Here is a 1,153,433-nt window from a genome sequence, read left to right as displayed (position 1 = left end):
TTTGCTGGACAACTGGTGGGAGTTATTGAAGAATGTACCGCTGGTGACTACAGAACCACTGATTTACAACACTACGTTCTCACTACAGAGTTGACCTTAGGGATCATTTGTATGATGTTTGCCTCACTCTTTGAATTTGTAAGGGGAGTCTAATACCTTTGTCGCCATGCTATACTTAACAAACGATTACGATGTCTTTTTCCTGCAAATGTGAATTGATAAGCTAGTGATCCCGTTATGGAAGCTGTAACGATTATTCGTGGAGCGTGAGGTTACTTTGAGCAAGTTAGCTGGGCAGTGCTGTCAATTCTGTTACGTTATTAAACTATGTTTTGTACAAATTGTACGCGTGACTGCTTTTCAAAGTTTCATGTTTTCCCACCCTACGTTGGTGGCTGGGACAGCCTGGTGACGTGTGCTCATACTCGCCAGCTACCTCTTGAAACAGCTTAACAGCTGAAATTGGCCAATAGTGGGAAATTTATGGGCAAACTATCTTGGAAAGAGGAGGATGTGAGGACTATGGGGTCATTATGGGCTTACGAAATAATTTTCGATTCCACATTCGAGAGTCATTGATGTAGAGCTTTGGACAGCATAATATTTAAAATAACGAGCAGAAACAGTTATAAATTACTTGAGTGTTGCAAAACTAAATAATTATAAAATAATGTTTAAAGTACTTTTGTAACCTCCCCACAAAAATGTAAAACAATGATAATGAGCCAAATGTTAACTCCCCACAAAATTATGATAAATAATAATGCAAAATGGAGCCAAGCGTAACCTCGCCACAAAAATATTGTAAATGTTAATGACCCAAATGTAAACTCCCCACAAAAATTAAAGAATGAAGATTGTTGAGCATAAACCCACACAATAATATTGATTAAATAATGAACCATGAACCGTATGTAACGTCTCAACGCAACGCAACGCAACGCAAATAATAATATCTGGTAAATTCGGCCCTGTATTCTGAATAAAAAAGCAAAAACTCTTACCTCAATAAAAACTGCATCTTTATCTGCTCTTATTTATCGACACAGCTTCGTGCAATGCTGGTGTATATTTAATTTTGATTCTTGGAGGAAATGCATAGGAAATATGCTTTAAATTGAAATGATTGTTTTTCTTTAAATGAGTTACTTTATAAAAGAAATTATTATTGGGGCATTTTTGAACATATTAATTACAATTAACACTACATTATTAGATGTGCGCTATGCTGCTTCATTACCTTCTACAACAAAACTCATCGTCCAACACAATCCTGACCAGACTCACAGGAAGAGCACGCCGTCGACGCATGCCGACCCCCGCTCAGTACAACCGTCCACTCGCTACTACTGTCGTCTGACTGCTACTACTATCGAACTGTCGACTCGCGCGGTCAAGCGCAAACTAGCAACGATAAATAACTCTCTGGTCAGAGATTCTGTCATGCCTCGCCATCGCTGGTAATGAAAACATACGTGTTTCACTTTGCAGTGCACAAACTCAATATTAAAGCGCAATAATATAAGTGAGCACGTAGTATATCCGATATAATCGTATGTAAAATCTATGAGTACGTCATGGCCATGAGGTAGGAGGGTGAAGAGGGGTAGGGGGTAAAGAGATAAATATTAACTGTTAATGCCACGTAATTAATGAAGTAATAGCACATTAAACTACCGTATATCTGCAAAAACCACGAAGTTGCAAAAAAAACCTCTAGTTCCTCGTCCAGGTCTTGAAGGCCTAAGAGATGTCGACCAGCCACCGTATCATCCTCTTCCTTGCAGCGTCAGGTGGGAGAGGTGTGAAGGAACGTGTAATCAGCACACCGCTCTTCCTGCAGCTTTGCCCACTTTCCAGGCCATGGAGTGCCGCTATTTCTCAATCACGTAGCTCCTCTTTTGACGTCACGAGGCTGAATGGACACCATTCCAGCCCTCCCACCCAGGAAAAACCCTTGGTAGTACCAGGAATCGAACCCGGGTCCTTCGAAAAGCAGCCATCTACACTTACCACTTTTAGCTACGAAATACTCCACATTAATTACCGTACCAAAGTGTTTCAGCTCCAACATAGTACACATTATGGACCGTATCCTCTCAGCTGCGGTGGTGGACATCATCAGTTAAACACAAAAAAAATATTAGTCATTTATCAAGACCATAAAGTAGCAACGAGGGAATAATGATATTTTTCAGGTCTTATGAGAGACAGTCTATTCTGTCAGCCGAGAGATAGTCCTAAACAATGTATGCCCTTGATGGTGGTAAACGTAAAAAGGACCGGGGGGAGGGGGGGGGGGAGAGGAGGAGGGTAATGAATAGGGGAACTGTGTATGAGTAAGTAGATGTGGCCAAGGGAAGGAGTCAGAGAATGTGCCTTACCTCTGATTTTCAAGTATTCCTTAAAAAGTACGCTTTTCACCCTAGTAATGGACGCTGTTACGTCATGGACGCTGTTACGTCACTGCACTTGTTTTAATGGTCGAGCTGGTTAATATTATGTGATTCAACATTTCATGCGTGGTTCCAGCAGCGGTACAACGCCAAGTTGTGATAACTTTTCTTGTTAAGGTGGGTCGCTGGCAATTGAGCAACGATGTCAGTAGAGTTGCCCCTTGACATGATAGTTTCCATCAAGATTGTTTCCGGTGTGTAACTTAGGTTGCCTAAGAATCTGAGTTGACTTGAACTTACTGCGTGATCTCTGTGACAACTTTAATATTTGACTGATATTCCAACGATGGGTCCGCAGCTTATGGTGGTGCGGTAGAGTTCTCGCTTTCCGCGCACGGGGTCCCGGGTTCGATTCCCGGCGGCGTCGGGGATTTTCCCTGCCTCGATATGACTGGGTGTTGTTGTGCCTCGTCTTCATCATCATCATTCATCCCCATTACGGTCGGAAGAAGGCAAGGGAAAACCACCTCCGCTAAGACCTTGCCTAGCCGGCGCTGCGGGTCTCCCGCATCATCCCCTACGCTCCTCGGAGTATGGGACCTCATCACCATCATCATTCCAATGATGGTCCAAGCCCAAAACGAATCAGCTAAAGATGAATCTTTTGTGTTAGCAGAAGAGCCAGCACTGTTTTACGAGTGGAGGCCGAAATGCACGCGTTTTAGCTCACGCAGGCTGGCGTGAGGAGGGAAGAAGTATACTGACATGAGGTCTGGAACATGACAAGGAATGAGAATTCAGAAAGCGGACGTAATTAGTTTGATACTTAACTTTAATCCATTAATGATGAACTTCGCTCATGACGGTACATGATTCACAATATTATCTGTTCAGAATACATTCTTGAAGATAGTAATTATAGTAACTGAATATGGCGCCTTGCTAGGTCGTAGAAAATGACGTACCTGAAGGCTATGCTAAACTGTCGCCTCTGCAATTGAGAGCGTATGTAGACAGTGAACCATCACTAGCAAAGTCAACTGTACAACTGGGGCGAGTGCTAGGGAGTCTCTCTAGACTAGGCCTGCCGTGTGGCGGCGCTCGGTCTGCAATCACTGATAGTGGTGACACACGGGTCCGACGTATACTAACGGACCGCGGCCGATTTAAAGGCTACCACCTATCAAGTGTGGTGTCTGACGGTGACACCGCAGAATTCTCGTTATTTAGCGACCTGACCCAGTATTAATGGCATGTTCAGTTAAGAACGCGCACATAGACTCTACAGCACTGTAAAATATCTGCGCGATTCTGTGCTCTTGGCTGTAGTTTTCAAAGGGAATCTTTGGATCATTTTTAGTTATCCAGAACCAGCCCACGTAGTGATCACGGTGATAAGACGATATTAATCAAACCACGCACGGAGCTATTTAATGTGTCTTTCTTCTCACGTTCCATCCGAGAGTGGGACAACGAGAATACTTAACACAGGTGCAATAACTACCCACGCTGCGCGCTGTGAATTACAAAGTACGACACGGATAGTCATTCTACACACTATTAATCATTGTTTCGCTTGCATAATCCGACATACAACAGATCAGTCAAAGGAGAAGCAAATCTGTCACCCATACTTAATAACAGCATACAGACATTCGGCCAAAGCTGCATCAGTGTTGATAATTCGCTGTGGCCGAGCAGTTCTAGACGCTCCAATCTGGAACCGCGCGACCGCTACGTTTGCAGGTTCAAATCCTGCTTCGGGCATGGATGTGTATGATGTCCTTAGGTTTGTCAGGTTTAAGTAGATCTAAGTTCTAGGAACTGATAAACTCAGATGTTAAGTCCCGTAGCGCTTAGAGCCATTTGAACCATTTTTTTGTTGATAATTATCTGACACCGCTAAGTGAACAGGAGGTACACAATGCTACAAACTGTACTACATTACAGCCGTAAGCTCTAAGAAATGACGCTCATACTTTTGAAAATCATCACTCACGTTTGTACGCTACTGGCCATTAAAATTGCTACACCACGAAGTTCACGTGCTAGAGACGCGAAATTTAACCGACAGAAAGAAGATGCTGTGATATGCAAATTATTAGCTTTTCAGAGCATTCACACAAGGTTGGCGCCGGTGGCGACACTTACAACGTGCTGACATGAGGAAAGTTTTCAATCGATTTCTCATACACAAACAGCAGTTGACCGGCGTTGCCTGGTTAAACGTTGTTGTGATGCCTCGTCTAAGGAGGAGAAATGCGTACCATGACGTTTCCAACTTTGATAAAGGTCGAATTGTAGTATTTCACGATTGCGGTTTATCGTATCGTGACATTGCTGCTCGCATTGGTCGAGATCCAATGACTGTTGGAAGAATATGGAATCGGTGGGTTCAGGAGGGTAATACGCAACACCGTGCTGGAACCCAACAGCCTCGGATCACTAGCAGTTGAGATGACAGGCAAGTTATCCGCGTGGCTGTAACAGATCGTGCAGCTACGTCTCGATCCCTGAGTCAACAGATGGGGACGTTTGCAAGACAACAACCATCTGCACGAACAGTCCGACGACGTTTGCAGCAGCATGGACTATCAGCTCGGAGACCATGGCTGCGGTTACCCTTGCTGCATCACAGTAAGGAGCGCCTGCGATGGTGTACTCAACGAGAACCTGGGTGCATGAATGGCAAAAAGTCATTTTCTCGGATGAATCCAGGTTCTGTTTACAGCAGCATCCCGATCGCATTCGTGTTTGGCGACATCGCGGTGAACGCACATTGGAAGCGTGTATTCGTCATCTACATACTGGCGTATCACGCGGCGTGATGGTATGGGGTGCCATTGGTTAACGTCTCGGTCACCTCTTGTACGCAATGACGGCACTTTGACGGTGGACGCTACATTTCAGATGTGTTATGATCCGTGGCTCTACACTTTATTCGATCCCTGCGAAACCCTACATTTCAGCAGGATAATGCACGACCGCATGTTGCAGGTCCTGTACGGGTCTTTCTGGATACCGAAAATGTTCGACTGCTGCCCTGGCCAGCACATTCTCCAGATCTCTCACCAACTGAAAACGTCTGGTCAATGGCTCGTCACAAAACGCCAGTCACTATTCTTGATGAACTGTGGTATCGTGTTGAAGCTGCATGGGCAGCTGTACCTGTACACGCCATCCAAGCTCTGTTTGACTCAAAGGCCAGGCGTATCGAGGCCGTTATTACGGCCATAGGTGGTTGTTGTGGGTACTGATTTCTCAGGATCTATGCACCCAAGTTGCGTGAAAATGTAATCACATGTCAATTCTAGTATAATATATTTGTCCAATGAATACCTGTTTATCATCTGCATTTCTTCTTGGTGTAGCAGTTTTAATGGCCAGTAGTGTGCTTTAGGTAAGTCTCCAAATGAGCCCGGATTTATGTGATTTTATCGTCGTGATCATTTGAGAGATATATTTGGTGGAAATGATACCTTGTTCGAAACTTCTTGGAATGTATGTCTCCATAATATTAAGAATATACCTGCCCGTGCTACACGAAGCATCTCTTGCAGCATCTGCTTTTGGAACTGGATAAGCATATAAATGTCCCTCTCGCTTATTACGTGAAACGGTACGAAACGCGTTGTTCATTCTTCTAATCAAGACTGACGACCATTACTGAGGTATCGGTATAACCGATGTTTCGTAAGCTACCTCTTTTACAAGTGGATATAACGTACTCGGGATTCTTTCAATGAATTTGTCTTCTAATATCTACCTAACCCTGAATTAGTTTCATACAGCCAGTAGATTACAAATAACTCCAAACGAATAATCCCAGGTAATTAAAGATTGTCATTGTTTCCAGTTCCAGTTTCAACTATTTTTTTCTATTCCATAGTTCTTTACAACCAAGCATGACTAAAGTGGCGGCTGAGCACACAATCATCACCAAACGACGGGCGCAAGAGATCTTTCACGCGTCACGTGTCTAGCAATACTTTGTTTTCTTTGGTTCTAATAAAACCCCATGTCATTCCAAGCATGTGTGTAAATTTTTACCTCTCTATCTACTAAGTTTTCAAATTTATACTGACTTTTTGATTATATATATATATATATATATATATATATATATATATATATATATATATATATACGCAGTTTACAAAGTCTATAAAACTAGTGTCCAAAATGACACTGGACACTATTTCTAGAGAGACAGAGAGAGAGAGATTGAGTGAGTGAGTGAGTGAGAGAGAGAGAGAGTGAAATAGTGAGTGAGAGAGTGAGTGACTGAGTGAGTGAGAGAGAGAGAGAGAGAGAGAGAGAGAGAGATAGAGATGTGGAAAGTAGGCAGGCAACTGACGGGATGTGGTCACGGGGGGTCTTATTTTTGTGTGTATGTGTGTGGGGTGGGAGAGGGGGGAGGGGGAGGGGTGTTCCCTAAATCGATTTAGACGAATACCAGAGGGGTTCTTTTAAAAGGCCTACGTTGGGTATCTTCCCAGTCCTTATCCCACGCCTCTAATCCTATTTCCATCAGGAGTTAAGTCAGGTCGAATACTGTGGATTTACTCCTCTGTCAGTGGCTTTCGGTTCAACCAGGGCGAAAATTTCACGTTCCGCATTTCTGGTGGCCGCTGGCCTTTCATTCCGACACTTGGCAGTTGCGCAAGCTGTACAGCGGTGAAACTGAGACTCGTGGCCTGTCACGAGGCACCTGTTTGCTACCGGTGAAATAGAGCGCGTAGTGTTTTCGTTGAGATGCGTCCAACAGGCGCTGCCTGCCTGGCACCATAATAAAACACGTCGCGCCGGCACACCTAGCTTCCCTGCAGTTTTTACTCTCAGTCTATGTCCGTCGGTACATATAAACCACCACAGAAGTTGTGTCAGTATTACGATACGACGTTGTTCCTATCGTGGAAAGTTGGAACTTTCGTTAATTAGTTGTTGTTGTTGTTGTTGTGGTCTTCAGTCCTGAGACTGGTTTGATGCAGATCTCCATGCTACTCTATCTTGTGCAAGCTTCTTCATCTCCCAGTACCTACTGCAACCTACATCCTTCTGAATCTGTTTAGTGTATTCATCTCTTGGTCTCCCTCTACGATTTTTACCCTCCACGCTGCCCTCCAATACTAAATTGGTGATCCCTTGATGCCTCAAAACATGTCCTACCAACCGATCCCTTCTTCTAGTCAAGTTGTGTCACAAACGTCTCTTCTCCCCAATCCTATCCAATACCTCCTCATTAGTTATGTGATCTACCCATCTAATCTTCAGCATTCTTCTGTAGCACCACATTTCGAAAGCTTCTACTCTCTTCCTGTCCAAAATAGTTATCGTCCATGTTTCACTTCCATACATGGCTACACTCCATACAAATACTTTCAGAAACGACTTCATGACACTTAAATCTATACTCGATGTTAACAAATTTCTCTTCTTCAGAAACGCTTTCCTTGCCTTTGCCAGTCTACATTTGATATCATCTCTACTTCGGCCACCATCAGTTATTTTGCTCCCCAAATAGCAAAACTCCTTTACTACTTTAAGTGTCTCATTTCCTAATCTAATTCCCTCAGCATCACCCGACTTAATTCGACTATATTCCATTATCCTCGTTTTGCTTTTGTTGATGTTCATCTTATACCCTCCTTTCATGACACTGTCCATTCCGTTCAACTGCTCTTCCAAGTCCTTTGCTGTCTCTGACAGAATTACAATGTCATCGGCAAACCTCAAAGTTTTTATTTCTTCTCCATGGATTTTAATACCTACTCCGAATTTTCTTTTGTTTCCTTCACTGCCTGCTCAGTATACAGATTGAATAACATCGGGGATAGGCTACAACCCTGTCTTACTCCCTTCCCAACCACTGCTTCTCTTTCATGCCCCTCGACTCTTATAACTGCCATCTGGTTTCTGTACAAATTGTAAATAGCCTTTCGCTCCCTGTATTTTACCCCTGTCACCTTCAGAATTTGAAAGATTGTATTCCAGTCAACATTTTCAAAAGCTTTCTCTAAGTTCACAAATGCTAGAAACGTAGGTTTGCCTTTCCTTAATCTAGCTTCTAAGATAGGTCTGAGGGTCAGTATTGACTCACGTGTTCCAACATTTCTACGGAATCCAAACTGATCTTCCCCGAGGTCCGCTTCTACCAGTTTTTCCATTCGTCTGTAAAGAATTCGCGTTAGTATTTTGCAGCTGTGACTTATTAAACTGATAGTTCGGTAATTTTCACATCTGTCAGCACCTGCTTTCTTTGGGATTGGAATTATTATATTCTTCTTGAAGTCTGCCGGTATTTCGCCTGTCTCAAACATCTTGCTCACCAGATGGTAGAGTTTTGTCATGACTGGCTCTCCCAAGGCCATCAGTAGTTCTAATGGAATGTTGTTTACTCCCGGGGCCTCGTTTAGACTCAAGTATCAACTCCAAAATGGAAGAACCTGGCAACTACATAGCCTGAAAATCTTTCACCACATCAGAGTTTCGTTGATGTACGGAAGTGTCGACATTGGAGTTGACCTGTGCTTAGTGAACGTGCTTCCTGTCATTGAGAAATATAATGAGGTGACAAAAGTCGTGGGACAGTGATATGCACATACACGGATTACGGTATCATCGCGTACACAAGGTGTAGAAGGGCCATGCATTGGCGAAGCTGTCATTTGTATTCAGGCGATTCATGTGAAAAGGTGTCCGACGTGATTGTGGTCTCAGGATGGGAATTAACAGACTTTGAACACAGAATGGTAATTGTAGCTAGACGCATGGGAAATTTTATTTTGGGAATCATTACAGGGTTCCGTATCCTGCGATCCACAGTGTCAAGAGTGTGCCGAGAATACCACATGTCAGATGTTACCTCTCACCACGGACACCTCTTTTGCTCACGGCCTTCACTTAACGAACGAGAGCAATGACGCTTGCCTAGAGGTGTCAGTGCTAACAGACAAGCAGCAGTGCGTGAAATAACCGCGGAAATCGATGTGGAACAGGAACCTCGCAAATGTGTGTAAAATGAGAGCAAACTTCTGTACCTCTTATGGCCTCAAATGATTCATTGATTGTCTGCAGGCATCTCGCAATCTTCGAACAAATTTTTCTTGTGAACTCTATGAAGACAATATAACACAGTATCGGTTACAAACGAGATTAAACTAGATTTTTCTGCATGATGTACGACGAGCCTGATCGGAAGCTTTCTTTTTATTACAAAGCTATATGGTTCAATATTTCATCACGACGGCGCAACGATGTAGTGCTCATCATATAAGAGCTGCGTCAGTTATTTCCATGTCGCTTAGCTGAAAGTTACGCAGGCATCCCAAGCTTAACACATACCCTCTTTGAGTATACCACCTGTTTCTTCGCTCCTCAGATTACTGAAGCGGAGAAGGATTTATCTGACGCTGAGAAGTTCTTACAGTGGCATCCATGGAGCAATAAACAAGTTTTGAACAACGGCAGATCTCGTAACACTCGATGATAGCCGCAACTGCTTTATACAACGGCATGTTTCGTTAGGTACGAGGGCAGTTCAATAAGTAATGCAACACATTTTTTTTCTCGGCCAATTTTGGTTGAAAAAACCGGAAATTTCTTGTGGAATATTTTCAAACATTCCCGCTTCGTCTCGTATAGTTTCATTGACTTCCGACAGGTGGCAGCGCTGCGCGGAGCTGTTAAAATGGCGTCTGTAACGGATGTGCGTTGCAAACAACGGGCAGTGATCGAGTTTCTTTTGGCGGAAAACCAGGGCATCTCAGATATTCATAGGCGCTTGCAGAATGTCTACGGTGATCTGGCAGTGGACAAAAGCACGGTGAGTCGTTGGGCAAAGCGTGTGTCATCATCGCCACAAGGTCAAGCAAGACTGTCTGATCTCCCGCGTGCGGGCCGGCCGTGCACAGCTGTGACTCCTGCAATGGCGGAGCGTGCGAACACACTCGTTCGAGATGATCGACGGATCACCATCAAACAACTCATTGCTCAACTTGACATCTCTGTTGGTAGTGCTGTCACAATTGTTCACCAGTTGGGATATTCAAAGGTTTGTTCCCGCTGGGTCCCTCGTTGTCTAACCGAACACCATAAAGAGCAAAGGAGAACCATCTGTGCGGAATTGCTTGCTCGTCATGTGGCTGAGGGTGACAATTTCTTGTCAAAGATTGTTACAGGCGATGAAACATGGGTTCATCACTTCGAATCTGAAACAAAACGGCAATCAATGGAGTGGCGCCACATCCACTCCCCTACCAAGAAAAAGTTTAAAGCCATACCCTCAGCCGGTAAAGTCATGGTTACAGTCTTCTGGGACGCTGAAGGGGTTATTCTGTTAGATGTCCTTCCCCATGGTCAAACGATCAACTCTGAAGTGTATTGTGCTACTCTTCAGAAATTGAAGAAACGACTTCAGTGTGTTCGTAGGCACAAAAATCAGAACGAACTTCTCCTTCTTCATGACAACGCAAGGCCTCACACAAGTCTTCGCACCCGAGAGGAGCTCACAAAACTTCAGTGGACTGTTCTTCCTCATGCACCCTACAGCCCCGATCTCGCACCGTCGGATTTCCATATGTTTGGCCCAATGAAGGACGCAATCCGTGGGACGCACTACGCGGATGATGAAGAAGTTATTGATGCAGTACGACGTTGGCTCCGACATCGGCCAGTGGAATGGTACCGTGCAGGCATACAGGCCCTCATTTCAAGGTGGCGTAAGGCCGTAGCATTGAATGGAGATTACGTTGAAAAATAGTGTTGTGTAGCTAAAAGATTGGGGAATAACCTGGTGTATTTCAATGCTGAATAAAACAACCCCAGTTTCAGAAAAAAAAGTGTTGCATTACTTATTGAACTGCCCTCGTACATATAAAGGACATACATTCAAATAGCGACTACGCGTTTAAACTCTTCCTTGCACTCCCTTGATCATAGCGCCCTTCATCGGGAACTCCTTTTTAATTTGTTGACACATCTCTTGCTACGGCGAAGAGCTTGTAGCATAGAGGTCACTTGTGTGAGCGGTGTTCAATAAGTAATGCAACACTTTTTTCTGAAAGAAAATTGATTTTATTCACGATTCCAGTACACCATAGTATTCTCCACTCTTTTGGTTACAAAACCCTAATTTTCAACATAATCTCTGTTCAATGCGACGTTACATGGAGGGCCTGTATGCACGCATGGTACCACTCTACTCGTCGACGTCGGAGCCAATGCCTTGCAGCATCAGTGACCTCCCCATCACCCACCTACTGCTTACCACAGAGTGCTTCTTCATTGGGCCAAACAGGTGGAAGTCAGAAGGTGCGAGATCCGGGCTGTAGGGTGGATGGGAGAAAACAGCCCTGTGAAGTTTTGTGAGCTCCTGACGGTTATGTAGAGTTTTCTGAGTCCTTGTTTTGTCAGGGAAGAGAGAAGTTCGTTTGCATTTATTGTGGCTATGAACACACTGAAGTCGATTCTTCAATTTCCTGAGGGTAGCACAACACACTTCAGAGTTGATGATTGCGTCGTGAGGGAGGACATCCAACAGAATAACCTTCCAGACGTCTCGCCCAACGACTCACCGTGCTTTTGTTCATTGCCACGTCTCCGTCGGTATTCTGCAAGCAACTGTGAATATCTGCGAAGCTCTGGTTTCCCGCGGAAAGAAACTCATTGACAGCTTTCTGCTTGGAGCACACCTCCGTTACAGAGGCCATTTTGCAGGTCACGTGTACCGCCGCTACAAACCCGCATTTTTTCAACAGAAAATGACCGAGGAAAAAAGTGTGTTGCATTACTTCCTGGACGCCCCGCTTAGTTATTGTCTGGTCTGATACACTGGTACCATCTCTTACGCCAGGAGGTGGACTTGATGGGAACTGTTTGATGGGATCAATCAGATATGTGGAGGATGAGCTGGGTGGTAATGAAGGAGGTGTCGTCAGCATAATGGGGTCGAAACGCGGCAGAAAAAGAAGCTTTTCGGACGTTGACTGCGTACGACATATGTTTGAGGCAGGGAGAAAAAATGAAATTACCTGGGTTTAATGGAATGGAAACACGTACAAAAGAAGTTTCTACAGGAAGACGAAACTCATTTCGTGGCCGTAGACTTCTTCATTCTCTAGGAGAAAAAAGGACGAAGGTGGCGTTTATTGACGAACATTAGGAGCAAAATTTGATAGTCGGTAGATGCATTAAGGCGAAATGCACACTAGGTGAATGTAAGAGACATGTTTTACTTTGAGGGGTTTGTGGATGAGTTTTGATAGAACTTTACTGAAGACCTGAGGCAACGCTGATTGGTGTGTAGTAAGAGATCTCACGTTAAGTTTTGATAAGTTTCAGAGACAATCGGTTATCTGAAGTCTCCCATCGCTCAGAGTAGAAACCGGTGTAAATGGTCATAATCTACCGTTTCGTTTTAGGATTTCTATTACGTAGAAATTGCAGTCTTTAAGGTGATAGTACGTGATGTAATAACTAATAGAAATTATATTGCATGTTTCCGCGATGGAGGCTTTTACGTCAAACGTTGTGGTTTGTGCGTTTGAATGTGTTTCTGGTGCAAAAATTTTGCAGGTGGGAGCTAGGTGGGAGTGTGGTGACACTAAGTTATGACTGGAATTGCTTAAAACAATAAATATATTTTGCGGAAAGTAACTTTTAAGACCTAAGACAGATATAAGTGGTACAGTTATGGAATTGAGATAACGCTGTAAATATGTTTATGTGAGGTGCCTCCACATTAGACTGTGTACCGAAAATAAATTCGTTAAATTTATATATGTTGAAAAATTCATAAACACTGAAATATAAGACTAGAAACGAAATTAAAATGGAAATTTACGAGATAATAGCAACGTCAGAATGAATATACGATAAAGTGACATAGATATTTTTAAAGAAGTCTAGAAGAAAAGCACAGCTCTAATATTTGCGGACGAGCAGACAGAGCAATAAAGGGCCATATAAGACAATGAGTATGAACATTTTATTTGGAAGAAAAGATAATAATCGTTAAAAGGTTTGCTCGAGCCATCCAGAAGGAAGCTAGCAACTTTGTGACCCTCTAATAGCCATGTATTACAAGACCGGAGATCATCGCAGTGTTGGGCGACGTAAAAAAATGGTTTCCGTGACAGTCTGTGAAGTGTAGTTCTTGAAATTAAAATGGTGATAAGAGCTTAGCGTACATTTCATATAGGATTCTTGAAGTGATCCACAGTAATTTATCCTTTCTGGTGACAGAAACAATGGGACGGCGTAGAACACAAGATCTTTGTCTCCCTTGCGCAATCTTCTTCAACCCTGGAAGCTCGTAGTATAAGAACCCACCCGGCCTACATAACTATAGAACGTACTTGAATTGCGTGACGGCTTCTTTGTGTCAGTAGATAAAAATAAGTAGAAATTAGTCGTCTGTGCTTTCCCAAAGTACTTGTGTCTCAAGGGGACTCGAGCCAGACAGTGCAAAATGTTATTTACATTCCTCTGAACGCAGTACTTTGCACAGCGGTGTGTTCCAACTAACGAAATTAGAAGAGGGACGCCCAGAAAAGACAATGCAGACACTCAAATTTCGAAGTGAACATTGTTGTGACATGATAATACAAAAAGAGCTCGTAGATGTTAAGCGCGAAGATTTACACTGTAGAGGAAATGAATACCTGGCCGGAAGTTTATATCTTGTTTGGCTTTCCATCGCACGTGACGAAAAGGCCGGAAACATTCTGCTGCTACATTTTTCTATGTAGATCAAAGGAGAAGATAAAAAAGCAATGTGTTTCACAGAATACAGGAAATATATTTCGTGTGGTCTTGCCAACCTCTGTGTTACCAAAACAAAAAGCACCAATACACTTCAAACATAAAAAATTGTTAAAACTAAAAATTGCTAAAAATAATCATGTAGTACTGGCAAATAATAATCGTTTTTTTATAAATGATTTAATAAATATTTACAAGCGTTACTTTTCCAGAATGCTTCTCGTAACTCAAAAGGAGACATTGGTTACTCGTCATCATCTATTTTGTCCACATTTATGACACGTTTAGGTTGGTTCAAATGGCTCTGAGCACTATGGGACTTAACATCTATGGTCATCAGTCCCCTAGAACTTAGAACTACTTAAACCTAACTAACCTAAGGACAGCACACAACACCCAGTCATCACGAGGCAGAGAAAATCTCTGACCCCGCCGGGAATCGAACCCGGGACCCCGGGCGTGGGAAGCGAGAACGCTACCGCACGACCACGAGCTGCGGACACACGTTTAGGGCTAGGCCAGATATGACAGTGGTAGAAGTGAGAGCTCCACTCTCCTAAGCGTTTAGACAAAAAAAAAAAAAAAAAAAGCATTTTTGACGGGGGTCGCGTGCATCATAAGCCATGTATGTACCGTTGATCGCAAGCAGCGGGTGGCGCGTCGGGGAGAGTACACAATTGTAATCCATGGCTCGTGGGATAGGGTCCCAAGGCGGAAACTCTTTCAATTTTCTGTTCTTGCGTTACTCACGCTGCAAATAAACCGAAGTAGTGCTCGGTATACTGTGCTTATTTTCATAAAAAGTTTGAAAAGGAGAGGCAAAGAAAAATCTGCGTTACAGTATCCACGAGTGCTCTGGAAATAAATTAAATTTTCAGGAAAGGATTGTAAGGCGTACATGACAAGTTTTTATATATTTATTATTCTACAGTTGATGATTTACACATCCTATGATTATACTGTTCGTAAAACAGGAGAGGCAATAATTTTTTCGGCATTTTTACGGTTATGTGGTTGCTCTAAAGTTTCTATAGAAAAACAAACATGGTGTACATTCGTCAAAGATTCTCTCTCATCGCAAATTTTGCAGCGTACCACGAGTAACGCTGCTCGAAGGTCAAAATTAAACTAATGGAATACGAAGTCGCGTAAGTCTTAATTACAATCAGTTCTTGTAAAGTTATCTGCAGAGTCATCGTGCACACTGCAAGTACAATCACGTTTTGAAAATTTATTTGCCATCCCAAATTCCCCTTCGCCTTCATTTTCTAGCATTTTAGGACAATATTAAGAAATTCAGTATATCGAACATTTCAATTTATTTGCAGTAAGAAACATAGAAATTGAAAATGAAAAAAAAAATCCGTATAGGGAATCGACCCTCGACGCCTGAATCAACGTAGTATACTCTATCTTCTGCGCCAGGCACTGCCTGAAAGCCTACGTCAACACAAATGGCTACTGCTTCGCCCGACCGACGCCAAAAATGCTATTTCTTTTTTCTAGTCGCTTGGCCATCTGGTGCTCCCACTTCCGTCAGATTCATTTCTGGCCAATCCCTGCATAAACCATCAATCTGGACGCAGTCGATGGTGACGAGTAGGTGGGTACCATAGATTGTGGGTACTGTAACGGAACAGGCCGCACGTCGTATGCCACAATACAGATTTGTACTCTCCAAGGTCACCAAATAATACCCGCAGGTGAAAAAATGCATATTAGATTATTATCTTCGATATTTACGCTCACAGAATTTCAAAGTCTCCTCTGCTGGGAAAAGAAAGAAAGTTTCTGAAACGTAGTAAAACAACCATATTTACGACCATGTACATACCTGAAGACAATACCTTGAGGAGCAATTTAAATGTTACTAATACTTTTACTTTGACAGTGACCACGTCTTGTATAAAAAAGTCGAAAATTCAATATAATTAATAAGAAATATAAATTGATACATAATCTGCTGGAACATTTAGCTTCAAAACGTACGTATTTATAAAAAGTTATTATCATTCGGTAATTCATATCTCAGTCAGGAGCTTAGGGGGCAGGGCAAACACAACACATTTTACACTATTAAATTTGAATAGTCGTGTTCAGGAAAATAGACAACATTAAATTGTATTGTTATCTTTAAGGCTGTCAACAAAACCTACTGTCATCAAATTTCTTGGGCTATAGAAAAACGGGATACTAAAATTTATGTAGAGTGTGATCATATGGAGATATGAGTTCAAAGTTACCATATCTGTTTGATATTTAATGTTTTGGAAAAACCTCGCAGCAATGAAAAACGGTTTTTTTTAATGAATGATTGTCACCCAAACTCATTTTTCATATTCTTCACAGTCTCTTACTTTTTCTGTGATCGTACAACAAAGCTGCTCTTCTTTGGACTTTTTTGATAGCCTGCGTCGATTCTAACTGTTAAGGATCCCATACAGCGCAGCAGTACTCCAGAAGAAGGCGGAGAAGAGTGGCGTAGCCAATCTCTTAAGCAGATCTGTGGCACCCTCTAAGTGTACTGCCAGTAAAACGCAGTCTTTAGTTCGTGCTCCCCACAACATTTTCTAGGTGATTGTTCCAATTTAAATTCTTCGTATTTAGTTGGAACTACAATGTTTAATTTTGTGTGATTTATCGTCTAACCGAAATTTAGCGAAATATTTTTTCAGTCGTTCCAGTTTTCGTTTTTCAGTGTCAATTGTAACTTTTCGCACAATTCAGGTACCTCGTCTGCATCATTTTCTGTTTTTGTCATCTCATAATTAGACGTTCAACGACAGTGTCATCTTCAAACTACATAATGGTACGGCTAAAATTTTCCCATAAATCGTTTATATAGATTGCGAAGATTTCCTTGGTCTGTAAATAAAGAAATACGGAATCAGCTTGAAATCATATGTCAACAGTACCAATTATGTACCAGGTGATCAAAAATTCAGTATAAATTTGAAAAATGAATAAATCACGGAATAATGTAGATAGAGAGGTACAAATTGACACACATGCTTGGAATGACATGGGGTTTTATTAGAACAAAAAAAAGTACAAAAGTTCAAAAACTGTCCTTCGGGGTAATTCATAATGTTCGAACACAATATATGTTCTAAAAACCTGCTGCATATCGACGTTAACGATATGGGCCGGTAATTTAGTGGATTTCTCCTACTACCTTTCTTGAATACTGGTGTGACCTGTGCAACTTTGCAGTCTTGGGGTACGGATCTTTCGTCGAGCGAACGGTTGTATATGATTGTTAAGTATGGAGCTAATGCATCAGCATACTCGGAAAGAAACCTAATTGGTATACAGTCTGGGCCAGAAGACGTGCTTTTATTAAGTGATTTGACTTGCCTCACTACTCCGAGGATATTTACTTCTACGTTACTTATGTTGCCAGCTGTTCTCGATTCGAATTCTGGAATATTTACTTCTTCTTTTGTGAAGGCATTTCGCAAGGCTGTGTTTAGTAACTCTGCTTTGACAGCACTGTCTTCGATAGTATCTCCATTGTTATCGCCCAGAGAAGGCATTGACTGTTTCTTGCCGCTAACATACTTCACATACGACCAGAATCTCTTTAGATTTTCTGCCAGGTTTCGAGACCAAGGTTCCTTGTGTAAACTGTTATAGGCGTCTCGCATTGAACTCGGCCATAAATTTCGAGCTTCTGTAAAGCATTGTCCATCTTGGGGATTTTGCGTCTGTTTAAATTTGGCATGTTTGTTTCGTTGTTTCTGCAACCGTGTTCTAACCCGTATTGTGTACCAAGGAGGATCAGCTCCGTCGTTTGTTAGTTTATTTGGTATAAATCTCTCAATTGCTGCCGATACTATTTCTTTGAATTTAAGCCACAACTGGTCTACACTTATATCATTAATTTGGAATGAGTGGAGGTTGTCTCTCAGGAAGGCGTCAAGTGAATTTTTATCTGTTTTTTTGACTGGGTATATTTTTCGCTTATTTTTCGAGGATTTAGGGATGACAATATTCAGTCTCGCTACGACAACCCTGTGTTCACTAATCCCTATATCGGTTTTGATACTCGTTATTAAGTCAGGATTATTTGTTGCTAATAGGTCAAGTGTGTTTTCACAACCCTTTACTATTCGCGTGGGCTCATTAACTAACTGCTCGAAAAAATTTTCAGAGAATGCGTTTAGCACAATTTCGGACGATATTTTATGCGGACCTCCGGAATTAAACATGTATTTTCGCCAAAATATCGAGGGTACTATTATCGTATGAGTCGGGTACATGTTTGAGATCAGACTCAAGTTTTCTTTGAACCTTTCAGCAACGTATCACCTGAACTGGGAGGTCGGTAAAAGGATCGAATTATTATTTTATTCCGGTTGCCAACAATGACCTCTGCCCATACTAACTCACAGGAAGTATCTACTTCAATTTCGCGACAAGTTAAACTACTTCTGACAGCAACAAACACGCCACCGCCAACCGTGCTTAGCCTATCTTTCGGAACACCGTTAGGTTCTTCGCAAAAATTTCGGCTGAGCTTATCTCCGGCTTTAGCCAGCTTTCAGTGCCTATAACGATTTGAGCATCAGTGCTTTCTATTAGCGCTTGGAGCTCTGGTAGTTTCCCAACACAACTACAACAATTAATATATCAATGGTTCCTGGATCTGCGTTCTTCCTGTGTTCTGCCTGCGCCCTTTGTGGCTGTGGCCCTTCTTGTGTTTCCCCGAGAACCTCTAACCTAAAAAAACTACGTGAAGAGGTCGAGCACGTGTGGAATAACATACCCCAGGATAGTATTTGCCATCTGCACCGTCGACTGGGTCATCGCCTGCACTGCAGCCCGTGGATGTGGACGCTACACCACGTACTAATATGGGTGTTTCAGCACGGATCGATACCTGGTGCCTTAGAAACGACTGTGCTATTGATCTGTAAATGCAATCATTTCATGATATCCGTACGAGGGGCGTTTGAAAATTCCGTGCAAAAATAAGAACTACTTACGTGTTTGGGGTAATCCTTTTTTTTATTTTTCGACGTAGTCTCCTTTTAGACTTATACACTTCGTCCAACGCTGTTCTAATTTGTTGATCCCTTCGGAATAATAGGAATTGTCCAAGTCTCCAAAATAGGCATTAGTTACTGCAATCATCTTCTCGTTTGAATAAAATCTTTGTCCCGCCAGCTATTTCTTCAAATTGGGGAAAAAAAAGTAGTTCGAGGTAGCAAAGTCTGGGGAATAGGGGGGATGTGAAACGAGTTGGAATCCTATTTCCATTAATTTTGCGGCCACAGGTGCTGGTGCTGAGGTGTGTGCTTGTGAACTGTCCTGATTTAAAAGGAGTTTCTTGCGGTCCAATCGCCGTCGTTTTCCTTGCAGCTCGATTTTCAAACGGTCCAATCACGATAAATAATATGCACCTGTAATAGTTTTACCCTTTTCCAGATAGTCGATGAGGATTATCCCTTGCGAATCCCAAAAGACAGTCGCCATAACCTTTCCGGCCGAAGGACTGGTCTTCGCCTTTTTTGGTGCAGATTCTCTCTTGGTAACCCATCAGTTAGATTGTTGTTTGGTCTCAGGAGTATAGTAATGTATCCATGTTTCATCCACAGTGACGAAACCATGCTTAAAGTCCTGCGGATTCTTCCTGAACAGCTGCAAACCATCCTTGCAGCACTTCACACTATTCCGTTTTTGGTCAGTCGTGAGCAATCGCGGAAACGATCTTGCGGATAGCTTTCTCATGTCCAAATGTTTATGCAAAATATTATGTACCCGTTCATTCGAGATGCCCACAGCACTGGCAATCACCTTACCTCTTCTGTCATCCATCACCATATGATGGATTTTATCAATGATTTCTGGAGCCGTAACCTGCACAGGGCGTCCAGAACTTTAAGCAACACTTGTGTCCATATGGCTTCTCCGAAAATTTTAAAACTACTTATAAACTGTTCTAATCGGATGTGCAGAGTCACCATAATGTTTATCAAGCTTCTCTTTAGCCTCCTGAAGCGTTTTGCAATTCATAAAGTAAGGTTTAATTCTATATATCGCTTGCGCCTGTGTCCCGCATTTTTCGCGGGGTTGGCGTGGTTAAATCGGATTTGGCATGTTAATGTGAAGGGGTGGCCGGATGCCCTTCCTGCCGCCACCCTGTACCTCCCGGAACGGAATCAGAGTACCCCATCTGTCAGCGTCTAGTGCAAATCATGGAAAAGTGCGGATGTGTTTCAAATGTCTGTGAGTCGTGTGACTGAGGAGGGACGTGGGGACTGGCCCGGTATTCACTTAGAGGAATGTGGAAAATCGCCTGAAAACCACATCCAGGCTGGCCGGCACACCGGCCCTCGTCACTAATCCGGCGGGCGGGTTCGATCCGGGGGCGGCGCGCCTACGCGAGTCCAGGAAGTAGCGCATTAGCGCTCTCAGCTAACCTGACGGGTCATAAAGCAATGTTTAATAACAACACGAAATTGTTCTTCGTTCATTTTTTGACAATCACTCGACTTCCTTGATTCACACGAATGCCAAACACAAAGAAATAGACCAATAATGCCGAAACTTGGTGTGCGTTCTTTCCAAAGATGCTACGAACTAAACGTGACCTCGATACGCGCCGGTGGTGCCATCTCTCGGACTTCGCACGGACTTTTCAAACGCCCCTCGTATGCACCGTTGTAACAATAAATATTGAGTGAAAAGGGTGTACTAATTTTTTCCCGACAGGGTATTTTCAGGGCCAGTTTCCATTAGCCAGCCTGTGTAATCGTGACTCCCGCTACCTCGCCGCGCGCCCAGAGGCCACCTGGAGCAGAGGGCAGCGGCTGCTGGCTGCTGGCTCGGCCTGGGTGTCCGCGACAGGTGCGGCGCGTGTGCGAGTGTAAATATAGCGGCCAGCTGCGAGGCGACGCCGAATTGTCCGGCGCTGTGCATTCCGCAGGCCGGCCGCGACGCGCCTCGCCGCGTCTGATTTAGGAGCCAACAGAAACCGGGACGACTTCATAACAGCCCGTGTGAGAGATTGTCCTGCCGCGAAAATATAACCCTCGCCTATATTTTCGTGTTAAATTTAAACGCCGCCTCTTTGTTTTTTGAGGACTGAAATACCTGCACCTTGACTTCAGGTGAATGGTTGTTCTCCAGCCTGCTCGCTTCTTGGACAGACACAACTTTCCAATGTGGCTCGTATCCAAGTTCGCCTTTGAATCGCGCCTGTGGTTAGTTCTAAAGCAGGCGGTCAGTATCAGTGGACATTTTCTGTGTGAATGTAAGTAGATGTTTATTTCATTCATCTGCGTTTACATTTGCAAAACCTGGCGTCACCGGCTGAAGGAAACACAGCAGCTTGTATTATCTATAAATATTTAATCATACTATAAAATAAAGTGCCCATCGTGTTTTTCTGTTTGTATGTTTTGGTTAAACTGAGGAACTACTGTAGGGATTTTGATATGGTTATTTTTAAAAGACAGCAAGATTCACGAAGGAAGTTTGTGCATACAATTTATTGGTTCTATCAATGTTAAGTGTGTAATGCACGTAGTGATAAACATGCAACAGCATGCTTACTTAATATGTTCTAAAACGCCGCACATGAAAACGAAATTTTCTGGTGCTCACACCTCAGTGATAAAAAGGTAACGTCAAGTGTTTGGGCTAGGGACAATTTACATACCCAACAATAGGAGCGTCTTAGTGTCGCTACCCTGCAGTACAGGTCAAAGTATGACTATTACATATTCCCTCCTGCTTAGGCAAATGGAGTAAATCAGTTGGGTCTTTTTGCATCTGATGTAGTCTACGGTGGGCTTGATACGACTTATGGAGGGACCATAGTTCAAGGGCTGTTCCTGGGAAAACCTCACAAATCATTTTAAGTATACTTTCATCATCATCAACTGACCAAAACTCAGCCGAAGATCCCAAGACAGCTATGAGTAGCAAATGACTGAAATTTTTACGATATGTTCCTAAGATCCTGCTGTCGAACAAACCTGAAAATTGTCTTAGTATCTTCATCCGTATCCGAGATATAGTGGTTCAAAGTTACCCTTCCTGTAAAATCCAGTGTGACCCGAAAACGAAGTTTATAAAGTGATGCAGCACATAGAAATATGCTTAAAGTGTCTCCGTTATCATCTGGAAACACCATGCTGTAGCACTGCAGCACATGTAAATATTTATTTTTCACCCGTAATGTCCGGTCGGTGGTATAAAATTATTTTTGCTTTATTTCCGTTTCACATAAGTAAAGTACCTAAATTTTACTAACCGATACATTTCTCTTTATATGGAACCAACAGAGAAACGGTCCTATCGGAACACAAAATTTGTGAATACGTTCCTGTTTATTTAAAAGACTCTAACTGAAAAGGGGGGAACCAGCTACCTCATTCTACCTTTCATAGCATCTTTAAAAATTTTCCCCAAAATTTGGCATATTTGCGCTTTTTTATGCTGTGAGAGAAGAAGACAGTGGCAGTGGCTAAGAGACGGAAAATTAATAATTACTGGAAGGCGGCAGACAGAGGTTGTGCTATAGAAATAGCGGAGGAGATAATGGCAGTGTGAGAGAAAGATATGGACACACTGTAGGTGACAGTGACGGAGCACTGCTAGGAAAAGAGTGAAGGAGTTTGAGAGGAAGAATAAAGAGAAAGAATAAGTGTAAGTGAGTGAGAACCAGTGATAATGAGAGACAGAGGATATGACAGTGACAAAAAGGAAGAGAGAGACAGTGACAGTGAGAAGAGACGGCAGAAACAGGAAGGCACGGATGAGATATTAGCAGTAAGAGGAAGATGGAGACAGTGACACTGAAAGGAGACCGTAGTAGTAGGACAGACTTGATTGTGGCAGAGGAAATAGCGACAGAGAGACACAAAGAGATAAAGATAATGAGCTGGACTGAAAGAGTGAATGATAAGGGGCAAGTGGCAGTGAATGAGTATGAGCGACTTTCGGCGATAGACTAGTGGGTGTAAGTGAGTTACAGTTAAGGAAGCCTGTGCAAGTTTGAAGTGAGTTGCACCTTAAAAACGGCGCGAATATGTTCGCATGCCATAGTTTTTGGAACATTTTTTAAAGGTGCTGAGGAAGGCGGGACAAGGCAGCTCGTGCCTATTTTTTTGTCACAGCTCTTTAAATAAACGGGAACATTCAGTATTTGCATTTTTTGTGGTCAGTTAGGAACGTTTTTCCACTGGTTGTTATTTGCTCCACATTTAAGTGACATCTGGAGTGACACTTCGTGGCAATGATGGACGCTACGAGCTGTCAGCTAGAGAGCTGGCGATATCTGGTGGGAATAGTAGTAAACAGCCGCCGCAACTGCAGACTGCAGCGAAGCTCGACCAGGATCTATACATGTTATACAGTTCCCCGCCACGTTTTTCTGTTTATAGATGAAGGCTAACCCCAGAAAATACTGTAGCGCTTTTGATACGGTTTTCTGTAACAGATAGGATCATTCATAAGGAAAATTTACTTATTCACTATGCGATCAAAAGTATCCGGACACATGGCTGAAAATGACTAACAAGTTCGTGTCGCCCACCGTTGGTAATGCTGGACGTCAATATGGTGTTGGCCCACCCTTGCCCTTGATGAAAGTTTCCACTCTTGCACGCATACGTTCAGTCAGTTGCTGGAAGGTTTCTTGGGGAACGGCAGCAAATTCTTCACGGAGTGCTGCACTTAGGTGAGTTATCGATGTCGGTCGGTGAGGCCTGGCATGAAGTCGGCGTTCCAAAACATCCCAAAGGTGTTCTATAGGACTCATATCAGGAATCTGTGCAGACCAGTCCATTACAGGAATGTTATTGTCGTGTAACCGCTCCACCATAGGCCGTGCATTATGAACAGGTGCTCGATCATGTTGAAAGATGCAGTCGCCGCCGGCCGAAGTGGCCGAGCGGTTCTAGCCGATACAGTCTGGAACCGCGCGACCGCTACGGTCGCAGGTTCGAATCCTGCCTCGGGCATGGATGTGTGTGATGTCCTTAGGTTAGTTAGGTTTAAGTAGTTCTAAGTTCTAGGGGACTGAGGACCACAGCAGTTAAGTCCCATAGTGCTCAGAGCCATTTTTTGATGCAGTCGCCATCCGCGAATTGTTCTTCAACAGTGGGTTGCAAGAAGGTGCTTAAAACATCAATATAGGCCTATGCTGTGATAGCGCAATGCAAAACAGCAAGGGGTGCAATCCCCTCCATGAAAAACACAACCACACAATAACACCACAGCCTCCGAATTTTGCTGTTGGCACTACACACGCTGGCAGATGACGTTCACCGGGCATTCACCATACCCACACCCTGCCATCTGATCGCTACATTGTGTAACGTGATTCCTCACTCCACACAACGTTTTTACACTGTTCAATCGTCCATTGTTTACGCTCCTTACACCTTGTGAGGCATCTTTTGGCATTTACCGGCGTAATGTGTGGCTTATGAGCGGCCGGTCGACCATGAAATCCTAGTTTTCTCACCTCCCGCCTGACTGTAATAGTGCTTGCAGTGGATCCTGATGCAGTTTGGAGTTCCAGTGAGATGGTCTGAATAGATGTCTGCCTATTACACATTACGACCGTCTTCAACTGTCGGCGGTCTCTGTCAGTCAACAGACGAAGTCGGCCTGTACGCTTTTGTGCTGTACGTGTCCCTTCACGTTTCCACAGTGGACCTAGGGATGTTTAGTAATGTGGAAATCTCGCATAGAGACTTACGACGCAGGTGACACCCAGTCGCCTGACCACGTTCGCAGTCCGTGAGTACCGCGGAGTGCCCCATTCTGCTCTCTCACGATGTCTAATGACTACAGAGGTCACTGGTATGGAGACCTGTCAGTAGGTGGCAGCACAATGCACCTAATATGAAAAACGTATGTTTTTGGGGGTGTCCGGATACTTTTGATCATATAGCGTATAATTTATACCGGTACGCCTGACATTTCGCCCAGTCATAAGATACGCAGTACTACCAGTGCAAAACCGGAGCAGACTGCTACTTTATTATAAATTTTAAAGGTCTTGACCGAATAAAATGTTATAGCAATTAGATGATAACCGGTTTCGGTTGACTAACAACAATCCACAGATCTATGAAAATAAAAACAAAAATTGCTCTTCAGCTACTATGAAGATCTCCTTACAGTATTTCAAAAACATATTTTTATGAAAGGATTAAAACATTAAAAATGTTTAAAAATCTTACCAAGGTTAACTATAATTGGTACGTACATATAGCGTTAATCACAACAACATCGTAAGTAAGCGTGGCTTGTCAATATCCAAAGCCTCGTCAAACATGACTGTTAGCTTATAAAAACGGTAGGAGACTAAACTTTGCCCCCGATCACTGTGATCGTCCTGTTATAGCCGATATGTAGCGCATAAGGATACGCAGTAACAATTTTTAGAAACAAATAGAAAAAAATGAAGGAACGTTATAACGATATTCATGGGGGCAAATACAAAAACGTATATTACATTGGCAGTCCCAGTCTAAGTATAAAATCGACAAAAACTGTGTCTAGATTACATTAGTTTCTATATTCTGGAAAAACGATAATAGATAAAGACAGTGCCTGTATCTAACATCACAACTGTTGTTATTCGCCAGAGGTTGTCCACTGTGGCTGAGTCCCCACCTTCTTCAATTTGGCCGTAAAGCAGACTCGATGCCAAAGCACGAACACAATAGGCCATAGCGAAAACGGCGAGTCGGTGTTGGCAGTTTCTCCGTGTGGAACGAATTTAGGATTTGGACTTTTTCTCCTGTCAGCACATTAATGACGTTAAAACACTAAATTTTCTGGGTTTAAAGTGGATCCTGAAAAATATACCTGTGTGGTTACATCAGTACTCCACAGCCCATCTCATGGTGTGTTTTGGAGGGTTGTAGTCATTTCACGAGACATATGTGAGAAAAAGTAATATGTTGCCCGACTTCTTAGAAGATACTCTCTCGAAATTTCGACAGTAAATCGCTCTGTGATACACAGTGCCTCTACATCTACATCTACATCTATACTCCGCGAGCCACCTTACGGTGTGTGGCGGAGGGTACTTATTGTACCACTATCTGATCCCCCCTTCCCTGTTCCATTCACGAATTGTGCGTGGGAAGAACGACTGCTTGTAAGTCTCCGTATTTGCTCTAATTTCTCGGATCTTTTCGTTGTGATCATTACGCGAGATATATGTGGGCGGTAGTAATATGTTGCCCATCTCTTCCCGGAATGTGCTCTCTCGTAATTTCGATAATAAACCTCTCCGTATTGCGTAACGCCTTTCTTGAAGTGTCCGCCACTGGAGCTTGTTCAGCATCTCCGTAACGCTCTCGCGCTGACTAAATGTCCCCATGACGAATCGCGCTGCTTTTCGCTGGATCATGTCTATCTCTTCTATTAATCCAACCTGGTAAGGGTCCCATACTGATGAGCAATACTCAAGAATCGGACGAACAAGCGTTTTGTAAGCTACTTCTTTCGTCGATGAGTCACATTTTCTTAGAATTCTTCCTATGAATCTCAACCTGGCGCCTGCTTTTCCCACTATTTGTTTTATGTGATCATTCCACTTCAGATCGCTCCGGATAGTAACTCCTAAGTATTTTACGGTCGTTACCGCTTCCAATGATTTACCACCTATGGCATAATCGTACTGGAATGGATTTCTGCCCCTATGTATGCGCATTATATTACATTTATCTACGTTTAGGGAAAGCTGCCAGCTGTCGCACCATTCATTAATCCTCTGCAGGTCTTCCTGGAGTACGTACGAGTCTTCTGATGTTGCTACTTTCTTGTAGACAACCGTGTCATCTGCAAATAGCCTCACGGAGCTACCGATGTTGTCAACTAAGTCATTTATGTATATTGTAAACAATAAAGGTCCTATCACGCTTCCTTGCGGTACTCCCGAAATTACCTCTACATCTGCAGATTTTGAACCGTTAAGAATGACATGTTGTGTTCTTTCTTCTAGGAAATCCTGAATCCAATCACAAACCTGGTCCGATATTCCGTAAGCTCGTATTTTTTTCACTAAACGTAAGTGCGGAACCGTATCAAATGCCTTCCTGAAGTCCAGGAATACGGCATCAATCTGCTCGCCAGTGTCTACGGCACTGTGAATTTCTTGGGCAAATAGGGCGAGCTGAGTTTCACATGATCTCTGTTTGCGGAATCCATGTTGGTTATGATGAAGGAGATTTGTATTATCTAAGAACGTCATAATACGAGAACACAAAACATGTTCCATTATTCTACAACAGATTGACGTAAGCGAAATAGGCCTATAATTATTCGCATCTGATTTATGACCCTTCTTGAAAATGGGAACGACCTGCGCTTTCTTCCAGTCGCTAGGTACTTTACGTTCTTCCAGAGATCTACGATAAATTGCTGATAGAAAGGGGGCAAGTTCTTTAGCATAATCACTGTAGAATCTTAAGGGTATCTCGTCTGGTCCGGATGCTTTTCCGCTACTAAGTGATAGCAGTTGTTTTTCAATTCCGATATCGTTTATTTCAAAAAAATGGTTCAAATGGCTCTGAGCACTATGGGACTCAACTGCTGAGGTCATTAGTCCCCTAGAACTTAGAACTAGTTAAACCTAACTAACCTAAGGACATCACAAACATCCATGCCCGAGGCAGGATTCGAACCTGCGACCGTAGCGGTCTTGCGGTTCCAGACTGCAGCGCCTTTAACCGCACGGCCACTTCGGCCGGCCGTTTGTTTCAATATTTTCCATTTTGGCGTCCGTGCGACGGCTGAAGTCAGGGACCGTGTTACGATTTTCCGCAGTGAAACAGTTTCGGAACACTGAATTCAGTATTTCTGCCTTTCTTCGGTCGTCCTCTGTTTCGGTGCCATCGTGGTCAACGAGTGACTGAATAGGGGATTTAGATCCGCTTACCGATTTTACATATGACCAAAACTTTTTAGGGTTCTTGTTTAGATTGTTTGCCAATGTTTTATGTTCGAATTCGTTGAATGCTTTTCTCATTGCTCTCTTTACGCTCTTTTTCGCTTCGTTCAGCTTTCCCTTATCAGCTATGATTCGACTACTCTTAAACCTATGATGAAGCTTTCTTTGTTTCCGTAGTACCTTTCGTACATGATTGTTATACCACGGTGGATCTTTCCCCTCGCTTTGGACCTTAGTCGGTACGAACTTATCTAAGGCGTACTGGACGATGTTTCTGAATTTTTTCCATTTTTTGTTCCACATCCTCTTCCTCTCTTGTAGTGTCTGCCGCTGGGGTTTGTTGAGCGTCTCCATGACACACTCCTGTCGAGTAAACAATCCTGTGACGAAACGTACTGCTCTCGTTGAATCTTCCCAATTTATTCCATTAGTTCTACTTGATAAAGATCCCAGGGTGATGAACAATACCTAATAATTGGTCGAACGGGTATTTTTAAGACAATTTTTTCGTGTATGAATTACATTTTCTTAAGATTCTCCCAATGAATCTCAGCCTATCGTCTGTTTTTCCTTGTGTTTGTTTTACGAGGTCATACCACTTACGGTCGCTCCAATGCTTACTCACAGGTATTTTACGATTATGTTTCCTTCTACACTGAAACGCCAAAGAAACTGGTATAGGCAAGCGTAAATACAGGGATATCCAAACAGGCAGAATGTGACGCTGCGATCGGCAACGCCTATATTGGGCAACAAGTGTCTGGCGTAGTTCAAAAAATGGTTCAAAGCACTATGGAACTTAACTACTGAGGTCATCAGTCCCCTAGAACTTTGAACTACTTAAACCTAACTAACCTAAGGACATCACACACATCCATGCCCGAGGCAGGATTCGAACCTGCGACCGTAGCGGTCTCGCGGTTCCAGACTGTAGCGCCTAAAACCGCACGGCCACTCCGGCCGGCTGGCGTAGTTGTTACATCGGTTACTGCTGCTGCAGTGGAAGGTTATCAAGATTTATGTGAGTTTGGACGTGGTGTTATGGCGCCGCATGAGCGATAGGACATAACATCTCTGAGGTAGCAATGAAGGGAGGATTTTCCCGCACGACCATTTCATGAGTGTACCGTGGATATCAGGAATCCGGTAAAACATCAAATCTCCGACTCTCTTAGGCCGGAAAAGGATCCTGCAAGAACGGAACCAACGACGACTGAAGAGAATCGTTCAACATGGCAGAAGTGCAACCCTTCCGCAAACAGCTGCAGATTTCTATGCTGGGCCTTCAGCAAGCCTCAGCGTGTGAACTGTTCGACAAAACATCATCGATATAGGCTTTCGGAGCCGATGGCCCACTCGTCTACCCTTGATGACTGCACGACACAAAGCTTTACGCCTCGCCTGGGCCCGTCAACACCGACATTGGACTGTTGATGACTGGACAGATGTTGCGTGGTCGGACGAGTCTCGCTTCAAATTGTATCGAGTGGCTGCACGTGTACGGATATGGAGACATCCTCATGATACCATTGACCATGCATATCAGCAGGGGACTGTTCAAGCTGGTGGAGGCTCTGTAATGGTGTGGGGCATGCGCAGTTAGAGTGATATGTGACGCCTGATTCGTCCAGATACGACTGCCTGATCACCTGCATCAATTCATGTCCATTGTGCATTCCGACGGACTTCGGCAATTGCAGCATGACAATCCGACACCCCATACGTCCAAATTTTTACAGAGTGGCACCAGGAACACTCTTCTGATATTAAACACCTCACTGGCCGCCAAACGCCCCTGAAATGAACATTATTGAGCAACGTGCTGTTCAGAAGAGATCTCCAGACGCTCGTACTCTTACTGATTTATGGGCAAACCTGCAGGATTCATGGTGTCGGTTCCCTCCAGCACTACCTCAGACGTTAGTCGAGTCCATGACACGTCGTGCTGCGGCACTTCTGCGTGCTTGTGGGGGCCCTACACGGTTTTATGCAGGTGTACCAGTTATCTGGCTCTTCAGTGTATTTGTTTTACGTGGTGATTCCACTTTAGACCGCTGTGACTGGTTATTCCTTCCAGTTTTACCAGTGTTACTGTGTCCAGCGATTTCTCGTGAACAGTGTAAACGAACTGCATGCCTGTCTATGTGCAAAAGTTACATTTTTTCATGTTCAGAATCACCTGGCAGTTACTACACCAGTCGGCAATCACCTTCCAGGCCCTTCAGTATTTCACTATAGCCAGGGCGTTGCAAGCTTCCACAGACAACAGCATCATTCGCATATAGCCTCCCGGAGCCTCCAACTTTATCCACGACATCATTAATCTTAGCAGTAGCTGCCCTATAACACAGCCCTAGAACGCCCTCTAAACTGTTGAATAAAATTTATCGCACTAGCTGTTAAAATACTTGTATTAAAAAGTATTTTCGCGTCAGTAGAGATGCATTTTCAGTTGATCAGTAGAAGAAATTAAAAAACACTACAGAATTAGAATCGTTTGAGAGTAGATGTGTACTATCATAAAGCGCCAAATATCAATGAGAGCTATGTACTCACAGGTTTTGTAAACAGTCGCGACGCGACAACGTGATTGCTTGGAGCAAAGTCCCAGCGCTCTTCGTCAAGATAGAAACAAATAGCACGCTAAAAGCGGTTGTCCATGATCAAACTGTCTGAGGCCGCGGAGCACCTATAAGTGATAGGAAGCAAAATATATTTATTTAAATTTATGACTCCCGTATAATTATGGAAAATCGCTGTAAACACCATATTATCATGTCTTAACTTCGGCAGGTAGGTGTAGTAGACCCTTGAATGTCTTACCATTCAGAAGACAGCATGGAAGCGCGCACCGCGCCAGCGTAAAGTGTGTTGATGGTTCGTATTGCGAGCCACGAGTGCGAAGTGGTATTAGCTCGAGTTTCGGACTTAACTGATGCCATCTTTGTGAGGTAAGATGGACATTGGCTTTACAGTGCGTCTAACGAAGGTAATATTAAGTGTTGTATGTTCAATAGAAATTTATCTTTTTTAAGACATTCGTTGTTAAAACAACTGGAAACGTTAAAATACAAGATAATCTAATCCATAAAAAACCTGCCTAATAACATGAATTTTCTTGAATGCTCTATTGCACTATTTTTGCAACCATAAAGCGCATAGCGTATCCCTAGCATTGCAGGTTACATAAATAAGTTTTTTTTAAAGTCCAGTTACGTTAACCAAGAACGAAATTACATAAGACCCAAGTCTTAGGAAAACAAGAAACACAACAAAGAATAACAGTGTCCGGTAGGCTGGTTCAAATGGCTCTGAGCACTATGGGACTTAACTTCTGAGGTCATCAGTCCCCTAGAACTTAGAAATACTTAAACCTAACTAACCTAAGGACATCACACACATCAATGGCCGAGGCAGGATTCGAACCTGCGGCCGTAGCGGTCGCGCGGTTCCAGACTGTAGCGCCTAGAACCGTTCGGCCACATCGTCCGGCTGTCCGGTAGGGATGCAGCAGTTAGGTGTGGGAAGGCTAAATACTACCCACCTAGACAATCAAGTCTGCTATCCAATTTCGATTATCTAGGTAGAAAATATAAGACTTTGTTTTATTTATAGTTCTTATCTAACATAATTGGACATTATTAAAAAAATTCTTTATGTTCGCTGCAATACTATGGGTATGATATACGCTTGCTAGTTCTAATAATAGTGCAATATAGCATTTAAAAAATTCTTGTTACTAGGGAGGTTTTTTCACGTTTATATTATCTTGTATTTTATCGTTGTAAATGTCTTAAAAAATTCCTAATGACCGTATAACAAGTAATACTACCTAAGTTAGACTCACTGTGAAGTTAAACCCCACCTTTTTTGTCATAAATGGCATCACTTTGGTCCGATACTCGCTCTAGGGCCACCTCGCACACGTGTCTCGTAATACCGACCCTTAAGTAGAGTTTACACTGGCGCGGTACACATTTCTTTGCTGTCCACGGCGTATTAACACATTCAAGGCTTTACTGTACCTATATGTTAAGACATGGTAATGTGGTTTTTCTCAGTTAGTTCCCATAATTATACAGAAGTCAGAAATTTAAATAGGTTTATCCTTCTTCCTTCCTAATGACATGAATTTTCTTAAATGCTCTACTGCACTATTTTTGGAATAGGAGGACCCCTTAAGTTTAACCATAGACAACCGCTTCTAGCGTGCTATTTGTTTCTGTCTGACTGTGAACGGTGGGACTTAGCTGTAAGCAGTGCCTTGCGGTTGCATGACTGCTAGAAAACATTTTCAACAGCTCTAATTCTGTAATGTTTTTATTTCATGCGCAGATCACCTGAAGATGCATCTCGACTGATGCGAAAACGGTAGTGAATTTTTTATTAAAAGTATTTTAACTAACCGGCCTGTGTGGCCGTGCGGTTCTAGGCGCTTCAGTCTGGAACCCCGTGACCGCTACGGTCGCAGGTTCGAATCCTGCCTCGGGCATGGATGTGTGTGATGTCCTTAGGTTAGGTTTAAGTAGTTCTAAGTTCTAGGGGACTGATGACCACAGATGTTAAGTCCCGTAGGGCTCAGAGCCATTTGAACCATATTTTAACAGCCAATGAGGAAAATTTTAGTTACCATGTGGAATTTTGGCTTCGGTTGTCCGACCTCCAAAATAATACCCGTCGATTCGTTCCGTTGTGAACGACGATTCTTTCCATTGTGAACGACGTGTTGAGTTTCGTCTGCGTGAAAGTTCTGAATTCCATCACAGATCTGGTCCCAACTCAATAAGTTCGTATTTTGTTCAATAAACGACTACGCAGAACCGTATGGGACGCCTTCAGGAAGCCAAGGAACACAAAATCGACCTGTTCATCTTTGCCTGAGGCACCCTGGATGTAATAAAACACGAACAGAGCGAGCTCAGTTTCGCAAGATCTGTGCTATCCATCGGCTCGTCGTTTCCAATGAAAGGAAAACATGATAACATAAAAACTAACATGTTTGTTTGTGTGGCCATCCTACGCAGCAAGCATATAAATACTTGTTTTTTCAACAAAACTGCCTTTTCCTGCTGCTAGTTATTTTATTTATCCCATACGCGTTTCGCCTTCTCCTGTTATAAGGCATCAATAGTGGGATCTGTAACGATGCAGTTTTGTTATTTTTAGATTATTAAACTGTTCACTTCACGATTTTTGTGTAAAAAAATAATTACTTACTATTTGCTGATCTGCGTTTCCTCACATGTGGTCTGGAGGTCGCACTACCACTTTTATCACTGCCATACAATCGCATCTTTGTGTTCTCGCCTTCCACACACGTTTCACCATGTTTCTCAATCTTTTTTGTGTTGGATTATTGTTCTTTTGTCACTCGTTACAACTATTTCGTCGTTCCCTGTTTCTCACAACGTAAATATTGCGCCTCCATTACTTTTTTTTTTTTTTTTTTTTTTTTTTGACAGCTGATTTGACTTTTCGTTTCAGTATGCTGTGGAGGGGTTCATGGATGAGTGAGTGTAAAGATGTTGGATTCTGTTATTATTATTGTATTGGACAGTATTATTATATTAATACTTTTTGCGAAAGTTATTCTATTATTTTATCTATTAGTGCAAATAATGAATTTATTGGCATGTGTACGTGGTCATTCAACAGGATTTTCCCCTCTGCTTCGGTTTTCTGTGTGTGGTAATTTTCTTGCATGGTTAGGAGGAGTTTTTTTTTTTCGTTACGATGGCAACAAATAGGTAAACATACCAAAGAAGATGAAACACGTGACAAAAGAACAATAGTCCACCACAAAAAAGAGTGAGAAACATGGTGAACAGTGTGTGGAAGGCGAGAACACAAAGATGTAATTATATGGCAGTAGTAAAAGTGGTAGTGCGACCTCCAGACCAGATGTGAGGAAACGCAGATCAGCAAATCGGAAGTAATAGTTTTTTTACAAAAAAATCGCAAAGTGAACTGTTTAATAATCTAAAACTAACAAAATTGTATCGTTACACATCCCACTGATGATGCCTTATAACAGGTGAAGGAGAAACGTGTATCGGATAAATAAAGTAACTAGCAGCAGGAAAAGGCAGTTTTATTTACAAAACAAGTACATAAAAACTATTTCCGTTTACTTTTAAGACTCAGCTCCTATAACTAACAAGGTATAGATGAAATATACACTAATACAAATATTTGAGCCCGCATCTCGTGGTCGTGCGGTAGCGTTCTCGCTTCCCACGCCCGGGTTCCCGGGTTCGATTCCCGGCGGGGTCAGGGATTTTCTCTGCCTCGTGATGGCTGGGTGTTGTGTGCTGTCCTTAGGTTAGTTAGGTTTAAGTAGTTCTAAGTTCTAGGGGACTGATGACCATAGATGTTAAGTCCCATAGTGCTCAGAGCCATTTTGACAAATATTTGAGCACCTATGTATCGTATGTATATTCTTGCTCGCACCTTGCAAAGAACCATCGCGTCATAACTGATAGTATGAAACGTTTCTTTCGTCTCGGCCTCGGAGTTTGCGCACTGTTACGCGAAGTCTCATCCGCTGTGTGGCTATATTAAGAGTCACCAACGATGGAGGTCCAGTTTAGGCTTCTTCTGCGCTCCTACGTCACATACTCTCCGACAGCCAGTGTGCGTTCAGTAGTGTTCTGAGCGCTTTACTGTGAATATCGTACCCAATGCGAGCGTTAAAACAGTAGGGCGAATGACTACATCCGTATCTCACACCCTTTTTATGGTTCAGATAGCTCTAAGCACTATGGACTTAACTTCTGAGGTCATCAGTCCTCTAGAACTTAGAACTACTTAAACCTAACTAACCTAAGGACATCACACACATCCATGCCCGAGGCAGGATTCGAACCTGCGACCGTAGGGTCGCGCGGTTCCAGACTGAAGCGGCTAGAACCGCTTGGCCACACTGGCCGGCAATGCGAGCGTTAAACGCTGTCATTGCGATTTATTTGGTGTTATTCCATTTGTTACGTGTTGTCATCGCTGACGGTGGTGGTGGTAAGCGACAAATTCTGCGTAAGCAATCGAGAGACATAATTCGCGGGATGCACGCTTTCTTGAAGAGCAAAGCATGAGCATCCGCGTAGCGCAACTGTCGCTTGGAGCTGCGTCTGCGTCTGCGCGAATCGCCATCGTTCGTGAATCGGTATGTAGAATGCACGCACCCTTTGCGATATGCGCCATGCTTGACATACTACTTGATCTGTTGCTCCGCGTAATTCCTCGCAAATATTTACTGGCGGAACGGAATTATTTAAATATCTGTACGAGGTGTGGCTAGAAAAAAACCGGACTAGTACTGGTGAAACAATAAAACGAATGCAATAAGGCTGAAAGTCGCGTGGCCTGTCACGTGACTCTCGCTCCGCCTACTGCTCGAGTTTCATCTGCCTCCTGCACTCAGTCTGCCCGTGGCGTCTGTTTTAAGTAGTTGACGTTTTGTCTGTGCGTCGGAAAATGTCGAGTGTACAGAAAGAACAGCGTGTTAACATCAAATTGTGTTTCAAACTAGGAAAATCTGCAAGTGAAACGTTTGTAATGTTACAACAAGTGTACGGCGATGATTGTTTATCGCGAACACAAGTGTTTGAGTGGTTTAAACGATTTAAAGATGGCCGCGAAGACACCAGTGATGACACTCGCACTGGCAGACCATTGTCAGCAAAAACTGATGCAAACATTGAAAAAATCGGTAAACTTGTTCGACAAGATCGCCCCTTAACAATCAGAGCAGTGTCTGAGTTAACAGGAGTTGACAAGGAAGGTGTTAGGCAGATTCTTCATGAAAGTTTCAACATGAACAAAGTGTGTTCAAAAATGGTTCCAAAGTGTCTCACAATTGAACAGAAGGAACGCCGAAGAATGATTTGTTCTGACATCCTGGAAAACATTGAAAGTGATCCCACCTTCTTACAAAATGTTATTACTTGCGATGAATCGTGGTTTTTTACTTACGATCCCGAAACTAAACGCCAATCGATGCACTGGAAAACTCCTGGTTCTCCACGACAAAAAAAAGCACGAATGTCAAAATCGAAATTCAAGGCAATGATGATTGTTTTTTTTTTTTGACATCAAAGGGATTGTGCACATTGATTGGGTACCAGAGGGACAAACAGTGAATCAGCATTACTACATTAGCGTCCTGGCTACCCTACGTGAGCGAGTACGGAGAAAGCGGAACGATTTGTGGAGAAAAAAGTCATGGGTCCTTCACCAAGACAATGCCCCAGCTCACAGTGCGTTGTCAGTGAAGACGTTTTTGGCAAAACACAACATTCCCATCTTAGATCATCCACCCTACTCACCTGATTTGGGCCCCTGTGACTTTCTTCTTTTCCCTAAAGTCAAGTCAGCTTTGGAAGTTACTAGATTTGAGACTGTTGAAGCAGTAAAAGAAAAAGCGACGGAAGTAATGTATGGACTTACCGAAAATGATCTGCAGCATTGCTATGAACAGTGGAAAATTCGTATGGAGCGGTGTAGAGACCGAGGAGGAGAGTACATTGAAGGAGATAACATGAAATTGTAAATAATTGTAAATAAATGTTTTTTCCAGCATCAGTCCGGTTTTTTTCCAGCCGCACCTCGTACTGCTACAATTCAGCAGAACCGTCTTCAGTTGAATCGCTAGCATCGTTTTGATTCGTGGGGCAAGGCTAAACTACGAGTTACTGCCCTTAACGTAATGATCAATTCGTTGTAGTTATCTTTCTATATTCAGAAAGATTCCAAGATTCGACTACTGAACCGGATTTACTCTCCCAAATAAATCGCATCCAACTGTTTCCTTACAGTAAAAACAAAACAGTTTAACAGTTTAAAGTCAGTATGGAGGAAAACCTCACAAAAGCACCAAAAGCACAATCCTCTCCAAGTCCGTTACTTTTATCAAACGCCACCTCCAGCTAGCTACTGACTCCTAGATCTGATTACTCTCTTTCTATCCAGTACGTGCACCCACTAAACGGCAACACTCTCCTAGATAACTGGAATACGTTTCATGAGAACTGTACACCCGCGCAGGTGTATGCACTTGCAAACTATGTCATGCTCTATGTATTGAATAATAACTTCACCTTTCACAAAGCATCAATCATTCCTAATTGGAATCACACAGCATTCTTGTAACCACCTCCTTGCCACGACTCCTCCTACAACCCGTTAATGCCGCAGCCAACTACTTCCCCGACGTCCCAGCCGCTCCGCGAAAATGTACTCGTATTGATGTTCGCAGATTCCATGGAATCAACCTCAGGAACAGAATGCGGGAATTTTTAATGGATATTTTCTGCTATTACTAATAGCACTGCTCTGCAAAGTGTTGATACCTGCAACGTCTTTTGGAAAGGTTGTTTACAATAGTTCGTGAGAGGTACATGACTAAGGAATTTATTCAAATGGTTCAAATGGCTCTGAGCACTATGGGACTCAACTGCTGAGGTCATTAGTCCCCTAGAACTTAGAACTAGTTAAACCTAACTAACCTAAGGACATCACAAACATCCATGCCCGAGGCAGGATTCGAACCTGCGACCGTAGCGGTCTTGCGGTTCCAGACTGCAGCGCCTTTAACCGCACGGCCACTTCGGCCGGCAAGGAATTTATTGCTAGCGCCCTCGAGCAGATGTAATTTCGATGGACTGCTCACGCGCTGCCTGCGATATGTAAGCTATAAGAGAATCTAAACCAGAGAGCAGTGTTGACTGCAGTAGGAACTGTGTAGCAGTAGTAGTGGTAGTAGCTAGCAGTCTGGTGTATGGAGTTGACTGGGCCGGTCGTGGGGAGCGATGGCGGTGCCTGAGCGATGTAGTATAAGGTAAAAGCAGCCACGCGCATTGTAATATCAAGTCCCATGTAAATGTTTTTAAAAAAATCTCTTAATAATAATCTTTCTTATAAAAAGTAGCTTTTGACAATCATTCATCTCAATTTAAAAAATTTACTAATTTCGCCAATCCATGGTCATCCCGATTTTTGTAAAGAAAAATCAGTTCTTTCTGTTTATACATGACAAATCTAGTGGCCAGCATTGCACTGGGCTGTGCCAGAAAAATTTCATTTCCAGTAACTGTTTTTGAAGAATGCTGATGTGACGAAATAACACACTCGTTGCGTTGAAAATTGTTTTCTAACGCAATTGGTGTGCCATTTATTGACATTGGAAATCTTGTTATTCCATTCATACCGCCAACCCTCAGTGTAGTCGGACTACATATACTTGTTTCACAAAGTCAAAGAGGAAGACTGGACGTGATGTAAAGTCAAAAAGTAGTGAGACTCCTTCACACAGTGAAATTAAAATTGTGTTCTGCTGCAATTCAAAGGAACAACGTCAAATATTTAACGAAAATTGTGAAAAAATAAATAATGACATAAAATATCGGCATTCGATATTGCCCATTTTGATATCGATAAACGCTATAACGAGGAAAAAATATCTCCAATACACATAGATATTTGTTGAGAAAAATATCGATACACCTTTTTTTAACAACAGGCAAGAATTTAAGGAGTGAGGCCTGGATAAGCTCAAAGAACCAGAGGTTGTACGGAGTTCCAGAGGCAGCATTAAGGAACGATTGAAAAGAACAGTGGAAACGGATCCAGTAGATGAAGAATGGGTAGCTTTGAGAGACGAAATAGGCAGCAGAGGATCAAGTAGCTAAAAATACCAGGGCTTGTAGAAATCCTGAGGTAACACAAGAGATATTAAATTTAACTGATGAAAGGAGGAATCATAAAAATGCGATAAATGAATCAGGCAAAATGGAATAAAAACGTCAACAAAAAAATCGATAGGAAGTGCAAAATGGCTAAGGGCTAAGCAGGAATAGCTAGAGGGCAAATGTAACGATGTAGAAGCATATACCACTAGGGATAAGACATGCTGCAGGCAGGAAAATTAAAGAGACCTTTGGAGAAAAGAGAATCATATGTATGAATATCAAGAGCTCAGATGGAAAATCAGTTCTTTTTTTGGTGGTAAGTTCCGATGGGACCAAATTACTGAGGTCATCGGTCCCTAGGCTTACAAACTACCTAATCTAACTTAAACTAATTTACGCTAAGGACAACACACACACACCCACGACCGAGGGGAGGACTCGAACCTCCGACGGGCGGAGCCGCTCGAACCGTGGCAGGGCGCCTTTGACAAAGCGGCTACCCCGCGAGACTAAAACCAGTGCTAAGCAAAGAAGGGAAAGTAGAAACGTGGAAGGAGTATGTAGAGAGTCTATACAAGAGAGATATAATTGAGGGAAATATTATGGAAATGGATGAGGTCGCAGATGAAGATGAGAAGGGAGGTATGATACTGCATGAAGATTTGAAAAAAAATCACTGAAAGACTTAAGTCGAAGAAAGGTCCCGGGAGTAGACAACGTTCAGTTAGAGCTACTGATAGCCTTGTAAGAGCCAGCCATGGCAAAACTCTTCCATCTGGTGAGCAAGATGTATGAGAGAGGCGAAATACCCCCAGACTTGAAGAAGAACATAATAACTTCAACTCCAAAGAAAGCGGATGTGGAAATTATCGGACTATCAGTTTAGTAAGTCACGGCTGCAAAACATTAGCACGAGTACTTTACAGAACAATGGAGAAATTGGTAGAAGATCAGTTTGAATTTCGGAGAAACGTGGGAACACGCGAGGCGATACAGGCCCTACGAAGTCTCATAGATGATAGGTTAAGGAAAGACAAACCCACGTTTACAGCATTTGTAGACTTAGAGAAAGCTTTCGATAATGTTGACTGGAATACTCTCTTTCAAATTCTGAAAGTGGCAGGAGTAAAATACACGAAATGAAAGGCTATTTACAATCTGTACAGAAACCAGATGGCAGTTATAAGAGTCGAGGGGCAGGAAAGGGAAGCAGTGGTTGGGAAGAGACAGCGTTGGAGCCTATCCCCGATGTTATATTGAGCAAGTAGTAAGGGAAACAAAAGAAAAATCTAGAGTAGTAATTAAAATCCAGGGAAAAGAAATGAAAGCCTTGAGGTCTGCAGATGACTTTGTAATTCTGTCAGAGACAGCAAAGGACCTGGAAGAGTAGCTGAACGGAATGGACAGTATCTTGAAAGGAAGATGTAAGATGAACATCAACAAAAGCAAACCGAGGGTAATGGAATGTACCTGAACTAAATCAGGTGATGCTGAGGGAATTCGATTAGGAAATGAGACACTTAAAATAGTACATGAGTTTTGTTATTTGGGAAATAAAGTAACTGATGACGGTCGAAGTAGGGAGGATATAAAATGTAGACTGTCAACGGCATGAAAGGCGTCACTGAAGAAGAGAAATTTGTTAACTTAGAGTATTGATTTAAATGTTAGGAAGTCGTTTCTGAAAGTATTTGTATGGAGTGTAGCCAAGTATGGAAGTGAAACACGGACGATGAACAGTTTAGACAAGAAGAGAATAGAAGCTTTTGAAATGTGGTGCTACAGAAGAATGCTGAAGATTAGATGGGTAGATCACGTAACCAATGTGGAGGTACTGAATAGAACTGGGGAGAAGAGACATTTGTGGTACTACTGACTAAAAGAAGAGAACGGTTGGTGGAACACATTCTAAGACATCAAGGGATCACCAGTTCAGTATTGGAGGGAAGCGTGGGGGGTAAAAATCGTAGAGGGAGACCGAGAGAGGAAGACAGTAAGCAGATTTAGAAGGATATAGGCTGCAGTAGTTACTCTGAGATGAAGACGCCTGCTCAGAATAAAGTAGCACGGAGAGCTGCTCAAACCAGTGTTTGGACTGAAGACGACAACAACAACCAACAGGCCTAGTGTGTGCCACGAAGGGTCGAGGTGGTTGGTTGCATGACGCATCACTATGTCACGTCAGACAGCCTCAACAACTGACCCTGCTGGTTTGGTCAGTACAGTACAGCACGAGTCCGGCGCTGGGCCAGCTATGAGTGTAACACCTGGCTGTGGCAGTGCGTCAGCGACCACCCCACTCGGCACGCCGGCGCGCGCCCGTTTAGTTGCAAATCGTCCGCCCTAAGTGGACGCAGCGTGGCACGGAACGCTCGCGTCCTGTTGGCACGGCGTCAACTCGCCGTCATTAATATGTAACACGCCCCTTAGAGCGTTTACATGCCACGGAATCGCCCGCGGTAATAATTTGCAATCAGCGCTTAAGCTAAGTGCTCGCTCGTTCCGTAGCCCATCGTTTCCTTTTTACATTCACTCGATAGCGTTCGCTTCGTGGACAAGTGAGAAAAGCAGTTCAGTTCTCGCTTTTCTAAACGGTTTTTTGTTTAACACTGTACGCGCTATACTACTTGTTAAATGAGTATTGCTATAACAGGTGGATTTTAATGTGGCAGATTTTATCTCGTTTCGTATCCTCTTACACGGTCCTGTACAACTCAGAAATTACTGCAATTGTGGTTGGCTTAGCACATGAATAGGAAAATAAGCGACTTATATGGTCGCAGTAGTTTCTCGAGCGTCACGAAGTGGTAGCCATCCTTAAATAGTGTGAGAAAAGTTAAAAAAAGAAAAGAAGTTTCGAATGAGTCAGCCGCCAGCAGCAGCCTGTTGCCGTCTTGGTCTTAAAACAGTTTCAAAAGATAAAAATTATTTTTCTATTAGAGTAGCTCTTACCTCCACGAATAGGCCATTTACCAAATGTACACACATCAAAAAAAGTTTTGCATCACTCCGGTTCCCTGAGCTCCTGAAGATAGACGTTGACTGTGGATATTGTATCAGAGACGCAGTCCCTTTGACTGTACAGAGATGTCACTAAACACGCCCAAAGATGTAAACAACCATGCATGAGCAGCGCCTATTACACGGAGGTTGTCCGACAGCGAATCAGTTCCAGTCATTCCACCGGGAAGGAGATACACGGCTCGTGTTGTCTGTAGTTCAACCATGCCTACACAGTCAATACCGCGGTTTGATTGCGTTCGCATTGTTACTATGTGCAAGAAAGGGCTCTTAACAAGGGAAATGTCCAGTCGTCTCGGAGTGAACCAAAGCGATGTTGTTCGGACATGGAGGACATACAGAGAGACAGGAACTGTCGATGACATGCCTCGCTCAGGCCGCCCAAGGGCTACTACTGCAGTGGATGACCGCTGCCTGCGGGTTATGGCTCGGAGGAACACTGACAGCAACGCCATCATGCTGAATAATGATTTTCGTGCAGCCCCAGGACGTCGTGTTACGACTCAAACTGCGTGAACGGCTGCATGATGCGCAACTTCACTCCCGACGTCCATGGAGAGGTCCATCTTTGCAACCACGACACCATGCAGTGCGGTACAGATTGGCATGACGTTCTCTTAACCGATGAGTGTCGCATGTGCCTCCAACCGGACAATCGTCGGAGACGTGTTTGGAGGCAACTCGGTCAGGCTGAACACCGTAGACACACTGTCCAGTGAGTGCAGCAAGGTGGAGGTTCCCTGCTGTTTTGTGCTGGCATTATGTGGGGCCGACGTACGCCGCTGGTGGTCATCGAAGGCGCTGTAACGTCTGTACGATACGTGAATGCCGTCCTGCGACCGATAGTGCAACCATATCGGCAGCACATTGGCGAGGCATTCGTCTTCATGGACGACAATTCGCGTCCCCATCGTGCACATCTTGTGAATAACTTCCTTCAAGATAACGGCATCGCTGTACTAGAGACACGTACCATATCGAACATGCCTGGGGGAGATTGAAAAGGGCTCTTTATGGACGACGTGACCCACCAACCACTCTCAGGGAACTACGCCGAATCACCATTGACGAGTGGACAATCTGGACCAACAGTGCCTTGATGAACTTGTAGATAGTATGCCACGACGAATACAGAGATGCATCAATGGAAAAGGACGTGCTACTGAGTATTGGAGGTATTGGTGTGTACAGCAATCTGGACAACCACGGTCTGAAGGTCTCGCTGTGTGGTGGTAGCTACAACATGCAATATGTGGTTTTCATGAGCAATAAAAATGGCGGAAATGATGTTTATGTTGATCTCTATTCCAGTTTTCTGTACAGGTTCCGGGACTCTCGGAACTGAGGTGATGCAAAACTTTTCTTGATGTGTGTGTTTGCCGTATCTTTCATCAGAGAACTTTAAAATATTACGAGTGTTTCTTCTGTAGGTCTATGTATATAATTAGGTGTTATATTAAAAATTGTGAATTTAGTGTAATAGCGCAGTCAGACTGATACACATCTCGACTTTATTATGTCACATAATTGTCTGCTATTTTTTGGAATTTTTTTTTTGTGTAATACAATGTGTTATATATTGTGTAGATGAGACCCATAATGTCCCGTTTGCACTATTACGTCAAAAAATGTATCTGATCATCGCCCTGCACAGAAAACTTTCCTGCTTGTATCATTATGTCACACAGTAGTCTATTCAAAAACATAAGTATGTAGTTTGTATGGCTGGGGGCCAGGAGAGGGGGGGGGGGTTAGGGGTTGTATGATTAAAAACGAATGCACCTCTTCAACCGCATGACTCCCAGCTCGTGTACCCCCACCACCACGTCTGCAGCCATGAACGTCACTACAGCAAGGTCTAAAATTGTGATTCATCTGCCGCTAGGTATAGTTTTCATGCGACCCACATCACCGTCAAAAATCTTGGCCTTACTGAAAAGAATGATCTTTCCTGCAGGAAATTTAACACAGTTAAACTTTTACGGTGATACATTTTATCTGTAGGCTATGATTTTCGAGTTATTCCAAAAAAACATACAAAAGTAACCTTGAAATGCGTTTTTCTTGAATAACTCGAAAATCATGTCCTCCAACGAAAACGTATCACAGTCCAAAACTGAACTATATTAAATTTCCTAGAAAAAGGTCCTGTTCATTTTTTTTTCTGTACGACTAATATTTTGCGCGAAGCTAGCAAAACAACATGGAGCTTTTCTGTGGAAACTAAAGGCGTTGTGGGTTGCTTAAAACTCTAGGCAGGGGTAGTTGAATCACAGTGTACACACACACACACACACACACACACACACACACACACACACACACACACACATAACATACAATGACCCAAAGATCATCGACAAGCTTTAGTCCTTGCAGCAAAATAAGAACAACATATCAAGTGAACATGAGGTCTGAACTACATACGTCAAGATCTATGAACACTTATTCACCTTCGCTAATGAAGCTCTTAAGGTATGCTTTTTAGAGCCCCTGTTTACTGGACTTTTTTTCTTGTTTCGTCCATACTACCTCCCCACAAAATATGAAAAGCAAAGGGCTTTCAGTAGTGTGTTTGATACACTACTGGCCATTAAAATTGCTACACCACGAAGATGACGTGCTACAGACGCGAAATTTAACCGAAAGGAAGAAGATGCAGTGGTACGCAAATGATTACCTTTACAGAGCATTCGCACAAGGTTGGCGCCGGTGGCGACACCTACAACGTGCTCACACGAGGAAAGTTTCCAACTGATTTCTCACACACAAACAGCAGTTGCCGGCGTTACTTGGTGAAACGTTGTGGTGATGCCTCGTGTAGGGAGGAGAAATGCGTACCATCACGTTTCCGACTTTGATAAAGGTCTGATTGTAGCCTACCGCGATTGGAGTTTATCCTATAGCGACATTGCTGCTCGCGTTGGTCGAGATCCAATGACTGTTAGCAGAATATGGAATCGGTGGGTTCATGAGGGTAATACGGAACGTCGTGCTGGATCCCAACGGCCTCGTATCACTAGCAGTCGAGATCACAGGTATCTTATCCGCATGGCTGTAACGGATCGTGCAGCTACGTCTCGATCCCTGAGCCAACAGACGGGGACGTTTGCAAGACAACAACCATCTGCACGAACAGTTCGACGACGTTTGCAGCAGCATGGACTATCAGCTGGGGGACCGTGGCTGTGGTTACGCCTGACGCTGCATCACAGATGGGAGCGCCTGCGATGGTGTACTCAACGACGAATCTCGGTGCACGAATGGCAAAAACGTCATTTTCTCTGACGAATCCAGGTCCTGTTTACAGCATCATGATGGTCGCATCCGTTTTTGGCGCCATCGCGGTGAACGCACATTGGAAGCGTGTATTCGTCATCGCCATACTGACGTATCACCCGCCGTAATAGTATTGGGTGCCATTGGTCCCACGTCTCGGTCACCTCTTGTTCCCATTGACTGCACTTTGAACAGTAGACGTTACATTTCAAATGTGTTACGGCCCGTGGATCTACCCCTCATTCGATCCCTGCGAAACCCTACATTTCGGCAGGATAATGCAGGACTGCATGTTGCAGGTTCTGTACGGGCTTTCTGGATACAGAAAATGTTCGACTGCTGCCCTGGCCAGCACATTCTCCAGATCTCCCACCAATTGAAAACGTCTGGTCAATGGTGGCCAAGCAACTGGCTCGTCACAATACGCCAGTCACTACTCTTGATGAACTGTGGTATCGTGTTGAAGCTGCGTGGGCAGCTGTACCTGTACACGCCATCCAAGCTCTGTTTGACTCAATGCCCAGGCGTATCAAGGCCGTTATTACGGCCAGAGGTGGTTGTTCTGGGTACTGATTTCTCAGGATCTATGCACCCAAATTGCGTGAAAATGTCATCACATGTCAGTTCTAGCATATTTGTCCAATGAATAACCGTTTATTATCTGCATTTCTTCTTGGTGTAGCAATTTTAATGGCCAGTAGTGTAGTATCGAAGATGAGCAAGTGCTCGTAGCTCTTGAGGAATGGATTTTAGAGCCTATGTTTAGTAGACACTTTTTTCTTGTTTTCGTGTAAGGAACGTGCCCCTAAAGCTTGTCAGTGTTTCTTCGGGACACCATATATGCTCTAACAACTCACGGAGACCAGATTCGTGCAAGATTGTGTGCAATAGAAATATTCTCACGAAATATTTCATTTTGAAAGCAACGAGTCTTGGGGGTATAATGTCCGCACCTGCTACTCGGCAAGTGCTCTCGCGCCGAATGAAATGCGCGTGATTGCTGCCTAATGCGATAAGCGGCAGTTCCGGCGGCGGCGCGTTAATGACGGCGACTGGGAGGGAGCGCGACGGCGGTTTTGGGGCCCGTCCGGCGTCCGCGGCTGGCGAGAACAATGGCCGGCGTGCCCCTGCCGCGGCCCTCTGGGAGACAGCCGCTGCGCGCCTCGCCGCACGCCACGCCCGCATTAATGAGGCGAGCCGCCGCGGCGCACAAACCTGTTCCCGCTTTGTCCCGACACCTCGCCCTGCGCCGAGACGAGCCGGGCCGGGCAGAGCTGCGTGTGTGGTGCACCGGCTCCCGGCATGCGTGCGCCCTGGGCTGACCGCACGAAATCTCGCCGAAATCTACTCTCCGATAGTTACGGAGATCGCAGACCCGTACTTCAGATTTGGAAAGTTGCGCAGTTCATCCCACTACTGAAGGAAGGAAAAGTCGCAGTAAACCGATGACTTACAGACTCTACTCACCCTGCCGTCGATTTGCAGTAGGACTTTGGAACATTTACCGTGTTTGAACGTTCTGATTTATATCTAAGAAAACGATCTGTTGGGATATAGTCACTACGGATTCAGAAAACATTGCTCTTCTGAAATATAAGTGGTTGTTTATTCGCACGAAGGTTTTTTTGACTCCATTCCTCGCAATCTACTTCCAACAATATTGTGTACCTGTTGGAGTATCGTCTCAGTTGACCACTGGATTCGTCATTTCCTGTCAGAAAGGCCTCAGTTCGTACCAATCGATAGAAAGTCATCGACGAAAACAAAAGGTACACTACTGGCCATTGCTTCACCAAGAAGAAATGCAGATGATAAACGAGTATTCATTGGACAAATATATTCTACTAGAATTGACATGTGATTACATTTTCACGCAATTTGGGTGCATAGGTCCTGAGAAATCAGTACCCAGAACAACCACCTCTGGCCGTAATAACGGCCTTGATACGCCTGGGCATTGAGTCAAACAGAGCTTCGATGGCGTGTACAGGTACAGCTGCCCATGCAGCTTCAACACGATACCACAGTTCAGCAAGAGTAGTGACTGGCCTATTGTGACGAGCCAGTTGCTCGGCCACCATTGACCAGACGTTTCCAATTGGTGAGAGATCTGGAGAACGTGCTGGCCAGGGAAGCAGTCGAACATTTTCTGTATCCCGAGAGGCTCGTACAGGACCTGCAACATGCGGTCGTGCATTATCCTGCTGAAATGTAGCGTTTCGCAGGGATCGAATGAGGGGTAGAGCCACGGGTCGTAACACATCTGAAATGTAACGTCCACTGTTCAAAGTGCCGTCAATGGGAACAAGAGATGACCGAGACGTGTAACCAATGGCACCCCATACCACCACGCCGGGCGATACGCCAGTATGGCGATGACGAATACACGCTTCCAATGTGCGTTCACCGCGATGTCGCCAAACACGAATGCGATCATCATGATGCTGTAAACAGAACCTGGATTCTCCTAAAAAATGGCTTTTTGCCATTCGTGCACCCAGGTTCGTCGTTGAGTACACCATCGCAGGCTCTCCTGTCTGTGATGCAGCGTCAAGAGTAACCGCAGCCGTGGTCTCCGAGCTGATAGTCCATGCTGCTGCAAACGTCGTTGAACTGTTCGTGGAGATGGTTGTTGTCTTGCAAACGTCCCCATCTGTTGACTCAGGGATCGAGACGTGGCTGCACGATCCGATACAGCCATGCGGATAAGATGCCTGTCATCTCGACTGCTAGTAATACGAGGCCGTTGGGATCTGGCACGGCGTTCCGTATTACTCTCCTAAACGCACCGGTTCCATATTCTGCTAAACAGTCATTGGATCTCGACCAACGCGAGCAGCAATGTTGCGATACGATAAACCGCAATCGCCATAGGCTACAATCCGACATTTATCAAAGTCAGAAACGTGGTGATACGCATTTATCCTCCTTACACGAGGCATCACAACAACGTTTCACCAGGCGACGCCGGTCAACTGCTGTTTGTGTATGAGAAATCGGTTGGAAAATTTTCCTCATGTCAGCATGTTGTATGTGTCGCCACCGGCGCCTAGCTTGTGTGAATGCTCTGAATAGCTAATCATTAGCATATCACAGCATCTTCTTCCTGTCGGTTAAATTTCGCGTCTGTAGCACGTTATCTTCGTCGTGTAGCAATTTTGAAGTCCAGTAGTGTATATACATGATTTAGAGGACTATCTGAGCAGTCGCCTTTAAATTGTTTTCAAATGATACTGTTGTTTACCACCTAGTAAAAACATTATAAGATCAAAAACAATTGCAAAATGAATTTCGAGGGTAATCCCAAAAGTAAGGTCTCGTATTGTTTTATAATTACATAGACCTGCTTATTTCCAGAATGGTTTGCACCAGTTTACAGCTTGCACATTTAGATATTTTTCGACTTAATCACCATTTCTGTCGATGCCTTTTTTTAGACGCTGTGGCAGTTTTTGTATGCCCATGTCATACCAGCTCACCACCATGCTGTTCAGAAAGTTACGAACCTGTTCTTTCACCTCGTCGTCGGAGCTGAATCGCTTTCCGCCCAAACGTTCTTTTAATCAACGGAACAGGCGATAGTCACTGGGCGCTGAGGACTATAGTTTTGGTGGGTGATTATGTTCCACTGAAAGTGTTGCAGGAGAGCAACGGTTTGCCGAGAGATGTGTGGGCCAGCGTTGTCATGGAGAATGTGTACGCCCTTGCTCAACATTCCTCTCCTCCGGTCCTGGATTGCCCGTTTTAGTTTTTCAGAGTCTCACAGTACCTGTCTGCGTTAATTGTGGTCCCAGTGGGTATTAAGTTGACCAACGATACCCCTTTCCGATCCCAAATATCGGTTGTCATGACTTTACCGGCAGACCGTGTTTGTTTGAATTGCCGCTGCTTTGTCGAAGGAGGATGCCGCCACTGACGTGATTGTTGCTTGGTCTCAGGTGTAAAGTGGTATGCCCAGGTTTCGTCATCCGTGACTATTGAGACCAGAAAGTTGTCCTGTTCGGCTGCAAGGCGGTGAAGAAACGCGCGGGAAGCATCAACTCGTTGCCGCATGTGGTCCTCACTCAGGATGCGTGGCACCCATTTGTGCACACCTTCCGGTAGTCCAATGTTTACGTTAAAATTCTGTGAGCGGTGCTTCGGGAAACCTCAGGAACCAACGTGCAGAGATCATCCATGGTGATCCGCCGATCTTCACGCATGCTTTTGTCAACCTTCGACACTGTCTCCTCAGAAATTGACGGTCTCCAGCTCATTTGTTCGTCGTGAATTTCGGTCCGACCAGTTGCAAACTCTCTACACCACTTACGAACATTTTTGACATCCATGAACGACTCGCCATACACTTCCGTCAATTGGCGATGGACTTCAATCGGCGCAGTGCCCTTTGCGTTCAGAAACCGAATAACTGCGAGCAATTCGCAATTGGGGGTAACATCCAACGGGAGCTCCATTCTCAACGGCTGCCAAGCCAAGACAGAGCGCCTCAGTGCGGCGTGCACATGTTTACGCACAGCGCGTGAAGCACTCTTCATAACAGTGTGACCAATTGCCACACAAACAGAGTTCTGTACTTATAAACAAACAGGAGACCTCACTTTTGGATTACCCTCGTAGCTGTCCAGTCGAGATACGGTAGCATACTTCTACGTTCGTCAAACCAGCAACGTATGTGTGCTGTGCTGTGAAAACGGCAAGTGTAAGAAAAGTTATATATGCAGACTAAAGCGACAAATGAAAATTTGTACCCGCTACGGTCGCAGGTTCGAATCCTGCCTCGGACATGGGTGTTTGTGATGTCCTTAGGTTAGTTAGGTTTAACTAGTTCTAAGTTCTAGAGGACTAATGACCTCAGAAGTTGAGTCCCATAGTGCTCAGAGCCATTTGAACCATTTTTGAAAATTTGTACCAAAGGTGGGATTCGAACATCGATCTTCTGCTCACTTGGCAGATTCGCTAACCACTACTCCACCCTGGCACAGTGCCTTTGGACGGATTACCCTAGCATTCCGCCAGGGTAGCGTAGTGGTTACCGCATCAGCCTAGTGAGCAGATGACCTGGTTGCGAATCGCGGGCTTAGTATAAATTTTCATTCGTCGTTTCAGTCTGCATATATACGTCACAGATGTTTGAGACTTGAAAAAGTCTCTTGAACCGTACAGTTTCATTTGCTATAAGAAAAGACCATCGAGGATATCGAAAGAAACGTCCTGGTTCACATTCACGGTAACCTGAATGAATGGGCCCAAGTCATAGTACAAAATCGCCCTCAAAACCGCAAAGTAGAACCTCTAGTATGAAAGCAAGCTTAAACGCCTCGTTGGACGTTGGTGTTGTCGGTGCCTTGGGTTGTTTGTAATGAGGAAAAGTCATTCCTTTTCGGGCGACAGCAACCACACCTTGTCAATGGTCCGCATCTCGTGGTCTAGTGGATAGCTTTGCTGCCTCTGGATGACGGGATCCCAGGTTCGATTCCCGGCCGGTTTGGGGATTTTCTCTGCCCAAGGACTGGGTGTTTGTGTTGTTCTCATCATTTCATCATCAATATCATTCGTGACAGTGGATAGTTTCAATTGTGTAAAAACTAGACTGTGTAATAATTGGGATGTCGTGCGGGTGCTGATGACCACGCAGTTGAGCACCCTACAAAACGAGCATTTGAAATCGACTGTCATTAACAAAGAACTCTCCATGCCTTGCATAATCTGAAATGCAAAAAATCGTGTCTCGCCGACGCACACTACACACCTCCAAGCCGACCGCTATGGCCGAGCGGTTCTAGGCGCTTCAGTCCAGAATCGTGATGCTGCTACGGTCGCAGATTCGAATCACGCCTCGGGCATGGATGTGTGTGGTGTCCTTAGGTTAGTTAGGTTTAAGTAGCTCTAATTCTAGGGGACTGATGACCTCAGATGTTAAGTCCCATAATGCTCAGACCCATTTGAACCATTTGAACACACCTCCAATCAAGCACTGTCGATTTCCTGGATGTCTGACCCACTGAAGAGGTGCAAAGTCATGTGCTGCTGTGAGAAATGAACTTTTTCTAGGCACTGGAACCCTAACGTCCATAGTACGCAGTTCTCTCAGCAATATTTGCTCGGAATGTTGTCGAAACATACCGCAAATCTCTGATAGCAGCAATTCCTAACGAGTTTGAAACCGAATGTCATTGACAAGGTGAAGCATTCGTCTCCGGTCCGTGTCGGTTAGTATAATTTTACACCCACAGTTTTTATCCCGTGTAACGTGGCTGACAATGGTATTACTGTTCCTTGCCGACACTTTTGACAGCTCGCTCTAAAACACCAACAAAATGTGCAACTTTATTCACAGCGTGGTCTTGAGAACATCCAAACGGAATAATTCCTTTTCGCCATTCGGTCACGTTTCCACGTCGACCCAACTCATTGCACTGATACCATACAACCGATCGATACGGTCGCATCTCTTCACTGCGACGATTTATGTCAGCGGTGAAGGGTCACAAAAACCACACGGGACCACATCTGCACTATCTTCAGCGTTCCAATGCGACCATTGTGCGCTTTCAAGCGGGTGATGAACATTTTGTCTTGCGGGCTTATGTACCCGTCAACATGTTTCCCTCATTCTTATCAATTTCGGCGTTTAAAAAAATAAAACTCCTTGTAAACGAATAGGTAACTTTCGTAACTACCAAACCTCAGCCTCCATCGAAATTTATGTTATTCATATTTCCTCAACAACTTACTGGAAAAGGTGACAAGGATCTGGTAAATCTAAGCAAACAGTACCTATTTTACAACTACGCATAGTAATGGACCTTCCTTAGTGTGCGAATGAACCGTCGGGGGAATTTCAGTATGCAAGCTGAGCATAATTCGTATATGAAACTACACCTTCTATTTTCTTGTTAACCTTGGAGATTGCATTAATCTCACTTCGATGTGATTGAAACGACACGCAGCAAACAAGAAACTTCGTAAACTCGTTATGCGGATACTGGAAACAGATTAGCAGAGTCTGGAAGGTGACTCAACTTCTTACTTTCTTCTAAAACTCTTTTATTCAGTTTCTTTTTTTTTTAACTTTCGCCACTTTAATGGATTTGTATAAGAAGTGATGTCATGTATGTACCAGGAAAATAAGAGGCATATTTGTACAAGTCCATCGCGAAATACACTCCACAGGCTGGGCGGAAGGTATTTCCTGTAATATAAGCAACATTGTATTGAGCTAGGGAAAAATATATTCTTCCTTGTTGCGCACTCTAATTGATGTTATCTTTCTCCCTATACGAGATACACGATGGGGGCAGGAGGGCTGCCTAAATATTTACCCAGCAGTGTTCCGTGAGAACAACATTGATTTTCTTCCGAAGATCAGAAGTTCCCCCTGCATCTCTGTTGCTTTCGTGTCGGCTATACCGACCTGTCATATATCCAGCAGAGCGATGTACGACATGTAGAGGGTGGGGCAGGCCACACCAAGTATATGCAGAATGAATACATATATAGAAGTGCGGTTTTCACCAAGCTGTAGCTGATAATATGTGCGAATTTCCTGACATTTGCAAAAATATCTGACTTCAATAGTCGCCAAATTACGACACAGGCTTTGTTGTTTATTTTTAATGGATCTATATACTTTTTTATGTGTCGTTTGAAAGAAGCTTCTAACAGAACTTCAGTTACATAACATGTATGGTACTCGATCAAACAGTATCAAGATAACAAAACCGCAAACCACTGACCCTCCGTTAGGAGAGGCGACTTCTTGCTTTAATTTCCGCCACAGATAAATGTATAAAAGTTGTAGATTTGGTGAGTGTACAGATCATTTTGCGTTTCCTGAAAGATCGTTCCTGGGCTCTGCAAATTTTCCGTTGGGAAGGTCTGAAATTAGAGCGGAATGGGAGGGACATCCGTCGTGATTGCCTTACGTACATTGGGATGCCTTCCAATAACTTCGGCAGTAGTATCTCTCAGGAATTCGAGATACTTAAGAGTATTTAGATTCTCTTCAATAAAACAGGGACCAATAATGAAGATCTTGGAAAACACGCACCAAAAGTTGGTAGACAAAGAGCGTTGTTCCTGCCCAGTTCTCAGCGTGGATTTTCAACTGACTGTTAGTGCATATCGCGAAGATTGGTTTGCCCATGGTTTGCAAGCGATGCTTCTTCCATAAACAAAATTTTGCATAGATATACCTCATTACTTTGCCCTTTTCGTAGATAATATTTGGAGAACTGTAACCAATTTTGGAGGTCCTTCCACGAAGCTGTAGATGCAGCGAAACGTTAAGAGGGTGAAATGCGATGGAGTGTTGTGCTCGCGGAACACTCGTTTGGTTGATGCCTCTCGTACTTCCGAGACGCCTCTTAGTGACATTTGACATTTGCGTTGTTTGTTACTGCTGCTAAAATATTAGTTTAATTTCTTTTATCAGTTGCTCTTCTTTTTTCCTTGGTATATTTTATTCACCACGCTTCCCACAACTTTTTTTTATGTTTGTAAAGACAGATTGCGAATGCTTGGCATGATCGAGACACTCTTCACCACACACCCGTATCACTCCTCCAATAGTTTGGTGATATTCGTTATAAACGATATTCACTTTTTCGATTGTCGTATACATTTTGAATGTCTCAATAGCATTATGAGCAAGTCATGTGATTACTGCAACGGTAGAAGACAGATTGATGAGCTTCAAACGCGTAGGTAAACGGAAGAACCATACATAAGTTACATGTTAGCTTACATTTTGTGAGAGAGTGCAGACGTTTGTGGAACCTCGTCTCCTGGCTGCGGGACAGTGCCTTGCTGCGCTGCTACCTTGACAGTATTTGATCAAGTCCCATACATGTTATATCGTTGAAGTTATCTTAGAAACTTCTTTCTAATGCCTCAAAAGAAAGTACAGAGGTGGGAAAATCAAAGCAGCTCTTGCCAGTAGACACGGTTGGAGTGAATGTACCGTACGCACACAACCACACTGCGTGACGCGCACATCAAGTTTACACCCGCCACATGATCCACAACGGTTCAGAGAGTAGTGTGGGCTGTGTCAGTGTGAGTGGAGCAGTGCAAAGGGGACGACGGTACTCACAGTGGAGCAGCGGGTGTTCGTTGTAGAAAGTTACGTGACAAAGAAGTAGTGGAAACGGTGTGGTCACTTGTTTGCTGAGAAGTTTGATGGTGGCAAAGTGCCAGCAAAGAGTGCGGTGCAACACTTAACCCGAAAATAGCGTCAGACAGGATCTGTTTGAAAAAGTCAAGAGACGTTCCAAAACGTGCCCGAACACCAGAAAATGTAGCTGCAGTTCACCAGAAAATGATTCCAGATTCTACCAAATCAACGCGACGCCTGACTCAAATGGTTCAAATGGCTCTAAGCACTATGGGACTTAACATCTATGGTCATCAGTCCCCTAGAACTTAGAACTACTTAAACCTAACTAACCTAAGGACATCACACAACACCCAGTCATCACGAGGCAGAGAAAATCCCTGACCCCGCCGGGAATCGAACCCGGGAACCCGGGCGCGGGAACGCCTGACTCATGAGACCGGCATATCACGTCGATCATAAGGACGAATACTCCACCTGGACCTGCACATGCATCCTTATCGAGTGTCTGTTGTTCACACATTAAATCCAGCAGCGCCTCCAGTTTTGTTGATGGCTGTTCAATGAGATAACAATGAATAGCCTGGACACGGGTCTGTTTCTTACGTTTGATGAAGCCTGGTTTCACCTGAGGGGTTATGTCATTTCACAGCATCACAGATTCTGGGCGGCGGAGAAGCAGTATAGCTCCCACGAAACACCATTGCATGATCAGAAGGTTGGTGCTTGGTATGCAACGTCTGCACGCCGCATTATTGGTCCCATCTTGTTTCATCAGCAACTGACTTCGGTGCCTTACATTACGAACGTTTTGAAACCATTTGTGGCAGCATTAACGGAGGAGGCAAACACCCACAGTTATTTTCGGAAGATGGAGCAACTGCCCATACAGCCGGTCGAATTTTAGAGCACATTTACATATCTTCACCTCTGACAGAGTTGTTAGGATAGGTCAGTCTTGTGGCGGCCCTAGTTGGTCATCCAGGTCACCTGATCTGACAGTGTGCGGTTACTTTGTGTAGGGAGCCTTCAGGTCTAAGGTACATCGCAACAACCCTCATAGTGTTCAAGAACTGCAGCGTTCCGCTAATCCAGCTTCGATTCGCCTTCAGCAGCTAACTTACCAGGGCCTAAAAGTGCCGAGAGATGAACGGCGGTCACTTTCAACAGTTGCTATAGTACTGTATTTCCTTTCCTCTGTTGTGTTTCTTTACAGTCTTGAACTCTGGTCTTCGGATCATTTTTATTTGCCCTGTCGTCAAAAAAAAAAAAAAAAAAATGAAATGACTGCGTAGCATTGACGGCCGGGAGGCCCCATCCATGGAAGTTCGGCCGCTGGATTGCAAGTCTTATTTTAGGTAACGCCACACTGGGCGACTTGCGTGTCGGTGATGATAAGGACAACGCAACACCCAGTCCACGAGTGGAGAAAACCTCCAACCCAATCGGGAATAGAACCCGGACCCGCTACATGGTAGGCAAACTACGTTACCACCTTTTTTTGTTGACCTCATTTTTGTTCGTTGCGGCTTGTTCGGAGCGGACGTGCATTGACTCAGGTTCAAGTTCATTGTTGTTGCAGTCACTCAGTATTCTTAGTACAGAGGGCAGTGAACCCTCTGACCGAACACGCTGAGGTACCGTACAGGCTACTCAGCTGAGCAGGCGATTCGGCGACTATAAAAGATAAAAATTGAAGTTTTCTGGCAGATTAAAACAGTCTTAATGTGCCAGGAAGTTTCATATCAGCTCGCACTCCGCTGCAGAGTGAAAATCTCATTCTGGCTGTGGCTAAGCCATCTCTCCGCAATTTCCTTCCTTTCAGGAGTGCTAGTCCTGCAAGGTTCACGGAAGAGCTTCTGTAAAGGTTGGAAGGTAGGAGACGAGGTTCTGGCTGAAGTAAAGCTGTGAGGACGGGGCTTGAGTCGTGCTTGGGTAGCTCAGAAGATGGCACGTTGGGAGATGAAACGTTACCCAAATTTCAGGACGATGTTTGGTAACATGTTAGACACAATTTTTGAAAGACAAGGCGTAGGATAAATCTCGACGCCGGTAAGGACACAAATCACATGCACGACGATGTAGCGGACAAGATAAACAACGAATAAGGGGTTACACCTGTTCCCAGGACTGCTCCCGACTTCTCAACGGTGTTATTAACTTCATTTGACGTTTTCCTTAATTTATGTGGCCTGTGCATGTCTTTGTTATGCGTTTGTATGCTCCAAGTGACTTTCTGTGAAGAATTTTGACTCTTTTGAATCAATTGACAGAACTGCACTACTAGTTAAGACAGTTCAACATAATGCCATATAGTGCCATTTTTAAGCTTACAAAACATAACAAAAATTTTAAACTGACAATAGCATCTTCAGTCCAGACAGAGACATAGAACCAAAACACAAACATATTAAAGAGAATTATATATATATAATTGACTGTCTTAACTAGAAGTATATATATATATATATATATATATATATATATATATATAGTAATTCTCTTTAATATATATATATATATATAATTGACTGTCTTAACTAGAAGTGTATATATATATATATATATATATATATATATATATATATATATATATATATTGTAATTCTCTTTAATATGTTTGTGTTTTGGTTCTATGTCTCTGTCTGGACTGAAGACGCTATTGTCAGTTTAAAATTTTTGTTACGTTTTGTAAGCTTAAAAATGGCACTATATAAAATACACTCCTGGAAATGGAAAAAAGAACACATTGACACCGGTGTGTCAGACCCACCATACTTGCTCCGGACACAGCGAGAGGGCTGTACAAGCAATGATCACACGCACGGCACAGCGGACACACCAGGAACCGCGGTGTTGGCCGTCGAATGGCGCTAGCTGCGCAGCATTTGTGCACCGCCGCCGTCAGTGTCAGCCAGTTTGCCGTGGCATACGGAGCTCCATCGCAGTCTTTAACACTGGTAGCATGCCGCGACAGCGTGGACGTGAACCGTATGTGCAGTTGACGGACTTTGAGCGAGGGCGTATAGTGGGCATGCGGGAGGCCGGGTGGACGTACTGCCGAATTGCTCAACACGTGGGGCGTGAGGTCTCCACAGTACATCGATGTTGTCGCCAGTGGTCGGCGGAAGGTGCACGTGCCCGTCGACCTGGGACCGGACCGCAGCGACGCACGGATGCACGCCAAGACCGTAGGATCCTACGCAGTGCCGTAGGGGACCGCACCGCCACTTCCCAGCAAATTAGGGACACTGTTGCTCCTGGGGTATCGGCGAGGACCATTCGCAACCGTCTCCATGAAGCTGGGCTACGGTCCCGCACACCGTTACGCCGTCTTCCGCTCACGCCCCAACATCGTGCAGCCCGCCTCCAGTGGTGTCGCGACAGGCGTGAATGGAGGGACGAATGGAGACGTGTCGTCTTCAGCGATGAGAGTCGCTTCTGCCTTGGTGCCAATGATGGTCGTATGCGTGTTTGGCGACGTGCAGGTGAGCGCCACAATCAGGACTGCATACGACCGAGGCACACAGGGCCAACACCCGGCATCATGGTGTGGGGAGCGATCTCCTACACTGGCCGTACACCACTGGTGATCGTCGAGGGGACACTGAATAGTGCACGGTACATCCAAACCGTCATCGAACCCATCGTTCTACCATTCCTAGACCGGCAAGGGAACTTGCTGTTCCAACAGGACAATGCACGTCCGCATGTATCCCGTGCCACCCAACGTGCTCTAGAAGGTGTAAGTCAACTACCCTGGCCAGCAAGATCTCCGGATCTGTCCCCCATTGAGCATGTTTGGGACTGGATGAAGCGTCGTCTCACGCGGTCTGCACGTCCAGCACGAACGCCGGTCCAACTGAGGCGCCAGGTGGAAATGGCATGGCAAGCCGTTCCACAGGACTACATCCAGCATCTCTACGATCGTCTCCATGGGAGAATAGCAGCCTGCATTGCTGCGAAAGGTGGATATACACTGTACTAGTGCCGACATTGTGCATGCTCTGTTGCCTGTGTCTATGTGCCTGTGGTTCTGTCAGTGTGATCATGTGATGTATCTGACCCCAGGAATGTGTCAATAAAGTTTCCCCTTCCTGGGACAATGAATTCACGGTGTTCTTATTTCAATTTCCAGGAGTGTAGACTGTCTTAACTAGAAGTGCAGTGCATGGCACTATATGGCATTATATTGAAATGTGTTCTTCAGTCTATTGTATAATTCGTGTTGAAATAGTTCCAGTACTTCATTATTTTGTTTTTGTGCTTATGGGCTTCTATGATTGTTTAATAAAGCAACCAAAAAAAAAGAGAGAAAAGGTGGTAGAGTATTTGACCGCGAAAGGCAAAGATCCCGAGTTCGAGTCTCGGTCCGGCACACAGTTTTTATCTGCCGGGAAGTTTCATATCAGCGCACACTCAGCTGCAGAGTGAAAACTCATTCTGGAAAGATAAAAATTACTTGCGGGAGTCAGAGAATTCGCCATATTACTCGCTATAGCTTTCGAAAACCGCAGCTCGAGACAGTTATTCATTATGGATGTATTTGGGGTGGCCTGACTTACGTACCTCACAGTTTATATGTAAGAAATCTTGCATGTAAAGGAATGTGATTGACAATTTCGTTGGAAACATGTAGTGCTTCATTTGTCCAAAATGCCGCTAGACGCACTGAAGACAAATTTAGACGACATAAAAGGCTGTGTCCGCCTCCGACTTCAAAGCCTGCGACTAATTTGCGACTGCGGCGAACTGACTGTGATGTTATGTATGCGCAGGATACCCGGCTCACAATATCAGCACGCTTGTATTTGTCCGATTCGCCCATTAACGGAACTCAGAAGAAACCGCCTATAGTCGCGAACCAGATGCCTGCACGAGAAAACTGGAACACGCGGCATTTATTATGCAGATTTACAACTGGCGATGGGTTTATTAGTTGTACGACGAGAGCATTAGGAGGCGGTGGGGAGTCCTTTTATTTATAGTGGGGAGAGCGACCGGCCGCATGCTGTACACGGGTATTAAAGCACGGTAGCATATTGATCAGGAATCCAGGCGCGCGGCGGCTGCGCTCGTTATGTCACCGGGGAATGCCTCGAGCGGTCCTTGGGAGCGGTTAAACGGTCCCGGCGCAGCGGCCAAAACCGCGGGCCATTGTTCGCGAGCCGCGCGCATAGCTGGCGCGTGTTCTGCAAGTGTCGCGAGTTGCGAGCGCGCGGCACTGCAAAAAGAAGCCCCGGTCGACTCAACTGGCGCGTATAAGGCTGCGGCCAGCCGGCAGTCGGCAAATCGCTCCACATGCCGAGCACACTTCGCCATTAGCTTACACGACGAGACTGTTTCATCAGTGCTACGGGACTTTCTTACTTCGCCTCATTGGACGGAAAAACGCTGGGAGAAGGAGGAGTTGCACATCTCCTCCGTAGGATCCCGAACGCGACAAGGGAAACTTGAGAATCTCAGCTCGCTCTGTTCGACCGTGAGACCAAGAGCTCTGTAGGCAAAAGAGCCAAGTTCATTACGTGTTCCCTGACTTCCGGAACGCATTCGACATATATGATATTGCAGTGCCTGTGTTATTCCGTAAAATCGATGTAATGTTCTTTTGGACATGCTGTGCCATCTCCTGATGTATTTTTCCCTGTGAATATATTTGAAAAAAACATGATATAATATTTTTCTGTAATCAGTGAAAAACATTGATAACTTACAATGTGAAATTCATCGATTGAAAAGGACGAAGGCAATCAGTACGATTTATTATCTGTGTAGACAGTGATTAAAGAAAACAATATATATTCTTTCAAGTAATTTTCATTTGTCTGAAGAGAAGAAATTGTACTTTCTCGATCTGGCAAGACGCACTCTTCCTATGCTCCATATTAAGAGTTCTGTAAATTGATAATTTATCTAGATAGTATTCAGTGTACAAGATATCGTTTGTTACAATTAAAATCATCTTTTATTTATAGAAGAATTATGTCCTTTCCTACAGTTACCAAAACTTTTATTTCACTACTGGCCATTAAAGTTGCTACACCAAGAAGAAGACGTGCTACAGACGCGAAATGTAACCGACAGGAAGAAGATGCTGTGATATGCAAATGATTAGCTTTTCACAGCATTGACACAAGATTGGCGCCGGTGGCAACACCTACAACGTGCCGACAAGAGAAAAGTGTCCAACCGATTTCTCATACACAAACAGCAGTTGACCGGCGTTGCCTGGTGAAACGTTGTTACGATGCCTCGTGTAAGGAGGAGTAATGCGTACCATCACGTTTGCAACTTTGATAAAGGTCGGATTGTACCCTATCGTGATTGCGGTTTATCGTATCGCGAAATTGCTGCTCGCGTTGGTCGAGATCCAATGACTGTTAGCAGAATATGGAATCGTTGGGTTCAGGAGAGTAATACGGAACGCCATGCCAGATCCCAACGGCCTCGTATTACTAGCAGTCGAGATGACAGGCATCTTATCCGCATGGCTGTAACAGATCGTATAGCCACGTCTCGATCCCTGAGTCAACAGATGGTGACGTTTGCAAGACAACAACCATCTGCACGAACAGTTCGACGACGTTTGCAGCAGCATGGACTATCAGCTCGGAGACCATGGCTGCAGTAACCCGTGACGCTGCATCACAGACAGCAGCGCCTGCGACGGTGTACTCAACGACGAACCTGAGAGCACGAATGACGAAACGTCATATTTTCGGATGAATCCAAGTTCTGTTTACAGCATCATGACGGTCGCATCCGTGTTTGGCGACATCGCGGTGAACGCACATTGGAAGCGTGTATTCGTCATCGTCATACTGGCGTATCACCTGGCGCGATGGTATGGGGTGCCATTGATTACACGTCTCGGACAGCTCTTGTTCGCATTGACGGCACTTTGAACAGTGGACGTAACATTTCAGATGTGTTACGACCCGTGGCTCTACCCTTTATTCGATCCCTGCGAAACCCTACATTTCAGCAGTATAGTGCACGACCGCATGTTGCAGGTCCTGTACGGGTCTTTCTAGATACAGAAAATTTTCGACTGCTGCCCTGGCCAGCACATTCTCCAGATCTATCACCAATTGAAAACTTCTGGTCAATGTTGGCCGAGCAACTGGCTTGTCACAATACGCCAGTCACTACTCTTGATGAACTGTGGTATCATGTTGAAGCTGCATGGGCAGCTGTACCTGTACACGCCATCCAAGGTCTGTTTGACTCAATGCCCAGGCGTATCAAGGCCGTTATTATGGTCAGAGGTGGTTGTTCTGGGTACTGATTTCTCAGGATCTATGCACCCAAACTGCGTAAAAATGTAATCCCATGTCAGTTCTAGTATAATATATCCGTCCAATGAATACCCGTTTATCATCTGCATTTCTTCTTGGTGTAGCAGTTTTAATGTTGCTTTAAAATTTTAAAACAGAGTAACTGAGACTCGGATTGAAGTTAACGAAACCCAACTCATAAATGTGTATTATGCTGACGCTTAACACTCTTGCATTGCACATGGAAAGATTTATGTAACTAATATTATTTCAACTTGCGCCAGTGGAATGCGATTCCAAAACTCAGCTCAGCTATTTGTTGTATAAAAGTTATTCTGAACATTGGACTTGAAAATTTACATACGTTTCTCTTTAAGGGACATCCACAACTGTTATTCACTGTTAATGCTAAAATCCACCACTTTTGTTAAAGTTATCAGTTTCTAAATAGGAAAGCAGTTCCTGGTGTCAGTACATACGTCCCATCTTTATGTGCATGTCAAAATTTTTAAATGAATAATAATGCGTATCTACATGATTAAGATAATGAATTAATGATAAACAGAACCTACAGAAATTCCAAAAAAAAAAAAACACCGTATACGTACACTGAAAAAAAATTAGACTTAGACATTAACTCAGATAGGAAAGTTAAAGTAAAAAATTTACATATTTAGTGGAAAATGCAAGCTTGCAAAGTACTGGGCCTAATTTGTGAGTGGTTCTGGACTGCCTTGCAGACAGAACTCGTCCATTCGTTTTAACTCACTAGGAACAATTGTTGTGATTACTAGACTGCTGGGGCCGGACGTTGTGGCCGAGCGGTTCTAGGCGCTTCAGTCCGAAACCGCGCTGCTGCTACGGTCGAAGGTTCGAATCCTGCCTCGGGCATGGATGTGTGTGCTGTCCTTAGGTTAGTTAGTTTTAAGTAGTTGTACGTTCTAGGGGACTGATGACCTCAAATGTTAAGTCCCATAGTGCTCAGAGTCATTTTTAGACTGCTGGGAGCACTTTGGACTCACGAGTGATTCTTTCCGCTGATTTCATGCGGCTTTTTAGAGTCACCCTCCGCATAGCTCGACAGTTTATTTTTTTTATTTTTTAGCACTATGGGACTTAACTTCTGAGGTCATCAGTCCCCTAGAACTTAGAACTACTTAAACCTAACTAACCTTTAGGACAGCACACACATCCATGCCCTAGGCAAGATTCGATCTTGCGACCGTAGCAGTGGCGCGGTTCCAGACTGGAGCGACTAGAACCGCTCTGCCATCCCGCCGGCAGCTCGACAGTCAGTACACGATATGTACCTGGTCTTGGTTTCGCTGCCGTTGTTTCTTCGCGTTTGTACCTCACAGTCATATCAACAACAGTCGACTTGGGCAGATTTAGAAGTACTGAAATGTTCCTGATGGACATATTACTCGGGCAACATCCAATGACTAATCCACGTTCGAAGACACAGCATTGTGCTGTTACTGCTGTACATACTACTCTCCGCCTCCTTTTATACTGGTGGAGCCGCCTGTCCTGACATCTAGTTGTCAATTCCGTGTTACATAGGGGAGTAAGGTTACTTCTGATCAGATAGTGTGCACCCACAACAAGTAACAAGTGATTCGAGATATCGGGAACGAGCCTCCGACGAACGGCACCACGCAAAGGGCCATGTGCGATGATCGTTCCAAAAACAATGCCTCTTATTTTTATTCCTGGAAACTGCACAAATCACAACAGCAAAGCTGAATAGACCAATAGTTCAGCTACAGACTGTCATTTTTCCACAGACTCACTATTATTCGTTATGCACTTTTTCCAACGATGAACCAGAGCCTGCTTGTAAAAATCGTAACAAGCTGAGGCTAACCTCTTCGTTACAGCTTTGACAACAGCGTCCGAGTTTTGTAAATGTTCGCCATGTAGTTCATCTTTCAGAGGCCAATAGAAGTCTGAAGTCACTAAATCGGGACTGTGCGGCGTATCCAGTCGAATTTTGCAATGAATTACGTGGCCGCAAAACTGGTGTGGTGCCGGGCGTTATCATGTAGCAGGTGAGAGGTGGTCTTCTTTTCTGGCCTTACCCTGGAAATTCGGGCTTTCAGCTTAGTCTGTGTCGTCTTGTAGCGTGCTGTACTGAGAGTTTCTCCAGGCTCCAGGACATCCGAAAGAACCACACCCTGGCTACCCCAGAAGACCGTGCATATCATTTTGCTTGCAGACGACTGTGTCTTGAATTCCTTTTTGGCGGAGAATTCGCATATCGCCATTCCATGGACTTTCTTTTGCATTCTGGCTCGTAATGATAGCACCACTTTTCATCTCTGGTGACGATGCTATTCAGAAAAGTTTCACCTTCAGCTTCATATTGGTCCAGCAGGTCCCGAGAAATTCCCATTCGATGAGTTTTTTGTTCTTGTGTAAGGATCCGCCGGACCCACCTTGCACAGACTTTGCGATATCCGAGACGTTCCAACATTGTTTGCAATGCATTACAGCCGGCATTCAGCTTTGCACACAATTCTCTGGCCGTTATCTGCCGGTCAGCATGGATGAGTTGATCAAGACGCTCTTCATTGCAAGGGAAGACAGCTGTGCAGGGTCGACAAGGGCCGTGGCTTGTAATGCACACTCTTTGACCACCTTGAAAATGCCCTACTCATTGCCTCACATTGCTCAAAAAATGTTCAAATGTGTGTGAAATCTTATGGGACTTAACTGATAAGGTCATCAGTCCCTAAGCTTACACACTACTAAACGTAAATTATCCTAAGGACAAACACACACACCCATGCCCGAGGGAGGACTCGAACCTCTGCCTCACATTGCTCACGTCTATTGTATCGTCTCCGTACACCTTTAGCAAGCGTTGATGGATTTCAATCGGCTCAGTTTCTTCAGCAGCGAAGAATTCAATCACACATCGCCGTTTTATACGCGCGTCCATTTCATTCTCCATTTTGGAACACTTCTCTGCTGGTGCTAACTACCGCAGAACAGCAGAATCATCCGCAAATGTAAGAGGAAGGTGCAAGAATTAGTACTACACCAGTGACATCTGGCGCGGACATCCAAAGTCGCCACAAAAAGTAGGAGGTATTACTTTCGAAACGACCCCCGTATATTGGAGGGCTGTTAACTGCCATACTTTTTAAGAGACGTTTATAGCAACTTAATGCTCGTGGAGGTATGCAGGGAAACTGTTCGCAATAAGAGACGGGGAACGTGCTAAGTATGAAGGACAAAACTGCCTGACGCAGGTGCGCACCAGACTGTTTCTTACTGCCGATGCGCAGTAGCAGGTCGGTTGGCGAGTGACCATGACTAACATGTTTCCAGCAGATGAGATATACATAAAGGCCAAGGAAGAGGCGTTTCCTGCACTGCTGTCTAGAAGATGTGGAACTTTCAAGGAGCACTTGGTTGGGCGTTGTCACAGTTTCACCTGCGGTGCGAGGTGTCGCATCTGTAAAGCCAGAGAACAGGTATTCCGAAACACCGAGGCTTATGTGTCCGCCCATTCAGCCTGGTTTAGGTTTTCATACAAATTCACTTAAGGTTAATACTGAGATAGCCCGCATCTCGTGGTCGTGCGGTAGCGTTCTCGCTTCCCACGCCCGGGTTCCCGGGTTCGATTCCCGGCGGGGTCAGGGATTTTCTCTGCCTCGTGATGGCTGGGTGTTGTGTGCTGTCCTTAGGTTAGTTAGGTTTAAGTAGTTCTAAGTTCTAGGGGACTTATGACCACAGCAGTTGAGTCCCATAGTGCTCAGAGCCATTTGAACCATTTTTGAATACTGAGATAATAAGATACATTTCACGGTAGGTAATTACACTGAGGAGCCAAAGAAACTGGTACAGCTGCCTAATATCGTATAGGTCCCCGTAAGCACGCAGAAGTGCTGCAACACGACGTGGCATAGATTCCACTAATGTCTGAAGTAGTGCCGGAGGGAACTGACACCATGAATCCTGCAGTGCTGTCCATAAACCCGTAAGAGTATGAGGGGGTGCAGGTCTCTTCTGAACAGCACGTTCCAAGCCATCCCAGATACGCAAAATAATGTTCATGTCTGGGGATTTCGGTGGCAAGCGGAAGTGTTTAAACTCATAAGAGTGTTCCTGGAGCCACTCTATAGCAATTCTGGACGTGTGGAGTCTCGCATGGTCCTGCAGGAATTGCCCAAGTCCGTCGGAATGCACAATGGACATCAATGAATGCAGGCGATCAGACAGGATGCTTACGTATGGGTCAGCTGTCAGAGTAATATATGTAAACGTAACAGGAGACCCACATCACTCTAAATGCACACGCCCCACACTATTACAAGGCCTCTACCAGCTTGAACAGTCCCTGCTGACGTGCAGGGTCCATGAATTGATGAGGTTGTCTCCATACCCGTACACATCCATCTGCTCGATATAGTTTGAAACTAGACTCGTCCGACCAGGCAACGTGTTTCCAGTCATCAACAGTCCAGCGTCGGAACTGACCCTCTAAACCTCCCTCCGCCACTCGCGTTAAGGTGGCCTCCCGTATCCTAGTAACGGGCCAGAGACAGACACAAGGCAGAGAGGATCGATACTAGATCGCCAAGGATGCCGCGCGCGCTAGGTACACATCTGCATATCTTGTGAGACTCTCACTCCTCGAAGAAAAAATAATGTGGAAAGTGGTTTAGCCACAACCGAGGGTATTGTTTCGAAAATGAAATTTCAATTTGCAGAGAATTGTGCGCTGATCTGAAACGTCCTGTCAGATTAAAACGGCGTGTTGGACCGGGACTCGACCTTAGAAAAGTTCCTTTTGTTCTCTTGTCGTCTTCAAAAAATGGCTCTGAGCACTATGGGACTTAACATCTGAGGTCATCAGTCGTCTAGAACTGAGAACTACTTAAACCTAACTAACCAAAGGACATTACACACATCCATGCCCGAAGCAGGATTCAAACCTGCGACCGTAGCGGTCAAGCGGTTCCAGACTGAAGTGCCTAGAACCGCTCAGCCACAACGGCCGGCTTGGCGTCTTCAAAATGAACTGCAATGCGTTTCAGTACACTTTTAAGCTACACGGTAACTCTATGTTTGCCTGTCTATCCACAGAATAAGGTGTGCGAGGCAGCAAGCGTTCTCGCCTCGGTTAATAATTCCGCGGGCGTGCGGCGTTGTGCAGCGGCGGTTGCGGCAACAGCGTCCTGCTCAGGGATTCGGTAAACACGGGGCGGTGTGGGGCGGAGCGAGGCGGTGCTTATCAAGACGGCGAGGCAGCCAGCGGCAGCGGCGGCAGAGCGCCGGCTTGCGACAGATGCGCGCTGGCCGCAAATGCAGAGAGGAGACGCCAGCTGTGCGCCGCTAAAGGAAACCCGCCCTCGCCGGAACACGGCCCGCTGTCTGCCCGCCACGCTGCTTGAGATGTCCCCCCACACCTCCCAATCGCCGTCCCAGCTCGCGCTTATATGGGGGCCTGCATGCCGTTGCGGTGCCGGAGAGGTCAGCGGCGCACTTTGTCCTCCGATTAACTGGTGTGTGTCTGTACCGTGTCTCCGTACCGTGTTCGGGGCGACAAGAAAATGTACTGTGGTCTCGGACAGCATAGAAAGACAAGTGAAAACAAAGAATTTAATATGGAAACACACTATGTTTTCACAGACCGTGATAATACTTCCGACAGGGTCAGCCGATAAACAATGAGGTGACTATAAAGTCATGGGATACCACCTAAAGCCGTGCCGGACCGCCTTTTGCCCGGCATACTGCAGCTTCTCGACTTGTCATGGAATGAACAAGTCGTTCAAAGTCCACTGCAGAAATACTGAACCAGGCTGCCTCTATAGCCATCCATAATGGCGAAAGTGTTGCCGGCGTAGGATTTCGTGCACGAACAGACCTCTCGATTATGTCCCATAAATGTTCGATACATCTACATCTACATCTACATTTATACTCCGCAAGCCACCCAACGGTGTGTGGCGGAGGGCACTTTACGTGCCACTGTCATTACCTCCCTTTCCTGTTCCAGTCGCGTATGGTTCACGGGACGAACGACTGTCTGAAAGCCTCCGTGCGCGCTCTAATCTCTCTAATTTTACATTGGTGATCTCCTCGGGAGGTATAAGTAGGGGGAAGCAATATATTCGATACCTCATCCAGAAACGCACCCTCTCGAAACCTGCCGAGCAAGCTACACCGCGATGCAGAGCGCCTCTCTTGCAGAGTCTGCCACTTGAGTTTATTAAACACCTCCGTAACGCTATCACGGTTACCAAATAACACTGTGACGAAACGCGCCGCTCTTCTTTGGATCTTCTCTATCTCCTCCGTCAAGCCAATCTGGTACGGATCCCACACTGATGAGCAATACTCAAATATAGGTCGAACGAGTGTTTTGTAAGCCACCTCCTTTGTTGATGGACTACATTTTCTAAGCACTCTCCCAGTGAATCTCAACCTGGTACCCGCCTTACCAACAATTAATTTTATATGATCATTCCACTTCAAATCGTTCCGCACGCATACTCCCAGATATTTTACAGATGTAACTGCTACCAGTGTTTGTTCCGCTATCATATAATCATACAATAAAGGATCCTTCTTTCTATGTATTCGCAATACATTACATTTGTCTATGTTAAGGGACAGTTGCCACTCCCTGCACCAAGTGCCTATCCGCTGCAGATCTTCCTGCATTTCGCTACAATTTTCTACTGCTGCAACTTCTCTGTATACTACAGCATCATCCGCGAAAAGCCGCATGGAACTTCCGACACTATAGATAGATCGATAGATTTCATATCGGGCGATCTGGGTTGCCAAATCATTTGCTCGAACTGTGCACAATGTTCTTCAAACCAATTGCTAACAATTGTGACCCAGCGACATGGTGCATTGTGATCCACAAGAATTCCGTCATTGTTTGACACCATGAAGTCCATGAACGGCTGCAAATGGTCCCTAGGTAGCCGAACGTAGCCGAGGACCAATTCCATTCCAGGTAAATACAAGCCACATCATTATGGAGCCACCACTAGCTAGCACAGTGTCTTGTTGGTAACTTAAGTCCATGGCTTTGTGGGGTCAACACCACACTCGAACCCTGCCATCAGCAGCTGAAATTAGGACTCATGTAATCAGGCCACTGTCTTCCGGTCACCTAGGCTCCAATCTAAGCGGTCACGAGCGCAGAAGAGGCGCCGCAGGCGATATCGAGCGTCCCGTCGTGTGGCCATATTCACCTCGGAAACCTTTTCACGTGAATCACCTGAGTGCAAATGACAGCTCCGCCAGGGCACCACCCTTTTATACCTTCAATACGCGATACTACTACCGTCTGGTATATGTCCATATCGCTATCCCACGACTTTTGTCACCTCGATGTATTTTACGGATTATACAAGAAGAAAGGAGAGGAATGTGCGTTGGTACTCAGTAAACAAAGTGTATAGTAATCGGCACAGAAAATGAGACTGACAAATGTTAGGTATGAGGATGTGACTTGCTAGGACCTCTAGTGACAATTGACGTTAACTCAACAATGGGCGGCGCAAATTTATACTACATTCAGTGCAGAAAGTATAAACGTTCAAATGACTCTGAGCACTATGGGACTTAACATCTGAAATCATCAGTCCCCTAGAACTTAGAACTACTTAAACCTAACTAGCCTAAGGACATCACATATATCCATGCCCGAGGCAGGATTCGAACCTGCGACCGTAGCAGTAGCGCGGTTCCGGACTCAAGCCCCTAGAACCGCTCAGCCACCGCGGGCGGCAAAGGATGAAGATGATGTTTATACGACGCCCTAGTCTCCGTGCTCGCCTGATTGTGCTCAACTGACCACGCAACTGGACGGACAGAGTTAAGTATCTCGATATCATCTTGGAGAAGAAGCCCATGTTCGAGAGAAACGAATTAGCCTGTTATGATTTCTTCACCGGATCTATCTTATACCAGCCAGCACAGAACTATGAACCAGAACCAGGCTGTGCAACAGTCCTCCAGGCGCTGCTTTATGGATGCTCGACACGCTGCACTGTTTACCCCTCGTCCTTACACGTCCTCCAGGCAGTCCAAGATCGATGCTTCCGAGCCATTCTCCGTGCACCTCGTTGGGCCAGGATCCAGGACCTCACCGTGAACTTGACATGCCCCTCATCAGGCAACAGATTCTGATATCCACTACGAAACTCCCAATCAAGACTGAAGCATTACGACCGACTCCCAGACATCTTGAGTATGTTGGCTCCACAGCACCTGTAGGGCGGCACACCGTCAAGATACCCCAAGCCATAGTGAAAGATCTTCCATAATGACGTCGACTTGAAGCCAAGTGAAGCCAAGATAAAAAAAATAGAATGTGAAAATAAACAAATAAGGAACCACGACTTCAGTAGGGTCTACGGGCCCAGAGCCCAAGACACTGTTTAAGACATTAAAACGAACTTGAACCATTCACCTTCACCCAGAAGCCCAACCACATGGATGGAAGTACAATAAAAAATAAAATAAAATAAAAAGACTTGATGATAGCGGCGTTGGTGGGACGGGTTTACGGAAGACGTGTGAGCGCTCTGTTGGAACGAACGCAGCGGGAAAACTGCGGCCTGGTCTGTGAAGTTTTATAGGAGCCATCACGCTGGTTGCAGTTTAACTGTCAGCTATGCGACTGTTGGAGGAAGCGGGCCTGCTTGGGGAACCGTTGTGTGCCAATATTTCGGACTGTATGCTGAGGCCTTCTTGTAACGGACGTAATTGTGTTCTCAAGCGATTTGTGAGCCACTATATCCTGCTTCCTTTCGGGTCTACCTGGTATTTGTGGGCGTTCCTCAGATTCGCAAAAATTTGTGTTTTGCTACTAGACTATGTTCAGCCTGTTTTGTTGGCAGGTGTTCGCGATTTGTGGCAAATGTATATCAGATTTTGATTTTGTTGTCTACTCCCCACGTTACTGCGTAGCGTGGCTGGGGTTTCGTGAGGGCAAGCTGTGTTCTCTGTCAAATCATTCTGAAAGTTACCTGTCTAGCGAATTACTTATTCAGTGCTTGCCAGCTTTCTTAAATTCATTAGCATGTTGTATTTTATTAAAATGGTGTTTAACGCATTTACTACTAAGGTTAACAGCAAGCTACCTGTCTGGCATATTAACTATTCAGTGCTCGCCAGCCTTGTTTAGTTCGCTAATGTCTTGTATTTTATTAAAATAGTGTTTAACACACTTCATATTAAAGTTAACTCTAAGCTACCTTTATGACATATTATCTAGTCATTGTGGTTTTGGTATATTACTGGAATACTTTTGAACGCTTTCCGTGCTTGACAAATTGGATTAATTCATTGGCGTTCTGTTTGTAATTAGAATTTTGTTTAAGGGGCTCCGGAACGCCCTATACTTGCAATGTTAAAATAACGCGTATAAATTACATCTTTCCTCACAAAGTATTTGAGGTAGGAAGTTGAACTTTTTACAGATTATTTATTGGAATATGGGCTACAACTTGACACAGGGATTTTACAAAATTTTAGTTCACTTATTAAAGATGATTTTTTTTCAATTGTACTGAAAATTCACAACATTTTTTTGCAATTTTTTATTTATATATTCGAAAATATACAGTTTTTTGGAAAAAGGCTGTGTTAAATTATGCAGAAGGTACTGTGTAACATTTACTGAAAGTTTGAAACAAATATGTTTGGAAGATCCTTAGAAAACATGTAATTAGTATGAGAAAATAAAAGTTTTGGGAATCGAGCGACAAAGATTGGATTAACTTTTTAGTGCATTCCAGGTCCATAGGATGGATTATCTTCATCCTCTGCAAACTCCTCCTCCAGCTTCCTCTTGTTCCTCCTCCTGTTTACTCTTGCTTGTATTTCTAGGCTCTTTACAGCCCTGTCTGCAGCCCGAAGGCGTTCCTTGTCTAAAGCAAGCATCGCTCGTACCATGTTAGAACCTATCTTCATTCCCATATTTCTAAATACCTTGCACCTTACAATGTTGCCATCATTGAAAGTCGCAACAGCATCATACACATCAAAGTGAAGTGTTTCTATTCCAACAAATACAGTCTTGGGGATTCTCGACCATATCAAATGGTTCAAATGATTCTGAGCACTATGGAACTCAACTGCTGAGGTCATTAGTCCCCTAGAACTTAGAACTAGTTAAACCTAACTAACCTAATGACATCACAAACATCCATGCCCGAGGCAGGATTCGAACCTGCGACCGTAGCGGTCTCGCGGTTCCAGACTGCAGCGCCTTTAACCGCACGGCCACTTCGGCCGGCTCTCGACCATATAACACTATTTACACTTTCATTGGGGTTTTGAGTTTTTCCGTGAATACACTTTTTCAACAGTTCAGGTGCTGCTGAGTCTCTCAAAATAGGTTTTATACTTTATCTCACATCACTAAAAAGTACCTGATGAACACGGACGTTAATAATAACACCATTTGACAGCAGTTTAACAGCGCCACAGTGGGTCACGCCCATGTAGAACACATTTCAAAAAAAAATTTAAAAATAGTTGTAGTCTTCGGAATTGAATAAATTATATATCTATTAAAAGGTAATAATCTGCAGATTCAGAAAACGCAAAAAAGTAAAAATTGAACTTTTCATGATTTTGAGCCTTTCCGGAGCCCCTTAATGCTTTCAGTGCTCCTCAGACTTATTTTACGCATTGGTGTTCTGTATTTTGTTAGAACAGAGTTTAATTCTCCTTATACGTGCATGTTACATGACACATTAGCCATTAGTTAATGCCTTATTTTTCAGGGGCAAACCCAGATAGGGGCTTCATTGTATGCTCTCGTAGGTCTGGTGGCATTCAACAAACTATTTTGTAAATTCTTCGTACATACGTGTAAAATGAATATGTTTAGATAAAACAGTTAGGCAGCTGATTACAGCCTGTGTGATAATTATCTCGTGGTTTGTTCACTTACCGTTTCTGCCCACCGGGAATAGCTGATTCTGTCTGTATATTTGGTTGGCTATTGCCGCTATTTGCTTACCGATAACCCTTAAATTCAAGCGTCTGCTGTGCTTTGGTGTTTTATATTTCAGTTTTACATGATTTAATGCAGCTGATTTCTTTCAAATCTCACTTAACCCTTTGTTGCCTGACGGTACTTAAAAGTACCAGTAAGTTTATTTTCTCGTGGTGCACTTTCGTGATCTGAGAGCCTGTCGGTACGTAACAGTAACTCTGCTCTACTGTTTCATAGATGTTATTGTGCAATACATAGACCTCTCTGGCGGTCAGAGCTTGAAATTGTTTTTCGCGCGCTGCTGTGAAAACAGAAGATTGTATGTGCTTGTTTCCATGGTGTTGCCTGAATTTGTGCGCAATTTATTGAAACTTCCGTTGAGTTTTCCATTGTACGTACTTACCTTCTTTGTTTTTTTATAATAGTTTGAAGCATTACGTTACAAGTGAATGAGATTAAGTGGAAAATATAAGGCGGACTTATTAGTACCGTCAGGTTGTGCGAACACTTTATTGTAGCAGTAATGCGTTACCTCTCACTAGTTGTTCTGTCCACTTTTTCTCACACAGAAATCCGTAAATACATTTGCCTGTGGAACAATTAGAACAAACAGGAAAGGTTTGCCAGGGAATTTACCTAAAGAAAAATGTCTAAATCAAATCACAGAGAGTTATCTTTAGACCTAACAGTATTTCAATGGAAGGAAAATAAAGTAGTGTATTTTGCGTCAAACTTCCATAGCACTGAACAGAGCGTAGTGACAAGAAAACAGAAAGATGGAACTAGTATGACTATTCCATGTCCAGTTATTGTATGTGATTACAATAAAAACATGGGCGGTGTGGATCATGCAAACGGATTACGTTCAACTTATGGTCTTGACAAGGGATCAAAGAAATGGTGGCACCGTCTCTTCTGGGGAGCAATAGAAATTGCTTTTGTCAATGCTTACGTCATTTTCAGTGATCTACATGGGGCACTGCCACTGCTGGAATTCAGGCGTGCTGTGGCACTTGGGATAATGATTGAACAGCAAGTTCCAAATCTCAAAAAGAGAAACTCCGGTAAAGATGAAATAACTCTCCCAAAGAGAAGGAAGGATAGCTTTTCTGTTCCGAAGGATGTACGTCTTGACAACCGAGGGAACCATTTTGTAGTGTTCAGTTGTAAAAGAGGACGATGCGAAATGTGTGCGAAAAATAAAATTCAGTCGAGACCACATTCTCAATGTAGTACATGTAAAGTGTATTTGTGCTGCAATGAGAAAAAGAACTGTTTCCTACAATTTCATGAGTATCACTAAATATGTGATATGTATATACTGTCAAAAATGTATAGCTAAGTTACTATGTATTGTGAAGTTGCTCTAGAATAAATTTATGCGAAATTTTAAAAAAAATTCAGAAATATCATATTTCTGTTAATTAATTTTCTAATGTAAAAATATTTAATATTTATGTGGCATAAAGTACAAGTTATAAAAATTGGAGCATTTTTCTGCGCATGTTGTGATTCTGTCCATGGAGTCTGACGGTACTTCTGAGCACCAGGAGAGAAAAAAGTTGTGAAAAATAAAATAAAATTTTACAAAAAATCCTACCATCATTTGAGGCCACAATAGCATAAATTCTGCAAAGCAAATGTTAAAAAGTAAATTTTATCGTATGTCAGGAAACAAAGGGTTAAGTAAATCAAAGTAATAACGTATAGAGACGGCCTTTAGTATAAATTGAACCTGGTATGTTCGTCGGCCGTTGCGCCGTAAGTGATCTTAAGCTTAAAGGATGTTAAGCTTAAACAATAGACCTGCTTAAGCTTAAGATCCACCAAAATAGGGACAAATATCAGCTAATTCCTGTAAATCTTGGAGCTCCTTCACCAATTTTAAAGTCATTGTGTGGGCGCCGGCCGTTAATCCAGTTACTCCGTACCTCTCGTAAATGCCGTTAAATTTCCTTGTAGTGTAATTCTGTCCACTTCAGTTTCGTCAGTTTTGCCGTATACTGGTCTTTACGCCAGAGGCATCCTGTTCCTCAATAAAAATTGTGTGTAAAATTGTATTATTCGGAATAGCTTCATCATTGCCGCTTCAGCCATTTGGGCAGTTGATAAGATTTGACTCTGGCTCTGAGCACTATGGGACTTAACATCTATGGTCATCAGTCCCCTAGAACTTAGAACTACTTAAACCTAACTAACCTAAGGACATCACACAACACCCAGCCATCACGAGGCAGAGAAAATCCCTGACCCCGCTGGGAATCGAACCCGGGAACCCGGGCGTGGGAAGCGAGAACGCTACCGCACGACCACGAGATGCGGGGCTGATAAGAATAATTATTTGCTTGAGGTTGACTAACAATTCTATGTTAACCATTTCTCTTGCAATGGTTAGTGCTTCAGTTATTTTGGAAATTTCATTTTGACCAGCTAATGTAAGGTGGTCTTTGATATTTTTCAGTTATCATCTTATTCCAATGCCATTCAAGGATTGTAATTAATTGTGTACTTTCTGACTGAACTATTTTAGTGTGGTTTTATGGTGAAAGTAGTTTCCCACTCCGCAACCAGCTCCCGACTGTTTCAAGAAGCAAAAGTAAAGTGACGGTCTGTCGTGAGCAGAGTTGTAAAACTACAGTAGGCTATCGTAGACTGTCAAAAGTAAGCATACACTACGATAGTTTTCCGATCGTAACAGCATTACCTGTATTTTGCGTGTGTTGCATACCTATCAGGAATTGCCTCATTTAGATCACTTTGTTTGCCTATGAGCTCAGGGTCTTATTACTCACACTAAAAAAAGGTTTGATGCCAGAACTCCCGAAGATAGACGTTGACTGTGGATATTGCATCAGAGACACAGTCCCTTTGACTGTTCAGAGATGTCACTAAACCCGCCTAAAGATGTAAACAACCGTGCATGAGCAGCGCCTATTAGACGGAGGGTGTCCGACAGCGAATCAGTTCCAGTCAGTACACCAGGAAGGAGATACACGGTTCGTGTTGTCTGTAGTTCAACCATGCCTAGACGGTCAATACCGCGGTTCGATCGCGTCCGCATTGTCCCTTTGTGCCAGGAAGAGCTTTCAACAAGAGAAGTGTCCATGCGTCTCGGAGTGAACCAAAGCGATGTTGTTCGGACATGGAGGAGATACAGAGACACAGGAACTGTCGATGGCACGCATCGATCAGGCCGCCCAAGCGCTGCTACTGCAGTAGATGACCTCTACCTACGGATTATGGCTCGGAGGAATTCTGACAGCAACGCCACCATGTTGAATATTGCTTTTCGTGCAGCCAGAGGAAGTAGTGTTACGACTCAAACTTTGCGCAATAGGCTGCATGATGCGCAACTTCACTCCCGACGTCCATGGAGAGGTCCATCTTTGCAACCACGACAAGATGCAGTGCGGTACAGATGGGCCCAACAACGTGCCGAATGGACCGCTCAGGATTGGCATCACGTTCTCTTCATCGATGAGTATCACATATGCCTTCAACCAGACAATCGTCGGAGACGTGTTTGGAGGCAACTCGGTCAGACTGAACGCCTTAGACACACTGTCCAGCGAGTGCAGCAAGGTGGAGGTTCCCTGCTGTAATGGTGTGGCATTGTGTGGAGCCTACGCATGCCGCTGGTGGTCATGGAAGGCGCCGTAACGGCTGTACGATACGTGAATGCCATCCACCGACCGCTAGTGCAACCATATCGGCAGCATATTGGCGAGGCATTCGTCTTCGTGGACGACAATTCGCGGCCTAATCGGGCACATCTTATGCATGATTTCCTTCAGCATAACGACATCGCTCGATTAGAGTGGCCAGCATGTTCTCCAGACATGAAACCTATCGATTATGCCTAGGTTAGATTGAAAAGGGCTGTTTATGGACGACGTTACCCACCAACCACTCTGATGGATCTACGCCGAATCGCCGTTGAGGAGTGGGACAATCTGGACCAACAGTGCCTTGATGAACTTGAAGATAGTATGCCACGACGAATACAGGCGTGCATCAATGCAAGAGGACGTGCTACTGGGTATTAGGGGTACCTGGTGTGTACAGCAGTCTGGACCACCACTTCTGAAGGTCTCGCTGTATGGTGGTACAACATGCAATGTGTGGTTTTGATGAGCAGTAGAAAGGACGGAAATGATGTTTATATTGATCTCTATTCCAATTTTCTTTACAGGTTCCGGAACACTCGGAACCGAGGTGATGAAAGTATTTTTTGATATGTGTGCATTCCATTAGAAACTGGGAGTGATAAACTGCCTAGAAACTGATTAAGGGTGAATACGTAAAAGGCCACATAACCTCCTGACCGTTACTTAAAGATGAACAGTATTTACAGCAAAATTGAAACTGTCGATATTTAATTTAGATTTTATTTGAAAACTGTTGATTTGTAACGTGAAAGAGAAGGATGTGTTAGCAAGAATAAAAAAAAAAAACTTTGCAGATTTATTATATAGTGGATGCTTCTAAGAAAGCTGAAGGTAAAAAAACGCAAAATAAAAACATAGCAAACATCGCTTAGTATCTCGCCCAGATTATTCGAATATAAGTCATGTTTCTGTTACTCATAAGTAACTTACTCCCTTATAAATAATGGCACGAAACTCTTGCCGTTCATGATGATGAAGAACGTTCTGTTGAGTGCAAACAACGATAGTAATAACATAATTTTTATATCTGTGTACGTAAACTGTAGTTGCATAAAAAGTAATTGCCTAGGTTACATAAAGGTGCAGAAGCTACGCGTTCAACTAATTCCTATTACTTATAAAATGCAATTAATATTTTCAAGGATATAAAATACGCAGTGGACAGCCACTGAACGACAGGCTGCTCTAATAATGTGCCAAACAAAGAAACAAACGAAAACAAAAAGAAGTCGTTGGCTCCCAGTTCCTCTCTCACGCACTCGTTTATGTCTCTTTCCCTAACAGTGCTACCAGTACAACTATTTACTACGTGTTTTATGTAGTTTTGGTAGAGCATAACTCTATTCGTAAGTCGTTCCTGCATAGCTTAGTCAGCAGAGCACTGCCCACAAAAGTCAAAATTCCTGGTCTGGCCTACAGTTTTAATCTGCCAGGATGTTTCAAAAGTAACAACCTCTTTGTTACAAATGTCTGGCACCAGCGCCGTAGGACGTACTACGGCGAGCACAGAGTCAAGACTGTCTACTCAACAACAACATTCTTTATCACTCGAAGCTTCTGTGCAGGAGGTCGGGAGCTGCGGCCCAGTAGCCGATCGTGCCAGGTGAATAAAACGTTTTCGGGTTTTCATCCGCGTCAGGTTATTAAATTTACACTTACACGAACTTTCGGCCAAATACTCCTTGGCCATTGTTAAGCGCTATGACTGCAGTAGGTTTCTTATATACACTAGCTGCCGCGAGGCCCACGTGAAAGACAGGCCGCGGCGCGTACGTCACGAAGGTAGTCCTGAACTCGCTCGCTCGCTCAGCTCAGCAGACAATATGCGTTTCTAAACCTGTTAACTCGCAGCTGGGCGTGTAAGTACTAACGAGAATTGCTTCTTCCACTGAAATCTGCTATTATGAAGTCTTACTGATCAACAGCACTACAACAAAATTTAATTTCAGATCAATACTCGATATAAATGGTATAATGATTTTATAGCATTTAGTCTCTTCTGCTTAACAGTACTCATTACATGCTGGAAGTGGTGCATTATGCAACTGATAATCATTTTAGCATTTTTTTTTTTTTTTTACGCCAGTACAGCCGTAACAAATTATAAGTAGGCCCATGGACTACCCATCGTATAGGACTAATAACAGTGAGATTCCAGCAGAAGATTCAGTTTTCGTTTGTACGGACACGCCTAGTTACGAATTAACAGGTGTAGAAACGTAGTTTGTCTGCTGATTTGAGTGAGCTAGCGAGCGCAGGACTACCTTCGTGACGTACGCGCCGCGGCCTGTCTTTCTCGTGGGCCTCGAGCTGCCGGCTGTGACGTCACTGGTGCCTGCACCATCGCCATATACAGGTACATGTTGACTCGGTGTTCAGTGCGCAGGTACCAGTGACGTCACAGCCGGTAACTAGTGTATATAAGAGGCCTACCACCAGCCCACGGGCAGTCATACAACTTGACAATGGCCAAGGACTACTTGGCCGAAAGCTCGTGTAATTTTAATTACTTGAAGTGGTTGGGAACCCCCCAAAAAATTGTTTTGTTTCAGTGTTACCGCCGGGAGACTGCATTCTTCCGATCGTACCAAGTGGTCAAAATTAAAGCGCAGTCACTCACAGAAGTCCACTGTGGGATGTGATTATCGTAAGGCGCCGAAATTTCGTAGATTTTCTAATGCGTTAATGTGGATCTGATTTACGCTGGAAAAAAATTAGTTTCAATTTTGGTCACCTTGCGCAAATCTGGCGCAGTATAGCATCTTTCGACGTCTCCAGTGCTCATATTAAACGAATGGCGTACATAGCAGTTGATAATAATATCAACATTAGTCCTTTCTCACTATTTGGCCTTTTCTGCTCATGTCCCATTACTAACCTATTACATATGGAACCGTTCCTGAACGTCTTTCTTACGTTCATAGCGCCAGATTTGCATCTGTGGTGGCTAAAATTGGATCATATTTGTTTCCAGTGCAAAGCGGTTCCGCGTTAACTCATTAGACTATGTGTCAAGTTTCGCTGGCATACGATAATTACAGCCCACACTGGACGACTGTGAGTGGCCGTTCAAAAATCAATGTTAAAATGTGTGTGACATCTTATGGGACTCAACTGCTAAGGTCATCAGTCCCTAAGCTTACAGACTACTTAACCTAAATTATCCTAAGGACAAACACACACACCCATGCCCGAGGTAGGACTCGAACCTCCGCCGGGACCAGCTGCACAGTCCATGACTGCAGCGCCTCAGACCGCTCGGCTAATCCTGCGAGGCTGAGTGGCCGTACTTTATTTATAACCATCCGGTAGCTAGCGGGAGTATGCTGAGACAGCAGAATACTGTGACAGAGTAACAGCAGCTGTCATCGACGACGCCCTCGCTCACAGAAGTCAGGTGTCAGCTCTGCGGCAAGACTTTGAAGATAGGCCATCGTCCACTGCATGCAGCCCAAGGTGGCTGGCGGGGAAGTGCGGACGTCCCAAGTAGAAACCAGAACCCTTGGAAACTGGCTAGAGAATCAGACGGCGACATTCACTGGGTGGCAGCGCCTCGGCCAACAAGTTCGAAGCCTGGAACCGTCAGGGCCAGCTGAGTGTTTGTTGGGCAGCGGCTTCACCTAATTGATGATGCTGATCTATGAGACTGCATCAGCTTGGACACTCATGCGCGGCGCCGATAGAATACCGCTATGGCTGGGTGGCGAACGTGTACGAGGGTTCTCCAGAGAGTAAGTTTCGATCAGTCGCGAAATGGAAACGACTTCTCTACATACGATACTGCAGTGCCCGTGTTCTTAAGAATAATGATGCAATCTTTCCTCGGACATGCACGCATGTCCGAAGGAACTGGCACTTTTAGACTGCAGCCGGTAAGAAATACTACATGAAATTTAGTTTGATTTTCACTTCGTAAGAGGCAGATGTGGATTGTGGCATTCATTATACCAAAATTCAGTATGTGTTGCCACTTTCATGTTTATTACTAAGATAAGGTACTGTCAGTGCAAACTCAGTAGGACAGGCTTGAAAATAAACCTGTAAGGTTCTAAACTAGTCGCCTAATACAGTACTGGCACTCCTGACAGGATCGTTAATAAACGCTTAAAAATATAAAATACAAGATAACGATACTTTCACTGACGTAGTAGCTTTGAGGCATAAGAGACGATGAAGCCATAATTCCTTTCACAAAATAGGAATGTATGAGTGTCAAGTGTGATTTATAGCAGTTACCTCCACTACGTCGAAGTCGCATTTTGCTTGAGGTACATGTTGTAACTTACGACCTATTAAAAGACATAATATCCTCACCTCTTCCATGGTTATTAAAGTATGCTCACACATCTACCGCCTTTTCAAACGCGGAGCATATTAGCGACAAGCAAGTAATAATAGAGGAAATGAAATATGGAAGGATCGTTTTTATCTTCCGTCGTAAAGAGGAGGAACGTATCATTAGGTGCTCATCAAGTCACAGCAGAATCTCCAAGGCTGTCGATGTCGTATACTTTACTGCTGGTTCACATATCTTTCCAGCGAACAGCAAGAAAACGTTCGTATACTTCAAAGATTTATCCTACAAAAACATATTACAGAAATATGTCTCTCGGTCGTTTTGATGAACCATGGACAGTACGGGCCAGAAAAATTTGTTTTCACAGTTATTCATTAAATATGTGTTTCCAGTTACACAGTGCACTTTAAAAGTCTGTGGTCTCTTCACCCTTCATTTTAGCAGTTACTAATGAGTCTGACGGGAATGAAAGGGGACGTGTAGACTGGTTTCTTAGTCTTACCAGGTAAGACTAGTATTTTGTTTTAATTTGTGTCTTACCTGTGTAGTGAAATCGGTGTAGTTTGTGGTGAATTTTTGAAAACAAAATATGTTAATGCCAATGCTCAGCATCCAAATTTCTGAGGAATTCCTGGAACTGACGATAATTCAATTTCATAGGAAGCTATTCCATGAGCTGCCGAATGAAGAAATCGAATTGAATTAAAGCTTTTCTCTGCCTCGTGATGGCTGGGTGTTGTGTGCTGTCCTTAGGTTAGTTAGGTTTAAGTAGTTCTAAGTTCTAGGGGACTTATGATCACAGCAGTTGAGTCCCATAGTGCTCAGAGCCATTTTTGAATTAAAGCTCATCTCTTTGTATTGATCAAATGCTGTAGTAGAAATTGCACGCGAAAGTAAAACGATTTCGTGAAATCCCATTATAGAGGTGTTCATGTTCAAATGTGAGATGATATCAATGTACATGATATTAAGTTACAAGTAACATAATTACGTGCAGTGATTAAAACTGCAGCGGAAAACGTTCTTTATCGTAAATTCACAGATGTATCACATAATTTCCTTGTATTTCCATAAATTAGTTTCATTATTCGTCTCTAAATCTCTTGTTTCGCAGTTGCAAATGAAGTAACCGTAAGATAAGAGACCAGCGCGTCTGACGGATTATCCGGTAATAAGAACGAAGCTCTGATGGATATACAGGACTGGCGGCTATGTTAAGAACGAGGTGGACCAATGAGAGAATAGCGTCGTGTGGCGGGAGTTTCATATTGAAAATATTCAGTTTATCCTAACTTTACATAAACGGAAAGTAATGAACATTATTTCCTCGCTGACACATCCTATAGGCCGCAGGTTCGGTACCCTTGCTCTAGACCCATACTTCTACAACTCCTGCAATAATAGTGTAAAGGGTTATTCGATATGACAACAGGACTGCTTTACTAATTGTTGACGGGAAGCTGGATGCTCGCCATTATGTGGCAAGAATGGTAAACCCATCACCAACCAGTCCATTTTTCTGGAAAAATGGTGCCGCTACTCAAAAAGAAGATGTTATTCCAGCAACTTCAACAATCTCAACATAGCCTCCGATCTAAACTCATCATTTCTAGACAACTTCTTGTTTTTTATCTACATGTTTGATAAGGTTTGAACTGAGTGAAAGGAGGCCCTGCCATCCTAGTGAACTGCAGTGTAGCAATTACCCATACAAGCATAGATAACCTACATGAACTAACTATTGAGAGATACCCTTGTCACAAGTCCCTGAAAGACATTTCAATTGTGCCTAAAGTGTGTTTCAGAGGAAAAACTATATCTGGAATTAATTTTTTTGAAGATATTCGAGATACTGATTCTCTTTCATTTAAGCGAAATTTGCGAACTTTCTTCCTAATTTCATCTTCACCAAATAGATGCTTTCCCGGATTTTCTGCCAATACTTGGAATCTAAAATCTGGGTGCATTCAGGCAAAGCAACATCATCTCCTTGAAGCAGACGCTTTCCAACAACTTTCTGAATTGCAAAAATCAGATGAACTAATTTCAGGACTGTGCCTTCCATTTTTCGTGTTTAATCATTTCGAACTTCACGGTGTCCTTGCCTTGAGAGGGGATACTGTAGTATTGGCCAGGATTTTCAATTCTTCCTTCACAAATTAGGATCGTGTTCAGTATTCGCCTATGTGCTTTGTACAGGTCAATATTTCTCTCTTGTAGACCTCAGTTCGCTAAGTTCTTGGAGAGCGGGACACATAAGGCCCAAATCAATTCGTGTAAATTTTTTTCTCAGTGATAAACTGTTGTTTCTGGCCTTCTCCACAATGACTGATCTTTCCGCTTGCCAACTCAACAGAAATTTCTGTCCACTTATCGACGGCTGGACTTCCGACTGTACGCCACAATTTGCAGAGCAACATTTTCATTTTGACGTACAGCCTGTCGTTTCTTTAGGAAAAGTCTTTTTTTTGCAACAATGTGCTACACTGGCGTCAGTCATAAATAGATTCCTCCTTGTCTTTACCATGTGCAGATTCTGCAATTTCTTCCTCTCCGACCTTCCTCTTTTGAGTAACTGGCGTAAAGAAAGTACGTATTTTACTCATTTTGAAGCACGAATGCACTGATTTATGCTTGGATGATTGAAAACTGACGTGGTAAGCTCCCAAGCACTTGCTTGTAACAGTGAAAACATGACAGTACAATAGACAGTGAATTGGCAAGCGCCGGCCGCGGTGGTCTCGCTGTTCTAGGCGCGCAGTCCGGAACCGTGCGACCGCTTCGGTCGCAGGTTCGAATCCCGCCTCGGGCATGGATGTGTGTGATGTCCTTAGGTTAGTTAGGTTTAAGTAGTTCTAAGTTCTAGGGGACTGCTGACCACAGCAGTTGAGTCCCACAGTGCTCAGAGCCATTTGAACCAATTGGCAAGCGCAACTTTCTGTATCCGATATCAGCATATGAAACAAAGAAATGCGGTGCCAACCTATAAAGATTAAAACTAGGAATTTCATACTGAGAGGACAGCACCATCTACCGGAATATTTATCATAAATTTTCCTCTAGATAATCAAACATATTTTAAAACGTAGGAAAAAGGTGTCTTTAATGCGTATCGTTGCGTACCCCCGGAGAAAAACACTGCCACTAGTAATGGAGGGCATATACTTGACAATGAAGCCAGTCTTTCTGTTGAATCGTCAGAAAAGCCACTCAATCAACGACGGCTGAAGATGCCAAGACGAGTGCCAATAGATAACTTAATGAATTTGCTTTATTACAATAAAAGTCTTGGATCACAATGTTTATTTGTAATGAGCTTATTAATGTCGGTCGGTAATGACCGTCTTCAGATCTGAGTAGAAACGTGGTGCATTGCACATATCACACCTTCGCATGTGGCAGTGCAATGAAAATCATTAGCCGTTTCGGCTTAGTCAAACACGTTTCGGCTTAGTCAAACAATGAAGGTTGACGATTTTGATTGCACCATTACATGTAATGGCGCGATACGCGTAATGCAACACTTTCTGTCCAGATCTGAAGATGGTCATTACCGACCGAAATTACGAGGGTCACTCCAAAAGAAATGCACATTATTTTTGTAAAAATACAGTTTTCATTCTGCATGTGTGAAAGTTTTACAGTGTGTAGATACATCCTTCCCGCTTGTTTTCAAACGTAGTTCAACCTGTTCCCGTGAGTGGCGCCGTCACAGCATGTCTTCAAGATGGCTGCTACACTTGACGTTCGTCAGCAGCAATGAGCTGTCATAGAATTCCTGTGCTGTGAAAACGAGACAGTGGGAAACATCCACAAAAGGTTGGAAAAGGTGTATGGAGATGCTGCTGTCAATCGCAGTACAGTTAGTCGGTAGGCAAGCATGTCACGTGATGAAAGCGGAAAAGGCAATATTGAGGATTGTCCTCGTAGTGGCAGGCCTCGTACTGCACACACTCCAGACAATGTGGAGAGATACTAAAATGTAGACTTTCACGGGCGGAAATATCATGTCCATTATAATTATCCGGGCTGTTATGCCGTGGTCGGTTGATGAATTCTGTGTCGATTCCCAACGTTTCGTCTCCGACTGCGGGAGACATCTTCAAGGGGGTCCGTAGCTCGATGGAAGGTCCAACACACCCACTGGCTTGCTACTGACTGCCGCTGAATTCCGTGTCTGCGCGCTCCCACGCCGCGGCGTGACATCACGTGTTTTGAAAACGTCAGTGCAATTGGCCGCTGTCCGTCGCCGTCGATCGCCGTTGTTATCACCCAGTAGTGGACGGGTGGTACACATCTTCTTAGCACCGGCATCCATATACCGTTTAATTTCACGCCCTCCTCCTTTCGGTTGAAATTACTTGGGTGTTTAGCGATTTCGATTGCCACCCTGTAGAGCCTTTCGTAATATCCGCTTGTGGCCGCTAGTACTTGCGTCTCCTCGAAACGAATATTGTGGTTCCCTGGCTGGAAAGCGTGCTCCGCAACAGCTGATCGTTCCGTTTCTCCTCTTCTACAATTTCCCTTGTGCTCTTCCAAACGTTTAGAAACAGTTCTTTTAGTGGTACCCACATAAACATCACCACAGCTGCATGGGATCCTATACACTCCAGCTTTTTCCAATGGTTTGCGAGCGTCCTTGGCAGGCTTAAGGTATTCCTGTATCTTCCTGCTGGGCTTGTAAATAACGGTAATATTCCGCTTCGTCAAGATCCTCCCTATTCTTTCCGTTACATTTTTAACAAACGGCAGGAAAACCTTAGATTTTGCAGTAGCCTGTACGTCAGTATGATTTCTGCGTGGCTGCCTCAACGCACGTTTTATTTCGGCGGACGAATATCCGTTCTTCATTAGTGCATTGTGGAGATGTTCCATCTCAGCTTCGAGCAACTCAGGTTCACAAATATTTCTAGCTCTGTCCGCTAACGTCTTGATAACACCCCGCTTCTGTTGTGGGTGGTGGTTCGAATCCCGGTGCAAATAACGGTTCGTGTGCATGGGTTTGCGGTATAAATTTCCTCGATGTGTTTGTTTTTAGAAACGTAAATGATAGTTTGGGCCACTCAGTATACCGATCAGCTGTTGCGGAGCATGCTTTCCAGCCAGGGAACCACAATATTCGTTTCGAGGAGACGCAAGTACTAGCGGCCACAAGCGGATATTACGAAAGGCTCAACAGGGAGGCAATCGAAATCGCTAAACACCCAAATAATTTCAACCGAAAGGAGGAGGGCGTGAAATTAAACGGTATATGGATGCCGGTGCTAAGAAGATGTGTACCACCCGTCCACTACTGGGTGATGACAACGGCGATCGACGGCGACGGACAGCGGCCAATTGCACTGACGTTTTCAAAACACGTGATGTCACGCCGCGGCGTGGGAGCGCGCAGACACGGAATTCAGCGGCAGTCAGTAGCAAGCCAGTGGGTGTGTTGGACCTTCCATCGAGCTACGGACCCCCTTGAAGATGTCTCCCGCAGTCGAAGACGAAACGTTGGGAATCGACACAGAATTCATCAACCGACCACGGCATAACAGCCCAGATAATTATAATGGAAATGTGGAGAGAGTTTACGAATTGGTGACTGCTGACAGACGCATCACAGTGAACGAATCGTCACGCTACGTTGGGATAGGGGAAGGAAGTGTTTGCAGAATACTGAAAGTGTTGGCGTTAAAAACGGTTTGTGCCAGGTGAGTTCCCAGGATGTTACTAGTGGCTCACAAACAAACATCAAAAACGGTATGCAGCGAAATCTTGGAACAATACGAGAATGGTGGAGATGAATTTCTTGGAAGAATTGCGACAGGTGATGAAACGGCTCCATCATTTATCACCAGACACGAAGAGGCAATCAATGGAGTGGCATCATGCAAATTAACCCAAGAAAAAAAAATCAAAACCACACCTTCTGCTGTAAAAGTTATGGCTACGGTGTTTTTCGATTCCGAAGGACTCTTGCTTGTGGACATCATACCAAGTGGAACCACCATAAATTCTGATGCATATGTGACGACACTGAAGAAACTTCAAGCTAAACTGAGTCGTGTTCGACCACATCGGCAAAAGCAGGAAGTTTTGCTGTTGCACGCCAATGCACGGATACATGTCAGTCAAAAAACTATGGAAGCTATCACAAAACTCGGATGGACAACACTGAAACATCCGCCTTACAGTCCTGACCTGGCTCAATGTGACTATCACTCTTTGGGAAACTGAAAGACTCTCTTCGTGGAACAAGGTTTGAAGATGATGACTTCCTTGTGCGCGCTGCCAAACAGTGGCTCCAACGGGTTGGTCCAGAATTTTATCGTGCGGGTATACAGGCGATGGCGCAAGGCAGTTGAGAGGGATGGAAATTATGTGGAGAAACGAAAATATTGTTCCTAAAGGATGTATCTACACACTGTGAAACTTTTTCATACATGTAGAATAAAAGATGGATTTAAAAAATAATAATGTACATTTCTTTTGGAGTGACCTTTGTAATAACCTGGTCTAAAATGAAAATTATGATCTAAATTTGGAATTAAAATAAAGCAAATATTTTCCTTGATCACTGAAAACTTTTTCGTGACTATGTCACAACTTGTGAACTTCAAAAATTGTCCGCGATATGTCAACAACTTCAAACGATAGTGCTCTCCAGCGTCACCGTGCGTGAGAGCGGATGGCCCTTTAATCGCCGTCCTCAAATTCTGCCACGAGGCACGAGGTCTCAGCGGGTGACCCACGACACGAGCCGCCGGTCGGCCAGCGTTAATGATGAAATGTAAACGGGAGTCATAACCGGGGGCCGGGTCATGCGCTGGCCCCACCGTTTGACTCCGAGACCGCGCTGCTCCAGGCGGTCGCCCGCCGGGGCACAGCTCAACCACCGACCACTCCCTGCAGCCGCGCAAGCGCCTCTCACACGATGCTCGTTATTTTACGAGGGTCACTCCAAAGGAATGCATACTATTTTTTTAAAAATCCATCTTTTATTCTACATGTTCGACAGTATTACAGAGTGTAGATACACTACTGGCCATTAAAGTTGCTACAGAGCGAAATTTAACAGACAGGAAGAATATACTATGATATGTAAATGATTAGCTTTTCCGAGCATTCACATAATCTTAGCACAGGTGGCGACACCTACAACGTGCTGACATCAGGAAAGTTTCCAACCGATTTCTCATAGCCGGCCGCAGTGGTCTCGCGGTTCTAGGCACGCAATCTGGAACCGTGCGACCGCTACGGTCGCGGGTTCGAATCCTGCCTCGGGCATGGATGTGTGTGATGTCCTTAGGTTAGTTAGGTTTAAGTAGTTCTAAGTTCTAGGGGACTGATGACCACAGCAGTTGAGTCCCATAGTGCTCAGAGCCATTTGAACCTTTTCTCATACACAAACAGCAGTTGACCGGCGTTGCCTGGTGAAACGTTGTTATGATGCCTCGTGTAAGGAGGAGTAATGCGTACCATCACGTTTCCAGCTTTGATAAAGGTCGGATTGTACCCTATCGCGATTGCGGTTTATCGTATCGCGACATTGCTGCTCGCGTTGGTCGAGATCCAATGACTGTTAGCAGAATATGGAATCGGTGGGTTCAGGAGGGTAATACGGAACGCCGTGCTGGATCCCAACGGCCTCGTATCACTAGCAGTCGAGATGACAGGCATCTTATCGGCATGGATGAAACGGATCGTATAGCCACGTCTCGATCCCTGAGTCAACAGATGGAGACGTTTGCAAGACAAAAACCATCTGCACGAACAGTTCGACGACGTTTGCAGCATCATTGACTATCAGCTCGGAGACCATGTCTGCGGTTACCCTAGACTCTGCATCACAGAACGGAGCGCCTGCGATTGTGTACCAAACGACGAACCTGGTTGCACGAATGGCAAAAAGTCATTTTTTCGGATGAATCCAGGTTCTGTTTACAGCGTCATGATGGTCGCATCCGTGTTTGGCGACATCGCGGTGAACGCACGTTGGGAGCGTGTATTCGCGATCGCCATACTGGCGTATCACTCAGCGTGATGGTATGGGGTGCCATTGGTTACACCTCTCGGTCAACTCTTGTTCGCATTGACGGCACTTTGAACAGTGGACGTTACATTTCAGATGTGTTACGACCCGTGGCACTACCCTTCATTCGATCCCTGCGAAACCGTACATTTCAGTAGGATAATTCACGACCGCTAGTTGCAGGTACTGTACGGGCCTTTCTGGATACAGAAAATGTTCGACCGCTTCCCTGGCCAGCACATTATCCAGATGTCTGACCAATTGAAAACGTCTGATCAATGGTGGTGGCTCGTCACAACACGTCAGTCACTACTCTTGATATGGTATCATGTTGAAGCTGCATGGGCAGCTGTGCCTGAACACGCCATCCAAGCTCTGTTTGACTCAATGCCCAGGCGTATCAAGGCCGTTATTACGGCCAGAGGTGGTCGTTCTGGGTACTGATTTCTCAGGATCTATGCACCCAAATTGCGTGAAAATGTAATCACATGGCAGCTCTAGTATAATACACTCCTGGAAATGGAAAAAAGAACACATTGACACCGGTGTGTCAGACCCACCATACTTGCTCCGGACACTGCGAGAGGGCTGTACAAGCAATGATCACACGCACGGCACAGCGGACACACCAGGAACCGCGGTGTTGGCCGTCGAATGGCGCTAGCTGCGCAGCATTTGTGCACCGCCGCCGTCAGTGTCAGCCAGTTTGCCGTGGCATACGGAGCTCCATCGCAGTCTTTAACACTGGTAGCATGCCGCGACAGCGTGGATGTGAACCGTATGTGCAGTTGACGGACTTTGAGCGAGGGCGTATAGTGGGCATGCGGGAGGCCGGGTGGACGTACTGCCGAATTGCTCAACACGTGGGGCGTGAGGTCTCCACAGTACATCGATGTTGTCACCAGTGGTCGGCGGAAGGTGCACGTGCCCGTCGACCTGGGACCGGACCGCAGCGACGCACGGATGCACGCCAAGACCGTAGGATCCTACGCAGTGCCGTAGGGGACCGCACCGCCACTTCCCAGCAAATTAGGGACACTGTTACTCCTGGGGTATCGGCGAGGACCATTCGCAACCGTCTCCATGAAGCTGGGCTACGGTCCCGCACACCGTTAGGCCGTCTTCCGCTCACGCCCCAACATCGTGCAGCCCGCCTCCAGTGGTGTCGCGACAGGCGTGAATGGAGGGACGAATGGAGACGTGTCGTCTTCAGCGATGAGAGTCGCTTCTGCCTTGGTGCCAATGATGATCGTATGCGTGTTTGGCGCCGTGCAGGTGAGCGCCACAATCAGGACTGCATACGACCGAGGCACACAGGACCAACACCCGGCATCATGGTGTGGGGAGCGATCTCCTACACTGGCCGTACACCACTGGTGATCGTCGAGGGGACACTGAATAGTGCACGGTACATCCAAACCGTCATCGAACCCATCGTTCTACCATTCCTAGACCGGCAAGGGAACTTGCTGTTCCAACAGGACAATGCACGTCCGCATGTATCCCGTGCCACCCAACGTGCTCTAGAAGGTGTAAGTCAACTAACCTGGCCAGCAAGATCTCCGGATCTGTCCCCCATTGAGCATGTTTGGGACTGGATGAAGCGTCGTCTCACGCGGTCTGCACGTCCAGCACGAACGCTGGTCCAACTGAGGCGCCAGGTGGAAATGGCATGGCAAGCCGTTCCACAGGACTACATCCAGCATCTCTACGATCGTCTCCATGGGAGAATAGCAGCCTGCATTGCTGCGAAAGGTGGATATACACTGTACTAGTGCCGACATTGTGCATGCTCTGTTGCCTGTGTCTATGTGCCTGTGGTTCTGTCAGTGTGATCATGTGATGTATCTGACCCCAGGAATGTGTCAATAAAGTTTCCCCTTCCTGGGACAATGAATTCACGGTGTTCTTATTTCAATTTCCAGGAGTGTATATTTGTCCAATGAATACCCGTTTATCATCTGCATTTCTTCTTGGTGTAGCAATTTTGATGGCCAGTAGTGTACGTCCTTTAGGAACAATATTTTCATTTCTCCACATAATTTACGTCCGTCTCAACTGCCTTACGCCATGTTGGAACCAGCGCCTGTATACCCGCACGGTAAAATGCTGGACCAACCTGTTGGAGCCACTGTTTGGCAGCGTGCACAAGGGAGTCATCATCTTCAAACCTTCTTCCACGAAGAGAGTCTTTCAGTTTCCCAAAGAGTGATAGTCACATGGGGCCAGGTCAGGACTGTAAGGCGGGTGTTTCAGTGTTGTCCATTCGAGTTTTGTGATCGCTTCCATGGTGTTTTGACTGACATGTAGACGTGCATTGTCGTGCAACAGCAAAACATCCTGCTTTAGCCGATGTGATCAAACACGGCTCACCAGGAAAGTACTTGGGCTCGAACCAACAGATCTGTATGAAAGTTTGGTTACAGGTCCATTATTTACCTCTGAATGTGCTGGTGGGTGTCGTTGTTTTGCAAAACTCTGCAGTCATGCTCTAGATATCACTGTAGATGTAATTGTAGACGCCAAACGCAATGCGGCAATCTTAACTGTAAATGTAAATGCGGAATGTCAATAAAATTTTCCGAGCAATACGAATGACTGCAAAACGCACAGTGATGAAATGCAAGTTGATCGCATGGCGTATTTGCACATTCTATAATATCAATGTTGAACGCCACGTCAATGACACTTTCGAAGTTGTTCACTGGTTCACCAATATCGTAGCCAGCGTTCTGCCACGCGTAACGATGCATTGGTCTGTTTACTCCCGCAGATAACTGATTGTAAATGACAGAATGCATATTCATGATAAAGAATCTGTCGTGCAATTTCGGATGCATATTACTGGAATGTAGTTTAATGAAGTCTGTTATTCTCTTGGCATATATTTTATATTGCCTGAAGAAATACACATCCAGAGGTTGTGCATATTTTGTAGTTTTAGGCGGAATGATTTTTAAATCTTCATGTTTTCTGCCAGATGCCTCCAGTAGTACTCGTTCGTCCTTATGTCCAGACCAGGAGTCACCAAGTACTAATGACTTTCTCGACAAATGTGGATTCAAAACTGACAGAAAAAACGTCTTCAGATGTTGTTTCGTCATCTTCCCACTCACACTTGCATCGACGACGACATTTGGAGGGCACCGCGTTTCTATTTCCCTTGACACGCGGGGTCCAAACTTTCCCCTGGATTCGTGGAAGCAAATATAGAGTTTTTCGGCCAGTCGACCGTCCATTGATATAGCAACTTCGATCGTGTAACTATGTGTTGCACAGTTAACTGATTGCAACATCGCGACAGTGATTCTCTCCCCTTTCATGGATATTGTTCTGTCACAAGAAAGTTCGTAGTTGAACTGACTCTGATCACAGTTCCATACAGAACTAATATCGATGTTTTCTCTCGTGATAAGCTCATTGACGTCAGCAACAAACGTTTGAGCTCTTTCAATCAGCTCTTCTTCGTCATCCTTATCTTTTCGTGCTTGGAGCATAGTGATACGGCGTGATGTTGTCCTAAACTCCTTTTTCAAATTAGTAATAAATCCTAGTGAAGCTGTAAAGTTTGTACACCCGAGATTTCTGGCTACGTCCAATGCCCAATGTTGTAAATGCCAATAATGAACGGCGGAACCGCATTCTTGCACTTCATCGAATTTCGCCATTACACGCTCCTTGGTGGTCTTGAACAGCAGTGTACGATTTCCTTAGAAAACTGTATTTCCTTCTCTTTTCGTTGCCACGTAATCTAGCATGTTTTTAATATTACTTTTAGACTTCAGTTTAGGGTTCTTTTCAGAAGCTTGTCGTATGTGTCGAAACCTCTTACGTAATAACCATCGTACATGTTCTCCAGTGTGCTGTCATCAAACGCCGTGATGACACTTGCAACTTTAACCTTCTTCTTGGGAGACGGTTGGTATTCACTGTCACTGCTTCCATCGTCTCTTCCTGCACTTGCCGTAGCACTACCGTTTGCAATGAGTTGTTCGTCATTATCATCCCTATCACCATCATTATGTGTTGGTGTTACAATAGTATCTGTTTCTAACTTATGCTCATATTTCTGCACTATAATAGATACCAGAAAACATGCGAATGATTCGTCTTCTACACCAATACCAAGTTCTTCGTAACTTCATCTCAACCAATCGCAATACGTTAGCAGGATTGATTACCAATCGCCGAGCCATCTGACGCTTCAATACACAAATAATGTCACAAAACGCAACTTCAGAGGCACACTGCACCGTCCCTACTGGTCCCGACTGGCGTGCCGGCAGGTCAGTGTGCAATGCGGCATGGCATACGCAGAGGCCTCTAACGGACGACTGCAGAGTTTTGCAGATGCGGCAGTATCACTAGTGCAATAAGAGACCTTTACATTATTTCTCACACGATTTTGATGTATTTGTGTTTGTTCGAGCCCAAGTACTTTCCTGGTCAGTCGAGCTTGAAGTTTCTTCAGTGTCGTCACATATGCATCAGAATTTATGGTGGTTCCACTTGGCATGATGTCCACAAGCAAGAGTCCTTCGGAATACCGTAGCCATAACTTTTACAGCAGAATGTGTGGTTTTGAATTTTTTTTTCTTGGGTGAATTTGCACGATGCCACTCCATTGATTGCCTCTTCGTTTCTGGTGAAAAATGATGGAGCCATGTTTCATCACCTGTCACAATTCTTCCAAGAAATTCATCTCCACCATTCTCATACTGTTCCAAAAGTTCGTTGCATACCGCTTTTCTTGTTTCTTTGTGAGCCACTGTCAACATCCTGGGAACCCACCTGGCACAAACCTTTTTTAACTCCAACACTTTCAGTTTTCTGCAAACACTTCCTTCCCCTATCCCAACGTAGCTCGACAATTCGTTCACTATGATGCATCTATCAGCAGTCACCAATTCGTTAACTCTCTGCGCATTGTCTGGAGTATGTGCAGTACGAGGCGAGAACAATCCTCAATATTGCCGTGCCCGCTTTCATCACGTATCCTGCTTGCGGACCAACTCACTGTACTGCGATCGACAGCAGCATCTCCATCTACCTATTCAAACCCCTTGTGGATGTTTCCCACCGTCTCGTTTTCATAGTACACGAATTCTATGACAGCACGTTGCTTCTGACGAACTTTAAGTGTAGCTGCTATCTTGAAGACATGCTGTGACGGCGCCACTCACGGGGACAGGTTGAACTAGGTTTGAAAACAAGCGGGAAGGATGTATCTACACACTGTAAAACTTTCACACATGCAGAATGAAAACTGTATTTTTACAAAAATAGTGTGCATTTCTTTTGGAGTGATCCTCGTATATCTTCTTGTGGAATCACTCAGCTCTCGTACTCAAGCGTTAGTACAGCTTGAAAATTAATTACATGAAATCAAATCGTCATAACTTCTGAACGATTTGCGATAGGTAGCTCAAACTGCACGACTGGCCGCGGGGCATGATGGGAATTAGTATGCGATGTATGATTTGGTTTAGTGACGAAGTCCCCTTTCATTTGGATTGGTTCGTCTATAAGCAAAATTGGGTACTGAGAATCCCTCAACGGGTGACTGTGTGGTGTGCAATGTACAGTCACGGAATAATCAGTGACAAGTGAACGGTACGTGAAGGTTTTGGGAGATGATTTCATCCCCGTTATTCAAAGTGACCCTGATTTCGACAGGATGTGGTTCATGCAAGACGAAGCTCGACCTCATCGAAGCAGGAGTGTGTCTGATGTCCTGTAGGAGCACTTTGGGGTCCGCATTCTGGCTCTGGCGTACCCAGAGGCCACTGGCATGGGCCTCGTTTGGCCACCATATTCTCCGGATCTGAACACATGTGGCTCCTTTTTATGGGGCTCTATTAAAGACAAGATGTACAGCAATAAAACCAAAGCCGTTGCTGAGCTGAAAACAGCCATTCAGGAGGTCATCGACAGCATCGATGTTTCGACACTTCAGCGGGGCATGCAGAATTTCGCTATTCGTCTGGACCACATCATCGCCAATGATCGCAGGCATACCGTACCTGTCATAACCTAAATCCGAATACGTGTAGTGACATTTACATGTGGAATAAAGAGAGTGCACTTCTGAATATGTAACTAATATACGTTTCTTTGCATATAGTACAATAATTGTTAGCTTGTGTGTCATTGTGGAAAAGTGAGCTGTGGTAAAATTTATTTGTTTATCGTATGGCAATACATATACAGAGATTACAGAACTCCTACAATATTGAAATACAGCTCTCCAGCATTCAGTAACATAAATAGCTACAGTTGTATACTGATAGTAAGATCTTTTGTGTATTCTATCACATCACTCGTCACTGCCAGGAAGTCTTCGAAAGGACCCTTGTAGGTACGTGCGAGACATGTTGGTACAACGTGGACAACAGTCTGTCGTTCCTCACCACAGTCACACGATGGTCATGAAGATTCGCCCCACTTGTAAAGAGTGTCTGTGCATCTTCCATGGTTCATTAGGGTGCGGTTCAGGGTAGTCCAAAGTACCCATGACCAGTTGAATTCAAGGAGTTTCTTCTGGATTCATGACAGGTTCAGGCAACGTGGAGGACAGTGTTTTTCCAGTAGTGTTTCCATTCATCGATGCTACTGAATTCAGTTTCCGTGAGAGTCCTGGCTGTGAGTGGGATGTCTTGATCTCCGTCTTTTTCGCTCCAAAGGGAATACATCGTTCAGTATTGGTGTTATCAGCAATGTTCTGTTATTGAAGCAGTAGCGCGCTGTTCTGTCTGATATCAGGAAGTGGAATGTGGCTCAAGATAGGTATCCAGTATGTGTGAGTAGACCGTATTGCATCTACTAACGATGCGCATGGCTTCGTTAAGTTATACGTCTATCAGTTTTACCTGTGTACTATTAAGCCAGACAGGCCCACAGTGCTCCCCTGACGATTATACCAACCCGAGTGCTGTTAACTAAAGTGTGTCTGGTGACGATCCGCAACGAGTGCCACAGAGTTCATGGAGAATATTGTTTCTGCTTTTGAGTTTAGCAGATCTTCATGTCAAGGGCTCCTTAAAAGAAAGTGTCCTATCTAACGTGATCCCAAGGTATTTTGGATGCATGTTATCATGAAATAGTGTCGCTCAAAATAGTCATCTAGGGCTCTGTGTTTTGCCGCGCGGGATTAGCCGAGCGGTCTCAGGCGCTGCAGTCATGAACTGTGCGGCTGGTCCCGGCGGAGGTTCGAGTCCTCCCTCGGACATGAGTGTGTGTGTTTGTCCTTAGGATAATTTAGGTTAAGTAGTGTGTAAGCTTAGGGACTGATGACCTTAGCAGTTAAGTCCCATAATATTTCACACACATTTGAACACACTTGGCTGTGTGTTGTTTGCGCAGGGTGCTCAAACTTTTAGGTTCAAAATCAAACGGATGTTCAACTGACTGCTTTAAAATGGGGAACCAGTATTCAGAAACTTATAATTAGTTTTTATTGGCAAATAGCTTACAGCCGACACCAGCAACGGAACCTCATAGCATTACTCAGAGTTATGACCGCTAATTTGAGTATACGCTTACAACAACACAGAAATATTTGACCTACTTTCCCAGATAGTCACTTTGTCTGTTGTACAAGGGGACTAGCAGCTGAGGTCCTACTCATCAGTTTATCCTCGGTTTCTGCTGGCATTCCATATACCAGTGACTTCATTTAATTTCAAGCCTATAAGAGACAGCTGCAATAATAACAAAGGTCATTGGATAGGAACTCCCATTCAAATCCAGCGATGACACTAGCTATTGCATGTTAGACTAACTGCTTGCAAAATGTTAGGAACCACGGGATATCGAATCTCATGCTTTGCAGTTGTGATGAACTGCGAGGTCACAAAACTATCTAGAGAATAAATTATATCGGTTAGCATATTAAAGACATATTCGGGACAGCACCGATTCAAATCCCCGCCCACCCATCCAGATTTAGGTTTTTCCTTGTTTCCCTAAATCGATCCAAACAAATGCTGAGATGGTTCCTTCCATATCCCAAGCTTCGTGCTCTGTCTATAAATGACCTCGTAGTCGATGAGACGTTATATTCCACATCTTCCTTCCCAGAAATTACATACATTAGAGGAAAACAGAAAACTGTTTTCTGTAGGTAATTCACTGCGGTGGAATTCTGGCAACATTTCGATGCTAATCTACAAGAACGACAAAGGTAGTAGTGTACGTTTTCTTAAACTTACGTATGAATATTTTCCTTTCAGAGACTAGGAGGTCATTACTGTTCATTGGTAGTCACCCAGTGAACATGACAAAGATCCTAAAATGTGCTGGTAATTCCTTAACCATTTTCGAACAGCCTTGTGATGGCTTTTACTTCATTGTAGCTACAACTACAAATTAACAAACGTCAGTGAAAAACAGTTTAGAGCATGAAATAATATCAAAGACCTACAGCACTTAAAAAAATGTTAAAAACTGCTACCACTTAGATTGAATGTAAGTAAATTCTGTAGATTTCAAATTGGAAATAACCGGATAAATACGTTAATGTTTTGTGGTTATATTAGCTTTAAAGAAACTAGCAAGACACGTAGTACGAACTGCTCCCTCGGAATGTCACAGAAAAAGTAAAAATAAAATAAACAAGCAAAATACTTAACGAAATTAAGAAGTTTATCACATCAACTAAAGAGTGAAAATTTCCTGGACGGTGCACCAGGATGGATATCTCACAGAAAACAACAATGCAAATCTTTCTTGGTTATGACATTATTGAGAGTTTTCACAGCATTAGTACGATGAAACAGGATAAGGTCACACATAACATTGTCAGTTCATAGAAATAACAATGAGCTAAATTATTCGTAATACTGTGGTATAGTGATAGCGTATCTAGAGCTGTTAGGAGCGATAATAATTCAGATTCATTAATATATCTGAAAATATATGACAAAACCAACTCTCATTTCCTACAGCATTTGATTCACAGTTCTGCGGTAAATTATTCGACTAATTTATAAAGAAGATTGTTTCCAGCTAACTCATTCTGTGGAGTGCAACACCTCGAACACATCCATGAGTGATACTGTATTAGCGAGAGACATATGGATTATGAACGCCGAAAATCTGAGCGTATACCTAGGTTTTTGGGAGCAGTTTCTAACGCTGTCAGGCATTTGGAGGGCTGCAGCTGAGTGCCTTACCCATTCTCATCTAACAATCTGGTCCTTTTTCTCCAACCACATCGATATCGACATGAACTTACCCTAACCAGATCATTTCCATGTCAAACTTTGACCTCAGATCAGTGGATTTGGAAAAAGAATTTAATTCGTTGGGAGAAAAAAATTATAGCATTTACCTGTTGCAAACGCATTCGATGAACAATACTTGAAACATCACTTAAACTCCATTTACATACAGCGTTTGTCAGTCACGAAGCAAGAGCTATATCCGGTATTGCGCGGGCTCTAATGCCGCTGTAGGAAGACCGCGATTGTTGCATGCTCTTCCGTCCATTGCTTGGACACTATGCCAGACGGCGTATCGACTTTAGCTGAGAAAAACTAGACGTGTTAGAAGCAGTCTTGGAAAGAGGTCAGAGAAAATCTTTGCGACATTTAGCACTTCGGAATGGTGTGTCAGTAGGATCTAGAGACAGGCACAGACTCAAACCGAAAGCGTAATAAGTAACGATAAATGTGCAGCACGGAGAGATGGCCTATTGAAATTCCGAGAGAGTACGTTTCTGGAAGAGTCGGACAACGTACGAGGTGTGTGAGAAAAATAAAGAGACTGATAGCACTGCGAGCGATCTGGCAACGTTGTCTTGTTCCACTTGTGAAGACCAGTTTCAGCTCCGTACAGCCATCAAGTGACTTTTGAGACCGACAACAGTGAAGAGTGAAGTTATGTTTTTAGTGCGTGTTACGAAAATATAACTGTAGAATTTAGAGCAACGTTATGCCATCACGTTTTGTGTTAAACATGTGAAATCCGCGAGTGTGACCATTCAAAAGTTAGAACAAGCCTATGGGCAACATTCCTTATCAAGAGCACAAGTTTTTCGCAGGCATAAATAATTTTTGGAAGGCCAGGATCACGTTGCAGATGCAGCTGGCTCAGTGAGGGTTTCAGTTTCAAAAACTGACTAAAACATCGTGTGCGTGCTCTTGTGAGATCAAAACGATGTTTAACAATAAGGATGATGCGCGATCCATTAAACTTAAAACAGTTTCACCGACCATCGAATTTCGACCGACGTTAGGCACAAGCGAAGGTTTCTACAAAAATGATCCCGAAAAACCTCACAACTGAGCCGAAGGACAATAGAAGAAACGATGCTTTGATGACCTTAGAGGACTACCGATGACCACGAACGGTTCCATGGTGTGATCACAGCTGATGAATCCTATATTTTTGAGTATGATACTGACACAAAGCCACAAAGTGAGGAATGGCACCCCCTCGATCGAAAAAAACTCGAAATACACTCATGCTCAAAAATAAAGGATAATTGCAGAATGTGGTGCCACACAACGTGGCACTGCACAAAACAGGCGCTAACAGGATAGGTACATAGGGAACACACACTACACAGATCTGTAAGTCCACAGTATTGGTGATACGTTGAGAAACCGTCCCGAAACGCATGTGCTACAAAATGCCACTGTTTCCTGCGCATGTACCCCGACATCAATATGGGGTATGATCACCATGCACACGTACACAGGCCGCACAACGGGTTGGTATACTCTGGATCAGGTGGTCGAGCAGCTGCTGGGGTATAACCTCCCATTCTTGCACCAGTGCCTGTCGGAGCTCCTGAAGTGCCCTAGGGGTTTGAACACGTGCAGTGATACGTCGACCGAGAGCATCTCAGACGTGCTCGATGGGGTTTAGGTCTGGAGAACAGGCAGGCCACTCCATTCTCCTGATATCTTCTGTCTCAAGGTACTCCTCCACGATGGCAGCTCGGTGGGGCCGTGCGTTATCATCCATCATGAGTAAGGTGGGACCCACTGCACCCCTGAAGCCGGCCGGTGTGGCCGTGCGGTTCTAGGCACTTCAATCTGGAACCGCGTGACCGCTACGGTCGCAGGTTCCAATCCTGCCTCGGGCATGGATGTGTGTGATGTACTTAAGTTAGTTAGGTTTAAGTAGTTCTAAGTTCTAGGGGACTGATGACCTCAGAAGTTAAGTCCCATAGTGCTCAGAGTCATTTGAACCATTATATGCAATTTCCGCCTTTGCGATGAAGTAGAATATCGACTTCGCACTAGATCCTAGCCTCCAACGTCACTACCTTCTCTCGTTTCGACTCTTGAGAGAGAATTGGCTGCCATTCCTCCACAGACATTCAGATACCTTACTGAAAGTGTCCTCAGAAGAGTTCAAGAAGCAATAAAGGTGAAGTTTGATACACCTCGTCCGCCAATAGGTGTTCGGATATTTATGATCTGACAGTATACATCGTAAGACGATTTGCGGAGCTTAGATGCACAGGTTGACGTAGAGCACTTGCAGACCGGTCCATGCTATAATCGGATGGCAGTTAATCAACAGTCGTTGCAGTTTGTGCAAGTCTGAAATATTGATAGTAAATGCACCTTTCTGGGCGAAAGCATGGTTGGATTCATCGGGAACCACGATCACGTAGAACTACCGAAGATGGGGTTCTGAAAATCATCATCAGCTGCCTCATGGTGTGCAGGAGAAAGGTGCACCATTAATGGATATTCTTTTTCTAGTGAACCATAACTCTTGATAGGTATGGAAACAACGCGTTACAGTTTTTACAGAGAGCTAACAACCAACAAAGAGACAGCCAGTTATTTCATGTAGGATAATGCGAGAGCACACACCACCGGTGATTTCGATGCTAGGTTGCATAACTCCAACGTCGAAGTTCTGCTTGTTCACTGACCATTCCAAATATAGCCATGCTTTACTAGGAAAAAGAGCATCATGCAGAAACTGCAATGGGCAGTTGGAAGTAGTGACGTAGAGTTAGAATTTGTCTGTCCGTGCTCTACCGTTATCTTGAAATCTTTCAGTCTGAGTTCGTACGAAGCACTGTGAGCAGATGGTGCTGACAGTCTCAAGTGCTCAACGACGCAGCGACTTTCTAGGACTTGTTTTCAAAGCCGCTTCCAGCTATCCGGTTTCTCGGCTGAAAATGATACGCCACCTGCCATAATGTCCGAGCAAAGCGACGGAGCGTATGCGTCGATCGGAGACTTGCTACGGGTGTATTGGCTCCTGTGTTACGTCGGACATAGCGCCCCTGACGTAAGCGGAACATCGTGCATATTTCTCTATTCACATACTCTAATTAAGACAACCTTCAGAGTTTCGCGTCACATTTAAGGAAGACACAGTGCGCGAGTTCTCGAGGTAATAGCGCAATGGCGATTATTACTTGCCTGCATCCGCAGTTACGAGACGGGATCGGCCGCACAGGATAAAGCGCTACGCCAACAACTTTCTACCGAGATTGGAATGTGAGTCTGGGACGCGGCTGAATAAATTCGCCCGTTACACGGGCCGCGGCGGTGTGGAAACCCCTGGTAGTGGCCTCCAACAGCCGCTGCTTTCGACAGTTATTTCCTGGCCAGTCGGCTCCGTGAAATGTTTTCATTGCCCGCACAGGCCGTTAGCAGGACGGCTCCGATGGGGCCGATTTGTTCAGCTTACCAATAATGTTAGCTCAGCGCGAGAGCGTCTAACAGCTCCGTAAGGGAGAGAGGTAGTTGCCGTCCAAGGACTCAGAATATCCACACTTATATTTCTTCATTTCACGTACCTGTATTGCACACCACATCCTCGTTTCCACGATGTTATAATTCAAATTTATTTTTCGTGCGTTATTTTGTTTTAATAAGCACACACTTGTCAAACTAATGTCATTGAGATCAAACGAAACACGCTAATCCAGGAAAGATATTTTAATTGTCATTTTGTTTGTTTCGTGTGACTAGTCTCGCTGAGAAATGGTGTATATCTCCTTCTTTATTTCTACGCTTATTAGAGTTGAAGGCTTGGGAATGAAACTGAGAAATCAAGATTACGTCTCTGAAGTGAAACTTAATTAAATCCGTTGTTTACTTCTATTTCTCCTTTGATTCCCTAACGTTTCCGAAGGCAACCTCAAGCAGTTCAAGATTACGGTTCTGTCATGAAATTTAATGAGATCGGTTATTCACTTCTGATTCCCTAATGTTTCTGTAGGCAGCCTCAAGGCGTTCTGCCTAAAGTATCATAAAGTTCTCAAGTCAACATCCCTTTCTCTCAACACGAGCTAATCGTACAGGGATGAAGGAGGTATCGTTAAGAAGGCTTTTTAACCGCCTTCTGACATTGCATACCGATTTTGCGATAAAACGTACTATTTGTGTAAAATTTTAACTTGAAAGAGGCTTTTAATTATCAATAGGCAAAAAAGGCATCATGCTTGCACAGCTTTACTCCTGTATCTTACGAGAATAACTTATTAATGACGAATAAGAAGCTCCGTTTTCATACTATCTTATTAAAAATACTGTTTTATTTGTTTGTAAGTACTTAATAACACTATCTAATCTGTAGAGAGTTTTGTCAAACATAATAACCGTGACGACTGTGATAGTCCATTATCTCTGCGCCTATCCCTTAAAGAAAACAAAAAATAAAGAATTACACGAAGATTACATTCTGATGTCAAATACCGTTTATATCAACGTGTTGTAATTCTCTGTAGAGGATTTTATTCTAAATTACGTTCATGGAAATATCTGTACATCATAAATTCCTGATTATTATTTAACATCGTTAGATTAATTTTTAAAGACTTTTCTCCTCATTCCAGCAACAACCCTTATCCCAACGACTACACGTATTCCAAATACTACCATTTATTTAAACTATAAAAGTGCGAATGTTTCGCACTAGTCCTCTGGTCTCTTCAAAATTTTTTAACTGTTCAAAGCTCACTATTCATTATATACAGTTAATGACTAGCAGATTGATGCTTGAATCCTATAAAGTGTTTGTATCACAGTCGCATAGCTATTTTAATATGTGTTGACAATAATGAAGCCATGAGGGAAAGGAAACTGATCTTCAAATTTAAGACCCCAGACTATTCGGGGGCTTTATGCACAATACAGTAACTCGGACGTGCTAGAAGAATATCAATCACAGTATCGGAAACTTATTTCATTTTCATGGCGCGGTCAGGAAACGAAACAACCTAGTACGTAGGAGTACAAGCAACTACGTTGAGAAATGGAACTATAATTGTTCTTTCTCCGGGCGGTAATCTTGAAAGCAACCAAAACACACTGTCCGTCCAAAAAGGTTTGAGACTAATTTTATTACTGGCGTATAAGCGACGTCAGCCCAGTAACTATGGTGGCAACTAGAACTAACAACTGTAAAAAACAGATGTGCAATGGAGCAATCAATTTTGAGAGGGCGGTGTTGAGTAGTGGTCTTACCGCTATAGTCGTCAACGTAGTAGGGTCAAAAATTGAAATGGAACAACGAACTGAACCTCTGATCAACTGTTGATGACGTTCTCCAATACGTTTATAAGAAAAGACCGTTTGTCCGAGGCACCTCCACTCCCGAAAAAAAAAAAAAAAAAAAAAAAAAGGACGGGTGGGCGTCTGCCGTGACTTTCTGAAATGCAAGATGCGGACAGTTCTTTTTTGGAAAAAATCTTCATGGGTCATGAGACTTTATATCAATACGAACTTACGACAAAGTACAGAAACGCACATAAAGAGTCAACTCCTAGACGACATGGCCTACATAATCGACATTCAAGCCAACATAAGCCTGAGTTAAACAGCATCCTAAAGAAGGACTTTCTGACAGTTTCACGTGGCTATATGAACATTCTGTGCGTTGTACCCAAGTTGGGAAGACTACGTAAAACACGCGAAGCATTAAAGCTACCAACTTAACTTTTATCTCGTTTTTATTAATCCAATCTCAAAACTTTTCGGACTGTCGGGGTCAAGGCTAGCCAATCCAATGAACAATTTATCGAACGAGGAAGTTCTTTGTTTGGTAGAGAGAGGTAATAAAAGACTTAGCTAAGAATTTTGTTAAGATTTTATAGGTATACATGATGGTGGACTTTCAATTCACATACATAGACGATAATTGTGGCATGTAAGTAAAGATGTGGTCAAGCGCCAAATATCGGATACAGATAATCAACAAAATGCATATAGCATTTATGCGAAAGCAGTATAATAGTTGGGGATCACGACACAAACTTAAAAGTTGTACAGATTTCATGTCAGCGTTTTTATTCTACGTCACTAGGTTTAAAAACGATATTACACAAAATTTGATGAAAGTGAAATGTTCTGTATTTAATGGCTTCAACATAAACATCGATACAAGTGTCATTGTACCCATTTTCACTAATTTCGAAAGGTTTTCGTAAAACCAATTATTTTCCTCTTTTACAAAGGGAATCATTTTAGCTAAATAGCTTCTCTTTCTTTCAGACCACATAGGTTCAAAGTGTAGTATTTCCAGTTGCATCTGTTGGACGTCATAGGGTTTCACGTTCCACTTAAACATGTAATGTTCCTTGAACTCATCAACTGCTTTGACAGTTGACCGAGCTTATGCAGTTCCCATAACCGTTCACAGTCAATCTGATGCAATGTGCTTTTTAAATGTGCACCTTGATGAAATTCTTATTTTTCAACAGCTAATTTAAAGTCTCATTCTAGCCTAAGAGTCACTGTAAATGGTTTTATGCACTTAGATCCAGTGATGAGGCTAATTAAATCTTTCGAAACTTTACGCACTATTAGCCTCTTTCGTTTCCCAGTGTGAGCGAAATCACGACATAAGAGTGTGTCCTTTCAACAAAAACTTATGCTCTGTTTCCATAAAGTATCCCTTTTCTGTTCGTCATCATCGTTAGTGTTCTGCCAAATGGCAGGTTTTCACCTGCTAGTTCTCCAGGCTGTCCAGTCTTCCGCCATCCTCTTAAGATCCGCATAGTTTCCTCTTCCCTTTATGTCGTCTATCATCTTGTATCTCCTTCTCCCACTAACCAGTCCTTCCAAAGCATCTGCTAGCAAGCACTCCCTTCTCAAAGAATGGCCCAACCAGTTCTTTTTCCTTTCTCTTATAACCTTCAGCAGACATCTTCTCTCACCAACCCTTTCCAATACTCTTTCATTACTCACTCTTTTCATCCAGCTTATCCTCTCCATTCTCATCCACATCCACATCTCAGATGCTTCTAACATTTCTTCATCCTCTCGTCTCAGCGTCCATGTTTCTGCCCCTTATAGTGCCACACTCTAGACAAAACATATGCCAAGCTTTTTCCTTAGACCTTTATCTATTTTGCCTTTTCTGTTGGGTAAGTAAATACTTCCGTGCAACTAGTTAACTATAACCCCATAATCTGAGTGACGATTTTTGTCGATACGAAATTAGTTACAGTAATAAATGAAATGCATTAAAATACTTTAACATTGATTCAAAGACTTATAATAAAATCTAAAATGACAGTCAAGTCTACCTGGTGCTTGGCAGCCTCTTTAGCTGCAACCACAATATTGTCTTCTCGAGTATATTCCTTCCCTTCTCTGCCTAGTTACTTCCTTTCACTTTGAGCTCTACCTTCACCTCTCTTCCTCCGTTTTGGTGCAGTTTTCCTTTCCAATTTGAAATGTTCCGTATTTTTTACAAGTAATAACTACTCCAGCTATGCCTCACTGCTGCAAACAAACTACAGAGTTATTTCAGTTGTCAGCAATTCATACAAGTGCCCTCTAAGACACTAACAGAGAGGTGGCGCGTGGCTCATTCTCTGAACACCGATGTTGGTTTTAGATATGAGTGCCATTACACAACTGTAAACACTGTTTCCCGCTGTTCTAGTGCTTGTGTTAGCGTAAATGTTATTAGCATTGGTGTTTACAACGGAATTTTACCAATAAATCAGGGTTTCCTCTTTGGCGCTTGACCCGTAATTTGCTTAAATGTCATAATCGGTTTTGACAATTATAATCGTTTAGGTTTGCAATAAGCTTCTTCTTAGACAGTTACTGAGTAAAGTATTAAGGTTAAATTAGAGCCAAGGGACAGTCAAATGGTTCAAATGGCTCTGAGCACTATGGGACTTAACATCTGAGGTCATCAGTCCCCCAGGACTTAGAACTGCCTTAACCTAACTAACCTAAGGACATCATACACATCCATGCCCGTGGCAGGATTGGAACCTGCGACCGTAGCGGTCGCGCGGTTCCAGACTGTAGCGCCTAGAACTGCTCGGCCACCCCAGACGGCAAAGGATAGTCCATCCTATTTTAGTGTATTAGTGAATGGGAAATGGCAATAACAAATGACAAGATAGAAGTCAGGACGGAAGAAATAGATAGTGGATTTTGTAATTGTAATGAGTTCAGTGTGAGAAATTACTGGTAGTACCGGCCGTTAGCCGGCCGCAGTGGCCGTGCGGTTAAAGGCGCTGCAGTCTGGAACCGCAAGACCGCTACGGTCGCAGGTTCGAATCCTGCCTCGGGCATGGATGTTTGTGATGTCCTTAGGTTAGTTAGGTTTACCTAGTTCTAAGTTCTAGGGGACTAATAACCTCAGCAGTTGAGTCCCATAGTGCTCAGAGCCATTTGAGCCGGCCGTTAACTGGCTGCGAAGAAACGGGAAGGATCTCTGGGTTGTTGGACACAGACAAGAAATATGGATTCGTCAACGTTTTAAGAGAAATGGCTGCGAGGTGCCGCATTAGATGTATATTCTATGTACACTGGAACCTCTGGGCGGTGGCAGTCAGTACGGAAAGTGTACGAAGAAAGAACAGTAATGTTACTAACGTGAACAATTTGAAGAGATGTAAACGGTACTGCAGGAAACATCACAGAAGTTAGGTCTGAAAATGTTCCCATGGTCTTCTCTGCATTGGCAGATACTGTAACAAGGCGCTAATACATGTTCTTCGGCCACGGGGATGGATTTGTACACACGGAGAAAGTGGCAGAGATAACCTAGAGCAGACGTTTGTAGCGACACGTTCAGAAAACTAAAACTCATTCTGGAGGACAAAAGTATCCGGATGGCTCTCAAGAGAAACACATTCATTGCACGTATACCGCGAGTCGGCACTTAGGTCAGGAAACGGTCGCGCTGACTTGGGACAACGCCAAAGGACTGCAACTCGCGCAACGGCCCATTGGAGGGGCACGTGCCTCGAATCTCCCGCGGGGCTAAGACGCTCAGTCGTGCTATTAGAATCTGTTCGGGTGCTATCAATTCCACTCCAACAAATGTGCTAGAGGTGGAAGCCATAGCAGTACCGTGGGAAATTCGCAGGGCAGCAGTGACGTCACATCCATTTCTTCAGCGAAATTGATAGAGCTTTGGACGTCGTGCGGAGGAAACTATGTCGTTATTTTCCTCGAAGTTATCTACAACTTGTCAGTGTGGTCGTACTGAGTTATTGACACCACTGGTGTTCAGACAGCATCGCAGAGGAAATATCGCAGACACTACACGCGGTTCTAGGCGCTCAGTCCGGAGCCGCGCGACTGCTACGGTCGCAGGTTCGAATCCTGCCTCGGGCATGGATGTGTGTGATGTCCTTAGGTTAGATAGGTTTAAGTAGTTCTAAGTTCTAGGGGACTGATGACCATAGATGTTAAGTCCCATAGTGCTCAGAGCCATTTGAACCATGTTGAACTACATGCGGCATACAAACAGGAGAGACTATACGCTAGAATAAGACAGGCTCCACATCAGACAGATCAGCAGTAGACAGTAAAAGACACAGATGCAAAAGCAGACAGTGGCTCGGATGCTGTGTCTACATATCTACATACATATTCCGCAATCCACCATATGGTGCGTGGCGGAGGGTACCTCGTACGACAACTAGCATCTTCTCTCCCTGTTCCACTCCCAAACAGAACGATGGAAAAATGACTGCCTATATGCCTCTGTACGAGCCCTAATCTCTCTTATCTTTGTGGTCTTTCCGCGAAATGTAAGTTGGCGGCAGTAAAACTGTACTGCAGTCAGCCTCAAATACTGGTTCTCTAATTTTCTCAGTAGCGATTCACGAAAAGAACGCCTCCTTTCCTCTAAAGATTCCCACCCGAGGTCTTGAAGCATTTCCGTAACACTCGCGTGATGACCAAACTTACCAGTAACAAATCTAGTAGCCTGCCTCTGAATTGCTTCTATGTCCTCCCTCAATCCGACCTGATAGGGATCCCAAACGCTCGAGCAGTACTCAAGAATAGGTCGTATTAGTGTTTTATAAGCGGTCTCCTTTACAGATGAACCACATCTTCCCAAAATTCTACCAATGAACCGAAGACGACTATCCGCCTTCCCCACAACTGCCATTACATGCTTGTCCCACTTCATATCGCTCTGCAATATTACTCCCAAATATTTAATGGACGTGACTCCGTCAAGCGCTACACTACTAATGGAGTATTCAAACATTACAGGATTCTTTTTCCTATTCATCTGCATTAATTTACATTTATCTATATTTAGAGTTAGCTGCCAATCCTTACACCAATCACAAATCCTGTCCAAGTCATCTTGTATCCTCCTACAGTCACTCAACGACGACACCTTCCCGTACACCACAGCATCATCAGCAAACAGCCGCACATTGCTATCCACCCTATCCAAAAGATCATTTATGTAGATAGAAAACAACAGCGGACCTACCACACTTCCCTGGGGCACTCCAGATGATACCCTCACCTGCGATGAACAATCAGCATCGAAGACAACGTACTGGGTTCTGTTTCACATACAGGAAGTGAAGACGAGGTACACATACAAACATAATAAAAGTAAGTTAAGATTTTCCAACCCTAAATGTAATCGACCTAAAAATGTAACTCTGTATGTAGTTTGTTGTTATATCATTTCACAAAATGTAACACTATCTGAAGATATGACGCTTCTTCTTCTTTCATTCCATCATGCGTGACTGACTAGAAGCTTTACTGAGCTTTCTCACATGATGCAGCTGACTGTGTCATATTACATCAACTCTAAATCTCCACTCTTACCTTAAATTCGGAAACACATTGTAACCTAATTAATCGATACATTATTAATTATTACCACAGTCAAGGGAACATACACTCCTGGAAATGGAAAAAAGAACACATTGACACCGGTGTGTCAGACCCACCATACTTGCTCCGGACACTGCGAGAGGGCTGTACAAGCAATGATCACACGCACGGCACAGCGGACACACCAGGAACCGCGGTGTTGGCCGTCGAATGGCGCTAGCTGCGCAGCATTTGTGCACCGCCGCCGTCAGTGTCAGCCAGTTTGCCGTGGCATACGGAGCTCCATCGCAGTCTTTAACACTGGTAGCATGCCGCGACAGCATGGACGTGAACCGTATGTGCAGTTGACGGACTTTGAGCGAGGGCGTATAGTGGGCATGCGGGAGGCCGGGTGGACGTACCGCCGAATTGCTCAACACGTGGGGCGTGAGGTCTCCACAGTACATCGATGTTGTCGCCAGTGGTCGGCGGAAGGTGCACGTGCCCGTCGACCTGGGACCGGACCGCAGCGACGCACGGATGCACGCCAAGACCGTAGGATCCTACGCAGTGCCGTAGGGGACCGCACCGCCACTTCCCAGCAAATTAGGGACACTGTTGCTCCTGGGGTATCGGCGAGGACCATTCGCAACCGTCTCCATGAAGATGGGCTACGGTCCCGCACACCGTTAGGCCGTCTTCCGCTCACGCCCCAACATCGTGCAGCCCGCCTCCAGTGGTGTTGCGACAGGCGTGAATGGAGGGATGAATGGAGACGTGTCGTCTTCAGCGATGAGAGTCGCTTCTGCCTTGGTGCCAATGATGGTCGTATGCGTGTTTGGCGCCGTGCAGGTGAGCGCCACAATCAGGACTGCATACGACCGAGGCACACAGGGCCAACACCCGGCATCATGGTGTGGGGAGCGATCTCCTACACTGGCCGTACACCACTGGTGATCGTCGAGGGGACACTGAATAGTGCACGGTACATCCAAACCGTCATCGAACCCATCGTTCTACCATTCCTAGACCGGAAAGGGAACTTGCTGTTCCAACAGGACAATGCACGTCCGCATGTATCCCGTGCCACCCAACGTGCTCTAGAAGGTGTAAGTCAACTACCCTGGCCAGCAAGATCTCCGGATCTGTCCCCCATTGAGCATGTTTGGGACTGGATGAAGCGTCGTCTCACGCGGTCTGCACGTCCAGCACGAACGCTGGTCCAACTGAGGCGCCAGGTGGAATGGCCGTTCCACAGGACTACATCCAGCATCTCTACGATCGTCTCCATGGGAGAATAGCAGCCTGCATTGCTGCGAAAGGTGGATATACACTGTACTAGTGCCGACATTGTGCATGCTCTGTTGCCTGTGTCTATGTGCCTGTGGTTCTGTCAGTGTGATCATGTGATGTATCTGACCCCAGGAATGTGTCAATAAAGTTTCCCCTTCCTGGGACAATGAATTCACGGTGTTCTTATTTCAATTTCCAGCAGTGTATATAACAGACGTATAACAAACACATAGATGGTATAAATCGGAGTACTGTCACATTATATCTGTGTCAAATTTATTGTGATTTCGTGTTTCTTCCATCAAATACAATTTAAATTTTAACTTAAAATACATCCACAACCTAATAGGTACCTTATTTATTACCATTATCTAAGTTAGCAACAAATTTAAACAATATTGTATACAGGGTGTCCCTTTTATCTCAACCACCCTAAATAACTGTTTGTCCAGATGCAAAATACAAAATATTTCAAGCAAATGTTCTTTAGCCGTCAGGGGGACATCAATCATCACGATTCTGTTGGTTGTAGCTTTGTTTTTTACAAAGATATGAACAGCGGTATGGTTTTTTATATGGCACCCTGTGTTTTTTATTCGGTAAATCATTTCCTCTCCTAAAGACCAATTCAAAAATGTATCACAGTGTACCATTCACCGAAACAAAACGTTATTAATTACATAACACAACAGTTTGCAGTTCACTTCTGGACCGTATTAGAGTTTACAGACTACAAAAAAAAAAAAAAAAAAAAAGTTTTGTCTGTACCAGCCATTGATACTTTAACAGAATTGACAGTTTGCACCCTCCCGCCTAGGAAAAGTAAACATATCGGCAAGGTGTAGGGATACTTTTGATTAGATAGTGGAATGTTCTACACGAGCAAAAACAAAAACTTGGGATGTACACTGATCAGCCAGGATATTATCTCCACCGATCCTATGGCCGGTACGTCAACCTTTGGCACGGATAACAGCGGCGACGCGTAGTGTCATGGAAGAAATGAGGTCACGATAGGCCACTTGAGGGAGGTGGCACTACATCGGCACACACAAGTCACCTACTTCCCGTCAATTCCGGGGGAGGGGGGAGGGAGATGAGCTCTGACGCCACGATCTGTCACATTCCAGGTTCAAATCTGGCAAGTTGGGGCGGGGGGTGCAGGGGGCAGTACATCAATTGAACTCGTCACGGTGTTCCTCGAACCACTACATCAGACTCCTGGGCCTTGTGACATGGCTCATTATCTTGCTGAAAAATGCCACTGCCGTCTGGAAACATTGTCATCGTGAAGGAGTGTACATGGTCTGCAACCAGTGTACGGTACTCCCTGGTCGTCATGGTGGCTCAACGTAGTTTCTATAATTCTGATCTGTGGTATAAGGTGTCATATAATGGAACATCACAGCCAGGTAAAAAAAAAAAGGCATTGCTTATACGGAGGTCATCATGTTCTGTTGATCCGATCAGGAAGGAGAATATTCAAGGACGTAAAAGTGATCAAGATAGTCATTAACAAAAGAGGAGTAAATCACTGAAACTTGATCTTTGTACTTTGTTAAATATGAACTATCATTACACTACTGTCCGGGGCTCGTGGTCCTGCGATAGCGTTCTCGCTCCCCGCGCACGGGGTCCCGGGTTAGATTCCCGGCGGGGTCAGGGATTTTCTCTGCCTCGAGATGACTGGGTGTTGTGTGTCTTTCATCATCATTTCATCCTCATTCACTCGCAAGTCGCCGTAGTGGCGTTAAAGAACTTGTGGAGCGGCGGCCGAACCGCCCCGCGAGGGGTCTCCCGGCCACCAATGCCATACGCTCATTTATTACACTGCTCTGTTTTATTCACGCTTGTGCCAATTTAGTTTAATCGGGTAGATTAGAAAGAAAGTTTGTAGATGGTAAAACCTGCTGTTCCCTTATTTATACTAAATAGCTACTGCTCATAGGCAACTTAATATTTAGTTGATTGCATTAGTACTTTTCACCAGGTCGCCGTAGTTAAGCAACATCGGGCTTGGTTAGGACTTGAATGGGGTTACCTCCTAGGTACGCCACGTGTCGATTCCCATTGGCTATACGGAGAAGGGGAGGAAAAGAGTTGGCGAAAAGCTGCTGATAATCGGACAGTGCGGCCATGTCCTGGGCTGGTTTCCAGACGCCTCCGCCGTGTCTCGTAAAGTGGGGGCGTGTGACACTGTTGAAGGTGACCCGTCCGTCGGATGGGACATTAAGCTCGGCCGTCTCCTTGGTGCTATTCGACGGGAGAAATCTATGTGCTGGCACCAGATTTCAACCTCTCCATTCCGTTATAGTCATCCAACACAAACCCGATACCAAATTATACACACCCGTTGCATTCACCTGCATTTAACCGTCAAACTTAAACATATAACTCTCATACTTGCTGAAGGAAAGGTGCCACTGAGTACGAGGGACAGATAAACCTTTCCAATTAGGCAGGTGAGCTTGCCCTCCGGGATCTCGTAGCCAGTCATGTCACACGATTTCCCTTCCTTTAATGGACATCTAATGCTGTTCATCTGGTTTCTGTACAAATTGTAAATAGCCTTTCGCTCCCTGTATTTTACCCCTGCCACCTTCAGAATTTGAAAGAGAGTATTCCAGTCAACATTGTCAAAAGCTTTCTCTAAGTCTACAAATGCTAGAAACGTAGGTTTGCCTTTTCTTAATCTTTCTTCTAAGATAAGTCGTAAGGTTAGTATTGCCTCACGTGTTCCAACATTTCTACGGAATCCAAACTGATCCTCCCCGAGGTCCGCTTCTACCAGTTTTTCCATTCGTGGTTGGGAAAGGAGTGAGACAGGGTTGTAGCCTCTCCCCGATGTTATTCAATCTGTATATTGAGCAAGCAGTAAAGGAAACAAAAGAAAAATTCGGAGTAGGTATTAAAATTCATGGAGAAGAAGTAAAAACTTTGAGGTTCGCCGATGACATTGTAATTCTGTCAGAGACAGCAAAGGACTTGGAAGAGCAGTTGAACGCAATGGACAGTGTCTTGAAAGGAGGATATAAGATGAACATCAACAAAAACAAAACGAGGATAATGGAATGTAGTCGAATTAAGTCGGGTCATGCTGAGGGAATTAGATTAGGAAATGAGACACTTAAAGTAGTAAAGGAGTTTTGCTATTTAGGGAGTAAAATAACTGATGATGGTCGAAGTAGAGAGGATATAAAATGTAGACTGGCAATGGCAAGGAAAGCGTTTCTGAAGAAGAGAAATTTGTTAACATCGAGTATAGATTTAAGTGTCAGGAAGTCGTTTCTAAAAGTATTTGTATGGAAGTGAAACATGGACGATAACCAGTTTGGACAAGAAGAGAATAGAAGCTTTCGAAATGTGGTGCTACAGAAGAATGCTGAAGATAAGGTGGGTAGATCATGTAACTAATGAGGAGGTATTGAATAGGATTGGGGAGAAGAGAAGTTTGTGGCACAACTTGACTAGAAGAAGGGATCGGTTGGTAGGACATGTTTTGAGGCATCAAGCCATCACCCATTTAGTATTGGAGGGCAGCGTGGAGGGTAAAAATCGTAGAGGGAGACCAAGAGATCAATTCACTAAGCAGATTCAGAAGGATGTAGGTTGCAGTAGGTACTGGGAGATGAAGAAGCTTGCACAGGATAGAGTAGCATGGAGAGCTGCATCAAACCAGTCTCAGGACTGAAGACCACAACAACAACAACAATGCTGTTCATACATCGCAACATCACTTTACACAAATAACACTAATGCACTCTGGTGGCTAGTTCACCATTCACACAGAATTTCAGCTCTGATCATTTACATACTCACCGATACTGCATACATATAAAAAAAATTCCGTTGATATCTGACCATGTCCTCTGAGCGATTCACTTTTTTGCCAAGTAGTATGTACAGAGTGTTTCAGAATTGTTCAGACAGACTTGGAGGGGCTGTAGAAGGTGTCTTGAGGAACAAAATAAGGACAGGAGCCATTTTCAGGAAACGTCATCTAACGACGCTGCAGAGCATCCAAATAACAGGCGCCGACGAATCCCGCTAGGCCTCCGCTCGGGCAGCAGGCGTGACTGTGTACGCGAACAGAGGACGAGCAGTATGTCTTGCGATGTACCTTTCAGAAGTGTGGATGTCACATGGGGCTGAACGAGGCCACGCTTGTGACGCCAACACCGTAGGGACAGCTAATACAGGGTGTTTCAAAAATGACCGGTATATTTGAAACGGCAATACAAACTAAACGAGCAGCGATAGAAATACACCGTTTGTTGCAATATGCTTGGGACAACAGTACATTTTCAGGCGGACAAACTTTCGAAATTACAGTAGTTACAATTTTCAACAACAGATGGCGCTGCAAGTGATGTGAAAGATATAGACGACAACGCAGTCTGTGCGTGCGCCATTCTGTACGTCGTCTTTCTGCTGTAAGCGTGTGCTGTTCACAACGTGCAAGTGTGCTGTGGACAACATGGTTTATTCCTGAGAACAGAGGATTTTTCTGGTGTTGGAATTCCACCGCCTAGAACACAGTGTTGTTGCAACAAGACGAAGTTTTCAACGGAGGTTTAATGTAACCAAAGGACCGAAAAGCGATACAATAAAGGATCTGTTTGAAACATTTCAACGGACTGGGAACGTGACGGATGAACGTGCTGGGAAGGTAGGGCGACCGCGTACGGCAACCACAGAGGGCAACGCGCAGCTAGTGCAGCAGGTGATCCAACAGCGGCTTTCCGTTCGCCGTGTTGCAGCTGCGGTCCAAATGACGCCAACGTCCACGTATCGTCTTATGTGCCAGAGTTTACACCTCTATCCATACAAAATTCAAACGCGGCAACCCCTCAGCGCCGCTACCATTGCTGCACGAGAGACATTCGCTAACGATATAGTGCACAGGATTGATGACGGCGATATGCATGTGGGCAGCATTTGGTTTACTGACGAAGCTTATTTTTACCTGGACGGCTTCGTCAATAAACAGAACTGGCGCATATGGGGAACCGAAAAGCCCCATGTTGCAGTCCCATCGTCCCTGCACCCTCAAAAAGTACTGGTCTGGGCCGCCATTTCTTCCAAAGGAATCATTGGCCCATTTTTCAGATCCGAAACGATTACTGCATCACGCTATCTGGACATTCTTCGTGAATTTGTGGCGGTACAAACTGCCTTAGACGACACTGCGAACACCTCGTGGTTTATGCAAGATGGTGCCCGGCCACATCGCACGGCCGACGTCTTTAATTTCCTGAATGAATATTTCGATGATCGTGTGATTGCTTTGGGCTATCCGAAACATACAGGAGGCGGCGTGGATTGGCCTCCCTATTCGCCAGACATGAACCCCTGTGACTACTTTCTGTGGGGACACTTGAAAGACCAGGTGTACCGCCAGAATCCAGAAACAATTGAACAGCTGAAGCAGTACATCTCATCTGCATGTGAAGCCATTCCGCCAGACACGTTGTCAAAGGTTTCGGGTAATTTCATTCAGAGACTACGCCATATTATTGCTACGCATGGTGGATATGTGGAAAATATCGTACTATAGAGTTTCCCAGACCGCAGCGCCATCTGTTGTTGACAATTGTAACTACTGTAATTTCGAAAGTTTGTCTGCCTGAAAATGTACTGTTGTCCCAAGCATATTGCTACAAACGGTGTATTTCTATCGCTGCTCGTTTAGTTTGTATTGCCGTTTCAAATATACCGGTCATTTTTGAAACACCCTGTAGCAGCAGCGGCATAGGGGAACGATGAACATATGCAGTAGAACTACAGCTCTCTGCCGTAGTTTCTCTCGTCCTGGTGTGCCGCGTCGTTGAAACGATCACCTGGGCTGAGCAGCGCGACTTGTATTTTGCGTGTGGTGATGCGAGAGGCAATGGGAGTATGCATTACACATCTACGGGCAACGATATCCCAATTAGCGTCAGCCATGCGAGAGGCAATGGGAGTATGCATTACACATCTACGGGCAACGATATCCCAATTAGCGTCAGCCGCACCACTCCAAATATGGTCATCCATCGGCATCTGGCTGAAACGGATGATATCACGAGGCACTGGTCGCGAGCGAAGCGTACGCACGCCACGGTCTGCAGAGGGCTTATGCCGTCGGCACACGGACCATGCTGTCGAACGTTAACGCTGAGAGTGCCAAGTTCAACGTGCTGCTGAACGCTCAGGAACGATGCGACTTGTGCATACGGTACGTGGACCCCAACGTGGTATACGCGATCGCAACGCATTCCAGCGACAGTTGAGGGATGTTTCTAGTTTGTTAATCACACTGTTTACTCAACGGGCGCGGGTAAAATTCCCACGTTAGCTCTATTAAAACTCACATTTCTTCCATCGTCCACGAAAAGGAAACTACCATGTCCAATCAATAAGGTCACAGGGTTATAAAAGTTCCATTACAAACAGTGCGTTACAAATTTCGAATACTTTTCCGCATAAGATAAACATTATTTCGTCATTCCCGCATTTTAGTAAAACCCCAAGGTCAGTCTTATTTGATCACTGTTCCTACCCAGGAGCATAATCTTTGCAACATGTGAATTACGAAGCGTAAAAGAGGAAGGAGCAAAATATCTTTATACAAGATGCGTAAGCTGTCCTTTAGATTAAGCCAATCGAACAAAGTCACCCCTCAAAAAAAGGTGAACTTGTATTTACATAATGTCAAATATTAGTCTATACTTATATTAAACTAATAATAAAGTATCAGAACTTCATAAAAACGCGAATGTTAGGGGAAAAAATATTGGTTGTATCAGGACGCGAACTAACCCCCCCCCCACCCATCCACCCACCCACCCACCCACCCACCCACCCAACCACCCAACAAAAGGACTCACTATCAAAGAGTGACGCTATTCATTACGCTAAACCAACATCGCCCCTCGCGTCCCTATTCGTAGTGTCATACCTATCTTACCTCTCGCTAAAAACCTTAATCGTAGATATGTTACTTACTGAAATTTAATTATAACACATTGTACCAAGAACAATGCGTTTTGCGTGAATCTTCAGTGTGTCGCTGCCTTCAAATAGCCTACTCTCATAATACGCAATTTACAGTAATTCATTTGCCACGAATATGATGTTTGTCTTTATTTTATCAGAACGAATCACACAGTTACCAACGGGTTTTGCAGTGATTCTCAATTCGCTGGTGCTCGGAACGGCATATATACATATAGGCTTGAAATGAATGCCAATACGGCGCCTCACAACTCTGTGCTGAAAGGAGACGGTGTGCTTGTGACGTAGGTGGCGTTGTGCCACCTCATTGGTCAACGCTCAGACGTACGCTCAGAATATCCGACATGCCAGATATTGCTCTGCACGTTCGGAAAGACTCCCGAGCGTGCTGTTCCACGCTAAGACGTCAGAAACTCGGCACGCTCAACGCTCAACGTTCGGATGCACGGTCCGTGTGCCAACGGCTTTAGTAGAGAGGTTTAACACAGACCCATCTTGAAGTACCCGCTCCGTGGCATATGCAATGCAAAGCACGCACTCAGCGATTTGGTGGGTGTTGCAAGAGGAGCGAATGCATCCATTCTGTCTTCAGAAGACACAGGCACTGTTGCTTCCCGAGTTTGCTCCGCGTTTGGAGTTCGCGCAGTGGTTTCTGCAGCGTTGCGCCGGGCGGTCGTATTACGCCGCGTATGTGTTGTTGACCGACGGGGCGTCTTTCATCCATGAGGCTGTGTTCATCGCCCAGCGAGAGGCGAATCCCCACGCCACCCGCAGACGAGGTCATCAAGAAAATTCCATTACCAGTGTATGGGTTGGCATGGCCCACAATTAGTTGTTTGGCCCCTACACGCTTTACTCTCGAATCAGAGGCAGTCTGTCGACGAACGTAGTTCCAAAATGATCCAGCACGATGGGGAATTTTGTTTATTTCTTTATTCATTTATTTCCAAGTTGTAGATGTATTACCAGATGTTTAAAACAGGTCGTACTTGTTACAGTTTTCGTTTTTCATCTTTTTTGTAGTTTTTTTCTTTTGTTTTTGTCTACAACATTTTAAGAACAATAAACCTTTTTAAAATAAAAATAATTTAAGGTTCAAATATAAATAAAATTTTGTTGTTTTAAGAAGGATATAAAAAGACGACAGGATAGAGGAGAGATTTGTTAGTGTCATCAACGACTGTGTCTGACGGTGAATACCTCGGAATGGTTTCTTCGAGTTGTTGACCGCCAGTCACAACAAAAAAGTTTGGTTAGTAGTACAGAAATAATATTGCTAATCCTATGTATTAATTTTAGGTGCTAATCCGTGTACAACATTTGGTGCTTTCTTGGCAAGATCGCCAGCGCCTTACGCTTATTTACTGTTACATCTCGTCTTCCTCCCCCTGTTCCTCATCAGTGTCACTGTTTTTGCTGTCGCTGTGAGTGCCACTTTCCACTCTCTGTAGAGTGTTGTTATGTTTCACACAGGCATGTCTGTTATGTCGTGTCTGCAGGTACTCTTCATTTGTTGTTTCTGAAATATTGCTTGTCAATGCTTTTAGTTGTGCCTATTGTTTTATGTCTCTTATTGAAGTGTATATTTGTATGTCTGTTTCTGTGTACCGTAAGTGTCGTGTATGTCTGTTGTTCGCATATTGCCCGCAGAAAAGACAGCGTATTCTGGGGAATCTTCTTCCCCGCATATGCATGTTGGTGTCTGCCTCAGACTCACGAGGCTTAAGTGCGTGGGATAAGGTCTGCGTCCGGTTACGAAATGTACCATACCGCGGCTGGGATCGACATGTTTATTTCTCAACCGCTCCCTTATGTGAGGGAGGAATTCGTACAGTCTACAACCCTTGTCACTTACGTCCCACTCACCTTGCCAGTAGCCAAACGCCAACTTTTAAGGTGACTTGTTGTGTGTATCGGTACACCAGTTGCTGTGTGTACCTTATTAGTCTCCCCATCTTTAACCATTACCTTTCGATTCAGTACTTGATTGTGGCATCTACGGTGCATTTTCAGAGACCATACACAATGCATCCACTAAGGTGCTGCCGAAGGCTCCACATAGCCTAAGCAGGACACTTCTCTGCCCTGTTCTGACTGATGCTTTGTTGGTGACCAGGTTCAGTCTCTGTGCCCACGTCCTAGCTGCGAAGCTGAGTACTGATTCGAAGAGCGCACAGTGGTATATATCTATGACTGGTAGAGGTAGTCTGTACAGTTTTGAATTTAGCCTCACTAGTTTATTTAGTATGTCTTTCTGCTTTGTCAGTTGTTAGCCTTCCCCTTCGTGGGAATTCAATTTCCCATTTACCTCTACCCCAAGATAGCGCGTAACACGTGCTCGTTTGATGTTTGTGTCTTCAATTTTAACTGTAGGGTTTCTTTTGAATGATTCTTTCAGAAATGTGTATGTTGTTTTGTTTTCCGCTATCTTGAGATTGTTGTTGTGACACCATTGCGTAATTGTTTGTAATATTCCACTGGCTTTCTCCTCTAGATGTTCTCTGTTGTTTGCGACGACTACAACTAATAGGTCATCTGCGTAGTCGACAATTCCTCTGACCTGTCATTCCCGTCTAGAAATTATAGAGATAATTCTTTTAATTACCTGCCGACTGTCCATTTGCCATTCGACCACTCGGTCCTTACAGTAGTCTTGGAAACTGTTGTACAATGATTGCCGTACCTCCAGATGTCTTATAACCTTTGAAACATTGCGGGCCACCAGCGGTTATCGAATGCCCCGGCAATGTCAATCATTATTGTCATGGCGTATTTGTGTGTTGTAGTATTAACTACGTACAGGGCATCCATACACTTCAGTCGAGCTACCAGGACCCAGTTCGAACACCTGTTTGAGGATCGGCGTACTGGTCGAGGTGGCTCTGTAACGTGGCCGCCTTGGTCGCCTGACCTCAACCCACTAGACTTCTTCCTGTGGGACCATCTGAATGTGGTGTACGAAACCCCGGTGGAGTCAGCTACAGACCTAGCGGCGAGGCTACGTGCAGCATGTGGGGTTGTTTGAACCAGGTCTGGTATCCATGAGCGAGTGCGGCAGTCAGTGATACGTAGATGTCAGAGATGCTGCGACGCTGGAGGCAGGCGTTTTGATCACCTACTACAACTGTACTTAATTCGTTTCGAAATACTCCTAATTCGTAACTACGGGGTGTTTGAAACATACTTCTACAAACTTTGGGGGCAGGTTATTTACATCGAAACAAGAAAATAGCGTCTAGTATACATTGAGATATGAGAACATGTTCATAGAAAAGGTGCCTTTCATTGTAGTGAAGATGAACAGTTGCTCATATCTCTTAAGAAACGCGTTTTAGAGACAATATTTACTGGACTTTTTTTCTTGTTTTGGTCCATACTACCTATTCCCAAAATATGGAAAGCAAAGAACTTGCATTAGAAGAAATGTGTTTCCCAGAACCGAAGAGGAACAAGTGCTCTCAGCTCTTAAGTCATGCATTTTAGAGTCCTTGTTTACGAGAATTTTTTTCTTGTTTTGGTGTAGATACATATCCCCGAAGTTTGTAAATTTTTAATAACCTTGTATAATCGTAACTGTTTATCGCAGTCTCCACTTGATTATATTGTAAAACTAAACATTGTGATGACTTCGCCTCGAGTCGACAAGTAGGAAACTTGTTGAAACGTTGTCGCAGACCGACGCGTTGGCTCGGCTGATAACCCGAGAAGACTTCATCATCGAGATTCGCTGAGAAAGTCTAAATTCGCATAAAAATTTTGTGACATTTACTTTCTTTTCCCTGTGACATTTTCTTATATTTGTTTTTTGTGTTTAGATCGTTTAGAGTGTCATAGTGTCCATTGTTTCACGATACTGGACTCTTTACTTTTGCCACAGACGTTCTGTATAGCAATAAATTCAGAAGGAACAACAACCCTGAGATATAAACTGGTATGCTAAATTATTTAAACATTTAAAGAATATGAAAAATATAAAAAACTTTTACATGACAGTGCGTATTAAAATGTTAGTACTCACACAACTAAAACATTAGAGCTGGAAAGATCGTAACTTTGTACCCGACATTGGTTGTTCGTCAGAACAAAACACCGCTAAAAGTCGGTATGCCATAGAATAAAAGAGCCGGATTCCAATACAGTGGATGGGTTCTAAACAAATGATACGACAGTGATCGATTGGATCATAGCTATGGTTGTCCCAACTACAATGTTGTCTGTAATATCAGTAAGGTCTACATCGAGACAAATGGCAAATGTAATCGAATTCTGACCACCATGGACACCCACACTGTTTAAGGCAAACTCGAGCGAGGCCGGATATCGCGACGTGTTGTTTACTTGCCTGACGCACGTTCACTCTACGTCCCTGGAAAATGCCGGTGGTTAGCATCACGATTCGGAGTCAATTCTAGTGTCAGATACCACCCGTCGGCGTTGACCAATGACGTAATGTGTGATGTTATTTTGTCTGTGCCGCAGATTGCTGTCGATGAACGTTAAATGATTTCTCTGGGTTTCCTCGTTACGCGCGTATATTAAAAATTCGATGTAGATTGTTTTGTTTTCATTTCGCAATTTGTTTTCTGCATCTTTTGTTAATGAAAGTAGTCGTGATTTATAAGTAGTCGTGATTTATAAGGTCTTGATTTCTCACGTTGTTCGTTATGGATGAGTCAGTTGTTTTTACGGCGAAAATTCTGCTTCAGAAAATGAGTGACAGTAAATCAACTATAAAATTTTTGCAATCATTGGGCGTCATTGCTGAATATTGCAAGTGCAGTGTCTGTGGAAATTATATTGTTTTGACGAAGGTTGCTTTATCACGAATTTCCGACGAATACATGTGGAGGTGCAGAAAAAATAACATATGGAGATCCATACGCAGGGGGACGTGTTTCGAAAGATCAGGGTTGAATTTAGAAGTAATTGTCATGCTAACCTACTATTTTTGCGATGATTATTCTTGCAAATCTGTCATGCATGAAGCAGGGATTCGTGTGGCACTGTAGTCGACTGGGTCTCGTTTTGTAGAGAAGTCTGCGGGGAATTTATAAAGTATAGGGGGTCATTGGGGGGGGGGGGGAGGGGGCAGGAGTTATAGTTGAAGTAGATGAGCCACATTTTGAAAAGAGAAAGTACTAAAGAAGACACGAGGTTGCTGGACTCTGGGTTTTTGGAGTAGTAGTTTCTGGAGGAGACTGTGCTGATGTTGTATTTAGGGTTGTACTAAATCGGACAAAGGGCGTCTGGACATCTTTAATAGAAGATTATTTGGAAGAAGGTTCTGCAGTCATGTCGGATGGGTTTGCTTCTTACAAGGGGTTGGGTGAAAGGGGTTATCATCATTTGGTCGTGAATCACAATATTCAGTTTAAAGATTATAAGACGGGGGCATGTACTAATACTATGGAGGGGTATTGGGAGGGGGGCTGTAAAATCTGTTGTCGGGCGGGGAAAGAGAAGGATTTCAGTGTTGTAATGCCATTTAGATGAATACTATTGGAGGAAGAGTACTCCTAAAGGTTATTGTTTATTTCTTGCATTTATGAAAGTAGTCAGCAAAATGTACAAGCCTCGTTTTGTTAGGTGTTGGTAGGTCTGAAACTTTTTTCTTGTTACTGTATCGTTCGAGTGCACAAGTGGTTTCTCTGGAGATAGGTTTCTCTGTCATTTTAATATTTTCTGGTTACAATGGTGGGTCGAGGGGTATTGCTGTGTCTTTGCCGGAGGGTTTATGTGATTGACTCGTGGTTTCATTTTTTTTATTATTTTGAAATTTTGGGTCCGATTGAGGGTAGGTGGTAGGGAAGAACTGATTTGAATGGTACCTCATTCGTACCTGGCAGTTCGTGGTTCTTATTATTTTTTTCACTAGTTATTCTGGATTTTGCCTCTTTCGTTACAGTTTGACGTTCAAACATTATTATTTCTTGGTATGCCCTTATTTCGCTCTATCAGTCTCGATCTTTGACTCCATTGGAAGTTCATATGCGGCAAGTTTCTTTTTATCTAGCCACTTTTATGTTTTCGTTTTCGATGTTTCTGCTACACTTGTCTTATTTTTACTGTAATTCCTGGTATATCGATTTTACTGAGTGTTATTGTAGATAGTGTGACTTTCGTGTAGTATAATTATTGGTTGCAAGGTTTGGTCTTTTTTGCGTTTTATTTCTTTGCGTGTGCAGTAATGTGTGTAAAGGTTTTTGTTTTTTGAGAGGCTAGTCGTATTCTGTAGTTCACTACCAAGATCATTTTTAAGCTCGTTTCTGATATGTTATAAGACTTTTGCGCAACAAACAGTAATATTGGAATCAGTAACTAGAAATGACCTCCTACATAGGTCGCTTCTAGTCACCGATTCCAACTATTCGACGGTTCATTATTTACATCGTTTTTGCAGTGGAAAATATAATATAATATATGCACTCGTAATTGCTCTCGTGTTCCGATTTATTTCAGTCATCTTGAACTCGATTAAATGAAATTCGCGCGTTAATAGTAGTCGCGTTAAACGTATTATTTTATGGCATGCTACATTCGTTTGTTTACTAGTATAATCCGTTCCATTCATAGATAGTCCATTGCAGCATCTTTGCCTTACGTATGACGTCATTGGTCAAAGCCGATGGGTGGTATCGGACACTAGAATTTATCCACGATTCGCGCTCGATCCGGTGCTGCAGTGCCTCCTGCGGGCCGCCGGCGGCTGCCCGTGGGCCCCTGGCGTGAATCACGCCGCGGCGTGGCCAGCTGCGGCTGCGGCGGCGGAGGCGCACGCCTTGTTTTTCGTCGGCGGAGGCGCAGGCTGGCCGCGCGGCTAATAACAATTTCGAGCACGCGCCGCACCGGCCAAACAAAAGAAAGCGCCGGAGCGTGTCGCCGGGCAACGCAGCCGGCGGCCGGCCGGAATGGCTAACGCCGGCCGCCTCTGCCGGAAGGCCGAGGTGCGAAGCGCGGTGTCCCAGCCACCGGCGCCACGCTACCGTCCCACACACCACACTGTCGTCCTCCCAACCCACAAAACTGGCGTTCCACGGGTCGAAGCCGTTCGGGCGGGTAGATTAGAAAATTTAAAAAGGTAAATGAATAGGTTAAAGCTAGATATAGTGGGAATTAGTGAAGATTGGTGTCGGGAGGAACAGGATTTCTGGTTAGGTGAATACAGGGTTATAAATACAAAATCAAATAGGAGTAATGTAGGAGTAGGTTTAACAATGAATAACAAAATAGGAACCGAGTTAGCTACTATGAACAGCGTCTCGAAGCATTATTGTAGCCAAGATAGACACGAAACCCACACCCACCACAGTAGTACAAGTTTTTATGCCAACTAGCTCCGTGGATGAGGAGGAGATTGAGAGAATGTATGATGAGATAAAAGAAATTATTCAGAAAGTTAAGAGAGACGAAAATTTAATAGTCATGGGAGACTGGAATTCCATAGTAGGAAAAGGAAGAGAGGGATCAGTAGTAGGTGAATATGGACTGGGGGAAAGGAACGAAAGAGGAAGCCGCCTGGTAGAATTTTGCACAGAGCATAATTTAATCATAACTATCACTTGGTTTACGAATCATGAGAGAAGAATGTGTACATGAAATAGACCAAAAGACACCGAAAGTTTTCAGATTGATTGCACTATGGTTAAAAAGAGATTCAGGAACCAAATTTTGAATTAATATATTTACAGGGGCAGAAGTGGCCTCTGGTCACAATTTATTGCTTATGAACTGCAGATTAAAACTGAAGAAATTGCAAAAAGATAGGAATTTAAGGAGATGGAACCTGGATAAACTGAAGGAACCACGGGTTTCAGAGGGAGCATTTGGGAGCGACTGACAAGAACAGGGGAAAGGAATACAATAGAAGAGGAATTAGTAGTTTTGAGAGACGAAATAGTGAACGCATCAACCAAGTAGGTAAAAAGACGAGGGCTAGAAGAAATCCTCGGGTAACACAAAAGATATTGAATTTAATCGACGAAAGGAAAAAATATAAAAGTGAAATAAATGAGGCTGGCTAAAGGGAATACAAACGTCTAAATAATTAGATCGATACGAAGTGCAAAATAACTAAGCAGGAATGGCTAGAGGACAAATGGAAGGATGCAGAAGCATATATCACTAGGGGTAAGATAGATGCCCGCCTAGAGGAAAATTAGAGACCCCATGAGGCAAGAGTGTATGAATATCGAGAGCTCAGATGGAAAACTAGTCCTAAGTAAAGAAGGGAAGGCAGAAAGATGGATGGGGTATATAAAGGGTCTATACAAGGGAGATGTACTTGCGGGCAATATTATGGAAATGGAAGAGAACGTAGATGAAGATGAGAATGGAGATATACTGCGTGAAGAATCTGATAGAGCACTGAAAGACTTAAGTCGAAAGAAGTCTCCAGGAGTAGACAACATTCCGTTACAGCTATTAATAACCTTGAGAGAGCGCGTCATGACAAAACTCTTCCACCTGGTGACCAAGATGTATGCGACGGGTGAAATAACGGCAGGCTTCAAGAAGAATATAGTAATTCCAGTTCCAAGGAAAGCAGGTGCTGACAGGTGTGAAAATTATAGAACTATCAGTTTAACTAGTTACGGTTGCAAAATACTAACACGAATCTTTTCAGAAGGATGGAAAAACTGGTGGAAGGCAACGTCAGGGAAGATCAGTTTGGATTCCGAAGAAATGTAGGAACACGCGAGGCAGTACTGACCCTACGACTTCTCATAGAAGATAGGTTAAAGACAGATAAACCTAATTTTATAGCTTTTGTAGACTTTAGAGAAGAACCTTTTGACAATGTTGACTAGAATACTCTCTTTCAAATTCTAAAGGTTGCAGGGGTAAAACAGAGGGAGCGAAAGGCTATTTACAATTTATACAGAAACCAGATGGCAGTTATGAGAATCGAGGGACACGAAAGAGAAGCAATGATTGAGAAGGCAGTGAGACAGGGTTGTAGCCTATCCACGAAGTTAGTCAGTTTGTATATTGAGCAAGCAGTAAAGGAAACAAAAGAAAAATTTGTAGTAGGTACTGAAGTCCAGGGAGAAGAAGTAAAAACTTTGAGGTTTGCCACCTGTCACAGACAGCAGAGGACTTGAAGAGCAGCTGAATGGAATGAACAGCGTCTTGAAAGGAGGATGTAAGATGAACATCAACAAAAGCAAAACGAGGATAATGGAATGTAATCGAATTAAAACAGGTGATGCTGAGGGAATTAGATTAGCAAATGACACTCTTAAAGTAGTAGACGAGTTTTACTATTTGGGAAGCAAAATAACTGATGATGATAGAAGTAGAGAGGATATAAAATCTAGACTGGCAATGGCAAGAAAAGCGTTTCTGCAGAAGAGAAATTTGTTAACATTGACTGTAGATTAAAGTGTCAGGAAGTCGTTTCTGAAAGTATTTGTATGGAAGTGAAACATGGGCGATAAGCAGTTTAGAAAGAAGAGAATAGAAACTTTTGAGATGTCGTGCTACAGAAGAATGCTGATGATTAGATGGGTAGATCACGTAACTAAAGAGGACGTACTGAACAGAACTGGAGAAAAGAGAAATTTGTGGCACAACTTCGCTATAAGAAGGGATTGGTTGGTAGGACACATTCTCAGGCATCAACGGGCCACCAGTTAGGTATTTGGAGGGCGCGAAAATCGTAGATGCAGACCAAGAGATGAGCACAATAGGCAGATTCTGAAGGATGTAGGTTGCAGTAGTTACTCGGAGGTGAAGAGATTTGCAGGAATAGAGTAACATGGAGAGATGCATCAAATCAGTCTTTGTACTGAAGACCACAACAACAACATTTCTATTTCATTTTCCCTTTGTTGTATTACATTTTAGTTTCTCCCCGCCTGAAACCTCCACTTTTTTTCACGGTAGTCCCGTCCTGTTTAGCAATTATTATATAAATTTACGCTATTTTATTATATTAAGACTTTACCAGGCGCTATACTGTAATGGAATTTAAAGGTTCCATTACAGTATGGCGCGTGGTAAAGTCTTAATATTATAAAATCTTTTCTTACTCCCATAATTTACGACAGTAATTTCTTTAACAGATATATACATCTCTTTTGCTTTGTTCTCATTGATTTCCGTTATCTTCGATTCGTTTCGCTGTTTGCAGATGGCACTGTTGCTTGTAGGAAGGGCGAAACGTCAAAAACCTATAGCGAAATGCTGGAAGGCACTCAGAGGCTCGATTATCACTACATGGTAGTAGACTCCTATCTTAAATAGATGTAACGTATTAGCATGAATAGTTGAAGAGATCCGTTTCCATCCGTTTACACTGTTGACGGCGAATCACTGGAAACAATACCAACTGTCAAACGGCTGCAAGTATTCGACCATAGCGACATAAAGTGAATCGACCAAAAAACAAACTAACTGTAGGAAGGGGTAAACGTAACGACATGCAATTCATCCACGAAAAGAAGTGGCTTGCAAAACGCTCGATTGTGCCATTCTTGAGTACAATCATCAGTATGGGACCCTCATCAGACTGGTTTACTATAAAAGTTAGGGACGATCCAACGAAGAACACGTTTCGTCACAGGACTGATTAGGAAACTCTAGTCATAGACATGCAGCATCACGGAGAGGTCTACTGTTGAAATTCCGATAGCTTACAATCAAAGACGAGTACGGAAACACATTACTTCTCTCATATAAGTCTCTCGAAATGCCCACAACGAGAAAATTAGTGCAAGTACAGTTTATACGGAGAATTATTGGCAGCCGTCCTTTCCAAGCACCATTCGCGAATGGAAGATAGAATAGCAAAGATGATAAGGGTACCAAAACTACCTCCGCCAAGTACGCTATCTACCAAACGGAAAATGATGACAAGAAAACCATATATAACCATTTTTCATTTGTGTCTTTATCCAACACTTGTTGTCAAATCGCTTGTGACACTGTATTATCATGGCTCTATGTATGTGTAACCAAGCGCCAAAATTTAATATGAAAAAAGGAAGGGGAACGAAAATTCGAGTTTCTAGAAGAGTCAAAATACACTGCTGGCCACCGTAAATGCAACACCCTGAAGGAAGCATCCGAATCAAGTGAAATTTACACCATGAGTTTGCAGCGATGAGATATACAACTGATTAGAATTTCAGCGCAGACGCACATCCGCGCGCCTGTGGCGCCACCTCATAGCGCCATTTAAGGCTTGGCGATTTCGACGAGTGTACGTTCGGCACGTGTGTTTACCTTGTGGTTGTTTCACAAGACGATCAGTTATGCCTCGTAGACAACAGCGAACATCTTTTGATCAAGTATCCGAGTTCGACAGAGGAAGGATAGTGGCTTACCGAGATTGTGGATTATCATACAGAGAAATCACTAGTCGTGTTGGACGAAACCAAACAACTGTAATGCGGATATGTGACCGTTGGATGCAGGAGGGTACGACGGACCGACGTGGTCGATCGCATTCACCTCGGTGCACCACTGCACGTGCTGATAGGCAAATTGTGCGCATGGCAGTGACGGATCGCTCAGTGACATCCCGAACCATAGCACAGCACATTGCGTCTGTAACGCATCATCCAGTGTCTGCGCGTACCATTCGACGCCGTTTACAGCAGAGTGACTGTTCGCAAGACGTCCATTGCTTCGTCTACCATTGACGCAGAACCACAGACGTCTCCGTCGCCATTGGTGTGATGGCAGACGGATGTGGACGGCAGAATGGAATGACGTTGTCTTTACTGACGAGGCACGCTTCTGTCTGCAGCACCACGATGGTCGCATTCGAGTGTGGAGACACCGTGGAGAGAGGATGCTGGACAGCTGCATTATGCACCGCCACACTGGTCTTGCACCGGGTATTATGGTATGGGGCGCTATTGGATATTACTCTCGCACGCCTCTAGTACGCATTGCCGGTACTTTAAATAGCCGGCGCTACATATCCGAGGTGCTGGAGCCAGTTGTCCTTCCTTACCATCAGGGCTCTGCCACAGCCATATTTCAACAGGATAATGCGCGACCACACGTGGCACGCATTGTCCAAAGGTTCTTCGTCAATAACCAGATTGAACTGCTTCCCTGGCCGGCTCGCTCTCCGGATCTTTCGCCGATAGAAAACATGTGGTCCATGGTTGCTCAACGAGTGACCCAGATTACATCCCCAGCTGCCACACCAGATGATCTTTGGCAACGTGTGGAAGCTGCTTGGGCTGCTGTACCCCAGGAACACACCCAACGTCTCTTTGACTCAATGCCGAGACGTGTGGCAGCGGTGATCTCCAACAATGGCGGCTACTCTGGCTACTGATTCTGGAGGAACCACATGTCACAGACGTCTGTAAACGTAATCATTTGATACTTGGTCAACATGTTATCTACAAAATAAATTTAGTTGTGCTATCTCTTGTCTTTCTTGGTGTTGCATTTACGGTGGCCAGCAGTGTACTTACTGGTCCCTCGGCATACAGCGCACATCCATGTAGGCAAAAACAGTAAATCAAAAGAACCTCAGGATCTTGGTGCAGTCAGCAATACACTTCGATTATTTAGATGCATAAAGAGCTAGCGGTTCATAACCTTATATACTTCAGGAAGAAGTAAAATGATACTGGTATGTCGTCTGTCCGACAGACGCCGTACAAGGGCTCCTGAACTGCAGAAGGAAATAGAGGTGTAGCTGTGTCCACAAGCTTAAGAAAAATTCATACTTGCGAACTTACGTTTTTATATAGTCTCCTGAACGGGGAACACATTTTTCCACGGACGTGGCTGAGACAGCAGCCAATTGCACACGAACACTTCGACAGCGCCATCGTCATCAAATCTGTATCCTCCGACGTCTCCCTGTAGTGGTCCAACAAAACGAAAATTGGAGAACAATAAGTTCGGACTGCTGGGAGGATGTTCTAGTGTGATCCTGAACAATTCCTGAAATTTTTGTTGAATTCGTGCAGCTGTTTTGGCACGAATGTTGCCATGAAACACGAACACATCCCGTATTGGAAATGCACGGCTTTTCTGACGACAAACACATATTGTTTTGTTCAAATTTGGCAGCCTTATGCAGTGTTCAGAATTCAACGTCTGTGGAGAAAATCAATGAGAAGAACTCGTTTAAAATCAAAAAAGACAATTGCAAGAACCTTGCATGCGGAGAGCAGATTTATGGCTATGGCTGGTGCAGATTCACCCGTTTTGCGCTATTCCATACTGTTTTTTTTCGATTCAAGGTTGCAATGGTGCAGCCACGTTTTTCGCAGGTCACAGTCCGGTGCAAAAAATGTTCCCCCGCAGTTTGGTGACGTGTAGGTAGCCGTCTGCACTCCTCTAAACTATGAAATTCGTGCTCTGCGGTGAGAAGACGAGGCATCCCTTCTGCAGACACTTTGCGAACTCCAAGGTTGTCAGTAATGATCGCCTGAGCACTAGCCTAGCTCATGCCAACCTCATTAGCAATCTGAGTAACTGTTATTCGACGATCGTCTTCGGTAAGCTGTTTCCCACCCTCGTAAAAACTGTTTGTGCTATGCTTGCTTCTCAGGGTGTTTCCTCCGAACTTTGCCACAAGCCCTTTCACAATTTCGGCCTGATGTGAGAACCTCGATTATACCGCGTTGCGCAACAGTTGGAGGTACCTCTTGCTATGACATTGCGGTTCTGATTACAGAAACACTACGACAGCCTTCTAGCTGTGGAGAAGATTAACTAGAAACGAAAACAACAATGGTCAGAGGTCACACACCTCTCCGTGTACAAAAAGGCACGTAAAACAAAAAAATTCAGATTATATTTGATTCACCTTCGTAGACGAGGACATTCTTATCCCTGGCGTATTTCATGATATACAGTTATAAGTTATCCGGGTTTCAAAGACAAGGAGTGTCTTACACTGTACATGATGTAATGGCTACAGTCTGGAGCCACGCGACCGCTACGGTCGCCGGTTCGAATCCTGCCTCTGGCATGGACGTGTGTGATGCCCTTAGGTTAGTTAGGTTTAAGTAGTTTTATTCTAGGGGACTGATGACCTCAGAAGTTAAGTCCCATAGTGCTCAGAGCCATTTGAACCATTTTTTTGATGTAATGGCTACTTATTGGCTTCAGCTGGATTTGACGTACCGGAAGAAACTTGCGAGGCCGTTATCAACGCTACCGGTGGTGTTGGTACTAACGCGATGGCTCCTCCAGCGTGACTAAATTTTTGTCCAGTGTTCTTATTTAGTCGTAACATTGTATGAGGTCGTAGCTAGTCCTTCAGTGGTTGTTATGTTACTCTGGAACACGCGGGACTCTCAGCAGTAGGAAGTCTGACCGAATTGCTGTCGCGCTCAGCGTGACGAGTGCGCAGAGGGGAAGCGTCGCTTGGCGTCGGGGCGCCGGTGCGCTGCCGGGCAGACGCCACCCTGTTTACGGCCGGCGTCGCCGCGTGTGAGTCAGGCGGACCGGCGTACCTCTCAGTCGCTGCCGGCGTTTATTTCTGGAATGACGTCCACGTTGACGCAAGCCCTCCGTTGCGACAGGAGACGACGGTAAGCACACGAATTCTGCCCGCCGTGCCCAGTTTCGCGGCCGTTACACAACGGCTAATCGATCTGGACAGACGCGCCGCCGTACGCCACGCACCGGGGCCGGATCGCATGTGGTTGTCGCCGTCACAGGCGCCGCGGAAAACCCACTCCGGCCACGCGGAACGTATGCGGGGTCGTCCGGTTGCGCAACCGCAGAAGCTGATATAAATCTGCGTCCAGTCACGTACAAGTGCGGTATCTGAAATAACCGTTTATTTTGGCTAATTCATGAGCGACGTTCCGCAGTAGTTACGACACTGAATACGTATTCGGCATGAACTGCATTCAAAGCCAAATCCCGTTTTTCTGATATGCTAGAGGCAGTCAGCGATCCGATCCTTGCGGATGTCTCCGGTGCTACCTTAGCGAGCGAAGAGCCAATCGGAGGCCGACCGGAGCGCATGGAGCAATTGCTTCTTTTGGACGCGGCAGAGCCGTCAAGTGCTCAGTAACTTAGCAGTGCGCTCCGAATCGGTGTTAAAAAATAAAAGTTAAAATGGTCGAGCATATTTCACGAAACAGAGCCAGTTGACGCCCACTATGCTTTGTGGTAATGGACTGAGACCACCGCTGCCAGACTCGGTGCCACCTGGGGGTACTGCGTGCACTTGATGCGGTAAGGAAACTACACATTGTTTGACCAAAAGTATAAGGACAGCTCTGTGTAGTGCGAAATTGACCACTAGATGTCAAGAGAGGTGGACCCAGTAGTAGTAAACCATTGAACTACAGTGTCTGACAGAAAAAAAAAGGTGTATCACCCATATGCGGAGGAGGAAACGAAACAAAACTTCGCCAGTTGAGAAGATACGTGACGTCATTACAGTGATTGCGAAATCGAGTCAAATTTATAATGAAGTTGGCAGTATGAGCCCCCGCCGATTGCGTGCACTTGTGCGATGTTACACTCACATCGCCGGCCGAAGTGGCCGTGCGGTTAAAGGCGCTGCAGTCTGGAACCGCAAGACCGCTACGGTCGCAGGTTCGAATCCTGCCTCGGGCATGGATGTGTGTGATGTCCTTAGGTTAGTTAGGTTTAAGTAGTTCTAAGTTCTAGGGGACTAATGACCTCAGCAGTTGCGTCCCATAGTGCTCAGAGCCATTTGAACCATTTTTTGAACACTCACATCCGACAGTGTCTTCTGGGTGCTTCACTTGTTTTGTCAGGTAGTGCAGATATTTATCGCTCATGGATAGGACGTTTTCAGTAGAGTTTAAAGAAATACAGTGTATTCTCATAATTCACCATTATTATGAAGAAAAACTTGTCCTCATACACTTAAAAACGTCTTGAAATCGGCATTCGTATTTTCATGAATTAGAATGAGTCTGTATTCAGCTATTGTTAATTTATATCACACTCTATTTATATATGACATATTGTGCGACTATTTGGACTAATAGCGTCTGCGCGCTGGATGTTACCGATAGCTATTGCATTGCGTGATGGACCGTTTCAGCTTCTTGCATCAGCCAGTCGCCGACCTCCTGCCTAACATCATTAGCGTGATACACGACAAACTGGCCTCTTCTAAAATCTAGCAGCGTGTACCGTTGCCCTCTCCATGTGGCTCTAGCAGTGTTCTCACACACTCCCCATATAGCGAAAGTAAATTGTTGTAAGCAGATAAACAGTGTCAGCAGAATGGGTCAGTCAGGACAGCTCGGTGACTCCGAACTTGGACTTAGGTATTGGATGTCATCTGAGTGACAAATCCGTGAGGGACGTCTCAGCACTTCTAAAGTTGACCAAGTCGACTGTTGGTGATGTGATAACGAATGTCATTGCGGAGGAACAAACCCAGCTAAAACATAAACAGATGTCACTTATTGACTGACAAGGAGCATCGAGCATTGTCGGCGTTGTTGGTAAATCACATGACATCAGTGGAAGATGCTACTTGTGAGCCGTTCTGCGGCTCGCGCTGGTGCTGTTTGTAGGTTTCCGTCCCCTGTTCGAGGCCAGACCATATCCTTTAGCTGGCATGGTTGCGTTTATTTGTCTTCTTCTCGTCTTGACTGGCGCCACTCGTTTCGCAAGCGTTGCCTGTCCGCTAGTGGCAGCAGCGGCGGTTATCGATATGTAGTAACTGTTGCCCTATCTTTGGGGCGACGTCGTTGTTTTTCCGTTTCGTGTGAGTGCGGCAGTTTGGTTGGGGTCTCAGGAGGAGCCAGGTCCGCGCAGTGCGTGGACACGCCGGGACTGCTGGCGGCACGCATGGACTGCCGGATGGAAGGGCTGTGGTCACGAAGGTGCACGACCTTGTCGTAAACCAGATCCTGTAGGCTTAAGATGAGTGCATTTCAATTCAAGTAGAGAAACCTCCAACATTGTGACATCTCTAGATTCTCCAGTGTCTTGGGTGCGTGTTACTGCTCGTAGTGTCGCCGAGGCAAAGAGCAGCGAGTGGACTGCTTGGGGAAAGCGGATCTGATTAGCTTTCCTCCACTTCTTGTTACTATTTACTGCGTTCAGCATGTTACAATTTGTTAAGTTCAACCAGCGGTATTTTTCCTTCCTGGTGGCTGCTAACGCCCCAGTTACCTGCCCTGGGGGTTTGTGTATGTAACGGCAGTGTACGTTTCCTCGCCTTGCCCTCGGCCGTTGAGAGCTCGTGAAGAGGTTTTCTGTGCTGTGGGCGCCGCGGAGAGCAGATTGTCGTGCGTTGTTCTTACAACGCGTGCAAATTGTCGTGTTCCGCGCCTCGCAGCATGGGAAAGAAGGGTGCGCAGAGGAAACCTGCCGCTACGAAGGGTCCTTTGGTTGTGCAACTCACTGAGTCTGCCGACCGTGCAAGGAACTCCCGAGAAGACGAGTCGCGGCCTGTCCCCCCTTTGTACGTCAAGTGCAAAGGCGGGTGGACAGCGCTGTTCGACACCATGACGAATTGCGCTCGGAACGAGGTGGTCTACGAGTCTGTCGATACAGACTCGCTGATCTGCGTTCGAGCCGCAAACGTGGCCGACCACAGGGCGATCAAGGTCGCAGTGGCCGACCACATCGTCGACGCGCCGCCGGCGCGTGAGAAGGCACCTTCCGTAGGAAGGATGAAGACGACTAAGGCACTCCTCAGGGGGTTGCCTTGGTGCTGTGATGAGGCAGCGGTCCGGGAAGGGCTGCTGCGAGCCAGGTTTGGTAATGCAGCCGCAAGGTTGCACAACCGGACCAACAGGAAGGGGGCGCCGCTCTATGCCGTGACCGTGCAAACGGTCGACGGCGGGAGCGACATCTTCGACTTGCGGAAGTTGCTGGGCTTCCCGGTTACGACGGAGGCTCTCCCGACCGGCACGGACCCTCAGCCCCAGTGCTTCAGGTGCCAGGGCGAGGGCCATGTTGCGAAGTATTGCCGCAACGCGGCGCGGTGCGTCAAGTGCTCAGGTGAGCACGACAGCCGCGCCTGCGACCGCGGCAGCAACGCTCTGCCGACTTGTGTCCTGTGTGGCGGCCCGCACGTCGCCAGTTGGCGCGGTTGTGCGGCTTTCTCAAGCCGCAACCGAGCCGGGGGCGGCGAAGCGGCCGCACCGACGCAGCAGCAGAAGAGAAGACGACGTCGGAAACGGCGTAGGGCGCAGAACAGCCCGGTGCAGCTGAGGGACGGCGCAGCAGCAGATCCACCTGCCAGGGGCGGGGACGGCCGCTCGGAAACGGGCAGCCAGGACGCAGCTCGCCCTCCCGCGAAGAGATGTGACCTCGAACTCGGCAACGCCGTGAAGGAGGCCACAGCAGCCCTCAAAGCCGTCATGGTGGCGGAGAGGGCTGCCTTCGCAGCCGCCGTGGCTGCAGAGAAGGAAGAGGCCTTGAGGCAACTGCGAGCAGTCTTCGCCCAAGGCCTCAGTGCAGTCGTACCTGCGAACACTCCTGCGACCTCGCAGAAGGACGTTCGCGCGCCTGTCCCAGCGGTTGCCCCAGCAGCACCGCATGTGAAAGGTGCAAAGAAGAAAACCGCCGCCCCAGCGGAACCGGTGGCAACGCCGACTGCTGCGGGACCGGGCCCCGCAAGGGACCGAGAAACCAATAGGGCAGTCTTCATCGCGCAAGCGTCGCCGCGCTGCGCGCCGAACTTTTATGTTACAGGGAGTAAGCCACTGCGGCCGGCCCAGGAGACTACGAGCGAGCCCAGCCGCAGCACCGGACTGACCCAGCTAACGACCACGCAGTACATAGGTAACGTTGCACGATACCTCACGCTAACCCCACTACCTTGCATGCTCTCTCGCAGCTAGCAAGCCGCTACTGCCCTTACTACCCGTCCTACTGTCGCAGAGGTTTTTTTCCCTTGGCGCTGGCCTTGGCACTTTTTTTCCTCTGCTCTTGCAACCGCTACCCTTCGATCGTTTTCGACCACTTCTATCTCCTGATGGACCATGTTAATGAGTAGTCTTACCCAGACGCATGGATAACATCACAGCCTGCATCCTGTGACGCCTGATTCAAAACTAACATGCTTACGGAGGTGACAGTAGAACTTTTGTGTTGGTCACCACGTTGGTGCGGGCGTGGAGGGGCCCCGTCCTTAGTAGTCCTCGCCTTGCCGCTGCTGTCTGGTAAAGCGTGTAATTTTGACAGCTTTCTTGATTGCAGGCCGTTTGTGATTCTTCTGCTCTGGTGGTAGTGATTCTTTTCTCGTTCTGGGTGCTCTAAGCACAGTATTCTGGAGGCATAGTGCAGACAGTGCAGTCCGCCAGTTCCAGCTTTGGCGTGTTTTTCCAATCTTGCATTTGGTTTATTGCACGTCAGGTAGCCTCGGCAAGATTATCATTAATCATTAGTTAGACTGCCACTAGCCTGAGTTACCATCTTGCGAAGTGAATGCAACTCTTGGCTGCCTACCTCATCGCTCACGGATCTTCTCAGAGGTCGATTCCTGGAGCACCGTCTGTGACTGGTCCTTGTGTTTTATTATTGTATTATTTATTACCATACCTTGTAATGCCTACATTAAATGTTATGTACGTCTAGTTGATAGTTCCAGTCGCCTTCTGGAAGAAATCTAGCAGTGTAAGGGTTGTGTTACAACGTTCCCATCATCTTATTTCACACATTAGGTGGTCAGTTGCTCGTTTCTTTTAATTAACCTTTCCTTGTATTTGCTGTTTTACAGCAGGTTTCAAATTTTTTTTATATAATTGCCGTTCCTGCTGTGTAAGGTCTTCAGTCGTGATTGTGGTCATTTGCTTAAAAAATAATACGATATTTGTATTTTAACAGTGAGCCTTAGATCCACATTTACTGCCATTCCTGGCGACTGATAGCTTCTGCTGTGTTTGTGGCCACTTACTTTTAATATTTCAGTACCTGTAAAGTTGTAATTGCAGCGAGTTCTTAAATGTTCTTAATTTATTGCCATTCGTGGCGTGTAAGGTCTTCAGCAGTGATCATAGTGGCTTTTTTTTAACATTATCTGTATCTGTATTTGATGGTGATTTGCTAAATTGTAACGTACTGAAAACACTATTATATACACAGTTGTTTATTCCTTAATTAATAACGTGTGGTATTTTTTAATATATTGTTGAGTCTGGAATTATTGTTTTAAAAATAAATGTGTGTAACTGTAAAAGGCAGCCACTAGTAACTGATTACGGCCCCGTCCACAATCCTGCCTTCCTTTGACTATCAGGTTTCAACCTGGAGCCCAGTTAGCACAATGACTGTCCACAGGGAGTTAATAAGAGTGTATTCGAATGACGGTCGAACCTTCACATAAGCTACACATTGCTGTAGCCAGTTATAAGTGGTGTAAAGAGCGACGCTACTGGATAGTGGATAAATGGAAACGAGTGATTTGGTGTGACAAACCATGGGACAACCATATGGAAGGACTCTGCTTTGGCGACTGCTTGGAGACTGTTAACCGCCATCATGTGTAGTATCAAAAGTGAAATTCGGGGAGGTGGTGTGAACGGGACTGTAATCCCACAGTCTGGCTGATGCCAACCAGCAATGAAACGAAGTGTTGCAGGGAGGTCATTACTTGTCCTCAGACGGCAGGTACAGATGTCAACCGGTTGCAGTAAGCTTGGTACACAATACAGGTGTTTTACCAGAACCTCGAAAACGATTATGCCTTCCTTTACAGTCCCATGCAGTCAAAGATTGGGCCGCAATCACATCCGAATGCCCCGTAACTATTCAACTATTCAACTATTCAACCAACTATTCAACCAGCCGGCCTAATGGAGACCCACCGAGGCCCCTTTGAAACTGCCAGGTGCTGATAAAGCTGTTTCACACGAGTGTGCTCCATCTCCATCTCTTTCACAGTGAGCACTCAACATCTAACGCTGTTCACACTCCTCTTACACACTACGATACCTGGTAAAAATATGAAACATGAGCAACACTAATGCCCCCTGGCAGCCATTCAATCTGTCTGAGGGAATGATAACTCTAATCATCTACGTATCCGCTGACGGTGTGTGCATTGAAGTAGGTAGGTAGTGGGTGTTCTGGAGGAATGTATGTCACTGATGATATAACCGATGACGTCATCGATGACCTGATGTGATTTCTGTCACTCCTCTGACAAAGCTCAATTCCCTTATGAATATAATCGCGGGAAGTTAAAGTTCTGGCGGCAAATAAAAAATGGTGCGAAATTAAAAAATAGCTGGGTAGAGTTAATGTGTTTCCCCCATCCCCATTCTTGTGATGTACTGTGTATAAATTGGCGGGAAATGCAAGATGGCTATCGAATATGGCGACCAGACATGCTGGCACAGCTCTACGACATCAGAATCCAAGACCTGGGATTAGCATGACGTCTAATCCAAGACAGCTGACCTGAAACACATCTTGACCATCATGGCGAACAGGGCATACTGCAGCATCAGAAACCTAGATAGTGAGTCTGGGATTCTGGCACAAATTTATATGCTGCCATAATCCAAGACCTGAAATACTGACGCAGCTCTATTCTGACGCCATGGAGCTGCAGCAGTGTAGCCAGGTCGCTATGTTGGATCGTCATATTGTATTCTAGATCAGCCATCTCGGATCCTGACGTTATATGAAGGCTGTGCCAGTATCTCAGGTCTCAGATTCTGACGTCATAGAGCTGTGGAAGTATGCCCTGGTCGCCATGATCGACTTCCTGCCAATTTATACTTAGGACAACAACAGCACCTCATAAGAGTGGGGGTGGTAGAAAACACTAACGCTACTCAGCTATTTTTGAAATTTCCGCCATGTTTGAATTTCATGCCGGGATTTTAATTTTCCGCCATTTCATACATAGGCCAGTTGTCTTTTTCTAGAGGAGGGAGAGGAAGGAAAATTCCAGATGTCATCGATGACGTCATCGGTGGCGTCATCAATAACATACTTTACGTCAGATCACCTACTACTGAAACGTCCCCTTATAGCAATTATACAGGACTGTGCTTAAGCTGACACACAATATTTTTTTTTAGCGCAACGCAATCTGACTTTCAATAATCCCTACAAAAGAATGGGCCCTGACTAACATTAAACTATACCTTTCACAAATCACTTACCTCACAAAAATCTTCGCTACTCAAGCTACTGCAATACAGCAAGCGCCACTACTGCCAGCTAAATAAAAGATTCAAACTATGGAAGGCACTAACTACTGATAGGGATAGTTAGCAAATGAAAGATATTAATAGAGAACAAACACTGTATTTACCTTAATAGTCATAATATATATAGCAGTTCATGACAAATTACAAAACTCCGCACATCTCTCTCCCCACATCCACCACTGCTGGCGGCTCACCTCCAACTGCGCAACGCTACGCGCTGTTCACAGCCAGCTGCCTAACACTACAATGGCGAGTATTACAACAATGCAAAGCAGCCACAGACTGCACACAGCACAGCCAGTGATTTTTATACAGAGGTAGCGTTACCAATAAAAAAACCTAAACAGCCTACTTACACTACCTATCTGTTCACGGATACGAGGGTTCCAGAAAGTAAGTTCTGATAGGTCTCGAAATGGAAACCACTCGGAAAATCCGGTAAAGCTTTGCACAGATGTGTTGGACAGTGTCTCTAGTATGCCCATCGATCGTGTCGCGTCGCCATTTTCAGTTTTGGGTGAACAGTGAGCACGTAAAGATGGGTAGGGAATAGTGTCTCCCGCCAAGTATGAGGGCGTGGTTAGAGACTTCGCCTGTGTCATGCAGCCCACATAACACAACTGTCGAGCAGTTCCTTCTTCATGCCAAATCTCGGCCGCACACTGCAGGGGTAATGAAGACGCTCCTGAAGCGTTTCCGATGAGAAGTGTTTGATCACCCACAGTACAGTCCGTAATTGGATCCCCCTGAGTCTCATCTCTGCTCAAAAGAACCTCTGGCAATGAAGACAAATTTTTTTTCCACAGACAACGAGCTGCAAACCAGTGCAGATAACTGGCCGAAAGCACAGGCGGCTGCTTTCTATGACGAGGATATTGGAAAGTTCATACAACACTATGACAAAGTTCGAAGTTGGAGCGGCGACTATGTAGAGAAGTAGGTGGAAGGTCTACCTTACTGTTGCAAATAAAACGTTTCCGGTTTTCATTGTGGTTTCCACTTCGCGACCGATCGGAACTTATTTTCTGGAGAAGCCTCTTATACAACCATATCTTCTGGTGCTTCACATTTTTGTCCAACAGCGTACGTCAATACTAAGTTCAGAAGTGTGGCAGTAGTTTAAAAAAGTGTGGATATAATCAGTATTAATGGATCAATGTAGGTTAAAGCTAACAATATTCCTTTTTCCTTAAATACAGTCGCTATCTTTATAACTTTTCATACCCTTCTAACAGCAGCTATCTACTTTCTATGAAACGCGTCTTCAAGAATAAATACAAACTACTTTCTGTACTCTGAATTCCACGTTTTAAAAGTGATTAAATATATATAGTTGTAACGCAGTTTGTAACCGGATAGTACCATCATTCTGTACACGTTTTGTTTACCACTGAACTACAGTGTCTGACATAAGAAAAGTGAATCACCCAGATGCGGAAGAGGAAACGAAACAAAACTTCGTCAGTTGAGAAGATATGTGACGTCATTTCAGTGATTGCGAAACTGAGTCAAATTTATTATGAACTTGACAGTGTGAGCCCCCGCCGATGGCGTGCACATGTATCGGTTTAATTGACATCCGACCTGTTTTCTCAGGTACTGCAGACATTTATCACTCATGGATAGGAAGTTTTCAGTAGAGTTGAAAGAAATACAGTGTATTCTCATAATTCATCATTATTATGAACAAAAACTTGTCCTCATACACTGAAAAAGTCTTGAAATCGGAATTTTATGAATTAGACTGAGTCGGTATTGTGTACTTACCATGCATACATTTTTAGAATTCTCCAGCTAGTTTTAGTTTACATCACCTTCTATTTATGTATGGCATATTCTGCGACTATTAGAACTACTAGCGTCTGCGTGCTCGATGTTATCGATAGCGATTGCAATTGCATGATGGGCCGTTTCAGTTTCTTGCATGAGCCAGTCGCCGGCCTCCTGCCTAACATCATTAGAGTGACAGACGGCAAACTGGCCAGTTCTAAAATCTAGCAGAGTGTACCGTCGCCCACTCCATCTGGCCCTTACAGTGTTCTTACAGTCCCCATACAGCGAAAGTAAATTGTTGAGCCTACTCATTTTTTCTGAAATATTCCGAAGCACCTGTTCAGTTATTTCCGAATATACTCAAAACGAAAAGTTGAATGAGTGAATCTTCTTTCTTCAAAGACCTTGTATCAAATTATACTTATGTGCAGAACAACAGATTCAACAATGGTTCAAATGGCTCTGAGCACTATGGGACTGAACATCTATGACAGGGCCGGCCAGAAATTCTGCACGCGTGCGGTGCTCCTGCTCATGTGCAACTTCCGGGTCACAGCGTGCACACCGCAGCCGTCAGCGTTCATGTAGTGCATGTTTCTACGCACAGATGTCGCTTTATCCACTTGCTGGGATACTCTGTACCGGCGCATTCTAGTGCTCTTTCCACAGCTTGCAAGCCAACCATGGGAAGGTATTTCGCGTATTAAACATTTAAAATACTGTCACAGTCTACTCATTGAGACATTTACTTTTATGTTAACATTTTAACCCATTAAGACACGTAATACAGTTAACAACCGTGGGTTTTTATTAATGCAGCTTGACTGACGGCACGTAAATACGCGTAATGTTTTTGAGCTAGTATTTAAGAAAGAGAGCACTTAGCGACTTCTAACGAACCTTATTCACGATTTCGAATAACATTAAACTAATGCAAGGTTTTCTATAACTAATTCTCGGTGCTCTCAGTTACACCCACGTAATTTCTGTCTCACTGACCTCTGAACAGAATGATAACCGCAGACCTCCCGATGATCACCTGTTATTTCAATACCATTATTGCTATATCTTTCATCCGTTCCGTCTCAAATCTGCATAATAACCGACAGTTAGATGAATGTTACGTTTTATCGACTTCAGCTGAGCGTAGCCCTTCACACATTAAAAAAAACCCTAAATGTAAGTATACATTGAAAGAATCGGTTTAATGACCAATTTTCCTCTTGCTTGTACCACATAAACAGGGAAGTGGAGCCGCCGCCGTTCATTTAGGACACATGTCTAATAACAGATGTCGCTGTCGCTCGCTGTCGCACACGTGCGCACATGTGCAGCACTTCCGCACGTCTGCACACTGCGCAGCGTTTGGCCGGCCCTGCTCTATGGTCATCAGTCCACTAGAACTTAAAACTACTTAAACCTAAATAACCTAAGGACATCACACACATCCATGCCCGAGGCAGGATTCGAACCTGCGACCGTAGCAGTCGCGCGGTTTCGGACTGAAGCGCCTAGAACCGCTCGGCTACCACGGTCGGCGCAGAACAACAGAACACATTGAAGGACTAGAGACAGTACATTCATATTCCCAGGACATATAAATTAGTACGTTCTGCAGAAATGATTAGCATTTGCACCATGTCGGTCCGCAGGTTCAGGATCAATATCGATTTCACGGTACAACGCTACCTACCGGTAAAATGTGCCCGGGGCTGTGGTTGTCGCTATAAACGGGAGGGGGCGGGTCAATGTGACTTGAGCAGACGTGCAGGATGGCTCGCAGACGTATGCACGAGCCGCACCGCCAGATCAGTGACTTGAGAGAGGTCGCACTATTGGCATGCGAGAGTCTGATGCTTCCATCCGGGAAACTGCTGCTCGTGTGGGACGAAGTGTTTCGGCTGTACAACGGGGTGTGTGCAGAATGGTTTGCGGAAGATCGTAGAACACTACGAAATGGATCAGGTCGCATCACCCACACCACCCCCCGAGAAGATCGACATTTCATCCGAATGGCATTGCAGGACAGATCTGCGTCCTCCTAGGGGCTGGCGGAACAGTGGAATAGGATTAAGACATCGTACACTATCAAGGGTGACAGTCCGTCACCGTTTGTTAAGGCGTGGGTGCGTGAGTGTCTTCTACTTCTCCACCTGCCTTTGACGAAAGTGCAGAAACGTACTAGACGGCAATTGTGTATGGAACGACTTCACTGGAGACAGGAATGGCAACAGATAGTTTTTTCAGACGAATCCATGTTCTGCTTATTTGAAAACGAAGGCTTCATTTTGGTTGTCCTCAGACAGGGGTAGCGGCATCACAGTGACTGCATTAGTGCAAGACATACAGCGTCAACTCACTATCTTGTGGCAGGGGCGGGCAAACGTTGCACGCGGCTCATGAGCGCACAGCGCTGCACGTGTGCTGCTCGCGTCCAATCGTCCACTGGGGCAGTGGCGACAGCCAGCAGGTTGCGGCTGTGTAATTCCAGGCTATAAGCTGCGGACGTTGATGCGTAGCGACCACTACGTAGTGAACGTTGTAATTCAAGAACCGGAAAATGCAGAGTGAAACAAGGAAACGGAGAAGTGGAGATTTGCTATCTTTTAAAAAGTAATGGGAGAATCATTTTTTCTTTGTGCAAAAACGTGAAAATTCGAAATGTTTAATATGTGGCAGTATTCTCGCTGGTCAGCGGAAGTTTAGTATTGAAGGCCATTATAACAAGGACGAGTACAATTTATTGTCGGATTCTAGCGGATGGGGAAATTGACTGAGCTTAAGAAGAGCGATCTGACGATACTAGATGAATCTGTCGTAGTTGCTGTGGTCACAAGAGATCTGCGACTTCCTTTCGTCATGTCTCTCACCGAACTGATTTAACATTTTATGGAGCACTGTTTTCAATTTTTCAGGACGACAACAATAATAGCTCAGCGGTACGTGCAAGTTATAAGATTGCGCTTAATATAGCGATAGCTAGAAAACCATTTGCTAAATTAGTAAGTGTCGGTTAAGAGCAAACATCAGTGATGAAAATTTAAGTAACTGTTTGTGTTTGTCTGTATGTAGAAATTTTGTTCCACTCCACCTGTGATAATTAAATAAAACGTATCGTAGGTAATAGGTACTCTTTCAAATCACGATATCTTTCAAGCACTCCTACTAATCTCATTCCTTCATTCAATACAGCAAGCTAGGAAACAAAAGGCATTGCAGAGGAAGGAGCGGACAGAAGGTATGGTGGGAAGGGGAGATAAGCGGGTGGCCAACTTGCCCCTGTGTGCACTCAGAACACCTGTTAACTGCACGCGTGCAAGTGCACCGCACACGTGCAGGATTCCTGCCCGCCCCTGTCTTATGGTATTAGATGCTATTGAGTACAACCACATATCACAGTTGGTCCTCGTCCAGGATACTGTGGCCAGTGTGACCTACGTGAATCAAATCCTGCGACCCGTAGTCATACCCTTTCTGCACAACACCCCAGACGCGATTTTTCAGCAAGATAATGCGCGATCAGATATCACAGGATGTTCAGCCTTTTGCCCTGGCCCGCCAGATCATCAGACTTGTCGCCAATCTAAAATGTGTGGGATTTGGTGAAGCGACGTGTTCAGTGCTGTGGCCCAATCCCAGTCACCACAGATGAACTTTGGAACCAGGTGAGTGCAGCATGGATGGCTCCACCACAGGACGCCATTCGCGCTTTATAAGCGTCGATGCCATCACGCGTGGAACAAGTTGTCAGGACCCATGCCGGACCCAGTGCCTACTTGGCAACAGGATATGTGCTGAACCAAAGTGACTGAATGATCCTGCTTTGGCATGAATTCCAACTGCGATGAGAAACACTATATTCAGATCGATACTATACCGCACCTCCTTCTAAAAAGTTCGCGCCCACAGGTATGCAACCACATGAACAGATTCGCAAAGTGGACTGTCGTCGCGCATTCCCGCACAGTTCCTGTCATAAACGGTCTCCATACTGAGTACCTGTAACGTGAGTTCAGAACATCCAGAGATGCTCTATCAGCTTGTAACCTCCCCGCAAGAAATTTTGAAAGTCAATGATTATAAAAAAATGTGAATGGAAATGTAGCCATATATCGTTAAATTTAAATGAAGCCAAGCGTAAACTCCCCACAAAATTAAAGAATAATAATGACCCAAATGTAAACTCCCCACAAAATTAACGTTAAGATGATTTCTCATTAAACCCACAATAATATTAATTAAATAATGAACCATGAACTGAATGTAACATCTCAACAGAAATAATTAAACCTGATAAATCTTATAAGGGCAGCAACGCTGACCTTCGGCCCTGTACTCCGAATAGAGAAACCAAAATTCTTACCTCAGTAAAACTGCATCTATATCTGCTCTTATTTTTCGGCACAGCTCCGTGCAATGCTGGCCTATATTTAAGTTTGATTCTTGGAGCAAATGCATAGGAAATATTCTTTAAATTGAAATGAATCTTTTTCTTTAAAAAAGTTACTTTATAGAAAAATTATTATTGGGGCATTTTTTGAACAAATTAATTACAATTAACATACGTTATTAGCTGAGCAGAATGCTGCTTCATTACCTTCTACAATAATACACATCGACCACCACAATCCTGACCAAATTCGGAAGAACAGCACGCCGTCGACGCATGCCGACTCCCGCAGACTAGCACCGACTACTACACCAGACTGCTACTACTATCCAACTGTCTACTCTCTCTGCCCACTCGCCACACACTACTGAACTCTCGCGCGGTCAAGCGCAGACTAGCAACGATAAATAACTCTCTGGTCAGAGATTCTGTCATGCCTCGCCTTCACTGGTAATGAATACATACGTGTTTCAAGCTGATGTGCGTCTGTTTTCTGAACGCCTTGTAGTTTTTTTGGAGTTGTCTTCTGAAACCCTGGAAGTAATTGTGAGTAATCCTGTATGTCCACTTCTCCCCACACTGGGAAACATATCACCACTTCTGGCTAAGACAGCAATTAAAATAACTGCACATTAATGACCTCTATTCTGGAAAAAAAGACCTCCGATCTGTTGTGAAACTAAAATCACAGTGAAAATCGAATGAAGCTTTGTGCAGATGTGTTGTGCAGTGTCTCTAGTATACCTGTCAGCTGCATCACGTTGGACTTTCCAGTTCTGAGAGCACAGTGAACACGTAAAGATGCTTGGAACAGTAATCTCCTGTTAAGTTTGAAGCGCCTGCCGAGGGGTTCCACCCGATTTCATGCACCCCCTATGCGTTTCTTTCCTCGTGACTTAGCTCAGCCGCATACTGCAGTTGTAACAACGGCGCTCTTGCAGCGTTTTCGTTACAGCCCGGACTGGGCTTCCTCCGATATTCAGCCCTGCACTCACTCGAACTGCTGGCTGTGGAGGCAGCATTTTGGTACAGACAGCGAGCTGCAGATCAGCGTAGGAAATCAGCAGAAAGCACAGGCGGGCCTTCGATGGCGATGGTGTCGGAAAATTGGTACCACACTATGACAAATATCTAAATCGGAGTAGAGACTATGTAGAGAAGTAGCTGTAAGGTGTAGCTAAATATTGCGAGTAAAATACTTCAAACTGTATTGAAAACAATCATGACTGCAGTAAAATATTTATTTACAATCATTACCCGTTTGGGTCAGAACGTGATCATCTTCAGACCGTTTGTACCGTGACAGCAGTTGACGTTCGTTGAGTCACAACTGTTGCGTTCACAGCCACCGCCAACTATCTTGGTATAAAATGGTCTACAGATGTTCATATTCTGACCGAAACCGGTAACCATTGTAAAGACATATTTTACTCCGTAAAGATTGATTTTAATCCATTTTAAAATACTTTGAGCCAGTCTGCTGTTTCTCCACGGTGTATGTTCTCAAAAATTATTCAGAATAAAACATTTTTGATTTTCACTGTGACTTCCATTTCGCAACCAATCGGAGTTTGAAAAGAATTATCCCCTTATCACGAATGGTAACTAGCACTTTAATTATACTAGTAATTTACATACCATTAAGAACGGTAGTACATTGCGTGAGTTTGCTCGAATCGTCCTGTGTTTGTCATTTTGCTCTCTGTAAACACTTCGAAATTTCTTTTTTTTTTTTTAAGTTGAAATCGTTTGTGTAATTACGAAGACGTACTAATACCTGTCACGGTCTATGTGCAAAATTTATGCCTCCGTTCAACAATTCTATGGCTGTAGTGCCAATTATAGCGAAGATGTTAGGTGTTAGACACTAAATAAGTTTTCGCAACTCTCTTACGAGAATCATCGCAAATTATTCAGAACCCTTAAGAGCTATAATATTAAAATACAGAGTTGAACTCAGAGTGCCTTTCTACATTGGTGCAATACATAATCCTCTCACAGTGCTGCAAATAAAAATAAAATGGCGTGCAAAGTAATTGTTTCTTTTCGTGCCAGGAGTAAAAGAAATTAAAATCACTAATTTCTTCGACTGAGTCGATCTGCTAGTATATCTTCAACACCGGATCATTTTATTTAACTTATTTACATAGTTTCAATGTACTGAGCCACTTTCGTGCAGGTGCTGGACAGTACGTTGAAATAAATAACATAAAAACCTGGTGTTGAGACATACAAGTAGACCTACTCAGCGTCTAGCGACAGCCATGACGTGAGTACGAGCGGTACTCACCCCTGGGCAGACACCGGGCTCTGCAGGAACCCCCGGCGCGCTACTGCCCTACCACCTCGATCTGGAGGCAACAGTCTGCAACGGAAGAGTTCACAAAGCGGTGGTCACACAAATGGAGAGCAAGCGTTCCGTTTCGGTATGAGTCTCAAGCACGACGCAGAATCAACAAAACACTGTAATGTTCCGAGAGCATACCATACCCTGACACCTTACTTGTACCACAGTGCAACCGGACAGATCCACATCTGCAATACAACATACACTACAGGCCATTAAAATTGCCACACCACGAAGATGAAGTGCGACAGACGCGAAATTTAACCGACAGGAAGAAGATGCTGCGATATGCAAATGATTAGCTTTTCAGAGCATTCACACAAGGTTGGCGCCGGTGGCGACACCTACAACGTGCTGACATGAGGAAAGTTTCCAACCGATTTCTCATACCCAAACAGCAGTTGACCGGCGTTGCCTGATGAAACGTTGTTGTGATGCCTCGTGTAAGGAGGAGAAACGCGTACCATCACGTTTCCGACTTTGCTAAATGTCTGATTGTAGGCTATCGTGATTGCGGTTTGTCGTATCGCGACATTGCTGCTCGCGTTGGTCGAGATCCATTGAATGTTAGCAGAATATGGAATCGGTAGGTTCAGGAGGGTAATACGGAACGCCGTGCTGGATCCCAACGGCCTCGTATCACTAGCAGTCGAGATGACAGGCATGTTATCCGCATGGCTGTAACGGATCGTGCAGCCACGTCTCGATCCCTGAGTCAACACATGGGGACGTTTGCAAGATAACAACCATCTGCATGAACAGTTCGACACGTTTGCAGCAGCATGGACTATGAGCTCGGAGACCATAGCTGCGGTTACCCTTGACGCTGCATCACAGTCAGGAGCGCCTGGGTGCACGAATGACAAAACGTCATTTTCTCGGATGAATCCAGGTTCTGTTTACGGCATGATGATGGTCGCATCCGTGCTGCCGACATGGCGGTGAACGCACATTGGAAACGTGTATTCGTCATCTCCATACTGGCGTATCACCCGGCGTGATGGTACAGGGTGCCATTTCGCATTGACGGCACTTTGAACAGTGGTGTTACATTTCAGACGTGTTACGACCCGTGGCTCTACCCTTCATTCGATCCCTGCGAAACCGCACATTTCAGCAGGATAATGCACGACCGCATGTTGCAGGTCCTGTACGGGCCTTTCTGGATACAGAAAATGTTCGATTGCTGCCCTGGCCAGCACATTCTCCAGATCTCTCACCAATCGAAAACGTGTGGTCAATGGTGGCTGAGCAACTGGCTCGTCACAATACGCCAGTCACTACACTCGATGAAGTGTGGTATCGTGCTGAAGCTGCGTGGGCTGCGGTACCTGTTCACGCCATCCAAGCTCTGTTTGACTCAATGCCCAGGCGTATCAAGGCCGTTATTACGGCCAGAGGTGGTTGTTCTGGGTACTGATTTGTCAGGACCTATGCACCCAAATTGCGTGAAAATGTAATCACATGTCAGTTTTAGCATAATATATTTGTCCAATGAATACCCGTTTATCATCTGCATTTCTTCTTGGTGTAGCAGTTTTAATGGTCAGTAGTGTATGTAAATGGAAGGGTCGGTTCAGTAAACGGTAGACAACTTGATGCAGTGCACATACACCTGGCGAAAAGAAGCGCGTCCGCTGGCGATTTCCTAGACGTCTCAAATGAAAAATACAGCGACGATAACAGAAACTCTTACACCATAAAGCACCCGTCCGATATTTATCCTACTTTGTGGGATCATACGATTGGTATTAAATGACTAAGCTTACATGCCATTCGGAATTGCTGTCCACCATCAACATCAGTATGAGCTGTTACGACTGACACCTACTGGCACAAATACACTATTGTATTCACTGTAGCTTGAATCAAAGAGTCTGTGAATGTCATGTCGCGGAGTTTTTTACCACACCTGAAACACAAGCTTCTACATTTCGTGAAGAATGCTGGCTGGATACAGGTTTGATAGTACGCGTCCTCCTACTGCATCACAGAACTGCACTAAGGGCTACAAATCAGGGAACTCAGTAAGGATCCATAGATTCTCCAGTTGCGTTTGTGATGTGAACTGCAGTGTGGGCTCTCCTTTATCCTGCTACATTTGCATCTACCCCAAACCGTCGTATGGTGTGTGGTGGAGGGTACTTGTACCACTACCAGATGTTTCTTTTTTTGTTCCATTCGCAAACAGAGAGAGGGAGAAACGGCTATCTGTATGCCTCCGAACGAGCGCTAATCTCTCTGATCATATCGTCATGGCCCAAAAGCGGAATGCACACTGGCGGCTGTAGAATCGCCCTGCAGTCAGCCTCAAACGCCGGTTCTCTAAATTTTCTCAGTATTGGTCCTCCAAAATAACGTCGCCTTCCCTTCTGCAGTGATTCCTATTTGAGTTCCCGAAACATATCCGCAATAGTTGCGTGTCGTTCGAACCCATCGGTATCAAATCTAGCAGCTCGTCTCTGAATTGCTTCGATGTCTTTCTTTAATTTGACCTATGCGGATCCCAAACACTCCAACAGTACTCAACAATAGTTCGCTCTGGTGTCTTATATACGGCCTATTTTACAGATGAACTACATTTTCCGAAACTTCTCCCAATAAACCGAAGTCGACCTTTCACCTTCCGTACTACAGTCTTATACGCTCCTTCCACTTCATCTTGCTTTGTAGCGTTGCGCCCAGGTATTTAATCGACGTAACCCGTTTCTCCCGCTGCCGTTAGACCCCCTCGTCACCACCTAATTTAGCACCTAACTAAACTTCGGAATGAAACAGAATTTTCTTTGAACACTTTTATTTTTAAAATGATGAAAGTTAATGACATTCAGTTTCTGGGGGTGTTTTATAGGCCACGAAGTAAAGTCAATGAGACAGTTGGTACTGTTTACATGTAATAACCCTTTCTGTATGTGAGTTGTTCTCAGTGAATGCATATCATTAATTATCCTCCAAATCCATTCAGTTCCTTGTTTTCATTTTCATTCCTAAGTCTTGAATTTCACATTCTTTTCTCGTTCAATTTCGGTTGAGAAAATGCGGGATTTCTTTCGAGACATCGTGGAATGTTCACCATTGAGCCCTTGTGGTTTCAGCAAGTTCCGATAGGCAGTGGCGCTATATATAACTTCCACAAAATGGCGTCTGTACGGAGGTGTGTTCCGAGCGGAGAGCTGTCATTGAGTTTCGTTCGGCGGAAAACCACAGCATCGCAGATATTCATAGGCGCTTGCAGAATGTCTACGGAGAACTGGCAGTTAACAAAAGCACGGTGAGTCGTTGTGCGAGGCGTCTGCCATCATCGCAAGAAGGTCGCGCAAACCTCTCAAATCTCCTGCGTGCCGGCCGGCCGAATACACCCGTATCAGCGTGTTCATCTTGAGGCAGAGAAAATCCCTGACCCCGCCGGGAATCGAACCCGGGACCCAGTGCGCGGGAAGCGAGAACGCTACCGCAAGACCACGAGCTGCGGACATTGAACGGAGATTGTACTGAAAAAAGAGTTTTGCAACCAAAAGACCGGGAAATACTTTGGTGTATCGGAATCGTGAATAAAAACGTCCTCCTTTCAGAAAAAAAATGTGTCGCATTATTTATTGAACGCCCCTTGTACAATTTATATGGCAGAGGAACAACGACGATTGTACGAATACCGTCCGTTTTTGTCGAACTTCTAAGGGCGACTCGCTCTGGCGAGCTCATGCATTGCGTAGGCAGACAGTCTTGGATCAGTGTTAGCAGAGGTAGTCTGTGCACCAGAGCACCAGAGTGTCTGAATTACTAACATGAGGGTACAGTACTCTCAGTGTTAAACAGGAACAATTACAATAGGATCTTTCTACTTGGCGCTTTACCCCACTTTGATCGTTACAGGCTGTTTGTTGCATTGTGATCTGGTTCCTTTGATGTACTGTATCTCTTCGTATGAAATTTTGAGCTGGATCTTTGCTTCCATTTCGTGATATTTATTTACTGACTGCCCTGGTTTTTGATCATTACTGGAGAAACTTGCAACACTATCAGAAAATGCTGGGTAATGAAAGCCTTGCAAACACAATGTTTATACGACGGTAATCTCAAAAGTAAGGACTCCTATTTTTTTATAAGTACATAGACCTGTTTATTTCTACAATGGTTTACATCAGTTTACAGCTTGAACATTTAGCTATTTTTCGACATAATCACCTTTTCTGTCGATGCATTTTTGTAGACACTGTGGCAGTTTTTGTATGCCCATGTCATACCAACTCGTCGCCATGCTGTTCAGAAAGTTATGAACCTCTTCTTTCACCTCGTCGTTGGTACTGAATCGCTGGGACGACAATTAATGCTGACAGGTACTGTGAGACTGAAAAATCTCAAACGGGCAATTCAGAACCGTAGAAGAGGAACGTTGAGCAAGGGCGTGCAAATTCTCCACGATAACGCTCGCCCACACATCGCTCGGCAAACCGTTGCTCTCCTGCAACAGTTTCAGTGGAACATAATCACCCTCCCACTCTATAGTTCTGACTTGGCGCCCAATGACGATCACTTGTTCCCTAGGTTAAAAGAACATTTGGCCAGAAAGCGATTCAGCTCCGACGACGAGGTGAAAGAAGAGGTTGATAACTTTCTGAACAGCATGGCGGCGAGCTGGTATGACATGGGCATACAAGAACTGCCACAGCGTCTACAAAAATGCGTCGATAGAAATAGTGATTATGTCGAAAAATAGCTGAATGTACAAGCTGGAAACTGATGTAAACCACTGTAGTAATAAACAGGTCTATGTACTTATAAAAAAAATAGATCTTACTTTTGGGATTACCCTCGTATTCTTAATTTTCTTTCCCATAGGGTAATCAAATTTTTCAGAATAAAGTCATTCAAATTAAAAATTATTTGTGATGGTACATTTGCAAGGACAGAATTTGTGTCAAGTTTAAGAAATTCCACAATAGTTCTTCGTGATCTGCTTGTTTTCGGTTTAGATTTGCTGTGCTGACACTTATGTTACAGATAGGTGATATGCGAGTGTATAATTTAATTTTTGGAGATAACATTGATGGTTTAGGCTTATTTCTTTAAAATAGTGGCACACATAACGGACTAGTATACATGCTACCGAAACGAAGAGTACTAACGCTCACTGCTGAATCTACATCTACATACTAATTGAACAACCATTGGAAAGTGTATGGTGTAAGATCTTCCACAGCAGCATTGGTGACTTTACGTCTTGTTCCATTCACGTATTAAGCAATGGAAAAGTTATTTCCTGTATGCGTCTGTGTGCATCCTAACCTGTCTTATCCTATTCCTATGTATCTGCACGAGATCTACAGTAGTGACGTCAGGATGATCATGCAGTTTTCTTGGAATACAGTTTCTCTAAACTTCTATCGCAAGATAAATCTCCCTTTTTTCCCTAGTATTCCCATTCCAACTCACCGACCATCTCTGTTACACTTCCATAGGGACGATACCGATTTATTATGATTCTACTATCGCATTTGTGAATTCGTTCATATTTGTTGTCATGTCCAGTTAACAATTATCCAAACACTGGAGCAGCACTGCAGACTTGGTCACACTGTCGGCTTGCGAACGGTTACCTTTACAGATGCACTGTAAGTTCCCAGAACCCTTCCTTGGAAGCGAAGTCTTCCATTAGTCTCCCATAATACTGCTGCATGGTAACTGACCCTGAGGTGGGCGGATTCAATCCTGGTTGTGCCTGAAGTGTTCCCTCTTGGCGAGGAGAGTATACTCCTACCAAACCCTAGGCGTTGGTAAAGTTCCCATCGTGTGTGGTCGTGGTCACGAAACTTTTCCTACGTTTCGTCGAGAACTGCGTTGGATATCTTCAGAGGTTTTCTCCGCCAGTCACATGTAAAATTTTACCATGCTCCTTTTCCACGTTATTTATGTCACTCTCCGACTTTCGACCAGCCAGTTCTAATGGCTCTGAGCACTATGCGACTTAACTTCTGAGGTCATAAGTCGCCTAGAACTTAGAACTAATTAAACCTAAGGACATTACACACATCCATGCCCGAGGCAGGATTCGAACCTGCGACCGTAGCGGTCGCTCGGCTCCAGACTGTAGCGCCTAGAACCGCACGGCCACTCCGGCCGGCGACCAGCCAGTGAACAAGACTCAGTCGAACTGCGATCACTTCTGAATATGCCCAATGTAGCTCTGAACGAAACGTAGGATGCGAAAAAAGTTTTTTGGCCCAATCCAATCCGGCAGCGTCAGCAGCAGCTAAGACAACGGTAGTAAAAGCCTTCATTGTATTATCAAACCTTGTCTTTCAGATGAAAACCAAACGGAAGCAACGAATACATCTACATCAACATACATACTCCGCAATCCACCATACGGTGCGTGGCGGAGGGTACCTCTTACCACAACTAGCATCTTCTCTCCTTATTCCACTCCCAATCAGAACGAGGGAAAAATTACTGCCTATATGCCTCTGTACCAGCCCTAATCTCTCTTATCTTATCTTTGTGGTCTTTCCGCGAAATATAAGTTGGCGACAGTAAAATTGTACTTCAGTCAGCCTCAAATGCTGGTTCTCTAAATTTCCTCAGTAGCGATTCACGAAAAGAACGCCTTCTTTCCTCTAGAGCCTCCCACCCGAGTTCCTTAAGCATTTCCGTAACACTCGCGTGATGATCAAACCTACCAGTAACAAATCCAACAGCCCGCCTCTGAATTGCTTCTATGTCAATCCGACCTGATAGGGATCCAAAACGCTCGAGCAGTACTCAAGAATAGGTCGTATTAGTGTTTTATAAGCGGTCTCCTTTACAGATGAAGCACATCTTCAGAAGTGTGAATGACCTCTTCCTTCTTCAATTATTATCAGCACTGTGGACAATGAAAAACTGAGGAAACAGGTGTCGCTGCGAGACAGAAACCTCGTAAAGGTGAGAGGCCCGAGTGTGGTGATGACGTAGCCCCTGGAAGTGGATGACCCTCTGCTGCGGTGGATGGATGCGCACACGTGGGTAAGCGAGCCTGGCCGGGAAGCGCCCGGAGCGCTAGGCCGGTGCTGGGTGCGTTCCCACAGCAACACAGGCTGGCCCCCTCGGCACACACGAATAAATCAGAGGCGCATCGCCGCCCGTCGTTAGTCCACGCGCCGAACACCGTAATGTTAAATAATTAGGCCCGGGCATTAGCAGCGCGCCCGCCGGCGCGGGGCTGCGCCATCAAGCACTCGCGTACACCGACACGACACTCACACACGTTAAACGAAACAGCTGAAATAACACACGTGGTGCTTCAAACAATTTATAAGCACTTTGAGCGTGTAACGCCGGAAATGCATATCCTTCTACTTCCATCTATTGTACTATAATTTTTTTCCTTATTTTGTCACCTGAAGATATGATATTTCTGTCTCTTTATTGTAATTGTTTTACTATTTGTACACTCCTGGAAATGGAAAAAAGAACACATTGACACCGGTGTGTCAGACCCACCATACTTGCTCCGGACACTGCGAGAGGGCTGTACAAGCAATGATCACACGCACGGCACAGCGGACACACCAGGAACCGCGGTGTTGGCCGTCGAATGGCGCTAGCTGCGCAGCATTTGTGCACCGCCGCCGTCAGTGTCAGCCAGTTTGCCGTGGCATACGGAGCTCCATCGCAGTCTTTAACACTGGTAGCATGCCGCGACAGCGTGGACGTGAACCGTATGTGCAAGTTGACGGACTTTGAGCGAGGGCGTATAGTGGGCATGCGGGAGGCCGGGTGGACGTACCGCCGAATTGCTCAACACGTGGGGCGTGAGGTCTCCACAGTACATCGATGTTGTCGCCAGTGGTCGGCGGAAGGTGCACGTGCCCGTCGACCTGGGACCGGACCGCAGCGACGCACGGATGCACGCCAAGACCGTAGGATCCTACGCAGTGCCGTAGGGGACCGCACCGCCACTTCCCAGCAAATTAGGGACACTGTTGCTCCTGGGGTATCGGCGAGGACCATTCGCAACCGTCTCCATGAAGCTGGGCTACGGTCCCGCACACCGTTAGGCCGTCTTCCGCTCACGCCCCAACATCGTGCAGCCCGCCTCCAGTGGTGTCGCGACAGGTGTGAATGGAGGGATGAATGGAGACGTATCGTCTTCAGCGATGAGAGTCGCTTCTGCCTTGGTGCCAATGATGGTCGTATGCGTGTTTGGCGCCGTGCAGGTGAGCGCCACAATCAGGACTGCATACGACCGAGGCACACAGGGCCAACACCCGGCATCATGGTGTGGGGAGCGATCTCCTACACTGGCCGTACACCACTGGTGATCGTCGAGGGGACACTGAATAGTGCACGGTACATCCAAACCGTCATCGAACCCATCGTTCTACCATTCCTAGACCGGCAAGGGAACTTGCTGTTCCAACAGGACAATGCACGTCCGCATGTATCCCGTGCCACCCAACGTGCTCTAGAAGGTGTAAGTCAACTACCCTGGCCAGCAAGATCTCCGGATCTGTCCCCCATTGAGCATGTTTGGGACTGGATGAAGCGTCGTCTCACGCGGTCTGCACGTCCAGCACGAACGCTGGTCCAACTGAGGCGCCAGGTGGAAATGGCATGGCAAGCCGTTCCACAGGACTACATCCAGCATCTCTACGATCGTCTCCATGGGAGAATAGCAGCCTGCATTGCTGCGAAAGGTGGATATACACTGTACTAGTGCCGACATTGTGCATGCTCTGTTGCCTGTGTCTATGTGCCTGTGGTTCTGTCAGTGTGATGATGTGATGTATCTGACCCCAGGAATGTGTCAATAAAGTTTCCCCTTCCTGGGACAATGAATTCACGGTGTTCTTATTTCAATTTCCAGGAGTGTATATATATGCATTTATGTCGATGTGTAATTGGTTTGTTTTGTGAATATTATTTGTATTTATACACTGGGTCTGGCCTAGGGAAAACTATGCTGTCGAACGAACAAATCGATAGGTCGTGTGGAGAACCAAAGTGTTTAGGATCTTTGGTAGTGGTAACTCCGCCGCGTGGAGCGCGGGCAGGGCAGAGAGAGTCTGGCCGGGGAGTGCAGTGGAGCAGGTGTGTTGTGTGACGCTCCCGCGAGTTGCCGTGCTTTCGGGGTTTGGCAGCATGTAATTGCGCTCTACTTGCTGTGATAGTTTCTGACACGGTGTCGCGGACGGGAAGCACTAGCTGGCGCACATCAAGAGCCCGTTTCGCCTGGTGACCGTGTCGAGAAGAAGGCGCGCCAACATCCAGCTTCTGCAACAGCGACAGCCGACGATGAGTGACTGTCGCCACCTACTCGATCGACGGCTTCAAACCTTCAATCAACCAACAAGGAAGACTGGAAGCACGTAAAGTTTTAGAACTGTATGGCAGACCTCAGCTTTTCAATTTGTTCCATTTTCGTAACTATAATTACAGCAACTTAGCATGAACATTTGTTGCTGATTGTCCCAATTGCATTACCAAGCAGGGTCCCTTCCTTTTCCGGAATGAACCCGAGTGTCGTTGAAATTCAAATGCCAGCATTAAAATAATATTATTCCATTTCACTGCTTTAATTTAAAAGTTCAGTAAGGTATTCATAGCTGGCTACAATATTTAGATTACACAAGCACAAATTAAGAGTGCGAGTTTTGTTACCATATTTTAGCTTACCTGTGACTGCAGCTCAGCTTGGTACGTACTAAATTTAACTATTTTTAATTGTTCAGAATCATTTAATTCAAGTTCAAAGTTAAATCTCTTATTTCTAAATTGCGTAGATTCAAGTAGCTTTTGAAATGATTGTTGAGGTAGCCCCAGGACTAACCTTATTTTATTGAATTTCGTAGTGCTTCAGAAACAAATCTCACTATTAATTTCAGTCACTAAATTAACTTTCGATTTTCCGGTTTTATTAATTCTTTTGCTAAATTAAGTCAGAGTGTAGCGAAATTTATTACTTCTGACAAACTTTCAGTTTTCACACTACACGTGTCAACCTTCAGTTGCCACGCTTCTAGTGCTAATTATATGTGAAATAACCTTTCTTTTTCAGTTACTATAGTAATTGTCCTTAGGACTGGCGACTGTAATTTCCCCCAAATCTCAAATATCTAATTACCGCTAGTTAATTGTTAACGTAACGACCGCAAATTTACTTTCTTTATTAACTTTACCCCTTTTCAAAATTAATTTCCACCCGTTTCATTTGCATTCTTCCTTTCATTTAGATGTAACCCTTTCCTCCCTCTTTACCGACAGATTAACTTCGGTGACGATTGCTTTTCCCAAATTTCCATTAGGTACACGTGGTTTAATTTTTCACTGCCATTAAGGTCGATAAGTGAGGGGGAGGTTACAAGCGGTCATAGAAAATTTAGTTTCGTACCTGGAATTTCTTTGATAAATGCTTCTAAAATATCTTATGGCATCAGATTTGTTGTTAAGCTTTCGACTTAGTTTGTCGTCATCACCGGCAGCTATCTCGTGTGGTACTGTATTTGGTTGCCGAATTATGACGTGGAGGTGTCACGAAGTCACTAAACATCGATATGCCACCACAGGTTATGTCGATGTCTACAGAGTGGTCGGTAAGTGTGGACCCATCTTTCTAAAGCAAATACAGCAGATTAAAAGAAACTGAAGTCAATTACTTACAAGGGAACCTCCCCATCGCACCCCCCTCAGATTTAGTTATAAGTTGGCACAGTGGATAGGCCTTGAAAAACTGAACACAGGTCAATCGAGAAAGCAGGAAGAAGTTGTGTGGAACTAGGAAAAAAAAAGCAAAATATACAAACTGAGTAGTCCATGTACAAGATATGCAATATCAAGGAGAGGTATAACTCAGGAGTGCCGTGGTCTCGTGGTTAGCGTCAGCACCTTCGGAACGGGAGGTCCTTGGTTCAAGCCTTCCCTCAAGTGAAAATTTTAATTTCTTTATTTTCGCAAAGTTATGATCTGTCCGTTCGTTCATTGACGTCTCTGTTCACTGTAATAAGTTTAGCGTTTGTGTTTTGCGACCACACCGCTAAACCGTGCGATTAGTAGACGAAAGGACGTGCCTCTCCAATGGGAACGGAAAACATTTGATCACAAGGTCATAAATCAACAGATTCCTCCACAGGAAAACACGTCTGATATATTCTATACGACACTGGTGACGGCATGTGCTTCACATGACAGGAATATGTTGTCGACCCACCTAACTTGTACACTTGGCGAATGGCTAAAAAGATTCTTCTACCTTGCCCGATTTAGGTTTTCTTGTGGATGTGATAATCACTCCCAAAAGAGTGATGAAAACATAAGAGTTTGTCACATAAACTGCAACAAATGAATGCAACAGTTTCACAGTCGTATAGTTTTCCCTGTGCTCTGTCAAAACATATGTTTTTAACGTTTTCAAATTTTTCCGTGTGTAGACCGTCAAATCCTGCATATGTCCAAGCAAATCTGAACATGTCCTGGAATTTTGGAGAGCGAAGTTAATTATGTGTGAGTGCCTGAACTTTGATAATTGTCTGAAAACAAAAAATTAAACTTCTCACCCGAGGGTAGACTTAAACCAAGGACCTCTCGTTCCGCACGTGCTCACGCTAACCACGGGACCACGGCGCTCCTGAGCTATGTTTGTCCTTGATGTTGCCTATCTTGCACATGGACTACAGTTTGTATATTTTGCTTTTTTTTTCATAGTTCCACACAACTTCTTCCTGCTTTCTCGATTGACCTGTGTTCAGTTTTTCAAGGCCTATCCACTGTGCCAACTTATAACTAAATCTGAGGGGGGTGCGATGGGGAGGTTCCCTTGTTAGAGGTAGGAGAAGCGGTAAACCTTGTAAGACGTGTGTATTTCTATTGTCGTCAAACCACAATTTATGAAAGATGTTTATTAATAGGATTAAGTAGGAATAATTAATATTTGTCATGTTGGAAATAATTGTGGTAGCAGGGAATGTCTGCATCAAAGTATTGTTGGCAAGAGAGACCGCACATTGATATAATTTTAAAAAGGGCGGGAGAGACAGCGTACGGATACATTTTAAGACAAGAGCGGGAAAGACCGCGCATTGATACATTTTGTATTGGTAGCAGGGATTGTCTGCACCAGAAAGCATTGTTGGCAGGAGAGTCCGCACTTTAGCGTCCGTAGGAAGTCAGTAGTAAGCGAGAAGTGAAGCGAGACGGTAGCAGGTCTGAAGCGAGAGGTTGAGAGGAGCGTTGTGCCTGCCAGCCACCAGCTATGATTTACAAGAGATTATAAACGGATGTGCGGAGACATCAGCTAACTATTATCATAAGAGGAACTAATATTATTCAATTATTTTTTTGAGAAACTCAAGACTACTGAAGGTATGATTGCGCAATGCTAGTTGTAAGATTATTGTAAAAAGTAAGTCCCATTTGAACGTTTGTAAAATCATTTCATTCAGAATATAATTAATTTTTGCCAGCAATATTGCATTACTGATTATAATCAATCCCAAAAACCATCAACGTAAAACTTTGCAAAATTTTATTGTTGACAAGGAAAACTTTAACTATGAATTAAGTAACGTCAGCCAAAGAAATTAAAGAATAACGTCAGCTATGCTATTAAAGAATAACGTCAGCTTTGGTAATAAATACAGCCGCTTGTTATGACAGCCCACCAGCAGTTAATAAAGTATAGTAAAACAGAGTATGCATATTCATGTCGCAGTTCGATGTAGCAGTCAGATGGCGATCCAGTAACAGTAAAAAAAGGTAAGGAACAAAAAAAATGGCTCTGAGCACTATGGGACTCAACTGCTGAGGTCATTAGTCCCCTAGAACTTAGAACTAGTTAAACCTAACTAACCTAAGGACATCACAAACATCCATGCCCGAGGCAGGATTCGAACCTGCTACCGTAGCGGTTTTGCGGTTCCAGACTGCAGCGCCTTTAACCGCACGGCCACTTCGGCCGGCAGGTAAGGAACAGTTTTGGGTTATTGCAGATAACGACTGAGGGCCACGACGACGACACATTCTATGTTTCGTCGAAATAATCAGAAAATCACTTTTAATAAGCAGCAATTAAATTTGTATGCAAACATTGAGAAAGAGAATTAATTTCAAAAGGAAGATTTCATTTGTTATTACTAAGCAAGAGGTAGAAATCCTAAGGGAAGGTTTCATAGGTTATTGTAAAAGGAAAGGTTGCGTAACAAAAGAGATATAAAGGAGACGGGAAGGTTTCAACCTGTGAGATATGGTTCCTACACGGTGGTTATTTCGAAGTCCGTCGTCTTGGATACAATTCTTAATTGTCGTTTGGAAAGGATGTCAAGTGACGTATGGGACAGATAGACAATTACATGAGAAAAACAATGGTAGCTCATTGTCAAGCTTTGACTGATGTTTTTTCTACATCTACGCTTACATCTACACCAATACTCAACAAGCTGTATGAAGGTGTGTGGTCGAGGATACTTCTGGTCCCCTGTGCCGTGTTCCACTCGCGAATGTCGTCTGGGAAGAAATGATCTAGAGAGAATTTCCGTATGGTGCGAACAGTGGCAATTAGCAATAAACAAAGAAAAGTGCGAGGTTATCCACACGGGTACTAAAAGAAATCCGATAAATTTTGGGTATACGATAAATCGCACATATCTAAGGGCTGTCAATTCGACTAAGTACCTACGAATTACAATTACGATCAACTTACATTGGAAAGACCACAAAGATAATATTGTGGGGAAGGCGAAACAAAGACTGCGCTTTGTTGGCAGAACACTTAGAAGATGCGACAAACCCACTAAAGAGACAGCCTACATTACACTTGTCCGTCTTCTGGTGGAATATTGCTGCGCGGTATGGGATCCTTACCAGGTAGGACTGATGGAGGACATCGAAAATGTGCAAAGAAGGGCAGCTCGTTTCGTGTTATCGCGCAGTAGGGGTGAGAGTGTCACTGATATGATACGCGAGATGGGGTGGCAGTCACTGAAACAAAGGCGGTTTTATTTGCGGCTAGATCTACACTCCTGGAAATTGAAATAAGAACACCGTGAATTCATTGTCCCAGGAAGGGGAAACTTTATTGACACATTCCTGGGGTCAGATACATCACATGATCACACTGACAGAACCACAGGCACATAGACACAGGCAACAGAGCATGCACAATGTCGGCACTAGTACAGTGTATATCCACCTTTCGCAGCAATGCAGGCTGCTATTCTCCCATGGAGACGATCGTAGAGATGCTGGATGTAGTCCTGTGGAACGGCTTGCCATGCCATTTCCACCTGGCGCCTCAGTTGGACCAGCGTTCGTGCTGGACGTGCAGACCGCGTGAGACGATGCTTCATCCAGTTCCAAACATGCTCAATGGGGGACAGATCCGGAGATCTCGCTGGCCAGGGTAGTTGACTTACACCTTCTAGAGCACGTTGGGTGGCACGGGATACATGCGGACGTGCATTGTCCTGTTGGAACAGCAAGTTCCCTTGCCGGTCTAGGAATGGTAGAACGATGGGTTCGATGACGGTTTGGATGTACCGTGCACTATTCAGTGTCCCCTCGACGATCACCAGTGGTGTACGGCCAGTGTAGGAGATCGCTCCCCACACCATGATGCCGGGTGTTGGCCCTGTGTGCCTCGGTCGTATGCAGTCCTGATTGTGGCGCTCACCTGCACGGCGCCAAACACGCATACGACCATCATTGGCACCAAGGCAGAAGCGACTCTCATCGCTGAAGACGACACGTCTCCATTCGTCCCTCCATTCACGCCTGTCGCGACACCACTGGAGGCGGGCTGCACGATGTTGGGGCGTGAGCGGAAGACGGCCTAACGGTGTGCGGGACCGTAGCCCAGCTTCATGGAGACGGTTGCGAATGGTCCTCGCCGATACCCCAGGAGCAACAGTGTCCCTAATTTGCTGGGAAGTGGCGGTGCGGTCCCCTACGGCACTGCGTAGGATCCTACGGTGTTGGCGTGCATCCGTGCGTCGCTGCGGTCCGGTCCCAGGTCGACGGGCACGTGCACCTTCCGCCGACCACTGGCGACAACATCGATGTACTGTGGAGACCTCACGCCCCACGTGTTGAGCAATTCGGCGGTACGTCCACCCGGCCTCCCGCATGCCCACTATACGCCCTCGCTCAAAGTCCGTCAACTGCACATACGGTTCACGTCCACGCTGTCGCGGCATGCTACCAGTGTTAAAGACTGCGATGGAGCTCCGTATGCCACGGCAAACTGGCTGACACTGACGGCGGCGGTGCACAAATGCTGCGCAGCTAGCGCCATTCGACGGCCAACACCGCGGTTCCTGGTGTGTCCGCTGTGCCGTGCGTGTGATCATTGCTTGTACAGCCCTCTCGCAGTGTCCGGAGGAAGTATGGTGGGTCTGACACACCGGTGTCAATGTGTTCTTTTTTCCATTTCCAGGAGTGTATTTACGAAATTTCAGTCACCGACTTTCTCTCCCGAATGCGAAAATATTTTGTTGACACCCACGTACGTAGGGAGAAATGATCATCATAATAAAATAAGAGAAATCAGAGCTCGAACGGAAAGATTTAGGTGTTCCTTTTCCCCACGCTCCATTCGAGAATGGAATGTTAGAGAAATAATATGAAAATGGTTCGATGAACCCTCTGCCAGGCACTTGAGTGTGAATTGCAGAGTAACCATGTAGATGTAGATGTCGATGTTGATTGTCGGGAAGCCTCTGTATTAGTCCCAATCCGTCGAGTTTTCTCGTAGCAGTCATTTCGTCAATTGTATATGGGGGGGGGGGGGGGGGGAGGATAATAAGTTCTCCGACTCTTCCCGGAATGTACCGTCTCGAAATTTCAATAGTAAACCTCTCCATGATACACAGTGTCTCTCTCGTACCGTCTGCCACTGGAATTTGTTGATCACTTCGGTAACACTCTAACGCCGAGTACACGAACCCGTGCTGAGAGGCGGCGCTGTTCGCTGGATCTCTTCAATCACTCTTATCTGGTAACGGCTCTGGATTGATGAACGCTAATCAAGAATCGGTCGAACAACTGTCTTGCAAGTCACTTATTTTGTGGCTGAGTTACATTTCCTTAAGACTCTTCCTGTAAATCTCAGTCGGGCACCTGCTTTTCCTGCTATTCGTTTTATGTGGCCATTCCACTTAAGGTCGCTCTGGATACTTACTCGTAGATATTTTGCGGTAGATTCTGTTTCCATCAATTTTTCATCAATAGTGTAGTTGTACAGTAGTGGATTTCTTTTCTCGCGTATGAGCAATATGTTACATTTAGTGAAGTTCAGTGTCAACTGCCAGAGCCTGCACCATTCATCAGTCCTCTGAAGGTCATTATGAAAATCTATACTGTTTTCTGGCGTTGATACTTTCTTAAAGATAACAGCATCGTCTGCGAACAGTCTTAAAGAGTTTTCGACTCTATCTGCTAGTTCATTTACGTAGACTGTAAATAGTAACGGTCGTATCGCACTCCCCTGAAACACTCCGGAAATTATCTTTACATCTCTTAATTTTCTTCCTTACAGGTGACGCTGAAGCTGAGGGCGTTAAAATAATGACGCTATTGGCAGATTATCTCATCAGGGCCAGTAATTGGAGCTTTGCTATTTTGCTTTGCTCTCTCCAGCTACGATACCTACAAAACGAAAAGGCACAATGAATCCCTTAAAGAAACTGTACCTCACATTCATATCCAAAAAAATTCACAGCCTTATCAGCAGTACTCTAGGGACTATTTTTAGTCGAGTACATTATGGTAACAGATACTTCCATTAACACTGAATTTGCTTTGTCCGACGAAACAGTGTGACTTAAAAATCCCGTTCGCGAGTAACAATCCTTTGAACTTGTTCAAAAAAAGTAATCTTATGTACTTACATCACTGTCATGTGACCCCTGAATTGATAATCTTTTTGTTGAATGGTGAAACAGCACCACATCTGAGGATTAGTCACTTGTAGCCGTGTGAGGTCAAATTTCTGCACAGCACACGCGGTTCCATAGACCTCGCATTCATTGTAGGTGGATGAGTATCACCTTCGTATACGCACTGTTTCCGGTCCGCAGTAACATCCTGAGACTTCCACATCCACGTGATAGCTTTCGTCTGTTCTTTAAAACTCTAGCGAACGTCCGATACCTGACGTCAGTTTCTGCCACCGCCTGGGTTTCGAGTGTAGATCGATGATCCTACTGCCGTCTGCCGAGGAAATAAAAAATTACTTTTTTCTCAGAAACATGACCCTGTAGGAAGAGAAACATAGTTTGAAGTATAGTTCAAAGTGAGTATACAATTTTTACTCGCCATTTATATGGCGTCTCATCTAAATATTATTTCTGGAATCTCAGCAGCTATGGAAATAATGTTTTCGACAAGTAATATAACGAAAAGCGCCGTTACTTTTCTATGTGAAGCACTTTTCTAAAACCATATTTTGTAGCAAAATGATCATCTGAAGCCGGACTATATGCTTCTGACGTTATTCGAAATAGAGCGCAACATTTTGCTACATAAAAACCTCAGATTTTCTCAGTAACCATTACGAAAACAATTTTTTCTAGCAGTCCATCCATTCTTGACGGTTAAATCGTAGGTATTCTATATAGTGCAAAAGAGGATCAACGAGAGGAAATTGCCGGCCGCTGTGGCCGACCGGTTCTAGGTGCTTCAGTCCGGTGCCATGCTGCTGCTACGGTCGCAGGTTCGAATCCTGCCTCGGGCAGGGATGTGTGTGATGTCCTTAGGTTAATTACATTTAAGTAGTTCTAAGCCTAGGAGACTGATTACCTCAGGCGTAAAGTCCCATAGTGCTTAGAGCCATTTGAACCATTTTTGTGGAAACCTATGCTGCAGACTAATGTATAATTTTCTGTGCGGTAGAGAAGGACGTTGTCTCTGGGCAGAGACCGCTTCTGTGTCAGTTGTTCATTAAACTGAATTTTATGAGAGGTTAGATTTACTGCTACGTGAGGGTAACATTTCTACATTATAAGGCTTGCATTGGCTCTTACCGTGTACAAAAATTTAAGAAGTGAACAACTAGCATAAATTTCCAATTGACGCCGGGTTGGAAAATTTTAATAGATTTTTGGTTTCAATGCGGCAGAAAAAATGACAAACTAAGAGTTGATGCGTCGTATGTTAGCGTATAGAAAAATAAGTGTACCATTGCGATAGTTTGCGTCTGACTGCGTCATGGCAGCAAAAAAATAATATCTGAAGGAAGAGACAGGCTTTCAGATGTCACATGACAGAAACTATTCTCGGCAGCTCTATAGATGTTTATTCATCTCTTCAAAATGGGAAAACGAAGAAAGAACGTGTGTTAATGGAATATACCTGAAGCAGCTTCACTTTGCTGATGACGTTATACCGTTTGTCGCAACTGCAAATAAACTTATCGATGAGTGGAAGAGCTTAATATTGCAAGTTTGAATCTAGGGCTGAGAATCAGTTATACTGATAATTAACAATGCTCAAGCAACACGTTCAAACATAATATAAATTAATAATGAAGTCATAGAACCGTTTCGCTATGTTTTGGATTTAGGTAATTGAAGACAGGGACTGGTTTACAAGAGAAAGAAATAAAAACAGAACTAAAAGTGACCAGGAAAACATCTTTTAAATTAAATGATACCAGATAATATGCAGGAATAATATTGATGTTCATAACCGAAGATAGTATGTAAGATTGGGTATGAATCTGCGTTAGTCAATAAAATACGTTATAAGAAAAGTCGTTTATTACTCTTAAGATGTGTGAGAAAAATGACGTTAGAAGAAATTACACCCTTTAAAATCGAAAAGAAGTACGCCAGAAAGCGTGAAGAAGTCTGCTTGTGGCCTTTACCTGACAGTGAACACCGACTGGCTGATGGTGATGATGATGATGATGATGATGATGATGATGTTTGTGGTGGTGGTGATCGTGGTGATAATGATGAAATAGTGGTCTGCACAACGTTCATAAATTGACGTAATGTATGGCCCTATGGTCCAATGTACACCTGTCGACTAAAATTCCTTAAGTTAGAGCTTTCGCAAAATATCATCTCCTGCCCAGAAATGCATTCTCATGCTGAGCACTGAACAAACCCATCCATTTTTCCGAAGGAACGGCCACTCCAATTGACGGTCACTTCACGACTTACGCTCTTCGAGCGTTCTTGTTACTATCTCTTTACTATATGTGGAAACATAAGTGTGAATTCAGATGTTCATGCAAATATCATGGCACTACAGTCTTTACGCCTCGTAGGCGCAAAAAAAAAAAAAAAATTCTTCATAATCAAGCCCGTGTGATTACATGCAAAGCCGTTAAATTTGTAGCGGAAGACGAGAACGAGGAACCAAAATTCTCATTAAAAAGTTTGTTTGAGGGAGTTACACAGGAAGCACTAACTACTCCAATAGCACTATAAAAGTACTAAAGGACGAGGGGAGAAATATAATGTCAGTTACTTCCCAAGCTTCATTACTTGAGGAAAGACGTTGAGGAAGGAGTAGGTAATTTTATATTAGGCAGTAACGATGAGAAAGTTGTCAGGGGACTGACAAATAATATCCGCGAGACACATGGTCTTTATTTTATTTTTCCAGTACGGAAACAGTCACATACCATTTACTGAGGCCAGACAGAAGATTGCGCTACTACGTGAATATCAGAAGGTTGTCGACAACCCTGACCTTCCAATACTGAACGATGTATTCTTTGTGGAATGAAAAATATTAATATCGAGAGATACCGCTCTTATCACAACCAGGATTTTTACTGAAAATGAATGATGACACTGTTGGCAACAAGATTGTCCCCCTGGATTTGACGAGCCAGAGGTAACTTGGACTATCAAAACTGGTTCAAATGGCTCTGAGCACTATGGGACTTAACATCGGAGGTCATCAGTCCCCTTGAACTTAGATCTACCTAAACCTAACTAACCTAAGGACATCACACACTTCCATGCCCCAGGCAGGATTCGAACCTGCGACCGTAGCGCCTAGAAACGCTTGGCCACCCCGGCCGGCGAAGTGCCTAGAACCGCTCGGCTACAGCGGCCGGCACTTGTACTATCCTGAACCGCGTCCTACCAAGCCTCTGAGGATGTACAGACGCCCTCCACAAGTGGGACAAAACTTAATCCCATCTTGTGACTGTGGAGCAGAAAGATAGACAGGTACTAATGTTGTATCGATGTCCTTTCAAAAATTTCGTGATAGTGACGATTGGCAGCGTGTGGTTCAAAAATGGTTCAAATGGCTCTGAGCACTATGGGACTTAACATCTGAGGTCATCAGTCCCCTAGAACTTAGAACTACTTAAACCTAACTAACCTAAGGACATCACACACATCCATGCCCGAGGCAGGATTCGAACCTGCGACCGTAGCGGTCGCGCGGTTCCAGACTAAAGCGCCTTTAACCGCGTGGCCACACTGGCCGGCGGCAGCGTGTGGTAGCGAAACCTGGTAGATATGCTAATCCATCAATGAGGAACCGATTTGCGTTGCAAAAATAATAGTTCCAATATTGACCACCAGGTAGAAATCTGGCGCTGTACAGCATCTTGTCGGCGTGGCCGGTGCTCACGTGAACAAACTACGTTAGCGGCGATAAATAATAAAATCAATATTATACCTTTCTCACTTGTTTGACTTTTCCGCCCATGTCCCGTTCTTAATCCATTGCATATGGAAACGTTTCTATACATCTATTTTGCATTCATAACGTCAGATTTGCACCTGGGGGACAAACAGGAACTAACTTCCTTGCGGCATAAATCGGTTCCGCAGTAGCGTATTACAATATATATCAAGTTTCGCTAATGTACCATAGTCACAGGCCACCCTGAACCTGTGTAAGTAGCTGCACTTTAATTACAACCACCCGTTGTGTAAAAGACCTTGATATTCGCCTATAGCTATTGTTATTTGTGTTATGTTATGCTGGTGAGCTTTGTTGGAATGTTGATGTGTAGCAGTTTAGTAATATAGATAGTTTTTATTCAAGAAGTTTTAATGTAATCAATACGATAAATAATCGAATCGTTATCATAGTAAAAGGGTTCGGGACTTAACTTCTGAGGTCATAAGTCCCCTAGACTTAAGCCGTCGGCACACGGACCGTGCTGTCGAACGTTAACGTTGAGCGTGCCAAGTTCAACGTGCTGCTGAACGCTCAGGAACGATGCGACTCGTGCATACGGTACGTGGGCCCCAACGTTCCTAGTTCGTAAATCACACTGTTCACTCAACGGGCGCGCGTAAAATTCCCACGTTAGCTCTATTAAAACGCACATTTCTTCCATCGTCCAGGAAAAGGAGAGTACCATGTCCAATCAATAAGTTCCATTACAAACAGTGCCTTACAAATTTGGAATACTTCTCCGCATAAGATAAACATTATTTCATCATTTCCACATTTTAGTAAAACCCGAAGGTCAGTCTTCACTGTTCCAACCCAGTAGCAGAATCTTTGCAACATGTGAGTTACGATGCGTAAAAGAAGAAGGAGCAAAATATCTTTATACAAGTAGCGCAAGCTGTCCTTTAGATTAAGCCAATCGAACAAAGGCACCCCTCAAAAAAAGGTGAAATTGTATTTACATAACATCAAATATTGTAGTCTATACTTATATTAAACTAATAATAAAGTATCAGAGCCTATTAAAAACGCGAATGTTAGGAAAACAAAATTGGTTGTGTCGGGACGCGAACCACCGCCCCAACAAAAAAACTTGCAATGGATATTTTTTTTCCCCTGTCTCCATTTTGTTCGTTGTTGAGCGTTGTGTTTCTTCGTTTCGGACGTCACATGACATCCGGTTAAGTTCGTTTGTTGATCGTTTCAATCAGTTTTTTTATTACAGAGGCCAACCAGCTCTCTGACCGAACACGCTGAGCTACCGTGCCGGCGGTAATTGAACAGGGACGCTATTCATTACGCTAAACCAACATGACACCTTTCGTCTCTAATCATAGTATCTTACCGCTTGCTAAGAACCTTAATCGTAGATATGTTGCTAACTGAAATTTAATTATAAGAAATTATACCAAGAACAATGCGTTTTGGGTGGATATTCAGTGTGTAGCTGCCTTCAAATAGCCTACTCTCATTATACGCAAGTTACAATAATTCTTTTGCCACGAATATGATGTTTCTGATTATTTTATTGGAACGAATCACACAGTTAACAACGGGTTTTGCAGTGATTCTCAATTTTCTGGTACTCGGAACGGCATATATACATATAGGCTTGAAATGAATGCCAATATGGCGCCTCACAACTCTGTACTGAAGGGAGACTGCGTGCTTGTGACGTAGGCGGCCTTGTGCCATCTCATTGGTCAACGCTCAGACGTACGCTCAGAATATCCGACATGCCAGATATCGCTCTGCACGTTCGGAAAGACTCCCGAGCGTGCGATTCCATGCTGTCACGTCAGAAACTCGGCACGCTCAACGCTCAACGTTCGAATGCACGGTCCGTGTGCCGACGGCTTTAGAACTACTTAAACCTAAGGACATCACACATATCCAAGCCTGAGGCAGGATTCGAACCTGCGACCGTGGCAGCAGCGTGGTTCCGGACTGAAGCGCCTATAGCCGCTCGGTCACAGCGGCCGGCTATCATAGTAAGTGACGTTGTATGTTACCCTGCATTTTTAACCCTTTTTATGAGATGTTCTCCCAGCAACGCTTAATGGGATTTTGTGTTGATTGATCTTTTTTATGGGACTATTTGTTTTTTTTTGTTTTTTTTTTTTGGTACTCTAGTGAGGAACTGCTAACTTCGAACGTCTACTATTTTTCGAATTACTGGTCATACTGATATAAACTGTTAATACCATCGTTTGAGACTCGATAGCTGTCGCTCGCAAGTCACGCAAATACTTGTTTGTGCGTAGGCTTCAACTGCAGAACTGTACGTCCTCCCACCCTCCCCCCGTTCGCAACGGAGCGCCCATCACTACCATATCACTACCATTCTCCCTTCCCATACCGCACTTCATGTACGTACACAGGCCATATTGCTCTCCATTCCAAAATACACAGCAAATATCTGACTTAACCTCAACAGCTCTGGCTCTGAGCACTATGGAACTAAACGTCTGAGGTCATCAGTCCCCTAGGACTTAGAATTATTTAAACCTAACTAACCTATGACATCACACATATCCATGCCCGAGGCAGGATTCGAACCTGCGACCGTAGCGGTCGCGCGGATCCAGACTGTAGCGCCTAGAACCGCGCGGCCACCCTGGCCGGCAGCCGTGCACCTTTGTACCGTGTAGCACAGTCAGAGAAACATGCATCCAGCGAAGTTATCAAAACGACGCCACTTCATACCATTTACACGGCAGAATCCAGGCTATGAGTACGAATTCCGGTGAATTCATTATTTCGAGCGTGGGATAGCTATCTTTCTAATGACACTGGGCGCGCTGTGTTCACGTGTCGGGTGACTGTTGCTCGCCTGGGGGCGCCGTAGACGAAAATTGCTGTCTACGAGCCCGCACTCCCCCAGTCGCGGCCTTTAATCGCGGCGCGCGCCCTCGCATTCGACGAACGCCGCTCGGAAGACACCCACCGTGACGGCCCTCGCGGCCCTTCGAGGCGGCGATAGATTCTCCCGCTGAACGGTTCGTGCGCGGGCTACCGAAAATAACAGGCCGTGAAACGGCGCGCCAAATAGCTGGCGAGCGGGCCCGCTTATTTCCTTATTACGGACACTATGCGCCGGCCATTACGCGGCCATGCCGCGGCCGCCCGATACACCAGCCCGCGCTTGCAGCTAATCGCAAAGTAATGATGCGCCGCCAGCGCCGCGTTCTTCTCGCTGGTGCACGGTAATACCCGCACCTTGCGAGGCTCTGACTCCGCCTAACGGTTCCTGCCTCTGGCGCGCCTGTGCGTTACTGCAAACACGACTGATGTTACCGAATGGGAATCTCTGGGCCGCTCTGTCGACAACCGTAGATCTGTTGTGTACAGATTACTGAGCCAGCTCTGTATCGGGCTCATCATATGCAGCAAACTGGTAACACCAAATAAAGGTCCGCAGCTCCTGGTCGTGCGGTAGCGTTCTCGCTTCCCACGCCCGGGTTCCCGGGTTCGATTCCCGGCGGGGTCAGGGATTTTCTCTGCCTCGTGATGACTGGGTGTTGTGTGATGTCCTTAGGTTAGGTAGGTTTAAGTAGTTCTAAGTTCTAGGGGACTGATGACCATAAATGTTAAGTCCCATAGTGCTCAGAGCCATTTGAACCAAATAAAGGGTTCCTTCAAATTACGAAAGGAAGAACAATCGCCCATCCAGTCAAACTTGTTAGTTCTTGATGGTGTTACGAGAGCAACCAGCCACAAATTTACTTTCAGTTCCTCTATTCAAAGGAAACCGTTACCGGTTTCGAATCGTTGTGATTCATCCTCAGACGGTTTACACGCTTTCTTTGTGACATTTGGCGTGTTTTTACAGATTAACTGTCGTGAAACGTCGGTTTCGAGTGTTTGTTTTCATAACATTCGTCCAACAGATTCCCACTGCATCCTCGTTGTTGCACACGTAAATAGTTCTCACTGTACACTTTAGATTTGTCGCTGAGATCATTTCAACCACGCACCACATGTGTGTCGTTGAAATGATCTCAGCGACAAATCTAAAGTGTACAGTGAGAACTATTTACGTGTGCAACAACGAGGATGCAGTTGCAAAAAATTAGTGTAACGAGCTACGGAAAGGTTCAAAATCATGAAATGTCCAATTTTTATTTTTTTTCAGTATAAAAATCTACATATTTCCCCCTCTCAATTGATACATAATTTATTCAGTTCAGAAGACTACAACTTTTTTAAAGATTGTTTGCAAGCGATGAAAGTCCCCATCATTACTTGTGTCCCAAAGGAGAAAAAGTTGGTGTAAGTACAACAAGGGATTGCTGATTGGTGAAGTGTACACTTATAAACATAGTCTGCCTGATGGGCCGGCCGCGGTGGCCATGCGGTTCTAGGCACTTCAGCCCGGAACCGCGTGACTGCTACGGTCGCAGGTTCGAATCCTGCCTCGGGCATCGATGTGTGTGGTGTCCTTAGGTTTAAGTAGTTCTAAGTTCTAGGGGACTGATGACCTCAGATGTTGAGTCCCATAGGGCTCAGAGCCATTTGAACCATTTAAATCTGCCTCATGCGGTAATGTAGGTGATAAAACCTATTTTCAGAGTCTTAGCAGCACCTAAACCGTTGAAAAAAACGTGTTCGTCAAAAACCCGAATGAACGTGTAAATAGTGTTACATGGTCAAGAATCCCCAAGACTGTGTTTGTTAGAATAGAAACACTTTACTTTGGTGTGTAAGATGCTGTTGCTGCTTTCAATGATGACGACGTTGTAAGGTGCAAATTATTCCGAAATATGGGAAGGAAGATAGGTTTCAAGATGGTACCAACGATGTTTGCTTTAGACAAACTGGTTCAAATGACTCTGAGCACTATGGGACTTAACTAATTAGGTCATCAGTCCCACAGAACTTAGAACTACTTAAACCTAACTAACCTAAGGACATCACACATATCCATGCCCGAGGCAGGATTCGAACCTGCGACCGTAGCGGTCGCGTGGCTCCAGACTGTAGCGCCTAGAACCGCTCGGCCACACCGGCCGGCTGCTTTAGACAAGGAACGTCTTCAGGCCGCTAACAGGACTGTAAATAGTCTAGAAATACAACCAGAGTAAACCGAAGGAGGACAAAGAGGAAGCTGGAGGAATTTGCAGAAGGTGAAGATAATGCATCGTATGGAACTGGAATGCACTGAAAAGGTAATCCAACCTTTGTCGGTCTATTCCCAAAAGTATTATTTTTTCACACACATTACATGTTTTCTCAGGACCTACCTGCGTAACTTAACACAGCCTTTTCCCGAAAACCTCTATATTGTTGAATTTAGAAACGAAAAATGGCGCATAAAGTAGTAAATTTTCATTACAACAGAAAAAATAAATCTCTAACAACTGAATTCAAATTTTTTAAAATCTCTGTGTTAAATTGTATCCAATAGTCCAATAAATAATCTATAAAGATTTCAACTTCCTAGCTCAAATACTTTCTGAGAAAACATGTAATTTATAAGCGCTATTGTAACGTTGGAAAGATAGGGCTTTCCGGAGCCCCTTAAATTAAAGTTCATTTAATTAAAATCCATTTTCTAAGACAGAAGTGTGCTGACTTTCTTGTAGTTAAAGTACTTCTAGAATTGCTTGTCACGTCTCCACAAAATATACCGAAAAATATTACGCGAATATCGGAAAACTAGAAGAATGACGAAATGTGACGAGTCCGACCTAAGGATTTGATCTTGTTCACAGCTTTCTTTCACGTGCATAGGGACGTTCAGAAACACAGAAACCACGTCACAGGATAAGGAATGTATGGTAATCGTACAGCGTACCCTCCGCCACACACCATACGGTGGCTTGCCTAGTATCTACGTAGATGTAGATGGAGAGGAAAGGCACAAAAGTAAGCGGACTGATTGTGTAGAGTTTACAGAACGAATGAGTGCCCGCTCCAACTCATCGGACGCTGCCCGTGACTTCGGTGCCGCTAGCGAGCCAGAGTTGGCAGCTCGCAGTGACCCCTGAGTTCCATTCCTAACGGTGCCAATTAAGAGCCGCTCGTAATTCCTGCTTATTTTTAGCGTAACTGTCCCTCAGAAGTGGGTGTCGGTTCAACCTTACGAAACCCAGCTCAGCAGATAATTTGGCCGGCCGCTGATTACTGAAACGTGAGAGATCTTCATTACTGAGGGTTAGCACTACACCATTCAGCTATTTCTATCGTATGCAGTTTCGGTGGGCGCTGTTTCAGAAATAGCTGAAGCAAACTAGTTCAGTGATTCCGTAATACGGGAATTTGCGGGCTGGAACCGAATTTGGCACAGGATGGAGGGTTGGGTGAAATATGGGAGCGCCAAGCATACAGTGAACTGAAACTTCCTAAATAAATCAACCTACAGGCTGGACTATGACTCTAATCGTTGGTTTTTCTTACAGAAACATTAGTCGAATATGAAATGCTCAGACAATGACTTAGGATCCACTAAGGCCACCAGGTATAATGTGTAACGCTTGTTTATAACATACGAGGTGAAGCTAGAGAAAAACCGGACTAGTACTGGTGAAACAATAAAACGAATGCAATAAGGCTGAAAGTCGCGTGGCCTGTCACGTGACTCTCGCTCCGCCTACTGCTCGAGTTTCATCTGCCTCCTGCACTCAGTATGCCCGTGGCGTCTGTTTTAAGTAGTTGACATTTTGTCTGTGCGTCGGAAAATGTTGAGTGTACAGAAAGAACAGCGTGTTAACATCAAATTTTGTTTCAAACTAGGAAAATCTGCAAGTGAAACGTTTGTAATGTTACAACAAGTGTACGGTGATGATTGTTTATCGCGAACACAAGTGTTTGAGTGGTTTAAACGATTTAAAGATGGCCGCGAAGACACCAGTGATGACACTCGCACTGGCAGACCATTGTCAGCAAAAACTGATGCAAACATTGAAAAAATCGGTAAACTTGTTCGACAAGATCGACGTTTAACAATCAGAGCAGTGTCTGAGTTAACAGGAGTTGACAAGGAAAGTGTTAGGCAGATTCTTCATGAAAGTTTCAACATGAACAAAGTGTGTTCAAAAATGGTTCCAAAGTGTCTCACAATTGAACAGAAGGAACGCCGAAGAATGATTTGTTCTGACATCCTGGAAAACATTGAAAGTGATCCCACCTTCTTACAAAATGTTATTACTTGCGATGAATCGTGGTTTTTTACTTACGATCCCGAAACTAAACGCCAATCGATGCATTGGTTCTCCACGACAAAAAAAAGCACGAATGTCAAAATCGAAATTCAAGGCAATGATGATTGTTTTTTTTTTTTACATCAAAGGGATTGTGCACATTGATTGGGTACCAGAGGGACAAACAGTGAATCAGCATTACTACATTAGCGTCCTGGCTACCCTACGTGAGCGAGTACGGAGAAAACGGAACGATTTGTGGAGAAAAAAGTCATGGATCCTTCACCAAGACAATGCCCCAGCTCACAGTGCGTTGTCAGTGAAGACGTTTTTGGCAAAACACAACATTCCCATCTTAGATCATGCACCCTACTCACCTGATTTGGCCCCCTGTGACTTTTTTCTTTTCCCTAAAGTCAAGTCAGCTTTGAAAGGAACTAGGTTTGAGACTGCTAACTAACCTAAGGACATCACACACATCCATGCCCGAGGCTGGATTCGAACCTGCGACCGTAGCAGTCGCGCGGTTCCGGACTGAGCGCCTAGAACCGCTCGACCACCGCGGACGGCCACCACGCATGCGTCATTGATTTAATTAGTAAAGTGTTGCCGCATAAAGGCGAAGATCGGAGTTCGTTTAACAGTCTAGCTGCCACGTTTAGTCAGCCTGGAAGTTCATTGTATCGTTCAGAGTGCTGCAGAGCGAAAATTTGTGTCTGTCGCACAGTGGATTCTCGCTTTATGTCACTGGAGCAACTGAGCCATACAGAAAGAAGTTATTTTTGCACTATGATGCCTCATTGAAACTCACATCAATCGCTAATGACAAGGAGCAGAAAGTAATTTCTTTAGGCGAGTTTTTGACACGCAGCCGTACCACTGTTCTCAAAAGAATGTGTTGGGTTTTCGGAACAAAGCTCCTGAAAACTCTTATTGGTGTCTAGCAACTAGTCTTCCACTCGTCTTGAAGAATGATAGCTTGCAGTTTGAAGCTTTCGGTGTTTCTGTCACTAGGTCTGCATGCGCAGTAACCTCAGATTGAAAAACATTTCAGTGAATTTTTTATTTGAATACATATTTCTACTTTTTTATGTATAGTTAGAGACAAATATCTGCTGGTTCAACAAAGCATTTTACTGTCCTCCTAGAGTTTACATGGAGAAACTGCTTGAAAGCTTTAATAGTCTCTAAGTTTTAACTAGCAAATGGTTCAAATGGCTCTGAGCACTATGGGACTCAACTGCTGAGGTCATTAGTCCCCTAGAACTTAGAACTAGTTAAACCTAACTAACCTAAGGACATCACAAACATCCATGCCCGAGGCAGGATTCGAACCTGCGACCGTAGCGGTCTTGCGGTTCCAGACTGCAGCGCCTTTAACCGCACGGCCACTTCGGCCGGCATTTAACTAGCAGATCTTGACTTTCGAGACTTGGTACTACAACGCAACTGTGTTGGCAACGAGGAGTGTAGCTTTTTTCTCAGTAAATATTTGATCCAGCGTACTGTTATGTTTAATTTACTTAGTTTATCCCCTAGATAACTGTTAGTGGCTGAGGCGTTTGTTTATAACTTAAGTTCTCACTAACATTCTAGGCCTCTACCAAGTATGCCAGTTTTAAAGTACACTGAAATAAATATTTACGTTGATTTCACTGAATGACACGCTCAAAAAATACTATTAGATGCTCCACAATTGTCAAGAAATGTAATATGAAAATGCGACCCACAGTTAAACTAACACGCTTATAATGAAACTCTCGTCTTCATTAAAAAATATTTTTCTTATTTCTTCCTGATGTGTTTCGTCATAATACCATTTCCATAGGTACCGACCACTGTTGATACAAAGTGTCTTGTTCCACTTACGAGTGCTTAGCACAAGCGCAAACATATTATGCTCAGTAATATTAAGTTGAACGCGTTGTTTAATATCAACCGTGCTCTGTTCTGTCGACCATGGCGTATGGTGAAAAGTATCAGGAAGATATACACTGAAGCGCCAAGGAAACTGGTATATGCATGCATTTTCAAATACAGAGATACATAAACAGGCATAATAAGGCGCTGTGGTCGGCAACGCCAATATAAGACGACAAGCGTCTGGCGCAGTTGTTAGATCGGTTACTGCTGCTACAATGGCTGGTTATCAAGATTTAAGTGAGTCTGAACGTGGTGTCATAGTCGGCGCACGAGCGGTGGGACACAGCATCCCCGAGAGAGCGATGAAGGGCGGAATTTCCTGTACAATAATTTCACGAATGTACTGTGAATATCAGGAATCCGGTGGAACATCAAATCGCCGACATCGCTGCGGCCGGAAAAAGATCCTGAAAGAACGGAACCAACGACGACTGAAGAGAATCGTTCAACGAGACAGAACTGCGCGCAGAACCTCCTCATTTTTTACCTTATCAGTCCACCTAATTTTCAACATTCATTTGTAGCACCACTTCTCAAATGCTTCGATTCTCTTCTGTTCCGGTCTTCCCACAGTTCATGTTTCACTACCACACAGTGCTGTGCTCCAAACGTACATTCTCAGAAATTTCTTCCTCAAATTAAAGCCTATTTTTTATATTAGTAAACATTTCTTCAACAGGAATGCCCTTTCTGCTAGTGCTAGTCAGATTTTGATGTCCTCTTTGCTCAGGTTATTTTGCTGCCTAGGTAGCGGAATTCATTAACTTCATCTACTTCTGACCATCAAACTTGATGTTAAGTTTCTGGCTGTTTTCATGTCTTCTACTTTTCATTACTTTCGTCTTTCTTCGATTTACTCTCAGTCCTTATTCTGTACTCATTAGATTGTTCATTCCATTCAGCAGATCATGTAATTCTTCTTAACTTTCACTCAGGATTGCTATGTCATCAGCGAAATTTATTATTGATATCCTCCCACCTTGCATTTTAATACCACTCCTGAACCTTTCTTTTATTTCCATCATTGCTTCTTCAGTGTACAGAGTGAACAGTAAGGGCGTAAGACTACATCCCTTTCCTACACCCTTTTAAATCCGAGCACTTCGTTCGTGGTCGTCCACTCTTATTATTCCCTCTTGGCCTTTGTGCATATTGCGTATTACCCGTCTCTTCCTATAGCTTACCCCTATTTTTCTCAAAATTTCCAGCAACTTACACCATCTTACACTGTCAAACGCTTTTTCCAGGTCGGCAAATCGTATGAACTTATCTTGCGTCTCGAAGCAATATTCAGACATTCCCTTTTGAAATTCCTTTCATAATCCGAAACAGTTAAATGTACTGAACAAACACGAGCAATTTCAATTCAAAAACAAATCTGCCTATTTACAAGCATTTTTACATTTTCGTTTCGTGTCATTGTTAAAAATATATATCTACGAAACTTAAATCCCGATTTACTTAGTTGTCTGTTGCGTTTAGTGCAACTGGCGATCGCGCACAAAAACATTAGTTTTGACTTAAAAACTTACTCTAAAAATCCCTAAATACACTGATGATTTCTGCGTAAGTCTTAAGTCAATCGCCAGTCAATAATAAAAATTAACACTGCCGTAAACAAGCTTGGTTTCGTCTCGTAGCCGGCCGAAGTGGCCGTGCGGTTAAAGGCGCTGCAGTCTGGAACCGCAAGACCGCTACGGTCGCAGGTTCGAATCCTGCCTCGGGCATGGATGTTTGTGATGTCCTTAGGTTAGTTAGGTTTAACTAGTTCTAAGTTCTAGGGGACTAATGACCTCAGCAGTTGAGTCCCATAGTGCTCAGAGCCATTTGAACCATTCTTTTTTCGTCTCGTAAACGCTATTACAACACTATAATCTATGGCGACTGAGACCAACTGATCGCTGATCGCGTTCACCATGACGTCAGTGGCGCAGCTCGCTACTGCGAGTACACTTCATGACCGCTACCGTGTATTCTAATATTCGTGGTTTTGTCTGTCTAAGACTCCTAACTCCATATGCTGCTGTGGACAATGACCTTTATGACGTACCAGACTCCAAAAATTCATTGCATGCAGTTTCCTCCGCAATGTACGGTTGCAAACTGGTTGAGATAGATACGTATTCACTGGCTCCAGCAATTCCTGTTGGGTTTGTAACCCTCATTCAAAATGTGTGACACTCGTCTTCGTTCTCTGTCGGCTAGGATATGTTTACGACAACAGTTCTTACGCTACATGGCTGCGAATGATAAACCATTTCTTGCAGACACGGGCCGGCCGGTGTGGCCGAGCGCTTCTAGGCGCTTCAGTCTGGAACTGCGCGACCGCTACGGTCGCAGGTTCGAATCCTGCCTCGGGCATGGATCTGTGTGATGTCCTTGGGTTATTTAGGTTTAAGTAGTTCTAAGTTCTAGGGGACTGTTGACCTCAGATGTTAAGTCCCATAGTGCTCAGAGCCATTTGAACCATTTGCAGACACGTTGGACAGTTTGCGTTGGTTTGGCAATAAATCCAGCAGCTTCACGTCCAAACACATAACTCCTTTCTGCCGTTGCCTCATATATCATTGTCGACCATCTTACAGCATGATACCACTCAGCCGAGTGGCACATTCGCACCACCTCACTGCCAACATTTATCTCAGCAGTCGAGGGTCAGACGACCGCCTAGTACCAACCCTATACCGTCCACTGAGCTCAGAAGGGAGCAGTGTGCTATTTTAACAGGGTGATCAAGATTTGGTCCTGTGGCGTAATGAAGTACAGTGGAAATTTGGTACTGTTTTGAATCATCAAACTGTAGTTTCTTAGTGAGTTCTTCAGTAGTACGGAAAATACGGATAACTTAAAAAAATGGTTTGGGTATCCTTATACACGGTCAAGTGACATTAATATGACCACTACCTGCGTTCGACGTCACTTTGCAATGACCACTCAGAGACATGTGGCACCACTAACAGTGGTTGGTATATAAACTTTGTCGGGAGGACGCGGAAAACAGTGCAGTCATTGTGATTCTTCAATTTCTCCAGGCGTATTATATGACGAAATAAATCTCGGGCAGACCCAGCTGAACGAGAAGACCTAGGACGCAGCAGCCAGACGGCGGGAGAACGGATGCTGTACCTGGACCGCGCGCGGGGCGCGGAGCGCACCGACTCATAGGAAGCGCCTGAGGGAGGAGCGGGAGGGAGATTGTCCTATATACAGGGTGTTACAAAAAGGTACGACCAAACTTTCAGGAAACATTCCTCACACACAAAGAAAGAAAATATGTTATGTGGACATGCGTCCGGAAACGCTTACTTTCCATGTTAGAGCTCATTTTATTACTTCTCTTCAAATCACATTAATCATGGAATGGAAACACACAGCAACAGAACGTACCAGCGTGACTTCAAACACTTTGTTACAGGAAATGTTCAAAATGTCCTCCGTTAGCGAGGATACACGCATCCACCCTCCGTCGCATGGAATCCCTGATGCGCTGATGCAGCCCTGGAGAATGGCGTATTGTATCACAGCCGTCCACAATACGAGCACGAAGAGTGTCTACATTTGGTAACGGGGTTGCGTAGACAAGATCTTTCAAATGCCCCCATAAATGAAAGTCAAGAGGGTTGAGGTCAGAGGTCAGGAGAGCGTGGAGGCCATGGAACTGGTCCGCCTCTACCAATGCATCGGTCACCGAATCTGTTGTTGAGAAGCGTACGAACACTTCGACTGAAATGTGCAGGAGCTCCATCGCGCATGAACCACATGTTGTGTCGTACTTGTAAAGGCACATGTTCTAGCAGCACAGGTAGAGTATCCCGTATGAAATCATGACAACGTGCTCCATTGAGCGTAGGTGGAAGAACATGGGGCCCAATCAAGACATCCCCAACAATGTCTGCCCAAACGTTCACAGAAAATCTGTGTTGATGACGTGATTGCCCAATTGCGTACGGATTCTCGTCAGCCCACACATGTTGATTGTGAAAATTTACAATTTGATCACGTTGGAATGAAGCCTCATCCGTAAAGAGAACATTTGCACTGAAATGAGGATTGACACATTGTTGGATGAACCATTCGCAGAAGTGTACCCGTGGAGGCCAATCAGCTGCTGATAGTGCCTGCACACGCTGTACATGGTACGGAAAGAACTGGTTCTCCCGTAGCACTCTCCATACAGTGACGTGGTCAACGTTACCTTGTACAGCAGCAACTTCTCTGACGCTGACATTAGGGTTATCGTCAACTGCACGAAGAATTGCCTCGTCCATTGCTGGTGTCCTCGTCGTTCTAGCTATTTCCCAGTCGCGAGTTATAGGCTGGAATGTTCCGTGCTCCCTAAGACGCCGATCAATTGCTTCGAACGTCTTCCTGTCGGGACACCTTCGTTCTGGAAATCTGTCTCGATACAAACGTACCGCGCCACGGCTATTGTCCCGTGCTAATCCATACATCAAATGGGCATCTGCCAACTCCGCATTTGTAAACATTGCACTGACTGCAAAACCACGTTCGTGATGAACACTAACCTATTGATGCTACGTACTGATGTGCTTGATGCTAGTACTGTAGGGCAATGAGTCGCATGTCAACACAAGCAGCGAAGTCAACATTACCTTCCTTCGATTGGGCCAACTGGCGGTGAATCGAGGAAGTACAGTACATACTGACGAAACTAAAATGAGCTCTAACATGGAAAGTAAGCGTTTCCTGACGCATGTCCACATAACATCTTTTCTTTATTTGTGTGTGAGGAATGATTCCTGAAAGTTTGGCCCTACCTTTTCGTAACACCCTGTATGCATGGCGCCGGCCCACCGTCGATTAGGACATCAGCGCACCTGATGATGGCAACGTGGTCGATTGCCGAAATATTGTGACCTATGCACACTCATACCAGGCTGTTCTTCCGAGATTTATTTCGTCAGTGCAGTCATTGTCGCAGTAAGGGCGATTTATCTGACGTACAAAAAGCCATGATCAGAGACTTCCGGGCCAAAGGGTGGAAGCATTTTCAAAACTGCAAAGTTTTTAAACTGTTTGCTTGCCGCCGTGGTTAAATTAAACCGCGCAAGGCGAAATGGCGCCATCCAGAAGTGGTACGAGGCAGCCGTGGTGCAGCACGGGCCATAGATGACAGGAGTCAGGTTCCAGGCGCTTCAGCCCGGAACGGCGGTGCTGCTACGGTCGCAGGTGTGATTCCTGCCTCGGGCATGGATATGTATGATGTAATTAGGTTAGTTAGGTTTAAGTAGTTCTAAGTCTAGGGGACTGATGACGTCATATGTTGAGTGCTTAGAGCCATTTGAACCATTTGACAGGAGTCAACGACGACTGCCTAAATGTGTACGGGCCAATAAACAAGCAATCGACCGTCCAGATGAACCAAGGGAGTGCCGGCAGTGTCTCCTCAACGACCGTTCAGCGATCGTCCCTGCATGTGGACCTCCGATGAGGCGCCTGGTTCCTGCAGTGACTGCCGGCGATGAAGGCTGGAAACCGCACTGTCGTGCCGCAGCTAGACATCCACAGAGTGGCGACAGGTGCTGTATTCAGAATGGCTCAAATGGTTCTAAGCACTACAGGATTTAACATCAGTCTCCTACGCTTAGAACTACACTACATGCCATTAAAATTGTTACACCACGAAGACGACGTGCTACAGACACGAAATTTAACCGACAGTAATAAGATGCTGTGACATGCAAATATTAGCCTTTCAGAGCATTCACACAAGGTTGGCGCCGGTTTCGACACCTACAACGTGCTGACATGAGGAAAGTTTCTAACCGATTTCTCATACACAAACAGCTGTTGACCGGCGTTGCCTGCTGAAACGTTGTTGTGATGCCTCGTCTAAGGAGGAGAAATGCGCACCATGACGTTTCCGATTTTGATAAAGGTCGGATTGTAGCCTATCGCGATTGCGGTTTATCGTATCGCGACATTGCTGCTCGCGTTGGTCGCTATCCAATGAATGTTAGCAGAATATGGAATCCGTGGGTTCAGGAGGGTAATAAGGAACGCCGTGCTGGATCCCAATGGCTTCGTATCATTAGCAGTCGAGATGACAGGCATCTTATCTGCATGGTTGTAACGGATCGTGCAGCCACGTCTCGATCCCTGAGTCAACAGATGGGGACGTTTGCAAGACAACAACCATCTGCACGAACAGTTCGACGACGTCTGCAGCAGCATGGACTATCAGCTCGGAGACCATGGCTGCGGTTACCCTTGACGCTGCATCACAGACAGGAGAGCCTGCGATGGTGTATTCAACGACGAAACTCAGTGCACGTATGGCAAAACGTCATTTTTTCGGATGAATCCAGGTTCCGTTTACAGCATCCCGATGGTAGCATCCGTGTTTGGTGACATCGCGTTGAACGCACATTGGAAGCGTGTATTCTTCATCGCCATACGGGCGTGGTGGTATGGGGTGCCATTGGTTACACGTCTCGGTCACCTCTTGTTCGCATTGACGGCACTTTGAACAGTGGACGTTACATTTCAGATGTGTTGCAACCCGTGGCTCTACCCTTCAGTCGATCCCTGCGAAACCCTACAATTCAGCAGGATAATGCACGACCTCATGTTTCAGGTCCTGTATGGCCTTTCTGGATACAGAAAATGTTCTACTGTTGCCCTGGCCAGCACATTCTCCAGATCTCTCACCAATTGAAAACGTCTGGTCAATGGTGGCAGAGCAACTGGCTCGTCACAGTACGTCAGTCACTACTCTTGATGAACTGTGGTATCGAGTTGAAGCTGAATGGGCAGCTGTACCTGTACACGCCATCCAAGCTCTTTTTGACTCAGTGCCCAGGCGTGTCAAGGCGGTTATTACGGCCAGAGGTGGCTGTTGTGGGTACTGATGTCTCAGGATCTATGCACCCAAATTGCTTGAAAATGTAATCACATGTCAGTTGTAGTATAATATAATTGTCCAATGAATACCCGTTTATCATCTGCGCATATTCTTGGTGTAGCAATTTTTATGGCCAGTAGTGTACTTAAACCTAATTAATCTAAGGACATCACGCACATCGCTGCCCGACGCAGGATTCGAACTTGCGACAGTAGCAGCGGCTCGGTTCCGGACTGAAGCGCCTAGAACCGCTCGGCCACAACGGCCGGCTGCTGTTTTCAGATGGTTCAAATGGCTCTGAGCACTATGGGACTTAACTTCTGACGTCATCAGTCCCCTAGAACTTAGAACTACTTAAACCTAACTAACCTAAGGACATCACACACATCCATGTCCGAGGCAGGATTGGAGCCTGCGACCGTAGCGATCGTGCGGTTCCAGACTGAAGCGCCTAGAACAGCTCGGCCACCCCGGCCGGCCTGTTTTCAGATGAATCACATTTTACACTCCATCGGACAGATGGCCATTAGCATGTATGGCGTGAAACGTCTAAAAGTAAACACGCTGCAATAATCGTCGGAACGATCCAGGTCGGGGGAGGGAGCGTTACGGTCTGGGGAAAGTTATCGTGGCATTCCCTGAGTGATAGCGTCGCTCTGGAAAGAACAGTGGATCTTAAGGGACCATCTCCACCTTTACATGCGGTTTGTTTTTCCTCAGCACTATGGCACCTACATATGCAGACACAATAGCGCCTTTCTTAGCAGTCACGTACAACCGCTCACTTGACGAAAGGTCTCTTCCTAAAGACTCGAAAGTAGAACAGGTCACAGCAATATTCAAGAAAGGAAATAGGAGTAACCCATTGAGTTACAGACCCATACCACTGACCTCAATTTGCAGTAGGATTTTGGAGCATATACTGTACTCGAACATTATGAAACAATTTGAAGAAAATGACTTATTGATACATAACCAACACGGATTCAGAAATTCATAAAATATCGTTCTTGTGCAACACAGCTCTTTATTCCCATGAAGTAATGAGTGCTGTCGACAAGGGATCTCAGATCGATTCCATATTTCTAGATTTCCTGAAGGCTTTTGATACCGTTTCTCACAAGGGACTATTAATCAAATTGCATGCATATGGAGTATCGTCTCAGTTGTGTGATTAGATTCGTGATTTCCTCTGATAGACGGTAAATCATCGAGAAGAACAGAAGTGATATCTGGCGTTCCGCAAGGTAGTGTCATAGCCCCTCTGCTGTCCCTAATTTACATAAATGATTTAGGTGATAATCTGAGCAGCCCCCTTAAACTGTTTGCAGATGACGCTGTTATTTACTGTCTAGCAAAATCATCAGACGATCAATTCCAATTACAAAATGATCTAGAGAGAATTTCTGTATGGTGTTAAAAGCGGCAATTAGCACTATACAAAGAAAAGTGCGAGGTCATCCACATGGGTACTAATAGAATTCCGATAAATTTTGGGTATACGATAAATCGCACAAAACTAGGGGCTGTCAATTCCATTAAATACCTAGGAATTACAGTTACGAGCAACTTAAATTGGAAAGACCACACCTTTTAATTCCTAAGGTTTTTAACATGGCTGTCAATCAGCAACTGTTGTATAATACAAAATTTTGAACAACACAGACCTCATTCGCAAACACAATTAATTTGTAACCTATGTTTCGGTGTCACAAGGGACACCTTCTTCGCACAAAATTGAAACTAAATATTACAGCATAACGTACCAAAAAATACGAAAGCTGCAATCATATCTGACAGCGTCAGATAATCAGAATTAAAATAAAATGCAACAGAGGTGCAAGCTACTAAGGGCTGCCATGTGTCCTCTGCTACAGTCAACACTATCTGAAGCTGTCAGGTATCACCGCAGCTTTCGTATTTTTTGGTACGTTATGCTGCAATATTTAGTTTTAATTTTGTCCGAAGAAGGTGTCCCTTGTGACACCGAAATCTAGGTTACAAATTAATTGTGTTCGCGACTGAGGGCTGTGTTTTTCAAAATTTTGCTTTTAATTCCACCAGTAGCTCTGAGGACGGGGCGTTAGTCGTGCTTGGGTAGGTCAGTTGGTAGAGCACTTGCCCGCGAAAGGCATAGGTCCCGAGTTCGAGGCTCGGTCCGGCACACAGTTTGAATCTGCCAGGAAGTTTCATATCAGCGCACACTCCGCTGTAGAGTGAAAATTTCATTCTACATTACACTTGTCCGTCCTCTGCTGGAATATTGCTGTGCGGTGTGGGATCCTTACTAGACAGGATTGACGGAGGACATCGAAAAAGAGCAAAGTAGGGCAACTCGTTTCGTGTTATGGCGCAAGAGGGGTGAGAATGTCACTGATACGATACGCGAGTTTGGGTGGTAGTAACTGAAACAAAGTCGGTTTTCTTTGCGGCGAAATTTCAGTCTCCAACTTTCTCTTCCGAATGCGAAAACATTTTGTTGACACCCACCTACGTAGGGAGAAATGATCATCATAATAAAATAATAGAAATCAGATCTCGAACGGAAAGGTTTAGGTGTTCCTTTTTCCCACGCGCCATTCGAGAGTGGAATGGTCGAGAAGTAGTATGAAAATGGTACGATGAACCATCTGCCAGGCACTTAAGTGTGAATTGCAGAGTAACCACTTAGATGTAGATGTAGAAATAGATCTACCAGCAGGACAATGCAACGTGTCACAAAGCTCACAGTGTACATGCGTGTTTCTAGGAGCTCCCGGATGAGTTAACCGTACTCCCATGGCTACCAGACTCCCCAGATTTACACCCAATCGAGAATCGACCGCCGGCCGCGGTGGTCTAGCGGTTCTGGCGCTGCAGTCCGGAACCGCGGGACTGCTACGGTCGCAGGTTCGAATCCTGCCTCGGGCATGGGTGTGTGTGATGTCCTTAGGTTAGTTAGGTTTAAGTAGTTCTAAGTTCTAGGGGACTTATGACCTAAGATGTTGAGTCCCATAGTGCTCAGAGCCATTTGAACCATTTTTTTGAGAATCGACCGGGCTGTTCACGCCGTGTGTCCTCAACCGAGGAACCTAGTGCAGCTCGCCACAGCGCTAGAGTCGGCATGCCTTCACACCCCTGTTGTTATACTCCAGAAGCTCACTAGCTCTGTTTCTGCACATCTCGCAACGGTACGCTCTGCAAAAGAGGATTATTCACGCTTTCGACAGGTGATCACATTAATCTGACTGGACATAGTATTCAATGGGGTAAGCGTTGTTGTCGCTAAGGGAATGCATCTTCCAAGACGACAATGCCCCACAGACCGCCTGATTTGAATATTAAGGTGATATTATCCTTCTAATGAAAAAAACAGTTAACTAGTCATTAATGTTTTGCAATCCAAAAAATTGTACCATATTCGTAGTGAAAAAGGGTATAAAATCCCATTGACTGTGAGATGCATCGGTTTCCTCTAGTGTCCATGCTATTTTGGACGACGTGTTGGATGTGAGTTGACGTTATTTGGTCCAGCGCCAATGGGAAGGCTGTTACAGTAGCGAGATGGCACGTAGTAGGCGGTGGCCGCAACATTACGCCGGCGTGCTGTTCTGGTCGCTGACACACGGCCCCTGAGGCCCTTCCCTGCGGCCCTGACCCCGGCGCCTCGGCAGTCTTCGCAGAACCGTGAGCTCTGTTTCCGACCTCTTGTCTCGCGCACACTGGAATGAGCCGTCCGCTCACCTCCTTCCTGGAACTCCGGCTGCACGGTGTGCGCCCGCCAGCCTCGATCACCGGCTATTTCGGAACGCCGCCGGTCTTTGATCCTCGCTTGTTTATACAACCGCTTGTGACTGTATTAATCTAAAGCTATTAGCAGAACTCGAGGTGTTTTTGGAGACCGAGAAGAATCTCAGCGCAGGAATTTCACGAACTGAGCCTTATTGCGCGCAGGACACTGTAACTCTTTACTGTGGGTAGCTTCATTTTAGGACAAAAAAAAAGTATCTGACAAGGGGAACTTTCCACAGGTCGCTCTCTGGTAGAGTGAAAGAAGGGTGAAAATAAAGGGACACCTACTCGTATTTTGGATTAGTTGGCAACACTCAATATTTTTGAAGCAAATTATGGTCAAAGTTTCGACTCTTTGTCATCAGTCCACTCGCGCAGCGTGCTTCCACGTGAGATGATGCTGCAGTTGTTGGGCAAATACCTGGTCACGGGATATCACCTGTGAATAATATTGAACGATCTTGAACCCCGAGTTCGAACCCACCCGCTATGTAACTTTTGGGAGGGTGGAGGCCTACGGGAAAAAAAAAATTGTGGCTGGAAGCACAGATTCGAATCTTTGTCCTCCCGTGTTTAAATCCACTCTTATGTTGCTTTTGTAGCGGAATTATGTGATCATTACTTTCTGTGGCCCTGAAATACAATGTAATTATTGACAAAAGTAAGGACCGTTCCAAATCACATTAAAAGCAGATTTCATCATCACAAATTGTATAAGATTCATTTAAAGTAACTGAAAATAAAAATTGTTTATATTTTAGTACTTCATTTTTTCCTTTGATTTTTACTTTTATGTTCCACGAGAAGCACTGCATACCCCATTGTCATATTTAATATAAAAAACATTCAACGCATAAAAATTCGGAACACCACAAGCAATCTGTTAACTTACATATGCCACGGTCACATTTCTTAAGTTAATATAATAGGAAAATATCCTCTTTAACGTAACAAAATACCTCGTGATCTGGCGATAACGTTGCGGCAAACTATGCATTTTGAAGCACTTTCTCGAGATTCGCTGCCTGCTGTTGATAATAGATGAAACCGCTTATTTTAACTGTATCACTTGTATCTGCAATTTCCCTTTATTGTGCGATGGAAATGGGCACTTCTTTAATCGGTGAATGCTGTTCTCCAGCTATCAGTAAGAGAATGCGTCGCAGGGGTAAAGTAAAGGTATACACTTCGGCGGCACTACTTTTGATGTAAACGTAGGTATTCCGATTTCATCGTCAAACAGCCCGTCGTAGAAGTAATTATGGATTTGCCCAGTTCACCAGTCAATAATGTAGAGAAACGGGGCTAGTTTTTGTAATGTCCCAAAATTTTGTCCAAAAACTGATGATGGGTTCTTTTGGAAGGTCCCCCGGTTTTGTGACTCTTGTGTATTTGCCACTGTCTTATTATAAATGTTGGTAATAGTTTTCTGGGAAACGTTAATCCGTGTCATATGCAATGATAAAAGCTATTTTTAATAATATTTGCAATGCTTACTTCTTTTGTCAGTAATACCATTGGTGGTGGTGGTTAGTGTTTAACGTCCCGTCGACAACGAGGTCATTAGAGACGGAGCGCAAGCTCGGGTTAGGGAAGGATTGGGAAGGAAATCGGCCGTGCCCTTTCAAAGGAACCATCCCGGCATGTGCCTGAAACGATTTAGGGAAATCACGGAAAACCTAAATCAGGATGGCCGGAGACGGGATGAACCGTCGTCCTCCCGAATGCGAGTCCAGTGTGCTAACCACTGCGCCACCTCGCTCGGTAATACCATTGTATTTCATGATGTCATACAAATATTGACGTCACACAATTCCGCGACGGCAAAAGAGAGAGAAAAAAACAACAACGTAAATCTGGATTTGAACACGGAGCGCAGAAAATCTATTCCGTGCTCCTAGTCGCTGCTCCACAAATACTCTCGCACACACGCCGCGTGAGAGGACTCATGAAGTGGCATCAAATTTTTGAGTGTTGGTACCTAAACCAAAATAGGTGTCCCTTTATTTCACCCTTCTTTCGTTCTGCCAAGTTTGGACTGTCTCAGAGAGCGACCTATGGCTGATTCTCGTTGTGAGAGAATATTCGGTATGGCCTCGCCTGGAAAGAGGCTGTGTGCTGTCTTTTACAGGACGGTGGAGAAGTATGTTTCGGAAGCAGATTCAGTTTTAACAAGCCTGTGAGATTATGATTTGCAATAATATTTTCATATATGTAGTATATTTTGTATTATTCTTCCAGTTGCCACTTTCAAACGCTATAACATACAACACCTCTTCGACAGTATTCGGTACATCCAATACAACAAAATTGTTTACGGTTTAGTGAAGAAACCCTAGAGACCTGCTACAGCTATTCCAAGCAAAACAAAGTCGTGAGTTTGGCTCCTCGTTGATCTTGTGGTCATTACAGATAGAGCGCTAGCTGAGATTGGGCAAGGACGGCGAAGCAAATCGGCCATAATTTTGTCTGAGGAGATATACCAACATTCGCTGTGACTGATGGTAAATCACAGAAATCATAAATCAGGAAGGTTAAGCAGGAATTTCAGCCTCTCGTCTGCTTAATACTGCCAACGGGGCTTGCCACAGTGGTAACACAGGTTCCCATCAGATAACCGAAGTTAAGCGCTGTCTGGCTTGGCTAATACTTGGATGGGTTACCGTCCGGGTCTGTCGCATGCTTTTGGCAAATGGGCTGCGCTCAACCCTTGTGAGACCAATTGAGGAGCTACTTGATTGAGAAGTAGCGGCAGCGGTCACGAAAACTGACGACGGCCGGGAGAGCGCTGTGATTTCCAATGCCCCTCCCTATCCGCATCCGGTGACGCCTAAGGACTGAGGATGACACGGGTGGCCGGCAGGTAGCGTTGGACCTTCAAGCCCTAATTGGACCATAGTGTCTTCTCGATACGAGTTCTCTACCAAAACCTCTGCGATACAGCACTCAGTTTATGAGCACAAGTGTGTTCCAAGTGTTTTGACATTTTATATCGATAAAGGATTGAATGCCGACTGCCACTGACGGTTAAGATGCTGACTGATACGTTAAGCTTTTTGTCAAGTCCAGTAGCTAAAATGAATGCCTCAGACTCCTGTAGCTGTGTCAGTCGTCAACCATCCAATTAAAATGAGTGGCACAGAACTCTTGAAGACCTGTCCATACGCACGCTGAAGGCGAATGCGTTCCTCCATTCTTAAAAACTAGTTCACGCAGCTTGTTATGGGTTATCTATAAGGAGCGATCAAAAATTTTAGTTCTTTGCCGTATAGTCAACAACTGGTACGCAACTTAAGCATAATTGCCGTGAACATTGTGGCAATCATACCACCGTCGCACCAGGTTGAAGATGCCCGATTGGTAAAAAAAGAACGTGTTCTGCTGCTTCAAGAAATCCGTAACTGCCTGCTGCACATCCTCGGCCGATAGGAATCGCCGACCCTTCAAGGCCTTTTTTAAGGTACCAAAGGCACGATAATCGCTTCGGGAGAGATCAGGATTATAGGAAAGGTGCTCGAGTGTCTTCGACTTGAGTTGAAGTAATTTCTACATCGCAACATATGTGACATCGGGCTTTCGTTATCATGATACAGCAACACCCCGTGGCGCACCATTCCACAACGACTGTTTACGACAAAGTTGGTGCCCCATATACATTCTTCATGTTAATCATATTTAACTTGACCGACAAAGTGCAACAGGCATGAAACTCCATTTCATAAACTGACAACCCGCACCTCTACAACAATGCATCTACGTTTGCATGCTTGCATTTAACATTCTGGTGGTTACACCACTTATTAATGTACCAGCATTTCACATTTACAGTGGCTTATCTCGTGCTTACAATAACGTATGGTCTTGCAATGTTAACCACTTAAATATGTTTCCTAGTCAGAGGTATTCCAGAAATTTCATTACTCTTCATTAATTATTTTTTGGTGTTGCGGTTTTTTCCGGTCAGCTGCTTTCCAGTCCATTCACGTAAGGAACTAGCAAAGAATGGTTGCTTGAACTCTGTGCGAGCGTTAATAAGTTTAATCTAAAACCTTTCTAACCGATTAAAATTATGTGCTAGAGCGAGTCTCCAGCTCCGACTTTTGCATCTCGCGAGCAAGTGCTGTACCAGTTGAGTTACCCAAGCACGATTCACGACGCGTCCTCACAGCTTTAATTACGCCAGTACCTTATCTCCCACGTTCCAAACTTAACTGAAGTACTCCCGCCCCACTTGCAGGACTAGCAGTCCAGGAAGAAAGGACATGACTTACCCATACCCAAGCCTGTCGTTAACACATGTCTCCGCAATATATTTTCTTCCAGCGGTGCTAGTCCTGCAAGTTAGGCACAAAAACATGTGTGAAGTTTGTTACGTGGGAGACAAAGTATTGACGTAATTAGAACTGTGAGGACGGATCGTGAGTGATATTTGTGGAGATGAGTCGATACAACACTTGCTGACGAAAGGCAAAGGCTCCAGGTTCGGATCCTGGTCCGGCTTACAGTTTCAGTCTTCTAGGAAGTTCCATATCAGTGCACACTCCACTGCGAAGTGAAAATTCACGGAAGTCTAATCGTGTCTTGGGGGCCTCTACAGGAACGACGCGTAGAGGGTTGTGGTATATTCCTCGATTCATCAATTGGTTCTTGAAACTTTATAAGTAGGCTTCCACGGTATAGATTCTGTCTATCTTCTAGCACATGACAGTTCAGTTTTTTCAGAAAATGGTTCAAATGGTTCTGAGCACTATGGGACTTAACAAATGGTTCAAATGGCCCTGAGCGCTATGGGACTTAACAGCTGTGGTCATCAGTCCCCTACAGGGTGAGAAGTATTCAAACCGACAAACTTTGCGAGGTTGTAGGGGACATCAAAACAAATATTTTTCCCTAATGTCATTTTTTCCTATGGTGATTATTTGAACCGGTCCAGGCCGTATTACGCTCTTCAGTTGATAGAGGCCGTATTACGATCTTCAACTATTAGAGAGCGTATTACGCTCTTCAGTTGTAGGAAACTGCTATCCACCAGTGTAGTAGTGTATTGTCTCTGTTTACTAATGGAGCGATACACTTGGAGTGAGTACACTGATATGGTTGGTGCGTACTACGTAGCGCACCACAACAGACGAGCTGCACAGCGGGTTTATCGACGACAATATCCTAATCGCCGTATCCCGCATCATACGATCTTCTCTGCTGTGTACCAATGTCTGCGTGAGACCGGATCATTTAGCAGATTACCTGGACAGGGACGCCGTCGCACGGTAAGAACACTGCAATTTGAGGAAGCTGTCTTGCAGCATGTGGAGCGGGATCCTTCAATCATCACTCGTGCAATTGCACGTAAAATGGGGACGAATCAGACCAGTGTAAGAACAGTCCTTCGAGAGCAATTGTTACGTCCATTTCACTTACAACTCCCAGGTTGTGGAACCTAGAACCAGTTGATTATCCAGCCACAGCACAATTCAGTGGTACCTGGAACAGTGTGAAATGCATCCTACATTTCCATCTTCTGAGTTGTTATCGATGAAGTAACGTTCGGGCTTGATGGATTCTTCAACTTGCACAATTCGCATTTATGGAGTGAGGATAACCCGCATTCCACAGTTACTAGCGCTCATCAAGTGCGGTTCTTCGTTAATGTATAGGTCGGTGTTGTTGGGGACTGTTTAATTGGGCTGTATCTGCTACCGAGGCCATTAAATGGCAGGCACTATTACAATTTTCTCGCTAGAGCATTGCCAGAATTGCTGGAAAACATCCCGCTCCATACAAGACAACGCATGTGGTTCCAACATGACGGGGCGCCGGCACATTTCAGCCGTCGTGTACGTCGATTCCTGGACCGACGGTTCCTAGACACGTGGATTGGCAGAGGTGGTCCTGTACCATGGCCTGCTCGATCCCCACTTTTTTGTGTGGGGAACAATTCAGGACACTCCTGATGTTTTTGCCCGTGTCAGACAGAACATGATCCGACAGTGTAGCCTTCGTTTACGTGTCAATGGAGACATTTTTGAAAATCAACTGTAATTGAAATTGGGTTGTGTTAATGTGTTGTCTCTTGGTCATAAAAAAATGAAAAAGTGTTTGTTGGTTTAATTAATTTGCCGCCAGACAAGTCTTCCTCTACCGGTTTAAATACTCCTCATAGGAAAAAATGACCTTGGGGAAAAAAAAATTGATTTGATGTTCCCTACAACCTCCCAGAGTTTCTCGGTTTAAATACTTTTCACATGTAGAGCTTAGAACTACTTAAACCTAACTAACCTAAGGACATCACACACATCCATGCCCGAGGCAGGATTCGAACCTGCGACCGTAGCAGCAGCGCGGTTCCGGACTGAAGCGCCTAGAACCGACGGCCACCGCGGCCGGTAGTTTTTTCAGCATCTCCTTGACATTCTCCCAAGATTCAACAATATCTATGTTGCCCTTCTCTGTAAACGTTCAATATCGCTTGTTAGCTCTGTTTGCTACGGGTCCCGCAAACGTGTGCAATATTCTGCGATGACTCTCGCGAATGTTTTGTAGGCAAACTGCTTTGTACACTGACTGCGCTTCCGTAGTGTTTTACCAATGAAACGAAGTCTGCCACTTGCTTTACCTAGGTCTGTAAGGTCGTTGATAAACAGCATGACAGCAGCGGTCTCGACGCACTTCTCTGGGGAACACTGAAGGTGCTTCTGCATCTCTAGGTCACTTTCCATCCGAAATAACATGCTGCGGATTTTCTACCAATAAATCCTCAATCCAGTCGCAAATATCGCTTGATGCTCCCTATGATGATACTTTAACTACTAAAAGTACGTATTGCACTGGAGAAATTGCTTTTCTGAATTCAATATACACTACATCTACCTGTTTTGACCAACGACTTTCAGGATGTCGTGTGAGTTGGTTTCAATATGATCGATATTTTCGGAATCCTTGCTGATCTGAATGCGTACATTCCGTTCGAGATATTTCATCACATTTGAGCACAAAATGTGTTCTAAGAATCTGCAACAGGTGGATATCTTTATCTACAGAGTCGATGCAAGTCTATAAATAGGAAACAGATCAACTAATGACTAATATAGAACTGGGTTCCTTTTAATCTGTCATCCGTCGGCACTTCGTCTCAGATGGTTGTCCACAAGGGATGGAATGTTAATGGTAGAGTTTTGCATCGTTCCTAACCGTTTCTAACGTGCATGACGCATTCCGGAGTAATTTTAATTACCGTCCGGCCACTTTAGTTTATGTTTTCAAGAGTTGCCACTAACTCATTTCACATGAATAACAGACTGGTACTTTCGAAATAACATTTATTGGTATCGATCCACTGAACTCTTCCACTACGTGTTTCGTGTCTAATGACCGGAACGAAACGCCAGACACAAGGGGTACCATTCGACATAAAGTAACGCAATTAACTCCACATCAATGATGAAGAAAGATGTCAGAGCGTGAATGATGTTGAAGTCACTTTGTCGGATTCAGCGAGTCACACCGCACACCTCTTACGCTACGCAGCTGAGGACACAGGCCCTGCCGCGCACGCTGCACCACGTGGAGGTCCCGCCTCGTGAGGATTACGAGTAACATGTTTAAGTTGGCGCCCGGTAAAATAGCAGATCACGATTATATGATAACTTATGTCTCTCTGGTTTGATCCATGTTTAATGATCCTATATTTGGGTGTGTACATGTTCGTCTTCCGCTGTGGCCGAGCAGGTCTAGGCGCTTAAGTCCGGAACTGCGTGACTGCTACGGTCGCAGGTTCGAATCCTGCCTCGGGCATGGATGTGTGTGACGTCCTTAGGTTATTTAGGTTTAAGTAGTTCTAAGTCTAAGGGACTGATGTCCTCAGATGTTAAGTCCCATAGTGCTTAGAGCCATTTGAACCATTTTGTTCGTCTTCGTGGGCTATGTCCTCTGTGTCGGTGTTGGAGGAGTCTGTTGAAGTGGAATCCTCTTCTGAACTGATCCAGCCGTCTCTCTGACGTATACATTAACTCTGAATGATGGGTCCCTTGCTAGAAAACGAAATGCTTACGTCCGCTTATCTGAGATAGCTCCGCAACCCATGGCGGTAGTTCGTCCTTGGAAATTCACAACAGGACCAACGGAAACAAATACAAGACCTGTCCTTGGGACGAAAGTGAGGCCCATTTCAATCGGCATATACACTGAGGAGATACAAGTCATGGGATACCTCTTAATATCGTGTCGCACCAATTTTTCCCAGCGTAGTGCAGCAAGTCGACATGGTATGGACTCAACAAGTCATTGGAAGTCCCCTGCAGAAATACTGAGACATGCTGCCTCTACAGCGATACAAAATTGTGAAAGTGTTGCCAGCACGAACTAACATTTCGATTATGTCCCATAAATGTTCGATGGGTGGCCAAACAACTCGCTCGAGTTGTCCGGAATGTTCTACAAACCAATTCTGGCCCGGTGACATGGCACATTGTTATCCATAACAATAACATAGTTGTTTGGGAACATGAAGACAATGAATGGTTGCAAATGTTCTCCAAGTAACTGAACATAGCCATTTCCAGTCAATGATAGGTTCAGTTGAACCAGAGCACCAATTCCATTCCATGTGAATACATCCCACACCATTAAGGAGACATCAATAGCTTCAACAGTGCCTTCTACATCTACATCTACATCCATACTCCGAAAGCCACCTGACGGTGTGTGGCGGAGGGTACTTTGAGTACCTCTATCGGTTCTCCCTTCTATTCCAGTATCGTATTGTTCGTGGAAAGAAAGATTGTCGGTATGCCTGTGTGTGGGCTCTAATCGCTCTGGTTTTATCCTCACGGTCTCTTCGCGAGATATACGTAGGAGGTAGCTATATACTGCTTGACTCGTCGGTGAAGATATGTTCTTGAAACTTCAACAAAAGCCGGTATCGAGCTACTGAGCGTCTCTCCTGCAGAGTCTTCCACTGGAGTTTATCTATCATCTCCGTAACGCTTTCGCGATTACTAAATGATCCTGTAGCGAGCGCGCTGCTCTCCGTTCGATCTTCTCTATATCTTCTACCAACCCAATCTGGTACGGATCCCACACTGGTGAGCAATATTCAAGCAGTGGGCGAACAAGTGTACTGTAACGTACTTCCTTTGTTTTCGGATTGCTTTACCTTAGGATTCTTCCAATGAATCTCAGTCTGGCATCTGCTTTAGCGACGATCAACTTTATATGATCCTTCCATTTTAAATCAATCCTAATGTCTACTCCCAGATAATTTATGGAATTAACTGCTTCCAGTTGCTGACCTGCTATATTGTAGCTAAATGATAAAGGATCTTTCTTTCTATGTATTCGCAGCACATTACACTTGTCTACATTGAGATTCAATTGCCATTCCCTGCACCATGCGTCAATTCGTTGCAGATCCTCCTGCATTTCAGTACAATTTTCCATTGTTACAACCTCTCGATATACTTCAGCATCATCCGCAAAAAGCCTCAGTGAACTTCCGATGTTATCCACATGGTCATTTATGTATATTGTGAATAGCAACGGTCCTACGACACTCCCCTGCTGCACACCTGAAATCACTCTTACTTCGGAAGACTTCTCCCCATTGAGAATGTCATGCTGCGTTATGTTATCTAGAAAATCTTCAATCCAATCACGCAATTGGTCTGATAGTCCATATGCTCTTACTTTGTTCATTAAGCGACTGTGGGGAACTGTATCGAACGCCTTGCGGATGTCAAGAAACACGGTATCTACCTGGGAACGCGTGTCTATGGCCCTCTGAGTCTCGTGGACGAATAGCGCGATCTGGGTTTCACACAATCGTCTTTTTCGAAACACATGCTGATTCCTACAGAGTAGATTTCTAGTCTCCAGAAAAGTCATTATACTCGAACATAATACGTGTTCCAAAATTCCACAACTGATCGACGTTAGAGATATAGGTCTATAGTTCTGCACATCTGTTCGACGTCCCTTCTTGAAAATTGGGATGACCTGTGCCATTTTTCAGTCCTTTGGAACGCTACGCTCTTCTAGAGGCCTACGGTACACTGCTGCAAGAAGGGGGGCAAGTTGTTGACAGCTTGGGTCAGTGGCTTCGTGGGGTCTTCGACACGTTCGGACCCTATTATCAGCTATAAACAACTGAAATCGGTACTCAATTGACCAGGCCTCGGTTTTCCAGTCGTCTGAAATCTAACCGATATGGTCTCGAGCCCAGGAGAGGCACTGCGGGCGATGTCGCGCCGTTAGCATAGGCACTCGCGTCGATCCTCTATTGCCATAGCCCATTAACACCAAATTTCATAGCACTGTATTAACGGATACGTAGGCCGTACGTCCCACATTGATTTCTGCAGATATTTCACGCAGTCTTACTTGTCCGTTGACATTGACAGCTCTACGCAAACGCCACTGCCCTCGATTGTTAAGTGAAGGCCACCGGTCAATAAATTGTCCGTGGGATGGATATTTATTTTACCGTGTTTCTTTTTTTTTCATCGAAAACATGGTCAGTCCAATTTCAGCATCCATCTGGAGGTGCTGTCTGCATGCACATTTCCCAGGTACTTCTGTGTTTGGCACTCATGCTCTTGCCCCGAGGTCACACTGACTTGCAATACTGCACGTCTCTGGACGTAAAACACAACAATATTTTGCATCACTTGTGGTACAACATTTTCTCACTTCAGGAAGCAAATGTGTAGTGCTGTACGAAAAACGCTGATGGTGTATAATTTTTTATCGTCTTTTACATCAAGAAATATGCAGTCTGCAAGCCAACTTGACGATGGGCCAAAAACTTCCATGCCAAACAGTATACCTAGAAAATGCGCGTCCAGACGACACTTCCAGCTCTACGCAGAAATCAGACAAATATGCTACCATTGACGATGTTTACACCTTTTATAAAACTAAACAGGCATTCCTTAGTAATTGCAAATACGAATTTCCAGTAACTGTAATACGTATATGTAAGGAAGGAAGGACAGCATTTGTAACTGATTTTAAAGATGGTATACAGGCACTTCGGCATTAAACGGTTTTATCTGAGGTGCAGTTAGTGAAATTTTTTGTCTGTCATGGAGAGCAGCAGGTGTGTTTCATAGTTCCATGCTGCGCAAAGTGCCCTTCTCTTTTCGCAGAGTTAAATGACAAGCTGTTTGTATGTCCCGCCCTAGTGGTCTCGCGTATCAACGGAGCCGCTCTACTTGATGGACAGTCGGAGACGCCAATGACCATCAGTGGGGCGCAAAGTCCTCTTTCCAGAAAACTGTGAATGAATTTCTGGGAATCAACTCACTGCAAACTAAACACAGAGTCGCATTACATAAAGTTGGTCAACTCAGTAATGGAGGTTTTCCTACAGTTAGTACAGCACCTAGACCTTTATGCGCGCTAAACAAAATCAACTCGCAGTCATAACGCATGTTAATGCTTATAAAAACTCACTTTCACGCCAAATACGTGTATGGTTCGCTATAAATAATAACACCGTTGAACACTAAACGATTTATTGTAGTTAAATAGCAGAATAACGTTGGACTCTAAATGACTCATAGCAAATAGAAGAACGTTCAAATGATCAGTAGATGTTTTCTTGCCGTTTGGTAATTTGAGGCTGATACGTACATGTTTACGCAACAAGCCAACAAATTCTAAGTGGAGATGACTAAATGACCCACTGCAATTTAGTAGCTTAAGAGAAGAACGTTGAAATGATCAGTAGATGTTTTCTTGCAGTTTGGTAACTTGAGGCTGATACGTACGTGTTTACATAACAAACCAACAAATTTTAAGTAGAGATGAAAACATCCTGCAACTGGTCAACGAGGAATAGAGAATTCCTAACAAAGTACATAATGGATCGAAGACAAAGAATGGTTGGACATACACATTAAGAGATTAGTTGCAGTCGCTGGGATGGTGGATCGTACTCGTCTAAACGACATGCAATCGCACGACTTCCCAGCGACAATGTCGGCTATATCTGACGTGGACCTGTGTAAAGCAACTACGTTAGCTCTATTGCCGATAGCCGAAGGTCAGCAAAGAGCCGTCACTTTATACTATCCGAATATTCCAGAGAATATTTCTATAAAATTAATACGAAAGCCTCAGACAATTGTAGACAACATTTAAACGAATAAAAATATATATGCTGAAAGAAGGACGCGAAACAGCGAAGTTTCAGTTCAGAGTTCGCTCCTCCACTCACTACATTTACATGTCTTTGTTACTGTAATGTCCTAAAAGCTTCATCCGCCCATGTCATTACCAGGTATTCATCGATACGATGGTCAACTGTGGTCCTGAAAAGGACCAAGATGATGTTTCTGGGGACACATTGGGGATCACATCCACAAACTATTCGCTGTTCTGCAATGGCACTGTGCTTTTCTACTGCTGAATATGCTTCTCCAGTCTGGTACAGGTCATCTCATTCCAGACAAGTAGACGTTGCTCTCAACGAAACCTGCAGGTTGATCGCAGGTTGCTTAAGACCTACCCCAACTGATAAGCTCTACTGCCTGGCTGGAATAGCACCACCATGGGTACGCAGAACAGTGGCTGCCAACAAGGAGAGACTGAAAGTGGAACTGGACAGTGCCCGTCCACTGCATGGACATAATCCACCACAGCAACGGCTGAGATCGCGAAAGAGCTTCCTGAAAACATCCGAGAAGCTCACCATTTCACCAGAGAAGGCAAGGCTGGAGTTATGGAGGAAGTCGACGCCTCACCTGCAGACGCCAGAAGCTGAAGAACTACCACCTGGACACAACGAAAGCTGGCTGGTGTGGAAATCTTTAAACAGATTACGATCAGGAGTTGGAAGATCCAGAGACAACCTGAAGAGATGGTGCTTCATAACAGAAGATACGTCCTGTGATTGTGGACAAGAACAAACGCAAGCCACATGCTCCAGTGCCTTTTGTGCCCTACATCCTGCTTGAAGATTGATCTCCTGCAAGCCACTCCAAGCGCCTTGGAGGTTACAAAGTGCTGGGCACATGTAACATAAATACAATTTGTATATATATATATATATATATATATATATATATATATATATATATATATATATATGGTGTTTCAAAAATGACCGGTATATTTGAAATGGCAATAAAAACTAAACGAGCAGCGATAGAAATACACCGTTTGTTGCAATATGCTTGGGACACCAGTACATTTTCAGGCGGACAAACTTTCGAAATCACAGTAGTTACAATTTTCAACAACAGATGGCGCTGCAAGTGATGTGAAAGATATAGAAGACAACGCAGTCTGTGGGTGCGCCATTCTGTACGTCGTCTTTCTGCTGTAAGCGTGTGCTGTTCACAACGTGCAAGTGTGCTGTAGACAAATGGTATATTCCTTAGAACAGAGGATTTTTCTGGTGTTGGAATTCCACCGCCTAGAACACAGTGTTATTGCAACAAGACCACAGAGGGCAACGCGCAGCTAGTGCAGCAGGTGATCCAACAGCGGCCTCGGGTTTCCGTTCGCCGTGTTGCAGCTGCGGTCCAAATGACGCCAAAGTCCACGTATCGTCTCATGCGCCAGAGTTTACACCTCTATCCATACAAAATTCAAACGCGGCAACCCCTCAGCGCCGCTACCATTGTTGCACGAGAGACATTCGCTAACGATATAGTGCACAGGATTGATGACGGCGATATGCATGTGGGCAGCATTTGGTTTACTGACGAAGCTTATTTTTACCTGGACGGCTTCGTCAATAAACAGAACTGGCGCATATGGGGAACCGAAAAGCCCCATGTTGCAGTCCCATCGTCCCTGCATCCTCAAAAAGTACTGGTCTGGGCCGCCATGTCTTCCAAAGGAATCATTGGCCCATTTTTCAGATCCGAAACGATTACTGCATCACGCTATCTGGACATTCTTCGTGAATTTGTGGCGGTCCAAACTGCCTTAGACGACACTGCGAACACCTCGTGGTTTATGTAAGATGGTGCCCGGCCACATCGTACGGCCGACGTCTTTAATTTCCTGAATGAATATTTCGATGATCGTGTGATTGCTTTGGGCTATCCGAAACATACAGGAGGCGGCGTGGATTGGCCTCCCTATTCGCCAGACATGAACCCCTGTGACTTCTTTCTGTGGGGACGAAAGACCAGGTGTACCGCCAGAATCCAGAAACAATTGAACAGCTGAAGCAGTACATCTCATCTGCATGTGAAGCCATTCCGCCAGACACGTTGTCAAAGGTTTCGGGTAATTTCATTCAGAGACTACGCCATATTATTGCTACGCATGGTGGATATGTGGAAAATATCGTACTATAGAGTTTCCCAGACCGCAGCGCCATCTGTTGTTGACAATTGTAACTACTGTAATTTCGAAAGTTTGTCTGCCTGAAAATGTACTGGTGTCCCAAGCATATTGCAACAAACGGTGTATTTCTATCGCTGCTCGTTTAGTTTTTATTACCGTTTCAAATATACCGGTCATTTTTGAAGCACCCTGTATATATATATATATATATTCATTTGTATGGCTACTGTAAATCTGTATGATTCTGACTCGAGAATAATTACCAGGTAACTACAACTAATCGTACCAAAAACGACGAGTTTCAAAGCGTTCTCAGTGCGTCAGTGCTTTGTAACAGCGTTCTTCAGCACAGCTTCGTAGCATGTAATGAATTTTGATATAAACACTACCACGCACAAGCTTCGCAAGCAAAGAGTGTAATCTATCGGGATTTCTGCTTGTGGAGTAGAAAGTGATCATACATCTTTTGTGTAAGTTCCTTTACACGCTGCAAAAATCTGACACGTCTAATTCTGTCGTCCATGCTTGGGAATGCTCAGCAACAAAAAGTCCGCCGTGGCCTACGAGAAATACAGGCCCTGCAACGACTTGTGACGTCACGCTAGTCTACTTGTCCGCCACTCTTCGCGAACGCTCGATTCCTTGCAGGGCCCACGGGAAATCAATATGTAATTGAATATGTTCGCGCCAAAGATCTTAACTTTGCCGTGTGCTATGGAGAGCTTGCAAGCATTTGAACGTGTTGACACTCGTAGGACCTGCAATGTCAAGTGCCGTGTCGCACGCACCGCGGCATGCCTTTCTCATGGGCGTCGAATTCGACTTTGTGATGTCACAAATCTCGTCAAGCTTCACGTACACGTTCGCTTTCTCGTACTGTAAGTAGAGAGCTTAAGAGTTAAACCCGGCCGGGGTGGCCGAGCGGTTCTAGGCGCTACAGTCTGGAATCGCGCGACCGCTACGGTGGCAGGTTCTAATCCTGTCTCGGGCATGGATGTGTGTGATGTCCTTAGGTTAGTTAGTTTAAGTAGTTCTAAGTTCTGGGGAACTGATGACCTCAGAAATTAAGTCCCATCGTGCTCAGAGCCATTTGAACCATTTTTTTAAGGGTTAAATGCCGAAATCATAACAGGGCCAGTAGCTAGAGCGGTGTTAAGTTCAAACAATACTGTCATACGAGCATCATATCTACTACACTGACCTAATGGAGATTCTTGCTGCACCGCAGCAGGGTGCGCTGGATATGAAGTCTGAGAATAAATCGACTTTGACGAAATGCAGAGACTCAATTAGAAATGGCATTCAGATTGAGCATTTAGAGGGTTGTTGCAGCGGCTGACTCTTATGAAATTCAGTATTAAGTTTAGTAAGCCTATCAAGGGATAGTAGTGGTATAAAATGTAGGGACATCTCAGGTATACATAAGCAGTCTGAAAAATGTCGTATTCTGGAGTTTAGAAAAACGTTGCGCTTAGAACGTGAACCAGAGGCATCGCAGCAAATTTGGCAGTCTGAGGAAGTCATCGCACGTGCATTGAAAAAACAGAAGAATACGATCATGACCTCAATGCATATTATCGGTTGCGCGTGTTTCTTCAAACTGGAAGTGAGTGGAATCTAAGTTTTTGCAAGTAGGGACGCTAAATTTTAGACGGTCTAAGGACAAGAAATTGAGTTCGCCGCAAAGAACGTGAAGAAGGCGCCCGAAACCAGTATGAAAATTGCGAAGGAGTGTTTAGCAGTGTTATTAAATACATAAACAAATTAAATAAACATATATCAAAGGGGTAGAACCGAAGGTAGGCCAGTAGACTAACGTCTCTGTGCTTTCAAAAATACAGTAAATAATTGACCAGTTTCTTCATGAATAGCATATATCGGATATAAACAGACATTGATGAATAAATATATTTATAAGCACTCTGCTACAGGTTTTTCTTGTAACTGTGGAGTACTTATGGCCTGACGCGATCGATAGTATTGGCCAGTTTGACCTTCAATAACTCATGTACTATTCAAGTTAGTTGCCTGTAATTTATACCAATTTAGGTTTACACTAATAGATTTCTAAAGACATGTCAATCGACAAAATCGGATGAAACGTTTAGATCTCGGAAATTATTTGCCTGGTGTTACTTGTATAATTTACAGTCAGATACTAAACATAAAACTAATAAAGATATTGAAAATCTAATTACACCATCAGAATCATCGTGCAAATCTGGTAATGTACATGTTTCTTTTTGAGGTATCATAGTTCATGTGGCTACTATTAATTTCTATACAAACTGTGAAAAGTCTGCCATGATGGTTGCACAAAGTCCGCCATCTTTAACACTCTCCGCATACAAGTATCTTTCATCGACACAGCGTCACTGTGGAATTCGCAGCCCCACGGTTCCTGGACCCCAGCGAACGTTCGGCACCACGTGGCCGTCGACGAGCCACGGCCCACCGGAGTCCCCAGTACGGCCACGCCAACTCCGAACTTAGAATATTTCCACGGCGCCACAACTCCCCCGTTACCTCACAATCCTTTGCAGGAGATACAGGAGCATTTCCTTTCGGCTGCTCTCTTTTTCTAAAACTATGTTGTTCTTCAGTTCAGCATGGTTCCTTTCGAATAAAATGTTACGTATTTCTTTCTGGAATTAAGAAATTAAACGCCACAAAATAACTGTAACAAATGAAGTGCTCGGTTTTCTTTATAATATGCACGTAATTAAGTGACGTGTACCATGCGGAAACACGCCCCACGTTGTCACATGTTCATACAAAATTTACGTCTGGCCTCTCGTAGAAACAAGAAAGCTAATAATGTCGTGTCATATTTCGCTGTCAGTGTGATGGCATTACCCGTCCACTGCGTCATTCTGTTAGTTCACTCTGAAATAAATTGTGCCGTGGCGTTATTGTTTTATATTACGTACCAATCCTCTTGTCATCTATCAGAAACAATAAATGCATGTATCTAGCTAATAAAACATGACTTGTTCAGATTCTTCGTTCGTACATATACTACGAATTGTTGCTAAATTAGCCGCCACAACCATTTCATTTACTATCATTTTGCGAAAACCATCTTCAGATATCCGCAACCTTTGCTGAAACTTAAGATTCTCAACCTGTGGTGGACCAATCAGCATAAACAATGCACCTGAAGCTAAAGTACTGAACCTCACAAAGCTTTGTATAATACAGGGTGGGGCAAATAAGAGTGGCCTGGAGAACAGAGTTCCAATGTACAAAGAAATACAATGGAGCAAAGAAAATACAGTATTAACCTGAATGTAGCAGATGCTGAAATGACCGTCAGTCATTTATTGGCACTTCTGGGCTCCAGTCAGCAAGTTTCTGAATGATGATTGGTTTGTGGGGCACCCAAGTGTGTGGTCATCAGCGCCTGTACGAAGTCCCAATTCTCACAGCGTCCATTTTTTTCACAGTCCAGTCTAGACGCTGTCACAAATGATGAAGATGATGATGATGAAATGATGAGAACACAAGCACCCTGTCCATGGGCAGAGAAAATCCCCAACCCGGCCGGTAATCGAACCCGGGACTCCATGATCCAGAGGCAGCAACGCTAGCCACTGGACCACCAGCTGCGGGCAGCAGGCTGCTGAAGGCAGATCGAAGCTGGACTGCAAGATTTGCTCCAATTTCATCCGAAATGTTCTGCTGTAGTTGTTGAAGACTGTGAGGGTTGTTGCGATACACGTTAGACTTGGGAACTCCCCACACAAAGTAATCGCATACTGACAAGTCAGGTGACCTGGCTGGGCAGCTTGGGCTGCGATCAGACTGGCCTCTGCTAACAACTCTGTCAGGGGTGTAGAATGTGTAAATATGCTCCAAGGCCCCGGCAGCTGTATGGGCAGTTGCTGCATCCTGTTGGAAATAGCTCTAGGTCTCTTCATCCTCCGTTAGTACATATAATACGAGTGTCACTCCAAAAGAAATGCACACTATTTTCCTAAAAATACAGTTTTCATTCCGCATGTGGGAAAGTTTTACAGTATGTAGAAATATCCTTCCCGTTTGTTTTCAAACTTAATTCAACCTGTTCCCGTGAGTGGCTCCGTCACAGCATGTCTTCATGATGGCTGCTACACTTGACGTTCGTCAGAAACAACGTGCTGTCATAGAATTGCTCTGCTGTGAAAACGAGACACTGGGAAACATCAACAAGAGGTTGGAAAAGGTGTATGAAGATGCTGCTGTCTATCGCAGTACAGTTACTCGGTGGGCAAGCAGGTTACATGATGAAAGTGGACACGGCAATATTGAGGATTGTCCTCGCAGCGGCAGGCCTCGTACTGCACACACTCCAGTGTGCAGAGAGTGAACGAATTGGTGACTGCTGACAGACGTGTCACAGTGAACGAATTGTCATGCTACGTTTGGATAGGGGAAGAAAGTGTTTCCAGAATACTGAAAGTATTGGCGTTAAAAACGGTTTGTGCCAGGTGGGTTCCCAGGGTGTTTACAGTGGCTTACTAAGAAACAAGAAAAACGGTATGCAGCGAACTTTTGGAACAGCACGAGAATGGTGGAGATGAATTTCATGGAAGAATTGTGACAGGTTATGAAACATGGGTCCGTCATTATTCACCAGAGACGAAGAGACAATCAATGGTGTGGCATCATGCAAATTCACCCAAGAAAAAAAAATCAAAACCACACGTTCTGCTGGAAAAGTTATGGCTACGCTGTTTTTCGATTCCGAAGGACTCTTGCTTGTGGACATCATGCCAAGTGGAACCACCATACATTCTGGTGCATATGTGACGACACTGAAGAAACTTCAAGCTCGACTGAGTCGTGTTCAACCACATCGGCAAAAGCAGGATGTTTTGCTGTTGCACGACAATGCACGGCCACACGTCAGTCAAAAAAACATGGAAGCGATCACAGAACTCGGATGGACAACACTCAAACACCCACCTTACAGTCCTGACCTGGCTCCACGTGACTATCAACTCTTTGGGAAACTGAAAGACTCTCTTCGTGGAACAAGGTTTGAAAATGATGACTCCCTTGTGCATGCTGCCAAACAGTGGCTCCAACAGGTTGGTCCAGAATTTTACCGTGCGGGTATACAGGCGCTGGTTCCAAGATGACGTAAGGCATTTGAGAGGATGGAAATTATGTGGAGAAGTGAAAAGGTTGTTCCTAAAGGATGTATCTACACACTGTAAAGTTTTCAGACATGTAGAATAAAAGATGGATTTTAAAAAAATAGTGTGCATTTCTTTTAGAGTGTCCCTCGTACATATATAGATTCACGTCCAATCGTATCCACTCGACCAGGCCACTTTTATCTGCCCCACCCTGTATTACTAAATGCAGTGTCGAATGGTTAGGTGTTTCCGTTTGGTTTTATACTGCTCTTTACACAGCTGTGCTACCTCAGGCCTCAAATATGCCTGCTTCCAATATAGACAATATTTCTGGACAAGTGACTCTTGGGTTCAAGAGTGTTGGGGTGGATAATTCCAGTGGTATAGGCAAGGTGCTTCACGTTCCGTTTAGTCATCGGATAGGCGCCACCTGCTGCTAGCGAAGCGTTCAAACCACACACGTGGCGCCTTCTCGGAATGGAGGATGTGCACTGAATGTGCAAGCGGCCGGCGCCGAAGGAGGAGCGCGATTAGAACAACCCGTACCAGGAAACAGACAGCCTGTCTTCCCAGAAACGGCATTTGTTGGTTCTCCTTCTCACAAGCACTAAGCGCAACTCCGTACGGTGACCACCGCAAATCTGTATCCTGCAAAACCTACGACACGATCTGTGCTATTTTAGTGCTGCGGTCCCGTGTGATACGTTACGCATTTTGCTTGATACTTTTGATGAACAGTCCAACTGTTTCGCTGTAATTTGAATTATTATGTATTTATGCATGGTCGTTTGTGACAAGTTTTCAATCTTGGCGTGTTTACGTGAAAGTTTCGCAGGTAGCGTTTCTTTAAACATCACTGTGTCAGTTATTTCATCTTAGAGGTAACGTTTGTAGCTACCTCTTCATAAAGCTATGTAGTTTCTCTTGGGCCATAGATCGCAACTTTTTATTGATCCATGTTTTGGTATAGACGTAATATTAATAAAAATTTGGACCTACTCTGATACTGTTATGACAAATTCAGCGATATATTTAATCACAAGTTCTAAGATGCCCGCCTCAGAATTAATAGTTGACCTTTCGAGAGTGCAGAGCGAAATTTTTAGTGAGTACTGCGTGAGCTTGCGTTGTGGGCCTGCAAAACGCCAACTGTTGTGTTCCAGAAACCGGATAAAACTCTTACAGCAGAAGTTTTATGTTCTGTATGAGTGTTCATCAGCAAAATATTTGTAAATTGTTACGAAAAGAATACTATCCGCATTCATTTGTCGTATCTTTGAGGCAACCATCAGACGCGCTGCGAAACGGTTACGCGTACGCTTGTTAAAGTGATCGATAGCATTGCCAGGGTGAACTAACGCTAATTACAAGAAACCGTGTCTGCTATGAAAAGCAGTAATAATAATGCGAAGAGGGGTTTTCAAGTAATCGAGGTAATCCCAAAAGTAAGGTCTCCTATTTTTCCACAAGTACATAGACCTGTTTATTTCTACAATGGTTTACATCAGTTTACAGTTTGAACATTTAGCTATTTTTCGACATAGTCACCATTTCTGTCGATGCATTTTTGTAGACGCTGTGGCAATTTTTGTATGCTCATATCACACCAGCTCGCCGCCATGCTGTTCACAAAGCTATGAACCTTCTTTCACCTCGTCGTCGGAGCTGAATCGTTTACCGACCAAATGTTCTTTTAACTTAGGGAACGGTTGATAGTCACTGGGCGCCAAGTCACGACTATAGCGTGGGTGGGTGATTATGTTCCACTGAAACTGTGGCAGGAGAGCAACAGCTTGCCGAGCGATGTGTGGGCGAGCGTCGTCATGGAGAATGTGTACGCCCTTGCTCAACATTCTTCTTCTCCGGTTCTGAATTGCCCGTTTGAGTTTCTTGAGAGTCTCACAGCGCCTCTCAGCGTTAATTGTGGTCCCAGAAATTCAACTCCGACGACGAGGTGAAAGAAGAAGTTCATAACTTTCTAAACGGCATGGCGGCAAGCTGGAATGACATGGGCATACATAAACTGCCACAGCGTCTACAAAAATGCATCGACAGAAATGGTGATTCTGTCGAAAATAGATAAATATTCAAGCTGTAAACAGATGTTAACCATTGTTGAAATAAACAGGCCTATGTATTTATAAAAAAAAGACAGGAGACCTTACTTTTGCGATTACCCTCGTAGAAAACAGGGTAGTTGACCAGCACGAATGTGTATGCAAATAGACCACTGCTACCGAACTGGTAATTACAGCTTACGTCCATTGTGTGACCAAACAGAGTGTGAAAGGTGGAGCCCGCAATAATATGTTATACTGACAGAATAGGGTAAGGCCGGGAGAGTTGGACCACATTATTTCTGCAGCACAAAATTTATTTGCTTTTCAACATTGTTCGACTTCTGGCAGCCTGTTCGTATAGAGCATCAAGTGAAATCGCGTACAGCATATTATTGAGACACTAGCACATAAAATTGAAGAGATATGAGGACATGAAAATATACATCAGTGATGCATCTCACACACAGGGCCAATCTACTGGAAGAGATTGTCCATATAAAAGGGGCTGCTACATGAAGAACAGAGTTGATTAAATTTTTATATTTTTGTCTGGAATATGTTGTGATGAGTACAAAATTATGCTATTAAATATTTTGTCAACAGGAAGATTATTGTAAATCTTAACTGAACATTGGCTATTCTACTGAGTTCCTGGTTTTGTTCTAGCATTAGCCCGTTGTAATATCCCCACGGAAAATTACCCTCTACCACGCACTAATTAATAGTGATCAATCAAATCATCCACATTTATTTACGTTTGAAAAATATCTGATCAGATTTTTTAGTAAGATATGCGCCGACGGTATTTTTCTAATACGTTTATTCTTTGGAACAACAGAGGTACAGATATGTATGCTCCATGGTTATTATAGCTGAGAGAGAGAGAGAGTAAGGAACAGTTTCGGAAATATCGGTGGGAGGATTTTTGGATTTCTAAAGAAGTTTAGGTACTCTTCTTTGCACTAAAGCGAACAAGGGAAATTTGTGCCGATAGCGGGATAGATAAAGAAATGATAAACCTGTAAAAAAAAAGTAAATTTCCTGAGACTTAAAATACACGGAAACGGAACCTGTAATTAAAAAGGATTCAATATACGTCTTTCATCAGAAATAAGGTTTGTGACCATTTTATTATCGAGTGAATGAAGAATGAGTTCTCTGTCTGAATCATTGATGATTGTCTAGGCCCTGTAATTAATTGGGAAGTTTCAGCTGTGACGAAGAGAACCTGCAATCTATGAGTTTTATAAATCGTCCAAAAAGGCTTCGTCAACATCTGAAATATTAGATCTGTCGTAAACTGAACGAATTGTTCAAACGATTGATTTTCCCAACTGAATGCAGCGCTTAATAATAATAACAAATGTAAAGATTTTTTCTAGCAAGACAGCCGCTGAATATTAAGACGAAGGGTGCTACCAGAGATTCGACCAGGCTGATCTCAAGTAATTTATATTTGCATTGTACACATATAAATTAGAGAGAGAGAGAGAGAGAGTGAATGTAATTCTAGAAATTACTTAGAATCCTCCAGTAGTATAATTGTTTGTCTGTCCTTTTACGGATCAGCCAATCATAATATACGAAGCCCTGACTTTACTGTACTGATTCAGGTGTGAAAGTGAAGGAACGATAAAGACGACAGATACACTTCTGTACAGACAAACATTACACCAAGTTAGCGGCAAGCTGCATTCACATACAAAGACTTTCATCAGAACAAAACCACACAATAAAGAAGTAATCAGAGAAGTCATTAGACCGTCTTTCTCTCACCTCAGCAGTTACACTTAATACCAATAGCTGACCATCGTGAACAGGAAACACGCTGACTCCAATCGTCATTTTTATTAATCTCGTAATAGATTTCGCCACAGCAAACATTCATAACCATCTCATTTATCAAAGTTATTTTCGTAATATTCTACAATGTCTGCATCTGATGAAGACGGTGAGCTGTGTGCAGTATTTGTCTTATTGAGATTCTTCAGTCTGTTTTCCGCTTCACTACCACTTCCGTTTGGTGATCTTTTTTGTGCCTTTTTCTTTTTCCTTTCTTTTTTTTTATCCCACTTTTTCTTTACGGTTTCAATATTTTCAGCAGAGTTTCGCCCTTCGGATACAAGTGCTGCCTTCCTCCTCAATTTCATTGTTTCACCAACAAAACGAACAGGTGATATTTCTTCCAAACGTTTTGTCTGTGTTGGCTTAGGAGTAGTCGGTTTTGAGGTGGTAATCTTGAAACTTGTCAGTGAAGGCATTTGATAACTCTGCACTTTTGATGTACTTGGGATTAGCAGATCTTTTGGTGAGCTTTGAAGTGGTTTGTTGGCCTGTGTGTGAGAATATGCTCTTCCATTTGATAGTACAGACCTATCTTTCGACTCATAAGTATAGTCTGAGACTGCAGCCATGTTCAGTGGGATTATTGTAGATGCCTTGAAGCTAAATTTAATTGCGCTCTTCCATTTGATAGTACAGACCTATCTTTCGACTCATAAGTATAGTCTGAGACTGCAGCCATGTTCAGTGGGATTATTGTAGATGCCTTGAAGCTAAATTTAATTGCGCTCCATCTCTCTCACATTAAAAGAAGTAGTCCATCTCTCCCAGGTAACATTGGTTCATTTCACCCGACATTGGCTCTTGAGCACTATGGGACTTAACTTCTAAGGTCATCAGTCCTCTAGAACTTAGAACTACTTAAACCTAACTAACCTAAGGACATCACACACATCCATGCCCGAGGCAGGATTCGAACCTGCGACCGTAGCGGTCGCGCGGTGCGAGACTGTAGGCCCTAGAACCGCTCGGCCACCCCGGCCGGCGAAATGGGTCTCACTTGCATCCCAAGGACAGGTCTTGTATTTGTTTCCGTTGGTCGTATTGTGAATTTCCATGGACGAACTACCGCCTTGGGTTGCGCGTAGCCATCTCAGAAAAGCGGACGTAAGCATTTCGTTCTCTAGCAAGGGACTCATCATTCAAAGTTAATGTCATACGTCAGGGAGACGACTGGGTCAGTTCAGAAGAGGATTCCACTTGAACGGACTCCTCCAACACCGACACAGAGGACATAGCTCACGAAGGCGAACATGTAGACATCCAAATGTAGGAACTCTGGGTAAGATGAACGACTCTGATTTCCATCTGTAGGCAGCGAACCCGGTGGCCACTTCTCTGATTTCTATCTGTAGGCAGCGACCCTGGTCGCCATTTTAGGGTAGTTTCATGCCTGCACATTTGTCAGTGTCTCAGGAAAACATCTGAAATAATACTGCGCAAACTAAGACTTAATACTAAAATTATGTAGCTACACGATGAACCTTTTCGGTTACCAGAACAGGGAGCGTGATTTTTCTCCAGAACTAACACGAAAATGGCAGAAACAGTTACATGCTACGTTTGTTTACAAAAGAGCTTTTTCGCAAGTAGCGGAAGCTGCTCTCCAGCGGCGCATTTGTGAACTATGCCACTGGTCCGTTTCATCCAATGGTCCAACTCTCGCGGACTTTCCCTATACGGGGATCTCGACCAGACATTTGTGGTCTTCATTACGTAGAGCAGCTAATTAAATACAGCAGTAACAGCCGTCTATTTGCGGTTGGTGGTTGCAGCAAAGAGAAGATAAGCGCCGAGTGGCAGATGGTCATTAAATATTCCGATCCACATGAGTGTAGTGTGTAAAAGTAACAGTGTGTGAGTAATCGCAATCTTTAACAGCCCCCCGCCGTTTACAAACTGACACTTCAGATTGCAAGTAGAAGAGAATTACTGGTGATGACTGTTTTAATGGCTCGGCTTGTTACAAAGAAGAAAGGCAGACTGATATATGTGAGATGTATGTGACGTGTTACTTGCCTGCAGCAGAAAACCATGCCGCCGGAGGCGCGGACACCCAGGAGCCAGCATTCAGGGGCCGCCAACCTGCAACACATGACGTCACACGTGTCAGCCAGTCGTCCTGCGACAGTACATTTTACTCTCACAGGCGAATCACCGGTATCTTCTTCAAGGAAATTATCAGTGGTATATATAGAGGGTCTATACAGGGGCGATGTTCTTGAGGACAATATCATGGAAATGGAAGAGGATGTAGATGATGATGAAATGGGAGATATGATACTGCGTGAAGAGTTTGACAGAGCACTGAAAGATCTAAGTCGAAATAAGGCCCCGGGAGTAGACAACATTCCATTAGAACTACTGAAAGCCTTGGGAGAGCCAGTCCTGACAAAACTCTACCATCTGGTGCGCAAGATGTATGAGACAGACGAAATTCCCTGAGACTTCAAGGAGAATATAATAATTCCAATCCCAAAGAAAGCAGGTGTTGACAGATGTGAAAATTACCGAACTATCAGTTTAATAAGTCACAGCTGCAAAATACTAACGCGAATTCTTTACAGACGAATGGAAAAACTGGTAGAAGCCGACCTCGGGGAAGATCAATTTGGATTCCGTAGAAATGTTGGAACACTTGAGGCAATACTGACCTTACGCCTTATCTTAGAAGAAAGATTAAGGAAAGGCGAACCTACGTTTCTAGCATTTGTAGACTTAGAGAAAGCTTTTGACAATGTTGACTGGAATACTCTCTTTCAAATTCTGAAGGTGGCAGGGGTAAAATACAGGGAGCGAAAGGCTATTTACAATTTGTTCAGAAACCAGATGGCAGTTATAAGAGTCGAGGGACATGAAAGGGAAGCAGTGGATGGGAAGGGAGTGAGACAGGGTTGTAGCCTCTCCCCGATGCTATTCAATATGTATATTGAACAAGCAGTAAAGGAAACAAAAGAAAAATTCGGAGTAGGTATTAAAATCCATGGAGAAGAAATAAAAACTTTGAGGTTCGCCGATGACATTATAATTCTGTCAGAGACAGCAAAGGACTTGGAAGAGCAGTTGAAAGGGAATGGACAGTGTCTTGAAAGGAGTATAAAAAATGAACATCAACAAAAGCAAAACAAGGATAATGGAGTGTAGTCGAATTAAGTCTGGTGATGGTGAGGGAATTAGATTAGGAAATGAGACACTTAAAGTAGTAAAGGAGTTTTGCTATTTGGGGAGCAAATTAACTGATGATGGTCGAAGTAGAGAGGATACAAAATGTAGACTGGCAATGGCAAGGAAAGCGTTTCTGAAGAAGAGAAATTTGTTAACATCGAGTATTGATTTAAGTGCTAGGAAGTCGTTTCTGAAAGTATTTGTATGGAGTGTAGCCATGTATCGAAGTGAAATGTGGACGATAAATAGTTTAGACAAGAAGAGAATAGAAGCTTTCGAAATGTGGTGCTACAGAAGAATGCTGAAGATTAGATGGGTAGATCACATAACTAATGAGGAGGTATTGAATAGAATTGGGGAGAAGTTTGTGGCACAACTTGACTAGAAGAAGGGATCGGTTGGTAAGACATGTTCTGAGGCATCGAGGGATCACCAATTTAGTACTGGAGAGCAGCGTGGAGGGTAAAAATCGTAGAGGGAGACCAAGAGATGAGTACACTAAGGAGATTCAGGAGGATGTAGTCTGCAGTAGGTACTGGGAGATGAAGAAGCTTACACAGGATAGAGTAGCATGGGGAGCTGCATCAAACCAGTCTCAGGACTGAAAACCACAACAACAATCTTATTTTCCTGTTCCCTTTTCCCACTTCGATCTCGTTATTAATTGGTAACTTACATAAATTTCTATATCATCTGCCCCCCCCCCCCCCCCAGTATACTAGCTATAATAAGAAGACCGTCGGTCACCAGGTACTGATTATCAGAAGTCGCTACCATTCGCAAAACATCGTATCGACTGCTCTCTGTTTCACATTGCTGCCACCCATGGCGGCGCGAAACCTGTGGCGCCCGAATTACCTGACAAAATGTTATTGTGTTATCTCTGTGGGCGGATATCAATAGTAGGGGGTGTTCGAAAAGTCTCTCCGCAGTGCCGTATGATTGTTAGCAGCGCGTGCCCTATCATTGTTCGCCTGCCTGTGTTACTTCCCTTCAAGTGGACCCTCCCAGCATTTGTTTCGTTTATCTCAGCCAGCGTTAGTAGTATCGTTGGTGTGTGTCGTTACGTGTCGACCTGAACGTTGAAGTTTAGTTCCTTTGTTCGTTTGTTTCGTTTTTGTCACTGTTAAAATGCTAACCATTGAAGAACGTGTGTTTTCAGTCGAACACCGGCCGCGGTGGCCGAGCAGTTCTAGGCGCTAAAGTCTGGAACCACACCAACGCTACGGCCGCAGGTTCGAATCCTGCCTCGGGCATGGATGTGTGTGATGTCCTTAGGTTAGTTAGGTTCAAGTAGTTCTGAGTTCTAGGGGACTGATGACCACAGAAGTTAAGTCCCATAGTGCTCAGAGCCATTTGAACCATTTTTTAGTCGAACAAGTGTTCAAAGCTGCCGGTAAACACACAGTTTCAGTTCGTCAAACATTTGATTCAGTTTTCCTGTAGACAACATTCCCACATCGCGATACTGTGCGAGATTTGATTAACAAATTTCGAATTACGGGTTCAGTGACAGATGCACCGAAAAGTGGTCGTCCTAGCGTTTTGTCTGAGGATAAACTACCCGATATTTCCGATAAAATGTCCATGAGTCCGAACAAGTCAGTAAGAAAACTCGCCCAGGAAATCGATGTTAGTGTCGGAACGGCCCACACCGCTGCAAGGAAAAAATTAGAACTTTTCCCATTCGAAGTGACAGTCGAGCAAGAACTGAAAAATAATGACAATCGCAAGAGACAGCATTATTGTCAATGGTTCAAAAATTTCGTTCAACAAAATGGAATCGATATTCTTAATGAAACGTTTTCCACTGATGAGGTGTGGTTTCATTTATCCGGGTACAAGAACTGGCAAAATTCTGGTATGGGGAGTACTGCAAATCCATTGTTTATTCATGAGGAATCACTTCATTATGTGAAAATAGGGGTTTGGATTGTAATTTCTAGACGTCGGATTGTGGGTCCCATATTTTTCAATGAAACAAAAAAAGCACAACGTTTCTGCAGTGATATTCTGTACCTATCCATAGGAGAACTAGTGTTAAGTGAAATACTGAACGGCTATTTCCAGCAAGATGGTGCTACCGCGCATACAGCTCGCCTTTCAATGTCACTGCTTGCTGATGTTTTTGGTGATCGCATAATTTCAAAAAATGTTCAAATGTGTGTGAAATCTTATGGGACTTAACTGCTAAGGTCAGCAGCCCTAAGCATACACACTACTTAACCTAAATTATCCTAAGGACAAACACACACACCTATGCCCGAATCGCTTCTGAGGAAATTTAGAGAACCAGCATTTGAGGCTGACTGCAGTACAATTTTACTGCCGCCAACTTATATTTCGCGGAAAGACCACAAAGAAGAGAGATTAGGGCTAGTACAGAGGCATATAGGCAGTCATTATTCGCTCGTTCTGTTTGGGAGTGGAACAGGGAGAGAAGATGCTGGTTGTGGTACGAGGTACCCTCCGCTACGCAACGTATGGTGGACTGCGCAGTATGTAGATGTAGATGTAGATGTAGATTATGAGAACCTCCGCCGGGACCAGCCCCACAGTCCATGACCGCAGCGCCTGAGACCGCTCGGCTAATCCCACGCGGCTCACATAATTTCACAGGGACTTTGGCCTGCACCATCGCCTGACCTAACACCACTTAACTTTTTCTTCTGGGTGCAGCGAAAGCAACTGTCTCTTAAAACCGTCCAAAATCATCGATGAATTGAAAACTACAATATCCACTCTCACTGCTTCTGTTACAGAAGAAATGTTACAGCTTGTGTTTGGAAACATGATTAGACGAATTGAATTCAACAGCAGGGGGGGGGGGGCTTTCAACATTTAATGCAAAAATTTGTAAGTAAAAAATCAATATTCAATAAATTAATAACTTGTATTTCACTGAGTTTCATTTCGGTATATTCACTGCTGCATACGGCACGCGAGGCAAACAATCATACGGCACTGCGGGGAGACTTTCGAACACCCCGTAGTAATTGTATTTATATTTAAATGCATAATGCAATGTGAGACACAATCACAAATGTTTCCAACTGTTTTGAATGTCATTTCTTTCTGCTCGTTGAATTGTATTACAAGAGCATTGGTTTAATTTGCAATTCCTTGCTACAAATATATGTACTGCCTTCGAAGATGCCCTGTAATGAGCGTTCACGAATCCACGTTAATTTCGTGTCAAAATTTATGCCGCAGCTACTCATCGGTATGAGTCGCGAACGTCCGTGAGTTGTCAATAATGGAAGTAAACAATAAAACATCCCACCATTTCCGCATCCTTTAACCCCGCAGTGACGCCGCTGCTTACCGCTAAGCCCCTGAGCGCTAGACGGCCAACTTAACTTAGGAGCAGAACCCGGCAAGTGCCATAACCCGATTCACCAGTAACTGCGCTCAGTGGAAGGAGGGGTGGGAGGGGGACATAATAAGTGGACACACGTCTCGGCTTATCAGCAGATATTCGACCGTTTCCGAGAAAACGACGACCAAAGTTTTCGAGGTACTTCATGTTTCCTTTAGTGAGAAAATTATACGAACGAAAAGGTTGAACAGCTGTTAGCGTCGCGACTTCGCAATTCTGCGCCCCGTGTTCGACCCCAGGTTATTACTTTTATTTTTGTTTTTCATTTAGCAATCCATGTCCGTAGGAGATTATACATGAATGTTCTCCATTGTACACTGAAACAACTTTGTCCTTAATCGTCTATTAGTTGTATGTCTGCTTAATGAATTTAAAAAAAATTAATTAATGGAGAAAATACACTACTGGCCATTAAAATTGCTACAGCACGAAGATGACGTGCTACTGACGCGAAATTTAACCGACAGGAAGAAGATGCTGTGATATGCAAATGATTAGCTTTTCAGGGCATTCACACAAGGTTGGCGCCGGTGGCGACACCTACAACGTGCTGACATGAGGAAAGTTTCCAACCGATTTCTCATACACAAACAGCAGTTGACCGGCGTTGCCTGGTGATACGTTGTTGTGATGCCTCGTGGAAGGAGGAGGAATGCGTACCATCACGCTTCCGACTTTGATAAAGGTCGGATTGTAGCTTATCGCGATTGCGGTTTATCGTATCGCGACATTGCTGCTGGCGTTGGTCGAGATCCAATGACTGTTAGCACAATATGGAATCGGTGGGTTCAGGAGGGTAATGCGGAACGCAGGGCTGGATCCAAACGGCCTCGTATCACTAGCAGTCGAGATGACAGGCATCTTATCCGCATGGTTGTGGCGGATCGTGCAGCCACGTCTCGATCACTGAGTCAACAGATGGGCACGTTTGCAAGACAACAGTTCGACGACGTTTGCAGCAGCATGGACTATCAGCTCGGAGACCATGGCTGCGGTTACCCTTGACGCTGCATCACAGACAGGAGCGTCTGCGATGGTGTACTCAACGACGAACCTGAGTGCACGAATGGCGAAACGTCATTTTTTCGGATGAATCCAGGTTCTTTTTACAGCATCATGATGGTCGCATCCGTGTTTGGCGACATTGCGGTGAACGCACATTGGAAGCGTGTATTCGTCATCGCCATACTGGCGTATCACCCGGCGTGATGGTACGGGGTACCATTGGTTACACGTCTAGGTCACCTCTTGTTCGCATTGACGGCACTTTGAACAGTGGACGTTACATTTCAGATGTGTTACGACCCGTGGCTCTACCCTTCATTTGAACCATGCGAAACCCTTCATTTCAGCAGGATAATGCACGACCGCATGTTGCAGGTCCTGCACGGGCCTTTCTGGATACAGAAAATGTTCGACTGCTGCCCTGGCCACCACATTCTCCAGATCTCTCACCAATTGAAAACGCCTGGTCAGTGGTGGCCAGGCAACTGGCTCGTCACCATACGCCAGTCACTACTCTTGATGAACTGTGTTATCGTGTTGAAGCTGCATGAGCAGCTGTACCTGCACACGCCATCCAATCTCTGTTTGACTCAATGCCCAGGCGTATAAGGTGGTTGTTCTGGGTACTGATTTCTCAGGATCTATGCACCGAAATTGCGTGAAAATGTAATCACATGTCAGTTGTAGTATAATATATTTGTCCAATGAATACCCGTTTATCATCTGCATTTCTTCTTAATGTAGCAATTTTAATGGCCAGTAGTGTATTTCAAATTGTTTACTTAAAAGTCCTGTAGTGTATTTTGATTCATAATCTGTTGCAAGAGCCAGTTTTCGGCAGAGTGATCAGTTATGCGTGATTTGCCTCGAAATTAATGCCAGGGTGTGAAAGCTTCAAAACTGTTAACGACGTTCACTTCCTGTGCGAGATGCATATGAAGAAATGTCGCTTTCGCAAACCTTTCTCCGCATTATGTTGGTGTTCGGAATGTGTATGTTTCGAATGTTTCTACGACCGGTATCATCCAAGGGAATACGCCAAATCTTCACGAAGAATAACCATAAGAATTAAGAACAGATGTAAGAAAGAAATATGTAATATATAATAAATGTATGACACTTTATGAAACCCAGTTTTAATTTTACAAAGAATATTGTGCCCTTGTATCCTCTAACTTGATAAGAAACGGACGTGCAGAACCTTTTATGGACACAGGTACATAAATTATAAAAGTAAAACAAAATAAATAAAAAGAATAGTCGGATTTCGAACACTGGTCCCAAAATTGAGAGACCGTGACGATAGCTACTATGCCACCGTTCGGCTGAGCTGACCGCGCGCTGAAAAACATCTAAATTTCGGCGGAAACTTTGACTCTCCTTTTCTAAGAAACGGTCGCGTAAATACGGATAAGCTGAGACACGTGTTTGCTTGTTTTAGCTCCTCTTCCACAAAGAGAAGTTTCTGGTATATCGGATTATACCACTTATCGAGTTTGCCCGCATCTCGTGGTCGTGCGGTAGCGTTCTCGCTTCCCACCACGCCCGGGTTCCCGGGTTCGATTCCCGGCGGGGTCAGGGATTTTCTCTGCCTCGTGATGGCTGGGTGTTGTGTGCTGTCCTTAGTTAGGTTTAAGTACGAGGGCGGTTCAGAAAGTAACCTCCGATTGGTCACAGTGCGGATTGTGGGGGGAGTAGCGACACCATCTGTGCGTTCACGCACTCAACAGGTCAGTCGGCATCAAGCCGTGGTCGAGTGAACGTCGTACCTGCGCTAGTTTAGTTTTTGTGGCAGTTTGAAATGTGTGCTGCAATAGAAAACCCCGCCAAATGTGAAGTGCGTGCTGTCATAAGGTTTTTTACAGCCAAAGGATATTCTGCAGCAGCTATTCATCGTGAGCTTTGTGCCGTGTACGGACCAAGAGTTATGAGTGAAGGAGTTGTCCGTGAATGGGTACGTTTATTTAAAAGTGGACGAGAAAACGTTCATGATGAAGAGAGGAGTGGTAGACCATCATTGGTGACTGACGAACTCGTTCAGACAGTTGATGCAAAAGTTCGTGAAAATCGACGTTTCTCAATGTCGGAGTTGTCTACTGGTTTTCCACAGGTTTCTAAGACTCTCTTGTACGAGATAGTGACAGCAAGATTGGGTTACCGTAAGTTCTGTGCACGATGGGTGCCCAAAATTCTTACCGACCACCACAAAACTCAAAGAATGGCCTCTGCATTAGACTTTCTGTCACGTTATGAGGACGAAGGAGAACCATTGTTAAACAGAATCGTGACCGGTGACGAAACCTGGATTAAGTACGTGAACCCTGAGACAAAAGAACAATCAAAGATGTGGGCACATTCAAATTCGCCTACCAAACCAAGAAAAGCCTCGCAAGATTTTTCTGCCAGAAAACTGATGGCAACGGTGTTTTGGGATGCCAAAGGGGTGTTGTTGGTTGAATTCGTGGAACGTGGTACGACCATTAATCAAGACGTGTACTGTGAAACAATAAAAAAGTTACGACGGGCTATACAGAACAAACGCCGTGGTATGCTGACTTCCGGTATCGTTTTTTTGCACGATAACGCCCGTCCTCACTCTGCTCGCAGAACAACGGCCCTTCTTGAGTCCTTCAAGTGGGACGTTATCAACCATCCACCTTACAGCCCAGACCTGGCGCCAAGTGATTATCACCTCTTCATGCATTTGAAGAAATGGCTCGGGTCACAGCGGTTTGATGACGACGAAGAGCTCAAAGATGCGGTCACAGGCTGGCTCCAGGCACAAGCGGGTGATTTTTATGCAGAAGGAATTTCAAAGCTTGTGAAGAGATACGATAAGTGCCTCAATCGCTATGGAGACTATGTAGAAAAATAGTGCAAAGATGTAGTTGTAAGATGTATATATTAAAATATTTTTATTTAACTTGGTGTATTTTTTTAAATCAACCGGAGGTTACTTTCTGAACGGCCCTCGTAGTTCTAAGTTCTAGGGGACTGATGACCATAGATGTTAAGTCCCATAGTGCTCAGAGCCATTGGAACCATTTTTGAACTTATCGAGTTCTCCTCGTTAGCTCACGGCCGAATTCATCAACGTCCACTAAAACTGAGTACACCTTAAAATACTGTCTCTGTGCAGATTTTTGTTCGTTATTGAGCAGGAAAACTACGCTCATAAGAAACTCTCATATTAGTTACCACTTTTGGATTCAGCTGTTAGCTGCTAGATGCATATTGTTACAAAATAAGGCTGAGAAACGCGGGCCGCTCGAACTCTTGATAAGGGACGATTGAGACACACAGGCCATAGTTGACAAATGCTCTACGCATTTGACATCGCTGCATATCGGTTTTGGCAGTGTTAGTGGCATTTACAGGTCGGATACCATTTCCCCATCAAAGAATCTCTGTAACCCATCCTTTCCGTGTAGTGTAGACCGCATGTTCAAATGCGACAACGTTTTCCAAGTGTTTGCGTATTATTCGTCTGAAGCGAGAAGTGGGCACCAACCCGACATTCGCCTATTTGGCTGTGGAAAATCGTGTCAAAAACGCAGCCAGGCCGTTGGCTTCACCAGCCCGCGTCGTTAATGCGCGAGGGATATTCTATCTGGGGCAGGATCGATTTCCCGGGTCCCAGAAGTGGGAGCGTTAGCGTTTTCGCGTATCCGGGCCTTTAATAACTTAATGGTACAATTAATATTATTAATGATTTGCGATTCGATAAAGCCGTGCTTCAGAAACTCGTTTAGTCGATACGCAGTATATACCTGCGATTTCGCACGTAGCATTTCTGTAACCCTTTAACCCGCGATTTAAATTCTAACAGCCTGGGTCCAAAATGTAAACACGATCGCCTGAACTTCAGACCATTCGACTGTTGGGCAAATTGGTCCGACATTGCACCAATCGCGCACGACTTACGGATGTGTAAGATCCAACTGGTTTACCTTTTTGAAGTACCTGGTAAGTAATTACAACCTCATGTAATAATAGTGTTAGAAATACCACAAAACATTTAATACCGATCTTGGCAATATAATATAAATCAATACAGTTTATCTCCAATTCATGAACATGTTCACAATTCATATAATTTGCACTCTTATATAAAGCGACAACTCAAATAAATTATCTTAAGGGTGTGATATCATTCGAAACATACGAGTGCATGTAACGGATCTGCGCGTCTCTTGCGTTTCCACGTTGTTTCAATACGTTTTTTAGTTTTCGTGCGAACCTTCCAGAGTACTGACGGACTTGATTTGATGCTGTTCGATTCAAGGTATGTTTTTTACCGTTATTTTTTAGTTCAACAAAATGAAGGAACTGGAAAAACCAATATCTAACAAATAAAAGAATATTTTTCAATATCATTTCATGTATTTTTTTATGATTGGAAGCATGCTGTTATTTTGTCTTGCCGACCAGTTGCAATCATTCTCTTTTTTTACCCTATAATACGACTCGGGTTCGAAGTACGATTGGATCCTCGTGTAATCATTTCTACTGTTTCGTGTTTTGTCTCCATAATACAGCCGGCCGCAGTGGCCGAGCGGTTCTAGGCGCTTCATACTGGAACCGCGCGACCGCTCCGTTCGCAGGTTCGATTCCTGCCTCGGGGATGGATGCGCGTGATGTCCTTAGGTTAGTTAGGTTTAGGTAGTTCTAAGTTCTAGGGGACTGATGACCTCAAATGTTAAGTCCCATAGTGCTCAGAGCCATTTGAACCATTTGTCGCCATACGAACATCTCGCTTATGTTTCCATTTTACAGTGAGTATTTTATTGCAGCTCCTCATTCGGTATTCCTCCCCCCCCCCCCCCACACACACACCTTTAATTTTATTTTATAGAAATCTTTTGGTATATTCTTCCTACTGTCGTGCTATATTCTCTTTTTATAACTGTGCTATTGTGTCATAAATTTTGTGAATAGTACCGATTATCTAGGTATGAAGTATGTCCTCTGTAACACCGACAGTAGTACTCTTTGAAAGCAATTTCGGAGGCGCTATCGTTACAAATTGTCTTTTCACGGTCCGTATATATTTTAAAGTTGTAGCAATAACCTGAATTTGAGTCATATAATTTCTAAAATTTAATACCGCGTGCCATAGATTTCTGAGAGATTCATCGATAGTAATGTCCGAGTTCATTGTATACACTTCTTTACGTTTTTGGTTCAAATACTTGGTCAATACTATTATTTTGCTCGAAGTCTCTGCATTGGCAACCGGACCATTATTTGCGAAGTTCAAACATCTTGTAATTTGCAGATATCTTTTCAGCAGCCTTGTTGTTCTAGATATGAGCGTTTCTGTAATAACCCTCTTCGACCAGTTCAGTTGAATTCTTTGTTCTTGTGGGCAATGCAGACTATCTATTTAATTTCATTAAATCCACACGATTATATATGTAGTTCTCTTTTATTTACTCCTACCTGACGTCAGGTTGCCTCTTTTATGCCAGACGTCACTGTATAGTTCTGGAATTAGTACTACACTACTGGCCATTAAAATTGCTACACGAAGAAGAAATGCACATGATAAAAGGGTATTCGTTGGACAAATATATCATACCAGAACTGACATGTGATTACATTTTCACGCAGTTTGGGTGCATAGATCCTGAGAAATCAGTACCCAGAACAACCACCTCTGGAGGTAATAACGGCCTTGATACGGCTGAGCATTGAGTCAAACAGACCTTGCATGGCGTGTACAGGTACAGCTGCCCATGCAGCTTCGACACGATACCACAGTTCATCAAGAGTAGTGACTGGTGTATTGTGACGAGCCAGTTGCTCGGCCACCATTGACCAGACATTTTCAATTGGTGACAGATCTGGAGAATGTGCTGGCCAGGGCAGCATTCGAACATTTTCTGTATCCAGAAAGGCCCGTATAGGACCTGCAACATGCGGTCGTGCATTATCCTGCTGAAATGTAGGGTTCCAATGTGCGTTCACCGCGATGTCGCCAAACACGGATGCGACCATCATGGTGCTGTAAACAGAACCTGGATTCATCGGAAAAAAATGACGTTTTGCCATTCGTGCACCCAGGTTCGTCGTTGAGTACGCCATCGCAGGCGCTCCTGTCTGTCATGCAGCGTCAAGGGTAACCGCAGCCATGGTCTCCGAGCTGATAGTCCATGCTGCTACAAACGTCGTCGAACTGTTCGTGCAGATGGTTGTTGTCTTGCAAACGTCCCCATCAGGGATCGAGACGTGGCTGCACGATCCGTTACAGCCATGCGGATAAGATGTCTCTGATGCGAGGCTGTTGGGATCGAGCACGGCGTTCCGTATTACCCACCTCAACCCACCGATTCCATATTCTGGAAACAGTCATTGGATCTCGACCAACGCGAGCAGCAATGTCGCGATACGATAAACCGCAATCGCGATAGGCTACAATCCGACCTTTATCAAAGTCGGAAACGTGATGGTACGCATTTCTCCTCCTTACACGAGGCGTCACAACAACGTTTCACCAGGCAACGCCGGTCAACTGCTGTTTGTGTATGAGAAATCGGTTGCAAACTTTCCTCATGTCAGCACGTTGTTGGTGTCGCCACTGGCGCCAAATTTGTGTGAATGCTCTGAAAAGCTAATCATTTGCATATCACTTCTACATCCAAGCAGGTAGTTCATCTTCGTTAGCCGTATAATCCCGAAAAACGAATCGCCTGCATTTTTGTCGTACAGGACGCATGACGTCACTATTGTCACTGTCGGTGACAGAAGTATCAGCATTCTAATCATAACATTTACATTTTGTAAACATTATGTTCGGATACCTCCATAACATTTAAGAACATGTGTGTTGACATGCAAACGTGACTAAGAACAACTGTGTGCGATCCAAAGAGTTAATAAGAATCCATGACGAGGCTGGCCTGTCTTCTGTGTGGTAAGGCACATCACAAGTGGCGACCGTCGTACCACGCACCAGGCCCGTGCAGGTTACATTTCGCCCGACCGACGTCTCACGGGCCAGGGCCGGGATAGTCACATCTGGCCCGAATACCGGACCACGGGTTTCACACGTGGTTGTAGATTAAGGAGTTAAACGACGCTGTATTAGCTTTTTCAGATCACAGTGTGAGGCATCTCCACATCTACGTCTGTACTCTGTAACCGCCTTACGCAGAGGATGTTTTGGTACAACATCTTTCCCCCCCCCCCCCTTTCTGTTTCATTCACGAATGGCACATTGCAAGAATAATTGTCGCTAAAGTTCCGTATGATCCTCCAATTTCTGCGGTTCTTCGTCGTTTTAATTTGGCATGACATACTCGGGAAGAAGTAACACGTTGACCAACTGTTTCCGGAACTTACTCTCTCGCTATTACACTAGGCAACCTCTCCGCGACGCAGAACGCGTCTCCTGAAGCGGTTGGAGTCGGTTGAGCATTCGCATAACGCTCTCGCGCGAAGTAAACGAACTGGCCACGGAACGCGTCACTCTTCGTTGGATCTTCTCTACCTCTTCTATTAATCCTACTTGGTATGAGAATCAGACTGATGAACAATACTCAAGAGTCGTTCGACAAATGTTTCGCAGGTCACTTTCTTCGTGGATGAATTACATTTTCTTAAGATTCATCCACTGAATCTCAGTCCGGCATACGTTTTTCCTAAAAGTTGTTTCATGCAGTAATTTCACTTCGGGTCGTTTTGGATTGTTACTGTTATCCTGTGCTAATTATTATTTCGGGAGATTTGTCACTGATAGTGTAATCGAACAGTAGCGGATATCTTCTCCTATTTCTGAGCAGCGTGTTACGTTTACTTACGTTCAGGGTCAACTAACAGCCACAGTATCAGTCGTCGATCCGTTCCATGCATTCCTGCATTTCGCCACAGTCTTCCACCTTTGTAACCTTCCTATACCAAACAGCATCGCTTCCAACGTTATCCACTAGATCATTCATGTAAACTGTAAACAGAAACATCTCTATATCACTTCCTTATAGAATTTCTAAAATTATTTTTACATCCGTCGATTTTGCTCAGTTAGTAACGACGTTTTGAGTTTTGTCTGCAGGAATGACCTGAATCTAGTCACAAATCGCGTCTGATACTCGCTATACTCGTATTTTATTCACTTAACAACACAGTGGAATTGTATAAGGTATTCCGTACAATTCTGCAATGTCGTTAAGTGCATAAAATACGAGTATAGAGAGCATCAGTATCGAATACCTGAAAGATTCGCCTTTACGTTAAAGAGATCAGCAAAAGAGAGTCGTAGAATAACCGCTATTGTTTCGTAAGCTAGCAAACTAGTGAATTAAAGTAAAGCTTAAAAGGCTCCTAGACGACGAGGTCATTAGAGTCGGAAAACTAACTCGGATTAAGGAAGGACGGGGAAGGAAATCAGTCGCTTTCTTCTTAATGGATCCATCCCGGCATCTGCCTTAAGCTACGGGAAAACTAAATCCAGTAACGACCGTCCTCACGAATACGAGTCTAGTACCTGAACAATGCCGCACCTCGCTGGGTACAAGATAAAGACATCCTTGTTTTTTCTTCTTCTACAAATACAGCCATTCATTCTGAAGCTCTACAACAGTATTTGTCGATGTGACGTATTCAAAAATATCACGATTATATTTGCGTTACTGGTTACTAATGCATTAAAACTGGGATTCTTTTATTCTTGGGATTGATTCAATGCTGAGGACGCTCAACAGAAGGCTATATGGAAAGCTGAATTGCGTAATAGGAGATGAACAATTTGGTTTCAGGCGAGGAGTGGGAACCATAGATGCCATAGGACTACTGAGAGTGACAGGGGAGAGGCACATGGAAAAGAAAAGGAAGGTGTATGTTGTGTTCATTGATCTTGAGAAGGGACAAATTGATGGAAATCCTATGGAAACATGGAGATGACTGGAGGGACAGACAGCTAATTAGACATTTATATCTGCACCAGAAGCAAAAGTAAGAATAGGAGGTGTGATGAGTGAAGAAATTGAAGTGCGAAGAGGTGTAAGACAAAGTTGTTGTTTATCACCAACACTGTTCAGTATATACCTGGAGGAAATTATTACTGAAAGTTTTGAGGGAAGGAGAGGAGTTTATATAGGGAGTCGGAGAGTGGAGTGTATAAGATTTTCAGATGATATGGTTGTGATGGTAGAGAGTGCAAGAGAGATGGAACAAATGTTAGATGGTCTGAACACAAAATCAGAAGAATACGGGATGAAGATTAAAAAGAAGAAAACGAAAAGCATGGTAATTGGAGGAAAGGGCAGAAAATACCGTATGAAAATATGGGTGAGGAAATAGAGCAAGTGAGTAACTTCAATTACTTGGTGAGTGTAATAATGAATGATATGTATTGCTCAACAGAAATTAAAAAAAGAATTGCAATGGCAAAAGAAGGATTCAAGAGGAAACAGAAATTACTTTGTGGACCACTAAACAAAGATCTGAGGAAAAGTCTTGCCAAATGTTACATCTGGAGCGTTGAACTATATGGTGCGGAGACCTGGACATTGAGGAAGGAAGATGAAAGAAGATTGGAGGCACTAGAGATGTGGATATGGAGAAGAATGGTAAAAGTGAAATGGGAAGACCGGGTAAGGAATAAAGAAATGTTAAGAGGAGTTGGAGAAGAAAGAAACATGCTGAAAGTCATCAGAAAGAGAAAAGGGATCTGGATTGGACATTGTTTGAGGAGACAACTGTTTATTGAAGGGAGAAATAGAAGGAATGGTGGAGGTGAAAAGGGGAAGCGGAAAAAAAAGATATTAAATGCTGGACAATATCGAAGGAGACAAATATTCAGAAATGAAAAGACTGGCTATGGACAGACAAAAGTAGAAGAGGCTTAATCCATGACAAGACTTGCCGTAAGGCAGAATACCGTACTACTACTACATAGAGACGTTTATGGCAATCTCATCGGATATACGTGTAACCGATATAAAAGCCATTTAATCAGTTGTTCGAAACGGTTTAAAAGTTTGAGCGAGGTGCGGTGGTATAAGATAAGCCAAGATTAATGTACTGTACATACATTCTTTAGAAAACATTTCCTTAACCGATCTAATATTATAAATTTGTAAATATTGGTATACAAGTGAAAAGAAAAAGAAGTTGTGAAAGCGAGCCTTGAACAAACTGGATTCCGTTCTGTTATTTCCAGATTCAGAACAGCGTAATGGGATTCTATCAATATAGAGATCGATATGTTTGCTTCTCTGTCGACTGTATATCCTTTAAGAAAGGCCTTATTAAACGTCATAAAATGCTAGTAAATGTGAAATGTAAACAATGGGACTTCGTTGGGGAATTGAATGTAATAGAAATAATTCTTACAGATTTCTGGACGTTGGACTTCCTTGTTAGGTACCTGACAATTTATGAACGTAATTTCATATTCAGCGTATATATCTTCTTTCACAGCGAATTCCCCAGGTAACTAACCATATCTGTGATGCACTATCTTTGCATTATATGAGATATAATAGGCTCAAAAGTAACCAATGTGCTTTAAGATGTGGCACATACCAAAAGTACAAGGGCGTGCCAAAAATCAGTGCCTCCGAACTTTTTGGGAAACCTCTTAAAGCTTTTTAAATAAAATAAAACTTCATTAACATGCCACGAGTACATCTTTAGTCTTCATGTTGTCCTATTTATTTCTAAACTAAGCACCTTGGCTACAAACACATTTCACCACAACGAGAAACCAGTTCGTTTATACTATCACTGTAGAGCATTTGACTTTGTTGACGGAGCCATAACCTCACCCCTGCGTGCTCCACTTCATCTTGTGGTATTTCTTTTTTCTTTTCTTTTTTTTAAGAAATACTTAAATTTTGATTAAATTATTATTCTCTTTTGAAGATTCAGAAATCTGTTGTGAGTTTTGCACCACGTCTTGGCGGGAAGAGCAACGACTTTAAAAAAAAAAAAAACTTAAGTACTCTATGTGATAGTTTCCTGAAATCGTTTCCAGAAGGCGTACCGTTCTCAAGATCAAGAACAGAGTTCGCATTGCCACTTAATTTATTTGTGTCGTGGTCACGTTAGATCACGACCGGATATGAGACATAGCAACTACGAACAGAGAAACCTAAGGGATCAGACAGAGCTGGAAATTTTCTTTGCTATACTACACCACACATTAAAAGAAGTTGGATTTAAATCACAAACAAGGTAAATAGCACTGCGCCTTCTGCCTTAACTACGACGTTTGCCGACATGCAGTCGGTCCCTGGTAGCTGATGAAAACTATAAAAACACCATTATTTCAATTGCCATTAATAGGAGATGGATAGCACAGAAATACTTTAAGTAATAAGCAGGAACTACAGCATTTGAGAGCACAACAACCAATTTAATTACCTTAGTCAGTATTGCTAACAATAGTCTCCGTACATTTTAATTTTACATCTCGCTGGCTGTTTCTTTAAATAAAGTCCTTTAACATTTTCGACAGTTCATCTTGGCTGCACACATAAATTCTTACATAGCACTGCACAATAGCAATGTTTTATAATAACTAATTAGTGATTGCGGACCACGCCATATACGCGTCCGCCGTCTTTAAAAACTATCACGACTGTGGTAACAGAAGAGGATTTCAATTCTTCAGCTGTCAAAAAATAAGAAACACAAAATATCGCTATCGATACAGTTTATCAACAATTCGTATTCCGCGCTGTGGCGAGTAAGGTATTCTTTGAAATATCAGGGGGTCGCTGCTCAGCGACGATCTAAGAAATTTTTATACAAATTGTATGGCTTTTATGAGCCTGCATGGTTAGATTATCGAATTTAAGTTTATTTAAGCTATCGAAACAGATACTAATACTACAATCTCTATCAAAGTGTAATCCTCTAATATGTCCTGTAAGTGTTGGAAACAGATCAAGATGTGATGGGGCCAAGTCGGGATTGTACTGAGCATGATCAATGACGGTGGATGAAAGGCGGCAGGTGGTTTCTTTAGGCACGAATTCCAAGTGCAGCATACCTTGAACATCGCAGAGGTTCAAAAATGGCTCTGAGCACTATGGGACTTAACTGCTGTGGTCATCAGTCCCCTAGAACTTTAGAACTACTTAAACCTAACTAACCTAAGGACATCACACGCATCCAAGCCCGAAGCAGGATTCGAACCTGCGACCGTAGCGGTCGCACGGTTCCAGACTGTAGCGACTAGAACCGCTCGGCCACCGCGGCCGGCGAACACCACAGAGGATTGTGAGCATTACTTTGCCTGCTGATGGCATGGTCTTGAACGTTTTTGGCGTAGGTGGTCCTTTCTGGCAGAATTTCACTGATGCTGCCCTGTTTTCGTTGTTAAAAATGATGAACCTAGTTTTCATCACCTGTCACAGTTCTGTTAAGGAATCAATCATATACAAGCTCAAAACGCAAAAGAAATTGTTGACAGATGTCCAGTCTCCTCTGCTACATGTCGGGAGTGAGCATTCGAGGCATTCACCGTGCACACAGTTTTCTGTATCGTAGCTTTGCAATGGTGGACTGCGCAAACTCACGTGATATGCCATACTTACCTGAGAGCTCTGTCTGTGTTATCCCTCGATTTTCTCTGATGAGTTCATCAACCCGAGTCCGACGAGTCTCGCGTTTGTCCACTCCGAGTGCTTCCACACAGGTTGAGGTTGACACCATCGTTTCCTTCATTACGAGCACGAACAACATTGCGTCTCACAGTACAGATATCGCTACAGTCTTCACCGCACACGTTCTTCTATGGAAGTCAATTGGAGGCACGTTTTGTGCGGTTAGTAACTCGACTGCAGCACGCTCTTTGTCACGCACGTACCGGGTGATCAAAAAGTCAGTATAAATTTGAAAACTTAATAAACCACGGAATAATGTAGATAGAGAGGTAAAAATTGACACACATGCTTGGAATGACATGGGGTTTTATTAGAACAACCAAAGACGCGTGAAAGATCTCTTGCCCGCGTCGTTTGGTGATGATCGTGTGCTCAACCGCCACTTTCGTCATGCTTGGCCTCCCAGGTACCCAGACCTCAGTCTGTGCGAATTATTGGCTTTGGGGTTACCTGAAGTCGCAAGTGTATCGTGATCGACAGACATCTCTAGGGATGCTGAAAGACAACATCCGACGCCAATGCCTCACCATAACTCCGGACATGCTTTACAGTGCTGTTCACAACATTATTGTTGTGTCTTGTTCATACAGCATAGACACAATGAGGTAGCTAGGTGCACGCTAAACTAACGCAGACGGGCTTGAAGTTCTGGAACATGAGACTTATTAATGAATAAGAAGAAAAGTACGTATCGTTTTAATACTTATCTTTAATTCTCTTGTTGGAATACATCTCTCTTGAATATTAGTACGCTATAAGCACTGATACAAATGGCGCCTTGCTAGGTAGTAGCTATGGACTAAGCTGAAGGCTATTCTATCTGTCTCTCGGCAAATCAGAGGAAAGCTTCGTACGTCTGGTCGCAAGCTATGTCGTCCGTACAACTGGGGCGAGGTCATGTCCGTGTCTTGTGACCTGCCATGTGGTGGCGCTAGGTTTGCGATTACACAGTGGCAACACGCGGGTCCGACATGTACTACAGGACCGCGGCCGATTTAAGTTACCACCTAGCAAGTGTGGTGTCTAGCGGTGACACCACAATTATTCCTCCACTACAGCTTTTGTTGAGGAATGATGGTGGACATATTGAGCATTTCCTGTAAAGAATATCATCTTTGCTTTGTCTTACTTTGTTACGCTAATTATTGCTATTTTGATCAGATGAAGCGCCATCTGTCGGACATTGTTTGAACTTTTGTATTTGTTTGGTTCTAATAAAACCCCATGCCATTCCAAGCATGTGAGTCAATTTGTAACTCTCTATCTACATTATTCCGTGATTTATTCAGTTTTCAAATTTATACTGACTTTTTGATCACCCGGTACATAGATACCTTACACATTCGGGGCCCTCTGATGGCAGAGGGTGCAACTTGTGACAACGAAGGGTGAAAGTCGACCGTGGTTCAACAACGAAGTTAGGAAACTACTGCGAAAGCAAAGAGAGCTTCACTCCAAGTGTAAACGCAGCCAAAACCTCTCAGACAAACAGCGTTCAGTGATTCGAAAGTAAAATTCTATGTACCGACTTGACAGAAAATCCTAGGAAGTTCTGGTCTTACGTTAAATCAGTAAGTGGCTCGAAACAGCATATCCAGACACTCCGGGATGATGATGGCATTGAAACAGAGGATGACACGCGTAAAGCTGAAATACTAAACACCTTTTTCCAAAGCTGTTTCACAGAGGAAGACCGCACTGCAGTTCCTTATCTAAATCCCTTCCAACAGCCGTGTACCGCAAGTCTCTAGAGGAACGGAAGGTTCCAAATGATTGGAAAAGAGCACAGGTAGTCCCAGTCTTCAAGAAGGGTCGTCGAGCAGATGCGCAAAACTATAGACCTATATCTCTGACGTCGATCTGTTGTAGAATTTTAGAACATGTTTTTTGCTCGAGTATCATGTCGTTTTTGGAAACCCAGAATCTACTCTGTAGGAATCAACATGGATTCCGGAAACAGCGATCGTGTGAGACCCAACTCGCTTTATTTGTTCATGAGACCCAGAAAATATTTGATACAGGCTCCCATGTAGATGCTATTTTCCTTGACTTCCGGAAGGCGTTCGATACAGTTCCGCACTGTCGCCTGATAAACAAAGTAAGAGCCTACGGAATACCAGACCAGCTGTGTGGCTGGATTGAAGAGTTTTTAGCAAACAGAACACAGCATGTTGTTATCAATGGGGAGACGTCTACAGACGTTAAAGTAACCTCTGGCGTGCCACAGGGGAGTGTTATGGGACCATTGCTTTTCACAATATATATAAATGACCTAGTAGATAGTGTCGGAAGTTCCATGCGGCTTTTTGCGGATGATGCTATAGTATACACAGAAGTTGCAGCATTAGAAAATTGTAGCGAAATGCAGGAAGATCTGCAGCGGATAGGCACTTGGTGCAGGGAGTGGCAACTAACCCTCAACATACACAAATGTAATGTATTGCGAATACATAGAAAGAAGGATCCTTTATTGTATGATTATATGATAGCGGAACAAACACTGGTAGCAGTTACTTCTGTAAAATATCTGGGAGTATGCGTGCGGAACGATTTGAAGTGGAATGATCATATAAAATTAATTGTTGGTAAGGCGGGTGCCAGGTTGAGATTCATTGGGAGAGTCCTTAGAAAATGTAGTCCATCAACAAAACAGGTGGCTTACAAAACACTCGTTCGACCTATACTTGAGTATTGCTCATCAGTGTGGGATCCGTACCAGATCGGGTTGACGGAGGAGATAGAGAAGATCCAAAGAAGAGCGGCGCGTTTCGTCACAGGGTTATTTAGTAACCGTGAGAGCGTTACGGAGATGTTTAGCAAACTCAAGTGGCAGACTCTGAAAGAGAGGCGCTCTGCATCGCGGTGTAGCTTGCTCGCCAGGTTTCGAGTGGGTGCGTTTCTGGATGAGGTATCGAATATAATGCTTCCCCCTACTTATACCTCCCGAGGAGATCACGAATGTCAATTTAGAGAGATTAGAGCGCGTACGGAGGCTTTCAGACAGTCGTTCTTCCCGCGAACCATACGCGACTGGAACAGAAAAGGGAGGTAATGACAGTGGCACGTAAAGTGCCCTCCGCCACACACCGCCAGGTGGCTTGCGGAGTATTGATGTAGATGTAGATGTAGAGTAGTACGCATGAGATGTAATTCAACCGGTATTGAAATCGGAATAAAAAATTCGGATGTATCACTTTTCAGCACGCCCTCAGACATAGACTTGATTTTGAACACTAGGTCTACACATTTTCCTTCAGCATGTTGATTTACAACTGGGCCAGCTAACCTAACTTTTGCAAATTACATTTCCCGGTATCTTAAAATGGTAGTAAAATGTAACGTGTTATTGATAAGTTCATGCATGTAATTAGATTATTTTGATAGTGTACTACTATAATTTCAGTTAATTTTGAAAATGATGATGCTTCTTAAATAATCTGAACACAAACACTCAAGGACTAACTGCGGTGCCAAAAAGAGAAATTGACACTGATAGACATCAGTATATTAAGAATCTTCGGAGCACCCTCAGTCACTGGCCGGCTATCTTACGCTGTCATGTCTGTAAACAAACCATTCTACAGTGCGTGAAGTACAAGCAGGTATGTCAGCGGAAATATTATTTACATTCAAAAATCCCCATACGTTGAGAAGGGAGAAGAGCAGACAGGAAAAGCAGAGCCTAACATACACTCCTGGAAATTGAAATAAGAACACCGTGAATTCATTGTCCCAGGAAGGGGAAACTTTATTGACACATTCCTGGGGTCAGATACATCACATGATCACACTGACAGAACCACAGGCACATAGACACAGGCAACAGAGCATGCACAATGTCGGCACTAGTACAGTGTATATCCACCTTTCGCAGCAATGCAGGCTGCTATTCTCCCATGGAGACGATCGTAGAGATGCTGGATGTAGTCCTGTGGAACGGCTTGCCATGCCATTTCCACCTGGCGCCTCAGTTGGACCAGCGTTCGTGCTGGACGTGCAGACCGCGTGAGACGACGCTTCATCCAGTCCCAAACATGCTCAATGGGGGACAGATCCGGAGATCTTGCTGGCCAGGGTAGTTGACTTACACCTTCTAGAGCACGTTGGGTGGCACGGGATACATGCGGACGTGCATTGTCCTGTTGGAACAGCAAGTTCCCTTGCCGGTCTAGGAATGGTAGAACGATGGGTTCGATGACGGTTTGGATGTACCGTGCACTATTCAGTGTCCCCTCGACGATCACCAGTGGTGTACGGCCAGTGTAGGAGATCGCTCCCCACACCATGATGCCGGGTGTTGGCCCTGTGTGCCTCGGTCGTATGCAGTCCTGATTGTGGCGCTCACCTGCACGGCGCCAAACACGCATACGACCATCATTGGCACCAAGGCAGAAGCGACTCTCATCGCTGAAGACGACACGTCTCCATTCGTCCCTCCATTCACGCCTGTCGCGACACCACTGGAGACGGGCTGCACGATGTTGGGGCGTGAGCGGAAGACGGCCTAACGGTGTGCGGGACCGTAGCCCAGCTTCATGGAGACGGTTGCGAATGGTCCTCGCCGATACCCCAGGAGCAACAGTGTCCCTAATTTGCTGGGAAGTGGCGGTGCGGTCCCCTACGGCACTGCGTAGGATCCTACGGTCTTGGCGTGCATCCGTGCGTCGCTGCGGTCCGGTCCTAGGTCGACGGGCACGTGCACCTTCCGCCGACCACTGGCGACAACATCGATGTACTGTGGAGACCTCACGCCCCACGTGTTGAGCAATTCGGCGGTACGTCCACCCGGCCTCCCGCATGCCCACTATACGTCCTCGCTCAAAGTCCGTCAACTGCACATACGGTTCACGTCCACGCTGTCGCGGCATGCTACCAGTGTTAAAGACTGCGATGGAGCTCCGTATGCCACGGCAAACTGGCTGCCACTGACGGCGGCGGTGCACAAATGCTGCGCAGCTAGCGCCATTCGACGGCCAACACCGCGGTTCCTGGTGTGTCCACTGTGCCGTGCGTGTGATCATTGCTTGTACAGCCCTCTCGCAGTGTCCGGAGCAAGTATGGTGGGTCTGACACACCGGTGTCAATGTGTTCTTTTTTCCATTTCCAGGAGTGTATTTTATCATAGGGTTTAGCTGTAATTGACATGCTTCTCAGAATTTCTTGACAATTACGAGTTACAGTTGTTTGGATTATAGCCAGACACCTTTCAACCTGGTAAGAACAAATGAAATCTGTACTTTTATCGACCAATATCACTTGAGCTGTTTGTGAAGACCCTTGGGACACGTGTTACTAGGATCCACCTCACTCTTCAGGCAGAGGCAGAGGCCAACTGCAGTTTTGCATTTGCCTATGGTGGGTCTTGCGACATTTGAGGAAGTAGAAATTAGTTTACGGGTTTTAGACAGTGAACCCAGTTCAGCACGAATTTCGGAAATGCAAAGTTCTATAGGTCAATAGATGAATCAAGACTATCTGGCTTTTTTCAGAATAAATTTAGACAGTTCCTTAATATGCTCTCTGATAAGCCGCACAGGAGAGGGTGTAGGGGTACCCTACATAATATCTTGGTGCGACGAACTGCTAGCAAATTCTGTCACTGTCATTTCTATCTCCTTTCCAGAACAGTGTTAAACAGATACCTAATTAGCGCTCTCATACCGTACGCAAGAGACTAACTACAAACAATAGCGGAACCGGTGAATATTCCGGTGAATTGTGACAAAACTTAGACCACCAAGGTCGTATAAAAACTCTGCTAGGAACGATTTACTGGGAGCAGAAACTGTCGAAATGTAGTCAGTATATCGGGAAGATCTCGTCTAACTGACAGACTGACAGCTTCAGAGGCTACAGACTCAGCAGCGGAAGTTACGGGAGCGAACTGGATTGCTGTGTCGTGTAGGCAAACACTCCTAAGCAACTGGCGCTAAGAGCACCAGGAGCCAACAGCAAATAACCAGCTTCGCTATGGTCAGATGGAATTCTTGTCTACTGACGTCACTTCCGCGACTACTTAGCGTTTTTTCTTACTATCTGTAAACATCACCGGCCTCGTGTGGCAGGAACATTTTTTTCTCTTTAATCCTGGGGAGTAATTTTACTAGACGCCCGTCACAGGCACGCTGAATACGTCGACTCTGACACGTAAGGAGTGATCGCCATTCTTAAAAGAAACATAATCGTATTATAATAGTGCACCAGCAGTATTGCAACACTTAAACCATTCATTAGTGTTCACTGCTGTTCACACTTGCAACATTGGAATCACCTCGGGCTAAATTGACCATTACATGGCATCTACTAGCATATTTGAACTGAACACATTCTGTCTTTTCTAGCATGCAAAATTAACTCATTAAGTCGTTAGGATTGAAAAATAGCAGCCAATCAGTTGCATAATTAAATATATACTAACCATTTACTATTGTTTTGACAAATGTAAATTTGTGATCTTCAGAAGGAAAATAGATCTATTGAACAAATTATTACAAAAGAGTTACAAATGTTGATCAGAAATGAACCACATTCGATAAACAATAATTGCAAAAATTTTAGATAAGCATATTCACTAGTAAAATCACGTATTGACATAAAGGAGTGTTGAAGCCATAGATTCTTGTCTAGTAGAATGTGCATGTCATCCACAAGTATCAACAGTTAAAATGCAATGTTGTAGGGCATTGTCGTAATACTGTAAAATAAAACACATCTGACATTTGCTCCAGCAGACATTTACGAGGACTATTCCGAAAGTAAGGTACAATCGGTCGCTCAATGGAAACCACTGTGACAATCAGAAATGTTTTATGTGATACAATTAGCTTCACATTCCAGTTACTTCTCTACATAGGCCGGCCGGAGTGGCCGAGCGTTTCTAGGTGCTAGAATCTGGAGCCGCGCGACCGCTACGGTGGCAGGTTCGAATCCTGCCTCGGGCTTGGATGTTTGTGATGTCCTTAGGTTAGTTAGGCATAAGTAGTTCTACGTTCTAGGGGACTGATGACCTGAGATGTTAAGTCCCATAGTGCTCAGAGCCATTTGAACTAATCTCTACTTAGTCGTCGCTCAAACTTACACATTTATCCTAGTGTTGTACCACCTTTCCATTACTCTCGTCATAGAAGGCAACCCGCCTGTCTTTTCCACCAGCTCTCTACGCTTGTCTGCAGCTCATTGACTGTGCCAAAAAAAAAGTTGTCTTCAAAGCCTGTGGTTCGTGTGAGCAAAGATGAAACTCAGGGACATCCAGTTACGGGCTGTATTGTAGGTGATCAAAGACTTCCCATCGTAAATGCTGCAGGAGCATCTTCCTTGCCCCTGCAGAGTGTGGCCGAGAATTGTCATGAAGAAGGAACCACATGACTGTTGTGTTATGTGGGCTGCATGACATCAGGCGAAATCTCTCACTTGGCCCTCATACTTTATGGGGGACACTGTTCAGCTAGGCTTTTTTATGCGCTCACTGTGCGCTCAGAACTGAAAAGAGCGACGTGATGCGATCGACAGGCACACTGGAGACATTGCCCAACACATCTGTGCAAAGCTTCAGCGGATTTTCACTCTGGTTTCCATTTCGCACCCTATCGCACCTTACTTTCTGAATAGTCCTCATAGTATGGCACGTACAAGGTTAGTAAGTAGAGTACACTAACAAGGGGAGGCCGCCAATTGTGAAATTCAGATTCAATTCATACTGCGCATAATAAAAGCACATGGCCAGAGGTGTAATGTGGCAAAGCACCAAGATGCACTTCTCAGCCGTTGTCGAGAAAATCGACAGTTAAAATAAACCGTTGCTGTGAAATACTCTCTACGATCAATAGTTTTCTACAGCGTCGTGGCGCAGCGGTACGCGCTCGGGTTCGTAATCCGAAGGTCGCCGGATCGAATCTCGCGCCATGCAACATTTTTTTTATTATTAGTTTATTGTAATTCAAATATATATATACATAAACTGTTAATGAATTGCTTATGCATGTTGGTGAAGGCGGATCGCTCTCCAATTGTACCGCCTCCATTTTTCCGTTTGTTTAACAGGGTATACCAAAGCTCTCACGTCCGCTCTGATTTTCGAAGATGTTAAAAGTTGCGCTAGGGACCGCATCTACCTTCTTTCGAAGTTAGCAGGCAACTACGCTGTCATGCGGCAGCTGGTTTCGGCCCATTCAACGTCTGTCCTTCAAGTGTAACGAGCGAGTAACGAAGTTTATATTTCATACCTGCCACAGCAAATTTGTGTTCGTGGGGTTTCTATTCTAATTCGAACGTTTGACTTACGCTATACGTATTCGTTTCGGAATACCGTTTCTACGTCTTCCGTTAACTATACGTGGTTAACATTATGAAGACAATTAATAACATTTGTGAAATACAACTTTGTTTGCGGAAAACATAATGATGTTCGAAGTCGCCAGTTTTTCCACGACAAACGACTTTCAACAACTTATTATATGCATAATTATTGCAACTGATTGCCGGAAATTATATATATATATATATATATATATATATATATATATATATATATGTGTGTGTGTGTGTGTGTGTGTGTGTATACATACACATTTGAATTACAAAAAAATACTAAAAAAAAGGTTGCATGGCGCGAGATTCGATCCGGCGACCTTCGGATTACGAACCCGAGCGCTTATCGCTGCGCCACGACGCTGTAGGAAAGTGTTAATCGTAGAGAGTATTTCACAGCAACGGTTTATTTTAACTGTCGATTTTCTCGACAACGGCTGAGAAGTGCATCTTGGTGCTTTGCCACATTACACCTCTGGTCATGAGCTTTTATTATGCGCAGTATGAATCGAATCTGAATTTCACAATTGGCGGCCTCCCCTTGTAAGACGTGCAGGTACTGCCAGTCGCTAACTATGGCAGGTGGCGCTTACTGCGCGAACAAGGGAGCGCATAGCCGCACTGGACGGCCAATGCCTGCTTCACAAATAAAACGGTTAATAGCTAAAACGAAAACAGAATAAAACTAATGAAACTAGAAAAAAGGGTGAGAAGGAGGAAGGAGGAAAGGGGGGGGGGGAGGACACGTTAAAGTCACATGGCACATAAAAAGTAAGCAGCCTCGGGTAAACATTGCTAATTATTTGTATATGTGTGCATAAAGCGGTTGGAGAAGAATTTGTGAATAAATACGGGAATGTGCTAAGTAACGGTATATTAAACCTATGCACTTCGTAATATGTGTTAACATAATGTAAAGAAGACACTAATACCTATAGGCGTATTAATCAGCGCGTAACTAACATGAAACAATAGATACTTATAGGCCGCACGGTTTGAAGCGTCGTGTCACGGACTGCACGGCCCCTCCTGCCGAAGGTTCGAGACCTCTCTCGGGCATGGGTGTGTGTGGTGTTCTTAGCATAAGTTAGTTTAAGTAGTGTGTAAGTCTAAGGACCGATGACCTAAGCAGTTTGGTCTCTTAGGACTTCACATACATGTGAACATTTTTAGATACTTACACGAGGGACTGTAATACATTAAAATACAAGCAAAATGGAGGGGCTTTGTCAGTGTACTCGAAACGACAATAATGACTGAGAAATTTGTACGATATTTATTGCATTTACCCCGTTAGGAGCAAACCGATACTTATTATTGTCAGCTATATAGTGGCCTTCCAAAATAATTTCCATTATTTTTATGCATTTATTTGTTTATCTTCGCATAAATAATTCATATGTTTCATGTACTTCTGTCTTCACCTTTCATTCATCCACATACATTGTCCCACTTCAACAATACACCTCCCTTTTACTATATTACACAAAGAAAAATAGGCGAATAGGAAGTAAACAATGGCACGTAGAAAATATGTCTCCACAATCATAATATCAGTGTTGTGAATTTAATGACTTACACTGACGGGATAAAATCGGAACAGCAAAACATTATTACTATAGAGTAATGAAATTTTAAAAATATATTTGTCTACGTAACATATTGAAGTGATTAACTTGAAATACCACTGGTTAATGTAAGCAAATGAAATGCTGGTACAGTAATAACCGGTATAACGGCCAGACAGTTGAAGGCACGGATGCAAACGTGCATGCATTGTGCTGTACAGGTGCTGCGTGTCAGTTTGTGGGATGGTGTCCTATGCCTGTTGTACTTGGTCAGTCAATACAGGAGCGGTTAATGTTCTTTGCGAATGACGCTGGAGCTGTCGTTTGATGATGTCTGATATGTGCTCGATTGGAGACATATCTGGTGATGGAGCAGGCCAAGCCAACATCTCGACAGCCTGTAGAGCACGTTGGGCTACAACAACGGTATGCGGGAGAGCGTTGTTCTGTTGGAAAACACCACTGGAATGCTGTTTATGAACGGCAGCGTAACAGGTCGAATAACTAGATTGACATACAGTGAAAGGTGGCTACACTGAGCCACAGCGCCAGAGATCGCTAGAGAGCATTGTTCCGCCGCCTCCACGGGCTGTCATTATTGAGATGTGCTAGAGGTCACTGCTTGGGGAGAGCTCGTAGTAGTCAGTTGGTGTTCAGATGTGCTAGTAGGGAGTGCTTGCTGAGATGTGATACTGAAAGGTTCTTGTTCAGATGTGGTAATAGCGAGGCGGTGTGGAGATATATTGTAATTATGAGAGTGATTTTGGTCAATATATGAAGGTAACGAAACTTGATTTATTTTTCATTATTTCCATGTTTTAAATAATGTGTCATTACAGGTTCAGTCAACAAAGCATCTGGCTTGGGTTCTTGGATTAGAGTGTAATTGTGGTTCTCTTGAGTAATTATGGTGTTTGTATTTTCTTTAATTAATTCAGTATAATGTTATTTAAAAATTGTTGTGTTGTTGAAGAAGAACCGTGCCAGATGCGTACGTTGAGTCACACTCCCACACACAGAACAGTTACTCTTGTGCTTGTTGTTGCGTTGGTTTTATAGTTGCTGGGGGCTTAATTAATTAACTGTGTTAATGAAAATTTCCATTTCATTCTTTGTTATTGTTCTAAGCAGTCAGATTGCGTAATAATAATAGTCAGGGCCAACCGTTACGAGACTTCGTAATCGGACAGACAGCTACTAAAGCAAAAAAAAATTAAAATTATTTGCATTAATATTTTTATTAAGCCCCCATGCACGTGGCGTCCACTGCTTCGGATCGTCCCTTGGAATTCTTCTGATTGTAGAAATAGTAGACAGTAGGATTGTTGTAGTAATTTGTAGTTAGTAATTGTAGTCTATATTGCATGTGTAGATTTGGTAATTAGCATTCTTCTAATGGTATTTTTCAAAATTTAATTTTTATTGCCTTGTATACGCGTTTGACAATTTAATGCAATTATTTCAATTGTTCGTTAATCGTGTTTGAGGGAAGCATTTCGTGTGAAGGGTATTGTTGGAGATAAAGAGTCATTGTGTGTAATTTTCATATAGTGACGAGTTTTGTATATTTTGTAAATGATTACGCGATCAATGAAAAAGGCAAAAATGATGAATAGTGAGAATGACGAAATTGTTGACATGGCGAACTCGCCAACACAGGAGAACAGTATGTTGAATAATGAAGTGGAAATCAATTTAATAAGTCGGGAAAGTAGTCCGGAACCATTTCAAAATTTTTCTCAATCAGAAAATTCACAGAATACGAGATTAACGATAGAAAATTCTGGAATAGCATCAAACACAGATAGCTTTACACCTATGACGAATGAAACTGGTTTTGCGGGAAATGTTAGGGGCGAAAGGAATTGCGAACAAGCTAATATGGAGCAGTTGATGGGTGCAATATTAAATTTGGGATCACAAATAGGAACAATTAAAACACAGATGGGAACAATGGAAACACGGTTAGACTCACTGGGATCACAGTTACGATCTGAATTAAAAACAGATAGGGGAACAATGGAAACACGGTTAGACTCACTGGGATCACAGTTGGGATCACAAATAGGCACAATTAAAACAGAGATGGAAACAATGGAAACACGGTTAGATTCACGAATAGGGACATTTTTCAAAAATATGAAAGATGAATTAAAGAAAGAAATCAGAGAAGAAGTACAACCGATTTTGAATGCTCACAATAATAGATTAATTGCAGTAGAGATTAGACAAAGGGAACAGGATAGAGAACAGGAGGAGAGAGATCGCGTGATAGTACAGAAATTTTCAGAGTTAAATTTACAACGTGCACACGATAAGGAAGAAATATTTGAGAGAATCGAGGAATCCGTACCAAATGACAGAATAAATAAACTAACACAACAATATGAACAGTTAACTACCAAATGTGTTAATACTGAAACCCGAGTCGCGACACTTACGGAAGACGTAAATAGACAGAAAGAACAAATAGGTGATTTATCGGAAAGAGTTGAGGAGATTTCAGATAAATTGACAAGTCTTAGTTTAAATGGGGATAGAGATTCAGATGATACAGCTCCATTACCATTTGCAGAAACCGAAGAGTACCAGAACATAAATAAGCATGTTGAAAATCAGGGAAAATTTAATGAACGCGTTAAAAGGGAAGTTGAGGCATTACGAAAGCAAGTCAAACAAATTGAAGGCGAAATCGTAGGAAAAGACAGCAGAAGAAATTTAGAATCACAGATAGCAGAGGGGTTTGAAGAAAGTAATTTATTTCATTTACGGGACACAACAAGAGAGCGCCAGGCGCGCGAACTTGACAATAATCGACATTCAAACTGGGACAGACGCGGTAGGTCTTTGTCGCCACGAGGCGAAAACTTTGACTATAAACACTTTTTGACTGTTCGGAAATTTAAGATCTTCCGCAATTCTAAAAATGACATACATCCATGTGCATGGTTAGATCAATTTATGTATGCACTCCCACCAAATTGGCCACTAAGTCACAAACTGGAATTTATGTGTGGATATTTAGAAAACGAACCGGCGACGCGGATGCGTGCACTCATTAGAGATTGTAATAATCTGAATGATTTTTATCATGCATTTCTATCGGCATATTGATCCGAAAACACGCAAGACAGAGTCAAACACAGTCTTATTATGCAGCGTAATTTCAAACAGTCTGAATTCCGCACGCCAGCAGAATATTTTGAAGACATGATTCGAAAGAATCAGTTCCTTTCCAACCCTTACAGTCCGACTGAATTAATTCGCATTTGTTTAACTAAGCTGCCACAATCCATAAGACAAATTGCTTTAGCCGGAAGATGTAAAGACGACATTGAGACTTATAAGACTTTGCTACAAGAACTTGAGTATGACAACGACGACGGGACTTCTTGTAATTTTTCAAGTAGCAGTAATTACAATACATTTTCAGAGAAAAGGGATAGTGATCGGAACGGACGTTATTTGGGTAACTTTGAGAATGACAGACGTAACAGACAGGACAATAGATACCAGCCTTATGACAATAACAGACGTTCTAACAGAAATTACACAGACAATTATAATAACGGTAATTCCTACCGGAATGATCAACCATACGGAAACAGTAATCGGTATCATCAAGATAGAAATTATTCATACAGTAACAGAAATTCTTACTACAGAAATAACCAGGGTAGTAGATACAACAATAATTTCAGAAGTGACAGTCGAAATTACACAAGAAGTAGTTATGCAGACAGACAGGAAAACAGAAATTTTAATAACAGACACAACCAAGAATTTGCATCTAACAGACAGGAAGGACCTAATTGGCATCCTCCACGTGACAGAACTTCAGAGAGACAAGTGCAATTAGTAGAAATTGATCCGCGAAATGACGCGAATAATCAAAGACGTGACGCAAACAATCGACAATGACTAGCAGCTTCGGCTTCTGGCAGCAATATAGACGGTTCAGAAAGTAATGACACTTCGACTTTACACTACGTACGACTGGAAGACATGAGAGACATTTTGTTAGACGAAAAGGAAACTAATGTAGACGCATTTTTACATCCTGTTATTGAAGTATGTGTGGGTAAGAATAAGTTCACTGCAGTTTTAGATTCTGGGAGCCCATTGAACGTCATTAGTGAATCAGTTTTTCGTATATGTGAAAGAACTATTGCCTGTCCCGTGTTACCTATTTCTAAAACTACAATTCGAGGAGCGATTTCTGGAAAAGGTGTGGAAGTTAAACAACAGACCAACCTAAATTTCATTTGTCAAGGATACGAATTTTCTGCTAATTTTATTATTGTTCCATTACTCAGTACACAGATTATTTTAGGTATGGAGTTTCTTAACGCACATAAGGCAATTTTGAACTTTAAAGAAGGAAGTGTGAATTTGACTGTTGCCGGAATGCTGAAATGTTTGAAATTTTTCGAGTGTTTAGCAAGATCTGAATCAGATACAAAATGTTTAAGGTTTCTTACTTCTGATGCTTTTGTTGAGCATTATGACGACAGTGTGTTTATTCATGACAATGACAATAGATACAGGGACGCGATGGATGATGTAATTAATAGCGAAGAATTAATTAATGAAAAGGTTAAGAAAGCTGAAGTGCCAGATGACGTTGGAAGAGAAGAGCTGCACCATATTTTGACTTCACATGCTACAGTGTTTAGTCATCACACAGGAACTATACAAGGCTTACAATATTTATTTAAAGTAAAAGAACACACACCATTTCGCGGAAAAACGTACGCTATTCCTTTGGCTTACAGAGACAAGGTTAAGAATGAACTTCAATACATGTTAGATCAGGGCATTGTTGAGCCAGCAGTCAGTCCTTATACCAGCCCATTACACGTTGTTCTTAAAAAGGATGGGTCAATTCGTTTGGTTCTGGATTCCAGACAGATAAATAATATTATTATTCCTGAAACTGACCGTCCACAAAATTTAGATGAACTTCTTCAACATTTCCATGGAATTAAAGTTTTATCCACGATTGATATGCGCGCAAGTTTTTGGCAAATAGAACTCCACCCTGATTGTAGAAAATATACTGCTTTTTTAGCCTTTGGTAACTGTTACCAGTTTCGGAAATTACCGTTTGGACTTACTGTATCTTCAGCAGCATTCATTCGTAGCTTAAATGAAATTTTACCTGTTTATCTTCGTGACAATATTACTTCTTATGTTGACGACATTCTTATTGCTAAACGTTCTTGGAGTGAGCATAACAAAATTTTGGATTCATTATTACGTATTTTTGCACGAGTTGGCATGACAGTGAACTTGGAAAAATCTGAATTTGGTCGTTCTCAGGTGAAATTTCTCGGTCACATTATTTCTACAGAAGGTATTCTCCCTGATCCAGAGAAACTAGACGCTATTCATAATTATGCTGTTCCTACCACAAAACGTGATGTTCGTAGTTTCCTTGGTGTCTGTAATTTTCTTAGACGCTTTGTTAGATTGGACAATTTGGCCACACCTCGTTTATGTGAACTATCTGGAAAGAATTCTAATTGGTGTTGGGATGAGGAAGCTCAATCAGAATTTGAACAACTTCGTGACGCTTTAGTTGCTGCCCCACTTCTTTCACATCCGGATTTATCTAAAGATTTTTGTTTGGCGACGGACTCATCATACAAAGGCCTAGGTGCACATTTATTTCAAGAGATAGAAGAAAACGGCGTTGTAGTACAGAAGACTATTGCATTTGGAAGTCGTGTTCTCTCTAAATCCGAAAAGAATTATTCGATTACGGAACTTGAAGCTTTGGCTGTTGTTTGGGCTTTCACAAAATTTCGCACATTTTTGTTTGGCAGACATACTAAGGTTTACACCGATCATCGAGCTCTGGAATTTCTTATGTCGACAAAATTAACTCATGGCAGATTGTCACGATGGGCGTTGTACCTAAAGGAATTTGATTTTAGTATTGTTTACATACAGGGATCTTCAAATATTGTTGCTGATGCTTTATCACGTGCACCTATGGGTTTGAAACAAAGTGCCGAAGAGGACGGCAAAGAAAACCATTATTGTTTGATGTACATTCAAGGTGTTGCGTTTGAGAACTTTATTTCGTCTTCGCTCCAGGACATCGCTAAGGAGCAAAATAAGGATCCAATCTGGAAGGACATTAAGGAGAAGTGGAGGAGAAAGGAAAGCGTAGCGATTAGACAGCATTATTTAGTTCGCAATGACATTCTTTTCAAACGAAAATCGGTCGACAACTCTGTTTGGCTAGTTTGTATTCCTGATGAGTGGGTCAATAAATTGATTTGGTACACACATTTCAGTTATGCGCATTTTGGTCCCAGAAAATGCTTTCATAAATTACGAGAAAATTGTTACTTCAGTAATATGGAAAAACGTATTCGATCTGTTCTTGCCAAATGCAAATTATGTCAAAAGGCTAAGCCGCCAACGGTTTCTCACAGAGCACCGTTGTTTCCTATCATTCCAGCGAAATTAAAGGAGATGGCTGCAGTCGATTTGTTCGGTCCAGTGGTTCATTCTACTAATGGTTTTGCGTACATTTTCGTAGCAGTGGAATTGACATCAAAATATGTGTGTTTTACACCTTTACGCAAAGCAACAGCTCGTTCAGTATCTAATGCTTTCATCAAACATTTTCTTAAGGAAGTTGGTCATGTTGATAAGGTTATATCAGATAATGGATCACAGTTTCGCTCTAAAATTTGGCTTCGTACTCTACGGCGTCGTAAGATTAAACCAATTTTTATTTCACTTTTTCACCCTCAATCTAACGCTTCAGAGAGATGGATGAAGGAAATCAATAAATTGTGTCGTCTTTATTGTCATCAGAATCACAGAACGTGGGATCAGTATCTTCATCTTTTTCAAAACATTCTGAATGAACTTCCTAATGATTCAACTTCTTTACCGCCTACACTGATATTAAAGAATAAAGCACCGACAAATCGCATTTCTGAAATCGTTCCTTTTCCGCCTTCACGGAAACTGCGGCATACTGAAGTTGTCAACCTGGCTCTACAAAATATTGCATCGGCGGCTGCTAGAAGAGAGAAATCAGCGAAACGTCCTGGTCGTTTAAAAATCTTGTCAGTTGGCCAGAAGGTGTTAATTAAGTCCCACCGTTTGTCTCATAAAGGAAAAGACTTGTGTCGCAAATTTTTTCTGCTTTATAACGGTCCATATAGAGTTCGCAAAATTATACATGATAACACTGTTGAAGTAGAAACTCTTAAATCTCGACGCTCTAAGGGAATACATCACATATCTAACGTAAAAATTTTTGTGGAATGACATACTTGTGAGAAACCAACAGTTTACGTAAACATGGAGAGAGTACAAGGATACCGCGCTGTGTTTGGCGGCGGCACATACTCAAAGCAACAGTCAGTCTGCGCGCCGCACAAGGCAGTCGTTGACCGCAAACAATTACCTTCCTACGTCACGCGCCTACAGCTGATCGAGCGCTCAGTGCGAATGCACTGACAGCCGTAAACAAATACACAGTCTAATTTCTCGGATTAAATTCAGTATAAAACTATAGTGATTTGGTAAATTATGTTATTAACGTTCAGTATTTTTCAGGATACGGTTGTGTAAAATATTTAAGACCTTCAGGTAAATTCTGTGCGTGTCCGACGTTAAGACGACTTGCTTTGGAGAAAATTTTCAGGAAGAATGTCATTTCGAAGAAGAAAGTAATAGACAAAAAAAGGTAACGGTTAATTGAGTTTATTTTTCAGGTAACATAATTCCACTTAGGTACGTACTTTAGACGTAATTTGCTGCTCGCGATTACGTGACTCATACTTTGTGCTAAATTTTATGTTCTATGAAATTACTTGTGAAGCGACGTGCTTGTGTACATTTACTGATTTTGACAATTATTGATTAATGAACAGTGTTATTACTTGCGTATATTATGCATCGCTTGGCTGCTATGCTTTTTCACTGACGTCATATTTTTTTTATTATGTGCCTGCTGTGCTTATTTATTTAAATTATAATTGTCACCTGATTAATTGTGCTGATGTGGTTAGATATGTAAGTTATACTTTGTGATTTATCTGCTTGCGCCTTCATGTTTACTTATTAAGATTACATATAAACATTTATTTGCTTATGCTGATATGATGCTAATGACCTGTTTATTATGATAGATAACATATTTGCTGCCTTGCTTATGGATTGCATATTTACACATTTCTGTTTTGTTGTCATAACTACCCTTCAATTTAGTATATAGAAATGCTGATATACTGTGTACAAACATAGAGACTAGGTTACACTATGGTATTAATTGTAGATTGTTCGCTTGGCAGAGCCTTGTTATAGGGATTGTGCTGCATCCACTTGTTGACATTCTGTTCTCTACTGGTATATTTACTCGCTATTGCATGTTTTGCTTACGCTCAGTGCCTTATATTTTTAAGATAAGAAAATGAACTGCTATAATTCGACGAACGACATTAGTAAAAGAAAGTCATAGAAGTCACATGAGCTGAGGTTTTATGGAAGCTGTATAAATTTATGCTAATAGGAAGGAAGCTAACGACATGACATACCAACACTAGGGTTAGACCATTGACAGTTATTACACGGCATTCTTCGTGAGCAATTGAAATAGTAAGTGACACTTGACACAAGAAATACTCCACATGTTTGCTTCTGTTTGCCATGATTCTTGAAGTGGTGTACACACTGTGAAATATTATGATCATTCACACTCCGTAATCGTACTTAATTACTGAGAGTTATTCGAACTAAGTCTGTTAGAGGTCATGTATGCATTTCTTTTATTTAATGATGGACAAGGAACCAAAATGTATATTATAATTTATAATGAGTAGAAAATTTGGGTCAGATGGATTACACAGAGGTTGTGTGTGGACACTGTGTCTTCGGATTGCATGGGATGCTGAATTGAAGTTGCACTAGGATTTTGTCTGTACTTGTTCGAGGAGACTGACTAGAGGAAAGAGTTGTTATGGAAGTGAAATGATATTGGTGCTGAGGTTTATATGTATAGACGTATTATTGAGGTATTGAGATTATGTGAAGTTGATGATTATTCGAGTTTCGTGGACAAGAGGTAAGGTAAATGAGGTATTATTGAAGTTAAGTGATGATTATTGGAATTTTGGTGGATAAGAGGTAAAGTAAGTGAGGAGCATATTTTTTTTTTGTTGGTCCATATGGAACAAGGAGGATGAAGATGGCAGACTAGAACACTCAAGTAGAAAGAAGATTGCCTACACACACACTTTGTTAAATCAATAAGCAGTATACATTTTTTTTTGAAGAGAGGAAGTATTTGCATATCTTGGCTCACTGACAGTTGTTCAGCAACAGTACAATTTGATCTGGCTTGGCAAACATTGGTCTTGACATGATGACTATGACGTTGACTAACTATTATTGACTGTTATACATTGCTGCCACTACTACTTGGTACACATGATGAACATCAAATCTTGGACAGAGTTACATTTACACAGTTAACACTATTCAATTACACAGTAGCACTTAATGAGGATGAAAGATGAGTGGATGTGTTTTGTGTGTTTTCCTTTCCTAATCCTACCCACCTATCTCCTAAATATTATTTTATTTGTTGGTAGTGGCTTGCACTGACACCCATAAATATTATAGGTTAACTGTTATTGTGTACTGTAATAGTTAATATGACAATTAACTGATATCATTTGTGTGTTTATTATGATTTGTATGTTTAGTGTAAGAGCATTGATAATAATTTGTTAAAGAAATTGTATGTGCATTCAAACTATTGTTCATGACTGAACTGTCTCAGTAGTTATGGTGAATAGTATGGACTGTTACTTGTACTTTTTCTACATGATTGGTGCCACAAGGACATGTTTAATTTCTGCTGATGAACTGTGTGATCAGTGATTGTAAAAAATTATGGACTGTTACTTGTACCTTTTCTACATGATTGGTGCCACTAGGACATGTTTAATTTCTGCTTATAAACTCTGATGAACAGTGTGATCAGTGCTAGTGAATTTTATGGAACTGCTTCTGCTGAGAAATGTGACTTGTTGCTGTGTGTACCTACTCAACATTGCTGGGTGCCACTGATGGATTGCTTCTACTGAAATGAAGTCACCTGTTGCTGTGTGCACCTGATCAACATTGCTGGTGCCACTAATGGACTGCTTCTACTGAAATGGTGTTACTTGTTGGTGTCTGCACCTACTCAACATTGCTGGGTGCCACAAATGGACTGCTTCTACTGAAATGGTGTTACTTGTTGCTGTCTGCACCTGCTCAACATTGCTGGGTGCCACTGATGGATTGCTTCCACTGAAATGAAGTCACCTGTTGCTGTGTGCACCTGATCAACATTTCTGGTGCCACTAATGGACTGCTTCTACTGAAATGGTGTTACTTGTTGGTGTCTGCACCTACTCAACATTGCTGGGTGCCACTGATGGATTGCTTCTACTGAAATGAAGTCACCTGTTGCTGTGTGCACCTGATCAACATTTCTGGTGCCACTAATGGACTGCTTCTACTGAAATGGTGTTACTTGTTGGTGTCTGCACCTACTCAACATTGCTGGGTGCCACTGATGGATTGCTTCTACTGAAATGAAGTCACCTGTTGCTGTGTGCACCTGATCAACATTTCTGGTGCCACTAATGGACTGCTTCTACTGAAATGGTGTTACTTGTTGGTGTCTGCACCTGCTCAACATTGCTGGGTGCCACTGATGGACTGCTTCTATTGAAAAAATGTTACTTATTGGTATTTGCACCTGTTGACCATTGCTGGGTGCTATTGCTGGAACTGTCAACTGCTTATTCATGGGCTATGGAAAGCGTTTATGTGAATATTTGTATAAACTGATTTTTTTGTGTATTACTGTTTGTGGAAAGTTATGAGACTCTTACCTGCACATATTCGTCATTGCTGACGCTATTGATTGAACTGTTTAACCACATAATACTTGTGTAAACTATTATGTAAAGTCACATGTATGAAAGAATTTGTATTGCTTACTGTATTCTATATAATAGGTTATTGAAAGGTCAGTGCAAAGCCAAAATTTTATCTAGTTATATGATATTTACGTATTAATATTATCTTTTATTTTTGTCTGTATTTTTTTGACGAATTTGGTGGTATTTTCACCACCAATGCTGGCAAAAATACCATCAAATTCTAGCCGTGGAGGAAGGGCATATGAAAGGTGGCTACACTGAGCCACAGCGCCAGAGATCGCTAGAGAGCATTGTTCCGCCGCCTCCACGGGCTGTCATTATTGAGATGTGCTAGAGGTCACTGCTTGGGGAGAGCTCGTAGTAGTCAGTTGGTGTTCAGATGTGCTAGTAGGGAGTGCTTGCTGAGATGTGATACTGAAAGGTTCTTGTTCAGATGTGGTAATAGCGAGGCGGTGTGGAGATATATTGTAATTATGAGAGTGATTTTGGTCAATATATGAAGGTAACGAAACTTGATTTATTTTTCATTATTTCCATGTTTTAAATAATGTGTCATTACAGGTTCAGTCAACAAAGCATCTGGCTTGGGTTCTTGGATTAGAGTGTAATTGTGGTTCTCTTGAGTAATTATGGTATTTGTATTTTCTTTAATTAATTCAGTATAATGTTATTTAAAAATTGTTGTGTTGTTGAAGAAGAACCGTGCCAGATGCGTACGTTGAGTCACACTCCCACACACAGAACAGTTACTCTTGTGCTTGTTGTTGCGTTGGTTTTATAGTTGCTGGGGGCTTAATTAATTAACTGTGTTAATGAAAATTTCCATTTCATTCTTTGTTATTGTTCTAAGCAGTCAGATTGCGTAATAATAATAGTCAGGGCCAACCGTTACGAGACTTCGTAATCGGACAGACAGCTACTAAAGCAAAAAAAAAAAATTAAAATTATTTGCATTAATATTTTTATTAAGCCCCCATGCAACAGTTTAGCAGTCAGGGTGTGTGCGATAACCACGAGAGTGCTTCTGCTGTCATACTAAATCGCACCTCAGACGGTAACTCCTGGTGTAGGTCCAGTGCGTCTAGCACGGAGACAGAAGGGTGCAGTTCGTCAACTGGCCTCCTTCTAACCACCACACTGCCATCACTGGCACCAATGCAGAATCAGCGTTCACCAGGAAATGTAAAACCCACTTCCACCCTGCCCTCCAATGCAACTGAAGTCGCAAATGATGCTGGTTTTGGGGTGATTGTAGGCGTCTGGCTCGAAGCTGCCCTTAAGGGGCTCCGGAACGCCCTATACTTGCAATGTTAAAATAACGCTTATAAATTACATCTTTCCTCACAAAGTGTTTTAGGTAGGAAGTTGAACATTTTACAGATTATGTATTGGAATATGGGCTACAACTTAACACAGGGAGTTTACAAAATTTTAGTTCAGTTATTAAAGATGATTTTTTTCAATTGTAATGAAAATTCACAACATTTTTTGCAATTTTTTATTTCTATATTCAGAAATATACCGTTTTTTGGAAAAAGGCTGTGTTCAATTATGAAGGTACTGTGTAACATTTACTGAAAGTTTGAAACAAATATGTTTGGAAGATCCTTAGAATACATGTAATTAGTGTGAGAAAATAAAAGTTTTCGGAATCGAGCGACAACGATTGGATTAACTTTTTAGTGCATTCCAGGTCTATAGGATGGATTATCTTCATCCTCTGCAAACTCCTCCTCCAGCTTCCTCTTGTTCCTCCTCCTGTTTACTCTTGCTTGTATTTCTAGACTCTTTACAGCCCTGTCTGCAGCCCGAAGGCGTTCCTTGTCTAAAGCAAGCATCGCTCGTACCATGTTAGAACCTATCTTCATTCCCATATTTCTAAATACCTTTGGCTTTCCAACATTTCTCCTTTTCTTAAAAGCCTTCAGAGGATTTCTAATAACTTTACTTTTACTCATTATTATACTTCAGCAAAACAGAGACTCAAGAAACAGAATTAATTACGAATATTTTCGAGATAACGACAGAGTAAATAAACATGAAACAATCGACAATCACACCAGCGATATATATTGAACCATCACAGGTTAGCCACAACACATACTTTATCTCACATCACTAAAATGTACCTGATGAACACGGACGTTAATAATAACACCATTTGACAGCAGTTTAACAGCGCCACAGTGGGTCACGCCCATGTAGAACACATTTCAAAAAAAATTTAAAAATAGTTGTAGTCTTCGGAATTGAATAAATTATATATCTATTAAAAGGTAATAGTCTGCAGATTCAGAAAACGCAAAAAAGTAAAAATTGAACTTTTCATGATTTTGAGCCTTTCCGGAGCCCCTTAAAGCAAACATTTTGTAACAGTTCATTGTGTCACTGTGGTGCGAACTTCTGTTGAAATATTGATGCTGTAGATGCAGTACGATGCGCCAGAGCCGTACGCCGAACACGATGGTATTTAATCTCGGTTGTGCCAGGTGGACTGTAAGTGGGCTGCTTCTGTGTTGGCAGCTCTGTGTAGCCCTTTGCATCGCATCTCTGACTGCGTTTTCTTTGTAAGAGACTCTGTGGCTGGTTCGTTGTTGGAAGTTAATCGTTAGTAGTGTTTGGCAGTTGGAAGTTGGTCGCCAGCAGTGATGGAAGTACTGTTGGGCAGTTGGAGGTGAACAGCCAGCAGTGATGGATGTTAGATGTGAGAACTTAGCATTGATGGAGGGTAGAGGTCTGAAGTGTTAGCGCAGGCTAACGATCTGTACACATCCGTCTAGGAGATTGAAAATTATTCATGATTATATATCTTTGCACTGGACGTCAATGACGATTTATATTCGTGTTTGAACTGGATATCACATTATTAAGGTAAAAAATACAGTATTTGATTTGCAACAAAATCTTTCCTTTGCTAACCACATGCCTATTAGTAGTTAGTGGCTTTAGTAGTTAGAATCTTTTATTTAGCTGCCAGTATTGACGCTCGCTGTATTGCAGTAGTTCGCATAACGAAGATTTTTGTGAGGTAGTTGCTTAATGAAATGTATAGGTTATTGTCGGGATTGTTTCTTATTCAGGGCCATTCTTTTGTATTAATTATTTGAAGACAGGTTGTAATTTTTTTTTAAGCAGACAGATTTCGTTGCGCTAGAATATTGTGGGTCAGTGTTGACATGATAAGAAAAAGTAAAGAGAAAGTAGGCTCAGTACGTTCAGTTTTACTCAGCTGTTTCAGAATCAAATAACGTAGAAGTTTGATCTTCTCAGTCATTCAGCAATTTAAGTACAGATTCACACATTGAAATAAAGAAGTTTCAGGACGTCCAGAGCCCGGTTTTCTTCCGACCGCGCATTCTCGTGACCACCGCATGTCTTTCTGCAATGTCGAAGAAGGAACATCCAGCTACTTCTAGCCCTATTACACGAGCCCGTTCAAACTCGTTGAGGTGTTGCGCGTTAAAAGCATTCTCGATGAACGTCAACTCACCACGTCCGATCTTAAAGGTAAGTAATGCTCACGACTGTTATAGAGTGTATTTAAAGCAAACCTGATTTCCATCCTCATACTGACGCTATAAGCGCCACTCTTATGCTACTGGTGGGAATTTTAAATATATATCATCTTTCAAATGTATAAACATGTCTACCAACTTTCGTTTATGTCGTATAACTCCTTCTTGGAGCTGCAATTTTTTTCCGTCAGTACATAAGTCGAATTTTCAATCCTGTCGTTCAGATAGTACCATTTTACCTCAGTGTCAATATTTTTCCATTGAGGACGTGACCATGTTTTCCCTTGCTTAAGTAAGTATAACTGTACACCTTGTTTCTTGCCCTGTAGCCCAATAGTTATTATTTTTACAGTTGCGCTACACCTACAAGCCAGCGAGTGGCCTTCAACACATCCTTCTATAAGCTACAGAAATGTCAGTAATAACAGAGAAATTGAGTTCTGTAAAACGTGCCTCGCTCAACATAATAGTTCTCAGATAAATTAAAATTCGACAAAGGTAAACAGCCCACGGCACAAAATGTGCATAAAGCGCCTGTTAATACTGTTAACACTCTTACAGTTATTGAAATATCTCCTCACTTTCTCGATATAATATGTATTGACATTTTATGGGGAACACTGGACAGTAAAACAAATCGGAAGCCAGTTTCATCGGAAGATACCTGAGATGAGTTTGAGAAAAAAAATCGATCAGTCTTCAGGCAAGAAGCTTGCAGATAAGTGTAAAAGAAATATAAACAATATCACAGACATTCAAAAGTATTTTTATTGGTACAGGGTAGCATTTTTATTCGTTTATAGCAAAATGACCAAATGTTAAAGTTGGATGATTCATTTTCATTTTGCCCTATTCTGTTTATTCTGCCATGTTGCTTTTTTTATTTTGTAATTTTATGCTCCGAAACCTGGGAGTGATAATATAGACTGGAAGTTGGGTAAAAGCTAATCATGTTGACGATAAATGTAGATGTAATTTAACTTTTTAACGAAGTCTACACTGCGTGACTTCAGAATATTTACGGTTGCATATAGTTGCAGCAAGCAGGAGGCTTGCTATTTACGCGTCAAAAGGAAACCATTTCCGGAGTCTTGCTTCGAAATAGTGTGTGAATGCAATGTGGCTGCAGATTCGTCTCCATTTTGTACACACTAGAGTGACGAAAAGCTTACAAGACATGATATTGTCTGCATGCTTTTAAGTTGTTTCATATTTGTGGAAGATCAGTATGTTAAATAGCATTAATGATTACCTCGATATGCTGCAATATTATCATATTAAGTTGTTTGTCCCGGTAGCTAAAGATTATTAGTCAAATGGACTATTGTAATTTACTGGCAATACAGTCAAATGTTCCAATGGAGCTAGCAGTCCGTCATTACTTCAACAACAGAATTCAGTCACTCTTGTTAAAACTGTTACTTCTGCCCCTCACTTTTGTTGTGAAGCTCCGTTGTCTCACGTTTAGCAGCTCAGCAGTTATAGTGGGAGAGCGTGGGTGTGATTTCGTGTTGTACACGCAAGATCCTCATTATTTGCGCCAGTTAAGTTAATTGTGTAAACATTTCAAACGTAAAAACGCTAGAGAGACATTTGTACATTATTTAATGACAATCACAGAGTCTATGACTTCACGTAGTTTTTTTTATGTGAACGTAGAATATCATTCTTTTCTCATTGATCACAGAGAACAGTCAGTCACAATATGGTACAAGTAAGCGCATTTGTTCGGTTGCTACGTAAGTTCGTAGCGTTTTTGTTTCGCATGTTAATATTCCGCTTTCTATGGGTTAATTTATCGAAAGTCATTTTTTATTTGTAGTTCACTGTTGCAAATTGAGTTTACGTTGTGTAATTTTGTCATCTAAAGATAACGACTGGAACTGTGGATGCTAGAAAATGTAGTGCCAAGTGGATAAATCGGAACATTTCCGAAGTATTATTTGAGGTCAGTAGGCCTCCCTATAAATGGCTGACTAAATCTGTTAAAAGGTGGGACGAAGGCAACGGCATACCAACCAACAAACAATGCTTACAAGAGAACCTCCCCATCGCACCCCCCTCAGATTTAGTTATAAGTTGGCACAGTGGATAGGCCTTGAAAAATTGAACACAGATCAATTGAGAAAACAGGAAGAAGTTATGTGGAACTATGAAAAAATAAGCAAAATATAGAAACTGAGTAGTCCATGCGCAGGATAGGCAACATAATGGCTAGTGAGAAAACAGGAGCGCCGTGGTGTCGTGGTTGGCGTGAGCAGCTGCGGAATGAGAGATCCTTGGTTCAAGTCTTCCCTCGAGTGAAAAGTTTATTTTTTTATTTTCAGACAATTATCAAAGTTCAGGCACTCACACATAATCAAATTCGCTCTCCAATATTCCAGGACATGTTCAGATTTCCTTGGACCTATGCAGGATTTGATGGTCTACACACGGAAAAATTTGAAAACGTTAAAAACATATGTTTTGACAGAGCACAGGGAAAACTGTGCGACTGTGAAACTGTTGTATTCATTTGTTGCTGTTTATGTGACAAACTCTTATGTTTTCATCACTTTTTTGGAAGTGATTATCACATCCACAAGAAATCCTAAATCGGGCAAGGTAGAAGAATCTTTTTACCCATTCGCCAAGCGTACAAGTTAGGTGGGTCGAAAACATATTGCTGTCATGTGACGCACATGCCGTCACCATTGTCGTATAGAATATACCAGACGTGTTTTCCTGTGGAGGAATCGGTTGACGTATGACCTTGCGATCAAATGTTTTCGGCTGCCATTGGAAAGGCACGTCCTTTCGTCTACTAATCGCACGGTTTTGCGGTGCGGTCGCAAAACAGAGACGCTAAACTTATTACAGTGAATAGAGACGTCAATGAACGAACGGACAGATCATAACTTAAAAAAAAGTAAATTTTTCCCCCGATGGAAGACTTGAACCAAGGACCTCTCGTTCCGCAGCTGCTCACGCTAACCAAGGGACCACGGCGCTCCTGTGCAGACACTACCCACGATGTTGCCTACGTTGCGCATGGACTACTCGGTTTGTATATTTTGCTTATTTTTTCATAGTTCCACACAACTTTTTCCTGTTTTCTCGATTGATCTGTGTTCAGCTTTTCAAGGTCTATCCACTGTGCCAACTTATAACTAAATCTGAGGGGGGTGCGATGGGGAGGTTCCCTTGTTAGTGGAACTGTACTGTTGCAGACGGCTTTAATTTCTTTTCTTTTTTTTTTTTTTAGTTCTTAAATTGGATTGGTTAATTTTAGGTTATAGCAGGAGAAGCTAGCAAAGGAGGGATTGAACTGTGTTCTTCAGTTTCTTTAGACATACTCTCCCGACTTCGTGTATCCGTTGTGATCCCTATTATAAATCATTGGACATATCTGTTATCTTAAAATGTGAACTTTACTTCCAGGGTGGCTATCATTAACGACAAAAAGTGCTCAATTTTCATTGTGTTGGTTCAAATGGTTCAAATGGCCCTAAGCACTATGGGACTTAACATCCTGAGGTCATCAGTCCCCTAGAACTTAGAACTACTTACACCTAACTAACCTAAGGACATCACACACATCCATGCCAGAGGCAGGATTCGATCCTGCGACCGTAACGGTCGCGCGGTTCCAGACTGAAGCGCCTAGAACCGCTCGGCCACCATGGCCGGCCATTGTGCTGGTCCATCGAAATTTATGGCTCAGATACTTATAGTAAACTACGTACAAATGTTTACCAGCACCAGGTTTTCAGGTAAATATTTTTTCATACGAAAGAACGCTTACTGCTTTATATTTTTTGTTGGTTGGTAATAAGATGAATAGTTTCATTGAGACGTGGAGAGTATGGAATGCACAACTCACACTTACGAATATGCCACGTACTCGTAATATCCGTCGCCTAGTGAGGTCAGCTGTAGACACGATAACTGTCCTTATCAAGACTTGTATCGACAGAAGTTTTCTATTAGCCATTAACTAATAATGAAGTTTGCTCTTGCCCACTGATTAATAAAGTCCCTGGGATTTCTTACATTGTTATCAGTTTCGTTTGTCTGGCCCATTTCCAGCAGTATAGACTACTTCACATTTTTTGCATCACGATTGCTTGCTTATTTGTGAATAAGAGTTATTTTGCTAAGCTCTTTACACTCCCTTATAGTTATCAGAGATATGGTTTACTAATGTAGTAGCCTCAACATTGCCCTAGTTTACCCACACAGTCACACCAGCGTCTGAACAAAATGGGAAGTTCTAAAATATGCTGAAACTTCATCCTGGTGCGGGTTCCTGCCTACACCTTTCCAAGCTGAATATTTGCCACTTTTCGCACCATACAGATATCTTTTTTAAATCGTTTTACAATTTATTTCGATCTTCTTCTGACATTATTAGTCGATAAACGACAGCGTTATCTGCAAACAACCTAAGACGGCTACTCATATTGTCTCCCAAATCGTTTATATAGATAAGGAACAGCAAAGGGCATATAACACTACCTTGGGGAACGCCTGAAATCACTTCTGTTTTACTCGATGACTTTCCGTCAGTTACTACGAACTGTGCTCTCTGCTAGAAAATCACAAATCCAGTCACATAGCCGGCCGCGGTGGTCTCGCGGTTCTAGGCGCGCAGTCCGGAACCATGCGACTGCTACGGTCGCAGGTTCGAATCCTGCCTCGGGCATGGCTGTGTGTGATGTCCTTAGGTTAGTTAGGTTTAACTAGTTCTAAGTTCTAGGGGACTGATGACCACAGCAGTTGAGTCCCATAGTGCTCAGAGCCATTTGAACCATTTGAACCAGTCACATAACAGACGATATTTCATAAGCATGTAATTTCACTAGAAACAGCTTGTGTGGTACTGTGTCTAAAGCCTTCCGGAAATCCAGAAATACGGAATCGATCTGAAATGCCCTTGTCAATAGCACTCAGAACTTCATGTGAATAAAGAGCTAGTTGTGTTTCTCAAGAACGATGTTTTCGAAACCCGTGTTGACTGTGTGTTAATAGACCGTTTTCTTCGAGGCAGTTCATAATCCTGCTGCATATTGACGTTAACAATATGGGCCTGTAATTAAGTGGATTACTCCTACTACCTTTCTTGAATATTGGTGTGACCTGTGCAACTTTCCAGTCTTTGAGTGCGGATCTTTCGTCGAGCGAATGGTTGTATATGATTGTTGAGTATGGAGCTAATGCAGCAGCATACTCTGAAAGCAACCGAATTGGTATACAGTCTGGACCAGAAAACTTGCTTTTATTAAGTGATTCAAGTTGCTTCACTACTCCGAGGATATTTACTTGTACGTTACTCATGTTGACAGCTGTTCTTGATTCGAATTCTGGAATATTTACTTCGTCTTCTTTTGTGAAGGCATTTCGGAAGGTTGTGTTTAGTAACTCTGCTTTGGCAGCACGGTCTTCGACAGTATCTCCATTATACCATGTTCTGTTTCTGTATAAGGAAAGAGTATGAATGATGGTTTGCGTGTGTGTGTGAATTTCCGCGCAAGAAGAAGACACAATAACTGTTAGTAAATACACAAAAAATACTGCATTCTAACATTAGCGCCTAGGAAAAGATCTATGATTTTATTTTCCGACTGCAGTAAAGCAACGAACAGATGACTGCAGGGAAAGGGAAGTAGAGTAACACCCACACAGACGTCACTAGCAGTACCAATGGACATGGTAACTCTTCAAAATTGGAATATATTCCTAAAGTACGTGGTGATAATAATCGAAAAAAGGTAACAGGTGCAGTATTTTACTATTTAAATCATTATTGAGTCAATTAAAAACTTTCGAAAACATCGATTATGATAAATTAAAATTAATGATGTACGCTGGAGCAACGCCAGAAAAAAACACGTTCTTTCTCAGTATTTGGGGATCTCAACTGAATCACGAGTGATAATTAATTTAGGGAGATCGGCTTCAGTTACACTAATGTTTATTTAAACCACGATCGTTTCAGAGATTTTAAAATCCCATCTTCAAGTGTACGAAATTATAGTGTTTCGTAATGCAAACGATACGTAGGGCCAATCAGTGCGTGAGTTCCAACCACTGCATGTACCAAAAGTTGTGATACATGCGTGTTATTAAGGCACTGAAAATACGACTACCAAGCTTCGAAGTCGATAGCGTGTAAAACTAACACAAATAAGTACAGGTGAAGCAATAGAAAAAAAAAATCTTTCGTTATTTATGAATCCCGTACCTGGGTACATACGGCGGGGGAATATCTACTGTGGCTAGGGATCAAGAACTGATTGCATGTGGAACATTCCCAAGTCTAGTGGTCCGCCATTGTATGAAGGCGAGAGACCTCAGGCTGCGGTACAACTGCAGAAAAGGAAGAAGCAAGTGGGACTATTGAATTCGGGGGTGGGGTTAACTAATTGCCGTCGTATCTACGGCCACCTACGTCGCTTCTTGTGTGTGTCCGGCGGGTGACTCGGCAGTATCAAAAGGAAAGGCGCTCCATTGTGCTCTACAACGAGACGTTTCCGCTGATTCAGAGCGCACAGATAAGGCAGCGTATATTGTTTCATGCGATTGAGAGCACTGTGTGCCAGAAAGGCTGGAACGAAACACTCTATCAGTAGTTGAATGTGTGTGTGTGTGTTCATACTGCTAGAAGTGTCTAGGTTTTTATCTTGGTATTAATCTCTTTTACTAACTTTATTTGAATGGACTCATAATTAATCTGAGGTGACATGAGCCATGGGATAATGATATGCTTATATAGAGATGGCAGCAGTATCGTGTACACAAGGTATAAAATGGCAGTGCATTGGCGTAGCTGTCATTTGTACTCAGGTGATTCGTGCGAAAAGGTTTCCGAATCGATTATGGCCGCACGATGGATGTTAACAAATCTGAACGCGGAATGGCAGTTGGAACTAGATGCATGGTACATTCCACTTCAGAAATCGTTAGGGAAGTCAGTATTCCGAGATCAACAGTGTCAAGGGTGTGCTGAGAATACCAAATTTCTGGCATTACCTCTCACCACGGAGGATGCAGTGGCCGACGACCTTCGCTTAACGACCGTATACGGAGAGTTGTTAGTGATGACAGACAAGCAACATTGCTTGAAAAATATAGGACGTACGACGAAGTGTCCGTTAGGACAGTGCGACGAAATTAGTGGGCTTTGGCAGCAGACGACCGACGCGAGTGCCTTTGCTAGCAGCACGACGTCGCCTGCTGGGCCTCCATGGGCTCGTGACCACATCAGTTGGACCCTACACTACCGGAAAACCATGACCTGGTCAAATGAGTCCCCATTTCAGCTGGCAAGAGCTGGCGGTGATCTTCGAGCGTGGCGCAGACCCACGAAGCTATAGACCCAAATCATCAACACGGCACTTTGAAAGCTGGTGGCGGATCTATAGAGGTGTGGGCTGTGTTTATATAGAATGTACTGGGTCCTCTGCTCCAACTAAACCGATCATTGACTGGAAATAGTTATGCTGGGCTACTTGGAGATCATCTGCAGCCATTCATGGTCTTCATTTTTATGGACGACAATGCACCATGTCACCGGGCCACAATTGTTCGCGAATGGTTTGAAGAGCATTCTGGACAATTCGAGAGAATGATTTGGCCATTAGTATCGTTCGACATAAATTGAGAGGTCAGCTTGTGCACAAAATCCTGCGTCGGAAATAGGAGGGGCGTTTGAAAAGTCTGTGCAAAGTCCGAGACATGGCACCACCGGCGCGTATCGAGGTCATGTTTAGTTAGTAGCATCTTTGGAAAGAACGCTCACCAAGTTTCAACCATATTGGTCTATTTCTTTGTGTTCGGTATTCGTGTGAATCAAGGAAGTCGAGTGATTGTCAAAAAATGGACGAAAAAGAATTTCGTGTGGTGATTAAACATTACTTTATGAGAGGCAAAACGTCTCAGGAGACTGAAGAGAAGTTTGATAAATATTACGGTGACTCTGCACCTTCGATTAGAACAGTTTATAAGTGGTTTCAAAATTTTCCGAGTGGCCATATGGGCACAAGTGATGCTGAACGCTCTGGACGCCCTGTGGAGATTACGACCCCAGAAATCATTGATAAAATCCATTATATGGTGATGGGGGACAGAAGAGTTAAGGTGCGTGAGATTGCTGGTGCTGTGGGCATCTCGAATGAACAGATACATAATATTGTGCATAAACATTTGGACATGAGGAAGCTATCCGCAAGATGGTTTCCGCGATTGCTAACGATTGACCACAAACGGAATCGTGTAAACTGCTGCAAGAATGGTTTGCAGCTGTTCAGGAAGAATCCGCAGGACTTTAAAATAAGCGTCGTCGTTTCGTCACTGTGGATGATACATGGATACATTACTATACTCCACAGACCAAACAACTATCTAACCAATGGGTTATCAAGGGAGAATCTGCACCAAAAAAGACGAAGACCGTTCCTTGGCCTTAAAGGTTATGGGGATTGTCTTTTGGGATTGGTTCAAATGGCTCTGAGCACTATGGGACTCAACTGCTGAGGTTATTAGTCCCCTAGAACTTAGAACTAGTTAAACCTAACTAACCTAAGGACATCACAAACATCCATGCCCGAGGCAGGATTCGAACCTGCGACCGTAGCGGTCTTGCGGTTCCAGACTGCAGCGCCTTTAACCGCACGGCCACTTCGGCCGGCTGTCTTTTGGGATTCGCAAGTGATAATCCTGATCGACTATCTAGCAAAGAGTGAAACTATTATAGGTGCATATTATTCATCGTAATTGGACCGTTTGAAAACCTAGCTGCCAGAAAAACGCCGGCGATTGGACAGAAAAAAATCCTTTTCCATCACGACAATGTACCAGTACACAGCTCAGCAGTTGTGGTGTCAAAATTAATGGAAATAGGATTCCAACTCGTTTCACATCCCCCCTATTCTCCAGACTTGGCTCCCTCGGACTACTATTTGTTCCCCAATTTGAAGAAATGGCTGGCGGGACAAATATTTTATTCAAACGAGGAGGTGATTGCAGCAACTAATAGCTATTTTGCAAACTTGAACAATTCCTATTATTCGGAAGGGATCAACAAATTAGAACAGCGTTGGACGAAGTGTATAAGTCTAAAAGGAGACTGTCGAAAAATAAAAAAGGTTTACCGCAAACACGTAAGTAGTTTTTATTTTTGCACGGACTTTTCAAACGCCCCTGGTACTGCCGCAATTATGGACAACTGTAGAAGCAGCATGACACAGTAGTTACGCAGGGGACTTCAACAACTTGTTGAGTCCATGCCAGATTGAGGTGCTGTACGAAGCCGGGCAAAAATAGGTACGACACGATATTAGGAGTTATCCCATGATTTTTGTTACCTCAATGTATTTCAAAAGTGGCAACTCGTTCAACAATCTTCGAAGGTCTCTCCACATATTGCTGTATTTCTTTCATTGCACTGTATCTACATCTACATCTGCATCCATACTCCGCAAGCCACCTGACGTTGTGTGGCGGAGGGTACCTTGAGTACCTCTGTCGGTTCTCCCTTCTATTCCAGTCTCGTATTGTTCGTGGAAAGAAGGATTGTCGGTATGCCTCTGTGTGGGCTCTAATCTCTCTGATTTTATCCTCATGGTCTCTTCGCGAAATATACGTAGGAGGGAGCAATATACTGCTTGACTCCTCGATGAAGGTATGTTCTCGAAACTTCAACAAAAGCCCGTACCGAGCTACTGAGCGTCTCTCTTGCATGGAGTTTATCTATCATCTCCGTAACGCTTTCGCGATTACTAAATGATCCTGTAACGAAGCGCGCTGCTCTCCGTTGGATCTTCTCTACCTCTTCTATCAACCCTATCTGGTGCGGATCCCACACTGCTGAGCAGTATTAGAGCAGTGGGCGAACAAGCGTACTGTAACCTACTTCCTTTGTTTTCGGTAAAATGTGGTTAACTACACACATCCCTCCTCCATCCATGTCCTCTCGTGATATCTCGTGGGCAATTCGGCGTAACATAGAGATGCCAGGATCCTTTGATCAGATAGTGTAACTGGGGACGAATGTTCGAAGTCGTTCAGAAAATTATGACTTGGATTTATAAATTCTGTGTTACTGTTCAGACAAAATGCTTAAAAAATGTAGAATCATTATTGTCTTTCGTGGAAGAAGTATGTTCGAGGAGCGCAACAGAAAATAAAGCAAGTCCACATAAGCTTCGGAGGCTGTACTGTGGACATCTTGGCAGAGAGACGGCAGGATGTCACGGGCAGCTGTAAATGCGAATTTAGAGTCAGCGACCTGCGTGTGTGAGAACACCGGTTTCCACGCGACTACCGAATGCAGGCAGCAAGCAGTGGGTGCGACCGACGGCTGCTGGGTTCGGCCCGACCCATCTATGGTAGCTCCTCCGTACGGAGGCTGGGGTCAACGTCCGGACCACGTCAACGCCTCAGGGCGAGAAGGCGCTCGCCGGCTTAAAATTAAAGGCGCCCTGTGTAGATCAGTCTGAAATGCAATTATCACCATCCGCAGGTTGCTATGTCTCTTGGCTCCAGGTAAAAAGGCATTACAAAAACAAATTGGATAAAAGTCACCGTAGCTGAGCAGCAAACGTGCCCGACTGCCACATTAAATATGCAGTTTCGAAATGTTTGTTTGTATGGTTCACAGGCCAGTGCAACACCCTCTAGTTGCCAGTATTTCAACAGCTTGCGTGACAAATGTCTTGACAGTAACTGGCTGTGATGAATGTACTTCAAGGGCAGTGCCGTATTTGTGTTGGTATGGGTGATAAGATAAGATATAAGACAGGTGGAAGAGCCTTGTGGGGATACTTAGCAACTTCCTTTTCGCGAATGCCTCCAAGGTAACCCCCCCCCCCCTCAGTCCTCACACCTCCAACCACCTCCCCCCCACCACCACCAATTAGCAATTAAATGGTAGAGCATTTGTTGACCAGGAATTTTATAATTTTATGCCACCAACTGATATCTTGCTGACCAAATACTGGTGATAGAATTTTTTTGTCATAATTTATTTTTGATATCTTTGCTTCGTTCGACCTGTACATATACGTCAAAGAGCCTCTAGTCAAGAACGGTCTTTGCCCTGTCAGTCTCCTGGTATACAAGTTTGGCAGCATCCACTAAGAAAGTTAGGCGTTTATGATTCTGCTGTGTGCATATACAAACTCTGTGTCTGAGATATTATTATCGCGAACACTGCCCGCCCCTGGCAGCTGAGTGGTCAGCGCGAGGGAATGTCATACCTAACGGTCCGGGTTCGATTCCCGGCTGGGTCGGAGATTTTCACCGCTCAGGGACTGGGTGTTGTGTTGTCCTTATCATCATCATTTCATCCCCATCGACATGCAAGTCGCCGAAGTGGCGTCAACTCGAAAGACTTGCACCAGGCGAACGGTCTACCCGACGGGAGGCCATAGCGACACGGCATTTCCATTTTCCATCGCGAGCAGTAGCGAGGAGCAGTTATCGAGGGGAGTCGGATGTGGTGGGACGCAGGGCGTGGTGGATAGAAAACGCTCGACATGAGAGGTCGCAGCCTGCCGTAATAGTGCTAGTAGCGCCGGAGGAGACTTTGGTATTAATTGGGAGTTTTTTGGTAATAGGCCTTTTGCTGTACGCAGTTGTTTGTTTGCGCGCTGGAGGGATTTTGTCAGATTTATGTATGTCTCGAGTATACTTCAGAAACAAAGTTCACTATTAATTTCAGTCACTAAATTAACTTTCAATTTTCCGGTTTTATTAATTCTTTTGCTAAATTAAGTCAGAGTGTAGCGAAATTCATTACTTCTGACAAACATTCAGTTTTCACACAACACGTGTCAACCTTCAGTTGCCACGCTTTTAGTGCTAAATATATGTGCATTAATCTTTCATTTTCAGTTATTATAGTAGTTGTCCATAGGACTGGCGACCCTAATTTTCCCCAAATCTCAAATATCTAATTAACGCCAATTAATTGTTAACGTAACGACCGCACATTTACTTTTTCAAAATTAATTACCACCAATTTTATTTGCATTTTCCTTTCATTTAGATGTAACCCTTTCCTCCCTCTTTACCGACAAATTAACTTCGGTGACGATTGCTTTTCCCAAATTTCCATTAGGTGCACGCGGTTTAATTTTTCACTGTCATTCAGGTCGATAAGTGAGGTGGAGGTAACAACTTGCTCGTCCGAGTGCTACAACTGGAGCACGTTTAAAACTGTCGATATCTCGACTCTTGGAGCCACAATAACAACGTGCACGGTATCATTCAATATGTATCGTACCACTGAATTACACCGCCGAAATCACAACACTACAGGGAACACAGGGCAGAATGGAACAGACATTCACTCGCCACACAGGTGAAAAAAGAACACCAGTTCAGGTAACCATTTTGTATGTACTTAAAAACAAACGCACAAACCTGACATGTTTTCCAATACTGTATTATTCCTTCTCTTACTCAATCGTATTTGTAGTATTACATGCCATTCACAGGGCATCAGATGTCAGTTATTATGTTTATTGACATTAATGAGCGATAGTGTGAAAGGGTCTGAGCATCCAGACAGGAGCACCTTTCTCCACCGGCCAGCTGGTGGAACCGCCGACGGTGGTATCCTGAATCATTCAACCATTGACATTGTATCCAAGAGACGTACCCACCGACAGTACCAGCTTACTGCAGGTTCTTAGCCAGCCCACATGAAATCGACAACAGACATTTGTAGGGCTAAGCGCCTTGCAGTCTGCCCATGGCCTTCGTCCCCGACCGATGGAAATTCACCTGCAAGTGCGGACGCCTCGAACGATGCGCAAGCTCTGAAAATTTTGCGTTAAGGTTAACAACAAATACTGGAGAAGAAAATGTCTGCAACAATCATTATTGGCGATTATTAATACTGTGTATAACCAAGAATGAAACATGCCACCGATGGCTACGCCAGTAAAGTAAGACTATCTGTTTCTTTTCTTGACAATGACGGCATTATTCAGTCATTCACTGTTTCTCCTCGGTTCTTCGTCTACTGGTTAGCGTTGCTACTTCTAGATCGTGGGGACCCGCCTTTGATTCCAGGATCACATACTTTTTTCGGGTGGGAACTGATTGTTTGCGTTGTCCGAATCATTTCATCTCATCTTCCCCGTAAAGACGCACAAATCAGCGAAGTGGCGTCAAGTAGGACTTGTACCATGATGCCTAACATTACACATATGGAGGGCTCCGAGCCGATAATGCCATATGATCATTGGTACAGAGTGGCTCCAGGAACACTCTTCTGAGTTTAAACACTTCTGCTGGCCACCAAACTCCCTGTACATGAACATTACTCAGCATATCTGGGAAGTACTGCGACGTGCTGTTCAGAAGAGATCTTCACCCTCTCGTACTCTTATGGATTTATGGATAGCCCTACAGGATTCATGGTGTCAGTTCCCTCCAGCACTACTTCAGACATTAGTCCGGTCCATGCCACATCGTGTTGCAGCACTTCTGCGTGCTCGTTGAGGCCCTACACGATATTAGGCAGGTGTGCCCTTTTCTGTGGCTCTTCAGTGTAGAACCCTACAGTATGCTATATGATAGCTTCATATTCGTAGTGTCTGTTCCTATTTGACTGACGCGAAAGTGATACAGTCCGCCTTCCGTATTCCAGTAACTGGCTTCGTATAATTTTCTTTCATATTCTATTGTCTAAAGAGTTTTTGAGTGCAGCTGTACATGTTTATTTCATTTTAGTCATGAGTAATAATTTGAACTATTTGATCCATTTCCATCCGTATTGAGTGGCCATACTGAAATATATTGTGACCTCTTGTTTCTTTGACTGTTCCTACGAAGTATACTGATATCTTCCGGAAAGTTTATGACGAATGGTCGTACAGTGTTATGTTATGTTTGTGTGATCGTGAATGATTTTCGAAAGGAAGGAGAAAAGTAAAAAGCAGTGTCAGCTCATTCCTATTTCTGATGGACAGCAACCAGGAGATCTGTTGGGTTAATGTCCCTATACTCCGTGTATATTCCAAAGAGATTTCGGGTTTTTGACACAGTAAACTGGCACCCACACTTATGATCATGAATTGTCCACCATCATCTAACATCACACACTTTAGAATCGCTAACACGTCTAGCAGCTGTGCATCGGTAATGGAAACTTGCAGACACACTTTGCCGACGGACACCTAGTGGCGAAAATTTCTTTCACTACCACGATTCGAAACTACTACCTCCAACTATAACACGCAAGCACTAATGTGTGTCAGTGACATAAACAACGGAGAGTATGTCTCTGCTCTTCGTACCGGATAAATAAATCTATAAATCCAAACACATTACAAAAATGTATGCATTTATATACGTGTGTGTGTGTGTGTGTGTGTGTGTGTGTGTTCCACATCCTCACCTAAACCACTCGACTGATTTCAACGACATTAAACACATCGCTTTCTGTCAATCAACAATCGATGTCAGGGTTAACAACCACCAATGTATCATAGTTCAGGAGTTATGACGTCATAAACAATGATATGCGTACAAAAACTGCCGCGCTATGCACGATGTTTAAATTTATTATTTCTTTCTACCTGATCTATTCACAACCCATTTTGCAAACAGGTAGACATACACTACTGGCCATTAAAATTGCTACACCACGAAGATGACGTGCTACAGACGCGAAATTTAACCGGCAGAAAGTAGATGCTGTGATACGCAAATAATTAGCTTTTCAGAGCATTCACACATGGTTGGCACCGGTGGCGAAACCTACAACGTGCTGACATGACGAAAGTTTCCAACCGATTTCTCATACACAAACAACAGTTGACCGGCGTTGACTGGTGAAACGTTGTTGTGATGCCTCGTGTAAGGAGGAGAAATGCGTACCATCTCGTTTCCGACTTTGATAAAGGTCGGATTGTAGCCTATCGGGATTGCAGTGTGTCGTATCGCGACATTACTGCTCGCGTTGGTCGAGATCCAATGACTGTTAGCAGAATATGCAATCGGTGGGTTCAGGAGGGTAATACGGAACTCCTTGCTCGATCCCAACGGCCTCGTATCACTAGCAGACGAGATGACAGGCATCTTATCTGCATGGCTGTAACGGATCGCGCAGCCACGTCTCGATCCCTGAGTCAACAGATGGGGACGTTTGCAAGACAACAACCATCTGCACGAACAGTTCAACGACGTCTGCAGCAGCATGGACTATCAGCTCGCAAACCCTGGTTGCGGTTACCGTTGACGCTGCATGACAGACAGGAGCGCCTGCGATACTGTACTCAACGACAAACCTGGGTGCACGAATGGCAAAACGTCATTTTTTCGGATGAATCCAGGTTCTGTTTACAGCATCATGATGGTCGCATCCGTGTTTGGCGACATCGCGGTGAACGCACATTGGAAGCGTGTATTCGTCATCGCCATTCTGGCGTATCACCCGGCGTGATGGTATGGGGTGCCATTGGTTACACGTCTCGGTCACCTCTTGTTCACATTGACGGCACTTTGAACAGTGGACGTTACATTTCAGATTTGTTACGACCCGTGACTCTACCCTTCAAATGGTTGAAATGGCTCTGAGCACTATTGGACTTAACTTCTGAGGTCTTCAGTCCCCTAGAACTTAGAACTGCTTAAACCTAACTAACCTAAAGACATCACACACATTCATGCGCTAGTCAGGATTCGAACCTACGACCGTAACGGTCGCGCGGTTCCAGACTGTAGCGCCTAGAACCGCTCGGCCACTCCGGCCGGCAGGAAGGACGTACACGACTCGTGTTTTTTGTATTTCAACCTTGTCTTTACGGTCAATATTGCTGTTCAATCGCGTCCACATTGCTACTTTGTGTCAGGAAGGGCCTTCAATAAGGGAAGTGTCCAGGCGTCTTGGAGTGAACCTAAGCAATGTTATTCGGACATGAAGGATATACAGAGAGACAGGAACTGTCGATGACATGCCTCGCTCACGCCGTCCAAGGGCTACTACTGCAGTATATGACCGCATCCTGTGGATTATGGCTCGGAGGAACCCTGACAGCAACGCCTTCATGTTGAATAATGCTTTTCGTGCAGCCACATTACGTCGTGTTACGACTCAAACTGCGCAATAAGCTGCATGAAGGTCAACTTCATTCCTGACATCCATGGCGATGTCCATCTTTGCAACCACGACACCATGCAGCGCCGTACAGATTGGCCGAACAACATTCCGAATTGACCGCTCAGCATTGGCATCACGTTCTCTTCACCGATGAGTGTCGCATATGTCTTCAACCAGACAATCGACGGAGGCAACCCGGTCAGGTTAAACGACTGAGACGCACTACGCAGCGAGTGGATCAAGATGCAGGGACCCTCCTATTTTGGGGTGGCATTATGTGGGGCCGACGTACGTCGCTGGTGGTCATGGAAGGCGCCGTAACGGCTGTGCGATACGTGAATGCCGTCTTCCGTCGTACCAATCACATCGGTAGCATATTGGCGAGGCAATTGTCTTCGTGGACGACTATTCGCGCCCTATCGTGCACATCTTGTGAATGACTTCCCTCAGGAAAACGATGTCGCTCTACTAGAGTGGCCAGCTCGTTCTCCACACTTGAACCCTAACGAACATGCCTTGGATAGATTGAAAAGGGCTGTTTATAGACGACGTGACCCACCAACCACTCTGAAGAATCTACGCCGAATCGCTGTTGAGGTGTGGGACAATTTGGACCAACATTGCCTTGATGAACTTATGGATAGTATGCCACGACGAATACAGGTATGCATCAATGCAAGAGGACGCGTTACTGGGTATTAGAGGTACCGCTGTGTACAGCTATCTGGACCACCACCTCCGAAGGTCTCGCTGTATGAAGGTACAACAGGCAATGCGTGGTTTTCATGAGCAATAAAAAGGACGGAAATGATGTTTATAAAGATCTCTATTCCAATTTTCTGTACAGTTTCCAAAAGTCTCGGAACAGAGGTGACGCAAAACATTTTTTGATGTGTGTATATAATCTTTAGTACTAATACGCTCCTACAGTGGAGTCAAACTAAGGAAATCTCTGACTCCTGGCAGCGCTTTTGATTACTATCACCTCTGTAGCCCAACCGACTGTAGGCGAAACCAGTCGCCATCTACATACGAGGCGTATTCGGAAATTTCGATTAGGTGCGAAATGGAAACCTCTGCGAAAATCCGATGGAGCTTTGCACAGATGTATTGGGCAGTGTCTTTAGTAAGCCTTTCAATCGGTTCACGTCCCTCTTTTCAGTTCAGAGTGCGAAGTGATCACATATAAATTCCTAAAAGAACTGTGTCTCCCGCCAAGTATGTGGATCTGGTGAGAAAATACGGAGCCCACATAACATAAGCGTTATGCGTTTCTTTCTTCAAGACAATTCTCAGCCGCATTGTGCAGGGACAGTGAAGACTCTGCAGCGTTTTCGATGGGAAGTGTTTCATCACCCACAACACCGCCCTTAATTGGCTCCCTCCGTAGTTCATATCTGCTCACATGTACCGCTGCCTACGAAGACAACATTTTGGCACAAACAACGAAAGACAGACCAGCGTAGAGAATTGGCAAAAGTACACGCAGCTACTTTCTGTGACGAGGGTACTGGAAAGTTTGTAGTACTCCACGACAAATGTCTAAGTCGGAACGGCGATTATTTAGAGGTAGCAGGAAGGTGTGGCTAACTGTTACGAATAAAAACTTTTTGATTTTCACTGTGGTTTGCATTTCCCGATCGATTGGACCTTATTTTCAGCCCTTGTAGCTAAGAAGAGATGTCGCCTTAAAGATGTTTACAACATGGCGTTGCAGACACGGGAAGCAGTTGCGCCCAGCGTACAGAAACTCTCTGGGGGATTACACTAAAAACACAGTCAATTTTTTGTTTTCGTTTCTAATAGAAAAATGGCAAAATGAATACCCGGGCAATGCCGGGTTCGTCAACTAGTAGGTAAATAAAAGAAAGGTATCAACGACGCGTCCTTTTTGCCCGACAGGATGGAATGCTCACGAGAGCACGTACGCCCACGGGCCTTCCGAGTAGTTTGGAGGCGACTACTTCAGCACGTTGGCACAGCTGTGGTGAAAATTAGCCGCGTTAACAGTGAGCCCGGCGGCAGATGGATAGAGATTTCTTGAGGCCCAGACGCAGACGCCATTAGTCGTAATTAGAAGAACACGCGGCCGCAGCATTATAATACGGGATGCGAGTATTTTACGCTACTTCTGCTTAATTGCCATATCCGGAGTTGTGGCGCTTGAGTCAATCCTTACGTAGAAAGTGTACCGCACTAATTCACCCTAATTGCCGCTGCCGACACCACGTCACACCATTTTCGTTACACGCGCAGCGTTCCCTCACGTACAGATTTTTTTTAGCTCGTCCGGCGTCGGCCTAACGTGCCGACAGCGGCACGAGTGCATTTCGCGCTTCGGAATTAAGCTGGCCTCACCCACCGCCGACGCGACCAAGGTGCACTTCCGACCATTCGTCTTAATTAAACGACGGCTGCTACCAATGCGTAAATTGTTATTCGGAGACGCCTAAAACGAGCCGTGAAATTCCTTCACTCCCCAGGACTAATTCTCCGCTGTTATTTACGATCGTCTGCCCTGACAAATGTACCGAACGACTGGCGTGAAGAACACCAGCAGTGATGCAGCACCTGAGACTGTCTGAGCACAACAGAGGCGTGCTGATGAAACGTTGCTAACCGAACATTTATTCTTATTCTTTGACTCAACCTTACGCTTGATTGGCAGCATGATAGTTTAATTGCAATCTTACTCGAGCCACTCGCTTCATTATTTCATATGATCTCCGTCTTCTGACATCATCCAAGAATTCTACTCTTGACCTTTCTCATCAAAGTTTCCTTTCTAGTTCCTCTTCTATTAGACCACTGCACCAAGGAGAGTGGCATATTAATGACCGCGTATCTCTTTTCAGTTACTTCCTTTAAAGCAGTTACGTCTTCTGCGGTTCTCAATACTTCTTCAATCGGCCTTGTGCTTTTCCAGACTGTGCTCAGCATTCCGCACCAGCAGCACTATAGTTGATGACTGGAGAGACAGCATATCGGTTACAGGTAGTCTGCGAAACCAGTTATAGATATTGGCCACTAATACATCATGTATAAGAACATTAACCACCTACGCATCTGCTAAGGCCTGAATATGCTGTATGGTAGCACCGAAACTGGTAGCCATATAATAAATGACATCATAAGGACGGCTGTAGGTGTTTCAAATTATTATAGATCTGTAAGCTGACATATTTTGCATACTTCCATTCAATAATGTCAAATGGAATAATGCTCTGGGATAAATCATCTTTAAGAAAAGAAGTCCTCATTACGAATGAAATGTGCAGCAAGAAGAATATGTGGTGCTCACCCATGATTATCTTGTAGAAATTTGTTTAAAGAGTTAGGTATTCTGACTACTGCTTCACAGTATAGTTATTCTCTTATGAAGTTTGTTGTAAGTAATCCACTACATTTCAAAAGGAGCCATGCTGTACGTAATCAAAATATCCGAAGAAAAAATGACACTCATTACTCTACACTAAGGTTGTAGCATAAAAAGGGGTGCGCAATGCTGCAAAAACAATTTTTGACCACTGCCGGCCGCGGTGGTCGTGCGGTTCTGGCGCTGCAGTTCGGAACCGCGGGACTGCTACGGTCGCAGGTTCGAATCCTGCCTCGGGCATGGGTGTGTGTGATGTCCTTAGGTTAGTTAGGTTTAAGTAGTTCTAAGTTCTAGGGGACTTATGACCTAAGATGTTGAGTCCCATAGTGCTCAGAGCCATTTGAACCATTTTTTTTTGACCACTTACACAGTGATATAATATATCTGACAGACACCAAACTAGAATCTGAAAAGAAACTGAGGACGTTCCTTCTTGACAACGCCTTCTATCCCGTATAAGAATTGCTATTACAATAACGTGTCGAAGGTGGTGGGCAGGCACTACTAACTCACATCTGTATATCTTTTTCCTTTAAAAAAATTGACATAGACATGTTATGAATGTGAAGACATGTGCAAATTAATTTGCGATGTGAATCTAAAATGACTCGTTCCACATTTTTACGATTTATAGTGCAAAATAATCCATGGAACATATAACAAACAGACTAACTACCTTGTTTATATGGATCACTTCTGGCGCTCTTTCTTCCCATAAATATCAGACAAAATAGGCGAGACGTACACTCCTGTGTCACACCTTGGTTTATTAAAATGTATTCCTCTATGAAACAGGAAACGTCAAGTATAATACTAGTTCTATTATAAGAACTTTTGGTGCAGTTTATTAAGGGATTTGGGTTTCCACGTTTGTCGTAGCCTCTTTCTATCTACCCCTTCAAATGTTTTTTTTTTTTTCAAAATCTATGGTGTATTGGTAATTGCAGTTCTCTCAATGTGTTCAGTCACGTGCTAATACTCACGTCATTTCAGGACAGAAGACTAACCTTGGGGCATTTTCAAGAAGGAATGTAGCTATCTTGTACATCTTGAGGGTTTGTAATGGTTAGAACAAATATTGGTTGGGGCCTGGTCGACTATCTCACATACAATAAATAGCTGTAAACGTGCACGCGTGCCGAAACTCTTGGCGCGTTGTTTGCAGAGGCGCGCCACGCAGGCGGCAAGGGTGTTGTCCATTGAGGCGCCTCGGTGTTAATCACCATATCCGTGGCGAAGACAATTGAGCCGGCTCCTGGCGTAACTCTCTTGAATTGGCTTTTCCGTCGTGTCTCCACGTACGGCCGACGCCACTTGCCAGCCGAAAATGATGCTCTCTATCCCTCTCCCTCTCCTCTTCCCTCCCCCCTGCCGCCCCTCCGACCTTAAACGGTGCAGTTCTCCTAAATGACCGCTCCGTCCAGTCCAGCTGGGCGGACTTGCTGCCAGAAATGGCTGCGCATTCCAGGTTCGTTCAGCAACTATTGAAAAACAAACACAACACAATTTAGCCAAAAGAAAGGTAGCCACTTGGAAACAGTAGCTAGCTAAATTAAGTTTCTTCTTCCGATACATTTTAATATCGTAGCAATGTTATTAAAAATACACAGTTCTGCTAAACATAAATTCGATAACGGGATTCGAAAATATCTGATTTTCAAAAAACATTAATTCTTTTAGTTATGGCAAAAACTTTTGTCGTATAAATAAATTACAGTGGATGTCATGTTTTATGTATTGTTGCAAAGCCTTCAATTAATTGAAGTGACTCTCGCGCCATCAATGATGTTGTCGGTCAGCAACGCGATTTTAGAGAGTAAAGATGTCGAACATCCAAAAAAAAAAAGCTTGCGCTGAAGTTTCGTCAGCTACAGCTGGTAAGCAGTAGGAAACAACGAAAAGAGGAAATGAATTCGAGAATGGCTGAAACAAGGAGCGACTTGTCGTACGTTGATTTACTGACTAAAATCGTAATCACGGATCCAAAAGATATCACAGAATATTTTCTGATAGTACTCGTCCTCAATCGGATAATATATTGACGGTTTCAAAATATTATTGAACATATGAGGACCCCTTAAATGTAGCGTATACGCTTACACAAGCCGAGGAGGTTTACTCTTTCTTCCACCGGTGGTTATCATTGAACTGCCACACAACTGGCGCTATTTTGGGTACTATCGCAACGCGGAACTACAATGTGGATTTGTAGTATGTTGCGTGTTGTCGAATCGAAGTGATTTAGTAACAGTCGATATACATCGGAGATGCCGAAAAAAGTCGCTAGTATTTTCGTGATTATTACAATTCGATGAATGTTTATATTTCAGACAACGTTACGTGTGTCAGGAATGGAGATACCGCAAATTATTTCAAATGAGTCTAGCTCCTCCAGACTCAAATGAAATTCTTTTCTATTGGTGCACGCTTGAAAAGAACCTATCATGATTTTTCAGAAACTTAGGATATTAACTATAGAGTCTTGAGACAGCGTGTGGATAGGACAGGAGACCGAATTCACGTTAACCTTCCGTTGGATGCGGTGATCTCTGTAACGAGATGAGGCGCAGTGTATTAGGTTTGATTTATTAAACATACACACATCAAAAAAAGTTTTGCGTCACCCCGGTTCCCAGAACTCCTGAAGATAGACGTTGACTGTGGTTATTGTATCACAGCCACAGTCCCTCTGACTGTTCAGAGAAGTCACTAAAACTACCAAAAGATGTAAACAACCATGCATGAGCAGCGCCTATTAGACGGAGGGGGTCCGACAGCCGATCAGTTCCAGTCATTTCAACAGAAAGGAGGTACACAGCTTGTGTTGTCTGAAGTTCAACCATGGCTAGACGGTCAATATCGCGGTTCGATTGTGTCCGCATTGTTACTTTGTGCCAGGAAGGGCTCTCAACAAGGGAAGTGTCCAGGCATCTCGGAGTGAACCAAAGCGATGTTATTCGGACACGGTGGAGATACAGAGAGACCGGAACTGTCGATTACATGCCTCGCTCAGGCCGCCCAAGGGATACTACGGCAGTGGATGACCGCTAACTACGGATTATGACTCGGAGGAACCATGACAGCAACACCACCATGTTGAATAACCCTTTTCGTGCAGCCACAGGACGTAGTGTTACGACTCAAACTGCGCACTAGGCTGCATGATGCACAACTTCACTCCCGATGTCCATGGCAAGGTCCATCTTTACAACCACGACACCATGCAGCGCGGTACAGATGGGCCCAACAACATGCCGAATGGACGGCTCAGGATTGGCATGACGTTCTCTTCACCGATGAGTGTCGCTTATTCTTTCAACCACACAATCGGCGGAGACGTGTTTGGAGGCAACCCGGTCAGTCTGAACGCCTTAGACACACTGTCCAGCGAGCGCTGCAAGGTGGAGGTTCCCTGCTGTTTTGGTGTGGCATTATGTGGGGCCCACGTACGCCGCTAGTGGTAATGGAAGGCGCCGTAACGGCTGTACGATACGTGAATACCATCCTCCGAGAGATAGTGCAACCATATCGGCAGCATATTGGCGAGGCATTTGCGTTCCCATCGTGCACAATTTGTGTATGACAACCTTCAGCCGGCCGAAGTGGCCGAGCGGTTCTTGGCGCTACAGTCTGGAACCGCGTGACCGCTACGGTCGCAGGTTCGAATCCTGACTAGGGCATGGATGTTGGTGATGTCCTTAGGTTAGTTAGGTTTAAGTAGTTCTAAGTTCTAGGGGACTGATGACCTCAGAAGTTAAGTTCCATAGTGCTCAGAGCCATTTGAACCATTTGAACATCTTTCAGGATAACGACATCGCTCGATTAGAGTGGCCAGCATGTTCTCCAGACATGAACCCTATCGAACATGCCTGGCACAGACTGAAAAGGGATGTTGGTGGACGACGTGTCCCACCAACCACTCTGGGGGATCTACGCCGCATTGCCATTGAGGAGTGGGACAATCTGGACCAACAGTGCCTTGATGAACTTGTGGATAGTATGCCATGACGAATACAGGCATGCATCAATGCAAGAGGACGTGCTATGGTTATTATAGTACCGATGTGTACGCAATCTGGATCACCACCCGTGAATGTTTCGCTGTATGGTGGTACAACACGCAATGTATGGTTTTCATGAGTAATAGAAAGGGCGAAAATGATATTTATATTGATCCCTATTCCAATTTTCTGTAGAGGTTCTGGAACTCTCGGAACCGAGGTGGTGCAATTTTTTTTGTGTGTGTATTACAAATGGCATGCGTCTTTACAATAAAATGAAGATGACATTGGAACATCGAAATAACAGAAATATTCATGTTGTGGTTGAAGCTCACTTTTTCTTCATATTTTCGCTTCTTAATGTATGTTTATGGAAGTACAGTTGTGCCTTGAGGAAACACAAACTATTCTTTTTTAATACCCAAATATGTTTCGATGAAGTTTTACGGCTGGCGCTGAGTTCATTTATTTTCTTATCATCACTTACTGATGTTTATATGGCAGTCTTACATTTGTACTACAGTTTATATTTTGCTCCAGTACGTGATTTTCTGTTTATTTTGCGTTTTCATGCCTGTGTAAGGTTTGCAAAGCATGCCTTCTAACACAGTGACATTCATACTCCTTTTGGTATCTGCGTCTAAATCTACGTCTGCACTTCGCAGGTAATTACGATTTATGGAGGAAAGTGCCTATTGCACCACTGATTTCCCCCCCCCCCCCCCTCCCCTGTTGCATTCGAGAGTGACATGTATTACTTTCAATTTTACGAATTTTCTCGGAATTTGTGTAGGCAACCTGTTCATGGTGCACGACACTTCACTTACAGTGTCTACTAGTGGAATTTGTTGGGCATCTTTGTAACGTTCTCGCAAACAACTATACGGTCCCGTAACGAAACGCTCCGCTCTTCGTTGCATCTTCTCTGTTTTTCCTATTAATACTACCTGGTAACGGTACCACACGGATGAGCAGTACAAGAGATTCGGTCGAACTAATGGTTCATTAGTGATTTCTTTCGTGTATGAATTACGTTTCCTTAAGATTTTTCCTCTGAATCTGGCGTCTGCCGTTTGTTTTCTGTTGTCATTCTACTTAAAGGCGCTCCGAATGGTTACTCCTAACTATTTTACACTGCAGCTTCCAGCAGTTTCTCAGAAACAATGTTCTGTACACTAGTGGATTTCTTCTCCTACGTATGCAAAATATGTTACATTTTTTTAATGCTTAGGGTCAAATGCCACTTCCTACACCGTTCATCGATCCTCTACACGTCTTGCTGCCATTCGCTACAGTCTCTTGACGTTGCTATATTATTACAGACAGACACATCACATGCAATCAGCTTCCGACGGTATCCTCTAAATCATTCATGTATGTTGCAAACAGTAACGGTCATATCACACTTCCTTGTGGTACTTCTGAAATTACTCTTACATCTGTCGATTTTGGTCCATTAAGTGTTGTCTACAGAAAAAGTCTTCAGTCTAGTCACAAATCTGGTCCGATACTCGGTAAGCTCTGAACTACAGTACGGGACTGTATCAGATGCCTCCTGAAGTAAAGGAACGCGGCGTCAACTTTAGCGCCGATGTCTGCAGCGCTGTGGATCTCATGGAACAACAGAGTGAGCTAAACGTCATATTACGTTCTATAATTCCACAGCAGATTGTAGTAATGAACCCAACGCAGGCACGAGGCGTCGCCCATTCACGTGAACAGTAGAGTTGTGTGACGGGCTGGCACTGGCTCAGTTCTCCAGCATTCCGAGGAGCGGGGACAGAGGATTCGCCCAGCGCAGCCGGGCCAGTCGCCGGCCGGAAGGGCAGCTGGAGGGGAAGGTGTGGCCTAACTAGCTATGGTGATGTCGGTAATGCGCCGCATCCTCCTCCGTCCTGCGCTGATCTCAGCGAGCCCACACACGCCCATCCCGGCATGCCTCGCCGCCGCAACAATTGACACCACAAACACCTGTTTCCTTTCTGCGACGAAAGAATTACTTCCTACTTTGCGCGTTGCCCGGCTATCGCATTATAAAATCTGGCCGGCCGGCTGCGACCGAGTCGCCGCTGACGTAAGCGGAGCCAGCCGGGGGCAATTGCGGAGGACTGCGAGTCGCGTGCTCAAGGCTCGACGGGCGCCGGCTAGGCCGCGGCTGCCGCAGGGGTCTCTCTACCCAGTTGTAATGTTGTTGCTTTAATTTGGTATGAAAGCGGTGCTGATAGTCAAGACCATTGTCTGGCGAAGTTAACCTCGCATTACTGAGCAACTGTTTCACCAGGTATCCAGTGTAGCTTACCAAATCCCCAACCAGACTAACATTAATTATAATCTTTTAATAGTCATGCGACAACCGGTGATATGTATATAAAAAAGAGCATTTAAATAAAAAGAAATAAATCAGTTTATATTTGGAAATTTATTTTAACATTGATCATTGAAATTTCAGCATATTAAACTCGATTCATAACTAAGCTGGTGCCTTATTTAGGATTGTGAAAATGTGAGATTGTAATCTTACACAACACATCAAATATGGAGCCAAGATTGGGAGACTGCATACAACACGCATTCATAAAATAACACACGAAGAACGTTGAAACATATGCAAGAGGAAATTAACCACAACCAACCGATTCAATTTTCACCCAAAGAAGTTACGTTGGTAGCACAATCCTGTCCGTCATGTAATTACCACACACTGGTATACTAAATTCATACTAACTCTGTGTGAAATCTTACCGAAAAGAATAGCTGAGGGCTACTTTGATGAATACACCTCATGCTTCACGTGGTCAACTTGGTTTATACAAAGAGTGTAACTCCACAATAATTTTGATAATTAAAATAAATTAGATCAAAAAGCAATTTACAAAAGAAAAACCTCGAACTGGTTACTATCGTCTTACTATTAACCTGATGGGTCAGATAATTGTATAAGCACGTGGTACTGGTCTCACAAAGTACACCCCATGCAGGTTGAACATAAAGAAAAGTTGCTATATTGAAAAATATTGTCAAGACGAGACGTTATAATCTCACGCACCTTCGCATTTAAGGTTGATGACCTTAGTTAGAGTTACTGATAAACAAGTGGTTCCACTTTACTCACAAAGTAGTGACAAAGCAACTACCGGAATATATTCTGAACTGTACACTCGAATCACACTGCGTTGCAATTTAAGATAACATTAGATATTTTAGAGCTAAACCTGAAATAAGTGATTAAATTTTCAGTTAGGCTGAACTTAAGAAATCCATTGTCCTACGGACTTAGCAGAAACGCGCTTAGCCGGAGATCTTACCACTTCAGACGCTCGCCGCTGACAGACTGTCCTGCGCTCCTACCGAGCGTGCTTCCCAAATACAAACGGAAGTGACCTGAGAGGCAGATTCCTATACCAACATGACAAGGGACGGACAGGATCATACTAAGCATAGAAACCTCTTTGCTTTTAGAAAGCGTAGCTACCTGTTCCGACGTTGGTCCTACTGTTCTCTATCAGACAGGCTTGTCTGCTACCATCCAGCATGCAACTACAAATACATTTGCTCATTCATCCTCTCACACAGAAGGGAAGGGGGATGACAGTATTTTATCATATACAGTATATAAAAGAAAGCGGATGTAGGTTCCGTATGAGACAGTGTGACATGAATTACATATAAACTGTGTTTTAAAGTGTAGTAGTGTGACAGATCGTTCTTGTTTATGTGTAAAAGTAACACGTTTCACTGCTCAGTCTCCTCCCAGATAGTCAGAAACACCACAGTAAATTTAGAAGAGGAATTTATGCCGTAAATGACAACATATTTAAGAAATTAACATGAAAGGAATCCAACAGAGACGTTTTACACTCTGGTTCCGGTGGGAGCCTACTGACACGCTGTGCGGACAACTCTCGACAGACATGAACTTCGCAGTTTAGAAAGCTCCACCAAGGGTCCACTACTCGTTCAACTATACAATGAGGAGACAAAAGTCATAGGATTGCGATTAGCATATACATATGGCGGTAGTATAGCGTACACAAGGTACACTACTGGCCATTAAAATTGCTACACCACGAAGATGACGTGCTACAGACGCGAAATTTAACCGACAGGAAGAAGATGCTGTGATATGCAAATGATTAGCTTTTCAGAGCATACACACAAGGTTGGCGCCGGTGGCGACACCTACAACGTGCTGATATGAGGAAATTTTCCAACCGATTTCCCATACACAAACAGCAGTTGACCGGCGTTGCCTGGTGAAACGTTGTTGTGATGCCTCGTGTAAGGAGGAGAAATGCGTACCATCACGTTTCCGACTTTGATAAAGGTCGGATTGTAGCCTATCGCGATTGCGCTATATTGTATTGCGACATTGCTGCTCGCGTTTGTTGAGATCCAATGACTGTCAGCAGCAAATGGAATCGCTGGGTTCAGGAGGGTAATACGGAACGCCGTGCTCGATCCCAACGGCCTCGTATCACTAGCAGTCGAGATGACAGGCATCTTATCCGCATGGCCGTAACGGATCGTGCAGCCACGTCTCGATCCCTGAGTCAACAGATGGAGACATTTGCAAGAAAACAACCATCTGCATGAACAAAAAAATGGTTCAAATGGCTCTGAGCACTATGGGACTTAACTTCTGAGGTCATTAGTCCCCTAGAACTTAGATCTACTTAAACCTAACTAACCTAAGGACATCACACACATCCATGCCCGAGGCAGGATTCGAACCTCCGACCATAGCGGTCGCGCGGTTCCAGACTGTAGCGCCTAGAACCGCTCGGCCACCACGGCCGGCTCTGCACGAACAGTTCGACGAAGTTTGCAGCAGCATGGACTATCAGCTCGGAGACCATGGCTGCGGTTGCCCTTGATGCTGCATCACAGACAGGAGCGCCTGCGATGGTGTACTCAACAACGAACCTGGGTGCACGAATGGCAAAACATTTTTTCGAATGGGTTCTGTTTACAGCATCTTGATGGTCGGATCCGTGTTTGGCGACATCGCGGTGAACGCTCATTGGAAGCGTGTAATCGTTATCGACATACTGGCGTATCACCCGGTGTGAGGGTATGGGGTATGGGTTGGTTATACGTCTTGGTCACCTTTTGTTCGCATTGACGGCACTTTGAACAGTGGACGTTACATTTCAGATGTGTTACGACCCGTGGCTCTACCCTTCATTCGATCCCTGCGAAACCCTACATTGCAGCAGGATGATGCACGACTACATGTTGCAGGTCCTGTAAGGGCCTTTCTGGATACAGAAAATGTTCGACTGCTTCCCTGGCCAGCACATTCTCCAGATCTCTCACCAGCTGAAAACGTCTGGACAATGGTAGCCGAGCAACTGGCTCGTCACAATACGTCAGTCACTACTCTTGATGAACTGTGGTGTCGTGTTGAAACTACATGGGCAGCTGTACCTGTACACGTCATTCAAGCTCTGTTTGACTCAATGCCCAGACGTATCAAGGCCGTTATTACGGCCAGAGGTGATTGTTCTGGGTACTGATTTCTCAGGCTTTATTCACCCAAGTTGCGTGAAAATGTAATCAAATGTCAGTTCTAGTATAATATATTTGTCCAATGAATGAATACCCGTTCATCATCTGTATTTCTTTTTGGTGTAGCAATTTTAATGAGCAGTAGTGTACATTGGCGGAGCTGTCATTTCTACTCAGGTGATTCATGTAAAAATGTTTCCCACGTGATTATGACCGCACGACGGGAACGCAGATTGGTAGTTGAAGATAGACGTACGGGACATTCACTTTCGGAAATCATTACGTAATTCAGTATCTCGAGATCCACAGTGTGAAGAGTGTGCCATGAGTACCACATTTCAGGCATTATCTCTCATCACGGGCAACGCAGTGGCCGATGCCTTTCACATAACGACCGGCAGCAGAGGCGTTTGCGTACAGTTTTCATTGCTAACAGACAAGCAACTCACATTAATTTCTGCGGTTATTTCCCGCAGAAATTAATGTGGAGCGTACGAAGAACGCATCCGTTAGGACAGTGCGGTGAAATGTGGCGTTAACTGGCTATAGCAGCAGACGACCGACACGAGTGCCTTTGCTGAGAGCTCGACATCGCCTGCAGCGCCTCTCGTGGGCTCGTGACCATATCGGTTGGACCTCATGCGACTGGAAATTCGTGGCCTGGTCAGGTGACTCCCGATTTCAGTTGAAATGAGCCGATGGTAGGGTTACGACGTGGCGCAGGCTCGACTAAGCCATGGTCCGAACTAGTCAACAAGACTGGTGGTGGCTCCTCAATGGAATGGACTGTCTCCTCTGATGCAACTAAACTGATCATTGATTGGAAGTTGTTATTTTCGGCTACTTGGAGACCATTGTCAGCCATGCATGCACGTCATGTTCCCAAACAACGATGCAATTTTTACGAAGCCCCGTGCGCCATGTCACCAGGCCACAATCGTTTGCGACTGGTTGGAAGAACATTGTGGACAATTCGAGCGAATGAATTGGCTACACAGATGACAGACATAAATCCCATCAAAAATTTATGGGACATAGTCAAGAGGTCAGTTCGAGCACAAAACCCTGCACCGGCAATGGTTTCGCAATTATGGACGGCTATAGAGGCAGCATGGCTCAAAATTTCTGCAGAAGCCTCCAACGACTTGTTGAGTCTATGCCATGTCGAGCTGCTACGCTACGCCGGGCGAAAGGAGGTCCTACTCGGTATTATGGAGTAGCCCATGACTTGTGGCTCATCAATGTGAATATAATAATTGGCAACCAATGCTGTGCAATCGCAATAAAGTCATGAGATGTTCAATTGACTCTTTTATTAGAACATGTTACGCGTTTCGGGATTGCACCCATCTTCAGACATCACAAACTTCAACTCCTTCCTAACCAACCAGACGTACAGCCTTGACAACTCAAAGTATACGCTCTGCTTCAAGACTGCTTGTGTCACATCATATGCTATTCGCCACTTTCTTTGAATGCTAAATACGGGTCGCCAGCTTCGATTTGACCCACGAGACTGCCTTACGCTTCTCAAAACTCCAAGGCAATAATTAAATAGCTCCAGTTATCTGACTATTTTCAGAAATATTCCGAGATCCAACCACTCAACTTGAAAATGCGACCGCTAATAACACAAGTCAACAGTGAACGCGTAACTGGGATGAAATAAATGTTTCTTTGATTATATCGACCACGCGGATAACGATAACGACAATGAAAAACTGGAATTAACTCTCGTTTCTTAGATAAAGCGGTCTTTTTAATTATAATTGTATTTTATTAGCATTTATTGTCAATCTCTTTCCATATAATCTTCGAAATCCCACTGACTGCAGGCAGAGTGAGGAAGTTTCAGGCAACATAGCTGTGTGTATTTTGTCGTTATTCTGAACCCGGGCTTGCAGCAACAAGGGGAAGGGAAAGAAGAAGGAAGGAGCGGAGAATGTTTCATTTAAGCGTAGTTTCAGTCTCCTCCGAGGTGTGTTCTGTTCTTGAGCTGGAAGAAAGTGTTATTAAAGTGTAGCTAGTGCGTGTGGCCGTTGTAATTCCTGTGATACAATATGCCTCGCAAATACATAAACAGTGCCGACAGTTTTTGCTACTTCTGCGGACAGGCTACATTGAAACAGCAAAGGAGGCCAATAATGTGATATATTAGGAAGGAGTACAGACTGTACTTTGGCTGTAAAAACAGGTACCAGGACAAACCCTGGGCTTGTCTTGTGCTTCGAGTCTTCATTCGAGGTGCCATCGTAAAAAGTCTTCCACGACCTTTGTTATACCCGTGATCTGGCGAGAACTAGCAGCCCATGCGAATGACTGTTACTTTTGTCTGACAACTCCATTAACACATGGTATTTCCAAGGAGAAAACTTTTCTTCGACATATCCTAACATACCACAGTCTTGTTAACAGTGCCTCACGAAGACGGTCTGCCTGTTCCTCTCCCATTCCTCTCCCACCTCATTGTGGTAGTGACGACGGCGGTAGTGAAGCTAGTGCTGCACTATCACCTTCAAAACCCAGTTCTTCGCAAGGTCCTGATCTTTTGTGTGTGTGTGTGTGTGTGTGTGTGTGTGTGTGTGTGTGTGTGTGTGTGTGTGTGTGTGAGTGTGTGAGTAACAATAAGTGAAATGAGATTCACAAAATAACACAGCGTGACTTTAATGATCTACTGAGAGACCTGGAATTGCCGAAAGGTAATGCTGAACTGTTGGCTTGAAGAATACAACTGTGCAATCGTCTTGAAAGACGGTAAACATGAATACGTTCCTCAACCGCGATATGCTATTCCTTCCATTTTTCGAAAGTTAAAATAACTTGGTATTATTGTTGATGTACAGAGACTAATGGCAGCTATGAGCATTGACCATAAAGGTGATCATTGGAGGTTGTTCATAGACTCCTGCAAAGCAAGTCTCTACTGTGTGTGCCACGCGAGGTAGCCGCCACGGTTCGCGCGGCTTCCCCCGTCGGAGGTTCGAGCCCTCCCTCGGGCATGGGTGTGTGTTGTCCTCAGCGTAACTTAGTTTGAGTTAGAAGTGTTGAAGCCTAGGGACCGATGACCTCATCAGTTTGATCCCATGGATACTTACCACAAAAATGGCTCTAAGCACTATGGGACTTAACATCTGAGGTCATCAGTGTCCTAGACTTAGAACTAGTTAAGCGTAACTAACCTAAGGACATCACACACATCCATGCCCGAGGCAGGATTCGAACCAGCTAGCGTAGCAGCAGCGCGGTTCCGGACTGAAGCGCCTAGAACCGTTCGGCCACAACGGCCGGCACTTACCACAAATTTCCAAATTATTCAAGTGCGTGCTACTGCATAATGGCAACGTGTTTCCATGGATTCCTATCGAGCGTGCATCTTACGTGTAGGAAACACATGGTACATCGAACAATTGCGATTGCGATTGAACTATGACGAGCTGGAGTGTTAGATTTCCTGTGATATGAAAGTCACAGGCATGTTAGTTGTGCTGTCAGTCTTTCCGACTTATTGTTATACCAAATCGAGCTATGCAGGATGCCTCAGGTGCCTGCCTATGGGATTTATGGAACTCACAACGTATTCTGGTACACTGGCACGATTTTCATCTTTTGTTACTTGCTACACTCAAACTATTAATCCTACAGAAAAATGAACAGGACTTTTTTGTAGGAAATTCTTTAGTGAGATACATTTTCACTACAAGCAGTGGTATTCCAAATATTCAAGAAAAATGTACAAAAATGACCTTCAAATTGTTTTTTCTTGAATAACTCGAAAATCATAGCAACCAGCGGAAACGTATGCCAGTACAAATAAGTACATTAATTTTCCTGCTTAAAGTTCCTGTTCATTTTTTCTGTAGAACTAATAGTTTGCACATGGCGAGCGAGAGTATATTAACATCTCGCACGTAGTTTTTGAAGGTGTTGTGGGTTGCATAAAATCCATACGTAGGGGCAGCTGAATCACCTTGTACAGCGGTGGAAATTGGCTGTAGCAGGGCAACCCTTTGTGAAATGTAGGGTTTCTGTGGTCCTAGGGTACTGTGCATCACAAGATAACAGTCAGCTCCAGCGGAAGGGCTGGATACGGAACCTAGCGCTGCAGTGCCACTCCCGACTTGCGTCTCGGGCTCATTATTCCTGAGGTGTTACTGCTTTCGTTCCATGATAATACAGTAGAGCTCCGCAAATGGGCACTTCTACCCAAGCGTACCTAATGGAGCCTATGTCTCTAGGGCCAGTGACCACCGCAAAGCTACGGAATGTTGGACTAGCAATGGGACTGCGAGATGGCAGGTGTGAGGTCAGCGCACTGCCGGGAGCATTAATTTCACAACCGAAGGTAGTCGTCGCTCAAAGAGACGCGCGGCTCCATAATTAAGGTCCATTCCTGGGACAGAGACTGGACTGTCCGCTAGGTGTTGCGGCTGCCTGGTTTACTTTCCTCGCCGCAGGGCATAAATTTCGCGTCCGCTGTAATTCGCGAGCCGGCCGACTATTAGGGGGGCACGACGCCCGCACTGGACTGCAGATTTACGATCTTATGGTAATGTTCAGCGCCGCCGCGTCCATTCCGTGCGCCCGTTAGTCGCAGCGCACTCGCGCTGTCGTGGATCTTCCCCGTTCCGTTACGTCAGCCGTTCTCCAGTGTCCTCCCAGGGTGAAGATGCTTGATTTCTTAACATCTGTGACACCTTAGGCAAGGAAGCTGAAGCGAGATGACTGCAGGAACTCTGTGAAGGTATCGAAAGGAAATGGTCTTCGGAAGGACAGATTCGGCGTGTAGTAAAGTTAAAGTAACTATTGAGAAAAGTTAAAGTGAAAGCATCGACATTAAGAGGGCACTAGGAATATCGCTGTTAAACACAGAATAAAGAAACAATATATGAAAATAGTACACTGAGAGTTTGTACTATGGGAGGACCTAACTGCTGAAGAAAAAGAAAGATCTGCCGGTCTGGCCCCAGACAATAGGGACCGACCGACCACCGTGTAATCCTCAGATTTAGCGTCATTTAAATGCGTTATGGAAGACCGAGGGGACAGCATACCGTTCACCCGGTCACTGTTTGCTTTGCAAACGTTGGAGTCACTACTTGTCATTCAAGTAGTCCCGCCTTAGCCAACAAGAGGTTGAGGGGAGGCCGCCCTAGTCTTCACACCTAGGAAAAGTTTCTGGCAGTACTGAGAATTGAACTCGGGTACTCCGCGTTACTGTCACTCACGCTGTCCACTCAGCTAGGAGGCGGACAACTATATGATAACGTGACAGATAATATAATGAGAGTCTATTTGAAAGACAAAGTGGAAATTTGGAGGACTTACTATTAACAGATTCCTGTTGAATTTTCAAAATCAATAGGTGAGATGACAACCATACGATTCTTCAAATCATTGTGTAGTCTATATCACACTGGAGACATACAAATACAACTGCACTTTTGGAAGTATACCATGGACACAATGCTGTAATTGCAATAAATAAATAAATAAATAAATAAATAAAAATAAAATAAAAAATAAACAAATGCGGGAACTTTCGCGCAGTGAGTTCGGCAGGTCAAATACCCACATTACTGACTGGAGTATTATAAAGAAGATTGCAAAAGAAAATACAGGGTCTTATAGTAGACGATCAGTGTGGGTTCAAGAAAGATAAAGGCATCAGAGAGGGAAGTCTAGCATGATGCTTGAGAACTGGAACAATGTTGTTGTTGTTGTGGTCTTCAGTCCTGAGACTGGTTTGATGCAGCTCTCCATGCTACTATATCCTGTGCAAGCTTCTTCATCTCCCAGTACTTACTGCAACCTACATCCTTCTGAATCTGCTTAGTGTATTCATCTCTTGGTCTCCCTCTACGATTTTTACCCTCCACGCTGCCCTCCAATGCTAAATTTGTGATCCCCTGATGCCTCAGAATATGTCCTACCAACCGGTCTCTTCTTCTTGTCAAGTTGTGCCACAAACTGCTATTCTCCCAAATTCTATTCAATACCTCCTCAATAGTTATGTGATCTACCCATCTAATCTTCAGCATTCTTCTGTAGCGCCACATTTCGAAAGCTTCTATTCTTTTCTTGTCCAAACTATTTATCGCCCATGTTTCACTTCCATACATGGCTACACTCCATACAAATACTTTCAGAAACGACTTCCTGATACTTAAATCTATACTCGATGTTAACAAATTTCTCTTCTTCAGAAACGCTTTCCTTGCCATTGCCAGTCTACATTTTATATCCTCTCTACTTTGACCCTCATCAGTTATTTTGCTCCCCAAATAGCAAAACTCCTTTACTACTTTAAATGTCTCATTTCCTAATCTAATTCCCTCAGTATCACCCGACTTAATTCGACTACATTCCATTATCCTCGTTGTGCTTTTGTTGATGTTCATCTTATATCCTCCTTTCAAGACACTGTGCATTCCGTTCAACTGCTTTTCCAAGTCCTTTGCTGTCTCTGACAGGATTACAATGTCATCGGCGAACCTCGAAGTTTTTATTTCTTCTCCATGGATTTTAATTCCTACTCCGACTTTTTCTTTTGTTTCCTTTCCTGCTTGCTCAGAGGGGCTACAACACTGTCTCACTCCCTTCCCCACCACTGCTTCCCTTTCATGTCCCTCGACTTTTATAACTGCCATCTGGTTTCTGTACAAATTGTAAATAGCCTTTCGCTCCCTGTATTTTATCCCTGCCACCTTTAGAATTTGAAAGAGATTATTCCAGTCAACATTGTCAAAAGCTTTCTCTAAGTCTACAAATGCTAGAAACGTAGGTTTGCCTTTCCTTAATCTTTCTTCTAAGATAAGTCGTAACGTCAGTATTGCCTCAAATGTTCGAACATTTCTACGGAATCCAAACTGATCTTCCCCGTGGTCGGCTTCTACCAGTACTGGAACAATACTAAAGAAAAATCAAGATACTTTTATGAGATTTGTCGACCTAGGAAAGACGTTCGACGAATTAAGTGTTACCAGATGGAGAATTACGTATACTCTGAAGAGAAATATGGGTAATATAAAATATGTGCAAGAAACAAATGACAATAATGAACGTGGAAGATCAACAGAGATCTGCTCGAATTAAAAAGTACCCAAGGTAAGGATGCAGTAATTCTCCTCTCCTCATCTCTGATGACAAGGCAGAGATATTAGTCCTTTGAGGGACTATGCTTCGACACCTTCCGCGCAAAGTGCACTAGGCGAGTGAGGTGTTCACGTCCTATGATAAACACCGATCAATACTCGGTCAAATCTCACCGAGAGTCTCTACAATGCGCGGAGTGAAGCTTCCAGTAACACAATATTTGGAGTGATGGAGATATGTGTGTCATTTTTCTGAATGTTTTATATTTTTGACGCATTTGTTTTCTCAAAGCTCAGAGGAACTTATGGATAATCTCATAAATTAAGTGTAAGGAAATCCTTTCTGAAAGCATTTGTCTGTAATGTAGCCTTCTGCGGAAGTGAATTGTTGGCGATATAAAATTCAGGAAAGAAGTGAGTAAAACATAATGAAATGTGGTACAATGGAATAATGTTGAAGCTTAGATTATTAGACTGGATAATAAATGAAGAGCTACCGTGGAATAATGTTGAAGCTTAGATTATTAGACTGGATAATAAATGAAGAGCTACCGAATCGTAATGAGAAAAAACAAAATTTATGGCACAGTTTGACGAAAAGAATTGATCCGTTGATGGGATACAGCCTGAGATGGCCACGAACCTTCAGTTTGCTGATGGAGAGACATTTGAGTGTCAGCAATATGCAGAGAAAAACCAATGCTGACTATTGTGAGCAGATCCAAAGAGCAAAACACCACCATTCATGAAAAAAGGAATAGGAAGGGCGAAATGTGATACTGACGTACTTCGTAACCTTCATTAGAGATTGTAGTTAGTTTGCAGAGCAGATATACAGATGTGAATTAAATGAAGTACTTTTTAAAACTTATTTGTAACTTAAACTTCCACAGTCAGTTTTCCAGTTTTTAAATCATGTAGGTAACAACGTGAAACGTCTGATGACAAAACATAGACATTAGCTGGATCTGAGTCTGCATTTCGATCGTGTTCAAGCACAGTGAACAAGGTGGCTTGGATGATCAAGTCCTGTGCCAAACAGCGCAAACGTCTGAAGACGACTTCCTTGTACTTGTATAACGATCCCTCTCTCGTTGCCTGATTACGATCACGGCATTTCGCATTGGTTCAACGAGAGAACTTCAGCTTCATCACGCTTTCTCTCTCGCCTTCGAATCTTTACCCTTGTTTAATGACGCCCGTATCGATCGGACTTTCAACAGGGGTCCAGCTTCAGCAACTAGTGTCCCACTCACTTCCGCTACTACCAACAATGGCCACCCACTACGCAACCTCCCCCCCCCCTACCCCCCGTCACGGTGCTCTGCTCTTGGACCACATTCTAACTATTGTGTAACGATATTGTAATGCCCATTATCTTTCAGTACTTGATCAGAAGTATCGATACACCACTACGTAATGCGAAATTGACCACTAGATGTCACGAGAGCAGAATACCCAGGACAGAACGAGGCTTCAGTAGAGAAGCAGTGGCAGCACAATGTGTGGTGTCACCGCCAGACACCACACTTGATAGGTGGTAGCCTTTAAATCGGCCGCAGTCCGTCAGTATACGTCGGACCCGCGTGTCGCCACTGTCAGTGATTGCAGACCGAGCGCCGCCACACGGCAGGTCTAGAGAGACGTCCTAGCACTCGCCCCAGTTGTACAGCAGACTTTGCTAGCGATGATATACTGACAAATACGCTCTCATTTGCCGAGACGATAGTTAGCATAGCCTTCAGCTACGTCATTTGCTACGACCTAGCAAGGCGCCATTACCAGTTTATATTGAGATTGTAATTATGTATCATCAAGAGCGATGTTCTCCAATTATGGATTAAAGTTAAGTATTCCAGAAGCTATGTACTATTTTTGGCTACTATAATTACTTTACCTTGTTCCAGACCTCACGCCAGTCTGCGTGAGCTTAAACGCGTGCCTTTCGGCTTCCTCTAGCAACACGGTGTTGGCTCTTCTGCCAACACATCACAATGGATATATCAAGAAAGTTCGCTGATATTGAACGGAGAGTAGTCAATGGATATCACCTGAGTAACAAATGTATCAAGGCCTTTTAAAGCCATCTAAAGTTGTGCAAGTCGACTGTTGACGATGTGACTGTAAAGTCGGAACACAAGGGAACTAACACAGCTAATCGGAGACCAGGCAGACATAATGAACTGACAAGGAGGGACCACCGAACATTGAGGAGGGTCGACAAAAACAATCACGTGAAATCGGAGGAAGGAATCACCCACAAATTGTAAAGAGCTGCCAGAAGTTCAGCTAGCACAATAACTATGCTTAGAGAATTAAAGAATTGGGTTGCAATGGACTAGCAGCTACACATATGCCACACATTTCTGTATTCGACGCTAAGCGACGCTTGAGTTGGAATAAAGAACTACGCCACTGGAGGAATGGAAACTAGTGGTTTCGAGTTATCAATGACGCTAAGCTCTGTGCCAGTCCGCTGGAATGGTTCCCGTTTGGCGAATACCAGGAGAACGTTACCTGCCATCTTGTGTAGAGCCAGCAGTGAAGTAAGGAGGAGGTCTTGTTACGTTATGTGGGTATCTTTCCCGATTAGGTTGTGGACTCATTGTGGTTAAGAAATCACTACATCCGGAATCATATGAACACATTGTACAGCAGACCAGGGACACTCTAGCGGTCGATCGCGGTCGACCGTTCGATCGCCGCGACCTTACACGTCGATATTTCAATACCTTCATCCGAATACTGTTTAAACCAACTGTTTTTGCAAAATACGAGTTTGTTGACAATGAGTGTTTTTCACGGTATTTGTTGGCGATAAATCTGACACCAATGTCTCCGCCTCTTTCGTCTCCATCTGCATTTCACCGCTTTTAATGCTCGCGCTCAGCAACAGTCTTCCCCTCTTCGTGGTGGGTAACTAATCACGAAGTATAACTTGGCGTCTTATAAGTAGGGTTTGCGGGAAGAGTGTTCAGGGTTGGATGCAGGGGAGGGGGGGGGGGGGAGGGGGGGAAGGGAGACGGGAAAAAGCTCCGCCTCCAGTAGGCAACACTTTTCACGAAACCATAATGTGCTTGACTGAGGTAATGATCAGTTAAATATTTTGTGTTATCGAAACCAAAGTTGCTGTTCGTACTGACATGGCAAATAAGCACCTCATCTTCCAGACCGTGGAGGTTGATTTTGACAAATTATTCACCAGATGAGCAGATTCTAATGACCTGCCAATTATGTACAAAGCCAAGAATGCCATTAAACTTTTTTCAACAGTTTAATGCTATTTCCCTTTTTTTACAGAGCTGTAATATCTTAAAAACTGAGTCGTAGGCCTACAACTTTTGATATAGAGCAAATTACCTGTTATGTACTTTGTGTAACTGAAATTCTTACTTTTGGCTACGGTGTTGCTTAGTGCTAAAACATTCATGACATTTTAAGTCACTAGATCTCTAAATGGACTCAATTGCTCGTCTTAGATGTCAAGTCCAAAAAGGTTGTGCGCCCCCGAAGAACAGTTCGCCGACAATGATTGTACCAGCATTACAATGCCGTCTGTCATGAAGCAGCATGTGTGAGACAATGGTATGTAGGCAGTAACATCACTGAAATGGACTGGCCTTCCAGAGACTTGAATCCAGTGGTGCATCTAAAGAGTTTGAACGCCGACTTCGCTCCAGATCGCACCATCCAACGTCATTATCTTCTCTGGCTTCGTCTGTTGAGGAAGGATGGGCTGCCATTCCTTCACAGACAGACATCTCATTGAAAGTGTCCCCAGTCGTCATAAAGGTGAAGGGTGGGAATACCCAATAGTAATGTCTACTACACTACTGGCAATATATAAAATTGCTACACCAAGAATAAATGCAGATGATAAACGGGTATTCATTGGACAAATATATTGTACTAGAACTGACATGTGATTACATTTTCACACAATTTGCGTGCATAGATCCTGAGAAATCAGAACCCAGAACAACCACCTCTGGCCGCTAAAACGGCCCTTGTACGCTTGGGCATTGATGGCGTGTACAGGTACAGCTGTCCATGCAGCTTCAACACGATATCACAGTTCATCGAGAGTAGTGACAGGCATATTGTGACGAGCCAATTGCTCGGCCACCATTGACCAGACGTTTTCAGTTGGTGAGAGATCTGGAGAATGTGCGGGCCAGGGCAGCAGTCGAACATTTTCTGTATCCAGAAAGGCCCGTACAGGACCTGCAACATCCGGTCGTGCATTATCCTGCTGAAATGTAGGGTTTTGCAGGGATCGAATGAAGGATAGAGCCACGGGTCGTAACACATCTGAAATGTAACTTCCACTATTCAAATTGCCGTCAATGCGAACAAGAGGTGACCGAGACTAGTAACCAATGGGAAACCATACCATCACGCCTGGTGATACGCCAGAATGGCGATGACTAATACATGCTTCCAATGTGCGTTCACCGCGGTGTCGCCAAACACGGATGCGACCATCATGATGCTGTAAACAGAACCTGGATTCATCCGAAAAAATGACGTTTTGCCATTCGTGCACCCAGATTCGTCGTTGAGTACACCATCGCAGGCGCTCCTGTCTGTGACACTGCGTCTAGGGTAACCGCTGCCACGGTCTCCGAGCTGATAGTCCATGCTGCTGCAAACGTCGTCGAACTGTTGGTGCAAATGGTTGTTGTCTTGCAAACGTCCCCATCTGTTGATGTGGCTGCACGGTCCGTTACAGCCATGCGGATAAGATGCCTGTCATCGAGACTGCTAGTGATACGATGCCATTGGGATCCAGCACGGCGTCCAGTATTACCCTCCTGAACCCATCGATTCCATATTCTGGTGACAGTCATTGGATGTCGACCAACGCGAGGAGCAATGTGGCGATACGATAAACCGCAATCGCGATAGGCTACAATCCGACCTTTATCAAAGTCGGAAACGTGATGGTACGCATTTCTCCTCCTTACACGAGGCATCACAGCAACGTTTCAGCAGGCAACGCCGGTCAACTGCTGTTTGTGTATGAGAAATGGCTTGGAAACTTTCGTCATGTCAGCACGTTGTAGGTGTCCCCACCGGCGCCAACCTTGTGTGAATGCTCTGAAAAGCTAATCATTTGCATATCACAAAATCTTCTTCCTGTACGCTAAATTTTGCGTCTGTAGCACGTCATCTTCGTGGAGTAGCAGTTTTAATGGCCGTTTGTGTATTAGGTGTCCGAATACTTTTGCTCAGATAGTGTAGGTACGACCTAGTTATAGAGAGATGTAGCGTCTTCAAGTGCCCTGTTCGCAAGCACGTCCCTTCTGGTGGAGTCTTGTCCAGCGGACGGCACGCCGCCAAGTGCCGGAAGAGCGCCGGTGGCAGGTGGTTGTCGGGAGCGGCTGATCCTTTCCTCCCCGGAGGCTGCAGCGGGTCATCGGACGGGCCCGGCTGGAGCAGTTAGCGCGCCGGCAGCTGGCCGGAAGAGCGCCACGCGCCTCGGCGGGCCAGCACGCGCCCGCCAGGAAGACGGCACTCTGCCACTTGCCGCCGGCGCCCACACGCAGCCTCCGCACGCACCCCCCGGTCCACACGCACCTCTCTCTGCAGCTCGCTGCCTACAGTGAGAGGATACAGGCCGCCGTCTCCCCCGCCTTTAACCGTACCCACACTCATCCCTGCAAATACACTACTGGCCATTAAAATTGGTACACCACGAAGATGACGTGCTACAGACGCAAAATTTAACCGACAGGAAGAAGATGCTGTTATATGCAAATGATTAGCTTTTCAGAGCATTCACACAAGGTTGGCGACGGTGGCGACACCTACAACGTGCTGACATGAGGAAAGTTTCCAACCGATTTCTTATACACAAACAGTATTTGACCGGCGTTGCCTGGTGAAACGTTGTTCTGATGCCTCGTGTAAGGAGAAGAAATGTGTACCATCACGTTTCCGACTTTGATAAAGGTCGGGTTGTAGCCTATCGCGATTGCGGTTTATCGTATCGCGACATTGCTGCTCGCGTTGGTCGAGATCCAATGACCGTTAGCAGAATATAGAATCGGTGGGTTCAGGAGGGTAATACGGAACGCCGTTCTGGATCCCAATGGCCCCGTATCACTAGCAGTCGAGATGACATGCATCTTATCCGCATGGCTGTAACGGATCGTGCAGCCACGTCTCGATCCCTGAGTCAACAGACAAGACAACAACCATCTGCACGAACAGTTCGAAGACGTTTGCAGCAGCATGACCTATCAGTTCGTATACCATGACTGCGGTTACACTTGACACTGCATCACAGACAGGAGCGCCTGCGATGGTGTACTCAACGATGAACCTGGGTGCACGAACGGCAAAACGTCATTTTTTCCGTTGAATCTAGGTTCTGTTTACAGTATCATGATGGTCGCATCCGTGTTTGGCGACAATTCGGTGAACGCACCTTGGAAGCGTGTATTCGTCATCGTCATACTGGCGTGATGGTATGGTGTGCCGTCGGTTACACGTCTCGATCACCTCTTTTTCGCATTGACGGCACTCTGAACAGTGGACGTTACATTTCAGATGTGTTACGATCCGTGGGTCTACCCTTCATTCGATCCATGCGAAACCCTACATTTCAGCAGGATAATGGACGACCGCATGTTGCAGGTCCTGTACGGGCCTTTCTGGATACAGAAAATGTTTGACTTCTGCCCTGGCCAGCGCATTCTCCAGATCTCTGACCAATTGAATCTTCTGGTCTATGGTGGCCGAGCAACTCGCTCGTCACAATAAGCCAGTCACTACTCTTGATGAACTGTGGTATCGTGTTGAAGCTGCATGGGCAGTTTTACCTGTACACGCCATCCAAGCTCAATGCCCAGGCGTATCAAGGCCGTTATTACCTCCAGAGGTGGTTGTTCTGGGTACTGATTTCTCAGGATCTATGCACCTAAATTGTGTGAAAATGTAACCACATGTCAGTTCTTGTATAATATATTTGTCCATTGAATACCCGCATATACTCTGCATTTCTTCTTGGTGTAGCAATTTTAATAGCCAGTAGTTTATGTCAGAGCTGAAGAGAACATACACTGATCAGCCAGAACAATATGGCCACCGACCTACTATCGACATAAACCCATCCAGGCGATAGGAGCGTCGCCTGGCGAGGAATGACTGCTAGTCAGACACACGCCCGGTGCATGTTGTGTCAGTGAGCATTCTGTTCGCGTCTAGTATGGCGAAGAGCGCTATAAGAGCGCTATCTATCTGAGTTTGACCGAGGGAAGATTGTTATAGGCCATAGGCTCGAGCATTTCGGAAACTGCATGACTTATCGGGTGTTCGAGGAGTGCTGTGGTGAGTGTCTTCAACACGTGCGGAAACCACATCTACATCTACATTCACATGGTTACTCTGCAATTCACACTTAAGTGCCTGGCAGAGGAATTATCGAACCTTTTTCATACTACTTCTCTACCATTCCATTCTCGAATGGCGCGTGGGAAAAAGGAACCCCTAAATCTTTCCCTTCAGGTTCTGATTTCTCTTATTTTATTATAATGATCATTTCTCCCTACGTAGGTGGGTGTCAACAAAATATTTTCGCATTCGGAATAGAAAGTTGGTGATTGAAATTTCGTAAATAGGTCTCGCCGCAAAGAAAACCGTGTTTGTTTCAGTGACTGCCACCGCAGCTCGCGTAACATATCAGTGACACTCTCACCCCTATTGCGCGATGACACGAAACGGGATGCCCTTCTTTGCACATTTTCGATGTCCTCCGTCAATCCTACCTGGTAAGGGTCCCACAACGCGCCGCAATATTCTCTTTAGTGGGTTTGTCCCATCTTCTAAATGTTCTGACAACAAACCGCAGTCTTTGTTTCGCCCTCCCCACAATATTGTCTATGTGGTCTTACAAATTTAAGTTGCTCGTAATTGTAATTCCTAGGTATTTAGTCGAATTAACAGCCCTTAGATATGTGCGATTTAACGTATACCCAAATTTATCGGATTTCTTTTAGTACCCATGTGGATGACCTCGCACTTTTCTTTGTTATTGCTAATTGCCACTTTTCTTACCATACAGAAATTCTCTTTAGATCATTTTGTAATTGGAATTGATCGTCTGATGATTTTACTAGACGTTAAATTACAGCGTCATCTGCAAACAATCTAAGGGGGCTGCCCAGATTATCACCTAGATCATTTATATAAATCAGGAACAGCAGAGAGCCTATGACACTACCTTGCAGAGCGCCATATATAACTTCTGTTCTACTCGATGATTTACCGTCTGTCACTACGAACTGTGACCTCGCTGAGAGGAAATCACGAATCCAGTCACACAACTGTGACGATACTGCATATGTACGCAATTTGATTAATAGTCTCTTGTGAGGAACGGTATCAAAAGCCTTCTGGAAATCAAGGAATATGCAATCGATCTGAGATCCCTTGTCGACAGCACTCACTACTTCATGGGAATAAAGAGCTAGCTGTGTTGCACAAGAACGATATTTTCAAGGTGATTCATAATGTTCTAGTACAGTATAAGCTCCAAACCCCTACTGCAGATTGAGGTCAGTGATATGGGTCTGTTATTAAATGGATTACTCCTATTTCCTTTCTTGAAGGAAACCACGTCCGGACGTCGTGGGGTCGGGTGGCCACACTTCACTGCAGATGTCGAACGTCGTAGGCTGGGCGGACTGCTAAAACAGGACAGGTGGCGAACTGTAGCGGAACTAACACAAGACTTTAATGCTAGGCAGAGTACAAGTGTGTCTGAACACACAGTGCACTGAACATTCCTAACAATGGGTCTCTGCAGCCGACGACCCATGCATGTGCCAATGTTAACATCGCGACATCGGCAGCAACGGCTGAAATGGCACGTGACTATCGGCACTGGACGTCACGCAGTGCAGAGCGTTGCATGGTCTGATTAATTCCGATAACTTCTTTATCATGCCAGTGGAAGGGCGCGCATCCGTCTTCTTCCGGGGCAACAGCTCCTCGACACTTGTACTACGGGACGGAGGCAGGCTGGCGGCGACTCCGTTATGCTCTGAGGAAAATTCGGATGAGGATCGATGGGCTCAGTGGAGCTCCTGAAAGACACCATGGCGGCCAAGAAGTTTCGTGCAGTGGTTTCAGACCACGCACACCTCTTCATGACGATCATTTTTCCCAATGGCAATGGCATTTTTCAACAAGATAATGCGCGATGTCGCAATGTGTGATGGAGTGGTTCGAGGAACACAGTGGCGGGTTCCAATTGATGTGCTGCACTCCTCAACTCGTCAGATCTGAAACCGACCCAACACATCTGGGATGTGATTGAGCGTGGCGTCAGAGCTCATCACCCCCCCCCCCTCACCCCCACCCGGAATTTACGGAAATTTGTGTGTGCAAATGTGTGGCGAACTCCCTCCAGAGACCTACCAAGCCTTATTTCTTGCAGGCCACGACGCGTCACCGCTATTACCCGTGCCAAAGATGGACATACCGGCTGTTGGATAGGTGGTCATAATGTTGTGGCTCGGCAGTGTATTGTGGGTATACAATGGAAAAGGAAGCTGAGCTTCGATGACAGATACGGGAACCTCATTCCATACTGCTTCAACTCTACCGCAGCGACTGGCGATTGGTAGTAAGACAGTCTTTCGGCAGCTCAAAACAAGATGTTTTATTGGGTGAGAGGTATGGAGAATGTGTTGGCCAGGGGCAATCCAACATTTTCTGTATCGATATACACTCCTGGAAATGGAAAAAAGAACACATTGACACCGGTGTGTTAGACCCACCATACTTGCTCCGGACACTGCGAGAGGGCTGTACAAGCAATGATCACACGCACGGCACAGCGGACACACCAGCAACCGCGGTGTTGGCCGTCGAATGGCGCTAGCTGCGCAGCATTTGTGCACCGCCGCCGTCAGTGTCAGCCAGTTTGCCGTGGCATACGGAGCTCCATCGCAGTCTTTAACACTGGTAGCATGCCGTGACAGCGTGGACGTGAACCGTATGTGCAGTTGACGGACTTTGAGCGAGGGCGTATAGTGGGCATGCGGGAGGCCGGGTGGACGTACCGCCGAATTGCTCAACACGTGGGGCGTGAGGTCTCCACAGTACATCGATGTTGTCGCCAGTGGTCGGCGGAAGGTGCACGTGCCCGTCGACCTGGGACCGGACCGCAGCGACGCACGGATGCACGCCAAGACCGTAGGATCCTACGCAGTGCCGTAGGGGACCGCACCGCCACTTCCCAGCAAATTAGCGACACTGTTGCTACTGGGGTATCGGCGAGGACCATTCACAACCGTCTCCATGAAGCTGGGCTACGGTCCCGCACACCGTTAGGCCGTCTTCTGCTCACGCCCCAACATCGTGCAGCCCGCCTCCAGTGGTGTCGCGACAGGCGTGAATGGAGGGACGAATGGAGACGTGTCGTCTTCAGCGATGAGAGTCGCTTCTGCCTTGGTGCCAATGATGGTCGTATTCGTGTTTGGCGCCGTGCAGGTGAGCGCCACAATCAGGACTGCATACGACCGAGGCACACAGGGCCAACACCCGGCATCATGGTGTGGGGAGCGATCTCCTACACTGGCCGTACACCACTAGTGATCGTCGAGGGGACACTGAATAGTGCACGGTACATCCAAACCGTCATCGAACCCATCGATCTACCATTCCTAGACCGGCAAGGGAACTTGCTGTTCCAACAGGACAATGCACGTCCGCATGTATCCCGTGCCACCCAACGTGCTCTAGAAGGTGTAAGTCAACAACCCTGGCCAGCAAGATCTCCGGATCTGTCCCCCATTGAGCATGTTTGGGACTGGATGAAGCGTCGTCTCACGCGGTCTGCACGTCCAGCACGAACGCTGGTCCAACTGAGGCGCCAGGTGGAAATGGCATGGCAAGCCGTTCCACAGGACTACATCCAGCATCTCTACGATCGTCTCCATGGGAGAATAGCAGCCTGCATTGCTGCGAAAGGTGGATATACACTGTACTAGTGCCGACATTGTGCATGCTCTGTTGCCTTTGTCTATGTGCCTGTGGTTCTGTCAGTGTGATCATGTGATGTATCTGACCCCAGGAATGTGTCAATAAAGTTTCCCCTTCCTGGGACAATGAATTCACGGTGTTCTTGTTTCAATTTCCAGGAGTGTAGATCAGAACGGCAAGACAGTATGCGGTCTTTCTTTATCTTCACGAAACATAACGCACAGGAGACCTGAAAGATACAACACTTACGTCGTCCGTAACAGGTCAGAAATGTAACGGGTGTTGCCCAAATCACTGACTAGCAGTGTAGATGTTATCTTATGCGCAGTGGTACTCCGTTCGATCTCGTCGCGCGCTGGGCCGGTATGACGCTCTACATCTACATCCACATGACGGCACTGCAATTCACAATTAAGTGCCTGGAAAAGGGTTCATCGAGCCACCTTTAAGCTGCTTCTCTACCACTCCGCTCCCGAACAGCACGAGCTCTGACTTCTGTTATCTTATTATGATCATCATTTCTCCCTATTTTGGTGGGCGCTAACAAACAATTCTCACACCGTGAGGAGAAAGTTTGTGATTGAAATTTCGCGAGAATTTTACTGCAGCAGCGGAAAACGCCTTTGTTTTGACGACTGCCACCCCACTTCGCGTGTCGTATGCAGGTCTCTCTCTCCGCTGTTTCTCGATAGCAGTAAAAGAGCTGCGCTTCTTTGAAGTATTTCGATCTCCTCCGTCAATCCTATCTGATGCGGATCCTACACCGCACAACAATAAGCGTACTACAGAAGAGGGCGGACAGGCAATTTCTAAGTGTTCTGCCAATAAGTCGCAGTCTTTGGTTTGCTTTCCCCACAACATTATCTGTTTGATCGTTCCAATCTATGTTATTGGTATTTGATATCCCTAAGTATTTAGTTGAGCTAACAGCCTTTGTATTTGTGTGACTTACCGAGTAACTGAATCTTTGCGGATTCTTTTTAGTGCTCATGTTTGTGACTTAACACTTTTCATGATATACAGCCAGTTGCCACTTTCTGCAACATAGTGATATGTTCTTTAAATCATTTTGCAATTCGTTTTGATCATCTGGTGACCTTACATGACGGTGAATGACAGCATAATCTGCAAACAGTCTAAGAGGACTGTTCAGATTGTCTCTTAAATCGTTTATGTAGATCAGGAACAACAGAGGGCCCATAACGCTTCATTAGGGAACGCCAGATATTATTTCTGTTTTACTCGATGACCTTCCGTTAATTATTCTGTAACGTTTCTGTCAAGAAATAACGCACCTAGTCACATAACTGAGACTGTAGTCCATAGGCACGCAATTTACTTAGAAGTCGCTTGTCAGGAGTGGTGTCAAAAGCCTTCTGGAAATCTAAAAATGTGGAATCAATTTGACGTCCACTGTCGAGAGTTCCCATAACGACAGCGAATGAAATCTTGCCACGTACGTTCTCCTAGGTTGCTTCACGCACGGATACATCCAACGTGGTGCTAAACGCTGAACCGAGACGCGTCTGAGAAGACGACGTGGTGAGACTTCTGTGTTCTACATTGTCGTTGGGCGCACCCGCTGTCGCAGTGCCTCGGTCTGCTGGCTGTCAAGGCTCTGAGCACTATGGGACTTAACTTCTGAGGTCATCAGTCCCCTAGAACTTAGAACTACTTAAACCTAACTAACCTAAGGACGTCACACACATCCATGCCCGAGTCAGGATTCGAACCTGCGACCGCAGCGGTCGCGCAGTTCCAGACTGTAGCGCCTAGAACCGCTCGGCCACTGCGGCCGGATGACTGTCAAGGGAAGCAGCAGCAATGGTTAGCGTGCGACGGCCCGATGTGCTAGAAACGTCTACGTATTGTCCGTCTGAATACTTGTCATGCTACAAACAAGTGTACTTCCTGCTTTAAGGTTTGTGAAGTGGCTGTAGACCCTGCAAGGACAAATATCGTTCACTAACTCCTTTGTTATTTTCTCTCTGATGTGATTTATAACACTAGTATCGTCTGCAAAAGGACCTATTATGTTTATTGAAAAGTGGAAGTAATTCACATGTATGAGGAACAGAGACGCACTCACTGTGTTATTTCACCCCAGTCACTAAAGTTCTCTACCTGTCTGACGTTGTCTGAATGATTCAGCACAACCTTTTGCATTCGGTTTGTCAAATATCATTCAAGAGCCATCAGTTACATAAAACTTGAGTTTTGTCTAAGAGAGTATCATGATCAATACGATCGAAGACCTTGGACAGATCACACGAAATACCGACTGGCAATGTATTATTATTTAAGGCTTGTGCTGTTTCATGTGTGATTGTATAAATAGCATTCCCAGCCGAGCAACCCTTCTGGAATCCAAACTGTTATATGTTAGCTCAATTGTTTCCACTTAAGTGTGCGACTACTCTTGAAAAACGTTGTCAATAAGGAAAATGGACAATAATTGTTTAAGTCTGTCTTGTCAACTTTTCTTATGGCGTGGATTAATAACTGCATATTTTAACCTGTCTGGAAAAATTCTCTGTGTCACTGATGCATTGCATATATCACTAAGGACATTACTTATTAAGTTGGAACAACTTTTCAGAATTCTATTTGAAATTCCATCAACCCCACAAGATCTTACGTTTTTCAGAATTTTTATAATAACATTACTTTCAGGGAAGGATGTTGGTGCTGCTTCTAGTTGATTTAAGTTTTGTGAAAGGACATTTTAACATATTCTTCTGTTTCTTCAGCTGAACGATGTAATCCTATATTTGCTACACAGTTTAAATTTTCTAATTGGTACACAATTATAAAATTTTCTTAGCAGGTTGAATCTAAAATATTTTATAGAGACAGAAAAAGCATGCGTATACATACTATATATAGTTACGTATGCTCTTTCTGTCTCTAAAAATATTTTATTTTCTACCTGCTACAAAAATTTTACGGTTGTGTACCAGTTACCATATTTTATTAAAATCACATATTTACATCTGCAGTTGACGAAGACATGAATGCTCAAGCGACCTCTAGCGGTACTAAATGCCAAGATGTGTTCTGATAACTTGTGTCAGGCCAGTGATTTACTCTGTGACTTTTTATATGGAACGGATGCATTTGGCGAAACATTTTGTAAATAATGGTTTTTACTTTGACATGCCAATGCATCTTACGTCAGCTTCCCAGCTAGTTAAGAAATGGAGTACTTTTATAGACCTGTTTGCAATAACCTTTACCGAGGTGCCTACAGTAATAACTCTCCCTATGTATTATACTTATGCCAATGTACGCTGGTTTTCATAATTTAATTTTCACACTCTATGTGTAGTGTTCATGGATGAGATGATGGTAACTCTGTTTTACCGAAACCTGTCATCCTAAATAAACATTTTGCAAATGCGATCTTAGCTGAAAAGTTGTTCTCATTCAGGCTGAATATTTACAGATCACCCTTTCTATTCAATATGAGCAAGATAATATTTGTACTAGTGTATACGATTCTCTCGGTGATCGCTGGTTTTCTCTACGCTCACCTCTGAGATATCTGAAGTCCAACTCATCACACTACCAGCTAGTTCGCTGTCGATACTGTTCTGTACAGCAAGTATGGAACGTTCTTTCGTCTCGTCCTCGGAGCTGGCGTCACGCACAGTCTCAGACGCTCCCGCGGCCGGAACCCACGCGCTATTGGCAGGCGAGACAAATTGCGCGATTTATTACTCCGAAGATTATCTTGTAATCGTTTATTGGCCAACCTGGATCAATTTTCTGCACTACTACCCATACAAAATAATCTTAATAAGGATCGCCAGCCTTATTTTGACCTGCCAGACAATGTAGAACTTGTCAATGTTCCAAAACCGTTGAATAACGCCCTGCGGCTGCCTAACACGAGTTCAGAAACACCCTGAGATCCGACCACTGGAATGGAAAACGCATAATACTAGCAATAAATAGACCAGCTCTGCCTGTTTCCTAACAGATTAATAAACTTCATGAAGAAAAAACAGCATAACATTTTAATGATAATCTAAATAAAGATGAATATTAACGTATTTTACACGAAAGTATACAGTGCTCCATAGAGGGACCATTCAGAGACGATTGTATCAGCATGACAGTGTAGCGTGTCTTAAGGGAGCAGCTATGAGGCAATGGTTTGTGCACGGTAAAATTCCTGAAATGTACTCGCCTGGCCAGAGTCCCAACCTGAACCCAACATCCCTAAGGCCTTTGGGGTGAGTTAGAACGTCAAGTTTGCTCCAGATCTTAGTGTTCGACATCACTACCTACTCTGGTGTGGGGTCTTGAGGATTAACGGGCAATCATTCTTGCAGACAAAATCAGACACCTCACTGAAAATGTCCCTTTTCGAGTTCATGCCGCCGAAAAGGCGGTAAAGGGACACACATCATATTAATTTCTACTAATAGGTGTCCGGATGATTTGTTTTTTGTTTTTATTTTATTTTTTATCTGGCAGTGTATATTACAAACTAGTTCAAATGGCTCTGAGCACAATGGGACTTAATATCTGAAGTCATCAGTCCCCTAGAACTTAGAACTAGATAAACCTAACTAACCTAAGGACATCACACACATCCATGCCCGAGGCAAGATTCGAACCTGCGACCGTAGCGGTCACGTGGTTCCAGACTGAAGTGCCTAGAACTGCTCGTCCACAGTGGCCGGCGTGTATATTACAGATATAGTCTTTGAAAAACAATAAGGAAATTCAGAAATACTTGTACATCATTTTCAGTTGATGTAATGAATGGTAGCTTTCTTCACTTGTGAAAAAAACCAGGATGATACAAAAAAAGACCTACAGTATGCGATCATAAGATTAGCGGCTAGTGGCGAAGACCTTGTTTAAATATTATTCGATAATACTGAGAAGGCATAAGAAATGAAACGAATGCATGAAATCAGTTCTGAGGACCTCCACTAGAAGAGTTTTGTCGAAGGGCTCTGGGAAACTGCTGTGTACTGTAAAGAAATAGGCATACAGCTCGCTAGTAGGACACATTCTGGAGTATTGTTCCACTGTTTACAGGCCGCGTATTACAGCAGGTGTTGAATAACGCTCCGTGTAAGATCGATACGGCCTATGCAGACCTCTAAAACAGATACTCCGGGAACTTAAAAGTGAATATTTGGAACGATGGCGCCCTTGTTTAGCGAAACACTGTTGTTTAACAATACTAGTGGCCACCATCGGATATTACGCATAGAGTGGTATTCACGCAGTGAGATTAGGTTGCTTACAGAGCAATAAAGACAGTAGTTTTTCCCTCGATCTGTGCGCGATTGGAAATGGACAGAAAATCGCTAATAGTGGTACAAAACATCCTCCGCCATATACGGAACAGTGACTTCCTGGATCAAGAAATCATAATTTACTCGGTCGCCACTGCTGGACAGATGTCTCCCCTATACTTTTCCACGCATGGTAGTCGTAATCTGTACACATACAGGTTGCTCTTGCTTGTTTTCTAATGTCTCCCACCCACCTACCATTACCGCGTCGTCACAGACTTTTCTCAGCTGTTGTAATCCAGGAAAGCACTACTTGGTCCATCAGTCATTTACTACAGGGTATCAATTTCTGTCGTTTCGATACCTCACGCCACTGACAGGTGGAGGCTCCATTAAAAGCAGACAGAAAATTTCCGTTATCTGACCGGGATTCGATCCCGCGACTTCTCGGTTTCCAGGTAAATGTTTTACCACTAGACTTCCAGGCTCGACGCAAAGTATCATCTAATAGTGATTTATTCGGTTTCTTATCCCAGCTACCTTTGCTTCTATGAAAATACTTTCACTGTTAAGAGGAAGCCTGTAATATGAAATCAAAAAAACTTACGACACAAAACACAGACAGATAGAAAAGTACTGTGACATGGTCGCCGTCGCTTCGGGAACAGCTCAGCTATAGTCGTCGAACTGCTTTCCCATTGCGTTCAGTGAATCTGTACATGAGCTGCATATCGTCTTTCCATCAGTAAGCTTATCAAATGGCTCTAAGCACTATGGGACTTAACATCTGAGGTCATCAGTCGACGTAGAACTACTTAAACGTAACTAACCTAAGGACATCACACACATTCATGCCCGAGGCAGGATTCGAACCTGCGACCGTAGCAGCAAGTAAGCTTATCCATGCTGCTGTGTAGCACTGTTAACATACAACTAACACTCCCGATAACACAAACTCGAGACAAAACCCGGCAGTTCTGAGGGCAAGCTTGAGTGCGAAGAATAAAGTGAGCGCTCTGTGCCTAAAAAACACTAGTTCTTAGGCAAGCCTGTTAATCTTACAGATATTTCCCTTCGAGTTGAAGAGATATCTCTATCAAAAGATTTAAACTAAAATCCGAAACCGACATTAGGACAGAAAAACGATAAGAGAATTTTAGCAGAGGTCAAATGCTCTAGTGATGTAGCAGAGCGTGCCGCTCATAAATAGAATGATCTTCCCGTCAAACTCACCGGCGCGTTAAAAACCCAGTTGCAGTAAGAAAGTAACCATAATATTGGAAGTTTGATTATAGATAACTACAAAAGAAGTTAAAGAGACATAAAGCGTTAATCACAAAAGCGGCTCTTGATGTGCGCCAGCTAATGCTTCGCGTCCGCGACACCGTGTCAGAAACTATCATAGCAAGTCGATCGCAATTACATGCTGCCAAAGCCCGAAAGCGCGGCAACTCGCGGGAGCGTCACACAACACACCTGCTCAACCGCACTACTCCAGCCAGACTACCCGTCTCTGCCCGCGCTCCACGCGGTAGAGTTCACTACCAAAGATCCTCAACACTTTGGTTCTCCACACGACCTATCGATGTATTCGTTCGACAGCATAGTTTACCCCAGGCAAGACCCAGTGTAAATATACAAATAATATTCACAAAACAAACCAATTATACATCGACATAAATGCCTCGTATATACAAATAGTAAAACAATTACAATATACAAAGACACAGAAATGTTATATCTTCAGGTAACAAAATAAAGAAAAGAAATTGCAGTGGAATAGATGGAAATAGGAGGATATGGATTTCCGGCGTTACAAGGTGGCCAAACAGTAGATTCAGTACACAGCTTACCCCTCTCTGGCGGCAACGCAAGTGTATATTCTCGAATGGAAACGATGATAAATGTGCCGAATGGCATCCTGCTATAGACTGTCCCAAGCCTGTTGCACCCTTTGCTACAATTTGCCAACGGTTCTTGCAGGTACTGGAGGACGAAAAAGTTCCCACTTCACCATATCCCGCGTGTGTTCAATTGGCTACCGATCTGGTGCTCTAGTTAGTCAGGGCAGTTGTTGTAAATTACGAAGAGCACGTTGCATTGTGGACGTGCGCTGTACTGCTGAAAATGTACATCACGTTCCTGTCGAAGATATGGTGGTAGCAAGGTTATACCAGTCTGTTCAGTGCAGCGGATCACAGGAATTGCGATGGGACCTGTATGTTGTAGGCACACGCACTCCGGAATAGGCTGCTCCCCAGGTCTACGGCCATACACGTGGCTTCCTGCCCAGATGCACCTGTTGTCTTAGTCCCGCTCTGGGCAACCGCTTCCCAATGGTCTTCATTGACACAGTATGTGTAGCATGTTTCCGAATTTCCTACCTGGGACGATGCGTCGGTCTTGACGTGGATCTGCACTACGCGGACGTCTATAAACCGGTCTACAGATGTGGGAAATGTTTCACCAACTACTGCTGTAAACAGTGACGCACCAACGATGCACTCTGCCCAACGTAATCTATATCTTCACGGATACTGTGCAAATCACATTAAAGTGCCTGGCACAGGACTCATGAACCACCTTCACAATTTTCTATTATTACAATCTCATATAGCGCGCGGAAAGAAAGAACACCTATATCTTCCAGTACGAGCACTGATTTCCCTTATTTTATCGTGGTGATCGTTTCTCCCTAAGTAGGTCGGTGTCAACAAAATATTTTCGCATTCGGAGGAGAAAGCTGGTGATTGGAATTTCGCAAGAAGTTTCCGATGCAACGAAAAACGCATTTCTTTTAGCGATGTCCAGCCCAGATCGTGTATCATTTCTGTGACACACTTTCCCATATTTCGCGATAATACAAAACGTTCTGCCCTTGTTTGAATTTTTCCGGTGTAATCCGTCAGTTCCATCTGGTAAGGATCCCACAATGCGCAATAGTATTCGAAAAGAAGACGGACAAGCGTCAAGTAGGCAGTTTCCTTAGTTTAAGTTGATCGTAATTGTAATACCTAGTTACTTAGTTGAATTTACGGCTTTTAGATTTATCGTGTAACCGAATTTTAACGAATTCCGTTTAGCACTCTTGTGAATGACCTCACACTTTTCGTTTTTTAGGGTCAACTGCCAATTTTCACATCATGCAGATGTATTTTCTAAACCGTTTTGCAGTTTGTTTCATCTTCTGATGACTTCATATGTCGATGAACAACAGCGTCATCTGCAAACAACCTAAGACGGCTCCTCAAATTGTCTCCCAAATCGTCTATATAGATAAGGAACAGCAAAGGGGCTGTAACACTACCTTGGGGAACGCCAGAAATCACTTATGTTTTACTCGATAACTTTCCGTCAATTGCTAGGAACTGTGACCTCTCTGATAAGAAATCACAACTCCAGTCACATAACTGAGACGATATTCCGTAAGCACGCAATTTCATTACCTCCGTTTGTGTGGTACAGTGACAAAAGCCTTTCGAAAATCTAAAAATACGGAATACATCTCAAATTCCTGTCAATAGCACTCAACACTTCATGTGAATAAAGAGCTAGTTGTGTTTCACAGGAACGATGTCTTCTAAACTTATGTTGACTGTGTGTCAATGGACAGTTTTCTTCGCCGGCAGCGGTGGTCTAGCGATTCTAGGCGCTCAGTCCGTAACCGCGCGACTGCTACGGTCGCAGGTTCGAATCCTGCCTCGGGCATGGATGTGTGTGATGTCCTTAGGTTAGTTAGGTTTAAGTAGTTCTAAGTTCTAGGGGACTGATGACCTCAGATGTTAAGTCCCATAGTGCTCAGAGCCATTTGAACCATTTGACAGTTTTCTTCGAGGTAATTCATAATGTTTGAAGACAATATATGTTCCAAAATCCTGCTGCATATCGAAGTTAACGATATGGGCCTGTAATTTAGTGGATAACTTGTGTAGCAGTCTGTCGAAATGCCCTTCCAGCTTGCCACAGGTCCACAATGCTACCTCGTTCAAATTCCCGCAAACTGCTGGTGTTCTTTGACTGGAGTACATACTTGTAGATGGGGCATGGCTGTACCCTGGAATGGATGTAGCATTCTGTGTTCACCTCCAAGATAAGCACTGTTACTATCTGCAGATTTTTTTAATGAAGTAAGTGTACTCACAGACAAGCCTCCAGGATGCCATTTGATTGCTGATGACTGTGACAGATAAATCACAACATTGTAATCCCTCAGTATGCAGATTCTATAATTTGGTGCCACTGGACACAGCCTTTGAGGATTTTGCCTCTTTCCATTCCTTTTTTTCCTTTTTTTTCGGTGTATCACCCAAAAACCTCTGGGGCTTGACTTCTCAGGCAAAAGGCTTTACACTTCAACATGCCAGATGCGCATATTCTTTGCACAAATGGGGTAAGCAACCATCCGCACTTCGTGAGTCCAGATAACCACAGACCATCAGGCACATCACACAAGAATTCCAGATAAAATCACACCGTGGTAGACCAGAAGACGCACTGTTGGCGACTCTTAGAGTCGATAAATTACGCAAATGCTCTAAATGTTTGTTTCTAAGATTTCATGTTGATTATACCGGGTGATCAAAAAGTCAGTATAAATTTGAAAACTGAATAAATTACGGAATAATGTAGATAGAGAGGTTCAAATTGACACACATGCTTGGAATGACATGGGGTTTTATTAGAATCAAAAAAATACAAAATAAAAAAAAAAATGTCCGACAGATGGCGCTTCATCTGATCAGAATAGCAATAATTAGCATAACAAAGTAAGACAAAGCAATGATGATGTTCTTTACAGGAAATGCTCAATATGTCCACCATCATTCCTCAATAATATCTGTAGTTGAGGAATAATGTTGTGAACAGCACTGTAAAGCATGTCCGGAGTTATGGTGAGGCATTGGCGTCGGATGGTGTCTTTCAGCATCCCTAGAGAAGTCGGTCGATCACGATACACTTGCGACTTCAGGTAACCCCAAAGTCAATAATTGCACGAAGTGAGGTCTGGGGACCTGGGAGGCCAAGCATGACGAAAGTGGCGGTTGAGTACACGATCATCACCAAACAACGCGCGCTAGAGATCTTTCTCGCGTCTAGCAATATGGGGTGGAGCGCCATCCTGCATAAACATCGTACGTTCGAGCAGGTGTTTATCAGCCAGGCTGGGGATGATGCGATGCTGTAACATATCGGCGTACCTATCACCCGTCACGGTAGCAGTTACAAAACCAGAATCACGCATTTCCTCGAAGAAAACAGACCCGATAACGGTAGATGTGGTAAATCCAACCCATACCGTGACTTTCTCGTCGTGCAATGGAGTTTCCACGACAATTCTAGGATTTTCGGTAGCCGAAATTCTGCAGTTGTGGGAGTTGACAGACCCTCGGAGCGTGAAATTAGCTTCGTAGGTCCACAACACGTCACTCAACCAATCGTCATCTTCCGCCATCTTTTGAAACGCCCACACCGCAAATGCCCTCCGCTTCACTAAATGGCCAGGTAACAGTTCATGATGCCGATGTATTTTGTACGGATAGCATCAGAGGGTACGCCTAAGTGCCTACCAAGCAGTAGTGCATGGAATGCCAGTGCGACGTGCGACTGCACGAGCGCTGACTTCAGTCTCCATTTCTTCCTGCACTATCTCAGCAGCATTACGCCTTGTGCTCGGTCGACCACTACGGGGTCTATCGTCTAAACAACCCGCGGCTTCGAACTTCGAAATCATTCTTGCCGCAGCTGCATTCGTCAACGGACCTTTACCCGTTCGAATCCCCTTCCTATGGCGATAGGATAGTAACGCTGAATTAACACATTCCCCATTCTGATAATACAGCTTCACTAAAAGTGCCTTTTCAGGTAACGTCAACATGCTGCGACTGCTGGCGCATCTGATTCTCTCTCTCATTACAGCTCCTTTTATACACGATTGTCATGCGCAGTCACTGTCATTTTGCTGTCCAGCGCCATCTGTCGGACATTTTGTGAACTTTGTTTTTCTTTTTTTTCGGTTCTAATAAAACCCCATGTCATTCCAAGCATGTGCGTCAATTTTTACCTCTCTATCTACATTATTACGTGGTTTATTAAGTTTTCAAATCTATACTGACTTTTTGATCACCCGGTAGTTCTAAGTTCTAGGGTACTGATGACGTCAGATGTTAAGTCCCATAGTGCTCAGAGCAATTTGAACCACTGGAGCATTTTTTCAGTCTATTTGCAGGGTAACTAATGTAAAAACTGAAAATAAAAAAGGTTTTCGCGCATAATCGATGCACATCCTTGGATTAGCGTTCTGTGCCCTTTCCGCTTCGTCAAGCGAAACAAGTTGCTCATATCTCTCCCAACCCGGGTCGAAAATGCTATTTTTTCTAAGCGCTTCGCCACCTGAAGCTTCCACTTATGTTACTTTCATTTCTGGCTAAGCCCTCCATATATCATAAATCAGTACGAAATCGGTGATGACAAGTAGGAGCTGTCTTCTTGTCATCCCGGACAAAATCTCGCCTCAACTACTAAACGGAACATCATCTTTGCTTTGTCTTACTTTGTTATGGTAGTTAATTTTTACCTCTCTATCTACATTATTCCGTGGTTTATTAAGTTTTCAAATTTATACTGACTTTTTGATCACCCGGTATTACGCTTTACATTCTATGTATTTTTTTTCACTGTGTCAAAAATACACACGATAAATTAAATAAATAGATCGCGAAAAACCCGTTTTGGAAAGAAAAGTGCAGTTTCATTCGTTGCTCCGCTTGTTTGGTGTCTCCGTGTCTGGCGCAGACCTGGGTTTGGGTACAAGACGAATGTCCTTCTACGGGCGGCAGGCGCAGCGCAGGACAGGGCGTTACCCAAGATGCGAGTAGCAGCAGCAGCAGGAGTAGGAGGAGGAGGAGGAGGGGAAGGAGGACGGTGCTACAGAAAAAGGAGCGGCCGGTGTGTCGCGGCTTCTTTTTGCTCTGCCGGCCGGACATCGGGCGAGGCATCTGCCGGCGGCAGACGGAGAGGGGCGGTGCCCGGCTGCCCGCAGCGCGAGCCGCCACCCGCCGCCCAAAGGTCAAGGCGACACCCGACACCCGAAACCGCCCGCCGCGTTACGCTCCACCAGCCACGGGCCCAGAAAACGCCGCCTCAGCTGTCCCGCGCGTCACGGCCGGTTCACCGTTCTTTGACGTGTGTGCCATTGATAGGAGTCGCGACGTCCCGTCGTTGCTGTTGTGGTCTTCAGCCCGGAGACTGGTCTGATGCACCTCTCCACGTTACCCTATCCTGTGCAACCCTCTTCATGTCGTAATAGCTACTGCCACCTACATCAACCTCCTTAATCTACACTACTGACCATTAAAATTGCTACACCACGAACATGACGTGCTACAGACGCGAAATTTAACCGACCGAAAGAAGATGCTGTGATATGCAAATGATTAGCTTTTCAGAGCATTCACACAAGGTTGGCGCCGATGGCGACACCTACAACATGCTGACATGAGCAAAGTTTCCAACTGATTTCTCATACACAAACAGCATTTGACAGGCGTTGCCTGGTGAAAGATTGTTGTGATGCCGCGTGTAAGGAGGAGAAATGCGTACCATCACGCTCCCGACTTTAATACAGGTCGGTTTGTAGCCTATCGCATTTGCGGTTTATCGTGTCGCGACATTGCTGCTCGCATTGGTCGACATCCAATGACTGTTAGCAGAATATGGAATCGGTGGGTTCAGGAGGGTAATAGGGAACGCCGTGCTGGATCCCAACGGCCTCGTATCACTAGCAGTCGAGATGACAGGCATCTTATCTGCATGGCTGTAACGGATCGGGCAGCCACGTCTCGATCCCTGAGTCAACATATGGGGACGTATGCAAGACACCAACGATCTGCACGAACAGTTCGACGACGTTTGCAGCAGCATGGACTATCAGCTCGGAGACCATGGCTGCGGTTACCCTTGACGCTGCATCACACAGGAGCGCCTGCGATGGTGTACTCAACGACGAACGCGGGTGCACGAATGGCAAAACATCATTTCTTCGGATGAATCCAGGTTCTGTTTACCGCACCATGATGGTCGCATCCGTGTTTGGCGACATTGCGTTGAACGCACATTGGAAGCGTGTATTCGTCATCGCCGTAATGGCGTATCACCCGACGTGATGGTATGGGGTGCCATTGTTATCTCGGTCACCTCTCGTTCGCATTGACGGCACTTTGAACAGTGGACGTTACATTTCAGATGTGTTACGACCCGTGGCTCTACCCTTCATTCGATCCCTCCGAAACCCTACATTTCAGCAGGACAATGCACGACAGCATGGTGCAGGTCATGTACGGGTCTTTCTGGATACAGAAAATCTTCGACTGCTGCCCTTGCCAGCACATTCTCCAGTTCTCTCACCAATGGAAAACGTCTGGTAAATGGTGGCCGTGCAACTGGCTCATCACAATACGCCAGTCACTACTCTTGATGAACTGTGGTATCGTGTTGAAGCTGCATGGGCAGCTGTACCTGTACGCGCCATCGAAGCTCTGTTTACTCAATGGCCAGGCGTATCAAGGCCGTTATTACGGTCAGAGGTGGTTGTTCTGGATACTGATTTCTCAGGATCTATGCACCCAAACTGCGTGAAAATGTAATCACATGTCAGTTCTAGTATATTTGTCCAATGAATACCCGTGTATCATCTGCATTTCTTCTTGGTGTAGCAATTTTAATGGCCAGTAGTGTATTCGTCCTTCTGGCTCCATCTACAATTTTAGAATATTACCCCCCCCCCCCCCCTTGCTCATCCCGCACTTCTCACCAGTACTAAAATGGTGATCGCTTGATTGCCCAGAGCATATCGTAACAGATGAAACTTCAATCGTCCGGTCATAACTATGGATTATATGCTTTCTCATAATGGCTCATCTGAACTAAAACAAATTAATTGATAACTTATTTTATTACGTGAATGATACAAAGATTTTCTTTATACGATCCTTTGCCATAGGAGTGCGCGATAATTTACAACTATAATTGACTACTAAAACATCACCTGAAGCATAAAATTACAACCTTTCTCTAGAAGTACAATGTTCAACGTTTGCGAAAGTACATTTCCATTTCATTCCTGAATGACTCTTTACCCTGCTCGATGATGTTGACTACTTGTACCGAAATTACGAACTGGGGCAGAGCACTTCCAAGCTTGGTTCTATACCGACCTTTGTGCGAGGACGCTGCTATGCTGAGAGAGAGTCCGTGGTCTTCTTCAGCCTCTCCAATTCGTCGTTGTGGATTGCGGGGAGACCTCACTCACTTCTGTGGCAGTGATGAGTGTTAACGAGTTTGGTGTACCACTGCGGTGTCTAGACGATACCATACTAAAAACTGATTCCTTCTTTTAATTAAGTTAGGCCACATATTTCTTTTCTCCCCATTGCTATTCAGTACCTCATCGTTATTTATACACTCATGTTCAGAAAAAAAAAACAGAACGCTTTGAACGACTGGAGATGGGATGTTCCTATTCTGAGAACATGTACATCATTATATTCTCCAAAAATGATTAGTATTTGGACGGCCGTTGTGGCCGAGCGGTTCTAGGCGCTTCAGTCCGGAACCGCGCTGCTGCTACTGTCGCAGGTTAGAATCCTGCCTCGGGCATGGATGTGTGTGATGTCCTTAGGTTAGTTAGGCTTAAGTAGTTCTAAGTCTAGGGGAGTGATGACCTCAGATGTTAAGTCCCATAGTGCCTAGAGCCATTTGCATTTGATTAGCATTTGAACCATGTCGGCCGACGAGTTCGGGTCAACATCGATATCGCGGTGCAACACCACCTACCGGTAAAATGTGCCTATGGCTCTCGTTGCCGCTATAAAGCGAAGGTAATGGGACATTGTCACCTGAGCAGACGTGCAGGATGCTTCGCAGACGTATGCGCGAACCGTACCGTCAAATCAAAAAAATGGTTCAAATGGCTCTGAGCACTATGGGACTCAACTGCTACAGGCCCATATCGTTAACTTCGATATGCAGCAGGATTTTGGAACATATATTGTCTTCAAACATTATGAATTACCTCGAAGAAAAGTGTCAAATGGTTCAAATGGCTCTGAGCACTATGGGACTTAACATCTGAGGTCATCAGTCCCCTAGAACTTAGAACTACTTAAACCTAACCAACCTAAGGACATCACACACATCCATGCCCGAGGCAGGATTCGAACCTGCGACCGTAGCAGTCGCACGGTTCCGGACTGCGCGCCTAGAACCGCGAGACCACCGCGGCCGGTACCGTCAAATCAGTGTGTTTGAAAGACAGCGCATTATTGGCATGAGTGAAGCTGATGCACCCATCCGGGTAATTGCTGCTCATGTGGGCCAAAGTGTTTCGGCAATGCATTGTGTGCAACGGTTCACGGAAGCTGTTGAACACGACAAGATGGGTCAGGTCGTATCACCCATACCACCCGCAGGAAAGATCGACACCTCATCCGAATGGCATTGTAGGACAAATCTGTGTCCTCTGATGCGCTAGTGAAACACTGTAACACATCGTTCAATATCAGGCGTGACTGTATGGGTTACATATCCGTCGTCCACTTCTATGCCCGCCTTTGACGAATGTGCAGAAACATACTGGGCGGCAGCGGTGCACAGAACGACATCACTGGGAATAGGAATGCCATCAGTGTTTTCGGCCGAATCCACGTTCTATTTGCTTGAAAATGATGGCCAGATTATGGTACACCGTGAACAAGGTGAGCGGCGTCACAATGCCCGCATTCGCACAAGACATGCAGCGCCAACTTTAGGCCTTATGATGTGAGTTGCTATTGGGTACAACCACAAATCACGGTTAGTGATCGTCCAGGGCACTGTGACCAGTGTGACGTATGTGAATGACATCCTGCAACCCGTAGCCATATTCTTTGTGCACATCACCCCAGACGCCATTTCTCAGCAAGACAATGCACGACCAGATGTTGCTGCACGAACGCGTGCCTAGTTGGTGTCATAGGATGTCAGCCTTTTTCCCTGATCCATCATGTCATCAGACTTGTCGCCAATTGAAAATATGTGGGATATGGTGAAACGACGGGTGCAGCGCTGTGACCCAGTGCCAACCACCATAGATGAATCTTGGAGCCACGTGAATGCAGCATGGATGGCTGTACTACGGGACGGCATTCGCGCCTTAGACGGTTCGATGCCATCACGCATGGAACAAGTTACCAGGGGCCACAGCGGACCCTGCGCCTACTAGGCAACAGCACACATTCTGAACCGAGGTGACTGAAATGATAGTCATTTCTGCAGAACATACTAATGGAGATGTACTGTGAATTTGAATGTCCTGTCTCTAGTCGTTCAAGGCGTTCTGTTTTTTTTACGAACATGAGTGTATAATCTTGCCACAGCTCTTCAGCTAAATTCCTCTGTAGCATCAAATTTCAAAAGTTTCTATTCTCTACTCGTCTGGGCCGTTTATCGTCCTCGTTTCACTTCCGTACAAGGCTATACTCCAGAAAAATACCTTCAGGAAAGGCTTCTTGACACTTAACACTTTATTCGAAATTACTCTTCTTCAAATTTCTTTTCTTCAAAACCGCTTTTCTTGCTATTGCCAGTGAGCCGTGGCGGACTGGCGCCAGCACTGGGTACGCTCATTATATCGTTGCGATCGAGTTTGGAGGTTATATGTGATCTTTGGATATCGTGTGGCTTTCTTCCGGGTTGTCGGGCTTCGAAATTCGGCCGTCAGCTTTCGAAAGAAAAACATTGAGAGATCCAAGTTTCCTGATTTCTATCAAGGGAAAGGTCCCTGAAGTACAGTGGTTAAGCTGCATGAGCCGCTGAGTTGTGCTGTGTGCAAACATCAAGTAAGCTGGCCGTTAGTGTATGTGGCTGAGCGACGTGTTAGGAGGCGTTTCGCTCGCTGGGTGATTGTGTGTTAATCGAAAAGTATGTGGATGAGCTCCGTGTTAGCTGGTTAAATGTTGGCTTCACAGTGAAGTCATAGTTATAACTCTACTGGTTGATCTCTCTCTGATGTTACTATTACCGGTGAACCGTCCTTAAATCGTTTAGATTTAAAGGTCAGTGATTGCTGTGGACGGAACATTTGGTAGACTGATGCACGTATGTCTGGTGCAAGGATATTCTGCCCTGTATTTTTGTGTGTGTTTCAGAGAGTTGCAATTGCCCTGTGTTTGACAAAAGCTGCTGTTAAGTGCCAACGCCTTGGCGGGGAGTGAGGTGTAACCCGCAGCCTAGTCCTACTGTGTTTACGTAACCCTGCCAGTGCTGGATTGCTTTGGGCAAAGACCCCATACCAAAAATTTAGTATATATTTCCTTTCCGCCAAGGCGGGTAAAACGCGTTTTGTAATTTAATTGTGATTTTGTGATGTTTAAGCAAATGTTTTTTGGGTTACATAAAGATAGACCTGCAACTAACTAAACGTTTAGCAAATAGATTCTCTCTATCGATTGTCAAGTAATTTTGGGCTAATTGCAGTGATTGTCTCTGTAGTAATAGACAGTCCACAGTACATGTTGAATCTGTGTCACATCTCTATTGACGTTACAGTATGTAGTCACGTAAAGTGTAATCTGTGTTTATTTCATGGCAATCTTTCTTGCTTCTGTTACATATCCATGTTCTAGTGAATTATCGTCAACCACATGAGTTCTAAGTGTTGTTTGGGCCGTGTTGGGCCGTGTAGTAATCAAATGCAATTACGTGGCTGGCCCACTCTGATAGGAACTGTACTGTCAGTTGTAGGCTTTTGTTAAGTGTGGCGAAGCCACGGCAATACTGCGTTTGCTAGTTGTTTCTTAACTGATTTCATATGCATTTTATGGTTATACTTGTTGGCTTCTTTTAACTGTCTTGTTGCAATAAGAACTTATGCTAAGTAACTGCTGCATTGTACTGAAGATTGTGGAGAATCATCTGAAGTAACCTTATGTTAATAAATTAAGTTTGTGTAAATCAAAGTATGACTACCAGCCATGATTCGCCATCCCGTTTCCCGTCCTGATAATACACTCCTGGAAATTGAAATAAGAACACCGTGAATTCATTGTCCCAGGAAGGGGAAACTTTATTGACACATTCCTGGGGTCAGATACATCACATGATCACACTGACAGAACCACAGGCACATAGACACAGGCAACAGAGCATGCACAATGTCGGCACTAGTACAGTGTATATCCACCTTTCGCAGCAATGCAGGCTGCTATTCTCCCATGGAGACGATCGTAGAGATGCTGGATGTAGTCCTGTGGAACGGCTTGCCATGCCATTTCCACCTGGCGCCTCAGTTGGACCAGCGTTCGTGCTGGACGTGCAGACCGCGTGAGACGACGCTTCATCCAGTCCCAAACATGCTCAATGGGGGACAGATCCGGAGATCTTGCTGGCCAGGGTAGTTGACTTACACCTTCTAGAGCACGTTGGGTGGCACGGGATACATGCGGACGTGCATTGTCCTGTTGGAACAGCAAGTTCCCTTGCCGGTCTAGGAATGGTAGAACGATGGGTTCGATGACGGTTTGGATGTACCGTGCACTATTCAGTGTCCCCTCGACGATCACCAGTGGTGTACGGCCAGTGTAGGAGATCGCTCCCCACACCATGATGCCGGGTGTTGGCCCTGTGTGCCTCGGTCGTATGCAGTCCTGATTGTGGCGCTCACCTGCACGGCGCCAAACACGCATACGACCATCATTGGCACCAAGGCAGAAGCGACTCTCATCGCTGAAGACGACACGTCTGCATTGGTCCCTCCATTCACGCCTGTCGCGACACCACTGGAGGCGGGCTGCACGATGTTGGGGCGTGAGCGGAAGACGGCCTAACGGTGTGCGGGACCGTAGCCCAGCTTCATGGAGACGGTTGCGAATGGTCCTCGCCGATACCCCAGGAGCAACAGTGTCCCTAATTTGCTGGGAAGTGGCGGTGCGGTCCCCTACGGCACTGCGTAGGATCCTACGGTCTTGGCGTGCATCCGTGCGTCGCTGCGGTCCGGTCCGGTCCCAGATCGACGGGCACGTGCACCTTCCGCCGACCACTGGCGACAACATCGATGTACTGTGGAGACCTCACGCCCCACGTGTTGAGCAATTCGGCGGTACGTCCACCCGGCCTCCCGCATGCCCACTATACGCCCTCGCTCAAAGTCCGTCAACTGCACATACGGTTCACGTCCACGCTGTCGCGGCATGCTACCAGTGTTAAAGACTGCGATGGAGCTCCGTATGCCACGGCAAACTGGCTGACACTGACGGCGGCGGCGCACAAATGCTGCGCAGCTAGCGCCATTCGACGGCCAACACCGCGGTTCCTGGTGTGTCCGCTGTGCCGTGCGTGTGATCATTGCTTGTACAGCCCTCTCGCAGTGTCCGGAGCAAGTATGATGGGTCTGACACACCGGTGTCAATCTGTTCTTTTTTCCATTTCCAGGAGTGTAGTTGTAGTATGGATTGAGCATGGTCGTATTAAGGGGGCCACGTACCAGCCAATATACATTTTAGACAGTCAAGTCACTTCAACGTGACCACCTGTCAAAAGCCTGAATAATCCCCCTTTGCAGTACGGAGTCCTGCGAGATAGGCAGGAAGAGAGTCAATGCGGTTATGGAAGATACCGACAGGAATGTGGAGCCATGATGACTACAGTGTCATGGCCAGCTCCATAATGTTTCTCTATTGAGGATTCATGGTGTGAACAGAACAATCGAGGTTGTGCCACAGATTCTCGATTGGGTTTAAATGGGGGGGGGGGGGGATTTCGACGTCCAGGGGAATGGGGCAAACTCATCCTGCTGCTCTTTCAACCACGCATGTACACTGTGAGCTGTGTGACACATTGCATTGTCTTGCTGCCAGATGCCATCGTACCGAGGGAAATCAAACTACTAGTAGGGCTTGACATGGTCCACAAGGATAGGTGTTATTTGTGTTTACACATTGTGCCTTCATTAAGACGAAATCACGCAGAGGATGCCGTGAAAACATCCCACAGACCATAACGCGCCGCCCTTCGCATTGGACCACTCCGACGATTGTTGCAGAGTGTTTACAAATCAGCTTCACGCAAGAAAATGAGACAGCTGATAGGACTTTAGACTATCTCGATCTGACTCTACACAATAGATTTCAACATTTTTCGAAAAACAACCTATTCCGACAACATCATCCCAGCTGATTCCACGCATCCTCAGGCCCATAAAATGGCCTTCTTTCACTCGAGTATCCGTCGAGCCCTTTCCATTCCGCTTTCGCCAGTCAATTTACAGAACGAATTAAAGGTCCTCGAAAACATAGGTCAGAATAATGGATATAATCCCAGTTTAGTGAGACAGTTGTTTAAAAAAAAAAAAAAAAAAAAAAAAACATGAAAGAAGTCTACCGCCCTTTTCAGTTCAGGTACCCACAATCAAGACCAGGCTACGAAATACATATCAATACCCTTTACAGGTAACGTATCCTATAAGGCAGGCCGTTTATTAAAAAATCTAGGGTGTTAAGTTTCATACTCTATCACCAACAACCGTAAAAAGAATTTCGTCCATTCACTTGATAAAGGTACTGATAAATCATCTCTGTCAGGTGTGTGTAAGATAACTTGTGCTGAGTGTCCCTGTAATTACATTGGCCAGACAGGAAGGGCCCTGTCTTTTAGGTTTAAAGAGCATCTGCTGGCTAAAAGCGTTGATGGAACACGAGGATCTGCATTTGCTGAACATCTTGTCCAAAAGGCCCATGCTCCCAAGCCTCTAAAAGATGCAGAACTTTTGCATAATTAAGTCAAAGTTTGTAAATTAGACACCCTTGAAAAATTGAAAATTTTTAAACATCTTATTATTGATAGAGAAAATTTACTCAATGATCAGGTGCAACTAAAAATAGAAATTATTTCGAAGGATTTCAACCTTTACTCCAGTGGAATTGACCCACAGTATGTTTCGAATGGCCCATGCTGTTTCCTATCTGCTTTGTGTCTTTATTGTAGTGCGAATGTATATCGTGTCTCTATGAATTTTATATTATACTGGTAATGTGACCTAGTTGCTAAGGTGTTTCTTAATTTGCCTGTTTTATGTTCAAGATATTTTATGCTTCGCACGCTTGTGTTTCCCATACTACTTTATTAGTTACGGTAGTGGGGCTTCGGCCCCTTAGTATGATATTTGAATGTAAATTTTCATCTTTTTAGCTAGTTCTCATGTAAACAGTTTAATGTACTGTACCTTAGGTAGGTTTGTCCATTTGTAGGGCTGCTTCCCATCACAATTTGTTTACAATTTACGTTTGCTCTAAGTAATTTTGAGACAGCTTGTCTCTAGCGCTTGCTGGCCGAGCTTCGCCGCGGAGCTGCTCGCGACACCTAGTTCCCTTGTTGCTTACGTGTGACTGTTATTCCTGGCCGATGTAGCTCCGCCTACGTTTGTCCTAATGTTTTTAGTTTTGACAGGCATAATCTTATGACTATGCGTCTTTATTCTGTTCTAATTTTATTCTGTGACATGTCCAACGTTTAGCCCTCAAAATAATTTAATTTTTGTTAAGTACCACGATTTTCTTTAGTCTGTTATGAAATCGTTAGATTGATGAGGTATTTCAGTGTGTAACATATGTCCGTATGGGTTAATTTATAGGTTCTGAAGAAGATACCATTATTGGCATCGAAACCTAGGTAAACTAATAAAATTTTACCTGCAACTGAAGGCTGATTTTCTTAATTTCTGTGCAGGGTGTTCACTTTCAGACGATCTTCACCTTTTCGACGCCACTCACTCAACGTCCAGTTGTGGCAGTAGCGCGCAAATTCCAGCCTTTGTCGCCCACGAACAGCAGTTTGCATGGGTGCATGAGCCAGGCGCCTGCTGAGGAGCCCCCTACGCAGCTTCTTTCGCTGAATGGTCGTTGAAAAGACGCTGTTGGTAGCAACCAATTGCGCAGGAGGGCTTCTGTAAAGTTTGGAAGGTAGGAGACGAGATACTGGCAGAAGTAAAGCTGTGAGGACCGGGCGTGAGTCGTGCTTCGGTAGTTCAGATGGTAGAGCACTTGCCCGCGAAAGGCAAAGGTCCCGAGTTCGAGTCTCGGTCGGGCGCACAGTTTTAATCTGCCAGGAAGTTTGAGTTGCGCAACAGTTGCGCGTCTATTCGCCACTTCACATCTCTGCAGTCGTTGTTCGTCCCTGTCATCTATAGCCCTTGGTATACCAGAGTTGCCTGGACGCCAGTTTTGGATAGCAACAGTTGCTCGTGCATGGTATACTTCAACTATGACAGCACGCGAACAGTTTAAAAACTTACCAGTTCATCCACTCTTGGCCCGAAAGCCAACGATCTTCACCTTTTCATCATCAGATAAATCGCTTCATTTCCGCATTACAACGACTGCATTGTTTTCCACGTCCCAACAAAACGCTTTCCACTGCTAGCACTTCCACCTGTCGTCTGCGAGCAGTTACTGCACGTTGACATCGAACATAGACGGCGATGACATTATTGCGACTGGACCGTGTGCATCCTGTCTACTTGCGGCATCACCAGTTATTTTACTCCCCAAAAACCAAAACTCATCTACTATTTCAAGTGTCTCGTTTCCTAACCTGATTCCCTTATCATCACCTGATTTGCCTACATTCCACTACCCTCGATTTGCTTTTGTTAATCTTCATCTAATATCCTCCTCTCAAACACTGTCCATTCCGTTAACTTCTCTTCCACTTCCTTTGCCGTCTCTGACGGAGTTACAATGTCATCGGCAAACGCCAAAGTTTTTATGTCTTCTCCTTGAAACTCAGTTCCTTCTCCAAATTTTGTCTATGCTTTCTTTTACTGCTTGCTCAGCTTAGTCCGGAGTTGTGTTGCCCGCAGTGGTGAGAAAGGCTTCCTTGTCGGCAAGGGGGTAGATTGGCTGGGCGAGACTGAGAGATGCCCTCGTGTTTCGCTTCCTCCAAACCAGCCGCTGGGGTGGCCACAGTGTCCAGAGAGGCCGTCTCAGCTGACTCTTGTGTCAACATTAGGTTCCTGCTCTCGTCTTGTTCAGACTTCTTTGGTGTATGTACAATTGATAACAGTCCCAATCTCCCAATATTTCTGCAAATCTTGACGACTGAAGAAAAAAAAATCAAATGTGTGTGAATTCCTAAGAGACCAAACTGCTGAGGTCATCGGTCCCTAGACTTGCACACTATGTAAACTAACTTATACTAAAAACAACAAAGACACTCATGCCCGAGGGACGACTCGAATCTCCGGCGGTAGGGGCAGCGCAATCCGTGACATGGCGCCTCAAGCCGGCGGCCACTCCGCGTGGTCTTGACAATTGACGTTAAGCATTCACAGGGTTCCGATTGTAATAGTTTCCTTTCTGGTCCCACCCTTCCAGGGCTTCATGTCCAACAGGGGCAAGTAGGAAAACTCCGAGTCAAATCGCATAGTCTCTGCTTCCGCAAAGTCCGCTCCGTGATCAGCAGATGGAGTAACGAGGGTATCCGCTGGCCACGCCGTAGTTCTGCTTCGTTTCCCTCCTCGTCCCTCCTTCGCCCCCTCCCACTCCCTGTTTCACCACGCTTTTTTTTTTAATCCTCATCGCTGCTCAACCTGTATACTTGTGTATTGATACCAACATTGTTTTCGATTAAATGAAAAGGTACACATTTCAATAGTCCCTTGTTCCGTAATACAAATCAAAACTTGGAACACAAGCATCTCCACAGTAGGAAGACGTAAATCTTATGGAGCTGTTGCTCAGTGCTGTCCAAACCACATCTCTTCGTGATTTCCTATCATATATCTCCGTCCCCTTCCAGCTTTAGTACTCTCCAATCTTTATTTGTCCTTCTTCTTCCTCTACGTCTTCTTTCTCCGCATGTACTTTGTACTTTCTCTCTAACTTCTCTTCGACCTTCCTCAGTTTTCCCCTGTCATAAAGCTACGTCCCTACGAAAACGGGCCCAGGTAACGCAAATCGACTGTCATATTCTAATTACGTTACTGGCGACTAGCAACAATCAGGATTATTTTCCTAAGCTGCCGGTGTGTCATGAAAAGCATTCCACAATGTAAGATTGCCGTCATCAGGGTGGAAGAGGAGGCGATACGTTACGGGTTGCGTCTGTCTCATTCAATTGCTCATGCGAGTGAATATGTAAAACAACGTCCTACCAATACTTGAAAACAGATAGAAATAATAATTAAGCTGGCAAACTCGCTTATTTTCATTCCTCCGTGTCATATGGGACCCTTTTTTGGGATAACTTAACAATCCATGCAAGGGACATTAGCTTATTTCTTTTTTTGTAGTTGTATATCTATGCATACATCCACATTCTGCAACCCGTCTTACGGCGTGTGGCCGTGCAGATAATTCCACGAAAAGAACAATTGATGAAAAATATCCGTGTGGTCTCAAATCTCTCTAATATCACCTCCGTTATCATTTTTCGAGATACGGTAGGAGAAGTATATTCACTGAGAAGAAAAACTAATATCGTGTCAGACCACCCGTTGCCGGGCTTAGTGCAGTAACTCGATGTGGCGTGCACTCATCGTTAGAAGTCCCCAGCCTCTATAGCCGTCCACAACTGCGAAAGTGTTGCCGGTGCAGAATTTCGTGCGCGAGGTCACCTCTCGATTACATCTCATAAGTGTTCGATGGGTTTCATGTCAGTGAACTGGGTGGGTAATTCATTCGCCCGAATAGTCCAGGATGTCCTCAAAACCAATTACGAACAATTGTGGCCCGGTGACATCGCGCATTGTCATCAATAAAAATTTCATCGCTGTTTGGGAACATGAATTCCATAAATGACTGCAAATCGTCTCCAAGTAGCCGGTCAGTAATAGGTTCAGTTGGACCAGACGACGTAGTCCATTCCTCTGAAATCTGGAGTCATTTGACCAGGCCACGGTTTTCCAGTCTCCTAGGGTCCAAACTACATGGTCACGAGCCCAGAGAGACGTTGCAGGCGATGTCGTAGTGTCAGCAGAGTCACTTGCACCAGTCACCTGCTGTCATAGCCCTTTAACGCCGAATTTCACCGCATAGCTCTAACGGTTACTTCATCGTACGCCCCGTGTTGATTTCTGACTTTATTTCAAGCAGTGTTGCTTGTCTGTAAGCACTGACTACTCTATGCAAACGCTGTTGCTCTCGGTCGTTAACTGAAGTCCATCGACCACTGCATTGTCCGTGGTGACAAGTAATGTCTGAAATTTCGTATTCTCGGCACATCTTGAGACTGTGGATCGTGGTATATTGACTTCTCTAAGACTTCCGAATTGGAGTGTTCCATGCGTCTAAATTTCTCCAACTATCATTCCGCTTCAGAGTCGGTACCGCCAAACCCACGTCGGAAACTGTTTCATACGGACCAAATGAGTACAAATGACGGCTCCACCAGAGCACTGCCCTTTTATAGTTGTGCACCCAGTACTGCCACTATTTAAGTCTTCCAGAAAACTTTTGGTAGCCGCGTTCGCTGTTAGCAGTTCCTTCTTAACAGGATTATTTTTTAATATTTCTACCATGTATCTAAGTTGTGGATGCCCAACCGTAAAATCATATCTTCTAGGAACGTACGGTCTTGGAATTTTAACAGTAAACCGCACCGTGACGCACGACATCTCTTTTGCAGTGTCTTGAGCTGGATGAGGCTCTTCGTGATGAAAGGCGTTTCTTCTTTCCATCTGCTGTATTTCTTCCATCAATCCTGTTTGGTAAGGTTGCCAGACGAGCAATATTCAGCTATTGTGCGCCATTTATTCTTGATAATGGATTAAGGATGGTTCAGCCTTTTTTCAGGTAGACAGATTATTGTTTTGTGTCTTATCGCCCAAACGTGTTTCACCACAGTTGTGGCATCCTCAAAGGTGTTTTCTTATTTCATTTTCCAGCAATACACACAAACAGATTATTTTTAGGTTAGTGAATATGCTGCATCAGATTTGGTTGCTATTTAAATTATATATGCACTTTACCTTTTATTTTACATTGTGCGTTTCCCGCGGCTGCGAACCAGAATTAGTCACAGGTCTAAATTAGTACACCATGTCATCTGCAAACATGAGGGATGTTAGGAAATCGTCTGCAGTACATTATTGTTTATTACCCAAACTTTAAAAGGTATGTTCTGGTAAAATTCGTGGCATAGGCACATTTTTGGCCTTACCATTGAAATATTTGACTAGTTCTGACCTGTGCATATGCCACGAATTTTGCCAGAACATACATTTTAAAGATTGAATAATAAACAGAAATTCATTGCAGATGTTTTTTGGCATCCCTTATGTTTGCGGAAGACGTGGTGTACAAATTTGGACCAATGGTTGATTTTGGTTGGCGCCTCCAAAACACACACAATGGAAAGTAAAATGGAAAGTCCATATATAATTAAAAGGCAAATCTGATGTGTCATATTCCCTGTGCTAAAAGTAAACTGTATGTATGTAGGTACTTCAGCAAAACAAAATTAAAAAAAAAAGTTTCTGAGGATGCCACAAATGTGGCGAAACGTGTTTGGATGATAAAACAGAACGATAATTTGTGTACCTGCTGAAAGGCGGACCCAACCTTAAATCATTCTTATTTTTTTGAACAAATGCTACCTCGTTGAGGCTCTCCCCGCTATGGTTCAACGTACCGTAAAGAACACCTAATTTAATTTTAAAAAAGACAAAAAAAATGAAAACTACATCGCACAGGTGAGGCAGAGATGTTTCTGCGAGTCACGAACAAGGGAAGCCGCTGGGCAGCTCATAATGGTGTTTCTGGCTTATGAGAGACGTCGGCGTAAATAAGGCGGGTGGAGTCATTACCGCAACAAAGATTCGACCGGCGAGTCGGACTGCGGGAGTTGGAAGCTGCCGCTGCGGCGATCTCTGACGGGCAAGGTCGACTACTCGCTCAGTTTCGCTTCTTCAGAAAAAAAATGAAAAAAATAGAAAGAGCGAAAGTGAGTAGTCGCGGGAAAGGGCGCAACGTAAATTTCCTTCCCGGGCCGTAAATGTGCCACAAGGCGCACAAAACGCTGTATAAAAATATCAGTAGTGTGACATAAAGCGGCGAGACGTATTCATAGGGTATGGGTGCGGGGGAGGCGGAGAGGGGTGGGGAAGTCTCCGATACCGCACTGGCCCCAGCCGCGCTGCAGTAAATCAGCTGGGGGAACGCCCCACTGCCAGGACGCCGTTACCGCCGCCATTTGCTGCACACGCCGACAAACGAGCGCCCTGATGGATGAGTGCAGCGAGCAGGCGTCGAACTGGTGTTTATGTTCCTGCGGAGTGCGACAGCGGTCGAGCACAGGGACCGCGTGTAAGCAACGCAATAAAATAGCCTGGAAGCTGTTTCCAGAAACTATGGGCAAACCGTCAAGGCGGGCGAACTGGTCTCACATCGGTAAAGCATTAAAAGCTGTCGCTGTGTTTCGCAACTCCTGCCGCTGCGTTGCCACAACTTCGAAGTCGTAATGACCCAGAACCGCTGAATCGAGGTGCATCCACTCTGCTGTTACACAATACGAAGATTAAGTTCTCGCAAAGGCCTTTTGACCCACAGGCTACTGCCGAGAAGGTAAGTTCCCAAGAGGCACCAGCTGCAATAGGACACAGCCGGAGAGAACGAGAAACAATCTGAGGCTGGAAAATTACAGCCAACCAGCAGCAGAATTAAAAGTCTATTAACCCTTTAGCTTGGTTTCCACAAACACAGATTTGTCTTCTTCAGAAGGAAAGTGGACTCGTAGAATCATATTGACATAAAGGGATGTTGGATCGAAAAGGTTCTTATCTAGTACAGTCTGCATATCAATCACAAATATCAACAGCTAAAATCCATAATTGAAGGCAACAGCCCAACACTATACGGCTTTGTCGTAAAACTTTCTTCTACGAGTCCATTTTCCTTCTGAAGAAGTCAAATTTGTATTCGTCCAAAACAAGGTAAAAGGCTAATAAAACTTTAATTCTGCATACGGTTGGCTGATATTTTCAAACCCTATCGAGTTGCTACGTGCACCATTGCTGAAGCGCAGCTATGTTCTTTTTTAAAAATAAGAGATTATCTGTGGAGGGATAAGAAGGGGGTGGCGAGGTGCACGAAGGCCAAATAATATTAGATGAATACAAGGAGATCTCAAGAGAATTCACCAATAAGGCGTAGCTACATCTACATGGATATTTTTCAAATCACATTTAAGTGCCTGGAAGAGGGTTCAACGAATCACATTCACAATAACTGTCTATTATTCCAATGGCGTACAGCACGCTGAAAAACGAACATGCATATCTTTCCTTGCGAGCTCTGACTTCCCTTAATTTATTATGATGATCGTTTCTCCCTACATAGGTCGGCGGCTACAAAATATTTTCACATTCGGAGGAGAAAATTGGTGACTGAAATTGATTTAATGATGTCCGCCCCAGATCCTGAATCAGTGACGCTCTCTGCCCTATTTCGCGATTATACAAAACGTTCCGCCCTTCTTTGAACTTTCTCGATGGACTCCGTGAATCCTGCCTGGTAAGGATCCTACACCGCGCAGCAGTATTCTAAAAGAGGACGGGCAAGCGTAGTGTAGGCAGTCTCCTTAGTAGGTCCTGCCAATAAAACGCAGTCTTTGGTTAGCCTTCCCCACAACATTTTCTATGTGTTCCTTCCAATTTCAGTTGTTCGTAATTGTAATACCCAGGTATTTAGTTACATTTACGGCTTTTAGATTAGACTGATTTGTCGTGTAACCGAAGTTTAACGAGTTCCTTTTAGCACTCATGTGGATGACCTCATACTTTTCGTTATTTAGGTCAACTGCCACTTTTCGCACCATTCAGATATCTTTTTTAAATCGTTTCTCAGTTTGTTTTGATCTTCTGATGACTTTATTAGTCGATAAACGACAGCGTCATCTGCAAACAATCGAAGACGGCTGCTCAGATTGTCTCCAAAATCGTTTATGTAGATGAGGAACAGCAAAGGGCCTATAACACTACCTTGGGTAACGCCAAAGATCACTTCTGTTTTTGTAAATAAATTATACACAACTGCAACCAGTCACTTCTTTCATTAATAATGCTTTATTACATTAACCGGTTTTCGAACCCTTTCAGGTTCATCTTCAGATGATTTCGGGAGAATCCGGGAAGCTACATCATTATTGTTAGTAGCATAATGCTGGGTGCTGGTTCTATGGCAGAAAGATGGGTCACACTTTAATGTATCGCCATGACTATAGATTATCTGTCGATAAAAAAAAAAAACTAAATTCACATCCATATCGACAGATAATCTATAGTCATGGCGATACATTAAAGTGTGACCCATCTTTCTGCCATAGAACCAGCACCCAGCATTATGCTACTAACAATAATGATGTAGCTTCCCGGATTCTCCCGAAATCATCTGAAGATGAACCTGAAAGGGTTCGAAAACCGGTTAATGTAATAAAGCATTATTAATGAAAAAAGTGACTGGTTGCAGTTGTGTATAATTTATTTACATTAATATACAGTCACGGTTCTAAAATATCCGTAATGGATAAGCATAATCACTTCTGTTTTACTCGATGACTTTCCGTCAATTACTACGAACTGTGACCTCTCTGACAGGAAATTACAAATCCAATCACATAACTGAGACGATAATCCATAAGCACGGGATTTCACTACAAGCCGCTTACGTGGTACAGTGTCAAAAGCCTTCTGGAAATCTAGAAATACTAAATCAATTTGAAATCCCTTGTGAGTGGCATTCAATACATCATGTGAGTAAAGAGCTAGTTGTGCTTCACAAGAATGATGTTTTCTAAATCCGTGTTGAATGAGTGTCAATAGACTGTTCTCTTCGAGGTAATTCATAAAGTTAGAACACAATATATGTTGGAAAATCCTGCTGCATATCGATGTTAACGATATGGGCCTGCTGTTACTACCTTGCTTTCTGTAGATGGCGAAGACACTGTTGGAGGAAAATGGAAAAGGTAGATAACTTGACGAAACGAGGTTATTGGTCTCCAGGTTAAACACAGTATAGAGACTATGTCATCGTTCTTCCTTTTACCGTCACTCACACCCTTCCCTCTGTACATTCTGTCATTTTCGTACGAGGGGACTTCAGAAAGTGAGCTACACATATCGTCCCACGCTAAGACCATTGCGGAACAGGAGTGTGGCGTTGTCAGAATAGAGTACGAGTTCTGAGTTCCACGCAGACACCGTTCTGCGGTGCGAAAACACGTGCATCACAGGGTGAGAGCGAAATGGCACGAAAACTGGAAACGTACTTCAGTGGTGAAGTACGCTGGACTGTACAATTCTTGAGGGCAAAATTTCTAAACTGCAAACGGACTTACCGAGAAATTCTGGGGGTGTGAGAACTAAATGCAGTGTCGAGTCCAGTGGTAGTGAAATGGTGTCATCAGTTTGACAAAGGCTGTACAGTCGTGGGTGACGCTCATAGGGAATGTCAACCACAGGCGACACACGCAATAGAAGAACTGATACGTAGCAATCGCTGAGTTTCAGAAGGTGAGGGTGTTCGTACAGCACTTCTCGCATGGCTCGGGTTGGAGGAGCGGATTTCTATGGTCGAGATATTCAGCGATTGGCGGAAAGTACCGGCCGATGTTTTGAGAGACTTGGTGACTATGTTGTAAAGCAGTGTCATGTATCTGCGCAATCTGAAGCTTACTGCAGCTTTTTAATAAAACTTGTACTGCAATAATTATATGTAACTTACGTTTTGACGTGCTGTCGTATGTTAAAGATACATCTACAAGGTTTACAACTTTGCTTCCGCCGTTTGCCAATAGGTGGCGAGCCGGCCGCGGTGGTCTAGCGGTTCTAGGCGCTCAGTCCGGAACCGCGGGACTGCTACGGTCGCAGGTTCGAATCCTGCCTCGGGCATGGATGTGTGTGATGTTCTTAGGTTAGTTAGGTTTAAGTAGTTCTAAGTTCTAGGGGACTGATAACCACAGATGTTAAGTCCCATAGTGCTCAGAGCCATTTGAACCAATAGGTGGCGACAACGGTAAGTAGCGGTCGAAAGGAACAGATCGCAGATGTCAGGCAGTTAGCTTGGACCTCAGTCAATAGAACCTCATTCTAACATTAGTCGATTTGTGTCTGCATCATAAAGTTGTTCTTCATTGAAAATGTCAGTTTACGAGCCTAATTCTCGTCATTTGCAGGAAGTGTTACTATTTTGCTTCAATATGAAGAAAACAGCGTCTGAGTCTCGTCAAATGCTCTCAGGTACGTATGGTAACGACGCTATTAGTTAAAAAACGTGTCGTGAATGGTTTCAACGCTTCAAGAACGGTGATTCTAAGATGGTAGACCGGCGTAGTGGTGGAAGAGAGAATGTTTTCGGAGATGCGGAATTGGAGACATTGCTGAGTGAAGATTCGTGTCAAACTCAAGAATAATTGGCACGATTAGTGGGAGTGACACAGCAAACCATTTCAAAACGTCTCAAGGCTATGGGCATGATTCAGAAAGAAGGAACTTGTGTCCTGTGTGAGCTGAAACCAAGAGACGTTGAACGGCGATTGTGTGTTTGTCAGCAGTTACTTCAGAGGCAAAAACGGAAGGGATTTCTGCATCGCATTGTGACCAGGGACGAAAAATGGGTCCATTACGATAACCCTAAACGCAAAAAAACATTGAGTTATCCCGGCCATGCTTCCACGTCGACGGCCAAACAGAATATTCACGGCCCCAAGATCATGCTCTGCATTTGGTGGGACCTGCTCGGCGTCGTGTACTATGAGGTGTTAACAACAATCACATGTGTTCGTTATCGAAAGCAACTAATGCGTTTGAGCAGAGCATTAACAAACAAACGGCCGCAGTACAGCGAGAGGCACGATAAAGTGATTTTGTAGCACAACAACGCTCGACCCCACGTTGCAAAAGTGGTGAAAATGGACCTGGAAACGTCTTAATTGGAAGTCCTACCCCAACTGCTGTATTCTCCAGACATTGCTCCCTTTGACTATCACCTGTTTAGATCAATGGCACATGGCTTGGACGACCAACACTTCCGATCTCACGAAGATGTCACAAACTGGTTCGATTCGCGGATCGCTTCAAAAGACGAACAATTTATTCGACGCGGGATTCGTACAGTGCCCGAAAGATGGGAGAAAGCAGTGACCAGCGATGGAAAATACTTTGAATGATACATGTGTAACCAATTTGTTTCATTAAAGCCTCAAATGTTGGGGAAAAAGCTGCGGGAGCAAAGTTGTACACCTTGTAATAACACGAAATGCGGCAGTAGTTTCTGAATAGCAACTGATAAGAATCTCAGCTAACAGACGTTACAGAAAGAAAAATGGTTCAAATGGCCCCAAGCACTATGGGACTTAACATCTGAGGTCATCAGTCCCCTAGAATTAGAACTACTTAAATCTAACTAACTGAAGGACATCACACATATCCATGCCCGAGGCATGATTCGAAACTGCGACCGTAGCGGTCACACGGTTCCAGACTGAAGCGCCTAGAACCTCTCGGCCACAACGGCCGGCAATTAGTTTTCATTCACCTATGATTTTGAACTGGGACTAGTATGCGGACAACCATATGTAATGCCGAATTGACTGTTAGATGTCATGAGCGGCCAGTGTAAAAAGGGGCGGGGAGTATTGAATTGCTAGTAGAGAATCAGTAACAGTAGATCAGTCGGTTAGAAGAGCTCAGTGACTTTGAACATGAACAAGTCCCTGGATGTCACCTGAGTAACAAATCCATCAGAGACGTTTCAACAAGCCTGTGATAGACTATGATATTGCCGTGACTGTGTATTTATTCCTCGATACCGGGCAGCGACACTCAACTAAAATCTCCTCTCCCGTACGGGAATTATGTAAAGTGTGTACTAGTTCACACGATTGCCAGACGAACGACGACATATACACTGAAGCGCCAAAGAAACTGGTACAAGCATGCGTATTCAAATACAGATATAAGTAAACAGGCAAAATACGGTGCTGCGGTCGGCAATGCCTGTATCAGACAACAAGTGTCTGGAGTAGTTGTTAGACCGGTTACTTGTGTTACAATGGCAGGTTATCGAGATTTGAGTGAGTTTGAAAGTAGTGTTACAGTCGGCACACGGACGATGGCACACAGCCTCTCCGAGGTAGGAATGAAGTGGGGGTTTACCCGTACGACCATTTAACGAGTGTACCATGAATATCAGGAAGCTGGTAAAACATCGACATCGCTGCGGCCGGAAAAAGATCCTCCACGAATAGACCAACGACGACTGAAGAGAATAGTTCAACGTGACAGACGTGCAACCCTTCCGCAAATTGCGGCAGATTTCAATGCTGAGCAATGAAAAAGTGCCACCGTGCGAACCATTCAACTTAAGACCATCGATATGGACTTTCCGAGCCGAAGACCAACTTGTGTACCCTTGATGACTGCACGACGTAAAGCTTTACGCCTAGTTTGGGCCTGTCAACACCGACATTGGACTGGAAACTTGTTGCCTGGTCGGACGAATCTCGTTTCAAATTGTATTGAGCTGATGTACGAGTACGGGTGTGGAGAGAACCTCATGAATCCATGGACCCTGCATGTTAGCAAGGGACTGTTCAAGCTGGTGGAGGCTCTGTAATGGTGTGGGGCATGTGCAGTTTGAGTGATATTGGACCCCTGATGCATCTAGATACGACTCTGACAGGTGACACATGTGTAAGCATCCTGTCTGATCCCCCGCATCCATTTCTGTCCATTGTGCATTACGACGGACTTGGGCAATTCCAGCAGGACACTGCGACATCCCACACGTCCTAAATTGCTAGAGAGTGGCTTCAAAAACGCTCTTCTGAGTTTAAACGCTTCCGCTGGCCACCAGATTCCCTCGACATGAAGATTATTGAGTATATCTGGGATGCCATGCAACGTGCTGTTTAGAAAAGATCTCCACCCCTTCGTACTCTTACGGATTTATGGACAGCCCTGCAGCCTTCAAGGTATCAATTCTCTCCAGCACTACTTCAGACATTAGTCGAGTCCATGCCACGTCGTGTTGCGGCACTTGTGACTGGGCACTACACGATAATAGGCAACTGTATCAGCTTCTCTGATTCTTCAGTGTAATTTACAGCATTGTGCGCAATAAGTTAACTGAAATGAACTGGCCTGCACGAAGTCCCGACCAGAGCCCATAGGCATCGGTAAGAAGGTCGACTTCACTCCAGATTCCAGCGCCGAACATCACTACCTAGTCTTGCTTCCGTTTTTGACGAAGAATGGGCTGCCATTCCTCCACAGATATTCAGATATTGAAAGTGTCCCCAGCAGAGTTCAACCAGTCACAAAGCGAAGGGTGGAGAAAACCACATTAATGTCCATTAATAGGTGTCCAGATACTTTTGATGGGATAGCGTAATTTTAATTCTGTTACGTTCGACTCCAAAGGAAACAAAATATGTGTGTTTTATACAATTTTTTTGTTTTGCAATTGAAAGAACTACACCACTAAGTGAACTATCCCTGTCAATATAGACTAAGTCTTTTGCGTCGACGTATGTGCAGTTCAACACGTGAGCTGGTGCCCAGGGGAAAGTAAGCATTAATGGTTCAAATGGCTCTGAGCACTATGGGACTTAACTTCTGAGGTCATCAGTCCCCTAGAACTTAGAACTACTTAACCCTAACTAACCTAAGGACTTCACACACGTCCATGCCCGAGGCAGAATTCGAACCTTCGACCGTGGTGGTCACGCGGTTCCAGACTGTAGCGCCTAGAACCGCTCGGTCACTCCGGCCGGCAAGCATTAATGGCTTGCTCTTGTTTCGTGGGCTTGGCTGTACTAGCCAACCTAGAAACGTACTACTCACAATTGTTTCAATTATTAGTCTGCAAATGAAGTAAATACTAACTGTTGATCAGTAAAGTATCTTCAGTCACCAACAATAATTCCTGCATTTATACCCCTAACATCCTGTATAATTTAAGAAGACATGAAGTCACAGTAGCCGGCCGGGGTGGCCGAGCGGTTCTAGGCGCTGCAGTCTGGAACCGCGCGACCGCTACGGTTACTGTATGTTGACATTGAGAGGCTGCTACTCAATCAAGAAGCTCCTCAATTTGCCTCACAAGGGCTGAATGCACCCTGCTTGCCAACAGCGCTCAGTAAACCCGGACGGTGACCCATCCAAGCACTAGCCAAACCAGACAGCGCTTAACTTTCGTGATCTGATAGCAACCGGTATTACCAGTGCGACAGCCGGCCGGAGTGGTCGAGCGGTTAAAGGCGCTACAGTCTGGAACCGCACGACCGCTACGGTCGCAGGTTCGAATCCTGCCTCGGGCATGGATGTGTGTGATGTCCTTAGGTTAGTTACGTTTAAGTAGTTCTAAGTTCTAGGGGACTTATGACCACAGCAGTTGAGTCCCATAGTGCTCAGAGCCAGCCATTACCAGTGCGACAAGGACGTACTGAAATATACACAGGAGTTGAAATTTCAGTAGCATTCGAAATCAGGCACAAACACGGTTTATCCCAGCTGCATTCCGTTTTCTCACGTACTGCGTATTGTGACTGCTACTTGCACCTCGAGCTGCCGTACATTTCAGCAGCCTCCTCCGAGAGCGGCGCAGTTGGGTGTCTTTGTTTCACTCAGGCGTTTCCTTGTCAGCAGTTAAGATCGGCGCGTCAGGGAGTTTATATGAAGGCGGGCGGTGATCGGCGCGACCCAGTCTCGGCGGCGGCGGCCGCCGTGTGAAATACAGCGACGCAGCGCCGGCTACACCCAAGCCGTTAACCGCGGCGAGACGGGCGAGGCGCGGTCTGCCACCGCCACCACTCTACGCTCTGCACAGAGAGGGCGCGCCGGCCCCCTCTCCTCCAGAGTCCCGTTGCCAGTGCCACGCCGTCCGTCAGCACTCGTTACCTCGCGTGTGGCCACCAGCGTTACTCATTACTTTAAACAGCTAAGCAGTAAGCTAATGACCAAAAATGGCAAAGGTGGCCTTTATTCGAACCTCAAACATAAGAATAGGACTCCGTGACATCAGAACATGTTGTAGTGATGCTTTTATTGTTGGCATACACCGTGTGCTGGGAAGCTATTTTTTATTTTTTTTATTTTATTTATTTATTTATTTTTGTTATCGTTTCGGCCTGCTATGGACCACAAAGATTTTTATCTCTTGCCTGATCGTGTTTTCCTCTTTTGCCAGAACATTTTCATTTTGGCTGATTGTGCTTCTTTTCTCTGCTTTGACATCTGAGGTCATCAGTCCGCTAGACTTTGAACTACTTAAACCTAACTAACGTAAGGACATCACACACATCCATGCCCGAGGCAGGTTTCGAACCTGCGACCTTAACAACCGTGTGCTTCCGGACTGAAGCGCCTAGAACCGCTCGACCACAGTGGCCGGCTTCCCCATACAAAGTGACAGTCGTGCAAGAACTGAAAAATACTGATCATGGCAAGAGACTGCATAATTGTCAATGGTTCAAAAATTTCTTTCAACAGAATGGAAGGAATATTCTTAATGAAACTTCTTTCTCTGATGAGGCGTGGTTTCATTTATCGTGGTACATGAACTTGTAACCTCCCCACGATAAGAATACGTAACCTACCAACAGATAAGTTCCGTAACTTACCAATAATAAAATGTGACTAATCTGTCAATAAAATTGTGGCTCACCTATAACCTTTCAATAACTGACTGTGAATTTAAACTGGTAAATTTTGGACGTCTGCAGTGCTGCGTCATGGCCCTGAAAGATCATTCTGAATAAATAGAAAATTCTGACCTCGATGAGGTCGCCGGATAACGCATGTACAGGGTGAGTCACCTAACGTTACCGCTGGATATACACTCCTGGAAATTGAAATAAGAACACCGTAAATTCATTGTTCCAGGAAGGGGAAACTTTATTGACACATTCCTGGGGTCAGATACATCACATGATCACACTGACAGAACCACAGGCACATAGACACAGGCTACAGAGCATGCACAATGTCGGCACTAGTACAGTGTATATCCACCTTTCGCAGCAATACAGGCTGCTATTCTCCCATGGAGACGATCGTAGAGATGCTGGGTGTAGTCCTGTGGAACGGCTTGCCATGCCATTTCCACCTGGCGCCTCAGTTGGACCAGCGTTCGTGCTGGACGTGCAGACCGCGTGAGACGACGCTTCATCCAGTCCCAAACATGCTCAATGGGGGACAGATCCGGAGATCTTGCTGGCCAGGGTAGTTGACTTACACCTTCTAGAGCACGTTGGGTGGCACGGGATACATGCGGACGTGCATTGTCCTGTTGGAACAGCAAGTTCCCTTGCCGGTCTAGGAATGGTAGAACGATGGGTTCGATGACGGTTTGGATGTACCGTGCACTATTCAGTGTCCCCTCGACGATCACCAGTGGTGTACGGCCAGTGTAGGGGATCGCTCCCCACACCATGATGCCAGGTGTTGGCCCTGTGTGCCTCGGTCGTATGCAGTCCTGATTGTGGCGCTCACCTGCACGGCGCCAAACACTCATACGACCATCATTGGCACCAAGGCAGAAGCGACTCTCATCGCTGAAGACGACACGTCTCCATTCGTCCCTCCATTCACGCCTGTCGCGACACCACTGGAGGCGGGCTGCACGATGTTGGGGCGTGAGCGGAAGACGGCCTAACGGTGTGCGGGACCGTAGCCCAGCTTCATGCAGACGGTTGCGAATGGTCCTCGCCGATACCCCAGGAGCAACAGTGTCCCTAATTTGCTGGGAAGTGGCGGTGCGGTCCCCTACGGCACTGCGTAGGATCCTACGGTCTTGGCGTGCATCCGTGCGTCGCTGCGGTCCGGTCCCAGGTCGATGGGCACGTGCACCTTCCGCCGACCACTGGCGACAACATCGATGTACTGTGGAGACCTCACGCCCCACGTGTTGAGCAATTCGGCGGTACGTCCACCCGGCCTCCCGCATGCCCACTATACGCCCTCGCTCAAAGTCCGTCAACTGCACATACGGTTCACGTCCACGCTGTCGCGGCATGCTACCAGTGTTAAAGACTGCGATGGAGCTCCGTATGCCACGGCAAACTGGCTGACACTGACGGCGGCGGTGCACAAATGCTGCGCAGCTAGCGCCATTCGACGGCCAACACCGCGGTTCCTGGTGTGTCCGCTGTGCCGTGCGTGTGATCATTGCTTGTACAGCCCTCTCGCAGTGTCCGGAGCAAGTATGGTGGGTCTGACACACCGGTGTCAATGTGTTCTTTTTTCCATTTCCAGGAGTGTATTTCGTAAACCACATCAAATACTGACGAACCTATTCCACAGACCGAACGTGAGGAGAGGGGCTAGTGTAATTGGTTAATACAAATCATAAAAAATGCACCGAAGTATGTTTTTTAACACAAACCTACGTTTTTTAAATGGAACCACGTTAGTTGTGTTAGCACATCTGAGCATATAAACAAATAAGTAATCAGTGCCGTTTGTTGCATTGTAAAATGTGAATTACATCCGGAGATCTTGTAACATAAATTTGACGCTTGAGTACCACTCCTCCGCTGTTCGATCGTGTGTATCGGAGAGCACCGAATTACTTAGGGATCCAAAGGGAACGGTGATGGACCTTAGGTACAGAAGAGACTGGAACAGCACATTACGTCCACATGCTAACACCTTTTTATTGGTCTTTTTCACTGACGCACATGTACATTACCATGAGGGGTGAGGTACACGTACACACGTGGTTTCCGTTTTCAATTACGGAGTGGAATATAGTGTGTCCCGACATGTAAGGCCAATAGATGTTCAATGTGGTGGCCATCATTTGCTCCACACAATTGCAATCTCTGGCGTAATGAATGTCGTACACGCCGCAGTACATCTGGTGACTTATTTGTGACTTATTAAACTGATAGTTCGGTAATTTTCACATCTCTCAACACCTGCTTTCTTTGGGATTGGAATTATTATATTTTTCTTGAAGTCTGAGGGTATTTTGCCTGTCTCATACATCTTGCTCACCAGATGGTAGAGTTTTGTCAGGACTGGCTCACCCAAGGCTGTCAGTAGTTATAATGGAATTGTTGTCTACTCCCGGGGCCTTGTTTCGACTTAGGTCTTTCAGTGCTCTGTCAAACTCTTCACGTAGTATCATATCTCCCATTTCCTCTTCCTCTATATCCTCTTCCATTTCCATACTTTTGTCCTCAAGTACATCGCCTTGTATAGACCCTCTATATACTCCTTCCACCTTTCTACTTTCCCTTCTTTGCTTTGAAGTGGGTTTCCATCTGAGCTCTTGATATTCATACAAGTGGTTCTCTTTTCTCCAAAGGTCTCTTTAATTATCCTGTAGACAGTATCTATCTTACCCCTAGTGAGATAGCCTCTACATCCTTACATTTGTCCTCTAGCCATCCCTGCTTAGCCATTTTGCACTTCCTGTCGATCTCATTTTTTAGACGTTTGTATTCCTTTTTGCCTGCTTCATTTACTGAATTTTTATATTTTCTCCTTTCATCAATTAAATTCAATATTTCTTCTGCTACCCAAGAAGTTCTACTAGCCCTCGTCTTTTTACCTACTTGATCCTCTGCTGCCTTCACTACTTCATCCCTCAGAGCTACCCAATCTTCTTCTACTGTATTTCTTTCTTCCATTCCTGTCAATTGTTCCCTTATGCTCTCCCTGAAACTCTGTACAGCCTCTGGTTTAGTCAGTTTATCCAGGTCCCATGTCCTTAAATTCCCACCTTTTTGCGGTTTCTTCAGTTTTAATCTACAAGACAACCTAGCAGATGTCAACTGTGCGGGTGGAGAATGGAGTGGCCACCCACGAGAACTCCTTACCCAGCTTGTCGCCAGCATGGGAGTACACTGCAGAGCATGCTTTGCCTTCCGTGGTGATCACACTGGCTACTTGCAAACAGAATGTCATCAGCATATTATGTCCTTAGAATCCTATCATCAGTGTGTAACATGCAGTGTCTTTTAGTTACATATCATTCATATGTACACTCAGTTCTTAGCTATGGCATTCTTTTTTGGGGAGCAAACGCAGAAAATACACTCCTGGAAATGGAAAAAAGAACACATTGACACCGGTGTGTCAGACCCACCATACTTGCTCCGGACACTGCGAGAGGGCTGTACAAGCAATGATCACACGCACGGCACAGCGGACACACCAGGAACCGCGGTGTTGGCCGTCGAATGGCGCTAGCTGCGCAGCATTTGTGCACCGCCGCCGTCAGTGTCAGCCAGTTTGCCGTGGCATACGGAGCTCCATCGCAGTCTTTAACACTGGTAGCATGCCGCGACAGCGTGGACGTGAACCGTATGTGCAGTTGACGGACTTTGAGCGAGGGCGTATAGTGGGCATGCGGGAGGCCGGGTGGACGTACCGCCGAATTGCTCAACACGTGGGGCGTGAGGTCTCCACAGTACATCGATGTTGTCGCCAGTGGTCGGCGGAAGGTGCACGTGCCCGTCGACCTGGGACCGGACCGCAGCGACGCACGGATGCACGCCACGACCGTAGGATCCTACGCAGTGCCGTAGGGGACCGCACCGCCACTTCCCCGCAAATTAGGGACACTGTTGCTCCTGGGGTATCGGCGAGGACCATTCGCAACCGTCTCCATGAAGCTGGGCTACGGTCCCGCACACCGTTAGGCCGTCTTCCGCTCACGCCCCAACATCGTGCAGCCCGCCTCCAGTGGTGTCGCGACAGGCGTGAATGGAGGGACGAATGGAGACGTGTCGTCTTCAGCGATGAGAGTCGCTTCTGCCTTGGTGCCAATGATGGTCGTATGCGTGTTTGGCGCCGTGCAGGTGAGCGCCACAATCAGGACTGCATACGACCGAGGCACACAGGGCCAACACCCGGCATCATGGTGTGGGGAGCGATCTCCTACACTGGCCGTACACCACTGGTGATCGTCGAGGGGACACTGAATAGTGCACGCTACATCCAAACCGTCATCGAACCCATCGTTCTACCATTCCTAGACCGGCAAGGGAACTTGCTGTTCCAACAGGACAATGCACGTCCGCATGTATCCCGTGCCACCCAACGTGCTCTAGAAGGTGTAAGTCAACTACCCTGGGCAGCAAGATCTCCGGATCTGTCCCCCATTGAGCATGTTTGGGACTGGATGAAGCGTCGTCTCACGCGGTCTGCACGTCCAGCACGAACGCTGGTCCAACTGAGGCGCCAGGTGGAAATGGCATGGCAAGCCGTTCCACAGGACTACATCCAGCATCTCTACGATCGTCTCCATGGGAGAATAGCAGCCTGCATTGCTGCGAAAGGTGGATATACACTGTACTAGTGCCGACATTGTGCATGCTCTGTTGCCTGTGTCATTGTGCCTGTGGTTCTGTCAGTGTGATCATGTGATGTATCTGACCCCAGGAATGTGTCAATAAAGTTTCCCCTTCCTGGGACAATGAATTCACGGTGTTCTTATTTCAATTTCCAGGAGTGTATGAACACAATTTTCACACTCCAGAAAGGAGCCATAAGAATAATAGCCAAAAATACTAGTCGAGCTCACTGTAAAGATCTGTTCAAAAATCTGGGGATTTTAACTGCTCCGTGTGAATGCAATTACCAGTCAGTTGTACACATCAAAAATACCTTTGGTAATTACTGCACAAGCAGCTCTATCCATGACCACGCAACAAGGTATAGGCTTAACTTACATTTACGAAGAAAAAATAAACGTAAAACTCGAAACAGCATTTTTTTACCAAGGAATAATACTGTACAATAAATTACCAAAAGAGATTATAGAATTGCAAAAATACACTTATTTAAAAAGGCAGTTAAAATGTAGCTGTTATGCAATACATTTTATACATTGAAGGATTACTTAGACAAAACAGAGAAGGGGTTTGATAAAAAAATGTTATACAGATAAATAACAATAATGATTATAAAACATCCAACATTCCACATAACACTTTCACTTTGTTTTTCTTCCTTCTTTTTTACTTTCTAGAAATATTTACCCCCGAGCTATGAACAGCGCAATACTAACGCCTCTACCTCTTTCTGAGCTCAACATCTCACCCATTATGGAGGGATGCTAACTCAGTTTTTCAGAATAGCAAATGGGAAGTTGCGGTACAGAAAATGGCCCAGAGATCACCAGTGTGTGTGTGTGTGTATGTGTGTGTGTGTGTGTGTGTGTAGTGAGTGAAATGTTATGAAACAATGTGTGTATAGTGTGTGCAGTGGCTGATAGTGATATATGAGTGAACAGTTTAATAAGTTATTTGTAAAAAAAGTATTGTATACCAGGAGTAAAATATAATGATTGTCTCTAACTAGAAGTCCGTAAATACATGTGTATACGAATTAGCTTATTTTAAATTGGTCTGAAGTTGTAAATACTTTTACATGTCCTATATCTGCGAGTGCAGGCTTTCTCGGCGAATTTCATATATGAAGTCTTCACCGGTTGTCAGCCGAGTAGCAGACTTCGCCTGAATATGATAGAGAGGCATTCCATCGAGACGTTGCTACGAGACGGCTATGCTACTCGGCTGACAAACCGTGAAGACTTCATATATGTCCTATATCCTTGTAAATAGAGACCTACGGATGAATAAAGCTACTACTACTACTATTGCTGAAAACCATATCCCGCCTTTAGAACGTGCAGGGCACCATCATAAATCACGGTGACTTCTTTGTAATTATTGACTTTGAATAAAAGTGTCATTTCTGTTCGTCTCATTGGGTGTTTCTATCAGTCAGTTATCTTCTGCACAACAGCTGTTCTTTCTACGTATTGTCCAAGTTTCAGCGAGCTATGTTACTTAGCACTGACACACGATGCGGTAGTTACTTTCGTCCATAAGTTTTGTACATCAGTGTGTTAAACCCATGGCGTCTTTCAGGTTCGTCGAGAAGTTCTCCTGCCATCTTTTCACTGATCGACCTAGTGATCTTACACCACTAACGAGGTAGCATAACATGGCTTTCAGGATCATCTTTGAGCCCATTCGTTCTAAAGCGTTCTTCAGTCGTTTTGATTGTTCTGAATATTATATCTGACGGGTTAAACTTCAAGTTCCTTCAACTCATCTTCGTTCCTTTTGTGGTCCCGCTTGGTGTAGACAGCTACAAATGGTTCAAATGGCTCTGAGCACTATGGGACATAACATCTGAAGTCATCAGTCCCCTAGAACTTAGAACTACTTAAACCTAGCTAACCTAAGGACATCACCCACAGCCATGCCCGAGGCTGGATTCGAACCTGCGACCGTAGCAGCAGCGCGGTTTCGGACTGAAGCGCCTAGAACAGCTCGGCCACAGAATTTCATTTCACAGTCTGTCAGTACTTTCGTTTCGTCCAAGCGACACTGCCATAGCACAACAGGTCTGGCTAAGACCTTACTAGTTTAACGTCTGTTCTGGCGTACTTCTGGACTAGGGAAGGTTTCATTACATTATTAATGATCCCACTGTTGTGTGCGAGGACTGTCCAGAAAGTAAGTTCCGATTGATCGCGAAATGGAAACCACAGTGAAAATGAGAAATGTTTTATTTGTAGCAGTTAGCTACTCCTTCCAGCTATTTCTCTACGTAGTTGCTGTTCTGACTTAGACATTTGTCGTAGCGTTGTACCAGCTTTCTAATACCCTCATCATACACTCCTGGAAATGGAAAAAAGAACACATTGACACCGGTGTGTCAGACCCACCATACATGCTCCGGACACTGCGAGAGGGCTGTACAAGCAATGATCACACGCACGGCACAGCGGACACACCAGGAACCGCGGTGTTGGCCGTCGAATGGCGCTAGCTGCGCAGCATTTGTGCACCGCCGCCGTCAGTGTCAGCCAGTTTGCCGTGGCATACGGAGCTCCATCGCAGTCTTTAACACTGGTAGCATGCCGCGACAGCGTGGACGTGAACCGTATGTGCAGTTGACGGACTTTGAGCGAGGGCGTATAGTGGGCATGCGGGAGGCCGGGTGGACGTACCGCCGAATTGCTCAACACGTGGGGCGTGAGGTCTCCACAGTACATCGATGTTGTCGCCAGTGGTCGGCGGAAGGTGCACGTGCCCGTCGACCTGGGACCGGACCGCAGCGACGCACGGATGCACGCCACGACCGTAGGATCCTACGCAGTGCCGTAGGGTACCGCACCGCCACTTCCCAGCAAATTAGGGACACTGTTGCTCCTGGGGTATCGGCGAGGACCATTCGCAACCGTCTCCATGAAGCTGGGCTACGGTCCCGCACACCGTTAGGCCGTCTTCCGCTCACGCCCCAACATCGTGCAGCCCGCCTCCAGTGGTGTCGCGACAGGCGTGAATGGAGGGACGAATGGAGACGTGTCGTCTTCAGCGATGAGAGTCGCTTCTGCCTTGGTGCCAATGATGGTCGTATGAATGTTTGGCGCCGTGCAGGTGAGCGCCACAATCAGGACTGCATACGACCGAGGCACACAGGGCCAACACCCGGCATCATGGTGTGGGGAGCGATCTCCTACACTGGCCGTACACCACTGGTGATCGTCGAGGGGACACTGAATAGTGCACGGTACATCCAAACCGTCATCGAACCCATCGTTCTACCATTCCTAGACCGGCAAGGGAACTTGCTGTTCCAACAGGACAATGCACGTCCGCATGTATCCCGTGCCACCCAACGTGCTCTAGAAGGTGTAAGTCAACTACCCTGGGCAGCAAGATCTCCGGATCTGTCCCCCATTGAGCATGTTTGGGACTGGATGAAGCGTCGTCTCACGCGGTCTGCACGTCCAGCACGAACGCTGGTCCAACTGAGGCGCCAGGTGGAAATGGCATGGGAAGCCGTTCCACAGGACTACATCCAGCACCTCTACGATCGTCTCCATGGGAGAATAGCAGCCTGCATTGCTGCGAAAGGTGGATATACACTGTACTAGTGCCGACATTGTGCATGCTCTGTTGCCTGTGTCTATGTGCCTGTGGTTCTGTCAGTGTGATCATGTGATGTATCTGACCCCAGGAATGTGTCAATAAAGTTTCCCCTTCCTGGGACAATGAATTCACGGTGTTCTTATTTCAATTTCCAGGAGTGTAGAAAGCAGCCGGCAGTGCTTTCTGCCAATTCTCTACGCTGGCCTACAGCTCGTTGTCTGTGCCAAAATGTTGTCTTCATAGCCAGCAGTTCATGTGAGCAGAGATGAGGCAGACAATTACGGGCTGTATTGTGGGTAATCAAACATTTCCAACTGAAAACGATGCAGAAGCATCTTCATTGTCTCTGCAGAATGCGGCTGAGAATTGTCTTGGCTACATAGCTTCAGGCGGAATTTCTCACCAGGCTCTCGTACTTGGCGGGAGACAATATTTTCCAGACATCATTACGCGTCACTGTGAACTCAGACATGAGAAGAACGACGTGATGCTATCTATGGTCATATTAGAGACACTGCTCAACACATCTGTGCAAAGCTTTGTTGGATTTTCATAGTCTTTTCCTTTTCGCGACCGATCGGAACTTACTTTCTGGACACCCCCTCTATATCTGTTGTCCTTTTCAGCTTGGACTGTTTGTACCAGAAAGGACAGTTTTCAGCCTAAATATGTGATTGTGTTCACTCTTTCTAGAATCTTATTTTCCGAACATATCTTATTTTGCACTGGGTATTTATTCCTGCAGAAGACCACATTTTTGTTATTCGGTGTTTAAGTCCACTCTGTGTTTCTCTCATGTAAGCTGTAAATTGTATACACATTCACTGCTTGAGCTTGGTGAATCTACTGTGTCCGCACTGTCTGCCCCATTTATGCCTTGCCTCAGCAACAAATTTATTGTGATGATGGAAGAAAATGGCTAACTCCCCTTTTTGAAAGTCCCAGTCAGAGGTCAAGAGGTCTGCATTGTGGGACACAGTGTATACCCTCACTAATTTGTATTTCCACGCTCCATCCGTCATCTTCATTCACAGCAAGAGCGTGTGCTACGTATACTGGTCCACGGGGTCCGTGCGATATCCGATGAAGAAAGCCGACCAAGGGATCTTTACCACTCTAAGTATTTATTCAAGAGGAACAGATACGGCGGGAGTCCAATCTGACGCGCTTTCTGACGGAAGATACATGGCCAGCAAATGCAACATGACAGGGAGTAGGCCGGCCGGTGTGGCCGAGCTATTATAGGCGCTTCAGTCTGTAACCGCGCGACCGCTACGGTCGCAGGTTGGAATCCTGCCTCGGGCATGGATGTGTGTGATGTCCTTAGGTTAGTTAGGTTTAAGTAGTTCGAAGTTCTGGGGGACTGATGACCTCAGATGTTAAGTCCCATAGTGCTCAGAGCCATTTGAACCATTTTGACAAGGAGTATAAGACAACGACGCATCAGCCGTATCGCGGCAAAGTATTTAACAAAATCGGCAGAATCTTCCCTCAACCTAGTATTAACCCACTTACCGTCCATCTTTGAAAACGCCTGCAGTATTGGCTATGGCGAGGGATTACGTGGGACTTCGTAAACTTGATGTCTACCGTATTCCGTGCAAATGTGATTGAGCTGTGCCAGGAATGTTTCTGCCTATAATATCACAGATGCTTGGCTTGACTGCCAAGGGAGAAATGTTAGTGGTTGGCTGGTGCAGAGAGGAATGAGACCGCCTGTGTGTGAACAAACTGTCGGCTGCAGTGCCTTGTGGAGCAGCCATATGTGTCCTGCGGTCACTAAAGCGCGGTCACTGAGCGATGAGGACAGTGCCGAACTGTAGGCAACCAGTGCAGCTGTTTGCCCGCCACTTCTCGCTGCCATGTACGAGTTTGGCTCCTGGATGGATGTTGTACAGTCGCAAGCTGTTTGCTAGCCATTTCTCGCTGCCCTGTATGGAGTACGACCCCCAGACAGATGCTGCGAAGCTACGGTCTATGAATGCAGACTGTCTGCCTGCTGTTAACACAGTGCGGCTCCCCGATGGATGTTGTGGAGTCGCAAGCTGTTTGCCAGCCATTTCTCACCGCCGTGTATGGATGCGGAAAAATAAACCCGTAACAGCCTCAGCAGTGTCCCGCTTGACCAGTTACATCGTTTAAATATCTGGGAGTTATGTTGCAAAGCGATTTGAAATGGAAGTTGAAAAACGATGTGAAATGGAACGATTATATGATATTATTACAGGGAAGGCGAATAGTCGACCTCGGTTTATTGGGAGAATTTTGGGAAAGTGTGGTTCAACTGTAAAGGAGAACGCTTATAGGAACCCAGTGCAACCTTTTCTGAGAACACTGCTAGAGTGTCTGGGATCCATACCAGGTCGGATTAAAAGGAAGACACGGTAACAATTCAAAGACGGGCTGGAGATTTGTGACTGATAGGCTCGAACAACAAGCAAGTGTTACGGAAATCATAGGGGAATTCCTGGAGAGGAGGTGATGTCCGAGGAACGCTAATGGCATTTGAAGCTGACTGCAGAACGATTCTACTGCAGCCAGCACACATTTCGCGTAAGGACCACGAACATAAGATACGAGAAATTAGGGCTCATACGCAGGCATACTGACAGTCGTTTTTCCATTCATCTGTTTGCGAGTGGAATAGGAAAGGAGGCGACTGATAGTGTTACAGGGTACCCTCCGCCACGCACCGTACGCTGGCTTACGGAGTATGTAGATGTAGATATAGATGTACTTCTCGCTGCTGTGTACGGTGGGCGGCACCGGTATTGATGCTATGCTTGTCATTTTCCGATTGGCGTGGATGCGGAAGTGACGGATCATACTAGCAACGTGCTCTTCTGTGGCTGCAAGAACGTAGATAGCCATCATGCCATTAATCGCTGACTTGAAGTCATTACGCGCTTGTTGTGCTTCACCACACATTCTGTGTTGGTAGAGGCTAATTAGTCTGTTTTTCTCTTTACTGCTGGAGGATGCTAGAACAGAGTGACGGGCATGTAATGTGTGGTTCGTCAATGTTTCAGTGACGTTGTTTGGCAGATACTGTCGTGGATTAGTATTTCAGTGACCGTCCTGGCAGACATTGTGGTTGATAAATTGTTGTCTGTGTGTCGTGTTTCACTGCGAATTTTGTTCAAATGCCTCTAAGCACTATGAGACGCTCTGCCGTAAGTGAAACAAACTAGCAACCTTCATTTTGCCCTATTTTGCGTTTGTTCAGTGTCCCGAGTTAGTTCTGTTTGGTGTACGCTTTGCGTCGTATCAGTTAACTAGTCTCTCACATGCTTTACCGTCCTTTGAATTACGAAATACCCGAATTTTGTCAATTTTCGTTTTCGCCAGAGTCGTTAGTTACCTAAGGGGTGATTGGGGGGGGGGGGGGGGGAGTCGTGTGTGCCACCTGTCTGCAGATTCTCTGTCTGATTGCATTTTATCTGTTTGTGAACCGTAATTTCTGAGGCAGAATGTGGGGACCAGCCCAGTATTTGCCTAAACGAGTGTGGGAAACCTCCCAAAAACCACACTGAGGTTGGGCGGTGCACCAGCCACGGTCGTTTATCCTCCGGGCTCATAACTTGAACCAAGTATTTGCACTGCTTTGAAATCTTATCAATATTTGATTGTGTGTTTGTGCAGCCTTTTCCAGATATTACTTCATTACAGATAACTGCGCGAGCTGCAAAAGTCTTATGTTATTATTAACATCGTCTGCTAGGTCATCAATAATCATCGTGACCAGCGAAGGTCCCAGAACACTTCCTTGATGTAAGCCTGAAGTTTCTATCACATCTGTCGTTCTCTCTCCATAGAAGAGAACGAGCGGCGTTCGCCTTGCCAAGAAATTCTCAATCTCGTCACAAATTTTGTTTGATTCTTACGTGTGAACGTACTTCTTTTCAAAACGGTTCAAATGGTTCTGAGCACTATGGGACTTAACATCTGAGGTCATCAGTCCCTTAGACTTAGAACTACTTAAACCTAACTAACATAAGGACATCACATCCTGACCGAGGCAGGATTCGAACCTGCGACCGCAGCAGTAGCGCGGTTCCGAACTGAAGCGCCTAGAACCACTCGGCCACAGCGGCCGCCTTGAGTTTCGTTCGGGAAGAATCTGTTTAGTTTGTTTTCCTCTTATCCGCTGCAGCAGTGTGATGTGTACTTGTAAGTAGGGTTTAAGTGGTCAAGGGACTTCGTTTTGCATTCCTTCTCGTTGATGTTGTTTGGCAGTGAGGTTGATCGGCATACGAGCGGCGTTGTTTTAAGCCGTCATTGTGTTTTATTACGGCGTCTTTCGCCGTGTTTGCATCGCTTTAACGTTGCGTTCTAGCATGATCTCGTGTTTGTTAAACAGTATATGTTAATGTGTTTGTCTCTAGTATAGGTAATGGAAATGAGCGTTTGGCGTCATTGGTCGGGCCGCCTTGGTGCATATCTTATTACATTCTACGCCACATTGGGCGACCTGCGAGCCGGATGGGGATGAAATGATGATTAAGACAGCTCAACACCCAGTCCCTGAGCGGAGAAAATGCCCGACCCAGTCGGGAATCGAACCCGGGCCCGTAGGACGGCAATCCGTCACGCTGACCACTCAGCTATCGGGGCGTACTCTAGTATAGGTGAGGCGCTTCTTTTGAATGACAACATTCTGCCTCGTTCGTCCCCTGTATAAAGTCAGTAGCGAATTTTGCATTCCTTATTTATCACATATGTCGTAGGTGTGTGTCTTTTAAATGATAGAAAACAATTTATTGTTTGAGTGAGAGCTATTTTATGAAGGCAACTACCATTGACATGACTTTAAATGTTTACTGTACTGTCAGAGACGGATTGTATGACAGATGATGGAATATATGTCATAGTTATTGAGGGAAGGTAGCCACCATTTATCGGTGTTTAGTGCGTTAGTTGCTGTAAGGCTACGTGAAAAGTAAATGTATTCGTGAGTGTGTGTGTGTGTGTGTGTGTGTGGAATTGTTATATTTTTTCGAAAAATTATGTTGTTTCGAAGAAATGAGATTATTAGATTTTAAACGTTTTTATTGACTTGCAAACAAGATTTTGTTTGGAACTTCTTGGTAGATTAAACCTGTGTGCCGGACCGAGACTCGAACTTGGGATCTTTGCCTTTCGCGGGCAAGTGCTCAACCATCTGAGCTACCCAAGCACGACTCCCGATCCGCAATATCCTTTCTTCCAGGAGTGCTAGTTCTGAAAGTTTCGCAGAAGAGCTTCTGTGAAGTTTGGAAGGTAGGAGACGAGATACTGGCAGAACTGAAGCTGTGAGGACAGGTCGTGAGGCGTGCTTGGGTAGTTCAGATGGTAGAACACTTGCGCGCGATAGGTAAAGGTCCCGAGGTCGAGTCTCGGTCCTGCACACAGTTTTAATCTGCCAGGAAGTTTCATATCAGCGCTTATTCCGCTGCAGAGTGAAAATCTCATTCTGGAAGATTTTCTTTGTTTTTCTAGTGGCAAACGTGATGAAATTCAGGTGGATATTAGACACTGTTATGATCAATGACTGCTAAATTGTTCTAATTACCATGTGTAATCTGCTAATTTTCTGCTTATTAAGAAATGACGTGAAATTTAGGTCCAATATTACCACCAGCACGCTCCTCTACCCCAACCACGCTCCTACCATTCCAGCGGTAAAACATACACTAGGTATGCTGTGTGGGCAGGAGCAGAGGAGACACATCGAACGCAAGCAACTAACAAAAGCTGCAGTTGCAGAACGCTGCGTAGCTACAGGGGATTCAATGAAATATGAACGGCTGTGGAACACCTCGTCATTTTGGAACTTTGTTGTAAAGCAAGCTGTTGAAATACGAATGGTCGACTACCTAATCACTAGAGATAGTTGCTTCACTCTCAGTAGGCGTAGGGCCAAGTGCTCAGCTGACTGAAGTCACAACGTCGGTCGAGTGTGACTTGCGCTTCCGACCTTGGCAGCACGAAACTGAGGGGCCAAAGTTGGTTTCCGTCCACCTCAGCAGCTGCCACGCAAAATGGCTCGGCTTCAACTCCCGGCCGTGTCAGAGGTTTTTCTCCGATCGAAGACTGGGTGTTGTGTTGTCCTTACGTTCGTATCGTGCTAACTGTCATCACACTATTGATATGGTTGGTTGGTCACGTCCCGAAAGCCAGTTTTAAAAAAAATGTTGCTACCCAGCATGCAGCTATCGCGTGTGGCCCCCAATTCACCCGGTGAGGTTTTTGGGCTGGTAGTGATGGAAGAGGTACAGCGGCGATAAGATATAAAGGAGGTTCAAAATGGCTCAGAACACTATGGCACTTAACATGTAAGATCATCAGTCCCCTAGAACTTGGAACTACTTAAACCTAACTAACCTAAGGACATCACACACACCCATGCCCGAGGCAGGATTCGAACCTGCGACCGTAGCGGTCGCGCGGCTCCAAACTGAAGCGCCTAGAACCGCTCGGCCACAGCGGCCGGCTATAAAGGAGGCATGATATACCTAAGACTCTAATTCCCCAGGTATCAGAGGTGACGGCAAGGTACGCCGTCAAAATATCGTGTTACGTAAAGAACTGTATCCGGCTGGACATCCAGGAGGAATACAAACAACTACGAAATGCTTATAGCATTTGCGAATTAGGTTGAGAAAAACCGATTGACGGTGTCGACTGGACTATGCTCTTTGAAGTTCTGGAGGTAGCAAATATAAAATACAGAGAGTGAAAGGTTATCCACAACTTGTACAGGAAGCAAGGTGTAGTTATTACTCGAAGACCATAAAAGGCAAGCTGTAATTCAGAAGGGAATGAGACACAGTCGTAACGTATTCTCGATGTTATTAAGCCTGTACACTGAAAAAGCTGTGAAGGAAACCAAGGCGATATTTACAAAGGGCATAAATTTCATGGAGAAAAAATACAAAATTTGAGATTTATGATGACGTAATTCCATTAGAGAAGCAAAGTACGAGGTAGAGCAGGTGATCGGAATGTAGAGCGTCCTGAGAAGAGGTCATGAGATGAACATCAAGAAAATTATAACAAGTGAAATGGAATGTAGGCGATATTGAGAGAGTTAAATTAGGAAATGAGATAATGAAAGTAGCAGAAAATTTCTTTTGGCGAAATTACCGATGTTGGCAGAAATGGAGAGGATATAAAAAGTAGACTAGCAAGAGGAAGAGCATAATTTCTGATAAAGATGAAATCATCGTAAGTAAATTTAAATGTTAGAAAATATTTTCTGAAGGTGATTGGGTGGAATTTAGCCTTGTACTGAAGGGAAACGTGGGGAATAATTAGCTCAGACAAAAGAATCAGAGCTTTAGAAATGTGTTACTACATATGCATGCTGAAGATCAGACAGGTAGATGGAATAACTTGTGAGGAGGTATTGAATGTGATTGTGGAGAAATGAAATTTACCTTCCGCATCAGATTCAGATTCCCAGCTCGAACCCTCAACCAGCTCATTAGACAGGGTGAATCAGCTGCCCCTACTGAGGGATTTTATGCAGCCCACAACACCTTTAAATAGCACTGCAAAGTTTTCGCATTCTCTCACTCGCCGAGCGAAAACTATTAGTCCTACAGAAAAAAAATGAACAGGACCTTTTTGTAGGAAGTTTAATTTAGTTAAATTTTGTACTGGAATTAGTTATTGCTGAAGCCCACAGTTTTCGAGCAGTTCAAAGAGAACGCGTATTGAAGGTCACTTTTACATTTTTTTCTTGAATAATTCGAATACTAAGGCCTCTAACGAAAACGAATCCCAAAAGAAAATTTAACCACATTAAATTTCTTACAAAAGGGTCCTGTTCATTTTTTTTTTCATAGGACTAACAGGTTGCACGTGGCGAGCGAGAGAACATGAAAATATTGCGCCTGATACCTGAAGGCGTCAGAGGTTGTGTAAGACCAAGCGGAAGGAGCAGCTCATTCACTCTGTACGTCTTTCGCTCCTTGCTTTATACTGATCACCCATGAACACTTTTGCGCCCTGTAAATGAAGTATCTGAACCAAGTTTTAGTCTCTTATTGCTAATCCTGGTTTTCTGGTGTTTTCCAGTCACCGCATTCCGTCGCCTCTATACCAACACGCTATCAAAATCCTCCGCCGACAGAATTTTCATGGACTCCCACGTCTAGATCACGAATAATCTTCGCTCTTTGCTGTCTCCTCCTTCTTTGGCACACCAGAGCCCCTCCCTATATTTTCTTCATTTTTAAGTACAGCCTCGTCCTGATATTATTCACCATCAAACTCCTACGATCGTGTCAATAAACTTTTCACATCAGCACCACCTCTAAATTCCAAACCACCCGCTTCATTAATATCCTACAGCACACACCTGCGAACGACCACTCAGTCTTTCTCCTCCAGTAGTACAGAGGACTGACTACAGGAAAAGTGAAACAGAAATGATACAAAATTTGAACTGACAGATGCGTGAGGACGCACGAGACTGTTGTCTTACAAAAATTTGGCTATACACTTTCAAGATTTTTCTTACACACAACTTTTCTACATATCGTTACTGCTTTTGTAATAGCCGTGAAGACAATTTTAGACTAAGTAGCTCGTATAGATGCATAAAAGGTGTCATTTTTACTACGCTCCGCCAGTACACTGGAGGAAACGTTAACTTATTGTACAGAGACCACATACACACATACAGTGAGAAAATGCGAGAACCTGGGTTATAGTCATCAACTGGGTTGCATTAATAGCAGACGTGGTAGAATGTTAATTGGACAGCTCCGGAAAACGGGTTCTATAGCGGCTTCTGTCAAGTTGCTACGATGACAAATGAAGCATTAGTTCGTGGTCTACACGTCCTCTTACAGCGTCAACACTACAAGGACAGCTAACCGATTCCTAGGCTAAGACGGTGGCTTTTGTCCTTGGCGCGATGTTTTTGCCCGCAGCTGACACAGTGCCACGCCCAATAGTCAGACCCACTTACCTCAAACGATCCTCTGGTCTCTGTTTCAGCCATTATACAAGGAATTCACATACCAGATAGCACAAACAATGAAAACTTCAAATTTCATGATGGTTGTATGCAGTAAGTGAAATGCACGTATCCACACTCACTGCTTCCAAGGCGAAATGTAAAGAACTCGTTCACAGTACGTTTATCGTAACTTCATGAACCTTTCGACTTCTAAGACTAAACTCCACCCGAACACGCCACACCACGGAAGACCCTAACGGTATTGACCTACCGCCGGGTCATCCTCAGTCTATAGGCGTCACTGGGTGCTAATATGGAGGGCCGTGTGGTCAGCACTCCGCTCTTTCCCGTTGTCAGTTTCCGTGACCGGAGCCGCTACTTCCCACTCAAGTAGCTCCCCAATTTGTCTCACAACGGCTGAGTGCATCCCGCTTGCCAATATCGCTCGTCGGATCGAACGGTCACCCGTCCAAGAGCTAGCCAAGCCCGACAGCTCTTAATTTCGTATACCATGGATGACAAACATGCAGCAGACAGCCGGCATCTCGTGGTCGTGCGGTAGCGTTCTCGCTTCCCACGTCCGGGTTCCCGGGTTCGATTCCCGGCGGGGTCAGGGATTTTCTCTGCCTCGTGATGGCTGGGTGTTGTGTGCTGTCCTTAGGTTAGTTAGGTTTAAGTAGTTCTAAGTTCTAGGGGACTTATGACCACAGCAGTTGAGTCCCATAGTGCTCAGAGCCATTTGAACCAATTTTTTTTTTTTTTTTTTTTTTTTTTTTTTTTTTTTTTTTTTTGTTGCAGCAGACATACTTGGGTATCAATTTAACTTTGGACATACACACGCCATAGTCGGGTATGTAAATGAATACAGCTGCAATTCTCTGTGACAGGTAGAACAGCCACGAAAGTGTATCTATATTGTTCGTATGTATTATTGTCAGAAGCAAGAAAGGTTCAAGAGAGCGATTAAAATTCATGGTGAAAGGATGTGTTAAGATTCACTGATGACATTGCTATCCTCAGTGAAATTCAAGAATTACAGGATCTGTTGAATGGAATGGACAGTCTAATGAGTACATAATAAGGATTGAAAGTAAATCGAAGAAAGACGACGGTAGTGAGATGTAGCAGAAAAGAAGGCAGCGAGAAACTTAACATCAGATTTGGGATCTAGAAGTGTATGACGTTAAAGAATTCTGTTACTCACCCAGCAAAATAATCCACGATGGACGTAGCATGGTGGTCATAAAAAGCGGACTAGTATTGACAAAAAGGACATTCCTGGCCAAGAGAAATGTACTAGTATCAAACGCAGACATTAATTCGAGGAAGAAATTTCTGAGAATATACATTTGAAGCACAGCATTGTATTGTAGTGAAACATGGACTGTGGGAAAACCGGAACAGAGGTGAATCGAAGCATTTGAGATGTGGTGCTACAAAAAAATATTGAAAATTATGTGGCCTGATAAGAAATGAGAAGATTCTCCGCAGAAACGGAGAAGAAAGGAATATACGGAACATAGTGACAAAAAGAAGGAACAGGACGGTAGTATATGTGTTAAGACATCTGGGAATAACTTCTATGGTGCTAGAGGGAAGTGTAGAGAGTAAAACCTGTAGGGGAAGATAGAGACTGGAATACACTCAATAAATAATTGAGGACGTAGGTTGCAAGTGCAACTCTAAGATGAAGAATTTGGCACAGGAGAGGAATTGGTGACGGGCGGCATCAAACCAGTAAACCAGTCAGAAGACTACCTCAAAAAAAAATTTGAAAAAATACTGTCGGCACCACAGCTGGTAAGGTATATAAGGGGTTTGAACAGCATCAGATGTTGAGCGATCACTGTGAACGACACGGAGATGCCATGCACTCGTGTGAGAAAGCGTCGTGAGCACCTGACACAATCTGAAAGAGGTCTCATTGTAAGTCTCCATTTTCCCTTTAGTTCAAATCGACCAATATCCATAGTTGTGGGGGATATTAAACTGTATGGGAACGTGTGGGCAGGCATACTAGGCGTTATCATTACAGTAGACCACATCTCAACCTCTACAAGGACCGTTAGGACATCGAAATCCTCCACATATGCTCCTGCCACCTGATAACATGTAAGACACCCCCTGTAACAGTCTGTGTCATCCCACACTACGCTCGTATTGGTCTATGGCAAGCACCAGCCGAAGTAGGCGACTACTGACCCGTGCGTTGACTACCGTTGACACTACTACCCAAACGGCTGCGTTTTGAATTATTCCATGACTGGGCAGCATGGGATGCTAATGAATGGCGTCACGTTGTGTTCAGCGATGAATCGTGGTTCTGCACTACCCTGGATGACCGTTGCCGGCGAGTTTGGCGGCTGCCTTGGGAGAGATCCCGTTCTTTCACTGTTCTGGAAAAGCAAAACAGAGCTACTCCTGTCGTCATTGTGTGGGGAACCATCGGGTATCACTTGACATCAGGCTGTTAGTGACTGAGGTACACTGACCTCACAACAATACTTCAAGGACATCCTGCGTCCACAGGTGTCACCTGTCATGCGACAGTACTGTGGTGGGTTTCTCAACACGGCAATGCTCGTCCACCCATGGCACGTCTCTATATGAACTGTCTGCATGATATTGAGGTATGCTACCCCTGTGGCCAGCTAGATCCCCAGATCTACAGATCATGTTGTTGTTGTGGTCTTCAGTCCTGAGACTGGTTTCATGCAGCTCTCCATGCTACTCTATCCTGTGCAAGCTGCTTTATATCCCAGTACGTACTGCAGCCTACATCCTTCTGAATCTGCTTAGTGTATTCATCTCTTGGTCTCCCTCTAAGATTTTTACCCTCCACGCTGCCCTCCAATATTAAATTGGTGATCCCTTGATGCCTCAGAACATGTCCTACCAACCGATCCCTTCTTCTAGTCAAGTTGTGCCACAAACTCCTCTTCTCCCCAAATCTATTCGATACCTCCTCATTAGTTATGTGATTTACCCATTCAATCTTCAGCATTCTACTGTAGCACCACACTTTGAAAGCTTCTATTCTCTTCTTGTCCGTGTGTGGGACTAATTCCAATGCCAATTTCATCCGAGTGCCAAGGACCGCTTACAACAGCTGTGGGCCAGCTGGCATTAGGAGAGGATACGATAGCTCTATGATACATTTCACAACGGTGTCAGTGCATTCATTCAGGCCATAGGGGGTGTAACTTCGTAGTGATAAGTGTGTTCATCATGTTAAGTCCTGTGTAAATTTGAATCGATTTTGTAATCACTCAAATAACATGACGTACCGTCTCAACTCATGAGTACAATAAAAAATCTAGCTTTGTACATCGAACGCTCGAGTTTTGTTCGATGATCAACAGTGCGGAACTATATCCAGTGTCTTCCGGAAATCATGGAACATGGAATCTACCTGGTCGCTGTTGCCTACGGCACTGTAGATCTCATGTGCGAACAGAGTGAATTGTTTTCTCCAAGACCTCAGTTTGCGGAAGGCAAATTGATGTTTAAACAGAAAATTTTCCTTCTGCATCTACATCTACATCTACATCCATACTCCGCAAGCCACCTGACGGTGTGTGGAGGACGGTACCCTGAGTACCTCTATCGGTTCTCCGCTCTATTCCACTCTCGTATTGTTCGTGGAAAGGATTGTCGGTATGCCTCTGTGTTGGCTCTAATCTCTCTGATTTTATCATCATGGTCTCTTCGCGAGATATACGTAGGAGGGAGCAATATACTGCTTGACTCCTCGGTGAAGGTATGTTCTCGAAACTTCAACAAAAGCCCGTACCGAGCTACTGAGCGTCTCTCCTGCAGAGTCTTCCACTGGAGTTTATCTATCATCTCCGTAACGCTTTCGCGATTACTAAATGATCCTGTAACGAACCGCGCTGCTCTCCGTTGGATCTTCTCTATCTCTTCTATCAACCCTATCTGATACGGATCCCACACTGCTGAGCAGTATTCAAGCAGTGGTCGAACAAGTGTACTGTAACGTACTTCCTTTGTTTTCCGATTGCATTTCCTTAGGATTCTTCCAATGATCTCAGTCTGGTATCTGCTTTACCGACGATCAACTTTATATGATCATTCCATTTTAAATCACTCCTAATGCCCACTCCCAGATAATTTATGGAATTAACTGCTTCAGTTGCTGACCTGCTATATTGTAGCTAAATGATAAGGGATCTTTCTTTCTATGTTTTCGCAGCACATTACACCTGTCTACATTGAGATTCAATTGCCATTGCCTTCACCATGCGACAATTCGCTGCAGATCTTCCTGCATTTCAGTACAATTTTCCATTGTTACAACCTCTCGATATAACACAGCATCATCCGCAAAAAGCCTCAGTGAAGTTCCGATGTTATCCACAAGGTCATTTATATATATTGTGAATAGCAACGGCCCTACGACACTCCCCTGCAGTACACCTGAAATCACTCTTACTTCGGAAGACTTCTCTCCATTGAGAATGACATACTGCGTTCTGTTATCTAGGAAATCTTCAATCCAATCACGCAATTGGTCTGATAGTCCATATGCTCTTACTTTGTTCATTAAACGACTGTGGGGAAGTGTATCGAACGCCTTGCGGAAGGCAAGAAACACTGCATCTACATGGGAACCCGTGTCTATGGGTCTCTGAGTCTCATGGACGGCCGGCCGAAGTGGCCGTGCGGTTAAAGGCGCTGCAGTCTGGAACCGCAAGACCGCTACGGTCGCAGGTTCGAATCCTGCCTCGGGCATGGACGTTTGTGATGTCCTTAGGTTAGTTAGGTTTAACTAGTTCTAAGTTCTAGGGGACTAATGACCTCAGCAGTTGAGTCCCATAGTGCTCAGAGCCATTTGAACCATTTTGATCTCATGGACGAATAGCGCGAACTGGGTTTCACACGATCGTCTTTTTCGAAACCCATGCTGATTCCTACAGAGTAGATTTCTAGTCCCCGAGAGGTTATAAAGTATGGGCGTGTAATTATGTCCATCTATCCGATAAGCCCCCATGGAAACGCGAATAACTTACGCTTTTTTCACGATAGGTTGGTACACTTCGCTGCTACATGGACGTACAATAAATTTCTGGTTGAAGGGAAGCAAGTTCTTGGGCATAATCTATGTAGAAAATAGGAATCTCATCCAGTCGAGCTACCTCTCTACTGCTGAATGACAGCAGGTCTGTTTTGACCTCGCGGAGGAAAGGAGCATTTCAAGCAACGTCAGGGACTCGGGCCTGCCGTATTGTTTATACAGGCTGCCTGGAGGACAAGGGCGAGAGGGCTCTCGTCAGGAGGGAGTTGGAGAGTACCCTGGCGTGGGCGCGGCGCGGCGCGGTGGGCGCAGGGAGGACGCTGCGGTATCGGGGCCACGGCCGACCACTTTCCCGGCGGCCGGTGGCTGGCGGCTGCGCGCATCTTGCGTAAAGACGCGCGCCTCGCCTCGCCTCGCCTCGCCTCACCGCTCCATTCATGTTCCCCCCTAATGGCCGCCGTTTGGCTCCTGGTGAATGGAGCGCTGGAAGGTGCCGGCCGTGTCGCAATGTCGCGCTCCCTGCTGCCTTTCATTCAGAAAACAGCGCCGCCTGCCGACGTAATCACTTGTACGGTCACTCCGAGCTTCAACATTTATAACAACCTGACATCAAAAGGCAAACGCCCAAACGTGCAGGAGGAAACGAAATGCAACTTCACCGGTTGAGAGAGTACTTCAACTTACTGCAGTTGCTACAAAATCGGGTCGAATTTACAATGAACTTGACAGTATCTGTCCTCTTATCACTAAGACGTTGACCCACTGTAGCCCGGATGCATACCCTGATTCGTTTGGGAAGATTGCCCAAAAGCCGTTTTACCCTCTCCTCAGGCAAGATGGCCCACAACTATCCTACAATGAAGAGTCAAAGAAACTGGTACTCCCACCTAATATAGTGTAGAGCCCCTGCAAGCACGCAGAAGTGCCTCAACACGACGTGGCATGGACTCGACTAATGTCTGAAATAGTGCTGGAGGGAACCGACGCTATTAATCCTACAAGGCTGTCCATAAATCCGTAAGAGAGAGAGGGAGTGGAGATCTCTTCTGAACAGCACGTTGCAAGGCATCCCAAATATGCGCAATAGTGTTCATGTCTGGGGAGTTTGATGGCCATGACAAGTTCCTGGAGCCCTCTGTAGCAATAATCAACTGGTGGGTTCTCGCATTTTCCTCCTGGAATTGTCCAATTTTATCGGAATGCACAATGGACATGATATTGATGCAGGGGATCAGACAGGATGCTTACGTACGTGTCACCTGTCCGAGACATATCTAGACATATCAGGGGTCCCATATCACTCCAACTGCCCACACCCCACGCCATTTCAGAGCCTCCACCAGCTTCAACGGTCCCCTGCTGACATGCAGGGTCCATGGATTCATGATATTGTCTCCATACTCTACTCGTCCATCCGCTCGACACATTTTGAAACATGACTCCTCCGACAAGGCAATATGTTTCCAATCATCAACGATCCATCATCGGTGTTGACAGGCCTAGGTGAGGAGTAAGGCTTTGTGTCGTGCAGTCGTCAAGGGTACAGGAGCTAGGCTTCGGCTCCGAAAGCCCATATCGATAATGTTTCCTGGAATGGTTCGCACGCTGACACTTGTTGATGGCCCAGCACTGAAATATGCAGCATTCTGCGGAAGTGTTGCACTACTGTCACGTTGAATGATTCGCTTCAGTCGTCGTTGTCCCGTTCTTGCATTATCTCTTTCCGACTTCAGCGATGTCGGTGGTTTGATATTTCACCGGTTCTCTTATATTGGCGGTACATTCGTGAAATGATCGCTACCCCTGAGGTGCTCTGTCCCATCGCTCGTGCGCCGACTATGACACCACGTCAAACTCACTTAAATGTTGATAACCTGCTATTGTAGCAGCGGTAACCGATCAAACAACTACGTAAGACACTTGTTCTTTCATATAGCGTTGCCGACTGCAGCGCCGCATTCTGCCTGTTTGCATATCTCTGTATTTCAATGCGTATGCTTACACCAATTTCTTTGGCGCTTCAGTGCAATTGGTCCTACATTTCTTGGATACTGGCACCCGGATGGAGTTACGCCCTACCTAGTCCCACACATTTACTACTGAGGACAGATATGGAGATCTCACAGGTGATAGCAGTTACCCAACACCACGAAGACAGTTCGTAGGGACACATACTGTGTGTCAAAGAAAAATGGCGCCACGGAGCTGTCGCATGAGAGGTAACAAATGTGGGCACAGGCCCTTCTTAAGGCATCACTGTACTTTCAGGGTACCCTCAGTCACTAACAACCAGGACGTCAAGTCATATCTGATGGCTCCAGACCCCCTTGACGACAGCACTAACATCGCTTTTCCTTTCTAAAATTTTGGAATAATGGGAAATCTTCTCAGGTCGCCGTCATACTCGCTGACGACAGACATCTGGGGTAGTGCAGAACCGCGACTCATCGCTGAACACGAAGCGCCGCCATTCAGCAGCACTTCATGCTTACCCATCACGGCAGCAGTCCAAAAGCAGCTGCTTGTGCTGTGGTGTTAACTGCAGCCTGTACGTGGCTGTAGTTAGTCTCCGACCATGACTAGAATGTTGCAGGTAGTCCTCGGACGGCAGGCGCAGATGTGAATGGGTTACGAAGTGCACAATACGGTGACTTCCTAGGGTTGATCAGACATGGTCGAACAGCGTGTGCCTGCCGTCGTGTATCCATGCAATCCAACATCGGGGAACTGTTCGAATGCCTCACAAATCTGAGTATTACACGATTAGAGCAGCCGGTCATATGGTGACCTACAGCGACATCCCTTTCAAACTTTTTCTGGTGCTGATAATACCCTCTTACACGAGTAGGCGGCCTCCATACACCCTCCACAGGGACTATTCAGTATCTCACACTGCTCAAGAGCGTTATACAGGGTGTAGAAAAAAAATATGGCCAAACTTGCAGCTAACGTTCCTGTCACATAGAGGAATAAAAAGTGTTTTGTGGATGGGTCCGGAAACGCTTTATTTCCATGTTAGAGCTCATTTTCTACTTCTCTTCATACCCACATTAATCACGGATAACATTACGTCAAACATTTAGATACGTGAAATGTTTAAAATACCCTCTTGGTTACGTTTGGTTAGGGTGTACAGTGAGTTGTAATTATTAGATGTACCGGCAGTGTTTTTTCACTCCAGTGGAACTAAGGTGACGTCACATGTGACTCTGTTCACTGCTTGTGTCAGCATAGGACTAATTTCAGATGATACAGTTGCTCAAAGGTTCAAAGAAAAGTTCAGTTTGATTTCAAACACGTACCCGACTCATACGATAATCGTTGGAGGTGACTTTAATTTACCCTCGGTATCTTGGCCAAAATACATGTTTAATTCCGGAGGTACGCAAAAAATATCATCCGAAATTGTGCTATATGCATTCTCTGAAAATTATTTCGGGCAGTTAGTTCATGAGCCCACGCGAATAGTAAACGGTTGTGAAAACACACTTGACCTCTTAGCAACAAATAATCCTGAGTTAATAACGAGCATCAAAACCGATTCAGGGATTAGTAAACACAGGGTTGTCGTACCGATATTGAATATTGTAATCCCCAAATACTCTAAAAATAAGCGACTATATACCTATTCAAAAAAGCAGATAAAAATTCACTTGACGCCTTCCTGAGACAGAATCTCCACTCATTCCAAATTAATAATGTAAGTGTAGACCAGATGTGTCTTAAATTCAAAGAAATAGTATCTGCAGAAATTGAGAGATTTATACAAAATAAATTAACAAACGACGGAGCTGATCCTCCTTGATACACAAAACGGGTTACAACACTGTTGCAGAAACAATGACACAAACATGCCAAATTAAAACAGACGCAAAATCCCCAAGATTGGCGATGTTTTACAGAAGCTCTAAATTGAGCGCGGACTTCAGTGCGAGATGCTTATAACAGTTTCCACAACGAAACTTTGTCTCGAAACCTGGCAGAAAGTTCAAAGAGATTCTGGTCGTATGTGAAATATGTTAGCGGCAGAAACAATCAGTGCCTTCTCTGCGCGATAGCAATGGATGTACTATCGGAGACAGTGTTGCCAAAGCAGAGTTACAAAACACAGCCTTCCGAAATGCCTTCACAAAAGAAGATGAAGTAAATATTCCAGAATTCGATTCGACAACAACTGCCAACATGAGTAACGTAGAAGTAAATATCCTCGGAGTAGTGAAGCGACTTAAATCACTTAATAAAAGCAACTCTTCTGGTCCAGACTGTATACCAATCAAGTTCCTTTCGGAGTATGCTGATGCATTAGCCCCATTCTTAACAATCATATGCAACCGTTCGCTCGACGAAAGATCCGTACCCGTAGACTGGAAAGTTGCACAGGTCACACCAATATTCAAGAAAGGTAGTAGGAGTAATCCACTAAATCACAGGCCCATATCGTAAACGTCGATATGCAGCAGGATTTTGGAACATATATTGTGTTCGAACATTAATACACAGTCAAAATGGGCTTAGGAAACATCGTTCCTGTGAAACACAAGTATCTCTCTATTCACATGAAGTGTCGAGTGCTATTGACAAGGGATTTCAGATCGATTCCGTATTTCTGGATTTCCGGAAGACTTTTGACACTGTACCACACAAGTAACTCGTAGTTAAATTGCGTGATTATGGAATATCATCACAGTTATGTGACTGGATTTATGATTTCCTGTCAGAGAGGTCACAGTTCGTAGTAACTGACGGAAAGTAATCGAGTAAAACAGAAGTGATTTCTGGCGTTCCACAAGGTAGTGTTATAGGCCCTTTGCTGTTCTTTATCTATATTTGGGAGACAATTTGATTAGCCATCTTAGATTTTTGCAGATGACGCTGTTGTTTATCGATTAAAAAAGCCATCAGAAGATCAAAACAAATTGAAAAACGATTTAGAAAAGATATCTGAATGGTGCGAAATTGGTAATTGACCCTAAATAACGGGAAGTGTGAGGTCATCCACATGAGTGCTAAAAGGAATTCGTTAAACTTCGGTTACGTTACATGATAAATCTAAAAGCCGTAAATTCAACTAAATAACTAGGTATTACAATTACGAACAACTTAAATTGAAAGGGCTCTGAGCACTATGTGACTTAACATCTATGGTCACCTGTCCCCTAGAACCTAGAACTACTTAAACCTAACTAACCTAAAGACACCACACACATCCATGCCCGAGGCAGGATTCGAACCTGCGACCGTAGCGGTCACGCGATTCCAGACTGAAGCGCCTAGAACCACACGGCCACACCAGCCGGCTAAATTGAAAGGAACAAATATAAAATGTTGTGGGTAAGGCTAACCAAAGACTGCGTTTTATTGGCAGGATATTTAGAAAATGTAACAGATCTACTAAGGAAACTGCCTACACTACGATTGTCCGTCCTCTTTTAGAATACTGCTGCGCGGTGTGGGATCCTTACCAGATAGGACTGACGGAATACATCGAAAAAGTTCAAAGAAAGGCAGCACGTTTTGTATTATTGCGAAATATGGGAGAGAGTGTCACAGAAATGATACAGGATTTGGGCTGGACATCATTAAAAGAAAGGCGTTGTTCGTTGCGACGGAATCTTCTCACGAATTTCCCATCACCAACTTTCTCCTCCGAATGCGAAAATATTTTGTTGACACCGACCTACGTAGGGAGGAACGATCACCACGATAAAATAAGGGAAATCAGAGCTCGTACGGAAATATATAAGTGTTCATTCTTTCCTGATCGAACACATCCGGGATGTGTTTGAATGTGGAGTCAGAGCTTATCGCCCCCCGCCCCGGAATTCACAGGAATTAGGTGAATAGTGTGTGCTCGTGTGGTGCCAACTCCGTCTGTCAACCTACCAAGGTGGAATTGCTTCCTACCCAATATGCTTCGCCGCTCTTAGCCCTGCGGAAGGTAGACTTACCGGCTATTAGGTAGTCGGTCATAATGTTCTGGCTGATCAGTGTAACTACTGCACGATTCGACCTGCCAGCCAAATGGGGACCCTCAGTGACGCCCTTTTCAAACACTCTCAGTTGCTGATAACGCTTTGGCACACGAATACGTTGCATCTTGGTGTCCTCCATAGTGATTGATCATTAGATATCTTACGCTGCTTGCGCCATTTATGTACCAACGAGACCTGGGTATAGTGATATACCTGAATAACACTAAAGCATTATTGTAGCCGTTCTACCAGACACAGCGCTAATCATTTACACCTCCGCCGCTGGAGTGTGTGCCTGTACGAAGTTACATTGACACAGGACCCTGTCGCCGGAGCTTCATTTTATTTTTCAGGGGGTGTAAATGAGCTAATGGATAACGAGTCTTCTCAAGTATTACGCTGTTGTACAATGTGAAGCTGCAATGCTTGAAGATTGTAGCGAAATGCAGTAAGACGTAGAGAGGGTGGATGCTTGGTGCAGGGATTGTTTGATTACATGATTGAAGAGCAATCAGTGCAACCAGTCACACGCTTAAAATATCTAGGAGCATCTTTACGGAGAAATTTGAAGTGGAAAGAACCCATCAAATTAATCATTGAGTAAGGTTGATGCCGCCCCGCCCGATTAAATGGTTCAAAATGGCTCTGAGCACTATGGGACTTAACATCTGAGGTCATCAGTCCCCTAGAACATAGAACTACTTAAACCTAACTAACCTAAGGACAGCACACAACACCCAGTCATCACGAGGCAGAGAAAATCCCCCGCGCGATTAGCCGTGCGGTCTAACGCACGGCTTTCTGGATTGGGAAGGAGCTCCCGGTCCCGGGCACGAATCCGCCCGGCGTACTTGTGTCGAGGTCCCGTGTGCCGGCCAGTCTGCACATGGTTTTTAGGTGGTTTTCCATCTGCCTCTGCGAAAGCGGGCTGGTTCCCCTTATTCCGCCTCAGCTACGCTATGTCGGCGATTGCTGCTCAAACAAGTTCACCACGTACGCGTGCACCACCATTACTCTACCACGCAAACATAGAGGTTACACTCGTCTGGTGTGAGACGTTCACGGGGGGGGGGGGGGGGGGGTCCACCGGGGGCCGAACCACACAATAACCCTGAAACAGTGGTTCGGTGTGGGGTGGCGGAGGGGTGAAGTGGACTGCGGTAGTCGTTGTGGGGTTGTGAACCACTGCGCCTGCAGCGGGGTCGGAACCTCTCCGTCGTTTCCAGGCCCCCGGTTATCATAGAATACATACAATACAATACAAAGTTGATGCCAGACAGATTCCTTACAAGAGTCCTAAGGAAATCCACCACAAAGGAGGTAGCTTGGCAAACCCACGTTCGACGGTAACTTGAATGACACTCGTTAGTCTGGATCCCATAGCGAACAGTATTGATAGAAGTGATAGATAAGATTCAAAGAAGGGCAGCGCGTTTCGTTACAGGTTCAGTTAGTAAGTGCGTAAGCGTCACGAAGATACCCAGCCAACTCCTGTGGCACATGCTACAAAAGGGGCATTCTGCACTACAGGTGGTCGTGCGGTAGCGTTCTCGCTTCCCACGCCCGGGTTCCCGGGTTCGATTCCCGGCGGGGTCAGGGATTTTCTCTGCCTCGTGATGGCTGGGTGTTGTGTGCTGTCCTTAGGTTAGTTAGGTTTAAGTAGTTCTGAGTTCTAGGGGACTTATGACCACAGCAGTTGAGTCCCATAGTGCTCAGAGCCATTTTTTTGCACTACAGTGTGCTTTACTGCTAATGTTCCGTGAGCTTACGTTCCGAGAAGAGTCAACCAATATATTGCTTCTTACTTCGTACATCTCGCGAAAGGACCATGAAGGTAAAAAGAGAGAGAGTAGAGCTCACACGGAGGCTTAGCGGCAATCGCTCATCTTGCGTACCATTCGCGTCTGAACATCAAAATGAGGATGTGACGGCCGTACACAAAGCACCCTCTGCCACACACGGTAAGGTTGCTCGTAGAGTATAGATGTACGAGGTCTGTGAGAAAAGTAATGAGAATGACAATACTGTGAGCAATCTGACAACGCTGTGTTGTTCTACTAGACTGGTGTTTTCATCCCTTATAGATGCTCAGTTCCAGTTTCAGCTCCGTACAGCCATCGCGTGATTTTTGAGAGCGCTATCAGTGAAACTGAGTTTTGTTGTATGTTCCGCAAATGGAACAGCAGAATTTAGAGCAACGTCATCCCATCAAACTTTACGGTAAACCTGGGGAATTCGCAAATATGACCTGTAAAAAGTTGAAACTGGCCTGTGAGGAACATTCGTTATCAAGGCCGAGAACACATTGAAGATGTATCACGTTCAGGGTGCTCCTCCAAATTCAAAAACTGATGAAAGCGTCAACTTGTGCGTGTTCTTAGATCACACGGGTTCCCTACTTATCTTGCATTTATCGCGAATCTCTTGCCCAACGTAAGGTCCCGAGCGACTGCAATAAAGCGCAGGTGACGCCTGTATATAAGAAGGGTAGAAGGATTTGTCCTTTTAGGACAATTATCTGAGCAAGCACCCACGCCAGCAAAAGGTTGGCGCGTGTAAAAGTTGTCTTTTTGGAGTGACAGACATGTAAGTATTGATAACTGAAATTGCTTAACAACCAATCTAGTATATAAGGGGCATAAAATTGTTGTCTTCACAGTATGTCCTCTGACTACACGTCGAAAACGTCTATTGTCTGTGACGAGCTGCCAGAAACAGTAAGTACATTTCTGTATAATGGACAGTTTGTACAAACTTGCACGAATTGCTGTTTGTGGAAGACTTACAAATGCTTTAGATGTGTATGAATTAGAAGTACCACAAACCATACGAGAAGATATTTTACTGCAATTCAGATATTCAAAATTCAATTTCATGCTAAATTCATATAGACTGCCAGAATTCTATATTTTTGATAGAAGTGAAAATGTCCCGATGATTAACGAAATTGTAAATGATGCAATAGAAGCAGCTTCCAAAATAAGAGCTGGAATTCGAGTTCCATGGGAAACACTCGCTTTAACCACAATGTCTTTCTTCGATACTACTACATTCTGGCAAAGTCGATTTAAAATTAAAATGTTTTTTTATGAAATTACTTATAAGCAATTCGTATTTACCATTTGTGAAAATTGCTTATATAAATTATCAGATTCCTGGCAAAATCCGCTACTACAACCACTTCTCATTGGTATGAAAATTAATATGGTTACCAAGCCACCATATTTTTCAAATGGTGTAATTTGTCCTTCACAAATTAAGCAATATAGCCATTGGTGCATGTTCTGTGCCAATAGTCCTTTATTCAGAAGTGTACGTTGTGGTGGCTCATTAAGCCAAGTATTTGATTCCGAAGACGACGATGATGATTTACCTGGTTTATTACTTGCAGAGTTCCATTTGGCCTTCAGAATTATGAAATTCCACCGTGGGAACGGTCTAATTGGGAGTTTATGCATGAAGGCCGGAAACGGTATGCCTATGAACAATGGCTAATGTCTCGTGTTCGCCGTGGTTTGCCTATAGATCACGATCGCCCATCAACATCTGGTTCAGCCACTGGAACAAGTTCTGTAGACGAACATCACGTCGACGACGAAGTATCAGATAGCGAAGAAGACGAAGACGAAGAAGGACCAGAAGAACCACAAAAACATTCTGAACCACAACGTTTAGTACCATATTCTGACAGTGACGAAGGTATGAGTTCGCCAATGCAGGTAGATTCAGGTAAACGACAGGCTGCAGCAGGTCAATCTGGTGGATCTAAGAAAAAAAAAAAAAAACGTTACCAGGCACTGCAGCACCATCTGCTAATGTACTGGGTGATTCACCTAATACTCGTGTTGATCCATTACCTGCTCCTTCTATATTAGATACTGGTAATATTACAAGATATCGCAAAGTTCATAGATTTTTCACATACGGTTTAGCATACAAAGTGATTGAACATGAAAAAGCAGTATGTATGATTACTCCTTTAGCAGAAATTCCCGTTGATCGGCCATTTTTGTATATGACGCCGTCTGAATTCGATTTATTACCTGATGGTAGTAGAATTGTTCATTGTTCTGTAAAAGTAATTGCACGTAATCCTAGAATTGCTTTTCCGACTAATTCAAGTGATACAGAACTTGCAACATTAAATCAAAATAAGAATATGATTACAAGTGTTGGTATTAATTTGAAAATACCTGGTATTAATGTAAAGCCTACAGCATTTACTGCAAATGCACCTATGGAAACAACTACCATAGATCATAAACGACAGTTTGATTCCATTTGGAAGTCATGGTATGGTTATAGAAATGACGAAGCAGACTTTCTTACTAAAGTGCCTGCACATCAATTTGGACAACCAGTTAATTTGAAATATTATTATGCGTGTGTTTCTAGCTCAAAAGATAAGGGTTTACATAATTGGGGTTGGAAATGTGTACAGTCTTGTATTTCTGAAGTAGATGCAGATGCACGAACAGGAAGTGTTATTGTTGACTATACGTATACACCAACATTAGGTTTTCTGAAAATTCCAAAAGTAGCTAACGTTGATATGTTTCCTATTACAACTACTTCTCAAAATGTAAATCAAAGGTATAACATTAATGCTGATAAGCACTGTAATCCTTTTATGTCATGTGATAGTTTTTCTTTAACACCCTTTGAACCGGCAAGAATGGAAGAACAATTAGTGGGAGCTGTTACTCCCGTCACAAATGCAGAAGTATCAGGATATAATAATTTAATAGAAAAAGCTGATATTGCTTCTGCTGGATATAATATTAGACTTCACGATACAAATGTTCAACCGAGCCTACATGTAGGCATTAATCCTACATATGCTTTAAGCACAAGCAGTTTAAATAGTGATGTTACAAAATATACTGATACTCAAATGTTGTTTGAAGTTATTGCAGAATGTTCAGTTTATGCAGATGGTCTAGAGACACATTATCCTAGAGCAACTGTATCAAATGTTTAAGTATCTGATATGATTTATATGTCTAATGTAAAAAGGAATGAGGAATCATCTGTTTATAAGGGTCAATACGAAATTAAACAAGTGTAATTTGAAATGTAGCAATTATACTTTATTTTTATTTGTTGTAATAATTGACAATAAAATATACATTGTACAAATTCTTGTCTTTTATTTAATAATCAATATTATACGTTTGAAGTAATTGAAAGAAAGCCAGAGGATACGGCTTTTTACAAGCATTTTTTAACTCATCAAACTTTCTCCACCTAATTGTACGTACACGAATATCTTTAAAATCTGGGTGAGAACAAATAACTGGTTCAGAATTTGAAATTAACAATAACGGAGTACGTCTTAATATAGCGTCTCCTTTGTACTTTACTCTAATATTACAAGCAATACCTTCACACACTTTTTTAAAATCTTCAATTGCACCCTCCTCTAAAGAAATTTCATTACCAACAATAACACGTCTATTAACAGCATCTTGTAATGCAAACTGATTTGTTTTATTATTACAACGTCCAATGTGGCCAACATTTAAACCAAGTGAAATTATACAATCAAAAAACCAATTTTTGCCACTATTTGGTGGACCAACAATACATAATGTGTTTAGTTTTTTATTTGGTACATATACACTTTTACCTTCAAATTCTTGCCATTGATACAATCCTTTTTTATTGAACCAAGATACAAGATTTGTTAAAAATTTTGTAACATCGTCAGTATCATCTGCACATTGAAACAATAAAAGTTTATTTAGCCAAGCAAGAGAATCCTGAAGAGTATAATAGTACTCCCAAACATTTGTGGAATGAGAATAAAAAATATCATCTTCTGAACCAGAACACAATAAATTCTCTAAACCATGTAAATCCAAATCATTTATGGTTTTTTTATACAGTTCTAAACCCATATCGAAAAATCGTTTGAATTTAGGGTCAATCAAATTAATGAAATATGGATGACCAGATGGTATTACATTCACTAAATTTTCTGGTGGTATGCAATTGTATGACATTAATATGGAAAGTAGCTTTTTTGCCGTCGTTTCAGGGTTGCACCTTTGGTAGTCAGAGATTGGCTTGCGCTTTGTATGAGGCCATTTACGTGAGCCATCTCTGGTGAGTTCTTGTTGCAACTGATCATTAATTCGAGGGTTTTCCCTTTCCAATACTGAGAGGGATCCCTCGATGAAACTGACCCATTGTACAATTTCAAATTCACCAGGCACTCTCTTATGGGTTCCTCTAATCCATACTTGTCCCCGACTTGGCCTTTTTTGCAAGAAGAAATATATGAGTATATTGAACCAGTCGAGGTCGGACATGGCTGTGATTGCTCTCCTTCGTCGTGGACATTTCTTAATTCTGGTGGCAATAAATGGGTCAATCCTAAATCGGCATCTACATCGTCTAGAGGAGTACGTGCAATCGTGGACGAGGTGGATGTGGTCGTCATCATGTTTCCATATGATAATTTCTCCAGGGTAGACTGATGCGATAGAAGCAATTCGTCTACTGAATTCATCAATATTGTTCGGTCCTCTGATGACAATGACATCAGTGTAATACCATCGTTCTGAGATTTCAGATATTCGCAAAAGTTCTGGCAACCAAACGATAATTGTAAACAGGAATTTTCGAACTTCGTCAAACAATTCAAAATGGTGAATACGTATGTCCCTAAGGGTCCATCGGTTGCTCCCAACTGGCAGTGTAATCTCGTAGCAATCCAAATGAAGATTTTCAGGGTTGGGTTCGTCAGGTGAGCTTGAACCAGCGTTGTAGGCTTCCAGAACATATTCTCAGTTCGAATATAATGAATTTCCTTGAGACAGAGAAGTTGCTGTCCATGCATCAGCACGGCTTTAGAAAGCATCGCTCCTGCGAAACGCAAACTCGCCCTTTTTTCACATGATATCTTGCGAACCATGGATGAAGGGTATCAGACGGATGCCGTATTCCTTGACTTCCGGAAAGTGTTTGACTCGGTACCCCACTGCAGACTCCTAACTAAGGTACGAGCATATGGGATTGGTTCCCAAATATGTGAGTGGCTCGAAGACGTCTTAAGTAATAGAACCCGATACGTTGTTCTCGATGGTGGGTGTTCATCGGAGGTGAGGGTATCATCTGGAGTGCCCAGGGAAGTGTGGTAGGTCCGCTGTTGTTTTCTATCTACATAAATGATCTTTTGGATAGGGTGGATAGCAATGTGCGGCTGTTTGCTGATGATGTTGTGGTGTACGGGAAGGTGTCGTCGTTGATTGACTGTAGGAGGATACAATATGACTTGGACAGGATTTGTGATTGGTGTAAAGAATGGCAGCTAACTCTAAATACAGATAGATGTAAATTAATGCAGATGTATAGGAAAAAGAATACCGTAATGTTTGAATACTCCACTAGTAGTGTAGCGCTTGACATAGTCACGTCGATTAAATATTTGGGCGTAACATTGCAGAGCGATATGAAGTGGGACAAGCATGTAATGGCAGTTGTGGGGAAGACGGATAGTCGTCTTCGGTTCATTGGTAGAATTTTGGGAAGATGTGGTTCATCTGTAAAGGAGACCGCTTATAAAACACTAATACGACCTATTCTTGAGTACTGCTCTAGCGTTTGGAATCCCTATCAGGTCGGATTGAGAGAGGACATAGAAGCAATTCAGAGGCGAGCTGCTAGATTTGTTACTGGTAGGTTTGCTCATCACGCGAGTGTTACGGAAATGCTTCAGGAACTCGGGTGGGAGTCTCTGGAGGAAAGGAGGCGTTCTTTTCGCGAATCGCTGCTGAGGAAATTTAGAGAACCAGCATTTGAAGCTGACTGCAGTACAATTTTACTGCCGCCAACTTATATTTCGCGGAAAGACAACAAAGATAAAATAAGAGACATTAGGGCTCGTACAGAGGCTTATAGGCAGTCATTTTTCCCTCGTTCTGTTTGAGAGTGGAACAGGGAGAGAAGATGCTAGTTGTGGTACGAGGTACCCTCCGCGACGCACCGTATGGTGGATAGCGGAGCATGTATGTAGATGTGAGACCTGAGTTTCTCCTGGCGTATACAACTTTCAAATATATTCTGGGAATTCAGCCAGGTAACACTTTCGGTCGCTGAAAGTGTTACCTGGCTGAATTCCCGGAAGATATTTGAAATATGTATGTAGATGTAGATGTAGACCGACTGTAGGGAAGCAGCCTACTCACGCTGCAGCAAATTCACATCAGTTTCCATTGTGTGTTAGTCAGTCTGCTAGCTCTGACGTCATAGATGTTGCGCAATACTTTAAAAAGCAAGCAAATGACATAAAACTGTCCTAGTATGTCTGGAATAATGATAAACTAATGTGTGTTAAATATCAGCTTGATAACTTCAGCCGTTTCCTTTATTTGGACGTTTTTCTATAAAAATAATTGGCGGCACAGAAAAGAGCTAGAGACTGCAAAATTTGTATTTAGATTCAGCTTTCATAATGATTTAATAAAAATAGTACTTTGGATTTCACAAATTAAGATGTTAGTGTAAATTCATGATTTTGTGGTTTTCATCTCAAAACTAGAGGAAGCAAGATAGATTAAGTGAGCTTATAAATCATACTAGGATGTTTAGATTTTAATAGGTTGGAGGTCCGCTATGATGATGAAGCTGTAAAAAGTTTCTTTCAAATATCTGTTAAATTATAGCGATAGCGGATCTCAAAAGGGACAGTTCAGAGCCCATCTGCTGCGTGCAGTGCAATTAAATTAATTCTCTCGCCTATGTTATTAAAGTTAGCCACGTCAAAAATTTATTATCAATACTTCCCTGCGTGCTGAATGCACTGTTAAATTAGGAGCTTCATCGGCCTTCAGCAAGAGAAGCTAAAATTTATTATGCAACTTGAAGTGGTGCGTTACTAGCACAGCGGCTAGTCGAGACAGCCGATTTGATCGAGCGTTTTCTCAGCGGTCCGCACCCCGGCTTTATATATAAGAGCACTGTGCGAGGAAAAAAAAGGCCCCAGTTCTCTCCAGACGCTGAATGACACGCCATCTGTGTCGGGAATCGCGCCGCGCCAGTATCAGTGCTACTAACAGCCTCGGGTGCCGTATTCTGTTACTCGAGATGCGCGTAACCAGTAAAGCGTTTCAAGTAAAGTGTTAATTCGGGAATGATTTCATTATCTAGCCTCAGTGTGCGTATTGTCGTATTTTCACGTGCCGTCGCGGGACAGACATTCTACTACTAATATAGCGTGGCGTTTGATGAGATATTTCATCAAATTATGGCGAGCATTCATTTCAACAATTATTTCGGACATTTATAGTTGCATTGGCGCAATAGACTCTGAACTGTTCTGTTAGTTAGGTTGGAGGGATATTTGTGTGTATATTTGTGATTTTGAGAATATACTCAACTATTTTGGAAAGTCGTCTTTGATTAGAAATCCCGAACAACTTCCTGACTCCACAGAGCTACAAGCTGCAGCTATAATTGTAATCTCAAGGAAGTGGGCACTAGGAACTCTATTTACAGGCTTCAGGTTTTGTCAAATCGCTTTCTGGGGGTCTACAAAGTAAATAGAGAGCCAGTGTTGAGAACGGCGAAAGACAGCATAACAACATTCTAAAGCTAGAAACTGACAGCAAGCAAACATTAATGCAGCAGTAATATATTTAACAACCAACACTAAAAATATTTCTACCCCTCCGCCGCCCCACATATGGTGCATCGGCCAGGAAAATAAACTAAGTGAAAGTGATTTTTAACTATTCGAATTCGCGAGTGGAATGCGACACGCAGCTGAGTAACAGAACAGTGAAAGTGTTACGTGTGCATGTGGACGACGCAATTGGATTAACAACGCATCTGGATTCACGGAGCTGGCACTGAGTCTAGCGGTGCTGCCGGTATCGAGAGAAGCCAGTTTCACCCCACCGCAGTCGTCAGCCGCAGCAGCCGGAGCCGAGCCTGTAGTTACGGGCCACGCAAACACACATCAGCCGTCGGAGTGCCGTCTGCAGTTCAACGTGCCGCGTCGCCTCAGTAATCCTGGTACGCCGTGCCGACAACGTCGTGCAGAAGGAACTAAGTTAAGTGAAAAACTGTTAAAAATTTTACTAACCTGCACTAAAAGACTGTCGGCGATGGAAACGCCAAAAGAAACTGAGTTTAAATTTAAATTAGAACCCATGTCTGTTGAGGGAACTGTAAATTCAGACTACGTTTCAAGTGTAAATATGCATGAAAATAATAATGTTCAAGTAAAATATGAAGTATTGTCTCCTAACAGTAGTGTGGGAAGAGGTAATGATTCTGTAATAGAGACCCCTGTAGTAAAGCCGAAAATTGAAATTGTAAATTTATTGGATGATAGTTTCTCTGATGAATTAAAAATGAAACAGTCATCAGAGATAGTAGAATTTAAACAGAAAAAGTTAGACATGTCTGATCAATCAGATGTTTCATTTAGTTTTGATGATTCTGGTATTGGAGCTAGTTTTTCGTCACCTGAGAGTAATAAAAAGCCAGCTATTGAGCAACGCAAAGATACTGGGGCTGTTGATTTAAATGTTATATTACAAGCAATAGCAGCCTGTAATGCAAAAATGTCAGCCAGTAATGCTCAAATGACAGCTGATTTAAAAGCTGAAATAACTGAGGTCAAAAGTAGTCATGCAGAAATGTCAGCTAGAATGAATGCTGAATTAAAGTCTGAAATAATTGAGGTAAATAACAGGATTGTGGCCAGTCAAACTAATTTTAATAAACGATTGGAGGTAATGGACGATACCTTCAAGGCTGGTTGCAATAAGTTGAAAGAGGATCTAGACAGTTTAAATAATAAAATAGATTGCAACCATGAGGATATTAAGAAAAAGGTTGCTCAACAGTTTTCTGAGATGTATAAAACAGTTAAATCCGAAGTTGCTGAGGTCCGCAAAGACTTCCAAATGGAAGATGCGAAGCTGGAGCACAAGTTAACAGAAAAGATCGAGACGGAATCTGAACTGTGCTCAGATAGGTTTAAAGATGTTAATATTAAAGTCAACATATGTCAAGCTGACATAGATGCAATCAAAACTGATACTACTCATATTGTACAAAGAGTAGATAATGTAGAAATGAAAGTAGAAAATATCAGTACTAACATTGCTAACCTTGAGAGTAAAGTAGCTTCTGGTAATGGTAGTGTACAACAAGTTGTAGCTGCATACGCCGCTTTTATCGGGTGTCGGCAGTTCTTGAGGTTCGATCCAGATAAAAATATTCACCCGCTAGATTTCTGGAACGATTTTGAAGATGTGATTCCATCAACCGGGTCTGAACGAGAGAAAATCTCATTTGTTAGAAGCCATCTAGCAGGGGACGCCATGCGTTGGTCAGCTGATGTTATGTTAAAGTGTAAAACATTAGCGGAGTTTAAAACTGCTTTCATTAATGAGTATTGGTCTAGCCATAAGCAAAATGAAGTGTTAAGAGAATTTTGGAGTGGGAAACGCTTCAATGCAGGCAAAGAGTCTATTAAAGAATTTGCTAGGTCATGGATTTCACGGTTGTCACATTTGGACGAAAAGCTAAAACCAGAAATGATTATACTAGGTCTTGAAGCCAAATTGCCATGGTATTGGCAAACTAGAATTATATCTGCCCCTAGAGACAATCTAGATCGTTTCATTGAGTATTTGGAACGTGTAGAACGTGTTGCTGCCAATGAGGAGCAAGCACGTAATAACAGAAATGGCAATAACAATAATAGCAATGTTAGGAACGAGCAAAATGGCAATGTAAACATCAGAACAGTAGGTGTTCGCCAGCCTAGGAGAGGTAGGAATTGGGGGAATAATTATCAGAATCAACAATGGCATCCAAGGGATAATAATTTTGTTTCAAAAGGAAATATGCATGTAAACCACAGTACGGAAAGTAATGCTATGCCAGTTAACTATAATGAAAACAAAGGAAACAGTAGTGGGCCGAGGCAGGAAAACTAGTTCCCGTCTATGAGGACACTGGCGCTCACCAGGCGGTTACTTTTCCTAGGCCAGTAGTTAAAGGAATTGGTAAGACCGATCAAAATACTCAAACTGAACGTGTGGATGAAGAGTCGGTAGCACCTAAGGATACAACAGAAATATTAGATCACTCACAGTATTTAATAGATACCGTGTTAGAGACGCTTTCTAAGTGGGAAGAAAAAGAGAAGGCGCAACAGTGTAATGATAGGGAAGAGCTACAAAGTACGGAATTGTCAGGTGAGGAAGCAAAAGAAATTCATGCCTATATTTACGATGAAGATGATGTGCTCTTATCTAAAGTGCCTGTGCAGGATGTTGATAATGTACTAATAGATTTAGGACAGGAAGTAAGTGAGAATGTAGAGGGTAGGTTGTTGGGGGTCGATGAACCCGGTAGCTGTGACCAGTTGTCACTTGAGAAGGAAACCGACGAAGATAGTAAAAGTGGTTTAGCTGTAACTAGTGTTATGCCCGGTCTGGAGGCGCAGAATCGCTCAGACTATAGTAATTTGGGTCACGTTCAGCAAACTAAATGTAATGAAGTCGTGCAGTGTTTCGATTTAAAATTAATAGACAGACTGGAAAAGGCAGCTGAAAATGTAATTCAGGAAACCCCTACACACTGTAACCTAAATGTAATGAAGACAGATGTCGATCACTTTAGTTGGAGACAAATCCAAAAGGAACTAATAGATGAATTTGAGAAACCACCTGTACAACCTAGAATAAGCCACCCTATAATAATAGTGAATATGTTGGGTATCAATGTACGTTGTCTCTTAGACAGTGGAAGTGAGGTGAGTGCAATATCACAGTCCTTCTTTGATGCATTACCAGGTAAAGACAAGCTTACAGTAATGAGGGTATCAGGACTGAGAATAATTGGTGCTACTGGCAAAGTGTCAAAAACAGTAAAGCAAGAAGCTTTGCTGCCCTTTAACATTAATGGTAATTTAATTGATCATCCATGTTTAATTGTAAACAATCTGAGTATTGAGGTTTTAATTGGCATAGATTTCTTATCGAAATATCAGAGTGTTGTTGACTTTGAAAGAAGCCAGTTAAAAATGGTCTTGCCAATAACCGGAGTAATTACAGTCCCTTTTAGTGATAAACATGTAGTAACTGATGATGAAACTTGGGAGCTGCCTATACGAGTTCTGAGAAATAGGAGCTATTGGGACGAAGATGTTAACCTTAGTGGAAGTAAGCTAAACACAGAAGAAGAAGAAGCAATTATTTTAGACAAACTAGAAGCTAAATTGCAAGAAATCAGTAAAATTTCCGCCAATCAGAAGGAAGAACTGATACAGATTCTAAAAAGGTATCATAAAGTATTTTCAGATCGACGTGGCGTGTTCATAGGCAACCAATGAAGGATGTAGGGAGGAGGTTGTTCTGTAACCTCTACACAGTGTGGCAGTTGTGCGGTCCCAGCTGTGTGAGATCTTCTTTCCTTTTCAGGTCTCACTCATTCTTCATCTTTCATATCCACAAAAAAAAAAAAAAAAAAAAAAAAAAATTCAACTTCTTCTTTCCACCACATTAAATTTTCCGATATGACTATTAAGCCAGCATTCAACTAATGAATGCTGTAGGGAGGAGGTTGTTCTGTAACCTCTACACAGTGTGGCAGCTGTGCAGTCCCAGCTGTGTGAGATCTTCTTTCCTTTTCAGGTCTCACTCGTTCTTCATCTTTCCTATCCACAAAAATTTCGGCTTTTTCTTTTTCAAATATTAAATTTTCTGTTATGGCTATCAAGCCGTGCGTTATGTAACCATTCTATCTACCGATTAGTGAAGAAAAACACCTGATATGACAACCCTAATAGTGACAAACAATAGAGAAGTATGACGTAATTAAGATAAAATGTATTTGAGTAACAATTATGTATAGAACCCTGGTAATATTATAAGTACAAGTGTTGTTTTATTGAAAATGGTCCCACAATAATATTTTAAAAAAGATGTACAAATTCATGTACAAGCAGGATCTGAAGTGGTAGTGAAACCTAGTGTATGCATTAAAGCTAACTAAGAAATAGTAAAAGAGATTGCTTAGTGTTAGGAAAAATATGCAGATAATTTGTAAGAATAAACTCACCTTATGTAGCAAGGAATAGCAGTGTAATAGAATTGAGCAGTGTTTGTGGTTGAGACGTGAAGGACACGTCCCTGAAGTATTTATAAGGTTGGAGCTGGCCGTTATTTTAGTGTAGTGTGTGACAGGATACACCTACACATATTGAGGTTATAAGTTGGAGGCGTGAATGCGACCATAGGTACCCTTATGTTAAATGAGACAGAGTAGCTCATGGTGTCCTATAGGTTTAAGGAAATTAGCATTACGCTCGTCCATAATTATTTGATGCATTTTAGTGGTAGGTCTGAGAGAGACTACCTGTGGTTTTAGCGTCCGATCGAGTGGAAATGGATTGCCACGTGAGCAAACTGATCAGCTGCAATACACTAAGGATATGAAATAAAATGTGCTATCCTATGCTTTAAAAATTAATAGAGTGAGTGTTAAATAAGTATATACGCTAAGCAAAGTAAATAAGTAACGGAATGGCAGACGTAAAACATTATTTTAGCTCAGCATAAATACACGCCAAAGTAAATAAGTACCTAATTGCAGATATGGAACTGACAACAGCAGAGGACCAATAAGTGAATTTAGTAAACAACTAAACGTAGTGTGTTTTGAACACTCGCAACTGTACTATTACCAAAAGTTACTCACATGTATAAAGAAGCTGAGGAACAACTACTAATCAAATATACTCATACTATCTCTAAGAATGAAGTAATAAAAAAATGAGTCAGTTAAGTGAATAAAAGACAAATGTATCAGAAATGTACTGAGCATTGGTTCAGTGTTCTGGCCCTGAAATAATAAATTCAGACTAAATATGATTTATGATTGTATGTCTTGAGCATAAATTTTATCTAGTACATGACTAAAGGCGTTTTGAGCCATTTGTTTACCAATTTATGACAATTAAGTAACCTCGAGAGTATTATTGAAAAAGATTCTGTTAACTTTGTTCCAGCAACATATTGAAGGCTAAGATGTATATATCCCCATTTCATTGTGACCCACCCTTAGATGTTAAGTGAACAGAGTCTGAGGCACTCTTTTTGTTTGTTCTACAGGACAAACCAGATAATGGCAGCCTGGTAGCTGCGTGAAAGCGTGGAGTGATTTGGACACAACTCACAGTGACCCCTCCCCTTTCCCCTTGTAATTTAGAGAGATCGAGAAGGACGCACATCATAGCAACTTCCCCTCCTCTACCCTTGTGAATGGAAGTGTAGGACGCCAGCCAAAGCGGCTACAACCACATGTGTAAAAATTTAGTTGTGAACTTTTCTTTCAGGTTTATAAAAGACTGATAAGGAATAATCAACTGTTTATGTATCATGTTATCTTCCTTGAATTTGTGTGTGTAAAAATGTATTTGATGTATTTAATGTAACTAAGATTTTCACAGTTTTTCAATTTCTATGTGTTTGTTAGTCTAAGGCAATATGTATGCCAAAAATATTTCATTGACTTTGCTTAAAATTTGAGTAATGACATTTCTAAAGAGGCAGTGAAAATGCCCGCAATTTAAATGATTAATGTAGGAAATCAGTTTCTTTTAATATTTATATATGTTTATAATTCAATTTTGATTTTTCATAGGGAGTTTAAATTGTACTCTTGCTTCCCTTTTTGTAATTAATTTTTTTTTCTCCATTCATTAACATTCATAAACAAAAAAAAATTTAAGTAGAGGGTGATGTAGGGAAGCAGCCTACTCACGCTGCAGCAAATTCACATCAGTTTCCATTGTGTGTTAGTCAGTCTGCTAGCTCTGACGTCATAGATGTTGCGCAATACTTTAAAAAGCAAGCAAATGACATAAAACTGTCCTAGTATGTCTGGAATAATGATAAACTAATGTGTGTTAAATATCAGCTTGATAACTTCAGCCGTTTCCTTTATTTGGACGTTTTTCTATAAAAATAATTGGCGGCACAGAAAAGAGCTAGAGACTGCAAAATTTGTATTTAGATTCAGCTTTCATAATGATTTAATAAAAATAGTACTTTGGATTTCACAAATTAAGATGTTAGTGTAAATTCATGATTTTGTGGTTTTCATCTCAAAACTAGAGGAAGCAAGATAGATTAAGTGAGCTTATAAATCATACTAGGATGTTTAGATTTTAATAGGTTGGAGGTCCGCTATGATGATGAAGCTGTAAAAAGTTTCTTTCAAATATCTGTTAAATTATAGCGATAGCGGATCTCAAAAGGGACAGTTCAGAGCCCATCTGCTGCGTGCAGTGCAATTAAATTAATTCTCTCGCCTATGTTATTAAAGTTAGCCACGTCAAAAATTTATTATCAATACTTCCCTGCGTGCTGAATGCACTGTTAAATTAAGAGCTTCATCGGCCTTCAGCAAGAGAAGCTAAAATTTATTATGCAACTTGAAGTGGTGCGTTACTAGCACAGCGGCTAGTCGAGACAGCCGATTTGATCGAGCGTTTTCTCAGCGGTCCGCACCCCGGCTTTATATATAAGAGCACTGTGCGAGGAAAAAAAAGGCCCCAGTTCTCTCCAGACGCTGAATGACACGCCATCTGTGTCGGGAATCGCGCTGCGCCAGTATCAGTGCTACTAACAGCCTCGGGTGCCGTATTCTGTTACTCGAGATGCGCGTAACCAGTAAAGCGTTTCAAGTAAAGTGTTAATTCGGGAATGATTTCATTATCTAGCCTCAGTGTGCGTATTGTCGTATTTTCACGTGCCGTCGCGGGACAGACATTCTACTACTAATATAGCGTGGCGTTTGATGAGATATTTCATCAAATTATGGCGAGCATTCATTTCAACAATTATTTCGGACATTTATAGTTGCATTGGCGCAATAGACTCTGAACTGTTCTGTTAGTTAGGTTGGAGGGATATTTGTGTGTATATTTGTGATTTTGAGAATATACTCAACTATTTTGGAAAGTCGTCTTTGATTAGAAATCCCGAACAACTTCCTGACTCTACAGAGCTACAAGCTGCAGCTATAATTGTAATCTCAAGGAAGTGGGCACTAGGAACTCTATTTACAGGCTTCAGGTTTTGTCAAATCGCTTTCTGGGGGTCTACTAAGTAAATAGAGAGCCAGTGTTGAGAACGGCGAATGACAGCATAACAACATTCTAAAGCTAGAAACTGACAGCAAGCAAACATTAATGCAGCAGTAATATATTTAACAACCAACACTAAAAATATTTCTACCCCTCCGCCGCCCCACACGACGTTTAACAATAAGAATGATGAATGACCTGTTAAACACTATCACCATACATCAAATTTTGACTGAAGTTTTGCACATTGCAGACAAGTGGATGCAGCACCATGACAACGCCCCATGTCACACAGCCAGTTCCATCATAGAATTTTTGACCTCAACTGATCTGAGTCCCTATGACTTTTTTATTTTCCAAAAATTGAAAAAAATGTTTAAATTAATGTCATTTTGGGACGCTGGAGAACATTCAGGAGAATGTGACCGACATGTTAAAAGCCCTAACAGCTGAAGCCTTTCAGCGCTGCTACCAAGACAGGGAACAACGTCTCCACAAGCGTATAGCTGTCGAAGGGTTGGTTGCGTTGCGTTGTTTGGGGGAAGAGACCAAGCTGCGAGGTCATCGGTCTCATTGGATTAGGGAAGGATGGGGAAGGAAGTCGGCCATGCCCTTTCAAAGGAACCATCCCGGCATTTGCCTGGAGCGATTTAGGGAAATCACGGAAAACCTAAATCAGGATGGTGGGACGTGGGATTGAACCGTCGTCCTCCCGAATGCCGAAGGAAATGCACGGAAGAGGACAATACTGTTGCTTGAAAAAAATTCGAACTTTGGTGGATAAAAAAAATCTATGTCTACATCTACATCTACATGATTACTCTGCAATTCACATTTAAGTGCTTGGCAGAGGGTTCATCGAACCACAATCATACTATCTCCCTACCATTCCACTCCCGAATAGCGCGCGGGAAAAACGAACACCTAAACCTTTCTGTTCGAGCTCTGATTTCTCTTATTTCATTTTGATGATCATTCCTACCTATGTAGGTTGGGCTCAACAAAATATTTTCGCATTCGGAAGAGGAAGTTGGTGACTGAAATTTCGTAAATAGATCTCGCCGCGACGAAAAAACGTCTTTGCTTTAATGACTTCCATCCCAACTCGCGTATCATATCTGCCACACTCTCTCCCCTATTACGTGATAATACAAAACGAGCTGCCCTTTTTTGCACCCTTTCGACGTCCTCCGTCAATCCCATCTGGTAAGGATCCCACACAGCGCAGCAATATTCAACAGAGGACGAACGAGTGTAGTGTAAGCTGTCTCTTTAGTGGACTTGTTGCATCTTCTAAGTGTCCTGCCAATGAAACGCAACCTTTGGCTCGCCTTCCCCACAATATTATCTATGTGGTCTTTCCAACTGAAGTTGTTCGTAATTTTTACACCCAGGTACTTAGTTGAATTGACAGCCTAGAGAATTGTACTATTTACCGAGTACTCGAATTCCAACGGATTTCTTTTGGAACTCATGTGTATCACCTCACACTTTTCGTTATTTAGCGTCAACTGCCACCTGCCACACCATACAGCAATCTTTTCTGAATCGCTTTGCAACTGATACTGGTCTTCGGATGACCTTACTAGACGGTAAATTACAGCATCATCTGCGAACAACCTAAGAGAACTGCTCAGATTGTCACCCAGGTCATTTATATAGATCAGGAACAGCAGTGGTCCCAAATCACGAATCCATTCGCACAACTGAGACGATACCCCATAGGCTCGCAGCTTGATTAGAAGTCGCTTGTGAGGAACGGTGTCAAAAGCTTTCCAGAACTCTAGAAATACGGAATCAACTTGAGATCCCCTGTCGATAGCGGCCATTACTTCGTGCGAATAAAGAGCTAGCTGCGTTGCACAAGAACGATATTTTCTGAAACCATGCTGATTGCGTATCAATAGATCGTTCCCTTCGAGGTGATTCATAATGTTTGAATACAGCATATGCTCCGAAACCCTACTGCATATGGTTCAAATGGCTCTGAGCCCCATGGGACTTAACTTCTGAGGTCATCAGTCCCGTAGAACTTAGAACTACTTAAACCTGACTAACCTAAGGACATCACACACATCCATGCCCGAGGCAGGATTCGAACCTGCGACCGTAGCGGTCACGTGGTTCCAGACTGTAGCGCCTAGAACCGCTCGGCCACTCCGGCCGGCAAACCCTACTGCAAACCGACGTCAATGATATAGGTCTGTAGTTCGATGGATTACTCCTACTACACTTCTTAAACACTGGTGCGACCTGCGCAATTTTCCAATCTGCAGGTACAGATCTGTCGGTGAGCTATTGTATCAGCGTAATCTGAAAGGAACCTAATCGGTTTACAATCTGGACCTGAAGACTTTATTTTTCTCGCGCACCTCGTAGATCTAGTAGAGGTAAAACGCGAGCTCACGTGATTATGTTGTGTGTGTGTGTGTGTGTGTGTGTGTGTCAGGGAAGCACGAAGTGAGTGGAAGAGTTGAGGTGAAGAGGCCAGTATGCTCGGTATGCTTTAGAAGAGGAGGCACTCATTCAGTGACTGGTGCAGGCGAGGCGTGGGCGCCAGCGGACAGAAAAGTAGCAGTGGCGGCCAGCAGCCAGCAGCGCGGCCTTTGTCAGCCGGCAGCGGAATGTGTGTGTCTGGTGTGTGGCTACTGAATGGCTCGCGGCCGGCGGTCGCTGCTCCGGCCCGCCGTTCCGCTGCTCTGCCGCGGCCCACTCGTCCACCGTGGGCCGTGGGCCGTGGGCCGGTGGCTCGTGCCACACCGGTAGCCGCGCCTCTCCAAACACCGCCGCCGACGCGCATTTGCATCCACAAATCGAGGCGCCCGCTCCTTTCACGCTAGTGATTTATATGGCGATTCGTTCCCCCGGGCCCGACGCCCATCCACTCCACAAATCGGTCGTCCTTTTTTTTAACTTTTTTTTATTTCTCTGAGTGTGCGCCTGCCTCGACTGACCACAGGGGTACGGCGCGTGTTTTGCCCGGATTTTTATAGACCTAAGCGGCTTTGATGAACTACTTCGCACGAAATCGTCGAGATTTCGATCTGCTCAGTCATTCGACATCTTTAAGACTCTCAATTGCAGTCTCTGCTTTTCTTTCGCACTCAGTCGTCTTATCCAAAGAACTATCTGTTTGAAAATGTGTAATGGGCTAGAAATTTATCAAAACTCTTTCCTCTACCGACACTGTTGTAAGTTTCAGGACATTTACCCTTGCAATTTTATTACCAATGGAACGTAATGTTGCAACTCTCAGAATCAGATACACAGTTTCGCAATGACCAACAAAATACAGAGCATTACATGTAAATTGGAGAGGGGAGTAAAGAAAAGGAAAGAGAGGGGATCACTGCTGTCAGCTGCATTCAGAAATTACGCGGAATCAGCGGCAACGAGTTGAAGTGTACACTGCACCGGGATTCGAACCTGGTACCTCCTGGTTAAAAGGCAGGTGCGGTAACCACTGCGTCATCCGGGACACAGCGTTACGGCAACTGCACGGACAATCTCAGCATTCCAATCAAGCGCCACTTGACCACAGCCGCTGTCCATTTCTGAGATTCCCACAGGAGGTGGGACGTATCGGTGCATCCGCACTGAGATGGTGGATCCATTGCTCACCTAGGCCTATCAAATTATATGATTGCGTGGTGTGTGTTTTTTTGTACACTCATATTGTTACGGCGTAAAGTCAAGAGCCGGCACGCCACTCGGGAAGGCTGTGAAAAGACGTCAGCCAATCGCACTCTGACCGACCCCTCTCCAGGATGACAACGTGACAGCAGAGGCGCTTATGTGAGGAGGACATAAGCGCCGCCACCACTGGTGACGGACAGTTCTACAAAAGCATCAAGATTACCTAGATCACTTCTTTTATACTCTCTATGTAGCATAGACTTGGAATTGTTTATACTGAAGAAGATTCCTTATTTTGTATGTCGCCCTTTGCTTGCGAACATCTGTGTAATTGTCAAAGTTACGTATTGTTATTTTCATTTTATAATAAAACTCATTAATACGATTTGTCTGAATGTTGTCTAGAGATCCGAGTAAGCAGTCTTCCTAGACACCACACATACTGCTTCCGTAAAATCATGGTGCACCTATGACCGCTTGTTGTGGCTAACACAAACAATACGAAAGGTTGAAACTTGCTCTACACTGGACGGTATCACAATGGGTTTCTGTAGAGCGGGTGCAGGTGATGACACAACGTACCGCCATGTCAGTCGAGATATAGAAACAAGCGCGCTAGCGCATTGGTTAACACAGTGGACTCGGTTTCGGGAGGACGACGGTTCAAACTCGCGTCCGGCCATCCTGACTTGGGTTTCCCTAAATCTCTTAAGGCAAATGCCGAAATGGTTCGTTCGAAAGGACACGGCCGCTTTCCTTCACCATACTTCCATAATCCGAGCTTGTGCTCCGACTCTAATGAACTCGTTGTCACCAGGACGTTAAACACTAACGCGAGATGTCGACTGTACAGAGAAAAGTCCAGTGTGTTCTGTGGCTTACTAAATTCGAGTCCGTGACCAATGTTCAACTTGAATATCGCCACGTATACAACGAAGAGCCACCACATAGAAATAACATTACTCGGTGAGATAATGTTAATGGATACCGGCAGTTTGTTGGACAAACCCCGTTTTTATAGTCTTCGGTAAGTGACGAGTATGTAGAAGCTATGCGGGATAGCTATCTAAGGAGCCCCAAAAAATCTGTGCTTGCATGTGCTGCAGAATTAGGCCTGAAAGAGACTACAGTTCATAAGGTTTTAAGGAAACGTCTCCGTTTAGCAGGTTACAAATAGCACTCGTTGCACGCTAACAAACCGACTAATAGACCCTAACGATTGAAGTTTGTTTCTGATACGTTTAATGAGATCGACTATGATGAACATCAACAAGACGGCGCTCCTCCATACTATGCCAAAAATGTTTGCGAATTTCTGTACACAAAATTTCCGCAGCGGTAGATATGACAGGATGGTTTTAAGTCAAGGTCACCACAAACCCCAGACCTAACGCCATTAGAACTACAGTAACCCATCAATGACGTTACTCATTTACCACAGAGAATCACAACCGCTATTCATTCTCTTACACCAGATGTCCTTATACGTGCGTGTGAAGAACTAGAATATCGTTTAGATACGTGTAGGACAACAAATAGAACCCACATCCTACTGCGCTGAAGAGGCATACGCACTAGGAAAGTCTCTCCTACATTTCCATCTCGTTTCACATTTCTGTCTTGTTTCACTGCTTTTATGTGACTGATTAAAACTGCACCATTACTTTACGGACACTTTGTATATATCTACACCATATTTAGAGATCACGTTAGACAAAAAATCGAAGGTGTTTAAAAGCAGAGATATCAGAACCACTTTTCCCATCACCAACATCAGGAAGAAACTGGTGTGAAGCATCTCACGACCAGCTGAGGAACGAACAAATCATGAATTTATAAAGTGATATGCCGTCACTGCAACAAAGACTACAATGTGTAATGTTGTTGCTTTAATTTGTTCTGAAAGCGGTACTGATAGACAATAAAAGCGGGTTAAAAGCTGTGAGCTGTCTGCGGAAGTTAACCTTGCATTACTGCGCAACTGTTTCACCAGGTATCCAGTCTAGCTTACCAAATTCCCAACCAGACTAACATTAATTATAATCTTTTAATAGTCATACGACAACCGGTGATATATATATATATATATATATATATATATATATATATATATATATAAGAAGAAAATTTAAATAAAAAAAATCAGTTTATATTTGGAAATTTATTTTAACATTGATCATTGAAATTTCAACATATTAAACTCGATTCATAACTTAACTGGTGCCTTACTTAGGATTGTGAAAATGTGAGTTTTTAATCTTATGGAACACATCAAATATGGAGCCAAGATTGGGAGACTGCATACAACACTGCATTCATAAAATAACACACAAAGAACGTTGAAACATATGCAAGAGGAAATTAACCACAACCAACCGATTTAATTTTCACCCAAAGAAGTTACGTTCGTAGCGAAATCCTGTCCGTCATGAAATTACCACACACTGGTATACTAAATTCATACTAACTCTCTGTGAAACCTTCCCGAAAAGAATAGCTGAGGGCTACTTTGATGCTTACACCACATGCTTCACGTGGTCAACTTGGTTTACACAAAGAGTGTAACTCCACAATAATTTTGATAATTAAAATAAATTACATCGAAACGCAATTTACTAAAGAAAAACCTCGAACTGGTTACTATCGTCTTACTATTAACCTGATGGGTCAAACAATTGTATAAGCACGTGGTACTGGTCTCACAAAGTACACCCCACGTGGGTTGAACATAGAGAAAAGTTGCTATATTGAAAAATATTGTCAGGACGAGACATAATCTCACGCACATTCGCATTTAAGATTGATGATCTTAGAGTTACTGATCAACACGTGGTTCCATTTTACTCACAAAGTAGTGACAAAGAACTACCGGAAGATATTCTGAACTTCACACGCGAATTACACTGCGTTGCAATTTGAGATAACATTAGATATTTTAGAGCTAAACCTGAAATAAGTGATTAAATTTTCAGTTAGGCTGAACTTAAGAAATCCATTGTCCTACGGACTTAGCAGACACGCGGTTAGCCGGAGATCTTACCACTTCTGACGCTCGCCGCGGACAGACAGACCTGGGCTCCTAACAAGGGTGCTTCCGTATACAAAACGGAAGTGACCAGAGAGGCAGCTTCCTATACCAACATGACAAGGGACGGACAGGACCATACTAAGAACAGAAACCTCTCTGCTCTTAGAAAGCGTAGCTACCTGTACCGACGTTGGTCCTACTGTTCTCTAGCAGACAGGCTTGTCTGCTACCCTCAAGCATGCAACTAGAAATACATTTGCTCATTAATCCTCTCACACAGAAGGGGGATGACAGTATCTTATCATATACAGTATATAAAAGAAAGCGGATGTAGGTTCCGTATGAGACTGTATGACATGAATTACATATAAACTGTGTTTTAAAGTGTAGTAGTGTGACAGATCGTTCTTGTTTATGTGTAAAAGTAACACGTTCCACTACTCAGTCTCCTCCCAGATAGTCAGAAACGCCACAGTAAATTTAGAAGAGGAATTTTTGCCGTAAATGACAACAGATTTAAGAAATTAACATGAAAGGAATCCAACAGAGACCTTTCAAATGGTCAAAAGGGTATAAATTTTAAAACCTGTTTTAAAGAAAATACTGATTGTTCCAGATTTCATAAAGCTAACAATACAGTTATTATGAAGCAAAAATAAGTGTCAAGACACAGCATCGCAATAGACAACGATCTTAAAATACTGCATAAATTTGAGAAGAGCTGTAAATTGGACATCCTGGAAGAAATGGAAATATCTATCCATGGCCAAAGGTGGGAAAACGAAATCCTGAAATTAATTACGGATTTCAAGAACTCACAGTTTTCACCAACTTCAATTCAATAATGTTAAAATAGAAAGTAAGTAGCTTGAAGAATGTATATCGATCTATGTTGCAAAAGCAATTTATTGTCGCAGTCTCTCTTACTATAATATACTTCGTACATGTGCAAAGACATGGCAAAACGAGGAGCAATACGTCGACAGTGAAACAGAAATAAGCCTTGTTTTGACTGTTGCCTTGTTTCTAGGGCACAACAGATTTGACTCGGATGACGTGTCATTAGCAACTGTATGATCATGCAACTGAGGTAACTCAAGACACGACAAGAAAATAGCCACGGCAGGTGGTACTTCCAGTTTACCAGTTATTATGGCTTCTTCCCTTAGTATTCGCGTATGCAGCGCTGGTAGAACAATTGCTGAAACAGGACTGTACGAACTGTGATTATCTTGTCTTCGCGATCCGTACAGCAACAACACGTAGGGCGTTTTTATATATTTCTAAATTCCTCACTTGGATCTTTAAATTTTGTAATTAGGCTTCCACGGGATAGTTTGTGCCTGTCCTCAACTGTCTTTCAGAAAAGTTCTTGCTTCATTGCCGTGAGAGACAGAAACCTGGGACCATTCGTACTGCCCTTCCTGTATCCTTTAATATCGCTTTAAATCTTTTTCGCTACGGGTTCCACGCACTTGAGCAATACCTTAGGATGGAAGTACAAGGGTTTTATAAGTATCTCTTTTGTAGACTGCATTTCCAGTTTTCCAACAGTGATTCGAAGCCACCTGCCTTATGTACTACTGAACCAATGTAATCGTTCCACTCCATGTACCTACAAATTGTTATACCCAGGTATTTCTATGAACTGACTCACCCAGTTTATGTCTCACTGACTTAATAGTCATAGAGTACTACGTTTACTTTGTTTTCTTAAGTGCACAGTTTTACATTTCTGAATATTTAATGCAATATGCCAGTCTTTGCGGCACTGAAATCTTATCAAGATCTGACTGGATAATTCTGCAGCTTTTTTCAAGTAACAGTTCTTTATAGCATCCCATTTTAAAAAAAAACAAAGTTGACCTTAATATGTCTGAAGTGACCCCACCTAACAACAAAAAACCAACGTCATATTATGGCCCCCGTTGTCCCATGAAACTTTCGTCCCACAAACTTTTCAGCCCCCTATCATACTTTCGGAGTTATTCTTGGTGGAAATAGTTAGTGACTCACCTTGTATAACCACAGATATTATTGGCATTCAACGAAAACAGTAAGTACTCGTAATGATTATGTTTTCATAATATAGAGGGACAATTACGGAGTCCCAGCAAACGGGAAATTATCCACGTTAAGAGTCAAATCACAATGGTGGGGTATCACAATAAAATTTAGTACACTCAAAAGATATTCGTCAAAAGTGTTTATAACATGAAAACTGAATGAAACAGGACCATAAAAAAGTGGAGGAAAAGCAAATAATGAATGGGACAGTAATGTGAAAGGGAATAAAATGACTAAAAATAAACTAACGTCTAGAGTAAGCACTGTATGTACATGGAAATATACCATCCAAAAATCAGCAAAGAAGTCCTCGGCAAGAAATGGTCCGCCCGAGCTCTCAATTCGGCGAGCACTGTTGGTTCGGCCATAACGCTGTTTCCGTCAGATCAAAGTACTCTCTGGCCGAGCTATACAGATTACCTTATTTCGGTAGTTTATCGAAATACGGGGGAAAGTTAAAAAAGAAAAATGTACATCCTGCAGCCTTTATTCCAAGGAATTTTGGTAGCAGATAAAGGCACAATGAAAAAAAAGTGCTTCAAATAAGTGCTTTGTGTGTTCCATAAAATTTGGGGCGTGCAGCCGCATAAATTCAACCTGTTAATAGAAAATTAAAGATAAAACACAATGCACACCCGAAATTTTTAGGAACAGTCTTTATGCCGCGAATCATGAAGATGCTCAAGGGCATTGGGGTTTATGAGATTGCCTGCCATGACTGCCCACAGAATATACAGGTCAGACTGGTTTTAGTTTTAATTTACGATTCAAAAAACGCGTAAACCTCGCCTGCCTCAAATCAGGTACCTCAGTTCATCTAAGAGGAACAGAAGAGAATATTTCCAGTACTATAAAAATTGGAGTGTTATATTTAAGGAAACAAAAGGAATGTTTTAAATGTTTTGGAAGAAATACATATCATGAAAGCATTAAAGCGAGATCAAGGTTTAACTATGAATATCCAGACTGAATTGAGACACAACAATATCTCATCGAATTTTGAGTATCTGACTTCTCGCTGGTAGCGAATAGGATGATTTTCGCTTAGTCTAGTGCTCCGACGAAGAAGAAGTTTTGTTATGTTGGCCACCTTGGGTTTGTTGTAGACTACGGGTAGCATTTTCATACTCTCTTCTTGTGAATCCCAGAGCGGGACGCATGTTGTACGCCATCCTGGAATGTCCAATACATAATAAAGCCTAGCCAAAGATTGCCCTCTAAAGTGCAAACAATAGTCATACTCGCATGTACATTGCCACCTTTCTTTCTCTTTATCCAACTCGTGCACAAGCCTATACTTCTTTTTACCCTGAGTAGGAGACCTCACTGGACGTGAGGCCATTTTCTAGGATGGCCTACGGCTGTGTGTCTGAGAAGGACTCTGAGAATATTATTGAGGTTCTAATATGTGTACCACAGAGGTCTGTATCTACCCTGTCTAAAATCGTAATATCTGTTTGCACATCTTATACCGTTTGGCATAAATACATATTCCCTATAAGCGTCCCTAAACTGTTGTATTAATTGATTAAGGTTTGGCTTGTAAAACCACAGTTCTTCTAAAACAATCACTGCAGCAGAATAGTTTATCTTGTTGCCGTAAAATGTAATAGCAAGTTCGTCGATTCTCTGTTGACTCGTGGGTACAAGGAATGCCAATCGTAGGTCGTCTGGATAGGTCCTTATGTGTTCCCAGTTTTGATAAAAGAATTCCAACGCAGACATTAGCTGTAACAATAACCTTTATTTAGAACGTTACTGTTCCTTTCCTTTTACAAAACGTCATATATACACGATTACGAACAACAAAAGTAACATATTTCACCTCGCTCTGTACAACATCATTCTTTGCAGGTTCATCACCAGCGATTTCTAAACCAATATAAAATGGGTTGACACCCTGAAACAGTTTGTTTTTACATTTACACATATTTTCTAAATGAGGCCATCCCTTTACCTTATTAATATCGGCACTAGTTTCTGGCTTACAATAAGTAACAAATTTAAATCGGTTCTTTCTACTGTATTTTCTCCAAGGAACGCCGGATGAACGTTCCGGCCTCAGACTAAATGGACCTAATTTATTGGTACATGCTATACGAATCTTTTCCAATTCCCCTTGGTCATCAAATATTTTTTTGTTAGCTCTATCATCAAGTGTTAGTCTTTCAATCCTTACATTAACTCTATACACATACGTTACAATCTTGTTAATAATAACAGAATCATATTTATTAGCAAAAAACTTGAATTCATCAGCGATGTCGTAGTGTTTTAGTGTGGTAAAGTTATGTGCATTTTCATCGTATTTCTCGTTTGTACCCATCTTCCCGTATTCGAAACGAACTCCGTCTGACTGTGTATACTCGGTGCGCCACTTATATAATGTTCAAATACTGCGTCAGTGCTAGTTATATAATATGGAGGTACTAATGACATGTCGATTATGTTTTAACTTTAATTTTCCATCAACAATAAACGATTGAGTTTCTAAAGTTATGTAGTGCTATTCCCAGCCTTCGTTTGATTTCCTGGGTATGAGTTCCTCCTTGCATTTGACCGTGTGTGTACTTTACTTTCCTCTTCGGCACCGTGGCCTTCTGCCTGACATTGTACTGCTAGCCTCCACGGGCTGCTTTCAGCACATCAGCCTGTTAGTAATACGGTGGATTTACGCACATCATATAGGATTTTAAGTCTTACTTACACGGCTATATACAGCTGATGTCTACTGATTCATGTAATGTATCCTATGGGGTGTTATCCGGTAAGCTATTTTTGATGGTTCTTCCATTCTCGACGTTTAGGTTCCATACTGCAGTATTAATTCTTGGATATTTTCTCGTGAGATACAGTTCTTTCTCTAAACGTTACTTAACTTTTAGGCGTTTTATACCCGTTTTCCAGATGCTGGGACACCGAAACTATCCCTCCACATTATGAAAATATAACCATTGTGAGTACTACTCATTGTTTTTATTGAGTGCCACCACTGTCTATAGTTCAGTACTTCTACCCTTTCATAATATTTCACAGAGTAATTTTTATTCTAGCTGAATAACATGAAGATATGCCTGTACATATGTGAAACCTGTAGTTGCGAATAAAGCATCATCATACGTCTATGCAGCTATTGGAAACATCTAATTATTCTTGAAGTTTTTAATTATTATAATTTTAATTTTAATTATTATAATTTTTGATTGTTATTCATTGTGTCTGTGAGCTGTGTTTGCCCTCCTCAGAAAGTTATTTGTACTAATATACATGGTGATTCACGAAGATATGCAAATATTTTAATATGTTATTCTGCAAGTATAACTAAAGAAAAAGTTCATATAAACGTAGGTCCGCAAATGTTTAGTTACGAAGTTACGGCTAATAAATGATTTGGCCTGAAATTTAGCAATTTCGCTAATATGAAGCCATCGCAAAACTGTAGTAAAGCACGATTTTCATTTATTTTGTTGTTATTTATCAGATGAATCTAATAAAACATGTTTCAAAAGTGTATCTGCAGTAATTTTCCAGAACATCCACAGAAGCAAAGTCGTAATTTAGTAAAATTTTAAATTTATTAACTACTTGGCCCAATTTGTTCTTTAAATTCCAGACAAGTGCACAATGTGTTATACAGAAGTTGAAGAGAATTTAATTTTGGAAAACTGATAGTAATAACGTTAACTGAAACTGTATGAATGTGTCAGACAATCTACTTTTATTAGTACAATAGCACGCGTGAATTCACATTAAACCGGAAAAAACAAAGCTTACAGTTAAGAAAGTTATACAGTGTACATACAATTTCACAATAAATTCACAATAAATATTCAAAAATGTCTCCACTGAGTTCAATACATTTACCTGCACGTGTATGAACAGATTTTGTTGCTCGTTTCAGTTTCACAGGGTTGTTCTTAATTTCGTCCATTGCTTCTCTGGATGTTCTGGAAAACTACTGCAGATACACGGCTGGGACATGTTTTATTAGATTCACCAGACTAATAACAACAAAATAAACGGAAATCTTGCTTTATTTAAACCTCGTACTGTCTGTCGACGGCTTCATATTAGTAAAGTTGCTAAATTTCAGGCCAAATCTTTGATTAGCCGTAACTCCGTAACTAAACATTTGCGGACCTATGTTTATATGAACTTTTTTCTTTAGTTTTACTTGTAGAATAACATATTAAAATATATGAATATCTGCGTGAATCACCCTTCCCTCTGGCACGCCTGAAATTACTTCTACATCGGCCGATAAATCTCCACCCCAGCTAACAGGCTTGCCGAGGCAAATGCTATTCGGAAGTCAAGAAATACTCCAGCTATTTGACTACGTTCAGTAATAAAATTGTTCGTTGTTTAATTTCGTTCATACTCCTGCTTTTACGGTACAGTGTGTTGCACTTATCTTGACCACCACAAACAGTTTATTTCTCCAGTAGCAAAATGAAAAGAGCTATCAAGCAAAAGTTGTTTGGCTACCAGTGGCACGTTAACCAGCATGACTGCCTATCTTGTGCCATTGTTCGTTACGAAGAGATGAACAGCAGCACGTCTATTTAAATACATCCTATTCAGAATGCCATGGTTGACAATTCGCAAATAGAAACACACTATTCCGTTACATTACATTCTCCAAAGACAAGTGGCATTTCTACCTTCTTTTCGTTGGTATACACTGTAGTTACACAACTCTCCAACTGAAGACATTTTGGTGAATGATCAGTGTGCATTTTCCTTGTGTTTCCATTTGTTTTCTCGGCAACTCGAGCTAATGGACGAATTACTTCATCCCGCGTACCTGCGCTGTGCACTAGTAAAGCAAAGTTAGTTTTATGTTACTTTTACATCTACGTCTATACTCTGCAAGCCACTTTGTTTGTGTTTGGGGGAGGAAACTTTTTCTACCACTGTGACTTCCTCCATTTCTATTCCTCGCGAACAGTTCGTTGCAAGAACGATCGCCGGCAAACCACTGTGTTGACTCGAAGCTTTCTAATTTTATCTTCAAGATTTTTTTTTGCGGGATACACGATGAAGGAAGCAGTATATTGGTTGACTGTTCTAGGAGTGTACGCTCTAAAAAATGTAACAGTAAACTACACTGTGATGCAGCGTCTGCCACTGGTGTTGGCTGATCATCTCAGTGACGCTTTCGCATTTATTAAATGAACGTGCAACGAAACGTGCTGCTCTTCTTTGCATCGTCTCTGTTTCCTCTATCACTCCTATCTGGTACAGATCCCGTACTGACGAGCAATATTCAAGTATTTGTGGAATGATCGTTTTTTGTAAAATATCTTCCTCTTTGATTGATTACATTTCCTGAGTATTCTTCCAATAGATCTGTCTTGTACATGTCTGACTGTTGTCTGATCACATTTCTCAAAAAAAGAAAAAAAGAGAGGCGGAATGCTGATCGACTTTTGTTTCAATGCGAATGCACAAATATCGTCCGATCTCCTAAGGGAATCAGAATTTCCGAGTAGTGAATTTCATGGACGACGGTCGCTGGAAATTTGTGTCGATCAGGAACCGTATCCGGATAGCTTAAGCGGTTAAGGCAACCGCTCTTGAGAAGCGGTAAATCCAGGTTCTAGTCTCGATCCGGCGCAAATATTCTTCTTTCGCCATTGCATTAACACAATACCTTGTGCTGCTGGCCGTCATGATTTCCCAACCACCCTGTCCCTTTCCTGCATTACATTTTTCCATGGATCTGAGTCTGGCATCTGTCTTTCCTGCAAGCAGTTTTATGTGGTCGCTCCACTGTAAATCGCTCTGTAGGAATACTCCTGGATATTTTAGGGATACGTCTGCTTCCAGAGATATTTCTGCACTCGTGTAATCATACAGTGATGGGTCTTTTTGTCTATGTACACGCAGCAAGTTATATTTATTTACGTTAAGGGTTAATTGCCACTTCCTGCACGAAGGGCCGACCCCCTTCAGGTCTTCCTGCATTTCGCTACCATGTTATACCGTTGCGACTTCTCTGTATACAACAGCATCATCTGTGAAAATACCGTTGGAACTTCCGATGTTGTCTACTATGCCATGTACGTTTTTAACAATGGTATGATATGTGTCTGTTGAGGTCTTGGGAAGTGGAAGTGGAACACAGAATAAACATACAGAGTACTGCTTAAAAAAGACTGTTATTGTCTTCGTAACGAACATATTTGCGAGAAAGGCAACCACACTGGTAGCTAAATAACACTTCTTCAACTCCATTAGGCCGTATGGTACAGCAACAATTTAGCCGAGCAGTGTAGGGCGCTGCAGTCATGGACTGTGCGACTGATCCCGGCGGAGGTTCGAGTCCTCCCTCGGGCATGGGTGTGTGTCTTTGTCCTTAGGATAATTTAGGTTAAGTAGTGTGTAAGCTTAGGGACTGATGACCTAAGCAGTTAAGTCCCATAAGATTCCACACACATTTGAACATTTTTGAACAGCAACAATGTGTAGAATACTTCAGTAAAAAATCTTGTTTGCAACTTATTCCTTTATGAACTCCGCGTTTCGCCTTCGTGGGCCATCTTCAGATTATCTGAAAATATTATCTTAAAATGAGACTTAAATTGAAAATTTTAAAGTAATCTGAAGATGTCCCAGGAAGGCGAAACGCGTTGTTAATAAACGAGCCAATTGCAAGCAATTCTGTTTTTAATTAGAACAACACTTGCTTGATGTATTTTTTATTTTGCTTCTGAGCAATAAGTTATTTGGAGTATTCGAGGTAAGTGGGACAGCCTACATACGGCTTCAGATCCTTTGCCAGTGTTGGAAGCGTACGTTAAGCCTTCGACTAAACCCACATCGTCCGTTTGACCTGCAGGCCGGCGGGCGGAGTACTGGTGTATAGGAGTGGCAGCGAAGAGAGGCTGGTGAACCTTGGAGGGCGAGGTGGCCGTACATCGCTGCCGCCCGCGGCGACCACCGCCCACCCGCAACGCCGCACACACACACACACACACACACACACACACACACACACACACACACACACACATTCCTTATTAATTGCGCTTACTAATTACGCCGTCATTTTTCACCTGCTAATGAAGTTTATCGTTCGAGTCCACATCGATCTCGGTCCCACGCTCCCGCGGCGGAGTCATCAGTTGAACGTGATGGCCCTCCAGCCAACCCACGGACTTGAGTAGCGTAACAAGTTAGTGGGTGGTTCCACAGCACCAAATATACATGCAGCGCGCTGCCTCTTAACTGTCTGGACTAACTGTGTGAAGCATTATTCCACCTTCCACCGTTACGTTCGTACTAATTTACGGAAAGTCGTCTAGACCAGATGATATATCTGCTCATATATTAGGGTCCCCAGCGAAATCTTAGATGTCTTCCGCAGTTCTTAACCCGTATAAACGATTTATAAGACAATCGGAGCAGCTTTCTTAGGCTGTTTGCGGATAATGCTATCCTTTGCCATCTAGTAAAATCAGCAGAAGATCAAAACGAGTTATGAAACGATTTAGACATTATATATGTGTGGCGAAGAAAGTGTCAGTTTGACCCTATAGAATAAAAAAAGTGTGAATTCCTCCACATGAGTACTAAGATAATCAGTTAAAAAATAAAACTGTATGCATGACTGGCTTGGAGACCCAGAGGCGTATAATTGGAAAGCTTTCTCTTGTCTGTGTGCAGTGCGTTTCTATTTGCGAATTGTCAGACACAGCATTAGGACGAGTTGCTAGCATATTAAAAGTAGTCTCCCCTTTTTTTGTTTTGTGTTATGACTCTCTTTCGCCTTATATCAAAGACTGCGTAAATCTGAGAGCTATTGTTGCACAAATACTGTGCTTACCATTATCTGCCAGGCCGGAAAATTAACCACTAGCCCTAGTTCCTATCGTAAAGAGAAAACTGTTTGGAACAGGTGGTTATAGGTACATGTGCTATCAGTTGTGCTTACAATGAGAATAAACATACTCAGTTTTGCTGTTTAAGACGTTCCCGACGTGGTCACTGCTTCACTGGTTCAGAGGCGTCGCATCGGGTAATGTTTTTATGGAAGACTTCAAGAGAAAAGCACTTCAATCAGTGGTTTTGAAACCCGAATGTTTCTGGAAATATGTGGACTTTTGTAGTTTGCCCACACGGAGCAGCAAGGCTTCCTGGATTTCTGGAACACCTTAACCCCTTCCGTCACAGCATTTGATTCACCATGGAAGTAGAAAAAAATGGATACCACCCGTTTCTTGATATCTTGAACCGCAGAAAAGAAGGTGGTTCCTTGGGTCACAGTGTGTTTCGCAAACCGACTCACACTGACCTATATCTACGAGCTAAGAGCTGCCATCACCCATCTCAACGCAGTAGCGTGTTGCGGACTCTCGTTCATAGGGCTAGAGTTATATGTACAAAGTATTGGAAAATGAACAGTGTAAACTTACCACGTCATCCAAGGAAAGCATTTTTAACTGTTTCGTACCGGCAAACATTCTTTCCTACGTCGTTTTAGGACACCTCGAAAAGTCATGTGCGTCTCTTTTTGGGACAGAAAAGGCATTTTGCCGATTGATTACTTACCACGAGGCCCAACAATCAATGCACATGGTTAGTGCGAGACCATTAAAAAATTGCGCCGAGCAATACAGAACAAGCGGCGAGGATTACTGTCAAAAGGTCTTGTTTCTTTCCACGATAATGCCCGACCTCACACGGTGAATGTGACCAAACAACTCTTATGGGAATTTCACTGGGACGCGTTTGATCATCCTCCGTACAACCCGGACCTCGCTCCTAGCGACTTTCATCTCTTCTTACGCGTAAAATCTGTCCTTGGTGGTCAACTCTTCAACGACGACTACATGGTTGAATACACAGGCGGCAACCATTTTGAAGACCGTTAGGTACTTCGCAAACATATCGGCTGAACATATCCATCCGGCTTTAGCCAGCTTTCAGTGCCTATAATGATTTGAGCATCAGTGCTTTCTATTAGCGCTTGGAGCTCTGGTAATTTCCCAACACGGCTATGACAATTTACAAGTTATACCTATGGTTCCTGCATCTACGTTCTTCCTGTGTTTGGCCTGCACCCTTTGTGACTGAAGCCCTCCTTGTGTTTTTTCCGAGACCCTCTAACCTAAAAAACCGCTCAGTACACCCCACACAGCCCCTGCTATCCGTGCAGCCGCCTCCTGCGTATAGTGGACACCTGACCAATTCAGCGAAACCCGAAACCCAACCACCCTTTGGCGCAAGTCGAGTCATCTGCAGCCTACACGGTCGCAGAACTGTCTGAGCCTCTGATTGAGACCCTCCACTCGACTCTGTACCAGAGGTCCGCAATCGGTCCTGTCGACTATGCTGCAAATGGTCAGCTCTGCTTTCATCTTGCAAGCAAGACTGGCGGCCTTTACCACTTCTGTTAGCCGCTCGAAACCAGAGAGTTGCAAAGTGACACACATCATTGGTATCGACGTGAGCAACCTCCTGCAGTTGGCTGCATCCTGCGCTCTTCGCGGCATCCGGGAAGACCCGCTACACATCTGGAATGACACCACCTGGTATGCACACGGAGTGCACATTGGTTTTCTTTCCCTTCTTGGCAGCCATGTCCCTAAGGGGTTCCATAACGCGCTAAGCGTTGGAGCTCCCAATTACCAATAATCCCACCGTCTGTGAGTGCCCGGATCTTGCAGGCTGAGATATTTCCTCTGAAACAGGACAGGTAACAGCATCTGGCTCAGTGGCAGTGTCAGACACAGACAGCTCCTGGAACCTGTTTGTCAGACAAACCATGGGGGGGGGGGGGGGGGGAGGGCTTACGTGTTGCCGCCTGGGAAGTCTTTCGCCGCCTGCTACCTCCCGGGGCGACCTGGCGACATCCCACCCGACCACAGGTGAGGGGTCAACCTCTGTCCGAGCAGCAACTGGGCTGGCCACCGGTGAGGACCGATCGGAGGACTAGGCCGTGCTGGACGTCCTTTGGATCTGCACGGCCGGCCTACAACAGTGGTGCCTATCCACTGCAGCCTCAAGCCATCACAGCCTGAAGCTGAGAGCGAAGTGTCACCAACTCGGCTCGCATCCGCACACAGCAATCGCAGTCCCTGTCCATACTAAAGACCGTGGAAAACTAAACTATGCAGATAAACGGACTATCGGCACGTACTGCGCAACTCAGCTGTAGACCCTGACGAAAACGTAGGAACTGTGTCTAATAAATTAGATTAATACGCAAGGATTCAAAACCATGACTGCCGAAGCACTCAGATGAAACTAAATAATTCACCCCTGATTGGTAACTTGTAATGATGTGCTGGCAGAAGAGCCAACACCGTGTTGCTAGAGGAGGCCGAAATGCACGCGTTTAAGCTCACGCAGACTGGCGTGAGTTCTGGAACAGTTAAAGGAGTTGAGTCTACTAAATAAAGTACGGAGCTCTTGGAATACTTAACTTTAATCCATAATTGGAGAACATCGCTCTTGATGATACATAATTATAATCTCAATATAAACTGGTAATGGCACTTTGCTAGGTCGTAGCAAATGACGTAGCTGAAGGCTATGCTAACTATCGTCTCGGCAAATGAGAGCGTATTTGTCAGTGATCCCTTCCTAGCAAAGTCGGCTGTACAACTGGGGCGAGTGCTAGGAAGTCTCTCTAGACCTGCCGTGTGGCGGCGCTCTGTCTGCAATCACTGACAGTGGCGACACGCGGGTCCGACGTATACTAATGGACCGCGGCCGATTTGAAGGCTACCACCTAGCAAGTGTGGTGTCTGGCGGTGACACCACATGTAAGATGTCACAAAATCGGTTTACTTTCCGACTCAAACGGAAACGCGAGAACTGTGGCTATTAGATATTAAACGAATACGCAGAAACTCAAGAAACTAAACTATTAAAGCACACAGATGTAATTATAAAATTCGCTCCTGGTTAGGAACTCGTGAAAGTCACTCAATCGGCTACTTCCCCGTTGCTGCTTGTGTCTCGGCCGGCTGCTACTGCATGACTGGAATGGCGTTATGGCTGAACAGATGGGAACCTTGTGAATCCTCGAAAACTAGATGTGATTAATTCCTTCCGCTGATGAATGAATTTAAACACTATTACGAGAATGGTGTTATGGCTGAATAGATGGGAACCTCGTTAATCCTCGAAAACAAGATGCGATTAATTCCTTCCGCTGATGAATGAACGCCTGCTCATCCACTCGCCGGCCTGGAAGGGCCCAGCATTCTTCCGACATAGCTTCAGACAGAAGCGTAAATCAACAATACATGTAAACGACGATGTACTCACACGCGAAGGAGCCGAGCGAAGGGGCGAGTTATCTTTACGACTGCACTTCCCGTCGATGTTTCTTTTTTGCTTTCACGAATAATGGCAGGAAACGCCGATCGCCGTAATTGATTTCGTCAATTATGCGGCATCGGCGAGGAGCCACGGAGCATGCCCGGGCCCTGTTTATAGGCCCGTTATGGCGTACGCGTGCGGTTAGCCCGCGCTCGTATTAAGCCATTCCGATCCCCGGGAACACTCGGCTACCGACGTGTGCGGCGAGGACGCGGCTACACCCTGGCCAGCTGCAGGTCGGCTAGCGAGCCACGGCGATGTCGTCAGCGCGGACTCCTTCGTCAGGCGGCGCACGTATCGCGACTTCCTCGCACGGGCGCGCAGACACCTTGCAGAACCGGTACGCCGCGGGACCGCAGCTGCGACGCGCCGACACCCCGAGCGGATAATTAGGCGAGACATTCCCGGCGCGGCAACAGGTTGAGGGACAGCTGGCCGGGCGCGGAGCTGCGCTGTCGCCGCTCTGTCGACGTACCTTTTTCTGCAAGTATTAACTCGTTCCACTGCATTCTTTTCAACTATTAACTGTGCTGCCAACATCAAATTACTCCGAAACGATCCGCTACAATCTACAAGACCCCTGTATTAAATCACTCAACAAACATCGCTGAACAACCTCCGCAAGTGTGTCGGTAGCGTTTTTTTTTTCCCCTCCTCACACACTACGCTAAAATCGGCAGAAGACGCTGGGAACCAACACTGAAGCAGCTGCAGCAAAAAAAATTCGAAGGAATCTGATATGGCGCGCGCCGCTATCCTGTGATCTTGTTCAGAGCGCGCACTGTAATCGATTTAGTTCGCTGTCCTGGTGCCGGTGACGCTCCGGTGGCGATTTGCTAAGACGTCGCTGGCGTGTGTTTGCGGTGCCCGGCGGAAAGCGAGAGGGTAGTTGGTTTTCGGGTATTGCACGGAACGTGAAGTTCGCTCTGCCTGACCTGCTAGTGACTAGCGCTAAGGCTGTTGTGCCTCGCAATATGAGCAGAGTGGCCTGGGGCGCAGGCGACTCGCCGCTGTGCTGGCCATGCGGTGGTGATTAATTGGAGTCGGCGTACTTGTTCTGCCTGCCTGTCTGATGTGAAGGTCCGGTGGGGTCCTGTGATACTGTGGCTCGGTGACAACTAGTCGCTGAATTTTGGAGTCGTCTGCCAGGGTAGGGTGTGGGCTCGGTTGGCTCGTCAGATTTTCCGCTGGAAGCTCCAGCAGTAGTTTCTGAACGTCATTCTGATGTGGGACGGCATTGTTGGAACTTTTTGCTATGTGTGTGTGGCTCGTTACGATATTTGGTGATACTAATTTATTTGCTTAACTGGAGTCCTGCCCGGAGTTGCGTTCATGTGTGGTATATTTGGCATTTGATGTGTTAGGTAAAGTCTGCCTAAGAAGGGCGGTTTTGTACAGTATACAGTTAGTGAATTACTGCTGCTTGGCCCGCATCTCGTGGTCGTGCGGGAGCGTTCTCGCTTCCCACGCCCGGGTTCCCGGGTTCGATTCCCGGCGGGGTCAGGCATTTTCTCTGCCTCGTGATGGCTGGGTGTTGTGCGCTGTCCTTAGGTTAGTTAGGTTTAAGTAGTTCTAAGTTCTAGGGGACTTATGACCACAGCAGTTGAGTCCCATAGTGCTCAGAGCCATTTGAACCATTTTGAACTGCTGCTTGGTATATGTGGTTTTCTGGAACCTGAACAACACGATCTCGTCAATTTGGTTGTCTAACAGCTTTTAGTGGTATGTTCTGAATTTTTCTTACTGTGTTATTATTAAGTTGGTGAAATAGTCGCGTTTGGTGTCGTTACGGCACTTCTAAGACTGTGGTTTGACTATTCATGTGCGCTTCACTTTTGTTGTTTAGTTTTAAGAAGCGAGAATTGTTTATTGAGATTTGTGTGTGTTGGCTTCCGGCGCTTATTAAGAGCGCCCGAGTTAACGCCGCCGAGGTTATCATATGCTGTCGAGATGTTATATTGTATTTTTGAATTTTATCTTGTGTTGATATTACCTGTCGTGTGTTACAGAACATAACCAAGGTGCGTACGTGATGCGCAGTTGTGGGAAGCATGTCGGGGAGCTCTCAGCGGTTTATTTTGGGGACCGTTTCTACTGGGAAGGCTCCGAAGTGTTGAGAGCTCGCTCGTCTGTGATTGCGTTGGGAGTTGCCCTCGTCCTTTGGTTGTATCAAGTTATTATTTTGTTATTATATTTATTGGTTGCGTGTTGCGCTTCTTTCAATTTATGGTGCCAAGCGCCATTATCTTTCCTAAAGTTTTTCTATATAAATCATTTTAAATTGTAATTTCAAGTTAACTTTTTATTGGATTTGTCTTTTGGGTAAACTCTAAAAGCACTATTGTGAAAGGTTCTTTGATTTTATGGTGGCATGCCGCCGTTATTGTTTTTAAAGTTCACTCTTTTAACCCTTTGTTAAGTTCTGTAAGTTATATGAATTTGTTGTTGTTTAGAAGAGTTTAGTATTGGCAATTTAATAAATTGTGTACAGAATCTGCTGTTGGGATATTATTGGGTGGAACTCCTTGGATAGTTGTCCTACAAGAACACACATTTCAGAATCACTATAAGTAAGAGTACCAAAGGAAACCTACCGTTAAACGCAGAGAGGACGAATCGAAATACACTGAGGTGGGATACCTCCTAATTTGGTGTCGGATCTCCTTTAGCTCGGCATAGTGCGACTGCTTGACGTGGCAAGGAATCAACAAGTCGTTGGATGTCCCCTGCAGACACACTGATCCATACTGGCTCTATAGTCCTCCATAATCGCGAAGCTGTTGCCGTGCAGGATTTTGTGCACGAACTGACCTCTCAATTATGCCCCATAAATGTTCAATGGGGCTTAAGTCAGGCCATCTGGGTGGCCAAATCATTCACTAGAAATTTCCAGAATGTTCTTCAAACAAATAGCAAACAGTTGCGGCCCGTAGACATTGCGTATTGTCATCCATAAAAATTCCATCATTGTTTGGGGGCACGAAGTCCACGAATGGCTGAATATAGTCTCAAAGTGGCCAAACATAACCATTTCCAGTCAATGATCAGTCTGTCCAGAGGACCCAGTCCATTCCTTGAAAACACGGTCCACACCGTTGTGGAACCACCACCAGCTTTCACAGAGCCTGGTTGACAACTTGGGTCCATTCCTTCGTGGGGTCCGCACCACACTTGAACCTACCATTAGCTTTTACCAACTGAAATCTGGGCTCATCTGACCAGGCAACAGTTTTCCGGTCATCTACGGTCCAACTGTATTCGTCACGAGCCCGGAAGAGGACCTGTAGATGATGCTGTGCTTATACAGATGCGTGCTGTCTGTTCTTTCGGACACCACGCAGAATCCGCATCTGTGACACATATTATGTAAATTTAAAATGGATGGGAGAGAAAGAAAAGAAAAGGGAAGGAACTGTTGATGTCAATTGCATTGGTATTCTATGCAGAGTCAGCGGCGACGAATGAAAATGTGTGCCTGACCGGGTCCCGAAAGCGGCGTCTCCTGCTTACTGGGTGGTTGCGTTAACCAGTTGTCGGAGTGGCGCAGTGGTTGAGGATACTGCTTGGTACTTAGGAAAGGGCATTACTGAAGATGGGGATACAACCCGCAGGCTGTCATCATAGACGTCAGAAGTTACCAGCGATTGTACAGTGCACAGATTTAACAGCAAAGACAAATGTGACATTAAACACCTTTCAGCCGTCTAGTTTTCAAACTTATTTTATTTGGCTACCAGTTTTGGCGATTTACTACGCCATCTTCAGGCCCCTGACCGACGTGTAGCAAGACTCAACCTTGGTTCTGATCAAAGCAGGAGCCACTGGTACTGGTATTAGTAGATTTCTGCGTGCTATAGCGATACCGTCAACCATCATCTGTCGGCAGATGATGATTGAACATACCCAAGAGGAGAAAATGAAGAATGGTGCACCAACCACAAAAACTCCAGATCAGTACCCATCCTTTTCCTTATTGACTAACCGAGCGAGGTGGCGCAGTGGTTAGACACTGGACTCGCATTCGGGAGGACGACGGTTCAATCCCGCGTCCGGCCATCCTGATTTAGGTTTTCCGTGATTTCCCTAAATCAGTCCAGGCAAATGCCGGGATGGTTCCTCTGAAAGGGCACGGCCGACTTCCTTCCCCATCCTTCCCTAATCCGATGAGACCGATGACCACGCAGTCTGGTCTCCTTCCCCAAACCAACCAACCTTATTGACTAAACCCCCACCCCCAATCCAAACATGAAATTACCTAACAAATCTTGGAGAATTCATTTGTCCAACACGTTTAAGGAAACACGTGAACTGGCAATATGTATCGGGTACACCACACCTCCAAGAATATTCATATAAATGGCTCTGTGGTATCGAGATGCGTCGTTTCTCCTTCCTTACAACAGATTTTATGGCTGACCTATAATCTTTGTATTACTGGTACAAGCCCTCGTAGTTGAACTTCGGAATTCAGTGTTATGATTCACGACAAAATGCTGAAAACCCCTATTCCCCAAATCTGTACATGAAGAAAACCCATATGAAATACATGCAGAACCCTCAGCCACATGATCTTCTATTAATATCACCAATACTTTCTTCGTCCGATTAGGAACTACATTAAAAACTACACCATCACGTTCTCGGCCTGAAATTACAGCACTCCTAAACCCACAATCTCACCGCAAGTTCCCCCTTTTTTTACCTGGTTTTGGCAAAAGGCGACACATCAGTTTCGACGATAGCACCCGCCCCCCCCCCCCCCCCCCCCAAGGGCCCCTATACTTTATGTATTCCCCACATACTTCCCTACAAAAAGAATACCAGTCTAGAACGGTACGCTCACTCACACGACATTCGTTTACACACAACCACACAGGTTACCTCACACACAACAGTATGTAATTTTTATTACATTCCTCAAGGCCAGCCTAGATTTCTCAAACCGTTTCTCGTCGAATTGGACGCTGACATTCTTATCAGGCTCATAAGTTCGCCGCACTCACGACATCGAACATAATCAACACTAAGACCACATAATTTCAAAAACCGAATGCTTGTCATCGTATGCCTGCTTTAAGTCTCGATATTCATAGGAACAGATAAATCTATACCTACAAACAAAAATCAAAAAGCATAAAATGTCCAGAATGAAGAACAATCATTCCAGTTTATCTCAAACTAGCTAAGAATGGAAATAAATACCGAATGAATTGGAACGAACAAATAATTTAAATTAATACAAGGTACAAAAATCTTACACAGTGTCTAGCCCACTCTTTTTAAAAACACATTTATTTATTTTAATTTACAGTGATAACGCTTAGCCATGGAAGATAACCGATTTATTATCTATGGCTCGAAAATAAAAACATAAATGTCGACGAGTAAACTATGACGCCATTGGTCAAAGCCGACGGGTTGTATCCCATTCGTCAGCTGACTCTAGAAAAGATGAGAAGTTGCTGTTGTGTCTTAAGGTCAGGTCGTAGACGAAGAAGTCAGACGTGTACTTTGTCAGTGTAGCGGTAATTTTAGATTGCTTGCAACGGACGTTAATCAATGCTCAATGCGTTGTTAAGTGATGGCGGCATCAATGTTGCCTTTTGAGATTGTGGACGAGTCAGTGAAGTTCCTCGCGGACCGAGCTGAGGTCAGTTCTATGCGGTCAAGCAGTACATATGGCACCAATGTCAAATTTTATGTAGTTTATTTACGTATTCGTTGTATTTAATATATTTAATGTCTTTACATTTCTACTTCTGTATTGTTTCTTATATTTTATACGTCTATTGAAAAGACTTATTAGTATAACCGGTTTAGCCGTTAAAGAATTTACGCGAACATTTAACTGGAATAAACTTTGTAGCTCATTTCTTACAATTGGACCGGTTACGAAGTACATTATTTCAAATTCAGTTGCACACTATCGTACGTGTACCGTAATAAAACGAATATGTCAAACCTCCATCAATAAATCGTCTTCTGGGATACATCTGTTGGAAGCAGATTTGTACAGATTTCTGATAGAGGTTATGCGGAAACTCATACTTGACTGACAAGGGAACCTCCCCATCGCACCCGCCTCAGATTTAGTTATAAGTTGGCACAGGGATAAGCCTTGAAAAACTGAACACAGATCAATCGAGAAAAAAGGAAGAAGTTGTGTGGAACTATGAAAAAAATAACCAAAATATACAAACTGAGTAGTCCATGTGCAACGTATGCAACATCAAGGCACATGTGAGCATACGAGCGCCGTGGTGCCGTGGTTAGCGTGAGCAGCTGCGGAACGAAAGGTCCGTGGTTCAAGTCTTCTCTCGAGTGAAAAGTTAAAGTTTTTATTTTCAGACAATTATCAAAGTTCTGGCACTCACACATAATCAACTTCGCTCTCCAAAATTCCAGGACATGTTCAGATTTGCTTGGACATATGCAGGATTTGACGGTCTACACACGGAAACATTTGAAAACGTAAAAAATATATGTTTTGACAGAGCACAGGGAAAACTGTGCGACTGTGAAACTGTTGCATTCATTTGTTGCAGTTTATGTGACAAACTCTTATGTTTTCATCACATTTTTGGGAGTGATTATCACATCCACAAGAAAACCTAAATCGGGCAAGGTAGAAGAATCTTTTTACCCATTCGCCAAGTGTGCAAGTTAGGTGGGTCGACAACACATTCCTGTCATGTGACGCACATGCCGTCACCAGTGCCGTATAGAATATATCAGACGTGTTTTCCTGTGGAGGAATCGGTTGACCTATGACCTTGCGATCAAATGCTTTCGGTTCCTATTGGAGAGGCACAAAAATAAAGAAAGTAAAGTTTTCACTCGCAGGAAGACTCGAACCAAGGTCCTCTCGTTCCACAGCTGGTCACTCGAACCACGGGACCACGGCGCTCGTTTGCTCAGACGTTCCTTGATGTTGCCTACGTTGCACATGGACTACTCAGTTTGTATATTTTGCTTATTATTTCCATAGTTCCACACAACTTCTTCCTGTTTTCTCGTTTGATCTGTGTTCAGTTTTTCAAGGCCTATCCACTGTGTCAATTTATAACTAAATCTGAGGGGGGTGCGATGGGGTGGTTCCCTTGTGAGTGCTGGAGAAAGTTATATTGCAAACGTACGATGGCTTGTACTGGAAAATAAAATTACGTGTTTCTAAACCGGCCGCACTCTACGGATGGATAAATGAAGCAACTTATCGTAAAGCAATTAAGTTCTGTATACTAAATATAATACCTTCGCCAGACGTATCCGGACAGGTTACTTACTGGAGCAGAAACTTCTTGCCACACTTAATACAGTACACCATTCCCGATGAACAGTTCTCTACACATAGAAAAGTAACTTTAGAGGTGCTCCCGCGAACAGTGATAGCATCATTATCGTTCTTGTTATACTGTAGTGGTTTCCCGAACAGTTTTATGACGTCGTTACCTATGAGGAAGTACTGCACGATAGCCTGGTGGCACTTAGCTCTTAACGGAGAGGAACGTAAAGTTATGTCCTCGGAGGAACATAATAATGTAATATAGTACTAGACGATTAGTGAGTGACAAATTGAAACCGTCACGTCATTCAGGCGCCTATAAAGTACATTTGAAAGGTTGTTACAGCATGCGAAGTGGCAGTTTTGTATGCGATATTGGCAACAGATAACAGTTTTCCTAACTGCGTGTGTGAGGGAGGTTCTCTGGATTCTAAAGTTCATGCTGTCTAGTAGTCAGTCCACGGTCGAGAGGAAGACTAGGTTGTCGAATGTGGTTGGAAGCAGACGTGTGCACTGGTGCAGGGGCCTAATTTCGTAATGCTAGTTGCTGCAATTTGGAATGTATCAAAGAAGGTAATATCTAGATGCATGGGCTAGGTTTGCAGAAAATGGGATGTCGTGATTATGGGGCATTTTCTGCTTTGCTTTGTAAATTTTCGTAACTCGCGTTGTTCGAATATTGCGATATTGTTTCATTGTCCCATAGATGGGAACTCAGGAAAAGGATATATCGCTCTTTACCGTTTTTCATGATTAAATGCTGATTATAAATTTCGTTTAAAGAAGAAAGTTTCATGAAAGTTTTGTTGAAGATCTAACGTTGTAAATTTACTTTTTTCCAAATTTCAACTGTTTTGTTAATAACAATGTCCAGCAATTCAGAAATTTTTATATTTGGTTTCTGCCAAGCGATACAAATTTGAAACGAAATTTGTTTTCAAATTATTCGACACAGATCCTCCAGATTTCATTTGCCATTCAAAAGTTTTAGAAGGATAGTGATTCGGACTCACACTGCAGTTCACAAGATCCGACTGTTAACTGTATATTAAGTTGGCGCGTAATATCTTGTGTAGCACATGGCAAGATTATTTCAACAATGAAAAAGCAGCGTGATTTATTTCAGGCAGACAGTCGCAAGGCACAGTATAGGTATGCGTTGTCTCACAGGTAAGCTGGAACGATTATTAGGCCGAATTTGAACATTGTTTAGGTACGTAGGGTACAGTGATTGTATTTTCGGATTACATTGACAGTCCAGTGTTGATTAGTTCAGTGGCTGTATAATTGATTTTCATTCCAAATGTAAGCATTGAGATTACATATAAAGTTTGCACAGCAGTATTGTTACCATGTGTGGTAGCTCAGATGCATATTTTTCTTGAGAACTGCGTACAGTGTACTTAACTATGCACGTAGGTACTTTAAACACAGAACATCCATATGAATGGAAGTAGTGGTTACATACAGCCACTAGTGAGCATAAAGTTACATTACGTACACAGTCAGATTTAAGTTTAAAGGTTCCATTGTGATGCAAAACAAAAAACTCTCTTTGGAAAAATTAGACTTAGGCGCGTATATTGAATATTAGTCGCAACATAGAACTTACACATTGTGTAAGGAATGAAATAGAACGACCACATGAACTTGGTAACATGCAACGCACATGAGAGGTTTCTAAACACTGGTAAGACCAGTAGTTATTTGCATACATAGAAGACAGGACAAACAGGGAACATCAAGCATATATAACAGGAGGAAAGAAGATTAGAATTTATCACGAGATCAATAAAGTCGGTGCACTGCCTCGGATTAGGGAAGAATGAAGAGGGAAACAAGCTGTCTCCTGACCTGAGGAACCATCTCCAGGTTGAAGAAGATGGCAAACGAGTTCATGGCTCATTCTCAAGGGACTACATCCCTTGAAGGTGGATGAAACAAATTTTGCGAAATCTCACTCCAAAGACAGACGTTGGACATCTCGCGAGAAACTAGAGCCCTTACCGAGACTTCCCAACAGTCGTTCCTCCCACGAAACATTCGCGAACAGAACAGCGAAAGGAATGGACTGAATAATTGTGGTACCAGATTTACTCACACACCACTCCGTAAGCTGCATTACGGAGTAAAGATGGGAATGTAGAAACTAATTCCACAATTTTAAGGAACTGATTTTCAGAATAGACTACCAATCGTTATCGTGAGGCTGGCGATGAAAATAGGTGACTAATAACAGCACGTATAGAAACATATAAACAATTATTCTCAAAGGCTCCCATCTGAGAATGGTTAGGAAGAAGGTTTCTTCTTCTCGTGACTAATTTGGCCAATTGTGAACCATGTAAAATAGTCGCTCAGATGAATCGTTCTTTCAAGTCATTTACTTCTTCAAATATTTATCATACGTTTCATTCTATCGTTCTGCTGTTGTTTTTGTTCCACGGTGAAGACTTTGTCACGTTCCCTCTCTTTTTCTCGAAAGCCCTTCAACCCTTTGTATTTTATTCAGAATTTTTCTCTGTTTTGAAAGTTTTCTTCAGTTATGTTCATATCTTCCAAAACCATTAGAGTATCTCTTTTCCACTGATTTCTGTTCTTTTAGGAAGATTACTTATGTTAATTTGTTGTCCTTTAATCTTTTCGGATGTCCAAAGAAACTCACCCGCCTTCTTATCATTTTATCTTAGACTCTGCGAATTTTTGGATACACTTTTTGATTGATTCTTAATTTGTAGTCACCATTTTCATCTATGGTAATTAACAGAATTTTTCCAATTATTCTTCTGTCTTTTTTCTCAGTTTTTTCTGCTTGCCAAAAAAAGTGAACCATCCAGAGACATGTTGTATGTAAATTCGTACCCTTACGCGCCATCGAGAGTGCGTAAATGAGCAGAGCTACCGTTCTCTCTGACAGACAGATGGCCCACCAGAGTGCAGTGGTGTTTTTAATGTTTAATGTCGCCACCTAGCCTGACAGGATATATAACGGTCTTTAATGACGTCTGATGTTAAGAGATCGCTGTAAAAGATACGGAGATGCCGCGTACTCGTGAGCGAGAGTGTCATCAGCACCTAAAGGAGTCTGGAAGTGGCGTCATTGTGGGTCTCCATTTGGCCAGCTGGTCGAATTGTGCAATATGCAGATCTGTACGGCGTTAGGATGTGACAGTGGTCCGACTACACGGCGACTTGAAGGCAAGCATAATCGTTGTCAATAATCCGGTCTGCTACGGCTGAGAAGCACAAGAGAGGATGTTCATACTTTGCTCCAAACACATCGTAGCCCCTTCACATCTGCGCCTGCTATCTGACAACATGTAATGGATTCCATGCAATATTCTGTGCCATCTTACAAAGCTGTTCAGTGATTAGCAACAACAGGAATAAGAAATAAGAGTAGTGACACAACTTAAACCACTTAATACAAACAAGTCTTCTGGTGCAGACTATATACCAGTTAGGTTCCTTTCGGAGTGTGCTGATGCATTAGCTCCATACTTAACAATCATAGACAACTGTTCGCTCGACGAAAGTTCCGTACCCAAAGACTGGAAAGTTGCACAGATCACACCAATATTCAAGATAGCAAGTAGGATTATCCCACTAAATTAAGGCCCATATCGTAAACGTCGATATGCAGCAGGATTTCAGAACATATATTGTGTTCGAACATTCTGAATTACCTCGAAGAACACGGTCTATTGACACACAGTCAACATGGGTTTAGAAAGCATCGTTCCTGTGAAACATAACTAGCTCTTTATTCACATGAAGTGCCGAGTGCTATTGACAAGGGGTTTCAGATCGATTTCGTATTTCTGGATTTCCGGAAGGCTTTTGACACTGTACCGCACAAGCGGCTCGTAGGGAAATTGCGTGCTTATGGAATATCGTCTCAGTAATATGACTGGATTTGTGATTTCCTGTCAGAGAGGTCACAGTTCTTAGGGACTGGCGGAAAGTCATCGAGTAAAACAGAAGTGATTTCTGGTGTTCCCCAAGGTAGTGTTATAGGCCCTTTGCTGGTCCTTATTTATACACTCCTGGAAATGGAAAAAAGAACACATTGACACCGGTGTGTCAGACCCACCATACTTGCTCCGGACACTGCGAGAGGGCTGTACAAGCAATGATCACACGCACGGCACAGCGGACACACCAGGAACCGCGGTGTTGGCCGTCGAATGGCGCTAGCTGCGCAGCATTTGTGCACCGCCGCCGTCAGTGTCAGCCAGTTTGCCGTGGCATACGGAGCTCCATCGCAGTCTTTAACACTGGTAGCATGCCGCGACTGCGTGGACGTGAACCGTATGTGCAGTTGACGGACTTTGAGCGAGGGCGTATAGTGGGCATGCGGGAGGCCGGGTGGACGTGCCGCCGAATTGCTCAACACGTGGGGCGTGAGGTCTCCACAGTACATCGATGTTGTCGCCAGTGGTCGGCGGAAGGTGCACGTGCCCGTCGACCTGGGACCGGACCGCAGCGACGCACGGATGATGCACGCCAAGACCGTAGGATCCTACGCAGTGCCTTAGGGGACCGCACCGCCACTTCCCAGCAAATTAGGGACACTGTTGCTCCTGGGGTATCGGCGAGGACCATTCGCAACCGTTTCCATGAAGCTGGGCTACGGTCCCGCACACCGTTAGGCCGTCTTCCACTCACGCCCCAACATCGTGCAGCCCGCCTCCAGTGGTGTCGCGACAGGCGTGAATGGAGGGACGAATGGAAACGTGTCGTCTTCAGCGATGAGAGTCGCTTCTGCCTTGGTGCCAATGATGGTCGTATGCGTGTTTGGCGCCGTGCAGGTGAGCGCCACAATCAGGACTGCATACGACCGAGGCACACAGGGCCAACACCCGGCATCATGGTGTGGGGAGCGATCTCCTACACTGGCCGTACACCACTGGTGATCGTCGAGGGGACACTGAATAGTGCACGGTACATCCAAACCGTCATCGAACCCATCGTTGTACCATTCCTAGACCGGCAAGGGAACTTGCTGTTCCAACAGGACAATGCACGTCCGCATGTATCCCGTGCCACCCAACGTGCTCTAGAAGGTGCAAGTCAACTACCCTGGCCAGCAAGATCTCCGGATCTGTCCCCCATTGAGCACGTTTGGGACTGGATGAAGCGTCGTCTCACGCGGTCTGCACGTCCAGCACGAACACTGGTCCAACTGAGGCGCCAGGTGGAAATGGCATGGCAAGCCGTTCCACAGGACTACATCCAGCATCTCTACGATCGTCTCCATGGGAGAATAGCAGCCTGCATTGCTGCGAAAGGTGGATATACACTGTACTAGTGCCGACATTGTGCATGCTCTGTTGCCTGTGTCTATGTGCCTGTGGTTCTGTCAGTGTGATCATGTGATGTATCTGACCCCAGGAATGTGTCAATAAAGTTTCCCCTTCCCGGGACAATGAATTCACGGTGTTCTTATTTCAATTTCCAGGAGTGTATAAACGATTTGGGAGACAATCTCAGCAGCCGTCTTCGATTGTGTGCAGATGACGGTGTCGTTTATCGACTAATAAAGTCGTCAGAAGATCAAAACAAACTGGAAAACGATTTAGAAGAAATATCGGAATGGTGCGAAAAGTGGCAGTTGACCCTAAAGAACGAAAAGTGTGAAGTCATCCACATGAGTGCTAAAAGGAACTCGTTAAACTTCGATTATCATTCTAATCTAAAACCAGTAAATTCAACTAAATACCTAGATATTACAATTACGAACAACTTAAATTGGAAGGAAGACATAGAAAATGTTGTACGGAAGGCAAACCAAAGACTGCGTTTTATTGGCAGGACATTCAGAAAATATAACAAACCTACTAAGGAGGCTGCCTACACTACGCTTGTCCCTCCTCTTTTAGAATTCTGCTGCGCGGTGTGGGATCCCTACCAGATAGGACTGAGGGTGTACATCGAAAACATCGAAAACATCGAAAAAAGGCAGCACGTTTTGTATTATTGCGAAATATGGGAGAGAGTGTCACAGAAATGATACAGAATTTGGTCTGGAAATCATTAAAAGAAAGACGTTTTTCGTTGCGACGGAATATTCTAACGAAATTCCAATCACCAACTTTCTCCTCCAAATGCGAAAATATTTTGTTGACACCGGCCGAGATAGGGAGGAACGATCACCACTACAAAATAAGGGAAATCAGAGCTCGTACGGAAAGATATAAGTGTTCATTCTTTCCACGCACTATACGAGACTGGAATAATAGAAAATTGTGAAGGTGGTCCGATGAACCCTCTGGCAGGCACTTAAATCTGATATACAGAGTATCCATGTAGATGTAGAAATTAACGTCCCATACGTAAGCTGCCGTTAACGTCACAACACAAACTGCTACGTTCTGAGTGTTGCCATGTCCAGAAAGCGTGGGCTGCTGGTGCTCAGCGATGAATAGCGATTGTGTACTGTCCTGGATGATTGTTCACGAAGGTACGAAAAAACGGAATATGTTCCCAGATATGTGAGTGGCTCGAAGACTCGTTAAGTAATAGAACCCAATATGTTGTCTTCAATGGCGAGTGTTCACCAGAGTCAAGCATATTGCCAGGAGCCCCTCAGGAAAGTATAAGGACCATTATTATTTGTTTCATACATAACTGATCTGTTGGACACTGTGGGCAACAATTTGCTGTTGTTTGCTGATGATGCTGTGGTGTACAGGGACATGTCAAAGTAGAATGACTCTAAGATGATAAATTTCTAGTTGGAACAATGAATGACAGCTAGCTCTAATTGTGGAAAAATGAAAGTTTAGGCAAATGATCGCAAAAACAAACCTATAATATTAGTAGTAGGGCAAACTTCGTTTCAGTGCATTTTGCTAGTGTGGGATGCCTAGATTATGGGCAAGTATGCACTCAGAGGCAAACCTATTGTTCTCCTTTGATTGACAGGTAATGATCCCTTGGAGGTAATCTACCCATTTGATTGACATGTCCTTAACCTATTGTTACCCCTTCCCTCCCCCTTCCCCCAACCCATCAGGAAACGTCCAACTCACATCCTCCCCTTCACTGATTCAAGTACACTTTAAGGGATGAGTTATTCGGATAGCCCCCTCTCACTCTTATCAATTTGATTGACTACTTACTTAAATTGATCAATTAATTAACCCCTCCCATCTGGTAACCTTCAACCCCTCTCCCCCTCCTCCCCTCTACCTGAAAATTGGTGGCAGTGTGTTGGAGAGGATTTTCTCAGGTGTCAAGTATGAATGAGATGTCGCACCTCATCCTTTTGTTCGAGAATTAGTGTCACAACCAATCTGTCAGTTACAGGACCTGAACGGACACCTGCATGTGGCTTGGTAGCTGACGGCCGCATCGTCGCTTTGTGGGGACCACCAGTGCACCCCAACTCCTGACAGCATATGCAGTGGCGTTCTGTGTGGTCTAGTGGATGGGCATGCTTCGTGATGAAAAGATTTTTAACTGTGTAATTACGTGTGATAGGTGTTTCATGACTGTATTCCTTGTGTGATTGGAACAAAAGGAAACACTGATGATTTGATTACTTCTTACAAGACCTGCATCTTCCCAAAAAGCAGAGAATGATGAGCAAGAGGAATCCAACTTCTGCATAGTGAATTTTGTATAAGTAAACAATATACCCTTGAAATTTCTGTCATGAGATCCTTCCTGTCCACCACAGAGCCGCCAATTTCGAAGTAAAGGAGGGGAGAGGAGGGGAGAGGAGAGGGGGTTACCAGAGGGCAAGGGTTAATTAGTTGATCAGTTTAATTAAGTAGTCAATCAAACTCATAAGAGTGATAGGGGGCTATTTGAATAACTCTGACCTGAAAGTACCTGTATCAGTGAGGGGGAGAGGATGGGTTGGAGGTTTCCTGAGGGTTTGGGGGTGAGGGGAGGGATGGGGGAACAATAGGTTAATGACATGTCAATCAGGAGGGTAGATTATCCGCAGGGGGTTACTACCTGTCAATCAAAGGAGAACAATAAGTTTGTCCCTGAGTGCATACTTGCCCCTGATGTAGGCAACCCACACTAACAAATTGCACTGAACTGAAGTTTGCCCTACTACTAATATTCAGATACAGTTTTGGTAGTGTGCTGCTTGACTCAGTCATATCGTTTTAATATCTGGGCGTAACATTGCAAAACGATATGAAATGGAGCGAGAATATGAGGATTGTGGTAGCACAGGCAAATCGTCGACTTCAGTTTATCTGGAGGATATTAGAAGAGAGTGGTGTATCTGAACAGGAGACCGCATATAAGACGCTAGTACGACCTGTTCTTGAGTACTGCTCGAATGTTTGGGATCCGTAGCAAATTGAATTAAAGGCAGGCATCGAAGCAGTTAGTAGGAGGGCTGCTAGATTTGTTACCAGTAGTTTGGAACAATAAGTAAGTGTTATGGAGACCCTTCAGGAACTCAAATGGAAATCGCTGGAGGGAAAGAACACTACTGAGAAAATTTAGAGAACCGGCGTCTGAAGCTGACTGCAGAACTATTCTACTGCCACCAACATACATCTCGCGCAAGAACCACACAGATAAGATACGAGAAATAAAGGCTCATACGGATGCATATAGACAGTCGATTCTCCCTCGCTCTGTTTGCGAGTGAAACAGGAAAGGAAATGACTAGTGCTGCTACAGGACGCACTCCACCACGCACCGTACAATGGCTTGCGGATTGTGTATGTAGATGTAAATGATCATCGACAGCGAGTGTGGCCGTCTGTGAGAGGTTACATTCTTCCAATGTTTTGGAAAGGCACAGCGAGGTTACTCTTGATGTCACGATGTAGGAAGCAATCGTCTATAGCTAGAGGTGAAGACTTTTAGTGATTGAGGGGACTCCTGACAAAACAACAGTAGGTCACGGACATCCTGTGTCCTCCTGTATTACCTCTCGTGCCACAGCATCGTGGTGCCATTATTCAACAGAGCAATGCTCGTCCACAAATGGCAGACGTCTCTATCAACTATCTGTGTTTGGCCAGCCAGATCCTTAGATTGGCTGCAGATAGAACATGTGTGAAAGCAACTCCGACTTCAACTCCGTCAGAGTGGTAGAATCAGGGATGTCAAGGATCAGTTATAACGGTTGGGGCCAGCTTGTCTCATGAAAGGTTGGTTGGTTGATTTGGGGGAGTGCACCAAACTGGTTGATTCGGGGGAGTGCACCAAACAGCGAGGTCATCGGTTCCCTCATATACAGTCTGTTAAGTAAAGAGTGGTCGGCATGACACACAAATGATAAAAGATCTCGCCTTAGTGCTTTCACAGCCCAACAGAGGGAACCTTTGTCGTTCATGCTATCTCCATGAAACATTAGTTTATTTTAAATTCTTGACTGAGGTACACAAGATGAGACATGAGTGCAGAGTATGCGTCGCGTTTATTATGGATATTTGATGCCAACTGCCAAACGTTGGTTCATCTACAAAAATGAAGATGGGATACTGCAGGGGAACAACGATCCGAAGCACCACAGCAAGCTGGAAAAGGGAGAAAGGTGTGCGGGTACTGGATTGGCCCTCATAGTCGCCTGATGCTAATCCTGCTGAAAATGTACTGCCTTACATTAAAAAAAAAGCTGCAAGGGAAAGAAAGATCTTCACTTTGAAACAATTATTGTCAACGCAAATTCGAAAAATCTAGAGGTTTCTTCTACGTGAATACGCGTAAAAGCATGCCTCCAAGATGGCATGCAATTATCGATGCTGATGGGACATGTTATTAATTGTAATATATGATGTGTGCATATGTTTTAGTTTGTTCTCAAATACATTTTTCTCCTGATTAACCAAACCACGATCTTACTTAACAGACTGTAATAGACTTGTGCAGCGCTTTGTCCAATCTTGGAAGCACTTTCCCTTATGGTGTTCAGCTCCTTCGCCGATTCTGTTTTCAGGCTTTTGTATGTCCATCCTTTTAGCAGGAGGTCTCTGGGACGACTGCCGTTTACTATCGTGACAAGTAAATAAAAACACCTACAGCCGTCCTTATGATTTTATTTTATTTTGTCGCTACCAGTTTCAGCGCTTCAGTGCGTCATCTTCAGGCTGTTTTTGATGCGATACAGGTTGATATGATCCCCATTCATACCACATTTATTGTCAGCATTACGAGATACGCAGATAATGCGTCAGCACTCCGACCTGTATCGCATCAAAAACAGCCTGAAAATGACGCACTAAAGCGTTGAAACTGGTAGCGTCAAAATAAAATAAAATCATGAGGACGGCTTTAGGTGTTTTTATTTATTTGTGATACTGTTTTCACGTCAGCAGTGATGGCAAAACAACGTCCTTTCACGGGTCTCTCCGGCCTCACGAATAGAAGAAGTCACAGTGGACCATTTCCGATGAATACGGTGATTTAAGCGACATAAAGTTGTTTTTTTTTTTTTTTTTTTTTTTTTTTTTTTTGGGCAAAAGTATCATGAACAGGCACCGATGTGTGAGCGGGAACAAGTTCCACGACTAGTTTTGGCACATTTCTGGTCATTTTCTTCGGACTGCTCCACAGAAACAGCACATAACCGCCAGGTAGTATTCCTTATTAGCCGTACGATCAGAAGACAGTAACTCATGATGTATTATCCCATTATAATCGAAGAAAACGATGATAAGAAGCTTCACATGTGACTGAATTTGTCGATCTTTTTCCGTCTTGGCTCTTCAGGCAGTTTCCATTGGGGCGACTGGGCCTTGGTTTCGACTTCGTACCCATGTCTCGTCACCTGTTATAACCTTCTTTAGATGTACTGCATCATTGTCGACTTCATTCAGTAACTCGTAAGCGATGTCTACGCCACGTCGTTTTTGGTCGAAATCTAACAATTTTGGGACAAAAACCTTTGCTACTATTCGTTTCATGGCCATAACAGCCGAAAAATTGTTTAGTATGAGCCAAAGGTAGTGCCGACATCATCAGAAACCTTTCTAACGATGATTCGGCGATTTGCCAGAATCGTTTTCTTTACTTCTTCCACATTGTTGTCAGTAAGTGATTTGCTAGGGCGTCCACGGCGGTCGTCGTCTTCATCACTTTTTCGACACTCTTTGAAATGTTTGTACCACTGGTAAACTCTTGTCTTACTCATAGCAGATTAGCCAAAAGTCACAGTCAACATTTGGAATGCGGTGCTACACTTTATCCCACTTTCAAGCAAAATATAATGGAAATTCTTTGATCCGCCTTTTTTGGAAGTAAAAATTCGCCGAGCACTCGAAAACAAATGGGGCCTATAGCATTTTCGATTGTCAACAATGAACTAAATGCTGAAAACAGCTGAAAACGCAAACATAGATCACTAACACGTGTAGCAACAACACAAAGAAGTTTTTTCAAAATCGGATGTATAAAGCTCACGAAATTAAAAGATTCCCGTTACTTTATGATCACACCACGTATCCTCTCACCCTTTAATTTTCATTACGTTTCCTCGTTCTCTTGTGGGTGCTTTAGCCACCTTTTTTTTTCAGGGAGTGTATTTCTTCTACTTAAGGGGAAGTTTACTATCTTTGGCCCGAAAAAAGCATGTACTTTGAGAATTTTTTCTCGGGATGGATATCAATGTCAAATTTGGTCAAAATGTTTATTAATACTTCCTTTACAAACTGAAATTTTTTCGACCGGAAACGTCGAAGAGCAAAGACCGAATTGCCGTCGGAACGAAACACAATTTCGATGTAGACCTCCACGCACGGTATGTCACACTTCAGCCGGCTCTTCTGAAATCAATACTAAGTTGACGTTAGCGAAGTATATAAGACTCTTTAGGAGTTGTACCTCACTTAAGTTATTTGGACCATAGAAACAAAATGGCGGCCACTTGAAAAAATAGAGTTTTTTTCATCGATTTTTCGACTTCGTCGGCCAAGTAAAACTATTTATAGTTGATGGATCGGAATAAACTTGGTACAACTCCTAGACAATTTAGCTAGCTTCGTCGGAAACAAAGAATCCTGCCAATCAGTTCAGTAGATTTGAAGTTACCATACCGCGCGATAAAAAAAAAGTAATTTCGAGAAAAACGCGTTTGAAGTTTTGACTACATATAAATGCAATATTATGCAACTTACGTTCAATCTGATATTTCGGGTCCATAAACTAATCCTTCCTCTTCCTCATAAAGGACGTTCTGCTCGATCTGGGCCATCCTGCGCTGCTCCAGAGACGCTCTTACGGCCGGTAACAAGCGGTTTTCGGCCGCTTGAATCGGGTGGTCGTCCGAATGCTTGGCGAACTGCATCGAATAGACTCCCAGGGTGACCTCCATCGTTGTCATGGTCTTCAGAATTGCTGGATACCCTTCGTTGAAGCTGCTCACTGCCAGGAAAGTCACAATCTCCACAGTCTTCGCACCAGAATGCAAATGCTTGGAGACTAACTTACGAACACTCGCGTTCAGACTTTCATTTGAATTTTGTATGTTTCCTCCCAAGCACCCGTACAATAACTCGTCCTCTGAAAGAAAGAAAAAAAAACTGGTGCGTTAAAAAGAGCGATTTCAGGCAGGGGCATATTCTTTTGCTCAACATTTCCCTTCCGTATTCGGAAAAGCCTTTGCAAGGGTGGATTCTAAACACTTTTATGGATCAAAATACGCAATTTTTAAAAAAATCGAGTTTTTGAACCAAAAGATAGTAAAGCTCCCCTTAAACGTGGGAATGCACTCTGCTGCTTAGGGCGCATGCAGTTTTGTAAATGTGGAAAAAGAGTTAACACAGAGCAAAGTAAAAGAAAAAAGTACTTTGCAGTGATTTGCGGCGTATATATTTAGCCGTACAGGTAGGGGCATATTCTTTTGCTCAACATTTCCCTTCCGTATTCGGAAAAGCCTTTGCAAGGGTGGATTCTAAACACTTTTATGGATCAAAATACGCAATTTTTTAAAAAATCGAGGTTTTGAACCAAAACATAGTAAACCTCCCCTTAAACGTGGGAATGCACTCTGCTGCTTAGGGCGCATGCAGTTTTGTAAATGTGGAAAAAGAGTTAACACAGAGCAAAGTAAAAGAAAAAAGTACTTTGCAGTGATTTGCGGCGTATATATTTAGCTGTACAGGTGGGCGCAGACAGGATGTATGTCGTGGTTTTTGGGCCTGTAATGTAGTAGACAAGAATACGAAGGAGCGTGGGTGGAGCTACAGCTAACTACACGGGAGAGGCGCGTGACAGCACTAATGACACATCCGTCGACTAATTGTAAACATAAGTCTCGCCAAGGCCGGGTGCCCGGTTCCCGCGTCCACCTCCGCCCGCTGTTGGCGTGAGTTACGCTCGCCATCCATCACACCCGCTGTTGTCGCGTTCGCCGGCGTCCCCTATTACAAGCGCGTCCTTTTAGCACCGCGGCGATGCTCCGTGCGGGCTTGACGCTCGGTCCGCACCTAGTAAGACCCTCAGTCTGTACGACGTGCGCGGAGGAGTTGGAGGGGGGGGGGGAGGGGGAGAGCGCATGTTAATGGATTGTAAGTGAAACGTCCGAACATAAATCCAGCACCTTTGAACCGGCGGGAAGAGGCGCCATAAGTCTCGCCGGCCCGTATCGCCACCGCGGGCCCGGCGTTGGCGGCGATAACTCAGGCGCGTAACTGGCTCCGCGAAAGCCGGCGCCGAGGGCTCCATTCAGCGACGCCTTATCACCGCACCGCACCTCACCTCGCTGCACGCTGTGTACGCCAGATTTAAGCCGGCTGACACCGCCGCAATTAGACTCAGGCGCTGTAGTGCGGCTGGATGCAAGAGTGTCAGATAGCGCAGCGTCTCCTTACGTATTTTCCGCGCGCCGGCTCCGTCCGGTCGGACTGCGAGGCGGGCGTTCAACTAGCGACTCAATCAGCAGCGGCCGAGTGCCGCAGAGTCAGAGAGGCGCTAACGGTAACCGTGTCCCTACCAGAGGTGTATAAATTCTGCTTCCAGCCTGCCTGCCCCTATCTCCGCCGCAATCAGCTCGACTTGTCGCCGCCGAGACACAAGAGTACGTGTGCACTGACAAGGGAACCTCCCATCGCACCCCCCTCAGATTTAGTTATAAGTTGGCACAGTGGATAGGCTTTGGAAAACTGAACACAGATCAATCGAGAAACAGGAAGAAGGTGTGTGGAACTATTAAAAAAATAAGCAAAGTATACAAACTGAGTACTCCATGTTCAACATACGCAATACAAGGAAAAAGTGAGCTGAGGAGCGCCGTGGTCCCGCGGTTAGCGTGAGCAGCTGCGGAACCAGAGGTCCTAGGTTCAAGTCTTCCCTCGAGTGAAAACTTTAATTTCTTTATTTTCGCAAAGTTATGATCTGTCCGTTCGTTCATTGACATCTCTGTTCACTGTAATAAGTTTGGTGCCTGTGTTTTGCGACCGTACCGCAAAACCGTCGATTAGTAGACGAAAGGACGTGCCTGTCTAATGGGAACCGAAAACATTTGATCGCAAGGTCATAGGTCAAACGATTCCTCCACAGGAAAACACGTCTGATATATTCTATACGACACTGGTTACGGCATGTGCGTCACATGACAGGAATATGTCGTCGACCCACCTAACTTGTACACTTGGCGAATGGCTAAAAAGATTCTACTACCTTGCCCGATTTAGGTTTTCTTGTGGATGTAATAATCACTCCCAAAAAAGTGATGAAAACAAGAGTTTGTCACATGAACTGCAACAAATGAATACAACAGTTTCACAGTCGCACAGTTTTCTATTATTGGCTCTGAGCACTATGGGACTTAACATCTATGGTCATCAGTCCCCTAGAACTTAAAATAACTAACCTAAGGACAGCACACAACACCCAGTCATCACGAGGCATAGAAAATCCCTGACCCCGCCGGGAATCGAACCCGGGAACCCGGGCGTGGGAAGCGAGAACGCTACCGCATGACCACGAGCTGCGGACGCACAGTTTTCCCTGTGCTCTGTCGAAACATATGTTTTTAACGTTTTCAAATTTTTCCGTGTGTAGACTGTCAAATCCTGCATATGTCCAAGCACATTTGAACATGTCCTGGAATTTTGGAGAGCGAAGTTGATTATGTGTGAGTGCCTGAACTTTGACAATTGACACGGACGGACAGATAATAATTGTCTGAAAATAAAAATTAAACTTTTCACTAGAGGGAAGATTTGAACCAAGGCCCCCTCGTTCCGCAGCTCCTCACACCAATCCTTGATGTTGCCTATCTTGCGCATGGACTACTCAGTTCGTATATTTTGCTTATTTTTTCCATAGTTCCACACAATTTCGTCCTGTTTTCTCGATTGATCTATGTTCAGTTTTTCAAGGCCTATCCGCTGTGCCAACTTATAACTAAATCTGAGGGGGGTGCGATGGGGAGGTTCCCTTGTGAGGCACAGTGGTCAAAGTAGGCCAACTCGGGTTTCCGCTAGCCTAGCAAGCTTGGCGGGACCCGTTCAGCCTGGTGTACCTGACAACAGGTAGGGCTCTCAGTCCAACGCAACTGCAGAATAACCACGTATATCAAATTTGTTTGTGTGGCCATCCTCCGCAGCAAGCATATAAATACTTGAAAGAGAATTTCACTCTGCAGCGGAATGTGCGCTAATATGAAACTTCCTGACAGATTAAAACTATGTGCCCGACCGAGACTCGAACTCTGGACCTTTGCCTTTCGCGGGCAAGTGCTCTACCACTTGCCCGCGAAAGGCAAAGGTCCCGAGTTCGAGTCTCGGTCCGGCACACAGTTTTGATCTGCCAGGAAGTTTCATATAAATACTTGTTTTGTAAATAAAACTGCCCGTAATGGTGTCGCAATATTTACGTTGTGAAAAACAGTATACGACGAAATAGTTGCATAGAGTGACAAAATGTCTCAAATGGCTTTGAGCGCTATGGGACTTAACTGCTGAGGTCATCAGTCCCCTAGAACTTAGAACTACTTAAACCTAACCTAAGGACATCACACACATCCTTGCCAGAGGCAGGATCGAACCTGCTAACGTAGCGGTCGCGTGGTTCCAGACTGTAGCGCCTAGAACCGCTCGGCCACAACGGCCGGCGAGAGACAAAAGAACAACAGTCTACCAAGAAAAGAGTGAGAAACATGGGGAACAGTGTGTGGAAGGCGAGAACACAAAGATGTGATTATATGGCAGTGATAAAAGTGGTAGTGCGACCTCCAGACCAGATGTGAGGAAACGCAGAGCAGCAAATCGTAAGTAATTACTGTTTTTACAACAACAAAAAAATCGCGAAGTGAACTGTTTAATAATCTAAAAATAACAAAACTGTATCGTTATAGATCCCTGAAGATGCCTTATAACAGGAGAAGGTGAAACGCGTATGAGATAAAATAAAGTAACTAGCAGGAGGAAAAGGCAGTTTTATTTACAAAACAAGTAGCCAGGTATATGTTTGCGTAGGTAGTTTCACTGCAGCTCACGTACCATAACGGTGGGAGCAACAAAATTAACAAACCAAACTTAAAGCAGACTGAAGATAATTTAAGAATTGAGGAATATATACCAGCCACGAAACAGAACGCAAGTCTAGCAAGGAAGAAGTTGTAGTCTGTATATGAGGCAGCTTCAGATAAATCGGCGGGAGTCTTTCTTGCAAATTGTGTAAAAAGTTACTAAACACTTACTGGGGAACCTCGAGTATGTTACATGTTTGTAAATTCGACCAGCAGTTTCCTCACTCCATAAATATTTCGAAAGAGGACAAAGACGTAGTGGCTGACAAGTGTTTGGAAATGTGAGCTGCCGGCCGAGTGGTTCTAGGCGCTTCAGTCCGGAACCGCGCTGCTGCTCCGGTCGCAGGTTCGAATCCTGCCTGGGGCATGTACAGGGTGTTTCAAAAATGACCGGTATATTTGAAACGGCAATAAAAACTAAACGAGCAGCGATAGAAATACACCGTTTGTTGCAATATGCTTGGGACAACAGTACATTATCAGGCGGACAAACTTTCGAAATTACGGTAGTTACAATTTTCAACAACAGATGGCGCTGCAAGTGATGTGAACGATATAGAAGACAACGCAGTCTGTGGGTGCGCCATTCTGTACGTCGTCTTTCTGCTGTAAGCGTGTGCTGTTCACAACGTGCAAGTGTGCTGTGGACAACATGGTTTATTCCTTAGAACAGAGGATTTTTCTGGTGTTGGAATTCCACCGCCTAGAACACAGTGTTGTTGCAACAAGACGAAGTTTTCAACGGAGGTTTAATGTAACCAAAGGACCGAAAAGCGATACAATAAAGGATCTGTTTGAAAAATTTCAACGGACTGGGAACGTGACGGATGAACGTGCTGGAAAGGTAGGGCGACCGTGTACGGCAACCACAGAGGGCAACGCGCAGCTAGTGCAGCAGGTGATCCAACAGCGGCCTCGGGTTTCCGTTCGCCGTGTTGCAGCTGCGGTCCAAATGACGCCAACGTCCACGTATCGTCTCATGCGCCAGAGTTTACACCTCTATCCATACAAAATTCAAACGCGGCAACCCCTCAGCGCCGCTACCATTGCTGCACGAGAGACATTCGCTAACGATATAGTGCACAGGATTGATGACGGCGATATGCATGTGGGCAGCATTTGGTTTACTGACGAAGCTTATTTTTACCTGGACGGCTTCGTCAATAAACAGAACTGGCGCATATGGGGAACCGAAAAGCCCCATGTTGCAGTCCCATCGTCCCTGCATCCTCAAAAAGTACTGGTCTGGGCCGCCATTTCTTCCAAAGGAATCATTGGCCCATTTTTCAGATCCGAAACGATTACTGCACCACGCTATCTGGACATTCTTCGTGAATTTGTGGCGGTACAAACTGCCTTAGACGACACTGCGAACACCTCGTGGTTTATGCAAGATGGTGCCCGGCCACATCGCACGGCCGACGTCTTTAATTTCCTGAATGAATATTTCGATGATCGTGTGATTGCTTTGGGCTATCCGAAACATACAGGAGGCGGCGTGGATTGGCCTCCCTATTCGCCAGACATGAACCCCTGTGACTTCTGTGGGGACACTTGAAAGACCAGGTGTACCGCCAGAATCCAGAAACAATTGAACAGCTGAGGCAGTACATCTCATCTGCGTGTGAAGCCATTCCGCCAGACACGTTGTCAAAGGTTTCGGGTCATTTCATTCAGAGACTACGCCATATTATTGCTACGCGTGGTGGATATGTGGAAAATATCGTACTATAGAGTTTCCCAGACCGCAGCGCCATCTGTTGTTGACAATTGTAACTACTGTAATTTCGAAAGTTTGTCTGCCTGAAAATGTACTGTTGTCCCAAGCATATTGCAACAAACGGTGTATTTCTATCGCTGCTCGTTTAGTTTGTATTGCCGTTTCAAATATACCGGTCATTTTTGAAACACCCTGTACGTGTATAATGTCCTTAGGTTAGTTAGGCTTAAGTAGTTCTAAGTCTAAGGGACTGATGACGTCAGATGTTAAGTACCATAGTGCTTGGAGTTATTTGAATATGAAATGTGTGCTAAGTACTTGAGGCTATTTATCACTAAATACGCTTTCTAAATTTAGGGCAAACATTGATCGAAATAGGAGGAAAGTATGGCTCAATGGATATTAAAAACCACGTTATCGAGGTATGCAACGCAGTGCTAAGAAAGCTTAGTATGAAAGCAAAGCTTCTTCTTTCAGACATTTACTTTTTAGATTAACGTAGCGTGAAAAATCAACTTCATGTTTGCTTAACTGCATTTGGGGAATTTAGAATGAACTGTTTTGGACATTTATAATGAATTCAGCTAACCTGTAATAGACATCCTGGTAAAAGTAATTAAAATTGATATAACAGGGGTCATATTTAGCTGGAACACACTAAGGTTGAAGAAAATAGACTTTCAAGACCTTATTCAATTGAGGTTGTATTATAATATCTTGAAGTTCTTAGATGCAAAGGATCTCGACTTTCAAAGATGGTTCTCATTACTAGAGGTGGCCTGATGATGGATCGAATCGAGAATAGCCAGTTTACTAGTCGAAAGAGAATAAAGTCGCAGAGGAAAGCGTTCATATCGAAAGAAAGAAATAAGCCAGAAATACACTGAAAAGGTTATAAAATCTAACACTTTCTCTCTTGCAATAACCAAAATGAGTATATATTTCATTGAGCCTCGTCTTGTGATACTTGGGTATTTTCATCAACTTCTGAACCCTACTGATAACACTTCAATGAAAGCGTAAAGAATAAACTGCTACGTAGCGTAGCACCGTGGGAATACGGACAGAAAAGCGAGACTCGTATAGCCTGCTTGGATTGGGCGTAACTTTGCTTGAATTTGAGTAGAGCAGCTTGTTCTGTTCTGCTCATAACTTGCGACAGTTTGCGTATGTAGCTACCAGGTAAGCATGAGCATGTTAAATCAGTCTCAAACCTGTTGCTGTTGCAAGTTGCCTGCAAACTATATGGGCTACGCACTGGGAATGCAACGCCCACATCAGTCGCCGCTTTGCATTTTTGAATATTTAATTAGAGCAGTAATGACAAGTATCAGCATGGATGTGAACAAATTTGCAGTTCATCGCACTATGCTAACAGAGATGGCTAAGGGATGATCAATGAGAAGATGCTGCATTGCGTTAAGTGCGAATAATTTTTGCAGACAGTGTCGTGCGGGTTGTACTTAGGGTACCGGTCGTGGGAAGCCAACAGCAAGTCAATCCAAAGGTCGACTTTTAGAACCTCCAGAACCCCAGGGATGTTGGCACCGTGAGTTCAATCTCCAGCGGCAAGGCTTTGAAGCCACCCGACAGGCAGGCGGCGTTACCGGCAGAACACTTCCAGGCAAGCAGGGTGTCTCCCCAAAATGAATAACGCAGAAAGACTTTGTTTCCCCCTCGGCCGTGTCGCTCTGGGCTCACAAAAGTGGCACAGGCGAGAGTAATGTGTCCATTTAGACGTTGGCGCCAAGGAAGCGTCTGGAAAGTTCTTCGGACGAGCGGCGACTCCCACAGGTGGCCGCGATTGGCCTCATCGACGTGACATAAGCGGTGTTTTCCGCACGTTCACAGTCGAGTGGGAGTAGCGCTCATTGGTGAAAAACTGGTTAAATTCTTGCGATTGGACAGCAACACCAGCGGAGCGGCATGACGCACTAGGTTTTTGGTAGAAAGAGGACACTTACATTTCTGCATCCGTCCGATAAGGACGCAGTACTCCGTACTGAGTGACTGCAGAGTAGCTGTGTACCTAATCCAGAAACTCGGCTAATTTCGGGGGTTGTGTCGCCTACGCACGCCGCTGTGGTTGCAGAGACATCACACCTGATAGGCATAACAACACGACCAGAACACCCAGCTGGGGACCGTGCCGTGGAGCAGAAGAGCAGAATAGGTAATATACGCATCTAAGGCCGTAGCATGGTGAGCATTGCAGTTCACGGAAGTTAAACGGGTGACTATTGACCTATTCAGCATCGCAGCATATTCTCGCATTGTTTCTGTGATTAGATGCAGATGAAAGTACGTGACGTAAAACCTTGTGCTTCATTCAATTAAGGGTGTCCGCCCCGATAGGTGAGTGGTCAGCGTGACGGATTGTCGTCCTACGGGCCCAGGTTCGATTCCCGGCAGGGTTGGGGATTTTCTCCGCTCAGGGAGTGGGTGTTGTGCTGTCTTCATCATCATTTCATCCCCATCCAGCGCGCAGGTCGCCCAATGTGGCGCCGAATGTAATAATACCTGCACCAAGGCGGCCGGACCTGCCCCGCAAGGGGGCCCCCGGCCAATGACGCCAAACGCTAGTTTCATTTCATTCAGTTAAGTGCCAATCCGCATCGTTAGACTTTATACTTAGACAGAGGTTTGTGTTACACTCCTTTCTCCTTATTAAGTTATGAATCTGGCCACATTCAAGAGACATCACCTTATTAATGCGATTTATGAGCTTATATAAATTCTCAAATGGAATAACCTTTCCCGTTATTTCAGATTACCTACACTGCCATATCAATCCTATCTCACAACCTAGCCAAAAATTTTGGTGGGGTTAACTTGATGTTAATAATTTACATCTATCACTACTTTCTATGAGGCAAGCGACCTCACGCATTCCGGTTCCTCAACAGAGGCCTGTATCGCGTAGTCAGATGCCATTAAGCGTACGATAATCGCATTGGGGGAATTTATAATACAATTCTGAGTTCAGCAAATGGTTCACTTGCATATCGCCTCACGGTAGCAAAAGGAACTCGGAGGTTGCTTCCCTTTATTTTTGTTGTGGTCTTGAGTTCGACGACAGGTTTGATGTGGCTGTCCAGCCTAACGATGAGAACATGGAAATTGCCATCACCCAACTTCCCAGAAACATCTCCCAGTCGAAGAAGATGAAAAGTAAGCCAACACGTATCTCGACTTGTCCGTAGATACTCAACTGTTCCCATAAATAACGACGGTCAAAGTTTTCGAGGAACTTTACATGCCTTTTTCCGCGTGATATCCTCAGACGAAATGGTGTATCGGTGATTCATATGTGAAATTATACGTTCAGGATACAGACAAACGCCGGATACATTGCGGGCTGGCGGAATTTATCTGGGCTTTTATGTGTTAAATTTTGGCTCTCTTACGGATGTCGTCTGCTTATGTCGATTCACGCGCTCCCTGTTGTTACCAGACAGCGAATCACAACGCCGTCACTTGGGTCCGAGGTCACGTGATTCATTATTTGTCTGGAGGTTCAAATGGTTCATGAGACTTTTAATATCTGAGGTCATCAGTGCCCTAGGCTTAGAACTACTTAAACCTAACTAACCTAAGGACATCACACACATCCATGCCCGAGGCAGGATTCGAACCTGCGACCGTAGCAGGAGCGCGTTTCCGGACTGAACCGCCTAGAACCGCTCGGCCACAGCGACCGGCTGTCTGAGCATCACATTGTCACTGATATGCAAAATGTTAGCATTGATGGGTACAAATTAGCTGCACATGTAAGTAGAGATAGTATGTTGAGAGGAGGAGTTGCCATATATGTCAAAAGCTTCCACAGTGTAAAAAATTTAGAAACTAAAAAATTTTGTGTAGAGCAACATATGGAAGCATGTGTCACTGAACTTAAACTAAATGATGGCACTTTCATAATTGTAACAGTGTATAGGTCCCCCTCAGGGAATTTCCAGCTATTTCTAGAAAACTTGGATGCTTTGTTGTGCTATCTGTCAGACAGGGGGAAGCAAATTATCATTTGTGGGGATTTCAATGTTGATTCCCTGAAAGAGTGTAATAGGATGAATGACCTTGTAGTATTACTCAGTTCTTTCAATTTGAGCTCCATCATTGATTTTCCTACCCGGATAACGAAGAACAGCAGTACATTGATAGATAACTTTTTTATAGACCAAGATAAGTTTAAGGACATAAATGCTTATCCTGTTGAGAATGGTGTTTCAGATCATGGTGCACAGCTAGTTATAGTACATGACATACCTCCATGCAGTATATCAAATCAGGCTTTCAAAGCAGTGCGTTCAATTAACAATATAAATATTGCAAACTTTAGAGAAAGCCTACAGCAGCTAGACAGGGATGAAGTGTATAAGGAACCCGATGCAAACTTGAAATATAACTTATTTCACGATACATTTTTAAGGGTATTTGAAAATTGTTTTCCCAAGAAAATAGTTAAACATAATTCCAAGAAAACATTTAAAAAACCTTGGCTAACTAAAGGAATAAGAACATCTTGCAACCGTAAAAGAGAACTGTATCTAACAGCAAGAGGAAATACTGACCCTGAAATTGTTCAATATTATAAAAACTATTGTGTGGTACTAAGAAAAGTTATTAAAAAGTCCAGAAGCATGTGTATCATGTCTGAGATCAGTAACTCTGATAATAAAATTAAAGCAATTTGGAATATTATTGAAAGGGAAACAGGGAAACCAAGAGCACAGGAAGACTTGAGTGCCATAAAACTGAATGACAAGTGTACTGACAAACAATCAGAAATTGAAAATATTTTCAATAATTATTTTTTAAATGTTGTGGAGAAAATAGGATCTAGATCTTCAGTAGAAGAGGCAAGGCTACTAATAGAAGAGGCCATACCTGTGCAGTTTGAAACAACGGTAATTCAACCAACCTCTCCCTCTGAAATCAGTAAAATAATAAACTCACTGAAAAGTAAAAGCTCTTACAGAATTGATGGCATTTCCAGGAAGGTACTTAAAGCTTGTTCCCCACAGATAAGTAGGATTCTCAGCCACGTATGTAATAGCTCTTTGGAGCAGGGTGTTTTCCCCGATAGACTGAAATATGCCATTGTAAAACCATTGCATAAAAAGAGGGATACGTCGGATGTCAACAAATACCGCCCAATCTCTCTTCTGACAGCTCTATCAAACATTTTTGAGAAAGTAATGTATTCAAGAGTAGACTCCCATATTTGTAAAAATAAAGTACTAACAAAACGTCAGTTTGGTTTTCAGAAAGGCTTTTCAACAGAAAATGCTATATACGCTTTCACTGATCAAATATTAAATGCTCTGAATAACCGGACATCACCCATTGGTATTTTTTGTGATCTCTCAAAGGCCTTTGATTGTGTAAATCATGGAATTCTTTTAGATAAGCTAAATAATTATGGTTTGAAGGGGGCAGTGCACAAATGGTTTAATTCATACTTAACTGGAAGAATGCAGAAAGTTGAAATAAGTGGTTCATGTAATGTGAAAACAGCTGATTCCTCAAACTGGGGGGCTATCAGGTACGGGGTCCCACAGGGTTTGGTCTTAGGTCCTTTACTGTTCTTGATATACATTAATGACTTACCATTCCATATTGATGAAGATGCAAAGTTAGTTCTTTTTGCTGATGATACAAGTATAGTAATAACATCCAAAAACCATGAACTAAGTGATGTAATTGTAAATGATGTTTTTCACAAAATTATTAAGTGGTTCTCAGCAAACGGACTCCAGTAATAAATATAGTCTTTGAACAGAAGTCTGTAGCTAAGGTGGAATTTTCAAAATTTTTAGGTGTGTCCATTGATGAGAGGCTAAACTGGAAGCAACACATTGATGGTCTGCTGAAACGTCTGAGTTCAGCTACGTATGCTATTAGGGTTATTGCAAATTTTGGTGATAAGAATCTCAGTAAATTAGCTTACTATGCCTACTTTCATTCACTGCTTTCGTATGGCTACATATTCTGGGGTAATTCATCGTTGAGTAGAAAAGTATTCATTGCTCAAAAACGTGTTATCAGAATAATTGCTGGAGCCCACCCACGGTCATCCTGCAGACATCTATTTAAGGATCTAGGGATCCTCACAGTAACCTCACGGTATATATATTCACTTATGAAATTTGTTGTTAATAATCCAACCCAGTTCAAAAGTAATAGCAGTGTGCATAGCTATAACACCAGGAGAAAGGATGATCTTTACTATGCAGGGTTAAATCTGACTTTGTCACCTACCAAACAGCATCAAAAGCCTGACAGATAGCCAACTAACATTGAAAAATAAATTAAAAGAATTTCTAGATGACAACTCCTTCTGCTCATTGGCTGAATTTTTAGATATAAATTAAGGGAAAAAAACAACAACTTAAACATTAGTGTCGTGCAACATTTTGTGTAATGTGATATCTTGTACAGACATTTTTTATTAACCTGACACGTTCCACATCATTGCGAAGTGTCGTATTCATGTTATATGGAACAAGTAATAATCTAATCTAATCTAATCTGGAGATGTTGCCACAGATATCATGGAGTTTTGCAACTATTTAACCGATCGCCATTGTGCTGTCGTGAAGAACCTTAAGTACAGCCAATACTTTCGAACTTCTTGCGAAGCGTCTTCCACAATCCGCCCCGCAGTTGGATCATTCATGGCAGGAGATGAATTTGATACATCTACACGCAGAAGACTGAACAGATAACGGTACCTACACGTCATTACAAGAACACTTGCCACGAAGATTAGGGGTTGGGGGTGGGGTGGAGGTGGGTAGCGGCATTCGTTGAGTGGCTTCAAATTGGTTCAAATGGCTCTGAGCTCTATGGGACTTAACATCTTAGGTCATCAGTCCCCTAGAACTACTTAAGCCTAACTAACCTAAGGACATCACACACATCCATTCCCGCGGCAGGATTCGAACCTGCGACCGTAGCGGTCGCGCGGTTCCAGACTGTAGCGCCTAGAACCGCTCGCCCAGTCCGGCCTGCTTGAGTAGTTTTAAAAGTAATTTATTAGGTGTGACTATTAGGTGTTACACAGTACATCACTAGTTTTACAATTCCACTCATTAATAACCAAAGAAACTGTTCATGTGCTCGTTGACGGGATATCTTCAACTTGATGCACTACGACCTCATACACTTAGGGTGTGCGGCGTCTCCTTGGAGCACAACAGTCACGACTGCTGACTGTGAAGGTATCCTGTTCTCGAAGCCGTTGCGTAATTGTAGCGAAAATGGTATGCAATGGAGCCGCAGCCGATTTGCGATGTTTCCTCGAGAAGACGACGTCCGCAGCTCGTGGTCTCGCGGTAGCGTTCTCGCTTCCCGAGCACGGGGTCCCGGGTTCGATTCCCGGCGGGGTCAGGGATTTTCTCTGCCTCGTGATGACTGGGTGTTGTGTGTTGTCCTTAGGTTAGTTAGGTTTAAGTAGTTCTAAGTTCTAGGGGACTCATGACCATAGCTGTTAAGTCCCATAGTGCTCAGAGCCAGAGCCTCGAGAAGACGATCGATCTAACTTGGTGGAGAACGCTTTCAGCAGAGCAGTCTTACGGCAGGAGCGCATGCGCTCAGGTAAAGTATGTGCAGCGACAGCTGGGTACACCAAGCATACTCTTAAGGAGTTTTTAAGTATGGGAGGTCATTCTACTGCCATCAGTACACGTCTGAAGATGGGCAGAGGACACTGTGCTGAAATATTGTGGCAGCAAGTACTGAAATCCGGCACTTCGCCAGAAATTTTGTGGAACAATGTAAGTAATATTAATACGGAATTAAAAAACTCAGGACCTTTGTATAAGCTGTTTCATCATACAGCATTCCAAAACTGCTCTTATATTGCGTAAGCGTAACATATTTTCAAAGCTATGGGGGACCCAACATTTCGATTTATATTTTACTAATATTAATTCACCTGATGCATTTGGATTACAGTTCTAGGTGTAAGTCATTTTTTGTCTTCTAGCATCTGTTGAAGCAGTGTTACTCCTCAGAACAGTCATTTAACTGACTGTGAATATCACACAACAGCTTCTTTATTCATATGCAATAGAATTTCGGAATTAGCGAAAAGAGTTGATTCCCCATCAAACTCAACCTATTTTCCTACTAGGTCTTTAGTTGCTACCATTTCTCAGTTCATGGTAGCAAATGAAGGATGAAGGGGTAATGAATTAAACTGGTTTCAGCATTCGAAATATTCATTCTTACAGAAATACTACAGTACAATTTCGAAAGTATTGTATTACTTAAATCCGAAAGCGATCTGCAATATTCCACTGTTGACATAAATATATCTGACATATAAAGAAATGAAATTCACATGCTGTAAATTTTTAGTTTTGTTCAAGGAGTTTGTTGTTTGATGCTGCGATAGACTTGGCTTCGATAATTGATTATAAAATTCACAAACAGTTTCGACGCCTCGTCAGTTGAAATCGCTATCAGTCAAAATGAAGCGCAACACGTTGCTAGGTGAACCTCTGCAAATAATTTTTATGACTGTTCTTCACTTGCGCTATATTCCTCAGACCTATAAGTTGTGTCCAAATGAAAAGTAGACTACAGTCACGTGTAAAGAAATTTTAATAAATGTAGTAATTACAGTTCATATGGAACAGTGCAACTACATAATTGTCATTGAGATTTACAGACCGATCCCAGCGCTTAGGAAGTGAGTGATTGGCTTCAGCGTAGAAACTTCTGGGTTGCTGACGGATCCAGTTTTCCACGGTCTCCTGCACTTCCTTGTCACGGGTGAACCTGTGAACTTTCAGAGATTGTTTTAAGGGCGGAAAATAGGCAAGAGCAATGTGGAGGTAGCGGCGCTGTATCGACGATGTTTCAGGACCTCCACTCGAACTTTCTGAAAAAGGTCGAGGGTCTTCTTGGCCATAAGTGGCCTAGCTTTGTCCTGGAGAAGCAGTGTCCCATTGGAGATCTTGACCCTACTCTCGTTTTTTATGGCCTTTTTGAGCTTCAGCAACGTGTTCAGATACTGCTCAGCATTAACTGTTGCACCCCGTGGTAGCCAGTCGATGAGTACAGGCACATCTTCGTCGAAAAAGAAACTGACCATCAGCCCCTTGGGGGCAGAGGGGGCTTTTTTTAACGAGGGGAGCCGAAATGCCGTCAGTTCAGCTCATCCGTTTGGTGGTAGGGTCGAAGTGATGACACCACGTTTCATCACATACCACTGAACGAGCAATGAAATCCTTCCTTGCTCCGCGTATCTCTGAAGATGGATCAAGCAAACACTTATTCTCGCTGATTCTTTGGAAGATGCTTGTGTACCCACGGCCCACAAATTTGTCATATCGAAGCCTGTCGTGGATTATGTGCTGCACAGTTCAATAGCACAGCAGTATTATGCGTGATCTTTCGACGATTCGGCTGTACGAGTTCCACTACAGCCGAAATTATGGCACTGGTGGTGAAAACGTGTGCCTTCCCCTGGGCATGGCACGTCCTTGAAGTTTACACTGGAATACTGTGCACCGAGCGAGGCACAACTGTACGTACACCTCTTTCATTCTACGATAAATTTGAGAAACATGCTCCCTTTCTGTGCGAAGAAATAGGATAACTGCTCTTTGTGCTGATCGGAAACCTCCAGAAATGAGGACATTACCTCGAAGCTGTTAACTCCGCTTTTCCAGCTGGGAGTAGCACCATACAATCTCTTGGCAAACACATTCACCACTGTCATTACGTACAATGCCGCTACGGCAAAGGCCTCCTTTTCAGTTGGGCCCACCTTATACAGGGTAAATCACCTAAAACTTGCACCGGAAATATTGCAGAAATGGAAGGCACTATTGATGTGCTGTTTGCACAGAATGAATTGTTAGTCAGGGCCTGCTATTGTTAACCAAAAAACAGATTGTGAAACGTCCCCTTTGAAAAATTATACATGACTGTGCTTAAACTGACACACAATATCTTTACGCAACGCAATCTGACTTTCAAAAATCCCTACAAAAGAATGGCCCTGACTAACATTAACCTATACCTTTCACAAATCACTTACCTCACAAAAATCTTCCTTACTCGAACTACTGCAATACAGCGAGCGCCACTACTGCCAGCTAAATAAAAGATTCAAACTACGGAAGGCACAAACTACTGATAGGCATAGTTAGCAAATGAAAGATTTTAATAGAGAACAAACAATGTATTTACCTTAACAGTGTTGAAAAATCATAATATACATAGCAGTTCATGACATCCAGTCTTACAAATTTCCAAACTCCTCCATTTCTCTTCCCACATACACCACTGCTGGCGGCTCACCTCCAACTGCGCAACGCTACGCGCTGTTAACAGCCAACTGGCCAACGCTACAATGGCTAATATTACAACAATGCCACCCAGCCACAGACTGCACACAGCACAGCCAGTGATTTTCATATAAAGCGCTACATGGCGTTACCAATATAAAAACCTAAACAGCCTACTTACAATTGTAATAATACTTTGAAAGTATATTTTTTGTGCAAAGATACACTTTTTAAATGGAGCAATGCATATTGATAGTAACAGACTAAAAGAAGAGCAAAGTGGAATGTCAGTGGTGTTTGTTGCACTGTTCTGGTGCGAGCAGCTTACCAGATATCGCATTTTGAAAAGTTCCTACGCCGACATTTGGAAGTGCCCCTCAACTTGCATAATTGCTAGGTACCATGTTGTCATGTTTGCTTACAGTGTTCTTGTGTGTTCCTCGAGTGCATTGTTACTTGCTAGGAAGTTAATGTGTGACAGTCCAAACAATAGGTCGTGAGTGAACGATGAGATTTATCAGTGCAGAAAAATCTGACATGCTCATGGTGCATCGAGAGTGTAGGAAGAATGCAGTTCGTTCTTCTGTGGTGTATGCTACAGGATATCCTAACAGATCTCAACCATCTAGCTGTTATTTATCAACCTCTTCAACAAGTTACGTGAAAGTGGTAGTGCAACACCTAGATAATGCAACGGAAGGAAACAAGTGACAACAGAAGAGGGGGAAATTTATGCTCTTACTGCTGTTGCTGTAGATCCGCACTTTAGCTACGGCGTAATCTTACGAGGATGTCGCATGAGTTAAGCAAGTGTGCCACGCATGCCCCATAGACATATGTTCCATCCATATCACATCTCTCTCCATCAAGAGCTACATGGAAACGATTTGGGGAATCGTGTTAACTTTCGTTTGTGGTCATTAAGACAGGATACTCCAGATATATCACGTAACTTGTTTAGTGATGGAGCACGTTTACCAGTCATGGCCAGATAAACCGCCGAATATGCACTATTGGTCTGTTGACAATCCCTGTTGGCTTCGTCAGGTCGGCGTCCATGGGGTGTAAACGTGTGGTGTGGTGTGGGACAGTGAACCATCAGCTCATAGGCCCGTGTTTCGTAGACGGAACACTGAAGGCGCATAAGTAGCGCAGCCTCTACCAGGCTATCTTCCACGGATACTAGAGGTTGTTCCTCTACAGACTCGGAGAAACCTGTGGTACCAATATGATGGCTTTCCAGCCCGTAGTCCACGAAATACTACAGCATGTCTTACGAACTGTTTCCAAATCGTTGGACTGGACGCAGAGGACGTGTACCTTGGCCGGCCTGTTCCCAGGATTTGACAACTGTATAGTTTTTTCTGTGGGGAAAGCTGAAAGACGCTGTCTAAGAGGACATTCCAGGAACACCTGATGATATGCAAGGACGTATTACTGCGGCCTGGTCTGACATCTCCGCTGAAATGCTAGCACGTGTGCGGCAGTTATTCCATACAAGACTGGAAGCGTGTATTTTCGCTGCCGGTGGTCATTTTGCACACAAACTGTCATGATCAGTTTTCTCGTTACTGGCCAGAATTCACATAACAAGTGTATGCACTTGCGTCGTTCTTAAGAGTGCTACCATAGGTATTGCACAAGTGTCGACGTGTGAACTTTTCAGAATACGATATCTCGTGAACGACTCGCACTAGAATCCTTCAATAAACACCATTGACATTTTAATTTAGGCTATTTTTAGTCTGTTAGTGTCATCATGCTTCGTTAAATTTAAGAAATGTATGTACGCACAGGAAATATACTTTCTAAATATTATTACAGTCTGTTTATTGGCTAAAAATACGAGCCAGTGACTACCAATCCATCCAGTAAAAGACACACATCAACAGCACTTTCCATTTCCGCAATATCTGCGGTGCAAGTTTGAGGTGATTCTGTGCTTTTTTTTTTTTAATCTCCTTTTGTTCGCTTCAGTTCGTTGTATCTGCTCGAGGCGGACGTCGTAAGACACCCGTTTAAGTTCGTCGTTGATCGGTTAACTCAGTTTCTTTATTACAAAGGGTAGCTAACCCTCTGACCGACCACACTGAGCTACCGTGCCGGCGATGGTATCAATGTTCGACGCCACACTTTGGGGTTGCAGTTGTCGACCGCTGTCCGTACTAGTTTCGCTGGACCCGCGAGTCGAGACTAGCGCCGCTCCGCGGCTTGCAACAAGTCTCTAGCGTGCGCTCGGCCAGTCTTGCTCGGGACGTCAAGTAGGAGAGAGTAGCATAGCCTTCAGCTGATAGAAAGTAACGTCTAACAAGGCGCTTAGTTAAAGTATGGCCTATGTGACGCCTCTATAGCTCTCTTATTGTAATGATATTCCTCCTGACTATGAAGACTCCTGTACCACCAGTTAAGGGGAGGTATACTATCTTTGGCCCGAAAAAAGCAAGTTCTTTGAGAATATTTTTCTCGGGATGTGTTATAGATATCAATTTCAAATTTGGTAAAAAAAAATTATTGATATTTCCTCTGCAAACTGCAATTTTTTCGACCGGACATGTCGAAGAGCAAAGGCGGAAGTGCCGTCGGAACGAAACAAAATTTCGATGTAGACCTCCACGCGCAGTATGTCACAGGTCAGCCGGCTCGTCTGAAATCAAAATTGAGTTGACGTTAGCGAAGTATAGAAGATTCTTTAGGAGTTGTACCTAGCTAAAGTTATTTGGACCATAGGAAACAAAATGTCGGCCATTTGAAGAAATAGGGTTTTTTTCATCGATTTTTCGACTTCGTCGGCCAAGTAAAAATATTTATAGTTGATGGATCGGAATAAAAGTGGTACAACTCCTAGACAATTTAGTTAGCTTCGCCGGAAACAAAGAATCATGCCAATCGGTTCAGTAGATTTGAAGTTACCATACCGCACGACAAAAAAGTCATTTCGAGAAAAACGCGTTTGAAGTTTTGACTACGTATAAATGCAATATTATGCAACTTACGTTCGGTCTGATATTCCGGGTCCATAAATTAGTCCTTCCTCTTCCTCATAAAGGACGTTCTGCTCGATCTGGGCCATCCTGCGCTGCTCCAGAGCCGCTCGTACGGCCGGTGACAAGCGGTTTTCGCCCGCTTGAATCCGTTGGTCGTCCGAATGCTTGGTGAACAGCGTCGAATAGAGTCCTAGGGTGACGTCCATCGTTGTCATGGTCTTCAGAATTGCTGAATGCCCTTCGTTGAAGCTTCTCACTGCCAGGGAAGTCGCAATTTTCGCAGTCTTCGCACCAGAATGCAAATGCTTGGGGGTTAACTTACAAACACACGCGTTCAAAGTTTCATTTGAATTTTGTGTGTTTCCTTCCAAGCACCGGTACAGTAACTCGCCCTACGAAAGAAAAAACTGGTGCGTGAAAAATGCCGATTTCAGGCAGGTGCATTTTTTTATTCAACCGCGAATAAAAAACATTTCCGTTCCGTATTGGGAAAAACCGTTTCAGAGGTGGATTCTAAACACTTTTATAGATACAAAAATACAGTTTAAAAAAATCGATTTTTGAACCAAAAGATAGCAAACCTCCCCTTAAGTACAATATATTATTTTTTACCAATGACTTCTAATTATTTTAGTCGTTGTAGACCCAGACCATGCAGCCAGGTCCTTATCGACTTCACTGACAAACCTGCTGTATATGCAAAGAAGCGTGGGCTACCAGTCATTCACATAGCCGACGATTCGTTCGTCGTCATCATAACAGATTCACTGCGCACTCCTACCTCTGCGGGACCCACTGCAGACAGCATGGCACCGGATACACGTGGACAGCTGTCACCATCTTACTTAACCACTTTAATTGGTCATGTTGTCTTCTGTGCAGCAAGTGGATAGTGGTCACCCCGAATGTTATCAGTAGCCGTATGCGCTGATGCGGTCGTCCGCGGGAATATCAGCGAATATCCGTAAGAATAATTACTTTCTTGGTTAGAAGTTAATGGACAATATTGACATTACGATTTCCGTGTATTTGCATTACATGCTTTCGACAGTGTTATTGCTTTGTGTCACTAACATCACTCACTCGGGACGGAATGCTACCACATTGACTTCTATGTGCAATCCTCAAGAGGGCAGACGCGTAGTTGACATCTGTAAGGGATAAAAATAGCGTGCTTTTCCTGCTGGTTTTCCGCAACTTTTATATGTATATCCTGCCTCTGTTGTAACAGTAGCCAACTTAACTGCGATTCCTTCCTGTTTTGTTTGTGGTAAAGATGACACTTACGTAATTCCCGAAAACTGGCACGAAGCTATATGTAGGCTATTCCGGACACTCCATCTACTGGAGTCACCTCTTCTGCTCCGACTTATGTTTGTGTATCACATTCGCATATGAAAGAAATAAGTTTATGTGTATAATAAATGAATCTATCAAATCTTCTCCTAAATACATGCAACGCTTAATACACTAAAAACTGTAGTACGTCAATATGATTTAACGACGTGGTAAGTTATTGTACATTTAATAAACGAACTGCTTGATTAACATTTAACAGTATGCAAAATCTGCCGATAACTTGTAACGCAACTTCATTTGACTTCCAGATGTTGCTCAGATGTTCCGCAGAAAACAACAAAAAATCAGTTACAGTAATTACCACAAAGAGTTGTAACTTATGATACGCATAAGGGCTGTGACAGGTTATGGTGCATTTGGATGTGGTTGTATTCGGCCTCTTCGTTCTTAGTCTATAAGATGTAAATTACGAGATCCGACTTCAGCAGACAAAACTGCAAGCCACGAGCACGCCTACCGCCAGAAGACCGGCGTACATAAAAATAAGTTGTTTTGTTATTGTTGCGAATTTCAGCCCGAGGACTGGTGTATGGCAACCCTCCTCTTTAATGTACCCTGTGGTAGCCTGTTCATCTCTGTATGTGTGTTCTTCCAGCCGATCCGTTCTTTCAGTCAAGTTGTGCGGTTAATTTTTTTCCCTCCCAAATCAATTCAATACCTCAGCACTCGCTGTAGCACACCAATTGAAACACTTCCGTTTTACCCTTGTGAACTGTTTATCTTCCACGTACCACTTCCATTCAAGGCTACACTCCATACAAAATCCTCCACAAAAGAGTTACAAAACTTAAATTTATATTCAATGTTCATAAATTTCTCTTTTTTTAAAGAATGATTTCCTTTCAGTTCTTTCTACTGCGGCCATCGTTACATAATTTGCTACCCAAATAAGAAAGCTCATCTACTATTTGTTGTGTTTCATTTCCTAATCTAATTCCCTCATCATCCCTTCATTTAATTCGACTACATTATGTTACCCTAGTTTTACTTTCATTGATGTTCATCTTATTACCTCTTTTCAAGACACTGTCCATCCCATTCGACTGCTCTTCCAAGTCGATTGACGTCTCTAACTGAATTACAATGTTATAGGCAGACCTTAAAGTTGACTTTGCACTCCTCTTTTTCGCTTGTGTCATATATATTCGTATCGTGCGCACGAGGTGGATTAGTATTGACATGGCTGGCTCTTCTGCGGATCTCAATCATTCTGTTGGAATGTCATCTGCTCCAGGTACCTTACTTTCACTTAGCTGTTTCAGAGCTCTGTCAAAGTCTTCTCGCAGTATCATATCCATCATCTTATTTTCATTTACTTCCTCTTCCCCTTTCCATGATATTGTCTCCAAGTTCGTTTTCCTTGTATAGTCCCTCTACATATTCCTTGCACGATTCAGTCTTCCTTATTATGCTTATCCATTACGGATATTTTAGAACCGTGACTGTAAATTGAATGTAAATAAGTTATACACAACTGCAACCAGTCACTTTTTTTTGAATAATAATGATTTATTCCATAAACCGGTTTTCGAACCTTCTCAGGTTCATCTTCAGATGGTTTCGGGAGGATCCGGGAAGTTACATCATTACTGGTAGTAGCATAATGCTGGGTGCTGGTTTGCGACAGTATAGGCGGCTTTTTTCCGTATCTGTCTGCCTCCATTTTGATGTCCAGAACACTTTCACACAAACTATATTAGTTTACACTTTGACAGTGACACTTTACCTGCATCCAGCATGCGCTTTACAACTGTAGCCGCAACCACTTGAATGAATAATGAACATGGTGAAACGCGAGGCGGGTAAAAATGAATCGTTCCTTTAATTAGTACTACACACTTCTAGCGGTCGGAAGGCGTACAACAACGCGCGGACCACGAGACAAACCAAGTGACGTAGCTTCTGTTTGCAGATTTAACCTTAGATTACTAAACCCTCTTACAATTTGCGATTGCGGTTGGTACCAATTCGCGGTTCCCGACGTTCTTATACTGACAGCATAGCGTCTAAAAAATGACAATTGTACTTATTTTGTACGTGACATACCATTGGAGTACTTACAAGTGTAATTAACTAGTGCATAAACTATAAATTATGACTGGCTTTGAAGAAAATAGAGGCTAGTAAAATTTACTATTGTTTAGTAACAATGTACAAATTCTCCCCCTTAGTGTTCTAGGGTTATTAGGAAACGGTTTTTAGGGGGTCTGGGTTAATTTTCCGCACTGCCACGGCTTCCAACCAGTCCTCGTTAGAGTTGACTGCCTCTCTTTGATCAGTGAGAAAGAATTAAATTTATCACCACTCCAAAGTCAATAATTAAAGCCCTGTAGATGCCCATCAATTTCAGAAAGTTCCCGACCTGCGACGGCTAACAGTTCATACACCGAATCCACGTGCGTCTTCGCATCCTCCGCCGATCATTTGCAAAACAGCAGAACAGGATAAGAATTCAACGCCAGTAGGTCCCAAGACACGCATATAAATACACTCAAATTTCGAATGGAATTTACTGGCTTGAGTTAAGCCGCGACTAGGCTGCCTCTTTTTTTCAACTCCTCCTCCTGTTTGCTAATGTCTAAGAACAAATTCAGTCCCGTGTACGGGGAAGCATTTTCGAATGCCATGTAGACTCTTCGTAAGGTAAGATGAAGATGTACGGCATGAATGGCTGGAAGACCCCGAAGGGCAGATTCAGCCGCCTGAATTGGAAAGGTTTCTTCCCATCCTTCCCACTCGCAGGCATCTTTCGTTTGCGAAGTGTGAACATTGTGTACTGTTTAAATGTAACTGTGAATAGTAGGTAACTGTAGTGGGTGTGTTTATTGTAGTATCTTCTATGTATTGGATGCTGATGACAGAAGGGAGACGCTGAAACCTGGTGCCCACTCTTCTGGAATAGCACCAAAGAGGCCCGTCAAGGTTAACGTTCCCATGCGGCGGACTTATCACCGTCAATAGCGTAGCATGCCTTCATGTCATGACACACTGCAGATGGCTTTGGAATTTAATCCAGAGAACTGGCGCCAAGACTAATGGTCAGGGACTTACCGCCATCACCCTTCCTCTCTCGTCTGCCGTGAAGACAAACGGACAGCTGTCAGCAGTGCGTGACGTCCCCAACGGTCACCTGTCTTCAGTTCAGGCCACTCCCGACGGTCCTTTACTTATGTGACTTGCCGCGAAACGGTGTACCCACCGCGGCCCGACCGTTGACTAGGCTCGTCGTAACGGAAAGGTAACCACGTTGTTCACGAAAGATCACTTAACCCCTCTTTTATTAAACACTATAAAACATTAACTCACCGTACAGCGCCCGCAGTTTGCCAACTCATCTCACCAGGCTGCAGGACGACTTCCGACTTGAGTTCCAAAGCTACTCCACGAAATTATTTTAATACACTACTGGCCATTAAAATTGCTACACCACGAAGATGAGGAGCTACAGACGCGAAATTTAACCGATAGGAAGAAGATGCTGTGATATGCAAATGATTAGCTTTTCAGAGCATTCACATAAGGTTGGCGCCGGTGGGGACACCTGCAAAGTGCTGACACGAGGAAAGTTTCCAACCGATTTCTCATACACAAACAGCAGTTGATCGGCGTTGCCTGGTGAAACGTTGTTGTCATGCCTCGTGTAAGGAGGAGAAATGCGTACCATCACGTTTCCGACTTTGATAAACGTCGGATTGTAGCCTATCGCGATTGCGGTTTATCGTATCGCGACATTGCTGCTCGCGTTGGTCGAGCTCCAATGACTGTTAGCAAAATATGGAAGCGGTGGGTTCAGGAGGGCAATACGGAACGCCTTGCTGCATCCCAACGGCCTCGTATCACTAGCAGTCGAGATGACAGGCATCTTATCCGCATGGCTGTAACGGATCGGGCAGCCACGTCTCGATCCCTGAGTCAAGAGATGGGGACGTTTGGAAGACAACAACCATCTGCACGAACAGTTCGACGACGTTTGCAGCAGCATGGACTATCAGCTTGGAGACCATGGCTGCGTTTACCCTTGACGCTGCATCACAGAGAGGAGCGCCTGGGATGGTGTACTCAACGACGAACCTGGGTGCACGAATGGCAAAACGTCATTTTGTTTCGGATGAATCCAGGTTCTGTTTATAGCATCATGATGGTCGCATCCGTGTTTGGCGACATCGCGGTGAACGCACATTGGAAGCGTATATTCGTCATCGCCATACCGGCGTATCACACGGCGTGATGGTATGGTGTGCCATTGGTTACACGTCTCGGTCACCTCTTGTTCGCATTGACGACACTTTGAACAGTGGACGTTACATTTCACGTGTGTTACGACCCGTGGCTCTACCCTTCATTAGATCCCTGCGAAACCCCACATTTCAGCAGGGTAATGTACGACCGCATATTGCCGGTCCTGTACGGGCCTTTCTGGGTATAGAAAAAGTTCGACTGCTGCCCTGGCCAGCACATTCTCCAGATCTCTCACCAATTGAAATCGTCTGTTCAATGGTGGCCGAGCAACTGGCTCGTCACAATACGCCAGTCACTACTCTTGATGAACTGTGGTATCGTGTTGAAGCTGCATGGGCAGCTGTACCTGTACACGTCATCCAAACTCTGTTTGACTCAATACCCAGGCGTATCAAGGCCGTTATTACGGCCAGACGTGGTTGCTCTGGGTACTGATTTCTCAGGATCTATGCACCCAAACTGCGTGAAAATGTAATCACATGTCAGTTCTAGTATAATATATCTGTCGAATGAATACCTGTTTATCATCTGCTTTTCTTCTTGGTGTAGCAATTTTAATGGCCAGTAGTGTATTTAGGCCTTTCGGCCAATCATCCTCAGGAATAGTATCCAAACACTTCCATTGGCCATTTCCTGTTGCTACTAATGGAGCTCAGCAAAGAAGTGCTTCCTGCCATGGCTTTCAAGTTTATTTTTCACTTGTTTTGAAAAAAACGCCGGCCATCCTGGGGAAATGACTCGATCTTGAAAAGTCTACGCAGACTGCCACCCATTTGGCACTTTTAAAGAGAGACCGGCTCGTTCTCTGCAGGCAGAACGAATTTTTCCTTCCCACGGATCCAGGGAACCGGCCGCTGGCTACTATGCGAGCAAACAGGTACGGCCAAGTCATGACCTGTAACATATCGTTTTTGCGTCATGTCAGGTGGCACTTGCGTCTGCCAGATGAAGTGTCAGGCGAAAATGGTGTTCCCCAGTATGGAGGCGGTAGCCGATCTTTTCCTAATCCTCCTAAATGGGTTATGACCGGAGACTACATGGCTGGCCAACAGCTTTATAATTTCCCATGGTGGCCTGCATTTCCCGACATTCCCTCCCCATTCCCCTCAAAAGAGAAAATATTCCTGTTGGGGAGCAGCACCTTACGTACGCTACAACAGCTTGAGCAGGGAACCGCCAGCCGGCCGGAGTGGCCGAGTGGTTCTAGGCGCTACAGTCTGGAACCGCGCGACCGCTACGGTCGCAGGTTCGAATCCTGCCTCGGGCATGGATGTGTGTGATGTCCTTAGGTTACTTAGGTTTAAGTAGTTCTAAGTTCTAGGGGACTGATGACCTCAGATGTTCAGTCCCATAGTGCTCAGAGCCATTTGAACCATTTTGAAGATGCAGAGGCACCCACTGCAACGGCCTTCTTGCCGTATTTTGGTGGCTTATCTTCAGGATCAGAAAGAACCATCCAGGGACACGGCGTTTTTCATCCATATGCAAAATGTGGAATGTTGTGTTCGGTCAAAGTTGATCTTGGCTTAGAAAATACGGCGCGTATAACATCTCACACCAGTGTGGGATATGTTGTACTGGACATAAATGTCGCACGGTGAACACCATTGGCATACACACCTGGGCCAGCCTGATAAATCGCCGGTAGCGGAGCATTGCCTGAACACGGCACAACACATGTTTTACGACAGGACTCAAGTTTTATCTGCAACATCATCGTTCCCGGATTGTGTTTCTTGGCAAGCCATACATATCCTTGCGAGAGATAAGCTTATTAACAGGGATGCGGGATTTGAACTAATTTCTGCCCGCAATTCAGCACTGGCTGCCATTAAATTAAAACAGGAGAAACAAGAACCTGCAACTCATGACCCGACGCAGCCCACTGCAGAGGGTAAATTCAGCTTTTAAACACAAGACTGTCCGGCAGTACAGCGAGTGACAACTGCGCACGAGCGACTCACCACCCTTCGGCTGCCGATAAGGGGCACTATGAGCGCTGTTTTCATCCAACCGTAAGCGCCTTCCAGTGCATGGTAATTCCTGCTCATAGCGTAATAAATTTCCACCCCTCCGCTCGATTATCGCCAGTCGCGGCTCGCAGCAGACAGCGCCAGTTGCCACCACTTGAAGATGTTGGCCAGATGTTTCCATGAACTGTTGTGAGTTCAGCACAAATTTATCAGGCGGAAAACCCGAGAAGTGTATTTGCATATTATGAATCCAGGATGGGCCCACCTTTTTGCAAATACACATCTGCGATTTTGCTTTAATACCCAAACATTCTTCACAGACGAATGGAAAAACTAGTAAAAGCCGGCCTCGGGGAAGATCAGTTTGGATTCCGTAGAAATACTGGAACACCTGAGGCAATACTGACCTTGCGACTTATCTTAGAAGAAAGATTAAGGAAAGGCAAACCTACGTTTCTAGCATTTGTAGACTTACAGAAAGCTTTTGACAATGTTGACTGGAATACTCTCTTTCAAATTCTAAAGGTGGCAGGGGTAAAATACAGGGAGCGAAAGGCTATTTACAATTTGTACAGAAACCAGATGGCAGTTATAAGAGTCGAGGGACATGAAAGGGAAGCAGCGGTTGGGAAGGGAGTAAGACAGGGCTGTAGCCTCTCCCCGATGTTATTCAATCTGTATATTGAGCAAGCAGTAAAGGAAACAAAAGAAATATTCGGAGTAGGTATTAAAATCCATGGAGAAGAAACAAAAACTTTGAGGTTCGCCGATGACATTGTAATTCTGTCAGAGACAGCAAAGGACTTGGAAGAGCAGTTGAACGGAGTGGATGGTGTCTTGAAGGGAGGATATAAGATGAACATCAACAAAAGCAAAACGAGGATAATGGAATGTAGTCGAATTAAGTCGGGTGATGTTGAGGGTATTAGATTAGGAAATGAGATACTTAAAGTAGTAAAGGAGTTTTGCTATTTGGGGTGCAAAATAACTGATGATGGTCGAAGTAGAGAGGATATAAAATGTAGAATGGCAATGGCAAGGAAAGCGTTTCTGAAGAAGAGAAATTTGTTAACATCGAGTATAGATTTAAGTGTCAGGAAGTAGTTTCTGAAAGTATTTGTATGGAGTGTAGCCATGTATGGAAGTGAAACACGGACGATAAATAGTTCAGACAATAAGAAAATAGAAGCTTTCGAAATGTGGCGCTACAGAAGAATGCTGAAGATTAGATGGGTGGATCGCATAACTAATGAGGAGGTACTGAATAGGATTTGGGAGAAGAGAAGTTTGTGGCACAACTTGAGAAGAAGAAGGGACCGGTTGGTAGGACATGTTCTGAGGCATCAAGGGATCACAAATTTAGCATTGGAGGGCAGCGTGCAGGGTAAAAATCGTAGAGGGAGATCAAGAGATGAATACACTAAGCAGATTCAGAAGGATGTAGGTTGCAGTAGGTACTGGGAGATGAAGAAGCTTGCACAGGATAGAGTAGCATGGAGAGCTGCATCAAACCAGTCTCAGGACTGAAGACCACAACAACACCCAAACATACTTCACCTCAGTTGTGGCATCGTCAGTGAGTTATTTTATTTTTCTGAAATTCATATATACAGATTATATTTAGGTTAGAAAATATGACACATCAGATTTTCTTGACCTTGGCTTAGAAACTAGATATGAAAACACCAAGGGAAAAACAGGGTAAGTCCATTTAATCAGGAAATAAGTTAATGGCACATTCTTATGGCCAGCCCTCGGTACTAAAAGGCAGATAAAATGGCTTTCACATACCGTGCCAAGTTATCGAGATACAAAAGGATACACTTTTAGTGGCAACGGAAAGAAAGTTCTAACCCGATTTTCTCAAGGAAAGAACGGGGCAAGTCTAAGGTTTGCTTCCACTGTTTGCATTACACCTCGTAGATCAGATGGTTTGCTTCCACTGTTTGCACTACACCTGGTAGATCAGTTGGTTTGCGACTGTTAACGTGTTAGATTGACACAATTGAAAGAAAACAGCCCTCGGGCACTATTTTTAACAAATTAACCTGGTTTCAACGCTGCTATGAGTGTCGTCTTCAGAATTTAAAACAAAGAATGGTCTATATTCTATAACATGGTCACAGAATAATGACTAAAAACGTATGATAGGGTATAAGTACGGAATCATCGTAAAAAACTGACAGTACTTATATGTCATTTATAAAATAATAAATATACCAAAAGGGCATTATTCACAAAGATATTTAAGATATTTAAACGGACACGTTTTGCAACCTGTACCACGCAAGTAACGAGCAGCCCTTAGTGGCTCGCTATCACAATTTTTTTTTATCTTATATATCTTCGTGACTAATGCCCTTTTGGCATATTTATTATTTTATAAATGACATATAAGTACTGTCAGTCTTTTACGATGATTCCGTACTTATACCCTATCATACGTTTTTAGTCATTATTCTGTGACCATGTTATAGAATATAGACCATTCTTTGTTTCAAATTCTGAAGAAGACACTCCTAGCAGTGTTGAAACCAGGTTAATTTGTTAAAAATAGTGACCAAGGGCTGTTTTTCTTTCAGTTGTAACTATTCCGGTCTCTGAACGTGCAGCGATGTACAAAATTTTGTGTTACATTGAGTTTCGTACTCTGTGTTGTGCCCTTATAGTAAAATTGTTTAGAGTGAAGTGCGATTATAGTGTGGTCCTCTTAGGATCTTTAAACTGTGTGGATCATCGTAGAAAAAGGCGAGAAGCCACCTGTTAATCAATCAGCTAAAAATAGAAAACGTTGTGGCAGAATGAACAATGTTTGTAGGGGTCTTAGGACAACGTCTCATGAGTTGGGCAGTGACTGCAAATATTCATTGTTTGAGTTTTTCAAATAAATAAAACCCCAAGAAAGAGAACAGCTAATCAGGAATTTCAATTTGTTAGGTAACTGTAATGATCTATCTTCCTATATAACTAGCTTAATTTATATGATATTACATGTTCGTAGAACCCCTAGGTATGACAATTACCCTGGCAGAGATTGCTCTTTCCGGTGCACTGTAAGAATCAAATGAGATGGTACTGTGAGTTAAATTCCTGTTAGCCAAAAGGTTTTCGGAAGGATATTGGAAAATATACCGAAAGCAAAAGAGGCATGCATCAAGCCAGCGTTTGAAACTATCAAAAGAAAGAAAGGCGACCGTCATGAACCATACAGATGAATTTATGGGAAGAAACAGACGCTACGGCAAGGGAAAGACCAACAGAATTTGCCTTACAGAAGAACTATGAATAACAAAATGTCGTGAATTATACAGGGTGAGGCAGGAGGAAAGGTACATGCTTTGAGGGGTGATATTCTGAACAAAAAACTTCATATGGACGTATGCCCTATTCTGAATGGTTTCCGAGATAGAACACTTTTAATATCTCTTTTGTATGTTTTTCTTGAATAACTCGAAAACCGCACCCTCCAGCGAAAACTTGTCGCAGTAAAAAATTAGACTATATTAAATTTCCTACAAAAATGTCCTATTCATTTTTTTCTCTAGAACTAAAGGTTTGTGTGAAGAGTGCGTGACAATGTTGAAAAACTCGCTTGACGCACATGCACTGTAGCTTACGTAGTTTTTGTAGGCCAATTTGAGGAAGCATATTGAGGTAGCAATCTGAGACGAACAGTTTGATACGGGCCACTTGTGGTCTAAAAAGTCGGGAAACTACCTCAAACTGGCCTACAAAAACTACGTAAGCTACAGCGCATGCGCGTCGAGAGAGTTTTTGGTTCAAATGGTTCAAATGGCTCTGAGCACTATGCGACTTAACTTCTGAGGTCATCAGTCGCCTAGAACTTAGAACTAATTAAACCTAACTAACCTAAGGACATCACACACATCCATGCCCGAGGCAGGATTCTAACCTGCGACCGTAGTGGTCGCTCGGCTCCAGACTGTAGCGCCTAGAACCGCACGGCCACTCTGGTCGGCAGAGAGTTTTTCAACATTCTCACGCACTCTTCGCACAAACCATTAGTTCTAGAGAAAAAAATTACTAGGACCTTTCTTGTAGGAAATTTAATAAAGTTTGATTTTGTACTGCGGCACGTTTTCGCTGGAGGGTGCGGTTTTCGAGTTATTCAAGAAAAACGTCCAAAAGAGATATTAAATGTGTTGTATCTCGGAAACCATTCGGAATACGGCATACGTCCATATGAAGTTTTTTGTTCATAACCACTAACACTATCACCCTCAAAGCACGTATCTTTCCTCCTTACCCACCTTGTATAAAGAGAAATTAGCTGAACTTCCTGTTGCACGTGAGACATAACAGAAAATATTTAAAAATAAATTCGACTTCGCTTTGATCAAAAATCTGTTTCAAAATTAGGTAAATGAAGACTGTTTAGTAAATAACTAATTCTCCGGGTATGTTTTCAGAGTTCCTGCCAATATCTTATGAACAAAATGCAGATGGTCAAGAAGTTAAATAGTTTCGTGGTCACGACACAAGAAATTTCTATTACAATCTACCACATGACGTACCATAATCCAAGACTAACAAAAAGAAATCGGCAAAGTTAAACGACAGAATGATGGTACGAGAATGCAACTAAAAGTGATGACTTTCCCACGTTCTTTTCGTGGTAATAATGTGCCTCCTTCTGGTGTTTTACCTTTTTCTTCGTATAATTTCAGTTCTTTTTGCTCTTGTAGTTCTCCTACACTCATTAAATTTGGCATCTTATTATTATTATTCACGTTTGGGCCCTACTGGACCACGCAAAGTACAATCACGGGGCATTCAGTTATTTTCTTTTAGACTTTCTCTCTGCCCAAATTGTTTTCATTCTCTCGGAATGAGCTCTTTTCCTTTCATCAGACCATGTGGTTCCAGTTTTCTTTGGTTTTTCAGCTTGACCAACTACCCAGTCATGAATTTTTTGCCTAAATAATTTTCTGTCTTGAATTTCATCTTGTTTTATATCTGCCTCTTTCATGTCCTCTTTTATAGCAGCAATCCATTTTATTGTCTCAAATTTAGCTTTACTTCGATTTTCGTAGAATTCCACTACTTGTTTAGTTAGTCTGGTAGCATCCATTCTTTTAATATGCCCATAAAATTTTAATCTGCGTTTTTTCATATCTGAATATATGCTGGTGTATTGTTGAATTTCACTATTTGCTCTTAGCCTGTATGTTCCTTCTTCAGTATATTTTGGACCTAGAATTTTTCTGATTACTTTTCTTTCTCTTTTTTGGATTTCTTGAATGTCCTTTTTTCTGTTTAAAATTAGCGTTTCAGCCCCATAAAGGCACTCTGGTTTTATGACCGTGTTGTAATGTCTCAATTTAGAGTACCTCGAGAGACATTTTTTGTTGTAGATGTCTTTTGTAAGTCTAAAAGCTGTCTCCATCTTTTGACAACGAATTTCATTTCCAATTTTTTCTAGACCAGTCTCTGAGATTGTTTCACCTAAATATTTGAATTGTGAGACTCTTTTGATTTTTCCATACTTAGTTTCCAAAAGTTTGGGTGCCAGTTTGTTGCTAGTCATATACTGTGTTTTTTCAAATGAGATTTGGAGACCTACTCTTTCTGCTGTTTCTTTAAGGATTTCTATTTGTTTCTGAGCAATTTGGATGTCCTGCGTTAGAATAACCAAGTCGTCTGCAAAGGCCAAACAGTCTATTCGAATATTTGTTCGTCCTAATTTCACTGGTTGGTCAATTTTGAACTCCAATTTTCGTTCGCGCCACTCTTGTATTACTTTTTCTAGAACGCAGTTAAATAGCAATGGAGAGAGTCCATCACCTTGCCTCACGCCTGTTTTTATTTCAAAGGCATCTTAATTATATTGGTTACACTCTACTGGTGTGTCATAAGCATTTTTCTGCAGTCTTGAAAGTTTAAATTTCCTCTACCGAAAAGTGAATAAATTTTGACTTACCCCACTTTTCCATGGGCAGTTAATATGTACTTTGCCTTTTATTTTACATTGTGTGTGTCCTATGGCTGCCAACCGAAATGAGCATCGGCCTAAAGTAGCACTCCATGTCATCTGCAAACACTTGCGATTATAGGATTTCGATTGCGTTGAATTTTTGTTTATAATCCACCCTTTAAAATATATAATCCGAAAAAATCGTGGCCTGTGCCCCTTCTTGGGCTTACTATTGATGTATTTGTCTTGTCCTGATCTGTGGCTGGTTTGTATTTGCGTGTTTTTCTGTTTTCTTTGTACAGATGGACTGACCTGTGGACGTCGGTGAAAATTTTGTAAAGCTTTAGTACGGAGAAACCGCATCATGTAGTGAACAAAATCTTATCGTTTTTGAAGCCGCGTCAGTTAGAATAAAATTCTCCAGTTTTCAATGATGGAGACAGTCGTAAAAGAGAATTTTAATCGAATTGACGCAGCTTGAAAACCGATATTTTATTCAGACATGCCATTGCGGAAGACTCCAAGGAACACATCTCATGTGCTGTACTAATTTCGACCTGTGGCTGATCTCGGTTGTCAGCAAGAGTACAGTCAGAATGTTAAATAACAGGTGAAGTACATATATAGTTTATACAATGAAGCGCCAAAGAATGTGGTATAGGTATACGTATTGAACTACAGAGATATGTAAACAGGCAGAATACAGCGCTGCGGTCAGCAAAACCTATATAAGACAACAGGTGTCTGGCGCAAATGTTAGATCGGTTACTGCTGCTACAATGGCAGGTTATAGAGTTTAAGTGAGTTTGAACATGGTGTTATAGTCGGCGCACGAGCAATGGGGACATAGCATCTCCGGGATAGCGATAAAGTGGAGATTTTCCCGTACGTCAATTTCACGAGTGTACTGCGACGATCAGGAGTTTGGTAAAAGATCAAATCTCCGATATCGCCACGGCTGGAAAAACATCTTGCAAGAACGGGACCAACGACGACATAAGAGAACTGTTAAACGTGACAGAAGTGCAGCCCTTCCGCAGATTGCTGCAGATTTCAATGCTGGGCCATCGGTAAGTGTCAGCGTGGAAACCATTCAACGAAACATCATCGATATAGGCTTTCGGAGCCGAAGGCGCACTCGTGTCCTCTTGATGACTGCACGACACAGACTTTACGCTTCGCCTGGGCCCGTCAACACCGACATTGGACGGTTCATGACTGAAAACATGTCGCCTGGTCGGACGAGTCGCGTTTCAAATTGTATCGAGAAAATGGGCGTGCACGCGTATGATGACAATTTCATGAATCCATGTACCCTGCATGTCATCAGGGGACTGCTCAAGCTGGTGGAGACTCTGTAATGGTGTGGAGCGTGTGCAGTTGGAGTGACATGGAACCCGTGGTAGTCTAGATACGTCTGACAGGTGACACGTACGTAAGCATCCTGTCTTATCACCTGCATCCATTCATGTCTATTGTGCATTCCGACGGACTTGGGCAATTCCAGCAGGACAATGAGACCCTCTACACGTCCAGATTTGCTACGGAGTGGCTTCAGGAACACCCTTCTGAGCTTAAACACTTCCGCTGGCCACCAAAGTCCCCAGACACGAACATTATAGGACATATCTGGGATGCCTTGCAACGTGGTGTTCGGAAGAGATCTAGTACTCTTACGGATTTATGCACAGTCCTGCAGGCTTCATGGTGTCATTTCCCTCCAACACTATTTCAGACATTAGTCGACTTCATGCCACGTCGTGTTGCGCACTTCTTCGTGCTCGTGAGGGCTCTACACTATATTAGGCATGTGACCCAGTTCCTTTCACTCTGCAGTGTATAACAACAAAGTCCGATGAAGCGTACCTTCTAAGACCCACACAGACATTCATACAATATATATACATATACAGGGTGGTCCATTGATCGTGACCGGACCAAATATCTCACGAAATAAGCATCAAACGAAAGAACTACAAAGAACGAAACTCGTCTAGCTTGAAGGGCGAAACCAGATGGCGCTATGGTTGGCCCGTTAGATGGCGCTCACATAGGTCAAACGGATATCTACTGCGTTCTTTTAAAAAATAGGATTCCCCATTTTTATTACATATTCGTGTAGTACGTAAAGAAATATGAATGTTACAGTTGGACCACTTTTTTCGCTTTATGATAGATGACGTTGTAATAGTCACAAACGTATAAGTACATGGTATCACGTAACATCCCGCTAGTGCGGACGGTATTTACTTCGTGATACATTAGCGGCGTTACAATGGACCGTTTACCAATTGCTAAAAAGGTCGATATCGTGTTGATGTATGGCTATTGTGATCAAACTGCCCAACGGGCGTGTGTTATGTATGCTGCTCTGTACCCTGGTCGACATCATCCAAGTTTCCAGACCGATCTCCGGATAGTTACGTTATTTAAGGAAACAGAAAGTGTTCAGCCACATGTGAAATGTTAACCACGACCTGCAACAAACGATGATGCCCAAGTAGGTGTTTTAGCTGCTGTCGCGGCTAATCCTCACATCAGTAGCAGACAAATTGCGCGAGAATCGGGGATCTCAAAAACATCGGTGTTGAGAATGCTACATCAACATCAATTGCACACGTACCATATTTTTATGCACCAGGAATTGCATGGCGACAACATTGAACGTCGTGTACAGTTCTGCCACTGGGCACAAGAGAAATTACGAGACGATGACAGATTTTCTGCACGCGTTCTATTTAGCGACGAAGCGTCATTCACCAACAGCGGTAACGTAAACCGGCGTAATATGCACCATTGGGCAACGGAAAATCCACGATGGCTGCGACAAGTGGAACATCAGCGACCTTGGCGGGTTACTGTATGGTGCGGCATTATCGGAGGAAGGATAATTGGCCCCCATTTTATCGATGGCAATCTAAATGGGGTAATGTATGCTGATTTCCTACGTAATGTTCTACCGATGTTACTACAAGATGTTTCACTGCATGACAGAATGACGATGTACTTCCAACATGATGGATGTCCGGCACATAGCTCGCATGCGGTTGAAGCGGTATTGAATAGCATATTTCATGAAACTTGCTGGCAGATTAAAACTGTGTGCCCGACCGAGACTCGAACTCGGGACCTTTGCCTTTCGCAGGCAAGCGCTCTACCAACTGAGCTACCGAAGCACGACTCACGCCCGGTACTCACAGCTTTACTTCTGCCAGTAACTCGTCTCCTACCTTCCAAACTTTACAGAAGCTCTCCTGCGAACCTTGAGGTAGAGCGCTTGCCCGCGAAAGGTAAAGGTCCCGAGTTCGAGTCTCGGTTGGGCACACAGTTTTAATCTGCCAGGAAGTTTCATATCAGCGCACACTCCGCTGCAGAGTGAAAATCTCATTCTGGAAACCTCCCCCAGGCTGTGGCTAAGCCATGTCTCCGCAATATCCTTTCTTTCAGGAGTGCTAGTTCTGCAAGGCTCGCAGGAGAGCTTCTGTAAAGTTTGGAAGGTAGGAGACGAGATACTGGCAGAAGTACAGTTGTGAGTACCGGGCGTGAGTCGTGCTTCGGTAGCTCAGATGGTAGAGCGCTTGCCCGCGAAAGGCAAAGGTCCCGAGTTCGAGTCTCGGTCGGGCACACAGTTTTAATCTGCCAGGAAGTTTCATATCAGCGCACACTCCGCTGCAGAGTGAAAATCTCATTCTGGAAACCTCCCCCAGGCTGTGGCTAAGCCATGTCTCCGCAATATCTTTTCTTTCAGGAGTGCTAGTTCTGCAAGGTTCGCAGGAGAGCTTCTGTAAAGTTTGGAAGGTAGGAGACGAGATACTGGCAGAAGTAAAGCTGTGAGTACCGGGCGTGAGTCGTACTTCGGTAGCTCAGTTGGTAGAGCGCTTGCCCGCGAAAGGCAAAGGTCCCGAGTTCGAGTCTCGGTCGGGCACACAGTTTTAATCTGCCAGGAAGTTTCATATCAGCGCACACTCCGCTGCAGAGTGAAAATCTCATTCAGCATATTTCATGACAGGTGGATTGGTCGTCGAAGCACCATACCATGGCATGCACGATCACCGTATCTGACGTCCCCGGATTTCTTTCTGTGGGGAAAGTTGAAGGATATTTAGTATCGTGATCCACTGACAACGCCTTACAACATGCGTCAGAGCACTGTCAATTCATGTGTGAACATTACGGAAGGCGAACTACTCGATGTTGAGAGGAATGTCGTTACACGTATTGCCAAATGCACTGAGGTTGACGGACATAATTTTGAGCATTTATTGCATTTATGTGGTATTTACAGGTAATTACGCTTTGACAGCATGCGTTCTCAGAAATGATAAGTTTCCAAAGATACATGTATCACATTGGAACAACCGAAATAACATATTCAAACGTACCTACGTTCTGTATTTTAATTTAAAAAACCTGCCTGTAACCAACTGTTGGTCTAAAATTGTGAGCCACATCTTTGTGACTATTACAGCGCCATCTATCACAACGCGAAAAAAGTGGTCCAACTAAAACATTCATATTTTATTTACGTACTACACGAATATGTAATAAAAATGGGGGTTCCGATTAAAAAAAAAGCAGTTGATATCCGTTTGACCTATGGCAGCGCCATCTAGCGGGCCAACCATAGCGCTATCTGGTTTCCCACTTCAAGCTAGACGAGTTTCGTTCTTTGTAGTTTTTTCGTTTGACGCTTATTTCGTGAGATACTTGGCCCGGTCTCGATCAATGGAGCACCCGTTATAATCAGAAAAATAAAAGGAAAAATCCCAGTAAGGATGACACAACTGTGGTGAAACATATTTGGGTATTGAAGCAAAACAAAATGGTGTAATTGGAAGAAAATGTCCCCATCGTTAATTTATGTTATTTTCGGCAAACACGGTAACTTCCACATCCGCATCCTCTACACCTCCCGCTGTCTTGAACCCTCTCACCCCCTGGTTGCTCCTCTCCTCTCCGATCCCCGCCCCCTGCCACGCCTTCACCGTTGTGTCCCCCCTACCCTCCATCTCTACACCCTCCATCTCCTGTCCCAAGGTGGCTTCCATCAGCTCCCCCTCCCGGATGATGCCCTCTCTCCCTCCATTTATCCGTCCTATCAGCTCTGATCCTCACTCCCCCTCCTTTCCTCTGTCCTTTCCCTGGGCTCCCTCTTCCCCCCTTCCGTCCTGTTTTCTCCCCACTAAACCTCTCCCTACCTCCCTTGTCCCCCCCCCCCCGAGTCCTTTTGTATTCCCCTCCTCTGCCTACCCCCCACCCTGTCGCGTCTGCCCAGTGCCCCCCACCCCTCTTATGGGTACTCATCCTCCATCAGCTCCTTTCCCGGCTCCCACCCCCCTTTTTTATTTTCCCGTCATCTGTCCAGGTTCCCCCCACCTGCTCTCGGCTGTGGTCTGTCACATTTGACAACTTTTTAGTGCAGTGTTCCTGTGACTGTTCGGTGTTGTTCGTCTTTCTCGTGTTGCGAACAGAAACCATGCTGTCACTGGGTGTGAATTTTATGTCTTTTGCGAACAGAAACCAGACTGTCGCCGTGTTTTTTAATTGTCTGTCTATTGTTTTACCTGTCTGCTTTGTATGTATTTTCTTAGCGTCATCATCCCTCTGTTCTTTGTTTTAAGTTCCACAATCTCCTTTCGCCATGTTACTCTTTAAGTCTCCGATTTTATCGCCTGTTTTTATTATTTATTCACTTGATCTTTCTCACAAAGTCTGTAGGCTGAAGAGCGGCATACTGCGCTGCTGCCAGCCTGCCCCCTTCGGGGGAAATTGAAATTCAATAAAGAAAAAAAAAAGAACAAAAACGGGGCACGGTAGCTTCAACTCCCCCTCCCGGATGATGCCCTCTCTCCCTCCATTTATCCCTCCTATCAACTCTGATCCACACTCCCCCTACTTTCCTCTGTCCTTTTCCCAGGCTCCCTCTCTCCCCCTTCCATACTCTTTCTTCCCCACCTCCCCTCTCTTTGCCCCCTTCCCTCCCCCGAGTCCTTTTACATTTCCCTCCTCTGCCTCCTCTCATTCCCTCTCGTGTCTGCCCTTCTCTCCCTTTATTAGTCCTCTCCCTCCTTGGTTCCCCCCCCCTTTTCCGTTTTTTTTCCTTCCTCCCTCCTTGTTCTTCCCCCTCCTCCAGGTCCCCCCCCCCCATCTGCCTATGGCTCGGGAGTGTCATCTTTGTGCCGCCACTTTCGTGCAGTGTTCTACAGTGAGTGTTCTACAGTGCGTGTTTTACAGTGAGTGTTCCGTGTAGTGTTTTTTGGGAAGTGTTGCGAACGGCCATCATACTGTCGCAGGGGGGGCCTTTTACCTCTTGCGAACAGAAACCAGACTGTCGCCGTGGTTTTTAATTGTGTGTTTTCTATGTTACTTGTCTGATTCCTGTGTCTTTTATTAACATTGCCAACCCCTTTTGCTTTCTGTTTTAACTTTCCGCATTTTTCCGCCATTTTACACTTGACGTCACCTTTTTATCGCCTGTTTTTCTTGTTTCTTTTCTTCTTCCGTTCTTTAAAATAAAAGTCTGTAGGCTGAAGAGCAGCGTACTAAGCTGCTGCCAGCCCGCCCCCTTAGGGGGGAATCGAAATTCAATGAAGGAAAAAAAAAAAAACACGGTAACTGAGCTCAAGATTACAATATGGTGGTGGGGTTGGAGTTGATTTCGGGGGAAGAGACCAAACTGCGTGGTCATCGGTCTCATCGGATTAGGCAAGGATGGGGAGGGAACTCGGCCGTGCCCTTTCAAAGGAACCATCCCGGCATTTGCCTGAAGCGATTTAGGGAAATTACGGAAAACCTAAATCAGGATGGCCGGACGCGGGATTGAACCGTCGTCCTCCCGAATGTGAGTCCAGTGTGCTAACCACTGCGCCACCTCGCTCAATACGGTGGTGAACTCGCAGTTTGTGTGTGAGTTTTGTTGCTGGTAGCCGGTGTTTTGGAGCCGCAGCCGCTTGGAGGCAGTAGCTGAAGGTCAGGCTGGCGGTTCGTTAACTCTGTTGCGCACGTGTCGGTGCGGCCGGAGGCGGCGCCGCGACGCGAGACAAAGGCGCTCTGCGGCCGGCGCCCGTGGATGGGGCCGGGCCGGGCCGGCCGCTCGCCCGCTGGGCCGCTCCCCTCGCCTTGCTGTCCGGTCCGGTCCTCGCCGTGGTGGGTGCGGCCGGGGCCCGCGCCTCAGCGCGGCGGCGCCACCGCGGCCTCAGTGCCGCCTTTATTTGAGCAGTGACTGTGCCTGCCTGCCTGCCGTGTGTCAACAGCCGCGCGAGCTGAGCTCGGCTGCCCGCTGCTGCTACCTGCGTAGCCCGGGGCACAGCCGCGGCCAGATAAGGCCCCGTGGGCGTGCGGCGCCGTTAACTCGTCTGCACCCGTCCTATAAACACACAGTAAGCTCACACCGACACAAACATTTAGTCAGCTCCGTCCTGCCAGAGTGTTACACCGCCACCAACCTCGGTTACAGATGTGCCATAGATGGCGCGATGGTTAATACACTGGACTCGCATTCGGGAGGACGACGGTCCAAAGACCCGTGCGGCCATCCTGACAGGTTTTCCGTGATTTCCGTAAATCGCTTCAGGCAAATGTCGGGATGGTTCATGTGAAAGGTCACGGCCGACTTCTCTTCCCCATCCTTCCCTAATCCGGTGGAACCGATGACCTCGCTATTTGGTCTCCTCCCCTCAGATCAATCAACCAACCAACCATAGATGGACACACTTCACTATCCAGAGACTCCCACCCGAGATCCTGAAACATTTCTCTAACACTCGCGTAATGATCAAACCTACCAGTAACAAATCTAACAGCCCGCCTCTGAATTGCTTCTATGTCCTCCCTCCATCCGACCTGATAGGGATCCCAAACGTTCGAGCAGTACTCAAGAATAGGTCGTATTAGTGTTTTACAAGCGGTCTCCTTTACAGAGGAACCACATCTTCCCAAAATTCTACCAATGAACCGAAGACGACTCTCCGCCTTCCCCACAACTGCCATTGCATGCTTGTCCCACTTCATATCGCTCTGCAATGTTACGCCCAAATATTTTATCGACGTGACCGTGTTTAGCGCTGCACTACTAATGGAGTATTCAAACATTACGGTATTCTTTTTCCTATTCATCTGCACTAATTTACATTTATCTATATTTAGAGTTAGCTCCCATTCTTTACACCAATCACAAATCCTGTCCAAGTCATCTTGTATCCTCCTACAGTCACTCAACGACGACACCTTCCCGTACACCACATCATCATCAGCAAACAGCCGCACATTGCTATCTACCCTATCCAAAAGTCCAAAAGATCATTTATGTAGATAGAAAACAACAGCGGACCTATCACACTTCCCTGGGGCATTCCAGATGATACCCTCACCTCCGATGAACACTCACCATCGAGGACAACATACTGGGTTCTATTACTTAAGAAGTCTTCGAATAACTCACATATTTGGAAACCAATACCATATGCTCGTACCTTATTTAGGAGTCTGCAGTGGGGCACCGAGTCAAACGCTTTCCGGAACTCAAGGAATATGGCATCCTTTTGATACCCTTCATCCATGGTTAGCAAGAGATCATGTGAAAAAAGGGTGAGTTGCGTTTCGCAGGAGCGATGCTTTCTAAAGCCGTGCTGATGCATGGACAGCAACTTCTCTGTCTCAAGGAAATTCATTATATTCGAACTGAGAATAAGTTCGAGAATCCTGCAACAAACCGATGTTAATGATATTGGTCTGTAATTTTGAGGATCCGTCATTCTACCCTTCTTATATACAGGAGTCACCTGCCCTTTTTTCCAGTCGCTCGGGCCTTTATATTGGGCAAGAGATTCGCGATAAATGCAAGCTAAGTAAGGAGCCGATGCAGTAGAATGCTCTCTGTAAAACCGAATTGGAATCCCATCAGGACCTGGCGATATATTTCTTTTCAACCCATTCAGCTGCTTCACAACCCCAGGGATGTATATGTCCTCCAAACGCGAATCTGTACGAGACTCAAACGGCGGTATGTTTGTGCGATCCTCCTGCGTGAAAGATTTCTCAAATGCTAAATTTAAAATTTCAACTTTCGTTTTGCTCTCTTCCGTTGCCAGGCCAGACTGATCAGTGAGTGATTGGATGGAAGCCTTCGACCCTCTTACCGATTTTACGTAAGACTAGAATTTCGTTAGGTTTTCAGCAAGATCTTTTGCTAAGGTATGACTGTGGTAATGGTTGTATGCTTCGCGCATCGTTATTTTTACAGCAGCACGAATCTCTACTAACTTTTTCCTGTCCTCATTCTCCCGATGTTACTTATACCGGGAGTGCAATTGTCTTTTCTTCCTGAGCATTCTCCGAATTGCGCTGTTAAACCACGATGGGTCTTTTCCGTCCGTAACCCACTTTTTCGGCACCTTGTACCACTACTTGGCATTTCCTTTCCTGCTTCACATGCACACTGAGGGAAGGAAAAACAACTATCTGTATGCCTCTGTGTGAGCCCTAATTACCTTGTCCTCGCGGTCCTTATGCGAAATGTATGTCGACATAACCGGAAATGCTGGTTCTGTAAACGTTCTCAACTGAGTTTCCAGAAAAGGACGTCGTCTCCCCTCCAGAGATTACCATTTGAGTTCCAAGCGTTTCTGTGATACTCACGTGTTGATCGAACCTGCCGGTAACGAATGTAGCTGCACGCTCTGAAAATGTCCAAATGTGTGTGAAATCTTATGGGACTTAACTGCTATGGTCATCAGTCCCTAAGCTTACACACTACTTAAACTAAATTATCCTAAGGACAAACAAACACACCCATGCCCGAAGGAGGACTCGAACCTCCGCCGGGACCAGCCGTACTGCCCATGACTGCAGCGCCTGAGACCGCTCGGCTAATCCCGCGCGGCTGCACGCTCTGAACTTCTGTGACGATTTCCTATAATTCGACCTGCTGACGATCCCAAATGCTTGAGCAGTACTTGAGAAAGGGTCGCACTAGTGTTCTATACACCGTTACCTTTATTCACAGGCTACACGTTCTTCCCTCTTCTCTGTTACCTCCTCGAGTTTGCTTTCAGCTCTTGCTCCGGCGGCTTACCTTCACGCTTAATCCGCCAGGAAGTTTCATATCAGCGCACACTCTGCTGCTGAGTGAAACTCTCATTCTGGAAACATCCCCCAGGCTGTGGCTAAGCCACGTCTTCGCAATATCCTTTCTTTCAGCAGTGCTACTTCTGCAAGGTTCGCAGGAGAGCTTCTGCAAAGTTTGAAAGGTAGAATACAAGGTACTGGCAGAAGTAAAGCTGTGAGGACGGGGCGTGAGTCGTGCTTGGGTAGCTCAGTTGGTAGCGCACTTACCCGCGAAAGGCAAAGGTCCCGAGTTCGAGTCTCGGTCCGGCACACAGTTCCAATATACCAGCAAGTTTCTTAACTTCACGCTACCTGCCACATTCCCGATGGCTGTGAACCCTTCACCACCTTGGCTTCGTGAGCGACACGTGTTCACCTTGGCCTTCATTCGCTTCCTAAGGACAATACTCCTGCCTCGCTCTTTCGGTTTCAGTTTCACGAATTTCGCACGAAACTTTGCGACAGTACCTTTGTTTTGACTGATGGCTCTCGGACAGTCCGTGTTGTCGGTTTTGCCTTTGTAACTGGTACCGACGTTCGGTATCGACTTCCGGAACACTACTCAATATTTACAGCAGAGTTCTTCGTCCTGTATGAGGCCACGCAGTACATCTGGCGATAGAGGCTTTTCAATTGCATCATCTACTCCGACTCTCTCAGTGCCATTCAAAGCCTCTGTGTGCTGTACACTATCCATCCCTTAGTGCAACGCATTCAGGAAAGCTCTCTCTTGCTCATTCTTGATGGAGCCACTGTGATTTTTACGTGGTTTCCTGGTCACGTCGATCTGAGATGAAACGAGGCCGCTGACGCTGCTGCCAGGGTTGCAGTTCTCGTACCTCAGCTTGCTAGTTCTTACATTCCATCCGATGACCTCTGTGTTGGCGCCTGTCAGCAAGTGGTTTCACTTTGGCATCACCACTGGTCCTCCCGTCATGAGAACAAGCTCCGAGCTATTAAGCCTCTCCCAGCGGCTTGGACGAACTGCTCCCGGCCCTATCGCCTTGAGAAGATCATTTTAGCTAGGCTGCGTATCGAGACTGTTCTCTTTAGCCATCGACAATTTTTAAGCGGTGCTCCCCCACCAGTTTGTGCTTGTTGCCCTCGACGTTTGACGGTCCGCCATTTCCTGACGGAGTGCCCTTTTTTCAACCACTTACGTTCTCGTTTGTGATTGCCGTGTGAGTTATCGGCCGTTTTAGCGAACGACGCGCGGTCTGTCGAACGTGTTTTACTTTTTATCCGTCGTAGCAATATGGCGAACGACATTTTATCTTTAGTTCAAGACCTCCTTTTCTCTATGGCGTATTTCATAGACCTTCCTCAATGTCTCTGTTTTTAGCTGTCTTCTCTTCCGTCGATTTTAACTTCTCTTCTTGTCTTTGTGTTCTATACCCCTGACATGGGTGCGTATGACTCCAGTAGTTTTTGCGCCCTACAACAAAACAAAACACATTCTTCCCTCTCAATAAACTGAAATCGACCATTTGCCTTAGCTACTTCTGGCCGCATGTGCTCGTTTAGCCGGCCGGTGTGGCCGTGCGTTTCTAGGCGCTTCAGTCTGGAACCGCGTGACCGCTACGGTCGCAGGTTCGAATCCTACCTCGGGCATGGATGTGTGTGATGTCCTTAGGTTAGTTAGGTTTAAGTAGTTCTAAGTTCTAGGGGACTGATAACCACAGATATTAAGTCCCTTAGTTCAAATGGTTCAAATGGCTCTGAGCACTATGCGACTTAACTTCTGAGGTCATCAGTCGCCTAGAACTTAGAACTAATTAAACCTAACTAACCTAAGGACATCACACACATCCATGCCCGAGGCAGGATTCGAACCTGCGTCCGTAGCGGTCGCTCGGCTCCAGACTGTAGCGCCTAGAACCGCACGGCTACTCAGGCCGGCCTAAGTCACTTAGTGCTCAGAGCCATTTGAACCTTTTTTTTTGTGCTCGTTTCATTTCGTAGCGCTTAGTAAGGTTACGCCTAGATACGAGGGCTGGACCTTAAATAGTGGCTTCTATTTACTCACAACAGATACAAAAGAATTACATGTTTTCACCTGTTACTGTCCTTCAAAGTAGTCACCAGCGTTGTGTAGAACCCGTTGCCAGCGATCTGTAGGGCGTAGTATACCGGTAGCAAAGTCTGTTCTGTTGATGGTGCGAATGTCTGGAACAATTGTGAAGCGAAAGTCACGATGTGGTTCCTTCATCTTTGGAATCAAATCAAAGTCACAAGGACTAAGTCCGGGGAGTATGGTGGATGGTACAGTGCTTCCCAGTCCCATCCACCGAACAGAGCAACCACAGCTTGCGCTGTATGCGGCCGCGCATTGTCGTGCAAAATGATCGGTGGGTTGCGCAGAAAGTGTCGCCGCTTCTTTCGCAAAGCTGGTCGCAGGTGATGCTCCAAAAATGAACAGTAATATTGTGCATTGACGGTTTGCCGAGGAGGAACGTAATGCGTTAGGATAACACCATCACAGTCGTACACGAGAATCACCATAACTTTCACCACACTGGGGCTCTGACGCACTTTCGACTTTCGCGGCGACCCATAATGACGCCATTCGTTGGATTGGCGCTTCAGTTTTAACTTCGTGCATTCGCTTCAGAAATGTTCCAGAGATTCGACAGGCAGTAGACGCTCCATTCGCACCACCAATACTACGCCTTCCACATCGCCGCAACGGGTTCTACACAACAATGATGACTACTTTGAAGGACAGTAACAGGTGCAAACATGTAACTCTTTTTTATCGACTGTGAATAAATAGTTGCCACTATTTGAGTTCGAACTCTCGTATTAAATCCATGTGACAGTGTCAAGCAACACACCACTAACACTCTACTGGAACATTGTTTTTCCTTCTCATTTTTCTACATTAAGGGTAACCTGACACTCATCACACAAAATATAAATTCGATACGATATTCCAGCGCTTATCTTGTTCAGAAGTACGATGCAAAAGGACCATTGCATCGTACTTCTTAAAATGCATGCATGTCCGAATGGACTTTGCATCATATTTGTGAATAACACAGGCACTGCAATATCGTATTTATCCACCGACGCCGGGCCAGCGAGTTTCAAGTGAAATGTCACCCCTGTACGGGAATATACAAAACCGTTGTACGAATACAGGTTTCAGACACGTTGTTCATGACTCATGAAACTTTGAATCTGCCCGTGAGTCGGGCTCAGACGGCCTAATTGTAAGGCGATGGCTCGCGTAAACGAGAAACCCGGGTTCGAGTCCCGGCCCGCCACAAACTGTCACTGAGTCATTCCATTATACAGCTCATGGTTGTCCATATTCGCAACTACGAATACATTTCATGTAAATATATATTCCGAGCAAGACTTCCTGTATCGTGGAACGACTGAACAACCGCACTTCCCCGTACGTTCCAGCGTCATCAGCAAGCATTCGCAGACTGCTGCTCAGCCTATCCGTCAGATCATTCTGTATATATAGACAAGAAGAACCTTACCTCTCTGCATATAAAGTAATATTACCTAACACAAACTGCCAGTATTATGTATGAGGAAAACGCACAAGACTAGTATAATATTCTGCAAAATTCGAGAATGAGATTTTCACTCTGCAGCGGAGTGTGCGCTGATATGAAACTTCCTGGCAGATCAAAACTGTGTGCCGGACCGAGACTCGAACTCGGGACCTTTGCTTTTCGCGAGCAAGTGCTCTACCAACTGTGCTACCCAAGCACGACTCGCGCCCCGTCCTCACAGCTTCACTTCTGCCAGTACCTCGTCTCCTACCTTCCAAACTTTACTGAAGCTCTCCTGCGAACCTTTTGTATAGTTTGGAAGGTAGGAGACGAGATACTGGCAGAGGTAAAGCTGTGAGGACGGGGCATGAGTCGTGCTTGGGTAGCACAGTTGGTAGAGCACTTGCTCAGTCGGTAGAGCACTTGCCGGCGAGAGGAAAAGGTCCCGAGTTCGAGTCTCGGTCCGGCACACAGTTTTGATCTGCCAGGAAGTTTCATTCTGCAAAATTTATTGTTTTAGAAACTAGTCTTCCACCGTTACGTGTAGTACAAATCCGTGTGCCTGTGAAATTTTTTGCGGCTTAAAAGATGTTAATATAGTGGAACTACTTAGTATCTCAGATGTTTTCATTGACAATTGATTTAGGACCAGAACATGGGGGGTACGATGTACAGATATTCATGTCGTCTAGGATAAATATTTCTACCTGATAATATACTGAAATAATCCGTCTGGTGATGATTTCTTAAAGAGAAACGTAAACCACACGAAGAAAGCTGAGAAAGTAAATACCAGGAAAAGATTAATATGGAAAGCGAAGGGCAGTTTCGAGCAATTTTCTGTAATGGCCGCTAGCGTGTATTGGTAGCATAAAAAGTAACTTGTGCTATGTAAACATTTAGGTTGTACTTCATAAAGGGGTTTTCATCTGATGCAGTCCATTAGGAATAGATCGAATGATCCCAACCGAGCAGAGATTTACGAAAAGAGGTGCGAGTTGATTAGAATTAAACTACTGGTCATTAAAATTGCTGCACCACGAAGATGACGTGCTACAGACGTGAAATTTAACCGACAGGACGAAGATGCTGTGATATGCAAATGTTAGCTTTTCAGAACATTCACACAAGGTTGGCGCCGGTGGCGACACCTACAACGTACTGACATGAGGAAAGTTTCGAACCGATTTCTCATAGACAAACCGCAGTTGACCGACGTCGCCTGGTGAAACGTTGTTGTGTTGCTTCATGTAAGGAGGATAAATGTGTACCATCACGTTTCCGACTTTGATAAAGGTCGGATTGTAGCCTATCGCGATTGCGGTTTATCGTATCGCGACACTGCTGCTGGCGTTGGTCGAGATCCAATGACTGTTAGCAGAATATGGAATCGGTGGGTTCAGGAGGGTAATACTGAACGCCGTGCTGAATCCTCCCAACGGCTTCGTATCACTAGCAGTCGAGATGACAGGCATCTTATCCGCATGGCTGTAACGGATCGTGCAGCCACGTCTCGATCCCTGAGGCAACAGATGGGGACGATTGCAAGACAACAGCCATCTGCACGAACAGTTCGATGACGTTTTTGCAGCAGCGTGGACTACCAGCTCGGAGACCATGGCTGCGGTTACCCTCGACGCTGCATCAAAGACGGGAGCGCCTATGATGGTTTACTCAACGACGAACCTGGGTGCACGAATGGCAAAACGTCATTTTTTCGGATGAATCCAGGTTCTGTTCACAGCATCATGGTGGTCGTCTCCGTGTTTGGCAACATCGCGGTGAACGCACATTGGAAGCGTGTATTCTTCATCGCCATACTGGCGTATCACCCGGCGTGATGGTACGGGTGCCATTGGTTACACGTCTCGGTCACCTCTTGTTCGCATTGACGGCACTTTGAACAGTGGACGTTACATTTCAGATGTGTTACGACCCGTGGCTCTGCCCTTCATTCGATCCCTGCGAAGCCCTAAATTTCAGTAGGAAAATGCACGACCGCATGTTGCATGTCCTGTACGGACCTTTCTGGATACACAAAATGTTCGACTGCTGCCCTGGCCAGCACATTCACCAGATCTCTCACCAACTGAAAACGTCTGGTCAATGGTGGCCGAGCAACTGGCTCCTCACAATACGCCAGTCACTACTCTTGATGAACTGTGGTATCGTGTTGAAGCTGCATGGGCAGCTGTATCTGTACACGCCATCCGAGCTCTGTTTGACTCAATGCCCAGGTGGTTGTTCTGGGTACTGATTTCTCAGGATCTATGCACCCAAATTGCGTGAAAATGTAATCACATGTCAGTTCTAGTATAACATATTTGTCCAATGAATACCCGTTTATCATCTGCATTTCTTCTTGGTGTAGCAATTTTAATGGCCAGTGGTGTATATAACAAAAGGCAATCGCCAGGAGGACATCCAAGTAAACGCTGCAGCAAAAGGAGTTGCATACGAGTTATTCCACAGCTAAATAGAGCGTGAGAATTCTGTGGTTCAATGACGACTAGCTGCAGATAGGCGGTTTCCTGTCTGCCCTCACCTCCCCGCCCCTTCAACTAACATTTTGCCCTACTAAAATCCTACCCAACAGTGGCCAGCCTCTCCGTTACCATGAGGTAACGCCGCGGCCTCGGACGGGTTTCTAGTAAGACGTGTCTTCCGCTAGAGAGGAGGGGGCCCAGGATCGGCGCCGGCGCCCAACGCGGCAGGGAGTGCCAGCGGGTCCGCATGAATCACGTGGCCAGCGCCGCCGCCGCCGCCGCCGCCGCCGCCGCCGCCGCCGCCGCCAGCGCTCATGCATATGGATAGGCCGCGGGCGCCCGCCAGGTAACGACCCGGGGTAATTCTCCTAAACCAACAGCACGTCGTTAAACTAACGCCAAACTGCCGGCCCGATTGGTCGCAACTCCATATTCGGCCGGCGTGTCTCCCTCCCGTGCCGTCCGCAGCGGACTCAGGCCGGCGGCTTACCTTCCGTCCGCTCGCAGGTAAACGCAGGCTGCATCAACAGTCGGGAAACGTCAGGTCGCCTCGCCAGCCACACGCGCCTGTGTGCGGGTCAAAGTTGCTCTAAGCCGAGCGACGTGGTTTCACGAGCACACACGTAAAATGGAAATCTGTGGTAAAGTCTTATGGGACCAAACTGCTGAGATCATCGGTCCCTAAGCTTACACACTACTTAAACTGAATTAAACTAACTTACGCTGAGGGCGACACACACACAGCCATGCCCGAGGGAGCAATCGAACCTCCGACGGGAAGCTGCACGGACCTTGAGAGAACGCCCCAGACCGCTCGGCTACACCGCACGGCGCACACATGATATCTTCATGCAGATGAATACGAAGAACAGTCATGTAATATTCGAGTAAGTGTTAGTGGTGTGCTGCTTGACACAGCCAGTTCGATTTTACATCTAGGAAATGTGAAATAGGACAAGTTATAGGGAAGGCGAATGGTCGACTTCAGTTTGTTGGGAGAATTCTAGGAACGTGTAGTTCACTTATAAGCGAGACCACGTACAGAACACTTTTGTGACCCTTTCTTTGGGCACTATCTGAATGTCTGGGATCCCTACAGGTTGGGTAAAAAGAAAGTCCTCGAATCAACTCGGAGGCGCGTTGCTAGGTTTTTTACTAGTAGGTTAGATCGACACGCGAGTGTTACGGAAATGGTGCATGAACTGAGTTAGGAATCCCTGGAGTGAAGAGGAGATTGACTTCATGAAATACTCTTCAGAAAGTGTAGACAACCTGCATTAGCGCCGGCCGCTGTGGCCGAGCGTTTCTAGGCGCATCAGTCCGGAACCGCGCTGCTGCTACGGTCGCAACTTCGAATCCTGCCTTGGGCATGGAGTGTGTGACGTCCTTAGGTTAATTAGGTTTAAGTAGTTCTAAGTTCTAGGGGACTGATGACCTTAGAAGTTAAGCCCCATAGTGCTCAGAGCCATTGGAAGGTGTGGCAACGTCACAATGACGCCATGGTGGGAAGTTCAAATTTTGGCGGGAAAATAGGTCAATTGGGCTACTTCCCACTAACCTAACCCCTCCCCTCCTCAAGAAAATGGTGGAAAGCTCAGATTTTGGTGGGGAAGAAACGGCACTTGGGTTACCTCCACTAACCTAAGAAAATAGCGGGAAAAACACTTGAGCTACCTCCACTAAACTATGTCATCCAACTGCCACCTCTTCCTTGGAATTGGTGGAAAAAGGACTCAGCCTGTGCTGAGCTTCTGGATAGGATGGATGTAAGTATTTTGCATGCAGTGTTTATTTCAACAATTTGAGTGTGTTCACCAAGAGGTCAGGAGTCTAACTTACCTAGTACACAGTACTGCCACCAGAGGGCACTGTCGTACCTTCTGTGACGTAAGCAAATATGGCGGTCTGTGGTAAAAATGGCAGGGACCAATAGGAACTCTTAATCCAGTCACATGTTAGACTTCAGCCAATAGAACGACAGTATATGGTAATGTCATTGTAGGGGGTATAGGGCAGGCTCGGCAGCTCTGGGACCTCAGTCTCACAGTCAACCATCAGCAGCAGCAGGAGAAGAAGAACCATGAAGCATCAACAGCAGTCGCACCGGCCGTGGTGGCCAAGCGGTGCGAGGCACTACAGTCTGGAACCGCGCGACGGCTCCGGTCGCAGGTTCGAAACCTGCCTTGGGCATGGATGTGTGTGATGTCCGTAGATTATTTCGGTTTAAGTAGTTCTAAGTTCTAGGGGACTGATGACCTCAGAAGTTAAGTCCCATAGTGCTCAGAGCCATTTGAACAGCATTGGCAATCCAACACAGCTCTGTAGAACAGGAAGAAATGGAAAAGTAATTACACCCGATCACATCTTTGTCCATGGTTAGCATTATTATTATTATTATTATTATTATTGGTTGTTTTCGTGTCTTGGTCCATAAGTAATGCTTCCTCGTCTTTGTTCAGCAGTAGTCCTCGACGCTTCCAAGTCTGCAGATTCTAGCGCCGATATGCCGACCGCTACCACCTATGGACCTGCAGCAACCTCGGCTGCCATCTTGTCGAGACCCGCACGCAGTTGTTCCCTGTCCCACTCATCGATTTGCATCATGAGGACACGCGATCTGCTCCCAACACATCGAACGCTGCTGGTGGTCCTAAACAAATTGGAGGACAGTAGTGGCCACTAACATACGACCCATCCCAACAGAACATCCCTGTGCTAGTGCAGGCACAGAGTGCAGATGCTGTGGGTAAGAAGGTATCGAGTGTACCCATGCTTTTCAATGCTATATACAATTTAACTACCAGTGGAACGAAACGCCGGCCGGAGTGGCCGAGCGGTTCTAGGCGCTACAGTCTGGAACCGCGCGACCGCTACGGTCGCAGGTTCGAATCCTGCCTCGGGCATGGATGTGTGTGATGTCCTTAGGTTAGTTAGGTATAAGTAGTTCTAAGTTCTAGGGAACTGATGACCAAAGAAGTTAAGTCCCATAGTGCTCAGAGCCATTTGAACCATTTTTGAAACGAAACATGTAAAATGTTGTATGGAAGTACATCATGTTTGGGGCTTGCATGCGAGAGTAGAAATTGAAAATGCATCGAAGGGTTTTAAAGTGACAGTTTCTGAGTTAGACAGGGACGAAATATGTCGTGCAGAGCGCTACATCAATCAGCAGACGACTACAGAGTATTGTCCAACTCTTTCTCCCCCAGACATTCGACTTACTGATATAATACTATGTATTACAACAGTCTATGATGACTGTGCACTATGTGTGAAATCGGGTGTTTGTCTACGGCACACCTCAGTTATGAACATAGACGATGAGGGTACTGCGCTACGTATTGCATTGGAGAGACTGAATCGTTGGTTGCCGAGCATAGACTCTGCATACAATGATGTTGTAAACTTCCTACGTGTGCATATTGTACATGTTGATGATTTGGAGCAGTAGCTTTGTTTGCACATGAACGCTGAACCAAAAGAGTAACAGATTGATTAAATGCGTGTGCGAAAAACCCGAGTCCTGTGAGGCATCCATTGGATTGAGGGAGACACGCGCGGAATTTATTGCATATCAGAAAGCTTTGTTTGGGAAATACTGTACAGGTACGAAGAAGAAGAAGACAAAGAAAGAGTCTGATGATTTTTTTTTAAATACTGCATCCGACGTAGGATATTTAAATAAATAATGTATGTATATATACTCTCAGACTGTGTTTGCGTTTTATTTCATAACGCTCTGATTAAAGTCCAAGTATTACGCCTATTAACATCATTATTTTCAATGCTACACCTAAAATGATGCAGCAGCATCAACAATGGTCAGAATGTTCTACCAGGCACTCAACTCCTCGACGACACAAATCCGCTCCTTAGTGACGGACTCATTCCAGAAGTGCTGTATTTTCGTCATAGATTGAAAATCTTTCCCCCTAGATGTTCTTTCAGTTTACCGAAAAGATGGAAATCACACGATCAGCATCACCACGTCTATGGGGCCTTGGTCAAATTGTTGCCACCATTTCAATACGGTTGGTCCACGTACCGCCAGAATTTCATGGTGAATCTGTGAGCAATGTAGACGTTGGGCCACGCACTTCAGCTTTTGAGTACGTTTTCAGTTGCGGCAATCACTGCGCTGGAGCAGTTGTCTGTACCGCAGAAGAACTGTGTTTGCGGGAAACACGGAACATTTATTCCCTTCTGACAAAGCGCCACCGTGGTTGCACGGTGCTCTTAGCGTGAGACGACAGGTGTAATTTATTTTCTGAAGGCCCTGCGTACATCAGTTCCTTTAATTGAAGAAAATGTAACTCGTCAGATACGAGGTGTTTCAAAAAGATTCAGCCTATTAAAAGAGACTATATCTTCTATTTGAATTCAGACTGAAACTTAAGCATAGGACTACTACGGTTTCGTTTTCAAAGGAAGCATCAGATTTTACAAGGGTTATCTTTTACATGCATGCTCTTACCTCCATGGGGTACTTTCTACAATTACTTGTAGATCATATTATCATTTACCTTTCACAGGTTTTCAGTGTGCCATCCACTGGGACGCCTGACACACATATAGACTACATGTTTGATGGTTCCACAATAACTGCGTTGTTATATGCCAACGCAGTTCACCGAAAGTTGTTGGAAAGGGCATAGATGGAGTCTTTCACCAAGACTGACCAAGAGCAAAATCACACACCGTGAAATCGGATGACTTTGGTGGCCAACGATGCGATCCTTGCGGGCTATTTATCGTTATACTGTCGTACTCTCGACCAAAATCGTGGCACACAGTTGTAATTAAGTTTCACCTGTTGTAACCGATAACCATTCCGTCTTCAGGCCACAAGTGGCCCATCGGGACCATCCGACCGCCGTATCATCCTCAGTTGAGGATGCGGATAGGAGGAGCGTGTGGTCAGTACACCGCTATCTCGATCGTTATGATGTAACCGATAGCGCCATACGCTTTTTGCTGCCGCATTAACGCCTTCTTGGCTCGACGCGAGGTATCGGGGTCACGGAGACCCTACTGGCAACAATACAACTAGCAAGTTACAGCTGGAGCCAGGTAAACTTTTAGTTTCGATGCGTAGGTTTAGAATCATCCCAACTGACTGTCTTCATCCATTTTGAAATACCCTGCGTGCCTGCTGCCGAAAGTAAACATATACTACATCTATCATTCTCAAGTAAAATATCGTGTTGCTACAGGTCATATGTAATTGTTGCAAATGTAATGACTGTTTTATACTTATCTCGTTGATGAAAGCGATACTGGCAAATTTTATCAAGACTGCACAGGGTGGGAAAAATACAGCAACCCAGAAAAAAATTTCACTCACTTTAAGTTAGGCAAACCAACTTCCATCTTGCGAACCTGGGGTGGATGATGTAAGTTGGGTTAAGTGGCTTAAAGTACATGAAATATTCTTCGGGACAGTTTTACTTTTGCTACCGAGTATTAAAATGGTAGAACTGGCGAAAATCGTTTCGGTTCTCCCGATAGCCAGTCAGTTGTGTAAAACGTCGCATAGTTTGAGTCGAGCGCTGGACATCAGTGGAGCGCGTGGATTCCAGCGACGGGTGAGGTGACACTTCGCAATTTAACACATCACGAAGGACAAGGGAAGGAACGTTGGAACACGAGAAATATTAGCTTTGTGCGGGTACCATAGGCAATGATGACTTCAGTCTGAAAACTTCACGCAGATACATTACAGCCAGTAAGTCTCAAAGTTAACAGACAACAGTAAAGCATTTCATGAAGTTTCGGGATTGCAGCCGGATTACGTCGACTTCTGGCCATGATATTTCGGCTGATAAACATTCAGCCACCTTCAGGTGCGTATTTTGCACCGGAGATTGCTGCTGCACACCGCTAACTGTATACCAAAAATTGGAACACAGATGCATGGGGAGAGACAGCCTCTGCATAGTGACATCTGTCGAGGTTACGCCCTCTTCGATTGTTGCTCCATCTATGCCGCGGAGGTGCATACGTAATAATGATACTACGTGCGCACTCGTGGAATTAAAATTCAGATGTCAAAATTAATAAAATCAACTGCCACTACGGGTGTCATTAATCATAAAATGTTTACTTTCCGAAGAAATGAAACAGAGCACCGGGTCCCATGCCTAAGCCAGTTCAAAGCCGCCATCACGATTACTAAGATTTCCCGCCAAACTTATTTCCACCTATTCATTAATACACTCCTGGAAATTGAAATAAGAACACCGTGAATTCATTGTCCCAGGAAAGGGAAACTTTATTGACACATTCCTGGGGTCAGATACATCACATGATCACACTGACAGAACCACAGGCACATAGACACAGGCAACAGAGCATGCACAATGTCGGCACTAGCACAGTGTATATCCACCTTTCTCAGCAATGCAGGCTGCTATTCTCCCATGGAGACGATCGTAGAGATGCTGGATGTAGTCCTGTGGAACGGCTTGCCATGCCATTTCCACCTGGCGCCTCAATTGGACCAGCGTTCGTGCTGGACGTGCAGACCGCGTGAGACGACGCTTCATCCAGTCCCAAACATGCTCAATGGGGGACAGATCCGGAGATCTTGCTGGCCAGGGTAGTTGACTTACACCTTCTAGAGCACGTTGGGTGGCACGGGATACATGCGGACGTGCATTGTCCTGTTGGAACAGCAAGTTCCCTTGCCGGTCTAGGAATGGTAGAACGATGGGTTCGATGACGGTTTGGATGTACCGTGCACTATTCAGTGTCCCCTCGACGATCACCAGTGGTGTACGGCCAGTGTAGGAGATCGCTCCCCACACCATGATGCCGGGTGTTGGCCCTGTGTGCCTCGGTCGTATGCAGTCCTGATTGTGGCGCTCACTTGCACGGCGCCAAACACGCATACGACCATCATTGGCACCAAGGCAGAAGCGACTCTCATCGCTGAAGACGACACGTCTCCATTCGTCCCTCCATTCACGCCTGTCGCGACACCACTGGAGGCGGGCTGCACGATGTTGGGGCGTGAGCGGAAGACGGCCTAACGGTGTGCGGGACCGTAGCCCAGCTTCATGGAGACGGTTGCGAATGGTCCTCGCCGATACCCCAGGAGCAACAGTGGCAGTAATTTGCTGGGAAGTGGCGGTGCGGTCCCCTACGGCACTGCGTAGGATCCTACGGTCTTGGCGTGCATCCGTGCGTCGCTGCGGTCCGGTCCCAGATCGACGGGCACGTGCACCTTCCGCCGACCACTGGCGACAACATCGATGTACTGTGGAGACCTCACGCCCCACGTGTTGAGCAATTCGGCGGTACGTCCACCCGGCCTCCCGCATGCCCACTATACGCCCTCGCTCAAAGTCCGTCAACTGCACATACGGTTCACGTCCACGCTGTCGCGGCATGCTACCAGTGTTAAAGACTGCGATGGAGCTCCGTATGCCACGGGAAACTGGCTGACACTGACGGCGGCGGTGCACAAATGCTGCGCAGCTAGCGCCATTCGACGGCCAACACCGCGGTTCCTGGTGTGTCCGCTGTGCCGTGCGTGTGATCATTGCTTGTACAGCCCTCTCGCAGTGTCCGGAGCAAGTATGGTGGGTCTGACACACCGGTGTCAATGTGTTCTTTTTTCCATTTCCAGGAGTGTAACTGAATCACAGCAGGATCTCGTCGAGGCCGAAACTTCCATGGCAGAACAATGCCTGGAATGTCCTCTGCAGAAAAAATGCATTATGTCAAAGTAATCTTCTGTCCATCTACAAAGACTTGTGCTCTTCTCGGTTCGGCAGAGGATGATTTGGGATTACAGAGGACTGGGACTCAAGCGTTGTAAGTGAGCGCCACATTCGCCTTTCGCAGCCGAATAAGTCAGCCACAGCCGAGCATTGTTTCTCTACAGGACACTCCATGAATTATTCAGCCACGGAAATTTTGGCTTCGTCGAGATCCTGTTGGAATCAGTGGAAATACGATTGGCGGAAGATCTTATTGTTCAAATGTGTGTGAAATCCTATGGGACTTGACTGCTAAGGTCATCAGTCCCTAAGCTTATACCCTACTTAACCTAAATTATTCTAAGGACAAACACACACACCCATGCCCGAGGGAGGACTCGAACCTCCGCCGGGACAAGCCGCACTGTCCATGACTGCAGCGCCTTAGACCGCTCGGCTAATCCCACGCGGCGAAGATCTTATTAAAAAGATGGCGGCTTTCAACTGTATAAGGAGTGGGACCTGTTGATTTTTTTTTAATTTATTGAGAAAGCAAACATCTTATGACTGATGACATGTCTAACGACAGATAACGTTATTAATACTGACATGCGAATTTTAACTCTACGAGTGCGCATTCCGACAGATTGCGCGCAAGTAGTTTCACCATTACGGATGCGCCTGCATAGCGTAGATGGAGCAATAATCGAAGATGCCGTAAACTTGTCAGAGGTCACTCATGTAGCGGCTGCCTTTGCGCAAGCGTCTCCGTGCTCTTTTTGGTATAAAGTTAGCGATGTGAACTAACAATCTGCAGTGCAAAACAGCCTCCTGAAGATGGTTAATGGTTGGCAGCCGAAATATCGTGGGTGCAGTCCAGAAACTTCATCGAATACTCTTTACGCAGGGAAAATTTCAAAAATCAAAGTAGTAAGGCCGTCTACATCGAATGCAGTTTACGAGAATATGGTCTAGATGCGAGACGACATCTGCACCACTTGGTGTTGTCGACACCGAGCAGACGTCAGAAGAGAATAAGTGCCAGCTGAAGTGCAAAAGGCTGTGTCAACAACTGGCCTCTATCGAGCGGGCGCACTGACGCCACTACCACAAGTGTTGAGCTGACAGGACGCTCAGCGGAGGATCAGAGAGATGCGGTGAGAGGACGGCCGTGGAAGGAGGCTTCAGTGGTGGTGGAGGTGTGGGTGGGTAGCAACAGAGGGGAGGGGGGGGGCGGCGCCCATTGAGACTGCGGAGTGAATAGCGGCGGCCGCGCCGGTAATAAAGTTTTCCTTTGTGCCCGTCGCCGGGGATGAGTTGCGGCCGCGGCGGCCGTCCTGATTCATGTTCACCTCCAGCTCGGGGATAAATCACGGCCGCCCGTGAAGACAGCGACGTGCCGGCCACAGTCCGAGCGCTGTTCTCCAGCGTCTCCCGAGGCGGCGTGAAGGGGGTGGAGGGGGAGGTAGGGCCGGCCACGGCAGCCGGGCCTGGCCATCCCGAGGCCCGGGGCGGCTCGCAGGCAAATCGCCCACTCATCGAGCGCGCGCGCTCCGACAAGTGGAAGGGTTTGCGTCCGACTCAGTTCGGACTCTTAAGTGTTTGTTCGCTTCTACCAGTTAACCCTCGCTACAGATTCTTTGAAAAATGGAACTCCCACGTAAAAAAATAGCTTCAAGCGCCTACATCTACGCTCCACAAACCACCTTACGCTGTGTCGCGAAAGGTACCAATGTCAGCTGACTTATTCCTGTTGCAGTCGCTCATAGTTCGCGAGAATAACGATTGCTGGTAAGCCTGCGTGTAGCTCGAATCTCTCTAATTTTATCTTGGTGTTCTTATCGCTAGATTTACGCAGGAGTAGTCAGTGTATTGCTTGACTCTTCTATGAACGTACCCTGTCGGAACTTTGATGGTAGACCATAACATGATGCAGAACGCCTCTCTTGCACCGTCTGCCACTGTAGTTGGCTGAGCATTTCTCTGACGCACTCGCGCTTACTTTAAATCGGTAAAGAAACATGCTTTCTTCTTTGGATCTTATCTCTAGGTCTCTATCAGACCTATCTGGTCTAGTCCCATACTGACGAGCAATATTCGAGTATTGGTCGAAAGAGTGTTTTGTAAGCTACTCGCCGGCTGGAGTGGGCGAGCGGTTCTAGGCGCTACAGTCTGGAACCGCGGGACCGCTACGGTCGCAGGTTCGAATCCTGCCTCGGGCATGGATGTGTGTGATGTCCTTAGGTTAGTTAGGTTTAAGTAGTTCTAAGTTCTAGGGGTCTTATGACCTCAGCAGTTAAGTCCCATAGTGCTCAGAGCCATTTGAACCATTTTTTTAAGCTACTTCCTTTGTTGATGAACTGCATTTCCCGAGGATTCCTTCAATGAATTTCAGTTCGTCATCTCCCTTACTCACGATTAATTTTATAAGGTAGTTACATTTCACATCGCCAATAATAGATTAAAGGGTTTTTCTGTTTATGTATTCGCAATACATTTCATTAATATAACGTGTGGTTATAATTAAAGTTTCCCTATTTAACACATTATAACACGGAAACTAATTACTATACGTCAAGAAGAAAAAGTTTTGTAAACGTTTGAAACTATGTGTAAAGTTTAACGGAAGTCCTTAAGTGTTTTGTTCTCAAATACTGGATGGATAGAGACTCGTTAATTTTCTCGCTGTGAATTAAACTGGCTCAAGAAATATGCACAGTTTCTAACTATAATAGTTGATTCATATTATTAAATGTTCAACGCAAGATTACATCTCGTAATGAGTAGGTAAAGACATCATTTTAAATTTTTAAACTGGCCGGTGATTACGTGAAACATTGAAAATCAAATTTTTACTACCCCTCGAAGCCATTAGATAGGCAACCCGCAACTAGCAGCCTGCACTGTCCATCGGATTAGCCAGCTAGACTGGAGTACTCGCACGGTGGTGTTGCCGAGTTTGTGCCTCAGAAGGGAAGCGTACACTGTAACGAATCTTTGATTTTATTCTTATTTCTTACGTATTTGATACAAACCTAGATGTAATAAACACTGCTCTAGTACCATGCGTTTCCGAGAAATCAACGTTCAAACACAGGGGAGCCTGCTGAATGGCGTACGGAAAATGGACGTGGGGTTGAAAAAGCAGTGTATCTCACGACTTGAGAATATCCATACGTTAGTTATTCAGTATCCGAGACTGAGAGTCGTCAGAGACTTGCAGTAAGAGACTTGCAACAAACTTTACAAATAATTTTAAGTTTTTACGAATATTTTTCTCGCTGATGTCCACCTCTAAATGATAAAAGGAGAAAAGTTTGTCGCTTATTATATTTTCGCTGTTTACGCACTAAAGCTCCCACATGAAGCATGAACTTTTAATTTACTACTTCTTTACTACTAACTGTATTCGTAATACGCTTTGCAGACAGTATGAACCAGAAAAATTACATTACTGTGTGGCAATTAGGTAAGGGTATATGACGTCATAAAATTGAATGCGAGCTGCATCATACAAGACGTTAAGTTTATTACTTCGTTGTTACTAATTCTATTCGCAACATATCTCGCAGATAGTATCCACATATACTGGCTGGTTCAAATGGCTCTGAGCACTATGGGACTTAGCATCTATGGTCATCAGTCCCCTAGAACTTAGAACTACTTAAACCTAACTAACCTAAGGACATCACACAACACCCAGTCATCACGAGGCAGAGAAAATCCCTGACCCCGCCCGGAATCGAATCCGGGAACCCGGGCGCGGGAAACATATACTGATAAGCCAAAACATACACTATGTGGTCAAAAGTATCCAGACACCCCCAAAAACATACGTTTTTTCATGTTAGGTGTATTGTGCTCCCACCTGCTGCCAGGTGCTCAATATAAGCGACCTTAGTAGGCGTTATACATCGTGTGAGAGCAGAATGGGGCGCTCTGCGGAACTCACTGACTTCGAACGTGGCCAGGTGATTTGGTGTCACTTGCTTCATTCGTCCGTACGGGAGGTATCCACTCCCCTAACGTCCCTAGGTCCACTGTTTCCGATGTGATAGTGAAGTGGAAACGTGAAGGGACACGTACAGCACAACAGCACAAAAGCGTACAGACCGACCTCGTCTGTTGACTGACAGAGACCGCCGACAGTTGAAGAGGGTCGTAATGTTTAATAGGCAGACATCTATCCAGATCGTCACACAGGAATTCCAAACTGCATCATGATCCACTGCACGTACTATGACAGTTAGGGGGAGGTGAGAAAACTTTACGCCGGCAAATGCCAAACGACTCCTCGCTTGGTGTAAGGAGTATAAACATTGGATGATTGTACAGTGGACAAACGTTGTGTAGAGTGACGAATCACGGTACACAGTGTGGCGATCCGATTGCAGGGTGTGGGTATGGCGAATGCCTGGGGAACGTCGTCTGCCAGCGTGTGTAGTGCCAACAGTAAAATCCAAAGGCAGTAGTGTTATTTTGTGGTCGCATTATTCTCTATATCAATTAACGCCTGTGTCAATTATTCAATCCAGAAGGCTACGGCTGATTTCCTCGGCCATGTTTGTCAAAATCAAGCTTGTGCTGCGTACCTAATCGCTGCAATGTAGATGGGACGTTGAGGACTACTATTTGTTCGTTTTCGGGGGCATTATGCCCTATCTATTATTGAAAAGGTACGTGCCTCATGCACTAAACGGATAGCTAAACGTGGAATCTAAATCATGGCGCAAATTTATTTTAGTGGTGCCGAGTTTCAAACTGCGAAAGATAAAATGTCGTAGGACTAATATGGAAACTCATTTCAAAATTTTAGATAATGCCGCCTGACAGGTAGCTAAGGTCAGACCACCTCTAATATTTCTATCCTTTTTTATCAGCTCCCAGTGCCTGAATACGTAGTCAACTCTGACGTGAAAAAAACTTTAGGACCTTTCTATCAATGGAGATTTAAAATTGATCAATGTAAATTACGAGAAATGAGAATTAATTTTTCTTTCTTTACGCTGTTAGAGTCAGCAAGTGGATCTATAACAGATTCAAATTAATTGCGCTGCATCTCTGCCGTAGCAGACGTACGTTACCATACCAGAGACTCTATTTATTGTCTTTCATAAAACATCGTATTTAAAGACTATTATACTGAGGCGCTACAGATTTATGCAGGCAAGAAAACTCAATTATATCAGTATCTGGTACACCGCTGTTCTCTTGTTGAACAAAATAATGGGTTTATGGAAGTAAAGTGACGTAACAGATCCAGTCAGGCCAAGAAGGAAGATGGCGAAGGACTGCTACAGAGATGTTCTGCGAAATCGTCGTCTATGGAACTGTGCGTATGGTCGGCCCGCGTGCACGACAGTTGATGTCGTCATAAATTAGAAGGCTCCCGCTATGAAGCGGCGCTTGGCCGCGGCAACCATGTCAGGAAAGACAGCTACATAAATGTCTCGCGGCTTTATAGCGATCGTTAAAGCATTAGGATCGCTTAATGAAGCTCTTTAAGTCTGCTGAAATTGAGTGAAAGTGACCGACGACGCACGCGCGTAACGCTAATGGGTTTCATTTCGATAGTCCTTACACTCTTACCAAGCGAAGTCATTTAATGTGAAGTTGGCTATCACAGCACATCCTTCGGACGAAAAAAATTATAACCACGCGAAAATAGTTGCAACCGCTATGTGTCAAATGCCCAAAGAAAAACAAAAGATGGATTATAATGGTGGATTGACAGAATAACATCTATATCGCACTGTCAGCATGGGTAGGTGTATCTAACTTAAGCCAAATAACTTAAAAGGCATTGTAGTGCCTTTATGAAATCACTTCTGTGTCAGTATTTTATCTGTAGAAAATTTATCGTAATAAAGCATATTAAGATGGCATACAGTCTTTTTTATTTGTTTTATTTTGTATTCCATAGGACCGTTGTTACCTAGACAAACGATAAACGAAATTGTCTCGTAGATAAATGAATAATAATAAGAAACATTGAAAAAATAATTAGAACAGTTAAGATATTGACTCCGACCAATAGTAACGAGCAGGGAAAGTGGAAGGGGAATGCCATTGACAGCATTAAGAACTACTCCGTCATTTGGCTGGAACGATTCAGAAGAACCGTAGGAAACCATAATCAGATAGGCTTCACCAGGTAGACATCTCGAGCGCTCGTTACAAGAGCAATATTCCGTTTCCGGATATACAAGTTAGTTCAAAAATGGTTCAAATGGCTCTGAGCACTATGGGACTTAACGTCTGAGGTCATCAGTCCCCTAGACTGAGAACTGCTTAAACCTAACTAAGTTACCTACGGACATCACACACACCCATGCCCGAGGCTGGATTCGCACCTGCGACCGTAGCAGCAGCGCGGTTCCGGACTGAAGCGCTTAGAACCGCTAGGCCACAACGGCCGGCTACAAGTTAGTCATAGATTACCCGTACCTGTACTGTTTCTTATTCCAATATCTTACTAAACAAGAGACTAATCAAATTCATCTATAGTGCAATATCAAAGTAATTTTATTTACATGCATGAAGGTATGGGCGCAATGTATGAAATGTAAAACAATACTTTTGTGACAAATTCATTGTAATAGTATGCATAGAAATTGACTATAAGCATTTTTAGTTTCCTTTTTCATGCGCAAACTGAATACATTCTTGGGTGAACCTTCCCGTTATCAGTTAACAAAGCTGCACGTCAGAGAAACATTGCAATCTCAGATTCACTCCTCAGCATTTAATAGAATCATCCTCTGACATGTTGACGATGCTCCAGACGCCAAGTATCACTTGTTCAAATAAAGATGTTCCTTGTAAAGGGTTCTGGCAATAGTATATTTCAGTCTCTCAGGAGACATCCGTTATGGTGTTGATGTTTGACGTATACAACTAAATACATTGCTCTGCAGGGGATGATTAAAATTGTGCAGGAGAATGAAATGAAGAGTGAGGTTGACAACAAGTTCCCAAATATAGCATGGAGAAAAGTTTGGGAAAATACGAATCCCCAGATACGTTCAAGCAAAGTTACAATATCATGTTACAAGGCGGCAAATAACGTAACAAAAAAAAAAATGAGAGACTTGATCGGATTGGACTCAATGGAACAGACAAATGTCACAAATGTTTATTAAACGATACTCCAAGTCACAGATTCAGGTCTGGATGTCATATGGAAAACTGGATATGAATGAGGAGAAATATAGCACTCCTAAGATTAATATCTGAAACCCAGACACAGTCATCTGAAGTACTTTGGCCTCAGAAACTGTTTTTTTACAAAGGACAAGAACATCAGAATAATGTGGCTGATCGGGCAGTATGCATCTTATATAGTTAATCATTATGAAAAGTTCAGTTTCATCGTTTTCTAGTTATGCATCGAACACGAGTATTACAAACTAAAATATATTAAGGGTCATAAGAAAACATTTGGTAACATGATGAATATGGCTTGTAACAAAACGGAAATAGGATGCAGAACTGTCTTAACCTTATCTCATGACATCATGTTGAGAAGCAGGAGACTACTGTGTCAGGTGAAGCACGATGGGTACTTCGAAGGCCTCATGGCCGCTACGGTAGCCATGAAAGCACATACAAAGCTTTGAAAATGCCAACGAGGAACTGAGCAAAACGCAGATTGATGAAGCGAAACTTAAGTCAATGAAAAAAGCAAACTTAAGAGATTTGTGTGTACTTTAAGTTTTATTTTACGTTAAATATTTGTTTTTATTTAAAATGTTCCTACTAACAATATCAGAGAAGATGAACCGCCTAAAGCGTACAGCCACTGAAAGTTTATATCCTCGCTTAAACCACACCACATAGAGTGAAGGGGCCGAAAAGGCATAAAGATATAAGACAGAACGTAACAGACTTCACCATCTGTACGCACATAACCACCCATACAGAGACTGGAGCTCAGAGAAAACTTCCTGAGATACAAATATAATTTGCATACAATATATAATGCATATAGACTCCGGATATGGCGTGGTAGACTCATCAACCTACACTATATGGTCTGTCTTAAAGAAACCGTAGTATCTGGTAAAAATCAGGATTCGAAAATTGGAAAACCCTCTAGATTAAGGAGTGGAGTAAAAAGAAAGAAAGAACAAAAGTATCTATGGCAAGATGTAACGTCCCTGGAGACCAAATCGATCCGCGAGTCTTTAGAGAGGCAGAGGGGCACAAACTGTTCAACACTTGTTCTCTTGTTATTTTGTTTCTGACAAGATCTACACTGGAAGATCTTATTTTCGCCACAGACAATGCTGTCGACCTTGCAAATTTCTCGACTGAAAAAAAAAAATTGAGTAATGTTTCGCGTATTAATTAATACCGAAGTTCTAGATATTTATTTACTGTCTCTGCTCCTAAAATGCTACAATCGCCCGCTCCTATTATGGGCTGCCTTGCTACCGGCTTCTAGGGGTAAGAAACATTTCAATTGCCGTATTTCATATAATTATTGACCGAACTTAAAAATTTAAAATGCTCTCACAATGTACTTTGTAAGAAGCACAATCTTACAAAAAATATTTAACGCAATAAGGCAAGTAATAAAAGGTAGAAACTGTGTGTATGTCTTAAGGCAGAGTAACCCACAGTGGTCAAATTACCCACACCAGACAGTATTTATCCAGTATTTTAACATGAGAGATCTTAGCGACTTCCAGAAAACCTTAAACATAATTTCATTCTCTAAACATTTTCTTGCCTGCATTCCCACAAAATAATGAAAAAAATGCTCAAATGTGTGTGAAATCTTATGGGACTTAACTGCTAAGGTCATCAGTCCCTAAGCTTACACACTACTTAACCTAAATTATCGTAAGGACAAACACACACACCCATGCCAGAGGGAGGACTCGAACCTCCGCCGGGACCAGCCGCACAGTCTATGACTGCAGCGCCCTAAACCGCTCGGCTAATCCCGCGCGGCCAAAGTAATGAAAGGGCAACCGTTTACAGGCTACTGAATGTTCGTTGTTCTTGCGGTGAAACTTCATCACCGGATATTAATTTTTACTAACTCTAGCATTCCGAGAGGCATGACGTCAGCAATTGTACCGTTTGCCAAATTATGCAATAAATTGGAGAGAACCGTCGAAGTTGCAATATTAATTTCCTTTATTGCTTGATGACTACTTTCGAGTCTAATCCCAATATCAAATCATTCTGAAAACAGAACCCAATAGTAAGGGCTATGTACTTTACAAAACTGTATCACAGTACAAAGATAACTGTTGACAAATGGTACTTTCCAATAAGCTACGCAATAACATATATTCATTCTAGTTGGACGCGTGTTTTAAAGCTGTACACGGCTGAAGTTCACTCACCTATTATCGGAACTGCACCATCTAGCAGCAACTTATTTTACATATATTTTTCCCTTTTTTCAGTTTTTTATGAATTATAGAACGCCTTTTTGCTTCCGTTACAAATTACAACTTAACTATCGTCTTGCAAAGATTTTTGCTTGTATTTGAAATATGTATTTTTGTTGCCATATTTGCGGGCAATCACTTCATAAATAATTGAAAAAAGGTAAATATTTATGTAAAATAAAATTGCTGCTAGACGGTGCATTTCCGATAAGCACTCCCTGTCCTGGTCTTCCTAATACCTTGCTCACTTCGATGTCTCAGGTGAGTGAAATTCAGCCCTGTACTGGTTTACAATATGCGTCCAACAAAAATGAACAGTCATGTGGCTGGCGTAATGTATGTTATTGCTTTGCTTATTGCTATGTACCAGTTATCATCAGTTATCTTTGTAATGTGACACAGTTTTGTGATATAGAAAGTGCTTACTATTTAGTTCCTGATTTATAAGACGATTCGTTAATGAGCTTGGACCAGAAACTAGTCACCAAGTAATAAAGAAAATTAATAGTGCAACTTCAACGGTTCTTTGCAATTTATTGCATAATTTCGTAATCCAAACATTAAGTTTTATACGGGGAGGTCGATTCTTTGAAGAATCAGGGGTGGGGTTAGGGTTACTGATTGCTGCCAACAACTTTCTTTAACGTTTTCTGCATATTGTTTAAGCATTCTGCCATATCTATGATTTACAGTTGCATTACCATTAAAATACAATTTATCTGGCTATTGGATACAAAATGAAATAAATAAATGTAAAAACAGGCCGAGTAACATTCCCCGTAACGGAATCAGAGGCAGGGGTTCCTGCTTTCTAGTGAAAAGAAGCGACGTATAGAGAATGAAAGGTGACGTGAGGATCCGATAAACACTGAGATGACAGAAGACGTGGGATACCTCGTAATATCGTGTCGGATCTCCTTTTGCCAGGTGTAGAGCAGCAAGTTGACATGGCATGATCTGAACTTGTCGCAGAAGTTCCCCGCAGAAGTACTGAGCCATGCTGCCTTTGCAGTCGCCCGTAATTGCGAAAGCGTTGCCGGCGCAGGATTCTGTTCTCATAGTGACCTCTCAGTTACGTACTATAAATGTTCGATAGGATTCCTTGTCAGGCGATCGGGATAGCCAAATCATTCGCTCGAACTGACCAGAATACTGTCCAAACCAATCGCGAACAGTTGTGCGCTGGTGACATGGTGTATAGTCATCCATCGTTATTTGCGAACTTGATATCCACGGATGGCATTTACGGTCAATGATTAGTACAGTTGGACCAGGGAACCCATTCTATTCCATGTAAACGCAGTCCACACCACTGTGGAGCCACCACCGGCTTGCACAGTGCCTTGCTGACAAATTGGGTCCATGGCTTCGTGCGGTGTCCACCAACTTCGAACCCTACCATCTGAACCACTAGCAACTGAAATCGGGACTCATCCGACCAGGCCACCGTTTCCCAGTCGTCTAGGGTTCAATCGATACGGTCACGAGCCGAAGGGAGGCGCTGCAGGTGATGTCGTGCTGTTAGCAAAGCCACTCACATCGGTCGTCTATTGCCGTAGTCCATTAACACCAAATTTCGCCGCGCTCTCCTAAAAGATCCGTTAGTCGTTAAGTCCCACACTGATTCGCCACTGTCTACTCTACACAAATGCCGTTTCTCTGGGTCGGTAAGTGAACACTGTCGGCCACTTCGTTGTGCTGAGAGGTAATACTCTACTGGCCATTAAAATTGCTACACCACGAAGATGACGTGCTACAGACGCGAAATTTAACCGACAGGAAGAAGATGCTGTGATATCCAAATGATTAGTTTTTCAGAGCATTCACACAAGGTTGGCGTCGGTGGCGACACCTACAACGTGCTGACATGAGGAAAGTTTCCAACCGATTTCTCATGCACAAACAGCAGATGAACGGTGTTGCGTGGTGAAATGTTGTTGTGACGCCCCATGTAAGGAGGAGAAATGCGTACCATCACGTTTCCGACTTTGATAAAGGTCGGATTGTAGCCTATCGCGATTGCAGTTTATCGTTTCGCGACATCGCTGCTCGCTTTGGTCGAGATACAATGGCTGTTAGCAGAATATGGAATCGGTGGGTTCAGGAGGGTAACACGGAACGCCGTGCTGGACCTCAATGGCCTCGTATCATTAGCAGTCGAGATGACAGGAATCTTTACGCATGGTTGTAACGGATCGTGCAGCCACGTCTCGACCGCTGAGTCGACAGATGGGGACGTTCGCAAGACAACAACCATCTACACGAACAGTTCGACGACGTTTGCATCGGCATGGACTATCAACTTGGAGAGCGTGGCTGCGGTTACCCTTGACGCTGCATGACAGACAGGAGCGCCTGCGATGGTGTACTCAACGACGAACCTGGGTGCACGAATGGCAAAACGCCATTTTTTCGGTTCTGTTTACAGTATCGTGATGGTCGCATCCGTGTGTGGCGACATCGAGTTGAACGCACATTGGAAGCGTGTATTTGTCATCGCCATACTGGGGTATCACCCAGCGTAATGGTATGGGGTGCCATTGGTTATACGTCTCGGTCACCTCTTGTTCGCATTGACGACACTTTGAACAGTGGACGTTACATTTCAGATGTGTTACGATCGGTGGGTCTACCCTTCATTCGATCCCTGCGAAACCCTATATTTCAGCAGGATAATGCACTACCGTGTGTTGCAGGTCCTGTACGGGCCTTTCTGGATACAGAAAATGTTTGACTGCTGCCCTGGCCAGCACATTCTCCAGATCTCTCACCAACTGAAAACGTCTGGCCAATGGTGGCCGAGCAACTGGCTCGTCACAATACGCCAGTCACTACTCTTGATGAACTGTGGTATCGTGTTGAAGGTGCATGGGCAGCTGTACCTGTACACGGCATCCAAACTCAGTTTAACCCAATGCCCAGGCGTATCAAGGCCGTTATTACGGCCAGAGGCGGTTGTTCTGGGTACTGATTTCTCAGGATCTATCCACCCAAACTGCGTGAAAATGTAATCTCATGTCAGTTCTAGTATAATATATTTGTCCAATGAATATCCGTTTACCATCTGCGTTTCTTCTTGGTGTAGCAATTTTCATGGCCAGTAGTGTACCTGAAATTTGGTATTCTCGGCGCTCCCTAGTGAATGTGGATTTCGGGATGTTGACCTTACTAATGATTTCCGAAATGGAATGTTGTACACATCTATCTCGAAATACTACTCCGCGTTCAATGTCTGTTTATTCCCGTCGTGCGGCCCTAATCACTTCGTGCAACTTCTCACATGAAACACCTGAGTACGACAGCTCCTCCGATGCACTGCCCTTTATACTTCCTGTGCGCGATACTACACCATCTGAATATGTGCAAATCTCTATTTCATGAATTCTGTCGCCTGTAGGTAATACGGTACGGCGCGGTGGGCGCGCGCTCTGTGAACAGCTGCGTGCACCGCCGACGGCCGCGGTGGGACAAAGCGGCGACGGACCAGCGGCCGCTGCCAGATTACATATAATGGGCCGAGAGTCGTACAAAGGGCGTAAATTGTAGACGGGGCAGGGGTACGCGGTCAGCGGTCAACGGTGCGGCCGTGGCGCCGCTAAACGGTCCCCTGGACCGGCGCTGGAGCCAGAACTGACGGAGGAAGAGGGGGTGCCAGGGGGACGGCCGGGACAGCGGCGGGGGAAGGTCCGGCGTCCGCCGCGGGCCCCAATTACTCGCGCGCTATCTGATCGGCAGGCACGCCGTGATGGATGGCGGCTATCTAGCAGATGTGTCAGCGTGTTAAACGGGCTGCGCCTGCGCCCGCACCGCATGCCTCTGACCGGCCGTCACCGCCGGCTGTCGGCACAGCACACCGCCTGCACTTGCCGGCCCCGCCGCTCTCTCTGGCCAGCGTCGGCCCCACTGTGGCCGAGACGGGGTTTGTAACCTCCCCCTCACTTATCGACCTTAATGACAGTGAAAAATTAAACCGCGTGCACCTAACGGAAATTTGGGAAAAGCAATCGTCACCGAACTTAATTTGTCGGTAAAGAGGGAGAAAAGGGTTACATCTAAATGAAAGGAAAAATGCAAATGAAATTGGTGAAAATTAATTTTGAGAAAAGGGTAAAATTAATAAAGAAATTAAATGTGCGGTCGTTACGTTAACAATCAATTGGCGTTAATTAGATATTTGAGATTTGGGGAAAATTACGGTCGCCTGTCTTATGGACAACTATTATGATAACTGAAAAAAACATTATTGCACATATAATTAGCAGTAAAAGCGTGGCAACTGAAAGTTGACACGTGCTGTGTGAAAACTGAATGTTTGTCAGAAGTAATAAATTTCGCTACATCCTGACTTTAATTTCGAAAAAGAATGAATAAAACCAGAAAATTGAAAGTTAATTTATTGACTGAAATTAATAGTGAACTTTGTTTCTGAAGCACTATGAAATTCAATAAAATAAGGTTAGTCTTGGGCTACCTCAACAATCATTTCAAAAGCTACTTGAATCTACACAATTTAGAAATAAGAGATTTAACTTTGAACTTGAATTAAATGATTCTGAATAATTAACAATAGTAAAATTTAGTACATACCAAGCTGAGGTGCAGTCACAGGTAAGCTATAATATGGTAACAAAACTCGGACTCTTAATTTCTGCTTCTGTAATCTAAATATTGTAGTCAGCTATGAATACTTTAACTGAACTTTGAAATTAAAGCAGTGAAATGGAATGATATTACTTTAATGCTGGCGTATGAATTTCAAAGACACTCGGGTTCATTTTTGTGATGCAACAGTTTGAAAAGCTGAGGTCTGCCATACAGTTCTAAAACTTTACGTGCTTTTAGTCTTCCTTGTTGGTTGATTGAAGATTTGCAGTCGTCGATCGGGAAGGTGGCGACAGTCACTCATTGTCGGCCGTCGCTGTTGCAGAAGCTGGATGTTGGCGCGCCCTCTTCTCGACATGGTCACCAGGCGAAACGGGCTCTTGATGTGCGCCAGCTAATGCTTCGCGTCCGCGACACCGTGTCAGAAACTATCATAGCAAGTCGAGCGCAATTACACGCTGCCAAACCCCGAAAGCGCGGCAACTCGCGGGAGCGTCACACAACACACCTGCTCCACTGCCCTACTCCAGCCAGACTCCCTCTGCCCGCGCTCCATGCGGCAGAGTTAACACTACCAAATATCTTAAACACTTTGGTTCTACACACGACCTATCGATGTAATAGTTCGATAGCATAGTTTTTCCTAGGCCAGACTCAGCGTAAAAATACAAATAATATTTACAAAACAAACCAATTATACATCAACATAGAACAATTTACAATATATAAAGACACAGAAATATCATATCTTCAGGTAACAAAGTAAGGAAAATAATTTATAGTACAATAGATGGAAATAGGAGGATATGCATTTCCGGCGTTACAGGTTCACGCCAAATAACGTCACGCCGTCGCGGAAACGCGTATTCGTCCTCAGCTCTGGTCGATTCCTTCTCGACCTCGCAAAGGGGCGACGGTTTGAAGAGACGTCGAGCGTTTGCGCTCTCCCTGCCCCACTAATGAGTTTTATTATTTGCGTAGTTCGGCTCTGTCTTAATGTTGACTAAATTCGTCGAGCGAAAGAGGGGACGGCGCAGCTGATGAAGAAAATGTCGCCTATGGCGATCATTCGCCAGTAACTGACGCTGTCTGACTGCTTCTCGTAATAACTCTTATTCAGAACTCCTTTTTTACAATAGTTCCAGCGATTTATTTCTGATACCAATGTACAGTCGGCTCTTGAGGTACCGCCTACTGCGATACCGGCCATTAAATTGCTTCTTCCTACTTTCACTGTTATGCACAAAGTTACTCATTATACATTCTTCGTTTTTTCCGCGACTCTGGACCTCCATGGAGCGACGTCATCAGCCTCACTGTGTTTCCTCCATGGCGGCCCGCTACTTGCCGCGTCTACGAAAGTCCGCGCCCGTTGCTGGCTCGGTGTTTGAATTATCTGCACATATAAAAACCAAATACTTCCGCAGTATTTATGCACATAACTACCAAATCCCAACCCGCAACTTAATTTTATGATTTAATTAGAATTTGTGCTAGGCCAGGGGGGATAGATGGCGCATGCAACAGACCACTTGTCGTCTGTTACACCACATGTTCTCGTTGCTGTCTCCGTACTATAGACCAGGCTGCTGGCATTTTCTGCGCCTGTCAAAAGCCTTTCACTGTGTGAATCAGTAAATTAGAATATTATGGTGTCACCCGCAGTGCTGCGAAAAGGTTTGAGTCTTTTCTGTTGTTGTTGTTGTGGTCTTCAGTCCTGAGACTGGTTTGATGCAGCTCTCCATGCTACTCTATCCTGTGCAAGCTTCTTCATCTCCCAGTACCTACTGCAACCTACATCCTTCTGAATCTATTTAGTGTACTCATCCCTTGGTCTCCCCCTACGATTTTTACCCTCCACGCTGCACTCCAATACTAAACTGGTGATCCCTTGATTCCTCAGAATATGCCCTACCAACCCATCCCTTCTTCTAGTCAAGTTGTGCCACAAATTTCTCTTCATTTCTGGGATAACAACTCGATAAAAAATTGGGAAGGGGATACCACAGAATTTCTGAAAAGCCTAAACAAATTTGTATTTCCAGTGAGAATGGTATCAGATGTAGGAGATATAAATATAAAAAAACTTGCATACTTTTCTTACTTTCATTATATTACGTCATTCGGGATCGTATTCTGGGGTAAATCAACAAACCGAAGAAAAGTTTTTAGCACGCAAAAGTGCGTAATAAGAATAATTTGTGGTGTAAATTCGAGAGTGTCATGTAGAAACTTGTTCAAGAAACCTCGTATTCTACCCACTGCTTCTCAGTATATTTATTCTTTAATGAAGTTTGTTTCAAGTGATAATCTCTGTTTCCATCCAATAGCTCAATACATAGTATCAATACTAGGAATAAGAACAGTCTACATAAAGAGCTAAAATCACTTACCTTGGTCCAAAAAGGGGGCCAATATTCAGGAACACACACTTTTACAATAAATTGCCAGTAACCATCAATAACTTGATTTCATATAAGGCACGGTTTAAACAGAGTTTGAAAGACTTTTTGACAGGCCACTCCAGCTTTATAGATGATTATCTTAATAGGGACCGTTAGACAAGCGTAAGTAAAAATGTCTGTTACACTTAACTTTTGGCAGTACTTGATCACAACAGTCAGTATTAGGTATTTCGTGTATGATAAATTTATTAAAAGTGCATAACAATGTTTCTTTCTGATGCAGAAGCCTGATGTTGCAACGGCGCCAAAGCTTGTCCGTTAGTGAAGGCGAGAATGAGGCAGCAGGAGCTCTTAGTAGTAGCAGAGTCCATCAGATCTAGTTGGCAGCGGCATCACCGGTTGTAATCATCTCAGCAGGCCACAGATGGAGTGTCACAGGTTCCTTCTCAGTACTGTTTAGCACCAACACCAAGCCGCAACTGAGGTACAATTGAGAACTAATCTGCAGAAGTCACAATATATGTATTTACCAGGCTATGTTCATGACATCGTCCTTGTGCAGGGATGACCAAATGTGCCATAGTTTTCTGAGCTTGTGACAGCTCTTGACTGCTTCAAGATATCTCATCTTCGCTTTTTAGACGCTTTTTTCCGCCCTGTCAGTACCTGAAGAGATACTCTTGCGTTCGATCTGAGCTTTCTTGGGACAGTTTGGGCAGTCACTATCACGACCATATCCCTCTGTTGCCATGATGTCATTTTGCTACATTGCTTCCTTCAGTGTTCAGCCTATTCAGACGCTGCAATAGCTTTTGTGTTTGTTGCTGCTTCATCAGAGTTTCTCTCACGCTGACAATGTGCCTGGCTGTCGATCCATTCTGTTCTGCATCTGGAATTGCCAGGGATCAATTTTAGAAAATTTTAATGTCTCCCAGAATATTATTCTGGTGCACAATAGTACTATGTGGCATGGCACTGCAGTATTTGCTTACCGTATGTGCAAAAAACTTCTTCATTATCTGACAAGTGCGATTATGTACAATGCAATTAAACTTTTGTTGGAAGAGACAAACGAGGAAGACAAAAATATAATTAAAAACTATGCTTTACAGGTCTTTAGCAACCAACAGTTATTGCAGTCGCACAATAAAGGTAATAGAACGTAACTACAAGTAAACCACAAGGCGGCACTGCTTCGGAAAGATGTGGAAGACGGGAACGATAATTTCATCATTAGGTAATATTGCTGAACAGGTTTCCAAACGAATGACATATTTTCCACAGTCTACCAGTATGATGCTTATATAAGCCCACGATGGCTTGCCATGAAGGACAACAACGTGGGTAATGGAATATCGTCGACGTACCACTGAGCTACAAGGGTTCCGCAGATGACAACCAGTGGGGTCTGCTGGGAAATGAAATGGCAGCCACAATCATCATTCATCATCCTGGTTGACGAGCCGTATGGCGGGCGACAGTCAGGTTCGTATCCCACGTTGTCCAGGGCGTCTTCAGAGACGTCTTCGTCCTGTAATCTCATTAATTGGCGTAGAAATGTCTTCAGTGAAGATTCTCGCTTCGAACTGAGCCCCTATGACAAGCATAGACGTCTGGAGACGCTCCAAACAGCAGTGGGATACTAACCAGACTATCGCCCGACATATGGCCCCCCAAGAAGATGCGATGGTCTGGGGTGCCACTCATTTCATAGCAGAATTCCTTTGGATGTCATCCGTGGCACCCTAACAGCAACCGGCCGCTGTGGCCGAGCGGTTCTAGGCGCTTCAGTCCGGAACCGCGCTGCTGCTACGGTCGCAGGTTCCAATCCTGCTTCGGGCATGGATGTGTGTGGTTTCCTTAGGTTAGTTAGGTTTAAGTAGTTCTAAGTTCTAGGGGACTGATGACCTCAGATGTTAAGTCCCATAGTGCTTAGAGCCATTTGAACCCTTACGCGATACGTCGACGATACTCTCCGTTTCGGTTTGTTATCCTTCATGGTGAGCTATCCTGGGCTTACATTTCAGTAAGACAGTGCCCGCCCGCCTATGGCGAGAGTTTCACTGTTTGTCATCGTGCCTGCCGAACCCTACCTTGAAGAGTAAGGTCACGCTATCTCTCCCCAGTTGGGAACGTTTGTAAAATTATTGGCGGGGCCCTCCAACCAGCTCGGAATTTTGATGATCCAATGCTCCAGTTCTCCAGTTGGACAGAATTTGGCACTATATACCTTAGGGGAACATCCAGCAACTGTTTCAAACAATATCAACGCGAATAACTACTTGCGTACAGGCCAGAGGTGGACCAACGCGTTATTGACTTCCTCAGTTGCTGAAGCTCTTTCTCTTCAATAACTCCAGTCTTTCTGAAATTATAACAATTTTTTATGTATATGTACATCATACTTACCGATTTCCGTTCCGAAAGGTAATTCCTTCGTGGAGCATCCTTTTTTCTGTTAAAGTGTAATAAATTAGCAATAGCTGCCCACATAAAGGACAATGTCCATCCATTACTCGATATCGTAAACGATGGTCAAATATTTCATAAAATGGACAAGGGACACCAAATGGACTCATATGAAGAATTAGAAATTTTCATTCACACAGCAGTTCATGGTAGCATATTACTAAATGATAAGTCAGAAAGTGGCAAATTAATTTCTTCAGAAACTTCCCCACTGCTTATTTTACTGAAAATATTGTCTTTAACGATAAAATTTGTCTTTACCATGTAATCATATTATGTAATACAGTCCATGACATAAATGCTTCTAGACAGAAAGATTTTCATGTACAGTGGGTATTACTATCTCAACAATTGAAGCTAGTTTCTCTTAGCAGTTAAGATTGTTTGGAATGGTGTAAACATCTAAATATGAAAGTGTTAAACTGATGTGTTTGTCACTGAGCTCTGTTTGTCAGACAGCTAAGTATTAAAAAAAAGTAGGTAAATGCACTGATGAAATTTTCTAAACATGAAAATCACTAGATGTATACATTAAAGTATATGCATCTGTTCCGTCTTAGTTAAGTGCATTGTTGTAGGTACCTGTTACAAAAATAGTCGCCCCACCAACGAACACACTTGTTGGTAATATGCTCTGCAGATACGGTGGAAGTGGTACCAAGGGGTCACTCTTCACTGCTGACGTAGTACATGGCAGTAAGGTGAGGTAATGACCCAGTCTGATGTATGGAATCAGCGCAGTAACACCGATCGACATGAAGGCGTGACAGAATGACAGAAAGGAGCTATCGAATTTTGACGTGCCTATGACCACAACGTGAACGTAGTTGTCCTATTTGTTGGTGTATCAACGCAGAATGTCCAATGTGTCAACAAAGAATGGTGTACTAGTCTTAGGAACATTTCTACACAAATACGCGCGACTGCACTACAGGTCAGAGGACTTCTTTCTCGAGAGTGTATTTCCTTTTGTTCAAGTAAGTTTGATGTTGATCACCGGTTTCATTCTTAACTGAACATCTTCAGACCCGTTGTAGTCACTAATACAGACGTATGATGCTATACATAGCAACAAGCCTGCTAAAGAGACTGCTTACACTACGGGTGTTCGTCTTCTGCTAGAGCAGTCCTGTGCAGTACGGGAGCCTTACCAGACAGGATTGGCATAGGACATAGAAAAAGTTCAGATAGGGGCAGCTCGTGGGGGGTGAGGAGGGGGGATAGAGTATCACGGATACGATATTAAAACAAAGGCGTTTCTCATTACGACGAGATCTTTTCTCGAAATTTCAATCTCCTATGTTATCCTCCGAATATGAGAATATTTTTCTGACAGCCACGTACATAGAGGGAAATGATCGTTGTAATAAAATAACAGAAATCAGAGCTCGCGCCGAAAGATTTAAGTGTTTGTTTTTCTCGCCAGCTGTTTTAGTGGAACGGTAGAGAAACAGCGTGAAAGTGGTTCGATGAACCCTCTAGCTGTAAGTGTAGATGTAGAATTGATCATATCTGTTATTTCTCTGAATAGGTACACACTGAATTTGAATGGACTAATTTAAAAAGGGAAATGGATAGATTAAAGTTAGATATAGTGGGAATTAGTGAAGTTCGGTGGCAGGAGGAACAAGACTTTTGGTCAGGTGAGTACAGGGTTATAAATACAAAATCAAATTGGGGTAATGCAGGAGTAGGTTTAATAATGATAGGAGTACGGGTAAGCTACTACAAACAGCATAGTGAACGCATTATTGTGGCCAAGATAGACACGAAGCCCACGCCTACTACAGTAGTACAAGTTTATATGCCAACTAGCGCTGCAGATGATGAAGAAATTCATGAAATGTATGATGAGATAAAAGAAATTATTCAGGTAGTGAAGGGAGACGAAAATTTAATAGTCATGGGTGACTGGACTTCGAGAGTAGGAAAAGGGAGAGAAGGAAACATAGTAGGTGAATATGGATTGGGGGAGAGAAATAAAAGAGGAAGCCGCCTGGTAGAATTTTGTGCAGAGCATAACTTAATCATAGCTAACACTTGGTTCAAGAATCATGAAAGAAGGTTGTATACATGGAAGAACCCTGGAGATACTAAAAGGTATCAGATAGATAATATGATGGTAAGACAGAGATTTAGGAACCAGAATTTAAACTGTAAGACCTTTCCAGGGGCAGATGTGGACTCTGACCACAATCTATTGGTTATGAACGGTAGATTAAAAGTGAAGAAACTACGAATTTAAGGAGATGGGACCTGGATAAACTGAAAGAAATGTATAGAGTTTCAAGGAGAGCATAAGGGAACAATTGACAGGAATGGGGGAAATAAATACATTAGAAGACGAATGGGTAACTTTGATGGATGAAATAGTGAAGGCAGCGGAGGATCAAATAGGTAAAAAGACGAGGGCTAGTAGAAATCCTTGGGTAACAGAAGAAATATTGAATTTAATTGATGAAAGGAGAAAATATAAAAATGCAGTAAATGAAGCAGGCAAAAAGGAATACAAACGTCTCAAAAATGAGATCGACAGGAAGTGCAAAATGGCTGAGCAGGCATGTCTAGAGGACAAATGTAAGGATGTAGAGGCTTATCTCACTAGGGGTAAGATAGATACTGCCTACAGGAAAATTAAAGAGACTTTCGGAGAAAGGAGAACCACTTGCATGAATATCAAGAGCTTTGATGGAAACCCAGTTCTAAGCAAAGAAGGGAAAGCAGAAAGTAGGCAGGAGTATATAGAGGGTCTATACAAGGGCGATGTACTTGAGGATAATATTATGGAAATGGAAGAGGATGTAGATGAAGATGAAATGGGAGATATGATACTGTGTGAAGAGTTTGACAGAGCACTGGAAGACCTGAGTCGAAACAAGGCCCCGGGAGTAGACAACATTCCATTAGAACTACTGACAGCCTTGGGAGAGCCAGTCCTGACAAAACTCTACCATCTGGTGAGCAAGATGTATGAAACAAGCGAAATACCCTCAGACTTCAAGAAGAATATAATAATTCCAATCCCAAAGAAAGCAGGTGTTGACAGATGTGAAAATTACTGCACTATCAGTTTAATAAGTCACAGCTGCAAAATACTATCGCGAATTCGTTACAGACGAATGGAAAAACTGATAGAAGCCAACCACGGGGAAGATCAATTTGGATTCCGTAGAAATGTTGGAACACGTGAGGGAATACTGACCCTACGACTTATCTTAGAAAATAGATTAAGGAAAGACAAACCTACGTTTCTAGCATTTGTAGACTTAGAGAAAGCTTTTGACAATGTTGATTGGAATACTCTCTTTCAAATTCTGAATGTTGAAGGGGTAAAATACAGGGAGCGAAAGGCTATTTACAATTTGTACAGAAACCAGATGGCAGATATAAGAGTCGAGGAATATGAAGGGGAAGCAGTGGTTGGGAAAGGAGTGAGACAGGGTTGTAGCCTGTCCCCGATGTTATTCAATCTGTATATTGAGCAAGCAATAAAGGAAACAAAAGAGAAGTTCGGAGTAGGTATTAAAATCCATGGAGAAGAAATAAAAAATTTTAGGTTCGCCGATGACATTGTAATTCTGTCAGAGACAGCAAAGGACTTGGAAGAGCAGTTGAACGGAATGGACAGTGTCTTGAAAAGAGGGTATAAGATGAACATCAACAAAAGCAAAACGAGGATAATGGAATGTAGTCGAATTAAGTCGGGAGTCGGGTGATGCTGAGGGAATTAGATTAGGAAATGAGACACTTAAAGTAGTAAAGGAGTTTTGCTATTTGGGGAGCAAAATAACTGATGATGGTCGAATTAGAGCGGATATAAAATGTGGAGTGGCAATGGGAAGGAAAGCGTTTCTGAAGAAGAAAAATTTGTTAACATCGAGTATAGATTTAAATGTAAGGAAGTTGTTTCTGAAAGTATTTGTATGGAGTGTAGCCGGGTATGGAAGTGAAACGTGGACGATAAATAGTTTAGACAAGAAGAGAATAGAAGCTTTCGAAATGTGGTGCTACAGAAGAATGCTGAAGATTAGATGGGTAGATCACATAACTAATGAGGAGGTATTGAATAGAATTGGGGAGAAGAGGAGCTTGTGGCACAACTTGACTAGAAGAAGGGATTTGTTGGTGGGACATGTTCTGAGACATCGAGGGATCACCACTTTAGTATTGGAGTGCAGCGTGGAGGGTAAAAATCGTAGAGGGAGACCAAGAGATGAATACACTAAGCAGATTCAGAAGGATGTAGGCTGCAGTAGGTACTGGGAGATGAAGAAGCTTGCACAGGATAGAGTAGCATGGAGAGCTGCATCAAACCAGTCTCAGGACTGAAGACCACAACAGCAACAACAACAACAATTTAGAATATTACGCCTTGTAATTATAAAACAATAAAGCAATTAACCCACAGACGATTCGACCGTTTTCGCTCCGGCTCCCTTCCATACCTTCTTTCGCGCTGTATTTGACGCTAGACCAATCAGAAAATGTTAGTGTGGAGATGGATTTTATTGCCCGGTGTCCAGCCGCCCGCAGCCTGGAACAATTTTCGGCTAGAATCCGAGCTGGTGATCGACAGTGCAGATAGATGCAGCCAGTTTGAAAGGTCGCCCCGGGAGACCTACCGGTAAAAGCGAGCCATTCTTCCTATCGCCTGCCTCCATCTAATTGAAGGGTATACTCGAGAGAGAAATATATATGTGAAAAACGTTATAAAATGCTCCGACCAGGATAAGATTCTGTTGGGTGTGGGACAGCAAAATAGATTTCCTGGAAATCTGACGCGTAGATCATACGAATATAGAGGCTGCTTAAGGCCTGGAGAAAAGGGACGAGTGTAAGTTATAATAGTCGCTCCTTTGAGGACACTGCTGTAGCTGTCTGTGATGCTGCGATGTGCCCCACGCCGTAGTGTTTGTAGGGCGAAATTCAACACACAACGGTGACGCAGAGAACCTGTTGACGACTCTAGTTTCAATAATCAAGCAGAGCGTGCCGAACGAAAATATCCCGAAAGTTTTCTGTCGTACCAAAAATTTTCAGAACCGGATAACGAAATCTTATCTATCACTGAAGACATGTGATAGCTTTCGTGGGGGTACAAAGTTGAGTGATGCATCAAATATTCACAGACATATAATCCCGAAAACAGAAATTCATTTTAAAGACTGGCACTTCACTGAATTTGGGGTTTACTATGCTTTGAGATAGGAAATATCTACAGACGTGTGTATCTCCAGTTGACCACTGATTCCCTGACCTTCACGGAAATTCAAAACTTTATTAGATATATTACAGTTAGAGCACGTTATTGCTTGTAAGTGCTAACACTAATGAGCTTTGTTATTTACCTATATGGCTCTCTGAACGAGATTACAATGACTTGGTTTCCGACTCACAAATACACAGTTCGAATCCACGTGATGGAAGAAACGCACATCGCCACAATTAGGCCGATAAAGATTGCGCGCGTACAGCTCATCATTCAAACTCCGTGCTAAACTCGAAACATATTGGTCATATCTATCGTAATAATGGTTGTGGTATGATTTCGTCAGAAGTAAAAGGGACAGTCAAATGAAAACAAGACATATGGAAAAAGTAGGTAAATAGTTAATAAGTTTAAAATTAATCGTCATTAATTTCATTAATTTTAATACGTTTATACCACTGTGAGACAAGACGGTCAATGAATCAGTGGAAAAATGTTTGCGGTTGTTTGTGTAATCGTGATTGTATTCAAGGGTACTTCTCTTCGTCCCAAGCTAATCGACGGCCACGAATGTTTTTCTTCCGGGCTTCAAAAATATGGAAATCGCGTGGGAGAGACCGTTACTGCTTGGGGCATGCAGGAGGGCTTCCCAGCGGAACTTCTACACCGTAGTCGAAACAACGCCGAAACATAGTCTAATTCTGTGACGACAGGAGTAAAGCAAATACGGACACGATGAAACTGATTGACGAGGTTAAAACTGATCTGATATTGGCAGGATCGCATGAAAAGATGTACAAAACAGAGAAATCTTCAGGTTCAAAATTTACAAATGGCAAGTTGACCGAGAGGGAAAAAAAGAAGAGCATGAAAGAAGTAGGGTCATAAAGGAAGCCAAATTCCTAACTGTAAGTACTTTGCGTATTCCTAATGGCCTCATTCGAAAATAATAATAATAATAATAATATATTTAAAAACACTCATATCAAATTCCGATTATGAAGGAACATGACTGAAACTAACAAAAGTAATGGAAGTCTCTACAGAGAGTCAGTCACAAGTAGTATTTATTTCATTCAAACGATATTTTAGGAGTCAATATTTCACCGTCATGTAGGGTAAGTATTACTGACCATTATGTGTCATTTAATAAGAATTATGCGTATCAGTCAGGAGAGCGGTAAAAGATACGCAACGACCTTCAGAAACATCTTGCATGAACAGGAAATAAATCTTTAGAGATGATTTTCAGTGTTGTTAAGCACGCGACACTTGGGATGCACGGTTAACGCATTTCCTGGATGAGCCGTGAAGAATATATTCAGAGTCGTATAACGAAGGCTACACAGAATAGCTGTCACAAGCGTGAGTGATGGAAATTCCCCGGCATCCAACGATCTTGAGAATTTACGAGTCGAATAAATTGTGTACGAACTTGCGACGAGGCTATTTCAGGGACTTTGATTTACTGCTATTGTAACGATATTAATTATTTCCAAGTAGTAATTTATGACCTATAATGTTTTGTTTAACTGTCTGCTGGGCCGACTGTAAATAAAGGGACGAGTAAGGAACTTAATTTCTATAGCGTCTCTTGTTTCTCTCCCCATCTCGTTCATCACTATTGAGAAGGATCCCGCGAAATAAGTCATTCGGCGTTTTTAGTTAATGTCGTCAGAGAACCTGAAACGACGTGTGGAGATTCACGGCACGGGAACAGAAGATCTCGCTGAGGCACGAAGGAGACTGGTAAGATGTGGCGGCGATAGTGAACCGCAATCCTTTTGGCGTTCCCTGTGGATTCCGGTCCTCGGTCACTGTACCTTGGACTTCACCTGCTGTCTTGCTAATCCTAAACCCTGAAGATCATTTAACTTAAATTCGACAAACACAGAAGGATTGGGACTAAAGTTGAAAGATATCACAAAGCGCGGTCTACTTAAATACATACCAAATAAGAAAATGAAAAGCAGTCAAGACACACTTTGGTGTAATGACATTATTCGGAATATCTTGCGAGAAAAAAAGAGCACAACATTCTCACTACAAAACCGAATATAGGGGTAATGGTAGAAAAAACTCGTGGAAAAAATTGCGGATCAACACAATTTTCACAGACAGATCCTGGTGACAGATCTATCGGAAAATTGCAAGAACTTCTCGTACGTTTATGTAAAGACTATAAACGAAACCAAATTTTTCTATCCAGTGTCTGGTGGTTCAGGCTGCTTTCGAAACTGAAAACAACAGGCATAAAGCAGACATATTAAATTGAGAATTTGAAATTGTTCTCACACATGAGGATATTACCATAAACGTGACGCGCGAATTGAACGTCTTTCCAAATAAGGACTTCTCTGACTGTTTCACGTCGTTACATGAACATGCTGTGCATAGTATTCAAGTTAGGGGCGGGGAAGACTATTACCTGAAGAAGTGAAACCACCATTTTAATTTCTGTAAATTTTTTTAATTAATTCAGTCTCGAAACTCTTTGGACTGACGACTAGTTACAGAAACGGCAAGGTGGAAAAAAATTAACCACGGTATGAAATTTTGTCTTGAGACTTGAACAGTCCTGCTCGATTGCATGGATTTGTCCCCGTTATATAGCCTTAGTGTATTCAGTTGTTTGGCATCGGAGCATTTTGTTGTTCGCATGTAGGACCCTTGATAGCGTGGTTCGGTAGCGGCAAAGTTGCAATGAACATGAACATTTGACGTATAATTTGCTTAAATAACTCAAAAAACAGTGATACCAGTAAACAAAATAAAATGATAGAAATGAGAAGTGTGCAAGAAGGAGTGAGTAAACAAGTAGTAACTTGTTGATTCCTCACTGATGAACAAACTATATTAGCGGAAATAACGGGAAACGGCAACTGGAGAGACAGAGGTTGAATAATATCTGCAGCTGACCAAGATTTTTTAACAAATTGGAATCCCTATCTTCAAAATTCTCTCTCATGAAAGGATTCCTCGGAAGTGAATGAATCAACGAGATGGTAGTTCTGCGAGGCTTACGGATCTGAATTTTGTATATCATGTTTGGGATGTTTGGTAAAGACGAACAGTCGCCAACTAGCCGCCACTTAGAACGTTTTGAATCCTCTACTCAGCTCTTCCTAATGCGTAAGATCTTCTAGTCAATACAATATTTGAACCATCGCTCAGAGAGAAAGACCACGCCATGTCTCTGCCTAGTCTTGGTGGTATCTAGGATTAACAGCCCAATCAGCTGTTTCGTTGTTGTAAAAAAAAGCTTTTCCGATTGTTTTGCTTTCTTTTAATTTTTAAACGTGAATATCTCTTTCGTACGTACTCTGATCAACAATTGTAGATAATATAATATGCTAAAAGCCTTCTGAATAATATTTACCATGGACTGTAACACTCGTGAGGCCTTATTCAGGAAATATAGTCACATGACTACGCTGAACTCAATTATTATTATCTTCTTGAAGACGTGGTCCCTCTATGCAACAAAATGCCGGCCTCGGTGGTCTCGCGGTTCTAGGCGCGCAGTCCGGAACCGTGCGACTGCTACGGTCGCAGGTTCGAATCCTGCCTCGGGCATGGATGTGTGTGATGTCCTTAGGTTAGTTAGGCTTAAGTAGTTCTAAGTTCTAGGGGACTAATGACCACAGCAGTTGAGTCCCATAGTGCTCAGAGCCATTTGAACCATTTGCAACAAAATGAAGAGCTATTTCTTTTTATGCTATATACGATTCTCTTTCTTTTATTTACTAAGGCTACTCAGTGGTCTGTAATACATATTTGTTGCATTCCTGTGATAAATTTTTCTGTTGTTTCCAGAAATATTAATATATTACAGTTTTTTCGTGTATTACAGTCTAAGGAGGATGCCTCGTAAATAAAAGAAGCGAAACATGTGTAACATAAAAACAAGCAGCCTCTTATTAAGTTTCGTAGGCAGTAGGCATCTCCTAGAAGATGATGATGTTAACAGCAATAATAATAATAGCAAGATAGAAGCAACTAAGGATAGACAGAAAACATTAAAAAAATGGTTGTTTAAAACACTTAAGTGCCGTCAACCGAAAGAGATGGTAACTAGCTCACCAAGTCAAGGATAGTATTCTCAAGAACAGGGGAGATACTCTCTTCCAAACTGCGGCTTACTGAAGTTGGAACGTTGCAAGTAACACTATTCGCGGTGGTCCAAACCTCATATCAAAACTGCACTGATTGTAGACGATCCTGAACTGCATGTATTGACGTACGTAACCGACAGTCAGCACTGAGTATTCAGTTTTTGTGGACACAAACTAGCTAGCAGCAGCTGGTCAAAGTGATGACCGCCGGTATCAATTTCTGCTTTATAACATAAATCGTTGGCACGTCAACAGTGTTCGTCCAAAGTAATTTGATACGTGTTTGTGATAGGACATAATTTCTCCTCCAGCATTACTCTCCACATCATATGCACAGAAGAATGTATTGAAATAATCGAGTTGACGGCTGCTTCTGGTTGAATCGTCTCCAGCATCACCTCTACAAGTTATACCTTGTTAACAGTGTTTGTCGAGAACCTCGGCCAGCAGCCAGTATCCTGAACGACCCAGATTCTCGTAGATTCCTACTGTAATACAACTGGTTATGGTGAGAGTACCGACTTTGGATCATATGAAGTGAACGATACCGCACCGAAGACAAAAACCAAAAACCCAGCACCACATAGCTATGCTAAAATGTTTAAATGTCAACGTTTATAAATACTTAATGTAATTACAACGATGATTCTGCACTTCTCAAAAAAGATAGACAATTAATTGTATTTTATTGATGAAATGTATGTTCCGAAGATTGTTTTGCATAAATAGATCTCTATGTGATAGTAATTTTTTGGCTACGAGTTGTAAGAGATACGTCGTTGTTCTTTTGTGCTGTTGGTCGTACGAGTTTGAAGCGCAAGGACGGAGAACGAGTTATACCTTGTTCCATTGTGAAGTGAAATGACTGAAAATATATGCGTAATCCTGAAAAAAATCCACCAGAATTCATATTATTATTAAAACATCAACCCCATCATCCTCTAGACGATTATTAACAGATAAACCACAGAGAGCAAAATGCACAACGAACCATCAGTATAAAAGAAAGAAGAGCAACTAAAAAGATGAGTACTTTTATCATTAACAGAAGGGATTATTTAAATTCGATTGTCGATGTCACTCGGTGCAGTGTGTCACTGTCTGAGCGTGGCAAGTGCTGTGAATATAAGATCGGCCGCCCAACTTACATTATTAAACCATTTTGGGCAACAAAAAGGTGGGGACAGTCAGACTACCCACAGCGACAAATTTCTTTTTCTGTGGGTAAAGCCTGTAGCGAAATATTTTTCTGTACGGTCTTCCAGTTTTTCGGTTACTAAACCTTTCTCTACCGTACGATAAGTGCATGTCTGGTCTTTTCTATCGTGATTAATGGTCCGTATTTGACTGTCAGTCAAAATCTCGAAACATCGGTAAACACAGTGTGCATATCACAGACAAATCGACATTTTTTCAAGTTAGGCCTACCAAGGTGTTTGTTACGAATCAGAAATAGCTTACAAACACTTTTCTCGCTTGAAGATTACGTTCGTATACGACCATTGACCCATTATCTCAAAATACTTCGTCAGGATTCCTCTTTCGTCTCACTGATATTGACCCTAATTGTGCAGGACACCTTGCACCTACATCAGCCATCCACTTTATAGTGTGTGGCGGAGCGTGCTTTGTATACCAGTCATTTCCCCCGTTCTCCCTTTTCCTGTTCCTGTCACGAAAGGTCCACGGAAGAAAAATTGTTGGTAAGCTTCCGCATGGGCTCGAATCTCTCTGAATCTACGTTCAAAGCCTTTTTGCGAGATATACGTAGGAGGAAACAATATATCGGCTGACTTTCCTAGAAACGTGCGCTCTAAAAATTTTAACAGTAAACGTGACCACTTCTGTTGCAGTGTCAGCCACCAAAGTTGGTTGAGCATCTTCGTGACGCTGTCACCCTTACTAAATGAACCTGTGACAGAACCTGCTGCTCTTTTTCTGATCGTCTCTATTTATTGTATCAATCCCATCTGGTACGAATCTCAGACTAAGACGAATGGGCCGGCCGGAGTGGCCGTGCGGTTCTAGGCGCTGCAGTCTGGAACCGAGCGACCGCTACGGTCGCAGGTTCGAATCCTGCCTCGAGCATGGATCTGTGTGATGTCCTTAGGTTAGTTAGGTTTAATTAGTTCTAAGTTCTAGGCGACTGATGACCTCAGAAGTTAAGTCGCATAGTGCTCAGAGCCATTTTTAAGACGAATGGTTCAAATGGCTCTGAGCAATATGGGACTTAACATCTGAGGTCATCAGTCCCCTAGCATTTAGAACTACTTAAACCTAATTAACCTAAGGACATCACACACATCCATGCCCGAGGCAGGATTCGAACCTGCGACCATAGCAGTTGCGCGGTTCCGGACTGAAGCGGCTAGAACCCCTCGGACACAGTCACCGGATACTAAGACGAATATTCAAGTATTGGTCGAATGAAGGTTTCATGAGTTACTTATTCATGGATGGCCTACACTTCTTGAAAATTTTCACTCTGAAAACTGTCTTACCTGTGATAATTTTGTGTGGTCGTTCCTCTTTAACTCTTTCCGTACACATAACCCTAGTATTTAATAGCGTTGACTGTTTATCGTGACTGTTCGGCAAAAGTGTAATTATAGAACAATGGACTTTTTATCTGTTTATACACAGTGCGGTACATCTGTTTACGCTGAGGATAAATTGCCAATCACTGTGCAAAACATCGTTCCTCTGCATGTCTTCAAGCATTTCGGTAAAATTTTCTAGCGTTGAAACCTCTTAGTGTATGTCAGCATCGTTCACGAAAAGCCTCATGGTTCTTTCGACATTATCCATCAGGTCCTTTACTTGTAAATGCGTTAAGCGGTAATGGACCAAGTTGCGGATGGGAAATCTGCAGACTTTCACTATCATAAGACACTATTTATAGACATATATTGTGGTTGTTGGGTAAAGTGCGTGCAAAGAAATGAAGAGATTGGAAGAGCGTAGGATGAACCGCAGCACGGCATCATGTCATTCCCACGGACACTACAGCATGAGTGGTAAATGTAAATATCATGTGACTAGGGCCTCCCGTCGGATAGACAGTTCGCCGGGTGCACGCCTTTCGATTTGACGCCACTTCGGCGACTAGAGATTCGATGGGTATGAAATGATGATGATTAGGACAATACAACACCCAGTCCCTAAGCAGAGAAAATCTCCGACCCAGCCAGGAATCGAACCCGGGCCTTTAGGATTGACATTCTGTGGCGCTGACCACTCTTTTTTTTTTAATTTTCATTTTGTTCGTTTTCGTTCGTTGCATCTGGTAGGGGCGGACGTCGTAAGACACCCTTTTAAGTTCGTTGTTAATGTATTAACTCAGTTTTTTTATTACAGAGGGCAGCTAACCCTCTGACTGAACACGCTGAGCTACCGTGCCGGCGACCACTCAGCTATTGGGGGCGGATATGAAAGGGAAATGAGCTTATGCCGGACTGTCTAAGGCTACGAGAAACAATACGGAGATGAAGATTAAAAGTTGTACTTGGAATAGAAAGAACCTGTCGTGAAATTAGTCATTTTTGGTGTGGTAAGGTACATGTAGGCACAAACGGACAGCTTCCTCGGTTGTCGGCTGCAGCCGCAGCGAAATGCCGGTCCACGTAGCGGGAGTGGTTTGTTGGTGGTGCTGGTAGTGGGCCACTGTGCGCACGACGGCAGCCGGTACTGGCTGAGCGGGCGTGGCGGGCCCAGAGCGACAGATAGCATCGGCTGGTATTTATTATCCCGCCGGACGGGATGCTTAGAGTTACGGTAGCGGAAAGCATTACTTACTGGCACGGCGAGAGATAGCCGGCACCCGCGGCCAGGAGGAAGCCCCTACGTTGTCCCAGGGTGCCGGTCTCATCCGGCGTCCTCATATACATCCACACTGCAGCATCCTCACCTACATCTACCTCTGCTTTCCTCCTCTGCAAAGTACCGTGCTGTGTGTCACTCCTAGCAGTATGTGTAACGATGGCCATGAAAAATGGAACACCAGACAAAATAGCTTCTTTACTAATTTAGTTGCTGAGCATATGAAGTACAGCAGGAAGCATACACTATTAAATTGGTAGGTGATTTGGGTGAAAACACTGTGCGAGATTACCTCTGGTGGCATCGACTGCTCTAATCCCTCTCCCAATCGATTCAAACTGAGCTAGGACGCTGCTGCATTTCTATACAGGACGGGCAAATCTCCGACCTCCACTTTTTCTGATGGAGTATGCACCACCTTGGCGCCTGATCGTGGATTCACCGTCTTTCAATCACTTTCTCTAGAAGCTAACGACAGTAGCACACAATAGACGACCAGTTTCGCCATTTCCCAGATGATCATTCTCAAGTGACGGATCGTAACGACCTACTCCACTTACGCAGGGTGATTCCAAGGTGATGAAGGGCAAATCTCCGACCCCCACTTTTTCTGATGGAGTATGCACCACCCTGCCGCCTGATCGTGGATTCACCGTCTTTCAATCACTTTCCCTAGGAGCTAACGACAGTAGCACACAATAGACGACCAGTTTCGCCATTTCCCAGATGATCATTCTCAAGTGACGGATCGTAACGACCTACTCCACGGTGATGAAGGGGAAAATAAATGTATCAATTTGATGTAACGGACCCCGTTCCTAAAATGACCGAATCTAAAGTTATAAGCGAAAAAATTAGAAGTTCGTAGCAAGGTCTAATGGGACCAAACTGCTGACGTCATCGGTCCCTATGCTTACGTACTACTTAATCCAACTTAAACTAACTTAGCCGGCCGGAGTGGCCGTGCGGTTCTAGGCGCTACAGTCTGGAGCCGAGCGACCGCTACGGTCGCAGATTCGAATCCTACCTCGAGCATGGATGTTTGTGATGTCCTTAGGTTAGTTAGGTTTAATTACTTCTGAGTTCTAGGCGACTGATGACCAGAGAAGTTAAGTCGCATAGTGCTCAGAGCCAAACTAACTTACAGTAAGGACAACACACACACACATACACACACACACACACACACACACACACACACACACACACACACAAACACCCATGCCCGAGGGAGGACTCGAACCTCCGACGTGGGAAGCCGCACGGACCGTGACAAGGCGCCCAAGACCACGCGGCTACCCCGCGCGGCGTTATAACCGAAAATCTTCCCAGTACCTCTGACGGTGGAATACAAGTACCGTTTGATTTTGCGTAGATTCTAAGGTACGCAACTTTAAGAGGAGGTAGTGTGGTCCAAAACGAGAAAAAAGGTCCACTAAATGTTATCAGTAATGTGCGTACCTTAGGAGCTATGAACACTTGTTCATCTTCGCTAATATCGAACACATCTGCTGCAAATTCTTTGGTTTCTACATCTTTGGAGGTGGTAGTGTGGACAAAAGCAAGGAAAAGGGGTCCAGTAAATTTGGGCGTTAAAATGCATACGTCAAAAACTATGAGCCCTTATTCAGTAGAAGAGGTGTGTCGCAACATCTCAAAAAATATGGAAACCAACGAGCTTGCAGTAGAAGAAATGTGTTTCACAGTATCGTAGGTGAAAAAGTGCACAGACCTCTTAAGATATGCGTTTTGGAACCCATATATACCAGACATTTTTTTCTTGTTTTGGTCCATACTACCACCTTTGAAAGTTATCTATCCTAGAGTCTTAGAATCTTAGCAACAGCAGTACCGATACATTGTTCCACTGTCAGAGGTATCAGAACGACTTTCGCTTATAACTTTCGACACGGTCGTTTGCGGACCACGGCACCTTACCTCAAATTGATACATTTACTTTTCTCCATCATCCCTGAAAATTTCTGACTTCATTACGGAATCAGCCTATATACTTACTGCGTCACGTGTCCGCGTAGCCACCAGGTGACATTCGATCTCGCGGTCGGCACTGGTCATAAGTTTTTGGTCCATCTGTGTACCTGAAGTACGATGGGTAGTTAGAAAATAAGTTTCTCCTGTTGACTGTGGGCAGAGTTGTGTGATATGGGCGGAAGACGACACAGCAGGTGAAGGCGCACGTTCAGCCTGGAACAGCTCGTGCATTACCATGGATCTGGCAATGACCTGTTTCGGATTGTGACGGGGGATGAAACGTGGGTCCACCATTACACGCCCGAATCGAAGGCCACATCCATGGAGTGGAAACATCCGTCATCACTTGTCCAAAATAATTTCAAAAGCACTCCGTCTGCAGGTAAAGTGATACTCACCGTTTTCTGTGACGCCAAAGGAGTTTTGCTGCTGGACTTTCTGGTGGATGCAACCATCAATGCAGCGCGGTACTGTGGAAGAGGTGATTCGGAAAAAAGCGTCCTCGCCTTCTCAGATCTGGCGTTCTGCTGTTGGATGACAATGCGAGACCACACACAGCGACGGCAACGCAAAACCATATTGCAGCACTTGGTTGGGAGCGCCTACACCATCCACCTTACAGTCCGGATCTCGCACCAAGTGACTTCCATCTGTTTCGTGCTTTGAAGGAGACTCTCGGCGGAAGGCACTTTGGCAGCAATGCTGACGTCAAACAAGCCGTTCAACGCTTCTTTCGTATGCAACACCCTGATTTTTTTCCTGGAAGGCTTTTTGAAGCTTATAAATCGGTATGACAAAAGTCTCAATGTACTTGGAAATTATGTAGAAAAATAAAGCTATGTGTTATCTTTAATGTCTCATTCTCTTTTTTTCCTTTCACACACAACTCTGACCACAGTCGTCAGGGGAAACCTATCTTCCAACTCCCCGACGTATAATGTGGAGTAAAAACTCTATCGAGGCGAGAAACATTATTCGCACGCCTTACTAGTTACATTGGCTAAATCATCGACAAGGGGCTGATCTGGCCGCCCTTTACGGTATTAGCCATGGGGCCGGCACAGTCGTTTACGCACTCTACTCACTTCGAGGAGGATCGGATTTTGAGACCCGTGGGACCATCCAGGCTTAGATTTCCCTAGTATCCCTGAATCAATTAGAGAATTGTTATTTTGAAGGGCGCTAGTGTTCCGCCTGTAATGATTTCGTTGTTGACCCAAATTTTCCTTCCTTCCTTGGGAAGCGTTTATTTTGTACACACAATTTTTCATCACGAACATTGCTATCCGTTTTTCCCCAATGATGAGTGCTAGGTCTTTGGCCTTGGTTTTTTGCCATCACTGCTCCTAATGTGTCTGCACTAAACTGTTGTGTTTGTTTTTCTGCTAGCACCAAGAGAAGGAGGTGAAACCTTTAGTCGGCGCCTAGTCTATTCCTCAAGAACGGCACCAAGACGATCGTGGAGCTTAGAAACGTATCCGACGTACCTTGAAAGTAATTAAAATTTCAGCTCATCACATCAGTTGCGCTAGCAGGCATCTACCATTACCAACGTCATCTATCCATCTTTCTTCTCGCTTGCACTTTGCTGCTCTTTACTGAAACAGATTTGGTGGTACGACTTTCGTACATCTGCAAAATGTTATCATGGCTACTTCCATTTCATTGTGCTGCCACTATACAAATATTTACGAAGCGGGAGTTTTTCCATTACATTCTTGCTTTTCTCATGCTGCAATGTAGTCTGTTTCTTGCCCCTCAGACATCATTACTTTAATGCATTCTTACAATTGCATTTATTTTTAATTATAAATTTTAGGTCAAATAACTTGGGGGAACTTACGTCTACAAACGACAATATTTCGACTGGTGACCAATCCGTTATTTACAGGGTGAAATTGCAGCAAGAAAACGCTGTGCATGGAATTAACAGCCTCGCTTTGCAGAAAAATTCCGGACATAACACACACACACTCTGTGAGCACTAGTGCCACTACATAACCAAAGATGACATACGTCAGAAGTTATCGATGGTAAAAATTACTAAAATACAGGTGAGGAAGTATTAAATCTGTCCCTCTGTTTCTTTGACAAGGAAGAGAGCAGGACTCCAAGGATAATTTGAGCAGAAACCCCTTTCTCCATTTACCAAGTTACTGGATAATATAATTTCAGCTGCTTCCTTAATAACACTATCCCAATAGCTGGAAGTGCATGCCAGAATCTCCGTATTGCTATATTCCATAGGACAGCTGGGGCTAAAGCGATGTTCTGCAATAGCCGATTTGCTAGGTTGTTGTAAGCGTGTCTGACGCTTATGCTCACTACACCGGTACTCCACGGTCATGATAGTATGATTAACACATAATACCAATATAAACTCCCATGCACAGCACTTTCTTGGTGCAGTTTTGCCTCGAAAATGACGGGGTGGTTACCTTTCGAAATATTAGCGGTTATCGACGACATCACTCCGCTGCATTCTCGTAAGTCATTTGAACACTGCATACGCCGGGAGAAACTCAGGTCTAACAATATTCAAAAGATTATAATGTTTACGATACGTCGAATTCTGAATTAGTTTACACTGCTCCGCAGATAGTTTAGTTAGGATTTATCACCTTGATTTTTATCGGCTATTGTCTCAGTACTTGAATTTGCCAGCTGAACAGTAACTATTAGCCAGTGTAATTCTACATGACTTATTACTTTTTAACATGCAGTTCAGTCAATGAACTGGCTGTACAGCGCGTGTAGCACTTTTGGGGAATATTAGCAATTACTATTCCGTTTTTGTACTCTGTGTAGATATACTGGACCGGAACTTTCATGTATTGCGGCCGTATCGCTTATCGACTGCCCTTTCGGACAGCAGCTGTCAGCCAGGAAACAGAAATGCCAAATTCTGGAAACAGTGGTTCAGTGAAACGGTCAGTCCGACCGGTCTCTCTGACAGGGGCCATTTTTCCCAACGACAGCTGAAATTACACAGCGACGCGTATTTCATATCTCGCTATCCGCGTCAATGCGCACACGGCTTAAACGGATTATGCCATTATATTGGCAGTCCTGTCACACGGTTTAGTTTGCGATAGGCGCTAATATTGCAGAGACAGGTAAAAAATAGAAAAAAAGTAATTTCGTGTTGAAATAATACTATAGGCGCGAATTCGTTGTGCTTAGAAGCAATTGATTTTCGTCAGACACAACGAAAGGAAAATAGCCTGTTTTGTTTGCTTGAGACTTATACTGCCAGCCTACAGCTGTGATCTGTAAATCCTAGTGAGGTCTGTAATATATATATATATATATATATATATATATATATATATATATATATATATATATATATAATAGCTTCTGCAAATATTGTCTTTGCTTAACTTAATCTCCTTTGACGCTCGGACTTCGCCGAAATATTTGAAGATGCAGGAAGCTAAAGGACTCCTTGGGCACTGGCATTTCTCGTAATTACAAAACAATTCACTTCACATACTTCCATAAATAAAAATGCTTTATGTTGGTCTTCTATATTGTATTATTCACGCACATTTAAATACACTTAGACTGCAGTACTTTTTGCTTTACAAAATCTACAAACTTCAACTCTCCTCCACTACTAAAAACAAATAACAGGACATCAAAAGATGAATGTGAAAAAATTAATTCGTTGGTTTGCTCTTAATGTCTCTGCCGACGTTTTGCTTACGATCTGTATTTTATCCTTGCTTGTTCTTAAAATACTAACTTAGCGGCATCCTGGGGGGTCTTTCTTTATGTTCCTGTACAGGTCCCCATAAAAATGATGTTTAGAGATTACAGACTATTGATGGGCTATTTCCCGAAAACATCTTCTTGAAAGTTGTTAATGTACATTTTCAAGATATGTTAGGTGTTTTTCTAATGTTGTATGCCAGATCAGGCTTTTTAACATATTTTACCCTGCCTTGAAGGAAAACACATACATCTGATGGTTTTCATTGCCCTTTGTTTTTCTCACTCAATGTTTCCCGTGAATCCAACTTGATGAGGATACCACACGCTTTCAGCACAAATCGTACTTGAGTTTTACTGTTGCTGCTTCCTTTTATATTACTTAATGATAGAACGCTTTCACTTCAGTGCACACGACTTACTGTGTGCACTAGCTCCAATTTACGTCACACGACTTATTAGTCTGTGATTTACTCCAGTTCCACGGCACTTGATTTACAATCAAAGGCCGGCCGCTGTGGAAGAGCAGTTCTAGGCGCTTCAGTCCGGAACCGCGCTGCTGCAACAGTCGCAGGTTCGAATCTTGCCTCGAGCATGCATGTTGTGATGTTCTTAGTTTAGTTATGTTGAAGTAATTCTAAGTCTAGGGGACTGATGACCTCAGATGTTAAGTCCCACAGTGCTTAGAGCCATTTGAACCATTTTTTACAATCAAAGGCAATAACTTCTCTTGTGTCCTGTGAAATGCATTACATTTCTCTACTTTAGAACCAGATGTCGTTCTCCCGCCATGTCTCATACAGTTCGCTTCTTGTGCTACTTACTTAAAGATAATGGTGATATGAGGGAATAACATGGTTACCTTTGTGTTTAAAATCTCATCCTTAAATGCCTTTTTACGGTTTTCGCACTTTCACTGTGATTCTGTAGATAAATTACATTACTGGAGTGTCTCAAGATTTATAATACTTTATTCCACCTCATTTTGCCTACAATGTTCCCTAAGTCGACAAACTGCTTGGATTTATCCTACTTGTTTTCCTTTTTTTTTTATTGTTGAAGCACGAAATTAGTGCCCTCTTATTTCTGAGGTGATTGAAGAAATTATCATATACAAGTTGCACCTTTGCAATCATTCTTTCTGTTCTTTTGTGTGTTATTATCAAACGCCACTTACAAGCATGAAACATCAGAGCCGTCCGAACGGATAATTTTCAGATTTACCGGACAAGCCTTCTTCGATAGCTTTACTGAAACTCCGACTAAAGAAGATCTGCTCCATAGCTTTTAATAACTCTAAAGATACATCATTTACGCTTTTCAATTTGATGGATACATCGTCTACGCTTTTAAATTTGATGGTCTCAAACCACTCGCTGCTCTCTCTCTCGAACTACGCCTTCGTTACTGTATTATCCTCCCCTGGAGACCGACTTCCTTCCCATCTTCCTTCTCTGATCGAGGTGGCCTATATCCGCATTTGCGAATTTGGGGTTTAGATCAACGTCTGGCTATACAAGCTTAAGTTTCTGGTGTACCTCTAAATCATTTAACACAATTAGGAATATTCCGAAAGAGGCACGGTCGTTCTGCGTTTACATTCTAAGTTTGTACTCAGTTCCTAATGACATACTTGTCGACTGGTCACCAACTCTAAATTTTCTTCCTTTTCTCTCTTCTGCCACGCTATGTGACAAGTCTCTTAGAACAAGCTGTCCACATTCTCCTCGCTACTTATTTTCCCTTTTTCTTGCACTTCATAGATCCTTCTGCACTACGTAGATCAAGTGCTTTACTTTTTATTTTGCTTTAAAACTGTTAATAATGACGCCACTATTCTCTTCGGAAATTCCAAGGGCCAAATCAAAAGTCCTTTAACAGCCAATCAAGCTCTTAGAGAAAGTTGTTTCCAGTTCCCAGTGTTATTCTTCATAGATGTACACAAAAATGAGATTAGTGAGAACGATCGAAGCTATTAACATATCACCAGCACATGCCGCTGATGCATTCTGTAAAGTTAACGTACAGAAAATAGAATTTCTGCTGCTTACCACAACCAAAACATACAACTACGAAATCTCAAACTCTAAAAACAAAGAAATACACTGTAAGGTTACAAATACACTTAGATTGCAACTGTCTTTGTATGCTAATTATAACTTAAAAATCGAACCTTGACATCAGCTCGATAAATACCAGATGTGCTACAAAAAAAGGGGAATTTTTCTTTTATTCGTCTGCATCAATGTTATACTTTCAAAATAGTCCGCTTTTTGAAATCACACGTTTACACCAGCGTTTTCTCCAATTGCAGAGACACTTCTGGAATTCAATCGTTGGGACAGCTTTTAACTCTCTCAGCGATGTATTTTTAATTTCATCTGTGCCTTATACGACGACGGTTTTAAGGTTTTTTTTATTTCTGTGGACGGAAAAAAGTCATATGTTGCTATGTCTTGCGAACTTGGAGGCTAGGCCATCATTCCAGCATTGCTTTGACAAAAATAACGAACAACAGCATTATCGTGGTGTAAAAGCAGTAAATTGTTTCGTCACATAACGAGAAATTTGTTTCGGATTGTTTCACGCGTACGACGTTACATTATAAGTAGTAATTTCTATTGACTGGTGTGGTAGCAAGAACTAGTAGTGAACTAACCCACTGAAACCGAAGAACATTCACTTGTGGAGCTGTTTTCGGTCTTGCTCCAACTGAAACGATTGACCCTTAATCATATGTGTAAACTCGTGTTTCATCACCTGTTATGATGCATTTCAGTAGCTCTACGTCTTTATTGACGTCGCCTAGCTACTCATCAACATCTTGTACTCGCCGCTGTTTTTGTTGGAAATTTAACAGTCTTCTAATAGATTGTGGTTTCATGAGAAAAACATCCGAAAAATTTCATAACATTAGTCACTTGATATGTTAACATCATCAGCGACTTCTCTGATTGTGATTCGGCAATAATCATTAATTTCACTTTTCCCGCGATTTCATCGGTTGGTGACGTGTTGCTGTGCCCAAGGCGCACGCCATCTTCAATTTCTTCACAGCCTTATTCGAAACGCTTATACCAATCATAAACCCTTGTTTTACTCATAACAGATGCACCAAAAGCAATATTTAACATTTCTAAAACTTTAATGCACATTATTTTGGTCTTGTAGAAAAATTTAATGTAAAGTCTCTGATCCACTTTTATACAAAATTGATAACTGACTCACAGTAAACATCACTAATTCTCACTATATTTACTTAACGGGTACAAAAACGTGATGCATAGGCACACAGTCAAACACACACGTAACCCAAAAAAGCGGTCTTTGTACCACTGAGTTCACTGCATAACTCTCAGATGGCAGCACTGTAAAAGGAACTGCAAAGTGCGCCAAATGCATATTTTACTGTAGAAGTTAGGCTGCTTGCTTTTTTTCCGCTATCAGCCTCTAACTGGTTTGATGCGGCCTACCAAGACTTCCTCTCTTGTGCCGACCATTTCATCTCAGAGTAGCACTTGCAACCTACGTCCTCCATTATTTGCTGGATGTATTCCAATTACTGTCTTTCTTTACAGTTTTTACCCTCTGCAGTTCCCCCTGTTACCTTGGTAATTATTCTCTTATATCTTAACAGGTATCCTGTCATCCTGTCGCTCCTTCTTGTCAGTGTTTTTCACGTATTCCTTTCCTCGTTATCCTCGCCGATCCTGCAGGGAACCTCCATTGTACATACTACCAGTCCACATAACTGTCAACAGTCTTCCGTAGCACCACATCTCAAATGCTTCTATTGTCTTGTGGTCCGGTTTTCCCACAATCCCATACAATGCTGTGGCCCAGACGTACATTCTTAACAATTTCTTCCTCAGATTAAGACCTATGTTTGATACTGGTAGGTTTCTCTTGGTCAGGAATGCCTTTTTTCCCAATATTAATCTGCTCTTTATGTCCTCCTTGCTCCGTCCGTCATGGGTTATTATGTTTCCTTGGTAACAGAACTGTTCACTTAATCTACTTCGTGAGCACCAATTATAATATAAAGTTTCTCGCTGTTCTCATTTCTTCTACTTCTCATTATTTTCGTCCTTTTTCAATTTACTCTCAATCCAGTTCTGTACTCATTAGACAATTCGTTCCATCCAACAGGTCCCGTAACCCTTCTTTCCTTCTTCACTTTCACTGACAATAGCAATGTCATCAGCGAATCTTAACATAGATATCCTTCCACTTTGAATTTTAATTCCACTCCTGAACCATTCTCTATTTTTCGTAATTGATTCTTCGACAAATAGATTGAACAGCAGGGGTGAAAGACTAAATCCCTGTCTTATACCGTTTTCAATCCGTATACTTCATTCTAGGTCTTCCACTGTTATTGTTGTCTCTTGGCTCCTGTATATATTGCATAATACCAGTCTTTTCCTATAATTTACCCCTGGGTTTTTTTTTCAGGATTTCGAACATCTTGCACCGTTTTAAATTGGTAACGCTTTCTTCAGGTCGACAAATCCTATGAGCGCGTCTTGATTTTTCTTCATTCTTGCTTCCATTACCAACCACAACGACAGAACTGCCTCTCTGGTACCTTTACATTCTCCCAAAGCCAAAAAGTTATTCCCTGACGTCTTAACACATGTCGTATCATCCTGTTCCTTCTTCTTGCTTGTTGTCAGTATTTGCCACGTATTTCTTTCCTCGCCAGTTATGCGGGGAACCTCCTGATTTTTTACCTTATCAGCTCACCTAATTGTCAACATTCGTCTGTAGCGCCACATCCTAAATGCTTCGATTCTCCTCTGTTCCGCTTGTAAGAGGTCCGAGCAGATGTAATTTCGATGTATTGCTCACGCGCTGCCTGCGATATGCAAGGTATAAGAGAATCTCAGACCAGAGAGCAGTGTTGACTGCAGTAGGAACTGTGTAGCTGTAGCAGTAATTTGTTGCTAGCGAGCAGTCTGGTCTGGTGTAACGTGTTGGCTGGGCCAGTCGTGGTGCAGCGATGCCGGAGCCTGAGCATTATTGTATAAGGTAAAAAGCAGCCTCGCGCATATGTAGTATTGTTATCTCAAGTCCCATGTGAAGGTTTGAAAAATGTCCTAATAATAATCTTTCTCATAAAAAATAACTTTCAACAACCATTCATTTCAATTTCAAGAAGTTACTAATTTCTCCAATCCATGAGCATCCCGATTATTGCAAAAGATAAATCAGTTGTTTCCTTTCATAAATGACAAATCTATCGGCCAGCATTGCACAGGGCTGTGCCATAAAAATTTATTTTAAGAGCAGATATATATATATGCGCTATCCGGCGACTTCATTGAGGTAAGAATTTTTCTTTTTTTATTCCGAATGATCTTTCAGGGCCATGACGCAGCACTGCCGACGTCCAAAATTACCAGGTTAAATTCACAGTCAATTATTGAAAAATTATAAGTGAGCGACAATTTAATTGAGAGGTTAGTTACATTGTATTTTTACCAGGTTACTGAATTTATTTTTTTGTTGGGGCGTTACACTGAATGTGAACGACATAATTATAATTTTTACTGTTGAGAAGTTTAGGATTTTTTCTGTTTTGAGGTTACACTAAATGAGAACGAATTTTGTGGGGAGGTTACACGCTTTTCCCCCGCAGTCCATGTTTCATTAGTATACAATGCTGTGATTAAGGCCTATGTTTGATGCTAGTAGGCTTGTCTTGTCCAGGACATCAGTGAATGAAAATATCCAAAATATATCAACTTACTGATTTGCCTTTCCCCAGTATTTGTAATGATTCGATGTCCAAATGTGGCTGAACTAAGTTGTCTTAGGAGTCCCAAAATAATCTTTTTCCAGATTTAGTTCTCATCAGCATGCACACCTAAGAACTCTACAGTTCCCACACATTTTTTATTTTTTCACAATGTGTTACACTTATCGTTGGAGCAGTATCTTTTCATTGGTGTAGTACCTCCAATTGTTCAGAACTGAGTCTGTTGTATCTTTTTGAATTGAGAATGAGACCATTCGAAGAAAACTAGTCAATGATGCTTTTAAGGAAGTTGTTTACCATTTCTTCTGTTGCTGTTTGTATGTTTAGATTGATTACATTGCTAATGTCATCCGCAAAAAGAACTAATTCATCCTGTTGTATATTAGATATAAGATCGTTTGTTTATATCAAGGACAAAAGCGGACCTAAAATGGAGCCTTGGGGAACCCCATAAGTGATTTGTCCCCACTTAGAATAATATCCCCTGACTACATTGATTGGTCTCTTGGGAGCTGATTTTTTTTTTGTCCAATATGCTTATAACTGACAGATGAATAGCACCTATTAGTGAAATGATTCAATTATACATGCAACCCCATTTTGCTGATTCAATGTATTCCACTTGAAAATGGCAGCAGTGGTCCTTTTAAATAATTCTTAACTGTTCAATAGCGACGATGACGACTTTGAAGACTATAAAAGAATTGAAGATCGTCTCAATACTACAAAAAATCGAGTGATAGAGGCATTCAGCCTTATCTTTAGAACTACCAAAGTAAACTTTCTAAATACTACCAAAATATAGTTGAAAAGACCAAGCAAGAAGTGGGCTAATTTATCGGGTTAGAATCACAGGCTTAATCCGGGAAGTAGAAATATGGTGGCTGTTCTTTCACCATTTTTTGCTATATACTCATTTACCTCGTGTCGAAGTTACCAGCTGTTAAGTGAGTGAATCCATCGTAGCTTACGTAATATGACGTGCGTATCTTTTACGTCCGGGGGGGGGGGAATAATATTTGGCGAGCCACGGACGGACGAGAATTACGAGGACACAATGCTCGCTTGCGTAACCGCCTCCGACGACAGGAGCGCCGCATACGTGTTTCGGCAAACAACCGTGACGTCATAACGCACCTGACGCTTGTTTTTACTGCTTGCGTCAGCGCGGTCGCAGCGGCTGTTGCTTTTAGAACGGGGCGATCGATCGCGCTCCCCCTTCTGTTTGTAAGAATCGATAGACCGCTGTCACAAAGCGAATCGAGACAGCGTGCGCGCTTCGAGCGAGACGGGAAAATAGCCGTGCGGACAGCTGTTGGCTATGCTGCCCGCGTAACAGGGGGCGGTGAGCGACTAACTCGTCCGTTTCCAAAGCGCGGCTGTCGCCAGCCGACGGAAGTTCATAACGCGACGCGACTGGAATCGTGCTGTCTCTGATTGTCTTCGCTGATGCCCAGGGTTACACGAGATACAAAGTGTCGAAATCCCAATGATGTGGCCCTTTGAGCAGTCACTCTGATAACAATACAGACTGACTGATTCATTCGATGCATTCAGCCAGTCTCGACTCAATAGTCACAGACGGACGTGAAATGGGTGAACACATTGATGATGGAAAGTCTGATGCAGGCTCAAGTTTAAAATGTGGTAAGGTGGTTGTTTGAAAATAAGAGACCTGAAGCTTTTGTGGTGTTACAGTACTGTACTGAAAATTAAGTAAATTGATAAAATGAGAAATGAAGACATTCTGAGCCGAACAGCGAAGAAAGGAATATGAGAAGATACTGAAACTTCCCCTTTGAATGTAAAGAAAGACTGTGCTGGTAAACTTCTACGTTATTAGATACTGAAATAGCTGAGTAAAACTGAACGTACTCAGACAGCTTTCTCTTTACTTATTCTGATCGTTAATTCTAAACTGACACACAATATTTTAGCGCAACGCAGCCTATTAATAATCCCTACAAAAGAATAGCCCTGACTAACAATAACCTATATACTTCATGAATCACTTACCTCACAAAAATATTCGTTACTCGAATTACTGCAAAACAGCGAGCGGCAATACTGCCAGCTAAATAAAAGATTCTAACTACTGAAGGCACTAAATACTGATAGGCATATAGTTATCAAATGAAAGATTTTGATAGAGAAGAAACAATGTATTTGCCTTAATAGTGTTCAAAAGTCATAGTATAGATATAAATTCTTGACATCTACTTTGACAAATTTCCTTTTTCTGACGGACACACGTCCATATCGTCGGCACATATTACCATCTCAAAACTCTGGCATCTCTCTCACCACATCCGCCACCGCTGGCGGCTCACCTCCAACTGCCCAACGCTACGGGCTGTTCACATCCAACTGCCCAACACTACACTCGCGAATAATCCAACAGTGAGTCCAACCAGCTACAGACAGCACACAGCGTAGTCAGCGATTTTAATACAGATCGCTACGTGGCGTCACCAACATAAAAACCTAGATAGCCTACTTACAATACCATCTCGAATAAGGGACAGGGCGACGGAAAATGTCCTAAGACATTAGCGTATAACTAGCATTGTAGATACTCAAGGGAGCTATAGAGCTCAAAAATTGGCTCTAAGCACTATGAGGTCATCAGTCCCCTAGACTTAGAACTACTTAAACCTAACTAACCTAAGGACATCACACACATCCATGCCCGAGGCAGGATTCGTTCCTGCGACTGTAGAAGCAGTGCGGTTCAGGACTGAAGCGCCCAGAACCGCCCGGCCATAGCGTCCGGCAGCTCAAAAATTCTGGAACGATATATATATTTGGTAAGACACAATTTCTGAGGCTTTACTGGTCTCATACAGATATGATTTCATGTATCAAGACTGAAGTGGCGAATGAAAATTTGTAGCTAGGCCGGAAATCGTACTCGAGTCTCCCCCTTACTAGGTAGATGCGTTAGCCACTAAGCCACCTTGGCACAGCAGATTGCAGAACTGCACTTAATACACTGGCATGCCTCCCTTCTCGATCCAAATTCTCACTGTCGCATCAGTCTGCTTTAAATTCCCCATTACACACGAATTCCATATTCTGGAATAGCGCCTCGGCATTGAACGTAAATGGGGGATCCAGCCTGAAACCCAGGTACAGGTACTTATACAAATGACATGACACAATTTTAGAGACTTTACTACTCTCATGCAGGTATGATTTTATGTATATAGACTGAAGCGGCGAGTGTTCGTGTGCAGGGAGGAATCTAAAGTATACTGGGGGTGAAGTAAGAATTTGGATCAAGGAGGAAGGCGTGCAAGGGTAATCAGTGCATTTGCTTGAACCGTTGTGCCAATGTTGCTTAGTGGCTAACGCGTCTGTCTAGTAAGCAGGAGGCCCGTGTTCGATTTCCGATTCTGGTACAAATTTTCAGTCCGGAACCGCGGGACTGCTACGGTCGCAGGTTCGAATCCTGCCTCGGGCATGGGTGTATGTGATGTCCTTAGGTTAGTTAGGTTTAAGTAGTTCTAAGTTCTAGGGGACTTATGACCTAAGATGTTGAGTCCCATAGTGCTCAGAGCCATTTGAACCATTTGAACAAATTTTCACTTGCTGCTTCAGTCTCTATACATAAAATATATATTTCGATATATACAACAAATAATTCAGGCTTCTGAAATGAACATTTTGGCACAGGAAAGAAAACTGCGATGGGCTGCATGAAAACAATCAGGATAATCATGACTCCTTCCCTCTCCTGCCAAAAAAATGACAGATGCCTAAGGGGCGTCGAGATCATTTGACACGAAGCGTAAAGTCGTGTTGAGCAAGAACATAGCATATCTATGGTTTCAGGAACCATCCCGTCATTCATCTGCAGTAATTCTGGCAAACCACGCGAAAACTAAATATCACTGGCCAGACTGGGATATGGACACTGTTCCTTTCGCATACATTCACCGCTTTTCTCCGTATACCGATCGCGTGTGTACGTCCCGACAGTTGTGCGTCATGAAAATGCTGAACTTTGTAAAAGTTTCTAAGTATATCTTGGGTGTGTACATAAGTAAGTCGTGCAGTTGTTGCGTAAACGATTAATGTACATTTATTGCAGTGAAGCCGATGTCAAAACCGATGACGTAAGCAGTGAGGTGGGACTTGTTTGGAAAACGGTTAGTTATGTGTTCCCAGTTAAATCAGCAGACGAACTGCTTTCGCTACAGTAGACTGATTCAGAACAGACCGGTTTTCATATGCATCTTAATGTTCTGTCGGGAGTATATGACACATACTTTTGCTTATAACATCTTCCGGAACAAAAGAGATTGTTTTGAATAAAAACTTTTGTTTGGAAAACTGAAAACCGTAATACACTGTAAGGCAAAAAAAAAGGACACACCACGAAGGAATTGTCCGAATGGGACGGAAATCAGTAGATTAGAAGTACATGTACAGACCAACAAATGACTACAATTTCATAAAATTTGGATGGTTGATTCAAGAGAAAGAGATTCACAAACTGAACAAGTCAATAACGCGTTAGTCCACTTCTGGCCTTTTGCAGGCAGTTATTCGGCTTGGCATTGATTGATCGAGTTGTTGTATGTCCTCCTGAGGGATATCGTGTAAAATTCTATCCAACTGGAACGTTAGATCTTCAAAATTCCGAGCTGGTTGGACATCCCTGCCTATAATGCCTTAACATTCTAAACTGGAGAGAGATCCGGCAACTTTTCTGGCTAAGGTAGGGTTTTGCAAGAACGAATACATGCAGCCGAAACTCTCGCCGTGTGCGGGCGGTCATTATCTTGCTGAAATGTAAGCCCAGATGGATTGTCTTGAAGAGCAACAAAAAGGGGCGTAGAATATCTTCAACGTTCCTTTGTGCTGTAACGATGACAACCAGAGAGGTCCTTTAATGAAATGAAATGGTGGGCGGCAGTCAGATCGGCACGCCACCGCTCGCCAGGGCGTTTCTAGACACGTCTTCTCTGATCACTGACAGTTTGAAGCGGGACTCATCACTGAAAACAGTTCTACTAGTGTCAGTCAGATTCCAGGCCCGACGTGCCAGACACTACTGGAGACGTGTCTGTTGGTGTGCAGAGGGCAACATAATCGGCGCAAGGGGCGGCGTGAGATTACTCGCCAATCTGTGGTCCCCTTATTAATGGCCCTTATGGTTACTGAAGAACCGTTTGAGCATCAGATCGATGATCATGATGAATCCGTGGCTCTGAGTGGCTCCCTGACAACTGCTCGGTCCTCACGTTCTGACGTGTTTCTAGATCGACCGCTTCTCGTGACGCTGTGTTGGGGTATCGTTCGTCCATTCCTGGCCGACGTCATCGAACAGGGGCATCACCCTTATTCAAATGTAGAGCTATTCGCTCATTACTCCAACCTACTTCTTTGAGGCCAAGTACACGGCCTCTCTCAAATGTTGACTTTTGCGTACGCTGTTCACGCGCCTGTCTGCGAGGCATAACTACTGTCCAACTCATCACACAGAATGAAATTCGCAAAGACTTTATGCCCTGGTCCCGAAATGTCCCTCGTTTAGTATCCTTGCCAGTTCTACATCTACAGCTACATCCATACTCCGCAAGCCACCTGACGGTGTGTGGCGGAGGGTACTTTGAGTACTTCTATCGGTTCTCCCTTCTATTCCAGTCTCGTGGTGAAACTACGCTGCAGCGTCACACATTCGTCCATAGGCCTCCTAAGTGTACAGTTTTGCATTTTCCGTCGATATCTGTATGACTTTCAATTTGTGTGTGTACTATGTCTACAAAACCAAAATGGGAGGAACAAAAGTGGAAGGTCGAGAACAACAAGTCTGTCTTAATATTGGTGTGAAGTTTGCGCCTTGTGCCCGTTGTTGTTAAACCTGTACGCCGAAGAAACAGAGAAGGTAGCGAAATGAGTATTGAAGGAGAAATAGAATAGCATTGAGACCAGATGTCGATGCTTCGGTTTGCACAAGACCTTCCACGGATGTAAGGAAAACACAGAGCACGCACCAAAAGAAATCGACTGTACGCTTAATGCGGAAATAGATGAAGAATAAATAGAGCAAAAAATGACAAGATACTTATCAAGATTGCGGAAGTGGAAAAAGTTTAAGAATTTTCCTACGCCGCAAGTAAGATTACGCAAGATGATCGAGGCAAGAAAGACATCTATTGTGTTCACGAAAGGTACGTGCCAACATGAAGGCAGCAGGAAGCGAATCCCCCTGCCACAGATATCCATAGTTGAATGGAAGTGGCCGCTTCCACGCTAACTACAAGATCTTCACACGCCAATGTATCTAAAACATAATCTCTAAGCAACACTTGAGAAACAATAACAGTAATTTATTGAAACAATGTACGTCAAAATCTACTCAGTTCTTGCTTGCAGAGAGGACGCAGCACTGATGTAAGGTTTCAAATCCAATCTGACCTAATGTTGTAGATGGTTACTAACTTATCTAACTCATTTTCAGTATGGACTGTAGTTTAGAGCGTTTCTGTCTCTGAACAAGTAAAACTTTTGGCTATCAAGGTTCAATACTGGGTCTGAACTGACCGACGACTGGAAGTCCGTCGGCACTGAAGATAACTGGAATGAAAACTGTTGATGTTGAACTAGAACTGATGGAAGTCGAAAAAACTGCCGAAAATTGTGAGAACTGCCCAAGTGTAGGCGTGGGGTGTCTTAAGGCATGCGCTTGGCGTGTAAATGTCATAATGTGAACTGTTTGGTGCATGCACAAAAAAATATTTACGGTTTCAGCGGTCTTTGGTGGTGGCAGACGTAACAATTGACAAATGAGTTGCGTAATTCAATGTCTTGTGCGGGTGTATGAAGTAGTTCTTGGTATGAGCGTCACGTAGGAGGCGACTGACCGTGCTATATATGATGTACCACGCTCTTACTGCCTGGAGTAAGGTGATATACGAGGATAACGCTGTGTGCTGCGTTTGGCGGAGGCAGAGCAATACCAACAGTAAGCTGACAAAGGCAAAAATGCTTTCTACACTAAAAGAGATCTATTTGTATCATTGTTGTGGAAATGAAGACGTTCTTGAAAACCCACACAGCTAGAGCTGTAAAACTACCGTAGGCAACAATAGACTGTCATAAGTTACCGTATACTACATTAGTTTCTGTAGTAGCTTTGGTCAGTTAATACATGAAGATGGTATCTGTTCTTCGGACATGTCCGAAAGAACAGATACCATCAATGACCATGCAGCTCTCTTAAGACTAGCCGGTCATTAACCTTCTTCTTCTGTGCTGGATGCACACGCATTGCCCGAACTCTTACACGACTCGGTAAGATTGTCTGCCGCGAGTAATGAGTGTAATGGGTTCAAATGGTTCAAATGGCTCTGAGCACTATGGGACTTAACATCTATGGTCATCAGTCCCCTAGAACTTACAACTACTTCAACCTAACTAACCTAAGGACATCACACAACACCCAGTCATCACGAGGGTGTAATGGGCAGGGGCACTACGAATGTAGCGTGTGGACATTAAGTTGGGAATGTGGGTCTCACGGGGAGCGTGCAAGGGATAAACCACTGCAGTCGCACTATCCTCTGTCCCGTCGGTGGCTCAGATGGATAGAGCGTTTCCCATGTTAGCAGGACATCCCGGGTTCGAGTCCCGGTCGGGGCACACGTTTTCAACTGTCCCAAAGCCAGTCGACAGCTTAGGGTCTTGAGTTAATTATCATTTCATTGGTCAGTTAAGGTCGTACCCAAGTTACCTGTATATTGGTTCAAATGGCTCTAAGCACTATGGGACTTAAAATCTGAGGTCATCAATCCCCTAGACTTAGAATTAGTTAAACCTAACTAACCTAAGGATATCACACACATCCATGCGCGAGGCAGGATTCGAACCTGCGACCGCAGCAGCAGCGCGGTTCCTGACTGAAGCGCCTAGAACCGCTCGGTCACAGAAGCCGGCTACCTGTATATTATGTATGTTGCATACCTATCGGGCGTTACCTTATTACGGTTGCTTTCTTTACATAGACGATTAGTATCTTCCTAGATTCCCCTAAAAACCGAAAATGGTGAACCATATAGGAACTAAGGATACATAGAGGGCCAGGTAACCTAAGGAGCATCTCTATTTTACTTACTTATCCTACTGTCTGTTACTTAAAAGTAAACGATATTTATAAATAAATTTAGCTTTTATCCGAAAATCTTTGATTTGTAACGTGAAACAGAGGGGTGTTGCAGTAAAAATAAAGAATACTATTTATCATAAAGCGCTAACAAGCGCGATTTTCCCAACACAGAGGTAAAAAAATAAGGCAAAACAAAACTCGCTTCTGTACTTCGTTTTGAAGTTTCTCTTATTCATAAACAATTTTCCATTGATCAACAACAGCAGGAAACTCTTGCCTTCGATTACCATTAAGAACGTTCTATTGAATGCAAATTAACAACAATAATTATACATATATATTGTTTGTGTTTGTGCATGTAAACAGTGCTTGCATCAAAAGTGGTTGCTTTGGTTATAGGAAAGCATGGAAGTTACGCGATGAACTAATTTTTATTACTTTAGAATGCAATTTATGTTCTGTAAGTACATAAAATACACTGTAGACTAGCACCGAATGATGTACACACATGCATTTATGTTTCTTACCCTACCAATGCACCCCACTAACTAATCGGAGTGTAGGGTGCTCCGCCAATGCCACTTCAGCTAAATGAAGAAGCGCAACGAATTATCGTGCCGTGTGCAAAAAGAAAAGTTTAGCGTTCCTTGGTGACATACACCGGACAGTACGTTCAGATGGCGTCTGCTCCCTGCTACGGTATGCAGGATGCTTTGAGTGGCAATAAAGTAACAATGGTTGCAAAAGCCAGAACTTTTACAAGCAATGCTGGAGAAAAATAACAGGGACAGGCAAAATGGTTCAAATGGCTCTGAGCACTATGGGACTTAACATCTGAGGTCATCAGTCCCCTAGAATTTAGAACTACTTAAACCTAACTAACCTAAGGACATCACACACATCCATGCCCCTAGGCAGGATTCGAACCTGCGACCGTAGCAGTCGCGCGGAGGGACAGGCAAAGACTAGAGTAGCTAAGAGATTATAGTGGATGGTGGGTGTAATAGATAAAAATATTAGAACAAGAAAGGAAAAAATGGATGACAACACCAAGTCAGTCAAAGCACTGCTCCGACCAGTTGTGAGAGTTATGGAAATTCCCGCACGATGTCCGCAGTGGCATCCACTCTGCACCTCACTTAGCTATGCTTACAAAAACATCTCAGCCACTAAAAGACTCGAAACGCCTCTGATTGCCCCTTCGCAGGTCTCCATTCATGATTCCGTGGAACTACTTTCGTCTCCGGTCACGGCCAGCGTATCGTTTCCTAAGCGGAGCCGGGTTATCCTGCAGGTGTGGTCTTGCACGCTCTTTACACGGACGTCAAAGCATTTTAAGACTCGCTAAGTCGTTCCTCCAAAGTTTGCAAATCACTAAGGGAGACTACCTCGTATGGTAATAACCTGAAATACATAAGGTATTCAACAGAGCAGGAAAAAAGTTGCAGAGACATATGACTGACGTCTGCAGGAGTGATACTCAAATTTCCATCCCGCCACAGAATGATTTTTCGTGGTTTCCCAATTTTTCAGTGGGCCTCGAGTGTGCTTTTTCCAACCTCTTGTCCCAAACTCAGACAGTTCTTCGAGAACTTTTATTACAACCTTCCTTTTTCATTCTTTTTATTTATGAAACATTCCTTGAAGAATGCTGGAAAAATCACTGAATAGCTATTTAACGCTTTTCGTATTTGGTGAACAGCCTGTATCATGTAGAATATTTATTTACCACTTACCAAAAGACAGCAAGTTATATCAAACTTTTATTGGCACAGGTAAATATGTAGAACTCTTGAAAGTTGATTCCGAGACAATTACGTAATGATTGATACAGGGCACTACAAAAGTGAAACTGAATTAGTTATTACGTCTACATCTACATGTACATCTGCACGAATATTCAGCAAATTACAGTGAATGCCTAGCACAGGTTTCATCAAACCATCTTCAAATAATTCTCTATTTTTCCACTCTCGAATATCACACGGAAAATACGAACACCTACATCTTTCCGTGCGAGCTCTGATTTCCCTTAGTTTATTGTCATGATTGTTTCTCCCTAGGCAGGTCGGCATCAATAAAATATTTTCGCATTCAGACGAGGAAGTTGGTGAATGAAATTTCATGAGAATATCGTGCCGCGACGAGGAACGCCTTTAATGATGTCTACCTAAAACCCTGTATCACGTCCGTGACACTCTCTCTCCCATTTACCGATAACACAAAACGTGCTGCACTTCTTTGAACTTTCTCGATGTTCTCCCTTAATCCTACCTGGTAAGCATCCCACACTACCCAGTAGTATTCGAAAAGAGAGCGGACAGCGTAGAGTTGGCACTCTGTTTAGTAGATCTGTTGCATCTTTTAAGTGTTCTGTCAATAAAACGCATTCTTTGCTTCACCTTCTCCACAACATTTTCTGTGTGTTCATTCCAATTTAAGCTGTTCTAATTGTGTTCCCTAGGTATTTAGTAGAATTTATGGCCTTTAGATTTAATCGATTTATCGTTTAACCGAAGTTTAACAAATTCCTTTTAGCACTCATATGGATGACGTCACACTTTTCATTATTTAGGGTCAATTGCCAAATTTCGTACTGCACAGATATCTTTTCTAAATCGTTTTGGTATTCTGATGAATTTACTAGGTGGTTAACGACAGCGTCACCCGCAACCAACCTCAGACTGCTGCTCACGTTGTCTCCTAAAGCGTTTATATAGAGAAGGAGCAGCAGAGAGCCTAGAACACTACCTTGGCGAACGCCAGAGAATACTTCTGTTTTACTCGATGACTTTCCGTCAGTTACTACGAACTGTGGCCTCCCTGACCGAAAATAACGAATCCAGTCGCATAACTGAGATGAAATTCCGTAAGCACGCAATTTTACTGCAAGCCGCTTGTGAGGTACGGTGTCGAAAGCCTTCTGGAGATCTAGAAATACGGAATCAGTTTGAAATTTCTTGTCGATAATACTCAACAGTTCGTGTGAGTAAAGAGCTAGTTGTGTTTAACAAGAACAATGTTTTCTCCGTGTTGACTAAGTGTCAATAGACCGTTCTGCTCGAGGTAATTCATAATGTTCTAACATAGTATGTTCCAAAATCCTGCTGCATATTGACGTTAATGATATGGACCTGTAATTTAGTGGATTACTTTTACTTCTTGAATACTGGTGTGAACTGTGCAACTTTCCAGTCTTTGGGTAAGGACCATTCATCGAGTATATACAGGGTGTACCAGCTATCTTGTCCACCCAAAATATCTCTGGAACAATAATAGCTATTGGAAAACGACTTTCACCGGTATCAATGTAGGGCTGGGGCCCATGAATGTACATATTTGGAAACATTCTAAAACGAAAGCATATGTGTTTTTTAACACAAACTTATGTTTTTTAATGGACCTCCTATATTTTTTCTTCAGCAATCCATAGCATGACAAAGCACTTACACAATGGCGTTGATTGCATCGCAATATTCCCATTACGTCCCGAGATATTAAGACGCGAAGTTGACGCTTGAAACACCCGACATGCGCTGCTAGCGCGCGTCCTGAGGCTCAGACATGAACCCCATGCTGCCCGTAATCGCGATGTGATTGACATGCGTAATCACACTTCCATACTTATCAAGAGGTCCGAAACGAATAATACGGTCTGCTGCCATCCTGCATTAACGTCGTACATTCCAGCAGGTATTTATCCCATAGGCTAGGGGTGATGCTGTTATGTAACATATCTGTGTACCGCAACGTTAGTCACAAAGTTAACTTCGCTTATCGTTAATTCGTTACTAAAAAGGTAATGCCGTTCAACGTTAAAACTTTACTGTACTGTAGATATAGGGCAAGTGACAGTTAATCATTCACACGTAATAGTAAAATTCATGTTAATGGTTTTAGTGACTAAAAGTTTTACCGTTGTATAGGTAAAAATGTTTTGATTTGGGAAGTTCAGGTAGGACATAGAAGATTAATGTAAACATGTTTAACCAATTAGTTTTATTATCACATAATCATCAATGTTATGTTTATCTAATGCGTTAAATGACTAATTGTTGCAAAAAAATGTTTCTTAACATCACTGGGTAAAATGGCCCTTTGTAGAAACTTCCACTGTGATACCAGCACTACATACTAAACATAGCGTTCACATCTCATGCTCAAAGTGATGCCCATTGGCTTGCATACATAGGGTCTCTCTGCGAATGAAGGATGCCCTACTTCGTGCTACTGTTTCCTCTTTGATGGCTGTACAAGCATCAATAATGCGTTGCTTCATGTCCTCTGGTGTTGTTGGTTCATGTTGGTAAACAGCATCCTTCACTGCTCCCAAAAGAAAATAATCCAGCGGTGTAAGGTCCAGAGATCGGGCAGGCCACCTAACTGGGCCACCTCGTCCAATCCACCTACCAGGGAACTTACGGTTCAGAAGTCGTCCTGCTCGTAAGGCGTTATGTGAAGGGCATCCGTCATGCTGATACCACATGACCATTCTCCGGTTCAGGGGTACGGTGTCCAAGAGAACAGGAAGATTGTGTCGTAGAAATCTGGAGTATTGTCTGCCATTTTGGATGCCATTTATAAAGAAAGGTCCGATAATAGTATCTCCAATAATCCCACACCAAACATTAACTTTCCACGGACGTTGATTCTCTACCTGACGGAGCCATTTTGGATTGTCTGCGGACCAATAATGCATATTCCTCATATTGACAATTCCTTTGTTGGAGAATGATGCCTCGTCGGCAAAGAGAAGATCTGCCAAAAAAATTTGGATTAGTCAGAAGTTTTTCCTGAGCCCACCGACAAAATGTTACCCTATTGCGGAAGTCATTTCCATGAAGATCCTGGTGTAAAAAACATGGTAAGGATGAAATTTATGACGTTTAAGAATACGATGTACACTTGATTTCGACATACCAACTTCACGTTCAATTTGACGTGTGCTGATTTGAGGATTCACAGCTATGGTAGCGAGCACAGCAACTTCAGCACGTTCATCTGTGCGTGTTCTAGGACGATGTCGAGGTCTTGGATTTAAGCTTCCCGTTTCACGTAGACGAGAAGTGAGACGACCAAACATCCGGCGCGAAGGCGATGGCTTGTCAGGGAATCGTCTTCTGTACAGTCGTTCTGCCTGAAAAGCATTTCGTCCACCTACAACAGGGTACAGTACAGGTATGTAGAGTAGGGTCGAAAACAGACATATTAACTTAATAATCATAATGTTCGCTAACAGTACTATCAACAAACAAGCAATCTCATAACGTATTTCCCGTCAACGTACATTCTCCATAGACCAGCAGAATTTCTACCATATCTTCATGTTTATACATTATACTGTACAGTATAAGTTCCACAACACAACGTTTATTCGCAATGTGTACTACCTCCGTGTCGTCACTAGATTACTCTGATGCACGACTACACTGGCAAGCGGTGTACTGCACGCCAAAGCAACAACAAATGGGATGCTCGGAGGGTGGTGGAGTACAGGAGTTTGCATGGGTCGCAAATCATAAACAAGGCGAAGTGGTAATTGTGGCAGTAGTGGGAACTACGTTGGACACTTGACTAGGTAGAGCCAGGCCCTGCGCGGCAGGCACAATGGGTCGTATAACGCATTAGATAAACCTTATTTTGGGTGTGCAGGATAAATAAGACAACCTGACGGGTGCACACCGATTGGTACTGGTTCATATTGTGTACGTAGATACGTAAAACGTACAAGAGGGAAACCATTATGTGCTTATGAGGGTTGATGGCAGCAGACCGTATTATTCGTTTCGGACCTCTTGATAAGTATGGAGGTGTGATTACACATGTCAATCACATCGCGGTTACGGGCAGCATGGGGTTCACGCCTGAGCCTCAGGACGTGCGCTAGCAGCGCATGTCGGGTGTTTCAAGCGTCAACTTCGCGTCTCAATATCTCGGGACGTAATGGGAATATTGCGATGCAATCAACGCCATTGTGTATGTGCTTTGTCCTGCTATGGATTGCTGAAGAAAAAATATAGGAGGTCCATTTAAAAAACATAAGTTTGTGTTAAAAAACACATATGCTTTCGTTTTAGAATGTTTCCAAATATGTACATTCGTGGGCCCCAGCCCTGCATTGATACCGGTGAAAGTCGTTTTCCAATAGCTGTTATTGTTCCAGAGACATTTTGGGTGGACAAGATAGCTGGGACACCCTGTATAACTGTATGGAGCTGCTGCGTCAGTATAATCTAAAAGGAACCTAATTGGTATACAGTCAGGACGGGAATATTTGCTTTCATTAATTGATTTAAGCTGCTTCACTACCCCGAGGATGTTCACTTCTAAGTTACTCAAGTTGATATTTGTTAATGATTCGGATTCTGGAATATTTACATCATTTTCTTTCGTGGACGAATTTTGGAACGCTGTGTTTAGGAACTTTGCTTTAGGAACACTGTCATGGATAGTATTTTCATTGCTATCGTGCAGAGAAAACATTGATTATGTCTTGCCGTTAGCATATTTGACATAAGATACCCTTGGGATTTTCAGCCAGGGTTCGAGACAAGATTTCGTTGTGGAAACTGTTACAAGCATCACCCATTGAAGTCTACTCTAAATTTCAAGCTTCAGTAAAAGGTTGCTAGTTTTGGAGTTGTGCGTTCGTTCAAGTTTGGCATGCGTTTTTTTGTTGTTGTTTCCGCAACAGTGTTTTGACCTGTTTTGTGTGCCATGGGGAGGGGGGTGGGTGTAAATCAGCTCCGTCGTTTGCTAATTTATTTGGTATAAATCCCTCAGTTGCTGTCGATACTATTCCTTCGAATTTAAGCCACATCTGGTCTACACTTACACGGTTAATTTGGAAGGAGTGGAGATTGTCTGCCAGGAAGGCGTCAAGCAAATTTTTGTCTGCTTTTTTTGAATAGATATTTTTTGGTTTTTTTCTGGAGGATTTGAGATTTACGGCATTCAGTCTCGCTACGACACCTCTGTGTTCACTAATCCCTGTATCCGTTATGGAAACCATTATTAGCTCATGAGTATTTGTTGCTAAGAGGTCGAGTGTGTTTTCACAGCAGTTTATTATTCGAGTGGGCTCATGAACTAATCGCTCGAAGTAATCTTCAGAGAATGCGTTTACTAAAATTTCGGATGATGTTTTATGCGTACCTCCGGATGTAAACATGTATTTTCGCCAAGTCGAGGGTAAAGTGAAGTCATCACAACTATAACTGTATGAGCCGCATACTTGTTTAAAATTAGACTCAAGATTTCTTTGAACCTTTCATCAACTGCATCATCTAAGTTGGAAGAACGGCCATAAACTCGTGCCTTCACAAATATGTTTTGTAGCAGAGTCTGGACGCCTGGGCGCCACTTGCCCTGTCCCACTGAAATTCGCAGAAACTGACAGCTGTCTCATCGGCTTCCTACCTAACGGCCAATCCTCTGATTTACTGCCAGTCATCAGTTCGTACAAAGCTCTGCTCATAGCTGCAGCGACTCCTCGGCGCTAGTCAGCCTACCTGGACGTGGACGCCGACCGACCGGCACCACCCAATGTGTCTGCACAATGAGGCTAAGGGACTTGACTGTCCCCAAACGTTTTCACCCAGGTTCCACAGAAAAAACGCTCCCCTCGGCCCTCAGCCGCCATACGTTTTTTCTGGAGTTAGTTAACTTGGCACACTCTTTCTTTGAACACAGGTAAAGCCTTCACTAGAGCACACAAGCAAGATCGTTAATTACTGCCAACCATTTCATCATATGAATGTAGTCAGATCGTATCAGATATAGTAACCAAGTAATAAAGATGGTCTTCCCTAAGAACATTAAGCAGCATGACACCATATCAAAAGTGAGAGTGCCCTACAATCTCTCAATGCAATGAATATTAGTAATGGCTGTAAGAGGTATGCGCTGCCTGCAATAGGCAAGGCATAGGAGAGTCTCTGACCAGAGAGCAGTATGTTGTTAGTTGTTGCTTGTCGCTAGTCTGTGCTAGTCTGCAGTAGTCGGCAGTAGTCGGCAGTAGTCTGCGCGTGTCTGCGGTCTGCTCTGGTCGGGACTCTGGAGGATGAGTATTATTGTATAAGGTAAAGAAGCAGCCTCGCGCATATCTAGTAATGTATGTGAACTGTCATCCAATTTAAAAATAATGCCCTAATAATAATTTTTATAATATAAAGTAATTTTTTTAAAAAGCATTCATTTCAATTTAAAGAATTTATCCAATGCATGATCATTCCTTTCACGAATCACAAATGTATAGGCCAGCATTGCACGGAGCTGTGCCGGAAATTTTTTTAGGTAAGAGCAGATATATTCGCCGTTTTTATTGAGGTAAGAATTTTTGCTTTTTTTTATTCAGAATACAGGGCCGTGGCGCAGCGCAGCTGTCGTCCTAAAATTTACCAGGTTACTGAATTTTTTTTTATTTCGGGGTTTAGGAATTTTTCTGTTTCGAACTTAACATTAAATGAGAAAAGAATTTTGTGGGTACATCAAATGTGAATGCATTTCTGCATGGAGACGTTAAATGAGAACCAATTTTGTTCAGAGGTTACATTAAATTAGAATCACAATCATTATTCATATTTAAAATTCATTTAATTATTATTACGTGTGGGGAGGTTACACTTGGCGACATCCGGCCAGGATCGTATTTCTTTGTGAATCTCTGAAAACTAGTCATATATCTGCTCTTATTTATTTAAATGTAGTTTGCATCTGGCGCAACGCATTTACTAATTTGTCACTCTTTCTTTCACAGATCATCGGCAATTTGTTGCTCTTTGTTGTAATTGTGTTTGTTCCATTTTTGCTTCGTCTTTGTTTCATTTGTGCTTAATGTTGATTTGTGAAAAATGCCGCGAAAAACTGTTAACCGTACATCGCGATGTGTAATGAATGAAATAGCCGACTCTAATAATTTGACCGATAATACTTGCGACACTCAGTGTCTTAGCGATAATCCTCCATTGACAGACAATCAGTGCGTACCGATCACTAACATTGATTTTGATCCTAATGATGAGCAAACAAATGCTATTATATCCACAGTAAATGTAACAATTGATGACGCGGCACGTTCTGATACAATGAACGCTGCCCAGCTTGACACACCCAGTTTGCAAAATTTACGTAATGAACAGATAAATGTTTCTAACGAAAATGAACAATGTACTCAAAGTACGTCAAATTTATTTGATTCCGATTTAGTGACCAACAGTGCAGATCCGATTAGCAAACATTTTCAAGAATCACAGAATAACCAAATGGTTACACAAAACGTGATAATTGCAGATACACCATTACACAGTACAGAGAATAGAGCCGATAATTTTGGCTGGGATCAAGTTATGGCATTATTACAACAACTCAATGAAAAACTAGACAATGAGCACAAACAACTTGATGAAAATCTCAAACGAATTAATGAATCGTACAAACAACGTAATGAAAATCTCGGACAGTGGAATGAAAAACTAAACAACAATTTCAAACAAATTAATGAAAAACAAGACAACCTTAATGAAAATTCCAAACAGTTGAATGGAAAACACGACAACCATTTTAAACAACTTAATGAATCGTGCAAACAACTCAATGAAAAATACGATGACAATCCTCCATTTACAGACAATCAGTGCGTACCGACCACTAGTAATGATTTTAATGCTAATGATGAGCAAACAAATTCAATTGTGTCCTCTGTTAATTTAACGACAATTGATGACGCGGCACGTTCCATTACAATGAACGCTGTCTAGTTTGACACGCCTAATTTGCAAAATTTACGTAGCGAACAGATGATTGTTTCTAACGAAAATGAACAGTGTAATCAGAATACGTCAGATTTATTTGATTCCGAGGTAGTGACCCAAAGTGCACATCCGATTGGCAAACCTTTTCAAGAATTACAGAATGACCAAATGGTTACAGAAAACGTGAAAAATGCACATACACCATTACACAGCATAGAAAATAGAGTCGCTAATTTTGGCTTGGATCAAATTATGGCAGTATTGCTACAGTTTAAGAAAGAACAAGACGACAATTACAAACGACTCAATGAATCGAACAAACAAATTAATGAAAGTCTCAGTCGAATAATAAGCAAGATAACAATTTCAAACAACTTAATGAAAAACATGACAACCTTAATGAAAAACTAGACAACAATTCCAATCAGTTGAATGAAAAATTAGACAACAATTCCAGACAGCTTAGTGAACAGATTACAGCCGCTGCCGCGCAATGTCATGATACAAAAGAACAATTACGTGACGAAATTAAGGCTTGTGCTAGGAACAGTAGTGAAGAAATTAGATCTGTTGCACAAGAATTAAATAATACACATGAAGCCACAACAGTATCACATAGAGATGAAATTAATGCAGTCACTGAACAATGTTCAGAAAACGCAACACAGATACGCGACGAGTTTGAATTAATGTCAGCAGAAGTTTCACGCACTCTGGATACGGAAGTCGATAAGAAATTTGAACAACAGATCAGCCAAATTGACGAACGTATTAAAGTGACAGAAATGAAAAATATTTCAGTCACTAACACGTCACAGCATACGGCACATTCCGAACATTTGTCACACTCACACAGCCAGTGTAACTTAGGTAATTTACAGAGACTACGTGACTTAGAATACGAAGTGACACAGACAAACAGATTCTCACACAAACCTGAACCTGTTCACAAATTCAGAGACGATAACGTTGATTATAAGCAATTTTTATCCGTAAAAAAATCTAAGATATTTAAAAATGACAGAGCACAGGTACACGCTTTGAACTGGATACGACAATTTATTTTTGTACTTTCACCGCCATTGCCTGTAATGCAGAAGCTAAAATTTATTTGCAGCGCGTAATAGACCCCAGGGGATTCATTACGCTTCGCTGAATATGTGCCGTAGCGTGCACAGGGCCCCGAGCCGTAGTAGTGCTGTTTCATCTTTAGTTTTCTGCACTGCTGCCTTCTCTTCTACTATCCTTTATATCTATCAAAACAGCTCTTCAACTACCGATCTATCTATGATTAAGAATGAGTAAAGAAAACCTGATACGAGAAGTTTTACCGAAAGTGACAATTTTTTATTAGACACTCCCGAAATGGTAAGAACTACCAGCGTAATTTTAATGAAAGACAAAATTTTAATTATCAGTATCGTCAAAATTATCAGCAACAGGTACCACATTTCGGTAATAATAGAGGTTTTTCACCGCAATAGCAACAAAACCAACCGGTTAGCATACCTAACCAACAATGTAATGTACAAGGTCAACCAAGCTTTAATGTCTCGCCGCCTACACGTATAGCATCAGCTCCAACAAATAGTAACGCACAGCAACAAGGAAATAACTACGTACAGAAAACACACCATTTCAATTCCTATCGCAATGCACCGTATAGAAATGACTATCATGACACACGTAAAAGAAATGAGCACAATTTTCAGCGTACGTTTAATAACAGTCGGTCTTATCAGCAGCAGAATCATCCACAACAACAGATTATCATGAATGAACCAGACAGTAGATATCATCCCGAACGTAATACGTCAGGACGAAATAACAGAACAGTACAAATAGTGGAAATGCCACAGCATCCTCCTGAAAATAATAGCATGTCAGATAGAATTTGACTAGATACAGTACAGGTTGCATCTTCCAGCAACGCAAGCAATACTTTTGACACGCAGAATCTTGTTCACGAAAATGTTATTACTTTTGACGACATCCGAGACACTCTTTTACAGGAAAGACCAGTTATTCAAAAGACCATTTCACACCCTGTCATCGAAGTAAAGATTGGATCATCCAAATTTTCAGCAGTAATCGATTCTGGATCACCTATGTCAGTCATAAATGAGGAATCTTTCAACAAATGTAACAAAGAGAATACCTATCCTACATTACCATTAGGCAAAACTAAAAGGAGCAGTATCTGGTAAAGGAGTAGATGTAAAATTACAGATACATTTATCATTTTGTATTGCAGGTCATACATTTCACTCAAATTTTTGGATTGTTCCCTTATTGACGACAGACGTTATTTTAGGTACGAATTTTCTGGTACAACACGACGCAATTATTGACTTTCAAAACTCCTATTTAATGTTAAAGGATGAAATTGTACAACTGGCTTTAGAATTTCAGCACTTTTTATCTGCAGAAGAACAAACAATTAATCGTACAGAGGTCATTTCCACATCACGTAACATAGACTGTCATTCCACATTGTTAACAGATACGTACGTACACAGCTATAATACTCCAGACGAAGCCAACTATGACGTTATACAGATGATTTCTGATAAAGTTAAACAGAGCAGTGCAAATACAGACGACGAACGCAGCAACTACGCACAATTCTTTTACAGCAAGCTCCAGTTTTTGACAACGTTCCTGGTACTATGTCCGGTTTTAAGTATGAATTTCAAGTTAAACAGCACGACACATTTAAACCCAAACATTAACCCATTACGTATATTCACAGAGAACAAGTTAAGAAAGAATTGCAAGCTATGCTTGACCAAGGAATTATTGAACCGGCAGTTAGTCCGTACATAAACCCGCTCCATATTGTTAAGAAAAAGGATGGTTCGCTTCGCCTCGTACTTGATTCGCGGCACATCAATGACATTATTATTAATGAAACGGATCGCCCTCAAACATTAGAAGAACTTCTACAGAAATTTCATGGTACTGCTATTTATTCCACATTAGATTTGAAATCGGGATTTTGGCAAATTCAACTCCATCCGGACTGCAGAAAGTACACGGCTTTTCTCTGTTTTGGTGACTGTTATCAATTTTGTAAATTACCATTCGGTTTAACTATTTCTTCAGCAGCATTTATTCGCGGTTTGAATATTATACTTCCTACAGAACTTAAAGACAGAATCACAACGTATGTAGACGACATTCTTATTGCAGAAGCTAACTGGTCTGAACACAATCTGATTCTTGAACAACTGTTACGAACTTTTCGTGCACAAGGACTCACAGTTAATCTCAGTAAATCGCACTTTGGCAAAACTTCTATAAAATTTCTTGGACATGTAATTTCAGCAGAGGGCATTGCGCCTGACCCGGAAAAACTTCAAGCTTGACGTGACATTACTGTTCCTACGACGAAGAAACAACTACGCAGCTTTTTGGGTTTAATTAACTTTTTTCGTAAATTTATTCATTACTCTGCTTTAGACACCCCTAGATTATGTCAATTGAAAGCTAAAAACACTATTTGGTCCTGGGATAGCCAAGCACATTCTGAATTTGTGATCCTGAAACAAGCTTTAATGAATGCATCACTTTTATCACATCCAGATCTTACTAGAAATTTTTCCATTGCCACCGACAGTTCTAACACCGCTTTAGGTGTACACATTTTTCAGGAAATTGAAGAAGATGGTTGTACAGTAATTAAAAACATAGCCTTTGCGGGTCGCATTCTGTCACCTGCTGAATGCAATTATTCTGTTACAGAACTTGAAACATTCTGTGTTGTATGGGCATTTACGAGATTTCGGCATTTTCTTTATGGAAGACATACGACCGTTTACACAGATCATAGAGCTATACAGTTTTTACTTTCCGCTAAATTTACACACGACAGATTAAGCAGATGGAAACTTTATTTACAGGAATTTAATTTTACAATTGTTCACATTCCCGGTACACAAAATATTGTAGCAGACGCACTATCCCGTTCTCTCAGCAACAATCAGCAAGACATCGCAACCAACTTCTGCAAAGCAAATTTCAGCGTCAAGTGGCATTTGAGAATTTCATTTCGTCGTCATTACGAGACATAGCGCATGAGCAGAGTAAAGACAACGTGTGGAAAGAAATTAAACACCTTTGGCAAGATAGGAATAATGTTACCATTAGAAACCATTACACTATACGCAATAATATTCTGTTTCGCCGCTCTCACCCTGACAGCAACAATTGGTTATTATGCATTCCTGACGAATTTGTTAACAAATTAATCTGGTATACTCATTTAAGTTACACACATTACGGAGCCAGAAAATGTTTTCTAATACTGAGACAGAACTGTTATTTTACCAACATGGAGAAACGTATTCGACGAGTTTTAGCGTCATGTAAAATCTGCCAGAAAGCTAAGTCAGATACGACTTCACATATTCCTCCATTACATTCCATTGTACCTGTTAAATTGAGACACATGGCCGCTGTAGACATTTTTGGTCCGATTCCCAGAATTAATAGAGTTTTTTGCTACATTTTTGTCGCTGTTGAACTCACTTCGAAATTTGTTCCCTTCACTCCGTTACGCAAAGCTACTGCTAAAACTGTTTCGAAAGCATTTATAAATCATTTTCTATTTCATGTAGGGCATGTATTGAAAGTAATTTCCGACAATGGATCACAGTTTCGATCTGCTATATGGACACGTATGTTACGAGCTAGAAACATTTTTCCGATCTGTATATCCAGGTACCATGCTTCTTCGAACCCTTGTGAGCGATTAATGAAAGAAATTGGTAAACTGTGTAGAATATACTGCCATAAAAACATATTGATTGGGACACACACATACTCTCATTCAAAGATGTAATTAATTCCATACCAAATGAATCTACTATGCTATCTCCGACTGTTATACTGAAAAATGTTGAACCACCTAACAAAATTAAAGAATTAGTAACCTTTCCTACATCTCGTCGAGTACGACACCATGAAATAATTGACATTACGCTGAACAACATCAAACGTGCCGCAGAGCGCCGGAGAGGACAGAAAAAACAGGTTTGTACACGCCGTGACTTTCACATTGGACAGAAGATATTAGTACGTTCACATTATTTATCTAACAGAGGAAAAAGTAGATGTAGTAAATTTGAGCTTCTATATGCAGGTCCATATCGAATTCGCAGCATTCCTCACCCCAATGTAGTACACGTCGAAACTCTGAGAACCAGAAGAAGTAAAGGCAATCACCATGTCTTCAATATTCAACCCTTTATTGAATGAACATACTTTATGATTTATCACACTGTAATGCCATTTCCTGATTTTTTTATGACCACTTATGCAATTATATTTATGTGACTACTTACTGATGATTATCGTATTTTTTCTTGGCAAGTGCCCGGCAAGGTAAGGTTAGCAGGTCGCTTTTCTTGTCGTTACACATCAGACCGTGCACATTTTTCATTTTTCGTGTATGTATGATTGTTTTCCTGTTTTGTTTGTATGCACTATGAAATATTTAAGATATAACAAACACCAGTTGACTTTGACATTTTGCCTTATGATATCTCAACATCGTGACTATTTTAAATTTTTTTTTGCTGCTACATTATGATATTCTGTGTACATTTTTGCACCTGCACACTGTCTATGTTTTTGACATAATACGTTTTCTGTCATGCTATGCTGTATGCTTAATTATATCACTAGAAACCAGTTTTTATTTAATGGGTATATGATTTAAATGCAAGACATTAATCATTGTTCATCATTTTCAAAAAGCAATAACGTGTGAAAGAAATAAATTAAACAAACCACAGTGGATTACTGTGAAATGGGAATTTCACCTTCGGAATGAACGAAATAAGATGCAACACCTCGTCACGAAGAGTAAATGGATCAGAATTAACAAGCATTAACACGAATATACTATACACATCGTATGATAGCAGTCTTAACTAATTTTTTCTTTCAGAATACGAGGCGATTGATGCAGGCTGTCAGACAGAACTACACATCTTAGTTTTAGTGATGAAATATGCTAGAAATAAGGAACTCTATACTATGAATAGTTGTACGACGAAGTATCTTTTTGCAGATGATAATGAATGGTGATGAATAGTGATGAAGAATATAGTAATATAAATAATGAAGCTTTTCTTTACAGGTTATGATAATAATGGAGTTACGGTGATATGAATAATGAAGTTTTTGTTTACAGGTGTTGATAGTGATAAACTTTATATGGCCACTAAACACACCACTTTTAAGTTTTTCTTTGCAGATGAGGCTAATGTTGAAGTTTATGTACACTCCTGGAAATGGAAAAAAGAACACATTGACACCGGTGTGTCAGACCCACCATACTTGCTCCGGACACTGCGAGAGGGCTGTACAAGCAATGATCACACGCACGGCACAGCGGACACACCAGGACCCGCGGTGTTGGCCGTCGAATGGCGCTAGCTGCGCAGCATTTGTGCACCGCCGCCGTCAGTGTCAGCCAGTTTGCCGTGGCATACGGAGCTCCATCGCAGTCTTCAACACTGGTAGCATGCCGCGACAGCGTGGACGTGAACCGTATGTGCAGTTGACGGACTTTGAGCGAGGGCGTATAGTGGGCATGCGGGAGGCCGGGTGGACGTACCGCCGAATTGCTCAACACGTGGGGCGTGAGGTCTCCACAGTACATCGATGTTGTCGCCAGTGGTCGGCGGAAGGTGCACGTACCCGTCGACCTGGGACCGGACCGCAGCGACGCACGGATGCACGCCAAGACCGTAGGATCCTACGCAGTGCCGTAGGGGACCGCACCGCCACTTCCCAGAAAATTAGGGACACTGTTGCTCCTGGGGTATCGGCGAGGACCATTCGCAACCGTCTCCATGAAGCTGGGCTACGGTCCCGCACACCGTTAGGCCGTCTTCCGCTCACGCCCCAACATCGTGCAGCCCGCCTCCAGTGGTGTCGCGACAGGCGTGAATGGAGGGACGAATGGAGACGTGTCGTCTTCAGCGATGAGAGTCGCTTCTGCCTTGGTGCCAATGATGGTCGTATGCGTGTTTGGCGCCGTGCAGGTGAGCGCCACAATAAGGACTGCATACGACCGAGGCACACAGGGACAACACCCGGCATCATGTTGTGGGGAGCGATCTCCTACACTGGCCGTACACCACTGGTGATCGTCGAGGGGACACTGAATAGTGCACGGTACATCCAAACCGTCATCGAACCCATCGTTCTACCATGCCTAGACCGGCAAGGGAACTTGCTGTTCCAACAGGACAATGCACGTCCGCATGTATCCCGTGCCACCCAACGTGCTCTAGAAGGTGTAAGTCAACTACCCTGGCCAGCAAGATCTCCGGATCTGTCCCCCATTGAGCATGTTTGGGACTGGATGAAGCGTCGTCTCACGCGGTCTGCACGTCCAGCACGAACGCTGGTCCAACTGAGGCGCCAGGTGGAAATGGCATGGCAAGCCGTTCCACAGGACTACATCCAGCATCTCTACGATCGTCTCCATTGGAGAATAGCAGCCTGCATTGCTGCGAAAGGTGGATATACACTGTACTAGTGCCGACATTGTGCATGCTCTGTTGCCTGTGTCTATGTGCCTGTGGTTCTGTCAGTGTGATCATGTGATGTATCTGACCCCAGGAATGTGTCAATAAAGTTTCCCCTTCCTGGGACAATGAATTCACGGTGTTCTTATTTCAATTTCCAGGAGTGTATTTATGCTATGTAGTTATTTAAGTATTTGTTGCAGTTCGTCTTCACAGTATGTCTTATGTCGCATGGTATGATGACTGAAGGTTTTGGAAAGGATAGCTAGAGAACATATATATTTAATACACATTTCATTACCTGTTAATTCGAAGTTCACTACTTTTCAGCATAATATGCGTTTCTTCTTTCAGCTTAATAGTCCATTTTGTATTTTTTTTCCCAGGAGAAGCTATTCATGAAATTAATGTGCTATAAGCAGTTGGTCATTAAACCTGTTCTAGTACTTGCATTTTTTTTTACCCATTTGTGTGTGTCATTCATGAATGCGATCACATATACTCTACTTGTTTCATAACCTTGCTACAGCTGACTCATGATGAATGACGTTACCTATCCTCATTTACAGCAATAAGTCAAAAGCAAATATTGTTATGCCCCAGCAATTAATTATCGATCCCAACGCAATGCCATGCTAGCACAAAAAAAATTATTACCAGTCCCAAATAATGCTATCAGTTTAAGAGAGTTCTGAGTAATACTGAATGATGTTTTTCTAATCACAGACCTTGAGTAATAGTTACAGTATGATACATTTTAAATATGTCATATGTCACTTGAATGATGAGTTCTGAGTAATAGTGAATGATATTTTGTAATAGTGCATGCATGCTCTACACTCATTAGCTCCTGTTTTGACTGATGACTTCTGATGATTCGTAACTGATCAATTAGTGCCAATAATTATTTTAAATATGTCGTATGTCACTTGAATGATAAAAAATGTTTTGTAATATTCAATACTTGCTGGCCAATGAATGCCACTGTTTCTTATATTTTAAATTTATATTATGTCACTTACATGCTATATATATGAATACCAGTAGCTTGATGCTACACTCATTAGCTCCTGTTTTGAATGATGACTTCTGATGGTTTGTAACTGGTCAATGAGTGCCAATGTTGTCTGTAATCAGATGACTTATGAACATTATTCTGTAATACTTCATACATGGTACAGAAATGTTCAGTAACTGGGCGATGAGTGCCACCAATTACTCAAATCAGTTGATAGGCTAGTGTAATTATCAATGATGACTGGCATAAGACTTAATGTCCTTCACCTTCTGACCTAATTACCAGAAATTACTGCAATATCCGTTTGTCCTGTCTATCCTGATGATCATGGAGCACTATATTTGGTTTTTGCACTAATTCTACGTTGGTGTACCTTACAAGAACGTGGTGTTGACACGACATGCTGTCCACCACCTTGAGCGATGGAGATGTTATTATGGTCCCACTTTTTGGTGTACCTAATATACTACCAAAATGATAACATGGAATATTAATACGACATTTCAGTGTCTTGGCTGTACTGATTAATAATTCAGGGAAAATAACTTAAGATTGTCTCACATGGTGTTGTGCTTCTGTAGAAAGATATGGACTTTCAGTGCAGCTGCGTGCAACCTAATGTGATACAACCATGATGCAATCCTTCCTTTCAAGGACGTGTCATAGTTATTCGACTGCTTGGCTACTTATCCTGGGTTTGTTCTTATATGCTCTTACGTCTGGTCTATTAGGTTGAATCGATTTTTAGACTGAAGCATTCTATAGTTTACATGGTTCAGCCTCAGTCATTCCCATGATATCTGCATACGAGCGAGAATGAAACTTCCTGGCAGATTAAACCTGTGTGCCGAACCGAGACTCGAACTCGGGATCTATGCCCTTCGCGGGCAAGTGCTCCACCAACTGAGCTACCCAAGCACGACTCACGCCCCGTCCTCACAGCTTTACTTCTGCCAGTACCTCGTCTCCTACTCCGCTGCAGAGTGAAAATCTCATTCTGGAAACATCCCCCAGGCTGTGGCTAAGCCATGTCTCCGCAATATCATTTGTTCTACGAGTGAGAACGTCTGTAACTTTTCACGTTGCGTATACGGTGGCGGTAATGTCCTCTGTGAGACACAGGAGCACACTGACATGTGACCCTGTATGGCGAGGCGGTTGGAGGGTTGCTGGCCGCCGCTTCCTAGTACGAAGCAAACGCGCTTTTACCACGTCAGTTTATCAGCTGGTCAATTTGAACAGTGACGCCCTGCTTGTTGCGGGTAACAGTATTTTATTTTGAGAAAGTTGAGTCCCCATCCTTCCCGTATCATGGCTTAAATGTTTTGCTGACGTATGTACACTTGAAGATGTGATTTGACATCACGAAACCAGTCGTACTCCTGTAAATAAAAAATTCATATGCAGCTGAAATCGGTATATTTCTGAAAGATAGTATTGCCAGCAATTAAAGGTCTATACATAGATAGTCAGGCAGCAGTTAGAGTTGACGGTAAATTGAGTTCATGGTTCAGAGTAGCTTAAAGGGTAAGACAAGGCTGCAACCTATCTCCACTGTTGTTTATATTATTTATGGATCATATGTTGAAAACAGTAGACTGGCTGGGTGAGATTAAGATATGTGAACACAAAACAAGCAGTCTCGCACATGCAGATGACTTAGTTGTGATGGCAGATTCGACTGAAAGTTCGCAATGTAATATTTCAGAGCTACATCAGAAATCTAAGGACTGTGGTATGAAGGTTAGCATATCCAAAACGAAAGTAATTTCAGTGGGAAAGAGATATAAACGGATTGAGTGCCAAATAGGAGAAACAAAGTTAGAACAGGTGGACGGTTTCAAATACTTAGGACGCATATTCTCACAGGATGGCAACATAGTGAAATAACTGGAAGCGAGGTGTAGCAAAGCTAATGCAGTGAGCGCTCAGTTACGATCTACTCTCTTCTGCAAGAAGGAAATCAAATTGGTTCAAATGGCTCTGAGCAGTATGGGACTTAACTAATGGTTCAAATGGCTCTGAGCACTATGGGACTTAACTTCTGAGGTCATGAGTCCCCTAGAACTTAGAACTACTTAAACCTAACTAACCTAAGGACATCAAACACAACCATGCCGGAGGCTGGATTCGAACCTGCGACCGTAGCGGTAGCGCGGATCCAGACTGTAGTGCCTAGAACCGCTCGGCCACCGCGGCCGGCGGGACTTAACTGCTGAGGTCATCAGACCCCTAGAACTTAGAACTAGTTAAACCTAACTAACCTAAGGACATCACACACGTCCATGGCCGAGGCAGGATTCGAACCTACGACCATAGCGGTCGCGCGGTTCCAGACTGTAGCGCCTAGAAACGCTCAGCCACTCCGGCTGGCCAAGAAGGAAGTCAGTACCAAGACTAAGTTATCTGCACCGTTCAATCTTTCGACCAACTTTGTTGTATGGGAGCGAAAGCTGGGTGGATTCAGGTTACCTTATCAATAAGGTTGAGGTTACGGATATCAAAGTAGCTAGGATGATTGCAGGTACTAGTAGATGGGAACAATGGCAGAAGGGTGTCCACAATGAGGAAATGAAAGAAAAACCGGAATGAACTCTATAGATGTAGCAGTCAGGGCGAACAGGCTTAGATGGTGGGGTCATGTTACACGCATGGGAGAAGCAAGAGACTCATGGGTTCAGCAGTAGAGGGTAGGAGGAGTCGGGGTAGACCAAGGAGAAGGTACTTGGATTCGGTTAGGAATGATTTTGAAGTAATAGGCTTAATAAGAAGAGGCACCAATGTTAGCACTGAATAGGGGATCATGGAGGAATTTTACAAGGGGGACTATGCTCCAGACCAAACGCTGAAAGGCATAATCAGTCTAAAATGATGATGATGATGAGTGTTGCCAGGGTCACGTCGATTTCGGCGCGGTCCCATTCGATAAGGTGGAGGAGGGGTCTGCAGCTGGCAGAACGCCTCGCGGTCTGCGGTGGCGATGGCGACCAGTGTGACGGGGAATTAGATCCACAAGCGGCTATGAGAGCGGGTCAGGGGCCACGGCGCCCAGAATAGCCGCGAGTGCGGCCCGTGGCCGCGCCCTGGACACGGCGAGCGTCGCCTGCGCCGACCCCGCGACCTCTGCCGCCAAGGACACGGCCGCTCCCGCTGCCGCTGCCGCCGCCTCTGCCGGCCGCTCCACTCCACTGCGGCTGCGACAGCGCCTCGTCAGCTGGCAGGAGGTGCCCGCCGCGGGGCAGCGTACCGGCAATCAGCTCGGCAGTCCAGTCACGAGTTAAATTAGGTTCTCGTACGTGAAAACTCGGGTTCAAAATTGTAATCTGTATACTATGTCTACACTAGTGTCCCATATTAAAGCAACAATCGCTGTCTCCCCGTCTTGTGTCTAATTCATACAAAATACCAACAGATGTACTTACAATCGCTTTCTGCACGAAGATGGCACTCCGGTTAACGGGCAATCACGTCAGCAATTACGTCAGGGCACTTATCAAACAGGGTAGTGTTTCTCGGGTAGTCCCACATCAACAGTTGCTGTGTATGCAGTCACAGACGGTATGGCTCAAAGAAGACACCTACCCAATCTCTCTGCGGTGTAGGGCCATAAGAAGAATGAGAGCAGGACAGTCACAAACTGAAGTGGCCCGAAAGCTTAATGTGTTTCGTCCTGTTGTTTCTCATGTGGTGACAATTTGTCGTTGTTGTGGTCTTCAGTCCTGAGACTGGTTTGATGCAGCTCTCCATGCTACTCTATCCGATGCAAGCTTCTTCATCTCCCAGTACTTACTGCAGCCTACATCCTTCTGAATCTGCTTAGTGTATTCCTTTCTTGGTCTCCCTCTACGATTTTTACCCTCCACGCTGCACTCCAATACTAAATTGGTGATCCCTCGATGTCTCAGAACATGTCCTACCAACCGATCCCTTCTTCTAGTCAAGTTGTGCCACAAGCTCCTCTTCTGTCCAGTTCTATTCAATACCTCCTCATTAGTTATTTGATCTACCCATCCAATCTTCAGTATTCTTCTGTAGGACCACATTTGTCTAAACTATTTATCGTCCACGTTTCACTTCCATACATGGCTACACTCCATACAAATACTTTCAGAAACTACTTCCTGACATTTAAATCTATACTCGATGATAACAAATTTTTCTTCTTCAGAAACGCTTTCCTTGCCATTGCCAATCTACATATTATATCCTCTCGACTTCGACCATCATCAGTTATTTTGCTCCCCAAATAGCAAAACTCCTTTACTACTTTAAGTGTCTCATTTCCTAATCTAATTACCTCGGCATCACCGACTTAATTCGACTACATTCCATTATCCTCGTTTTGCTTTCGTTGATGTTCATCTTATATCCTCCATTCCGTTCAGCTGCTCTTCCAAGTCCTTTGCTGTCTCTGACAGAATTACAAAGGGCGACATTGTATAGAGCACGAAACAGTATCCTGAAGACCAGGGCAGGGCCGACCACGCGTCATATCAAAAAGAGAGGACCGTTATTTGTCCGTAAGGGAACGACGGTACTGCCTTACTACCGCGCGACAACTTGCATCTGACTTCATAGCGTCCACTGGACAAACGGTGTACAGGAGGCTTCGGTAGTGTAGCCTTTATTGTCGGAGACCTTCTGCATGTGTACCTCTGATGCGTCTTCACAGAAAGGAACGTTTATTCGAGTCGTCAACATGCCACCTGGACAGTCGAACAATGGGCCAACGTTGTTTTCTCAGACGAGTCCCGATTTGGTCTGGAGAGTGATTCTCGACGTATTCGCACGTGGAGGGCACGTGGGACACGATTTTGGGACCCGAACACTGTGGAAAGACACCAACATCGAGGGGGATCCTTAATGATGTGGGCAGGAATTATGCTGACCACTCGAACAACTCTTCATGAAATTGGCCGGGTGAATTGGCAAGGTTTAACTACTGTCAGGAGGTATGGCCATGAAATCTTGGGACCTCGTGTGCGGTTGTTGCGAGGTGGTGTGAGCGCTGACTTGGTATTGGTGGACGACAATGCTCGACTTCATTGAGCATTGGTGGTTGATGTTTTCTTAGAAACGGAAGGTACTGCATGTATGGTGTGGCCTGCTCGCCCTCTCGATTTGAATTCATAGAACATGTCTGGGATGCGCTACAGAGAGAATTCGCATCACGTCAGCATGCACCAACCAATCTCTAAGACTTGCGAGCAGCTTTGCAGGAAGAATGAGCATTATTGCCGCAACATGAGACTGATGGCATCACTCACAGCATAACCCGTCGTTGTCAGGCCTTTATTGCTGCCAGAGGTGGTCACACCCCATGCTGAGCACATTAACCAGCTGCCAGAATGTGTGTGCAAATCTGCTAAGTTGGTAAAATGAAGAACATTTACGTCTATCGTCAGGAAAGTTGGAGTTGTTTACGTTCTGTGTTCTTTACATTGTTTCTACTTTACTAGCACCTGTTTGCACTATTTTGCAACAAAATAAAAGCAAACTTGCAAAATTTCCGTTTGTTGCTTTAATTTTGGAGACCAGTGCATATATAAAAGGCCTGTGTGTGTAAGCACTGACAGCCGTACTGACACACTTTTCTCCATGACCACCCACTGCCATTCCACTCATGGCTGTGGTGGTATGGAACCTCTGACCTCATGCTGTTAGTAAAGGAGTTTGGTCGCTGTGCGTGGCAGTGGGTAAGTGTAGTGACCAAAAATCTGCGAAATATGGAGCAATAAATTATTGTGTCGTCCGATCACTAGTAAATCATCGTGCAGGGCTGACTAGATACGGAGCGTCGTATAGTGAACTCTTAGAATTGAACTGACAGTTGTTGTAAAATTGCATTTTCTATGTACTGTGAAGTTTGCCTACCCTTATTTCCATTTATCATTGAGAGCCTTTCTTGTGTTATATTACATGTAGGGTTGTAGACTTAGTCATTCAACAAGTGGCAAGATCAGTAAACCTTTCTAATTCATTTGTGTGACTTTGTTATTAATTTCTTGGAGTGTTGTAGAACTTCGTTCTGCTATCCTGTTACCTGACCCTGGGGCACAGCTGGAGTAATAGTGGCAAGGAGAAATTGTCTTAGCGGTGTACTGCCCTAAGAGCCATTTCACGAACGCACAGTCAGCACACAGTGGCAACTCGGCCTCCACAGCAGTAACGAAGAGCCCTTTACAAAACTAAGGAGGAGGGTTTACAAATTAAATACTCTTAGGAAAATACTCTGAGACTTATGAACTTTATGTGCATGTGAAAGTACGTTTGTTTCATTCATCCGTCACAACACTGTGCTTGCACCGTTTCGTCATTGAGACTGTAATATCGAACACACCAGTTTTTAATCTTTCAGTGCGTTTTCGCCAGACTCACATTACCGATGATCAACAGAAACACAAAGTAAAACATCAAAACAGGCTTAAAGTTAAAAATACTCGCTACGGGCGGTAGACTACAGTGATTTCTGAGAAAATTTCGCTTATTCTTCATGAGTATAATCCTTTTCATAATTTAGCGCGTTTCCGTCAGTCACTTCGCTTATTCTTTTGCATTATTCATCGTGAGTATAATCCTTATCATATGAGTACATCTATTACTTATGTGGGTGATTTAATATTACTTGTTTATCCACATGATTTCGTTTCCCAGGCAAAATGCCGAATCTTAAAACCGTGTTCCAACTCTCTTATGAACATATGCAATGAAAAGTAAATGCCTAAAGAAATAAACTAACTTCCATTCCTTTCCAGTTTCATTTAAATCCTATTAAGTTAAGAAAAAAATGGTTGCAATGGCTCTGAGCACTATGGGACTTAACATCTGTGGTCATCAGTCCCCTAGAACTTAGAACTACTTAAACCTAAATAACCTAAGGACATCACACACATCCATGCCCGAGGCAGGATTCGAACCTGCGACCGTAGCAGTCGCACGGTTCTGGACTAAAGCGCCTAGAACCGCTCGGCCACCGCGGCCGGCATTAAGTTAAGACAATATCACTAAATTACTAGTTGCCCCGATATGTTACTGGTGGTTAAATATGTCTGTGAAACGTAATGTCGGTACCAGTACAGATGGAACAGGGTGACGATTGTAAAAGCAAGTATATTCACTAGTACGGTAGAGTTCGAAACTCACAGAGAATATAGCTTTTTGTAAGAGAAGTGAACGTTCCACATCGCGCATTATTCAATCACAATCACCCACTTCCACCCACCGCAGTACGGATGAAACACGTTGTGGACTCTATCACCATTACATTACATCGTGAATGAAACAATAAAAACACTCTCACATAGACGGTAAAGTTCGTAAATCATATATTATTTAGCTTCACCTACGAATATTTATTACTACATATTTCGCGAATTCTTGTCCAACACACTCAACCACCTGCCACACACAGCGTCCGAACTAACGTAGTAACAGGATGACTGCATTCATAGTTTCCTTTATCAGATGTATCTAGAATGATACTCATGGCTTCTCCCTTGCCATATATTCTGACCCGAGCAAAGCCGGATTTCTCAGCTGATAGTGTAATAAAGTTTTACTGCTATTCGATGGCATTGCCAGGCAGGAAGGTTAGTTACACCAGGATCGATCCTCGCGGTGGATGAACAACGTTGCTAGGAGCACCGGCCATTCTGACTGTGGCTTTAGGCGGTTTCCTACCCTCATGTACACAAATGCTTGGCTGGTCCTCATTTCTTGCCTCGCAAACAGTTCAAACAGGACTTAATTTCGGTCGGAACGCACTAAACGGCTTTGTGGCACCTTCCAGGGAATATTTTTCATTCACTGGAACAAATCGGAACCGGAGATTTACAATAGTACACGGGTATTTAATTGCAGCGTAACTATAATTTGCCGTTGCGTCAGCAAAAGTGAAAGAGATAATGGGTGGCTAACATGATGTGATGGGTAGTGGCGTGGCCGACGTAATGTGTATGTGTGTGTGCGTGGGTGTGTATGTGTGTGTGTGTGTGTATACAGTATACCCAAGATAAGCTGAGCTTCATTTCGAAGTTGTGATCTAGAAAGCAAAGTAACACTGCTATGGCGACACGCGGTAGCATCTTCCGTTTATATCTCGTGTTGTAATTTTATGGTTTTGGGGTGGGGGGTGGGGGGGGGGCGAGGAGGGAGCGGGGTGTTGTTTGCGTTCCGGCACCAAAAGTTTTAAAATTAAGCAGTGTGTTAAAATACGATCACACACACAACAAAGTTTACACAGTTCACAGATTTTGGCCGCGACAGGAAGAGCATCTGACCACAAAGTAAAATCAAATAAATTTGCCGATTTTTGAGCACAACGAAGTCCGTAACTAAATACGGGGTAAACTCTGACGATTGATAAGAGCAAAATGGCGTACTTGGTCACTGTGGTGAAGGTCACCTAAGAGACAGCCGTGATCTCCAGTCAGTGCTGGATGACTAAATATTTTGAAGAGATCTTCTCTGTCTCAGAAATAGGACAAAGAAGGTAGACGTAACAGCAAGGAATACAAAAGGATCAAGCACTTTTTATAAAAAGAAACCGAAGCTAATGTCCAACAATATTAATCTTTAGTCCAGAGAAATATTCAGTGAGTAGCCTTTCAGCATAGGAATTACGCAGCGAATCGGTTGCAAATAACTGTTTGGTACATTGACCTAGGTTTCGACACTTCTAACGATGACTTCACCAGAATGAAATTTTGACCATTGCTTGCCCGCATCTCGTGGTCGTGCGGTAGCGTTCTCGCTTCCCACGCCCGGGTTCCCGGGTTCGATTCCCGGCGGGGTCAGGGATTTTCTCTGCCTCGTGATGGCTGGGTGTTGTGTGATGTCCTTAGGTTAGTTAGGTTTAAGTAGTTCTAAGTTCTAGGGGACTGATGACCATAGCTGTTAAGTCCCATAGTGCTCAGAGCCATTTGAACCATTTTGACCATTGCTTAGTCGCAATGTAACTTTACTATTTCTTAAAATTTAATTTTGATGAAGACATCCTTAAGTGTGTAGAAACCTAGACCAATGTAGCAAACAGTTATTAACAACCGGTTGGCTGTGTGATTTCTATGCTGAAACGTATATGCGGTTGCTGAGAGACAGCCATGTTTGAAACAGGCCGACGAGCAGCGTCTGAAATAGACAGTTGGACATCAGATGGACTGATAGTGTAAGGAAGGAAAAAGAACATAGTGAATCGAAGAGATACATTTGAGCACATATTTGCTGAAAACTGTAATTGAATGGGTGGTGGAAGAAAATACTCACTGGGAGGTTTTATGAAGTGACGCAACGAAGAAGTGAAAAAAAAACTAAGAAAAGAGAAACAAAACGAAAAAGAAAAACAAAAAAAACGGTGGACACTTAAAGTACTAATGGAAGAGTTACTGCACAGCGATAGGTAAGGAAGAAGTCCGTGGAAAATTGTGCGTTACCGGAAGAAGGGACGGGTTAGTCGGATAAGTGATAAATCATCAGGTTCAAAATTGTTCAAATGGCTCTGAACACTATGGGACTTAACATCTGTGGTCATCAGTCCCCTAGAATTTAGAACCACTTAAACCTAATTAACCTATGGACATCACACACATCCATGCCCGAGGCAGGATTCGAACCTGCGACCATAGTGGTCCCGCGGTTCCAGACTGAAGCGCCTGGGACCGCTCGGCCACAGCGGCGGCCGGCAAATCATCAGGCAGGTAATGAAAGGAGGATTGATGTACATTGTCTCACTGACACTGTTGTCGCATCATTCATTTACATTGCCCACAAATGAGCGAATACGGGTAAAGAAACCGATTTTGGAATTTTTAAGGTAATCACATCGCCATTCATCGTTATCTGAAACTAAATCGGAATGGCCTGACAGTATATTGACTTCCACTTCTTCCGATTACATATCCCGCACCGAAATCACTGAGATTCCTCTCCAGATGCTTCCAGGACAGATTCGATTGTCACTGGAGTAGCAGTAGAAGGAAAATTTGTGTAAGGAGGCAAAATAACCGTTTGGCTGCTACAAACGATCTCTCTGCATTCCGCGCTCAGGCTGCTTATGTTATGACTGTGCCACTCGCCAAATGCTGGCGCCTGTGGCGAGAAACGGCCCAGATGAAATACGTAACACCCGTTTGCTGGAAAACTATTGGGTGAAAAAATTTGATTTCTGCACATCTTACACTGTAATTACCTTCACTCCGTAAAGAAATGAATTTCTCTTCGTTATCCGTCACATTTACTGCGCTGTGTCAAATTATGTATAACACTACACAAAATTGTGAAGAGTTCGTAGAGGTGTATATATCGCGTATGGTTGACTTTAGCTCACACACTGTAGCGAATTAAATGTAGATAAGATACCGAAATTTAATTTAAAATTGAAAGCAAAACGATATCTCATCTCGTTCATGAGTTATTCAGTTTTACATCCGGTAGACGGTCGGGCACGACGCGCTCTGTTACGCCCCTGCGGTCTTGCCGGCTGCTGTTAAACGCTTACCGTCCCTTTTTAAGACAACTGTTTGGTGAAAAAAACTGATGTTTGTACATTGTACAGTTGATATCTTGCCTTCATAAGGTACTGAACTTCTTTTCGTTCTAAGCCATAGTTACTGTGCTGCATTAAGTAAAACATTGCGCGAAATTTTAAAGATTTTTGCACAGGTAAAAACTCATTGCGAAAACTTTAGGTGCTGTTCATTTTAGCTCATACATTGCAGTACATGAAATGCCGATAAGATATCAGAACGTTATTTAAAATTGGAAGCAGAAGAACACCTCATTTCCTTCTCGTGTTATTGGGTCTTGTATCCGAAGGACGGCCACGCGCTACATGCCCATTCACGTGATCAAAACAATCGTCATATCACATACATGATCCAAGATATCGAAATGAGGATTGTTGCAAATGATAGCACACAATCAGGCACGAAACTCGTCCGCAGCCGTGGGAGGTCGGTGGGTTAGGAGCAATCAGACGACCGTAGCACTTACGGAACACACCTGCGGAACGGAGTAGCGAGACGTGCATACATGCCCACAGCAGAGGGGTGTTTGAGTGTAATAGGTGTTCGGAGACGAGAAGACTGGTACACGACAGGAAGAATCCGTGTACAGTGTCAAACTGGACGATGAACTGGTGATTGGAAACAAACAATGTAAGCTGATAAGAGTATCCATCAAAAAGGCTTAGTTGCACTGGAAGAAGATCAGATATCAATGAATGCCTCAAATATGGTGCAGTTTTTCACCATCTTTCTCTGGTTGCGTGACACGCGGATACTGAGCCAGAGCGGAGAGCGAGTAGAGCTCGCGCGCCCCGGCTGGACAGCTGGGCCGCGAGGTGGAAGCGCCGTGGCGCTGGCGTGACGCTCCGCCACTTGACCGGATGGCCTCTGCACTCGGCGGGCCCTCCTTGTCCCCCAGTTCCCCTCCCTGTTCTTCCTCTCTGTCTACTTCGCTGTTGCGTGTCCGGGCAGTCTTACCGCTACTGGCAGGACACTTGCTGCTCCAGCAGACTTCTTCCACGCGTATTTACTTATTTATTTATTTATACATGTCAAGTTTTACCAGAACTCCTGAAGATAGACGTTGACTATAGGTACTGAATCACAGACACAGTCCTTTTGACTGTACAGAAGTGTCACTAAACTCACCCAAAGATGTACACAACCATGCACTCGTCTTGCCTGTACTTCAACCATGAATAGACGGTCAATACCGCGGTTCGATCGCATCCGCTTTGTTACTTTGTGCCAGGAAGGGCTCTCAACAAGGGAAGTGTCCAGGCGTCTCGGAGTGAACCAAAGCTATGTTGTTTGGACATATTCCCCGCTCAGGCCGACCAAGGGCTACTACTGCAGTGGATGACCGCTACCTACGGATTATGGCTCGGAGGAACCCTGACAGCAAAGCCACCATGTTGAATAATCCTTTTCGTGTCGCCACAGGACGTCTCTTAAGACTCAAACTGTAAGCAATAGGTTGCAGGATGCGCAACTTCGCTTCCGACGTACATGGCGAGGTCCATCTTTGCAACTACGACACCATGCAGCGCGGTACAGATGGGCCTAACAACATGCCGAATGGACCGCTCAGGCTTGGTATGACGTTCTCTTCACCGATGAGTGTCGCATATGCCTTCAACCAGACAACAGTGGGAGATGTGTTTGGAGGCAACCCGATCAGGCTGAACGCCTCAGACAGAATGTCCAGCGAGTGCAGCAAGGTGGAGATTCCCTGCTGTTTTGGGGTGGGATTATGTGGAGTCGACGTACGCCTCTGGTGGTCATAGAAGGCGCCGTAACGGCTGTATGATACGTGAATGCAATTCTCCGAGCTGTGAAACCATATCGGAAGCATATTGGCGAGCCATTCGTCTTCATGGCCGACTATTTGGCCCCCATCGTGCACATCTTGTAAATGACATCCTTCAGTATAATGACATGGCTCGGCTAGAATGGCTAGCATGATCTCCAGACATGAATCCTAACGAACATGCGTGGGATAGATTGAAAAGGGCTGCTTATGGACGACGTGACCCACCTACCACTCTGAGGGATCTACGCCGAATATCCGTTGACGAGTGGAACAATCTGGATCAACGATGCCTTAATGAACTTGTGTACAGTAAGAGACGACGAATACAGGCATGCATCAATGCAAGATGACGTGCTACTGGACTTTAGAGGTACCGGTGTGTACAGCAATCTGGACCACCACTTCTGAAGGTCTCGCTGTATGATGGTACAACATGCAATGTGTGGCTTTCATGAGCAATAAAAAGGGTGGAAATGATGTTTATGTTGATCCCTATTCCAATTTTCCGTACAGGTTCCTAAACACTCGGAAACGAGGTGATGAAAAACTTTCTTTGATGTGTGTGTTTTGAAAATTCTAGCCCCCTTTTTCATGAAACGAACTTGTAGCAATACAGGACAAGATAGTGCAATGCTCGTTCCTGACACAAAATAATAAGTAAATTACTCTTGTGAATTACAACTGTGCTCAAGGACAATTGACACAATTGCCTACGCAGCAGATTACATTTGTTTTTAAAGGGTCGCCTACCAGGCAAAGCTGTACGACCAGTTAAAAGATCTTGAAATGTAAGTCAAGGCTGAGATTAGTAGTTATTTATGTGCCCCAATGCTTGACAAAGGTCACGACAAAATTAGCAGACAGAAAAGTTTGTTCAACTCAAGTCAAATAACAAACAGACGCTAACACAGTAGGGAAGAACCGAAAAGTATGTAAGATTGTATGAACTAAGTGCAACGAGACCCACGTATACGGGCAACTCTAAAATCAGACTTAACCTTACTACAAGAAGCCACAAATCAAGCAACACAAATTGTGTATCAAAGTAAGCAAGTAATGAGCTGTATACAATGTAGTTTGAGGCACTGCAATTGGGACACTTACGTTCCCCTAAACACAGAGCATGCGCTGATCAGCACCAGACGGTGGCCAAAATGATCCCTGTCTGTGACAGCCCAGAGCAGAATCCTAGAATCTAAGTTCACTGACTTCAACTCTCTACTTGCAAAACACTCTACTTGAAGGCGATGTCTCCATGCTGTTGTCAATGTCATGGGCAAGAACTCTAGCTACATTCTTGATAGGCCAGGGAAAATCACTTGTAACTCCCCTTCTTTAGAAGACACACATTTTTAAACATGAAGTTGACACTGGGCTGAAGCAGTGTCTTTATGACTGGTTAACCTTATGCACCAAGAACAATGACCAAAGTGAAGCAATCTACTGACTGAACCAAGTTTTTAGAGGGAATGTAGTTGACTCTCCCACGCTGTATGGATGGTGCCACTGTGTCTGGCTCTTTGAAGTATATGAGAAACGCAAAAATGTCACGCTCAGTTATTGTATGTGGGCTGTGGGTCATCTGCGGCACTCACTAACCAAACGGGGTGGAGTCACCTGCCAGCACTGTATCAGGATATCGCTTCCCGACTTCCACGAAGGTGCCCATATCCCTAGAGGAGGCTCTCTCGACCAAATGAGATCCACAGACTACCTTCTGCCGACAAAAGTGGCCACAGTGACGTTTCCTGCGTCACACCACCCCCGTGTGCGAGTGCAAGGCTGTCTTTCCAAGCATACTGCTCCAATATACTCAATAAGATAATTGCAAAATAGCTGCAGAATATGAATTAATATTGCTTGGTAACATGTGACAGTAATGTTACATTATGACAGTAACGCCACAGATTACTTTACATTATAGTGTATCACCTAATTTGGAGGCCAACAGGTAACCACAACCGAAGTTTTTCGCATGAGAAACCTATGATTTTGCTCACTTCTAAGTTTTCCAGAGCTAGAAGTTCCTCAGTCGGATCTCCAAGAGAGGACGGAATTGACATTGTTCAAATGGCTCTGAGCACTATGGGACTTAACATCTGTGGTCATCAGTCCCCTAGAACTTAGAACTACTTAAACCTAACTAACCTAAGGACATCACACACATCCATGCCTGAGGCAGGATTCGAACCTGCGACCGTAGCGGTCGCGCGGTTCCGGACTGAAGCGCCTAGAACCGCTTGGCCACCGCGGAATTGAGACTGACGCATTTAAACTTTGACGCTGGCACACGATGCTGCACATAAAATCGGTCAAAAGAAGAACTAATGTGTGCATTACTGAGCAAGTCTGTATCTCCAGGAGCCGTTCTTCTCGTGTCAACAAAAAAAAAAAAAAAAAAATCAAAAAAACGGCTGTATGAGACCGAGAGAGCGAAAGCAGGGAGATAGAGCAAATCAACAAGATTTCCTGTCTGTCCCTTCAGCAAACTCCAAGAGAAGCTGGTGATTGTTTGGGATGGAGGCGCTTGGTTCATGGGTTTACGACACTCAGCGGTGAACGTGATGATGACCTAATATTTTAAATAGGTCGAATCTTCTCTCGACAGTTGTATCTGTACACTTACTTTATGGAAAATTATAATGACTCTATCATTATCAATACAGAAAAAATTACAACTGCTACTACTACTACTACTACTATTACTACTACTACTGCTGCTGTTAAGTTACTACTATTGCTATTTCAATATTACTACCATAGTCATCACAATATTACTCCTACCAAAATCTACATAACAGTGGTTTTTTTTTTGTAATCTCATTTTGTTCGTTATTGTTTGTTTCAATTGCTCGTGGCGGACGTCAACTGATGCCCGTTGAAGTTCGTTATTGATCCATTCACTCAGTTTTTTTTATTACAGAGGGCAGCTAACCCTCTGACCGAACACGCCGAGCTACCGTGCCGGCTGTGGTTAGCACACTGGGCTCGCATTCGGGAGGACGGCGGTTCAATCCCGCGTCCGGCCATCCTGATTTAGGTTTTCCGTGATTTCCCTAAATCGCTTCAGGCAAATGCCTCGATGGTTCCTTTGAAAGGGCACGGCAGACTTCCTTCCCTAATCCGATGAGACAGATGAACTCGCTGTCTGGTCTCCTTCCCCAAACAACCCAACCCCAAAATCTACATATGTTTCCACCATTATTAACTCTGCTATTACTACGAGGAATAACCATAGTTTTAACAGTTTCTGCAAGGAGGATTCGTCGTACAACATTTTGAAAATGACAAACGTCGCAGCAAGTCGGTTTCCATGACAGGCCGAATGGAGGCAACAGCAAAAATGTTGCAACTGTACCAGGCCAATCCTGATGACTTATTTAGCTGGCTGATCGCCCTGGACGACTGCTGGGTGAATCACGGTAACCCCAAGACAAACACCTTCAGCTTGCAGGAAAAAATAATTCCAGCAATCTGAAAGAACTACTGGAAAGAAAGAGAGGGAATACAAAGAGCACTTAAGTTATTTGATGTGGTTCTTAATATGCCAAACCAATAACAATTATGTTCAACGAACGAAACCTGTTCTTGTAATAATACGGCTGAGGTGGTTTTCTTCAGTCATTAACATTAGTGTCAGTTGTGGTGCTCTGCACGATTGTGATCCAAAAAGAGATAGCCAAAGTGTCAACTAAAATGGATGTTTATCTAGTCGGTGACCGATTTCGGGATAGGACCATTCTCAAAATAACCAATGTTTGCCAAGTAAAATGTCCGTCCATAGCAGCAGTAAATAAAGTGGGTACATAAGTGTATGGTAGCAACTAGTGTTCGTTAACCATACACATTATTTGCTGCGGACGTTTTACCTGGTGAACACTGGATGGTTTGAGAATGGGAGTAGCCCGAAACTGGTCGCCGACTAAATAAACATCCATCTTAGTTGCAAATCTGGCTGTCTCTTTAAGGGGCTCCGGAAAAACTCAAAATCATGAAAAGTTCAATTTTTACTTTTTTGCGTTTTCTGAATCTGCAGACTATTACCTTTTAATAGATATATAATTTATTCAATTCCGAAGACTACAACTATTTTTAAATTTTTTTTAATGTGTTCTACATGGGCGTGACCTACTGTGGCGCTGTTAAACTGCTGTCAAATGGTGTTATTATTAACGTCCGTGTTCATTAGGTACATTTTAGTGATGTGTTGTGGCTAACCTGTGATGGTTCAATATATATCGCTGGTGTGATTGTCGATTGTTTCATGTTTATTTACTCTGTCGTTATCTCGAAAATATTCGTAATTAATTCTGTTTCTTGAGTGTTTTGTTGAAGTATAATAATGAGTAAAAGTAAAGTTATTAGAAATCCTCTGAAGGCTTCTAAGAAAAGGAGAAATGTTGGAAAGTCAAAGGTATGTGTTATTACTGTAAACAATAAAGACGATGAAAATCCCCAACATAGCTTGTGTCCCAAAGAAGAAGACAGTTGGTGTAAATATAACAAAGGATTGCTAACTGGTGAAGTGTACACTCATAAGCATAGTCTGCCTCATGCAATAATGGAGGCGATAAAACCTATTTTCAGATACTTAGCAGCACCTGAACTGTTGAAAAAGTGTATTCACGGAAAAACTCAAAACCCCAATGAAAGTGTAAATAGTGTTATATGGTCGAGAATCCCCAAAACTGTATTTGTTGGAATAGAAACACTTCACTTTGGTGTGTATGATGCTGTTGCGACTTTCAATGATGGCAACATTGTAAGGGCAAGGTATTTAGAAATATGGGAATGAAGATAGGTTCTAACATGGTACGAGCGATGCTTGCTTTAGACAAGGAACGCCTTCGGGCTGCAGACAGGGCTGTAAAGAGACTAGAAATACAAGCAAGAGTAAACAGGAGGAGGAACAAGAGGAAGCTGGAGGAGGAGTTTGCAGAGGATGAAGATAATCCATCCTATGGACCTGGAATGCACTAAAAAGTTAATCCAATCTTTGTCGCTCGATTCCCAAAACTTTTATTTTCTCATACTAATTACTTGTTTTCTAAGGATCTTCCAAACATATTTGTTTCAAACTTTCAGTAAATGTTCCACAGTATCTTCTGCATAATTTAACACAGCCTTTTTCCAAAAAACTGTATATTTTTGAATATATAAATAAAAAATTGCAAAAAAATGTTGTGAATTTTCGTTACAATTGAAAAAAAAATCATCTTTAATAACTGAACTAAAATTTTGTAAAATCCCTGTTATAAGTTGTAGCCCATATTCCAATAAATAATCTGTAAAAAGTTCAACTTCCTACCTCAAATACTTTGTGAGGAAAGATGTAATTTATAAGCGTTATTTTAACATTGCAAGTATAGGGCGTTCCGGAGCCCCTTAATGCATCACAATTTAAAATGAGTTGCAGTCTCACAAAAGTCAGCAGGCTGGAGTTAGGCCGATCAATATTGTTACCTACAATTGCGTACAATGCCAACAGCGAATTACAGAAGAAGTGATATTATTCTATAGCTGTGTTTTCCGTGGTTGGGAAATTTGGAAATTTGTAGTAAGATCTTATGGTACCATGATGCTGAGGTCATCGGTCCCCAAGCTTACACACTACTTAATCTAACTTAAACTATATTACCCTAAGGACGACACACGCACCCATGACCGAAGGAACTCGAACCTCTGACGGGGGGAGCCGCTCGGACCGTAACAAGACGTCATAGACCGCCTGGCTACCCCGCGCGGCCGTGGTTAGGGCGTGGTACCATTGTCCTGATTATGCCAACGCTAAATACGGGAAGACACGAACGTATTTTACGGCACTGTTTACTGTGTACGGTACAGGAACATTCAGGGACGATGGATGTTTGTATCAGTTTAAGAAGACACTCTGTCACAAGCAGCACCAGGGAGGCAATGGTTTGTTGACAGTAACATTCCTGGAACGGACTGGCTTGCCTAGAGCCCCGAACTGAACCAAATGGAGCCCATCTGGGATGAGCTGCAACATTAACTTCGCTCCAGACCCCAGATCCTACCTTCCTTTGTTTTGGTTCTTGAGGAAGAATGGCATGCCGTTCCACCACAGACATTCTAACACATTGATGAAAGTGTCCCAGCACATTTAAAAGCGTCACGTTGACCAGTAGGTGTCCGGATACTTTTGACCAGGCCTCGGCGCCGCCGGACGACACCTGGGCACGGCGGCGGCCTCCTCTCGGAGTCGGAGTGCCCCTCAATTGGAGCAATTACCGCCGCGCCGTCTGCGCCGCCGCCTTAATGATGTCACTGGCGTGCCGGAAGTGTGCGTCAGACCACGCAGCCGCAGCGCAGCCGCAGACGCGAGGCCAGTTAGCGCCGAATTGCGCTGGCGCCGTCTCCTGCCCCAATCTGCACCGGAATATGCGACACCCGCCGCCCCCTGGCCACGTGACACAATTCTGCCCAAATTCCTCCACTTCCCGTGCTTAGGTCCAGTGGCTCCTTAAGAGCGAGACTCTCTGACTCACTCAAGAAACGACCTTGCCTGCAGCGTCCGCGGAGCACATTCTGAGGGGAAAAAATGCCTACGGACATATATTTTATTTTAATTTTTTAAGCGAAGAACGATACGTCTCCACCACTGCCACAAGGGCATCTCCTCCTATGTTTGGACCGAGCTCAGACGGCTTTACAGGTATCAGACCCATGCAGGTACACCTAGAATTTCCACTCATGGCACTGTATACACCGATCCGGACATAATCGCAGAGCCTTCGACTATTTTCAAATCTTAGAACGAAAATTTAATGAGGTCGAAGATGACATCTTATTTTTAACACTCAAGAGGCTTCTTTGGACTAAGACTCTCCCCCACAGCTCAGTAACACCCTCGTGGCCACCTGTGCACCTTTGTTGCGCACTTTCAAAATGTACCTGTACGGAGACTTTGATAGCCAATCAGCTGAGTGGTGCTTAAGCGCCAGAGAGCAGGTAACCCCTTCTACACCCGTTCGAATTGGTTGCCTGCCCTCAGGCGCTAAAGCACCACTCAGATGATTAGAATTATATTTTAATATCTTCAGCTGCTGGCGGGCGTTGATATATATCAACACGGACAGGTGAAAATGTGTGCCCCGACCGGGACTTTAACCCGGGATCTTCTGCTTACATGGCAGACGCTCTATCCATCTGTGCCACCAAGGACACAGAGGATAGTGCGATTGCAGGGACTATCTCGCGCACATCTCCCGCGGGACCCACATTCTCACTTTATATGTCCACACACTACATTCGTCGTGTCCCTATCCAACACACACATTACTCGTGGAAGACATTCTTACCAAATCTCGTAAGAGGGCATCAGTACAGAAGAAGAAGGTCATGGCCGGTATTGCCAGAACTATATACGTGTATGGATATGGGCTCCACACTACTTTTTTAACCAGTCATCAATCTGGATGGACGCTGACCGGTGTGGCCGAGCGGTTCCAGGCGCTTCAGTCTGGAGCCGCGCGCCTGCTACGGTCGCAGGTGCGAATCCTGCCACGGCCATGGATGTGTGTCTTATCCTTAGGTTCAAATGGTTCAAATGGCTCTGAGCACTATGGGACTCAACTGCTGAGGTCATTAGTCCCCTAGAACTTAGAACTAGTTAAACCTAACTAACCTAAGGACATCACAAACATCCATGTCCGAGGCAGGATTCGAACCTGCGACCGTAGCGGTCTGGCGGTTCCAGACTGCAGCGCCTTTAACCGCACGGCCACTTCGGCCGGCACGGGAACAACAGTATCCTTAGGTTAGTGAGGTTTAAGTAGTTCTAAGTCTAGGGGACTGATGACCTCAGATGGTAGGTCCCATTGTGCTTAGAGCCAATCTGGCTGGTTTGATGCGGCCTGCCACGAATCACAAATTTCTCTCTCCCGTGCCAACCTCTTCATCTCGGAGTAACAATCGCAACCTACGCCTTCAATTATTTGCTGGATGTATTCCCTCTATAACTCCCTCTACGACCATGGAAAGTATTCCCTGATGTCATAACTGATATCCTATCATCCTGTCCCTTCTTCTTATCAGTATTTACCATATACTGCTTTCCTCACCGATTCTGTGGAGAACTTCCTCATTCGTAACTTTATCAGTCCACCTAACTTCCAACACTCTTCTCTAGTACCACATCCAAATGCTTCGATTCTCTTCTCTTTCGGTTTTCCCACCGTCCATGTTTCACTACCGTGCAATGCTGTGCTCCAAACACACATTCCCAGTAATTTCGTCCACAAATCATGTAATTCTCTTTCACTTTCACTGAGGATAGCAATGTCTTGATTGGATCTTATCATTGATATCATTTCACCTTGAATTTTAATTTCACGCTTGAACCTTTCTTTTATTTCCCTTATTGCTTCTTCTATGTGTAAACTGACAGTAGGGGCGAAAGACTACATTCCCGTCTTACTCCTTTTTAATCTGAGCACTTCGTACTTCTTCCATTCTTGTTATTCCCTCTTGGTTCTTGTACAAATTGTACATTAACTGTCTTCCCCTACAGATGACCATTATTGTTCTCAGAATTTCGAACATGTTTACAATATTTTACATTGTTGAATGCTTTTCCAGGTCGACAAATCCTATTAATATGTCTTGTATATCAGATCAAAAATTGCTGTCGCGCTACACCCCAAAAGGCCAGATCACGTTCAGTGGGGTTGCAGTCTCATTACGTCCTTAGAGTAGGGTTGAAACGTCCGGGGTGTGTCAGCAGTGTTGAATGTTGTCGAGAACGCCGTCCTGGTGCTCACTGCACTTCAACTGTCGTTTTCAACGACGAAATGTGTGGGAATCAACGCCCTAAGCGAAAGGGTGGTTGCTCCTGAATTCCACCGTCTGAGGCCTTTTCGTGAGAGTTCCTCGGCCACTCACAAGAAAACGTCATGAGTTAAACGCTGGACCCCGCGGGTCTGACCGCCATCGCAGTCGACAAAAGAATGGATGTGGCTAAGAGTGCATGTGACAACCTTCCCATCGTGTGACTCGTCCAAGATGGCGTTGGGCAGAATTGTGGTGAAATTTTCTGCCAATGTGACATCAGTAACGCACCCACTACACACCACACATGAACTTCTGGGCTTTGACGCTTTTTTTCGCATATGTCGACGCCTTGCGTCGCCGAGACCTACCGAGGACGCTTTTGCAGCATTATAGCGGAATGTAGAGGCACCTTTTAGCGAAATTTCAAACTGATGCGTAGCAATGGAGGACAATTAGGAAGTTTCTAAAAAGTGATCCTTTGTGTTGCGTTATGTAGTACTGTCTAGCATGCGTTCGTAATGTCAAGTGACGTTGTACTCAACTACAGTGCCAATCGTGTAAGACGCAACACTACTTTTATGTCGCCAACGGCTTAATATATTGGAACAAGATAACCGGTTAATCACAGCAGATGATGGAAATGTCGTTTTCTTATATGGTTAATACTCGCAAGTCTCGTATGAACGGAGGCACTGAAGCAAATATGTTCGTTTTAAATGGACTGGTATGTCTTTTTTACGGCATTAAAAAACTCTTGAAAAGAGCTTTCTCCTCATAATTCAGTGAAAATCTCGATTGAGAGTACAAACACTTGTTAGATAGTACTCTGTTGTAGACAGTTCCAGTAATGGATAAGACGTCGATATTGGTAAAATCGTAGTATACCGGCATCAGTACATTCGTCAAAAGGTCAGTACTGCGGAATCTCGCTTGTACGGACAAGGTAGGGCTGTAGGTCATCCGATAATCCATAATCCAGGTAATCCGGGAAGTTAGAAACACATAGAAATAAATGTCTTAAATGCTGTAGACACATGTCATACACTGCCGGAATCAAAAATTAATACATCTTGTAGAGGTCTCCAATTCACTCAAGTACAGATGGAGTACATGAAATGATTATATTTACAGATCAATAGCACAAGCAGTTCTGATGTATCAGGTACCGTGATGAAACACACACATTAATTAGTAGTGTAGCGTCCACGGGCAGCAATGCAGGCGCTGGCTCGGGCATTCAGTCGATAGGACAGATGGGGAATACTGTCATGGGACACATTATGCCACGCCCGCTCGACTCCTTCACGTAGTTCTCTAAGACTTGTTGGCTGACAAGTCGCACTTTTCGTCGCATCATATCTCACACGTTCTCGATGGGAGACCAATCCAGAGATTGTGCTGGACAGAGCACTTGCTGCATGTCTTCCAGAGCACCTTGAGTTTCACGGGCAGTGTGCGGGCTAACAATATCCTGTTGGAACAACACATAATCTTCCTGTTGCAACAACGGCAAAACAACGGTTCTAACAACATTCTGCACGTACTGAGCGCTGGTTGGTGTCCCCTCTACAAACAACGAAGGTGAATGATTCGTGGAAGACGGGCTAGAGGTGTGTGTGCCCGCAGTCCCACAACCAATAACAGTTCGTGCTGACACGTCGGGACTCACAAGCCCTCTTACCTGCGCTTTGGTAGCTGTACGATCTGCCTCCATGGTAGGTGTCCGTGCTGCTTGGAAGTCCAGAACCTTATCTACGAGTGTGAGAACGTTCACGTGGCTATTGATCCAGCATCGTCGTACAACTGACACAACGCGTCCAACTTGTGTGGCAATTGTCCGAAAGGATCATCACGCCACTCGGAAAGCCATAGGAGAGCGGGGAGGGGGCGGGGGGCGGGGGGCGGGGCAACTCCTTTCAAAGTTGCTCATTCTACTGTGGGAAGTACGAGTGCGTTTCTGCGGCATGGTTGTCTGCTTGCTTCATGCGTTTGCACCACACCGAGCTGTCTTGCTATCAGCATTACCTATTAAAGTGTACACACAGGTGCCTGTCTGGTAGCTATACCACTACGCCATCCCTTGGCGGACGACACAGAAACCATTATCAGTACATATCTATCCAGCAGGTGGTCTAGGGGTAGCGTCTTTGATTCATAATCAAAACGTCTTCGGTCCCGGGTTCGATACCCGCCACTGCCTAAATATTGATAAATAATCAGCATTGGCGGCCGAAGACTTCCGGCATAAGAAGTCAGCCTCATTCTGCCAACGGCCTTGTCAAAGAGGGCGGAGGAACGGATAGAGGTTCAGGGCACTCTCTTGTCCTAGGGGTGGGAAATTGCCCCTAAAGGCGGAAGAATCAGCAATGGTCAACGGCATGAGGATGCAGAAGGCAATGGAAACCACTGCATTAAAGACACGTAACGTGTATCCACAGGACATGTGGCCTGTAATTGAAGAAGTGTCATGATGATCTCTCCATTGGCAAAAGATTCCGGAATAGTCCCCCATTCGGATCTCCGGGAGGGGACTGCCAAGGGGGAGGTTACCATGAGAAAAAGATTGAATAATCAACGAAAGGATAACGTTTTACGAGTCGGGTCGTGGAATGTCAGAAGCTTGAACGTGGTAGGGAAACTAGAAAATCTGAAAAGGGAAATGCAAAGGCTCAATCTAGATATAGTAGGGGTCAGTGAAGTGAAGGAAGACAATGATTTCTGGTCAGATGAGTATCGGGTAATATCAACAGCAGCAGAAAATTGTATAACAGGTGTAGGATTCGTTATGAATAGGAAGATAGGGCAGAGGGTGTGTTACTGTGAACAGTTCAGTGACCGGGTTGTTCTAATCAGAATCGACAGCAGACCAACACCGACAACGATAGTTCAGGTATACATGCCGACGTCGCAAGCTGAAGATGAACAGATAGAGAAAGTGTATGAGGATATTGAAAGGGTAATGCAGTATGTAAAGGGGAACGAAAATCTAATAGTCATGGGCGACAGGAATGCAGTTGTAGGGGAAGGAGTAGAAGAAAAGGTTATAGGAGAATTTGGGCTTGGGACAAGGAATGAAAGAGGAGAAAGACTAATTGAGTTCTGTAACAAGTTTCAGCTAGTAATAGCGTATACCCTGTTCAAGAATCACAAGAGGAGGAGGTATACTTGGAAAAGGCCGGGAGATACGGGAAGATTTCAATTAGATTACATCATGGTCAGACAGAGATTCCGAAATCAGATACTGGACTGTAAGGCGTACCCAGGAGCAGATATAGACTCAGATCACAATATAGTAGTGATGAAGAGTAGGCTGAAGTTCAAGACATTAGTCAGGAAGAATCAATACGCAAAGAAGTGGGATACGGAAGAACTAAGGAATGAGGATATTGAAAGGGTAATGCAGTATGTAAAGGGGAACGAAAATCTAATAGTCATGGGCGACAGGAATGCAGTTGTAGGGGAAGGAGTAGAAGAAAAGGTTATAGGAGAATTTGGGCTTGGGACAAGGAATGAAAGAGGAGAAAGACTAATTGAGTTCTGTAACAAGTTTCAGCTAGTAATAGCGTATGGCTTCTCTAACGGGAAGATTTCAATTAGATTACATCATGGTCAGACAGAGATTCCGAAATCAGATACTGGACTGTAAGGCGTACCCAGGAGCAGATATAGACTCAGATCACAATATAGTAGTGATGAAGAGTAGGCTGAAGTTCAAGAGATTAGTCAGGAAGAATCAATACGCAAAGAAGTGGGATACGGAAGAACTAAGGAATGACGAGATACGTTTGAAGTTCTCTAACGCTATAGATACAGCAATAAGGAATAGCGCAGTAGGCAGTACAGTTGAAGAGGAATGGACATCTCTAAAAAGGGCCATCACAGAAGTTGGGAAGGAAAACATAGGTACAAAGAAGGTAGCTGCGAAGAAACCGTGGGTAACAGAAGAAATACTTCAGTTGATTGATAAAAGGAGGAAGTACAAACATGTTCCGGGAAAATCAGGAATACAGAAATACAAGTCGCTGAGGAATGAAATAAATAGGAAGTGCAGGGAAGCTAGGACGAAATGGCTGCAGGAAAAATGTGAAGACATCGAAAAAGATATGATTGTCGGAAGGACCGACTCAGCATACAGGAAAGTCAAAACAACCTTTGGTGACATTAAAAGCAACGGTGGTAACAGTAAGAGTGCAACGGGAATTCCACTGTTAAATGCGGAGGAGAGAGCAGATAGGTGGAAAGAATACATTGAAAGCCTCTATGAGGGTGAAGATTTGTCTGATGTGATAGAAGAAGAAACAGGAGTCGATTTAGAAGAGATAGGGGATCCAGTATTAGAATCGGAATTTAAAAGAGCTTTGGAGGACTTACGGTCAAATAAGACAGAAGGAATAGATAACATTCCATCAGAATTTCTAAAACCATTGGGGGAAGTGGCAACAAAACGACTATTCACGTTGGTGTGTAGAATATATGAGTCTGGCGACATACCATCTGACTTTGGGAAAAGCATCATCCACACAATTCCGAAGACGGCAAGAGCTGACAAGTGCGAGAATTATCGCACAATCAGCTTAACAGCTCATGCATCGAAGCTGCTTACAAGAATAATATACAGAAGAATGGAAAAGAAAATTGAGAATGCGCTAGGTGACGATCAGTTTGGTTTTAGGAAAAGTAAAGGGACGAGAGAGGCGATTCTGACGTTACGGCTAATAATGGAAGCAAGGCTAAAGAAAAATCAAGACACTTTCATAGGATTTGTCGACCTGGAAAAAGCGTTCGACAATATAAAATGGTGCAAGCTGTTCGAGATTCTGAAAATAGTAGGGGTAAGCTATAGGGAGAGACGGGTCATATACAATATGTACAACAACCAAGAGTGGACGATCAAGAACGAAGTGCTCGTATTATGAAGGGTGTAAGACAAGGCTGTAACCTTTCGCCCCTACTCTACAATCTGTACATCGAGGAAGCAATGATAGAAATAAAAGAAAGGTTCAGGAGTGGAATTAAAATACAAGGTGAAAGGATATCAATGATACGATTCGCTGATGACATTGCTATCCTGAGTGAAAGTGAAGAAGAATTAAATGATCTGCTGAACGTAATGAACAGTCTAATGAGTACACAGTATGGTTTGAGAGTAAATCGGAGAAAGACGAAGGTAATGAGAAGTATTAGAAATGAGAACAGCAAGAAACTTAACATCAGGATTGATGGTCACGAAGTCAATGAAGTGAAGGAATTCTGCTATCTAGGCAGTAAAATAACCAATGACGGACAGAGTAAGGAGGACATCAAAAGCAGACTCGCTATGGCAAAAAAGGCATTTCTGGCCAAGAGAAGTCTACTAATATCAAATACCGGCCTTAATTTGAGGAAGAAATTTCTGACGATGTACGTCTGGAGTACAGCATTGTATGGTAGTGAAACGTGGACTGTGGGAAAACCGGAACAGAAGAGAATCGAAGCATTTGAGATGTGGTGCTATAGACTAATGTTGAAAATTAGGTGGACTGATAAGGTAAGGAATGAGGAGGTTCTATGCAAAATCGGAGAGGAAAGGAATATGTGAAAAGCAGTGATAAGGAGAAGGGACAGGATGATAGGGCATCTTCTAAGACATGAGGAAATGACTTCCATGGTACTAGAGGGAGCTGTAGAGGGCAAAAACTGTAGAGGAAGACAGAGATTGGAATACGTCAAGCAAATAATTGAGGACGTAGGTTGCAAGTGCTACTCTGAGATGAAGAGGTTAGCACAGGAAAGGAATTCGTGGCGGGCCGCATCAAACCAGTCAGTAGACTGATGACCAAAAAAAAAAAAAAAGAAGGTGGCATATGCCGTTATCCGATCAAAATTGACGTTATCTCTCCAGATACACTTATTTTTCCGGCAATGAGTTTATTTTATATAAAGACTCAAATCATACTTTGTTTCCACGGAAGTATTGATCACATATTTAAGACAAGTAATTTTTGGAAATTTGTGGTAAGTTCCTATGGGACCAAACTGCTGAGGTCATCGGTGCCTAGGCTCACAAACTACTTAATTTAACTTAAACTAATTTACGCTAAGGACAATACACACACACACGCCAGAGGGAAGACTCGAACCTCCGACGGGGGGAACCGCGCGAACCGTGCAAGACTCCCAACACCGCGTAGCTACCCCGCGCGGCTTTAAGACAAATCTTGAGTTTTGTGTACCGAAATAATCATAAAGTTTCATTTGAACCAGTTCCGCATGTCATTTATGCGCAGCACGAACACGCAGGCGTCACACCAGTAATATTTTGATAGAAGTTATTTCCATCTTGCGTTCCAAGACACATGTGCACTTCTGGAGCCCAAGACACTACAGGTACTTTTCTGTTTCCACTTTCCTTGGTTTCACCAACTCACAACCAAACAGCCACTTACCCACCTAACCAAGACCTTGGGCTAAGCTACTGATCCCTCTGTTATCACAGCTAGGTATTTTTCTTCAAATATGTCTCTACGTGGATGTGTCACTCTACACTAGTGTTCCAAGAACCATTATTTTGTCCAGGTGCCTTGTCGTCTCTGAAAGTGTCATAGCTTCTTCAGGTTGAGCGAAAATTTCGTCATCGCCACTATCTTTATTTTCTGCAGACGAATGAACGGCAGTTACTTCATCAACAATTATAGTGAAGTCAGTGTCATTGTTATTTCCAAGATAACCATCTTTGTCTGTAATATCTTTGCCTGAGCATTCCGGGACCTTTGCAGATGCTTCAACACCATATTCAGCAGTCATGTTTTTCAAGAACTCTCCTTTATCCATCCTTATACACCACTGTTTTTTTTTTCTTTTTTGTGTATAGTTCGGTGTTCAGAATGAAACATAATATGAAGTTTTTCACTGAATCTTCCAAGTTAGCTACTAATAGGCCTCTTTCGGCGGTATTGCCATTGTCAAGTACACATTTAGCCGAGAGAGACGTACGTGTAGTATCACTGATGACTCATCATAAAAATAGCGACAATTGGCACAAGGATTCATCAATGATGCAATATGTACGTTTCGCACAGATAGACGTGTACTGGACTATGGCAATACCGCCGTAATTGGCCTATTGTACGATATGTAATAAAACTATTAGCAGCGAACTTGTAAGGTTCAATTTAAAGTATCTTTATACAGTTTTGTCTGCGGGACGCTATTGCCTTCTTTCTCTTTGCTGTCAGTTTCCACTCGCAGTAAACGTGGGCCATACAGTACTGGATAGTTCAGTGTAACTTGTTAGCTCATTCTGAGGTAGGATCCGTGTGTGGCAGTTGTCCGAATTTAAATTTAGAGATCCTCGTAGTAGAGTGTTGCCACTATTACGTCCGGGATATGAAATACCGTACAACAAGTGTTTATAAAAAATAAATACAAATATAAAATTAAAAAAAAAATCCGATCCGATGAACAGAGATCCGGAATAATCAGCCGGCCGTTGTGACCGAGCAGTTCTAGGCGCTTCAGTCCGGAATCGCGCTGCTGCTACGGTCGCAGGTTCGAATCCTGCCTCGGGCACGGATGTGTGTGATGTCCTTAGGTTAGTTAGGTTTAAGTAGTCCTAAGCCTAGGGGACTGATGAACTTAGATGTTAAGTCCCATAGTGCTTAGAGCTATTTGAACCGGATTAATCAGGACTGATAAATAAGATTCCACTTTACTGCCATTTTCCGGAAACTTCTGTTATATTTACGGCTAATTGGCGTGGTGACGATTCTAATGGTGTGCAATCTGGCTTCAGTTCTACTATTACGTAGTCTACTGCGTCGTGACCACTACCTAAGTCACGGTTGTTCACGTCAGGACTATTTTCTCTCTTTCATTAGCCTTCTACGAAGCGTTGCCTTTCCTGACCTCTGTCTAATGGCAGCTAAGAGATGGAGGCTCCATTGAAGCTTAACAACGTTTGGGTGTAGTCAGTCATCACCAGGAATCTTGAGTGAGGACTCACTGGTGACACTCCCTGAGGGGAAGTTCTTATCTACATTTACAGCCATACTCTGCAAACCACCGTGAGGTGCATGTCAGAGCGTATGTCCCATTCTACCAGTTACTATGGTTTCTTTCCGTTCAGTCCACATATGGAGAGCGGGAAGAGATTGTTTGAATGTCTTTGAGGGTGCTGCTATTATTCCAATTTTGTCCTCAAGATCCATATGTGAGCTGTATGTACAGGACTGTAGCAAATTCCCAGAGTCATCATTTAAAGCCGTTTATTAGTAGGCTTTCTCGGGATGGATTTTCTTTCTATCTTCAGGAGATTGCCAGTTTAGCTTCTCCAGCATCACCGTAATACTCTGCCATGGGTCATAAAAATCTGTCTATTTGTGCTGCCCTTCTCTGTGTGAGTTCAACATCCCCTGTTAGTCCTCTTTGGTAATGGTCCCACATACTTCAGCCATATTCTAGAATGACTTTCACGAGTGATTTGTAAGCAATTTGCTTTGTAGACTGATTCCACTTCCCCAGTATTCTACAAATTAATCGAAGTCTACCACCTGCTTTCCCACAACTGATCTTATGCGATCATTCCATTTCATATCCCTACAAAGTGTCAGGTGTTTGTTTGAATTGGCCGATTCCAACTGTGATTCATTGATATCATAATCATAGGATACAACGTTTTCCGTTTTGTTAAGCGTGTCGCATTGTTCAGTACTGCGTATGACATCGTACAGTAGTTCAGTATCAATAAATTTGAAATGTGTAGCAGGATATAACTGTGATTGTATCAGCGATTGTGTTGAGTGTTGCGTCAAATACTGCAAGAAACAATACATTCCTGGCATCCCTTAAAAGTTACTTACCGGTAAATATCGTTATTCGCGATATTTACGTTCAGCGGAATCACCGCGCACAATGAATCGCGTAAATCGTGAGTCATTTTGCACGTAAAATATGGAGTTAGGTTTACGTTTACCCACATATTAAGTTTAAAACAGCAGAAGTTCTTAGTATTTTTACCAAGAATAACCTCTATGATCCTTGTGAAACGCATTTTATTGCAAAATTTATACACACAAAAATTTAACACTGGAAGATTCACAGGAAGAAAAAAAAATTTGAAATGAACTTATTTTCTTTCTCACAGTATTGCTTTAATCGTCTATTCAATCCATTAACAAAACTGTTACAAAAAATCGTAGAAATATCCAGCCTTTTTTAATCCATCTCTAATGAAATCCCAGCCTGCTCTTGTTAGAACCCTTTAGTGCCCTAAGAGTTTCAGAGTGGCAGATCATAAGGAGTTTTAATTTGAAATTCTCTGTAAAGAATGGTGTGTCAGGCCAGGTGCTGCTTTTCCTTCAGTAGAAATGCAGGCGCGGCTACGAACACGTTTTCAAAACAAACCCCTCTCGTCAACGCTGAAAACCTGCTTCGCAGTGTAGCCTTTCTTTAAACCTCTTCTTAAATTTGTTGGCTCCAACTTCATCTGCAGCAGCCGCCTCCTGTAATTTTAATGTTGTGAAAGCTTGAAGCTATGAAACCAACTTGAGCTGGTACAGAAAGGTGATGCATCATCCTCTACTTTCGTTAAATCTGTATACAAGCTCTTGGCTTTAGCTTGAATAGCAACTCCAAAGGGCGGCATGTGTTGTTGGTTGTAGTGCTCAATTCAGTCGCTTTTCATTTTTCCGATTCTTTGCATCGCCTCCGAGTGAGATCTGGTCACTCTAATCACACTTAAATTAGTTCAAGATTGAGCAACTTTTCGAACTGATTCCACATTATCGTGAATATTACTCGCAGTGGATTCACTAAGTCCCAAAGCACGCTGAGTGTGAATAATACGAGTACGCTCACCTTGCTCATGACGATACTAAACTTCAAACTTTGTTTCTAGGGAATACGACCTTCGTGCAGACTTCTCTCCCTTGCTAGGTACACTTTCTTTCCTCTTAGCCGAGTTTTTAAACACAGATTCTGGCAAGTGCAACTAAACAGCTCTACTGAACTGAACTGACAACCCGTGTCTCGACAAACACGACAGAAAATGCACGTTGAGATGCATTAACGCGTTACAGCTTCCGCGAACTGTTGATAGATTACAGCACTGGACTTACAAAATTAAAGCCGCATGTATGCGAAAACGCGCACAACAAAACCACATATAACGGGTTTTCCTGTATTCCTTACTGAAAACAGATTCAGAGAGCGAAGCTAGCAACGCACCATGATCGTGCGAGATCCTCAGTGAGAGGGACATTACTTTAGAAGATGCAAGATGAGCAAACAGAACTTTAGCAACGTAAGCCTGATGTGCACACGTCTTCCTGCAACTCCTGCGTGAACTATTAGGGCTGGGATATATGTGAGAGTTTTTTGATCTCAGACAGTTTGGTACTCTCAGATATTCAGATTTGAGTGTACGATCGTGGTATAATGAAAAATCCGAGAAGCCACCAGCACCAGCCATAGGAGGTCGAAAAATTCTGAAGATGGCTTGCAGATAAGCTGAAACTGGTTACTAAAGAACTATTATTGCGATGTCGACTGTTCGTTTTTAAATATAGAATCAGGTCGCCGTTCTCTGTGGACTACGTTGTCAACAGTTGTTCTCAGACAGCGGTGAATTTTCGCTGAAAGGTACTGCCTGGTAGTTCCTTGCGATTACTTTCTGTAAGCGAACGAGATTCCTGCGAGAGAAGATTTCGGGGGCGTTTTCACAGGGCAGGGTGAGAATGTCTGTGAGAGTTGTGACATCGCTCTCCGCAAGATTTTTCTGCCGTAGTTCTGTGCGTGAAGGAAGAATTTGCGATGGAACTACGTCGGACTGCAGCTGCACTTCTAATAATTGTAGTGGCAAATAAAAAACGTAAACGACCGCGCTCTTGTTGGATAAGAGAGCGGGTGTGAGTCTGGAGTATGCAAGAACCTCATTGTAGAGCTTGCGATGCAAAATCCACAACAATGTGGGAACTTAACGAGATAGACAGCGATGGAGATGGAAGACATACTGTTAACAATTGGACTCAGAATTTCCAGTCTAGATACTATTATGTACGAATCAATTAAATTGTAACACAAATATTTCTAGAATCAGCGTCGTTAATATTTGGCAAAATAATAATTACGATGAAATTACATTATACCAGTTTCATCTTGATACCTATAGACGTTCAGAAGTCATACGAGTATAGAGCGGATATCTTATAAATGAATCGTTCCCGGATATTCATTTATTTGAACTCTTTTACTTGTATTGAATTAAGGAACCATTCCTAGGTTCCTGAAGGTCTGTTCTTGAACAGCCAGTATAACAATACAGTCAATAAATACCACGTCTTATAAAATTATGGATACAGCTATATTACTGGAAGTTTAATGGCAATTACCCGAGTTGAAGAACGATTACTTTAAACATAACTTATTTCTCTGTGTAAATTAATCTGTGATATAAAACTACTTTTTCTGATTCCTGGAACTGTGGATATTCTGGTAAATCTGTTCTGCGAAGGCGTTAAAAACTGTAGTCATTGCAGCCAACAAACCGCCTATCAGCTCAAGTCCTGTAGTCCAGTAAGTGTATATTCCAATAACACTGACCTTTCCTGGTACAGACTAATTAGACGGACAACCGAGTGCCATTTCTTGGCAACTTTCTCCGTTACTTTTGTTGCCGACACATCGCTGACGTTCACTTACAGTGTACATCTATCTCGAGGGTGGTCTCAACTGCCCCGTCAGTGCCGCTACACGTTTACAGTTGATGTGGCATAGTGGGTAGCGTGCAAGACTTTTCTTGTTTTTTCTGTATTGAAGTGGGACTGAGTCTCTGAAGTGAAATTCTTTTTCGTTTGTTAATTGTATATAGTATATATGCTGCTTAGCATTGCTTAAGTGAAGAATTTTCGAAATGGAGTAGCTGCTCATGCTGTTTGTTTAGTAGGTGCAACGGGCGATGTCTTCACTCAGAAACATGCCACGGACACTTTTTATGGCTCAAAACACGCAGTTTTGTGGGTACTTTTACTTAATGTGTGCACGAGTACGGCAAAATGTGTTAACAACATGTGGCCGTGTACAAACTGCGAAATTCGGCACAAATCCGGGACGCATTACGGCCTCTCAGCACTCTCCGGGTACTCTCAGCTCTCTCGACAATGTCGATATAGTTTTTCTTTTTCGTTAAATTGAAGGGAGAGGTGAGGGAGAAAGAAAAGGAAAGGTGAAACTTCTTTCTTTAAATGAGTGTGTCTGTACTTTAAATTGCAGAAGATGAATGTAGTTAAATTGCAGAAGACGAAACTTCTACGTTATTTGATTTTGAAACAGCTGAGTAAAACAGAACGTACAGAGCCTACTTTCTCTTTACTTTTCCTTATCATGTCAACACTGACCCACAATATTCTAGCGCAACGCAATCTGACTGCTCAAAAAAATTTACAACCTGACTTCAAATAATTAACTCAAACGAATGGCCCTGACTAAGAGGCAATCGTGACAATAACCTTTACATTCCATTAAGCACTTACCTCACAAATATCTGCATTACGCGAACTACTGCAATACAGCGAGCGTCTATACTGCCAGCTAAACAAAAGATTCTAGCTACTAAAGCCACTAACTAGTAATAGACATGTGGTTAGTAAAGGAAAGATTTTGTTGCAAACCAAATATCGTATTTTTTTACGTTAATAATGTGACATCGAGTTCAAACACGATATAAATCGTCATTAACATGTAGTACAAAGGTATATAATCATGAATAATATTCATTCTCCAAGTCGAGCATGTATAGATCGTTAACCTACACTAACACTTCAGACCTCTAGCCTCGATCAATGCTAGCTTCTCATATCTAACATCCATCACTGCTGGCTGTTCACCTCCAACTGCCCAACAGTACTTCCATCACTGCTGGCGACTAACTTCTAACAACGAGTCCTACCAGCCACAGAGTCTCTTACAAAGAAAGCGCAGTCAGAGATCCAATGCAAAGCGCTACACAGCGCTGCCAACACAGAAGCATCTCAATTACAAAGGGAAAGAACTAATTATATCAACTGCATCAGGACTCGCTGTAGAATGAGCAACGACGAGTGGAAATGTGCTTCGAACCCGGGACCTCCTGCTTACTGGCCAGTTGCAGTAAATGTTTGGGCATCATTTTGCCCGATCTGCAACAAAGAAGTTCAAGCCTATTTTGCGTTAACCACTGCGGCACTGGGACACAGTGTTAGTTGCAAATGTGCGGACTATCTTGGCAGGCACACCAGCCGATTTACACTCCCACCTGGCTCCACCTATCCACAGATGTCCATGTCCTCCAAGCTCGCTAATTTTAGATTGCCGCAGGAGGTCGATCGTAATGTGCATCCACACTAATGGTTGTGGGTTCATTGCCCGTCGAGGCAAATCAGTTATATGAATGCGTGTTGTCTGTTCTTTCGGACATCATAACAGTTTTCCTCGTCTGCGAGCGACGGCGAGCAGCTCTCGAGAGATGGAAGTTGGCGCCTACATCAGAGGTCTAAACTCGCGTAGTTTAAATAGCTGAAATCTCTCGGACACTGCCTGCAAGTTGACTCTTGGCACTGCTCACAGGACAATTATTACTCGCAAAACCTCTCAGAGAGTGAAAAACTCTCAAGTTTGTGACTAGCTTTAGATTGTTCCATTAAGTTTCGGGTGTGCAGCTGCAAGAATTCTCCTTGTTCTTCTAATATTTCGGTTGTATTATGTTCAGCCATCTTCAGAGTGAGCCACAAGACTGCCGCTCCAGTTTTTTTTTTTTTTTTTCTTGATTGATTTTCAATTCCCCCCGAAGGGGGCGGGCCGGCAGCAGCTTACTACGCTGCTCTACAGCCTACATGCTTTTTTTAAATAAAGGAAGAAGAAAGAAACAAGGAAAAACAGGCGATAAAATGGCGATTTAAAGTGTAAAATGGGGTAAAATTGCGGAAAGTTAAAACAGAAAGCAAAAGGGGTTGGCAATGTAGATAAAATACACAGGAATCAGACAAGTAACATAGTAGACACACAATTAAAAAACATGGCGACAGGCTGGTTTCTGTTCGCAAGTGATAAAAAGCACACCCAGCGACAGTATGATGGCTGTTCGCTACACTTCCCAAAAGACACAACACGGAGCACGCACTGGAAAAACACACTGTAAAACACTGCACGAAAAAGGCGGCACAGAGATGGCACTCCCGATCCAAGGCAGATAGGGGGGGGGGACCTGGAGTAGGGGGAAAAACAAGGAGGGAGGGGAGGAAAAAACGAAAAGGGGGGGGCAACCAAGGAGGGAGAGGACTAATAAAGGGGGAGAAGGGCAGACGCGAGAGGGAATGAGAGGAGGCAGAGGAGGGAAATGTAAAAGGACGCGGGGGAGAGAAGGGGGCAAAGAGAGGGGAGGTGGGGAAGAAAGAGGATGGAAGGGGCGGAGAGGGAGCCCGGGAAAAGGACAGAGGAAAGGAGGGGGAGTGAGGATCAGAGTTGATAGGAGGGATAAATGGAGGGAGAGAGGGCATCATCTGGGAGGGGGAGTTGATGGAAGCCACCTTGGGAAAGGAGATGTAGGGTGTAGAGATGGAGGGTAGAGGGGACACAATGGTGAAGACGGGGCAGGGGGCGGGGATCGGAGAGGAGAGGAGCAACCAGGGGGTGAGGGGGTTCAAGACAGCGGGAGGTGTAGAGGATGCAGATATGTTCGAGGAATAGGAGCAGATGGGGGAAAGGAATGAGATCATAGAGGATCCGCGTGGGTGACGGGAGGCGTATACGGAAGGCGAGGCGGAGTGCATGACGCTCAAGGATCTGGAGGGACTTATAGAATTTGGGGGGGGGGGGGGGGGGCAGATATCCAGGTAGGACTGGCATAACAGAGGATGGGACGGATTAAGGATTTGTAGGTGTGGAGGATGGTAGAGGGGTGCACCCCCATGTCCGGCCGGAGAGGAGTTTGAGGAGTCGGAGGCAGTTGTGGGCTTTGGATTGGATGGAGCGGAGATGAGGGATCCAGGTGAGGTGACGGTCAATGGTGAGGCCAAGGTAGGTGAGGGTGGGGGTGAGGCGGACAGGACGGGCGCAGACAGTAAGGGAGAAATCCAGGAGCCGGAAGGAGCGAGTGGTACGACCTACGATGATTGCCTGGGTCTTGGAAGGGTTGAGTTTCAGGAGCCACTGGTTACACCATGCAGCAAAAAGGTCAAGGTGATTCTGGAGAAGGCGTTGGGACCGTTGGAGGGTAGGAGCGAGGGCGAGGAATGCGGTGTCATCAGCATATTGCAAGAGGCGTACTGGAGGGGTGCGGGGGGGGGGGGGGTTGGGGCATATCTGCCGTGTACAGGAGGTAGAGGAGAGGGGAGAGGACAGAGCCCTGGGGCACACCTGCAGAGGGGTAGAAGGTGTAGGAAGTGGCATTATGGATGGGCCGCTCCAGTGCTCGCTTCGTCCCTTTATACTCGTGTACCGCGCAACTGCGCATGCGGCCACAGATGCAAATGCGCCAGAGACGTTGGTCGGCGGCAGAGACGTGCACAATGCGCGAGTTACATCTATGACTCCGCATTCGATCTGTGTTGGCATGTCGATATATCGTTGTGAACTGCACTGTGACAACGTCTTTGTGAGTTTATTACACTAAGTGTCGGATCCCATGATTTATCAAGGCTGAAACCACTATATTAATTAAATTTGACGTCAAGCGAATCAATAAAGTTCACAATGGAAATTGAAAACGAGGCATGCCTTCCTTTCTTGGATGTTGTGGTCCGGTGCAGAGAGGATGGCACTTAAGGACATGAAGTGTATCGGAAGCCGACGCACATGGATCTGTATTTACGTGCAAATAGCTGCCACCATCCTGCCTAGACGATGAGTGTTCTCCGAACTTTGACCCATAGAGCGCATATTATTTCTGAAGAAAGCAGTCTGCAAGGTGAACTTTCCCTCTTACAAAGAGTGTTTGAAGACAATGGGTACTCTCCACAACAAATACAGAAGGCACTGAAAATGAAAACGAAAGAGGCCCCAAAGAAAGCAGAAGCAGACGAAGAAACCTTTAAATCGATTGCCTTCCTGCCATATGTGGGTAACCTCTCATCAAAAATAGGACTGATTCTCAGCAGACACAAAGTTAAAGTGATTTTTCGTCCTCCACCCAAGACGGCTGCACTCGTGGGCTCCGTCAAAGATGATTTGCTGCTCCGAAATTCTGGAGTTTACAAAATTCCATGCGAATGTGGCCTTTCTTACATTGGACACATAACTCGTACTGTCCAAGAAAGATGTACAGAACACTGGAGATACACACGACTTTTAAAACCTAACAAGTCGGCAGTGGCAGAGCATTGTATTGACACTGGTCGCAGTATGTTGTATGACAACGTCGAAATTCTGGCAACTACATCATCTTTTTGGGACTCGATAGTGAAGGGGACAATTGAGATTCACTTGACGTCGAATTTAATTAATAGAGATAGTGGTTTCAACCTTGCTAAATCATGGAATCCGGCACTTGGTGTAATAAACTCACTAAGACGTCGTCACAGTGCAGCTCACAACTATATATCGACATGCCAACACTGATCGAATGCGGAGTCATAAATGTTACTCGCGCATTGTGCACGTCTCTGCCGCCGACCAACGACTCTGGCGCATTTGCATCTGTTGCCGCATGCGCAGTTGCGCGGTACACGAGTATAAAGGGACCAAGCGAGCACTGGAGCGGCAATCCGTCCCATCCTCTGTTATGCCAGTCCCGTCTGGATATCTGCCCCCACCCCCCAAATTCTATAAGTCCCTCCAGATCCTTGAGCGTCATGCACTCTGCCTCGCCTTCCGTATACGTCTGCCGTCCCCCACGCGGATCCTCTATGACCTCATTCCTTTCCCCCATCTGCTCCTAGTCCTCGAACATGTCCGCATACTCTACACCTCCCGCCGCCTTGATCCCCCTAACCCCCTGATTGCTCCTCTCCCATCCCCGTCCCCTGCCACGTCTTCACTGTTGTGTCCCACCTGCCCTCCATCTCTACACCCTTCATCTCCTTTCCCAAGGTGGTTTCCATCAACTCCCCCTCCCAGATGATGCCCTCTCTCCCTCCATTTATCCCTCCTATCAACTCTGATCCTCACCCCCCCCTCCTTTCCTCAACCCTTTTCTTGTGCTCCCTCTCTCCCCCCTCCCATCCTCTTTTTTCCCCACCTACCCTCTCTCTGCCCCCCTTCTCTCCCCCAAGTCCTCCGCCCTCTCCCGTCTGCCCTGCCCCTCCTCTCCGACTTATGAGTCCTCTCTCTCCTTTGGTTCCCGCCCCCTTTCGTTTTTCCTCTCCTCCCTCCTTGTTTTCCCCCTCATCTGTCTGGGTCCACCCCCCCTCCCCCCCATCTGCCCTAGGCTATGGTGTGTCCTCTTTGTGCCGACATTTTAGTGCAGTGTTTAAAGTGAGTGTTCAGTGTTGTGTGTCTTTTCCGAAGTGTTGCGAACGGCCATCATACTGTCGCTGGGTGTGATTTTATATCTCTTGCAAACAGAAACCAGACTGTCGCCATGTTTTTTAATTGTCTGTCTACTATGTTATCTGTCTGCATCCTGTGTATTTTATTCGCTTTGCCAACCCTTTGCTTTATGTTTTACGTTTCCACAATTTTCCGCCGTTTTACAATTTACGTCACCGTTTTATCGCCTGCTTTTCTTGTTTCTTATTTTCTTCTTACGTTTGTAGGCTGAAGAGCAGCGTACTAAGCTGCTGCCAGCCCGCCCCCTTAGGGGGGAATCGAAATTCAATAAGGAAAAAAAAAAAAAAAAGACTGGAGCGGCAGTCTTGCGGCTCACTCTGAAGATGGCTGAAAGTTATAAAGCCGAAATATTAGAAGAAGCAGGAGAACTGTTGCGGCTGCACACCTGAAACTTACTGGAACAGTCTTTGCGCCGCCAAAACCTGAAGATTCACATAGCTTTAGATTGTTACAACCAGCCGCGCCCTCACGTTCTTGAGCGGCTACACCTGGTTTCGCTATCTGGTGCCACTGCTGAAACGGTGTGGCGGTCCGATCTCGGAATAGGGGGATTCCCTCACGGGGAACGGAAGCGGCTGGCGGCGGCGGACGTGTGGAGCGGATACGGACGGCGTGGCAAAGGCGGGCACGCGCTCGCGGCGTCGCGTTTGCATGCGAGGCGGCGGCCAGAGCGCTCGTAAAGCGTCCGCAGGAAGCCCTGCTAGCCGAGGCACAGGTGTTGCCCGCCGCCACCTGTGTGGCCCCCCGAGCCGCCACACTGTCTGCCACAGCCGCCGCCGAACTGACTGCTGGCCGTCCTCGCTGCCAGTGCTGACCTCACTGATCACACCCACGTGCTCGAAGGAATGACGCTACAACTGATAGCTTTCCAATGTGTCAGGAAGATATGGGCAGAGTCTCCAGAGACTCACGTATTCTTACACTACTGTCCATTAAAATTGCTACGCCAAGAAGATGACGTGCTGCAGGCGCGAAATTTAAACGACAGGAAGAAGATGCTGTGATATGCAAATGATTAGCTTTTCAGAGCCTTCACACAAGGTTGGCGACACCTATAACGTGCTGACATGTGGAAAGATTCCAACCGATTTCTCATACACAAACAGCAGTTGACCGGCGTTGCCTGGTGAAACGTAGTTGTGATGCTTCGTGTAAGGAGGAGAGATGCGTACCACCACGTTTCCGACTTTGATAAAGGTCGGATTGTAGCCTGTCGTGATTGCGGTTTATCGTATCGCGACATTGCTGCTCGCGTTGGTCGAGATCCAATGGCTGTTAGCAGAATATGGAATCGGTGGGTTCAGGAGTGTAATACGGAACGCCGTGCTGGATCCCAACGGCCTCTAATCACTAGCAGTCGAGATGACAGGCATCTTATCCGCATGGCTGTAACGGATCGTACAGCCACGGCTCGATCTCTGAGTCAACAGATGGGAACGTTTGCAAGACAACAAGCATCTGCACGAACAGTTCGACAACGTTTGCAGCAGCATGGACCATCAGCTCGGAGACCGTGGCTGCGATTACCCTTGATGCTGCATCACAGACAGGAGCGCCTGCGATGGTGTACTCAACGACGAACCAGGATGCACGAATGGCAAAACGTCATTTTTTCGGATGAATCCAGGTTCTGTTTACAGCATCATGATGGTCGCATCCGTGTTTGGTGACATCGCGTTGAACGCACATTGGAAGCGTGTATTCGTCGTCGCCATACTGGCGTATCACCCGGCGTCACGGTATGGGGTGCCATTGGTTACACGTCTCGGTCACCTCTTGTTCGCACTGACGGCACTCTGAACAGTGGACGTTACATTTCAGATGTGTTACGACCCGTGGCTCTACCCGTCATTCGATCCCTGCGAAACCCTACATTTCAGCAGGATAATCGACGACCGCATGTTGCAGGTCCTGTACGGGCCTTTCTGGATACAGAAAATGTTCGACTGCTGCCCTGGCCAGCACATTCTCCAGATCTCTCACCAACTGAAAACGTCTGGTGGCCGAGCAACTGGCTCGTCGCAATACGCCAGTCGCTACTCTTGATGAACTGTGGTATCTTGTTGAAGCTGCATCGGCAGCTGTACCTGTACACGCCATCCAAGGTCCGTTTGACTCAATACCCAGGCGTATCAAGGCCGTTTTTACTGCCAGAGGTGGTTGTTCTGGGTACTGATTTCTCAGGATCTATGCACCCAAATTGCGTGAAAATGTAATCACATGTCAGTTCTAGTATAATATATTTGTCCAATGAATAACCGTTTATCATCTGCATTTCTTCTTGATGTAGCAATTTTAATGGCGAGTAGTGAACTTTATTCTTACCAGAAGATGTCAACAACAAAGACAATGACATTTTTAGGAAAATACTCCGTAAGAACTAAGGCAATCAAAAGTAACATAAGAATGGAACAGGTTCCACCATGACATAACTTTTGAAGAAGAGAAAGACATAAATAGGAAAATGAACACCAGTTAACATGCACTGGTGGCCAAAATTAAAGCAACAAACGGAAATTTTGCAGGACTGTGTTTATTTTACCACAAAATAGTATAAACAGGTGATATTAAAGTAGAAACAATGTAAAAAATACGCGTTGTAATCAGCTGCAACATGCGTAACGGCAGACAAAAATGCCTTTTTTTATTTTCAACTTAACAGATTTGCACACAGGTTCTGACAATTGTTTAACGAGCTCAGCGTGGGGTGTAACCACATCTTTTTTCCTACCCTTGATCTCATTTTGGTCGAGATTGTTCGTTCTATTTGTTCGGTGCGGACGTTCCATGATGCTTATTCAAGTTCATCATCGTTCCATTATCTCAGTTTTTTTATTACAGAGGGCGGCTAACCATCTGAGCGAACACGCTGAGCTACCGTGCTGGCTATCTGGAAGGAATACAGGCCTGAAACGACGGGACATGCTGTGAATGAAGTCATCAATCTCATGTTGAAGCAATAATGCCCATTCTTCCTACAAAGCTGCTCACAATTCTTGCAGAGTGGTTGGTGTATGTTGACGCGATGCACCCTCTCTCTAGTACTTCCCAGACGTGCCCTATGGGATTCAAATCGGGAGAGCGAACAGGCCACCCCATACGTGCAGTATGTTCTATTTCCAAAGAAACATCAACCATCCGTACTCAAAGGCGTCGAGCATTATCGAATTCTGGGCCCAAAGCACCTCGCAACAACCGCAGAAGAGTCCCAAGATCGGCCGGCCGGGGTGGCCGAGCGGTTCTAGGCGCTACAGTCTGGAACCGCGCAACCGCTACGGTCGCAGGTTCAAATCCTGCCTCGGGTATGGGTGTGTGTGATGTCCTTAGGTTAGTTAGTTTTAAGTAGTTCTAAGTTCTAGGGGACTGATGACCTCAGAAGTTAAGTCCCATAGTGCTCAGAGCCATTTGAACCATTTTTTGAGTCCAAAGATCTCCTCACGGTACCTGACAGCAGTTAAATCTTGCTGTCCTTGAAGAGTTTTTCGAGTGATCAACATAATCCCTGCCCACACCATTAGGGATCCTCGTCGATAGCGATTCTTTCCGCAACGTTTGGGTCCCGAAATCGTGTTTTCGTGCTCTCCAGACTCGAATCCATCGAGAATTACTCTCCAGACCAAAACGGGACTTACCTGTGAAAAGAACCTTCCGACCGCCTACGTGAGATGTTTTGAAGTTCAAGTGCTGACGTTGTACTTTAGATTACATGCTGAACTTTTCAACTCCGATCTCGATTTAGTGGCCAACTCTATTTTACCACTTAAGTACGCTGCACGTATTTACAAATGCTGAGTATGACTCTATAGTATTTTTGTACGGATTTTGTAATGGAATCGCTGTAGATGTTGTTAGTAGAGAATACGGCATACTGATTTCTAACCGCAGAGTACCACATTCAAGGGTTCCACTAAACTGTGTGAAACTTATTCTGGCCAAACAGACATATTTCGTATGAACGTGCTAATAAATAGAATGTGGATGAAGTGCAAGATATTATTCAGTAAATTAGAACGTAGTCCTTCAACAAGCACACTCAAAATTCCTTCACTTGTTGTTGCTCCAATGCAAAAATATGGAGAGCATTCGTGTGCACGGGCTGTATTCTTATCACTTACATTAGATTCAGCACCTTCGAGGAGGAGATGCTGGTAGAATTTTGTCGTTGGATAAGTGAAAGTTGCCGAGAGCTCTCGTTAATACTTTTACTGACGAACCCTCTTCCACTTGTCACGGTGCCAACAACACTCTTAACTCACGTCGGTGGTCCAACGAAAACCCACACGCTTTTGTGGAGACACGTTTTCAAGGATGTTCCACACTAAATGTTTGGTGTGGTGTCGTAGACAAACAGTTGTTTGGGGCTGTCTTGTTACGACATCTTCTTACAGGACCCCGTCATCTAGACTCCTTGAAAACGAGGTTACATCATTAATGGAAGATGTTTCTTTGCCTGCAAGGATCGGTATGTGCTTCTAACATGACAGGGCCTCTGCACGTTCTAGTCGCCAGGTGACACAACATCTGAACCTGGAAGATGGATCCGCAAAAATGCTTACGTTTCTCAGACCCCAAGGTTCAAGAACCTTACCTCTTTAGATTTTGACCTGTGGTAACAACGCTTGAAGACAGTAATGATTTGCAGAAGGGCCCACAGAGGGTTGGTGAATGATGCAGGAACTGGCAGATGACCCTAAAGCATATTGCGCTTATAAAGGAAAATAAATCCACCACTATGCAACTACACTATTGATCATGAATTGCTGTAAACAGTGCAGGCCGGGGTGGCCGAGCGGTTGTAAGCGCTGCAGTCTGGAACCACGCGACCGCTACGGTTGCAGGTTTGAATCCTGCCTCGGGCATGGATGTGTGTGATGTCCTTAGGTTAGTTAGGTTTAAGTAGTTCTAAGTTCTAGGGAACTGATGACCTCAGAAGTTAAGTCCCATAGTGCCCAGGGCCATTTGAACCATTTGGCCATTTGCTGTAAACATTAACTACCGTCAAAAATGATGTCTATCCGCAGCGACCTTAAGTGGAATGACCACGTACAGCAAGTAGTAGGAAAAACAGATGCGAGACTGAGATGTACAGGAAAAATATTCACGAAATGTAACTCATCCACTAAAGTAGCGGCTAACAGGGCACTTGTATCGATTGTTGACCAGTCTGGACCCTTTTGAAGTGGGACTGCTAGAACAGGTAGAGACAATCCAACGAAGAAGGGCGTATTTCGTCGCGGGATTGTTTAGTCGGTGTGAGATCGTAACAGAAATGCTCAACAAATTCCAGTGGCAGAGGCTACAAGACAGGCGTTGTGTTTCATGAAGACATTTACTATTGACATTTAGAGAGAGAGCACGTTCAGGAAGAGTCGGACAACATATTACGTCTTCCTATACACATCTGACGAAATGACGACAGCAAGAAGATTCGAGAAATTAGAGCTAATACGGCGGCTTGCCGACAATCATTCTACCCACGCGCCACTCGCGAGGTCCCGGCGGAGGTTCGAGTCCTCCATCGGGCATGGACGTGTGTGTTTGTCCTTAGGATAATCTAGGTTAACTAGTGTGTATGATTAGGGACTGATGACCTTAGCAGTTAAGTCCCATAAGATTTCACACACATTTGAACTTTTTTTTCCATTCGCGAATGGAACAGGGAAGGTGGGATCAGTTGGTGGTACTAGAAGTACTCTCGCTACAGAGACGGAAGGCTAAGTCTATAAAGGAAAAGTAAACAAAAGAGACGAAGCGATTGTTCGGATTAGGACTAGTGCTGCCCTCATAAGAGGATACCAACACGACGCCAGAAGAGTTACGGTGCAGTACATGTGGTGTTGTTAAGAGAATTCGGAACTGCATTGAAGTCGGAAGTGAAATTTACGAATATCAACTCTGAACTTATTTTACACTTGCTTAGCAGCATCTGTATTTTTTTGGGTTACATTGTAAAAGACGTACATCTGTAAGCAATAAAAATTGAAGGTTGTTGTATAGAATGTTTTATTCCACACCCTGCATTTTACGTAGATGAAAGGGCTACAAATAACATTTAAACTATTAATAGAAGGATGTAGTGTAATACGCAGTCCTCAGCGGCTGCTGTTGGCCCCGGCCCGACATTCCGCGCAGCTGCGATGCCCTCCAGTGAACCCAGGGGCCCGGATGCGTCACCAGGAAGCCGTGCCAGCCAACACGCCCTCCCGGCGATCAAACACGGAGGCCGCCACGTGAGTCGCAGCACGCGTCCCTCTGGCACACACCTGTCCACCAGTATGGCCACTGGCTACCGCCTTCACTTCGTTTGGAATCACACCAAGCAATCTAATGTTTTTATTGAAATTTCTTCGGGTAACATTGCAACAGTGAGAAGAGCGGTTCCTGATTCTACAGTAATGAGTGTAGTTTACCGTAGCACGAAACTTCCTGGCAGATTTAAACTGTGTGCCGGGCCGATACTCGAACTCGGGACCCTTGCCTTTCGCAGGCAAGTGCTCTACCAGCTGAGCTACACAAGCACGACTCACGCCCCGTCCTCACAGCTTTACTTCTGCCAGTACCTCGTCTCCTATCTTCCAAACTTTACAGAAGCTCTCCTGCGAACCTTGCAGAACTAGCACTCCTGAAAGAAAGGATATTGCAGAGACATGGCTTAGCCACAGCCTGGGGGATGTTTCCAGAATGAGATTTTCACTCTGCAGCGGAGTAGGAGACGAGGTACTGGCAGAAGTAAAGCTGTGAGGGCGGGGCGTGAGTCGTGCTTGGGTAGCTCAGTTGGTAGAGCACTTGCCCGCGAAAGGCAAAGGTCCCGAGTTCGAGTCTCGGCCGACACACAGTTTTAATCTGCCAGGAAGTTTCATATCAGCGCACACTCCGCTGCAGAGTGAAAATCTCATTCTGGAAACATCTCCCAGGCTGTGGCTAAGCCATGTCTCCGCTATATTCTTTCTTTCGGGAGTGCTAGTTCTGCAAGGTTCGCAGGAGAGCTTCTCTAAAGTTTGGAAGGTAGGAGGCGAGGTACTGACAGAAGTAAAGCTGTGAGGACGGGGCGTGAGTCGTGCTTGGGTAGCTCAGTTGGTAGAGCACTTGCCCGCGAAAGACAAAGGTCCCGAGTTCGAGTCTCGGCCCGGCACACAGTTTTAATCTTCCAGGAAGTTTCATATCAGCGCACACTCCGCTCATTCTGGAAACTTACCGTATCACGTTGGGTCCCTCCTGTAGCAGTCAAACACGGCAGCTCGGTCGGAGAAAGATCTTTAGCTGAAGATTGGAAAGTTGCGGAAGTCACAACAATATACTCGAACATCAAAGGAAACAGAAGTAATTCGCTGAATTATAGATGCATATCAATGACATTGGTAGTAAGATTTTGGAACATAACTTGTGTTTCAACATTCTGAAATACCTCGAAGAAAAACATCTATTCACACTTAATCAGAAAACACCGTTCTTGTGAAACAGAAATGGCTCTTTATTGGCGCGAAATGAAGAATACTATCGGTAGGGGACATCAAGTTGAAACCAAATTTCTAGTCCATATTTCTATATTCCCAGAAGGCTTTTGACACGGTTCCTCACAAGCGCTTTCTAATGAAAATTTGTGGTGAGTTCCTATGGGACCAAAATGCCGAGGTCATCGGCCCCTACGCATACACACTATTTCGTCTAACTTAAACTAACTTACGCTAAGGGCAAAACACACATCCATACCCGAGGGAGGATTCGAACCTCCGACGGGAGCAGCCGCGTAAAACGTGGCAATCCGCCTCAGACCGCGCGACTACCCCGCGCGGCGCCTTCTAAAGACATAGCCTGTGTATGGAGTATTGCCTCAGCAGTGCTACAGGATTCGCGATTTCCTGAATGTCAGAATTGGTAGTAACTGACGGGAAGTCATCTAATCAAACCACATATCTGCATTTCCCCAAGGAAACGCTGTAGACCCTCTTACGCCCTATTCTTTTCTTACTCAATTAGGAGACAATCTGAAAAGCACTCAGAGATTATTTACAGATAATACTGTCGTTTACCGTTTAGTAACATCATCGAAAGATCAAATCAAATTAGAAAATGATTTACACAGGATATCTGCATGCTGCGCAAGGTGGCAATTGAACCTGAACAATAAAAGCGTGACGTTCTACTCATGAGAACTAAAAAAATTCTCTTAAAATTTGATTGCAAAACACCTCAACTGGAACCCACACCGAAAACATTATGTGTAACGCAAATCAGACTGGGTTTTAATGGCAGAAAACTTACATGTAACAAAGCTATGAAAGAGACTGCCTACACTAATGCATTTCTGCCATCAGGTGTTTTATTTAACCTATACAGAGTGTTTGGAAATCCCCGTTACAAACTTCAAGGACTTGTAGAGAGGAGTGAGTACATAACATTTTGAGTAGGAACCTATGTCCGAAAACTTTCTATGGTGATTTCAATTCAGTTGTTTAACTTATCCATTCCTGCCTCGGGAATTTAGCTAGGCGTGACGCAGTATAATTATTAAATAACAATTCGAAAGGAAGCATAACGAAACATCCACTTTGTCAATTAAGCAAATTTAGGTGTATTAAAACTAACATTACGTGTTTACATCATTCCAAAACAAACAGAACCTAGCACGTTGTACGTACAGAGCAGTACTGATGCATTACATCATCAGGTGACCGTCTGACGTAGCACACATCTACCCTATTGCATACCAGGAGAAGCAACTCTGAATGTCTTCTCTTTCCCTCAGGAGACGTGGACGCATTACACATCTGAATTGAAACCGTCATAGAAATAGTTCCTACTCGTGTCTAGACTTGAAGTTTTGTGACATATGTTCATTAATATTATAAGGATGGGTTACGATAGTTGTTTGTGTGGTTTCACTGTGACAGTCTTGTTGTTGTATTAGCTTCAAAGAAAGATATTGATATGTTTTTAACTGATCTGTTTTACCTTGCATCCAGTGACGATGGTCTGTGACCGAAACCGGTACACGATATATAGCTTAAATGAAACCGCTGATGTTATAGGAGATATAGGACCCTTACCCGTCAGAACTGATAGGAGGGCATCGAAAGACTTCAAATTCGGGAGGCTCACATCATCACATAATAGGGGAGACTGTGTCATGGATAAGACAAGCAAGTTGGAAGGGCGGTAGTTGAAACAAAAAGGGTTTTTGTTGCGCGAGATGTTTTCACGAAATTACACTGACCAGCTTCCACTTCTGAGTCCGAAAACACTTTGTTGACTTCCACCTACTTCGGAGAAATGATGATCATGATAAAATCAGATAAAGCAGGTCTCGCACGAAACAGATTATATGTACATTTTCTCCACGTGTTTTCAGAGAGTAGAGTGGTGGATAAATAGTCTGAAAATAGTGTTATGAACCGTCTGGTAAACACTTAAATTTGAACTGCACAGTAGTCATGTGGATGTAGATGTCCTTGTATTGGAATTTAAACAAGTTAAGCGTAAGTAGACTTGTTTACTTACCATATTTGTTTTGTTTCCCTCCTCTTCAGTGTCATCGTCAGCACCATTCAGCTACTTAATCGAAAACTGGAATCAAAAGCCATTCCCATTTTCAGTGTTAATAAAAATTACGTCACAGGTAACTAGAACGCTGTTAGATTTCTCCCCTAGAACTTATCAGTATGATTCTCTATTGAGTTTTTGTCACTTCAGTTAAATCTTGTAATTTTGCAGTCGCTGAAACAAAATTTGCAAGTTTTGCAACTGGTCATTTAAGAACTCAGCTACTTCTTTTTACTTTCTTTTCTCGACATTTGTCGACAGAATAAGGAATAATTCTCTAAAAACAAGTAATTCGCCAGTTAGCGAAAAACATGTTCATTGTTTAAGGGAAGCGATTTTGAAGGTCTTTCTAGGGGTTTACTCATTTTTAGAAACTGTAATTTATAATTCCGATCAGAGCTAATAATTCCATGTTTATGGTCAGTGTTTCGATGACTAAACCAATCGTCTTCGGCAGATTGCGTCATGGTCTTAGTAGAGCTCTCATCCTGACTCAATCCATATACGAGTAGCTAACATAACTAAATACATTCGATGCAGTACCTAATGAAGACCAACAGTTTAGTCGTCTAAACATTGATTCTACAGTGAGGCGGTATTTTATATTACGCTGAAAAATTTAAGATGGAATACGTGAAGACTTGCTGCAGATCGGCATGGAGGGTGACAGGCGACTGGAGACCCAAAGCAGAATCCTCGCGTTCCTCTGGGCCTAATCGCGTAAAGCATAGTAAGTATGCAACCTAACACATTTGTAAGCCAAATAACCTAGGCATAAATGCAGGTTTAGTACGGATGCTGATAGCTCTGACTAACAAAATGACCGTGATAGTTTTCTGCAAATAATTTGTTGAAAGTAACAGGATCTCTGTGGTGGACTTAGAAGCTTAATTCTATTATTACATGGAAAAGTTCCTGATATTTTTATCCATTTAATTCGAGGATCATAATTTTCACACGAGGTCAGAAATAAATACAGCCCTGCTTTTGTGATGTGATTGTGTAAAGTGTGTATTTTACCTGCTTTCGAAGCTGAATTTTATTAGTGATTATGGCCACCTTCGATTTACATGGCAACAATGTTCACTGCTAGAAAACGGCTTAGCGGCGTATAAAATCCTTCTCCTTACGTGCCATGATGGACCACAAATACAAATACGATAATCGGAAGCAATTCAATGAGTAAGAAATGGCGGCAGACATACAAAGCGATGCCGTTAGTAATTTGAACTACTTACGAACATGTTTTCTGGACGCACTGTAACGTCCCCTTGGAAAAATTATGAATGACTGTGCTGGTAAACTTCTGCGTTATTTGATACAGAGACAGCTGAGTAAAACTGAACGTACTCAGACAGCTTTCTCTTTACTTTCTCTGATCATCAATAAACTGACACAATATTTTTAGCGCAACGCAATCTGACTTTCAATAATCCCTACAAAAAAATGGCCCTGACTAACAATAACCTATACCTTTCATTAATCACTCACCTCACAAAAATTTTCGTTACTCGAACTACTGCAATACAGCGAACGCCAATAGTGCCAGCTAAATAAAAGATTTTAACTACGGAAGGCACTAACTACTGATAGGCATAGTTAGCAAGTGAAAGATTTTGATAGAAAACAAACAATGTATTTACCTTAATAATGTTCAAAAGTCATCATTTCGTGGTATCCAGTCTTACAAATCTCCTCTTTCTGACGGACACACGTCCATATCGTCCGCTCTCGAAACTCTGCCGTCTCTCTCCCCACAATCACCACTGCTGGCAGCTCACCTCCAACCTCGCAACGCTACGCGCTGTTCACATCCAGCTGCCCAACACTACACAAGCGAATATTCCAACAGTGAGTCCAGCCAGCCACAGACTGCACACAGCACAGTCAGTGATTTTCATACAGAGCGCTACGTGGCGTTACTAACATAAAAACCAAAACAGCCTACTTACAGCATCTTTATCCATAAGAACCCCACTGTCGACAACGTTCGCCTCTCCGTGTACACATAATTTCGTATATGTGAATACTGTTAGCAATAACACGTAAATAACAACATATATGTATTACTCGTGTAGCCGATATCAACGATGTTATTGTTGGTTGCAGCTAAATATGTACAGGCAGCTTGTGTTGAGTACTAGATAAACATCGGTAATGTTGTACTGAAAAGGTTTTTTGATAATATGTTGCATTTGATTACTGCAGTCCATACGTTAAGGGAAGTTCGACAAGAAACATTCAGTGGCACTGTGCAAAATCTCTCACCGATCAGAAGCCGTGAGCAAACAAGCGAAGGCTAAGAAGCGGGTACTTTACTACATCAACCTGTGTCCTAACTGTCCAATATACACTTTTCTTTATATTTTGCGAACAGATTTGTACCCAAACTGTTGTCAGATGAAAATCTCTCTGCGTCCTTCTCCAAACTCTTCGCGCCCGGCGGCAATTCTCAAAGACTTTCGCCAGGCCACAAGTGTCCGGCAAGTAATGTGACACTTCTGAAATAAAACCAGCGGCTTTACTGCTGTTATAATCAGGCACACCTCGAAGCACAGGCGGAAGACTGTTAGATCCTCTGCTTGAAATAAATGAAAGAGCGCTTCCCTTTGTGAGTTTCTTTGCCCTGTGATCTATCCAGTAAAATCAAAGATATGTGAACTGCTGACATAGCCTAGCTTCGTCGTTGTAAAACAGAGAAGTACTGACATTCTCCTCACAAAGACCGTTAATGACTTTACACCTCTCGTAGTAGGCTTTCCCGTTTATTGGGAAAAACGGCAGAAGGGCAAGACCCTGCTGAGACGGTTTTTCACAAAAATAAACTTGACGTTGCAGTAAGGTGCGATGAGTACGGAAGTGGTCTCGATTGGTAGTACTTACTTCTGTAGTCGTACACTGGCCGCTGGTACCCGCGGTTCCTCCTGGAAAATAAAAAACATACATATCATATCCTGCCATAAAATAATCCTTTACAGATTTCGTATTTTGTCAGTATTCATTGCAATGTTAGCTAATAATCTAGAATTAACACATCAACTGCTAGCTGTTATCCGCTGCTTCGCTCGCTTATCAGTAGTTTTGTTATGATATGTGATGGCGAGTAAGCTAGCTAGTCAAAATGATTCAAATGGCTCTAAGCACTATGGGACTTAACATCTGAGGTCATCAGTTCCCTAGACTTGGAACTACTTAAACCTAACTAACGTAAAGACTTCACACACATCCATGCCCGAGGCAGGATTCGAACCTGCGACCGTAGCAGCAGCGCGGTTCCGGACTGAGGCGCCTGGAATCGCACGGCTCAAGCTAGTCGTTTTATGATGTGTTTGTGTGTATAGTGGTGTAGAGACGGCTGTATAAAAATGTATGCAGTGCCGGCATATAGGTATATAATGCATGTGTTGCAGGTTAATTTCCTTCATGTCGTATCTAAAGCATGCATTATATTTTCTAATTATATTTAAAAGTGCCTCGAGTCATTACATTCGCGCAGAAGTAGAGTTTTTAGGGGTTTCTCTTTGTCACCTAGTACTGAATGTGAGATTTTGCCACCAGAGCAACAAAAAACCAACCATTTCTCCCTTCCATTTTAATGCATTATGCTGCCTACATTTTTGATCCGTCCCTGTATGATGACTACTTTATGATTAACATAGTAAATTAATTGATCAGATTCAATTTTATCCTCAGCAAAACCCTCTCATGTTCCACACGTAAAGCCATGACTCTCCGTTTGTCGTACGGCCTTTAAGTGACGCCGTCCTTTTGAGTCTTCAAGCGCCTTGGAAGCTGTGAGAGACGCATAGCGCTCAGCGGCTAAAATGCGACGGCCTTGTGATCACCGCAGTTAAGCACTATAAGGACCGGTTAGCACTTGGATGGGTGACCGCCAGGAAAGACCGGGTGAAACGACGCCAACGGGCTTGGTACTGATATTAATATGGAAGTATGGATGAAACACATAGAGCAGTGCGTAAACATTATATTCACTGCCAGAATCGTACTATGTAGAACTCAGCAGACAATAAAAGCATTTTCACGAATATGATAAAGTTCAAACGTTAGAGAGTAAATAGCTTTTTCAACGAGTAATTATTGTTATATATTTCCCGTTATATTCTTCAAATCAGTAAATATGTTGTGCTACTCACTTTCTAAAATAGTCTATGCTCTTCATCAGCGGTCAAGCTATCTCCATAGCGGATTTCATGGATATCGGTTCAGCTGTTTAGTCGTGAACGCGTAACAGACAGAGGTACTTTCGCATTTATAATGTTAGTATGGATGTGGCCAACAAAGTCATTTTTACTCTTCAGACAGTTGCTACTGAAGTATGGTCTGCATTCTAAGGCAAAAGCCTCCCTTATTATGAATAAGAGCCATATTCAGGATAATTTGTAAATAATTGAATCTTCTACAGATGTGTTAAGATTTTCTTCAGGTTAGATCACTGCCGTTTTTGTCTGAGAATGCACTGCGAAGCGTTTTTTCACTATGGTCAAGATATTTTGTTTAAGAACACAACAAGAAGGATGGTTGTGAAGTGGATGTAAAACATTAAATCACGTAAAACCGCCCTTCTGACTCTTATAAACAGGTACAGCAATGAATGTAAACTCTTCATTTTTCGTTAAACAAAATTTGTGTTACATGCATTACTGAGACGCGAAGTAATGAGCTTAATAAGATTCATTCTATTCTTTATGGCGTCACAGTTTCAAAACCGTTACTTGTGCAAATTTATGCATGATCAGGTGGTGTGGTGAATTCCATACTAGCATATTTACCAGTCTGATGCAAAATGTTTCTACTTCGAAAACTGATATTCCGAAACTGATAATCAGATTTTGAGGGCACTGATACTTGACCGGATGAATAGCAGTGCATCTGAAAAGCAGGAAAATGATAATTCACATAAGCGAAGAAATTGTGATACCGTCACGGACTAAATCAAATTATTCTCGTCCATCATCCCCTAAAGTACAAGAGGGGGTACAAATTTGGTTCTTAAATTTTAAAGCACACAGATATTTACGAAAGAATGGTGCAGAGACACATAATTTTACGTGACTGCGAAGAAGCGTATAATCTAGGTATGTGAAGGAACAATAAAATGACAGTTCCTTCAAACTGTTTGCTGACCAGGATTCGTACCTGGAACCTTTGCCTTTAGGTTTCAAGTCCTAAACTCAAAGCTTTACTTCCACCAGTACTTGATCGCCTATCTTCAAACCTTCACAGGATTTCTCCCGAATTCGTTGCGGAATTAGCAGTACTGGAAGAAAGGATATAACGGAGAAATGGCTTAGCTCAGCCGTGGGAATTGTTTGTGGAATGCAACCAAGACGATTCTCAGAACTCTGCCGAGGATGCTTCACAAACTATTGTACTCATAAACTGCACGATTTTCGATCGTGTAGATTTGATTTTTGCGGGTCCTAAGATCGCTTTTGTCATTGCACCATAAGTGACCCTTTGCAATCTCAAAACATGACAGTTTTGTCATCATATTACAATTTTTGCCGATGTGATGCAAGATGTGATTCCTGTCATAACGAGCGAGGCTGTGTAGGTTGGCTGACGTGGGGGGGGGGACCAAAGAGCGAGGTCATCGGTCCCATCGGATTAGGGAGAGATGGGGAAGGAAGAAGGCCGCGCCCTTTCAAAGGAACCATCCCGGCATTTACTTGAAGTGATTTAGGGAAATCATGGAAAACCTAAATCAGGATGGCCGGACGCGGGTTTGAACCGTCGCCCTCCCGAATGCGAGTCCAGTGTACTAACCAATGCGCCACCTCACTCGGTATTTTGTATGTAATAGGGTATGGAACGGCGTATATCGCCAGACAGCTACGGTTCTAGCTGTGTATCTGAGGGACTGGACCTGACAGCTGATGTCGCTAGAGGTGTGTCCAGAACACAGTCTCTAGTAGAGTGGTTCCCAACCGGGGCATAATTACCACCCCATGTGTGGTAAAACGTAATTTTCTGAGGGTAAAATGAAAATGTTTCAACTGTATTTCAGCAATGACACTAAGAAACAATGGAAGCTCCAGATACGAATATCAACAACGTAGGAAGAGACAGATTGCTTCATACCCTAAAGAAGACACGTAAAGTTGCAGACAGGCACAATTGTAAGACACTCACATATAGCTTTCAGCCACAGTCTTCGCCATGTCGGGCCGTAATCCGCCACCGAGATACTGGAGTTGACGGTCGTGTGTGTGTGTGTGTGTGTGTGTGTTTCTCATTTACTGGCGAAGACTGTGGCCGAAAGCTATTTGTGTCCTTCAATTGTGTCTGTCTGCAACTTTACGTGTCTTTATGGTAAATGGCTCTGAGCACTATGGGACTCAACTTCTGAGGTCATTAGTCCCCTAGAACTTAGAACTAGTTAAACCTAACTAACCTAAGGACATCACACACACCCATGCCCGAGGCAGGATTCGAACCTGCGACCGTAGCGGTCACGCGGTTCCAGACTGCAGCGCCTAGAACCGCACGGCCACTTCGGCCGGCCTTACGGTAAATAGCACTCTGTCTTTTCCTACATTGTTTTTAGTCATGAAACTATTTGTTTAATATATCACAATTATTATCACTATTTCATAATATTTTAAGGCCGATTAGGAAAGTTACCAAAAATACCTGCACTAAAATGTGACAAATTGTGGTGGGGCTTACAGTTTTTGTAACAAATGTATGAACAACATCATCTTCACGTAGTATGCCTCCCAAGCGCTTACTTTGTACCTTGCACCTATAACTGTAAAATACATATGCTTAAACATCTGCTTTTCCAGGTTGTACCTAGTTCCTGCATTTGATCAGAAATTGCTTCAGTATTCGTTTCTCAACAATAAATGAACTAATTGACAGCACAACAGTAACTCTGTAATAGGCAGTACGCCGCTGTAGGGTCTACGCAGTATATTATTACTAGTAGTATTAGTATTAGGAGTAGTAGTAGTAGTAGTAGTAGTAGTAGTGGTGGTGGTCAGACACAAAGCATTGACAGCGAAAAGTCTCTCAGTTTCTGACGGTTCAGAAATAAGCAGTCGACGATCAAGTGATCGTCAGAGAGCAGGCCTAATTATTGTGCACACATTTTAATTTGGTTGGTTTTAAATGTGGTATAACGTGTGGATGAAACAGATTTGGTAGCGACAGAAAAGTGGTGTTTTGTTACAAGTGTTTACCCTCAGAGTGGATAGCCTTCTGTTCTTCAGAAGGAGTTGCAGCTAGCACTATCGATGGACTGAGAACTGCGTCATCGTTCCATAAACGAAAACGATTGTTAGAAATAAACAGCACCGAGTATCTGATTGACTCGTTAGTCCGAGGTTTACTAAGACATTTAGAAAAACTAAATAAAATTTGTCTTCCATCATTTTAAACATGAATGTGTTCAAAGAAAACTGTTTTTAATTCTAAAGATTGATTATGATGCTGGGGTATCTGGTTATAGGGGAGAGGGGAGGGATTTAATAGATTACACCCTGGAGTAACGGTCTCAGAAACGTCTCAACCTTTACGTTTTTGGATGCGGCAGCTTTGTCTTGTTATAGAAAGCCGCTTTGCCCCTTGCAATTTTGGTTACTCTTCCTTGTAACGTCCTTTTTTATATATGACCTGCAAGTCTGTACTAGAGTCATGAAACAGTAATGGGATATGTCCATTTGACAGTCTTCTTTACTTGAAAACTGTTACAATGGTTCAGTGTTTAATTATAATAATGTTACTTTAAACGTATTAAAATCTAGAGTATTTTCACGGAAAATCAAAAGCTGATACTCTTCGTGGAGTGGAAAACCTGTTGCAGATATAAAGAAGATATCTCTCTTGCACTAAGTTGTGGCGCTTTGACGTCTGGACTCACTTCATCAACCGTCCGCCCTCGTTAGCGTCACCTCCAATACCAGAGTGCATTAACCCTTTGCAAAAAGTAACATTCTTCTCAGTGCCACATAATGTTCGACTGTTCTCAGACAGATCAAGTACCATCTCCGTGGAGCAGCGGAGTCGTCAGAACACACCAACGGCCCGCTCTGAAAGAATTACTGTTGCACGAACAACGGCCGCGCCTTGTAGACAGGTACTTGAACCTTGAGAGAGCGAGAGCGTCACCACATCCAAGAGTGGACTTCCGCCTGTTCCCCGTGGACGTTGATATGCGGCAACTCACTGGACAGGCGTATCCTGGTGGAATAAAAGGGAATGGCTTTGCGGGAAGGCTGTCTCGGACATAATTGAACGAACTCGTTCCAAGTCACCAGTTTTGGGACGTGAAGGCATAACCAGCAATACTATATCAAATTAATTTCACTATTGTACTGTTGTGTTTAATAATTTAGGAACGAATGCAAGGTAATGTGAACAGGAACTGAGAAAGGTAGTTAGTCCCCATGCCCTACTCATTGTTAGTCTTGACACTAAAGCAAACTGCAGCTTGTACGCAACGGAACTTCGTCTTTCGCTTCATTGTTTCATGCACACTCGAATGGCGCGGAAAAACATACACTTAACAAGGGTCTCGTGCCTACTCTTCATCATCGATTTCGTTCGGATTTATGGTATTGCAGAGCTTTTCGAGAAATGAAAGTGACAGGAATGGGAACTCCAGATGGCTAAACGTTTGGAAAAAATAGCATTTTTGTTCAAATGGCTCTGAGCGCTGTGGGACTCAACTGCTGAGGTCATCAGTTCCCTAGAACTTAGAACTACTTAAACCTAAGTAACCTAAGAACTTCACACACATCCATGCCCGAGGCAGGATTCGAACCTGCGACCGTAGCGGTCGCGCGGTTCCAGACTGTAGCGCCTAGAACCGCTCGGCCACTCTGGAGGGCGAGCATTTTTGGCGCGGGTCAGGGAAGACATGACCCATTTATGTTTGCGTAGATTCTAGGCAGCTATTTGCATACTCGAAAGAGTACAGAACGATAAACCAATGGTCAGGCATTGAGTCAGAATCCCGAAAAAGCGGCCATAAATAAAGAAAGTTCAGGGTTAAGAAGTTTCGTTTAACATGTTGGTTACAGTAATGCCGGAACTACTGAATTCCGGTCTTAGAAGCATCCAGCTGCTTCTCCCAAAGGTGTTGCATTTGGTTCGGATGTAATATTTTAGTCCAGCGAAATCAGGCCCACTTTAAAAAAAAATATATAGACTATTTCAGAAGGTATATAGGTAATTACCAACACTTCTTTATTTATTTAGTCATTAATTAATAATTGGTTTTTCTTAATTAACATCTTACCGAAGTGCAAAAAAAAATTGTAAAATGGGAGTGGAAAAAAGAGATAAGTATTAGATCACACGACATGGCGTCTTCGTTTTCATTCCGTTCTTAAAAACGTACTGTTATTCGCGAATCAGTCTATGCAGTTACTTGCCGAAATTCCGATTTTTAATCTTTTTAACTGGCAGATGCAAAATACCGTTATTTATACTGAGAAAATAAGATTGAAAATTGTATTAAATTACGAATAAAACACATGTACACACATAATCATACAACTGTTGTATCTGTAAAATTTCTAATAAGTTACAAATTGAAAATATAATTACTAAATATAAAAATGTATTTTAAATATATTAAAAATATAAAAAGTAGTCTCTAAAAAATAATTACATTATTTCATATCCATAAGCTATCCCTCGATAAATTGATTTTGTTAAATTACACTTTAATATCACAAATGCTGAAATCGTCTGTGAGGAAAGTGCGAACTTGGTCATTGGAAGCGGTAGCTCTCTTGACACTTGCTGCAAAGGACAGGGGGAATAAGATGCTGAAGATTATGAAGAGGTGATGAAGAAGGAAATAAAGATAAATAACAATAAGTACAAGAGGAAGAACGTTAAGAAGACTTACAACACTTCCGTTGTTTTGTTATTAATATATATCTTCTGTAAATAAGACAGCAGTAGGGGCAGTTGTGTAATAAGGTTTACCATTAAAATTATAAATGTGCAGCGAAAAAATTTTTGGTCGCGTCATTAATTTTTCCCAGATTCTTTTCGCCATACTAGATACGAATTTTTTAACTTTTTTTGTAAAAAAACGTTATCAGAAGGGTCGGAAACCCCACTGTACCCATTTTTGGCATATTGGAGCAGAATAATCGGTTTTGGCCAGGTTTTCATGATTGTGGCCCAGTGTGGATCGTGAGGTTGAGTCCGTATGCACAGTTCCTTTCTATTTCCAGTATTTACGATACTTCAACTGCAAATAAAACGAAATAAAGCTCACTGTACGTATTTATTAACAATTTCAAAAAAAAGCATGAAAATGAAAAGCAAAGGAAAGTTTGGGATTGCCAATAAATTCCCAGGAAAGAATTGTAAGGCTAATAAGAGAAGTTCGTGTATAAAATTATATACGTTTGTTATTTTACAGTTGATGATTTATACGTTCTAGGGTGCTATTCGTCTTAAAGCAGGGGGAGCAGTACTTTTCTCGGCATGTTCAGTAGTTTTCCCGGTCTTCTGATTAGTTACCCCCCTGTCGCAATAAGTGCGCGGGAGGAACGAGTGTTGGCAAGCCTAAGTTCCTGGGTACAATGTGACATATCTTCAAACATATAGGCAGGGGAAATAATTTTTTGTACTATTAGTTCTTTGTAAAATGATACAGCAATTATTTTCGTACCTAGGCATTTCAAGCGAGAGTCCTGTTCATTCTTCTGGACTGAACTACGACTCTTAACGTCATCAGGTCTGTCACAAACCATTCTAGCCATCCCAAAGACTATATCCGTTACTAAAAATCGATCATTTTCAACAACCTTAGATGTCATTACTATGCCGTTTAGAGACTGTACACTTACCTGTTGTAGAAATGTTTTACCCCAGAGTATATAGATGCATCTGAAAGTCACGTGTGTAACACGTAAAAGCTGAATTTTACCCAAGTGTTTCAGAGTTATGCTTATTTATCCATGCCACCTCCTTTTCTCTGCACACGCAAAATCAAAAGATCGGAACTACTGTATGTACTCGTAGCGTTTAGAGCACATAACCGTTGCGTGCAGTGTGATAATGAATACATGAAGTACAATATTGTTACTGCAGTTGTTGTCATATATAGCTACAAAAAAACTTGAAAGTATAACAAATTCAGCGAAAATTCCAGGAACGGTAACACATCAACGAAACGCAAAAGCCAAGATATCTCTGCAAATATCACGTTTAACCATGCTGCTTGGTGTTGTTCCTTTCAAATAATTTATCGCGCCATTAAGAGCAGACGAAATAATCACCTACGGGGTCTATTTAAAATTTACCTCTTCTGTTTGCATTGGCTCTCGGAGCGAAAGTGTTGTAGCGTTCTGAAACATTAGAAGCACTTACGAACAGACCTCTACTGTGTGCGATCCAGGGTATATGTTAACAGTATGTCGGAAAACTTTGTTACAAGTGGAGAGAGGTAAGTGACTCGCCTTCAGTTCAAATGTTACTTAATTTATAGTATTGTGCTATTAGTTTTGCACATAAAGCGATATTTTTGGTTTCTCATACGTCTGAAGTTATCTAGAAGACGTATTCAGGAAAACTGCTGTAAGTAGGCTGTTTAGGTTTTCTTATTGGTAACGCCACGTAGCGCTCTGGATGAAAATCACTGGCTGTGCTGTGTGCAGTCTGTGGCTGGTTTGCATTGTTGTTTGCTATTGTAGTGTTGGGCAGTTGGCTGTTAACAGCGCGTAGCGTTGCGCAGTTGGAGGTGAGCCGCCAGCAGTGGTGGATGTGGAGAGAGAAATGGCGGAGTTTTGAAATTTGTAAGACTGGATGTCATGAACTGCTATATATATTATGACTTTTGAACACTATTAAGGTAAATACATTGTTTGTTCTCTATCAAAATCTTTCATTTGCTAACTATGCCTATCAGTAGTTAGTGCCTTCAGTAGTTTGAATCTTTTATTTAGCTGGCAGTAGTTGCGCTCGCTGTATCGCAGTAGCTTGAGTAACGAAGATTTTTGTAAGTGATTTGTGAAAGGTATAGTTTAATGTTAGTCAGGGCCATTCTTTTGTAGGGATTTTTGAAAGTCAGATTGCGTTGCGCTAAAAAATATTGTGTGTCAGTTTAGTGTTGATCAGAATAGGTAAAGAGCGAAATGTCTGAATAAGTTCAGTTTTGCTCAACTGTTTGAAAATCAAATAACGTAAGGGATTTACCAGCACAGTAATTCACTAATTTTTCTAAGGGGACGTTTCATATGTCGACCCTTAGCCGAGGATACCTCACTGGAATCGTCTGATTTTTTCTTGTAGTTTGTGTAATTAGTGCAGCCTTTGTTTATTGCTAGCGCGTAATTGTAGAGAGTATTTCCTTTGTAGTTGTGTTTTTCATTCTTGTACAGTAAAACAGTTGTGGCATGCATGTAGATTTGCACCAAGTATTTCGCAGCTGCGCTTCAAATTAACGAGATATTATTTTCACTGCTATGTTAATGTGTTTTCTTAATTTGCTCTTCAATTTGTGCTTTTCTATGTTGTGTGAAATATTGTGACAATAATGGCGTGTGAAAAACGTAATACTAGGCTCCAAAGTAAACTGAGAAATGACAGTGAAGGCGAAAGCAGTGTGTTAGCGCCGCTGAGTTATGAATTAAATAATGTTCAAAGTAGTAATTTGGTAATTGTGCGTAGGGAAATGGAGCGGGCTGCAAATAATGGTGTAAGCAGTGAAACAATTAGTGAACAGGGAAGCATTATCGATCGATCGGTCGGCAACAGCTCGCCTCAGGAATCCGAAATGACAGGACACAATCTTGATTCAGGTTTTGCGCCCTCACCGTTTTCTCAAATAAGTCAAGACACATTTTCTGCTTGTCAAAATATGAATGTTGCCGGTGCAAATGCACTGCCGAAAAGCATAGAGGAACAGATTCCAGACACTAATACATTATTATTGCAATTAATGCAACAAATGAAACAAAATCAGAGACAAACACAGCAACAGTTAGACACAATGGAACAAAATCAGAGACAAACACAGCAAAAGCTTCAAACGTTAGACACAATGGAGCAAAATCAGAGACAAACACAGCAAAAGCTTCAAAAGTTAGACACCAAAAACACGTGAAGATATAATTACTGAGTTACATAACATTGAATCGAAATGTCAAAAAGTCTGTAATGACGTAAAAACACAAATTTGTGAGCATTTTCAACCAATTTTTTCGCGGTATGAAAATGCATTACATAATCAAGAAGCAGCCATAAAAGAACTGCAAACCATTGTTCATGAAAATCACGAGACCTTGCAAGCTAAAATTGACTCAGTTGCATCTACCGATTCGGTTACGCAACTTGCAAAAACTCAGGAAAACTTAAAGGACACAGTAGATACGATTTCAACACAAATGGACACTCTGAAACTTGGTTCAGAAGAACACACTGAGGAAATAAGTACACTATCGGAGAAAGTAGCCGAACTATCGGATCAGTTCACTAACTTATCTACAAAGGTAGATGATGATCTGAATGACAAAAGACCTATAGCCATCACTGACACAGAAGAGTATAACAAATTAAGAAATTCAAACAAAATCAGAATCAAATTAATACGCAACACAAGAGAGAATCTGGGAAGTACATGATCAGTTGGCACAAGTAACACAAAAATGACATATTTCAGAGGACACTCGCGCTCCAACACGGGAAGAGGGACTTAGAAATACGGAAAAGCCGCAAAATAATTACACAGGGCATTTCGGAAATTATGAAAGAAATTGGCAAGGTGCACCGAATTTTGAGATGGAACCGCCGACACGAAGTAACAATGACCGATATGCGACTCACCGACATGATGATTTTGACTATAAGCTGTTTATTACTACACGTAAATTCAAAACATTTAAGAATTCCGGCAACGACATTCATCCACAAGCATGGCTTCATCAATTCTATCATTGTTTTCCTCCCAAATGGTCTTTAGAGCACAGATTACAATTCATGTGTGACTATTTAGAGAATTAACCAGCTGTAAGAACGCGATCGGTCATTCACGATTGCCACAGTGAAGGAGAATTTTATCATGCCTTCCTCTCAGCATATTGGTCTCAAGCTACACAAGACCGAGTAAAACATAGCATCATAATGATGAAACATTTCGAACAATCTGAATTTTCCAGTCTTGTGAAATATTTTGAAGACATGTTGCACAAGAATCAGTACCTGTCAAACCCTTACAGCCCCTCGAACTCATCCGCATTTGCTTAATCAAATTGCCTGAACGTTTACGACATATTATTTTGGCAGGACGTTGCAAAGACGACATTGAAGCTTTTCAGGGACTCTTACCAGAATTAGAAATTGACACTGACAATCGCGGAACGCGAAAACAGGAACACAACAATTACAGGTCACATCCGTCACAATTCCGCTATGACAGAAATAATAACTGGACACGACAAGGCTATTCTCACAACACAAATCGTGACCAAAACAGACACCACCCGTATGACAACCGTTGACAGAGTAGTAATAACTACAGGGAAAGATCGCCTCTCCACGGTAGTGATTATCACAGAGACAATCAGAGGAACAGACAATATGGGAACCAAAATAATTATTATCAAGGGAGACAGAATAACTTTAGACGCAACGGTCCAGCGCGCAGTTACGATTCAGGGAGAAATTCTCCACCACGTGACCGACAAGAAAGAAACTATGGAATCTACCGACATGACGACAGACTATATGTACGTACGACAGACCTGAATTGCATCAGAACTGGCGGGATTCAAACAGGGCCGGACCCTCTCGGCAAGGTGAATTTGTAGAAGTTAGGTCTCCAAATCCCAATAACGACGCGCACCATCAAAGAGACAATAGGCGATGACTCATACCGCTGGCAGCCACAAAACGTACTTATGAAACTGACGACGCAGCTGCCGTAGCTAGTAATTACGTAAAAATGGAAGACGTTAGGGACATCTTACTCCAGGAACACGACGTAAAACATAACAACATTGCATATCCTGTGATTCACATTACAGTAAATGACGTAAAATTTACGGCAGTACTTGACTCTGGCAGACCCATTTCAGTAATTAGTGAAACAGCCTTTAGCAAATGCAACAAATCGAACGATTGCCCCACACTTCCGTTACGTAAGATTAAATTACAAGGTGCAATCTTTGGAAAAAGTGTAGATGTACGCCAACAAACCAACTTTTGTAAAGCCACAGCTTCTCTATGAACTTTCTTATTGTTCCATTATTGTCGACGGAAATTATATTGGGAGAAGACTTTTTTAATGAATACAAAGCAATCTTAAACTTTCATGATGCTGAAATAAGTTTAGAGAAAGAAGGTAAGTCAATAGCTTTGAAATTTGAAGATTGGCTCTCAAGCCATGACGAAGAAATTAATCGGCTTTACCTCCTGTTAGACAACAGTTCGGAATTTTCGACGGAACTTGACACTAACAATCACTCTGCAAGTACTGACAGGGATGATATCGACGGCGCATTTGATACTAATGAGTTAATTCAGAATAAAATTCAAACAATTGAGAATTGTAATGACACTGATAGGCAAGACCTTCTTGAGATTTTACAAGCACATTCCACAGTTCTTACTCACAAAACAGGAACAATCAAGGGATTTCAATACCAATTTCGTGTTCGTGAGCATACTAAATTTTGTGTTAGACCATACGTAATTCCGGCGCATTATAGGGACCGTGTTAGACCAGAAATACAATCTATGCTTGACGAGGGTATTATTGAGCCTGCAGTAAGCTCATACAACAATCCATTACATGGTGTTGAGAAGAAAAATGGATCGATCAGGCTTGTCTTAGATTCGAGACAAATCAATACTATCATCATTCCTGAAACAGACAGGCCGCAAACGTTGGAAGAACTTCTTCAAAATTTCAATGGTGTAAAAGTATTGTCTTCTGTTGATCTCAGATCCAGCTTTTATCAGATCGAACTTCATCCAGAATGTAGAAAATACACAGCTTTCCTTTGTTTCGGCGTTTGTTATCAGTTTCGGAAACTTCCTTTTGGTTTGAACATTTCTTCGGCAGCATTCATTCGCGGACTAAATTCCTTATTACCTGAGTTCTTAAAACGTCACATCATCTTATATGTGGACGATATTCTGATAGCAGAAGCCTCATGGGAACAACACAATCGCATCCTCAACAGCGTGTTACATATTTTTGCAAAATCTGGAATTACAGTTAACTTGGAAAAGTCTGAATTCGGTAGGACAAAGGTGAAGTTTTTGGGACATATTATTTCTTCTGAAGGCATTCAGCCGGATCCTGAAAAGTTAGAAGCAATCAGAGCCATTCCAGTTCCATTCACAAAAAAACAAGTCCGCAGTTTTCTAGGTCTCGTAAATTTTTCCGTCGTTTTCTGAATATGCAAATTCTAGTTACACCAAAACTTTGTTCTCTCACTGGAAAAAATACTATTTGGAACTGGGACGAACAAGCACAGTTGGAATTCAATTCTTTGAAAGAATCGCTACTTAACGCGCCAATACTGGCTCATCCAGATCTGTCACAAGAGTTCTGCCTTAGCACGGATTCTTCTAAAGTCGGTCTTGGTGCCCATTTATGTCAAGAAGCCACAGAAAATGACACCACTGTTCAGAAAACCATTGCTTTTGCTAGCCGAGTGCTATCAAAATCTGAAAAAAATTATTGCGTTACTGAATTAGAAGCTTTAGCTATCGTTTGAGGATTTAACAAATTCCGTTTCTTTCTTTCTGGTAAGCACGTAAAAGTATACAGTGATCACCGTTCATTACAATTTCTTATGTCTTCAAAATTAAATCATGACGGGTTAAAACGCTAGGCATTGTTTCTGCAAGTCTACATTCCCGGCAAGGAGAACATTGTTGCGGACGCACTATCACGCGCACCGACTGGGATTGAGAAAAGTAACACAGAAGGCAACCTCGAGAAAAATTTCAGTATTCTTTACATTCAGAAAGTCGCCTTTGAAAACTTCATCACCACATCTTTAAAAGACATTGCTCATGAACAAGATAAAGATCCGATTTGGAAAGATATCAAAAGCAAATGGCATGAAAAGACACACACTCAGATTCGGCATTATTATCTGGTTAGAAACAACATACTCTTCAAACGCTGCACTGTTGATGACAAGCTATGGGTACTTTGAATTCCAGATGATTTTGTCAATAAGCTCATTTGGTACATTCATTTCAGCTACGCACATTTTGGTCCACGAAAATGTTATCATACTCTTCGAACGACTTGTTATTTTAACAATATGGAAAAGAGAATTCTAAGAGTCTTGTCTATTTGTAAACTTTGTCAAAAGGCGAAACCGTCTACTATCTCACATCGTGCTCCGTTATTTCCTATCATTCCTTCTAAATTAAAAGAATTTGCTGCTGTTGATCTCTTGGGACCCCTTGTCAGAACATCGAATGAATTTTCGTACGTTCTAGTCGCTGTTGAACTTACTTCAAATTTGTTTCTTTCACTCCGTTACGTAAAGCCACTGGACGGTCTGTATCCAACGCCTTTGTTAAAAATTTCTTGCTTGAAGTTGGCCACGATGCTAAAGTCATTTCAGATAACGAACCGCAATTCAGATCTGCTGTTTGGTCACGCATGCTTCGAAATCATAAAATCAAACCTGTTTTTATTTCATTGTACTCACCACATTGTAACCCCTCCGAACGGATTATGAAAGAAATCAATAAGCTTTGCAGACTTTATTGTCACAGAAAGCATCAGCATTGGGACAGATATTTACACTTATTTCAAACCGTGCTGAATGAAATGCCTCATGACTCCACTGCTTTACCACCTATTCTTGTACTGAAGAATGAAGAACCACCGAACAGAGAGAGCTTGTACCTTTCCCGAATACACGTAAACTTCTACACAAAGACAATTGATTTGGCTATTAAAAATATAAAATCTGCAGCAGACAAAAGGAGAAAACTACACAGTAAAGCAAATGCAAAGAAATTATATATTGGTCAGAAAGTTCTCATTAAAGCTTATTCATTGTCACATAAGAATAAACACTTGAGTCACAAATTCTTTCTAGTTTACAATGGACCTTACAGAATCCGACGTATACCACATGATAATTGCGTTGAAGTTGAAACTCTGCATACTAGGAAGAGCAAAGGTTGACACCACATTTCACGTGTAAAACCGTTTATTGGAAGATAATCTGCCTTTTAACTTTGTCATTGCCATATAACTTTTCACTTTACATTACTAGTATGCTTTGTCAGACGTAGAATCTGTTAATATGCAACAATGTTTGAAGTTAACTATCCAGTCTAGAACCTAGGGAACATATTTAGGCAGTATTTACGAGTGCATTGTTATAGTGAACAGACGTCACAGTGTTCTTGTGTGTGTACATTCTTGCTTGTTAGTTGCACGATTACGTAACGACTATAAGGCTTACATAATTAGAACATTTACTGGTACTGCTAATGAGATTTTAATGCAACATTTTGGTTTACATGAAAAAACATTCTGGATTTAAAGTACTTTCTGTGAGGTACCAAATGACACAGTGGTTAGTTTATGTGACAGCTCCACGATTTTATCACGACGCTACTAATGAGTGATAATTTCCAATGTTGCTTTTGCGGTGTTTCTCTTTTATATCTGCACAGTTTTTCTGTATTATTCTGGAAAGTAAAACATGTTTTAGTAGTAACTTTTGTGGTATAGCTGCAATGAGACAGCCTTTTCCGTAGCACAACAATACGTTACAGCACAGTACTTTCTTCATCACGGCAATAAGCGTAATAACTAAGATATCTATACGCAAAGCATTTCACTTTTGTTTATCATGAGGTAAGTACATTGACTTCTGCAGAGCTTAGCTTTCGGAGGACAATAACTACGACACTTCCACAGAGATTATCTTACAACGAGACGCACAGTTCAGCGCTACAGTACACGTATTTGAGTGATCAATTTTGTACTTAAAACATTTATTTTTAAAGATATTTGAAGTACAATGATACAAAGGTTTTCCGTGGTACATTTCATTCCATTGCTGTAATCTGTAACACCTGAGGGTATAATTACATTAATCCTCAGGGGGGGTATACGCTTACTTTGTGTACCATGTGTTTGGCAAGCACAAGGAGCCCTAGCTAATATGGTATTTGCTTATACAACTTTACACATCGGTACCATATTTCTCTAACACATAAATTACACAGCTATCTGATCATTTAACTGAGAGACAAACGTTTTTTTTTACTACATCAGTGACACATGTTTACACAATTACACAGTTGGATAACTTCACACTTATGAAACTGTATTTTGTCTGTACTTTGTGAACTGTTTATATTTTTTGGAACCATTGTGATACTATGAGAACCTTCAATGATGTAATTGGATTGGGATCATGATTTTTAAAGTACGTTTGAGGTAGATGACACTATTGAAATGAGCAGAGAATTTTTTTAGGTTTTGAAATTATTGGAGGAAGCTACGACGATTTTAAGATTTGGCTGAGTTTTATGATGTTATTATTACGATGACGATGTGTATTATGCTGTTGAGGTATGTTTATAATCAATAAGCTGATGCTACCGTATATCAGGAATTTGATTATGCTACGTATTTATTATGATGAAATATTGAAGAAGTGTCGAAGAATATGTATATGTGTGATAAGGTAAGGAATAATGAGTAGTGGTTAGCGACTCTGATTTGCGAAAAAGGATATTGGAAACGAAGAATCATACTTTAAGAGTTATGAAATGTGTGTAAATGTGTGAATGTATCACAATGACGAATATTTTTTGGACACTTTATATTTATAGGATTTTGTTTCTACACATTTGTAACACAAATTCCCAACCTGTGAAATTTTTTATATGAGACTGTCACTGCTATCGTAAATATTTCGGTAAGAAAGTTAAGTGACCATCACGTAATGTGTCATGGGCGCCCAGCTGTGCCACCTACCTGGAGAAAAAGCCATTAGGTGAAAAAAAAAAGAGGCCATTATCCTCGCTATTGACATTTCTTTGTAGAAAGCATCGCCAATACGATAAGCTCGAACTTCAAAACATATGATTACACTGTGGAGCTCTCAATTTATGATATTTACTAAAATGCCTAATGAAATGATGAGAAACATTTTACATCTATTGTCTTTCTAGTTGAGAGTTTGCTCATTTTGTTTAATAACTAGTTTCTAGCTGCACTGCAGCATTGGTTAAAATAAAATTTTATAGATGTATTAATATAAATATTTTATGCCTACAAATCCAATAAATAATAACTTTATGATCTACTTAAAAAAAACGAAGGAGCACAAAAAGACATTTTCCTTCACAGGAATTGCATACATAATTTTCTTTTCAACTACTTGGTAATTTTATTGGTAGAATAACTTCTTGTGGTGCACCACTTTAATTACATAAACATTAAGATGTGAATAGACTTTTCCCTTGTCTGCATTGTTGTCTTTAGTGTAATATTTTTTCTGCTCGAGCTTTGCCATGTTTAGGTATAAGTTATAGCATTTGCTTCTGCTGTTTGCCAGGCCTAGTGCTACTGAATGTCACTTTGTATTACTCTGTTAAGCCAGTTTTACTACTGATTGGTTTTTCTTGTTGCTGCACATTGGCTCTTATTAGTTGTAATGTTGCATTTTCTCTGTTAGTTTAGATTTACTGCTGCTTGCTTTGCCAATTTGCATTTTTTGTCATTGCTGTTTGTGTAAATATGTTGCTGCATTGCCTCGTCCCTTAGTTTAGCATCTGAGCTCAGTAGATTTAAGTTACCTTAAGAGGGGGTAGACTATATAAGAGAATGAGTTGCGATGAATTGGAAGAAATGCGTTGAGAAGTTATACGAAAAAAGTACAGAAAGCAGGTATACATAGGAAAGTTTTGTTTGCAAAATACTGCAGTACGAAATGTTACACTGAAAACGAACCCTGTCCCTTCCTTTTGTGTTATCCCCCTATGTGTTTGTGTACCCTTGGGTATTTGTGTTCTTCCTGTCTTTACGTGTTTATCTGGTGAGAGTTATATTGTAGAATTTTTCTAATACTATGTTATTTACTTTGTAACGATGTTTAGACATTATTTATTCTGTTTTGTTTTAATGCTCATGTGTGAAGTTGATGTTTCAAAAGTTATTCTAATCTTTTATATATGTACTTATGCCATAATTCTTGTAACACTGATGTACATGTTTATTTCTATTCTTTTGTAAAGCCAGTTTTATTACAAATGTTATCTGAATTATTATGTTTTTGATTATGTTTTCTGTATCTTTGTAATTGTATTCTCATGTTATAAAATTGTAATGGACACCAGTTCAGCAAATTAAGTAACTTGTAAGCATTCATTTCAGTGCACACGTTTCTGTTGGTCATGGTATATGGACAATATGTGAGAAGTAGGGACTGTTAGTGTTTGCACATGTGTTAATAATTCAGCAAGGGACTGGTTAACAGCACTGCTGGTTCTAAGGACAATTCCAAAAACTTTGTGCGTGCACAAGTGGTGGTTTATGGACTTGCTATATTCTCCGCAAGACTCTTCGATGGTGATTTTGCAGCTGCACAGTCGCAATAGATGGCTGCTGGCCGTCTCTACTAGGACTATAGTGGGTCTGCATCTTTGATGGCCCACCTATACCATTATCTCTACAAGGACTACAGTGGGTGTGCATCTTTGATGGCCCACCAGTACCATTATTTCTACAAGGACTGCACTGGGTCTGCACCTCTGGTGGTCCACCAATACCGTAATCTCTACCAGGACTACAGTGGGTCTACTCTGTGATGACCTACCTACCAATATTCTTCAAAACTTCGACTGACTCTGCGGTGGATTTGCTCTGTTGTGGCCCATTACCTGTCTGCATGGTGAGAGTCAGCACTGCCTTTCCGTTGGAAGGACAACACTACTTCTTCAAGACTGCATGGAAATCCACTACTTCCGTGTGCATTTTCTTTTACTGCTCAGACTTTGAGAAAAACACTGCTATTTTACTGTGATGAACGATCAGGACTGTCATTATGGACTGTGAGAAAATTTTAGCTTTTGACCAACATTGTATCAATAAGTGTGTGCATTTGATTTCTTTGTTATTGTAATTGTGAAAAAATTTTAACAAATATGTATTGGCCAGTGCCCAAAGCAATTTTTTAAAATTTTTTGTGGGGAGCATGGGGGCTATGTAAGTAGGCTGTTTAGGTTTTATTATTGGTAACGCCACGTAGCGCTCTGGATGAAGATCACTGGATGTGCTGTGTGCAGTCTGTGGCTGGTTTGCATTGTTGTTTGCTATTGTAGTGTTGGGCAGTTGGCTGTTAACAGCGCGTAGCGTTGCGCAGTTGGAGGTGAGCCGCCAGCAGTGGTGGATGTGGGGAGAGAAATGGCGGAGTTTTGAAATTTGTAAGACTGGATGTCATGAACTGCTATATATATTATGACTTTTGAACACTATTAAGGTAAATACATTGTTTGTTGTACAGTTGGTATCTGTGTGCTAATTCGAAAGAATTACCAGCCAGACAGGGGTTAGTACTCACTACAGCTGGAAAAATTTTCTGCAGTACTGATGTGTTACGATCGTCTGTCTGACTGACATCGGAGATAAGATATCAGAATCTGGATAAATAAAAAATAATGGTTTTTGTTTGAAAACAACGTTACGAGTGAAATAGGAAACAGTTATTGCTTAAACCTTTTGTAAGAGTGGTCTGTCAGAGAGAATTAAGAAATACTATTTGTCAAAAATTTTGTCTAATTTTAAAATTAAATTCCCTAGATGTACATAGATACAAGAGAGAAAATGATTCCTCTGTACTGAAATTAGTATTTGAAAAGGAGGAACGGAAATAGGTTTTCACGGTTTATTTATTATCGTGGATCAGTGTTAGCTGGGAAGTATGATACACAACAATGGTCTCAATTTTAGTACTAATAAAACATTATCAAATCAAGAATGAGACAATTCTTAGAAAAATACGAAGATGTGTCAAAAATTCCATTCACTTCTGAAACTGAAAAAGCGTTCATTTTTTGTATGTGTGTAAACGTTAGAGTTACACCACTTTAGAGCGTAGACTATACTGTGATTTTTCAGTAACAAGCGTAATACCTTTACTGGCAGTATTTTTCCGCTTATCATTTAAAATCATTGACAAGAGCTTGTCAAACGATCAGCTTTTTTTCAATGACGATGAGTAGCATACCTTCGAAAACAGGCTCTCGGCTGCGACAGCGGTGGCGGTGGCGTAAACATTCTAGTTCTGCCTTATTAAAACATAAGTTGTCGGGTACATATCATCGAGTTTTTTTCATATCTCTAAAGGTTTGCTTTGTGATTGTCAACTACAAGTGTTTACACGTAGAGGGACTGGTGAGTCAAGGTTCGCAACATGCTACGATGACGTTCCCATTTTCTTAGTTGTGTTCATTGTGAGCGGTTTGTAGTGTGACCATATTTCACAAGGATCTGCTATTGTGTCTGTTTCAGTCTTTGGCTTCATGACAGCGCTACAATGAGTTTTTTTAGCCTGATTAGTAGCGCTTGATGTATTTGGATCCCAGTACATGTATTTTTTTGTACTTCTGGTCTAGAAACACAGGCGGACATGTAAATGCGTTTGCTATCTGTCCTCAAACCACCTGTCAAAAATTCTCAAAAGAGCAGCTAGTGGTCAAGCTTAGGTTTGGAGAGGTTGTATTTACCAAATGGATGAAACCATTTGGTAGTGGAATTACCATGCTACCTTGGCGAAAGTTTGTACGGACAATTCGCTTTTTAAACGGTCTGGGTATGATAACAAGGCTTTCACTTCCTTTCAGCTCCAGAGCGATCAACATGAGACCAGAAACATTTAACATATCCAAGTTTATAACACAGTGTGAAAAACACTGATTATTACATCCATTATATTATATAAAGATATATTAAACAGAATGATGAAAACCTGATATATCAGCAAAATGTCGTCGAAATATAGACAATATTATCTCGATGTATGACCATCGATCTTGTTTCCACAAAATATTTACGTTTCGAAGTATCGATACATTGTTGCCAAGTGTATCACAAAGATCTTTCTATCGCGGAAATGTATCAATGCCGATTTATCGACAGTATTTGTTAGTTAGTTACACGTTCCATTAACGTTAAAGAAAATTCAAATATTCAGCCCTACTCATGCATTTGTTTTAAAGGCTGCCAGTTATTCAAAAAAGGCATGTGAGGAATAGGAGTTATCCAGAAGAAACGATTTTAGGTTAGATTTAAAACTTACTTTGCTGCTGTCAGAGTTGGAAAACGATCAGAAACTTTGTTGCTGCATTCTGAACTCTGTCTGACAGATTTAATAATTGATAATAAAGATATTTTTCCTGTAGTGTTTAGATGTGGTCATCACTATTCTTTTGAAGTATTGGTGGATTATACATCTCTAATGTCATCGGTGATGGAATTTATTGTGATGGTGCATCCTTGAGGAGATGCCTACATCACGAGTGCGGTTCAACACATTATTCTCACTGCTCGCTTTAGTGGAATCAACGTTAACTTTCTAAGTTGTGAATTATCGCAGAAAATTGTTCCATAAGTCATTATTGAGTGGAAATATGCAAAATATTTTGGGAGGTTGATTTTGTTTCCCAGATTAGCAATTACAAGACGAGAAAAAGTAGTAGTACTAGTTATTTGAGCAACTCATTAATATACTTCTTCGAATTCAAGTTTATCAAAATATGGTCCAAAAAATTTTATGTTTTACAGCAGTTGCTGGCATGATTCTCGTAGAGCACTTCTTATCCCATTCAGTTACTTTTCAGTTTTGCGGCTATCGGACTCGTGTATAGAAGCATTAGAAAGAGAACGTGCTTCGTTCCTTCGTAAACGCGATCATGTGTTAATACCAACACCCGTCTCTTACGCTTGAAAATATTAAAAAGGCTCTCAATTGTAAATGAAAAGAATGTCAGCTTGAAATAGTAACAGTACAAATCGACATCACTTCGTCTTCTTATTCTCTTTGTGGGTAACTCCCTAACAATGACTAGACTCATCCACTCTTGTACGAGTATTAACCGTTACGCTTAGGCCTCTTTCATGAAGAAGAAACCACTGCTAACATTGCAATTTCTCATTAATTTAACAGGTAATCATTGTTCACGGAAACAGTTTCGTATCTGTTCCAACAGCAACATGTTCCACTTACTAAAGTCACGGACCAACAGCCACGATGCTGTTTCGTCCCAAAATTTCATAATTCTGCACCGTTCCTTAAATAAACCGAATCACTAAACTACTTTTACCTTACGAACTGACGTAATGCTTTCAACTGATGATCGCACGCTTTACCAAATTTATCAGACCATACATGTAAGCGACCAGTAGCGCATGGACACTGTTGACGTTAAACAGACTTTGCCTCCGTCAGAGAAAAGCGCGCCCAGCGTCGAAATTCCAGAAACCAGCAGTGAGTAAAGAATTCGATATTACTACGTTATAAAACCAAAGATAGCAGTACTGCTTAAACTCTGTTTGTGGCACTGAACTGAATCTAGTGTCTTTTCTTTAAATTATAGGGTAGTCAATTTTTAGAGAACCACTTAAAAATTGTTTGAAGAACATTGTTAACAATTTTTTCTGTTGCTTACTGTCTAATGATATACATTACACTATTGTCGTCTGCAGAAAGTATCAATTCTGCTAGATGAACGTTAAGTGGAGGATCATTCACACGCGGATGGAACAGGAGTGGACCTAAAAATGCATCCTGTCGGATTCCCTTCCTTCAGATCAATATAGATGTACCGGAAAAATATCTTTATTACTGCGGACTTACAATAAGTAACGTAACACTCTTTTTCTGAAAGCCAATTCGTTTTATTCAGGACGCCAATACACAATATTACTCTCCCATAGTTTTCAGCATAATCTCCGTTCAGTGCGACGGCCTTGCGCCACTTGCCTGGTTGATTGGTTGGTTTTGGGGAAGGGGACCAAACAGCGAGGTCATCGGTCCATCGGATTAGTGAAGGATGGAGATTGAACCGTCGTCCTCCCGAATGCGAGTCCAGAGTGCTAACCACTGCGCCATCTCGCTCGGTCGTACCATATGCTACTTCACGTTTATCAAGCTACATCAAGGTGATCATCTAGCAAGATAAAATACTGGCGACCACAGCCACGAATATCACAATTTACTTCGTCTTCCTTGGTAAAGCAAATTCGGAAAACCGTATTTACTAACTCCGCTTTAGCGTCACTGTCATAGACAACACTACGATCGCTATCGAGCAGTGAAGACAGTGATTGTGTCTTGTCGCTGGTGTATTTCACATACGACCAAAATATCTTTGGACTTTCTGCCAGATTTCGAGACAGTGTTTCGTTGTGGAATACATCGATTCATCGTTGTCATCTTCCACAAAGCCCGATATTTGGGAGAAATTTATCGATATAGATATATCGACAGCACTGTATTGGGGTGCGCGTATGCACTTTTCGTGGTCACCTTAAGCACTCCCTCGCGGACTACTGCTTGTGGATGGAGGTGGTCCGGCGTCGTCGGGCCACAGGCTGTGGCGGCAGCGCGGCCCTGGTCGACCCCCGCTAGGGCACGCGCGCGCCGCTCGCCGTGAGCTACCGGCCGGCAATTACCGCCGAGACGCGCCGCATCTGACGCAGCCGCCGCCGCCGCGGCCGGTGGTGGGAGTCGCGGCAAACGCGCCGACCGCCGATGCTATCGCCGCGGGGACAAGAGGGCCCTATTAATTAACCCCCGGCGATCTGGCCGCGGATACCGCCATTACCGCGCCCTCCGCACCCGCCGCGTCTTAATACGCTTTAAACGCATTACGGAGACAAAATCTATCGACGCCGCTCTGCACCGCAACGCCGCGCGCGAGGCAGCTTCGACAAACGGCTCGACATTTCGAAATTATCTGTCGAACATGTAAGAAAATTACTCGCCGAACAATATAAAGAACCAATAAGAGAAAAACGGAGGTTTAATTAATCGCAGCACTCGTATCGGACAGCGTACGCTACAGGCCGCAATAAATGCTTTCTCAGAATACACGATCTCGCGAGGGAGTATGAGCGAGCCCGCAGCAGCCAGTACCCGGGAAACAAAAAGAAGGCAACAATAAGAGACGTCGATGTCCGGGATAACACACGGCCCACGGCAGCGGCCGGCTCGTTCTGCGCTGGGAGCGTACCGGGTTTAGCAAGTGGAGGCCGTCCGATGGCGAGATAAATCGCCAAGTGCGAAACGACGGCAAGTCCGCGCAGACCCGAGGCATAATTCAGGCTGAGCGTTAACGATCTGAGGCGATCGTTATAAAGGGGCGTAGCTCGACTCCCGCCGGGGCCGGTGCTGCTGCTGGTGCTGGCTCGGCGGTGCCTTCCCGGTGCACAAAGAACTCGGCAGTCGGAAAACATCTCCGGTGTAGCAGCTGTGGAAGCAGTTCAGTGAGAACGACATGCACGTGCGAGCCACAAAGCTGTAGCGAATGCTAATGAACTGTACCCGCAGCTCCCGTTCCCAGCGAGCAGTTACGCTTTTCATTTTCCGCAAGTCACGTTTGTTGTTATGTACCGCAGTAGGAAGCGAACTTCATGCCGAATAATTTCTCAGTACATATCAGTAAAATTTCTGATACATAGGAAGTAAGGTTAGAGCTTCATCTTCTGTCAGTATAGCAATAATTGGAACCGAGTGACTACTCCAATTGGACAAAGATGAGGGAAAGAAATTGGTTATGGGCTTATCAGAGGAACACAAAATCTAAAGCGCAGACTGGACAGGGTTAGAATCACAAACCGACTCCTCCCTCATGTCTTCGTGCCACAAATCCATTGAATAATTAACGGCGATTCTGAAACAGACATCTCAGATGTGGGACACCATACATAATTGATATTCATCTTATTAGAAATCTAAACACTTGTCTAATCTTCATGTGACACAATGGTAGCGAATGAAGTTGTGGCAAATTAAAAATAAATGGAATATTCGACAGTTATAAATAAGCACTACCCGATCAAAAGTAACCGGACACCTACTAGGAGTGCCAGCAGTAACAGTTTCAGTAAGGTGTCTCGATGTATCAACATACGTGAAGAAATAGCATCCCATATTCCTTCATCAACCAAAAGCAGAGAAGGTAATAACGAGGGACGCTGGGGTCTGGAGCGAAGTTCTAACTTATGCCGAAGGTATTCAGTTGGTTCAGGTTGGCACTCTGGGCACGCCAGTCCATTTCAGGAACGTGTTGCCCACAAACTAATGTCTCAGAGATGCTGCTGTATGACAGGGTGCATGGTCACCCAGATATAGCCATCGTCTCCGGACTTTTACTCTATAGTACAGAGAGTTCATGTCCTACGCATTAAGCGATTTTTCTAGCACACTAACGGGGCCAAAACCTAACCACGAGAAACAATCCCATACATGCATGCGACCAGTAGCGCATGGGCACTGTTGACGTTAAACAGACTTTGCCTCCGCCACAGAAAAGCGCACTCAGCGTCGAAATTCCAGAACCCAGCAGTGAGCAAAGAATTCGATATTACTACGTCATAAAACCAAAGATAGCAGTACTCCTTAAACTCTGTTTGCTGTACTGAACTGAATCTAGTCTCTTTTCTCTAATATATAGGATAGTCAATTTTTAGAGAACCACAATATTTTTCTGTTGCTTACTGTCTAATGATATACACTCCTGGAAATGGAAAAAAGAACACATTGACACCGGTGTGTCAGACCCACCATACTTGCTCCGGACACTGCGAGAGGGCTGTACAAGCAATGATCACACGCACGGCACAGCGGACACACCAGAAACCGCGGTGTTGGCCGTCGAATGGCGCTAGCTGCGCAGCATTTGTGCACCGCCGCCGTCAGTGTCAGCCAGTTTGCCGTGGCATACGGAGCTCCATCGCAGTCTTTAACACTGGTAGCATGCCGCGACAGCGTGGACGTGAACCGTATGTGCAGTTGACGGACTTTGAGCGAGGGCGTATAGTGGGCATGCGGGAGGCCGGGTGGACGTACCGCCGAATTGCTCAACACGTGGGGCGTGAGGTCTCCACAGTACTTCGATGTTGTCGCCAGTGGTCGGCGGAAGGTGCACGTGCCCGTCCACCTGGGACCGGACCGCAGCGACGCACGGATGCACGCCAAGACCGTAGGATCCTACGCAGTGCCGTAGGGGACTGCACCGCCACTTCCCAACAAATTAGGGACACTGTTGCTCCTGGGGTATCGGCGAGGACCATTTGCAACCGTCTCAATGAAGCTGGGCTACGGTCCCGCCCACCGTTAGGCCGTCTTCTGCTCACGCCCCAACATCGTGCAGCCTGCCTCCAGTGGTGTCGTCACAGGCGTTAATGGAGGGACGAATGGAGACGTGTCGTCTTCAGCGATGAGAGTCGCTTCTGCCTTGGTGCCAATGATGGTCGTATGCGTGTTTGGCGCCGTGCAGGTGAGCGCCACAATCGGGACTGCATACGACCGAGGCACACAGGGCCAACACCCGGCATCATGGTGTGGGGAGCGATCTCCTACACTGGCCGTACACCACTGGTGATCGTCGAGGGGACACTGAATAGTGCACGGTACATCCAAACCGTCATCGAACCCATCGTTCTACCATTCCTAGACCGGCAAGGGAACTTGCTGTTCCAACAGGACAATGCACGTCCGCATGTATCCCGTGCCACCCAACGTGCTCTAGAAGGTGTAAGTCAACTACCCTGGCCAGCAAGATCTCCGGATCTGTCCCACATTGAGCATGTTTGGGACTGGATGAAGCGTCGTCTCACGCGGTCTGCACGTCCAGCACGTACGCTGGTCCAACTGAGGCGCCAGGTGGAAATGGCATGGCAAGCCGTTCCACAGGACTACATCCAGCATCTCTACGATCGTCTCCATGGGAGAATAGCAGCCTGCATTGCTGCGAAAGGTGGATATACACTGTACTAGTGCCGACATTGTGCATGCTCTGTTGCCTGTGTCTATGTGCCTGTGGTTCTGTCAGTGTGATCATGTGATGTATCTGACCCCAGGAATGTGTCAATAAAGTTTCCCCTTCCTGGGACAATGAAATCACGGTGTTCTTATTTCAATTTCCAGGAGTGTACATTACACTAGTGTCGTCTGCAGAAAGTACCAATTCTGCTAGATGAACGTTAAGTGGAGGATCATTCACACACGGATGGAGCAGGAGTGGACCCAAAATGCATCCTGTCGGATTCCCTTCCTTCAGATGAATATCGATGCTCCGGAAAAATATCTTTATTGCTAAGGGCGTTAAATAAGTAACGTAACACTCTTTTTCTGAAAGCCAATTAGTTTTAAAAATGGCTCTGAGCACTATGGGACTCAACTGCTGCGGTTATCAGTCCTCTAGAACTTAGAACTAGTTAAACCTAACTAACCTAAGGACATCACACACATCCATGCCCGAGGCAGGATTCGAACCTGCGACCGTAGCGGTCGCACGGTTCCGGACTGCGCGCCTAGAACCGCGAGACCACCGCGGCCGGCCAATTCGTTTTATTCAGGACTCCAATACACCATATTACTCTCCAATAATTTTCAACATAATCGGTCAGGGATTTTCTCTGCCTCGTGATGACTGGGTGTTGTGTGAAGTCCTTAGGATAGTTCGGTTTAAGTAGTTCTAAGTTGTAGGGGACTGATGACCATAGCTGTTAAGTCCCATAGTGCTCAGAGCCATTTGAACCATTTTTTTTCAACATAATCTCCGTTCAATGCGACGGCATTGCGCCACTTGCCTGGTTGATTGGCTGGTTTTGGGGAAGGGGAACAAACAGCGAGGTCATCGGTCCATCGGATTAGTGAAGGACGGGGAAGGAATGCGGCAGTGCCTCCCGGCATTTGCCTGAAGCGATTTAGGGAAATCACAGAAAACCTAAATCAGGGTGTCCGGACGCGGGTTTGAACCGCCGCCCTCCCGAACGCGAGTTTATAGGCATACCGTAACACCACCTCCTCTATATTCCATTGCTGGCACTGCAGATGATGGCAGGCCTTCGTCAAATCCAAACCCTTACGTGTCATTGTCACGCGGTATATCAAGATTAACAATACAAATCACTCGTTTCCATTCATCAGCAGTTCAGTGGCGTTACTTCTTCCACAACCTGAAGTGTCGTTCAGCCTTCACTGTAGAAATATGTGGTTTATGAGGAGCTACTCAACCACTGCACCTCATGCTTTTTAGCTGCCAACTCGCATTCATTGTGCCAGGTGGACTGCTGGTAGCATTGTGGAACTCAAGAATGAGTCCTTCCGCTGATTTCATGTCACTTTTCTACGACCACCCTCTGCAGTGCTCAACGGTCTGGTACCTTTCCGTCAGTGCAAGACGGCTACTTGGTCTTGGAGTAGGTGTGGCTGTTCATTCGCGTTTCTATTTCACAATAGCAACAGTCAACGCGGACAGCTTTAGAAAGGTTGAAATGTCCCTGATGGATTTCTTACTCCGGTAGCACTGAGCGACTAGTCCACGATCGAAGTCACTGAGCTCCCTTGATGACCCATTCTGCTGTTTTATGCTTCTCTACCGACGTCACAATACTTCCTGCCTCTTATATTGCCGGGCTCGCCTCTCCTGACATCTAGTGGAAAAATCAACTTTAAATAAGGGTGTAAGGCTACCTTTGATCAGATGGCGTATATTCACTAAAAAAATATGTCCAAAAAAACTATCTCTAATGAATTTCTTCGATTCTAACTAGACTATATGTCTCATGTGGTCTCCTGAGGCGGACAAGAGAATGCCATGTGTGTACTAGCAAACAGATGACCCATAAGTCAAGGTCTTCCTTTTGCAGATGAACAGGTGATATTCACGGCTGTTTCTGATGATACGACAAAAAGAACGTGACGTAAGATACCAAAAATGTAGCTTAGAGATGAATATTAAAATACTGATCACACAATCATTAGATACGATCTAATTTTGAAGAACTCCTAGGAATTATGTTCATAGAGAAGTGCGTGGCTAGATCATAAATAGTCTCAAGTTTGCCTGTGATAGAAAGACATTACAGATGTATGTCTGTGCATCAAAATCAGTTGATGATGATGCATAGAAACATAGGTAATAAATATAAATTAGTTTAATTCACAAAAATATTTTAACTGTCAAACTAATAACACGGTTATTCAGTAAAATTTTACATGTAGCTTCAGTATCCAAGGAAATGGAGCTGGGCTATATAAATACTATTTTTAAGAAAGAAGATCGCAAAAGCTGCTCGAACTGTCGAGAAATTTGTGTTGTAAACACTCTCTTATAAAACTGTTTCAATATTTCAAGCCATAAGGCGCTAATCTTTGGTTTAACTATTCTCAATTCAGTTGTGCATATCTAATCTCTGACTTGTGCGTGCTGAGGCTACTTGCTAAATATCAGAACTGTAACTTTTGTTTTCCTCTTAAATTGTTTTCTTTTCAAAATTAGTTACTGAAAGATTGTTATAAGTAAATGATAACTCTTGGACTAAAAATTATTTTTAATTAATGAAAGTTTATTTTATTTCCTTTTTAAATGTAAGCGCTTTATAATGATCAAACGTCGACTGTGAATGAGTGACTGCCAAAAAGCTAATAGCCCCCCCACCCCCTACTAAGGGAGATTAAAAATACAAAAACGACCCAAAATTAATCCTAGGTGCCACCATCTCATTATATCTCAACTTCAGGTGTTGTCCTCTCGCATGGTCAATAGCAAATCCAAAATTAAAGTCACTTATCACCTTTATTACAGAAATAATGGTAACAGCTGGAATTCACGCTTTGAAACGGTTCGATTGCGGTAGTGCGATCTCAGTGGTTATGTCACTAACAGTTGGTACGGGCAAATTTCGTTGTGTACAATAATTCACCTCCGAACGGTTTTTCCTGTGCTTGATTCGCCGACCCACAAAAGCTCGAAAATATGCTCGATAAACAAATACTCCAGTTCAAAAAAATACAACCATGTCTGACACTCACCTATCCGAGAGGGTGCCTTCATAAATATCCCCTAATACAATGCAACACTCAAATCCACAGGCGTGTGCACTAACTAGTATTACAGGTCACAGAACTCGGACCACTTCAGACAAAATAACTGAAGTCAAAACTTTAGTATCGTCATATTTTAACGACTGAATTCTATTAGCAAATACTGGATACTGACACAACGTACAAGCCACTCTTGACTAAACCCATACCAACTTAAAATTGCTCGCCCTTTCGCCAAATGTCATGCAAAATACGAGGAGCCCGACTCTGACAAAGTTCAGAAAATACTTACATTCGTCATGTCCTAGACTGGTCACAGCACTCTTCATACCTTGTACTTTAAACACAACTCAGTCCAAGAACAGCTTCCTATACTCCATGAAATTGCGGAAAATTCCATACTGACGAAATAATCGATACAGTTTGCGCCACGTACATGTCAATCACAACGCTTGTAAATGCGTCCCAACTCAAACGCAGTAACGCATATGTCATCTTCCCGACCAGAGATCACTGTCTCCTCAGCTCATCAATACTGACTGACTGAAACTCCCTTCAGTACCATAGCTGAACCGTCAATACAGACAAACATAGGGCGCTACCATTATTTCTAAACAATTAAAACAGAAAATCTCATGTCCATCGGCTGCTCTTCTAGCGGCCATCTTGCCCAGGATGATCTCTGGCGCGCCCAAGCTCTGATGTCGGCTAACGATGCAAAGATGATCCTTTTCTAGAACACATGCGTCAACATATACTATAGTTACAATGAAATGATAAATTTCACGTCGTTTTCCTCGTCTTATCTTACTGCATGGCTGCTATTATAATAGACTGAAACGATGAAATTATAGTACGACGCGGAATGTCTATCCTTCACAGTTGCTGCACTATTCCTGGAAAAAGGAGGTCCGACACGATATTAGGATGTATCTCATGACTTTTGTCACCTCAGTGTAATATAAATTTCAGGACTGTCAGTAAGATTTGTCGCCCGCTATACCTCCACGACAAGTTCTTTGAGCTCTTCTTGTTGAGAAAATGTAGCTTCTGCCATAGTCTCGCCAGTAAGGAATCGACAACCAGCATTCTTCTGAGATCTGACTGTGATATTAAAACCAGACTCAAGGAAAACTATTTACAGAGACAAGGACAACAAAGAAGTGGTTACAATCTTTCAGCCGTCTGAGTACACAGTAATACAAAGTAGAAATAAGAAAACGCACCACACGGTATTACAGGTCGGATGAATATAACATAACAATGAAATTTCATGTCTGTAGAATTTAAATGAACATAATAAACAGTGACTAGGCACTATTTCAAAGATTTATTTATTTGGTTAATAACACCGTAATGATTTCGAGCACTCATGCCTCATCTTCAGTGGCAATACATCCATTGAACGCAGACGACTTCAGAGTCCTAGCTATCAGATCACGTCTCACTTGCTGCGAGTTACTTTGCAGAATCAAATGTAGAAAAGAAACACGTATAGTATATCAGCACAATGAAATGATACTGTTTCTATCGAATCTTGTCTATCAGCAAAATGAAATGATATTATTTCTGTTGATAGCCTCACTGATTGTGTTTTAATTGAAACTTTTTAGTTTCGAAGAACAAAAATAAAACTGTTATCTACATCTGATGAAATATCTTCGTAAGTAAATTGTGTTTTGTGGTGCCATCAGAACATCCACCAAAACTTATTTATTCTTGTAAAGTTGTTTCTCTTCAGTCTGTCAGGTGACGTGCTTTCAAGTGTCCTAACAGTTGAGGTATGAGGACGACGAACGAAGTTAGAAGCACATTTAGTAATCATTCATTTTATTTTACTAGGGAATCAACAGATTGTTGACTGTAACAAATGTGTATGTGGGAAAGACAAACGACCCTCAGAATGAAAAAAAAAGCTGTTGCAGTAGCGTTGCTGAATATCGTTTCACTTCCATATTTGGGTATGAAAACGCTACAAATGCGCAGTGAATGCCTTACTCTTCATATATTGTGCTTTACATTTACAAAATCTATTTACTATTACTATTAAACAACAATACTTTTCGCTGACAACATATAATTATATATAAATGGACAGGGCACACTCACATGTAATAATGAATTATATTGGCAGTAATCTTTCATCCGACGTGATTGTGATATGCCAAGCAAATCATCTAAGGACTGGTAAGTTAGAATGAAAGTCAGCCACCTAGAAAAAAGGTACCAACAGCGTGGGTATATATGTGTTGTAAATACTTCATAAATTTTGTTATGAATGTTCATGTCATCTAATGTTCAAGTTCGATTAGAATTCGACAGAGGAATCTTGTTTACAGAAAGTTGATTTAGGTATGTTATTCAGACAGGACTTCTTTTTTCTTTTTCCCTGAGTATACAACTGGTCGTTAAACGTGAAGTAAAGTAGGTTTATGGTACTGAAATATACGGTCTGCTGAGACTTCAAAGGACTTCAAGCGAATGGGGCTGGAGTTGCCATCGTGTTCTTCTGCAGCAGAGCTACACCGTTAGCGAAGAGAAGGGTTACGTGTGGCGCCGTGCCAAGTAACACACGGGACACCAATGTAGCGTAACGTCCACTTCCGTACGTCAAGGAGCACATCACAGCGGCCGGGCGCTAAACAAACGTATTCTGGGAACCGATAGTTAAAAGAGCGGCAAGGATAGACTTCTAGAGGGCATATGACTGCGTAAATTACGGTAATCGTATACTGATAAGTTTGAGAATAGGGAACTGACGTTTTACCGCCTTTACTACCGAGTGGGTGCATAGCCCTGGTCAAACTCATATTTGTAGGCCATAAACAGGTATTCAAAATCGTTTTTCCTTGACCGAAAGAAAAAGTTGCACACCAAATCAGGTCCTTCCCATAATTTCCTCAAAACGACTCAATCGCTATAATGGTGTAATCAAAGACAATGGGGACCAGATCATTTCAAAGCACTCTCATTAGCTGCATAGTAGCAACTTAGCTGTTTAATAAACTTTAAAAAAATCTAGGTGCAATAATCGCTCCTGACTATCTGATGATGGATAAATTCCAAAAGGGTCGTGTGAGCATTGAGGTCGTTCCTTGCCTGATATTCGACTTTCACCATTGCGACTCAGTCAGCCTGAATGCAGAACTACTGATTGTATTAATTTCAAGTTTGGTGTAGGATAAAAATGACAAAAGAAATATTTTTTTGTTGTCATATAACTACAGATTAACATTTTTTTAAATTTTTGGTTTACCTGTGCTGTGAAAACTTGTTTATCGCCAGATTTTATTATTCCAGGTCAACGTGAGTTACCTTGCAGCTTTTAATGAGTGAGTTTGCGAGTAGCAAAATATGTGACATTAATGACCGTTCCATTTTGATTGCATTGACTCTGAAGCTAACGCTTATTATACCGCCAAGGGACCATAGACCTTAGTATGTGACCTAAATTTCAATTTGATACGTCTAGTCGTTCTTAGGAAAAAGCGGTCTTAACAGATGGACGGACAGACAGACTCTCTGGTAACAAATTATAATTGTTTTCGTGTGATATAATTACAAATTTACGGGTTTTGGATTTTTTCCTTTGGTTGTACTGTGAAATCTCCCCTTTTTGCCAAATTTCATGACTCAAGGCCAGCGTGAAATACCCTACAGGTTTCGATAAGAGAGTTTGCGAGCATTAAAATGTGTGACATAAATGGCCGTGTCTTTTGACTACCTTGCCTTAAAGGCTTCAATTTGTTACACAGCAAAGCGACCATAGACCTCAATATGTGCCATAAATTTCAATTTTTTGAGAAAAAGCATTTTTTAAAAGTCTGACAGACAAACAAACAGACAGCAAAGTTATCCCATAAAGGTTCCGTTTTTACCGACTGATGTACGGAACCGTAAAAACGAGAAACTGAAAAATAAACGATAAAAGTTGTCTTTACTAGCTTTCCGTTGTGACCTGCCTCATGCTAAAGCCACATAGAAAGGTGTTTTCCCAAACCTATGCGACCTTTCTCTCTTCTTCAGTTATTTTTATCAGGTGTTGATAAACTAGAGAAGAGACCTGGAAATGTGATTACTTTCTGCAGAAAACTGCACAACCTCTCACCGCACTCTTTTATAAGACTTTGGCTCTGGACTGTAACTAAGAGGCCAGCCGAAGTGGCCGCGCGGTTCTGGCGCTGCAGTCTGGAACCGCGAGACCGCTACGGTCGCAGGTTCGAATCCTGCCTCGGGCATGGATATGTGTGATGTCCTTAGGTTAGTTAGGTTTAACTAGTTCTAAGTTCTAGGGGACTAATGACCTCAGCAGTTGAGTCCCATAGTGCTCAGAACCATTTTTTTGTAACTAAGATCTAAACGTAGGCAAGTCTAAAATTAACGGTTTCACTAAGCGTATGTGTTATCTCAGCTAGCAAGTTCCAAGTTTTTATGATATTATTTAAAGAAATTGTCCTGTACGATCTGTGGTGAGGAAACTATGTGTTTTTGCTGTTGGATGTTCAGTTGTCTTCCTCTTTACGCAGACGAAGACGGCTCGTGAGAGAACAGTTTCCGTTCGTCAGCTCGTTAAAATACACGCTTCTTTGACGAGCTCCGCCACATAGAATTAGAGGATATTACAACAGGCATAAGAATTTGAATGTTATTTCGGAAAAATAAACTAAAGCCACACGTATTTTAATTTTTAACATTAATGCTTTGTGATCTTACATACTCGAAGCAATAATAAACCAAAAATGTTAAAGAAATTCTTCTTCTGGTAGTTATATATGTGAACTAATCCATGTAGAAATATTGCTTCCAGATTAATTTCCTACATATCGACGGAAGCATGTTTTCTGTATCTGTCCCACCCGATGCGAAGATGCTACACGATGATGAAATTGTAATATGGTGGAGTCGTAGCACTGTATTATCCTAGCCAGATAATACTGTCATATCACAGACAATTCATGTTGCCAGGAGAAGGAAGAGATGCAGAAGACACGTAACTGCAGTAGCCATGAACTAAACGATTAATTGCCTAGTCCCACAATCACTCATGAATTAAGACCGTAAAGCACGGTGATGGAACATACTCTTAAGTTGAACTGCAGGCATTGTAAGTCTGTTGCATGAATGCTGCACCTCACCTGATGTCACCAACACTCCCATCGTTTGCTGGTGATGAGGTTCACTAGCACGTACCGGTAAAGGTTCACCGACGATGATACCGACATGTGCTCCTTTTTCTCAAAGTAATTAATAAGCAACATCCAGGATAGTGACTTTGAGATTCATCATTGTCAGCATTATCATCATTATCATGAAGAAGCGTTTCCAGTCAGTTGCCTGGTCCGCTCTACACAAACCTCTTCCCTTTCCTCTGACCTTCTACAACCACTCTGTCATCACCCTGAGCCAGTCATCTCCTTTTCTTTGAAAACCCATCTTCACTCCTTTCAGCCACCTATCAATTGGACTTTCCATCGGTCTGTTGCCTTGAAACCTCAGTTCATGTATCTTCCTAGGTATTTTATCACATGTTGTCACTTAAAAACCCCTGTAAGGACACTTTTATTTGTCATCATAACTTTTTGTTGTGCCTCTGCGTAATTTTATTTACAAGCCTGTATCTTGCTTAAGTCCCTTTCTTACATTTTCCAGATTTTAGAAACATACCTCAGGATAGACTTACAGAAGGTCGATGTTTCTAACCGCGATCAATACCAATTTTCATAGATGTAGCTTTAAAATGTTCATTAGTTATTTAATAATGATTTATTTTTTAAAAAAACTTTCAACCACTATTTTACAACCTGAATTTTCAAAAATGCTGAAATAGTCACACTGTTTAATTTCTGACTGAGAAACCATATATCACTTTTTGTAGTTCTTACTTCAAAATTGCCTTAATAGTGGCATGGTTTCAAAGGACGTTTCAGCCCGTATTTCATCCCTTTAGGAGCGGAATTTCGAAAAATCTCTTCTTAAACGACCACTACAGTGTAAGCTCAATGCCCTCTCCTAATTTCAAGCTTCCGTACTCGCGGTTTGGGCTGGGCGATGATGTGTCAGTCAGGATATTGCCTTATACAGGGTGTAACAAAATTGTACGGCGTAAATTGTAGGACAAATTCCTCACACGTAGACGAAGAAATTATGTTTTACGAACACGGGTCTGCAAACGCATTGTTACCTTGTTACAACTCATTTTTTCGCACTCACTGATTATGCGAATCAAACACGAACAGAACGCATCAACATACCACATACAACTCTTTCTCACAGGTTCAATACGCCCTCCCTGGGCATTGATACATGCATCAACCCACTGCGCTGATGTATCCGTGGTTTATAACGTACATTTTCAAAGCCTTCCATAATATTGACATAGAGACTTTGAACATCTTGTACTGGGGTTACATACACAAGATCTTTCAAATGCCCTCACGAATAAAAGTCCAGCGGGCTTATGTCCGGAGAGCGTGGAGGCCAGGCAGTTGATCCATGGCTACCTGTCCAACCGTCACCGAATCTATTATTTAGAAGCAGACGGAGATTAACACTAATATGAGGATGTGCTCCATTGTGGATGAAATAGATGTTTTGTCGCACAGTTAAAGGCACATCTGCTAACAGATACGGTACCACATTCGGTACAAAATTATGATAACTTTGTACGTTGAGCATGGGTGGAAGAAAGTGAGGCCCTAACAGTCAGTCACCAACAATGCCGGCCCAAACACTGATACAAAGCTGCGCGGGGCAGCTGCGCGGTCTAGGGTGCCTTGCCACGGTTCGCGCAGCTCCTCCCCTCGGAGGTTCGAGTCCTCCCTTGGCCATGGCCGGCCGGTGCGGCCGAGTGGTTCTAGGTGCTTCAGTCTGGAACCGCGTGACCGCTACGGTCGCAGGTTCAAATCCTGCCTCGGGCATGGATGTGTGATATGTCCTTTAGGATTGTTAGGTTTAAGTAGTTCTAAGTTCTAGGGGACTGATGACCTCAGATGTTAAGTCCCATAGAGCCATTTCAACCTTGGGCATGAGTGTGTGTGTTGTCCTTAGCGTAAGTTAGTTTAAGTTAGATTTAGTACTGTGTAAGTCTAGGAACCGATGACCTCAGCAGTTTGGTCCCGTAGTAACTTGCCACCAGCAACAGAAAGTCTTTGTCGATGACGTGTTTCAACAGTTACGTTAGGACTGACATCTGTTCATAGATGCCGATTATGTGTTTCCTATCATTAATGAGTTGGAAAAAATGAGCTGTAACACGAAAACAGAGCGTTTCCAGACGCAAACAACAATTACATTTCTTTGTGTACGTGTGGGAAATGTATCCTGCAATTTGTGCCACAAATTTTTTTGTTACACTCTATACATATTTGGTCACCCAACCATGGGAAATTGTAGGACAGTAAAGGATCTTGAAATCTAAGACTGACAGTAACAGATATTTATGTGCGCTCAGTGAATGACATAATTCACATAAAGTGAACACAGAACAAAGTCCTCTAAAGCTCAAATCAAATTACAAAATGGCACAAATTGTATAGAAGACTCTACAGAGAAAACGCAAGAAGACCTCCTCATCCTGGCAGCTCGTGAAGTCATTGTTAAGGGGCTCCGGAAAGGCTCAAAATCTTGAAAAGTTCAATTTTTACTTTTTTGCGTTTACTGAATCTGCAGACTATTACCTTTTAATAGATATATAATTTATTCAATTCCGAAGACTACAACTATTTTTAAATTTTTTTTGAAATGTGTTCTACATGGGCGTGACCCACTGTGGCGCTGTTAAACTGCTGTCAAATGGTGTTATTATTAACGTCCGTGTTCATCAGGTACATTTTAGTGATGTGAGATAAAGTATGTGTTGTGGCTAACCTGTGATGGTTCAATATATATCGCTGGTGTGATTGTCGATTGTTTCATGTTTATTTACTCTGTCGTTATCTCGAAAATATTCGTAATTAATTCTGTTTCTTGAGTCTCTGTTTTGTTGAAGTATAATAATGAGTAAAAGTAAAGTTATTAGAAATCCTCTGAAGGCTTTTAAGAAAAGGAGAAATGTTGGAAAGCCAAAGGTATGTGTTATTACTGTAAACAATAAAGACGATGAAAATCCCCAACATAGCTTGTGTCCCAAAGAAGAAGACGGTTGGTGTAAATATAACAAAGAATTGCTAACTGGTGAAGTGTACACTCATAAGCATAGTCTGCCTCATGCAATAATGGAGGTGATAAAACCTATTTTCAGAGACTTAGCAGCACCTGAACTGTTGAAAAAGTGTATTCACGGAAAAACTCAAAACCCCAATGAAAGTGTAAATAGTGTTATATGGTCGAGAATCCCCAAGACTGTATTTGTTGGAATAGAAACACTTCACTTTGGTGTGTATGATGCTGTTGCGACATTCAATTATGGCAACATTGTAAGGTGCAAGGTATTTAGAAATATGGGAATGAAGATAGGTTCTAACATGGTACGAGCGATGCTTGCTTTAGACAAGGAACCCCTTCGGACTGCAGACAGGGCTGTAAAGAGTCTAGAAATACAAACAAGAGTAAACAGGAGGAGGAACAAGAGGAAGCTAGAGGAGGAGTTTGCAGAGGATGAAGATAATCCATCCTATGGACCTGGAATGCACTAAAAAGTTAATCCAATCTTTGTCGCTCGATTCCCAAAACTTTTATTTTCTCATACTAATTACATGTTTTCTAAGGATCTTCCAAACATATTTGTTTCAAACTTTCAGTAAATGCTACACAGTACCTTCTGCATAATTTAACACAGCCTTTTTCCAAAAAACTGTATATTTTTGAATATATAAATAAAAAATTGCAAAAAAATGTTGTGAATTTTCATTACAATTGAAAAAAATCATCTTTAATAACTGAACTAAAATTTTGTAAAATCCCTGTGTTAAGTTGTAGCCCATATTCCAATAAATAATCTGTAAAAACTTCAACTTCCTACCTCAAATACTTTGTGAGGAAAGATGTAATTTATAAGCGTTATTTTAACATTGCAAGTATAGGGCGTTCCGGAGCCCCTTAATGAAGTAAAAGGAGGCCACAAATTATAACCAACTAAGCACCACATGATGCTGAGCTGCTCAGAATATGTATCACCCTGTCGCATTTGCTACTCTTGCATTTCCCCAAAAGTCAGCTAACATGTATTGATCAGCACCAGACAGCTGTAGGGAGACGTGTCGACCATAATCTTAGTTCAAAGCCCTCAACTGATGACTTAAAAAATAAATAAATAAAAATAACCAAAGACACGCCTTGGAGGGGGAGGGGGGGGAGGAGAGAAGCAACCGACGTTCCCACACCGGTCGGGTGGCGCCACGGCGTCCAGCCAGTCATTTGATGTATGTACAGGTGGACGGCGTCCTTTGGCCTGAGTGAGGATGGGCGCCGGCTCTGCCAACAAAAGCACAGGGCAACTGCAGCCCAGTTTCCGCGAAAACTGTACACCTCTCTGTGGAAACGGTTGTCCTTCCTAATGATACTCACTAATTGGTTCGTGCCGACAAACAGGAACTGAGGCCACACAGGAAGTACACCTTTCTAGTGAAATAAATTTGCTTCCCAGACATACGCATCCAGTACACCCAACGAAATAATCACGAAATTATGTCAGAAAGTGAAACAATAAAGCACAGATTCTCACACTGGACTTTGCGCACTTAAGTACATTATTCGTAAAATACAAATGTTATACCAGTAATTAGCTCTACAATAGATACTAATCGCCCACTATATAAATGGCTTGCCTAGAGACATTCTAACTAACAGCTTAAACGACATCCTTATTTTCCTTTCACAATTCACAGACACATGGTGGATGGAGTGTTGACAATATATTAAGGTAATTTAAACTTTTTTCAGTTGTACGATCAATAACATTTTTGACATCTTAGTTTGAATTGTTCATCTGAATGGCTAATTTTGTAAGTTATTCTAATTCTTCTACGATTTATACTTCTGAAAACCTTACATAGGTTCTTAAATTTTCCTGTTGTACTTGACAAGTGATCCTGTGGTTGTTGCGTTGCGTATTCCAGTCGAGGTGTTATCCTCAATATGCGAGATATTTCAGTTCATGTCCCATCGTTTATATGTGTCCTTATAAACCTTATTTTTTACCTCTTTACTTTTCGAATTACGGTTCGTAATCATGAATATAATACCTGATAACTAACCCTAACTGAGTAACATAAAAATCACCGCAAAATGAACGGCATCCACTGTCTCAGGGAAATAATCCAGGCTGAAGGCAGCTATCCATAGATCAAACCCTCTCTCTGTGGAGACTGAACGCATTTCTTTCTTCCTTCTTCATTTATCACTGTGGATTCTATGGTGAAAGTATCGACATGCGTACAACGCCAAACAATTACTCTATTACTTTTACTTATTGCTACTACTATTACTTCCACAGTTATTATTATCATTATTATTATATTATCATTGTTTTAAATATTTAATCTAAAACTATGACAACTGTACATTAAGAAATAAAAAATTAATACGTTCGCAGTACAAACCTTGACACTTTTCCCATTCTTCGAACATTAGCAAAATTTGTCAAACATTGTAAATTCCTATACTATAAGTCTATTACCTCCTATTTTTAGTTTCCATGCTATTTTCAGTTTCGTACTGTGTAATCCATGTTTGACTATTCAGTTTTATTGTCTTTCAGTAAGTCCTATGTATCTTATTAAACAGTCTTTGAACTTCTGTCACCGACACAGGTGTCCAGTAAAAACATCCAATAAATACGAGTAAATAAGCATGGACTCACTTATGATGTTTTAGCCTCTTATCTATGTTCACCTATCAGTTTTGTCCGCTGCCAAGACTGGATGATCAGCTTTGGATCCTGAAATTCGAATTCACTGCATTTACATGATGATGGCTCTGAGCACTATGCGACTTAACTTCTGAGGTCATCAGTCGCCTAGAACTTAGAACTAATTAAACCTAACCAACCTAAGGACATCACACACATCCAGGATTCGAACCTGCGACCGTAGCGGTCGCTCGGCTCCAGACTGTAGCGCCTAGAATCGCACGGTCACTCCGGCCGGCCAGGATGATTGGGTTCGATATTAGATGCGCTTCTTCGGCTGAATTCAAAAGTTATAATCATGAACAGAAACATGGATGTTTTACATTTCGCTCTCTTGGGCTCTTCACGTTCCGTATTGTGCGTAAAGCTCAGCTTTGATCAGTTATTAACAGTTTGCATTAGGCCTACTCCTCGAGCTTCAAACATTAAATTTGAGAACACGTACTTATTCCCATGTTGCCTTGAAAACATGGTATCACCAGAAAAACCTTTTGTCTTTAGCTTTTGAAACTGTTCTCAGAATTCCAATACTTAGTCCTCTAGGAAATGCTTTCATTCGTACGGTTCATACTTACATGTGATATAGAAGAATATTTGAACTATCGCTCATTTTATTCAAAAGAAAGTGGCTACAGAAACGTTAATAAAATCCACAGAAAAAATGTTGTAAACTATTGTAGATTTATTATAGAGTGTTTAAACATATTATAAACAGTCGTAAAACTTTGACTTGAGAACTAAATAATGATACTTAGAGTATAAAAATGAAGACCAACATAAAAGTATTTAATGATGAAAATAATTAACTTTTACAACGGACTTTCTCCTATGAAAAGCGGGTAAACGTTATTTATAGTAGATTGTGTAGTGTTATATTTTTCCCTTCGAAAATCTGGCACAGTTACCATGAGAATAAAATAATAAATTAGAGCATGCACGGAGTCTTACAGTCATTCTACCCTCACTCCATTCGCAAATGGATAGGACTGGGAGTCGTCACAAGTAGTGCAAAGTACCTACTGACATGCAGTCTACAGTGGCTTGCGGAATATATACGTCGATGTAGACCTACAACCAGCAGTGTTAACATACGAGGAATCAGATAGCCAGAACATACTTTTAAGGCTTTAACATGCACCTCTAATCTTGGACATAACTGGTCATGAGGAAACGCGCAATATATTTTGAGAAAGTGTGCCCTAATGGTTCAAATGGCTCTGAGCACTATGGGACTTAACATCTATGGTCATCAGTCCTCTAGAACTTAGAACTACTTAAACCTAACTAACCTAAGGACAGCACACAACACCCAGCCATCACGAGGCAGAGAAAATCCCTGACCCCGCCGGGAATCGAACCCGGGAACCCGGGCGTGGGAAGCGAAAACGCTACCGCACGACCACGAGATGCGGGCGAAAGTGTGCCCAAACGGGGAAGGATAAAAATAGGGCTAACGAGGTCTCCGAGGAAATATATTGACGAAAAAAAATCGTAACACCGTAAAGACGTTTCTACATCTGGAAAACGATGTCTGTTCAAATTTCGCGCCAGTCGCATAGGAGTAGCGTTAGTAAGGCTACTATGTTTGCGTTAAATACACGATCTAACGGTCGTGAGCAATAGTTACCTTTGAGATTGAATGTAGTGTGTTGATGCTAGTCAAGAATTTCCTTAAGGCGACACAGACGCTATTATCAACATCTCTGGTATTTAACGAGGTCGTGTAATAGAGCTACGGGAAGTTAGATGTTCCTTCTGCGATATTGCAGAAATACTTGGCAGGAATTTAGTCACTGTACATTATTACTGGCAGCGGTGGTGACGACAATGTACGGTTGCAAGAAGACTGGGCTGCGGATGGCCACGTGGAACTACCGAGAAGGAAGACAATGAGGTTTGGCGTAGTGCATCTGCAGCAACAACTTGAAGAGTTGTTGGCACCACAGTGACACAGTGACACGAGGAATCTGAGAGGAAAGTCGGTACTAGGACAGCTCCGAGCTAGAGGCCCTGTAGCGTGCGCTCCACTGACCCCAAACCACCGCTATTTGCGACTTCAGTGGTGTCAAGCGAGAGGTCATTAGCGGGCAGGTTGGAGGTCTGTTGTGTTTTCTGCTGAAAGCTGGTTCTGCCTCGGTGCCAGTGGCTGCAAATTTGTACGTCAATCTGCTGATTCGACTTGTTGAGTGCCATTCACGAACAACAAATTTTTGGAAATTTTTGGAAATTTTTGGTAAGGTCTTATGGGACCAAAGTGCTGAGGTCATCGGTCCCTAAGCTTACGCACTACTTAATCTAACTTAAACTGACTTACGCTAGGGACATCACACATAATCCATGCCCGAGGCAGGATTCGAACCTGCGACCGTAGCAGCAGCGCGGTTCCGGACTGAAGCGCCTAGAACCGCTCGGCCACCACGGCCGGCCATGAACAACATCCCAGGGCAGTTTTCCAGTAGGATAACGCTCGGCCGCATACCGCTGCTGTAACCCAACATGCTCTACAGAGTGTCGACATGTTGCCCTGGCCTGCTCGATCACCAGATCGAGCACATATGGGACAACAATTACAGCGTCATCCACAACTAGCATTAACCATCCCTGTACTGACCGACTAGGTGCAACAGCCATGGATCTCCATCCCACATACTGACATCCCGCACATGTACAACACAATGCATTCACGTTCGTATGCTTGCACTCAATAGCCTGGCGGTTACATCTGTTATTGTGATCTTGCAGTATTAATCACTGAAATATGTTACCTGGACAAACGTATTTAAGAAATTTCATTACTCTACAGTAATTATTTTTTGGTACTGCGAATTTTACCGTCATTGTATTATGACCTGTTGTACATTTTCAACTTAGGAAATAATAATGATAATCTTAGCATAAAAATTAAGACCAACATGAAACCAGTTCAGGGTGAAAATACTCAACTTTTAAAAGGTTTTTTTTTTCTTTTTTGCTGCGGTAATGTAGGAGAACGTTATTCAAAGTAGACTGTGTAAAAATATTCACTTCCTATCAAATATCTCTCATAGTTAGAATAAGATAAGAAATTGGAGTATTCACGGAGGACTACAAGCCGGCCGCTGTGGCAGAGCGGTTTTAGGCGCTACAGTTTGGAACCGCGCTGCTGCTACGATCGCAGGTTCGAATCCTGCCTTGGGCATGGATGTGTGTGGTGTCCTTAGGTTAGTTAGGTTTACGTAGTTCTAAGTCTAGGGGACTGATGACCTCAGATTTTAAGTCCCATAGTGCTTAGAGCCGTTTGAACCATTTTAGGACTACAATAACTCTTCTCTTACTGGATTTGTAGATAGAATAGAACAGGGAGTGGCTGGTAGTAACGTTAAGTACCTACCGCTACGCACTCTACAGTACCTTGCGGGGGATATAAGTTAATACAGACATGATCAATAGGGCTAACATACGAAGGATGTGAGAGACAGAAACATACTTCTAAGCATTTAGCTTGCTCCTCCAATCATTTGGCAATCATTTGGACACAACTGGCCATGAGAAAATGCGTATTATCTTCTTGAGGAAGTCTTTCTTCACCATCGAAGACAAGAAAAGGGTTTAGAAGGTCTCCATGGAAATATTATTAACCAAAGCGAATAACAGTTCATTCTTTGGAATTCTCGCTAGACAATGATAGTACTATGGAATACGAAAGCGGACGGAGATATCGATATGGCAGTCACAGATAATGCTAATGGGGTGACACGTTCGACAGGCAGGCCTCGCGCTGGCAAAGACCTTAGCCGTAGGCAACAACTATAGGCAGAGCCTCCCGTCCGCTATGCATAACAAAGCGGCACTGCAGGCCACAATCAGTTCGCTGTTCATAAAACCCTTAGACACACTCTATAAGCCCTTCTGTGTTTCTGAATATCTCTTGGCTGACGACTCGATATTACTTTCAGGTTTCCGTCGAACTTTTCTTTCGTCTCTGAATGTGAGTTCGGAACACTTTCTTGCTCATGACAACCTTGCCCGGACCATACCTGTGACTGATCACTTACGTAAAGAGACCACTTACGTAAGGAGATCACAAGTATGTGGCGAGTAATTTGGTTAGTGACGGAAAAGACACGTGGGTTTTTCCGTCACTAATCAAATTACTCGCACATACTTGTACTTCTCCAATACGATTCATTTGAATTTTGCCCATAATTCGTCTGCGTTTATCATAGTGGAATTAAATGTTGGCCACTCGCCGGCCGCTGTGGCCGATCGGTTCTAGGCGCTTCAGTCGGGAACCGCGCTGCTGCTACGGTCGCAGGTTCGAATCCTGCCTCGGGCATGGATGTGTGTGATGTCCTTAGTTAGGTTTAAGTAGTTCTAAGTCTAGGGGACTGATGACCTCATATGTTGAGTCCCATAGTACTTAGAGCCATTTGAACCATTTTTGTGTCGGCCTTTCATGGTCTAAGTTGTATTCCAAAACCTGCTTATCTGCTCTTTCTAACAAAAATACTCTCTTAGCTCTCTTGATTAATTTAGTAACTTTAGTAACCATAGTCGGTATGATGACATCATGATCACTAATCCCTGTATCTATACTGACGTCCGCGGCTAGTGGTCTAGTGACTAGCGTTGCTGTCTCTGGATCACGGGGTCCCGTGTTCGATTCCCGGACGTGTCGGGGACATTCTCCGCCCGGGGACTGGGTGTTTGTGTTGTCCTTATTATTTCACCATCCTTCGGGAATTGGGGAGTCTGGACAGTGAAAAGATGGGGAATTTGTAAGAGTGCTCACAACCGCGCAGCTGAGCGCCCCTCAAACCAAATATCATCATCATCATCATCATCTATACTGACACCGTCGGTAAGGTCAGGCTTGTTTGAAGCTGCAAGGTCTGAACTTTCCGTTATGTGTGGGCACTTGATGTTCAAAAGTGCTTCACAAGACTGTCTTCAATGAATCCATAGACGTTCCAGTCTATACTCGGTAAGTTAAAGTCGCCTTCAACTAATATTGCATGATGTGGATATTTTCGCGCTACTGATTGCAAAATTCTCTTTGATTGACAGAAAGCTGTGATACTGGAATCGAGTCCCCGGCGAAAACATCCAACTATTAACTTGTTTTCATCTGATGATGATGATGATGAAGCCCCATACTCCTTCACAGAGCGTAGGGGAACGATGCGGGAGACCCGCACCGCCGTACAAGGCTAGGCCCTAGTGGAGGTGGTTTGCCATTGCCTTCCTCCGTCCGTGATGGGGATGAATGATAACGACACAAAAACACCCAGTCATATCGAGGCAGGTGAAAATTCCTGACCCCGCCGGGAATCGAACCCGGGACCCCGTGCTCGGGAAGCGATATCGCTACCGCGAGACCACGAGCTGCGGACTGATTTCATCTAGACGTGTTACATGCTTCTACGTAACTACAAAATCAACACTCAGATTCGATGTCAATAGAGACAATATTTTTTTCGACACCAATAAACATTCCCGCTGCTATGCCGTCTAATCTATTTATCCGATATCCGTTCGATGGCTCGCTAAATATTTCAGAGCTACCTAATTTGGGGTTCAACCAGCTCTCCGTTCGAAGAATAGCTTGAGCATGACAGATCTCCTGGAAGACAATAAGTCGCAAAATTTGTTACGAACCACTTCGACAACTTGTTGTTGTTGTTGTCTTCAGTCCTGAGACTGGTTTGATGCAGCTCTCCATGCTACTCTAGCCTGTGCAAGCTTCTTCATCTCCCAGTACTTACTGCAACCTACATCCTTCTGAATCTGCTTAGCGTATTCATCTCTTGGTCTCCCTCTACGATTTTTACGTTTCACGCTGCCTTCCAGTACCAAATCGGTGATCCCTTGATGCCTCAGAACATTTCCTACAAACCGATCCCTTCTTCTAGTCAAGTTGTGCAACAAACTTCTCTTCTCCCCTATTCAATACCTCCTCATTAGTTATGTGATCTACCCATCTAATCTTCAGCATTCTTCTGTAGCACCACAATTCGAAAGCTTCTATACTCTTATTGTCCAAACTATTTATCGTTCATGTTTAACTTCCATACATGGCTACGCTCCATACAAATACTTTCAGATACGACTTCCTGACACTTAAATCTATACTCGATGTTAACAAATTTCTCTTCTTCAGAAACGCTTTCCTTGTCATTGCCAGTCTACATTTTATATCCTCTGTACTTCGACCATCATCAATTATTTTGCTCCCCAAATAGCAAAACTCCTTTACTACTTTAATTGTCTCATTTCCTAATCTAATTCCCTCGGCATCACCCGACTTAATTCGACTACATTCCATTATGCTCGTTTTGCTTTTGTTGATGTTCATCTTATATCCTCCTTTCAAGACACTGTCCATTCCGTTCAACTGCTCTTCCAAGTCCTTTGCTGTCTCTGACAGAATTACAATGTCATCGGCGAACCTCAACGTTTTTTCTTCTTCTCCATGGACTTTAATACCTACTCCGAATTTTTCTTTTGTTTCCTTTAGTGCTTGCTCAATATACAGATTGAATAACATCGGGGACAGGCTACAACCCTGTCTCACTCCCTTCCCAACCACTGCTTCCCTTTCATTCCACTCGACTCTTATAACTGCCATCTCGTTTCTGTACAAATTGTAAATAGCACAACTTACAGATAAAATTTTGTCAGTCGAAGTGTCTTTAGTCTAAATGCGGTCTGATTTCATTAGCTGCGGGTTGACTGGCGAGTGTTCATCAAAGTAACTCAAACTACCGCCAAGTTAAAAAAAATAATTAATGCGCGTTCCAGAAGCACTCTGCTACCCGAGTAGCTGCTTCCTGCGCGTGGTGCACACCTAATCTATTCAGAGGATTCCTACAATTACCTACAAGATTAAGCAGGTCCCTAAATCTGCAGCCGAAAGCGTCACAGAGTCGATGAATTCTTAGGCTCAAACCTCCACTCGGTTTCAAACAAAAGGACCCCAATCGTATCTGGGAACAATGCTGCAAATTGTGAGCTCTGCTTGCACTCCGTGGGCGACGCCAGCAGTCTCCACCACTTCTGTCAGCCTCCGTTATGAACTGATGGACTCAGAACCTAAGTGACAGTCTTTGTCGTTGCCGACGTGAACTGCAACTTGCAGATGACACCACCCTACACGCTCAGTAGTTGCAGAGACGGCCTCCTCCACTTATCGGACGAGTCCCCCTGGCGGGCATACCGAGTGCACAATGGTTCTCTTTCCGGCCCTGAACGCTGTTTGCCTAAGGGGATCCACAACGCGCCTAACATTGAAGCTCCCGGTAACTAGCAAATCCCACCACCCCTGTGTCTGCTGGGACCCTGCTGAAGGAGCAGCCATCTGTCCACTTACAGGGTGAATGGATGAGGACGGCCAGACAGCATCCATATTGGCACTCTGGTTCGAGCAACGCGAACTCTTTACCACTTGCTATTCAGGATGCAGCGAGGGCAGTTCCATCGCATTTGTCACACTGGAAAGTGCCTTGGTAGTATACCCAGCCGGCCGTGGTGGTCGAGCGGTTCTAGGCGCTTGAGTCTGGAACCAAGCGGCTGCTGCGGTCGCAGGTTCGAATCCTGCCTCGCGCATGGATGTGTTTGATGTCCTTAGGTTAGTTAGGTTTAAGTAGTCTAGGGGACTGATGACCTCAGATGTTAAGTCCCACAGTGTTTAGAGCCATTTGAGCCATTTTGAGCATACCCAGTGGGTGAAACAAGAGACACCTGAGGTCTCCCACGCTATGTACGAGATTCTCCGGCACCGCAACACCCCGATATAGCAACCTGAAGAGGGCTCACTATAACCGAAAGCTCCTTCAAATGTTCGCGAACTGTGGCCAGCTCCTCCTGCGTTCACTCACAGCATCCGCGTATCCTACACGTCCCAGTGCGACCAACTTAAGGAGTAAACTACAAAACCACACACAGAGAAACCGAAGTATGCAATCTGCTATCCTGTGGACTTGTGATCAATGGAGGCTCAGTTCTGTAGTTGAACTACAAAGAGAAATGAAAGCTGTGCGCAGGACGGAGTAGCCGAGCGGTTCTAGACGCTACAGTGTGGAACCGCACGACAACTACGGACGCAGGTTCGAATCCTGCCTCGGGCATGGATGTGTGTGATGTCCTTAGGTTAGTTTACGTAGTTCTAAGTTCTAGGGGACTGATGACCTCAGAAGTTAAGTCCCATAGTGTTTAGAGCCATACTGCCTGAATCTACACTTTACAGTTACAAAATCGCACGATTACACCTCTTAAATATAAAATCAACCACAGAGTAAAAGAATAAACTACGAAGAAAACACAGAAAAAGTTAAATACGTAACATGCTGCTCTGCTAGAGCGTCACAGGCGACAGCTGGAAACTGAACGTCAGTGTGGCTTCCTGACGCTAGCGTCTATAACACACGCAGGTGGCCTGCTAAGTCGCAACGAGCTGACGTCTCATAGTCTTTGTCCTACGGTAAATATTTATATTTGTGCGCCACCATATGTTTTGACACATCACACACATCTGTTGTAATACTATGTTACTTTGTGATGACTTCTTTCAAATAACGGTAATAGCTGCTGGTTCATTGTAATCTTGCAGGACGACGACTTTACGTCACTTTTATTAAACCTTTACACAATTTAGTGTAGTGCTCTTGGTGCTAATCTGTATGTAAACCATATCTCATGTCTGTATGAAAGCTCAGCATATCTGTTTCGTTCTATGGTGTCTCAACATTAAAACTGAAGACCACGAACTTTCTAAATAGCTGGGATTATATTGTCTGCCCATAGGACAGTTGTTTCGAGAGTTCGTGAAGTCAAATAATAATCTACAATATCTACCAAATTTGTCTGCAAAAACACAGTAAGTACTGCAATTAACCGGAAACCTTGCTGGAAGTATTCTGTATACAGCATTTAGTAACATCGAATCTACTAATGTTCCAACGTATTCTTGGTATTTAGTAGAGGCTGCTGTATGGCATGAAATTCTCCAGCTCGACCAGATCATTTAAATTTCTTTTTGCTTCGGAGAATAAATACCATTCATTTACTGCTTTTCTCCAGTGAGTTTTGTATCCCGCCTGGAAGGCGACGCGTGGATCTACTCCTATAAACTGAAGGATAGGGCGAATGTAGGAAGTGAGCAGGAACAGGACAATGTATAACACGTCGGTACTGCGTGTCAATTTATAGATGTTTACTATAGGCAAAAACAAGTTAATAAATGTATACATAACTTTGCACTGAGGTGTGAAGTGTCCCGGCCGTCTGCTCTTGATCAAAATGGCTGAATCTGATCACAGCGCCGGCTAGAGGGCGCTGTCGTCGGTGTTGGTGTCGTAGTGCCAATCTAAGAACTTGCACCTACGCCGTGGCGTCGTAGCCATTGATACCACAGTGAGTACTGTTTATTGTTCTTTATTTAGTTATTATCTCTTTTGAAGCAGCTGCTGCTTCACTTTCATGCAATTTATCACTGTGATCGACGTGATAGAATTGTGACCAATATGATGTACAATGGCAAATGTATCCTGTTAAAGGTACTTTGCCGCACTCCGAGGTACTAACGGCGAGACCGAATACTGTACACGTTGCTAGTGTACCTAAAGATGATACTGTAGTTCCTCCGAAACCGATAGCAACGAAAAAAGGGCAGTTGTGTGAAAGAAAAAAGTAACAGTATAGCCTTTATTCTTCGTAAAAAAATATTTTACCGATGACGTCACCTATTTCGAGCGCTATGGAAGCATTTTCGCTTTATCGTAACCAAGATAGACAAAATCAACAACTACCACAGTACAAATTTACATGACAACCAGGTCAGCGAGGATGATGGTAAGACTGAAAGAATATACGATGAGGTGAAGTAAATTATTGAGATAGTTAAGACCGAGCGAGGTGGCGCAGTGGTTAGCACACTGGACTCGCATTCGGGAGGACGACGGTTCAATCCCGCGTCCAGCCATCCTGATTTAGGTTTTCCGTGATTTCCCTAAATCGCTTCAGGCAAATGCCGGGATGGTTCCTCAGAAAGGGCACGGGCGATTTTCTTCCCCATCCTTCCCTAATCTGAGCTTGTGCTCCGTCTCTAATAACCTCGTTGTCGACGGGACGTTAAACAGTAATCTCCTCCTCCTCCTCCTTGAGATAGTTAAGAGTGACGAAAACTTAATCGTGATGGGGAACTGAAATTCGAAAGTATTAAAAGAAGGGAAAATAGTAGGAGGAAAAGGACTAGAGGGAAGGAATGACACAGGAAAGCACGTGGTAGTATTTTAAATAGAATATACGAGTAATTTACTCATCGCTAATACTTAGTTTCAAAATCATGAAAGAAGGTTATATATGTGGAAGAAAACTGGAGACATAGGAAGGTTTCAAACAAATTATGTAACGGCAAGAGAAACATTACAAACTGAGAAATTTTTACAAGGGCATATGTCAACTTTGCTTACAATTTGTTGGTTATGAGCTGCAGATTAAAACTGAAGAGATTGCGAAAAGCTAGGAAATTGAGAAGGTGGGACCTGGACAAACTGAAGGAACCGGAGGTTATTGAGAGTTTCAGAAGCAGCACTAGACACTGATTGTAACAAGGGAATGGAAGACGACAGAAGAAGGAGGAACAAGTTTGAAAACTGAGATAGTGAAGGCAGCAGAGGATAAAATGACAAAGCCCAGTATAGATCCTTTGATAATACGCGATATATTGGACCTAATTCACAAAAGGTGAAATACAAAATTGAAACAAATGACTCAGGAAAAAAGGAATACAGACGTCTAAAAAATGAGATTATCAGAAAGCAGAAAATGGCAAAGCAAGAAGGGCTGGAAGAGAAACGCAACAATGCAGAGTTATGGCTAATTAGGGTAAAGATAGGCGCTACCACTAGGAAATTTAAAGAAACCTTTGAAGAAATATGAGGCAGCCGTGTGAATATTATGGGCTCAAATGGTAAAGCGGTACTAAGCAAAAAAGGGAAAGCTGAAAGGAGTAGCAAGTGATCCAACTCGAAAGTAATATTATACAATGGGAAGGGGAAGAAGATGAAGATGAGTTAAGAGATATGTTTGTGCGAGAAGAATTCGACAGAGCTATGAACGTTCTAAGCCGAAACAAGACCGCTGATGTAGATGACACTCCTTAGAATTACTGAGGTCCTTGGGCGGGCCAACCATGACAAAACTACTTCACCTCGTTTACAAGTTCTATGAGACAAGAGAAATACGTCAGACGGTAAGAAGAATGTAACAATGCCGATTTCAAAGAAGACTGATGCTGACAAGAGTGAATATCACTGAATCATCTGTTTAATAAGACATGCTTGTAAAATACTGACACGAATTATTTACAGAAGAAGATATAGCGTAATAGCTTTAAATTAACATTTCCGTATTATTTCAAAGTGAATGTGGGGGAGAGATGTCGCAAAATGATTGTAAAAGTATATTGTAACCAGCAATTGAACAGTTTATTTCATGTTATGAATTGATCTACTTAAATCATTCATATATGCGAAGTCTCGTCTCTCCCCGAGGAAGGAATAATTTACAGTAATGAAGAGAGAGGTAGTCAGCTAATGCAAGTGGGAAGTCATTAGCCCTGAGAACGTCCAACCTTTCTCTCTTACCGTTTTCGTCTCTGGAATGCCTTTTCTAAGGGAGAAATGAGCAGTTTGCTGACTCAGCGTTGGAGTAGGGTAAACAGGTGACATTGTCGTTTGTTTTTTTTCTACAAAAAGATTCTTTGGAACGAGGACTACGGCAGAGAGACTGAAGAGGAGGAAGTAGCCACCTAACAGCGGTTGAGTGAGGCCACGTAATGGTGCACTGTTCAGGACTTTCAATTTTTTAGGTTAAAATTTGTGTAATTGATGAATGAGGGCGATAATTAGTACTTTTGTGGTAATAATTCATCTCCTGTCAATTGTAGCAGTGGATGCAAGATACTGCCAGGCAGCATTATGGTGCGGCAGGAATTGCACCATGTTATTCAAGAATGTTGCAAAAGGTAGACAACTGTTATGACAGTGATTTTGGGATTGATATAGTAATAGTTCATTCTAATATGTGTTACATTCTTATTTCAAGTACACTCTATTTAGTTTGCTTAAATCCTGTGTTAAAATTATTTGTGGTTCATTTACTTATGAAAGTGTAGACACGCAAATTTGATGGGTCGCATTTTAGTATTACTTGATTAAATTCACTTGCTTAGTTTCTCAGGACTAAAGTAAATTCAGTCTGAAAAAAAATAATTTTATTTTTATTTGAAAAGTTTCGTAAAGTGATTAATGAAGAGGAAGGTGTTAAAGCTCTTGTGAGTTTATTTCAGTTACTGAAAGGTAAAATTACAATTACTCAAAGATAAATTCATTAAGCGTTTCAAGTTTGGTGAACAGGATTATTTGCAAAATTCGTCCCATTAGGACTATCGACGATATAATAAGCCATAATTGTTTTTTTCGGAAGGAAAGCTCTCAAGATCAGTTGGGTTTGTTTTTTGGCTAAGAGGTGAATACTGGAACTGTGTTTTAGTGGGACATTTATCAAAACGATAACTGAAGGTAAGGAGTGGAGTGAAGGGTTGAACGTTGTTTCTGGAAAATACGACCCCCCACTTTCCCAATTTTCTATTAAACGCTCCGGAATTAATACGAAAGCCAAAATAACATTCAAAATGGTTTTTTACGCGGTTAACATTTGTAAGAGAGTTCAGTTCAAGTCAAACAGTTCTCAGTGTGTAATTGTTTTACTCTTTACGAGTCCTTGAGACACAGCAAAAACAAGTAAAGGTTGCAGCAAGGTCGAACAGTTTAGCTGCCACAGCCAGCCACTCGTAACCACTCGTAATAAAAGACGATAAAAGTTCCCGATACTTCTGAATAGAGTGGAGGTGTAAGGTCGTTATAAATGAAAAGTTTGGCGAAGTCCATCTCTGGGAAGATCAGTTTGGTTTCCAGAGAAAGGCAGGGATATGCGAGGCAGTACCGACTCTATACCTTATGTTCAAATATTGACACAAGAAAGACAGTTCTTCGTTTATACTATTTTTTGATTTAGACAAAACTTTTTATAGCGTTGTCTGGAATACATTTGTTGAAATTCTGAAAGTAGCAAGGATAAAATACAGGGAGCAAAAATTGATTTGCAACTTGTGCAGAAAACGGACTGCAGCTGCAAGGATATGAAAGGTAAGCAGTGGTTGCAAATGGAGTGACCAAAGTGTTGTACCATACGCTACATGTTATTCAAGAGGCGGGAGTGAAACAGTGTTCTCGACAATCCCCTATGTTATTCAGTACTTACATTGACCGAGCAGTAAAAGAAACCAAGGACACATCTGGAATGGGAATTGAAGATCAAGAAAAAAAGTAAAAAGTTTGAGGTCTGCCTGTGACACTGAAATTCAGACAGAGGCAACAAAGGACTTGGAAGAGCACCTTAATGGAGATAGTGATTCGAGAAGATGTTATACGGCAAACATCAACAAAAGTTGACTAAAGTCAGGCGTTGCTGAAGGATTTGGAGCAGGAAAAGAGACACTAAAAGTAGTACATGAATTTTGCTGTTTAGGCAGAAAAATAACTGACGATAGCCGAAGTAGAGCGGATATGAAATGCGGACTGGCTATAGCATGAAACTCATTTTTTTAAGAGCAGTTTATGAATTTGTTAATATGTACTATAAATTAAAGTTTTAATACCCCTTCTTTGAAAGTTTTCGTCTCGAGCGTAACCTTGCACGTAAGAGAAACGTGGATGATAAACTGGTCATACAAGAAGAGAATAGACGCTTTTGAAATGTGGTGCTAGGGAAGAATACTGATGGGTGGATAGTGTAATTGACGAGGAGATATTGAATAGGACTGGGGAGAAAAGACATTTGTGGTATTTGACTAAAAGAATGGATCGGGTAATAGGACATGCAAAGAAATCGTCAGTTTGCTCATTGAAGAAAGTTGTTTGTTTGTATGTGTGTGTGTGTGTGGGGGGGGGGGGGGGTGGAGGTGTGAGGGTGTGAGGGGTATTAAAGACGGAGACCAAGATATGAATACAGTATGCAGATTTACTCAGAAATGAAGAGACTGGCGCAGTATATCTAGGAGTAATGTTGCAAAGTGAAATAAAATGTGACCCGCAGTCAGGACGGTAGTAGGGAACTCTAATTGTCGACTTCGGATTAATGAGAGATAAAGCAGGCCGCGTATAGAACACTAGTGTCACCAGTTCTAGAGTACTTTCCGAGTGTTTGGGACCCACACCAGGTTGCATTAAAGAATGACAGCGGACCAGTTTAGGAGGGTGTTGCTGCATTATTAACCGAAAATATGACAATCACGCGAGAGTTACAGAGATCATTTCTGAACGCTGCTTTCCCTGGAGAGAACACTCGTGGAACACTAAAGAGAAAATGTATTGCACTGTCATTTGGAGTTGACTGCAGAACGATTCTACAGCCGCCAACGCACATTTCACGTAAGGTCCACGAAGGCATGGCAAGAGAAAGTAGGACTCGTACAGTAGGACTCATACGGAGGGTCATAGAAAATCGATTTTCCCTCGCTCTAGTGGAACAGGAAAGGGAATGTGGTGACAGAAGGTACACTCCGCCAAGAACCACGCGGTTGCTTAAGAGGTATGTATGTGGATGTAGATACTCATAACACATGAGTCTGACATTTCGCGAACGGAAGATGCCAGTGTGCACGACAGATGGGAAAAATCTTAAGAATTAGGCGTCTGAGCCTGCCACTCGTGGTCTCCCAGCCAACAACACCACACAACTTCACTTTTTTACGGATACTGGAGCGCAGTTTGTGTCGGACTGGACTCAGGCCTTCGGTCCCATTTCCCGCGAATAAACGTCTGCTATAAAAACTACGGAGGGGTTTTTGGCGTAAGTTGTCTTTCACACCGCAAATTGCTAATGGTGCGTGACTTCTGGCCGTAGCCGCAAATAGGACTTCGTTTGGCGCAACGGGAGTTCAGAAGTACGGACTAATGAAACGATTCCGTATTATTCTCGAATAAGTTATAGTTCACATCTGTATTAAAATGACAGCAGAATGAGCAAGTTCCAACCAAAGTAGTTACTATTGTGCCGCAACGAAGTTACTGCATCCCAGAAGAAGCTATCGTTCACTTACATATAGAAACGAAGGCAGAATAAGTATGTTCCAACCAAGTGAAGTTAATATTGTGTCGCAACGAAGCTGCTGCAATCATATTGACTGTGTTAACATATTATTTTTACTATTATTATTATTATTTGCATACCAAGACTAACAAAATTTTCACATGCAGCTTCCTGGAGAAGGAGTTAGGTCACTAAATTACATATATACTACTCTTAATAGCATGGTTACTTATATTAATTCAGGCAGTTGCGTCTTAGACTACAATATCACGTATTAAACGCCCAGAAGAATTTTATCATCTTTCGGAAAGAGTAACAAAGTAGAGTGGTATTTAAACATGACATTCGAACCCCCAGCGAAGGAAAAGTTCCTAACACACAGCTCATGTGGCGGTGGCTTACCACTGCCCAGAAATGGAAGAAGGGCACTATGAAGTATTAGTCCCGGTTCTGTAATAAAATAGCGCTTCGTAACGGTCGGATTAAATTATTCGTGACAGGCCGTTGTTGATGAGCGGCGGCCTCTGTGGTATTACGGATAATGCGTGGCCGATGGTAGATCTGGTGAGACCGCCCACTGTCACATGGTCGAGCGCCCTGGCTAAGTTGCTAGCACTGCACTCTTGTTCCCTTGAGGAATATTGGTAGAACAGAAGCATTGCTTCACAATCGAGATTTATCTGTTGACAACACATATCGCAACCAACATTAGCAACTGAAAGTGAACGTAGTAAACATGGAAATTAGAGAAGACACTGAGGTGATAGAAGTCATAGTATAGCGATATGAACGAATACAGATGGCGGTAGCATCGTGAGCGCAAGGAACAAAAGGGAATCGCATTGAGGGAGTTGTCATTTGGACTGAGATGACTAATGTGAAAGGCTTCCGGCATGATTATGGCCGCACGACGCGAAATAACCGAATTTGAACTCTAAACGGTAGTTGTAGCTAGACGCATGGCACATATCATTTCGGAAATCGTTAGGGAAGTTAATATTCCTAGGTCTACAGTGTCAAGAGTGTGCCGAGGATATCGAATTTCAGGCACTACGTACAACGCAGTGGCCACCGGCCTTCACTTAACGACCGAGAGCAGTGGCATTTGCATGAAGTTGTCAGTGCTAAGAGACAAGCAAAAGTGCGTGAAACAACTGCAGAAATAAACGTGGGAAGTACGAGGAAAGTATCCGTTAGGACAGTGTGGCGAAATCTGGCGTTAATGTGCTATGACAGCAGACGACCGACGCAAGCGGCTTTGCAAACAGCACGACATCGCCTGCGGCGCCTTTCCTGGGCTCGTGATCGTATGAATTGGATCCTGGACGAGTGGAAAACCGCATCCTGGTCAAATAAGTCTCGATTTCAGTTGCTGAGAGCTGACGGTAGAGTCCGAGTGTGGCGCAGACCCCACGAAGCCTTGGACCCAAGTTGTCAACAATGCACTGCGGAAGCTGATGGTGGCTCCATAAAGCTGTGTGGGCTGTGCTTCCATGGAATGGACTGAGTCCTCTGGTCAACTGAAGCGATCATTGACTGGAAATGGTTATGTTTGGCGACTTTGAGACCATTTGTAGCCATTCATCGCCTTCATGTTTCCAGACAGTGATGGAATTTTTGCAGATGACAGTGTGCCATGTCTTGTTCGCGATGGGTTTGAAGAACATTCTGGACGATTCGAGCGAATGATTTGGCCACCGAGATCATGGAAGATTTATGGGACATAATCGAGATTCCAGCTCGTGCAAAAAATCCTGCACCGGAAAGACTTTCGCTATTATGAACGGCTATAGAGGAAGCATGGAATAATATTTCTGCAGGGGACTTCCGACGTCTTGTTGAGTCCACACGAGGTCGAGTTGCTCAACTACACCGGGAAGTGGAGTTCCGACACGGTATTACGTAGTATCCCATGGCTTTTGTCTCCTAACTATACACTACACAACGTCAAGAGGAGTTCTGCTGAAGAAGCTCCCAAACGACCCAACCGAAGCGTTGAGTTGAGAAAATGCGAACTCTTTGTTAAATACGGGATCATACAAATGTAGTGCTGATTTGAAAATTAATAAACAAGCCCTTATACACTCCTGGAAATGGAAAAAAGAACACATTGACACCGGTGTGTCAGACCCACCATACTTGCTCCGGACACTGCGAGAGGGCTGTACAAGCAATGATCACACGCACGGCACAGCGGACACACCAGGAACCGCGGTGTTGGCCGTCGAATGGCGCTAGCTGCGCAGCATTTGTGCACCGCCGCCGTCAGTGTCAGCCAGTTTGCCGTGGCATACGGAGCTCCATCGCAGTCTTTAACACTGGTAGCATGCCGCGACAGCGTGGACGTGAACCGTATGTGCAGTTGACGGACTTTGAGCGAGGGCGTATAGTGGGCATGCGGGAGGCCGGGTGGACGTACCGCCGAATTGCTCAACACGTGGGGCGTGAGGTCTCCACAGTACATCGATGTTGTCGCCAGTGGTCGGCGGAAGGTGCACGTGCCCGTCGACCTGGGACCGGACCGCAGCGACGCACGGATGCACGCCAAGACCGTAGGATCCTACGCAGTGCCGTAGGGGACCGCACCACCACTTCCCAGCAAATTAGGGACACTTTTGCTCCTGGGGTATCGGCGAGGACCATTCGCAACCGTCTCCATGAAGCTGGGCTACGGTCCCGCACACCGTTAGGCCGTCTTCCGCTCACGCCCCAACATCGTGCAGCCCGCCTCCAGTGGTGTCGCGACAGGCGTGAATGGAGGGACGAATGGAGACGTGTCGTCTTCAGCGATGAGAGTCGCTTCTGCCTTGGTGCCAATGATGGTCGTATGCGTGTTTGGCGCCGTGCAGGTGAACGCCACAATCAGGACTGCATACGACCGAGGCACACAGGGCCAACACCCGGCATCATGGTGTGGGGAGCGATCTCCTACACTGGCCGTACACCACTGGTGATCGTCGAGGGGACACTGAATAGTGCACGGTACATCCAAACCGTCATCGAACCCATCGTTCTACCATTCCTAGACCGGCAAGGGAACTTGCTGTTCCAACAGGACAATGCACGTCCGCATGTATCCCGTGCCACCCAACGTGCTCTAGAAGGTGTAGGTCAACTACCCTGGCCAGCAAGATCTCCGGATCTGTCCCGCATTGAGCATGTTTGGGACTGGATGAAGCGTCGTCTCACGCGGTCTGCACGTCCAGCACGAACGCTGGTCCAACTGAGGCGCCAGGTGGAAATGGCATGGCAAGCCGTTCCACAGGATTACATCCAGCATCTCTACGATCGTCTCCATGGGAGAATAGCAGCCTGCATTGCTGCGAAAGGTGGATATACACTGTACTAGTGCCGACATTGTGCATGCTCTGTTGCCTGTGTCTATGTGCCTGTGGTTCTGTAAGTGTGATCATGTGATGTATCTGACCCCAGGAATGTGTCAATAAAGTTTCCCCTTCTTGGGACAATGAATTCACGGTGTTCTTATTTCAATTTCCAGGAGTGTAGTTGTAAAAAATGCATTTGTGGTGTGTTTGTTGCAATGGCTGTCAAAGTGACTTGTACACTCTCTTCCTCCATTTGAGGTGTCGTGGACACTGGTCACTGAACCATGTGAGGTACAGATTGATGTTGTTCATATTCAGAATTCACGTCGTCTCCACTGCAACCTCATTTCACAGGCTGGATCAAATATCTCTCCATACCACCACTTCGCGAGTTTGGGACATATAGGTCTTGAAAGAGTGTTGCTTCTAGTAACAATTTACCATCTATGGACCGTTGGCGTCGGCCTGACCGCCACAAACAGGAGTGATATTCATCGCTGAACATCAGAAGCCCCTCAAAGTAGCTCTTGACTTTGGCTCTGCACTACGTACACTGAGGTGACGAAAGTCTTGGCATACCTCTTAATATCGTGTAGGATCTCCTTTTGCCCGGTGTAGTCAACTACACGTGGTACAGCGGGGCGGATTTTGAGGATTCCGTGTGCTGTGCGGGCTGCAAATTAGAAATTCACCTACCTCAGAACGGCGTCTGTTCGATGTCCCTTCACTCGGCAACGTAGATACTTACAAGATGATGTAAAAGCAGCGTTGATAAAAAAACACCATCTAATATCTACAATTACTGAGGCCGCGCAACTCTAGCAATGAAATAAAGTTCTGTTGGAAACTGTCAATAAAAAATTTATCAGGCGGTAAGATAATGGATTGGCTTCTGGAAAATAATGTCCGAAATTTCCAGACAAAAATGTTTATTTGTTCTTGTAACCAAAGAAACGGTACTATTCTGTCCATATTTAAACCACTAGTTATTTTTGTCAAGTTCACATTTCATACACTCATTTCCCACGCACAGCAGCCAGAAATCTGTCCAAATCCGACCCGAGTTAAACAAAGTTTTCACAGTCATTAATTTCACCACTAATATGAATTAACACATTCGGTCCTTCGTATGGATTTCTGAAGAAAAAGAAAACTGCTCGCCATAAATGCCCATTCGTTGAATACTGAAACATGCCATGCGGATGCTATGAAGGCCGTATTTCACATGCGAATATTTGTCCAATTATGCAGTTCTAGAACTTCCAAACTTCACAAAACTATCCGTAAACACATCAGCGTTCGTCGCGACACGTATCAAACACGAGGAACTCATATTCATTCATTTTCACACAGTGAGAAACATCACATTTAACTTGTCCTTCCGCGACCGAAGCTGGCGAGTGAATCCCTTCTTGTGGCCTCGCTACCAGTATCAGGTAACGAGCGGGAACCGTCTCAGTTCTGATTGGCTAACCATACTCGCTGCCGATCAGAATGCTCGCTCATGATCATACTCGCGCCAAAACTGGCCTGCGCCAATCCTTATATACAGATGCATCTACAGGGTGTTTCAAAAATGACCGGTATATTTGAAACGGCAATAAAAACTAAACGAGCAGCGATGGAAATACACCGTTTGTTACAATATGCTTGGGACAACAGTACATTTTCAGGCGGACAAACTTTCGGAATTACAGTAGTTACAATTTTCAACAACAGATGGCGCTGCAAGTGATGTGAAAGATATAGAAGACAACGCAGTCTGTGGGTGCGCCATTCTGTACGTCGTCTTTCTGCTGTAAGCGTGTGCTGTTCACAACGTGCAAGTTTGCTGTAGACAACATGGTGTATTCCTTAGAACAGAGGATTTTTCTGGTGTTGGAATTCCACCGCCTAGAACACAGTGTTGTTGCAACAAGACGAAGTTTTCAACGGAGGTTTAATGTAACCAAAGGACCGAAAAGCGATACAATAAAGGATCTGTTTGAAAAATTTCAACGGACTGGGAACGTGACGGATGAACGTGCTGGAAAGGTAGGGCGACCGCGTACGGCAACCACAGAGGGCAACGCGCAGCTAGTGCAGCAGGTGATCCAACAGCGGCCTCGGGTTTCCGTTCGCCGTGTTGCAGCTGCGGTCCAAATGACGCCAACGTCCACGTATCGTCTCATGCGCCAGAGTTTACACCTCTATCCATACAAAATTCAAACGCGGCAACCCCTCAGCGCTTCTACCATTGCTGCACGAGAGACATTCGCTAACGATATAGTGCACAGGATTGATGATGGCGATATGCATGTGGGCAGCATTTGGTTTACTGACGAAGCTTATTTTTACCTGGACGGCTTCGTCAATAAACAGAACTGGCGCATATGGGGAACCGAAAAGCCTCATGTTGCAGTCCCATCGTCCCTGCATCCTCAAAAAGTACTGGTCTGGGCCGCCATTTCTTCCAAAGGAATCATTGGCCCATTTTTCACATCCGAAACGATTACTGCATCACTCTATCTGGACATTCTTCATGAATTTGTGGCGGTACAAACTGCCTTAGACGACACTGCGAACACCTCGTGGTTTATGCAAGATGGTACCCGGCCACATCGCACGGCCGACGTCTTTAATTTCCTGAATGAATATTTCGATGATCGTGTGATTGCTTTGGGCTATCCGAAACATACAGGAGGCGGCGTGGATTGGCCTCCCTATTCGCCAGACATGAACCCCTGTGACTTCTTTCTGTGGGGACACTTGAAAGACCAGGTGTACCGCCAGAATCCAGAAACAATTGAACAGCTGAAGCAGTACATCTCATCTGCATGTGAAGCCATTCCGCCAGACACGTTGTCAAAGGTTTCGGGTAATTTCATTCAGAGACTACGCCATATTATTGCTACGCATGGTGGATATGTGGAAAATATCGTACTATAGAGTTTCCCAGACCGCAGCGCCATCTGTTGTTGAAAATTGTAACTACTGTAATTTCGAAAGTTTGTCTGCCTGAAAATGTACTGTTGTCCCAAGCATATTGCAACAAACGGTGTATTTCTATCGCTGCTCGTTTAGTTTTTATTGCCGTTTCAAATATACCGGTCATTTTTGAAAAACCCTGTATGTCATTCTGATGTACAAATATTAAAGTGATGTTTGATAAACTAAAACGAAAAGGCAATAAATCTGGAAATATTCTTTAGATACAGATAATACTCCAGCTGACTTTCTGGCTGCTCTGTTACAATAGCAATCACACCTAGACATACGTCATCAGGAAAGTGAGTAAAATCCCTATGAACATTTTCCCACGACACTCTCTCAGGTTACTAAAGGTGGTCTATATTGCAACATTACAATCTGACGAATGTCCCAAGTACACACTCTCATTCACTCACATTTACTCCCACAACAATATTAAACACAAATAATAATTTTGTCTGATTTTTATATTACGACAACGAAAAACAATTAAAGTTTTAATACGAAAATCTCAATCAATTAATTCTGCACACTGAGAGTTCTGCTTATGTTTTCCAATTTATTATATTTCCAAACTGAATTTAGTTCCCTAAGTGTCGGTTTTTGACTTTTTTAGCAATTTTTATATCTCTGAAACTATTACAGTTATAAAGCTGAAATGTGGATATAATCTTCTCCTGAATGTCAAAAGGTAGTGTACCGATTTTGAAAATGATTGAATAATATTTCATACCATTTATTTAGGTTCTTAAAGGTGGTAATGTACGGTCGCTAAGAAGTGACACAGGAGCCGTTCTCACGCTGCCGTAGTAGCAGGTGTACATGACTCATTGGCTAGGACATACATAAGTGGCGATTTCTTTCATAGCCTCTGGCTACGTTACAGTGGCAGCCAGCCACTGGGACCGAGCGGTTCTAGGATCTTCAGTACGGAACTGCACTGCTGCTGTGGTCGCAGGTTCCAATCCTGCTTTGGGCATGGATGTGTGTGATGTCCGTAGCTTAGTTAGGTTTAAATAATTCTAAGTCTAGGGGACTAATGACCACAGATGTCCCATAGTGCTTAGAGCCATTTGAACCATTTTTTTCGTTACGGTGGCATGGGCTCAACAAGTCGCTGGAAGCTCCCTGGAGAAATACTGAGCTGTGCTGCCTCTATAGACGTCTATAATAGCGAATGTGTTGCCGGCGCAACTGACCTCTAGACTACCTGCTGTAAATATTCGATGGCAATCATGTCGGTCGATCTGGGTGGCCAAGTCATTCACTGGAAATCTTCAAAAAATGGCTCTGAGCACTATGGGACTCAACTGCTGAGGTCATTAGTCCCCTAGAACTTAGAACTAGTTAAACCTAACTAACCTAAGGACATCACAAACATCCATGCCCGAGGCAGGATTCGAACCTGCGACCGTAGCGGTCTTGCGGTTCCAGACTGCAGCGCCTTTAACCGCACGGCTGGAAATCTTCAAACCAATAGTCCGTAGTAAGAGGTAATTCCTGAAATTTAGAATTCTCGGTACGCTGTGAGCTCGGAATATTAAATTCACTAACGATTTTCGAAATAGAATGTCCCATACTTCTAACTCCAACCACCATTCCGCGTCCAGAGTCTGTTAATTCCCATCGGGCGGCCATAATCACGCCGGACAGTTTTTCACATGAATCATCTGAGTACAAAAAACAGCTCCGCCAATGCACCGCCCTTTTATAGCTGCTGTGCGCGATACTATCGCCATTTCTGTATGTACATATCACCATCCCACGTCAGTGTTTGCCTGTGTTATCTCTTGCAGGGTGCCATTGGTAAATTAAGTATGAAAACTCGAGATCTCAGTTCAGCTTCCAGTAATCTCTTCCCAATGGAGAAACTATGCCTGTAAGATTGTCCCGGCTTATAGCTGTTGTCGTACATCTATTCCCGAGAACCTACCGAACAGTCCCACTATCTTGTCGCGGTGTCAAAAGAAGGAAGGAGGATGAGGCGTAGTTTTACATCTGACAGATGATGTCTATTGAGATTTCGCATCAGTCACGTAAGAGAGGCGCTAGTAGCGATCTTGTGAGAATGCAAATCAGGTTTGCTTTAAGTACACGCTGTAACGGTCATTAGCGTTCGTTACTTTTTAGAATGGACGTGGTGGGTTGATGTGGGTCAAGAGTACCTTGAAGGCGACAAAGAGGCCATTATCAACACCTCAATGAGTTTGAACAGGGTGGTGTTACAGGCCTACGTGAAGCTGGATCTTCCTTCTACGATACTGCAGAAATATTTGACAGGAATGTAGCCACTGAACTTGATTGCTAGCAGCGGTGGTCTCGAGAATGTACAGTGGCAAGAAGAACATGCTCCGAACGGGGGCTCTGAGCACTATGGGACTTAACATCTATGGTCATCAGTCCCCTAGAACATAGAACTACTTAAACCTGACTAACCTAAGGACAACACACAACACCCAGTCATCACCAGGCAGAGAAAATCCCTGACCCCGCCGGGAATCTAACCCGGGAACCCGGGCGCGGGAAGCGAGAACGCTACCTCACGACCACGAGCTGCAGACATGCTCCGAACGGCCATGTGCACTACCGATAGGGAAGTCCAGCTTGTTCGGCGTATGGCTCTAGAGCACCGTATGCATCTGCAGCAGCAATGTTAGCAGCGGTTGGTACCACAGTGACACAACGAGCACCGGTTACTTCAAGGACAGCTCCGAGCTAGACGCCCTCGTCCTGCATTCCACTGACCCCAACCCGCCACCATTTTTGACTTTAGTGTTGTCAAGCGAGAGCTCATTGGAGGGCAGGGTGGAAGCCTGTTTTTCTTATGATTGGTCAATAAGCAATAAAGTGACATTGAACATAAAGAACACTAATGCCACGAATTTCAGTTTGAAGAGGAAAAATGACAATGTTAAATTAAATGTAGATGGCACCTCTATAGACTGTGTAACAAATGCAAAATTTCTGGGAATGAATATTGATTCTCAGTTGAAGTGGTGTGAACACTCAAAGGTACTTGCAAACAAAATGTCATCAGCATATTATGTCCTTAGAATCCTATCATCAGTGTGTAACATGCAGTGTCTTTTAGTTACATATTATTCATATGTACACTCCATTCTTAGCTATGGCATTCTTTTTTGGGGAACAAATGCACAAATTATGAACACAATTTTCAAACTCCAGAAAAGAGCCATAAGAATAATAACCGAAAATACTAGTCGAGCTCATTGTAAAGATCTGTTCAAAACACAGGATTTTAACTGCTCCATGTGAATACATTTACCAGTCAGTTGTACACATCAAAAATAACATTGGTAATTACTGCACAAACAGCTCTGCAACAAGAGATAAACTCAACTTACATTTACCAAGAAAAAATAAAAATAAAACTCAAAACAGCATTTTCCATCAAGGAATAAAACTGTATAATATACTACCAAAAGAGAGTAAAGAAATTGCAAAAATACACTTAAAAAGGCAGCTAAAAGGTACCTGTTATGCAATACACTCTATACATTGAAGGATTACTTAGCTAAAACAGATTAAGGGTTTGATAAAAAATGTTATACAAATAAATAATAATAATGATTATAATGATTATAAAATATCCAACATTCCACATAACACCTTCACTTTATGTTTTTCTCCTTCTTTTTTTCCTTTCTAGGAATACTTACCCCCGAGTTATGCATAGCACAATACCAACACCGCTTCCTCTTTCTGAGCTCAACATCTCACTCATTATGGAGGGATGCTGACTCAGTTTTTCAGGATATCAAATGGAAAGTTGTGGTACAGAAAATGTCAGATCACCAGTGTGTGTGTGTCTGTGTCTGTGTGTGTGTGTGTGTGTGTGTGTGTGTGTAGGGAGTGAAGTGTTACGAAACAATGTGTGTATAGTGCGTGCGGTGACAGATAGTGAGATATGAGAGAACAGTTTGGCATTACATTATTTAATAAGTTATTTGTAAAAAAAAAATATTTTATACCAGGAGTAAATCTAATGATTGTCTCTAACTAGAAGTCTGTATATATCTGTGTATACGAATTAGCTTATTTTAAATTGATCTAAATTTGTAAATACTTTCACATGTCCTATATCCTTGTAAAAAGAGATCTGCAGATGAATAAAGCTACTACTACTGCTACTACTAATGGAAGTTGATTCTGCGTCGGTGCCAGTGTTGACCGTGTGTTGGTTAGAAGGAGACAAGTTGAGGTCTTGTAACCAACCTGTCTGCGTGCTGGACCCACCGGAACTACGGTAACAGTTATGGTCTGGGGTACGATTCTATATAATAGTAGGAGCGCTCTCTTGGTTATTCCACGCACAGTGACTGATAAACTCTTCGTCAGTCTGGCGATTCGATCTGTTACGCTGGCAGTCATGTACTGCAATCCAGGAGGTGTTTTCCTTATCTCGCGCTTACATTAACCTGTGATCTTGCAAATGTATTCCCAAAATTTCATTATTTTACACTACTGGCCATTAAAATTGCTACACCGCGAAGATGACGTGCTACAGACGCGAAGTTTAACCGACAGGAAGAAGATGCTCTAATATGCGAATTATTAGCTTTTCAGAGCATTCACACAAGGTTGGCGCCGGTGGCGACACCTACAACGTGCTAACATGAGGAAAGTTTCCAACCGATTTCTCATAAGCAAACAGCAGTTGACCGGCGTTGCCTGGTGAAACGTTGTTGTGATGCCTCGTGTAAGGAGGAGAAATGCGTACCATCACGTTTCCGACTTTGATAAAGATCGGATTTTAGCCTATCGCGATTGCGGTTTATCGTATCGCGACATTGCTGCTCGCGTTGGTCGAGATCCAATGACGCTTAGCTGAATATGGAATCGGTGGGTTCAGGAGGGTAATACGGAACGCCGTGCTGGATCCCAACGGCCTCGTATCACATGCAGTCGAGATGTTAGACATCTTATCCGCATGGTTGTAACGGATCGTGCAGCCACGTCTCGATCCCTGAGTCAACAGATGGCGACGTTTGTAAGACAAAAACCATCTGCACGATCAGTTCGACGACGTTTGCAGCAGCATGGACTATCAGCTCGGAGACCACGGCTGCGGTTACCCTTGACTCTGCATCACAGACAGGAGCACCTGCGATGGTGTACTCAACGACGAACCTCGGTGCCCGAATGGCAAAACGTCATTTTTTCGGATGAATCCAGGTTCTCTTTACAGCATCGTGATGGTCGCATCCGTGTTTGGCGACATCGCGGTGAATTCACGTTGGAAGCGTGTATTCGTCATCGCCATTCTGGCGTATCACACGGCGTGATGGTATGGGGTGCCATTGGTTACATGTCTCAGTCACCTCTTGTTCGCACTGACGGCACTTTGAACAGTGGACGTTACATTTCAGATGTGTTACGACCCGTGGCTCTACCCTTCATTAGATCCCTGCGAAACACTACATTTCAGCAGTATAATGCACAACCGCATGTTGCAGGTCCTGTCCGCAGCTCGTGGTCGTGCGGTAGCGTTCTCGCTTCCCGCGCCCGGGTTCCCGGGTTCGATTCCCGGCAGGGTTAGGGATTTTCTCTGCCTCGTGATGACTGGGTGTTGTGTAATGTCCTTAGGTTAGTTAGGTTTAAGTAGTTCTAAGTTCTAGGGGACTGATGACCATAGATGTTAAGTCCCATAGTGCTCAGAGCCATTTGAACCCTTTTTTTTTATGTGCCTTTCTGGATACAGAAATGTTCGACTGCTGCCCTGGCCAGCACATTCACCAGATCTCTCACCAACTGAAAACGTCTGGTCAATGGTGGCCGAGCAATTGGCTCGCCATAATACACCAGTCACTACTCTTGTTGAAGCTGCATGGGCAGCTGTATCTGTGCATGCCATCCAAGCTCTGTTTGACTCAATGCCCAGGCGTATCAAGGCCGTTATTACGGACAGAGGTGGTTGTTCTGGGTACTGATTTCTCAGGATCTATGCACCCTAATTGCGTGAAAATGTAATCACATGTCAGTTCTAGTATAATATATTTGTCCAATCAATATCCGTTTTCATTTGTATTTCTTCTTGGTGTAGCAATTTTAATGGCCAGTAGTGTATATTAATTACGTTTTGGTGTTGCGATTTCTTTTATCACTCTATTTCGTGTAAACCACTCGATGGGGATGATAGTGGCCGTGGCCCACGAGCGTGATGTAATTGAGGACGGAAAGAAGGTTACTATAGGTAGTAATGTCATCCGTCTTTATTTACTGCATTGCAGATCTAGATTTTTAACTGACACTGCAGCTATCATTAGTGCATTATAATTAGTAGCGTAGACTGAACGTAATTGTAAAGACACACATTCCAATCTAACTGAGGCATGTATGCGGAGCCTCTCAGCTTCTGAGCACATTACATGTTGATGCGGCGAGAACGCTTTCAAAAGCGCTGCAGCGCGGGACGCGGACAAGTGGGTGTTGTATCGATGGGCCAAATGAGAGGCCCGTGTACAGGCGGAGCTCTGGGCCGAACATGGGCGGACGCGCTGCGGCGGCGATTACTGCTTAATGGCCGGCGGCTGACGGGAGCACGGCCGGGCCGCGCCGCGCCGCCCCCGCAGGTGTCGCCGCGTGTCGCCGTCGCGCCGGCGCTGCGTGCCACCGGCCGGCAGCTGCGCGTCACGCGGCCCGCGTGGGAGGCACCGCAATTGCCGACACGGCCGCTGCGCCTGCACTTCTCTTCTGCGGCGGCCTTGTCTGCCGACTGACGCGACGCTCTAGAGAATTGGCCACTCAGCCGATTGACCCGCTTACGTGGGTTGACCCATATACGTGGGTTACCAGTTCCTACGGAATGATTAATTTTTTATTTTTATTTTGGACGTTATTCTTTGCTCATTCAACCAAACACGCGCATTAACCCACCTAAGGAGACACAGGGGCATATTCTCTGAACTCAGGTAATTCAGCGTCCCCTCTTGCAGACCTAGAGTTGGATGCAGATAAACTGCCATGGATATCGCAGCGGAATAGTATAGGACTCTGTCGCGGAGGGCGTGCTGGAAATGTGCCACGGGGAGAACCACTGACACAGGTGTTCACCTGTAGGCCTGGCCAGGCAGTACTGAAGAGCAGTGATGGGATGGCGAGGCGCGGCAACTAGAGCGCACCGAGAATTCCTCGAGCCTCTAGTTCTCAAGCAATTCTCGAGAAGCTCACGAGAAACGGCTCGGCGGCGTGGTTCAAATGGCTCTGAGTACTATGGGACTTAACATCTATGGTCATCAGTCCCCTAGAACTTAGAACTACTTAAACCTAACTAACCTAAGGACATCACACAACACCCAGTCATCACGAGGCAGAGAAAATCCCTGACCCCGCCGGGAATCGAACCCGAGAACCCGGGCGTGGGAAGCGAGAACGCTACCACACGACCACGAGATGCGGGCGCCGCTGTTGTTTTATGAATTGAATGCCGCCGCTAGACAAACACGCTCGCTCCGCTCATAACTAATATGTCTCAGGTGTCATTCGAGTCAAGCTGTTATTCAAATCAATATGGACACTCGAAAACGAACATCATGGTGCTGGCAATACTTTACGGAGGATGGAGATCACGTTACTTGCAACATTTGTCGTAAAAATTTCCGTAATGTATCAAAACATACAACGGGCATGATTAAACGTCTTAAACTGCACAATTTATCGAGCAATATAACAGCGACGTCCGTGGATACAGAGGCTCATTCTTCCAATAGTGCGAGGCAGACAAAATATCCTGGTACGTATGGTAGAAAAGGTGAATTCCGTGCAAAAGTTCGGATAGTGTCCGAAGTGGTCCGCCACGCTTAAAAAACATTGATTTTTTAATCGTACTCCGATGACATACAACATACCCCAAAATCAAGCATATACTATCCTAGCTTTTGCATGATACGATACGTAATTTTATTGGACTAGTTGTCGAGCATAACGTATCCCCTTTGAGGAGCACTGATCTAAATCTTACGTTTCTCTTCTCATGAAAATGAGCAGAATAATAGGTCGTAATTCATTGGGAAAAACAAGAAACAAACGATTCCACTGACGAATGACAATTGCTTCAATCTGCTGCCTGATGAGGGATATCACGTGCAAAACCCCAAAGTGCCCGAATTATTAGTGAGCCACCAGTTACTTAATGCAATTCTGAGCCAGTGTCCCATTAAGTTAAAAAAATACGCCTACCTTCTCCTAACCATTCCCATCCACCCTTCGTCTTTGCAAAGAGGTCTTACCGTGTTTCCTTTCCGCAGCAACGTGGACTGCATGCGATGTGTTGCCTCTCACCCCACATGTCAAATATTGTGTGAGCCCCATCTGAAGACTACAGTCTCCTAATGTGTCTCTATCAAGCATCTAAATACCTCCTAGCCTCCAGTCCCACTCCAAGTTCCAAGTGTCACCTCGCAACCTCGCAAAATCCTCTGTGCTCCAGTTCTTCACGGAATCCCCCTCCCCAAAACACACTCTCTTATGAGGGGAATTAGTATGCGCGTGCATGGTTTGTTTCAGTGACGAAGCCCACTTTCACTTGGATGGCATCGTCAATAAGCAAAATTGCCGAGTTTGGGGGACTGAGAGCCGGCCAGGGTGACCGAGCGGTTCTAGGCGCTACAGCCTGGAACCGCGCGGCCGCTACGGTCGCAGGTTCGAATCCTGCCACGGGGGCATGGATGTGTGTGATGTCCTTAGGTTAGTTAGGTTTAAGTAGTTCTAAGTTCTAGAGGACTGATGACCTCAGAAGTTAAGTCCCATAGTGCTCACAGCCATTTGAACCTGTTTTTTTGGGGGGGACTGAGAAACCGCATTTCGCGATCGAGAATTCAAAAGGTGACTGTGTGGTGTGCAAAGTCCAGTCACGGAATAATCGGTGCGATATTCCTTGATAGTACGATGACTACCAAACGGTATATGAAGGTTTTGGAAGATGATTTCATCCGCATTATCCAAAGTGACCCTGATTTTGACAAGATGTGGTTCATGCAAGACAGGGCTCAACCCCATCGAAGCAGGCGAGCGCTTGATGTCCTGGAGGAGCACTTCGTGGACTGCATCCTGGCTGTGGGGTACCCAGAGGCCACTGGATGGGCCTAGATTGGCCATCATATTCTCCGAATCTCAACACATGCGACTTCTTTTTGTGAGGTTTGTGGTGCTACAGTAAAGAGAGGGTGTTCAAATGTGTGTGAAATCTTATGGGACTTAACTGCTAAGGTCATCAGTCCCTAATACTACACACTACTTAACCTAAATTATCCTAAGGACAAACACACACATCCATGCCAGAGGGAGGACTCGAACCTCCGCCGGGACCAGCCGCACAGTCCGTGATTGCAGCGATTTAGACCGCTCGGCTAATCCCGCGTGCCTACAACGATAACCCCAAAACCATTACTGGGATTAAACCAGCCATCCAGGAAGTCATCGACAGCATCGATGTTCCGACACTTCAGCGGGTCATGCAGAATTTCACTATTCGTCTGCGCCACATCATCGCCAATTATGGCAGGTATATCGAGCATGTCATAACCTAAATCCGAATATCTGTAGTGACGTTTACATGTTGAATAAAGTGTGTGCATTCTGTAGTTTGTAACTGATTTAAGTTTTTTTTTTTCATATGGTTCAATACTTGTCACCTTGTTCAGTCAAAAGGTTTGTCAGTCATTCTCTGAATGGGAAACCTCGTAGCACAACTTGCCATCTCTGCTCTGAAAGTTTTTTATGGGTAGGAAACGTTCTTATTTTCCCAACTTGACAAAATACTAACAATTTAGCAACAGTGTCCCACTCGTGAGAAAAGTTTCTGCGATAACTAATGCGAGTAGCACCTGCATTTGCTTTTCTCAGAAAATGTCGCGCGATCCCTGCTCGGGCTCAGTGCCTAGTCGTCGTTCTTCCTCTACTTGGTGCAGTCTGTACTAGGGTCAACAAACTCCGTATCCTGGCGACATGCTGTCGGCACGCAGGCTCTTTCCAAAGTGCAGCTGACATTCCAGTCCCAAACACGAGTTTTGTACTCTCACGACCTAAATAAGATCTTATCTACCTCTGCGGCCACCTTCACACTATTCTTTTACGACCAGCGTCCTGCCTGCGGCCAACAAGCACGTGTGAGATCGATAAAATTCTCTCAAGCTTCCAGTCGCGTCAAGTGGTTTAAAACCCACGGATCGTTTTAGATGAACAGACCACCACGTAAAGAAATGAACAGATCTCACACAGTCCCGACTTCTCTTTATCGTTCAGTGCTAAGATCCATTCTGCGTCGCCTGTCCAGCAGATGCCTGCCCAGTTTTTCCGAAAGAACACCAGGCAGCGCCACTGCGGACCTACGTGTCCGGCCCCTATTCTGGGCATTGTCCCATTGCCCTGCACTACGCGGCGAAGATCTTAAGTTGTCCGTTGGGGGCACTTCCCCGATCTATGGCTACCGAGTTGTTCCTATGCGGATGGCTTCCAAGATTCTACTAAATTCTCGAACCTAGTACTAAATGCAGACTAAATACTTGGAGTTAATTAGAGTTACTTAACAAATGCTTGATATCTACAGTCAGCTGTACCACCTATGTTCATACCAAAGCGTGAATTAAACGAGAAAAAGGAAAAATGAAGCTATCACATGATTGACGATTAATTAATAATAATGAAAATGAAACGACTGTCTGGGACGAGCCTGATGCTTTTCAGCGTAGATGGGAAGTATACGCAAAAGAACTTTTTGAAGGCCACAGAGACGAGCTAAGGAAGGTATGGCAGCATACAGTCCATCAGCTCCGGAAAGTGAAGTGCAACACTGGGGAAATTACCTGGTTCGAATGACATAGCAGAGGAACTTCTAAGGCTGACAGGCAGTTACTAACTCCAAATATAGTTCACATATATATTAATAAATAGGAAACAGGACGCATTCCAACAGAATGGCTAAAATCTACTTTTGTTATGATACCAAAACAAGTTAATGCGAAATAATACGTCGAGTACAGAATGATAAGTTTAATGTCGCATGTTTTTCCACAAAATTAGCCACAATCGAATATAAAACAAACTAGAATATAGTATGAGATAATTAATTATGATTCCGTAACGATATGGGTACCAGAGAAGCTTATTTGCAGTGAACAGCCTGATACAAATATGCCTAGATATGAATCCAGATGTAATGTTGTTTATTGATTTCGAAAAGTATTTTGACAAAGTGCTGCATTAGAAACTAGTGAGCATATTGGATGGAAGTGAAAACTACCGACAGGAATACAATAATAAAAACCTACACTGGTAATGTGGAGGAGAAACATCAGATATTAAAATAACGCGAGGAATAAGAGAAGGTTGTGTTCTGTGCCCATTTCTATTTATTATTCAGAGGCGATCTTCAGACACGATATATCACAGGTAGAAATAGGCATAATGGTCAATAGAAAAATGATTGATAATCTACACTGTATTGATGTCACTTTAGTTGCGGCAGTTAATGTAACACAGCTACCGACACTATTTGAAGATCAACGGCCAGAACGATTAGCCCTGAAAATGAATTTTGGCAAAACCAAATATATGATTATTTGCAAAATTCCAAATATCTCATCAGATCTTTTTACCAACTGGAACTTTCTCTCGCAACTAAGACTTCGAATAATTATATGTTACGTAATCCCACTACTCTTGTATGGATTGGAGGAATGAACAATTAATCAGGCAACAGTGAAGAAGACTGAGGCATTAGAAATATTCGGGACACAAAAATTACCAATAGCGACGTTCTACGGCGAATCAGTAAGGATGAGGAACTGTGGAACACAATGAAAACCAGAAAACTAAAGTATGTCAATATCATGAGGGGAGAAAGATACAGTATTCTAGCGGCGATCCGATTCGCTAAGTTTGGAACAATGACATAAGGTACTTTAACAAAGAGCAGATTGTTATGGTCTGGTATCCAGGAACTAGCATCTCGGAAACGACGGAGCTGGCCAGCTGTTCCCATGCTACTGTCGTATCTACAGGAAGTGTCTGAAGCACGGTAAAACCATGAGTTGGTGACAGGGTGCTGTACGTATGTGCCTCGTCACAGAACGTGGAGCCGGCCGGAGTGGCCGAGCGGTTCTAGGTGCTACAGTCTGGAACCGCGCGGCCGCTACGGTCACAGGTTCGAATCCTGCCTCGGGCATGGATGTGTGTGTTGTCCTTAGGTTAGTTAGGTTTAAGTAGTTCTAAGCTCTAGGGGACTGATGACCTCAGAAGTTAAGTCCCATAGTGCTCAGAGCAATTTGAAATTTTGAACAGAACGTGGAGGTCGAAGGCTTTCCCTCTCTGTAAGAAAGGATAGGCAGAAATCTGTGGCAGATCTGACAACATAGTGTAGTGCCGGTGCAGACACGAGTGGCTCGCAGCACTCGGTTCAGCGCATATTGTTGACGATGGCGCTCAGCAGCAGACAACCCCTATGTGTTCCCATGTCAAGCCACCGATATCGTTAATCGTGATGTAATGGGCATGAGATGATCGAGATTGGACTGTGCGTCAATGAAGCGTGTCAGCTGGTTGATGCTCGTGCCTGGATATGCCGTCATGTTTGCTATCTTCCCTGAAGGCGATGACAGCTGACAGCAGGATACAGGATAGCTATCCGTGTCACAGGGCCAGAATTGTTCTACAGTGGTTTGAAAAGCATGATAGTGAACTCTTGTTCATGTCTTGGTCACCAATTTCGTCTTTTCTGAACCCAATGGATTTTACTTGGGACGCTATCGGACGCCAGATCTCTACCCAGAAACCACAAGTGCGATCTAAGCGTAGATATCTCACACCACATACCTTCGGAAGCCCCACCAAGGAGTGTCCGAATTCGTGTAACACAAAATCTTTGCTGTACCGGCATTGCAGCATTCTAAACGTGGACCGACACACTATTAAGCAAGTGGTCATAATGCTTTGAACCATAAGTGTACCGGCTGGTCCCGGCGGAGGTTCGAGTCCTCCCTCGGGCATGGGTGTGTGTGTTAGTCTTTAGGATAATTTAGGTTAAGTAGTGTGTAAGCTTAGGGACTGAAGACTTAGCAGTTAAGTCCCATAATATTTCATACACATTTGAACACATAAGTGTACATAAACATACACGTAGATTCACTGTCATTGTACACACACGCACACACACACACACACACACACACACACACACACACACACACATACATACACACACACACAAACACACGTGCGTGAAGGCAAAATTTACTCACATTACAACAATATGATCGAATTCGTAGATTAGACTATAGACATTTTAAATTAAGTAAGCCGTTGCTTCATTTGTTCACGGGCGTCGTGTTGGGTGGTGTTGTGGAGGCTGCGTAACATTTCGATGAGACAGCTGTTCGTCATATTCATGCGCTTGCTGCAGTGGCTCGGCATTACATACGCTGACTCGCTAGTAAAGCTCAGGCACCAAAGGGTGGGGCGGTAACGTCGTTGAAGACGAATCATTGAGCATAGTTCATGCTATGTCCCAGGTCAAGATAGTGTTCAGCTACACCAGATTGGGTCAGCCAGAGAAGTCTGCAGTGGCTGAACAGTGTATTGTCGCGGGATACAGCGTGAATTACGGAGAGACGAACATCCTTTCGTCCGCTGTCACGCACTGGGGCTCCATCTTTAAAGAAGCAGTTGAAATACGTTTAAGTGCCTTATTAACCGAGACACGGGATTTCAACTCAGCAAGGCATGGAAACCAGTATTTGCGGTACTAAGACATATCGGACCCTGACTAACAAATCCGAGTCAACACAAGACAGAGCATCGGAGTCCATACACTCAAACTGGGTGCAAACACTCTACCCGCACGCGCGCTTGGCCGCGATTTGCGGCAGCACTGTCCCCACGTCGGGCAAGCGAAGACCACGGCTCGTTTCTCCGGCAGGGGGCACTGGATGCCGCCGTGCTCTGTAATTGGTCCACGATGACGTTACAGCCCCATACCTTGGCGCTTACGTTTTTCTAGCGAGTCAACGTACATATTGGCGAGCCACTGCGGCAACATGTCAATAAGCACATGAAATGAGGAGCAGCTTTCACGTTAAAATATTCTGCAGCTTCCGCATTACCTGACGCTATGCCCATGAACCAATGAAGAGATTACTACGTCGGTGAAGTCTTAAACAGCTCAATTAAATCGTTACTTGCCCAGCTTCTGAACAGTTTGTAACGCCGGAAATGCATATCCTCCTATTTCCATCTATTGTACTATAAATTTGTTTTCCTTATTTTTGTTACCTGAATATATAACATTTCTGTGTCTTCGTATATTGTAACTGTTTTACTATTTATATATATAATGCATTTATGTCGATGTATAATTGGTTTGTTTCGTAAATATTATTTGTATTTTTACGCTGGGTCTTGCCTAGGGAAAACTGCTATCGAACGATTACATCGATAGGTCGTGTGAAGAATCAAAGTGTGTAGGATCTTTGGTAGTGTTAACTCTGCCGCGTGGAGCGCGGGCAGAGCAGTCGGGGTCTGGCTGGAGTAGCGAGTGGAGCAGGTGTGTTGTGTGACGCTCCCGCGAGTTGCCGCGCTTTCGGGGTTTGGCAGCATGTAATTGCGCTCGACTCGCGATGATAGTTTCAGACATGGTGTCGCGGACGGGAAGCATTAGCTGGCGCACATCAAGAGCCCGTTTCGCCTGGTGACCGTGTCGAGAAGAAGGCGCGCCAACATCCAGCTTCTGCAACAGCGACGGCCGACAATGAGTGACTGTCGCCACCTCCTCGATCGACGGCTTCAAACCTTCAATCAACCAACAAGGAAGACTAAAAGCACGTAAAGTTTCAGAACTGTATGGCAGACCTCAGCTTTTCAAATTGTTCCATTTGCCTCGCAAAATTACAGCAACTTAGCATGAACCTTTGTTGCTCATTGTCCCAATTGCATTGCCAAGCAGGGTCCCTTCCTTTTCCGAAATGAACCCGAGTGTCGTTGAAATTCAAACGCCAGCATAATTCCATTTCACTGCTTTAATTTCAAAGTTCACTTTAAGTATTCATAGCTGGCTACAATAGTTAGATTACACAAGCACAAATTAAGAGTGCGAGTATTGTTACCGTATTTTAGCTTACCTGTGACTGCAGCTCAGCTTGGTACGTACTAAATTTTACTATTGTTAATTGTTCAGAATCGTTTAATTCAAGTTCAAAGTTAAATCTCTTCTTTCTAAATTGCGTAGATTCAAGTAGCTTTAGAAATGATTGTTGAGGTAGTCCAATACTAACTGTATTTCGATGTGCTTCAGAAAGAAAGCTCACTATTAACTTCAGTCACTAAATTAACTTTCGATTTTCCGGTTTCATTAATTCTTTTGCTAAATTAAGTCAGAGTGCAGCGAAATTTATTACTTCTGACAAACTTTCAGTTTTCACACTACACGTGTCAACCTTCAGTTGCCACGCTTCTAGTGCTAATTATATGTGTAATAACCTTTCTTTTTCAGTTACTATAGTAATTGTCCTTAGGACTGGCGGCCGTAATTTCCCCCAAATCTCAAATATCTAATTACCGCTAGTTGATTGTTAACGTAACGGCCGCACATTTACTTTCTTTATTAACTTTACCCCTTTTCAAAATTAATTTCCACCAGTTTCATTTACATTTTTCCTTTCATTTAGATGTAACTCTTTCCTCCCTCTTTACCGACAGGTTAACTTCGGTGACGATTGCTTTTTTCCAAATTTCCATTAGGTACACGCGGTTTAATTTTTCACTGTCATTAAGGTCGATAAGTGAGGGGGAGGTTACAAGTTAAAACTGTGTTATAAGTGCAAATGCTTCAATTTGAATAAAATTCTTTTTGGCAGCAGGCTACGACATTTTGAAACTAAAACCGCTATTAACATTGCTGTTTCTGTCGTCTTCGCTACAATCTTCTTCAATAGAATTTCCTTCTAAACCAGCAGTTTAGGCGCTCTAAAGAGGATCGCTGCGAAAACCGCCGAAATGTCCGGTTTAATAGCGTTTTAGTACAAAGTGACGCAACCTGTTCCCAAAAAGGATTTTATTCAGAATAAATATATGCTCCTGAAGTAACTTACAAGAATTCTGTCAGGTATCTGTCTTTAACAATCGCCAACACATACAAATGCAGCGTGAGACAGTTTTGCATGGTGATGTTAGCCCCCGCTAGCCGAACGACTGCGTATGCCGAGAGATGACACAGCATAAACAACTAGCGCAGTTACGTATCAGTAGATGAACTAGTAAGAGACGGCCGCTTTGGCAAAGCGGTTCTAGGCGCTTAAGTCCGGAACTGCGCTGCTGCTACCGTCGCAGGTTCGAATCCTGCCTTGGGCATGGATGTGTGTGATGTCCTTAGGTTAGTTAGCTTTAAATAGGTCTAAGTCTACTCTAGGGGACTGATAACCTCAGATGTTGAGTCCCATAGTGCTTAGAGCCATTTTGAAACATTTGAACAAGTCAGAACGTTATCAGTAGTGAAATACTAGTGAAATGTTAACCAACAATTGCTGAGCAAGTAGCAGTAACATTGTCCGCCTGTCGCTTGACCAGGGGAAGGGCAGGTTTCCAAACTGAATTTAAACAGTTTCTGTCTCTATAAGGTCACTTATGAATTCAGTTTCCATAGTTTCCTTAACCACACTGCCCAGCAGCTGGAAGTGCTTGCAGTCGGAGTTAGTGTGATCAAGAAAGCTGTTTAGCTTGAAGTAGTAGGTGACCTTATAAACTGGGAGGTGTTCGCTTATGTTCTTTTTGATATCTTGCTCTCTCTCTCTCTCTCTCTCTCCCTTGCCAAAAAATAATGGAATACGGTTAGCGCTACTTGCTCACCCATTGCTGGTTAACATTTCACTGACTTTGGTTCCCTTATGTGGTGGTGCTGGTCACCTAATTCACATAAATATCGAGATGTGTTCGATCGGATTCAGATCTGGCGAGTTGCGGGGCCAGCGCATTAACTGGAACTGGCCACTATGTTCCTCGAACCATTCCATCGCGCCCCTGGTCTTGCGACATGGCGCATTATCGTGATGAAAAATACCACTGCCGTCGGGAAAGATGATCATCATGAAGGGATGTACGTGGACTGCAACCAGGGTACGATACTCCTGGGCCGTCATGGTGCCTTGCACGACTAAGCATTGTTTGGTTAGCCGACATTACTTTGGCAAGAGATATCGTCTCCACCCAATCCCCCCCCCCCCCCTTTCCGAGGGCGTCAACCACAACCCTTCATCTCTAGCCCTTTGAACAGATTATTTTATCTCATTCAAAATAACCCCATAAATTTTCTAAGTCCTTCAATATTGAATCACCACCGGTTTCGTGGGAATAAAAGCCACATCTTCCGGTGAACGTGTACCTAGAACTTTACAGCTAAAATGCTCGGCACGTTGTCCCCAACTTTCGTTATCCGCCAAAACAAAACACCACTAAAATGTTATGTCATAGAATAAGACAGCCGGATTCCAATATAGTGGATTGGTTTGCTTCTCCAACCTATACGGAATCGCGAACAGGGGACGTGGCGGAATGCTGTGTAATTCTCCCCTGTTCTCGATTGCGTATAGAGCGCAGAAGCGGTCCCATCCTCTATATTGGAATACGGCTGTTCTATTCTATGACATACAGTCTTTGAGTGGTGTGTTCTGACTGATAACGAATGTTCGGTACGAAGTTCCGACCTTTCGTTCAAATGTGTGTGAAATCCATGGCACTTAACTACTAAGGTCAACAGTCCCTAAGCTTACACACTACTTAACCTAAATTATCCTAACGACTAGCCGGTCAGAGTGGCCGAGCGCTTCTAGGCGCTACAGTCTGGAGCCGCACGACCGCTACGGTCGCAGGTTCGAATCCTGTCTCGAGGCATGGATGTGTGTCACGTCCATAGGTTAGTTAGGTTTAAGTAGTTCTAAGTTCTAGGGGACTGATGACCACAGATGTTAAGTCCCATAGTGCTCAGAGCCATTTGAACCTAACGACAAACAGACACACACACCCATGCGCGACGGAGGACTCGAACCTCCGCCGGGACCAGCCGCACATTCCATGACTACAGCGCCTTAGACCGCTCTGCTAATCCGAGCTTTTCAGCTCTAATCTTTTAGTTATATGTTCGCCTGAAGATGTGGCTTTTAGTGCCACGAAACCCGTAGTGATCCAACAGCAAAGGACTAAATACAGCTGACGTGGCTTACTAATACCCAAGATGATTTCTCTAAACCTCTCGAAATAAAATTTAGACCTTTCTTTCTTAAAATCCTGGGAGATTTCGTCACATCGCACAAAGTCCCAGTCACAACCGCTGCCAGAATACTCACCTCGCTCGGTGTCCCCCACAAATTTCACTGTATTGCTTCAATGATTTACTCTGAAATATTTGTCGGAGAACCCGGATTAATCCTCTGTTTACTACTACATTAAATCAATATGAAAAAGGATACCAGTCTCGATTTGATTCGTGAGACAGGATTAAACTTCCCAGACTCCATAGTCAATTACTGAAAGGCCTATAGTTATCTAGCTACTGTTAGGAAGATTCTCAGATCCACCATTGGACTGGAATATGTACACCGCTAACAAATCATATATCGCCTCCAGCTGCTTCCTAACGAATTCCACCTATAATTTCAATAAAGAAAAACAGGACAACAGTTTCAAGTCACGAAAACGCCCTACTCAGATTTTCAAGGAAACAAAAGAAATTTATTGCGGTAAGTTAAATCTTGATGTGTTTGCGTCGTTCATCGAACACCACCTCAATCTACTAGATCTGTGATCTGACAGCAGGCCGTATCTACCAAGTACATGCTCATTGACAAAACTACAACACACACCTAAATGACCGGAAAAGACCCAGTATTCTACATCCCCGGTGTCCTTTCATTCACATCGTTACTCAGTATCACCCCCAAATAGTTACATGACGTCATATCTCAAGATGTCCAACACTGATCTAGCGATCAGATTCTGTCGGGTTCTTTCTCTTCGTTACAGATATTCTCTTAATCCAAATGTAATGAGAGCTGTCATTGAATCACCTAATGGAAATTTTCTCCAGTTTTCCTGCTTTTCCAAACGAAAGTCGAATGACGATACTTTCCTCTAGAGAACAGCTTTGTCAATGAAATATAGTGCTGCTCATATGTCCCGATCATTTTTTATGCTTACAATGAAAACATTACTCTCGCATCAGTGCAAAGTTCGTCGTGTAGCATAACGTACTGGATTCTGCGTGGACGTGCTGAAAAGTAATGCCTCAGTATCTGTTGACGTATTACATTCATGCATAATCTCGGTAGACTTTCCCGCTCCTCTGACGCGAGTTGCCACCCTGTGCCGCTAGAGGGCTCTGAATTGTAGCGGGTAATGTGGCGGTGCGTACTGTAAGTACGTCGGTGCTTGAGAAACAGGAGCACACACTCCTTCAGGATTACAATGCCAGGCCACACACAAGCGCTGCAAATCTACAATAATCCGACGACTTGGGTTCACTGTCATCGATCGTTTGAGGGTGATGAATCGGTGCAAACAGAGGTGACATTCTGGCTCCGTCAACAAAGTCAAACATTCTACATGACGGTATCAAAAAAAAATGGTTCAAATGGCTCTGAGCACTATGGGACTTAACAGCTATGGTCATCAGTCCCCTAGAACTTAGAACTACTTAAACCTAACTAACCTAAGGACATCACACAACACCCAGCCATCACGAGGCAGAGAAAATCCCTGACCCCGCCGGGAATCGAACCCGGGAACCCGGGCGTGGGAAGCGAGAACGCTACCGCACGACCACGAGATGCGGGCACGGTATCAATGAACTGATCTCTCGTTAGGAGAAATGAGTTCCTCGCTAGGGTGATTATGTTGAGAAATAAATATGTGGACAAGAAGAATTAAGATGCAGAACGTTTATTTTATTTAAAACGCTTTAAGAGTTTTCACATAAAACATTCGATGATATTACTGTTGAGCACTCCCTCTTACTAGTCAAACATTCCCCGAGCCAGTCAAATACAAACTGTTAAAAAAAGAATGTCATATATTTGTAAGTGGTTGTATGAACCAAAGCAAGAAAAAATGGGCTTCATTATACAGTTAATGTATAGGCAGGAATATTGGTGACAGAATAACACGATCACACAGGTTGGCTCATGCAAGGCATACTCAGTTCCTGTCAAAAAAGTTGCCTGTCCTGCTAGAATAGGTGCCAGTCCAACAACGGCTGGAGATGTGGTTCATGCATAATAGAGTACCACTCCATTTTCTGTTAAATATCCAGAAACGCCTCACACAGACGTTTAAAAGGCAATGGATTAATCGAGAAGGTACAGTACGTTGGCTGGCTCGTTCCCCCATCTTAAGACCTATGAGTTTGGTTGAGGAGCGTCGTGAAATCTTTTGCCTCTGTAAGCCCCCGTTAATGATGTACCCATCCGTGATCAACATAGAGGTTTTCAGAGAAGACGTTATCCTCTGAGACGTCGGATATGAGCATATCGTACTATGAATGGGCACCACACTTGGCAGCTCTTCTAGCGATAGCCCAAATTTGCAGCTCTTACGTACTGGCAAACATATTACATTAGAAGCTCCGCTGTGTCACAGAAACAGAAGAAAGTGTTCTAATTTGTTTATTCATTCTGTAGGTTGTTCGTACGTACATTACTAGACTGGCAAAGACACATATTTTATTGAAGTCTGACGTAAGATGGTGGCGTCAGGAAGTTTATGTATGGCACTACAACGATATTCTTAATCGAAATGCCGTTGTAAGCTTTACGAGCTGCTCTAAACAAATTCTGCAATTGAGCAAATGTTTGCGTGTTTGCTGAGTTTAACACATACATTCTACAATAGTGTTATGAGAAGACCATCATGTTCCATAAACACACGTTTAAAGCAGTCCGTAATTTTCGTTAGAACTCGCATATGACTAGAGACACTTGTTATCAACGAAAAATAGCACGTTCTACTTATAGGAGCACTTTCATAATGAGCATACTATTAGAAGAAAAACCGAAGTTGATCAAAACATGTTAAAAAAGCATCATTAATACTAGATTTATGAAATACCTTAGAATATACACTGAAGCGCCAAAGATACTGATATAGACATGCGTGTTCAAATACAGAGATATGTTGTTGTTGTTGTGGTCTTCAGTCCTGAGACTGGTTTGATGCAGCTCTCCATGCTACTCTATCCTGTGGAGGCTTCTTCATCTCCCAGTACCTACTGCAGCCTACATCCTTCTGAATCTGCTTAGTGTATTCATCTCTTGGTCTCCATTGGTGATCCCGTGATGCCTCAGAACATGTCCTACCAACCGATCCCTTCTTCTAGTCAAGTTGTGCCACAGACTCCTCTTCTCCCCAATTCTATTCAATACCTCCACATTAGTTATGTGATCTACCCATCTAATCTTCAGCATTCTCCTGTAGCTCCACATTTCGAAAGCTTCTATTCTCTTCTTGTCTAAACTATTTATCGTCCAAGTTTCACTTCCATACATGGCTACACTCCATACAAATACTTTCACAAACGACTTCCTGACACTTAAATCAATAGTCGATGTTTCAAATTTCTCTTCTTCAGAAAAGCTTTCCTTGCCATTGCCAGTCTACATTTTAAATCCTCTCTACTTCGACCATCATCAGTTATTTTGCTCCCCAAATATGGCCCAAATGGCTCTGAGCATAATGCGACTTAACTTCTGAGGTCATCAATCGCCTAGAACTTAGAACTAATTAAACCTAACTAACCTAAGGACATCACACTCATCCATGCCCGAGGCAGGATTCGAACCTGCGACCGTAGCGGTCGCTCGGCTCCAGACTATAGCGCCTAGAACCGCACGGCCACTCTGGCTGGTTCCCCAAATAGCAAAACACCTTTACTACTTTAAGTGTCTCATTTCCTAATCTAATTCCCTCAGCATAACCCGACTTAATTCAACTACATTCCATTATCCTCGTTTTGCTTTTGTTGATGTTCATATTAAACCCTCCTTTCAAGACACTGTCCATTCCGTTCAACTGCTCTTCCAAGTCCTTTGCTGTCTCTGACAGAATTACAATGTCATTGGCGAACCTCAAAGTTTTTATTTCTTCTCCATGGATTTTAATACCTACTCCGAACTTTTCTTTTGTTTCCTTTAATGCTTGCTCAATATACAGATTAAATAGTATCGGGGAGAGGCTACAACCCTGTCTGACTCCCTTCCCAACCACTGCTTCCCTTTCATGTCCCTTGACTTTTATAACTGCCATCTGGTTTCTGTACAAATTGAAATAGCCTTTCGCTCCCTGTATTTTACCCCTGCCACCTTCAGAATTTGAAAGAGGGTATTCCAGTCAACTTTGTCAAAAGCTTTCTCTAAGTCTACAAATGCTAGAAACGTAGGTTTGCCTCTCCTTAATCTTTCTTCTAAGATAAGTCGTAGGGTCAGTATTGCCTCACGTGTTCCAACATTTCTACGGAATCCAAACTGATCTTCCCCGAGGTCAGCTTCTACCAGTTTTTCCATTCGTCGGTAAGGAATTCGCGTTAGTATTTTGCAGCTGTGACTTATTAAACTGATAGTTCGGTAATTTTCACATATGTCAACACCTGCTTTCTTTGGGTTTGGAATTATTATATTCTCCTTGAAGTCTGAGGGTATTTCGCCTGTCTCATACATCTTGCTCACCAGATGGTAGAGTCTTGTTGGGCCTGCCTCTCCCAAGGCCATCAGTAGTTCTAATTGAATGTTGTCTACTCCCGGGGCCTTGTTTCGACTTAGATCTTTCAGTGCTCCGTCAAACTCTTCACGTAGTATCATATCTCCCATTTCATCTTCATCTACCTCCTCTTCCATTTCGATAATACTGTCCTCAAGAACATCGCCCCTGTATAGACCCTCTATATACTCCTTCCACCTTTCTGCTTTCCCTTCATTGCTTAGAACTGGGTTTCCATCTGAGCTATTCATAGTCACGCAAGTGGCTCTCTTTTCTCCAAAGGTCTCTTTAATTTTCCTGTAGGCAGTATCTATCTTACCCCTAGTGAGACAAGCCTCTACATCAATACATTTGTCCTCTAGCCATCCCTGCTTAGCCATTTTGCACTTCCTGTCGATCTCATTTTTGAGACGTTTGTATTCCTTTTTGCCTGCTTCACTTACTGCATTTTTGTATTTTCTCCTATCATCAATTAAATTCAGTATCTCTTCTTTTACCCAAGGATTTCTACTAGCCCTCGCCTTTTTACCTACTTGATCCTCTGCTGCCTTCACTATCTCATTCCTCAAAGTTACCTATTCTTCTTCTACTGTATTTCTTTCTCCCATTCCTGTCGATTGTTCCCTTATGCTCTTCCTGAAACTCTGTAAAACATCTGTTTCTTTCCGTTTATCCAGGTCCCATCTCCTTAAATTCCCACCTTTTTGCAGTTTCCTTAGTTTTAATCTACAGTTCATAACCAATAGATTGTGGTCAGAGTCCACATCTGCCCCTAGAAATGTCTTACAATTTAAAATCTGGTTCCTAAATCTCTGTCTTACCATTATATAATCTATCTGAAATCTGTCAGTATCTCCAGGCTTCTTCCATGTATACAACCTTCTTTTATGATTCTTGAACCAAGTGTTAGCTATGATTAAGATATGCTCTGTGCAAAATTCTACCAGGCAGCTTTCTCTTTCATTTCTTAGCCCCAAGCCATATTCACCTACTACGATTCCTTCTCTTCCTTTTCCTACTACCGAATTCCAGTCACCCATGACTATTAAATGTTCGTCTCCCTTCACTATCTGAATAATTTCTTTTATTTCATCATACATTTCTTCAATTTCTTCGTCATCTGCAGAGCTGGTTGGCATATAAACTTGTACTACTGTAGTAGGCGTGGGCTTCGTGTCTATCTTGGCCACAATAATGCTGTTTGTAGTTGCTTACCTGCACTCCTATTTTTTTATCCATTATTAAACCTACTCCTGAATTACCCTTATTTGATTTTGTATTTATAACCGTGTATTCGCCTGACCAAAAGGTCTTGTTCCTCCTGCCACCGAACTTCACTAATTCCCACTATATCTAACTTTAACCTATCCATTTCCCTTTTTAAATTTTCTAACCTACCTGCCCGATTAAGGGATCTGACATTCCACGCTCCGATCCGTAGAACGCCAGTTATCTTTCTTTTGATAACGACGTCCTCCTGTGTAGTCCCCGCCAGGAGATCCGAATAGGGGACTATTTTACCTCCGGAATATTTTACCCAAGAGGACGCCATCATCATTTAATCATACAGTAAAACAGCATGCCCTCGGGAAAAATTACGGCTGTAGTTTCCCCTTGCTTTCAGCCGTTCGCAGTACCACAACAGCAAGGCCGGTTTGGTTAGTGTTACAGGGCCAGATCAGTCAATCATCCAGACCGTTTGCCCTGCAACTACTGAAAAGGCTGCTGCCCCTCTTCAAGAACCACACGTTTGTCTGGCCTCTCAAGAGATGCCCCTCCGTTGAGGTTGCACCTACGGTACGGCTATCTGTATCGTTGTGGCACGCAAGCCTCCCCACCAACGGCAAGGTCCATGGTTCATGGGTGGGGGGGGAGAGATATGTTAACAGACGGAATACGGCGCTGCGGTCGGCATCGCCAATTTAAGACAATAAGTGTCTGGCGCAGTTATTAGATAGGTTACTGCTGCTACACTGGCAGGTTATGTACGATATGCCTGGCCGAAAGGCGAAGGTGGGATCTGGCCGCGTGGCAGCTGCCTTACCCCTTTCCAACAGGTACGGGGTGCTTCCTAGTGGTGATGACATCGTTTCCGAGCCACCACAGGATGCCTCGCCTGTTGGGCCAGTGGCCGATTCTCCGGCAAGGTCCCGACAGTCACAGAGGGCGGGCCTATTAGTTATAGGGAGCTCCAACGTTAGGCGGGTTATGGAGCCCCTCAGGAAAATAGCGAGTAGGTCGGGGAAGAATGCCAGTGTGCACTCGGTGTGCTTGCCGGGGGGTCTCGTCCGTAATGTGGAGGAGTCCCTTCCGGCAGCTATTGAACGCACTGGGTGTGACCGGCTGCAGATAGTAGCACATGTCGGAACGAATGACGCCTGCCGCTTGGGTTCTGAGGCCATCCTTGGTTCCTTCCGGCGGCTGGCTGATTTGGTGAAGACAACCAGCATCGCACGCGGAGTGCAAGCTGAGCTTAATATCTGCAGCATAGTGCCCAGAGTCGATCGCGGTCCTCTGGTTTGGAGCCGTGTGGAGGGTCTAAACCAGAGGCTCAGACGACTCTGCGACTATAATGGTTGCAAATTCATCGACCTCCGTTATTGGGTGGAGAACTGTAGGGCCCCCCTAGACAGGTCAGGCGTGCACTACACACCGGAAGCAGCTACTAGGGTAGCAGAGTACGTGTGGCGTGCACACGGGGGTTTTTTTAGGTTAGAGGGACCCCCCCCTTGGGCGAAACGATAAAATACCTGACGGCTTACCAGAGAGAACATCAGCATCGTTGATAAAGAACGTCCGTCCTCAGAGACCAAAAACAGGAAAAGTTAACGTAATATTGGTAAACTGCAGGAGTATCCAGGGCAAGGTTCCTGAATTAGTATCGCTTATTGAAGGAAATAGTGCGCATATAGTATTAGGAACGGAAAGTTGGTTAAAACCGGAAGTGAACAGTAACGAAATCCTAGACACAGAATGGAATATATACCGCAAGGATAGGATAAACGCCAATGGTGGAGGAGTATTTATAGCAGTAAAGAATTCAATAATATCCAGTGAAGTTATTACCGAATGCGAATGTGAAATAATCTGGGTTAAGTTAAGTATCAAATGTGGGTCAGATATGATAGTCGGATGCTTCTATAGACCACCTGCATCAGCAACCGTAGTAGTTGAGCGCCTCAGAGAGAACCTGCAGAACGTCGTGAAGAAGTTTCGTGATCATACTATTGTAATAGGGGGAGACTTCAATCTACCAGGTATAGAATGGGATAGTCACACAATCAGAACTGGAGCCAGGGACAGAGACTCTTGTGACATTATCCTGACTGCCTTGTCCGAGAATTACTTCGAGCAGATAGTTAGAGAACCAACTCGTGAAGCTAACGTTTTAGACCTCATAGCAACAAATAGACCGGAACTTTTCGACTCCGTGAATGTAGAACAGGGTATCAGTGATCATAAGTCAGTGGTTGCATCAATGACTACAAGTGTAATAAGAAATGCCAAGAAAGGAAGGAAAATATATTTGCTTAACAAGAGTGATAGGGCACAAATCGCAGAATATCTGAGTGACCACCATCAAACGTTCATTTCTGAGGAAGAGGATGTGGAACAAAAATGGAAAAAAATTCAGAAACATCGTCCAGTACGCCTTAGATAAGTTCGTACCGACTAAGGTCCAAAGCGAGGGGAAAGATCCACCGTGGTATAACAATCATGTACGAAAGGTACTACGGAAACAAAGAAAGCTTCATCATAGGTTTAAGAGTAGTCGAATCATAGCTGATAAGGAAAAGCTGAACGAAGCGAAAAAGAGCGTAAAGAGAGCAATGAGAGAAGCATTCAACGAATTCGAACATAAAACATTGGCAAACAATCTAAACAAGAACCCTAAAAAGTTTTGGTCATATGTAAAATCGGTAAGCGGATCTAAATCCCCTATTCAGTCACTCGTTGACCACGATGGCACCGAAACAGAGGACGACCGAAGAAAGGCAGAAATACTGAATTCAGTGTTCCGAAACTGTTTCACTGCGGAAAATCGTAACACGGTCCCTGACTTCAGCCTTCGCACGGACGCCAAAATGAAAAATATTGAAATAAACGATATCGGAATTGAAAAACAACTGCTATCACTTAGTAGCGGAAAAGCATCCGGACCAGACGAGATACCCGTAAGATTCTACAGTGATTATGCTAAAGAACTTGCCCCCTTTCTATCAGCAATTTATCGTAGATCTCTGGAAGAACGTAAAGTACCTAGCGACTGGAAGAAAGCGCAGGTCGTTCCCATTTTCAAGAAGGGTCATAAATCAGATGCGAATAATTATAGGCCTATTTCGCTTACGTCAATCTGTTGTAGAATAATGGAACATGTTTTATGTTCTCGTATTATGACGTTCTTAGATAAGACAAATCTCCTTCATCATAACCAACATGGATTCCGCAAACAGAGATCATGTGAAACTCAGCTCGCCCTATTTGTCCAAGAAATTCACAGTGCCGTAGACACTGGCGAGCAGATTGATGCCGTATTCCTGGACTTCAGGAAGGCATTTGATACGGTTCCGCACTTACGTTTAGTGAAAAAAATACGAGCTTACGGAATATCGGACCAGGTTTGTGATTGGATTCAGGATTTCCTAGAAGAAAGAACACAACATGTCATTCTTAACGGTTCAAAATCTGCAGATGTAGAGGTAATTTCGGGAGTACCGCAAGGAAGCGTGATAGGACCTTTATTGTTTACAATATACATAAATGACTTAGTTGACAACATCGGTAGCTCCGTGAGGCTATTTGCAGATGACACGGTTGTCTACAAGAAAGTAGCAACATCAGAAGACTCGTACGTACTCCAGGAAGACCTGCAGAGGATTAATGAATGGTGCGACAGCTGGCAGCTTTCCCTAAACGTAGATAAATGTAATATAATGCGCATACATAGGGGCAGAAATCCATTCCAGTACGATTATGCCATAGGTGGTAAATCATTGGAAGCGGTAACGACCGTAAAATACTTAGGAGTTACTATCCGGAGCGATCTGAAGTGGAATGATCACATAAAACAAATAGTGGGAAAAGCAGGCGCAAGGTTGAGATTCATAGGAAGAATTCTAAGAAAATGTGACTCATCGACGAAAGAAGTAGCTTACAAAACGCTTGTTCGTCCGATTCTTGAGTATTGCTCATCAGTATGGGACCCTTACCAGGTTGGATTAATAGAAGAGATAGACATGATCCAGCGAAAAGCAGCGCGATTCGTCATGGGGACATTTAGTCAGCGCGAGAGCGTTACGGAGATGCTGAACAAGCTCCAGTGGCGGACACTTCAAGAAAGGCGTTACGCAATACGGAGAGGTTTATTATCGAAATTACGAGAGAGCACATTCCGGGAAGAGATGGGCAACATATTACTACCGCCCACATATATCTCGCGTAATGATCACAACGAAAAGATCCGAGAAATTAGAGCAAATACGGAGACTTACAAGCAGTCGTTCTTCCCACGCACAATTCGTGAATGGAACAGGGAAGGGGGGATCAGATAGTGGTACAATAAGTACCCTCCGCCACACACCGTAAGGTGGCTCGCGGAGTATAGATGTAGATGTAGATGTATTATAATCGACGCACGGGCGATGGGACACACTATCTCCGAGGTAGCGGTGAAGTGGGGATTTTCCCGTACAACCATTTCACGAGTGTACCGTGAACATCAGGAATCCGCTGAAACATCACATCTCCGACATCGCTGCAAACGGAAAAAGATCCTGCAAGGACGGGACCAACGACGATTGAAGAGAATTGTTCATCGTGACAGAAGTTCACCCCTTCCGCAATAATCTGCAAATTTCAATGCTGGGCCATCAGCAACTGTGAACGTGCGAACCTATCAACGGAAAATGATCGATATGCGCTTTCGGAACCGAAGGCAAACTCGTGAAGCCATGATGACTGCACGACACAGAGCTGTACGCCTCGTCTGAGCCCTTCAACACCGACATTGGACTGTTGATGACTGGAAAAATGTTGCCCGCTCGGACGAGTCTCGTTTCAAGCTGTATCGAGCGGATGGACGTGTACGGGTACGGAGACAATCTCATGAATCCATGGACCCTACATGTCAGCAGCGGACAATTTTTATCTGGTGGAGGCTCTGTAATGGTGTGGGGCGTGTGAGCTGGACTGATATGGGACCCCTGATAGGTTTAGATACGACTCTAAAAGGTGACACGTACGTAAGCATCCTGTCTGATCAACTGAATCCATTCATGACCATTGTCCATACTGGCGGACTTGGACAATTACAGCAGGACAATGCGACACCTCATACGTCGAGAATTGCTACAGAGTGGCTCCAGGAGCACTCTTCTGCGTTTAAACACTTTCGCTGGCCACCAAATTACCCAGACATGAACATTATTGAGCATATCTTAGATACCTTGTAACGTGCTGTCCAGAAGAGATCTCCAATCCGTTTTACTCTTACGGATTTGTGGACAGCCGTGCAGGATTCATGGTGTCAGTTCCCTCCAGCACTACTTCAGACATTAGTCGAGTCTATGCCACGCCGTGTCGAAGCACTACTTCGCGGGGGCCCTACGTGATATTAGGCAAGTGCAGTAGTTTCCTTAGCTTTTCAGTGTACATAAACTATTTAAACACTGCCCGTAGTTTAGAAAGCCGGCCGCTGTGGCCGAGCGGTTCTAGGCGCTTCAGTCCGGAACCACGCGGCTGCTACGGTCGCAGGTTCGAATCCTGCCTCCGGCATGGATGTGTGTGATGTCCTTAAGTTACTTAGGTTAAAGTACAATACTGGCCATTAAAATTGCTACACCAAGAAGAAATGCAGATGATAAACGGGTATTCATTGGACAAATATATTATACTAGAATTGACATGTGATTACATTTTCACGCAGTTTGGGTGCATAGATCCTGAGAAGTCAGCACCCAGAACAAACACCACTGGCCGTAATAACGGCCTTGATACGCCTGGGCATTGAGTCAAACAGAGCGTGGATGGCGCGTACTGGTACAGCTGCCCGTGCAGTTTCAACACTATACCACAGTTCATCAAGAGTAGTGACTGGCGTATTGTGACGAGCCAGTTGCTCGGCCACCATTGAACAGACGATTTCAATTGGTGAGAGATCTGGAGAATGTGCTGGCCAGGGCAGCAGTCGAACATTTTCTATACCCAGAAAGACCCGTACAGGACCTTCAATATGCGATCGTACATTATCCCGCTGAAATGTGGGGTTTCGCAGGGATCTAATGAAGGGTAGAGCCACGGGTCGTAACACACCTGAAATGTAACGTCCACTGTTCAAAGTGCCGTCAGTGCGAACAAGAGGTGACCGAGACGTGTAACCAATCGCACCTCATACCATCACGCCGGGTGATACGCCACTATGGCGATGACGAATACACGCTTCCAATGTGTGTTCACCGCGATGTCGCCAAACTCGGATGCGACCATCATGATGCTGTAGACAGAACCTGGATTCATCCGAAAAAATGACGTTTTGCCATTCGTGCACCCAGGTTCGTCGTTGAGTACACCATCGCAGACGCTCCTGTCTGTGATGGAGCGTCAAGGGTAACCGCACCCAAGGTCTCCGAGCTGATAGTCCATGCTGCCGCAAACGTCGTCGAACTGTTCGTGCAGATGGTTGTTGTCTTGCAATCGTCCCCATCTGTAGACTCAGGGATCGAGACGTGGCTGCACGATCCGTTACAGCCATGCGAATAAGATGTCTGTCATCTCGACTGCTAGTGATTGCGAGGCCGTTGGGATCCACCTCCGCGATCCGTATTACCCTCCTGAACCCACCGATTCCATATTCTGCTAACAGTCATTGGATCTCGACCAATGCGAGCAGCAATGTCGTGATAGGATAAACCGCAATAGAGATAGGCTACAATTCGACCTTTATCATTGTCGGAAACGTGATGGTACGCATTTCTCCTCCTTACACGAGGCAACACAACAACGTTTCACCAGGCAACGCCGGTCAACTGCTGTTTGTGTATGAGAAATCGGTTGGAAACTTCCCTGATGTCAGCACGTTGTAGGTGGCGCCACCGGCGCCAACCTTGTGTGAATGCTTCTTTTTGTCGGTTAAATTTCGCGTCTGTAGCAAGTCATCTTCGTGGTGTAGTAATTTTAATGTCCCGTAGTGTAGTTCTAAGTCCAGGGGACTGATGACCTCCAATTTTAAGTCCCATAGTGCTTAGAACGATTTGAACCATTTGAACCGTACTTTAGATAAGATAAAAGTAAAAATACATAAGATATTTGTGGTTATGCTTGTATATTCCGTCTGCTGTACAACAAAATAATAGGCCAACACGGTGCATGTATTAACCGTCGTCAAAATCTGAAGGCAACGAAGTTTTACCTGTTTGTCCCTATTCCTTACGAGTGCTTCATCACTAAATAAACAGTCATTTATACTCCTTTGATCTCTTTACCACATTCCGACACCTGTCGGACTTTATTATTTCGCGGAAATGGAGACGTTGTGAGAGCGAGTCCGTCTGCTCGCCCCGCCAGCGGGTCTCGGCGCCAAACGGCCGACCCTCGCGCAGCTCCCGTTGGGCGCGAGGTGGCAGTCTCGCTGCTGGCAAACATTTACACTGGCTCAGGCACGCACCCGCACACGCACGCACACACACGCGCGGACACAATGGCGGCTCATCGGCCCGGACAGATAAGAGGCGCGCAGCCCGCATGAATAAGTGATCAGCCCGGCCGCGCAGCCTCGGCTGTGGGACTGCCGGCGTGCACGCAAGGTCGAGCCGCCGCCGTCTGCGCATGCCACCCACCACCAGCTTCTGCAACACTCTCGCCGACGTCGACGCTCAGCGTGTGAATCCACTCTAACTACCCAAGCTGATCGCCTGCATTACGTGGCCTGCTGCGACCTCGAATTATGGGCGGCGGACTGGCAAGTTGGGTTCAATGCTGCAAAAGACAGGTGCCTTTACTAGTAATAAAAAAAGTGAAATAAATTCGCGAATGAATCTGTGATCACGTTGTACATTTGTTCGACATGGCTTACAAACACTACTTAAAAAAAACTCAGGGAAGCACACAGGAAGGGAATAGGATTCATCGAATACGAACTTTGTAGTTTAAGCCCGCTTATCAGTGCGACGTTGAACCCCCTCTGTCTTGGGTGCACTGATTCGATTGGTAAGGGTGTCGCATAGTTCTTGTATCCACTACTGAACCGAACTGGCCCACAGCTGTAGTAACTGCTCCTTGATAGCCATTGGGACGGAGTTGAGACCCGAGCTGGTCCCGCGAATGTTCTGCGGAGGACGGAAGTGTGTGCGGCTGGTCCCGGCGAAGGTTCGAGTCCTCCCTCGGGCATGGGTGTGTGTGTTTGTCCTTAGCATAATTTAGGTTAAGTAGTGTGTAAGCTTAGGGACTGACGACCTTAGCAGTTAAGTCCCATAAGATTTCACACACATTTGAACATTTGAATGGAAGTGTGCTTCTTGCTGGCCACAGGAGTATCTCAAGATCATGCTGACATTTAATGGAGACACGTGCCGTGTGTGGATGAGCATTGTCTTGTTGTACAATGGCATCTCGATAATCTCCCATGACAGGTGACATATCAGGACACAGGTCATCAGAGTTCCCTCAGTCATTACCAGCCGTGACCTGAACCTATACGTGATAGCTCCCCACCCGATGACGCCAGGGCTACCACCGCTGTACCTCTCCAAAACACTGCAAGAACGGGACCTCTCCCCATGTTGTTACCACACTCGCAGCCGATAGTCATCCAGGAAAGTTTAGAACCGCGATTTATCGCTGAACACAGTGCTACGTCTTTCATCAGTAGTCCATGCCGTCTAGTCACGGCAACACTCCAAACGCGACTGTTTTTGTTGTGGTATAAACGGCAGCCTACGCATGGGATGACCAGTGCTGCAGGATGACACAGATGATACCGGCAGTCCATTATTTGCTCTCGGATGGCAGGCGCAAATGTGAAGGAGCTACGGTGTGGTTGATGTGCAAGAGCAGGTCGTTGTGACCAAGCAGTTCTAGACGCTTCAGTCCGTAGCCGCGCTGCTGCTACGATCGCAGGTTCGCATCCTGCCTCGGGCATCGATGTGTGTGATGTTCTTAGGTTACTTAGGTTTAAGTCGTTCTAGGTCTAGGGGACTGATGACCTCAGATGTTAAGTCCCATAGTGCTCAGAGCCATATGAACCATTTGATGTGCAAGACGACGATCCTCCCTTGTGGTGATCGGACGTGGTAGACCGGAACCTTGACATGGCACATACCTGTTCTCACGTTACTATGCAGTACGACATCGAACCAATGTCACATCAAAATGCCCGTAAATTTGGATAGTGGCCGATTAGAGCAGCGCTCCAAACTGATACCCACAGTGAGGCCTCTTTCAAACTCTGTCAGGCGCTGACAACACTGCCTCACACGTGTACGTGGCGTTTCCGTGTCCTTCAGAGTAAGCTCTCAATATCTGATGCTATTCACGCTAAACGTATACTCTATCTGGCCTGGTAACAACACTAAACTCGATCAACATCTGTAGTGACTCTTATATCTAACACAGGCAACTACAACTGTAATAATCAAAATATCCACGGGTGTGCTGCCGGTCAATAGTGTCCAACGGGCACAATATTTCGGCGATCATACACGTCGCCATCATCAGGTGAACTGACGGACTGAGCTCCTGTGAACGTGCCGGCACGGAGATCCGTACGCTATGGCTGCTCAGAGGGAACTGGGTTCGGTCGCGGCGGCGGCCGATTTAAATACCCTCCGCCCGCGGCGCGCTCCCCCATGCCGTCCGCGCCCCGCGCCACGGTCGCGCGGTGGAACAGATTGCGACAGCGTCTGAGATGACGTCGGTGTGATGGCTCTGTCCGCCGTGGTCGTCACAACTATACGTTTGCTCGATTTACTCTTGATTAACCCAATCGCTGGTTCCCAAGCCTTGCTAAGATTATAGCCACAGTCACGATTTATGAGGTCGTCATTGGTGCGAATTTCGATGGCCTCTCTAACAAAACTGTCCCAGTATCTCGACGTCTGTACCAGAATCCTCGTGCGGTCATACTCCATGGCGTGATTTTCCGACAAACAATGTTCAGCGACCGCCGACTTGCTCGGATACATCAGTCGAGTGTGCCTCTGGTGTTCACGGCATCGATCCTCGACGGTACGCATCGTCTGACCAATATACGACTTGCCACATTGACACGGAATCTGGTACACGCCGGCCTTCCTCAAACCGAGGTCATCTTTGGCGCTCCCCACCAGTGCACGAGTTTTATTCGGAGGACAAAACACAGTTCCGACCCGGTGTTTCTTCAGAATGCGGGCGATTTTCCCCGAGAGTGCGCCTGTGTATGGAATAAATGCAGTGCCTACCTCCTCCCTCGTGACTTCATTCATCTCCACAGGCTGTGCTGCAGTGGTTGGGCGGAGAGCACGTTGAATCTGCCACTCTGAGTACCCATTTTTTCCAAATACAGTTCTCAGATGTTCCAATTCCTGGGGTAGACTCTCTGCGTCGGAGATAGTGCGCGCCCTATGTACTAGAGTTTTAAGTACCCCATTCCTCTGTGAAGGGTGGTGGCAGCTGTCTGCGTGCAAATACAGATCAGTGTGCGTTGTCTTCCGATACACCCCATGACCTAGGGTGCCGTCAGCCCTTCTCTTGACCAAAACGTCAAGGAAAGGTAATTTACCCTCCGTTTCAGTCTCCATAGTGAATTTGATGTTGGATGTGTTAGATGTGTAAGGAAGTCAAGGAGTTTATCCATACCATGTGGCCAGATGACGAACGTGTCGTCCACGTAACGGAAAAAGCAAGTAGGTTTCCATACGGATGACGACAGGGCTTCCTCCTCGAAGTTCTCCATGTACAAATTCGCTACCACCGGTGAGAGTAGGCTACCCATGGCGACTCCCTCCGTTTGTTCGTAATATTCTCCATTAAAAAGAAAATACGTGGAAGTCAAGACGTGCCTAAAACGTTCTTCCGGTTACTCTTAGAACTTAAGAACAAGAGGTTAAAAAAGTTTAGCATCACCTCGGTTACGAGAGTCCCGGAACCTGTACAGAAAATTGGAACAGAGATCAACATAAACATCATTTCCGCCATTTTTATTGCTCATGAAAACCACACATTGCATGTTGTACCACCATACAGCGAGACTTTCAGAGGTGGCGGTCAGATTGCTGTACACACTGGCACATCTAATACCCAGTAGCACGTCCTCTTCCATTGATGCATGCCTGTATTCGTCATGGCATACTATCCACAAGTTCATCAAGGCACTGTTGGTTCAGATTGTCCCACTCCTCAAGAGCGATTCGGCGTAGATCCCTCACAGTGGTTTGTGGGTGACGTCACTGTAGTCGAGCGATGTCGTTACCTGAATGAAGTCATTCACAAGATGTGCACGATAGGGGCGCGAATTGTCGTCCATGAAGACGAATGCCTCGCCAATATGCTGCTGATATGGTTGCACTGTCGGTTGTACAGCCGTTACGACACCTTACATGACCAGCGGCGTACGTCGGCCCCACATAATGCCACAGCAGGAAACCTCCACCTCGCTGCACTCGTTGGATAGTGAGTCTAAGGCGTTCAGCCTGATTGGGTTGCCTCCAAACACGTCTCCGATGGTTGCTGGTTGAAGGCATGTGCGACACTCATCGAGGAAGAGAACGTGACGCAAATCCTGAGCGGTCCATTCGGCATGTTGTTGGGTTGCATGGTGTCGTGGTAGCAAAGACGAACCTCGCCATGGATGTCGAGAGTGAAGTCGCACATCGTGAGCCTATTGCGCACAGCTTGAGTCGTAACACGACGTCCTGTGGCTGCACGACAAGGATTATCCAACATGGAGACGTTGCTGTCAGCTGTCAGGGTTCCTTCAAGCCATAATCCTTAGGTATTGGTCATCCACTGCAGTAGTAGCCCTTGGGAGGCCTGAGCGAGACATGTCATCGTCAGTTCCTGTCTAGGCGCTACGGTCTGGAACGGCGCGACCGCTACGGTCGCTGGTTCAAATCCTGCCTCGGGCATGGGTGTGTGTGATGTCCTTAGGTTAGTTAGGTTTAAGTAGTTCTATGTTGTAGGGGACTGATGACCTTAGCAGTTAAGTCCCATAGTGCTCAGAGCCATTTGAACCATTAGTCTCTGTATCTCCTCCATGTCCGAACAACATCGCTTTGGTGTACTCCGAGACGCCAGGGCACTTCCCTTGTTGAAAGCCCTTCCTGGCACAAAGTAACAATGTGGACGTATTCGAACCCTGGTATTAACCGTCTAGGCTTGGTTGAACTACAGGCAACACGAGCAGTGTACCTCCTTCTTGGTGTAATTACTGGTAGTGATCGGCTGTCGAACCCCCTCCGTCTAATATTTATTTATTTATTTATTTATGCATTTATTTTACCTGGCAAGATTAGGGCCTTCAGGCCCTCTCTTACACCTAACCAGGCATACTCAGATTCAACAAATTTCAGTTTCTACAGAATATTAAGGACATATAACATGTTATACAGCATTTATGTTAAAGAAAAAAGTAGAGATTATAAACGTAGCACAATGATAATTATAACAATCAAAAAATAATTATAACAATCAATAATAATAATAGTAATAATAATAATAATAGTGACTATGTATATGAAAGTAAACATATTTTTCTTTTATGAATGTCAGTCCTATTGCTAGTTGGGAATTTTCTCGTTATATTCTTGCAGCTTGTGAGTTATTCTCATCAAGCAGAGTCGTAAGACGATAGAATGGGGTGAAAGAGATATAGAAGAGGTAGATAGTTTAAAGGAAGAGAAATAGAGTGGTAAAATTCGAAGCTATGATGGAGAGGAGAAAGAAAGAGATGAGAGGGGCACAGCAATGGTGGCTATACCGTCCCTAATATGTAAGTCTGCTCGTGCATGGTTGTTTACATCTTTGGGCGGGTTTAGTGATATCTCTGAACAGTCAAAGGGACTGTATCTGTGATACAATGTCCACTGTCAACGTCTGTCTTCAGGAGTTCTAGGAACCGGAATGATGCGAAACGTGTTTTGGTGTATTATCAGGCTACAAACGATGAAAAATAAAAAGTGTAAAACATTTCAAAACTCTTCTCACCACAACATAGATCTTCTAAATCAGCGTTCACTGTCAACATCAGTATAGCCTTCGCCTAAACGAAGCGTCAGGTATGAACTAGGTTCAAAGAATTTAGAAAGATGAAAGAGGTAGCGCTAGTACCGAGGACTTGCGCTGGTGTGGGGCCTCCACTGTTTTCGTTTTCTTTTTCTTATGCATTATAGGCCACATATAAAATAACAGGCAGTCTTTAAACCTACAAAAAATGTAAGCCATATTATAAAGCTCGATTTAGATGGGTAATGTCGTCGATTCATAGGATTACATTTATAATTGGAGTCAATAAATTCGTGTGGAGTTAACCTAAATATAACTACTAGTATAAATTTACTAATAAATGTGACGTATTGCCCCTTAGAAGACGAAGAGCTCCACTACCATTCGATCAAACTATTAGCGACATATCACTAGAAACAGTACCTTCCGCAAAATACCTAGGAGAGACCGTCTTGTGACCCTCGTATCTCTGTATGCCTTAGCAGACGATGCCTTAGCCTCTGCCCTTTCCTCGTGAGAGTCACCCATAGACCTCTTTCCGAAGTTAATCCTTTTAGTAAGTTTTCATTTCGTACACTGGACTGTGCCCCGAATGGTCCTTTCCACTGCTTTTTACCAACAACCAAAGACAATTTTACTTCAGCTTAGTGTTTTCGGCGCTAAGCTCTAGTCGAAACGCTTGTACCCTCACTAGCATGCACACTTATTTAATACACTTCGCCTTTTACATTCCAATGCATTCACCGACCTCTCGAGAAGTACCTTGTAGTTGAGAGACTATGTAAAACATAAAAAAATGTTCAAATGTGTGTGAAATCTTTTTGGACTTAAGTGCTAAGGTCATCAGTCCCTAAGCTTACATACTACTTAACCTAGAGGGAGGACTCGAACCTCCGCCGGGACCAGCCGCACAGTCCATGATATAAAACATAAAATATTAATTAAAGAGCTACCTTTCGGGAAGAAACGGAAGCAAACTGAAGTCGGAATCTGTACAGTGTAAACCTCAGACAGTGCAACGGATGAAATTCTACAGTTGCAGAGCCGAGTAAGTACAATTTGCTATGCGGAGTAGGTGACTTTCATAGCATGCTTTTACATGCTGATGCACTACTGCATATTTATCACTATATTTGTTTCGTTCGAAGTGTGAATTAACAAGATTCAGCGCACATAGGCCATATGTTCAAAATTTGACGGGAATTTTTGTTTTTTGGAAAGAACTCCCTTCAAAATAATTCGCATTAGATATTACACACTAATGCCAGCGCTTTTTCCAATCCCCCCCGAAAGTTCTACAAATTGATCTTTGGAACAGCTTTTAGCTGTTCCGGCGATTCATTTTTAATCTGTTCTATACCTGTAAAACGAAAGCTCTTTACTGTTTTATTTATTCTGAGGAACAGAGAAAACTCACATGGGACTATATTTGGCTAAAATGGTGGCTGAAACATTATTACAGTATTTCTTTTGGTCAGAAATTCACGAATAAGCAACGAAGTGTGAGCAAGTGCATTATCATCTTGCAAAGGCCATGAATTATTCCGTCACAAATTCAGACTATTTTTTTCGGGTTCCTTCATGCTAACAGCTTTCAGCTAGTACGTTGTATGTCTTATTGTTCATTCGATATTGTAGCAAGAAATCTTGGTGCTCTATGACGTTAAGATTGTTTTGATCGTAATTATCGCACTTTTTTCGGTCTTGGCGATCCAGATTGTTTCCACTAGGACAACTGAGCCTTGTTTTCGACATCATATCCGTAAGCACATTTTCATCACGAGTTATGACACGTTTCACCACTTCTGCGTCATTACTTACTACACCTAGCAGCCCCTGAGTGACTTGCATTCAACATTGTTTTTGTTCGAAATTCTACAATTTTGACACAAATCTTGCAGTCACACGTTTCCTGCCCAAAACACCCAAAGAAATGATATAGCATGAGCGAGTCGGTATGGTAACATTATTAACGATTTCTTTGACAGAGATTCGGCAATCGTTCGTAATGATTTATTTCACGTTATCCACGATTTGCCTGTCGGGCTTGGCTGACACTTCATGGGCCACCGTCCGGGTCTGCCGAATGCTGTTGGCAAGGGGGTGCACTCAGCCCTTGTGAGGCCAATGGAGGAGCTACTTGACTGAGAAGCAGCGGCAGCGGCCACGGAAACTGGCAATAGCCGAGAGAGCAGTGTGCTGGTCGCATGCCCCTCCGTATCTACATTCGGTGACGCCTGAGGGCCGAGGATAACACGGCGGCCGGTCGGGATCATTTGGCCTTCGGGAGTTGTTTGTTTTTCTACGACTTGATCGGTTGATTTTGTACTGCACTTCATCATTTTCGTCTTCACAGCCTTTTTCGAAAGGCTTATACTACACGAAAAGTCTTGTTTTACTCATAGCAGGCTCATAAGAACCAATATTTTACATTTCTAGAAATTTGCTGCGCTTTACTGTTCTTGTAGCAAAGCTTCAAAACAATTCATCTGATCCACTATCGAAACCGGCAGTGCTCAGCAATAGCTAAATACACTATTGGCCATTAAAATTGCCTCACCAAGAAGAAATGCAGATGATAAACGGGTATTCATTGGACAAATATATTATACTAGAACTGACATGTGATTACATTTTCACGCAGTTTGGGTGCATAGATCCTGGGAAATCAGAACCCAGATCAACCACCTCTCGCCGTAACAACGGCCTTGATACGCCGGGCAATGAGTCAAACAGAGCTTGGATGGCGTGTACAGCTTCAACACGATACCACAGTTCATCAAGAGTAGTTACTGGCGTATTGTGACGAGCCAGTTGCTCGGCCACCATTGAACAGACGTTTTCAATTGGTGAGAGATCTGGAGAATGTGCTGGCTGGGGCAGCAGTTGAACATTTTCTGTATCCAGAAAGGCCCGAACAGAACCTGCAACATGCGGTCGTGCATTATCCTGCTGAAATGTAGGGTTTCGCAGGGATCTAATGAAGGGTAGAGCCACGGATCGTAACACACCTGAAATGTAACGTCCACTGTTCAAAGAGTCGTCAGTGCGAACAAGAGGTGACCGAGACGTTTAACCAATCGCACCCCATACCATCACGCCGGGCGATACGCCACTATGGCGATGACGAATACACGCTTCCAATGTGTGTTCACCGCGATGTCGCCAAACTCGGATGCGACCATCATGATGCTGTAAACAGAACCTGGATTCATCCGAAAAAATGACCTTTTGCCATTCGTGCACCCAGGTTCGTAGTTGAGTACACCATCGCTGACGCTGCTGTCTGTGATGGAGCGTCAAGGGTAACCGCACCCAAGGTCTCCGAGCTGATAGTCCATGCTGCCGCAAACGTCGTCGAACTGTTCGTGCAGATGGTTGTTGTCTGTCCCCATCTGTAGACTCACGGATCGAGACGTGGCTGCACGATCCGTTACAGCCATGCGAATAAGAAGCCTGTCATCTCGACTGCTAGTGATGCGAGGCCGTTGGGATGCAGCACCGCGTTCCGTATTACCCTCCTGAACCCACCGATTCCATATTCTGCTAACAGTCATTGGATCTCGACCAATGCGAGCAGCAATGTCGTGATAGGATAAACCGCAATCGCGATAGGCTACAATCCGACCTTTATCATAGTCGGAAACGTGATGGTACGCATTTCTTCTCCTTACACGAGGAATCACAACAACGTTTCACCAGGCAACGCCGGTCAACTGCTGTTTGTGTATGAGAAATCGGTTGGAAACTTTCCTGATGTCAGCACGTTGTAGGTGTCGCCACCGGCGCCAACCTTGTGTGAATGCTTCTTTTTGTCGGTTAAATTTCGCGTCTGTAGCAAGTCATCTTCGTGGTGTAGCAATTTTAATGTCCCGTAGTGTAGTTCTAAGTCCAGGGGACTGATGACCTCAAATTTTAAGTCCCATAGTGCTTAGAACGATTTGAACCATTTGAACCGTACTTTAGATAAGATAAAAGTAAAAATACATAAGATATTTGTGGTTATGCTTGTATATTCCGTCTGCTGTACAACAAAGTAATAGGCAAACACAGTGCATGTATTAACCGTCGTCAAAATCTGAAGGCAACGAAGTTTTACCTGTTTGTCCCTATTCCTTACGAGTGCTTCATCACTAAATAATGGCAACCCATAACATCACGCCGGGTGATACGCCAGTATGGCGATGACGAATACACGCTTCCAATGTGCGTTCACCCCGATTTCGCCATACACGGATGCGACCATCATGATGCTGTAGACAGAACCTGGATTCTTCCGAAAAAATGACGTGTTGCCATTCGTGCACCTAGGTTCGTCGTTGAGTACACCATCGCAGGCGCTCCTGTCTGTGATGCAGCGTGAAGGGTAACCTTTGCCATGGTCTCCAGGTCGATAGTCCATGATGCTGCAAACGTCGTCGAACTGTTCGTGCAGATGGTTGTTGTCTTGCAATCGTCTCTATCTGTTGACTCAGGGATCGAGACGTGGCTGCACGATCCGTTACAGCCATACGAATAAGATGCCTGTCATCTCGATTGCTAGTGATACGAGGCCGTTGGGGTCCAGCACGGCGTTCCGTATTACTCTCCTGAACCCACCGATTCCATATTCTGCTAACAGTCATTGGATCTCGACCAACGCGAGCAGCAATGTCGCGATACGATAAACCGCAATCATGATAGGCTACAATCCGACCTTTATCAAAGTCGGAAACGTGACGGTACGCATTTCTCCTCCTTACACGAGGCATCACAACAACGTTTCACCAGGCAACGCCGGTCAACTGCTGTTTGTGTATGAGAAATCGGTTGGAAAATTTCCTGATGTCATCACGTTGTAGGTGTCGCCACCGGCGCCAACCTTGTGTGAATGCTCTGAAAAGCTAATTATTGGCATATCACAGCATCTTCTTTTTGTCGGTTAAATTTCGCGTCTGTAGGACGTCATCTTCGTGGTGTAGCAATTTTAATGGCCAGTAGTGTATGTATTGGAGTTTGTGCCATGACAAGACGCAGCCGCCACATGTTAAAACAGGTGCAATTCGGCGGCATACATGGTTGAGCAGCTGGGTGGCGCCGCTGTGCTGCGTGCATCGCGACACAGGCGGCCCCGTGCGAACCTTCACAGAACAGCCAGCAGTACGAGTAGGCAAGTTTCGGACAGCTAGCGAGTATCTGTCAGGCCCAGAGCTCAGTACTGTTAGATTTAACTGCACGTCGCGGCTCCCGTGGTGGACGGCTACAACAAGGAAGAGGGCGTTGGCCGGAGACATGCGATACGGCGAGGCTGAGCGCAGTTTGTTTCAGTGCTATCTGGCTGGCTGTTACCGAAGAGAACCTCGAGACAGCCGAATTGCCTGTGTGAGTGTGTTACTTGACAGCGCTGTTCTCTGTGTTGGAGGTCTGCAGATGTGATTGAGTGGTGTGCGCTGCTGTGTGTACTGACTGAATTCAGCTTGATAAGCGCACATTACAAAAACAATACTTGCCTTCTAACTGTGCTTCATGTCAGTCAATTTTCGATTCCCTTAGTTTTTCAGATGCGTCCTATCTCCTTTTCCCCCAACTCTCTCTGACCATATTCTCCTCCGCCCCCCTCTATTCGTCCACCTCCACCTTCTCCTCCCTCTCTCCGCCTCCTCCGTATCTCTTTCTCCCCACGTCCTCGATCCCCCTTTCTATGTTCATTTCCTGTGCTCCCCCCCCCCCCCCCATTCCCCACAACTGTCCCTCTCTCTGACCTTGAGCCTTGTTGATTGTTATTGCGAACAAAACCTTGATTGTGAATTGAGGTCGCTGAAAATGAGTGGATTAAACGGCTGGGAACATGGGCATACAGGGCAAGTGAGAGGCCTTGCCACTACTGGATTTGAGGATAGTAGCTTCGGTGACCGCATTTCGCATGGTTTCAGTCTGCAAACGGATAGGATTAGAAAGTTTCAGACGATTCAGATTCCGTAGTAGCATTCTAATCAGAAGCCCATAAGCCATAAATACAACTTTCCTGTCTTCTTTTAAAACCAATTGCAGGGAAGAAAACGGAACAGCTCACTGTTGTTTATGCAATGTGTATTTAAAATATATGGGAGAAACAGTTTTTCTAATGGTTTAAAAATGCCATGCTACTGTACTTAAAACTGACTGCGAGAAACAAGACTAAACCGCACATTTTTACACCACAGAATTTTCTTATTCGCAGTCGGTATTAACAGAAGACCTGTACATTATTGTCTAAATAGATGCATTCATGCTGTATGTTCGGCTCAATGTTGTTGGATTAATGAATAGAAATTTGAACTAACATGGATAAAAACTTTCCGAGATTTTTTGTAAACATTTTCCACATTCATGTGCAACGAAAAACATATAGCCTTTCGTCTGTTCGAACGTTTATTAGAGTATCGCGTAAAAATTTAAGTAAGTGGGTCAAGAACGTCCGAGATTTTTGGTAACAACGTTCCCACTTCACATATTATGTATACATTCATGTAGTACATATATAACAAAAATATACAGGCCATTTCCATCCGGGCTTTCACTAGAGCATCGTGTAAAAATTTGAAGTAATTTAGTCAAAAACTTTTCAAGATTTTTGATAACAACATTTCACAACGTCTTGTCTTTATTTAGTAGTGTAGAGCCGGCCGTGGTGGCCGAGCGGTTCTAGGCGCTTTAGTCCGGAACCGCGCTGCTGCTTCGGTCGCAGGTTCGAATCCTGCCTCGAACATGGATGTGTGTGATGTCCTTAGATTACCTAGGTTTAAGTAGTTCTAAGTCTATGAGACTGATGACCTCTGATGTTAAGTCCCATAGTGCTTAGAGCCATTTGAACCGTTTAGTAGTGTAGAAGTGTAGATAAATAATCGCCGATACTACCAAAACACTTCTAACCTTTTTGATATCTGACAACAGACATAATATCCGATATGGTTAATATAGTAAAAATTACTTTTTAGACAATTTTACCATCACAGCAACGAAAAAGTTACGTGAGTAGACCAATGAAACAAGTGAAATTACGAGGGAAAAGAAAGAAAAAAAACGGTTACTATCTGCATTCGTCATGTACTACGATGTTTTCCTTTCGGCGGTGCGAACCTACTTCTTGTGGGCAATAAACAGAGGCGCGCGGAACTTCTGCCCGATCCAGTGCTGACTCCTCCTCGGCTGCGACTAAGAGTTTGTTTGCCGACCAATCACAAGACGCTGACGCGCCGCTCGTGTCACGTTTCTGATTGCCTCTCAGGTTCCAGGGGCACACGTGTCAAACAGGAAAACTGTTTGACTTGTTTCCTTCGCCGTCATTCGTCATCGTCAAAATTAAGTGAGATACGTAATGTCTATGAAACAACACTGCGTTAATTCTGAAGCGTTGCCACACGTCATGTAAGTGTCCCTACTGCTCTCTACATTTATTGTAGCTCAAAGCACCCGTCGCCGTCTGTAGTGTCAACTCCTCTCCCACCCATTTACCTCACGAATTAGGCTGTCATCTACACAAGATCCTATCCTAGGAAGTCAGGCGAGTGGAAACCTTCTCCATTCTTTTATTACAATGCCGCCTCGGTTGTCCTTTTTGTTTGCACATACTGTTGTACGATTTCCAACAGGAACGTGTCAGTTACGAGGAGTCTATTTATTAACCTTTTAACGCAGCCGTTCACCAAACGAGGACTTCGCACCATATTATCGAAATAAAATCTACACTCATGCTCATAAATTAAGGATAATACTGATACATGGTGAATCAACGTTCTGGTTGGCGGTTTGCGGCTTTAAATCACCTCGGGGTATGACCATGCGGTGGATTTGACCTGCGGTCGTCGCACGGTGGCGCTGGCAGCAGTCCACATACGCAGAGGTGTGTTGGTGCATGTCGGAGAACGGTACAGCGAGTAAGTGTGCAGACGTTTTCAGATTTGCTAATGGTGACTGTGTGTTGAAAATGGCTCAAAGAACACATATTGATGAAGTTATGAGGAGTAGAATACTAGGGCGACTGGATGCTGGTCAAACACAGCAGGTCGTAGCACGGGCCCTCCGTGTGGCACGAAGTGTGATCTCAAGATTACGGCAACGACTCCAGCAGACAGGAAACGTGTACAGGCGCTACAGTACGGGACGTCCATAGTGTACAACACCACAAGAAGACCGATATCTCACCATCAGTGCTCGCAGACGGCCACGGAGCACTGCAGGTTGCCTTGCTCGGCACTTTACCGCAGCCACTGGAACAGTTGTCTCCAGCCACACAGTCTACAGACGACTGAACAGACATGGTTTACTCGCCTGGAGACCTCCAAGGTGCATTCCACTGACCTCTGGTCACGGGACAGCCCCTAAAGCCCGGTGTCAAGAACACGGTACATGGTCATTGGAACAGTGGTCCCAGGTTATGTTCACGGACGAGTCCAGGTATAGTCTGAACAGTGATTCTCGTCGGGTTTTCATCTGGCGTGAACCAGGAACCAGATACCAACCCCTTAATGTCCTTGAAAGAGACGTGTATGGAGGTCGTGGTTTGATGGTGTGGGGTGGGATTATGATTGGTGCACGTACACCCCTGCACGTCTTTCACAGAGGAACTGTAACAGGTCAGGCGTAGCAGGACGTCGTTTTTCACCAGTATATCCGCCTTTTCAGGGGTGCAGTGGGTCCCACCTTCCTCCTGATGGATGATAACGCACGGCCCTACCGAGCCGCCTTCGTGGAGGAGTACCTTGAAACAGAAGATATCTGGCGAATGGAGTGGCCTACCTGTTCTCCAGACCTAAACCCCATCGAGCACGCCTAGGATGCTCTCGGTCGACGTATCGCTGCACGTCTTCAAACCCCTAGGGCACTTCAGGAGCTCCGACAGGCACTGGTGGAAGAATGGGAGGCTATACCCAGCAGCTGCTCTACCATCTGATCCAAAGTATGGCAACCCGTTGTGCTGCCTGTGTACGTGTGCATGGTGATCATATCCCACATTGATGTCGGGGTACATGCGACGGAAACAGTGGCGTTTTGTAGCACATGTGTTTCGGGACGGTTTCCTCAACCGCAATGGTACAAGACCATCAACATTGGATCTTATATCACTGGAAACGTGTCGCCTGATCGAATGTATAACGTTTCTTGTTACACCATGTCTATGGACATGTGTGGATACTCTGTAATCCAAGCGAACGACTGCTAGAAAGATTTGCCGCTCCACATACGCATTGCAGTTTTATACTGTGCTTCCATGGGACTACTGGTAGTAACGAAGACACCAGAACAGCTATAGACTACGTGAACACTTCTATGGACCGTTTGCATCCCTTCGCGCTTAATGTCTTTATCCAGTGGATTAAAAGTCCGTGTCGTGCTGAAGTGGTTTCAAGAGCATCATAGTATATCAAGTTGATGCAGCTTCGCAAGATCTGTGATATTCTTTTCGGATTTGCAGCCGGATCCTAAAGTCAAGTTGAAAAAATATTTCGAAGATCCACCATATCGTTATTCTCAGGTTAGTTGCTGTTATCACTGAATCTAGTCGAATTTATGCTACTCCGGAGCCGCCCCTGCGTAGACCTCCAAAAAGCCAAGTTCCGTGAGTGCTGCCCATACTGCAAAAGACACTAGCAGCGCCGCGAGTGGTAAAGGCAGACGAAAACGAGCTACCACTGCCGTAACTTTGACAATTTCTGGCAACTGACAGTGTTGGGTTTTATTGCAGGCTAGGTTCACGGCTCACTCAGTCCTTTACAAATAATGTTATCAGCCCGTCCAATTTCAACGGATTCTTTCACAACGCAATCCCTGTATTGAGAAGCGGCAGCAACAACTTGCTTTTAATTATGTTTCATTGCGTGTCCATGGGCTACAGAATGTTCCACCGTGGCTGATTTTTTTCAGATTGTCATCCTCAATAATAAGAACATTGTGACCAATGCGCCAGCCACGGTGGCCGAGCGGTTCTAGGCGCTTCAGTCCGGAACCACGCGGCTGCTACGGTCGCAGGTTCGAATCCTGCCTCGGGCATGGATGTTTGTGATGTCCTTAGGTTAGTTAGATTTAAGTAGTTCTAAATCTAGGGGTCTGATGACCACAGATGTTAAGTCCCATAGTGCTTAGAGCCATTTGCACCATGAGGGTTTTAAAAAACACTTTAAAAATATTCGGTCAGTAATTATGTGAAATACGGTAAAATTTTTGTTGCTCCTGGAAGACATTAGACAGGCAACCTCCAGCTGGATCTACGCATCATGCACTGTTTTAGTCGTTTATTAATACAGATAATCATGCCGCCTAATACCCAAACTGATTTCGTTCCGATTGACACTGTGGAAACCTAAGGACCTATGAAAGATTATAATCCGTCTCTAATGAACACGTCTACAATTTTACAGTAAATTACAGTCTTCTTTCTTTCCTCTTCGTACGTAAACTACTGCTGCAAACTGATGTGCCGAATAAATTGAGCATTTGCTGGAAAACTTTGAAGTCATATCTGAAGTACTCCAATTCTTCTGTTCCTTTAGATTGACTCTATTTCATAAATGTCCGCCCCGATTGCTGAATGGTCAGCGTGACGGATTGCCGTCCTGAGGAGCCCGGGTTCGATTCCAGGCTGGGTTGGGGATTTTCTCCGCTCAGGGACTGGGAGTTGTGTTGTCTTCATCAGCACTTCATCCGCATCCGGCGCGCAGGTCGCGCAATGTGTCGTCGAATGTAATAAGATCTGCACCAAGGCGGCCGGACCTGCCCCGTAAGGGGCCTCCCGGCCAATGGCGCCAAACGCTCATTTCCATTTCATCTCATAAATTATAAATGTGACGAATTAGGATGACGGTGTTAGTTCGCGAACAGCGGCCTGCACGAAGTTCGCGAAGCAAACCGCGCAGTGTTCTGAAAATCTTTGTGTGCTATAAGAATTATTACTGAGAATTCAAGCATGCTGCGGAAACGAAGTAATTTTGAACGGAAGGTAAGCTAAGTAAATAAGTTTTTAAGTTACCGTCTCAGTGATAACAAAGCTTTCTGATAGGAAAAATAACAGCCCTGCTATTTTGCGTAATATCCGTTAATGGTACTATCTACATAGTTTTCCATCTGTACTAGTAATTTAAGGTGGCGCACGTAAATGGCAATAGCTTTACAGAGTTTCAAATTAATATATATCATACGTGGCAGAAGCAGAAAGAAACGATGGATGTTTTAAAATCCACACTGCAAAAACATTGAAGCTCTCTAAGCAAAGTCTACCCTTTTTCTCCAGTGCTGTACCTCAACGCTGAAGCAGCAGTAATAAAAACATGCGGTGCCTTCCCTGCCGATGGGCAAAAAACTTTTTGTTATTCTTCGTTTTACAGATGTAAATGCAAGTATAGCCCGTCTGCCATAAATGGCATCTCCGGACCGTTCATTCGGTTCCTGGCAATAAACGTAGTTGCGCAGGCCACTCCACGTAGAAGCTATTTCAGGGCCTTCTTCAGTGTCAGTGCCATTAGCCGACGAGCGACGCCGTTGCGGGTCCACATTTCTAACCGATTCCAGGAGAGATAGTCGTAGCACGACCGTCCATCGCAAAATCTGGTACTTACCAAAAGTTCCGTTTTTCCAAGGGGTCATTGTCTCCCACAAAAAAACATAGGTACTTGAGAATGTAGGATGTGATAAACGAGGTACCATCAAGTGTTAAACTTCAAACCAAGTGAGCCAGGAACGAATCTCTTGTCTATCTAAGATTTCTTCTTGAACAGCGTGGTATTTACTCCTGCGAATGTTTTGCGTAAGAGGAAAAAGAAGTTACTCCTTTGTTGCCATCAGTGCTGTTGTAACTTGATAATTTTAAAAACAGCCAAAAACCATTAAAACCCAGCTGTATGTAATCATGAACACATAATTAACATACAAAAACGTTACATGTCGGTAGTTAACCTTACAGAATGAAAAAGAGCCATCGTATTTACTGAAGAGAATTATTTACTATCACAAAAATTTATTTTGTTAATATTTAGTTTCAATTAGTCTTATAGTATAAAAAAATATCCAAATAACACTTACACTACCAGCAAAAAATTGTAACTTTATGTAGAATCGTAAAGACTGTAAAGAACGATGCACTACTTTTTGGAGCCAGCCGCTGTGGCCGCGCGGTTCTAAACGTTTCAGTCCGAAACCACGCTGCTGCTGCGGTCACAGGTTCGAATCCTGCCTCGGGCATCGATGTGTGTGATGTCCTTAGGTTAATTAGGTTTAAGTAGTTTTAAATCTAGGAGACTAGTGGCCTCAGATGTTCAGTCCCATAGTGCTTACAGCCATTTGAACCATTTTTTGGGAGTATTTATATATCTTCACTAATTTCTATGGCCTTTTCTCTTCTAAATTACTTCTTAATTTTGACCAAATAAGCCCGTAGGTGGAGAAGATTCTCTTAATACATGTAGTACTAGCAGCACTAGAAAATAGGCACTAATAAACTACTGTAAGAATGCGCTAGTATTTTGAATAAATTAATGATAGGAATTTAAATTGAACTATTTAACCGTCAATACGAGAAAAAAACAATGAAAACCGATTAAATCCATAACACCTAATTTTACTCACTGGGCTGTTTTCTTCTTAAATATCCGGGCTTTCCTCAACCTTGGTTCAGACTGATCGGTAAACAGTTTACAAGAGCTGTTCAGCCAAAGCAGCAGCTTCCAATAGTATTATACCTACTTTCGCGGGCAAGTGTTCTATTGTCTAATCAAAGGTCGCAGGATCGAGTCCCGATGCACCACATAGGTTTTATCTGCCACGAAGTTTCGTGTTAGCGCATATTTGGCTGCAGAATGAAAATTCGTCTCCCAGACTGTGGCTAAGCCATGTCTCCGCAATATTGTTTATTCCAATGAGAGCCAGTCCTGCAACTTTCGCGAAGTTTAAGATGAGATAGTGGTGGAAGTAAAGCTGTGAGTACAGGTCGTGAGTCGTGCTTCCACAGTTCAGTCAGAAGAGTAGCTGCCCGCGAAAGGCAAAGGTGACAGGTTCAAGCCCCGGTCCGTTTTCAATCTGCCATGGAGTTTCAAATCAGCGCACACTCCGCTGCAGGCTGAAAGTAATCTCTCTGTGTGTTCATCTTCTCAGAGATGGTTGCGGGACTCGGCTGTTCAGTACAGAATATCGAATAAAACACGTTTCAGTCACTTAATTTCCAAACTGTTATTTTTTGGGTTACCAGTTTCGGTCATATATTACGCCATCTTCAGGCTTCCTGACCGACGTGTAGGAAGATTCCAACCTGGGTCCCGGTCAAAACTGGGACCAGCATTCAGAGACTGGTGTTTGTAGATTTTTGCTTGATGCAACGATCACTTCAAACATTACCTGCCGACTCATAAGTCGGAAATTGGACGGCTGAAAGCTCTTTGATTTGACAAAAAAAAAAAAAATCGAATGACTCTGAGCGCTATGGAACTTAACTGCTGAGGTCATCAATTCCCATAGAACTTAGAACTACTTAAACCTAACTAACCTAAGGACGTCACACACATCCATGCCTGAGGCAGGAGTCGAATCTGCGACCGTAACGGTCTCTCGGTTCCAGACTGTAGCAACCGCTCGGCCACCCCGACCGGCCTTTGATTTTACATTCTGAACAGTCATTTGGAAGTATTTGATTCAGTTGGTAAAACTAAGTCGGTGGCGAATTGGTGCCCTTCCAGGATAAATAATAAAGTAGAGCAATCACGAAACATCAGTGACGATCAGCTAGAGGAAAATAATCATCTCGTGTTCTGCTGCAATATTTCTGCTTCAGCTACTGTATCTAACAAAAAGTAACCAACCATATTCTGCCTGTTTACATATCAGTGTATTGAATACGCATGCCTATGCCACTTTCTTTGGCGCTTCAGTGTATATTTACAAACCAACTTTATTCGTCTCATATCTTAAAGTAAGTCTCAGTCATACAGATGGAGCAGTAGAAAGCTTCATCTGCTTCGGATGATACGAGGACTTGCGCCGCTGAAACAGGTTGCTCCAGCGTTTACACGCTCGCTGATATAGCGCCCCGATTGGCTCGTTACGGCTCCTCCCGGTCAGTGCAGTGCATTACGCCGCTGTTTTAATTCGCCGCAATTTATCTGTGTGTAAATTGCCCCGATTACGCGGCACAATGGCGGCCGACGGTGTTTTATGCGGCCTCGGGTGTCCGCGGCCGCGATGCCTATCGCAGCGGCCGGCGCGGCCCCTCCTCTCCACCGGTCCGCTATTTGGCCGCCGGTGGTGCGGTCCGCAGCTAATGAACTCGCGAGCCGCCATAAGTCAGCGTCGTGATGGCCGCGAGTCAGCGGCCGCGTCCGTGCTGACTCCGCCGGACCACCGAGCTGCGGTGGGAGCAACCGATGAGCTACCCAGGGTCCGCCCTTAGTTTACGAGAATCATTTTTTGCAAAAATAGTAAACAATCGTCTTCTTCAAGCCCGTTATCTTGATCCAGTATTTACACTGTTGATATACGAACGTGAGTCAAATGAAAACCTTAAATTTGTAATAACAAATCGTATTTCGCGCCGTTATCCTGTAAGTATAAATATCAAGTATGAATATCAAGAGCTCAGATGGAAACCCAGTTCTAAGCAAAGAAGGGAAAACAGAAAGGTGGAAGGAGTATATAGAGGGTCTATACAAGGGCGATGTACTTGAGGACAATATAATGGAAATGGAAGAGGATGTAGATGAAGATGAAATATGATACTGCGTGAAGAGTTTGACAGAGCACTGAAAGATGTGAGGCGAAACAAGGCCCCGGGAGTAGACAACATTCCATTAGAACTACTGACGGCCTTGGGAGAGCCAGTCCTGCCAAACTCTACCATCTGGTGAGCAATATGTATGACATAGGCGAAATACTCTCAGACTTCAAGAAGAATATAATAATTCTAATTCCAAAGAAAGCAGGTGTTGACAGATGTGAAAATTACCGAACTATCAGTTTAATAAGCCACAGCTGCAAAATACTAATGCGAATTCTTTACAGACGAATGGGAAAACTAGTAGAAGCCGACCTCGGATAAGATCAGTTTGGATTCCGTAGAAATGTTGGAACACGTGAGGCAATACTGACCCTACGACTTATCTTAGAAGAAAGATTAAGGAAAGGCAAACCTACGTTTCTAGCATTTGTTGACTTAGAGAATGCTTTTGACAATGTTGATTGGAATACTCTCTTTCAAATTCTGAAGGTGGCAGGGGTAAAGTACAGGGAGCGAAAGGCTATTTACAATTTGTACAGAAACCAGATGGCAGTTATAAGAGTCGAGGGACATGAAAGGAAAGCAGTGGTTGGGAAGGGAGTGAGACAGGGTTGTAGCCTTTCCCCGACGTCATTCAATCTTTATATTGAGCAAGCAGTGAAGGAAACAAAAGAAAAATTCGGAGTAGGTATTAAAATCCATGGAGAAGTAATGAAAACTTGGAAGTTGGCCGATGACATTCTAATTCTGCCAGGGACAGCAAAGGACTTCGAAGAGCAGTTGAACGGAATGGATAGTGTCTAGAAAGGAGGCTATAATATGAACATCAACAAATCAAAACGAGGATAATGGAATGTAGTCGAATTAAGTCGGGTGATGCTGAGGAAATTAGATTAGGAAATGAGACACTTAAAGTAGTAAAGGAGTTTTACTATTTGGGGAGCAAAAATAACTGATGATTGTCGAAGTAGAGAGGATATAAAATGTAGACTAGCAGTGGCAAGGAAAGCGTTTCTGAAGAAGAAAAATTTGTTAACATCGAGTATAGATTTAAATGTCAGGAAGTCGTTTCTGAAAGTATTTGTATGGAGTGTAGCCATGTATGGAAGTGAAACGTTGACGATAAACAGTTTAGACAAGAAGAGAATAGAAGCTTTCGAAATGTGGTCCTACAGAAGAATGCTGAAGATTAGATGGGTAGATCACATAACTAATGAGGAGGTATTGAATAGAATTGGGGAGAAGAGGAGCTTGTGACACAACTTGACTAGAAGAAGGGATCGGTTGGTAGGACATGTTCTGAGACATCGAGGGATCACCAATTTAGTACTGGAGGGCAGCGTGGAGGGTAAAAATCGTAGAGGGAGACCAAGAGATGAATACACTAAGCAGATTCAGAAGGATGTAGGTTGCAGTAGGTACTGGGAGATGAAGAAGCTTGCACAGGATAGAGTAGCATGGAGAGCTGCATCAAACCAGTCTCAGGACTGAAAACCACAACAACAACAACATCCTGTAAGTTGGTAAGCGTGCTACAAACAGCTTGCAGAATGGCCTGTCTGTGGCAGCATAGTGCAGATGCACACATACCTTCAGTATAAAGATGGCCTCCCCACTTGCGACTTGCACCAGGAAAGAACAGCTTTCTGTTATTCGGTTTTTGCGGAGTGAAGGTGTGAAACCTACTGAAATTCATCGACGAATGAAGGTTCAGTACGGTGATGGATGTTTGTGACAGCAGCGTCTACGAATGGAGTAGGAAGTTCGCAAATGGTGTGACTTCAGTGGAAGATGCTCGTCGTCCAGGTCAGGCACAACGAGTTGTGACTCCACAGAACATTGCAGCAGTTGAATCCATACAGAAGGAAAACCGCCGAGTGACACTGAATGACATTGCAGCATGTTTACAGATTAGTCATGGCTCAGCACACCACATCGTGCATGATGTGCTCCAGTTTCACAAAGTGTCTGCAAGATGGGTGCCACGGCAGCTGACTCCTGAAATGAGGGAACGACGTGTTGATGCTTGTGAAGAACTTCTTCGGCGCTTTGAACGAGAAGGTGATGGCTTCCTTGCAAGAATCGTTACTGGAGACTAAACCTGGGTTCACTTCCACCAACCGTAAACGAAGAGAGCGAGGAAGGAATGGCGCCGTTTCTCATCACCAAAACCAAAGAAGTTTCGAACAGAACCATCAACATGGAAGGTTATGCTGACTCTCTTTTGGGACGAAAATGGCGTCATTTTGGAGCATTACATGCCTAGAGGGACCACTGTCACAAGTGTATCATACACAGATCTAAAAATCATCTGCGGCATGCAATCAAATCAAAGCGACGTGGATTGCTGTCAGCAGGTGTCCTTCTGCAACATGACAATGCAAGGCCCCACACTGCCCTTACAGCAGTTGCAACAATCACAGACCTGCATTTTGAGTGTCTTCCTCATCCACCATACTCACTGGACCTTGCCCCAAGTGATTTCCATATCTTTGGACCACTCAAACACGCAATGGGAGGAAAGAAGTTAGGTTCTGATGAAGAGGTACGCCACGCGGTGCATGAGTGGTTGCGCGGACTACCAAAAGAATTTTTTTCTAAAGGAATTGATACCCTTTGTAAGCGCTGGAGGACTGGCATTGAGCGTGGGGGAGATTATGTTGAAAAGTGATACAGTTTTGTACGACTTCTGCAGAATAAATAATATTTAAAAAAATATTTAAGGTTTTCATTTGACTCAACCTCGTACTTTAGTCAGGAATACGTCACCCCACCCGAGATTCCAGATATCAAGTATCATGTAGACTACGAAGAACTTTTACTGTCACTCCCGGTTTGATTGGCGCGAATCATCATTGCGCACAGGAACTGTTTTTATCGCAGTACACACTGACGTGACAGCAAAAAAATGGCTCTGAGCACTATGGGACTTAACAGCTATGGTCATCAGCCCCCTAGAACTTAGAACTACTGAAACCTAACTAACCTAAGGACATCACACAACACTCAGCCATCACGAGGCAGAGAAAATCCCTGACCCCGCCGGGAATCTAACCCGGGAACCCGGGCGTGGGAAGCGAGAACGCCACCGCACGACCACGAGATGCGGGCGACGTGACAGCAGTCATCGGATAGCAATACATATACAGATGGCGTTAGTATCGCGTACGCAACATATAAAAGAGCAGTGCATTAGTCGAGCTGTCAATTGTAGTCAGGTGATTCATGTCAACAAGGGCTCGACGTGATTATGTCTCCATGACTGGGATTAACAGACTTTGAACTCGAAATGGGACATTCGGTTTCGGAAATCGTTAGGGAATTCAATATTCCGAGATCCACAGTGTCAAGAGTGTGCCGAGAATACCAAATTTCAGGCTTTACCTCTCACAACGGACAACGTAGTGGCCGACGTCCTTCACTTAACGACTGAGAGCAGCGGCGTTGGCGTAGAGTTACCAGCGCTAAGTGACAAGCAACACTGCGTAAAATAACAACAGCAGTCAACGTGGGACGTACGAGGAACGCATCCTTTAGGACAGTGCGGTGAAATTTGGCATTAATAGGCTATGGCAGCAGACAAGCGACGCCAGTGCCTTTGACCAACGCGAGTGCCTTTGCTAACAGCACGACATCGTCTGCAGCTCCTCTCCTGGGTTCATGACCTTATCTGTTGGACACTAAACGACTGGAAAACCCTGGCCTGGTCAGATGAGTCTCGATTTCAGTTGGTAAGAGCTGACGGTTCCTTTGAAAGGGCACGGCCGATTTCTTTCCCCATCCTTCCCTAACCCGAGCTTGTGCTCCGTCTCTAATGACCTCGTTGTCGACGGGACGTTAAACAACACTAACCTAACCTAACCTAAGAGCTGACGGTTGGGTTTGAGTATGATGCAGACCCCACGAAGCCACGAACACTATTTGTCACGAAGACACTGCGTAAGCTGGTGGTGGCTCCGAAATGGTGTGGGCTGTGTTAACATACAATGGACTGTGTTCTCCGGTCCAACTGAACCTATCATTGAATGGTTATTTTCGGCTACTTGGTGACCATCTGCAGCCATTCACGGACTTTATGTTCCCAAAAAACGATGTCATTTCATAATTTGTCTGTCGAACATTCTTAAATTAACTCTCTTAAATTGACTTTATTGATTGCACTTAATTTATCCACAAAGATACACTTATACACACTGTACTGTTTTCGGCTTGTGGCAGTGCGTTAATTTTTCCCTTATGTTCTGATCAGGGGACAGTCTGCTGAACAGTGTAATCTATGTGCATAAATGAAGTGCGATCCAGACACTTAATTTTGCGCAAGTGCTTGTCTCTCTCATGTTTCCCAACGAATTTTAGAATTTTTTTTTTTTTTTTTTTTTTTTTTTTTTTTTGCTTTCTGATGTTAGTACCTCCGAAACGGTGTTTTGGAGAGATTCATCAGCTTCAAGAGGTAATGAAAATTGCTGTCCACGTATTTTTCCTTTGCCATAACGGAACATACAAGGAAGAAGTCGTTACGCAACAATTCAGTTGATTTCTGAGCTTATAACCAGACACTTAGATCCAATAAAAAATATGTTTTGTGGAACAAAGCAAAAAAATTTTCATTCAGTTGCTACGAACGTTCTTTACTTTTATAATCGGGTAAGTGGTTGTAAACAATGTATTATAAGATAGTTCAGCACTGAAGTTTCCTGAAGGGACAATCACACTCTTGAAGAGCATAACCGACACTTGACGTATACAGTAGAGAAACTGGTTGCCACTATGGAACTGTTCTCTCTAGAACGGTAAAACTACCGTAGGCTACCTGACTGTCGTCAGCAAACGTAAACTACGGTAGTTTCGCTAGTAGCTTTGGTCAGTGTTAACATCGAAATCGCGTTACGTGTACGTTAGGTATGTTGCAGACTCATCGGACGCTACCCCATTTCGATTGCTTTCTTTTGGTATGAGATCAGTGTCTTGCTACGCGGTGACAATTATTGAAAAAAATGTACAAATGTGTGTGAATCTTATGAGACTTAACTGCTAAGGTCATCAGTCCCTAAGCTTACACACTACTTAACCTAAATTATCCTAAGGACAAACACACACACACCCACGCCCGAGGGAGGACTCGAACCTCCGCCGGGACCAGCCGCACAGTCCATGACTGCAGCGCCTAAGAGCGCTCGGCTAATCCCGCGCGGCGACAATTATTGAACTGAGTGAAAAAAACCTAAATTAGTTACAAACTACGGAGTGCACACACTTTATTCAACATTTAAACGTCACTACAGATATTCGAATTCAGGTTATGACATATTCGAAATGCCTGCCATCATTGACGATGATGTGGCGCAGACGAATAGCGAAATTCTGCATGAACTGCTGAGCGAAATTCTGCATGACCCGCTGAAGTGTCGATGACCTCCTGAATGGTTGTTTTCAGCTCAGCAGTGGTTTTGGGGTTATTTCTGTACACCTTGTCTTTAATACGGGCCCATAAAAAGGTGTCACATGTGTTCCGATCCGAAGACTATTGCTGCCAATCGAGGCACATGCCAGTGGCCTCAGAGTACTCCAGAGCCAGAATGCGCTCTCCAAAGTGCCCTCCAGGACATCAAACACTCTCCTGCTTCGACGGGGTCGAGCTCAATATTGCATGAAGCACCTCTTGTCGAAATAAGGGTCACTTTGGATAATGGCGATGAAATCATCTTTCAAAACCTTCACGTACCGTCCGGTAATCACTGTGCAATCAAGGAATATCGCACCGATTATTCCGTCACTGGACACTGCACACGATACAGTCACCCGTTGAGGGTGAAGAGACTTCTCAGTCGCAAAAAGCGGATTTTCAGTCCCCCAAACGCGCCAATTTTGCTTAATGACGAACCCATCCAAATGAAAGTGGGATTCGTCACTAAACCAAACCATACAGCCCATACTAATTCCCATCGTGTCCCATGTCCAACCGGGCAGTTTGAACGTCGTAACGCAAACGTTCGGAAGTTATGACGATTTTGTTTCTTATAGTTCAATAACTGTCACCTTGTACATTCTTCTAGAAACTGGAAGCGGTTAATCGTCTAGAAACAGAGTGAGGATATACACTCCTGGAAATTGAAATAAGAACACCGTGAATTCATTGTCCCAGGAAGGGGAAACTTTATTGACACATTCCTGGGGTCAGATACATCACATGATCACACTGACAGAACCACAGGCACATAGACACAGGCAACAGAGCATGCACAATGTCGGCACTAGTACAGTGTATATCCACCTTTCGCAGCAATGCAGGCTGCTATTCTTCCATGGAGACGATCGTAGAGATGCTGGATGTAGTCCTGTGGAACGGCTTGCCATGCCATTTCCACCTGGCGCCTCAGTTGGACCAGCGTTCGTGCTGGACGTGCAGACCGCGTGAGACGACGCTTCATCCAGTCCCAAACATGCTCAATGGGGGACAGATCCGGAGATCTTGCTGGCCAGGGTAGTTGACTTACACCTTCTAGAGCACGTTGGGTGGCACGGGATACATGCGGACGTGCATTGTCCTGTTGGAACAGCAAGTTCCCTTGCCGGTCTAGGAATGGTAGAACGATGGGTTCGATGACGGTTTGGATGTACCGTGCACTATTCAGTGTCCCCTCGACGATCACCAGTGGTGTACGGCCAGTGTAGGAGATCGCTCCCCACACCATGATGCCGGGTGTTGGCCCTGTGTGCCTCGGTCGTATGCAGTCCTGATTGTGGCGCTCACCTGCACGGCGCCAAACACGCATACGACCATCATTGGCACCAAGGCAGAAGCGACTCTCATCGCTGAAGACGACACGTCTCCATTCGTCCCTCCATTCCCGCCTGTCGCGACACCACTGGTGTCCGCAGCTCGTGGTCGTGAGGTAGCGTTCTCGCTTCCCAAGCCCGGGTTCCCGGGTTCGATTCCCGGCGGGGTCAGGGATTTTCTCTGCCTCGTGATGACTGGGTGTTGTGTGATGTCCTTAGGTTAGTTAGGTTTAAGTAGTTCTAAGTTCTAGGGGACTGATGACCATAGATGTTAAGTCCCATAGTTCTCGGAGCTATTTGAATTTGAATTTTCGACACCACTGGAGGCGGGCTGCACGATGTTGGGGCGTGAGCGGAAGACGGCCTAACGGTGTGCGGGACCGTAGCCCAGCTTCATGGAGACGGTTGCGAATGGTCCTCGCCGATACCCCAGGAGCAACAGTGTCCCTAATTTGCTGGGAAGTGGCGGTGCGGTCCCCTACGGCACTGCGTAGGATCCTACGGTCTTGGCGTGCATCCGTGCGTCGCTGCGGTCCGGTCCCAGGTCGACGGGCACGTGCACCTTCCGCCGACCACTGGCGACAACATCGATGTACTGTGAGACCCCACGCCCCACGTGTTGAGCAATTCGGCGGTACGTCCACCCGGCCTCCCGCATGCCCACTATACGCCCTCGCTCAAAGTCCGTCAACTGCACATACGGTTCACGTCCACGCTGTCGCGGCATGCTACCAGTGTTAAAGACTGCGATGGAGCTCCGTATGCCACGGCAAACTGGCTGACACTGACGACGGCGGTGCACAAATGCTGCGCAGCTAGCGCCATTCGACGGCCAACACCGCGGTCCCTGGTGTGTCCGCTGTGTCGTGCGTGTGATCATTGCTTGTACAGCCCTCTCGCAGTGTCCGGAGCAAGTATGGTGGGTCTGACACACCGGTGTCAATGTGTTCTTTTTTCCATTTCCAGGAGTGTATAAAGGGCCGAGTATGCTACGGAACATTTTTGTTCTACATAGTTATCCTCCCATCTGTTACTTAAAAATAAACTGTATTTGTAGCAAAATTGAAATTTCCAATGTTTAATTCAGATTTTATTCGAAAACTGGCGATTTGTAACGTGAAACGTTATAGAAAAAATAAAAAACAATACAGATTTATCACATGGAGCTAGAAAATGCATTTTCCTCAAAAATAGATATAATTTTAAAAAAAACACAAAACAAAAACATATCAGACATCACTTTAATACTTCGTCGAATTCATATAAAACAGGGTTTCTGATATTCACAAACAACTTTCGCAGTTACCAATAATAACAGGAAATTCCTGCCTTTGATTATGATTAAGAACGTTCTACTGAACACACAATAACGACAATAATTACAGAGATGTTTCTGAATGTAAACTGTACTTGCATCAACGTAATTGCTTTGTTTACATGAAAGCGCAGATGTTACGCGATCAATTAATTTTTTCTAATAAAATTCCATTTATATTCTGTAAGGGTTTAAAATACACAGTGGACTAACTCTGAACGATATGCAGTTCTACATATATGAAAACGGACAAACAAAAAACAAAGAGAAGTCGTTACTCCCGGTTTCTCTCTCACATATTCATTTGTGTTTCTTTCCCTACCAAAGCTACCAATATCATCTGTAATCTTACTGTTTACTACACTGAAGAGCCAAAGAAACTGGTACACTCGCCTAGCATCATGTAGGGCCATCGCGAGCACTCAGAAGTGCCCCAACACAACGTGACATGGACTCGACTAATGTGTGACGTAGTGCCGGAGGGAACTGACACCATGAATCCTGCAGGGCTGTCCATAAATCCGTAAGAGATCGAGGGGGTGGAGATCTCCTCTGAACATCACGTTGCAAGGCATCCCAGACATATTCAGTAATGTTCATGTCTGGGGAGAGCGATGACTGCTGAAGTGTTAAAACTCAGAAGGTGTTCCTGGAGCCACTCTGCAGCAATACTGGAGATGTGAGGTGTCGCATTGTACTGTTGGAATTGCCCAAGTCTGTCGAAATGCACTATGGACATGAATGGATGCAGGTGATCAGACAGAACGCATACGTAAGTGTTGTAAGTAGGCTGTTTAGGTTTTTATGTTGGTAACGCCACGAAGCGCTCTGTATGAAAATCACTCACTGTGCTGTGTGAAATCTGTGGCTGGTTTGCATTGTTGGAATATTTGCTATTGTAGCGTTGCAGTTGGATGTGAACAGCGCGTAGCGATGCGCAGTTGGAGGTGAGCCGCCAGCAGTGGCGGATGTGGGGAGAGAGATGGCGGAGTTTTGAGAGCGAACGATCTGGACGAGTGTCCATCAGAAAGAGAAAATTTGTAATGTTGGATATCATGAACTGATATATGTATGATGACTTTTGAACATTATTAAGGTAAATACATTGTTTGTTCTCTATCAAAATCTTTCATTTGCTATGTCTATCAGTAGTGAGTGCCTTCAGTAGTTAGAATTTTTTATTCAGCTGTCAGTATTGGCGCACGCTGTATTGCAGTAGTTTGAGTAACGAATATTTTTGTGAGGTATGTGATTCATGAAAGGTATAGGTTATTGTTAGTCAGGGCCATTCTTTTGTAGATGGGTTCAAATGGCTCTGAGCACTATGGGACTCAACTGCTGAGGTTATTAGTCCCCTAGAACTTAGAACTAGTTAAACCTAACTAACCTAAGGACATCACAAACATCCATGCCCGAGGCAGGATTCGAACCTGCGACCGTAGCGGTCTTGCGGTTCCAGACTGCAGCGCCTTTAACCGCACGGCCACTTCGGCCGGCATTCTTTTGTAGAGATTATTGAAAGTCAGACTGCGTTGCGCTAAAAAAAAAAAAAAAAAAATATTATGTGTCAGTTTAGTGATGATCAGAATAAGTAAGGAGAGAAAAGTCTGAGTACGTTCAGTTTTGCTCAACTGTTTGAAAATCAAATAACTTAGAGGTTTTCCAGCACTGTCAGAGTCGCATTTAGTCGTCAAGGGGCCCCATATGCTCCAACTGCACATGCCCCACACCATTACTGAGCCTTCAACAGCTTGAACAGTCCCCTGTTGACTTGCAGGGACCCTGGATTCATGAGGTTCTCCCCATACCCGTACATGACCATCTGCTCGTTACAATTTGAAACGAGACTCGTCTGACCAGGCAACTTGTTTCCAGTCATCAACAGTCCAATGTCGATGGGCCCAGGCGATGCGTAAAGCTTTGTGTGGTGCAGTCATCAAGGGTGCACGAGTGGGCCTTTGGCTCCGAAAGCCCATATCGATGATGTTTCGTTGAATGGTTATCACGCTGACACTTGTTGATGGCCCAGCACTGAAATCTGCAGCAATTTGCGGAAGGGCTGCACTTCTGTCGCGTTGAACGATTCTCTTCAGTCGTCGTCGGTCCCTTTCTTGCAGGATCTTTTTCCGGTCGCAGCCATGTCCGAGATTTTATGTTTTACCGGATTCGTGATATTCACGGTACATTCGTGAAGTGGTCGTACGGGAAAATCCCCACTTCATCGCTACCTCGTATATGCTGTGTCCCATCGCCTGTGCGCCGACTATAACACCACGTTCAAATTCAGGCTCACTTAAATCTTGATAACCTGCCATTGTAGCATTAGTAACGGATCTAACAACTACACCAGCACATGTTGTCTTATATGGGCGTTGCCGAACGCAGCACCGTGTTCTGTTTGTTATAATATCTCTGTATTTGAATACGCACGCCTATACCAGTTTTTTTGGCGCTTCACTGTACGTCATTTATGTAGTATACCAAAAATACCGAACGGTAGATTTCGTAGAGAGTAACTCTAGTGCTCTCGGAACATGGAGAGAGAGGGGGGAGTATAAACACGGCGTCCAGTGGGGAGTGCTGGCGTTCTGCGCCGCCGTGGGCCGGCGTGCCGCGGACCGTACGGTGTGCTGGCAGGCAGCCTATCTGCGGCGCATCTGCGGCCCGCTCTGCCCTGCCGCGGCGTCGACCTCGGGGCCCGAGCGCGCGGTGCCCGGCGTGTCGCTGACCCGCTGCCGCCCAGCCTTGCCCCCACCCTACGCCACCCCAGTAACGGGCCCACCCACCCACTCACTCAGCTGCCGCCTCTCCGCTGGATACTTGACGACGCGCCCTCCACGGAGAGGTCCGGCACGCCGGTAGCTGCCCGATACTCGATTCGTCTCGGTAAAACACAAACATCGCCATAGTTTTAGACCCGTCCGCAGAGCGCAGCAACATGAAAACTGATAACTCTGTATCAGGATCACATCTATGGAATATATTGCACCCCACGGTTGTTTGCAGAGTATAGATGTCACGCAGGACCATTTTCGGTTAACATGGAGTCAGGAAGCCCAGGCTACAGCTCTGTACTGGTTGAGGGAACACAGAACCATTACGATAAAAAGTATATTTAAGTCCATTCTTTTGCTGACCTTTCAAAAATGGTTCAAATGGCTCTGAGCACTATGGGACTTAACATCTATGGTCATCAGTCCCCTAGAACTTAGAACTACTTAAACCTAACTAACCTAAGAACAGCACACAACACCCAGCCATCACGAGGCAGAGAAAATCCCTGACCCCGCCGGGAATCGAACCCGGGAACCCGGGCGTGGGAAGCGAGAACGCTACCGCACGACCACGAGATGCGGGCTTGCTGACCTTACAATTTAGGGACATGAGCTCTCCCAGCAAGGCAGTTCTCAAATGTTAACCTGTAACATTACCCAATACACTCTCAATAATGTTCCACCAACTCCCTTAGCCAGCACAAAGACGCCATGTTGCACATAAAGCGGGTGTGGGACATGACAGGACAGCCTCTCGATCGGTTCTGATTACCACGGCCTTCGTTAGACCAGCTGTAGCGATATTTAGAAGAAGCACTGAACACTATCTTTTAAGGAGACATTAAATCTGTAATTACCAGTACGTACAGTTAGAGAAGAGATATTGAAATCGTCGACGAGGATAATTTTGCCAACAAATGTATAACACTGACTATGCTCACGATCAGTAAAAGAATAAAGTCGTATGGCATGACTGGCTGGGATACCTCGAGAGCCAGGTCCACCTTTACTTCGCGAAGTGCGAGGTTTGGGTGTTAAGTGTAGCTGATACATGTACGAGATGGCTGTAATTGGTGTCTGTGCAGTGTAGTGTCATTTCTCTGTTGTAATATGATGATAGAAGGGAAAGGGTGAAACTTGTTGCCAGCACACAGCTTACTCCTCTCGAATAGCACGAAGGGGGCAACCTAACCTCACTTCCCCATTCGACGGACGGACGGATCGCCATCAGCAGTGGTCACATGCCGCCACTGCATGAGACGCTGTGAAGAGGTTCCGAATTTAATGCGGGATATTGGCTCAAAATTTGGTGAACAGGAACTTCGCCCCATCATATCTCCTCTTCTCTGCTCGAAAGGTGAGGGGAAAATTGTCAGCTGTGCATGACTTACCGGACGGTCACTCATCCGAGTACCGGTCACGTCCGGCTTCGTTCAACTTTGGTGCTTTTAAAGGAGCTAGTGCGTTCAACGAGCAAGGCCGTTGGTCTTACATTCAGTGTATAAGCTGGATAATCGTAGTCGCATCTGATCAAATATCCACGAAATGAACGTTGGGGGGGGGGGGGGGGGGAATCCCCTTATTGCTGTCCTAGGTAAGAGCCTGGTGGAGGTAGTTTGCCGTTGGTTTCCTCTGGCCTGTTATAAAGTGCGTCTTTGTGCCACGAGGATGACTTTGATGAATGCTTGAAGAGGACAGTGTTGCCTCTGTGTTGTTATGGATAAAGAGAAAGGCAAGGATAAAGCCTCGTACCACCACACACTATAAACTAGTCGAATATTACCGTATCAGTGTATTGCTACAGCTGTGTTGGAAAGAACCAGAGCTCCAAGCGCTAATACAAGACACTGATGCTCAAGCTGTTATTGGTACGGAATGCTGGCTAAAGCAGAGATAAGTTCAGCCAACATTTTGATAAAGGACCTAACGGTTTCCAGAAAGGATAGGTTAAATAATGTAAGTGGTGGACTGTTTGTTGCCATAAGGAATAGTTTATTTGCAGTGAAATTTAAGCAGACAGTTCCTGTGAGTTAGTATGGGTAGAGACAATACTCGATAACCGGTGTAAGTTAATAATTCGTCCCTTTTACCAACTCCAGACTCACGTGACTCACTTCTTGAACAGTTCAAATAAAACTTGAGTATCATCTCAAGCAGGTACCCTTGTATCCAATTGAAGTTGCTGGTGACTTAAATATACCCTCGATATTTTGGCGAAAATACGTGTTCAAAGTCGGTGATAGCTATAAAACATCGTCAGAAAGTGAGCTTAAAGTTTTCTCTGAAAATTGTTGTCAGCAGTCAGTGCAGGAGCCCATTCGATAACCAACTGGTTGCGGAAACATACTTGAGCTTAAGCGACAAATAGTCCTGAGCAAATAAAGAGCATCATGACGGAAAGACAATAAGTGACTGCATGGTTATTGTAGCGAGACTGATTACAACAACATCCACATCCACAAAAAGAAAAACAATTTTAAAAAGCAGATAAAAATTTGCTTGTCCCCTTCTTAAGAGACAGTCTCCACTCCTTTCCAATTATTTAACAGTAGACCCGTTGTGGCATATATTCAAGGAAATAGTATCTGCGGCCATTGAGTTATACAGAGTACATTAATAAAAGTTGGTAATGATCCCTCATGGTACACAAAACTCGTCAGGACGCTCTTGCCGATCTTTTCACGAAACTTCAATCAACAGCTTTCTCCTCTGAATGTGAAAATATTTTATTTTCTTCCTACAAACTTAGGGAGAAATTATCATTGTATTAAAATAATATAAATCTGAGCTGTTAATTTTTCCCACGTGCTGTCACAGAGCGAACTCTGTCAGGCAGCTATGTGTGAAATGCAGAGTAATCATGTAGATGTTGATGTTGGAACGGATCCACTTCAACAGTGTCACGTGCCTTCACCCAGTGACAACGTTTGGAATGTATTACAAGAAATTGGCGTGAAGTCCGGAATTAGGAACTTGACGTCACGATGTAGCTGCCACGTCAACGATGAACCACCTGATCCAGCAGTGCACTTCTAATTCACCGGATCAAAGCTTTCCTCGACGAGTACTCGTTTTTCCAAAACTTGAAATGATGCCCTGAACTATAGACCATTTTTGTGTTCTTCGTACAAGAACATACTTTCTTGTGATGTCGCACGGGGACTCTAAATGCAAGAGGGTATAAACGCGTCAGTCCTTCAGATAGCTGTGTCTTTCCACCAGTTGCTCTGCAGTCATCAAAACTCTACGTGAATGTCAACAGCCAGTCTTCTCCTCTGAAGCGTAACACGTAATCAGCATTGACTACATCAGTACGAAAAGTGGAATTTGAAATATTTTTTACGATCGTGCAATATAAGAATGTCTTTGCCTAAGACTTCTAGTAGGTGTAAAATAGAAGAAGAGTACACCTTCTTTAATGAACAACGAAAAGACAATTACTTTTTTGGAAAACAAACATTCAGATGGGTGTGAATCCCTGAGGGACCAAATTGCTGGGGCCATCGGTCCCAAGAATTACACACTACTTAAACTAACTTAAACTAGCTTATTCTGAGAACAACTCACTCACCCATGGCCGATGGAGGACTCGAACCTCCGGCGGGAGGGGAGGCGCAATCCGTGACATGGCGCCTCTAACCATGCGGCCACTCCGCGCGAATAACGCCCCACTTGTTCAGTATGTGGAGGATGTGGGTCCAATTTGAAAGAACTCCTTGTGGAGAGTGTGATATACAAGACATTCAGGTCTTCATAACGCAGGCTTTGTGCACTAAAATGTTGCTGACTCCTACCTTAGGTACCTTCAGAACAACGATATAAAGGGCAGACAGTGTTATAAACTCACAGACATTGTTTAGAGTTGAATAGCACTGTGGCATTCAATTTAGTAAGTGTCTAAGAAAAGCTAGGAGTTGTTCAAGAATTCAAGTTGAATGTAGATAGCAAATACAATTGAACATTCGATAAAAATAGCTTCGACTCAGTGATTAATTAAAAGATCTTAACAGCAAATGTGAAACTGCCAATGCGTTGGATTCAGTTTCGACTCAAGATGAGCAGCAATTAAACAATATCATGTCGGGTATTCTACTGTGCATGACGAAATTCCAGCGGAACAGTGATAGCGTCGACGCTGCTGGTGAGGGTACAGATGATGGGAAATCGAGGCTGTGTTATTTGGATGCTATACTACGTTATTGCCAGATGACGGTTTGCGTTTTCCATTATTCCGCTACATAGGATGTGCCAGTATGCTTAACAACATTATAGTCTATCTCCGTAACAGACAATAGCTTGCACTCGAGAGATTCTATGGAAACTAGAGACATTCAGGAATTTAAGATCATATTCCGCTACTAATTTTATTTTCCTGATTGACACTGTCTTACGCTTTTGAGTCGAAACAGTATGGTCCCCTGCCTAAAAACATATTGGTCCTCCTTAGGAACACAATACAGCAGCCATTCTGCGTGTCATGGATTCGAGAAGTCCTTAGTAGGTTTCCCGATGTACGAGGTGCATTCAAGTTCTAAGGCCTCCGATTTTTTTTCTGATTAACTACTCACCCGAAATCGATGAAACTGGCGTTACTTCTCGACGTAATCGCCCTGCAGACGTACGCATTTTTACAACGCTGACGCCATGATTCCATGGCAGCAGCGAAGGCTTCTTTAGGAGTCTGTTTGGACCACTGGAAAATCGCTGAGGCAATAGTAGCGCGGCTGGTGAATGTGCGGCCACGGGAGTGTCTTTCATCGTTGGAATAAGCCAAATGTCACTAGGAGCCAGGTCAGGTGAGTAGGGAGCATGAGGAATCACTTCAAAGTTGTTATCACGAAGAAACTGTTGCGTAACATTAGCTCGATGTGCGGGTGCGTTGTCTTGGTGAAACAGCACACGCGCAGCCCTTCCCGGACGTTTTTGTTGCAGTGCCGGAAGGAATTTGTTGTTCAAAACATTTTCGTAGGATGCACCTGTTACCGTAGTGCCCGTTGGAAAGCAATGGGTAAGGATTACGCCCTCGCTGTCCCAGAACATGGACACCATCATTTTTTCAGCACTGGTGGTTACCCGAAATTTTTTTGGTGGCGGTGAATATGTGTGCTTCCATTGAGCTGACTGGCGCTTTGTTTCTGGATTTAAAAATGGCATCCACGTCTCATCCATTGTCACAACCGACGAAAAGAAAGTCCCATTCATGCTGTCAGTGCGCGTCAACATTGCTTGGCAACATGCCACACGGGCAGCCATATGGTCGTCTGTCAGCATTCGTGGCACCCACCTGGATGACACTTTTCGCAATTTCAGGTCGTCATGCAGGATTGTGTGCACAGAACCCACAGAAATGCCAACTGTGGAGGCGATCTGTTCAACAGTCATTCGGCGATCCCCCAAAACAATTCTCTCCAATTTCTCGATCATGTCGTCAGACCGGCTTGTGCGAGCCCGAGGTTGTTTCGGTTTGTTGTCACACAATGTTCTGCCTTCATTAAACTGTCGCACCCACGAACGCACTTTCGACACATCCATAACTCCATCACCACATGTCTCCTTCAACTGTCGATGAATTTAAATTGGTTTCACACCACGCAAATTCAGAAAACGAATGATTGCACGCTCTTCAAGTAAGGAAAACGTCGCCATTTTAAGTATTTAAAACAGTTCTCATTCTCGCCGCTGGTGGTAAAATTCCATCTGCCGTACGGTGCTGCCGTCTCTGGGACGTATTGACAATGAACGCGGCCTCATTTTAAAACAATGCACATATTTCTATCTCTTTCTAGTCCGGAGAAAAAAAAATCGGATGTCTTAGAACTTGAATGCACTTCGTACGTGACAACCGGTACAGACGCACAGGTCACACAGTTATCGTTAATCAAGGGACGATGGTTTGTGGGCGTGTAGCTGGAGCTCGATAGCATCCCAGATGTGATCAGCTGGCATCAGTATAGGGGAATTCGGTGGCCAAGACGTCAATGTGATTTTTTTAAATGCCGTTTGACTGTACAAATTTACATAGTATCCTCTGCCGGAAAAAATAGCATTGATTTGATTTATTGATCCATTTTCATCTACAGCTGTGCAATGTGCAAGAGATTAATATTAACAGTTTTACATATAATATACCTTTGTACACAATAACAAACATTATTATATCAGTTAATGATGAATACTTAAATAAATGTTGTTATTGCTATATACAGAGAGATAATATACAAATGTTCTTCTGTATGAGTCTACATTGGGTTAACATGGAAAAATTTATTTTTGTATGTATTCATTTACTGTGTAAAAGCAGTGATCAATCAAGTACTGCTTCACTTTAGCTTTGAAGAGACCAATGTTTTGTATGTGTTTAATAGTATCTGGTAAGGCATTGTATAGTTTGATACTAGGATGAATAACACTGTTTTGAAATAACTTTGTGATGGTGCTTTGTACATGTACATCCAATTTTTGTCTTGTATCATAGCTGTGTATTGTGTGATTTTGAGTAATGAGTGGTCTTTTTGTAAGCAAGTTTTGCTTTAAATACATTATATTTTCAAGTATATATACGCAAGAAAGTGGCAGGATCATTCTTTTTTGAAACAATGGTCTACAACTCTACATGATTTGCGATTATCTACCCCCTTCCATTATTCTTATAATTTTCTTTTTTTAAATTTTGAATGTTTTGATAGCATCTCCAGAATTTCCCCAGGACATAATCCATACGGGAGGTGAGAGTGTACAACTGAATAATATACACACTGAAGAGTGTTGTAGCTGGTACAGTTTTTTAATGTATGTAACACAAAGCAAGTAGTATTTAATTTTTTGTTCATTTTCTCAATATGGGCTTTTCATTTCAAGTTGTCTTGTAGATGAAGTCGAAGAAATTTGGTACAGGCTGTTTTGGTAATTGTCTGTCCATATAGCTCTAGATTGGGTGATATCAGATTTTTTGTTTGTGCTGTGTGTATATCCATCGCTACAGTTTTTCCAGTGTTTATTGTTAAGTCATTGTTATCAAATTAACATGTTAGCCTGTCAGTGGCTTCTCTTATGTTTCTTACAAGAGATTCTTGTGAGTTTCCTGTAATTAGAACACTCGTATCATCGGCAAATTGAAATATTTTACTGTCTCGGTTTAGCCACTCAGTTTGTACAAAAGACTTACAGTATGACTGGATGTGCTTTTCCGTCCGAGTTTTGCAGAGATTAAGATAATCCCTCCTCAAAATATCTTAAGGGAAGCAAACAACTATATACAAAATTGAGCGATTGTCTATAGACACTGTAGAGTAGCTGTCTGTAGACAAGTAGCTAGACAATGTATATAGACAGTCTAGATATTTTGCCTCGTGTACACAGTTGAATGCCTTGTCCTCGATGTTTGCTAAATATGACTGACCTTGTTGGGTTCATGGCTTGTGTAGTGATAAAAATGGATAGTAATAGAAATCGAAGGAGACATTGATGAAAACGCGAACTGTTTGTGGTGAAGCCGTGTTTCTGTCTTAAAGCAGAAGACAGCATGTTTTTCATCACTCACCGATACTTAATATTTTTTTGCCATCTCTTCGATAATCAACTTTTTCTTGTTGCGATTTTTATATTCGGAATTACTAATTTTCCACGAATTTGATGTTGTGTGAAAATGTTCAGTGAGCTTCAACATTTTCTCCGCTGGTCACATCTTGATAGGTGCTGTTTAACAATAAGAGAAACAAAAGTAATAAAAAGCCGGCGAAGCTTTCTCCACGTAGCAAACAGAATAACTGGAGGCCATGTCTGACGACACGTCCACGCTACCAAATGTTGCGCACCTTTGTCTAAAAATTGTCTCACGTCTCCCTTTTCAAACGGGAGCCAGAAGTTTTGCGATTTTTTTTTTCTTTTACAAAGGCGTAATTATAGAGAAGAAATGTCTCTCAGATGGCTACATACAAAATCGTTCGATTATCTACAGACATTGACTAGATACAAAAATCGTTCGATTTTGTATACTAGTGTGTTGGTTGATTGACTGGGGGGAAGGGACCAAACAGCGAGGTCACCGATCCCATCGGATTAGGGAAGGTTGGCGAAGGCAGTCGGTCGTGCCCTTTCAAAGGAATCATTCCGGCATTAGGCCGAAGCGATTTAGGGAAATCACAGAAACTAAAATCAGGAGGACTGGATGCGTGTTTGAACTGTCGTCATCCCAAATGCGCGTCCAGTGTGCAAACCAGAGCGCCACCTCGCTCAGTTGGCAGCGTGTACAACGTCTTTCTGAGCCATTGTGTAGGATGTTGTGTCTAGACCATACAGCCTAGACACAATGCTGTAGCCGATAGGGCACGCAAGGCTAACGCAGACGGGCGTGAAGTCTGGAACATGAGAACTTATAAATGAATAAGAAGAAAAGTACGTAGATGCTTGTTACTTAACTTTTAATTAGTCCTTGGAATACATCTCTCTTGAATATTAGTAAGCTATAGGCACTGATACAAATGGCGCCTTGCTAGGTGGTCGCCAGTTAACTTAGCAGAGGGCTATTCTACTGTCTATCTCTCGGCAAATGAGAGCCAGGCTTAGCACGTCCAATCGCTAGCTATGTTGTCCGTACAACTGGGGACGAGGTCTCCTCAGTCTCTCGAGACCTGCCTTGTGGTGGCGCTAGGTTTGCGATCCCACAGTGGCGACACACGGGTCCGACATGTACTACAGGACCGCGGCCGATTTAAGTTACCACCTAGTAAGTGTGGTGCCTAGCGGTGATACCACATAGGATTGTTCATATCTGTTTTACCGAGAAGCTGTTGAAGTTTATATTTCCTGCAGAAGCAATATTAGCGGCGTCAGGTTTTCTGTAAGAGGCAGTTCTATTTCCTAATTCTGTTTCTAAGTAATGGAGCGGGAAGCTATGCTGTTCGGAGTAACGTTCAAAAGGGATGCCAATATGATGTATTTATTTATTGAACACCGTAAACTGATAATATCGACACAATTAGTAATGATTAACTGAAAACGAACCATTTCTTCAGAGCATCGCGGTCTTACGACAGAACTAGAGCGGAAGACATCTGACTGACGACTGGTGACTATGCTTCAAATGGCTCTGAGCACTAAGGGACTTAACATCTAAGGTCATCAGTCCCCTAGAACTTAGAACTACTTAAACCTAACTAACCTAAGGACATCACACACATCCATGCCCGAGGCAGGATTCGAACCTGCGACCGTAGCGGTCGCGCGGTTCCAGACTGAAGCGCCTAGAACCGCTTGGTAGTTCTATGTTCTCAGAGACTGATGACCTCAGAAGTTAAGTCCCGTAGTGCTCAGAGCCATTTGAACACCACTTCCTGGTAGATTTTTCCCGTGATTTATCATGCTCATAACGTCTTCTTCTTTTCCTTACTTTCCCCCTGCAACTTGTTTACAGCCTTCCATTCCAAGCATTGGAAATGTTTCTATCCGAGACTTCATAAGTTCCCTTGCAGTACTGGTTCGGTAACTAGTTCACTTCAGTGGTTTATCTTCATTTTTATTGAATAAAACATTGGAAAATAAATAACTTATCTATCGAAATAAAAACGAAAATAGTAATACCAATGGTCGCGTGGGTGACAGTTGTCAACCGGAGCACACAGTGTGGATAAACTTGTTTTATACTTCCTAACTAAAGCCATGTTCAAACAACGATGGTGAAATACTGACTTTTAAAGTGGAACGCGAAGCTATACAAATTCATGTTTGTGGACAACCCGTACAGGCAACAACGATATAAAAGGGAAATCGCTGGTTGGCGTATATCATTTGCGCGACTATTCAACGTTATTCATTTATCTATCAAGACGATCGCTTTCTAGGGTTGTAATATCGTTGAAAGAAAGTACTTTTCACCTATACATTACTTCTTTCGCGCCAGAATAACTGTACTTTCTCTACATAATTCGCTGCTGACGTAACGGTCCTTCGCGCGTCTGGGCGCAGTTCTTCGCACCATCGTCCAACGCTGAATGGTCAACCGGCTCCTCCAGCCAGCGCGGAAACTGAACTCTTACTCCCAAATATGTGCGTTCTACAGTATCGCTTTACTCAGTGAATGTTACACAGTATCTACAGACACGACACAAAATTGTAAAACTGTAAGAATAAGGAAATAAAATGTGGCTTGAACAGAAGCACTGCTTTACAATCACAGTGTAATCGACTTTTTTAATTTTTTTTTATATTTGCGGTTGTTAAGTGAAATTCAGCACTCAAATATCGATCCGCCGAAGCAGTTCGAAGCAACTCTCAAAAATTCTCTAGAAAATTGACTTTCAGTTTTCTTACTGACTTTAATATTTTAATGTAAAGTCAGTTTTTCGAAAAGCAGTCTGGCACGATGGTAGAATGTTCGCTTGCGACGTTGATGGCTTGGGTTCGATTCCTGGAAGTGTTAAGTTCTTAGACAAAGATGCATGTTGCACAAGCGTTTTCGTGAAGCCTAAAACACATGAGTTTGAAAAAAAAAATTATTTGCAATTTTCTTTCATTAAAATAGTCTTCATTAACAATCTTTTATGAAAAATGGTGCTTAAGAATTTATATTTGTAATGAAATCTGGATTTCTTTAATGCTATGCGTAATTAGAAATCAGAAGATGCGCATTTTTCATAAAAGTGACACCTAGATATGTGTTAATTAGCATAACTTTGATCAATTTTATATTAAATGTCGTAAGTATTCGAACTGAGTGGAAATAACGAAAAAAATATTGACCGAAACAAGACTCGAACCATTGATAACCAGTCTCGACTCCTACTGATTTTGTTTCCGTCTTTATTTATTTTGCCCTTCATGAAATTCTCGTAAAACGTGTACCTTTGTTTAAAAAATTTGCGTCAGCTGAAAAGCGAGCACAGGGCCCCCACATGCTGTGTGAGCATTGTGCCAAAGTGTCACGTTACCTGTAGAAACATTGACCTCAACCTAGAGTATTACAGACACTCGAAAATTTCAAAGTCGGTTTCGTCGAGAACTTTCCGGAGTTGTATTGAAGAGCTTTGGGAAATTTGAGTTCTGAACTCCACGTACCATAAATACAAATAATTACAAAAATTCGTTGCCGTCTGGTCTCCTTGTCAGTGACAAGGAGGTGATCTCACCATGTTCTCCTGTCTAAAGTACGTCGCTTCAGGCTGCAGTGCGGTCGTCATAGGGTCTGCGTGCTTTCGCTTGATTACTTCAGGTAGTTGCAGTAATGGCAGCGGTAGATTCTCACTCTCGACCTTGTCAGACTGAACGAACATCCCATCTATCGGGAGGTCGCAGTCAGTTGTAAGTGACATTTAACAGTGGAAAGAGGCACTAAAATACTGAGCTAACTCTTCTATAGTTACCTCATAGCTGAAGCTACTTGCGTATTCTAATGTAATGCATAAATGTGAGGAATGTCAGAAGCGCAGAATCAAAACAAGAACAGCATGCGAACATCTAATTAAAACAGATTTAATCATGCAAATACTTCCATAAATTACAACATGTCAAAATACATCAGCAACGTAATAAATCTTATTACAAGTTGCAAGTCGCATTTTTTTGCAGCTGAAAAACTGCCTTCACGACAGGCTTCTTCTCTGCCAATTACAATTCTCGGAAAAACCCCTGACAGTTTGATTCCAGTACTAGACACTATTTTCCCCTTTTCCGTCAATTGGGCTACAGCTACCATTGGGTCCACAAAAAAGGTAGTGAAGGTAGACAGTTTATTCCAAGCACCAGACGAGCAAAAATAGTGGGAATTACTATAAGCACAATATAAACGCAATATTAAATGTCGCTAACCAAGAATTTCCTTACTATTTCACGTGAGGAGCCCAGCTATGATAGTTTTTACACACAAAAGTGATTATGAGACCACGAAAATAAGGTGACAAAGTACGACTACAGTCTTGGAAAATGGTTGAAGAATATCCAGAACTACAGAAGTCTGAGTTGAGATTGAATTGACCAACAAAAAGTTCTTGTGATACAGCACATATTGTTCAGGATGTTCACGGAGTATCTTGAAAATACTGAAGGAAAGAAATCATTGGTTGATTATCACTGCAAAAGTAATTTCAGAGAAGCGTGAAGTAACACAATTTGAGAGAAATGAATTGTGCTGAGTAGTGCACAGGTATTGAAATTATAGGTAGGTAAACATAGTTTACTGTTACGAAATATTATACAAAAATGGGATTTGTTCTGCTCTGATAAATTTTAACCGAGAACCTGTCACAATTCGAATATTTATCACTGAAGTACTGATTATTGCTAGATGCACATCAAAGATTTGTCTTCTTCTATAGGTGTTGTAAGGAATTCTTGGTGAGCTAGCGTGTTTTTGTATCGAAAGAGATCCATGTTCATCTGTGGCGTGCTTAAATCCTTTATGATAGACACTGCCACGAGAGCATGTTATTTTAAACTGCGGACAAGCGCAGCCAAACTTCCTCATTTTGAAAGAAATATTCCGCATTGGCTGTAGAATATTTTTTTATTAAAAGTCACGACTGGTTTAGTGTCACTAGAAGACGCAGGTGATAAAGATTATTTTTAATATGTCATCGCTGAAAGGTAACTGCCTTAGAATCACTCCCCAACATTCACGTTATGTTGTGAACAAACGGCGTGCTAAATTGGTAGTCCTTATTTAAAACGCGCCACAAGCAGTTACGTGGTTGAGCGGCAGCAGGAAAGGCAGTAATGGCCACAAGATTTTATTTGTTAACGTAAATCAAGGTTAATTTTCGTGAAGAGCTTGGTGAGCACATTCAAACGGAGTTGTCATAAGATTATAAATGAGTGACAAAGACATTTTCCTCTCTGATGTTCAGCTTCTGTAATTTCACTGTTTGTGCGTAACGTCTTTTTTGAATCTCTCTGCAGGCTAATACTATGATAAAAATGTTCTACTAATTCAGAAACCTTTTACATCAGGAGAAAGCCATTTGCGTTTTACATCTAGGACCTACGAATGTTGTGCAAAGACAGGTAATTGATAGCTTAGATCTCTTACATTCTGCAGTTTTAATTTCTCTGTCATAATATTCTGTAATATTAGGGAGACCATACCTTCCCCACGTTGTATTTCGTACGAACAAGCTCGACGTCATTTACGTGCAGTTTTCTGCACTACACTGCAACAGAGGTAAGAAACAATTCAGCAGGTGAGATACAGATGGTGTTGGCGATGGTGCGGACTTATTAATCAACTAAAAGTTCGTAAGTCATGTAAGTCAGAAAGCACTAAGCAATTGATTAAAGAAATAAACTTACACCACTGTTGAAGCACCATTCTAACCTCACATAGCTCTACTCTTTCTCCATATACGCGAGTTACGTCTAACGACATTATTTTCTCAACACGTGTTACAGCTCACGGCAGATTTAAACATCAGCGACAAGCCCCCACTCGTCCTCAAGTACTTTTATGGCAATTTACAACTCCCCCGCTGTCGTGTATTGATAGCGCGGAACATACACACTTTCTTAACAAATTATTCGCGACGCCGCATGAATTATTCATAGCGTGGGTGAATTTATATCTTTGACATGCTGAGGCAACAGGGACAATCGACGATACACCATTCCCCCACCTCTGACTTATGGCACCTGAATGGATATTAGACGCGCGATCTACACGCGTATTGTTTGTGAGCTGAATTATAAATGTGCGCACCGGGGAACCAGCTTTATATTCCATCTGGCTCGATTTTCTAACGAATTCATCGATTGTGTCGTAACGTAAATATTCTATTAACTGATCCTGTACCCGAAGGCATGCCACCGTGTCTCTCGACGTGAAAGGAATTTCGTATCCAATTAAGAACTCAGCGGCAACGTATACTGCACCACTGAACGCGACTGGTTCCTTTCGAACTGTATGTAAATTCCAGGAGGTCGATTAAAGCAAGGTCGATGTGTTGTTATGCTTAACATTTGCCTGTCCTAGTCGAAGCTCCAGTCCTTTACCTTATTTAAACACATTTACAAATTTGATGTCCAGAATTATGGTTTAAGTCTAATCAGTGTTGCATTAAATCCTCAATGACATTTACGAATTTTATATGTCTGAATTAATGTCTTAAAGGTTTTTCTGCAACACTACTACCTTCATGAACCAATGTCGGCGTCTCAAACACAATCGTACAACAGCTTCAAGAATGTCAGTTAAGTTTCTAGGCAATTGCGAAGTCGCAGAATACAACAAATAATGATCACAATTTCTTCAAGATTTAAGAATTCTTTTTCATATCTAAAAATTTCTTTTCATACAGTGCACCCACATCATAGGAACTGTTTGTAGGGGGACAGCCATGCTAAAAACCTGGCACCAAACCGTCGGTCGTCGTAACAAAAATAATCTGAAAATCGCATTTTTTATGGTGTTTGAAAAGCATGTCAATTAGTGGTTCTCACATATGCTACAAAATCTTAGATTACGCCAAGCCCCATACGGCATTAGTGGCAAAATCATCCACCAAATCTAAAAATAATAACTCATTCCAGTGAGAAAAATAAAAATCGTCTAACAGTTTTGTTAAAAGATCTGATCTCCCTTCTACATAATAACACTGCCATTTCAATCCAAAGATTAATATGTTTAGAGGTAGACAAAGTGTCCGGTAAAGAAATCTGTTAGATTCTGTCGATACGCTCGGTTGCTTCTGTATATAGAAATAATGCGAGCGATACATTTAAACAATAAAAGCAATGAACACGTGTGGATATTTTTCTTAAATAGGTTATCTGTGCTGGATCAGAACTTCTGTGTTTTTATTATTTGCAGTTATTTGTTTGATTCTGATATAAACTTTTCTTATTTACAGATAAAGTCCATTCTTCCGAGAATAAGTATGTAAATAATATATAACGTTGTTGGGTGGGATATCCTCCAGATGTATACCTAGTTAAGCAGGGAATCTGCAAGAGATATGATGCTGTCTACAGACACAGTTCCGCTCTGGCGCCTAATGAACAAAATAAGAGCGTACACTATATCACCGTCTGTTTGACTGTACTGACGAGTTTCTAACTAAAAGAACACACCATATCATTCTTAACGGAGAGAATTTTTCTACATCAGCGATCTACATATATACTCCGCTAGTGACCAAGCGGTGTGTGGCGGAGGGCACTATTCGCGCCAAAGTCATATCCCCCCCCCTCTGTTCCAGTTGCGGATCGCGCGAGGAAAAACGTCTGAACGCCTCAGTACGAGGTCTAATTTTCCTTATCTTTGAATGGTGATCAATGCGTGACCTGAAAGTTGGTGGTAATAATATATGCTTTACATCATCGGCAAAGATCGGATTTTGGAATTTAGTGAGCAGCCCCTTCCGTTTAGCGTGTCGTCTATCTAAAAGTGTGTCCCACTTCAAACTTTCTATGAGATTTGTAACTCTCTCGCGATGGCTACACATACCAGTCACGAATCTTGCCTTTCTTCTTCGGGCCTTCTCAATCTCTTCTATCAGACCCAGCTGGTAAGAGTCCCATACAGAAGAACAATACTCTAAGACTGGACGAGCTAAAGTATTGTAAGCAATTTCCTTTGTTGAAGAACTGCATCGCTTCAGGATTCTACCAATAAACCGTAATCTAGAGTTCGCCTTACCCGTTACTTTTGTGGTCTGATCGTTCCATTTGAGATCATTTCGAATAGTCACACCCAGACACTTGACGGGTGTTACCGCCTCCAAAGACTGGACATTTATTTTGTACTCGTACATTAATGGGGATTTTCGCCTTGTTATACGCAGTAGGTTACACTTACTAATGTTGAGAGATAACTGCCAGTCATTACAGCAAGCATTTATTTTCTGCAAATCCTCATTGATTTGTTCACAAGTTTCGTGTGATACTACTTTCCTGTAGACTACAGCATTATCAGCAGAGAGTCTAACGCAGCTGTGAATATCATCAACCAGATCTTTTATGTAAATCGCCAAAAGCAGCGGACCTATTATGCTGTCCTGAGGCACACCTGATACTGCGCTTCTTTCAGACCTAAAAGTAATTTCGGGCGTACCGCTGCTGTTCCTGATTTACATAAATGATCTCGGTGATAATCTGAGCAGCCCCCTTAGATTGTTTGCAGATGATGCTGTAATTTACCGTCTAGTAAAATCATCAGACGATCAATTCCAATTACAAAATGATCTAGAGAGAATTTCTGTAAGGTGCGAAAAGTGGAAATTGGCACTAAACAAAGAAAAGTGCGAGGTCATCCACATGGGTACTAAAAGAAATCCGGTAAATTTAGGGTATACGATAAATGGCACAAATCTAAGGGCAGTCAATTCGACTAAATTCCTAGGGATTACAATGACGAGCCACTTAAATTGGGAAAACTACATTGATAATATTGTGAGGAAAGCGAAAACAAAGACTGCGCTTTGTTGGCAGAACAGTTAGAAGATGCGACAAACCAACTGAAGAGACAGCCTACATTGCACTTGTCTGTCCTCTGCTGGAATATTGCTGCCCGGTGTGGGATCCTTACCAGGTAGGATTGACGGAGGACATCGAAAAAGTGTAAAGGGCAGCCCGTTTCGTGTTATCGCGCAATAGGGGTGAGAGTGTCACTGATGTGATACGCGAGTTGGGATGGCACTCACTGAAACAAAGGCATTTTTCTTTGCGGTAAGATCTATTTACGAAATTTCAATCACCAACTTTCACTTCCGAACGCGAAAATATTTTGTTGACACCCACCGACGCAGGGAGAAATGATCATTATAATAAAATAAGAGAAATCAGAGCTCGAACGGAAGGAATAGGTGCTCCTTTTTCCCACGCTCCATTCCAGAGTGGAATGGTAGAGAAGTAGTATGAAAAGGGTTCGATGAGCCCTCTGTCAGGAACTTAAGAGTGAATTGCAGAGTAATCATGTAGATGTAGATGTAGATGGAGCGCTGTAGCCCACTGCTTTTCACAATATACAGAAATGACGTAGCAGACGACATCGGCAGTTCAGTGAGGATTTTCGCGGATGAGGCTGTTGTACACAAAGAATTCCCAGCGCCATACAGCCGTAGTGAAACGCAGGAAGATCTGCAGAGATTGACGATTAGTGCAGGGAATGGCAATGGGTCATAAAAAAAAGAGATGTTGCGTATTACGTATACGTACATTGATAATCCATTGTTGTATGATTTCACGATTGTAGAGTAATCACTGGAAGTAATTATTTCCATAAAATATCTAGGAACGTGGAACAACGACATAAAGTCAATGGCACGAAAGGCACAGGACAGACTGAAATTTTCTGGAAGAATAAGCAGTGAATTAGCCCACGAACAAAGAGAGTGCTTACAAAAGCCTCGCCGGCCGAAGTGGCCGAGCGGTTCTAGACGCTACAGTCTGGAACCGCGTGACCGCTACGGTAGCAGGTTCGAATCCTGCCTCGGGCATGGATGTGTGTGATGTCCTTAGGTTAGTTAGGTTTAAGTAGTTCTGAGTTCTATGGGACTGATGACCTCAGAAGTTAAGTCCCATAGTGCTCAGAGCCATTTGAACCATTTTGAACAAAAGCCTCGTTCGTTCAGTGCTTGAACATTGCTCTATAGTAAGGCATCCCTACCAGATACGACTGATAGAGGAAAAATTAACCAAAGAAGAGCAGCACCTTTTGTTACAGATTCATCCCGTAAACACCAACGCGTGACGTAGATAATCAACCAACTCCAGTGACAGACGCTGCAGGAGAGGCGTTCCGTATCACTCTGTGGTTAACTGTTGAAGTTTAGAGATCATACGGTCATAGAACAGTCAGTAGATGTATTGCTTCCTCCAACGTATATCTCGCAGAAAAACACTGAAGAAAAAAAATTAGTTATATTCGAGCCCACGCCGAAGCTTACCAACAATCGCTCCTCCCGCGAACCTTTCGTGGCTGGCACTGGAGAAGGGAAAGGGGGGAAGTTACAGTGTTACATAAAGTACCCTCCACAGGACGAAGTGGTTTGCGGGGCAAAGATGGTAGATTAGGGTGTAGATACAAAAGTTGTATCTGTAGATATTGTCACACTAGCAATAACAGATATACATTCGCCAATGGCTGTTTAATGGAAGCTACAGATTTGCTTGAAAAAATATATCTTCACATATTTAGTACTTACAGAAATATATTTGCAATAGTTTTTGTGCTGCTGTATGTGCTTCTTTCATTCGTCATTGAACTGCAGATGAGGAGTTACAATAGAGTGATTAAAACACAGCGAAACGGAACAGTACGCACACTATAGATGTGCAACATATTGACTCTCAAAATCATTTTTGGTGTATCCACACTGCGGCAGTCCAATATCAAAAACCACAGTGATCACATTTTCCAGAACTTTGCGACGAACTGCTTCATTCTGCTGTGTTGTAATCAGTTCATTGAAACACAACGTTTGTACTTTGATCATGAGAAAAGAAACAACGTGCGAAAAAAACATAGCATCTTCCGTTTGGGAAATATGACCCTGTAAGTACTGCACGTGGTAACATACCAGGGTGGACAAAAATACGGAAACACCGAAAACACAACACCCTACCATACCTAATAAGTTGTAGGAAAACCGTTCGGATTCAGAACAATCTCCACTTATCTCGGTATGGATAAATACAGATCCTGTATTAATTTCTAAGAAATCTTATACCGTTCTCCCTGCAAAATAGTGGTAAGTGCGAGTAACGTTATTGCACGTAGATAGCGCCCACGCGCCCTTCTCTTCAAAATAGACCACAAATGCTGAATAATATTGACATCTGGGGACTGTAGTGACAGAGGAGATGCGACAATTCATCCACTTGCTGACAAAGCCTGCCTCGGAAGATGCGAGTTGTGTGAAGAGGTGTTCCGTCGGAAGGCAGTATCAATTATCAGTATAGGGGAAGAAGAATACGGAGCCCATAAAAAACCGTGATACGGCTGCCGAAATCAACAAAAAACCCCCGTGATACTTCTCTCTTACAACGTAAATTCGGACAGAAGTTGGAAACAGTGTGCAACAAGATCCTTCCGACCAAATGACTTTCCTCAATTGCTCCATAGCCAGGTTCTATGGCTTCAGCCTCACGTTTTCCTGTTACGGGCATTTGCATCACAGACGAATGGTTTTGAAATTCCAGGTGTTCCCTGCAGTTTTCTGTTTATGGAGATCCCTTCGTGTTGTTTGGGTGTTGACAGGGTTTGTGAGTTCGACTTTCAGTTGTGCAGTGACTCTTGCTACTATTGTTCTGTTGTTTTTCGCCGCAAACCTCTTCGATCACCGTGCGTCAAGATCACTCAACACACACTTTTATCCACGTTGAGAGTTTGCAGATGATATTTTTCCGCTTTCCCTATATGAGATACAAATCTACGATACGGTGCCGGTTGAAACACCATACACGTCGGCTATTTTGGTTGGGGAAGCACCCACCATCGTACGAGGACCGGCAATTTGCCCACGTTCGAAGCCACTTAGCTCCCACATAACGAACTCACGGCTACACAAAATACTGTTGTGACTACGACTGGAGAATTCAACGCCTCGAGGACATCGTCTTTCGTGGTCAAATACAACAGCGCAACCTCAGGGCTCGGTAGTATCTATATTTATGTTCAAGCAAGAACTAAAACTAAACTCCGCCAGAACAGGCCGTCAAGGCGCAACGGTGCCGACCGGCCGCGGGGTCATCCCCAGATCACAGGCGTCGCTGGATGCTGATATGTAGGGGCATTTGGTCAGCAAACCGCTCTCCCGGCCGTATGTCAGTTTACGAGACCGGAGCCGCTACTACTCAATCAAGCAGCTCCTCAGTTCGCCTCACAACGGCTGAGTGAACCCCGCTTACCAACGGCAATCGGCAGACCGGATAGTCACCCACCCAAGTGCTAGTGCAGCCCGATAGCGCTTAACTTCGGTGATCCGACGGCAACCGGTGTTACCACTGCGGCAAGGCCGTTGTTCAAGCATGTACTCCTCGCGGTTTTTTCATATTTTTGCCTAACCTCTGTATATTTATTCGAGCAGATTTTTAACTTTCGACCAAAGAATTCCCCATTTATGACTGTTGTGAATTTCTTGTTCATACTTTGTCTCCGGTGGCTCGTTAGAGAGTAACGGCTGTACCTCGGAGCTTCCCTGACATCGCGAGAAACCACATTCGAGGCTGCGGCGAGAATCAACACCATCGTGGTGCTGTGCATAGCGTGAGACAAACAGTGCAACGTATTTTCCCACAGAGTTAACCGGAAATGTTTACTGGTGGACCCGCATTAACTCTCTTCTCTACCATGGATGGAAAATCTGAATAAATAAGGGTCGCCCATCTCTCTTTGACGTGTGAGAAAGGGAGAAACTTCCAATCTAAATTCAATTATTATAATCCCTGTAGGTATCTATCAACTTTCAGAAAAGACTCGGAGATCCGACCACTGGGACAGAATGTGTTCACCGCCAACAGTTCAGTATGCCGCCTCCATCTGGTTACTACCAGCTCTCTCTTACAATCACAAACCGGCACAAAAATACAATTCAGAGTCCATAGGGAAAGAATGACATAAATCATCACTCTCGAATTCGCACTGAAATGAAATGCTAGGGCCTCCCGTCGGGTAGACCAGTCGCCTGGTGCATGTCTTTTCAGTTGACGCCTCTTCGGCGACTTTGGTGTCGATAGGAACGAGATGATAATGATGAAGACAACACAAGAATCAGTCCCTGAGCGGAGAAAATATCCGATCCAGCCGGGAATTGAACCCCGGGGCCCTTTGCATGGCATACCGTCGTGCTGACTGCTTTTTTTCGTTTTGTTCGTTATTGTTCGCTGTATTTTGTCGTAGCGGATGTCGCATGACATCCGTTGAAGTTCGTTGTTGGTCCCTCCACTCGGCCCGCTCACCTATCGAGGCGGACTAAATTTGCACTGAATCAGGTGAAGTTTAGTGATATGAATTATCCCTAGCCAAGTCCTAACATCCAGCTAGCCAATCACTCTACACTCAGTTCTCAGCCGTCTCTTTACTGAGCAGGTACCCGCTCACTAATCCAGAACTCTCGCCGAGAAAAGCAGGGAAGTGCCAAAGCAAGAGTCGACGCCCGCATACAGAAACGCAGTTTCTGATGCTTTGTAGGCTGTCCGTACCGGAAAAGTGATCTCGTAGATGGCGGAGGATCATTAGCTCTAGAACTCCGAAATAAAAGAAATGTAAATGTCGTGTGACTAGGGCATCCCGCCGGGTAGATCGTTCACCGGCTGCAAGTCTTTCGATTCGACGCCGCGTCGGCGACGTGCGCGTCGATGAAATGGTGATGATTAGGACAACATAACACCCAGCGGAGGAAATCTCCGACCCAGCCGGGAATCGAACCCGGGCACTTAGGGTTGACAGTCTGTCACGGTAACCACTCAGCTACCGGGGGCGGACACTGCGAAACTACAACTACGTTAAAAACGAACTCCACCCCAGAGCCCCACAGGTTGGCACCTCCACCTGACGAAGGTTACCGGCCAACTCCTCGATTTCGCGACCTCCTAAAACAGCAGCAGAAAGTGTGCATCCGACGGGCCAATTCTTGTTGCTGCTAATTCTTGTTGCCTCTTAAGCGCTTTTGTAATTTTCTACCTCCTGGCAGGCCTCTTACCAGTTTCTCTGCAACGCTGCAAATTACTAGTTATGTCGTGTGCGCCGCCCGTCACCGGCACCATTTAAGGAGACTAGGAAAAAAATCCACCCCTTCATCTTCAGGCCGAACGAAATCCGCCGGAGACTGGCCGATACGACTCAAATAGCAAACGGAGGTGACCAGGAAACGATATGTTGCAGTATTTATTATTTATTCGTTTTTTCTGTTTATTCCCAAACAAGACACATGGCGCACGAAATCGACATGTGTGCTGTAGCGAAGATATTTTCAGTGTAACACAGGTGCAAATACAGGGCGAACACTAACAAAACAAACAAACTACAGGACCGGATTCTCTGTCGGAAATGAAGGGAAAAGGGTCGTGTGAACAGGTGTCCAGAAATGGACGGTGTGCATACAACGACATGAAATCGGCCCGGAACTCAGTACAGCGCTGCATCGCACCCACGTCACTACAAGTGTTCAAGGTGGCCTCCATGGGATGCAGTGTCATACTGGATAAACATAATCGTTTTTTTTGGCTTACGCCATTTGGCAAGCCACTTGCCTGGAGTTTGTACTATGATTCCTCTCAATATCCTGTAGAGCCCCGTCCTCCAAACCTGGTGTACGCACAGTCCGCTGCCTCCTGCAAGTTCGTCTGTCTGAAAGGACCCGTGATCACATAAACGCCCAGAAAGGGTTTGAAATGTCGTGTGATGTAGTTGGTGTCTGTGAGGGTATAAGTTCGACGTTTCGACCCCTCTGCTGGGATCTTCCTCAGGATCTTTTGGTGTGCACTACTGCCAGAACAGTGTTCTAGCAGTAGTGGTCACCAAAAGTTCTAGCAGTAGTGCACACCAAAAGATCCTGAGGAAGATCCCAGCGGAGGGGTCGAAACGTCGAACATTTTAGAAGAAACATGACGCGGCCTAATAACCCAGAAGATTTTAACTTCTTTTCCGTCTGCTTAACCGTACGCAAACACCATTCTCGGCTCGTTCCCGACATGAATACCAAACCATTCTGCTGCTTACAGTGCGTTGCGTCAATCACACAGCCTCCAACTCATAAGGAACACGGCACGTGGTCAAAGGAACTTTCATTCGTCAGTGCCATCTACCGTGGCAACGATACATTTCCGGACACATGTTCATAGGACTTTTTTTCCTCCAGTTCTAGTCATGAATCCGTCTCTCAAGTTTGTCGGTTTTATTAATGTTCACCCTACATAAATGAGGCTAATAAATCAAGAGAAACGCGATTACGTTTTCGCTTGTACCAAAATACTGAACAACATTCCATTTAATGTTTTGTCGCCGGAGTTCGCATTTACCCTGCGTAACGTTATGAAATGCCTTAGAGATAAAAACTACTAAGATAAACGCAGCCTTTCCATGAGTTTTCTAAGTCGTTGATGTAAATGTTGACTGTTACTTCAGTTTCCAATTATCTGCATGTTGTTGTACACAGTGTCCATCATTAAAGTTCCGATATCCAAACGCTGTACAAAGAGAGTCACTGATCAGAACGACGTCAGATTTGAACAGCATGCTGACAAAGGGCAAACGTCATGGAATAAAAAAAATTAACGAAATGTCGACCAATAGATGGCGGTGTAAGCGTCGGAATATGCAGACCAACTGATGCGTGGCACACGGCTGTTCCTCATACTATCAACATGATTGTCTCCAAGAAGGATCGCACGCTGCTGGTAAAGTCCTTTTACGAGAACGGTGACTGTACGCCAGTAGCCCTACAGAAATTCTGTATACTCAGGGGTATGAGCAAAGACGTTGGTCCGATGTCTGCTATGGGTCTGGAGAAAATGATTACAAAATTCGAAAAGACAGGATGTGTTGAAGTGCAGTGTGCCAGAGGAAGGAACGCAGTAGTTCTGACCTCTGTCGAAGATGTGGCCACAGAATTGCAGGAGGGGTCGAGCGGTGGTATGCAAACATGGAGTGCACGGGGAACTGCACGAACGCGCGAGCCCGATGCATAAAGTCCTGCATTGCTATCCATACAAAATCACTCATTTTCAGGAGTTGCTTCCTGCTGACTGAAAGCAAGGCAAACGTTCGCTCCGGAATTTCTTTCTGGCGTGGAAGTGGACAATGAATGGTCATGACACGTTCTGTGGACAGACAAAGCCTATTTCCATCTGGAAATCTCAGTACGCAGAACTGCAGAATATGCGGAAGAGAAAATCCGTACACACGTCAAGCGGTACCGTTTCATTCTACAAAGATGAGTGTTTGATGTGAGCTTACGGCATTGTTTATCGCAGAGCCGCATTCTTTTCAAGGAGATGAGTCCTGCGGGTCCTGTTACCTGTATGATCACTGATAAATGCTATGAGAGTCTTTTGCGCGCCAACGTCACTCCAACCCTTCAGTAGCGCGGATGTGTGGTAGAACATGCTGTTTTTCGATTTCAGCTTGTGGAAAAAAGACGTAGACAACGTACTGAACATGTCCTGCGCCAGTCTCGCGGAAACTAGAAAGCGATGTCATTTTTTTAAGACATCATGTTTACGCCAGTGACAAACTTTTTATTTCCACTACTGCAGTTTCGGTCTTAGGCGAGCACTACTTAGCTGCGTTACGAATGTATATAACAGCAAATGACAACGAGATATAAATGTGTCGGCTTGTATAAAGAAGACATGGCTTAAAGCCAAAACATCTATACTTGAGAAAGGCCGAAACTGCAGTAGTGGAAATAAATATTTTAACAATCACTGGCGCAAACACGATATCTTTCAAGAAATTTCGCATGACTGTGAATCCCAATTATGAAAAGTTAATTCGATGTCATTTTGCTTTTTATCCGTTTTTCGTCCCAAGACAAATAAAAATCGATTTTATTTTGCGTTTTCTGCGGTTTTTGGCTTCAGGGCAATTAAAAATCGGTTTTTCCCATCCGATGTGGTACGACCTTGCCGTGGTGGATGGGCTTACCTAACTAACAGTGGCACTACTGTGGACTGCCGAACTTGTGCAGTCATGCACATTGAACAGTGCGGATAGTGTAATGTGCAACTCAAAGCACAGCCGTCGTATTGAGATTTATCTCTCATCTGTAGCCGACCTCATTTAAAATACTGCAATGCTTGTGTTGTTAAGAAGAACGGAGCCATGTTCCTTCAGACATGCTTGCAAGGCCGAGGAAACAAACACTGCGGCGACTACAGCCATTATGAAGTACATGAAATGTAGTCTCAGTTGCCTATACGAACAACCATCAGCTGAGTAAAGAAATGATGAAAATGAAAATTTGTGCCGTACCGGGACTCAAACTCAGATTTCCCGCTTGATGTGAGCTGTCGCCTTGGCGGCTCTGAATACCCGTGCACGACCCACGCACTGCCAGACCCAAATTTCCGTATGTCGTCATTCCAGCCTCACGACCTTTACTCGGTCACGCATTGTGTAATTCCCGTACAAGGGAGGACTTTTTAATTCAGAGTCACGGGCCGGTATCGGAGGATAAATACGATACCGCAGTGTCTATGTTGTTAAGAAGAAAATTGCAATGACCCTTCGGATTTGCACGCATAGAACTCCGCTGTGTTTTTGTCACCTCATTGAATCTCGACATTTTCTGCGCGTGAAAGGAGAATGTACGAGAACGCAGCAAAGTATATTTTAGGAAATATGACTCTGTGCGTATTGCGTGAATAAACATATATTCTATCAAGTAAATCTTTAGCTTTTGCCAAATAATAAAAATTCTTGTGAATCATCATTATTTTTCAGTATAGGGTATTGTTTCTGGAGAGGCTTGTGCTTATGTAATATTTAACTCGTTAATCTTCAAACACTGGCTGTACAGAACTGCCGTATTTCAGAGATAAAAGAGCATGGTAGGGTGCAGAACAGATACATCTCTGAATTTAAAATCTTTTTCACAGCTTTCAATCCGTTTGTGCTGAGGTACTTCCTAAATCAAAAGACGAAGAGGGTGCTGATTAATGCCAATCCATTTGCCGAATAAACGGAATTTAGTTTGTGCGAGAATGGCAGTATGAAACTTAAGTCTGACACTTCAAAAATAAACTCCGTAACAGTGCTGCTAGGAATGCCACATGCAAACGGACTACTTGTATTTTTCAGTTTGCGTCCGCACGTCGATAAGACACGCTATTTCTGAATAGTCAAATTAAGAATGAAGTTGAATGTAGCAGCAGAGCAATGTTTGAAGGTAGAAAATTCAGAGTTCAATGTTCCGTCGATATGGAAATCGTCAGCCACAAAAAACGATGGACTGTGCGGCTGGTCCCGGCGGAGGTTCGAGTCCTCCCTCGGGCATGGGTGTGTGTGTTTGTGCTTAGGATAATTTACGTTAAGTAGTGTGTAAGCTTAGGGACTGATGACCTTAGCAGTTAAGTCCCATAAGATTTCACACACATTTGAACATTTTCGAACAACAAACGTGCTCAACAGAGGTCTCACATGTGCTACGGTGCAACAGGACATTTTCGGAATTTAATTGGTGTTTCTAATCTGCTCATGAAACTTAAAACGATCAGTGATCGCACACAAAGAAAACGACTTGAAGTAAAGTGTTCTCGCTCGTAAATTTTTTCTTCAGCGCCATATACAGGCAAAAACGTAGATAAATAACGGAAGAATTGCATGACTTACTAGAGGTACAAAACATCCATAGCCCGGTTCTATCGTGAACTGCAATTTCAGCGGTCGCTTTGGACCGGTTGAGCTTTTCTTTGAGATTGCAGTTGCAATTTTGTAGCGGCATTGATATAGAAAGAATATGATATTGGAGAACCAATAAGCACAATCGGAACATCACAGTCTACTTTTAGAGGAGCATAGAATTACGTTCCACTGAACAATTCAAACATCCACTGTTCAAAGTAGTTGCTAGTGTTATTTCAACTGTATAGTAGTTCTAGCGCTGACAGATCAATATATCGCGGAATTAGATTGAATACTGGGTTATGTTGTTCCGTATTTTGAATTTTGTCCTTAAGAGATTTCTAGAATCAGAGATCTCTTCCCATGGGTCAGAAAACTGCACATCGAGTAAGATTACCAATAACAATAGTTTATTCTCGGGTAAAGACAAGAGACACAGATTTTCCCTATATCACTTTCAAAGTTGGCTGTTTTCTTTGCAACTTTCATTTTTCAATTATTTCACAAATCGGTTAAAGCAGATTTACTGAAAGATATAGTTCCCTACGTAGTACGTGATGTCTATGAGAGATCACCAATTTAGTATTGGAGAGCAGCGTGGAGGGTAAAAATCGTAGAGGGAGACCAAGAGATGAATACACTAAGCAGATTCAGAAGGATGTAGGCTGCAGTAGGTATTGGGAGATGAAGAAGGTTGCACAGCATAGAGTAGCATGGAGAGCTGCATCAAACCAGTCTCAGGACTGAAGACCACAACAACAACAACAACAACAACCTAGTAATCGACTGCTGCCAACATACTTTGTCTCTGGAACAGTCTATAAGGCGAACTGTGGGTAGCGACTTTGAAGAAACTTGCAGTTTCACCGTGCTTAACGTGACTTCTTACCGGGCAATCTGATGGAGTGTTTGCAACTGTGTAGTGTGGTAAAGTGCAGGTTGACTGTAAACTACATGATCGAGTTTGCAATTCCATGTTGCTTATCTCTCATAGACATCACGTACTTCACGTGCAATTATTTTTCTGGTCCGTATCGCGAAGTTTGGCGCAGAGGATTTCTTTGAAACTTTCGTGATTTGGAAGTGTGTCTTTCATTTGGAGATCTGGTCTTGATGCCTATGTGAGGCGAATAGATTTCGATATATTCACATGGTAGAACATTTAAATTCATCTCATTCCCTAACAATAAGATTTGTTGGACGTTTTCCACTATGTTTAGATTTAGCTTTCTTTCATTTGTTTACATGTTCAGAACTTTGTGTTTCTGAATTCTGATGGTGCACATTCCGTCGTGGCATAACTTCTTTTGGAGTCAATTGTGTGGCTTTATGTTCAAATATCTTTTAAATCAATTATATTTTCTTTTCACTAATTTGCTATGTAAATGAGTTTGTACCTACGTACACTTAGCACTTAGCACACTACCACTCGTTGCACAGTGTACAATTTGCCTTCAGTGACGGTAGTAACTTTCGAGGAATCTTACTGCGATTAATCTCATAATCAGAATCAATCACTGTAGTGTGGTCCATATTCCTGGTACACTACAGTGCTGGAAGCCTTGTAGCTTACACGCTTTTCGTACAAAGCCAGATGGTCGTTACGACCATTCAGGTTCAAGTAAATTCAATTTTCTTTTGCAACGCCCATTACAAATTTTTGCACAAAGTAAGTCTTTCCTGCCTAGGTATACATTTTTCAGTCAGATCGCATTAACAGTTTGTTTCACAAGTTTAAACATTATGTATGAGAGTGAATTTTTCAGTTCATGGTATGTTCCAAACTTACGTTTGCAAGTAATTCGTTTTTAAATCCTAGCAGGAAGCTTGCAACTTCAAACAACGATTACAATATGGTTCAAATGGCTCTGAGTACTATGGGACTTAACATCTGAGGTCATCAGTCCCCTAGAACTTAGAACTACTTAAACCTAACTAACCTAAGGACATCACACACATTCATGCCCGAGGAAGGATTCGAACCTGCGACCGTAGTGGTCGCGCGGTTTCAGACTAAAGCGCCTAGAACCGCTAGGCCAAAGCGGCCGGCCAACGATTATAGTCACATTCTTACTAACAGAAGTGCGTAACAAAATAAAACGCATTTTCAAGCTAACTGTTCATCATAGATGAAGACATGAACTACAGTAATCGCTTCATAGCCTATAAAATAATTAACATTATTCTTACGTTGCATATAAAGAATTAGGTATTTTTGGTTCATCAGTAAAATCGATAAGAAAAACTTTTAGTTCTGAAACACCACATTTCCTTCTAAAAGTGCGTCTTAGAAAAAAAAGTGACGCAAAAATATGTTTATATTGCATGGCTCTGCAGTAGAGAAATAGCCACTCGGTAAACCACAGTCACCTTTAGACATGTTAAATACGAGCAAATCCACTAACAAAATTTCGGAGGTAGCTCAGGAATATTTTCTTTCTATTTTGGTGTAAGAGAGCCGTGGTCTTCAGTGCCTCGTTACAAAGTAATAACGTAAAATGCTTCCGTAACAGCGAAGAAATCCAATCACCACAACGTACAAAACAAAACACGCAGTAATGCAACAAACCTAACTAGGAAAAGTGACCAACTCATCTCGTGTTTTAAGGAGAAAAAAGCACAGTTGCAAGATATCAGACACAACACTTGATTCCGCGCAAAAATGAAGGCCATAATTCAGATAGTATGCAGTTATGACGTTCTGAAAGGTCAGCTTTTAAACTTTCGCGTGCAGCGATTGCTGATCAATCGCTCCGCCCCACTGCAGCTGCCTAATGCGCTAGCAAGAAGTACTGTGCAGCGGAGTGAGAAGTAGAATCCTCTACCTCGTGTGTTGTTGAAGGCGAGGGAAGAGGTGGCTGGAGGTTGACACATTTGTCCACAGTGTTCTAAAATCTTGTACGATAACACCTGTTATTCTACGCGAAAATGGTAACTAATGAGTGCGTTATATATCAACCTCAGGCATATACGAGGTGTGGCTATAAAATAGCGGGACTACTGCCGTAAAAAATTTTATTTCACAGACATACTTATTTGTTTATTGCCAGCCTCAATAAACTTTCCTCCTGTATCCCTACAACGCTCCACGTGAATTTTCCATTCATGGAAACAGTATTGTATGTCTTCCTCTGTGACCTCCTTAATGACGCGTGCCGCTTTTTCTTTCACTGCTGAAATCTTGTTCCTCTGAATGCAGATTTGATCGTGAGGAATAGAAAAAAATCACATGGTGCTAGGTCAGGCGAATATGGTGGGTAACACGGGGATACTGTGTGTCGCTAGAAACCTCTTAAAAGATAATGCCACATAGGCGGTGTGTTGTCTTGAAGCAGAACCCATTACTTTTTCTTCCACAATTCGTGGCGTTTGTTTTTTTATTTTCTCACTGGCCTGGGGAAGAAACTCAGGATATTAATTCTGATTAATAATTTGACCTTTAGGAAACCAATGAAGATAAACAATTCCATGAATATCGAAAAAATCATCGCTTTCAATCTAGATTTGCTCATTTCATCATTTTTAGTTCTCGGTGACATAGGGCCCTTCGAATACATGCGTTGGCGCTCAGTTTCTAGATCGTAAGTGAAAAACCAAGATTCGTCACATGTTATTACCTTTTCCAAGAAATTAGTATTATTTTCAATGGTATTCAAAGTGTCAGTAGAACCTTTCATGAGCTTCTTTTTGGTCTGTGGTGAGAATTTTCGGCAACAGTTCCTCACGCACTTTTCCCATGTTAAGCTGGTTATGTAAAATTTACCTTACTAATTTTTTTCAATTCATACGGTTTCAGCAATCGATCGAATACTCGACCGATTATCAGTTCGAATCAGGTTACCTACTTTTTTGATATTTTCATCCGTTTTTGATGTCCAGGGATTGAGTCATCTTCAGTTTCTTCTTGGAAGTCTTGGAAACCCTTGAACACTTAGAAACCCGTGTATATAAGAGACAGTCTCCGCCATGCATTTCTTCTAGTAAATGATAGGTTTCGGTAGCGGTTTTTTGAAGTCTCATGTGAAACTTCACGACAGTTCCTTGCTCTATTATTGCGTTTACCATTTTCCAGGCTAAACAAATTAACAGCCTTTACACGAGTGAAGACCACGGCCACACCGGTTTGTCTGCAGAAACCAAAGTTGCAGCATTCGACTGAGAAGGCATCACGCTTGACGCCTATTGATTGTTCATCTTTGACGAACGCGTGTTAACTCTCCGACAGCATCATTCCCGTTATTTTGCACTTAAACTTCATATGCTTTCAATATTATTTCAACAATACTCTCGTATTGATACTGTGCAGCTACATATACTCCTCAAAATCAAAATGAATAAACCTAATAAAGTGAAGAATTATTATCATATTAAGTTAATTACTGTCGCTTTACATTTTAATCATGCCAGTCATGTTAAAGAAAAGCGCATCTCACACAAATGTACTTCCTGTAACAAGGCTAGCTTTCAAACCAAAGAAAATAACGCACAGTAGCGCCGTTAATAATTAAACAGCGCTACACCATTTCCTTACTGACAAACTCATTTACGTTGCAGTTGTGAACAGTAGCGTAAAAATTTTGGTGGCAAAGAGGTCTGTGGCACTAGCTATAGATTAGAAACCGCGCACTTTGACACAATGAGCAAAGTATATTGCCAATGCCACAATAGTAATTCATAAGCCTTCTACTCACGAACAAACAACCAGTGCCCGCGAAAGTTTAAAAAGTTTCTCTTAGAAGATCATACCTGCATGCTGTCAGAATTGTGGCCCAAATTTTCGCGCAGCACCAATTGCTGGGGCCGACAACTTGCATTCCACCAAATACTAAGTCGAGTTAGTAACGTTTCCTTGTCAGGTATAACTGTGGTGCTGCGCAAACATCTCAGCATAGCGTGGTTGCGCCGTTCTGCACATCGTTCAGTGAAACCCTACTGGGGATGCATATCGGCCAAGTCTTCATCCGTGAGCCTGCACATAATGCTGCGTATCACAGCATATAAATAACACTGCGAGACAAAACAGACCCAAGACAGAACCGAGCAGTACGCACTAAAATCACTTAGGTATCATATTCTTAAAAATTACAGTCGTAGTTATCATTTTTTAAATTGGGACCACGGTATTTTTCTGTCTTAATACCGGAGCTGTATGTGACAGATTCAGTGATAAAACACTTTTGGAGATGTGTAAAGGAACTACGGAGTAAAAACACGTTTATTTGGATATTTATGGACTGCTGTCTGAACGGCGAGACGCAAATAAGTTCCCACCATCCACTCTCCGTCGAGAGTGGCTAAAACAGCACGGATTTCATGTCTGGGACGCTCTGGTGTTCATGTGGAGAGGCATAAACTTCGATTGTCACGCTATTCGAACACCCATAACAGTATCACAAAAATCTCCATATTCAATATATTTTGGCTATATAATTTTAAATCTGCAAAATAGCTGTATTACTGAATTCGTCTCATACATATCTCCTATACTTCCGCTTTAAAAAGCAGTACTTTTTCGGGATATATTGTTCAACTGATGTTTGGTAGCGTAGGCAGGTAGCACTTTTGGAACCAAACACTGTCCGAACCGATTTCTTATGGTATCTAAATTAACGAAGTCTCTGTAGGCACCAGAATTGCACAGAACACCTGGTAAACGTATCTGACTTCGTAATTACACTATTAACATCATTTCTACGGTAATGGATTTGATTCGTGAATTTGTTACCGTTATTGTTTACCTGTAATCACTTCTTCTCTTCACAGTCATATATTTCTACATAGAAATGAATTATGTTTTATTGTGAAGTGGAGCGACCAACATCTGATCATGGTTTTAAGGAAGACGACCATTATCTAACCATGATTTTAAGGGATATATGACGGATACTCACAATAAATTTCAGTTGCACAACTACATCGTATTTTCTTGGAATGGATGACAATAGAGGAAAAAAAGAAAAACTAGCATACTTTTCTTACTTTTACTGTATTATGTCAGACGGTATCACGTTTTGAGGTAACGCCTCAAAGAGAAAGTTTTTATGGTGCCGAAGTGTGCAATAAGCCGGCCGAAGTGGCCGTGCGGTTAAAGGCGCTGCAGTCTGGAACCGCAAGACCGCTACGGTCGCAGGTTGGAATCCTGCCTCGGGTATGGATGTTTGTGATGTCCTTAGGTTAGTTAGGTTTAACTAGTTCTAAGTTCTAGGGGACTAATGACCACGGCAGTTGAGTCCCATAGTGCTCAGAGCCATTTGAACCATTTTTTGAAGTGTGCAATAAGCCCCATTATGGTATAATAAGGTACACTAGGTAGGTTAAGGAAAGAAGGCTACACAAATTGGAATATTTCATGTTGACTGTGATCTATTTTCGATTCCTCCCAACTTAAGCGATATGTAAGTACTGGCTCTTTCGACGCTATTAGAATGTGTTTATTCAGATAGTAATAACGTAACGAGAATGTTTAAACATTAACGTCTCTATAATCCACTTTCGCGAGACTTTGTTGCTTCCGTGTCTCATTTATACCAGAGCTGTTGATCGGTGCAAGGCGATCGTACCTGTGGGTTGCCAGTACTAACCGAAAAACAAATGAGCATTATCCCTCTCAGGCCTCTTTAGACCTGTAAGCTGTGTCAGTCTTTTTCCGCCACTAGATTTCCCTTCAACCAAACCATTTTCTTTCCATAGAAAAAACTATGTCAGTGGTATCGAGTATTATACGAAAATTTTTCGAGTTCCGTTGGTCAGGAAATTTCAAATATCGATAGTACCACGTGGGCTTCATACTTATCACAGGCGAAATGCACGACAGTGACAGGTGGTCACTAATGCGGTCAGGAGGATTAAGAAAAGTCGCTGTAACACGGGAGATCCCGGGAAATGTGGGTCTGACTGTTGGTCATTCTATGTGAAGGTGACATCGTCTTATATTTATTAACTTTTATATTACTGATATTAATTTAGCAACATAAATTAACTATCTAAAGGCATTTTTATTTTCAATCTACTCTCATTTTATTCTTACCAAACGACATAAACTAAACGTAAGTAAGCTTCATGAAAAACATAAATTATTGCAAATAGTTTCCTTGCGTGTTTTTTTTTCCTTTCCCTTTACGCTGCTGAACCTACAAAAAAGCTATCATTAATAATTTTTTTCAACATAATTTTCCTTTTTCAACGTTTTATTTCTTTTTCTGTTTTCGTGAAGTAGCTGGCAACCGCATATCGAAGTGAAGAAAGATGCGGTATCTAGCAACATTTCTGTATATGTTCATTCAGTATTTCTTCTAGTGTATTACTCTAGTGGAGAAAGAGGTTCTACAAAAATATTTTCATGTGTGTTTTCCCATTTTGCGTGCTTCTTCTGTTAACTGCGTTTAGCTGCACGAGAAATAACGTAATCCCGAACTGTTCGTAACATTAGAACCACTCCGTGGTGATTAATATGTAAAAATCTGAAATGAAGTTCTCTCTATATTCCCACACTCTCGGGACATTCTTGTGCATGTGATCTACAAAAAATTAAGAGCGAAATGCAACACATGCATACATTATTTAGAATTTAACCCTTCTATATGTTTATGTTACTCGTCATTGAATCCTGGAAGAAAAAAGTTTACAAGGACCACTGTTTCACGTTCAAAAATCTAGTTTCCCACGATGCTCTTTAAAGAATTTCTTAGCAGTTACGGTGTCTTAACTCACAATTTGCTGCATAGTCGTAAATTAAAACAGTGATCAAGGAAGTGTAGACTTTGTTTCTTTTATTTCAGACTATGACTGGAAAAATTTTGTCTTCATACTCTCAGTTTCAGTCAGACCTGTTTGAGACACATGGTAATGAAATAAAGCCGAAATTCTGGAAGGAGATTGAAATTGTGTACGCGAGGTCAACTGATAAGTTGAACTGTGGACACTGTTGCTACTGCAAAGGAAGGCAGAGGTGCACTAAGACAATCAACGCAACGTGTACATCTGAGAAAATAAAATTTCGTTGTAGTTAACGGTGATGTTATAGAAAATTGTTGCGAACTCTTTAAAACAGTTTTTGAACCGTTCGATATAGAGTAGGGATGCCCAACCTTTCAGTTTACGTTAGCCACATTGGAAGAAGAAGAAGAAGAATACGGCGGCACATAATGTACTTAACATTACTAATAAAAACCGCCGAGGAAAAGAAAAGTAGGGAGAGAGATGGTATCGTGTGGCAGGAGATTGAGATTGAAAATATTCAGTTTATCATGACCTTTACATGAATTTTGTGATTTTTTTCTTTTTTTCTTTTTTAGAGGTCCTTGTCATAGATGTTCACTTCGTGGGCCGCGTTGATACTTGCTTCGTGCCGAATGTGGCCTGCAGGCCGCGGGTTGGACACCCCTGATATAGAGCATATGTCCGAGTGAACGGTTGCTGTCGTCACTTTGCGTAGTGGTATTTTCTCTTTCATACCCAGTATGCAGCTGTAGACGTTGAAACTGGCTGCTGAGGAAAAAAAAACTGAGAAGGACTACCTCTATACTTCATGCCACACTCCGCAGCCCTGTATAAATGTACAACACCCATAACAATTTTAACTTTGTGCTTTTAGACACCCTTTGTCAAAATACGTCGTCTCCAGAATGACTCATATTCTCATCTTTACAGCAACCTCAAGAACAACCAACAATTCATTCCGCTCTACTCTACATTGTCTGCCGTTGAATGTCTCCAGCCTGAGAAAACGCCTAACAGCTACTTAATGAAGAAGTAGTGATTCAATCACAACTTGGAATTTTTCACACTCCCATAAAATCGTCAAACGTGAACATCGTGTTAAGCGTCTCTAAGAAACATTAAGTGCAATAGAAATCTCTAATCTGTTAAATAAGTAAAGAAGAATGTTTGGGTTAGAGCGTTTTCTCGGCCACGATTACTTTTCATAAAATTCAAATGGGTGGTAGACCGCCTCAGAACGATGAACCGTTTGGTTCACTATCGTTAGTGACCTTCGTCAGTGTGTGCAATATTGGACGGAATGTCGGTTCATCATTTTACAATAAGCTGCTCTTTAAAACTCTAAAGGATTTAATGGGTGGACAGAAAAAGGTTTTAAAGACTGGTCGATAACGAGATCTTGGAGAAGCAGTCGAAGCTTCGGGTGAACACGAGAGGGGACGCTAAATAATCGATTCCTTTCATAGAAATCATCCTGTCATTCGCTTTAAGCGATTTAGATAAACCTCACTGGTGACAACAATTTGAGTACTAGCCTACAAAATGCAAATATAATTACCAAGAAAGCTACATTTCATCCTTCACCATTCAGTTTTACATGGGGAGCAGAGTATTGTGAATCGATGTTGAGGCTCTATGGAATATTCGTGATGACAGTCCCCCAACGGCAGAAATATTTTTCCTAAGAACGCCATTCGAAGATCTTCACATATAACTTAACTTTATAGGAGTTATTGGAAAATGGAAATTCTGAAAAATGTAAACATCATTCATTGACCAACAACCCGCTGAAAAGTAAGTTGGACGTCCAGCTTTTCAGTAACACACATTGATTACCAATATCTGATCACTCGTACGTTATTTCCATATTGGTACCATATGCCGCGAGGCCTGATTCCGAAACCAAAGTTGAAGAATGGAAAAAATTCTGTTTTCATTTCGCAGTATGACGGAGGCCTCTACCAAGTGAAACAATGAAGAAACATGCTTATGAATGAATGCAACGGTTCTGTCGTAGACTAATAAATGACACACCAAGCTGCTTTCTGTACAAGAAAAATTCCTTTTTTATTGTAAAACTCATTGCGAAAATTTAACCACACAAAATGCAACATTATCAAACGCTTTCAAAGGTAGGAAGCAGTATTGCCGTCTTAAGTTAAACAACTAGTACATCATTTTTAAATGTGTATTATACTAATAAATAAAAAGCACGCAATCCAAAGAATCGACGGAAAGGGTATCATTCAAACTCGCTATATACATTTAACTAACAACGTAAAATAAAGGAAAGATGGCTTGGTGCTCAACACGAATTATAAATTTCTCGGTAGCGACCAAATTAGAAGGTCAGTTTCTCAGAAAATGTTTCCGTTGTTAATATCGCTTTCCATCGCATTTCTAATGAAAGTTTTATTTCAAGTATACGTTATGATCAAACAACAAGTTCCAAGAAATCGATTTCACCGTCGGGTTCCATTAGTCCGCCTACACGTGACACCCACGTCCTCCATGTAAAGTCAGCTGGAGAGAGCAATAACCTCACACCAGGAGTGACACAAACTATCAGAAACCAACTTACAGCGTCCGAAACATAATAAAAACAAATCGTGCTTATTTTTGTGCAATGATTTTACTTCATTTACTGTAATCTTCTTTTAATCATTATGCACAGTCTGCAGCAATTTCCAAACACGTAATTCTTCACTGTTGTTTTCAATAAATGTTATATCCCTTAGAAAATAATTATCTCTCAGATTTGTATCCTTGTATTTGTTCCTCATTATTAATACGCATAACACTAAAATTAGCACTTCTGTCGGGAAAATAATCGTACTGCAAGACGGGGGGCACATGATGCAGATGGATACCAGCTAATGTGAGGTTAATCTGCTTGCAGCTTAGAGATTATTAACTTAAGGTACCAACAGGTTTAATAGAAAAACGAAATCTCTTTGCAAAGATGATACTTTATTTTCGAAGTACTGGAGTGAACCCGTAAACAGTTCTTATATTGTAATAATATTCTATAGCAAATATTATAGCACTGAGCTGCATAGGAGGCTTTTATAGACTCGACGGAAGGGAAGAAATGCAACGGAAGTGAGGTTTCTTACGGACTATAAAGGTTAAATTTGGCACCGGGAAGATAGGTCAGAAACTGGACTTCGTATGGGTGCAAAATTATCGATATAATGTTGAAAGTGTATAGGGTAAGACCGGGAGAATCGGACCACTGTTTTCCTTCAGCATAAAATTTCTGTGCTTTTCACTTTTTTTTACTTCTGGCAGCTTGTTCGTATGGAGTGCCATACAAACTTAAGTAAAATATATTATTTGGTGTTGCTGCTTGAAATACGAGAGATATGATAAAATTTCACTTTTTTTTACTTCTGGCAGCTTGTTCGTATGGAGTGCCATACAAACTTAAGTAAAATACATTATTTGGTGTTGCTGCTTGAAATACGAGAGATATGATAAAATTAAAATATGTATGAGTTGTCCATCTCACACACACACGTGTGGGGTGAGATGGGCCAGTGTACCAGAAGAGATGGACCACATAAAAATGGCTATAAATGAAGAAAAGAGTGATTTAAAATCCCATATTTTTGTTTGGAATATGTGGTAATGCATGCATAATTATACTATTAAATAATTTAGTCCAATACAGTTTCATCAATTTGTTATAAATCTTGAGTGAACATTGACTTTTATAATGAGTTATTGGTTTGTTCAAGCATTAGCCTGTCTTTCTCTCATCACAGCAGTTAAACTTATTACCAAATGTTGACCAGGCAACGCACTGAATCCGATCGTTATTTTTATTAGTTTCGTAATAGATTTCACCACACCCAACACATTCATCCTCATCTCATTCATCAAAGTTATTTTCGTAACCTTCTACAATGTCTGCACCTGATGAACACGGTGAGCTATCTGCAGTATTCTTCTTAGGTGATCTTCATGGGTCTGTTTTCCTCTTCGCTACTATTTTCTTTTGTGGTTATTTTTCTGTTTACTTTCTTTTCTTATCCCTCTGTTTCTTTACAGTTTAAATATTTTCAGTAGAGTTCAGCCCTTTGGATACTGTTGCTGCCTGCTTGTTAAAATTCATGGTTTCGTAAATAGAAGGAACAGGTGATATTTCTTCCAAAAGTTTTTGTCTTGTTTGGCTTTGGAGTAATCAGTTTTGAGATGGTAATCTTGAAAGTTTTAGGTTTAGTAGTAGTGGGGTCCGAAGTAGTCTCTGTGATGGAATTTGGCTTGTGCAGGTAGCTCTGCTCGTTCGATGCGCTTGGAAACTGTAAGTCTTTTGACGAGCTTTGAAGTGGTTGGGTGGCCTGTTTGTGAGATTGTTCTCATCCACTTGTTGGCACACACACACACACATCGTCCGACAAATAAGTATATTCTGAGGGTGCGGCCATCTTCAGTGTGGTTACTGCACATGCCTCGAAGCTAAATTTAGTTGTGCTCCATGTCTCTCACATTAAAACAAGTGGTCCATCTCTCCCAAATAACACTAGTCCTTCTCTCCCCATTCACATTTGTCAAGCTGCATCGATATTGTAAAAATTAAGTCTTAATACCAAAATTATGTAACTGCACGATAAAACTTTTCAGTTTACCAGGACAAAGAATATAACTTTTTATCCAGAAATAATACGAAAATGACAGCAATACTTCCGCATATTTTTTTTTAGTACGCCACTGGTCCGTCTCACCTACTGGTCCAACCTTCTCGGACTTACCCTATGTCTCACATTTAAAGATCACAAACCTGGAGAAATATCTCCACAGTATGTTGAGGCTGAAACCTATTATGAACCAAATATCTTCGGGTCTGATTGAAGATGATTCTTGCAAGAATTAGACCAGTCACATTTTTTTTTTTCATTTGGGTGACTATGTTGCACGGTCCTACGGGCGCGTTGTAAGGTTGGTTACAAAATAAACTAGGAGTAGATCACGGCGGTAGTTGAGATGTTGGTGAAAACAAAAGCACTGGCGTAGAAGAACCTGTGAATTAAGAACGCGAAACGCGATGCGTAATAGTTATTAATACTACATGCTTGAAGCAGTGGCTGTGTTCAGATGTTTAATAACCTTCCTCACTTATTCGTCTCCATGACATCGCGTGCAATTATACGTATAAATCGCTACTATCGAAGCAGCAATCTTAGTAAAGCTTCTGAAAAAACTAACGCTTTATGTCACAGATGAAGACATATCGAAGTATCATATCTTTGAGCCTGCAGATCATCAGAGTTATTCCTCAAGCTGTATCGTAACGAAACAAAGGATTCTGAGGGTACTGCTTATCTGTTCAGTCGTCATCAAGCGCCTGTTTCTTGTGCCACATCATTTTTTTGTCACTACGGATGCTATATTTACGGTTTCCATAAAATATTCGACAATTTTTTAGGTAAGTAAGTAAGAAAATTTCAAATCTTTTGAGCTTAATATAGCGGTGGAACCCACATGCATACAACTATTTACTAAAGCATTATAATGTTTGCAGTGAAGTTCCCCATGTCTCTGATGTAGCTCACTTGTTTCCAATTGATGATTAGTGACCGGAGAAAATTAGTTAATGGCTGTATAGACATGACAGATAGACGTCGCTGTAAGAATTATTTTCGTTGCAAGCCGGAGTCGCAACGCACAAATACATGCACAATTGACAGTATAAATTTATTTGAAGATCATTTTAGTTCGACGATCCCAAACTTTTAGTTTCCGACATGATTAGGACTAAGAAATACAGCTATATTCCACTGCTGCAAAGTACAGATAATGCGCATGTAATGAGCTAGCTTTGGAACTTATTGTTGAGATAACGATTTTCAACTGTGTTGTTCTCCGTGCCACACTTAAAGCTGCCTGTCGAAAACTGGGCCTGAATTCCCACATAGGGAAGGTAATTAAACGGCGTTGCTTTAATCCTACAGATATTCTTATGTAGATAGTAAAAACTTTTTAAAAATGGGTATGTTATAAACAAGATAATGCCTCGTGATTCATTAAAAACCAGTTCATAACTTAGATCTATATGGTGAACTTAGAAACACGCTGACTTACTACGTGAAAGAATTCAAAGGACTGACTCGTTGACCACTGACTACAATACATCTTGAAACAAACATATCGTGTTTATTGCAAGGTGGTCCGCAAGTTGCTTCGTTCCCTTGTTCACGTTATTTTCAGCGATAGGTCTTTCATTAGGTCATGTCACAAAAATAAAAGTTGCTTGTTTACTAAAAAATTTATTATATTATAACTTCGAAGGATATCCACCTATTTCGACGAGGGGAAATTTTGTTTTTCTTGTCATTTGTTACTGCTTTCACTTCTAAAGCGGCCCTCAGATGGTTAATGCTATTGCTCAGTAATCCTGCTACTGGAGTCATGTTGTATGTGTGTTGTTTACTTTGAGGGATTGTACAGTAATAATGTGTCGATCAAAAGCTTTTGAAATATGTTGCGCTACTTGCGAAATACTGTGCCGTCTGGTGGCAGTATTGACAGTTATCCTTGTCAGTAACTCAAGTATCTGGGGACTAGGCTTCTATGTGTTCACTGTTGTGTTTGTCTGCTAAAATGCGTTCGAAACATCGAGAGAGATCGTATCAGAAGTGGAAAATTAAGAATGACTCTAATGGGTTGTTAATCAGTAAATACAGAGTGTGGTCCCTCAATCTAAGAGAGAAGACAATTTTTTAAAATTTATTTCTTAAAGAACAAAATTCATAAAATTTTGATGCTCAATCATTCTTTTACCTTCTTCTTGACTTCTGCTTGCAACAGAATAGAAAATTACCACGACAACACAGCAATAGCGTCTTGATCATCCAAAATTTCGAACCACACCAAATATTGCATATTTTTATTGAGCTGTCTAGGGTGAACAACAGTAATACTGAACAGTAATACTGTCTACAAGCATTTTAATGTTTACTCTCTTACCTTTTCTTTCTGAATATCCCGTCTCACCATTCATTCCAATGCGCCGTAGGTAATCCTTTGGTAAAGGTATTGCCTAAAAATGGGAAAAGGTTGTTCGCGCAAGTAAATTTATTAGTGACGGCTCGCAGCTGTTGACAGTAACCACGAATTTAATCGTGACTGCGGGATCACTCAAATCTGATTCAGGATCAAAATGTCTTTCTGGTCATAAAGTGAGAAAATCGTACAATAAAGAAAACCAGAGCTTAAATTGGAATATGGTTTCCTCGTTGCCAAAATCATGCTTACCTTTTTGTCCAGTTTCATGTATAGTACAATAACAAGAAAAAAGACGCCTGGAACTCTTAACTGATCTCATTTGTACTAGGCTATAGTTTTGTATTCCGGATTAACAAACATCTTTCATACAGAACACTATTTAGTTAAACACCGTATTTCAACAGCAATATGATTGACATACATAGAGCGATATGCCAACAAATAGTGCATAAACAATCATACTGAAGGTATTGCAAATACTTTGCTGGGATAATGCATTAACGACGTGAACTTCTTCAAGAGAACCAGCAGCCAACACAAGTAAACGCGAAACAGGTAAACAGTCTGCTATTGGGAAATAAACATTTAATTGACAAGAGAAAAGTGTTAGACGTTTTATTTTTCCAATCTACTTTAACGTAATATAAAAGACAAACGCAGCAGTAATATCTAGATTGTAAGCTTTCAGTATACTGCACAGATAAGAGTTCTTCATGATAGCGTAGCTCACATGTCCGAAATTTATTTCGCTGTATACAGATTTATAATATATCATATATTTATTGAATCAGCAAACGAGTCATTGTACAGGAAGAAGCAGTAATTAAGTCCAGTGTTGAAAAAGATAATGCCCACATTTTACAGGGCAATTATTTTCCAATTACAGTATTTAATGTCAGTATGTGACAGTATTTAATGTCGCTCAAGCGTAAGCCTTTACTCAAAACATAACGTTACATCGGATACGTCTTTTAACGAAAATATGCGTTTTATTCTGTAGCGCTGTGAGTAAACAAAAGTTGCACATTGGACAACGCAGGTGAACTTCAGGAAAGTCCGATGTATTCCTATAGTCCCGTGTAACTGTCCTATGCAATAGCGGATATAGACAGATGGGTCAGTTCTTTTTCGGGAAAGAAGTTGTGACAATGTGACTTCGGTTCGATGCTGTGGAATGCTACGGAGTTCTGCTGATCCAGAGTGTATGATACTGAAGAGAATGTATAGGTTCAACATGGAGCCCATGCGTCTCGTTATTTACAAGTACAGTATTCACGAATTTCAGGTTACTGTTTCCCGGTCGTCTGATATTAACAATTGCCATCCTGTCCATTTACATCATATGACATGGTGTAGTAGATTATTTGTTTACAAGAACGCTTAGAAACCACCATTTCTTCACGCAGACTTGGTACTAACTGATATTTAAGGTGAACATGTCCTTCCGACTTCGTGGCCTTTGTTTCGTCAAGTATTATTTAGCTTTAATTAGTAGGAGGAATTTTTAAAAATCTGTAAGTAATTTCTTTCTCACTCAATAAATAGATACAGTGAGCTGCAGCTCATCTACAGGGTAAAAATATAGGCTGTATGTTACGGTGTAGTGCCATTACACACTGTAAATTCAGCAAATTCTCCTTGTTTTGTGGCTGACTTTCGACTGCAACGATTCTCTGTAAAAGAAGGAAAAGATTCGTGAATTTAGTCATTGTCAGTTTGTCATCTAACTGTACAGCTGCGGCATTCTCTGTTTGTTTTCAGTTAAAAGGTAAATCATTTCGAGAATGAGAACAAAACACTAGTCAAGGTTCCCACACTCAGAAGCGTAGGATAAAAAGACATGTTTCACTGCTTACACCAGAGAGACAGATCATTGTAGCGTTCGTATCAACACACATCTGCCAATGTGTGGGACGGTGAGTGGCAGTGTGGGTGGGTTACTTCTCGGCGCGCCCGCTTTTTCAGGCCTACAACGGCCGTCGCGGTCTGAAGTAGACCACGAAACACAGTTATGTGTGATTCACCGCGTGTCACTGGCAGTCAACACACTGTGAGAGGCTGGCATACAACATACTTTTCTGAAAACATCATCCGATGCAGAAACATACGTCAGTACCTGATAACGCACGCTGTAAAACAAAATACTTTTGAAAATAACAGCAAACTTTATGCCTAAACTTAAGAGATTTTCTCCAGTACGGCATATTCGGCAGTATTGTCGAAAAATAAGAAATAAACAAAGGAGGAAAATTATTTGCGTCGTGTGTGAGATTAATTATCTTGGTACAATTATGTGAAACTAATTTTCAACATCAACGTCGATGTTTATTCATTATTCCCGGAACACTAAAATTTAAAATATTCTGGCATACGCACGAGAGTAGAGTAATTTTACGACAAATAGCACTCTCTCATTCAGGCCAACTACCGTAACTTTTCATGTAACTTGGAGCCTCATTAAAAGTGTACCCGTAAAATGTACTACGTAACAAATAATACCTAAGAAAGTCCCTGTTGCTAATTGCCAGAGTTATTCAATAAAATTTCGAGAAATAAACTGACAATTATTCAAATTATTTTATGGTGAAATTTTTGAATGGGCTGCATGTTTTGAAAGATACTGCATACGCTGTGTGTTTCTTGGACGTTTTAAAAGTAATCTCGAACTTGGGACTACCAAATAAAAAGAAATAATTATTTTTACGTCACGGAGACAAAACAGAAGTTTTACGTTGAACGTATGACACTCCCTTCTCACTCTAAAAATAATAATAACTAAACAGTGTTTTACAGCGTTGCTACGAAAATTTGAAATAAGACGCTAAGTCACATGCGCTAAAATCCATGAGAGTGTTCTGTAAGGCATGGCGGAGATAATAAACTGTGTAACATGAAGAATAAGTAATGAGCTCGATAATAGTGCCACAACTGAGAGAAATGGAAGTGGATCCACAGTTTCAACTGGAGCAAAAATAACGATCAATTTAATTTCACAGAGACTTTTGAAGTACAAACGTTTCATGGAAATTATCATAACAGACCAACAAATAAATACACGTAACAATTCATACTGACCGTCATACCATCTCCTATTCGTTCATAAACGGACAGAAAAAATAAAGGTTATTGTAATGGAAAATTATCGTGTAACTACTTTTATCAGGACTCTAACTATAGACAGGAGACTGCTCGTCCAAGGAGCAAAAGCAATCACATAAAAGTTGTAGTACTAATGGCGTAAATTGTCATGTCGTAGCTCTGAAAATAAAAAGTAAATAATTTGCTGTGCTATAGTACTTTTATAGCAAAGTCTAGCTGAAAGTAGTTCTGACATTGTGAACGGCTAATTTTTTCTGTAGTCCAACAAAATAAATTGCTTATAATCTGCAATTCCCAACCAAAAGTCGTAACAAAATTCCTTTTCTCCTGTCGGTGACAATGTGGTGCCTCAGGATGCCTAGCAATGATGTACTTTCTGATGTGACGGCAATATGTTATTTATTGGTAACAAAAGCGTTAGTCAGCAAATATTATATGCCCAGATTATTAGAATATTGTGTACTATGTGTTTTAAACGAGGGATTGTGTTTGATAGGAAGAGGGTTAATGAAAAGTGGAAAAAACTGGAAACATTTGGTGCTAGTACGCAGAAAATAACAACGAATTCAGTACACTATATTCTTTAAAAGACGTATGCTTGTATCTTAAAATGTCCACCTCTGAATAAAAGGTGAATATTTTTGAGAAATATTTATTGTGCAGTTACATTAGTAGTGTTTACTTTTTATTCCTATTCCTGCTTTCAATATTCAGTGTAATTGGTTTACACTCAATCTATTCCAGGAAAAAGGTGTAACAAATAACACGCCAGTTGTATAAATTCGGATTCAGTAGAGCATATCTCAGATGTATATCTCGCCTAACGAACCGTTCTATAACGACGATTCCGTTTAGCAACCATGCATGGCGGAACGTCAGTTTCCTTAAAACGAAGAAAACATCGGAAATTTACGTCGGCAGCTCGCAGTGTTAACAGCAAATTCAATTCAGTAAATTGTTGGAAAAATTTTATGTTCTTTATCTTAAAAAAATTCACCCTCGCTAGAAGAGTAAACATGTTTGCGTGGTAATACGCATTTATTCTCTGCTGAAGGTCGTGTTCGTTACTTGTTTCTGATATTCCCTGTACTGAGTACAACTAAATTATAGTTTACTGTAAAAGGGCTTCATCGAAAAGAATGAATCCGATAGCACGAAAGTTGCATAAATTCTAGTTTCGTTTATGGGAGTTTCTCTCCCAAAATTCAGTACCTAATAACAACGTGCGCTATAGACGCTTAGCGTATTGACAACTTTAGTGGGTGTACTGAAGCTATACAGCGTGTCACAGATGTAAATCTCGCCTCACCTAAAAGTGATTCCGTTTCCCAGTCATGCTCGGAGGAAGGTTAGTTCCCTGAAAACGAAAAGCAGAAAAAACTGGAAACTTGCGTCGGTAGCATGCAGAAGTTACACAAGTCCAGTCCACTTAATCTGAAAAAGTTGTTCCTCTGCTTAAAAAAAATCATCTTTGCGAGCAGAACTGACGCATTTGAGTGATAATATGCGTTTATTCTTTGCTGAAGGTCGATCTTCTTCTTCGCATGCTCGCTAAAAATACTGATTACAATCAGCTACAAAAAAAATAATTTACTCTCAAACGTCTTCAGTGTAAACGATGAAACCGGCAGCACGAAAGCTGTATAAATTCGAATGTCGTATATTTTGCTCCCCAAATTCAGTAGCTAATAACAACGTGCGCTATAGACACGTAACGAACTGGCAGCTTCAGTGGGTGGACTGGAGCTATAGAGCATATCTCAGATGTAAATCTCGCCCCACGGACCGCTTTATAAATGTGATTCCGTTTCGCAACGGCGCGTGGCGGAAGGTCAGTTTCCCGGCGTCGAGCCGTTACAAGTGGAAACCAATAGAGCGCCTCGGCGGGCGCCGGAAGGAGGGGGAGAAAGAGCAGCGCCAGCAAAGGCAAGTGGCGGTACGTACATCAACATCAGTGGAGTAGGTGGTGCGAGGCGTCTGGCAGCGGCGCCGGCGGCGGCGGCCGGCTCTGAGTATCCCGTGACACGTGGCGCGCAGCGGCGCACTTCCAGAGACTGAGCGGCCGGCCGGCCCGCTATGGCCAGCGGAGGAGAGGCGGAGGCGGAGGCGGGCCCAGCGCGGCGTAGGCGCGGCGCCGCCCCCCGCCCCCGCACGGCCGCGCCAGCACGCGGCCCGCCGGTCTCCGGCCCCCGGCTGCAGCAGCACACCTGTTGCGCCCGCCACCGGCACGCGACCGACCCTCGGGCCAGCGGCTGCACCTGCTTCTGCGCCGCCTCCGCAGCCTCTGCCCATCTGGGTCACCGTCTCCCACGGCCGTGCCGGCACTTTAGCACTGTAAACATTTATAGGGTCATGTCGCCCCGTTCGGCAGCAGTGGCGTCTAGTTAAAAATATACTGCGTTTCCAGTGCTGCCAGAAACTGGAAGGGTGACCTGTGTTTCTGAACCAAAACTAAGGTTATAATTAATCTCTAACGCATCACAGGGTGGCGCAGATAAAAGAAGCCCGTGTGAGTATAAAGGAAATGCACTGAAATTACAGAAACTAAAAGCTAAAATTATCTTATGATTTATTTAAAATCAAAAATAGAGCGAAAATGTAGGGTAGTAGGAGTAAACCATCGAACAACAGACCTATATCATTGACGTCGGTTTGCAGTAGGGTTTGGGAGCACATACTGTATTCAAACATTATGAATCACCTCGAAGGGAACGATCTATTGATACGTAATTTGCCCGCATCTCGTGGTCGTGCGGTAGCGTTCTCGCTTGCCACGCCCGGGTTCCCGGGTTCGATTCCCGGCGGGGTCAGGGATTTTCTCTGCCTCGTGATGGCTGGGTGTTGTGTGATGTCCTTACGTTAATTAGGTTTAAGTAGTTCTAAGTTCTAGGGGACTGATGACCATAGATGTTAAGTCCCATAGTGCTCAGAGCCATTTGAACCATTTTGATACGTAATCAGCATGTTTTCAGAAAACATCGTTCTTGTGCAACGCAGCTAGCTCTTTATTCGCACGAAGTAATGGCCGCTATCGACAGGGGATCTCAAGTTGATTCCGTATTTCTAGATTTCCGGAAAGCTTTTGACACCGTTCCTCACAAGCGACTTCTAATCAAGCTGCGGGCCTTTGGAGTTTCGTCTCAGTTGTACGACGGGATTCGTGATTTCCTGTCAGGAAGGTCGCAGTTCGTAGGAATAGACGGCAAATCATCGAGTAAAACTGAAGTGATATCAGGTGCTCCCCAGGGAAGCGTCCTGGGACCTCTGCTGTTCCTGATCTATACAAATAACCTGGGTGACAATCTGAGCAGTTCTCTTGGGTTGTTCGCAGATGATGCTGTAGTTTACCGTCTAGGAAGGTCATCCGAAGACCAGTATCAGTTGCAAAGCGATTTTGAAAAGATTGCTGTACGGTGTGGCAGGTGGCAGTTGACGCTAAATAACGAAAAGTGTGGGGTGATCCACATGAGTTCCAAAAGAAATCTGTTGGAACTCGATTACTCGATAAATAGTACAATTCTCAAGACTGTCAACTCAACTAAGTACCTGGGTGTTAAAATTACGAACAACTTCAGTTGGAAAGACCACATAGATAATATTGTGGGGAAGGCGAGCCAAAGGTTGCGTTTCATTGGCAGGACACTTAGAAGATGCAACAAGTCCACTAAAGGGACAGCTTACACTACACTTGTTCGTCCTCTGTTAGAATATTGCTGCGCGGTGTGGGATCCTTACCAGGTGGGATTGACGGAGGACATAGAAAGGGTGAAAAAGGGGCAGCTCGTTTTGTATTATCACTTAATAGGGGAGAGAGTGTGGCAGATATGATACGCGAGTTGAGTTGGAAGTCATTAAAGCAAAGACGTTTTTCGTCGCGGCGAGATCTATTTACGAAATTTCAGTCACCAACTTTCTCTTCAGAATGCGAAAATATTCTATTGAGCCCAATCTACATAGGTAGGAATGATCAAAATAAAATAAGAGAAATCAGAGCTCGAACAGAAAGGTTTAGGTGTTCGTTTTTCCCGCGCGCTGTTCGGGAGTGGAATGGTAGAGAGATAGTATGATTGTGGTTCGATGAACCCTCTGCCAAGCACATAAATGTGAATTGCAGAGTAATCATGTAGAAATACACTGATGAGCCAGAACATTATAACCACCAACCCACAATCGATATAAACCGTTCCAGCGTCAAATGATTCAAATGGCTCTGAGCACTATGCGACTTAACTTCTGAGGTCATCAGTCGCCTAGTACTTAGAACTAATTAAACCTAACTAACCTAAGGACATCACACATCATCCATGCCAGAGGCAGGATTCGAACCTGCGACCGTAGCGGTCGCTCGGCTCCAGACTGTAGTGCCTAGAACCGCACGGCCACACCGGCCGGCTTCCAGCGTCACCTGCTCAGGAATTACTGCAAGTCAGACACAAGCACGATGCATGTAATATCAGTGAGCGTTCTGTCCGTGTGCAGAATGGAGAAAGCGCCTTATCTACACTACTGGCCATTAAAATTGCTACACCACGAAGATGACGTGCTACAGACGCGAAATGTATCCGACAGGAAGATGCTGTGACTTGTAAATGATTAGCTTTTCAGAGCGTTCACACAAGGTTGGCACCGATGACGACACCTTCAACGTGCTGACATGAGGAAAGTTTCCAACCAGCCGCGCGGGATTAGCCGAGCGGTCTCAGGCGCTGCAGTCATGGACTGTGCGGCTGGTCCCGGCAGACGTTAGAGTCCTCCCTCGGGCATGGGTGTGTGTGTTTGTCCTTAGGATAATTTAGGTTAAGTAGTGTGCAAGCTTAGGGACTGATGACCTAAGGAGTTAAGGCCAATATGATTTCACACACATTTGAATTTGAACAAAGTTTCCAACCGATTTCTCATATACAAACAGCAGTTGACCGGCATTGCCTGGTGAAACGTTGTAGCGATGCCTCGTGTAAGGAGGAGAAATGCGTACCACCACGTTTCCGACTTTGATAAAGGTCGGATTGTAGCCTATCGCGATTGCGGTTTATCGTATCGCGACATTGCTGCTCGCGTTGGTCGAGATCCAATGACTGTTAGCAGAATATGGAATCGGTGGGTTCAGGAGGGTAATACGGAACGCCGTGCTGGGTCCCAACGGCCTCGTATCACTAGCAATAGAGGTGAGAGGCATCTTATCTGCATGGCTGTAAGGGATCGTGCAGCCACGTCTCGATCACTGAGTCAACAGATGGGGACGTCTTCAAGACAACAACCATCTGCACGAACAGTTCGACGACGTTTGCAGCAGCATGGACTATCAACTCGGAGACCATGATTGTGGTTACCCTTGACGATCCGTCACAGACAGGAGCGCTTGCGATGGTCTACTCAACGACGAACCTGGGTGCACGAATGGCAAAACGACATTTTTTCGGATGAATCCAGGTTCTGTTTACAGCATCGTGATGATCGTATCCGTGTTTGGCAACATCGCGTTGAACGCACATTGGAAGCGTGTATTCGTCATCGCCATACTGGCGTATCACACGGCGTGATGGTATGGGGTGCCATTGGTTACACGTCTCGGCCAGCTCTTGATCGCATTGACGGCACTTTGATCAGTGGACGTTACATTTCTGATGTGTTACGACCCGTGGCTCTACCCTTCATTCGATCCCTGCGAAACCCTACATTTCAGAAGGATAATGCACGAGCGCATGTTGCAGGTCCTTTATGGATACAGAAAATGTTCGACTGCTGCCTTGGCCAGCACATTCTCCAGATCTCTCACCAACTGAAAACGTCTGGTTAATGGTGGCCGAGCAACTGGCTCGTCACAATACGCCGGTCACTACTCTTGATGAACTGTGGTATCGTGTTGAAGCTGCATGGGCAGCTGTACCTGTACACGCCATCCAAGCTCTGTTTGACTCAATGCCCAGGCGTATCAAGACCGTTATTTCTCAGGATCTATGCTCCCAAGTTGCGTGAAAATGTAATCACATGTCAGCTCTAGTATAATATATTTGTCCAACGAATACCCGTTTATCATCTGCATTTCTTCTTGGTGTAGCAATTTTAATGGTCAGTCGTGTATCTGAGTTTGACCGAGGGAGATTGTGTTGACTGGGAAACTGCACAACTTGTCGGCTATGCGAGGTGTACTGTGATGAGTGTCCTCAATACGTAGCGAAACCAAGGTGAAACCACGTCCAGATGTCGTGGTGTTGGGCGGCCACCCCTCATTACAAATGTCCGACGTCGTAAGCTTGGCAGACTGGTGAAAGAGGACAGGCGGCGAGCTGTGGTGGAACTAACATCAGACATTAATGCCGCGCAGATTACAAGTGCGTCTGAACGCAAAGTCCACCGAAGACTTCTAATGATGTGCCTCCGCAGCCGACGATCCATGCATCTGCCAGTGTTAACATAACGACATCGGAAGCTACGGCTGAAATGGACGCATGGCCATCGGCACTGGCGCTGGCGGAATGGCAGTGCGTTGGATGGTCTGACGAATCCCGACATCTTCTCCATCACAGCGATTGGAGGCCGCTAATTCATAGTCTTCCATGCGAACAGCTCTTTGACACCTGTACGGGGTGAGCGGAGACAACTGGTGGTGGCTCCCTTATGCTCTGGGGATTATTCACGTGGGCATCCCTTGATCCAATGGAATTCGTGCAAGGCACCATGTCGATCAGGTTTCCTGACGCTATTGGAAGTTTTAACGAAATAAGACCAGAAGTGTGATGGAGTGGTTCGAGAAATTCAGTGGAGAGTTCCAGAAAATGTTCTGGCCCCCTAAATCGCCAGATTTGACTCTGATCGAGCAGATCTCGGATGTGATTGAACGTAGCGTCAGAGCTCATCGCCCCCCTTCCCGGCATTTACGGGAAATAAGTGACTTTTGTGTGCAGATGCGGTGCCAAATCCCTCTAGCGACCTATTGGGGTCTCATTGCTTCTATGCCATGGCGCGTCGCCGCTGTTATCGGTGTCAAAGATGGACAGATGGGCTATTAGGTTCTGGCTGATCAGTGTTCATTTATAATAGAGCTTGAAAGTGTCCACTTGCGACATCAATACACAGCTGTGTACGTCTAAGCATGTTCAGGTACACCAGACGTAAAGTTCGGATATCGATGGCAGCAACGTCAGAGCTGATGTTGTCTTTCAGTTCTTGTGTGGGTGTGGATTTTCTTCATAGACCTTGCTCTTAAAGTGTCCCCACAGGAAAAAAATCACATCTTGCTAGAACCGCGAGCCACAAATGTTTGCTGACGGTGCGTTCTCAAGTGGAAGCATCATGGACTCATTCCAGGGATACCTTAGACGTTGGAATGTTGCCCCGTCTTGCTGGAAGAAGCTGTATTGTCTTTCATATTCAGTGAGTGGACCACAAAATGTATCAAAATTACCATACATGCATCCGTGCTGACGGTAGTGTAAAAAAATGTCGTTACAGTAATGCATGTTCATGCTACATCTCACCAAACGCAGATTTTTTTCATCATGCCGTGGTTGCTGACCCGCAGTGTTACAGTTTTCCGTTGCCCTGTACGTCGCGTTCTGTGACTTTACATCATCAGAAAGATGAAACCATGCTTCAGCACTCATGAAGTAATGGAAAGGGTCTAATAAACCATCGCTGGTGTTATTCAAAAACCACACGTCTCTTACGTCATCCACAGGTAATTGCTGCACAGTCGTCACACGATATGGCTCCAGATTAAGACTTTTCAATATCCACTGGCAACACCTCCTACTTACATGTGTCTTTTGAGCCAGTTTACACGTATACTTCTTTTGGTTCGGAATAAGTCTTCAGCAAATGTCTACAACAACTTGTGGTGTGCGAATTGAAGGAATTCTTTGTCGTTTTACGTTTATCACAGATCCGTAGATGAGTCAATTTTTATACTGACTATGTACTGCTTTCCTTGCTGATAGTCTTCTACCCGGATACTTCTCGAAAATTTCGTGAGTTTACTTAATCGAACCTGTTTTCACGTATGCTTCCACAATTTCAGCTCTTTCCTCTACCGAGAAAGTCATTTTGCAGAACGCAGAGAGAAACGTCTAACTCCACTGATGAAATAAGCTGAAATTCCGACTGAAGAATGCTGACAATCGACTTTTGCATAAAACTGTCCATTGCTGTAGCTGTTAACTCTACTTCAGAAGTCGAAATACTGGATTCGCATTCAAAGGGGAGCAAGGCTAGTTTCAACTGCGCCACCCGCTAGAATCCTTCGTCTAGAAAATAATAGGCTGGATGTATTTTTAGTAGCACAGGGCATTTTTTCCATTTTATCCATTAGACGCACGGATGGGAAATTTAATTCTCAATTACCGACATTTTTCGGTATTTGTTCGGTCTCGGTTAGAACAGGTGTTTTTATTTTTTACTAACAACCACGTAAAAGAAACGAAATGTTATTTTGCCACAGCACAAGTGCTAAAATTTTTTATTCCAAATAAACCTTTTTTTTTAAAGGACGAGTAATTACTATTTGTAAAATTTGCATTGCTTTGAAATATTTCCTAATTATAGAAAACCCGTAAAGCGCTAAGTGCTATTTTAACAACAATGCCGACAGAAACGAGCAACAAACTTAAGGCATACGAATTTTTGTAGCATTTCTGAAGCAATCATATACCTCTTACATTTGGTGTGACCTGTCACATGGTATCAACGTACATGCAGTGACCAACACTTGCCTCATATGATCTGTATGGTAGCTTTTCGCTGTTTCCGCCGAGCGTTAGTTTTACTACAGAATGGCACCATCCCCAGACTGGAAGTATTTCACAAAGTGCGGTATCAACGGAAGACAATGCTGCATTTGTCTTAAAAGTTCAGAGCGGGAGAAGCCACAAGAAACGAGCGACATCATGTAAGAGGAAAACTTAAAACTCAACAATTAATTCATAATTTACAGTAAAAACAGAAAGTAGCTGATGTGTTGCCTGTGTCTACGTAATATGCCTTAATCAGCTTATAGCTCTAGAAACGGACAAATTAGTGTGAAAAATAGTTCCTCAATTTGAACAAAGAGCTTCTAGAACATTCTCGAAAAATGTAATTAGATATGCAGAACGGAACGCGCGACAAATCAGTTGGTCTCAGTTTGTCTGCGACGAGGCTGCATTCTGTTGTCAGACTTTGATCTGTAGAAACCATACTGCGCTTATAGAATGTCTTTTCGTTTCAATAAGTGCTGTGCAGATTGCTCTCTTGTGTGAAGAACGTGTGTGGGATGCTTTCCTGTTGTGACTACGCAAAAATTTGAAAAACTGAAAAGAAATTGTTTTCACTGGACAATCACTGTCTGTGGACCAAAATCGTCTCCTAGAAAATGACAAGCACTACATTTCTACAATGAAAAGGTAAAAATAACTTGTATGAATCTAACATTCATCAAATGCTAGTACTGAATGTGTTTACTTTCAGTTTTATCTGTATGTACTATATAAGCAATAAGAAGCGCTAGGGAAGTGCTTAATTTTTATGAAAAATTGCTTAAAGCTTTTGAGATTTTAGAAATTAGCCCAATTTCAACATTGTCTGCGAAGGAATGATGTATCATACTCGGCCGGTTATCTATAGCGCTATTTCTGTTGACTATATGTAAAAAAAATGTAACTTCTGTTTTTGTATATTTGCTGTTTTGATTGTATGCTGTGCACCAAAAAACTGCGTGTGGTGTTTAATATGTGTCATTTCTGAGCAAGTGGACCACAAGAAAACCGCAAGGAGAATTTTTTTCCAAATTCGCTACTTACCGTATATGAATAACGATTGTGAATTAAAAATGTTCGTGTTCTTACATAATACTGTAAAGGTGACAGAACAATGCGGCGCCTTACCACGGTTTGAGCGGTTCCCCCCCCTCATGACCCCCCCCCCTTGTCGAGGAGGTTCGAGTCCTCCCCTCCCTCGGGCATGGGTGTGTATGTTGTCCTTAGCGTAAGTTAGTTTAAGTTAGATAAAGTAGTGTGTAAGCCTAGGGACCGATAACCTCAGCAGTTTGGTCCCATAGGAACTTATCACAAATTTCCAAAAAACAATGCGTCACCTCACACATCGATAACATCATAAAAGGTACAGCACACAGAAAAAGCACTTGAAAATGGTAATAATTTCCAGAAACGCGTAGTGCAAAATAGAAATGAGAAGAAAATAGTGACTAGTAGAAGAAAAGATCATCGAAAAAGTTCAAGAAGGGCAGCTCGTTTTGTATTATCGCGAAACAGGGAGAGAGTACAACGGACATGTTGCGTCAGTTAGGGTGGCAGTCATTAAAACAAAGGTGTTTTTCGTTGCGGAAGAATTCCTTCGTGAAATATCACTCGCCAACTTTCTCCTCCGAATGCGAAAATATTCTGCCGGCTCCCACCTATATAGCTAGAATTTATCATCATGGTAAAATAAGAGAAATCAGAGCTAACACAGAAAGATTTAAATGCTCCTTTTTCCCGCTTGCTGTTAGGGAGCGGAACCTTAGAGAAATAGCTTGAAGGTGGTTCGATGAACCTCTGCCATGCACTTAATTGTAAAACGCAAAGTAATCATGCGGTTGTAGATATTATAAACAGCCCCATCGTACAGGAAAATTCGATAAGAATATTCCGATTGCAAACAGCTATAGCTATTTAATTCGTAGAGATACGTCGCTAAGAATTACAGAGAACGTAAAAGAAATATTGAAATATTAATCTTTGTGTCAAACGTACGAATTACGCGAAGACAATACTTGAAGACATCAAGGAAGAAATAATTGATGCATGTATGATTTTTAGCCATGAGGCAAACTTTCATAAAAATAGCAAGGCTCACCGACACAACATTCGCGAATGTAACACAGAAAAGATTTCTCTATGTAACTGGACATCAACTGATTCACTGAAAGTTAATGTGTCTTGTATTATGTAAGCACAAAAATACGGTCTAAATTGAAGTACACGGTTCCACAAAAAATTACATAGGCCTACTTGAACAGTGGCTACTGCCACAGCTTGATCCACATTCCACAGATTACATCTGTCAGCAAGATGGAGCAACCCATGGTGGGGTAAGGAAGTTCGTGTATTTTCAAAATCAAAATCTTTCAAACCGTTTGATCGATCCTACTGGCCATGATGACGCAGTATGTCGCCCTTGGCCACCTATATCTCCGGATTTGATACACACGATTTGATACACACGATCTTGTGAAAATGCCTTCTTTCCCAGAAACAACGCACATGCATAATGCACATTTTTAGTGTGCTCGCGTCGGTGACTGCTCGTACACTTCAAAATGTAGAGCATGAAGTGGTTTAGAGCTTAGATGTTGCCATACAGAAAAGATATAAAGTACATAAAATTGTTTTAACTTCCTTATACGTTCACTGTAATTCTTATCGACGTATTGCTATGCATATTCATAAACGTTTGTAGCCGTTACATTCGTTTCCAATTGTTCTGTATTATTTCAGGGCGTCACAAACCATACACGTACCACACACAATATATTTACAGGTTAATATTTAAATTTGGCAATCAGATGGCAACAACTGGTGTCACTTTTTGTCGATTTCTTAGACTGCCTTTACAAGAATGAAGTGCGCACAGAAAGTCGTATTCCACATCACAGTCACTCGCAGCAATTTCACAATAACCTCACTCGTTAAAGATGTAGCCACGATATGGTGATGGTAATGTGCTGATCTGGGAGCATAACAGCACGTTTGTTTGCACCCTTACTAATATTCTGTAGTGAGATGAGTGTGAGTAAAAGTTGTTTTGTAATAATATTTTAACAATAATTAAAAAATAAAAAATAAAACACAGTCACACTGACGTCCAAGCACATTCACACGAATACGGAAATCGCGAATTTTATCAGTTTTGAAATGGAAAAATTAAAATAGTACAGCAGACAGCTGTGGCATGCGGATCACTGGAATAAGGGAGATGAGTCAACCACTGCAACACACTAAAACCACCAGTCTACCACCTTAGGCTTGTGTCCAGACATTAAACAATATTTTAAAAGCTATGTCACACTTGTTTCATAAAATGCTAAAATAGAAAGCAGATGCCCACTTAAATTCGCTTCTGCCCTCTCATCACAAAATAAAATGGGTAGCGTGATTTGTACGCCAGAGGCATCACATCTCTCTTGTCGTCTTCGGATGAAGATGAGCCCCGACCGTCCACCACGGGGCAGACTGTATCCTGCGGCCTTCATCGTCTGGGTTTGAATTAGGTGGGCGTTCCAGTGTTTCATCGCAAACTTCTGTCACCCGAAGGTCGACCCAAGGTTTCTCGCCTGAAAGCTGGTGGACTCTTGAAAGCGCTATTTTAAACTGACTTCTTACGAAACTTGGTAGCTTTTCCTCTGTGATTTGGTGCAATATTGAACAGAACGGGCAACATTGAAGGAAAGTAGATCTCATAGTGCCAGTAATGATCGCCATGGCCTTATTTAGTACTTACCTGTAAACCTCCCCTCCCGATTCTTTTAAGAATCGAACTCCGTTCTAAGAAAAAGTAGTTTTTCGCGCTTGTCAATTTTTATGATGTAATTTCTCCTCAACTAAGTGCCGTAGAGGGATATGACTGTTCAGGCACATTCAGTGCTTTAGGTGGATACTGTCTACAAAATGTGTTACGAATGGGTATAATTTTGAAAAGCTGAAATTTAAAACGTCATGCCTGATGCTGAATGGCGGCAACGAAGTATGCGATAAATATTTTCTCTCACAATTTATATGTGTTGTGAGTGGGGCGATTGGTTGGCAGAGAGAAAAAGCATCGAAAAGTTTTAAAATTGTTTATACATTACAACTCAAGTCAAAATCCCTTTTTCTCAACACGTACTAATCGTTCAGGGATGACTGAGGAATCGTTAGAAAGAATTTTTTACCGGCTTCTGACATTGCGTACAGATACTTCGCTAAAACATTTTACTTGTGAAAAATGTTACAGGAAAAAGACTTTTAACTATCATAGGGAAAAAGGCATCATGGAGGCCCTGCTTCATACCTTTCTTTTCCGAAGCTAACTTATTAATCACGAATATTATGTTACTACAAATTACATTTTATTTATCTTAAAGTGCTTATTAAGTGGGTAATTTGTGTATAGCAATGTCGTAGAAAATAGCCGTGACCCCTGCGGTAGTCCATTGTCTCTTCTCATTGTGAAAGTTGGCTTTTGCAAATAAAAATAAATATGTAAATAAATAAATAAATCTTTCCGAAACGACAAACAGATGTGTCATAGTCGCCTTGATTTGTGATTTAGCTATTGCCACTAAGACGTAACGTCTTTACTGTGGCTAAAATTGTTGAAATGGTTTGTCGCCGGGACAATCACTCGGCAGGCAAAACACATTTATGGGAACATGTAAATGCATATACAAGGATGTATAATAAATTCATGACTATTATTTCACGCCATTCGGTTCACTTTTAAAGGTTTTTCTTGTTATTCCCACAACGACCATTAACACAACGAGTACATTCACTCCAAATATAATCATTATTTAAAACACAAAAATGCCAGTGCTTCGCACGGACCCCTGGTTACGAGTGAAGCTCGTTGGAAATCGCTGAGTCCTCTCATTCTCAAATTCTGGTTGAATGGAGTCTCGGAAATTTGCGCGCCATAGGTTTCGTTGCCTCAGTACATACGTATATACAGTTTTTAAACTTTAATTTTTTAACTTTAATGATTGGCTTACAGTATGAAACCTTTAACATAAGGTAATGCGACATTATGAGTAGATTGTGGCAGTTTTCAGGTTTTAAAATTCGGTAAGTAATTGTATGAAATACTGGAAAGTAATTTTTTGTTGCCTCCGGAACCGTTTGATAAGCAATCTGCAAATGAGAGTGGGTGCACCGCGTACCATTTTAGTTGTTTAGTGATATAGATGGACAAGTCGTCTTCAGTTCTACTACTTTATCTTTTTTTGTTGATGGCCAATGAGTTTCGGAACTACAGCACATCTGGAGGACTACATGAACGGCTTTCGGAGATACATCTACTTCAGTTTATCAGCTAGTAGTAAATGATCGACACTGTTGTCAGTTGTACGAAAAATTAACGACTGTTACCTTCATTTACTGTTAGCATCATCTCCTTAAATGTCCATGCAGTCCTTGAAAACTGAGTTATAGTTACGGAACAATTTCATCTTATAGGAGAAAAGCGAACCCCGCAATGCTTCGCTCTTGGAAAGTGCGTTTGGTAAATAGAAATACATCCTTGTCTCTTTCACTCACATCTCTCCTTCGGTATCCTCTTCTCCCTCTCTTTGTCCATCCGTTCATTTTTCCCCTCACTCTCTGCCCATCACCTCTTGCCTCTCACTCTGTCCATCTTCTCCTTCCTCTCTCTCATCTCCTCCTGCCCTCTCTCTTTCTCTCTGTTCATTTCCTTCCAACTCTCCTCTTCCTCTCTTTCCATGTCCTCCTGGCCTCTCTCTCTCTCTCTCTGTTTATCTCCTACCAGCACTGTATGTCCATCCCCCCCCCCCCTCTGTCCATTCCCTCTTCCTCCATCTCTCTGATCTGATGCCTCGTTTATTGTTATTACAAATCTCCCAGTCATAAGCCAATAGGATAAAACTTTACTGTTTTCTGTGAAAATCGACTGCGAGGAAGCAAAGGAAACAGCACGTTGTTGAGTACACTATTTTTGTTTTAAAATATGTATCATGAAAAAGAATATATTTGGGAGAAACAATTTGTCTAATGGTTTAAATGGTCTGCTATCGTAATTAAAACTGATAATGTTTTCTTGAGCTCCCAGCCGCGTCTAGTGGTATAAAATTGTGGATTTTAAACCAACTGACGCGGCTGGTAGCCCGAAAAAATATTATCAGTATACATCGCCGCGAAACTGTGCTTTTATAATAAAAACTGTCTGTGAGAAAGAAAATAAAACTGTACATTTTCACAACAGAATACAGCAGTACAGCACAGCAGCGCCGGCCGCTGTGGCCGAGCGGTTCCAGGCGCTTCAGTCCGGAACCGTGCTGCTGCTACGGTCCCAGGTTCGAATCCTGCCTCGGCCATGTATGTGTGTGATGTCCTTAGGTTAGTTAGGTTTAAGTAGTTCTAGCCTAGGGGACTGATGACCTCAGACGTTAAGTTACAGCACAGTAGTTTCTTTCTCACAGACAATAATGACAGAAAACTTGTGCATTGTTGTTTGAAACACTTTATAGCTTATGTCTTTCCCAATGTTCATTACACCACCAAGTAAAAATCTGAAGGAAATCTGTAAGAAACATTTCTATATTTTTCCTAACAACGTTTCCCCTTCATTTCGTAGACGGATGTTTATATTCCATATATATCTTAAAAAATATGTAGCCTATGCACTTCCGAACGTGTATTAGATAACTGCGTAAAAATTTGAAGAAAATCAGTCAAGAACTTTTGGAGATTTTTGGTAAAATGCTAAACAACGACTTGTCTTTATAGAGTAGTATAGATTTTATGTATGTATTTTTAAAAAATTTGTAGTCCATGTCCATCCGAACGTTTATTGGAGTATCGTGTAAAATCTGAAGTAAATCGGTCAAGATTTTTGCTAATATCGTTTCCCCTTTACATGGTTTATATATATTTACCTGGTATGTACCAATATGTTAAAAAATTTGTAATCTATGTCCGTCCGAACGTTTATTAGAATATCGTGTAAGAATCTGAAGTAATTCGTTCGGGAGCTACTGTAGATTTTTGGTAACAACTTTAAACAAAAATTTATCTTTATATAGTAATATAGATTAATGCATTTATTTGTAGTTCAACAGGGAAGTCTTTAGAAATTGTACAACACTATGACGAAAAAACTTTACTTACGCCAAAGTTCATGCACAATACAGAATTATTCTCACAGCCTTCGTTCCATTTTTCACTGTCCACTCCAAGGAGTAGTGCGTCTAACAACTTGTCGCCGACAGTTGATTTGAGCCTCCTACAGTACTTTCCATAGCTGTTCATGACGCACGCTATCAGCAGACCGGCTTCACCGTTCCGAAATGCTCTCCCCTTTGTCAACGTCGCATATTTGAGTGGATTTTCCCATATATGGTTCATATCATCTCTGCTCCACTTCTACAGTATACTCTCCATTCCACGTCAAGTGCCCACAACGCCACCTGGCGTGTTGTCTCGCAGTAGGCAATGGCAGTCGTGTTTTGAGTTACTGGTATATTAACATACATCTACAATACTCTCATTTTATTTACTAACAGTGTTATGCCTTGAAGAGTAACTGGGTTGTTACGTGAGGGACAATCTGGAGCGTCGTTCGCAAGGTGTTGAATCAACACCTGTACCTAGTAGCTCATAAGTACATTAAAGCGCCAAAATAACTGGTAAGGCATGTGTATTCAAATACAGAGATATGTAAACACGCAGAATACGGCGCTGCGGTCGGAAACACCTATATAAGAAAACAAGTGTCTGGCGCAGTTGTTAGATCGGTTAATGCTGCTACAATGGTAGCTTATCAAGATTAAAGTGCGTCTGAACGTGATGTTACAGTCGGCGCACGAGCGATGGGACACAACATGAGTGTACAGTGAGCATCAGGAATCCAGTAAAACATCAAATCTCCGACATCGCTGCGGACGGAAAAAGATCCTGCAAAAACGGTGTAGACGACGACTCAAGAGAATCGTTCAACGTGACATCCTTCCGCAAATTGCTGCAGATTTCAATGGTAGGCCATCAACAAGTGTTAGTGTGTGAACCGTTCAACGAAACATTGTCGATATGGTCTTTCGGAGATGAAGGCCCACTCGTGTACCCATGATAACTGCACGACACACAGTTTTACGCTTCGCCAGGGCCCGTCAACACCGACATTGGACTGTTGATAACTGGAAACATGTTGCCTGGTCAGACGATTCTCGTTTCAAGTTGTATCGAGCGGGTTGACGTGTACGGCTAAGGAGACAACCTCATAAATCCCTGGACCCTGCATGTCAGCAGGGGACTGTTCAAGCTGGTGGAGGCTCTGTAATCGTGGGAGTGTGTGCAGTTGGAGTCATATGGGACCCCTGATACGTCTAGATACGACGGTGACAGATGACACGTACGTAAGCATTCTGTCCATCACCTGCATCCATTCACGTCCATTGTGCATTCCGACGGACTTGGGCAATTCCAGCAGGACAATGCGACACCCACACGCCCAGAATTGCTACAGAGTGGCTCCAGGAACTCTCTCCTGAGTTTAACCACATCCGCTGGCCAGCAAACTCCCCAGTCGTGAACATTATTGAGCGTATGTGAGATTCCTTGCAACGTGCTGTTCAGAAGCGATCTCCAGCCCCTCGTACTCTTATGGATTTATGGCAGCCCTGCAGGATTCATGGTGTCAGTTCCCTCCAGCATCACTTCAGACATTTATCGAGTCAATGCGACGTCGTGTTGCGGCGATTCTGCGTGCTCGCGGGGGCCCTACACGATATTAGGCAGGTATACCAGTTTCTTCGGCTGTCCAGTATAGGTAAGTGCATCACAATCCACGTGAAGTGTCATAACATAAACTGAAGATAAGTAATGACATGCGAGTTGGTATCCAAAAGTTCGCAAAATTTTAATATTTCACTCTTCACGTCAGGCACAAATTTATGAGTGGTAAAAGCATTTCAAAAACGACCAAACATTTACTGACGATGTGTCTGGTCGGCCGTAAACTCGTATCACACCAGAAAATATTCAGAAACCGAAGAGTCCATTTCTGTGACCACCCAAGTTCTCTTTATTACCTTGGATATACGTTACAGCATGAGTGGCAATCAAATGAAAACGAAACAGATGGAAAAAAGCAAGTAAGCTTCATTATTTCAAAAGTAATCGCCGTAACTGTTGATATATTTATCCCACTGTGAGAACAGATGGCCAGTGCCGCCATGGAAAAATCTGAGCTGTTGCCTGTGGAACCGTGATTGTAACCAGACATACACGTCTTCGTCAGAAGCAAACCGACGGCCACAAACGTCTTTTTTCTCCAGGTACCCAAAAGTATGAAAGTCGCATGGGCAGAGATCGGGGCTCAGTAGAGGACAGGTAAGGGCTTCCCAGAGAAACTTTTGCAACATAGTCGAAATCACCTTGGCAAAGCGTGGGCATGCATCATTATGCAACCGAGTGATGCTGTCCGTCAACATTCTTGGGCGCTTCCACGTGATACTGCGCTTTAATTTCTGCGAAGAGTCCACTTACGCCGTGCGCACCATTTAGTCCAAACGTCCAGAAATATAGACGTCATAATTTGGTTGCAGGATAATGGCCGCCAACATGGAGCCAAGGTTGTTTCAAGTACATTACAGAAGATTCTCTGGGAAGCCCGTACACATCCTTCATGCAGCCCCGATCTCTCCCCATGAGTTTCCCACATTTTTCGAGACTTGAAGAAAGACAATCGTGGTCATCGACTTGCTTCGGACGAAGAAGTGCACGCCTGGGTACAATCATGCTTCCGAAGGTATCTGCCAACCTCTTTCCACAACGGCTTTGACCGCATTGTCTCGCAGTGGAATAAATATATTAGCAGTAGTGCCAATTAATTTTGAAATAACGAACAGTATACTTACTTTTTAATGTCTATCTCGTTTTCACCTGACTTCCCTTATACATGTGACCTTGGACGTACGCGTACCAGCGACGTATTACAATGTGAAATGAAGCTGAAAGCCTAAGATATGAACTTGAAAATGACCCACGGTTGAAACTGTACAGTTTCACAGATAATAAATAGAAAACAGCCTACTTGGTCAATGTTTAGATTCTCAAAACACTTTGAGGATTTGGACGCCCACAAAAAGATAAAGAAAATTTGAAAACATGACTACATAACTTGTCAGAAAACTGAACATGAGAAGGATTGCGGCGAGGACTGCATACAGCCTACATTAATCAGGAATTTTTGCTACTAACAAGACGACTATTGTGTCTTACCCACCGTACCCACCAGATATGGTTCTACGCGTCTTCTTCATCTTCGCTATGGTGACAGTCAGACTGAAGGAGAGGAGATTTGATAAAATAGAGGAGATTTAAGCGGAATCACGGAGGGTGCAATGCACTCTACCGTAGACAATCTTCCAGGAAGCTTTTCAAAATCGGGTGTATTCGCTCGAAAGGGCCTACTTTGAAAGTGACGGTGCAGTATAGGTAAGACATTATAATTTTAATTAATATAGTTCGTGAACATTTGAATACACCTTCGTATTATTTGCGTACAAAGATAAAGAGCGTTTGACATCTGTTCACATATTATGTTCTCTATCTTCTATTAGATATTGCTATGGTTGTACCATTTTTTTTAACAGTGACAGTACTGCTCAGAACATATTTTCGTTGCAGTGAGGAAGAAAAATAAGGTTGTTGTTTTTAGGACGTTAATAGAAAACGAGAAGTTCGTTTACCGCAGAAGGAAGTGGACCAATAACGCCATGGTCTTAGAAACATTAACGTAGCTCCATGTACAGTATGGAAATGCTCTAAGAAAACAGTGAGGCTGACTAATAACAAAATTACTGATTTCTTAACACAAAAGTTAAAAACGTTGGCTGGGGTGAAATTTACTATGGGTCTAATGCTAATTCTAAATTCAGTATATTTCTTACTGAGTGTTTATCTGTTAATGAAAGTGGTTTCCTAACAACATTATTAAATGAAATAGTGGCAAGCTATTGAATCACCACAGGTATCAGAGTCTCTCCACAACAAAAAGAACTTGCAAAAATAGTCAGAACAAGTGATCACCCAGATACACTTTTCTTCTATTATACACAGCATTGTACAATATTAAGAAAATTAGTAAAATTCCCAAGAGTATGCACATCTTCTCTGAAATTGACAGATCAATTATGTATCAAAATCAGTATGTAATATTGTTAAAAGAGAGACAGGGAAAGAAACTACGCGCCGGCCGCGGTGGTCTAGCGGTTCTGGCGCTGCAGTCCGGAACCGCGGGACTGCTACGGTCGCAGGTTCGAATCCTGCCTCGGGCATGGGTGTGTGTGATGTCCTTAGGTTAGTTAGGTTTAAGTAGTTCTAAGTTCTAGGGGACTTATGACCTAAGATGTTGAGTCCCATAGTGCTCAGAGCCATTTGAAAGAAACTACAGACGACAAAATTATTTCTTTTAAAGAGACTGGGTGCGTTGTAAAATAAAATTCATTTGTCGCATATATTTTTAGCAGTTAATTTTTAAAATTTTGAGAAAATTTGTGCAGATAGTTCAGAAGCGAAAGTAAAACAGTTGCAACCCACCTGTATAGTACTTAGCTAATCACAGTTCGGATTTCAGAAGGGCCATTCTACTGAGTCGGGTATTTATAATTTTATTCTACATCTACATCTACATACATATTCCGCAATCCACCATAAGGTGCGTGGCGGAGGGTATCTCGTACCACAACTAGCATCTTCTCTCCCTGTTCCACTCCCAAACAGACCGAGGGAAAAATGACTGCCTATATGCCTCTGTACGATCCCTAATCTCTCTTATCTTATCTTTGTGCTCTTTCCGCGAAATGTAAGTTGGCGGCAGTAAAATTGTACTGCAGTCAGCCTCAAATGCTGGCTCTCTAAATTTCCTCAGTAGCGATTCACAAAAAGAACGCCTCCTTTCCTCTAGAGACTCCCACCCGAGTTCCTGAAGCATTTCCATAACACTCGCGTGATGATCAAACTTACCAGTAACAAATCTGAATTGCTTCTATGTCCTCCTTCAATCCGACCTGATAGGAATCCCAAACGCTCGAGCAGTACTCAAGAATAGATCACATTAGCGTTCTATAAGCGGTCTCCTTTACAGATGAACCACATCTTCCCAAAATTATACCAATGAACCGAAGATGACTATGCGCCTTCCTCACAACTGCCATTACATGCTTGTCCCACTTCATATCGCTCTGCAATGTTACGCCAAAATATTTAATCGAAGTGACTGTGTCAAGCGCTACACTACTAATGGAGTATTCAAACATTACGGGATTCTTCTTCCTATTCATCTGCATTCATTTACATTTATCTATATTTAGAGTTAGCTGCCATTCTTTACACCAATCACAAATCCTGTCCAAGTCATCTTGTATCCTCCTACAGTCACTCAACGACGACACCTTCCCGTACACCACAGCATCGTCAGCAAACAGCCGCACATTGCTATCCATCCTATCCAAAAGATCATTTATTTAGATAGAAAACAACAGCGAACCTACCACACTTCCCTGGGGCACTCCAGATGATACCCTCGCCTCCGATGAACACTCACCAGTCTTCGAGCCACTCACATATTTGGGAACCAATCCCATATGCTCGTACCTTAGTTAGGAGTCTGCAGTGGGACACCGAGTCAAACGCTTTCCGGGAGTCAAGGAATATGGCATCCGTCTGATACCCTTCATCCATGGTTCGCAAGATATCATGTGAAAAAAGGGCGAGTTGCGTTTCGCAGGAGCGATGCTTCCTAAAGCCGTGCTGATGCATGGACAGCAACTTCTCTGTCTCAAGGAAATTCATTATATTCGAACTGAGAATATGTTCCTTATATACAGGCGTCACCTGCGCTTTTTCCAGTCGCTCGGAACTTTACGTTGGACAAGAGATTCGCGATAAATGCAAGCTAAGTAAGGAGCCAAAACCGAATTGGAATCCCATCAGGACATGGTGATTTCTTTATTTTCAACCCATTCCGCTGCTTCACAACCCCAGGGATGTCTATCACTATGTCCTCCATACGGGAATCTGTACGAGACTCAAACGGCGGTATGTTTGAACGATCCTCCTGCGTGAAAGATTTCTAAAATGCTAAATTTAAAATTTCAGATTTCGTTTTGCTGTCTTCCGTTGCCAGGCCAGACTGTTCAGTGAGTGACTGGATGGAAGCCTTCGACCCGCTTACCGATTTTACGTAAGACCAAAATTTCCTTGTTTTTTTAGCAAGATCTTTTGCTAAGGTATGACGGTTGTTGTGGCGTAACAAGCTAGCTACGCCACACTGAGAAGTAGCCGGAAGGGCACGCGTCAACTCTCGCCGTCTCGCGTTAAGTCTGAAACAGGATACGTGATGAAAGCTATAAAGAAAAGAACGGAGCTTCTCGTATACTTAACTTTAATTTCTTGTTGTACATTGCTCTTGATAATACAAGTGAGACTCTCTCCAGATATGGTTAATGGCGCCTTGCTAGGTCGTAGCCATGGACTTAGCTGAAGGCTATTCTATCTGTCTCTCGGCAAATGAGAGAAAGGCTTCGTACGTGTAGTCGCTAGCAATGTCGTCCGTACAACTGGGGAGAGTGCTCGTACGCCTCTCTAGACCTGCCGTGTGGTGGCGCTCGGTCTGCGATCACACAGTGGCGACACGCGGGTCCGACATGTACTAATGGACCGCGGCCGATTTAAAGCTACCACCTAGCAAGTGTGGTGTCTAGCGGTGACACCACAACGGTAGTAGTGGTTGAATGATTCACGCATCGCCCTTTTTACAGCAGCACGAATCTCTACGAACTTTTCCTGTCCTCATTCTCCCGATCTTTCTTGTACCGCGAGCGCAACTGTCTTTGCTTCCTGAGCATTCTCCGAATTGCGCTGTTAAACCACGGTGGGTCTTTTCTGTCCGTAATCTACTTTTTTGGCACATACTTGTCCAATGCGTTATTTACAATGTGTTTAAAATTTGCCCGTAATTCTTCCACGTCCACCGTACTGGAAGTAAACGAAGTCGATTCATTTACTAAGTGAGGTTCTAACAACTGCTTATCTGCTCTTTCTAGTAAGAATACTCTCCTAGCCTTCTTGACCGACTTTTTAACTTTCATAACCATAGTCGTAATGACAACATCATGATCACTAATCCCTGTATCAACACTCACACCATCGATGAGGTCAGGTCTGTTCGTGGCTGCCAGATCTAAAATATTTCCACTACGCGTTGGTTGTCGATTTAGTTGCTCAAGACAGTTTTCGGATAATGTATTCAAAAGTAATTCACACGGCGGCTTGTCTGTACCACCTGTAGTGAATCCATAGACATCCCAGTGTATATTAGGTAGGTAAGTCGCCTCCGACTAATATATCATGATCCGGGTACTTCTGCGATACAGAGTGTAGACTCCCTTTGAATGATTCTAGAACTGTCACGGTGGAACCTGGTGGCCGGTAATAACACCCAACAATTAACTTTATTTCTCCTAGTCCTGTTAAACGTGTCCAGATAACTTCAAAATCACACTCTACTTCGACCTCAGTAGACACAATGTTTTTGTCAACTGCAATGAAGACACCACCTCCTACGGTGTCTAATCTGTCTTTCCGATACACGTTCCAACCCTCACCAAATATTTCAGAACTTCCTGTCTCAGGGTTCAGCCAGGTCTCAGTCCCAAGAATAATTTGCGCGCCACACGCTTCCTAGAGGGCAGTAAATTCAGGAATTTTATTCCAAACACTCTGAAAATTTACTGCTAATATCTTGATAGCTGAAGTGTCTTTACACTGAGCGCGTCCTGATTTCCCTGCCTGCACGTCGACTGGTGAGTGTTCATCAGGACACCTCGCACTACTGCCTAGCCTAGAAAACCCCCATGTGCACGCCACAAGTACTCTGCTACCCGAGTAGCCGCTTCCTTTGTGTAGTGCACCCCTGACATTTCTAGAGGCGTCCTGTAATTCCCCACCCAATAGTGCAAGTCTAGAAATCTGCAGCCAAGACCGTCACAGAGTCGACGAAGCCTCTGGTTGAGACCTCCACTCGGCTCCAAACCAAAGGACCCCGATCCACTCTGGGAACGAGTACATAATATAAAAATTATCCTTAGAATTTCACCGAATGAGACCTTATGTGGCTTACCGGTGGAGTCTGATTGTGTCTGTCATAATCTTCTAATAGAGAAGTGTATTTTTTATGGATTATGTAGTTCAGCAAATGCTTAGTTTAGATCTTATTTAAGAAATGGATTACAAAAAGATATCATAGGCTGTTCAAGTAATACAAAGAGTGACGCTACATCATCTGCATGGAGACAAATTACAGTGGGTGTCCCAAAAGGTGAGATCATTGACCAGCTATTGTTTTCACCTTATGTTAATGATCTACGATTTTATTTCAGTACGGAGGCAAAATTAGTCCTGTTTGCAGATGATACATTTATTGCTGTGATGCCTACCAAAGAAATAACAACACCGAAGATAGAAAATAATGTTTTATCAAAGCTAGTGACTAGTTTTGCACAAATGAGCTAGCTTTATAAATATTGAAACAGCATAAATCACGCAAATTTTACTTGCAAAAATAACCCACCCCCTAGTAGCTTAGTTTACCTGCCAGAATTATAAACATGGTAGAAAGTTGTAAGTACTTATGCATATTTATGAAAACTTCAACTGCACAAATCATGTTGTACACATGCTAAAACGTTTAATTTCGGCTGCTTTTGCCACGAGAAAAATTTCTAACTTTGAGGTTACAGAAGTCAGTAAGTAAAAATATTTTGCATATTTTCGTTCACTGCTGTCTTTTGGGGTAATATTCTGGGGTAACTCCTCTCTTAGGCAAGGAGAATTCATTTGACGAAAGAAAGTCAGCAGCTGGAATATTAACGACAGCCTCACAGGACATTTATTCACTTACGAAATTTATCAACAGCTTTTCTGAGTTTAAGAATAACAGAGATATTAACAGCAAGAACACTAGAGGAGGAATGATCGGCGTTATCGTTTAGTGAGTACCTTTAGCGTGGAAAGACATCAAATACGCAGCTATAAAGCTCTCTAACAATCTACACATGGAAGTAAAATATCTGACAGATGGAGTAAGTGTTTACAAATTTAAATTTATGAGGTTTCTTTATAACATCTCCTTTATGTCACAGAGGTGTTCTTGAGCGGAGGTATTTAGTCATTTGAAATCGAAAACAAAAAGTTCCTGTAAATGGATACCAAGTAGCACTAAAAACACTTTTTTTAATTTTTTTATTTAGTAGAGTGTAAGAGTTCATTGTTTATTCTGTTTAATGGTTCTATTTCATAATGTTTATTGTGAATATGATCTATGGAACAAGTAACTAACGACCTACTACCTGTAACATACTACAAGCACCTCAGACACAAAGTTAGCAACATCTTTAAGAACATGGCATTAAATAGAGTTTTAAAACGAATAGTAAACTTTAAAATGCTGCAGCATAGAAGACAAATGTAGTTCACAGATCTATTAGCTAAAAGTTACAATTTGAATATCCTTAATACTAGCTGCAATATAACAACAGACGAAGATGGACACATTCGTGCAGATTAATTTGACATGTTGTAGTAAGTTTTACAGTTGATAGTTGGCCCAAAATTAATAAAAATAAAATAATATATTGGAAAAGAAACAACAAATCTATTGTTGTTTCTGCCTCTCGACCATTAAATGTTAAAAACAGTGTGAAACTTTAAGCGTCTTACTCTTTTGTGAATGTAATGACAGACAGTATTGTGTTTCTGTAATAGAGTGAATCACCATATTACTTGACAGTTCGCTGATTTAAAATATATGTCAGCAAAATGATGTCACAAATACCAAGTAGTGGTGTTCACTCACAAGCAAATACAGCATCAAATTGTGACCCATACAATATCAGCAACCTCTAGTCCATGAAATACATGACCTGTAACCACATTTGCGAATATAGATCACCATCCGCCGATGACATACGGGCTGGACGTGTGTTGTGCTCGAATAACCTAATGGTAAGGAAACCACCAGCGTTAAGTGGGAAATCTGGGTTTGAATCCCAGTCTGGCAAAAATTTTCACTGTCGTTATTCCATTATCTGACAGCTGCACCACTGCCCCAGAAGATACCACAGCTCATATTGGCCAGGTGTCGCCATTGGGTGGCCATGACCTCATTCTTCTTCTTGTTTAGTCAGCTGCTGAAGGAGCCTAGCCGGAGCTGCAGTTTTGGCCAACTTCACTCTTCGGAGGTGCTGGCTAGATTCTTCCTCTTTGTCAGCTTCTTGAAAGGGCGTTCTTGAAGCCTTAATCAGTCTTCTTGCTTCACAGTGCATGGTCACAACAGTGAGAGCATATCTCTCCCTCTGACATCATTTTACACATTTGCAGCACATTTTTCTTCCTTGGCTTCTTGCATTACTAGAGAAGGCATCTTAATCTTTACATGACTACATCAAGTACATTATTCTGTGCCATAACGCTAGAATTTTACATTCCTTACATATGTCAGCTGGTGGCTGTGCCCTGTCTTCACTGTCATCATGACCTCATCTTTCAAAACAGGTAATGTAAGATTGCATATTGAACTTGCTGTTCTGACATATTCTGATACAGAGGGTGTTGTACAGTTGCCCTGGTCAGCATGTTCTCATGGTCTCTCAGCCACGGAAAACATATGGCCGTGGTTTGCTGAGAGACTAGTACTCCAAAACTCACCACTCACTATGACTGACAAACTCTCGCTAGAGCTGAAGAAGAAAGGAATGACATACACATATCTGTCATCCAACCTCAGATCAATGTCTTCCCCAGGCAGGTTACAGCTATTGTTGCTGCCAGATACAGCAGCTCTATATGCTAAGTTTTGCCACGCTATGCGTCTCCAAATCACCTACAAATTTTCTCGTGTTTTCTTCCTACAATACTGTATATGTAAAGTAAGTGATTTATGAAATAAAAAAATTTTAACTGAAAAATGCTTTAATGCCAGGACCATAATTTTTTCTTAAACAATTAAACACAATAACCAGTTTTGTTGCTTTCTGCAACTATCTTCAGAGCGTCCACACCACAAAGAAGCGGTGAATATCCAATAAAAACTAACATTACTAACTGTAATCATGCAATGACATGTATTTGTATCTTGGGCCAACAAGTCTGTTATATTATGTAGTTACAAACATCATTGTGAGGGAGCCAAGTAAAACATAATCCTACAAGATGACAGTAATAATGAAGGCGAATGGCCTGTTGCATAAGTAAAACTTGCATCAAAGCACATTATTTTCAATTGTACAGCAGGTATTAAAGCGAGAATAGTGTATGTAACAGTTAAAATAAATCTCAGCTGTTCCCTAGCCACGCTTACACAAGAATGTTCCAGTCTGGCGTATAAAATAGTCATCTTTATAAAATTTGCACAAGCTGAATAAAAGCGAAACGCCAGAAGCCCGAACAGACTGATATGAAACGGAGCGCTCATAATGATGTTTCTAACTGCATAATGTCTAGTCTTGTTGGCCCACAATGCGAATGCATGTTACTGCATGATTACTTCTAGTTATGATAGTTTTTACTGCATACTCATTGCCTTTATACGGTTTGAGCGATCTGAAAATGGTTGCAGAAAGCAGCCGAAAATACGGGTAGTCTCATGTTGTAATTTTAAGAAAAAATTTCGGTTTAAATTAATTTTTTTTATTTCAGAAATTACATTAAGGCCGCCTCCTGACCCTGACTATGTCAGGATTCACCAAGATAAATAAAGTTTTGTTGTTAGTTGTTCTTGCCGACGCTACAATTTTAGTGACAAGTAGTGTAGATTATGTACCACAATGACATAAAGTTAGCACCCAGCAAGTTACTGTATCCACACTGTACAGCGGTATCCAATGATTAGTAAAAACGCTTCCTTATTACATTGTCCTAGCACTATTATTGCCTTCTCCTCAGATATTCTCTTCATGTAACACCTATGTGCTCCCTTGTGTGAAGCAGAAAAGTTAATAAAATATTCACGACAACTGCCCAAGAAGCAGTGATAAGATTCTATTGGAGAATTGGCCGTATAATACACTATTTCCACAGAGAGCTTGAAATGTTGCAAGGGACAGACAAAATACTTTTGGGGTAGTAACTGATACAGATGATTTGTATATCGTCCGATACGAACTTAAATCTGATTGATACGATACAAATAGTCACATAGAAGTAATTATTTCGTTTAGCAGCTGTTATAAGTAATAGAGGCATTTCTTTTGGGCTGTAGTCGAGTACTAAACGTATGTAGACCATACAGTAATGATCGTTCGTCATCTATAGTTTTTTATGGAATAGAGGAGATGATTAGAAACAAAAAGGACTTACCTATTCAAACAACACATTGTTTTTCTCTTATACAATCTACTAAATACATATCTGCAGTTCCCAGAAATTGTTTAAGTTTTGGACTGAACTTCATACCGAATGGAAAATGAGTGCTTAGTTTAATTTAAAAATGTATTTATAGAAATATATTTGAATTTAGGTTTACAGTATACATGTATTATATAAAATACTGCATAGGTAAGTACTACACAGAAAAATAAATTTATTCCTGGATTGTCCAAAAAGTAAGTTCCGATCGGTCAAGAAATGGAAACCATTATGATAATCTAATAAATATTTGTACATATGTATTCGACAGTGACTCTAGTATGCCTGTCGGTTGCATTACTTCGCTCCTCTCAGTTCTGAGCGCATGGTGAACACATATAGGTGCATAGAAAATAGTGTCTCCCGCCTAGTATGAGGTCCTGGTCAGATATTTCGCCTGATGTTATGCAGCCCACATTACAGAACTTCATACGGTTCCTACATCGTGAAAATTCTCGGTCGCAATCTGCAGGGGCAATGAAAGTTTTAGATGGAAAGTGTTTGATCACCCGCACTACGGCCCGTAATTGGTTCCCTATGTGTTTAATCTCTGCTCACATTAACTACTAGCTATGAAGACAACGTTTTCGCACAGACAACGAGCTATAGATAAGAGTAGAGAATTGACGGAAAGCACAGGCAGCTGCCTTTTATGACGAGGGTACTTGAAAGTTGGTACAACGCTACGACAAAGGTCTAAGTAGTAATAGTGATTATGTAGAGCAGTGGCTGGAAGCTGTAGCTAACAGTTTCAGATGAAACATTTGTGATTTACACTGTGGTTTCCATTTCGCGACCGATCTGAACTTACTTTCTGGGCAACCTTCGTCTTAATTTTTATGTATCTCATTTGAAACATTTTGCTATCTATGAAAGAAGTGTTCGAAAATATTTCGTTCAAAAAGTTATCCACAAAAATAAGTTTCAAATAATGGATCACTCCATTGCGCATATGAAAAGATTTAATAAAGAATATTATGTTTTTACTTTGCTGAACTCCTACATTCTGAAAATACATAATTTTATTAGAATTAACATCACGATTACAAAGTTCTAAACCTTAAACAACGGAATTTTCAGTAGACAGGAAGCTCAGGAAATAACTAAACAATAAGAACTTATCAAACCAATGTGATTTCCCAATTCGTCAGCATTTACACACAGAGGATCGGTTGAATTCGAGGACATTTCTCTGGTAAACTATCCAAGTATCAGAAATTTTTGAGGAAGAAAGGGATTGGTAGTAACATGGAAGAAGAAATACGCTGCAAAATGAATCCCTTGTTATTGTTGTGACGAAACAAGTCCCTCGTTTTGAACTTCGAAGAAGACAGGACAAGATTAAACAGAATAAGAACTGGAGAAGACGGCTCTAAAAGCTTAATTCAAATTGGGATCTTGCAAAAAATTCTTCCTGTGGTTGCGGTGAACTTATGGATCGTATTTCAAATTACGTAGTTCATGGATGCAAAAGAGTTGGAATTTGAGACATCCACAATGTCTCCAAAGGAGCCCCTCTAGAGTCTGAGCAATCTTCAGTGTGCTACTTGATTGTAGTGTTTATAGTCCATATCTTAAATAGTAACAGACATTTTTGAAAATAATTCTTTTAGGTTCATGATTTTTGTACTTTTCAGTTCAGGTGTGACCTCCATTTGCAGTGTGTATATTGTACACTCCTGGAAATTGAAATAAGAACACCGTGAATTCATTGTCCCAGGAAGGGGAAACTTTATTGACACATTCCTGGGGTCAGATACATCACATGATCACACTGACAGAACCACAGGCACATAGACACAGGCAACAGAGCATGCACAATGTCGGCACTAGTACAGTGTATATCCACCTTTCGCAGCAATGCAGGCTGCTATTCTCCCATGGAGACGATCGTAGAGATGCTGGATGTAGTCCTGTGGAACGGCTTGCCATGCCATTTCCACCTGGCGCCTCAGTTGGACCAGCGTTCGTGCTGGACGTGCAGACCGCGTGAGACGACGCTTCATCCAGTCCCAAACATGCTCAATGGGGGACAGATCCGGAGATCTTGCTGGCCAGGGTAGTTGACTTACACCTTCTAGAGCACGTTGAGTGGCACGGGATACATGCGGACGTGCATTGTCCTGTTGGAACAGCAGGTGCCCTTGCCGGTCTAGGAATGGTAGAACGATGGGTTCTATGACGGTTTGGATGTACCGTGCACTATTCAGTGTCCCCTCGACGATCACCAGTGGTGTACGGCCAGTGTAGGAGATCGCTCCCCACACCATGATGCCGGGTGTTGGCCCTGTGTGCCTCGGTCGTATGCAGTCCTGATTGTGGCGCTCACCTGCACGGCGCCAAACACGCATACGACCATCATTGGCACCAAGGCAGAAGCGACTCTCATCGCTGAAGACGACACGTCTCCATTCGTCCCTCCATTCACGCCTGTCGCGACACCACTGGAGGCGGGCTGCACGATGTTGGGGCGTGAGCGGAAGACGGCCTAACGGTGTGCGGGACCGTAGCCCAGCTTCATGGAGACGGTTGCGAATGGTCCTCGCCGATACCCCAGGAGCAACAGTGTCCCTAATTTGCTGGGAAGTGGCGGTGCGGTCCCCTACGGCACTGCGTAGGATCCTACGGTCTTGGCGTGCATCCGTGCGTCGCTGCGGTCCGGTCCCAGGTCGACGGGCACGTGCACCTTCCGCCGAACACTGGCGACAACATCGATGTACTGTGGAGACCTCACGCCCCACGTGTTGTGCAATTCGGCGGTACGTCCACCCGGCCTCCCGCATGCCCACTATACGCCCTCGCTCAAAGTCCGTCAACTGCACATACGGTTCACGTCCACGCTGTCGCGGCATGCTACCAGTGTTAAAGACTGCGATGGAGCTCCGTATGCCACGGCAAACTGGCTGATACTGACGGCGGCGGTGCACAAATGCTGCGCAGCTAGCGCCATTCGACGGCCAACACCGCGGGTCCTGGTGTGTCCGCTGTGCCGTGCGTGTGATCATTGCTTGTACAGCCCTCTCGCAGTGTCCGGAGCAAGTATGGTGGGTCTGACACAGGTGTCAATGTGTTTGTTCTTTTTTCCATTTCCAGGAGTGTATTTTCCTACGTGCTTATTTCTTCCATATGTTATCTGGTTTATTATGCTTTGTGTTTTTTATTTCGTGATGTATTATTGAGATGTATTTTTACTTTGTGTTCTATTGTTGTCTTAGCCATGTCGAACGAATACGTGTACTAAACAAACTCTTACAAAAAGAGTATCTAAAAATTTCTTGCAATGACTTCTAGTTCCTACCAAGTTATATCAAGAGTCAGACAAGGAGTCAGTTCATCAGCAATGCTATTCAGTTGTTTACCGGTAAATTTATAAAAGAATGGAAAGTAGAGGAGGAACAACAAGTTAATAACTACTTAAGGCTGTGTGGATCAGAAGAAGCAGTAAATTGTGTGGCATTTGCAGATGGTCTTGCAATAATAGATGAAACCTTAGAAAATGAAAAGAAAAGATTAGAACTTTTGGAGCAAACAGCTGAAAAGGCAGGTCTACAGGTATAACTTGAAAAGATAAAATACTCGACTAATAACGATAAATAAGCGAGAATTTTAGGAATCAGGTATGGAAACATCAAGAATACAGGCAGCTTTAAATATCTGGGTGAAAATGAAAACATAAAAGTGAAAAAGGAGCAATTAAAATCAGAACTGAAGAAATGGAAAGAGTATGCGTGAAAGTGATAAATCTGTACAACAATTTTTTCTCAAGATAATAATCAATGGCATTATAATGTAGTTGTACAACTCGAAATCCTAAATGGGTCAGAAACATTACCTTTATCTGCGTGCAAAATGACATTAATAGATTTTGAAAACATAGAAAGAAGAGTCGTGCAAAAATTATTACGTACAACCAAGATTAAGAATGTAAATCGGCATTTGAGACCGATGTACTCACTCTGCCCTAAAAGAACAGATGACATCAGGAATAGACATGTTGGAATCTGCGCACATGTAGAGAGAATGCAGGCAGACAGATTAACAAAGAAGATCCACACATTCTTCCAAAACAGGGAAACAGACAAAATGGGCGAAGAGACAAGACAAAAAAGAACTTAGAAGAAATTCCGACTGAACAGAAGACCTTACTGAACAGAGACGAATGCAGACTAGAAGTCAAGAAATTGAAAGGTTTTCAGGAAGATAAATCAAACAGAAAAACCAAATAATGGTTCAAATGGCTCTGAGCACTATGGGACTTAACATATGAGGTCATCAGTCCCCTAGAACTTAGAACAACTTAAACCTAACTAACCTAAGGACATCACACACATCCATGACCGAGGCAGGATTCGAACCTGGGACCGTAGCGGTCGCGCGGTTCCAGACTGAAGCGCCTAGAACCGCTCGGTCACACCGACCGGCACAGAAAAACAACTGATATCAAATGGTCAGATGAGAGAAAAAGAATTTTTACTGAGAAAACGAAAGAGTTTTGGAGACGAATAAACGAAAAGAGAAATAAATGGTTGTATTGATGTGGTCCTCAGTTGGCCTCAAGCATAATAATAATAATAAAGCGTATGTTTAGAGACGCTATAAATACAGGCAAGGCGCGACAACTGGATGTTAAGTCTATCTACAGTTTTCGATATGTAAACATATCACAGTGAGTTATTCTAAGATTAATTGTCCTTCTTTTGTCTTCAATATGTAAACATGATCAGGGTGTGATTTTGAAATTTTTATGTCTCAACACATATTGTATTTTTGTCCTCTTTTTACAAATATGATATAATGATTCTGATGAAAAGACGATCCAATGTAAATAAATGAGAGGAAAGAGCAATGCTACAAGTGTCCGAATCATTACAGAAGAGGCCCTGCCATAGGGTAACGAGCTGAAAGCATGATAGAAAGATAAGTTTCACAAGCTGCGACGTAGTCGCGAATACAAACAGTGATTCAGGTACTGTCAAATGTTTTTTTATTCCAGTCATGTGATCAAAGACTAGAATAAAAAACATTAGAAAGGTACGTAAATTAATAGCCATATGACGAAAGACTAATTCGGACATGAGTTGCAGTCGGGCACTGAAACAAATCCAACGACAACAAAAGAAAATATGTGCCGCACCAGAACTCAAAACCCGATTTTTCCGCTTATCGGGAGCGGTCGCCTTAACAAATTCGGCTATCCGAGCACGTTTCTTGTCAAATCCCCATACGTCGGCCACTACATACGTAGTGTCACCTGTCCGTTATCCTCATTGCTCTCAGCCTTACCTTATTCTCGCAAGATGTTGAACAAAGAGTGCATCAGCATTGAAGCTATCACTATTTGCCACCTAGGTGCATATACATATACGTGTAGTGTCTGTTCTTTCAGACACGTCCAAAAGAATAGACACCACACATACAAATAACAGTCATATGTGATTATTTCTTTCTGGTGATAATTTGTTACTGTGTAAAATTCAACCACAAATGCATTTATTGCGATTACTGTTAAACTTTTTGGTTTATTGTATATTAGGAAGGAATATTATAAGCTTGTGAACCAAGTGCTACCAATCACTTAACATAAATTTATTTCATTTATTAGACACTCCACTTACGTTGTATTGTGATGTTGATAGCTGTATGGAGAGTTCAACAAACGTCTGTTAAAAATTCTCGAAGGGCGCACTACATCTTACGAAATTCTCCGAAGCGACTTTCAAGTCCGTAACCACTGATGTTCCCCACCCATCCACGTATCAACCACGTAGAGACCCTGAAGATAGAATCACTCGTGATAGTTCGAACATTGGCCCAGAGATTATACCGTAACATAATTTACAATAAAATGCATGCCCAAACTTAATAATAGTTCGTAGAGTGCAGCGGGAGTTACCAATAGTTTTTTCGGACTGAAATGGTAGAACAGAAATATCATCCTAATTTCGCGACACAGAGCAAGTTCTACGTCATTCAGCAGGTGGCGTCAAGGCTGGTGCAGTCCCCTCGCCTTTTAAGGAAGGGTGCTAGTATCAAGAGAGATACCACACCAGCGCCACCCGCAAGCGATGACTGAAAAATTGTGTGTTGCGGAGCGACGGAACAGCACAGGCTTGGAGAGGCGCAAGGGAACTGAGTTGTGGTTGACGGTTGGCAGTACAAACTGCAATCCTGAGGGCTAGTATTAGGCGTAATATGGAATGTCCAATGTTGTCTTGGTCTCTCAAAGTGTGTTGTTCCTGGAGAACAAGGACCACGGTGACATATGTGCTGTATTAGCGCTCTGCATATAGCACTTTACAAGGGCCAGTGCAAGTTGTCGTTAAGTCTGTCTGCTATACGGCAAACTTACACTTAACAGGTTATAGGATACGCACTAACGCTACGTGGAGGATTAGGCAGCAGGTCTAGACAAAGTTAACCACGTTTTTACACAATATTTAACTGAGTTTGTGTATGACTGGTTACACCTAACTGTGAATCTCCTGGGTAACATTACTTCGTGCAGCAGTACTGGGTGAAGCAGATTTTGTGTATGTGATTTAACGATGCAGTTGCACCTGAAAGGTAAAATTGTTTTCGGGGAAAATTAATTGTGATAGTTATGTGTTAATTCTGATGCTCGTTTCATCGTCTCATAATGTTGGGTTTGTGAGTACGATAAATTATTCTGTACATTTTATTGGTAAGGTCTAGTGTAATTAAATTTGACGTTCTGGTACTATTTGTTCATCTTCAATTGTAATTATTTGGTTTTGGATAGTGTGAATTACTTCAATAGTCCTTAGTATTATTGGTACCATCCTTTTCTTCTATAAACCTTGTTCTTTCATTTTGGGTTTGAATTATTGAAGGAATGCTTCGTGTTAATCTCCATTCTTTCGGAAGCCTTTAATGCTGTCTGAATATTTTATTTGAATTTTGATTTTTTGTGTATTGCTTGAATATTTTTTTTCATTTTGCTATATTTACAGTAATCTGTATCACATGTTGCATATTTTTATAATTCTACGTATAAATTTTATACAAATTTTTATGCTGTGTTGTCTGATAAGAAATGTATAGGCTCCCAGAACCCCCAGTAATTTCCACTCCACAGCCTATTTAGCTGCTAACCCAATCGTACCAGTTCTAAAGGAGTCAACGTGTGTTATCAAAAGATGTGTGCATACGTAGGTAGTGAAGCAAATAGGAGAACGTCATCAGTAGTAAGAAAATATTTTCATTGACTGAGGACACAAAAGAACACTTCTGTAAAATGCTAGACAGGTGAATATAATCACTTCAGTGTTTCGTTATTCTTCACCTGCCGCTGAAACTCCAACAACTGCTACAGCAGTTTTTGCAACAAATAATTAAAACAACCAAACACATGTTTATCGACGAAGACCTCTTGCACGGCGGACTGTGCTCCACACGCTGGTTCTTTCGCTGCAACGTTCGTTGTCGTTACACCGGTACAGTGACAACGCAGTCCACAAATCATCAGATAGCCGACTTGCTTTGTTCGTGGGCAGACATTTATTAGCGTCCGCTTTCCGAACAATAAGCTAGTATTTCTATGGACACGGCAGCCAGGGTCGCTGAATGAGCAGCTAAACGACCTGTGGGTCCACTGTTCGATTTCCGTTACCCGCCCACTGGAAATATTAGTCTTCTGTGCGAATATCCGTCGTACTTTTCGCAAATGCAGCAGAGCCTAATGTTCTTCTTTTAGTTTTATTTCGTTTTTCCTGCAATTTACACAAAGTGCGTCATGTTACGTAGCTAATCATTCTCACGTTGAATTTGTGGTGTAAAATGATACATCACATAGAAGCCTGCCAACTTTGATTTGCAAATACAGTAAATAGTATGCCGCTCGCGTTTTTCTGTTCTGTTCGAAACCTGTGGTAAAAATTTGCTATCCAAGTCAAGACCGTTTTTGTTGTGTAGTGTACACTGAGTACATCAGGGGATGTGTTGTACTGATTTGTTGATGAGGCAGTTGTTTACTTGAAGCTCGGGAGCAAAACGTAAATATTTCTGATGCTGTTTGAGAAAGCTCAGTTATTACAGAATATGATAGCGCAGGATATATCAGAGTACCCGTGTTTCTTCTTCTCCAAACAGTGTTCGTGTAATCCTCGTTGTAAATGTATACCCCACACTAGAAAAAATTCCCTTTGTATGGTCTCAAGCCGTCAGTTACAACTAGAATGCTCTTCAAAAATTTTCAGAGAAATACCTTCAAAGTAAACTTTAACCAACATGCTCAGACATGTATTTTTACTTCCCAACATTTCATCCTTCAACTTGTCTCAGTTCACTGGAACCAAGCAGGTTTGCCCACTAACACAAAGATAATTTCAATAAAAATGTTTTGCTAAGACAAAAAGTAGGAACAGCTCCCATCAAATTGTCAGTAGCTCTCACAAACATGAATAGCAGAGGTTTAGAGAAACCTCTTGCTTTTGATTTGATTTTTGGAATGTGAAATTCCGAAATGATCATCGACGAGGGACTTCGATGTGCAGTGACAAACACTGCATTAAAATGAGAAGTATAACAATGCAACTAGCAGTAGCTGATATTCCCCGATTTTACGTTAGTCCCTCATTTAATCTGCAGATGTAGAGTTAATTATATTGAATGCAAAACGTCTGATGCTTCTATGCTCTGAGACAACTCGAAAATTGAAACAGAGCTGTGTGTTCCTAAGCGAGACGTAGTAAATAATAGCGTAAAAACGAAAAAATGGGGAAAGCCGATAACCACTTAATAAAGGAAACACATCATTGAATAACTTATCAATAACAGCGAAGTGAACGACAGACGTTTGCTGTAATCAAGAAATGAGAAGTTTCTAACAGCCATCATTTTATGGCTTGGTAATCCCGCATTGCAATCTGATTATTGTGAAATGGAAAAAATTAGGAAATACTCGTATATGAAGACCGTTCTTCTCAAAGAACAGATACTGTAGTTGACCGTGCAGCTTTTCCCTGGAATAAATGATGACTAACTGAAACCCTCAGCTGCCGACAGGTGTTGTTGATATACCTATATATAAGTAGGAGATCCCGGGTTCGAGTCCCGGTCGGCGCACACATTTTCAGCTGTCCACATCGAGGTATATCAACAACACCTGTCGGCAGCTGAGGGTTTCAGTTAGTCATCATTTATTCCAGGGAAAAGCTGCACGGTCAACTACAGTATCTATTCTTTGAGAACAGTTACTGTCTTCATATATATAGTTAAAGGCTACCCAGCCATTGATCTTCGTCTGTGCGAATGCGCACAGGTTGCCCAAACTCTTACGGGAATCGCCGAAGCGTGCGCGAGTAATGAGTGTATGGGAAAATGTCTATAAGGTATATTACATAGGTAGTATTGTGGACAGTTGGGAATGTGAGTCTCACGGGAAGCGTGCAAGGGATAAGTCCCTGCAGTCGCGCTATTCATCTGTGTCCTCGGTGGCTCTGATGGATAGAGCGTCTGCCATGTAAGCAGCAGATCCCGGGTTCGAGTCCCGGTCTGGGCACACATTTTCAGCTGTCCACATCGAGGTATATCAACAACACCGGTCGGCAGCTGAGGGTTTCAATTAGTCATCATTTAAAATTATGAAAGTCGTGGTATTGGTAAAATAGGTCAATGGAGAGCTTAATAGGGAATGAAAAGGAAATTAGAATTACCGGGAGCCAGGAGTTACGAGAAATACAGGGTGAGGCAAATAAAAGTGGCCCGGACGAGGGGATACGATTGGACGTGAATGTATGCATATAACCACACCCCTTGACGCATACACCACGTGTACACCCGCTACGTGATCCACACCGGTTCAGAGCATAGTGAGGGCTGCGTCAGTGTGAGTGGAAGACGTGGTACTCACAGTCCAGCAGCGGGTGTTCATTGTGGAAAGTTACGCGACAACATGGTCATGGAAACGGTGTGGTCAGTAGTATGCTGAGAAGTTAAATGGTGTCAAAGTGCCAGTAAAGAGTGCCATGCAACGCTTTGTCCGAAAATAGCGTCATACAGAACCTGTTTCTAACAAGTCAAAAAACTGTCCGAAACGTTCTTGCACGCTACAAGATGTGGCAGCAGTTCACCAGAAAATCCTTTAGAGTCCTACTAAATCAACCCAACCCCTGCCGCAACAGACCGGCATATCAAGTAGGTCACGCAGTCGCATACTCCACCTGGACCTGCAGGTGCATCCTTACCGACTGTCTGCTATTCATGCATTAAAACCAGCAGATGCTCCTCAGCACCTCCAATTTTTTGAGCGGCTAATCACTGAGATAAGAATGAACGACTTGGACACGGCTCTGCTCATTACGTCTGATGAAGCCTGGTTTCTCACAGAATCACAGGTTCTGGGCAGCGGAGAATCCGCATAACTTCCAAGAAACACCACTGAATGATCAGAAGGTTGGGGTTTGGAGTGCATTATTGGTGCCATCTTCTTTCATCAGACGCGTTACATTTCCAACATTTTGAAACCATTTGCGGCAGCGTTAACGGAGGAAGAAGAGACCTACAGTTCTTCCAACAGGATGGAGCAACTACCCACACATCCGGTCGAACCCTGGGGCACATTTACACAATTTTCACGTGTGACAGAGTTGTTAACAGAGGTGAGTCTGGTCGCAGAGCTAGCTGGCCAGCCAGGTCACCTGACCTGTGTTCCATTACTTTGTGTGGGGAGTCCTCATGTGTATCGCGATAACCCTCAGTCTTCAAGAACCGCAGAAGAACATTTCGGATGACACTGCAGTAATTCCAGCAGTTCAGCTTTGCTCATCCTTCGGAAACTTGCTGTCCAGCGGTTAAAGTGCGAAGGGACGAATTGTGGTCACTTTCAACATCTGCTACAGTCAGGTTAGAACCGTATTTCCTTTCCTCGGCTGTGGTTCTATGCACCCTGGAACTCTTCTCTGGGTTACTTTTATTTGCCCCAACCTGTACATGAGAGATGAAATGGTTGTCTAATTGTACGATAATGTTCAGTTAACAACATACTCTTTTTAAATTGAAGATACACGAAAACCATTCGACAACAGAGAGGAATGCGGTAGCAAGATTGTATCACCTGTTGTAAAATATTTAGCATATATATATATATATATATATATATATATATATATATATATTACAAGTGACCGAAGAGGCACCAGGAATACGTCGCAGCAACAGTTTGTGACCTAATATCGAGGACGTTTGCAGTAATATCGAGAAACAAAATCTACGTGTTCTGGCAGTTTCCATTCTCTGTCACGAATACGACGCAGTTAGTAGTCATTGAAGACCACATCAGGAACACTCATTTTTATGTTCTGATTGACATGGATCTGATTGAACAATGCAACGGGACTATTTTAGGTGTCCTGAAGGTGCACTGAGTGGCAACTCCATTCATCGATGATACCCGTGGTTTAATCACAGGGTTTGATGAGTGCAAATTAGCAATTCGGGTGACAGCGAACGAGGAAACGTTTGATAGTTTCCTGCGTAGCCCATAGACGTCGACAGACATAGCAAGCAGGTACCTGGACACTTCAGTGACGACCGTTTGGAAGATCATTGGGAAATTATTGGAACCAAAAACCTATCGACTGTAACTGCTAGAAGCTACATCGCACAAAGGTAAGGTGATTATATGCCCTGGCAATGCAACAACATATGGAAGACGATGGTGGTGAGATAGATTTAGGAGCAATTTCGGCCGAGGAGTGGAAGCAAGAGACGAGAATAGAACATTTCAAATCAAATATTCAGGAGTTGCAATAAACGCTTTCCAAATAATGCGAAACTAACAAGAACCAGTCTTTAAATAATTAAATTCCAAACCGAAAGACAAGACCCAGACAATGAAAGGATGATACCAATAATTAAAAAATTAGTATATATTAGCCCAAGCCAAATAATTGCAGTTCATGGCGACTAAATAAAATTTTATAGTAAAAGATCAGAGCTCACGGTGCCAGAATACAAAATATAATCATACTGGATTCTAGAGATCAAATGCTCAAAATAATTTACCGTGTTCACAACCCCAACGAAATCAAACAACGGACTGAGCATCAGAATTAAAAATGTAACCATCAAATCTAATTTGCCCCCCTCCCCCCAAAAGAAAAAAATATCATTCAGGTGAAAAAGTATCATTAAATCACACATACAAAATTTGCTTCACCCAGTACGACTAAAAGGACTGCACGAAGTACTGTTATCCAGGAGATTCACAACTAGGTGTAATACACAAAATCAGTTACAGCTAGTGTAAGAACGAGGTCAGCTTGCACAGACCGTCTACCAATGTACTCAATGTAGTATTAGTGCCTGATCTTTTCCCTTAAGTACAAGGTCTACTGTATAGCGGACAGACCAAGAACTTGTACGGGCCCTTGTGAAGCGCTGTATGCACAACACTAACACAACCCAAGTGCCGCCCCAGTCCTTGGTCTCCTGGAACAGCAGTGAACAGAATTCCGCCCACGAAGGCAGTGGCTGATGTCCCGTACTACTAGCCCTCTGGACGGCATGCTCTTAACGTCGGCCACTCTTACTTTATTATCATACCATAATTTTTATATTGTTTCCGAGCTACAATATCACGACGTTTAAGAATGATACTTGCATTCAAAGAAAGATCATTTTTCATAGCTTCGAGAATATTTTGTTTACCTATTATAATTGTCCTGATTGTTGATTTCGGTTCGATCAAACTTCTTTGCCAATTCACAAATTTTAATTTTTGCGTTGAATACTTTGATAATATTAAGTTCACATTCTTAAGATTATTATTTTCCTTTCTTGTTTGATACCAATAAATCAGTTCTGAGTTTGGATGACATAGTTAGAATCCATCAATCAAGGGAGCTCCGCGGGTAAAACAATTCCTCACGAATCACGTCCAAACCTGTCATCAGCCGAAAGCTGTGTGGACGGACAGAGGGAATAGAGGTGCTCGGCGCTCAAGCAGGCGAATCGCGTAACTCTAGATTTGGGTAAAACGTGGTAGCGTAAGTCGGTGTATTACTGTACATTAGGGAAATCAAGGAAAACTTAATTAAAATGGCCGGATATTGTAGTCATTTTAGAGAACATTTGAATAATCTTAACTTCAAGAAAATATGCAGCATTAGACATGTCTATTGCATTGAAACCCTATTGGGTGAATTCAGATATTGCTTTTCGAGGTACATTGCACATCAGTTCTAGTATCTCCAAAACGCACTGACGAGATAAAAATGCAACGCTCATGAAGACTGTGTTCAGTGGCACCAGGATATAATACTTGCGTACTGAGGGACTATAGCGTTAGTGATTCATTTGGGACAGTCATCGACGATCAGATGGCGCTCATGAAACCTGTCCTTGCACCTACTGTTTTGACTCTGCAGGCAGTAACCGTGCTGACCTGGAAGGTGAACATTGTTTGCAACATTCATTCTAGGGTGCAACCATGGTCCACGGACGAGTACGTACTCCTGTTGAACAATTTGGCCATTTGAATGGGGTGGCAGTGTGGACCTGCAAGAAACTGGATGGACATATCGTCGGATTGTTGCGTATTTTGCGCACAACGTATCGACGGTGTGTCGCTTTCGGTAGTGTTCTGTGGAACATTCCCAAACCTGTAGACCAGGTTCTGAGAGAGTTCACGTTGTACAGACGCATGTCAAGATCGACAGGTTATGCGAACAGCCATGGTCGAGCGAATAAATCCAGGGACGAAATCCGGCCACACGCTGCACCTGCTATACAATCAGGGATCGTTTGGAACCATCTACTTGCGGCAGTCTTACGGTAGATGTAAATGTCGTGTGGCTAGGGCCTCCCGTCGGGTAGAAGTCTTTCGATTTGACGCCGCTTCGGTGACTTGTGCGTCGATGGAGATGAAATGATGATGATTAGGACAACACGGCACCCAGTCCCTAAGCGGAGAAAACCACTGAACCAGTAGGGAATCGACCCCGGGCCCTTAGGATTGACATTCAGTCGCGCTGACCACTCAGCTACCGGGGGCGGACAGCCTTAGGGTTACTTGTGCCTCTAACCACGCTACCACTAGCACCACAACACGGCCAAGAACGGCTGTTCTTGTATCGTGAAAGAGCTGACTGGAGAGTGGAATGACGCTACGTTGTCTTCAGCGACGAGAGCAGGCCAGTGGACAACGCACATCTACCTACGGTTGCTGCGAATTAACGTGCTGCTCGTGGTGTACAACTACTGCCCTGACCAACAAACTCCAGATCTCTCGCCAATTCAACATGTGTGGTGATGAAGCAGGTAATTGTTTGTTCTCCAGGGCGTGCAAGAACCATTGTCTATCGCAGAATGGCATTCGGCGCCTTTATGACCGTTTGCACGAGAAAACACGGCTGCCATGCCGCCAAAGAGACGGGGGGATGTACTGTGTGTTGATGTGATTGTTTGGGCATTGTTTGACATGTGTCATTTTGTGTGATTCTGTTCTCGTAGGCTCCTGTAATGATGAGCTAACATTCACTTCACTCGTCAGTAAAATAACCTTGTCCTTGACGATTTTACATTTATTTCCAATCGTGAATATCTTGCATGTGACCATGACAGTGACACACTTCAAGCTGTCAACGATGACTTATAGTTACTTTATCTTAAAGATATACACATACAGAGTAGGACAATAAGTGGCTAATAATGGTACCAAGCACCTTTCGCTATACGATGTGCAGTAATTTAGAAAGTATGTACAGCCAGGTCCACAAGAAAGTGTACACCATAATTTTAAATGCTATTCCGCAGCGATATCTCTGGTAGTGGTCTCGAATCTGTAAACAATGCGCTTTTGCACAGTGTTTAGATGAACAGTGTGAGAGCTGAATGTTTTGTTTTGTCGGTTGATATTTAAAATTAGTGTAAAAATCTGAAGCGTCACGAGGCAATGTTCCTTGTAAATCATCCAAAGGGACCAAAGCTTTCATATGGAGCTGCCGCTAAAATTCTCAGAAAGTCAAAGACATTCGTTGTGAAATCGGTAAAACGATATTTAGAGGTTCCTGAATGTGGAGGATTTACCGGACAGAGGGCTAAGGTGCCAAGCTATAATTGATAATGGTGGTGATTGGATTAACTGTTAGGTAATTGTGCAATTAGTTATAACATGTATTTTGAAGTAAACGTATGTTTACATTAGCGTCTTTTATTTAATACATATAACGGCGTACACTTTCTTGTGGAACTGACTCTATAAAACTAAAGTAGACTACGTCTGAACAGGCCTTGGAAGGCGCAACGGCACCAACCAGCAGCAGTGTCAACCTCAGCCAACAGGCGTCACCAGATGCGGATATGGAGGGTCATGTGGTCAGCACACCGCTCTCCCGGCCGTAAGTCAGTTTACGAGACCGGAGCCACTACTTCTCAATCAAGTAGCTCCTCAGTTTGCCTCACAAGGGCTGAGTGCACCCCGCTTGCCAACAGCGCTCCGCATACCGGATGGTCACCCATCCAAGTGCTAGCCCAGACCGACAGCGCTTAACTACGGTGATTTGACGGAAACCGATGTTACCACTGTGGCAAGGCCGTTTGCTCATGGACTCTATACAGATGTAAGTCTTTCTTTTGCTTGTGCCGTTTTTCCTGCGGAGACGCAGGGTCGGCGAGGTGAATCGGATGTGGTAATGTTAGTTGAAGGGGTGGCCGGATGCCCTTCCTGCTGCCACCCCGTACCACCCGGGAAGGAATTAGTGTACCCCAACGGTCTGTCACTAGTGTAATCCATGGAACAGTGCGAAAGTGTTCAGATGTCTGCGAGCAGTGTAACTGAGTCGGGACGAGGGGACCAGCCCAGTATTTACCTAGGGGGATGTGGAAAACCGCCTAAAAACCACATCCAGGCTGGCCGGCACACCGGGCCTCGTGGTTAATCCGCGAGGCGGATTCCATCCGGGGCCGGCGCACCTACCCGAGTCCAGGGAGCAGAGCGTTAGCGCGCTCGGCTAACCTGGCGGGTGACTCTATACAGATGTAAATAAAGATAAAATATTCTATATGATAATTTTTCTAGCACGACATAGCAAGCACAAAAGTATTTACAATACAAAATGTGAAGAAACTAGGACAATTTGAAGTGGGTTGGATCAATAAGGTGTCAGTTATAACGATAGGGAATTTCTAAATCAAAAAGATAAAGCGTAGACTAAAGAAACGTTAGTGCATCAAATGAAGAGGATCATGGAAGACTCGTTTTCTAATAGAAACAAATATGTCCACTTTTAAATATTATCGAGCATTAATATGGCTGCAGACTCACAAAAAACGAAAAGTTGTCGATCGGCTGATTTGTTTTCGTAGCATATATCAGGGACGGAAACAGTTTTAAAAATACATAACTTGCTCTCATCTCTTCGTGGTAAGACGGCAGTGTGGGCAGCACTAACGAGAGCGATATTAATGCTCAGCGCAGCACTTTGCATGAGAAGCCAAGGCGCGGGGGTCAGTGACAGGAGACACTTTGTCTCCTGCTTGCTTGGGTCGAACATTGTGCTGTCTGCTGCTCACACCCACGTAGTAGAAGGGTCGTACGCTCTGTCCTCTTTATCGCACGTGTTATGCCTGACTGCTTCTGTAATCTGCGAGTCTGTCACATATTTACATCACAGTATCCGTCTGTCGTGACTACCATTTTGCCACTGGATCAACTGGATATGCTTAAAGGGATGTAGTCTTCTAGCAGTGTGAGTCTCTTGATCACTGCATTCATAGTGATTGAAGTTGTCTCTCAAATCACATGATCATTCGGTGGCTTTAGTCCGGGCAACTTTTGCAGAATCTTCAGGCGTTCCAATCTTATTATTTTTATCTCGTATGCTGGAAATGTCATTCTGAGTGTAGGATTACATGTCGATAAGCACATAATGTACAGTCATCTTTGGATGTTTATGAGCTTGCTCAACCCGTATGGTCGGGTGGGAATACACTTCAACGAAATGGCTTACTCTGTAGCACCAGATTCTAACCTCGTGAAGGTCCGAGGTCTAGTCAGCTACACCACAGTGACCTTCGACAATTGGAGTCCCAATGGAAAATAATTAGGAGGAGGTTTCCAATTACGGGATTTGCTTATGACATCCTGAAAACCTAAGTCAGAGCCAGAGGCATGGAACAATTTGTAATTGGTGCTGGGATAATGAACAATTTCATTGTTGCAGGCGTAAATTACAAAATTTGTGCATATGTTATTATTGTTCAAAGCAAATATGTGCATAAGTGATTTTTGTACAGGAAAAATTAATTTCATTGATATCTGGCCAGATTGTTTTAGTCTCAGGAAGGTGGGGGTAGGACAGGGGTGTTCCAATTGTAAATGGGTAGGAGACTATGCTATTTTAAAGTTGCATGATTCAAATGGAAATTAGGCCCTGTATCTGTCATTCGTTTATTAATCACTCTCCAGAATAACGGACTAGAAATTAAATGATTAGTAAATGACATAATAATTACAATTCGGTTTATTCCATCAAAGAAAACATTTGAGAAACAATGACAATACTACTCTAGTAAAACCTTGGCACATCTGATAAAAGGGTCTGGTGTAAGATTCTAACAATCGCGTAAATGAAACAGTTGCAATTACAACGTTGTACCGTGATTGTTGTGATGTTAATAGAAAAGACAGACAGTACTAAAGAAGTGAATGCGTTAAAACTGTGATCAGAGCTGAAAGCAAGTTGGTCACTGAATCTGAATGCAAAGGTTTAAAGTGAAGCTTCAATTTACGAAACTATATGCAATTGCTTTAATGTCTGTACACATCGTCTCGCAGTTGCGGCTCGACCTCACCATAGCAAATTGTAGGTGGAGGCTGCAGTGGCTGCAGAATCAGTCATTGGCGACACACCAATGACCCTCGCCAACGGCTAAGTTAGAATCAGCCTGATATGTCTCTAAGTCCCTCGATCCTTTCCGGAGGAAGCACAGCTCCATACATTTTGTGCGCAGTAGTGCCTTCTCAGATTTCGCAAAAAATAGTGTACCTTCTCATTTCAGTTCTAGGTTATCAGAGTAGTCACGGTTGGGGGCATTACGCCACAGGAGATATGTATGTCTGCCTGTGGTGCTTCAGGCACCCAACGGCAGCACTGCTAAAGACTGTCCAGTAATCTAAAAGCCACTGATCTGCACGCCACCCGATCCTCCTTTACGAGAACTGCTCGAAGATTGGTAGTGACCTACGTGACTCCACGGCTATATCGCCTCGTCCCAGTCTGCTTTTGATATCCTCTCATTTGTATAAGGCATGCAAATTCGGATAAAAGAATAAGTGAAAAGTAAATTACGTTAGTCAGCAACCGACAGTTACTAGTACTGTTCTACATCTACATCCATACTCCGCAAGCCACCTGACGATGTGTGGCGGAGGGTACCCTGAGTACCTCTATCGGTTCTCCTTCTATTCCGGTCTCGTATTGTTCGTGGAAAGAAGGATTGTCGGTATGCTTCTATGTGGGCTCTAATCTCTCTGATTTTATCCTCATGGTCTCTTCGCGAGATATACGTAGTAGGGAGCAATATACTGCTTGACTCTTCGGTGAAGGTATGTTCTCGAAACTTTAACAAAAGCCCGTACCGAGCTACTGAGCGTCTCTCCTGCAGAGTCTTCCACTGGAGTTTATCTATCATCTCCGTAACGCTTTCGCGATTACTAAATGATCCTGTAACGAAGCGCGCTGCTCTCCGTTGGATCTTCTCTATCTCTTCTATCAACCCTATCTGGTACGGATCCCACACTGCTGAGCAGTATTCAAGCAGTGGGCGAACAAGCGTACTGTAACCTACTTCCTTTGTTTTCGGATTGCATTTCCTTAGGATTCTTACAATGAATCTCAGTCTGGCATCTGCTTTACCGACGATCAACTGAATATGATCATTCCATTTTAAATCACTCCTAATGCGTACTCCCAGATAATTTATGGAATTAACTACTTCCAGTTGCTGACCTGCTATTTTGTAGCTAAATGATAAGGGATCTATCTTTCTATGTATTCGCAGCACATTACACTTATCTACATTGAGACTGAATTGCCATTCCCTGCACCACGCGTCAATTCGCTGCAGATCCTCCTGTATTTCAGTACAATTTTCCATTGTTACAACCTCTCGATACACCACAGCATCATCTGCAAAAAGCCTCAGTGAACTTCCGATGTCATCCACAAGGTCATTTATGTATATTGTGAATAGCAACGGTCCTATGACACTACCCTGCGGCACACCTGAAATCACTCTTACTTCGGAAGACTTCTCTCCATTCAGAATGACATGCTGCGTTCTGTTATGTAGGAACTCTTCAATCCAATCACACAATTCGTCTGATAGTCCATATGCTCTTACTTTGTTCATTAAACGACTGTGGGGAACTGTATCGAACGCCTTGCGGAAGTCAAGAAACACGGCATCTACCTGGGAACCCGTGTCTATGGCCCTCTGAATCTCGAGGACGAATAGCGCGAGCTCGGTTTCAAACGACCGTCTTTTTCGAAACCCATGCTGATTCCTACAGAGTAGATTTCTAGTCTCCAGAAAAGTCATTATACTCGAACATAATACGTGTTCCAAAATTCTACAACTGATCGACTTTAGAGATAGTTCTGCAGAACTGTTCGACGTCTCTTCTTGAAAACGGGGATGACCTGTGCCCTTTTCCAATCCTTTGGAACGCTGCGCTCTTCTAGAGACCTACGGTACACCGCTGCAAGAAGGGGGGCAAGTTCCTTCGCGTACTCTGTGTAAAATCGTACTGGTATCCCATCAGGTCCAGCGGCCTTTCCTCTTTTGAGCGATTTTAATTGTTTCTCTGTCCCTCTGTCGTCTATTTCGAATTCTACCATTTTGGCATCTGTGCGACAATCTAGAGAAGGAACTACAGTGCAGTCTTCCTCTGTGAAACAGCTTTGGAGAAAGACATTTAGTATTTCGGCCTTTAGTCTGTCATCCTCTGTTTCAGTACCATTTTGGTCACAGAGTGTCTGGACATTTTGTTTTGATCCACCTACCGCTTTGACATAAGACCAAAATTTCTTAGGATTTTTGGCCTAGTCAGTACATAGAACTTTACTTTCGAATTCATTGAACGCCTCTCGCATAGCCCTCCTCACACTACATCATTTCGCTTCGCGTAATTTTTGTTTGTCTGCAAGGCTTTGTCTATGTTTATGCATCACATTTCTTGGTACTAATTGAGCATTCCATTATAACGGGTCTTTGCATTAAGATTTTACATACGTTACTGGACTGCTTCCAAAAAAACACTCACGTAGCAACTAGTACAGTTCTGGCATTTGGATTATAATCATGGAAAATCTGCCATCTTGGTGGAAACCGCTGGCAGGATACTTTTTTTTCACAATGTATACCAGACAAAAATATGAAGGCAAGGAAAGCCCCATAGCTCAAATGAATAAAACAGAATAAAAGATATACTGAAATACAAAATGTGTCTGTTTTCAGTAAAACTCTGTGTTCGTATACCATCGATATTTTAAGGTTAAGAACGCTAAAGACTACACAAGACCAAGTCACTGTAGAAATAGTATTGTGTCCAATAGTTTAGTTTGGTTTAGTTTTAGTGTAGTTATGTCATGTTTCGTAGATAATATTTACGATTATTTTATCAATATGATGTGGAACAACTCAGACTACAAAGTACGTACAAGTGCTAGTCAGGAGTATCTGAGTCTATAACGTGGAGGAACGCGTACTCACAACAAATTGCAGAACCCACATTTCAGTAAAAGTGCTGATTAGGTTTGCTTTGCTTTTCTTCCAGATTTCTTCTTCAAGTTTATAAATTCACTCATCGAACACTAAAGGCCTTAAATAATAAAATATGACCTGTTTGTATTTTTGTGATCTTTTCAAGTTTCACACAATTTTAATCTGTCAGGTGGTTTCACACCGGTGCACACTCTGCTGCAGACTGATAAATTCATTCTGGAATTATAAAATGGTTCTCAGAAAAAACGCACTATATTCAGATTTGCACAACAGTGCAGAATGCTCTAAGTTTTTGCATGTGCTTGTTGACGAGAACTTGAACTCGAAGAAGAATGAGACTGAACTCTTCCTACAAAGTTCAGCTATTTTTGCTCTATGTATAATCGCTAATCTTGAAGAGATTATACAAAGAAAAATAATGTCCATACCCACAATAAAGGGAAATAATGAGCTTTATTACCCACTATTAAAGCTGTCAGTGACTCAGAAAGGAGTACAATATGCAACAATTTTAAACATGGCTGTTTCTCAGCAACCGAATATAAATTTCAACATAGGAATCATACTGCCAGCCGGCTGTAATTAGTTGCAACCGGTTGGCTGTGTAAATCCTATGTTGGAATATGCAGCAACAATTTTTTTTACTACTTGCATAATGACATAAAATGTCTGACAGGTAGCAAATCAAGTCTTAACTCTGACTTAAAATATTTACCCCGGACAACTGTTTCTATTCCACTGACGAATTTTTACTCAAAAATAGGTAGCCAGTTGAAAAAAACAAACCTTATTTTTAAGTATTGTTGCACGAGTAAGACCAAAAACATAATGTGTTCATTAATGGTAACACTAATCATGCATACGTTCCCTGTAAACTGATTCCTTCCACATCATTTCGATAAAACAATCATTCAAATGATCTATGGAACATGTAACTAACTATCAAAATATGTTACATCATTTTCTGTCAGCGTCTGACGTCTGAGCATTTGCACTATTTCAGGATAACAATGCTTCAGTCATAGATTGTAATTACCTTTTTAAAACAACCAGCTGGTTAATAACAATTTAGTTCGATCGGGCTGGCGATCGTATTAAACAACTGAGTTAATTTTAGTCTTAGTTATCAAATTGTGAGTCGTTTCCTCCATCTCAGTTGTGCACCAAATTAAGTGGTAGGCTGGATAAGGCAGTTCAGATCCACGTTCAGCCACTTTACTTTAGGTTTAAATGTGTTTTCCCTAAATGGTTCAAATGGCTCTGAGCACTATGGGACTCAACTGCTGAGGTCATTAGTCCCCTAGAACTTAGAACTAGTTAAACCTAACTAACCTAAGGACATCACACACATCCATGCCCGAGGCAGGATTCGAACCTGCGACCGTAGCGGTCTCGCGGTTCCAGACTGCAGCGCCAGAACCGCGCGGCCACTTCGGCCGGCCCTAAATGGCTTACCGCAAATTTCGGAATGACGCCTGGACACGATTTTCTTCTCTAAGGTCACCAGATGTGAACTCCAATCACCTTCTCGTAGACGTGATGTTAAGCCCTAATCTGCTCTGAGGATTTCTTATCACTAAAGGCGCTTCCTTCTGCTTGTGTGAGAATGTGACAAGTTACCAACTATACTACTTGTTTTATATTGTTCCTCTCTAATCAGATGTATGAGTCGGATATTATCACATTGTTTTTCCGATCTGTTAGGTACATGCTCCTATGGCCAACAGCAATGGCAGTGGAAAGAGAGCCTATTGACACGAAGAAATATATGAACTAGGTATGCAGTTCGTCTATGGAATAATATTCAAGGAACGGCAAGATTTATAGATATTTCGACTGCATGAATTACCATCGGTGCCGTCTCGCGTTCTCACTCAAAACGACATTGAAGAGATGCTCACAAGTGTGCAGAAAACGCTGGTGGCCCATCTATCGGTACGGAAGCGAACATCGGCATCCATCTGGTTCCACAACTCAGGTACCGGATAGCCTCGTGTAGGAAGCTGCCTCGACAGCTTGTACCGCAGAGGCGGGCCGTATGGTGTGGCCAATATATATAAAAACTGTGTAATAAAATATTCCAGCTAATTGATAGCCTTGTCAGAACAGGCTGCTCGAAATATGGAACAAGTATCGACTTAGGGCACAACACTACAATTATTGATAATTGCTCTAATAAATAAACTTAATAATAATTGTTAGCTGCTCAGAATACATGCAAATTTTGGAACGAAGGTCATTACCAGGACAAATTTTTCTCAAGAAATAATTAATATTAGCTGTTGGAGAAATAAACCTCACACGCATAGATAGGTTTGTCAAAATGACAACATACAATTTATGTCAGACGTGATTAATGTAACTACAAATATTCCATTAAAATTTGAAACAAATGTTGCTACATTATAAATGTAATTGCACATTGAAACACGTTGACTCCCCTTCTTCCAGAGATGCATTAATGTCTATTTATAGGTACGTAATGTGAGTTTTCTCTGGCATCAGCTTATAATATGATCGGCAGGCGTGGTGTATTAATGGTATTAAAGTACGATTCTGCCTTTCTCCATTCCCAGGACCTAATGATACACTTTCTTGGAATGATAACTTTTAGGATGCGGATAACGATGGGTTCGACTGAGAAAAGCTGTTACCGAATCAACAACACTTTAACTACATTCGGCTTCTTACATCCAGTATTCTACCATACAACATGAACGGTTTCACGTTGAACCTGTAAGACGTGTCTCAAGGGTGCGTAATCGACCACCACAACCGATCAATACCAGCTTACACGCTCAGTTTGTGCTGCTAGTCTGCCACGACAAGTACGCGCCTTACGCAATAACTTTTTTTTTTAATTTACTGGCTTTCGGGACGTGCCCGTACAGCCATCACCATAGTGGAACACAATTATGACGTTACGAACTTGAGGATAGCAGATCACCAAGTGCCCAAGCGGAGAAAATCGATTCGTCCGGGAGTTGAGTCCGGTCGCCTTCAGTTAGGAAACCGCCGCACTGACAGCGCAGCTACCGAGAAACACAAAAGCAACATAAATCACTACATCGTCACAATGTCATATCATGTTGTCAGTGGGCAACTATTAACCTCTAAAATTCCTGACTCTGCTAACATAGCCGTAGCTGCAGTTATATAATACATCATCTGCAGTGAAACTACCGATAAATTTGCGGCAGCTATCACAAAATATAACAAAATTTTTGAAGTGGGAGGATCCATGATCCTCACAGGCTGACATGTCGTTCTTATCAGAAGGGAGTATGGTAGACATCCAGATCAGTACAAACAGATGCCTATATACGCCGAAGAACAACAGAGAAAAGAAAAAACATTGTTCAGATTAAGACATCATCACAGCATTTGCCCGCACAGACAAGACGGTGAAATTCAATCAGGATGAATGACTGTCGGTTTGAAACCTCCTCTTTCCGAAATAACAATTTTAAAACAGTTATGTGTTTTACAGACTTAAAGCTTTCGAAATTAGTTTGATATTTGTTTCGCAATTCTGTCGCTAGGTGGGCTCTAGTTTGACTCTAGCGCAGCGCTCTTGTTTGTACCTTCACGGCCTTTCTTAATTCACTAAGTCTCGAATAAAGGCCACTGAAATATGCAACTGAATTCCATTCATAATAATCGCACTAGAAATCAGTGAAAGCAATATTGAGATATATTTACGAAATTCATCTACTCAGACCCACAATCCTACATCCAGTAATACTATAATAAGAATTCAATCCCTCCTAATTTGACTGACATGTCATTTCCAACATTCTTACGCAAATTTTCTATTCTGTTCATCATCATCATCATCACTATCATCAGCCAACTGATGACGGCTGCTAGACAAAGGCACAATCAACCTTTTACTGTGGATTACGTCTTCAGCTGGACACATCTGAGAGAGAAGATTGTACTGGTTCCATTTTACTTAGTAAGATGCAATAATACGTAAGAAAGTAACTCAAACTCGACTTTTGACGTCACGATCAACTGTAGGGTAAGTAAAAGGGTCGGTGTACTTCAACAGAGGAGAGTAAAATAAAGATGAAAATAATAGAGGCCGTCACAGGCAAATGAATGAGTGAATCGGCAAGGGATGTATCAAATAAATACCACAGGTTATCCACAAAAAAGTACAGAAGAAAGGTAGGTATGCAGCAGAATACAACGTTAGTAGTTAACGACAAACTTTCTTAAAGCAATACTATCACAATACCTGAAAGAAACTAGCCGATGAATTCTAAAAACTAGAGAAAGGTAAGTCAAAAATTTCACACTTGTAAACTATTCACTACAAGAGTACAAGGAGGAAGGGAACAAAACTTAGCGGGATGTTGAATGATAATCAGTTTCGTTTCAAAGAAGGTAAAGGAACAAGAGAAAACATTTTGAGTATTTACTTATTCATGGAGTTAAGAAAAACCACGACACAAGCACAACATTTGTGGGGACACGAGAGAGCATTCGACAGCATAAAAGAGTTTAAGAACTGGTAACGGACAAGTAATCTACAACTTTGAGACAAACACAATACACTCAGAGTAATTAAAGATGTTCACTGAAGGCTGATGAGATGGTACCTCATATGATAGGGTTCAACTTACTGGCGCTTAACGCAGAAAATAAGTTGCAAATAGCCAAGTCTAAGATGAAACTAACGATAAACATTTCATGTTTTGTGAACAGATGCGCACTGGTTGCATTTCTTCATATGCATTACTTTCTTTTTTCAGTTCTCTGTAATAGAATGCTTCAGATCATCCAGAAACTGCATCCTTCACCATCCTACTTCTTTCTTCCCCTCTACATATTTTACAAATATTATTCGGAATATGCCATTTCAGTTATTCTTCTCCGTTTTTATTACTTCCATTGAAGGATGTATTTTTCCCATTCATCGCATCTCTTCACCATTTTCTCCCAATATCAACTCATTTAATCTTTCCCATTTATGTTTTGTTGTTGTGGTCTTCAGTCCTGAGACTGGTTTGATGCAGCTCTCCATGCTACTCTATCCAGTGCAAGCTTCTTCATCTCCCAGTACCTACTGCAACCTACATCCTTCTGAATCTGCTTAGTGTATTCATCTCTTGGTCTCCCTCTACGATTTTTACCCTCCACGCTGCCCTCCAATGCTAAATTTGTGATCCCTTGATGCCTCAAAACATGTCCTACCAACCGATCCCTTCTTCTAGTCAAGTTGTGCCACAAACTTCTCTTCTCCCCAATCCTATTCAATACCGCCTCATTAGTTACGTGATCTACCCACCTTATCTTCAGCATTCTTCTGTAGCACCACATTTCGAAAGCTTCTATTCTCTTCTTGTCCAAACTAGTTATCGTCCATGTTTCACTTCCATACATCGCTACACTCCATACAAATACTTTCAGAAATGACTTCCTGACACTTAAATCTATACTTGATGTTAACAAATTTCTCTTCTTGAGAAACGCTTTCCTTGCCATTGCCAGTCTACATTTTATATCCTCTCTACTTCGACCATCATCTGTTATTTTGCTCCCTAAATAGCAAAACTCCTTTACTACTTTAAGTGTCTCATTTCCTAGTTTAATCCCCTCAGCATCACCCGATTTAATTTGACTACATTCCATTATCCTCGTTTTGCTTTTGTTGATGTTCATCTTATATCCCCCTTTCAAGACACTGTCCATTCCGTTCAACTGCTCTTCCAAGTCCTTTGCTGTCTCTGACAGAATTACAATGTCATCGGCGAACCTCAAAGTTTTTACTTCTTCTCCATGAATTTTAATACCTACTCCGAATTTTTCTTTTGTTTCCTTTACTGCTTGCTCAATATACAGATTGAATAACATCGGGGAGAGGCTACAACCCTGTCTCACTCCTTTCCCAACCACTGCTTCCCTTTCATGCCCCTCGACTCTTATAACTGCCATCTGGTTTCTGTACAAATTGTAAATAGCCTTTCGCTCCCTGTATTTTACCCCTGCCACCTTCAGAATTTGAAAGAGAGTATTCCAGTTAACGTTGTCAAAAGCTTTCTCTAAGTCTACAAATGCTAGAAACGTAGGTTTGCCTTTTCTTAATCTTTCTTCCAAGATAAGTCGTAAGGTTAGTATTGCCTCACGTGTTCCAACATTTCTACGGAATCCAAACTGATCTTCCCCGAGGTCCGCTTCTACCAGTTTTTCCATTCGTCTGTAAAGAATTCGCGTTAGTATTTTGCAGTTGTGACTTATTAAACTGATAGTTCGGTAATTTTCACATCTGTCAACACCTGCTTTCTTTGGGATTGGAATTATTATATTCTTCTTGAAGTCTGTGGGTATTTCGCCTGTCTCATACATCTTGCTCACCAGATGGTAGAGTTTTGTCATGACTGGCTCTCCCAAGGCCATCAGTAGTTCTAATGGAATGTTGTCTACTCCCGGGGCCTTGTTTCGACTCAGGTCTTTCAGTGCTCTGTCAAACTCTTCACGCAGTATCTTATCTCCCATTTCATCTTCATCTACATCCTCTTCCATTTCCATAATATTGTCCTCAAGTACATCGCCCTTGTATAAACCCTCTATATACTCCTTCCACCTTTCTGCCTTCCCTTCTTTGCTTAGAACTGGGTTGCCATCTGCGCTCTTGATATTCATACAAGTGGTTCTCTTCTCTCCAAAGGTCTCTTTAATTTTCCTGTAGGCAGTATCTATCTTACCCCTAGTGAGACAAGCCTCTACATCCTTACATTTGTCCTCTAGCCATCCCTGCTTAGCCATTTTGCACTTTCTGTCGATCTCATTTTTGAGACGTTTGTATTCCCTTTTGCCTGCTTCATTTACTGCATTTTTATATTTTCTCCTTTCATCAATTAAATTCAATATTTCTTCTGTTACCCAAGGATTTCTATTAGCCCTCGTCTTTTTACCTACTTGATCGTCTGCTGCCTTCACTACTTCATCCCTCAGAGCTACCCATTGTTCTTCTACTGTATTTCTTTCCCCCATTCCTGTCAATTGTTCCCTTATGCTCTCCCTGAAACTCTCTACAACCTCTGGTTCTTTCAGTTTATCCAGGTCCCATCTCCTTAAATTCCCTCCATTTTGCAGTTTCTTCAGTTTCAATCTGCAGTTCATAACCAATAGATTGTGGTCAGAATCCACATCTGCCCCTGGAAATGTCTTACAATTTAAAACCTGGTTCCTAAATCTCTGTCTTACCATTATATAATCTATCTGATACCTATTAGTATCTCCAGGATTCTTCTAGGTATACAACCTTCTTTTATGATTCTTGAACCAAGTGTTAGCTATGATTAAGTTATGCTCTGTGCAAAATTCTACTAGGCGGCTTCCTCTTTCATTTCTTCCCCCCAATCCATATTCACCTACTATGTTTCCTTCTCTCCCTTTTCCTACTGACGAATTCCAGTCACCCATGACTATTAAATTTTCGTCTCCCTTCACTACCTGAATAATTTCTTTTATCTCGTCATACATTTCATCTATTTCTTCATCATCTGCAGAGCTAGTTGGCATATAAACTTGTACTACTGTAGTAGGCATGGGCTTTGTGTCTATCTTGGCCACAATAATGCGTTCACTATGCTGTTTGTAGTAGCTAACCCGCACTCCTATTTTTTTATTCATTATTAAACCTACTCCTGCATTACCCCTATTTGATTTTGTATTTATAACCCTGTAATCACCTGACCAAAAGTCTTGTTCCTCCTGCCACCGAACTTCACTAATTCCCACTGTATCTAACTTTAACCTATCCATTTCCCTTTTTAAATTTTCTAACCTACCTGCCCGATTAAGGGATCTGACATTCCACGCTCCGATCCGTAGAATGCCAGTTTTCTTTCTCCTGATAAGGACGTCCTCTTGAGTAGTCCCCGCCCGGAGATCCGAATGGGGGACTATTTTACCTCCGGAATATTTTACCCAAGAGGACGCCATCATCATTTAATCATACAGTAGAGCTGCATGTCCTCGGGAAAAATTACGGCTGTAGTTTCCCCTTGCTTTCAGCCGTTCGCAGTACCAGCACAGCAAGGCCGTTTTGGTTAATGTTACAAGGCCAGATCAGTCAATCATCCAGACTGTTGCCCCTGCAACTACTGAAAAGGCTGCTGCCCCTCTTCAGGAACCACATGTTTGTCTGGCCTCTCAACAGATACCCCTCCGTTGTGGTTGCACCTACGGTACGGCCATCTGTAACGCTGAGGCACGCAAGCCTCCCCACCAACGGCAAGGTCCATGGTTCATGGGGGAAGTTCCCATTTATACATATACATAAATACGTTAAGCCGCTTCCTGTCCTCTTTTCTCGGTTTAAAAGATGCGGAACCACACAACAAAACGCTACCGGTAAAACAATTCATTGGTCTTGTTATTTGATGTTGTCAAGCCGCCAGAGGAGTGATCTGTTGTGTTAAATCTGTGAATAAAAATCCTATGTCAATTACTAATTTCAGTTCATTGACGAGCCATCTTTAGATCTTGCGTAATTATCTGCAGTCTCCCTTAGGCTGACTCGGCACATTTACTTTTTAACTGACATTGTCAAATCGGAAGACCTAGGATTTTTATCCACACATTTTAACGTAACAGATTGCCTGTCTTCCGAATGACAATGTCAAATAACATCATAAATATTCCAAGTCAGGCTACGGTAGATTGCAGAAAACTGCTCAAGATCTGAAGATGGCTGATTAGTGAGCTGAAACTAGCAATCAATAAAGGAATTTTTGCGATGTTGACCAAGGATTTTTATCCACATTTCACTGGCCGTTTAGTCAAGCAGAGGCCGATATTCCTTCAAACTATCTTGTTTTTTTCCTGTAAATGCCAACTTTGTCTTCGCTACTTCTATATTTATTTCTTCTGCACTCCATTACAATGTTCATTATTCTAGATCCAAGGTATGTGTGTTCGTCAACACATTCTATTTCTTTCAGTTAGATTTTATTTCCAAATTTTTGCACACTTCTACTATCGTAACTTTCGTTTGTCTTAAACTGATTTTTATTCCAAGAATTTTCCCAGAATAGTCTCTTGGCATACATCTGATCAGAAAAGTAAAGAATAAAACGAGTAGATCAACTGGTAGCTTTCGTCACATTCTCACACAAGCAGAATGTAACAATTTTAATACTACAAATCTTCAATGCCGCAACACTTAACTGAGTGAAGATTACGGTTTAACATCCCCTCTAAGGCAAGAAGATGAGAGCTCGCATTTGGAGGAAAGGAACTACTCGACATTGTCTTTTTGAAAGAAGCCATTCCGGAATTTGCCATAAGCCACTTAGGGGATCACGAGAATAAGTGGTCGGCGGGGGATTTGACCCGCCGTCTTTCCAAATGCGGGTAAAGTGCACCACCTGACTTGGTGCACAGCTGATATGGAGGAAAGTACTTGTAATTTTGATCACCAGAACTGAACGCAACTAAATCATTCAATACAATCGTCACTCCAATCGGACAACCATTTTTTCATTTTTCTTTTCATCTTCAATGTCCGCAAAGAGGAACATGTCGTACGTAGACTTGAAACATTCTGTTCTTTAGCCTCCAGTTTTTGTTCATTTGTTCATAATGCACACATTTTTATCAGATGAGTAGTAGGAAGAGAACAGTGAGTTGCTTAGCACCAAATGTGGGAACTACGCAGTAGCAGAAGAACTAAAAGAATTTTCCTATCGAGGAGACATGACTGCATGGGCTGGTTGACACAAGTGAGACATCGAAAGTTGGTACCTGCAAATAAACAAATTATTCACCAAGAAAATAACCTATAACGGTAATACATAATAAGAGGAATTGATGAAGATAGTGGCGGACGAAGTCCGTGGGAGACCCGAGTCGAAGAAACTAAATTAGGTTCTCGGTCTGCTTAGACACTGGGATATTTGTAGTGTGCGTTTTGTAAGAAAATAACTAATATAGATGTATTCATAATGTGCGTACTCTATGCTTTACTAATTGTAACCTACGTGTGATACAGGTGAGAAACTTACAATAGGAATCAGCATTTAGCACAGCCACCATCAAGTAGAGTGCAAAGAATTAATACAGAATAAAATAAGAAAATTGCCTTTTATTTTGTATGTATGGAAACAAAGCTTTTATAGGTACAACATCGGTTACTTTCGTAACATTAGTACTAGAGAGTAGTTGTTATTGATATTATTACAGCACATGTGTCATTCTTTTATTTTACTGAATTTCTCAGTAACGTCGTTGGAGTCTATTTCATTCGAAACGTTTCTTTTAATTGATTAAACGTACAGATTGCTTAGTCATTATTGAGCGAAGACAATTTCTTATTAGTTTCATTTAAGAAAAGCTTCTTTCGCATGATATGAATCAGACACAGATGGTCGAGAAGTATTGGATTATAGGTGATTTACAGGGTAATGATTGACTGAAGTGCCATTTAATTATAAACTGAAGGATTTCTTAGACTGTCCACCTCCACAATCGTATCGGTTCCACGTGGATGCCTAACATAACATTTTATTTCTTGCAGCCCCCGCTACTAGTGAAATTCGTCGGTAAATTTCTACCAGGTGCTACAGGCAGAGTTTCATCGGAAGCTTCAAGGGTAAATTTTGTTTCAAAAATTTGGAAAATTTGGTGACTTCCTTCAAGGCCATGTATCGTTGTGACAGTTCTTGTATGACTGGTCTATGCAAGCAAATACTAATCCACGAACTTTTTCTTCAGTCGATAATCCAGCGTCTTGAGCTAGTTCACCCAGCATTGTCTTACTTACCCTTCTTCTCCATCGGTCGAAGTTGCGTTTTTAGCGTGTAAAGTAACAGCATTGTAGTTCGTTCCGTCACTAAAAACACATTGAGGGTTTTTAATTTGACGAATTCTTTACCCAGATACATTTTTGTAAGCTGTAGAGCAGGGACGTCCAAGACTTCGGCTCGCGTACCGTGCCCGGACCCGAATACCAAAACGCTCAGCATGGCTGGCACGTTTGCCCCACCGCCACGCCACGCTGTCTCAGCGCAAAGAGGGGGAACAGGGGAAATATGCGAACGCGCCGCATTCAAATGGCAGTACAGTAGCATTACACACTACTCTGTATTATATTTCTCATTTCTCAACAACAAAGATCACAAACAAAACAGATTTTCAGTATTTATTTTTTACGCGCTAAAGACGTAATAAAATTTTTGCCTGGTACAAACCGTCGTTATACGAACAGACGTAGAAAATTTCACAGCGTTTTGCACTCAAGTTGCCACGTAATAGTGACTTGTTTAGTTTTATAATTCAAAAAAGGTCTTTCGCACATGCATGGGATCGAAATATTGTAGCACTTTTGCTACCTGATTATGGATATTCAGCCGTCCTGGACAGTTTAAAAGTAAAAAGATTTGTTAGTAAAACAGCAATTACCTTGCAGGTCAGTCAGCTGCGCTTGGTCGTGGACAGGGGCGCTTTCAACTGGAACGTCAAACGGTCTCGAAAACAACTTGACAACAAATGCGTGATTGACAGTGTCCTCAAAACCTTTATAAAACTATCCTTCATATCATTTCAAGGCGACAATGAATTCTTCAAACCTCGCTTTTTCTTTAACGCCAATGAACTTAGGGAAGTGGACTGTCTTTATCAGAATTTGTCCTATATTTAACGCGATTTCCTTTTTAAATGCATCCCCATTAAATCAGAAAGAAATTATCTTGTAATTTCTTACTGTGGGTAGTGTAGAGTCAAGTGCACTTAAATTGGGAAGTCTGCAATCCATTCCGGATGTTCTAATTTTCGTTCCTGCACTCCTTTCTCCTTCTCATATTCAAAAATAGCGAGTTTTAAATCGAAAAATCGTTCGAGGCATTCCCCTTGACTTAACCAACGTACTTTGCAGTTTTATGTGAAGTTTCCATACTCCTCGTTCACTTCCATTGAACAGTGTTGGAAATGATAATGGAATAATCCGTGGGATTTCAAAAATTTTACCATTCGTACCACCAGTTTCTTCGGGTGCTCCAGGCCCGCAAATATGGCACAATCTGCTTCTTGACATGCAGAACAATTAATCTCATCTGTTGACCGTGGTAATATTTTGCTCTTTCATTGTGAACTAAAGCTTAAAATTCTTTCTGTGTGGTATCTTAATGATGTTTCACAACAAATTTACCGTACCTGATGATTATGCGACTGCATCATAAATACTGAAAACTCTCATTCCTCTCTTCCATCATTCTCATTAATTTTTAAGGGACTGTGATGGTAGAGCGCTGGACGGAGTGACTGGGCCTGTGAACGTCCTTCATACAGTATTACAAAAAACATAGCGAAGGGCAAACAACGCTGACACGAAGATTCTGTCGAATTGAAGAGAGTTATGCCGATCGAAAAATACGACAGTGAAACACTAAATGAAATGTCGCACTGTACCGGGTACTTCCGGGAAGGACCCAGCAAAGCCGAGACAGGATAAACATCCGCATGCATACGGGCTGCACATCCAGTTCGCGTGCAGTTTGGCACGCCGTGGCTGGTACTGACGTAAAGCCCCTGTTCGTAAACTGTTATTCCCCACCTCGCCACAGCCACATGAGTCTAGCGGGTTCTCTCCACTTCCCTTAAAATGCGATGCTGGATGGTGGTTGGGAAAGTCTTTGCTGGGTGTAACAAGCAACGGATTTTTATAGATAAATAAAAAATGTTTTTACACTAGTTGCCCTTTACCCGTCACATTTTTCTCATCAGTCTTCAGACTGCTTTGATACGGTCTGGCATCAATCTTGTTCTATGACAACTTCTTCACTGTAGAGTCACACTTGCACCTATTGTTATCAATTATTCATCGTATTTACTCAAATCTCTGTCTTCCCCTACAATTTTCACCCTTTACAGCTGCCTGAAGTACCATGGAAATTATTCCCTCGTGCTTTCACACGTCTTCTATCATCCTGTCCATTTTTCTTGTCAGTGTTGTAAGCATGATCCTCTCCTCGACTTTTCTGTGGAGAACCTGCTCATACCTCAGCCTACAGGCCCACCTTCTATAACATCACATCTCAGACGCTTCCATTCTTTTGTTTGTAGGTTTTCCCGCGGTCTATGATTCACTTTCCTACAGTACTGTGGTCCAAATCTACATTCTCAGAAATATCTTCCTCAGATTAACACCAATGCTTGAGACAAGTAGACTTCTTTTGGGCAGGGATTCCCTTTTTGCCTGTGCTAGTGTGCTTTTTGTGTCTTCCTTGCTTCGTCAATCGTATATTTTTTTGCTTCTGGGGTACCAGAAGTCCTTCACTTTCTCTATTTCATGGTCCTAATTTTGATGACAAGTTTATTACTTATCTCATTTGTACTGTTCACCATTTCGAATACTTCACTTTCCTCCAATTATTCTAAATCTGTTCCTTGTTCTCAGAAGACTGCTCATTCCATTTAACAGGTCCTGCAGTTCTTTCTCACTTCATAGAGTATGGCAACGCCATCAACGAATCTTAACACTGATTTCCTTTCACCATGAAATTTAATCCACTCCTGAACATTTCTTTTACTTCCATCATTGTGTTTTCGATGTGCAGATTGAACATCAGGAGCGAAATGCAACATCGCTGTCTTACACCTTTTTAATTTCAGCACTTTGTTCTTGGTGATTCATTCTTCCTTCCCTCTTGGTTTTTTTGTACATATTGTACAATACCCGTGTCTCCTTATGGACTTCATCCATTTTCTTGAAAATTTCCCACATCTTGTACTATTTCACAGCGTCGAACTCTTTTCAAACACTCTCTTAAGTCTTGTTACCATTATCAATACCTGTCTTCCATTACTCTGTATATTATTTTTGTCGGTAACTTGGATGCATTAGCTGTTAAAATGATTGTGCGATAGTTGTCGCACTTACCAGCCCTTGCAACCTTCGGGACTACGTGGGTGATATTTTTTGGAGAGTCCTAGACTCATAGATTCTAAAAAGCCAAATCTGAGTTGGTATGCAGCAACCAGATGCACCATAAACGATAATTCAGCACATCCATATGGTTTCTGCTCCCTTTATTAGAGGTATGCTGATGATGCCCATTGAGCGCGTGATCACCCGTGTCGCAGAGACTCCTGAAGATGGTTCCTTGTACCACCGAACAGGGCTGCAGTTAAATGAAGTTTATTGTTGCTATACATAAACTTGAGCAGTCGTTTGGTGCTATTCCCCTTCCTCCCTCTCTCCACCCCCCCCCCCTCCGCCTTCTTAGTGTGCACCCCTTATGATTTTACAAATGTCGATGCACTTATTTGATTGTTGCATTCCAAATCTGTGCAAAACTCTGACTCTAATACTGGATGCCATATGTCTTCGATATCAGCTTCCATTTCTTCTTTCATACTTCATTACAAAGTTCTTCCTCATCAGAGAAGCCTTCAGTGCACCTTTTCTGCTGTCTGCGTTCTGCTGCCTGCGTTCAAAATCGAAATTCCTCCGGCAGTCTTAATGTCTGGTGCCATTACTTTCAATTTCTATTAAGCGATTCAGTCCTTCCGACACCATTTCTTTTCCAATTTCTTCTCATTTTTCCTGCACCCATCTTTTATTTTATTTTTTATTTTTTACTGTTGGCAGTCTGCTTTCGCTTCATAGTTTCACAGAGTATACAATCAGAAGAGAAATATAAAGAAACAATTGCACCACATCTGCGGAAGCAATAATAATTATAATAACAATAATAATATTGCAGGAATTCAACATAAAAACAGGTGTAAGACAAGGTGATGGCCTGTCTCCACTCCTCTTTAACTGCATACTAGAGAAAATAGTAAGAGAATGGAAACAAAAACTAAAAAAAAAAGAGAAGCTATCACCATTCAGACTGGTAAATTAAAACAAAGGCTTTGAAACTCACTGTTTAGCATTTGCGGATAATTTTGCCATTCTTTCTGAAAACCTAACAAATTCCTGAATACAAATCAATCTCTTAGAAGAAATAGCCAACAAAGCAGGTTTAAGAATATCTGTAGAAAAAAACAAAATTTATGACAAAATAAAAAATGCTGCGGAATCCCTAGCAACAGATATTGGCCAGATAAAAAGGGTAAATAAATTTAAATATTTGGGAGAAATTATGCAAGAAAATGGCATAGAAAAATCCTCTGTAGAAGAAAGAGTACATAAAATGGAGAGAGTTTATGGAATAACTAGGAATGTCTACAACAAAACGTGTCTGTCTAAAAATTAAGAAGCAAGAAAGAAGTTTATCGCAACATAGAAAACATAAATGAAACACTACGAAAGAGGCGACTTCTATTTTTTGGACACTCATACAGAATGAACAGCAACAGGTAAATCAAACAGATTTTTAAATATCTTTGGGACAGAAGTCAACAAAGCCTGGATAGAAGAAGTTAGGAAAGATTTGGAAAGAAATAACATAAGTGAAAAAGATACAATAGAAAGAGAGAGTGTCAAGAGGAAAGTGTTAAAAATGGAAGGATTGCAAGGCAAGAGGGAGAAGTGGATAGGGTTAAAATGGTCCGAGGAGAGAAAACGGTTACATAGTGAAAAGGTGAAAGAATACTGGAGGAAAAAGAAAGAATGACAAAGAAGGAAGCACTGAAATTGGTGCGTGGACCTTAGCTGACCCAAACGAAGAAAGAAAGAAGAAGAAGAACAATAATAATAAAACTAATAGTAGTAATAATAAACAAAATAATAAAATCAGCAATAAGTACGTAACGTTCAACTAACGAAGCAAAAGCAGACTACCAAAAGAATGTTGCTACAAACTCCAGAAAGTCCTTTTACATCTCAGGAAAATGTTCTCTCTCTTATAACAGTTTCACGCCTAAATAAGGTAAAAAATTGTCACGAGTGGGGTTTGAAAGCAGGACCTTTGATACGACGCTTGCAAGCTCTACCAACTCACGCACGAGATACTCTCGAAACAATTACTGACAGATACGATTTTCCTGTTCTCCGTAGCTCTAGTATTACTTTTAATTACCGTTTATGCATGTTCTACTGGACGACAGCACATGGCACGAACTAAATCGGTATTTGGATTGATACGCTGTCTACTTACAACGCCTGGTATCGATCTGAGTGTCTGACATCTGGAGGTTTGGTTGTCAGAAACTGAGACACTGGAGAAAGAGGCCAAGCGTGAAATGCTGAATCGAGTAGCCAAGGAGATAATATTTCAGGAATCTAATTTGGAGATAGAAGGGAAAAACGTAACTCTATTAAGCGATCCAAGAGAAGTTCAGGATAAGTGGAAAGAATATTATGAAAGTCTCCATGAAGCTGAAGAAGAAAGGAGCAGTAAATGTAGAGAAAAAAGGGGAGACTTTATCGGAGGTAAGGCTTTGAGGGAAATGAGAAATAGCAAAGCGTGTGGTGCAGACAATTTTCCAGAACTATTAAAGACTATTAGGAACAGGCGAAAAGGAACTGATCTCTCTGCGCAACTACGTCCCCGACAAACGGGAATGTCCAGAGGACTTCCTTGTATCCACAATAGCCTCAATTCTGAGAAGTGTGTAGAGCACACGACCATCGCAGACGGCAAAAGTTCTTATTTGATTCGTGAGTAGAAGGCTATACGGAACGCTGAAAGAAACACTTTGTACAGTTACTGCAATTCGTGGGTTTTCCTTTTTCTCCAGCAGTCTCTGTCCTTTACTGGTCCAAAAATCTGTGTCAGAGCAGCATTCTCAAATTTCAGGAGTTTTCTTCCCATCTTTTAGGTCGAAGTCCACATCTCTGTTCCGTATAGGACCACAGGATGTATTACATATGGTCGTGTAGATACCAATCTCTGTGGATCTCGATAGAAGTCGGCACTTGCGCGGCTTTCCGAATGCCTGCTTGAATTCTTCCCATTGTTTCCTGGTCTGTCTCATCCTTTCACTGAGTACTGCCTCAAGACATGTGAGCTCTTTCACCAGATCAAAGCTTTTATCCTCGACTTCTAAAGGCTGTAACGTAATAATATTAAACACACACGCACACAACAGATACTTACATTCGTTTTCTCGTATGTATCATTATTTATTTGTGATACATTTGAAGTATTTTTCAACATATATAATTATTCTAACGCAATTTTTCATTGTGGTTTCAGTCACTTAAATAGTGTAGAAATATGTCAAAGAATTTGTAGAATCTCATCCTGGTTAGGACTGATATTTGTGTATCCTTGCGCAGCGTATCAAGGATGATGTGGCAGGATGCTGCAGGTTAGAGCAAGCATCGAAAGCTCTGTTTTCAGTCTGTTATAGTCTTCGTTTGGTCGAAGTGGTCGAATGGATAGCACCGTGTGCTTCAATAAATGTGCGGTTATTATGTGTTGCGAGGAGAGAAGAAGAATGGAGCAAATCAAATGTTGATTTTTCCCGTTGTGAGCTGTAATTACCTGCCTCGAAGGACATTTGTATCAGTATAGCTGATAGAACACTAATTGCACGTAAAGGTGTATCCAGAGAAGAAGAATAACGTGTAAAAAGCATGTGATTTGTATAATATGAAGCCGTACACCTGGAAACTTTAAATTGAGTAGAAGTTTTGTTAACATTGACCAACAAAGACAAGATATAACATTGTATATTTCAGTTTTGTAACAGGATGTAGATTCATTTTTACACTAACTTTGAACGATATATAGAGGATGAAAAACTAGGTGAATCTTAATAATTAAAGACTACCATGATATTTCAAACCCCACTAAGTAGCTCTGTGTCTGCGATTAACGCACTTGATGTTTGTGGTACATATGTTATTGTAACTATTTGACAACCACTTCTGCCTCACAGTTACGTAATCTAGTGTGCACTATTAAAGAGTATATATTATAACGTACTGTTAAGAAAAATTTAAATGTCAAGTAACTTTAAGTTATGTGGTGTGTTAATAAGTTTAATTAAAACTGTTGAAGTAGTAAGTTTCTAAAAAAAAAACACGATTATTACCTATGTTTGTAGCAAATGAAGTAACTTCTACTTAACAAAAGTTCAGTTAAACGAAACTGTGGTAATGACACATAACTTAACTGATTGTAGCAAATGTACAAGTTCAGTTTCGAAGTTCGTACAAACTTAAAAGTACACACAACTTTATAGTTCACAGTAAATACAGTGGCTCTCTTTTATTTGAAGGATGTAACTGAACAATTAAATACTGCACAGATTATTAACCTTACTAGTAATGGATAAGTATAGTTTTTTGAAGCTTATATTTATTAGTAAAAGAATTGTTTTGGCGTACGTTACAAAGTTAATATAGTTTGAACATTACACACAACTGCAGTATTTAAGTTTTGAATACAAACTCGAGAGTAAAAACATTAGTTTGCTTTACGCAACGTTAGACTTTTTTAGTGGATAGAACAGCTCTCCAACCTTAAGGTCAATGCATACACACAGCACTAAATTTCAACCCAAAACTCTCACCCTATTTTCACTACGATATATTTGGTCTCTTCCATATTCATCTTCGTGTCTGTTCCCTTGCTTCTTCCGCTAGTACTCTTACCAACTGAACCAAGTATTGCTCGTTCTTTGCTTTTTTTCACAAATTCCTCTCCTGCGCTAACATGTTCATCTCAGAGTAGCACTTGCAACCTAATTCTTCGATTATTTGCTGGATGTATTCCAATTCTGTCGTCTCTCACAGTTTTTACCCTTACAACTCACTCTAGTATCGCGTAAGGTTTTCCCTGATGTCTTAAACACGTTTCCTATCATTTTGTTCCTTCTTCTGAATGGTTATCACGTACTTCTTTTCTCATCAATTCTGCGGAGAACCTCCTCATTTCTTATATTATCACTACATGTAATTTTCGACACTTTTTCTGTAGGAACACATCTCAAACGCTTCGATTTTTTACGTCCAGGTTTTCTCGCTATCTATGTTCATTATCGTACAATGTTGTGTTCCAAACGTACAGCCTCAGAAATTTCTTCCACAATTTATGGTATATGTTTCATACTAGAAGATTTCTTTGACCAGGAAATCCCTCATTGCCTGTGCTAGTCTGCTTTTTATATCCTTCTAGCATTCCTCACTTTAAGTGAGGATAGCAATGGCATCAGCGAGTCTTATCAGTGATATCCTTTCACACTGAATTTTAATCCCATTCTTGAATCTTTCTTTCATTTCCGTCATTGCTGTTACGATGTTTCGATTGAACAGTAGGGGCGAAAGACTGCAGCCCTGCCTTACACCATCGTTCTTGGTCTTCTAGTTTTATTGTTTATTCTTCATTCATGCAAGAGTTTTACATCACCCGTCTTTCCCTACAGTTTGCTATTACTTTTCTCAGAATTCCGAACATTATCTTGCACCGTTTTACATTAAAGAACGCTTTTTCTAGATCTATAAATCCTATGAGCGTATCTCGATATGTCATCAATCTTGCTTCCATTATCCAGCGTGACGTTAGAACTGCTTCTCTGGCGCCTTTACCTTCTCTAAAGCCAAACTGATAGTCATCTAGCAGATCTTCAATTTTCTTTTCCTTTCTCCTGTATATTATTGTTGTCAGCAACTTGGATAAGGTTAATGCTTAATGTTCCGTCGACAACTAGGTCTATGGAGACCGAGCACAAGCTCGGATTAGGAAAGAATGGGAAAGGAAATCAGCCGTACTCTTTTCGAAAGAACCACCTGTATGGAAAAAGTTAGGTAAATCACGGAAAACGGAAACCTGCGTGACCGAACGGGGATTTGAAGCGTCGTCCTTCCGAAAGGTAAGGCAGCGTGCTAACCACTGCACCATCTCGCTCCGTGGCAGCTTGGATGCGTGAGCTGCTAAGCTGACTGAGCTTTAGTTCTCGCACTTGACACCTCTTGCTATCTTCGGAACTATATGAGTGATATTTTTCCAGAGGTCTTATAGTAACGACGCCAGTCTCATACATTCTTCCCTGTAGTACACTAAATTAATACTTTAGGGGGCAATAAAAACGCATGTAACTGGACCATTAAGCCGTAGTCACATATGACAAGGCAGCTAACGATGACGTGGACGCAGACAGGAAGTCCAACGTCACAAGTCACAGCGCCGTTGGCACACGGAACGAGCTGGTTAACGTGAGTTTGCGCTCTCGATGTCCTGCCGCCTTTATTTGCCTCACAAACCACACAGTTTGTTTACGAAAACGTACATGCATAAAGTTCTTACGTTTACTCTATTTAAACGAACATTCCCTCGCTTGTCCATATGCTAGCCATGGTGTTCTGTCTTTACTACACGTTACAAAAACTTCAGTGTCGATGAACAGGTAATAAGGAAAAAAGGTTTTTTCCATGTCCAGTCCGTAAATACAGCAGCTTATAAATGTTCTCAAAATCGAGCATGCTCACTCCTGTCAGAGAACGCACTTATATTAATATAATATAAAATATTATAGAAACTTTTTCTATGAATTTAATAAAAAAGACGCACAACCTTTTGGGAATCACGAAAGTGAAAGAATCCCTGCAAGTGGTGGGAGGAGAACTGAATATCTCATGTTTTGTAATTTAGCGTGCCTGCCTTCTACGTACGCTGTACTGCAATTCTGCCACAGGCGACCTTGTATTCTATGTTACTGTCTTCTTAAGGTTGAAATGGCTCTAAGCGCTATGAGACTTAACATCTGAGGTCATCAGTCACCTAGACTTAGAACTACTTAAACCTAACTAACCTAAGGACATCACACACATCCATGACCGAGGCAGGATTCGAATCTGCGACCGTAGCAGCAGCGCGGTTCCGGACTGAAGCGCCTAGAACCGCTCCGCCACAACGGCCGGCTCTTCTTAAGGCTTTACTCGCCGACATATTATTAAATGACATTTTATCATAACAAATCGTACCAAGAGCAACACTTTTTAACGAAACTTAAATGTGCCTTTTCCTTAAAAAGCGGCAGTTTCATAAAACGCTAGTTATAACGCGGAAATAACTAAATACGAAAATTCTTTAACCACAAGTATGACGTTTCCCCTCATTTTATTACAACAAATCGTATCAGGAGCGATACGTTCTCGACAGATATATTGTGCAGGTGCTTAGAAACAGCATTAGTCGTAAGGAGTAAAAAATGTTCAAATGTATGTGAAATCTTATGGGCCTTAACTGCTAACAAGGGAACCTCCCCATCGCACCCCCCTCAGATTTAGTTGTAAGTTGGCAAATTGGATAGGCCTTGAAAAACTGAACACAGATCAATCGAGAAAACAGGAAGAAGTTATGTGGAACTATGAACAAAATAAGGAAAATGTACAAACTGAATAGTCCATGCGCAGGATATGCAACATCAATGACAATATGACATCAGGAGCCCCGTGGTCCCGTGGTTAGCGTGAGCAGCTGCGGAGCAAGAGGTCCTCGGTTCAAGTCTTTCTTCGAATGAAAAGTTTAATTTTTTATTTTCAGACAATTATTATCTGTCCGTCCGTGCGCTATATTTGCTAGATTCATATTGCCCACGGAATACATCTCACGTATTTAATGCACTCTCGTCCAAAGTAGCGAACAGTCAACTGCCAGCCAGGGAGCCTCGTTAGCAGGAATACTCTCTCTTCCGTGCACTGTAGTCGACTGACGTCGTGTGTTTCGATGTTTGTTTAGGTGTAGCGTCCCCATACTACGGCGCAGTTACCTCGCATCGGACGGACGGACGGACAGATAATAATTGTCTGAAAATAAAAAATTAAAATTTTCACTCGAGGGAGACTTGAACCAAAGACCTTTCGTTCCACAGCTGCTCACGCTAACTACGGGACCCCGGCGCTCCTGAGCTCAGGCTCTCCTTGATGTTGCCTATCTTACACATGAACTACTCAGTTCGTGTATTTTGCTTATTTTGTTCATAGTTCCACAAAACGTCTTCCTGTTTTCTCGATTGATCTGTGTTCAGGTTTTCAAGGCCCATCCACTGTGCTAACTTATAACTACATCTGAGGGGGGTGCGATGGGGAGGTTCCCTTGTAAGGTCATCAGTCCCTAAGCTTACACACTACTTAATCTAAATTATCCTAAGGACAAACACACACGCTATGGTCGCAGGTTCGAATCCTGCCTCGGCCATGGATGTGTGTGATGTCCTTAGGTTAGTTAGGTTTAAGTAGTTCTAAGTTCCAGGGGACTCATGACAGCTGTTAAGTCCCATAGTGCTAAGAGCCATTTGAACCATATTTGAGAAACACACACTCCCATGCCGGAGGGAGTACTCGAACCTCCGCCGGGACCAGCCGTGCAGTCCATGACTGCAGCGCCTTAGACCGCTCGGCTAATCCCGCGCGACGTAAGGAGTAAATTATAACATAAAATGCACCAGATATAGGCTTCAGGAGAACACGACAACTACAGTATGGCGTGTCGCAAGTTCTGCTTGTAATGCAAGGGGCGTTCTTCTTTCTACCTGCCTCACGATGACTGGGTGTTTGTGTTGTCCTCATCATTTCATCGTCATTCATGAAAGCGGCGAGTTTGGACTGAGCAAAAGTTGGAAATTTGTACGGGCACTGATAACCACGCAGTTGAGCACCCCAGAAATCAGACATCATCATCAACATCTTCTTTCTAAAATAAGTGACACGTTACCCAAGTACCGCAGAACTTATTTCGCGTTTCAAGTGACATAATGGTTCCTGAGCGTGAAATAGCAGGAAGAGACGTTACAAAACTGGTACAGTTCCACGCCAACGTTAGCTTTACAACTCGCTGCCGGACGTGTCAGGTATAGCGAGCCAGTTGGGAGCGGCAGTTCATGAAGATTAGAGATCTGCGGAGGAGGCTACGGAGGAGGACAGGCGAGACACGGACAGCGCCGGGGCGTCGCATTAAAGGCAGATGAGGCGGGCAGCCCTCGGCGACCACGGCCACGACCACGCACGGTGTGGGCCCGCGCCGCGCCGTGCGGCGGCTGTGCCGACGTGGGCCGCGCGGGCTGCAGCCGCGCCGGCGAGTGGGCCGCGCGCCTCCCGGCCAGCCGCGCGGCCGCCGCCGCACTCAGTGCCGCCCGGGGCCGGCTGGCTCGCGCTGCGACGCGACGCGCTCTGTCTTCTGTTTGCAACCACTGTGCGCCCGTCTCGTCCACTGTGCGCCCCGTGTGTGTTCGTGCGACGCCGCGCGCCACCTCGCGAAGCATTTCTTCCTACCGGCACAATGTGCAATCGAATCGGCACTGCAACCCTTTAGTTCGAGCAACAACGTTAACTTAGCGACTTTTCTTGTGTTCACGTTTATATTTTGTGAATGGGGGTCGAGCTCGTGTGAGTGTTTTTTGTGACGAGTTTCCGATTTAAGCTCAAGGATGTTTAAGTGCTGAAGTTAAACGTTGAACTCACGGTCGATTAGCATCAGGAGAAATTTTGTCTTCGACCCTGGCTGAGTGTGGAGTCGGGGAGGGGGGCAGTTCTGAACGATTGCATTGGATGTTCGAAAAAAAGTATCACATTTTCCTACAGGAGGTAATGTTCGTGAAAATCAGACGCAAACGTAGGTTGGTATAAAGATCCGAAATTACAATGAAATGAACACCCTTAGCTGCTTACAGGCGTTGACACACGTCAACGGCGACAGATGAAAATGTGTGCCCCGACCGGGACTCGAACCCGGGATCTCCTGCTTATATGGCAGACGCTCAAGCCATTTTCTTTTTTTTTTTTTTTTTTAAGTCTCATTTTGTTCGTTTTTGTTTGTTGTATCTGCTGTAGGCCGACGTCGAAAGACACCCATTTCACTTCGTTGTTGATCCATTAGCTCAGATTTTTTATTACAGGGGGTAGCTGGCCCTCTGACCGAACACGCTGAGCTACCGTGCCGGCTAAACATTTCAGCCACCGAGGACACAGAGGACAGCGCGACTGCAGGGATTTATCTCTGGCACGCCTCCCGCGAAACCCACATTCTCAACGTATTGTCCCGCACTACATTCGTAGTGCCTCCGCCCATTATACTCATTACTCGCGGCGCGTTGCCGATTCCCCTAAGAGTTCGGGCACTGTTTGTGCATTCGCACAGAAGAAGAAGATGGTCAGATGGCCGGTGAGCCTTAACTATATATTTACTAAGGTGGTATCTGTTCTTTCGGACATGTATAGTTAAGGCTCACCGCTCACTTGACCATCTTCGAATTGTGTGCGAATGCACAAACCGTGCCCGAACTCTTACGGGAATCGGCAACGCGCCGCGAGTAATGAGTATATTGGGCGGGGGCACTACGAATGTAGTGCGGGACAATACGCTGAGAATGTGGGTTTCGCGGGAGGCGTGCCAGAGATAAATCTCCAAAGTCGCGCTATCCTGTGTGTCCTCGGTGGCTCAGTTGGATAGTGCGTCTGCCATGTAAGTAGGAGATCCCGGGTTCGAGTCCCGATCGGCGCACACATTTTCATCTGTCCCCGTTGACGTATGTCAACGCCTGTAAGCAGCTAAGGGTGTTCATTTCATTGTAATTTCATTCTAACGTGCTGCTTGGTCACCGATGGTATCTGTTCTTTCGGACATCGGTATGGAGTGGCATGTGGTCAGGACGCCACTCTCCCTGTTGTTGTCGGGTTTCTTGTCTCCGGAACCACTACTAATTGATCGAGTAGCTCGTCAGGTGTGCTCAAGAGGCTATAGTTACCCCGTACCAGTCTTCAAACCAACGAAAAATCCCGGCAGTACCAGGAATTGAACCCGGTTCCACTGCCTCGCGGTCAGCTGCGGCCGGCCGGAGTGGCCGAGCGGTTCTAGGCGCTACAGTCTGGAACCATGCGACCGCTACGGTCGCAGGTTCGAATCCTGCCTCGTGCATGGATGTGTCTGATGTCCTGAGGTTAGTTTGGTTTAGGTAGTTCCTAGTCTAGGGGACTGATGACCTCAGATGTTAAGTACCGTAGTGCTCAGAGCCATTTGAACCATTCGTCAGCTGCGTTGACAACTCAGCTACTGATGGGGACGAAAACCAGAAGTTCCTGTAATGATGGGAAACCAATACCTGTTGAGATGTGGGCCAATCCGTCCTGTCATTCTAATCTGTCTTTTTATGTAGAAGCGGACACTATAGGCACTGCTGATTGTGGTTGCCGTGCATCCTGACACATCCTTCAAATCTTCTTCGCAATGAACCATTCACTTTTTCAAATACACAAATACGCTTGGCTCCATTCGGATTGCGCCACATGCATTCGTGACCAACTCGTGTAACGTCCGCACTTTAGCGATGGCTTGGTGTACATCAATCGTTTCAAATGTCCCTTCAGTCACATACCAAAAGGATTCGGATTCGGTGAACGGGTAGGCCATGCCACCGAACCTCCTCGACCAGTCCATAGCCCATGAAGCGTTGTGATGAGATAATGTCACACAATCCGCAGAAAATGAAGTTTTCATCCGTCGCACATAACAGCAGTCGTCTTTCTGCGTTAGTAACATTCTACAATAGCAGTGGTAAGTCATTCCGCAGAAACTGGTGATGCAAAGCATTGTCGATCTGTTTATTGAAGCGTAGGGTCTGGTGAGTCTGTCACCGACAATTCCTGCCCATAGAGTGGTAGCGAACCTGTCCTGATTTCATACCTCCATGACTGCTCGAGAAGTTGCATCTGTCCACACCTGCCTATTACAGTAATTTACTATACTATCTCTTACGAATCTTGCCTCACCTGTAAGCAAAATGCAAGTTCTGAGCTGAGGACCTTCAACAGAGCCGTCCGCTGTGGCCGAGTGGTTCTAGGCGCTTCAGTCCGGAACTGCGCTGCTGCTACGGTCGCAGGTTCGAATCCTGCCTCGGGCTTTGATGTGTGTGATGACCTTAGGTTAGTTAGGTTTGAGTAGTTCTGAGTTCTACGGGACTGTTGACCTCAGATGTTAAGTCCCATAGTGCCCAGAGCCATCTTCAACAGATGTTGGTTACTGGACGTATGATTACAGGATCTTTTCTTTTATTTTTGGTCAATACTACATCCTGTAGAGATATGCCACCTTTTTCTAAACGCCCTGTAGAAGGTTTGCCTTTACTTCAAATGATTTCTGTATTTTGTGGATTTCAAGATCATTCCATACAGGTGTATTCAGAAGGTAGCAATACCCAGAAATCTATTTTGAAGTATTTTGACCTCTTTATATTGGTGTTCGCCGATTCCGGACCCGTAGGTGACGACCGGCAGTAGGAATTCTTAGAAAATTCGTATCTTCACTGTCATGCTGAGACCATTTCTCATGGGCGAATACATCCGGTAGAGTAAGCCCGATCCGATAGAGTAAGGCTGATGCTCTGTGATGTATGCAATCTGTTTCCTAAAATTTAGTTTCATTTTTTATTTAGTATCAGGCCTAATTATTTTATATTTGTTTTCCGCAGTATATTGACGCTGTTGGCTGTTATTTTAACATCATGGAGTATGCTTTCATTAGTGAAAAGGATAGCTTGAGTCTTAGCGACATCTGCAGTGGTTTTCTAGAGAATTTTCCATCGTTGAATATCGTCCAGATGATTGTGAAGTTTTCGTGCAATGTATTTTAAAATGGAGCTGCTTCCATGGGTTGCTGTGCAGTCGGCAAATAAGAACAACTGAACTCCTGCTTGTTGTGGACTATCGTCGGTGTATGTAGAACAAAGTAAAGGACCAATGACTGAGCCTTGAGGGGCCCCTGCAGCTGTGCTGTGTTGCTGGCTCTTGTTGCCTTTTATAACAACTGTCTGTTGCACACGGAGGAGAATATAATTGAGTCTCATGCACCAAACCTCGTCGAATACCTTTTCGTTGTCCAGTAGAACATCCCAGTACAGTGCTCATTTTATCTTGCTGCTCGACTAGTAAAAGAGTTCTGTTAATGGTTCTGTGAGCTACAGGAAAACCAAGCGATCGTTGTAAGGTGATTTATCTGGTATTCAGAACTTGAAGAACAAGTAGGATATTTAAGGATTCTGCCGCAACAACTTCCTTCTGGAAACAATGAGTCCTTGGATGGTTTTGATAACGTGATTCCTTTTAGAAGTTTCCATGAATTCCAGAAGTGGAGCTCGTCCAAACAGGCATTGCAGATAGTAGCAGTTCAGAGGTGGATGTTTGAGCTGTGACCTTAAGTGTTGTCCGATTCAGGATCCTTCTTGTCGCCCAGTTTATTTCCTCATGGAGGTCAGCATCTGGCGTTTCTGCTCTGTCGAATTGCTGGGCACAGTAATTTCATTGAAAGTGCGGGATATCTCACTGCAATCGCTTTGGACGCGGAGAGTAGCTGCATTCGACGTTTCTCACGTTCGTTCGGGAATTCCGTGCTCGAATGGCGCTACCGTCTATTACCCAGTCTCGCTCAGCGGCCCGCTGCAGGATCATGGCGCATGAACGTGAGTCTAAATAAAATGTGAAAACGAAGCTACATTCCGAATGATATGCCTTGAGTGTGGAAGACAGTGCTGTAGTAGTCTTGCTTGTTGTAGTTCGGCGACTGGTTTGGAACAGCTCTCCATTCGAGTTTAGATTAGATTAGATTAGATTAGATTAATACTAGTTCCATGGATCATGAATACGATATTTCGTAATGATGTGGAACGAGTCGAATTTTCCAATACATGACATAATTAGGTTAATTTAACAACATACTTAAGTTAATATAACAACTTTATTTTATTGTGGTTTTTTCTTTTTCTTTATTTTTTATTTTTATTTTTTTTATTTTTTTATTTTTTAATATTTTTTTCTTAATTTATATCTAAAAATTCCTCTATGGAGTAGAAGGAGTTGTCATTCAGAAATTCTTTTAATTTCTTCTTAAATACTTGTTGGTTATCTGTCAGACTTTTGATACTATTTGGTAAGTGACCAAAGACTTTAGTGCCAGTATAATTCACCCCTTTCTGTGCCAAAGTTAGATTTAATCTTGAATAGTGAAGATCATCCTTTCTCCTAGTATTGTAGTTATGCACACTGCTATTACTTTTGAATTGGGTTTGGTTGTTAATAACAAATTTCATAAGAGAGTATATATACTGAGAAGCTACTGTTAATATCCCTAGATACTTAAATAAATGTCTGCAGGATGATCTTGGGTGGACTCCAGCTATTATTCTGATTACACGCTTTTGTGCAATAAATACTTTATTCCTCAGTGATGAATTACCCCAAAATATGATGCCATATGAAAGCAATGAATGAAAATAGTCGTAGTAAGCTAATTTACTAAGATGTTTATCACCAAAATTTGCAATGACCCTTATTGCATAAGTAGCTGAACTCAAACGTTTCAGCAGATCATCAACGTGTTTCTTCCAATTTAATCTCTCATCAATGGACACACCTAAAAATTTGCAATATTCTACCTTAGCTATATGCTTCTGATTAAGGTCTATATTTATTAATGGCGTCATACCATTCACTGTACGGAACTGTATGTACTGTGTCTTATCAAAATTCAGTGAGAGTCCGTTTACAAGGAACCACTTAGTAATTTTCTGAAATACAGTATTGACAATTTCATTAGTTAATTCTTGTTTGTCAGGTGTGATTACTATACTTGTATCATCAGCAAAGAGAACTAACTTTGCCTCTTCATGAATATAGAATGGCAAGTCATTAATATATAATAAGAACAACAAAGGACCCAAGACTGACCCTTGTGGAACCCCATTCTTGATAGTTCCCCAGTTTGAGTAATGTGCTGATCTTTGCATGTTACGAGAACTACTTATTTCAACTTTCTGCACTCTTCCAGTTAGGTACGAATTAAACCATTTGTGCACTGTCCCACTCATGCCACAATACTTGAGCTTGTCTAGCAGAATTTCATGATTTACACAATCAAAAGCCTTTGAGAGATCACAAAAAATCCCAATGGGTGGTGTTCGGTTATTCAGATCATTCAAAATTTGACTGGTGAAAGCAGTTTATCTTGTGCAAGTCTCTACATTTCTACATCTCTGCTACCTACGCCCATTTTAACTTGCTTAGCGTATTCAAGCCGAGGTCTCTCTACTACTTTTACTCTCCACGCTTTTCCCCATTACGAAATTGTCACCTTGATGTCTACATTACACACCCGTACAAGAATATACTTCAGACGAGTACCTTCAGAAAAGACTTCCTAACACTTAAACTTATATTGAACGTTAACAGCATCTCTTTATTTCAGGCATGCTTTTCTTTCTATATAGTCTCTTTAGTCAATACGGTTTGTTGTTGTCCATATAGAAAAATTAATCTTCTACTTTTAGTGTCTGATTACATATTCTGTTTCACCCAGAAACGACTGGTTTAACGGGTCTGGATTACATTATCCTTGTTTTACTTTTGTTGATGATAATCTTATAACTTCTTTTCAAGACGCTATCAGTTCACTTCGCCGCTAAACAGGATGAAAGTCGTGTTACTCACAGGTATGGTGGCAGGTATTCTCATCCCTTGCAGTTTCCTACTACGCATCTAAAACTACATGTATGCAAACACGCCGGAGTGTAGTTTCTGAAGTATTACCAGTCAATGTTGCTATAACGAAACAGTGCTTAGAAATGCGAGTCACAGACCTACGCCCATTTACATTAGTGTCAGGTGGACGATTTCACGCTTGATGTCAGGAGTTTCTAGATGTGATTCGAAATTTGGACGGGTTGACATCTCCAGCATTCTGCTTTATCTTAAAGCTCGTCTCGTAACGTTGGGACAGGGCGATGAAATACGATATCCCGCAGTGCTGAGACCGTAGGCGCGAATTTCTGTTCGTGTGTATGAGGTATGTGCAATTTCTGTTCGTGTGCATGAGCTACGTGGAACCGAGGCGCATGTCGAAAAAGGTGTTGCCTATCTATAAGTGTACATCTTGCGGACCACGATTGTACATTGAGATGTATGTTCTTTACAACTCGCTCCTCTCCAAACAACAAAAAGTGGAAATTTAATAAGCCTGTTGTTGATGCCCTGCTTCATTTAGAAGTTTTGAAACGGTTTTCTAGCTGTCAGTTTTTTTATTGTGTGCTAACACTCAAGTCAGTGCTTACATATTTTTGCATAAACATCTGTAAGCAGTGGCTTGAGTGTTAGCACCCAAGAAATTGGTAAATTTCAATTGAGAAAGCAGATCATGTTATAAAATATACCGACTTGATGTTTTATTTGGAGATCGTTCATCATTACAAAGGCTAGTAGCTATTTCATTTTTGCCTCAGCACAGATTCCACCTATTTCTCAGACGTTTATCTATCAAAATTGTGTATCTCTGTTGCTGGTGCATGTTCGTAATGTTAACTACCGACCTTCCATTTGTTTATACTTGCCATGTTACAGGCCGTGATCAATAGCGAGCGAACGCATTACTGTTAATAATAAAGTTTACTGGAGTTAAATGAATACGTAAATTGTTTAATTGCTAAACTTGTTGCGACTGAGAAGACATTTTTAATAGCTCTTAGATACTTCTTGGCCGATGCCTAAGTCATAACGAGCGGAGAGTTTCCATTTACGTGAAGCTCTTACTAGAACGATTACCCACATGTTATGACGTAGCCGTCAGCCAACAAGTACCTATGCGCTATTGAAAATGTCTCATCTGTCAAAAGCGATGTAGCCATTAAAGAATTTACATGAGTATTTGTCCGGAATAAACTTTCTTGCTATGCCGTTATTTCGCTCTTTTGAAGTCTCGTGGAATCCTGCGAAGTACTTTCCAACACATTTCCTGGGTACGATGTTCCACATTCCTCCAGTTAATTATCATCAACCGTAATTCTGATTTCCACTCCAGTTTGTTCCTTGATCAATTTGCTAGTTTTCCAGCGTCTCTTAGTTATTAAGATGCATCGTGCCAATGTTTACTTAGTAAACTTATGGCTTTAGATAGTTCTCGTATTGAAAGTCTACGTCTTACTGCTCTAAGCCGAAATGATAATTCACGCTGGCACACTGACTAAACATTCCGTTACACTCATCGGAAGTTTAGTTTTGAAAACTCTGTGTAGTGTAGCAAAAGCACTCAAGACCATTACTATCTTTCTGTTTATGTATTGTGCTGTCCATCAGGTCGTTAATTTAAACTGCTCCAAATTAAATAAAACTTCATCATCAGGTTTTGTGATGCTATACTAATTTTGTTCGTTTTTATATTCTCTGCTGCTTTCAAACTTTATTAAGTTCTTCCATCATTTGTTACAGTTTATTTGCTCGAGAGACAAATGGTATAACGTTATCACTAAAACGATGTTCCCCTAACACATATTCCTTCTTATTTTGTCTAGTTTAGTGACTAAGAATTTCTTCTAGTGCTGCCGAGAATAGTTTGGATGACATAGCATCTCCTTACGTTGTTTTTCTGTCAACACTCAACTGCTTACTACTGTGAAGGCGCCTACTAAAAGGTGTGGCAGTCACGTATACATCCTTCAGTATATTAATGTAATGAATTTACTCTTTTCTAAACGTCTAGCAGTGCGGATATTATTTAAATAGCATGAAGAATAGACAGAAGAGTAATTCATACTCATTACTTCGTTCTGTTATACCTATAACTTCTCAAGCCTCCTTGTTGCTTTCACAGCTTTTTCTAAGTGGTTAACGTTAAAAGCTGAGGGGGCTGTAGACTTTTTTCCAGAAGTTGCGCAGTTACAGCCTTGTTCCAGTTTTATTGGAATTTTCTACCTCCGCAGGCATCCTGTAAATAATTTTGCAAGTTATTTTTCTATTACTTGTCCTCCAGTTTTAGTCGTATCTATTAAATCACTGTTTCCAGGCACTTTTCCTTCCTCCTTACTTCTTCTTCTTGCTTACTTCTTCTTCTTACGTATCTCGCATTATTTCCGAAATATTGTTGTTTTATATATTAACTTATTTCTGTTTTGGTCCCTCTCTTGAACTAACAAAGATTTTTAAAAAATCAATATTTCTGTGGTTTTCCCCGTTGTTAGTAAATGTGCTATTTGTCATTTTCACTAATAAAACGTAGTGTCTACTCAAACTAAATGTCCGTTTTTTCCCGTACGCTTACTGTTTTCAATTATTTCTCTTACCAAATTTTGTTATATCTCGTCATATACTTTCGTTTACAGATCCAAATAGTTTCTTTGAGTTCACTATACGCTATCATGTTCCCGTTGTTATTTTCTTGAACGTATCTTTTCTTTAATATTTGCTTTCTTCCACACGACATTTTCTGTTCCTTAGCTGTGTCCGTGCTTGCATATGGTCTTACTGTTCGGCTAAGTACCTAATTACTCCGTTCGCGTACGTATAATCTTCGCTTTCTCGTCTGATTATATCACCTCAGTCCTAAATGAATTCTTGTAGTTTGAATTTGGTTCTTATTTCCTGCCTTTGATCCCTTGAAAATCTTAATTACTTTAACAAATCGGTAAGGTGAAAAATTTCATTTTATTAACAATAATTGCCACTTAGCATACAATAACTAGTAGAAAAACTTGTTTTAGTAGCTTAAACGTTTTGTAAGTATTTTAGGTTAACGATTTAAGTGAGACAATCCATATATGTTTTGCCGTCAAGTATTTATCTTTTCTTGTTTTCATGCACCTACTTCACTTAAGATTTCCGATAATCTTCTTTTACTGGTAGTGTTCTTTGTCAGGACACTACAGATTAAGGCATCCTCTCATTTTTTCCAAAGGTAATTTAGTGTAGTAAATATACAATCTTTCGACATAATACAGACACATTCTCATAAAATAACACAGAAAAATGTCTTTTGTTATAGGCAGATTATATAAGTTTCACGTATTATTCTAAAAGTAATTAGATCTTTATTCTTTTGGATACCAGAGATACAGTATTATCTCTACCAGAAGTTTGTTCAGCATCACCTTCTTCTTGTTCTTCTTCTGATCTTCACTGCCATTATCATCTTGACTGCTACGCTGCGCTGCTGTTTTTGTGCCATTCTTAACAATCTCTTTTTGTTTTACTCTGTTCAGCTTGTAATAGTTAGGAACACAGTCATTTGCCCTTTTCCCAACTTCGGTGAACGGTTAATCACATCTATCAATGCCACTTTATGCGGTAGAATAGCTAAGCTATGTTTTCCAGTTCAGATGCTTCATTTTCTTCCCTCGATTTATGTCTTTATATATTTTGTCTGTTAGCTGGAGCAAGAAGATTAAATTCAATGCAGGAAGCCACCAGCAGCTGCCAACCAGCAGCTGCCAACATTCTTACTTCTATTTCTTCCATTTTCACCTCATTTCTTTCTCTTCCTGTTTTTACGCTCATATTTACATTAGTTTCAGTACTGAGATGAAGTTTGCATAGTTTTATGGACATACAGTGTCTTTCGTTAGTAGTTGTGCCTGGAGGGTTGCGATGAACACTCTATAGCCGAGTTATCATCGCTCTTCACGTCACTCGTTAACTAATGCATAGTAGGCCTTACCAACAATGTCCAAGTATTTTCCTTGTTTGCGGGATAGTAGTTTATAACTGGGTGTAATAGCGATATTAGGAAGCTGTGCGTTCTTGAGTTCTGTAATTAACTTTTTTTCATTTTTGTAACGACTCACTTTTCGTTTCGGAATCTATCTCACATCCTCAGGTGACTCACAGGTTACAAGATTTTTTTTAAAAAAATTATTGCTTTGAAAGTGCTTTTACAGCAGGCTCCTCCTTAAATAACCTGTGTGTCGTTCTGCGTATAGTCGTAAAACTTCCTTCGTTTTGTGTCTTGAGACATCTGCAGACGCACCCGAACAGCAAGAAAAAATCTTTCACCATTGCTTGTGACTTCGAAGCAAACTTTCATTCATTGAAAAGATATAAAACGGCGAGTGATTAAGATTTATCTTCTCTTACACTATCAAACCTCTTATTTCTTTTATTACTGTTGTTACGCTTAATTCTGGAAATGCTGTATTTTCTAATGTCGTTGTTACTCCAGTCATAAAATATATCATTCTTTGGATAGCTGAATTACAAAACTCATTTTATGGTACTTCAATCGACGCTGGAAATAATATTTAACAAATGGAACCAGTTCTGTTGTCCATCTTCAATCTTATTAAATATCAATTGATCGTCTCTATTCTGTGAATTAATGGCTTTTCGGCTTTCTGTGGTGTCCAATTATTCAGAAATCTATTTCGTCTCTTCAACCCTTGTCAAAGGATATTGTCAGTACAAATGTCAATTCTACACTTGGTTTTCTGCAGTTTTGACGCAAGCCTTCTTGCTATTGTTTTCCGTCATTTTATCGGTGTTTAAACTAAAGAGATAAGATTAGCAGTGATCAGTTATTGCGATAGCTCCATCCCTTCAACAATCCCGTGCGATTCCTGTACCGCTTAAGGCACTGGATTGTCGTATGGAAGTAGCAGCTTTGGAATCCCCATTCCAACTTCTGGATTTAGGTTTTACATGGTTTCTCGTAATCGAATAAGGCAGATGTCAGAGCAGATCATTTGAAAAGTGGGTTGCCCCATCCTTCTTGTATTCCAGTTTGTGATTCATCACTATTGATCCCCTCCTTTTCTACGTATGTGGGACTCCAGTGTTCAAATCGCTCAGTGTCTTCCAGAAAACTTTGTCCTGCTGAGCTAGAGCGTAGACTCGATTGACTCCGATGTCTACGACACGTTAAATTCACACCTTCATCTATACTCTCCCAGAAGCCTTATAGTGTTTGGCTGAAAGTACTTCGTCTAACACTGTCGCTTCTCCCCTTTAGTGGCAGCATCCAGTCGCGAATGGTGCTCGGAAAATTATTGTTGGTAACACCCCATGTCAGCTGGAATCTCTGTAATTTTATCTGCATGACCTTTTCGCGAGATATACGTAGGAGGAAGCAATATATTGCTTGACTCTTCTAGGAAACTGCGCTCCCGGAACTTTAATAACAGTAGACCAGCCTGTGTTGCATACAGGCTCTTTCGTAGCTTCTGCCACTGGAGTTGGATGAGTATCTTCGTGACATTTTTGAGTTTAATAAACGAACCTGTAACGAACCGCGCTGTTCTTCTTTGGTTATTTTCTATCTGCTCTATCTGGTAAGGAAGCTAGATTGAGGAGCAGTATTCGTGTATTGGTCGCTTTAAGCATTTGCGAGTTAGCTCCTTCGTGTCTGCCCTGCACCTCCTGAGGATTCATCCATTGAATCTCATCCTGGAGTTTGCCTTTCCTGCGAATAGTTTTACGTTGTGTATTCAAAAATTCTACAGCAGACGGAGGACATTAAACAGGCTTGTAGTTGCGTTCGCGTTTTGGCTGTTTATTTTTCCAGTCATTTGGAACTTTTCGTTCCTCCAGTAATCTACGGCAGAAAGCTGCAAAAAGAGGAAAAAGTTACTTCCTGCCTTCCAAATTCAGTATTTTCGACAGATCACATTCTCGGTAGCTTTTCATAGTTGACGAAAGGTATTCTTGTTTCCGTACTGAGCTCTTCAAGCTATCAGTTATGTTAAAATATTTTATACTTGAGCGGTCTGCTCTGAAATAACATTGCTCTTCTGCCAGACGTGTTTCAATAAATATCTTGATTCGGTGGTCTATTATTTCGGAGGTAATTTACTAAATTCAGTTCGAACTAGCCGTAAAACTATTGGATAAATTAATCATCGTTACGTACGCAAAAAAGAGGAAAATTGATGTTTACGGTTTCATTAGTTCCAAAGATTAGCTGTAGTAGGATGCCGTTTTGAAATGGCTGACGAATGACTGAAGAAATCATACAAGCCCAGTATGAAATGGAAAACGAGTTTAAGACATTATAAACTCCTTAAAATTCTTTATTAACCGGATCAATGGAAAACTACATTCACTTACATAATCGTCTTTTAATCGAATTAAGTATTGAGAATTAAGTATTGAGAATTTCTGACACATTTCTTTTGTTTTGCAACTGCGTACACAAATTAGAGAAATAATCACACCAGAGCTCACTCATAACACTTTGATGTTCGATAAACTGTTGTATGATCTCGTTTCAGTTCGCAACTTTTCTGATCTATTAAACAATTAAAATGTGCAAAGTCGTACATTAAATAATTCTGTAAAATCTTGCGTGCTTTCTGCTTTTCAGACATTAAGACTGTATAAGCGTATAGTTTTGCAACCGGAGCTACTTTCTATAAAATTCTATTGAACTATGTTTCTGTCACTTCAATAGAAGTGAAAATTAAGAGATGTGCCTCTATAGCTAATGCTGCATTACAAAACTGTCTTTCTTTAATTATATGTAGATTTACACCTATCGAAATTTGCAGCAGCAATTTTACTTCTTCCCTATAATTCATGTACATCACAGATAAATAATTTATTTTTTACTGAATTTTGGACTGTCAGGCAAGAACGTACGTATTTTCATTTAACGTAAACACCCCTTTCAATATCGATACTAAGTAGCAAGCACACTTACTATCTTTGTGTTTCTTAGTGATCAATACCTATAAGCATTAGGTTCAGATTTCAGTGTTATTTTCTGTGGGTTAAATTTACGTATTATGGATTCCGTAAAATTTTTATATACCGTTGTTCATTGCCTGAACGTAACATCTTCATGTGGGCTAGACGTTTCTATGCAGTCGTATGTGTCTGTGCCCATTGAATGTTAGCCTCTGAAAAATATTTTCTAATGTTTGACCACATCTCATGTGTTTCACTGTATTAGAGACACGTTAGCCACCGTCTAGAACGACGTAATTACACTTCGCTGAATAGTCTCGTAAAGTTCAAAATTAATTTAATAGCCCTTTGTTATAATACATTTCAAAATTATCGTTACAGAAAAGATATTTTATTCCAAAATTAAAAACGGTATCATGTGTTTGTCTATATTATTTCTTCGTTTCATAGATGAGTTAAAATATTTAATGTTTCTGACGATTGTCTGGAGAAATAACTATGTTGTCCTTCATTCCTTTAACATGTAATATCTACAGTCGACTATGTTAATCGGCAATTACTTCATGTTGTTATTCTCGATTTGATGAAGCTAGTACTTTTTTATTCTTTGTTAGTGTGATCGTTTCCTGCTTGTTGGGTCTTGGAATATCTGGTTTAGTTTCTACCACACTGGCTCATTATTTATTTCAAGATATTGACTCATTTATTCTATTTCATTTGTGATTACTCTACGTAGTGCAGAATTGTAATGGCACTTTTTTGCAAGAGGTTCTTTCGGTTTATTTCTACAGTAGCAATATTTTGTTAAAGGATGCAGCTATTGTTTCACTTTTTATGTAAAGCCCACATCTGGGCGAAGTCTGTATTTTTCTTCCTCTGCTGTAACATCTTTCTCGAGATTTTCTTCCATTCTTTCTGTGTTCTCCACTCGCCCTCTGCAGCTTGGTGACAAACATTTGATTGCTCTCAAACATTCTGACTTTATTACAGTGTCGTATTTTCTGACGTTGATCGAACTTATCGACGCTTCTGTATAAGTGGTATGCCGTTTCGTCTTCTCTTAGCGCCAGTACTAGTAACTGTGTTGGCATAACTCACTCTTTCACTTACTTAAGCCTGTGTACCCCGTTACTTATCATGTGTTTGTTTTTTGTTGCGCATGATCGGTCATTTTTTAATCCTATATCACGTCACGTCTAAAACCATGTTTTTGTTTTTTATTGTATTGTTATCATTTTCTGTAACAGTAAACTAAGAGATTAAGATTTCGCCAGTAGGTTTTCTCCCGCAGTTTGAATGTATTTCGTATATTAATGTTGTTTACTGAAAGCTCCTCATGGGCACGCCAGTCGCATTTTAATCCCTCAAGCAATTAAGAGGCAAAATAGCACTATTGTAACAGAGCATGGCAGAATACTTATATAATAAGCAATGTAATCACAATTCTAAATTTTGTGAGGGGTTAATGGTACTGCCAGTTAGTTATCAGCTGTAAGATCGGTATGAGGAAAACGTTTTCTTACCTTAATATCCAAAAACAGGCGTTTAACAAAGCTAATCCCATACACAATTCGCCTTTGCGGGTGTGTCATTTAGAAGGATAACTAAGGAGTGAAGATCTCTTTCACTGCGAAATTAGACGACGCAAGAGCTCTAAGAGAAAAGCATTGGTGCAGGTGCAAGAGTATGTACACATCCAATAATCAGCTTACGCTAGTTTCCATTACCCTTTGAGGTCTTTTGGTGGTTCATGTCCATCCCCAAGCTTCTTCCGGCTTTCGGCTATAGCTACCCATATTTCTCCATCGTGTATTCTGATGTCACCCTTCCGCATCCCGTGAAGTAGATACGTAGGTTACTTCTTATGTATTGTAATTCGACACAGCTTCATTTTATTATCAGACACAATTACGTCTTCCTTTCCAGTGCCTGTCGCTAATTCATCAAGTTAATTTTTTTCTGTCCTAGTAATTTCTCTCATGCATGTCTCTAATTTTTCACTGTGCAACCATCAGTTTTTTTATATTTTTTGCACTGCAAATCCGACTTTCGTGGCCGAAAGTGACAACTGGCACTAATTGTAACTTCAGGTATCAGACACGTCAGAAGTCCACTTTTCAAAATTGTATTTAATTTTCTAGAGACATTTAGTAACATTTGTTCTATTTTATTCATTTCTTTTGTTGTTCGTCCCGGCGATTATCTTGACAGAGACACAAACTCATCAACTGATTCTCTGATTTCGTTTATAATTTGTATTATTTTCTTTCCAAAGTTTTTACAATACACTATTTTTCGGTCATCTTTCAGACTTTCTCAACACATTTTTCCAGTAACTGCTCAGATTAACATCTGAACAGCTAACTGACGAGTCAGAGACAATTTACCGGCGTCACTTACCCCAGAAAGTAATATATACTTGGTGAGTCCCAATGCCTCTGTAAAATTTTGAGAGACCGATCAGGACTGTTTGTCGAATGTTTTGATAAAGGAACAGTCGGTGTCAAGGGTATTATTAGTGGGATTCTTTTCGTTCTTGCCACGGCTATGAACGTGGCAATATTCCATACCTTTACATCACTGCAAATGTGCATAATACAGAATGATCATAGAGTTGTTAGATTGAACTTTGACATTCACTATCGACAGCAGATTGGTGTCTCCTCTTACCTGTCACAATTATGCTTCTTTCATTTAAATGTAACATACATTCGAGACGTGTGATATGCTCAGTGGTGAGTATTTTCTTCTTCTTCGTTTCTTTTTCTTTGTAGATTAGTCTGCGACAAATGCTGTTGGTTATTTATATCTAACTCAGAGGAGCTTACATCCCTATTTTCCTTTAGAAGCTTAATTAATTGTTTTATCTTGGTTTGTATCCAAGTATCCTGGGGAATTATTTATATATTTCCTCTTTTTACATCACCCAGAGAAGGTTCTACTTTTTCTTCTCTACCTATACGACTTCGATTCCTATCTATCGGTTTACACCCACACGTGCTTCGTAAAATATTCAATTTCGTCGCTTGCATCCAGATACTTTCGTGATTTCTACCCCTCTTTCGCATAAGAAGAGGAACTTTCACTGTCTCTAAAAACTGCTTTCTTACAATTCCTGAGAATACTACCGCTTATTTTATTAAAAAAAATTGTTGAGTTTTTAGTTCAAGTTTAGTCCCTTACTGCCGGCATTATATCGTCATAAGTATTTAAAATATTATACGTGTTCTCAAAAGTTATCAAACATTTCTGTTATTATCTTCTGGTAAACCTTCCGGGATGTAAGGTCGTGGTCCATGAAACTCTTCAGCTCCTAACGTTTCGTCCAGAGCTGCGCTGGATATCTTCAGAGGGGTGTTTCTCCTCCGGTGAGTCTTGCCGACTGACGGGTCGGACGTCTGAGAGCGACGAAACGTTAGTAGCTGAAGAGTTTCATGGACCACGACCTTACATCCCGGAAGGTTTACCAGAAGATATGTCATCCGGTCGTGAAAGCCTTCATACTATGATTTCTGTTATTGTAACCAATGTCTTTAAAAACCGTTGCCTTTTACTTGTTGGCAGAAAATTTCAAATCATATTCTCTCTTTTTCTGTGTAAAAGAGTAGCTACATATTAACAGATCCGTTGACTGTGCTGCAGAAAAGATATGTCTTCAGCATGAGCTTGATATTTAAAGAAATATTTACACATACGTAAAGTATGTCATCCACGCTTTCAGTGTTGGCGAAAGTCTCTGATTTCGTCTGTATTATCGAACGCGGTAGCACTTCCTTCCGTGCTTCCCCTTATTTTGTTAAAGTAAATGGTTACTTTGAAAATGGCGAGTGTGAGTTCATTCTCCAGCATTGTTCTGTCCGATACGGTTTCCCGTCATTAATGACGTCGTCGTCTATGTGACACTGAATCATTATCTTCCGTGTTTCATGTTTGCTCTTCTGGATCCTTAAGTTGTGGGATCGTGTTCTGTTGATTTTCAGTTCGGCTCTCAATAAACTTTCGATTCAACATGGAACTCTGCAAGGTACCCTTATTTTAACTTTATAGATAACTCTTGATGGTTTAAGTCCATTTGCTACACAGCTGACTTCATCTGACCCTAGATAACTTTCTTCCACAGAGAAGAACCATTAAACACCTATCTCAACCAGCTGCCTCACCTTACATTATGCCGGATGAAGCTACTCTCAGTTTATTACATACCGAATGGTTAGCTCCTGAAAACGTATAACATACAACGGGGAACGTTAATGTAAAGTGGATCCTACCTTATAGCCATCATTCATACAGTGATCATGTGTGTCCAATCTGCATAATGTGCCGATGCATTTTTATACGCTACGTTTAAAAACAAACACAAGAACGCCACTGACTGGAAATTAGAAGCATATTAATGCAACATTTGAAGAGAGGCGACTTGATTTTAATTCATGCGGTCACGGTTTGCACTGCTTGTTGCCGTACCTTTTGAAGCTGAAAACTACAGATCAAAGGACTTAACTACGCAGTAACTTGCGCAAGACGTCCGGACAGCAAATTATAATTAAATATTGTTCTATGCATAGAGCTGCGTGCTGTAGGATTATGAATACATGGGATAGGTGGTGATCAAGACATAAAAAAATTTCGAAGAAAATCCCACCTGCACGAAATTTGTTTTAGCTTCCCTTCATTTAGGTGGTAAAATTTTACAAATAAGACTGACATACAAGGAGCACTCGCGAAATAACAGTATACCAAATTCACCGTGGGAATGCGGAAGTCGACTAGCAATAGAGATATTAAGAGACAAAAGTGTACTGTATTCATGAAACACTGATGCAATGGTCAAGAAAATTATTGTGCTCACTATTCACATACGTCAGTTCCACAAAGAAATATATCTATCTCGTTACACTTTTCATAACACTCGAAGATAATCCTCGACCGTGAGGTACTAAAACATTTGACTTACTTCCTACTGAGAGAGGGAATTAATTAATGTACAAGACCGGATAATAATACACTAGTTTGATATACTCGCCCTTATGGGAACACATATCATTGAGTTCCAGTTCACGCAAGCTCTCAATCAAACGAGTGAATTTGCGATGCGTGCAAGAATCACCGGAAGTGGAATTACTTGTAAGTTTATACAGAAAATTATAATAGAAATGCATTCCCTTATCGTAAAAAGATCGTGCGATCTCACCAAATACAGGAGCGTACAGCTGTTATAGATCTACGTCTGCCCAGTTCAGGAATTACACCGTGGGCGCCAATAGCCTACATAAACAACACAGACTGGTCAAGTTACGGCCATGTTTGAAGCCAATTGAAAACTTAGTCGCCATGTTATGCAACGTCACGTTAAGCGATATAGTCGTCTGCTAACAAGGAATCATACGGTTTGCTTGTCATACAATAACATTTGCTACTGCCAGTCGATACTTTTTCTTCATTTATTGGCCACAAGACGCGTTCGGGGTAATAATTCCCAAATATAATATGCATTTTCCGTGTAATAATGCCCTCATACGTTATTCTGCGTTATTCTGGTGACATAAATGTAAATACGTGCATTTTTGTAATTACCGATTGTATCTCTTACTTTAACCCTACAGATTATGGCGAATTTCTGTACAACTCTTATTTACACACGCTAGTAAGTTCTGTCTTATACATCTATCAAGGAAATATATTTATATAAGTCTCTGGTATTAACAGATAAAGCAGATGGATGGAGTTGTAAATAAATTTTAATGTGCAGTTCTATAGCTTAATTATCATTGCTGTTCAGGATAATTCCAGATATATGGGCTAGATTTCTTTGTTCTGTCGTCATGTTTTTGTGTCTTTCAGCAGTTTCAATTGAAGATAAGACTATAGCCGTTCATCTGATATTGCGTTAAGATTATTGTTTCTCTGAAAAGAGCATTTACCAGAAGCCCTAAGCTGAGAAGAGCGTGTATAGCTATACTGAGTAGGCCGCTACTTGTGCCCGTCTTATGCTGGTTACCAATGTTGCCTTAGCTCGTTGCTTTTCAAAGGAATTCTGTACGAAAAATAATGAAGACTATCTTAGGCCGTTGTGCCTATTGTAGTTACCGTTTAACACGTAATTTTACCCTGAACAAACCACATGAAGACACACTAAATGCAGTACGGAGTTGCACTTTAATACAATCATCTGCCTAACATTCCATATGACAATGAAGATCCAGAAAATACGATGTAGAAATTTGGTAAATATGACAGTTACGTATGTGAAAACATGCTGGTGCCTAGCTAAAGTTTCGGTATCCCAACTGTATCATTACTCCGATTAATACAATCGTACACTCAACAAACACTGAGACCGTTTTACGATCAATAGAACACTTTTACTTTGTATTTCAATAGCAAAAACACATGATTTTCCAGCATCTGTAGCGTCCGTCCAGCTGAAATGTTCGGTGTACCTGACGTTACAAAATATGGCCATCAGTGTTGCTTGTTGCGGCCACCAAGGGCGCTGTAACTCACAGGTAGCCTCTCTTTGTTGATTATATACCTCTTTGGTGGGTGCTAAAGCGAAAGCTGGTTCTCTAAAACTTTCTCCGGCCGAAACGTGATTGGCTGCCACTCAAAAGAGCTCCACGAGACATTTCTATCGCCCTGATGCTCAAAGACAGTCGCCAAGGTGTACCATGAATCGATTCACGCACGTATCTATGGAAGTTTTATCGTGTATACCAAATTACGCCAAGTAATGAAACGAGGCTAAATGGCAGCCACGTTTCACCTCCTAGGAGACAACTTGATATCTTGATTTCTTAAACTCCAGTCCAACTCCATCTTGCAAGAAATAAACAGCTTCTGTGCTATCTACTACCGTCTGTGACTTCTACTGCGTGTTAGGAAAAGATGTGGCCCAAGTATGGAGCCCTATGGAATTCAAACAGATCTCCAGTTAGATGGAAAGGATGATGGTGATGATGATGATGATGATGATCTTAATGATGATGATGATGATGATGAACTGGCAAGAACCCAAAATAATTGTGTAAGTTGAGAGGTATCGCGAGATCCCGCACTGGTATTTTGAGACGCAGGCCTCCGGCTGAGTGTAGGAAATGCCTGATTATTCAGTCCCGCTGAGAGAACAGGTTTGGGAAGGGTGCGCCGCTGTGGCGCCGGGCGCCTCCCGCTTCCCGTCTGCTGTCCTTTGGCCCTCTCGTGTCCCTCGGAGTCCCGTTTACTCTGCGGCGACCTACGCTACTCCGCCAGGCCGACACACGCTCTTAGCTTAGACAAACACACCGCCCGGCCACGACGCGCCACCGGGCACGAAGACGAGAGCTCATTTGCAATACAACCTCCTGCATGCGTCACACTCAGGCGACATCCTAGTTCCATTTACACTCACTTTCTATTTAAACATCTTCTAAGCGTAATATTCAATTATTTACTTGTAAAGGTTTTCGCGTCTACCATAACCGGGGAAAAGTTTGCGAAGCATGGCAACTTTGCCACTATTTAAATAAGATTATAATTGGCACACTACCAGGTTACTTAATCATCCAATAGGGACGCCACTTAGGGATGGGAGAAATCGACCGAATAAAACCAAACCGATTTTTTAGTTCTGAATAACCGGCATTTTTCAGTATTTATTTGGTGCTGAAATTTTTCGTTTCCAAAAACAAAACAAAAAAAAAAAAACTTCCTGACAGATTAAAACTGTGTGCTGGTCAGAGACTCGAACTCGGAACCCTTGCCTTTTGCAGGCAAGTGTTCTACCAACTTCCTTTTTTTTTATCGTTGTGTTTGGTCGTTGCGGATGTCACATGACATCCTTTGAAGTTCGTTTGTTGATTCTTCCAGTCAGTTTTTTTATTTTTTATTTTTTTATTTTATTTTATTTTTTTATTACAGAGGCCACCCAGCTCTCTGACTGAATAACCAACTGAGCTACCCAAACATGACTCGCGCTCCGCCCTCACAGCTTCAGTTCTGTCAGTACCTCGTCTCCTACCTTCCAAACTTCACAGAAGCTCTTCTGCGAACCTAGCACTCCTGGAGGAAAGGATATTGCGGAGACATTGCTTAGCCACAGCCTAGGGGGTGTTTCCACAATGAGATTTTCACTCTGCAGCGAAGTGTGCGCTGATATGAAACTTCCTGACAGGTTAAAACTGTGTGCCTGACCGAGACTCGAACTCGGGACCTTTGCCTTTTGCGGGCGAGTGCTCTACCAACTGAGCTACCCAAGAACGACTCACGACCTGTCCTCAGAGCTTCAATTCTGCCAGTACCTAGTCTCCTACCTTCCAAACTTCACAGAAGCTCTTCTGTGAACCTGCAGAACTAGCACTCCTGGAAGAAAGGATATTGCGGAGACATGGCTTAGCCACAGCCTGGGGGATGTTTCCAGAAGGACATTTTCATTCTGCAGTGGAGTGTGCGCTGATATGAAACTTCCTGGCAGATTAAAACTGTGTGCCGGACCGAGACTCGAACTCGGGACCTTTGCCTTTCGCGGGCAAGTGCTCTGTGAAGTTTGGAAGGTAGGAGACTAGGTACTGGCAGAATTGAAGCTGTGAGGACGGGTCGTGAGTAGTGCTTGGGTAGCGCAGTTGGTAGAGCACTTGCCCGCGAAAGGGAAAGATCCGGAGTTCGAGTCTCGGTTCGGCACACAGTTTTAATCTGTCAGGAAGTTTCATATCAGCGCACACTCCGCTGCAGAGTGAAATCTCATTCTGAAAACAAAAAAGCTTTTTGAAAAGGAAGTAATTTTTATTCGTAAAATTTACAAAATCTGAAAGCTTTCCGTGCTATTTCAATCGCAAGGCCGATAGAACCGAGCAACAAACACACGGCTTAACAATTCGTACAGTATTGCTGAAACCGTAATATCCCTGTTGCCGTATGTCGTGACTTAGGGTGTGAGTGTGCGTGACATGTCTCCTCTTCGTATGTAGAGCAGTTTCTCGCTGACGTCGGCAGACTTCCGTGGTATTGCAGAATTGTGCCACCCCTAGCGTGGAAATATTTTTTATGAAGTGACGTAGCAATCAGGCACAATGCTTCATTTACTTTAAAAGATTAATTGTTTGTCTGCCATTTGTATGAAATAATAAAAGAGGAAGGAAATTGTGGTAACAGAAAGAAATTATAAATTGAACAACAATTCATTTGCAGTAGGCAATAAAAACAGAAAGTAGTTGATCTGCTGGTTGACGCTCATGAAAACGGACAAATTAACACGAAATTATCTTGAAACTGAGAGAGTCAACATTTTTCAATCTTTGTTCGATTTGTATATTTATTACTGGAAATAATAGGGACAAAAAACTGAAAAACAGTTATTCCGGATGGTTTAAAGTCAGCTTAAACTCGTGTGAAAAAAAAAACAAAAACAATATAACCGAAAACAGATTGTTTCAGCGATTAAAGGCGTCTCCAGCGCAAACGCTTTCATTCCACAGGGGAAACAACGAACGACAGATTTGGTGCCCATTTTCGGTTTATCCATTAGTTCCTCGTCTTCGTCAGTGTTTTTTCTTCGGCTCGTGGAACACTCGTTTTGTGGTAGTCTACGAAAGTGTTTCGTTCTTCCCACTCATTCTAACGTAAGTTTTTTCAGCGCACTTCTCAATTACGTTTCAGAATCACTTTTAGAAATAAAACTGTGTGCTGTATTTAGCGTAATAATATAACTTGGCAGTGTTGCACCAGGAAGTTTGGTAAAAATGGGACAACTCTGCCAATCCAGAATGTGTTTTTCTTACGTCCTCCATAACATTTTCATTTGCTCGAGCATTTTTTGCTCTTTGTACAGGCCGTTAAAATACCAAGGCTCGTTAGAACCAAATTTGGAGCACACAGGTATCATAATTCAACCCCTCATGATTATAACCGAATGACGTACATGATATTCCGAAGCTGCAGTCTACCAGGTGTGTTCAAAAAATGACGTGATTTTTTTAAACAACTTTGTTTATTTGTCTACGTCAGTGTTACCTCCTCCAAAATTGTTCCCATTAGATATTATTCACTTATGCCAACGCTTTTACTAATCTCCGAAACGCTTCTGGAACTCTACCTTTGGAACAGCTTTTAGATTTCTCGGCGAGGCCTTTTTTTAATCTCATCTGTTCTTTTAAAACGACGATACTTTAAGGTTTTCTTTATTTTTGAGTACGGAAAAGTCAAATGAGGCCATGTTAGTGAACATAGGTGGGACATCATATTAGTATTGTTCTTGGCTAAATTTTCACGATCAAGCAGTTATTTTGGAGCAGTTGCATTATAGTGGTGCGAAAGCCATTAATAGTTTCTCTATAAATGCAGACGCTGTTTAGAATTGTTTCACGCAACCCGTTTTGAACTTGTAAGCAGTACTCATTATTGATCGTTCGATATTGTGTTAGGAACTCAAGGCTCACTGTGCGGTTAAAAAAGAAGAACATACCGAGCATATTCTTCATTTCTGACCGTATTTGTCAAGCTTTCTTCCATGTTGGCGATTCAGAATGTTCTCAGTAGGAGGAGTGAGCCTTAATTTTACGTTGTATACGTGTTTCCAGCTCTAACAACGCCTATCATGTAAAACAGAGTTATGAATCGCTCTGTGATTTATTAATACGACCGAAATTTTATTAGCTAGCTCGTTCTATTAGTAAATTCGTTACATTTTCAATGAGTTTCTCGCTTCCACTTAGCGTACCTACAATAACTCTCTAGGATGTTCAATGTGTCAGGTAATATGTAAAACCAGTATAATTTTTCGGAAATTTTATATGCTGGTCGCTGGGTTGGCAGTGTTTTATGTATTCATATGACATATTTGCGACAAGTTAATTTCAGTTCATATCTTGCTCTCACTGAAACACGTGGACCCGTGTTTTCCTTTTTCTCTGATATGTATTGTACGTCTGTTAGGGTCTGCTAATGATGGACTATCGATGATGTATGATTTAGTAATTATTTGCATTTTTTCCACCAGTTCGAATCTTCTTTCTGTAGCCGAAAATTTCAGCTGTTTCAAGGAAGAGTTTTCCAGCTCTTTCTAAATCGTGGGGACGTCATCAAGTGTGTGTTTCTATTTCAACACTTCCTGTCTTGTATTTAAGGAAAAAGAACTGTAAGTCACCGGATATCTTAAAAACATTTTATTACCGCACATTTTCCTCCTGTCTGTGACAGCCTGATAGTGGATGTGAATTTTCTTACTAGTATCATTTTAGGAACAAGAAACTGGTCACTAGTGGAGAAGTAGTATAAAATAATACTTATTTCACGACAGCTGCCAGTGCAGACAAGACGTAGATTTTCCTGGAATGCTTTCTTCTTATTCGTAATTTGCGTCGTCGTACTTAGCCTCAGTGGATACTTGCTCCCGAACATTACAGTTCAAGTTATTGAACTTAAACCAAACAGGGTCGCTGGGATTCTCGCCTGTAAAATGAGCATCCGCACGGAAGCCCTGTGCGGAAAAAAGGGGGAACAAAATCCGTTTCGTCCTGAAATCTGCTATCAGTTTTCCAAGTGGCAATTTCCACCAAATAACTGTTAAATAATGGCTGTCTTCGGTCCATTATATATCAGTTACATGTTTAGAGAAAAAGCAGTCATATTCCGCCCAGCAGTGATGTGCCAGTAAAAGTTGTTTCTGCAATGAAGTTCACTTTATTCGATTTCGACCGTTGCAAATGAGGCACGAAAAACTTTGAAGGAGATGGGCCATTTATTACTGTCAGATGTCCAAGTGCGCTTTATACAAAAGACTAAAATGTAAATTTCTGTCCAAACCGCATAGCTGAACACAGTTTAGAAGTCACGTCTCAGAACATTAGCGCTTTTTAACATACATTAACCTTTAAGGAGGGAACTTCTCAGACCTAGTTTTTCTGAGTGTGTTTTGTGTTTTCCCACAGGCGCCGATTTATAAAGTATTTAAATGCGCTTAACCACAATAATTTTCATTCCTTTTATGTATATCGCCTTACCGTGGAAATTGATCAGATAACTATGGATGATGGGCGGGTGTGGTTCTGTCTAGAACACGACAGCAGGTAAAATTTATGTGATTTGTCTTCTCCCGTATCGAAATTATGGAAACTATCGCTGAAAACTCACCCTATTAAACGTTCACCAATAACGATTCTTCTGACTGAAAGAAAACTTGCGGTTTTTTTTCTGGTAATGCAGGACTCTGGACGATTGAACGTATATCATGTAAAACTTAACTATGTTTCGTAGATCGCCGAAAAGCAATGACTTTAGTAGACTAGCGTCACGTGCAACATAAACGCACATTTGCGTGTAGAAACTTTTCTGCAGTCATGAAAAAACTGTGTGCTTGGCAGAGATTCAAACATTTTTCTCCACAGGGAGACAAGATTATGGATTCGATATCACACATACATTTTGGCTGGAACAGTCATTTATTCCATATTTATCGCTCTCTGTGACCAGCTGTTATGCGAGCCTTGTGACAATCAGCATTGTCTAAATTAGACAAAGAACCACTACAACCTTCATGAGTGAAACGAACCGTCTGCAGACATATATGCATCATAAGTAAACTAAAAGAAAGTGAACTCAGAAACATACGAAACACGATCTTTTGACTTATAGTCCAAATCCATAAAACCTCATATTTACACTGGACACTCTTTTAATCACTTTTTTGTTTCTTTAAACTTGAATTAAGAAATTTCCTTATGAAATCGAACGAAGCACTTTCTGTAAGAGAAAAACAAAGTGAAATAAAAACGAAGAGTGTAGACTACACTCAATCAACTCTGATTTCACTCCAGCTTTACGTCTGACATTAAGCGGAAGAGGAACAATTATAATCAGTGTAACTGTAGCATTCTCACTGGCAGCGGTGACTTTGCATCCTCGTTTCTTAATTTAATTCGGAATTCATATATACAGTTACAAATGTGACTGGACCCTTTTCTTCCTGCTCCTTGATCAACAGGCTATGCAAGCAGTGCCAGTCTGCATTGAAGACGTTTGGTTTAACTAATCTGCAGTATTCTTGAGACATTTAAAGATGTCCTTTAAAATGTGTTTATTCAAGTAATACTCTCGATATATATGGCAACCAAATACGAGGTGTCAAATACCGAAAATAAACAGAAAGTTCCTCTACTTTCAAATAAAACATGTCACTTTCGGTGATCTGTCATTCAATTTACTAAATATAAAGTGTTTAGAGTTACGAAATTCAGCATGAGATTTGTAAGTACACATGACAACATTTTGAAAGTGAAACAGAATTATAAAAGTTACTCTAGGCAAGATAGTATAGTTTCTTGATTTATGATGAAGACGATCTGTAGAAAGATACACACTACATTTTTACATGTGTCTTTCCTTCTACGTACTGCATTACACATCATCAACCCATCAATCAGCAATCTCTCTTAGCACTTCCGTAAGATTGTTGCAGATCTATAGTGCAGACAGAATGCGTTGGCGTGACGAGTAGTGTTTAGCACGTTGAAAAACACACCTGTAAAACTTGATTAGAAGCCGTTCCTCAACAAATATGAAAGAACACAGCCTCGGTTCGTAATGATCATAGAACACAACTTCAGCGAGAGTTGTGTTCCAAAACGAGGAACACTGACAGCAGGAATACAAATTCCCTCGAATCTCCATTCCTGAAGTATTACGTCAATTTCAGTGAACATCGTTACTATTGAAATTCAATCGTTGGCCGAACAAAACGTAATAAACTAGTAAGGAAAAAGAGAGATATCAACAGCTTGACTGCTGTAAAAGCCAGACCATAGAAAAAAAGAATAACGATTTTTAGAATCGATCAAGACTTAAAAAAAAAATTTGAACCTATTTTCCAGATTTGAATGTTGTGGTAAAGCTCCTCTAGCCACTTGTTAAAAAGTGACGCTGTGATATCCGACTGCTTAATACCCTTAGTTTAATGAAGCGTAGTTCAGTGAAATACCTGTCATTCAAACATACGGCTGATGCAGGCGACAGTTTAATTTCCTTGGCCATTATGTAAACTCCACAACTGTTAACCGGAAACAAACTCTAAAGGAACTGTTATTAATGTATGGTAGTACATGAAAACTAGTCAGTGAACAGGGAAGACTGCTTCGAAATTTTGGAAGTGTATACTGACGAAAATTTTCACAGCTAGAATTTTATCACTGAGCTTCTCAACAGCTAAGTTTAGTACATTTTGCTTAGCTAATAATTCCCAGTTTTACACAGAGAAAAAGGTATTGGAGTATTTTGCATGTTTCCACCAATTAACGTCATATGGTATAATTTTTTTGGTCTGCCTCATCACTTACGGAGAAAATGTCAATTGCACAAAAGTAATCGATGATGATGACATGTGTTCGCACACAGGCATATTACAGGCGCACTTTTTTTATGAGTGAGGCATTCAAACGGCGTGTTTATTCGCCAATGATATTCGGCATAAATGATGCATCGTAGCCTGAAGTTAACAGTAGTACCCACCACTACAACTCTTACAGAGAAATTTTAAATACTTACTCAATATTAAAGCTGTTTGTGTCTCATAAAGGAGTACAATATGCAGACACGGAAATGTTTCGTCATCTTTCAAATAATATAACGTCTGATACTGAGCAAAGCCAATTATAATATAATCTTAAATGAAATGATAATTAAATAGACACCCTAGCTGCAAGCAGGCGTTGATACACTTCATTGGGGACATGTTGAAAATGTGTGCCTCGACCGGGACTCGAACCCGGGATCTCCTGCTTACATGGCAGACGCTCTATCCATCTGAGCCACCGCGGGCACAGAGGATGGTGCGTCTGCAGGGACTTGTCCCTTGCACGCTCCCCCGTGAGCTCCACATTCCCAACATGTCCACAACACTACATTCGTAGTGCTCCTAATAGATGTTTGCCCATCATACTCATTACTCGTGGCAGATTAATCTACCAAGTCCCGTACGAGTTCGGGCATAGGAACAGATATTACCGTCATATATATAGTTAAAAAAAATATGGGTTCCCGGCCTTTGACCTTCTTGTGCGAACGCACACGCTATGCCCGAACTAGTACGGGACTTGGTAGATTAATCTGCCACGAGTAATGAGTATGATGGGCAAACATCTATTAGGAGCTCTACGAATGTAGTGTTGTGGACATGTTGGGAATGTGGATCTCACGGGGGAGCGTGCAAGGGATAAGTCCCTGCAGACGCACTATCCTCTGTGCCCGCGGTGGCTCAGATGGATAGAGCGTCTCCCATGTAAGCAGGAGATCCCGGGTTCGAGTCCCGGTCGGGGCACACATTTTCAACATGTCCCCAATGAAGTATATCAACGCCTGCTTGCAGCTAGGGTGTCTATTTAATTATCATTTCATTTCTAGCAAAGCTGCATGGTCATACACGGTAACTGTTCTTTCGGGAACAGATATTACCGTCATATATATATAGCTAATCTTAAATCCTTTCTTTTGTTCAACACTTTTTATTCCATAGACAAAATTTTAATTCAGCGGTGCCAACATACTACAGTACAAAAATCGAAATTTTAATGCAACCCTGGCAGCACGTATATTACAGTAGAACAATGTATATCAAATCTGTATTCCATTCGTAAAATCACTAATGAGAAAGAGAAATACGTTTATTTCTATTACGTTTGAGGTCCTACGGTGTTTAGTCTACTGTAACCAGACAATATGCAGCCGTACACGTAAATAATGTATACACAGATTTTTAAAATGACTTGTTAGACATCAATTCGATAGAAATACAAATGATCAATGCAACCTTTAACTAATGGTTTGAGAACTGTATACGTGTGAGAAGCTATTGTCTTTTGCCCATTATGTTTAAGGAAGCTAAGGCAGGAAAAGCAATAGACAAATGGGATATAAGGCGTTTCATTGGTAACGCAGAAGGATATTTACTGGCACATTCAGCAACAGACGTCACTGATGAAAATACATGACCGGCGAAAGTGACGCGTGGACGTCAGGTGGGCGCTCTTCTTGCGGTCGTGCCGGCCGGGGTGGCCGAGCGCTTCTAGGCGCTACGGTCGCAGGTTCGAATCCTGCCTCGGGCATGGATGTGTGTGCTGTCCTTAGGTTAGTTAGGTTTAAGTAGGTGTAAGTTCTACGGGACTGATGGCCTCAGAAGTTAAGTCCCATAGTGCTCAGAGCCATTTGAACCATTTTTTTCTTGCTGTCGTACACCCTCGTGACCACCGCTATAGTCCTGTTAAGCCTTTCTTCAGTACAGCAGAAGGAAAATGTAGCTTCTCCTAGCCCTATTACGCATCTCCTTCAAACCCAGTGAGGCGCGGATGATGGCGTCTTTGTCGCCTTGAAGGCATTCTTGACTAACATCAACACACCAGGTCCGATCGGAAAGGAAACTAAGGTTCATGACCGTTACAGCGTGTATTTAAAGCAAACCTGATTTTCATCCTCACAGTGCCGTTTCTAGCGCCACTCTTACGCGACTGGCACGAAATTTGAAAATATGTCATCTTTCCGATGCAGAAATACGGCTACCGACTTTCGTTCACGTCGCGCGACTCCTTCTTGATGTTGTGCTTTTTTTTCGTCAGTGTATATATACAGCCTTTTAAACGACTTTTTACTTACCATTTTAATAGAAGTTCAAATGACCAATGGAACATTTAACTTATTATTCGAAAAATGTACTTATGTCAGCGGCTCTTCTGCTTCGCTCAATGTGTGTTAGGAAGCTAAGACAAGAAAAGCGATAGAGTAATGGGATGTACAGTGTTTAATTGGCAACTCTGAAGGATATATTTACTGGCGCTCTTGGTAACACATGTTTGTTATTCTGGTCTTCAGTCCTGAGATTGGTTTGATGCAGCTCTCCGTGCTACTCTATCCTATGCAAGCTTCTTCATCTCCCAGTACCTACTGCAACCTACATCCTTCTGAATCTGCTTAGTGTATTCATCTCTTGGTCTCCCTCTACGATTTTTACCCTCCAAGCTGCCCTCCAATACTAAATTGGTCATCCCTTGATGGCATGTCCTACCAACCGATCCCTTCCTCTAGTCAAGTTGTGCCACAAACTCCTCTTCTCCCCAATTCTATTCAGTACCTCCTCATTAGTTATGTGATCTACCCATCTAATCTTCAGCATTCTTCTGTAGCACCACATTTCGAAAGCTTCTATTCTCTTCTTGTCCAGACTATTTATCGTTCACGCTTCACTTCCATACACTGGCTACACTCCATACAAATACTTTCAGAAACGACTTCCTGACACTTAAATCTATACTCGATGTTAACAAACCTCTTCTTCAGAAATGCTTTCCTTGCCATTGCCAGTCTACATTTTATATCCTCTCTACTTCGAGCATTATGAGTTATTTTGCTCCCCAAAATAGCAAAACTCCTTTACTACTTTATATGTCTCATTTCCTAATCTAATTGCCTCAGCATCACCCGCCTTAATTCGATTACATTCCAATATCCTCGTTGATGTCATCTTATATCCTCCTTTCAAGACACTGTCCACTCCGTTCAGCTGCTCTTGCGGGTCCTTTACTGTCTCTGACAGAATTACCATGTCATCAGCGAACCTCAAATTTTTTATTTCTTCTCCATGGATTTTAATTCCTACTCCGAATTTTTCTTTTGTTTCCTTTACTGCTTGCTCAATATACAGATTGAAAAACATCGGGGATAGGCTACTACCCTGTCTCACTCCCTTCCCAGCCACTGCTTCCTTTTCATCCCTCTCGACTCTTATAACTGCTATCTGTTTTCTGTACAAATTGTAAATAGCCTTTCCCCCCTGTGTTTTACCCCTGCCACCGTTAGGATTTGAAAGAAAGTATTCCAGTCAACATTGAAAAACGCTTTCTCTAAGTCTACAAATGCTAGAAATGTAGGTTTGCCTTTCCTTAATCTTTCTTATCAGATAAGACGTAGGGTTAGTATTGCCTGACGTGTTCCAATATTTCTACGGAATCCAAACTGATCTTCCCCGAGGTCAGCTTCTACCACTTTTTCCATTCGTCTGTAAAGAATTCGCGTTAGTATTTTGCAGCTGTGACTTATTAAACTGATAGTTCGATAATTTTCACATCTGTCAACACCTGTTTTCTTTTGGATTGGAATTATTACATTCTTCTTCAAGTCCGAGGGTATTTCGCCTGTCTCATACATCTTGCTCACCAGATGGTAGAGTTTTGTCAGGACTGGCTCTCCCAAGGCTGTCAGCAGTTCTAATCGAATGTTGTCTACTCCCGGGGTCTTGTTTCGACTCAGGTCTTCCAGTGCTCTGTCAAACTCTTCACGCAGTATCATATCTCCCATTTCATCTTCATCTACATCCTCTTCCGTTTCCATAATATTGTCCTCAAGTACATCTCCTTTCATCAATTAAATTCAATATATCTTCTGCTACCCATGGATTTCTACTAGCCCTCGTCTTTTTACCTACTTGATCCTCTGCTGCCTTCACTACTTCATCCCTCAAAGCTACCCATTCTTCTTCTACTGTATTTCTTTCCCCCATTCTTGTCAGTAGTTCCCTTATGCTCTCCTTAAAACTTTGTACAACCACTGGTTTAGCCAGTTTATCCAAGTCCCATCTCCTTAAATTCCCACCTTTTTGTAGTTTCTTCAGTTTTAATCTACATTAGATTGTGGTCAGAGTCCACATCTGCCCCTGGAAATGTCTTACAGTTTAAAACCTGGTCCCTAAATCTCTGTCTTACAGTTATGTAATATGTCTGATACCTTCTAGTATCTCCAGGATTCTTCCATGTATACAACCTTCTTTTATGATTCTTGAACCAAGTGTTAGCTATGATTAAGTTATGCTCTGTGCAAAATTCTACCAGGCGGCTTCCTCTTTCATTTCTTACCACCAATTCAAATTCAGCTACTACATTTCCTTCTCTCCCTTTTCCTACTATCGAATTACAGTCACCCATGACCATTAAATTTTCGTCTCCCTTCACTATCTGAATAATTTCTTTTATCTCGTCATACATTTCATCAATTTCTTCGTCATCTGCAGAGGTAGTTTGCATATTAACTGGAACTACTCTAGTATGCGTGGGCTTCGTGTCTATCTTGGCCACAATCATGCGTTCACTATGCTGTTTGTAGTAGCTTACCCTCACTCCTATTTTTTTATTCTTTATTAAACCTACTCCTGTATTACCCCTATTTGATTTTGTATTTATAACCCTGTATTCACCTGACCAAAAGTCTTGTTCCTCCTGCCAGCGAACTTCAGTATTTCCGGTAACACATGTCAATAACTAAAGAAAGTATGTGATTGAGTTTCGATGCAACATGCATACTGACCGAAAAAGTCAATAACGCAGTAGGTGACGCCACGGGGTGTTTCTGGAGATGATCTGGTACAGTGCAGCGCTAAAAACGGTCATCGGGTGGGACAACCGGATGTCGTAAACATTTGATCGCCCGCTGGAGGCGAGCAGCGACTGTCAAAGCCTGCCCACGCCGGGCTGACCAGTCATTTGCATGTCCGTCCCACGCCCCATTCCGACGCTCTGACTGACTTGACTTTGTTTGGCAACGTCCTGAAGAATGCAGTTCCGAGGGGAAAATTTCATATGCGCGTCGAGAAATTCAAAAACAGTACATTACTACTTTGTAGTGAAATCGGAATACATCCACGCAAGTGAGTGCCTATCACTGAATTGCAGAATCGACAAACGAGATGCACTGGAGAGATTAATTATGAAAAAAGTTATAAGTCCGGTTACAAGCCTGGAATCTCTTGATCTCAGAGTGCCTCTTTCTCTCAACTCCCTCAGTTTTCTTTTTGGATATATTCTAATCTCTGTCTTCCTCTTTAGTTTTTACTTTGCAGCTCCCTCTAGTACCATGGAAATTATTCCCTCATGTCTTAATCCATGTCGTACCTCTTGTCCCTTCTTCTTGCCAATGGTTTCCACATATTTTTTTCCACACCGATTCTGTGAAGAACCATCTCATTCCTACAATCTATGATTCAATTCCATACAAAATTGTACTCCAAAATTACAATCTCAAGAAATTTCTTCCTGACATTAAGGTCAGTATTTCTTACTAGTAGACCTCTGTTGACTAGGAATGCTCTCGTTGCCTATGTTAGTCTACTTTTTATATGCTCTTGCTTCCAAGGTAGCAGAATTCCTTACTTCCTCTTCTTCGTGGTCCCCAGTTTTGATGGTAAGCTTCTCACTAATTTCGTTTTTGTTACTGTTGATTACTTTCGTCTTTCTTTGGTTTACCCTCAGTTCACGCTCTGTGCTCAGCAGACTAGTCATTCGATTTAGTAGGTAATTCTTTCTGATTTCACTGGGGATGTCAATGTTATCACCGAATCTTATTAGTGATATTCTTATCCTTGAATTTTAATATCATCGCTAAGCTTTCATTTTCTTTCCGTCATTTATTTTTCTATACATAAATTGAAGAGTAGAGAATGAAACTGCATCATTTCTTTCCCATTTTTTAATCCGACCTCTTCGTCTTTCATTGTTATTCCTCCCTTTTGGTACTTATACGTATTACCCCTTTTACCCTAAAGCTTACACCCATGTTTTGAGAATTTCGAATGTCTTGCACAATTTTACATTATCGAACACTTTTTCTGTGTCGATTAACCCTTTGAAAGTGTCTTAATTTCTGTTGTGTTTTGCTTGCATCATCAAGCGCAATGTTAGAAATGCCCCTCTGGTGCCTTTACGTTTATAAAGCGAAACTAACCATCACCGAATAGAACTTCTTTACCATTGTTCGGTATATTATTTTTGTCAGAAACCTGGATGCATTAGCTGTTAGGCTGGTTATGCAATGATTCGCGCACTTACTTGCTCTTAGTATCTTGAGAATTGTCTGGACTATATTTTTCTGAAAGCCTTATTGTATGTTTCCCATATCATAAGTTCTATACGTCACCATGAATAGTAATTTGGAGCCATTTCTCCCAGTTAGTTTAGAAATCCCTAAGGCATGTTACCTGTGCTATTCTATCTGACTTGATCGCAAGTCTGACTGTAATACTGGATCCCCTACGTCTTGTAAATCGATTCACATTTTTTCTTCTACCACGTCACCAGATTCTTGCTTTTCCTCATAGAGACCTTCGATGTATTTTTTCCACCTGTCCGCTCTCTCCCTTCTCGTTTACCAGCTGAATTTCTCCTGAATCTTTGGTTCTAGTTTCACCATTCATTATTTCGAATTTTAAATAAGTAATCATGAAATATATCACAACAAAGAAAAAAATTAAAGAACCAGTAAGGAAAAGAACATTGTCTTTTTATTTTCTTATTCCTAATTAACGATAGACGCAAACAAGAATGATCTTTAAGTATCTTCTAAGAAGGAATTAACGAGAAAGTGAGCTGAGAAGTAAGGAAAGATTTAACAGCACAAAACATATGAGAAGCAGAGGCAGCAGAAAGAAATATTTTCAAAAGGAAACTGCCCAAAAATAAAAAATGAAGCCGTAAGAGAACAGATGTGAAGTGATCTGAAGAAAGATAAAAGACACCGAATAGATGGAAACACCAGGGAGGAAAAATTAACAGGAAGGCTCACCCTCAAATTAATAAAATCACTCATTATTTCTGACGACGAAGTGAAAAATTTTTGTGTGGATGATAAATACTAACAGTTTAAAACTAGACATTAAAGGGAAACTTTGTGACAGAAAAGTTGACTTCTTGTAGAGAAAATTAGAAGGTATAATGGTAAGAATTTTCCTCTAGGTAATTCGACTTGGTAGGGTTTAAAATTCTGTCAAAGTTATTAGGAACAGAGCACCAGGTCGAATTACAGAATGGTGGGGGAGGAAATGGGCCCTTCCCACCATTCGTCTTAAGTCACCTAAGGACACCTAAAACTGGTCAGCTGGATGGGATTTCAAACCTGCTCCTCCCAAATGAATACCTGTGCGTAAACCTTCGAGCAACGTCACACTATATCTGCACTCTTGTTCGCGGTCTCCTACTGTTGACACACCAAAGTCTTCAGAAACCAGCTGCTCGGTTTTGGTAAGAGTACGAAGTACTCAGCCACAGTTGTGTAGAAAGGGATGATCCGGCGTTCATTTGCTACGATTTAGAAAACTTTAGTCTACAGTCAACATTTTTATTTTGCCTGCTGACTACCAGTTTCGGTACAAAACACAACGATCAGGCGATCCGCTACCTACTCCTACGTTAGATGCGAGCATAAAGACTGCATGCCAGAGAATGGTCTGATGATGCTATTTGGTACCGAAAACAGTAGCCGGCAGGCGAAACGAAAATTGTGACTGTTGACTAAAGCAAATCTTTTTTTTTTTTTATCTCCGTTGATAGCTGTTCCAAACCGACGGTATGTCAAGAATATGTGCTACTGCTTAAATAAAGACTAGCCAAAGCCCCATTAACTGATTTACAATCGCATCAGGGCCGCACCAACGGAATGCCAACGTCGCAGGCGTAATGGGACGCAAATCTGGCCGATGACAAGAAAAGCCCTGCAGTTTAAGAATTAACCGTGCGAGGTACATGAACTCTCCTGCTCTTCGTGTTCTCATCTCCCGCCTACGACTGTACTCCTTTCCCTCCACCCGCAACTACAAATGCACGGCCAAAGCATCGTAGGGAAACATCTGCTACTGAACAGATATTTACTGCTACCATGGTTAACACGGGAACGGTTTGCTTACGGAAGCACAGAGCTGCTGCTTACACAACTCACTCTTTATTCGCCTCTGTAGTTCTTGCTGCAAATTCGCTACAGTACTGTAAGATCTCAAGTCAGCCAGCGGGTGCTGAAGCATATGGCCTAATGGAAAAAAAGACTTCCGATTTTTTCCGGTATCTGCCGATTGAGTGGTGGTCAAAAAAGATCTTTTCTTTATTACGCATCATATTAAAATAATTTTTCAGCAGCTGCCATAAACATTAAGATATAGATTTTTCTTTGCTTTCCATTTTTTAGAAAGTTTATACTACTTTTAATTATACATTTAAATTTTTTGTGCAGTATTTTTATCAGTATTATTCATTTATGTAATATACATCATTTTACAAAATTAGAAAATCTGCTAAAACTACTTAGAAAAAACTCCAGAAATTTAGTTTATGGGAGGGGTGGGGAAGAGACTTTTGTAGCCTGGTCTACCAGGGGCGGTTCTGATTAGAATACATATTCTCCCTCGAAAGGTTCACCGTGATACAATACGTCAATCGACATTGAGATGTAGCTGTGTACAGCATCTAACATTACAGGCCTCGTAAATGCGTACGCTTAGTATTGTAAAACTCGATTTCGTTTACATGATCGGTAGAAGCACAAATTACCGATATGCAGGAAATTTTTCAGCTCATGAAGCTCAGAAAAAATAGCACTTTTAATTTATTATACCGTATCAATTATTTTGGCGTTATGTGTTTCTGCAACATAATAAATGCAATTTATGTTTTTCTGCACGCATGTTGCCTTGATTTGTCTGAATCATGTTGAGTGCTAATTTTGCGTTACGCACTAAAGAATGAATGCGTAATTTCTGGTGAAAGATAATTGATCGGAGAGAAACACCTCTCCTTTTCTCTAGAAATAATCATTTTCATGTGTTTGCAAGCTTCCAAAGAAGCTGACTGAAAATATTGCTGCCGGGATCTTTTATTTGCGGATGTGTGTTTGGGGCCAGCAGTACAAAAATTAATATCTAGGGAAAGCTTTCACAAGAAAATAATGATGTGTGCTTAGTTCTCTACCTACAATCAGTTCGCAAGTAACGTTAATTTTCTGAAGTCAGTGTTTGAAATCTCGATGATTCAAGCTCATTTTTGCCATTCCAGGACTTTTTCAGCGATTAACTTCTTTTATTCATGTGCACATGCGAAATCGGTCATAACATGTATTAGGTCGTGTTCCACACTTTAGTCTCATAAATGGGGTCACAGGTGTTAATGAGGCTGTGAAACGGAAATAACTTACCACAAAAAATGCGATAATGGTGGTTAAAGCACTGTGGTACTCTCCATTTTCTTCTTCATGTGCCATAAGTACTTTTTGTTCACTGTGATGCACTGAACAATTATGAGAGCGTTTCAGCAATAAATTAGAAAACGTCTTCGCTATTGTGAAGTCTCTCTCACGTTCACTCTCACTCTTTCTCTCTCTCTCTCTCTCTCTCTCTCTCTCTCTCTCTCTCTCTATTTTTGTGAGACTTGTTATAGTGTCAACTCAATAGCTACACGTAGCATTTGTTTATTTTTCGCCTCGTAGATGCGTTTCCTAGATCACTTTTGCAACCACACATGGTATTTGTATAAATTAGTTAATGCTCATACGCTTGTTAGCTCAAACTAACACTTTGTTCACGTAAAGTCTGATGATAGCCTAACATAGTGCAGATGTCTCTCACGCTGAGATGCACCACTCATAAAACGATAAACAAGCTTGCTTGGAAAGATTTCGGACAAATTATGACTCAGGTTTTTCGTGGTTTCAGACTTGGCGAAGCAACGTTTTCTATTGCACAGTTCAACAAACGGTACCTTCGACGCGCGCCCACAAACACACACACACACACACACACAAGATGCGTGTCTATACTGTCGTATTGTTAACTTCTTACATCGTTGATCAATACATTATTATTATTTGTGAATACTCACTTGATTGTGGTTCAATAATTATAACTGCTAGAATAAATCTAAAAGCCTTAAGTAGCTGTTCATGCAACGAGGAACTGAGATTACTTATGTGATAGAGCCATCCTGATTTGGATTGACCATGGTTTCATCACTTTGTTCCATCGAATGTTAAGACGCTTCTCACTGATAGGCCATTGCCGACATCTTATCCGTTTCTTGAATAATTTTTATTTCTTCCATAGCAAATTTTTATCGAGAATGTTTGTTATTTTTATTGTCCTCGATATTATTTTTTCCGTCATTTTAGTTAACCCTTTCTTCAAAAAATTATGGTAATATACGTAACAGCATGTACTACGATCATATTTCCTACACAAAATAGATATAACGGAGTGAAAATACGATAAACGGTTCCATAGTTGTACGTAACTTACAGTGGAAGAAAAGAAATAAAGATATTTCTTGAAAACCAAAATAATGTACCAACAAGAGGTGCGGTAAATGATGCAGAAAATGATATTGTAAGTAATACTGTAAGTGATACAAAAGGCAGCTAACAGAATTAAAAAGTTAAAAACATATAGGCTTTCGACTTAATTAATTTTGCGAAACAATGCTACACACAATTCATATAAAGAAAGGAATTAACGACTTACTGTAAAGCATAGACACAGATTTACATGTTTATGCTCACAGTTTTGCAGGTTATTCGATGACACGTCTCTGAGTCACAAGAAAACTGTTGTCTTATTTCCGCTATTTGACAGACGTCAGGAGGTGTTCGCCTACTGAAGAAGTCCAACAGTTATCAATAACAACGCAGCAGTTAAATTACGTAATGGCAAAGTGGACAATAATGCTTAAAAATATCATTTAGAATCTCACATGATACGAATTAAATTTTATATCCGTATATTAAGCAGTTAAATTGTTTATACAGGATGAATTAAATACAGAATTAAAATTATTCTTTTATTACATATTGTCGGGGAGAATATTTGCAAAGAAAAGTAAATGAACATTTGACGTGACGAGTTTTTGCTACTGATTTCGAAACCGTCCAATTTCACCAACGTGTAAATCCTTTAGGAAGCTCCCGGGTTATATATTACACCTGTAATCTCCTCAGATGGCTGTGCTTAACAATACATTCGGATGATTAATAGGTACACGGAAAGCGTTTCGCTGGCCCGTCGCGGCGGCATCTGAGATTAGGAATGATGGCCTTCGCCGAGGAGAGGAGCTTCGTCACAAACTGGATCCTGCCGAGAGCAACAAGATGTCGGACGCGGGCGTGTCAACGGCACCGGCCGGCCACCGGAAGCGAAAAAAATAGGCGCACGCCGCCATCAGCCGGCCAGAAGGGCGCGGCCCGCTCGTGCGCTCAATTAGCATAAAGGTTTAACGATCCCTCCGCTACGCAGCCACTTTCATTCAAGAATCGTGCTCCCTCCAGCCGTCCGCCGCTCGAAACGTTAAATAAATGTATATTCAAAGCGTCGGCCGTCCAAAAGGAAGAGCGAGAAGAGGCCGGGCGGGCAGTGTCAGGTGCGGGTCCCGGTGCCGGTGTGTACCGCCGGCCTTGTACCTGTGCCTCGGAATATGCCGTACAAGGAGATAAAGAAGGGTTGGGCGCGGCGCGCCGCCTTACGTCACATCCGGTGGACGCGGCGAGTGGGCGAGCGGGCGAGCTGGAGAGAGCGTGGCCGCCCGGTGGCCTACCCCGACAGGGGCTTCGCTTCTTGCCTGCAGCGCATCAGAGATGCATGACCGGCTAATTTAATAGCAGTAGTAGTAAAATCTAACACATGTAGTCGCGACACGCCCGCTGAATTTTGTTACATCCTGCGACATCAGCCTGCCATGCGGCCAGTAAGCCACTCAACTGAATTCTATAACCGATGAATTCGAACAGTTTGTATTTCAAAAAGAGTATTCCAGTCAACATTGTCAAAAGCTTTCTCTAAGTCTACAAATGCTAGAAACGTAGGTTCGCCTTTCCTTAATCTATTTTCTAAGATAAGTCGAAGGGTCAGTATTGCCCCACGTGTTCCAACATTTCTAGGGAATCCAAACTGATCTTCCCCGAGGTCGGCTTCTACCAGTTTTTCCATTCGTCTGTAAAGAATTAGCGTTAGTATTTTGCAGCTGTGACTTATTAAACTGATAGTTCGATAATTTTCACATATATTAACATCTTTTTCCTTTGGATTGGAATTATTACATTCTTCTTCAAGTCCGAGGGTATTTCGCCTGTCTCATACATCTTGCTCACCAGATGGTAGATTCAAAACGAGGATAATGGAATGTAGTCGAATTTGGTCGGGTGATGCTGAGGGAATTAGATTAGGAAATTAGACGCTTAAAGTAGTAAAGGAGTTTTGTTATTTGGGGAGCAAAATAACTAATGGTGGTCGAAGTGGAGAGGATATAAAATGTAGATTGACAAAGGCAAGGAAAGCGTTTCTGAAGACGAGAAATTTGTTAACATTTTTAAGCGTCAGGAAGTCGTTTCTGAGAGTATTTGTATGGAGTGTAGCCATGTATAGAAGTGAAACATGGATTATAAATAGTTTGGACAAGAAGAGAATAGAAGTTTTCGAAATGTGGTGCTACAGAAGAATGCTGAAGATTACATGGGTAGATCACATAATTAATGAGGAGGTATTGAATAGAACTGAGGAGAAGAGGAGTTTGTGGCACAACTTGACTAGAAGAAGGGATCGGTTGGTAGGACATGTTCTGAGGCATCAAAGGATCACCAATTTAGTATTGGAGGGCAGCGTGGAGGGTAAAAATCGTAGAGGGAGACCAAGAGATGAATACACTTTTTTTTTTTTTTGGTCATCAGTCTACTGACTGGTTTGATGCGGCCCGCCACGAATTCCTTTCCTGTGCTAACCTCTTCATCTTAGAGTAGCACTTGCAACCTACGTCCTCAATTATTTGCTTGACGTATTCCAGTCTCTGTCTTCCTCTACAGTTTTTGCCCACTACAGCTCCCTCTAGTACCATGGAAGTCATTCCCTCATGTCTTAGCAGATGTCCAATCATCCTGTCCCTTCTCCTTATCAGTGTTTTCCAAATATTCCTTTCCTCTCCGATTCTGCGTAGAACCTCCTCATTCCTTACCTTATCAGTCCACCTAATTTTCAACATTCGTCTATAGCACCACATCTCAAATGCTTCGATTCTCTTCTGTTCCGGTTTTCCCACAGCCCATGTTTCACTACTATACAATGCTGTACTCCAGACGTACATCCTCAAAAAATTTCTTCCTCAAATTAAGGCCGGTATTTGATATTAGTAGACTTCTCTTGGCCAGAAATGCCTTTTTTGCCATAGCGAGTCTGCTTTTGATGTCCTCCTTGCTCCGTCCGTCATTGGTTATTTTACTGCCTAGGTAGCAGAATTCCTTAACTTCATTGACTTCGTGACCATCAATCCTGATGTTAAGTTTCTCGCTGTTCTCATTTCTACTACTTCCCATTACCTTCGTCTTTCTCCGATTTACTCTCAAACCATACTGTGTACTCATTAGACTGTTCATTCCGTTCAGCGGATCATTTAATTCTTCTTCACTTTCACTCAGGATAGCAATGTCATCAGCGAATCGTATCATTGATATCCTTTCACCTTGTATTTTAATTCCACTCCTGAACCTTACTTTTATTTCCATCATTGCTTCCTCGATGTACAGATTGAAGAGTAGGGGCGAAAGGCTACAACCTTGTCTTACACCCTTCTTAATACGAGCACTTCGTTCTTGATCGTCCACTCTTATTATTCCGTCTTGGTTGTTGTACATATTGTATATGACCCGTCTCTCCCTATAGCTTACCCCTACTTTTTTTCAGAATCTCGAACAGCTTGCACCATTTTATATTGTCGAACGCTTTTTCCAGGTCGACAAATCCTATGAAAGTGTCTTGATTTTTCTTTTGCCTTGCTTCCATTATTAGCCGTAACGTCAGAATTGCCTCTCTCGTACCTTTACTTTTCCTAAAGCCAAACTGATCGTCACCTAGCGCATACTCAATTTTCTTTTCCATTCTTCTGTATATTATTCTTGTAAGCAGCTTCGATGCATGAGCTGTTAAGCTGATTGTGCGATAATTCTCGCACTTGTCAGCTCTTGCCGTCTTCGGAATTGTGTGGATGATGCTTTTCTGAAAGTCAGATGGTATGTCGCCAGACTCATATATTCTACACACCAACGTGAATAGTCGTTTTGTTGCCACTTCCCCCAATGATTTTAGAAATTCTGATGGAATGTTATCTATCCCTTCAGCCTTATTTGACCGTAAGTCCTCCAAAGCTCTTTTAAATTCCGATTCTAATACTGGATCCCCTATCTCTTCTAAATCGACTCCTGTTTCTTCCTCTATCACATCAGACAAATCTTCACCCTCATAGAGGCTTTCAGTGTATTCTTTCCACCTATCTGCTCTCTCCTCTGCATTTAACAGTGGAATTCCCATTGCACTCTTAATGTTACCACCGTTGCTTTTAATGTCACCAAAGGTTGTTTTGACTTTCCTGTATGCTGAGTCTGTCCTTCCGACAATCATATCTTTTTCGATGTCTTCTCATTTTTCCTGCAGCCATTTCGTCTTAGCTTCCCTGCACTTCCTATTTATTTCATTCCTCAGCGACTTGTATTTCTGTATTCCTGATTTTCCCGGAACATGTTTGTACTTCCTCCTTTCATCAAGCAATTGAAGTATTTCTTCTGTTACCCATGGTTTCTTCGCAGCTACCTTCTTTGTACTTATCTTTTCCTTCCCAACTTCTTTGATGGCCCTTTTTAGAGATGCCCATTCCTCTTCAACTGTACTGCCTACTGCACTATTCCTGATTGCTGTATCTATAGCGTTAGAGAACTTCAAACGTATCTCGTCATTCCTTAGTACTTCCGTATCCCACTTCTTTGCGTATTGATTCTTCCTGACTAATGTCTTGAACTTCAGCCTACTCTTCATCACTACTATATTGTGATCTGAGTCTATATCTGCTCCTGGGTACGCCTTACAATCCAGTATCTGATTTCGGAATCTCTGTCTGACCATGATGTAATCTAATTGAAATCTTCCCGTATCTCCCGGCCTTTTCCAAGTATACCTCCTCCTCTTGTGATTCTTGAACAGGGTATTCGCTATTACTAGCTGAAACTTCTTACAGAACTCAATTAGTCTTTCTCCTTTTTCATTCCTTGTCCCAAGTCCATATCCTCCTGTAACCTTTTCTTCTACTCCTTCCCCTACAACTGCATTCCAGTCGCCCATGACTATTAGATTATCGTCCCCCTTTACATACTGCATTACCCTTTCAATATCCCCATACACTTTCTCTGTATGTTCATCTTCAGCTTGCGACGTCGGCATGTATACCTGAAAGATCGTTGTCGGTGTTGGTCTGCTGTCGATTCTGATTAGAACAACCCGGTCACTGAACTGTTCACAGTAACACAACCTCTGCCCTACCTTCCTATTCATAACGAATCCTACACCTGTTATACCATTTTCTGCTGCTGTTGATATTACCCGATGCCCTTCCACTTCACTTCACTGACCCCTACTATATCTAGATTGAGCCTTTGCATTTCCCTTTTCAGATTTTCTAGTTTCCCTACCACGTTCAAGCTTCTGACATTCCACGCCCCGACTCGTAGAACGTTATCCTTTCGTTGATTATTCAATCTTTTTCTCATGGTAACCTCCCCCTTGGCAGTCTCCTCTTGGAGATCCGAATGGGGGACTATTCCGGAATCTTTTGCCACACTAATCAGATTCAAAATGATGTAGGCTGCAGAGGTACTGGGAGATGAAGAAGCTTGCACAGGATAGAGTAGCATGGAGAGCTGCATCAAACCAGTCTCAGGACTGAAGACCACAACAACAACATGACACTTTGTAATGAACAATTCCAGGCACACCGGAAATAGCTTAATTAGTAATGCTACTTCTTTATTACATGCTTGTTTCGCTATCGCGCCATTCTCAACTAAACCTGTCGATGTTACATTTGGTTTTACCTACGTTTATAACAGTTTTACATGGAGGTCAGTTTGCATACATACATACATCTAATTGGAATTGTTGCCCATATTGGATCAGTGAGTAATTTCAGCTGTCTATTTGTTGCTAGATCGTTATAATCACGTACATTTTGTTTGTATAGAATATTTTCGTGAAATACTTTTGACAGCTGGATCGACAGTTTATTCTCATTGATCTTTGAATCTTTGCTAATCGCTAATGTTAGCTGCATTCCATTGATATTAGAATTTATTATCATTTGCTTCTACGGTTGTCTATTGTCTTCTGTTTCCTGTGATTTTTATCTCTTTTCGTTTTCCAAATTTTTAATAAAAAATTTTATATAATTTTCATGTTTGAGACAGATTTTTTCATTAAAGAGATCGCTTGGATAAGTTTTAGTGTGTGTATAAATTTCTAATTCCTCCAAGATATTCATAGAATGTGCCTTTGGAATTCTGTGTTGAACTTGTAATGCATTATCGGTATGTTCTGCTTTGGTTTTTGAGATGAAAGTAAAAGCTTTTACACCGTGCTAAACGCTTAGATCTGCGAACAGTCAAAATACGAACATCGAACTAGATTGATTCTGTTCTGAAAAAGCTGCATTATGTTGTCCTTTAGTTTTAATTACTAGAAAATTTTAGTATGATATATGGAAAGTTTACGAAACACTAATTTATCCACTTTAATGGTGGTTAAGCTCCATGGCTGTGAACTGAATTACTTGAAGAAATACGGAAATCGCCCATTTTTTTGCGTAGCTTTATTTTATTCGAACTCGCGTTTCGAGATGTTCCCCATCTTCAGTTTGAATAGTGCGTTTAGATCATCATCAGTATGACACTTTTCATGACTGCATTTTGGACGCTGCAGCTGCCTTTTTCCCTATAATTTGAGGCTTGTTTTTTCCGTCTTTATAACCATAGCACAAACACTTCCATCTTCACAATATAAATCTGTTTGTGCTATGGACATAATGCCGAAAGTTGAAGATGAATAACATCCCAAAATACGCAACTGCATGAAATAAAGCTATACGAAAAAGTGGCTAGTTCCTGTGTTCATTCAAGTTATTCAAGCATATTTACGAAAATCCATTTCATGATGACGTTACTAAGTTTTTTACAAGCGGTAACCTGTTTTGTTATAAAAGTTGATGAACATATGCTGAAAACAAAATGTTAAAGATAACGCTTATTTTTAGCTGCTCCGTGCCAGAACTATGGCAGAGTATTTTAACATTAGGTAGTTTAAGGTAAATTTTGCACAATATGCTAAGCTCGGGCGGCAAGAGTAAATCAGTCGTATGTCTGTTCTCATTACGAGAAATAGAGCGCTAGGTATGTAACAGAGATATTATTATCTCAGAAAAAAACGGTAAAGCAAGCTTCAGAAGTGATAACAAAGGAACTTCATATATCACAGTGACATTCGTGAAACCGAAATGTAGTGCAAGTGGGAAGTGTTGTACTGTACAGGCTGATAGTTCGGCAGCTGCGGGTGGTTTCTGCAGCTAAAGCTCTCACAGAATTGTCTGAATGCGTGCCGTTCCTCGTGCATGAGCCTCACTAACTACTTCTTTCGTATCTGTCAATCCTAAAATAATCCTGAGTAGAGTATAATTTGACAAGATTTGGCAGGTAGACCCTCGTGGCTTTATAGTAGGAACCATACCACCAATTTTTGCTATTACAATTTAATGCAACATTATGGTTTTTACAAGCTTCCAGCATGCCGGAGTAATTGCCGGAAAATCAAGTTATGATGATAAGTACAATGGAAAAACGGTCGAAGTTGCAACTTTCACTTTTATCTACTTGATGGCTATTTATGAGTCGTAAGCCATTTTCATATCATCCAGACAGTGAAAACGATATTTCCGAAAATATAAGAAACGTGTCAAGATAACACACGTAGGCCTATACGTATAACAAAGTGCAAATGAACAGTTACAGAGCATACAGATAACTGGCAGTCTATCTGGACATGGTTCTCATATTTTGGTAAATACCATTTTCACCACCTGGATGATTTGAAAATGGGTTCCGATGAGGTAAAATCATCAAGTAAATTTGAAACTTTGGCTGTTTATCCGTTGTACTGATTATGGTTTTGTCCTGTATCTGACCTTCAAAAGTCTCCTACTTCTCCAATTTTCCACCTACAAATTCCTCTCTGCCATAGTTTTTCTGACTCCTTCTTCCCCTTGTTGTTTTCGGGTGTCTTCTTTTTCTATTAGTCGGAATCCATCCCATCATCTTCTTGGGCCATCCGCTCTCAACCAAACGCCACATGATGACTGGGTGTCCTTAGGTTAGTTAGGTTTAAGTAGTTCTACGTTCTAGGGGACTGATGACCATAGATGTTAAGTCCCATAGTGCTCAGAGCTATTTGAACCAAACGCCACACACATATCCGTAACATCTCAGTTGTTTTGCTTCGGCTAAATCTATTCCAGTGGGGCCCAAGTTCCTATTCTTACGACTGTTTTAATTTCAAAGCAACACCGAAAACTCCCATCTCCATTGACAGTAAGTTCCTCTTAATGCTTTCAGTTGTTTCCCATGTTTCCGTACGTTGCTCTACTCTTTTACTATAGTTTTGAATATCCTAATAATCGCTTCTGATTTAATATATGTGCTCCATAAAACATTTAATTTTTTTTTTGTTTGTTCGTCTACCTCGGCTATTGCCGTTCTTTATTTCGCTTTCACAGCATCCATTTTCGTTAATAACGGCACCCAAATATTTGTAATAGTCCAGTGACCGTACTTTACCAAAATCTAGTGTGAGGTCTTGACCCATTGCCCCAGTAAACATATATTATGTTTTCTCTGAATTAATGGTTAGGCCCCAATTCTAACATTCTCTGTGCTACTTCCTAATCACGTACTTCATGTCATACTCATCATCTGCAAAAATGACTTGATCATCAACAAAATGTAAATTGAAGCGCTAGTCATCATTGTAGATACACGCGTACAATGACAGGAATTTTTCCATAACCTTAAGGCAGAAGTCAAGTATATTTTAAATAATCAAGGTGTCATCGCGCATCCTTATCATAACCCTTTGATCAGATATTTCTCCAGATATTTTTGTACTTACTTCAATTCTACAAGTCGTGCCACTACCTTTCAGCATTTGTCTTATGTAGTTTAGGAAACAACTGCAGCCTAATAGATATTAGAGCCTCCATCGTACCGAATACAAGATCAGTTTGCTAAAAACAGTGCAACCTAATGCGGTTTATTCCTAGTGCACGATAATGTTTTGTTTATACATTTATGCAAAGTGTTCATTTATAATGTGAAAATTTGAAGCTAAATATTCATTCATGTTTCAACACCAATAACACTATGTAAACACTATCTGCCGACATCAGGACCATGGCGATGACGTTTGGGTCCGATTTTTCGTACTGCTTGTTCCCGTTTGCATGCTGGAAACACTGAGTCTGCATCACCTCATAATAAGCGAGATGTTTAGATCAGAAACAGGATGTTATCTTTGTATTGTCTGTTGCAGAGCCTTGGTATAAGGTTTTACAGAAACTAAAAGAATAAAAAAAAAGGTATTACAGTCCGTCGATGTACTGTGAGATCAAAGAAGAGTTTCATCACTTTCTTGTATTGCTTATTTTACCAGACCTACTATGTGTTAAGTAATCATTCACTTTATTAACGTATTACTCAACAGGTACTTTTGATCTACACCTTTAAATAATTTCGGTTTGGTAATCTCATTAATCTCTTTGAGTAGTTTATTCCACAATTTGATTCCTTATCAGAAAATGCTGTTTTGAGTTTCATTTTTATTCTTATCTTGACAAATGTTAATTCAGTCGGTAATCTTGTTCTTTGACCATGCGGTGACCTATTGGCGCAGTAATTATTAAGGTTTTCTTTTGATGTAAATGAGTGATTCGTAAATGCCCTCACTCCAACAGATGTTTAGAATGACCACGATTACTTGGAAAACGTAATGACTATAGCTAACTGAATCTCTTTAGTGTGCTTCTAGTTCTCGAAGTACTGTATTAGAATGAGGCTACATGATATAAGTTCAGCATAATCGTCTTCCCTTAGAAGCATATTTGACGTTCGTGGTTTAAACTTGAGACAGAATGGTAATTGTAATAATTATAAACTATGCGTGTGAGTATATATGTTAAGGTAATACTTTAGGGTGCGATGATAATCTACTTTTGCAGAATCGCCGTTTTTCTTCTTTCTTCTTGTTATTCCGTTTTCCAATTTTTAATATCTGCACGACACGTTTTATGGACAGATTAACAACCTAGGAGAGCATTGAGAATTTCCTATACGATCTGTTACTGTCTCCTCCATTAATACTATCTGGTAGATGTTTCATACGAGCAGTACTCAAGAAACTTCCTCCTTCGTAAGTTAACTGCGTTTCCTGAGTATTCTTGAAATGAAACAGTCTAGGATCGTTCATAAATCTAGTTTCATGTGGTCATTCCATTTCAAGTTGCTCTTCACCGATACTCCTAACGTAAATTTTATGGTTGTGACTGATTCCAGTGTATGTTCGTCGCATAGTTAAACAATAGCTGGTCTTTCAGCCTTACGCGCAATTCATTACAAATGTTAGTGTTGAGAATAAACTGCCAGCCGTTCGCCTATGTTTCGATGCTCTTGTTGCCATTCAGCCCCCCTCACTTCACCCTCTCTCTCTCTCGCTCTCTCTCTCTCTCTCTCTCTCTCTCTCCCCCCCCCCCCCCTCCCTCTCTCTCCCTCCTCGTCGTTCATCATGCCTTTTTGTGTCTAGGTCTCCCGCTCACCGTTTGTGTCAGATGCCAATATCGAAGCAGAAGTGACTGCCGCCGCAAAGTACCAACAAAACCAATAACTCCCTTCAGGTGAGTGTCTCAAAGCAAATCAGTATTTTATGGATAGACGAAAGTTTCGTAACAAACAGTCTCCTTCTTTATTTGGAAGTAAGTAATAAGTCTTGTAGAAATGGCTTGGCTCCATTAAAACCTGCGCGGATAACAGGGTTTTCAGTCCGTGTAGACGTCACGGACATTGCTGTAAATAATGACAGGAAAACAGGTACCGGCAGCCAGGGAGAAGGACGTCAGGTTGCGGTACAATTCTGACCTTCGTGGCGTCCACACAGCTGTCGGGAAAAAGAGTGACTCCCTCAACATCACAGTTTCACCGCTAGCTGCGACTGTCTAGTGAGGAACTTAAAATCACATTAGTGTCAAATATCCGAGTGAAAGGATATTATTCGAGAAAGTATGTAACAGAAAGAACATTCCTCGTTTCTCCTAGTAATTTCTGTAACTGATATCTTTTTCTAATTATAATTGTAGTGGCCACCAAATATTGCTCACACTGTATCATGAAGACCCCTTTTCTTTTCAGTATAATATTTTCCTCGTGTATCATGAATTACACCCAAAATACATAATATTTTCAACCTACTATAATTTTCCACCGGAGTCATTTCATTAGTTCGGAGATGTTTGGATTGTAAAAACAAAACCAAAAAAATCCGTATATTTACTTCTTATAACGATGTTATTTTTCTGTAGACACGGTTATTGTTACAAGGTACGTACCTAGAGCCTAGACTGATTCACGTTTCTAGTTCTCTGCTCAAGATTACACTGACAACCTCGTCAAGGGCTTGATTGGTGTACGTAGTCTGGATTTCGTGCATCACCCGACCGAAATTACTGAATGACTCCTGTAAACATCTACTAATCTCGCAAATGGAAGTCAGAAAGCACGTCATTCTTCTTCTTCTTGTTTTCTTCTTCTTTTGAGTCTTATTTTTATTATTATTATTATCATTATTCTTAGAATTAGTATTAGTAAACTCACTACATATTAATTTAAGCTTGTAAATAGATTTCTATAATAGTTGTTCATTATAGGCGAGCCCAGCGTCTACGTCATATCAGGAATTTTTACATTTGGTTTAAACTCCTAGACGATTATATGCAGATTATAGTTTCTACATACTGCACGAACTCATTCCACTTACCTGCTTTTCGTAGCAGCGATGGAAAAAAAAAACAGGAGAATCAAACGATACGGGTTACTGAACGTCGTTCAGATATGATGATCATTTTGGGAACAATCCAACGGCCTCTTTTCTTTCTGGTTAGTAAATTTATAATCAGAAGTGCATGATACAGTTTTTGTCCTTCTACTTTATGTCTTAAAATAATTTGGTACAGTTTTGTATACAAATAGTAAACAATGTACTTCCAAAAACTCCATGCATTCCTAACATATTTTTGAATATGAGTAGTTCGACACCTCTTTAAGTTCTCGAAATTTCCTTTCGCTAGCATTTTCTTTATATGTTTACACGTTTAACATTTTGCAGACAACTAGGGGAATCCAACCGCAGTGTTAACTAAAGTTGTATACCTTTAAAAGAAAGGAATAATTAATTTAAAACTAGCGTTAAGTGAAACAGTTTTAACCTTCAGATCAGTTTTCTGCTTACTTGCAGTTAAGGGGTTAGACCACAGCAGAATTTTTATAGCCTCAGTTTTATTGGCTTAAAATATTTATTAGAGAGGTTATTTTTAAGATTAATTCAATTAAAGAGAGTTGTAAATGTTGAAATATGTTAAAATCGCGATTTACTGTATGGGCGCTGGCGAATCCGACCTTTCGAATGCAACCGATGTAAAACTATACTAATTACCGACGGAACAAGGGTCCTCTTGGTTTCGGACAGTGTCACAGACGGTATTAGTATCAACTAAAATACTATTCTCAACAATATTTCTCATCGTAGCATGGTTCGTTTATGGTAAACAGTCCGAAAGCACCCGCTTGTCTCGTGTCTGCATGTCATTTCGCCTGTTTTTTATACAAAGCAAAACGTGGCTGTTTGCAAATGACAAACAAACGGACTTATATGGATAGCAAAGTTGCGAAAAGTAATCAAAATCGTGCAAAAAAGGCTTCGATTGGTAAGCGGAAGCCAGTTAATCGATGTAATTTCGTCAAAATGAGAGTGTTTCGACATCGGCGAAAAAGACAGCCAGCTGTAGGTTACTGGCATTGCCAATTAAAGATTTGTTCAATTTCAATATTAGAAAACGCAAGTTCGAAATTTAAGGGCTTTTTTCTTTTTCAAAACAACGTTTTTCAAGTTGAAGGGAGCTATGACTCGCGTAATACACATGCAGTTAAATTTTATCGTTTCAATTTCATCGTTTTTTAAATTGTGAGTCAGCCTTATTTCTGCTGCAGTACGTAGGATTCTTGTGATGTATTTTGATTTCGATTTTTAGTGCACGTTTTCATGACAACTTTTTGTCAAGAAACTTTTATTTCAAAGTGCCACCGTTCTGTTAAAAACCATTTTTTTAAATATCCCTGCGTATTACGTTACACAGTGTCATCAGTTTCAAAGCAGATTTTGAGATTTTGTTCTAGGCTGACAATTGGGGCGTTCAAAGCTCAAAAGACTCAAAAGAAGAAGAAAACAAGAAGAAGAAGAATGACGTGCTTTCTGACTTCCATTTGCGAGATTAGTAGATGTTTACAGGAGTCATTCAGTAATTTCGGTCGGGTGATGCACGAAATCCAGACTACGTACACCAATCAAGCCCTTGACGAGGTTGTCAATGTAATCTTGAGCAGAGAACTAGAAACGTGAATCAGTCTAGGCTCTAGGTACGTACCTTGTAACAATAACCGTGTCTACAGAAAAATAACACCGTTATACGAAGTAAATATACGTGTTTTTCGTAGTTGTCTTATAGTTTCGTAGTTGTCTTTCGTAGTTGTCTTATAGTGTCCTACAATACTGTATTATGTATTTTTTAAGTAAAGAGCTTATACAGTTTTTTACTTAAAAATACATAATGCAATCTTAAGGGCTTACAATAGACATCTCAAGTCAGTTTTGTAATTTGTTTGTTAATTTATTGCAAAAAATCATGAATGTCGCTAACAAAATCTAACGTCACCCTGGTCTATTCCCTTAAGAGAAAGACACTCTTAATTAAGTAAGCTTAAGATAACCCGCTTCCAGAGTATTATAGGAAACAAAAGTGTTTTAAATCATGAACACATCAGACGCACGTCGTTCTTTAACTTGACCGTATTCCTGTTATAGTGAATTACGTGCTAATAGGTCGTTGTTACTTAAATGCAGTAAAGTTCATTCAGAATTTATTTCAATATCTTTTCAGGATTTTTTTACATCTTGCCATTGTTGCTCCAAGTGGTACGGTTCCATGAAACGAGTTAAAGTTTGATCTGTACGTTGTGTACTATCTCTACCAGATAAAAGTAAAATAGGGCTGCAAAATTTATCGGTTGTCCACTTTCTTGGGAAATAATAACGATTACACAGCGTATTAGTAATTCCCTCTTTTTTCCTTATTTTAGTAAAACTATCTGTTTTAGAGCAAATATAATAGTCTGACTATAAAGTGTGTTATTTGTAATGAACGAATGACTCACGTACATGAAACGAACAATCATAATGCGTAAAGTCTCGAGATCAGCTTAGTAACCAAGTTATTTTAGTAAAGCAATACCTGTCTTTTGTCTGACATAGTTCACCATACCTTTCCTTCTCCTGGCCTTGTGCGGTTAAGACAGATACGTTTATTTAAATCGTATGAACAATAATAAACACTAAATTTATTTCCCACATTGAATAATACATTATTACTTCATGCTAATAATACTCTTTTTATATGTTATTAACAGGTTTTGCAAGGACATGCGGGTGAGTCGTACTGCATGAACGGCAGTAACCGGCTTCGCCGAAGTTGTCTTAGCCGCCATTACGGCCATCTCACTGGGAACACCATGACTTGTAGTAATTATTCAGGTCCTTCTTGCTATTTCAATTCTGAAGTCCGATTAGCTAGCGAGAACAAGATTGGCGTACTTAAGACACCAGAATCCGAACTTGACGCTGTCGCGAAATTAAGAAACCAAAGCAGCTTTTTCTGAACCAATTAATATTAATGCAAATTGAAGATTTTCTATTCATCGTCAACTTAACTCTCCAGCAGAGTTTAAATAGATCATTGATATGATTTATATGTAATTTTATTTCAAAACATGTGCGTTTCGTGATTGTCTGATTCTTTCTTTCATATATGCCAACAACACGTACCAGTGATGTTAAACTGATTCTGTGAGTTTTGAAACGGTGAAAAACCCCTTTTAAAAAGAGAACTGAATTCATTTAAAAGCAATAAAATCAAGGTAAAAGGCTTGAAATAAGGAGAAGTGATAACTGTTAAATTTTTTGTAAAGACATCATTGTTAGCAGCTACTACAACGAAGTAATACGTCCCCCTTTTAGTAGTAGTACTGGACCTGGCTTTCGTAGCACTAGAATCTCCTATTTAAAGCATGTAGACAGAAAGAAGTAACCATCTGAAAATTGTAATCATTATGTAATTACTTCAAATTTTGTAAAAAGGTCATAAGGTAGTGTATAATCATAACTACGTGCGCGTGGCTTGCAGTGGAGATTAGCATTTTTTTTTCCAAAGAAATATTTTATAGTGTTGAACTGATCGCAGATACCATCTGTAAACTGATAGCTGCATTAGGGTAAGTATAGATTTGACAAACTGTTTTGCCCGATAGCATGGTATTAACGTGAAGACAGTTCAGTAGGGTCGCTTCTTACTGACAAGAAGCATCATAGCTACGAGGAGTGAAGTTACGTCGCCGGCTATATATAAGACTGTTGCTGAACTTATTCGTGTTCCTGTTATGTTAACGCAACAAGATTTAAAAAATTCAATAGGTTGTATGAATCAAAGGCAAGAAAGTATGGATAGTCATCTGTGGTCTGACTGGTTGGATGCTGCCAGCCACGAATTTCTCTCCTCTATCAACCTTTTCACCTTGGAGTAGCACTTGAAATTATTCGCTACATGTATTCCAGTCTCTGTATTACTCTACAATTTTTACTCTCTACACCTCCCTCTGATTCCATGGAAATTATTCCCGGATGTCTTAACTGAAGTCCTACCATTCTTTCCCTTCTCCTTGTCAGTGTTTTCCATATATTCCTTTCCTCGCCGATTCTGCGCAGAATATCCTCATTCCTTCCCTCATATTATAGGATCACATCTCAAATGCTTCGATTCTCTTCTGTTTCGATTTTCTCACTGTCCAAGTATCATTACCACACAATGCCGTGTTCCTAATGCTTATATATTCTAAGAAATTTCTTCCTGAAATTAAGGTCTACGTTTAATACTAGCAGTTTTTGCCAGAGGTAGTCTGCTTTTTGCGTCCTCATTGCACCGTCCGTCATGGGTTATTTTGCTGCGTAGGCAGCAGAGTTCCTTAACTTATCTACTTCGTGATCACCAGTCCTAATGTTTAGTTTCTCACTGTTCTCATTTCTGCTACTTCTCGTTACTTTTGTCTTTCTTCGATTTACTGTCAATCCATATCTTATACTCATTAGACTGTTAATTCCATGCAGCAGATTCTGAAATTGTTCTTCCCCTTCGCTGATGATAGCGGAATCTTATCATTGCTGTCCTTTTACCTTGAATTTTAATTCCATTCTTGAACATTTATTTTATTTTCGTCGTTGCTTCTTCGATGTATAGATTGAACAATAGGGGCGAAACACTACATCCATGTCTTACACCCTTTTTAATTCGAGCACTTGGTTCTTGCTCTTCAACTCTTATTGTTTCCTCTTGGTTTTTGTACATATTATATATTACCCGTTTTTCCCTATAGCTTACTCCTATTTTTCTCAGAATTTCGAACATCTTCCACCATTTTACGTTGTCGAATACTTTTTCCAGATTGACGTATTCTATGAACGTGTCTTTGATTTTTTTTTTTTTTTTTTTAGTCTTGCTTCCATTATCAACCGCATCGTCACAGCTGACTCTCTCGTCCTTCACCCTTCCTAAAAGCCAAACTGATCGCCATCTAACATATCCTCAGTTCTCTTTTCCATCCTTCTGTGTATTATTCTTGTCAGCAACTTGAGTGCCTGAGATGTTAAGCTGATTGTGCGATAATTGTCGCACTTGTCAGTTCTTGCAGCCTTTGGAATTGTTTCTATGATATTTTTTCGAAATTCAGATGGTATATCGCCATACTCATACATACTACACACCTAATTGAATAGTCGTTCTGTTGCAACTTCCCCCAATAATTTTAGAATTTCTGGCGAAATTTTGGCTATCTTCTCTGCCTTATTTGAATTGAACTATTCCAGAGTTCTTCTAAAGTCTGATTACAATACTGTATCCCTTATCTCTTCTATATGGACTGCTGTTTCTTCTTCTATCACGTCATAATACAAGTCCTCAATCGCGTTCAGACCTTCAATGTATTCTTTCCACCTATGCGCTCTCTCCTCTGCATTTAACAATGGATTTCCCATTGCGCTCTTAATGTTAACGCCCTTGTTTTTAGTGTCAGAGAAAGCTTTTTTTTATTTTCCTATATCTTGAGTCAGTTCTTTCCACAATGTTTTGTTTTCGATTTCTTCACATTTTTATAGCCCTTTCACCTTATCTTCCTTGCAGTTCCTATTTATTTCATTCCTAAGTGACTTAATTCTTGAATTTCCTTAAATATTTTTGCACTTCCTTCTTTCAACGATCAAGTGAAGTATTTCTTCTGCTACCCAAGGTTTCTTCACAATTACCTTCTTTGTATCGACGGTTTTCCTTCCAGCTTCTGTGACTGCTCTTTTTATAGATGCCCATTTCTCTTCAACTTAACTACCTACTGAGCTATTCCTTACCTCAGAATCTATAGCCTCAGAGAACTTATAGCGTACCTCTTCCTTCCTCAGTACTTCCATATCCCATTTCTTGGCGCATTGATTCTTCCTGGCCAGTTTCTTAAACTTCAGCGTACTCTTCATCACTACTAAATTATGATTTGAGTCTATGTCTGTTGCTGGGTACGACTTGCAATCCAGTATCTGTTTTCGGAATCTCTGCCTGACCGTGATGTATTCTTACTGAAATTTTCCAAATATATCCAGGCCTTTCCCAAGTATATCTCCTTCTGTTGTGATTCTCGAGCAGAGTATTCGATATTACTAGCTGAATTAAATTAATTTCTTCGGTGCCCGCTTCTCCTAATCCTTCCCCTACAACCACATTCCAGTCCCCCCATGACAATTAGATTTCAATCTTCCTTTACGTACTGAATTACTCGTTCAATATTCTCATATACTTCCTCTATCTCTTCATCTTCGGCTTCCGACGCCGGCATGTGTACCTGAACTCTGGTTGTCGCTATTAGTTTGCTATCGATTCTGATGAGAACCACCCTATCACTGAACTATTCACAGCAGCTCACTTCTGCCCTACCATCCAATTCCTACTCCCGTTATACCATTTTCTGCCGCTGTTGATAGTACCCTGTACTCATCTGACCAAAAGAGCCTTGTATTCTTTCCATTTCATTTCAGTGACGCCACTATATCTACACTGAGCCTTAGTATTTCCCTTTTCAGGTTTTCTAGCTTCCCTACCACGTTCAAACTTCTGACATTGCTCGCCGCGACTCGTAGAACGTTATCCTTTCCTTGGTTATTCAATCTTCTTTCTCGTGCTCGTCCTCCCCTTGACAGTATCCTCCCGGAAATCCGAATGGTGGATTAGTCAGGAATCTTTTGCCAATGGAGAGGCCATCATGACACCTTTTCAATTACAGGTGCGGGCCGCGGTGGCCGAGCCGTTCTAGGCGCTTCAGTCCGGAACCGCGCGACTGCTACGGCCGCAGGTTCGAATCCTGCCTTGGGCATGGATGTGTGTGATATCCTTAGGTTAGTTATGTTTAAGTAGTTCTAAGTTCTAGGGACTGATGACCTAAGATGTTAAGTCCCATAGTGCTCTGAGCCATTTGAACCATTTGAACCAATTACAGGCTACATGTCCTGTGGGTACACATTATGTGTCTTTGATACAGTGGATTCCATTGCCTTGTGCATCCTCATGCCGTTGATCATTGATGATTATTTCGCTTCATGGGGAATTTCTCACCCCAAGGACAAGGAAGGTGTAAAGCAACAACTGATGTCCGAGTGTGTCAACATCACCAACAGAGATGTCCATTTCAGCAATGAAGTGTTTGATTGTGGTCCGTCAATCAACTCGAACGAGAGTGTCCGCACGTTCCAAATTTACATGAGTCACAGCCGGCCGACAAGCGAGAGATCGGACAGGTCTGCGCGACCTTGTTGCGATGATGGTAGACGCCTCGTCCAGCAACTTACTGTTCTTTTGTTCAATGACTGTTCTCCTTAGATATTCTGCAAGCGCCTATGAATATCTTCGATGCTCTGGTTTTCCACCAAACGAAACTCAAGGACGACTCTTTTCTTGGAACGTAATTCCATTACCAACGCCATTTTGAAAGCTGTGTATAGCGTCACAGACTATTGGAACTTCGTGGCAGTATAAGGACTGTAGCGGGAATATTGCACGATGACCCATAACAAATTCAAAAAAAAACATTTGACCGAAATTGGTAGAGAAAAAAGTGTTGCGTTACTTATTGAACGTCTATCGTATGAAGCGAGAAAAGCTGCGGGCCAAGGAAGGTATCCTGGGGCGACTCCAGAGAGCACTTGTTTCCATGGTTCCTTCTACCGACACACACACGAGTAAGTCATCATCGTACAACGATAATGCTCTTCTGCGGTTCACCAGACATGACTTCAGTGTCTATAGATGAGTCTACATGCATGGCGAAGCGCTGCGCTGTCTGCCAGGAAATTTTCTATCCAGCAACAAACCTGGTTAGACAAGCAAGAGGATCGCATTTTATTTAGTAGATGTTGATGAAGTACTGGTTGACTCTTGCAGAGAAGAAAATAGCTAACAGAAAGTTTTTTAATACTATTTATGCAAATACGTAGCACCGTTAGCAGTTTCGAACCGACAAGTTCGGCTTGTTCACGTTAAGAAACATTTTTGTCGTCGTTTACATTAGTTTTCGCTGTTTATTCTCGCATTTGGTTAAACTTCCTTGGGATGGCGGTTCTGAACAACCAAAGCATAATGTGAGAAACTGTCTACTGAACTGAAATTGTGCCTCGTAAGTATTTCAGAGTATGTATACAAATTACCAGAATGAAATGTTTTGGTTACTTTCGTCGAAAATCCCGCGCCATTACGTTCCAATGCTGACTGCTTGTGTTCATGCTGTGGCGACGACATGAGAGACTAATACACAGGGTGGTCCATTGATAGTGACCGGGCCAAATATCTCACGAAATAACCATAAAACGAAAAAACTACAAAGAACAAAACTCGTCTAGCTTGAAGGGGGCAAACAGATGGCGCTTTGGTTGGCCCGCTAGATGGCGCTGCCATAGGTCAAACGGATATCAACCGCGTTTTTTAAAAATAGGAACCCCCATTTTTATTACATATTCGTATAGTAAGTAAAGAAATATGAATGTTTTAGTTGGACCACTTTTTTCGCTTTGTGATAGATTGTCAATGCGTGTGCGAACATTACGAAAGGCGAACTACTCGCTTTTGATAGGAATGTAGTTACACGTATTGCCAAATGCACTGACATCATTTTGAGTATTTATTGCATTAATGTGGTATTTACAGGTAAGCACGCTGTAACAGCATGCGTTCTCAGGAATGAGAAGTTCACAAAGGTACATGTATCACATTGGAACAACCGAAATAAAATGTTCAAACGTACCTACGTTCTGTATTTTAATTTAAAAAACCTACCTGTTAGCAACTGTTCGTCTAAAGTTGTGAGCCATATGTTCGTGACTATTACAGCGCCATCTATCACAAAGGGAAAAAAGTGGTCCAACTAAAACATTATATTTCTTTACGTACTACAAGAATATGTAATAAAAAATGGGGGTTCCTATTTTAAAAAACGCAGTTGATATCCGTTTGATCTATGGCAGTGCCATCTAGCGGGTCAACCATAGCGCCATCTGGTTTCCCACTTCAAGCTAGACCAGTTTCGTTTTTTGTAGTGTTTTCGTTAGACGCTTATTTCGTGAGATATTTGGCCCGGTCACGATCAATGGACCACCATGTATATATTAGACTAATATATATATTCACACACACCAAAAAGATTTGCCACGTGGAACGATGTATAAAAAGATGGCGATATCACACAACCATAACAATGCCAAAGAATTTCTCTTTCAGAGATATTTCGACATACATGTTGACGTGACAGTAGAAATGTACAAACTACAAAACGTTTTGTTACTTTCAATTTATATTATATGAGAACTGATTACAATTAAGCTAAACAAATAAAAAAGCGAGTTTGTTATAAAACGTTATTGCAATGAGAATATGTAAATATTTTGGTATACATTGGAAACAAAGTAAGTGATGGAGTGATTTATGTATATAAACAAATACTGCAACAGTGGACAATACATTAAAATGTGATTGTTAGTTGAAGGTATTGTATGACTAAGCAAGCAGTTATATTTTATGCACTGCTTCATGCTGCGTCGAAATGTGAATAAGCTGTCTGACGATGAATGTGTCGGTTCGAAACCAGTGACGGCGCTGATGTGTGAATATAGCATTATGAAAAGTGTTTGGTTTGCTGTTTTCTTCTCTGCGAGAATCAACCTGTATTTTGTACACAGCCATGATCCCAAAATGTCAGTTTTCGACAAAATAGTATATTGATGAAGTTCTGGTATCAGCATGGGACAAGTGACTTCCCACATAAGCTAAAACCTTACAGACGCCTTACTTTCGCCTGCCGTCAGGGGAATAGGACACGTGCATCACTTTCACTGGAATGAGTATTCTCGGGTAACAGTGAGTGAGGTGATATCACAATTACGGAATGAGACGTCAGAGGGGTTTAGGGCAGGAAGTGGCGCGGTGACAGGTGAATTCCATTAGAAGCCGGCCGAGGCTAACCAGTGGGCGGCCCGGTCCATCGCTTACCCGAAAACTAATTATGCGGCAGCAGCAGCAGCAGCGCCAAACTGATACCCGGTTTTATTAAAAGTAAAGTCCGGCGGCATTAGCGGCCGCTCTTGTTTGGCTTGGCGCGCGCCTCTTCCTGCCCGCTCGGCCCGAGCTCCGCCTTTTGGTAATATTCGGGCCGGCTCGGTTTTTGAGAGCGGCGGCATGATTTATGGGGCGAGCGAGAGGAACGCGTGTAGCGCGAGCGGCGCCGATGTTTATGGAAATGCGCGGCCGGCCCACGCGGCGCCGGGCTGAGACGGCGACCGCTCCATGAGGACTCGGGGCGCGCGCGGCTGCGAGTGCGGACCCGCTAATTACAATTAAGACGTCACTGCCGGCCGTGGACGGGTCTGTTTAAGGATGCCCGCACCCCACGTGGCCCGTCCACCCCCTGCCGGCAGCCGAGTCTCGCTGAAGACCGCCGTCCGTCCCGCCTCTGCATACCTGTCGACATCGCCAAACATCTTAGAAATTCCAGCTCCGTCAGAAGGAGAGACTGAGGCCGCCCTCACACGGGACGTGAAAGAGGACGTGGACCACGGGTCTGGTCGAATTTCGCGACGTCACGACGTGGAGTTCGGGGCCGACGAAGAATATGTCCACGAATCAGCATGGTTTTAGAAAGAATTGCTCGTGCGCAGGTTACTTTGCCCTTTTCTCACATGATATATTGCGAACTATGGATGAAGGGCAACAGGCAGATTCGATATTTCTAAATTTCCAGAAAAAGTTTGACACGGTGCCCCATTGCAGGCTGTTGAAGAAGATATGAGCATATGGAATAAGTTCACAGGGATGTGACAGCCTTGAAGACTTATTAAATTATAGAACACAGTATGTTGTACTCGACGGCGAGTGTTCGTCAGAGACAAGGGTTTCGTCAGGACAGTCATGGACTGTGCGGCTGTTCCCGGCGGAGGTTCGAGTCCTCCCTCTGGCAAGGGTGTGTGTGTTTGTCCTTAGGATAATTTAGGTTAAGTAGTTGTGGCCGTGCGGTTCTAGGCGCTTCAGTCTGGAACCGCGTGACCGCTACGGTCGCAGGTTCGAATCCTGCCTCGGGCATGGATGTGTGTGGTGTCCTCAGGTTAGTTAGGTTTAAGTAGTTCTAAGTACTAGGGGACTGATGACCACAGATGTTAAGTCCCATAGTGCTCAAAGCCATTTGAACCATTTGGTTAAGTAGTGTGTAAGCTTAGGGACTGATGACCTTAGCAGTTAAGTCCCATAAGATTTCACATACATTTGAACATTTTTGTTTCGTCAGGAGTGCCTTAGGGAAGTGTTACAGGACTGCTACTGTTCTTTGTATACATAAATGATTTGTCGGACAGGGTGAGCTGCAGTAGGTGGTTGTTTTCTGATGATGCTGTGGTGTATGGTAAGGTGTCGAAGTTGAGTGACTGCAGGAGCACACAAGATGACTTAGAGAAAATTTGTAGTTGGTGTGATGAATGACAGCTAGCTGTATATGTAGAAAAATGGAAGTTAATGCGGATAAGTAAGAAAAGAAACCAGTAATGTTCGGTTACAGCATTAGTAGTGCCCTGATTGAGACAGCCACGTTGATTAAATATCAGGGCGTAAAGTTAAAAAGCGATATGAAATGGAACTAGCATGTGAGGATTGTGGTAAAGAAGGCGAACGGTCGACTTCGGTGAATTTAGAGAATTCTAGGAAAGTGTGGTTCATCTGTAAAGGAGACCACATATAGAACGCTAGTGGCACCTATTCTTGAGAACTGCTCGAGTGTTTGGGTTATGTAATAGGTCGGCCTGCCTTTGTGGCCGGGCGGTTCTGGACGCTTCAGTCCGGAACCGCGCGACTGATACGGTCGCAGGTTCGAATCCTGCCTCGGGCAAGGACGTGTGTGACGTCCTTAGGTTAGTTAGGTTTAAGTAGTTCTAAGTTCTAGGTTACTGATGACCTGAGATGTTAAGTCCCATAGTACTCTGAGCCATTTGAACAATTTGTAATAGGTCGGTTTAAAGGAAGACATCAAACAACTCAGAGGCGGGCTGATTAGACTAGTTACGGGTAGGATCGATCAACACAAATGTTACGGAAAAAATAATCGTGTGACATTGATGACCGTGATGCCCCATCCGGGCAAGTTCGGCCGCCGGGTGCAAGTCTTATTTCAGGGCGACTTGCGTATCGATGATGATGATGATGAAAGGATGATGAGGACAACACAAAACCCAGTCCACGAGCGGAGTAAATCTCCAACCCGACCAGGAATCGAACCCGTGTCCGCTGCACGGTAGACAAACATATTACCACTCAATTAAGCAAGCGGACAATGTTACGGAGATGCATCGGGATCTCAAATGCATCCCTACAGAGAGACGGCGACATTCTTTCCGAGAAACACTACTGAAAAAATTTGGAGAACCGGCATTTGAAGCTGACTGCAGAACGACCCTGTTGCCTCCAACACATATTGCGCGTAAGGACTAGGAACATAAGATACGAGAAATTAGAACTCCTACGGAGGAATATAGGCAGTCGTTTTTTCCCTCGCTCTGTTTGCGAGTGGAACAGGAAAATACATGACTAGTAGTGGTACGGGGTAACCTCCGCTACCCGCCGTAAGGTGGGTTGTGGAGTGTCGATGTAGATGTACATATGGTGACGTCACACTAGTAGCCTTTTCCGCCATACTCTGCGAACGCTCGCCTCCCTGCAGGCCGGTTCGAATATCAATGAAAAGGTACCCGCTGTAGATCTTAACTTTGTCGTGTGCTATCGAGAGCTTGCATGCATTTAAACGAGCCCTTGAGAATCACTAAATTCGTCTGCAATGGATACTCGCACCCCACCGGAGACGGTTGCTGACACTCGTAAGATGTTCACTGTCACGTGCTGTGACGTACACGCGGCGATCTGTCTTTCTCGTGGGCCTCGGTGGTTCCACTTCGCGGATCATTCCCAAACAAAGGAAGGTGGACTCAGGCACGTCAGATTTTTGCTTCGTGGAGAGGATTGTGGTCACTGAAATGCAAGATTTCATACCAATCTCATCCTTCTCCTCGGAAGAGTCTTCCATAGGGCTCTTTCCTCATTCCGCATTTTCTCCACTTTATTTTTGTCCATCTTCGCTAGCACCACGTTTCAAATGCTACTAGTTCTTCTACTCCACAAGCCAAATAACGACCAGAAAATTCTCCTTGACTTCAGAGGAAGCCTCTGAATATTGGGCCGAGTAAGGAGTACAACTGAAAGCTCAGCAATGTGATCCATGAGGCTTTTTTTAACGAAGCTGATGGCTTTCAAGCGTTTGTTTTGGCACTATTTCAACAGCTTTTCTAGATGTCTTCGTTAGGTATCGAGCACAGACTCCCCCCCCCTCCCCCAGCGATTGTTTATCGTGTTCCAGTGGCCTTCTCTATTACCTGAAGAAGGCTGCTGCAACGCTTCTAGGGAGCGCAGTGACGGCTCCTGCAATACACGTGAACTGATCGCTGTTTTATCATCCCAACATTTTAAATATTTTATTTGATGATACAGTGGCACACCCAAGAAGACAAAATGACAACTGACGCGTAAGCCTACAAATTTACTTCTCATCTTTAGCTAGCTGAGGTTTGGTATCCCTCAAATGGAATACAGAAGCCTAGAAACTGAACTGGTGCTCTATACGCCACCGCCATAAAATTTAAGGTATATTCTGGAACATAAATGTATTTGCATATTTGGCCATCATATTCGTATAGGCTACACCAGGAAGACTGCACTGTGATTCCTTCTCTAGATTGTCGCACAGATGACGAAATGGTAGATATCGAAATAGATGACAGAGGGATAGAGAACCAATTAAAATCGCTCAAAAGAGGAAAGACCGCTGGATAAGATGGGATACCAGTTCGATTTTACACGCGAAGGAACTTGCTCCCCTTCTTGCAGCGGTGTACCGTAGGTTTCTAGAAGAGCGTAACGTTCCAAAGGATTGGAAAAGGGCACAAGTCATCCCAGGTTTCAAGAAGGGACGTCGAACAGATATGCAGAACCTTAGACCTATATCTCTAACGTCGATCAGTTGTAGAGTTTTGGAACACGTATTATGTTCGAGTATAACGACTTTTTTCTGGAGGCTAGAAATCTACTCTGTAGGAATCAGCATGGGTTTCGAAAAAGACGATCGTGTGAAACCCAGCTCGCGCTATTCGTCCACGAGACTCAGAGGGCCATAGACACGGGTTCCCAGGTAGATGCCGTGTTTCTTGACTTCCGCAAGGCGTTCGTTGCAGTTCCCTACAGTCGTTTAATGAACAAAGTAAGAGCATATGGACTATCAGACCAATTGTGTGATTAGATTGCAGAGTTCCTAGATAACAGAACGCAGCATGTCATTCTCAATGGAGAGAAGTCTTCCGAAGCAAGACTGACTTCAGGTGTGCCGCAGGGGAGTGTCGTAGGACCGTTGCTATTCACAATATACATAAATGACCTTGTGGCTAACATCGGAAGTTTACTGAGGCTTTTTGCGGGTGATGCTATGGTATATTGAGAGGTTGTAACAATGGAAAATTGTACTGAAATGTAGGAGGATCTGAAACGAATTGACGCATGGTGCAGGCAATGGCAATTGAATCTCTATGTTGACAAGTGTGCTGCGAATACATAGTAAGAAAGATCGTTTATCATTTAGCTACAATATAGCAGGTCAGCATCTGGAAGCAGTTAATTCCATAAATTATCTGGGAGTAGGCATTAGGAGTGATCTAAAATGGAATGATCATATAAAGTTGATCGTCGGTAAAGCGAATGCCAGACTGAGAGTCATTGGAAGAATCCTAAGGAAATGGAATCCGAAAACAAAGGAAGTAGGTTACAGTACGCTTTTTCTCCCACTGCTTGAATATTGCTCACCAGTGTGGGATCCGTACCAGATAGGGTTGATTGAAGAGATAGAGAAGATCCAACGGAGAGCAGCGCGCTTCGTTACAGGATCACTTAGTAATCGCGAAAGCGTTGCGGAGATGATAGATAAACTCCAGTGGAAAACTCTGCAAGGGAGAAGGTCGGTAGTTCGGCACGGGCTTTTGTTTGAAGTTTCGAGAACATAGCTTCACCGAGGAGTCAAGCAGTATATTACTCCCTCCTGCGTATATCTCGCGAAGAGAACATGAGGATAAAATCAGAGAGATTAGAGCCCACACAGAGGCATACCGACAATATTTCTTTCCACGAACAATACGAGACTGGAATAGAAGGGAGAACCGATAGAGCTACTCAAAGTACCCTCCGCCTCACACTGTCTGGTGGCTTGCGGAGTATGGATGTAGATGTAGATGCAGAATAGCTCCACTAACAGAGGATATACAGGGTGAAAAGTATTTAAACCGAGAAACTCTGGGAGGTTGTAGGGGACATCAAAACAAATATTTTTCCCTAATGTCATTTTTTCCTATGAGGAGTATTTAAACCGGTAGAGGAAGAGTTCTCTGGCGGCAAATTAATTAAACCAACAAACACTTTTCCATTGTTTTATGACCAAGAGACAACACATTAACACAACCCAATTTCAATTACAGTAGATTTTCAAAAATGCCTCTATTGACATGTAAACAAATGTTACATCGTCGGATCGTGTTCTGTCTACAAGGGCAAAAACCCCCGGAGTATCCTGAATTGGTCTTGCTGCTGTTACTATCCGGGCAACCAGATCCTCTTCTGATGCAACAGGAGCTGCGTAAACAAGGTTGCGCATCGCTCCCACACAAAAAGTCCACAGGGGACGTATCTGGGGATCGAGCAGGCCATGGTACAGGACCACCTCTGCCAATCCACGTTTCTGGGAACCGTCGGTCCAGCAATCGACGCACACGACGACTGAAATGTGCCGGCGCCACGTCATGTTGGAACCACATGCGTTGCCTTGTAGGGAGCGGGACGTCTTCCAGCAATTCTGGCAATTCTCTGGCAAGAAAATTGTAATAGTGCCTGCCATTTAATGGCCTAGGTAGCAGATACGGTCCAATTAAACAGTCCCCAACAACACCGACCCACACATTAAGGAAGAACCGCTCTCGATGAGCGCTAGATACCGTGGCATGTGGGTTATCCTCGCTCCAAACATGTGAATTGTGCATGTTGAAGACTCCATCACACCCGAACGTTGCTTCATCGGTAAACAACGCAGAGGATGGAAATGTAGGATGCATTTCACACTGTTCCAGGTACCACTGCGAAAACTGTGCTCTGGGTGGATAATCAACTGGTTCCAGGTTGTGGACACGCTGTAGGTGAAATGGACGTAACAATTGCTCTCGAATGACTGTTCTTACATTCGTCTGATTCGTGCCCATGTTACGTGCAACTGCACGAGTGCTGATTGAAGGATCCCGCTCCACATGCTGCAAGACAGCTTCCTCAAATTGCAGCGTTCTTACCGTGCGACGGCGTCCCTGTCCAGGTAATCTGCTAAACGACCCGGTCTCGCGAGACGTTGGTACACAGCAGCAAAGGTCGTGTGATGCGGGATACGGCGATTAGAATATTGTTGTCGATAAACCGGCTGTGCGGCTCGTCCGTTGTGGTGCGCTACGTAGTACGCACCAACTATATCAGTGAACTCACTCCAGGTGTACCGCTCCATTAGTAAACAGAGACAATGCACTACTACATTGGTGGACAACAGTTGCCTACAACTGAAGAGCGTAATACGGCCTCCACCGGTTAAAATACTCCTCAAAGGAAAAAATGACATTAGGGAAAAATATTTGCTTTGATGTCCCCTACGACCTCCCAGAGTTTGTCGGTTTAAATACTTTTCACCCTGTATAATAAGATTTTCATCCTGGCAGACTAACGTCCAAAGGATGTGCTTGCAGTGACTTCCTGCCTTGTTACGTGTCGACGGTGGAAGGCACAACGTGATGGTACGATGCGTCGGTGGGACCAGCAGCTGGTGGAGGATGTAGGCAGGCTGGCAGGCAGGCGGGACTCGGCGCGCGAGCTTGTCGGCGTGGGCGCCAGGCGGCAGCACGTGCGCGACCGGTCCGCGCGTGCCGCGGCTGTTCCCCCTCCCCCAGCCGCACGGCCGACCCATCCCACTGGCCACAGAGGCCCGGCTGCGTGGGCGCGGAGCCGGCCGCGGCGTGCTGCACTCGCGAAACCCACCTCCCACTCCTAATCCAGCCTCGCGCCGCCTCCGTCCGCCGACGCCTCTGCGCTGCAGATTCACCTCTCTCTCACCTGGCACTGTCCACAAAAGGAAGCTCTTAGCACCCGCTGATGTGACTCAGGCTTTCGCGGCCGCCGATTTCCCTGTACGTTTATTCTTCAGAAACTCAAGTGTGGTATGGCAGGCATACGTGACGCTTTAGGTATCTCATGAAGCTTCCCCTGCGGCTCCGTATGGCCACGGAATGAGTTTTTTTTTTTTTTAATATTTACTTTTGAATCTTTCATTCCATTCTCAAGACAGTATAGTGCTCCGTTGTAGACTTCAGAAGAAAACCTAAATGTGAATATATTGGAGAGGATCTTCGTTTTTGCATTCGTGTTAAAACCAAGGAAAGGTTTTCTAAAACTTTGGCCGGAACTACGGGATTGCAAATATTTAAATTTCTTCCTGGCTCCTGTCCTTGTCAAAACGTGTGTGTGTGTGTAATCACCGCTTGCCGGCCGAGGTGGCCTAGCGGTTCTAGGCGCTACAGTCTGGAACCGCGCGACAGCTACGATCGCAGGTTCGAATCCTGCTTGGGGAATGGATGTGTGTGATGCCCTTAGGTTAGTTAGATTTAAGTTGTTCTAAGCTCTAGGGTACTGATGACCTCAGAATTTAAGTCCCATAGTGCTCAGAGCCATTTGAAGCATTTTTTGTAATCATCGCTGTATCAGCCCTCAGCCACAGACGCTGAGCCAGCGACCACCACAACTTAAGCGGCGGCCAGCGATCGCAAGAGAATCCCGTTATTCAGTGTTGTACACCTGTGACTCACTTGTAAAAAAAAAAAAGGAAGACACTGTAAAAAGTAATAATTCAATGGCTGATATGTATCACACGGTGTGTCATGCTGAAATCATTCATTTGTTTTGTAGTCGCTATGAAGAACACACACACTAAAATTACGGTCGCAGGTTCGAATCCTGCCTCGGACATGGATGTGTGTGATGTCCTTAGCTTAGTTAGGTTTAAGTAGTTCTAAGTTCTAGGGGACTGATGACCTCAGAATTTAAGTCCCATAGTGCTCAGAGCCATTTGAACCATTTTTGAACTAAAATTACGTGCTATTGTACACAAGGTGAACGTGAATAAAACCGACATACTGCGGGAACAGATCCCTCATTGGACATTGTAATGGTACTTGAATTACGCGACCATTACGGCACCTCACCTGAACCTCTCGATACCAGGTATATTCTACTGTGTGTCTGCAAAGTAGTTGACATATTTCTGAGACAACATTCAAATTTGATTTCATTTGTGATACATCGATATGTTTATATTGCAATGGTATTATTCTTATGTGTATTCTTTATTTTGTCACTATTATCTTTGACGTACTTGTAACTCTGATTTTTGGACGCGTAAGCGATAGTTAGTTAGTTGTTAAGGAGTTAGTTGTTAACTTGTTAGAAAGTGGGACCTTAAAAAAGTCAAGTCGTGGACGTCATGTTGGAAAGACGAATATTGTTGTCAGCTTATAAAATGTGAACTTTAACAGTGACTGGGAGGAAGATGTTTTCTAGTATGTTTTGTATTGTGAAGTGATGTTTAGTGTGTCGCTTGATATTGCAATAAAAGCAATTAAAAGGAAGTGTAACTTAATTTCGGAGTGCTGATTATTTTTTTACATCACCATTGTCCAGCAAAAGTGTAATCTCCAAGAATGGTTTGAGAAGCGCATCTACAAAACTTTTGAATATAGCAGAATAAAACCTAGGCCTCTTTGCATCCTAGCTTGGAATCATAACAACCTAGATTTTCAACGATTGAGCCATGATAATACGAGACCAGCGTGGGAAACACAAAGAGATGAGTCCCTAGTTTTTTGATTATTACATGAAATGACTTTATTAAGTGGGCTCTAATGACACCTGCCACATAATATGACTGTTGTTGCCCGAAAATGCAGTATTTAGCAGCGTGAGCAACACCACAATCGTTATTAAAATTTTGACCTTTGTTGTGGTAGGGTTGTTAGCACATGGAGGAGTAAAGGTCCTATGAACGTATGTCCACAAATGCACGAGGTGCGTGCAACGACAACAAATCGTGCAGGAATACAGTAAAGAGCTGCGTCGCCTCCACCTCACAACATATGTAAGTAGGCTGTTCAGGTTTTTATGTTGGTAACGCCACGTAGTGCTCTGTATGAAAATCGCTGACTGTGATGTGTGCAGTCTGTGGCTGGTTGGACTCATTGTTGGAATATTCGCTTGTGTAGTGTTGGGCAGTGGGATGTGAACAGCGCGTAGCGTTGGGCAGTTGAAGTGAGTGGCCAGCAATGGTGGATGTGGGGGGAGAGATGCCCGAGTTCTGAGAGGATACTATGGACTTACGATCTGGACGTGTGTCCGTCAGAAAAAGGAAATTTGTAAGAGTAGATGTCATGAACTGATATATATGTTATGACTTTTGAACACTATTAAGGTAAATACATTGTTTGTTCTCTATGAAAATCTTTCATTTGGTAACTATGCCTGTCAGTAGTTAGTGCGTTCAGTAGTTAAAATCTTTTATTTAGCTGGCAGTATTGGCGCTCACTGTGTTGCAGAAGTTCGAGTAACGAAGATTTTTGTGAGGTAAGTGATCTGTGGAACGTATAGGTTAATGTTAGCCTGGGCCATTCTTTTGTAGGGATTATTGAAAGTCAGAATGCGTTGAGCTAAAAATATCGTGTGTCAGTTTAGTGCTGATCAGAATAAGTGAAGAGAGAACTGTCTGAGTACGTTCAGTTTTGCTCAGCTATTTTAAAATCAAATAACGTAAGAGTTTTTCCAGCACTGTCATTCTTTACATACAAAGGGGAAGTTTCACATACGCTCAAAGTAAAATCCAAGAGATGCAATGCACGTGTTCACACGTCGCATCACCGGTTGCCGCACTCTTTCGCACGTTCCAGCCTCTCTATGGATAGGGTCACAGGAGTCGTGAAAACGCTGTTAAAGTGGTTCATCACAAGCCCTCAGAGATAAAAATCCAGAGGTTTAATTTCAGTGATCTAGAAGGTCATGCTGCAGGGCCTCCGCATCCTATCCACCCTCCAGGGAAGATGTTGTTGAATTTTCGGCGAACCGTAATGCGGTAGTGGGGTGGTGCTCCGTCATGCAGGAATCACATAACCTGTCGTATTGCCAAAGCCTCGTTCTCAAGCAGCGCAGGCAGAGTATTTCGCAGGAAATCCAGGTACACTCCTCCGTCGAAGCGTTGTGGAATAATAACCGGTCCAAGAATATGGTCGCCAAAGAATACCTGCCCACACGTTGATGCTGAACCGATGCTGATGAAACGCCACAACCATTCGCCAAGGATTGTTTGTAGCCCACAGATGACGATAATGCAGATTGATAATGTCACTTCTGGTGAAGGTTGCTTCGTCAGCAAAGAGGACTGATGACAGAAATTCCATAAATGTGATGGTCTGGTGGAAAACCCATCGACAAAATCCTTCCCGTAGAGAGAAATCGGCCGCTGATAATCGTTGAACTCGTTGCAGGTGATAGGGATAGTAGCGGTTGTCATGCAGCAGACACATTATCGTACTTGGTCTTACACCGTGTTGGCGGGCCACATGCCTGGAACTTGTACTAAAGTACGAGGGTTATTCCAAAAGTAAGGTCCGGTTATAAAAAAAAATCAAAACTAAAATGTTTTTTCAAAACAATTGTTTTATTTACATTCCTTACATCTTTATCTATTTTTCTACATAACTTCCATACGTATTTAAACATTTGTCACATCGTTCTACAAGCTTTTGAATGCCCATGTTATAGAAATCGGCCGCCTGTGACGATAACCAGTCCTTAACTGCTTCTTTCACTTCATCATCTGTGTCGAAGCGCTTGCCGCCGAGAAACTCCTTTAAGTAACGGAACAGGTGGAAATCACTTGGCGCCAGGTCCGGACTGTAAGGAGGATGGTCGATCTGTTCCCATCCAAATTTCTTGATCAGAGCTTGCGTTTCATTTGCAGTGTGGGGTCTGGCATTGTCATGCAACAACAAGATTCCAGACGACAAAAGACCACGTCGCTTATTCTGGATTGCACGTCGAAGTTTAGTCAGGGTAGCGCAGTAGGCGGCTTTATTAATCGTTGTTCCTCTCTCCATAAAGTCGACTAACAATACTCCACGTCTATCCCAGAACACAGTCGCCATAACCTTACGTGTTGAGATTGTCTGCTTTGCCTTGACCTTGACTGGCGATGACGTGTGACGCCATTGCATTGACTGACGTTTAGACTCTGGAGTGATGTGAGAAACCCATGTCTCATCCCCTGTGACAACATTGTCTAAAAGACTGTCACCTTCCTTATGATATCGCTCCAAAAAATCAAGAGCAAAAGCCATTCTTTTCATTCGTTGGGGCTCAGTAAGCAGCCTGGGAACCCAACGGGCACACAATTTGTGAAACTTCAAATGTTCAGACACAATTCTGTACAAAGTTGTTCTACTCACATTCGGAAAATGCATCTCTACGTCTGTAATAGTGAATCGGCGATCTTCACGAATTTTTTTGTCAACCGCATTGACCAAATCGTCTGAAATCACTGATGGTCGGCCACACCGTGGTTCATCGTGCACATTATCCCGTCCTTCATTAAAAGCTCGCACCCACTTGCGCACTTTACTGTCGCTCATTATGTTAGGACCGTACACTTCAGTAATCTGCCGATGGATTTCCGCCGCTGAATTGTTTCTTGCAGACAAAAACCGTATCACTGCCCTTACTTCACAATCGGCGGGCTGATCAATTGTCTTAAACATTGTAAAGTGACACTGTGAACTACACTCAGCAACAGTAACAAAGCGAATGGCGGCGTTTGACGCGCAAGGCTTGCCGGGAGTCGGCGCGCATGCGTGTTTTGTCATTGGCGCCAAATTTCAATAGTTACGGCGAATCGGACCTTACTTTTGGAATAACCCTCGTACATCTCAGTGCCCTGTAGAACCTTTCTCCATGTCTGGTGTACGCACCTCCCTGCACGTTCGTCTGTCTGAAAGAACCCGAGATCATACAGGCCAAAAATGGATTGAAATGTTGTATGATGTTGCTGGTGTCTCTGATGGTACTTGTTTTGGTATAGCCGTGCTGCCTGTCGACCGTTTCCATCTGACTTTCCGTACACAAACACAATCTCGGCTTCTCTCTGACATGAATGACGGACCATTCTGCTGCTTACAATACGCAGCGTCAACCACACAGTCTGCAACACACAAGGTTCAAAAATGGTTCAAATGGCTCTGAGCACTATGGGACTCAATTGCTGAGGTCATTAGTCCCCTAGAACTTAGAAGTAGTTAAACCTTACTAACCTAAGGACATCACAAACATCCATGCCCGACGCAGGATTCGAACCTGCGACCGTAGCGGTCTTGCGGTTCCAGACTGCACCGCCTTTAACCGCACGGCCACTTCGGCCGGCTCAACACACAAGGAACACACGACACGTGATCAGAGAAACTTTCATTCGTCACGCCATCTAGCGTGGCAACTACGCATTTCCGGACATATCTTCACAAGTCCTATTTTCCTCCATTTCTAGTCATCAATCTGCCGCTGCAAATTGTCAGTCTGTCACTGTTCACCTGTGTAATATCTGTTTTGGTGATACGAATAAATTGCATGGTACTGAGAGCATTTCCATGCAGTGATGATACAATGAATTTAAAAAATGCAGTGACTTATATACTGAAAGACAGTATACCGCTTGCTAAAATATTAAAAAGGAGAGAGAGAAAATGACAACCCACACAAACTGGAGTCCACCCGTGGCTGTCGTCCATACTGAATATGTTCGGTGGCGTACAAGCTATGACTAAACGTTCACTGTTGTATATCTACCTCACTTCCTTTGAACCACGGACTTTGCTTTGCGGAAGGGAATATTTTAATGCCGATACTGAGAAGGTGCAGTTTCAAACTGGTGCCGCATTGTGGAGAGCAAGCAGTTGGCTATTTCTTCCATGATCAGCTGAGTTCGTCTTGCCATTTCACCAGGTGGTTTGCGAGTAAACCAAGTGTCGCCGCCCCAGACTACCACACCACACGTTCCGGTCTCGTCATAACTGAATAACAGCCTCCAGACACCTTCAGATCTTCTCCCAGTACCGAAAAAAGTTACTGATAAGTTTATTTACAGCAATCTTGGCGACATGTAACATCACTGTCAGCTAGAAGTACAGCCTCAGAAATGCAGTCCTATAGCCAATCAATTGATCGTTCTTTCCTGTCTTCTGTAACTGAGCTGTTCAGGAAATCATTTGCAATAGCCGCAAATTGGTTCTCTTAGTAGGTTTTAGTGTTCGGTAACCCGCTAGGTTCGCCGAGGGCGCTAATGCACTGCTTTCTGGACTCGGGTAGGCGAGCCGGTCCCTGATAGAATCCGCCCGGTGGATTAACGACGAAGGGAAGTGTGCCGGCCAGCCTGGATGTAGTTTTTAGGCGGTTTTCCACATCCCACTGGGTGAATACCGGGCTGGCCCCACGTCCCACCTGAGTTACACGACTCGCACACATTTGAAACACATTTGCACTATTTCATGGTTTATAATAGACACAGACAGCTGGGATTCACTGATTCCATCCGGGTAGGTACAGGGTAGCGATAGGAAGAGCATCTGGCCACCCCTTCAATTAACCATGCCAAATTCAACCGTAACCATACCGACCATGCGAGCCGGCCGCGGTGGCCGAGTTGTTCTAGGCGCTTCAGTCCGGAACCTCGAGACTGCTACGGTCGCAGGTTCGAATCCTGCCTCGGGCATGGATGTGCGTGATTTCCTTAGTTAGGTTTAAGTAGTTCTAAGTTCTAGTGGACTGATGACCTGAGCTGTTAAGTCCCATAGTGTTCAGAGCCATTTGAACCATTCGACCCTGCGAAAACTGTGGGACAAAGGCTCAAGCAGAAGAGTAGGTTTTAGAGTTCGGTGACACCAGTTTGTTAATTTGTACAGCTTATGAGAGCAATTAGTAGGTTTGGTGTGACACTGTCTCTTTTTCTTCAAAATATTGTGGATAACAGTCGCCGTGACAAAATGTAGTAACATACGAGGGGGCATGCAAGTGTAACATTTATTTAATTCTTGTTGCAAAAGAGCAGCAGTTACAGATTCTCCTGGCAGGTGTCTGCAAAGCATACGGTAGTGAATCAGTCAGCCACCCGTCATCCGTGGTGAGGAGGTGTCAAGTTTGCTTCTTTTCGCTAACGGTGCTTTTAGTGGCCGGCAATTTTTGTTTCACCTTTCCACGTCCTGAACACATTTCTCTTAGGCATCCTTTCATTCTAAGAAGAGCGGGAGAGAGAGTTCAAGTTAGTAACTTGCGTGCCGTTTCGTTTGTGGCCAAGAAGAGACAGACACGCAGTGTTATCTGACAGTGAACGTCGTCATGGTTGTGAAAATTCAGACCGCTTTCTTTTCTTATTTTTTTCCACATTGTCTCATTCAACCGTGCCAGCTCTTGAAAGTAGTAGTGGTATTTGGTCGTTGGGTATCCCCTACATAGTGAGGAAAAAACGAAAATTGCATTAACCTTGTTTCAAACGTGTTATACTTTTTTTCTATGTGTGGGGACTTCGAAAAGTAAGTTACACATGTCTTCCTATGTTACGACTATTGCACAACAAGAGTGGTGCATAATCAGAAGAGAGTACATGTCCTGGGTTTTTCGAAGACACAGTTCTGCTGCGATACGGATAACAGGTGCACCACTACGTGTCAGTGAAATGGCACGGCAACTGGAAACGCACTCCGAAGTTGAAGTATGCGGAACAGTGAGATTCTTATGGGCAAAATATCTAACTTGCACACAGTTCACGATGAAATTCTGGCAGCATATGGACCAAATGCAATGTCGCGTCAAGCCGTGACAACAATTTGACCGAGGCCGCACAAATTTAAAAAATGTTGGTCGGGGAAGAAGTCTATCGACACCGACCACAAACTGTCAGGTTTTAGAATGACTCCGTGACCAAGGAATGGGTTCCTATCGTAGAGGAATTGAATAACAGTTAGAACGTTCCATCCGCTATTTACAGAGCCTTATTTACGTCAAATGTTTGATAGAGATAGATCTTTTTATTTCATTTTTTAAATCATGGTTGGGGCTAGTCGGTGTGATCTAGAGAGGCAAGGAAAGTTTTTAGTCCGGAGGATGCAATGGAATCGGAGGAAGCCATGTTGATATGTTCTGAAGGGGAGGTGTCAATAGCAACTGCATTGCCTCAAACTTAGGAAACCGCACGACATCCAAACAGAGTCAACCGTTGCGCAGAGCAGCTCGAATTCAGGAATATTCGCTGACTTACCAGTCTGGACAAACAAACGTTACAGAGGGCCGGGTGGAAAAGATAGACAGAAAAGAGTCACAAGAGAGGGACAGGAAAGGAGAAACAGATAGGAAAGTAACGCAGGAGAGACAGATAGAAAAGAGACGCAGGAGAATGTGCAGTTTAGGAAAGAGATGGCGGAGCTTCACAGAATAGTCGACTCCCATTTGAAATCATTTGATGTAAACTGGACAATGTCACAAGCAGTAGAAAGAAGTATGTCCAGGCTAGTCCTGACGGAGTCAAATTTGAGGAAAGTAGAGTACAAGTTCTGGAGGACCGAGCTGTGTCTGAAGCCACAGAACTAGTTCATTTCTCGCAAATTGAGGAGTTTTCCCACTAAAAGGAAATATAGAGAAATTGAGCAGAGGGACTGAGCGACCCCGTTGTCTCCTATCGGAGAGCAGGGTGAGAGTCAATAATGAGGGCCATATGTGTGAGAGTTTCAAGCCTAGTGGTGCGCATTTGTCAACACAAGACAGGGCCTTGGTAAGAGAATCGTGTGTAACATAGTGGTCTGTGAACGGGCAAGACTTTTATGACAAGCGTTTCTTGCTGAGGATTTTCCTCACATATAGTGCAGGCAGAACCTGCATCGTAAACCGGGGATTGGTCAGTTTAAGAGTACCTGTCAAGCTCCTGGTCAGTTTGAAGAAAGTTGCACTGATGAGTAGTCACATGAGCGGACATGGAAGACATTTGCTTTCGGACAATGGAAACAGTTCACTTCAAATATGAAGAAGAGTATGATATGGAGGAGGAAAATAAAGTGTATCTCCACCAATGCTTACCACTCACAACCAAACCCAACGAAGGAAGCACGAGAGAGTTGAGAAAATTTTGTCACATCTATTGCAACAAAACTTATACGACACTTTGAAACGTCCCCTTAGAAAAATTTATGAATGATTGTGCTGGTAAACCCCTTATGTTATTTGATTTTCAAACAGCTCAGCAAAACTAAACGTACTCAAACACTTCTCTCTTTACTTATTCTGATCATCACTAAACTGACACACAATATTTTTAACGCAATGCAATCTGACTTACAAAAATCCCTACAAAAGAATGACCCTGACTAACAATAACCTATACCTTTCATGAATCACTTACCTCAAAAAAATCTTCGTTACTCGAACTACTGCAAAACAGCGAGCGCAAATACTGTCATCTAAATAGAAGATTCTAACTACTGAAGGCGCTAACTACTGATAGGCATAGTCAGCAAATGAAAGATTTTGATAGAGAACAAACAATGTATTTACCTTAACAAATTTACTCCCTCTGATGGACACACGTCCAGATCATCCGCTCTCAAAACTCCGCCATCTCTCTCCCCACATCCACCACTGCTGGCGGCTCACCTCCAACTGCGCAACGCTACGCGCTGTTAACAACCAACTGCCCAACACTACAATGGCAAATATTCCAACAATGCCAACCAGCCACAGACTGCGCAAAGCACAGCCAGTGATTTTCATATAGAGCGCTACATGGCGTTAGCAACATAAAAACCTAAACAGCCTACTTACAACTTGTGATGAGTAAATCAAAGATTTCGAGTTAATGATGAATCAACGGCCCCGCGACTGAACCAAGATGCCATCAGTCAAAGTATTTAATCAACCAGTAACCAGGGGACAGATTCGGAGAAGTGGTTGCGTTTCTGTCACAGTAGCAGGCTAAGCACAGACAGGTGATTGCAGAGCATCAAGAAAGTGACAGAATAGTGGCAGAGCAGGAATGCAAAGGATGTGAAGCAGTGTTTCTTCCACCCTGGTCAGAAGGTACTGGTGATAAACCATCACCTCTTCTGCAAAGTGAAGAATAAATCCCACAAGATTTTCTCTCTGTACGTTGAGCCACTCTGGGTAAAATGTCTAGTTTTTGCAAATGTGCCTGTTCTAGAAACGTAACAGGTGGAGAAAGTAATTGAGGCACACAACTTCTCGAATTTGTAGATATTTTTACAGTAGGGTTATTTATATTGTGTAATTTGTGATCATGTTTGTTACATACTTCTTCTCATAAGTTCTCGTTTGCGTTAAGCAATAAAATTTTACGTAATTTATCTTTTAACACTTGTGGTTGCTACTCTTTGTATACATGTACGCCCCTCGAGCAACAACCAGGGGTAGAGTTGTGAGTAGGGTGTTGGAGAGAGGTGCGCCTCGCCGATGACTTCTTTTTCTTGAAAATAAGTGTCTTTATGCCCATGTTTGCCAATCTCACAATCGCATGGTGTGATAATCCTAAGTTGCCTGAGTCTAATGCCTGTTTTTACAAATGTTTTATATAATGAAGTGTACCTACATTCAGCGAGAACGACCAGCGAATCAGGGCGAAACATGTTTCAGGAGTGTAAAGCAAGCGACATGTACGGTTCCCCCAAAATTGTATTATTTTATGGTGCCTCCTTTTTTTGTAGGTCTTGTGCAAATCTTGTGTGAAACAAGTGTTTTTTGTTGCGAGATGGGAAATTTTTCGTTGGGGGAAAGAATTAGTTTCGGGCATATTTGTATTTGAGTTTTGAAGGATGTAGCGGTTTGTTTTGTGACATGAGACGTGATTTTATATGTTTGGCGTGAGGAGGATTTTTGGGTTTTATGGTCTGCTTGTTCCTAGAACGCACTGCAGATGATATTAAGGGGTATTTGCGGCTTCCCGCCAGCTGCAATTTATACCTCGGGGTATTTGCCGAAAAGTTTGAACGATCTGCGGTCGCTTTCTGTTGGCACTGGAAGGTTGTCAAACATGATACTTTTTAGGGGTAGCGAGATTTGCTTAATACAGGTTATTTAGCGTGATTCTCCACATTAGAGTTACCCTTCGGTTTTGCTGTGAAACAGTATTTTGCTTTGCCTTGATTTGTGATGAAATAAAATTAATCGTCTGTTTACTCTGTATCAATAATACTTGTTCTTATATTTGCTTCTCCTTTGTTGAGAAGAAAAGTTCTCACTGGCGGGGATTTGCTGCTGTGCCCACAGAATTGCACTCCCAGGCCTGTATGAATTCTATGACGGTTGCGTTGGCTAGTACTGAAACCTGCCTTTTCCTGAAGCATCACGTTGGGAAGGTAGATGCCAGAGTAGCATTCAGCCTAAGTTAAACCACAAAAAATGATTATGTAGTTTTTAATCAAATACTGCCTTTATTGTATACAATATATCGTTTAAAAATACTATAGTACTATATAGAAGTACGTATATTGCAAATAAGAAAAGATTGTTGGAGTTACTGTTCTGTTAACTTACTCTTCGTAGGTGAATAGCATTTCTGCCTTCTTTTCAGTGCTGTATGTTGTATTCAGAGGAATTTTCAACTGAAAAGACTGATTGAATGACCAGAGTGCATTTTCCTTTTGTTCCCGTTTTGCTATCAGCTCCAGCAAGTGGACGAGTTACGTTAATTCAGGTACCTGGACTAAGTGGTAATGTGGAGAGTCGAAGTCAGTGTTGTGTTACGTTTCTAATAACATCAGATTTCCATGAGTAACGCACTGTTATACGTTTTCGAACGTGTCTTGAGTAAAGTAAGTGGATTACCGATTAAAAAACATAGGGTGCTATGTAAGAAAGACTTAGTGCTGTTTATATCTTCGTAAAGAAGGACGTTATAGGAAAGACAACCATTTTGGTTAGTGTCACTTGGTGCGTAAACAGCATTTTCTTGATATGTTTTTTATTTTGTTTGTGGACAAAACTTTAGTACGGGTGATTGAGATAAATCGGACACTCAGTATAATACATTCTAAAACAAAGAAAGAAGACCACGTCGAAGGATTTATCCTGATCATCATACTCCAAACGTTCTCGACAGGGGAGAAATCCAGCGACCATGTTGCCTATGGTAGGGCTACTGAGCACGAAGACAAGCAGTAGAAGCTCTCGTAATATGCGGGCGGGCATTATCTTGACAAAATGTAAGTGCAGGATGGGTTGCCGCGAAAAGCAACAAAACGCTGAGTAGAGCATCGTCGACTTGCTATTCTGCTGTAAGGATGCATCTGGTGGCAACTAAAGGGGTCCTGCTATGAGATGAAATGCCACCCCAGACCATCACTCTGGTTGTAGGGTGATATGAAGGGCGAAGTCAGGATGGTATCCCACGGCTGTCCAGAAACGTCATCGCTAGTCATCGGGGCTCAGTTCCAAGTGGGATACCACCCTGACTGTCACCTGCCTTACCGTCCGACAACCCGGATTGACTGTCTGGAATGCCATTTCTTTTCATAGCAGGACCCCTTTGGTTACATCCGCGTCACCCCTAAAGAATAGTTGTACGTCGACGATATTCTATGCCCCGCTTTGCTGTCCCTCATGACAAGCCATCCTGGGCTTATATTTCAGCAAGATAATGCCCACCTGCACGAGGCGAGTGTTTCTGGTGCTTGTCTTCGTCCCCACCAAAGCCTACCTTGGCCAGCAAGGCCACCGAATCTCTCTCCAGTGAGAACTTTTGGAGTACTGTGGGCAAGTCCTCCAACCAGCTCGCGATTTTGCCGATCTAACGTGCCAGTTGGACAGAATTTAGCACGATGATCGTCAGGAGGACATCCGACCCTTCTATCATCCAGTACTATGTCGAATAACAGCTAGCATTAGGCTCAGAGATGGACCAAGGCGTTGTTGACTTGACCAATTTGTGAAGCCCCTTCTCTCGAATAAATAATCCAGTTTTTTTCTGAAAAATGGACCAAGGCGTTGTTGACTTGACCAATTTGTGAAGCCCCTTCTCTCGAATAAATAATCCAGTTTTTTCTGAAACTGTAATCATCTGTGTGCCTGTATATGTACACTACGTCTTCTGATTTCTGTCCAATTCGACAAGTCCATCGTGGTGCGTCGTAATTTTTTTTTTATTTTTGCCTTAGAGAGTGTAAAAACAATAATATTTTTGAAATCAGTTTTAGGTATTACCGAAGAGTGGAAGGATAGGAAAGCAAAGAAAAAAGAGAATGCCTTCACTCATGTGTCCGAAGTTTTTTTAGCTTCGATTAATACCTTTCATAGACTTACTATTTAACACTGTCTCGAGTTACTAATGATGGTATTATTATGTTCTGGAGGTTGTGTTAATTTTATAATGGCTTGACCAAATATTACTGTTCCAGGTGCATAGCTGGCAGTACCTGAATGAAATGAGGCACAAGTCAGAGGTTGGTGTGGCGAGTGAAAGTGGTGCGCCAGCAGAAGGGGAGAGAACAGACAGCCGTGTCGGTGCCATACGTCGCCTTACAAGGGGAACGCTCTGACGGGCGGCCATAAAACGGCGGCAGCTGACACTGCTCCCGTTACGAGCCATTCGTTCGGTGGCTGTCACTGATCGAACGAAAGTATCCCGCCTTCAGCATCAGCACAGTTCTCAATACACCACTGCCTACTCACAAAACTTGAAAAACTGCCATATGATACTAGTTTGTAACTTTTCAAACGCTACTTTCTATATGGGAGACCAGGGCTAGTTGTAATGGATTTTTTTATGGTTTGTATTAACCAATTACACTAGCCCCTCTCCTCACGTTCGGTATGTGGAATCGATTCGTCAGTATTTGATGTGGTTTACGAAATATATCCAGCGGTAATGTTAGGTGATGACTCACCCTATATATATATATATATATATATATATATATATATATATATCACCGATAGATCGATAGATCTGTACCTACAGAATGGAAAATTGCGCAAGTCGCACCAGTGTTTAGTGTTTAAGAAGGGTAGTAGGAGTAATCCATCTAACTACAGACCTATATCATTGACGTCGGTTTGCAGTAGGGTTTTGGAGCATATACTGTATTCAAACATTATGAATCACCTCGAAGGGAACGATCTATGGATACGTAATCAGCATGGTTTCAGAAAACATCCTTCTTGTGCAACGCAACTAGCTCTTTATTCGCACGAAGTAATATATAAGCACTTGTTGACAGGAAACTTTATAGAATATTATTCAAAGTTCGGAGAGCTCTTGTTAAAGTGTGTAACTGATGTTTGAGTCCTGTAATACTGCCCAGAGTTTTTATTCGGACACAATATAGTATGCTTTATGAAGGTCTACAAAATATGATGTGGTTGGTGTCTCATCTTTTCTCTTCACTTTTCACAGGCCAAACACATTTTCGCTGCACATTCTGCAAGGTCTGACTCCTCATTGCTCTTCTTCCCCTGGTCGTATGTGAAATACACAAGCGGCAAGACGCAGTCAATACCTTCGCTGCGCAGTGCCGATGGTACTGTTACCGACGACTGTGCCACTAAAGCGGAGTTATTGAACTCAGTTTTCCGAAATTCCTTCACCAAGGAAGACGAATCGAATATTCCAGAATTTGAAACACGAACAGCTGCTAGCATGAGTTTCTTAGAAGTAGATACCTTAGGGGTTGCGAAGCAACTCAAATCGCTTGATACGGGCAAGTCTTCAGGTCCATATTGTATACCGATTAGGTTCCTTTCAGATTACGCTGATACAATAGCTCCCTACTTAGCAATCATATACAACCGCTCTCTCACCGATAGATCTGTACGTACAGAATGGAAAATTGCACAAGTCGCACCAGTGTTTAAGAAGGGTAGTAGGAGTAATCCATCGAACTACAGACCTATATCATTGACGTCGGTTTGCAGTAGGGTTTTGGAGCATATACTGTATTCAAACATTATGAATCACCTCGAAGGGAACGATCTATGGATACGTAATCAGCATGGTTTTCAGAAAACATCGTTCTTGTGCAACGCAGCTAGCTCTTTATTCGCACGAAGTAATGGCTGCTATCGACAGGGGATCTCAAGTTGATTCCGTATTTCTAGATTTCCGGAAAGCTTTTGACACCGTTCCTCACAAGCGACTTCTAATCAAGCTGCGGGCCTGTGGGGTATCGTCTCAGTTGTACGACTGGATTCGTGATTTCCTGTCAGGAAGGTCGCAGTTCGTAGTAATAGATGGCAAATTATCGAGTAAAACTGAAGTGATATCAAGTGTTCCCCAGGGAAGCGTCCTGGGACCTCTGCTGATCCTGATCTATATAAATGACCTGGGTGACAATCTGAGCAGTTCCCTTAGGTTGTTCGCAGATGATGCTGTAATTTACCGTCTAGTAAGGTCATCCGAAGACCAGTATCAGTTGCAAAGCGATTTAGAAATGATTGCTGTATGGTGTGGCAGGTGGCAATTGACGCTAAATAACGAAAAGTGTGAGTTGATCCACATGAGTTCCAAAAGAAATCCGTTGGAATTCGATTACTCGATAAATAGTACAATTCTCAAGGCTGTCAATTCAACTAAGTACCTGGGTGTTAAAATTACCAACAACTTCAGTTGGGAAGACCACATAGATAATATTGTGGGGAAGGCGAGCCAAAGGTTGCGTTTCATTGGCAGGACACTTAGAACATGCAACAAGTCCACTAAAGAGACAGCTTACACTACACTCGTTCGTCCTCTGTTAGAATATTGCTGCGCGGTGTGGGATCCTTACCAGGTGGGATTGACGGAGGACATCGAAAGGGTGCAAAAAAGGGCAGCTCGTTTTGTATTATCACGTAATAGGGGAGAGAGTGTGGCTGATATGATACGCGAGTTGGTATGGAAGTCATTAAAGCAAAGACGTTTTTCGTCGTGGCGAGATCTATTTACGAAATTTCAGTCACCAACTTTCTCTTCCGAATGCGAAAATATTTTGTTGAGCCCAACCTACATAGGTAGGAATGATCATCAAAATAAAATAAGAGAAATCAGAGCTCGAACAGAAAGGTTTAGGTGTTCGTTTTTCCCGCGCGCTATTCGGGAGTGGAATGGTAGAGAGATAGTATGATAGTGGTTCGATGAACCCTCTGCCAAGCACTTAAATGTGAATTGCAGAGTAATCATGTAGATGTAGATGTAGATGTAGATCTTTGTATTCTGACTCCATCAGATCTCTGAGAAACCCTCCATACAAGTAACTCGACCCACTAATCTGATACAAGATTGCCTTTTAAGAAGTTATTTATACACCAGCTCAAGGTTTCGAATAGTTTCCCATACTTGATGAGTTTTGCTGAGATTCCTTCTGGACCTGTACAGCCGTTTTCTAATTTATGTACAGCTCTCTGAAGTGTGGAAACGTCAATATTTATCTCTTCGCCTTCGATTAATACTTATGTTTGTGAAATAGTTTTATATTCATCCCTGTTTACTGTCAGTAACAGCTCGTACAGGTCTAAAGAGTATTTTGCTCATATTAAGTGTATACTGTTGTCTTTCTTCTCATCTGACTTAAACATTTTAAAACTCGTCCATGGAGTAGAAGTAGTTGTCCAAAAGAAATGATTTTAAGCCAGATTTAAAACTTTATGTGCTACTTGCCAGACACTTTATGTTGTTGGGCAAATGATCAAAGATTTTGTTGCTGAATAATGTACTCCTTTTTGAGCAATGACAGCTTCAATAACGGATAGGAAAGGTCATTTTTACCTCTAGTGTTGTACGTATGACCATCACTGTTCTTCTCGAATTGAGCTGGATTATTTGTAACGAATTTCATTAGCGAATATATTTACTCTGATGGTGCAGTTAAAATACCTAACTCCTTGAAAAGGTGCCTACATGACGTCCTTGGGTGAACACCACTAATTAGTCTCACTGCTCTCTTTTGTGCAATTAATACTATATGTCTAAGTGATGAGTTACCCCAGAAAACTATTCCATAAGACATTATTGAGTGGAAACATGCAAAGTACGTTAGGAGGCTGATCTGTTTGTTAGCATGACTAGCGATTATACGAAGAATACAGAATTCCTTCAAAGGACTCCTTGAACTCATTGTTAGAAGAGGACATCATAGCGTCGTTGTTAAATTTAGGTATGTTTCCACAGTATCACGGGTAATATAAAACACTATTTTGCTAATTTTTCTCAAAATTAACTCACTGTGCCGTTTAGTAAAGTGGAGTCGGCTAGCACACAACCATCCATCCACACAGCTCATACATACGCCGCCTGTAAAATGATCTGTTGTTCTACATCACTCGTATTTGCAAAGCCATAATCCACACCCTCTGACAATTCATAGAAATCATTTAACAAGATACATTGTTGAGGTAGTACCCGTAACGTCTCATGACAGCACTTTATGTGTTACATGTTGGTCAGAGTAAATGTTTATTAACAGAAGAAGTTTAGAACGTATTACGCCCTTATTATCTCTTTGTCTCCTACCACTCTTCTGTTCCAAAATTTTTGTATCAAGGAAAAAAGAGATGTTATTCGGATACTTACCAGCTAGCATTGGTATTTAAGAGACGCAGTCGTACGTTAGTGCATCAGCTGTTTTTGAGGAAAGAATTCTATTGTTGCTGCACGACCTGTGGCGTACTGTCTTTATTTAATTTGTCTTGAAATCTGGAATCGAATCTATAACGATGAGACTTTCTATACCTGATTTCCTCATTTCTTTAATTAAGGTTTGAAGTTCCTATATGCTAGTTAATATAATGTATGTGGCCTGGAATTCTTGGTGATTCAAGGTCATGCAATATGAGACCTGTTACTTCAGTGCTGTATTTGAGAATTGTTTTCAAATATAAAAACTCAAAAATACATTACAAATCATTTCTGGCCATTAGCTTGCAGTAAAATTATTGTATTGCAGAGTGCGCGATATGCTACCAGCCGTGGCTTACGTTGTTATTTGCTCTCAAATTCAAATAAAAATAATAGTAAGAAAGGATTGTTACTTTAAAAACGTCAAAGAGGCAGATTTTCAAATATATAAAATGTGTGTATGTATCGCCTTACAGGCATACGTTATGCAAAAGTAATGGAGAAACCATTCATTCTTATTCTTTGTTTTCGTCTGTGAAACCACATTTTTTAATTACGACACTTTTACTGGAGTGTTCAGTTTCCCATGTTTTATTGAGCACTTCTAAAATTTATTGTGCCGTAACGAAGAACTTCAGCTTTTTATCCTTGACAGAAAGTCACAATCCATATGCCGTTTACTACAAATAGCAGTATGAAATTGTAGGGATGTATCGTAGTCCAGTGGAAACCGAATTTAATTGTATTTCATGGGCAACAGTGGAGCTATTTTAGCTATTTTAAAATGGCATGTAATTATAAAAATTCCAATGTGTTTGTAGGGGATTTGTAAGACATTTGATTAAAAACCCTGATAACATGCTTTTGGAGAATGAATGTTTCATCGCTGTTAGCTCTATCGAACATCACGCTGTCAGGAAATGGTAGTGGACAAAATATGCTTATTATATTTATGTAAAAGTAAAATTAAGGACCAATATTGCTAATAACATAGCAGAATTCCTTTGGTCTTTGAATAAGCTCATCAGTGGATAGATTTAGTTTTAATTTACAGTGCGTGTAGATTCTGAAAGAAACAGCGTCGCATGCTGAAGAGCTGCTTTTGCCAAATATCATTCTGAAATATCACTTCAGATGGTTGTAACAAAGTGAAAGATGAAGCTTCATAGCTGAAATTCGAAAATCTGCCATGTTCACAATGTGAATTTGCTAAGAGTATATGTGAATAGGTATGATACGTTACTAATATTAGGGGAAGTTTCGCCCTATAGCTAATTATTAATGCTACACATTAACAGATACACATACATACACAGTACCAAAACATTGTTTAGTGGGACAGTATTATCTCAGCAACAAATTAATAAATTCCCAACATGCTGATTCTGGTAAAGCTTTCTGGAAGTTATCTTTTGTTTGGAAATAGCTTCCGTAATTTTCTCAGTTGGGGAACCCCAGCCGAAAAAAAGATGATACAAGGCATCGGACACATAGAACGAGTGCAGTTCTCAAACAACCCACTCTGCTCAATCGGGCAGGGGATGAAAAGGGCAAAAAAAAATTTTAGGATAAAAACAATTGTCCTACACTGCAAATAAATGTTCTTCATCTCATTATATCTTGATTGATTTCGAAATTTTTTGCCTCCTCTTCAGAAGCGTTGAAGTGTATCATGGTATAATAACATGAGCATTTAGTTAGAGTATGAGGAAATTTCTTTTTTTCCTACTTAACTATGCGACTGCGTTCTCCGTAGCTCCAACAATGATGTAATACTTAAATATGAAGTTTTTTCTTAGAAACTACCTTGAAGACATTGACAGCTCCAACACTCCATTATACCCAACCTCTCACATGACCTAAACACCCAAACAGGTTCCCATTTTATTTCACGGTGTGGACTTACATTGTCATAATGCAGTAAGTTGATATTCTTCGTTAATGTATGCAGTTATGGTTCATTCAGGAGGTAATATCTTGTCCATGACACCTTCTTTATCATATGACTTCAGTGGACGGACCGAAACTTTTGCACCGAATATTATAGTTTTATTTCATCACTCAGGGTCTTCCTGAACACGACGAACCACTCATATCCTCTTGGCGTCACTGACACGATACAGAATTTGGGGTGGGCGTCATCAAGGGCGTTTTTCGTTGCTGCAGAATCTTCTCACGAAATTTCAGTCACCAACTTTCTCCTCAGAGTTCGAAAATATTTTGTTGACGCCGACCTACAGAGGGGGAAACGATCATCAAATAAAATAACGGAAATCAGAGCTCGCACTGAAAGATATACGTGTTCGCTTTTTCCCCGCGCTGCTCGAGATCGGAAAAATAGGGAATTATTATGAAGGTGATTCGGTGAACCCTGTACCACTTACGCGTGATTTGCAGAGTATCCATTTAAAACAACGATTTTTTCCCCATGCATTCGTCAATCGCCAAGCGAACAACAAAAGTCAATCAATTTAATAACTGTATCGTTGTTTCATTAATGATTACCTCAGTTTGCTCCTCAGAACCACTGCCTGTCCGGAAGCGACGTATAATGTAATTCAACTTAAAAATGTTCTTTAAAAGACATGCTGCAATATTCGTGTCAGCAGGGTACATAAAATTTACTGTTTCATTGCTGAAAAGAGAGTTAATTCTATCATGTCCGGCTGAAGTTCCTGAAAAAAAAGCAAGTTCGTAGGTACAACGTCTGCACTGTATTTTCACCTTTGCGATATACATGTTACTACTAACTCCGTCCTAATCCACGGTTCATGACATAAAAGCGAATACTTGAACAAAATGTGTACTATACCATTCATTCTTACAGCACCTTATCGTGTTTTAAATACATAATGGCCGGCCGCTGTGGCCGAGCGGTTCTAGGCTCTTCAGTCCGGCCCCGCGAGACTGCTACGGTCGCAGGTTCGAATCCAGCCTCGGGCATGGATGTGTGTGATGTCCTTAGGTTAGTTAGGTTTAAGTAGTTCTAAATTCTAGGGGACTGATGACCTCAGATGAAAAGTCCCATAGTACTCAGAGCCATTTGAACCATTTTTGAACTACCTAATGCAAACAATATTGAAAGGAGAGAAAATTTTAGTGACTGGTGAGAAATCACGAAATTCTACAACCTTCAATTTTGTGTCCAGTGCTGTTCCTTGGATGATTCAGTTTCCGCTACTGCTGTCATTTTACGCAACCAATGTTATAGTTGGCCTTCATAAACCACATACGCTATTTCATATTCTCTCGGTCGCTATGCCCAAACCATTCTTTCCACAGAAAAACTAAACAGCACCTTTTAATAAATTAATTTAGTTAAATTTGGCACTGGGATGCATTTCCGCTAAAGGCCGCAGATCTCGAGTTATTCAAGAAATACCGACAAAAGTGACCTTCAAATGTACCCTACTTTAACAGTCAGTCCCCACTGGTCAGAATTTCTAGTATGATGGTTCATGGCACTCCCTCCTACCACTGTGTGAATATTTGCGATTGCACGAATTACTTATCAATTCGATAGTTTTTACTCTTGATTGACTGACTTTATTTCGCCTCCGGCTTAGTCGAATGCTTACAAATTGTAAAACTGACGTGTGTGTAAATTTTACCTATCGGTTTAGAGAATTTTAGCAGCACAAAACATTACACATTGTATATTCGTAAGGACTTCTGACTACGAAACTGCTGTGCTAGTAAGAATTATGTTTGGATCGAACTGTCAACGTAATTAGTTTAAGCGTAACATTTACAGCAGTCATTTTTCGTTCATTACCCTCACGTTTGAATTAATAATGTTAACGAAATAGCCGACTAAGAAAGTGTCGTAATAGCCCAATCAAATGAGACCGAAGAAAGACGATTAGTTCGTGTAGTCTGAAATTTTTGTACAGTGGTAGAAGGGAATGCCACGAACAACATACTAGAAATTCTGACTCATGATGGATGAGTGTGGGGTGGATGGGCGTTTGAAGGACACTGTTTTGCGTTATTCTTGAATAACCCGAACACCATGGCCTCCAGCAAAAAACATGTCCCACTGAAACCTCTTGTCGACCCCTATTCAATAGTCTGGGAATTTTGACATTGCCCTCACAGTATGTATTTTCTTTAATGTCGTTTGTTGTTAGCAATATTAGCTTATTCCCAAGAGTTAGCAGCTTTCACGCAGTTAATACTAGGCAGAAATCAAATCTGCATGTGGAATGCACTTCCTTGACTCTTGTGCAGAAAGGAGTGCAGTATTCTGCTGCATCCATTTTCAATAAGCTACCACAAGAAATCAAAAATCTTAGCAGTAGCCCAAATACTTTTAAGTCTAAACTGAAGAGTTTCCTCATGGCTCGCTCCTTCTATTCTGTCGAGGAGCTCCTGGAAGAGCTAAAAAATTAAGCAAATTCCAGTGTTACATTCTTGATTTTCTTAATTTAAACTAACGACTTGTCGCCTGAATATGTTTCTTATATTTCATTTTATCTGTTTCTACAATCGTGTTATAATTTCATGTATTGACTCGTTCCATGACCATGGAGACTTCTCCTAAATGTGGTCCCACGGAACAATAAATAAATAAATAAATAAATAAATAAATATTGAACTACATTAAATTTCCTACTAAAAAGTCCAGCTCATTTTTTCTGTAGGACTAAAAGCTTGCCCGTAGCGACCAAGAGACTATGAAAATCTCGCGCGTGGTTCAGGAAAGGCCAGCTATAATACTGTAGGTTCAGTACACTCATATACTTTCTCTCTCTCTTCATCTTCAGTTTGCGTCGGCGTCATGTATACCTGAAATATCGTTGTCGGTGCTGGTTTGCTGTCGATTCTGATGAGAACCACCCTATCACTGAACTGTCCACAGTAACACACTCTCTGCCCTACCTACCTATTCATAACGAATCCTACTCCCGCTATACCATTTTCTGCTGCTGTTAAAATTACCCCATACTCATCTGACCAGAAATCCTTGTCTCCTAGCCATTTCCTTTCTCTGATCCCCACTATATCTAGACTGAGCTTTTGCATTTCCTTTTTCAGCTTTTCTAGCTTCCCTACCACATTCACACTTCTGACTTTCACGCCCCGACTCGTACAACGTTAACCTGTCGTTGGTTATTCAGTCTTTATCTCATGGGCACCTGCCGTTGGCAGTCCCCTCCCGGCGAACCGAATGGGGGCGGCTATTCCGGAAACTTTTGCCACTGGAAAGATCATCATGACACATTGTCAACTACTGGCCACATTTCCTGTGGATACACGTTATGTGTCTTTAATGCAGTGGTTTCATTGCCTCCTCCATCCTCATGCCGTTGCTGATTCTTACGCCTTTAAGGTGCAGTTTCCCAACCCAAGGGCACAGAGAGTGCCCTGAAACACTGCACGCTCCTCTGCCCTCTTTTACAAGGTCGTTGGCATAATGAGGGAGACTTATTACGCCGGAAGCTTCGGTCGCCAATGCTGATGATTTTTATTTGACATTTAAGCGGTGGCGGTGTTCGAAGCCGATACCGAGAACGTTTTATTTACTAATCAAAGACGCTACCCCTAGACCACGGTATACTGAACGTGTAATTCAGTACCTAAATGCAGAATAAAATCTAATAGTCACGGGGTACTGGAATGCGGTTGTAGAGGAAGGTGTAGAAGAGGTTACGTGAGGATATGGGCTTGGTGTTAGGAATGAGAGAGGAGAAAGACTGAGTTCTGCATTAAATATCAGCTAGTAACAGAGAACATTCTGTTGAAGAATCTCAAAAGGAGGAGGTATACGTGCAAAAGGCCGGGACATACGGGAAGACTTGAGTTAGATTAAATAATGGTCAGACTGAGATTCCAAAATCAGATACTGGATTGTAAGGCACACGCACGAGCAGATATAGACTCAGATCACAATTTAGTAGTGATGAAGGACAAGCTGAAGTTTAAGAAACTAATCGGAAGAATCGGTGCACAAAGTAATTGGGTACGCAAGTACTAAGGAACGAAGGTAGACGCTTGAAGTTCTCTGAGGCTATAGATAATGCGATAAGGGATAGTTCAGTAGGCAGTCCGGTTGAAGAGGAATGGACGTCTCTGAAAAGGGCAGTCACAGAAATTGTAAAGAAAAACATAGATGCAAGGAAGGTAACTGCGAAGAAATTACTGGTGACAGAAGATATACTTCAGCTGATCGATGAAAGAAGAAAATACAAAAATGTTCTGGGAAGTCCAGGGATACAGAAATACAAGTCGCTGAGAAATTAAATAAATGGGAATTTCAGGGAAGCAAAGGCGAAATAGCTCCATGAAAAAATGTGAAGAAATCGAAAAAGAAATGATTGTCGGAAGAACTGACTCAACGTAAAGGAAAATCAAAACAGCCTTCGGTGAAATTAAATGTAAGGATGATAACACTAAGAGTGCATTGGTAATTCCACTGTTAAATGCGGAAGAGGGTGGATAAGTGAGAAGGTTACATTAAAGGTCTCTGCGAGGGGTAAGACTTGTCCGATGTGATAAGAGAAGAAACACGGGTCGATATAAAAGAGATAGGGGTGCACTATTAAAATCAGGTCTTCAAAGAGATTTGGGAGATTCAAGATCAAATAAGGCAGTATGGATACATAACATGCCATTAGAATTTCTAAAATCATTGGGGGAAATGGCAACGAAACACCTATTCAAGCTGATGTGCAGAATGTATGAGTCTAGCGATGTACCATCTCACTTTTGGAAAAATATCATCCACACAATTCTGAAGGCTGAAACAGATGACAAGTGCGAGAATTATCGCACAGTCAGCTTAACGTCTCATGAGTCCAAGTTTCTGACAAGAATAATGTAAAGATGGATGAAAAAGAAAATTGAGGATGTGTTGGATGACCATCGGTTTGGCTTTACAAAGATAAAAGCAGTTCTGACATTGTAGTTGATAATGGAAGCAACACTAAAGAAAAATCAAGACACTTTCATAGGATTCATCGACCTGGAAAAAGAGTTCGACTGTGTCAAACGGTGCAAGATGTTCGAAATTCTGAGGAAAGTAGGACTAAGCTATAGGGAGAAAAGGATAACCTACCACATGAACAAGAACCGAGAGGGAATAATAAGTCTAAAAGACCAATAACGAAGTGCTAGGATTAAAACCGGTGAAAGTCCTGCTATTCAATATATATATATATATATATATATATATATATATATATATATATATATATATATATATATATATCGAAAAAGCAGTGATAAAAATAAAAGAAAGATTCAAGAGTGGAATTAAAATTCGAAGGAAAGGATATTAACCATAAGATTCGCTGATGTCATTGCTATCCTCAGTGAAAGTGAAGAAGAATCGCAGGATTTTCTGAATGGAATGAACAGTTGGATGAGTAGAGAATGTGGACTGAGAGTAAATTGAACAAAGACGAAAGTAATAGAAGTAGCAGAAATAAGAACATCAGGGCTGATGGTCATGAAGTAGATTGGGCTAAAGAATTCTGCTACACAGGTAGCAAAATAAGCAGTGACGCAGGAAGCAAGGAGGACATCAAAAGCAGACTAGGACTGGCAAAAAAGGTGTTCCTGTCCAAGGGAAGTCTACTATTACCAACAAAAAACATGTGTGTGAAATCTTATGAGACTTGACTGCTAAGGTCATCAGTCCCTAAGCTTACACACTACTTAACCTAAATTATCCTAAGGACAAACACACACACCCATGCCCGAGGGGCCGGCCGGAGTGGCCGAGCGGTTCTAGGCGTCAAAAATAGGCCTTAATTTGAGGAAGAAATTTGTGATAATGTACTTTAGGACACAGCACCTCATGGTATTGGTTATCACTGTTAGCATTCAACCGCGATTCTTATACATATTTTAACAACGCGTTTCAAGAGACAATGCTCTCATCATCAGGTTGTAAAATCTATGTCATGAAATTAAACGGACTAAAAAGACATAATTTCATGACATAGATTTTACAACCTGATGATGAGAGCATTGTCTCTTGAAACGCGTTGTTAAAATATGTATAAGAATCGCGGTTGAATGCTAACAGTGATAACCAGTATAACGACAACTGCTACCTCGACTCCATAATGGATTATATCAAACCTCATGGTATTGAAACGTGGACTGTAGGAAAACCGGAGCAGAGTAGAATCGAAGCATTTGAGACGTGGTGTAAGGACGAATCTTAAAATTAGGTAGATGATAAGGTAAAAAACGAGGAGGCTCTCCACAGAAACGGAGAGGAAAGGAATATATAACACTGACAAGTAATAACTTACAGGATAATTTTCATATAGAAAGAAGGTATTGCCTGCACAAAAGCGAGCAACAAGAACGAAATTCTTTATAAATATTATATCACAATTTGAGAAGAACTGTGATAACTCTACCTACAACTTTAGAAGAAACAGTTGTCAAGTGCGAGTAGGACTACCACTCCGAGGGTTCCTAACAAACTACACTGCGCAACAGATTTAAAGGATCACATAATCGAAACCACTGCGACGTATAAGTTTGAAATTGGGCTCGAAGATGCCTATAACCTACCACTGTAATAGTGCAAAAGGGTGGCGCCCTCTGACGTCTCGTTGTAGCCCGGTGCCGCTTCAGACAGCAAGATGTCGACACAAGCGAAAAAAGGTCACAGCTCAGAAGTTCGTCTGAGCTGTGAGGTGAGTTAATGATGTCACATTTGTAACACGATGAGAAGGTCGCCATAACTCCTCTTACCCATATTTCAACCGTTCTTTAGATCTCTCTGCGATGGAGATAAAAACCGGGACACCCGTCTTTGAAATCACGTGGTTTCCTTATGGGTGGCCGAGGAAAACATTTTAGACACACCGCCGCTCAGAATCAACACGACAAGGCCTCAGGGCGTGGCATAAAGGGGGCCAATGACACCACTCCTCTAGCTGGGCCTTTGATGCCCACACGTTTCGAGGTCGGAACGACAGTTCTCAGTGCGATCAGCGACGGGAAGATGCTCTTGACATAATCTGATACTGGCGACACCGTAGGACGTTTCATCCCCTCTCTAAGGACATTGTGGTGCTGAATCACCATGAACGTGATCGTACCTCTTTGGAGTGGAGCGCGACAGCAATTTTTGCACTAGTGTGCAGGATGGAACCTATGAAAACGATTCGACGAAATTTTGAAGCGCTGAAGAGTACTTACGCTTTTCTAACCTGTTTTCCGCCCATGTGTGACATGAAAACGTGGGAGTGCAACATTAACATGTTCGTGAACAAAACGGAAATGACTCCCTCTAAGATCCCACAGTTCGGCCACACCTACTTCATTGAGCTCCTTACTAATATACGAGGCATACTCGGAAAGTAAAGTCCGAAGAGGCGCTAAGTGGAAACGACTTTGAAGACGCGATGGAACTTTGGACAGATGTGTTGGGCAGTGTCTTTAATGTGTCTGTCGATCGCTTCACGTCGCTCTTTTCGGCTGAGAACGCGAAGTGATCACGTAGAAATGCCTGAAACAACAGCGTCTCTCGCCAAGTATGTGGATCTGGTGAGAGATTTCGCCTGAAGCTATGCAGCCCACATACATAATTGTCTTGTGTTCCTTTCTTCAAGAAAAGTTTGAGCCGTATTCTGCAGGGGCAATAAAGACGCTCGTCCATCGTTTTTGATGGAAAGTCTTTGATCACCCACAATACAGCCCTTAGTTATCTCCCTCTGTTGTTCACATGAGCCGCTGGCTACGAAGACAACATTTTGGCACAACAACGAAAGGCAGACCAGCGTAGAGAATTGGCGGAAAGCACAGGCGGCTGCTTTCTGTGACGAGGGAACTGGAAAGTTAGTACAACGCCACGACTAATGTCTAAGTCGGAGCGGCGACTATTTTTAAAGGTAGCTGCGAGGTATGGCTAACTGTTGCGAATGTTTCTTTTATATTTTACTAGGGTTTTCATTTCGCGGCCAATCGGACCTTACTTTCCGAACAGTCCCCGTACTTGTCAGAAACCTCGACAGCAGTTCAGCCTGGCGACTCCTCTAGCGCCTGAAGGTAAGCAAAGCACAACCAAGGTTGTCGAAGTGGTTGCCTAACCCCAGGTACTAGAGCAGCCGCCAGGCTTATTTAGTGTCGAAACCTGACAGGTACATTTCTGACGTGCTTAACCAAAGTACGTGGGTGGAGCCGAGGGTGCTGCCGGACTGGGCGTCTTAGAGGGGCCCTCAGACCTTTTATGCACCACGAGTGATCACGCCACGGGAGGACGGAAAACAGGAGGGTTGAAAAATATAAGTATCCATTAGTGCTTCGGATCACGTTCAAGCTTCATCAGATGGTTTTTAAAAGTCCCTGGTGCTTCCAAGCTGTACACGAGAGCTAATATTTCTGTCGCTTTGCGCTCCAAAGGGGTGCGCCCACGTTCAGGGAGATGGTGCCCCACAGTGTTCTTCGAGAAGGGTTGTTTCCGGGCGCGAAATGTGTAGGAACCGACGCCCCAGAAACATGGTGGTTTCTCTGACGCCCTTTATGCCACACCTTGAGGTCTTTTCATGTCGATTCCGACAGACGGTGTGTCTGAAATGTTTTCCTCGGCTACCCATAAGAAAACTACGTGGCTGGTTGTCGCGATTATTACCTCCATCGCAGAAATGTCTAAAGAAGGGGTGAAATGTGGGTAAGAGGCGTGTGACGACCTTCTCATCTTATTCCACGTCCGCGGCGGCGTTGGGCGGAGTCGCGGTGATATTTGGTGCCAATGTGACATCATTAACTCACCTCACACACAACGCAGATGAACTTTTGAGCTGTGGTAATTTTTCGCTTGCTTCGACACCATGCTATTTGAAGTGTCGCAGAGCCACAGGGCGCCATGGTTTTTCACCATTACAGATGGACATTGCAGTCACTTTCGAGCCAAATTTCAAACTAAAGATTCCTAATGGGACGCATTTACGTGCCTTTGAAAAAAAAGTGATCCTTCAAGTTTGTTGTGTAGTGTAGACTGTTCATCTATGCCGGGAATCTAGAAAATCGACAATTTTTGCCTGTCAGCGATACCGATTCTGGTGAGATATCCGTCCCGAGTTTCCTAGACTCTGAGAACATTTTGATTTTAAGTTTAAATATTTTTTTGTAATTTCGCATTGTCTATTTTAATTCCTGGCAGAAAGGGTCTTACCAGACTGATAGACAGGCATTCGGATAACAAACGAGAAAAAAATATTTCTTTCGTGTGATACGATACCAGATTTGCATTTTTTTCTTTTGTATCTTTATACTGTGAAATCTTGGTGCTTTCTAAATTTCATGATTCTAGGTCAAGGTCCCAAAGAAAGCAGGTGTTGACAGATTTGAAAATTACCGAACTATCAGTTTAATAAGTCATGGCTCCAAAATACTAACGCGAATTCTTTACAGACGAATGGAAAAACTGGTAGAAGCCGACCTCGGGGAAGATCAGTTTGGATTCCGTAGAAATGTTGGAACACGTGAGGCAATACTGACCCTACGACTTATCTTAGAAAATAGATTAAGGAAAGGCAAACCTACGTTTCTAGCATTTGTAGACTTAGAGAAAGCTTTTGACAATGTTGACTGGAATACTCTATTTCAAATTCTGAAGGTGGCAGGGGTAAAATACAGGGAGCGAAATTCTATTTACAATTTGTACAGAAACCAGACAGCAATTATAAGAGTCGAGGGACACGAAAGGGAAGCAGTCGTTGGGATGGGAGTGAGATAGGGTTGTAGCCTATCCCCGATGTTATTCAATGTGTATATTGAGCAAGCAGTAAAGGAAATAAAGGAAAAATTCGGAGTTGGAATTAAAATCCATGGAAAAGAAATAAGAACTGTGAGGTTCGCCGATGACATTGTAATTCTGTCAGAGACAGCAAAGGACCTGGAAGAGCAGCTGAACGGAATGGACAGCCTCTTGAAAGGAGGATATAAGATGAACACCAACAAAAGCAAAACCAGAATAATGGAATGTAGTCGAATTAAATCGGGTGATGCTGCGGATATTAGATTAGGAAATGAGACACTTAAAGTAGTATATGAGTTTTGCTATTTGGGGAATAAAATAACTGATGATGGTCGAAGTAGAGAGGATATAACATGTAGACTGGCAATGGCAAGGAAAGCGTTTCTGAAGAAGAGAAATTTGTTAACATCGAGTATAGATTTGAGTGTCAGGAAGTCATTTCTGAAAGTATTTGTATGGAGTGTAGTCATGTATGGAAGTGAAACATGGACGATAAATAGTCTAGACAAGGAGAAAATAGAAGCTTTCGAAATGTGGTGCTACAGAAGAATGATGAGGATTAGATTGGTAGATCACATAACTAATGAGGAGGTATTGAATAGAATTGGAGAGAAGAGAAATTTGTGGCACAACTTGACCAGAAGAAGGGATCTGTTGGTAGGGCATATTCTGAGGCATCAAGGGATCACCAATTTAGTATTGGAGGGCAGCGCGGAGGGTAAAAATCGTAGAGGGAGACCAAGAGATGAATACACTAAACAGAGTCAGAAGGATGTAGGTTGTAGTAGGTACTGGGAGATGAAGAACCTTGCACAGTATAGAGTAGCATGGAGAGCTGCATCAAACCAGTCTCGGACTGAAGACCACAACAACAACATCAGGTCAACAGGAATTAACGATCAGTATGCTTTCAAGTATGAATATACGTGGCCCAAGTGACCGTACCTTTTGATTGCATTGACTTAGAAACTTAAAGTTTTTACAGCACCAACGGATTGTAGATCTTTGTACGTGACATAAATTTCCCTGATACGTCTACCCGTCACGGAGAGAGACGGTTTCTCACAATCGGTCAGAAAGACAGACAGATGGACAACCAAGTGATCCTATAAGGTTTCAGTTTTTCCAACTGAAGTATGGAACACTAAAAAATTGCCTTTGTTACTGATTACCAAAAGTGACGATGTCTCAGAAAGGAATAATATATGCTTGAGCAAAGAACTGCAATTTTAACCAGTCTACATACAGTTGGAAAGTCCACTAATTTTTAAAATTTTCTATTTGATCTTTATTTTGTTCGAGAATAGTGTATTGACCACGAATATCAACTTTTCGTTCAGAGATTTCAAGACTGAGGACGTTAAGTAGTTGAGCAGTCTTGGCTTCGGAAATAAGTTGCAAATACGCAGTAAAAGTAATTTATTGCTTTGAGTGTCTTCCGACCTGATATTTTCAAGAGAAAAAGGTATATTTGCAAAATATCAGCCCCAGCAACCGACCCCGCTCAAAATTTGGACCATAATTATGGTAGTGCCCAGTTGTGATCTGAATGTACAGCTTTCAAGTTTCGCGTGTACCGGGTGTTTGTCACTCGCTCCGCCCCACTGTAGCTGCTCAATGCTCTAGCGTGAAATACTGTACAGCGGAGTGATTAGGAGGTTTCAGAAATACTGTTGTGGAATTAGTAACATTCTTTGTTTATTACGTCTAAGTGTGTTATTTCTGTGCTGTAGCTAATGGCCGAGACGTCTTTCTTTTGAACATTTTTTATGTTGCGATTCACAAATCCGGAAAACATAAAAAGGAACAAACCATTGAAAGAAACGCATTTTAATTTCCAAATGAGATGTTAAGAATTGTCAGTTGTGCACTATGTTACAAACGTTGCTCAGTGTGACGACTACTTGAATCCACAACAGCATGTAGCCGCACTAGAGACTGCCATACTGCTGCCAAAAACAACGGTGAACCATGGAATATTCACCTGTCGTGACAAAACTCGTACACTGTTTGAAGATAGCACATTACATCCAGCATTCTCAGCGTCGGCAACAGTAGCTTATTCAAAAATTTGTGGTGTGGTTCAAATGGCTCTGAGCACTATGGGACTCAACTGCTGAGGTCATTAGTCCCCTAGAACTTAGAACTAGTTAAACCTAACTAACCTAAGGACATCACAAACATCCATGCCCGAGGCAGGATTCGAACCTGCGACCGTAGCGGTCTCGCGGTTCCAGACTGCAGCGCCTTTAACCGCACGGCCACTTCGGCCGGCTAAATTTGTGGTGTAATTGGCTGTTGGCCACTCCCAGGAGCAGTTCGCAAATCGCTAGTTAATTCCGGATCAACTTCTTCAACCTTGAAGCAGACAGAGGACCTCTCCGTAACGCTTTAATGCGTCGACACTACTGCTGTTGTTTTGAATTGAACCCTCTGCCAGGCACTTTATTGTGAATAGCAGAGTAATCACGTAGATGTAGATGTAGGTGTAGATGTGTTTCAATCTACATTGCTGTATCAGTACTGGCAGCTGGCGGCAAGTCATGACACTAACACAAATCCTGTAGCGCATTGTCTGAGCGACAATCTTATAAAGTTGGGTATCCATACAGTAAATAGTTTTCCATCTACAATGGCTCAAGTAGAGAAAGCTTAATTACAAACATCTTGTTTGTACAGATGAGGGCTATCAGTACGAGTATACTCTTAAATTGTACTAAACGTATATGTGTATGGGGCTGCGATATTACGTACTCACATTACTTGCCTATTTTACGGATAGGATCTCGTTTGTTCTAGAACAATATTTCATATCACGATAGCCACATGTGTCCTCCTCCCATATGCTCTTGCGTCGCCTTCAACATCTCACGTATAGGAGATCACTGGTTGTCACTCTACAGTACTTCGTGATCGGGCATTAGCCGGCTGCAGTGGGGCGGAACGAATGACAAACAACCGATGCGCGAGAAATTTAAAATCTCTACATTCAGAAAGTTATACCTGGGTACTATCAGAATTAAAGTCCCGTTGAGACACTACAGAATGTGATTGCAGATTTCATTGTACGTTGCCCCACCTCTGTATTGCGAGTGGTGGACATTTCGAAAAAATTATGACGCGATTGCAAAGACTATTTGCAGAGGACGAGTTTAATTATGGCCGCTTGTACTGTACGAGCTGCACAGCGTTCAGCGCCGTCTGTCAGCTACCCTTCGGACTGTTTAGAAACTTCTGTATAAAATTCTTACAACTTCTACAGTAAATGTACCTTTTGTTGGATTCGTCTATCGAACTCTTTTTTCGAGATATTTAATCCTGAAATCAGGGACTCCGTTGCTGGACACCCTTTACAGTAGTGGGGATCGGTATAAAGGCACGGATACTTGCAGTAAAACTAACATTTTCGTTTGGAACAGTTGTGCACAACGTATATGCGATACTAACAAATGCAGTATACCGACAAATGCAGCGAAATGCTATTGCATTTGTTGTCAGTAGTACAGTACATAATAAGATATCGGCGACTCAGGTGGCAGAGGATGGAACTCGGTGTGAAGGTAGACGGCTCAGTGCGGTGTTAGTTTGTGCGTAAGTGCCTTTACTGTAGGTTGGAAACAGACACCATTAGTAACAGTGCGTATTGTGATCATAAACCACTACTGTGATTTTAACGCGGATGATGAACTAGTAACAATCGGGACGTACAAGAAATTGGGACACGATAATCGTCAAACTGTCAAGAAGACGAGCCCTTAAATTAAATTGATTGATAATTTCGCTAGATTGGGCGCACAATGTCGAGAGGACGGAAAGCATGGGCAAACAAGATAATTATGTGAAGAACAGAAAGGGTAAATTGTGATCAAAGCTAGTGCCATAAACCGTTCGTTATTCTTCTCAACTTGTTACTGGTTTACTGTTGTCGGTTACTAGCAGACGTGTGCGACAGATTTGGTCAGACGACAAAAATCTTGTATTGAAGGAACAACTGCAACCTGTTCATAAGTTTAGACAACGTTTTCTATGGAGCGCATCAATCTGGTGCTAACTTCGACTACAACAACAGTCGAGATCGCAATAACATCTCTGTATTACTACCGGTGAGGATGGCTTTAACGTAAGCCGAAACCAGTAACAATAAACAAATGTTACTGCGATCTTGACCGTTGTTTTCATATAAACAGGCTAGATTGGATTTTTCGGAAAAACACATGTCATGGGCTTCAGAATGGGGATAAAGTTATCTCCACTGATGAGAAGAAGTTTAATTTAGATAGACATGATGATTTGAATATTATTGGGACGGTCTGAGAAGAGAGCAGCAGGTACGAATGAGGAGAAATTTTGGTGGTGAAGTGTTACGATTTTGGCAACCTTCTGCGCTAAAGGTAAATCACGTACTGCACGACTAAATACTTGAATTAACTCTATATTTACTGAGATGCTAGAATAGATGGAGAACTAGGGGATTAAAGTCTGATTTTTCAAGAAGATAATGCATCTATGTGTCTGCTACATTAAAAAGTAGTTCGAAGATAAGTATGTCGATGCCGTCCCTGGCCTGCACGTACCCGTACTTGAAGCGCATGGGAAACCTTTGGGGAATTCTGACAAGGCATGTTTATCACAGTGAAAGGCAATTTGAGGCTCTGCGTGAGCTGAGAAGAGCGATACAAGAAGATTCGGCGACAATTTCACTGCAAGAACTAAAAATCCTAACAAAATGAATGTCGAAGAGAATTAGGAAAAACTGAGGTGGGACAAAGAACTAAGAATGCTGTAACACAGCAAGGCAGTGAGTACCTTTACAACAGTTTCCATCCAGGACATGCAAATGCCTTATTGTATTACTCGAGTTACGAAAGGAACTTTGTAATTCCGTCATGATTGTTTATGTTTTATATGTACCTGCTACTTTAATAGCAAATTCGATACATGTATGCTTTAGAGATTGTACTATTACACAACTGTCCATTAAAATTGCTACACCAAGAAGAAATGCGGATGATAAACGGGTATTCATTGGACAAATATATAGTACTAGAACTGACATGTGAATACATTTTCACGCAAATTGGGTGCATATATCCTGAGAAATCAGTACCCAGAACAATCACCTCTGGCCGTAATAATGGCCTTGATACGCCTGGGCACTGAGTCAAACAGAGCTTGGATGGCGTGTACAGGTACAGCTGCCCATGCAGCTTCAACACGATACCACAGTTAATCACGAGTAGTGACTGGCATGTTGTGACGAGCCAGTTGCTCGGCCACCATTGACCAGACGTTTTTAATTGATGAGAGATCTGGAGAATGCGCTGGCCATGGCAGCAGTCGAACATTTTCTGTATCCAGAAAGGCCCGTACAGGACCTGCAACATGCGGTCGTGCATTATCCTACTGAAATATATGGTTTCGCTGAGATCGAATGAAGGGTAGAGCCACGGGTCGTAACACATCGGAAATGTAACGTCCACTGTTCGAAGTGTCGTCAATGCGAACAAGAGGTGACCGAGACGTGTAACCAATGGCACCCCATAACATCATGCCGGGTGATACGCCAGTATGGCAATGACGAATACACGCTTCCAGTGTGCATTCACCGCGATGTCGCCAAACACGGATGCGACCATCATGATGCTGTAAACAGAACCTGGATTCATCCGAAAAAATGACGTTTTGCCATTCGTGCACCCAGGTTCGTCGTTGAGTGATGCAGCGTCTGTGATGCAGCGTGAAGGGTAACCGCAGCCATGGTCTCCATGCTGATACTCCATGCTGCTGCAAACGTCGTCGAACAGTTCTTGCAGATGGTTGTTGTCTTGGAAACCTCCTCATCTGTTGACTCAGGGATCGAGACGTGTCTGCACGTTACAACCATGCGGATAAGATGCCTGTCATCTCGACTGCTACTGATACAGCACGGCGTGCCGTATTACCCTCCTGAACCCACCGATTCCATATTCTGCTAACAGTCATTGGATCTCGACCAACGCGAGCAGCAATGTCGCAATACGGTAAACCTCAATCGCGATAGGCTACAATCCGACCTTTATCTATGCCGGAAACGTGATGGTACGCATTTCTCCTGCTTATACAAGGCACCACGACAACGTTTCACCATGCAACGCCGAACAACTGCATTTTGTGTATGAGAAATCGGTCGGAAACATTCGTCATGTCAGCACGATGTAGGTGTCGCCACCGGCGCCAACCTTGTGTGAATGTTCTGAAAAGCTAATCATTTGCATATCACAGCATCTTCTTCACGTCGGTTAAATTTCGGTTCTGTAGCATGTCATCTTCGTGGTGTAGCAATTTTAATGGACAGTAGTGTACTTTCTTGGAACCCTGCCTTTACACTGACTTCCACTACTGTGATGTTTCCTTGCTAAACATCTTTTCCACACCCGAACTGAAGGCCCTCGTAGCCCGGATGCAAATGAACTGTTACTATTGTCAGACAGTTGTATTGAAGTGCAGATCGGAAGTGAGGACGCGGCTGACTCGCCGTGGCAGCCGGCTCGGCCGCGGGCGCGGGTGTCCCATTACGAGCTGGCGGGACGGCCCGTGCGGGCCCGCGGCGTGGCGGCCACGCCCAGCCGCTCGTTCATTAAGGGCCGAGCCCTCCTGGGCCCTGCGTCCGTTACGTAAGCCGCGCCTCCTGCCTCCTGCCGGTGCGGACAATGCGGCCGCGGGCGCCTGGGAGCGGCCGCTCGCTCGCCCGAAACCACCTGGTCGTGTTTCCGCGGCACACCGACGCGGACCCAAACACTCGCGCGCTGGTGTGACGTGACGCGGCGCTTGCCGTGCGTCGGCCGTCTACGGCGACGCCGTGCTGTCGAGGAGACGTTCAGAGGGCGCCGGCGTCGCAGCTGGCGGGTCTCTGCGTCCCTCCTCGGCGCCGCCCCGCCGTCTGGACGCAGCAGACAGCCCAGACGTGGCGCAGTTGCCGGTTCGCGGCCGTTGCTGGTCCGGCGCAGCACGAGCGGTAACGCACACGTGGGCTCCGTCACCGCACCTGTGGGTTCTGAGAAGCCGTGGTTACAACGAAGCTTCAATTGCAAACGTAGCTGTGTCCTATATCGAGAGCCGTACCGAGGTGGTTCAGCGCCCGGGCCAGAAATTCCAGTGTCGAAGACACGCCGCCCCCGCCCGGCCATTCACCACTAAATTACAAACAACTTTCTGGAAGAGCAACCACAACTAGGAGACATTGTGAACAACATTAACGGCACTCTGTAATGGTTCTTTATTTACGTGACCATTACGGCACTCCAACCCCAGTTCTCAATACCAGTAATATCGTACTACTTTTCTGCGAAGTAACAGACATACGAGGGGGGGCCCAAAAGAAATCGGACTCCGAGGGCGCTGCCACTCATAGTCGTAGTGCAGGGTTCTCACGCTAGATGGTGTTAGTAGAGACCTTCATGAAACTGCTGTGCAGACGGCGTTAGTGTAGAGCTGAACGTGCAAGTGTGGTATTGTGTTTCTCTGACTGTTGGCGGTTTACCTCTGCTAAGTCGTTAAACTTTAAAAGAACAAAGAGTGTGTGTGAAATTTTGTTTCCTACTTAAAAAAAAACTGCAACGGAGACACACCAAATGCTTCAGGTCGCTATGAGCCGCACACAGGTTTTCGAGTGGTTTGGGCACTCTAAACGTGGTGAGATGTGTGTTGAAGACCAAGCTCGTTCTGGACGCCCTTCATCATCGCGAAATGAGGAGAACATTGAAAAGGTCCGCGAAAAGATCAACGAGGATCGTCGCCAAACGATCGACCAAATTTCAGCAGAGAGAGGAATCAGTTGGAGCTCGTGCCGGCGGATTTTGAGTGAGGATTTGCACACGAGACGTGTTGCTGCTAAATTTGTTCTACGCCTTTTCACTCAGGAGCAAAAAACCATCTTCATGAATGTGTGTCAGGACTTGAAAACAGAGATCGCACGTGATCCAAATTTCTTGAACAAAGTCATTACAGGGGATGAGAGTTGTTGTTACGGGTATGACCCAGAAACCAAGCAAGCGTCAAGCCAGTGGAGGACTCCCAACTCTCCCAGACCAAAAAAAGTGAGGTCAAATGTGAAGACGATGATCATTCTCTTTTTAGATGTTCGTGGAATTGTGCATCGGGAATTCGTACCCCCTGGCCAGAGTGTTAACCAGCACTTTTACTTGGAAGTTTTAAGGCGTCTGCGAGAGGATGTGAGGAGGAAACGCCCGGACCTTTGGCGGTCAGGTGACTGATTTCTGCACCACGACAACGCTCCAGCACACACGGCTTTACGAGTGACCCACTATTTGCAATCTCAGAAGTGGTCTGTCGTTCCCCACGCTCTATATTCGCCGGACCTAGCCCCGTGCGACTTTTTCCTATTTCCACGAATGAAAAAAACGCTAAAAGGGGAGCATTATGACGATGTGGAGACGGCAAAAACAGCTTCGCAAAGGGCACTGGACAATATCAAACTTGAAGAGTTCCAAACATGCTTCCAACAGTGGGAAAGGAGACTTGACAAGTGTATCGCATGTAATGGAGAGTATTTTGAAGGTGACTGAAGTATTTTTGTAAAAAGGTTCATCAATAAATTTTTTATAACAACAATCCGGTTTCTTTTGGGTCCCCCTCGTATTTTTGTGACAATATTCACATTTGGTTTTATTAATCTATTGGTACTCCGATGTATCGATATATTACAGTGATATGGTTCTTCTGTGTATTCATTTCTGTGAGAGTGTCATAATCTTTGACTTACTTGTAACCGTTTTGGCGCGAATGCGCACAGAGCAGTCTTTGTTTCACTTTGCAGAAGTTAAGTTGTTGTTTCGCTTTGCGAAAGAACAGTCAAGTCTTGTGTTTGGTTGAAGTGGAAATTAAATATATGAAGATTGATACAAAACTTTCTTGATGATGTGACAATTAGGAAGAAGTACCGGGTGATCAAAAGTCAGTATAAATTTGAAAACTGAATAAATCACGGAATAATGTAGATAGAGAGGTACAAATTGACACACATGCTTGGAATGACATGGGGTTTTATTAGAACCAAAAAAATACAAAAGCTCAAAAAAATGTGCGACAGATGGCGCTTCATCTGATTAGAATAGCAATAATTAGCATAAAAAAGTAAGACAAAGCGAAGATGATGTTCTTTACAGGAAATGCTCAATATGTCCACCATCATTCCTCAACAAGAGCTGTAGTCGAGGAATAATGTTGTGAACAGCACTGTAAAGCATGTCCGGAGTTATAGTGAGGCATTGGCGTCGGATGTTGTCTTTCAGCATCCCTATAGTTGTCGGTCGATCACGATACACTTGCGACTTCAGGTAACCCCAAAGTCAATAATCGCACGGTCTGGGGACCTGGGAGGCCAAGCAGAACGAAAGTGGCGGCTGAGCACACATCAACAAACAACGCGCGCAAAAGATCTTTCACGCGTCTAGCAGTATGGGGTGTTTTTTTTTTTTTTTGTTCTAATAAAACCCCATGTCTTTCCAAGCATGTGTGTCAATTCTTGCCTCTCTACCTACTTTTTCCGTGGTTTACTAAGTTTCCAAATTTATACTGACTTTTTGATCACCCAGTATATGTTAACTTACAAGAAGTCTAATAAAAATGTGGATCGTGAACACCACGTCAAAAATTATTTCTACCATACCATCGTTCTGATCTGGGATTGTTTGATCAATAAGAATTTCCTGAAAAACGCATTTGTTAGGTCTTCAAATATTGGTAAAATACAGAACTGGACCGTCTAGCAGTCATAGTGGAAGCACCCTAGAATCAACAAGATGAGCCATAACAACTTCGACGAAATCTACGTGGGAATCCATTCAAGATAAGTGCTAAAATTAATTACTTTTTTACAGTGACTTCATTATTTCCATTTTGACGATACCATCCACAGTCAATAATTTTGTTGTTGCCCGATAAAGCGAACATATGCTGCGTGAGCAACATTATTAATCTGATTTATAACCTACTTTGCAATGGTGGTATTGTTAGAACTCGACACTCAATTATCATTCAGATTATGATAAAAATTACAACAGTTAAAAAGTAAAAAAGATGAGTTTTTCTAAAAGCCGCATAGCAGTATCAAGATGCTTTATTCGCATCTACCGATTTCACGTCAGTGTAGACACATCTTCAGGTTTATCTGTCAACAACACAAATAATTGTGTGAAAATTTTTGAAGTGATACGAATACAGAATCATAGTGGAGGTATTCAAGAAAAAACAATTAAGAGTACTCCAATGGTTACATTTCCTTAATGCAGAAGGACCATCACGGAGTCTCAGGTTTCGGGGCGTCATCCACGATAAGAGACAAACCAAAGTGGTGGGCTGTCACAATAAAACTGAGTACATCCAAAAGATGCTTGCCAAAATGTACAAAGCGTGACTGCTGAATCAGCGAAGCCTAGAAAGAAGTGGGGGGAAAAGCAAATAATGAATGGGACACTAATGTCAACGGGGAGAAAATGACTAAGACTTAACTATCGTCTAGGGAAAGTGCTATAGGTACACGGGAAATATCATCCAAAAAACATTACTCTAGTATGGAACCGAAACGTCGGGAAGAGAAAAAAACTAAAAAACAGCTTACCGGATAATACCGCGGAGGATTTATAGGATCTGGAAGACCCAGCAGTTTTCCTACGCAATTTAGAAATTTTATAACAGGTTTAATAAAAACGAATCATTATTGAAAGAGACTGTTTAAACGAACTATGTTGATGAAAACTATTGCACACAGTAAATTAAATGTATCATAGTTCTAAATGAATTACGAACTGTATAAATTTCTAAAAAAAAAAACGTGAGAGTAAAACACATCCACGGGGTGATCCGGAAAGCGTAAGGGTCTTGCAGGGATAGTTGATCTGAGAAATAATCGTAAAGAAGAAAACTCGATACATTGCTCGGTTTCCTATTTAATAAGCATTGAAGTAAATCATTAAACTCGTTCCCAGAATGAGATTTTCACTCTGCAGCGGAGTGTGCGCTGATATGAAACTTCCTGGCGGATCAAAACTGTGTGCCGGACCGAGACTCGAACTCGGGACCTTTGCCATTCGCGGACGGGTGCTCTACCTTTTTTTTCGGTATTGCTCGTTGCGTCTTGGTCTGGGCGGACGTCATAAGACTTCCGTTCAAGTTTATAGCTGATTCCTTTACTCAGTTTTTGTATTACAGAGGGCGAGCAGCCCTCTGACCGAACACGCTCAGCTACCGTGCAGGCAACCATCTGAGCTACCCAAGCACGACTCATGCCCCGTCCTCATAGCTTTACTTCCGCCAGTACCTCGTCTCCTGGTAGAGCACTGGCCCACGAAAGGCAAAGGTCCCGAGTTCGAGTCTCGGTCCGACACATAGTTTTTATCTGCCAGCAAGTTTCATTCAGGTCGTTGCCCGCGCTCATTCAAGCAGCCAACCGTATTCTTCCTTTGGTTTGCTCAGAGTTAACAAACGTACCTAGCTTCATTTTATCACTTACAACAAAGGTTCATTTTAACTGGTAATGAGCATTTCAATAAGTGATAACGCACGGATCCACAGATATCTGTTCATTACCGCATTTTAGTGAGGCCTGTTGACTGAATTTTCGCTCAGTGATCTGACGAACGTCAATGATAATTAAATCAGAAACGATTCAATATATCGAACTTTTTACTTAACAATTATTTCTCAGTAGAAACTACCCTGTGACACACAAGGTTTACAGACTGTTTCTTCTTGTTTAAAGGAGCTCCTGGACATCGATTCTAGTCTGATGCATAATAAAGAAAAAAATTATTTTTTCCTAATAAATTGTTAATATTTTGGAAATTGTAATTGACAAATAAAAGAAAACGGTCTTTACTTTAGAGATGAGAAAATATCCCTTTCCAAGAATTGTTTTTATTATAATTTCACTTTAAATTTCTTTCTGCCGCATCTACTGCCAGACACAGTACATAACTATACTCAAACAGGACGCTACACGCCATAAATTCGCCAAGGTGGTGCCCCGCAGATATGATTACTTGCCACACAGATGACATACATAAAGGTACCTTTCTTATGCTTCCACGACGAAGCATCAAAAGAGTTCTACCTATCCGCTGATATTTATGTCTGACTGCACAGAGAAGGCTGGAACCACAGATTGCTTCGTGCATCCGCCAAAATACAGGGAACGGACAAAATTATGGAAACACAGCGAGAAAGGCGTGCTTGAGTATAATTGCAGCTGCTAGCCAAACCTGCAGATTCCACTGTTGTATTAGACTATGAACGACACCTGTGCAGTATCCTCAATACGCATCAAGTGTCTGTCGTGGTCAGAAGAGCGCATTGTATCGGGCCAAAGTTAATTAGAACGTAGAAAAATCGTTGGTAATCTTGTGGTAGGTGCTTCCGTGAACAAGGTAGTCGAAGTGTTTGGAGTTTCATGCGCGGCCTGTCGAGGATTTATATTGCATGCAGGGGAAGTGGAAAAAAAATCATCCGTGAACAAGGAAGGAAGTGCATATTGAGTGATTGTAAAAGACGGCCATTGAAAGGAATGTGTGGAAAATTAAGAGGACGAGAGTTGGAACAGTCACTGTAGAAATTAATGTAACACTCGCAATGCTGTCAGCACCAAACCAACATCAAGACAGTTCCATAAGCAGGGAGAGCTGGAATTATGAAACAAATGATTGGTGAAACAAGTGCCCGTCACAGGAAAACGTGGTGCCGAAACAACAAATTTTTTTGGACTGTGGAGCAATGGAAGAAATTCATTTGGGTGATGCTTCTTGTTTCACACTGTCTCCAACTGCTGGTGAGTTTACGACTCAAGCGTGAATGGCTCTGAGCACTATGGGACTCAACTGCTGAGGTTATTAGTCCCCTAGAACTTAGAACTAGTTAAACCTAACTAACCTAAGGACATCACAAACATCCATGCCCGAGGCAGGATTCGAACCTGCGACCGTAGCGGTCTTGCGGTTCCAGACTGCAGCGCCTTTAACCGCACGGCCACTTCGGCCGGCCAAGCGTGAAACATCGCGGAGGTTCGGTGATGATTCAGGCAGCCTACCATGGTATTACGTGGTCTACGTAGCTACTCTACAATGTTGCATTACTGTCATGGATTATGTGACCATTTTGGCTGATCAGATCCATCCTGTGGTACAGTGTTAGTTCTCAAATGGTGATCCTGTATTCCGAGATGACATGGCACCTGTTTGCACAGTTTGTATCGTCTACGACTGGTTTTGTGAGCACGAGGATGAATTATCGCCGTCCTTCCACCCCCACCCCTCTTGGCCACTGCAGTCACCAGATCTCAATATTATTGAGCCTTTGTGTTCTACTTTAGAGAGAAGGGTGCACGATCGCTATCCACCTCTACCATCGTTAACAGAACTCTCCTCTATTTTCCTAGAAGAAAGGTATAAGAGTCCCTTGAAAAACATATAAGACCTATATTTACCTTTCAGAGACGACTGGAAGCTGTTTTGAATCCCAGCGAGTTTCTTACACCGTGTTAAGCATGTTACTGTGTTCTCTTCTTCGTGCTACCATATTTTCGTCCACTCCTTGTAGATCGCGGACATATATTCTTCCGCCGTTCGTGGATAAAAGCGACCGCACAGCTTCACTTGGCCTGTTGTCACAGACAACCAGCTGCCGACCAGTTCCAGATGCCGAGCAGTTATAGTACTCAGTCAGCACCGAGTGTCATAGTTGTTATCATTTTTCTAGCCTGAACTGTCACCATCAGCAGTCCAGACGTAACAACTATTAGAATGGTTAGCCAATGTTCACTCATTGTGTCATATCAAAACTTTTTCTTCAATGCTATGCCTAATAATCTAACCAAAGATGAGTGTTTATATTGTACATAATATTAATAAAGGATGATTATTTCTTATTTACGGTGTGGGAACACTACACGTGTTTTAATTACTAAAGCCACGGACAAGTCTGCTTGCAAGTGTGGAAGGTTGCCATGTAATTACAGTAAATACTTTTCTGTGGTAGCGTTTTCGATACCTGGTACATTTAATTTTGGGCGCCGAACTTATTCGGTGAATCCAATACAAAACCTTCCTTTGAGCGAGGAAAACTCATTAATTATGTACCTAAGTCATGTCTAGCAGAATTGTCCTATTCTATAGAATGATTTGATAGCCTGCTTTCACCCACACTCGACGGTAAGTAGTTTTATTACCATTTTAACTTGCTGAAACTGCTTTCACAGGATGGTGCATTACCGTAATTCCTCATAGATATTTCGATCCATGGATGAGCAGCTCGTAACCCAAATACTGAAAAAAAAGAGAAAAATCTTCAAGTTATCCAAAAGCGAAGCCACGTCACAGCTCTTCATCAGTTCTTCCACCTGGAACTTGAAGGCTGCTATTTCATGAACAAGCCCCACTACATCAATGTCTTTGCTATATTTAACATCAAAATCAACTGCACATTTTTCAAGATAAGATACAGACTTTTATTAATTTAATTTAAACATTTGTATAATTGGAAAGATGCGTTCCGGCACTTAAAATTTTAGAAATTAAGCAGTGTGTGGTTATGTGACAAATGTAACCGTAAATCAGAGTTAGTTAGACTCTGGGAGTTACTTGAACCCAGAACGTTAAAGTGATCTAAACCGTTCCTGGTACCGGTTGATTGAAATATTCGACATAGTTCTTAGTTCATCCACTAACAGCCTCAGCAGGTTCTGCCACGCTCCACGTATTACCACGAGTAGATGGTACAGTTTAGTGTAGACTATGTGAATGGTATAACATATGAACTGTTTTTCACGCCTTACAATTTATTTGTCCAATGTTCAAAGAACCGACATTCTGAATGCTGTAAGTGCACAGGTTTCTTCGATTAACAGTATTTTACGTAATTTCTATGTAAATGTTTAACCATAAATCACCTTTAAAATGTTATTCATCTAAGTGTATACCGTTCCTCTGTAACCAAATGACAGGACTACTTGGACCCACAACGACTTTACGTACAAGCAACCCATAGATATTGTAACACCCCACCCGTCACTTACCTGATTTTGGCGTGTGTTCACCCCAACTAATTGACTAACAGAACAACAGAGAGTGCAAAACTACCGCAATATCGGATAACGCAAAAAAGTAATATGGCCCTGTGACTCCTGATTGAACTGCGGTGGCAGTGTTGACATTAATTTATTCAGAATTGATCACTTTTATTTAAAAATGGGTGCATGTTGATGTTATATTCAGCTATTGAACACCAGATGCAAATGTTGAACATAAAATTAATTAAGAAAGTGACTTGGGATTTCAACTACTTCATTGAAAACAGATGCAGTCGATTAGCACAGATTTATTTTAACTCACGACCTTCAATCATCACATTACATGACTCTCCTAACAGGCAGTGGTAATAAATTGCGTTTGCGTGGAGTAAAGCGCAATAAATCAAAAGTAATTCCTATCGACTGACCCAGGCGTAATGCAAAGTGTGAGAAGAATTCTACAATACACGGCCCATGAAACCCTCGTGGAAACTTTGCCGACGTGATCCAGCAAATTAATCACTGGCCGGAGCGGGCGCAATATCACTGAATACAGCGTGGCGGAGCGGTGTCGTTGTGCGGACGTCGGCTGACCTCATGGTGCTGCAAGGCTGCGCTCGTCTTCTCACTCCTATCTATCTAGCTGAACTAAAACTTCCTATCTCCAAGCTCAATCGTTCCGTTTGCTAAGTACTAAACTGCAGAGATGCTCACTCTTCCTCAGGCGAGTTGAGTAAAGAACGCCACATCCGCACTCTAGGCAAGCTGGGAACGGAAGACCTCTATGGAGACTTCTGCCAGTCCGCTCTTCGCCTAGGTTTCCTCTCCAGCAAAATCACTTACGCCAATTGCAGCGAAGTCGCGTTAATTATGCGTCGCTTCCGAGCACCGACCAATGCCTGCTCTGGAAGTGAACAAATTCCCACAAAATTTCCCTTCCTCTCAACTTCTTCTATTTAGCTCCCCCCAGGCCACCCATCAAGGTTAGCGTCTGCACAAACACCAAGTTTTCCGGAATTCTGACTCCCAGGAGAGTACTTCAAATTCCTTGGTCCTAAATTCCCATCGGAGGCCGGCGTATTTCATGCTGTTGCTCTTCACCTGATTTACTTCAGGCTCTGTGGACCGTGAATTCAGTGTGAATTTGCTATAGTCACGAACACGCATATTTTGACCTCTGTTGACCGCTCCACTGTAGCTTTGCGTGGCTTTGTCGCTTGTTTCACAGAAGACGGGACAATGGATATTTATCAACAGGTGTACAAGTTCTCCGTCTGTTTCCCGGTACACCAGCATGGAGTCGGGGTCAACCACCCACTCACTGTCACTCATCTTAAGGCGGCTGGAGGCCGCGCCACGTTACCGCTTTCTCAGAGCTCGAGCCCCCCTAAGCTGCCTATTGTCGCTTCCCTTAGCCACTCCCCTGGCCGGCCACGGTCAAATACTTCCCTGGGGTAAACTAGCGTCCAGTAAAGCGACTCGTTTCCACAAAGTTTTCATGTCGTGTGAATTACTTTAAAGCCATCACCCAACATTAATTATTCCACTATGTCCATACTATACCCTCTACAAGATGCATTGTGCCTTGTCAGTCATTTTGTTTAGCCCTACTGTTCGCTCAACGTGAGTTAGGTGATCTTTAATGACTTCATGTAAGGGGCATAGTTCTTGCCATCTTACAATATGTATGTTCTTCATTTACGTCAAAATCCAACAACTGCTGTAGATTGTGACAACTTATTTTCAATTTGTCCTAATACAAAATATATTTCAAACTATCCAGCTTTTTCACAGATTTAAGGCTCACTATGTCTTCTAAATACAGAAGGTTGCCTGGGAACCGTGAATAAAATAATTTTGCAGATGAACAAATGCAAAAATGCTCACACGCTATCAAATCAGGTTCAGTGTCCAAAAGGCAAGCAGAAATGTTTCCAAAATCAGCAGGTCCAACATAAAACGCCATTGAGTCAACATAAGAAGGTGCTGATGATGTCGGCCTGCAATCATTGGGAGAAAGTGATTTTAGTTTGTTTAACTGTGAGGTCGAAGGGTGTGACCTGAGGGACCTTGTTTTACCATCTACCAGTAGGCCTACAAATGAACAAGCTGAGGTGGGCAGTGAAAAAAATGGGAAGAAGAAAAAAAGACAGTCGTTCACAGACAGTCGTAAACAGACATTGGAAGAAGGCAACTTCGTAATCGTTTTATTGGAGCTTATTGCCCTTCATGGTATTCTGAAAAGCTTAGACGACGCTGGAGCTGTCGTCGAGTGTATGCAGCAAACAAGAATATTCTGGAAGCGACCTAAACAAAAAGTCATTCTACGTAACAGATAGTGCGATATTAAGGTGAAGATTAATTCTCCAAAACTTGTCAAAAGAGGATTATTTTCTGTTTTATTAATCAGAGTCCATGTTTAGAGTCGTTTAAGGTTCTGTAATACGTTTCACAACTCTACTTTTTCATTGTCTTATTGTGTTGTTCAATGAATTTTCCGAATAAAATTATTTTGTAAATGCACAACTAGGTATTATTTAAAGGTTCCACATCTTACTTGAAACCAATGCACGTTTATAACACACTTGCGTAGGAAAATAGAATATCGGTTCAAGTAACCCAACCTAAGGGCTACTTGAAACCAACTTCGTTTAATTTTTTATTTCCTTTTAAGTCGTGAAATGCAAAGACACTGTCACAGATAGTAAGTACAGAAGTTGTAGATTAAGAACAATGCATTTACCGGTACCATTCTATTATAATAACGGGTTTAGAAGAACATGTACCAGATGAGAGGCCCTGTTAAGCCCGCAGGACAGGACAGGTAGTTGGAATTGTGGAAAGGAGGCAAAATGAGCGGCTGTCAGTTACACTCGAACACATATAACTTTATTTATTTGACCAAACATTACAGTACAAATTCTTGAACTTAGATATCGGCTGAGTACGCCACACTAGCTTATGCCTTAAGATCACAACCACTTTAATCTTAAAGAAAACGGCTAAAAGCCATTAACTCAAAATTCAGACGCCAAAGAGAATATTTAGAGGGCAGAAGGCCTCACGTTAAGTAAGTTCTACAATTTGGCTGGAGACCCAAAATCTAACACATGAAAAGCAACAACCTTAATTTAAAGACGGTTCAAGGCCCATGATTTAAGACTGAAGGTAAAATTAAATAAAAAACACAAGGCAGAAGGACTTATCTTCAATTACGCTGAAGGCCCCAAACAGTCTGATGCTCGAAAGACAAAGATCCTTAATTTAAAAACGGCTGAAGGCCCCATGACTTAAAAAACCACTAAAAACAATTCAACTCTAATTCAAAACCATCGGCTATGAGCCGTAAAAATATACACAACAGAACATAAGAAAAGGCAGTGCATAACGGCGCTCAGAACTTTCAGGTGTCGGCCAGCAGTTGAAACACTAACGATCACTTAGGTGAGGCAGGCAGTCGGCCCAACCATTCTCGATCCGACCACAACCCAACCAACAGACAGTCAACTGATCCACCGACAAGGTAACTCGGGCTCCACTTGACCAGCACACAACCGGGAGTTGAATGCAAAACGTAAAAGGCATGGACGCCTACAACCAAGCATACATTAAGCTGTCAAACTACACACTGTGCTGGACAGCGACAATACGGTGAGGAAAGGGCACTGCCTGTATTTACGTCAACGGCCAGGGCAGGTAAAATGGTTCAAATGGCTCTGTGCACTATAGGACTTGACTGCTGAGGTCATCATGTGGGGCGGCGGATAGAATTGGAGAAAATATTGTTGTACAAATGTTTAACTGTTGAATCAGTTTCTGGCTTTTAAAATGTTGCTATGCTGTCTTTCGCCGTTCTCAACACTGGCTCTCTATTTACTTTGTAGACCCCCAGAAAGCGATTTGACAAAACCTGAAGCCTGTAAATAGAGTTCCTAGTGCCCACTTTGAGAAATATTATTATAGCTGCAGCTTATAGCTCTGAGGAGTCAGGAAGTTGTTCGGGATTTCTAATCAAAGACGACTTTCCAAAATAGTTGAGTATATTCTCAAAATCACAAATATGCACACAAATATCCCTCCAACCTAACTAACAGAACAGTTCAGAGTCTATTGCGCCAATGCAACTATAAATGTCCGAGATAATTGTTGAAATGAATGCTCGCCATAATTTGATGAAATATCTCATCAAACGCCACGCTATATTAGTAGTAGAATGTCTGTCCCGCGACGGCACGTGAAAATACGACAATACGCACACTGAGGCTAGATAATGAAAATCATTCCCGAATTAACACTTTACTTGAAACGCTTTACTGGTTACGCGCATCTCGAGTAACAGAATACGGCACCCGAGGCTGTTAGTAGCACTGATACTGGCGCGGCGCGATTCCCGACACAGATGGCGTGTCATTCAGCGTCTGGAGAGAACTGGGGCCTTGGCTTCCTCGCACAGTGCTCTTATATATAAAGCCGGGGTGCGGACCGCTGAGAAAACGCTCGATCAAATCGGCTGTCTCGACTAGCCGCTGTGCTAGTAACGCACCACTTCAAGTTGCATAATAAATTTTAGCTTCTCTTGCTGAAGGCCGATGAAGCTCCTAATTTAACTGTGCATTCAGCACGCAGGGAAGTATTGATAATAAATTTTTGACGTGGCTAACTTTAATAACTTAGGCGAGAGAATTAATTTAATTGCACTGCACACAGCAGATGGGCTCTGAACTGTCCCTTCTGAGATCCGCTATTGCTATAATTTAATAGATATTTGAAAGAAACTTTTTACAGCTTCATCATCATAGCGGACCTCCAACCTATTAAAATCTAAACATCCTAGTATGATTTATAAGCTCACTTAATCTATCTTGCTTCCTCTAGTTTTGAGATGAAAACCACAAAATCATGAATTTACACTAACATCTTAATTTGTGAAATCCAAAGTACTATTTTTATTAAATCATTATGAAAGCTGAATCTAAATACAAATTTTGCAGTCTCTAGCTCTTTTCTGTGCCGCCAATTATTTTTATAGAAAAACGTCCAAATAAAGGAAACGGCTGAAGTTATCAAGCTGATATTTAACACACATTAGTTTATCATTATTCCAGACATACTAGGAAAGTTTTATGTCATTTGCTTGATTTTTAAGGTATTGCGCAACATTTATGACGTCAGAGCTAGCAGACTGACTAACACACAATGGAAACTGATGTGAATTTGCTGCAGCGTGAGTAGGCTGCTTCCCTACATCACCCTCTACTTAAATTTTTTTTTATGAATGTTAATGAATGAAGAAAAAAAATTTAATTACAAAAAGGGAAGCAAGAGTACAATTTAAACTCCCTATGAAAAATCAAAATTGAATTATAAACATATATAAATATTAAAGGAAACTGATTTCCTACATTAATCATTTAAATTGCGGGCATTTTCACTGCCTCTTTAGAAATGTCATTACTCAAATTTTAAGCAAAGTCAATGAAATATTTTTGGCATACATATTGCCTTAGACTAACAAACACATAGAAATTGAAAAACTGTGAAAATCTTAGTTACATTAAATACATCAAATACATTTTTACACACACAAATTCAAGGAAGATAACATGATACATAAACAGATGATTATTCCTTATCAGTCTTTTATAAACCTGAAAGAAAAGTTCACAACTAAATTTTTACACACGTGGTTGTAGCCGCTTTGGCTGGCGTCCTACACTTCCATTCACAAGGGTAGAGGAGGGGAAGTTGCTATGGTGTGCGTCCTTCTCGATCTCTCTAAATTACAAGGGGAAAGGGGAGGGGTCACTGTGAGTTGTGTCCAAGTCACTCCACGCTTTCACGCAGCTACCAGGCTGTCATTATCTGGTTTGTCCTGTAGAACAAACAAAAAGAGTGCCTCAGACTCTGTTCACTTAACATCTAAGGGTGGGTCACAATGAAATGGGGATATATACATCTTAGCCTTCAATATGTTGCTGGAACAAAGTTAACAGAATCTTTTTCAATAATACTCTCGAGGTTACTTAATTGTCATAAATTGGTAAACAAATGGCTCAAAACGCCTTTAGTCATGTACTAGATAAAATTTATGCTCAAGACATACAATAATAAATCATATTTAGTCTGAATTTATTATTTCAGGGCCGGAACACTGAACCAATGCTCAGTACATTTCTGATACATTTGTCTTTTATTCACTTAACTGACTCATTTTTTTATTACTTCATTCTTAGAGATAGTATGAGTATATTTGATTAGTAGTTGTTCCTCAGCTTCTTTATACATGTGAGTAACTTTTGGTAATAGTACAGTTGCGAGTGTTCAAAACACACTACGTTTAGTTGATTACTAAATTCACTTATTGGTCCTCTGCTGTTGTCAATTTCACATCTGAAATTAGGTACTTACTTACTGTGAAGTGTATTTATGCTGAGCTAAAATAATGTTTTACGTCTGTCATTATGTTTTTCAATTATATTGCTAGTGTATGTACTTATTTGACACTCACTCATTAACATTTAAAGCATAGGATAGCACATTCATTTCATATTTTTAGTGTACTGCAGCTGATCAGTTTGCTCACGTGGCAATCCATTTCCACTCAATTGGACGCTGAAACCACAGGTAGTCTCTCTCAGACCTACCACTAAAATGCATCAAATAATTATGGACGAGCGTAATGCTAAATTCCTTAAACCTATAGGACACCATGAGCTACTCTGTCTCATTTAACATAAGGGTACCTATGGTCGCATTCACGCCTCCAACTTATAACCTCAATATGTGTAGGTGTATCCTGTCACACACTACACTAAAATAACGGCCAGCTCCAACCTTATAAATACTTCAAGGACGTGTCCTTCACGTCTCAACCACAAACACTGCTCAATTCTCCTACACTGCCTTTCCTTGCTACACCAGGTGAGTTTATTTTTACAACTTATCTACATATTTTTCTTATAACACTAAGCAATCTCTTCCTTACTATTTCTTAGTTGGCTCTAATGCATACACTAGATTTCACTACCACTTCAGATCCTAGTCGTACACGAATTCATATATCTTTTTAAAATATTATTGTGGGACCATTTCCAATAAAACAACATTTTGTACTTACTATTTTACCAGGGTTCTATACATAATTGTTACTCAAATACATTTTATCTTAATTACGTCATACTTCTCTATTGTTTGTCACTATTAGGTTTGTCACATTAGGTATTTTTCTTCGCTTATCGGTGGATAGAATAATTACAGAAAATTTATGGCTTGATAGTCATAACGGAAAATTTTGTGTTTTGGAAGAAGAGATCAAAATTTTTGTGGATAGGAAAGATGAAGAATGAGTGAGACCTGAAAGGGAAAGAAGATCTCACACAGCTGGGACTGCACAGCTGCCACACTGTGTAGAGGTTACAGAACAACCTCCTCCCTACAGCATTCATTAGTTGAATGCTGGTTTGATAATCATACCGGAAAATTTAATTTGTTGGAAAGAAGAGGTCTAAATTTTGGTGGATAGGAAAGATGAAGAATGAGTGAGACCTGAAAGGGAAAGAAGATCTCACACAGCTGGGACTGCACAGCTGCCACACTGTGTAGAGGTTATAGAACAACCTCCTCCCTACAGCATTCATTGGCTGCCTATGAACACGCCACGTCGATCTGAAAATACCTTATGATGCCTTTTTAGAACCTGTCTCAGTTCTTCCTTCTGATTGGCGGCAATCGTATCTATTTCCTGCAATTTAGCTTCTATCTTGTCTAAAATAATTGCTTCTTCTTCTTCTGTATTTAGCTTATTCGTACTAAGGTTAACATCCTCGTCCCAATACCTCCTATTTTTCAGAACTCGTATAGGCAATTCCCAAGTTTCATCATCAGTTACTACATGTTTATCACTAAAAGGGACTGTAATTACTCCTGTTATTGGCAAGACCATTTTTAACTGGCTTTTTTCGAAGTCAACAACACTCTGATATTTTGACAAGAAATCTATGCCAATTAAAACCTCAATACTGAGATTGTTTACAATTAAACATGGATGATCAATTAAATTACCATTTATGTTAAAGGGCAGTAAAGCTTCTTGCTTTACTGTTTTCGACACCTTGCCAGTAGCACCAATTATTCTTAGTCCTGATACCCTCATTACTGTAAGCTTGTCCTTACCAGGTAATGCATCAAAGAAGGACTGAGATATTGCACTCACCTCACTTCCACTGTCTAAGAGACAACGTACATTGATACCTAACATATTCACTATTATTATAGGGTGGCTTATTCTAGGTTGTACAGGTGGTTCCTCAATTTCATCTAATAGTTCCTTTTGAATTCGTCTCCAACTAAAGTGATCGACATCTGTCTTCATTACATTTAGGTCACAGTGAGTAGGGGTTTCCTGAATTACATTTTCCGCTGCCTTTTCCAGTCGGTCTATTAATTTTAAATCGAAACACCGCACGACTTCATTACATTTAGTTTGCTGAACGTGACCCAAATTACTATAGTCTGAGCGATTCTGCGCCTCCAGACCGGGCATAACACTAGTTACAGCTAAACCACTTTTACTATCTTCGTCGGTTTCCCTCTCAAGTGACAACTGGTCACAGCTACTGGGTTCATCGACCCTCAACAGCCTACCCTCTACATTCTCACTTATCTCCTGTCCTAAATCTATTAATACATTATCAACATCCTGCACAGGCACTTTAGATAAGAGCACATCATCTTCATCATAAATATAAGCGTGAATTTCTTCTGCTTCCTCACCTGACAATTCCGTACTTTGTAGCTCTTCCCTATCATCACACTGTTGCGCCTTCTCTTTCTCTTCCCACTTAGAAAGCGTCTCTAACACGGTATCTATCAAATACTGTGAGTGATCTAATATTTCTGTTGTATCCTTTGGTGCTACCGACTCTTCATCCACACGTTCAGTTTGAGTATTTTGATCGGTCTTACCAATTCCCTTAACTACTGGCCTAGGAAAAGCAACCGCCTGGTGAGCGCCAGTGTCCTCATAGACGGGAACTAGTTTTCCTGCCTCGGCCTATTACTGTTTCCTTTAGTTTCATTATGGTTAGCTGGCATAGCATTACTTTCCGTACTGTGGTTTACATGCATATTTCTGTTTTGAACAAAATTACTGTCATTTGGACGCCCTTGTTGGTTCTGATAATTATTTCCCCAATTCCTACCTCTCCTAGGCTGGCGAACACCTACTGTTCTGATGTTTACATTGCCATTTTGCTCGTTTCTAAAATTACTACTATTGTTATTGCCATTTCTGTTATTACGTGCTTGCTCCTCATTGGCAGCAACACGTTCTACACGTTCCAAATACTCAATGAAACGATCAAGATTGTCTCTAGGGGCAGATATAATTCTAGTTTGCCAATACCATGGCAGTTTGGCTTCAAGACCTAGTATAATCATCTCAGGTTTCAGCTTTTCGTCCAAATGTGACAACCGTGAAATCCATGACCTAGCAAATTCTTTAATAGACTCTTTGCCTGCATTGAAGCGTTTCCCACTCCAAAATTCTCTTAACACTTCATTTTGCTTATGGCTAGACCAATACTCATTAATGAAAGCAGTTTTAAACTCCGCTAATGTTTTACACTTCAACATTACATCAGCTGACCAACGCATGGCATCACCTGCTAAATGACTTCTAATAAATGAGATTTTCTCTCGTTCAGACCAAGTTGATGGAATCACATCTTCAAAATCGTTCCAGAAATCTAGCGGGTGGATATTTTTATCTGGATCGAACCGCAAGAACTGCCGACACCCGATAAAAGCGGCGTTTGCAGCTACAACTTGTTGTATACTACCATTACCAGAAGTTACTGAAGCTACTTTACTCTCAATGTTAGCAATGTTAGTACTGATATTTTCTACTCTCATTTCAACATTATCTACTCTTTGTACAATATGAGTAGTGTCAGTTTTGATTGCATCTACGTCTGCTTGACATATGTTTACTTTTATATTGACGTCTTTAAATCTATCTGAGCACAGTTCAGATTCCGCCTCGATCTTTTCTGTTAACTTGTGCTCCAACTTCGCATCTTCCATTTGGAAGTCTTTGCGAACCTCAGCAACTTCGGATTTAACTGTTTTATACATTTCAGAAAACTGTTGAGCAACCTTTTTCTTAATATCCTCATGGTTGCAATCTATTTTATTATTCAAACTGTTCAGATCGTCTTTCAATTTATTGCAACCAGCCTTGAAGGTATCGTCCATTACCTCCAAACGTTTATTAAAATTAGTTTGGCTGGCCACAATTCTGTTATTTACCTCAATTATATCAGATTTTAACTCAGCATTACTGCTTTTGACCTGTTCACTTATTTCAGACTTTAATTCAGCAGTCATTCTAGCATTACTGGCTGACATTTTTGCATTACTGGCAGCTATTGCTTGTAATATAACATTTAAATCAACAGCCCCAGTATCTTTGGGTTGCTCAATAGCTGGCTTTTTATCACACTCAGGTGACGAAAAACTAGCTCCAATACCAGAATCATCAAAACTAAATGAAACATCTGATTGATCAGACATGTCTAACTTCTCTGTTTAAATTCTACTATCTCTGATGACTGTTTCATTTTTCATTCATCCAAGAAACTATCCTCAATTAAATCTACAATTTCAATTTTCGGCTTTACTACAGGGGTCTCTATCACAGAATCATTGCCTCTTCCCACACCACTCTCAGGAGACAATACTTCATGCTTCACCTTAACATTATTACTCTCATGCATGTTAACACTTGAAACGTTGTCTGAATTTACAGTTCCCTCAACAGACATAGGTTCTAATTTAAGTTTAAACTCAGTTTCTTTTGGCGGTTCCATCGCCGACATTCTTTTAGTGCAGGTTAGTAAAATTTTTAACAGCTTTTCACTTAACTTAGTTCCTTCTGCACGACGTTGTCGGCGCGGCGTAACAGGATTACTGAGGCGACGTGGCACGTTGAACTGCAGACGGCACTCCGACGGCTGATGAGTGTCTGCGTGGCCCGTAACTACAGGCTCGGCTCCGGCTTCTGCGGCTGACGACTGCGGTGCGACGAAACTGGCTACTCGCGATGCCGGCAGCACCGCTAGACTCAGTGCCAGCTCCGTGAATCCAGATGCGTTGTTAATCCAATTGCGTCGTCCACATGCACACGTAACACTTTCACTGTTCTAGTACTCAGCTGCGTGTCGCATTCCACTCGCGAATCCGAATAGTTACAAATCACTTTCACTTAGTTGTTTCCCGGCCGATGCACCATATGTGGGGCGGCGGATAGAATTGGAGAAAATATTGTTGTACAAATGTTTAACTGTTGAATCAGTTTCTGGCTTTTAAAATGTTGCTATGCTGTCTTTCGCCGTTCTCAACACTGGCTCTCTATTTACTTTGTAGACCCCCAGAAAGCGATTTGACAAAACCTGAAGCCTGTAAATAGAGTTCCTAGTGCCCACTTTGAGAAATATTATTATAGCTGCAGCTTATAGCTCTGAGGAGTCAGGAAGTTGTTCGGGATTTCTAATCAAAGACGACTTTCCAAAATAGTTGAGTATATTCTCAAAATCACAAATATACACACAAATATCCCTCCAACCTAACTAACAGAACAGTTCAGAGTCTATTGCGCCAATGCAACTATAAATGTCCGAGATAATTGTTGAAATGAATGCTCGCCATAATTTGATGAAATATCTCATCAAACGCCACGCTATATTAGTAGTAGAATGTCTGTCCCGCGACGGCACGTGAAAATACGACAATACGCACACTGAGGCTAGATAATGAAAATCATTCCCGAATTAACACTTTACTTGAAACGCTTTACTGGTTACGCGCATCTCGAGTAACAGAATACGGCACCCGAGGCTGTTAGTAGCACTGATACTGGCGCGGCGCGATTCCCGACACAGATGGCGTGTCATTCAGCGTCTGGAGAGAACTGGGGCCTTGGCTTCCTCGCACAGTGCTCTTATATATAAAGCCGGGGTGCGGACCGCTGAGAAAACGCTCGATCAAATCGGCTGTCTCGACTAGCAGCTGTGCTAGTAACGCACCACTTCAAGTTGCATAATAAATTTTAGCTTCTCTTGCTGAAGGCCGATGAAGCTCCTAATTTAACTGTGCATTCAGCACGCAGGGAAGTATTGATAATAAATTTTTGACGTGGCTAACTTTAATAACTTAGGCGAGAGAATTAATTTAATTGCACTGCACGCAGCAGATGGGCTCTGAACTGTCCCTTCTGAGATCCGCTATTGCTATAATTTAATAGATATTTGAAAGAAACTTTTTACAGCTTCATCATCATAGCGGACCTCCAACCTATTAAAATCTAAACATCCTAGTATGATTTATAAGCTCACTTAATCTATCTTGCTTCCTCTAGTTTTGAGATGAAAACCACAAAATCATGAATTTACACTAACATCTTAATTTGTGAAATCCAAAGTACTATTTTTATTAAATCATTATTAAAGCTGAATTTAAATACAAATTTTGCAGTCTCTAGCTCTTTTCTGTGCCGCCAATTATTTTTATAGAAAAACGTCCAAATAAAGGAAACGGCTGAAGTTATCAAGCTGATATTTAACACACATTAGTTTATCATTATTCCAGACATACTAGGAAAGTTTTATGTCATTTGCTTGATTTTTAAGGTATTGCGCAACATTTATGACGTCAGAGCTAGCAGACTGACTAACACACAATGGAAACTGATGTGAATTTGCTGCAGCGTGAGTAGGCTGCTTCCCTACAATCAGTCCCCTAGAACTTAGAACTACTTAAACCTAACTAACCTAAGGACATCACACACATCCATGCCCGAGGCAGGATTGGAACCTGCGACCGTAGCGGTGGCGCGGTTCCAGACTGTAGCACCTAGAACCGCTAAGACACCCCGGCCGGCCAGGGAACGTAACCAGAACGTTAACAGCCAACAACGACAACCAAACGACACAATGCGGACAGTCTTTACTTGGTGATAAATTACATCGAAACTCAACTTTCGTGCCCATGGTCGGTGAGCCACGGACCTCGTAGCAATGGGAACAGCCCCACACACTCCGACACTGCATAGAGACCGCCAGTGTGCCTGGCCACACTACGCCCCGCGGAGATTTCCTCGCTGCTCCACGCCAACCGACCGACTGCTACAAATCAGCTCGGAGACAGCACTAAAATAATTGAGCAGTCGACATCACAAGCTACACACAATTTTACAAGCACTACAACGAAGCCGGCGGGTGTGGCCGTGCGGTTCTAGGCGCTTCAGTCTGGAACCGCGTGACCGCTACGGTCGCAGGTTCGAATCCTGTCTCGCGCACGGATGTGTGTGATGTCCTTAGGTTAGTTCGGTTTAAGTAGTTCTAAGTTCTAGGGGGCTGATCACCACAGATGTTACGTTCCATAGTGCTCAGAGCCATTTGAACCATTTTGAACTACATCGAAGAACGCAACCAATGCTAAAAGCAGTGACCGAGCAATGACACGGCCGAACCACGACTTGAGACGCACACCGCCAACCCATAAGCGACCGGCGAGCAAATACACGTCGTCCGGTAAGACGACCAACCGACGATCAACCAAGACCGTCCCCAGTTCAAGTCATGTGTGCCGGCGTCGGTCGTGCGACTCATGGCTATCCAAGCCTCACTAGCGCTCCAACCCGACGGACTTCAGCCGTGTCCCAAATCAACGACTGCCAGGTTCGAACTGCACTGCAGGGGCGTTCCAACTCGCTGCGCGACAGACGTCAACCGGGAAGTAATAGTCAGAAAAGATAATACGGCATGGCTGTATCGATAAGCGCTGCTGCTGTCGCTCATAGGCAGGCAAAGCAGCAACTCAGCGACAACAGATAAAAACTGGGTCCAAGTAAACCTGTTTTAAGCTACTCTAATAAACAGGTATTACAATGCATGGAGAAGAAATAAAAACTTTGAGGTTCGCTGATGACATTGTAATTCTGTCGGAGACAGCAAGGGACTTGGAAGAGCAGTTGAATGGAATGCACAGTGTCTTGAAAGGAGGGTATAAGATGAACATCAACAAAAGCAATACCAGGATAATGGAATGTAGTCGAATTAAGTCGGGTGATGCTGAGGGAATTAGATTAGGAAATGAGATACTTAAAGTAGTAAAGGAGTTTTGCTATTTGGGGAGCAAAATAACTGATGATGGTCCAAGTAGAGAGGATATAAAAATGTAGACTGGCAATGGCAAGGAAAGCGTTTCTGAAGAAGAAAAATTTGTTAACATCGAGTATTGATTTAAATGTCAGGAAGTCGTTTCTAAAAGTATTTGTATGGAGTGTAGCCATGTATGGAAGTGAAACGTGGACGATAAATAGTTTGCACAAGAAGAGAATAGAAGCTTTCGAAATGTGGTGCGACAGAAGAATGTTGAAGATTAGGTGGGTAGATCACGTAACTAATGAGGAGGTATTGAATAGGATTGGGGAGAAGAGCAGTTTGTGGGACAACTTGACTAGAAGAAGGGATCGGTTCGCAGGACATATCCTGAGGCATCAAGGGATCACAAATTTAGCATTGGAGGGCAGCGTGGAGGGTAAAAATCGTAGAGGGAGACCAAGAGATGAATACACTAAGCAGATTCAGAAGGATGTAGGTTGCAGTAGGTACTGGGAGATGAAGCAGCTTGCACAGGATAGAGTAGCATGGAGAGCTGCATCAAACCAGTCTCAGGACTGAAGAACACAAAAAATGGCTCTGAGCACTATGGGACTTAACATCTTAGGTCATCAGTCCCCTAGAACTTAGAACTACTTAAACCTAACTAACCTAAGGACATCACACACATCCATGGCCGAGGCAGGATTCGAACCTGCGACAGTAGCGGTCGCGCGGTTCCAGACTGAAGCGCCTAGAACCACTCGGCCACTTCGACCGGCGAAGAACACAACAACAACAATAAACAGGTATGCATAATCCAGTAAAAACAGCGTCAATGTTGTAATAACCACGAAAACTGCTGTCACTTTATAACGGTGTAAAGTGTACTGTGAAACTAGCGATAGAGCGCCGCATCTAAGTGGCGAGTCGGAGGCGGTACAGGCGGTGTGCGCGCTGACGGCTGCCGGGAGCGCTGAGTCGCTATCGGCGGGCCTTATCGCACACGTGGGGCGCACGTGCCCACAAAGGCGGCCGCCGCTTCATTAGAAGCGAGTCTTAGTGCCGGCCCTGGCGACCGGCCTCCGGACACCACAGACGGCGCCGACGCCGTAAAAGGCAGCCACCTGCCGAGAGTATGATGTTTCCGCTGTCACTCACGACGCGCATTCGCGTTCCGCCTTCATTAACAGCAACCTGCTAATGGTTTGCGAGACTCCGATTCGTCTTCGGAAGAGCGTGAGCTCCGCCGCGAGAATGTTGAATCGAGCTGAGGACGGTACAATACGGAGTGGTACCTGATACGAATCAGCATCTGTGACGTACATCTTGTAGTGTTTGCAAAAAGGAAACGATAGAAGGTTAAAGGTCATAGGGAGGGGGGGGGGGGACATTCTAAACCAAGACATCTAGCAGCGGGGTGGTAATGTTAAAGATCAGAGTCTCTTACAAGTGCGTGGGCTTCCACAGTCACTGTAAATTCGAATATAATCCTTGCCGGATACTGGGAAGCATCGTTATGAAACTACATCAAACCGTCTTTACAGCGGTCCTCTCCTGGAAGGCTAAACTGCTGTGCTCCGAAGACGGTCTTCCCAGTCCAACGAGACGCGTGCGAAATGTGTATTCTTATAGGACAACTATCCAAGGAGTTCCACCCAATAATATCCAAACATCAGAGTCTGTACACAATTTATTAAAATGCCAATAGTTAACTCTTTTAAATAACAAATTCATATAACTTACAGAACTTAACAACTGGTTAAAAGTGTGAGCTTTAAAAACAATAACGGCGGCTTGCCACCATAAAATCAAAGAACCTTTTACAATAGTGCTTTTGAAGTTTACCCAAAGACAAAATCCAATAATAACTTGAAATGAAATTCTCATTCTGGAAACATCCCCCAGGCTGTGGCTAAGCCATGTCTCCGCAATATCCTTTCCTTCAGGAGTGCTAGTTCTGCAAGGTTCGCAGAAGAGCTTCTGTAAAGTTTGGAAGGTAGGAGGCGAGGTACTGGCAGAAGTGAAGCTGTGAGGACGGGGCGTGAGGCGTGCTTGGGTAGCTCAGATGGTAGAGCATTTGCCCGCGAAAGGCAAAGGTCCCGAGTTCGAGTCTCGGTCCGGCACACAGTTTTAACCTGTCAGGAAGTTTCATATCAGCGCACACTTCAAGTTAACTTGGCATTACAATTTAAAATCATTTATATAAAAATAACTTTGAGAAAGATAATGGCGCTTGGCACCATAAAATGAAAGAAGCGCAACACACAACCAATAAATATAATAACAAAATAATAATTTTATACAACCAAAGGGCAAGGGCAACTCCCAACGCAATCACAGACGAGCGAGCTCTCAATACTTCGGAGCCTTCCCACTAGAAACGGTCCCCGAAATAAACCGCTGAGAGCTCCCCGACATGCCTCCCACAACTGCCCCTCACTTACGCACCTTGGTTATGTTCTGTAACACACGACATAATATCAACACAAGATAAAATTCAAAAATCAAATAGCAATATAACATCCCGACAGCACGTGATAACCACGGCGCCGTTAACTCGGGCGCTCTTAACAAGTTCCGGAAGCCAACACACGCAAATCTTAATAAACAATTCTCGCTTCTCAAAACAAAACAATAAAAGCCAAGCGCCCACGAATAGTCAAACTACAGTCTTAGAAGTGCCTTAACGACACCAAACGCGACTATTCCACCAAGTTAATAATAACACAGAGAGATAAAATACAGAACGTACTACTGAATGGTGTTACACAACCAAATTGACGAGATCGTGTTGTTCGGGTCCCAGAAGACCACATATACCAAGCAGCAGTAATTCGCTATGTATATACTGTACAAAACCACCTTTCTTAGGCAGACTTTACCTGACACATCAAATGCTAAATATACCATACATGAATGCAACTCCGGGCAGGTAACAGGAACCACCTACGTGAATTCCTTCAAAAGGAACAAACAGGCACCAGCAAAGGTAACGCTGAGCAGACCGGGTGGGCAACGACCCACTCAACGGGATAACGAAAAGATACTCCAGTTGAGTAACGTGCCACAAACACACACACAGCAAAACTTCCAACAATGCCGTCCCACATCAGAATGAAGTTCAGAAACCGCTGCTGGAGCTTCCAGCAGCCTATCCTGGCAGACGACTCCAAAATTCAGCAACTAGTGGTCACCGGGCCAGAGTATCACAGGACCCCACCGGACCACCACATCAGACAGGCACGCAGAACAAGTACGCCGACTCCAATTAATCACCACCGCATGGCCAGCACAGCGGCGAGTCGCCTCCGCCCCAGACCACTCTGCTCATATTGCGAGGTACAACAACCTTAGCGCTAGTCACTAGCAGGTCAGGCAGAGCGAAATTCACGTTCCGTGCAATACCCGGAAAACCAACTACCCTCTCACTTTCCGTCGGCCACCGCAAACACACGCCAGCGACGTAATAGCAAATCGCCACCGGAGCGCCACCCGCACAATGACAGCGAACTATAATCGATTATAGTGCGCGCTCTGAACAAGATGACAGGATAGCGGCGCGCGCCATATCAGCGTGTTTTCGCCAGATAGTGGCTCTTCAAGACAGTAAAAACAAACGGTTTCAAGAGAACTCTCACGCGGTATAGACGTCTCTCGGTACAAGCTACCTACCTACTTTTATTTTCAGTAAAATAATCTCTCCATAAGCAGCTTGAGTTTCTACTGTCCACGGACGTGGCAGAATGTGATTTCGGTTGTTATATGACATCAAAAATAGGGCGCTATTTGTAGAAGATTGAGCCCGGTTCTCAGAAGTTTGGTCGTTCTAAAGAAGACCGCTGCAACGGCAGTCGAAACCTCGCTTTCACTGTTTCCAGTTTGAAAATTTCACTCTGCAGAGCAGCGTGCGCTGATTTGAAACTTCCTGGCAGATTAACACCGTGTTCTGGACCGGAACTCGAAACTGGGACCTTTGACTTTCGAGGCCAAGAGCACTACTGCCTGAGCTACACAAGCACCACTCACGAGCCGCCCTCACAGTTTTACTTCTGCCAGTACCCCATGTCTTACGTTCCAGCTTGACAGAAGATCTCTCTTAAATTTTGCGGGACTGGCACCCCTGGTAGAAACGATATTAGGGACGTATGTCTTAACCACAAAGCGTAGGCCCTAGTTCGCGACCCGGTAGTGCATATAGTTTTAATCTACCAGGAAGTTTCAAATAATATAAATATTTCTCTGAGTAATTGCAAATATTTTTTTTCGCGATACTTGATGTTTTATTACGGCACTTATAGGTTATTTTAATATCCACATGCTTTATGAGTAAATAACGTACATTAGAACTTTCTTTTATGTCTGGTATGTTCATATAGCGTATATGTATTGGTTTCTGTGTAACTGCCTTTGAACTCTAACTTTTCGTACAAGTTTTCACTTAACTGCATTTAATAACTGGACTATTTCCTGTACTTGAGGTTAATGCTAGGTTAACTGAGAGAGCTATAGAATGAACGGAAGGAAGATCTGGCTTTAAGGTTCCGTCGACAAGGAAATCATTAGAATCAATGGGAACTATAGAGCTTACTAGTGGGGGTAGAGTATTGATATCTGGAGAGACGTTGGGTGGTGTAATCCTGTAGAGGTTCTGGTAATTGTCTCATGTGTGTTTATTTATTTCATAAAGGAAATTAATTCGTAGTTGCATATATGAGCCACCATCACTTCTATATTGGAATGACGAAAACGAAAATTTGTGCCGGACCGGAACTCGAGGCCGGATTTCCTGCTTTACGCAAGTGGGGCTTAACCGTTGCTTTTTTTTCCTTTCCAGCGATCCACTTATTACGGTCATTTTCCTTTTTTTAGGAACCGTGGTTTTTTTGCCTTATTTTTTGTTTATATTTCATCTATACAGACCTTAGATCATTGCCAGGTTAAATAAATCAATAAATAAAAAAATAAATAAATAAATTACCGAAATACTTACATTACAGTTACACATTAATTTAAGATACAGTTTGCTTGTGAGATGCATAATCGAATTGATGAATCCAATTGCTACTTAGTTGAAACATCACTTTCTCTACAATTAACGTTTAGCCATTGACTAGAAGTTACAGAATATAAGTAACTAAGAAAACAATTTTGCGTCTTTTTTGTTATACGGTGTAAAACTAATAACAGGAAACTTATTTAGTAGCTTCTATGCCTTATTGCCAACCCGTAAACAAGGTGGTCCTCTCTCAGCAGGCCGATGCCCGGACACTGTCTGACTGTCATGACGATAAGCACCTGAAACAAGTAACAGCCAAAACAATATGGCGCCACAGAACACGAACGAAACAAGAGTGAAACTGACAGCAACTAGAATGGCAAGCACAAGCGTAACCATGCTCTGATACCAGTGAGACGCCCTGCTAAACCCACAGGACAGGAGAGGTAGTTTAAGTTGTGGAAATGACCAAAATAAGCGGCTGTCGGTTACACTCTAACATACAACCTTTTATTTGATCAAACCTTACAAGAGCCAAGAAAATTAAAAAAAGAACAGAGCTTTAGTTTTGGAACTTGATTAGCAGCTAAATGTGCCGTACAATCTCATGTCTTAACGGCAAGACCACTTTAATTTAAAAACGGCTGAAATCCAATAATTTAAAGCTCAGTCAAAATCAGAAATTAAAAAGGAAAAACCTTAGCTAAAAACCGTTCCTTAATTAGGCTGAAGGCGCAAAGAATCTGACACTTTAAGAGCAAACAAAATCAAAACCGGCTGAAGGCCCAACACTTCAGACGCAATAGCATTCATTTTCAAAATGCCAAAGGCTTTACGTAAAACAGTTCTTAAATTAGTCTAAAGGCCCAAACCATCTGACCGCTTAAGAGCAGAACAACTTTAATTCAAAATCGGCTGAAGGGCCAAATAATCTGACACTTTAAGAGCAAAACAACTGTAATCTAAAAATCTGCTAGAAGCCATACAAGTACAAACAACAAGAACAAACAAGAAAAGGCTTTACACCCAAGGGCGCTCAGAAGTTCCGAGGGTCGGCCTGGAATTCAAACACTATGCTCGCTTAGGTGAGACAGGCAGTCGGCCCAACCATTGTCGATCCGACGACAACCCAACCGAGTGACAGTCAACGGACCCACCGACAAGATAACCTCCACTTCACCCGACCAACACTCAACAGGGAGTTCAATGGAACAACGTAGAAAGTATTGGCGCCCACAATCAATTATACATTGAACTGTCAAACTACACAACCTGCTGGACAGCGACAACACGATGAGGAAAATACACTGCCTGAATTTACGTCAGCGGCCAGGGCAACTAACTGGAACGTTAACGGCCACAAGGCAGAAGATTCCGCTGGTGCACTTCATTTCAAATAACCAAGTACAGTTAAACTCCCCCGGAGGGTGGCCAAAATTTGCCAACTTGAAAACACACGTTGTTGCTCGCAGGAATATCCGAACAGCCGACAACGAACTCCAAATGTGAACAGTCGTGACTTGCTGGTAGATTAGGTCAGAGCTCAACCTTCATGTCCAGGATCGGTGAGCCAAGAATCTTGTAGCAATGGGAACAGCACCACACACTCCGTCACCGCTTAGAGGCCGCCAGTGGGCCCGGCCAAACCATGCACTGCGGAGATTTCCTCGCTGCTCCACGCCAACCGACCACCTGCCCGCACAGAGCCCAGGCAGAAACTATAAGCGCCAGGCCAAAGATAGTCCGAAGTACGAATATCGACCAACAGAGAGAGAAGATAACAGTATAATCGCAATAACTGCGGGAGACTAAACACAGAATAGCAACCAAGGTTTAATGCAACACATAGCATGAGCCAGTCGCGGTTCAGGGACTATTCTTAGATGTCGGTCAAAGGACCTGAAGATGGCGTAATGTAGTGCTGAAATTGGTTGCTCAAATAAAATAACAACTGCAAATTGAAAAGGCTGAAGGTGTTTTGATTCGATAGTTTACACTGAACAGCCGAGATCCCGCATCTATTTGTATAAAGATGAACATACAGGGACTTGGCCCATTTTGTTCAGCGACCAAGAATTCAGTGCTCTGTAACACGAGGACAAGGCCGATTTTGATGCATCTTCTTGTTTCACCTGATAGTGATATACTTCTACCTTAAATTGTTTACTAGCATTCATTTTCGTAAGTTCTGTGACTTGGGCCTGTTTTAGTACTAGACGCATTAGTCATTGAATTGTTTCCTGTATATTCCTTGTAGCCCCACCCTTTTTGTGATATCTGTACTTTGAAATTACGTGATTATAGCATAATTCTTAATCAAACTTCAGACTCTACTGTGAAGAAACAACTAATGTGTGCATCATCATCAAAGTGCGTTTTATATCATCTGAGCTATCGTCATCAGTTGTTTGCAAAATGGTCTGTTCCAGATTTCGCCACTCCATACGTTTTTCAGCCATATGTGGCCATGGTGCTCGTCTACTCTCATCAAATCATCGTCCCTGTTATTTTCTCGCTCTTGGAATCCAGTAAAGAACTTCCGGTCCATCACCTTGCTACTGGTCTGTCCTCGAACACTACGATTTCTTTGTAGTAAATTACATCTTCCTCTTCCCTGTATGCCCCGAGGCATTTGTTTCTTTCCCCACCTCTCGTAGTAACTCCCAAATTTCATCTCTGCTTTACCCCTTGAGCAACATTAATTTTTTAATGCTTTTAGAATTAAAAGTACATGTCCCACTTCGAATGGCAAAAATGACAATACACATTGATTGAAAACTTGTCGTTCCCCACAAGTCGGAAACTTTGTTTTCAAAACACAGCTGACTAAAAGTTCTCCAAGTCTGTTAAGTCTTCTTTTAAATTTTTTATATGTTATATGACTGTAAATTACATGATCTACAATTAACTATATCGTATACCATTACTCAAGTGATGTAACGTCTCTAGTGGACACTCTCGTTCTTTTAGCGAAATTTTTCGTGCCCTCTCTGCCGTACTATGATCCTATTGTTTGTATTATCGGCCTAGTCTTTGTTACCCATGCTGCATAACACAATCTTCTCAGTACAAAGTACTTTGACAACACACACTACAAATCAACAAGAGCATAGTGCTTCATTGTTACTGTTTCAGTGCCGACCGGAGTGGCCGAGTGGTTCTAGGCGCTACAGTCTGGAACCGCGTGACCGCTACGGTCGCAGGTTCGAATCCTGCCTCGGGCATGGATGTGTGTGATGTCCTTAGGTTGGTTAGGTTTAAGTAGTTCTAAGTTCTAGGGGACTGAGGACCTCAGAAGTTAACTCCCATAGTGCTCAGAGCCATTTGAACCATTTTTACTGTTTCAGTAGCGGCGTGTTCAAAGAAATACAGTCCAGCCACTCCGTCAGCCTGAAATCAGTGATCTGGTGTGCGTGTGACTCCATGTCAAAATTTACCCTATCTCCCACAGCATTCCAGCTTTCAATGCCGAAGAGACAGTGACGTCACGGATTTTACACTTCCCAATCTAAACTATACTGTAGACATTTTAATTTTCTGGTTGGGTTCCTATAAATAAAAAAGAGTAACAAGAGAACTGTTACATACTTAATGAAGCGGGAGACAGGCCTCAGGAAAGAAAGAAATACTCCTTGTGCCAACAAACTGACGAGTTGCGAGTGCTGTACCAGAAGCTGTTATTACCCCTTTCCACGTAGGACGTAGGTGTTGCCCACAGCCATGAACCTGGTGCACACTTTCATTAGTCAGTTCACGTGACTCAACACTTTCGTAACCGTGAATGCACGATCTCTCTCCAAGCGGGTAAATGGCTGTTGCGAATTGGCTGGATCGATCACTGGAAAAATGACTCAGACCGGATGGTGCGCTGTCTTACATGTTACATGCAGAGTGAGACAAACCATTGGCAACCTACAGCGAAAGAAAGCGGAATGCTACTGGAAGTCATCGTAGTTCGAACGAAATAACATGTTGAAAGCGTGTTAGGTTCTACTTTAGGATTTCACTCTACGAAGCATGGAAATCTAGTTTGCAGCATGTTATAACCAAGAGCAGGTTGGAGATTATATCATAAACAGTTAATAATAAACTATCATTTCGTACTGTCTGCCATGAACTGCTGAAGTAGGTTCCTTTCAAGTCCACATCTAGACTACACGAAAATGATTGTAGTGTAAGTTTTATAGCAGATTTTAAAATCTTGTTCTCATTATATTTAGAGATGGAGAGCGAAAAGATTATCCGCCTCTGTGCAGAATGTGATTAGTCAGCCTGTTTTGACTGCTTGCACAATATTTCCAAAATTGTCATTTTCGTCAAGTGCTCCTTGTCTTTAACATGCTTGCAGCACGTACTCAAAACGAACTGTGATCTTGAGTGAAATTATGTCACCTTCGCGATAACTAGAGATCCGGACCATATTGCTTGATATCTCCTTCCACACTGAGTACTGGAATTTTTCGAACAGTTTTCTGCGGGATTTTTGAGATCGTTTTCTGGGCACGTGTCATGTCAGCATTCCTTTGATGGTGACGTGCGAACCAATTAACTCTGTTAACAATCGCCGATACTTCGCCATGGATACCCTCTGCTTCTTCAACGTGATATGCGTCCCATACATACACGAGCCGCAATCTACAGTGTGCCGTTTCGAAGCTACTGTCTTCTGTGTCCTCCCAAAACCTTGTCTTTAAACACAATAAAACCTACGTGAGCATTCCAGTTCATAGTCGGTTTTGGTGGCGATCACTGTAAGTATAAAAGGAATCGTTAAGGAAGAAGGAAAGTGCTACGAAGTGTAAATACGCAAATGGTGGCAAAGAGAGAAATTTGCACACCCTTTAAATTATGTTTCATATTCAGCTCGAATGATACTATTAGTACAGGGATGTTAACAGATGTTTTACAGTGAAATAATGCAACATCTATATCAGGTAATTTTCATCCGTAAACACAGTCTTTAAAATTTTGGCAATCACGTCAGCATACAAATTTCTCTGACTGAATAACTCCTAACGCCTTTGTTGTTGTGGCCTTCATTCCGAACACTGGTTTGATGTAATTCTTCACGCTAGTCTATCAAGTACCAGCCTATTCATCTATATATAACAACGAAAATCGACATCCATTTGAATTTGTTAACTGTGTTTAAGCGGTGATCTCCATCTACACTCTTTGTCCTTGACACTTCCCTCCATTGCCAAATCGACAATACGTCGATGCCTCAGGTTATGATTCATGTACCGACTGTTTTTATAATCTGCTTGTGACATAAAGTGTTTTCTCCCAAACTCGATTCAGTCCATCTACCCTCCACATTCTATTGTAGCACCACATTTCAGAAGGTTCTACTCTCTTCTTGTCCTAACTGTTTGTAGTCCACGTTTCACTTTCGTACAAGGCTACGCTCCACATAAACACCTCCGGAAAATTTTCTTAAAATTTAAATCTGTATTCGGTGTTAAAAATTTTCTGGTTTTCATAAATGCTTTTCTTGGTGTTGGCAGCCTGAATTTTATATCGTCTCTACTTCTGGCAATATCAGTTATTCTGATGCCCAAATAGCAAAACCCTTGTATTACATTTATTATATCATTTCTTAGTCTAATTAATTTTATTCAACTACATTCCACTAACATTGTTTTACTTTTTTATATTCATCTGATTCATATTTTCAAGACATTATCAATCTAACTGCTCTTCTAATCCTATAACTATCTCTGAGGAATTCCTTTAACAATAAATCCCATTCGAAATTCCAAACTGCTTTTCCTTTACTGTTTACTCAGTGTGAAGCGTCCCCTTAGAACAATTATACCTGACTGTGCTTAAACTGACACACAATATTTTTTAGCGCAGCGCAGTCTGACTTTCAATAATCCCTAAAAAAGAATGGCCCTGACTAACATTAACCTATACCTTTCACAAATCACTTACCTCACCAAAATCTTCGTTACTCAAGCTACAGCAATACAGCGAGCGCCACTACTGCCAGCTAAATAAAAGATTCAAACTACGGAAGGCACTAACTACTGATAGGCATAGTTAGCAAATGAAAGATTTTAATAGAGAACAAACAATGTATTTACCTTAATAGTCACAATATATATAGCAGTTCATGACATCCAGTCTTACAAATTTCAAAACTCCGCCATCTCTCTCCCCACATCCACCACTGCTGGCGGCTCACCTCCAACTGCGCAGCGCTACGCGCTGTTAACGTCCAGCTGCCCAACACTACAATGGCAGACAACAATGCAAACCAGCCACAGACTGCACACAGCACAGCCAGTGATTTTCATACAGAGCGCTACATGGCGTTACCAATGAAGAAAACCTAAACAGCCTACTAACAAGTGTACAGGCTAACATCGAGGATAGGCTGCAACCACGTCCTAATACTTACTCAACCACTACTTCCGTCTAATTCGGCTGCAGTCTACTGTTTGTGCAAGTTGTAGGGAATCTTTCGCTCCCTGTATTTCAGTCCTGCTACCTTCAGATTTTACAACGGGGATTTTTGAGTGTATTCTAGCCACCATTGGCAAAACTTCATATAAATCTTTAAATGCTGTAATCGTAACTTTACATTTCTTTAGCCAATCTTCTAAAATAAGTCGTACGGCTAGTATTGCGTCAGGAAACCCATATTTCTCTCGAACAAAAAATGATATCCCTCTAGACTGGTGTCTACCAGTTTTTTCAGTCTTCCTTAAATAATTCGCGTCAGTATTAAATAACCTAGACATAGTAAACTATAGTAAACTACTGTTCTTCGGACGTACACCTGAAGTATGCCGTTTCTCGGCAATTTTTGGTCAAAAACTGCATTGCAATCATTAACAACCATTATATCATCGTCTTCCTTTTATCAATAGTTCCGGTAATAAATACAGTGTCGAAGGGCATCCAATAAATAATACAACCGATTTTTTCTGAAAGTATTTTGGGTTTATTCAGGATTCCAGTATACCGTATTACCCTACTCTTTAGGATACAAAAGCTTATTTTTCAAAATGATCTCCGTTCAATGCTACGGCCTTACGTCACCTTACTGGGAGGGCCTGTATGCCCGCATGTTACCACTGTACTGTCGACGTCGGAGCCAACTTCTTGAGGCATAAATAACCTCCCCATCATCCGCATGCTACCAGACGGAGTGCATCCTCCTTTGTGCCAGGCAGATGGAAGGTGCGAGATTCAGGCTGTAGAGTGGGTGAGGAAGAACAGTCTAATAAAGTTTTTGGAGCTCCTCCTCGGTGCGCAGGCATGTGAGACCTTGCGTATTCAGGGAGAAGAAGAAGTTCGTTTGCATTTTTGTGGCGACAAACACGTTGGAGTAGTTTCTTCAGTTTCCTGAGGGTAGCCCAGCTTCGTGCGGACGGCCAGCACGCGGGAGGTCGGACATGTTTGGACGACCTTTTTCCGATGATGACAGGCACCTCACGCAATGATTCACCTTGCTTTTGTTCGCTGCCAGCTCTGCGTAAAGCGCCTATGAATATCTGCGATGCTCTGGTTTTTGGTTTTCCGCCATAAGAAACTCAATGGCAACCCCCTGCTTGGAAAGCACCTCCGTTACAGACGCCATTTTGAACGCTACGAAAAGCGCCCCTACCCATCGGAACTACACGAAACTGTTGGGGTTGAAGCAGGACTATTTCACGATGTCCCACAACAAACTGCTCATTGTATTTATATTTAAGGGGAGCCGGAGGTGGACAAATCCAAAAAATTACGATTTTGTTTTTTGCTACCGAAAATTAATTGGAACATTCCTCTTTAATGTAAACTTTGAATTATTGTTCTACTCGCACTAGAAGTGGAGTTATTACCATTTTCCCCCACGCCTGCAGAGGAAATGGGCGGCCGCTGAATGCATCTAACACCCTCTCGTGACTTCCTGGCGAACTGCTTGGAATTTTCTCGGCCTGTTACGCATACAGTGCCTTATGTTACGCATACAGCGAGTGTGCAAGAGTTGGCTACATTGTTTTCTGTGACAAATATTACTCGTATTTCCTTACAGCTTACTCCTATTTTCCTCAGAATTTCGAACATCTTGCTCCATTTAATATTGTCGTACACTTTTGTTCTGGTTACGATGCCACGTTTTAGTAACCGTGTGTATAAGAAGAGGAAGAACGTAGGGAAAAGAAAATTAGCACTAATACCAAGTTGCGATACTACAATGAATAAGAGCGCGGAACATCGTCTCTTTGCTGTTTACCGTTGCGAATTAGTTCAGTGTTGCGCCTGTTGTTGGTAGTATTATACTTCTTGTGTAAAGCGGGTAATATACAGTATGTACAAGAATCGGGAGGGAACAATAAAACCAATTTTTCATGACTTAGCACAGCCAGTATTGTTACACAAATGTCTACACGGAAAGACGCAGAATCCTAATGAGAGCGTAAACAATTTGATTTGGAAAGTGATTCCTAAAAGGGTGTTTGTAAGCATAAAAACACTGCACTTTGGCATTTATGATGCAATAGCAACCTACAACCAAGGGAACAGTGTGAAGTGTGAAGTTCTGAAGGCATTAGGATTTACAGCTGGGGTGAACACTGTACAAGCACTAAGAAATATTGACAGAGAAAGGATAAGAGGAGCAGAAAGAAGAGAAAGGCGTATAAAGTATGATGGAACAACAGGCCAGAAAAGAAGACAGAAGAGGAAGCTTTTGGAGGATGAAGGAGAAGACCCTGATAATCCATCCTATAGTGCAGGAATGTATTGAGAAACTTTGATAGCCATTTCCCGTAAATTAGAATTTTTCGAATATAAGGAACATTTTCTCAAAATCCACTCAAGCTAGAGAGACGAAATTTTTATACAGCACTCCTAGTGGTCAAACTTACATTGTAACACAGCCATTTGGCAATATTTTCATTAGTTTCATTTCAGTTTAATTATAAATCAATTATTTGTAAAAAACATTTGGGTCATTAATAAAAAAAATAATTGAAAGGAAACTAGAAAAGATACTCCAAAATCCCTCTGTCATAACTGCAATACTAAACCACTCTATATGTAAAAAAAAATTCAAATTTTTCTATTTGGTAGTTTATTCATAAATGTTCCTCAAACTTAGTGATTTTAACATGGGCAGCATAGGCACCTCCGGCTCCCCTTAAGGGGATAACTGCTGTTAGCTGCAGCGAGGCATTACGCTGAATCTGCGGCGACGAGTGAGAATGTTTAACGGACCGGGATTCGAACCCGGGATCTCCTGATTACTACGGCGTTACGTTAACCACCGGGCCATCGCGGAGATAGCATCAGCACAACTGCGCGGGTTACCTCAGCACGCCTCACGGCCGATCCACAATCCTACCGAGCGCCACCAATCGGCAGTCCCTATCCATTGAGTCCTGTTAGCTACTTTGAGATTCTAACAGGAGGTCGGACGTATTTGTGTATCCGCACTGCAGAAGGCAGACCCACTGCCCAGCTAGGCATTCATATAAATTCCGAATTTTTTTAACCGACATTGGCTGAAGAAAATGTGTTGCATTACTAGCTGAACGCCCATCGTACATTTGAAATGCGTAGGTTTGTTCCAGTATCTCACTACTTAAGAACGTTAAGAGTTTGAATGAGCAAAATATTCACCCTTACACGTATTACCAAATGTTGAAAAAAATCACTTTAACCATCCGTCAAACATTGGCGTCGTCCACGTACATGTACGAGACGTGTTTTTTAAGTAAGTACCGTTTTGAAATTTTAAAAAAGTCGTGCTAACATATCTCAATAATTTTATTTTTACATGAAAGCCTGTACTTTAATCTACATAATTTCCGTCAATATTGAGGCACTTGTCATAACGTTGTACCAGTTTTTGAATACCCTCCTCATAGAAGTCTGCCGCCTGACTTGCACAGCTTCTTGGGACAGAAAAGGAGTATTGCTTGTCGAATTTCTGCCTCGTAATGAGACAATCAATGCAGCAGCACAATCTGCACCGTTCAATTCAGAACAAAAGACGTGGCAAGTTGAGTAAGGGCTTTGTTTTGCTGCACAATACCCGTCCACATGTGGCGAATCAGGCCAAAGATCTCATCACATCTTTTCGATGGGAAACTCTACAACATCCTCCGTACAGCCCCGATCTTGCGCCCCGTGAATTACCATCTGTTCCTACACTTGAAGAACACGTGGACGGTCAGCGTCTTCAAGACGATGACGAAGTCAAAACAGTGGGGATGCAGTGGTTAACAAGTCAGGCGGCAGACTTCTATGAGGAGGGTATTCTGAAACTGGTACAACGTTATGACAAGTGCCTCAATATTGACGGAATTATGTAGAAAAGTAGATTAAGGTACAGGCTTTCATGTAAAAATAAAATTATTGAGATATCTAGCACGTCCTTTATTAATTTCAAAACGGTACTCAAAAAACGCGCCTCGTATAAGTTATAGCGGAAATAGTTTACACTTTTTCATAACTTGTTATTAGGTGACATCATTCTTCAAATGTTCAAACTTCTACGTGATTACTCCTTCTGCTCTAGGACTACTCTTATTGATTGACCGAAAACAACATCAACTCATTCAATGAAGGGGCCGGCCGCTGTGGCCGAGCGGTTCTAGGCGCCTCATTCTGGAACCGTGCTGCTGCTACGGTCGCAGGTTCGAATCCTGCCTCGGGCATGGATGTATGTGATTTCCTTAGGTTAGTTACGTTTAAGCAGTTCTAAGTTCTAGGGGACTGATGACCTCATATGTTAAGTCCCGTAGTGCTCAGAGCCATTTGAACCATTTCATTCAATGAAGGCGCTCCACACCACAAGAAGATCTCGTAGTAGATTTAGCACAGTGGAAGACTTCAGGCTGTACTTTCTACGCATGTTCTCAAGAGGAGATGCAGAAAGACGCTCTTCAAAGCTAAGAGCACAGGCTACGACCATCCATCACTCTTAAGCAGACTATAACGAAGGCTGTAAAGACGTGTGTAACAAACAAGGAAACCTCCGACTCGAAAGAAGTATACGGCCCTCATAACGGTTCGAGCTCTTTAGAAGTCCGTAGCGAAGAGCCTGAGTAAAATATTACCATCCTTTAAGCATCCTTTTCAAAGAAAGTGATCAGAAATGACAATGCGTAACATGCTAGCTTGCATTTCATTTATTTCCAGCTGCACCTCTGCGACGGCTCTGTTCGTCACGGGAGGCAGTCGTGGAGTATTCCGACTCAGGGTTGTCTTCCACGGTCGTAAATCATACCACAAAACTCCATAAACCTATTGTAAATGTTAGACGCCGGAGTTCGTAACGCGAGTGGTTGGTGGGCGACCGCGAGGAACTGAGGTATTGTGCTACCGGCGACAGGTGAAGAGGAAAAGGCCGAGTTCGATCGTTTGTGATTGGCCTGCAGCAAGAAAGTAGCCGGCACGTGTAGTCAGCCTCCGGGCATGAGTGGCTGCCTCCCTGGAGACTGGAGAGGGCACGCCCACAACATTCTTAATGCCACCGCTTCCTCCGGGCGAGTGCAGTGCGCACTGCGCGGCTGCCTGACGCACCCCTCTTCTTAATGAATGCCTACGGTGTATTCTTAAGTTTCATATTTTATGTGTCGGTAAGCAAGGTGTGCTCGGCGCATTCCCGCGTTCATTCTGCGCGTTAGTGGCATTCGATACGCCCTCGCCTTTCAGGAAACGCCCTTCTTCTTTGAAATCCTCCGAAGCCTCTGTAGGTATTTCACCCCGCAGGCGCAAGGACTCATGTTCCGGGCTGGGAGTCCACAATAACTGGTTCCGCGGAGTATCCTTATTCATACTTTCTTTCTATTATTGTCATGCTCGTATAGTTCTGTATCGACATTTTTACTCAGCTAATTACTCCATAAAGTATGTGGGAAAGGTCCTTTTTTATTGTGCCGTATATCATAGTTCAAATCAGGAAGTGCGGCTGCCTGTTAGCATCTGAGCAAGCTGTTCTTGGCCTAACTTTATCTGTGTGATATGTATATACACTACTGGCCATTAAAATTGCCACACCTAGAAGAAATGCAGATGATAAACGGGTATTCATTGGACAAATATATTATACTATAACTGACATGTGATTACATTTTCACGCAATTTTGGTGCACAGATCCTGAGAAATCAGTACCCAGAACAACCACCTCTGGCCGTAATAACGGCCTTGATACGCCTGGGCATTGAGTCAAACAGAGCTTGGATGGCGTGTACAGGTACAGCTGCCCCTGCAGCTCCAACACGATACCATCTGAGCAAGATTAGAGCCCACACAGAGGCATACCGGCAATCCTTCTTTCCACGAACAGTACGAGACTGGAATAGAAGGGAGAACCGATAGAGGTATTCAAGGTACCCTCCGCCACACACCGTCAGGTGGCTTGCGGAGTATGGATATAGATGTAGATGTAGATACCACAGTCCATCAAGAGTACCGACTGGCGTATTGTGACGAGCCAGTTGCTCGACCACCATTGACCATACGTCTTCAATTGGTGAGAGATCTGGAGAATGTGCTGGCCAGGGCAGCAGTCTAACATTTTCTGTATCCAGAAGGGCCCGTACAGTACCTGCAACATACGGTCGTGCATTATCCTGCTCAAATGTAGGGTTTTGCAGGGATCTAATGAAGGGTATAGCCACGGGTCGTAACACATCTGAAATGTAACGTCCACTGTTCAAAGTACCGTCAATGCGAACAAGAGGTGACCGAGACGTGTAACCAATGGCACCCCATACCATCACGCCGGGTGAGGTGATACGTCAGTATGGCGATGACGAATACACGCTTTCAATGTGCGTTCAGAGCGTTCTCGCCAAACACGGATGCGACCATCATGATGCTGTAAACAGAACCTGGATTCATCCGAAAAAATGACGTTTTGCCATTTGTGCACCCAGGTTCGTCGTTGAGTACACCATCGCTGGCGCTCCTGTCTGTGATGCAGCGTCAACGGTAACCGCAGCCATGGTCTCCATAGCAGTTGATAGTCCATGGTGCTGCAAACGTCGTCGAACTGTTCGTGCAGATGGTTGTCTTGCAAACGTCCCCATCTGTTGACTCAGGGATCGAGACGTGGCTGCACGATCCGTTACATCCATGCGGATAAGATGCCTGTCATCTCGACTGCTAGTGATACGAGGCCGTTGGGATCCAGCACGGCGTTCCGTATTACCCTCCTGAATCCACCGATTCCATATTCAGCTAACCGTCATTGGATGTCGACCAACGCGAGCAGCAATGTCGCGATACGATAAACCGCAATCGGGATAGGCTACAATCCGACCTTCATCAAAGTCTGAAACGTGATGGTACGCATTTCTCCTCCTTACCCGAGGCATCACAATAGCGTTTCACCAGGCAACGCCGGTCATCTGCTGTTTGTGTATGAGTAGTCGGTTGGAAACTTTCCTCATGTCAGCACGTTGTAGGTGTCGCCACCGGCGCCAACCTTGTGTGAATGCTCTGAAAAGCTAATCATTTGCATATCACAACATGTTCTTCCTGTCAGTTAAATTTCGCGTCTGTAGCACGTCATCTTCGTGGTGTAGCAATTTTAATGGCCAGTAGTGTATAAGGAGGATACCAATACGATTCCACTTAGAGCATGAGGAAGAATCTGCTCCTCGTCTAGCAGCAACGTACCGTAGCTCACTGGAGGAACGAAAAGTTCCCTATTAATGAAAAAAAGTGCAGGTCAAAAAAATGGCTCTGAGCACCATGGGACTTAACCTCTGAGGTCATCAGTCCCCTAGAACATAGAACTACTTAAACCTAACTAACCTAAGGACATCACACACATCCATGCCCTAGGCAGGATTCGAACCTGCGACCGAAGCGGTCGCGCAGTTCCAGACTGTATCGCCTAGAACCGCTCGGCCACCAGTGCAGGTCGTTCCCGGTTCCAAGACTGTCGTCGAACAGAAGCACAAAACTTTAGACCTATAGCTCTGACTTTAGTCTGTTGCGGAATTTTGGAATATGTTTTATGTTCGGGTATTATGACATTTCTGCAGACCGAAAGTCTCCTCTATAGGCATCAACAACCAACATTGGATCCGAAAATGTTCGTGTGAAATCCATTTCACTCTGTGTGAGGTGTGCATGTCATCTTGGCTATTGCAGAATTGTTAACTTCTTACTTTCATACATCTATGTACACATACCTGAGAACAAGCTATGTTGTTCGCGATCTTTGGTTGATTTGTTAAGCTGTCTCTGCCTGTAGGCGCTCACAGAGAGAGCATGATTATTAGTCGAGGTATGTTCGGAGACAGACGTGGAACTGAACATTCAGGAAATTTTTGTCTGGAATTGAGCTGTTAAATATTTAATACAGATTTGATGAAAGTAATTGCATAAGACAATGATCAGACTATTTATGGAGTTTGAAAAGAGTTTTGCGAAGAATTGGTTTAAAACAAATTTGCAGCTTTGCATACTTGCACGTAGTTAGCACCCTGTTGTAAAATTAATTGTCGGACAGAAATTTGGTTGAAACATATCTTATAGATTGCTCACAGATAGGGAGTTAGTTCTTCTCCTCCACATATACATTTAGTCAAAGAATAGATATCATTTTGGGTAGGCTAATCTTTAGTGTAAAGTAAATGTTTTGAAAGTCAACTTGTTAGGATTGATTAAAAAATCAGTTATTTTGTATAAGGTCAATGCTGTTCACGATCTTGACATTGACGTTATAAAGTAATTATTTGCTACAAAATTGTTTTAGAAAAATCTTTTGTAGGAAGGCGACGGTTCAAGTACCTGTGAGGTAACAGGCGCGTTGTGGCGAATATTCGGAGATATAGCCCCAGCGCGTGGTCCAGGCCGACCGCGTGGCTGGGAATTCCATGTTGACGGTGTGACGAGGACATCCGAAGATGGCAGACTCCGTGAAACCATAATAGCAGACATTTCACAGCTCATGTAGAAATTAATAATAGCCAGAGGAATCACGATACCTCAAAAAGAAACATGTACATTACTATTATCTGCGTGACGATTCTGATGGTGTAATCAGATTTTCAGTGTCTTTATTAGTTTAATGTTTAGTATCTGACTGTAAATTATACAAGTAACACCCAGCAACGGATTTCCAAAATCTAAACAGTTCATCCGATTTTGTCGATCGACGTTTCTTTAGAAATCTATTTGTGTAAACCTAAATTGGTATGAATTACAGGCATATAACTTCAATAGTACATGAGTTATTGGAGATGACCTGTTACTATTAATCGCTCCAGGCCATAGGTACTACACAGTTACACGAAAAAACGGTAGCAGCATAACTATAAATATTATTATTCGGTTATGTCTTTGTTTATATCCGATATATACTATTCATGAACACATTGGTTACACATTTACTGTGGTTTAGAAAGCACAGAGACATCAGGCTACTGGCCTACCTTTTGTTTCTATTCCTTTGATATATATGTTTATTTGAATTGTTTATGTATTTAATAATGTGTGTTACAGCATGTTTATTGTCCAGCCGTAGAATATTTATTTAATTTCAAGTTATTTAAATATAAATCCAGTATTTCGAATGTGTTTCGTGATGTTTGTGAGTGTGCGTTGGCTTGAAGAAATGGTGGGAGCGTTCTAGCCAGTCACAGTGCACATTAATGGGGAGACTGAATGGAAGTGGGAAAAGAGTGCTGGACAGGACAAGTGGTGGTGGAAGGGGAGCAGGACGGTGTGTAGCAGGAACTACGTTGGAGAGTGGGGCAGTTTGAGCGTGATCACCGGAGATAGAAATATTTCGTAGTGCCGACTTGTGCTCTTGTGAGATTTGGGTGGCTTCTGCAGTGAAGACGTAATACGCGTTTAGAAGTGAATATCTCGCGAGCTATGTTGTTGTTCTTAACTAATTATGTGAAGTAGGAATCTATTGTTTCCCTGTTATTCAACTTTCATTTAATTGCTCGACCATTCACACCAATAAGAGTTTTGCAGTAATAAACAGCATTCTTGAACGTACTTCTGCTAGCGTACTCGTCATTTAAAGGCATTAAAAATAGTACCTGCAGGTTTTATTTAATTGCAATCTTTCATTTATAAATTTCTATGCCATATTTAAAATTTGCAATTGCTGGGTGAAAGCTTCGACCATTCCATTCATGTGTATATTCATATTGTATACTGTAGACTGAGCAGTATTTGGCTTGTAATGCGGCAACTACGTATCCCAGCCCCTAGACAACGAAATCAGCCAAAACTTTCAATATTTCACCTCTGAGTCAGAGGTTATAAAGTTGAGGGCCCCTCATCATATTTTCTATTTGAAAGCCCGCATAGTCATCCGGCTATCTAGATTTAGGTTTTCTGTGGCTTCCTAAATTGCTTACGCGGTATGTCAGGATGGTTCCTCTGAAAGGACACGGACGATTTCCTTCTTCATCTTTCCATAATCTGAGCTTATCCTCCGTCACTAATGACCCCATTGTCGACGGAAAACTAATTGGTCTTCCTTCTTTCCTAAATATTTACCAGACTTTCCATGCTCCCTCTTACATCAATGAATCAGTTTATACTTTGAGCCTTCATTTTGTGTAGATGTACTCTTCGTAACAACGAGGTATGTTAGAACCTTGGGTTAGGTTAGGTTAGCTTACGTCACTGCCAACAAAACCAACACAGTGTAGTCTTATCAAGTTTTCTCGCAAGTGAATTTGTCTATTGGAGCAATAACAATTGCAATTTCTGCCATATGTTAACGGTTATTATTTTTCATTGCGTAGATTACGGTTGATACAGTATCAGAAGTTCTTGCAGTAATAAGAATTACATAATCAATCGTTTTTGCTTTTTAATTGAATTTTTCTTCCTTAGTACTTAGCAGTACTATTAATATGCTCACTATTAATATGCTCTTCGATTACTGAATCTCGGTTTGTATCTTGACGCTGTAAATAAACCAGACTGGTGGGAATGCGCCTGAGACTGCTTCTAACCTGAAAACGGCAATGAAGTGCAACGAGTGCACAAAAGAGACGGTGGAACAGAGTAAGTACCAGATTCCGACAGTGAGACAGTGATTACACTGGAACTGCAAGTTCATCTCGATCCACATGATTACTCTGCTATACACATAGAAGTGCATGGCAGAGGTTTCACAGAACAAAATTATTTCTCTATCGTTCGACTTTCGAATGGCATTTAGGGAAAACGAACATCTAAATCTTCACGGAGTGAGATCTCTTATTTTATCACGATGTTCATTTCCAACTAAATGGGTGGGAGTGAACAAAATACTTTGACATTCAGAGGAAAAATTTGTTGATCGTAATTTCGCGAAACGATCTCGCTGTAAAGAGAAGCCTTTTAACGATTGGCACCCCAATTCCTTGTCATACCCGTTAACTCTTCCTTGTTTCACGGTAATAAAAAACTAGTCACACTTTGTAGACAATTATTCATATCTCTACGTGAGACTTGACACTTACGAAGGAGAAAGTGACATTTATCTGCTACTTGCATCGAAAACCGGAAGACATCCAACGTTTCTGCGGCATCAGCGACGAAAAGGGCGAGGTGACGGTTGACTAGAAGAAAGCAAATGAACGCTGGCGGATCTACTTCGAGACAGTCTCGACCGAGGAAGACCAGTCAAGGAAATCAACATTGCCGAAATCGAGGCTTCTTTGAAGAAGATAAAGAGAATGAAAGCCACTGGCCCCGATGATCTTCAGAGTTCTGGTGTTCTCAACAGTGGAATGCGGCAGGTTGGGTAACAAATTTTTTCGACCAGATCATCAGGGGAAGTTGTGCTCTGGCAGCCAAGGAGTGCTTGGCCGAAAAGTCGTGTAATTCTAATCACTTGACGAGGCTGGAAACCCAAGAACTTTTTATTCAGTGTTATCTGTGCGAGACTACATTCCTATAGAACATTAAGAAGATTTCTTTTTACAACGTATCTTGTAAACAACGGCCGTTATGGCGAAAATACTCTCTCTGTAAGCCCACGATGTAGACTCGAAACAACCCATTAAGCAAGACCGGTCGTTCAGCTCCAAGGTGAAGAAAACCGCTTTCCCCCAGTAGCTAGATACTCGTCCAGGAGGCTACAATAACGAACAGGGCTAGCACAAGAGTAATATGTTACAGACGACTTTCCGCCAGTTACTACGAACTGTAACATTTCTGACAGGAAATCTCGTATCACGTCAGACAGTTGAGGTAATAGACCACAGGGACGCAATTCGATTGAAAGTTGTCTGTGAACGACGGCCTTAGGCAGCTAGAAATATGAAATCAGCTTCAGATTAGATTAGATTAGTACTTGACCCATAAATCACGAATACGACACTTCGTAATGATGTGGAACGTGTCAGGTTAATAAAAAGTGTCTATACAAGATATTACATTACACAAAATATTACATGACACTTAATATTTTTAATTTTTCTTTTTTTTGTGGCGGTTGGGGAAATTAGCCACTTACTACATCCAAAAAAATCATCTAATGAGTAGAAGGAGTTGCCATTAAGAAATTCTTTTAATTTCCTTTTAAATGCTTTATGTCTATCTGTCATACTTTTGATGCTAATAGGTAAGTGACCAAAGACTTTTGTGGCAGCATAATTTACCTCTTTCTGAGCCAAAGTTAGATTTAACCTCGAGTAGTGAAGATCATCCTTTCTCCTAGTGTTGTAGCCATGTACACTGCTATTACTTTTGATTTCGTTCGGATTGATAATAACAAATTTCATAAGTGAATATATATATTGTGAGGCTACAGTGAAGATCTCTAGCTCTTTAAATAAGTGTCTGCAGGATGATCTTGGATGAGTTCCAGCAATTATTCTGATTACACGCTTTTGTGCAATAAACACTCTTTTACTTAATGATGAGTTGCCCCAGAATATGATGCCATACGAAAGCAGAAAATCAAAATAGGCTTCGTATGCTAATTTACTCAGATGTACACTCCTGGAAATGGAAAAAAGAACACATTGACACCGGTGTGTCAGACCCACCATACTTGCTCCGGACACTGCGAGAGGGCTGTACAAGCAATGATCACACGCACGGCACAGCGGACACACCAGGAACTGCGGTGTTGGCCGTCGAATGGCGCTAGCTGCGCAGCATTTGTGCACCGCCGCCGTCAGTGTCAGCCAGTTTGCCGTGGCATACGGAGCTCCATCGCAGTCTTTAACGCTGGTAGCATGCCGCGACAGCGTGGACGTGAACCGTATGTGCAGTTGACGGACTTTGAGCGAGGGCGTATAGTGGGCATGAGGGGGGCCGGGTGGACGTACCGTCGAATTGCTCAACACGTGGGGCGTGAGGTCTCCACAGTACATCGATGTTGTCGCCAGTGGTCGGGGGAAGGTGCACATGCCCGTCGACCTGGGACCGGACCGCAGCGACGCACGGATGCACGCCAAGACCGTAGGATCCTACGCAGTGCCGTAGGGGACCGCACCGCCACTTCCCAGCAAATTAGGGACGCTGTTGCTCCTGGGGTATCGGCGAGGACCATTCGCAACCGTCTCCATGAAGCTGGGCTACGGTCCCGCACACCGTTAGGCCGTCTTCCGCTCACGCCCCAACATCGTGGAGCCCGCCGCCAGTGGTGTCGCGACAGGCGTGAATGGAGGGACGAATGGAGACGTGTCGTCTTCAGCGATGATAGTCGCTTCTGCCTTGGTGCCAATGATGGTCGTATGCGTGTTTGGCGCCGTGCAGGTGAGCGCCACAATCAGGACTGCATACGACCGAGGCACACAGGGCCAACACCCGGCATCATGGTGTGGGGAGCGATCTCCTACACTGGCCGTACACCACTGGTCATCGTCGAGGGGACACTGAATAGTGCACGGTACATCCAAACCGTCATCGAACCCATCCTTCTACCATTCCTAGACCGGCAAGGGAACTTGCTGTTCCAACAGGACAATGCACGTCCGCATGTATCCCGTGCCACCCAACGTGCTCTAGAAGGTGTAAGTCAACTACCCTGGCCAGCAAGATCTCCGGATCTGTCCCCCATTGAGCATGTTTGGTACTGGATGAAGCGTCGTCTAACGCGGTCTGCACGTCCAGCACGAACGCTGGTCCAACTGAGGCGCCAGGTGGAAATGGCATGGCAAGCCGTTCCACAGGACTACATCCAGCATCTCTACGATCGTCTCCCTGGGAGAATAGCAGCCTGCATTGCTGCGAAAGGTGGATATACACTGTACTAGTGCCGACATTGTGCATGCTCTGTTGCCTGTGTCTATGTGCCTGTGGTTCTGTCAGTGTGATCATGTGATGTATCTGACCCCAGGAATGTGTCAATAAAGTTTCCCCTTCCTGGGACAATGAATTCACGGTGTTCTTATTTCAATTTCCAGGAGTGTATATCGCCAAAATTTGCAATGACCCTAATAGCATGAGTAGCTGAACTCAGACGTTTCAGCAGATCCTCAGTGTGTTTTTTTCCAGTTCAACCCCTCATCAATGCATACACCTAGAAATTCTGAATATTCTACCTTAGCTACCGATTTCTGATCGAAGTCTATATTTATTAAGGGTGTCATTCCATTTACTGTGTGGAACTGTATACTGTGTTTTGTCAAAGTTTAATGAGAGCCCATTTGCAGAGAACCACTTAATGATTTTCTGAAAAACATCGTTTACAATTTCACCAGTTAATTCTTATCTGTTGGGTGTGATAGCTATACTTGTATCATCGGCAAAAAGTACCAGATACCTGGTCGATAGCAGTCATTCCTCAGTGTAAATAGAGGGCCAGTCGTGCTTCACAACAACGGACGCCAGTACAAAAGACTGTTCGGATTTCCGGGAACAGCGTTGCATGTGAGGCCTGGCACGTCACGCACCTCCCCCGCGGCTCGCCGCGTGGCCAATCGCAAATGCGGCCGCGGCTTCTGTTATTTCCCAGCCGGCAGCCCGCAGGCGGTGTACGAGGCGCGCACCCCACCGGCCGCCGCTCTTCCGCGCGAATTAGCCAGCGTGAGCGCAAATCACCGCCTTACGGGCGCCTCGGCGCGCGGGGCTACATTCTCTGCAGATCGACTCCTCGGACTACTCCTCAGCTGCAACATGAGTCAAACGTCAACACAAGGTGCCAGATGAACACTTCACACAAATTCCAGAGCAATCACTAAAACCAGTCACATCCATAAAATACGAGGGGCGTTCAATAAGTAAAGCAGGTTGATTTTATTCACGATCCAAAGCTCTGTTACTCAACAAAATCATTCGTTCAATGCGACGGCTTTACGCCACCTCACTGGGAGGGCCTGTGCGCCCGCATGGTACCACTCCATTAGTCGACGTCGGAGGTACCGTCTTCCTGCATCAGCAACCTCACCGCCATCCACTTACTGCTTCTCCTGGAGTAGATCTGCAAGGTGGCTATAATTCCGCACCTTACAAGCACCCATCCACATACTTTGCCATGATCTACAAACACAATTAGGCATCACGTGTTAGATTGTACATCGTATATACGAATATATAATGGAGACTGGCACTGTCACGTACGCCTTGTAAATAATTGTTAACGCTTATTGCATGAAAGGTGACGTAGTGTCTTTATTACACTACTGGCCATTAAAATTGCTACACCACGAAGATGACGTGCTACAGACGCGAAATTTAACCGACAGGAAGAGGATGCTGTGATATGCAAATGATTCGCTTCTCAGAGCATTCACACAAGGTTGGCGCCGGTAGCGACACCTACAACGTGCTGACATGAGGAAAGTTTCCAACCGATTTCTCATACACAAACAGCAGTTGACCGGCGTTGCCTGGTGAGACGTTCTTGTGATGCCCCGCGTAAGGAGGAGAAATGCGTACCATCACGTTTCCGACTTTGATAAAGGTCGGATTCTAGCCTATCGCGATTGCGGTTTACCGTATCGCGACATTGCTGCTCGCGTTAGTCGAGATCCAGTAACTGTTAGCAGAATATGGAATCAGTGGGTTCAAGAGGCTGATACGGAATGCCGTGCTGGATCCCAACGGCCTGATATCACTAGCAGTCGAGATGACAGGCATCTTATCCGCATGGCTGTAACGGATGTGCAGACACGTCTCGATCCTCGAGTCAACTGATGGGGACGTTCGCAAGACAACAACCATCTGCACGAACAGTTCGACGACGTTTGCAGCACCATGGACTATCAGCTCGGAGACCATGGCCGCGATAACCCTTGACGCTGCATCACAAACAGGAGCGCCTCCGATGGTGTACTCAACGTCGAACCTGGGTGCACCAATGGCAAAACGTCATTTTCTCGGATGAATCCAGGTTCTGTTTAAAGCATCATGATGGTCGCATCCGTGTTTGGCGAGAACGCACTGAACGCACATTGGAAGCGTGTATTCGTCATCGCCATACTGGCGTATCACCTCACCCGGCGTGATGGTATGGGGTGCCATCGGTTACACGTCTCGGTCACCTCTTGTTCACATTGACGGTACTTTGATCAGAGGACGTTTCATTTCAGATGTGCTATGACCCGTGGCTATACCCTTCATTATATCCCTGCGAAACCCTACATTTCAGCAGGATAAAGCACGACCGCATGTTGCAGGTCCTGTACGGGCCTTTCTGGATACAGAAAATGTTAGACTGCTGCCCTGGCCATCATATTCTCCAGATCTCTCACCAATTGAAGACGTATGGTCAATGGTGGCCGAGCAACTGGCTCGTCACAATACGCCAGTCACTACTCTTGATGAACTGTGGTATCGTGTTGAAGCTGCATGGGCAGCTGGACCTGTGCACGTCATCCAAGCTCTGTTTGACTCAATTCCCAGGCGTATCAAGGCTGTTATTAAGGCCAGAGGTGGCTGTTCTGGGTACTGATTTCTCAGGATCCATGCACCAAAATTGCGTGAAAATGTAATCACATGTGAGTTCTAGTATAATATATTTGTCCAATGAATACCCGTCTATGATCTGCATTTGTTCTTGGTGTAGCAATTTTAATGGCCAATAGTGTATAATACTAGTTGAGGTTGGTACGACAGTGGAAATGATATGGCAGGCGGAACTCAAGCTCTGGGTGTAAGGCCCACAGAGGTGTGTTGGTCATGCTTAAACACAGGAAGTAGCAAGATGGACGTTGTGACACCTGAGTGCTGGGCAGAGTAGTGTCGCGACCGGCCAGTTTTGTAGCAGGACAGGAAGGATTATAAAGAAAATCTTGGACGCAGATGAGAAGAACGAAGAAGCGGCACCTCGGAAACCACGAAGGCTGGGTTATTTCGATGGATTTTTCTCAGAAGCGTACCATTGTATGAGTATAGGTTTTTTCTCGGAAACTTACCGCGCTGGACGACAAAAGTTGGTTGGCGTTCGGAAGAATCTGTAGAGAGGGAGAACATTCCGTGGTTTCAGGAATATGATACGTTTTCGGAATTACGAGGATGGGAAGACGAGCCTTGCTGGGAAGACAGCAGTGGAGATACGTGATCTTTTTTGTGAGCGCGCGTGTGTGACGGTGGCTCGATATCAGCTTTGTTGGTACAAACGGATTTCCTGTCTTTGCTCTCAGGAGAGCTTATAGTTAGAACAGTTAGGCACTGTACTGTAGCGAACCTATAAGATTCTGGACTTGTCGTTGAGTACGCGGCGTTCAGTAATTGACAGCACTTCATCTGCCTATACTTACGTTGAGACCTTATCTGAACTCCGTCCTTGAGGCTGCGAGTACGCGTTTCTCGTCTGTAGAACACAGAGAGGAGAAGACAGTATTAGAATATATTAGTGAGAGGACCACCTTCTGCCGTCCTAGTGTTTGAAAGCGTTTATTTGTGGCTGGAGTTCTTCCATCATCGCAGACGAGTACGAGGACTATCACTTCGACGCACCGGACGCAGTAATACGGTGATATCGCAAACTGCTTCTGCTTATTAGGGCTATAAAAGCTAAAGAGTTGTGATCACGTTAGTTTATTTCCAGTGAGGTTCCGCACCACTGCAGATCATCTTTGAAAGCAGTGTCTTCTAGTGTTTGGTACGTAGATGATGTCAGTCATTTCGCGTTGTTGATAGACCGCGCAGTCATAATAAGGCGCAGAGTTGGGCAATTGATTAGTAATTTTACTCAGGGAATGTAAACTTTGTGATATAAAGGTTTTTTAATCTACAATAAATATGTAAGCGGGAACAGCGTTTATCATTGAATAGGATTACTTGCCTTTATCATCCATTTATGTTTAGATTGTAATTTATATAATTAAGAGATCCTAAGATCTGCTTTAGGGAGTAGTCAGACAGGGCCAAATCTTCATTTTAGTGTTTATTATTCTCCGTTGCGCACATTCATTTTACACCCGCCTGGAGTATTATCTTGAACATCCTTCATTGGTCCAAACGGATGGAAGAGGAAAGGTGCGAGAGCCGGGCTCTAGGATGGATGAGGAAGAACAGTGCAATGAAGTTTCGTGTGCTCTTCTCGAGTGTGCAGACTTACGCGAGGTCTTGCGTTGTCATGGAGCCGGACAAGTTCGTTTGCATTTTTGCGGTAACCAAGACGCTGAAGTCGTTTCTTCAATTTCCTGAGGGTAGTACAATACACCTTAGAGTTCAGGGAGGACATGGAACAGAATAACCCCTTCAGAGTCCCATGAGGTAGTCGCTGAGTGTGAGGCTTTCAGAGGAAAGATGGCGTGGCGCCACTCCGTGGACTGCCGTTTTGTTTCCGGTACGAAATGACGAAACCACGTTTCATCGCCTGTCCGATCAAAAATTGACACGATCAGCTTCACAACGCGCAAGCAGTTCCCCCCGTGTTATCCTTCGTTGCTCTTTATGGTCTTCTGCTAGGTGGCGAGGAACCCAGCGGCCACACACCTCTGAGTACCCCAATCGGTGGGCGAGTGTCAGCACTACCAATGTTCATTTGTGTAGCGAGCCGTTTGTGATCAATTGATCACCTCGAATGAGAGTGTTCGCATGTTCCAACATTGCAGGAGTCACAGCTCTTTGCGGCAGGCAATCACGCGAGAGATGGGACAGGTTTACAAGATCTTCTTGCGATGATGGCAGACGCCTCTCCCAAAGACTACCGTGCTTTTTTCACTGCCAGGTCTCCGAAGACACTCAGCAAGCACTAATGAATAACTGTGATGCTCTGGTTTTCCGCCAAGAGAAACTCAATGACGGCTCTCTGTAACTGTAGGGGCTGAAGCGTGAATATTTCACGATATCCCACAACAAATTACGCATTTTTTCAACCGAGATTGGGGGAGGAAAACGATGTGTTGCATTAGGTTTTAAACGACCCTCGTGTGTACGGGTAATCGTACGGAGAACTCTAAAGCGGAATGACTACATAAAAGTAATCGCGTGTAAGGTAATTATCATTTTTGCTAAAAGATTGGGTTTATCTGTCAGAATTCCAACGCCCAATTCCCCAGCACTTACATCCCGTACTAGTGTCACTTCTCCTAATTTATCTCGGGTGAACCGGCAGTAGGAGGGACTTAACAACTTATCCAGTGCATAAAACCGTAATGGAGCCCTAAAACGTGCGATCTGATTGCGTTTTCGGCTTAACTTCATAAGACAATAAAAGTTCGTAACCTCATACAGATAGTTCTCGAAATTTTTTCTTGTGAATTTTTAATAGTTTTGACAATAATTATAAAATCAAAAACGATAAACGTGTGGCGTATGAAGTAGATAACAGATGAAACTTCCTGGCAGATTAAAACTGTGTGCCGGACCGAGACTCGAACTCGGCACCTTTTGCTGTAAGGACAGGTCGTGAGTCGTGCTTGGGTAGCTCAGATGGTCTCTGTGGCCGATCGGTTCTAGGCGCTTCAGTCCGGAACCGCGCTGCTGCTACGGTCGCAGGTTCGAATCCTGACTCGGGCATGGATGTGTGTGATGTCCTTAGTTAGGTTTAAGTAGCTCTAAGTCTAGGGGACTGATGTCCTCTGATGTTATGTCCCATAGTGCTTAGAGCCATTTGAACCATTTTAAATGCAAGCACGGTAGCTCAGCGTGTTCGGTCAGAGGATTAGCTGCCCTCTGTAATAAAAAAAAAAAAGTGAATCGATCAACAAAGAGCTTCAACGGATGTCATGGGACGTCCGCCCCGAACCAGTGCAACGAACAAAATGAGATTATTAAAAAGAAAATGGTATAGTACTTGCCCGCCAAAGTCAAAGGTCCGTAGTTCGAGTCTCGGTCCGGCACACAGTTTTAATCTGCCAGGATGTTTCATATCAGCGCACACTCCGCTGCAGAGTGAAAATCTCATTCTGGATAGATAACAGATGCTTGAATAGTTCACACTAGTCACTGAATATTTTATTCCACTGCAGATGACTGCAGTTACTTTCTGCTTTCCTTTCTATTATCTACTACATATCCCCCAAGTTTTCGCCTTAAATTTTACTAGTCTTGTCATAGGCATTAACAATTCACAAGCACAAATTTTCAGGGTCATCTGTAGAGCGTTATGGTTCTGTATGAGACTAGGTGAAATTATTTTACACATTTTCGCAGATTTTCAAAATTTGTTGTTCTACAAAGTTCCTTTATTTAAATAATTATTTAGTCATGCGTTTGGCGTTTGTGACATTTTTCATTCAATTTCAAACATTTTCAGGAGATTGCAACAGAGACATGTGATAAATTTCATTTTTATTTCATTTTCTCTTTACCTGATTCAACCAGTATATTGCTTCCTCCTAAGTACATCTCGTGAAAATATCATGAAAGTAAAAACTAAAAATTAAAATCGAGCTCACACGGAAGCTCACTAGCAATCGATCTTACCAGGAATCATTCTCTTGTGCAATGGGAAAATGGGAAAATAGCGGTGGTACAGAGAGTACCCTCCGCCATACACCAGACAAAAAGGGAGTTAATATTGCTTTGAAATTCAGTTCTGACCCATGTTGAAAGTTCAAATTCTGTAGCTCATTGAGGAGTCAGTTTAATATCAACTGCAAAATTTGTACCAAACTGACGAACAGAAAAACAACGTACCCTTCGCCTCACAATAGATACGGAAGTAGTTTAATATTATATTGTTATCCATCTCTGAGCTACGTTGGAAGTTCCGAGTTTCTGGCTCATCGCGAATTTACTTTTAAGTCAGTTGGAACATTAGTGCAGAAGTGCAGACAGACAGAAAAACAAAGCACCTCCACTATGCACCAGAAAAGAGAGCAATTTAATATTGCATTATCATTCAGTTCTGACCTATGTTGAAAGTTAAAGTTTCTAGTAGACCAGGAAGTTAGTTTTAAATCAATAGGAAAATTTGTAAGAACACACATACAAGAAAGCGACCTAACAAAAAACTGTTAATAGAACAATGAACTGCTGAACACTAATATTCTCGTACATTCTGAAAGCACATTAACATTTACTGCACCTTGAAATATCTACATTTAAAAGAAATTCATCCAGTGTCAATGTTAATTCCAAATACACTGATGGAAAAAAAATCGCATCACCAAGATGGAGTTGTGTGAAGTTCTACATCTGAAAGACGATGTTTATTCAGATTTCACGCCATTTGCATAAGAGTGGCACTAGTAGCGCCAATATGAGAACGGAAATCAGGTATGCCTTAAATAACCGCAGAAACGGTCATGAGCATTAGTTATCTTTGAGATTGAAGGTAGTGAGCTGATGTTCGTCAAGAATGACTTTAAGGCGACTTCACTGAGTTTGGAGGAGGTCGTGCAATAGGGCTACGAGAAACTGGATGTTCCTTCTGCGACACTGCTGAAACACTTGGGAGGAATTTAGCCAGCGATAATGTACAGTCGCAGAAAGACCGAGCTCTGGACGGTCACATGGCATTACCAAGAGGGAAGACCACCGTGTTGCATGTGTCGCTCTGGTGCGTCGTACTACGTCTGCAGCAGCAAATTGAGCAGAAGTTTGACACCATAGTCACACAACGAACTGTTAAAGATGGGTTACTTCAAGGGAAGCTCCGAGTGAGACCACGTGTAGCCTGCAGGCCATGTACTCCATACCACCGCCATCTGAGACTTCAATGATGTAAAGCGAGAGCTCATTGTTGGGCATGGTGAAGGTCTGCTGTGTTTTCTAATGAAAGCTGGTTCTGCCTAGACGCCAGTAATGGCCGATTATTGGTTACAAGTAGATCATTTGAGGGCCTGCACTCAGCCTGTCTGCGTCCTAGACAGACTGGACCTACTTAAGGATTGGAGTGCGATTTCGTATGACAGCAAGACCGCTCTCGTGGTTATACCACGCACCCTGACTGCCAATTTGTACGTCAGTCTTGTGTTTCGACCCACTGTGCTGCTATTCATAAACAGCATTCCAAGAGATGTTTTCCAACAGGATAACAGTCGCCCACTCTATAGAGCGTCAACATGTTGCTCGATTACCAGATCTGTCTCCAATAGAGCACATATGGGATATCATCGGGCGAAAACTCCAGCGTCATCCCCAACCAGCACTAACCGTTCTTGTATTGACTGACCAAGCGCAACAGGCATGGAACTCCATACGAAAAACTCACATTCGGCACCTGTAGAACGCAATACAGACACGTTTTCTTACTTTCAGACGACATCCTGACGGGTACACAGGTTATTAATGTATCAGAATTTCACACTTGCAATGGCTTATCGCGCTCTTACATTAACCTGTGATCTTGCAATATTAATCACTTAAATATGTTACCTAGGCAAATGTATTCCCGAAATTTAATTACTTTACGTTAATTACTTTATGATTTTACAATTTTTTCCGTCAGTTTACTGTCGTTTAACCCAGCCAGGTGCAAAATAAACAGATTGCTTTTTTACGGTAAGGATACAGGCAATGATTAGAGTTGCACAAAGTTTAAATAAACCTCCTTCTAGTATGGCAGCGGCACGTGTAGACCCCCTGCTGTCAGTCCCATTATTCTCCTGCTTTTCAGGTACAAAGTTCCCTGTTGCATGTAGCTATGTGGCAGCTCTATACCTGTTAGTTGTCGTGAGCACATAACAATTTTTCCAAAAACGGTTGATAAAAAGTTCACTTGCAGCCCTTATTCTATCACTCAGCAAAAATTTCAGTACCACGTTTTAACGGCGAATGTGGTCAAACCCTTACACATTCAAGGAAGAATCCACGGGAAGTGTAGACCATACACAAAGGATGTAGCTTACGAATTGCTCGTGTGACCAACCCTTGAATACTGCTTGTCATTGTGGGGTCTGTACTATATGGGATTCGTCGAGGAAGCAGAAAGATCCAAAGAAGAGCAGCTCGTTTCGTTACACGTACATTTAGTAAGGACAAAAATACGCTAGAAACTATGAGGTGGCCCACAGAAAATATCTGTAGCAGATGTATGTTTATATTCAGAGATGGTGATTTTGGAACTGAAAATGTACATAAACAGTCAACTCGGAATGTTTATGTTTCGGAATAACAAAGATTTGAATGTTTGTAACAAGGCGTCTACACTGATGAGAAATACCTAGTCAAGATGCGTGTCAGACTTCCGTGTATTCGTTGCCTGAAAAAGTGACGTCGATACACACGGTTTCATAATTCAAAAATGGTTCAAATGGCTCTAAGCACTATGGGACTTAACATCTGAGTTCATCAGTCCCCTATACTTAGAACTACTTAAACCTAACTAAGCTAAGGACATCACACACATCTATGCCCGAGGCAGGATTCGAACCTGCGACCGTAGCAGCAGGGCGGTTCTGGACTGAAGCGTCTAGAACCACTCGGCCACAGTGGCCGGCGTTTCATAATTATCACGGTGCCAACCCCAGTAAGGTAGTGCCACTATGATAGGCATATGTGGCTCGCAATGCTTCTCTTCTGCTCATAAAAATAGACAGTTTCGATACATTTGGACGTGTTGTGATACTTCGCGCATGGTATAAAAGTATCTCTTGTTATTGCGTGACATGGTAATCTGAATGAGACAGCTGTTCAAGTCTTTAGATTCTTGGTAATAAGCTGTTCATTCTGGAGTCTAATAAAAGTTTTTTTTTCATTTTTCGAAGGATTCCTTTTGTGAGGTCACTTTTTAACTTGCGGTACACAGGGTCAGCCAATGAGCCAATAGTTGTCCAATCTTCTTGTGGTATTCCACAGCGTCCAAAACAGCTACAGCATTTTCATTAGCCGCTTTGGTCTCTACGACGCTCTTCTTCTTGAAGTTATCAAGAGCGGCCCTTTTCTGTGCTAGTATGTTGCCTTTGGGCTGTTTCGTTTCCCCCGGAACTATCGATACATACTGCATTACGACTTCAGTCTGACTCTTGAAAAGAGAGAACAAGAATACATAGACGACACTGAGAATTTTTCCATTGAGAATTCTCTTAGATGGAGTTGTGAAATTCAGTCTGTTGTTCTTTTGACGAAAGGTTCAGCACTGCTAGTTTTGGATCCAGTCAGTTTCTCGAACTTTTGCAATGCATTGCACTGCATTGAAATCTGATAACCTCGTTCCACGATTTAACGTTATTCTGTCCACTTTGTCCCAGTCTTGAGGTGAGCAAATTGTTGCCAGTGAACAATATAAAGCAATTAAAACCTAGTTAACATAAAACTTCCTGGCAGATTAAAACTGCGGGCCGGACCGAGACTGGAACTCGGGACCTTTGCCTTTCGCGGGCAAGTGCTCTACCAACTGAGCTACCCACATTACTAGTTAACATAATTTAAGTCCCTGTGTACTTGGTGGATTTTTTCACGCAGAAGACATTTTGTTGCACCTTATAGCTTTCGTTGTCTGCGCATGGTGTTACTTACGACGAAACCATGGATAACATCATTATCACGATATCCAGAGGGAAAAGCCGGATCACTAAGTAATTTATTTATTTATTGATTGAAAAAAATATCATAAACAATTCCTGTACCAGAAAGCCAGTGTTGGACTGGAACCAATATTAAGTAATTTATCTGTTCTTCTGGGCAGGTTCTCTAATCATCTTTCCCATATTAGATTTTATGTTTGCAGCCTTCTGTGGTCGTTGTCATTGAAAGTAATATCTTCTCGGCTGTTAGGTCGCTTCACGTTCCCTTTCAATTTCTTCTATACGGTCGACGTTCTGACACCTCTGCCTTCGGAAATGTAACTGAAATAGAAGTAGTGGATGCAGGCTTCCAGATTTTGACTTCTGGGCATCGATGAGGTAAATACGCGGTCTCGGTACCCGAGGAGTACCAACAACGACCTCTGTGGCAAGGCGATAATATTTTGAATGACAAACATTACCCCTCTCCTGCTCTGCCTATTTCGCTTCCTAACTAACGGCGATGGGCCACCATTCATAGCAGGAAGAATTTTACTCAATAACGTCATTTCTTCATATTAAGGGTGGCAGATTTTCCCTTTATAACACGACACTGGCGTCTCATGGTGTTCAGCTAATAGTGTACGCCTCAAGATCCTGAAGAAGATCCCAGCAGAGCAGTCGAAACGACGATCGTGGAGAAGAAATTGAAAAGGCAAATGACGCGGTTTAACGACCTAGATGGTCTCACCTTACTATTACCTTTTCAGTTTACGTTGAACTTCAGTTATGTGATAAATAACAGTGCTGATGAACCACGAGCACAAGAGACGTCAACGGACAATGTCTCCCACAAACGACGCTTGAGATCTTTCCCCAGCTTTGTGTGCCCTGCAACACCGCAGATTTACAAACATGGAAATACCAACTCAAAATCCTATGTGACGGAAGTACGTCTTTTTAGACCTGCAAGCATGTGCTGAGGACAGATGCCATTTATTGTGTTATTTCTCTTTTTCTTTGTTTTTTTTTTCTTTTTTTTTCGAAATAACCAAACAGATCAAGGAGAAGGAGGAGATTAGTGTTCAACGTCCCATCGACAACGATATCATTAGAGACGGAGCGCAAGCTCGCATTAGGGAAGGATAGGGAAGAAAATTAGCCGTGCCCTTTCGAAGGAACCATCCATGCATTAGCCTCGAACAATTTAGGGAAAACACGTGAAACTTAAATCAGGATGACCGGACGCGGATTTGAGCCGTCGTCCTGCCGAATGGAGTCCAGTGTGCAAACCAATGCGCTACCTCGCTCGGTACGAAACGGATCAAGGTTGAAGAGCACATGAATGTCTAAATGGAGCTGTATATAAAAATTGGGGATAATCGATTTAAAGACAGAATATCCCCTTCCTTACTAGGTGCTAACCTCATGACTGCTGTACCTCTGTCACACGATGGGCATTCAAAAGTGAAGAGTTACTGTGAAATTTATTTCCCGTACTCATGTTAAGGCATCTCAGTATATTGTAGTGAGCTACACTGTTCGTTGTCCAATAAATATACAGCGATTTTCAGTTTACTTTCGTCCTGTAAGTTGCGTCAAAAATTCAAATGGCTCTAAGCACTATGGGACTTAACATCTGAAGTCATGTCCCCTAGACTTAGAACTACTTAAACCTAACTAACCTAAGGACATCACACACATCCACGCCCAAGGCAGGATTCGAACCTGCGACCGTAGCAGCAGCTCGGACTGAAGTGCCTAGAACCGCTCGGCCACAGCGGCCTGCTTTCTAGTTGCGTCAAATGTCAGAAAACATTTACACACGTATCCTTTCTTTACAGATAGCGATACAATTCACGAGCATCGTGACACTGCTATCAATTATATTGCGGTCGGTGAAAGGAAGAATATTATTTTTCTTGCTATTTATTGCAAGGTTATATGCATACAAACCTGACGACTGAGCTATAATCCCGCTAGATGTGATTTGTGTGTATGGGTTCTGGTCGTTTTGCACACGTCTGAATTAACTGCCCCTTATTTAGAAGTAATCGGTAGTGACGTAGTGTCAGCTGCACTATTTACAGTGGTAGACGGACTTCCCCTCCGAAGTGTTATTTGCATTAAAAACAAACGCCTAGCGTTTTATTCTTCAACAATTTCCACTCACTATCATTTCCATATGCACGGCATGTAATCGTAGTTTTTAAAAGCCATTCAACACTGTATTAGACTAACGAGGACGTCAGGCGAATGAGTACATGTCTTCGCAAGTCTATAACTGGCTCTATAAATTGAATCAAGGAACACAGGCTGCTCTCCCGCACGGCGAGAGCCTATCAGGAGCTAAGATTTCATCAGGAGTCGTCCAAGAGAACACTGTTGGGATGCTGTTACTCTCAAACCAAATGAGACGGTGCTGTGGTTAAGTCATTGAACTGGAACTGGGACGAGATGGATTCAAACCTCCCACAGTCCATCCAGATTTAGGTTTTCCATTATTCCCCTACGTCTACGATTTCCTTCTCCCGTGTCCATGCTTGGTACCCCGTCTCTAAGGGCCTTATTGCCGGCGGTGACATTAACCTGTATTTTCCTTCGTTCCATTTAAGTTACCTGCCCTCAATCGCTTAACCGTAGTAATGTGAAACAATTTTCCATAAGACGCATTATCCCAAGGGGAGGATACTTTATGCCTGTCCTAAAACAAATAAAAAACACTCGTTAATTGTTGTTGTATTACGTTAACAATATAGTTCTTAAGGATAATTTTAAAACTGGGACAACAACAGCTAAACGACAGCTATACATCATTGCTTGACATGTCATACAGCGACCAATTTTTTTTTTAATATAGATGTTACAAATATTAAAATGAAACGGAATGAAACGTCCAATGGTCCGTTGTAGCTGTGCTTATTCAGGTCACTTTTAAACCCATACAATCGGTTTCGCAACTTTTAAGTTGCATCTTCTGGTGCAAATATACAGGGTGTTTCAAAAATGACCGGTACATTTGAAACGGCAATAAAAACTAAACGAGCAGCGATAGAAATACACCGTTTGTTGCAATATGCTTGGGACAACAGTACATTTTCAGGCGGACAAACTTTCGAAATTACAGTAGTTACAATTTTCAACAACAGATGGCGCTGCAAGTGATGTGAAAGATATAAAAGACAACGCAGTCTGTGGGTGCGCCATTCTGTACGTCGTCTTTCTGCTGTAAGCGTGTGCTGTTCACAACGTGCAAGTGTGCTGTAGACAACATGGTTTATTCCTTAGAACAGAGGATTTTTCTGGTGTTGGAATTCCACCGCCTAGAACACAGTATTGTTGCAACAAGACGAAGTTTTCAATGGAGGTTTAATGTAACCAAAGGACCGAAAAGCGATACAATAAAGGATCTGTTTGAAACATTTCAACGGACTAGGAACGTGACGGATGAACGTGCTGGAAAGGTAGGGCGACCGCGTACGGCAACCACAGAGGGCAAAGCGCAGCTAGTGCAGCAGGTGATCCAACAGCGGCGTCGGGTTTCCGTTCGCCGTGTTGCAGCTGCGGTCCAAATGACGCCAACGTCCACGTATCGTCTCATGCGCCAGAGTTTACACCTCTATCCATACAAAATTCAAACGCGGCAACCCCTCAGCGCCGCTACCATTGCTGCACGAGAGACATTCGCTAACGATATAGTGCACAGGATTGATGACGGCGATATGCATGTGGGCAGCCATTGGTTTACTGACGAAGCTTATTTTTACCTGGACGGCTTCGTCAATAAACAGAACTGGCGCATATGGGGAACCGAAAAGCCCCATGTTGCAGTCCCATCGTCCCTGCATCCTCAAAAAGTACTGGTCTGGGCCGCCATTTCTTCCAAAGGAATCATTGGCCCATTTTTCAGATCCGAAACAATTACTGCATCACGCTATCTGGACATTCTTCGTGAATTTGTGGCGGTACAAACTGCCTTAGACGACACTGCGAACACCTCGTGGTTTATGCAAGATGGTGCCCGGCCACATCGCACGGCCGACGTCTTTAATTTCCTGAATGAATATTTCGATGATCGTGTGATTGCTTTGGGCTATCCGAAACATATAGGAGGCGGCGTGGATTGGCCTCCCTATTCGCCAGACATGAATCCCTGTGACTTCTTTCTGTGGGGACACTTGAAAGACCAGGTGTACCGCCAGAATCCAGAAACAATTGAACAGCTGAAGCAGTACATCTCATCTGCATGTGAAGCCATTCCGCCAGACACGTTGTCAAAGGTTTCGGGTAATTTCATTCAGAGACTACGCCATATTATTGCTACGCATGGTGGATATGTGGAAAATATCGTACTATAGAGTTTCCCAGACCGCAGCGCCATCTGTTGTTGAAAATTGTAACTACTGTAATTTCGAAAGTTTGTCTGCCTGAAAATGTACTGTTGTCCCAAGCATATTGCAACAAACGGTGTATTCTATCGCTGCTCGTTTAGTTTTTATTGCCGTTTCAAATATACCGGTCATTTTTGAAACACCCTGTAAATGCTATGTCAAAGGTTACAGAATGCTGCAGAGTAAGAATTGGCGTAGCTAGGTAAAGTTTTTAGTTGATAAAAAAACCATGGTTGATTGATAAAAAGACCATCGTCAATGATTAATGTCACCTCTGCGTTAAGTCGATAGCTGTGCAGTATCTGTTTAAAATATGCTGTTGTCGGCCTATGTCGAGCAACAATATGCCCCTCATATACGAAGGTTATCCAGAAAGTAAGTGCCGATCGGTCGCGAAATGGAAACCACTGAGAAAATCCGGTGGTTGTCTTGAAATAGGTAGTGCACGTTATTGAAAGTGCATTGATATTGCTAAAAGTGTGCTAAAAGGTGTTTTGAAATTCTGGACCCCACTTACACAGCAATACCAGGACGCAGCGGAAACACACGGGACGCTCGTAGCCTATTCTGTCGGCTGCTATGTTCGAGGCAAACACTCACGAGCGTGTCGGCTTCGGTCACTACAGGGTCCAGTACTTCCCTGAATAACATACGAGGGTTTTCCAGAAAGTAAGTTCCGATCGGTTGCGAAATGAAAACAACAGTGAAAACCAGAAACGTTTTATTTGCAGCAGTTAAGTACACCTTCCACGTACTTCTCTACATAGTCGCCGCTCCAACTTCGAGTGTTGTCATAGTGCTGTATCAACTTTCCAATATGCTCGTCATAGAAAGCAGCCGTCTGTGCTTTCCGCCAGTTATCTGCACTGGTCTGCACCTCATTGTCTGTGGAAAAATTTTGTCTTCGTAGCCAGCGGTTCTTGTGGGCAGAGATGAGACTCAGGGGGAGCCAATTACATGGACTGTATTGTGGGTGATCAAACACGTCTCATCGGAAACGCTGCAGGAGCGTCTTCATTGCCCCTGCAGTGTATGGCCGCGAATTGGCTTGAAGAAGGAACTGCTCGACAGTTGTGTTATGTGGGCTGCATGACACAGGCGAAATCTCTAACCACGCCCTCATACTTGGCGGGAGACACTATTCCCTATGCATCTTTACGTGTTCACTGGTCGCTCAAAACTCAAAAGAGTGACGCGACACGATCGACGGGCATACCAGAGACACTGCCCAACACATCTGTGCGAAGAGTATGGCGTTGGTAACTTTCAGTGGTGGTAGTGTGGACAAAAACGAGAAGAAATGTCCAGTTAACGTGGGCTCTAAATTGCATACCTGAGGAGCTATGAACAATTTGTCAGTAGAGGCGGTGTGTTTCACATTAGCGAAGATGAACGAATGGTCATAGCTCCTCAGCAGCTCTTCGCAGCACAAGAAACGGTACATGTACGAGGGCAGTTCAATAAGTAATGCAACACATTTTTTTCTCGGCCAATTTTGGTTGAAAAAACCGGAAATTTCTTGTGGAATATTTTCAAACATTCCCGCTTCGTCTCGTATAGTTTCATTGACTTCCGACAGGTGGCAGCGCTGTACGGAGCTGTTAAAATGGCGTCTGTAACGGATGTGCGTTGCAAACAACGGGCAGTGATCGAGTTTCTTTTGGCGGAAAACCAGGACAACTCAGATATTCATAGGCGCTTGCAGAATGTCTACGGTGATCTGGCAGTGGACAAAAGCACGGTGAGTCGTTGGGCAAAGCGTGTGTCATCATCGCCGCAAGGTCAAGCAAGACTGTCTGATCTCCCGCGTGCGGGCCGGCCGTGCACAGCTGTGACTCCTGCAATGGCGGAGCGTGCGAACACACTCGTTCGAGGTGATCGACGGATCACCATCAAACAACTCAGTGCTCAACTTGACATCTCTGTTGGTTGTGCTGTCACAATTGTTCACCAGTTGGGATATTCAAAGGTTTGTTCCCGCTGGGTCCCTCGTTGTCTAACCGAACACCATAAAGGGCAAAGGAGAACCATCTGTGCGGAATTGCTTGCTCGTCATGTGGCTGAGGGTGACAATTTCTAGTCAAAGATTGTTACAGGCGATGAAACATGGGTTCATCACTTCGAACCTGAAACAAAACGGCAATCAGTGGAGTGGCGCCACACCCACTCCCCTACCAAGAAAAAGTTTAAAGCCATACCCTCAGCCGGTAAAGTCATGGTTACAGTCTTCTGGGACGCTGAAGGGGTTATTCTGTTCGATGTCCTTCCCCATGGTACAAACGATCAACTCTGAAGTGTATTGTGCTACTCTTCAGAAATTGAAGAAACGTCTTCAGCGTGTTCGTAGGCACAAAAATCTGAACAAACTTCTCCTTCTTCATGACAACGCAAGACCTCACACAAGTCTTCGCACCCGAGAGGAGCTCACACAACTTCAGTGAGCTGTTCTTCCTCATGCACTCTACAGCGCCGATCTCGCACCGTCGGATTTCCATATGTTTGGCCCAATGAAGGACGCAATCCGTGGGAGGCACTACGTGGATGATGAAGAAGTTATTGATGCAGTACGACGTTGGCTCCGACATCGACCAGTGGAATGGTACCGTGCAGGCATACAGGCCCTCATTTCAAGGTGGCGTAAGGCCGTAGCATTGAATGGAGATTACGTTGAAAAATAGTGTTGTGTAGCTAAAAGACTGGGGAATAACCTGGTGTATTTCAATGCTGAATAAAACAACCCCTGTTTCAGAAAAAAAAATGTGTTGCATTACTTATTGAACTGCCCTCGTATTCAACTGTCAGAGGTATCAGAAGGGTTTCCGTTTATAACTTTCGACTCGTTCGTTTCCGGCACAGGGATCCTTACTTAAAATTAATACATTTATCGTTCTCCATCGTCCTAGAAAGACTGTAACATCATCACGGAATCACCCCGTGTATACGTATATTTACAGATGCCAGTGCCTATAACTTTGACGCTCTGTAGTCTCGGTGGATGACGTTTCCGGACATGGATTCCTATTCAAAATACGATGTTCTCACTCCCCTCTACAAGTCCTAGAAGTGTGGAACGGGAGTTTACGACCACCCTGTATATAGTGTAATAGAAAGGTGACGAAGTTCCGTGCGTTTTGTTTGTCGCTCAGTTGATCTGAGTATTGGTTCAATGAATCTGTCTAAAGTGAGATGTTTCTAAATAAGACGTATTACAATGGGTTACTTCGCATATCTGCCCAACGGCCTCCCGAAAATGAGCTGCACCAACAGAAAACAAAGAAAGTCTTAAGTACACTAAGGGTAAAAAGTCATGGCATACCTCCTAATATCGTGTTTGTGTACGAAGTGACCTCTCGATTATATCCCATAAATGTTCGATGGGATTCATATCGGGCGATCTGTATGGCCAAATCATTCGCTCGAACTGTCCAGAATGTTCTTCATATTGAAAGGTATGTGCTAAGATCTGATTAGAGTAGATCCAGAAAATAATGTCGGTAGTTGCCAACCGCAAGGTGGAATGACTATAACATTTCTGAGTAGGAGGATCTTTGATGGTTATGAGAGCCGGGCGCGTGCAGCAAAAAACCTGGGAGTCGCAGGTAGGTGCCCGGAGGAAGCAGACGTGTGCAGACAGATTTAAGGTAGCAGTCGCGCTCGCTGTGCAGTTACCCTAAGCAAACTTTAGTACGTAAATGAGAGAAGATGTATAATGATTTCAAAATGGATTTTGTTATATAATGTTTAGAGTTAGGATTTGTATGTCCAAGGTTTGACACAGTAAGTGTTTTGTAAAATTTTTTGTAAGAGTGACACGTGCTACAAAAATGTTGGAAATGGTAGGTTTTGTGTATGACTTAAAATTTTAACAATATATATATTGAGATCAACATTGTGTTTAAATCTAACAGCCGGAATCATAATCCACATCCTTTGCTTGTATTGAATATGAAAATGGGTGGTAAAGTAAAGTTACCCACCAATGAAAGAACGTAAAGAAAATGAGGCATCTATGCAATATATATGTGCAGTTCATAGTTTGAAATCAATATTGGTATAACTAACGTTATCAGAGCAAAGTTATTTCAAATAACTAATTTTATGCCATTACACAACTGGCATTATTGAAGGAAAGATATAATTTCATTAAGTAAACATCAGGGCCGAAAGTTAATTTTTCAGTGGCATCTTAATGCCATTGCACAAACGGATTATTCTCTTAAACTTCACTGCTGAGTCAAATACATGTTGCATTTTTGGCAAAATGGAGGACTGCAAGAAACAAGTTCACAGACGGAGTCAGACGCAGGTTTGTTGAATAATTAATTTAGAACACTCTTATCATTGATACTTCCACAAATAAAAAAGGAGACAATTTTGGTTAGATACTTTCAATATCAATCGCGAGCACTTGCAACCCGGTGACGTTACTCATTGTCGTCTAAAAAAATTCCATCTTTGTTTGGAGACACGAAATCCACGAATCGCTGCAAATGGACACAGCCCATTCCATGTCAACATAGCCCACACCATTATGAAACCACCACCAGCTTGCACAGTGCCTTGTTGCCAACTTGGGTCCATGGCTTCGTGGTGAGTGCGCAACACTGGAATCCTACCATCAGCTCTTACCAACTGGAAGCGGAATTCATTTGACCAGACCACGGTTTTCCAATAGTCTAGGACCCAACCGATGTGGTCACGAGGCCGGGAGAGGCGCCGCAGGCGATGTCGAGCGGTTAGCAAAGGCATTCGTGCCGGTCGCTTGTTGCCATAGCCCTTAATGCAAAATTTCGCCGCACTGTCCTAACGCATACATTCGTCGTGCGTTCCACATTGATTTATGCGGTTATTTCACGCAGTGTTGCTTGTTTGTTAGCACTGACAACTCTAAGCAAACGCTGCTCGTCTTAGTCCTTAAGTGAAGTCCGTCGCCACTGCATTGTTCGTGGTGAAAGGTAATGCCTGAAAGTTTGAATTCTCGGCACACTCTTGACACTGTGCATCTCGAAATACAGAATTTCCTAACGATTTCCGAAATAGAAGGTCCCATGTGTCAAACTCCAAGTACTACTCCGCACCCAAAGTCTTTTAATTCCCTTCGCGCGGCCATAGTGACGTCGGCATCCTTTACACATGGATCTCGTGAGTACAAATGACAGTTTCCGCCAATACACTGCTCTTTTATATCTAGGGGCCGTGTTGTATATGTGGATATCGCCATCCCCGTGTATAAAACTATCACTGCAGTATCTCTCAGACCCTGACCGACTGTATAATCACATTTTAGAAACCAGTCGTTCTCCGTCCATACTGTCATGATAGTTTTGTTACTCACAGCTTCTATATCTCATTTAGTTCATGGTGAAATCATAGTCAAGCAGTTTACTGAAAGATCAATTGTGGTCGCTACGTTTAATAAGCATATCGACGCCACTTTTACTAAAAAGTTTACCATTTCTGGTAAACAACAGATACTCTTCTCGCGGGTTTGCTGCGGGATATTCGGGTAAAGTTGTACAATATTTCGACCGTCCACTTGGCCTTCATCTTCAGGTGAGATGCTGCCTTCGCTGAGTATCATTAAACTGATGCTGAAGCTGTTTGGTTGCAGCTTCAATACAACTGCTCATTTCACGAGTCACGTTCACTGGCCGTGCAAGTGCATCCTTCAGTACCAGTTCATACTGCGTAATTCGCACCTACAGGTTCCATGCAAACTACTTCTTCTTTAAGAAAGCATATCGCCATATTGTCAGACATGCTACAGCTCCGAAACTTCATCCCAGATTAAGATTGTGTGCAGGAGCAGGAATCGAACTTGCGACCTTTGTCTTTCGCGGGAAAGCGCTTACCGACTGAACAGATCAAGCATGACCCACACCTCACCAACACAGCTCACAGCTTTGCTTCCGTCGAAATTTACTGACTTGGCAGAAAACCCTACGAAATTTTGGTCTTATGTCAAGGCAGTAGGTGGATCAAAACAATATGTGCAGACACTCTGTGACCAAAATGGTACTGAAATAGAGGATGATAGACTAAAGGCTGAAATACGATATGTCTTTTTCCAAAGCTGTTCCACAGAAGAAGACTGCACTGTAGTTCCCTCTCTAGATTGTCGCACAGATGACAAAATGGTAGACATCGAAATAGACGACAGAGGGATACAGAAACAATTAAAATCGCTCAAAAGAGGAAAGGCCGCTGGACCTGATGGGATACCAGTTCGATTTTACACAGAGAACGCGAAGGAACTTGCCCCCCTTCTTGCAGCGGTCCACCGTAGGTTTCTAGAAGAGCGTAGCGTTCCAAAGGATTGGAAAAGGGCACAGGTCATCCCCATTTTCAGGAAGGGACGTCGAAGAGATGTGCAGAACTATAGACCTATATCTCTAACGTCGATCAGTTGTAGAGTTTTGGAACACGTATTATGTTCGAGTATAATGACTTTTCTGGAGACTAGAAATCTACTCTGTGGGAATCAGCATGGGTTTCGAAAAAGATGGTCGTTTGAAACCGAGCTCGCGCTATTCGTCCACGAGACTCAGTGGGCCGTAGACACGGGTTCCCAGGTAGATGCCGTGTTTCTTGGCTTCCGCAAGGCGTTCGATACAGTTTCCCACAGTCGTTTAATGAACTAAGTAAGAGCGTATGGACTATCAGACCAATTGTGCGATTGGATTGAAGAGTTCCTAGATAACAGAACGCAGCATGTCATTCTCAATGGAGAGAAGTCTTCCGAAGTAAGAGTGATTTTAGGTGTGTCGCAGGGGAGTGTCGTAGGACCGTTGCTATTCACAATATACAAAAATGACCTTGTGGATAACATCGGAAGTTCACTGAGGCTTTTTGCGGATGATGCTGTGGTATATCGATAGGTTGTAACAATGGAAAATTGTACTGAAATGCAGGAGGATCTGCAACGTATTGACGCATGGTGCAGTGAATGGCTATTGAATCTCAATGTGCTGCCAATACATAGAAAGAAAGATCCTTTATCATTTAGCTACAGTATAGCAGGTCAGCAACTGAAAGCAGTTAATTCCATAAATTATCTGGGAGTACGGATTAGGAGTGATTTAAATGGAATGATCATATAAAGTTGATTGTCGGTGAATCAGATGCCAGACTGAGATTCATTCGAAGAATATCCTAAGGAAATGCAATCCGAAAACAAAGGAAGTAGGGTACAGTACACTTGGTCGCCCACTGCTTGAGTATTGCTCACCAGTGTGGGATCCGTACCAGATAGGGTTGATAGAAGAGAGAGAGAAGACCCAACGGAGAGTAGCGCATTTCGTTACAGGATCATTTAGTAATCGCGAAAGTGTTATGGAGATGATAGATAAACTCCAGTGGACGACTTTGCAGGAGAGACTCTCAGTAGTTCGGTATGGGCTTTTGTTGAAGTTCCAAGAACATAATTTCACCGAGGAGTCAAGCAGTATATTGCTCCTTCCTACGTATATCTCGCGAAGAGACCATGAGGATAAAATCAGAGAGATTAGAGCCCACGCAGAGGCATACCGACAATCTTTCTTTCCTCCGCCATACACCGTCAGGTGGCTTGCAGAGTATTGATGTAGATATAGATGTAGATGTAGAATTTGATATTTCGTGTGTCTGTGCGCGTATGAGTGTGTACACTATGTGATCAAAACTGTCCGGACACTTTGCTGAAAATGACTTAAAAGTTCGTGGCGCCCTCCATCGGTACTGCTGGAATTCAATATGGTGGTGGCCCACCGTTAGACTTGATGACAGCTTCCACTCTCGCAGGCATATGATGAATCAGGTGCTGGAAGGTTTCTTGGGGAACAGCAACCCATTCTTCATGGAGCTGGCACGAAGTCAGCATTCCAAAACATTCCAAAGGTGTTTTATAGGATTCAGGTAAGGACTCTGTGCAGGCCAGTCCATTACAAGGATGTTACTGTCGTGTACCACTCCGCCACATGCCGTACATTATGAACAGGTGGTCGATCATGTTGAAAGATGCAATCGCCATCCCCGGGTTGCTCCTCAACAGTGAAAATCAAGAAGGTGCTTAAAACATCAGTGTAGACCTGTGATGTGATAGAGCCAAGCAAAACTACAAGGGGTGCAAGCCCCCTCCATGAGAAACACGACCACATCATAACACCACCGTCTCCGAATTTTACTGTTGCCACTACACACGCTGGCAGATGACGTTCACTGGGCATTCGCCATAGCCTCGCCCTGCCATCGGATCGCCACATTATGTACCGTGATTCGTCACTTCACTGTTCAATCGTGCAATGTTTACGTTCCTTACACCAAGCGAGGCGTCGTTTGGATTTTCTGGCGTGATGTGTGTCTTATGAGCAGCCGCTCGACAATGAAATCCAAGTTTTCTGAACTCCCGCCTAACTGTCATAGTACTTGCAGTGGATCCTGATGAAGTTTGGAATTCCTGTGTAATGCTCTGGATAGATGTCTGCCTATTACACATTACGACCCTCTTCAACTGTTGGCGGTCTCTGTCAATCAACAGACGAGGTCGGCCTGCACGCTTTTGTGCTGTACGTGTCCATTCACGTTCCCATTTCACTATCACATCGGAAACAGTGGACCTAGCGATGTTTAGGAGTGTGGAAATCTCACCTACAGATGTGTGACACACGTGACACACTATCACCGGACCACGTTCGAAGTCCGTGAGTTCCGCGGAGCGCCCCATTCTGCTCTCTCAAGATGGCTAATGACTACTGAGGTCGCTGATGTGGAGTGCCTGGCAGTAGGTGGCAGCACAATGGTTTTAATATGAAAAACGTACGTTTCTGGGGGTGTTCGGATATTTTTGATCACATAGTGTTTATACTTATGTAGAATGAGCCTGGTAAGGAGTTTTTCTATAATTCGGCGAGCTGGAATCATCGCCTGTTTTATCCTTAGGGTAGTATTAATTTCGTTTTTTCTCTCTTTGACTATCTGTTATTGTGAATGTTGATCTTGTCGTGAACAGGAAAATGGAAACTGGGGAGCCAAGGGTTGCCAAAAAAAAAAAAAAAGCCTCATCTGTTCAAATATGTTTCTGTAGACATTTTTGTGTGCTTCAGGTGGTTGATGCGGAGGTGCAGCATACCTTTTTTTCTCTTCTTATTAATTTTTGTCAGGTATTTGTATGGTTTGTTTCCTAATCGAAGTGCTGACTATGCTGAGGCATGATAGCGACTGGAGATAGTGTTCTGGAATTGATTTGTCGATAACGACGAAGCCACCAACTGCCACCGTAAACAGCAAAATGAAATGTCGTGTGGCTAGGGCCTCCCGTCGGGTAGACCGTTCGCCTGGTGTATAAAAATATTATACTGAAATCACGAACAAAACTGTTACTTCAAAGAACTCAAGACTGTATAATGTACATTTCAGTGGTGTAATGTGTAACAAGCAATTTATTATTCATTCGAGCACTTCGGCTGTGAAGACACAGACTTCTGTTCATGATTGCACCACCACTGAAGTCAGTCGTGGTAGTAAAACGCACTAAGGCTGCCCACCTTGAGGCGTTGCTGCACTTACCGCTGTGTATTCACGGTCGATTTTCTTCGTCTTACTAACAATAGGGCTAGGAAAGCGATTTATCGTATAAGTAGTCTGTGTTATGTAAATGTTAGTAACCTTATTCAAACAATCTCTTTGCTATAGACATTAGCTATTTATTCATTGTAACATAACGTTTGTGATTATTATGTATTGTTAACTCTGTGGTTATCGTAGTGTGATGTTCGCTTTCGTTTTCCTCCTTCTGTTTCGTAAATTATTACGGCTACAAACAACTAAATTGAAATTCATTTGCATTCATTGCATCTGGAGTGAGAGTGCTATGAAGGAGTGGGAATATACAAATTCAGTGACGGAAATATAGCTTAATTTTAACTGACTCATTTACCGGGAATCTAAAATAGTTATTTGGTAAAGCACAGTCACATGCGTTATCGGTAAAACTGAAGAATTATCAAAGCAGGCCATTTTAGCACCAACTGATAGCAGTTGCCCGCTCTTGGGGCACGTATTATTTCAGTTATCTTTTACGTTCACGTTACAATTAAAAATATTTTTGCAAGCGTTAACGGAGACTTAAGCCGCGATGTCGCAACAAGTCCATAGTAACAAGTTCATAACACTCAAACACAGCACTGCACTTTAGCAGCACTTTACCGCAATGACCAAGACGATTCTGATATTACAGTGCTTTTTTCGTGAGTGCGATGTGAGGAAAAAAATTCACATCGTCACTAAACGGAGTCACAATGTCTTAACTTATTAAGACTTGTCTCTGTATCATCCAGTTTCTAAGATTCAGTTTCCATGAAATTTACGTTTACATTTACGTTTCAAATATCAGCGGAGCTTGCGACGACGCAATATATTTTATTTCTTTTCGCGTGTCTGTGTTATAGCTTATGGTCTGTGTTATACCTTAAATGTCGTTGTAGAAAATATTGTTTTTCCACAGCTAACACCCAGATAACTCCATCCTACTCTAATTTGAGCATGCTCAGTCATTTAATAAAATATAAATACTTTGTCGAGCTGATACCCTCCACCTGTTATCCTAAAGTAATGTGAATATACTCAGTTGTCTTCATGACAGACTTTTTGCTCGGCCTATACCCGGAAGAGAAGTGAAGAGCCTTGAGTGGAGTTCGCTTTGTCGGCTGTCCCTCCCGGCACAGCCTGCGTCCTCCAAATTAGCTGCTGCCTCATTCGTCACATGCAGGTGTCAGTGGAGCTCCTTGGCCTGATTTCTATCTTAGGAGTTCACTGTGTTATTATACTTTATAAATGAAATTACGTCCACCCACATGCAGTTTCTCAACGGACCCATGTTTTTGTAGCGATGACTAACGAGCACTTCCTTTATATTACAGATAAAAATAATAAAAGCAGGTCTGCTTAACATGAGAAAACAGGTTTCTAAACGTTGTTGATCACCACATATCATATTTTCCTCTTTATTTTCTTTGTTCAACTTCAGTATTGTTTCGTTTCCGAAAACAGTAAATGCACCAATATGGAAGTTGTTCTAAGCACGCAAATATTCATGGCCAAACTGCGTTCTTACTGCAATCTGTAAGCGAATTTACGCGATCTTAAACTGACTTCATTCACCAGTAATGCAATGAGTTTGATAACGCATTTGGAACAACAACGATCTAAATTCATTTGTAATAAATTAATCAGTCTTGATAGAAAAATAGATGTTTTACTAACGGTTACCGGTTGAAACAATAAGTCTTCAAACTGGGAGGTCAATCTGCACTAGGCTCAGAAAACATCAAAGAAACTGTCCATTAAAGAAGCCACATTCATTCTTTGCCGAACACCGCTTAAATAAAAACCACGAATACATTGGAGATGTATATATCCCCACATTTATTACTGAATGAGCAAATCCAGTTCAATTCTTCACCCCTATACACAATGTTACAGTCTCTGCATAGGAGAAGAAACTTGGTAACTTCATTCATGGATAGATAACGGCAAAAAATCCTCTCCTGTACATACCTCTACTCCATTGTGTGTTTATTCATGGTCATTGTAAACGTTGTCCTAACGAAATTTGTAAATCCATATGCAACTGTGTCAAAATTGTCAACAGAGATAGCTTTTGCAGTTTAACTCAAGAATCGATAGATTAAGAGTTGACATGTTTATCTTTGCTTGCTTCTTATCTTTGGGATCAGTTGTGTACTAGAAAATGGGCATGAAACCCGAAAACTAAGTTGTGCAGTACAATTTCTGAAACAAAGTGAAAAAAGTGTGCCGGCCGAAGTGGCCGTGCGGTTAAAGGCGCTGCAGTCTGGAACCGCAAGACCGCTACGGTCGCAGGTTCGAATCCTGCCTCGGGCATGGATGTTTGTGATGTCCTTAGGTTAGTTAGGTTTAACTAGTTCTAAGTTCTAGGGGACTAATGACCTCAGAAGTTGAGTCCCATAGTGCTCAGAGCCATTTTTTTGAAAAAAGTGTTTTGTTTAGTTAATGCAGTATACAATGTTTTGCGAAGAACCAATAGCTGAACCAATAAAAAGCTATATTTCATCGGTATGGATTTTTAAAAAATCATTTCAGTAAAAACAAAATACCTTATCTAAAGTGGTTTTGAGATATCTGAGGTAAACAGTTTAGCTGTATCTCAAACACCCTCTCTATACCGAAGGAATCACAAGAAATGCTAATAGATTCGATTTTTTCATTTAAAATAGAGGATATATTATTCCCTTCAGATATATAGCTGCCAGTCTTTAATGGAAACTATACTTCATTACTTGGTTTCGTCTCTACTACGTATAACGTATAGTGATTTGAACACTTTAATCCCAATAGGGTATGGTGGAGCTTTCTGAAATTTGGGGGTATATGAACAGAAATAAGAATATATTATACCGCTCAGCCCGTGTGCGCAGATCGGACGCCATTATGTTACAGAACCATTTTCAGACAAGTCATGCATAAGTGGTGAAGCATTTTCGAAAAATATGTACTCCAGGAAGCAATCAGCCAGGACGAAATAAAAGGTATAAAACAGTATAGCTTATGACAATCCGCCATGCAATCTTAAGTTTGTTTAAAATAAGTTCTGTTGTTGAAATACATGAATCTAATTATAAATCTTTCCACTACCAGTTGTAAAGGTTCCACCATGGCGGTCAACAGAACGTCTAATGCCGTCTGTTACAAATTTGAGAAAACTGCTTACATTTAAAAAATAACATACTTCGTGGGGCTTTCTGAATCAGAATGTAACATATATATATATATATATATATGTAATATATATATATATATATATATATATATATATATATATATATATATACACACATCGTTAAAGTATTCATTTAGGTCAATTGTACTCAATAATCCCTTAGTCAACATTAAAAAATTTGTTTTTCGCAAAGTTTTCAACGTCACCTGCAGACATGGAGATAATGTAGAAAAATCCGTGAAAGTATATAAGTGGACGGGACTTTTCCCCTTCAATCACCACAAAATACTGTCACACAAATTCTTTCCTTCGCCGCTGTTCCCGAATGATAAGTCCCGCTCTGTTCCCATAGAACCACAAGTAAAACCAGGCCTTCAACTGCTTCTAATTCTCCAGAAATCCAGAACTCAGCAACATCATTTTCTGTTTTGCCAACACAATCGAAAACCACTGTCACCGTCACCACACGTGCGAAGAGAACCATTCCTACATAACTACAACAGCTCAGCTTAGTCTTACAAGAGGGAGGAGTAAACTGCATTTTGAAAACTCCCAAAGAAAAAGGGTCATGCGTAGCAGAAATGTACTGGATGTTCAAGAGAAACCCTTAAATGCAGAAAGCCGGCCGGTGTGGCCGAGCGGTTCAGAGGTGCTTTAGTCTGGAACCGTGTGACCGCCATTCCCTGCACCGTGCGTCAATTCGTTGCAGATCCTCCTGCATTTCAGTACAATTTTCCATTGTTACAACCTCTTGATATACTACAGTATCACCCGCAAAAAGCCTCAGTGAACTTCCGAAGACGGCCGGTGTGGCCGAGCTGTTCTATGCGCTTCAGTCTGGAACCGCGATCGCTACGGTCGTAGGTTCGAATCCTCCCTCGGGCATGGATGTGTATTATGTCCTTAGGTTAGTTAGGTTTAAGTAGTTCTAAGTGCTAGGGGACTGATGACCTCAGAAGTTAAGTCCCATAGCGCTCAGAGCCATTTGAACCATTTTTTTTATCCAGAAGATGGTTCATCATCATCATCACCTGAGTATGAATCGGAGAAAGAAAACGTACACTGTAGTTTCTGCAACAACAAATATTACGATCCTATATCTATGAAGAAAGGTTGCTGGCTCAGATCTGATAAGTGCAAGGTGTTTCACGAAATCTGTGTGGAACCTGCTGGTCGTAAGCAATTCCGCGGTGGGAAATGCATGTAACAACTAGTGGAATAAGTAAAAAGTTTAGCTTTCCATATTGTATATAAAGGGCTGATATCAATAGTGGTACAAGTCCATTTTTGTTCCTATTGAGATACGGAGTCCTAAAGTTAAATGAGCGCTGAAAAATCTGCAGTTGGGATACCAGAAATATTTAAATATATGGCTTCTTGCTAGAGATGAACCTTTCTTTCTGTTTGTTTGCCTCATTAATTTCAGAAGCATTATAGACAGAAAAATGGAGGTAATGCACTTGTACCATTATTGAAATAAGCCGTTAATATGACTCTATGACAGTTTATAATGATTCACGTAGTCGAATTTACGACTCAAATAGCATGATAAATTTTTCATTCTTCCGTTGTTTCAACATTTTAAATTTTTCTGTATACATTGATGAAGAATAGATCTTGAAGCAATGTACCTTTTTCATACAAAACTTGTAACTGTGATCTACTCACCATTACAATTTTACATTAAGAACGTGTTGCACGTCATAAACGAAAGTTGTTGGGCTTGTTTCGACACCTGAAATTTGGCGCCAGTCACACGAGAGTGGCACTAGCAGCGCAACTATGACGAGGTAATCAGGTTCACTTTAAATTCACGCTGTAACGCTCGTGAGCGTTAGTTACCTTTGAGATTGGGCGTCATGAGTTGATGTTAGTCAAGGATGGCTTTAAAGTGACGAAGACTCCATTATCAACACCTCACTGAATTAACCGAGGTCGTGCAATGGGGCTACGAGAAGCTGGATGTTTCTTTTGCGATATTTCAGAAAGGCTTGGCAGGAATGTAGCCACTATACATGGTTGCTGGCGGTGGTGGTCTCGAGAATGTTCGGTCGTACGAAGACCGGGCTCCAGACGACCACGTGGCACTACCGAGACGGAAAAGCATCGTGTCGGCGTATCGCTCTGGCACATCGTATCGCATCTGCTGCAGCAGTTCGAGCAGCAGCTGGCACCGCAGTGACGCAAAGGACTGATGCAAATCGGGTACTTCAAGGACAGATCGGAGCCAGACTCCCTGTGGTGTATATTCTACAGACCCCAAACCACCGCTTTTTATGACGTCAGTGGTGCCAAGCGAAAGGTGACTGCAGGGCAGGGAGAAGACCTCCTGTGCTGCCTATTGAAATATGTTTCTGTCTCGGTACCAGCGGTAGAAGGACAGCAGTTGAGGTCCTGCCACCATTCTGTCTGTGCTAGACAGAACCTACCCTTGGAGTTATAACTTGGGGTACGATTTCGTATGACAGCAGGTGCACCTTCTACATCAACATCTACATCCATACTCCGCAAGCCACCTAACGGTGTGTGGTGGAGGGTACCTAGAGTACCTCGTATCAGTTCTCCCTTCTATTCCAGTCTCGTATTGTTCGTGGAAAGAATGATTGTCGGTATGCCTCTGTGTGGGCTCCAATCTCTCTGATTTTATTCTCATGGTCTCTTCGCGAGATATACGTAGGAGGGAGCAATATACTGCTTGACTCCTCGGTGAAGGTATGCTCTCGAAACTTCAACAAAAGCCCGTACCGAGCTCCTGAGCGTCTCTCTTGCAGATTCTTCCACTGGAGTTTATCTATCTTCTCCGTAACGTTTTCGCGATTACTAAATGATCCTGTAACGAAGCGGGCTGCTCTCCGTTGGACCTTCTCTGTCTCTTCTATCAACCACATCTGGTACCGATCCCATACCGGTGAGCAGTATTCAAGCAGTGAGCGAACAAGTGTGCTGTTACCTACTTCCCTTGCTTGCGGACTGCATTTCCTTAGGAGTCCTCCAATGAATCTCAGTCTGGTATCTGCTTTACCGACGATTGATTTTGTAAGGTCATTCCATTTTGAATCACTCCTAGATAATTTATGGAATTAACTGCTTCCAGTTGCTGACCTGCTATATTGTAGCTAAATGATAAAGGATCTTTCTTTCCATGTATTCGCATCACATTACACTTGCCTACATTAAGATTCAGATGCCATTCCCTGCACCATGCGTCAATTCGTTGCAGATCCTCCTGCATTTCAGTACAATTTTCCATTATTACAACCTCTCAATATACTACAGCATAATCCACAAAAAGCTTCAGTGAACTTCCGATGTTATCCACAAGGTCATTTATATATATTGTGAATAGCAACGGTCCTACGACACTCCCCTGCGGCACACCTGAAATCCCTCTTACTTCGGAAGAGTTCTCTCCATTGAGAATGACATAGTGCGTTCTGTTATCTAGGAACTCTTCAATCCAAAAACACAAGTGGTCTGATAGACCATATGCTCTTACTTTGTTCATTAAACGACTGTGGGTAACTGTATCAAACGGCTTGCGGGAGTCAAGAAACACGGCATGTACCTGTACCTGAGTCTCGTGGACGAATAGCGCGAGCTGGGTTTCACCTTCGTGGTTATACCACGCAGCCTCACTGAACAAAGTAAGAGCATATGGACTATCAGACCATTTGTGTGATTGGATTGAAGAGTTCGTAGATAACAGAACGCAGTGTGTCATTCTCAATGGAGAGAAGTCTTCCGAAGTAAGAGTGATTTCAGGTGTGCCGCAGGGGAGTGTCGTAGGACCGTTGCTATTCACAATATATATAAATGACCTTGTGGATAACATCGGAAGTTCCCTGAGGCTTTTTGCGGATGATGTTGTAGTATATCGAGAGGTTGTAACAATGGAAAATTGTGCTGAAATGCAGGAGGATCTGCAACGAATCGGCGCATGGTGTAGGGAATGCCAATTGAATCTCAATGTAGACAAGTGTAATGTGCTGCGAATACATACAAAGAAAGATTCTTTATCACTTAGCTACAATATAGCAGGTCAACAACTGGATGCAGTTAATTCCGTAAATTATCTGGGAGCAGGCATTGTGAGTGATTTAAAATGGAATGACCATAAAAAATTAATCGTCGGTAAAGCAGATGCCAGACTTTCATTGGAAGAATCCTAAGGAAATACAATCCGAAAACAGAGGAAGTAGGTTACAGTACACTTGTTCGCCCACTGCTTGAATACTGCTCACCGGTGTGGGATCCGTAGCGGATAGGGTTGATAGAATAGAAGAGAAGATCCAACGGAGAGTAGCGCGCTTCGTTACAGGATCATTTAGTAATCGCGAAAGCGTTACAGACCTGTTGTATTGCTATTCATGAACAGAATTCCAGGGGGTATTTTCCAACAGGATGACGGGGCCAGCTCGATCACCAGATGTGTCTCCAATCTATCACATATGGGACATCATCGGACGAAAACTCTAGCTTCATCCATAGACAGTGCAACAGTGCACCGACGAATTGCAACAGGACGGGCGTAGAACTCCATTCCACAAACCGACAATCGGCCACTACAATGCATGCTCATTTGCGTGCTTGCATTTAATATTCTGGCGATTATAGCGGTTATTAAGTAGCAGCATTTTGCATTTGTAATGGCTTATCTCACGCTTATGTTAACCTATGATCTTGCAATATTAATCATTTAAATATGATATCTAGACAGTTGTATTCATGAAGTCAAGTTACTCTACATTAACTGTTTTTTGATGTTGCTACTTTTTTCCGTCAGTCTATTTCCTGCCCCTTTGTGTGCCAAAATAATTGACTCATTTAGCCTCACTTTATGCCAATCCTCGCTAAAGCTCGTTTTGGTTCTGATGGGGACCCATCCGTGAGCCATTTAAAACAGTTCTCGCCGCCGGCTGAGCAGGCCCATTACGTTCGGCAGGAACCCACGCAGAGGGGTAGCCGAGCCGTCCAGATGTGCCGCGCGCGCCCTGTATTAGGAGGTACCGAGTGGGCGATGCGCTCTCCACGCTCCAAATGCGGCCAGGCTTGCCCCGCGCGCAGCGCCTCCACCAGGTGACGTCACGACAGATGAGCAGCGGCGACCGTTACCTGCCGACTGTGGACGCGACGCCGCCCTCCTTCAACCGTCGGGTCCTCCGTGGACACGTAAGACTCTCTTTCTCCTGCTCTAGCCTTCAACCCATGCTCGCACGAACAAGTGGCGAAACAAACAACCACCTAAGCAGCGAACTGTAGGGTTGTCCAGAAAGTAATGCACCCCAGTTTTTTCTTCAACAGTTCTTTGTTCTGAATCTACATCTACATCTCCAAGGATACTCTGCAAATGACATTTAAGTGCCTGGCAGAGGGTTCATCGAACCACCTTCACAATTCTCCATTATTCCAATCTCGTATAGCGTGGGGAAAGAATGAACACCTATATCTTTCCGTACGAGCTCTGATTTCCCGTATTTTATCGTGGTGATCCTTCCTCCCTATGTAGGTTGGTGTCAACAAAAAAAAAAAAAAATCGCGTTCGGAAGAGAAAGTTGGTGACTAGAATTTCGTGAGAAGATTCCGTCGCAACGGAAAACGCCTTTCTTTTAATGATGTCCAGCTCAAATCCTGTATCATTTCTGTGAAACTCTCTCCCATATTACGCAATAATACAAAACGTGCTGCCTTTCTTCGAATTCTTTCGATGTACTCCGTCAGTCCTATCTGGTAAGGATCTCTCACCGCGCAGCAGTATTCTAAAAGAGGACGGACAAGCGTAGTGTAGGCAGTCTCCTTAATAGGTCTTTTACATTTTATAAGTGTCCTGCCAATAATACGCAGTCTTTGGTTAGCCTTCCCCACAACATTTTCTATGTGTTCCTTCCAATTTAAGTTGTTCGTAATTGTAATACCTAGGTATTTAGCTGAATTTATGGCTTTTAAATTACACTGATTTATCGTATAACCGAAGTTTAACGAGTTCATTCGGCACTCATGTGGATGACCTCACACTTTTCGATATTTAGGGTCAACTGACACTTTTCGCACCATTCAGATATCTTTTCTAAATCGTTTTGCAGTTTGTTTTGATCTTCTGATGACTTTATTAGTCGATAAAACGACAGCGTCATCTGAAAACAACCAAAGACGGCTGCTCAGATTGTCTCCCAAATCGTTTATATAGCTAAGGAACAGCAAAGAGAATATAACACTATCTTGGGGAACGCCAGAAATCACTTCGGTTTTACTCGATGACTTTCCGTCAATTACAACGAACTGCGACCTCTCTGACAGGAAATCACAAATCCAGTCACATAACTGAGGCGATATTCCATAAGCACGCAATTTCACCACGAGCTGCTTGTGTGGTACAATGTCAAAAGCCTTCCGGAAATCCAGAACTGCCGGCCGCGGTGGTCTAGCGGTTCTAGGCGCTCAGTCCGGAGCGGCGCGACTGCTACGGTCGCAGGTTCGAATCCTGCATCGGGCATGGATGTGTGTGATGTCCTTAGGTTAGTTAGGTTTAAGTAGTTCTAAGTTCTAGGGGACTGATGACCATAGATGTTAAGTCCCATAGTGCTCAGAGCCATTTTATTTGAATCCAGAAATACGGAATCGATCTGAAATCGCTTGTCAATAGCATTAATCACTTCATGTGAATAAAGAGCTAGTTGTGTTTCACAGGAACGATGTTTTGTAAACCCATGGTGACTGTGTGTTCAAATGGTTCAAATGGCTCTGAGCACTATGGGACTCAACTGCTGACGTTATTAGTCCCCTAGAACTTAGAACTAGTTAAACCTAACTAACCTAAGGCCATCACAAACATCCATGCCCGAGGCAGGATTCGAACCTGCGACCGTAGCGGTCTTGCGGTTCCAGACTGCAGCGCCTTTAACCGCACGGCCACTTCGGCCGGCAGTGACTGTGTGTCAATAGACCGTTGTCTTTTTGTTGTTCGAACACAATATATGTTCCAAAATCCTGCTGCTTATCGTCGTAAACGATATGGGCCTGTAATTTAGTGGATTACTTCTACTACCTTTCTTGAATACTGGTGTAACCTGTAAAACTTTGCAGTCTTTGGGTACGGATCTTTCGTCGAGCCAACGCTTGTATATGATTGTTAAGTATGGAGCTAATGCTTAGCATACTCCGAAAGGAACCTAATTGGTATACAGTCTGGAGCAGATTGTTGTACATAATGAGAATTACACACACGAAAGAATGCTATTTTATTTACGTACCCTATTTTACCACGTAATTTCCGTCCCGTTCTATGGCCTTCGTCCAGCGGGAAACAAGCGCGCGTATGCTCTGTCGGTACTAATCATTCTCCGGGTGGCGGAGCTAGTGCTTCACTGTATGAATCACTTCCCCATCGTCCTCAAGATTTCTTCCACGAATGGCATCCTTTAATGGCCCAGACGAGTGGAAGTCCGAAGGGGCTGCAGCATGTCAGGTGTGACAGCCGTGGATGGTCTCCCCGACCGCTGCAAATCGAGGAACTCTGCCGAACCGCCTACTGATGACCTCAACCTTCGCGCCCAATGACTAACTGTACTTCTGTCAACAGCAGATGCTCATTAGACTTCCTACCAGCATTTGTGAATATTCCTTACAGTTCCTTTCTCTGCAGTGAGAAATTCAATGGTGGCACGTTGCTTGTAACGTACATCACCTATAGATGCCATTTTGAAACTGTCCTGCAGCTACGATAACTGTCGGAAGCGACGGAAACTTGGCGCGCTCACTCGTGAGACTCCAAACAATACATACGTAACGTTTCACATTCGTGGCATTGTTTTCGGCTGAGGAAAAAAAATGCGGGGCATTACTTTCTGGGCACCCCTTCGTACTTTTTAACAGGACCTTTAATAATCTTTCATTCTGAAAATTCCTGGTAGATTATAACTCTAAGTCGGACCGGAACTAGGAACTTTGCCTTTCACGGGCAAGTGCTCCAGCGACCGAGCTATCCAAGCATGATTCAGGACTAGCCCTAAGAGCTTTACTTCCGTCAGCACCCTATATTCTACCTTCCGAACTTCACAGAAGCTGTCCTGCGTACCTTGAGGGTCCTGAAAGAAATGATGTTGCAGACACATGGCTTAGCCACGCAGAGGGTAGGAATTGAAGTATTGGCGGAAATAAACCTCAGCGCGCGTGTTTGTGAGTTGCACTAGATAGCTCCATCGGTAGAGCACTACTACACACAAGGCTAAAGTCACAGGTTCGACTCCTGATCCGATATACAGATTTAATCTGACAGGAAGTTTCAAATCAGTGCATATTCTGCTGCAGAGCGAAAATTAATTCTGGAAGTCTTTCAGTCTTTCCAATTATTTGACACTGTCCTCATTCTCTTTCCACTTGAAAATACCTACTATGCTTCACGTAGCTATCCTTACAACTTTTCCCTTCCTCCTTCCAGTGCATATTTAATTGTTCCGGGGTGCTGGTTGCCTCAGATGACTTCCGCTATAGAGTATATCTCCATCTTCAAAAAGGGATTGCCATTTAAAGTACTTCACCATTTCACATTAAATATCATAAGATTCATTACTATCAAGCATTATCCACAGAAGAATGGAAAGACTGATTTAAGCCTACTCTGGGGGAAGATCAGTTTGTGTTCAACAGAAATGTAGGAACATTTGTGGTGACTCGCAATATACACTCCTGGAAATGGAAAAAAGAACACATTGACACCGGTGTGTCAGACCCACCATACTTGCTCCGGACACTGCGAGAGGGCTGTACAAGCAATGATCACACGCACGGCACAGCGGACACACCAGGAACCGCGGTGTTGGCCGTCGAATGGCGCTAGCTGCGCAGCATTTGTGCACCGCCGCCGTCAGTGTCAGCCAGTTTGCCGTGGCATACGGAGCTCCATCGCAGTCTTTAACACTGGTAGCATGCCGCGACAGCGTGGACGTGAACCGTATGTGCAGTTGACGGACTTTGAGCGAGGGCGTATAGTGGGCATGCGGGAGGCCGGGTGGACGTACCGCCGAATTGCTCAACACGTGGGGCGTGAGGTCTCCACAGTACATCGATGTCGTCGCCAGTGGTTGGCGGAAGGTGCACGTGCCCGTCGACCTGGGACCGGACCGCAGCGACGCACGGATGCACGCCAAGACCGTAGGATCCTACGCAGTGCCGTAGGGGCTGCACCGCCACTTCCCAGCAAATTAGGGACACTGTCGCTCCTGGGGTATCGGCGAGGACCATTCGCAACCGTCTCCATGAAGCTGGGCTACGGTCCCGCACACCGTTAGGCCGTCTTCCGCTCACGCCCCAACATCGTGCAGCCCGCCTCCAGTGGTGTCGCGACAGGCGTGAATGGAGGGACGAATGGAGACGTGTCGTCTTCAGCGATGAGAGTCGCTTCTGCCTTGGTGCCAATGATGGTCGTATGGGTGTTTGGCGCCGTGGAGGTGAGCGCCACAACCAGAACTGCATACGACCGAGGCACACAGGGCCAACACCCGGCATCATGGTGTGGGGAGCGATCTCCTACACTGGCCGTACACCACTGGTGATCGTCGAGGGGACACTGAATAGTGCACGGTACATCCAAACCGTCATCGAACCCATCGTTCTACCATTCCTAGACCGTCAAGGGAACTTGCTGTTCCAACAGGACAATGCACGTCCGCATGTATCCCGTGCCACCCAACGTGCTCTAGAAGGTGTAAGTCAACTACCCTGGCCAGCAAGATCTCCGGATCTGTCCCCCATTGAGCATGTTTGGGACTGGATGAAGCGTCGTCTCACGCGGTCTGCACGTCCAGCACGAACGCTGGTCCAACTGAGGCGCCAGGTGGAAATGGCATGGCAAGCCGTTCCACAGGACTACATCCAGCATCTCTACGATCGTCTCCATGGGAGAATAGCAGCCTGCATTGCTGCGAAAGGTGGATATACACTGTACTAGTGCCGACATTGTGCATGCTCTGTTGCCTGTGTCCATGTGCCTGTGGTTCTGTCAGTGTGATCATGTGATGTATCTGACCCCAGGAATGTGTCAATAAAGTTTCCCCTTCCTGGGACAATGAATTCACGGTGTTCTTATTTCAATTTCCAGGAGTGTACAAGTACAAAAGTTTCTAAAATGAGTGGGAAGTAAAAAATGTGAATTACAGTACCTAATATAATCCAGAAGCCATAAATAAGAGTTGTAAGTTGTTGTAATATAAGATTTGTGTGAGGTTTTTTAAAACAAAAAAGAATAAAGTCGCGAACTTTCACGCAGACTCCCGTGAGTAGCTCTTAAAAGTTAACGACACCATATAGTCACAAAATTTGTAAAGACAGTATTTATCGTTTCACAGTCGGAGATTTGTAAAGATGAAATGTTCCTGTACATGACAGAACACTTGAAAGATTAACATGCCAAGTAATAATAAATTTGTTCTGCTGGTAAACACTGAACCTTAAAGGTGAGGTCTAGTCATGTGTCTTCCCATTTTTAATGGACCGAATCCGATGGAGGATACCTAAGAGAGATGAAATTAATGGTATTTGGGACGCGCATAATTAGATCTAAGTTTATCTTCGTCCATTCTTCAATATTCCTCAACGCCTTTCTTGGTTCTTGTTACATAAGGTAGCAATACGAAAAAGTTTCACACCTTACTCTTTATCTTACTGCCTTTGTTTGCTTCTTTCCAATAGTAAATAAGCGCACTGATCGAAGAGAACACATGTATCATCTAAAAATATGCAAATCTAAACACAACTGATGAATCTGATGCAGTGTACGTCAATCTCCGTTACTCATTCTATTCTAGTCCTGTTTTGGTTCCCCAGACACGCTAATAACGTTTTTTTATTGGTCGGGTGTAGGCCCTTTATCACGTCTGTCAGATCTGAGTGTGAACATTCATGACTCTACCCAGTCATGACAATACTATAGTTATGAAGTGAAATCAACAAAGAAATGTAATTAGCCACATTGTTTCTGTTTCACCTTCCACTCAAATTTTTGCCGTCTTTTTCGTTTTCAGGCCAACAACACTGTATTTGGAATTTCACTGCGTCTTTGCTGATATGTTGTCGATAAAATGAGATGTTAACTTTAAACTTCCTTCTCTTCCGTGCATGTCGATGCCGGTTTAGGCGTTGCCCCTTATGTTGCACTTGCGCTGGAACTATTCGTCCTCACATCTAACACTAACAAGTAAGCTTCAAATAACTCGTTACATATGTCGGATTCCTCAGTTAGACAGACCTTGTGTCAAAGAAAATATTTGGACACGACTTCTAGTTCTGCACATTTTTCGTATGTCAAGGATGATGAACTTTGACGTTTCTAGAGCGTGCGATAGAGGCTCAGCAACAACACAATAAAACCGTGGTTACTTCACTGGGCTATGTGCTATGTAATAAGTATCACTTAAAGCGTAATTCTTCGCAGAGTTGCACTGATAACAGAAAACTTATTTTAAACTCACGAATATTATCACAGTTTCACAAAGTTGTATATCATCCAGGCTCAGTCTTCTACAGGGTGTTACAAAAAGGTATGGCCAAAGTTTCAGGAAACATTCCTCACACACAAATAAAGAAAAGATGTTATGTGGACATGTGTCCGGAAACGCTTAATTTCCATGTTAGAGCTCATTTTAGTTTCGTCAGTATGTACTGTACTTCCTCGATTCACCGCCATGATTTCATACGGGATACTCTACCTGTGCTGCGAGAACATGTGCCTTTACAAGTACGACACAACATGTGGAGCTCCTGCACATTTCAGTCGAAGTGTTCGTACGCTTCTCGACAACAGATTCGGTGACCGATGGATTGGTAGAGGCGGACCAATTCCATGGCCTCCACGCTCTCCTGACCTCAACCTCTTGAATTTCATTTATGGGGGCATTTGAAAGCTCTTGTCTACGCAACCCCGGTACCAAATGTAGAGACTCTTCGTGCTCGTATTGTGGACGGCTGTGATACAATACGCCATTCTCCAGGGCTGCATCTGCGCGTCAGCGATTCCATGCGACGGAGGATGGATGCATGTATCCTCGCTAACGGAGGACATTTTGAACATTTCCTGTAACAAAGTGTTTGAAGTCACGCTGGTACGTTCTGTTGCTGTGTGTTTCCATTCCACGATTAATGAGATTTGAAGAGAAGTAATAAAATGAGCTCTAACATGGAAAGTAAGCGTTTCCGGACACATGTCCACATAACATATTTTATTTCTTTGTGTGTGAAGAATGTTTCCTGAAAGTTTGGCCGTACCTTTTTGTAACACCCTGTATATAATGGCTTATTAAGACATTCGAAATCACTTACATATCTCAGTTTGACATGGAAATGTTACTCTTTCAGGATTATTGCTCAATGTCGCGAGACTAGGAACGTACCAGAGATGTCTCAAAGTGGGAGACAAAATTTTCTATGCCGATGTTTCGCTTCCCGAGCTTGTAGAATAACTATGTCAGTCCATGGAATAGCCAAACAAAAATATTCTGTACCGTATTTGCGATTTCACTGATGTGCGTTTTGCCCACCGTAAAAGCTCGCAAACTACAATTATAATACGTGATGAGATTTCAGTATTCAAACTATACTTGCAGAATGTTATTGTATGATTATAAAGTAATCTTGGTATTTACGCCGCCGAACGTACGAAGCTGTTACTAGTTTTCGTTCTTAGTCATGGGCCGGTTGCTTTCCAGATCGATCGTTGAAGTCACCATTGGCTGCATCCCGATGACTTAGGTAGTTTCACACAAACGTCTGCGCTGTTTGTTTCACATTAGTGTGTAACCTATGGGCTGTATTCAACGCGTTCACTGTATTCCGTACGCCTAAACCAACAATATCTGGAAGATTCGTAAAGTGCGTTTAGAGCTCATCAAGAACATGACCATAGCTCTATCCCTTTACACTAGTTCTCAAGTACTCTAGGTGGGCTCATTGGTATCTACAGCCAGCTCTATCCCTTTACACTAGTTCTCAAGTAATCTAGTCGGGCTCATTGGTATCTACAGCCGTTAAAGAATACATAAGTTTTTACGTAGTTTCGTACCACACACTTCTCATTTTTGTGGTTTTATCTTTCCATCGCGATCTGTTAACCAGTTTCCCATTTATGGTGCTATGACATGAAAGATTGATTCCTTGGACATGTCTTTGTCGGGCTTCCAGTCTTTCAGCGGCTTGCAGTCGCAGTTTGTAGGGTAGATGTTGCCTTATACCCAATTCAACTATTTCCACGAGCCGGCCACTGTGACCGTGCGGTTCTAGGCGCTTCAGTCCGGAACCGTGCTGCTGCTACGGTCGCAGGTTCGAATCCTGCCTCGGGCATGGATGTGTGTGATGTCCTTAGGTTAGTTAGGTTTAAGTAGTTCTAAGTCTAGGGGACTGATGATCTCAGATGTTAAGTCCCATAGTGCTTAGAGCCATTTGAACCATGTTTCCACGCTTGAGAACAATAAATTTCTAATATGACACATTTGTTAACTCGCTATATATGGCTTGCGTGGCCTAATTGTTAATTCATAAAGCAGTCTTATAACTAATGCTTCACCAAGCTTCAAGAGCTGAAAATTAATGCCGTGGAATTTTTTATGCAAAATTTATTTATGCTTTTTAAATAAAACAAACGCATTTAACGTTCTTCATACCTATTTCTCAACCCAACAACCCTGGCGACAAGCGCGTTTCACCAACAAGAGACCAGTTTGTTGATACCATCGCTGTAGAATGTTTGACTTTGCTGACGGAGCCACAATTTCACCCCTGCTCGCACCGTTTCATCACTACCAAAGTGAAGTCGTCGAAGGCGTTCTTTAAGTTTTTGAAAAGACGAAAATGAGATGGGACCGAGTTGGCACCTTGTGGAAGATGATCAATGACAATGAACTCAAGGCATCGGGTTGTTGCAGATGTCACAGAGCTTCTATGTGGTCTGCTTTGTCATGCTGAAGGGAGGGTGCTCCGTGTGCAAACGAACTCTTCAAATTCGAAGCTCAACTACAGCACACTGTTCCTCAAGCAGCGACGTACTTACATTACACACCGCTATGTCACACGTTATTCGGAGCCCCCTAGCGGCAGAGAGCTGCAAATATGTAATGAGGAATAAAGATGGAGAATGTTAACAGCGTTTATGTTATTGAAAAGAGTTATGTTATTGAAAATCTGGAGGTATTACTGTTCAGCACGCCTTCGTATATTAACGTTACACGTTAGCTGTTTTATATTTCAGATTTTCTAATTCTCAGTTTCTTTTTTCAGCAAAGATCAGTTCGTTTTTTGTTTCTAGTTTTTAATGACCTGTAAACTGCTGTTTACAGATCCTAAAGGACGTTATAACGTCGAGAATAACGAAGTTCTATGGCCATCTTCTGTATAGCTGGTCACTCACTCCTGTGACATTATATGTATTACATGCATGAGTCGCCCGACGAATATTTGAGCCCAGTGCTTCCTGTATACAAGTTCATTGTGTTAGCGGGCGCACTACTGCGCCCATCGCAGCTAGTTCTCGCTGTCTGAGAGGCCTGATTTCCTAATTTTTAGAGAACCATGCATGATAAACGTATTTTGCGAAGCTGGCTTAAGTAAAACACACTATCTTGTTTCCTCAGTTCACCGATACGTATTTCGTGGATGTTATAAAATCTTCTTTGGGTTTTTCTTCATTCTGTTGTAAAACTGTAATTTCTCATTACTGTTAACCTTGAGTGTCTATGTTTGTTCATTTAGTTAAAAATTTGTAATTTTGTATATTTGTGAATCAGCTACTATTTTTAATTTTTGCTTTCACTTATTTTTTGGTTGATGGCAGTGGTTTTTACGTTATCTGATTTCTATAAACTGTGTTCACAACACGCGCTCTTTCAAGGTCTACGATACGGTCATGTATACTGCTAGACTTCTGGGCAGGTGTTTCGAAATATGTTTTGACAGCAGGCTTATTAGAGTGTGTGTGTGTGTGTGTGTGTGTGTGTGTGTGTGTGTGTGTGTGTGTGTGTGTGCCGGCCGAAGTGGCCGCGCGGTTCTGGCGCTGCAGTCTGGAACCGCGAGACCGCTACGGTCGCAGGTTCGAATCCTGCCTCGGGCATGGATGTGTGTGATGTCCTTAGGTTAGTTAGGTTTAACTAGTTCTAAGTTCTAGGGGACTAATGACCTCAGCAGTTGAGTCCCATAGTGCTCAGAGCCATTTGAACCATTTGTGTGTGTGTGTGTGTGTGTGTGTCTTCGTGTGCATGTGCGTGTGTATGTATGGGCGCGCGCGCGAGCACGTGCGTGAAGAGCAAGACATAGCGCCAGTTTTGGTTTTTGTTATTTTATCTCTTGACAGTTTCTTAAGAGCAGCGAACCGGGTTCCGTTACACAGAGCTGTGTCCTCATTTTACATTCTCTACCTTACTGTGGAATTTTGTAAGTCGTAGCTTTTCATTATTACTTTCTGTGGAGTGCTGTTAATGCCTGTTGGCCTGTGATCTATATGCGTAATGTGTTCTGCAAATGTGAAAGTTTCTCTTCTACTGAAGAAGTTAGTGTGAATTTGTCGAAACGTTTATGGGGAAACACATAAAACAAGAAATTGAGTTTTTCTTAACGAGAAAACTTCAAAATATATTAACTGCTCAGCAAATATATATCCCCGTCAAATCAAAACAGTTTGGAAGCGGATTCATAAAATGATAGAGAAACGTTAAGATAGTTGTTTTAATGCTTCAGGTATAATACATAATCTCCCACCACTTGTGTACAGCGCACAGTACGTTCATACGACAATGTAAAACTGTCAGAAGGGCAATTCTTTAGGATGTTGTTCAAGTTGCGAGTCACATACGCAACATTCTTCGGTCCTGGGGTACCATCAATGACCCAATGTGCACTTTGTCATTTTGTGGTGGATTCTTATTGATGATTTCATTCGGATGGGAATGTCCACGACTTTTTATTAAGTCACGACAGGGGCCCATGTGTCCGTGGTTTTGTTCATGAGTCAAGGCATGGGTGATAACCTTGGACACACTTTTCTCTTCTTCACACCTTCTCAAGAATGTCTTGGACACTTGATTTAGAGACGTTCTGTCTGGTGCTCCATTGCTATTAATGATACAACAACACTGACACACTACCATCGCACGTCCACTACCTAAAGCTGCCTGCTGACAACGGACTGGATCAATGCACATCTGTTGTTTATAGTTCTTAGTTCTGTGCTGCTGGGTGTTGTGTGCTGTCCTTAGGTTAGTTAATTTAAGTAGTTCTAAGTTCTAGGGGACTGATGACCATAGATGTTAAGTCCCGTAGTGCTCAGAGCCATTTTTTAGTTCTGTGCTGACGTCGCTTATATGCCAGGAATAAAATCAATCTCGGAAATTTTTGGATTGTGTTGACGCCCGCTTATACAGTAGTGGAAATCAGTATAAAGGATTGGATATTTGTCGTCTGGAATAGTTTTGCACAGTTTACATTCAGTAGCATGAGTTCCAATATACTGACAATTGCAGTCAAATGGTATCGGATTTCATACCAGAAATACAGCATATGAGAAGACATCAACGATTCAGGAGGTAGACGTTGGAACCCAATACAAAGGCAGTCGGCTCTGTGTGGTGTTAGTGTGTAAGTACGTGTCTTTGCTGCAGATGTGAAACAGACACCATTAGTGTTGTGTACTTGAATCACGATTGTGACAACGCCACTGGAAAACGGTTATCATTAGATACTGCATACAAGAAAATGTGACTCTCTAGTCAAACTGCCAAGAAGCTGAACCGTTCAAATACAGAGACTGATAGTTTCGTTAGACTGGGTGCACGATATGAACGGAACGGAAAATATTCGTGGGAAAGTAAGGACCACGGACCGTATTCTCCTTAACTTGTTGTTGATTTACAGTTGTCAGTAACTATAACAAATTTTGTAGACCTTGCATTCAAGGCACGACTGCAGAAAGCTGCTGTAACTCCCAAACATAAACAAGCTAGATTGGAGTTTGCTGAAAAACGTATGACATGGATTTCAGTATGAATAAAGCGGGCTTCAGTGAGAAGAAGAAATTTAACTTAGGCGGATCAGATGGATTTCAGTATTATTGGTATGAAGTGAGAACACAGCAGCAGGTATGAATGGGCAGAAATTTTGGTGTAGGTAGAGTTCTTCTCCGCTAAAGGTATATCACGCATTGCTTCGCTAAACACTAGAAAGAACTCTAACATGTACACTGAGGTGCCAGAGACAGACCTGAGTAGCATGTATTAGGACCTAGGGAACGAAAGTCTAATGTTTCAACAAGATAATGTATCTACAAACGGAAAGTGGTTCGAAGATAAAGATGTCGATGTCTTGCCCTGGTCTGCACGTAGCCCAGATGTGAACGCCGTGGAGAAACCTTGGGGAATACTTGCAAGGCGTGTTTATCGCAATGGAAGGCAACTGGAAGCCGTGTATGGTAAAACTGGACGTTAATTTCACTGCAATAACTACAAACCCTAACAAAATCAATGCCGAAGTGAATTTTTGAGGTAATTAGGAAGAACAGAATTTGGACAAAGCACCAACGACGCAATAAAACAACAGGAAAGTGAGTATCTTAATACCAGTTTCCATCCAGGAAAAGCAAAGGCCTTATTTTGTTGCTCTTGTTATGAAAGTACGTAATTCTTGTGTCTTATTTGTATCTACTACTTTCAGATGGTTCAAATGGCTCCGAGAACTATGGGACTTTACATCTGAGGTCATCAGTCCCCTAGAACTTAAGACTACTTAAACCTAACTAACCTAAGGACATCCTACACATACATGCAGATGGCAGGATTCGAACCTGCGACCGCAGTGGTCGCGCGGTTCCAGACTGAAGCACCTAGAACCGCTCGACCACACCGACCGGCTCTACTACTTTCACAATAAATTCGATACAGTATGCTAAATACATCGTACTATTACTTTCGTAGGAACGCTTGCTTTACACTGACTTTCACTACTGCATGTCAGCAGGAAAATCTGTATGGAACTTGTTATATACATGTTTCTCGTTCGTTAATGATGTCGACAAGCTAGCAAACGAAAAATACAAATGAAATACTCTCCTTCCCTTTTATGGGAAAGGAGTGAGACAGGGTTGTAGCCTCTCCCCGATGTTATTCAATCTGTATATTGAGCAAGCAGTAAAGGAAACAAAAGAAAAATTCGCAGTAGGTATTAAAATCCATGGAGAACTAACTAAAACTTTGAGGTTCACCGATGACAATGTAATTCTGTCAGAGACAGCAAAGGACTTGGAAGAGCAGCTGAACGGAATGGACAGTGTCTTGAAAGGAGGGTATAAGATGAACATAAGCAAAAGCGAAACGAGGATAATGGAATATAGTCGATTTAAGTCGGGTGATGCTGAGGGAATTAGATTAGGAAATGAGACACATGAAGTAGTAAAGGAGTTTTGCTACTTGGAAAGCAAAATAACTGATGATGGTCGAAGTAGAGAGGATATAAAATGTAGACTGGCAATGGCAAGGAAATCGTTTCTGAAGAAGAGAAATTTGTTAACATCTAGTATAGATTTGTCAGGAAGTCGTTTCTGAAAGTATTTGTATGGAGTGTAGCCATGTATGGAACTGAAACATGGACGATAACCAGTTTGGACAAGAAGAGAATAGAAGCTTTCGAAATGTGGTGCTACAGAAGAATGCTGAAGATAAGGTGGGTAGATCACGTAACTAATGAGGAGGTATTGAATAGGATTGGGGAGAAGAGAAGTTTGTGGCACAACTTGACTAGAAGAAGGGATCGGTTGGTAGGACATGTTTTGAGGCATCAAGGGATCACAAATTTAGCATTGGAGGGCAGTGTGGAGGGTAAAAATCGTAGAGGGAGACCAAGAGATCAATACACTAAGCAGATTCAGAAGGATGTAGGTTGCAGTAGGTACTGGGAGATGAAGAAGCTTGCACAGGATAGAGTAGCATGGAGTGCTGCATCAAACCAGTCTCAGGACTGAAGACCACAACAACAACAACATTGTCTCTGTTACATCGGAGAAAATGGGAAGACGTGTCTATACACGGAAAACAGTGCAGCTGGCGCCCCATGGAGATGGATGGGGAATGAGGTGAACTAAAATATGGAAATCCAAGCCAAACTAGACTAGCGTATATACTCCACTGTATATATTACGTGCGAAATCTTTTGTACATTTCTATGCAGAGAAGGATTATTTCACACACTAAGCCTGCTAAGAATGTAGTATCACGCTGAGAGGCTACTGGAAAGCGCCGTGTAATTTTCTGATCAGAATGGGCCCTGTCGTACCATTATGTTCCCCTCGTAACTTACTGACCCGCTGTTCGTGAGATAAGGGGTTGGCGTCTGTTGGGCTCTCCTCATGTTAGCACTGTAATACCCCGATGACACTCTCATAAGCGCCGTATAAACCGGTTAGGGGCCCCGCTGGCCTCTTTACAGGTCTGATTACAAATTCGACAAAGCGGCGATACAAGGAGGCCTCGCAGATAAGCAATCTGGCGGCTGCGCGGCGGTCGGCGAGTGGCGAGTGGCGAGCCGATTACCATAGAGAGCGCCAGCGGCCGCCGCCCACGCGTCGCCCACGCGGGACTCTGCCCGGCCCGGCGCGCAGCGGCGGCAGGTTTGACAACGCTACCGGAATTGTGCGGCCGGCGGCTGCGCGCGTGCCCGCCGATGCTGCTGCGCATGCGCCGTGCCGCCACCACGCGCTGCGACGCCCACTGTCCGGCTGGACCGACCAGAGACGTTTCTAACGGAACGGCTGCCAGCCTTGGCAACCTGCGCCGTGTGTTTTCCGCGGCCTGAAGGTTGTCATTAGCTGTCCTGCGTGTGTGTGCCTACACAAGCCGTCCTCGCTTCCAAGTAAATTAGTGGTTGTGAGACTTTGCTGAGGAGAGGACGCTGCCAACATAGCGAAGTGTCCGATTGTCAATATCTGGTACGCGTGAGGCCTTGCACCGACTAGCAAATAAAAGACTGGCCGTGCTGAATACGCCGACGGAAATGATGTGTACAGCACAAACACGTCGACCGAGCGCTGTCAAACTCCGATAGGGATAGAAGCTGAAGTAGTGAATGAAAATTTGTGCCAAGGCCAGGACGTGAACCCAGGTCTGCAGATTGATTACTCACTACACCATCCTGGTGTTGTGGCTAACACACCTGCAGTGTATCATGCAGCGTAACTTGCTGTGACAGTGCGAGAGAGAGACAAAGATATTGTTTATTACTCTGTGGCGGTCAGCACTCACATAATTATTCTTAGGATATAGAGCTTTTGTTCTTGTTAAGAGTAATTTTAAAAGAGGATCGACGCGCAAGTCGCCGAAGTGGCGTCAAATCAAAAGACTTGCACCAGGCGAGCGGTCTACCCTACGGGAGGCTCTCGTCACACGCCATTTTCATTTTTTACAAGAGGAGAGCCATTCTTGTAAAAAATCGACGCCATTGCGAGATTTTGATTCACATTGTAAAATATATGTGAATATCGAAGGAAATCAGTTAATAGAGCAATAAAATATTGTTCATTTCAAGAAGGTACGTGTTTACTGACAGCCTTGGGAGAGCCATCCCTGACGAAACTCTACCATCTGGTGAGCAAGACGTATGAGACAGGCAAAATTCCCTCAGACTTCAAGAAGAATATAATAATTCCAATCCCAAAGAAAGCAGGTGTTGACAGATGTGAAAATTACTGAACTATCAGTTTAATAAGTCACAGCTGAAAAATACTAACGCGAATTCTTTACAGACGAATGGAAAAACTGGTAGAAGACGACCCCGGGGAAGATCAGTTTGGATTCCGTAGAAATGTTGGAACACGTGAGGCAATACTGACCCTACGACTTAAGAAAGATTAAGGAAAGGCAAACCTACGTTTCTAGCATTTGTAGACTTAGAGAAAGCTTTTGACAATGTTGACTGGAATACTCTCTTTCAAATTCTGAAGGTGGCACGGGTAACATACAGGGAGCGAAAGGCTATTTACAATTTGTACAGAAACCAGATGGCAGTTATAAGAGTCGAGGGACATGAAAGGGAAGCAGCGGTTGGGAAGGGAGTGAGACAGGGTTGTAGCCTCTCCCCGATATTATTCAATCTGTATATTGAGCAAGCAGTGAAAGAAACAAAAGAAAAGTTCGAAGTAGGTATTACAATCCATGGAGAAGAAATAAAAACTTTGAGGTTCGCCGATGACATTGTAATTCTGTCAGAGACAGCAAAGGACTTGGAAGAGCAGTTGAACGGAATGGACAGTGTCTTGAAAGGAGGGTATAAGATGAACATAAGCAAAAGCGAAACGAGGATAATGGAATGTAGTCGATTTAAGTCGGGTGGTGCTGAGGGAATTAGATTAGGAAATGAGACACATAAAGTAATAAAGGAGTTTTGCTACTTGGAAAGCAAAATAACTGATGATGGTCGAAGCAGAGAGGATATAAAATGTAGACTGGCAATGGCAAGGAAAGCGTTTCTGAAGAAGAGAAATTTGTTAACGTCGAGTATTGATTTAAGTGTCAGGAAGCCGTTTCTGAAAGTATTTGTATGGAGTGTAGCCATGTATGGAAGTGAAACGTGGACGATAAGTAGTTTAGACAAGAAGAGAATAGAAGCTTTCGAAATGTGATGCTACAGAAGAATGCTGAAGATTAGATGGGTAGATCACATAACTACAGTATTGAATATAATTAGGGGGAAGAGGAGTTTGTAGCACAACTTGACTAGAAGAAGGGCTCGGTTGGTAGGACATGTTCTGAGGCATCAAGGGATGACCAATTTAGTACTGGAGGGCAGCATGGAGGGTAAAAATCGTAGAGGGAGACCAAGAGATGAATACACTAAGCAGATTCAGAAGGATGTAGGCTGCAGCAGGTACTGGGAGATGAATAGGCTTGCACAGGATAGAGTAGCATGGAGAGCTGCATCAAACCAGCCTCTGGACTGAAGACCACAACAACAACAACGTGTTATTCTACAACCAAGTTATACTTCTATTGTGATTTAATAATAAATACCAGCTTGAGAACAGTCCCGACGGGAGCGTTCAGTTCTAGTGAAATAGTTCGATGCTTTCTTCGGGAAAGAAGTCACTTCATGGATCATTCAAATCCGCAATTGTACCTGGACATTTCTCAGAACTGAAAGCAATCTGATTACTATGCAACAGAGCACCGAAGAATATTTCTCCGTACTTTGGTTACCACCTTCAGCTCAACATGGTATCTGCAGCAGCTGGAGCAGATTTCTACAACAGCGGAAGCGTGTAATCGCTATCAGTTTCACACATCGTCCTGTGTACGCTGTATGTATTTACGCACGACAGTGAACATACAGTTACTCGCACACATAGAAAGACAATACGAGGTGGTGTTGGAAACATTTCAGTATAAAGGTCCTTTAAAGCTAAACAGTAATTAGCCTAGTAGTAGTCGTAGTAAACAGATGTTTTTTTTTTCAAAGGAGCCTTTATAACGGACTACCCTAATGCAGTATCTTTCCTAACACGAAGTTCAGTTCACACCTAAACCCATCTCGACTTTTTCCCTTCTTACTTTCTCAGTATGGCGGAGGCTCTTTGATACGGGAGAGGGCAGTGGATAACACATGTGCCTAGTAAGCAGAAGACCTGGTTTCAAGTCCTGGTCTTGACATAAATTTAAATTTATTACTTCAGCTTCTATCCTTATAGAAGATGAAGGTGAGACTTAGTACGTCTCCAGGAAAATGTAATTACATCGGATCAATAGATCTACCATTCCTGAGGCACAGGCACGATTCCGTTATCTACGAAGCTGGGGTGCTATTCCGATAGCGGAAAGCCTCGGCAATACTGACGATTTAAGAAGGGGAAATCAAAATGAGCTGCTGTGTGAATTAAAGTTTGTCTTAGGGACGGTATTGGACTACGAGATTCCGTCCGGCTCCGTTAGCCACAATGCTAGGGTAGTGTAGTCGATAACATAACTGCCTTGGTAAGCAGGAGGCCTGGGTTCAAGTCCCAGCTCTGATACAAATATTAATTCATTATTTCAGTTTCTACCTTTATCGAAGAGAAGATAAAGTTGACAATATGGCTCCATCGAAATGCTACCAGAATTATTAGGTACCACTTGTTTCGAAAGTATACTGTAATGTTCATACCAAGTTATCACTTTGGAAACGAAGCCAGCGCATTACTGGAACCACAACGTTGTGTCCAAAGGACCGCGTACGAATATGTCACGGGGCGCGATTTTCACGACGCGCGAGCCACCTATCATTCGGAAACAGGCCTGGTTTCTTATGAGAACAGTGTGCGGACGTCTCGCTACCTGTCTTGAGAGTGGCTGCCTTCTGTTGCCAGTTTGTAGTATAACTTCAAAAGAAACGGTAGCGAACAGACGAGCTGCTATCGCGAGACACTCAGCTGTTTTCTGCTTTCGTTATCGTGAGTTTCGTGCATGTACGTTTTAGGTTTTGAAGTTTACTGTAATTCTGCTACAAATATGTCATGTTTGTTGACTAAACAAAACATTTTGGGAAACTCGAGAGGAAGAATTCAATGGTTCCGGATCAGAAGGGGAAATATCTTAGCGAGAACGGTAGGAAGAAGATTCATTGTCAGGTAAACTGCAGAAAGCTACAATTTTTCATCACCGGTATTGTCCCTAGAGATATTGTTTTATTTGTCTTAATCTTATCTTTTTCAGAGATGAATTTCTTGACAAATTACCATCCAATACGGGCTTCATACATCCGCGCCGAGAAGACGAGACATTACTGGCAAAACAAGCACGAAAGAAGCTCGTAATTCCCTTATTGTAACATACCTCGATGCGTGCCAAATTACTTCAGACTTTTCCAAACAAAAGCCAGTTACGGGAGAAGTTGCTCAAGAAATCACTTCTAATTCTTTCTCCTACGATCATTATACTTTCTGTCATCCTTATTCTAAAATTTGCTGTCTATCGGGGTGGGGGGAAATGAATATGAAAAATAAACCCTGAAGCTCGGTCACTAAATAAGTGTGTATTACCCTTTAGAAAACGTCATACGCACTGGTTCAGTAATGTTTTAAATAAGGGCATGAATGGCTGGTGTTTTATGCTGGACCTCAAACTGTTATGGACACGATTTATGCACTGAAAAATATCCCTAGAAAGTGAATACAACCCATTAATAAAGCGATCTGACTTTTGAATAGCAACGGGATACAACAAAGCTTACTTAAATCTCAACAGGAGGAGGGCAGGGAAGGGGAGCAAACTTACTCTGAAGTAACACAACTGAAAACTGAACTTAAACGTGAACTAGAAACCTTATATCAAACGCCCTCAAAGTATAAGAAATGGCGCCTTGTAGGCACGACTGGTACAAGGAGAAATTTTCTCGTCAGCTTTGTCTACCGTACCTAGTTTCATACAAATAGTTTGTGTGGTGAAAGCGATCATTTGAAATTGCATCGTCTCTGCCGCCGGATCTCCCAGAGAAGTGGACCAGTGTCAGCTTACCTCTGGATTCCTGACATTTCTTACGAAAAGTTAATACGAGCGTGCCACGCATGTGCAATGTGGCCCCTGAGCAAACTGCATCTTAATTGTATGGAACACGTTTCGCATTGTACCAATATTAAGTAATGAAACATGGAGCCAAACAAGTGGTAGCACTGGTAGATCAAGGAAAAGCTCTAAGATAATAAATTCTGGAAGTCCAAATGTATGAAAAATCTAATATAGCACAGATAAGACGTACAAATCAGCAACTCTTGCTACGAACGAACGTCAGAGCACAGAATTACAACAGCCAAAAAAAAATTAGAAACATACTCGTTAGAGAGAGAGAAGCTATTTTTAAGTCACTTGCATTTACAGATGTTCAACACAGATTTCGATCATTACCTATTCTGAAGCAACTGAAAACGAGGGAAATACCCAACATTACGCACAGAAGTCCACATGCGAAATATAACGCGGAAAGAACTCTGTTATTACTGTTCCCTTTGACACGAACTCATCTTGAGCGCTGCGATCTCTCCATTATACAAAGGTCTGGATGCTTCTGCTACTCGCCCGCAGCTCGCGGTCGTGCGGTAGCGTTCTCGCTTCCCGCGCCCGGGTTCCGGGTTCGATTCCCGGCGGGGTAAGGGATTTTCTCTGCCTCGTGATGACTGGGTGTTCTGTGATGTCCGTAGGTTAGTGAGGTTTAAGTAGTTCTAAGTTCTAGGGGACTGATGACCATAGATGTTAAGTCCCATAGTGCTCAGAGCCATTTGAACCATTTTGCTGCTGCGACAACGTGCGGACCGTGACAAAGATCGAAGAGAGGGTGCACTTCCCGGTGTGATTGCCTGGCTGCGGTCGAAGCTTTGGCCTTGCACTAAGAGATCTCTGCTCATCCCTGTTTCGGCAAATATGAACCGCTCTCGCGGACAGAGTCGATTTGTGATTGGCTGTCTGTAAACAAAGTGACTTACGCCTGCTACAGATGCGCGATGTTTAAAAGCAGTTCGTTACAAAGCGACTGCCTTACACAACTCTAGTATTCCCATGATGTGGGCTATGTTTATTAAATTTCGTCTTTCTGACAGCTTATTTTCAGTACAGAAAAACGTGACTCCTGCAGAAGACAAGTATAGCCAATATGACATCCACGATATATATATATTATTACGAGTGGAATATGAACGTGTGGATAACATTCATTCAATTATGTAATTATTTCTTAAAAAGATGATAATTATGTAAAACAGAGACAATATTTGTCTCACATTCCCTGTTAATCTATGTCATTCTTTTCTTTTGTTTTGTACCCTTTTGTCGTCCTCTTCTGATGTACATCGCCGACGCAAGACGCGAATCGATTTGAGGTCTGTTAAATGAAAAACATTTAATGTAAAATTATTGTACTTTTATGTTCATTTGCTGGTAAAAACAAATAGAGCCAAATGCGTTAAAACTATTTATGATTAATTATTGAAAATTCACTTCCTCTTTTAATTATAATTTTGTATTAATTGTTTTATCATAGCCGCAAGAAGGGCATCCATTGTTAGTTGCGATTATATAGCAACTTCGTCTGTACTTCTAGTTGAAAATAGCATGGGTTTGTGTTAAACTAATTTTCAAAACAATTTAATAATCTTTTTTATTGGTGGGATCAATTTAAATGATTTATTTGGAAAAGGAAAATCTTAATTAAAAAAGAAATCCTCTATCTTTTGTTGGCCGCCATCTTAACTTTTATTACAGCGACAAATTTAAATTACTTGAAACTGCAAACTTTCAATATTCCGATGTGTAAGAAATAAATGTGCACCGGTGGTAATGAACTCTATTTATAAAAGAAAAAATTAATCGAATCAGACTGCATTTTCTAAGAACAGTGCTGATGGTATTTATTGTTGAACAAGATTTCGTTGCTGATGTATGTGGCCAAAATTGAACTACGCACGAATCGCGGAGAAAACTATTTCTGGTAGCATACGTCAGTGCGGGTGGTATTCTGAGATTCCTTTTCATGATCAATTTGCTAAGAATAATTAAATCCATCGAAGACAAAAAAATTATAAAAGCTCTGATGTACGATCTGTGATTTTAGTGATATGAACACAGCTTACAGTCAACATTATTACACTACGTCAGGTGGAATTCTTGTGCAATTTGAACAAAATAATTATCCGGGAGAAGTTGTAGTTTGAATAATGCATTATACATGTTATAATATTGTCAGTGTCATTTACAAAATCAAATCAATGCAACTGCTAAAAAAAAAGAGTGAATTCAAAACACAGAATACCATAGAGTATCGTATCATCCATATTCATTGCATTTGTCAGTGTCGATGAAATATAAAAACCGCCACACCACGTGATGGCTGTTGTTTGTGTCAAACGTTATTGAAACTTTTCAAGTGGAGACTGTAACACAACATGTCCACAGGACGTACACACAGAATTATTCATCTCCTTTCATTTCTCAATTTTGTCCCCTTCAGAAGCAAAATTTATTGACAACTATTTTCGAAGATGTCACTTTCCAAACAATATGGGAAGTGAGGAAAAATAAACGATGTTGTTGCATTTTTTCCGGCCGTGTTCCGTTTCGCAGTTTGAAAGGTCTCTGTTGGATTCCTTTCATGTTAATTCTTAAATCTGTTGTCATTTACGGCATAAATTCCTCTTCTAAATTTACTGTGGTGTTTCTGACTATCTGGGAGGAGACTGAGCAGTGAAACGTGTTGCTTTTACACATAAACAAGAACGATCTGTCACACTACACAGTTTATATGTAATTCATGTCACACAGTCTCATACGGAACCTACATACGCTTTCTTTTATATACTGTATATGATAAGATACTGTCATCCCCCTTCCCTTCTGTGTGAAAGAATGAATGAGCAAATGTATTTCTAGTTGCATGCTGGATGGTAGCAGACAAGCCTGTCTGCTAGAGAACAGTAGGACCAACGTCGGAACAGGTAGCTACGCTTTCTAAAAGCAAAGAGGTTTCTATCCGTAGTATGGTCCTGTCTGTCCCTTGTCAAGTTGGTATAGGAAGCTGCCTCTCTGGTCACTTCCGTTTTGTATACGGAAGCACCCTTGGTAGGAGCCCAGGTCAGTCTGTCCGTGGCGAGCGTCTGAAGTGGTAAGATCTCCGGCTAAGCGAGTGTCTGCTAAGTCCGTAGGACAATGGATTTCTTAAGATCAGCCTAACTGAAAATTTAATCACCTTTATTTCGGGTTTAGCTCTAAAATATCTAATGTTATCTTAAATTGCAACGCAGTGTAATTCGAGTGTGAAGTTCAGAATATATTCCGGTAGTTGATTTGTCGCTACTTTGTGAGTAAAGTGGAACCACGTGTTGGTCAGTAACTCTAACTAAGTTCATCAATCTTAAATGCAAATGTGCGTAAGATTATAACGTCTCGTCTTGACAATATTTTTCAATATAGCAACTTTTCTTTATGTTCAACCCACGTGGGGTGTATTTTGTGAGACCAGTACCACGTGCTTATACAATTGTTTGACCCATCAGGTTAATGGTAAGACGATAGTAACCAGTTCGAGGTTTTTCTTTTGTAAATTGCTTTTCGATCTAATTTATTTTAACTATCAAAATTATTGTGGAGTTACACTCTTTGTGTAAACCAAGTTGACCACGTGAAGCATGTGGTGTATTCATCAAAGTAGCCCTCAGCTATTCTTTTCGGGAAGATTTCACACAGAGTTAGTATGAATTTAGTATACCAGTGTGTGGTAATTACATGACGGACAGGATTGTGCTACGAACGTAACTTCTTTGGGTGAAAATTGACTCGGTTGGTTGTGGTTAATTTCCTCTTGCATATGTTTCAACGTTCTTCGTGTGTTATTTTATGAATGCAGTGTTGTATGCAGGCTCCCAATCTTGGCTCCATATTTGATGCGTTCCGTAAGATTACAATCTCACATTTTCACAATCCTAAATAAGGCACCAGCTTAGTTATGAATCGAGTTTCATATGCTGAAATTTCAATGATCAATCTTAAAATAAATTTCCAAATATAAACTGATTTCTTTCTTTTTATTTAAATTCTCTTTTTTATATACATATCACCGGTTGTCGTATGACTATTAAAAGATTATAATTAATGTTAGTCTGGTTGGGGATTTGGTAAGCTAGACTGGATACCTGGTGAAACAGTTGCTCAGTAATGCAAGGTTAACTTCGCCAGACAGCTCACAGCTTTTAACCCGCTTTTATTGGCTATCAGTACCGCTTTCATACCAAATTAAAGCTACAACGTTACAATTTGTCTGCGGAATAACGATTTCTGTACCTAGCAATGCATTCCTGAGTGTGTAATGAATGCTATCACGCCGATATTTAGGTTCCTGGCAATTGCTGACCTACTAAGAAAGTGTGTCCATGGGAAAATTCAAAACTCAAAATCCAAACGAGTCTCTGAATTCGCTTATCTGGAAACGTTACCTAAAGACAAAATGCTGATCGTATACAGCTGTAGAATTTGCAACATACGCTGAGGTGACAAAAGTCATGGGATACCTTTTAATATCGTGTCGGACCTCCTTTTTCCTGGCGTAATGCAGCAACTCGAAGTGGCATGGTGTCAACAAATCGCTGGAGGTCCCCTGCAGAAAGATCGAGGCGTTCTGCCTCTGTAGCCGTCCATAATGGCGAAAGTGTTGCCGGTGCAGGATTTTGTGCATACCTGACCTCTCGATTGCGCCAGCTAAATGTTCGATGGGATTCATGTCGGGCAATCCGGGTAGCCAAATAATTCCGTTCAACAGTCCAGAATGTTCTTCGAACCAAAAGCGAACTATTGTGGCCCGATGACATGGCGCGTTCTCGTCCATAAAAACTCAGTCGTAGTTTGTGAACATGAAGACCATGAATGGCTGAAAATGGTCTTCGAGTAGCCGAACGTAATCATTTACTGTCAATGATCCGTTCAGTTGGACAGGAATACCGAGTCCCTTCCACTTAAACAGAGCCTACTCTATTATGGAACCACCACCAGCTTCACCAGCCGCTCGTTGACAACGTTGGTCCATGCCTTCAGGAGTGGCGCTGCAGGTGATGTGCTGTTAGCTAAGGCACTAGGATCGGTGTTTTGCTGCCATAGTCCGTGAACACCATATTTCGCCGCACTGTTCTAACGCATACGTTCGTGGTATGCCCCACATTGATTTCGGCAGTTGTTTCACGCACTGTTACTCCTCTGTCAGCAGTGACAGCTCTAAGCAAAAGCCGCTGCCCTCGGTCGTTAAGTGCAGGCAATCGACCACTGCTTTGTCCGTGGTGAGAGGTAATGCCTGAAAGTGGTATTTTTGGCACACTCTTAACACCTTGTATCTCGGAATATTGAATTCCCCAACGAGTACCGAAATGGTATGTCCCATGCGTCTAGCTCCAATTACCATTCCGCGTTCGAAGGCTGTTAATTGCCGTCGTACGGTCATAAACACGTCGGAAACGTTTTCACACGAATCACATGAGTACAAATGACAGATCCGCTAATGTCCTGCCCTTTTGTACTTTTTTGTACGTAATACTGCCGCCATCTGTATATGTGCATGTAGTTATCCGATTACTTTTGTCACCTCAGTGCAATTTTGTTAAATATGAGGTTTGAAAAAGCTGCAATAAATGAGTCGCATATGAAACAGAAAAATAAGACATACAAAAGAGATACGGAAACCATAACAAATTATTGTGACTATGGGTGACAAAGGACTACCCATAGCCACTCCGTCATTCTGTTCAAAAATGTTACCGTTAAATAGTGGCGTCCTTAGGACTTTGGTACGGAGAGCATATGCCATTTCCGACTCAGACAGCTTAACCCAAGAACTTGAGCATTTGATGACTGTTTTTAAGGAAAATGGATACACCGAGAAACAGATTCGTCGGGCTATGGAATTTGGACCGTCTCCGGAGGTGTTCGAAGAGGAACATAGATCTGTGGCCTTTCTTCCTTATGCTGGAGGCTTATCGTTTAAGATTGGACGAATTTTAAGGAGTTTTAACATTAAGAGTGTGTTCCGTCCACCCTCTAAGATTAGGGCTCTGCTCGGCTCTGTGAAGGATGATTTAGGACTTAGGAAACCCGGGGTGTACAAAATCCCGTGTCAATGTGGGAAAGCTTACGTTGGCCGTTCTATTCGCACAGTGAATGTCAGGTGTGTGGAACATCGCCGTCACACGAGGCTACAACAGCCGGAAAAATCGGCCGTAGCAGAACACTGCCTGAATGAGGGACACAAAATGAAATTTGAGGAAACTGTGTAATTGCCAACATTTCCGGTTTTTGGAATAGTGTGTATAAAGAGGCGATTGAAATTAGGTTGGCTGATAATTTAATCAACAGGGACAATGGGTTTCCTCTTAGCAAAACGTGGAATCCTGTACTATCTGGCATCAAAACTGAACGTTCTTCAGTGCGGCCTTGATTGCGATATATCGTTGCCAGCAGTGTCTCACTAAGGGCGGCGTCACCTCCCTGTCTTGGAAGGCAGAAACCGTGATGGGCGGCGCATGCGTCGTGTACTGAACGTTGGCCTATATAGGACGTCGATTTGCAGCCTGGCGTCAGTTCTCAGCGGGACTCATCAGCAGAAGCAGCATTTCCTGAAGATGGCGAACAATTGGATCGCCGAAATATCAAGCAAGTTGATTTTAGGATCCGGCAGCAAACCCGAAGAGACTTTCATAACAAATTATTATAAAGAAGTTACTGTCGTCAGTGCTCCATCAGTGTTCTGTGTCCAGCAAACTTAGCATGCAGTACCCTTGAGAGAGACGTTTAAGAAGTCGTTCCAGTCCTGAAATCTTCTTAGTGGGCGCTCACTGATTACGTGTTGCGCTGTTGGCTCCTTTATGCCACACGCACTTTCTGGGCTTTGTATGCCTGTTTCTGATGCCGCTGAGGCTGCATCAGTTTGGTAGATGTGATTCTTCAGTTAACTCTCGAGCGCTCTCCTAAATCGCAAAACTTAGGTTGATCGAGGCCATTGGGACACCATCGAGGTTTTCTAGATTTATGTCTGGTGTGTGCAGGGTGAGAAAAAATTTCGTTATTTGTAGAATTAATAGTAACGCAAGTGTTGCACGTCTCAGTCCATTTTTCAGTCCACTGCCTCTTGTCGTTAGAGATGACGTGGTGTTGTATTAAATAGTCAAAATGCTCACTGTATTGTTTAGCTGCAGATCAGTTTTGTTTATATGATTGCTTGTATCCGTCACGAGAGTGCATGCTGTGTGTAAGGTGTCTGTACTCGTCAGCTTATTTGAGTCAGCTTTCTGATAACGTCAATTTAGTTTTGACTTTTTATCCGGTTATTTCATTTTTGTGCAGTTCAAAATGTTTCCTCAATTTCAGAGAATGATCGAGTACTGTGTCAAGAAATTTAGGCTGTGATTCATGACCTGATAGAACGTTTCATACCGGCGAGCTTTCTACTTATGTGGGATATGCGCACTTGTGTTTTACTGGTGTTGAGAGTGTCTCCGATGTTTATAACACAGGGTGACAATTATTTAAATATATGGAAAGAAAACGTAAATTAGTTACAAACTACGACGTCACTCACTTTATTCAACAAGTCAAAGTCACTACAGATATTTGGATTTAGGTTATGACATGTTCGATATGCCTGCCATCATGGCGATGATGTGGCGCAGGAACAGCGAAATTCTGCATGACCTGCTGAAGTGCCGGGACATCGATGCTTATAAAATAAATAAAAATAAAATGGAATAAAATATTAATGATTAATTATTCTGTATGTATGATGATTGGTTGTAATTGGAATTTGCTTATCTGAAACGTGGACGTTTAATTATTCGGTATCAGACGCTTGACAATGGCTATTTGGAAAAGGCAATGTAACTCGTAGTTGACCGTGAAAGAAAACTGAAATAATCGGACTTCGTAATTAAATCGTTTCCAAAGACTGCTGCGGTAGGTACGGACTCATGATCTAATCTCAATATTACAATGATTTGCCAGCCATGCCAATACGTCGTACAGAGGTGATTGTCTACTAAACATAAAAAAGTTACACAGTTAGTTAAATCAGATATATTCAATGAAACAGCCTACAGTTCATAATCCTACTTACTTTTATAAATATAAATTCATTACAGAATCGAGTGCCTAGTGTGGTTGCAACTCGCAGTATTCTTCTATAACATGAAAATATGGCGGTGTGCCAGACAATAAAATAAAATACGTGCTTCTCGCACCACTTCTGCCTGAGCTCTCTCCTCTCTTAAACAGACATAAGAGTAACGTAATTATTCTTTTGTCTTTCTCAGCGACACAGCGCTGCAGTTGTGTGCCATAGGCTTTATTTATTAGTCACTGATTATTTATTTAATTAATATTTCGCGTTTCCGCGGAAACTCACGCTCGGCATGCAAATGTGCCTTTATATTGCCCCCTGAATTGCGAGGCGAAAGGACACACCTGCAGGCGAGCAATTCACCTAAAGGCACAAGAAAATCTAAGTTATCTACAACTATTCACATGACTTACATTACACACATTATACACATTATATACAAAATTTGAATGACGCGGGTGTGTCGTAAAAGTTCTTATGTTGGCAGATAGAGTGCGCGCATGCGCAGAAGCGTCTGTGTGACTCCGGCAGTGCCGTTATATCATACAGTTAGATCACGCGGCACAGTAATGCAGTTCATATTGTTCGTGTGCGCGCGTATCTTAGTCGTTGCACAAAGAAAATATTCAACCAAGATTACATATGAAGACTACATTCTATAACAGGTAACTTAGTTTTAAATTTGCAATATTTGTTATATCACAATACAACTCAGATTGTTGAATGTTCTTAGTTACATAGTATTGTTTTGAAATACTTCAAAGAAAAATGTCCGTATGTTTCAGGTGCGTCGACCTATTCACATCGTGTCGTTATTACAGTTCATATTCATCTGCTGCACAATAATTTTTTCACAGGTTAGTATCATCGTTGTATAACAACGTGATTAAAACATAAGCGTGTCCATTTCCATTTCCATTATAGTCGTTGTGATGCAGTTCGTTGTGACTAAAAAACATTGTTTATTACAGATCTAACGTGACCCGTTAGTAATTGGTCCTCGTGCAGTTTGTTTTTTACATTCCGTGGAAGCTTGGTTGCAGAACCTCGGACGGCACATAGCTGGCGTGGATCCTTGGACAGTCCAGGTAAGAGTGTCCGTCACATTTCGAGAACATTTCATTCCCTGAAGTTCCAACCAAAATTCTTCCACCCGTCGTGTTGTTTTCTGGACAGTCACTTTGTGTCCGTTTAATCCAGTTAACATCTTGAAGTTAGGTACTGTAGTATTGTCACTAGACGATGCACGAATTATGCACTTCACATTTTCAGTTTTTTGCTGAATATAGCTCACCTAAATGTTCGTAGTTATTAATCAAAGAAATGGTTCATCGCGTTTACATAGGTACGATGCATAATGAATGTCATTAACAGTTTCTTTCACATAGGTTTCTGCGTAGTTGCAGAGTTAGTAATGTTCATTAATGTCCGTGAACAATGGTTCACTATGCAATGTCCTATTGGCACTCGTTTTGTTCAAATTTCTTTTACATAGTAACAGTTACATTATACATCATTGAAAGAGAAGAAAAAAAATAAAATATAAGTAATCATACATACACACGTCACATATTTTCTTAGCATAAATATAATACAGTTGCACATAAACATGTTTACATCATTATTACATAGCTATGGGTTATTACATTGTGTCACATTTGATTACATGAATTGCAGATAATTACGTCCTCTTTAAGGGTTTTGCTGGGATTTTATCGATGTTTATTTTGTGATGTCATCTGAAATTAATATAGGTTAGACACAACATTCATTACATCAGTAGGCAAGACCAGGCATTTTCACTACTCAATAAATATTCAAAATAGTAAGAGAGAAAATGTTTGATTCCTCGCGTTTTGTGCGTGTGTGTATAGTGTCTGTGTGGCCTTGACTACTGATAGATGCTTTTCGTGTTGAGAGATGTGCGTCTAATCTATTTCTCAAAGTAAAAGTTCGCTTCACAGATGACGTCTGTCGGTTCGTCAGGTGTCACACCAAGTCAGTGATACCTACAGTCACAAATGTTCCGTGAAAAAATTAATATATCATTCACTGCTACGTAAACATAAATTTTATTTTAATATTCCGTCTTCCAGGTGGTGGCGCGCGCTGAAAGAAGAGTTCTTCTGCCTTCAACTGCGTCACTGGAACCGCTGAAATGAAAATTTCTATACTACTTACTATCTGTGTTGTAGCAACAGAGTTTTTTTTGGAGTTGCTTAGCAATGTTTTGATGGATGTGACTTTGACATTATTCCGCATGAAATGCTCTAAGATCTCGGTGTGCGTATAGCCCAATAATTTTGTTAGTTCTACGATGTTGTAACAAATACGCACCAGGATGCGGTATGTTAACAATTATATAAGGTCCTTCATATAGCAGACGCCACTTAGCGTTGCGTCGTTTGAGTGCTACAGATTTATGATGAGTACGAAGTAGTACAAGCATTCCTACCTCGAATTTTTGTTTTCTTTTTATTATGTTTCTGTGATGTTTGTTTCGTATCTGTGCGTGATGTGTCAGCGTAGTCAAAACTTCTTTTATTTTCTGTTCAGGTGTGATTTCCTTGTCTGACAACTTAGGTAATGGTTCTATCCACTGATCGTTCTGTTTGCAGTTGAACATGATCTCGTTAGGTGTGTAATTTGTATCGTAAATATTTAAGTTATTGTGTACGTCTTCGAAAAGACTTAGGTAGGACACCCAATTAGTATGTTTTGATGATGAGTAGATTTAGCAGATGTTTACTGTTCAAAAGTGGTTGTGGCAAAAAACGTCTGAAAAATGAACATAGCCCAAGGAATGATTTTAACTGCTTTTTAGTTCGAGGACTAGGAAAGTTTCTGATAGCATCTAATTTACTGGGATCAGGACGTATGCCCTGTGAATTAATGATATGTCCTAAATATTTTATCTCACTGCAACCAAACTTTGATTTTCTAAGATTGGCTGTAACTCCAGCTTGTGCAAATTTTTCTAAAATTCTTTGAAGTGTGTCAAGGTGTTCATTCCAAGACTGTGTAGCTATCAGTATATCATCAACATAGTGTGTGACTGTCTCAACTAAATCATCGCCAAGCACGGTATCCAGGGCTGTAATGAATACCCCAGAACTGACATTCAGTCCGAAAGGTAGAACACAAAACTGATAGGTTCGCCCCCCGAACATAAATGCAGTATATTTCCGAGAATCAGGAGTGATACTCACCTGCCAAAATGAATTAGCGAGATCTATTGTGGAAAAATACTTTGCATCTAGAAATTTCTGTAATTGCTCTTCTAAATTTTCGGGTTTTGTGTGAACTGGTAAAATTATTTCATTAATTTCTCGTGCGTCTAACACTAACCTAATGCTTCCATTTGATTTTATGACAACAAGTAGGGGACTACAGTAAGGTGAGGTGGATGGTTCAATGACCTTCCAGTCTAACATTTGTTTTAATTCTTGCCACACAGCAGGTCGTTGAGATAACGGTACGTTATATGTCTTGTGGTAGAAGATCTTGTGAGGCTTAACTTCAATCTTGTACGCATACGTGTTGATAACACCTATTCGTTTGGCAAAAACTTGTAAATATTTGGATAACACTTCCTGTAGTTTTATACGTTCATGTGCACTGAGAGCTGTAGCTTCATTTATCTTATGATCAAGCAATGTTTTCAAGTCCATTAGCTCTGTGTCAAATGAGTGTGTGTGCGTGTCTTGAATGTCATTGTCAAGTACTAACTGAACCTTGTACCCTGTACAGTGTTTGTCATGCTTTAGAGTTCTCCTGTCCAAATCAATAATAATTACACTGCCTCTATCATTTAAAATACATTTACCTTTGGAGAAGTCTATAATGCAGTCCTTCTCGCTCATAATATCTATTCCTAATATGCAATTTGTCACAAGGTTTTGTACAACCAGGAATGGCCATTGTACGGTTCCATTACCTATTTTAATGTTTACAAAAACTTGCTTCGTAACCCTACATGACTTATTACCTAGTGCAGTAGTTATTTTACAGTTTTGGGCAGGAAACTCAGGCACAGGTTCCAATTCACACATCTTTTTATAGAAATTAAAAGACAAAACGCTCACAGCTGCACCTGTATCTAGAATAATAGTAGTTGGAATCCCACCTACTACACCAGTGGTAGATGCTAAAACAATTTCATTTGTGTTTGAACGACATTGTGTACTGTCTTGTAAAAGTTCATCTGATATATTGTTATTGTGGTTGTATCTTATAAATAAAACAGGTAATTTTTGTTTAGAATTATTCGGCATATCATTATTCTGATGTTCAACTGTGGTGCCAAATAACTGATTAACATTGAAGTCGCCCCCCAAGAATTCCTCAGCCACGACCTGGGGCATAGAAGTGACTGTTTCTAGTTTGTTGGATTAGCATTTGTACTAGCTACTGACACAGATTGAGGTTGTGTGTCAGGTGTCATTTCTATTATATTCACATTCGGATATTGCCCATTGTGATCTCCAAACTTTTGCGGTTGTTGTTGCTGTTGCGCATTATAACTTACCTGTCGGTCATAAGGTATGCTCCAATTTTGTCCTGGTGGCTGCTGTGGTAAAGCAGTGTTTGAATGAAAGTACTGATCGTTACGAGTCCAGCCTTGACGCTGTCTTGGCTCGTAGTTATTATTATTATTATTTCTGTTTCTGTTTGTGTTTTTGTTGTTGCCTATGTATCCGTTGTTACCGTTGTAGTTATTACCGCGGTGCCTTTTGTATGGATTGCCGCATGAAGTGTTATTACTGTTGTAACTATTGTTTGTATTGGAATACGCGTGTTGATTTTGATTTCCGTATTGAGACGGCATGTGAGTTTGCTGTTTTTGTTGTACCGCGTATACAACTGTGGGCGCGCCAGAATTGAGTTGGCAAGCCTGCATGTTTTGCATTCCACTAGTGTAAACATTGTGGCTGCTGTTTTGCCGCGCGAAGCGCTGATCTTCAAGTAACATGTCAACCGAATCTAAAGCTGTTAAAAAATAATCTGAATCGTCATCCGGGATATGTAGGAGTCTTTCTTTAACGTTGAAAGGCAATTTGGCCTTCAACGCACGGAGTATATCGCGTGTTGCGACTGGTTCGTCTAAAAAGTGTCCCATGTTCAAGTATTTTTCAAAATATCGGCGTAAGTTGCCATTTTTACTGTTAAAAGTTTCAGGTTCTAGAATTTGTCTTCTGAGTCGCTCCTGGACGGATTGCGACCAGAATTTGTTCAGAAAAGCACGCTCAAACTCACTGTACGTGGTACATACGTCAGCTTGACTGTATGCCCAGACAGCTGCATCGCCTTGGATGTAACCGACAATATATGAAATCTTTTTCCGGTCACTCCAAGTGCGTGGAAATGCGTTACTAAAAGATTTAAGAAAAATCACCGGATGAATGGTTCGTTTTTCTGGGATAAAAATCTGAAATTGCCTGTGTTTCATTAAGCTTTCTTCTTCCTTCGCACTGTGATATGGATTTGTTCCACTGTAATTACTGCAATGTTCAGCTGGCGAGTAATTACAATAATGTTGCTGTGGTTTACCATGATAATAGCTTGTGTTTGTGTTTGCACCTCGTGGTATGTGTTGTAGTCGTGGTGTGTTTTGTTCTTGTGTGTTTGTCGTGTGCGGTATGTGTGTGTCATACTCGAATGTATATTGGTTCCTGAACTGTACATTTTGACTGATATTTTCGTTACATTCAGACTGTGGTCGATCGGTGAATTGTGTCATTGGTCCAGTGACGGATTGTACTGCGTCACTGATCAGCTGTTTGTTATTAGTAATGTATTGCGCTACGGAGTCGTGCACAATTGTTGGTAAATTTTCACGTAGGCATCTATCAAAATGTTTGTCTTTGTTCACTACCCAATCATGAAATTCTTTATTAATGTTTTGAAAATGAGCTGTAGCATCAGATTGTAAGATGTCAGTCAGGTGTTGTTCAACATTGTCAAATTTATTCTGTACGTCAGTAATTCGTTTTTCAAGGTTGTCGTGTACTGAAGGATATGTTTGAATTTGTTCAGTAAGAACTTCACACGTGACATTAAGATTTTTTACTTGTGTCTGTAAAAGTGCTACGTCAGTTGTAGTCTTTTCTTGTGTCGTATTAAGCTGGGAAAATTTAGTACTGAGTTCAGTCATCTGTTTGGTCAGTGTGGCGTCTATAAGTTCCACACGTTTACATAAAATGTCATTACTCGTCTTGAGTGCTATGAGGTCAGATTTAATTTCGTCATTTTGTGTCTGTAAGGTTGCCATGTTTTCGGCGTTCTGTTTCATTATCATTTGTAACATGTCGGCAATGTTTACCGTTTGCAACGTCTGTGCCCGCGCCGCGTCATTAGACGTGACGTCATGCATTAACATGGGCTCTGACTGAGACTTTGAAATTTTTGTGGTGGACGGCCTATTGTCAAAATTTCCGTCAACACTTGCGTCAATGTTTGATAAATCGCCACTACCGGTTGCTGTCGTAAAGTCATTTTCTAACATTTGTCTCTCGTCCGAGTCGGATTGTGTCTGAATAGTACGTCTTTGCTGTTCCATTTTTGCGTATTGATTTCTAGTCATTACCATGCCACACGTGATTTATGTTTCAAGAAAATATTTGACACTGATTTTAAAATGAAATGCAGTTGAGCATGAATCGCTCGTAGCAACAATGGCTGTCCCGTTAATTTAAAAATATAAACTGAATTTGAGATTATTGGTAATGGCTGCTGGCCATGTTACATCATATCGTACAGAAGTCGGCCATATTGTACACTCGTGTATTGGTACTGTTGGATACGTTATTGTTTAGGAAAAAGTGCTAAGAATGAAATTTGTTACTGAAAACTGTTATGCGCGAAAGAAACACTACAGAATTTACTGAAAAGCTAATACACTGAATTATACGTCTGGTCAAACCTGCTAATGCAAAGATGCTGCGTCTTACCTTATTTTGCTGGAAGCTTCATTGCGTCTTCCGGCAAAACTTTAGAATTGGAAAATATCTTCAGATTTTCATTATCTCTCATACATTCACGTCCAGGTCCAGAAAGTTGATTTTTGACATGAAACAAAAAGAACAATGTAACAAATGACAAAATAACAAGTCCTGTCACGGTCGCCAATATAAAATAAATAAAAATAAAATGGAATAAAATATTAATGATTAATTATTCTGTATGTATGATGATTGGTTGTAATTGGAATTTGCTTATCTGAAACGTGGACGTTTAATTATTCGGTATCAGACGCTTGACAATGGCTATTTGGAAAAGGCAATGTAACTCGTAGTTGACCGTGAAAGAAAACTGAAATAATCGGACTTCGTAATTAAATCGTTTCCAAAGACTGCTGCGGTAGGTACGGACTCATGATCTAATCTCAATATTACAATGATTTGCCAGCCATGCCAATACGTCGTACAGAGGTGATTGTCTACTAAACATAAAAAAGTTACACAGTTAGTTAAATCAGATATATTCAATGAAATAGCCTACAGTTCATAATCCTACTTACTTTTATAAATATAAATTCATTACAGAATCGAGTGCCTAGTGTGGTTGCAACTCGCAGTATTCTTCTATAACATGAAAATATGGCGGTGTGCCAGACAATAAAATAAAATACGTGCTTCTCGCACCACTTCTACCTGAGCTCTCTCCTCTCTTAAACAGACATAAGAGTAACGTAATTATTCTTTTGTCTTTATCAGCGACACAGCGCTGCAGTTGTGTGCCATAGGCTTTATTTATTAGTCACTGATTATTTATTTAATTAATATTTCGCGTTTCCGCGGAAACTCACGCTCGGCATGCAAATGTGCCTTTATATGCTGTCGATGATCTCCTAAATGGCTGATTCCAGCTCAGCTATGGTTTTGGGGTTATTGCCGTACATCATGTCTTTAATATAGCCCCACAAAAAGAAATCCCATGTGTTGATATCCGCAGTATATGGTGGCCAATCGAGGCCCATGCCAGTGGCCTCTGCGTGCCCCAGAGCCAGAATGCGATCTCAGAGTGCTCCTCCAGGACATCAAATATTCTCCTGTTTCGATGTGGTCTATCTCCGTCTTATATGAACCACTATCGGGTCACTTTGGATAGTGGGGATGAAATAATCTTCCAAAACCTTCACGTACCGTTCGGTAAGCACGGTGCCTTCAAGGAGAATCGCACCGATTATTGCGTGACTGGCCATTGCACACCACACAGTCACCCGTTGAGGGTGAAGAGAATTCTCCATCGCGAAATGCTGATTCTCACTCCTCCAAAGGGGCCAATTTTGCTTATTGACGATCCCATCCAAATGAAAGTGGTCTTCATCGCTAAACCAAACCAAGAATGCGTATATTAATTCCCAAAATGCTCAGCGGCCAGTCGTGCAGTTTGAGCGTCCTAACGCAAAATCGTTCAGATGTTATGACGATTTTATTTCATATAGTTGAATAATTGCCACCCTTTATCTACTTAATGTAATCAGATTGACTGAGAGGATTTCTTCTCCTTCGTCAGAAATATTGCTTCTTGTGTTCCTAGACCTATATCATATGCCCAGCAACATTTTCGAGGTGCTGTTGATGGCTGGACGCTTGCGTATAGCAAATGTGGAGCCACCACTGATCCTTAAGGCAGCCCATTTTTTTTTTTTTTTTATCCTTAGCGTCTCCTGCAGTCTAGTGGGCTCAGTATTCCTTATTGTTCAGTCCAGCTAGCCACAGAGAATCGTAGGTTCCACATAAATCAACAAAAGCGACGGGAGTGAAAGTGTCTGTGTGTGTGTGTGTGTGTGTGTGTGTGTGTGTGTGTGTGTGTGTTTATAAAAGCATAGCTACTTCAAGACGTAGTGATAATTAAGCCCTGATACTTTCAAAATATGTGGAATGTGTAAGTCTAATTAACTAGAAATAGTTTGTAAACGCGAACTGACTAGTTAATCGAATAGCAAATGGTCTCATAACACATACCTGTCATAAATTTAGCGGAACGAACAGAAATTTTCCGGAATATCTACAGTTAACATATTAGTTTGTATAGACAATGGGTTGCATTCAGCACGTATTAGCTTTGTGCTTGAAGCATCTGTCTGTGCACCGAGGCTGATCCTCTTTTGTGTAGGCATAGATTCACCATACAAAAATAGGTAATCATCAAGTGAAGTCTTAAATCTTGAATTTTCTTCCTCGAACCCCGTAACAGTGAGTGAGTTTACGTAGCACACTATCTCACGAACAACTTATTGACGATTCCATCCAAATGGAAGTGGACTTGGTCGTTAAAGCAAGCGTAATAATTCCCAAAATGCCCCGCGGCCAGACGTGCAGTTTGAACGTACCAACGCAAACCATTCAGAAGTTAGCTGAGTATACTAACTTATACAAGTTGTATGTTTTACCTAGTCAGGCTACTGGCTGTATTATATTAGTATTTGTACTTTTTATGGTATTTTAAGTATGAATCCAATTTCACATCAGTTACGTTTATTGTCAGACGCTCGGTTTGCTATGGAAAGTAATTTTAAAAAAATGTAAGTAATGTCTGTGCATGATGCAATTTAATATCACATTGGCGACACTGGTTTAATATGCAGTCTAGCTAAAAGTGCCCTCTGCTGGCATCAGTCTCTCGTATAAAAACCAGACGCAATCTGAGTATTACCAGCACGTACCATGGACTCACATGTTTAACTTGACGATGATTTACATCAGAATATTTTAATCGTATGTATGACTGCTCTACGTGGCTATAAACGTTTTATGATTTTATATTTTATGTATCACTAAGGCTTGTTAGATTTAGCGTTAACTTATTGAACCTGTCGCTTACACAATATTTATCTTTGTAACAGATCTGAGGATGGCAGTATGCCAAAACCGGTAATAAAGTGATAGAAATCTGTGTGATCAAGAGGAACTTGTGAAAATAAAGTGCCATTAAGAAATAACTGGTGACGAATTATTCGAGGGTAGAATGACCAAACACATCAAGTGTTCGCTTTTTACCTAATCAGTATCGCTAAGCAGAACCTTTCTGAGACTGAGTTGCCAATCGTTTCTTTTCATTCTTTAAATGTACTTCTTTTATATAAGAGTAAGGTTAGGTTAATCTATTGCTTCGAACAATGACGTGGGCAGTCGCTTTTATGTTTTGATATTAATAGGCGGTAACCTGATAATTAAGTGAATACGTAATTTTGCGTCTTTTGATAGTAATCATGAATTTCATTTATCTACATTTTTCGCCCAGGTTTGCTGTCTTTGGACGTTTCTCTCGCCCGTCACAAAACTGCATGATAATTGTTACTTTTACTTGCCGTGACATATTGGGAAAAACTGTCGTAATGCTAATATCCGAGGTCTTTCCCTGCTACTATGAATTCCAGAGGCAAACGTTTCAGTTAAGACGCCTACTTCACTCCAGACCCAGCGTCCAAAATCAGTAACTAACGCGTACCGTTGATTATGTAGGATGCAGCATCCAGACGTGAAGATCATAGTTGGCAAGGGGCTCCAATGGAGAATTGTGCTGCAACGTTAGCGTTGATGGCCAAAACAACAAAAATACGTTCTTATTCTTTTTTACCGAATTATAATGAAAGGGGAATGTGATCAGCGTTACCGAGTATTTTCATTCCTTTCACCAACTCTTTAACCATCATGCAAATGATTGCTTTGAAAGACACGAATATTTTCGGCAGGCCCACACCCGTTATTAAAATTACGCAAATGTGCGCCTGTGACCGTAACAGACTAAGAGTGGAAAGTCCGTCCAGCATACTCGTCTGTCTTCTCACAACTCCAGGGCCGTTACGCATGCGGGAACGAGAGCGGGTTGATGTTGTAAAGAGCTCTCCACCCAGTGACCTCGATGCCAAGCAGAGCTACTGCTTCCTCAGCTCGGCGGCAGATAATGTATCGAAGTCGTCTAGACGGCCTTCACTAAGATATCGACATCTCCGCCAGAAATAGCTGCCGACAGCGCTTTTTCATTCGTGTATGTAGTACTGTTCAGACAGGTAAGGCTCCGAGGTTCTGCATCTGAAACGGAACAAAAGTTGAAGGAACAACGGCGAGGTCAAAGACTTTGCCTCGCTGCAGTCAAATCGAGTGCGCAGAACCAGTTTCCCGTTTTAAAAAGAAAACGCGCACAAAGAGCGAGAGAGCGGGGTCCCGCCCACTCCGAGGCACGCCCACGCCCGACTTGGCCGCGCGTCGCTGTCCCAGCAAGAGACACGGGAGCTCTGTCATTCAGCCGGGCTCTCAGTGTGCTGTTCCCAATTTTCTTCCGAATGAAGTCCCATTTAAACGTAGTTTAGTGTACGCTCCCAATGATCAGTCGGACTCATACGTTTACTAGCTATACGCCGATGAGCCAAAACATTATGACCACCTGAAACTTCCTGGCAGTTTAAAACTGTGTGCCGGGCCGAGACTCGAACTCGGGACCTATACCTTTCGCGGGCAAGTGCTCTACCAACTCAGCTACCCAAGCACGACTCACGTCCCGTGCTCACAGCTTTACTTCTGCCAGTATCTCGTCTCCTACCTTCCAAACTTCGAGTCTCGGTCCGGCATATAGTTTTAATCTTCCAGGAAGTTTCATATCAGCGCACACTCCACTGCAGAGGGAAAATCTAATTCTGGATTATGACCATCTGTTTGATAGCGTGTTCGTCCTTTCTGCAAACACAGTACAACAGCGGTTCTACTTAGCATGGACTCCACAAATTCTTGACGGGGTTCCAGAAGTCACCAGATGTCTGCTTCAGGTCACTACATTCCAGAAAATTACGGTATGGTGGATGTGTGCATGCAGGTGGAGCCCGATATGTGTTTCAGTTGACATACAGCCGACCTTTTCATCTGCACAGTGGATGTACTAATGCGTGCAAACTTAGCTTACTACTTAGAGCGCAAATGGGCAAAATATCTGAACCGTCTTCTCAAGCCCAGGGTGTCATACAGACATTCTACATAAATATGCCCCTGCCCCTGTAAGTCAGCTAATAGTACCGGGTGATCAAAAAGTCAGTATAAATTTGAAAACTTAATAAACCACGGAATAATGTAGATAGAGAGGTAAAAATTGACACACATGCTTGGAATGACATGAGGTTTTATTAGAACCAAAAAAAAAGTATTGCTAGACGCGTGAAAGATCTCTTGCGCGCGTCGTTTGGTGATGATCGTGTTCTCAGTCGCCACTTTCGTCATGCTTGGCCTCCCAGGCCCCCAGACCTCATTCCGTGCGATTATTGGCTTTGGGGTTACCTGAAGTCGCAAGTGTATCGTGATCGACCGACATCTCTAGGGATGCTGAAAGACAACATCCGACGCCAATGACTCACCAAAAGTTCGGACATGCTTTGCAGTGCTGTTCACAACATTATTCCTCGACTACAGCTATTGTTGAGGAATGATAGTGGACATATTGAGCATTTCCTGTAAAGAACATCATCTTTGCTTTGTCTTACTTTGTTATGCTAATTATTCCTATTCTGATCAGATGAAGCGCCATCTGTCGCACATTTTTTTGAGCTTTTGTATTTTTTGGTTCTAATAAAACCCCATGTTATTCCAAGCATGTGTGCCAATTTGTACCTCTCTATCTACATTATTCCGCGATTTATTCAGTTTTCAAATGTATACTGACTTTTTGATCACCCGGTAGGTACCGATCGTAACAAAAATCATTAGAAATTCTGCAGTCACGTACCTACAATGCAAGAATTAATAACAGTGAAAGGCTGTCCGGTGTGGCCGAGCGGTTCTAGGCCCTACAGTCTGGAACCGCGCGACCGCTAAAGTCGCAGGTTCGAATCCTGCCTCGGAGATGGATGTGTGTGATATCCTTAGGTTTAATTAGTTAGGTTTAATTAGTTCTAAGTTCTAGCAGACTGATGACCTCGGAAGTTAAGTCCCATAGTGCTCAGAGCCATTTGAACCATTTTTGAACATTGAAAGTTTGGGGTCTATTCTAGAAAGACAAAGCAGCTATTCCCTTTTTTATTCTACATACAATTTATCAAATGTTGTTTTCAGGGGTCAAGTAATAAACGACAACCACGTTCAATTACTTTTGACACTCAGTAACAAAATATTTAATTCTTGGACATTTTGAAATGGCGATTATTACAATCGTTATCTCTACACACGAAAATTTTATATCACAGGAAAGAATGATTATTAATCTTTATTATCAGCTCATTTAAACCTACACTGCCGTAGCTGGTCAATACACTCAGTTGGTGGAGAATAAATTTACTTTTTGAACCAATAAATAAACTATCATGTACTCAGTGTGAGGGTAGGTCGTTATCCTAGCTTTTGATATTCAATGGTCAAAGTTTACTCAAGTTGGATTGAGAAAAATCTAGGCTCAACATTTACTGTGGCCTAAAGCGTGATGGTACTTTACGAAGCGCCATCTGTAATGGCGTTGTCTCTGTGCTGGATCTGAAAAGCTAGTTCCCTATTCTGGCCTTGATTCAATTCACTCAGTCGCAACTTTCCTGAATTCCGTAGAACGTTAACCTTTCCCTAGTCGAAATAATGGCTATTGTACACTCGCTATGGGTTGGAGCGAAATGCAAATTTCTTTGTCCACAAAAATTCCCGCAGGAGTAATTAACTATCGCTTTGCTATCTGTCGCCACGATACGGGAAGCGTATCGTCCTCACATCAGAGAAAGCAAACTCTCAATGCCTTCGCTTATTTCCACACACCTGTGCGGTTCGCCGCGAGACGAGAGAGAAATAGAAATTTAAGGTCTGAAAATGCTTTTGTATTACGGGGATGTCCGCACCATGTCGCGTCTGCGTCGCCAAGTACGGCTTCAGCCAATCACTGTCTCGCTAGAGGTGAACACACTTTTATTTTTCTTGCTGGATCGCAGACTAGCCATGTTAATGACATGCAGTCACTTACCCCATGTCCTGGCCTTATTTACATCAAAAGGAATAATGTGTTGTTCTGCCCTTGTCCTTTTTTTGCGCTGAAGCTCACCGTTCTCGTGCTAAATGGGAGTTTTATGATATCATTAACCACCTTCTCAGTTCGTCTCCGAAATCCGTTTTACTGTAACTTGTTTGTTCATGCCACTCCATACACTGGTAAATATTGTTAGTTTTCGGTGCATGAGATTAACAGAAATTGCCTTTTGTTGATCTAATATAATTATTATTTTCTGAGGCTCTTATACTGTATCGTCCTGCCGTACAGATCAGGAGCATTTGCTGACTAAGACATCAGTGCGAGCCCACTGTCATACTGCTCAAAGCACTGCAGCATGATTCTGGCCTTGTGTCGTGGACAGTATCCTGCTGGAAGCTGTCTTAGACATCGTAAAAGACTTCATCCTTGAAGCGATACAGGTGGTCCGCAGCAAAGTTCACATAGTTCACTGGTGTCATAGTGTCTTTGAGTACTGCCATAGATCCATAGAAGGCCTACTAAATGCACCACATAGCATAATTCTGCTCTCACAGGCCTGCATATGTGGCGCAGTGCACGTTTTGAGCAGCCGTCCGCCTGGATGATGGCGTGTAAGGACCTAACCATCGACCTGGTTTAACGAGAATAGCGATTCATTCGACAGGCGATTTGTTTCTATTGATCCAAGGTGAAAATTCAGTAACGCTGTACGCACTGCAATCTTAGCTGACGATGTCGTTGGGTCAATACAGGAACACGTTGGAGTGTTGTGATATGAAGCTCCATGTCCAACAATGGCCTTTGAACGGTGTGCTCCGAAACACTTGTGCGTGCACCAGCATTGTACTCTGCCTTCAGATCTGTCACAGATCGCTGCCTGTCCTGGATTACGCAGTGGGAGATCCTCCGAGCGCTACGTTTTGTGAGGACACGTGGACAACCATACGGCCTACCCGTTATTTCACGATTCTTCAACCACTTTCCGTAAGTGCTCACGACAGTAGTACGCAAACAACCGATCAGCTTCGCCGTTTCAGAGATTCTCGTTTCCAGCCACAGCGCTAAAACTGGACTTCCGAATTTGCGGTCCGTTTGTATAAATACATGGTCTCAAACGTGATAGAAACTACTGCGCTTTAGATATCTTTCCTTGTTTTATGAATATACAGTAATATGACGTGAACAATACGTAATTCTGTCATACTTGATCTGGTGCACATCTATTCGTCTAAAGGTTTTATTTACCGAAATTTGAGAGTAAAAAACTATTGAAGTATTTGATACAAGGCCTAATTACTTCCAACGAAAAATTTTATAAAAAGGAAGAGAGTACAAGCTTTTCAAATCTAGTTCTGCGGAAGAATAACGAAGATTCGATGGGCATATCGGGTAAATAATGAAAGATACTATCTCAAACTTACGAGAAAATTAATTTGTGGTGTATCTTGTTAAAAGGAAGGCACAGGTTCTTAAGATGCATTCTGAGGCATCAAGGAATAGTTAACTGGTAATAGAAAAGGATGTCAGGATTGAAAACCGTAGTGGGAGACAAATGAGCTACTAATGCATGCAGATTCTAATGGATATAGGTCACAGTAGTTATGGTGGTATGACGAGAATTGTACAGGGCAGACAAACGTTGAAAGTAAAAGCTTTCTGAAGCCAAGATCACATAAATATTTCTTTATTTATAACAACCAGTTTCGACAGCCGTTCTGTCATCCTCAGGTCTACAGAAATTTTTGTTATAGAATGTGTTTAATTTGAGTTGGAACCTGATGCCAAGTTGTCATGTTAGTAGATAAAAATGTAGCACATTATACAAGGCCTTGTCATAAATAAAACATTTAAAATCTAAAAGCATCTTGTGCACATTGCTGTTTATATATGTAGCACTCATAAATAATTGTTACATCATAAAAATCACAGTACACAACAAACCGCACAGTAGAACATCTATTTACATTAGCTGTTGTGATCATTCAAGATCCACCTTAGATGGTGTATAAGGTTGTACATTGTACGTAAATACATGTCCTAATGTGTATTTTATTGAACATTGTGATTTTTATGACGTAACAATCATCTGTGAGCGCTACATATATGAACATGACCATGTAGACAATGCGCGTTTTGATTGTAAATATTTCATTTGTGACAATTCCTCGTATAGTGTGCTTAATTTGATCTACTAATGTGACAACTTGGCATGAGATTCCAACTCAAAACGAACACATTTTATAACAAAAATTTTTGAAGACTTGAAGGTAACAGCAAATTCTGTCGAAACCGGCTGTCGTAAATAAAGAAATATTTATGCAGTCTTGGCTTTAGAAAGTTTTTACCAATTAAAACAGGTAGCTCCTTTTCATTTCTCAATTTGAGAAAATTCAGTCAAATGTTGAAGGGTGTGTTAAAGCAGTCTTTGAGTTAAATACCAAATTAAAAACATTTAGCCTGGCATCAATCTTGTCTCCCTTATTTTTCAACTTTTGTTTTGATAAGTACTGAAGGATGAGGACAAAATTTTAAGGATAGCGGCCGGAGATGGCATACCCTACTTCATAGTCTCTTACATACCACACTGAATTTTTATTGAGTTCGATTCGTAACTTAAATAACGATTACAGTACAAACACATATTGTTGAACATAGTGTCTACACTAATGATACAAAACGAAACATCCTAAAATTGGTTGGTGAAGAGTGGTAACAAGAAGATGAAATTGGAGAAAAATTCTAAAATGAATATTGTTGTAGGAATAAATTTGTATTCGATGCGTAGAAAATAAGGATGGGCGAAGAAATCAGTTTCCAACAAGAGATCTCTTGAGATAAAAATAAAATACATGTTCTGACTGTATCTCGAGGGCATAATGCCTAATAAAACAAGTTAAATGTGTATCGCGAAAAAACGGGAGAAATCACAAGATTCGCCTGAAAGACTGTGCTACAATAAATTGTTTAAGAATAGGTGAACAGATAAGATACAGAATGATTAGGGAACAAAGGTCATAATTTGGAAAACACGTCCATGGGTTGCTGTTATACAAGAACAAGAAACAGGTTGGCAACATATGTGCTAAGTCACATCGTGTCATCGCTTGGACTGCGGATTGATTCTGGAGCTCCGCTACTGGTGATGGCGCTATAAGATTTAATTGCTGTTATCTGGCGCCCTCTTTTACCATGCTAAAAATATTTGCAAATAACGTTAATTTATAAAATCATAACAGTCATGACTAAAATCCTGCTCACATCTGTCGAAATCTGAAAATTTGTGTTCTGTCGAGTTGTAAATCTCTGATTCTCACAACATTTACGTTTAAAATTATACATTTTTCGGGTATGTTCGAACCAACTGAATTTTTTTTCCATTTTGGTATTGTTACCTCAAAATCACGGCTTTGGAAATATTCGATAGCTTTATGAGGCGATTGAGGGGAATGCAGAAATTGGACGTTAATTCCACATTTTTCTCCGTGAACCAATAAATTGCTTAACGTACTATGAGACATGAAACATGATGCAAAGTTTTCGGTTGTTTTCCCTGATTTCATGAACGACTTTGAGAGAATCACACTTCTTTCTTTATAGCTAAATTGAGTTAACAAAAGATGTGACTTCATTAAAGTGCCCGAATATATTCCCCTTTCATACACGATTTCACCAAGGATAATGATTATCGCTGTCTGACCTCTGTATAACTGAAATATTCAGAAGTAGGGAATGTTTCCATTCGGCAACGGGAAAGAGTGGGGAGCTTGAACGAATATTTAAATGAATGCAATGTTTCTACACCGTGTAACTGGCTGGCATTATCTGTAAGTGGGATCGTAACCTCCCTTATATGCATATCACGTGATTAGGATGTGGAATTTCACACTGAAGCTTAACATTTATTCACTAAAAGAGCTTGTAATGTAGCAGTGACGTGGACCATAGTCTAGAACAGAATGAAGTCTCGAAGTCTCGCAAACAATGGCTTACGGTACTTTTTTTGAACAATAACTCCGTTGAAGGCCGATACCAAGTGATAACTTTTTCTCAGATCAAATACTGTCTCATGTAAAAATATTGGAGCACGTATGAACAGTTCCAAAACGTGTAAACTTCATAAATAGCTGTTGGATGAAAATAAATCGCAGGTGGCTGAACATGCCACGCTCTGAACTCACGGATGGACAACAGAAAAACCGTTATTGTTTCGTAAGCATAAAACAAAATCTCTGTCTTTGAAAAACGGGTATTAAGTCTGGATACGACTGAAGGTAGAAGCGTTGTAAACAAAGTGTTACGTCAAGCTGCGCTAGCATAGGCACGACCTCACCATTATTCTTGTGAGTTACACCACTGGAATCACCATCAGAACGTAACATCAACTCAACACACACAGCGTCCTCAAGCCAGGCCTGTAGAGCGTGAAGATTCTGCGCGACCACCAACAGGAAAACGGAATGGAACAGAATGTATTGGAATGGAATTTTGAGGAGTGTAGATTCGGATAAAAGTTATGGAAGAAAACTTTAAAAATATTGTAGGAGTGTACAGGTAATTAAAATGTGCCAAACATTCCAGTGCAATGTGTAGGTTTATCTCAGTTTAATGTAATCATCTGTACGGCAAATCCGCACAACTGTAAACAGAAGGGTACGTCGCCTCTGTAACCTGTTTTTTCAGTCATATTTGGTTTGCTAGCAGACTAAATTTCATTTATTTAGTTGGACCATTAGCAACATCGGTGTGAGTATAATGATAAAATAATATCTAAATTAAGTGAAGATGAGCCGTAAGGACACGACAAATTTTGTTTGTGTGCTAGTATTGGACACATTAATAATTACTGTGCTGCATTTGTCTCTGTATTAGACAACGTGTATGTTACAGTATGTAATTGTTTAATACATTAATAAGATGTGTACAGTTGTTTGATAGTATTGTATATTATGCCTTCCTACTTATGCTATAACGTGGTCATACTTTTAATTGGTTGAGATACATAATTTTGTAACTGACTGGATAGAAAAGTTACCACGCATAAAGTGGTCATTAACAATTCTCAACCTTCAGTTGGCATGAGAGGTACACTACATATGACTAGTCATTTATCCACGGTGAACCTCTGTGGTATGGATTCTACTATCTTTGACACTGTCTTTGTGACAGAAGAAAATATACCACTTCAGTCTGACAGTGTGTTTAGATCCCTTACTATTACCTTACGTGTGAGATGGATGTTTTCCTGAATTCTTAGATTTGATGTATTTGGTTTTTAGCACTGACCTGGATACCATTTATCATGATCTGGCAAAATGCTGTTATTGAGATCGTCATTTAATTGTTTCGTACATATATCAGTGTCGTTTTAGTTTGCGATCATTGTACCTAACCACGATCTTTTTATTTGTATATACACTATGTGATCAAAAGTATCCGAACACATCAAGAAATATACGTATTTCATATTAGGTGCGTTAGAGAGAAAGAAACAGAATAATTTGCTAATGATATTTTTCAAAGAATTGTTTAGTTGTTCTTTGAAAATGAAGTCTCCATAAATTTTGAGAAAACGCAATATTCCGTTCTGCACAACAAATAACCGTACCAGCAGCTGATATAGTACATACACAGGAGTCAGTAAGCAGTGCTTAATGCCCCTAATTTTTGGCTACTATGTGATCACGTTAGGAGCATTGTGCTGCAACCTACTGCCAGGTACTCCATATCAGCGACATAAGTAGTCGTTAGACATCGCGAGAGAGCAGAATGGGGCGCTCCGCGGAGCTCACGGACGTCGAACGAGGTCAAGTGATTGGGTGTCACTTGAGTCATACGTCTGCACGCGATGTTTCCACACTCCTAAACATCCCTAGGTCCACTGTTTCCGATGTGATAGTGAAGTGGAAACGTGAAGGGACACGTACAGCACAAAAGCGTACAGGCCGACCTCGTCTGTTGACTGACAGAGACCGCCGAAAGTTGAAGAGGGTCGTAATGTGTAATAGGCAGACATCTATCCAGAGCATCACTCAGGAATTCCAAACTGCATCACTACCCACTGCAAGTACTATGTCAGTTAGGCGGGAGGTGAGAAAACTTGGATTTCATGGTCGAGCGGCTGCTCATAAGCCACACATCACGCCGGTAAATGCCAAACGACGCCTCGCTTGGTGTAAGGAGCGGTGGTGTTATGCATGGTAGTGTTGTTATGAAGGGAGCTTGTACCCCTTGTTTTTTTTGCGTTTCACTATCACAGCGCACGCCTACACTGATGTTTTAAGCACCTTCTTGCTTCCCACTGTTGAAGAGCAATTCGAGATAGCAATTACATCTTTCAACACGATCGAGCACGTGTTAATAAGGCTCGGCCTATGAAGGAGTGGTTACCACGACAACCATACCCCTGTAATGGACGCCTGCACAGAGTCCTTACCTGAATCGTATAGAACACCTTTGGGATGTTTTGGAACGTCGACATCGTGCCGTGCCCCACTGACCGACATCGATACCTCTCCTCAGTGCTGCACTCCTTGAAGAACAGGCTGCTATTCCCCAAGAAACCTTCCAGCACCTGATTGAACGTATGCCTGCGAGAGTGGAAGCTGTCATCAAGGCCAACACCATAATGAATTCCAGCATTACCGATGCAGGACGCCACGAACTTGTAAGTCATTTTCATCCAGGTGTCCGGATACTTTTGATCGCATGGTGTACGAGGGGCTTTCAGTGAGCAACGATACATATTACTTTTCCCGGCCAATTTCGAATGAAAAATGCGGAATTTGTTGTGGGACATTGTACAGGGTGGGCAAAATAAAACTGGCTCGGACGAGTGGACACGAGTGGACATGAGGGAAAGACCTGCAGTTACTTCCAACAGGAAGGAGCAACTGCCCACACAGCCCTCCGAACGTTGGAGTTCATTTAGACAATCCTCATACCTGGCAGAGTGGTTAGCAGAGGTCTCTGGTCGCGCCCCTAGCTGGCCTCCGAGGTCACCAAACCTGTCAGTGTGCTATTATTTTGTGTGGAGAGTCCTCAAGTCTAACGTGTATCGAAACAACCCTCATACTCGTAAAGAAACAACAGTAGGGCATTTCGGATGAAACTGCAACGGTTCCAACACTCCAACTTCGATCCGCCTTCAGAAACTTGCTGACCAGGGCCCAAAAGTGCCAAGAGATGAATAGTGGTCAATTTCAACATCTGCTATAGTCAGGTTGGTACTAAATTTCCTTTCCTCTGCTGTGTTTCTTTGTACCCTCGAATTCTGTTCTGCGGGCTGCTTTTATTTGCCTCAGCCTGTATACTCCCGCTGCAATTCCTACTGTTTCCTGAAGATCCGATAGGTGGTGGCGCTTGAAGTAGTCTTCAAAATGGCCCTTGTAACAGAAGTGGTTCCAAGCAGAGAGCTGTCATTGAGTTTATTTTGGAGGAAAACCATTACATCACTGTTATTCATAGGCGCTTGCAGTGAACAAAAGCACGGTGAGTCGTTGGACGAGGCGTATGTCATCATCACAACAAGGTCGCGCAAAACAGTCCCACTTCCGCCTGCCGGTCGGCCACACACAGCTTCCACACCAGCAGTGGTGGAAAAAGCGAACACACTCATTGGAGGCGATCGACGGATCACAATCAAACAGCTCCCTGGACGTTGGTAGTGATGACACATTGGTCCACCAGTTGTGGTACTCAAAGATGTGTGCCCGCTGGATTTCTCGCCTTCTAACAGAAGACCATCAAGAGCAACGAAGGAGGACAGGCGGGGAACTGCTTGCGCGTTGCGAGGCTGATCGTGTCAATGTTCTGGATTCGTCATTGATTACCGGAAGCAAAACGGGAATTCGTGAAGTGGCGCCACAACACCTCTCCTGCGAAGAAAAAGTTCAAAGCCGCACACTGAGCCGGTGAAGTCATGGCGAGGATCTCCTAGGACTCTGAAGGGACTATTCCGTCTGATGTCCTCCCTCACGGTTCAATGATCAACTCTGAAGTATATTGTGGAACACTCACGAAATTGAAGAAACGACTTCAGGGTCACCACAAAAATGCAAACTTCTCACTCTCTGTGACAACGCAAGGCCTCACAAAAGTCTGCGCACCCGAGAGGAGCTTACGAAAATTCATTGGACTGTTTTTCCTCATCCACTCTACAGGCCGGCTCCCGCACCTTCTGACTTCAATCTGTTTGGTCTAATGAACGCTGCACTCCACCGGAAGCAATACATGGATGATGGGGAGATCACTGAAGCAGCAACACGTTGACTCCGCCGTCCACGAGGACGTACAGGCCCTTCCAGTAAGGTGGCGTAAGGCCTTCGCACTGAACGGAGAATATGTTGAAAAACAGGAAAGAGTGGGGAATAGTATGGTTTATTGGAATATTCAACAAAACCTACCTGCTTCCAGATAAAAATGTTGCATTACTTATTGAACTGTCCAAGGTAGATACCCAAGGACAGCCAGTTGCCAGACCGAATTTGATAGTTTATTATCAAGTGAAATAAAGCTACTGTGCAAATTATGAATTTTCGTAAACTTTTAGAAGCTGTAAACCACCGCCTCCTCAAAATAATGTTTTGTTTCACTTGGTCATTCTAAAGCTAGTGTGCATCTTAATATCTGGTACGTTCTATTAAATGGTCTGTTTATGTAATTGATCTACTAAGAGAATGCCGGCCGGAGTGGCCGAGCGGTTCTAGGCGCTGCAGTCTGGAACCGCGCGACCGCTGCGGTCGCAGGTTCTTATCCTGCCTCGGGCATGGATGTGTGTGATGTCCTTAGGTTAATTAGGTTTATGTAGTTCTAAGTTCTAGGGGACTGATGATCTCAGAAGTTAAGTCCCATAGTGCTCAGAGCCATTTTACTAAGAGAATAGCAAATTTAAGCGATAAATATTCAGTTTATCTCAGAACAGAACCGTTTAGATTTCAGGACACAAATGAATCAGGATGCGCTGCTGCTAGTGCGCACTGATTTGCGTCAGTGGAAAGTTGAAAATTTGTGCCGGACCGGGATTCGAACAGGGGTCTCCTGCTTACTAGGCGAATGCCGAATGCTCTGACCACATGTTTCTTCTTTTCTTTGCGATCGCCTTATCTTTCTTTCTTTTTTAAGTCTTCAAATCATTTCGTTTTATGAATTTACAAAGTATTTCTAAAATTCTCATTTATAGTTAAATAACTAAACTGTGTCTTTAGTAATCGGGCTGGAAGATGAAACAAACACAAAGAAACAGTTCTAGAACTTGCCACATGCAGTGTCGATACTCCACGAGTGCCGCAGGCAACTTAAGAATAAATAAAAAAAAAATAAGGAGCACCCTCGTGAGCCATCCAGATACAATGATCAGCGCAAGTGCACGGACTAACTTAGCACGTCTCCCGTAGGACCCAAATTCTCAAGTTAACCCGCACACTACTAACGTAGTGTCCCTCGCCAATATCTTCGCTACTCGAGGCGATTCGCCGATTACCTTAATAGTTCCAGCGTGGTGTGCATCCACGCTGAAGGGATAATTGGGCGTAATCATATAGAGGGTCTTTCAAAATTACACCGACAAACTTCTAGAGGATGTAGAAGGAACAAAATGAAGATAGGAACCCGTGTCCGAAAAAGTCATCCAATGACTCTATTGAGCGTCGAAGTTATAGGCGTGAGCATCTGCGTATCATGAGACCGTGGTGATCCCGTGATGACGTTAAAAACTTTCATGGAGCGTAGAGAAGGATAAATGTAACAATTTGAAGGAAGGGACCGTAATCAGGAAACGAATGAGCCAAAAATTATTAGTGACATTTGTTCCAATACCTCTGACAATGGAATACATGTACCGATGCTGTTGTTGCTAAGGTTGTAAGGATGCAACTTTCAGAGGTGCCAATGTGTACCAAAACATGAAAAAATGTTCAGTAAACATGAGCTCTAAAATACAACCCGGCCGCTGTGGCCGAGCGGTTCAGAGCGCTTTAGCCTGGAACCGCGCCACCGGTACGGTGGCAGGTTAGAATCCTGCCTCGGGCATGGATGTGTGTGATGTCCTTAGGTTAGTTAGGTTTAAGTAGTTCTAAGTCTAGGGGACTGATGACCTCAGATGTTAAGTCCCATAGTGCTCAGAGCCATTTGAACCATTTCCTAAAGTACATACCTGAGAAGCTATGAATCTTCACTGCTGAGAAACACATCTCCTCCATTGAACAACTGATCATAGCTCTCAAGTTGCACATTTTGAAGTCCATGTTTACTGAACATTTGCCTCTGAAAAAAGCTGCCAACTCCACAGTCTTATCAACAATAATACCAGTACATGTATTCCACTGTCAGACCTATCAGAACAATTTTCGCTTAGAACTTTTGCCTCATTCGTTTCCGGACCAGGGTCCCTTTACTCAAATCGTTACATATATCCTTCTCTACCATCCCTGAAAGTCTTTAACATCATCACGGGATCACGCCGTACGTACACACATAATATGCAGGTTCCGGTGCCTATGGCTTCGACGCTCTGTAGCGTCATTGGATGACGTTTCCGGACACGGGTCGTTGTCCTCATTTTGTCCTCAAAGATACCTCACACATCCCCTCGAAATTTGACGGTGTAATTTTGAAACACCTTGCACGTAGTATCTGCTCTTTCGGACATGCCCGAAAGAACAAACACCACACGTAAGCTTAAATTTCGTTTAGGAGGATATGGGCTGGTTCATGGAGAACGCGGATTTGTCACCTCCTGTCGCGGCTGCGAATGAGTTAGTGATTAGAGACTTATAAGGCAGCCACGGTTGTGCGGGAGCCGCTTTCCTTTGTGCGCCGCTGATGTCACGCACGCTATTTCTGTACGTATTCAGTATTAGCGGAGCTGGGAGGCGCCCATTGGCCAGCTACCTCGCTGCGAGCTATTTCTCTGCGCCGCCACACCTCTCGCCGCCGCTACGTCACGTCTGTGTAAGAGTCTATTCATTCGACCTTGTTTGCCTTGACGAGTGGGAGCATGTAAATAGCTGCCGCTGCTGCTGCTGCCGCTGCTGCCGCCGTGGCTCGTAACGCGGCACGGCGAGCCCCGGCCTCTTAAGAAGCGCATCCAGCCGCGAACCGCGTCGCGACAGTCCATTAGTCAAATTACTCCCCCTCCGCAATTACCGAGCCGGGCCTCCGCTCGCTCTGCACCAATACCTGGCGGTGTTCATAAGTTGTGCAACCGCCGCTGCCTTCTCATTCCTCGTGAATGACTGCACAGTCCATTCAAAAGTTCTGACCACGGCCGAGGCTCGTCCTGTTGGCTATACTTCGTTCACCACTAGAATAAACCTGATGTAAACAAATACAAACGCGATGATTGGTCATCAGTCGTAGCACACGTACACTGCTGTTGTTACGCTCTTGGAAGGAGGTCTTAAGTTTTAGATATCTTATTACTGTGTTACAGTGAATGAAATTTACTTAATTTTATCCATTGTTTTACAGTGTTTCGTCCGCAACTGTTTTACTTTCATAAAATGAAGAACAAATTGTCTTCAGTCACAAGTTGAGTTTTTTTAATGCACTATGCATTTAGAGCCCTGGAGGCTCATCTACAGGTGCTTTTTAGTGATTTACGTCAGTTTTTTTAGTTGTTTGCCTGTTGATATTACATTTTTGTGTTACAATATGGTATATTGTAGATACAAGTTTAACAGCGTTAATGATATGAAATTAACTTAGAGTTTAACATTGTACGATGTCTGCTTCTGTTGTGCAGTTGGTATACACAATACACATCTTTAATTTTGCAATACATATTGGGATATATACATAGTCACACACTTTTTTTGCACATTGTAGTAGCATAACGTAAACATGCCAAAGATTCTCGTTCATACAGATGTTCTACTTTCAAATATAATCGATTTTCCTGTTTCACAGAAGATAATATGATATAGTATTATTATTACACAGATATTATTAAAATAATTATTTGGCACCATGTTGTAGGTTGTCAGCTGTTTGTGCTATTATAGATTTCATTCCTCAGGAATCACCTTTAAAAGTTTATATGATATAGTATTATTATTACACAGATATTATTAAAATAATTATTTGGCACCGTGTTGTAGGTTGTCAGCTGTTTGTACTATTATAGATTTCATTCCTCAGGAATCACCTTTAAAAGTTTATTTTTTTCCTGAGGAATCAAATCTATAATAGTACAAACAGCTGACAACCTACAACATGGTGCCAAATAATTATTTTAATAATATCTGTGTACTAGTAATACTGTATCATATTATCTTCTGTGAAACAAGAAAATCGATTATATTTGAAAGTAGAACATCTGTATGAACGAGAATCTTTGGCATGTTTACGTTATGCTACTACAATGTGCAAAAAAAGTGTGTGACTATGTATATATCCCAATATGTACTGCAAAATTAAAGATGTGTATTGTGTATACCAACTGCACAACAGAAGCAGACATCGTACAATGTTAAACTGTAAGTTAATTTCATATCATTAACGCTGTTAAACTTATATCTACAATATACCATATTGTAACACAAAAATGTAATATCAACAGGCAAACAACTAAAAAACCTGATGCAGTAAATAAACGCAACTTGTGACTGAAGGCGGTTTGTTCTTCATTTTACGAAATGAAATTTAATATATTGTAATATGTTAACAGTCATCAGCGTTTTTCGTAATCATACTTTAGCAATGTCCGCAACTCGCAGTCTCACGGTAGCGTTCTTGCTTCCCGGGTACGTCGTCCTGGATTAGATTCCCGGCGGGGTCAGGGATTGTAAACTGCCTCGTGATCACTGGGTGTTGTTATTGTGCCGTCTTCATCATCATCATTCATCCCCATTACGGTCGGAGGAAGGCTATGGCAAACCACCTCCACTAAGGACCTTTCCTAGCACGGCGGTGCGGATCTCTCGCATCGTTCCCCTACACTCTGTCAAGGAGTATGGGACTTCGTCATCATCAATATGTAATTTTTATTTCAAAATCGTGTACAGCCTCAGTCTCTGTACCATTGTGGTCCGATTATCGCGCTGTTAATACGACGGTGACCGCCTCAGTGGCACAGAGGTAGCGTTACTGCCTACCGCGCTATGGGGCCCGGGTTCGATTCCAGGCACTGAACTGGGTGTTGTGTGTCTTTCATCATCACTGACACACAAGTAGCCAAAGTGGCGTCAACTAAAGACTTGCAATACGGCGGCCGAACCCCGAAGAGGATACCCCGGCCAATAAATGCCATACGATTATTTCATTTTCAATACGACGGTTGCCTAGTAAGTAATTGGTATCGACAGCTACGATGCCACAACGTAGGTGCGGTCTGCTAGGTTGGCACTACGACAGACACCGACGACAGCGCCCTCCAGACTGCGCTGTGCAGCTCTATGAGCGCAGCTCCGGATTCAGCCCAAGGGGACGACCAAGCAACATTGTATCTATTTCATAGTGCGCGAGCCACTACAGATTTTGCCTTTGTAACTTCTAGCCGCTGTTAGATTTCATGGATGGACGGCTTCGCACCTAAGTGCTCATCTGTCCGCAAAGTTAAGTAAAAGAGTTATAACCTAATTGCAGTACCAAGTGTTCTGCCTCACCTGCTCCTACTCGCTTCCTACATTCGGCCTACCCTTCTGTTTACAGAAGCAGACCCACGCGCCGCCTTCCAGGCGGGATAGAAAAGTAATGCACCCCATTCTTTTAGCCGAAAAAATTCTACGAATGCGAAACGTTACGCATTTATTATGTGAAGTCTCCTGAGTGAGCGCGGCAAGTTTCCGTCACTTCCGACAGATAGCGTAGCTGCAGCACAGTTTCAAAATGGCGTCTGTAGGTGATCTACGTTAAAGCAACGTGCCATCATTGAATTTCTCACTGCAGAGAAAGAAACTGTGTGGAATATTCACAAATGCTGGTACGGAGGCTATGGAGCATCTGCTGTCGACAGAGGTACAGTTAGTCGCTGGGCACAGAGAGTGAGGTCATCCGAAGGCGGTTTGGCGGAGCTCCACGATTTGGAGCGGTCGGGGAGACCATCCACGGCTGTCACACCTGACATGTTGCAGCGAGCTGATGTTGTCATTCGCCATTAAAAGATGCCATTCGTGGAAGACATTTTGAGGACGATGAGGAGGTGATTCTCACAGTGAAGCAGTGGCTCCGCCACCAGGACAAGGATTTGTACCGACGGGGGCATATACGCCCTTAAAATTACCAAATATGCAGCAGCCAGTCCCAAAATCATCTTTCATTTATTCACTTTTGCAAATCGATTTCAACTGATTAACAGCCATCATCGGTGCTTTAACTAATATGTGCCCTGAGTAGTAATATTGGTTGAAAGCACCGATGATGGTTGTTAATCAGTTGAAATCGATGATCAAGAGTGGATAAATAAAACATGATTTTGTGACTGGTTGCTGCATATTTGGTAATTTTATGGTTTACGGTCGCTGCACGACTTGGGAACCCACTATTCAGATACGCCCTTGTTTCGCGCTGGAGGAGGGTCGTAGAACGTGATGGATATTACATGGAAAAATAGGGTCTGTAGATAAAACACCATTATTTCATGTGTGTATTTCCCATTATGTTCAATAAAGAATTGTTGAAGAAAAAAAATGCGGTGCCTTACTTTCTGGGCACCCTCGTACGTACTGTGAAAATGGCTGGCGCTGCTGCCTGCTCCGTAGTGAAACACATGCGTGGAACACCGTTAAAAAGTGGCGATAAACAGGTCGTTTTGCACAGATTTACAGAAATAATCAGCTCTGAAGTTTTCTGAGCAAGTACTTTTACTGAAGTTAAGGGGGCTTTGAGAAATGGTTGTATATCTGAATCGGTGGCGTCGTAAAATGATAATTCTGTAAAATTCATGAAACGGTGGTAAAAATCTCGCTTTGATCACCCTGTTCTTCTTTCAGTTTAGAGTAACTAAATCTATTAATGTGAAATTCATGAAATATAAGCTAATTAACACATATGAAATTACCATTTTCAAGAAAAATACACGTTTTCTTGTTTCTAATAAACTACTGCTCACAAAAATGCCGTACCATTGCAATATGAACCCAACAGAACAGAACTGATCTGGAGCCAAGTTAAGGTTTTTGTCACGAGAAATAGCAAGGCATTTAAGCATCCAGACGTACTGGAACTAACGCACGAAGCTTTTATCACACATCACTGCCGAACGCTGGCTGGATACACAACGGCACGTCGTAAAAGAAGAGGAGAAAACGTGGCGCTTGGATGGCTTCGTAAATTCTGTTATTGATCGACTCGTTATCAGTGTAGTAGATGGCAGTTCCAGTACTGAAATGTATTTCTCGGACTTGGATGTGGAAAGAGTTCAGAGATTTCCAGCTGACTGACTATAAATCTTACGTTCAGTGGCTTCGGTACCTAACATTACGATGAAATCCGTGCAATACTCTTTTGCGTCAGATATATCGCACGCAGAAAACGCTACCCCTTGTTCACATCCAACAGCCCAACACTACTTCCAGCCACAGACTTCACACAGCACAGTCAACGATTTTCATACAGAGCACTACGTGGCATTACCAACATGAAAACCTAAACAGCCTCGTTACATAGACCCCATGCTCCCCACAAAAAATTTACAAATTGTTTTGGGCAGTGCCCAATACTTACTTGCTGAATTTTCTTTTATATTAACGATAACAAATATAGTAAATGCACATAATTATTGATGCACTGTTGGTCAAAAGTAAAAATTATCCTCACCGTCCATAAAGACAGTCCTGATCATTCATCACAGCAGTAATTGCAGGTTTTTTTTCACAAAGTCTGAGCATTAAAATAAAATACACACGGAAGTTCCATACAGTCTTGAAGAAGTCGTGCTAATTCTTGACATGAAGACAGGTAAGGGTCCACAACAGAGAAAACCCACAGCAGAGTCAGTCGAAATTTTGAAGAATATTGGTAGGTAGGTCATCACAGAGCTGACCCACTGTAGTCCTGGTAGAGATTATTGCATTGGTGGACCATCAAAGGAGCAGACCCAATGTAGTCCTTGTAGAGATGGCCAGCAACCATCCGTTGCGACTGTGCGGTTGCACAATCACCATCGACGAGTCTTGCGGATAATATAGCAAGTCCATACACCACCAATTGTGCACTCACAAACTTTTTGGAATGTCCTTAGAACCAGCAATGCTGTTGACCAGTCCCTTGCTGAATTACCAACACACGTGCGAACACTAACATTCCCTTTTTCTTTTTTTTTAACTTCCCACATGTTGTGCATATACTATGACCAACAGAAACGTGTACAATGAAATGAAACTTAATTTAAAGAACTGGTGTCGATACAATTACAAGTTTACGGCCTAAGAATACAATTATTAAGATACAGAAAACATCATTAAACAACATAATAATATAGATACCATTTGTAGTAATACAGGCTTTACAAAAGAATAGAAATAAATATATACATCAGTGTTTCAGGCATTATGACATAAGTAAATAAATGACAATATTCAAACATTAACCTGACATATGATCATTAAAGGAAAACATAACAGAGAAAATAATGTCCAAACATTTTTCCAAAGTATTTGAGGATAACAGTATTTCCCATCATAGTGAATGTAGCTTAGTATTAGAAACATTCTACAACATAACTCTTATCAGATAAACACAAAAAAAGGAAGAACACAAATACACAAGGGTACACAAACACATAGCGGAATAACACAAAAGGAAAGGACAGGGTTAGTAAATGAAAGATTGTGATAGAGAACAAACAATGTATATATATATATATATATATATATATATATATATATATATATATATATATATGACATCCATCTTTATAAATTTCCGCTTATACACTCCTGGAAATTGAAATAAGAACACCGTGAATTCATTGTCCCAGGAAGGGGAAACTTTATTGACACATTCCTGGGGTCAGGTACATCACATGATCACACTGACAGAACCACAGGCACATAGACACAGGCAACAGAGCATGCACAATGTCGGCACTAGTACAGTGTATATCCACCTTTCGCAGCAATGCAGGCTGCTATTCTCCCATGGAGACGATCGTAGAGATGCTGGATGTAGTCCTGTGGAACGGCTTGCCATGCCATTTCCACCTGGCGCCTCAGTTGGACCAGCGTTCGTGCTGGACGTGCAGACCGCGTGAGACGACGCTTCATCCAGTCCCAAACATGCTCAATGGGGGACAGATCCGGAGATCTTGCTGGCCAGGGTAGTTGACTTACACCTTCTAGAGCACGTTGGGTGGCACGGGATACATGCGGACGTGCATTGTCCTGTTGGAACAGCAAGTTCCCTTGCCGGTCTAGGAATGGTAGAACGATGGGTTCGATGACGGTTTGGATATACCGTGCACTATTCAGTGTCCCCTCGACGATCACCAGTGGTGTACGGCCAGTGTAGGAGATCGCTCCCCACACCATGATGCCGGGTGTTGGCCCTGTGTGCCTCGGTCGTATGCACTCCTGATTGTGGCGCTCACCTGCACGGCGCCAAACACGCATACGACCATCATTGGCACCAAGGCAGAAGCGACTCTCATCGCTGAAGACGACACGTCTCCATTCGTCCCTCCATTCACGCCTGTCGCGACACCACTGGAGGCGGGCTGCACGATGTTGGGGCGTGAGCGGAAGACGGCCTAACGGTGTGCGGGACCGTAGCCCAGCTTCATGGAGACGGTTGCGAATGGTCCTCGCCGATACCCCAGGAGCAACAGTGTCCCTAATTTGCTGGGAAGTGGCGGTGCGGTCCCCTACGGCACTGCGTAGGATCCTACGGTCTTGGCGTGCATCCGTGCGTCGCTGCGGTCCGGTCCCAGGTCGACGGGCACGTGCACCTTCCCCCGACCACTGGCGACAACATCGATGTACTGTGGAGACCTCACGCCCCACGTGTTGAGCAATTCGGCGGTACGTCCACCCGGCCTCCCGCATGCGCACTATACGCCCTCGCTCAAAGTCCGTCAACTGCACATACGGTTCACGTCCACGCTGTCGCGGCATGCTACCAGTGTTAAAGACTGCGATGGAGCTCCGTATGCCACGGCAAACTGGATGACACTGACGGCGGCGGTGCACAAATGCTGCGCAGCTAGCGCCATTCGACGGCCAACACCGCGGTTCCTGGTGTGTCCGCTGTGCCGTGCGTGTGATGATTGCTTGTACAGCCCTCTCGCAGTGTCCGGAGCAAGTATGGTGGGTCTGACACACCGGTGTCAATGTGTTCTTTTTTCCATTTCCAGGAGTGTAGTAACCTCTCAAAACTCTGGCATCTAACTCTCAACATCCACCACTGCTGGCGGCTCACCTCCAATTGCCCAACGCTATGAGCTGTTCACATCCAACAGCCCAATACTACACAAGCAAATATTCCAGCAATGAGTCCAACCAGCCGCAGACTGCACACAGCGATTTTCATTCAGCGATTTTCATACAGAGCGCTAAATACCAACATAAAAACCTAAACAGCCTACTTACACGCTTTCCGTTCGGTCCACCAAGAAGTGTGAGGTATTGGTGTTATGCCGAATATTATTTCAATCTCTTTAAAATTAAATGACATTCGAAGCTATATTGCTGCTCTGAGCAAATACTCACACCATTGGTTAGTTGGACCAGCTGGCTGGACGCAACTATCCAAGTTACGGTAAACCCGTTGTCCCCTATCATCGGTCAGTCGTTATGCTCGTAACGCAGGCCATAAAACATATCCTTATTACTATACTTGATTGTACGCCAGACAGCTTTGCTTCTTATCCTGGTTACACGAAATCTAGTGAGATTCCAGCAAACGCGGAAGAATACACGGTGTCTATATCACGTTTATTGTTATGATGAAGACAGTATAGTTCGTTCGCCATTTGGCATCCGAGCTGACACAAATAGATCGTCTGTAGAAAATTATTCCGAGTCTTTCCACAGCGTAGCGAGCGCTGCTTTTGCGTTTTGACGTCAGCGCAGCTGACGCTGGCCGCTAGGGCAAGATGCGTACGATCCATTAAACACACTCTCTGTGAAACTAAAGAAATTCGATAAAATTTCATTCGATCTTTTTCATATTCCGCATACATATTTATGATAATAATACAACTATACTGTAAAAACATCGGTTCAGTATCTTCAATACTTTTCGGGATACAAACTTTCTACCTAAAACGCGCGATAACTTTTTTGGCGTTCCGAAACTGAGCTAGAGATCTATTGTTTCAGTTGAAAGTATAACTAAAAGGATTCCGTTTATAGAAGTTAATCTTGTAGACTTTTGTTTGCTTTCATTTCAGTAGTTTCTGATGCAATAGTAACCATTTTAAAATTAATATTTAATCATCTTTTGTTGTGTGAGTGTTGTCGAGAGACAGTGAACGAAGGACATACGTAAAGTGTGGATGCTTTATTTTATAAAGAAAAACGATATAAAACGTATTAGTCGAAAAATTCTTGCGCTGTCATGATTCATGTACGTCAGACATGTCCAGTGTGCAGCTGTTGTATAAAAGCAGCCGAAGAAATGTTTGGTGTTAAATCAATTAGTATTTCATTTCTGGGGATAAATCATTCTTTGTTTTATTGAAATTTCTTTTAACAACTACTATTTTAATACTATTGGATAACTAGGGAATTATGGCGAGGTTAGGACTGCTGGAGCTTTTCTGACTATTTGCCTAAATCACCTACCAATAGAGATTAAGTATTCTCCACACTTTGTGTAGTACTTCATGCTACAGTTCAGCGTCTCTAAGAGTCACTCTGGAACAGGCTAACTGTGCAGATTCATGTGTAACCGCACCACACTTAGTTTCGTTAAGATGAAGAACGTCTTGCATTCTGTAGGTCCTTTTATCGTACGAGGCGTATTCGGAAAGTAAGGTCCGATTACGAACGAAATGCAAACCATATGAAAAACCCGATGAAACTTTGCACAGTCGTGTTGGGCAGTGTCTTTTAATGTCCCTGTCAATCGCTTCACGTCGCTCTTTTCAGTTCAGAGCGCAAAATGACCACGTCGAAATGCCTGAAACAGCGGTGTCTCCCACCGAGTATGTGCATCTGGTGAGATATTTCGTCTGAAGCTATGCAGCCCACGTAATATAAATCTCATGCACTTCTTTCGTCGAGACAATTCTCAGCCGCATTCCGCAGGGGCAATGAAGACGCTCCTACAGCATTTTCGAAGGGAAGTGTTTGATCACCCACAATACAGCCCTCACTCAAATGGCCCCCTTCATTGTTCATCTCTGCTCAATGAACCGCTGGCTACGAAGACAACATTTTGATACCAACAACGAAAGGCAGACCAGCATAGAGAATTGGTGAAAGGCACAGGCGGCTGGTTTCTGTGACAAGGGCACTGGAAAGTTTGTAAAACGCCACGACAAATGTCAAAGTCGGCGCGGCGACTATTTAGAGAGCTAGTTGGAAGGTGTGGCTAACTGTTGCGAATAAAATTTTATTTATTTTCATTGTAGTTTTCATTTCGCGACCGATCGGACCTTACTTTTCGAGCAGCCCTCTTATTTAAGAAGCGACTTAACATTACAGAGGATTCGTTTGAAAGTTATTTGCGTGTGAACTTTCTTGTTGTACACAAAAATCTCTGTGTCGTGTTTCATGAACATCTCGGAACATATTGGCGAATACTTCTTTTTAAGAAGCCCGCTGAACGACTTGATGTAATGACTCGCGTAAGAACACGAAAATTATCCTGGTCGGACTGGTAAACTTCTGCATGCTTTCGTGTGAAACTATGTACTTATAACAGTAACCAACTTTCACTAGTAGTAGTTCGACAGTAAAAATGAGCTTGATAGCCATTTTTCTACTTGTTTTGTAGGCAATAAAGTCTAAATAAGTCAACTTCAAAAATTTTCAAGCATGTTTGTTTCAGTATTCTGAACGCTCGAAAACTTACGCACCTAAAGATGCTTCCTCCAAGCTCAAGTATTTTCGTTAACGTTGCATTTGTCGGCTGTGCCAGTTCTTATCAAAGCAGAGTGAAGAAGCAGATAACAAGAGGCGTATTGAGGAAGGTGGACTGTAATGCCTTTAGAGGGTTGAAAAGTAATAACCCGTGCCGCCGCATGTTGTCTCGACTGGGAGGCAGAGTATACTAACGAATATAGTACAAACTGAAGAATGTACGAATGAGAGGAAACAGAACTGATCAGAAGAGAAGAAGGCGTTGGAGACCTTCTCGCAGCTGCGAGCATCGACTCGACTACCCATTAGTCAAATTACTCTACCGGTGTAATTACCGAGGCAGTTTGCTGTGGATGATTGGTTTCTCCTGTTGGACAAATATTTGCAGTGTTCATAAACCTTGCAACTACCGGTCGTTTTTCTTTTACCTCGAATGACAATGCAGTCCATTCATAGCTTCCAACCAGGGTCGAAGTTTGTTCTGTTGTGTTTCAAAAAAAGAAAAAGCGTGTCTCCAAAAGAAAGTTAGAGACAGACGTCCCGTCTACGTCGTGCTCGTTAAAGACAGTACATTATCTCAGATGGACCATAAGGGGCAAGGAAGTTAAGGGCAGCTTTGCTGAAGGCTGCTTCGCTTCGTGAGAACATTTCGAGTGCTACGTTTTATGAAAAACATCGAATACAGGGGGTATATGGTGGAATTAGCTTCGTAGAAGTATCTAAAATATTTAAGTTTAAAAGTAGAATTAGAACTGTAGCATTTGGTGTTAGAGAGGTACGAGGCGACTACGAAAAGTAAGTTACGTGTTATTATGGCAGGTACTTATCTCGTTGTGGTTGGAAACCCCTCTTCACGTTTATTTCCCATGTTTTCTAGTTAAATTTTGGTTTTTAAACACCGCTCCTGCAAAAATCAATCTACATTTATTTATTCGTCATAATTACTGTCTTTTTTTTTTTTTTTTGGTCATCAGTCTACTGACTGGTTTGATGCGGCCGCCACGAATTCCTTTCCTGTGCTAACCTCTTCATCTCAGAGTAGCACTTGCAACCTACGTCCTCAATTATTTGCTTGACCTATTCCAATCTCTGTCTTCCTCTACAGTTTTTGCCCTCTACAGCTCCCTCTAGTACCATGGAAGTCATTCCCTCATGTCTTAGCAGATGTCCTATCATCCTGTCCCTTCTCCTTATCAGTGTTTTCCACATATTCCTTTCCTCTCCGATTCTGCGTAGAACCTCCTCATTCCTTACCTTATCAGTCCACCTAATTTTCAACATTCGTCTATAGCACCACATCTCAAATGCTTCGATTCTCTTCTGTTACGGTTTTCCCACAGTCCAGACGTACATCCTCAGAAATTTCTTCCTCAAATTAAGGCCGGTATTTGATATTAGTAGACTTCTCTTGGCCAGAAATGCCTTTTTTGCCATAGCGAGCCTGCTTTTGATGTCGTCCTTGCTCCGTCCGTCATTGGTTATTTTACTGCCTAGGTAGCAGAATTCCTTAACTTCATTGACTTCGTGACCATCAATCCTGATGTTAAGTTTCTGGCTGTTCTCATTTCTACTACTTCTCATTACCTTCGTCTTTCTCCGATTTACTCTCAAACCATACTGTGTACTCATTAGACTGTTCATTCCGTTCAGCAGATCATTTAATTCTTCTTCACTTTCACTCAGGATAGCAATGTCATCAGCGAATCGTATCATTGATATCCTTTCACCTTGTATTTTAATTCCACTCCTGATCCTTTCTTTTATTTCCATCATTGCTCATCGATGTACAGATTGAATAGTAGGGGCGAAAGGCTACAGCCTTGTCTTACACCCTTCTTAATACGAGCACTTCGTTCTTGATCGTCCACTCTTATTATTCCCTCTTGGTTGTTGTACATATTGTGTATGACCCGCCTCCCCCTATAGCTTACCCATACTTTTTTTCAGAATCTCGAACAGCTTGCACCATTTTCTATTGTCGAACGCTTTTTCTAGGTCGATAAATCCTATGAAAGTGTCTTGATTTTTCTTTAGCCTTGCTTCAATTACTAGCCGTAACGTCAGAATTGCCTCTCTCGTCCCTTTATTTCCTAAAGCCAAACTGATCGTCACCTAGCGCATTCTCAATTTTCTTTTCCATTCTTCTGGATATTATTCTTGTAAGCAGCTTCGATGCATGAGCTGTTAAACTGATTGTGCGATAATTCTCGCACTTGTCAGCTCTTGCCGTCTTCGGAATTGTGTGGATGATGCTTTTCCGAAAGTCAGATGGTATGTCGCCAGACTCATATATTCTACACACCAACGTGAATAGTCGTTTTGTTGCCACTTCCCCCAATGATTTTAGAAATTCTGATGGAATATTATCTATCCCTTCTGCCTTATTTGACCGTAAGTCCTCCAAAGCTCTTTTAAATTCCGATTCTAATACTGGATCCCCTATCTCTTCTAAATCGACTCCTGTTTCTTCTTCTATCACATCAGACAAATCTTCACCCTCATAGAGGCTTTCAATGTATTCTTTCCACCTATCTGCTCTCTCCTCCGCATTTAACTGTGGAATTCCCGTTGCACTCTTAATGTTACCACCGTTGCTTTTAATGTCACCAAAGGTTGTTTTGACTTTCCTGTATGCTGAGTCGGTCCTTCCGACAATCATATCTTTTTCGATGTCTTCACATTTTTCCTGCAGCCATTTCGTCTTAGCTTCCCTGCACTTCCTATTTATTTCATTCCTCAGCGACTTGTATTTCTGTATTCCTGATTTTCCTGGAACATGTTTGTACTTCCTCCTTTCATCAATCAACTGAAGTATTTCTTCTGTTACCCATGGTTTCTTCGCAGCTACCTTCTTTGTACCTATGTTTTCCTTCCCAACTTCTGTGATGGCCCTTTTTAGAGATGTCCATTCCTCTTCAACTGTACTGCCTACTGCGCTATTTCTTATTGCTCTATCTATAGCGTTAAAGAACTTCGAACGTATCTCGTCATTCCTTAGTACTTCCGTATCCCACTTCTTTGCGTATTGATTCTTCCTGATTAATGTCTTGAACTTCAGCCTACTCTTCATCATTACTATATTGTGATCTGAGTCTATATCTGCTCCTGGGTACGCCTTACAATCCAGTATCTGATTTCGGGATCTCTGTCCGACCATGATGTAATCTAATTGAAATCTTCCCGTATCTCCCGGCCTTTTCCAAGTATACCTCCTCCTCTTGTGATTCTTGAACAGGGTATTCGCTATTACTAGCTGAAACTTGTTACAGAACTCAATTAGTCTTTCTCCTCTTTCATTCCTCGTCCCAAGCCCCTATTCTCCTGTAACCTTTTCTTCTACTCCTTCCCCTACAACTGCATTCCAGTCGCCCATGACTATTAGATTTTCGTCCCCCTTTACATACTGCATTACCCTTTCAATATCCTCACACACTTTCTCTATCTGTTCATCTTCAGCTTGCGACGTCGGCATGTATACCTGAACTATCGTTGCCGGTGTTGGTCTGCTGTCGATTCTGATTAGAACAACCCGGTCCCTGAACTGTTCACAGTAACACACCCTCTGCCCTACCTTTCTATTCATAACGAATCCTACACCTGTTATACCATTTTCTGCTGCTGTTGATATTACCCGATACTCATCTGACCATAAATCCTTGTCTACCTTCCACTTCACTTCACTGACTCCTACTATATCTAGATTGAGCTTTTGCATTTCCGTTTTCAGATTTTCTAGTTTCCCTACCACGTTGAAGCTTCTGACATTCCACGCCCCGACTCGTAGAACGTTATCCTTTCGTTGATTATTCAATCTTTTTCTCATGGTAACCTCCCCCTTGGCAGTCCCCTCCCGGAGATCCTAATGGGGGACTAATCCGGAATCTTTTGCCAATTGAGAGATCATCATGACACTTCTTCAATTACAGGCCACATGTCCTGTGGATACACGTTACGTGTCTTTAATGCAGTGGTTTCCATTGCCTTCTGCATCCTCATGTCGTTGATCATAGCTGATTCTTCCGCCTTTAGGGGCAATTTCCCACCCCTAGGACAAGAGAGTGCCCTGAACCTCTATCCACTCCTCCGCCCTCTTTGACAAGGCCGTTGGCAGAATGAGGCTGACTTCTTATGCCGGAAGTCTTCGGCCGCCAATGCTGATTATTTATCAAACTTTAGGCAGTGGCGGGGATCGAACTCGGGACCGAAGACGTTTTGATTATGAATCAAAGACGCTACCCCTAGACCACAGGTACAGCTACTGCCTTTTATCTGAAAAGATAAAGTAGACCATACAAATCACGTTTCCTTGTACAGTAATAAATTTATGTTTTAACTAATTTATTTCTGATACTTGTTTTTTGTAATACTACAACCACTTCTACTACAACAAAACTACAACAAAATCCTTAACCAGTTACCCAACTACAAATACTATCATAGGCCCTACAGAATATGTTCTCTGTTTCTTCATTTATTTCGGTGCATTTAATTTGAAGATGGTTGTTTCTGCTACTGGATCCGCCCTAATACTACAGCTGTCAACAGCCATTATCTGCTGGATTCCTTGGGCATAGAGCACTACGTCAGCATCGTTTCCGCTACGGCGAGCAATTCCACCCATTGTTGTAACTTGAAAAATGATAACAAAACCAGTGGCTGCATTCGAATCCACATTGTTTATTCTTTTTAACACATGCTACCAGTTTCTACACCAAACGGTGTCATCTTCAGGCACCAAGTGTAACCTGTCATCCGCAACAATTTTCATGTGCAATGAACAGAATCATACGTAGGGGACCAAAATTATCTGGGTTCCGAACCTTCCGTGGCAATAACCATGCTGGACTTGTTATTGCCATGGAAGGTACGGAATCCACTTCTTCAACGTGACTGACTTGATTAAATTGTAAATCGAAAATCATCAACTTCATTTCATAATAAATCTTTAGTTGCTTAGGTTCATTCGTTTTGATTTTCAGGCGTGTATGTACCTGCACTATATCAATACGAGAATATTGTTAAAATAATATTGAACATGTACACTGAAGAGCCAAAGAAACTGGTACACCTGCCTAATATCGTGAACACGGAGAAGTGCCGCAACATGAGGTGGCATGGATTCTACTAATGTCTGAATTAGTGCTGGAGGGAACTGACCCCATGAATCCTAAAGGGCTCTCCTTAAATCCGTAAGAGTGCAAGCGTTGCAAGGCATCCCAACAATAATGTTCATGTCTGGGGGAGTTTGGTGGCCAGCAGAAGTGTTTAAACTCAGAAGAGTGTTCCTGGAGCCACTCTGTAGCATTCTGGACGTGTGGGGTGTCGCATTGTCCCGCTGCAATTTCCCAAGTCCGTCGGAATGCACAATGGACATGAATGGACGCAGGTTATCAGACAGGATGGTTACGTACGTATCACCTGTCAGAGTCGTATCTAGACGTATCAGGGGTCCCATATCACTCACACTGCACACGCCCCGCACCATTACAGAGCCTCCACCAGCTTCAACAGTCCCCTGCTGATATGCAGGGTCCATGAATTCATGAGGTTGTCTCCATACCCGTACTCGTTCATCCGCTCGAAACAATTTGAAACGAGACTCGTCCGACCAGGCAAAATGTTTCCAGTCATCAACAATCCAACTTCGATGCTGACAGGCCCACGCGAGGCGTAAAGCTTTGTGTCAAGCTGTCATCAAGGGTACATGATTGGCCCTTCGGCTCGCAAATTCATATTGATGATGATTCGTTGAATGGTTCGCACGCCGACACTTGTTGATGGCCCAGCATTAAAATCTGCAGCAATTTGCGGAAGGGTTGCACTTCTGTCACATGGAATGATTCTCTTCAGTCTTCGTTGGTCGCGTTGTTGCAGGATCTTTTTCCGGCCGCAGCGATGTCGGACGTCTGATCTTTTACAGGATTCCTGATATTCACGTTATACTCCTGAAATGGTCGTACGGGAAAATCCCCACTTCATCGCTACCTCGGAAATGCTGTGTCCCATCGCTCGTGTGCTGACTATAATACGACGTTCAAACTCACTTAAATCTTGATAACCTGTCATTGTAGTATCAGTAACCCATCTAACAACTGCACCAGACACTTGTTGTATTACCCTATGTGATCAAAAGTATCCGGACACCCCCAAAAACATACGTTTTTCATATTAGGTGCATTTTGCTGCCACCTAATGCCAGATATTCCATTTCAGCGATCTCAGTAGTCATTAGACATCGTAAGTGAGCAGAATGGAGCGCTCCGCGGAATTCACGGACCTCGAACGTGGTCAGGCGATTGGGTGTCACTTGAGTCATACGTTTGTATACGAGATTTCCACACTCCTAAACGTCCCTAGGTCCACTGTTTCCGATGCGATAGTGAAGCTGAAATGTGAATGGACACGTACAGCACAAAAACGTAAAGGTCAACTTCGTCTTTTGACTGACAGAGACCGCCGACAGTTAAAGAGGGTCGTAATGTGTAATAGGCAGACCAATCCAGACCATCACACAGGAATTCCAAACTGCATCGGGATCCACTCCAAGTACTATGACAGTTAGGCGGAAGGTGAGAAAACTTGGATTTCATGGTCGAGCGGCTGCTCATAAGCCACACATCGGGCCGGTAAATGCCAAACGACGCTTCGCTTGATGTAAGGAGTCTAAACATTGGACAATTGAACAGTGGAAAAACGTTGTATGGAGTGACTAATCACGATACACAATGTGGCAATCCGAGGGCAGGGTATGGGTATGGCGAATGCCCGGTGAACGTCATCTGCCAGCGTGTGTAGTGCCAACAGTAAGATTCGGAGGTTGTGGTGTTATGGTGTGGTCGCGTTTTTTGTGGAGGTGGCTTGCACTCCTTGTTGTTTTGCGTGGCACTATCACAGCACAGTCCTATATTGATATTTTAAGCACCTTCTTGTTTCCCACTGTTGAAAAGCAATTCGGGGAAGGCTATTGCATCTTCCAGCACCTGTTCATAATGCACGGTCTGGGGCGGAGTGGTTACAATAACATCTCTGTAATGGACTGGCCTGCACAGAGTCTTGACCTGAATCCTATAGAACACCATTGGGACGTTTCGGAACGCCGACTTCGTGCCAGGCCTCACCGACTGACATCGATACCTCTCCTCAGTGCAGCACTCCGTGAGGAATGGGCTGCCATTCCCCAAGAAATCATCCAGCACCTGATTCAACATATGCCTGCGAGAGTGGAAGCTGACATTATGGCTAAGGTTCGGCCAACAGCATATTGAATTCCAGCACTACCGATGGAGGGCGCCACGAACGTATAAGCCATTTTCATCCAGGTGTCCGGTTAGTTTTGATCACATAGTGTATATAGGCGTTGCTGGTCGCAGCGGCTTATTCTGCCTGTGTACATATCTCTGTTTTCGAATACGCATGCATATACCAGTTTCTTTTGCGCTTCAGTGTATATGCTTGAAGTTGTCATCTTTTTCGCATCGAATAACATGTGTTCTCGAAAAAGATTTCTAAACAAGTTGGGGATATATGCCGACCTCTCTTCTTCTCTTCCTTCGTTTCACTATCCCGTGAATCAGAAGGCACTGGTTGTCGCTCCCCTGTACAGTACTTCGCGCTCGAACATTAGGTGGCTGTTGTGAGGCGAATCGAGTGACAGAAACAGCGAGTGCAAGCGAAAGTTAAAAAATGTACACTTTCAGAGGGTCATAACGGCGGACTATCAGAATTACGGCCCAAACCTACACGTAGGGTCGGTTTCTGGGACTGATATCTTGTAAGTATGCTTCTTTCTTCTTAAAATACGAGGGCAAGTTGATGGGTTACCTTGTTGATAACACTGACGGTAGTGAAAAGAATCACATTAGATAAATAGGATTAGATACTAATGCTAAGCTTTGCAGATGACACAGCTTTACTTGCAGAATGTAAGGAACTCTTAGACCAGTACACATAATGTAGAATATGAATTAATTGAACAAAGTTACCATAAGATGAAAATAGATTAAAAGAGAATATGAAATTGCTCAGTATCATAAATTGGGAAAGATATACAAATAGTGTAATAATTCTCATAGCTAGGAAGTAAGAATGCACTGGTAATCATAAGCAACGAAAAAAATCAAAGGTAGTCTCACTAGGGTAATAAATCTTTCTTCAGTGAAAGTGCTCTACTGTTAGCAGTTATTGACAGGGACTAAAGACGAAGTCCTCGAAAGTGTATGTCTGCAGCAGAACATTGTACCTAAGTGAAATTTGGATCACATGAAAAACAGCAAGCTTTTGAAACGTGATGATATAAAAAGATGTTAAAAATTATGCATACTGATCAAGTATGAGAAGAGGAAGCAGTAGGAAAAACAGATAACGTACGAGGTCTTTGATAAACCCTTATCAAAAGACGGTACATTTCAGCGGGAAGTCTGCAACGGATAAAATAATTAATAACTAAGAACTGGAATGAAAGACAGGGGAACAATTTTTCCACCAGATAAAGATAAGAATACACAACACAACTATCGACGATTGCGGAGATAGTATGTAATGATGAAAAATAGTAGGATATTACTGCAGGAAATGGTACATTGTTTAAAACCAGGTGAAACACAAATTCTCAAAACAAAATTAAGACACGGTGTTACATAGAATAGCGTGTTCAGACAAAGACTGTAACCTGTAGCACAGCTGGATTTGATGCAGTGAAGAGACAGACAAAAATTAAAACCTCGCTCTACGCAATCGAACGGTGTGATAGCTGATAATTACAAAAGCATTCCAGTAAATATATGGAGAAAAAGTTCATTTCATATCGCTCGAAAAATCTTCGTGTACTGTGAATCACAGGTATAAATTTGCAGTTTCTAAATTTATTGTTTCAGTCTTCAATGAGCCAATGAAACAATGACGCACCAAAAAGGACCTCGATGGTCTCTCCTCTCAGCCGTTTACGCTTTTCCTGTTAGTACGGTCAGACGAGCAAGATGGTGGTTGCTGTCGCTCTCCTCTGTAACTGTATTTTAGATATTGTGTCTTCCGTTTCCTCCTTTCAATATTTGTTATGTGTTTCGTGTTTCAGTTATAAGAGGTTTCGTAATGGATTTTTTTTTATTTTGTTAACATTTTAGGCTCACTGTTTTTTAAAGCGGGACATTGAGCTTTTATTCCACAGATGACATAGGGTGGAAGACAACCTTAGTTCGTCTAAGTTTTTTGTGCGTAATGTCTGGTCACCAGTTCCCTGCTGCATTTTCGTTTTGTGTTAGATGTTATTATAACATATTGTCCCCATCGTTGCAGTCTATGCCAGGAGATGAAATTATATTACTCTATTCCGAAACCGGTTCAAAATGGTTCAAATGGCTCTGAGCACTATGCGACTTAATTTCTGAGGTCATCAGTCACCTAGAATTTAGAACTAATTAAACCTAACTAACCTAAGGACATCACACACATCCATGCCCGAAACAGGATTCGAACCTGGGACCGTAGCGGTCGCTCGGCTCCAGACTGTAGCGCCTAGAACCGCACGGCCACTCTGGCCGGCTCCGAAACCGGTAGTAAACAATAAAATATTAGTAGTCCAACAACTGTTGCGATTTCTTCGATTTGTGAAAGTTAAGAGAGCTATTTGTGAATTCTCTAAGCCCGAAAGATTTCCTTCCCAGTGCAACTATCATATGTATGTTGTTACGTGTGCTATTGTCTTGTGATGGCAAGGTAGCAGCCCACGTAGCAAACCGTCGTTTGCTTTTGTATGAAGAACACAATGACCTCCTAGACACTGGTACCACCTGACATGAAAATTACTGAGCAGCTGTTGCCTGGATTAGAAAGGATCGGACTCTTCACTCTCTTCGCGGTAGTTGCCCAGTAATGCAAATCAGCAAGGACGGAACAAAAATATTCTTATTCAGTTCAGGAGTAATGTTAGTTACCATTAGGGTCAGGTACAGATACAACAGAGACAATAGCCGTCGCAATAGATTATTAGAAATGTCTGGTATTTTAGTTTCATACTTTATCCACACCGTGTATCTTCAGCTAAAATAGATAGATGAGACATTACGCCATTCAAATAGATACATTGAGTCAACAACAGGGTTCCTATGTCGTAATAAGCTGCTCTCCGTGACATTTTCGGATTTGCAGTCACAAAAATAACTGTGCCATAGTTTAAAGTTCACGACAACCCCATGGAATCTCATACATGTGAGGAATTTTGCAAACCATCACTATTACATACACCACATTTCAGCAAAATTAAATTCAGTAGTTGTATAACAGTACGATAGGGTAAGCCAAGTTCCTCCATCTAATCCACTTTCCCAGTGGTGCAATTCTACATAGTCTGGTATTTTAGTTTCATACTTTATCCACACCGTGTATCTTCAGCTAAAATAGATAGATGAGACATTACGCCATTCAAATAGATACATTGAGTCAACAACAGGGTTCCTATGTCGTAATAAGCTGCTCTCCGTGACATTATCGGATTGGCAGTCACAAAAATAACTGTGCCATAGTTTAAAGTTCACGACAACCCCATGGAATCTCATACATGTGAGGAATTTTGCAAACCATCACTATTACATACACCATATTTCTACAAAATTAAATTCAGTAGTTGTATAACAGTACGATAGGGTAAGCCAAGTTCCTGCATCTAATCCACTTTCCCAGTGGCGCAATTCTACATAGCCGGACGGGCAGCTTTTCACAGCTACTAAATAACACATGGGAGCATACGCAAGTGTTAGGTGGCACGTGTCCACTATGCATACACCAGACCTGCTACTTTCAAATGTACATTCACAAGCAACATCTAAACTTGAAAAAATGTTGGGCAAGACGTAATATATCAACAAATTTAAAAGTCTGCGATTTCTCTCACGTGGTATTAAAAGCAGTCACAGTTAACAGTTTCCTTAGACCATCGCAGCGTATGTAAACCTACTTCTCTTCACCAACTTTACAGAAAAAGGCCATTTACTTTCATTTTACATTCTTCATGACTTTACCTTTTCAGTCAATTTAATTTAAAAGTGCGTTTCCTTCTCAAATGGATGTGTGCACAGATTTACCACAGTATGCAGAACATGTCTACTGTGAATAACCGTTGGGAAAATTTTTCTCTCGTTTTCTAAACACTGCATTCCGCCTGACAGTGTCGATCACAAAGACTTCCTTGAGGAACCACAGAAACTGAAGTCTAGAATAATGGACAGGCCTTACGGTGGGCGCACTGAGGTGCTTTTGAAGAAGGAGATCACACAAAGAAAGGTCTCATTTATCTCAGTAAATTATCAGTGTCACGATGTGTTCAGTTCTGTTAACTCCGACACATAAACAGGAAGTATGGTGTCTGTGCTGAAAAAGGGCACTTTCTGTTTTTCACAGGTACATCATGTTGTGTACACACAATGATAAGGAGAGCTGGGCTGCAGAGTGGTGCAGAACTGTCGTCTTAGGAAAGCTGGATGGGAGCAGCAGGGATTAGAAAAGAAGTTAACACAACAAACAGAAGATCTACTTAACTCTGATTTCTCGAAGCACACGAAAACTCATTGCAAATAGCACAGCAAGAAATATTGTACACCAGGAGTAATTCTAATGATTGTCTTTAACTAGAAGGTCCGCAGCTCGTGGTCTAGTGGCTAGCGCCGCTGCCTCTGGACCACGGGGTCCCGAGTTCGATTCCCGGATGGGTTGGGGATTTTCTCCGCCCGGAGACTGGGTGATCGTGTTGACCTCATCATATCATCAACATCATCATCATTCGTGACCGTGGTTAGATTGGATTGTGAACAAATTAGACGGTGTAAAATTTGTGACGTTGTACGGGTGCTGATGACCGCGCGGTTGCGCGCCCCGCAAACCGAACATCTTCATCATCTAACTAGAAGTCTGTAAATTTATGTGTCTACGATTTAGCTTTTTAAATTCGTCTAAATATGTAAATTCTTTGAAGTGTCCTATATCCTTGTAAAAAGATGTCTACTGATGAATAAAGCTACTACTACTACTACTACTGCTACTAGTACTACAGCAAGCGGGCTGAAACTGATACAGCTTGCAGCAGTTATCCAGAGATGAAGACGCTTCCAGAAGACAGACTAGCTTGGAGAGTTGAATCACACGATGCCTTCACATCGAGCACCACAAAAATTCACTGATGAAAAAATAAGTTGTAACACCAAGAATGAGTTGTGCAAGGTAAACCAAAGTTGTCAGGCGTGTTTCTACATCTGAGAAATTATGTCTATTCTAATTTTGCGCCAGTCGCGTAAGAGTGGCGCTAAAGTCTATGAGAATGAAAATCAGGTGTTCTTTAAATACATGCTGTAACTGTCGCGAGCGTTAATTACTTTTGAGACTGGACGTAATGAGTTGATGTTAGTCTAGAATGCTTCTAAGGCGAATAAGACGCAATTTTCAACGCCTCACAGAGCTACGAGAAGCTGGATGTTCCTTCTGCTATACTGCAGAAAGACGTGGCAGGAATGTAGCCACTGTACATCGTCGCTGTCATCGGTGGTCACGAGAATGTACGGCCACAAGAAGGTCGGGCTCCAGGCGGCCACGTGGAACTTCTAACAGGGAAGATCATCAAAAAATGGCGTTGAGCACTATGGGACTTAACTGCTGAGGTCATTAGTCACCTAGAACTTAGAACTAATTAAACCTAACTAACCTAAAGACATCACACACATCCATGCCCGAGGCAGGATTCGAACCGGCAGGGAAGACAATCGTACTCGGCGTATGGCTCTGGCGCATCCTAACAGCATCTGTAGCTACAATTTGAGCGGCAGTTGAAATCACAATGATCTGTTACAAATCGATTACTTCTAGGACATCTCCGAGCCAGACGCCCTGGAAGTGCATTCCACTGACCCTCAACCATCGCCATTTGCGACTTCAATGGTGTCAAGCGAGAGTTCATTAGAGGGCAGGGTGGGGGTCTCTTGTGTTTCCTCATGAAATCCAGTTCTGTCTCGCTTTCAGTGATGGCTGTATGTTAGTTAGGAGGCCAGTTGTGGGAATGCAGCCAACCTGCCAGAACGCATGCTAGACACACTGGACCCAGACCTGAAATCACGGTCTAGGGTGCGATTTCCGAAGACAACAGGAGTATTCTCATGGTTATCTCATGCAGTCTGCCTGAAAATCTGTACGTCAGCCTGGTGATTCGACCTGTTGCGCTGCCATTCATGAACAGTATTCCAGGGGGTATTTTGCAATACGAGGTGCATTCAAGTTCTAAGGCCTCCGATTTTTTTTCTAATTAACTACTCACCCGAAATCGATGAAACTGGCGTTACTTCTCGACGTAATCGCCCTGCAGACGTACACATTTTTCACAACGCTGACGCCATGATTCCATGGCAGCGGCGAAGACTTCTTTAGGAGTCTGTTTTGACCACTGGAAAATCGCTGAGGCAATAGCAGCACGGCTGGTGAATGTGCGGCCACGGAGAGTGTCTTTCATTGTTGGAAAAAGCCAAAAGTCACTAGGAGCCAGGTCAGGTGGGGAGCATGAGGAATCACCTCAAAGTTGTTATCACGAAGAAACTGTTGCGTAACGTTAGCTCGATGTGCGGGTGCGTTGTCTTGGTGAAACAGCACACGCGCAGCCCTTCCTGGACGTTTTTGTTGCAGTGCAGGAAGGAATTTGTTCTTCAAAACATTTTCGTTGGATGCACCTGCTACCGTAGTGCCCTTTGGAACGCAATGGGTAAGGATTACGCCCTCGCTGTCCCAGAACATGGACACCATCATTTTTTCAGCACTGGCGGTTACCCGAAATTTTTTTGGTGGTGGTGAACCTGTGTGCTTCCATTGAGCTGACTGGCGCTTTGTTTCTGGATTGAAAAATGGCATCCACGTCTCATCCATTGTCACAACCGTCATTCCCAACCGTCAGGTCCCATTCATGCTGTCGTTGCGCGTCAACATTGCTTGGCAACATGCCACACGGGCAGCCATGTGGTCGTCCGTCAGCATTTGTGGCACCCACCTGGGTGACACTTTTCGCATTTTCAGGTCGTCATGCAAGATTGTGTGCACAGAACCCACAGAAATGCCAACTCTGGAGGCGATCTGTTCAACAGTCATTCGGCGATCCCCCAAAACAATTCTCTCCACTTTCTCGATCATGTCATCAGACCGGCTTGTGCGAGCCCGAGGTTGTTTCGGTTTGTTGTCACACGATGTTCTGCCTTCAATAAACTGTCGCACCCACGAACGCACTTTCGACACATCCATAACTCCATCACCACATGTCTCCTTCAACTGTCGATGAATTTCAATTGGTTTCACACCACGCAAATTCAGAAAACGAATGACTGCACGCTGTTGAAGTAAGGAAAACGTCGCCATTTTAAATATTTAAAACAGTTCTCATTCTCGCCGCTGGCGGTAAAATTCCATCTGCCGTACGGTGCTGCCATCTCTGGGACGTATTGACAATGAACGCGGCCTCATTTTAAAACAATGCGCATGTTTCTATCTCTTTCCAGTCCGGAGGAAAAAATCGGAGGCCTCAGAACTTGAATGCACCTCGTAGCACAACTCTCGCTCTCACATCACTGTTGTAACCCAATTTGCTCTAGAGAGTGTCGACATGTTACCTTGGCCTGCTCGATCACCAGATGTGTCTCCAATCGACTCCTTATGAGACATCATCGGACGACAACTCCAGTGTCATCCACAACCAGCATTAACCTTCTCTGTATTGACTGGTCGAGTGCAAAAGGCTTGGAACTCCATCCACAAACTGATATCCGGCACCTGTCCAATACAATGCATGCACGTTTGCATACTTGCTTTCATTATTCTGGCAGTTACACCGGTTCTTTCTGTACGAGCATTACTCATTTGCAATGGCTTATCTCGAGCGTACATTTACCGTGATCTTGCAATGTTAATTACTTAAATATGCTACCTAGATAAATCCAGTTCCGAAATTTCATTATTCTACATGTCCGCCCCGATTAGTCTTAGCTGTGGCGAGCCTACGATAGTGTGGCACTTAATGAGGCAAATGTGAGCATACTTCCCTCGAATAACGCCGAATCATATCGACCCCAAGACTATCTTATTCCCGGATGAGACGTATTACCCACGCACGAAAACTAATGCCATCACGTGGCTTCGTGCACATGCAGTGCATTATTTGTTTCAAGACGGCACTAAGGACACTTTAGAGTTTTAGAACTATTTGCAGGAACGACATTGCAAGATCCTCCGTAACCCGAAGTATCGACAATATTTTTCCAATTATTTGTGGAGGGCGTTCCACGACCCTCCAAGTAGCGGGAACATAACATCACGGGTAAGAGAAGCTAAAATTACAAGACGATGATAGAACGCTACACGGTACAACGTCAGCAGATGGAGAGTTTCGTCGTGACCCCTCGCACTCTATAGCAATATTTGCCCCATTTCCCCTTTTTGTCCCCGGTGCGAAAAGGTCTTCGTAGTTTTTGTTTCCTATCCGGTGCAAGATGTAGCACCGGTTAATGGTGGTATGGATTCCACCCTCAGGTTTTGTTTCATGGCTTCCTTAGCATCGCACTTGGCTCTCTTTCTTTATGTCTTTTGCTACAACTATAAGCATGCTTTTAGTCATGGGCGTCCCCAACTCGACGCAACGAGTGTACTTACTAGTTTTCAGTTACTTATTGTCAAAAAATAAAAAATAAATAAAATAACAAAAAACATTCATAATAATACAGCAACTGCATCCTTTGTACCACATCCCCAGGATGGGAGGGAGAAGAGATCGTGGTCAGGCTTCGGGTTGCGACCCCTGCCCACCTTGCCTCCGCCACCCCACTACCTGATCCATCTCCCACAAAAAAAAAAAAAAATAAATAAATAAATAAAATAAAAAAATAAAAAAATGTGAAGAAGAAGCGGTTTAAAAATTAGTGTAGTGGTAAAAAAGAAAAAAAATAGTGGAACGGCCAAGGTAACAGGCTGGGAATCGGAGAACACAGGTTCGAATCTCAAAGAAACCTAGTGAATAAAAAAAATGATAGCTGACTGGTCAGCGCGCCGGATTGCCGTCTACGGGCCCGGGTTCGATTCCCGAATGGGTCGGGGATTTTCTCCGCTCAGGGACTGGGTTTTGTGTTGTCTTCAACATCATTTCCTCCCCATCTGGCGCGCAGGTCGCCCAATGTGGCGTCGAATGTACTGAGACCTGCACCAAGGCGGCCGGACCTGCCTCGTAAGAGGCCTCCCGGCCAACGACACCACACGCTCATTTCATTACTTTACATGAATTTTTCTTTTGTGATGCAATTTTTACTGTCAGTGTAACAGCAACAACGACAACGATGAGTGGGAGTAGAGAGAATCACAATGTCTAGGCTATGTATCCATTTTCATTCAGAGCAGAGTGCAGACTTCGTGAAATTTAAAAGCCGAATCCCAGAATGTTATTGCATCTCTTCATTTCAGCCAGTGTGTGCTGTCCTGAAAACGTAATTCATTTTTCACCAAAAGGACATGCTATGTTAAAAATTTGTGCTGTAGAATGTAGCCCCCCACTGAAGTATCTCTTGTTTTCAGAGTAAGTGACAGGACTTACGCCATTTCGACAGCCAGACAAATGAAACCTACCGTATAAGATTTTTCTAGAGAACGGAGTGGTCCCTATCGCCAGGTGCGAGTCGTCTCCGTGCCTTTCCTTATTCGACGCAACTGAGCCGGAGTAAACACGGCGGCCTTCTCTTCGTGATACGGCGGGATACTTACGAGCGAACCATCGCGTCCGCATCTGCTGTACACAGCCGAATCGCCGTAGCATGCGTCGGCTTCGCTGAAGCCGTGATTAGAATCGCCGGTGTTTACGACTGTTTCACAAGTGCGTGCAATATATATTGCGTGATCGGACGGGCCGCGCGGACACCTGCGGGAGGTCAGGCCGCCCACTAGAGGGCGTGACCGGTCTCGCCGGCCCACGGACTAATGTGTGATTACAGAAAACAACTGCCGCGCGTATATCACCGGACCCTCCACGTCCTTAATTTAATTATGTGTTCCAAACAGTGCAAAGGCGACACGAATTAGTGTCGTATTGTTTATTACGCACACTGCTCTGCCACAAACGTAAATTAGCGCCTTGTGACATTTCCGGTCAAATTATCATTTTATCATTACTTTAAATTTCACAGCGTCATCATTTTAATGCATGTTACGAGGGTGAGTCAAATGAAAACTTTAAATTTGTAATAACAAATCGAAATTTCGCGCCATTATTCTGTAAGTTGGTAAGCGTGCTTCAAACAGCGTGTAGAATGACCTGTAGGTGGCAGCATAGTGCAGATGCACACATACCGTCGCAGTATCAGTATAAAGATGTCCGCCCCAATTGCGACTTGCACCAAGTAAGAACAGCGTTCTGTTATTCGGTTTTTGCGTAGTGAAGGTGTGAAACCTATTGAAATTCATCGACGAATGAAGGTTCAGTACGGTGATGCATGTTTATCACAGCAGCAGGTCTACGAATGGATTAGTAAGTTCGAAAATGGTGTGACTTCAATGGAAGATGCTTCTCAGCGAGGTCAGGCACAACGGGTTGTGACTCCACAGAACATTGCAGCAATTGAAGCCATAGTGAAGGAAAACCGCCGAGTGACACTGAATGTCCTTGCAGCATGTTTACAGATTAGTCGTGGGTCAGCACACCACAAAATGTCTGCAAGATGGTGCCACGACAGCTGACTCCTGATATGGTAGAACGACGTGTTGATGCTTGTGAAGAACTTCTTCGGTGCTTTGAACGAGATGGCTTCCTTGAAGGAATCGTTACTGGGAACGAAACCAGGGTTCACTTCCACCAACCGAAAACGAAGAGAGCGAGCAAGGAATGGCGCCATTCCTCATCACCAAAACCAAAGAAGTTTCGAACAGAACCATCATCAGGGAAGGTTATGCTGACTTTCTTTTGCGACAAAAAAGTCATCATTTTGGAGCATTACCTGCCTAGAGGGACCACTGTCACCTGTGCATCATACACAGATCTCCTAAAAATCATCTGCGGCCTGCAATCAAATCTAAGCGACGCGGATTGCTGTCAGCAGGTGCCCTTTTGCAACATGACAAAGCAAGGCCCCACACTACGTGAACAACAGTTGCAACAATCACAGACCTGCATTTTGAGTGTCTTCCTCATCCACCATACTCACCAGACCTTGCCCCAAGTGATTTCCATATGTCTGGACCACTCAAAGACGCAATGGGAGGAAAGAAGTCCCGTTCTGATAAAGAGGTACGCCACATGGTGCATGAGTGGTTGCGCGAACTACCAAAAGAATTTTTTTCTAAAGGAATTTATGCATTTTTTAAGCGCTGGAGGACTTGCATTGAACGCGGGGGAGATTATTTTGAAAAGTGATACTTCTTTGTACCACTTCTGCACAATAAATAATATTTAAAAAAATATTTAAGACTTTCATTTGATTCACCCTCGTATTATTGTGCGACATAAACTTCCCCATCATGTTTTGAAGTTCGAACCTTTGCCTAAACTGGTAGAAGCCTGTAGATCGGTCGCTTTCTTACCAAATACTAGGAGCGTGTCTTCGAAGATAAGAACGATTCAAAAAACAGTGTTATATTAGGAGTGTGTGTCAGTCACCAGTATCACTGCTCCTAGATGTCAGAGAGATCATAACATCAGTCATCAGCGGTGTGTGACAAAGAGAATGAACAACAAACGTATGCATAACTGTGTCGATAACACAAGAACAGTTTGTTTACACTAAAGCAGAAAAATAAAATTACTCAATAACGTGCACGCTTAAGTGTAACAAATGGTTCAAATGGTTCTGAGCACTATGGGTCTTAACATCTGAGGTCAATAGTCCCCTAGGACTTAGAACTGCTTAAACCTAAATAACCTAAGAACATTACACACATCCATGCCCGAGGCAGGATTCGAACCTGCGACCGTAGCGGTCGCGCGGTTCCAGACTGTAGCGCCTAGAACAGCTCGGCCACACAAACCGGCTTAAGTCAAACAACATGCCTTCCACGAGTAAACTCTTTATGAGGATTATAAATGATGTTGATGTCGAAGACATAGTAAACCCGTCAGTGTTTAAGATTTAATTGCAATCCTCTTAATAAACCTACAGTGTTCATCTATGAATGGTTACGAATAGCGCTATAAGTAGATTTTAACCATCCATCGACTTTTATGTTTTCCAGATCGACGTTATTTATAACCACGATAAAGATTTTACAACTGACAGGCAAATCATTTCATGTAGAAGTGCACAGTACGTAAGTAACCTTATTTTTCTAAGTTAGTGTATCTAAAACGTTTCTGCGCTGTCAACATTTGCAGTTTACCGTATGTATGAGATTCCAGTGATGATGGCTGTGTGCCGGAATATCGATTTCGCAAACAAAAACTTTGCAAGTGCAACTCCTGATTTACAACAAGATGTTCTTTATTAACTACATACAAACGGCGGAGCACCCAACATACGAGATCTTCCTGTCTGCTAATTATGTTCTATCCAAAGGTCTAAACGTTATAAGTTTATAGCGTGATATTTCCTTGTTAAAGTGAACTGTAACACACTGTCTGGTAAATATATGGAGGGGAGGCAGAAACTAAATGAAGCTTCATGTGCTGAGAGGGTATGTTACGTTATTTCATTGATTACAAAATCGAGACGTATTTACAAGGAAACGGGCAGTATGAAACCATTTATCAACGTTGCACCTTCTCTGGCTGGGTGCCTTAGAGCTGTTGCATACTCTCGTGCTCTCGTGCATCAAGGTGGCCCACAACTGTTGTGATTCTTGATGTTCCGGATATTGGCATTGGGAATGAGATGACGTTCGAGTTGGTCCCGCAGATCTGGAGATCTTGCAGACCACGGGAATATCTCAACACCACGCACACAGTTCATAGAGACACGTGTCATGTGTTGACGAGCATTGTCCTGTTGGAAAATAGCACCACGATACCGTCACATAAGACACAGGATATCCGTGACGTACTGCTGTGCCCTCGGCATCGCACACCATGATGGCAAGAGTAAACTCACCTCCGATGGTCGTCCGAGGTAATGCAGAACGGTGATTCATCGCTGAGCAGAATGCAACGCCATTCAGAAACAGTCCATGCGTCACAATCACGGCGCCGCTATAAAGGGATCCGTTTGTGCTATGACATTAATGACAGCCTACGTATTGGATGATAATACCTAAGTCTCTCCAACCAATCGTGCGGGATGACACAGAATATTTCAGGAACAGAATATTTCAGGGAGTACACAACTTGTTCTCCGATGGCAAGTGCAGAAGTGAGGGTTTACAAAGTGATTCGTGTACAATACTGCTATCCGTCCTTGTGGCAGTCAGAAGTGTTCGACCGGAGCCCCGACGACGAATACGTCTGTCCTCACAATTGCATACAGTCGAACATCGGCCCACAGTCACGCCGGATGGACCACAGATCTGGATACTGCCGATTCGACCAGCCGGCCAAATGGAGCCACAGTAAGGCAACTCCCAAACAGTGTAAACTGTTGATAACGCTGTCTCAGACGAGTATCTTCATGTCCATCGCAGTGATCACTCAACATATGAAACTGCTGGTACCCGTCATATATCCTACCATACTTGGTAGCAATACTAAATAAGAATAACACTCTAGTAGCCGTTGTACCTGTCATAGAGAATTTCAACTCTGTTCATTTACATCTCTGTCGATCGTGCTTACGTGTACGAGGATTTAGTAACATTCAACCATGTCTTCCGTGTGCTTCACTATTCTTTTGTCAGGCAGTGTGAGTGGACATGTCATCTTCGTAACGGTTTGCTTGTAATTCGGGCGATGATAAACATCGGTAACACTGGCTGCCTTGCTCTCCCCACCTGATCACTTTCAGTATACACAGCCTAACTAGGTATTACTCCAAAAATTTCATTTCATTTCTGTGATGTACTTACTGACCCCAAACCACCTCCATTTGCGACTTCACAGGCGTCAAGCGAGAGCGCACTAGAGACAAGGGAGGTGGTCTGTTGTGTTTTCTGATGAAAGTTGGCTCTGCCTCGGTGCCAGTAATGGCCGTGCGTTGATTAGAAGGAGGCCAGCTGACAGGCTGCAATCATCCAGGAGATTTTACCTGTCGTGTTGCCACTCACGAAGAGCACTGCAGGGGGTGTTTTCCAACAGGACAACGCTCGGCCACCTGCCGCTGTTGTAACCCAATATGCTCTATAGAATTTCGACGTGTTATCTTGATTCGCTCGATCACCAGAGTCAGCAGCTCGTAGTCTCGCGGTCGCGTTCTCCCTTCCCGAGCAAGGGGTCCCGGGTTTGATTCCCGGCGGGGTCAGGGATTTTCACCTGCCTCGAGATGACTGGGTGTTTGTGTTGTCTTCATCATTTCATCATGATTCAAGAAAGTGGCGAGTTCGGACTGAGTGAAGGTTGGGAATTTGTACGGGCGCTGATAATCGCGCAGTTGAGATCCCCACAAACCAAACATTCTCATCATCATCATCGGTCACAACATCGACCTCCAACCGAGCACACATGGGACATAATCGGCGGACAACATCTGCGTCATCCACAAGCAGCATTAATTGTTCTTGTACTGACCAACCGGGTGCAATGGGCTTGGAACACCGTTCCACAAACTGACATCCGGTACCTAAACGACACATTGCATGCACGTTTGGATGCTTGCATTCAACATTGTGACTGTTACACCTATTTATTAATGTACCAGCACTTCACATTTGCAATGGATTATCTCTTACTTACATTAACCTGTGATATTGTAACGTTAATCACTCACATGTCCTACCTAACCAAATGTATTCCCGAAATTTCATTACTCTACATTAATTTTCTTTAGTGTTGCGATTTTTTTCCGCCAGTGTGTAATAACATACAGTCCCTTTGGTTCATCACTGCTAGGGACCTTGCACGACCCAAAACCGGCACTTCCTGCTTGAATTCAATTACTGGAAAACCTGTACGTAATAATAAGATTGTAAAATGCCTGACGAACACTGCACAGTGAAAATAAACTCCATCACAGACTTGTGAAGCTGATCCGATCCTGGAAACGGCCCGGAATAAGAACAGGAGTAACTCTTAATTAAGGAAGTTGTAGCGCGCCCGAGGACGAGCTGGCTGTCCCGCGACACGTGAATTACACGGCAATAACATGCGCGGCCCGGGCCCCGCGGCCGTTAAATAATGAAAGTTGTGGCCGCGTCCCGGAGAGCAGCTGACCTTTGGTGGCGCCAGCGCCAGGCGCGCCTGGTTGCCTGAGTGATATATCCGCCGTGAAGACGAGCCAGCGACCGCTCCTTACACGGGCACGCCCTCCCGGCGCGCCAGCCACCAGGAGGTTCGTTAATGCGGCAATAAACGTCCGCCGTCGCCGCCGCGCCGCAAATCAAGGCAACGGCCATTTGCGCAAATTAGAAGATACGGCGCGATTTAAGATGGGCACCATTCGGCAGCGCAGCAATAATGCTCTCGCGGCAAACGCTAAGCAAACAGTGCAGTGTAGCGCCGGAACATAAAATCTTATTAAAAATGTATATGAAAGGAAGTCCTGGGAGATTATCTCATGCATATTGTATAAGAACAGCACAATGTTTTCTACTTCTTATTTTCAGCGCAACATTGGGATCATCCTGTTGCACTACTTCCAACGTCTGGAGACTTCGATGCACGTTTAGAAGACGAACTTTAAAATCTCTTCTGCCTCCCTCCCTCCCTTCCTCTCTCTCTCTCTCACTCTGTGTGTGTGTGTGTGTGTGTGTATGTGTGTTTCTTTTTCCACTCTCCCCTTCGCCATTTCCTCATTCTTAGGCATTCATAAAAATGTTTTTCATCTGCCTTAATTAAAAGTAAATACAAGAATAATTGACTCCATCAATCAAGGCAAAATCGTAAAATTACAAGAGAAAACATAGTGAAAGAACAGAATACAGAATGTAGTAAAAAGAAAAGATGGAAACACACTCACGGCCTTGTCCAAAGGCGCCTCTCTCAATTTTAATAAAACGAAAAATATTCAGTTTTTTGCATCAAACGGTAGAACACTAATGATTAAAATTAAGGCATAGATGATTGTTAGTGTGGCAGTATTTTTAAAAGTTTTCGGTGTAAATACTAATGAGAATTAAAAAAACACGTATCTTAAAAACTCAGTTCAACCACACTCGCGCACCTTGTAAAGTAACAAATAAAGTAAAACAGTTTTCTTATTTCCATTCAATATATCAAATTTATTTGTGGATGATTCATCTTTAAGAAAGAAATATTTCATTTTCCAAAACCACGGCAAGGAAATAATATACCGTGCTCATCCATCACAGTCTTGTTAAGAAATAAATGATTCCTCCGATGTAATTTGTTGTAAATAATCCACTAGAGTTCACAGGAATATCGATAGTCATAATAATAACAATAATAATACCAGAAAAATTATTTAAATGTGCAGCTTCATGTTTTTGGGATGCAATACTGCTCCATAAAATTTCGTTTGTGAACCCGCACTTCTTCTAAGTGAATATGTGAAGAACTAGATTTTATGCAGCTGTAAGCCCAAAATTTAATGGAGCAAAAATTGTCTTCATTATTCTTTATTGAAATTTACTTCATATCTAAAATGGAGAATAATGCTGCTACTAAAGTCTCTAATCATTTACTTGAGAATTTTAAATGCCTGATAGATGACATGGCTAAATGTGAAAATAAACGAAAAAGCTTACTTCTGGAAACCCATTCTGTTTCACAGGAGTACCTTTATTTAATAATTTGTAGCATATTTAACGCAAAAGTGTTATGTACTTATTTCTGTTATTAAAGTGAACATTATTTTTCTGTTTTGTGAATTCATCTGTTTATAGTCAGCGTCCAGTCATATTTAAAAATAAATCAAGTTAGTAATCTCGAAAGACGGCAGGGGTGGCCGTGCGGTTCTAGGCGCTACAGTCTGGAACCGCACGACCGCTCCGGTCGCAGGTTCGAATCCTGCCTCGGGCATGGATGTGTGTGATGTCCTTAGGTTAGTTAGGTTTAAGTAGTTCTAAGTTCTAGGGGACTGATGACCTTAGAAGTTAAGTCCCATAGTGCTCAGAGCCATTTGAACCAAGCCATTTGAGTAATCTGGAAATTTGACTCAAAACAAAAAATAAACCACTGATGTCATTTTGGATGGCAGACACGGACGAAAAAAGGAAAGTCTTCGAAAGATCAGTCGGCGTACATGTTGGTGCTCCAACTGCAAATTGTCCCTCTCGTTACAGGCGGTTAGTGATAGGCGGGCAGACGGTCACCTTGCAGATACAACACCTTCATGAAGCGGTGTGTGTGTGTAAGTGCCCTTCAACTGACTGCATCAACAGTAGACAGAAGATGAGATGAGGTAACAGTCCTATTCCGTAGTACGCATAAAAGCAAATGTAGGTCGCTGACACGCCTAAAAAAATGACGGTCATTAGGGCTTCAAAACACTTGGTCTCCTGAATTTTGTTGACCATTCTTTAGTCAACAACCGACACAACTAACGAAAGACAAACTGGTGACCCTGCGTAAGTTCGATCTGCTGATGGTCGACCATCCCGATTATTACGCAAGCAATGTTTAGTAACACAAGAGGCTGTCCCAGTTGTCCAGTCTAATTTGCTCAACATCAACCACAGTTTCACTCTTAACCAGGCAGGTATTCGCTGCAGTTGCTATCTGCCCCTGAGATACTGATGTGAAATAAACTAAGTTCTACATCTCCCGTCAGTAGGGGAAGAAATATTCTTAAGGCAGGGAAAAGTTCGTTCCGTAGAAAAAGTGGACACTTTTTTCATTCAAACATTGATTAAGAAACTTATCACACAAAAAATTTCTAGGCTATTGCAGCCAAGCTCCATCAAAGGAAAAACGGTTTGAAAGGATTGTGTACACAGATCGCATTGGAGTTCTCAAGCCGTGTTAACGTCACATATTACATGATATACCTAATAATACATACTTCAGTTGGTTGTACTAAGAAATTGATCATGGAAGTAGAAGGTGCTAGTTAGCAATAAATAACTTAGTCTGTTCTTAATCTGTAGATTACTAGTAACTATGGAAAATGTTTGTTCCTGTATAAGGGATAGCTTTCTTGAGTTAAGTAACTATGTTTTTATAAGGATTTTTCTCAATCATGGTACTCATGGTGCAGTTAATATAGCGAGGCAATACAATTCGCTGTTGAACTTTACTTACTGTATAAATGATCAAACTAATAAAAAAGTAAAATAAACGCTAATAAGGTTCTCATTTCAATCCGGTACTCAACATTCCTGAGAGCAAGTCAGAATAAACGACAACGGTATAAATCCAACGCCCAGACTACAACGTTGAAAGAATCTTAACCAGGAATATTTTTGAACTTCAGGCTAAATGTACCTATTATAAACGGTCGTTATAAGATTTAATTCCGTACGAAATTCAAAACACCAAGTATATTTATCGAAAATGTTTGTTTCCTTTATCATATATGTGTTATTTTTTATTTAATGGGAATGACTATAAGGCAAGAAGCTGGAAAAATCTACAATTTTAAGCTACTACTGAATTAATATGTTATGTTTTCTGAAGATTCTAATAACGGATAAACATTTTTTTCAAGCAGACCTAAGCTGTTCCACAAAATATTTCGTAAAGTAGTACAATGTTACAGTTTAATTCGAAGTCGGCCTTTTCATGGTCTGTTATCTCTCGTCAAACTAAAAATGACCATACGCGAACTGCATTACCATGATAGATATGTCCATATCCTTTTTCCTTGATACTATCTCTCTATTTTCTTACGAATTTTCTGTTACGAAGAGAGCGTGAAAGCTCTATGAAGAATTCATGGCTACATTGTGCGTGTTCCTGATCAAGTGATTGTAAATTTTAAAATGGACAGTACACGTCATTACTCAGTTAAACTGAAAGCATAAAAGAATTCAGAAAATACGAAGGGGAAACTCCTATGGTTGATGAAATATTTTCAGAATAGTTCGCAATCTGTTTACAGAATACGTTCCACACTCACCACAACAACATTGCTGCATATTCACGGAACACGTGAAGTCCTAACTGTGGCGCAATGGCAGCTGGTCTGTCCATACTAGGAGACGTGCGCGCTGGGGTCACATTGACAGCTGACTGCATCAAAAGGCCTGGCGCTTTCAACTGTCTCATTTCAGCGCAGCCAAGAAACCGTGAACGATTTACTGAGATAAACGCTGGCACGTGAACAGTAGCTCAGCAGAAAGTCTTTATTAATTTTCTCACAAAATAACATTTATTGTAATACAGTGGGGTGCAAAATGTAAGGACGGAAGTAACTTTTGCGCGGTAAGTTACTGCCAAGTTACATAGCTGAATGAAACTTGTATCACACAGAGGGCGGTTACAGTCCAATACAAAAGCTAACAGACAGCAATGCACACTGAGACGAACATGAATGACACTTATATTTACACTACATATTTATCGTTTTCCATGGATCCTTTGGAGAAGAGTCGCTGGGATGTGGAAAGAGTCAAAGTGTTTTTTTTTTCCTCAGATACATTGATATTGTAAAATTCTAATGCAGACAGAGTTATGAGCTGTAACCCTTGTGAAGATATTCATCGAAGGAGTAAAAGGAGTTGGCCAACAGGAACTTTAATTCACTCTGAAACCGATCTTTACCAGTTACAAGACTTTGATATGCTCTGGTAAGTTACTGAATAGATGAGTACCCATGTATTTGACTCCTTTTTGTACTAACGTTAACCTTTTATAGTCCTTATACAGATTGTTTTTGGTTCTGGTATTATAATCATGTTTTGCGCTATTTTGTGTAAAAAGAGACATGTTGTAAATGACAAAGGACATCAATGACTATATGTACTGAGAAGTAGTAATTAGAATACCAAGTTTCTTAAAGAGGTCTCTGCATGATGATCTAGGACTGACACCAGATATAATTCTAATGATTTCCTGAATTTTGAAAATGTTCTCTTTGTGAGAGGAGTTTCCCCAAAAGACGATTCTATAACTCATTAGTGAATGGAAATAGGCCGAATAAACTACCTTCTTCATTTTTAAATCGTCTCTTTCTGCTATCGTGCGTACTGCAAATGTAGCTGAACTAAGGCGTTTCATTAAGTCTAGAGCGTGAGTTTTCCAATTTAGGTTGTGGTCAATTTCTAGACCTAAAAATTTGACTCTGTCTACAGCTTTAATTTCATTGTTTGAATACATTATACTTATAGGGTGAGGTATTCTTTGTGAGGTAGTAAACTCTATTTACTGGGTCTTGTCAAAATTCGGTGACAATCCATTTTCTGTGAACCATTCACTGATACTTACAAATATTTCATTAGCTGATTGCTCAGTGAGATCACGTGTACTATTTTTTATACGAATACTTGTATCATCTGCAAATAAGACAGAATTTGTGTTTTGTGACACTGCATATGGAAGGTCATTAATACAGAATAGGAACAACAAGAGACCTAAAATAGAGCCCTGGGGCACCCCTTGTCTGATGGTTTCATATTTTGAATGACTATTGTTATGTGGTAAGCCTGATGCAGACACACACTGTTTTCTATTAAAAAGATAGGATGAGAACCATGAGCCTGTTACTCCTGTTATCCCATAATATTTTAACTTTTGCATAAGGATATCATGCTTAACACAGTCAAAACCTTTAGCCAGACCACAGAATATTCCAAGTGGTAATAACTTTTGATTTATTGATTCTAATATAGCATCTGTAAAAGTGAATATAGCTTGATCAGTTGACAGTCCTTTCCGAAATCCAAACTGATTGCGAATGAGAATATTTTTCTGTACTAAGTGTTTATTAAGTCTTTTGTACATAACCCTTTCACACACTTTTGAAAATATTGCCAATACTGAAATGGGACGGAAGTTTTCCAGTGATGATTTGTCTCCGTTTTTGTGTAGTGGTTTGACAATAGCATATTGACGCCTATCTGGAAATGTATCACTTTAGAGGGATTCATTACATAAGTAACTCAGTATGTCACGAAGTTCTGAGCAGCAACATTTATTTATAACCACTGGAACATTTGTTTTTAAGAGAGCTAATAATATTAGAAATCTCTGTTCAAAGACCGCGACTTACGATGGTCCTCTGGACATCAGAAATGGCGGGATAGGGTTCTTAATAGTACGTGACATCACCACGGACGGCAATGCATGCTCTGCAACGTGCTCTCATGTGGCCACAAGGCTGGTAAGGCTTTCTTGTGGCAGGGCATTCCTTTCCCCCAGCAGCCCGGCCGACAATTGCTGGATGCTGGTTGTTCATGTGGACGTGTTGCAGTACGTCTCCTCAACGCATTCCACACGTGCTCGATGGGATTAAAGTCGGGGCACCAGGCAGACTCTGGTTCCAAGAGAGCTCCTCCACCTGGGCTGTTCGATGCGGCTTCCATGAAAATGATATCAGGTCCGAATGCACTCATTAAAAGACGCAGATGGGAAAGGAGTGCAGTGTCACATACACGTTGACAGTTGAGGGTACTGTAGACAAATATTTAGAGATCTATACGCCTATACCACGTTGTCTAGGGGTAGTGTCTTTGAATAGTAATCAAAACGTCCTGCGATCCGTGGCTCAAAACCACCATAGCTTATATATTGAATAAAAATCATCAGAATTGGCGGCCGAAGAGTTCCAGCATAATAAGTCATCCTCACTCTGCCAACGGCTTTTTCAAATATGGTGCAGGAGCGGACCGAAGTTAAGGGCACTCTTTTGCCCTTCAGGTGGAAACTGCCCCTAAAGTAGGGAGAATCAATATCGCCAACGGTCTGAGCATGCGGAAGGCAATGGAAACAACTGCATTAAAGACACATAATGGCTAACCACGGAACATGTGGCATGTAATTGAAAAAGTGTCAACATTATCTCTCTTCTGACAAGTGACTGCGGACTAGTACCCCATACGGATCTTCGGGAGGGGACTGCCAGGGGGCAAGTGACCATGAGAAAAAGATCGACTAACCAACGGGAAGATAAAGTTCTACAAATTGGGGCGCGAAATGTAAGAAGTTTAAACGTGGTAGTGAAGCTAGAATACCTGAAAAGGGTAATGCTACGGCTCAATCTAGATACAGTGGGGGGGGGGGGGGGTCAGTGAAGTGAAGTGGATAGATGACAAAGATTCTGGTCAGATGAGTACATGGTAATATCAACACCGGCAGAAATTGGTACAGCGAGAGTAGGATTCGTTATGAATAAGAAGATAGAGCAGAGAGTGCGTTACTGTGAACAGTTCAGTGACTGGGTTGTTCTTGTCAGAATCGACAGCAAACCAAACCGACGACGATAGTTCAGTTATAGATGCCGACGTCGCAAGCTGAAGATGAAGAAACAGACAAAATATATGAGGATATTGAACGGGTAGTTAAATACGTAAGGAGAGATGAAAATCTAATAGTCATGGGGGACTGGAATGCAGTTGTAGGGGAAGGGGTAGAAGAAAAAGTTACAGGAGAATATACGTTTGGTACTAGGAATGAGAGAGGAGAAAGAGTGAGTTCTGTAATAAATTTTAGCTATTAATAGGGAACATTTCGTTCAATAATCACAAGAGGAGGAGGTATACTTGGAAAAGGCCGCGAAATAACGGAAGATTTTAATGAGATTATATTATGGTCAGGCAGGGATTCCGAAATCAGATACTGGATTTTAAGGTATACACAGGGGCAATTATCGACTCAGATCACAATTTAGTAGTGATGTACATTAGGCTGAAGTTTAAGAGACTAGTCAGCAAGAATCAATACGCAAAGAAGTGGGGTACGGAAGTACTAAAGAATGAAGAGATACACTTGAAGTTCCCCAATGATATAGATACTGCGATAAACAATAGCTCAGTAGGCAGTTCATTTGAAGAGGAATGGACATCTATAAGAAGGGGAATCAATGAAGCTGGAAAGAATATCATAGGTACAAAGAAGGTAACTGCAAAGAAACCATGGATAAGAAAAGAGACAGGTCAGTTGATCGATGAAAGAAGGAAGTGTGTAAATACTGAGGCAAATTCAGGAATACAGAAATACAAGTCGCTTAAAAATGAAATAAATAGGAAGTGCTGTGAAGCTAAGGCAAAATGGCTTAACGATAAACGTGAGGAAATTGAAAAAGAAATGACATGGTAGGACTGATTCAGCGAGTATAAACGTCAAACCAACCTTCGGTGAAATTAAAAATTAGGGTGGTAACATCAGGAGTGCAATGAGAATTGCCCTGTTAAACGTAGAAGAGAGGGCGGATAGTTGTAAAGAGTAGATGGAGGGCCTCCATGGGGGGGAAGGCTACTCCGACATGATAGAAGAAAAAACAGCAAAAACAGCAGATGTAGCGGATCCAGAATTAGAATCAGAATTTAAAAGAACTTTGGAAGATTTAAGATCAAATAAGGCAGAAAGAATAGATTACATTCCACCATAATTTCTAAAATCATTGGGAAAGTGGCACAACAGCCTATTCACGGTGTGTAGAATGTATGAGTCTGCCGATATACCATCTGATTTTCGGAAAAATGTTATCCAGACAATTCCGAAGACTGCAAGAGCTTAAAAGAGCAAGAACTATCGTATAATTAGGTTAACAGTTCATGCGTCCATGTTACTGACAAGAATAATATACAGGAGAATTGAAAAGAAGATTGACGATGTGTTAGATGACGATGAGTTTGGCTTTACGATAGGTAAAGACACCAGAGAGGCAGTTCTGACGTTGCGGTTGATAATGGACGCAAGACTATAGAAAAATTAAAACACCTTCATAGGACTTGTCGATCTCGAAAAAGCATTCGACAATGTCGAATGGTGCCTGATGTTCGAAATCCTGAGGAAAGTAGGGGTAAGGTATGGAGAGAGAGAGATGGGTAGTATATAACGTATACAAGAGCCAAGAAAGAATAGTTAGAGCGGAAGACCAAGAGCGAAGTGCTCTGATTAAAAAGAGTGTAAGTCAGGGATATCGTCTTTCACCCCTACTGATCAATCTGTACATCCAAAAAGCAATGATGGAAATAAAAGAAAAGTTCATAAGTGGAATTAAAATTCAAAGTGAACGAGCATCAATGATAAGATACACTGAAGACATTGCTATCCTCAGAGAAAGTGAAGAGGATTTGGAGGATCTGTTGAATGATATGTATTGTCTATTGAGTACAGAATGTGGAGTGAGAGTAAACCGAAGAAAGTAATGAAAAGCATTAGAAATGAGAACAGCGAGAAACTAAATGTCAGTATTGACGGTCACGAAGTAGGTGAAGGTAAGGAATTCTGCTGCCTAGGCAGCCAAATAAGCCATGACGCACGGAGCTAGTACATCAAACGCAGACTATCACTGGCAAAAATATATACCTTGCCAAGAGAATTCTGCTAATATCAAACACAGGCCTCAATTTGAGAATAAAATTTCTGAAAATGTACGTTTGAAGCACAGCATTGTTTGATAGTGAGACATGAACTCCGGGAGGAACAGAAGAGAATTGAAGCATTTGAGATGTTGAAAAGTAGGTGGACTAATAAGGTAAGGAATGAGGAGGTTTTGCGCAGAATCGGAGAGGAAAGGAATTTGTGGAAAACACTGACAAGAAGGAGGGACAGAATGGTAGGACGTATGTCATCAAGGAATAACGTCCATGGTACTAGAGGTAAAACTCCATCTGGTGGGTCTCGCAGTCCGCGCAAGGGCCTTTGAACGAATTCACGTAGAATCACCGTCGATGGATCACGTTACCAGAGAAAAACAACATAGCCGCAGAATCTTAATAGAGGCGTTCGTAGTGCCGGACGGTCGCCGCGTTTCAACGCAAAAGTACATCGCCAACGGCTTTGTGGAACAATACGGTCATCTCTATGAAGAAACGATCAGGCAGCCTTCCATAAGGTCCAGCGAACGCTATCCGCGTGCCTCGACGCGACGGCCGACCGAGAGTTAACGGGGGAAGTCACAGATGACCACATAATAGAAGCGCTCGATCAGGGAGCGTCGAACAAGTCGCCGGACCCCGACGAGTTTCCGTTAGGGTTTTGTCGTAAATTTAAAGACCTCATGACACCGCGATGGACTGCCATCTACCGCGAATTGATGTCTCCCAATGTGCCTCTTCGACCCTCCTTCGTGGAAGGAATGATCATTCCCATCCACAAACCATTCGGCGGCACAGGGATACAGGCCTACCGGCCACTAAGCCTTCGTAATTGCGACTACAAGATCTACACCAGGATACTCGCAGCACGCTTTAAACGCGTACTACACCAAGTGATATCACTCGAACAAACCCAAATAGGAGGGGATGGCAATATACAAACGGCACTCAGCGACTACCGCGATGTCATCGCACTGGCAGCAACATGTCTTCTCCGGGGTGCACTGGTATCGATAGACTTCGATCGCGCCTTTGACGGGGTGAGCCACTGTCACCGTCGTTATGCGACCACTCCACAGCGCCTCATCCAGAGTGCTCATCAATGGTCTCATGGTGGGGCCCATGGCCATCTTAAGATCTATCAGACAAGGGTGCCCGCTGTCGATGATACTGTATGCCATTGCGGTCGAGCCGCTGCTCTGCGGGCTCCGGAAACGACTCCAAGGAATGACGATAAGGCGCAACAGGTTTATATGCAGAACATAAGCGGATGACCTTGTGTTTTCAGTACGGTCGGGCGACGAGGCAAGAGCGGCCCTGCATTGGATAAATTTGTATGGTGGGGTTACGGGAAGTCGTGCGAACATGGAAAAGTCGGGAGCGATGAACATCGGGAGAGGACTCCTGATGGGAAGTGTAGCACCATTACAGCTGATAAACATGGTGAAATGCCTAGGAATTATCTTCATTACAGAAGTTCGACGTACGGCGGCTCTGAGCTACAGACATCTTATGCAAACAATTCGTGCGAGTGTCCGAAGTAACAAGTTAAGGGCTCTGGACATGATACAACCGGTCACCTTTGCCAACACTTATCTAGCTCCTCGCATCCCCCACCTGGCACAAGTTCTTCCTATGCCGCCGAATCCTGGCGGCATTAGCATTTTTGTGAGCACAGGTCTGCTTTTTAAAGTCGGATACGAAACCTTCACCCTTCCTCGTAGTCGTGGAGGTCTTGGACTAGTCCACGTCCGCGACCTAGCAGTGGCTATTTACGTAAGCACGATGATAAAGATGTGGACACGACACCGGGAAAGTCTGACGAGCACCTTGATAGACGAACTCGCTCCATCTTCTCGTCTGTCGCCGGTTGCGGTGGCTCACATCTCACCATCGATTGCCCACATACGAACCTTTTTTTAAACGTAGTTATGTACATATGGAACTAACGGCTACCAGGACGGCAAGGGCATGTAATATATATCGCATCTTGACGACGGCCGAATAATGCCTTAGAGCGCTGACAACCAACAGTAAAGCCGTTTTACCTACGTGATTACTCTGCCATACACAATAAAGTGTGACATGGTCAGTGGTATGGCACACAGTGCACCACGCCCACCTTGATACAGGGACTCGTTTCAGGTTGCATACAATTCAGATGGCGGATGGGCCACTGTGTCCGCAGTGAAATGTACACAGAGGAACATCGCCTGATGTGCGGGCCTTCGGCGGACGTGTGGTGTATGGTCCAAAAAAGGATCGCCTTCCTCCTTTGGGTGGTACCGCAAGCAATAGAACCACGAATACTACTTCTCCCAGATATGACATATTATCCCAGAAGGAAGACAAACGTAGTGACTTGGATTCGGGGTCTGACTGTGCTTTACGTTTTCCGAAAGGGTAGTAAGAACTTGTGGGACGGCGGGTGGAATAATTGTTAAATGTTCCTGTTGTTTATTTAATGCTGTTGTTTGCCGTTCTCAACACTGGCTCTCTAACTACAATATTGGCAACCAGAAAGTGATTAACAAAACGTGAAGCCTGTAATTAGAATTCCTAGTGCCCACTTCATCTGAGAAATACATTTGTAGCTACAGCTTATAGCTCTGAAGAATTAGGAGATTGTCTGGGATTCATAATCAAAAACCATTCTCTCTAAAATGTTCACTATATTCTGGAAGTCACAGACCAAAAAGAATTCCACACAATCCAACTACCAGAGCAGTTCAGAGTCTAATGCGCTGATGCAACTATAACTGTTCAAATTAAATGTTTAAGTGAATGCTCGCCATAATTTGATGATAATGTTCATCAAACGCCACGCTAATAATGGTAGAATGTCTGTCCTGCGGCGGCACGTGAAAATACGACATACGCAAACTAAAGACAGATCATTAACGTCATCCCAGAATTAACACTTCACTTGAAAACGATTTCATGGTTACGCGTATCCCGAGTAACTTATTACTGCATCCGAGGCTGTTTATATCAATGATAGCGACGCGACGCGACTCCCGGCACAGGTGGTGCGGTAATCAGCGTCTGGAGAGAACTGGGGCCTTTCTTCCTCACGCAGCTTTGTTACATATAAAGCCGCGGTGCGGAAGGCTAAGGGAACGCCTGATCAAATCTGCTCTCCCGACTAGCCGCTGGGCTAGTAATGCACCACTTTAAGTTATCGAGTAAATCATTGCTTTCTTTGCTGATGGCCGATGAAGCTCTCAATTTAATTGTGCAATCAGCACACAAGTAAGTAATCATAATAAAAGTCTGACGTGGCTAAGTCAGATATTTTGGGCGAGAGAATTAATTTAATTACACTACACGCAGTAGACGAGCTCTGAACTTGCTCTTTGGAGATAAGCGATCGCTATAGTTTTATAGTTATTCAGTTGAAACTTCTCACATCTTTATGATTGTAGCGGATCTCCCTTCTACTTAAATTTAAACATCCTAGCTTTATTTATTCGCCTACTTAAACTATCTTGCGTCCTTAATTTCTAAGACAAAAAACAGAAAATCATGAATTTCAACTAAAATTTTAATTTGTGAGATCCAGAATACTGTTTCTACTAAATTATTATGCAAAAGGAATCTAAATATAAATTTTTAAGTTTCTAGCTCTTTTCTGTTGCGCCAATGATTTTTACCGAAAAACATCCAAATTTCGAAAATGGTTAAAGTTATTGAACTATATCCAACAAATATTGATTTTGTATTACTCCTGACATGCTAGAAACGTTTCAGGTTATTCACTTCATTTTAAAGTATTGCGCAATATTTATGACGTCAGAGCTAGTTACAGCGGACTAGGCTGGCACGCAATGGAAAGACTGATGTGAATTTTATAAGGCGTGAGTATGCTGCTTCCCTACAAACTGTACTTGACTTTTGGGCCATACTACAAGAACATCACTCACAGATTAAGAGAAATTCTAGATATCGAACATATTACATCAGTTTTCTAAGGAGTGCCTTGCTTGATCCCCCACCCAGTTGTGGTGTACCGGGTAGGAGAATGCAATTATTACCTATAAGTATTCAGAACAAGAAAGGACCAGGACAATGGAGAGGATCCAACACCATACGTGAAGACGTAGCCGGCACCGACGCGAGGTGCAATGGGATTAGTGAGGAACGCGTCCAAGAAGAGGGACATGGTCCGTTATTGTTTTGCACTGATAGAAGCAGTTTCTGTTTGTTATTGTTACACTATTATGTAAAAAAAGTACACTTCTTTACGTTTTCCAGAAATATTTTATTTTATAAAGAGGAAAAAATTGGTAGACTATTTGCCCGCGAAAGCCAATAAAAATTTAAAAAATTAAACAATTAAAAATATGAAAAACGAAGAAAGTCATTAAGTGGTTAGTTTAAGAAGCGCAAGTTCTCTGGATCGAACCTCACTGCTGGGGTTTTCTTTTATTCCCACGTAACTCTAACAACGTATTTACTATGGCTGTCCAAATTAACAGTATTTAATGATTCATTTATTATTTGTATTATATTTATCCTGAAAAATAGGAAAAACAAATATTTTCGTATGGACATTCGAAATAAAAAAGGATACACAATTATTTTGAATTAAATCGGTATAGCCTTTTTATTGACGTTACTGAACCTAAATTTGTAACACGAATGGAGCACTGCGCGAACCAGATGACACTGATCGTAAAAACATGTAAAAAAACAATTATTGTGGTATATCGCACAAGTAAGAAACTCCGAGTTTTTGCATGAGCATGGTTTTTTCAATGTTTCTACTGAAAAAAAGGTGATAGACCACTTGCCCGCGTGAGGCAAAGGTCCCGAGTTCGAGTCTCGGTCCGGCACACAGTTTTAATCTGCCAGGAAGTTTCATATGAGCCCACACTCCGCTGCAGAGTGAAAATTTCATCTGGATAGATACTTATGTTACGCTTCCTTGGGCTAGATATGTTTTAGTTTGGCTATTAAATAGGGGAGCCCAGTAATCAGTGGGTCTACCTCTAACCTTTACACCCTTGACCCGATTCCTTAAAGAATCGAGCTGTCAGGTATGAAACAGCGCCAGGCACGTGATTACAAATTAGTCAATTTTTCGTAATATTTAACGTTAAGCATATAAAACCATTAAGGTTGAAGAAGCAAAACCTTAACTATGTTAGTTTATTAGTTTCGGGTTGTTCACGTAAAGACTAATGAAAAAGTCCAAAGCAAAACTAGTATATCAGAAAATAACTGATCCCATGCTGGAATCAGTATTTCAGTGTTGAAAATAACGCTTTCTTGTAATCAAAAGGAATCATGTTTATTAGCTGACAAAATGTATGTATCAACTGAGCAAATATTACCCATATTTAATCTTAACAGATGACTTTCCCAAAGCAAGCAGCTTTAATACGTTCGGTGCCCCTGCCTCGCCGCCTGTGGTAAACCGCCGACGCCACGCCTAGCGTGTTCCGACTATCAAAATGGTTCAAATGGCTGTGAGCACTATTGGACTTAACATCTGAGGTCATCAGTCCCCTAGAATTAGAACTACTTAAACCTAACTAACCTAAGGACATCACACACATCCATGCCCGAGGCAGGATTCGAACCTGCGACCGTAGCAGAGGCGCGGTTCCGGACTGAAGCGCCTAGAACCGCTCGGCCACCGTGGCCGGCGTTCCGACTACCAGCGCCGTCTAGCCTATGTTTTGTTTACTGTGCACGTCGGATTTTCCTCAGTCCGTGCCTGCGCACTGTGCAGTGAACGTCGGTTGCGATTTAGCTGTTTGTTTATCTTTCTATCATTCTGTGGCGAAACGTGAGCATTTGTTTTCAATTTATCGTTCTTTATCAATAAAATAATTATTTTCAGCCAAACTACACACAAATTTCATATTTATATACATGTCTCAAAACAGGCGTGATGTAAGCAAAAATTATTTCCTGTTGATGGTATATTTGTAATGTGTATAAATTAAAATGCGTACTCTTACTATTTTGTTTTGTCTTTTATTGGTTTTTTCACTGCATGCTTTTTATAAATATCCAATATTCGATATTATAAGTTTGTTATAGAATTTTCACTATATGCTCAATTTGTTTCCAGTGATATATTTTGAGATTTTCTGACAAGGAAAGTATGCAGTGTTCTCAACATTCTTTGTTCAGCACTTCATCTCTGACAATTAATGTTTTTTATTCAGTTAAATGCGAGGATGAAATTTCTTTTTGTGATTTACCAGGACTTTCTCATTCTACCGGCTCGCCCGAAAATGAAGGTAAATTTCAAACATGGGCTACTTTCTGTCCGATGTTCACCGCAGAGAGCCCCGGCACGGACTGAGGCAATTCCCATCCGCACAGTGAACAAGACATATGTATGTATGTATTAAACTGGGGATCTAGAAACGGCGGAGAGGCTTCGGCCCATCGTAGCCCTCAGTGGTTCACAACCCCCATAACAGGCCACAGCAGTCCACCGACCCCAACGCCGCCCCACACCGAACCCAGGGTTATTGTGCGGTTCGGCCGGGGACCGGCACGCCTTCCCGCTCGGAAAGCAGCGCGTTAGACCGCGCGGCGAGGCGGGAGGGCTAAACAAAACATAAGTAAGACGGCGGCGATGGTCAGACCACGCTAGGCGTAGCGTCGGCCACCCGCCATTCCCGAGCTACCAAGCGCGGCTGGGAAGAGGCATCGAACGTGTTAAACTGGAAACTTTCAAATAATGTGACTGGATAATTTGTTTACGACTACTGTTCATATTAATGAAGCTACTTTCGTACGAACTTGCAAGTAACACAATTCGTCCCAAGCAACAAAAGTTGTGCATTGTCAGAAGAGTCTCCATGTTCCGGCAGACACAGTTCTGCTGCGGTCCAGATAACAGTTGCATCACAGTGTGAGAGTGAAATGGCGCCGCGACTACAAAAGAACTCCACAGGTGAAGTACGAAGCACGGTAGGATTCTTGTGTTGAAAATGTCTAAATTTCACACAGATTCATCGTGTAATTTGGGCAGTATACGGACCAAATGCAATTTCGCGTTCAGCCGGGGTGAAATGGAACTTATAATTTGACCAAGGCAGCACAGACGTGAGCGCTGTTGATCTGGAAGGAAGGCTACAGTCCAGATCTTTCACCATCAGATTTCCATCTTTTCGACTAGCTCAAGGAACATCTGGAGACAAAGAGGTTTTTCGAACGACGATGACGTTCACATAGCGGTTCTCTAACGCCTCGGAGCCAAGGAGGAGATTTCTATCGTCGAGGAACTAAACCATCGGTGGAACGTTGCGACAGTTGTTTACTTCGTTGAAAAATAGCGTCATTGTCTGTATCACTTGGAAGTGTTGCGCAGCACTCACTTAAAGTCACTGAAATTCAGAGACAGATTTAGTGGGGAAGTCGAGCGGACTGGTTGTACGCTGAAAGCCGAACACTCCTTATTACAAAAGTTTATTGATCTTCAGTAGCCCAACAGCCGTTTTTATACGTTGGCTGAACAGTCAATACCGTGCCCTACGATTCCACTTATTTTGCTAATGGCAAGTCTCTTCCTTTATTTAATATCCGACAGTCGTTAGTTATTAAGTTCCATCTTATACTAACAACATTTTGTTTTGTTTCTCAACATCCACTCACAAGAGCTTATGCACAGACAATATCCAAAGAATTTAAACAATAATATTAAAACAATTTTTAAAACAAACTCCATTGAACGAAGTTGCATTACAGTCCCTTAAATTGAAATTAGAAAAGATCTCAGACAATACCAGAAGCCAGTTCTTCACAAAAATTTATAAACTAACAATTCCATTGGACACTTTCGATTAAATTTCCACAAATAAGATCAGTCTAGCAAAAGCTTTTAAGAGAGTACCTGATGACAAATAATTTAACGAAATCTCACGCAGAAAGTTATCAGCTTAAGTTTTCACGCAATCATTTACAGTTAACCAAAGGAAATGCAGTTTATAAACTTCAGTTAACCAAGAACAGTTACCAACATATTAACCTGATTCTGGTAATTACTAAACTGTGCCAATACACACTTTCCTCAGCCAAAAAATTTCCAATGTACTATATAACCGTACATAACGAGATGTTACAATAACAGAAAGACAATCTTTTATTAAAGAATCATGTACAGACTAACCTTACTTAAAATTACTTAACATCTACCCACCCCTTGGACCGGTCGTGCCTTTGTGGTAAGTTCTCAAGCCTGACTACCAGAACAACAGCTCCTTCTCAACCAATACATCAGGGACAGTTTGTGTCTTACTTCCAACAAAGCAAATCAACTTATTTTATAAAATGCATTTTAATCATTGGCTGTTTATTGTTCCATTAGCCATCTACTGGTTTCGGTTATTAACCATCATCCATGATGCAGGGTACAACAAAAAAAAATGGCCCTGAGCACTATGGGACTTAACTTCTGAGGTCATCAGTCCCGCGGTCGCGCGGTTCCAGACTGTAGCGCCTAGAACCGCTCGGCCACCCCGGCCGTCCAGGGTACAACAGATTAATTAGAAGATCCCATATTCTTTTGAAGCTGAACCATACTCAAATTATCCACAACTGTATAACCAATTTGTCTTAGAAAACTGACACCCATATTTAATGTCAAACATACGGACGTAATCTCCCCCACGCTCAATGCAGGTCCTCCAGCGCTTACAAAGTGCATAAATTCCTTTAGAAAAAAAATTCTTTTGGCAGTCCGCGCAACCACTCATTCACCGCGTGGCGACCGGCCGGAGTGGCCGAGCGGTTCTAGCCGCTACAGTCTGGAACCGCGCGACCGCTAAGGTCGCAGGTTCGAATCCTGCCTCGGGCATGGATGTGTGTGATGTCCTTAGGTTAGTTAGGTTTAAGTAGTTCTAAGTTCTAGGGGACTGATGACCAGAGCAGTTAAGTCCCATAGTGCTCCCAGCCATTTGAACGAGCGCGTGGCGTACCTCTTCATCAGAACGGAACTTCTTTCCTCCCATTGCGTCTTTGAGTGGTCCAAACATATGGAAATCACTTGGTGATGAGGAATGTCGTCATTCCTTGCTCTCTCTCTTCGTTTCCGGTTGGTGGAAGTGAACCCAGGTTTCGTCCCCAGTAACGATTCTTGCAAGGAAGCCATCGCCCTCTCGTTCAAAGCGTCGAAGAAGTTCTTCACAAGCATCAACACGTCGTTCTACCATTTCAGGAGTCAGCTGCCGTGGCACCAATCTTGCAGACACTTTGTGAAACTGGAGCACATCATGCACAATTTGGTGTGCTGACCCATGACTAACCTGTAAACATGCTGCAATGTCATTCAGTGTCACTCGGCGGTTTTCCTTCACTATGACCTCAACTGCTGCAATATTCTGTAGTCACAACTCATTGTGCCTGACCTGGACGAGGAGCATCTTCCACTGAAGTCACTATTTGCGAACTTCCTACTCCATTCGTAGACTTGCTGATATGACATACATCCATCACCGTACTCAACCTTCATTCGTCGATGACTTTCAATAGGTTTCACACCTTCACTACGCAAAAACCGAATAACAGAACGCTGTTCTTCCCTGGTGCAAGTCGCAAGTGGGGTGGCCATGTTTATACTGATACTGCGACGGTATGTGTGCATCTGCACTATGCTGCCACCTACAGGCTATTCTGCATGCTGTTTGTAGCACGCTTACCAACTTACAGGATAACTGCTCCAAATTTCGATTTGTTATTACAAATTTAAGGTTTTCATTTGACTCACCCTCATAAAATACTTTATAGCTGCTGCGCCTCACCTCATCGAAACGTTACAAATCAACTTATTCGTTACCGATGCTGTCCATGTTTCTCCCCCCGTCTGAAGATCAACTTCACATCACAGTTCTACGAGGTTCTAGAACAAGATCACTTCATCAGGTGAAACCCTCGTATTTGTGACCAAAAGTTACAAAAGTTCCAAAAGCGACATATCGTTCTACACAAGATGGCTACCGTGTCGTGCCGCCTTCTTCCTCAGAACTAGCGAAAGTCTGAGCATGTGCCTTCCTTCACACACGCACGCTCCTCTGCTCCCAGCAGCCTCACCATGCCGCCAACTCAATAGCCGTTATGCTCGCAACTCTTACTGCGCGTTCGGAGCCTCTTCTCATCCCTGCCCGCGCGCGCTCTCTGTCTTACTGGCCTCGCACGCCTCATCCATACTACCAGAGACATTCTATGAAGACAAACCTGTCAGTCGATCCCAGAGGAAGTCTCGAACCATCTAACATGGTTCAGTTACTTGACCGGCTGTAGTAACGTGTAACTTACTTTACGAAGTCCCCTGGTACAGTCTTAATAACCTATGCGCCTTAAAATATAACTTTCATCACTAAATGAAACGAAAACGTTAGACTGTCGTCTAACATAGAAGTTCAAAACTTTTCTGATTGATTTCGGTTCTGCAAAGACATTTTCCACTCCTTTTTGAATTCAGAAGTGATACGTACATTCTTAGAGTGACCTCGATATTAGGTAAACAATCTTTAGTATGGAAGAAATTGGCTTTGCAGTGGAATCGAACTTGTTTCAAACTGACAAAATACCATTAATTGTTCTTTTAGAAGTATGATTTTGCTGAATAATGTGCGGCGTGTTTGTTGTTGTGTTAGTTGTAATTTGACGCGAGGCGGCGCCAGGTATGAGACATGGGTGTTGACCTGATTCTCATCAGCCGTCCGCTCAAAAATTCAACCGAACAAGCCCATACAAAATAATTCTGTCTGCGTCTTTGGCGGTTTTAAGGGGGGGGGGGGGGCTAAATCGCAGGATTTCAAACAAAGGCCTTTTTTGTTTGTTGCGATGGATCCCTTTGTGGTACAGACCGGATAGCACGTGGAAAACGCAGCTCCACTGAGCAGGTCCTCATTCTGTATGTCAGTGGTAGTCAACCTGGTCCCTAAGGTCCAAAGTGCTCGTTCAAGATTTCATGGCGTTCGTAACATTTTTCGTAAGGTACTTGGTAAAGAATTATTATTATATGTTTTAACTAGTCGAAAGTCTCTTTTACATACATTACTTTATAAAGACAAGTCGTTACTTAGCGTTCTTACCACAAGCCTCGGAAAATTCCTGACGAATTTACTTCCAATTTTTACACCATACTCTAATGAACTTTCAGACGTGTGTGAAATATACAGGGTGAGTCACCTAACATTACCGCTGGATATATTTCGTAAACCACATCAAATACTGACGAATCGATTCCACAGACTGAACGTGAGGAGAGAGGCTAGTGTAATTGGTTGACACAAACCATAAAAAAATGCACGGAAGTATGTTTTTTAACACAAACCTACGTTTTTTTTAAATGGAACCCCGTTAGTTTTGTTAGCACATCTGAACATATAAACAAATACGTAATCAGTGCCGTTTGTTGCATTGTAAAATGTTAATTACATCCGGAGATATTGTAACCTAAAGTTGACGCTTGAGTACCACTCCTCCGCTGTTCGATCGTGTATATTGGAGAGCACCGAATTACGTACGGATCCAAAGGGAACGGTGATGGACCTTAGGTACAGAAGAGACTGGAACAGCACATTACGTCCACATGCTAACACCTTTTTATTGGTCTTTTTCACTGACGCACATGTACATTACCATGAGGGGTGAGGTACACGTACACACGTGGTTTCCGCTTTCAATTACGGAGTGGAATAGAGTGTGTCCCGACATGTCAGGCCAATAGATGTTCAATGTGGTGGCCGTCATTTGCTGCACACAATTGCAATCTCTGGCGTAATGAATGTCGTACACGCCGCAGTACATCTGGTGTAATGTCGCCGCAGGCTGCCACAATACGTTGTTTCATATCCTCTGGGGTTGTAGGCACATCACGGTACACATTCTCCTTTAACGTACCCCGCAGAAAGAAGTCCAGAGGTGTAAGATCGGGAGAACGGGCTGTCCAATTCAAAAATGGTTCAAATGGCTCTGAGCACTATTGGACTCAACTGCTGTGGTCATAAGTCCCCTAGAACTTAGAACTACTTAAACCTAACTAACCTAAGGACAGCACACAACACCCAGCCATCACGAGGCAGAGAAAATCCCTGACCCCGCCGGGAATCGAACCCGGGAACCCGGGCGTGGGAAGCGAGAACGCTACCGCACGACCACGAGATGCGGGCGGCTGTCCAATTTACGCGTCCTCCACGTCATATGAAACGCCCGTCGAACATCCTGTCAAGGGTCAGCCTAGTGTTAATTGCGGAATGTGCAGGTGCACCATCATGCTGATACCACATACGTCGACGCGTTTCCGGTGGGACATTTTCCAGCAACGTTGGCAGATCATTCTGTAGAAACGCGATGTATGTTGCAGCTGTTTGGGCCCATGCAATTAAGTGAGGACCAATGAGGTGGTCGCCAATGATTCCGCACCATACATTTACAGCCCACGGTCGCTGTCGCTCTACCTGTCTGAGCCAGCGAGGATTGTCCACGGACCAGTAACGCATGTTCCGTAGATTCACTGCCCCGTGGTTTGTGAAACCCGCTTCATCGGTAAACAGGTAGAACTGCAACGCATTCTCTGTTAATGCCCATTGACAGAATTGCACTCGATGATTAAAGTCATCACCATGTAATTGCTGATGTAGCGACACATAAAACGGGTGAAAGCGGTGACGATGCAGAATGCGCATGACACTACTTCGTCTCAGTCCACCGGCTCTCGCAATGTCCCGTGTACTCACGTGTCGGTTCATGGCAACAGCAGCTAACACACCAACTGCACCCGCTTCTCCTGTGACGGGCCTGTTACGGACCCGTTTGCGTGCTACGACCATACCTGTTGCATACAGTTGGCGGTAGATGTTTTGCAATGTGCGGCACGTTGGATGCTCTCTGTCCGGGTACCGTTCTGCATACACCCTGCAGGCTTCAGCTGCATTTCGTCGACACTCGCCATAGATGAGTATCATCTCCGCCTTTTCAGAGTTCGAATACACCATGGTCACAGTTCCTACAACACTTCACTATCACAGACGTCTGGTAACACGGTGTACTACAGTTGGTCTGCGTGCGGAGACGAATGCAGAATAACAATAGCAGCAAGCGCTACATGCGGACACTGCGACAGCTAGACCAAACCACAACAGTGCACTACAGCCACACTCGTAAACACGGTCGTCATTGTAAACATGTCCCTGCAGATGCTGCTCGCCGACCGTGGCCCGTGTTTGTTACAACACGCAACTGAACGTCGGAGGTTTCAAGCGTCAACTTTAGGTTACAATATCTCCGGATGTAATTAACATTTTACAATGCAACAAACGGCACTGATTACGTATTTGTTTATATGTTCAGATGTGCTAACAAAACTAACGTGGTTCCATTTAAAAAAACCTAGATTTGTGTTGAAAAACATACTTCCGTGCATTTTTGTATGGTTTGTATTAAACAATTACACTAGCCCCTCTCCTCACGTTCGGTCTGTGGAATCGGTTCGTCAGTATTTGATGTGGTTTACGAAATATATCCAGCGGTAACGTTAGGTGACTCACCCTGTATATACAGGGTGGTCCATTGATCGTGACCGGAGCAGATATCTCACGAAATAAGCGTCAAACGTAAAAACTACAAAAAACGAAACTCGTTTAGCGCGAAAGGGGAAACCAGATGGCGCTGTGGTTGGACCGCTAGATGGCGCTGTCTTAGGTCAAACGGATATCAACAGGGTTTTTTTGTTTTTTAAATAGGAACCACGTATTCGTGTAGTATGTAAATAAATATGAATGTTTTGGTTGGAGCACTTTTTTCGCTTTACGTTCTACACGAATATGTAATAAAAATTGTGGTTCCTATTTTAAAAGACGCAGTTGATATCCGTTTGACCTATGGCAGCGCCATCTAGCGGGCCAACCATAGCGCCATCTGGTTTCCCCCTTCAAGCTAGACAAGTTTCGTCCTTTGTAGTTTTTTCGTCTGATGCTTATTTCGTGAGATATTTGGCCCGGGCACTATCAATGGACCACCCTATATATATATATATATATATATATATATATATATATATATATATATATATATATGTGTGTGTGTAATGTTTGAAGAGGAAAATTGTTACCAAAAATCTCTAAAATATCTTGCTCTGCTTACTTCAAATTTTTTTCACAATAAACTAATTAACAGAATGGTGTACTGCACACCCCCCCCCCCTCCTTTCCTCTGTCCTTTACCCGGGCTCCCTTTTTTACCCCCCTTCCGTCCTGTTTTCTCCCCACCTAACCTTTCTCTGCCTCCCCTCCCCCACCCCCCCCCGAGTCCTTTTGTATACCCCTCCTCTGCCTTTCCCCACTCCCTGTCGCGTCTGCCCAGCACCCGCCCCTCTCTTATGGGTCCTCGTCCTCCATCGGCTCCTTTCCCCCCTCCCTCCATTTCGTTTTTTCCTCTCCTTCCCCCTCCTTCCTTTCCCGTCATCTGTCCAGGTTCTCCCCATCTGCCCTCGGCCAATTTTGTAGTGCAGTGTTCAAGTGAGTGTTCAGTGTTGTTCGTCTTTCCAAAGTGTTGCGACCAGAAACCATGCTGTCGCTGGGTGTAAATTTTATATCTCTTGAGAACAGAAACCAGACTGTCATCGCGTTTTTTTTAATGTTCTTTCTATTCTTTTACCTGTCTGCTTCATATGTATTTTATTAGCATCATCAACCCTTTGTTCTACGTTTTAAGTTCCACGATTTTCCGCCATTTTACCATTTAAGTCGCCGATTTTATCGCCTGCTTTTATTGTTTATTATCTTCATCTTTTTGAAACAACTTCTGTAGGCTGAAGAGCGGCGTACTAGGCTGCTGGCAGCTCGCCCCCTTCGGGGGCGAATCGAAAATCAATAAAGAAAAAAAATGGTGTACTGTTAAATTCCACTGGGAGAAAAAAAAATGCTGTTCTGCACTCTGTATTGAAGAAGTTCGATTTTGTATAATTTCTTGCAGTCAGTTTTAACTACCATAGCAGGACATTTGAACAATTACGCGAATACATAAGTATTCTTTCTAAGTACAGATATTTTCAAATAAAAATTGTACATTCAATAGTGCAACAATGCGTTTCAGTTTCGTTCTCACAGTCGCTTTTCACAGAAAATAGGAAAGCGGTATTTATGGCTTATCGACTTATGATTGAAATATTATTACGGAATCTGAACTTGTAATAATAGTAAACAAGGCTCAGTGTCAGAGAGAGGGTGGAAGGGGACATGGACAGAGATGGGAGTAAGAAATAGACGTAGAGAGCTGAAAGGAGGAGATAGATAGGGGAGGAGGGAGTAGATGGAGAGAGATGGGGGGGGGGGGAAGAAGGAGATTAGCACGTACCTTGAAATCGCATACATATGTAGCAATTGCGATGCATTTACCAGGTTTGGTAGTAAATTTTGTAAAGTTACCTCCATACTTTATAAATCACCATTACTGTGTAACTGGTAGAAGGTTAGCAAATTTTACTACCAGCAGAGATATAAAAGTGGGGTAAAAAGGGTTGACTACCCCTGCTGTATGTGATGCAAGCGGTGTTTACTCGGGATACTAACTGCTGGTCGTAGAGTGTCGACTAGCCAGTATATAAGGCATTATTTATATGGTCACACTAATAGCTTCGCCTTTTGTTTTGTTCCTACAGTCTGGACACTAACTGATCACCAACAGCCTAGAGAGCAGTAACTCAAGTCTGGTACGAGACGTATTATGTTTCCAGTTATATTTGCGAGTCCTTGTACGAACTAGACGTAACACGGCGACAGGTGGCGGCCTGTTCGTTACATCAGAGCGGCGGGTGAGAGGCGGCCTCTGGTCCATGTATGGGAGCAGGGCCGTGCTACGTCACGCAGGAGCTTCCCACGCACGTGTGACGTCACGGCCCGCGTGCCCACGCGCGCCCCGCAGCGAGCGACCCATTCAGTATCGCCTCTCCCTGCAGCAGCGCTGCCTCCCAAACACCCCGTATTTGCCTAATTGTGCGCCCCTGAAAGCAGCGCCGAGCACGTCTCTTATCAGATCCTCTCGAGCCCTAGTGGTATCTCGCACCGGGGCATTCTTTTCTTGCCACTGTGGTTCCTCGAGGTGCTCTTCTCGTGTCCGCTTCTCGTTATCTCTCATCTCCATAACTCGCAGCATCCTGCCGCCTTCTCTGGTTTTCATTGGTCGTAAATAAGTCTCCGTGCGAGTAAAGCCTGTTGTGTTCGAGTCCCATGAATGCTTATTGACGGCTTAGGGCGACAAGTAGGGACGCGTGCCCAACGAAGCTCTCCGTTACGAACCAGTGGCCGAGAAAGAAAACAAAAAGTAACCGGACCCAGACGAAGAGTCACTGTCGCCTTCACGGAAAATTTCACTCCAACTTCAGAGTCATTGCAGCTTCAAGCACGATCTTTTGTTTTTGTTTCGTAGCACTTGGTGTTATAGGTGTTGTTTTCAAGCCCTCGAAAGCATTAGATGTTGTTTCATAAGTCACTCTTAATTTTTAAAATACTTCGCTTTACGTAATTTCAATTATGTATTAGACATTAGGGTTTTCTCTGACATATTTTTCTTACGTTACAGGTACATTTTGGGGCGTGTTATGGTTAGATGCTTTGTTTCACGCTAAAGATTTGGGCAGAAAATGTAGCTGTCGTTATTGGGCGAGTAACAAACTGTTCTAGGAGCACAAAATAACTTAGCACTTTTCTCGGAGAGAAGGATTCGACTCGTTGTCAGTCTAAGCTACTAAACATTGCAACGTGCCGTATCTTTGTATAGCTACCGTGAATCCAAAGGTTTTTTTTGTGGTCTTTGGCGTAAACCATTTAGCCAGAGAAGTGAGTATTAGAGACTTTGTACACAACATCACTTATACAGCACAGGCATTGGAAATTACTTTAACACCAGTTAAACTTTATGGTACTTTCATACATCCGACGCTGTCCATACAACGTATTTTCCCATGCGCGATCCTTTGTGTATGACTTATAACTGGGTATCCGCTTCTTGCAGTAACAGGGCAATATTGATATAGCCCACTGTGGACAGCTGGGAAACAGGTCCGTCACGCGCGTGGGTTGCAGAATTCCTGCTCTGATCCAGGCCCTAAGAAAGTTGCGCCGTTGTCTGTCGTAACACGAACACCCTAGTATAACGTGGTTCAGATCTGAAATTGCAGTTGAACGGAATTCACAGAATGGAGATGTCAACTTTTATTCTATAAAGATGGCAAGGATGTCAGCCGTGACCTGGCCGAATGCGCCTTATAATAGTGGCATTACGTCTAGGTAGCTTGATTTGATAAAACCAGGATTTTTTGCGGAAATTGTCAGCTCTAATGCAACATAATGTCCCCCTTGGACTGTTGTAAGCTCTCCCACGTGCTTGACCACTTTTGAACGACTAGTCGTACATCAGAACGAAATCTGTATGTGGAAGGTAAGCGTAGTAACGTTGGCCATCAATCATACTTTATCTGACCAGGTGGCGTGCCAACTCGTTAATGAGATTCCAGAGTGTCCGTTAATCCATAATAACTGGACATGTATGTATTGGCTTCCGCAGTGGTAGAACAACTGAATTACATCGAGCACATCGCGGTTAGTGTTGCAGTCCCATGGCCGCTTTGTATGGTTTTCCAGTGAACTCATCAAGACAGGGACCGAAACCAACGCTGATTCCAGTGTACTGCCTGTCCTGCAACAAAAAGGCTCGTTCCCCCTACAGCTCTCCTCCGCCCTTTACAGCCCTTAAACTGGGTGACGATCGCGTGCTTATGTTCCCAAAACCACCCGCTGAATATACAGGAACGTCCGAAGAGTTAGAGGGTCTACTACTGTCGCCTATTTCCTTTTCCTACAGCGATGACTGCAGAATGTATTAGATAAGGTAGCAAGATTTCATGCGTCCAGCAATTTCCCAGTTGGGAAACAATGCAAACCATTCATGCGGTGTGATACACCCGAAACTCCCAGTCTACAGCTAGCGTACTGTGATTTTCTCCTTGGGCGATAGAAAATAAAAGTTTTGTGCCGACAGAGATAAAAAAAGATGAATTTCTGTAGCAAAAAATCAATGGGAATGGCACTAATGACAAAATTGTGTTTTCAATTAAGGTGATTGCGTTGAAACCTGGCAAAAGCTCACGTTTTAGTCTGTCTAGTATTTACATTTCGTTGTGCGCAGATAACTCAAAAATGTTCAAATGTGCGTGAAATCTTACGGGACTTAACTGCTAAGGTCATCAGTCCCTAAGCTTACGCACTACTTAACCTAAATTATCCTGAGGACAAACACACACACCCACGCCCGAGGGAGGACTCGAACCCCCGCCGGGACCAGCAGTTAACTATCAGTAAGATACCAGTGATGTGGAAATAAGAACTAGCTTACCAAACACCCTGGCTTTTGGTAGACTGCTGGTTTTGTTGGTCAAGTTCTAAATACTAACAAAATACTAACTTTAAAACCGCGGTTAATACTCCAGACTTTTTTCTCTAAACGTCTCCCTTCACTTCTGGTACTGTTCTGTGTATTTGAAAAAGCCACCAAACTACAATTTTATTGGAATTACATTTTAAATTGCAGATTCCCAAATTTATGACTGAATGTACTGTTATAAAAAGGGCAGGAAAGAAAAGATGCACAATCTGACGCAACATTCGCGTTTTTGTTAGTTTTACTTACTTCAGCGGCTCCAAGAAATTTATTTGCTAGCACCCAGAGCAATCACACTGACAGGAACGGCTAATACTGCTGTCCAAAAGAATTCTGCTGCGTGTTTCGTGGTGCATCAGGTTACAGTACTCAGCCTTTCTATTAAGTGTCATTTCGAACTTAATTAAAAGACAAGGATCTAAGTAGTGTGGAGTCGTTGTCGACGTGCTGCCCCACATAATCCAGTGGTCACGTCCCGAAAGATAGGCCCTAAAAACAGATGCCGTCATGTCTCATCTACTCATGTTACTAAATTAAATCCACGATGCGTTTTCCTGTCTGTATGTATAGGAAAATATCATGAACTACTGCAGAGATTTCGCTAATAAACAGGTTGATTCACCAGGAAGGTTTATGTATTTAATTAATAACTGTAGCAATATGTGTAAAGTACGTATTGTTATTTTCCATACACAATAGACTTCTGGACTGACATTTAGTTGTAGGCTTCCTACGGTATCCACCATTGTAGCCAGGTCATCTGCCAAAAGTGACGAATTAAATAATACTGCCTATCTCGATGTGTAGGAATCTTCGATTTCCTTTTGCATTTACTGGCACTGTAGATACATACGGTAAATAGAGTGGGCGATAAAGGAACACTTGTCTGACTCCTTGCGTCATTCTTATTTCTGTAGTAATGGTTGAGCCGACGTGTGTCTTGATACCGTTAACAGCACACAAACTCTGAATTGACCATATTAAGTACTGAGGAATATGATACTCTCCTAAAATTTCCCATAATTTATATCTCACGAGGTCATTATTATTATTATTCTTTCTTTCTTTCTTCGTTTGGGTCAACTGAGGACCAAGCACCAATTTCAGTGCTTCCTTCTTTGTTGTTCTTTCTTTTTCCTCCAGTATTCTTTCAACTTTTCACTATGTATCCTTTTCCTCTCCTCAGAGAGAGCCAGATGGACCCATATTTTTTACGAGAAGTTACTCCTCCCCCTCCTCCTTCCTCATCGCTTGAGCCGGCCGAAGTGGCCGTGCGGTTAAAGGCGCTGCAGTCTGGAACCGCAAGACCGCTACGGTCGCAGGTTCGAATCCTGCCTCGGGCATGGATGTTTGTGATGTCCTTAGGTTAGTTAGATTTAACTAGTTCTAAGTTCTAGGGGACTAATGACCTCAGCAGTTGAGTCCCATAGTGCTCAGAGCCATTTGAACCTCATCGCTTGAGAGATGAGATCCCGGGCTAGGGACCGGCAGTGGTGGATTTATTATTATTGTTATTATTATTATTATTATTATCTACAAGACAGATACGCGTTTGAAAATTATATATAATCTTCACAATCTAAAATCATTTTATTCCTCTATCAGGAACGCCTCTGTTTAAGAATTCTATCTTTTGGAAAGTCTCTTGGCATACATCTTATACCCACACTTTAGTAGGCTTATACTTTTAAAGTAATTGCAGTCATTTCTATCTCCTTTTTTAAATACAAATAAGACAACTGAGCTGTGTCAACCTGTGGTACATGGCCATTCTTACAGCACAGATTTATAAAATTTAGAATCCTAATCTTAAGATATTTACGGTCATATTTAATAAGTTCCGAATTTAATTTATCTTTTCCTGGAGACTTCCTATTTCTCATGGACCCTATTGCATCTACCGTTGTCTGAATCATTCCTTATCACGGATTATACAGAAAAGACTTTTTATGTTTTTTTTTTCCAAAAGGGCTTTAATTTGAAGTTCAGCCTCTTCCACGTTATTTGCAAATAGTGCAAGATTGTTTGTGTGAATGTTAAGCACATAAGTTTGCTGTTTGTGACATTTCTTCCATAGATAATCTCTCAGTTTTTTAGGCTATATGCGGACCTAATCTATGTTTCGACTTGGGAAGTCGCTAAGAGAGGCAGTCACTTCTTGTTACCTTACCTTCACGTTATTCTTGGACTACTACTGTTGTGCAACTTTCGAGTTTTGTGCAGTTCGCACTTTTAACGCTTACGTCTTACGATCTGTAGTTATAAATGCCTTACAAACTTGTTGTTCCTTATCAGATTCAAGTAATTTGAGAAATTATAACTGAATGTAGCATTAAACGTCCGAAATAACATCCACACCAAATTTAATCAGCTCTTCGTTTGTTTAAGTTTCTATCCGCTCGTTGCTTGTGCGTCCCCTGATTAAAAGACATTAGGTGGGTTCAGAAAAGCGCTCATAATCTTTGTCTTTTTTTTTCAGAACAATAGACAGAAAATATAATTGCATGCTACACGTGCTTTTTTCTCACTATCCACAGCATACGTGTAAAGTAAAATTTCAGCGTGCATACTGCATTTCTGTAGTATCAGTTACTATTACGAGCCATCGCTGTTCGAATGAAGTAATTATATTACGTAGCAAGACCGATGACGAAAATTAACTGGTAGTTGACATTAGCTTTAAGCGAAAATAAAAATATGCTCATATCTGCTTCAGTATTGTGCTTTTTTTTTAAAATAAATACTTCAGTCTTGATGAAATTTGGTCTTTTCGTTCTCTAGTGACTAATTTCATTTATATAGTCAGCTATTGGCTCCTCCGTGTGGTTAGGCAATAGTCTTTGATACAATCGGTGTAACGTTCATGAGACTCTCTTTCAGCCTGATCTAGACAAAGAGCAGCATTTGTGCCATGAACGATACCTGTTCACATCTGCGAATGTGAGTAGTAACTGTTTACTGCAGTGTAAATTGCAGGTTCGAATCCTGCCTCGGGCATGAATGTGTGTGATGTCCTTAGGTTAGTTAGGTTTAAATAGTTCTAAGTTCTAGGGGACTGATGACCTCAGATGTTAAGTCCTATAGTGCTCAGAGCCATTTTTTTTTTTTTGTGCGTTGCAATGTGACTGACAAAGCCATTCAAAAACATTAACAGGGTCAAAGAGGTGACTGTAAAATTGCTGAGGCCACTGAATACCCTTTAGGCAGCCGAGTGAAGAAAACCGCAATGTCTAGCTACTTACACATAAACACTGCACTGGCACAAACCAAAAGTCCTGAGGCAATACACGAAGCTTAGGAAGACCCTGCGTCAAAAGTGCATTCTTCTTAGGCAGATGTGTTTCTGATCCAGATGGCACCAAGCTCCTAAGATCAAAAAATTGGACCATAGGAGATTACTCACAGACACAGAATCCCTCAGATATTGTTTTCTGCAGCTTCCAACCTTCTGTTATTGCTAAAAATTTCTGTGATGGTAAAAAACGTAGTCATGTGTTGGCACGCTGCATTTCTTTACCTTAGAATCTCGGCGAAACAAAAGCTATTTTCTATCTTGCGGCAACAACATTCCAAGTATTGAAATTCATTATGAAGTCGAGTTTCGGAGTATTTTTTACGGAAGGAGCGTCACATTAAGGCGGATTCGTAGTAGCAAGTTATTGCGTTTATTTTGCATCCTTGCGGCAACAAAATTCCAAGTATTGAAATTCATTATGAAGTCGAGTTTCGGAGTATTTTTTACGGAAGGAGCGTCACATTAAGGCGGATTCGTAGTGGGCATGTTATTGCATTTATTTTGCATGCGAACTTGTTGTATTTATGCAGTATGATTAGGATACAATTCTGCACTTATTTTGCATCCGAACGTGTTGCATTTATGTGGTATGGCTAAGATAGAACTCGTTTTCCTTCCTTTTAACAATTTAATTTCAACTATATTGCAAGTTTAAAATATTATATGCATCTTTGTGGGCTTTTGGAAAGTAAAATAACACGGTTTGCCTATGCTACCTGCCAATCGAGCTCTGTCCTTTTTCTTGGCACTGTATGAAATAATTGTAATGATGATCTGTCTTGTGCATTTCAGGTATTTGGTATACGTTCTTTGTTCCAAAAGTGGAACGTTCAGCTGCTCTAGTTCGATTCCAGAAACAAATTCTTATTCCGTTTCGTAAAACAAATAATTTAACTTGGACCTGAAGCGAATTATTACTATGATCCCCGAATGAATACCAACCAGGTGGCGTTAAGAGTCTAGTACCTTCTCAGACATTACCAGAAATGTGAAAATTGCGACGCTGTTCTGCTGCACCAGAAACGTTATGCGACTGTTTCTGGCGGGCTACGTACAGTAGGTACTGACAGACACTGTGATGTTCCTCGGGGCTCTGTTCGCCGACCGCTTGGGCGCGCCGCCCGTGCCCTCAGGCCGTTGGAGAGATTCGAATTCAAATCGGACGAGCGGGCCGTAGTTACTGGGCGTGGCTGCAGAGGGCGACACTGAATGCGATTAAACAGGCTCCGGCGAAACGACGTGAATATTTTAAGGCTGCATTCCGCTCGCACGACGCAGCACGGGTACTGTTCTGCTGGGTAAAAAAGAACCTCAGACTAGAGTACGGCAGAAATACCGGATCCTGTTAAATTTGACGGACGCTGTTAAGGTGACGGCAAGGAAGATTGTTTCTGTCATCGGCCACTGTTCGGGAATGAAACGTGTTACAATTTTCTTCAGTACCACTGCGGGTGGAAATACAAGTGACAGAAACACAAGTTCGTTATATTATTATCATCATTCATTTGAAATCCACCTCTCACTTTAAGACCCTATCGCTGCCACAATATTTCTAACCCAACTACAAGATTAAATAGGACTTCCCGTTCGTCAACGAAATCAACTAGAAATCATCGAATAAAATTCTGGGGTAGACCTGTTCTTTACCTGATTCTTGCTTTAAATGGTAAAACGAAAGCAACGTCGATCTGTTCCAAGCAAGCTTAATAGCGTCGCTGACGTTTCCATTAAAGGAAACGATTTATTGTGAACAGCATCGATCTCATATTGTCAGAGGGATGATTGCAAGGAATAATGCTGTAGACATGCATGTTGCTATTGCATGTTTCTGGTTCTACCCATTTCCCATTCCGGTGTAGTCTTTTTTTAATGTTTGTAATTCCGTAAATATTTTATCTAGGATCTACATAAGAATTCAGGAAAAACTCGGCAGAGAATTTGCAGGGTATCAGTGACGACTTCAACCAGAAAGAAACTGTCCCGATCAAATTACAGGTATTCAATGGATCACGAAACATCGGAAAGTTCTAAACAAGAGTTCAGTGATCACATTCACTGCCGTAAAAAAAGCGTACGCCAATACTGATAGCAAGTCTTTACTGAAAGACGTTGAGGAATTCGGTCTACACTCGTAAACCTCATCGAAATCACCGTTAAGAATAAAACTCAAACGATAAATTTAGAAGTGAATTGTCTGAACCATTGAAATTTGAACTTACCTACAACAGACGGATGCCCTCGCATCATTACTTTTTAACTGCGTACAGGAGAAAATCATACGAAAATGGAGCATAAATCCACGCAAACATCAGAAATGTCACAAACAGCAAACTTATGTGCTTAACATTCACACAAACAATCTTGCACTATTTGCAAATAATGTGGAAGAGGCTGAACTTCAAATTAAAGCCCTTTTGGGAAAAAAAAAACATAAAAAGTTGGAGTGCAGATGTAATTCATATAAAACTGTAATGTTAACCCTCAAGTTTGAAAGACCATCTGTTTGACTGAACAATAAGAGACAAATCAAGATTTTAAATAAGATAGTATATCTTGTTGAAGTCTTTTCATAGATATCACACGAGCAGTTCTCAACAGAAAGAAGGAACTATCTGACCAACATACAACAAGAGATCTCCCTCAGTTATCATTAAATCCAAAAACTACTACTTGTTAAACGTGAAGCATCACACAAAAGTGAAATACTATTAAATGTGAACACCAAATCAACAAGCAGCTACAGGAGACTCATCAGAACAGTCATCAACAAAAACATCACATGCACGGCCAGTGAAGATCGCTGTTAACGAAGTGGTGTATCGGTAAACTGAGTCAGTAGAAGCTGCAGTGCGGAAAACGAGGATTGCCTTTTTCCTGCATATTCCAAGATTACCAAAAAAGCAGGCGAAAGAAACAATTATTCAGGTCTAGGCTGAGTTAAAGGATGTAAACGGAACAATGCAATAAATTCAAAACAGAGAAAAAAAGCCGATTCTGATGAACAGGGACAATTCATATAAACTAAAAAGTTGTCACTTTAATGTGGGCTGATAAAACACTGAAAGCTTCACCAGTCGTAAGGTTGTTCATTACAACCGATCAGAGTATGTGTTACAAAGATCCTTTCTTCGTATAGCATGCACGAAAATCATTGGCGATAAGTTAGTTAAATATACTATAGGTCACATGTACTGACAATATCATGATGTGGGACTTGCTATGTGATTTACGAAGAGAACACGTACAAATGCCCAAAACTGAAGAATAAGACAGAAATGAAAGCGTATATCCAGAAGCGTTAAAAAATTATCTAAGACATTTTCCGTAAAAAAAGTGGCACAAAATATACAATTCTATGTCCGAAAGAACAGACACCAGTCATATACAGGGTGAAGCAAAATTCGCGCATTCGGGCTTCGCAGCGCGACTCCTCGTGTGCCAGCGATAAAAAAATGTCTGTCAAAAAATTTCGTCAGGCGAGTACATCCGACGGAAAACGGACGTTAAAGAGTGGCAATCTGGCAACACTGTTAGCACGCATTCGTTTTACTGTACAGAAGGTGTAGGGGATAGAGTTTTGGGCTAGCATGCAGGAAGTCGAGGGTTCGATCCTGCACTAGGGCGCACTTTTTTATTCGCTAATTTCATTCTGACATTTCATATTACAATGTACATCGTTTCTTAGGTCACATTTATCCTAAATTTACAACAACGCTGAACATAACAAATACGTGGTTAGATAAATAAGAAATAGACAGTTGAAACAAATGAGCTGTCATAGCACAGAATAACTACAAAAACAATAACAATTTCGAGATGTTAAAAATGACACCACAGTACAATAATACATCTACTTGTCATTTATACTACATAGAATATGAGCGCTCATATGGCGCACATTAGCAACCAGTGACAATAAGTGTTCCCGGTGCAGGATTTTCTGCACGAATTGACCTCTACATTATGTCCCAGATTTTTCGATGGGAATCAAGTCGAGCGATCTGGGTGGCCAAATCGTTCGCTCCAACTTTCCAGAATGTTATTCAAAACTGTCGCGAGTAATGTGATCCGCTGATATGGCGCATTGTAATCCATAAAAATTCCACCTTTTTTTGGGAACATCAAGTCTATTATTGGCTGCAAATTGTTTCCAAGTAGCCGAACATAATCATTTGCACCAGATGACCAAATTGATTTCTAGTAAACACAACCCACACCATTATGGAGCCACCAACAGCTTCCACAGTGCCTTGTTGATAACTTGGGTCTGCCGCACACTCGAACCCCACCTTCACCTCTTAAGGGACTCATCTGACCAGGCCACCGTTTTGCAGTCGTGTAGGGTCCAGCCGATATGGTGACGATCTCAGGAGAGGCGCTGCAGGCGATATGGTGCTATTAGCAAAGGCACTGGCGTCTGTAGTTTGCTGCCATAGCCCTTTAACGCCACATTTCGTCTCACTGTCCTAACGTATAGGTTCGTCGGACGTCCCACATTGATTTTTGCGGTTATTTGTCGCTGTGTTGCTAGTATGTAAACACTGAGAACTCTAAGCGTACGCTACTGATCTCGGTCGTTAAGTGAACGCCGTCGGCCGCTGCGTTGTCCGTGGTGAGAGGTAATGCCTGAAATTTGGTAGTCTCGGCACAGACTTGACGTGGTGGTTCTCGGAATATTGAATTCCCTAACGATTTTCGAACTGGGATGTCGCATGCACCAACTCCAACTACCATTCCGTGTTCAAAATCTGTTACTTTTCGTCGTGCAACCATGTTGTTGTTGTTGTGGTCTTCAGTCCTGAGACTGGTTTGATGCAGCTCTCCATGCTACTCTATCCTGTGCAAGCTTCGTCATCTCCCAGTACCTACTGCAACCTACAGGGTGTTTCAAAAATGACCGGTATATTTGAAACGGCAATACAAACTAAACGAGCAGCGATAGAAATACACCGTTTGTTGCAATATGCTTGGGACAACAGTACATTTTCAGGCAGACAAACTTTCGAAATTACAGTAGTTACAATTGTCAACAACAGATGGCGCTGCGGTCTGGGAAACTCTATAGTACGATATTTTCCACATATCCACCATGCGTAGCAATAATATGGCGTAGTCTCTGAATGAAATTACCCCGAAACCTTTGACAACGTGTCTGGCGGAATGGCTTCACATGCAGATGAGATGTACTGTACACCTGGTCTTTCAAGTGTCCCCACAGAAAGAAGTCACAGGGGTTCATGTCTGGCGAATATGGAGGCCAATCCACGCCGCCTCCTTTATGTTTCGGATAGCCCAAAGCAATCACACGATCATCGAAATATTCATTCAGGAAATTAAAGACGTCGGCCGTGCGATGTGGCACCATCTTGCATAAACCACGAGGTGTTCGCAGTGTCGTCTAAGGCAGTTTGTACCGCCACAAATTCACGAAGAATGTCCAGATAGGGTGATGCAGTAATCGTTTCGGAACTGAAAAATGGGCCAATGATTCCTTCGGAAGAAATGGCGGCCCAGACCAGTACTTTTTGAGGATGCAGGGACGATGGGACTGCAACATGGGGCTTTTCGGTTCCCCATATGCGCCAGTTCTGTTTATTGACGAAGCCGTCCAGGTAAAAATAAGCTTCGTCAGTAAACCAAATGCTGCGCACATGCATATTGCCGTCATCAATCCTGTGCACTATATCGTTAGCGAATGTCTCTCGTGCAGCAATGGTAGCGGCGCTGAGGGGTTGCCGCGTTTGAATTTTATATGGATAGAGGTGTAAACTCTGGCGCATGAGACGATACGTGGACGTTGGCGTCATTTGGACCGCAGCTGCAACACGGCGAACGGAAACCCGAGGCCGCTGTTGGATCACCTGCTGCACTAGCTGCGCGTTGCCCTCTGTGGTTGCCGTACGCGGTCGCCCTACCTTTCCAGCACGCTCATCCGTCACGTTCCCAGTCCGTTGAAATTTTGCAAACAGATCCTTTATTGTATCGCTTTTCGGTCCTTTGGTTACATTAAACCTCCGTTGAAAACTTCGTCTTGTTGCAACAACACTGTGTTCTAGGCGGTGGAATTCCAACACCAGAAAAATCCTCTGTTCTAAGGAATAAACCATGTTGTCCACAGCACACTTGCACGTTGTGAACAGCACACGCTTACAGTAGAAAGACGACGTACAGAATGGCGCACCCACAGACTGCGTTGTCTGCTATATCTTTCACATCACTTGCAGCGCCATCTGTTGTTGAAAATTGTAACTACTGTAATTTCGAAAGTTTGCCGCCTGAAAATGTACTGTTGTCCCAAGCATATTGCAACAAAAGGTGTATTTCTATCGCAGCTCGTTTAGTTTTTATTACCGTTTCAAATATACCGGTCATTTTTCAAACACCCTGTACATCCTTATGAATCTGCTTAGTGTATTGATCTCTTGGTCTCCCTCTACGATTTTTAGCCTCCACGCTGCCCTCCAATGCTAAATTTGTGATCCCTTCATGCCTCAAAACATGTCCTACCCACCGATCACTTCTTCTAGTCAAGTTGTGCCACAAACTTCTCTTCTCCCCAATCCTATTCAATACCTCCTCATTAGTTACGTGATCTACCCACCTTATCTTCAGCATTCTTCTGTAGCACCACATTTCGAAAGCTTCTATTCTCTTCTTGTCCAAACTTGTTATCGTCCATGTTTCACTTCCATACATGGCTACACTCCATACAAATACTTTCAGAAACGACTTACTGACACTTAAATCTATACTCGATGTTTACAAATTTCTCTTCTTCAGAAACGATTTCCTTGCCATTGCCAGTCTACATACAGAACCATAATCACTTCGAAAATCTTTTCACAGGGATCACTTGAGTACAGATGACAGCTCCGTCAATGCACTGCCCTTTTATACTTTATGTACGCGATACTACCACCATCTGTATATGTGCATATCTCCATCCAACGACTTTTGTCACTTCATTTTAAATTACATCTACTATAATGGGCTGTGATGAGGTGAAATTACTATTACATATCGCTTTGTGATATTAATCCATTTTCTGTGGCTGTATCACAGCTATTTCAGTGACAGAAGTGGAGCAAAGTGCTTGAAAAAGCATCCTCGTGATCCCCAAGACTGTGATGTGTCGCTGTAAACGTCTCTATGGCCTCTTTTGTTGGCAGAAGGTAGTCTGGGGAAACTATTGTAAGTAGGCTGTTTAGGTTTTTATGTTGGTAACGCCACGTAGCACTCTATATGAAAATCACTGACTGTGCTGTGTGCAGTCTGTGGCTGGTTTGCATTGTTGGAATATGTGCTATTGTAGTGTTGAGCAGTTGGATGTGAACAGCGCGTAGCGTTGAGCAGTTGGAGGTGAGGCGCCAGCAGTGGTGGATGTGGGGAGAGAGGTGGCAGAATTTTGAGAGCGGACGATCTTGACGTGTGTCCATCAGAAAGAGTAAATTTGTAATATTGGATATCATGAACTGATATATATATATATATATATATATATATATATATATATATATATATACGATGACTTTTGAACATTATTAAGGTAAATACACTGTTTGTTCTCCATCAAAATCTTTCATTTGCTAACTATGCCTATCAGTAGTTAGTGCCTTCAGTAGTTAGAATCACTTATTCAGCTGGCAGTATTGGCGGTCGCTGTATTGCGGTAGTTTGAGTAACGAAGATTTTTATGAGGTAAGTGATTCATGAAAGGTATAGGTTATTGTTAGTCAGAATCATTCTTTTGTAGGGATTGTTGAAAGTCAGACTGCATTGCCCTAAAAAAATATTGTGTGTCAGTTTAATGATGATTAGAATAAGTAAAGAGATAAATGTCTGAGTACGTTCAGTTTTGCTCACGTGTTTGAAAATCAAACAACGTAGAGGTTTTCCAACACTGTCATTTATAAAATTTTTCTAAGGGGATGTTTCATTATTAGTTCAAGAGAGCCTCCTCTAAGGGTTACAGGCTGTTTCACAGAAGTCAGGAAGCGACCCACTCTGCTCCAGTTGAATGCTGGGTAGGTACCTACTTACTCTGGTCTGTGAATGTCATTGCCACCCCATAGGGCCCAGAGTATAACATGATATTTTTGTCTTTCTTTACAATCTTCAAACATTGAGACACTGTGGCACTATGTGTCCAGCATGGGAGTCAGTTCGCTCCAGAAATCTGGTTCATCTAACAGTACTGCGTCGCTCTGGAGGGTGCTCTTGGTGCATAAGGTTGACCAATCGTGAAGACCCTGCTTCAGCCCAGTATCTACTTCATTTTTAAGTCAGATGTGCTTTCCTTTTCTTTTCCATGGAATAGCAACATTTTGTAGTGGTATCAGACGCCAAATTTGGCGTATTGCAACTCGGCGAGAACTTTCCAAATGATTTATTTGTTTCCACTACAGCACTCCGTTCACTTTGGTCTGTGTCACTGGGCCTGCAATGCTAAGGAAGCACCCCAGCGGCCTGTGCAATCCAGCACTGTGTTGTGCCAGCCTTGTATGCCAGCTGCAGAGTTCCAATTACATCAGGATGGTTGCACCAGCAGCCGACTCAGTGGCCACCACCCTCGTTGTTTCCGCGCTGCTCTTCCAGCAGCCATAGTCCGGCCCTGCTGCTGCTTCTTCGCTCGCTGGCTTAGCTGAGAATGTGGCGGCAATGACCGCCCATGATATGGCGTACGAACCTGCGACCCTCGCCTCGGAAGTCTCCGGTGTGTGTCAGGAGCCCAGACGACTGCCGGCGGTAGCTAGCCAAAGAGTGGCCGGCCCTTGCTGGCTGCGGACCCCACGTCAGCCTCAGAGGGTCGAACCAACGACCCACCGTGGACTGGGATGCTGACGCCCCATCTGTTGCTGCGTGTAGCCCGGCGGTGTGACACGCCCTGCTGTCCAAGAGACCTGCCACACTTAAATCAATCTCGTTAGAAAACGGTACACGCTGCTCCGAGTCACTGAGTCACGTACGCCCCACACCCCACTTGTGCCAGTGGGCCCCTTCTGCCTATAGCTTGCGCCCAGTGAACCGTTGTGTTCACACTTTTCAGCAGTTCGACGTTTACAGTGTGCTATTTTTTTCCTTGAATGCATTGCAACTTGCTAGTCAGTTAGAGTGTAACAGTCCAAGCGGTAGGTTGTGAATGGACTATCGGATTTACCAATGCAGAGGAAACAGGCATGCTCGTGGCGCATGAAACGTCGGAGTGTAGGAAGAATGTAATTCGTCCTTGTACGGTGTATACGGCAAGATATTCCATCAGACGTCAACAATGTCTACAATTATCTATCAGCCTCTTCTACCAGTTACGTGAAAGTTATAGTGTGACACCTAGACAACGTAACAGAAGAAAACAAGTGACGCAGGAAGAGTGGATAACTGATGTTGTGCTGATGCAGTTGATTAGCATGTTACCTCCCACGCAACAGCACGAGGAAGTGGCATGAGTCAGAGAAGTGTCCTAAGCATTCTCCATCGACATAGATTCCCCCTCTATCACATCTCTCTCCATCAAGAGCTGCATGGAAACGATCATGAGAATTGTGTTAACTTCTGTACACGGGCATTAAGAGGTGTTTACTTCCGTACTCCAAAGGTATCATGTACTTTGGTTAGTGATGAAACCACATTTACCAATTATGGCCAGATAAACTACAACACCATGCACTACTCATCTGTTGACAGTTTCTATTGGCTTCGTCAGGTGGAATGTCAGCATCCATGCAGTCTAAACGTGTGGTGCGGTCTAGTGAACCATCAGCTCACTGGCTCGTTTTCCATAGATGGAACACTGAAGGCGTCCACGTATCGCAGCCTCCTAACAGACCATCTTCCACGGATTCTAGAAGAGGTTCCTCTGCAGGCTAGGAGGAACCTGTTTTACCAGCGTGATGGCTGGCCAGCCCATAGTGCACTAAGTACTGCAGCACGTCTTCTCGAAATGTTTTCAAATCGTTGAATTGGACGCAGAGGACCTGTACCTTGGCCGGCCTGTTCCCCCGATTTGAAGCCTGAAGACTTTTTTCCTTGGAGAAAGCTGAAAGACGCTGTGAAGCACATTCGAATCACACCCGATCATATGAAACAAAGTATTACTGCTTCCTGCACGGACATCTCCGCTGAAATGCTACCATGTCTGCAGCAGTCGTTCCATACCAGACTGTAAGCGTATGTTGCGCTGCCCGTGGTCATTTTTAACGCAAACTGTGATGGTCAGTTGTCTCCTTAAAGGTCGGAATCCACGTAGCTGCACTCTATGCACCTTATTCTTTAGTGTCTGCTACCATAGGAATTGTCCAAGTGTCGGTGTGGGAAATATTCAGAATACGACCTAGCAGATATCTAGCACTAGCATCTAGCAAAAAAAAATATTTTCTTTCGAAGTATTATTACAATCTTTTGACTGACTAAGAATACGAGCCCACGATTACCATTCCATTCTGTGAAAACCGAACACCAATAGCATTTTCTATTTCTGCAATATTTGCTATGCAAGTTTTAGGTGATACACCCCGCATACGATGACTTTAGAAAACGTAATGTAAGTCAAATCTGCAATGGAATACTGAAACATGCATGTCACTAGCGAAACAACCAGAATTACAATTATTATGTATAAAATAATGAACTTTTTCACTTTGGAGTAGTTTGAGAAAGTAGTTTTTCGCTGCGTCGTTCCTTAATAAATGCTTCACGGTGTTCCTGCTAAGTCAGATTCGTGTTCTGTTGTCAAGGTTTCGACGACTCCTCCCGTAGACATAATCATGAGATTTATGTACGTTGTTTGGCAGGCCTGTTTTATTTAAATTGCCGGAAAAAGATTAGTACACCTGAAAAGATGACGTACATTTTGATGCGATGACGGCACATGCCATCAGAGGGATAGTAGATGTTTCGGCATCGTCCGCCAACAGCTTAGTGGCATTGCTACGAGAACGCAGTTTATGTCTATCCTTTAATAGGGAATGCTCATTGTGGTGCAAGCGCGTGAAGTAAGCAGGCAACCATATCACGGAGACGCACTCGTACTTCCTACAGCCAACGGAGTGAGTTTCGAAGAGGTCAAATTGCGGCCTTTTGAGTGCGGGAATGGTCCTTTAGAAGAACTGGCACACAAATTGGACGTGCTGCATCAGCTGTGCAACGATGCTGGTCTCAGTGATCACGAGAACGTTCTCACCCCTGTAAACGAGATTCCGGACGTCCAAACAGCACAGACCCCCGCCTCGATCGTCGTATTGTAAGGGCACCAGTAGCAAGTCGTACAGCTTCCACAGCACAGGTAAGAGGGCTTGTGAGACCAGACGTGTCAACACGAACCGTTGCGAACCAGTTATTAACAGTGGGACTATGGGCATGCACACGTATAGCCAGTCCTCCACTCAAGCCACAGAATCGACGCGTACGGCTCTGCTCGTGCCGTCAGAGCGTCACTTGGAAGATGGCATGA

Source organism: Schistocerca nitens, chromosome 1, assembly GCF_023898315.1.
Source record: "Schistocerca nitens isolate TAMUIC-IGC-003100 chromosome 1, iqSchNite1.1, whole genome shotgun sequence".
In the NCBI taxonomy this organism is placed as follows: Eukaryota; Metazoa; Arthropoda; class Insecta; order Orthoptera; family Acrididae; genus Schistocerca; species Schistocerca nitens.
This window is presented reverse-complemented; position numbering follows the sequence as displayed.